We start from the raw sequence: 1,153,433 nt of genomic DNA on the forward strand, positions 1-1,153,433 counted from the left end.
GGGTGAAAACAAGAAAACCAACACTACTACACAGCACAGAGTATAGTTGCCTTTGAGTCAAGAAGAGCTCGGTATGTGGAACCAGCTGTACGAAAGATCAAGTTCAGGAAACCCAAGTTATGTAGAGCTCAGTCATAAGGCTCGATTTGAGGGTCAGCCGTCTTCAAGATACCTTGTTGCAGAACGTCTGGACTCTTTTGTCTATGACCCATCAATATCAACTGACCAAAGATCATACATTAGCAACACTATAAAACTCCTTCCATTAAAAATGCTAGCAGTGTTAAGATCTGCTGACTTTTTGTTTGAATTTTTCTGTGTTCATCCACTGCTGCAGCGAACCTGCTCCCTTTTTCTTTTTATTAACAGATTTTCTGCTTGCTTTGTAATGGTAGTTCATTCTATTGCATAAATCATAGCATCAGGGAAGCACAACAACTCAACTAATTAATATATCTAGTGGATAGCCTATCTAGGGCCTGTGTATAAACAAGAGAAAGAGAATCATCTAGTGAATGATTTGGGAAACATAACTTTGGCTCCTAGATGAAATTACTTCCTGATGGTCCTCTCTGACTTTCAGCTGTATGTGCACACTAGCTTCCAATCTCAAAGTGCTTAAAGCTAGGAGATATGAAACTCCCCCATGTTTTGAAGCACGGTGTGAAACAGAAATCTTCTGCAGTCTTAACTCTGCATTTCAATTCCAAAACTATATTTTGTGATTTTTGACTTCCTAGGTTTAAGAATGGGGTAGGGGAGTTGTTACTGGGAATTTTGTACAGCAATTGCTGTAGTATGGCCTGGTGGTTAAGTAATGCTGCTGGGCCCATTAGTAATCAAATGTTATCAATAGTATTACCTCCATGTTAAATTTTGCACAAAACCTCAGGTAGCAAACCCTACATTTCTGTTAATAATATCTAAAGAATCAATTCCGAAGCAGAACTGCACTGAACTTGTTGCTGTAAGACCTCCACTCACCCACAGACATTTAACCTATCATTACCAGAGTCACTTCTAATGCTTTAAATGCCTGATGAGCTTCAGGTCATGGCTATTTAATTACCGAAGAACTGTTTTGAGCTGTGACAGAGAAGTGCTGCCTTTTTCCTTAATGTGCTATGGTCACGCTGTGGCCTCATCTAATAAATCAGAAAGTCCACAAAAGTATTTACTTAAGCCAGGGACAATCATTACTCAGGCACAGTGCTGATCACTTTTTTTTTACACATCTTCCTTTCTTGTTGCTGTTGCTGTCATTGTTTTCTATCTACACTTTTAGCCCAATCTCCTGATTCTTCTGAATAATTGATTTTATGGTATTATATCATCCCAAGTGCATTCTTATTTCCTGCTTCTCTGTTTATATGCATTCTTATTTTTGTTGTTTTCTTTCTAAAATGCTAAAAGTCTTTTGCTTGCTTGTTTTTTCCAGCTGCGTTTAGTGCTAACCAAAGACTATCATGTGTACTGCTCAGGGATGCTGGGGATAAGAAGAAAAGGAAAAGAAAGGTGGGGAGAGATAGGAGAAAAATGCATTTTATTTTGCTGGCTCCTGTAAAGTATTGCTTCTACTGCTCACATTTACTGCTCCACAGGCAAATGTATTTTATTCCCAGAATCTCTACAAGTCTCTCCACACACACTGAAGTGTCTGTCAATCACTCCCTAGCGCATGGCCCTTCCAAACCAGTATGTAAACAACTCATTCATAAATTAAAGTCCTTCTCAGCCTAATTGCTTCTTGAACATGTTTTGCAGAGAGAAGGGAAGAAAGTGCTACTCCATCTCTGCCCACTGATTGTGGACTTTGTTTTAGATGTATTTTGATGTTACCAACAATAGGTAAAGAAAGCTAAGAATGTGCTGTGCATTTTTGGGTCAGATTAATTACTTCTACATGTAGTCTTCTCATGTGACAATCATTTTAATGTCTGAGTATGCATTAAAGTGTAATAAATGCATTAAGCAATGCAAAAAAGTCTGTCACATTTTCCCTCTCAGCTCTGAGAGTCTCTCAACTGGAATGTTGCACAATGGGGAAAGTATAGGTTTTATTTTTTGTATAGGAGGAATTGAGTTGTCGGCAAGCAATGTAGCGGCCGCGACGGTAAGTTCCATGGCTGGGCACTTGACTGAGGTGGACAGGGGGGTACCCAGAGCCAGGGGAACCCAAAGAAGCCCAGCAAGACCGGCCAGGAGCTGGCAGCTCTAGCAAGAGAGCAGGGCTGACATTGGTGTGGGCATTGCCAGTAGCAACCATGGGAGATTCAAACGGCCCTTGGGGAGCGTCGTGACCAGGGTGTGGCGTGGCGTTTTGTGCAGCAGTTCCCGCAGAAGGGCATGCAGGGAGAGCCCTGCAACCTGCCTGTATGCCACAGCCCAGGGAGTGCTCTAGGTCTCTGTTAGAATGGCGAGCACTCGCCTCTGAGCTAAAACCAGAGTTCCTCCACTGGAAGCCCCTGTGATGTCTGACACTTCCACCCAGATGGAACTGGTAAGGAAAGAGACTTCAGCACAGGCGATAGGTTGCAGTGAGTTCCCAGACCCTTCTTCTCCTGGAACAAAGGTAGTCCCTGCACAAGATGTGCGCAGGCTGAGGATCTGATACTTTGTGTGGCTGAGTTGCAGCAAACAGTTAAAAGGCTACACAGTATTTGAGGAGCTGAGATGAAGATAGATAAGTGTTTTCAGAACCATGGTTCTGTGGTGGGCACCACTGAGAATGAGGCACCTTGGATCCTGGTGACCCACAAAAGCAGGACTCTGCTCCAGCCTTCACCCTCCAGCATCACAACTGAAAACAGATATGAAGCCTTAACAACTACAGAAACCCAATGTCTGCAAGAGGAAGCTATACCAGCAGCACACAACAGTTACCGTAAAAAGAAGCGACAAGTGCTCACGGTGGGTGACTCCCTGTTAAGGGGCATTGAGTCACCCATCTGCTAACCTGACGGGGAGGCACATGAGCTATGCTGCCTTCCAGGAGCTAAGGTCCGAGATGTTACTGAGAGGGTGCCACAACTTCTAAAGAGCACTGACTACTGTCCACTGCTACTTTTTCATGTGGACATGAATGGCACCGCAAGCCACAACCTGGGCAGAATTAAGGAAAACTTCAAAGCCCTGGGGGTGAAAGCAAAAAGCATTGGTGCCCAAGTTATCTTCTTCATTTAACCAGTTGGAGGAAAGGGGGCAGCCAGAAACAGAAGCATAATGCATATCAACTCCTAGCTTTGTGGCCAATGCTATTGTGAGGGATTTGGCTTTTATGACAACTGGACATTCTTCAATGACTCTAACCTGTTAGGGAGCAACGGGATCCACCTGTATAGAAGAGGCAAGGGAACCTTTGGCAGCAGGCTGGCCAATTTGGGGTGGCAGGCTGAAGGACTCAGGGGGTGGAGTGCAAAGTCACAATGCTCAAGACATCCCATCTGGGTGGGGAGTAAATGTGGCCAATCAGAGCAGTGACAAATGTTCCTTAGCTGCATCCCAAACTGAGAACCAGAAGACCAACGACTTTAAGGGAGGGTACGGCTATGGCGGATCCTCTTGCACCCCTCCAGGGAAACCTGCATGCTTGATTACCTCTCTGAAATGCCTCTACACTAATACATGCAGCATGAGGAATAAATAGAAAGGATTAAAGATCTGTGTGCAGTCACAGGGCCATGATCTCATTACAGTTACAGAGACATGGTGGGACAGCTTGCATGATTGGAATGCTGTCATAGATGGCTACATAATTTTCAAGAAAGACAGGTCAACAAAGCGAGTTGGTGGAGTTGCTCTTGATGTAAGGGAGCAACTGGAATGTATTGAGCTCTGCCTGGGGGCAGATGAAGAACAAGTCGAGAGCTTATGGGTAAGAATTAAGGGACAGGCTCATACGGGCGACAGTGTTGTGGGTGTATACTACAGGTCACCTGATCAGGAAGAGGAAGTTGATGAGGCCTTCTACAGACAGCTGGAAGTAGTCTCACTGCCACAAGCCCTGGTTCTTCTGGAGGACTTCAACCACCCTGACATCTGTTGGGAAGACCACACAGACAGGCACACGCAGTCCAGGAGGTTCCTACGGAGCATCGATGATATCTTCCTGATGCCAGTGGTGGAGGAGCCAACGAAGAGAGGTGTGCTGTTGGACCTTGTACTAACGAGCAAAGGGTGACTAGTTTAGGATTGGAAGGCTGGGGGCAGCCTTGGCTGCAGTGACCATGAAATAGTGAACTTCAGGATCCTGCGTGGAGGAAGCAGGGCAATAAATAAATAAGTACGATCAAAACCTTGGACTTCAGGAGGACTAACTTTGGCCTCTCCAAGGACATAGTTGGGGGAATCCCATGGGTTAGGACTCTAGAAGGTAGGGGATCCCAGAGAGCTGGTCACTGTTTAGACATTACTTCCTCCATGCTCAGGAGCGGTGCATCCCCCTGAGCAAGAAATCCAGCAAAGGAGGCGGGAGACCTGCATGGATGAGCAAGAAGCTTCTAGCAGAACTCCACTGGAAGAGAAAGGTCTATGGAATGTGGAAAGAGGGACAGGCCACTTGGGAAGAGTACAGGAATGATGTCAGAGTGTGCAGGGATGCAATGAGGAAGGCTAAGGTCCACCCAGAATTGAATCTGGCAAGGGATGTCAAAAACAACAAGAAGGGCTTCTTCAAGTACATCAGCAGCAAACGGAAAACTAGGGATAATGTGGGGCTGCTGCTGAACGAGGTGGGTGCCCTGGTGACAGAGGATGCAGAGAAGGCAGAGTTACTGAATGCCTTCTTTGCTTCAGTCATTAGTGCTAAGGCTGGCCCTCAGGAATCCCAGGCCCTGGAGGTAAGAGAGAAAGCCTGGAGAAAGGAAGACCTTCCCTTGGTCGAGGAGGATTGCGTGACACATCATTTAAGTAATCTGGACACCCAAAAATCCATGGGCCTCAATGGGATGAATCCACGAGTGCTGAGGGAGATAGCAGACATCATTGCTGAGCCACTCTCCATCATATTTGAAAGGTCCTGGAGAAGAGAATTCCCTGAGGACTGGAGGAAAGCCAATGTCACTCCAATCTTCAAAAACAGCAAGAAGGAGGACCCAGGGAACTACAGGCCGTTCAGCCTCACCTCCATGCCTGGAAAGATGATGGAGCAGCTCATTCTGGATGTCACCATTAAGCAAGTGGAGGAAAAGAAGGTTATCGGCAGTAGTCAACATGATTTCACCAAGGGGAAATCATACCTGACTGTTGCAGTTTGGCTGTGCCGGGCAACAAAACAGCCACGCGGTCTCTCTATCGCCCCTCCCTCCGCTGGGGTGCGGAGGAGAATGGAATGAAAAAGGCAAAAACTTGTGGGTCAGGATAAGGGCAGTTTAACTGAACAGCAAACAAAGTGAACAGTAAAACAACAATACCGATATGGAGAATATACAAAACAAATAGTGAAATGCACAGAGCAACTCTCACCGCCCAGTGCCCCACGTGCTCCCGAGACACGACTCGCTTCCCCCCCGCCCATCTGCCCCAGCCGGAACCCAGCATGACAGCACATGGTATCAAGCACCCTGTTCTGTTTGGCCAGTTTGGGTCAGCCCGCTCAGCTGTGTCCCCTCCTGGCTTCTGGTGAAAATTAACCCTGTCCTGGCCAAACGCAGGACACTGACCAATCTGACAGCCTTCTATGATGGCATGACTGGCTGGGTACATGAGAGGAGAGCAGTGGATGTTGCCTACCTCGACTTCAGAAAGCCTTTTGACACTGTCTCCCATAACATCCTCATAGGGAAGCTCAGGAAGTGTGGGCTGTGTAAGTGGACAGTGAGGTGGATTGAGAACTGGCTGAATGGCAGAACTCAGAGGGTTGTAATCAGTGGCACAGAGTTTAGTTTGAGGCCTGTAGCTAGTGGTGTTCCCTAGAGATTAGTACTGGGCCCAGTCTTGTTTAAATTATTCATCAATGAACTGGATGAAGGGACAGAGTGTACCTTTAGCAAGTCTGCTGATGACACAAAACTGGGCTTCCCAGTTCAAGAAAGATGAGGATCTACTGGAGAGAGTCCAGTGGAAGGCTATGAAGATGATTAGGGGACTGAAGCATCTATCTTTCAGGTAAAGGCTGAGGGAGCTGGGCTTGTTTAGCCTCAAGAAGAGAAGGCTGAGAGGGGATCTTATAAATCCTTAGAAATATCTCAAGGGTGTGTGCCAAGAAGATGGGGTCAGACATTATTCAGTGGTGCCCAGCAACGGGACAAAGGGCAAAGGGCACAAGCTGAAGCATAGGAAGTTCCATCTGGACATGACGAAGAAATTCTTCACTTTGAGGGTGACAGAGCACTGGAACAGGCTGCCCAGAGGGGTGGTGGAGTCTCCTTCTCTGGAGATATTCAAGACCCGCCTGGACAAGGTCCTGTGCAGCCAGCTATAGGTGAACCTGATTCAGCAGGGGGGTTTGACTAGACGATCCACAGAGGTCCCTTCCAACCTCTACCATTCTGTGATTCTATGATTCTGTGATTTGGGTTTTTTATTTGTTTGTTTGTTTTCATTTAAAAAAAAAAAAATTGTAGGAATTAAAATTTACAATCTTTTAGCCTGACTGGATCAATCAGCCTAAATTTTGTCTTCTAAGTATTATATTTTTCCTTACAGAAGTCCATCGAGTTAGTCAAGCAAAACTGTTGGACGCATTTCTCATCTATTTTTTCTAGAAAACATCAGGCCAGGCTAAAGAGAATTTAGATATAACTTGCATATAGAATTAATTTCCAAGGAAAGCCCATTTAGAGAATATTAATACTGTATTGTCCATCTTTAAGGAAGGAAATGAGACCTTCTTGTGTCTTTTCACTGACCTGTGAAGAAATACGTTGTCACATGTGCATCTGTGTTTTGCCCACAGAAGTTCAGACCTTAGCTAATGCTGCCCTAAACCAGAAAGCTCACAGAATATGTATTGTATAACATTTACTTTTAGTATTTGTAAAGCAGGATGATATCTCCTCAGGAACATGTCATGCAGCTCAAGTGACTCTCATGTACGCATAACTAACAAAGAATTGTCCAAGTGATTAATTAGCAAACATGGCACAGGCAGATATTTGCAATTCCAGCTAGGCCCCATCTGCATATTTAGCTGCCCTCAGCTACTAAGGCATTTGAAAATGAGACTCAGATTTCTGTGTCAGTTACATGGTTTTGTGTAATTTGCCCTAAATATTTTTAAATCCTTTGCCTAGAAACAGTTGTGGAAGTGCAGAGCTGTTATAATTTTTTTTTTCACCTTCTGCCGTTACTATTTGAATATATTTATACAGGCATACTAAAAGAATACTGAATTTCTTTAAAATGTAAACAGTTTATAAGAATTATCTGTATACATTACTTTACATAGAAAGAATATGTAATTTTGTTAATAATTGCTGACGTTCTCCATAATTTACATTTGGCATTGTGTTAAAATAGTTTTTTATATCATAGAATCATAGAATGGTTTGGGTTGGAAGGGACCTTAAATATCATCTAGTTCCAACCCCCCTGCCATGAGCAGGGACACCTTCCACTATACCAGGTTGCTCAGAGCTCCATCCAACCTGCCTTTGAACACTTCCAGGGAGGGGGCATCCACAGTTTCTCTGGGCAACCTGTTCCAGTGTCTCACAACCCTCACATCATTTTTTTTTGTCATGTCTGTTAATTAGGATGAGCATGAATGCCATTTACTCATTATAGTTAAGAAAAAGTAATATAGCCATCTATTGTCCCTGACCATTACTTTAGTCTATACACTGAGATTTTAAGTACTCTCCTGAGTGAGAGTTGTAACAGTGTTACAAAGTGAACACATTTCTTTTTTTGTTCAACAAATCAGATTTTCCTGCTTTGGGAAAAGCAATGAGATACACAGTTATGACACAGGCTTTTATATTAATTGCAGGATCCCATAAGGTCATTGACAGCAACATGTAGAAAGAAATTACATTACTTCATCCAAAGCGAAAAATTGTCTCTATGAATTATCAGAAATGTTCATATGTGATACCTTAATGCTGATTTTGAAAGTGAAATATGCATATTCACCAAAAGAAAAAGACTCATTACAGTCTGTAACTAATGCATTTTTCAGTGTCTTAAAGTGGAATCATAATTTTTCATCCATGATAGAATAAAAGACTGCAATTCTTTCTCTATCCCCTTGAATTCCTTCACCTTCACAAGAAGACATTGATAGAAATCTGTTACTAATATTACACAGATCAATACTTAATTACACTCTGAAGAATTATATTTTTTTAAAGAAGGATGAAACTTAAAATGAAGGCAAGTATAAAAGAAAAAAGAACACAATCTTTCTGAGTTTTAATTTGTAAGGTAAGAAAAAATGTATTAATGTTTTTCTCATGGTAAACAATTTAGTTGAATTCAGGAACAAAACCCCACAGAACATAATTATTATATTTGTTTGAAATGCCTACTAAAATAAAGGACTTCGAGTCCACAACAGTTGAAGCTAACAGAAAGAAAAGAAACAATTTATAGTGGTGTTTGTCTGTTTGGAAATCTCAAGAATCTATATAATGCATCAAGTTTCTGAGATGTAACTGAGTTGCATGGAAAAAGTTATGACTGAATTCTGGGACACAGAAACACAGGTATTTGTAGCTATAGCTCTAGGGAGATTATTTTGAAGGTTTATACAGTGATATTGATCTTTCTGGATCTTCTTCACTGCACGATAGTATTGAAACACAAAATTTTGTATGAATTTAGAGGTAGTGTAACACCATTGAAATCTAGTTTCCCAAATCTAGTACTTTCATAGGAAGCTATATCTCTTCATAAAGAAAAGAAAGGTTCAATTTCCATATCCAGTGCTCATGACAAATTCAAACACTAAAGGATTTTAGGGTCAGGATTTTCCTTAAGCATATTTTTTCTTTGATCCTGTTTGATCTGCTCCTATTAATTTAATTAATTTACAGATGGTTATATGATGCAGATGTGCTTGTTATGTATCTCAAAATAAGAACATCATGTTTATTTCTGTCTTTGGACCTGTGCATCTAATTATGACTAAAATCAAGACAAGTTAGTTCCTTTTATCACTTCATCTTCCTACTTAGAACCAGGACTTGCAAGGCCATGAGAGTCACCCACAAGATGCATATGAATATCAACGGGAATGTCATCAGTGTCACCTCCAATATTCCTGCAAGGCAAGGACTGCACTTCTGAACAGAGGCTGTGGTCTAGCAGAAAACTAAGCCAGAAGGAAAGGTAAAATAAAATCCCACTGCCAGCCAGCACAAAATTTTGTTCATGTGCTCAGTGTGAGTCAAGCCTATTAAATGATAGCACAGTAAATGCAGAAACATTTGACTAGAACATCATTACTGTTTTAGATACGGAGTCAACTCTCTGCTGAAGTTCCTCTGTTCAAGTAAGTCTGATAAAGCTATGTCAATTGACTGAGCTTAAATTCTGAGCTGCATTGGTGTTTATCATTAGCAAACCTGCCCACTCATTTTTTCATAACCAGCCATAGTTTATGAGTTTGTATATTTTTGAATGTCCTCTGTCTAGAATTGTCATGTTAGGAGTACGAATCTGACATGTGGCTGGGGGAGGGGGGGAAGGCCCTCCCATTGAGTCAGGCCTCCTTGCTTCCTAAACTCCCTTCAGAGAGGAATCTAGGTGCAACTGGATCCAGTCTTAGTCCCAGACTTGGTCAATGGTTTATGCCTAAAGGAGCATGTGTGCAGTCACTTATCAGAGTCAACATTTGCCTGTCAGAGCCCTCTCAAGTACTTTCACTGAGACAGCTTTGGAAAGTTGAACAGATAAATAACTTACTAAGATGATATATATAACGAATTCAGAATTGCCATTGATAAATTCACTACTACATTTAGCACTATCCTAAGGTGAACCAGTAATTTTTTAAATAAGCATTGGCAACTATTCATCTGGGTATCATCCAATGTAGTTGGAGGAACAAATCTTACCAAAAAGGTGTCCCTGCTTGGGGAGGAGAGAGGCCCAGGTCCATCGACCCATCTAATTCATTGGAATTCTTGTCCTCAAAATAGAGGATTCTAAATGTCACATTTATACTCTTGGTGAGGTTGGAGTAAGTCAAATATTGTGTGCCAATTTGCGGTTAACAAGATTTGCCAATTTTGGAAGGTCTGTGGGGCTCGGCAGTTCAGTACGGGGGTGGGGAATTCAGTACAGATGTACAGGGGGTCTAAGTGGTTGTGTTAATGCAACATTAGGCTGTAGGGCCTTCACCTCACCCCAGGTGTCACTCAGTTGACTCAAGCATTACACTACAACCCGTCCTGTTGGTTTTGCAAGGTCAGTATGTTGCTCAAATTTTGCATGATGTGGCTCAAGTCTTGCGAAGATACGTATGTGGTTCAAAATGTTGCTCGGACCCAAATCCCACTGCTCCTTGATGACCCTTGGTGACTTCTTCTTTTGGCAGAAATGAGTCTGGACAAGTGCGGTGTCCCACAAGAAGTATATGTGATTTTTTGCATATATGTATGTATGTGTGTGTACATGTATATATAATATGTATATGTATGTATGTAGCAAAATAATCTGAAAAAAGACAAAGTTGTCAGTAAAAGCTTAGAAGCACAATGTAGGAAGGAATACATAGAATTATTTTTAATAATTAGAGAAAGCATGGGAGGCAAGTATTTAATTTGTTCAGAGGAGCCCTAATAAGATAAAGAATAGAATTTTTTTTTTAAGCACAGGGACATAGAAAAAGAGACAAAAAAATAAACCAGAGAAAAAGAAAGGGGAAAGAATGCAATGAGCAAGCATACTCCAGCACTTTTTAGATACTCTTAGAACCAGTGCACAAGCCTTGGAACAGATGGTGTTTAAGACAAAAGATAAACAAAAATGAAAAACATAGCCTCAAGTAGGCTATAACCCTAATTCCATTTTTGACAGAAAACCTAAGTAAGCGACCATTCCCAGATACTGTATGTTTCTTTACGTGGAAAACATCACTTTTGCAAATATCTTGGGTTGTGGGGAATGTCAAACTGGATCTTTCTCTCAGCAAAATGGGAACAGTATAGATGTTACAGTTTGGCTGAGGCCAGCAACGAAAGGGCCATGCGGCCGCTCTGCCGCCCCTCCCCCCGCTGGGGGGTGGAGAAGAATAGAAAGAAAACAGGCAAAAACTGGTGGGTTGGGATAAGGGCAGTTTAACAGAACAGCAAACAAAGGGAACAGCAACAACAATGATGCAGATAAGGAGAATACACAAAACAAAATAGCAGAACGCAGAGAGCAACTCTCACTGCCATCTGCCGCCACACGCTCCCCAAGCTGCGACTGCCTTCCCACCGCCCAGCTCCCCCAACCAGAACCCAGGATGATGGCACATGGTATGGAATACCCTGATCTGTTTGGGCAGGTTGGGTCAGCCAGCCCAGCTGTGTTCCCCCCTAGCTTCTGATGAAAAATTAACCCTGTCCTGGCCGAACACAGGACAAAAGACCGGAATGAGATTGTTGCATATTAGCACACAGAAGTGAAAATACGGTGTGAGATATTCATGTCTGATTTCTGAAAGTTCAGACAGCTAAAGAGGCTAAGGTCCATTCTGCTAGGCAACTTGGAAAAAGCACCTTACCTCCTCCTCATCCTAGTCCTTGGAGGTATTCTGGACCTTCAAAATACTAGGTGTAACCTGCATACTCCCTGGTGTTATGTTCAGAATTTTCTTACGAGCAAAAGAAACATATCTCTTACATGGTACAATGAATTTACTAGTGATACTGGTGCTATTATTATGGCTGATGTTGATATATGGCAGAAGTTATTACTATTCCAGATAAAATGATACCCACACAACACACCAGTAATCAAAATTGTTCAATCAAAATAAAAAGGGTGGGGAAATCAATCATGCAAATAAATCATTAATATTCTACCTTACAGCTGCCACTCTTCTCTAAACTTCTTTCTCACTGTTCTGATCACGCATGGTTTCCTCATGTCTGCCTGTTTCCCTCAGGCAAGCGCAGGGGAATGGTATCTGTTGTGATCTGTTAACTCAGTGGTTTTGATGGTACCTTCTTCTCAAGTCCTCTTTAAATTTTTGCAAATTTTTGTGTTTGCTTGGGGCTCTTTTTATGCGGATATTTGTCAGTATGTTTCTTTTCCTTTTTGTCTGCTATTCTACACTTTAAAAATGGTTTTCTTATCATTGTTTGCTGGACCTTTGATATAAATGATACAGGGAAGTACTATTGTATATGGTGTTGGTAAGCATTAGATCAAACAATTTGGTAAAACAAGTTTGAACAAGCACAGAGACTAATAGTAGTGAACAAGGCTTATAGTTTAGCAACAACCACCATTCGATTTTGATAGCAGACTTCAGTCACCTGACTGCTTCATAGCTAGGGCTTGTGTTCCCCTAGTAATAGTTGATATTCTGTCCTCAAAATTAAAAGCAACTGGCTGAAACTGTGTGAAGAAATCAAAATTTACTCATTATTTTTGGTGAGAATTAACACTATAAAGGTACCATTAGTGTTCTGGAAAGTTCCTGCAAATATTTCATTTGGGTGTGATGTATTGTATCCTGGTCTGAACTTTAGTAAAAATATTATCAAGTGATCAATTTTTTAAAAAGGCCACCAACAGCTGGTGATTAATATTGGTTAACAACACAGTGATATTTCTTGTCAAGTGAGCCTTTTCTAAATCAATATCACTTTAGAAGTCCCATCTACTATAAATAACAACCTTTTACTTATTCAGTGTTTTCATTCCCTGGAGTTTGTTGCAACTTTACTTACCATTTCAGCAAACCTGGTCTGACATTCCTAACATCGTAACTAGTGCATGCATAATTAACAGTAAGCAAACAGGAAAATTAATAGCGACAGGCAAAGCACTAAGACCACTTGCTCATCTCTTTTTGCACATATGAATCCAGAAATCTTCCTTACACTCTAACCTAGACATAGCATAGTATCTGAGAATCTCATATAATGAGATGTATTTCGAAGACAATATTGAAAGGACTTAATGGAAAATTTGCCCACTTCTTGGATTCTTCTATACATATTGCAGCTTTGAAATAATTTAAATTTGAACTTTCTAAATTTGTTCTCTCTTTATCTTTCTGGATCTTAGATAAAAAGCAGTAATTGTGAAGATACACATTGTTTAATTTCTTTCCAGAAAAACCAAAAATGTATGGAATTTCCACTTTTTTTTTTTTTTGTATTGAAGGCCGTATCTTTAGTTCACAAAGTAGTGAAAAACTAGATGACAAAATGAGGACAAGAAACATTCCCCAAAGATATTCAGCTGCTGCTTGACTGCTTTATGCTTTGTTGTGGGGGTTATAACCCAAACAAGCTTGGTAACAACAGTTCATGTGATAAAAATTGTCTGGATTTTTGGAAAGAGTTTTGTGAAATGCAAGATGACAAACCGCTGATAAGCCATGAAGCACCAGGCATCCAGGGCAGATCAGTTGGCAAGTACACTAAAGGCACAGAATTTGTAGAGGGATGAATAATGAAGCAGAAGTGAGAGGCCCAAAAAGGTAAAAACGCTTTTCTATTGATGAGCTACCACCTGAGCTTGGATCATTAGGGTCTAGAGAACAAGTCTTATGAGGAGTAGCTGAGGGAACTGGGATCATTTAGTCTGGAGACAAGGAGGCTCAGGGGAGACCTTATTGCTCTCTACAACTACCTGAAAGGAGGTTGTAGCAAGATGGATATCAGTCTCTTCTCCCAGTTAACAAGTGATAAAAGGAGAGGAAATGGCCTCACGTTGCACCAGCGGAGGTTTAGATTGGATATTAGGAAAAATTTCTTCATCAAAAGGGTTGTCAAGCACTGGAACAGGCTGGCTAGGGAAGTGGTGAAGTCACCATTCCTGGAGGTATTTAAAAGACATGTAGCTGTGGTGCTTAGCGACATGGTTTAATGGTGGACTTGGCAGTGTTAGGTTAACAGTTGGACTCGATGATCTTAAAGGTCTTTTCCAATGTACATGATTCTATGATCATCCTCAAGAAGCCTTTTTACCTATTTTTAAATTGAAATGAGCTGCTAAGGGAGGAATGGTGTCAGAAATGTCTGCAGTTCTACCTCTAGATTCTTGTTGCCCACAGGTTCAGGTCATACTTCAGTTAATAATATCAAAATGGGCATGGTGTCATAAGTTAGAACACTAATCTCTAGTGAATATATGTAAATCTGTGGATTTGTTTATATTTAATTATGATTACTGAGCTACAGCAAAGTATTTAGGCTAATGTATTTCACTCACCAGTGTAATCCCAGCGAAGAAGAGATGACTGGTAAATTCACAACTTTAACATTTTACAAGTATGTTGCACTGGATATAAAATTACAATGTTTGTATTCACAAGCAGTTCTCGAAAGTGAAAAGACTGGCATGCCAGTATAGCCTGTATGCATACAGGTGCATGTATTTTACATGTGGTATTTTTAGCTTTAGAGAACAGTCTGCAAATCTATTTACTATCATCAAGCGGAACAGACAGCAAAACGTTCACAAATGTGAACTCTTAAGTGAACTCCTGAGGTAAGACCTTTGATTTGAAACCTCCATCTGCTCAGGTGGTTTGTTTGTTCGGAGGCATTTTTTAGTATTCATCACTGCCACAGTGTACTTCATCTCATCACTCTTGAAAGAAGAAAAAAATTTCAGACTTGATTTGGAAAGACAAGTGAACATTTTGAGAATTTCCAGAAGATAATTCTTATTTCTATATTGCTTTGGAAACTATTACAAGCAGTGTGCACTTATTTTCTAACAACTTTTCTACATAATACATAATTTATAACATAGATAGAATATCCAAGTCATCTATAAGCCCTGTGAGGCATGCTTTACACTTCTGTCATTGATTTGACCACTTTCCAGGAAAACATCTCTGGTCAATGCAGTATATCAGCCACACGCACAGCCTCACTTGAGTCAATGACATTTTAATAAGTGGTCTTAGCATCGTACAGGAAACTTATTACATTGTCTGCATGTTGCAGAATAACTTATTCATTAGAAATTAGTACAAGTCTGTTGAGTTTAGAAAGAAAAGCAGGTTATATTATTGAACTGCAACTGAGCACAACTGCTCAGCTCCTAGGTCTGACACAGACTTCAGGTTTGACCAGATGCAAATCCTGCAGAGGTATGTCACAGTGCCCCTGTCTGGCTCCTTGGGGAGCAGATTCAGTTCACAATGTTCAATAAAAAACAAAAAATGGCAGCTTTTGCAGGTACAACTGGTCTTCCTATATAACCGTAATTACTATTTAACATTAATTTTGAGGAAATAGAGGACAGCAAACCAATCCATGGCCAGTAACTGCTGAAGCAGTAGAAGTGTCCACCAAACAGAAAGAAGTCATGTGAGGAAGGTTAAAGACTGCAAAAGGGTGGGTCACCAAAGTGCCTTCAATCTGCCTGTGGCAATCCAGGAAGAGAAGAGCGAAGACAGCTGGTAGAGCACGATGGAGGGTGAGAAGTAGGAGGGTAGGATCCCTCATCCAAGGGAGGAGAGAATTGCTTTATTTTTGCTGTGGAAATCATCAGCACCTCTTTCTTCCTACTAAAATCTTTTGAGATGTCTTCATCATTCCTGTGTAACAGAGATACTGTTGCAGCTACACGTATCTCTTCATACAGTTTTATCCTCTCAATCTCTACCCCCCAACCTCCATTTCAATGAAAGTCTCCATTGACTGTGTCTGAGGTTTAATAACTGGTCACATCACAAAAGAGGCCTTTCAATTTTATTTTTACATCTTTTTGTTTAAGTGGCTGTGGTGGAAGTGGCACAAAAGGAAATGTTCATTTGATACATTTTTCTAAAGTACCTTTTGTTCTGTTCTGATCCTGAACGGTAAATCATTGTAGCAGAAATTATTTATGTCATATTGGTAAATAGTCCTAAAGAATATTTTCAGATAATTGGGACAAAACATAATTAATGACATTTTAGAAACTGAAGTTTATCAAAATGTGGGCTTGTCAGAAGGATGAGAGTATATATCCTGTTTATGCCGATAATATGTTGATCTCTTTGTGAACTTGGATTTGGTAAAGGTTTAAAATATGTGGAGCTTCTATAAAGAAATATGCTACAGCTTTTGTTGTACTCTCTCAGGAGTTACAGGCCAATGATCCCTGGCAGGGCCACACTGAAGAAAATGTTGTCATATTGTGTATTATATTATTTCTGTCTGGGAATGCTCTTCATATTTCTCTTATGACTACACAATATACTATGTGAAAGACGAAAAAAAGTATTGAAATGGAATAAAGAGCTCTGTTGATGAAGGGCTTTGACTGACTTCTAAACTGTCTCTACAGTCTGACTCACAATTACAGTCAATATTTTCCTTTAAAAGAATTACAACTATCACAAATATTACATGTGTGCTTTACAATTACTGCTCCTTTCTGGTGAAGGTGTGTAATATGAGAAGATCAGCTTAATATATAAAGAGATTGCTGTGACTGAGTCCTGGCTGTCAAAGAGGTTCTGTAACTCAGTTATATAATTTCAGTTGAAATCACTGAGTGCGTTGCTTTGGTCTAACCAGGTGAGTGAAGATAACTCAATGGAAAAAGACATAAAATCTTATTTTAATTCTATCATCATTTAGCTAGTGTATGATTTTGTTATGTGAAAAATGTAATGTGTTCTTCCAGACATTACTCATAAACAATATGCTTTACATTACAGCTTGGGAAATCACTTGATCTTGGAATTAGCTTTAATTATTTTAGGTAATCTTAATACTGCTCTTCCATATTTTGAAAATAAGCAGATTTGCCTGAAGATGTTTTAGAAGCTTATGATAGAAGGGATCATAAGAAACACGCAACGATCACAAAGTAGCTTTAATGATATTTTCTAGTTGTTAGTAGTTTTTATTATTTCAGTTTGTATTCTTGCATACATAGTGATCTAATGCTCTAACTATTGTACTAACCCCTGTTTCTACTTAGTAATGTAGTGGATGTATGTAGATATAAGTTGTCACTTTGAGTCATTAAATAAAAGAATTAAAACCAAAGCAAGCCTTGGTCCTCAATGCAGAACTGGGGAAGCTGTAGGATAAGAGACTCTTAAATAATTCTACTCCAGACAGCTCAGCCTTGGGAGGGCAGATGCACCAGGCTACAGAGATAAAGAGGCACCAAGAGGGCAACAAGACCAGAGCAAAACAACCTGGAAGGACATGATATACATGATCTTAGAACTGAGTTTGCGCAGAAACAAAGGTCAGCCAGTGGACACTGTGATGAAGAGTATGAGCCTTCATCTGAAGACCCCTGATGACCACCCGGAGGCGCCAACAGACATGCGTGACAAACATTAACATATGCTAATTAGTTCTCAGAAAATGTCGGAGTGGGAACTCAGAACCGGTAGAAACGATACAATCCCAATGTGAGTAAGATCGTTCTACTTTATTAGTCATCAAAACAGGGTATATATAGCAAAGCAATTACGGCTTCTAATTGGTTAGTTACTCTTAACCATATATAGTCATGACTGCTGCAATTGGTGCAAACCTTCATCTCTCGATGCGGAAGCAGTGTTGTGGCAGGAAGCAACACTGTGGCAGGAAGTGGCGACGTAACAGTCCCCCTGCTCCAGTGTTCCGAGCTCGTCGCTCTACCTTCCCAACAGGGTTCGTGTTCACTGCTCTCAAGGCCCATCTCTAGTTTGAAACCTGGGTTGCTCAACGGCACCAAACTATGTCCCCTCTTGTCCAGCCAGGACTCCACAAGAAAATCCATGAATATGCTATGCATTTCTTGGAAATATAATGAATATATATATTGTGATTGTATTTAACCTGAAATGAAAGGGTGTTTGGTGCACACGTTTTGAAGAGCGATCCTCCGTGTGCCCAGCGCCATAATAAAGGATACCTGCTTAACAGTATACATTGCACTGTTAGGTTATTACCGGATCTTCGAATCACTTATGAAGAACTTCTGGGTGAAACCAGTTGACATCATTTGAGAAAAGCAGCCTGTTTTGCACCTATGAGTGTACAGAATGAAAAAAGTCTGTGATCGTAAGCCAAGAAAGTTTCAAAGTGTAAAAGAATGGGGTGAAATCCTCATCCTTATGAAAGCAACTATAGATACATTGGGAAATATCTGGAATAGTCAAGAGTGTCTCTCTCTCTATTGCCCATAACTTTGTTCAGCACTCCATAAATCTTCCTCCTGAGCTTTTTAGGAATTTGGAAGGAAATTCTTCTTAATACCATGCAGCAGTCAGTCAAATTGCTTGCTACAGAAAATTTTATAAGTAAATATTCTCCTTCCTTTCATTGAAATCATACTTTCCACCAAGTTTCTAAACAATTATTGTTGTCTCCATGATCAAGTTCATTTTCTGTTCTAGAAATTTCACTGGATTTATGTTATCCCTGCTTTAGCCCACTGAAGAAGAATTTGCATCAGTTAGGTATCGAATACTTCAACCTATCTCATAAACAACTGTTTTTAATACTAGTCTTAAATGACTCTGGAAGGATTTTTGTCATGATGTAGCCAGCTGCTGTCTGGTGACCTGCAGGTCTAGTTTCCTCATCACAAATCACTGAGGGAAAAAAAGCGCAGCAGAATCATATTCATAAAATACAGAAGCTGCTAGCTGTTGATAGAAAATAAGTAAAGGATGAGAGATATTTTTGTTATTATTTTCCACAGTGTCAAGCAAATATTCATTATGCAACAAACCCTTCAAGATCAGCCAGCCACCCAGGAGGCTGAGTGAATTAATTGTCCAGCTGTGAGGGAAATTAAACACAGCTACCTATGCCTGTTCCTCCATGATTTCCCTCTTCACTGGAGGATCTGCATTAAGGGAGGGCTAGCAGGGGTTTTGCTAGGTGTTTGCTCACCCCCTGGAGCTTTTGTTTGATATGTTTATGCGTGTTTTGCATAACATTGTGCAAAATATCATTTGCACATCATTTTGCTCCTCCTCAGCTGATGGTTAAAATAGAAATTAATAGGATTTATAGAGCACTAATATAGAGACTAGCTGTTTCAGCTGGCTTTGCTTTAATAAGAATACCACTAACCAGTAGAGACATGAAGTCACTAAATTTGAAAAGAAGAACTGCATGAGTTTTGATTTTTTCTGCCACACAAAATGAACAGCCAATTATCATCAACAGCAGCAAAAAAAAAGATACTGGTTATGAATTTCATAAAATAAAAAAGATGAGAGGATGAGTGAGATGTTACAATGATGTCAGTCACAAGCATTACTTTTGTTGCACTACAATTATGTAAATTTAAAGTTACCTAGACCCTGCTATGTAAAGTATTTCAAGATGTAAATTCAGTATATATTGGTCCTACAAGACATTAGGTTACGCATGCATTATAGGCTACTAAATATAAAATCTAAATTTCTGTAAAACATCTAAATCACTTTTTAAAAATATACTATTCTTTCACCCATACTTAACTGCACAAACACATCATTTTTGCTTCTACAAAAAATATAACCTATTAGTTTTTCAACATTAAAGGCAAAATGAGAATTCTCTGAGTACCTAAATGAAAAATTCAGTCTTCAGATAATAATCTGATTTTCAGAAGTGTGACTGTTTTCATGAAAGAGATCTGCCCCATCTAATTTGGTAATGTGTTTCTATATAGCTGCTTTTTTGTTCTTTTGGATGCAAACAGAAGTGTCAACAATACAAGGCTGGTGGGACTAGATCATTCAAAAGTTTGCCTAAGTTCAGTCAAGAAGTTCATAGTTTTATGAACTTATACTACATTCCTCATACTGAGACAGAGAATAGCCCTAGTATTTTGGATAGATTTATGACTGTAAAATGCATTTACATAGAAGTTTAATCTGATATGGGAAGGCACCCTGTAGCACCATAGGCACCTTCATGTTTTTTTAACAGCAAAGAATAGAAAGAGCTAAAGAAAACCAGTCATATACCAGGAATAAACCTGGCAATCCACAAAGACTTCAGAAATAATTCCTGATTTTATAACTCACAGAATTACAGAATCAATAATTCAAAATTCAAACATTTGAGTTACAACTTGCCAGCTAGTCTGCTAATTGCCTTGATATTATCAAGTAAACATCAGCTTTTAATGTTAATCAGTTTTTGAAGTTTAAAGAAGATTTTATAATTTATCTTGGAATCAGCCATGTTTAAGATTTTCAGTGATGATTGCCTAGGTCTAGTCTCCTATATTCAGTCTCTGAGGAAGCGTTGACTTTATGGCATTCTGAACATCCTCTCTACCTCTGTAAAAGAAGCTGATGCTGCAGATATAAACTTGTCATTTCTAGAAGTAAGGGTGGAAACTGGCTTGGAGTTCTGAAAAATACAGGGAAAAAACCCAATAGATAGCAGAATTGTCATCGAAATAACAAAAAAAGAGTGAGCAGTGCTGGAACAGAGGTCTCTCTCTTTTGATCACTTATCCTTCAAAGATGCCTTAAATTTTAATCTGTATCTTAATAAAATTAAAGAATGAATCCCAGTTCTACTAAGTCAATGGCAAAAATTCAGCTGATACCTTTTCATATTAAAATCAGGGATCATAGTCTCTTAGTGTAGTGTAAATATGTTATAAATTTATATTGCTACTTAAACATAAATATAAATGCTATAGGCCTATATACCTAGTAATTTAATTTCTGTTTTCTGCATCAAAACATGCAAACTGCAAGAAAAAATGTTTAAAAAGCAGTACTCTGCCTTTCATTGCAATGGTCTATAGCAATGAAGAGTACATCTGCAGCTGTACACTGGGGTCTGACACCATGCTCAAGATAATGGTATACAAATGGCATGACATAACACAAAATTGCACATCATAGGTTATTAGTGGCTCACTGAGTCAAAGCAAGGAAGAGAGGATGTTAATTAAAACCAGTGATGGTTTAGAGAGAGGAGAGCTGTGGGGGAGGCAGGAAGTATACAATAGATAATGCCCAGAAGAGATCTAATACTGAAATTATTCTCTTCTGCATCTAAAAAGAAAATTCAGACTGGGACAAGAACAGTCGATTAACTGATGTGACCTGATTAGGCTTATTAATGTTTCTGGCTGTATTATTAAGACAAATGAGAGGCAGAGAAGCCAGGACTGTGTAGGCAAACAGATCCCACCTGGGTGGGTACTCCAGCTTAATTCTTTCTACACTGCATGAGGAAACCAAATGTCAAAGTTCAAGAGAATCAGTCAAGCAAATGATGGGATTATAGTTCAGGATTAAAAGGTGGGGGGAGGGTGGGGAGGAATGATGAATGCTCTTTCACCAGAGGAATTACAAACAAATGTAATCTTTCTTGATAAAGTATTTAATTCTTCTCCCTGTCTCAGGTCATTTAACATGTACTTAAATGGCAAAAAGAAGAAGCATTTTTCAAAATTACAGTTTTTACCTCGTAATTTAAAGTATGTGTCAAAACAATTATTGAGTTTATTACATTTTCCCCAATACATGGAAATGAATTTTTGTTTTGAAATGAGTTACAAAAATGAGTGGAGGAAAATGTAATCTATATTTCTCCATGATGGGAAAGGAAAATAGAATCAGAACACAGAAAAATGTAATGGCTATTTTTTTTTTAATTAATGATGCCCAAACCAAAAGCAAATATTCAAAACCTAATCCAAATATTACACAAATTGTCATAACAATCAAAGGAGACTCTTTCTTTCTCCTACTTAGAGACAGAAACTTCTAAACCAGCAAAAAAAAAAAACCCACCGAGACCACTGTTGTTACTTTATTCATCAAAACTAACAGAGATCAGTCAATGTATTATTTGGTTTATGTTGCAAGGTTTTGGTAGCCAAGGGGTCTGGCGGGGTGGTGGCTTCTGTGAGAAGACACCAGGAGCTACTGCTAAGTCAGACAAAGCCAGTTCCAGCCAGCTCCAAGATTGACTCTCCTACGAGGAAAGGCTGAGGGAGCTGGGATCATTTAGCCTGAAGAAGAGAAGGCTGAGAGGGGACCTTACAAATGCTTATAAGTATCTTCAGGGAGGGTGTCAGGAGGATGGGACCAGACTCTTTTCAGTTGTGCCCAGTAACAGGACAAGGGGCAACGGGCACAAATTGAAGCAGAGGAAGTTCCAGCTGAACATGAGGAAGAACTTCTTCACTCTGAGGGTGATGGAGCCCTGGAACAGGCTGCCCAGGGAGGGTGTGGAGTCTCCTTCTCTGGAGATATTCAAGACCCACCTGGACAAGGTCCTGTGCAGCCTGCTCTAGGTGATCGTGCTTTGGCAGGGGGGTTGGACTAGATGACCCACAGAGGTCCCTTCCAACCCCTAACATTCTGTGATTCTGTGATTCTGTGACTTGCCACTGGCCCAAGCTGAGCCCATTAGCAACGGTGGGAGCGCCTCTGTGATAACATTTAAGAAAGGGTAAAAAACCACTGCACGGCAGCTGTGACAGAGACAAGTGAGAAAAACTTGAGAGAAACAACCCTGCAGACACCAAGGTTAGTGAAGAAAGATGGGGAAGAGGTGCTCCGTGTACCAGAGCAGAGATTCCCCTGAAGACCATGGAGAAGACCATGGTGAAGCAGCTTGTCCCCCTGCAGCCCATGGAGGACCCCACACTGCAGCACGCAAATGTGCCCTGCAGAAAGCTGCAGCCAGTGGAGACCCCATGCTATAGAAAGCTCCTGTCAGGAACTTCAGCCCATGGAGAGGAGCCCACACAGGAGCAGGTTTTCTGGCAGGATCTGTGACCCTGCAGGGGACTCGTGCTGGAGCAGTCTGTTCCTGAAGGGCTGTACCCCATGGAAAGGACCCATGCTGGAGCAGTTCTTGAAGAACTGCAGCCCATAGGAAACAACCACATTGAAAACTGTCTCCCATGGGTAGGACCCCATGCCGGAGTAGAGGAACCACGTAAGGAGGAAGGAGCAGCAGAGAGGAGCTGTTCTGAACTGACTGCAAACCTCATTGTTCATCCCCCTGTGCCACTCAGGGGTAGGAATGTAGGAGTGAAGTTGAGCCCAGGAAGAAGGGAGGATGGGGAGATGTTTTTAGTTTTGTTTTTGTTTCTCACTATCCCACTGTATTTTTTAATTGGCAATAAATCAAATTAATCTTCCCCAAGGTGAGTCTATTTTTCCTGTGATGGTAATTGATGAGCGATCTCCCTGCCCTTATCTTGACCCGCAAGCTTTTCCATTTTATTTTGTCTCCTTGTCTTGCCAAGGAGGGGAAGTGAGAGAGCAGCTTGGTGGGCACTCAGCAGCCAGCCAAGATCAACCCACCACCGTCAGACATAGTGGATACAGACTAAAATCTCATCCTCTGGCAGCTGGTTTACATGTATGTTTAGAGATTTCTGTCAAACATCTGCTTTTTGCAAATAGATAATCATGGACTAGGACTCATACTTAGTACAGGACCTATTTAGTGAACACTGCGTATGCTTAAATAAAGAAAAGTACAGCTGAAAAATTTGAAGGATATCTCCTGCAGAAGTCCAGGCTAGAAAGGAAATGAAAGTATGGTGGAAATGAAATGGTTAAATAAATGTTTTGGAGTTGGTGTTTTTTTGTTTGTTTGGGGTTTTTTTTGTCATTCAGCTTTTCAAACGCAGCTGCTCTTCAGGCCAGTAAATCCTTACCTCTATAGACACAGCATTGTAAGCATGTTAAAGAGAGTAATTGCCTGTGAAAACAAACCACTTGATAACTAAGTTAATTAGAAAAGAGATAAGATCTTTGACCTTTTAAAAGATCAGAGATCTTCTAAAAGATCTAAAAGTGATTGCTTTGTAGTCATATGGATGGCATGCATGAAACCAGGCATAAGGAGATAGAAATGTCTGTGACTCTGCAAAGACGTACTTTCCCTGTCCAGCTGAAGCATAGTAGATGTGTTACTCATCTAGGTCTAAGCAGACAGTTACATCTGCAGGATACAACAGTGTGTGGACGCACAAGCTTAATCAGAACTACGTTTGTGTATCACCAGGGTTGTGTCTCTCAGAAAAACTAGTTGACTGCTTCCTACCACCATTATTCTGCTTCTACTTCTAGCATAGCTTGACTGGTATTATTTTATGGGGTCTTACCACATATTTCTTGCCCTGAGCAGGTTTAAATTTGACATTTTTTAGGGAAAGCCTCTAAAAGGAACTTTATTTGGGAAGAAAAAAAACAAGAAAAGGAGCAAATATGGACAAAACAAAAAAATATGGGCAGGTATGGAGAGGCAGAAAAGGAAAAGAGAGGAGATAAATTATGAGAAAATAATGGATATCAGCAAAGTTCAAAAACTGACAGTTACAGAAAGTGCCCGTAAATATGTAATGAATCTAAACATCTGTAGCTCTTGGACCATGATGGACTGTGTCTTGCAGAACATCGCACATTGCCTTGGAGACTAAGAAGGAAGAACTGTAAACTTGGCTTACCGGTACAAGATTGCAAAGCACAGAGAAATGTGTGCAAAAGGAAGAAGTAACTGTGGCCTGAAAACGGACTGTCTGCAATGGAGAGTAACAAGAAGAAAGCTAGTAATCTAGTCCACTTAACATCCTAGACATGAGCAAACATGCACTAATGTGCGACATACTGAGAATTAAAAAAAAAAAAAAAAAGAGGATCTGTACACCTTAATACAACTATTTTTTTCAGAAATCCCAGCTGAACAGAGACAACAGAGAAAGTGGACAATGGCATGTACTAGGAATAAATTCTGAAGAATAGCATGCACTTTAGGACCCAAAATCAAAGTAACATGCGCATTCACCAGAAAATTCATTAGGAAATTCACTGACTGCTTTTATGAGAAAGGGACAAAGCTACTCCATGTATAACAGTTCTACCCATTAATTTCTATTTTGAAAACTTAATGGAGGTTACATAACATCTCAGAAAACATTACCTCTGTGCCTGGGAAGATCATGGAACAGATCCTCCTGGAAGCTGTGCTAAGGCCTGTGGAGGACAGGGAGGTGATCTGAGACAGCCAGCAGGGCTTCACCAAGGTCAAGTCCTGCCTGACCAACATAGTGGCTTTCTATGATAGTGTGACTAGATCAGTGGAAAAGAGAAGAGCTATGGATGTGATATATCTGGACTTCTGTAAAGCCATCGACATGGTCCCCCACAACGTCCTTCTCTCTAAATTGGGGAGATATGGATTTTATGAGTGGACTGTTTGGAGGATAAAGAATTGGTTGGAAGGTCACAGCCACATGGTTGTGGTCAACGGCTCAATGTCCAAATGGATGCCGGTGACAAGCGGTGTCCATCAGGGGTCCGTACTGGAACAACGCTATTTAATATTTTCATCAATGACATAGACAGTGAGATTGAGTGCACCCTTGGCAAGTTTGCAGATGACATCAAGCTGAGTGGTGGGGTTGACACATCAGACTGATGGGATGCTATTCAGAGGGACCCGGACAAGCTGGAGAAGTGGGCCTGCGTGAACCTCATGAGATTCAACAAGGCCAAGCACAAGGTCCTGCATCTGGGTTGGGGCAACCTCTGCTATCAATACAGGCTGGGGATGAAGGGCGTGAGAGCAACCCTGTCAAGAAGGACTTGGGGGTACTGGTGGATGAAAAGCTTGACATAAGCCACCAATGTGCACTTGCAGCCCAGAAGGCCAACCATATCCTGGGTTGTATCAAAAGCAGTGTGCAGGAGGTTATTCTGCCGCTCTACTCTGCTCAGGCAAGACCTCACCTGGAGTACTGCGTCCAGCTCTGGAGCCCTCAGCACAAGAAGGACGTGGACCTGTTGGAGTGGGTCCAGAGGAGGGCCACAAAAAATTATGAGAGGGATGGAGCATCTCTCCAATGAGGAAAGGCTGAGAGAGTTGGGGCTGTTCAGCCTGGAGAAGAGCAGGCTTTGGGAAGATCTTATTTTAGCCTTCCAGTATCTGAAGGGGGCCTATGGGAAAGATGGGGAAAATCTTTTTAACAAGGCCTGTTGTTACAGGACAAGGACTAATGGCTTTAATGTAAGGGAGGGTTGATTCAGACTGGATATAAGGAAGAACTTTTTACAGTGAGGGTGGTGAAACACTGGAGCAGGTTGCCCGGAGAGGTAGTGGAGGCCCCATCCCTGGAAACAATCAACGTCAGGTTGGACGGGGGTCTGAGCAACCTGGTCTAGTTGAAGATATTCCTGCACACTGCAGGGGGACTGGGCTAGATGACCTCTAAATGTCCCTTCCAACCCAAAGCATTCTGTGATTCTACGGCTCTATGATTCTACGTTTCTATGATTCTATGATAAATGTGTAAAACATATTAAAGGACTAGTATATAAACGAGAACTCTGTAATCGTACAAAGGAAAAAGAAACACTAAAACCTTTTAGAAGAGATCAGCATTAATTCTGATTGGTTTTATTATCCAGCTATTCAAGAAGCTGAGTAATTGCCAACAACGCATAGCAAAAAAAATACCCTTGTGACCCGCTAATAAACTCTAAATCCTGAAATCAATGTCAAGGCAAAGGGCTACTATCTAATCAAGCCAACTAACAGATTTTGAAGCTTTCAACTACCTTCAAAGGCACAAGAGGCCAGCAAGTGCACAGAAACACAGATTTTCAACTCTGTTGGCATAATGAGCAAAACCACTGCATCTGTCTTTAGTAAACACATTAGAGCAAAAGCAAGGAAATTAAGTATCATTTCAGCACAGAAACATGATTTAAGCAGCTGGAACCTTCCATCAGTGTTCTGTGTGTCTATCTGATATATAATCAGTTCACAGAACCAAATATAAATATAGCAGGGTAGCTACTTTTTCTCAAAATGAGCTGTGCAAATCTGTACAATTAATTATTTTATCAGCTGGATTTGATCTATTTTTACTCTTTAAGTCAGTAGATTTATGAAAGTGGCTAGGTTTTCTAGAATCTGATATATGATTTCTGTTAGGAAAACTGTCTAAGGAATCAAGCAAATTTTAAACCGCTGCAGCAGGTTAATTCATTTTTTTTTTTTTTTAAAGGGACTAGATGTGCAATTAAAGCAATTCTTTCTAATCTACTTTTGTCTTTAAACCTGTTTTATTTATAGTGGTCTTTTGAACAGAGATAGACAAAGTAGTAAAAAAAAAGAGCAAATAAATTCACACAAAACTAATTACACTCTCAAAGCACAAGTTTAAAATAAACTTGCTTTCATTCAAACAGTAGGTGTACCCTCAACATATTTCAATTTTGAGTATTAAATCGGTATGATACGTGAACACTTGAGCAGTAAAGAATTTCAGTTTTCTCAGATGGACACACATGGTTGTCCTAACGTCTTACTATTGAACACGGTTAGATATCTGTTTGCTCAGAGACTGTTCATGCGCAAAGAATGGGAAAGAACTGAGTGCAGGCACTTTCCTTAAAATGCCAAACTGATATGAACTGACTGTACAATTGTCGGTGCTTTTCAAGGAAGGTAACAGAACTACCAGTTCCAACTTGGAAAGACCATCTACAGTGTGAACAACTGCATTCCTTTGACAGTTGCAAGAACAGATGTGATTTGATGGCATTCAATAGTTCATTTTAATGAGATCCCAATTAGTCTTCATTTCTTTATCATTGACAGTAAATTAAGCATACAAGGATGAAGCAGGATAAGATCCTCCTGAATTAACATTAGAGTTAGGGGGAGGAAAAGCGTGTGTATGATATATGGATGCATCTAGATGCCACATTGCTGTATCTCTCTCAGATATAATATTTTGAAGGTGGTCTCCTCTAGGGCAGTGGGACAACCCTATGAGTGATGATTTCAGGTACAGAAAAACAGTGTACATTGTTCTTTTTATTCAGCACACCTGTATATTAAAATTGAACTGATCCTGACTGAAATCTTTACAAAACTAAGTGAACTGGTGTATTTTTTTAAATGAAAGTCAAAGAACTTACCTTGAAATCTGAATTTCATTGCTTGTGGAGCCATTTTACTATGCATCGTTGAGTCTTGACAGTGTTAACATATAAAGCTTTTTCCCTTCAGTGCAATACTTGAATTTTATTCAAAGACGATATTTTTTATTTATGAATCTTGTTCAGGGGGAAAAAATGGACTTTTAATTCAAGCTTCCAGTGTGCTGTATGACTACTTAGCTAACACAACACATGGGAATAGTAATCTCCATTAAGTGAAGCAAAAATGAATGAAACTATCTGAAAAGTGTTACAAGACAGCTTTTATGAGAGGCTTGATCACTGCAGTGTAAAATGAGAGGTAAAGGAGGCAATGTTCAAAACAAGTTAAGAATTTCTAGATACCTTTAAAAACTGTCTCTAGTTGCCTTGTTTTCTGCACAAAACTACCTGGAATTTTAAGCAATTAGATTTAAAGGCACAAAAAAAATAATTTCTTTTGCCATGTCTGAAATAAAAAGTACATTGTCTAACGGCAAACATCACTGTGAATAGTGATGCCCTGTACCAGCTTACTGAGGAAGATCATGTACTATGCACCAAATGTACATTACGTAGCATTCAGCATTTTCTCCTCTGCAGTACTGCTGGGAACTGCAGTACTGGCCAAACCTTAGGGAGCATCGTTTCAACACAGACGCACGCGTGTTTTGTGCACACAGTATAATTTAGCATGCTAAATTAAGTTTTAGAGGTTCTCCTATCTTCTTTCACACTGAGAAATCAATCACACTTCTGTTTGCGCTTCTTCAGATTCAGTTTGAAGTTTGCAGAAATAGCAAAATCCAGCAGCAGCGGAGGAATGCAAAAGATTTTTCAGCTCTGCAGTCCTGTTTGGTAGCTGGGCTTTGTTACCAAGCAGAAAACCAATTAATATATTCTCTGAGCTAGATGTATTAAATCATATCAGCTACCCTCCAGCTCTATCCAAAGCAATAAAATTACTAGGTAAATACCGGACCATCGGAGAGAGCTTAGTGTCTGACCGATAAACATGAGGTGATACTTTTACACAATACAGGTTGTAGGCGCGAACAATTTATTCAAAGCCCAGTCAAAAAGGGCAGTAACGCTCCTGTTGGCTTTTATAGAGGTTACACTGGACAAGCTAGGGCTGAGACTGGGGTGGGGTGGGCGGCACATTTTGGAAATCATGCAGGATCCAGTGTAAAAGACAAATCAGTGAAATGTAGTAAAATCATGGAAGAATCACGGCTATGTATTGAGAGGAGATTCTCGAGCAGCTGTACCGGGTGCGGGTGGCCAGGTGCCGGCGGCAGCAGCGGGGCGGGGGGTGCTGCCGGGCCGGGCCTTGCGAGGGGCGGCCGGGGCTGCCCCGAGCCGGCCCCAGCCGGTTCCCGCCGGCTCCAGCGGCCCCAGCGCAGGACCCGGCCCAGCCCCGCAGCCACGGGCGGGCGCCTCGGGGAAAGCCGGGGGGAGAAAGGGCAAAGCGCTGCCCGGCAGCCGGGGCTGAGGGAAAGCGTGTGAGGAACGGCCCTGCGAGCCCCTGGGAGGGGAGAGCGGGAGGAGGGCGGCAGGGGCTCCAGGCCCCCCGGCGGGAGAGAGAGCGATGGGACCCCGGCGGGGCTGGGGCTGGCCTGCAGCCCCTGGGCAGGGCCCGGGCGGGAGCAGGGAGAGGCGGGAGGAGGCCGGGGCGGCAGAGAGGGGCTGGGCTGGCTGCAGCCCCATTTTTATCTTTGTTTCTCACCATACTTTGTTTTTAACTGGCAATACATTAAATTAATTATCCCCGAGTTGAGTCAGTCTCGCCTGACAGAAACTGGTCAGTGATCTTGTCTTTGTCTCACCCCACATCCATCTTGTTTTCTCCCCCTGTCCTGTTGAGGAGGGGGAGTGACAGAGCAGCTGCATGGGCATCTGGCAGCCAGCCAAGGTCAGCCCACCACAGCAGCCTACCAAGAACCAAGGACAGATTCGGCAGGAAAACAAACAAATTTAAAGAAGGAACTTGGTAAGTCTGTGAAAAGGATCACATGATATGAGTTGATATAATTAGTAATTCACTCACTGATCTAACAGATCTCTTCTCTTAGAGTGTCATGGGCCCCCGGCGTGGGTGATGGCAGGGCCTGGCAGCCAGTGCCCATCCCACCCCCAGCCAGGAGCACGGCAGTCCCGGGGGGCACCTGGGGCAGCCCGTCGGGATGTGGGCCCGTAGGTGGGCCTGGCTCTGTGGGTGCCATGGCTGGGCATGGCAGGGCTGTGGGGAGCTGGAGACTGACGCTGCTGTGGCATCGCTGGGCAGGGGCTGAGCCCAGTGCCGGGTTGTCAAGTTAAATGCACAAGAACAAATTAACATAAATCATTACAGAATCACAGAATGGTTGGGGTTGGAAGGGACCTCTGTGGGTCATCTAGTCCAACCCCCCTGCCAAAGCAGGGTCACTTACAGCAAGCTGCACAGGACCTTGTCCAGGTGGGTCTTGAACGTCTCCAGAGAAGGAGACTCCACAACCTTCCTGGGCAGCCTGGGCCAGGGTTCCGTCATCCTCAAAGTGAAGAAGTTCTTCCTTATGTTCAGGTGGAACTTCCTCTGCTTCAATTTGTGCCCGTTGCCCCTTGTCCTGTTGCTGGGCACCACTGAAAAGTGTCTGGCCCCGTCCTCTTGACATCCACCAGTAAGGTATTTGTAGACATTTATAAGGTCCCATCTCAGCCTTCTCTTCTTCAGGCTAATTGTCTGTCCAAACTTGATAGCAAAAATTAATCATGAGATTTTTGAAAGCATTGGAGTCGTTAATGATTTGTTTTCCACTAATTGAAGAACATCAGTGTCCTGGGTTTGGCCAGAACAGGGTTAATTTTCACCGGACTCCAGGAAGGGGCACAGCCGGGGGGTGGGGGCTGACCCCACCTGGCCAAACAGAGCCCGGTATTCCATACCACGTGACGTCACGCTGGGTTCCGGTGGGGGGGGGGAGCGGCGCGGCGGGAACGCACTCGCGGCTTGGGCGGGCGCAGCGCCGGTCCGGTTTCGGGAGAGCGGCTGTTGTACGGTTCGTGGTTGTGTTTTCTCCTTATTTGTATCGTTGTTGTTCCTGTTTTCCCTCTGTTTGCTGTTCTGTTAAACTGCCCTTATCCCGACCCACCAGTTTCTGCCTCTTTCTTTCCATTCTCCTCCGCACGCCGGCGGGGGGAGGGGCGGCCACGTGGCGCTTTTGTTGCCGGCGGCAGCCGAAACCAAAACATTCAAATTGGCGCCCAGACGTGGGGCACGGATAACGACAGGGCTGAGCAGCGGGTGTTAAAACTGCTTTCTTACATTTTGTTAAATTTTGTTATACGCATTTTTCTGTGTTAAAATACTCGCCGGTAAAAATGTTTCTGTCTTTCATCAGATGGCTGTGGTTTTTGAATCCGTACTTGCTGTACTTGTTCCCTGTGGTGCTGTTCATCATCGCGGGGAAAAGGATCAGGATTATGATTTTGCTATACTGTATGATGTCGACTTGTGACATGATAACGTCAATGTGCATGAAATTAGGCTTGTGTCTGCATGCGGCACTGCGGTCATTTCCGTACCTCGGGTCCTATGTCTTAGATTTTGTTAGTAATCAAACCCAATCTGTGGGGAAAACCGGAGGGGATACCTTCCCCCACTCTTTCACCCCCCCTCTCTCCCTCAGGCTAGTCCTAACGGCTTTTGAGAATTTCGAGTACCCGTGGGATGCTCAGGCCAGCACTCTCCTTTTGTTCTGCCTCCTGAATGGGTTTCAGCTTTTGTTTAGGGTTAAGCAAGTCGTTAAGAACATCGTGCAGAGACCTGCCCCGGGGCCGGATAGCTGTGAGTGGCTGGGTGTGTGGGACAGCATGGGCAAGTACCTAGGGCAGTGGACACCCCCGATGTTTTTTAAACTCACCCCTGAGCAAGTACAGAATCCGGACAAACTAGTAAAATATCTGCAAAAAGTGTGCTGCCACCCGGGGAACTCCAGAGAGACACAGATCACAGCAACGTGCTGGGGTCTGGCCCACGCCTACCGAGCTGCACTGTTTAACACTGTTCAGTGCCCTAAAGGGGAAAGAGGGGTAAACGAAGCAGCAGGCACTGCGGCTGGCGCTGCCCCCCCAGCCGGCCCTGCAGCCCCTCCAGCCCAGCAGGCAGTCACAGCCCCCCCGACTGGCACCGCCGCTGCCACAGCTGCAGGGTCTGCCTCGGTTTCCCTGGCAGGCACAGCAGCTGCTCCAGCCCCAGCTCCAGCTGCAGGCAGCGTGGCTGAGCCCAGTGACCAACCTGTGCCGGTAGCAGTCGCCCCTGTAAAACTAAAGAAAGACGCAAAGAGAGCAGATCGCTCCGGGAGGGATGACGATGAGCCAGGGTCATCACGGGAGATAGAGACAGAGATCATCACCCGGTCCCTGTCCCTGGGCGAGCTGCGAGACATGCGCAAAGATTTCAGCCGCCACCCAGGCGAGCACATTGCCACCTGGCTGCTGCGGTGCTGGGATAACGGGGCCAGCAGCTTGGAATTAGAGGGCAAGGAAGCCAAGCAGCTGGGATCCCTGGCCAGGGATGGGGGCATTGACAAGGCCATTGGGAAAAAGGAACAAGTCCTCAGCCTCTGGAGGAGACTTCTGTCAGGCGTGAGGGAGAGATACCCCTTCAGTGACGATTTTGTATGCTATCCTGGCAAGTGGACCAATATGGAAAGGGGTATTCAGTACTTGAGGGAATTAGCTGTGCGGGAGCTGGTTTACTGTGACACAGACGATGAGCAGGTACCCACAGACCCAGATGAACTCCAGTGCTCACAATCCATGTGGAGGAAGTTTGTGCGGAGCGCACCCTCCTCGCATGCCAACTCACTGGCAGTTGTAAACTGGAAAGGTAAAGACGCACCAACAGTGGATGAGGTGGCTGTCAGACTCCGCCAATATGAGGAAAGTCTCTCTTCCTCCCTTGTCTCAGCCGTGGAGAAACTGGTCAAGCGACTAGACAGGAATATGTCCTACTCCCCACCTGTACGGGCCAGTGTCTCAGCTATTAGTGGCAGGCGTTTCTCTGCTCAGGAGAGGGAATACAGAGGCTATACACCCCGGGGCACCCTGTGGTTTTACCTGCGTGACCACGGAGAGGACATGAGGAAGTGGGATGGAAAACCCACCTCAAGTCTAGAGGCCCGAGTACGTGAGTTGCGAGGTAAAACAATCACAAAAGGGGACTCTGTTAGGAAAAATGCCGCTCCAGTTTCCAAAAGCCAGCTCTCCAGACCAGGTAGACAGTTTGACCTTGATTCCGATCCTCTGGAGGGGACCTCCAAGTCATTTTTACAGAAGGTGAGCAGCAATTTCTCTGACGAGGATTAGAGGGGCCCTGCCTCCAGCCAGGTGGAGGAAAGGGACAACCGTGTCTATTGGACGGTGTGGATTCGGTGGCCTGGCACGTCAGATCCACAAGAGTATAAAGCTCTAATGGACACTGGTGCACAGTGTACTTTAATGCCATCAGAGTTCAAAGGGTCAGAGCCCATTTGTATTTCGGGAGTGACAGGGGGGTCCCAAGAGCTGAGTCTACTGGAGGCTGAAGTGAGCCTCACTGGGCAGGACTGGCAGAAGCACCCCATTGTAACTGGCCCCGAGGCTCCGTGCATCCTTGGGATAGACTATCTTAGGAGAGGCTATTTCAAGGACCCAAAGGGGTATCGGTGGGCTTTTGGCATAGCTGCTGTGGAGACGGAAGAAATTAAACAGCTGTCCATTTTGCCTGGTCTCTCGGAGGATCCTTCCGTTGTGGGGTTGCTGAGGGTTGAAGAACAACAGGTACCCATCGCCACCACAACGGTGCACCGGCGACAGTATCGTACCAACCGAGACTCCCTTCTCCCCATTCATCAGCTGATCCGTCAACTGGAGAGTCAAGGAGTGATCAGCAAAACTCGCTCACCCTTTAACAGTCCCATATGGCCAGTGAGAAAATCTACTGGAGAGTGGAGACTGACAATAGACTACCGTGGCCTGAATGAAGTCACACCACCGCTGAGTGCTGCCGTGCCAGACATGCTAGAACTTCAATATCAGCTGGAGTCAAAGGCAGCCAAGTGGTATGCTACAATTGACATCGCTAATGCATTCTTCTCCATCCCTTTGGCAGCAGAGTGCAGGCCACAGTTTGCTTTCACCTGGAGGGGCATCCAGTACACCTGGAATCGACTGCCCCAGGGGTGGAAACACAGTCCCACCATTTGCCATGGACTAATCCAGACTGCACTGGAAAAGGGTGAAGCCCCAGAACATCTGCAGTACATCGATGACATCATTATATGGGGCGACACAGCGGAGGAATTTTTTGAGAAAGGGGAGAAAATAGTTCAAATCCTTCTGAAAGCCGGTTTCGCCATTAAGCGAAGTAAAGTCAAGGGACCTGCGCAAGAGATCCAGTTTTTGGGAATAAAATGGCAGGATGGGCGCCGTCAAATCCCAATGGATGTCATCAACAAAATAGCAGCTATGTCTCCACCCACCAGCAAAAAGGAAGCACAGGCCTTCCTGGGTGTTGTGGGTTTTTGGAGGATGCACATCCCAAATTACAGCCAAATTGTGAGTCCTCTGTACCACGTGACCCGGAAGAAGAATGATTTTGAATGGGGCCCTGAGCAACGACAGGCATTTGAACAGATTAAACGGGAGATAGTTCATGCCGTAGCCCTTGGTCCAGTCCGGTCAGGGCAAGATGTTAAAAACGTGCTCTACACCGCAGCCGGGGAGAATGGCCCAACCTGGAGTCTCTGGCAGAAAGCACCAGGGGAGACTCGAGGTCGACCCCTGGGGTTCTGGAGCCGGGGATACAAAGGATCCGAGGCCCGCTATACTCCCACTGAAAAAGAGATTCTGGCAGCATATGAAGGCGTTCGAGCTGCTTCAGAAGTGGTCGGCACTGAAGCACAGCTCCTCCTAGCTCCACGATTGCCGGTCCTGGGCTGGATGTTCAAAGAGAGGGTCCCCTCTACGCATCATGCCACCGATGCTACGTGGAGTAAGTGGGTCGCGCTGATCACCCAGCGCACCCGAATGGGAAACCCCAGTCGCCCAGGAATTCTGGAGGTCATTATGGACTGGCCAGAAGGCAAAGATTTTGGAGCATCGCCAGAGGAGGAGGTGACACGTGCTGAAGAGGCCCCACTGTATAACCAGCTGCCAGAAGATAAGAAACAGTATGCCCTGTTCACGGATGGGTCCTGTCGCATTGTGGGGAAGCAGCGGAGGTGGAAGGCTGCTGTATGGAGCCCTACACGACAAGTCGCGGAAACGGCCGAGGGAGAAGGTGAGTCCAGCCAGTTTGCAGAGGTGAAAGCCATCCAGCTGGCTTTAGACATTGCCAGTCGAGAGAAGTGGCCAGTGCTCTATCTTTACACTGACTCTTGGATGGTGGCCAATGCCTTGTGGGGGTGGCTGCAGCAATGGAAGAAGAACAACTGGCAGCGCAGAGGCAAACCTATCTGGGCTGCCCCATTGTGGCAAGATATTGCTGCCCGGCTAGAGCAGTTGGCTGTAAAAGTCCGTCACGTGGACGCCCACGTCCCTAAGAGTCGGGCCACTGAAGAACATCAAAACAACCACCAGGTAGATCAGGCTGCTAAGATTGAAGTGGCTCAGGTGGATCTGGACTGGCAACATAAGGGTGAACTCTTTATAGCTCGGTGGGCCCATGACACCTCGGGCCACCAAGGAAGAGACGCGACATACAGATGGGCTCGTGACCGAGGGGTGGACTTGACCATGGACACTATCGCACAGGTTATCCATGAATGTGAGACATGCGCTGCAATCAAGCAAGCCAAGCGGGTAAAGCCTCAGTGGTATGGAGGACGATGGCTAAAATATAAATATGGGGAGGCTTGGCAGATTGACTACATTACACTGCCACAAACCCGCCAAGGCAAGCGCTATGTGCTCACAATGGTGGAGGCCACCACCGGATGGCTGGAAACCTACCCTGTGCCCCATGCCACCGCCCGGAATACCATCCTGGGCCTGGAAAAACAAGTCCTGTGGCGACATGGCACTCCCGAAAGAATCGAGTCAGACAACGGGACTCACTTTCGCAACAGCCTCATAGACACCTGGGCCAAAGAACACGGCATTGAGTGGGTGTATCACATCCCCTACCATGCACCAGCCTCTGGAAAGATCGAACGTTACAATGGGCTGCTAAAAACCACTTTGAGGGCAATGGGGGGTGGGACTTTCAAAAATTGGGATACCCATTTAGCAAAGGCCACCTGGTTGGTTAACACCAGAGGGTCCACCAACTGGGCTGGTCCTGCCCAGTCAAAACCTCAGCGCCCAGTAGAAGGGGATAAAGTCCCTGTAGTGCACATGCGGAACATGTTAGGGAAGACGGTTTGGGTTAGTCCTGCCTCAGGCAAAGGCAAGCCCGTCCGCGGGATTGCCTTTGCTCAAGGACCCGGGTGTACCTGGTGGGTAATGCGGAAGGATGGGGAAGTCCGATGTGTACCTCATGGGGATTTAATTTTGGGCGAGAATAGTCCATAAATAAATTGTATAAAGTTAGTTGTTAAATAACCCTGTCACTGTCTGTTATCACTGTTATAATTGTTATATGTTGTACCAGTAGTAGCATAGTAAGAATCGTCCAGATTAAAGAAGGATGGACTTTTTCAATGAAAACCTAGCAGAGCATGGTGATGATGGAACTGGACCTGGTTTTCAACAACTGGCATCCAGCGACTTCATCAAGATCAACATCTCCTGCAGACTGTGGGCACAGGCCGCACCAGATACATCAGCCGTGAGCTCCGGATGCAGCAAGTGACCGCCCATCACCACACATCACCTCTCCTGCCATGGAAGACCATAACGACAGATGGAGCCTGAAGTCATGGATTAAATGAACTCAATGGACACTTTAGAGTGATGATCCATAGACTAAAGGAATGATATCTGGAGACAGGAGAAGTGGTGGTGATCAACTGGACAATGGGGGACCTGGGCATGACGTAGATGGTATGGAATAAGGGGTGGATAATGTCCTGGGTTTGGCCAGAACAGGGTTAATTTTCACCGGACTCCAGGAAGGGGCACAGCCGGGGGGTGGGGGCTGACCCCACCTGGCCAAACAGAGCCCGGTATTCCATACCACGTGACGTCACGCTGGGTTCCGGTGGGGGGGGAGCGGCGCGGCGGGAACGCACTCGCGGCTTGGGCGGGCGCAGCGCCGGTCCGGTTTCGGGAGAGCGGCTGTTGTACGGTTCGTGGTTGTGTTTTCTCCTTATTTGTATCGTTGTTGTTCCTGTTTTCCCTCTGTTTGCTGTTCTGTTAAACTGCCCTTATCCCGACCCACCAGTTTCTGCCTCTTTCTTTCCATTCTCCTCCGCACGCCGGCGGGGGGAGGGGCGGCCGCGTGGCGCTTTTGTTGCCGGCGGCAGCCGAAACCAAAACAATCAGAAAAACAGAGGAGTTCAGGAAATGTTTTTCTGCTCTGCATTTCCTATTTACTTGTATTTCTGCCATGCCTGAGAGTCAACTCATAGAAAATGTAATAAGTTTAAATCAAATTTACTTAAAAAAAACCCTGAATAATAAAACTAGACAGTGGAATTGCGTACAGGGAGCCTGGACTTTGTCCCCTCAGTCTTTAGGCCAACAAACAAAATCAAGTCTGCTGTTAGACAGAGGTCTAAGTGTCAGGCAACCTAGATGAATACTTTAGCTCCCAGGAGTAAAGATAAGGAAAAAGCTGCTGAAAGCAGAGCTCCTGATTCTCTTATGCCTATGTTCCTGCTGTGAAACATGACAAGAAGTTAACGGCCATGACTCTGAAGTGCTGCACTGGGTGACTCCTTTGTAGTCATCATACAAAACAACCTTTCTTATTGTTGTGTGTCTGGCAACTGTGCGAACACACTACAGTTGGATGTGTGACTTACAGCAAAAATTCATTTAGAAAGCCCTGCTGGGAAGCAGTTTCACTCCATCCAGCAATATACAACAGATAGCTCATCATGCCCAGCCACACAAAATTTAGGCTTCAGAAGCAGCAATATCCTGATGTAGGTCAGCCTGGCACTGTGTTTCTGCAGGACAGAGGAATAAAACCCATCATTATGTTTTCTAACACCACAGCTTTGATTTATAGGCAGTTACCTTCATTTTGGCCTACATGGAGTGGTTAGAATAGGAAATTTTTGAATAAAAGACATTCAAATCTTACACTTCAGTCATATTTTTCCTATACATAAGATTTCATAATGCTTTGTAATGTTCTTAGGTAATGTAAAGGCATCAGTCATGGCTAAAATACAGATCAGAACTGTGCCTGCCCCAGGCTTTTTGAAACAGAAAAATAAATGCCTCTAGCACATACCACCCACTGCCAATTCTCCTAATATGCCCCTGATATCTTGGAACGCAAAGCATTTTTCTCCCAGGAAGACTATCAGGGTAGCATCTTTGAACTGAGAGACAATCTGTGCCCATTTCAAGTGGAAGCGGAAGACCATCCCAGGACGAAGTGATCCCTTCAGTCTTTCAGTTCATGCAACAATGCTAAAAACCAGACACAGACACATTAATATAAATACATCATACAGAAATAATCTAGCTCCAGTGCCACCCCAAATGACACGAATTAATATCCAGTCAGTAAATGTAGACTCCAGAGGTCTTGTTTCATTCGCCTCAACTCAATGATTTTCCCATCTAAATGATTTCTCTGTACCCAGACTATATATCACCAAACAGAAAGCTTTTTTTTTCAGTTTGATGCAACAAAACCCCTTGGTTCTATCAAATAAATGTAATAGTAAAGATGATGTATTGAGGCCTTTCAGTACAAGGAAAAAAGCTATCTATTTTTGACACAAGTATATGGAATTTGTTGCTCTGCTGTGACTTTCTTCTCTCTTTAAAATACTGTTTCTCAGTAGTTTAGACTCTTTATTCAAACCAAGTTATTAATTTTTCCATATATTTAAAATGTTTAAAATCAAACTGCATATCAAGCGTGTGTGTGTGTTGTGAAAGTGTGGAAGGTGTGAATCTGCTTTACTGAGTAAAATTTGATCTATAAGCAGAACTTTGTAATACAAGGCTTTAATTTTTCTGATATTCCTAGAATATTCTAAATAAAACAGGCAGAGTTATTTATTTATTTATTTACATGAGCAGGATTTTCTCTTGCATTTTGTGCAGAAGCAAGTTAAATGACCATACCTAACTGGATTATATGACTGCTGTGGCCAGTATATTGGTACAAGTTCAGCATAAATAAATAAGCTGTTAACCATCGGTGGTAGCTATCACATTTGCAAATGACATTGACAGAACTAATAAAACGCTGCAAGTTAGATAGAAGCTTGTGTATCCTGATTAATTTTAAATACAAGAAACAAATGTTCCGCTTATCAAGTAACAAGGAATACATAGCTCACTGCAACACAGTCAGTCCCCCACAAAATCTTCGTGTGTTATCAATAAACTCGAAGTTAGCGTAGCATGAAATCTTCATTCTGCAAAAGGAAGATAAGAATTATAAGCTACAATGTATTTACTTTATATATATATAAAAGTATATATAGTTGCACATATGTATACATATAGAAAGACCTTCACAGAGCCATTTATAATCCAAGTCCCATACATATATATTATTTTAATCAACATGATTATACCATGTTCTGTTAAATTACATGCATTACTTTTTTTCTCAGTACGCAGCATTTGGACTTTTCTTATGAAAAGCTGCCCATTGTTACATAGGCAGTGTAAAACATTATCAGGTAATATACTTGGGCAGTTGCTTTAAAAAGTTTAGGTACTGGAAAAAAGTGGAGTAATTAGAATAAAACCACTCATTAACTTACAGGTAAGAAGCAAACATGTTTTGGTGACACACGCCTTTCCTTATGCATAATATGAATAATTTATTTGCTTATTGCGTGGGTAATGTAAAATTTATAAGTTTGTATGCTTAAAATATTAATTTCCTTTCAAATTATCACATTTGTAACAAAAGATGTGATAGTTCAATGCATTCTTCTCAATTACCATTTCTAACATTAGATGGATGTAAACAGTTGGATTTGCTTTGAATTTCTTAAATTTTAACATATATAGTTGGAATCTTCAATGCCAAAGTTTTCTTTTCACTACCCTGATACTGAATAAAGCACATAGCTGAGTTTCTTAGCAGGTATTTTGTCAGATACAATCTTCAGTGTCAGAGTTTTCTTTTCACTACCCTGATACTGAATAAAGCACATAGCTGAGTTTCTTACCAGGTATTTTGTCAGATACAATCTGAAGTATCATATGAAAGAACCCCATGAATGTCAGAGGTGATGCAATTAATAATTGAGAAATACAATGGTTCACATTTTTATTTCTCTTCAAAACTAATTCTCTGAATGTTTTATGTGGTTGCTCTGTAATCTCAGCTCTCAGTAATTTAATTAAGTAATGACTCACTTCAGAGCATTTGAATGGGATAATAGACACCAGTGGACAGTATAGGATGAGTAGAGGCCAGCAGTTCTTTGACTTCAGTTTCATAATTCATTGGATTTTAAATGGACTTGTGGGTTCATTTTCCTGAGTGGTATTATCTACAGATGAACTAAGTCAGCTGAAGAAGGTTCATGAACTACATCTGTAACTGGGAGACAGGCAAATTTGAAAGACACGGGAGGGGATGGAGGTATTACAGGGCTGGAAATTATTTGATGGTTTCTTTGCATTCCAAATCGTTAGGTATGAAAGACTGGAACCAGTTTTAACCCTATAGTAATTTGGTCACATTTTTAGTATCTTTTCCTTTTTCCAGAAGCCAGATTTTTTTTCCATAGACACTAGGCAAAATTTCTTTGGGTTGAAGCAGTTTTTAACCCCCCCCAGGAGGATGGTGCAGGCCAGCAGTGCTGATGTCTGTACCTAACAACAAATTGCAGCTGTGTGGCTTCCAAAGCCACATCTGGCATGGAAAAAAGGCTCTATCAGCTCTGTATCCGCAACATGACTTTTACCACTCAGTTATATATCATGTGAAAAAGTGTTTACTTTTGTTTACTTTAAATCTGTTAACTAAAAACTCACTTTATGGCTCCTAGTTCTTCTATTGTGAAAAAGAGTAATAGCAATTTTCTGTTAGTTTCCTACATGTCAGTTCTATTTTTATAATTTATTTTTGTAATTCATTAAATATTACTCTCATCTGTCATTTCTTTTCCATGTTCATAAGTCCTAACTTTTAAAATCTCCTGAGAAAGCTGATATTCCAAATCTTTGAAGATTGTGCTTGATTTCTGTGTGCTTTCTTTCATTTTCCTATAGGACCAGACTGTTTTACTCAGTAGCTGAAATGTGAAATCTCTCTAGGTTTTCAGAGTAGCGTAGTGACACTTTCTAGTTGGTTTTCTGTTATTGCCTAATAATTCTTAAAACCAGATGTATTTATGTTGGTTTTGATGACTGCTTAGCAGACATTTAGATAGACAATAACTCAAAATATCGTCCCTGAGTAATAGCAATTTAGTCTGGGCTCATGGTACAGGTGCATTTTGGGTTACAGAATCACAGAATCACAGAATAGTAGGGGTTGGAAGGGACCTCTGTGGGTCATCTAGTCCAACCCCCCTGCTGAAGCAGGGTCACCTACAGCAGGCTACACAGGACCTTGTCCAGGTGGGTCTTGAATATCTCCAGAGGAGGAGACTCCACAACCTCCCTGGGCAGCCTGTTCCAGTGCTCCGTCACCCTCAGAGGGAAGAAGTTCTTCCTCATGTTCAGACGGAACTTCCTGTGCCTCAGTTTGTGCCCATTGCCCCTTGTCCTGTTGCTGGGCACCACTGAAAAGAGCTTGGCCCCATCCTCCTGACACCCACCCTTCAGATATTTGTAGGCATTTATAAGGTCCCCTCGCAGCCTTCTCTTCTTCAGGCTGAACAAGCCCAGTTCCCTCAACCTCTCCTCGTAGGGGAGATGCTCCAGTCCCCTCACCATCCTTGTAGCCCTCCTCTGGACTCTCTCCAGTAGCTCTTCATCTTTCTTGAACTGGGGAGCCCAGAACTGGACAGAGTACTCCAGATGAGGCCTCACTAGGGCAGTGTAGAGGGGAAGGAGAACCTCCCTCGTCCTGCTGGCCACACTCTTCTTGATGCACCCCAGGATCCCATTGGCTTTCTTGGCAGCCAGGGCACACTGCTGGCTCATGGTTAACCTGTCGTCCACCAGGACACCCAGGTCCCTCTCCACAGAGCTGCTCTCCAGCAGGTCCACCCCAAGCCTGTACTGGTGCATGAGGTTGGGTTAGTTTTGCCTTTGTTCATTACCTTGCATTTATTTCAGTTTCTTCCACAACTTTAGTACGTGCAGTAAGTATCCATTGATTGCTTTGCAAGTCTTCGCACTTTGCTTTTCTGAATTATCTTTGACTCTATATCAAACAATTCCAGTCATAGTATAATTCCTAACAGCACTCTTTACACTGAGAAACCTTACAAAGTATTCCTGTACTTTGTTTCCTTTTCTTAAATCGGTTATTAAGATCATGTCATTCCATAATAGGTTTGATGAAGGACCTTGTCAAAGCTTATTGGAAATCCAAGTGTACCAAATCAATCAGATTATCCTTATTCAAAGGCTTGTTGACACCTCCAAGAAATTGTAAATTAGCCTTCTACATAAACTAGATTTACTTTTCACTCACATATCCTATGAATTGCGATGTCCACTTGATTTTGCTGTTTGTGACAGTTTCTAGGCACTTTTTAAGAATACTTTAAGAACAAAATGGGCAGGTTTTGAATTTTTTTACCACTTTCACCCCAGGTTCTTAAAGCAATTAAGAAAAAAGGGATTTTCAAAGCTGGACACTAAAGTGGAGCTCCTAAATCACCTAGTTTTAAGGTTTCAGATTATTAGTAGAAATCATCACCAGGAAGCTTCCGCACCTTTCATTTTATCATCTTCTTTTTAGTGTATGTTGATGTATGGAGAGAATTGATTTTAGGCAAGCATATTTGAACAGTTGGGACTAATTAGTTATACACTGGAACAAATATGAGTAGGTTACTTGCGAATTGGCATATATGAGGGTATTTGCTTAAGGAAAGTTAGGGAATCAATAGCAGAAATAGGAGAAGATTATTTGTTTATGGATGTACCAACTTTTCTTTTTCATGGAACAGAATTTCACTTTTATTATACTAAGCTCAAGGGACAACTTTTCTTCTACTATTACTTTTCTTACTGGCAAAATATTTGGCCTTGATTCTACATCATTATATATACAAAGTACTTTCTTATCACTAAGTGAACTACAGCTTCATGTCCATTATTACTGCATCCCATATGGTTATTCCTCTTTCCTGTGTGTACTGTGAAGTTATTGTTTATATGGTTTCAAGAAAACTGTATCAAAGACTTTTTCTCGCCCATAAATTTTCCATTGTCAATGTCTAGAAATTTTAAATCATCAAGAAGCATCAAGTTATTTATCCTATTTCTCTCAGAAATTAATCTTATCTTCCCCTTAGTTAGGCTGTGTCTTGGACTTCCAATTGTAAACTGTCCTCGATTATCCTTTATTTCTGTTCATATTGTTTCTGTCATCAGCTGGATGACAGCTTTTCCCAGCCTTGTGTAGATGCTAAGGTCCCTGAGGTAGCAAAGCTCTGCTGGTGTCTATTCACAGCACTAGGAATTTCAGGTCTTGATCATACAGAAATTCCTTAGGTGATATTGCAGTATAAATAAATAATTTTCTGGGAATTTCCCATTTAATAAAGCTATTCATAAAGTACATAAAGTTCTGTAAGCTGAGGGTCCAGTGGTATGATTTGTTCACAGATTTTTCTACAACAGAGGTATAATTATTCTGCATTAACAGTGGCTGTTCAGAGGCCACTAAATGGTCCTCTGCTTAATTTCTACCATTTGCTCCTTACCCCTTATATGGCTGATATGATTGTCTCCATATCTTTGTATTATTTGGCCATTTTCTTTGACTTATAACTGTGAAATATCTTGACTCAGGTTCCACTTTGGAAAAGTGATAGAAACATTGCTAAACTTTAATTGCATGATGAGAGGAGGTGAGAATTTAAGCTGTGTTTTACATAAATTAAAACAGACAAAAATAGAGTGACATTCTATACCCAGACAGAATAAGATTGCTTTGATGAGTTCTGTAGAAAGACTTATTCAGATTTTGAGAGCTGCCAAAGCATGACAGTGTCCCCCTCCAACCTGGAAACACTGTGCTGAATACAGCCACAGTGCTATTATTTGAAAATTGGATAGACCTGTTTATAGGAATACTTGTGAGATCCTTCAGGTCAAACAAGAAACTCAGAATATAATTAGGAACAGACAGGAATATGGTGAACAGACTGAGTGACTACCTCTTTGGCACTGCCACCATGCAGCTTTTCTGTGCAGACAGTGAAGTGAGATTGCAAACAAATTTCATATAAAGAAGCAGTCATTTAGTGCTAATCATGTTTGCATTTCTCATTTCCATTTCAAATATAAACTAGTGACCTTGAACTGAAATGCTCAGTAGTTCACAGTAATTTTTTTAACCAAATCAATTTACCTTCATACTTTTATTAAAAAGTCTGTCAAGAATGGGATGCTCCTTAGCAATACCAAAGGCCATACAGACTGCACCATCAACAGCAAAGAGCACAAGATGCAAAGAGACAGATTGACCATCATAACCTCTCACATTCGGGATGAATCCTTTCAAGTTTTGATAACATCTGACATAAAATATCTCACAAAGAAGGAAAGGCTTTTCACTTTCAGAGGGCAAGTTTTATTTTCCACAGGAACAAATCAGAGCAGCATCTTCTCATCTGTCAAAATTATGTAGAACTATACAAGACACCAAGTATCCTTTCCACACACATAAATTGGGATGTTTCTACCATCTGGTCCGTTTTCTCACAGGGTGTTTTTTCTTCTAAAATACAATTTTGCAAAGGGCAGCCTGAGCTCAAGTCTAAACTGTTGTCCGAAGTTATCTACTTTTCAACTGACACGCTGCATCTTTGTACATACACATTAAAACTATCATTTCATTGACATGACAGTTGAGAATCTGGAGTTGAAGTCAAAGGTCCAAGCTAGCCAAAGAGTTTGCCTCTTTTCATGTTCTTCTTGCAGGGATAAAGGTTAGATAGTAAGATGAATATAGCATAAGGTGCACAAATTGTGCATTTAAGTTTCATGTTTTGTATGATGTCTATATTCTTTAGACTTTTTTTTCACACAAGATAAACAGAGGGAAAGCAATAAAAACATAAAAAACTCAATCTGAAATTTGGTTAGATGTGAAAGAGCTGGAAAAACATCAGCAGAAATTTTGGTATGTACATCATGGCAGAATCGTCCTTCAGTGTTTTGTGAGCTCTGACAATATTTTGTGTAGATACAAATCAGGCAAAAAGCAATAGATTTCTGAATGCAGTCACATGACCATTTTCACCTGCAACCCTCTGTGTAGCTAGTGTCACTGTTCTTGCAATGTGTAATCTGTATCAGAAAAATTAAAATTCTGCTACAGAAGTGAGGAAATTGTAAAAGTTTTTCATTACAAAAGTATATTCTGAAACTTTCTGTGGAAAAAAAACTATATATTTTCAAAATCTATATGTAAAATCAGCAAGCCAAAACCCTGAGCATACCAGTGGGAATCTTCATGTACAGGACTGACCCAGCAATGTCGGGTATTCACAATATCAGCAATAGAAATTAGCATTAGCTGAACAGTGTAAAGAAATAAAGACAAATAAATAAATAAGTTTTAAATATGTTCCTTTTTCCACTGTGATTTTTTTCTGAACTTCATAGTCTATCCCCATTATATATCACATATAACTTCTGTTTTTATTACCTATGATGGGAATAGTTATAAAATATTGCAGTATTAAATCATAATACTTTACAATACTAATTGTAATACATTACTGAAAAATTTGTCCTGTGTCACTATATATTTTATTTATTCTATGACTTATTTCTGATAATTTCACCAGTAATTGTATCTGCCCTGTGATTTTGCTGTCTACCTGAGTACCATTCCATTGCTCTTCAAGCTTCCTGCAGTCCCGTTCCCTCCCATACAAGTCTTTGCTTTGTAACATTAGATCTGGGAATCTTGCCTTTTAAGCCAGAAATTCCTTTAGGCAAATAATGTAATTTTCTGTGTGACTTAGGACACAAGGGTGTTGGCCAATATAAATGTTTAATAACACCAAGACTGTTCAAGTTATCTTAGAAGGTGATTTGAATTTCATATTATTATACATGGGAAAAAGATAAGGAATTCAGCTGTGATACAGTCACATTAAAATGTATGCTCCAGAGTAAAAAATGAAGATTAATACATTTGGCATCAGATACCACTGATAACTATTTCCATATTTCAGAGAGATGAAGTTTTATTCCTAGATTCCCCTGACATTCATAAGATAAAATATCGTACTACAATACTTCAAGCATCCAGGACAAAAAGGGGCCTGGTGGGCGTAGAAAAGAAAGAAAGCAGCCTGAAACGATGAAGGGGGATGTAAAGCAAACAATACATAACTCAAGTTTTGAGGATCACTCAGCCCCACAGAGCTTGACAGAAAATCAGAATGCTCTTTTACCAAAAAATACTCATTAAGAAATCAGTAAATTCTGTTAAAATTTGTGATGTAGGATTATGATAAAGGAATAGTTGAACTGGGAGACCTCCATCTAACGTCCTGCTCTGAAGCCCACCTTCCACATCCATAATAAAATGCCTTGACCAGTCAGTTACTGACTGGGCCTTGCACGTTTTGATGAGAAGTTCTGTCTTGGACTTGGTCAAAGAAGAGTCCTTCTAGACTTTCCATTCAACAGAAGTGACTTTGTGTTCTGAGGAAATTAGAAGAAAATTTGTCAAAAACATTTTACTGAGTCTTACTGAAATGGTAAAATATTGTTGAAAATACATGTTAAAGACACATGAAACGCTTATTTGGAAAATAAGGATACAACAGGAAGTGAGTGCTAGAAGTTTTTTTGTTTTCATTTTTAAATAACACTACATAGGTTAGAATATGCTTATGAGGTGGTGGTTTCAGATCTGCTTAAAGAGCCTAAGCTGGTATTCCTTGTACAAGATTTAAGAGGTTTACTTTGCCTCTTAAAAAACAAAGGTTTTTTTACTTCATTTTTTTCTCTCTCAGAAAACTGGATGCTATATTTGCAGTTGTATAACTCAATTAGTTAACACTTAAAGCAAACTTTGGCACCCTACATCAAAAAAATTCTCTGTATAAAACTTTTTAAAAAAAATCTGTCTCGGGATAAACAAAACAGAACAGGCACCTCATTCACAGAAATGTTCCCTTTATATGTCAGGTTTGAAATATTGTAGAGACATACAAAAGGCACCACAATTTCTGATTTGTTACTTTATGATAAAAATAAGGAAGAAAGAAAAACAATATTACTCTGTTTATTATTACCAACATCACATGCAAGTGACTTGCCTTTCAGAGTTGATAATCCGATTTGTTTCATAAAGAAAGAAAGACATTTTCAATTTTAGTCTTTTTTTAATAGTTATAGAAGCTACAGATGAAAAAGATTTTAATCTCTGGATCATTCTCCTCTATGTTACCATTTCCCAGCTGAAAATTTACATAGCACAAAGCATTGAAACTAACTGGAAAATACAAGTTTGATCAAAAAGAGTAAGTTCAAAGAGGCTGCAAATAGTACAGATCCTGAGGTGTTTGTACTTCTTTTTGAGAAATCCAAATGTGGTCTTCATGACATAATCAGGAAGTGTGTATTTTCATATACTTTTAAACTTCAAACATAGTTTTAAATCAATAGACCTAAACTATCAAAAAAAATAGTTAGCTTAGTAAGAGTGAACTTTATTTTTTTACACAACCAATATTTGTCCAGCCCAATTCCTATCATGAAAATTTGTTGTTATATATGTTGTTATATGTGTTGTGCTTGAGACTTCAAAACAGGACTGAATTTTGCTTGTAGGTACTTTGTCCCCAAATCAATTCCAGAAGATACAGAAAATAATTGCTTTTAAACATGGAACATGGATATTAATTCCGTATTTAAGTAAACAATGTACAGTCTTCAGAATGAAGTCAAGAGCAACCTAATTTGTTTCAAAAGAGTTAATGTGGCAGGTAAAGGTGTGTGTTAGAACTGCAGCATGCCTCAGAATTGTGTTCACACTGTAAGCCTGGCAAATGCTTTAAGACTGATCCATTCCTATCCAGGACTCTAGCAGAAGAAGTGCCAGTTCAGCTATTTGAACAGTTCAGTTATTTACATGTACCTAGCTGCTCATGGTTTGGATGCATACACTCTTCGCTGGATTAAAAACTGGCTGGATGGCCGAGCCCAGAGACTGGCGGTGAATGGAGTTAAATCCAGCTGGCGGCTCGTCACAAGTGGTGTTCCCCAGGGCTCAGTTTTGGGGCCAGCCTTGTTTAACATCTTTATCAATGATCTGGATGAGAGGATTGAGTGCTCCCTCAGTAAGTTTGCAGATGACACCAAGTTGGGTGGGAGTGTCGATCTGCTGGAGGGTCGGAAGGATCTCCAGAGGGATCTGGACAGGCTGGATTGATGGGCCATGGCCAATTGTATGAGGTTCAACAAGGCAAAGTGCCAGGTCCTGCACTTCAGTCACAAGAACCCCATGCAATGCTACAGGCTTGGGGAAGAGTGGCTGGAAAGGTGCCCAGCGGAAAAGGACCTTGGGGTGCTGGTTGACAGCTGGCTGAACAGGAACCAGCAGCATGCCCAGGTGGCCAAGAAGGCCAATGGCATCCTGGCTTGTATCAGGAATAATGTGGCCCCCAGGAGTAGCGCAGTGATCATGTCCCTGTACTTGGCACTGTGGAGGCTACACCTTGAGTACTGTGTTCAGATTTGGGCCCCTCACTACAAGAAGGACATTGAGTTGCTGGAACATGTCCAGAGAAGGGCAATGAGGCTGGTGAGGGGTCTAGAGAATTTTTTTTTTGAAGAACAGATGAGGGAACTGGGGTTATTTAGTCTGGAGAAGAGGACGCTGATGGGGGACCTTATCAGTCTCTACAATTACCTGAAAGGAGGTTGTAGTGAGGCAGGTGTTGGTCTCCTCCCAAGTAACCAGCGATAGGATGAGAGGCAATGGCCTCAAGTTTTGTCAGGGGAGGTTTAGCTTGGGTATTAGGAAAAATTTCTTTACTGAAAGAGTGGTCAGACATTGGATCAGGCTGCCCAGGGAAGTGGTGGAGTTATCATCCCTGGATGTGTTCAAAAAACGTGTAGATATGGCACTTTGGGATATGGTTTAGCAGGCATGGTGGTGTTGATTGATGGTTGGACTTGATGATCTTAGAGATCTTTTCCAACCTTAATGATTCCATGATTCTGTGGTTCTTTATTGGGCTTTCCATTGAGCTCACCGGCTATTTGGACATTGAACATGCATGGTGACAAGGTCTACTATGAATGTCACATGGACCCTGATTTTGTTCAGGCTTGGATAGGAATCTAACCAAGCTCTGTGTGTCCTATGATCCTCTGTGAGTCCTAATCCAAATGTGCTTTTTCCATTTGAAGTTTGCTTTGCTGGATGAGGGTGTTTCTACAGGTACTGACTTCTCACCAGCTATAATACGCTGTATTGCACATACTTCCAGAACAAACCAAATTTAGAGGCAGCTAGTGTGGAAAAAGTTTGTTGGATGTTCAGGACTTTCTTAAAGGTTGAGGTGTGTTGATGGATTTGTGAGGAGTTACACAACACAAAAATGCTATACAGAATCATGAAGCCTACAGAAAAAGTCTACTAAAAGCTCACAAGCAAAGCTTTCTAGTTTTTGAAGACCTAAAGATAATATATTTGCCACATATAGAAGCAGTAGTATGGACTCCAAGCAAACTGAAATTTAATTTAACAAGAATATAAGAGGATAGTAAGCTTTGCTAAGACAAAAAAAAAAAATAGTTCAATGAATCTCAGATATGAAAGATGATCTAAAACCTTTATAAACATTCTTTAGAAAGTTTAAACACCTCGAACGAGGACCAGAACAAAAACCACAAAGCCACTGGTTCCTCCCCTGAACTTGCATTCAGATTCAGGCTGACAATATTTGTCTTTCAAATATTATTTTACCACAATGGTTTTTCTCTGGGGCTGTGCTGAGGCACAGGTGGGAATTGCCTAGTATGGTGGAACACAAACTGAATTGGCCTTTGGACAATGAAGTACAGCAAGTAGGGCACTATAACAAAATTGTATTTTCATTTCCTGTCAATCTTAGCTTTATTTTTGAATTTTTTGTCAGTCTGGGAAAGAAGGTCTTGCATACAAGTTCCTTGTGAGCCATGGTACCAATATTTTCTAAGATGTAATTTGTTGGTAACACCTGCTAATTCCTTTGAGAAAGAATGCATGATTCCTGTACACTTGCATTGCATGTGCCTGGGCTTGATCATTATGAGTATCTTTGCCTGTTTTTTGTCTTCTGTTCTGTGTCAGCTTAGGATAGAAACTCCGGCTGTTACCACCAACCTGGTTTCATACACGTGCAATTCCCTAAATCACTCATGTGGACAATGTATTCATCCTATAACACTGTATTTCAGTTTCCAGACAGCGATGGTTAGAGTGGAATAGCTGCTGCAAGTAAAAGTAATGAACCATTTAGCAGTTATACTGCAGTCTGTTGCAAAGTATCGCTTGGTGGCTCTCTCTCGCTACCCATCTGTAGCCATAATGATGTAAGACAGTCTTTGAAATAGTGACATAATTGAATGACTATACCAGGCATTAAAATCTAGTTAAAGTTACCATACCGTTTCTGACACTGACCTCAGGAATACTGCTGGATCACATCTCATTCCTAAAGACAGAGTGCCTTTAGATAGTTCTGTTTCTTCGGTGAGTATAAAATACAGGAGTGAAGAGAAAATAAGCCATTCTAGTTGTGATGAGGAATACAATAACCCATCACCGTAGCAAAGAGCATATTTTATTTGAAAAATACGAATAAAAGATTTTGTCCCTTTTTGTTTATTAAAAGAAAATGTAACAATTTCTGTCAGTAACACTTGCATAAGGAGGTATACTTTACATTACTCTTTTGTTAAAAAATATATAGATATATATATATTTGGAGACTTTGGAAAAATAAGGATGGCCCAATACTTGCAACACGCTCCTAATGTTCCTTAGAATGCATTGTGCCATTTATATGTCCTGCGAGTACAAGGTCTTAGCACTTTATAATCCACAAAATAACCCTAGGCAGCAAAACTTCATACTTTTCTCTATGTTTAGAACATTTCCTTTGTCACTCTTTGTGTGAGTCTATGGGTTTGGTTAACTCCAGACTGGTCCAATTTTCAGATTTTCTAAAGGATGATTTTACAATGTGTTAGACCATAGAAATTTTGTAATTCATTTGAAACACCAGTGAGAATATTTTCACATAGACTTTCTTGCAGTATTCACAACTTAAACAACTGCATCAATAAGAATTCAAACCCAAAAATGTTTACAACTATTTTGGTTTTCTAAGAAGAATGCAAAAATAAAGTGCATAACAGAGAGAAACTACTTTCATCTTTTACAGTCTTCTATGTGTATGTAATAATTAGCAACACTGATAAATTAATTCATTTTCTTTGTATGACTCTTAAACGAATGCCAGTTGAATTCAAGCTCTTCCTTGTCTTTAGAGTGGTTTAAATTACATTTTTGACTGGTTTTAGACTGGCAATATATTTTTACATTTTAAAATGCTTATACAAACCATTTTCTCAGATGACACGTCAAGATTACAGCATACTGAGTACCCTCACCATTACAAGAAAGAGGATTTGTTTGAACGAATGTGACTAATTGATTTGATATAAATGTACTATTAGTTGAATAGCTGTTGTAAATTGTAAATTGAAAAGCCCTTAAGCTCCACTTTGTATGTGCCATTTAACTTAACTCAGTATCTTCCAGTTTAAGTAAAACTGGCAGTTTTCAGCATTTAGTTGTTAAGTGGCAACAGGATTACTATTTGCTAATAAGAAAATATTTGAGAATATGAGTACACAAAAGATCCATGAAAGCTTTAACCAAAGTCTATACAATCAGACTTAAGCATGAACTAGGAAAGAGTTTCTCACAATACTTTCACTGAATGTATACTTCATTTAAATCACCAACGCTACAAAATGATCGTGCCTTCAATGGCATACAGTGCTAATTTTCTTCCAGTTTCATCAATGTCAACATAGAAATTCTCAAATATAGTTTAAATTTTCTTCTAGAACACAAAGGACTAAAAGAAAAGATTGTGGGATCAGGAAAGGAAATTTGTAAAACTGTTCTTTCTGCACCGTGAGGCCGTTTTCTGTGGCCCTGAAGATTTCGTATTCTGCTATTTGTCATGCAAACAACACAGCACCGTGATGTGTATTTTGAGTAAAAAACAGTAAGCATAGTAAGCATGCAGATGTATCATGACAGAAAAGCACATTTGGCGATCACTGTGGATAGGACATACCAAACAGGACACACTGCAGCATCACTGAAGCAGCGTCTCAATAACCCTGAAGAGTTTTAAAGGATTCATTTCCTGGGGCTGTGGGTACGTTGCATGTGCTATACAGCAGCAAAGAGAGCACCAGGAACAGTGAAAAGCAGACTTTTACTTCTCTGAGATATGACCTCCTTCTCTCATGAACTTAATCAAAAGATGAGCATAAGGAGTGATTATTCACGTATGTCACTGCATTTCTGTTGGCTTTAAGCTTGAATGTTCTATGATGCAAATAAAAAGAAAACAATGGTGGAAACACTGCTTAAAGCACAAAATACAGTTGATTTTCTCTGCTTTGGAGTAGTGCCAGAGGGAATACACATAACTAATACCCGGCTCTCAAAACTATAATACAACAATGAATGCAGTTTTCATGCAGATGTGGTACAAAGTATTATGGCCTGTGGTACTACTGCTGCTGAAAGATTTTCTTATTACGCACTCCACTGATACAATATAAAAATTTAGATATTGGCATAAAGCAAATGTGATGTAAATCAAAAGAAAAATCCTCCTTGTAAAATCCTGCACTACTAGTTGCTTCATTTGGGACAAAACTGAAACATATCCTAACACTAACTCCAAAGAAGACAATACATAAACCATTCTCAGTTTGAGTACAACTTTTGCTGCATTAAAGCATCTGTTTAACTTTACTGTACAATGAGAATGTCTCTATAAATGCATTTCTAGAAGATTCTGTATTTGGTAAAACTTACAAAAAAAAAAATCTGAGTACAGAATATTAAACTACCTTAAAATCATCAGCAGAACATTTTAGAGTTTGGGAGTTTTTCCTCTCTAAATTGACTTGGTGATTCAGACGTTGAAAGAGAAGCATTACGATTTTCGAGTTACAAACACAGCAATGCAGTAAAAAACAATTCTGGAACTACAGTGCAACTAATACTTTTTAGAGTTTGAAAAGTTTCTTACAAAGCTACTTGCTACTCTTTCCAGAAGACTGTCTGAAACAAAAACAGGAAACAACATTTTGGGAACGAGTTTGTTAAAAAAAAAAAAAAATCCTCAAAGTAGAACTGACCAGAAGTTTCAGTCATGTCTAGGACCTACCCAACCATACAGTAAAGAAGGGAAGGCTTAATAATCTGGTTCACCTGTGCGGCCCACTGTAGCTCAGCAATAAATACAGATCCTGCTTGGAGGAACAAAAGGTACTCCCTTCTCTACTAAGCTGAAGGTGTTACCTAAAATGCATAGGGAGGAATCTAGTGGATCTGTATCAGTCTCCACACCAGACCAGAGAGTAAAAAAACCAATACACAGCTTCTGCTCGTAACAGTTTCCCTATCAAATGCATATTGCAAGAAGCTCGCTTCCTTAAGTGGAGCTACAATTTTCTTAGATGCAGAAGACTGTAATAGATGGTGGGCCTTATAGGTCATAATCTTTCATCGGATATTATGAGCTCCTGGACCTCTCACAGTATTATGACAGGAAAGGCAAACAAAAGGTTAAAGTTTCAAACAAAACAAATGAAAATATAAGAATCTGCTGGATTAGGTGTTAAGCAGCCTGCAATGTTAAGCAGAACTCTTCAGCAGTTCTGCAACGCTAAAATGTTACTAACGTAACAAATCAATTTATTTAATCCATAGGAACCACAGTAATGGTACATTTTACTTTTTTCTTCCTCCATTGACTTAAAATGTTCCTGTTCCCATGATACTTGAAATAGGGAGAAAAAAACTTGCTCTTCTTAGATGGAAGTTACTCAAAGAGAAATTAAACATCAGTAGATTGAACTAAAAAGAAAAAAGCATAATCTTCTTATTCCCTTTGTTTCAGTTTTCTCTATTCCAATGTCTTACCAGCAGCTCTATTTTGCTTTTAGTCACACAGAGGAATAGAGACACATTATGATTAAAAACTCTGTGTTTTAAATGGACTGTTGTAGCTCCTGGACTCAGCCCAGAAAAAGACTTGAAAAGCTTCCTCTGTTCACATAAGTGAAGCACAGTGAACCAAACTGCATATTTTAATGGTGGTGCCGTTGTTGTTTTTGTTGTAAGAGCCTATGCTTCATCTGCTTCGCGCATGAAAAGTACTTTGGACACATTCCATTTAAATGAGTGGTGTTACCATGAAAAGACAAAAAGAAAAAGCACAACACTGGAAGAAACAGTTCCTCTAGAATGTAGTAACAGAGCAGGGTTATGGACTAGAGCCATGTTTGAGCTAACAGCTAATGGTGCGCTCCGTTAGCTGGTTATGGATGAAAAGATTATGAAGGACATAATGAAATGACATCATCTTAATGCAACGTGCTAATTCTGTAAGATTAAATCATCAAAGGACCATTTATTTAAGAGGACAGGTGTGGCTTATCACTTCTGTAAAGGAAACAGACTGTCAGCGTTTCTCACACTGATAGTAAACCCCATTGGCTACCTCATGTTGGTATCACAAGGCCTAAAGCACAGCCAGAAATGCAACATCACAACCACCTGCAAGAGATTTGCTCCTCCGTTAGCTATCTTCCTAAACAGGCATGACCATAAACTTACTGTAGCTGGGAGATGTTAAGCATATTGCAATAAAGAGGTCATTGCTTGGCTTCACTTTAGATATTGTTACAGATACGGTACCACGGACTTTATTGAGCAATTAAAAAATATACACAAGGGACAATAGCTTCTTTTTTCTGTATTTTTCAAAATTTGACTTTCTTCCAATTGGAGAACCCAATTTCAAATATGAAAAGGGCACTTGTTCTACAGTAACTGCATACAAATTTCTCAGTTCCAAGTAGCATATTCATTTTTCGTTACCGTTGCTGTCATTATATCTCCAGTTGTGTAGGAACTTCTCTGTTCTGGGAATTACAACTAAGTTGTTCTTTCTGGTTCTATTTCCCCATAGAGTTCAGCTAGCTTTTTGAACTCAGGTCCCCAGTCTCCAAGGTAATTATAATCCTGGTCAGAGTATGTTGTGGCTGAATCCAGAGAGCTGATAGATCCAGCTTCTGATCTATGTCCCTCATAGGCGTATGTCTGTAGGGAGTCATATGGGGGCACGCTGGGGTCCAGATCGGCCTCTGCCAGTCTTTGTTTAATGAACTCCTGAACATCTATACTGTCAAGGCTTAAGGAGGGATGATGCCTGGGCGCAGGCTTCAATTCAGGACGAACATCCCTCCGGTATTTTAGCTCCTCAGCAGCTGATGGATTCCGGAGTGCTGTGATGTCAAATGCTTCTGTGTCTTCTTCTCCACCACCCTCGTCATCATATGTCACAACATTTTCCCGGACGTCTTCTTCTGAAATGATCAAGGGCTCCTTCTTGCTACGTCTTAGCGTGATGAAAAGGACCACGATTGCTAAAGAGAAAACTGCAGATATTAGACCAGGTTTAAAGCTTACATCTGAAGAAAGCAGATATACGCTAAAGAAATAGCAGATACTAAGTCACAAATACATAGGTGTAACATTTTCAGGCTAATACTGGTATTCAGGATCATTACATCAGGCAAGTGTCTGTAACAAAGAATGATCGAACCTGCCCAATCTGGAAAAGAGCGTACTTCTATTCCTAAGTGAGCAGTGCCTTTGTTGTGTAATGTGTTACCTTAAGACGGATTACTGCGTGCCTGGAAAGCACCCACATCCGTACAGCTGTGTTTTACCATAGCAACATGCCAAAGTGCAACAGGCTGAGACCACAAAATGAAGGGCAATATTAATAATGCTGTACTGAAACTACAAACTTCCAATACACCTTGGTCTTCCAAAGAGCAGGTAAAAGGCACTCTTGTACTGTATTTTTCCTTTCTGTGGATTGCTGGGGTTTCTTGAGCCCATAACGAAATCCACTAGATTATTGGTGATCTCATAAAGGGCATAAAAGGGGATAACATTCTTTGAGTTAAATAAGAAATGAGTAACTAGGGCTGATATTTTTCAGAGGCATTGTTAAGGGCTTTCAGTGCTTCATTAAAACCAATATTTAGCATATATATTGAATTAAGATTCAAAAAGGTTTATTTTTTCTTATGAATGCCCAATCTTGTATGATGAAATATAAGTTTATAAACTAAATGTGTTACTGTACATTTTAAAACAGCTTTCTGACAAAGATGTTTTGAAGTAAGCTGTGAGAAAAGTAATCTCTAGAAAATGTAAAGCCTTTGGAAAAAGGTCCTCAAAAGCGCCTATATGGATCACAGTGCAATTTCCATTATTTCTTGCTGTCTCTGTGAGAATGCAGAAAGGTACGTGAGTAGTGCAGAGATATGTACCCAGGAAGTTGTGCCTCTGCCAGAAAAAGAGAAAAGTAACTAAAGGGTAGCATTCAAATTGGCCTCGGCACAAAGAAAAAAAAAGTCAAGCTAAAATGCACTTGCAAGGGCATTTATCTAACAGAGTCATTTTATAGTCTCATCAGTCCCTTCCCTCTGTGGATTATGTTGTGCATTGCTATCAGTTTATCCCACAAAGGTAATTAAGAAATTACTTTTGTACAGTGCTAATGGTGCTGCTTACGAGGTAATGCATTTCAAAAAGCTTTCCTCATCTCTTTTCTATCATTTTTCACACTGTTCTAGGCATGGAATGAGAGTCAGTGGCTTTTTGAAATCTTTCCAAATTACAGAAAAAAGATCTGCAGTGCTAATTACTTGATAACCTCTGAAAAATAATTTCTAGTGGATTCCAGATATTCATGTATGTACTTTAAAGACATTTTTCCCCTATTAATTTTAGCTAACCCTTTCCCCTCTAATCACAGCTAGGTTTTTCTAATTACCTCCTACTACCAGCCTCTGGTTCACAAAACGTATCATATTAAAATTTTCTGCCTTGTCACATTCAGAGAGCCACTGAATAGACAACATTAAGGATAGAATTACTTAATATTGAAAATGGCTTACCAAGAAGAATGACAACACAGAGCAGGATTGCAATTAAAGCTCCTGTGCTCAAGCCAGCCGCGGAGAGAAAAGCTTCAGCATGGCATGTTCTCACTCGTCCATCTCTCTCACATGCACAAACCCTAATTGTGAGAGTACTGCTGCTGCTGAGAGGGGGCACTCCACCATCAGAAATCAAAACTGGGAGGTAATAGATATCTTGAGTGGTTCGACTGTATCTCCTTCGTCTTGTCAGGATACTGGCTGTATTGTCTACAAAATCAAAACCAGAATATCATTTTAATGAAGCAAAAAAAGAAAAATGTTATTGCCCGGTTGTTTCCCGTCAAGTAGAAGCACAGGGAATCTTGAAACTAGACAGTCCTAATCTGTGAAAATGCAAAATCTAGAATTAAAACTTAGCAGGAAGCATTTGTGGCTGATGGAGGAGAAAGACGAGTCAGGGGAAAGTATTTAGCATTACATAAATAAGATTATTTAAGCTCAGGTACCTGTCTTAGAGCCTAAACAAACTTAGACAAACATTTGAGGCCCAGTTTGCAATTGCTTTAATCCAGTATTATGCTGTTGGTAGTATAGGGACACTTGTAAATGTGAATACCTGGAATTCTGAGAGTATCTGTTGTGGAATTCGTCCACAACATAAAATACTCTTGATTCTCAGAAGAATGTTAAAAGGTCTTTAGTAACAGTTAAAATAAGACTTTCATGTTTCACTGTTTGTGATACATTTTACAGATCAGGTGAGCTTTCAGAAAATATCTTCAAGGACAGTGGCCAAAGACTCATGCTGTGGAGAGATCAGGAGGAAGAAGGGAGGGGAAGGGATAGCAGAAGGGAAGGGAAAGGAAGGGGAAGAGAGCAGATATTACGTATTCTAAACAGGTGGAGGTTAAAGGTAGGTAGGCAAAAGGGAGACAGTTATATAAGATTTTGTTCCATTATGTTACCTACAGGTCCATCTAGCATATATTCCAGTCAATGAGAACACTAATGCTTATTATACGCACATTGCAAGAGCATTTATAGGCACTAAAAGCTGCTAAACATACCCCTTTAAGTCCAAGAAAATAAGGGGCATAAAGAGAGCACAGGGGAAGAAATCCTACAATAATATATAGTTATATCTTGTTTTCATATGTATAAAATTTAATTTAAATTTGTTGCCACCACTTTAAAAGTACTGGCCCCTGAATATGAGCCCACAGATAAATCAAACAAAACTGAAGACAGTGAGAAATCGGAGACATGAGAGAGTGGAGAGAGAGAGATCACAGAATCACAGGTAGGGGTTGGAAGGGACCTCTGTGGGTCATCTAGTCCAACCCTCCTGCCGAAGCAGGGTCACCTACAGCAGGCTGCACAGGACCTTGTCCAGGCGGGTCTTGAATATCTCCAGAAAAGGAGACTCCACAACCTCCCTGGGCAGCCTGTTCCAGTGCTCCGTCACCCTCAGAGGGAAGAAGTTCTTCCTCATGTTCAGACGGAACTTCCTGTGCCTCAGTTTCTGCCCATTGCCCCTTGTCCTGTCACTGGGCACCACTGGAAAGAGCTTGGCCCCATCCTCCTGACACCCACCCTTCAGATATTTATAAGCATTTATTAGGTCCCCTCGCAGCCTTCTCTTCTTCAGGCTGAACAAGCCCAGCTCCTTCAGCCTCTCCTCGTAGGGGAGATGTTCCAGTCCCCTCACCATCCTTGTAGCCCTCTGCTGGACTCTCTCCAGTAGCTCTTCATCTTTCTTGAACTGGAACTTGGGACTGAGAAATTGGAAGAGACTGGAAGAAAAGGAACTTTCCTCTCATACTGCTTGCCCATGATTAACAGCCACACAGTTTCCAAATTGCAGGGTTGTGGGTTTGGAGTCACAACCACAAACAACACAGGAGTGATAAGTGCAAAAATATATCTGCTAGGTTTCTCTTGCTATTACAAACAAACTAGAAAATTTATTCTTTTTCCTTACCACTGTAGCTACATCATTAAATGTGTTTATCATGATTATCATAAAATCATAGAATCATTAAGGTTGGAAAAGACCTCTAAGATCATCAAGTCCAACCATCAATCAACACCACCATGCCTGCTAAGCCATGTCCCAAAGTGCCATATCTACACGTTTTTTGAACACATCCAGGGATGATAACTCCACCACTTCCCTGGGCAGCCTGGTCCAATGTCTGACCACTCTTTCAGTAAAGAAATTTTTCCTAATATCCAATCTAAACCTCCTAGTTACCTGGGAGAAGAGAGCAACACCTACCTCACTGCAACCTCCTTTCAGGTAGTTTTAGAGAGCTTCTCATAAGACTTGATCTCTAGACCCTTCAACAGCCTCGTTGCTCTCCTCTGGACACGCTCCAGGAATTCAATGCCCTTCTTGTACTGAACACAGTACTCGAGGTGTGGCCTCACCAGTGCCAAGTACAGGGGCATGATCACTGCCCTATTCCTGCTGGCCACACTATTCCTGATACAAGCCAGGGTGCCGTTGGCTTTCTTGGCCATCTGGGCACACTGCTGGCTCATGTTCAGCCAGCTTTTGGCCAGCACCCCAAGGTCCTTTTCCTCTGGGCAGCTTTCCAGCCACTCTTCACCAAGGCGGTAGCATTGCATGGGGTTGTTATGACCTAAGTGCGGGACCTTGACCTTTTTGAACCTCAGAAAACTGACCTCGGCCCATCGATCCAGTCTGTCCAGATCCTTCTGGATATCCTTCCTACTCTCAAGCAGATCAACACAGCTGCCCAGTTTGGTGTCATTGGCAGACTTACTGAGTGAGGACTCAATCCCCTCATCCAGATCATTGATAAAGATATCAAACAAGGCTGGACCCAATACTGAGGCATGGGGAGCACCACTCATGACTGGCTGCCAGCTGGATTTAACTCTATTCACCACCACTCTCTGGGCTCTGCTATTCAGACAGTTCTTTATCCAGTGAAGAGCACACCCATCCAAACCATGGGCAGCTAGTTTCTCCAGGAGGATGCTATGGGGAACAGTGTCAAAGGCCTTACTAAAGTCCAAGTAGACAACATCCACATCCTTTCCCTCATCCACTAGGTGGGTCACCTGGTCATAGAAGGAGGTCAGGTTGGTCAGGCAGGACCCGCCTTTCATGCACCCATGCTGGCTGGGCCTGATCCCCTGGTTGTCCTTCACATACCCGGTGAGCTCACTCAAGATGAATTGCTCCATAATCTTGCCTGGCACTGAGGTCAGGCTGACAGGCCTGTAGTTCCCAGGATCCTCACCCTTTCCTCCTTATGTATGAAAAACTCCACTAACTTTCTAGTTGTTCAGAATCCAGTGCGTAGTTGCTTCCCTTTCTTGAAATGCAACTTATTATATTTTATTAGCAGAGATCATTCTAACAATTTCTCTTTTTATCTCCTGCAGTTGCAAGTTGTTAAACAAAACAAGGCTGGGGTGTATGATCCCTGGAACACTATTCACACTGCTGAATTTTAGCACTCTCTCTGGTATTTTGTTGGTCTGGGCCAATTGGGACTCTCTCACATAATACCCAACCACAGTCAGAGTCAATAACATACACCAGGAACCCTTCCCAGCAGGTGGTATGAACAAGAGTGCACCAGGTTTGTCTTCTTACGTTTCACACAGTGCTTCAACATTATTCCAACAGCCTGCAGATCCTTAAGCATCCTTAAACAGCCTCATGATACACACTGTACAGCACATAACTTCCTTTTGAGCCATGACAACACGTTTTCTTGGGCTGCAATACAACTTTCACATGATTTCATAAAATCGGAAAAGAAAAAAAACATAATAATGAAATCTGAACTCCATTGGGTGCTACACAGTGTCCAGAGGAGGTACAAGGCCAGGTGCTATGTAACGTATACAGCCTGTGTTATTAAGCTCCATTGCAAAAGAACAGTCAAAGTCCTGTTTTACTTTGCGGGTTGCTCTTTTTTCCTTCAGCACTAATACTGCCACAACAAATTAAAGTCTGAGTGGTCACCTAGAAATCTCATTGAAGTCATTAAAGAAGTGCAACACTCCCATAAGCACTTTTCAGCACAAGTACTTATGAACAGAAAGAGAAAGCAATTTCAAAGACGTGACAGTTTTAAGGAGAATAACATTTTAAGATACAACAAATGAGAAGATAACAATTACACAACAATTTTATCCAGGAATAATACCTTAAAAACCTGAGGATATGTTCAAGGACTTGACTTGAAATGTAATTCCCGGTTGGTAGTAAGTGACACCGTATCTGTGAACTAGGCAGTAATATTAACATCTGTCATGTCTCTCATCCCAAAAGAAAAAATTCTCAGATCTTAAACTGCTAAATCCAAAAGATGACAGCAAGTGTTATTAACAATAATAAGAACAGTCTTCCATTTCTGTTTAATCCTTTATTTCTGTTACAGTGTCTACAAGCCCCAAACACTTCAGTTCAGCTACCTTGTCCCATATAAGTAAGAAAATCCTGCAAAATTTTGTCCATGTGAGCCTTCCTGGGCCTATACCCAAAGAAGGCCCAGTATTCAAATCTGAGCAGGAAAGCATAACCTCCTCCTTCCATCCTTTGGTGTAAATCTACAAAAGAGTGAATGATCCAGTATCACTATATAGGTACATGAAAATGCAGGCAGAAAAGAAGAGCAGCAGACGCTGAATATAAAGAAGAGAAATGGAGGATTCCTGAGCAGGAATCTAGCAGAAACGAAAGTATTTAAGTACAGAAGACTATTGGCAAAGATATAAAGGAAAGACCATTGAGAAGTGAACATGTATGCTATATGGATGACTGTGGACAGATGAGGGCAAAATTATGAGGACAATAAAAAAAAACTGTGAGAAAAATAAGAAGAAAAGACCAAAATGACAAAATGGACTATTCAAATATTACAGTGAAAAAATCTGAAGGGACAAATTTGAAGACAAATAAAAAATATGCTCATAATCTTTTGGGCACTGGCATGGAAATCTTCTATTCCCAATATCATCACAGGTGATAATTCTTGCTATTACTCTCACTATTACAGAGTTACAGATAGCAACTCTTAGCAAATGCCTGTGTGTACATATAAATAAAATACTGGAAAGTAACTCAGCTCTCACGTACCATTCTTTTTCATTAAATCTTTTAGGATATTTTATCACTGAGATCTCTAACATTTTTACAGAGAAGGAAACTGCATCTAAGTTCTGATTTTCCAAAGGTCATTGAGAATCAAGGACAGAGGAAAATGACCAAACTTAATGACATTGGCATAATAAAGAAATCATGTCTCTCATGTTCTAGTCAGAGCTCTGTTCTTGAGGACAATCCTATGTAAAGGTATGCCAACAAAATGAGCAGGTAATAAAAGTTTAGCCAAACTGCAGGACCAGCTGCATCCCGACAACTATTCTGATATCTAAGTTTGCATGTTTAAATTATTTACATTCCATATCAAAAACTGTTGGAGGACCCATTGACAGAGGAGCTAGAAAGACAGCAACTTTTAAGAGAAGGATCATAGCGTGAAACAAAAAAATCCCACAAACTGTAAAAGCTACAGGCAGTCAACTACGAAGACAGAAACTGATGACCTAGGAAAGAGTTTTCTGAGGTGTGGGGGGGAAAGTTACATCAGCAAAGCTAGTTTGAAAGGGAGGAGGGGGGTCATGGATTGAGAAATTCCTTTGATACCTGAAAGCAGATACAGCAGATAGACAGGGAAGACAAGTCTATAGGACAGCAGCAATAGGATGATGGGAACTACAGATCTGATTCCTACAGGCCTGGAAAGAAAGGCCTTTTTATCTCAGTAGAATTAAACTGTGAACTTCACCCCTGAGAAATACGATAAGAACCAGAACTCGCTGAAGATGAAAGGGCTGACTGCTAAGGGAAATTAACAACTCCAACACAGGGAAAGAAAGTTTTATCTGATTCCTTGCGGTGCACCTTGCCCCATTTCATGATCTAAACTTTCTCATATCTCGGCTGTGCTTTGCAAACATGGCAATTGGAACTTAAGATTTATCTCAAGTGGGTTTGAGGTTACACATGGGAAATTCTGCATGGCTCTAACAGAGTAGCTCTTCACACTCTGAAGATGTGGTAGTTTATGAGGCCGGACTGCACACTGTATACAAGGCTATTAACACATTCCTCTTGTCAACATCTCTGCCTTTTTACATTGAACTTCTGAACGAAGAAAAGAAAAAAGGGCACAGGAAAGTAGAGGAAGCTGAGATACAATGATCACATCATGGAAGGTGACTACTAGAGCACTTTGGAGGATACTCATTTATTATTCACAATTTGAGAATTCCTTTAACATATTATATATTACAGGCAGACACAAGAGAAATTAAAGTAAAAAAATAGAGTAAAAGCCTGTGAATAGCTTAAGGCATGTTTTAATTTTCAGCTCTGCTTATATCAGCAGTTCAAATTCTATACATTTTCTGAGAAGTCATAACTAATTAAAACCGAAGTTGGAAGAATTTGCATTTCTTATATTTCTAAAGTTAGAGCAGATAATTTATTTTTGTGGGACTATATTGATAGGCATTTCTGTTTCATTTCTTTACTGGTAGCTCTTGTAAATATTTTTTCTTTTGTGCTGGTTTCAAAGCTATTGCCAATGGGCTTCCTTTCTAGTTCAGTGAGTAGCAAAAATGAAAAGCAACATAGCAGACTTTTTGGGCCTGAAACATAGTTATTTGCTTATGGTTTGGTTTGTGAAACATGAACAGACAGCAGCACTGAAAAGAAATGCACGAAGAATCTATGCATTAACTTACCCACCAGATCAATCTTAGATCCAAATTTTTTTTAAAACAAAAAAGAAATCAACAAAATTCACAGGTCTGAGGATGAAAAATGTCTCCCTCTGCAGTAGCTCGTCCTGGTTTTCTGTCCTTTTGTACTTGTGGTAGAATTCCTTTTATTACTTTCGTATGTTGATTCTGTGATAATGCCTGCTCAGGCATTCAATCTGTTTACAGTAATTCTCTGGACTGTACTTACAGTCACATGTATAATACTAACTTTGCACTTTCTCGGATGTCATTTTTATTGAATAAATTAGTCAAAATGTAAGAACAGTGGCTGTTTTGTGTTCTGGTATACTATTAATATATACATTTGCATACCTAACTTGCTTAGCCTTAGTGACTAACTTCTCTGAAGCCTTAGGCCACACGCAGTGAATTTGTCGCCTGGATACAGTGAACCTTTGTTGAACCCCTATTAAGCCAAGTAAGAGAAGGAGGGCCCCAAAGATGAAGTTGCAGCTAGAAGATAAGGAAGTTTTAAACTGTTGGTGGACAGCAGCAGGGCCTCTTTGAAGATAAGAGAAGAATCTTCAGCCCTCCCAGGGACAATGAAGGAGCCCAATGAGGAACAAAAAGACCCCAGAACCAACTAACACCATGGGGAGAACACATATGGAGTGGGAACTTAGATTGTAAGGGTGTCATTGCCCAGATATTACTTTGTATGGGGTCCCTTTCTGGAGGCACCCAGCTTGAGCTTTTTTACATCTCTGCACCACTCAATAAATTTGTCTGGCGTATGTTGTGTTGGAGACTGTGCTTTGGGAAACCTAGGGTTGAGCCTGAGGGATGAGGAAGTGCCCAAGAGTGAGTGTGTGTGTGTGTGGAGTCAAAAAGGGGCACCCGTCAGCTCACTGGAGGTGCCGGCTGCAAAGGAACTCCGGTCCCAGCAGTTAAAAGTTTCAGGTGGTGTGTGTGCGATTCCTTGAATGGTGTGGGAATGCTTGGGCAGCAGCTACTCCCTTAACATAATGTCTGTCAACTTACAACTTGTCTTCTTTACAGGACAATATTTCATGGAAGGGCAGTAGTAACTTGCAATACAACATAACCAGAGCGAGCATGCCTCTCTGATGTAAATGAAGGCAGGAACTACGTAGTTGTTTCCCGCTCATTTTGGGGTGCAAAGCAGGTGTCTCAACCTGACCTTTTATAATGGCACTTCAGATGCTCTAGAGCGACTAAGACATGGTCTAGTATCTGGCGTGCTTATTTGCAGTTTTAAAGTCCTGAAGTCAGTTCACTGGCCTGCTACGGACATCTTGAGCAGTACGGTTGGAGACAAGAATTTCACACATATAATGGAAGAGAGATAAACAGAAACTTCTGCAAGTGAATTCGTGCTGGGATGGCACAAATTACTCTCTGGAGGTTGCCCTCTTCCTAAATAACAGCAATGCCAAGTAAAACTGATCTTATTTGTACTCGTTTTTGATCTGTGACACAGCAAAACTGCTAATTTGCATCACAAGCATGAGTGGATGAACACACTACAAATTCCATTTTATACAGATGCCATTGAACTTGTGCTCCAGATTTTACAGAAAAGCAGGTCTCTACTTCTGTGGGTATTAAACTATCTCATGGCATCACATTAAGAAAAAGGAATCTCCAAAGGGATCTCCAAAGGGATAGTATCAGAAAAATGGCCTACCTTTGTTCCAACTCCAGAATATCCTCCATCACTGGGCAATTTTCAAAAGGACAGATCTTTGAAAAAAGTGGGCAGAGAGGAAAAATAAAACTGCAAATATTTTTGTGAAATGAAACCTCTATCCTGAAGACGTGAAAGGAGAGGAGAACAAATGCTAAGCATTCTCTAGGGAGTTATTCTTCCTCAAAAAAAAGGTAAGCTTTGCCTATTATCAAAAGTTGGCAGGCTCAATTTATTAAAGTAAGAGAATGTACAAATCTTATTGGCAGTGTTGGAAGAATGTGCACAGTCTCTGCACAAACCATTATCATCCAGGAAATTTACAATACCTGTTGGAGTAGTAGGTACACTGTACATCTTGTGAAAAAAAATACCACCAGCAAATCAGTGCTTTGCAGTGCATGAAATTCATAAATGTTCTCTTGCACCTAAGTGAACTGTTCTCTGGGAGTTCAATCTTTTGCCAGTTCCAGGAATAGTGTTGTGTAACTTCTGAAAGAAGTTTTTAATAGGTAAGAAAATAGGCAGAAAGAGGAAATACATTTTTTAAACTCCAAGAGAGACGGGCTGTGCAAATGTGTGTGTCTATATATTAATGGTTGGGGATATCATAGCGACATGCTCACATGCATTTCCCATCAAGCTACCAGATTTTGAGAAATATATAAAATGTTTGTAAACATCTGGAAAAATATTATTATTTGTTCAGGATAAAAAAAGTACAGCTTTAAAATTCAGTACTTAGAAACAGCTCTATGGTGAAGAAATTCTTTCATCTTTCCTCTGATTCCGCATTAGAAGGTGGCTTTAGTCTTATATTGTCCTGGCAATTTTTTAATGGAACATCCAAAAGCACATATTTCTGATTAGGCAAAAAAGTGTAAATTTGAGATATAACATACAAGAGAAAAAAAATATTAAAAAATTATCTATGATAACGTCCTAAAAAATAAAGTGAGAACACAGACAACAATGAACTGAGTTATGTAGCATCTGAACTGCAACATAAAAGCACCTTCAGATTAAAAAAGTATTTGGCTGCTCAGGTTTTAATAGAAACTGCAACATTTTTCTGGACAGAATAGATTGTAAACAGTCCTGTTTTCATTAAAAAGCCTTCATAAGTACAATTCCCAAACAAACAAAAGGCATCTTCCCTGGGTTTGCTCTCTAAAATTGCAGGAAAGGATTACAACTTGATGTGTTTTCTTTGTCTAGTGAAGAATTTCTATTGCAGCTCTTGTCCTGTCTTGCTTACATATATACAGATAGTGCATCATTTTGTTGGCTGTCCTCTTGTTCATACTCTCAAGCCTTTACCCTTTCTGAATAGCACTTTGTCAGTACATAAAAAAACCTCAACCAGCAGCAAAGAGTCTACTGTAGCTTGAGAATCCAGTCAGTAGGGAAAAAGGTATCATATTCTGTCTTTTCCATTTTTTTCTTTTCATGCAAATTGTAAACACCTACAGAATCCAGAAGGTGATCCAAGCAACTCTTAGGTTCTGTCGGACTGCGTATTTGGTATAGCCCTGTAGCTGTCCCCTGACCTACATTTCCCTGAAGGTTTTAAGCTCTGTGTTATGAGGGTGCATGTTCAAAGGCTGGAGCTTTAACACTGTGGATTGTTACTGAGTAAAGGCACAAGCTCAGGCCCGAGAGACAAATGCTTAACTGGTCATGTGATCTGGACTGCCACCTTAATATCTATTTCCTCTGCTGAAGCCATAGAATATTATTGACCTGAATCATACACGTGCTGAGATTGTACATTGCTGCAGTCTATACAGGTAGGTAGGGACAAACTATGAAATCTTATGCTTATGCAAGTCCTCTAAATTTCAGTCAAAGTGCATAGATACAAGTGTGAATATTTAAAGTATGAAACATTTAATTTCACTGCTGTAGGGTCTTTTGATCTTGTAGCTCTACTGATGATAATGGAGTAGGGGAACATTTACGAAATAGTGTATTTGGGCTCAAAAAGCAGAATTCTGTTGTTTTTGGGTTATGAAAACAAGGGAATAAAGTGTCTACTGAGTTTTTTGTGAAATGAAACCTTTGTCCTGAAGAAATAAAAGGAGAGGATAACTGCATCCAAAGATGACTGCAAGAGAAATATGGCTTAGCAGTGACAGATACAGTTACGACAGACTACCACTTTCAATGTGACATCAAGATTTTGGATTTGTTCGTTCTGCAATACATTACTGAAAACACTGCTAAGGCAATTGCTGTAGTTTTTTCCTTTAAAAAAACATAACAAACAAATAAACAAATAAAACCCTCCAGGAGTGCCAGCCTTTATCGACTTATTAAATCCATAGGTAAAAATAGCAGCTCTCTTGTATTAAAAGCATTCTGATTATTTTTAACCACCGATGCTCAAAACCATGAGTTTTCAAAACTGTAAAATTGTCATAGACATAAAAAAAAGCCTCTTCTGCCCACCATCTCTCAGCTATTTCCTAGAATAGAAAGCAACAGAAATTCCATTTCTGAATAGGAATAGATGATAAATATGAAAGTTGGAAATGCTAGACAACTGGATATTGTGAATACACTTTGTGTTTCATTGATATTTTACATATAGATAGTATGACAAAGAAAAAGGTCCCACTGATGGGCAGTGTTTAAACAGTACAACCAAAGGGTCATGTGTCGAGCAAAATAGTGACAATGCTTTTGGTTTTAAGATAAATTTCTTGTTATGATTTGAGTTAAACTGTCATTATGTTAATTTTATGGGCAAACTGGAAACTGCATTTCTGGAGTCTCTGTAAGTGTAGAAGTTTTATGTGAGATGATAAAGGAAGTGCAAACTTACTTTCTGTATCTCCTTAGGTGAAACAAAAACACAATATGCAATAGGCCTTTACTTTAAAGGACATTTTTTCCAGTTGCTTTCCCTACTTCTCCCTGCCAAATCCAACTTGGGGAAGCCCAAACACTGCCTTCTGCTGTTGGTGGTAATGTCACTGCTCATTGCTCTTGGGGAGGTAACAAGAAAGCAGCAAATACTTACTGCTGCATACTTATATCTGAAGCGTGACACCACTGCATTAGAGATTTATGAAAAGTTCTCACCCTCTTATAAATATGTGTAGGTAAATAACTTATGTTGATATGCAGTCCTTAAGGTATAACACAACATTTTCCATTGGTATTAAACACAAGTAAAACAATTAAAATATGTCCAAAACCATAAAATATCTACTTCACCATGAACCACAATTTTAATAGTTATTCAAAAGCATGTCTTGTTGCAAGTCTCTTGTACTGAAATGAACATGGCCATGGTCTCCCACATAAGATCACAGTCCAATACTCCATGAGTTTATTTGAATGTTAGACTCAAATACAAAAATACACAACTGTAGACTTCCTTCATTTCAGGAACAACACTCTGGCTTTTGCTAGAATGCTCTATCACTATCTGAGTGGAATTGATATACTAATCTGGGAAAGGGCTGGAGTCATCACTTAAGGTATATTTTCAATACGTGAATTAGTCCTTCAAATATTATTAGTTTTTTAATATTGACAGATATTGGATTGATCTCTTTTGGAACCAGAATGTGAGGGCCGTGAACATTCTGTGTGATTCTGTGTGTGTGAATCTAGTCCAAACAAACAGCATAACTTGATTTTTTTTTCTGCTGTAGGTATAATTAAACATTTTTTTACAGATTCTTTAGGAAGGTTATGCAGTCTCCTTCCCTGAAAAGTTTTGAAAACAGATAAAAAATATCTGTCAGGAATAGTTTAAACATCACTGTATATGCCATATGTACCAATGACGGAGTTAATGCTTCTCAGTCGTTACAGATGAGTAGTGATCTGTAAGACCTCAGAAAGTATTCCATGGCACTACTGCAAAAATATAGCTGTAAAACAAAGCCAACCCTGCCACACTTCCACACATGCATACAAACAAAACCGCACAATACACATATACACAAAAGCTCAAGAGGAAAGTTACAGACAAGTATTTAAAGTTTACTCTCATTTTCATCAGGTTGCAAAACAGAAACCATATGGCAAGACTCAACACATAGTACAGGATGATTTTGGGTTGTTTTGTGGAAAGGCTGGATGGTTCTTTGACTCAAAAAATGTTCAGAAGCACTTGGTTGGGTGACTCTGAAGGCCTTTTTCATCCTGGGCCTATCTGCTATGAATTTCTGATTATACTTTTTAGGCACACTTTCTTAGGAAGGCGTGAAGCAATAGACTATCACCCAGGAAACACTGAAGGACCTCCTCTTGGTATGATAACCATAAAAGTAAGCATGAATTCAATTTTTTATGCCCCTTAAATTCTTATTTTCGCCTTTAAGCAATTACTGGCAATAACCTTGACAGTACCCACTCAGTGCTATTCACCTAGAAATAGACCAAATTGCTAACATCTTTTTCATTAATACACTTTTTAAAAGCATTTCTGAATGTATGAAGTATAAATGCTAAAATAAAATGGAATATAAAAATAAAATGCAATATCTGATTATTCATAGTTTGCAATATGTTGTATACACCATGTCCTTGATATCAGCCAGTTCAGTGATGACAGATTACAATTTTTCTCTTCTGTCAAGATATGCATTGAAATTGTTCTATTCAATGACATCCCAAACAAAATGGAGACTGATTTGATTTCTTTGAGATTTCTGTGTTTGATTTACCTTCATTGTCCCTTAGGGTGAAGTTGGGATTCAAAGCAAGCCCTTCATCAAGGGAAAAATGGAATCTTGCCCCATTTGCAGAGTTATCTTTGTCAGTTGCAGAGATAGTTTGAATTACCTGAAAGAAAAATTAACGGTGAATGTGTTGAAATTTGAACTTGACCAAGTAGTACCTGACCTGAGCAGGATGCTCAAACTTAGCTTATTTTAATTTTCTACTTGACTGCTGCTAAATTCAACCAAGGAAATGACTGGGCCATTACCCTGATTTCTCTAGTATGAAATATTTCAGGAACCACACTTCAGAGCTAGATAAAAGCATCTAAAGCATCTATACTTTCTGGTATTCTGCTATGGTCAGGACCTGGTACAGAGATTTTCACCATCTGCATGGCATCATGGTGACTTTCAGAATTGTTTCACCTAAACATCTGTTTTTATGGAGCCAAAATTCAGGCTGAACAAGGATGGTCTATGTGGAGCATCATCTGCTTGCTACCCCAAGAATTAAATGCACTTCAGTACTGGTTAGAAAAAATAATTGTTTAACCAAAATGGCAGGTATATAATGCCAGCTCTCTGTTTAAAATTTCTATTAAGAATCAGTTTTAAATTGCTGCAGAAAAGAACAGGAAAAACAGCAGCAACTCTTGCTTTAGTTTGGTTTGCCCAAAAAGAACAGAATTAGATGTAGCAACCATGTATGGAAGAGGCATTTTTGAAAGGTAGGACCTATGCCTTCGAAAGCCCTGGTCGTTTTTAAAATTTAGTTTCAACTAAAACTGAGCTAAGCTTTCGGAATGTGTGACCAAGCAATATTTCTTCCTCTGCTTTCATTTTCATGCTGGGCCTGGAAGCTCAGCTGCTGAAGTAGAATTTAATAAAAGTTGTTCTTGTGATATAGGCAGTGAAGCCCACACAGACTGCTGCACGGAGCTGATAGATATCCTGAGGGAAGCATAAAAGGGGGAGGGAAAGTGCTCTTTTCATGAGAATTTTTCTGTCCAATGTTCAGCTGTAGTCTGCTGGGGCTGAACCTGAAGTATAAACAGTGCGGGCTCAAGTGTTTTGGTCTGTTTTAAAACTAAAAGACAGCACACAGTTCTCTACCAACATTCACATAAGAGAAGAAAACAAATGCATTTTAAAGCCAATAGAACTGAATGCTTATTTCATTTACTATATACAATACAGTACATTGTATTGACTATACACACTGGAGACAATTAACAATATGAAGATAATCACTAAGAACATTTTAAAAGTTTGTTGTGACACTTTTTTTGCTGAACTATAGCAGAATAAATTCAATCTGAAATGTCTCTAATCATGCAGTTTACCAAAGTCATGGCAATGTCGGTGAAAATATTTGGTAAAAGCTAATTGTTCTCTACTGAATTTTGCAAAGGTGGCATATCTGTTATGGAAACGACTACCATGTAAAAACAGATATATAAGATTATCTTAGGTAGATATGTTTAGTTAATAAAGTTGAAATGCAGTGAGGTAAAGCAAGACAAAAAAATGTTGATGGAAGAGTATTTGCAAGAGAATCAGTTTCTGTTATTATTCAAAGACTGAAAATACTGATAAAAACCATGCAGAGCCGTAAAAAAAACAGATAAGACTTTTAAAAAAGATGAATTTATTGAAAATTGTTTATAAATCCTCAATGCTCTTTATCATTGAAATATAAGTCGTTTTGCCATGCACTTTCACTTTTTATTTGACAGCCTAGTAGATAAACTTTTGTCCCGATGCCCTCTCTTACATAAAACATTCAGTGACATTTTACAGAATCTTGCTTGAAGAATATAACATTTTGGAACAAAAATACCTTTGATCAAGACCTCGTGCCACTAGACTGGTATAAAATTTATTTGTTTTTAAGACAAATTTTAAAACTCAAGAAAATATGCTGTCTACATTCCCTGATTTCACACATGGAAATTCAAGTAACCCCTGAGTTCACCCATGTATGTCAAAAGTATAGCAACAGATGGTATAAAAAGCAGGCTTTTACATGAGGAAAATAGACACTGAATGTGTAATACCACAGGTCAAAATATTTTTGACAGAACTGTTTTGAAACAAAAAGTTCACACTCTTTCAGAAAAGACTTCTGCTTTCTAGGGAAAAGATTACAAAAACATTCATTCAGAGGTGAGGAACAAAAGTGTGTGACATCTTGACACTCAAATGTACTATCAACCCTTTTCTAGTTAATAGGCCAACTAGCTAATGGCCTATTAGCAGACATTAACATGCACCTTAGCAAAGCTGATTAAAACAAAAATGTAGACAGAGAACCTCAGCTGCTGTTCAGCTCACTTGACAGCACTGAAGCCATGAAAATGAAGGGGTGTGGTATTTTTTTAAAGGCAAGATTTGGTGAGAAAAGAAAGGATTTCAAGAACAGAGGAGAACTAATTGAAGAGCATAGAGAGCAGGTGCTAAATTCTACTCAGATGCTTTTCAGAACTGAATCAATAAACCAGTAAATATACACAGGACAAACTTGTATATGTGGAGGCGTTCCTTGCCAGCTACCATTGATTTCATTTGGCTATTAGAAATAACAGCACCCAGGGTGAGGTGGCTCATGTTGGCAGCACAATATTTTTACGCCTTGATTCTGAAAAAGTCTGTGTGTGTGCACGTGCACATACACATACTTGTGTGTTAATTTACTGTGAGATATGGTGTCAGGGAAATGACATTTCAGTACTCTCACAGTTTTTCCTACTATTCCTCTGGAAAGCACCCAGAAAAAATGTTATCTTTGGAGAGCTATAGTAATATGACTAGCAGATCTAGTCAGATATTTTAACAGATTTGTACTCTGCCAGGACAAACACTGAACTTGGAAACATTCAGAAAACTGTCAACACTTCAATCCTTCACTTTCCAGAACAAAGCATTTAAACATTTTTTACATCACTATTTGCTCCCATTGTCTTAAAAATAATTTAAAAAATTATAAAAATAATAAAACGTTGCATTTGAAGCAACGGAAAATTGCAAAATTTCATTTTCCTACATTGGCTAAATTTCACAATTATTCACAAAATCAGTAGATTTCTTGAAGTCAGAGTTCTCCAAGTCTGGATACCATCTAAGATCAAATCACAGCTGCTTTATCTACTTTAATTAGTAGTATCTGCCAGGGATCACCAGGAATCTGTTGGACATAGTTGGTTAGTGTGCTCAACAAGGTGACTGCTAAGGCAGTAAAGCTGTCACTTCAGTGTGGAAATTATCATCCTCTCACAAGCATTTGATCTTCGAGATGCCTCAGGGGGATTCATTTAACCATTTAAGTCCTTAAGTTTTATTGCCTTTTTTTTTTTAAGTAAATAAATTAAGCTGTGGAGGGTAAAAGAAGCAGGAGACAGAGGCTGTGCAATTAAATGACACCGAGATTTCTCTTCATAGAAGCCTATTCTGAAAATAAATAAGCAAACATGAAAAGTCTTCTGATGACAAACTATTGACTAGTTTATCTTGCACAATAAATACAAAAAATAAATTAAAAATTTCTAGCAGCTAAGGTGTTTCTAGAAAGCTATGACCTGACTGCTGTTACTGACAATTGGTGGGACGAATCCTATGACTGAAGTATGCCTATGGATGGCTACAGACTGTTCAGAAGGGACAGGCGGGGAAGGAGAGGCAGAGGCATTGCCCTCAAGATCAAGAAATGGATACAGTGTGAGAGCTGCTATATTTGTTGCTAGGCAAACAAGAGGGAAATGCACAAGCAGTTGAAGCAAGGACAGGCATCCTGGGAAGAGTATAGGGGTGCTACCTTGTTGTGTAGGGAGGGTGTCAGGAGGGCCAAGGCACGGCTGGATCTGAATTTGGCAAGGAACGCAAAGAATAACAAGCAGGGCTTCTACAGGTACGTCAACCAGAAAAGGAAGGTTAAAGAAAGCGTTACCCCCCCAATGAACAAGAATGGCGACCTAGTTTCAACAGATGAGAAGAAGGCTGAGGTACTCAACAACTCTTTTGCCTCAGTCTTCCGTGGCAACCTCTCTTCACACACCTCTTGAATTGATGGACCACAAGGCGGGGACGAGGGGGGTAAAGCCATTCCCACTGTAAGGGAAGATCAGGTTCATGACCACCTGAGGGACCTGAAGGTACATATACGTCTGTGGGACCTGAAGAGATGCATCCCAGAGTCCTGAGGTAATTGGCTGATGCAGTTGCCAAGCCACTCTCCATAATATTTGAAAAGTCACGGCAGTCAGATGAAGTCCCTGGTGACTGGAGCAAGGGAAACATTGCACCCATTTTTAAAAAAAATAGAGTAGGACCTCGGCAATAACTGACCTGTCAGCCTCACCTCTGTGCCTGGGAAGATCATGGAACAGAACCTCCTAGAAGCTATGCTAAGGCCCATGGAGGACAGGGAAGTGATTCGAGACAGCCAGCATGGCTTCACCAAGGGCATGTCCTGCCTGACCAACCTAGTGGCTCTCTATGATGGAATTACTAGATCAGTGGACAAGGGAAAAGCAGCAGATGTCATCTATTTGGGCTTCTGTAAAGCCTTTGACACAGTCCCTCACAGCATCCTTCTCTCTAAATGGGGGAGATATGGATTTGGTGGGTGAACTGTTTGGTGGATAAGGAATTGCTTGGATGGTTGCAGCCACAGGGTAATGGTCAATGGCTCAATGTCCAGATGGAGATCAGTGACAAATGGTGTCCCTAAGGCATCCATATTGGGACCAGTGCTATTTAATATTTTCATCAATGAATTAGCGAGATTGAGTGCACCCTCAGCAAGTATGCAGATTACACCAAGCTGAGTGGGCTGCATGAAAACAAGCGTGGCCAGCAGGTCGAGGGAGGTGATTCTGCTTCTCTATTCCACTCTGGTGAGACCCCACCTGGAGTACTGCATCCAGCTCTGGAGTCCTCAGCACAAGAAGGATGTGGAGCTGTTGGAGCGGGTCCAGAGGAGGGTGACAAAAATGTTCAGTCTGAAGAAAAGAAGGCTGCAGGGAGACCTTTTAGCACCCTTCCAGTACCTGAAGGGGGCCTATAGGAAAGATGGGGACAATCTTTTTAGTAAAGCCTGTTGTGACAGGACAAGGAGTAATGGCTTTAACCTAAGGGAGGGTAGATTTAGACTGGATATAAGGAAGAAATTTTTTTACAATGAGGGTAAATGAGTAAAACACTGAAATGAGTGGCCCAGAGCGGTAGTTAAGGCCCTATCCCTAGAAACATTCAAGGTCATGTTGGATGGGGCTCTGAGCAACCTGTTCTAGTTGAAGATGTCCCTCCTCACTTCAGGGAGGTTGGGCTAGATGACCTCTAATGGTCCATTCCAACCCAAAGCATTCTACGATTCTAAAACAGATGTGCTGAGGAGAGAAATGTGTACTCTTACAGGGCAGTGCAGGGCTGGAGCCCAATCTGAAAGCATTAGTCAAGCAGAATTGCCTGGCAATATCTGACAGAATTTGTTTTTTAGTGGTAAATCTTATGGACAAGTAAATATTGCCTTTTCAGTGATTCAAAACCATTCAGCTGGGCATGCTTTTTAGCATATGGAATGCTTGTCTTGCTCTGTAATCCTTGTTTATTTGTCCCTCCTCAATATTTGTTGAACACTGTAATTTTCTTTCTTAAACTAGACAGTAAGATCTTCTGAGTAAGAGCCATGTACCATTGTGCTTTCGTTTTGGTTTGGCTTTTGTACATTGCAATCGTATCACAATCTTTTCTGAAACATTGTTGTGCAATGCAAATAAAAATTAGTGCATGTAATGTATGTGATGAAGTCCCGTTAGTTTAAGAACACAACAACATGCTGATCCAGTCTTTCATATTAAAGTACTGCTTCTAGAGTACTTAACGGTAGCATTAATCTTGGGTGTTAAACTGTAATGTTACAGAGATCAGGAGTCATTCACACTTGAAACAGAAAGAAACACAGCACTGACCCGAATTAGGAGCAAATGCTATTACAGTAAAACTCATTTTATCCTTTAAATGTCTCTCATAAATTTCCACTTGCAGAGCTACTACTGGAGAGTTAAAACTTTGCTAGTAAGAAACATTAGCTACTCACTGTTTTGGTTTGACCTGGATAAATGCCAGGTGCCCACCAAAACCACTCTATCACTCCGCCTCCCCAGCTGAACAGGGGAGAGGAAAAATGATGAAAGGCTCGAGAGTCGAGACAAGGACAGGGAGAGATCACTCACCAATTACTGTCATGGACAAAACAGACTGAACTTGGGGAGAAAAGGGAATTTAATTCTTCACCAATCAAATCAGAGTAGGATAGTGAGAAATAAATCCAGATCTTAAAACACCTTCCCCTCACCCCTCCCTTCCTCCCAGGCTCAACTTCACTCCCGTTTCTCTACCTCCTTCCCCCCCTGAGCGGCACAGGGGGATGGGGAATGGGGCTTGTGGTCAGTTCATCACATGTTGTCTCTGCTGCTCCTTGTCCCTCAGGGGAAGGACTCCTCACACTCTTCCCCTGCTCCAGCATGAGGTCCCTCTCACAGGAGACAGCTCTCTGCGAACTACTCCAACGTGAGTCCTTCCCACGGGCTGCAGCTCTTCACGAACTGCTCCAGCGTGGGTCCCTTCCACAGGGTGCAGTCCTTCAGGAACAGGCTGCTCCAGCGTGGATCCCCCATGGGGTCACAAGCCCTGCCAGCAAACCTGCTCCGGTGTGGGCTTCTCTCTCCACGGGTCTGCAGGTCCTGGGAAGGCTCCCTGCTCTGGCATCTTGAGCACCTCCTGCGCCCTCCTTATTCACTGACCTTGGTGTCTGCAGAGTTGTTTCTCTCACATCTTCTCACTCCTCTCTCTTCACTGCCATTTCACCACAGTTTTTTTTCCTCTTCTGCTTAAATCTGTTATTCCAGAGGCACTACCACCGTCGCTGATTGGCTTGGCCTGGGCCGGCAGCAGGTCCGTCTTAGCGCTGGCTGGCACTGATTTTATCAGACATGGGGGAAGCTGCGTGTAGCTTCTCACAGAAGCCACCCCTATAGCCCCCCCACTACCAGAATCTTGCCACGCAAACCTATAACACTCACCAGAAACAACATCCCTGGCAAACAAAGTGTTTCTGAGCTAGCTTCACTGCACTCTTTAGCTTATTATTAATTATAACTACTATTGTTAAATTATATAATTTAGAAAATATTAGAATATGTTGAAAGCAATTGCAATTAATGCTTAAGAGATTTTATCTTCTTTTAGTCTTTTACAACTTCTAATTCTTCTATATTTGGCTTTATTTGAGGTTTTCAACACATTATTTTTACTTTAATAAGCAAGTTAATAAGATATATTCAGTTGATAGACAGACCTACTTAGATTTTCAAAGAGTTTGAGTGAGGTGTCTCAACAAAAGCGCTGAAGAAAGCTGTGCAGTCATGAGATAAGAGGGAAGGTCCTTGCACAAATAATTGCTCAATAGACAGGAAAGAGGGTCTCTTCTGTAAATTCTTTTCTGTAAATTGTCTATTCTAAAAGGAAAGGAAGTCACAGAGATTTCCTGTTCGACACAGATTTATGCTGGGCCACTTGTTGGTCAGTGTAATAATGAACGTCTTATAGAGAGTATGAATGATCAGCCCACCAAATCTGCTTGAGATACTGAGTTGTTCAAGGAGGAAAAGAGGAAGGGCTGACACTAAAGACCTTCCAATAGTCAGCAGCCAGGTGATACAAAGACGGATGAAATTCATTATACGTAGACCTAAAGTCTTTACATCGGATACATGATGGTGCTCTCTGAACTGACCATTGCTTCCAATGATATAGGTGTTATGGTGGGCAGTTTTTTTTATTTAATACTTACTAGTGGTTAAAAAGCAGAGAAATTGCTAGGAAAGACAGAGAACAAAGCAGAGATCGTCGTATACCATGAAGCATAAGCTATGACTAGAATTACAAACCATTGCATACATGCGTCTTGAATCTCCATTCTCCATCTCAAGGTCAATAGAGAGGAATTGGAGAAAGTTTAGAGGAGGACAAGATGAATGATCAAAAGTCTAGAAGGGCTTTATCACAGCCTGTCCAAGTTAAGTAGGACTTTTCAGTCTGGATAAGAGACGGCTGAGGGGCAATGTGATTTATGAGATTTATGAATGGCATTCAGATAGTAAATAGGGATCAGCTGCGCTCTTTCTCTCTCTTCCAACACAAGAACTGGTAAATATGAATTGAAGACAGCATGGGAAGATTAAAAAAAAAAAAAAAAGCAGAAAAAAAGCAGGTGGTAGGTCTTCCTGAAACATGCAATTAAATGGTAAAATTCCTTGCTGCATGAGATAGCAAATATCAAGTTTATATTTTCTGTAGGAAAAGCCGGACAGATTCATATGAGTTGGTTATTAAAGGATTACTAAAAACCCAGCAACCACAGTTGGATCAGGAAATGATTCCAGGGAATTAGATGTGGTAAGTATCATACATACTTGCCGTGTTCTTATATTGGTCTTTAGGTGTCAGCTTTTGACCACTGTTAGAGCCAAGATAACTTTGGTCAGCCTATAGTCTGACATTTTTTTAACCTCAGCATTAAAAATAGAAAAATGTCACTATGCATTTATGTACATTGCTTTTAAAGACTTGATGAGAAAACTGTTATCACTAGTAGTATATTCCTCAGGAAAGATGTGAGCTCTCAGCTGTAGCTTACATACTGTGCAATAATTTAAAACCAGCATAGAGTGCTGGGTAAAAGCTCAATCTATGCAAAAAAGCAAAGGCACTTGGTAAAATTGTCAAACCATGGACTACAATGAAGTGCATCTATCACAGGAGCAGCAGCTGGAATGTGATTCTGCGATTCAGTCTCAGTTGTGACCCTCCCTATGCTCATAGTTGTGAAAAACCTGTTCAACATGTTTTGCATAATGACCCTGCACAGACAAGGTTGATTAACATGCAAAAAATGTTGATGGCAGCCATGTTAACCAGCCATTTCACTGAGCTATATTTGAAAACTCGCTACCAAGTGGCACTTGGATGAGAGACGTTAAATCTGCTTCATCCATTTTGTTCAGGATAGTGACTTAACAAATTCCATCACTTATCTGACAAGATTAAAGTTTTGTGTGTCTTTACTGAAGACAGTTTGGGTATATTTTTACAGCAACAAGAAAGATATATTGAACAAATTCCCAAGTCTTCTCCCTTCAGCCTAATACACTTAAAAATTTGAATCAAATGTGAAATACAAAAATGAAACCAGAAAGAATTATGACACATGTTCCCCGAATCAAATTTCTTGTATATGTGGCATTAACAAATGAAGTAATTCTTCTTTCTCACTGGGAAAGAGATAACCGTAAGAGTTACCTGACCAGGCTTTGCATTCTCACAGACAACTACATCATACTCTCTGGCAAGCTCAGGAGGGTTGTCATTGATGTCCAGGATTCTAACACCAACTGGAACGTGGCTCACTAGCCCAGGATTGTCTGCAAAATACACAAGGGGATATTAAGGCTTTTGAAATACTTAATATTCTGTGATATCCTCTATTTAAATATGGTTTCTTAACAGAATAACTGGATAGGAACGAGATACAGCTATAGAAATTCAGGTAGTAAGATGCTAAAAGATGTTGTTTTCCGTGCTTCATTAACTGTCTCACAAATAATTGAAAGAGTGGAAAGTATGGTATGAGTCTTATGTCACTGTTCTATCACATCCGTAAAAATGCAAGTTACTCTGGAACTAAAGTGGAAGAAAGCTGTGAGAGTTACTACGTACTGTCACACTGTGTGCTGGGAAATGATCAATTACTTTGTAATGAGTGTGAAAGTGCAATCACAGTATTGAATAAAATCTAATACAAAAAAATTTAAAACTTTTTTCTCATCCTCTTAAAGAGTTTAGGAAATAAAATACCAAAATAATAAGAAAATATTAATGTTTAGACACATATAAACTTTTCCTAAGATTGAGTTCAGCATCCTCACAAGTTATTATGCTATTACACAAAGTAGTTAATGAATCTTGCTTTAGCAGTGACATACCAGTAAGAAAAAAATGTTTATGTAGCAGTGTCTTAGGCTGTGATCTGTACTTCCGTGAGACCTCACCCTTGAAAAGAGTTCACCATCAAAAAGCACAGTAAATAATATCCTTTCAATGAGAATACACTTTCCATGATAAAATGGGAAAAAAACAAATTTTTTTTAGTCCATAATTCCCTTCTTCTTACTACTAAGTACTAAGAAAATATTGTTTTGTTGAAAGAATTATATACTAAAGCTTTTTATAAATAGCTAAAATACACCTTCTGATGTCTGTGTAAGTATCAATCAGTTAGATGACAAACTTAATTTTAGTTTCAGAAATCAAATGAAACTATCAGTAGAAGACAGCAAAGTCAATCTTTCAAATGCAAGAAGATTGAAGAATGGGGTCCTACAGATTGACATTTTAAAAGTGCATGTCCCTGTGTGTGCTCATGAGAAGAAACAAAAAGGGAAACATTAGCAGTCTAAACGTGATTCGCCTTGGTTATTTTCATCTTAATTAATCCACTTAATGTTTCTATCATTTGTAAAATGCCTTAGATTTGTCACACCTTTAATGGCCTCTGCTCAGAATTCTGAAAAAGATTGATTAGAAACATATTTGGCTTCAAAGCCACCAGTAATGTAGCCCTCCAATGAAAGAATATTTGAGAATGTTGAAGTTTCTTTTGACAAAGTGAGAGGTTTATCCTTCTCTGTTTTCATCTGGGATTCTAGCCAAGGAACCTAGGGTTTAGAATTTCTCTTCAGATTTTTCATATTCTCCTTTTAATTTATGTGTATGTTCACCTGATGGTTTTAATTTACTTTTGGATCTTAGTTAATTATCACCATAAAATGGGAATAGAAAGAAGGTCACAAAAGCCAACAGAAAAGATAGACCTTACTTTGATAACATAGGAACCTCTACTCTCAATTAACATTAGCATTAGAAGTTAGAAGAACAAACCCAGAAAACATTCATAGACTTGCAAATTCCAGTTTCTGACTGAAATTTTCTTTGAGTGTTGGTATTTTCAGTTTTGCCCCAAAACTACGAATATCTTTATAACAGGTGAACTAAAGGACTAAAGTAGGCTATGTCAATTGTATTCATGCAAGACTGAGGCTTTCCATTGCTACCTGGAAAACATTTATTGGAAAACTTTGAGGAATGTTAAAATGCTAGAAATATATGAAGTGAAGGTGAGGAAGAATGACACTTGGCTGTTCACTAAGCAGTTGGGAGAAAGGAACTATTCATCTACCTGTACTCTTATTACTGAGGGAAGCAATCTCCTCTCCAGGAGACCCTTTGCAGTAGGAGTATTAACAGAAAAAGATCTTTGATCCTTCCCTGGAGGTAGTTCATGAGATTGTGCAGAACAGCACAAGCAGTAGAGATATTGACTGTTTCTTATTGCTCACTGAAATATAGCTTACAAACATTTAGGTAACTCCCTCTGTCAATGCCATCAGACAATCCAATTACAAAAATCCTGAACTTACATAGCATGATACCTAGATGATCTAGAGATGTTCTACAACTCAGAAAAGCTTTGTTCTTGAGCCTTTGTTTGGAAGGCTCTTGCACATAGTTTGTGAGGTATATGCATTAAAAAGTGGTATAAATTAAAGGAAGGATACAAAGCAGATAAAGAGAAAGCACACAAAAGTGTAGAAAGGAGATGGAAGGCTGAGATCACAGTAAAGGGTTAAGAATGAAGAAATCCATTTGGGAGTGGATTCATGAACTGTAGTGAAGGAACTGAAGATTTCAGTACTAGAGAAATCCTGAAGAAGCCTTTGCCAGAAGGCAAAAAACTTTGTGATGATCAGATAATCATAGGATCACTGAAAAATCTTAGTGGAAAGGGGCTTCTAGAGGTCACTGGTCCAGCCTCCAGCTCACAGCAGGGCCATCTTCCAAGCTATAAGGGAGCATGATACACCTAAGACAAAGAGAGCAAAAAAGTAGGAAGAGCACAGTGCAGAGGGCTCCAGAGATAGAGAACTGTTCTGTAGGTCTGGCATGTTTGGAATAGTTACTGGGGAAGGAAAATCAAACATTTGAGTCCAATTTGTGGTTAAAAAAATGGTAAATACTTTTGTTTCAGTATAGTGTATCAGACCTCTTTGCCACTTCTTGAATGTGTCCTCTACTCACTACAAAATGCCGATAGTGAAAGCGTGAACACCACTTACCAAAACAGTCTTGAAGTTTGTGAAATTGCGTATACTACATAGGTGTGCATGCAAAACAATACCACAGTTTATAATAGGGCGAGAGAATGAGAATGATTTAAGGGGGACCTTTCAACCTTTTTTTCGCCCACATAGGTTTGGTTTTGTTATTTTATTGTAAAATAAATATAAACTCCAGTCTTTTTCAAGTGTACAGCTCACCTGCGATCTCCAAACCACCATAATAACTGGTCCTTTTAGCAGTAATTTTTTGTTTATTAGACAAATTTCTTGGAGCACTTTGGCAGATTTCCTGTTTTAAGATAATCAGTGCTGACATATATTTCAGGCCTGCATATTGGAAAATAGCCAGATCCATTCTGTGTCCCATTAGCATTACGCCTCAAGAAGAAGTCTTGAATCTTGTCTTCCATTAATTTCTGTGGGCAAACTTTAAAAATGCTATTTAAGAAAAAGCTTTTTAATGCAGCTACTGCTGCCCTAGACTTCCTTTTCATATTAACAAAATTCCCATGGGCTTTATGAAAATAAATTCTACCTGAATGACATTGAGAATAGCAGTCCTGACAGCAACAGTCTTTTGTGGTTTTGGTTTTTCATTTTGTACTTGTTTTGTGTGGGATTTTTTTTTAAGTTAGACTGGTATATTTAAAGTTATTATTATGAAAGCTAAATGAATAATTTAACCCAAAGACAGCCTGAACTATTTTAAGAGTGAAGAATTTTATGAAAAAGGGAATATTTTTACATGTTTTCATGATGTAGAACAAAAGTCTTCACCTAGTGTAAGATTAGAATAAATGTCTATGCTTTTGCATCATCAATATTATATCTTGATCTTAATCAGTACAATAACAACTTTTTTTCTTATTTTGACATATTTTCAAGACCTTATAGGCAAGCCAATAATTAGGAAGTGCAACTAACTACCTATTCCAGTACTTTTTTAAAGAAAATTAGAAAGAACTCATCACACTTCTCTAATAATAATTAGTTTTGACACCTTAGAAGACTAAACATAGATCTAGGAAGGATAAAATATAGTGCAGAAACAGAACTAAAATGATGAAAAGATGTCTAGTATGTAAGTGAGAGCAGCAATATTCGGAAAATACTGAGTTTGATTCAGGATGGTGTATATGTGATTAATTAAATTTTCTGTCAAGGAGAAAAGTAGGCAAAATCTAGTAGTAAATGTAATGTTCTATTCTGCTTTTTTAAGGTAGTGGGTGGTTTTAAATATTGTTACCTGAAGATGGCTAGAAAATGTTTTATTATTTCTTATAGCAAAGTTTGACTTTTCACTGACAAACACAAACCTCAATACACTGATCACTTCTCTTGGGTCATGCCAGTAGTGGTAGCAGTAGTAACAACAGGAGCCATAGTGGGTACAATAGCACTGCATCAGACTTAAAACATTTAGTGCTCTCAAGCTGGTAACTCGTTCTGCCTTAGTGCAAGCAAAATTCTGCAGTTCATAGACAATGCTGGTGCTCACCTCCTGAGTATATCAGGGCACAACAAAATACACTGTTTCTGCAGCCAGAAATGTCCATTTTGAGTTTCTGGTACTGATTCATAAAGCCCTGAAGACGGACATGTCACTTGATCCCAAAGACTCTTCTATGGGGACCCACCTTGGTCTCCAGGAAGAGCCACACCCTACACCATCTTCAGATGACAATGTAGGAATATCTTCATCATAGCTTTCCCCAAAGAAACAGAGGAGAATAAAATCTGTCATGCCTAGAAGCCAAAGACTAAACCAAGATAAACAGGGAAATAAGCATTGAACTTTGAATTAGAAGCATCGCTTCTTGAGCAGGATGGAAAACCAGCTGCCTTTTCACAACTAGAGTTTTTTTAATAGTTTAATGCAGGCTTTGCTTATTGCATTGAGAAGTACATTTTAAAAACCAGCAGATTCTGCTACAAATCTTATTATTGTGATTTTATTGTCCATTAGTAGGCAACTTGCCAAGGCTGAAAATAAACTGCGTATCATGTGGTCCACATTTAGGGCAATACTTTTGTGACAGATTCTGTTTCCTGGAAAAATAAATTAAATGTTATCAATGCCAAAACTCACTCTGAAACTGAGTTAGCAAGCAGAATGCAAGTGAGGTCAAAGATGAACCACGAAAGTGATTTTTTTCTTGGTGAGGGAAGGGTTTAAGGTAACACTTTTATGTCTGGTTCTCTAATGTACCTGTAGAGATAATCATAAATGTAGTAATACAATACATAAGACAAAATTTCCCTGTATAAAAAAATTGAGTGAAATTTATTATTGAAGTGTAGTCTTTATTGTTAAAAAAAATTAATTTTGAAGAAAAAATTATAGACTGAAAATCACTATGAGGAAATTTTATATTTAGTGTAAGAAAAAATTCACTTGAAGAAAAAGCTACGACACAAAGCTAGCAACAAACTCACTGGTATTAAACAATCATCCTGCTGTCCACCAGGTGCAGAAGGTTACGAGATCATAACACTGTAACAGCACTTTGTTCTGATTTACTTTCTTTTAGACCATAAAAAGGGTAACTTTTTCTAAAAATTATTTTTTTGACACAAGACATTGAAGTTATTCTTGGTTATGGGAAAAAGTTAAAAATGAGAAAATACTATGTCGCCAATTCTTGTTTTTTTTCTTAACCTTTCAATGCTGTATGCCAGAAAGATATTACTCCATAGACTTACTTCCTTCAGGGAATGCATCTGTTGTTTCCATGTATTTCAAAATAAACAGAAATGACTTGTGTATTTTTGTCTTATGATTGTGCTTATTGTAAAATAAATCAGTGTGTCTCTTAATAGCATGAACAGATTTATTCTGTTTACTTTACATCTCCACTCTATTTTCAGTTCTCATTCTCCATATGACAGTGTCAAGTAGTGTTATCAGAAGTAACATATATTATAATCTCCTACCAAAATCTTAGGAAGGTCTTTTCTGTTGCAATGTAACCATAACACATGACAAAGAACTGGCAAATTCTTCTCATAAATTGCTGTTCACTGATGGCAATATGAGGTGGCAACATCCCTGTGCACCTAAAGAAAAGGCATAACTGAACCTTGCTATAATGATATACATTATCTGTTTATTCAATGTAATTATAGGGCTTTCAATATTTATTCCAAATCTCAAGGGGGTTTATATACCACTTCTGCAAAATATTTCAGGGGAGGTTTAGATTAGATATTAGGAACAATTTCTTTACTAAAAGAGTGATCAGATATTGGAACAGGCTGCCCAGGGAAGTGGTTGAGTCACCATCCCTGGAGGTGTTCAAAAAAAGTGTAGATGTGGCACTTCAGGATATGGTTCAGTAGGCATGGTGGTGTTGGGCGGATGGTTGGACTTGATGATCTTAGAGGTCTTTTCCAACCTACGAATTTATGATTATCTCTTTCTGTGCATCCTGTTTTCATCTAAATTGTATAACTGTATCTTTCTGTTATTGTTTCTGTTTCTACCAAAACTTCCTGCCGAAGAAAGTGCTTATCTTACAGTCAGAACATGCACTTTAATGTTTTTACCCTAATACTTGAAAGCTAACTGTTCCAAACTCTTGCTGTGAGCTGTCCTGCCTTTTCATATATTTTAATTCTGAACAGTTTATTTGCCCTCTATGAAAACATCTCTGAAAGTTATTTCTTTGTGTAGTTTTTGTAATGAGTGTAATTTCCTGGGATCTTTTCAATACCACATCACAGGGTATTGCATATTTTGTCAATGAGATATTGCTCTAACTCAACACTTTTTGGAATCTTATTCCCAGAGGCTAGTGTGAGGAATGTGCATGGAGAAGCAAATATAGAAGACATATAAGCATAGATAAATAGCTTTATTTTTTTCCCCGATATCTGATTGTGTCTGATAGCCTTGGAGATTTTTGCTTTGTCTGTAAAATCATTTGCAACATGATGTGTCTTAAGTATTTTGATTTCTAATACACTGTGGTATCAAAGTTCTGTATGTGTGGCATCCTTTCGTATGGTCATTTTTTACTGTCTCTTGCTAGCATTTCTTTAAGACTGGGGAACCTGACAGAACCTGGCAGGAACTTTATTATTTCAGTTCTCCAATTCTCCACAGAATCTCCACAGCTTTACAGATTAGGAACTCCTTATGGACCCCTCAAAGTTTGTGCATTCATTGTTGGTCCTTTAGGTAAATGGTGGGAAATTATCTGCTTTTCCATTCTTAGCCATTGCAGAGCATTTTGGAGACACTCAGGAACACTGCAACTTCATCCCAAAAAGGTTGATGGTCTGGTAAACTCAGAAATCTATTTCAGATACTGGTATACTTATCAGCTGCATAAGAGAAATATGTGAAAAATTCCTAATAGAAAGTATCTTCTAAATATCTGAAACAAACTTTGGATATGTCCTGAAATATAAGCACTTATCTTGCTGTCAAAAAATCACATTTCTCATTACAACAGTCGATATTCTTATTATCCATGTAAATGTCTGGTACTTTATGGATCCCAGTGATCTTTTGATGTTAACATAATCTGAAAGCCATAGCTAGAATTTGGTTTGCTCTATGTCTATTGAGCAGATATTGAACAGAGTCAGTTCAGTTGTTAGAATTCATTTCTAAAAGGAGTTTCCTGACTCAGTCTTCCTTGCTATATTTCTAAGTAGAAATTTCTAGTGAAAATAATTCTCACTTTGATTCTCATATCAAGACATTCTCCGATTCCTTCAATCATCAATGTTTATTTCTCCCTAAAGCTTTATTCCTTCTCATTGAGCAGAAAGACTTCAAGGATAGTATTATTTGTGCTATTTGCAACACTGTTTTGAAAACTTTGAGGTACGTGTTTATTTTTCTAACTGAAATTGGCTTTGAAACTGGCAGAAGTCCATCTATTTATATTTTAGTGCCACCTTTCTCTTGCAGGGGCTGGGATTTGGGGGTTTGCTGTTATTGTTCCTTTTGCTTTTGTTATCAGCACTACTATATGCTGTAGAGAAACCTTAATTGAATCACCCACAATTATTTTTACAACCACCTATTTTCTTTGTGAATACATCATTATTTGTGAGAAAGAGTTGTCCTTTTTCTTCCCCACATTCAACATACAGTTCTCAAACCACAACATCACAGAACTGACAATTTTCAATCCACTTCACCATTCATCTATCTAGCCCATACTTCAATATGTCTTGTTCTTGCACGAGTTTCTTTCAATCTTCCTTAATCCTTAGTAGCCAGGGAGGTTATCTGGGAGTCTGAATCACTTCCTATCATTGTGTGCTATCATTACAAAGCATTCTAATTCACAGATCCTACACCAGTTCTTAAAATAGCTCAGCCGTAACTTTTTCGACTCCCAAAGAAGCAACCACTCACTATGACCATATTTCTTTCCTCTAAATCAGTCTCATCTGCTAGAAAACTTTGTGCACTTGCTCTGTACTTTCTTATTTCCATTATTCTTGTCAAAGACTTTGGCAAAAGCCTTTAATAGAACTAAGCAAATTGTATCTCCTTCCTCTTTCAAATACTCTTTTATAAACTTTTTTAAAGCATTCAAACAAGCTAATGAAATGTGAATAATTCTATGTAAAACCATATTTTAAAATCCTATTACCATCAAATTGTAGTCCTTTCCCCTTATCCAAACACATTTTTGTATATCCTTCAGTATAAAATATAGTATTATTTTATCATCCCTCGTGTTCCGTAATACCACAAGGAGTTTTCAGGAAGTACTGGTGCTGAAACAATCACAGCAACATCTTCAGTGATGTGCCCTGGACACCAAAATCCCACTCTTCCTCACTGTATGCTGCTGTTAAAGAACAGTGTATGTTAAAGAAAAAAAAGTGTTGCCCTATCTGTTCTTGCTGCAGTTAACTCTATTGTGCTCTACAAAGTATCTGTGTAAAAAAATAAAAAACCCACATTACTCCCACAGAAGACAGTGGTAGAAATTCCATTGATTTCAGAGGGCACATTTGATCAATGCAGAGTGCATATCACATACCAAGACCAAAAGTGAAAGTAAATGTCTTATGAAAACTTCAGAAACAATGAGGCTGAATCATAAGGATGTCATGCATTTGAGGGCAGAAATATGAACTTGATTCTAAATTTATTTTGCATAAAATAAACACAGCTACAGATAGTTGCCAACAGGATGATCAGTAGAAACTGAATTCCGTCAGTGAAGCGTAGCATAAAGTCAAGACTGGAAAACACTTCAAGAAACTAACCATAACCATAACGTTGCTTCAGCAGAGCACCTTTTATTGATGGAACAGTACAAACTTCCTGGACCTTGCAGATACTGCTATGTTCTTGGCTACGCAAATGGTGTCAGAAGATACAAATGCCATCTGCCATGTCAGATGAACTTGAAGACTTCTGCTTTCACTGTGAAATAATATTTTGGCCACAGCCTTCCACCTATTTTTCAGCTTTAGTCTTAGTTCTGCAATTCCTTGTGCATGAACTTGAAAGTGATTGCCGTAAAAGGCTGTAGATATGGGATAGATAGCACTTAACGTAAGAGTTTTGGCCTTGGTGCTGCATACACAACATATGCTCCTTCTCCCATTCTAGATCCAATTACTGGTTTCACAATGGATTTGGAAGAGTACAGCAGTGTTGTAATGTTCAAATTACTGTACGTAAGAAAATGGCCAAAGAAGTGGACACAAGGAAAGGCTGCTTGTCTCTTAGGCTGCCTGTCAGCCTGCCTGCCATCCGTCTCGTCCTCCCTGCTGTGTCTTCCTTTTTTCACAACCAAACTGTTTTTCAAACTGACATTATAGATTTACTTATCTTTCCAACTCCAACTTTAACAGTAAGAAAGGCAATGGAAGGGAGGAAAGAAAAAAAAAAAAAAAAAGAATCTCTGTTTTCCTGCAACCAGTTGCTCCTGGAATTGAAAATTCTAGGCAGGTTGTCTTACAAAAAGTGGCATTTCATCCTATTCTCTTTTAGTTAAAAATATAATCATTCTCCATTCTCCATACCATTCTCTCAGCATGGTATGAGTACTACCACTCATTTGACTATGTGAAATAAATAATGTGTACAAAGTGACATTGAAGTTTTATGCTATTGAGATTTATTTCTGCAAAAAATTACGTTTGGATTGCTTCCAAAAAGACTAGTGACTACTCCTTTTTTCAGTACATCCCAATGTGGCTTTTAAATCTTAATTCAAATTAACAGTTACTATGCACCTGCTTATGATTAAGCTTAAATTATATTGTATTTCATGCTGCACTGAAGTAACACATTACATATGAAGACACTGTCAAGTGCACTGGAGTGTCAGTGGTTACCTTTTTTGAAGGGCTAACCGTAAAACTCATACCACAGATACTGCTATTTACAAGTTCAGAATGTCAACTCAGTTGCAAATGCAGGTACAATAATAAGAAACAATTTGTTGTCCTTATAAAATATGTACATGCTGTTAATTCTGTAGTGTGTTCTAGTGATGCAGCGGCAGAAAAGATTCCATTTTAATTCGGAGATGAAACAGATTAAAGCAGAGGGGGCTCAATAATGTCAGTGGCACCTCTTACAGGTAAAACCTGTATTGTGGCAATGAAGGAATACACCAAAAGAAAGAAAAAAAAGAAAAAAGAAAGGAATGTACCTAAAAGTAGTTGACAGTTTTGATCAAAATCTCTGCCACTGAAAGATGATGTCATGAAGAGTACTTAGCAGGACTGGATCTATTGATCCAGGCTGGGATTTTTTTTTGTTTGGTTTCTTCAGTTTCTTAGCTTTAAAACTTTGACTGTGCCAAAACAGAGACCCTGTGATAAAAAGGTTTACTGAAATGTTCTTTAAACTGTCCTTATCTCATGTAAAAATATTCATCTGGGTCTACTCAGTCAGACATTTCTTGACTTTCACAAGGTTTGTGTGAGGCAACGGAAATTCATCAGACTTCGAGGTCTTTCAAATGTACAGGCACGTATTTATTGTACTTTTACTTGGCAGTTTGCCTGTTAAAAGGCCAGAGGTATACCCTGATAATCAGCAACTACTAAGCACCTGTCAGATATATACTAATATTAGCATATTTAACATCTAATTTGTTAAAATCGGTTAATAGCTGGTACAAGAAGGAATGATGAATTTCTCAGTACTATTTAGTGTTATCTACTAAGATATATGAAATGTGAAACACAAACAGAACAAGCTGTTGATTTTAGGATACTGAATGCTTGGAATGTTCCTAGGTAAGCTGGCAGCCTTCTATCACATGCAGAAAGACATGGTAAATTTACATAGGTGGAATCACATAGGCATGTGGGCTTTTGTTTGTTTGTTCTGCAGGATTAGGGAATTTACGCATGCAGAGAAAGTTCTCCTTTATTCAAACTGGCTAAAACCCCCATGGTGTTAAATAGAACATAACATCTCAAGATAGTGTCTCTTGAAATTGGAAAGTTATTCTTTTCCCTTCTAATATTTTCTTTTTAATATTATGTGCCAAATCTATTATTTACCGATCTCAGAAGCAGCCACTGTGATGTTGTACCAAGGTGTCTCTTCTCTGTCAAAGATCTTGGCAGTCTTAATGGTCCCAGTACTAGCATCAATGGTGAAATATTTATCTTCTTCTGTGTTATGATCTATGAAATATCTATGAAGAAATAAAACAATAAATATATAGTCATTGTAGTATGTATCATCCAAAGTATCAGAAAACCACATGAGAATATTACTTTCAAGCTTTTAAAATCATAGAAATTTTTAAAAACATCCCAAGAAAAATCCTATATTATGAAGACATCCAAAGTAACAACTTATTTCATTTTTTTTTTATAGTGTTACATGTCTTTTGATATATAACAAGGTTTCCCCTGTGAGCCACAAAGATATAAATCGTTAACAGGTGATATTTTACACAGCAGTATACAATCCTGTCAAAAGTAAGATACATAGATTTTAACTAAAAAATATAAAATGGAAAGGCAAAAAAGAAAACAGAAAGATATTAAGATATTATTCTTCTGCTTATTTGCTTGTCAGTGCAAACCAGTGTGCTCAGCCCTGGTATGTCTTTTGAAGCATGTCTCTCTGACATTAAGTTGATGACAGGATGACATAAGCCGTTTTGAACATAACCATTACAGAGACTGGTAGCAGAAACAGTGGATTCCCAGAGCTGCAACTGACACTAGCCTAGCAGCAGAACTAAGCAGTCCTGCTTAACTCCCTCAGCTTCTGGGCACTCTGCCTAGCAGAGAAAGTAAAAACCTTGAAGTGGGTAATGGACACAGAGGGAGGGAACACAAAGGAAGAGGTTGACAAGACATTTTTTCTCAAAGCTAGAACCATTTATAGCACCTTTTAACAAATGAAACAATTACAGACCCCTCTCAAGCATTCTTCACGAACTTCAGAGTTGATGAAAAAAATAAGGAAAAAGCTTCTAAGTCTTTTAAGTACCATAATTGTTTTTCCTGATAATTTGTCAGCCCTGCTTTCATTCTGTGAAGTTTTTAATATATGGAAGCTCTATATAAGTCAAAGTGATTTATTTGTCCCATCCAATTGCTCTTATTTCTACATCACCAAAAATGTAATTGCCAGCTAATAAAGAGAGTGGTGCACATGAAAGCTGCTGAGCTCAAAAAATTAAAAATAACTTCAGTTTTATTTCTCTCACAATATACTTACTTAGACCATTTGTGGAAAGGAAAAAGAAACAAGCAAACAAATATTTTATTGAATGATATATTAAAGTAAGATATGACATGTGAAAAAGCAAAGGAAATAAAGCACTAGAGGAGAAGGCAATACCTTAAGTGAGTCACCTTACCTGGTCAAAGGATAGGACACTCAGTGGGAAAGCCAGCTAGGACTTGATGACATAGGTTAGATGGTCCTTGTTGGAGAGAACCTGAACCCATCTCTCCCACCTCCAAGAAGTATTTTACATCTGCCTTAAAATATGCTCTTTGGCTTGTGGCACTCAAGATTTTCTTTTCATGTTTCCAGTATTTTCAGTAATTAAAGAACTGTAGGTCAGGCACTGGAAATCAAAGCAGCCAAAACTAGGCTAGAAAATCTTTCCTTCTTGCAGGCTCCTCCTCTTTCCTTTTGATATCATGAAGTGTGAAACAGCTCCCATATGACTGTGGAAGCTGTCAGAGACACAGCAGACCTCAGTTCTACCCAATTTATTATTCTCTGTAATAAGAATTTAACTCGTTGGGTCTCACCTGAGCTAGTCAGAACCTATGTGCGCTTCCTTAACTACCAACACCTGAGAACAGCTTCACTGACACCTATTCATATGGAATATGTACTGCAAATCCAAAGCAATTTATAATACAAGAGTCTTGTCCCTGCAAACATTTATTACTGTGGACATTGTTTACTTATTATCAACATCAGGCACAGTAACTAATCTGTGAGTCAGTATTGTGCTGACCACAGAACCATAAAAAACAGGGCTATTTAATATTTGTAGACAGTAATTTCAAAATAGACAGGATTTTAAAATGGGCTTAAAGGAGGAAAAAATACTTAAAGCAGTAAGCATACTAAGCTGCTTTTGTGTGTGTGTGACATTACAAATCATTGCCTCTCCCTCTGAGTAAAAATCCAAAACCAACAAATATCTGTCCCAAATATGAAGTTTGTGTAGCAAAAATGAAGTTTGATTCTGTTATGAACTGTAACTACCTAACACTTCAATGTCATAGACATGTAGTAAAAGATGGTCTTATTTTTTTAATTATGAACATCTTTTTCTAAATCACTTGTTTAAATGCATTCTATAGAAGCTCCAGGCTCTCAGTTTAAAGAACTCAGTATTGGATGAACAATTTTAATTGTATTTTCTATGTCATTAATAGAAATAAAGTTATCCTGAGGTAACTTATTGTACTAATAATTTTTCTTCCAGTGGTACTAGAATAATGAAAAATGTTTCTAATTTAGCCACATTAGCACTAACTTCTGCATATAGTTACAGACATATTGAAACATTCACAGCTTGACAGCATTTTTCTTGATCATTTATAAATAAAAGAGTGGCCCTTTCTTATGCATTCTCTTTATTATAATTTTCAGTTCTCCATTGCTCTAGATTCTTCCTTAAAATTGCTTTGTGTATCATATCTAAAGCAGCCATTTACACTGCTGTGGTTCCTAACCTTCACGAATGTGTCAGTAAAACAAGTTACAGAAGATATTCCCACACAGTAGAACTAGGAATGCTACTCTAAAGCAGTGCTCCCAAGCACTGTAAAAAAAGTTTGTACAAGAAAATCCGTTGGTAGAGCCAATCATTTTTTTCACACATAAAAGGACATTTAGAACAAGTTTCATTGTATTTACACAGTGCTTAACATTTTAGGCCTTTTTAAATATTAGCCATATTTGAATTTCAAAGAGTTACTTCAAAAGTGAATTTTTATCTTAATTTGACTGTTTCTTCTTACTTAAAATGCATTAATTTAAAATGATAATAAATTAAAAATATTCATTGCTCTGTGAATTAGCATACTTCTCACTACTAAATCTGCACATCTGAGTTGCATGGCACACATTAATAAAGAGACTTAATAACAAGACATGCCTAAATAAACAGCTCTCCATAAACTGTTTATGTCCAAAACAGTAACAAAGACCAATCTTAAGGAAACTACATTAAAAAGGATCATGAGTATAGAAAATCTATTAGTCACACTATCTGATGAAAATCTGAAGGAAATCAAATACCAAAACTCAATCCTGGTAGCACTGGGAAGTGTAACATGTGCCATGTCTTTATTAGGTGGAGTCACTCCAGAACATTGGGCTTTCCCAACTTCCATCCATGTCCTTATTTCTGTTTGTGACCAAAGCAAGCCCTTGGCTCCTGTGACTTCATTCCTCACTTCCTGTCTTTTAGTGAAGCAGTGGTTCAGTGGCAATAGATATTCCCACCATTTTTATTGAATACTAAAAGCTTTTGCAGGAATTAGGAAGTAAAGAGGAATATATATGCAGACGGGCCTTAGGCAGAACAGCTTTCTAGACATGTAAATCAGTTTGCAGTATTTCAATAGCCAGGCTCCAATAACACAAGGATGCTTAAAAATGGAGAAAGTTTTAAAAGGTGCTGAAGGAGTTTAGGAACATTAATGATTTCCAAACCTTTTAGGAGGGCTTCTGAAGCTAAAACCCATAAGATTCTCTCTCCCTAAATTATTCAGTCTTAAGATAGTAATAACATCAGTTTGCCACTTGACAGACAAGTGGCACAGTCTGTTACTATTCCAGTATGTCTCCCTCCAGTCATTGTGTTTTATGGAAGAGCCTTGAGTTTGAGTTCTTATGTAGTTTTGAGGTTTTTTACTTGTCTTTCTTTTTTCTTCAATCAAGTCTTCAGTTTATCCTTTCCTCATGCTATTTTTATTCATTACCCTATCTACCAGCTGCAAATGAGAACTCTGTTACAAACAAATATCCACCCTGGCTACAAACCTGCTATTCCCAATGAACTTCCAAAGGCACATTTCAGCCAGATGTGGATTCACAGTATTTCTCTGGACTTTTGTATTGAGATGTAGGTAAATAGCCAGTTCTCTAACAACAAGTGAAACTGGGCACAAAGAAGCATTTCAAAAAGATTATGGGAGAAGAGAGATCCTCTGCCAAACCGATTACTGACACCTGCTAAAGACTTATGAATTAGAAATCTAATACAATTATAAGGAAATCTGTTTAGTTAAAAATTTAAACAAGGATATTTTCTCAGAAAGAGATGCTCAGACTCAAAGTATAGAGATATGTTTTTTCTTTTAAAGAATACCTTAGAAAAAAAATGCATAAGCAACGACTGCACAGTGTGAGGGAGGGAGGTATACCAGGGCAAACAGTGAGAACTGATCAGCTGCAACTCAGTGTTTGGCCAGCTGGAGAGCAAGAAGAAATGGCCCATGGTAGGACATAACTCCAGTGCATGCCTTTCATCTCCTCTCTGTCTCCTGATAGCAGCAATCCTGGTGAGCCTGGGACCCAGCAGCATCCCCCAGAAACCAAGTGAGGCACTGGGGAGACATTCTGTTGCCATTACTGTCTTGCACTACACTGCCTCCCTTCGAGGGCCAATCTATTTCCCCATAGCAGTTCAAACAAACTTCAAGAGAGAAAAGCAATTGTGAAATGTAAGTCAGAAGTCAGCTGCCAAAACAGCAGGGAACCAGTTTTCTCCCTGCAGCATGTCTGGTAGATTAAGGAGATATTAGATGTTCCAGAGCTCCTCAGCAGAAGACTGCTACTGAGAACTACAGCCTTCAACTGTGCTTTCCAGTTGTGAAAATGAAATACATCTGAAAAGAGCTCAGAAAAGGTTTACCATTCCTTTGCTTTTTTTTTATGATGACAAGCATAGCATAATTTCGAGAAAAATACTGTTCCTCTCAGAGCACTTGCAGGAACCCACAGAGTTAGCTCTGGTGCTGGCTGCCAGCCGACATCCATCAGCTGATCAGCAGTGCCTTGTTGTCTCCCATACAGGACTCCTGGATCACCACTCATACCAAAATCTCAGCTCAGCAGAAATGGCAGCCTTCCCTCTCCCTGTCCTGGAGATGTGAGATGGCAGATCCCGGGAGGCGCGGTGGAGTTGCAAGCAGTGAACCACTGCCTCTCAGCAAAGCCTCTGAGAGGCAGCCACTGCTGGTCTGCATTTCGTGCAGAAGTTGGCTTCCTGCTCCTGTTCTCATTCCCATCCCCTATGCATTGCTAGCACACTGCTCACCTTGGACACTGGAAAACGGGAATGCTGTTCATTTGAAGGAAATGAGCCATTTCTATACACCCATCTTTTCTAGCTGACAATTTCTGTCTGCATGTGTTAACCACTGATCATCTTTTCTAGCTAATTCTGCCAGTAAATGTAGGCTAAGAACAGCCCACGCCCTTAGAGGCATAATTCAGAAGTCAAAGCAAGATAAAGATTTATCTTCGTTTCCTGACTTTATGAATCTCTTCAGAGGATTACAACTGTCCAAATGCATTTCAAGTAGATGTGTTAATGGCAGAACTGTTATATTGAAGTTGCTTTTTATTCAGAGAGATTAACATTCACATTCCAATGCTGCTAAGATATAAAGTGCAGTCAGTGTTACATGAGAATCATTTCTTGTTCCTAAAAGATTTATCTTTTTTTTTCTCCTCATATTAAACCAAATAAACCCAAGACTGATAGATTTATACCTATTTAATGGAGTTGAATGGCCCTATCAAAAGTCTACACTACAAAGACATTCAGGTATGAAGGCCAACTCCTAAAACCATAGAAGAATTTTAAATACTGGAGGCATTCTGAAGTCAGTGGAAATTTTAGAAACATGAAGATGATGTCCTGGCACGAAAAATCAGGCTCTCAGAGTCACCATATAAAGATGATCTGTCAGTTTTTTCTCTCACAGCTCTAAGTGAGGGATGGAGGTGGTTCTGGTGAGATTTTGACCACCATCCCAAGACGGATGCTTCCTAGTCAGAACAGCTATCAGAACAGCTTACCAGTTCCTCCACAGAGAGACGGACATTTTTGTTAGTAGGAGGCCTAGGACACACAGTTTGACAAGAATCAGGCCTCAGGGAGAAAATCTGCAACAGATTTCCCACCTCAATAGTATAAAGGAATATTTTAAAATGGTTCCTCCCTGTAAAGAAAGAGAATCAGAAATGAATTTGGAGAAGAATTCCCCTCTCTCTCCAGCCATTCAAAATAGGGTGTTCTTTTTCTGTTTTGATTTACTGACAATCTAGGAGAAGAATAATACTGGAGGAATCCAGAGAGCAAATGAATGAAGGAGGTGAGATGAAGGAGGAGGACACCGTTCCTCTCTGCTAACTAACTGTGAGCCATTCACATACCCTGAGAAGATATCAGTGTGCCTCCACAGGAGTTGATGACAGGGCTGTGACAGGGTCATGTTTAGAGGGTCTGAGCAGAGCAGAGGACGATGTCTGCCTTGGCCTCCGCAAGCACAGGGATGGCAGGATCTGGGGTGGATGTTCCCCCATCGGACATGTGAGGGAGGGACGGTCACTCTGCATGATGGCACTGATCTCAGAAGGCTGCCCTAAGTACAGCTAAGAAAGTGTCCTGCGCACAGGATAGCAGAAAGCAAACTGACCTTATTCCTCTTATATAACATGCAAAGAACAAGTAAGACAAACTAATACAACTAGGCAAAGAGGCTTTCATATTTTCCAGCAGGACATCAACCTTATCTCCTCTGCCTACTGACAGTAGGGGGGAGCATTGTAGAAACTCATACTGATCTTAGAGGATGGGAAGAAAAAAAAATATTTAAAAATATAGCTTTCACTTTTCACCCCTCCCCGATTCCTTCATACAGCTCTCTCCTGCACCTCCCTTTGCTTGATATGCTGACACTCTATGACCAAAATTTGAGTGACTGAGGTTGAATCAAAAGTTCATGTTTTATTCTACTTTTAGTAAATATAAACTTTACATCAGAAAAATAGTCTGTAACCAGAATCCTCTGCAACACTTTATTTCTTTAAGGTTCTCAGAAATAATAATAGGAATACACCAAACTCCATCGGTATTTTCTTTCATCGACATATGAGCATTCTTCTTAAAATACCATTTACTGAAAATTAACATGACTTTCTAAAGGCTGATGCCAGAAAGTATTGAACTTACGCCTATATTTTACTACCAATGTAGCAAAAGTTTAAATAAATTTCTCTGCCTGCTACAGCAATTGAAGAACAATTTCCTACACCACACTAATTGTTACAATCCTATATACTTGTAGTTCATAAATTTTTCAGTATTCTAACTGAATTACTGCATTTTTAGTAGTAATGTCAAAAACACATTGAATAAAGTTCATTTACTAGTGACATCAGGAAGGCACTAAGACTATTTCAGTTTCCTATAGAAAATCAATTTCAGTTTTAGAGAATAAAATTCATTATAGTGAGGTAGATTAAAGACTGGTTAGTGTCCAACGCAAATATGATTTGAATTCCAGTGTATTAATATAACAAAGCCTTGTCAACCTTCCAAGAATTCAACAAAATATGAGGTTATTTTTAACCGAGCCATGACAGACATCATTCTGAAAAGGGAAGGTGCTTATATTTCTTATTGTTTGACACTACCATCACATGCAAAGTGCTGATCAGTACCCACACCTCATTCACCAGAAATCTTCTGTTAAATAGCTGGGAAGAGACCGTTCCTGCCCAGAAATGCAAACAACCTAAGGCAAACATAAGAAGTGGGAGTAGCAACTGGCCAGAGGGGACAGAGGCCCTGTCGTTAGTGCTCAGAACAGTGGTTTGTCTCCGATACCATTGCATGACAAAGATTACACAGCAGCAGTAAAAGGAGTGAGCTGATGTTACAGTATTTCTATAATAGCATGACTTATTTCTTAAAAACTACACTTACCAGGGCACAGTGTTAATAAAGACTTTCAGTTCCTTGTAGGACAGTATCAAATAGGGATCACGTTAAGATGAGGGAACTCACCCTTACCATGCAACTATTTTCACTATTATATCAGATTTTCAGGAAGTATCATGGTCTTAAAACTATGCCTTTAATCTTTTCTGAATCACTAACTTGGAGGAGGCTTGGGGAACAACAGCAACACTATTTTTCTGAAAACCACTTAGCTGAAACCAGACCATATGCAGTCAGAAAGCTCCAAGGATCACTGGAAGTATGCATTGTGGCTCGAAGGACCCACCACCCAAGAATCACCTACAGGAAGGTGGCAGGGGTTCAACAGGCACTACCACAGCCCTGAGGCAGTACTAGCAGCCTAGGGCTACTCCCAATGCACATATACAACTTCCCAATTAAAAGCCATTTTTACCCCTAATCTCCATGGAAGTCTTCTGTGTATGGGTTCACAAAGAAAAAAGATCATTTCTAAGTAAGTATGAAGAGATTTAAAATCAATAATATACTAAAATAAAGCTCTAATTAGAGCATTTAATAGACATGTTTTCTTTCATATTGTATGGGAAACTTTCAAGACACGCTTTTGCACCAGATAAGACATGACTTAATCCTGGTCTTTTCAAGCAAAAGAAGATTTTGGTACGGAAGCAGTGCATTGAAAGGGGTTTAGTTTCTCATAAATGTTCCAACAAGGCAGTAATCCCTGTGAATGAATTACAATTCAGGATGTTTTCCTTTGATTTAGAACATCATTTTTTAAGTAAATAGCTGATTTTCAAACCACTTAAAAAAATCCTTATCTTTAAAATTAATACATGATGGAGTATTAATATCTCTCTTTTTATGTTGTCTATAATTATGTTTGATTTTCATATTTCAATAGAATAATAATCTTTATTTCAAAACATAGCATTTTTAAAAGTTTGAAAATGCATTTCTATCTATTTGAAGTTAAAAAGATAAATCATTTAAAACAGCCCACATTGCCAACCAGATAATGTCTGAATAAAAGAAACCTCTAATAGCTACGTTTGTTATTACAGAGGTTACTTTGCTTGGGTTGAAAAAGTAAAACAGTAGTACAATTACTAGCACCAAGTCAGTGTCTTCTGAAGACTGCTCAGCTCAGGAACAAGCTGAAATCACTGAGACGAAATTGCAGTGAGGAAATAAGGAGAAAAAAGCTAATCAGCCCCCTTTCTACTGATAGCAATAGAGGTTGTTATTTATTTTTTAAAGGATTTCCCTGCAGCATTGTTAATTACCATAACTACTCCTCTAACCATTATTCTGGTTGTAAGAATCACTTCTGCCACCAAAATAAAGTGTTACTTAATAGGGCAGTGAACAAATCACAGGGCTGTATCTCTCTTAGCAGCTGGACAAAAAAGAAGTGATATGGTTGTAAATGTGTGTGTCTAATGCTTTACCAGTCGCACACACAGGAATAAGTGTCCTTATAAAGTGGAAAGGATGCACAAGTGGATTAGGAAAAACTGTTAAGAAAGTCACTGCTCTGTAGCTTGTCCTACAGACTCACAGCATTTGGAGGTGTATCTGAGCCATTTGGCTGAGGAACTGTTACTCCATTACACCACTGCTCCACACAGAACAGCTGTGCAAGTCCTATCTGTAAGCTACCATCACTGGAGACTGTGTGGTCTGTGCTTTCTAAGAAAGTTACATTGAATCTTCCTGGTTTTATTTTTGTAATCACCATCTTTATTTTGAACGAACTAGGAATTGTGTGGAAACGAAGGAAAGACATGATCTCACGACCCTCAGACTGTCTTTCAGACTCATCAGGGTTTCAGACAAACAGCGGAGACCTTTCTTGCAAACCAGCACGGAAGGACATGAGTACACTGTGTGCACGCTCCTGAGAAAAACAGCCTCCTCCGAGCCGCTCCTTTGCCCGCTGCTGTTAGTGGAACATAGAGCTGGACCCTGCCTCTAGCGGAGCAACAGCTTAGCCCAGCCAGCCTGGCCCACTTGGGTCACACGCCACTTCCAACCCACGTTTTCCCAGCAACACAAAGCCCTTCTGCACCGTGTCAGTGTTTGTGTGTGAAATGAAGTGAGGGAAGGGGAGGTTATAGTTGCCCGCTCCCAGAACAGCCTTTCTCCTCCCACAGGAGGAGGCTCAAGGAGAACCTGAGGGCACACCAACTCAGCCTGGTGTCTCTTGAGAGTCCCATGCACCAATGTGTTAATCCAGGCCTTAGAAGATCAGCATCTTCTTAACAAGTCCTCACACACACAAATGATATTCATTGTCAGTTCCACAGAGATGGATAAAGCCTGGCTAGAGGGTGGATCCGGTCACAATATAATGATGTGTCAAGGATTTCTGAGCTGCTACTGCCCTTGCCAAACCCCTCTGACATAACCGAGGGCTGGCTCCTTTCAAAGCTTCATGATTTGGTACATTTTGCTAGCACTTTATTTTTTTCCCCATTGGAACAGAGAGACATAGAAGGAACAATGCAAAAATAAACATCGAAGGGGAAAAAAAAAGGATAGACAAAGATAAGGAAAATTTTTCTCCTAAATTATTTGAATAATATGCATATTTAATATTCTACCCTTAATCACTGGTTACAAATTTCTGTTTGGTAAAAAGAGACCAATACAAACATAAAAATATTTGGAAATATTTTTCCTTCCAATCCCACTATCTCCAAATTATTACCTGTTTCACCCCGAAGATATGTGGCTGGCTTTTTCAGCCTTTGTACAAACTGCTGCTGCATCCCTTTAACCATGGCTGTCTTACCCCTTTCTAGATAAAACTCCTAGGGGCCACAGACCATTGAATTATGGGGGAACTAGTCAAATCTGCACTTGCCCTTCCTACTCCCAAATTACTATGGCAACTAATCTGTCTGACTGTGTTAGCAGTTGTTTTGAAATGATAATATTATAGCTACAGGTGCTTGGCAGGTTTTTTTAGAAAATTTTCTGATTTGTGTTATGATTCAGACACAAATACCATGGGGGTAATTTTTCAAAGGCAATAACTTGCCACTAAGAAATTGTATATATTGATTGTCTGACACTAAACATTTTGAATCTTAGACTATTAGCACAAGAGAACCGTAAAAACCTGATGTTTTCATTGTTCTGCAAAAATTGTTTCATCTTACCAATACTATTACACGTACCCAGCAGATTTCAATTCAGTCAAGAGAGTAAAAATGCCCAATTAGCTTAAGAAAAACTGTTTCCCAAGTATATACTCATGTGATTTCCACGAAGTCTATACCATTATGTCATAAAGAGGAATGGCATCAAATATGTATTCATGAAGGAATTTTTTCTGAAACATTTTAAATCCACTGCCACCTTTGAGACATTCATGTGTTCTTCTACAAAATTCTCACACTATATGTCAGTATAGAAAGTATCTCATCTCACAAATGAAGCCAGTTAAAAATGCCATTGGATCCTATTAAAAATGAATACATGTAACTGAAAACTTCACTCTAAACCAGTAATGAATTAAAAACCCAGTACCAGAGCATTCAAAGTTAAATCCAAACGCTCTTAAATTTATAAGTCAAATTAATATCCATATGCATATTTTTGGCATTAGTGCTTTTTCAATCTTGCTGTGGGGGTATGTCCAGCTTGATTTCAGTTCCTTAGTTCAGACCATGACCTATTTCCAAGCCAGTTCTGTTATTATAGGATATATTCTGCCAAGAGCAGCAACACAGAAATCTTCCTTTAGTTTTGTTTTTTGTCTTTTTAATGAGAACACTTACTTTAAGAATTAATTTAATTAAGAGGATCATAGAAATATTTCCTTCCCAGTAGGTTACATATTCATTTAGTTTTCAAATTATGTATATGATGCTGCGAGTTCTTCCTTCTCAGCACTTCTCTTTGCCCTAGACCTGGCAGTTGGAGATGACATGGCATACGCCTAGCAACATCAGTGTACCTAAACCAGTTCCTGTCTTGCACAAGCACCTGGGACAAGTGCGGCAAGGGTGCAGAGGAACAGCATAATACTGGCATGAGAGGGGAAAAACAGCATTATGATCCTGAACAGATTTACAACTAGTGTCAAGATACTGACTGGCGACAGGCCAATGAAGTGCACGATTTTATATGATGTGGTAACATATACTGGCCTTGTTCCGTGTGCTGTTTGGAGAGGTGATGTTACAGGAACTAGTGCCCACAGATGTTTGATCAGACCAATGGCTGGATGGCAATTTTTGTGCAAACCAGCAAAAGGTTGAAGATTACGGTATTAAATCTAATCTGTACAGACTGATCATGACACTGTTCTGACCTGTGTTTCCTTTTATGTACTGAAATAAAAGACATAGTTTCATACATCCCAGATCTCATTAATCCTTTAGCAAGTCGAATTCAATCCAGTATAATTTGGACTTACTGTACCTTACTAAACTGTTGGCAGTGTCAGGATCTTCTGCTGTTACTGTGCCAACAGCAGTCCCAATCTTTGCATTTTCATAAACTTCCATGACATAGGAAGGCATACTGAAGAGCGGAGGTTCATCCACGTCACCAACAATGATCTTCAACATTGTTACATCTTTGAATGGTCCCAAGTGTGAAAAGCGGAAATCAAGGTGAGTATTTGCTCCTTCTATATTAAGTGTATATGATTTCTTTTTTTCATAGTTGAGGGGCTGTTGGCAAAAAAAAAAAAATTATCAATACCATTCTGCACTTCAGTTTAGCTTGCTAGCAAGCTAACTACATATTTTCCATTTAACTTAAACCACATTTCTTCATGTTACTGGAAAGGGACACCATTCTGTGGTGTTCTGGCAGCCACTGCCATACCTTGTAAGTAGAAGAATATACATGAAGCAGGATGGATTCGGGTTTTCTCTACAACAGAATTGTGGGCAAGGTACCAGTTTTGGAAAAACTCAGGGTTTAGGATGAGCATCAGATTCCTCTTCCATGGTAATGTAAATTTACTGAATTTTATTGCCTTTGGTTTGTATTGGTCAGTGCTAAATACTGAAAAGGGTAGAAACTGATGTATCCCAAATTAAATTAGTTGCATATCTTTAATTAGCACATTTAATAGACAGTGATAGTGATACTAAAATTCTTTTGGGCATCTCTTCTCTTAAATCCTCAACAGCAAAAAAGTAACTCCTTGCAGGAAAACACTGTTATCATAAAAGACAGGAACTTAAATGTGTAAGAATAGCCTAAATGTGCTTGTGTGCTTTTTTGATCAGAAAGGTTGCATCTCTATATTCTGTACCATTTTCTTTTCAATTCTTCACCAGCAACAATGAGAGAGACAACTCGTCAGCCTGTCTCATCACGTACTTCTGCGCTGCACATGGATTATTCAGTTATAAACGGGAAGAAATATTGCAGCTGGGGATATGCCTTCTACAGGGACTAATATTCCCCAGCTGTACCATCCACCAGAAGGGCCACTGTCACTTGAACATTGCCCTGTTATTTAAACCAGTAGATTCCTACTAGGGATCCTACTACTCTACTAGGAAGGAAGAAGCTAGGGATCCGATTTGTATATCACGCAGCATAAATACTTTCTCTCTTAGGACTCCCATTTCTAGCTAGCTATTTAGACATGTGAAAATTTCATCTCCCTAGTTCAGCTGGTTTTCAGATTATTGTGAACTACTTTTACTGACTTCATATATTTATTTTAACCCTACATTACCTTGCTATTACACTGTCTTATGCAAGATATAAGTTAAGCATAACACTATCAACTCTCAGCTCTTCCAGTGTAAGATAGTTATGTAGCAGAGGGGATTAAAAGGGTACTTAACTTAAAAGAACTCAAGTAATGAAGTTCCATTAGCAGATGTAGAATTAAGCAGTGTTTTTACTGCAAGCTGTGTTTACAAGACCACAACTATTTTGGGTTGGTTTCTTCAGTCTCACTAAAGTAACTGACTACTTTTCATAGACAGCCCACTGAGAATTTCATGTGAGAAGTTATTTTTTCTATATATGGTGTGCTAGTTGGCTTTAAAAAACTAAAGCCATTTGAAAATGGATTTAAAAAATGGCTTTAAAAATACCAATTCAGTTTAGATGTGTTAAACATCTTAAGAAACTGATCTCAAAACTCATAATCTATGGCAATAAGTACTATTTGCTGAGCTGCAAACCCCCTATTTATCCCAGTTTATGGTCTGAGTAACTACCTTTTTCTTGATTTTGCAGCGATAAATAAATGTATAAGTGAAAACAGTCAGTCTTTTCTGAACTCTCCTGCAATCTTGGCATGTGCCTACTTTTCAGGTAGAGTCTGAGCCAGTCCCTCAGTCCAGAATTGTGCTATACTGACTGTAGGGACTGACTGCAATGATGATGACAAAGCAAATGGGAGAAAAACCTAACACAACTACCACATAATGAGGCACTAGGACTGAAGCTGTTTAAACATAGAAGTATTGAGGAGAACCCCTGTTGTAATTTTTTTAAACTTTTATCTTTATCTGCTTGCACTCACATAAAGTTAGGCAAGTTTCTGGGAAACAAGTAAACTCAAGAGGATATAAAGCATGTGGAGTGGTCATTTATCTGTTTCATGAAAATATGCCAGACCATGCGGTCACAGAACAGATTTCAAAGTTTCAGATTGCAATTTTTGAAATGTGTTTCTATATAGAGCAAGATCAGTCTTTCTTAACAATAGACAGCTCATTATTTACTGAGTTACAAATTTCTGGCTTCAGTCAATTTATAGAGGAGAATAGGTAGATTAATATTTATTATTACACTGAGCAAAGCAGGTAGTTTGTACAGAGGTATATACTACCATTAAGTTTCCAACAGTGTCAGAACATAGGCATGACACTAAAAGAAGTTGCATGCACATGGATTTTTTTTTTTTACAATAGAAATTATTATGATATTGTGGCATGGCAGATCACTGGTCCACTATGATCAGTATTGTTCTGTGCAGACCTGACAGCCTGCCTGAGCAGAACTCAGTATAAGTATTCTAGCCTTTGATGAAGGCTAAACTGATATTTCCTATCACCCCAAAGAGTGGAATAGTACTTAAGGCAAGAAATATGAGACATTCAATGTATGATTTGTCAATGTCAGCTTGTATTTTGTAGATAAATTCTACAGTAAATTTGACTCATGATGTATAAGAAAAATAGTTGGTCAGGATTTATATACACTGCATATTCCTTTGATTTCTCCTCTGTGTATTGAAGGACAACTAATTCATTCTCTTAATTGCAATATTATGAGACTTTTTTGTCTTTTGCTTTGTCTCTCTCCTTTTGCTGGATGTATAAACAAAAATTTTAAAGGCATGGAAATTTACCATAGCCTGATAAATCCATTACTATAAAAAAAAGAGCTAAGTATACTACTCAAATGAAATCAATTCATAAAGAAATATGTTTATGAATTCTAAGTCAGATGTTCATTAATTTATGCTGTATTTCTGTTATGAGCAGGGAAATATTAAATAGTAATTTGCATTGTTCTGCAGCATATATATTCTAAAATTAAAAAACTTTGCAATACAATTGCAAATTGTAACTATGATGCCTTTTTCAAAAATTAAATGAAGTTTATACAACAATGATTGGATTAGTTTGTATAGGAAGATAAATTTCCCCTAGAAAAAAAGGAATAATACAAAGTCTAAAGTCTTGTTTTCTTTCTTTTGTGTAGTTATTCAATCTGACAATACCAACATTTCGTTTTGTCTAGAAATACAAGAATAATCCATTCAGATAACCAAAAATAGCTGACTTTTCAACCATAGTCAAAGCAGTTTTTTACTTTCATTTTCTTTCTTCTTCTTTCCATAACGTCTTTGAGTTAAAGAATCAGATACTGGGACATAAAGGAGCTTACTCTCCTGCACTGTGATTCAAAGAGGCAAAAAAAACCCTATATTTTCAACGCTGAGCTATTTTAGACAGCAAAGAGACATACTGTATCAAGGATTAAAATTACCAGAGGTCACAAAATTTTTTTTTATTTTCCTTGTTGTCCTCTGAGAAGTAAGAAAAGTAACAAGCAAAACATGCCCTGTGATACTCCACATCTTTAAAAAACTCACAAGTCTAATTGTTGCATCGTTTTTACTTTTGATAAAACAGTAAAACAATGAAATCTGGTTGTGATTTGAATCTACAGAACAGTATTTTGTTAGGCTTCTGCTTAAACTCTGTGTATGTATTAAAAGCAAATTTTATCTTACATTTGAAGACCAAATTGGGCCCCCATTTATAGCCTGTCTAATGTTGTGCTAACAAATTTGCTTATAGACTCATCCATTATTTCAAGTAGTCTGAGCTGTTTACCAGTAGGAGGTTTTTATTCCCATCATTTTTTAATATAATTTATTAATCATAACATTCAGCTTAAAATACCTAAGCTATTCTAATTCATCAAGAGTTTGGGCATAAAAATGATAATGCAAAGTAATTTATATTTACAAAGGAATTATTTCAACTATCCTATCAGATTCACAATAGGACTCATTTAACTCCAAAGAGACAAACAGAAAGACGTGGCTCTGTCCTTTCTGACCCCTTGCTACCTCCAAGAGAAGCAAGTACTCAAATGACTTGTAAAGATGTTCACTTGTAATGTGTAAAACTTAAGTTTAAATTCTCCCTCATTTAACTCACAGACAGGCCTTGAGTATCAGTCACGTATCTCAGTCGTTAGTTGTAGCTACAAGGCAAGAGAGGCAGCACTGTCCTGTCTCTCTAGAACTCTAGATGATCATTTCCAGATTTACTTAAAGTTGCCCCAATACTGAAGGTCATTGACCCTTTCCTGGAAAGAAAACAAAACTTTTACATTTTAGATGGACCAAAGCAGAATCCTTGTTCATGTTTCTTATTTTCCCAAAGTCCAGTGCTTTTCCACGGCCATTATCCATATATTTTTGCTATGTATTCATCGGTTATTCTGATTTTCATGCAAAACTGAAAATACTAAATGTAGCTCAAGTGACCAGGCACAAGGCTAACGGGAAGATACTGCTGTTCATTGTAGTGCAGTTAGTGTTTCTAATATCAGACTCTCAAAAAGAACAGCAGAATTTCACGAGAAGTAAATAGCTACTTCCTGAATATTTCCAGTCTCCTTGCACAAAATGAGACACTGGCTGTCCAGACCATTTTTTTCTGCGAAGCTTGAATAATACTTGTGAACTTGAGGTCAGGAAAGTTCTAGTATACTTCTCTGAAAGTCACAACAAGGTGGGGGAATGTGCTGACCAGCCATTCTCTGAAGGATGCAAAGAGTAAAGGCTTTCACTGTGCTATTTTTTGGTTGCCTCTCGTCTCCCACTCAAACAAGCAATTGCATGAGGCAAAGAGGAAATTCTTTATGACAGTTTGCAGTCGATCCTGTGTATCAGGACCTTTAAGACTGAAGGATGGCTCTGCAGGGCTTGTATGTAGGGGAGATGAGCAAAGTACCAAACTTTCTGGGTCAGCCCAGAATAAGACTAGAATACATTCCTTCAAACACTCACAGACTTTGCATGCCTGTTGATCAGCCTAGCATGGAGGCACTGAGAAATTTAATTTTTGGATCAGCACCTCAAACAAGTGAAGTTTCAAAAGGTTTGAGGAGGACTTCAGGTTTCAGACACAAGAATATACTTCTGGCTTTTCTGATGTGCCTACCATATATTCTTCCAGAGAAGTATTAGAAAGAGGACAAATCATTCTATTCTACTGTTACAGAAGATACTGGCATCTGATATATGAAACAAAACTGATTCTGTTCTTAGTGGAGATTATCTGTTTTGGGTATTATATTAAATTAATTCCGTTTCAAACACAATCTAAATTAGAAGTACAACACACTGCATAAAATACCTATTAAACTGCATATAAGATCAGAGTAAAAAAAAAAAATGAGATTACCTCTTTGTACTGTACAAGGGGATGTTATAACTTCACCAATTTATGTAGCTTTAAGTGCTGAATTTCTGCTCAACTGAATTATAACATTGCCTAAGCAAAATGTACCCCTTCTTGTCTTGATGGGAAAATTACCCAAATCACTGTCATGTGTATGTGTAAGAACAGGCAACATATGCTTTTGTCACATTCTAAAACATAGTGAAAATTTCTCTGAAGCTATTTTGTCTGCCAAATGCAGTAGGAAATCTGATTTTACATGTTTTATGTATGGACTCATTCATTTTTTTGAAAATTCTTCCCTTCTGCTTCATGTTCTCAATATGCATAAATGCTACGTTTAATGAGCAATAGCGAACTTCTAAACAGAGAACAATGTTCACTTTGAAGAAGAAATAACAGATTATGGCATTCGCTACAACAAGACCACCAGGAAATAAGTGGTATAATAAATAATGAAGAGTTTACTTTTATGTGGTGGAAAGAGATAGGTATTACACAACCCTTATAAGACACTGAATAAAAGCTTTTTAAGGTATTTGGAGAGACAGGAACCCTTTTTAAATCATTATGAATTACAAAAATAACATTTCCTCCAGTTACAAAATCTTTTAAAGATGTTCAATAAAAATGTACATATATGCATATCTATTCAGATACAACCTCCACCCCCCCATTCTTTATAATAGTTTTATTTATTCTCTTCTCCCACATTTTCTCTTGTCTTCATTCCTCCTACTGTTAAGAAGGCCCAGAATACATATCACTAAATATGAATAGAAATTCATTTTGATTTTTAAGGCTGTATGGATAGAATTGATGCCTACTCAATAACAACAAATCCACATGAGAATTACTGATTGATGTCTGTTAGTCCAAGTGAAAACTGAAATCAAGAAATTATTTCCGTTTGTGGGAAAGTTTTTGTTAAAAAATGTTACTTAAACATAGTAACCCATCTCTCTAGGTTATTATTAGTGTAAATTTAAATCTAGCCATAGAATATTAGTATAAGTTGGCAGACACTTCAGGAAAGTTTCACTATGAACTCAGTTCAGAGGACTTAATATGGAGATGAAATTATCTATGGAAATAGACTTGCTTATGGAAGTTAGTTAAAAATGAAATTAAATGGAAAGAACACTTTATAATTAAGAGTTTAAATAGACTGGGATAAATATAGGAAATTCATATAAATCATAACTGTGTGATGGCTTGACTAGTTACATTACGAATCTTTATAAACAAGTCGGTATTTACATTACACAGTACACAATATTTGACCCTTTAGATACCAGCTGTCAAGAAAGTCAAATAATAACAGTCCATCAAAACTGAATTACACATTCATTGCCACAGATAAACTTTCTATGTCAAAAATTTATGCAGTCTAGGGACAGCAGTACAACTTTCAGCCAAACTTTACTTCTTCCAAAGAAACTTCTTGTCCAAAACATTGTTCGGAAAAATTAATCAAAAATTCAATAAGGTATAGTTTATTATAAATATTAGATATGACCATTCAAAAAGCACAGAAGTTTTAAATAACTGTTTATTTTCTTGAATTTCTTTTCTCCCTGCCTTTCCTGCAAAGATTTAAAGAGTCTCAGGAAGCAACGTGAAGCTTACACTGTTGAGGTTCATAGTTCAATAGGTTTACACAGTAAAATATTTTCATCACAGTATCTCCTTATTCAGCATTCACTATTATATTTTAATTGCATACACAGGGACTTTCAAAGTCTATTGCTTACCTTCTTCAGGGAAAGAATTCCTTCCCTTGTTTCTTTGTCAGTAGATATGGAGAACACCCCAGAGCCATCACCATTTATAATTGTGTACTTCATGTCTGCATTTGAACCAGTGTCTGCATCGTTTGCTTTGATTTTGCCAACTGCTGATCCAACTTGAGCTGATTCAGGAACATATAGCTGATAATGTTCTGAGGGGGGAAAAAAAAATCACAATAGCTTGGACATTTTCTAGCCAAACTGAATTAGAGAACTGCTATGTGCTTGATATGCTTCTGAGTAAAGAGAAGAGTATTTCGTATGAAAACTGACAAATAAACCTATGAACTTATTTAGATTCCTGAAAGAATTCAAAAGAGAATTGTATTTTATTTATGATGCCTTCATTCCCCTTTCAAAATCCAAAGCACCTAATGCAAGTTTTTGGTTTTCACAGTTATTTTTGTCCTTAAACACATGACACAGAAATTAACTCTGAAGCTTACTTCACACCATAACCAAAATATATTAATCTTCATCAACTTACCATCAAATGAGTAGCCAAATGAGTACTTTTGAACTGGAGAATCTTTGTAAGTTATATTCATTACTTGTTTTTCTGAAATCCAATCAGTTTTGCAACATTGAATCAACATTTTGCAACTTTCAATAAACACAGATTTTTTCCTACACAAAAATGTAAAAAATCTTAATATTTTACTATTACTGTTTTGTAGTGGTTTTATTGCCAAAAGGTACAGGAAAATGAATATAACGGGTACATGAAAGTATTACACAATTGTGCCCATAAAAAAACATCCATAATAACTATGTTATTATAAGCTGTTAAGTTAATCATTAGAAAATGAAATATTTTTCTGAAAAATTATTTTCTTAATGGTCTCTGTCCTGTTAGATTAAATCTCCTAACAGGTACAAAGTGGTCTGGGGGACAGGAAGGTGCTACTAAGAGAAAAAAGTCACAAACAGACACACTGTGATTACATAAAACTCAATTTCCATCTGAAACCAGTCCAGAAAGACAGCTCAAAGAAATTTTCTTCAATAATGCTAGTGTAACACAGCAGGGAGACTGAAATCTACCATCACTGAAAAGGAGAATGAATACACATTCAAGAGAAGGTGTGCACACAACAAAAAAACCCTCAAATGACCCCCCATCCAAATCCTTCCCCAACATCTTGCACAGTTCACATGACAGGCTAACCATCAACACAGAAAAGAGAGCAAAAAGGCCACTTCTGTTATTATATATCTTCTGAAGCTCTGCAGAGTTTCTTCTACATTCCTCTTAAGAATTCTGCGATAGTGAATTCACCAGTGCAACACTGAGGATGCAGGAGAGTGGATCAGAAGACACTACATATCAAAGCTAACATGTTGTCACAGTTTGATGAGTTTAAACTAGCTAATGTAACTGCAGACCTACCGTCGGTAAGCATGTAGAAAGAGAAAAGTGAAATTTAAACCTGCATTATGGCAGCAAGTGCAATTTGTTGGATGTGCTGAAGAAATTATGAATCTACAGAAGTTGGAATTGCAGCGGGAATGGATGTTATCACTACAATAAAATGAACTAACTTTAGACACTTGTTAGAAAATAGACAATTATGTTACAAATTTGTCTAATTCCTTGCACAATGATTCCTAAAACTATTTAGTCTTGATTTTTTTTTGTAATACTAGTAAACAAACCACAGTGTAAGGATAGACAAGTGCACTAGACATTTTTAGTCCAAAAAGAAACAGACATTTCCTAGGAAAACAAAAAATAAGTTACCATGCATTAGGGAAATCCCAAGGGAAACAAGAAATGTCCAGCAGAACACGAAAAAAAGTATAATTCATCATGTAAAAACGAAAATACCGAAACTGATGTAAGAGGAAAACTGTTTAGTGTTGGATTCAATTAAAAAGCCTAGCTAATTCTTTGATATGCATATAAAAGCTAACTTCACATATTTCCAAATAAATGCTCTGCCATGCAATCTTTTGCAATGTTTCGTGCTTATGGATGATGTCAACTGACACTTTCATATTGCTGGTGGCTTTATTTCATACATAGAATTGTAGTGATGGGATAAGATTCGTTTTGGAATTCACTTATTATTAAAATAAATGTGCAATGTGGTCTTTTGACACTTTTGCTCTGACTACTGCGTTCCAAAAAGGAAGAAGTTGAGGCCATAAAGACTATGTTCTGTAGAGGCTACAAAGAATTTGTTATATAATCAAACCACTTCAGGAACTGGAAGTGTTATAGCCCGTATGATAGGGTGAACTAATTAGAGACTCCCAAGTAGTCAAGCTAGTTCAAATATATCCACATGGCACTATACTCTGCTTTATAATCACACCCCAAGTGTTTGCCATCTGCTTCAGAAAATAATTTCACTGATACCAGCTTCAAACATTCTGAAATGTTAAAACTTCAAGGAAAACAAATATTTGAAGTCACTTATTAATTATCTCTCAGTATTTGTAGAACTGAAATGTTTCCAAAAAGTGAATAGAATGAAAGGAATACTGCTAAAAAACAAAAACTCCTAGATCATAAGGTCAAAAATGTCTTCGAATGAGTATTTAACCAGTGCTTCACAGAGACAGCCTGAAGATGTCTCATACAGATATGAGCCAAATAGATAATTACAAACAATACTATCTAAAAACAACAAACACATAAGACGATAAAATTCAGCAACATGAAGGTTAGGAAAAACATATTGTAGACATTTGTTTAGACTAGCAGTGGAAATAGCAAATGTTCTTACTAAACAGTAAATCTTTGTAAACTTTATTACTGGAAAGTAGAGGAACTGACTAAACGCGCAATTGAATATTTCCTTGGGCATTGAATACATTTTGATAGGACATTAAAAATAGCGTGGGATGGGTATACTGTGAATTTATGATTCTGTGTTGTAAGCTATGTTCAAATACATACACGAGATCTTCGTCTTTCAGTAAACTATATGGCTTATCTGTCAGTATAGTTCAGAAACAATTTACTGATCTGTAGAACAATTTACTTATCATTTCAATTAGCCTACAGGCAACCTATAACGCTGTGTTTTACTCTCCAAAAAGCAATTTCTCTGTCTGAGTCCCTCAAAAAAGAAGCATGGCAGTATTTAATGCAACCCAACAAGGACCTTATTCACTTTATTTTATTCATTAATCAAATTTGTTGATAATTTTGACTTATTTTTGTAGTTTATAATGTGTAGTCAATGGCCTTACTGGACTTGTCAATGTAAGATGAAAGACATGCTTGCACTTCGGCATCAAGAACCAAAGAGTTAACAAAGGGAGCAATTAACTTGCGCTTATCTTATCAGAACAAAGTCAGGCATGATAGCCCATCACTGTAAATCAAGTGATCTGTGGGGTGCGGCAGAGGCCGAGCAGCCAGCGGTTGCTTCAGATAAAGAACAAATGACCCCCCTGAGTGCATACCAAGATGCCTGCTCCAGAGGCGTGTCAAACTGCCCAGTCCTGCTTGTGACGACGTGACATTTCATGCCAAGAGCCAATCGACATTTAATAATTGACTTGGTCCCACCTTGCCAAAAGATTTTAAGACATATAAAAATTGGCACTTGAAAACTCTCTTTTGGAGGAGGAGCCAAGCAAGAATCTTACCTGACGGACGGGTTGACAAGCCTGAACGTCTCTTAACCCCCAAAGAAGGGATGACTTTTTGTTAAGAACTTCTGTAGACGGTGCATTTATCAACGTCAATTCCGAATCTGTGACACCTCTCGCTTGAATAAAATTACCTATTGTTTCAACTTTGCGAAACTGTTTCAGTGAAAGTCCTTGGAAGGGCTCTGACAGGCAAGTTAAATCTGATAAGTGGCTACATACTTAACCCTTTAGACATAAACCGTTGATCAAGTCTGGGACTAGGAGTAGATCCAGCCACACCTAAACTCCTCTCTGAGAGAGTTTCGAATGTAAGGGGGTCTGCTCTGAACCTCGTGACTCAACGGGAGGGCTCTCCTTTTGCAGCTTATCAGACTCCCTTACCCCTTTTAATGCAACATAATGTCCTCTTGAACAGTAGGAATTACCTTACTTAACAAAGGAAGGGAGGAGAGGCGTAATACGGAATTAACAGAGAAATAAGTAAATATTTGGCCTGCTTGTTATTGTTTATACAAGGTACAGTTTTAATAACATGAGGACAAATACTGCTTGGGGACGAACCAACAGATGCATTCATTCGTACAGTACAGCTTGTCCACTAATGCCTTTGTCTATCTACTAGCAAATTAATAAACACAGCAACTATTGGCCTGAACATAAAATACCATCATATCCTAAATGTACGTCAAAGTGCTACGTGAAGAAAGTTTGCTTGACCCTAGAACTAGCTGAATACTCAGTCACGAGCAAAGTTGTTAAGATAAGGAGAACAGACAGTGAGCCATGCTCAAAGTCTGATGATTATAAGCAGAAAATTCAACTGGCAGCCAATTAACAGTAGTTGTTCAGGAATCAAAAACAGTGCTGAATACTGTTTAATGTCTTAATTAATGACCTGAATGACAGGGATGCGTGTACTCTCAGCAAGTGAGTGGACAATATCAACTTGGGAAAAAGTGGTCAGTATGCTGGAAGGCAGGACTGCCGTTCAAAGGGAAATAGACAGGTTAAAGAAATGGGCTGACAGGAACCTCACAGCATTCAGTAGCAGCACCAAGGAAGGAATAATGCCATTCACCAGTACATGATGGGGCCAAACACCAGTAAAGCAGCTTTCCAGAAAAGGACCTTTCAAAACTTGACTAGACAAGCCCTTCAGCAACTTGATCTAACTGAACCCAACTTAAGCAGGGGTTTGGTCAGATGACCTTCTGGAGGTCCCACATGAATCTATGTTCTTGGCATTCATAAACTTATGACTCACATTTCACTGCCAGCAATCTTTCATAAAACTAAAGTGCAGTTCCAACTGTGGACTGTGGTCAATCTTGTTTGGTGGCTTTATACTACAAAGTTATTCTTCATTCACAGAGCTGCTTGTTTTCCTTACATGTAATAGATTATTCTGAATTTCTCTTCTGAGACTGCAGTTTTTTAGAAGTCCATTTCTCACAGTATTTCTTGGATATTTATTACATCTTTCTTCACTATGCTTATTTTTGATATAATAAAACAAATTTTAATCCATCATCATTATGAATACAGTAACTTCTACAATTCCAGAAGATCAGTCAATTTTATGTCTACCATCTTTGATCTGAACATTCTTTTTGATCATAATATGTTTTTCATACAGCTACACTAAGGAAGAAATTTTTAAGATGTGTATTTGGCTTATTCTTCTTCCCTGTCAAAAACCCAATATTTTTGAACTTTCTAAAACTGTTTGAAGTGTAAGTGAAGTTACTTCTTATTTGCAAATATGACACTAAACCAATCTTCAAAACTCAGACATTTTTCTTGCCTTGAAATCCTGGAGAACATAACGTTCTTGGGTCAACTTACCAAAAAACATTCTTAGATGCAATAGCAGAGGTGTAAGCCATCCAGCTGGCTTTAGACATTGCCAGTCAAGAAAAGTGGCCAGTACTTTATTTCTGTACTGATTCATGGATGGTGGCAAATGCTCTGTTGGGGTGGGTACAGCAATGGAAGCAGAGCAACCGGCAGCGCAGACGCAAAATCATCTGGGCTGCCCCATTGTGGCAAGATATTGCTGCCCAACTAGACAAGCTGGTTGTAAAAGTATGTCGTGTAGAGGCCCACGTACCCAAGAGTCGGGCCACTGAGTAACATCAAAACAAGCAGAAGGTGGATCAGGCTGCTAAGATTAAAGGGGCTTGAGTGGATCTGGCAAAGTAAGGCTGAACTGTTTATAGCTCAGTGACACCTTGGGTCATCAAGGAAGAGACGCAATATATGGGCTTGTGACCAAGGGTTGGCCTTGACCATGGACACTATTGACAAGTTATCCACAAATGTGAAATGTGCTGCAATTAATCAAGCCAAGCGGGTAAAGCCTCAGTGTTATGGACTATGAGGGCTGAAATATAAATGTGGAGAGGCCTGGAAGACTGATTGTATCACACTGCCATAAACCTGCCAGGGCAAGAGCCATGTGCTCGCAAGGGTGGAGGCAACCACCAGGTGGCTGGAAACACATTCTGTGCCCCACGCTACAGCCTGGAACACCATCCAGGGCCTTGAAAAACAAGTGCTGTGGAGACATGGCACCCCAGAAAGAGCCGAGTCGGATAATGGCACTCATTTCTGTAACAACCTCACAGACACCTGGGCCAAAGGGCATGGCACTGAGTGCATGTATCACACCCTCTCTCATGCACCAGCCTCCAGATAAATTGAACACAATGGACTGCTAAAAACTACCCTGAGCGTGCTGGGTGGTGGCACCTTCAAACATTGGGATACACCTTTAGCAAAGGCCACTTAGTTAACACCAGGGGATCTATCAATCACGCTGGCCCTGCCCAATCAAAACTCTTATGTACTGTAGAAGTGGATACAGTCCCTGTAGTGCACAGGAAAAATATGTTAGGGAAGGCAGTCTGGGTTAGTCCTGCCTCTGGCAAAGACAAACCTATCCGCAGAATTGCTTTTCCGCAATGACATGGGTGCACTTGATTTTTCCTTTGCTGGAAGACAACTTGTGCATCTCCATGCCCATGCTTTTTGCATCTCAGTGCAAAGAGGGAGTTATGTTTGTGGTCAAGATTATCATCAGTGATGAGTTTAATTTATGTTCTGTGCAACTTTGCCTTTACAGACAGTAACTAAGAGTACCTGAGAACTTTCTGACTAATTCTCAGAGATCAAAATTACTTTGACTTGTAAAAAATGTGAAGTTTATGCCACTCAGAAACAGAAAGAAAACTGCATTTCCCGGATTTTAATATTCAGTACTTTCCTGTAGGTATTGAATACCCAAATACACATTTTTCTATGCAAATGCCATGGGAAAAACAACATATACACTCCATAATCATCACTAATGAGCAACTTAATGGTCGGGTGCGATCTGTCGCAGTCTCTAGAGCTGTGCTGTGTTGAGCATATTCTATGCCATTTACAGCAGGACCACGGCTGTATCAGGCAGCTTGGGTCAGCACAGAGCAATAGCAACACCTGTAAAAGGGATACGCTCCATTTGGACTGTGTTTGTTTTTGTTCTTTGTTTGTTTGCTTTTCCCTAGCTTTAGCACAGCTAAGGTTGTGCTCCCATTGGGGTTTATCTTCATAAAGGACATGAAAATGAAGGCAGTTCTGAAGAACAACCCTTAAAAAGGAGTGGTCCTGCTCCCAATTCTCCACTCAGTAAACAAAAAAACCAAACAAAAACCTCCCCTTATTCAGAAATCTTACAGAAAAAAATATTTGTTTTTATATCCAGAGTATTTAGAAATGATTTTGATATGTATGATATATGTAATTAATAATCTGCCTTGTACATAGAAATCCTCATAGACAATACCCAATTAAGTGAAATAAAAAACACTGCTGACTCCAGCCTACTGTTAGGAGTAAAGCTGATACAAATAGCTGGCATTAAACTGAGTATACAGAACACATATTTTCTTCAAATATTTAGTCAGATTTTGACATGAATACATGTTTTCCCCTCCCAGCTTCCCTTTATATGTAATTGCATAAACAATTCTGTGATCAAGTTTTATTGTCATGAATTCTTATTAAAAGAGAGTTTTTAAATCAGATACTTAAATACTCTTCAAAAGTATTATATTTACTTGCTTTATTTTTTACAATAAAATTCTGATTATGGGGATCACACTTATCCTGTTCAAGAAACAGAATATCATTAGACTTCCTATGCAATTAAATACCGTTCAAAAACTTATGTCAGATTTCAATGATAAATTAAACAATTTGGTAGCTTTATTTTCAAATATTGTGCAAATATGAGAATATCAGTCTTTTTTAAAAAAAACAGAAAAAGACAATAAACAAATCATTTTACACAATATTTACCCAGTATGTGGAAACTCGTACTCAAAGATTCATATACTTTATTTCTTATATATTAACTCTCTTAGGTACTTAATGAACATCATCATCTCTTAAGTAATGTATTCCTCATCTCACAAGTCCATGTCTTTAAGTACAGCATAGATTAATTATTGATTCTAGCATGTTAAAAAGAGACAACGTAAGAGAAATTTTAGAAAATCACTCAGATCACTGAGGCTTGTTCCTTTTAACAGTCTATTTCCTCAGGACGTTATTGATGCCTGCTGCTTTTTGAACAGCCTATTGTCCTTGTGCAGCAGCCTTGCTAGGCAGGTGATTCAAAATATTTCTTCTGGAGAATCAAAAAAAGACCATATTTCTCTTATGTTTAAGGCTAACAACTGTTGTCTCTTGGCCTGACACATTCAAGTCACACATCTTCACCAGGTAATGCAAGCATATAATAGTATTTTTTCCCCTTTACATAGGCTTCTGGCTGTCAGTCAGAAGGAAATTCATGTTCTGAAAACTGAGATAAATGGAAGCTTGCTGGTTCATATTTACCGGTCCCACATTCAGTTTCTGATGTGACACTTTAGCCATTTCTAAACAAAGAACAATTAAGGTCAGAGGGCTTGGAGATTTAGTTGTGATGATTCTCTGTAAAGGCAGAAAATCAGTATACTGAACACCAACCCTACTCACAAAGGAAATGTCAGTCACTGGTCCTTCACTTTGGAACCTGAGCACACAATTTATAAAAACAATTGCTTGAAAAAATTATCTGCCTTTAAGAATGCAAGAGAATTAAAATACTCATTAGCATCAGAATTATGCTGTGTGACTGTTATGCAAATATGTATTATAACCAAATTCAATAAGCATTTCCTTTAACAAAGAATACAGCTTCCAAAATGCATATACCCCATGAAATGTATTGCCAGATTTTTATAGCAGCCTTAAACACAGTCCTGACAACATTATTCACAAAAGAAAATCTTACTGCTTCTCTTCGCTTACACAGATATCTAACATCTGATTTATGCAGATCCCATTACAATTTTAAGTCTATACTGAAATACTATTTACACCTGATCAGCACTAAGAGTTAGGATTTCTAGGTTACAAGTAATTATTTCTATGTCTTTTTTATATCAAAGTTCCCCTGTTATTTAAGATTTCCTAATAGTAATCTAAAATGTTCATGAATAATTTTTATGTCTCAGGTTAGCAGAGATTATTATGTTGGGCAAGAATTATTTTTCAGAAAACTCTCAGTATTAAGCAGAGGTGTTTTAAGAGCGCAGCAAAAGGAAATCTCTTTGAACAGTCCTTAAATTTTCTGAGAGTACATCCTTTAAATATCATTATGTTGACTCAATTTCACAATAGTACTAAAATAAGCTACATTTAATTTTTAAGTAATACCTATTTTGGACATAAAATAAATTACTACAGGCTGCTGTATTTCCTTATCACCTAGAAATATCTAATTTCTTGGCATTTCCCCTGGCATGTGCATATATGTCACCCATTTTATCTTTTAATGAGATATTAATAATTGCCTTACAGTAGATTGATCATGCACACCAGGCTCATCGTGTCTACTGTTTACACAAAGAGCTGTTTCTGAAGCCAGTTTTGTCTAACTACTAGGAAGGAAGCATTATCCTGCGTAAATTTGTAAGATGGAAAAAATAATCAAATAATATTAATATAATCTATATTTCTTTAGACATCCTGGAACACATATATGATGAAAATTGCTGGTAATACTTAAACCATAATTGTAGCAAAGCATATCCTAAATTGTGAACCACTTGCGGAAATGAACAGTGAATATGGTAACACAAAAAACTTGTCTGTGGAACACAGGAATGAGAAAAATGAGAATAAAATAAAATTTCCAGGATGGTAACCTCACTTTTGAAGAAAGAGAATAAAGTTATATGAAGGAATAATTCTTCTGAAGAACAGAAATATTAGGGTTCTGTGCAAATCTGCCTTTAAATAAAGTTTCTACATGTCTCTCTACTGTGATTTAAGGTCTTAATAAAAGACCTCAGCATCTTCTCAGCAGTGACTGATACTTGTGACTATTTGGTTGCAATACATTTTACTTTTAGTATATTATAGCTAGTAGCTATTGGGAATAGTCACCAAGGGTGTTAGTGTTGTAAAGTGAAACAAGAAAAAATGCATTCCAGCAATTAAAATGAAAAAAAAATCTTATTAAATAAGCAAAATTTAAATGTAGAACAATTTCTGGAATGAAATGCTTCCTAATACTCCCTGGACGCTGTATCATTGCTAGACTCATCATCATCACATAGATGACACAATGAACAGGAAACTAGATTACTAGGTATGAACAAATTCTGATTTACAAGGGTAAATTACAGTTGATCAGATGTCAGCAATCCTAAGCCAAACCAGTTACCAAGTCCTTTTCTTGTTTTGTTTTAAATCTGAGTTTCCTGAGGACACAAAACTTCTATTAATTTCATTTTAATGCAATAGTCTGCAGTAACTTTTAACCCCTGTCCTATTTCAGGCAAATCTAACGAAAAGGCAGACACCTCAAAGACTTTCTGACTCCACAAGCCTTTGAACAATTACTGGTTGAATACGGGAGAAAGACCTGTTAAAGGAAATTCAGAGAATGTTCTGCTTTACTTGTCTCATTTGGCAGCAGCCAGGTGGTCAGTCAGCAGGCAGGCAGCTCTGGACTAGCTACCATGGGAGGACAGGACACGGCTACAGTCCATGGGGGTGGAGAGTGAGAGGATGCCAGTGATTACGTATGGGGATCTGGAACATGCTATAAACAAGGTGTGCTGTATGAACTGGAGATGCAGAAAGGACCATATTGGAGTAGAAATTCTGAAAGAAAATGAACAGCAGATACCTTTGCACTTAAATACCTAATGAGTTATATTAACAAGGCTGGACAGTATACACCTTACTAGCACAGAACAGAGTTAATGCCTACTTCTGAGATGTGAACTTAATTTTTCAGAGCTAACTGGAGTATCTCCATACAATATTGATATTTAAAACTGTCTTTGTACTTTTCACACGGTGACATTGTAAAAAGTGAGGGCAAACTAATGACGCATATACATAATTTGACATTATATCTATGTACTGCCACAAAACAACCAAGCCTCAACAATCAAGCTTTATAAAAACATTTTAAGCTGTGACTTGTATTTAAATTCTGCTTCACCCTAAAGAACTGAGCTAGATGTATCAAAAACCAAAATCTACAAATGGGATATCAGGGAATTAATTTCCTTGCAAAATTGGACTTTAAACACAATAACTAAAGATCTACACACTGTCCAGAGGGTAATCGTTAACACTTGATATACAAAACATGTCAGTGGAAGCATCTGCCTAGTGTGATGAACTTGATGCAATCAGAATCTATTCATCCTAAACAAAGCAAAACATGCAGAATCTATTAATCCTAAACAAGACGAGAGAGAATTAATGAAAGTGTACGGAAAATTTGGATGTAACTCAAGGCTGATAACAGTGTCATCAGTAGATGGAACATTTTCTATCAGATTACTGAAATAAATTTATGACTATGAAATTAGAACCCTCAGCCATCAACTGAGAGGATCTATCAGTGGCAAAACTAAAAAGAACTGAGAGATGCTGATTATTTAAGGGCAAAAATCTTCCCATTCCGAGCATTGTCTGTCAGCTTTCATTAAATAGATAGTTCATTTATAACTGGACTCTCAAAAGAAAGCGAATCTGTGGTAATAAAGAAAAAGAAACCAGTATTGTACAAGATGTACTGAAGTAGTTGAGGTTTCAGGTTATTCTCCTCCTGAATTCATAACCCCGTGCCTACTTCTGAGACATACTACTGTGTTTTGGAAGCAGAATTTTTCAGCTGTGTTTCCCATTCCAGAGATCACTATTACCATGTATTTCAGAACTGCAACGATCAGACTGATAAAGTTAAGCAGTAATGGTTTGTGATTTTCCTTCTAGACTTTTTGGTATTTTGGACAACTATAGCTCTAGTGTTAGCAATTTCTTTGAAAGAAAATCAGCTATGTCTAGAGTGAGTACAGAAAAAAACACACTAAATTCATTGAGGCAAGTATGTTTGCAACCTCTATTTCTAAGTTTTAAATAGATTTTTATACTGTTTCTTTAAGGGGGTCAAATCCTGAATATCTTACTCCATATGCATCTAATGAACACTGATCTACCAAAGCCAAAATAAATATGTACGGTAAAGCATATTTCTAAAGAAAACAAAAAATAAAAGCATCAATCAGTTGTGCTTTCCAGCATGTTCTCAAGTAAAGTATTCACACAGTTAGAGTCAAATTCAAAATTCAGAAGTATGGTAATGGAGAAAAGGAAACTAACCAAAAAAGAGTCTGTGGTTTAGCTGAGGCTCAGCCTGTCCCACGGGTTATACACTTGATATATGCAGTTTTGGTTAGCACTTCCCTTGAATTCAATTCTGAATGTGACAAGCCTCAGCAATTCTCATTTAGGATTCCGTCTAATGAGGAAATTGAAAAGAAACTTAACTGAAAATCATGGCATAAAAAGAAAGGAGAAGAAAAATAAACAAAGAAATTATTTCTATTCGTGCAATACTCGTGCATTATTGTAATAGTTCATGATGCTAAGATGGCCTGTTTTGGATCATCTATACTTTCACTCTGTATTATTAACATATAGCTGCTCTTCTTTTGCAAAGAGTTTAAATTATACTTGCTGGAAAGTAGTCAAAAAGCAATGATACAGTCATAACTGTAGTACAGGAATCCCATGTAAGAAAAGACAAAGTAAATGTTTGTACTCTACAAGACTTGTTCTTAAAAATGATAATGTTAAAATACATTTTTTACTTTGCTTTGTTAAATAATTAGTTTTCATCAAAAGTAAAATGATGTTTTGTAATTTTCAATGTTATTTGTTTTAAACATTAGAATCCATAAAATGTATACAATATAACCTAAACATTTTAGATTTCTTCCATTTGTGAAAAAATATTAACAGAGATAAAGAAATATATGTGCCAATGTACAGTTCTGCCTGCCAGTCAGTTTCATATCCCAAACCTTCCATTCAAAATAAAAGAGGCCAATTCTTGAAACCTGATAGGTAGGGATCCATTTGTCTCTGACTTTGCAGGAAACTTAGGACATTTTTATACTTTAACTATTTTAGATGTTATATTTTTTCAAAGACATGCCTTACCTTTTGCCTTTCCAATTGTTAGGAAGTATTAAATAGAGTGATGGATGCAATGACAATTCTGTGGAACATAAAACCAAATATACTTTATTTAAGGCTGTGTTTCAAAGGCTTTATGTTTTTTATGTGTTTGTGAGGCGCAGAAAAAATAATCAGTTCTACAACACTTGTAATGAGCCTTCTTACTGCTTGACCAGATTTTACATAATGTGCATTGCCAGGGAGCTTTATTTTTCCCCAGAGCTTTGTGATCTCTATTAATGTTTATGAATCTTCTCATTCAAAAAGCTTAATGCATTTCCCAGTGGATGTACCTATAGCTACTAGTCCATTATGTTCTAAAAGGGCTCATGCAATGTCTGAGTCGAGATTACAATATTCTTATTGGCCTTCAGCCACTCTATGAAGGAAAGCAGGCTTAGCTATGCAATTACGTTCTAGAAGACTTGTAAATAAATTGTCGACTGAATTTGGATTTCCTACAAGACTCCAGATGCTGTTCACACAATGAGTTGGATAGAAATGAACTTCCTATTAGTGGTCATATTAAGATATTCTAAGTGTATTCCAGCATATACTTTTCATATATGCATATCAGAACATTCATTTTGACATCAACATTGACAATTCATTTAACTAAGATGCAGGCAGACTCCACCGCAGCTCAGCAATGAGAAACAGCTTAGGTTTTAACCATCTGTAATGTAAAAAGTGATCTTCAAAGGGTGTAGAGAAAGAAACAGAAGAAAAAAATTGATAGATGTGTATGGAAGCAGCCAAAGTCATGCGGGATTCAGTCTTTTGATGTGTTACCTTTTGTTGTTGACTACCATGGCGAACAACATAATTCACTTGTGGGATCAAAATCACACCATTATTGAAATATACATTTAAAAACGACTGAAGAACAACCCACATATGACAACAGTATTCCTTTGTCACCCATCTCAGTCTTATTCAGTGTTTAATTGAAATAAATCTTCACCGATTTCAGTATTCTAGCTATGTCACCTCTGCTTCATCTGAAAACAATGGAAAACTGAAAAATATTGGTGAATTCAAACACTTCCCGAGCTGCCTTCTCCCCATGAATTTGAATAGTAATTGGATTTCACTAATAGCTTCTTACTTCACTGAAAATTAACACGATTTTCAAACCAATTGTATGCTGAAATTGTACATACTCTGAGGAAACCTGGGTGGATTGTCGTTGACATCAGTGAGTGTGATGTTTACAGTTGTTGACCCTGACAGCCCTCCGACCTGCCCAGCCATATCTTTGGCTTGAATGACAACGGAATAATGCTCTCTGGCTTCCCTGTCCATGTTGTGCAAGGCAGTCCTGATGACACCTATGATGGAAAGAAAACAAAGAAACAAAAGAAAGATCAGGATTAGCAAGAGGAAAGACTGGCATAACCCTTCTTTTCAGGAAAGGTGGAGCATGGCAGATTTTCTGGAAATGCAAAGGTTTTCTATAGTCAAAATAAGCTGACTTTTGCAATTTGTGCTTTTATATATATGTATATATAAATATTTATATATAAAACAATGCCAGATGCTGCTAGACAATCAACTTGCTTGAGAATATGAAAAAAATTAAAATAATATATATCAAAAGACCTATTATATTCATAAATAATTATACCAATTTATATAACAGTCCTAGCCAAAAGGTAGATTGCCAAAACTCCAGTGCTTTCTCATATAACTGTGTAAATAGCTACTTAATAGAAGTATTAATGAATGGGAACTCTTACTCCACTAAGAAGACACAAATTCCTTTTTAAGAAAAGTTATTTTCAGAATTAAAATGTGACATACCTCATAAAATCACTCAAAAGCTAAACCTTCTCATTTGACAAATCTCAAAACACTGTACTTTCTTATTTGACACCTGTCAATCATATGTATTTATGTTCATAAGTGTGACTTACCTAATACTTGTCTGTAAAGTGAAAGATATGCTCTTGCTGTTTTTACTACAGTCCAGAGAAAAATAAAATGGACCGATTTTAAAATTCATTTTTATCCATCACAATCAGAATTCTTTTTAACATTTAGTCAATTACACATGCAGAAGCAAAGATTACAACAAAGGAGGAACGGTCAACCCTGTGAACTCAGTTTCAGTTATGGGACATTTTTCACTTATCATGATGCTTGAAAATTAGCCCCTGCTATTTTCTTTAATCGCAGGCTGACAGGTACCTCATGGAGTTTAATGAAGGGAAATGTAAGGTCCTGTATGAGGGAACCAGCACATGCTGTGGACAGAGTAGCTGGGAAGCAACTTTTCAGAAAAGGATCTAGGGGTCCTCAAACTCAACATGAGCAGCAATGTGCCCTTGCAGCAAAAAATGCCAGCAGCATCCCAGGCTGCATTATGAAATGCATTGCCAGCAGGTCAAGGGAGGGCATCCTTCTCCTCTGCTCACTACTGGTTAGGCCATATCTGGAGTGATGGGTCCAGTTCTGGACTCACCAGTACATAAAAGACATTGATAGATTGGAGTGAGTTACATAGAAATAAATAAAGAAATATGGGGAATCCTGAATTTACGGACATTATATTTTCTAAAAACTGTATTTTTAGCATTACTTGATTTTGGACTCTTAAACTGAGTGGCTGTTATAACTAGTAAGAAAATACACACCCTAGAATGATCAGATGTTGCTTCTGGGTAAATTTTAAACATACAACAGCCATTAACTTAAGAAGAGCCTTGCTGTTTTAGACAACTTGCTGTACAGCATGATTCTCAAGGTTTTTGATTCCCACTGTCTCAGATGACACAAAAAGTGATTTCCGGAACACTACTTTACTTGTACTTTAAAATTAATTTCTTCTCATTTATTCAGTAAAACCATTTACCCATTATTACACAAGAAATGAAATTTTCATTATATCATTGTTTCCATTCTGTTCTGAAAACAAATCACACATAAATAAGTAGAACTAATCACGAAGAATAATATTTTAAAGTATCTATGAAGATAGATTCAGAATGATTTTAACACAGTGTTGCACTGTAAGTTCCTTTTCATCAGAAGTGTAGATTTTCATAAAGCTAGATAAAAATAGTATACCAGTCTCTTTTAGTTCATCAGTGTGTTTTTCCTTTAAATGACACTGTTAGAAACAGGTCTTTTTTCACAAATTTCCCTATGATATACTGAAATTAACCACAGTTTATACATACTATAACAGAAAGGCATGGACATATTTGGATAAAAAGAGCTGATCTAACTTAAATATGCAGTTTCATCAAAATCAACACAGTTCACAATATATGGTACTCTTGTTCTGAACTTTAATTTTGCTGAAAACCAGGAAGATATAAAAGTATTAAAATTAAAAATGTCATGCTTTGAAATTTTCCAAATAAATTGCTTTGATTTTTCACATTGCAAATTTTTCATTGCCTTTTCCAATAAGATAATATGAAATGCTCCAGCAACTCTTATGAGGAAAGGCTGAGAGAGTTGGGGTTGTTCAGCCTGGAGAAGAGAAGGCTGTGGGGAGACTTTATAGCAGCCTTCCAGCACCTGAAGGGGGCCTACAGGAAAGCTGGAGAGGGACTTTTTACCAGGGCATGTAGTGATAGGACAAGGGATAATGGCTTCTAAGCTGAAAGAGGGGAGATTTAGATTAGGTAGAAGGAAGAAATTCTTTACTATGAGGGTTGTGAGACACTGGAACAGATTGCCCAGAGAAGCTGTGGATGCCACCTCCCTGGAAATGTTCAAGGCCAGGTTGGATGGGATGTTGTGCAACCTGGCGTAGTGGAAGGTGTCCCTGCCCATGGCAGGGGGGTTGGAACTGGATGATCTGTAAGGTGCCTTCCAATCCAAACCATTCTATGATTCTATGATTCTATGATTCCTTTTAAAGTAGGAATTGTCCCTGAATATCTTCATACTTGCCAGGGCTCCTGTACATCGCAGAAGAAGACAGTAAGTTCCTATTAACAAGACATGTCCCTGTCTGAAACGGTGTGGAAAGAAACTGAAAAAGAAAATTGTCACAGGCTTTTTAAATTTAAACACAGTCTTAATTATGCTTCATATTTGTTAGGCAGCATTGTGACCCTGTTAACTGCGTACTTTTCAGCTATGTTTCCAATATTTATTCATCTTCACTAAGAAAGGAAAGCAAGAAAAAAAATGCAAGATGTAAACATCATTATGGGGACACCCCACCCTGTTTCTGGTATTAAAAGAAGAATTTTTATAGAAGTTTGACTCCTATGTCAAAAAACATGTACAATATGTGGAGGCTTAGATCTGTTGGAATGGAGTTGAGAAGAACACACAGCTCTGGACCTCTGGCCTGCTGACTTTAGTCATACTTATTTCCATCTTAAAATAATGTGAGATATGTTTTCGCACATGGAAGCCTCTCCCAGCACACACTTTTTCTTCTAACTTTTTGTCTAGATATATTCACCTCTAAATCACACAAATTTTGGGGTTATTTCTCTGACAATTTCTACAGTCTTGGTAAGCATATTTTCCAATTCGAATTTATCTTCCTTGACCATGCATGACCGGAAACCTACCTACATTCCAGATGAGATTTTATCACCACATTTTCTAATTACAACTTTGGGGTTTTTTTTTCCGATCATATCACACTGGTCATTTATTTATGATTTACTAATATACCCAGGACATTGTCCTCCAATGGCACTTCCAAGTTAATGAGACCAGGGTTAATGTAGAGTCACAGAATATCTCCAGTTGGAAGGGACCCATGAGGATTATCGAGTCCAACTCCCTGCTCCACACAGGACTAACTAAAACTAAACAAAATGACTAAGACCATTGTCAAGATAGTCTTATAATTAGTCCTGGAACATGGCCTTTACTATGCAATACTTTTAAATTTCATTTTGTTCTTCTTGATCTTGCCCTCAAAGACATAGGTTTCTTCCTCTGTACTGACAATTCCTCACAACTTTTTATCATCAGGAAATTTCTTCATGGTGGTCCTGCTTTTATCCTCAAAACATCAGACAAAATTGATCGAGAACATTGAGGTATCAAGCTCTGAAAAAAAGACTGAGATGTCCACTGCTGTAAATCCAGTGCCTCTGGATTAGAGAAAGCCCTGAAAATAAGGGTTTTTTTGGCAAGTTTTACTTCTTTCTCCACTCAGGCTCTCTGAATTAATTCCTGATACTGAACTGCAGTCAATTCCTTTTTTTTTTTTCCAAGCTTTCTTTAAGATGCTTCTGTGCTTTGCAGCTTCTGACAATGTGTTATGTTGTCTTTTTTAGCATTCTGTGAAGAGCCATTTTACTTGCAAGTAAGAAGAGTTACAACAGAAGGCTCAACTGTAAATGAAACTGCAAAAATCAAGACTTTTTAATTCAAGTGGATACAATTATTAAGAAAATGTCTGCCACAGGAAAGTGCCTAACTATGCATTTACCGAAGTACTTAACTATGTACTTACGTGACTGTCTGGTACAGTTGAAGTAGTTTATCTTATTACTTATACAAAATAAGAACTTATTTTAGATTCAGTAATGACTGCAGAATTTTAGTCAGCTTTATCTTACAGCCTGCTCCTGCATGATGTGTAAATAGAACCTTCCCAGAATAAACCATAGTTCATTTTAACATTTTAAGCTCAAAGGTTTCCTATCTAGTTGGGAAAAAAACCTCCCAAACAACTCCACTTTAATGATAAACTAGTTTGTCATGGGCAGGTTAAATTTTGTTTGGAAAATTTCCAATCTGTTGTTGGATCATAAGCCTGGACACTAGAGATTATCTGAAGGTCCAGTAGGTCATACTAGATCCCCCATATTCTAGTTTCTTATACATCTATCTTGTCATGATCAGAACCACTAAATGGTTCAAATATAATTTTATACGTCTATTTAATAACTAATTAAATGTGTGATTTTGCTAATCACTGAGGGAAGTGAACTGTTGCAGATGGTAATTTCATTAATATAATTTTACTTCGTGAATAAAAGTTCTATTTTTATCACTGCTTTCCTTTAGGATATGTAGTTAGCTTACTTTATTGTAACTTAACATTCTGCATATATTGTACATATTAAAATACATTTCAAAATCTAATATTATTCTACCTTGAAAGAATTTGACACAATCCTTTTAAAAGAAATAAATACGGTTTTTGTGGTTTTCACATATTAAGACTAATACTGAGCAAGTACAAGTCAGCAGATGCATTTCTTGTTTCTTAAGACTTCAAAATAACATTTAGAACTCTCAATGGACTTTGCCTTGGGTTTGTGATTTAGTTCAAACTATAGCTGTATACAAAATGTGCAATACAGATTTTGGTCATACTCCACATTCTGAATGATTTTATAACACAGATGTTTTTAATCTAGGCCTTTGAGTCAGATCTGTTTTATATATCTAAACTTACACATTTTGTTCCTTTACAGGGACATCACTAGCCACTTCACGGCTAAAAGTCAAAGCACTATAGAAATGAAAATTAGTGGTCAATTTTCTTCTATGGTCATGATTACGGTACTGAAAGACACTATGCCCTTTCTTAAGGGAAATTATCATTGAAATAGCTTCATTGACTGAGCGGAAAATACACCAGTTTATGTGGCACTTGCAGGGATGCCAAATGTAACCATAGCATGTTCCACAGTTTTCATAATGGAAAGCATATTCAAATTAATTAAATTAAGAATTTGCTGCCATGCTGCCTCCCAGAAAGCAGACAAGAAATTCTAATCTATCACATGCAATCGCTGAAAATCAAAACAATGTCTTTCACAGAAATACCATAGCAAGTGGCCACCCTTTTTGAGCAGGAACCTGTCATTCTTTCTGTCACCAACAGGTAAAGTATATGTATATGGGTGCCAGGTTTGCCAGCTCTGTTTCTGTTAGTAGGGTTCACAGTTTTTTAAAATATATTTCTCTCAGGCTTTTGTAGGCTGGTTTAATCAACAGGACAAAATTATCAGGGATGTTTTGCCACTGAAATGTTTTACCTGTCCCATTGTCTTCAGATTGTTGCTACTTCCAAACCACTACGCTATGGAAGAGATATTTTCTGGATTTAGTGGCAGTGGATTGTTGGTTTATTCCACTTTGATAGTCGTCATTCCTGTAAACATCAACTTTGAACTTTGGTCCAGACATCCGCATCAAACTTTTCAGAAAGTTAAGCATTTAAACAAAGCCGACATTTTTGGTGCAGATCTCATTATCTAATCACAACCCAAACTCTTTAATAAACCTATGTCCACTGTGATTCTTGATGGCTGTAGAGGTACAGGTGTCTTTTCATTTGTTCTGTTGAGCTGTATAGACATGGTCCTATTGTCTGAGGACCTCTGTGCAGGTTGGACCATAAACCGGAGTTTACGTGCACAACTCAAGTGGTATCTGGCAGGCTGTATGGCTGCAGCTTGAAGTACTGTGTACAAATACTTTTTCCTGTGTTCCGAAGTAGCAGAGAAGAGTTAATCAAGTAAAATAGTTGTTAGATTGTGATATGGGCAGGATGGAAATATATTTTAACAGAAACAGCCAGTGGAAATGGTACAGAACAAAGTGCCGCTGTCATAGTATTGATAAAGAAAAATACAGAGTCATTAGATTAAGTTGGGTCCCGTAAGACATACAGCATCCATTCTTCAAATATTTTCTAGTCAATGGAAATTATGTTACATAACCATCTACACAAAACAGGCGTGAGCTGGACTATAAGAAAACAAGTGGTCTGCAGTTTCCAAACATCTTTTCAGATTCTCTAAAAGAAGTTGGTGGAGGACAACCACCACTTAGCAACCTGACAGGTGAGCAGCAGAGTCACTGGAAGCCAAAAACCTGGCTCTTTCTTTTTCTGTTTCAAAAAGCAGTATTTTTTCCCAAATACATTAATGTCAAACACATTACATGGCTTAACACCTAGTTAGGTACAGTGTTTGTAATCATTCTAATCTTCAAAATTTAAACTTTTTTTAAGCACCAACCCTCCCCTTGGAAAGAAATCTAAGTATAGCTTAGATTTTTAGTGTAGTTTATGCAACCTGATGCATCCAAAGTCAAAATACGTTCTTTCAAAAAGAAATTCAAGCTTAACGGTGAATTCTTTATCTAACGGATTCACTATTAAAAGCCAGATTGGACCACCAGACCTCCCGTAGAACTCAGGCCATTAACTAAACTAGCACTGTACTGAACCTAGCAGTTTGATTTTAGCTAAAGCACATCCTCCTGAAAGCGTGTAATTTTGAACTGAATTGATCAAGAGGTAGAAAATATAACTTATTTCCTTGACTGAATATTCCAGTTGCTAATCGTAACGTCAAAGGTCTGCCCTTTATTTGGTAGTGTGCACTTGGAATTGCAAATCATCGACTCTTGTTACCCTCTTTCAGACTATTAGTTTCCAGCATTTCTTCTTGTAAAGATACTGATATACTCTCACGAAGCTAACCTTTCTGATAAACTAACTAGTAAATAATTTTTCCCTGTAAAGCCTTTTCTCCCACTCATAGAGTTATTTACTCTTTTCAGCTTTCCAAAATATTGTAAAAATACAGACAAATGAAATGAATATTGATATTTCAATAATGCTACTCCCTCAATAACAACCTCTGATGCAAATTTAACTTCCCTAATCTTTTTACAATATATAAAGAATCTATTTAAGGGTTGTATTGTGCTTTTCTTGGCTCATTACTACTTTGGAAAATAATTTTGAGCTGTTTTATTCTTAGTTTATGTAGTTATTATTCTCTTGGATACAGTCCCATCCTCCTCAGTTCTAATTGTATGATTCCACATTTACTGCATCGAGTGGAACAAGTTATCAAAAAATTTGGTTTATTTTGAGAGAATGTGCTGTTCTCATCTTTATGCATCATTCTGCCATTTTTATGTCATCCAAAAATTTTCTCAGCAGCACTCTTCTGTTTACTTTTAATCCACACAGAAGGAAGTGTCCTGGGTTTGGCCAGGACAGGGTTAATTTTCACTGGACTCCAGGAAGGGGCACAGCCGGGGGGTGGGGACTGACCCCACCTGGCCAAACAGAGCCCGGTATTCCATACCATGTGCCGTCACGCTGGGTTCCGGTGGGGGGGGCAGCGCGGCGGGAACATTCTCGTGGCTCGGGAGCCTGCGGCGCCGGTGCGGTCCGAGAGAGCGGGTCTGTTTTTGTCGTGTTTTCTCCTTATCTGTATCGTTGTTGTTCCTGTTCCCTCTGTTTGCTGTTCTGTTAAACTGCCCTTATCCCGACCCACCAGTTTGTGCCTGTTTTCTTTCCATTCTCCTCCGCACGCCGGCGGGGGGAGGGGCGGCCGCGTGGCGCTTTTGTTGCCGGCGGCAGCCGAAACCAGAACATTTAATTTGGCGCCCAAGCGTGGGGCAGGGATAACGGCAGGGCTGAGCAGCGGGTGTTAAAACTGCTTTCTTACATTTTGTTAAATTTTGTTATACGCATTTTTCTGTGTTAAAATAATCGCCGGTAAGAATGTTTCTGTCTTTCATCAGATGGCTGTGGTTTTTGAATCTGTACTTGCTGTACTTGTTCCCTGTGGTGCTGTTCATCATCGCGGGGAAAAGGATCAGGATTATGATTTTACTGTACTGTACGATGTCGACTTATGACATGATAGCATCACTGTGTATGAAATTAGGCTTGTATTTGCATGCGGCACTGCTATCATTTCCGTACCTGTTTTAGAATTTGTGAATAATCAAACCCAGTCTGTGGGGAAAACCGAAGGGGATACCTTCCCCCACTCTTTCACCCCCCCTCTTTCCCTCAGGCTGGTCCTAACGGCTTTTGAGAATTTCGAGTACCCGTGGGATGCTCAGGCCAGCACTCTCCTTTTGTTCTGCCTCCTGAATGGTTTTTGGGTCTTGTTTAGGGTTAAGCAAGTAGTTAAGAACATCCTGCAGAGACCTGCCCCGGGGCTGGATAGCTGTGAGTGGCTGGGTGTGTGGGACAGCATGGGCAAGTACCTAGGGCAGTGGGCACCTCCAGTGTTTTTTAAACTCACCCCTGAGGAAGTACAGGATCCGGACAAACTAGTAAAGTATCTGCACAAAGTGTGCTGCCACCCTGGGAACTCCAGAGAGACACAGATCACCACAACGTGCTGGGGTCTGGCCCACGCCTACCGAGCCCTGTTCAACACTGTTCAGTGCCTTAAAGGGGAAAGGGGGGTAAACGAAGCAGCAGGTACTGCGGCTGGTGCTGCCCCCCCAGCCGGCCCTGCAGCCCCTCCAGCCCAGCAGGCAGTCACAGCCCCCCCGACCAGCACCACGGCTGCTGCAGCCACTGGTGTGGTCCCAGCTCCCCCGGCGGGCACGGCAGCTGCTGCAGCTCCAGCCACAGGCACAGTGACTGAGCCCAATGACCAACCTGTGCCGGTTGCAGTCGCCCCCGTAAAACTAAAGAAAGACGCAAAGAGAGCAGATCGCTCCGGGAGGGATGATGATGAGCCTGGGTCATCACGGGAGATAGAGACAGAGATCATCACCCGGTCCCTGTCCCTGGGCGAGCTGCGAGACATGCGGAAAGATTTCAGCCGCCACCCAGGCGAGCACATTGCTACCTGGCTGCTGCAGTGCTGGGATAACGGGGCCAGCAGCTTGGAGTCAGAGGGCAAGGAAGCCAAGCAGCTGGGATCCCTGGCCAGGGATGGGGGCATTGACAAGGCCATTGGGAAAAAGGAACAAATCCTTAGCCTCTGGAGGAGACATCTGTCAGGTGTGAGGGAGAGGTACCCCTTCAGTGACGATTTTGTATGCTATCCTGGCAAGTGGACCAATATGGAAAGGGGTATTCAGTACTTGAGGGAATTAGCTGTGCGGGAGCTGATTTACTGTGACACAGACGATGAGCAGGTACCCACAGACCCAGATGAACTCCAATGCTCACAATCCATGTGGAGGAAGTTTGTGCGGAGCGCACCCTCCTCATATGCCAACTCACTGGCAGTTGTAAACTGGAAAGGTAAAGACGCACCAAAAGTGGATGAGGTGGCTGTCAGACTCCGGCAATATGAGGGAAGTCTCTCTTCCTCCCTTGTCTCAGCTGTAAATAAATTGTCCCAGAAGGTCCAGCGACTCGAACAGAGTATGTCCTACTCCCCACCTGTACGGGCCAGTGTCTCAGCTATTAGGGGCAAGCGTTTCTCTGCTCAGGAGAGGGAATACAGAGGCTATGCACCCCTGGGCACCCTGTGGTTTTACCTGCGTGACCACGGAGAGGACATGAGGAAGTGGGATGGAAAACCCACCTCAAGTCTAGAGGCACGAGTGCGTGAGTTGCGAGGTAAAACAATCACCAAAGGGGATTCTGTTAGGAAAAATGCCTCTCCAGTTTCCAGCAGCCAGCTCTCCAGACCAGGTAGACAGTTTGACCTTGATTCTGATCCTCTGGAGGGGACCTCCAAGTCATTTTTACAGCAGGTGAGCAGCAAATTCTCTGACAAGGATTAGAGGGGCCTTGCCTCCAGCCAGGTGGAGGAAAGGGACAACCGTGTTTATTGGACGGTGTGTATTCGGTGGCCTGGCACGTCAGATCCACAAGAGTATCAAGCTCTAGTGGACACTGGTGCACAGTGTACTTTAATGCCATCAGATTTCCAAGGGTCAGAGCCCATTTGTATTTCGGGAGTGACAGGGGGGTCCCAAGAGCTGAGTGTACAGGAGGCTGAATTGAGCCTCACTGGGCAGGAGTGGCAGAAGCACCCCGTTGTAACTGGCCCCGAGGCTCCGTGCATCCTTGGGATAGACTATCTTAGGAGAGGGTATTTCAAGGACCCAAGGGGGTATCGGTGGGCTTTTGGCATAGCTGCTGTGGAGACGGAAGAAATTAAACAGCTGTCCATCTTGCCTGGTCTCTCGGAGGATCCTTCCGTTGTGGGGTTGCTGAGGGTTGAAGAACAACAGGTACCCATCGCAACCACAACGGTGCACCGGCGACAGTATCGTACCAACCGAGACTCCCTTCTCCCCATTCATCAGCTGATCCACCAGCTGGAGAGTCAAGGAGTGATCAGCAAAACTCGCTCACCCTTTAATAGTCCCATATGGCCAGTAAGAAAATCTACTGGAGAGTGGAGACTGACAATAGACTACAGTGGCCTGAATGAAGTCACACCACCGCTGAGTGCTGCCGTGCCAGACATGCTAGAACTTCAATATCAGCTGGAGTCGAAGGCAGCCAAGTGGTATGCGACAAATGACATTGCTAATGCATTCTTCTCCATCCCTTTGGCAGCAGAGTGCAGGCCACAGTTTGCTTTCACCTGGAGGGGCATCCAGTACACCTGGAATCGACTGCCCCAGGGGTGGAAACACAGTCCCACCATTTGCCATGGACTAATCCAGACTGCACTGGAAAAGGGTGAAGCCCCAGAACATCTGCAGTACATCGATGACATCATTGTATGGGGTGACACCGCGGAGGAAGTTTTTGAGAAAGGGGAGAAAATGGTTCAGATCCTTCTGAAAGCCAGTTTCGCCATTAAGCGAAGTAAAGTCAAGGGACCTGCGCAAGAGATCCAGTTTTTGGGAATAAAATGGCAGGATGGGCACCGTCAAATCCCAATGGATGTCATCAACAAAATAGCAGCTATGTCTCCACCAACCAGCAAAAAGGAAGCACAGGCCTTTCTGGGTGTTGTGGGTTTTTGGAGGATGCACATCCCAAATTACAGCCAGATTGTGAGTCCTCTGTACCACGTGACCCAGAAGAAGAATGATTTTGAATGGGGCCCTGAGCAACGACAGGCATTTGAACAAATTAAACGGGAGATAGCTCATGCTGTAGCCCTTGGTCCAATCCGGTCAGGGCAAGATGTTAAAAACGTGCTCTACACCGCAGCCTGGGAGAATGGCCCAAGCTGGAGTCTCTGGCAGAAAGCACCAGGGGAGACTTGAGGTCGACCCCTGGGGTTCTGGAGCTGGGGATACAAAGGATCCGAGGCCTGCTATACTCCCACTGAGAAAGAGATTCTGGCAGCATATGAAGGCGTTCGAGCTGCTTCAGAAGTGGTCGGCACTGAAGCACAGCTCCTCCTAGCTCCACGATTGCCGGTCCTGGGCTGGATGTTCAAAGAGAGGGTCCCCTCTACGCATCATGCCACCGATGCTACGTGGAGTAAGTGGGTCGCGCTGATCACCCAGCGCACCCGAATGGGAAACCCCAGTCGCCCAGGAATTCTGGAGGTAATCATGGACTGGCCAGAAGGCAAAGATTTTGGAGCATCGCCAGAGGAGGAGGTGACACGTGCTGAAGAGGCCCCACTGTATAACCAGCTGCCAGAAGATAAGAAACAGTATGCCCTGTTCACGGATGGGTCCTGTCGCATTGTGGGGAAGCTGCGGAGGTGGAAGGCTGCTGTATGGAGCCCTACACGACAAGTCGCGGAAACGGCCGAGGGATAAGGTGAGTCCAGCCAGTCTGCAGAGGTGAAAGCCATCCAGCTGGCTTTAGACATTGCCAGTCGAGAGAAGTGGCCAGTGCTCTATCTTTACACTGACTCTTGGATGGTGGCCAATGCCTTGTGGGGGTGGCTGCAGCAATGGAAGAAGAACAACTGGCAGCGCAGAGGCAAACCTATCTGGGCTGCCCCATTGTGGCAAGATATTGCTGCCTGGCTAGAGCTGTTGGTTGTAAAAGTCCGTCACGTGGACGCCCATGTCTCTAAGAGTCGGGCCACTGAAGAACATCAAAACAACCACCAGGTAGATCAGGCTGCTAAGATTGAAGTGGCTCAGCTGGATCTGGACTGGCAACATAAGGGTGAACTCTTTATAGCTCGGTGGGCCCATGACACCTCGGGCCACCAAGGAAGAGACGCGACATACAGATGGGCTTGTGACGGAGGGGTGGACTTGACCATGGACACCATCGCACAGGTTATCCATGAATGTGAGACATGCGCTGCAATCAAGCAAGCCAAGCGGGTAAAGCCTCAGTGGTATGGAAGATGATGGCTAAAATATAAATATGGGGAGGCTTGGCAGATTGACTATATCACACTGCCACAAACCTGCCAAGGCAAGCGCTATGTGCTCACAATGGTGGAGGTCACCACCGGATGGCTGGAAACCTACCCTGTGCCCCATGCCACGGCCCGGAATACCATCCTGGGCCTGGAAAAACAAGTCCTGTGGTGACATGGCACTCCCGAAAGTATCGAGTCGGACAACGGGACTCACTTTCGCAACAGCCTCATAGACACCTGGGCCAAAGAACACAGTATCGAGTGGGTGTATCACATCCCCTACCATGTACCAGCCTCTGGAAAGACCGAACGTTACAATGGGCTGCTAAAAACCACTTTGAGGGCAATGGGGGGTGGGACTTTCAAAAATTGGGATACCCATTTAGCAAAGGCCACCTGGTCGGTTAACACCAGAGGGTCCACAAACCGGGCTGGTCCTGCCCAGTCAAAACCTCAGCGCCCCGTAGAAGGGGATAAAGTCCCTGTAGTGCACATGCGGAACGTGTTAGGGAAGACAGTTTGGGTTAGTCCTGCCTCGGGCAAAGGCAAGCCCGTCCGCGGGATTGCTTTTGCTCAAGGACCTGGGTGTACCTGGTGGGTAATGCCGAAGGATGGGGAAGTCCGATATGTACCTCATGGGGATTTGATTTTGGGCGAGAATAGTCCATAAATAAATTGTATAAAGTTAATTGTTAAATAACCCTGTCACTGTCTGTTATCACTGTTATAATTGTTATATGTTGTACCAGTAGTAGCATAGTAAGAATCGTCCAGATTAAAGAAGGATGGACTTTTTCGATGAAAACCTAGCAGAGCACAGCGATGATGGAACTGGACCTGGTTTTCAACAACTGGCACCCAGCAACTTCATCAAGATCAACATCTCCTGCAGACTGTGGGCACGGGCCGCACCAGATACATCAGCCGTGAGCTCCGGATGCAGCAAGCGATTGCCCATCACCACACATCACCTCTCCTGCCATGGAAGACCATTACGACAGATGGAGCATGAAGTCATGGATTAAGTGAACTCAATGGACACTTTAGAGTGATGATCCATAGACTAAAGGAATGATATCTGGAGACAGGAGAAGTGGTGGTGATCAACTGGACAATGGGGGACCTGGGCATGACGTAGATGGTATGGAATAAGGGGTGGATAATGTCCTGGGTTTGGCCAGGACAGGGTTAATTTTCACTGGACTCCAGGAAGGGGCACAGTCGGGGGGTGGGGGCTGACCCCACCTGGCCAAACAGAGCCCGGTATTCCATACCATGTGCCGTCACGCTGGGTTCCGGTGGGGGGGGCAGCGCGGCGGGAACGTTCTCGCGGCTCGGGAGTGTGCGGCGCCGGTGCGGTCCGAGAGAGTGCGTCTGTTTTTGTCGTGTTTTCTCCTTATCTGTATCGTTGTTGTTCCTGTTCCCTCTGTTTGCTGTTCTGTTAAACTGCCCTTATCCCGACCCACCAGTTTGTGCCTGTTTTCTTTCCATTCTCCTCCGCACCGCGGCGGGGGGAGGGGCGGCCGCGTGGTGCTTTTGTTGCCGGCGGCAGCCGAAACCAAAACAGGAAGCTGAACAGAGTTGGTCTTACACCCATCCCTGTAAAGCCCTCGTGGAATCTCTTCCTTTCATGATGATTCTGCCTTAATGGCAATTTTTTGCTGCCTCCCAGGTAGCCAGTTCATAGCCATTTAATATGTGCTTTTTTTGCTACCGCTTATCTATTTAACTAGAATGGTATGTGATATGGCAGTTATATTTTCCAATAAAACTTGCCATTTCATAAAGAAAAGAAATCAGGTTTCTTTATCGTGACTTTTTTTCCTGAAGAACACTTGGAGAAGTATTATTGTTATTTCTGGTTTTTTACTGGCTAAATTCTCAGGTCCTCTGTTTTTCTGTTTGTCTAAATTTGCCAGCTTATTTTTACAGGTTTCCTTTTGATTGGCCTTTCAGAAAACTTACACACATTTACATTCTGCACTGCATATTTCCTCATCTACTTCTTTATTACCCTTTCTAGTTTTGGGACTGGACAATAATCATAGCTCTACATTATTCTAATCCTGTTTCTAGAAAAGTCAACATTTTAGGGTGAAAAATAGGAAAATTCTGCCATTTTTTTGGATGTGCAGATTCTGAAAAGAGTTCATAACATGGTTAATTCCGCTCCTTTCTGAAATTGTTTATCAACATGTTATGTCCTGAAAATGTGCAAGTTGTTTCTTTTGAAGTATAAATTGCACAAAAAAAAAAAGTTCTTACGAATTTTCAGACAGCAAAACAGAGTTAAATATTCTTTCAAGCAAATTCATTGAGTTGTTTTGACCTCGTCTGAGATTGTTTCTCCATTACCGAATATTTTATTTTTTTCCATCCAAAATTGTTGGAGATGATGTATGGAGTAGTACAAGAAAGCCTTAAAGACAGACTTTGACTTGAACAAAAATATACTTGTGTCTAGTAGCAACATGCCACTATATACTAGTTGTCTGCGTAAGGGTGCATGATGAAATAATTCAATTTATAACAGAAGACACTTCAGTGGTTTTGCACTGACTCCTGTCATTTCCTTGGAAATGAATCTGAATTAGTGGCTTTTCTAGAGTTCTGAAGAAACATACGGTTAGGAATAAACAGGGCTAAATAGTCAGATTCTCCAGCTTGAACAATACAGTGGTCAAACTCTGATGTGTTCCTGTTAATGCAGTAGGTGTGTGCCTCTGGTAAAGCAGCATGAGGCAAGGCTACAGAACCATGATGCTACTGCCATGTTGAGACTTTTTTTTTCTGACTATTTAGTTAAAAAATATATATATGAAAAAGAAGAATCTGTACACTAACTAGGAGGGAGCTCAAAACTGTTAACAAGTGATTGCTGGTATAATGAAATGCTTAAAGTGTTATGTTCAAGACACCTATGAAATACACCTAGATACAGATTTACATGACTAACATATAACTTAATGCTGCTTACATATTGAAGACTTCTCCATAACATATTACTTGTCAGGTAGGCAAGCAGAGGAACCAAGCAAATGATGCAAATATGAAGATAAGGCAATGGCAAAGAATGCTGGAAGGATGGAAATTATTTAGTGTGATTTCTTCAGATATAAATTTCTTCTAGGTGTTTTTAATCCTTGGCGAGAAGAAATAACCTTATGACACGAGACAAAACAATTAAGTAAAAAGTAACCCCTGAACATAACAGATGGGAATTAAGTACAAGAATCTTCTCAAAGGAAATCCCATTTGACAAATACCCCTCTCTCTTAAAATAGAAATACTATTGACGGCCAGTATGAAACACTGCTTCTTGTAATGTCACTTACCTTCTGCCCTACATAAAAAAGTATTTAATGTATAGTTTGAATGAAGATTACAAAATAATAGACAGCTTAAAGCTGCTAATATTTCACTCATAATCCAATGCTCGTTATTATTTCTTTCATAATGGGAAAAAAAACAAAGATGGATGCACAGACTTGACTTTATTTCTCATAATATTGTGTTTTCAAAGTAGATCACCTTGATAAGATGGACAAGAATATAGACAATGACTATTGGCTTGACAAAAAAACTTTCAAATAGGGTCAAAAAGGTGCCTGGCTAATCAAAAAACTGAATGCAACATGCAATCTTGAAAATATTCAACATTTGGACAAAATTTCATGTGCTGATTTATTTAATTACAGTTGACAGACAAGGTCAAGACACAGTTCAGCTTATCTGTTAGTAAGAAAGCTCGCTTATCCGACAGAACAAGCATTTACATGGTGCTTGTGTTCTTTTCTCCCTGTGACACTTATTACATGACCATGAGCATTCCACTTTACCACAATGCTTCATTGACCCATGCATAACACATAAGGACCTTAGAGCAGTGTAGCATAATTTGTAATTGTTATAAGTCATTTAGAGCACAACCTTACTCAGCATTTAAGTATGCTTATTTGTAAAGTGCAAATGAAATACAATGAGTGTCAATATGGAAATGTGAAACACCTTCTCCAGGTGTCGTAGGTACCTGAATTGCAATGAAACCATTTCTGCTTGACGTGTTATGATAGTGGCCATGAAAGCTAATGCCTCTTCAAAACAAAATCATCAAATTCAACAAGCAGTAAAATATCATCATCAAAATTTCTTCATTTTGGAAATTGCTTTAGTACCAGATTTAGTACACCAGAGTGTAAATATTCATATGTATACATGTTACAATAACTACCTTACAAATATGATTAAATGGTTTCCTTATAGGTCTTCGAAGGAAAAATCCTAGAAACAAAATATTATTGTAATGTTTTCTGGAAAAAAACATTTTAACCAACAAAAATTTATAATCTCATTAAAACCTTACCACTTGTAAAAAAAGCCAATCTATTTGCATAATGAAAAATATTAGTCCAAACTCCACATAGAAGAAAGAAACGCTAAAAACTGCACTCCGGATAAACAGAATGCTGACTAAAGGATCATGGTAGATCACAAATAGATATTTTTGAATGCTGAAAATGTGTCTGTGGTAGCATTAAGTGTACCACAGTTTTCATAACTTTATGACACACACAAAAAAAGATGATGTTATAGAAATAAAATTTAAAGAAATCCTATAATAAAACTTCTCGTATGTGTGTTTACGAATGTTGTTTTCTTTCTTAGACTCAACACCCACAAGATCTTGGTCTATTAGGTGACATAATATGTAGCTATTGACTTCTGTTGAGATTCAGTCAGGATTTATTGACCTGAGAGCTAAATATTGATCTAGTCTGAGAAAAGATAAATCTCTGCCTAGAGGTACAATAAATCTTACAGTTGGCCAAAAACAGAAGTCTGTGTTGTTCCATTGTTACAGGTGCATTGCTATCAAGAAAATGACTACAGAATTAGCGAAGTGGTGTAGCTTGTTGAAAAGAGGCACCCTCACACTACGATAAATTAGAAAGCATCACAACAAGGTCACACAAAACATAAAATATGACCACTCCATGACAGGACACAATTTTATGAAGTTGTTTCTCTCTTTGATTTGACTGAATACATTACTCTACAAGGTGGTCAGCCTCTGCTGTATGTATGAGCGTTAAATGCCTCTTGATTTGAAACTGAAGCTTGTCTGCATTTGAAATTGTTCTGATTTTAGACAAAGCACAAAGGTGAAAATACAAGAGCTGTCTGTTAAAAGCTCTTACTAGAACAAGACTTCTTTTGTAATAACTCCACATACGTTGTCATCAGCCCTGGGAAAGCCAAGACTTTGTCACAGATCTCACCCACATTGAAGAAAGTTAAACAACTTTATGAACCAAGTACCACAATGTTATACACCATATATTACAAAATTCTATGCTGGGTTCTGTAAAAAAAGGAAAAAAACCACCAAAACATCTTTTTTTCCTTTTCCTCTTCCTACTTACCATTCTCATCTACAATAACTAAAAAATGCAAGAATAGCCTTTGTTTTGTACCTTCAGTTTTCAATTATTTCTCTGAGGAAATAAGAAAACTTATCAACTTATGACTTTGTTTCCTTCATCAATCATCTTAATAAAGCACAGTAATCTAGATGACCCTTCGGATGAACACAATATTTATATAGTTGTACAACAAATGTACAAATGTGCCTTTTCAAGCTCAGTTTAAAACACACCAATTTAATTAAAGATTAAGTGAGCTTGTGTGACTGAGATCTTTCAAGTGTGTCCAACCTTTATACACTTTGGATATGCATTGGCAACATAACATACTGTAATATTTCAAACCTGCATTGAACCTGTGTTAGCTGTTTAAATCTTCTAGAAAATTTCCACTCCAGGAATATTTTACTGACTGGAATTACATGCCAAAATATTTTAGGATACTACTGAAAGACAGCATTGAAAAAGAGCATGACCAAAGATGAAGAGCTGAAATACAGATTTTTTACAGGTATAAATATTTTCGAAACTGTAACTAATGAAATTATATGCTCTCAAAATTCCACCTACCTTTTTAAAATAAAGTTTTCTTAAACATTGTATTTTCAAGAAGTTTACTTGACTGGATAATGTGATCTACACAGGACAAGAAAACAGATCAACAGCAGTGTCAGAGAGTTTTTCCCCTTCTCTAGATTTCTTTCTAGGGCAAATTCTTGCCTCATGAGGACCTGAAATGAATTTAAAAAGTGTACTTCAACATCCTCTGTCTGTCCCTTCTAAAGGACATAAAATTTTCTAAAATTATTTCTCATACCAAAAACCCACAGTAGGATAACACAGAAGACAACAGGGCTACCTTGATTTACAATTTGGTACAAAGATTCAATGACTCTTTACCAAATGTATGTTTTAACTAATGACGTGAAGGTTCATCCAAACTTATTCAAATGAAGCTCTGAAACATTGACTAGAAAATAAACTTTCAATAAAGACAAGCAAGGCTGCCTTCCCTAACATGTTTGACCTTAAATTAGACTATTACTGTACCTTTCAAATATGAATGACAAAAAAATAAATGATTCACTCTTCTGCTAACATTTAGAAGGAGTAAGTATGCTTTTAAAAGTTCACAAGGAAGTAGGCTGTCTATTTAAAATCTGATTTTTCACTTTGTTTAAGCACCTATCCCAAGGCTAAATAATGATTCTTGACCTAGTTGTTCTTGAATACTTCTTCATGTCCTATATAAAAGTACCTATTATGACAAAATGAAACAGAGATTCAGAGTAGTATACAAGTTTTCATTCTGAATTTCTTTCACCATTTTTCTTAAACCAAATGAAACACAGAAACTTCTTTGCCCAGTGTTTTATTTGTATATGTCTGTAGAGGAAGTCTTTCTTCTAAATTTAATCTACAATAGCAAGAATTTCTCTTCATGAGTAGCTCAGTTTTCTGAATCTCCAGAATGACCTGATGTAATATGAAACAATATACCTAAAGCAATTTACATGTACCTACATATACGGTATCTGATACGTAAATAAAAAAGAGCATTTCATCTCATGTACCAGAAGGGAACCTATAAAAATCCGTGGTATCAGGAGGCGAGCTACAGGGAATCCTAATCAGAGTGGACAGGAGCTTTACTTGTGCAGAAAACCCAGCAATTATGCCTTGCCATGTTTGCAACTGTCAAGTGCTGTTCTTGTCCACACTTTTTAAGATCTTCTTGAAGAACACACATGATGAAGGTGAGCAGGACCTCACATTGTTGATCTTGATCTGGCATAAATCCACATACTTCAAATCGAGATAATGAAGCTATGCTGATTTACTTTGGTAAAGAATCTTATCTTTTATTTTTAGGCAAAAAGCTTCTTACCACCATTACGGCTAAGTTGTCAATCTGGTAATCTTATTGATGAGTTTTCACTCTGCACGTGTTAGTGGAGAGGGGAGCAGATATCAGGGGAGAGACTGTCTTACGTAAGCAAGGTTGTTATTACAGCCTCTGAGAATTTGGCCAATAATTGCATTTTGTTCATACCATAATGTTTCTAAAAACACACCTAAAGAGTAAAATATGTATTTGTGAATCTGTGCTTAAGGTCAGGAATATGAAACACAGACTGCACGTCTATTTGGGCCACTCACTTCCTCAGTTCAAATCTCTCTATCTCTACTTACAATCCTACATTTTCTTTATGTTTTAATTTTAGACTATCCAGAGTGTTTTACCATCTTGTCTTACTGGAGAAAGCCCAGCATACAAGTGAACCTCGTTACCTGCTACAGGCACAAAGTGGTGCTCCAATATACAACAACCAATAATTACAAGCAGGGTAGTTCTGATAAAGAAACTCTCACGAAGAAATCTAGAAGTGCATCTTCTGAGACAAGCTGTAAATAAATCAACAGTGGGAGTATAATTGAAAGAAAACTTTGACTCCCTAAAGCTCAGCTGTTGTAATTAACCCAACCATCGAAAATTAAATAGGTCTAAGTCAGGAAATATCTACAAAGAACAATGTGTTTCCTGGAGCTAGTATAGTTATTTCCAAAATGTAGTTGTTGTAACTCTCAGGTAAGTGAAAATTAAAATGAAGCATGTGTATTTTAAGATATTTCATATTTGAATAAATGAGATGGCTATTTTCTACCGTATTTGAGTAGCTCTGCTGGTTATGTTAGAAAACATAAATTCCAAAATATAATTGTCCAGAAAGCGGCAATGGTGCACAGTGCTTTAGCACCAGTAGAGTTGCTCATTTATGTCAACAGTATCTTAGTTTTGAATAGAACTTGTGTACACTTGTAAAACACACTTTTACTGAGGAACATTTTCCTGTACATAGGACAATTGCCAGCTTGACCTCAGAGAACACAGTATCCTGACAAATCCTTTTTAATACTTCCCAAGACTTTGTAAAAAGTTGTATTCTGATTTTTAGGAGTCTGAACAATAAACTTTAAAAACTTATTTTGACATGCATAAAACTTTTGCATGGTGATCCATTACAGTAATACAATATCACTTAGGTTTTTTATGAACTGTGTTGCAGAAGCCATTTGCAGAAAGATTGGAGAACAGAATTTTATTACCCTTTTTGGAAGACGTTATTTATCAACTGGACAATGACACTTCTATCCTCAGAATCTTAAGATGATTTAACAGTTTACACGTATATGGTTTGCAAAGGACACAGCTATATTGCTGTGCTTTGAACAAATTAATGTGATTTTTTTTTTCCAGAACAAGATCTTATAAATTTCTAAAAGCTGTCTCAAAGCATTAAATCTTCTATCTTTGGGCTCATTCAGAAAAAAAAAAGCACTTGCAAAATAGTTTTCTTTACATGATAGCAAGACAATATAGATAAAATGTGTAATTTTTAAACATAAATATCTGAAAACAGCCATTTAAAAACATAGCCTGTAATTAAGTGTGCCCACTTACCTCGGAGAAATCATACCTAACACTGGGCAATGATATTTCAAATTATTGTCTTCACCATTAGATTCTGGTATCTAAAAAAACTGTTCAGAAGAATACAAGGGACATGTTTAAAGATCCTGTTTTACACAGTAAAACAGGGGAAAGTGATTAACTTTGCTAAATCCTACAGTAGAAAATGGAAGAAACAGGGGTTCCATTATTTATCTTGTCATATTCAGGATACTGTTACATCTTATTAACTTTCTATAATCTATAACTGCATAAATAATATTGACACAAAGTTTAGAAGTACATTTAGGACCAGATTCCAAACAGTGTAGTGGTGGCATATCTTTTGGCAGTCAGTCTGTCTGCCGCATCAGTACCAGGTGAGAAGCATAAACTGGGATTCCCCTGTCCTGTCCACTGAATGGATGTCCATGACGTAGTGTAATGTAGATGTAGTGTAGACGTAGTGTTTCTCAGAGCACTAGATGAACTGACTAGTTGCTACACATACCTCTGGCCCAGAGCTCCTTCCAGTTTTCACGTGGAGCACAGTCACGACGCACAGCAGATACCTAGTGATGATTAGAAAGCAGCCCTGGCCAGCCGGCTCCAGAGCAACCCATTTGCTTTCTCCCTTTGCATTTTCAACCTCTAGAAAGGTGCTGCTTGGAGTATGACTGCTGCAGTTCAAACATAGAACACAATTACATCTTGATTTCAGGAAAAGTGCTGCACTTTAGAGTTCAGAGATACACAATGTCTTCCCTTGCAAAATCTGTTGTTGCAGCTCTGTGCATTTTACAACTTCTCCCTATTTATTTGAGCTTTACATATCTAACACAGCAGGAAGATTTTTTAAAGTTGTCCCAATTCCACATAAGTGTTCCTAGAGACATATTTAAGAGCTATTTCTAGCAAAGGACTGAAGACATGTCTGTGTATGACAGTCCTGCATAAACACTATAAATTCTCATAAATCTGTCAAAATAGAATTTTAGACTGACTTGTCAGCACCTGGGATTTATGAATTAAATCCATGTTCTATAATGGCAAAAACCATGTCTTGGTAATTAAAGATCTGTTTCCTAAGTTTACTGAGTACAATATTCAAAGTGATATACTGAGCAAACAGTAAGAAAATATATGAAGAACTTAACCTTCTCTCAAACTCCAGAAAGAGTTTAAATTTTTCTCCACCTGCATATAATATCTTAAAGGCTGAATTCCAGAGTTTTATTTTAGTCCTTCCATGAACAGTGATCCACAGACTGGAGTACTCCTTCTCCCTGTTGTACTACAGAAGACTCAAATCTGAAGTAGAACAACACTTCCTAATTACCTGTGGATGCACGGCTATCGGTTTCCAAAAAAGGCAGTTACACACACAAACTATTCTAAACATACTCATCTGTAAACACCAGCCAAAACTTCCAGTGTTGCTTTCAGAAATGTTTTAGAGCCCCAGTGAATCTTCCCATTAAGCTATTTCCAGCCTTACCTCTCCTGACAACTGTGTTCTGATTGTCTAGCTATTGCCACTGCAGAACACAATAATATGAACGTTATCTGCCTCTAAAGACTGCTCTCAATGGAAGGACCCTTGTGGTCTCTGACATTAAATAAACTCCTTATGCAAAAGCATGCCAATCTTATAATTTCTTAGCATACTTGGAGAACAAGCACAATTCCCAACAGCTGGATGTCAAAAGCAAATACCCAACATGAAATATAACAAATAATCTAGATCATGAGGATGGTAATGTAAAGACAATGTAATGCAATTTTATTTTAAAAAGTCTTCAGAACTAATTTCTTGAAATAGTTAAGAAAACATCAGTCACTGTGGTAGTCACGCTGTCTAACAAGGCTTGGTACAGAAGTGCAGGCACTCCATAGTATAAAATGCAAATATCGCACACTTGAAAACTGAAGGCAAACTGAGAACTCCTTGACAAGTCCTCCATTGTAGATACAATCTATTCCTTTGGAAAGGGCCTGCAGAAAACCTGTATCACAGAATTGTGTCAGCGACTTCTTTATTATTTGTCTTTCAGTAAATTTTTTTTTTTAAACTGCCAGCCCTGCAATTATAAATCATAATTATAATAATTATATATTTGAAAGCTATGCAACAATTTTTTGACTTGTGCCTCATTATTAAGGCTACACTTTCTCTGGAGGAATTATGGTCTATTTTTAATGGTGCAAAATGGAAAACAAAACAACACATCGTTACACTGTGCATATATTTTAATGGGCAGTACCAACCAAATGATGCTGTCTGAGGTTCTAGAAGTGCTTATGTGAATGCTTAAACATTTCCACCAACTTTCAATGTCCTTCAGCTTCACCCTTAGTGATTCTAAATAATAGAGGGTCACCTGTGAGCAGCTTATGCAGGAGCACAGCACATCTCAAGAAATCCATTGAAATATTCTGAAACAGTCTTAGTTTAGATTTTTCTTCACATAAGGACTCATATTTAGATTATTTAAACATTGCACCAGGTCAACAACTGTGAATATTTCTGCATTGTTAAAAGGACCGCATTTTCTTCTCGTTTGTTTTCTCCCACGGTTACTTAGTTTGCAGCACGGTGATGTTCCCTCTTGCTTGCTTACAGACAGTACAATGAGCTTAATACAATGAGCTTCTTTAAGCAACAGGAATACTGGATATAGCATGCAATGCAAGAGTTATCACTAACTCATCCAGAAAGAAGGACTCATCCAAAAAAAGAGAAAGGGAAAGAAAATGCGAGGATATTCCACAGTACTTTCATGCTGTGTACACACATGTGTGTGTGCCTATGTTCAATTTCTTCCTCCCTCCTTTTGAATTGTGGAAAGAAGGGTTGTGAGAGGAACACATTCATCACATGATATTCCAGCCTCTAATTTTCAAATTAAAATAAATGAGAATCTTACACTGAAAACAATGCTGCAAGACGAAACCAAAATCTTAGAAAAAAAGGAATGGATTTCTCAGCAGGGCTGCCATCTGTCCTGCTTTTCTTCCAGGTATGTTCTGCATACCTGTCTGAAATTTTATACAGACAAGTTTTAAGTATTCTGCATGTTTTCCAGATACACAGCAAATCTAACCAGCTGATGCTTCCACTGGGATGTCCCATACAACCCACTGTGGATTTACTATGAATGTACACACAGACTGTAAGTACCTACACAACCAATTTCATGCATCCAGGGAATAAAGAGACCTTCCACTGTAAATTAAGTCTTCACATGCTCCATAGTTTGGTGCATCCTCAAAGTAATGAACTTACTGACCATGCTCAGAACAGCTAGAGTTTGTATATGCAGGTGTCTGACACAGATAAATATATGATTCTGGAAATGTCAGACTGAAACATAAGACCCCTTCCTCCACTGAGTGAACTCTGTGTTTACTGTCTCCTAGTGTTTCTATGTTTTGTTCTTGACCTACTTTTCCCAGCAATCCATTTAGCCCATTCATCCAAAGGCAGTTCAGGAGGAAACATGTTCATTCCAGGCTAAACTAATCCTGCATCTCAGGAGAACACTTATTCAGTCACCTCAACAGCTCTGGGTTATTTTTTGTCTGCTATGTAACAGATTTAAAAACCAGAAAACTCAGAATTTCACATTTTTTAAAGAAACAGAATACATTTTCCAGAAAAAAAAGAATTAGTTTCACTTTTCCTATGAGCTAAGGAGTGAGTATTCCACCACGAAAATCACTGTGACAACAATGAAAAATAATATAGTCTCTATCATCCTCCCTCCAACACACTTATCAGCCTCAATTATTCTTTAATCTCTGTGTGGGTACAATTTACAAGAACATCAGTTTCAAACACGAAGTCTTACACCGTAAATGTATCTTCCCACATATAAATTAAAAGAATCACAGAGAAGCAAGTCTTCGTGTCCTAAGGAAGGATAAATAATATTTGAAATATTATTGACATGTTTGTCTAGCATGTTTTAAAGATAGCCATTAGGAAAGTTGGCATTTCTTAACCAGGCAATCTATTCTGGTCCTTTAAAAATCCCATTATGTTTTCCCCTAAAGATTAGCTTGAATCTTTCTAGCTACAGGACGAATTCATTGCTTCTTGTTCTATTTTCCTTAAAACTGAAATTTAGAGAGACACAGATGGGCCAGAATACACATCAATGATCATAAATATATTTTTTGTTTTCATTTATTTATTTATTTATTTATTTATTTATTATTTAAGCAGAGATTCAGTCAGTTCTTTTATAATAAGAGCCGAAGTTTAAGACAAATACCTTAACACGAAACTTCTGTACAAACATGTTATTGTAGGATAGTACCATCGTCTTCTTTTTTTTAATCATTTAATGAGAAGAAAGGCTAATTTGATATCTTATTTCGCAGTATGCCTGCTATACCTATATTTCACCCTTTTCACAGTGATGTTAACTAACAAGAGTTAACTATACCACACACTACGTTCTCACATACAGCTGCTGAGCAACACTGAAATCACTTTCCAGACTATTAGGTGCATTCCCCACCTAAAAGACTGAGATGTTGATAATAATTCAGAGATAATTCAAAGAAGTACATGCAGGCGCAAATCTGTCAAATGGCAAAACACTGCAGGGATAATGGATTTTCAGTTATCATTTACAATCCTTTACTTGAATGCAATGTTTGTGTTTGGTATATATTTCTCCTGTGCAGCTGGCATATTGTCCCACAATAACAGAGTATTTGCAGCGCCAAAAGAATGAAATAAAATTCTGATTAAATTAACTGATTTCAGCAAGGAATTCTGGTGAGAAACGAAGAAGGAGTTGCCACGAGTTTCAAACCTAAATGATATAGTTTCTCTGGCATAAACTATATGACTATGTTCACATGTATAAATGAAAAGGAACTCAACTAGAAATGACAATCATTTGTTTCATGCACAATTATGGCTTTGTGTGATTATCTCTATTCATCTCTGCAGTGATTCAAAACATGTAAAGGGAATACAATGTCCTGAAATGTACACTTACGAAAAAAGCAGCAGAAGAGTTCAACTTTGAGTATAATGCGAAATGATGGGTAGTAAGAAATTCCCAAAACTGTAACTCCTCTGAAGCATTATCAGAGAGAGTACCTACTCAGGTCACTAAAACTGGGGAATTACAGATTCCCCCAAATTTCTGAAGGCTTTCATAATTCATGTGCAAAACATCATAACCATTATTTTGCAACAGGTACCACAGCAAGTGAAATACTGAAAGTTATGCAGAAACCTTAGTTTGAGACTTCCAAAAGGATCCCTCCAATATGTAAATTTTAAAAAATTAAATTGTTTTGAATGACTGTAGGCATAACATCCTTGTTTGGTATTATGGTTTCCGTGGACTGGCAGAAAAGTACCTGGGGATGTTGGTCCACAGCCAGCTGAACAAGAGCTGGCAGCATGCTCAGGTGGCCAAGAAGGCCAACGGCATCCTGGCTTGTATCAGGAATAGTGTGGCCAGCAGGAGTAGGGAAATTATCATGCCCCTATACTCGACACTGGTGAGGCTGCACCTTAAATAACTGTTCAGTTTTTGGCCCTTCACTACAAAAAAGACATTAAGGTGCTGAAGCATGTCCAAAGAATATCAACGAAGCTGCTGAAGGGTCTAGAGAACAAGTCTTATGAGGAGTGCACCTGAGAGAAGTGGGGTTGTTTAGTCTGGAGAAGAAGAGGCTGAGGGGAAACCTTATCGCTCTTTACAGCTACCTGAAAGAAGGCTGCAGCAAGGTGGGTGTTGGTCTCTTTTCCCAAGTAACAAGTGATAGGATGAGAGTCAATGGCCTCAAGTTGCATCAGGGCAGATTTAGATTGGATATTTGGAAAAAAATTCTTCACAGAAAGGGTTGTCAAGCACTGGAACAGGCTGCCAAGGCAAGTGGTGGAGTCACCATCCCTGGAGATATTAAAAAGACGTGTAGATGTTGTGCTTAGAGACACGGTTTAGTGGTGGAGTTGGCAGGTTTACAGTTGGACTTGATGATCTTAAAGGTGTTTTCCAACCTATGTGATTCCATGATTCTATGTACATTTCTGTTTTATTAAACTCCATGCTATTTAGAAGAAGCACAGCTAAACAGAGCTGCAAGAGAGTGGGATGTCAGTTCAATGCTGCAGTTCCTGTTTGTCTCACACCTGTCACGTAATTTTATTATTCTTTATAAGATTCGTGTTTAAATCATACAGACAATCTTGAACCACAACAGAACCTGGTTACAGTTTCAGTGTAGATCCCCACATCCAGTAGATGAGTTCTGTCCAGCCTGCAAATATTCTATATTCTCCAAAGAAAAGATGATCTACTTATTGCAGGAAAGAAGCAAAGAAACTGCAATTTGCTTCAACATACATAACAAAATATCCCCCTTCTCCACAAAGGTTTCTGTTCTGAACCGGCAAGCAGATACTGCCCATCTTAAAAGTGAAAACACTTAATTACAATTTTACATTGATTGGGTTGAGAAAATGTAAAATACTGTACAAATCTCTGAAAACTAAAATAAGCAGTGAAGTTGCTCATTTTGATCAGGTAGATTCCTCCTACTAAGTAAGCATCTTTTAATTTGTGGCTTCGCATATCAGTTGTCAGGCATTTTATCTTTCCCAATTTCATGTATTATCTTATATTGAAGAAATGTATTCAAAATCTCTGAGTTAAGGAGGACAAAAAGTAGGAAACAAAAGTCAGGCAGATAGGGATGTTGTACACTGAATTGATACTATACAGGTCTGAGGACTTGTCTCTCCCTAAAAATTCATCTATAAAATGTTTCAAAAAATAATGGCTTATTTCTAGGTAGTATTGCAAAGATTAAAGTTAAAAAAAAAAAAAATCCTGAAATACCCATTCTTATGTTTTTTGTAGTATGTGCTGTAATAAAATTCCTGGTGATAAATTAAAGGGAAAGGACAGGCTTAACCAGTGAAGTTTTATGTTCATCTTTGATACAAATGTATATGAATTAATGTATTTACAATATGATGGGGAAACAACCCATATGATATGTGACTCTGGCATGCTAATTGGTTACTCAGCCCCCGAGGAAGGACAAAGTTCTTTACTATGCGGGTGGTGAGGCACTGGAACAGGTTGCCCAGAGAAGTTGAGGATGCCCTCTCCCTGGAAGTGTTCAAGGCCAGGCTGGATGGGGCTTTTAGCAACTTGGTCTAGTGGAAGGCGTCCCTGCCCATGGCAGGGGGATTAGAACTAGATGATCTTTAATGTCCTTCCAAATCGATCACTCTTCAGTGCAGCATAGCTCTGGATTGTACTCTTTCAAAGAGAAGCTGCTGCTTGTTTCAGATACAGTCTCCAACTTACTTTGCAATTTAACAGCTGTCCATGTGAAACCTGCTGTATCTCTCAGTAGCTTTTCATAACTATGGCTATAGCTCTCCCTTAGGAAATCAGAAATTAACTCCTGTTCCTTAAACCATAATTGCAAAATAGAAATGGAGTTATCTGCTTTTCTGCCCAATTTCATTATTTTCTGCTCAGTAGAAAAACTAAATAAAGTTTGCTTCCAGACGTGGAGGAGATTTAATCTCTCTTTCTTTTATAACCTTCAAATTTCTTCTCAACTATGGAAGTATGTTTGCATGATGTTATTAGCTAGATATGTTGAAAGTCTTGAAAACAGACATATTGCTAAAACATAGTATCATTTACAGTTCATTATTTCTTATCAGTGCTTAAGTTACTGATACTATTCTTTCATGGGCACTGCAGGGACACGGAAAACAAGTGTCTGACTAACATTCTTGCCATTATTTCTGACGTATCTCAAGTACATTTTGCAAATTTTTTTTCTTTATCTGTAGAAGTTTGAAATAGCAAAATATTTCCCCCATTCACAGTCAGGATGAACGTAAAATAACCTCAAGAATCTATATGAAAAAAGATTCTAAAAATCACGAATATTGAAGATGTTTATTTTAGTAATGCTAAATTCTTTTATGAGGAGTTGAATTCCCACTTATAATTATCAAAATAAAAACTATTTCAAAGATCTTGTTAAAAAAAATAAAACTGACTTACCTGTACGAAGTGTTTTCATTGCAATTATCCAGGTTTTTCCAATAAGACAACATTTTCTAATGGAATCATGGTCATGTGTCATGGAAAACTGTATGTATTCAAAAGCATGAGGGGGATTGTTTTCAGTCACAAAATTCTTGTTTTTATGTATTGATTACTTTGTGGGAAAAACATGCATGCATGTAACTAAAATGCTTGAGTATTGCAATTTGCTACCAGAAGTGACGGTTGGCAGCTTTACAGTAGTTTTTATAGCTCGTACAGAATACAGCATGCTGGTTCAAAAAACTGTTCAATCATCATGCCTGTCTTTCAAGCTGGCTGCCTAGAGTGTGGTAGATTAACTTGATATTGTTAAAGTTATTTTTTGTTAAAAGCCTTTGATAGCATAGCCCCTAGCTATCTGTCAGACTTCCTTCTTGACTCTTGTCCTAGAAAGTGACTATGCTTATATAAACTTGCGCTTTACAGATCACAGCTAAATCTCCTACTTTAAAACAACAGATGATTTTGTCTGTGCTGCCACCTTTGCTCAGATTTATCACTCCTATCACTTCCATTCCCACTCACCCTTCTCCATCTTACAATTATAATCATTTTCCTTACTGACTACAATATTTCTTGATAAGCCTTCTCTGACACTGAAGTGTCCTGATTGCCAGTTTTGTTTAGCTTTTAAACTCTTTGGTAAAACAGTAAAGATGAGTTGTCAGTAAAACTCATTTTTCTTACTAGAGATGAGATAAAATAGAAATTGCATTCAAACATGCAATATTGGAGAAATATTAATATATAACCAGAATTTAGTTTTGCAGCTACATCTTGTTACTGCCTCTGATAAGAAATACATTTTAAAGGTAGAGGTCCAAGACACAGTTAAAACAAAGCTTGTGCAATACCCTTCTCATTGACTCTATCAGGAATAAATTTAGTATAGGTGCACAGACTTACAGCTATACAAGTCTGGAAAGCACAAAACAAAAAAAAATTCAAGGACTGCATAAGCTTACTGCAGAACTGACCATGCAGTCCATTATAAACGCAGAATAAGACTCTTCTCCGATCAACTTAACTACAGTCTGTGGAAACTAAACCACGTACAGGTTTGTAGTTGAAGGAAACAGACTTGCAAAGCCATTTTGTCTTGATTATTCCAGTATATAATGATGCATTTCAGCAATATTTGGATTTATTTTTATTTTCCTTGCTAATATATGTGTAGTTGGTAGGAACTGTCAGGATTTTAATTCTTTTTCCTTTCAGTACTAATTGCCCCATATTACTCATTAGAATCTGGAGGAACACTAACAAGGAAGTTGATGTGTTTTTTTTCTCCCCACTTGTCTTATGAGAACTGTACCTACAGAATTTTTTTTTTTTCATTTCAATATAGGGACAGGGATGAAGGGACTATACATATTGGCTAAATGTCACAACACACAGAAAGAGAAGACATTCTTTGAAACCAGCTAGATGTCAGCCACCCTTTCTTCCCCAAGGATCAAGTCACAGCTCTGCCCTCAGTACAGTGTAGTTCAGACTGTCTGTGCATGTTTGTGAGAGAAAAGGAGAGGTAAAAAGGGGCTGATGTTGTAGTATTTATTCATCCTCTCAGCTAAACCATAATTTGCTGGAACTGAATTGCTGAGCAAGCAAAATTTGGTATGTATTTCCAGAGTAAGCACATATTGGTTCACATATGAGTTATCTTTATCATTTGTAAAATAATTAATAGACAATATCAGTTACTGGTTGATAAACAACACTTACACTAACACTGCTCAGAAAACAATCTGGTTTTCATTTCATAACACCTAAGTGCTAGTTTCTAAATCATAGAATCATAGAATGGTTTGGGTTGGAAGGGACCTTCAAAGGTCACATATTCCAACCATCCCTGCAATAAGCAGGGACATCTTCAACTAGAACAGGTTTTCAGAGCCCTGTCCAACCCGACCTTGAGTGTTTCCAGGGATGGGGCATCTACTACCTCCCTGGGCAACCTGTTCCAGTTTTCAAATAATCCTTTACACTGAAGAACATTTTTACTTACTCTTCTCTCCGTCTCTCATCTACACTCTGCTTTTCCTCCTAGGACACTAATGGACTTACTCTAAAATCCAGTAAGTTAACCAAAGGCAGACACTGACAGATACATTCATCATCCTCACTATGTATTGCATGGCATGTTTCTCCCATCAAGTGCCTCCTACGTATTTGATATAAACCTTTCAAATCAAAAAGAAGAAAAATGAAAACAATTCTTAAAGCCAAGCTGCGTGATTGAATCACTTATTCTAGTGTCACTGAACTACAAAATCAATTAATGTCTTCTATCATCTTCAGAAAATGCTATCCAACAGGCAGCCTGCAACAAATTACACCAGATATTCCAAAAAGCAATTTTTTCTTCCATTTCAGATTAGAATGTAGGTAAATTGACCCTTTCTCTACATGTTCACAGTGTAAGGGAACAGGTCACTTTTCTTCTGCAAGGCTTTCAAAAAGATTCTGAATGGTGTGCTAGGACAAATAAAGGTGTAATTGAAATTCTGGTTGAGGAATTACAAAGGAATATTTAACTGAGGTGTAATTTCTATGTAAAGTAACTTTCCCTAGATGCATTAGTGCTGCATATAATTTAAATAGTGGAATTGACCTTGCCTCTAAATGGATTTAAAGAAAAAGTCAACCCACACAGTGCCTTTTCAAGTAAACAAAGCTGCACAGCTATTTCATTACCATATTCAGTACTTCTGTTTTCTCTGTTTTGGTTTCCCAAATGTGAGTAACCATGTTAGCATCAAGTAGATGTCTGATTCCTTTTTCACAGCATTATTCCAAAATTCACCTGACAGTGTATCCAAGTTTCACAGTCTCGATCACATTGTAACAATAAACCCTTTCCCCTTTCCTCTGTCAATGTGGAAAAATAGTATTTTTCAATATGGAAGAGGATTGGCATTATGTCTGGAAAAAAACCTGCCTAAAAGTCAGGAAAGTTCTTTTCCTGCTGTGTTACTGGTCTCTCACTGTAGGCTTGTATCAGATGCTTAGACACAACTTCTTTCTGAACATGATGGTACTTTTATTTACCTTTCCATTTTGTTGGTAGGTTTTGTTTCTCACCTGCTTCTGAATGGAAATCAAGCAGTTCATTTTTAGCTGTAACTTTTCATAATGTAGATACTGACAGTCATAAAGAATACCTTGCTTTCATCCACCGTTGCCGTTAGCCAAATGATCTAAGACAGAATTCACTAACTTGAATGAACATCTGGACTTTAAAGTTGACAATTTTCAGTACAAGATCCTTGACTGAAGACTGCATGAACCAAATGCAGCTTTGTTGATGTGTATAAAATGCTGCAAAGCTGCTTTATACAAATTTTCCTTGTGTGATAACAGACATATGACACTGATTTCTTGTTTACACTGTGCAGACCAACATCACGTTGTCCAGAAGGGGAAATAAGAAATCTGAGCACTGACTTCTTGCCTTCCTTTCTTCCTAACAGGGCCGATGGTTTTGCTTCTTGCCAGAAGCGATTTTCCTGAAGTCATCTCATAACACTTCTGAGACTGTCACTGACAGGTTTCACGGCTGACATTCTTCAACCTTCACCCTATCTTCAATAAACAGAAAGAAACACCACTACTTACTTCCTTATTTTAGTAGTCAAGGCAAGGGATAGAAATAAGATGTATTTCTCCTCCGGGGCCCCCAAGTATTCCATTTAGAGCTAGCTTTAATGTATGATTCACTCATGTTTTACATGTTCAAATTCAAATCATAATTTCATTGTTGTATAAGGAAATAAACCAGTCTACCTTTGGCAGACTATTTTTAAAAGGACAGCTACCTCACCTGCATTATCTAAACTATGAACAACAAAGCTATTTCACATCTAAATATCCTGATATGACTCAAAAATACACAGCATCAAAATAGCTACAAATTTAGTAGATAGGACAACACAGAAAGGACAGTGGATTTCAGGAACCTTTGTATAATCTTCATTTGGAATCTGTCATTTGTGCATTAGGTGTAGTTTCCCCCTGTGCAGATGGTACATTACTTTCCCGGTAATGGAACATCTTCAGAGCCAAAACACAAATTAAAAATTCTGGCAATATTAGATAGTCTTAAAAAATGTCAAAGAGGGGAAAAAAAGGACTGTATCCCAAGGATGTGTAAGTGTACCATTTTTATCTCTCTTCAAAAATAAGCAATGGTTTATGGAAGTCTTTAATTCCCCATTCATTCTCCTTCCTTCTGTTCCAGAGGCCTCATATGACTGTGAGTATCCCCCTAGCTAAAAAAGCTTGGATGCAACCTCACGTGTCTGCCAGAAAAGGATGCTTCTGAACGACACACAGTATTCCCAAGCTCTGAGGGTACATTTGGTTTCTCTGCAGTACTCATTATTTACATATGGTTTTTGCTGCAGTGGAACAGGGAGGAGAGAAATACTGCTTAGACTTTTTGTTAGATTGTTATATTCTGTCAAAAAAGATATTCATTATTTGGAAAGAAGCAGTAAAATAAATAATGCATTTCAATTTATACACGAACTGTGCTCATTCACTTTAGTAGCAATCACTCTTGCATGCTAATCCTGTAATTACATTCCATTCTATTTAGAGCCACTGTATCTATTCTTTACATGTATGTATATACACAAGCCACAACATACTTTTTTTTCTTCCTTTTGATGCTTTGAAGAAGTATCCTCCATAAACCCTTACCTAAGCATAGAAGTGTGAAATGGTAGCTGTGAAAAACTATAATGGGATTAAAATTCTTAATTTTTTTGTGCTTTCTATGTGAACATCTGCAGGTATGCAAAAGAAAGGGATATGAAAAGACTATGTGATTGATTGCTTAGCTATGATGTGGATGCCGCCCACACTAACAGTTGCCAGTAACTCTATTCTTAGTACAAACAGCATGCAAGTCATATTTATGTCAGGCTGTTTCTTGGGTAGACAAGCACTGTACTGCATTGATCTTGTTTACAGAGAACTAATGCCCCTCAGGTTTTTATTTGTCTGTTTGTTTTTGTTTTCATTTTTTTCCTTTAATTTTCTAAGCTAGGATAAGATATGAACTGACACAGTGAGAATATTTATCTTAATAAAATATTCTTCCAACTCAGTTGAGGCTCAGTCTTTTTAAGAATTGACTACTTGACACATTCATAGCCAGGAATGAATTCTTTACACACAGGGATGTCCACTTGAAAAATCAGGCAATAAATTTGAATCTAAATGCTCTCCTTCTGTCTAAAAGAGCAACAACTCATATATTAAAATACCAGGTTCTTCTTTGACTTTGTATTGTTATTACTGTCAAACAGATACAACTTGGATATATAAGATAAAAAGAACAGTATGTCTTACTGGTCCTGTTCTTTTTGCTAATGAAGATTTGTTCTCTAGTAGATATTCATCAAATCAGCAATCTCATGGTGAAAGAGTACTCGATGGACCTTTCATTTTTCCACCAAGCTGTTGGAAAATTATTTTATTACAGTGAACACAAAGTACTACTGAGTAAACTGAAACAAACACAGATTTATGAACTATTTTTAAAATGCCTATTAATAGAATAAACTGATTTTTCTTAGAAGCCATCTATCCAAATATTTATGCAGACACACTTTAGAACTGAAATAAAAATGCAGTCTATAGAGACATAAATATTCTTAGCTTTCCCCTCATATCTTACCTTTACTGCTATATCAATATGGTAAGGTGTGTAACACTGTAGGCTGATGGGCTTCAGAGTCTATGGACTAACAATCCTGGGCTTTTGTGAATATTCAAAAAAACCCCACTGTACAGTGACTTTGCTCATATTGTGAACAGCTGAAACACTTATTGACAATAAATATTCCATGCATTCCTTATGACAGCTGTGATATGCCTGGAGGAGCCACGGTACACTGTGCGATATTACACATGAGTAGCCTGTTTCTTATTTCTAATTCTGCCATTTCATATATTGCTTCATTATTAAAAAAGCATATCTATCAATGAGGCTTATGCAAACTGCATACAACAAATAATGTACTTGTTCAATTAATTTATTTCACTACTGTAGTTACTATTTTGTTCTCAATTATTTCTTTTAGAATTTTAAAATGTTATCCTCTAATTTGTTCATGAACTTTGTTCTTAGCCTTGCTTTGCTATTCATGCTGCCTTTACTGTCCTATTCAGTGAAAAATTTAAACAATTTTATCCAAATATCAGTCAAAAATACTGCCATAAATAGCATGCCCCTTTCAACACAAGACATACATAAACTCTCTTAAGACTTTTCCCATTGCAGCTCTTGTATTTCTCACATTTGTACCACAGTGCCTCTTACCTACTCCTTTAGTCTCCAGGCACTGGCTGGCTTGCTCTGCAGTTCTCCCACTACCATCACTGTGAGCTTGAACTAACAGAGCAGAAGAAGCTTTGCCTTCCATGCTGGAAGAAGCCCTGCCATGGGGGGTTCAGTGTTCCCAGTTGCAGCCTCATGCTCCAGCCCTCTCCCTCTTTCTCCTCCCTCCCTCGCTCACTCCCCTTACACCACCACCACACACACCCAGGTCCCTATGTGCAAATTCAAGAACCTCACATGAAGGATTCTTACCAGATGTTATTTAACCTGATTTTAGAACCTCCAATGGTAAGAGGTTTCAAACCCTCTTGGATAACCTATTCCAGTACGTAACTGCTCAGTTGAAAGGATTTCCCCCGTGTCCCAAAAAACCTAAGGTGCTGGAGCTTTTTTGGTTTGTGTTTTTTTTGTTGTTGTTGTTGTTTATTTTAAATTTAAATAAAGGATGGCATTATATGAAATCTGGCAATCTAAATAAATTAACACTTCCATCAGCAACAAATACAGAAAACAATTCTTTTCATTACACTACCATCCTTTTTATGATATTTAATGACTCTTCTAAATTATTTTCCCAGTCATTTTCTTTCTTCTGACCAAACAAGGATAATGGTTTTTATATGACTTTTCAGAAATATTTTCCCTAAGTCCTTATCATTCATGTTAGCTTTTCTGGATCCTTCCAAACAGTCTGTATCATTTTTTTGAGTACCAAGAACTTGAAATAATACTCAAGCTGAGGATACACCAAGATCAAATAAAGTAGAAAGACTGTATCTTGTGTCTTATAGCAACTTAATGAAAGATTTTGCAAGGGGAAATGTTCATGTGTATCACTTCCAACAGTGTCCTAGCGATCCTTCAATCACCATTATTTTCTAGAGTTCTACTATATGAATGTTATTCAAACTCTGTATTATACACAGTAGTGATTATATAATTTTTTAATTTTATTTTATTAACAAAATGTAGCATCTTGGAAGACATTGAAACAGGTGTGATAAGAGGTAACTTCTATGTTCTTATTCACGTGTGTAAATCATACCATCTTCTAACCAATGAAATACCTTTCCAACCAATGAAGAGAACTACATACTTCCAGGATGCTGTAGACTTATCAATGAGATGAAAAGTGACAGAAGTACCTGTTTCCCTCAACAAACCATAAAAGGAGTCGAGACTGACTAGCACAGACACTGAAGCATCTATTTAAATAGATAAATATATACGTAACACAAGTTCAGAAGACAAAATCTTTCTAGAAGAGTAAAAAAAAAGTGATTCAGAGTAAAAAGTGTAAGCTATGCTAAAAGACTGATATTGTTAAGGATTTGGATGTTCCACTGATGCATCCACTGGGGCATAAAAGAGAACAGATTTTAGGCTTTTAAACTTATTTCCCTTGGCATTGCTAAAGAGCATTTTCTAAAGCCTGTCAAAAACTGACAGTCTCCTAAATAAAACAAGCAAATGTGGAAGAGAAAAGGAGCTCTCATAGCTAAATTATTAAATTAAATCATTTAATTTGGTAATCATCTAGGTCATGTTAAAATTTGTAAGACTGAAGAAAGTTGAGTCGTACAGTTCTAGAAAAGCCACAGAAAAAAGAAACTATGAGCTTCACTAGATAAAGCATAGTTTGTTAACAGCAGTAGGCTGGGGATCAGTGTTACTCCTTCATTCCTTGAGATGCAGTAAAAAGTAATCTATAAGGAAATAATACCTTTAACTATTTTAAAAAATAAAGCTCATTAAAGACTACTAAAGGAAAAAGTACAGGATTGTAGTCTAATGGCTATCTCCAAGATTTTCTTTATAAATTGTGTTTGAATTTCTTCAGAAAATTCTGAAGTGATGATAAACGCTATACACCTGTTATTCAAATAAAAATACACGTGCTACCCAAACAAGGCACGGACCAGCCAATGGTAATTTTCCTTTCTATACTAATTGGGCATTTGTATGCTCATCTGTTTTAATTTTAAATACCTGCAGTAACTAAGTTGAGCTGATTGTCTAGATTTTCCTTCTAACCAACTAAGAGAACTAGATACTTCTAGGGTTCTTTAGACATTCCAATGAAATACAAAGTCACAGAAATTCCCAGTTCCCTCAACAAATCATTAAAGGATTTGAGGTTAACTAGCACAGACACAGAAAGGTGTATTTGAACAGGTGAATCCCAACCTCACCAATGAGGTTAACCAGATACCAGTAATTGATGGAGCATAAAAATTAGTAACAAATGTTAGGAAATCTAAAAACATGAATGTGATGCTCTAGTCTTTAAGTTCTACTGTATTTTAACCTATGATAATTTCTCAAGCACTCTAGATCATTCTGTGTCAGGGTCCATCCTCTCCATCATTTTCCACTCAGTTTGTCAATATTAAGTGATATTCAGTAGTGGTCACGTAATTTGTTAAGTCCATTGATAAACTGTTATTAATGTACTGCAAGCAGATCACATAAAAACACACCACCACAACCATAATTATTAGGCAAGTCTTCTTTCACTATTCTATCTCCCTAGTACAGCTAAGAAAATCTGAAAGGTCAATAGCGGAGGTCTACAGCAATACTGTGGAACAATTTCTCTTCCGTAGCAGCAGTGGACAAACGTTCTTGCCACAGAGTACAGGAGTCTCAACAAGGAGGGCATCTAACTGAGAGAAGAGGATCTCACCCATTGGCTGAGACCTGTCCTGATGCTGAAATTGTTTTGCTCTCTTGCAGGACACTCCAAGAACGCTCCTGCCACAGAGACAAACTTCAAAGATGGAAAGAGACAGACAGGTGGTGGCAATGGAAAGACTTAACTATAAGACATGTAGGTAATTAAGTCTGTAACAACTGAGAGGACACAGATTAACTTGTCTGCTAGGTGTAAAATTACGTAAATCTCCTAATATGTCTAGAGAACTGTGAGGTGTAGGGGAGGACTCAGCAGGCATACTTCATGTTGCTGTCAGTGATGTAGAAAAGTGCAGGAGGAATGCTCTGGTAGTTGACTCATGCCTTCCGTGGCAGAAGACCGAACTCCAGAATCTCCATGCAAAAATTCCAGGTTCATATATAAAACCCGAGATGCAGGTAGAGATTTTCACTCTTGCTATGTGGATGAGAGTATGGTGTAAAGGGGAAGAATTTTGGCAAAGCTGGAACCAGGGAACTTCTTGAGACAAGAGAAACTGGACAGAACCGTTAGGCTACACTTTAACCATCATGGAGTCAGGCTGCTGGCACTGAAAGCTAAAAAGGTCACAGAAAAGTATTTAGACTAGGAGTAGGAAGAAAGCTGACAGATACTGAAAAGTACCTTTTTCAGTCTGATGCAAGTCACAGCAGAGAAACAGCTATCATTCATGGTGCCTCTGAAAAGGCCAAGATGGAAATAATCAGCACAATAACAGCAAACACCAGAAAGACAAGTCAAACCACCTACAACACCAACACCAGCAAGAAATTCTATAAGAAGGTCGAAAAAATGGCCAAAAAGGTGAAAGATGAGCTTTAGTGTACAGAAATGTAAAGTAATACACTAGGGAAAAATTACCTAAATCCTGTCTATGCATACTGGCAGTGACTAATAAGGAAAACAAAGATTTTAGTTATTGTCAGCAGCAGTCTGCAACTACAAAATCCAACAAAAAGTTGGGCACATTTGAAAAGGTATTAAGAACAGGACAGATGACACTATTGTGCTACTAGTCATTAAACCTTAATATGCCCACATCTAGGGTAATGAGATAAGTTCTGGCCGTAGAGTGTAAGAACACTTGTCTTAAGTTCCAAGCACAGTTAAGCAAGATACAGAAATGAACAAGAAATTGATTGCTTTGTGCAGGTGCTTTATGAGGAGGGACTAGAGAGGCTGACATTCTTTGATCTGTTGACTGAGAACTGCCGGAAGACATGCTGAAGGTTTGCAGAATCAGGAAGGTAATGGATTTTGCTGCAGAAAAAGTAGGATTGTTATATCATGCTATTTTTGTAGTTTATTTGTACTGTTATTCAGTATTTCTGTCAAAGACAAAGGACAGTTAAGTGAAATCTCAAAGTCAGTAGATGACAGTGAGTTCTGGGTAATAAAATGCAAGATAATATAAACAGAGACCTATTATTCACCAAATCCAACACCACTAGAACAGAGAACAGCTGATGAAGCTCATGAGAGAGGCTGGTTTAAAACAGACAGAAAGTACTTCTTTAAAATGCAGGTAGTGAACTTCTGCAACCTGTTACCACAGAATAGTACCAGCAGGTTCAGAAAGGATAAACTCATGGACAACAGATTCATAAATGGACAATGTAAAGACTAGGCAAGGTACCACTTGCTTACAATCCTAATGCAATCATTGTGGATCCTGGGAAAATATTCAGTTACCAGACTACAGAAAGTGCCAAGGCTAATGTGTTCTCCTTGAACAGCATCTCCCCACTGACACTGTCAGAGGCAGGATACTGGGCTAGATGGACCACTACTCGGATCCAGAAGGCTGCTATGATATCCTGATTTCTTAAGACTGCTTTGTTCAACAGTGTTTACCAGAAGTTATGTGGGTTTTCTATTTTCCATCTTCTCAGTGAAGACTGAATTATTCATGTCTTCATTCAAGTAAAATCAAATCAAATATTCCTAATAAAATACAGGCTTAGGTCTGAAGGGAAAGTTCATTTCTGAGAGAAGATGGCAACTTGTGCCGAAGGCAAGGGTTGCATCGATTTTGAATTACATTCACTCAAGAATACAAAATACTGCGATGTTTTACAGTAATGTAAATAATACTTATTAACAGGCTACGAGATTAAGGAACACACACACCCAAAAAAACACAACAGAAGTTTTATATATCACACTTGGTGAAACAAAGGACAGAATACTAAAAACAAAGGACAATCTGTAGGCCCTATTTGATCTAACCATTTCCCCTGGGCAGCTACTACTCGTGAAATGATGAGCCAGGAACACTGCTTTCTAGGAGCAGTAGCAGCCGGTGCAGAAGTAGTTGTGAATAAAAATGCAGTACAAAATTACAATAAACATAGCAGGGTTATTATATAAGACTTAAACACAGCAAACAGGTATAAATTTTGATAAATGGATTAACTCGTTTTGTTCACTTGTATTTAAGTCTTCACTGCCAATAATCAACTCAAAAGATAGCAACCAGTTTACTCAGAAATTAATATAGCTGGAGGTGAAAGTCGGATGTGAAAGGATATTAAATTGGAGAAAAATAAATAAATTTTTGTCCCTCCTTCTATCCACTTTCTTCTGTTTTCATGACTTAGTACAGTAAAATTCTATTATTAAGGACTGGATTTTCAAAATTGTGTTTTCTTAAAGTCATTTCCCTTTGATGCTAGAAACAACTAAAAGCATAACTTGAAGGAGCCCTCCATCTTTTCATGCAACAAAATCTTACAGTTCCTCTCATTCTGCAGTCCAGAAAATGGGTCAATGACAAAAGTTAAGAAATACTGCAAATTGAATACGTCAACTTATGATTGTATTATAAAGAAAAAACACGAGTTTATGATGAGTTCAAGTGTTTTAGTTCTTCATCAGGGTAAAAGACAGCAGCCTTTATTGGACTTTTAAAATACTGTCAGTACTTCTTAAGGATGCTACAAAAGGGTTGCTTTACTCCAAAACCGCAGCTCTCCTTTCTTCCTTTTACCTCACTGGTTCTCACAGGCAGCTACATCAAATTGGGAGCCAGCTGCTTATTCAGACATCCGTGTAGCTATCCTGATTCACACCAGCTGAGTATCTGGGCATTACGATTAACAAGAATTTTGTTTTCTCAGGGAAAACATCCAACATGTTCTTTCTGGATGTATTTATTGGTTTTCTCCCTTTTTTTTCCTTTCCTTTTCCCTTTTCCTTTCCCTTTCTTTCTTTTTGTAACACGAGGGTTTATGTTGCTGTGCTTTTTTTTACAGCGTGGGTTCTGTTTTTCTTCACCTTATAACACAGTCACAACGCACAATTACTGAGTATTGGTGTACCTGTAGAACTAGCCATTGTAACCACCAATAAGCCACCAAAAAAAATGACTCCATACTGGAGGTATGAAATCATTATAAATACAAAGCACTTCATTCCTTTATTAAGCTATACATTTACCTAACATGTGAGTTTAATCTTTTCACAAACTCAGAAATACTTGATTACACAAAGCTGTTAGTGAATTACTGTTGTCCTGTCCCTAGCCTTTGAGCTCTCTATTTAATTCAAATGAACAAACAAACTGCAGTTCTGCAGTGGTGTATGTCAAAAGCATTGTGAAGGTAGTGTGAAAGCAAATAACCTTGGAGTCCCCACTCTTTGGTAGTATTCATCTTCACAGTCTGTGCCCTGCTTCTTTCCCTTGACTGCCCACAGTTTACTCCTTTTCCCTCAGTCAATTTCATGCCCTCACTTCCCCAAACATCTGTTTTTGTTTTACGTGGTCTAACTGTTATAAGGATAATTTTTTCAGAAGAAATTTTTTAACAGAGGATATATTTTCAAGGTACAATACTCTGAAAAGTGGCGTTATCCATTGGAAAACAATTTCATTAAGGATACAAAGTAAATGTAGTTCCCAAATAAAGAGACAAACATCTCCAGATGGAAGGCTTTAAAAAAATAAGTAAATTTGCAGTTCTGTGTTTTAATTTCTGTTCAAAAAAAATCCAATTTGCTGTATCGTTATTGTGGTGTCAAATATATTATGAATCCCTCACCACTCATTTCAGTGTTGTTTTCAGTAATTCAAAACATTTCCATAAAACTCTTCATTTTAAATGCAAATATTATCAATTTAATTAATATTAGAAGATTGGCTACTCTTTCTGAATATAAAAAATATGGCACATACCCATTATAACAATAATAAATAGTCCCAGAATGAGGACAGGTTTCCTGCTCAACTATTCTGCTTCTCACCTTCTTTTTTTGGCATGTGACATTCCACACTGGTACAGCCTAAGATAAGGAAGGTATAAAAATATGAAAGCAAGCTCTAGATGTGGAAATATAAAAGGATCTTAAAAGAATGCTAATGATATTGGAACCTACACATTCAAAATGGCCATAGAAATTGAAAACATGATTAATATATCAAAGACAAACACAATTTCTCAGTTTCTAGAATGGAAATATACCAAATCTTTCACAATAAGTAACAGTGTTCACGAAGTGTTTGAACAAATACAGATGCCCATAATTGCCCATAAGAAATGCAGCCAAATCTGGTGCAAAGGGAAAGAACACAGTTTAGATTAAAAAAAAAAAAAAAAAGACTTATAAATGGAAAAACCTCAAAATTCCATGCTTCTTCATCTTGGTAAATAAATTTAAACCGCAAATAAACTTTAGTAAACAAACTTTTAGATAAATTCATTTCAAAGTGCAGTTTAACATTTTGTTTCTGAAGGTATCAAAATTAAATATTTTTTAATATCTAAACCAAAATATTACACTGCAGAAATTTTTCCTTTGTTTCTGGCCAAAATAGTCTTTACTGCTTCCATTCTTTTAAACAGAAAGTGCAGTTAAACAATAATAATCTAGCTAGAGCTATAGCCTTCTTCAGGTAGGAAGTCTAGGCTCAAACATCCCAACCAATTGAAAATATCAAACTCCATCTCCTACATATTTGCCTATTAGACAAAATGGATGATGAAATCAGCATTTTTCTACTGGCAGCTTTGTAAATTTAGTCTTCAATTTATCAAATTATTAATTATCAATGCGAGAAAATTAGATACTTTGTTTTCACCAGCTCTGAACAAAGGATTGAACAAAAATATTTTCTTTCTTTTTTTTTTCCTGTTTGGTCTTCACTGAAGAATTATCAACATTGAAAGGACTAATCTTTTCCAAGATCAGCTGCAATGTCTTGTGGTTTCACGGATGCCTACACTCTCAGCTGACGTAATTCTGAGGTGCTAAACAGAGACGCACAATCTATTCAAATGAATAAAGTATTTAATTCCTTCCTTTAGAATTAATTGTAAGTGACATTTTTCAAAATTAAGCAAAAATGTAGCTAACTCAAAGACAGTACTAATAATATATTTCTATTGACAAAGCAGTCAGGCCAGAAAGTATAATAGCACAAAAACATTCAGTTGGTTTCTTTTCTACATTATTTTCAGTATTATTTAATAGTTCATTTACAATAATTTTGCTTTAAATTATTCAAGATATCCACTGATTTCAATGGAGGGAGAATTTAAACAACTGTGTACTAATATGTAACTTTGTTTTCTTGATATTAATGTCATTTTCTCTACAGTGAGGCTGGGATGCAAAACTAACCTTGAGAGAATTGAAAATGCAACCATGATATGTCCAAAGGAAAGTTTAACCTCAAAAATTATTTCTTAAAATTTATATTATCTTTCCATCACAGCTTTACTCTCTCTCTCTGTATATGTAGATACTCGTATATATTTCAGAATATAAACTTTATTATCTAAGAATAAAGTAGAAACTTCATTTAGAGACACATAAGTACATTTCCCACTAATGAGGCATGACAAAAAGGCAGAAAAACCTTAGTTAAGGAAAGAATAATCTAAATCACGCATCCATCCATCCATGCATTCATCTAGTTACTGGGAAGGCAGTCGAACATGCTAACATATCTAGGAGAACCTGAACTGATATTCTGTACCACTACAACCTGCTGGCCAGATGGCATCCATAGAAATACAGAACAGTGGTTTAAAAGGAAGTAATTTTGCCTCCAAATCATTAAGCACTAACTTTTTTTCTTGTTGGGGCAGGGAGGGGGGGCGGAAGAACAAAACCAAAACTACAAGTCTCTTCCCCCCAAAAAGTAGTGACATTTTATTCTCAAATCTAATCTCCCTTCATATGGCAATTCCCAATGAAATCTTAAGTAACAAATTGTCAGCAAAATGTATGTAAGCAATATTTTAAACGTTTTATTCTTTTTCCATGTATCTCTACAGGTAGTAACTTCAGTTTTAATATACAAACACCACATTCTAAGCAAGCAAACAAAACCTTGCCTCTGAATGGTTTACTGGTTATGACCAAGAAAGGGTCATACAGGAAAGCACTTGCATTTTTCAGAAGATCTGCGGATTTGCCAAGCTGTAGTACTGCAGTAATTTCTTCTAGAAATCAAAGAGCCACAGAGGCACTGAACTTAATACATCTGCTGTACTCAGATTCGTCTATGTACACAAACATCTAAATCTGCTACACTAAAGAGGAAAAGAAAATAAAAGGGAAAAAAAAAAAGTAAGTGCTGTTCCACTCTCCAACTGCAAGAGAAAGAGCAGTTCTCTGGAAAAGACCTGTAGCCACATTTCTGTATTTGGTATCTGCACTGGATTTCAAAAATGAGGGGATTTCATGGCTCAGAGAAAAGCCTTGATTCGGCTCTGATTTTTACTGGTGCAATATTTACTATTTAACACATGAGCTAGGGTTTTGTCAGTATGATAGCCCTCTTCCCGCCCCTGCTCTGTATGCACATTCCAGAATAATGAGGTTTCTTAATCAACACGCAATGATAGCAGGCAAAATCACTAAGGACCAAAGTGCTCACCAGTAGAGGGGAAGATTTTCATCATGTTACAGGTATAAATACCAAATTTATCCTCTATTATGTAAAGATAATTTGGCAAAAGTTCAAATACAACAACATTTACATCTTCATGTTAGTGAGATAAGAACTGGCACAGTGGCAAGCTAAAGGCACATGTGTCTCCATATTAAACTACAAAAAAAACCTGAAAACCCATGTTGTTAATAGTTTTTCATTGGTCTCATCAGATATATAAGAATACCAGACATTCACCCGTCTTACTAAGAAAAAGAGTCCTCAGGTGAAATGGCCTACTATTAGCTTAAAACATGAATGATAAAGATAATAGCTGACACAAGGATTTACTGGAACATATGTACTATGAATAATAAAGAACAACTATTGTAAAATTGACTAGTCAGACTCTGCTTATGATATATTAGCATGATTCCAATGCCTTTATTAGTAACGTGGGTTTTTTTTCCTATTTGTCCATGTGAAAAGGAAACCAAGTGAACTATTTTTAGTGCAAGAATAATAAAAATATTTTGTACTTGACACAAAAATCCACAAAATTGATAGTAAGTGAGAATGATGGTAGGGAAACACATTTTCCAAGAAATCAATAATCAGCATGTGGTAAAAATGTCAGACAAAATCTCTACCTGGTGAAGGTATCGTTTACGTAATCTGTTGTATCATCCAACCATACTGAAATATTTCATGAGCTTCTGAGATGTGAAAAAGTATGTGTTTATCACCAAACATTGCAAACAAAGGAATGTCATGTCCAATTAAGATCAATTCTGGAGGTATAACATTTGCATAATTAATAACAGAAAAGGGGAGAATTGATATAACTTGCTCAATAATGTACTGGAATTGTCAACAATAATGCATGATTTAAATGTCTGCATTAAAATGATGGATGATTTCATAGGCCAGCCCATGTTACACATCCAACACTACAGTGTTCACTCACACAGTAGTAATGAAAAAGGAGTGCCTGGATTTTGGCTATGTATTAAATGTACTTCCAGTCATCAGAGAATAAGAGTATGTCAGAAAATAAGATACCAGAACATTTGCTATGACCCACAGCCCACTTCATGACTCTCAGTGAGGAAACTCCAAAACAGGGACCACAAAATTTTTGGTTCTAGTGACTTTTTTCTTTTGTACCAGATCTGTCAGGCAAGATTTTTGTAAGGGTACAGGTTTCTTCTTTTTTTTTTTTTTTTTTTTTTAAAAAAAAAAAGATAATATACATTTCAAAGAAAGGTATTACTTGTGTAAATACTGTCCTAAGGAAATGTGTCTCTAGCCTCACAGACTGACAAATTCTAGAAATTATAATGAAATTCTTCAATTCTACTTCAGCCAAGATCATTCATTATTTCATTTTGTCTTGGCTAGCCTAATGCAGTAATCTCTTTCACGGTTTCTTAAAATTCCATCTTTCTAATACAGACACCTTAAATATACATAGTTCTTACCCATCTCCAAGACAATTCTTATTCTTCTTCAACACCACATTGATAATAGTTTTTGTTCTAGCAATCCTGAAAATAACAGCTTCCTAACTGTCTCAAAAGTACATTAGTTGTTTTTTCTACCTTCTTATTTGCCCAAACCCCTTTTTGTTCTTTACTATGGTAATCCTGTTACTGGTTATATCTGATATCCCATCCTTTTGAAACAGCTTTTGCATGCTTCCATATCTCACGGCTTCTAAATTTTATAAACCCATGCATAGTGTTTCATCTCCTATTTGTAATGAAGAAGGCAGAAAATTCTAAGCCTAATGTTAAGGGAACTATTCTTCTCCTTTTCCTGGAAAGACATCAGGACTGTGTATCTGTATGAAGTGCAGGAGTTCACCTGTGTTACAGTACAGATTGAAACAGTGGAAATAATCTGATTACATTATCTTAATACATTTCAGATACATTTGGGAATTAGCCAGTGTAGGCACAGGTTAGTATTAAAACTAAGAACCCGTACAACTGTTTACAAAATCAGGGGTTTATCTTAGTGTTGCAGAAATTAATATACACTTGCAATAATAAAATCGAAAAAAATACATCTACCAGTTCAAATAGGTCTGCATTATGAAAGTCATGAACTAGGATTGTGTATTACTAATAATCAGAGCTATTGCTGAATGTATTTGTAGATTTATTCTATCATGTTGAGTATAACTGTAAACACACAATGTCATTCGAGACAGTAGCTTAAGATAAAGATTTCATAATGGACATTATAATCGCATTATAGCGTATTGCACAGAATGACTGGAGACATAAACAGGAATGTTAACTGAAACTGGGCTCCAAGATACTACAATATACCAGTAATTCAAGCATTTATTCTTCATACATAGTGTGAAATTCCTTTTTATGAACCAAAACTTTTCTTTAGAAGTTTTAAGATCCTAGTGCAAAGGATCTTAAATCTCTATATGAGATTCTCCTGTGTGCCTTGATAAGTGCAGTAATTTTTTTGATACTGGAAAAAAGAGTATATTTCACAAATGCCTAAATGCAGCTCTAATTCATATACATGTAAGTAACTGTCATTTTAATTTAACGGCAGAAGAACAAAGCTTTCTTGTACATGGTAGAAATATTTGCAAAATCAAGATATTGCAGAAAGAACAGTTTCTATTTTGGCATCAGCATCATTCGACTTGGTTGCTGGCATGCAATGACAACTGCTTCTCATCTTTCCTGGAATATGGAGACAGTGTCCTTATAATGTATGTAATGTGTGTCATGTGATGCAAAAGTTCATCATGTGCCGATGAAGAGCACATAAGACTTGTAGATCTAAGTCTATGGACTTCTAAAGTATTACATGGAAACAGCTAGTTTTTCCACAGACATCCACTTTTGATCTATCTGTTCTATTATTACAGAAGACAGTAGCAAAAGCTAGTTAAAGACTAGTTTAGATTTTGCTATTATTTAAGAAAAATAAAAAGAAACGGTCTAAAACAGTGTGCTTTCTGTATTTTTTCTCTTTGACAGTGACAGGAGAGATCCTTTGAGCATCTTAGGCTTAGAGCAAATTCACTGGGCAGAGTCTGTCAATTGCTTAGATTTATCTCCAAGATTTCCAGAGCTGACCTACTGCGGTTTCTCAATCATGTCACCCATAAAGGCCCCCAAGAATAGCCTTTTGTAGATCTGCTCAATAGTAAGGCTCTGTAGCTCAAAATCACCAAATGTCTGTAAAAAACTAAAGCTGGGAATTGCCATTTCCACCTTCCTGGTCAAATGAGTGACAACAATTACTGTACTGTTGTAACTCCCTTAAACAGCTTCAGCACAATGGCTCAACACATATTTAGCCCTGTTTAACATGACTGGAGCCCACACAGGAAGTCTAGTCACAATCTTCTTAAAAGTGCTTTTGGACATCAGCAAATGGTGGTTCTTCAGAGGCTCAAGACTCTGTCAAACCTTCATGTAATCTTACTACGAAAAAAAAAATCTGTCATTTTAGCTCCAGAAATATCTTCCTCCCAATTGCCACACTCTCACTTCAAACCAGAAATGGTTACAAAATGTGAAAAATAATAATAAAAAACCCCAATTTTCTTCACTCGTCACATTCTTACGAACTGCTTTGGCTGAACTAACATAATCACCAGACACAACAACAGTTACATAATAGATCATTTCAGCTTAAATAATAAAATCTAGCAGAGTTCATATGTCTTATAACAGAAACTGTTACTCAACCTTAACTATAGGCATTGCTCTCACCTCTGACCAGAATATATTAAAAAATCCCAAACTTCTGAAAGCTAGTATTTTCTTCCAGTTAGCAGAATTAATTGCATAATTAATTCAGAGAGTTATCAGCAGTCTAACCTACCACTTGCAAACTGCAATTTCTAACTTTTAATATACTACTTCTTATGTTCTGTTCTCAGTACTACACCCACTTTTCCAGCAAGGAGAACAGCAAAATAAGATTACATGCTACTTCATAAACAGTTACTGAATCATGGAACATAAACTAGCAATATATATGTAAATGTATTGTCTAAGTAGCAAAGCCAATGTATTCAAAACACAAAATATGCGTTTGGTTGAAAACTTTCAGTAGAAATCGTTTTTCAGAAATAAATGCAGTTTCTTCATATGCAAGTGTGTTTGTGTGTTTTTTTGTTATAGGGGGGTGAGGCAGGTGGTTGAGCAGGAAACATTCTTCCTCCTCACTTTTCCACTACACAGGAATACCTTAACTTACACTCAACTATTTAAAAAACATTTTGACTACCAATCTGAACAGCAATTCTTGCAAACAAGAGGTTTGATGTTGAATCAGAGGTGCATGATTTCATTATTTCCTAATTGAAACTTCATACCTACTAGACACATTACTGACAATTTCGTTTTGATTCAGAAAAAAATATAAAAATTTAGATTTTTTTTCTATCTGTTGGTCTATCTAAGGGGAAAAGGAAGACACCCTGAAACAAAGAAAACTAACCTGTACATAAAGACAATGAAGTACAGTTAGATCCTGTGCTGTTGTCTTAATAATTTCTGATTCAGTACTGAAAGGTTAGACTTCAGAAGTTTAATAAAAATTTCACTTACTAGTAAACAAAAATCTCTTCGAAATGAACAGATTTTAATCAGATTTACCTAAAACTGACTTGTATCTCCAAGTCACTGAAGTAGCCCATCACTGGGCAATGAAACAGTAGCAATGCCATCGTACTGTATTCTGGATTGCCCTGTGGTCTACTGTGGTTCACTAAGCCATTCTCTCAAAACAGTAGCACAATCATAAATATATTGCTGTGCTTGTAAAATTACTTGTCTATAAAACTGATTTGGAGTCAAAGATCAGAAGCGCTCCCCATGAAATCAGATGACATTACAATGTCTTACAGGCACCACGATGATTGCCACCAGACAGGAGAATCTTTTTGCCATGAATATGAGGACGGATGACCCTCAGACTTCCCTGCCACTTGATATATGTGTATTTCAGTGTTGATGTTCTAAAACACTGGCCAGCACAAGGAAATACTAACATAGAATTGTAGCATTATATCATCATTTAGACTGGAGAAGACCTCTAAGTTCATTGAACATGTCTGTTTCTTTCCACTTTGACTAGTCAAAAAGAGAAATGCCAAGAAATCCTTTTTCTGTTCTTCTGTTCACTATGTACCAGGCAGGGTCTGTGAGCCAAGCATGTCCGTAGCAGCCCACAGCCACAGGGAACACCAGTTCAAAGTCTGGCTGCTCCCTTCACAAGTCCCAGCAATGCCCGAGATGGCACAGCTGCCCTCAGTCCCTGCCTGCTCCTGAGGACAGGAACCACTTATGCGGGCAAGGGACACCAGCGGGTTAGAATATGCTGGAGTATTCTTCTGTACAAGTAAATTAAGCAAGCACTGGAGAAGACCCCAGATACAAAGAGAACTGAGCTAACTATGGCATTACAGAGGCAGGTGCTCTGAGCCAAGCATCACAAAAGCTGCAAGTACCAAAAAAACATCTGGCTGGATATTCTTCCAAGTCCTAACTATTGTAATATAAAAATATTTTCCTCTACATGTTTGCACCAATAAGTACTTCAATTCATATGTTCTACAGGGAGGATTTATCTGCGAAATTCTTAACTATAGACAAAAAAAGATAGTGATGCAGTCAACAGGTGAGGTAGATTAAAAAATCCTAGCACCTAACATGAGTTTAAAAGCACTGCTCCTTTTTTACCGATTACTTCTTATACTTTCCCCATGTGGTACAGCCCTTGAAAAAATGAAATTTTCACTAATAATTTAGGAACTTTTAAGTAAAATAGCAGACTTCAGAGAAAATATAAAGGACATTTGTTTTTAATTTGTTATTCTACTTCTGCCTGGGAGTATGTGCAAGCAGCTACATGAATCATTTCTAATTTCAAGGCCTTGAAATCCACCCTGAGGACTCGTCAGAAAGAAAGGATCTTCAGAGTCAAAAGAAGACAATATTTAAAACACAGCAACATTGTGGGCTGTCATCTGGCAACAGCTGTTAGTTTTATTATTAATTGAAAAAGAATCAAGAAGAAAAAAATCTTATTAGATTTTGGCAAGCAGCCTAATGCAGTGCTTGATGATTGCAGTAGATACCCCACAACTAATGCTTGTGGAGGTCAGAGCATTCCTAAAGTCTTGCCAGGGAGTCTTTATTCAAAGGAGGACAAAATTCCTGCAAAGTCAGATTAAATTTTTCACCTCTTGTATGGTTCACTGATCAAGACAAATACAGTCAATTCCATCTATTTTGCTGTTCATTTCAACAGAAGATAGGCAGTAATGGGTATCTGACACATAAGCCAGTGAAAAATTACTATTCCTGGAGGCCACTCCTATGAAAAATAAGAAATTAATTGCTCCTCATATCTTCAAAGAACAATACAACCTGAGAGAAGCACATGGATGGTAAATATGTATCATCCTCTCTTCAAGCCACACTACAAAGTCACAGCCTAATCATCTGTGTTTAGATTTGCATTTTTTGAATAATTCATTTTGCATGTGCTCTTTTCTGAAAAGAAACAACTCCAGAAATGGGTGTTTCAAAAGTTTTTAAAATTATCAGAAGTTTATTGTATGTGCATTTGTTTCCCGCATTTCAGCAGACCAGATTAAAAAAAAAATCCACTTGCAAGATCTTTATCATGGAAATACTCCCGGGCAAAAAGAAGGTTCTACCTGAAGATGAGTGGAAAGACAGAATTTGCAAGAATGATGAATATACAATAGTTATGTCAAGAAATAATGCTTTAAAAACAATTACACAAGCCAAATTCAGTTGTACTACTCATGTACTTCATATTACATTGCACTCACTCTTAGTTTCCTGACTTAATCTGATATCAGGAGGACAAGGAGATTGTGTCTCAAAATCAAGTAAACAAATCTACATGTTTTCTGTACTTTAATGTACAACTAGGTTAAAATTATTAACATTAGTGTAGTGTAACAATACACTACCATGTTCAGAAAACAATGTATTTTTCCAATATTTTGTTTCACCTTCTTTCATCTTGTGTGCTGGTTTACAGATGAAATTTTTACATTAGCAATGTATATAACTATAAATAATCGTCATCACAGCGACTGCATAAAATAATTGGCAGACGCATCTTACAGCATTTTGCAATGCATTGTATCATTTTTATTACCTTAGCATACCTTGCAACTGTTGTTTTATCACAGCATTGTGAAACTCTTGCAGAACATGCCACATTACACAAATTTGACATTAGAAGCAAAATTTTTGGAGTAATTTTAAAAAAAATTACATAGTACTTTATGTAATTTTTTTCAGAATCAGAAGATGCAATTGTCAACATCATTGACTATCCCTTGACCATAATATCACACCTGAACCAAATCTAATCTATTTAATAAAACAGAGGCTTATATAAAATGCCCAGAAGGGCCATTATATGGAAGTACAAAGTTCATTAAAAAACTAACAGGATAAGTTTTGCTTGCTTTTCCTAGTCTAAAGCAGGGGTTTTTTTAGTTTTCTTCCAAAGTACAAAGTAAGCTAGATATTTACCATAAAGACATTCACTTTGAAAATGGAGGCTTCCTCTTTATGGCAGAGAAGGATACTGTATTTAAGTAAATGCAAAGCATTAAATAAGTAAACATACTCATATGTTCTTTCAGTGATTCAGTTACTTTTACAGATCATTATGGCTCAGATGATTAATCCATTTCCCTATGGCATTAACATTTTATTAGAACTGATTACAAATGGATTAAAGCCAAGACGTGGGAAATACATTCAAGTGAAAGGACCTTTATTGTGTTGCTGGTCCTTGCCATTTCTTGTTGAAGACAAAAACATAGAGAAAATCTCATCATAAGAACAGATTTCTCAGGAAGAAGCAGCCTTAGCTGATAAGTCCCTCATTTTATTTTCATCTTCCATTCCAGTAAAGTGAATTCTAACTCACATGGTGGTTAGATATATAGAGAATTGTTGCATTTTCTTCCTGAACATTTTTAGATGCAATCTATTGATCTAAAATATATTTCTTGAAAGAACAGTTCGGGAGAGAGAAAACCCTCATTTAATCTACCCTCTTCCCTTAGGACTGCTCCCATGATGGTTATATCTGCTTCTGGGACTGCAAGTGCTTTACTAAATTCCAGGAAGGCTTCTACTTTCACACCTTCTCTAATGTTACAGATGGAATTGAATTTTTCCTTGCAAGCATCCTAAGAATATTTTCGAAATACGATGTAACAAAAATACTGAGAATTTTATGGACCAGCTAGGGAAAAACAAAGACGAACAGCATCTTTAGAATATTTTAATATTGTAATCATGACCACAAATATTATGAGAAATTTCATGCATTAATCCTGAAATGTATTCAGAGAGAAAAACATGACAAATCTAAGTGGAAAGAAAACAAAATACTTCCTTGGGGACCTAAATTAAAGACTGCAGACTGGGCTGTACTCCTCTGCAATGGGTAACAAATAGAGCTAAGCTTCTGCCTCTTCTAGTGTGACAATTTTCAATGTCAGGCTTTGTCTAATGTTCAAAATATTGCATAAGATATATACTGGCTGGGAATTTGAAAACTTTTTTTTGCCTGAGGGATGGGTTTTGCTCATGGTTCTAAAAATGTTAAGAAAAACATCCATCTTACAGATCTTTGTTGACAACACCAGTTGCAACAGTGTCAGGGCACCGCAGGGGCTGGCAGCTCCCTAGGGCCAGGTGCCAGGGGCTCCCTGGGTGGGTGATGGCAGGGCCTGGCAGTCTCGACCTGTCCCACCCCCAGTCAGGAGCAGGGCAGCCAGGGCACCCGGGCAGGCCCAGCCCCAGGCATTGGGCACCTCCCTGGGGACAGGGACCTCTCTCAGCAGGGTCCATGGTCAGGCAGAAAAAGGCTGTGGGGAGCTGGTGACTGGTCCTGCTGCAGCATCTCTGGGGCAGGGGCTGATGGCCCCTTTGGGCTAACATAGGGTCCTGGGCTGTGGGCGGGGGGCAGGGGTCCTGTTAGTGGACTCCAAATCCTGACAAGCAGAATGGCAAGTCTTTATGGAAATTTGGAAAGAGTGAATAAAGACAAAGCCTTTGATTTGATAACATCTCTGTCTGCTTTTGTCATGTATACATTCCAGTTCCAGATATGCTGGTGGACAAATGCTGATTAATCTGACCCTCAGAAAAAAAGATCTAATTCCTACTATCTTTTGCTAAGTCACAGAATACATGTGTAAGCAAAGGTATGTAAAAAGAAACTAGTGCTGAACGGTAAATTTGCTGGTTATTGTGTTTGATCAGAGCCTATCTGCAATCTTAAAGACCAGACAAAGCCCACTGTACTGTCTCTGCTGCTGCTCTAGGGCTTGACAAAGTTGGCAAGGGAATGAAAATGCACTCCGGGGCAAGTTCAGAAAAGATGGACATCACCTAAGGGAAACCAGGAAAACTTATTGTCAGGCTTTGCTTTCTGCATTCACACAGGCAGTGACACTGTGAGGGCTGCAAAGTCGAATATCAAAAGTAGGAGAAATGCTGACATACAGCTTGTAATGGTCAAATTTCCTGTGTAGATCACAGGTTTGGTGGTGGTTTCTGCAGGTAGTTTCTTTTTCTCTTTCTATTCAGGCAACAACTGAACTACAGAGGTTCCCCAAATGTCATCTTTGTTGTTATCCTATTTTAAAATTGGTGTAAAATTGATTCATAAATGCCTTGTTCTTGTTTGATGTTCTGTATGGTTTACTACAAGACTTTATCAGCAAGTTATTCAGATTGTAACTGAAAATGTATGCATTGTTCAAACAGATGAAGACTGGTGGGAAACCAGCTGCATGCATATTTATTGATCTAATGTAGATTATGCATTAATTCTGAGAGCAGCCACGTTTTTAAATCACAGGACCTTTGTGCATTATAAAAATCTGTGTTTATATGCAACTATTAGAAGATACAGAATCCTCAAACATTTCTATATGCCTAATTTTCTTTTCAGATGTCTACCACTACTGGTCTTTTCCCCACCTCCAGTGTGAATTAAATGTAATTTCTCAAAATATGAAAGGCAAAAATGTGAACTTTCTCCATCTTATTGTTAAAGCAATAGCATTATTAACACAATTGTAAAAACCTCATAAAATAGAGACACAAGAAGTTAAGCCATATAATAACCAGTGTGTCTCCAACCATAAGCAAGAATCTTAGCACTACCAAACTGGCAGATAACATAGCTCCTGGAATAGTACCTGAATTTTGCTCCATCTCATCTTCATTTGCACTGCAAAGTTTCATTGCCATCCTTTAACTGCATTTCTGAAACTACTACCCTCAACAACACCAATACCCACAACAGCTTGTGAAAGGGAAAATTAAATTGGAAAAAGGAATGTGGATCAAGAAGCAGAGCTATGTGTGTATTAGGGCACCTCTACAAAGTTCAACTTAATGCTTTGCTCTACATTTTCATTTCAGTCCCCCAGCCAAAAATTTAAGGGGAGAAAAAAAAAGAAGATTCGATGTCCCAGTAATTCTTTCTTGTAGAACCAGAGATGCCAGCAGTAATCTATTGTCTAGAAAAAGGACACCTGTAAGCACAATTAAAGGCAATAAAATCACTGCTTAATTCCACAACAATAAAGACTGATCTGTAAAAGTATTGCTAACTTGTGGACTGGTCCTTAGGGGCAGAGTCTTTAAAGAGCCTAGTGCATTAATCTTCTGAGTCAGTGTATTGGGTCTCATCCCAGTTGAGCTAAAAATTATAGTAATGTATTTGTGGTTTTAGGTTGAAATCTTATTCATTCCCTTTCCCTGAAGTTATATACATTTTATCAAACATGCAACTTCCACACTTTTTCTTGGATGGAACGTTAGCCTTGCTTGCTTAAAAACAAAGAACTTAGAATTAATAATTCATGTATGCCTTATGAAAAGTTCAAAGACAGAACAGACAGAAACACCTGTTCACAGAAGTAGTCCTGTTCTGGAAAATGGACAACTTGCAGACACTTGCAATGGAATGCTTTGCTCACACCGAGATCTTTAACTTTTGTAAGAGACACTGCATAGTATTTTAGACCTTCAGAAAACAGCAAGCTCTTTACTATCCTCAGTACATCTGAAAAGATGTGAATGACTAGAAGTATGGAAAACCAAGCTTAATAAGTATTAACATTAGGAACTTTTTCCAATGTCCCATATAAGGTAAAAGCAAAACCTGGCAATGGTGAGCAGATAGCAGTTTTACACCTAAGAGAAAGACTGTAAAGGATGCAACAACAGAATCCAGACTATATGATCATGTATATCTCACTGATTTCATATCAGGCCTTTAAATCTGGTAGAACAAATAAACATAGTGCTTCACCAGTGTACTGGTCTTGGCTCAGATAAAATTAATTTTCTTCATAATGGCTACTATGGTGCTGTGCTTTGGATTTGTCCTCAAAGCAGTGTTGATAATACAGGGATGTCTGAGCCTTGCTGAGCAGTGCTTACACAGCACCCAGGTCTTTTCTGCTTCTCATGCTGCCCCATCAGCAAGTAGGCTGGGGGTACACAAGAAGCTGGGATAAGACACAGCCAGGACAGCTGACCCCAGCTGACCACAGGGACATCCCACATGATACAACATCACACTCAGCAACAAAAGCTGGGGGAAGAAGGAGGAAGAGGGGGAGTTCAGAGCTACAGCACTTCTCTTCCCAAGCAGCCATTACACATGGTAGACCCCTGCTTTCCTGAGATGGCTGAACATCTGCCTGTTGATAGGAAGTGCTGAATGAATTCCTTATTTTGCTTTGCTTGAATGCACAGTCTTTGTTTTCCCTAATTAACTGTGTTTATTTCAACCCATGAGTTTTCTCACTTTTATCCTTACCATTCTCTCCTCCATCCTATTGTGGGGGGAGTGAGTGAGCAGCTGTGTGGGGCTTAGACATCTACTGGGGTTAGCCCAAAACAACAGGCATTATGTTGTAGGTGTAAAAATGTATCTTTGTATTTACAGATGAAAAGTTAAAAAAAAAAAAAAGGTGTCTACCAACAGCAGGAAAGCAGTTACCACATTGCAATAGTCCTGGTTAGGAAGCCAAGAGGATAATATGATCTGGGAACATCCCAATTGCCAATTAGAGGTTACAGAAGCATGTGCCTTTTTTTTTTTCTTTTTTTTTTTTTTTTTTTCCTGAGCATAACTTCTGACTGGACTACACAGATTGTCCAAAGTAGTTGTTCACAACACCAGATGATGAAAGAATAACAAACACAGAAACAAACAAGAGCGGAACAACCATGGAATAGTTTCTTCTCTATTTCTGAAATTGAACTCCAATATACATAGTCCATCTCATAGAAGAGGTAAAACAAGGTTAGAACATCAGGCAATATTTTTGCCCTTCTTTTCTGCCTTCTGTGCCTGTCCTTTTTAACTACATGATTGATTCTGGAAGAGACATTGGTGGTAGGGACCTGGCAAAGAAAGTGCAGCGCCAGAACACTGGTCTGGTGACTGATCCACCTTCTGCTCCTCAAAGTCCTGCTCCAGCAGGCAGATCACAAAATCTCCAGGGGATGGATGACAAAAACTGCATGAGAATATACAGGTAAGAGGATGGCCCAGCAAATATCCGTCACCATAAGAAACACTGCACTAGGTTGTAAAGAACTTTGCTCCAAAGCAGTGCTGCTGCTTTGATATTGCCCTTACTACACATCTGCAGCACGCAATTGCACTCTTCCTCTTTGTACACTTTTCATTAGCAAGGACTCTTCCGTGCAGTTTCCATGCTAGTGAAAAACAAGGCCTAAACAATAAGGTTTCAATTGTACCAATGCCCTCATAAAATCTTCAACTGTACCAAAAAAGAACCCTTAGAAAACTAAAAGAAAAAGTGGATTGTTCAGCTGCTGGTATCTCTCTGCTCATTTGTCTAATGGCGTAAGTTATCCTTTGAATAACTCTAGGGGACACTGTAACAATATATAAATATTATGAACATACAAGAAAAATGTGAGAATTGAGTCATTGTTCAGAGTTTGTCTTAAAACTGTGAGCACTCTAGGTGTGTAAAATCCAATATTTACTTGAAATTCAAAGCAAAGGACATTACAATATTTTCTCTTAGCTGAAAGCTGGCAGATGACACTCTCAAAAAAGTGTTCATGACTATTTTTAGATGGAGCACGTATTTCTGTTCCTTCAGGAATGAAGTAGTGCATTGTACAGTACCTGGTAGAATTCAAAGTACGAAGTAAGACTCTTTCAAATTTGGAGTTTGAATTCCTAGTGATTCTCTTGATAACAAACTGTAGACTTTGGCAATGATATATGCTACAAATGTAATTTCTATTTCATAATTTCAAAGTTTTCTTGACGGAAAATAAACATATGAAAATGAGAACATGGAATACACTTCTTACAACTTCAAGACAAAATTCCAGAACTCATGCACAAAAAAAATTTATTTTAATCTTACACACTGTTAGCAAGATGTATCACTAATAAAAATAACTCAGCTTTCAGACTGATTCTTACTGTGACCTCATCTTGATACTAAGTAGAAATCAATCACATATAATGCAGTTTTTAATAATAGCTATAAATAAGTGGTCTGCAACGAAAGCGCAAGTGAGATTTTGAAGGTTCAGCATAGATATTTCCTTACCTAACTCAAACAGAATAAGTCATTAGCAAAATTTTATGATTAATGCAATCGCACTGTTTTTATAAGATTTCATAATTGAGTAATAACAGTTTAAGAGGCCATGTGTAAAAACTGTGATAGAGGAGGTTGTTTGCTTTGACACCACTACAGGAACCTAGGGATCAGCTGTGGTGTCTTAGCTGTGGAGTCAGGGGGACATCATAAAGTATTCCTTTTGAGTAGAAGCATTCAATTTATGTAAGATACTTCTATAACCCCGTAAAGTCATCAAAATTATATTGGAGACTCTCAGCCTGAAGCAAAGAGACATTTAAACACAGGACTCTCCAGTTTCACTTAATGCTCTAATATGAACCAACCTGTGTATCAGCAGGGGATCATTAACCCCAGTAAGCATGCTTATTTTAAACAAATGTCACTAAGAAAGATATTTCAACGAAGAAAACTAAGAATTCTTAATGTCAAAAGTAAGGATGTTAATTCAAGTAAGCGGCAGAATCTGATTTCTGAAATTATTTCACTAACTAGTATGATTTCCTATGTATGGTAAAGACATAAGGTCATGAAATGTCTTCACATTATTCCAGTTACACAGTAGATTCTTATCTGGGATGCAACGATAAACTCTTCTACTAAAGTATGCAAAGGGTGCTCTTCCTTTTTGTACTGGAAAGTATATGCAATTCCTCTTTACGCCAATGTAAGATATTTTATCAAAAGGAAATGAGGTAGACCTTAACCCATTAAATCCATAATTGTTACCTCAATATTAAAAGAACTTCATTTCAACATATATCATTAACTAATGGAGGGGGGGGGAATTTAAGTATTCATATTTATTTAGCAGTATCATATCTGTGAAGAACTTTACTAGCAATCAATATTTTTTTCTTGTTTTCCAGAGCAATAGACAATCAACCTTAAAATTACACTGCACATATTATGACGCACAAAATCTGCCACCCTGTATGAAATACGGCCAAGAACTTCTAGAAAAGGTTAAGAATAATAGTTACAGATGAGGACAAAAGTCTTGAACTTCAGAGCTTGCTCATTTGAGATTCATGAGATGCATCTCTATATTTGGAAGCATCTGTTCAGCCATTGACTATCTTTATCACTTGTATTGTGCTCTCAGTCAGGAACCAGACTAGGTAAGTAGTGAATAAGTCACTTCTTAGAGGGATGCTTAAAGCCATTGTTCATATTATTGTGAAGACAGAAAGCAGAGGGATGTTGACACTCTTCTCACACTTCAGAATTAGTCTGTACTAATTTGCAGTGACATTCTTTCATAAATAGGCATATATATATTTTTACTATTCAATATTTTCAAGTAAAAAAGCCCAAACAAGCCGATACATGATTAAGAACTTTGTAATAGTACTGCAGTAACAGCAGATCTTTATAATACAAATAAATACAAATATCTAATCTTTTTTCAGTTATTCAATTCAATTATATCTTTCTTTCTCAGCACATTAATGTCTACATTTCAATGCAAAACTGCAATGAAATGAATCAGGCTTTTATCTCTATTTCATCACATTTACAACCCAAACTGCTGTTTTGAAAGGACAAATGCCCCACAGATTAATTCACTCTGTTCAGAAAGATTGATGCATCTGGGAAGAGCTGTGTGTAGCTAACATGCTCCAGATACGGGTTTACTATGTGGGCAGTAGAATTGGACTAAGCGTTTCACTTTCCATCCTGAAGCATGTAGCAACTGAAAGTGGGCTGCTATAGCTGTTAGAAAAAAAACACAGTCTAATTTTATATTTCTCCTGGAAAAATTGACCTTCTGGGATTGCGTTACCAGTTAAATGTTGACTGTTGCTGTTTGATGAGCCACACTTGACATGAGCAAAGAACAAGCAGGGATAGATCCTACATCAAGTCCATGGATGAAAAGACCTCATGTTTTGGGAAAGGTGGGGTATGAAGTTTGTAACTCAAAGCCCTAGGAAAAGTTTTCATGTGTTTTTGGGCATTTCAAAAGATATTCAGAGTTCTACAGGGAAGGGAGGGGGAATCATAGTAAAATATTAAGTATATTAATAAAGTATTTGTTCTATTCTTCACTGATAACTTTTTATTTTATTTTTACAGTGAGATTAATGGTACTCTAAAAGGATAAATAACTCATGTTTTCTGGGGTTCCCTGAACATTTTTATTTAAAAAATCATATAATCCTATACATATAATCGTTGAAAATGTACCTAGGATCTAGACATTGACTTATTCTCTCTTATCAGCATTAGTAACACATACTTATTTATAAAAATTCAGAAGAATATTTTACTGCAATTGGGGAAAAAAACAAACAGGAACCAACACAGATTATCATAGCTAATTGCTAATTACATACCTAATTACTATTAGATTCCATATCTAATTCTTGAAAGTAATTAATAAACACAAATAGCAAACACTTCCTAGAAAGCCACTCAAATTCAAAGGATTTTGAAAATCTCACACTTTATGTAATGCATGGGCAGTTGTTCTGACATTCACAGTCATAACAACATAGTTGCAGGAAATTTCCACACACAGACAGAGTTTACAATTCTTCATTCCCAGGGGGAAAAAAACACAAAAATGCAAAACACAGGCCCTAGAGCCAATCACCTGACAAACTAAAGACTGTTCGGAGTTGCCAAATCTGATAGCCTGATGGAGGTGAGGTTTCGGCGACTCCCTGTTTTTAATCTCTGATTTAGAAGCAGTAGCGAGGCTGAGTGTGTGTTCCCAAGAGGCAGCGGGTGACACCCTGAGAGAAACACTCAGCACTCAAACACATATGGCACCAACAGCCTCATCCTTCTCCAGCTGGTCAGGAGGAAGGACTGTTTATCTGGAAATAAACACATGTGCTCAACATGGATCCCTCCTGTAACTTGCCTTAGACACTCAGTCTATCCAGTAGCTGGCACCTTGATCCCCAGTCTCCCCACTTGCTGGCACCTGGACATACAAGTCCGAGGCCTGCAGGTCCCCTCCGGCTGCTGGTACAGATCCCCTTCTAATCTTGGATACACTCACACATCACCGCCCACCCCAGCACATTATGGATTCCTCAGTAACGGGCCTTAGACACTAAGCGTATCCAGTGACTGGCCCTGGACACTCTTGCCTCCCAGTTACCTTGCATGCCCACTGACCCTCACATCTACATTACAGGCTCTCAGTAGCTGGCTTTGACATTCAGGCTATCCAGGACCTGGCTTCTGCTTCCCTGGTCTTCCCTTACCTCATGCACAGAGACACACAGATGCAAACAGGCCTCTCGGCCAACCCACAGACCATACAGTGTCTTCCATGTTTAGTTTGGACCTCTGGGCCCCTACAACAGTTGACCGGTGAACCCTCCGGTTTCTGCAGTATTTGGCCTAGACTTATGGCCACGTGGATACCTGGCACCCACACCACTCATCCAACTCACTGGCCGCTCCAGCCTGAGACTCAGTAGTGATTCCACACTGATGTTCACACCCATGTAATACACACACTCTACTCTCCAGTTTGCTGGCTCCACAGACATATAGGACCCTCTGACCTGTGGTCCAGCGTCAGTTGCTGACACTTAAACCTCCAGACACGTGAATATAGATAGAGAGTCCCGTTACTCAGGAAAATAGTAAGAAATGGAACATAATAACATACAGGACAGACTGTGCTGATCAAGTGCAGGGTACCACCAGACAATGGTGCCAGGCAAGAGCTGGTTTACACACCACTAGACGCTTTTATCCTCTTATCCCTCTATTTTTCCTTGCTCTTTCCTCCTTCATCACTCTCAGTCCCTCCCTTTCCCTGCCTGTGGTTCTTCCTCTAAACATCCCAAAATAAATCTAGTACAATACCATAATGTTCTTCCCTGCATCCCATAATGTGTCCCATACCCCTGCAGACAGCAGCTCCCTTAGCCTGAAGCGACATCAGGGCAGCATCTCTTTTGACTCCTCATGATCGGTTTCAGCCCCGGCCCATGGGGGTGAGGGTCTCCTGGGACAGCCCTGGGAGCAGCCCAGGCTCGAGTCTCTAATTAGGGCAGGGAGGTTGCTCTCCCAGCGCTGCACCTCTGCTCTCCTTTGGGTGTGTAGAGATGAACCTTTTATGAGATAAGCTAACAAAGATGTTCTTCTGTTGAGAGCACAGCTTTCTTTTACTTCATAGTTTGTAATGTGGTGCTGGCCCTCTATAATATTATAGATGTATGAATTCTAAAATACTATTTAAACTATTCTAAACTAAGCTCTAAAAATCCATAACTTTAAAGTCTTCAGATAACAAGATGTTTAAAACCAAGTTTAGGCAGCACTAAGCTAGAAGCAGAAGACTTCTTAAGATGAGATGAACAACTTGATGTCTGCATCTGATAGCTCCAAAAACCTTTACTGATAGCCATAAAAGATTTATAGGCTTCACAAATATCACATTCAGTCATGGATGCTGGGACTTTTCTCTTTCTGTTTTTCGCTGTTTTGGCCCTTCTTTCTTGTGAAGGAAGTTTGTGCATGTCAGTGTAAATTCAGAAAACTTCCAGATAAAATATAATTAAGTTGGAATTAAACAATTCAAGCCTTAGGAAAAATAGGTCACAGAAATGCTTATAAATTCAGAAGAGTGATGTTTCTTGTAAAATGAGTGCCTTAAAATCCAGAAATTCAAAGTGAAATTTCATAGTGAAACTCTCTATTCTTCAAGACTTTCCCATCATTTCCAGTATACTACTTCTTCCCCTTATATTCTGCCAAATTAAATTAACTGCTATTCTGGAATTATAAAAAGACAACTTATAAAATCAAAAAGCTTTTTCCATTTTTTTCAATGTTTCACTGTCTACTTCTCTCACAGTTTTTTTTTTTTTTGTCATTTTAATAGCTAAGGTATCAGAATCATTTTATATTCTATACACATATTAAAGAGTTTAAGTTCATAAAGTGTTATTAAATCCCTGAGAAAGCATAAGGCCTGGGGAGTGAAAATATATTCCCATTTGCTTTTTTGATAAGATACAATCAGTGATCTAACAATACTATTTTCTTTTGTGGTACAAACCTGATACTGAGAACACCCATCATGGTTCTTTACTGACCGAATAGCAGCTCCAGACTACAAGTTCCACACCATTATAAAAACAAAAAATATAGGCCATTGCCTCAGAGTGTCAAAACAGAAGTAGAAATGTAGACCAGGGTTGTATTTCTAAGTAAAACAAGAGCAGAGAGAGCCTGAGTGCTGTACCACTGATTTTCCATATCTCTTAGTTGTTAACATGTACCCGACTGGTTTTAGCCTGTGCCAGACTGTACTCACACATGGCTCGGTAAGCGGTGTGCCAGCAGTCATTCCTGAAATATATGAACAAGTCTACATCAGGTTTTTCTCCCAGTACCTTATGTGGTCTTCCAGTATGATCCTGTCAGCCTTTGCACTCTTAGGCCTTTCTAATATGATGTCATAAATTTATAGAACAATTTAGGTTGAGAGAGACTTCTGGGGCTCATCAAGTCCAGCCTCCTACTCAAAGCAGGCCTAACCTGAAAGCTAGCTGAAACGGCACAGATATACTTCTCTTGTAACGAAGCAAGCGTATGCCTCCAAGTTCTGCAGAGATTAACATACACAAGCAAAAGTACTTACATGTAAAAACATTACAGTCAAAACTATTTACAACATTTAGTTCACTTCAGCACATTTTAAAAACCATTATTCTTCCCTACAGTTAGGATTAGGCATCGCTATATTTCATTCTTTCCCCTTGGTATTAAAGCTCTGATATAGATAGGGAAAAACAGTTACAAAATTCAGATGAAAAAGTACTTTCTTAAATTATATTTCCTCATTATCAAGGACTGTAAGTGTGTACTAAAAATACACCATCATATTAATATTTAGGATGACTCTCTTCAGAAAATCTGAAACAAGTAACAAACCCATCCCCAAAAAGATTTCTTCTCTCTTTAAAGAAACCAATTTGGATTCATTAGACATAACTTACATTTTGTGGAAAAGGGAGAGGGAAATCCATAGAGTTTAAGCATAAATATTTCAGCTCATTCTACTTCTTGAATCATAGAATACATTTTCACTGAAATGGCAATACTGCAGTTTTATAAACACAAGAATGATAATAAATTATTATGGTATACATGTTGAAGCACACATTCAATAATCCTCCCAAGCCTATCCTTTAGGCAAAACAAAGCATTTAAAATCATAATATATTAGGCACATTTGAGTCAATCCCTAAACACAGGCTTGAAAAGATGAAAAACTGCTACTCCAGTTTGGCTCAATGGTTTACATCATGGCATGATGTAGAATTAATTCTGTACACAGCAGGCTCATTTTAGTACTCAGCAAAACATAACAACTCCTACATTTCTTAGTGTTAAAGTGAGAAGTAGGATATAATAGGAACAAAAAAAAAGTAAATCCCACCCACCTGTGTTTTGTAGATTGGATTCCATCCACCAGACTTAGTTACTGCAAAATATTAGCCAAATCACACTGACAGAAACATAAATTACCTACCTGTTTTAGGGTCAACAGAGAAATATGGCTGTCCTTGAAGAATACTGTACACTACTCTGGCACTGTTTCCATATGTAGGGTCATCCGCATCTGTGGCTGTCACCTGCAGAACAGATGTACCTGTATATACAACAGGAAAACAAAAGTTAATTGATAATATATATATATATAATTTTCTGACAAATATTTTTACATGTATTTACATGTACAAAAATATTTTTACATGTATTTTTGAAACTTATACAGTCCTCACATTCTACAACTAAAAAATTAATAACATTTTCTCTATATGTTATTATAATATTTTTAAGGAAACTTGTTTCTCCTTATTTGCAAAACACCTTTTTCTCTTTCTCTCTCTCTATATATATTAATTGATTACACGTAAAGAAACGTAAATAACAACTACATAGCATGCATATTTATGCATGTTCACACACACTGACCCTAAACCTGGATATTGCTTAAACATCTGAGTGACTCATATTTATGTCATATTCATGGACTTCAGGATTATCTTCATCCACAATTAATTAATATTGAAGTACATATTTAAAATAATTTGCATAAACATCCACAAATCAATAAAGTATGCCAAGGGAATAAAAAAATCTAGCTATCTGAAGGCATCAAAGATCTGAAAATGAAATAACTACTAGAATCTTGTTGGAATTTCAGTGATGAATCCAAATTAGAAAGATAAGGAGTTTAAAAGACAAATATTTGTATGCTGTTAATTAGTGCCATCAGAAAAATAAAATCAGTTTCTAGCATGTCACTAAGTAGGATAACTTATGAGCAACATTTAGGAAATAAAATGCCTAAGTATTGCACAGATAGAATAGAGACAAGTGATCTCACATTTTATTGCATTTTTTCCAGACATTTTATGATGAATCTTTTTTGCTTTCATTGCTGCACACTTCACATAAGAAATCAGTAAATGAAAGACTGGCAAGTTAATAAAGTTTTGGTCTTCATCCCACTGGTTTATCCTTCTACAGACACTGCTTTCTACAGACTCCTTTGGTTCAGTATTAAAATAGAGGAATAACAATAACAGAACAGGCTGCTCTCATGTAATTCTGAATCTGAAAGTGGCTTCTCAGTTAAATTAACCACTGAGGCATCACCTCCACTCTGAGGTGTTCAGCTTCACATCTTAGTTCTGAGGAGAAGTATGCTTTTGAATTGAATCCCTTGATCTCCCCCACTTGTCGTACTTTGATTTGCCTCATGGAACAGTTTCAGAGCACGCTAACTAGATTCCTTTGGATGAAACCAAACTCAAAGTTGTACTTAGCAGCACATCTGATCTGTTCTGACTGCTAATGGGCATCTAGTCTCAGAGACCAGACAAGAGCTAGTCTGAAACAAGACTTCCCAAAAACATATGGTGTGGACATCAGATCCTCAGTTCCAACTGTTTAACTTCATATATCAGTTTCTGTTGCATAGGACTGTTTGTTAATGTGCACACCCTCACTCTACATTGGCAATAGAAATAGCTAAAATTACGGAGTCTCACTTCAAGTACAGCAAAGCAAGCACGCAAATCTTCGCAGATTTGGATTCTTCATTTTTGGAGAAAGCATTCATTCATTCGTGCATGCTAATACGGACATTGAAAGTAGCTTTTTGTGTCTCCACTGGAGATTTAATAAAAGGTACAGCAAACGTGTCTGCTTACTTAAATATAGTGTCGTTTGGTCTCTGAATAGTCAAAATACATACATTCTCATACATAAATATATTCACACGGCAGATATAAGGATACCTTGATGAAGTTGAATATCTTAATAAAAATTAGTTGGAGCTAATAGTCTGTTCATAGGTATTCAGGAGATAATCATAAAACTAACTAAAACACTGTATTTGATTTTACGTGGCAAAGTAAATAAATATGAGTTAAAGTCAGTGTAATTTCCTTAAAATGTTCTAGGAATCTATTCAGTCATATTTATTGGCTATCTAAACTTAGAATAAGAGTTCCTGCAAACCACATCATGTCACTTCAAAGAACAGAAAATGTGTTTTTCTTCCCTATTCTATAGCTTATCTGAATACTGTAATGATGTATTTCTGTAGCCCAGTTTGGCAACAATTTCAAACTTGAGGTAGGAAAGCTGTGACCTTTCTGTCTTCTAGTTAAGCTTTTTGTATTCAAGCGTGAAGATCTGTCCACATTAATTTGTTGTTTTCATGGCTTCATTATTTTTATGTTGGAATCTTATGGAATTATAAAAAATGAGTAAGTTACTGATATACATTGATTTTATTCTTTTTAATTGCATATTACAAAAACATATCCATCCAATAGATACAGTCAGTCACCTACCAAAGTTTGCTACCCATAGTGCTGGGCAACTGCTGTGCCTTTTTATCCTGCTTCCAGGAAAACAGTTGCCACCAGTAGGTTTTGGAATGGATGAACAGATTTTGGCTATTTCAGAAGAAGAAAATACCAGAAGTACTGAGATTTCTTGGTACTCTCATTCTTCAGAAACTTTCTTCTCTTCTGATTTTAAAAGACAGGGGATAGAATCTGAGTGCTTGCATTACTCATTGATGTGGGTCAAAGAAACAGGGCTAGTGGAAGGCAGTATCTCACACAAGCAGCTGACAGGTCATTTTAGCATAAATGGAATGCTATTATACCTTAAAATCCACCACAGTGATTTTCTAATACATCTGTATCTCTCTCCTAGGAGACACCTGATAATAGTAATTTGGTATTGAATGGTGGCAAAGTGTTCTCTTTCTATCTAAAAGAACATTTAGAATTACAAGTTTTAACTCAATTCCCCCCACCCCAACTCTCAAACCCTTATTCAATGCAATGTAGCTCATTAGATGCTTAAATTTTTCATCGTATTACACAAGCATGCTCAGCATCTTACAAGATTTACTCATACTGGCCTTTTGCCTAACTCTTGCCTTATGTGCTGAGCACAGAGGAAAGGCAGCTTGTGAAAGCTGTGGATTAGAATCCCTTGCGAGGAAAAAAGGTAAGGAGGGTACCTTTACCTTCCAATTACCTGTCTCAAAGTTAGCATCATTCAGCTCATCAACACAACAGACAAATCACGATTCCAAATATATTTGTACCTTTCAGATGCCACAGCAGTTTTTGCTGTTCAGCTACGTGTAATTAAGGATTTAGATGGAAAAGCATACAGTACGCGTGCCTCGCTATTTTTAATGTTAACAATTCTGAAGAAAATAATCTAATACAAAAAATCAGGATCTAATTTCCCTGAAGACCTCAGAATAGATATGAACGTTGGACCCAGAGGCATACCTTCCACACTTACTTCACTAACCTATTGTAAAAGTGCCTGTCAAGAAAAACTCAAAATTTTGCTGTGAAGTCATTTAGAACATTCCAGTTAGGCAATGAAAAAGATGGGGGTTTTTTTCCCCAAAGTGGAGCCTCTGCTTATTTACAGTACAACTACCATTCAACATGATTTCCTGCTACAGTTTAGAGATTACATACTGGGAATTCTGTTTTCTTAGTTAATGCTTTATACAAAGCTGTAAAAGAAGTCTGTATGCTCTGAACACCACGCTGCAAGCTTTTATTCTGTCATCAAAAATAAGGATCATTTAATTTGAGAAATCAAATTGTAGTTTTATTTCAAAATCTTTTCTTTTGTATTTCTCTTTTTTTTGAATAAGTTTACAATAAAAATTTTGTAAAGTTATATATCAAAAAAAGCTGAAGGGAAATACTTCAATCTGCCTGAAGACAAATTTTGAACGTTTAATGAGGCAGTTCCATAAAACATATCTGTTGAGAATGCAAATCTGTATGCATGACATTCTATAGTTTGCTGCACTGTTAAAATCTCAATATTGAACAAAAAGTAAAAGAAGTGAAAAAATGGTGAAGTTTAATGAACACAGTGATTTCTTGCCTAACTAAACTAATTCTTAAAATTGTCTTAAAACACGAATAAGTCAACTCAACATGTTTTAGGTTCATTCTACATTAGGAAACAGTTGTTTCACCAGGAAATCAACACTTCAACTCTAGCAATTATAGTGCTGACCCAAGTCTTCATGATAGAAAATTTCAATGTTTTTTTTGTCAGCTATCTTCATTAGAAGATAAAAATCAAACAACACAGTAAGACAAATAGACACTTCTCATACAAATCCTATTTATGAACACCACGAATATTGTCTCCCAGATGATGTGAAATTTTGACTAACTCACATTATAATACCCTGGGAAGAAGTTCAGAAAAGTCCAGTGTTTCTGTTAATTTCCTAAGCAGAATTTATTTGGAATACTCTTCTTATGCATGACCTCAACACCAGAAAATTTAATATGCAATATTTCAGTTATTTTGGAGCGCTCTGAAAATCAGTAGATATGGAAGGCTTTTACCGATTGAAAAATGTTTTTCTTTTTACATTTAGATAATGATAATTCCTTCATAAACCTTAAAACTGAGCATAGTTATAGCTCTCAATCAGACTGAGTTTGTTACACTGCAGAAGAAATCATTTCAGATATAAATCCTAGTTCTTGAGCCAACTTTTAGGAAAAAGGTTCACTGAAGGCAAGGAATATGTGCTTTCTTTCAGCTCTTTCAGCATAGTACATAAAGCATAAATAATATGTTCACTTTATGCCACAGTGAACACTGTGATCTAATATTTGGCAAATAATTTAACAAAACTTACCTGTACTTTCTTGTCAGTGACCTAAAAAAAGAAAATCCATAAAGGTCCTACAGCTTTTACAAGTAGACCAAGAAAGGTTGAAATTGTGGGAAAAATACCGGCTAACTTCTTGAGGAGACAGACAAGAACCTGCTGCTGAAACTAAACAGAATAATGGAGATCAAAAATACCACCTGCCACTCAGCATGAGGGCTGTTACAGAGAGACAGTTACACTGAAAGTTCTTTAGATGACCATGTAAAAAAGTGGAAGAAGTTTTTAAAGTAGTGAAACACCCTTAGGAATTCATAAAATAACAAGAAGTATAGTTATGTATAGACTCCACAGCTTAATGTCAAAAAATGTGCTCATTACAGCACTAATAAAAATGGCATAGGGATCTCCATTATTTGACAGAAAGACTGTATCCCGTGGAAGCAATAATAGAATTAGTCTTCCTGAGACTGAAGACAATAAAATGCTTTCAGTATGCCACAAACAAAACAAATCAATAAAGGAAAAAGAAAATACTGATAATAAATTTGCAATGAAAATATAATGGATGCCTACAGCAGATTGCCTGTATGGCAGGACATGAAAATTCAGTATTATTCACACAACAGGAAATCTTTGTGCAATATGTATTTTAATGATTTACCTCAGGTACAACCGGTAAAGTATTTAATTTACAAAACATATGCATTAAAGCTTTATTTTATCACTAAAGCTTCCTTGGTTTACCATAATCCACTCTGGTTTATAACCCAAAATACCATCCCAGTCTAACAATTCAAATTGTTCTTTGGAAAAAGATAACTTGTATAATGTAGTTGTACAGTAATACTGAGATTCAGACTACCACAGAGTTAATGAATAACATCTATGTCAGAATACTACATTTTGAGAGCATGAAAAAAAAGAGAACTTTTATAAATAGAATGAACAAATAAAAACCAATTATATTAGCGACTTTTGACTTTGAGGAGAACATTGATTTCCTTTCCACTGTCTTTCCTCCTATGCAGAAAATAAAAGGCTTCCACAGGGGAAGGAAAATAATTAATTAAAATTGTCTCCACTAAAGACAAAGGGAACCGAAGAAAGAGGAAGACAGACTTACGCAGTTTGGAGACAGTCGATAAAGTAAATGAATTTCACATCAAGACAGTCTGTGGTGTGACGAGAGACAACAGAGATAAGAGCTTAGATGTTACTAAAAAGAGCTTTAACAGTAAAGCTTTGTTCCACAGTGTATTATCAAACACAACTGAAGAGGTTTTATACAGGTCCACAAAATTACTACTGGGAGCTCTATCCCCTTACTATAGTACTTCCCACAAAGATGCCTCGCTTAAACGGTCCTGGTGTTATGACATTACTCACAGAAATACCACCCTCTGTACTTCCATAAATTTCTCGTGGGAATAATATTTGTGATAGCATGCTTAGACAGATAAAGTAGGGAATTCTACATTAAAAACATGTCCTGTTATATGCATTAGCATCACTGTGTAGATGAATGGAGACCTACACATTTATAGCTCCGACAAGTAACAGATGAGATCAATGAAGTCAGTATCTGAGAGGAAGGTATAGTTTACGAGAATAATAATTTTCAAATGATTTTAAGGAATGAAAATATATTTGGTCTATAGTCTGAAAATCTTTATTAGCTAGGTACTAACTAAATAAGAATGGCTAACAAAGATTGCTCTTCTGATAGAAATCCAGAAGAGGCTATTAGAAATAATAATGTTATTAAATAATGATAAAATGTGGGGGGTAGGAAATAGAAATTACATGCAAAGGAACAAGGGAAGTTGAAGGGTAATTTGGGAACAATGACCTATGAAAGAAGAAGAGAGAAGGAAATAGAAGGACATAAAAGAAAAATGTTTCTCCCTTCATGCATTCTTATTGCAAGAGGGACCACGGGAAAAAAAGGCTTCAAGTTCTCCACGGCTGGGAAGAGACATCTGAAATAGCTCACCATGGGAAGACTTCTAAGAGAGAAGAGGGCTGGAAAGGGAGAAAGGTACTACAAGTACCTACAAGTATTAGAACCAGACAACTATGACAGGTAGACTGTTTTTCAGAACATCACATATAGAGGACATTTTGGAAGAAAACCAAGGAACTAGTCCTGTGTGTCAGTGCAGTGGCAGCGGCAGTGAGAGAAAGAAAGAAGAGGCAGTAATAAAGTCAGGAGAAGAGAAAGAGAATTGGGGACTTTTTTTAGTATCCTTCTAAAACACGATATCTGGTAACCTTGAGAGTCCATTTAATAAAATCTAATTTTGTATGGTAGATAGGAAAGAATACTCATTCTCTACTTTATACAAGATTAACGCCACTGGTGTAAAAATCAGTGTCTGCTTCCAAACTGTCACAGCTCTGAACTCCATGGTTCAGGAATAAGATTTAATATATTTCAGTCTCTCCAGGACTGGTATGATCACTACATGTTTGGAAATATTTCATATGCTACACTTCATTTGTAGATGCAATAAAAGAATTGTAGTTGTGTTTGGAATGCACTATTTTTACTATGCATATCTGTAATGAAAGCTCTGGTTTTGGCCTCTTTCATCTCTCTGTATGAAATATTTCTTTGCATACTGTGAAACTGAATGCAGTTCAAACAGTACGTAGACTTCCATAAACAGATTAAAATTCCCTTATTACACAACCATGTATGTCTGAACTCAGTATAGTGTCAGGTGGTACCACAGAAGATGAACCAAATGCAGATTCCCAATTTAAAATGAATTTTACCTATTTATGCCAGGAAAGTTGTATAAGGCACCTTCCCATCCAAAATAATTATAATAACAAAATGTGTTATCTAATTTTCAAGTGTAGAACAAAACATTTCTGCTATTTTCTGGTCTATTCGTATGAGTTATCATGACCATTTAAAGTGATCAAATGATGACAAACCATTAAGATTCAATGACAATAGTAATTCATTCTTATATGTATGACCAATCTTGTTATGAGTTGAGCAACTACATATATTTTAATACTATTCCCTTTTAATTTTTAAAATTCTACTCTGCAGAAATTCAAGTGTCTCACCTGATTATTGGACAAACATCAAGTAGAGAAGAATAAATTATCTGCTTTTCACTTGGGAAAGTTAGATGCATCTTGGACTTGAAGGTCGTTTCTTAGATGGTATGTGTAGGGATTTGAGGGGGAAAGGGAAAAGAGTGTGCTCATGAGGCAACTATCTGTACTGTCCATTCAGGAATAAAAGACAGCAGACATATTTAGCAAAGACCAGTCATGACAGTTAAGCTTTCTTAAAAAGATATCTAGCACAAAAGTCACATTTCCATCTGTCTATCCTAGACTAATTATGTAGCTTTGATGTTGTGATATTAAAGGAAAGCTATAAACTAATTGCAACACCAGACAAGCAATAAACAAAGCAAAACTGATTGTATAATTTAACACCTCAAAGAATAAGACTATCTGAACTACATTTCTAACAGGCAAAACCAAAGATCAGTACTTTTTGAACACAGTTCAATTTACAAGAAACTTAGTAAAGGTAAATAAACATAAGAGACTATGGTCTAAAGTAACCTAGCAAACTACCATTCCTTCGTATTTGTTTAATTCTGTGAATTTCATAATTTCATAGACTGCTCATGTAGACATATGAGAATGCCTCAAAGTGTGTAGTTGAATAAGGATATATGAATACATCTTGTTTCTAGACTGTAAGGTGCCATTTGCCCAGGAGCACCTGCAAAAGCATTCAAGAATAAGAATGACTCTCGTCTATAGTCAGCATGTGTGTGTGGACTGTTTTAATATAAATGTCCCAAGTAACATGCAAGGTTGTCTTTGGTGTCTTCTTACCATCTCTTCTCAAGTGTAATACATTTTACATACAATCAATGACACAATAATGTGTCATAACTTTGTCAAACAGTACGTGGCATTTTCTTTTGTTTAAAGATTACTGAATAGAATAATTTGTTATTCTTACCCATTTCAGACATCTCTGGCACAGTAACAATGTATGGTCCGTCTGTAAATTTTGGTGCGTTGTCGTTGATATCCTGCACTTTGATAATAAATTCAGATTCAGGCTCGAGTGGCTTGTTTGTCCGTCTATCAATAGCTTGCGCATGAAGCACATAGTGTGTCTTCTGCTCTCGATCTAGGCTTTTGGTTGAATGGATGTCTCCAGTCGTGTCATCAATAATAAATATAGTCCCCGCACCTTCTCCAGTAAGAATGTATTTGACTGATCCATCACCTTTGTCGGAATTCGAGTGCAGCTGTAGAACATATACACATAAAATCATATACAATGACATATTAAATTTCATAAAAATTTATTGAACATAAGATATAAAAACTATAATATCACTATTAGCACCATTCTACTTAGTCTTTAACCTTCCCACCTCTTGGTGTAATTCGTCATGTGGTATTTCTGGCAAGTCAATCATTCTGTTCAGGGTAATTTCCACCCAGCATAGTTCATATTTCAAGCTGTGATTTATTGGGTTTTACGTCTGTTCTAGAAAACTTTCCCAACTCAAGAATATTCTAGTAACTGGGTTGTATTTTATTTTGGTTTGGTTTTAGTTCTAGTAGTTATCTTACAGCACTCATTGCTAGAAACTCTGCCTTAAGAACTAAGCCTGAGCGCATTAAGCACTAAAACTCCACACTGAGGTTTGTTTGCTTCAATGGTTGTAGTTCAGTCCCATCACCTGTGTTATCTTCTGTGGCCCCAAGGACAGCATCATTTACTGCAAAAGGAAACAGCATAGTGTGGCAGTGACAGATGTCTGTTCAAGATTACTCTATCCCTCAACAAAACACAGCCGTTTTCTCTGGGGCTTGTTTCTTTGGTTTTTTTAATTAGAAAGTCACACAATTTGCTTGTATTTAAATTATTTATAATGAAGTAATGAACTTTGGTACTTCCAGCATTTTCATTGTTCCAAACACATACTTTGTGCTATAGAATATACATTAAACATACTATACACCTCCTTGAGTAGAATAAAGCTTATATTTATTGGCAGGGGGAAAGAAAAGTCACTAAGTACCCTGGTGTATTAAGAGATAACGTGAAACAGCTACGCATCAAGTCTCAGTGCTTCTAACTTGACTTTAAAGAATTGCCTGTTCAGATTAAAAATGAACATGTGTTCTCTGAGAAGCAGGGGTGATTTTTTGACAGATTGAGAGGCTTTGTGGTTTTTTTTTCTTTAAAATAACTTTGAGAACAGAATGTATTTATTGAGGTACACATTGAGAACAAAGTGATAATGCAGAAATGAACAGCCTCGGAAATTGTGCGGTTATATTGTGATGTTAAATCAGACAGGAAACTTTTTTAGATTTAAGAACTCACTCATTCTTATTCTTATCCCACTGCCCTGACTCTCTCTCAATATCTGCAATGTGGCATTACTAAATTTCTATACAGAAACTGAACAAAGCAGACGCAGAATGCCAGATATTATTTTTAATTAATGGAATACAAGGTATCAGTTTCCAGACTCCTTTCCATTCTCAGCTCAGAAAACAGTTAGGGTTGGATAGAGAGCAAATAAGACTTCTGCAGTTACAAATAATTTTTTTGTCTGAATTGAATCATAAGATACAGAAGTGCTGCCGATTTCTCACTCTTTCCTTGTACCTTTTGCCAGATCTTTGTCTCACCTTTAAAATTATCTAGCTTGCTATTTGTCAAAGGAGTAAGCATATGCGGCTTGATGACATTTTTTATCTCATGTATTAAATCTATGAAATTATGGTGTCACACAGAATTTATGTCTTGTTCTGTAGAGAGGCGGGTTGTGTGGGCGAAGTCTAATAAAATCAAGATTGTCAGCTCATATAAACTTCAGCCTAACTTCAGTCAATGCCCCATATACTTATCTGAGCTGCAAGATCTGACTGAATAAACAAAATAAAACTGGGTCACCATCATAGCCCCCTTTTTTTTAATTTTGAAAATGGAAGAACAAAAGAAGCAGAGAAAGGGTCTGTTTGCTTGGATTTGCATTTATAGGACAGTAGGACAGTCTTACACCTTTCCTTTAGAGTAGTGATTGGCAAAATTCTGGTTACATCTCTTCCTGTCCTCAGAATAAACTACGTTCTGTTAACAAAGGAATAATTCACTCCGTGTAAAACTCCAGGGATCCAAATTTCCTCTGAAAACAAAATGTCCTCTGACGTGATTTATTCCTGACGAGAACTGTACGTATTCTGGTACTCAAACCCTGCTTTGCTGGTATTCTAGTTTTTCAGAAACAATCAGAATTATTTTTCTATTGCAGTGGGTTCCTGTTTTGATAAAATGATTCCTAAGTGTTAGTGTTTGCAAATGTTAACATTTGCCTCAGAAAGATTGTCTCTGATTTACAGGAAAAAAAAAAACAAACAAACAAGAAACCCAGCAGAAAATACGTGTGCTCAGGAAAATGACAAATTTGCAGTTTATGAAGCTATAAGGAACTCCAAGTAAAACTATCCCAAACTGAAAAAGATTAGAGGAATCTCTGTCCTCATTCTCTCGTTTTAACTCTGCATGCATCTACATAAAAGCATATTGAGGTATACCATATAGAGATCCCAGCAAAAGTCACTGTATTCATAACTGGAATTATGAACCATTTATGAAATTGGTTACATATATAGGCAAGAAATCAACAGAATAAGGAACTAATGTAGAGTTTAAGAAGTAAGCTTTCTTCAAAAAACTCAAACGTCGACATAGATATGGTGTTCTAATACCATACTGCAGACAGGCACATTCAGAAATTCACTGTGATAGCATGAAATACATGGAACATCTGGAAAAAATAATAACATTAGGTATTTTTTGGTGTGAAGGAACAAGTATTTGTACTGATGTGTCATCAGTGAAGAAAGTCCAGGTTCATTTTGAGTCAGAGGGCTTTTACATCTGACAAGTAACTAAAGTTAAGAAACACAAAACATTCTCAGCTGAGTGCACGGACAACCAATTATATGTTATTCCTGCTAGACATCATGTTACCCAACAAACTTCTGTTGAAGAATGCGGGGAGGAATGTCATTAGAAGAAAATTATCTGGGTATTAATAAATACCGAAAGCCTTCAATTAGCAGCTAAGTCTTTTACACTGCAGCTGTAAGGCAACAACTGAAAACAAGACAAAGCTAAGAGACGTTTCTGCTTCCCTACTTCCTAGTATTTCTTATAAAGCATGAAATATAACACTTTGATTTATGCCTTTTAATTTCTAATGGTGAATTTAAAATTCACATAGGAGGATTTTGCGTAGCACTTCTACTGCATCAAAAAAGGGCCTTTCCTTTGTCAATTGGTTTATATTTCAGTTCTTCTGTAAAGATTAAATAACTCTATCTTCTTTAATATTTCCTTCTCAGTACAAATTGTCCCAAATAGGAAAATATCAAGGCTTCTCTCAAACGCTTATTTGCAATATGTGTTGTGCTGAAGAGAGCCTATGGGAATCCCTGCTTAAGACAATGCCTACGAGATTAAGGAGAGAGTGATACCCCTGAGCATGGCTCACTTCTCTCTTTTCCCTGTGTAGGACGAAATCATCTTCACAACGGGTGGTTTATTCCACAAAAGCATTTCTAATTAGAATAAATGCGATTCACTGCTTAGGTCATGAATACATGGCTTGAGAGACTGTTTTTCTGCAGCTATGTCTATATCAATTTATAAAAGACAGCAAGTGAGCAAAATCTACCTGGACAATAGTGGACTCTCTGCTTGGGACTGCTGTAACTATTTCTCTTCCAGATTAATTTGACAGATAGCCGCTAAGCAATGCAGGCTCAAGCCAACCCATGTTCTGTTCAGCAGATCAGGCCTAACTTATGTGACCAGGCGAAGTTATCTCAACTCAGATCACCGGAAAGGTGTGGACATTTCATTTCAATGAGATGCCACCACCTCTGCCAATGACTACTGCAAGAACATGTATACACTAGAGGATGAGACTCTCACATGCTGTAGTAATGTGAATAAATGGCTTAGATAAACACAAAATGTTATTTTTTCCCCTGCTGTGCCAGTCAGACACAGAAAGTTGGAACGTTGTGGGAGTCTCTTAATTTAAAAAGAAATACAAACACATTGCAAACTGAAACATGATTACTCATAATGTTGAGATGAGTAACGAGCCTTGAAAAGAAATAAAAGGGAAATGTGCCAAACATTAGAATACAGCTTTCTGATTTCTCTAGCAAAGGTTTTAACTATGACTTTGAAAACATTACTGAAAATGTCTTTCAGTAAGTCTTAGTTTCTATGACAGCCCACCTCATCTGATGATTATATATTGATCTGTGATATTAACTTTTTAACTGCTGAAGAGCTTTTCTTTCCTTCTTAAATTGTTTCAACTTGATTCCCTGAGCAAACTCACTTTAGACCCCAAATCTTATTTTAAAAATTACTTTGCAGACCAATAGTTTGCCTTGTTAACCACTACAGACTAATACAGCTTGCACCCACGACTAAGCCCTCCTCAGAACCCCAGGGCTCCCCCCACCCTGCCCACAGCCCAGGGCCCCACATCAGCCCCCCAGGGCCATCAGCCCCTGCCCTAGTAATGCTCCCCACAGCCCTGCCCTGCCTGTCCATGGGTCCTGCTGAGCCAGGCCCCATCCCCAGGAAGGTGCCTGATGCCTGGGGCTGTCCCAGTGGCCTCTGGCTGTCCCGCTCCTGGCTGGCCCTGCCATGACCCACCTGGGGGAGCCCCTGATGCCCCAGCCCCAAGGATCTGTCCCAATCTGCTGCTCCCTGACAGCACTGCCTCCTAACCCCCAACTTCCAGACAGTGCAGGCTTCTCAATTCCTTGTGGAAATGTGGCTTCTAAGTGATATACTGGCATCTGAAAACACGGGCTATCACTGCTGATTTAGTCATGCTTCTAACAAGAACATATCTATTAAATATTCTGAATCTGTTCACAATCAGAAGCTTCCAGAAAGTATTTAACTATCATCCCTTGTTGGGTATTATTCCTGCCTTTATTTCTCTGAATTTTTAGGGAAAGAAGAAATTGGAAATAATAACTAAAGAACATATCTGGAATGTTACCTTTATCAACCCAGCAGGCTCCACTGCTTGACATATGTAATAACAGGTTCAATTCAGGATGATTTACTATGGTTCCTCAATCTTTAACTAGCTTATATCAGCAGTGTATGACTGATTTAACAGAATAGCAAGCCAAGTGTCCTTGTTTTGCTAAGACTTAAACATTTTTCTTCCATCAGTCCACTTTAACACTTAACTTTTCTTTAATATTCTTGCACATTCTGCAGAAGGTCTACATTTTCCAAAGGCATGATTTCAAGAGATATACCAGACTTTTCAGTTAGAGTTGTCTTTATAGTCTTATATTAATTTTGATACTATGAGTCTTGAAATACTTATAATTTGATGCACCAGCATATCAACTGTTCTAAAATGAACACACAAGTTGTAGGGTTATTGCCCAGCTAATACGGTATTGTTACTGCAAAGCTATCGGGTAGCTAAAGCCTAAGTGTAAGACAAAATGGTCAGGTGGCTACTGCTTAGCTACTGGCCTTATTGACTACCCTTCATTTTCATACGTCTTTTACTTACTTAATTGTTTTAGCTAAGACTTAGACACTTCATACATCCAAACTTTTAAGCATGCATACTTGTCAACAGTCAAGCAAATGACAACAAATAGGCAGAAACTACTGGACAGTACAGAAGTGAGGACCAATCGGAAAGAAGCACACCAATAAGTACTATAAAACCAATCAAAAAATTGAAGAGGAAGACAAAACTCTGCTCTTGCTGACAATGTGGGATGCTAACAGCTCACAGCGACCACCACACTCCCCTGCACTTGCCTAAGGAAGACAAGCTGGGACCAGGAAACCATGCATGACCAGAAGAATGAGAAAGAAGCCTGGATAAAAGGAGCAGTTGTAAAGTAGAAGAGTTGTCCATTAGTGATTTAATTGTATGAATGTTTCACCCTGGTTGGTTTAATTGAACAATTTGGATTCTTGGCATGTAGTGTGGGTGGCATTTTAAGTGGACTAGTAATGACTTTTACAATCTGTTAACTGGACTACCAATAAATACTTGGATCTGGATATAAGATATATGTTGTTCTGTTGAAAACAAAATTTTATTAAGAGATTCCCATACATGTGCTAAATTAAAATCTGAAGCTGATTTGAAAAAATCGAGAACAGTTGCACTAACCTAATAAATTTAATCAGAGTAGAATGTGCAAATAAGCACAAAATATTTTGAAATGACTGCATAGAATCAACATAAAACTTATTGTTGACAAATAATAAACAATAAAATACTATGCACAGAATTCCAAAAGCAAAATCTAAGTTCTGGTGGTGACATCCCCATTATATCTTTTGAATAAAGTTTTGTCTTCTGTTTGGGGAGCATCATGTTCTTTCAAGGAGAGCAGCAGAACCTCCCCTAATCCTGTTGTCATTGCCAATCAGTTTAACTAGACAAAAAGAGGGCCTCAGTACAACACTACCAAAGCAAAGTCTATCTATGTGTGCTCAGCCTAAAGGAATGACAAAATTATTCCTCAATAACAGGAGCTATGATCTTCAGCAAAGCATAGGAGAATATATTGCAAAAGAGTGTACGCATGTTACTTTACTTTTTACTTTTTTTTTACTTTTTTAAAAACCATCAAAATGTAGATACGTATAAAGAATTAATAGCACAATACTAAAACACTGAGTACAAAATATTTCAATCTTCTTTCTAATAAGAACTGCAAGCGTGTTAACTTTGATGTTTATGTAGACTCAACATGTAATTTAAAAAAAAATGATACAATCATTTAGTAGCAGTAAAAAATACTGCAAAATCAGAGTCTAGCTGATACTACTGAAATGTTCATTGTGCCTGTGCAGTAAAAGTATCCTCAGATTTGCAGCAGACTTGCTTCCTTTGGTCTGAGCTATAAAATATGTTTTAATGAAATATACTGCCCTGGGCAATGTCACACCTTTTGACGGACTTCTCAGAGGGAATCATTAGCCTGGGAGATAACTACATTATCCAAAGCAGTGTCCACAAATCGAGAAGCTATTCCACACCCTTGTCAAACAGTGGAAGAAAGTACAGAATTGCAATTGCCCCCATCTGCTGAATGGCTTTTCTGAGATAGAAAAAAAATAATTGGATTGCAATCATCCAGGAAAAACACAACTGAAACAGTATTAACTTCACAGTAGAAGACTACAGCATACAAACATCTGTTCTTGCAAGATGTGCTTATCTGAAGTCCACTCCTTTGCTGTTGCTTTCTTGGAGACTGGGTAATAGCAGAGGTATGCAGGTGCATAAGCAATCACATCTGAAATAAAATCAGGTGTACTAAAGCTGACACAAATCGTCAACATTGGCTTCTATTTTCTCTCTGTATGAAAAGGACTCCAGTGAATGACAAGAAAAATAGCAAATAGAATCCTAAACAGGTTTTTTTTTTATAAAACTGTTTTGTTTTCAAAGAACACTATATATTTTCAAGAAAAATAGAATCCAAAATTGTGCTTTCAGTGTACTATGTGTCTAAATCAATGTAGAAGAAAAATACTTCCACTCTGCTGAAGTTTTCATCTGAACTCTCTTCACAGCAGTAAGCTTTTATTTAAGACATCTTTTACTTGGGCAAATGCTATGACGGGCATAGAAACTATTCTCTTTTCAAGAAAGTAGAATTTACACAGCATATTTCTTTTCTGGGTTTTAAAGAGATGGACAGGCATCCTCCTGCAGAAAATGGTAACTAAAGTATTTTAAAAATACAATTATGTAAATATACTTGTTTGCAGGTCCCAGGGTTAAATGACTACAACTCATTAAACCATTACTCTGAAACAAGTCTGAAATTAAGTTGGTCTTTTTGTTTGGGTCTTATTTGAAAAAAGATTATTTTAAAACAGAAAGCAAAACAAGACTCCTTACTCCCCAGTACTCTCTATAGCCAGGAGTTGTTTCAGAGTGGAAGCACATTGCCTTTAATCCACGAAATGCTCATCTGCAGTGATACTTATGCAGAATGGCCATGAGATACTAGTGTAAGATAAGTGCTTGACTCTGTCATACTGTATTGCCTTTATTCTGACCAAGTACGTATAATCATAAAAAGTCTTAGTTACAAAGCTTCTATTTTTTTAGACCTTGCAGTGTCCTTGAAGGGCAACTATTATTATTTCTCTCCCAAAGAGTAGTAATCGGACTTTCACAGACTTGAACTACCCAATTTACCTAGAAATAAGAAAACAATTCACATTTTAAAAGCCCCAAACCAGACTCGGCTGTATCCATACGTGACATTGTTAGACAATGCTGAACTCTGCCATTCCTAGAGAAACTCTGAGAGGATGGATTCCTGAAACCATAAAAAAATTATTCCTGGAGGACTACAGAATTTCAGAACATTTAGAAATTTGTCTTTTCCATGCCACCAGAAAACCATCATCAATAGAGGGGGGGGGAAAAAAAAGGAAAACAATGTAAATTAAACTATAAGATTAAAATTAGACTTTAAACAAATGGTTCATTGTTACATTAAACTGAACAATTCTCAAGATCTAGGCCAGATTTCTGCTAGGTTTTTTTTTGTATGGTAGCCAAAAGTCTGGCTTAAATGGGTCTGAACAAGTAATTAATGCGTGGGTCACTGTTATATTACTTCATAGTATTCTGCTCTGGCAATACATGACTTCTTTTTCCTCTCTGATGTCGTATGTCACTAAGCCATACAGAAAACTATTTCACGCTCTCTAGACAAACTTCTAAAATTGAGTGGTCTTCAGTTTTCGGCATCTCCTCACAATCACGGTCACCAAACACTCACTTTACAATCCATAAATCTGTAATTGTGGTAATAACTTAGATGTCTAGATCCATGTGGAAGGATCATAAATTTGACTAAGGTTGAATCCAAATGCCTTGATGATGCACTGTTAACTAAAAGAATCCTTGGCTGCATTAGATCACTATTGGAAGAAGAATGTTTTGTTTCTGTTTGTGTTATTACTAAATTACAATAAGGAGGTGTTATGCCAGTATAAAGCACTTCTGAAAATCTTGCCTTTGCTATAAATAGGCACAAGCATACAACAGAAGCACTTCAGTTCACAGTACTACACTCTGGCACAGGCCTTGCAACTTCTGATTTACTTAGATCACTGAAGCACTGCTATGTTTGTGAATGCCTTACTGTGCAGCTACATAGTCACAGATCCATCAGCCCTCACAGATGCAAAAAAGTAGTTGTAAGTACCAATATCATAACTTGCATTATCTGGAGAAATAAGCCTGCTTTCAATGTTTGCCTAGGACATTGAAAAGGTCAAGGTCAGAAAAATGGTAAGCACATATACTCTTTGAAAACACCAAGAGATGCAAGTTTGAGGCTTGGAACTTCATTGAAGCTGTGAAAAGCTATTCTTCACTGGAAAACATCGCACATTTGTCACAATGATGGAGAAAAAACACAGTTTCTGTTTTAAGACACTGTTTCAAGACACTGTTTCTGCAGAGTTTCTACCGCTGCTCTTGACCTTCATTTCTCATGCTTGCTCAGTCAAGCTACTCTCACTCCAGCATTTTTTAAATTGTTTTTTTTAATATGCATAAAGAGAGAACAAAACTCTGCTTTTCCTTCCCATTTGCAGTACAGAGGGAAAAAAGAGAACACATCCATTGTAACAGGGTCTTCCAAAAAGAAAATACATATCAGCCCGTAGTGAACAACAATGCCAACCTAAGGATTATTTCAAATTTTTCCAAAGAAGAAAGAACTTTAGTTCTCTAAAACCCTGATCGATGAATTTCATGTTACGTGAGATCTCCAAGTACATAGCTTCTCCTTATATTAACAGGAGTGATAGAAACAGCTCACTGGAGCACAGAGCTGTAAGTGCAGTAGTACACAAACCCTTATGGAAAGTATGATTTATTTGTTTGTTTGCTTGTTTGTCTGACAGCGCTACAACAAAGACTGTTTACACTATGAAAGATCTTAAGACAGCATATTCATTTCTAAGCTCTGGAAAAACAACTCTGCAGTGTACCCATGTGATATTCTAAATGACTTCTTTCTCCTTTGCTCTTCCTAAATAATATTGTGAAGATAAAAATAAATGTGTGATTTTCTGATGTGTTTGTGAGCCATGCAAAATCATCAAGAGAAAATTTTATGTCAGGGCTCGATTACTTACTCAATTACAGAGTTTGATTAGAAAAAAAATATTATGTGGAAAAGTTCAAGGAGAGATAATTAATTTACCAGTTTCCTTTTATCTCATCCTTACAAAAAACTTTCACATATTTTTGGTTTTGATGTCTTTGAAGCTAAATTGCTGAGAAATTTATAAGATTGTGGAAAGAAAACAGGTTAGCTACTGTCCAATGGCTTCTATTTCAGGTGAAAAAGTTGTTTCATTCTGAAGAAACTGAAAAGAATGCACCACCATGCACTACAAAGAACCACAGAGATCATTGTTTCAAAAGGATTTCATCTCCATATTTCTGTGAGCTCCTTATCAATTCATGTTGATGAACTTTTTCAGGTAAAATAAATGCATGTTTTCATTACTCAGGCTTTTTTTGATAACTTTATTTATTAGAAGTTCTTTGTTATATGCTTTTTAAATATTAGAACATGGTATGAGAATATTGAATATCAGAATAGTGATTTATTGAGGTATTGATTCACTGCTTCTACACTATTTACCATTTAAAGGCATGTTTTTTATTTTGCAGCTGCAGTGCCATTTCATCTCTTTTATGTGGTCTACAGGTTGCCTTCTTGTTGGGTGAAATTTAGATTTGTAAAAAAATTCCTTCTGTATAGAGTTTCTATTACACATTTCACAAGTGACCACTCTTCATCCATATCACAGAATCACAGAATGTTCGGGGTTGGAAGGGACCTCTGTGGGTCATCTAGTCCAACCCTCCTGCCCAAGCAGGGTCACCTACAGCAGGCTGCACAGGACCTGGGCCAGGCGGATCTTGAATATCTCCAGAGAAGAAGAATCCACAACCTCCCTAGGTAGCCTGTTCCAGTGCTCCGTCACCCTCAGAGGGAAGAAGTTCTTCCTCATGTTCAGACGGAACTTCCTCTGCTTCAGTTTGTGCCCATTGCCCCTTGTCCTGTCGCTGGGCACCACTGAAAAGAGTCTGGACCCATTTTCCTGACACCCACCCTTCAGATATTTGTAAGTATATATTAGGTCCCCTCGCAGCCTTCTCGTCTTCAGGCTGAACAATCCCAGCTCCCTCAGCCTCTCCTCGTAGGGGAGATGCTCCAGTCCCCTCACCATCCTCGTAGCCCTCCGCTGGACTCTCTCCAGTAGCTCCTCATCTTTCTTGAACTGCGGAGCCCAGAACTGGGGGCAGTACTCCAGATGGGGCCTCACTAGGGCAGAGTAGAGGGGAAGGAGAACCTCCCTCGACCTGCTGGCCACACTCCTCCTAATGCACCCCAGGGTCCCGTTAGCTTTCTTGGCAGCCAGGGCACACTGCTGGCTCATGGTCAACCTGTTGTCCACCAGAACACCCAGGTCCATCTCTGCAGAGCTGCTCTGCAGCAGGTCCGCCCCAAGCCTGTACTCATGCATGGGGTTGTTCCTCCCCAGGTGCAGGTCCCTACACTTGCCCTTGTTGAACCTCATCAGGTTCCTCTCTGCCCAGCTTTCCAGCCTGTCCAGGTCATGCTGAATGGCAGCACAGCCTTCTGGTTTATCTACCACTCCTCCCAGTTTTGTGTCATCAGCAAACTTGCTGAGGGTACATTCTAACTCTTCATCCAGGTCGTTCATGAAGAAGTTGAACAAGACTGGGCCCAGTACTGACGCTTGGGGGACACCGCTAGTTACCGGCCTCCAACTAGACTCAGCGCCACTGATGACAACCCTCTGAGTTCTGCCATTCAGCCAGTTCTCAATCCACCTCACCAACCACTCATCCAGCCCGCACTTCCTGAGCTTATCTCCCTTAGAACAGAATATGATTCTTTTCCTATCACAGGCGATTTTCTTCTACCTGTAATGTAGTATTCTTGCTGTATGGTTAGAAGCAAAAATACTACATGATACAGGAAATGAGCTCTGCATCATCATGATGAAGAAATGTTTGCATGAATTTCTTTAAAAGGTCACTAGTGCCTCAAAATCCATTGATAATGGTGAACGCCAACTATGCTTCTTTCGACAGTTCTGTTGGGTTAGAAGACTCCTGTTCACAGCAGAAGCTTATCACTAGCCTCCTCGACAGATGTTACAGTGACAATTACTCTTTTACAAGTAGAAATATAGGAATGGGAACATATGAACCCCAGTCAATGGGAATGTAAACAACTGCCCTTAACTTTAGCATGCTTTTCATGAACATTACAAAAGCTTTCTGGATCTCCTTTGGATGTGAACTGGGGGATTTCAAGAATCCTTTTTTATATTTCCATATTTGACACATGGATTATCAAGAAGTAGTACAGTTTCTGAGCTCAAGGTTTTTTAATCAGGTAATTCTTACCAATGAGCACAGTCTTTTCAAAGGGGTAGTGTGCTACTCCTTCTGGTTTCTTCCTAGAGTCATCATGATCCCATCTGCCCATAAATATCTGCACCGCAAGGCTTTGATTTTAAGACAGAGTAAACCCCTCATTATTTACATTTGGTTCAGTACAACTTCTAGACAAGTAAAACAGAAGTTCTGAAAACGTTTACAAACCTGTTTTATATCACAATTTATGACTGACTAGCATTTTGAGTTAGCAGCATTCCTGTAGAGGCCTTGTGTAACGTGTAATCTTTTGCTGCTTTTTCCACCTGACAATGTAATTGCAAGTCCTGCATGGAGTCTTTTCAGCACAGTACAGAGCTTTTCTGTCCTTTCACGGACAACAACCATTCTTCATTGTGACTGAAAACACATGTTCTAATAATGAGGAAAAGAAATTATGTTCGACTTCTGAAATAGCAACCAAAAAACACCAAGCCCTCCAAATTTCTAGAAACCCACATTTAGATTCCAAATATGCTTAATTGTTCCAGTGTTGAATCCATAAAATATCTGTTTCTAAAAGCAACTGTGATGTATTATTGTATAACGGGATGTACAAGAAGAATCTTTATCCATGAATCAGGTATCTGCTGCTGAAATTGTGATATAAAATTGTCTAACATTCGGTATTCTAATATTTCTAAGCAATATTTTTTACATTAAAATTCTCCTAAATGTTAAAAAATATTGAAAGTGTGCTGAAGAATATATCTTACATAGCTTTAGATATATGGATCTTTAAAAATTAAATAAAACCTCTTCAGAGTTCTGAATTTCTCACTGAAAAAATATTTATGTTCTTTGCTGTCCATTGTAAAATCACGTGTTTGATACATGAAATTGTTTTCGTTTGTCTTCAGGATAAACAAATACTGCTCACTGAATTATCTTGAGTTTAGCATGAGAAAATCTAGTGGAGAACTACTTTCTTCCACAGTTACCCTTTGATGGTGTTTAACAAAGTATTTCAAGAAAGGAAGTCAGAGACTTATCGGTTTACTAAAACAAAGAGTAATATACTCTGCATGTTACATTTAACACAAAATTTATGTTTCTCATTAAGCACTGTCCTATATTCATTATCATCTAATTCCAATAGGGAACATTAATGTTCTCTTTCTGTACATATAAGGAATCCCAGACATGCTGTTCCATTCACTGCTATTACTTATTAAAATAAGTGATAAAAAGAAGTCTGTTAAAATTTCACCAGTATTTATTTACTCTCCAGGACCAGTATTCCAAGTACATTAAATGCCTTAAACAAACTATTCACACTTTGAGGCAATATATTTCTCTCCTCAATCTTTGTTATGTGTATGCTGACATATCAATACAGATGTCATTTATCATGAACATTTCAGTGATTTTTCTTCTCAGAAACTCTCTGACACCTTCTCCACTCCCAAAAAATGTTCAGGCAGAATAGGATTACAATCTCTAAAGCTACTGGGTGCCAAGAAACAGTTAGGCACAAATCATGCTTTAAAACAGTATGTGTAAAACGATAGGGAAATTAAGATAAAAATAGTTCACTTCAGGAAGTAATTAAAATGGCTGTTAATATATCTATTACTAGACATTCTTGCTAGCAGTACAAGGAGGTGTCAATACAGAATACCTACAGTCTGCTTTGGATGTACAGTGAATTCATTAACACATTTGCCATAACAGACTGTCTCCTTTACATTTAAGGACCCTAGGAGGAAATGCCTGTATGGCCTAGCAGAAGACCCAGTGGCCTGATTCTGATTTTCCAGTGTCTTTTTTCTAACCTAATTTCACCAATAGTAGGAAGCTCAAAAATATATATTCATTTTCAGGTAAAAAAAAAAAAATTATACATATGTAGCTCAGTACTTCAAACCCACTGAATACAAGCTCTCACTCAGTCATCTTAAAGTGAGTAAATATTACTCATATTACTAAAATTAGATTTATTACACATAAGGAATAATCTAGCATGTTACTATGTTCGCTAGTGCAATACAGCCCTAACATCAGAGTTCATGGCAACCGAGCAGACTGCTGATTAGGCAGCAGAAATACAAATTTTATTTTGATAAGAGATCAACTTTTTTTTCTTAAATGATAATTTTTAACATTATTCAATCAGCTGGAAATATGTTCCTTCTGATCCTAACAATTTTGTACCATCAGAACTAAAGAAAGCTGGGATAAATGTTGGAAATGTAGTAAATATCACATTCACTAAAGGTGCGTTCAGGAAAACTCTGGAGAAGAAAGGAAATGCCTCCTGCCTCCCACCACTTCTGTTAATATAAATAAAATCTTTGTTCAGGGACAAATCCACACCATGGACAATTTCCTGTGTGTGCATCAGGAGCAAACCTACAGAATAGGTATTCAGCATCATAATAGTTGATGATGGGAGAAGTTCAACAAGAAAGATTTTATCAAAGCTACACATCTGTAAATGCCAACAAGACACATTTTGTCTTTCATAAATTCCTAACTTTTTTGCTAAATTGTAGGCAAAAAACCCTACATTCTGAAAAAAAGGCGCTAATCATTTCTATTAGAGTTGAGTAACACTAGCACTGAACCAGTTCTATTTCAGAGTTACTTTTTATCTGGCTCACAACTACTGCTAAAAGAAGTCATATTAAAAATGTTGCAGCTATCTTATATCACTTGTCACATTTTGTGGGAAATATGCTTCAAAACTAAATTTTCTAACTTTCATTATTTGATACCTGACTTTTCCTATAGATGCATAAAATTAGAAAAAGGCAAAAATTATTTTATTTTAAATATGCTTATTTTTATTTAATCATCAAATGATTCCTTTCTTTTAAATTACGAAATGCAGAACCTGAAGGAAAACCCACTGATGCCAGCTGACGTTGGATCAGACCATTTATGCTGGTGGATAAAACTAAGGAATATAGGCATTGTTTCAATAATAAACATTAATTTTAAAGATGTTTGCTTTGATTTACAAGGTACATATGTATTTTATACATATATATAACACATGACAAGATATAAATTTTAAAATAAACCTAGGTAACATCATAAATGCACAAAGTTGTAATTTGAGACCTCAGATTTTCAGAACTGAAGACAGGGGGAAAAAATGGGGGGGAGGTGGGGAGGAATAATCTCCATTACCTGCAGTTAGATAATCTGGAAAAGAGCATTAAATTATTTCATTTTTTGATTATATTTTCAAGAATATGGTCATTTTACTGCTTCTGAGGTATTTGCCATTTCTGGGAACCCATCACACTGACACGGGTATGCAATGTTTTGTCATGTCAAAATAGCACTACTGAGATACCGTTAAAGTAATGGCAATCTATCTGGATGTAGATATCAAAAAAATAGAGTTGCTCTCTCTTCAGACCCAGGACTAAAATTCAGACTGAATGAAAAAGGACCAAAAGGAGATAATGTGTCCTGTCCTGAGGATGAAGGTCTATTGAGCTAACAAATGACGGTCCTTCAGCTGCCAGAAACATCTGCAGACATCACGTAGCTAAAATACTCCTTTGGCACTAGGCAGTACAAGTCTTCATAGTGCTGACTCACACTAGGTCATGCATGGCAGGATAAGATGGTTCTCACAACATTAGATGATTATTACCTTAACTCCTTGCTCAGGCCCAGCTGTCTGCATAAGCAAGGGCAGGGCAGGAGCCTCTCAACCAAGATGAGTTCCCAGCTGCAGAGAACTCCATGGCATGGGAGATCAAAGTGAGATGTTTTCTCAAGTGAGGAGTTCAGACACAGTTTTGAGAGTGGAATTAACTTCCCATCGCCCCCCACCCAAACTGCAGGTGGTTTGTTGTATTAAACCATTACTCCAGAAAGACAGAAGTTCCACTCCTCAGCTCAGGATATCCCACTCCCATATTATCAAACTCTCCCTTCAAGTCTTTCAGGCTATCTTATATTCCTCTATGTTTCAAAACTGCCATCATGCCTCTTCACTTTCTTTTTATTTTCCCTCTTTTACCTTGTACTCTCCTATGCATTCTAGCTCATAACACTCATCTATTTGTATGCTCCACATGCACTCCAGTTCCTAAAAGCGCACCTCCAACTGCATTCACATGGAATGCACTGACAAACTGCGATGTCAAGGACAGATGAAAATTTAAACATCAGCCTCTGGCATTTAAAATTTTTACTGAATGAGATGGAGAATGTGGGGAGGATAACTGGGTGCAAAACTGTGCAGTGAATAGAGGATTATAAAAAAAATATATGGCAAAAAACTGTGTACATTTGCAGCAATATATAGATAAATATTCATTAATAATTATAACAATTTATGCACTTATTACTCCTGTGTGATTAAACAAGAAATTTTCTAATATAAAAAACCAAATCCAAAACTGTTTGCTTTTAGAATTAAGGGAGCCAATGTAGAATTTTCATTAAAGTAGATAATTCAAAGTTCAGGAGCTCTCTGTCTCTGGCCCATCCGTGTTGCAGCCTTTCCTAAACATATCTATAGGTTCCATGCATAAGCAACAATAGCACTTTCAGTTTAAAAACATGCCCTGCCCCTCCTCACCAAAACATCCATATTTAACTCTGTGAAGGGAGATGCACACCTCTTTACGTATACAGCACACCTGCAATCTTGATCAAGTTGAGAAAGACAGCTTAGAAATACAAATATTTTAGAATACTGAACTCCCATTTTGTCTTTTCTTTTGAACAGAGAATTCAGGTAATTTTCACAATTCTACGTGTATTTCTAATATAAAGAAGGCTCTCAGCAGTCAGCTTAATGCACATGATATGGCTGTGATAACAGTTTTTCAGAAAGACACCAAGGACACAGACATTCAGTAAAACATGAGTTTGCATGCTATTTATTTCCTCCCTGGAAGTGGTGCTTTCAGTATCATGCTGTTATTCAGAAAATTAGCATTTGAAGGGAATATTTGCTTGTGAAATTCTCAAAACGCTCAAGGACAAGTGAGGCCTTGTGAAAGCAGAATACATTTTATGATAAATATACAGAAAATAGTTTCATAGCCCGCAGTACATTGGGATTAGCACACCTAGTTACACATTAATTCCATTTCTGTCTTACAGTAGTAATGTTGTAGCTTTACCTCTGTCTGTGTTATTTTACTTCATGCATTACACAGACACCTCATGCTATGTTTTGTGAGTACTGTGAATTTTTTCTCCTCTTTTAAAACAGTTATTTTTAAAGTTTCACTTGGTCTTAAAAATGTGCTTGGGAAAAATGAAAGCCTGTGAAATAGAAACAAAATACTACCTGACAATAAACCAGCAAATTTTCTAATGAATATGGATTTTTCATATCTACCCCTGACCAGCAGTAAGCATGGCTTACTATATATGTATACATCCAACAAAAGACTTCAGCTAGCTTTCAATTTCAGTTTCAGTATATATTCAATAACCAATGGAGAATTTTTTCCAAGCTAGTCTGTTCACAAAAAATATTCTTCTCACTCCTATTCCGGACAATCCTCTCCGATAATAATAACAATGACATTAACAGTTTTGTTAACATTATCTAACTGAAAACAGCAGGGATTGGAAAATCTTTTCCGATCCACTGTTAAAGAAGCTTGTTAAAAATCAACTTGTTATTGCAATAGTTTGTAAAGGTACTTTATATAACACTTTCATCCTCCCCTCCCTGAAGTGCTTTCTTTAGTTGTTCATTTCTTTAGACAATAAAAACCTTATTTTTCATGGTAGACGAACAAATTATTTTTCAAGGCTGTGCTCCCCTGCCTTGTGCGAATGGAGAGAGGTGATATTTCAAAACCTTAGCTGGTGAAGTAACTGGACTTGTTTATCAGAAATACTCCTTACTAACCCAAGATTCAAAATACTATTTTTCCAATAGTCTATACATGTATTCTCCAAAGAGCTTCTGCATGGAAGATGTACTGCTCTCTGCAGAAGCTGCATTGGCTCAGGGGCTCCAGAACACAATTAACTGGGCCCTGGAATGTCTAGCATGGACCATAACACACAGGGAACTCTTGGGACATGTTCTGATGTCTTCTTTTTAGTTTGTTATGATCATAGCTATTTCCCTCCAACTTGTCCAACTTGTGCATGTAGTTTCAGTAGTTAATATGCAAGTAACTGTGACATATGGACAACCAGCTTAGACCAAAAAAACAGGAAAAAAGTGAGAGTGGGAGAGAAAATGAAAGGAAGGAGGGGGCAAAGGGGGGAAAGGGGGAAAAGCGGGGAAAGTGATGCAAAATAGTACTGATTAAATGAGACGGAGTAGACAAAATCTGTTAGGAAAGGTTTAGTCATAGCTGGTCCGACAGTGTGCTATGGTTAGGGAATGCATGATCTCTGGAGGTTTTTTCCTGACCTACAATTCTGTGGCCTTTAAAAAGCACTTTAGCTATTTCACGTATAAATCTCTTCCTTCTAATTTGTGATCTTGCATTGATTAAGGATAGGTAAACTAGTTTAATTCCCTGAAGAAATCAGACTCTGACATTCAATGTTAGCATTCATAAAAGGTTGAAAAAGGGTCTCATTTTTTCACAGAATCATTATTTCATTGTACATCAGCAACAATTAATTTATCTTACAGGCAGGAGTGCTGAAATACTAAAACAACACATTTTTCTTGAGTCAAATAAAATCTGAAAAAAAGCAAGCATCTTCTAAGAGAGGTTGTTGTAGTTCAAATTTCTTAAGAGGCGTAAGGTTTGACAAATAACAGATTTATTTATTTTATTATGTTTCTTAAAACAGCTATTTATATCTATGATTAGCCCCCATAAGAATATTCTTACATACAAAAATAATGTGTGATTATATCACTAATGATACTATTTAGAGCATTTATCACATGTTAATTACTCTTCTTTATTATATATACACACATATGTAACAGGGCAATATTCTGCTGTATTATGCACCCACACTTTATGCATAACACAAGCTCATAAAAAGAACTTCATCACTTTTGAAAACAACAGAAGTTTTACTGAGGTGGGGCTGAATTATGGAGGAACATTAAAGAAAAGAACATATTTTTAACTCATTTGTTATATGTGTCCTTTTATCCTTTGCCCACCATTCCAAAAGAGTGGTGAGACCTCCTCACACACTTGAGGATCCTCCCATTTAGAGGCTTTCCATCTTTTCTCATTTTTAAACCAAGCATCACAAAAGCTTCTTTCTGTTTTGCAGCTATCAGGCAGGACAGAAAGGAACAATGCCAATGCTCTTAGGCATCTGTACGGTGATGTATACCCTAGAAAGAGTTTTGAGTTTTTTTATTGCTATATTTAAAATGGCAGCGTTAACATTGTGAAAGATAATGTAACATAATGACTCAACTCACAGATACTACCGAAAATGTAATGTTACTCTTACTTAAGTAATTCTCCTTTCCACTGTTCTGGCAATTTGAAGATCTCAGAGAGGTTACAGTGTAAATTAAGATCATTCATTCTGGTTAATAATTGCAGCTGCTAATTTAATGGCAAATGAATGTTGAAACCAAGACTGATTTGAAGCTTTAGCCTCATTTCGCAGTCCTCATGCTTCCAGCTCTGCCTGTCAATCCCATCTCAAGTTCTCTTGTGCATTCTTGTGCCTCATCCTTTCTCCCTGTTTTGGCTAATGACTCACCACTGCTCTATGGGTGGTCCTGCTTGCTGTCCAGAGCTAGGAAAGAATGCACCACTTGCACTGCTCCTCACAGGAGACTGAGACCAAACAGTATCCTGGAGCAGGCAAAAAAAAAATCACTGTTGTCAGTGAAGAGAGCATATTTCAGCAGTGCTCTCTGCTGTTCCACCTCCTGACTCTTGTCTCCTCTCACCGTCACCTGCCCTCAGAACACTATGCTGTTCCTGAAGATGGAGAACCCCCCTTCCTGCTTTTCAGGAAAAAAAATTAATAGCCATTTTAACCTATTTTAATATAATAAGCATTTGCAAAAGCAGAACAGAAAAATGAAAATTAGTAAGCAGCCTCAATTTAAACACATGAACACACAGATAAAGGTAGATCCAAATAAGACAATATTCAGATCCATTGCAAAAAAATATCATGTGAGAATCTGACCTGTAAGAAATACTTCTGATATATTTGACAAAACAGGAAATAAAAAGGAACAGAGAAATATATGCAAAATTAAACACTGGTCGTCTTGTTGCACATTTCTAATTAGTTTAAACAGGAAAACAAAACTCTTCTCCTATTATGCACAATTTATTTTGCAGCCATGTAGTTCAATTTTGAGATGAACTGGGAATCATTTCTTCTCCCTCTGGAGAACCTCTGGAAGTTCATACATATGTACAAACAAATGTCTTTGGTGCTTAATTTCCCTCTCTGTCAGGAAACTAAATTCACTATCAAAGGTCATAAATCAAGACACTTGCAACTCACCCAATCAACAAACATGATGATTAATTAATAATCAATTAATTAATCAAGTTGTGTTTGTTGTACATCTCACACGCATGATTAATCCAGCCACATAGCTTCTCACTGTGTCCTCTCATAGGCATCCCAGCTCTGAACAATGGTTGAGAATTGTCCTTCGCATTCTTTGAAACTTCCAGTGAGCAAATAACACAGATTGTTTTACCCATTACCTCACCCAGGTCCTGCTGCATCCACATAACAAAAACCCGATCAAACAGAAGTAAATTCCTAATTTAGCTTCTGCTTCTCAGCTGAATGTTAATAAAAAGCATAAAACATTGCTGCAATGCTCAGGAACCTTTCTGAGGTCAGTCAGGGTTCTGCAAAATTCCCAGAAAGTAGAAATACTAATTATGATGAAGACCAAAGCTTCTGTAATTTATTTTTCAGAACTACAACTAACATTTCAGATCTGCAGATGTATTGTTTTAACTTGAAAGACAACAAGAAAAAAAAAGGTAGGCAAATCTTGGTGATTTGCAGATATAGGAACTTGACAGGAATTTCAAAAAAGTGTTCTGCATAGCCACCAAAGACAAGTCATCCATTTTATTCTCATAGGTGAAAATTTTAATTTGCTTCAAAATTCAGACATATCTCATAATGTAAAAGCCTAAAAATATCTATATTCTTGCAAGAGAGATAGAACTGAAAAAGCTGACCCAAATTAGAAGGCTTTCAAAAAGTGATGAAATATCTTTAAGGGTGACCAAACAAGTTCACTGTAGTTTTATGTCTGAACTCTGGTTGATTTGAGATTAATCTGTACAGACACTGCATAGTGGTAAGTTCTTTCAACACTTGTACTTTCTCCTGCTACTATAACCTGTGTTCTGTATTTGCCGCATACTTTTGCTCCACAAATGATATTTTTCCAATGACTAACAGAAGTGAAAACAAGTTTTTCACATGTCATCTTATAACCACACGTGCTGCACAAAACATCTTAGTCTATGAAGCTGATTCATGATCTCCCCTCTGGGAGAGCTTCACAGACTAAACCTGTAACTAGTTTCTGTCAGAAACTCTTCAGAGGGTGCATGAGTAAATAGCAAGTAGGACACAGACCTCAACATACAATTCTGCTGTATACAATTCTCCTTGATTCTCTACAGATGTGAAAAGATCTTCAAATACAATTTCGAGAACAAATCCAATGATTTGCCATTTACATCAGCTGAGAAGCCAGTCTGTGAGATTCAGACTATTGTCACATTAGCATGGTTTGCTAGAGTTGTTCAGAAACTCAGTATAACAACATAAAACTCTCAAATATGTTAATACGATATTAGATGTTATAAATTACCATATGAGATGCTACATCTACTGTCTAGTAGGCTGCAGATCTCTGACACTTTAGTGCTTATGTTCTGTTAAATCAAGACAGTAGAGATACAAATTTATCTCTGCGCTATATCTGCACATAGAAGCAGAAAAATAGGGAATGGTAGGTGCACAGTCTTTTACACTGCATGACTACCTGTTAGTTATAGGCTTCAGCAGAGAGATGAACATTTCAGAGTACAACACTGCTTGTTAATTCTCTTATTTTGTGTTCTTGGATCATACCTTCATATATGAGCAGATACTGGTGACAGGTCTCTGTCTCACTCAAAAAGCATTTGCGTGTTGTGGTGCCAGTAGCCTGGAAAACTGACTGCCATTCCATGTATACTGAGTGGCTATATACTAGAACAAGAGATCTGGAAAGTTGCAACTCAACTGAATCAAAATTGAGAAATAAATTTTGAAATTAATTACTTGTTCATTTTTTTTTTTTTTTCTTTTAAATAAATGCTGGCATGGGAAGAACAGGCTTCTTCTTATGTGAGCTTTGGGAACTCAGTTTACTTCCCAATGCCTCAGTTGAACTCTTCATAAAACTAAGTTTCAGAAGCATGCTGTGAAGGTGCATTAACTAATATCTCTCACAAATCTTGAGACCCTAGACTGTAGCCAATAAGAATCAAAATAATTCGCATTTTTTCTATCTTGCTTCCTGTTAGCAGTTCATGTAGCTGTAATACATTAATGCAATATGTCGTCTTGAAACATACAGGATCTTCTTATATAGCATGTTTCAGAATGAGAAAGGTTTGAAGAAAAATACATTGAACAGCTTCTAGTGCCCACATACATAAACTATTCCGTTCACACACTAGTATGATCTTCCACCAGCTGCCACATGGAGCTGAGGCAACAAGAAGGTTGAATCACCTTTTAGCCTCCAAAGGATCCACATGCAGTCAGAGCAAGGTGATCTTTCAGAGTCACAGGTACAAGAACATAAAGATTAGAAGTAGCAAATACAATCATGAATTGCTGGAAACCAGGAACCACAGTCCTAGAAATGTCAACAAGTGAAGGGAATCCAGCTGAATAATGAAGAGTGAGGAGAAAGCATTTCTGCAGAATCTCAACAGATTTTAAAAAGTTTTTCTCCTTTGTCTTAATAGCATCATGGATGAGGGAGGGATGCAGGTGTTAGAAAACACAGTAACTATTGACTGGAAACAGCAGACCAGAATACCATGAGAAATGAGGAGCATTTCAAATGAAGATAAAAACAGAAGGGCTGATGAACTGGAGCACTCTTCCTCTCCTGTCTCTGACACACTGAGAAGTTTCTTTTCTGCGCTTATTTGGTATTCAATAGACTCAAACATTGCAGAAAATTTCTCTTGGAGGAAGAGTATTCGTCATTTCGATATTTCCAGTTTAACAAACCAATACTGAACCTAGAGATGTACTTAGGGGGTTACACTGGTGAAGACAGTGACAGAATAATATTAAGTTTTAAATTCTCAGTTGTTTTAGGGGGAAAGTATTGGTTTTAGAGATCATAAATAGTCCTAGCAATTTTTAAGAAACCTTAAGTTACGTAAGTAACTTACTGCTCAGTAACTACTGACACAGAACGGAAACTTGTACATTCTCCCTAGTGTAGCTGTGTGGTGTGACACTTGTATCACATTTCCACCTAGGGATTTTTTTCATTGTGGTTCGCTACAAAAGGCTGTCAGAGAAAAAAATTGTTCTCCCATAGAAAATAAAATCAACACAAATAAATGCTAATATTCTATAGGTTAGAACAATTCTGAGGCACGGAGCAGAATATCTGTTTACTGCATGAGTAGTCAGTACAAGCCTTGTGAACTACTTAGTTCTTATGAAATATCAGCTTCAGAGATAAGAATTTCTTATATTACTGTAGGACCTCATGGGTCCCATTTTCTCAGATAATGTATACAATACATAGTACGATTATGTCTCTTCTCCAAAAGCTACATCTAAGTAGATCAAAAGAAAAAGTAGCCATAGTAAGGTTACTGTGTATTAATACTGGCATTGTGTATTCCTACTTAACAATACAACTCTTTTGTGAAAGAACCGGGAACATTACCCTAACTTTTTCATTTCTAGTCAAGTATATTTGTATATGCTGCCTAATCAGGTGATATGGATTCCCTCTGCTACTATTAACCACTGTAATAACTATCAACATCCATACAGAAGTCAGAGAAGTCATTATTTTTGAGGGACACAGAAGTGCCTCTAACAAAAAACTATTGCTTTCTGCAGTGGATCAAACAAGCGCAAAATTGTACATAATAGATGAAAGACAGTATAGTTCAAGGTAAAGGTTAATAGCTATATTAATAAGAAAGTGGCTACAACTAAGAACAATTACAGAATTTTCATGTCTGGCAACACTTCTTTTAAACAAAGACATGGGAGGAAGAGAACTATGAGTATTGCTGATGTGGGGTTCCTACACTGAGGCTTCTCAGTGGGATCTGATTTCCCAGAAGTACCAAATGAATCAAACGAGCAAACAACATGATTCAATTACTCAACAGTGTACTAAACCAGAGTCACTAATGATCACTACTGACTTGTAAGACAGAAGGATTTTTTTTGTTTGGGTTGGGGTTTTTTTCCCCACAAACTGTAGTATATATTATAAGCAATAGTACTATGCATATATTTCAGCTTTTACCTGGCATCTACATCTGATTTCACATGATCATTATGATTAATGATTTAAATAAAAACAAATCTTGAATGAGTCACTGTAAATCGCCAGTTTACTTAAGTATGAAAACCATCTATAATGAATGTATTTCTTGTGCTCTGAAAGAAACATCACAATGATTTCATACAATATAGAGTAAAAGAGCAGAAACTACTTTCACCAAATAAAATGTAAAACCAGATTTGCTCTTGCTACTATGGACAAGTAAAGGAAAAGTTATCTAAGAACGGAGGACGGACTGGAAATGCTGAGTTCATCAGTAATAGCCTCTGACTTAATAAAATTTGAAATAATATTTAATATGACAAAAAAATCATTGTGATATAGGTGTGTGACAGGCAAAATTATTTTTGTTAACTTTCATTTGAGCTGAAGCTCAGCTATCTGTATTTATGGACATGCAGCTCTGACTTCTTGAATGTACAGATTTGCTGTCAAACTGTGGCTTGCTCTTAATCTCAATGTGCCATGGTTTCTACCTGCTGAATTACCTCAATTCATTATTGAAAGACTAATTAGAATCATAGAATGATAGAATCATAAAGGTTGGAAAAGACCTCTAAGATCATCAAGTCCAACCATCCACCCAACACCACCATGCCTGCCAAACCATGTCGCGAAGTGCCATATCTACACATTTCTTGAACACCTCCAGGGATGGTGGCTCCATCACTTCCCTGGGCAGCCTATTCCAATGCTTCACAACTCTTTCAGTAATGAAATTTTTCCTAATATCCAACTTAAATCTCCACTGATGCAACTTGAGGCCATTGCCTTTCATCCTATCGCTAGTTAGTTGGCAGAAGAGACCAACACCCTCCTTGCTACAACATCCTTTCAGGTAGTTGCAGAGAGTAATAATGTCTCCCCTCAGCCTCAGCTCCGGTTCCCTCAGCCACTCCTCATAAGACTTGTTCACTAGGCCCTTCACCAGCCTCGTTGCCCTTCTCTGGACATGCTGCAGCACCTCAGTGTCTTGTAGTGAGGGGCCCAAAACTGAACACAGTACTCCCAGTGCGGCCTCACTAGTACAGGGGTACGATCCCCTCCCTATTCCTGCTGGCCAGATTATTCCTGACACAAGCCAGCATGCCATTGGCTTTCTTGGCCACCTGGGCACACTGCTGACTCATGTTCAGCCAGCTGGCAAGCAACACCCAAGGTCCTTTTCCTCTGGGCAGCTTTCCAGCCACTCCTCCTCAAGCCTGTAGTATTGCGTGGGGATGTTGTGACCAAAGTGCAGGACCCAACATTTAGCCTTTTGTTGAAACCTCATACAATTGGCCTCAGCCTGTTGATCCAACCTGTCCAGATCCCTCTGCAGAGCCTTCCTACCCTTGACCAGATCGACACTCCCGCCCAACTTGGTGTCGTCTGAAAACTTAATGAGGAAGCACTCAATCACCTCATTCAGATCATTGATAAAGATATTAAACAGAACTGGCCCCAGTACTGAGCCCTGGGAACACCACTTGCGACTGGCTGCCAGCTGGATTTAACTCCATTCACCACCACTCTCTGGGCTTGGCTATCCAGACAGTTTTTTGCCCAGTGAAGAATACACCAAATCAAACCCTGTGCAGCTAGTTTCTCTAGGAAGACGCTGTGGGGAACAGCATCAAAGGCCTTACTGAAGTCCAGGTAGATAACATCACAGAGTCACAGAATCACAGAATGGTAGGGGTTGGAAGGGACCTCTGTGGGTCATCTAGTCCAACCCCCCTGCCAAAGCAGGGTCACCTACAGTAGGCTGTACAGGACCTCGTCCAGGCGGGTCTTGAATATCTCCAGAGAAGGAGACTCCACCACCTCCCTGGGCAGCCTGTTCCAGTGTTCCGTCACCCTCAGAGGGAAGAAATTCTTCCTCATGTTCAGACGGAACTTCCTCTGCTTCAGTTTGTGCCCATTGCCCCTTGTCCTGTCGCTGGGCACTACTGAAAAGAGCTTGGCCCCATCCTCCTGACACCCACCCTTCACAGCCTTTCCCTCGTCCACTAGGTAGGTCATTTGGTTATAGAAGGAGATCAGGTTGGTCAAGCAGAGGAAACATCAAAGCATCCTATACTAAGCAGTTTTACCAATTTCATCTGTGAAGAAATGCACCATTTTCTTTCTTTCTAGTCTGTTGTGCTATTTTTTTTTTTTTTTTTTATATTCTTACTGCTTGTAGGAAGGAAGGAAAGGAGAGTGAAAAATCATTCCTGATTCACATTTCTCGGACTACTTGTGACTGTCTAGGCCACTGTCCAACCAGCTTCACTTCATCTCTTTTCAATCAGAAGAGCCCTCTGCTATTCAGGTGTTCTGACATTACTTCCTAGAAAGTAAAGCAACCCCTTCCCATAAAAATATCCTGTACTCAGAGAGTCAACAGCTGTAGGTAACGTAGTTCCAGAATTGAAATTGTTAATTAAAAATGCAGAGTTTCTGAAATAAAAGTGACTCTCTGACAGTCTAATTAGTCACTCATACAGAATTTGTTCTATACTTTTGATCAGCTTTGCAGCTCTTCTCAGAAATATTTCTTCTGCAAGACAGGGGAAAAGGATAAGAAAATGAGAAGTATGCTTTGCGTTTGAGACACAGATGCGCTGTGGATTTACACAGTAAGATATTTGGTGGTGTTATGTTTTCCCCTGTTAAAAATTTTGAATATTCAATTTGCTCATTGAATTTTTTCTAAGCACTTAGCCAATGCAGGTTTTTCTTAGAGCCCATATAACCTTACAGTCTTGCTACTGAGTGGTAACTGTCAACTCAGTTAAAACTGTTGAACTCAGATGTTAAAATTTTAGCTTTTCTGCAACAGCCTTGTTTTGCTCTCTTTACACCTTTTATACCCTGTCTTTTAGCACAACAGCCTTTGGTAGCCTTCCTTATCCTAACATCTCTAAAGAAGAATTTTAATTTTTTATTGCAAGTTTTTTTGTCCAACTTTCTTTGATGACTTCCTGTGCTTTACAATTAACATGGAAGATTTCTCAGTCGTTTCTATTTCTCTCATTTAGAAATAATCACACTTTTTGGAAGATCTTGCCTTTATTTACCCTCCCTGCAGTGCCATTTTGGCATTCCAAATTTCTTTAGCCCTTCACATCTTCCTGACAGGTGCTTTGCAATTGCTTTAAGCATTACTTCAGACCAAGTCTACCTTTGGTTCTTATTTTGGAGATTTCAGGACTAGATAATTTATGAAGTAACCATTTGTTATGGCTAAAGCCTTTTGATACTAGGGTTCAACCTCAATGTAAAATTTATACTGCCTTCCAGGGAATAAGTGAAGTCATGCATTACTGATGCATTACTGCTGCATTTTTCCTGCTGTTAAAAGCTATCTGAACACCCTCAACGCATCATCAGCAACTTTGTTATTCCAGTCATCAAGGTAATGACAATATTCTTGCAGTTTTAATATTACATCTAAAATGTCCATACAGATGCTCTTTTATTTGTTGAAATGGTTAGGTCGTCATGAATTGATTCAAGGCTTTCAGATAGCAAGTATTCATACATTAAGGGTGTGTGAACATTGCTTCTGTAATATTTTATGAGATCCAAAATCATACATCTTTAGGACACTATTGAATTTTGTTATTAAAATTTGTAATTAATGTTAAAAAGTAAAATAAAAATAGCAATACAAACATACTTTAAAACTTACCAAAAATAAAAAATGGACCATACATTTCAAAATATACTACATTTGCACTGATTATAAGAATTTATATTTGTTTTGCAAACACATGCAGAAACCTCTTCTTAAATAGGCTTTCCTAATTTAAATGAACAGTTCTGTTTGTGGATAACACCTCTTCTGCTGAGCTTATTCCCCAAGTCCTTTAAGAACATCTTTCTCTCGAGAGACATCTTTGCAACTGTTCTATCTTGAACAGCTCCATACAAGCAAGCTGACTTTTAGAAAACTTCATCTAAGTTCTGGAGAGAACAGACTCTTTAGCAAAGGAACCCAAGATTATAGGAATACAAAAATGCTTTAAAGGTATTCTCTTCTAGCCTCAGACATGCTGACATACAACCTCTGCTCTGGTTTCTGCCTCTAAGTAGTTAAGCATAATCTGAATGCAGATATCACTGCTGCACTTTCTTTCCAAACAATGGCATTTGTATTCTTTTCGTTGTTATTTAAAATATGTTGTTTAAATCACACCTGATAATGGCTGATACACAGTAAACAGGATTATTTAATCTAGAGTTTCAATCCTTCAACAGAAGCATTCCTGCCACTGTATAAACAACATAAGTAAAACTCCAGCCGGCATTTCCTTTTATAAACATATCCCGAATGAGTTGATAAAATATACTGAATAGCCAAATTATGCAGCAGCATCATTAAAAAGAAATCAAAGCATGTGGGCATGGAAAGCTACACAGGCAACAAAACATGAGTGACCACCTCTTTTTAAGGTTGAGAAGGTACTTGAGAATTAATTGACATGCTAACTCATGCTTGAGTTTGTCAGCCTATCTTCAGTTTTATCACCTGTTGATGTAAGATTAGCTCGTAAATAACCTTAAAAATTAATTTATGTAGTTCCAGATGAATAGAAAAGGATGCAGAATTATCTTTACTTCCTAGTTGCCACATTTGATGGATATAATTGACACACCACTTCTTTTGTGTCTCTGTTTAATGCAGAAACTATTTTTGGCATTTTACATAATTTGGATAACAATGATTGACAGAAGCTACACACATAAAGTATGGTAGAAGTTGAAAATGCAGTTCCAGGGAAGGCAAGTGGTACCACACCAGCTTTGTGGTGGGTTGACCTTGGCTGGCTGCCAGACACCTACCCAGCCACTCTCTCACTCCCCCTGCTCAACAGGACAGAGGAGGAAGAGAAGAGGAAAAAAAGTTCCTGGGTGGAAATAAAGACAGGGAGATCACTTACCAGTTACTGTCATGGGCAAAACAGACTAGACTCGCAGAAAAGTAATTTAATTTATTGCCAGCTGAAATAGATTTGGATGCTGAGAAACAATGACAAAAGCTAAAACAACTTCCCCTGTCATACTCCCTTCTTCCCAGGCTCACCTTCACTCCTTCATCCCTGACTCCTCTTCCTCCTCCCCTCTAAGGGGATGAGGAATGGGGGGCTGCGGCCAGCCCAGCCCAGCCCCTCTTTGCCGACCCGGCCTCCTCCCGCCTCTCCCTGCTCCCGCCCGGGCCCTGCCCAGGGGCTGCAGGGCAGCCCCAGCCCCGCCGGGGTCCCATCTCTCTCTCCCGCCGGGGGGCCTGGGGGCCTGGAGCCCCTCCCGCCCTCCTCCCGCTCTCCCCGCCCAGGGGCTCGCAGGGCCGTTCCTCACACGCTTTCCCTCAGCCCCGGCTGCCGGGCAGCGCTTTGCCCTTTCTCCCCTCGCCTTTCCCCGAGGCGCCCGCCCGTGGCTGCGGGGCTGGGCCGGGCCCTGCGCTGGGGCCGCTGGAGCCGGCGGGAACCGGCTGGGGCCGGCTCGGGGCAGCCCCGGCCGCCCCTGCAGACACCCCCACCAACACCTGGGCACTTGCACCCTGATGTGATCATCTTTCTGCCATACACAGTGTTATAGATTAGGACATATTAAAATAAGTCAAATTCCATTTAAGACAATACAGAGAGTAAGTCCTTGGTCACTTATTTTCCATGAAGTGTAAGAAGCCCCTCAAAAAGAGACACTGCCCTCACTTCAGAGTAGCTCCATGAAAGGTCCACAACACGGTATGTTTTATAACGGTTACTATGACACCCAGTAAAAGTAGTAATAAACCGATAAAATGTCTGTCTTCCAAAAATCTCATGGCAGCCACACAACTGGGGGATCAATAGATTCATTCTGTTTGACACGAAACTATATTTCTCCAAGGAAAAATGAACTGTATTAGAAGCAATGTCTATGCAATCAAACCTACACACACATGTCTGGGCACACATCCCCGTGCTGGTGCCCCTGAGGCCAGTGGCTTTTGGAGCCTTGGATGATACCAGCCAAATCTCACAGAAGCCTGGAGGTCACAGGGGATCATCAATACCTATAAGCAGTGTGGAAAAAAAAAAAAAGGCTAGATGAAGGAATGAAATCCATTATAATCTAACCTCATGGTAAGTGTTCTGACTGAAGGAAACAGCATATTACTAAACACCAGAAAATTTGCAAGGGAAACAAAACAACAGTAGTGAAAGCCTTCTCTGAAGTTCACCAGTGACCATGCTACATATGTCGGTGGTTTGGAGTAAACATGGTACTTCCTGCTTCCTTAGATTTCTCATTTATTCTTTAATACAAACAAGTACTAGATACTTTACATAGTGCATACTGCAAATTAATCTAAACATTGTACAGAAGCACAATTTAAAATATCTATATAGTATTCACTAACACAAACTCAATTATTTTATTTTCTAACCCAAAGGAACCCATCTTCCTTTGACTGCATGTAACACTTATCTCATTTTAAAAGCAAAAGGAGCCTGTCAAAAATGTCTAGGACACACTGCAGCTGTATATGGATTAAATTATTCATAAAATGAATTTGAACTCATACTCTCCCACATCTGTATCCCTCTATGATTTTTGATATGCACGTGTGTGCCACAATATTAAGACTGTCCATACTGCAGGTGTTTCCTAATTTTTGACATTTCAAAAACATAATGTGAAGAAAGCAGTCGGCAAACTGTATAAATTCTTGAAATGTTACAGAATGTCAATACAATAATTAACGTCACTGAGGATCTGTATCAAGAACCAGTATTATTAAAGATAGGCATAGTCATTTTACATACACATGAAAAATCAATAAGATTCTTTCAGTCCTCTTTTTGAACCTTTCCAGTCATTTCATTACAGAAAAGTATAGACATTTAAAATAGAAGCATCATATGCCTCTATTCCTCCATCACCACTAAGCTAGTATTGTCTTCACTGACTTTCTAGTCAAAAAAATCCTGTTTGTTAGGCAAAAGTGTAGTTTGCAATTGGTCAACAACAAAAAAACTACTAACATATGAAGAAATGCCCACCCTAAAAACAACAGACAAGTTCAGCACGTCCAGCTTCTGCTCTAGTTTTTAAAGGCAACATCACTTAATAAATGTAAAATTCAAACAGCTTAGGCAGGAACAAAGCTGGCTTTCCCCATAAAAAATACTGCTGAAATGTTTAGGTGAGAAATGACAGTTCCACCTAAAAGATATTGGTTTCATAAAAATACTGATTCAGTGTCAAGAACATGTAAAAGCCACAGAACTTCAGGTGCTGGTGTGTCAAAATCATGAAAGGGTAAGAGGTAAAGAATTTAAAAATGGTCAAGTTTTATACAGACTTCTTCAGTCCATAAGAAACTCAGGGAAGATTAGACCACCTTGACAAACTTATTTTGAACCATTAATTGAAATAACAGTCTCCAAACAACAAACTGATGTTTTGTAATACAGAACTGACAGACTGTATAAAGCTTCCTCACAAAAAACAGTTATTACTTTGACATATTAGATTCAGTGTTGCTGTTTTGACATAAAAGACCAAGTTTCTTCCTGCTGCAATTCCACATTGACTTAAATGAAGTTAAACCAGGTAAACACTTTATCCCATGTCTTTGGACTAGGACTGAACTTCAGCATGTTCACGCTTTTCTGTTTGGTTGGTTGGTCTGTCAAGTCAAAATGTCCTTGTCAGTCTGTATAAGCCATTTTCTGTCAAAAGGCTGCAACACAAGTGCTATGCTTCAGGAAGCCTCGGATATGGCTGAACATGCTGGAAGAAAGTCAAACTGATCAGGCTGATGAAAGTACTCTCTTCCCTTGAGTTTGATTTTCCCCCAGATAAGCTTTCATTGTTTAAAGATTCTGCTTTAAAAATAATAAATAAAGGTCCACAGCATTCTATGACTTGTGACTTGTAGAATCTGGGTAATGTGACCTCAACCTCTTGAAAAGAAACCAAATAACAGTTGTTGAATAAAGGTAGGGTTACTATCAGCATGGTGGCGGCAAAGGAGGCTGGCTGTGCCACCAGAACGCAAAAAAAAGCAAGCACACGTGCACAATTTTATGGCAACAGTCTTGAATTTTTGTAAAAATAAAGTAGAAAATTAGATGCCTAACTTGATATAGGACCATATAATGTTGCACAATACTGACCTCAGATTTGCTGATTGCAATTAAGATGGACAGGGTACATTTCCTTGGTTTCCTGGTAAGGCTGCTCCTCGAGCAACAGTGGGAGACAGACAGGAGAATAAAGAAATAGGCACTGTCCTGTATGATCAATGTCTGCTTTCTATCAGCTTCAATAGCACTGAATCAAAATGTTATTTAGCAACAGTAAGAGTAACAAGAATCAGGACATGAGTATTCAGAGAGCAGAAAAGCACAAATATCAAAACAGATAAAAAGTATTGTAAAATCTGAGGTTAGTGACCTAATGCATTGAAAATGCTGTAACAGGGAAGAAGATTATTTTGAGTAATCGGAGATCAGTTGACCATATAGACCGAAGGAAATAGAAAGTACTATAAAATCTAAGGTTAGTGACCTATGGAGAAACCTTAACAGGGAAGATTTATTTTAATTAAAAGGAATCCATTAAAAATACAAACCTCTACATTCTAGTGCAAATATCTACAAACTCCATCTTTCACGAATTTACTGATAGGTCATTTGAAAGAAGCTGGAGACATCTCGGTATTAAATTGAATTAAAAATTGTGAAGCTAAAATCTTTGCTAAAGTATTCAATGTATTCCTTCAATGCTGGTCTTCCCCCTTTCTAAGAGCCCTGGAAGAATTAAATAGTTAATCTTTTTCACACTGGACACATAAAATATATGATTATAAACCTTGCTGAGCCAAAATCCCTCTCCTTTTCTACTTACTGTATTTTCTACTTAGGTCTATTTCAGTATAAAATTATAAAGAAGGAACCAAAGTCCATAAAAGAACAGAAAAATATGTGCTTCCATGTTTTTGCTAGTTATAGAAGAATATTATTTTATCTAAATATAGTATTTGTGAAACTAACAACCTAAAAGGTAGCAAAGCAGATCCATGTTATTCTAGATGCTGATTATGCTACTCGCACGTCTTTTTACTAAGGCATGAAAACAGCTAACAAAACACGTGCAAAATCTTTAGACTACAACATCTAAAATTTCCTTTTCATTTTCTCTGTCATAAAAGAGAAACAGTTTTTTATCACAATAAATTTTGGAACTGTTTGCTTATGTTTAAAATGCTGAAACACCTGATATACTTTATGTAAACCTCTAACACTCAAGAGAAGTATTCTTAACACTCAATAGAAGAATTCTAATTGTAAAATTTCACTTCTGTTTACTCCTTAGCACTTATTCTAGCGTATACATATTTTCTCTTTACTGTCATTAAATCTGAGATGTGAAATTGTTCTGATATGATCAGGGAAGTTTAGATTCACTCTCCTGTATTAGAACTAATTTATTGCAATGACATGTCACCTTACAATCTTGAAAAAGAATTTTGAATGACAAGTCTGTTATACTGTATCTGTTTTCAGGAGTAAAATAACAACTTAATAGAATTACTACCTTGAAAACACAATATAACCCCTACGATTTCATCCTTAATCTAACATTCAGTACAATAATTTCAAGACATTTAAAAAGTTGTTACTTTCATCTCCCATTTCCTGTATTCACACTCATTTCCAACTGTTACTTACATCCCCCATCAACACAAATCTGAAAGTATTTTTGAATTACAAGTAAAAACTATAAGAACTAAGTGTCACTCCCCTTGCCCCTTAAATTTGGGAAGAAAAATGCAGTTGAAAAACAACACAGAGTTGAATACCTGTAAAGTCATTTCTATTTACCCTCCAGAGTACATCTGAAGTGGATTAAGAGGTATATGTTTGGTATTTCACAGATCCAAAGGGTCCAGAGAGAAATCAAGTGTCAGTCCTGTTCATTATATTCCTCTGCTATTCCCTCTAATAACATGCCTCCCTCAGCCTCAAAACAACACTGATCTTCCCTTTGTCACTGCACATTTACTTCTCTCTCTGAAGTAAAAAGTACAGTCAATGTGTAGTTTTGACCTGCTTCCAAAGCAATTCACTTTTAAGAAATATCAGAAGGAGCAGACCTTCTGGAGACAAAGACCTTCTGCAAGGTTTCAAAATGAAGAACGCTATGAACTACATACTCTGTTTCTCTTCTTTCCTAAATTTCTTTATTTGTTATTTGTTTTCCACACCCTGACATGTGAATTATCTAACCTGGAAGCACGCAAAAAATGCGAGAGAAACTCAACCTGTGTCAGCCATGGTAACTGAAGAATGTTAAAGCTTGATGTCCTACAGCACAGGTTTTTCTAGGTTTCTTCAGGAGAATTTTCATATCTCTGAGCTGGTGCCGTCAGTACCTGAGTCCTCACTAGGCTAGCCCTGCCCCTTTCAGCGCACACAGCTATGCTTTCCTTAGATTAGTTCTCATCAGAGACATGCAAAAGACAAGAAGTCTCACGTAGCTGCCAGTTCAGTTCTGTGGATTCAAGCTGCTTATCTGAGATAAAGATATTTGTTCCTGCTTAATCCAGTTTCCACAGCTTCTCCATTGCACATGCACACACACGTACATACTTGCACACACAGATGAGCAGTCTGTCAGAACTAACATTGTTAGATATTATTGATCCTCCAATACTTCATCGTTTCAGAAAAAGAAGTCATTGTGGGTTCAAATTCTTTAAAGATACTTTTTTAATATACTAAACTACATTTGGAGTTGTTTATTCGGGAAAACATACCCTGAAACATTGAATACTTACTTCAAGAGCAACAGCAGGGAACAAGTGCAATAATCCCAGAACCACAGAAAACACTTAACATCTACAAAAGGATCCATTCTCATTTCTACCACAATCTCATTTTTCCAGGACCTGTGTTTTGCCACGTTCCTATAAACTCCTTCTGAGTATGGCTAATAGGGATTAATTTTATACAGATTTCCAGCCTCCAAATGATTTTCTTGTTTTATAAAGAAAGCAAATAATGACTGAGGAATTGGGATACGCTTCATATTAAAATCTAATGATGACTTGTTGTCCTAACACTTGCTGTATAGCAGATAATGCCAGTAAAGTGATCCATCCTCTTGACAGTCATTTCACTATAAGAATGAGAAACCTTACCTGCTTCATTGCAGGCCTACCCTATTCTTGTCCTCAGTGTGCATTTCCATGACAATGACTGTAATCACTAGAACAGCATTATACATAATGACTGTGCTTTCTGTGATGGTGCTCCCCAATTGGGTGTAAAAAATGTGAAAGGACAGATATCAAATGGCAAAACTCTCACCAGCGAAGCAGAGCAGTCTACAGAATTAGTAATTGACAGAATTGATAGTGTGCTGCCATGGAACAGAAGCCTGGAATTAAAGGGCACAGCTCACATAGCCTTCCTTCATAAAATAGGGGCTTCGCATGAAAATCTCTTGTCACATTAAAGGCACATAGAATGAGACCTTGATGAAGGGTGTATAATTAAACGCAACATCAGTAAAACACCTATTTTTCAAAATGGAAAGGAACTCTTGCACAATGACTACTACTGAAATTTTGCAAATTACTAATATTATGTCAGCCTCAGAAAAGCTCTCCTTTTTCTAAATTAAAAATACGTGTCTGAGCTAATATGATTGATCTTTGCAGTAAATCAGGTCATCGGAATCATCACAACAAATGGAAAATAGAGTACAGATGCTTCTAAGTCCCAGAAAACTTCTGCAGAGATGAGCTTACTAGTGTGAAGTACTCAAGAGTAGAAAAGGACGAACACCACAGGCAATACTTTGAGGAAAAGGGGAGAAAAAATAGGTAAAGTACAGAGGAAGAAATGTCCTCAAACAAGGCATGTAGCCACATTCTGACCACGAAGGATTAAAAGAAATCCTATTCATTGATCTCCATAAATGTAGCATTAATGGAGTGGTCAGAGGATGAAAGAAAATACATAACGCTATCATAGGAACATAAAATTGAAAGGGATCATCCTTTAGTTCACTGAATCCAGGCATCTGCTCTTGCATACAATCATGTCTATAAATGCTTTCATAAAGACAAGTACGCTTTACTTTGAAACCCCTTCAGATTTTTCTTTCCACTCTTCTATTAGTAGACTCTTTCAGAATCTCTCCTATTTTCTTATTTCAATTCTAAACAAACTCATGGCCAGCAAAACCTCATTTTTTCAAGTAAAAGCTGAACAAACTAAACTAGCTCTTCTCTTTCCCTTGTGGTTTCTTCTGAGTTGTATTTATAGAGTAATACGTACTCTCCGTTATTATTTGTGGGAGTAATTAAGCAAACATATTTTATTCTCCACCACCACCCCAACCACAGTATTCAATTTTCTCTGTATAGCTTCATATATAAGTTTATTTTTCTTGGCCAAATGTAATCAGAACAGTAAACAGGTTAACATTATTTTTCATAATGGCTTCAATACCTCTTTATCGCTGTTCTGATTATCTCAGCTTTTTTAGCTTAGTATCATATTCATCTTCTTTAAGGTATGACAGTAGAGGCATTAATTGATCTGCTGACCAGATCTTTCTCTTCCTCTGTCACTTACACCTGACAAACCAGTAGTATGTAAACAGAAATGCATTATATTGTTCTGTAAGAGTCTTATCACACTGTGGTCCTGAGGTTAACTCTGTATCTCCACATCCAAATCTTATTCATGCTATCTAGCTCTTTCCAGATAATGTGTTGATTCTCCTGCACAGCTTTGCATCAGAAACACGTTTGTAAAATGTTCTTGTATTCCAGAATCATTCATGAAAATGTTAATTAGTCTAAGAAGCATATCTCCTCATCTCCTTATCCATTTTAAAATCTTTTTCAATGTAACCCACTACCTCCATTTAGAAAGGTCCTTCATCAGTTTACAATTCCTTCACAAATCTCAACAATTTTCAGTATGCTGAAATACTTAGTATTTTAAGGTTGGCATAACTAATTTTTTTTTTTTGTGTTTGTGTCAACAGTATCTTAAATAGAGATGCTCTACTTTTTTAGTGTTATTTTTAGTTCAGATTATACTGTTCAAATTTGAAAGCACTTGCTACCAGACATCTGTGATTTCAGAATCTACTGGTTTCCTTGGATATTTTTGATACTCTAAGATATAATTTTCAGGATTCCCAACTTGAAGGCAAATTAAAATGAAATAATTCCTTTTCCATGCCTTCATCTCCATCATCCATCCTTCTTCATCCCTCGTATTCAATGCGTTTCTCCATTTTCACTAAGGAAATTAAGATACATGTAGATTACATAATAAAAAATTCTATCATAATGCTGAAAGACAGTATTCAGGGGGAGAAAAGCTCCATCTGTCATATATCTTGAAATAAAGCTATATATACAGTTCTGTGTTATGTTAATGCAAATTTAAAACCCCATCTATACAGACAACATTACACATGATAACCAGACTTCAGTTGGCCAGGCTACAACTTCATCAGCATGAACTTTCTGCCTGAAGCTCACTATATCTGTCAAAACATAAACGCAGGGCTTGTGGTTGTCACAGGCTTCTGAGGAACTGTAACAGCTGATACACCTCCTGCCTCTTTTTGTGAAGAAAGTCATGGAGGTTTTCCCATTGCAGGAGACCTTTCCCACTCTAGCCTCAGAATGGAGTGAATACCCTATGAAGCCTAGACCATATTTATAATACTCCCTGAAGCAGAGCTCAATCTTATTCTGAAATATTCTGGAAAAGTCTTTAGCAGTGACACATTCAAGCCCCATGAATTTTGAGTTCTGCAGAATCTGATGCAAGAGGATCAGCTGCACTCACCCCGTGTTTAGCTGAGCTTAGAAGAAATGCTATTTGATCATATTTTAATATTGTCTTTGTATTTACTTTTATTTATCGTTTTTCTTTATAATAAACACAGAAAATATACATAGACAACTGGCAAGTTCACTGTGCATGTATGTAACAGCCCAGGAGGTGTTCTCCTTTAAAAAAGGAGGTGTCATCTAAGGAGATACCTGGTTTCCTTTATCAATGCAATATTTCAGGAGACGGGAAAACTAAAACCAAAACCAAAAAGAAGACAATGACCTTACCTTTCCTACATACTGAGGGTCTGGTCCCATGTGTTCTTCTAAAACAAAGAACTGATTCCACACCCATCCACGCTTGGGACGATGATGCACTTCTGTTTCGCCTTCTATGTGTTTGGTTTGGTTTCTAGTCACCTTGATGGAGCCATGGTGAGCAGCTCCGTAACACCTCTGCACAAAACAGAGACAAACTAGGACAGGGCAGATACAAGATGTACTTGTAATTCTCATTGTAGGATAAGCTTCCTGTTCAAGGTTTTCTTTCTCTTGTCTTTTTCAGCTGTAATCCTTTAATAAGTTCCCAAGACAGAAGGTGTAGGCTGGTTCAGAAATACAGTCCAAAATGGGTTTTTCTTCTTGTTCATGGTTTAGCTGCCCATTTGGGAAAGCTCAAAGTATATTTACATTATGAAAAGCTGACTGGAAAAATTGATATTTCTTCTGAGGTCTTCACAATAGAGTTCCACAGCCGACCATTTTCTGTCTAATAGGGAAAGAAAAGAAAGCCACTTACTTATCACTAAAACCAGTAATTTTCAGGTTTCTGACCTTAGATTACACTCACAGCTATACTAACCAGTCTCTCAAAGACTCTCATTGTCACAAAAATTTCTCTTCATTCCTTCCTGTAAAGGTGTTTTCAGATTGTTTTTGTTAAAATACTTTAAGAATCAGCATGGCTTTTCCAAGCTATGAAAACAATATTAAAAACTGGATGGTTTAGATCAGCTCCTTTGGCCTCTACATGTAAACAACTGACCTGGTCTGGCAGTAAAATAAAGTCACCATGACACTGTAATTAGGTACTTAGTGATTGGTAAATCATTTCACATGAGTTCTTGGTCTTCCATACACCACACAGAGAAAAATACCAAAGCTTTGATGGGTTTCAGAAGAAAGCTTCCAAAATGGGCGTGAGTATTAGAGCATATGGACAGGAACTTTCAGTCAAAATGTGCACTTTTGCCCCTGGGCTTTACACAAATTGCAACCAATATCATACTGGAACCTTATAAAATTATTTCATACTGACAGAAAGTACAGGCACTGTTGTTTAGATGATCAATATTATTTTTACAACAGCATATAAGTTCCCAGTGACAATATTTTCTCAGCTTCAAAAAGGAAAATGTAAACTTTTATACTACAATAATAAAATGTTAACTTGTGCATGGGAGTTGATGTAGCGCTTAAAGCGCTTGAAAGAAATAAAATAACTCTTCAACCTCAGAGAAATAGTTACCCTAGGGTAACCATTTGTTCAGTTATCTGAAGATATCAAAGATCAGTCAATCAGGAGACTCAGAATATGCAACTAAATCTACAAAAATTAGAACTGTCTTCCAATATTGGCTTTGAGTATCCTACAGCCATTACAAGTTATGTAAACAGAAGCACAATAAAACTAATTATATTTCTAAGTTTCATGGGAACCCAACAGAACAAATTCAATATCTCTAAAGAGGAACCACACAAGAAATTAGAGATCAGATGGAAAAATACTGCAGTGGGAGGAAGCTCCTCAGCTGTCTTATGGTTGCAGATTTTTTTCCTTTATGGTGCTTACAAATCCATAATAATAGTGGAAGCCCAACCGTACTTTCTTCTGTATTCATCTAAGTAGAGTTTCTCATCGGAATAATGGAAAAACACCTTAAGGCTATTGTACATTAGAAATACTCAGAAAGGACGTATTTTCCATTGCTATTACTCAGTTCAGTACAGTAGGTTATGCTGAATAAAGGAAGAACTCCAGTCTCTTGCGGCTGGGGACAAGTTCAAAAAGAAACTCTGTACGGTACTTTCCACTGAGGAAATAAATTTTTAGACATTTAGTATTACTCAGCTTCTTATTTCCCTGCCAACGTAATCTCCACTCAATCCCTACAAAGACTAAGCCACTGGTCTCTTAAAAGCCTCATATCCCATTGCAGAACAGATTCATACAACATGATGTATTAGTACCTTATTTAACTGCAAATGTGATTTAATAGGAATTTTTCACAGCTAAATGTTGTATGAAGTCTAAATTATACCAGGGACAGAATCCAGACATCCTGAGTCTCACATTTGTTTTTACCTATATACTCTTCTTCCTCAGCTTCCTTGCCTTTCTGCATTCTTTCCTGATTCTTGCTAGAAATCAGATTTTTCCTTGCAGCATGCAATTTCCTTCTAAAGGTTTCTATATTTACAGATGAGCTATTTAAATAGATTCGTCATTGTTATACTTCAGATGTATGTTAGAATTAAGCAGTACCTCAGAAAATGATAAGGCTGCTGTTTTATCCATTCAAGTATTATTTTTCTTCCCTATGTTTCCATCTTGGGAAATGCCTGGGAGCAGTTCATAAGACTATAAGCAGTGCATAATAAGTTAAAAATGATATATAAAGTGCATTGAGATTTCTCAGAATGGCACAGTTAAAATGTATTTGAAATCATTACTACTGAACTTTTCTTTATAAAATCTGTGGGGAGGGTTGTGGTGGACAATTCTCGCATTATAAAAGAGTAAACATGAATGAGTGCACAAGATACTAACAAATCAATATTTACTATACAAAACTTTGTTTCTCCCCCGTCTCAGAAGTCATCCATATTTAAAAAAAAAACTAAGCAAACAATAAAAAATCCCCAAAATGGAGCCTGTAAACTGTGTTATTTTACAGTCTGGCTCATATGTCACAGAATCATAGAATCACAGAATCACAGAATGGTAGGATTTGAAGGGGACCTCTGGGGATCATCCAGTCCAACCCCCGTACCAAAGCATGGTCACCAACAGCAGGCTGCACAGGACCTCATTCAGGCGGGTCTTGAATATCTCCAGAGAAGGAGAATCCACAACCTCCCTGGGCAGCCTGTTCCAGTGCTCCGTCACCCTCAGAGGGAAGAAGTTCTTCCTCATGTTCAGACGGAACTTCCTATGCTTCAGTTTGTGCCCGTTGCCCCTTGTCCTGTCACTGGGCACCACTGAAAAGAGTCTGGCCCCATCCTCTTGATACCCACCCTGAAGATATTTTTAGGCATTTATAAGGTCCTCTCGCAGCCTTCTCTTCTTCAGGCTAAACAAGCCCAACTCCCTCAGCCTTTCCTCATAGGAGAGATGCTCCAGTCCCCTCACCATCCTCGTAGCCCTCCGCTGGACTCTCTCCAGTAGCTCCTCATCTTTCTCGAACTGGGGAGCCCAGAACTGGGGGCAGTACTCCAGGTTGGGCCTCACTAGGGCAGAGTAGAGGGGGAGAAGAACCTCCCTCGACCTGCTGGCCACGCTCTTCTTGATGCACCCCAGGATACCATTGGCCTTCATGGCAACAAGGGCACACTGCTGGCTCATGGTTAACCTGTCGTCCACCAGCACACCCAGGTCCCCCTCCGCAGAGCTGCTCTCCAGCAAGTCTGCCCCAAGCCTGTATTGATGCATGAGGTTGTTCCTCCCCAGGTGCGGGACCCTGCATTTGCCTTTGTTGAACCTCATCAGGTTCCTCTCTGCCCAACTTTCCAGCCTGTCCAGGTCACACTGAATGGCAGCACAGCCTTCCGGTGTACCCACCACTCCTCCCAGTTTTGTGTCTTCAGAAAACTTGCTGAGGGTACACTCTGTCCCATCATCCAGGTTATTGATGAATAAGTTGAATAAGACTGGGCCAAGAACTGACTTAGAACATATGAGGGGAAAAAAAAAGGCAAACTATGAAGGGCTTTTTTATCGCAAAAATATCTGTTATTAACACTAACATTAACTAGGAGGCATTAAGTTTACATTTTGCCAAAACCACTATGTCATTTAACTGAATTCAGAGACTAACTGTTAAACACCTGCTCTCCAAATTAAAGTTTTAAGATTCTTTATTCTGTACAATTATTTTCTGAAATAATAATAACAATAAAAAGAAAGATTACAGCAGCATCTACTTCTTGTTATAATCAGGGTTAAAAGTTCAGGCTTCAACTGTTCCTGACTTTTGTGTGAAGCCTTGTGAATCATTCCCACGATGACAAACTCAACAATTGAAAGAGGAGGGGTTTTTAGTGAAGATTGTTTGAAGTGTCTTTTCTCTGGTAAGCATCTTTTAAAACCAAAGCCTAAATAATGCTCAGTACAAAGGTCCTTATTCTCACTAACTCAGCACGCTCCTACCCTGTCTAGCATAACCATTCATTAAAAACCTGCCTCATCCCCGAAAAAGATACCTCAGCTGCGACAAAGACAGCAAAATTTTTCAACAGGGGGAAGTACAGATCGAAAGACCTTGAATGGCTAACACAGAAGAGATGGTAAAGAAAAGACTAGATGAACTTGAACTGTGACTAAAAAAAAGGACTGAACTTTGTGAAATCCTTTAAATTTTTGCCTTAAGCTAACATACTGAGATGCTGACTGCTCAATGCTTTTGTCTGCAGCTTCAGATTAAGTGTCCTGCTTTACGGCTTTTGTTATAATGATGGATGCAACTGCAGAGTAGACTTGTGCTATTGCGGTCTCCTGGGAGCCCTCATAAAAATGACTTGTGTATCTCAAGAGACTGTCAGAGTGAGTTAAAATTAAAATAAATAATGAAATATGATGAGGTGGGAAAGTTCCACCAGCTTTGCTGCAAATCATTACAGCAGAGTAGTTACTGCTTAGCATGGCAGCAAGTCACTGTAATGAATTCCCTAGAAACCAGTATGAGCACAGTGATGAAAACTGTGTATGCTTCACCATCAAGAGAAGATGCATCCTTAGGAGTGGAGAGTTGTCCTGTATCTCAGTGTCTCACATCTTCCATAATCAAATTGACCACATATTTGAATTCATCTGAATGATTCCGTTTTGCAGAAGCGCGTTCAGCACAGCTCTACGCATCTTTCATCCTGTCCCTCGGGGACCCTTTTCAGTCCCACGGAGATGGACTGACAAATAGTTATGGAACCTGTAATAAACTGCATTTCTCATATACTTTCTGACTTCTCCCTCTGCACTCTGCCCTCTAGACTTCATCCCTGTCAGAACAAATTCTTCCATTATGAAAATCTGACCAGCTTCAAATCAACATCATTATTTAGATATAAATAATCAGGCAGGAAACTGTTTCTTTCTTCCTGTGTCACATGTGCTTTGTCTATTGCCAATGTTATATCTTTCAGCACTGCAGAAATGATGGTGTATTGACCTGGAGACCAAACACAGAATAGTGAGCTAGTATCAGAAAGAAAAGTTCGATGTTATTCTTTGTTTTATCTTTCTGAAGAAGAGGTTGATAGGTTGCCAAGTGAATATAGTGTACTCCTGTGGACCTCTGGTAATTGGCAGAAAAAAGTGAAATTTCTAGGTAGATGAAGGGAAATGGTTCATCTATCGTTGATGTCTATTTTTTGTCCCAAGGCTGGTAGAGCTGAGTTATGAGACTTTACATAAAAAAATGAGGCACCCATTTTTTTCTCAGCCTATGCGATACAGGCATAACATATAAACATCAGTGCTTTCTAACAGTGCCTTCTGCACATGCTTGTCAATCTGACAGAAGTAGTGTTAAAACTGTTTTGGAAAGCATTTGAAAATTGCATTACATGTTGTCATCTTGCCCCTTTGTTGTAGTTATGTTGTAGCTACGTGTAAGAGACTAAGAAATAGGAGAAAAGTAATTAAATAAAATGTTCTTAAAATAGTTTAGTAGTAACTTCAATAACCACAAATGTTTCGACACAATAGTTCTATACTGACAGATCTTCGAGAAATGGGAAACTGGACTACATTTTACTTCAATAGCACAAGGAAATTTTCTTTATTTTGTAAGATAACTGCATGAGATACTGAACTCCCAAATTATGGCTAAATTTATGTGTAAGTGTATTGCTATTCGGAAAGCTGATCTTTATTATCCTGGAAGTCAGTCAGTTTCCTAAAGAAACAGAGAGAAAACAGAAGTCGACACCTCCCTCCTTACCTCTCTGATGGATGTACATTGTCAAGGGATGTTATTCCTTGTACCTCGCTTTCACACTTACACACAGTCTTTTGGTAAAGACCACTTGTCATCACCAAAATCCAAAAACTCTCTATGCTAATCTAGAACTGACTGTTGTTTCACCCAGTAAATTATTTTACATAGATTCCCTTTTACAAAATCAAAAGAAATAACCATAAAAGAAAGCCTCTGTGAAAAATAAAGATTGTTCTTTCATATAAGGCAACAGAAATTTTATTGTGAGAAGAAAATTGTGGGGGGAAAAAGTGAGAAAATAAAGAGGGATCCAAAACCAACAAGCAATCAGAAACTATAAAAAGATATATAACAGAACACAATTTAGAATAAGATACTACAAAGACACTGACAAGTCATTGAAAAAAAATCAAGATAAAGAAGCAAATCAGAAAGTTCAAGTGGAAAGAGATGAAATTGTGAAAAATAACATGTGAAGCTATCAGGGATAATTTTTCTCTGACCTGCAAGAATGTGAAAGTAAAAAAAGCAGCAGTACAATTTCTGTGAAAGGTAAGAAATCCAGCTGATACAGTTCAAGAGGAAGACAGTTAACATAAAACACTAACTAAAAACAAAAATCATGAAACAAAATTCCACACAGAATATATCTATCTGTGAATTAGTATGCTGAAATTACCAAGGGAAGTGCCTATTATTTATTACGCTATGCTTTTTACCTTCCATACGCAAAAAGCTCTTCTTCTAACTTCCACATTCTCACATATAACTGACAGATTGTCAAGTAATGACACGTTTGATTCAGAAAAGAAAAAACATACACAATATAAAGTAATATAACAGTAGAAGGACAACTTCATAGGCTTTATGATTACATGTTTTTATGCAGTATGTGTGATAAACTGTGATATTCTTAGAATCAATTTACAACCAGAGAAATATATTACGTAAAATTAATGACTTAGATGAATACACTGATCTTGCTGACATTGTGTCCTGGTTTTGGCTGGGATAGAGTTAATTTTTTTCCCAGTAGCTGCTGTGTTTTGGATTTAGTATGAGAAGAATGTTAATAACTCTGACGTTTTTGGTTGTTGCTATGATATCAAGGACTTTTTCCAGTTTCTCATATTCAGCTGATGAGCAGGTGTGCAGGAGCTGGGAGGGAGCACAGCCAGGCAGCTAGCCCAAGCTGGCTAATGGAAATATTCCATACCATAGACATCATGCTCAGTTTATGAATGGGGGTTGGTTGGGGGGGCAGGAAGCTATCGGCTTTTTTTCCAGGAGTTCTAATCTCCTCTTGTCCAGGAGTTCAAACTTTTCCAGGAGCTTGGTCTTTTTTGAGAATTTTGTGAAATTTGTGAAAATACAGGTGGTCCATGATCTCTGCTCAGGGACAGGCTGCAAATTGGTCATCGGATGGTGAGAAAATTGTGTTCTGTATAGTTTGTTTTGCATATTCATTATTGTTATTATCATTATCGTTAGTAGTAGTAGTAGCATTTACTTTGTTGTCGTGTTAAACTGTCCTATCTCGATCCACAGGTTTTCCATTTTGTCCATTTCTCCTCCCCATACTGTTGGGCAGGGAGGGGAGGAGTGAGTGAGCAGCTGGGGGGTCCTAGTTGCCAGCTGCCAGGTGAATTTGCGACACTGCCCAAATGAGATTAAAGAAAAGGAAAAGAAATGCCCTTCTCTTTTTTTGTTTCTTCTCCCCTTTCACCTCCTACCCCTCACAGAAAGGAGCAGTCGTACCAAAAGCCCAAGAAGAAACCAAAGCCAGCAGCTGTATCCTGAGATATTATTAAGGAAAGGAAAATCACATGTTTAGGGGCATTCTAAAACAGCAAAATCGAAACTCCAGACACAAATCCTTCATTTGGGAAAGCAAGCTGATCCTCTGGAAACTAACTTATACTACATAACAGAAAGACAATTTGACAGCACGGATATGAGTTTTACATGTCCTAATGTTCTAATTAGATACCCAAACACAATCATTACATTTCAGGTGGTACTGCGTGATGAATTTTTCAATAGTATTCGTACTGACAGACATATGTCAAACAATCCCTACTTATAAGGTTCCATTATAGCCAGCTCCTACTGGCTTGGATCTCCACAGACACAATGTCAGAAGTCTCAGTTAGTAGTTTGTATCACTTAAGATTTCTTCCTATGTGCTCATAATCCAGGCTACTTGTTTAAATCTAAAAACGTCTCTTTTTCTCTCTCCAATTCTTCCTCCATTTAAGGCAGATATTATTTCCGAATAGTCCTTTTGCCCTCGGTGTTACACTTCATGAGGTTTATTGCTAGATTTTTATTAATTAACATTTCTTGTTTTACTGACTTGTCTGTAAAATTTCAGTAGCTTCTAAGTCATAGAATCCAATGTACTGTTATTGTTTTGTGAAGATTGCAAAAAATACATCTTAGCCATCCCTTTGGGTTAACAACTGCTGAATATGTTCTTAATTTTAAACAAATTTGGATTTCAGAGGCTTAAACGAAACTGTGGTTTTGTTCTTATTTGCCTTATAGGTTTCATTTTAGACAGTTTGCACCTAAAACTTCAACAGACCACAAGTATGGACTTTTCTTTATTTCTAGAACAACAGATTAGTCTGATCTTTTCCTCTGTAAACATATTATGTTATGGTATGTTAATAATATCTTGAGACTGAAAAAGGAAAGAAGGCCAGAGATGACTTTTCATCCAGCATTAATACACTGACATTTCTAGGGTTTTTTTTTAGTTCTATTTTGTTAAGATGGAATAAAAAATTTCAAAGCTTTCCTTTGAAATCCTGGCTGCAGCCCTCACAATTAGCCAGCATTGGTTTGATTCAAGTTCTAGATAAAAGTTGGTTTTCATCTTTTCTTGACTTTTATCTCCAGTATTAAAGCAGTTCAGAATCCAGACTCCCCATTACCTTAATAGGCCATAAAAAGTTACCTCACTGGCTAGAAGCAGTTGCATCATTTAAAATAGCTTGGGTCATAAAACAGAATAGACATGGTATAAATGAAAGCTGTTGAGTTTATTCATAGATTAAGCCCCACATTCCTTATAGAAAGAGGTATGTGAACCAGAATTCAGATTTTGCTATGAAGAAAGTTGGAAGGAAAGCCTAGCAGCACCTGCCATTAAAAGAGAGCAGAAACACTGAGCTAGTGCAAGCAGCCCTGGGCAGAACTACTTCCTGCTAACACCTAGGTTAAAGTAGATTAGTCATATGTTACATCTAGACCGGCTTCTCCAGAGGACAAAACCCCACTGGAACCCTGCCTCACAGCACCACGAGGATGAACGGAGAGTGTGAAAAGCTGAAACAGCCTTAGGAGATAAATAGTCACAAGAACCATTCAAAGGGTTTTACTGTTGCTTGTGGCAAAAGAAACTCTTGAATAGTTATTGGGCTGACACCTGCTTTGTCATTCCTGGTTTTTGAATAAACAAGACTGTCAAGACTGTCTTGTACCAAGGTCTTAAAATAGTAGCTTTAATAGGAGTTCAAGGAATTTATAAACAGCAATATGGACTAGTGACCAAGGTACTCTGTTCTGGTCCTATGTGCAGCTAATCACTAAACACAAGCTTTAATGGATTTCTTAATGGATAGCGTCAACTAAGACACCACTCACAAAGAGTAAAAATTAGTCTCATTATGGCTAGGTAACTAATACAGCACATTATATGGCAAAGGCATTTGATATCACATGGCCCAAATAAAAGATTCTAGGCACACTGACACACAACATGATACAAAAAAAAAAGATAACCTCTTTAACTATTTTTAAAAAAGTATTTTCAAAGAGGGATGGTTTGGTTTTTAACAACAACAACAACATTTTTTAAAAAATGGGGAGTGGCCAGTCCTTTATATACAAAAACATCAATTTTTACATACAAACCACCCATGCCCCATAACAAAACCCTATCAGCCCTTGAAATTCCCATCAGAAAAGAGATTTTCATAACTAAAATACAAACAGGCAGGTGAGATAAGATCCTCACTTGCACTGTTATGCTGTCAATACACCAGAACCACCATGGAGTTCAAGTCTTATTGTCATAACAGGATTTTCAAAAGCGTACCTAATTGATGCTTTGGTTAGATGATGTGCAATATAACCTGTGATCTGCTGTACTGCCTTTAACAATAAATGTCTCTAGTGAGCAGTTAACCATAGAGATGATTTAAAAGGCTCACTGATATTAGAAAATACATGCAAGAGGGTTATTAGAAGGCATTCTTACATTCATGAATTAGTACAGGAAACTGTCAAACACTACAAACCAACAAATTTGTTACCCTGTTGAACAAATACATTTTATGAGAGAGTGCAAATGAGTAAAGAAATGTGATCTTCCTTGAACAAAGGGAGATCTGGAAAATTTACAAACAAAACAGAAAAAGTACTTAATTTGCAAACAGCACTGCATGTAGGCAGGCATTTGACTACAACAAACAGTTCGTAAAAATATGACATTAAAACAAGATTAAGGGATTCAACATCTGTCCTCATATGGCATAGAAAATTATTTTGCATATGATAAGCAGGCACATAGCAACTTCAGGATAAGAGAATTCCTCAATCAGTGACTGAAGAAACATTTTTTGCAACTATACATATATGGTTTGCACAAAGAGTGACTGTCAGCCATGACACAGTAACAACACAATTAGTCAGATAAATCCAGCCACCATCGCTGGAACTATAATTGCACTCACAGTCACGCTAGCCACTACCTGCTGTGAAAGGAACAACTGTGACATATAGAGAGATGACTCATGGATCTGACTCACATCTTTCTTTTTTCCTCAACCGGAGACCAATTCATCTGCCCTTATTTCTGGAGTCCATGTAGCTAGTCAAGGATAATACAGATATGCAAGACGGCGCAAAGGTCTTTTAACATCCCTAAAGAAGCAAAGGCTTGTCTTCTGTGCTGTTTCGTTTCCCAAGGAACTTGCTAGCTGAATAAAGATTTCAATGATTTCTTGAGTCATTCCTCCCATTTATAAAGGTCACGTTACCCAATCAGGGAACAAAGCAAATACATGAGACTCTGATGAGCAATCACCCAGTTTAAAATAGAAGAACTAGCAACTTTCCACTTGTGTATAATCCACAGGTACTGTTTGTCCTAACAAATTGCTTCTCAAAAATGAATAGCAAGAGCTGCTCTGCGCGCTATGGTAACATCCTAAATGACTGGTAAAAAAATAAAGAAAGGAAAGGGAGGTCCAATGTAGATATTAGATGCTTAAGAAAAAGTTAAAGATATTTACCTCCCATAGTTTGCTACCAGTTCAACACTATGTACTTGGAACTCTTTAAAACAATGTAGATTATTCATTATATTCTTGTTATATAAATTTTGGCAATACCTGATATATATTATCTATATGTTATTTAGATTATAAGGGTGATCAATACTTTACTGTTTACACAAACTTCAATCTCAATGTTTTAGAGAAAATTATTAAATGACCAAAACTTCTAAACAAATCTTACTGTGTATGCTTGAATGTGAAAACATTCTTCTTCCAGTATGTCAACAGTAGTAAGAAAGTGTGCCTAAAATATGATATATTTCACTACAGAAGTAGATAAAATACATTTTTATTTGCCAATTTTTCATTTCCTTTTGAATTAAACCATAAATTGTCCTTATTGTCTCAGAGATAATCTACTTTTTTACACACTTCACAAGACAGTAGGAAAAACAGATCTTTTTTTATATTTTTAAGGTAGCAACATTACTGAAATAATGAAGGAAAATACAACTGAGAAGGTAAATAAGCCACTTTTATTTAATAAAAACAAAAAATGTTGTTTAAATAGAGTGTTTTAATGGTTAAAACCAGCTAGGTTTCAAAGCAAAGATCATTTTAATTTTAAAACATTTAAACAGCCTAAGTAAATAACTTTGAGCCATTTTTCCCATTGAAAGAACCCTTCTGTGAGGTTTTGCTTTTCACAAATTGAAACACTGCAGTTAAATAGCTTCCTGACTGAAAATTCACAATAAGCTCTTCATTTAATGCATGCAACTTACAGACATTTTCCTAAAAGAGCAGCTGTGTTGAACTTTTATTTATCACTATCCATCACAATTATGACTGACAGCCCACTTTCTGCATGTTGTATTCAAATGATTAAACTCCAGTTCCCACTAGGTAAATTGCAAAAGTCCAAGTTCAGCAAAGAAAAGCTTCTACTTTCAATTCAATGGCACTCATCATCAACTGCTTTCTTCAAAAAGAGAGAATCTTGTGTATCTTTTAATTTTTTAAGTTATATTAATATTTTTTGAGTTATAAATATTCTAGGAGCAAAAATCCACAATAGAAATATGAATAAATCCCTAACTACAGCAATATACAAAAAGGAGAATTTATGAAAAAATATTTCACTGTTCAGAATGCTTTTTATGGACTTCATTTTTGGAGAAACCATCATTGAGGTCAAATAGTCAACATCAAAACATTTTATGGGTAAGATCATCTCTTTGAGTCAGTTATTAGCAAAATAGTAAAAATGTGAAGTACTTTTCTCTTGTTCTTTGCAAAGAAGAAACAGTAACCTGAATTCTATTTCAAGTTTGAGTTTGTTTTGAGCACTACGTGAAACCAAATTGCTTCTGGCTTCAGCAAAATTGGCATGAAGACTTTATCTGCCTACATCCTGGCACTGCGTGTGTAACATCACACAGTCCTATAAAACAGGTTGGGAAGGACATTTGGTCTTCACTAGTTCCACCCCCTGCTTAAAGCAGGGTCAGCTTCTAGGCTGGACGTATATCTGCCTTCAATGGAGGAAGAATTGGAAGAGAACTGGAGAGAGAAAAAGAGACATACTTAGATTTTAAAAAATTTACATTTTACCCAGATGCCTGGTCATGTTGTGCAGCCCTAAAACTTCTAAATTTGAAGTCTGTATTTAAAAACATGCCTTTTCACATCACACTTTAACTGTGATATCCCTAAGTCTTTCATTTCTCCTGTGACATTACTTCTGCCAAATATACTGTAGTCACTGCCAACCACTCAGCATTGCTGCTAGTGTGTTGTTTTCTTACCATTTCTCTAAAAATGTTTTTCTTCTACACAGTACCAACTAGATTTGTCTTTGGCTGCACTCGTCCTTTCATTGTTCAGCTTTCTCTGCACTCTTGAAATGTACATACTGAGCATAACTCTTTTTGGGTTTTTTTATATCTTATCTTCCTGTCTTTTTTTCTCACTCTTCCAGCTCAGCCAGTATTAAATCATCAGGCTTCTCCATTTATCTCTTCATCAATAAATGTATTTGGTTCCATTTTAGACTGAGTTATTCATAATTCTTCAAATGGAATGTCACAGCTTCCTCATAGATATCTATAGTAAAATATGTTGTCTGCTAAATGCAAACAATATAACTTGGCGACTCATTTTGCAAAGTATTCATGAGTCAGAATCGATACACAAAACAGTCACATAACTTGCAAAAGCAGCTTTACCCAGTTCGATGAATGAAGAGGATACAGATAAATGTGCCTGTGTTTTGGGGTATGTAAACAGCAAGCGTCTGCCTATAAGTAACAAACAGAAAAGAAAATTAGTGTAATTTAGTGTTGGAATTTTCTATGGATAATTACTGGTTTAGATACAGAAATACCTGAGACACCTATAATTGTTATCTGGGCAAGAAAGAAATCTCTAATAATTAGAAAATACCAAATGTCTTACAGAGGGCTGTCTGAATAGACTAAGTAAATGCAGTTCTGCATGTTGGATTTTAAATGTTCTTTCACTTTGAAAGAAATCACAGCTTTGTTTGTAGCAATAAGTATTTTTATTGCCACTTTGTAGTAGAAATGAACACAAGCATCAAGCATTTGCTCGTACTTTTCATCCCAGGGGCAAGCTCGACTAGCAGAATGGATTTTTTCTGAATATCTTATTTTTGAAGATATTTTTTATGTTGAAGGATTCCCCTAATCCAGATAACTAGGTTTTCTATCATAGGGCATCAACATTAAGATGCAATTGTTTGTACTATATAAGAAACGGCTTCTGTATCTTCCATCAGTGCAGTCACAGAGATACTGAAAATTTCCAAAATGTCCCAAGAAAATATTTTGTAAGTTTTTAGCTTGCTATATTGCAAATTCAGAAAGGAATGATATATTAAAATCAGGTGAAACCCAAACAGAAGTGTTAAATGAAAAAGACCTCAAAGTGAGTTTTGAAAAGACTAAAATATTTTACATGAGTTCTTAGGAGAGTGTGTTTAAATGGTTATGCATGGCTACATTAGAAAAGCATTGCAGTCCTCCAATTAATATGTATTTTCAGAATTATCCTTTCTGCTATTTTAATATCGAAACATCTTTAACATCTGCTTAGATACTTTGAAGTACTCCTGCTTGTGATCACTCCTTTATTCATTTAGTAAATCCATCCTACATTTTTCAGAAATTTACACCCAAGCATAATCCAGGACAAAATAATCCATAGGTAAAAAATTCTACGAATCCAGTGAAATCAACAGGAGAACAGTGACTTTAAAGAAAAGGCCACTAATTTACTTCTTTGTCCTGTTTCTGTAGTTCTAAAATTCATTTTTTCTAATTAAACTCTAGAGGCTACAGCTACAAGATCAAATAAATATTTTATTCCATTTAAAAATACTCTGATTTTTGAAGGTTGTGTAAACACACACGCACACACTCTCCACATAGATGTATATGTACATGTCTACCTACATGAACAAAATCTCTACGAGCTCCCATTTCTGAGTAGTGCACTGGTCTGTTACAGTTTCTAACTAAAGGTTCACTGATAAATTAATTTTTACTCACTTTCCCATTTCCACTGCTCTACGCTATGAAAAAACCCCAACAAATCATTAAAACCTCTTTACAGGTACAATTAATAGCTTTCATTTCAACAACTGAACTCATTATAAGTGAGAGCTTCTTTAATATTTCATTTTTTCTAACAGAAAGTAAAAATAGTCTTAAATGCATGTTTATTTTCATTGTATATGTATATACAATTTTTTCCTTTTCTTTCTTTAGGGGACAGGAATGGGTACAAAGAATGAGTGGAATGTTTTTCTGCTGTGAGAAAATTTGTTACATAGCATGGTATTTGAAAAAAAGATAAAAATATATAAAAATAACTGTGTACTTTGGTAAATAACTATGTCCAACTACCAGTGGACATCAATACTGACGTGAAGAAGATAGCAATATGTTCTTTTGTTGTTGTGACTATCTGATACCTTGCTTTTTCCAACAACTACACATATTATCACCACTTTCTTTCTCAGAAATGCAAAACAGTAGTTTGTCACAAAGGGACACCAAAACAAAAGAAAACATCCAACTCTTTCAATCCCATTGCACGCATTGGAATCTTTGAACACGTAGTATTTTGTTAAATTCATTCACGAATGTGAGCATGTAAAAGTAATTTTTTAAAAATTATTTGTGTGCTAATACTAAAACACACAGAGTGCTCTTTATTCTCATTCACCTTTTCAGAACAGGAAGACACACTTCCACGCTTTTATTTCAGATTGTTCTTTATTGTTCTAACCAAGCTTCTTTTCTGAGGAAGAGATCCTGTACTTCCTTTAAACCAAGCCAGTCTTTTGCAACTTTTATGTTGTTCCTAGATATAAATCACTTCAATGTCCTTCCTAAAGTTCTCCATTTATCTAGAAATGTGAATGTATATGATTTTAAATTAGTACTGAAGTTAAATACATCATGAAAACCTTTCTAGTGGTCTTAAGATAAATTCAATTTTTATACAGCTAATAATCTTAATGCACTAGTTTGTATTAAGGATTAAATAGCAAAATATGTTAAATACACTAATCCCACTGAATTGTCATTGACTTTGTATATGCAACTTTGTTGAATTCTTGTGAAAATTTTAGCTTCCATTCTTCTCCAAGCAACTTGCCAGGAACACATGAGCAGGTAGATAAATTGAGATTTAGTGTTCAAGCCATAGCACCAGCAACTCCTCAGAAACAGAAGGGGAAGGAGAATCAAGGTTAATCAGTAGGATCACGTCTTAGGTTCTGATTGTACAAACAAAAAAAATATCTCATTCATATTAACAGAGTTGTCTGCTTAAAATTAAACTTAAAACTGAACTTTTTAAAGATCGGGTCATTGGTGTTTTAATGGAGGAACTGAAAGAATAGCTTCTGTAGACTTATAACATCATACACTTAAAAGCACCATGAAAATTTAAGAATGCAGCATTCAGTTTCAAAATGTGTTTGGCTTCCATTAACACATTAATAATAGTCTAATGGCAAGTGAAACAATGTAAGGCCATTTGCACATTGTTCATAAATAAGAGGCATGGTATGTGATATTAGGCTGTCTACTGTGGGTTGAAGGTCTTCAAGAAATCATTCACAGGTTACGTAATAAAAAAAAACAGCCTGGGTTTTTGCACCCAGAGGGTGACTCAGATTGTAATTTAAACTTTTTCTGGAGCTTAGCTTTGTTTCTATAAGTGAGCAGGATGAGGGTTTTGCATTTATCCAGCATTATTAAAAGAGCACCACAGTCAGGACTGAACTGCCAGAAAAATTACACTTTCACTTAAAGAGGGAAAGCATTTTCCAAGAAAGATCAGTTTCTGAGCAAAAATTCATATCTCAATCTCAATTTGAGCCTTATTTGACAATGCTTACAACTACACTGTTCCAAGATTACACTCTCCAATCAAGTCGTGAAAAGTGGTAGACTGAGGTCCCTAAATGAGACTTGTAAAATATCGGTGAACAAGATGTAATAAGTTATATCCTATTTCTGAAAGCAGTCATTCAATGGAGTTGACCATAATTTAATGACTAATAGAACAATGAAAAAGAAGTCTATATGTGTAATAGCTTCCAGATTTATTTTTTCTTATGAGGCTTGGAATATCTGCTATGAAAACAATCAAGAGCAATACTAACTCAAAGTTGTGTACCTATAATTTAATCTCTAACCAACAAATTAAAGTGAGGTTTAAGCTTTTCACTGATAGTTGTTCTCTGGCATTTCAGGGTTTCGTGTTTCTTCACTGGCTATGTTATTTTTGATGAAAGTAAATTGGTATTGCATTGATAAATTCCCACATACTGTGGCATAAATCTACCATTACTAGAAAAGCATTGGGCTGTTGATAAGGCTACTAGCAAACTGTCATCACTCTTTGAGAATTACAAGATGTACGCAGTTATCAAAACAAACTGCCACAAGCTTCACAACACAACAGCAGGATCAAGAAAATAAATTACCCACAGTGGTTAGAAAAGCTTAAAAAGCTAACAAAAGTTCATGATCCTGATCTGATGCAGATACAATAGCATTAAGGAAGCTTCCTGTCTATTCCTTCTTGATAAAGAAATTGTTTCCACAGGAGGCTAAAGCAATTTAGCAAACAGGAGACTAAGGGGCTACCCTGGCAGGGCTGTCACGAGCATCTTTAATCCCCAAGTAATGGCTGATGGAATAAGAGCTAGTACAGCAACGATGCTCCACCCCAAACCCCACCCTAGAATGAAGAAACCGCAGTGAAATGATTTGTTTGTTGGTTTGTTTATTTGTTTGTTTTCTGAGAGGACCTCTCTGTTAAAGGAGCAGAGCAAAGCTGGGTTTTTTTCTCATGATTATGAAGTCACCTCCTACACATCATCATGCAGCTTGCTGTAATTTTAAAACTTGAATACTAGCCTTCCTTCTAAAACTGAATTGTGAGGTGCTGACACTGCTGGAATTATACGTGTCTGGAGACTGAATGGAGTCTGTAAGAGACACTTCTGTCAGATTTAAGCAATGCTGACTGGTGTTTAGTGCTTGTGCATTTCCCTTGCCTGAAGATGAAGGGCTTTTATGTGCTTATTGTAATAACACAGATTTCTTATGCATGAAAAGGTAGACAGACACATAAAAAGATACATATACACACACAGATGTAAGTATCGAGTAAAGAATGTCCCATTCAGTGCCAAATCCAAAGATAATGAAAATAAAGAAGATTCTTGTAGAATTAACACAGTTCTGAATCAACACTGATGATTTAATAGAGCAATAATATTTTACACTATTTTCCCTAAATAATGGAGAAAAAAAATTATACTAATCTGTTCTACTTTTCCAAAAAGTTAAATACTCTTTTTTTCCCCTCTAGGGAGCTTTCTAATATAAGACAAGAAGTTTAGAAAATAATAAGTTCTAAGTTTTATAACATTACACTATCTTTTTGTAACAATTTACCTAACATTTTCGACATTTTATGAAAACATATATTCTTCACCTCAATTAAATCAATAGAAAGGAAATAATAAAAAGGAATTCAATATTAGATTACACTATAAACGTTACTCTTGGAAAACACTGGGGAAAAGATTTAAAGGACAATTATTCATTGAACTGCAGTGTTACTTTCTACAAGTGTTTTCATAATTAATTTTGTTGGTCAGTTGGGAATCCAAGCATTAAACTAATAAAAAGTGTGTCACTTGATAATTTTTTAAATCTTATCTTTCAGAACCTCAATTCATATTTACTTTAAAAACATACAAGAAATGGATGAATTGAGTAAAGTATACATAATAAAAGAGAAAAAAGAAAAAAAGAGAAAAAATGTAAACAGGAACCAAAAATGCTTCTAACATAGCTTCTTCCTTGATGCTTATATTTCCAGTTCATCTGGCTGTAAATGAAGAATACATATCAGAGTTATTCTGGTTTTGTAAACAATAGCTCTCCAGCTCTGACAGCAAAGGACTCAGCTTGGGCTGCACAACATGACCAGGCATCTGGGTAAAAATGTAAATGGCTGCCTACACTGTGCTCAGACACTGATACTTGTGTAAGTTGAATTTCTTAGAACTCATTTACGTGTATCTATAGTATACCAGAGACACTGTCAATCAGTGACATCTACCTCTGTAAAAAAGGGCAAGAACAGGCACTATTAAGTGACTGAGTTCAACCCTATTTATTTCAGCATGTATTTCAGCAAATGTCTGAAAAATCTGTCCTGTTATGACGACATAAGAGTTTTAATGCACAAACAAGGGCATTTTCTATGTAAATTTCCTATTTAAAAATTGATTATTAAAGGATAAATGTATAGTATATATACATTATAAGATAAACTAAAGATACCTTGGATAGTAAATCATTCAAATATGCAATCTGCATATCCTACCAAAAGCAGAAATTTACTTTAGCTAATAAATAAAAACAGATGCAAAACACTGATCCATCTCAACAATATTAAGTCCATAACAGTCTAGCTATACTTTCTTCTAGTATACATCCTATTAATTTTTGCCATGCCCTTTAGGTCTCTTGCCTTAGACACATGAGAGAAAACCAATCCACTTCTGCCAATAAGTGAATTTCGCAAAAAACAATTATACAGCTAAACAGAAAAATCTTCAGGGTTTTTTTTTTCCCCTTTCATCCTTTACCCTTCACTATTTTATTATGTGGACTGTAGCTAATCGAAATCATATCATTTTAATATGATTAAGTTATATACATACACTGTCTTATTCTAAACACAAGCATTCTAAATCTCTCTATTTCTGCATTCTGCAGATTTCTAAAATCTGCTCTCTACTGGATATCTATCTTCAGTTGAGAGCAAAGATAAAAATCACTTCTTCATAACCAAGATCAGATCCAATAATTTAGAATAAGGAAGTCACAAACAGATGGAGCTCCATCTCATCTACTACAGCTACCTTAGTAACAGTGCTATGAAAGTAACACACCAGAGACCATACTTCTTTTTTTTTTTTTTTTCATTTTTTACTGCACTTTCACAAGGGAGTGAGGAAATGGGACTCCAGGGGAGATGACTACACACACTAGTAGTAAGGCACAGCCCACAAGGCATCAATCCTTTGATACGTACTAAAATAAATGACTGAAAGCAAACAATTTATGAGACAGTGGTACTTCTCTCTATTTCGACACTCAACCATAAAATCCAATGCATCAAATATGTACATGCCAGAATAAGATCAACACACAATAACAACACCTCATCTTCATTTATCAGTATTTCTTAAATAAACACAGTGACAGTTATGTACTAGTGGTGACAATATACTCCCACTCTGCACAATTACAGACTGTCAGAACAAGTGTTCATCCCTGATTTAACACTCTCAAAACCCATGAACCTTCTCGTATACATAGAGAAAAATGCATAAGGCCCTGGATAGCTAATGTCAAAGTAATCTTTCTTTATCCCTGACACAAGTTCACTCAAACATCTTGTGGTTCTGTCCTGAAAAAGAGTTTTTCTGGAAACACAGGAGAAAACATCCTACAGACTCACAACACAGATAATTCCTCCTATCTCTCCCATTAAAATCTTTAACAAGAGAATAATTCATGCCAACTGTGTAGAAGAATCATTAGGTAGCAACTCTTCAGATCCTGCTGGACTAGGCAGGATTTGTCTCAGTAACTTAAGATCGGAATATCTATTTCTGACAATCAGGTTAACAGCTATCTTACTGCCCCCAAAATTCAGGCAAAGTGTTTAGAAGTCTTATCATCTTCATTATTCTTTCCAATATTTTGCTGGAATCTTTAATTTTTACTTCTGTCATTCTTACGATTCAGTGACTTCTGTGTACCACACAGCCCTGGCATTGATTTCTAACACAGTAATTCAACTATATCCCCATGGCAACTTGTTTTCAGAGAACTTCTCAAGTCATATATCTACCAGCCACAGGAGATGGCCTACATTATTGCAGTCATTCCTAAAATGTGTAGTATCTATTAAAAAAAAAAAATCCTAATCTTCCATTATCAGCCTACAACCCCTATGGTTTCTGTAATTTATCAATGCATTCACTTTCTTAGTTCCTTCCTTGCTTTCTAGCAAACCAGTATTCATTATTCAGCAGTTGAAGTTAGCTTCCACCCAAAGCCCACCGTGATGGCAGGAGGAGGTGTGCAGTCCCTCAGAGACGGAGGTATTGAATCCAAACTGCATAGATGGAGGAAGGTAGTGGCTAGGCAAGACAGATGACTTCCTCCAACACTCCACAGCTATCAAAATATACAGTCCACTTCCATTGGTTTTCTTCTCATTCTGTACCATCTCACTTCGATCTAGCCCACTTAATGGACAGAAAACCCTCCGGCTTTTTGACTGAGTCAGTCTTTCTCGGGTTATTGTGCTGAACTGGTTTCCCAAGAGAATAAATGAGCATCAGACATAGTACCACAAAGGAAAGAGCAACACAGCTGGGAGCCGTGCATCTGGTAGCAATGAGCAAGCAGATTGGTTTGACCGGGTCCAAGCTGTGTTCCGGTTACATCGGCACAAAAAAATACTCCATGCTTCTTCCAGCTAGTCATACTCCACTAAAAGATGACACTGCTCCTTTGCTTCTCAGGACTGCTGTTTGTTGCCCTAAAGAGATCAAGATTCTGTGTATTCTGTATTCGGTGTATTCAAAAAGCTGCAGACAGCAGCTTGTCCCAGAGTCAGGGAGATCTTATGGCATTCTCCTTCCCTGAGCTTGTGTATAAACAAAAGACCCTATAATATAATTAAGCAATGTTCGTAATTCCTAAGCTAATAAAACTACAACCTAGTAATATGAGCTTCTGCCTCAGCTGCTTTCATAGTTTCAATTGTAAGAAAAAGAAAAATTTCATTTTTAAACTAATTTGCTGACTTAGTGAAGGTTTTAAAGATATCGTATATTAGGTGCAGAGTTTAAATATTTTTCTTGAGTAACTGTCCTCAAACAACAGCTTAAGCACTTAATACACTTGCAAATATGTCTCAACATTTCTAAGTCTGAGCTTCATACACTAGTGTTCCAGTTCAGATTCTCACACCCAAATCTATCCTGTAAGACTCCTTATTGCATACTGCTTTCTGCTGCAGAGGTATTTTCTCCTGGGAAGAAACTGAAATCAGTGAACACCTGTATTTTGAAAAAGAGATTTTAATCTGACATGATTCATGAAAAGCATTTGAATTAACAGACAAGCATGCTGCAAATAAAGCTGACAGTCATTTGCAGTGTAAAACAGAGCGGTATTTTTAGTACCATGCAAATACAGCTGACAGGCATGTCTTTATTCAATTAGTTCCTAGTTTCCAAGGGGAGAGTTGTACGCACATATCCAAACTGTGCCCTCTAATTTTAGAGACTTTATATATTCAATATTTAAAACTACTTAGTATCCAAAGCAATGTAACAGAATGTTACATAAAGTACTTCTCAGTTTCTGCTTTCAATAATTTATGTACCTCAACACTGCTCATGACCTGATCCATGATTACATCTAAGCAGACCTCTTAGCCTTTTTTTTAAAGTATTTCAGTTTCAGAACAGTAGATTTCCTTGTCTGTACCTTTTTATATGCTTCTTAGTATTATAAAAGTTTCATACCAGTCCATCTCTGCATATCCTACTTACTGCTGCAGCTATAATAGCAGGTAAAACAGGCACTTACTGTTCAGCGGTTACAGGGCAATTCTCCACTACTCCTTTTCCAAACGACTTGCCAAATCAAACCTACTGCCTCTTTAGCTGCTGGGAAACAAAAACAAAAAAACCCCACACAAGTCAGAATTCAAGAAACTGAGGGAGAGGCTATTTTACCAAAAAAAATCTTTCAGCAGAAGTAAAAAGTAATGTCACAGTGGTATCAACACTTAAACTTTTTCTCATAACAGCTCATAAGTATCTCTGAACATGAAATCCCTTCACTAGAATTAGAATTAGAATACTGTGGTGGAGCACACAGTTAACACCTCTAGGCAGCAAGAGAGGCAAAAAACACCAGAAACAATAATATTAAAAATAAATAAATAAATATTAAAAAAGCAAATCCATCGTCCTCGCATTAGCTCAATTTTCTATCTTTTTACCACACTGTGAACCATGAATATTCAACAGTGAATTAATTTTTTCTAATACCTTCTCGTTTGGTCTACTGTATTAAAGGATTGGCCAGGGTTTGTGCCTGTCACCATATTAGTATCATATACAGAATTAAGATTCTTTGAAGAAGTGTTTTTCTTTTTTTTTTAATGCAGAAGCTGCACATTTCCATTGGAGAAAATGCAATTGAAAAAAAGGCATCTGTAAGAAATGTATTTTCTGAAGTACATGATAGCTGCTGATTACTTCACATTCCCCAAAGGTATCAGTATCAGACAGCAACGCGATGTTAACACTGGGCATTCAACAGAGTTACTAATAGCTGCAATTCTAGCACAAATTAAATGTGTTGGAATTATTCCTATAAAACTAGCGTCATGAAGCATCTCTGATTTACAGTAAACCTCATTTACAAGACAACAGATAGCATCTTAGAAAATTAAAATTTAAACAGTCATTTCAGATGAAATGTATGTTAGAGATGTCACCACGTTAAACAGTTCTGTTTCACAAAGTACTTAAACCTATCACGACTAAAACATGAAATAAGAACAGTTTGCTCTATAAAAGGAAAGTCAGTGGCTTTCTCACACCTCTTGTCAACACCAGAGACAGCTTTTAAATGACCACTGCCAGTTACAAAATTTCTATCTGTTCATAGCAGTGGGTGGTGATGCTGAGAGACCACGTGAAGAGCCCTGTTGCACTATGTGCGCCCACTCCTTAGACACTGCTAGGAGACAGTCCCTGAACTGCATAGGGGAAAATGCACCAAAAGATGTATTTTTGAAGAGGCATTCTCTGAAAGAAAACAGCCATTATCTGCATCTTGCAAACAGAAAAATGAGGTATGCCAAAAGTCATGGAGTAAAACCTACTTGCAAGCACCGCTTGGATAAAATGAGGTCTAAACAATATCTGCCCGGTCTACTAGTGTAGGTTCGTGCAGGAGAGAAGCACAGATGATCTGCTACCAACTTCGCATCCTTGCAAGACCTTCAGGGCAGGAGACTAGAAGGCAGTAGCAAGCTGGCTAACAACTGCTCATTTACTTTAGATAAGGAGAAAGTCAAAGAGACTGGCTGGGGGTGAGGGGATCAGTGAGGCCCCTGCTACGCACGCAGGTGTAAAGCCACGAACAAGAGGGCAGTAGCCCCTCAGCAGGAGGACCCTGGGCCTGAGGAACTGCCACTGCCAGCACTGCACAGCCTCTCCCCGGGGCTTTCGGTGCTGACCACCACCATTAGCCGGGGCATCACGGCTTCGGCGGCTCTGACCGCCAAAAATGCAAGGGTATCACACCCCCCCAGGACACTCTGCCCCAGCTGTCCTCTTTTTTCAAATTTGTATTATTATTATCTATATTCTTGCTCTGCAGGAAACCTCCAGTTAGAGACAGACGATCTTGTATCAAGAAACAATGTTTCTTTTCTGAAGACAGAGTACTGTATCAAATGCTTAATAAATCTCCCTTCCTCACCTATTTCAAATTAAATCTTCCTCATCTCCAGAAAGACACCTGCCAGTGAAGTTGCTCTGCTAGGCTGTGTGCTCAAGTCCTGAAGAATGAAAGTGTAGTACGAGTCAGGAGACAATGGGAGGGGAGCACAAACCAGGACACCACCGTGGTACTTCCACTGCTCTGGTTCCCAAGGCTAATCCACAAAAAAAAAAAATATTACCACTACAAACTTTACAGAATAGACGACGGAAGAAAGGTCAAGGAATAGAAAGGGCCAAACACTTTTCTATCCTTTTTTACAACTCGTGTAGAGATAAAGGGGAAGGAGATTGCAAACCACCAACAGAAAAGCAGAAGAGACAGAGCAAGGCCATGGGGCTACCAGCTGGTTTTGCCATTAGATCACAGGGGACGGCACAAGTAAAAGCTGTTATGAGACTCCTTTTTTCCACAGAAACATCAAGCAGTACCTGCCTGAACGGCTGCCTGTCTCAAATTCTTCCCTTTCTGATTTTCCCTTGCTGGTACAATCCAGATGATTTCATGTCAACTCTTAAACACAGGTTCTATTTAAATTTTTTGTTTGAAGAGTACAGTATGAAAATATGCAAGGTGAGGCAAAAGGCTGCAGTGAGTTAATGTTGTATATTAAGCACTATGCATTGAAAAATATTTTTAAATTATGTTAATAATGCCTTTTAAAGAATATTTGAATGATTACATATGAAGCTAGAGACAATACTCAGAACTGATTACTCTGCAAAACAGGATAATAAAGAAAAAAAATCTCAGCAATAAAATTCGAAACTTATAATTTGAAGTACCATGCTGTTAGCATCCTGAGCCATATTGTCCAGGGCTTTTTCAGTATTCCAGCTGATAAGTTCAGTGACTAGAAAAGAGAAAGTCCAATGCCCTTTTCTAGACAGAAAGAATGTCAAAACTCTGTATTTTATTTACTAGACAATTCAGAGCTAACAGGTTTTTACTTTCTATATATAAAAACGTAAATTTCTCCTCCAGCTTTTATTTTCCCCTATCCTTTTGTGAAGGATTGCAATGGAATATCTTTTGGAGAGGAAAAAGTTGTTGCTTCTTATTTAGTTTTCCTTTGCATCCCACAAAAAAAATTCAGCTAGTGAATTTTCATCTAAAGATGAACAGGAAAGAGAAAGAAGTACATTTGGCAATAATAAAATTTTTATATAACTCTTAATAAATAAGAAATTTTTGTTCTCCTTTCTGGATTACAATATACTCACCAGACGAAAACCATAGACCTATATAGAAACCAGAAACTGTTTTCAAAACATTTAAAAACAGTTTATTAACACTGTTCTTGTTTTCAGTCCTGTGGTTTCCCTTTGAAATTGTAGGTGTGACTGATATTATACAGACCTATTTTCTTAGTGTTACCCCAATAAGATTCTAGAGGGACTAGAACACAACTGATGTATTGCTATGCAAATTTTGTAGTCAAGGCTTCTAAAACTCCAAAAACTAATAGGTTGAAGCAATACTATTACAGCAACTAACACAGTGAACTTGCTCATACTTACATATTTAACAAACTGAATTAGAACTGAATTGAATAAAAATCTGTCCACAGAAAAATGATGGGCTGCAAGAAGTGGTGACTGTTCAGTGTGGCAACTGTGGGAACAACTGCTTAGCCTAAGGAAACGGTTAGCTAAGGAACTGGTCAGGAAATTAAAAAAACGAGTTATCAAGGAGATCAGTAGCACCTGGAACAGTAAGATATTAGGTCAGCTCAATGGATTTAGGTGCCCAAGACGAATTGTCTGAATACTAAACTGTAGAAGGACAATCTGAAAAGGCTCCCTTCAGCATTTTGGCATATTCTTCTTGATTTTTGTCACTGAATGATGAAAACAGAGTGGAATAAACAATCTACCCCATAGTACCAGGCTCTTAATACTCAATAGGTAATGGCTGGACCTCAGCCATCTATGTGAGTGCTACCTTTTATATTCCAAATAGTGTTGTGTATCTTTTGCATCCAAACAGCCTGAATGAATATTTTTAAACACTTTTTAAACCACGTAATCCGCTCTTCCTTCAGCAGTTCAGTGCAACATACTATAAGGTGTATTTGGAAATGCATTTTTTAAAAACTGATCTAGAATTGGGGGGGGGGGGAAATAGAAAGAATGCATTTACGTTCTTGAGCTCTAACAAAATAAAGCACAACAAATTCCACCAGAGTTACTGCAACTACACCCATTTAAATCAAATTCGGGAACATTCAACCACTCACAGTGACAGAAAGAGATGCAAGTTCATAACTCTGATCATAAACATTAAGGTAATTCCTGCAGTTATTTTGGGTTGACGTCTGGGATCTATCCTTCCTAAGATGAAAATATGCTCCACCATTTCTAGCAAACACAGTTTTAACACCAAAAGTACTGTGTCTATTTGTCATACCAACCCATTAACTTTGCTTATTCCTGTCAGTTCTCAAGCTTGCCTTCTTCATCCTACATCCTTTCTTTGTTGTGTAAGAGTTTTATTGATATTATTATAATCAAGACTAGAAATTTAAACTCCAGAAATGGCTTAGCTTTGACAGTGTCAATTTTATTCTCAGGCGGAATAAAAAGCCCGTTAAGTGATTTCAGACACCAATTACTTTATTTCAAACTATCCATGTACAGTGTCTCTTAGAAGATGCTGAATGCTCTGGATTCCTAGGAATGTCTTGCATAATGTTACAGTTTGGATAGTTCTTAATGAAGAATATAGTTAGTATGAACTAACCATCTGCTTTGTATTATTATTAATATTTTCCCAATTGTTGTGTAGAAAATTACAGTGTAGCACCACAAATCCAATTACAATACACATAAGGATAATCTCTGCTAACAGAATGACCCTAGATGATCCTCTGGAAATCTAAAGTATTTATAAAATGTGAGCACAGTCAAAAGGAATACATTTCAATTAACATATTTTCTGCATTTGCTAAGGAGAGGCTACTTATATACTCGTCAGTCCTGACAGTGACTGACAGAGGAAACCTTTAGGAAACAACTTCTGAGAATTAAAAGAAAGTGCTGAAATGCTGGTTCTGAACTGATTATCTAAATTACTTCTGAAGTCACCTCTGCCACTGTACAGTAGTTAGTATTATCAGGGAGGCACAAACACTGTATGTGGTTATTCCTTTCACTTGTGATTACAGAAAAAAAGAGGAAAAAAAAGTGTCCTAAACAATTTAGTACATCTTTTGACCAAGCATTAGACAAAACAGAGAGTGTGGAATCAAAGCCTTTACTTGAACTTGTGTGAGGCTTCATCCCTTGTGTGGCTCCAGTAATTGCAGTGTGCTTACAGCAGAAACAGGCTAAAGCTCACTGTACAGAGCAGCACACATAGTGCTATGTTTCATAGACTGCTACGCATTTCTAGCAAGCAGTTACGTTTTAACTCATATTCCAACTGTGCCAACAGAAAAGCTCCTGGCAGATTAAGAAAATAAGCAAAGTTCAGCATTGTCTTCTATGTCTTCAAGCAAATACAAGATACAGAAAGAAATTTAAAAGCATAGGACAGATATTATCAATAAAGTTTGGAGTGAGCAAGGATGGTTTTTTGCTTTTCTCTAATTCTTGCCTGAGATGCAGAGGAGTAAGATCACTAAGATCATTCACCATCAGCAAAGCTTAAGGTTGGAAGCTTTCAGGTCTCTGTTAGGTGCATGAATTCCCCAATGTGCTGTTCTTGTTTCTATACTTAGCTGGAATCCCACTGAGCAAATTGATTGTATTCGCAAGAGCCGAAAGAAATCAGGCTTTTATCACGACAACTTTTCTCCCTACGCTGGCTGGGGAGAAAGGACAAACAAAAAAGTATAAAAGAGAGTATAAAAGAATAAATATAAATCGTTTCAGGGAATCTATTTACTAAGCAAATGTGTAACAGTTTTTTAGAAAACCATAACTGAAGTTTACATGTAACCAACATTAACTAAATATTTATAATTGGTAAAGTTCAAAAAGCAGGGAAAATAAATAAGCTGAGAAGCCACTTAACTCTGTTTTCAGCAGTGTTTAGTCACCATGAAAACAGAGCAAACAAAGTTAGCTCAATAATGTGAACTAGCTCCCACCTGACATCAGTATTTCTAAACTCTCAGGTCCAGGAAAAAAACAATGGATCCAGAGAAAGTGCCCCATAACCTCCAGGCGGTGTTTGCATTCCACATATGGAAGCCAAGGAATCCTGAAACTCAGTGGTACTTTGGTGCCTCCTGCTACGACACTGAAGCACCAACACCTGGTCTAGGCAGACTTATAAGTCCATGGATATAAAGTCCACAGCGTCTGGAAAAACTCAGACCTACAACACCCTAACAGGTCCAGGCTGACCTGCTGGAGAGCAGCTCTGTGGAGAGGGACCTGAGTGTCCTGGTGGATGACAGGTTGACCATGAGCCAGAAGTGTGCCGTGGTTGCCAAGAAGGCCAATGGGATCCTGGGGTGCATTAAGAATGTGGCCAGCAGGTTGAGGGACGTTCTCATCCCCCTCTATTCTGCCCTAGTGAGGCCACATCTGGAGTACTGCATCCACTTCTGGGCTCCCCAGTTCAAGAAAGATGAGGAACTACCGGAGAGTGTCCAGTGGAGGACTTACGAGGATGATGAGAGGACTGAGGCATCTCTTTTATGAGGAAAGGTTGAGGGGGCTGGGCTTGTTTAGCCTGGAGAAGGCTGAAAGGGGATGTTACAAATGCTTAGAAATATCTGAAGGGCAGCCATCAAGAGGATGGGGCCAGACTCTTTTCTGTGGTGCCCAGCAACAGGACAAGGGGCAATGGGCGCAAGCTGAAGAATAAGAAGTTCCGTCTGAACATGACGAAGAACTTCTTCCCTTTGAGAGTGACAGAACACTGGAACAGGCTGCCCAGAAGGATTGTGGAGTCTCCTTCTCTGGAGATATTCAAAACCTGCCTGGACAAGCTCCTGTGTAACCTGCTCTACGTGAACCTGCTTTGACAGGGGGGGATTGGACAAGATGATCCCGAAAGGTCCCTTCCAACCCCTACCATTCTGTGATTCTGTGTGATTGTGTGAATTCAGGCAAAAGTCTATAAAAGCTGTCTACCAAGTCAATCAAATCAAATATGTTTCTAATGAAGTGTTTTGACTTGAGGTACTCAATGCCTTCTTCAATTCAGTCTTTATTGGAAAGACTGGCCTTCTGAAGTCACATGTCCTTTAGGCCAGTGACAAAATCTGGAGTAAGGAAGACACCCTTGCTGGAGGAGAATCAGGTTAGAGAACTTTTAAAAGAACTGGACATACCTAAGACAATGAAGCCTGACAGGAAGCACCCACAAGTACTGAGGCCACGCGAAGACTAGAAGAAAACATATGTCACTCCTATCCAGGAAACTACAGGCTGGTCAATCTCACCTCAATCACTGGGATGCTGATAGAGCATCTAATCCTGGAAAGTATTTCCAGGGACTTGAAGGCCAAGAAAATGATCAGGAGTAGTCAGCATGGATTTATGAAGGGGAAATCCTGGTTAACCAACCCGATTGCCTTCAGTAATGAGGTGACTAGCTTGGTGGATGAGGGGGAAAGCAGTGGATGTCGTTTATCTCAGCTTTAAGGAGGCTTTTGACACTGTCTCTTGTAACACCCTCATAGACATGCTGATAAAGTATAGGTTAGGTAAGTGCAGTGAAGTGGATGGAAAACTAGCTGAACAATCAGGCAGATGGCGTTATGATAAGCAGTACAAAGTCCAGCTGGAGGTCAGTGTTGTACCCCAGGCATTGATACAGGGGCCAGTACTATCTGCATCTTTGTTAATGACCTGGCAAATGGGACAGAGTGCACTCTGAGGAAGCTTGCAGATGATATAAAGCTGGGGGGTGAGGGGAGTGACTGATGCACCAGGTGGGTGTGCTGCCACTCTGGGGGACCTCAACAGGGTGGAGAAATGGGCAGAGAGGAATCTCAGAAAGTTCAACAAGAAGAAACACCAAGCCCTGCATCTGAGGAGGAATATGTCCATGCCAATGACAGATTGATCACAGAAATAAATATATAGGGCCTAATGCACTGAGACAGGTGCAGAGAAGTATGCTTTGCAACTAACTCTGCTATCCGGTCCCTTGTATAGTCAACTGCTATCTTGCTTGAATTCAAAGACAGGCAGAACAATCTTGGTTCCTGCTGTTCTTTGGGTTTCTGTCACATATTGAAAGTTTTGAAGTGACTAGAACCCCCTGGTAACAAATGTTAATGTGTACAATGACTCGTGTAACCCCGTCACTTAGATTTACCTTTCAAGAGCCAGCGCTGCTCAATTTTCGGACTAAGTGTTTGTGCTCTTTTGATATAGAAATTGTAAACTAAATCTGCAGCTTACTTCCACAGGGAAAATCTTCTCTACAGCTCTGATGATGCAGACCCTTAACGAAAAACAGACTATATGGCTGAACTGAATGATTTCCCCATATTACAGTTGTTAGAGCTTCAAGAAAATCTTGCATGAGCAAAGGGATAGGTGAACAGATCTGACACTTAATAGTACAGTTAGACAGTAATCCAACCAAAATGTTTCAATCTGTCTGTGTAAATTCTTCAGAGTTAGACATCCTAACACTGTTCAGGCAGAAATTCCTCAGCAGGAATGTCAATAAATATACACAAACTGGTACTTGCTTTATGAACTTTTTTACAAATTTTCATATATCATGAACATGTGCTGCTGTTTCCTGTGTTCCTGTTAGTGTACTTTCACGTTATGTCTAGGGAGGTGAAAAAAATTACAAATGGGTGATCCCAGCATGCTATAGAACTGGTCTCAGTGAAACGTTCAAACATATCATTCAGTTATTCTACAGAGATCTTTGTCTCACATACCATTTTGAAGTACACGTTGCTATAGAATGTTAACATTTAATGAAAGACCTTACACAATGAAAGGTAAGAGACCACCGAGAATACTTCGTAAGTTATCTTACAAAAGCTTCTGAACAAGTGTAGATTGAGGTTTTAGGCAAGCAGAAACTGTACCAGCCTGACTGCCATCTTGACAGCATGGACATAAAGTCAACTCCATGAGGGAGGAACAGATAATATTACACAAGTTTTTTGCAACAAGATTAACTGCAATGTCTTTCACTGGATCTATTTAGCCTAAAAATACTTTAAACTGTGTAGTCTATTTTGAATGCTATAGACAAATGCTAGTACTTGAATTTTATCTTAACTTTGCTTTAGTTGAGTTTGATTAGCGACAACTGGATAACAAAGTATTCCTTACCTAAGTGTGTCTAAAGTCTATAAACTGGATCCTGCAACAGCCTAAGAAGAACCCCAGATGCAAATCTCCTCCAGCCGCTCTGGGACTGCAGTGGAGAACAGACATGGAAAGTTGATACTACAGGGCCAATGGAAGCAGGACCATCTCCTGGTGGCTGTTGGTGACATTGAGGGATCTCTGGGACGCAGAAAGATTTTCTGGTACGCATTTAAACTGCTAGCTTTATAGAAGTATAACCATGACAGGTTTTGCATCAAGGTTTGACATTTGGATGTCTTATAGCATAAAATAGAAAGAAACTATACAACTTCATGGTGATTGGACCAAGCACTACTATTTCTTGGGATTTCTACTGTTGTGTGATTCAAGGATGTTTGCTTGTTCCTTTCAGGTTGTAAATATTTTTTCAAACCTCTAACATGCTTCTCTAGGAGTCACTCGTCGTGTGGTTTCACAGCAAGAGTTGCTGTCTTTGGATTCACACACTAAACACAAAAAAAACTTAGAATCTTTATAGATTTTTGAATTTTTTTTTCCCATACATACAAATACTTTGGTTCTGAACACATCTAAATTGAAAACTCAAAGTGAAAACATAGATCTTCACTTGAAATGGAATACCTTAACTTCAATGTTGTGCAAAGATGGCTGAACAAGTTTATTTCCTGAAACAATTCCAACAGGTAAGTTTATGACTAACGAACCTGCCCTGCTTTTGCAAGGGGTGAAAGCACCCATAGCATTAAAACTTTAAAAGTATACATATTTTCATGCAATATGGATGCCTGTAATAGAATAATGTAAGGACTTGGCAAATACATATTGTTAACAATGTCGATTTTTTTCTAATGATTTTTGTTTTGCCTATAAGTGTCTTTAAGGAACATGATTTACAGCAACAGTAAGAACTCCTTTAGAAAATCCAAATTTAAGTACCTTTGCTAATCATCTATTTGCATAGCAAAAGGATTTTTCTGATGCTGATTCCCCCCCAATTCTTTCCAAACAAATCCAATTTATTCCTGTATATGATTTGTGGCAAAAGCTAATGCGGCAGATTATTAAGTGTATCAAAACATTTTCCCTTTTATATTCTTCAGAAAGCATCTTTCATTAATAATCTTAAATCCTAGAAGCAAAAGAGAATCATCATCTTAGCAAGACTTCTTCATATATATTCTAAAAAGGTTTGCTGCCAACAAGGTTTAGGGATATATTGTGCCTTCAGTCACAGTTCTGACAAGGAATGTCTCCTCTTAGAAGTGTCACAGAGACATGCTAGCTCAAAACAACCATCTAAAACCTATTTCCCTCTTTTTCCCGGGTCACCGTGTATACGCGGAAAGTACAGCTAAATCCTTTCCATTCTTCTCCTCCACTCAGCTTCCTGGGTGTACATAAAGTCTGAATAAGCCCAAAGTATGACACCAGTGGGACAGATCTAGAAACAAAGTGACAGCCAGCAATCATGTAAGGTTATGAGGGACTCGCATATATATGTAACCTGGAAGCCACTGTAGTTCTGACCAGAGCTTTAATAAAACAGCCAGAAATGAGGGGTAATCAACATCAGGAAAAGGAGAAAGCTATGTTTTGTAATGTAAACTTGAAAACTAATATTCCTCTCTGTAAAAATTACTGAAGATTTTACGAAAACAGTTGAAGCAGTTTTGACAGAAGTGTTTATTTGTTCCCTTCTACTTTTTGCTTTTATATTGACAATGATGTGCTAACTAACGTGCTGTTAGATAATAACTTTCAAGAATATTTTTGTGTTCACAAATACACCTGAGGTGCCAAATGCTACCTTTCCAAACATAATCTTTGCAAAAGTGCAACTGTCTACTGTAGACAAAATTGTCAGGGAATAGAGTTAAGCATAATGGTTTTAAATTGTTTTCTTATTTTTAAATCAATTTATTCACTTTACGGGGATATTTGCTGAGGGACGAAAGACACTTTTCTTTTAATGGAACATTCAACACAACCTGGCAGTTTGGACTTTCCAATTCCTCTGAAAAAAATGAAATTTTCCTGCACACGAAGAAACATCCAACAATTCTAAAATTCTTCCAATCTCAAATGCACAATCGTTCTGTTGCGAGAAGTGTTTTGTACAAAATTGTTGATCTGGTACCTGAAAATGAAATATGATCACTTTCATCTATATAGTAGGAAAAAAAATCTTTTTAAAAAGGTTCATCTTAATGAAGTTTTCAAAGAACTGCTGTGTGTAAATCCACAAATTGTTACCTAAAAATCTCAAAAGTCTTACATTCAAATTCCACATACAAAGATTTCAAAGCAGAAAGAAAGGCTTGAAAAACTAGGGGACAAGCTCCGAAATAATTTGAAGATATGTTAATAAATATTATTTAGTTAATCACTGATTAACACCTCATAAATTACAGCTAAAAAACTGATTGTATGTTTACTAGAAAAGAGCATCTGCAAAGATAGTTAACTGGTAAGTGTAATTAACTGGGATAGTTAACTAAACCCAATTAGTCATTAAAGAGGTTAAGTTCTCTGTGTGTTGCTTTCATTTTTTTCTTGATATTTTATACTGTTGTCCAGTTTTCCATTAAACTGTAATTTCCATTTATTGTTCGGTGTTTTCCACGTGGTCTTTAAATCACAGGAAAAATAAGGATCAGCACAGTAAGATGGTTCAGTGGCTTGACATAGCATTCTTCAACGACTGCTAACATTATAAACCTGTTGATGTGAAAATGTAGAAGCCCTCATTTTAGAGTCAGAGAACTACTATTTCAAAGAACAAAGAGAGTCCTCATATATTCACTGTATGGCTTCTCTTTTCTTTGTGATGGGCATGACACATCCTGTTCCTATTTAAACGGTGTACAAGTCAGGAGGATGCACCATGACAACGTGTTTTCTTTTTAGCTGAACATACAGTTGCAATTGGGATGCAAATGAGGTTTCACTTTGAATCTGCACACTTGGACGTCAACGTAACCTACTCCCCAATATGTGTTCTAATGCAGTAACAGTCTTCCAAAGGAGCACTTGTTCTGCTGAAGACGTTTCTTGAATAATGGTCTTATTCAAGACCAAAAGAAAAAGAAAAGAAAGTGAAAACAAAAGTGAAAGAGAAAAAAAAAAAAAGAAAGAGAGGAAAAAAAAGAAAGAGGAAAAGAGAGGGAAAGAGAGGGAAAGAGAGGGAAAGAGAGGGAAAGAGAGGGAAAGAGAGGGAAAGAGACAAAGAGACAAAGAGGCAAAGGAAAAGAAAAGAAAAATTTAAAGAAAAAGAAAAAGCAAGTGATAATGTAAAATCTACCCTGCAAAATGTACTCATTATCTAATCCCTTACTTTATGCAGCAATGCACAATTGGTTTGTTGATTTGTAAGTTACAGGCAGGAACTGTTATTCCTCTTCTGGGTCTTTAAACTCTACCAACAATTTACGCCCAAGCCTGAACAAAATGAAACACATAAAGCTTGATCCAGCTTCTCTTGCAGTCTGCGTGAGTCTTTCCGTAAAATTCAATGAAAATCATCATATGCCAAGTCTCAGGGTTTAGCCTTATAGCTCAACGGAATAAACAAACTTTAATCTAAATTTCCCACACAGGAGAGATTCTAAAGGCATTCTCCATTCACACCAGAAATGTAATTCCCTCTGTTCCCAAAAAACATTCCTTTCCCCCAGATTATATCCATGTCAGAGCTGGACGTACCCATCTTTCACTATATCTCAAAGATAATTGCCCTGGATTCATACAGCTGGATTTTCACATCTGTGAAATTACTCATCAAAAGAATTTCCCATTCTCCTTTCAAAAGCTGGAGAGGCTACCGTCTCATGCAGGATGTAACCAACCTCCTACAGTAAGAAAATCACCTGCCAAGCTCAAAATCCTCCCAACAATCAGCTAGCTCCCACCCATCCCCAATGATTACTGCAAAGTAGTTGAGTCAATCAATCAAGTTTAGTATATGTGAAATAACCACTTTAGGGGAAGTAATTAGAGGATTCTCAGGTACACCACACCTGGACTGTCACATTTGAAAGTCATTCGCTTGCAAATGCTTTAAGTAAAATACTGCAAACTGAATATTGCAGAATATAGAAGAATAAAAGTGTAAAAAATAATTATCACATATTAGACTAGCCCTTTAATATCTATAATTACAAGACCACTTCTTGTTTCTTCTATGTTTAAATTGTATTCATCCCACAGAGCGTATGTTCTAAGAAAAACTCCATTCACTCATAGAACTAACTAAGTTTCATGGGCCTCAAAGTATTTATTTCTACTCCACCATGTCATTACTTTCATGTAACTGTCAACTGAATATGCTGAAATATGTAATTTTAGGCCCTTTTATAGAGAAATCTGTGAATAGGACATCTTCCCAACAGATTTCCAACTGACAGCTAATGGGAAGAAAAATTATAGCTACAGTCTGATCCTCTGTCCTGCAGCAAAGTTTTACAATAAATCCCACAGAAAGGTCACCTCCTTCAGTCCATCTCTAGGTAGCAAACAACAACAACACAGCTATCAGCATGTCCCTGGCTATAATTCTGACAATTTTGACAGTCAGGCCTTGTAAGGTTTATCAGGATGTTGTTGATGTTGCAGTTAACAACATATAAAAATTTATGTCTCCGCTATTTTAGTATCAGGAATTATCAATAAATTTCTGTAAATACTTCTTTCCGTTAGTTGGCATAAATAATGTTTATACTCCTTTACTGACACGATGTAAGTATGTATCACTGCTCATGTACTTCAGGCACATTTAAAGCAAATAAGTTTAATCTGCATAACCACAAAGGGCTGGAGACTAAGTATAGTGCAATCACAACAATTAAACAGAGATGTTCACAAAACTTGCAGTAAGCATTTTGCTCTTCACAGTGATGTAAACCTCTGGTTTGTATTTATGTATTTCCTTAGAGAGCAGAGTTCTTGGCAAATTAACAGAATTGGAATATTTTGTCTAGATGAAAGCACATTTCTCTGTTCAATGGATTAAAAAAAAAACAAACCCATCAACCAAAAATCCCAACCTCTCCTTTAAAATCCAAGTCAGCCTTAATTACCAGAGGGAGTTTATTTATTTATACCCTCAGATATTCAGATATTTCTACTAGGAGCAGTACTACTGCTTCTACTGCTAGAAATATTAACAACTAAGAATGCTTACTGGAGGTTCACTTTCAGGTGAACTTTCAGGTTCACCAGGGATGTTTTTGTGGTGTTTTTTCTTTCTGTATAGATAGTGCAGTGAAATGACAAAGTGATATTAAGTGATATTAAGGTCCTGGCTCTACTTCCAATAAAGGCATGAATTATTTTAATAAAAATGTAGAAAATGGTTGCCACTGAACAATGTTCTTATGTTACAAAAATATTTGTCATACGAAAAGCTTTACTAATCTTTTAGCAACCGTGTGAAGAACCAAAACCACTCACAAATCCTGCACTGTGTGACTGGTCTTGCTTCCATTCATTTGTGGACTTGTCATAAATAATGAACAAATCTTGGTATTTTTGACAGTAGAGTTCAATTCAGATAAAGTCAGAAGCATCTGCAATGCTTATCCATGACACTTTTGAATACAGCCCTTTTCTGGAAGTCAGAAGGGAAAACTCGGGAGCTCCTAACAAGAGCTTTCCCATATGCCTTTTGTCATTTCTGCCAGAAAGAAACTGGCAATGCCACGTTTCAGACTTTCTATCTAGTTGCTCAGAAATACAACGAAGCTATGCATTTAAGAAGTAAAAAAAAAAAAAAAAGATTAAAAGTTCTCTAAATATTTATTTTATACTCATGTCACTTTTTTTTTTTAATCATCTGACTTATTTTAAGCAGTGATTATCAAACAGTAGAAATACCTAGGCAGTATGTGACCTCTGCTCAAAGCAGGGACAGTGAGATAAGGTTATTCAGAGACTTGTCCAGTCAAGTTTATCGTATCTTCAAGGTGTAGATTCCACACTAGGAAACCTGTTCCAGTATTCGATTGCTTTCATTTTATTTGTTTTCTTCTGACAAAAATTTCTCATGCGTCAGCTTGTGCCCATTTTTTCTTTACTGTCATACACCACTAAGAATCCATCTCCTTCTTCTCTGTACTCTCTCATTAAGCAGCTGAAGACAGCAGTAAGACCTTCCTGTAGCTTTATCTTCTTAGGGCTAAACAAGCCCAGCTCTCTCAACCTCTCCTTATACACCATGCACTCCAGTTCCCTGACCATCTCCGCAGCTCCTCCTTGAGTTCGCACCAGTACATCAATGTCTTTTCTGTCATGAGGTGCGCAAAATGGACACAATGCTCCGTATCAAGTGTCAGAAGTGCTTAACAGAGGGGAAAAATTACTTCCCTCAACCTGCTGGCTGCTTTCCTGCTACTACACACTGCAGAATGCAGTTGGCTCTCTTTGAATGGCTTTCTTTACCAGGACCCATCCATGACCTTTTCTGCAAAAATGCTTTCTGTCCTGGTTGTATCAAGCCTGTACTGCTGCATGGTACATTATTCCCAACCAGATGCAAGACTTAACAGTTGCCTTTATTTAATTTCATGAATTTTCTGTCAGTGCATTTGTCCTATGTGTAAATGTTCCTCTGCCATCTTCCTGAGAGGGCAGTCCACTCTATTTTCCAGGTCATTAATACAGACACGAAAACAGTGCTTCCTCTAGCTGCAGTCCTTGAGGGACATCACTAGCACTGGCCCCCATCTGAATTCTGAACCACTGATCACAATCCTCTGATCTTGGTGGTACAGCAAATTTTCACCTTACAGTCAACATTTGCAGTCGGCGTCTCAACAAACTGGCTATAGGAATAATACGGGAGACAGCATCGAAAATGATGCTGAAATCAAAGTAAAGAGCATGTATTCCCATTGACTTCAGAGCCAGCCATCATAGATGATAGGTAAGTTGGTCAGCCATGGTTTATCTTTGGTAAATCTATGCTGATTGCTCCCAAATACTTTCTTGTCCTTCATGTGTTTACACATGGCTTCTACACTCCATAAGTTTCCCAAGAACTAAGGTTAGACTGACCTATTCAATGTTACCTGGACCCTTCTTGAAGGTGGGTGTGTGCCTTTCTCCAGTCATCAGGAATTTTCCCTGATCACTAGGAGCTTTCAAATATATGACAGAGCAGCCCTTTGCAATGCTAGTCAACTCCCTCAGAACCCTTGGTAAGATAGAGCCTACACGGTCCCGTGGACTTATATCTAATCTAAATCTAACCTCTTCTAGTTTAAAGCCATTACCCCTTGTTCTATCACTACACACCTTTGTAAAAAGTCCCTGTTCAGCTTTCTTGTAGGCCCCCTTCAGGTACTGGAAGGCTGTTAGCAGGTCTTCTGGGAGCATTCTTTTCTCCAGGCTGACCAACTGCAACTCTTTCCTCACAGGAGAGGTGTTCCATCCCTCTGATCATTTTTGTGGTCCTCCTCTGGACCTGCTCAAACAGCTAGATGTCTTTCCTGTGCTGAGGGCCCCAGGGCTGGACGCAGGACTCCAGGTGAGGTCTCACCAGAGCAAAGTAGAGGGGCAGAATCACCTCCCTTGGTCTGCTGGCTATGCTTCTTTTAATGCAAAACAGGATACAGTTGGCCTTCTGGGCTGCGAGTGCACATTGCTGGGCCATGTTGAGCTTCTCATCAACCAGCACACCCAAATCCTTCTCCTCAGGGTTGCTCTCAATTCATCCTCTGCCCAGCCTGTATTTGTTCTTGGGATTGCCCCGACCCAGGTGCAGGACCTTGCACTTGGCCTTGTTGAACTTCATGAATTTCGCACAGGTCCACCTCTCAAGCCTGCCAAGATCCCTCTGGAGGTCATCCCTTCCCTCCAGCGTATCGACCGCACCACACAGCTTGGTGTCATTGGCAGTCTTGCTGAGGCTGAGGTTCACTCAATCCCACTGCCCATGTCACCAACAAAGAAGTTAAACAGAGCTGGTTCCAATACCAACCCTTGAGGAAAGCCACTTCTCACTGGTCTACACTTGGACTTTGAGCTGTTGACCACAACCCTTTGAGTGAGACCATCCAGAATTTCCTTATCCACCAAGTGGTCCATCCATAAAACCCACATCTCTCCAATTTAGAGACAAGGGTGTCGTATGGAACAGTGTCAAATACTTTGCACCAGTCCAGGTAGATGACATCAGTTGCTCTTTCCTTATCCACCAACGCAACAATTTTGTCGCAGAAGGCCACCAAATCTGTCAGGCGTGATTTGCCCTTAGTGAAGCCATGCTGACTGTCACCAGTCACCTCCCTATTTTCTATGTACTTTAGTGTAGTTTCGAGGAGGATCTGCTCCATGATCTTGCAAGGCACAGACGTGAGACTGACTGGCCTGTAGTTCCCCGGGTCTTCCTTTTTTCGCTTTTTAATAATGGGGGTTATGTTTCCCCTTTTCCAGTCAGTGGGAACTTCACCAGACTTAGGTTTGTTTGCACTCTGCCATGTTATGTTGCCCTTCCAGTAGATACTAAGGTTGTTAAAATCTTCCATGATTTTACCAGTCATGAGACTTGCTTAAGCTAGTCAGAGACTTCATCTACTTCCTCCTTCTTGTCATGCAGTTTGTAATAGATGTCTACCACTATGTCACTCAGGTTGGTGTGTCCCATGACCATTACCCACAGCTCTTTACTGGTTTGTCATCTGCACCAAGGCAAAGCTCTGTGCATTCAAGCCACTCCTTTGCCCAGACTGTTGCAGTCACTTTTATATGTGACTGCTAACATAAAACGGTACAGTGATCATTCTTTATGGCTAGAACTATTTCTGCACTAATTAATTTGTCTGCACCTCAAAGACTGTTCTAACTTCCTATGCATTTTTGCAATTCAAGTGATTGGTTTTAATCCTACAACCCTATGGGAACAATAACCTCAGGGTTTGTCTTCCCCAGTACTTTGAGATCCACAGAATAAATACACCATGTATTCACATGTTCTTAATGTCTTTTCTCTTTCAGCGGACCAAACCCCCCCATTTAAAGCATATTCCACATATAATGGGATAGCTAACATTTTATTCACAGATGTAATAAAGAGTTGCATACAAGTGACACGTTTATATCTGCTTCTATGTAAAACTAAAAGATCTGTGTTTTGAAGAATCATTCATTTCAACTGAACTAGTTTACTAAATCCTACCAGGTACATCACTCATCTGAATGAACTGGCTTTTTAAATTTCTTATGCTGCTTTATTTTCATTTATTCACTCATTCCCTTTGAGTGGCATGTAGATGGTCTGTTATCGAAATGGAAAAGACCAGGTGTTTTTTGTTGTGCTTTCATTTTTTTTTAAGAAAGTATTTTTAAATTTATATTTAATTAGGACACTAGCTTTGGATTGTTATAAAGCAAAGAAAGAAATAAAGGAGAATCGGATCAGTAATAAATAAATGCACCACTGTATCTTCACACTGTCTTATATGCTTCGTGTGTACAGATTCTCCTGTGAGAAGTGTATACAGATACACATCTTTCAAACTTCTCTTTCATTTTGCACATTAACTAAAAAATACTTATGTTTTTCATCACAGAAATATGTCTTATCAAGACAGTAACTTTTGTTCTGGTGCCTCAGATTTTGGTAATTCTTACAGAAGCTTAATATTGATAAACTTAAGCAGTAAATTACCGGAAGTCAGTTTTGGGATAAAAAAAAAAAAAAAAAAAAAAAGAACATAATGAATTTTGACTTCTTTTCATTTGCTTTCTGAGCCTGCAGGGTACAGGGAGATAATGTTTTAAATTTTTCTTACGTGCCAAAGGAAGCAGAATCCTGCTGATCTTCTTTTTATATTAAAGCTGGAATTCTAAAATAAACCGCTTGGTTCCAGAAACTGCAGCTTAAGAATGCACATATAAAAGGAGAAAAAGGCATTGATGGAATACTGTTCTCTCACACACTTTCAGGCAGAGCTGGCTAGCCTACAGGCCAAATGATTCTTCCAGAAAAGGTCTTTTAAAATAATAGCAAGAGGAACTCAGTAACAGTAGGGAAAAAGGCTGTCAAAAAGAAAAAAAGAAAGCTTGTATGAAGTCTATAAACACATCAGTTCCTCTTTCTTCTCGGAGTTGCCCCAATCTTAAGTTGCTGTTCATTCATCTGTGCAGGCTGGAACACAAAACATACAGTCTCTGTCTTTTCTATTTGTCTGTATTCTGCCTTGGACAACCAAGTTCCCCTGTGTATGGATCTGCAACTTACTGCCACAAAAAATGCTGATCTGTGGACTGGGCTTTACAACTAGAGTGAAGACAGTGAGTGTGGCCACAGTTTTACCTGCACTCAAACTACATTTTTAGAGCAGACAACTCTACTCTGAATTCTGAATACATATCAGGTGAACTGTGTAGAGATCCTTTCTGGGAATCTCCAACACCTCCAGGGGCATTGTTGGTGGATGAGCAGGGCAAAGATCATAGCTGAGGAAGCTGGATTGTTGCAGTTGAAAGTGTGAACTAGGGAGAGAAGGGTCATGACAAGTTAACTCAAATAAAGCTGGCACTGTATCCAAGAATAACAGAATAGTTATTCTGGATGTTCATCAGTGCCCTTTTTTACTGTATTTGCTAAAGACAAAGACATAAGCAAAAATACTTCAGTCACTTTGTTAAGACTCCACAGATCATTCTGTCCCTTTATAATGCACGTGACTTGTAAGACTTACATATGCAGCAGAAAGCAGTGTGCAATACTAAACTCACAGCAGGATATAAAATTATCTCACATATACATTCCTTGGTGAAATATATTTATTTCTCAAATAATAAGGAAGCCCCCCAAGAGTGAGATGTAAAGTCTAACAACTATGCAAAGAGGTCAAATTATGAAGGCTTAAACCTCTGCTTCTTTGTTAATTTGGATTCACACTCAATTACAGCAATAAAAATGAATATTTTATTGTACCTATATAAGAATACAAGTTCTCATTCACTAAGCTAGTACGCACTTCTTTGTGGTTTACTTTAAGAGGTTTAACAAATATTAATGAAAGCATCAAAAGAAAATGTAAAAATACTTATTTTATTTTTAGGTCTCTTACATACTGAAAAACTCAGCAGTAAATAAAGAGGAGCAATGCTAATCATGTTTTCCCTAGTTAGATAAGCTCCACAGTGGAAAGACCTGGGCATGATCACAGCTGCATCAGTAAAGAAAATTTTCTCTTGATCTTGGGGCTCACAACTAAAGAGAAGTTTAGGAACAACAGTGTTCAAGACTTCTTTAAGGACAACTAAATCTTACTATCTGCTGCTGTCATAATTGCACAAATAAGGTATGTGTCTGTAAAATAAGAAAATTATTTCAAGTGGTAAATAATCCCATTTCTTGCTCTAACTTTCTTTTCTTCCCCAGACTTTCCCCTGTACCAGAAATGAATAATTATTTTGTCATCAAGATATCTCTTTAACCTCTAAGTCTACACAATGGCAAAGCAAATAATCATGCTCCAAGACAACATCCTAGAATACAACAGCACAAAAGATTTCTGTTAATCTAAATCTAGCTCACAAAACTGAATTTAAGAAAAAAATACCCAACATCAGATGTCCCACCCCCTCTCTACAGCTCTTCTTACATGCACCCAGCCTGTATGCCTTTAATTTGTTTGACAGCTGCTGTGAAATAAGGTTACTACAGAAATATCTTCAGAAGTGATCCTACTGATGGAAGAGAGTGGGGTTTTGGCTCATTTGGACAAAGCAAGGTGTCTTGTGTATGTAATAATATTTCACCGAAGTTGCAACACATGAACAACTGTATTTGTTTGACTAAATGTCTGTTACTAGAACGGGCTGAAAAAGTCCTGCAGATTTGGCTGTATAGAACAGAGAACACTAGGTCAAACTAAAATTGGAATCTCTCTACAAACAACAGCACCTTTCTCCGTTTTGTATAAATACAGAATTGTAGAAGAGATGGAACAGGGAAAAGGTCACAAGAGAAGGAAAAAGCATATTTTTTTAATAAGTCACTTTTTTATATCTAAATATGCATGAGAGTCTATCTATCTATACGTATACATGACATTCTACATCAATTTTAATCAAGTTTTGGTTTCAGACTGTATTTATATTTCTGTACATACCATGTTTTTCTATGCCATAGAATATTTCCTCAGAGGTTCTCACCTACTTCTTCGGTTCAGATAGACCAGACCATGCCAGAGCATTCTGAGTCCGGGTTGGATGGCTCACTTACTGGAGAAGAAACCCAGCTACAATTCATAACAAAATGAAACTACATTATGAAATACCCTTTTTCCAGTTAATTCTGATAAATCCTAAAGTGGTTCAGTTGGGACTGCAGCAGTGTATTTGATCTGCAGTGAATGACATTTGGCTCAGTTTTCACATCAGAAGATTCAGGACAGAGAAAGTTCCTCCTCCTTCTTGCAGGGGTCGGGTCTTAAAATCAGGATCCTGGATCAGAAGTGGTTCTTTCCGCTGCAATCCACCTTATGCCATTAAAAACCTGCCCTTCATTACTCACTTCAGGAAGCTGGATGAGCAACACAAAGCCTTAACCAGCTTCAGCACTGACCCTTCCTACCAGGGCGTACGAGTCGTGAATACAAAGGCAGCACGGTGCGACACAGCCTGAGGTGCAGCAAGCACAGTTCATACTCACTGCAGAGAAGTCTTTTCCTATGTTCCTTGCTTCCTCCCCATTAACACAAAACAATTCCAGCTGTTTTCACATCGGTTTGAAAATGTAAAGGCTTATTACTATAAGTTCTCCTCTTATTGTTTTGTTTTCTTCATGACTGAATATTTTAAAGGGAATTAAAACCTTAGGCTCCTTTTATACAAGTATAACTCAAAGTCCAGTGGAAAAGATCTTCCTTCTTCTCAGGCCATTCAAACAAACTCTTCATGTGTGAAATGTAAATGAAGTAAACAAAATCAAGCATAGGATCAGCCAGTATCTGACACAGTCCTTACTACAAAAGGATCAGTAATAACCACATCTCATAAAAACATCTCTGATGACTTTCTCTGCTTAAGGCGTTGTTTTGCTTGCTTCTTTAAATACCTGATCTAAAATAAAATACAACAATCACACAGGAAGCTGATTCTTTTAACTAATCCTTTGGCTTTCACTGCATTCAAATACACATGGTAGAGTTTGTCTACAGTCATGTAAATAGTAGCATAGAAAGAAGGCAAAAAATGGTAACAAATAAGCGTCTGTGAGACTCGGGCTCCTACACAACATCAATAACCCTCTTCATGTCTCAATACCACCATCATTTCCACAGTGTCTTGGATGCAAGTGTGGAACCACAAACTCTGGACCATCAATTAAGTCAAAACAGGGTAGATATAATTCCTGTAATGGACCTGTCAAAAAAGACAAGCATCTTTTTACTGAAGGGGAAGAGCAGTCACAGAGACAGGGAGGTAACAGCTGGAGTTTTGATGGCTGTAATACATGGGAAAAAGAGCCCTTTTGGGACAATTAGTTTAAAGGGTATGTGTATGCTTAAGCGTTACTATTGCTAAGATTTGGGAAGCATCTTCTGTCATCTTTTTCTACACACCCTGAGAGTTCCAAGCCACTCAACATGTTTCTGTAAATATTATGACAAACAAGAACAAGAGAAAAAAAATAATTCATTTGAATTTTGCAAGTTGGTGGAGAAAAGCAGGGGTAAATGCTTGCCACATAGCAATCTGTTTGTGTGATTGACTTCAATAACATTAGGTCTATGTCCCTGATTCCTGCAAGGTTTGTTGGATTTTTTCCCCCTCAAACAAGTTCTGAAGAAATAGCTCACAGCTTTTTAATAAATGGAGCAGAAAATACACATCAGAACGAAATACATGACTTAGTTCATAAACTCTTTAATTCATCAGAGAAAAAAGGGCATGCAGTTAAGGAGGATTGCCAGCCTAATGTCAGTGCACTGTCAAAAAAAATTTTCCTGTGCAACTCAGAAAATATACTACAACTGCAGATAGCTATTGAAGTCCTACAAATGTATTGATTATAATGGCGACAATTTTTGAGCTTTGACACAGACAAGATCCCTACCTTCAGCCACGCTTCCAGCCCCAAGGGAACTGAGAAGGATGTAGGGATGGGGGGGAAAACAAGGGTAAAACTCCTTATCTACAAACATTTTCATATATAGTCCCTTGAGGTTCTAGGTTAAAGGTAGCTGTGCCTTTAATGTCAGGAATCGTGGCTTACTGCCCAGTGGTCCCAGCAAATTTGGAAATTACTTTTGGTGGACAGACAAAAGGGAGCCATTCTACAAGTAAAACTCAAAAATCACTGTAACCAAATGTTCTCCGCCTACTAAGACGACCTCCTGCCTATATGTTGCTCTTCTAAAATAGGTTCTGCAACTGCTTTATCAGACTATGTTTGATTTTAAAAAAGAAAAAATGTTCAGTGAAGCTAACTGTAACGAGCTCAGAGCACTTGTGTGAAACTGAACTGAGCAGACGCAATTTCAGTTGTTGGCTAAAGACAACACTTGAAGTCAATTGTCCTGTGATCTGTAAATGTTAGTCCATAATAGTCACTCTTTCCATCCCCTGAATTGCAAAGAATGTAACTTAAAACATATCTCTACAGTACACATACAATTTTTGCATACACGCACACAAACATGTTCTATAACAATAACTTCATGTATTTTTTTACTGTATCTTCTTTTTCACTCTTATATGCCTTGCAATGTTTCTAATTCAATGTTAATTATAAGGTCATACAAAAAAAAAAAGAAGCCTAAAGTGCTACTATATTTCAGCTATGAAACAGAGAACATGCATTTGTAATCGATGGCCTTGCTGGACTTGTCAATGCAAGACAAAAGACATTCTCGGACTGAGGCGCCAAGAGCCGAAGAGTTAATAAAGGGAAAAATTGACTTGTGCTTATCTTATCAGACAGAATTACAGGGGGGATAGCCCAGCACTGTAAACCAAGTGATCTGTGGGGCGCAGCAGAGACTGCACAGCCAGAGATTGCTTTGGGTAAAGAACAGATGGCCTCCTTGAGCGCATACCAAGATGCCCGCTCCGAAGTCGTGTCAAACTGTTGAGTCCCGCTTCTGACGACACGACATTCCATGCCAAGAGCCAATCGATACACAATAATTGACTTAGTCCCACCTCGCCAAAAGGTTTTCAAACATGTAAAAATTGGCACTTGAAAACTCTCTTTGGGAGGAGAAGCCAAGCGAGAACTTTACCTGACGGACGGGTCGACGGGCCTGAACCTCTCTTCCCCCACCAAGAAGGGATGCCTTTTTGGTAAGAGTTGCACCTCTGACTTTGTCAGACGTATCCCCGGGAACACATTGTTAACTAAAGTGCTAAACCGTTACCTTGAGCTCAACTCTTGTAGACAGTGCATTTATCAATGGCAATCCCGATCTGTGATACCTGTTGCTTGAATAAATTACCTATGGTTTCAACGTTGTGAAACTCTTTCAGTGAAAGTCCCTGGGAGGGCTCTGACAGGCAAGTTGAATCTGAGAAGTGGCTACATACTTTGCCCTTTAGACATAAACTGTTGACCAAATCTGGGACTAGGAGTAGATCCAGCCGCATCTAGACTCTTCTCTGAGAGAGAGTTTAGAACGCAAGGGGGTCTGCTCTGAACCTCATGACCCCCTTTTAATGTGACAATGTACCTTACAAGACAAAAAACTTTTCCAATTTTCATAACCATCCCTTCAGCTGTCTCACTCCTCACTTGTACGTTAAGACTATTCTGAAATTAAAGACTACGGTTTCTTAGAAGGAAAGAGAAAAAAGATGGTTAGGAATGCACAGGCTTGTATCATTGGCTTGAATCTGTGTTATCCAGTATGTTGGTGCTTACAAGATTCTCTAACAATCAAAAAAAAGATTTTAGCATTGAGTCCTTACATAGGCAGAGTTTAAGACAATTTGGCTTCCACAGCTGTGAAGCTCTGTATAATTAAGAGATTTTAGTTTCCTCTTAATTTGGCCTGGATTTTGAATTTTGTCAGCTTATTATTGTTTTTTGTTATGATTAAGCATTCACATGGAATACTACCAGCCTGAAAAGTTTTTTATTTAAATAAGCTAGTAATTTTTAAGGTTGTTACACTAATCATGAAAGAAGCTCTGTCCCATTCTATAATTCAGGATGTTGAGGGTAATTAGCTCAAACAACCATGAAGAGTCATTGCCAACGAGTAAATTCATGTGCAGGACCCTGTGCATTTTGCCAAGGATAAGAGTAACTCCCACTGTCTCCAAAAGAAAATTACTCCAGAGAACTGATCCCAGGTCACAAAACTCTTTGTTTTCTGAGCCATTAGCATAAACACATATATTGCTACAGCCAAATCATGTTAGAATATTTTTGTTGTAGAATGCTCTAAATTTTACAGAAAATTGCTGTTAACACCATATACATCAGAAAAAATGTTATCTTATTATTTTAAAATTATTTTTTCAAAACGATTGAAAATCATCATTCATATTCTAAAAAAACCCAATGATTTAGTGACTTCAGTGATTTAAAACTACATTTTCCAGAATTTTTCATCTATTCCTAGAACAATCTTTTCCCAAGCTTTACCATCAGAAGTTAGAAAAAAGAAAAAAATATAAAAGCTTTAGTATCACACTTGAAAATGCGGAGTACAGCATTGACAAAATGTAATAAAAAGAAGAAATTAGCAATATTAAATAACAGCAAACAAATATCTAAAAGTCTGTAAGGTTCAAACCTGTTCTGCTAGGAAACCTTTTCCTCATTGGAGTCTTATAATACCTAGTAGCACTTCTGTCATGGACTAGCATTAAGATTGTATTTATTTATTCAGTAATGCATGACAAAGTGCATTATTTTTCAAAATAAATAGTGGCATTCTGTTAGACCACTGAAAGTCAGAGAAGTGAACAAAGGCAATATAATAATACAAGGTGGGAAACATTTCATTGTAGAAAAAGTTGTTGTGGCAAAGTAAAGATCTCCTTATTAAGAGACAAAGTATTAAAGGAAAACAAAAGACAGTTTACCTATTTAGACGTTTGCATGAGGCAAACATTATACTGACATATAAACTTAGAGAAAGAAATCAAGTTCAGATATTTTTTCCTATCAAAACTGATATGTAACATTGTAAGCAGGTTACTAATCATATTACTGTTCTGCTAAGAGATAAAATTGGCTGCAAATATTTGATGTATCTGTACTTTTCAGGCAGGTAATAACAAAACACCTGCTTTTTCTATGCGCGAATCCGGCATTGATGTTAAGCACCTCTGTTATAGCTTGGGATGCTGATATTAATCAGAGCACCCCGCCAGAACCCACACTGCTCAGTACTCCAAAATGAATGACTGAGCTGGATAAATGCCAGGAGCTTAAGATATCCGTTTTCTATCTTCATAATTAGTTACAAGGCATGAAGCGAATACCTAAAGGAGTGAAAATGTTCTTAGACTGATTCTTAGTATGCAGAAATCATCCTCCTAAATTATCTTCTTGGCTGGCATTGCGAAATGTGTGATCTGGCACAAGGTATAGCTCCAGCTCTGCCTAAACGAATGCATTAACTCCCACAATGTTACAGGAATGGAATTACAATATTCTGTGATGGATCTAAAGATAAAGCATGTCAGTGTCATGGTGAATTATTTTATGTATAGGATGCAGAGAAGAGCAAACCATTTGTTCAAAGTACTCAGTTAATTGCAGAAAAAAACAGTCCTCAACATAGAACAGATTCTTTAGTGCTTTCATTGAGGAGGCAGATTAATTTTACTACTGTGATATATTTCACGTCTTCTAAAATAATAATTATATATGGCATTATGCCTCTTTTCCACTCACCCATTCTAATTTGAAAGGAAACATGTTCATAAAAAAGCTTGCACTTCCTATGATATACTAAAAGTCACAGGAAATAACCAAATCAGCTATGGACAAAAATGTGTTACAGTATGAAGAGTTCACTTACGGTACTAAATGGGTACCCCAAACTGTAACTTTGAAGAGATGCAAAGCTAGATGCTATCATAACTCTTCCCCAAAAATATATGAACAAAAAAGATAAACAGCAAACCTTTGGGAATTTGGGAGGACATGAACTGTTGGGTATTTGCTGGAGACTGTGTATGAGCAGTCCTGATAACAACAGGAGAGAATGTGATAAAGGTGGTGACTAAAAGCTATTCCTTCACATTTATGAGAAGATTTGACATATAATATTAAAAAAATCTACACATAAAAAAAAATCACCTTTCCAACATCTATTCTTCACTTAAAAGTTTCCACTGTCACTACATGATCCCTGGAAGTGTTGAAGGCCAGGTTGGATGGAGCTCTGAGCAACCTGATCTAGTGGAAGATGTCCCTGCTCATGGCAGAGGGGTTGGAACGAGATGATCTTTAAGGTCCCTTCCAACCCAAACCGTTCTATGATTCTATGATATGTCCTGCAGATTCCATTTTTGCCAAAGTGTTAACTTGGCTACTCTGTCTTGCAGTAGAATATCAGTAAATTGAAAACAAGAGCTTTTCAAAACTTGGTAGAAGTGTTACATACTCAGGTGGAGTAGCTGATGATCTTAAAAATGTAGCTAAAACACTCCTTGTACTTCGTTCTCTTTGTTCTGTAATGTTTGGCACCATGTTTTATGTATCCAGTGCCAATACCATAAACTCTCACTTGAATCTTCTTTTTTCCCACCTTCAGAATCAAGCACAATAACTCCTCTTACAAGTGGGAATAATTTTCTCTTTCTACAATGTTAATAGCACTGCAAGAACTATTATGGAAATTAACCAAATATATTATGGAACACAAATATAATATTTGGCATATTTTTATATTTTTGCATTGTATAGGTAAAGGTGTTCATAATTAGTATTTAGAATACGAGGGTTTCTCTCTTTCTCTTTCTAAATGGAAAGTATTGAATTTGACCTTTCTTTCAAATTAAACCGCATGAGTTGCAATTGCCTATCTCAAAGATGACACACTGTAGTCAAATATTTGGTTGTATTGGTTGCTATGGAAATGAAGTAGAAGGTTCATTCCACAGTCCTTTCTGTTTGTTCTCTTTTTGCTACTGCTTTATAAGAAAATTGGTTATCACAATCATTCTGCAAGCCATTTTTCTTTCAGATGGTTACATCAAGTGACTGGCAGAGCTTTCCTATTTCCTTGTTTCAGTATATCTCATCTACTCATCTCAGACAATATGTGGCATACCTAGGACTACTCTTAAACCTATTTCTCAGAATACTAATTGTTCTCATGTCCCAGATACAAACATCAAGCCAGTCTAATACTCACACGCATCCTCGGATCATCTTCACTTGCTAAATCAGAAGTTTTTGATTACCCTCTCTTTCTCACCTATTGAAACTTCAAAGTAGTTCTTACCAATCTGACTTTAACATCGTGTGCAAATACAAATCCAACCTCCATTTCTTACTTCCTGTAAAGGAATCAACAGCTACTAATCAGTCTGGTCAAGTATATCTATGGATTCTTTAATAATGGTGAAGATAAAATACGGAGAGCTTTATAATGTTTTCAAATAATGGAGAGAAAAAAACATCACAAGAATTGCATAATTGACTTTGTTTTCTGAAGAACAAGGAATAGTCTCATAAGAGCTATAACGGCTACAGACCCATAAATGACTTCTCGAGCAAGGGAAGAACTTGCTTAAAACTCCTTTCCAGTAACACCTTGCAGTCCATTGTAAACGTGCAGAGTACACAAGACAGTAGTTTAAATATCAGGAGGTAAAACCTTGTGAGGCATTAAGTTCAACACTGTAAGCTCAATAAAGTATTTCACAAGTAGATTCAAATGAAAAAAATATTCTGATTAATGAGAGTTATATATCACTGTGATATATTGGGAAATCACACAAACTCACACAAATCCCGAACAGGCTATAGGGCTCTTTTTGTTATACATATAGAGAAAGAGAGAGATACGAAAAGCACAATCGTCAAAACTTTTTTTTCAAGGACCTTAACAAAGAAAACCTAAAATGGGATTTACATCAACCCATGTTCTTTCCTGAGTCAGAGTATACGAAGATATAAAGCACGACAAGTATATTACACCTAAATAATTTTCAAACACCTTAAATGCATATCTTAAACACGGTAGCCGAGTGATAATATAACATTCATGATCACGTTTCAGCCTTGGGCAAAATTCTAGCCCAGTGAAAATGCAATCTCTCTTCTTGTGGAGAAATCTGAGGAAACCTGAACTACAGAGGTACAGCATAAGTCTTCAGTTGTGCTTCAAGCTGAGATTTGGACTAACTTTCTGTGGTGAAGTGGGGACCATCCCTACTGAGGACAACTCTGGTGAGTCCATCCCTTGTCCCTGCAGTGTTGCTGCTCTAGCGGCAGAAACGTAAGACAAGAATGAATGATTTGGCTACTGAGTTCAAACCCCTTCCATTGCAGAATAAATTTTGTCTTCTTTATTTTGTGGTCTCCAACTTCACAGCCCCGGAGTATATTTTAGATCAGGGAACTGAATATGAAATTCATAGGGCCTTGAATTATTAGAGCATCATTCTCCTCATCAAGGAGGCTAAGAAGAATATGGAGTGAAAAACCGCATGGTTTCTTCTCTGCTCAGTATATCAGCAGGTAACTGTACAGAGAATAGCAGAGAAAATAAGCTGAATTATTATCTGATCTGGAATAAATTACTTGCTCCATATAGCAAAAGAAAGGCAGGTGCTCTTTTTAGAGCAGAGGAGTGTGCTTTGGTGCGAGCTCAATAAGTCAATTGGACCCTACTGAGACAGACTGAAGATTTCAGTTGTAATGTGCCTACTGCCAAGAATTCTGTTTATCTTATATTCTCCAAATACTTGTATCATGTTTGTCAAGGCTATTTAATTTAAATCAACTCTTCAGGAGCCAGAACCACAACCAGCAAAAATCTATAACTATATGGGCAGCAACAGAGTTACACAGCCACCTGCTCAGTATTTGTACATCAAAGTCATAATAAAAGGCTTAAATATGGATTTGAACATACTGCTGTTGCTCCTTCTTTAGCAAAAAGAGTAATATGGAGCAATACAGAAATTTGCTGAACAAATAAACCCGTGGAAAACCAAGTTACTAAGGTAAGCCTGATAGAAAATGAATATATTCTGCCCAATGCTTTCTACATAAAACTCATTGTTCCTTCTATAGCAGATGATGCCAGCTGCAGAGCCTATTCCATCTTGTACAGCACAGTAAACTCTTCATGCATAATGAGTAGCATTAGCAATAGGTGAAAGTTATGAACTACAGTGTCTTTATGCAACCATTTATCTCACAGTAAAAGCTAAAAAATTTCTCTGTTTATACTCTAAAAAAATGGTCTGCTTGCACAATGTTTGTGTGAGGGATGTGGGGGTTTCGGCTGATGGTAGGATCAATATGAGTCAACAATGTGCACTGGTGGCCAAAAAGGCCAACCTTATCCTGGGGTGCACTAAGCACAGTAGAGCTAACCAGCTGACAGAAGTGATTGTCCCACTATGCCCAGCACTGGTGTGGCCTCACCTTGAGTAGTGTGTGCAGTTTAGGGCTTTACAATAGAAAAAAGATATAAAAATATGAGAACTTGTCCAAACAAGGGCAACAAAGATGATAAAAGGCCTAGAGGAGAAGCTGAGGATACCAAGTTTGTTCAGCTTACAGAAGAGGACACTGAGGGGTGCCCTCATTGCTGTCTACAACTTCCTCAGGAGGGGAAACAGAGAGGGGGGTGCTGACTTCTTCAATCTGGTGTCTGGTGACATGATGCGAGGGAACGGCTTAAAGCTGCATGAGGGGGAGTTAACATTGGATATTAGGAAAAAGTTCTTCACTGAGATGCTGACTGAGCACTGGAACAAGCTCCCCAGGGAAGCGGTCATGGCCCCAGGCCTGTTAGTGCTTAACGAGCATTTAGACAAAACTCTTAGATATATGGTTAAACTTTTAGGTTGCCCTGTGAGGAGTCAGGAGTTGAACCCAATGATCCTCTTTGTTACCTTCCAGTTCAGGATATTCTATGATTCTGTGAAGTATAATGGCTTCAAAAACTCATACTTCCTTTTCTAAAATGTGTTACATGTTTGATAAAAAACACATGTTCTCAAGACCTTAGGTTGTTTCTTTTCCAGATACATTGTTACTAAATTCTTTTGAAAAGGGTATTGTTTCACATGAGTAGGAAGCAAGATATTTTCATGTGGCAATAACCTTCCATTACAAACAAATGCAAAACTACTTTAATATTTCATAAATAGAAGATTTTTCATACCAAATAGTAGGTGTGCAAAGAAGGTTAAAAAGGTTATTAAAAAATACATACCCTTTAAGTGATGGCAAATAGCATATCCAAAATCCAGGCTGAAAAATGACGTCTTTAGCTTTTAATATGCTTGAAGCCCATGCTAAAATCCAGGGCTGAAAATAAAAGTTTGGCATTTTTATTTTGTTTAGGCACTCAGGCAGTATATGGAACAGTACAAGTAAAATGAAATCTCAAGAAGCATATTACTTTTTATCTGCATGTGTTCAAATTGCATCCGTCTATTTATAAAGTAGTAGCTTTGTTATCAGAAGTCTGGCAAAACAAAATATTTCGGTGTTAAGATGTGTAATTCATTGTCATTTTGGGTATTAAGAAACATCTCAATACTGAAATACATACAAGAAATGCGTTTAGCAGGGTGCCTGCAAAGAAGTTCATTGGTTTATATGAATTGCATTCTGCATGGAATGAAGAAAAATCAGTTCGTCTGCTATGCAAGGCATTGAAATCAATGCTATCACAGTGGCTCCTTGATAAATACACAGTTCATTATTGCTTTATTCTTTTTCTAGTTTACATTGGTGATAAGAATGCAGCTGATCAGTCAAAGGCATCTCTTACGCAGTTGGCTGCAGAAAAAAAAAATCTCATTTTTTATGTAAACCTCCTGAATAACCAAGGTTTATATGTTTAGAATGGATCATCCAACAATAGCTGTTGAAGCAATATTCTCAGATGCTAAAATGTTTTACCAGATGATTTACAGGGTTTAAATTGTTTATTTACCACTTCACGGTTAGAAAAGAAAGCAGACAACTGTTCCATTTACATTAAGACTGAAGTGATATCATTTTGCAGAGGTCTATTTGGAGATACTCTATTAACATTCTAATGAAAAACAACTCCTAAAACTTAGAAGTAAAATATACGCTCATAAGGACATTTTATATTCAAGGTTTCTGTTCCCTTCAAAACACAGACCACTTATGACCAAACAAAGAAGTAATTATTGTCAAGTACAGTGAAATCCAAAATGGAAGAGTTTTCAGGCTCTTACATACATAACAAGCATCATGCTCACCTTCTGGCTTACAGCAAGTGCTAGCTTATTGAGAGTAGTTACAGCAGAATCATCACCAATCAGCCTTTCACTGAAGAGCTTAAATTTTCACCATAGAAAGTTTCCTGGTTATATAAGTACAGAATTCATAAATAAACATGAAACTTTACATCAAACAGGAAACTTTCGAACTCCTCCAGTAGTGAAGAAGACAAAGAAAAAAGTCAGTTTGTGAACCGCAGTTCCGTAGTGTGCGCAGTTGTTCACCTTCTTCTCAGACACCATCTATCACTCCGGTGGTGAAAAAAACTATTTAAACTACACTGCCTTTAAGTTTTGGGTGACACACATTTGACCTTTAGTAAGTGACTATCAGACAAAATCTTTCATTAGCACGTTTTGGTGCTAGCACCATGTTATGCATGCTATCAAGACCTTGTTAAGTAACTCTTGTCTATATAAAGACAGCATATTTGTAGTTCACCATACTGAACAATTGCAGAAGCATCACCTTTTGTTTGTGTCTAAGCAAAAAGCACACAATAAATTTAAGTAGTACCTCCAATAAGAATATATTGTAAATACATACTTGACAGTAAACTGGTGTTCCACATGATGAAAATGCTCTCCTAACATTATTTTCCATAAGCTTCTAAAATTCTTATTTTAACAGTACATAGATTATAATCTTTTTGACAGCTTTTTCCCCTATACCCACATTTCTGAATGTCACTCCCTTCACCTTATAATCAAAGATCAAACAACTCTACTCTTGCTCAATTTTCAGATTATTTTCTGCAGGTAAAGCATATGTTCTTACTATGTTCTCATATTGGAAGTTTCTAAATACTTGAGATATCTAGAACTATTTTTCAATTCTCAGCATTTCATTCAGGATAGGATTTTACTTAGTCTTCTTGATGATATTTTCTAATTCTGCTTTGCAAATCACATTTTTAAAAGTTACTACATAGCAGTTTCAGCTATTTCTTATATATAGGCATACTGTAAGAGAACAAACAAATAATCATAATAATCCCCCAGAAGTTTCAGTAAAGTCTGATAAAGCAAATAACAAAATCTCCTTTCAGATGTGCTGCCATAATTCAGGAATAGCTTCACCATTTTGGTGAGGCACTCTGGTATAACACGAAGAGCATACAGTCCAGGAATGAATCAGAAAAAAATTTCCTTGCACAATTTTTCACCAGTATATTAAAGTTTGCAAAAAAGGAATTATTAACTAATATACAAGATTTTTATCCAATCATGTATTTACAACAGAAATGTCAGAAAATGCATCAATTGAAGTCCTTTTAATTGCAAACAATTTTAACTTTGAAGACTGTCCCTTTGTGATACAATTAGCTCCTCCTTTCACAGCAGCCCGAGAAAGAAACACACTTCGTAACACTACAATCTCACAAATACATAACTATATCATAAAAACAAAATCAAAATAACTCAAGTGCTTTCCTGATTGTGGGATATTTAGTAGAAGGTGTTATCACACAGCAGTCTTTACCCCTGGAAACAGTACTTATTTTTGTAAAATTTATAGGAAACTTCACATCTTTGAGACTTCTAACCATCTGTGGAATTTGGCAAGAACTGGCCAATGGTTTAGAAAGTTTTTAGCAGTGGAGGAGGGCAGGATAACAGATACACACACATGCACAGACAGTATGTATTATTAGATTGAGTTCCTTTTCCTTTACATGCTGCAGCAGTCTACTGATGTAAAATATATTTAAATATACATCTCAGATGGTCATTACTCTGTCCAAAATTTAAGATTTAGCTAATTGGGATGGAATTCAGAATATGGCATACATGACATATGAATGTTTAATACATAACTTCAGAATATTAAATCTAAAACATGAGAAAAGTGTTCTCCTGGTTACAACCTGTAAAGGAAGCATCTACATATGAAACGACTTTCTATTTTGGAACTTACCCAAAGAAAATCTATGCAATTCCTTAACTATTCAACCACAAAATTACAAATTCAGATTTCTGAAGAAGTATTATCAAGTCAGCCCATACTCAGAATTTCTACCCTGTTATGTCAAGAATTTTTTATGTGTTAATTCTAAATGATGATGTGTCCAAATTCAACCTGAAAATGCATCAGGTCTTGCTAAAAAGAGACTAGAAACATATACACAATGACACCAGGAAGATGCAAGAGATGCAATCTGTGTTTTAGTTAAAATTACTTTTTATTGGCATATGGAGATAATTCTTAACAGGTATGCAAATGTTTCAAGCAATAAAACCACTGCTAACATACATGGGTCTAATTCAGGTGTGTTGTCCCCTCTTTAAGGAAGAAGCTCAAAATAAAGACCCCAAAAGGAATCTAACTGTATTCATTTATCTCATCTCAGGTATCAACCAAACATCGATACAAGATTTTTACAGAAGAAATTACTGCAAATGAGACGTCCATAATCACACTGGCTGAATCTGAATAAAGATCGGGTCTTTTGGATTCGTTCCCTTTACTGATAAAACACCCTCTCGTGTACTACTAAACACTATCCGATCACTGTATGTGCAGAATGAACAGAGTATCACTAAACGCAGCAATACTCAGTGAGGACCAAGGTTGACTAGTACCTAAAACAGCAGGTTACCTATCAAGTGAAAGACCTGATCTTGATCTTCATTATGCACGTGCTGCTTCCGATAAGCAACATTTGGAACTGGGATATCTAGGAAATACATATTCAAGTCCTTGCAAAGAAACAGGATCCACTGGTAGAAGAAACACTATCTAAAATTGTATTCCAGTATTGCAAAATAGTTGAACAACTGATATTATTTTCTGCTTTGCTTTGTTTATTAGCCAGTACAGACCCTATAAATTTTATACAGCTATGTGAGCAAACAGTACATGCCATTTCAAGTTATAATTATCCACTAGATCTTAGAAGTTTTTCCGTTCCAGGCAATTGAATTGGTTGAATAATGTTGTCTCCTTTCATAGTGAGAACTCACGAAAAATTCATCATAATACACCTAGACAAACTGTAGTGCTCTCTAATTTCCAGGACAAATGCAAGATCATAGCATAAAGAGATTACCACTGTCCTGTTTCTTGGGAGTAACATACAGAAACACATTGTAAGTACCTGGCACCGCATTACAACAGCACCTTTTTATACTGAGAGCAAATATAATAATATAAAAGGAATAATTTAAAAGTTATGAAGGAACACAGGATCTTAAGTGTGTAAGATGCTCCTCGTAATTCAAATGTACATAAAGATGTACAACTGTGTGACTTGGTATGCCTAACATAAATTAGCATTCAGACAGTAAGAAAAAGAGGAAGAAGAACAACCCACACTATATGGTTCATCAGTCATAGTCCAACAGGTCAGGTGCATAACAACCTTTTCACAAAATACTTTAGTCTAATAACAAAAGAAAGTGGTGTATTTAAAATGTGTATATAAAATAAAATTATTTTAAAAGGTGTCAGGATACACCTAGCCTTTAAAATTTCTCAACATAAAGATATACTGGATCTTCAGATTCAGTAGGAGTCTAGGTAGCACCATTTGTTAGGAATACCCATTTTAATTAGTATTCAGAAAGGACACCAAACCTTTCTCTTTCAAATGCCATTTCAACCATATTTTCTGTCTCCTCTCCGTGACACAATGTTCTTTGGAATAAACTGTGCAAGGTCATATCTAAAAAGCTTGCACAAATAGCAACTACTGCAGAATTTGCTTAATAAACAGGATACTCCTCACACTGTAAATGATTTCAAGTTTACTCTTTCATCTTCCACCTCTGAAAACTGACATCATTCGCAAACCTCATCCGCCAGAGAGCCTGTCTACATCTCTTTTCATACAACAGTGTTTGCCACGATCACAAGTTTTCAGCCGACAAAACCCCCCTCCAGACTGTGTGACAAACTACAGGATATTTCATGTGAAAAGTCTTTTGCAAATGACTTCCTTCCTAGATCTGATGACTCACAGGACACAACACAAAACCCTTTTCCCAAGCGTAATGGACAGAGCAAATGTAGAAAAGCAACTTTGAAAAGGTGTAAATTAAGTCTTCTCGTTCAGATATACTCTGCTATCTGCTCCTCAGTAGCAGTGTAGTACTAGACAGTAGCATAGCCTCCACAGATCACCCAATACAAACTCAGTATCTTTTCATAACTCACCAATCTCTTCTCCCAAGTAACAGGCAATAGGACAAGGGGAAATGGCCTCAAGTTGCACCAGGCCTGGATATTAGGAAACATTTCTTCACTGAAAGGGTTATCAAGCACTGGAACAGGCTGCCCAGGGAAGTGGTGGAGTCACCACCCCTGGAGGTATTTAAAAGACCTGTAGTTGTGGCACTTAGGGGCATGGTTTAACGGTGGACTTGGCAGTGTTAGGTTCACGCGTTGGACTTGATGATCTTAAAGGTCTTTTCCAACCTAAATGATTCTATGACCTTTCAAGTCTGTCCCTCAAATGTTATACATTTACCATCCCTAACAAGATGGAACAAAATGAGGAAACATCTTCTATTAACTAAAAATAAAAATACAAATAACTTTGCACCATCACCTCAGCTAATTCTCCCTTCCAAGTATTGCAAAGATCCGTAAGATCTGTCTGAAGCTGTCATCCCTTTCAGAGGACACTTCTCTCACACTCCCAGCCTTGCCAGATTAGAGAAAGGTAGACTCTTCCTTTCTTTTCACTTAAAATTTCCCTCCCCACTACTCCTTCTCTTCCATTGAGTGGCACTATATTCAACTTCCATCTTAGTACCTGTCTAGGTCTGACATCCATTGTCCAATTGCTGAATTTCCAAAGAAGTCTCTGTGAACATTCTCTCATGTCATATTTCACTCACAATTTCTCCATAAACATTACTTCATTCTCCAGTTTAAATCTCTCTTTTACTGCCATGCTAAAAATGGAGCCCTTGAGCATCACGCTGACAAACTTATTTTAATTTCTGTTACTGCTGAGTCCATCAGCAATCATTTGCTGTCCACACCAGCTTTGCTGGTGATCTGGCCTCACACATAAGTTTTCTTTCAAACCCCAAAGTATTAGAATTTTGATTCTTTTGACCTGTGTGCCGGAATTATGACAATAATATCAAAACCAAATGAAAGCATCCACAAGAGAAAACCAATTAAATTTTAAGTTTTAGGTTGAATTTTTATTTTCATTGAAAAGAAAAGCTAACAAATGATACAATGTGGCACACAGAAATTAAAGTATCAAGAAGCCACTACATGGCTTTCCATAAGTCGTTTTTCAGACGATATGTTGCAAGTTTACAGAGATCTTATTAGCAGTAATGTGGCTGTATATGAATAGTGACACCATAAGCCATTCATTAGTTTCAATACCAAGAGGGTGTGAGATCAAATTAGCTATAAACTACTCAGACTGCCAAATCTGCTAGCAATTTTGTATGAATTCACTCTAAGTGGTGTCTTTCACAGCTTTATAAAAGAAATTATCTTCTTTCTTAGGTCCATTAAAGCATATTTACTGAGTGATGGACTCCACGGCATGAAAAAGTAACCGATAGAGTGAATTAAAATTCCTAAATATTGATTTCTCTTGACTTTGAAAACATGGTGACATCTGCGTGCAGATATTTCCAGCTTTGTAATATTTAAAGTAGCCCTACTGAAAAAGGGAAGATAAAACCTTGTAATGTCACATCCCTGTCACTGCTATGTCACTGTGTTGCCAGCAATATTGAGGGAGGTGATCCTTCCTCTCTGCTCAGTACTGATGAGGCAACATCTGGAGTGCTGGGTCCAGTTCTGGGGTCCCCAGTACAAGAGAGGCATAGACATACTGGGGAGAGTCCAACAGAGGGCCAGGAAGATGATTAACAGACTTGAGCATCTCTCCTATGAAGAAAGGCTGAGACAGCTGAAACAGTTCATCCTGGAGAAAAGAAGGCTCAGAGGAGATCTTACCAATGTGTATAAATACCTGAAGGGAGGGAATGAATAAGAGGGAACCAGACTCTTCTCAGTGGTTCCCAGTGACAGGACAAGAGACAACAGGCACAAACTGAAACACAAGAAATTCCAAATGAACACAAGAAAACAGATCTTTACTGTGGGTAGTCAGGTTTCGCACTGAGGTTGTAAAGTCTTGGTCTGTAGAAATACTCAACAGCCAAATGGACATTGTCCTGGGCCACCTGCTGTAGCTTGAGCAGGGGGTCAGACTAGATGATCTCAAGAGGTCCTTTCCAATTCACATGATTCTGTGACTCTACAGTTTTAAAAAAATTCTTCTACAAAATATACATTAAGGTATTTCTAGGCAGCCACACACACACCACCACACAAGTAATCATATTTAAATAGCAAATGCTGTAACATTAGACTATGAAGACCCATGAGACACAGTAATTCCAACGAAGATTTTTTTATTTTTAATTCTATCAGTGCAATACCCAGCTCCACGCATGATCCTAACAAAAGCCTGTAGGTGGTATCATAATGTAAATAATATATGAAAATTAATGGTAATAAAGCAAAAGATTAAAAAAAATGTTATTTTTTTGGTCAGTTTACCATCTGCCTGTGAGAGTATGGATGCAAGACTGTATGAATGCAAGTTTTTACACTGTATCTGAGAGATCTTCTTTCTGTACCACACTTCTACAGGGCTCTAAGCAATAATGATCCAATGTTAGGAATATGCAGTACAGTAAAAGAGAAAAAATCTCAACATTTCTTCAGTGTTACCAAAACCCAGGTGAGATTTCTCTGAGCTTTGCTGACATATCAGAAGCCATTCAAGCGTCACAGATAAGGTTTTAGAAGTGCACTTCTGCACAGTACTTCACTATACCACAGACAAAGAAAACATGAACAACAGCTCCTCACAGTGAGCTCTAGGTAATTAATTTGCTGGTGTCTTTTGTATAATTAGCCTGTTAAGACATTATGGAGCAGTTGCATTGAGACTGATGAATACTATTCCAGCCTAACAGGAAAAGAATAATCATTCTGGTCAGCCTTACTCTTCAGAGGAAAGACTTTCCCGAAGAAAACTAAAGCCTACGGCCTCAAGGAAGCTGTACATTTGAGAGTTTGACTCACAAATTCTCCCTGTATATTATCCCAGCTCCTAGACTTCAGGCTCAGACTTGCAGCTCTTCTTTTACGTCTCTAGAGGAAGACCTACATTGTGTTTTTATCAGGTGAATATAAAGTCTGATTTATAGTTTGGGCAGTAAGGGTAAGTGATACGACGAAAGAAGACAATACATCAAATAAAGTGCGTGAGCAGTAAAGGTGGTGAGAATTGTGGCTGGATATGTCTGAGATTTTTTATGACTAAATAAACATTCTTTTTAGCAGAAATTTATGTCTGTAAATCAACATTTTCATACATGAAAATTCATGTAGTTGTTGACTTAATCTGACACTCACTGTCACTACTGTACCAGGCAAACCAGACAAGTAGTTCAGAAGTTGATTCAAGATTCTATACACATTTTATACTGCTGAACTGGATAAATCCATGTCCCAAACATTTCTAATCGTGAACGTACTCATTTTCAATTACAGTTTTACTAGACAGGAGGGCAAGAAAATTCCCCACCTTTGCCATGACTAATGTTTTTAAACATGTGAATTTCTAATAAAAGCTTTATGTTGTTGCAGTTTTATTATAAAGCCCCTTTAAATCTGACCAGTTTTTCCTCTTTGGGGGAAAAAAAATTAATCAAGTAAAACAGACAACTTGCTTAAGTTACCCCTTATAGGTATACTTGCACAAATTGACACTTGCTGTATTATCGGAGTAGTGCAAGTTATGTGCTTATTTTCTGTCCTTCTATGTGTACAGAAACACTGTATATCAGACATTCTTTTGTGGTAAAAACAGATAAAGGATGACACAGAATGTCAACACCTTTCCATATGGTATTTGCTAAAAAAAGATATGCTTTATATATACGGAAATTACATCACGTATACACAGACTAGATTGTTCTTCATCACCAGCAATCAATGGGGCTGAGAAAATCTATGCCCTTCACAGGTCTGCTATCCTAATCAGTAAAAGATCTTGCTGACAACATGTAAGAATTTGTCAATGAGGAGAATACAAACAGTATTAAAAAGAGAAAAGATTTAAGGCATACTAAAACGAGCTTCAGAAGTTAAAACATATAAACAAATGTATAGTGGTTAACAGAGATGACTCGGAATGTTGGATACATGACTGCATCATTTTGCACACATTGACCTCAAAGCACAAAATTCAAATCTTAGTTTGTCCATTAAAATATACTTTTTTTACTGCGAGATGCACTAAAAATCTAAAAACATCTAGCAGTTCAAGTACACAGGATATCTAAAACCAGAACCACCTTATTTGCAACTTTTAAAAAGCACAGGTTTTAGATATATGAACACGTCACTGTACCTTTGAGAAGACTTAGTCAACTGTGGATCTGGTATGTGTTTTATAGGTTAGATAACAATGTACTAGCAAACCACAGAAGTGGTTAAAAGTCAATAAAACGAATTTAGGTAGACATCCTTTCCAAACGTCACCTAGTAAATCATCTCATCATATAAAATGCTTCTCGTGCTCCAAAAATGAGGGCAAGGTGCCATTTGAAATGTCTTTCGTTGGCTGTACAATATGTAATCTGAAAGGACCGTATTTATGACTTACATTCAAGCAGAGACGTAGGAAACATCATAAACCATGGCAATTCACAGTAGTATGTATCAAATATCTAAATAACTTCACTACATAAATGTTGACTGCTTTTCTTTTCATATTCTGTTCATTGAAATGATGAAGTAAATCCATACAATGAACAAATACTGCATAAGATTACAGAAGTGTTGACATATGCTACTGAATTGCATCACAGCAGCATGACACCAACAGCTAAGAGTGCAGAGCTGGGTGCCTGCTGTCACTCAGGCTCATCTGAAATACAGTCATAGGTGAAATTCTTTCTTAAGAAATATCTAACAAATTTAGAATTAAAATGACCCTTTTATTTACTATCTTAATGAGAAATTTTGTAAATCTTAAAACCAGTGGTGGGTGCTAATTACTTCAAAATATAATTTGAAGACCTTTGGGGAAAAAAAAAAAAAAAAAATCACACAGCTGGGCGAGATCTCCTAGTTCTATATTCTCTCTGCAATATTTGTAACTGTGCATTGGTCTGACCAACCAGCACAATAAAGGAGATTTGTAATTGAAGAATTATTCTTGTAATAATTAAATATGTAATAAGATAATTTCTTATTCATATAAAATATTAATTCACTTATTTAAAAAAAATCAAGAGGTGATTTTGAGTTTGGGGTGTTTTTTAAACTTTTAAAATTTTTTTTAAAACACAGCTAGTGTTTCATAGAGTCATCAGGAAGTAAGTTGTACATTGGTCTTCCCCTGCAAGAGCTTTGCATAGCAGGTCCTTAGGCCTACTCTAAAATACTAACTAAAATACTACGATGTCATGCCAAAAGTTTATTCCCTATGACACAGGTTATTTTTGCAATTATGATTAAAATAAAATTGAAAAATAGATATGTACTGAAGCCAAATTCTAAGATAATTACTGAGTTTAAAGTGTTACCAAAAGAATTCTTCCACGTATTAAATTACCATTTTGCAGTGGTGAGAGTATACACTGAGGTTCATTTCCCTCATTTTCTTATTTTTACTACTTAGTTTCTGTTACTGATACAGTGTAATATTTATTAGATTAATGACCTAAAGAGTAAATATTTTCTAGGTTATGAGTTACTTTCAGATTGAGACATACTTCTTTTTTTTTGCTCCTTTCACATTATCAGATTTCAGAAATCTGGAGAGTTTGAGTTTCCTTCAATGCTAACCTTAAAAAAGGCATTTGGTTTTCTTCAAAATATCCCACTTTCCAGGAATACCAAAATGCACCCAGCACAACCTAAGTCCCAGCATAATGAGTTACATTCCTCCTTCTCTCCCACTTTACCAAAAAACGATTGAGGAATTTGATGTTTGTTTAAGCATTCAAAGCTTCTACAGAAACGTAAACAACTCTTTCTAAGTCCCAAGTACTCCTGCATGTTGTTGAGTGTTTTCCACATATGTAAGCATCCTCTTAATGTTCACCAGATGGCTTTTTTCCTCTCTGCTAATGTTTTTATATAAGGTCTGAAACCAGTCTATGTGAAGTCTTTTGCCTTTGAAAACTCCAGAGAGCGTGCTAGAAATCCCTGCTGGTTGTAACCTGCAATGCCAAGCCAGGGCAACATACTCAGCAAATCCAGTTTTCTTTTTTGGTTTTGCTTGTATAAATCAAAAAAAAAAAAAAAAAAATGAAACCCACAAAACCCCAGTAACATTAAAAGTAATTACAAACAATGCACTTGTAAAAGAAAAAATGCTTAACCTGTTTATGACCAGGCTAAATCTGAACTACAGCCAGCTGACTTGCTTTAGGCTCTTGTTGCACCATTGGTTGCAATTCTCTGACAAAACCCTGTTATTGTGGAGTGCTGTTAGTTTTCACAGCCAAACTGTATTTTGCAGTTAGGCCCAACAGACCCAATTCCTTTCCCTTTCACTTATGCACTATCGAAAATAACTTTTAACCTATCCAGAAGATATTTTTCACATCTTGGCATTTTTCATTCTTTGGCATTACTTTAAGCATTGTTTCACCTCTTCAGCTGTCATTCTGTCAGGCAAGGTTAGCGTACAATAGTAATCAGCCACTTCAGGATCTCTGATAATAGAGAAGAAAAAAATCTTCTAAAGACATATAGCAACAAAAAGGTCTCCCTGGGGAAAAAATCCAATATTTTCACAAAAATATTTTTCGAAGAGTTTTAGTTGCTAAACCACCTCCAGCTCAAGAAGCATCCATCTGAGAAGAAAATATGACCTTCTGCTCCGTGTACCTTTTATCTTGGTCATGCTTTGTGGATACTTTTATAGATCTAACAATTGAACCTTCCCATATCATGTCAAATACTTTACATATATTGTAAGGAAAGCAGCTACACCATGGAGTTTTAGATGCTCTCTCAGCCTTTGTCACTTACTCGCTAACAGGTTACCCAGTTCCTGTTCTCTGCAGCTTTATCTGGATGTCCAGCATTACAGAGCAAGTTGTCCCACCACTGGAACAGGATTAGTCAAAGTTAAGAATCTGTGGAAGTAGAGATCAATGCCTAGATCTTCCTCCCTCTACAATTTTCAATAAGGCTGTAGCACTAGACCAGCACCATCAGTAACCACTTTGAGATTTCCTTTATAAATGTTCTCTGTGAGGAAACTTAACTTGACCTGTGTATTACACTTTCTGTGGTTACAGCGATGACTGCAAAATATATGTGTTCTGAAGAACTGTATCTAAGAGAAAAAGTAAGTGGTGCTGTAGCTAACTAAGGAACAAAACTGATCTGGTACAGGAAAGAAATCTCCTATCATTCTATGAGCTCCAACCAGTTACCAGTATCTACTGATAAAATAAATGACAGTGGAACAGTCTCTCAAAAGTGCACTATGTAGGCCATAACCTTAATAACTAGATTAGTACATCTAGCTACAAAACCACCTGTATTTAATCGTTTAATAAGTCAACTCCAGGCCCATTAGAATGTGGGGACTACGAATACGAACTTTGTGCTTCTCTACAGATCTACAGAAAAATCACTAAATTATTAATGTAATTAAAAAGGGCTTTAATCATTATTAAAAAAATAATAATATGGTGAGATATAGACAGTGTAGCACCTGTGTCTTTCCATGCGCATATTTTTTGTGGTGTTTACGAGAAAAGAAACCATCATATAAGCACAAAGAACCACACAGACATGTACAAACATACATTCATTTAGATTCATGTTCTTTTTTATCTTCCTGAGTCAGTCTGCATTTCTGAGAGGTGTGCCAAAGAACATTTAACAATATTGCCTCTACGACAGTGTTGGAAATAACCATGATCAAATCCTCAAAAATTCCAGGGTAATATTTGGCTAGAAGTTTTTTGAAGAGAGAAAAAATAACTCATTAGACTCGATGGACATCTACTGCACTACCTGCAGGCCCAGTCATGACTTTTGACAGCAACGATGCAGACCTTCAGGTACTAGGAAATACTTGAAAGAATTAAAAAAACTGTCAGAGAAAGATTCCTGCACATGATCACAAGCTATTTCTGAGTTACACTCTATGCAATATTTTTGACTCCACTAATGCTGCATCAGGCATTTATCAGCAAAATTTCTGGCTCATTATCTCTGGAGCTAATTTTACCAAGTCCTGTTCATTAAGCAGGGTTCATTCCCCAATTCTCGAAGTTGAAATTGAGCATTTAAAATAAAAACTAATCTCATACTGAGGCATTACTGCCCACTTCCTCGCGGGATAAAAATATAGTGTTATGAGGAGGAAAACTTGCATTTGGGGCCAATCCCAGCAAGACAAGAAGCAAAAAAGGAAGTCTAGAAAAAATTATTTTTATAAGCGAATCTATGACATATTTTGCTAGTTTTCCACCCATCTTTTCACACCTCTAAAACTACACAGTTGTTACTCAATATCTTTTTGGCTGACAGCAATTCAAGTGAAAAAGTTACCTTCCACAACCTGCCCCAGTCTCTCGTTAACAACTTTCTTCTCTGTGTGTTGCTGTCTCCTCAGATCTGCTAGCCTAACTGCATGCATAGCCAGTCCTGGTGCCAGGCAAAATATTTAATATCAGATTAAACTTTGGTTTTAAATGCAGGTTATTTGACAGAGACAAGTTAAGGAGAGGCTACAGATGCAATTCTACTCGCAGACAGGAGGATATAATAACTTCTGGCAGGATGTGGTGAAGAGCAGCTGAGGTAGGCTCAGAGCTTTAATCTTTCCATCAATCTCACCGGCAACCAAGACAGCATTTCAGACCACAGCCTTAACGTTTTGGAGGACAGATGAGAAGAAGAAGAGGCAGAATACAACAGACACAACAGTAAATGCTATTAGAAGTTGGCTATGGCTTTAACAAAATACTCTGTCTTATGGAACTAAAGAAAAAGAGAACAAAACTTCTCAGTATTCTATGCTATCTTACTTTTACAGAATAACCCAAAACAATAAAAATATGAAACCAGGAGGATTCTCACAGGGCAGGTGGTAGCATTTGAAAAGTCTATACCCCTACACGATAAGACTTATTCCAGGACTGGTCACATTCACACAAGAAGTATCTTATGTGCAGCGCTTACTGAACCCAGCAGCATTTAAAATTTACCGTTGAAACAAGAGAAGGTGTTGTGAGTAGGGTCTTCTAAGTAGACAGTCCAGATACTTTTACCTTGGGGCTTCCTGATTCTTCCCTTCCTTGGTCATTTTATGGCCAAATCAGCCAGCTCCAGAGCTTGTGAGTTGGGTATATGTAAAGCCTGTCTTTAAGGGCCCATTTGTTGCCACATCCCACAGATCCAGTGGTAAAAATCAGGCAGTGGTTCAGCTCGTTTGGATGTGTATCTAACCAAGACCAATCATAAATGCAACGAAATGTTTCCTGCTACACAAGTGAAAAATTGCTCTGTTGCAAGGAGTAAGGAAACGGCGATTTCACCTTCTTCTTGGGCTCCAGACCAGTGCTCTAGCCAGAAGGCTGTGCTGCTTCTCTCTGCTCACTTCAGATAAAATTCATTCTCTGCTCATTTCGCAACACGTAGAAATGAAAAAGATCTTAGCGAGACAGCATGGAAAATAGTGCCTATTCAGTAATTGGATGGGGAGGTGTTTGTAGGTGAGGTTCTGTACAGGAGATCAAAAATTTCGAAAGGGAATGTAAAAGACAGTTGCAAAGCAATGTTACTGCAATGCTAACTCTGCATCTTCAATCCTTCAAATTATAAAAAAGACAGGTAGTCACTAATAAACAGCAGAGATATGCCATGTTTTCTTTCTCTCAGGTCAGCAATCTGTAATAAATTCAAGCAGATGACACACCGCTTCCACAGAGAAGAAACAAAAGGTAAGAGTGAAGTAGCTACTTTCGTAATTTCTGCCTACATAGAACACACTCTAATTTGATTTCTATGCTGGGAAGAAAAAAAAAAATTATCTAAATTACCCTTTCTCATTCAAAAAACTAGAAAAAAAATAGGGGTTTCTAGGACACACTGCAACAGCAAAAATGATACAGTATTCTTGCTGCTTGTAAGAAATAGCAACATTTGATTATTTTGAAGTAACGGCCAGAGCTGGCAGTTGAACTCAATTACAATTCCATCAGGTGCCAGCTGATACATTCAATAGTGTTTGAGAGAAGATGAAATACAGCAGTCCATGCAAATCAGAACACAAAGTAATCTCACTAAGCCGATACTGAGCCATTCCTTGCCTAAGAATAGGTTTCACATTCCAGATGAAGAAAATTTTAGACATTAAAACTAAAGAATTAAATCAAGTTAGCAAAATAATTTAAAAATACTTTTGTTTTAAAAAGACACTCCCGCGGAATTTAAGGCAGACAAACTTATAATATAGTATTATTCTTCTTGAAGATCACAAACAATGAAAAAAAAAGTTATCTAGGTTAATGCCATGTCCACATTGCTTTCTGTGTCCATCTGCAAGACCTAATTTCTCCACACTATTTAGCATATGCTGGGGAGAGATAATTATAAGGCTGTGTGAGATGTCTCCAAAGGTTGCACAAAGCACTACATACGTAGCATTTACTTAGGATTATCAAACGCAGCTGCATCGGAAATTGGGAAAATATTAGACATACACGGAAGTGAAGCAGTAGACTTGGTCCTTCAGGGCGGTTGGTGCTTGCTTTTGCTTAATGCCAGCTAGGCCCCAGCGCACTGAGAAAAGCACTACAGATTAGTATTTGCTGCCAGGCTACAGTGTAAATTAACATTTTTAACTTTTGTGGCATGCTGCTTGAGAGGAAAAAAAGTAATTCTAAACTCAGAAATCAGAAGGACTTTAAATTGTGCCCTAATAAATAAGAGGTTTATCTTAGAAATGAAAGTGATATTTCAACCACAGAGAGAAGCTTTTTCTCATAATTATTTCCTAGAACACTCTGTTGTCCAGCTGTGTCATTTTGCTTCATGTGGCTTCAGCTTCTTTCCTTCAGACACTACTCCAGTGCCAAACAAATCTTTGGTCCTCCTGGTAATTAGACTCTATTTTCTGTATCTTAACCCAAGACGTCACAAACACTTGGTTTCACCTTTACAAGTTCATCTTCTTTGGCGTTAAAGACTTCGAACTCAAGAAGTCAATTCTGCTCTTGCCATTATGACAAGCAAGCCCTATTTATCCTTCTTGTGAGTCCAAGTCTTGAATTTTTCTGTTCACCAATGCTCTTACCCCTCCACAAATAGTCTTAACTCTCTACAAAAATATATATTTCTGGAAGAAGGGGACCTGGTTTCGTAATCAGTGCGAGTAAAAAAGTATCCTCCAGAAGTGAGTCTATCGAATTCTCTAATCTGGTTTCTCCAGTTACTGAACTTTGGAGTGGAACTCACATCCAAGGTGACTAGAAATGAGTGCTTAATACACATAATACATTTTCCACATCAAGACTATTAAAGAAGTATGTTGCTAAAGACTTATAATCACTTTTGATCCCTGTGAAATCGCCATATAACTCCACAGATCTCAGCACATTGTTATTTTTTTTAAAAAAGCAAATGATAAAATAAACACTTACTGCAAATAGGACTGCAGACTGGACAATAAAAAGATAAATGTATGTTGAAAGGAACTTTGGTGATCATCTAGTCCAGACTCCTCCTCAAGACAGGAATGACTTCCAAGTTAGGTTGGGTTGCTTTAGGGCCTTGTCTAGACAAGTTTTAAAAACCTTCAGGGATGGAGGTCCCTCTGTTATCAACCTGTCCTATCAACCAGCTCCCTGTGAAAAGCTGCCTCCGTACATCCAATGCGATTTTCCTTCGTTGCCACTTGTGGGTACTGTCCCCTGCCCTGTTGCTGTGCACCTCCCAGTACAGCCTGGCTCTGGGTCCTCTACCACTCCTGCAACCAGCTCACCTTCTCTCTTGTCTCCTGGCAAAACAGATCCTCCATCACCTCAGTGGCCTCCCACTCAACATTTTGCTTTTTCTTCACCTCCTTCTTGTTTTGGAGCACCGCAAAATGGACACAGATGTCCCAATACAATGGAGGAGGAGAACCCCCTGCCCTAACCCACCAGCTGTGCCCAATCATTGTGAAGCCTTCCTTGCTGCAAGGGCACACAGCTGCCTCACCCATAATTCCCCTGAACCCCACGTCCTTTTCTATGGACCGTTGACAACTGAGCTGTAGCGTTGCACTGGTAATGGCAAACCAGGTGCAGGACTTCTGCTGAGCTGTCTGTGTGAACAGTATTTATACAGAGTTCTAAGACAGATAATCCTGTCCTAAGAAACTTCAGCAAAAACTAGGTGAGACAAGTAAATGAGACAGGATGAAAAATAACTGTTCAAGAAAGGCAAGCCATTAAAAAAGAGGCCAGTTAAAAGTTCTGAGCAGGAATCAGAGGGAGCATAAAGACAAATGCAAATTCAGAGGCTTCTGTTCAAGGTGTGGGAGACAGATAATTGAGAGACTCAAATCAAGGAATGGGTGATAGGAATAAATAAAGCAATAGTATTAGAGAGTTACCTGGCCGTAAGGTTTAAGAGTAGAAGAACGACTGAAAGCGAAATAAGATTATGTACAACCTTAGGCACGCAGCTTGCCGCTTCATTTGGTTATTTATTTTTTCACTTCTGAGATTCCAATTAGGCAACATCAAAGATACGACAAGCCATTTTAGGTACAAAAAGGTCTTCAAAAGTAAAAGTAGTACTGCAGTCTGTTGGAGCTACCTGACAGAGTTTAATAATCCTCTTCTGCACTTGAGCAATGAGGAGTGAGAAGTATGACCTTAAAATATAAGTAATGGAAAGAAGTAGGTATGTGCCTGAAAGGAAGTATCAAATTCATCATGCTAAGCTTTCAAAGACTAACTTTAAACAAAATGGAGGTAGCTGAAAATACCTATTCATTTTGCTTGTGAGAAAAACGAATCTCTCCTGCCTTTAGGCAGTAGAGAATTATGTGGTCTTTCGAACTGAAAAAGTGCAAACTGTAGAGGATCAGACTGAATAAATGTTGAAATGCTAGTCTCACAGGTCCTTTGGGAATCTACTCAATAACAATATTTTTAAGATGTCTCACACAGGAATGGTGTATTTGCTATAGTTATTTACACCTTGCAGAGTAAGCTAATAAAAATGAAAGGATGTGTGTATGCATTAAGGAACAGAGACAAAGGAAATATCTGCATGAGATCATGTAACAGGGATAAACAGACCAGTCATTTTAAGGTAAGCTGAAAAGAAAAAGAATAATAATAATAAAAAAAACACCACCAAAATTAAATAACTGGTAACTTTCAAAGGGACCATGCTAGGAAAAAAATATTTTCCACTCAGCATCTTTCAAGTGTTGAAAAATTAGTCTGGTTAGTAGGGCTCTCTCACTCAATTTATGCAAAGACTTGAAACGCAGAGTTCATTTAGTCCTCATAGCAAGAAGAAACCTCCTTATCACAAAAAAGGCAGAGGCAAGCAATTGGATGGAAGAACAATTTCCTCAATCCATAAAGATGATTCCAGCACTACTGTTACAGCTGTTGCAGACAGGACAAGGGTGGTATCCAACATCCACAAATGAGATGCATACATCTGAAGAAGGTTTCTTGAGTCAGTCCTGGTGTCAAACCTGCTGCAAAGATGTGCTTCCTGAACACAAGTGTTCTGTGCATTTTATTCAGGCTACAATACTGATGGTAGCTTTGGGGAAGCCACTTGGTTGGTACTACAGGAAGGTTAGCACCAACAGAAGCCATCCCCACTGCAAAAGATCTTTCTGCGCTGTAGATCAGGAGTGCCAATAAAAAGTTGAGGCCCTTGGCTGAGGATCTCAACACATCTCAAGGCTGGGATCCAACTCAGTATGCAAATATATTTTTCCCTGGTGAGTCAAAACTAAGCAGAAGATAGGTATAATTGTCAAAATCTAGTATATTGCTCATAACATCCTAAAAATAATTTATAAACATTTATTATTCGGTCTCGGCCAGTAATCCTCATTAGGAGTAAGATAGTTACTGCATAAATAACTACTTGAGAAAACAAAAAAAATTCGACTTCATTATGTGGCAGCCTGTAAAACTAACTACATATTCTTGCGGAAAGAAGAAGATAAGGAGGCATAAAGGAACTGACTTTAATTGACACTTTTACTGCAATAATCTGGAACAATACTTCAAGAGGAGCAAAAAACAGTTTTAGTCATGCCCTTCTTTTCTTGTATCATATCCAAAAAGGTTTTCAATCTCTTTCTTAAATGACATACTTCTACTTCTTTACTGAATTCTTTATTTCATCTCTTTTATGCTTTCTGCTTTTTTTAATCAATTGCTAAAATTACTGAGCAGAATTGCACATCAGGTATACACCGTTTCCTTTCATTGGCATGAGATATATGGGAGACAGGAGCTTAAAAGGCCAGTCATTATGTGCAGCCCATAAGCTAACATTTCCTGCAGAAAAATATGCTCACAGTTATAGCAGGGATGGGGCCAAATTGGATTTAAACTATCCATTTAAAATCCTTTGTTTCTGCAACTAATAGTCCATCTTTGTTTCAAATATACTGTTCTCTAATGCCAGGTATATTGAGGTCTCCAACAACATGGAGTGAAGAACTTGGACCCCTAATGTAGCTACAGCTAAAATAAGGACTGAAGTGAAAATATAGTGTGGGTAGTAATGAAAAAGTCATGAAAAAGTATAAAGACATGAGGAAAAAAAAGTGGGGAGTTGGAAAGACAAAAACTCAGCAAGAACAACAATTTCCCTGTCCTTGGCAGCACTGGAGGTTCACACTTCCCCCCAAGTGGTAACTGTCCGGTGCGCAGGGATCCCAGCAGCAACCCACACCCGAGTTAGTAGGCATTATAACGTTCTGCCTAGAAGCAGGTTAGTCTTACCCGTCTCCTGTTTGTATCACTCAATAAATAATTGCTGTGTACTCATACATTCAGTAAATTCCTGCTTGCAAGTCTCTGTGGATGGTAAAAGATGTTCAAATAAAAGAGGCACAGCAGAGGAAGGGTACAAAAAATAGAAGTACGATTTGATTAAAAAGCTATCTATCAGTTTGAATTTACTAATACTGCAGTTTTTAAAATAAGAAAGTGCAGGTGGCCTTCAGGTTTCATAAAGAATAAACAACTTTGCCGCCTCAGAAAACCAGTTCATATTTTAAAGCCTGAACGTTGATAGAACAGTATTTTTCAAACAGTCTGCCTCGTTTTGAAGTCATTTGTGTGGCAGTATCAGGAGGTGACAGAGAACAGCAAAGTGTTTCCCTTCAGGGTTAACAGTATATGTGGGCATTACAGGAATGTCATTATCAAAAGCTCTGGTGTCACAGCAGGCTCATCAGCAATCTGCAAAGACTGACTAGACAGACTGACAGGCTTAAGACCTTGTCTACAAATCAATTTGTATGTCATTCTGTTTCTAGTTCTCCTTTTCCTGAACACAGTGATGCCAGAATGTTAACGATCCTCAGAAGACAAAAGCCATTTCTATTTTAAAGTTCCTCTTTTTAGTTTACAGGTGCCATAAACTTACTTTAATGTTTATTAACATTTTTCAGAAAACATAAACCTGAATCTGAAAACTGTAGATTGGGGAGGGGGTGGGGTGTCACATACCAAATTACATCAATTCACAAGCTTTCATTTTAATGAATGCGTAGAAGTACTGAACAAAATATTTACAAGCTGTCCTTTAATACAAGAGTCTTTTAATAAAACCACTCATCTTTCAGCTGGTATGAAATCTGAATGCTAAGTATAGAAGCATCCACCTTTTTGGATTTCTGCAAAGTTAAGAAAAGTAATGCCCTGTTTTCAAAAGCAAAATTACAGCTATATGTTGCAAATAAGTATGCATACACGAGTCCCAAAACATGAAACACATCCATTTAAATGAGCCACATGCACAGGGACATTCTTGAGCAGGGGAGACACAACACTCATTACAATATAATAAGCTCCACAATGAACAGAGCAAGTGCTCATTATAATGTAATGAGCAATAATTATCACACAATGGTCGTGTGGAGTAAACACATTGCATTCCAAGAATGCTACACCTTTTTTTCTTAAAAAGAAAAACTATAAATGGGAGCTTCGCCCTACTCTGTTCAGAACTACGAAACATACAGGCATGCTGACATCACATCGTGTATTTGACCAAACACACTACCATAATGTAACCACACAAGCCAAATTGACTTTGGTAGCACAGTGGGCATTAATAGCTTTAGGAAACCAGTCCTCACCTGACCCTCTACGGTCTGAAATGGCTCAAGTTCATTAGCGTTCAAGTCACAACACAAGCCTATATAGTCAACAAAGCTCTTCCTGCTGGCTTTGCCTGAGAGGTATTTACAAACTTTCTGAACAGGTTTCAGTCTAGGAGGCTGCTTTTCAAAGGCGTGTACAAAGGAACATCCCTCTGGTTATCTTTTCCATCCATCTGCCTCATGGCTAAAGAAAGATTGTTGAAATAAAGGTGCCCTGTTCTTCTTTCCACACATCCAGCCTGTTGGTCCCGCCATTTTCAATGCATTAGACCTGGAACTTGCCAAACCTTCATATAAAATGACATAGCTCTCTAATCCAGGAGAAAATTAACCCAAGAAAAAAGACAAAAAACACAAGCCCTACAAAAAAAGCAGCAACTTGTTGGCTGAGTCATCTTGTAGAAATTCTCCATAAGCTCCTCTGTGCTCTCAGGGCTCCAGTAACACACATCCCTCTAGTGACTTGTCCTTAAGAGGTCAAGAGGTCTCTGACAAAGTTTTTCACTTACAGTATAAAATAGGCTTTCTATTAGCATGATGCAGTTGTTCGAACTGGAGCTGAGAAAGAGAGAGGCCTCCTACAGGACAATATTCATGCAACAGAATCAGTCCCTCCAAACGCAGCAGAGCCAATTTATAGCACGTGAGCCACACGCACAGCCAGACCAACGTGTTTATATCCCAGCAGCAAGCCGGGGACTGATCCACAGTACTCTGCCGGCACTGGGGACCCGCTCCGCATCTATAAGCCACACACAGCCTGCATGCCCATAAAATGCCTGGCAAACACCTGGGAAGAGGTTGCTGCTGCCTGAAGGCACTTCTGGCAGCAGGTCACATCATCTGCTCCAGGAACAGTAGTCACCTTCCCATCATGCTGCTCCCTGGGGCAACTCTGCGGTACCCATGGTGTTAATGCACTGTGAACCTTACGCCCAGGATAGCTGCCCCATGAATATACAGAATAACAAGTAAACCAAATTTATTTAGGAAACACTAGACCTTGTATGAATCAATTGTACCCTGAATACTTTACAGTCTTTAACTGACACTGAAAGAAGCTCAACCAGCTAGAAATGTTGAGCACCACTTGAAAACATATGTTTGCCTGCAGATTGTCTTACCGCTTCCCAAAACCACTTAGAAGGGTTTCTAATACAAAGCTGTGTTGGATTTCAAAGTGTTAGCTGTGCATTCTTTGAAAATGAATGAGAACAAACATTACATTTCTTCAGCAGTTTTCTAAAAGAAGTCTTAGATGGTTCAAAACTTAAAACAGAAAAAAACCCCAACTTAACATACAATGCTAAGTGAACCAATTATTTTACACCTTCTGCCACACAAATACAAAAATATTTAAGATCTCTCTAGGCTGAATAGGCAAGATAATAACTCTGAGCTCAGATTCCCTAATGTGAATGCAAGAATTCATGCTTTAATGAAAGGCAAACATACAACAAATTTTCTTCATCAGCAAAGTGTGTGGAAATTGCATGTAATAAATGATGTGTGGCTTTTATTTAATGACTCCAGTAAGAATGCTTATTATTTATTAGAAAGAACAAAATGTAAAACGTAAAAGAAATAGTAATTGAGGACTGTAATCCAGACATAAATTAGTTTCCTTTTTATTTTTAATTATTGGCAGTTCCCACGGGCAGTTAATGGCTGCCATGCTACAGTGCTGCTCATATGCCCTAGTTTTATTTCACCTCTCCTGAAAGCCAAGATTTTACACTTAGAAGAGTCAGCAGTTCCCAGGTGCTAATACAATATATCAGTGTTAAAAATACCTTCTTACAGTCAAATGAAATCTTTCTCACTATTGAACAAACTGAAGGAGCTACCTCCTTTTTAGCCACTACTTTTTCCTTCAAATACGCACGAACACATGCATATGCAGTCCAACACCCTCAAAATTAATAGCAACACTTTTTCTGTCCTGTCACCATTGTTAAACTACTACATTTTTTACTGAGAATAGGAAGGAGCTGAAGCTCCTGAAGAAGCACTTGCACTTTACAAATAATAGAGGACTCATTGGGACAGGGTCTCAAATCTGGTTCTGAATATGTCAAATGCTTGCTCCACTACTACAGAGATGGTCTCATATTGTTAATTTTTTTTTTTATTTATTTATTCTGTCAATTTGAGTACCATCAACAGCAGAACATGACAGAAAGTTTAACTGAATCCTAGCCAGAAATTCAAGCACGAGAAATTTTCTTTTTAGTAGAGACAGCAGTGACAGGATGAGGGGTAATGGTTTTAAACTAAAACAGGGTAGGTTTAGGCTGGATATAAGGAAGAAATTCTTTACAATGAGGGTTGTGAAACACTGGAACGGGTTGCCCAGAGAGGTAGTGGAGGCCCCATCCCTGGAAACATTCAAGACCAGGTTGGACAGGGCTCTGAGCAACCTGATCTAGTTAGCGGTGTCCCTGCTCGCTGCGGGGGGGTTGGACTAGATGACCTCTAGGGGTCGTTTCCGACCCAAAACTTTCTGTGATTCTATGATCCTATGAAACATGCTCTTTGCCCCAATTCCAAGTTTCAGCCTACACCTCATTCTAATAACCGCTCCATACGGAAATGTTGTTTACAAGGAAAACACAGAACAAAAATATTTCCTCAGGGCAAGGCATAATTATTGACAATGAAAGGCACTTCATAGTCTCTCAGACCAAAAGATTTTCATTCACAGTTCTCCCACCATCCAGTAAGGATAAGATGTGAATTAGACAGAATTCAAATCCTAATGTATAACTTTGGTATAACAATGTATTACTTCTTCAGTTAAGTAGTCTAATCATTGAATATTTTAAAAAATAAATAGTTTAATATAATTACGGAATTGCAATTTCCCATATGTGAAAATAATCAGACTTGGGTCAAGGAATAACTCCCTGTAGTGCCACCCAATGCAATCAGTAACATTTACACACTTCTAAGAGTACCAAGCATCATTCTTTTTTTAAAAAACTGATTTCCATTTCTTTGTACCTTCCCAAAGAATACATGTGTGTATGTATAGCCATATGCGCATCCATAACTGCCTATAAGGACTTAATGGCAATTAATTATGAAACAATACAGTGCATGATGGAGACACTGGAACAGGCTGCCCAGAGGAGCTGTGAATGCCCCACCTTTGGAAGTGTTCAAGGTCAGACTGGATGGAGCTTTGAGCAACCTGATCTGGTAAAACATGTCCCCCCACCATGGCAGGGGAACTGGATTAGATGATCTTTAAAGGTCCCTTCCAACCCAAACCATTCTGTGATTCTGTGATATGCCTGAAAATACCAGAACAGGGAGTCAACAAAACACAGAATTGGTTGTTTTGAACAGAAATACTGCACAGTGAGAAGACATGATGGGCAGTATTTAGACCACATACATTTAGGTGTGTACTTCAGTTCAAGCTACCTATGCCACCAGCAGGGACAGGCAGGTTTATCCACAGAACAGTTCACAATAGTTCAAGTGCAAGACTCCACCACAGCGCATGAAAAACCTGAAGCTGGCAGATTTGCAATGCCTAGTCCACCGCCCCCAGCTGACCACGGAACTGGACGAGGACACGGCAGTCCCCAGTTCCACCTCCAGCAGACTGTCCTAAGGAAAATCATGCCCGTCCTACTGCTTCACTCCTCCCACTTGCTAAGTCAAGACAATGTGACTAATCCCTCTTGTAAAGCACTTTCAGGGTTCAGTGTTGCAGACTGTGTAGTACTACACAGACTAAAAAATTCTCACAGGTCGCTGCAGTCTGACCGTGGCAGAAATGCAGCCAGTACCTGAGCTAGCTTGGGTAATTTTATACGACTCTTCAAAATTTGTCCATGTAAGCACTGGATAAATTGTGTTGAAACTAAGATAAGGTGGAGTGAGGATGGAAAAATATGTTTGCGACCTGAATATATTCTTCCTTCCAAGAGTATTTGCTTGAAAGAAGCAAGCAGTTTCATAAAGGGTGGGGAGCTGAGTTTCTAATTGCAAAATAATGCTCTGCTTTTTGTATGATAACAAACCCAGCCTTAACTCTGCTCAAATTTGAAGTAATTCCACAAAAATATAAATGGCAATTGCCATCACGCAAAATGACGATTCTTACAGGCCTCTGACATCTGTTCAATGTGTTTTCAGTTTACAAGAACTGCAGATGTGCAAATGCCATGAAGTTTCTTATCAGTTACTTATAGAGCTACATGACTATGTTGTTCTGGTCGTGCTCAATGCACAAAGATACTATTTAAAAAAAGACAAACCCAAACCAACCACTCCCTGCCCGCCAAAAAAACAGCTCCCTAGCAGGAGATTAGGCTTATGAATGAGACTTTGGGGATTTGAAGGGAGCGTAGTAACTGTAGCAAGTGTACCATCACCACACTCCCTTCAAATCCCCAACTGGTTTCATTCAAATTCCTGTTGATTCTCCATCTGCATGTTAAGACCAGACCGAAAAGTAAAGGTACGTTATTTAAAGCATCTTAGTATCAGTAATTTGTCTGATAAAGCCTGGTTTTGGACTGAAAAAAAACTTAATTCTGCCAGTCTTCCTTCTCCCTTGTGGTAGACATGAATTTATTTGAGCTTCTTAAAAATTCTACTTCAGTTCTTGGACCGAATTTTCAAATTCCATGTAGCTTTGTTTGCTGGAAATGGAGACCAAAATTGTGTTTATAATCAAAGCCAATTTACAAAGTAATGGAGACACTCACACTTCAGTATCAGGCTCTGCAATATTTTTTAAAATAATTCTGTACAACATTTGTTCTGTAATTATCGTGCAATGTACTTGCCATACATGAAGTTAGAGTGCTTCAGGGACTTGTTTAAGATTACCCATCAAGTGGTGAATATAAAGCATTTCACCCTGATTTATCACTGCACTATACACTCTTTAAGCTAGAACACTGTCGAACAAGAAAAATAAGTTTTCTACTATAACTGATGCTAGTGAGATTTATGTGCTTGATTAGATAAACCTTTGAAGGCAATTTATGGATTTTCATATTATTTACACTTATGACCCTCATATATGCATCTCCTTCCTCTAGGAGAAGATAAATAGAATCTCTTCTATGAATAGAATCACTTTATATTGATTTTTTTTCTATGTATTTCCTCCACTTCCTGTCATGTCACTTGCCACCTATATTTTGCATTGCCTACAAGCAAACTGTGCCCCAGTTGTGGCATGATGGCTGATTTAGCTTAGGCCACTTTGCAGGATAGGTCTGCCAGCACTAACTAGCTGTTAACTGCCCGAGCAGGAGCTTACGCTCATCTGCATAGAACAGATGACTCACTGATATTTAGCTGGACTAATTCAGTCTGATAACACTGACAATTTGCTAGTGCTACTTGTGTTAACTGAAATGTAATCCTTAACCAGAGCAGGAGTTTCCAGATATGGAACAGGATTTTTCACACTCTTCAGATTTCATTTATCAGCCCGAGATGTAGGTTGAAGACTTCCATGCAACCACGTTGAAAAGTAATGATTCAATTACTCTCATTTTAAATGCATTTATTGCTATTTGTTTGTAAATACCCAGTCCTTATTAAAACCAGTGGTTAAAGTTAAACTACATTCAGTGACAAAATAATTTAAAAAAAATATTTTATAATCACTTTTAAATACAGATTGTTCCCCGAAGGGTATTACATAAATGTTATGCACCACAGGAATGCCAGCACTGGTACAGCAACAACTGTACCTCTCTGGCATGGACACATGCACTCGCACACATTTATTGCCAGTTGTTTTATAGCATTGTATATGTTCACCAGAACTATTACCATGAGCTAGCAAAGCACACACCAACAAAGTGGCTGAGTTAGAGTCTCTGCGTTGCAGGACAAAAACACTAGGAAAAAAGATAATATAGGTAATAGAGAATGCTGCTCTCAAATTAAACTGCATGGGGAACTAAACAGTCCAAAGCATAAAAGCTTAAACTGTCATTTTGTCCTGATAGCAGGATCAGCAATCCTGTCCTGGTGAAGCCTTATAGAATCCTCAGCACCTAAAAGTGCAAGGAATTTAGTTTTGAATCTCACCTGTCCATGGTTCAGTCAGCAACACAGCGCCCCCTAAGGCACTGGACCTGCTCCTACTTGAAGGAAAGTGCTGTCTGACAAATTGTTTCTCCTGTGATATTTTAGAGGAAGCAGGCAACAACGAATGGGTTGGTTTGTTGGGGTTTTTTTCTGTCTGCTTGTCTGTTTTTCTAAGTAGAAAGGAAACAAAGTTATCTATTGAAGTCCTTACATAGAATGATTAGTGATTTTAACTACCTGCAAAAGAAACTATTACATTGTTTCCATAGGTCCCTATTAAAAAAAAAAGAGAGCCACACCTTAACTTGCATTAAGTAACTACAGTGTACCATGTCATCTTCAGAAAAGTCTGAAATGAAATATTCTGTGAAAGGCAGTGGAGTGGGTTAGGGAAGCCTTTGGGTTATTTCTCTAAATCAGTCTTCTTATCTTTACAGTCAGGCAAAATGCCAAATATATGCCAAATTTTTAAACGAATTTAATGTTTCTCCTGAAGACAAACATTTACTGTCATCCAGGAGAAGGACAATTGTTGCAGAAGAAAGGCTTCAGTGTTTTCACACAACTGTATACGATTGACTGCAGCACAGAAGTAAAGCTTTGGAAGTATAGGAGCTATGCTTAGTGTCTTGGAATGAAAGATAAAATCTGTACCTTGAATAAAGGCAGTGATTTTATCACCTGGGCTAACTGAAGTCATAATTTCACTTGTGTTTTCCATTATATTTCATTTGATCAAGAAAAACTAATGAGGCATTGATGCTCATGAAATTGGGTTTATCCCAAACCCTAATCTGAATGATGAACTACACAGAAATCTAAGAAACGTTCATATTGCTTTACAGAGACCCACTCAGAGAAATACATGCAGGGGTGCATTTGCCACATTTCATTGGCTTCCATGCCCTGTCCTCCTCGCGTCTCAGCACGCTTGTACACAGACCAGACTCTGTCTTTCACAGGCACACACAGACATACACACACAGAGACAGGTTCAGGACTATCTTGTTTTCAAAGATACACATTAGTGAAGTCATCCCAAGGAACTCCTCGCTTGCAAAAACACACAGTTCCAGACCACAGGCAGGGCAATGGGTGAAAATGTGGTGTGAGCTAAAGGCACACAGTAGTATTGGTTCATTAAGAAGGATACCATCGGGATGGGCTAGGAGGGAATGAAGAGAGGATTCGTTTCTGGCTGGGCATTATTTACAGTGCCCTTTACGCAAAGTAAAGTTGGGTCAGTGCTTAAGCTTTAAAGAGCAGCTAAAGGTAAACCTGCAAGAAGTCTTTTTTTGCTGTAATTTCAATCCTCAGCTACCACATAATATTACAAACATTTGGGGGGGGGGGGGAACTGCGATTTGTATTCAAATATCAAGCTTAATATTCTTCACATACAGCTTCGCATGGGGTGCTTTTTCTACAGAAAGGCTCATACACGTGAGCTGAGCTAAAGAATCCGCCTGCCATCACCGCTAAAACGCTTCCGCAGGTTATTGCTGTAAGTTAAGCAGCAGAACTGTGAGCATTACGACCGCGGTCACGCGCAGACAGACAGACAGAGCGCCGCTGCCTCTCTGCGCCCGCATGCTGCGGGTCCTACAGCCCCCCGCGGGCGAGCCCGCCCTGCCGGCCGCAACTCGCAGGCGGCCAGATCGCCGGCTGAGGACCCGCCGCGACAGAGCTACCGCACCAAAGGTTCGGCGCTGCTCGGAAGGCTGCGTTAGCAGCACAGCTGCCCAGAAACATCCACGCTGCCGCGTACCAAAGTCTCGTTTTATTCAAGCCTTACCTTGGCTGACTTGCCCTAACTGGTGACAAGGCGCTTTAATTTACAAGGCGCAAACGGGCGCTGCTCGCCGTCCTCCGAGAGGCCCCGGCCGCGGCTCCGCGTCCCTCCGAGCCCCCGGCCACGCTCCCGCAGCGCCGGCAGCCCGCCCTATTGGCTGTGCCGCCCGCCCCCGCCCCGCGCCCCGCTCCCCGCCCCGCCTCGGCTTCCCCCTCGCCAGCACTTCGGGGCTGCCTCCTGCGCGCCATGGCACACCCCGGCCAGCCCCGGTGCTCGGGAGGAAGCTCCATCCATCCCTCCATCCCTCCCTCCATCCCTCTCTCCCTCCCTCCACACATACCGATACAGCCGGCGCGTAGGGGCGCAGGCACAGCTCTGTCCGGCAGCTGCGCGGCTGGGAGAGCACCCCGCTTCCCCCCCCGCCTCTCCCCCCCCCGCCCCTTTCGTGCGAGAGGACGGCTCCGGCTCGGCGGCAGCGAGCCCCCCAGTTCGGTGCCGGGAAGGGGGGCCGGGGACGGGAGGGCTGGGCTGCCGGGCACAGGTGTGCCAAGCCAGCGGCGAATTTTCCTCTTTCTGCGCAAAGTGGTCACAGGCTGCGAAACGCGAAGCTGGCGGCTCGTTCGGCAGCCGTCCGCTCGGCCCGACGGTGGCTGCAAGGTTCGGAGTGAACGGTGCCCTTTAACGGCTGCTTCTCATCTTGCTGGGGCACTGGAGATTTCATACTGGCCGCCCGTCCCCTTCCAGATCAGCTCCGCTCCTGTAAGGACTGCCTGCCCTTTAACACCCCTAGATTCATGTTGCTACACTATAAACTGTAAGTTGGTGGATAATTTACGTTCTTCCAGGATTGTCTGGATCAAGGCAGGCTGACTGATGCACAAGTCATCCCAAAATCCGGACCTCGTGTAACATCATTACTCCAAATACCCCTTCTTTGGAATTGAGATTAATGGCATTCTCCCGATTCAGGATTTCAGTAATGGAGGAAACGTGTGTCCGACTCTGCTTGTCCAGCCTGCTAAGGCAGTGTATTAAAAAGGTAATTAACATACAAGTGGAAGCCCTGGCACATACCCTACTGGCACAGAGGAACCTTGCTTCTAGCCAGCGATACGCGTGCCCTGGAGAGAGCCACGAAATCAGAGCATGCTCGAGTCCCAGAGCCCCGGCAGGAGATGGCGCGATGGGAGAAAGCTACTGGTTACCGTTATTATGGGTCAGAAGCAGCAAAGCATAACAGATAGGCACCCCATGTATAAATGATCTAGACTGGAAAAGGAGAGCTGAAAAGAGTAATTCTACAATTTAACATGACCGGAAGGGAAGCTGTTACACCAGATTATGTGGAAAGAACAACACTACTCGCTGCGATCACTTAAATCAAAGTTGAGACAAAACCCAGTGCTGGGTATTGAGAACTTTTCAAACAAAATCTCTCTGAGCTGCTCAGTGATATACATTAAAAATGATTTTGCAAGCAGAGTAGGGAACTGAAGGCAAGCGGCAGCTAAGCGTTTGAATTTGGGAGATGTAAGTTCTTGGAGGGAATGAAATAGAAGCTGTTTCCATTTGCTATTTATATGTCCTCTGGCTTGCAACTGCAGCACATATGAATCAATGCTTTAATACACAGTCTTCAGAATGTTCTCCCTCATGCAACTTCTGTTTGGTTTTGCACAGCTCCAGATTCAGATCTCGTGATCTGGGGGATGGGCTGCTTCTATCCAGATGATTTCACTGTTCTACTGCACTATGGTATAAACAACTTCCAAATCTCCTTGTCAGGGAGGTGGTTTCATTAGTAACATGGAGGGAAAAAAAGGAGGAAAAAAAGGAATGAACAGACACCCCTTCCTGTTCATTCTCTGAAGGACGACACAATTTCACATCAAAAAGACTTCACGCCAAGCCACTCTCCAAAGATGACCTCCTCACTCTTTAAACAGGCAAAAGGTAAGGTTACCTTTCAGCCTATCGACCATCTGATGAAAACAAAACATTTTTTAAAGGTCTTTTTCCAGCAATTTTTAGTGAATAAGGCAGAATTATGAATATTCACCAGATATTCAGAGCATAAGTCATCAACTCATTTGTTTCTGCAATAAGAAGTATGACAAGCAGAAGGAAGTCTTGATGCTCCAGAAAAGCATATTAAAAGGTGAAAATTACTGACTCCTTTCTTCTTTTATATATATATATAATAAATACATGCATACACGTTCATATCTACATGTTTCAGAGACTTCTCTCAGGCAGGAGCAAAAAGTATCAGTGCAAAGAGATTATAACCAGTCTTGCAGGCTAATTTGGTATAAAATGGTCAAAGATTTTCTTAACAATTGAAAATTATGCCACTTCAAGGGCGAAGCTGACAGTTTGAACGAATTAGCCTCAATGAACTCTGACATTTCTTTTAAGCCTACATTTTAAGACTAAATACTGAGGTTTGGTGTTATTGATGTTAGGCCGATCCTTTCATCAGTCTGAATGTTAAAAGAATCTGCATTTGTCATGGGGAAAAAAAAGCCTCGTGAAAAGAAACTCAAAATGAAACTATTGTCTGGGACTGCAGCAATATAGCCAAAAGAATTCCAGGGAAATTTGGGTATAACTGTGAAGTCATTGTGTGCATAGGGTTTACCTCGGGAGTCCAGCAACCTTACACAATTTTAGCAGTATATCAAAACATAGAACTTTGCTGATTGCCTTCAGAAAGTTCCCTCCTTAGACTTGAGAGCTTGTGAAAATGATTACAGGGGGCGAAAAAAAAGGTGTTTCTTTTTTTTTACCTTCTAACTTGTGGATTTGTTAGATACTTAAGAGCAATACTGAAAAGAAGGTGGACTAGTTATGAAGGAGCTTATACAGCTATACCAAAAAGTAATGAAATTTCTGCAGATTTTTTTTAGTTATTCTTTTGATGCTGTTTAAATTCTCTTTGTTAGATAATAGCTCCAGTTAATCATTTATAGGATATGCCCGCAAAACCAGTTTCTCTTTGTTGGCGTTTAATATGCTAAACATGTATTGATCATCTTGCAGGTAACTGCTAGAGAACTGATCATTCACCTAACATTCAGTCAGTTATAACAAGACTAAGTGGTTCATTAATACATAAAGTAATGAAAAATCCAGGGCATTTATAGACTACAAATTTCTTGTACCTTAGCTACATAAGGAATGGTGAAGATCGTATTGGCGTAAAGATGCTGCCAAGTTCGGTCCAACTCTTCCTTGCTCCTAGGCACGTGTGCTCTAATGGCTGCAGTCAAAGAAAATGAGCACAGTTGCTGCCAAGAACCTCTGCTCACACACTGAGAACAATTGTACTCGGATTTTTCATGTTCTTGTTCAAAAGCACCAGGGAATATCCCAGTTACCCCCACCCCCATCAGCACCTTTCCAGTCTTATAAACATATTAGGTACAAAAAACTACTCTACCACTGCGTGCCACCAATTTCACAATGTGTGAAGAATAACACCAACTCTGAAAACAAATAGCAGTTAACACTGACTGTGTAACCACTTGTGTTTTATTTCTTTTTTTTTTAACTAGATGAAATCATTATTTTTCCTCTCAGCTGCAGTGCATAAGAACCAGTTCCAGCAATGTGTCTGAGAACAATGACGCTCCCTCCAACTATTTCTCTTATTTGATCAACATTTTTTATTCACAGTTATTAAATGTGCTTACAACTATTAATATATGCAGAAATGAATTTTCCTGAAAGTTTGTATGTGATCGACTAATGATAGTTCTTTAAAAACTGTAATCTAAAGATATTTCAGGAAGTGCAATTAACAATTGGTCCTAGAGAGTTTAAAAGAAAAATATGTCAAGTAGGATATAAAAATAATGTATATTGTCTGATGATGCATCAAAATTGGACATAATTGACCCACCATATCACTGTTATTGCTATGTAGAAGAGGACGTAGAAGTAAAAAAACATAAAAACATAAACCCAACATTTTCTGATACAAAATGGTGGGACAGAAATTTATAGCTCTGTCTAGTGGATGAACACACAACTGAGCCATCTTCATGCTCCTGATGACTCTCTGGAGGGTTCTCAGATCATGCCTACTGTGTACTGTATTTTTTTTTTTTTTTAATTTGCTAATGTGCACAAATATTCAGAAGGAATAGGATTAAGACAATTCAATTTCCTTACGGTCTCTCTGAATATTCTTTAAGCCATGTATTTCCTCTAAAAATTTAACTAGTCGATTAGAAAAAATAAATTTTTAATACAGGTTAGCAAATTCTATACAATGCTAATCGCTGAGGGAATGGCAATGCTGCTGATACTGCCTTGGCTTCTTTTGCACTAAGCATCACTGGAGTATTTTCTAATAAAACAACAACAGCTGTTCCTAAATATATGATGCCAATAACAGTTGCCAGTCACAGAAAACCTGTGATAATATAGTAATTCGCCTTTAGTATTGCATGAAATGACAGGTAAAACATACTGACAGGACTTGGAGAAAACAACATAATACCTGGCATTTTGCTACCTGTTATCATAAAAGTCTGAGCTGATCAGTCCCTCTCCAATGCAGGAAAGTACAGAAAATACGTAAAGGGCAACAAAAGAATAGCACAGTGTTACAATCTCTCAGTCTCTGTATCACAACACCAAGGGAAAGACACGAAAGAAGACTCAGCTAAAGCCAATGAAGTGATTGACTCAGACGTGAGTAGATCTTTCTGCCCATCCTGTGGAATTTCACACTAGCATATATAATAGACACCATTCAATCAAGACACTTGCTTAATTGGGATGTTTCCTAGGAAACCAATATAACCCTGTAACTGTATATAATGCAGTGACCACTCTAAAATGGGATGCTTCCTGGTAACTATATAAGGTTTACATGCAATAGGCAGCATTTCCGTAAGTTTAAACCTGGTAAGTAAATGATCTTGATGTTTTTTAAATTATTGTAGTCAAAAATATTATTTTTTTCATTCACAGGCTGATATTAAATCCTCACAGGCCAAGGTACTCTCTGGATTGTTGGAAATAGTTGTTTAGATACTCTACATAATACATCAGCTGATTATAAAGATGTCTGATATCAAATTATGAACATTATATTTGATGGAATTTGATGGGTCTTACAGCTAGTAATGAGATACAGCCTTCTTCCCCACTGTAACAGAAGCTTTAAGAAATTATTGCTTAGAGGTGGGTACATACTAGCAGGCAAAAGCTCCTGGGACATTCTAAAGACAGATTTTTGTAATATCATCCTAAAGGACAGTATTTCTGGGGCACATTATGTGCTTTTTATCTTTACTGAGATAAAGAAATTGCTTCTCTTAGACTCAGCATTCAGTAAGCTAACAGCAGATTAAAAAAACCCCTCTAAAACGTTACAAGATGATGATGAGATTTCTATTGAAGTGAGAATATCCTTTCCATTGAAACCATAATGCTGAAGCTATGTTAAGGAATAACTGGGTAATTTTTGATATAGAATCTTCACTGGAAATTAGGAGTCCTCTGTGCGTCCCCTGTACTACATCTGCATGTTGTATTAGCAATTATTTTTTAACACTTCTTTTGAATATGAGGATGTGCCCAGATGTTGTTTTGCTTCTTGCAAAAATGTAGAGGATCAACAACATGTTTAAATACAACAATATGTGCTCATTGCTTCATGCTCTGTCGGTGACTACTGAGAAGAGTCTGCCTTCCTCTTCTTCATCCCCATCCCTTCATTAGGTGTTTATAGCTATTGGTAAGACCTCCCCAGAGCCTTGTCTTCTCCAGGCCAAACAGTGCCAGCTCTCTCCTTTGCCTGACATGATGGATGTTCCGATCCACTAATGATCTACATGGCCCTTCGCTGGACTTGCTCCAGTAAATGCATGTGTCTTGTGCTGGGCAGCCGAGAACAGGACTCAGCTCTCCAGAAGAGTCTCCCCAGGGCAGAGGCAATGGATGACCTCCCTTGACCTGCTGGTGACACTCTTCATAATGTAGCCCAGAATGCTGTTGGCCACCTTTGCCACAAGGCGACAAACTTGCAGTGTATGTGTAGGAGTTATATTTTATAATTTTACAGAGCACTAACATAGGGCCAAATTTGACCTTTGAAAATTACTGAACTATTTAGCAGAGCTCTTAGCTGCTGAATCACCTACAGCTTGTGGGACAATTGTATCTAGTACAGAGTGGTAGAGTCAATTAATGTCTAATCCCAGTGCTTCTATTAACTGGATTAACCTAGTTTCCGATTAGAGCAGGGAAAAGGATAAATTTGAGTAGATATGTCAAAGAGGAAGAAATTGAGGGGAAGTGAAATGAAGGATAAACTTCTTGGTCACTTCCAAATTCTGAAAGCTTAGATTGATGGCATTTTCATGTAGAAGCGTCACATGAGAGAGCAAGGGTAAAGAACATACAGCATAGTCCACAGGGGCAGCCTTAATGCACTGTAGCTGATGTGGATCCTCCCCCACTAAGGGCTACTGTGTAGGCACAGGGTCCTTCCTATTCTGCAGTGCCAGGCCCAGTGCTACTATGTCCCCCTTCAGTGTTCTCAGCACAACTGGGAAATTGTAAGATTTTACTCAAGGTTTCAAAATTCCAGTGCAGCTAAATCTCTGATACCACCAAGGGAAAAGCCCCACCACTGACCCTTCTCTCCTTCCTACTCTTCTAGCCAGGCAATGAGACAACTGAAGAAATGGAAACAACAGTCAAATTGGTTCTTAGTCTCCTTGTTTTCACTTGAAGAAACACTGCAGTTCCACCAGCCAACTACATGCTCCCATTTAGGAAATGTCATGACTTCTATTTTTTTAGATTCTTTTAAGAACAACACCTGCAGGAATGCTTCTCAGGATGTGCTGTTCTTCTACAATTTACTTATTACTGCTCACTAGAATTATTTAGAATTAATAAAATGAAGAATGTTATTTGTTCCATAGGCCAAATAAGCAACAGGAAATAACCTCATGCTAGACAATGACAAACAATGAAGCAGAGACATATGTTTGTTCTGTTCCCCAAGCATAAACAGAACACAGAGTTTCCCTGACTCATAAATTTACTTAGATTGTAATTAAAACAGAACATTTAGTTACATTTCCTCTGTTCTGTCAAAGAATTAAATAGATAAATGGCTAGCAGGGGAAAAAATGACAACATTTTCTTTAGTGCCCAAATTGTACACATAATCGGTTACTACCCATCTGTTCGCTAAAGGTGTAGGAAAGACACATCATATAAAGCCTTATTCCCATAAAAAGGCTTGCTAAAGTACTTCACTTTTGATCCTATATCTACCAAAATGAAAGAAGTTTTTCACAAAGTAGAATCTGTCAGTTCTCTTTCGATAAACTATTGTTATTATTTTACTCTTCTGATTCTTTCTACCTTTAAATCAAAACTACTGAAGAGTGGCTCCCTCTGAGGAAATTATCACTCTGGCAACTCCATAGATTCTAACCAAGAAAGAACAATGAAATAACAGTCATGTGCAAGACAAGACAAAAGACTCCACTCACTTTCTCCAGCAGTAAGCCTAACTGCAGAGGTTTGATGCATATGGTCCAGGAAGGTAGTAGTTATTGCTTTAAGGAATTCAATAAATGGATAATCAGCCACTTTCCCAGGCAGTTTATTCCCAAAGTTAATGGCTCCTGTATTTGGTAATCTTAATTTACTGTCTTACAGTAGTTTTTAAGAAAATCTCTTCAATCTACTGATAAAATGTCCCGTCCTTCCCATGTCTCATTCTTTCAAACTTACTAGAGATACACAGGTAAACTGAAGAAATACAAAATGAGACAGGATGCATCGAGCAGTGGAGTGGAGTGCCTACTATCACCAGGGAAATATTCCCTGCTGTGTATGAAAGAAGCAGAGGATTTCCCCAGCAACTGAAAAATGACAATCCATGTCCATCTTCCAAAAAAAATGTAAGAAGGAAGATTTACAGAACTACAAGGCTGGTCAGCCTTGTAATTGAGCCTTACCTCAATCCCTACCAAATTTATAGAGCAAATCCTCCTAGAAAAGACTTACAGGCTCATGGACAGCAATTAGCTGGCTTGGAATAGCAAGTATGGATTCACCAAGAGCAAATCCTGCCTGACCAACTGGTTTTCTGTGATGAAATGATCAGATGTAGACAAACAAAGCAGTGCTGATATCTTTCCTTGACTTTAGCAAGGTTTTTGACACAGTCTTCCACATTATCCTCACAGCCTAACTAATGACTTATGGGTTGGATGGACCACAGGTTACTGGAAGTCCGGCTGGACTATAAGACTCCAGGAATCACATTTCTACAGAGTCAGTATTGGTCCAGATACTATTTAGGGTCTTCATCAACAACAAGAACAGTAGGACAGTATGCAGGTTGACAGATGATACCACATGGGACGGAGTGATTAATGCACTGTAGGGATGGAATGACATTCAGAGGAACTCCAACAAGCTGGGGCATGGCCACTGAGGTGGTTTGGGTGCTGCAAGATCTGATATACATGGAGAAGCTGCATTGGCTGTGTCTGTTTTGCCTGCAGAAGAGAGAGAAGACTCAGCAGGGATCTCATCGCAGTCTGCCAGCACCAGAAAAGGAGCAGCAAAAGAGGTAGAGCCATGCTCTCCAGTGAGGTGAACAGCAACAGGTCAGGACAGGGGTCACAACTGACAATAAAGGAAACTCTCATTAGACATAAGGAGGGAGCTTTTTACAGGGAGCCACTTTTTCTAACAGCACTGGGACAGGTTGCTCAAAGACACAGTAAAGGATGAGTTTCAAAAGATTTGAAGATATTCAAAAGTCAATTGGCCAAGGTCCTAAGGAATCCAATTTAATTTTGAAGTAAGACATGCCTTGAGGGGGACTTTCAATCTAAATTTTTCTTTGAATCTGCAAAACTAAGCTAGATATCTTAAGGACAGACCAGTCCTTTCTTTTTCCTTCCCTATGTAGAAAATAATAAAAATATTCTCCAAGTTCGGCACCTTCAACACCTCTGCATTCAAGAGAGTGACACAAGGAACCAGTCAGTCTCTTATTTCTCATGTGGTAAGAAATTCTGTTCTCATTTCGTTGTACTGAAGACAATCAAGTCAAATCCTTGTCTCCATAGGATCAGCGATAAGAAAAGGAAAAAAAAATAGCAGAAACTTGCATTTGTTACTAAAAGGGCCAGACATAGCTATATGCATGCAGAGAACAGATCCACTCAATAAGAAAAACACTGTTTTTACAATGTTCATTTTTGGAGTAGCAGAAAAAAGTGATCTAAACCCATAACAATATTTAAAATTATGATTGATAAGGAAGAATTATGATTGATAAGTGCGATGGTGCAGCCACCTGGGCCACACTGACACATCAGGATAAGCCCCATTCCGTTGGTATCTTGGATACAAGTACAGTGATTTGGGCATCAGGCACTCTCTGGCCACACCCTGGCCATCTGCTGCCTGAATGACACACCAGGGTAAGCTGTGCCTGCTTTGGGAAAAACTCCCATTGTGCTCTTATCTTGGTTGCAAGTGCAGTAGGCCTGGAGCTGGGGTGGCCAGGCACCCCCTGGCCGCACTTGGGCTGCCTGCGGCCTGAACTGTCTGTCAGAATGACCCAGCACAAATTGTGACCAGAATGGACTGTATTGACCAAAGCCAATCATCTCAAGATCCTATAAACAGCGATCCAAAGGTGAGACCCTCTGAGCTCTCCGGAACCCGCAGCTGGCTGTGAGACCCAGTATCTCCCCCTGAGCTGGGGCAGATTTCACAAGGGTTGAAAGATTGTCCATTGATGATTTCGCGAGGACTCAAAGACCTGATTTTGCAAGGTTCACCAACTGTCTGTTGATGAATGCCAGCACATAAAAGTGAGTAATCCATGAAACTCACAAAAAGGGAAAATTTAATCATAGGTTAACCTGTGCGTGTGTGTGTGAACGTGCATGCAGTTTGGTTCAGAACAATTTGCATGTCTGTGTGCAGTTTGATTCAGAATTATTTGTCTGCTCGTACATGTGATTTGATTTAACCTTCGTCTGTCTGTGCAACCCTGCTTAACTTTTGGGTGACCCTTGCCTATCTGGAATCTTACCTAAGTAACTAATTTGATAGTAATAAATTCCATTGAATCACTCCATTACATTGCCTGATGATTAAGTGCTGTTTAATAATTATACAACCTATTCATAACAATAAGGAAGAATTATGATTGGTAAGGTAGGATTAACCAGTTGATCTTTAAAGAGTTTTTAAAACAGAAATATTTAACAGCAAGTTCTTCAGAACTAAAAGTTTATTTAATATTTCCTTCCAGTGCTTTATAACACAGGGCTATAGATTACTGATCCTTTCTCACTCTTCTAAATGCTTCAATAAAAGTGGAAATTCATTGCTGTAAGTGAAAACTCAGTGTATAGCATGCATATATTTAAGCCTCTTACATTTGGCTGCTTGTGTTTTAAAACTTGTAGTATATGGACTGTTTCATGTTCAGATGATTCAACTTAATACCAGTGAATATTAATTTCCTCTAATATTCATTTGATTTTGACCGTACTTGCATGCTGCTTTGTACCACATCTAAAATTACTTTATCAGTGGCATTTAATGGAATCAGTACATCACCATAATCTAAATGAATAGGCAAAAAATTATCTCCAGCATTGTCCTGTTCTGTCCCAATGCAATATCAGTATTAATAAACAGACATTATTAAATTCCAGCACAGACATTATTAAATTTCGGGTTTTATTTGCATGACCAAGACCTAAGTCCTTTAATATGCCTTTTAATTAATAATGTATTTTCTAATTTCGTTGCTTGTACCATAGTGCATGTTTTTTAACCCTATCCATTTTAAAAGGTTCATAAGTATCACCACTGCTGGAAGATAAACCACTCTTCAGCTAATGTTACAGTTATTAAGGTGCTTCTGTCACTTTTATGGAAACAGCAGTCCAAAGAGGCTGTACAGAATATACATTTTCAAAAATAGTTAGGGAACAAGTCAGACCTTTCTGCCTGGTAACAGCAGAAATATTTCTCTAAAATCCTTATACTGCTAAGGAGAAAGAAGAAGGATCCAGAAGCAGAAACACTGCTTGAGAGCAGTTGCCTTCCAAGGCTGTCCGAACCCTTTCCCCAGCCTAGAGGGGAAGCCGGAGGACGTGCTGGGTGCGGCACCCAGCTTCACTGGGGTGACCCCGAGGGGCAGCACGAGCTCGAGGGCAGCGGGCTGCCCTGGAATCAGGCAAACGGCTAGCACTGCTTGCATCGCACCAGCTACCACTGACTAACTGCCATGAGCAAAGGAAGCTTGAAGATTTATAACCCATGGCAGGGGCTTATACTTGCAACACAAGCATCTGACACACAGAACTTCTCTCCCTCTCTTTTTGTCTCTGGTCACACCTCTGCCTCCTGTGGGTAGGTTTGCTCCAAGATTCCTTTGTTACCATGGGCAAAAACTCTTGAAGAAATCCTTGCTGGGTTAGATTTACTCAGTGAGCCTAGCAGCACAACCGGACAGGGAAACACACAGCACTTGACATCTCTGAAGGGTGAGCAGGCATTTATTTATGCATAATACGCCAAAATCTGGGACTATTCAACTGATAACTCATGTCAGTCTACTGAGATTAGAAGTTGTTGACTGACTTGTAAAATGGACAATATTTCATAATGCCAGGGCAATATCAATAAACAAGCAGCAGTTGTGACTGATTATTTTTAGACATTGATATCTCATTAATGCCTCAGAGATACCATTATTTTTTGTTCACAGTGAAGTGACATCCCATGTGGCTCTTAGGTAAACCAAAAACATTTCTTGAACAAAATTTCTGGCTTACCTTAAAATAGAGAATATACCTTTATAAGGTGCTGCAGGTTTCAATACAATTTCAGCACTAGTCTGTGTTTTCAGCTAGCACATTTTCTGTGAAGACTAACATGTTGAACTAACGTTTTGAGTGAGAGGCTCTAGAGACAGAACAATCAAAATGCTCTTAATTGACAATGTTTAAAAGAACAAAAACGTACTGGAACGATTACAGAAATTACACTCCTGCCTTGCCTGATAAGTTGGATATAACTGCCAATATAGAAGTTGAAAAATAAAATAGTTCAGTCAGTGTCAAAGACATCATCCTCAAAATTTAAGACATGCTCCCCCATGTTTCATAGCTGCCAGCTGAAAGATGTACAAACACCAAACTATGTATTTTTGCTCTTTCTCCAAAATCCGTTTATTTCTTTCCTCTAAGGAAGAAGGCAAAATACACTGTAAAAACTCCAGTTACATAATTCTTATTTCTGTAGTATCTTTAGCTTCATTATTACCCTTTACTTCTTTCCCTCTTCCACCATTGGTGGAATCCTTTGGTTTCTCACGGTATGAGTATCTTTGGTATCTCCTGTATTTCATTGTTTAGTAGAAAATGTGAGCTTCAGCATCAAATTGTTTAATGGAGCACATGGTCATGATTTTTATCACTTATTAGAGTTTTATTTTGTTTTGGCAGTAGAACAAAATTACTTACATTCCACTGATTTCAATGCCGTCATGCACCAAAAATGACACGTACTTTTATAAGACTGATGCTTTATGCAGGTTTAGTTTTTGTGATCATAATATTAGTCCCTGGATTCTGCGAAGATTCATAAGTATGGCCTGATTCATCTACAGTGAGCAGCTTCCGGAATTACAGTGGGAAGAATAGGGTCTTGTGCTTGAGGGATCCTTAAAATGTTTCTGCTAATCTGCTTGCAAGAGTACACTTTTAAGACATTAATATAGGTTAGATTTTACAAATGTTATCACATACTTTAACTTTCAGAAACATACCAGTTTTTCTTCATTAATTAAAATACGCTTTTGATATTTAGTAGAAATTACTTGTGACAAAAATAAAAGTTTTTGTTGGAATATGTGTATTTCCTGCAATACTAAGAGAATAATAAATATGTTCTCCAGCAGCAATCTGGACATCATTTAGCAGTGAACACTAGGATATACTGAAATAATTTCTGTTAAATGTTTTACAAACTCAAAATCAAGTCCTGTAAGGTATTGCACTGAGGAGCCCCATAGCACATTCAATTCTCCATTAACTTCACTGAAGCTACAGTAAGCACGAGTTCACCAACTCTTTACTTCACAACCACGATTTAAGTCATCTGCTTTGAACTGTATCAACATGATTAATTACATAAAGAACTCATTAGTGGGACCTTTTAAAAATACCAAGATAAATGGAATGAGAATTGGGAATTAAATTCTGCTACTGTTAACACATTTCACTACTGTTTCCACATACCATTTACAAATTTATATTACAGTCGATGGCCATCTAGCAGTTGAATCACTACAGAAAGATGGCAATTTGCTAGCACATTAAAGGTAGACAAAAAAACATGTCTTTAGCATACAATTTGGATGCAAAATACTCCTAATCTGGAGATTTATTTCCTGTGTGAAAAGTATTCCAATGTTCTGCATGTTCTAGGCGTAAACAACCATCAGTCAACGTAGCTCTGCAAGGATATATATGTATATATCTGACTGCTGAATCAAGTAAAAGACACCTGGGGACCACACCATGCTAAAAAGAAAATATTTTGATACACTCACACAAGCGATTCACTGAAAAAATTTAAGGTAACTTCTCTGTATCTCTGTCAAAGGATCTTATGCATTATAAAATATTTTGGTTTTTTCCATCCTAAAATTTAAGGACAGACTATTAATTTGTGCTACTTAATACCTTATCTGGTTTTCTTTCATACAACCAGGAAAAATATTTTTAGAATTCTTCCTCCACAATTTCTCTGTTTTTCAAGTCCCTCATACTGTAAGGTTGTCCATAATATACAAAAAAGTGCCTGTTGGGGAAGCCACAGAAGTAGACCTCTCCATCTCTCAGAATTTGCTATTTTTTTTAATTCCTGTCTGGTTTCTAGGGTTGAAACAGAGATCCTGTGACATATTTGTATTTTATTCCCTTGAAAAATTTTCTTATTCAATTCCCTAGCCTTTCTTATAATAGCTTCTTTTTGACAGAAAAAGTAAAATCTTATTTTTAAGCCTTTTTGTCTGTCACTAGCTCCTGCAGAATAGTAGTGTACTCCACATGCACTTACCATTAGAATTTCATTTGTATCTTTCAGCTTTGATGCTTTTACTAAGCATTAAATAAAGTCAGGTTCAGAATTTTCAGGTATTATTTTCATTCATACTATACCCTCTTTACTATTTTCAGTGTCACTTTGAAATGATTTGATTTTTTTCTTTCTTTTTATTTTTCATTCTTTTATGTTTGCATTTTTTTCCATTTTTTCTCATTATGAGAAATGCAAATTTCAAAATATTTACTGGGTTTGGCTGTGGCCATTTCTTCTGTTTGTTCTCACATTTTTAAATTCACATAATTTCTTACAACACTTTTACATTGCGGATACACTTTTTACACAGCATTTTACTGCCTGAGTAAGACTGCTACAATGTCTTGGAATAAAATTCATATTTTGAGCTTCTTACATACGCTCTTCCTTTTCAAAGGAATGGGTAGATTAAAAAGTTGAAAGAAAAAGGCTCTGTCCCTTTTCCTTCTTTATAATTTTGGCTTCAAACAATTATTGCTGAATACCAAGATTCTTTAAAGTTGTCTATACCGAAGAGGGGAAGAATGTGATTGACAACTTTATTCCTCAAACACAATGGCCCTTTCTAGTGCTGCAGTAGAGCAGATTCTCTGTGGTCTGTGTAGAGCTTTCTTGACAATTGATGGGGACCATAAATGAACTACTACTTCCATTACATTGCACTTCAAATGCAAGATATATTTCTTCAGCTGCATCTTCTCTAATATAAACCTAAACCTAAATTTACTTCTGCATTTCTACGCAAAGTAGTACATCACACACGACCTTGCAAGATAACGAGTGACAAAACAGCAAGACAGACCGCTCTTTTTGACATAAGTGCAGGCTAATACAAACATAAATGCTTGTGAAATTGGTTTAGGGTTGCTGGTCTTTGGAAAATGTTCTGACCTATTCCTTATCAGAAAGGCACAGAAAAATTTCCATGATTTCAAACAAGATCAAATAAAATTTTTAAAGGAAAAAAATTGACTGATGAGGCAAGGATGGTATGTATTTGTTTTACAGGAAGGGAAGAAAAAATTTTTTAGGATGATCTAAGGAGATAGAAACAGATTAAGTCACCCCATAAGAAATATTTTCTAAAAAAACCCAGAAAAACAAAGATCTCAGCCCACTCAAACATTGTTGTATTGTCTCCATTGCAACCAAGCCTGACTGACCACTCAGGCTTGAATATCTGTTGCCTACTTTACACAGATAAAAGAAAAAAGGATAAAAGTTTACAATAAAACAAACCATTCCCATTTAAATCGAGTAACTGAGGAGTGTGACCTTTGATACTGTGGTTTGCCCCGTTCTTCAGACGAAAGCATGCAAATCAGATGGTTTGGGGTACCTATGACCTCTTATCAATGTATATAAATACCTGAAGGGCAGGTGCAAAGAGGACAAAGCCAGACTCTTCTCAGTGGTGCCTAGTGACAGGACCAGAGGCAATGGGCACAAAATGAAAGATAGGAGGTTCCCTCTGAACATCAGGTAACGCTTTATTAACTGTGAGGTTGACAAAGCACTGGCACAGGTTGCCCAGAAAGGTGGTTGAGTCTCTGTCCTTGAAGGTATTCAAAGCCATCTGGACAAGGTCTTGGGGAACTGGCTCTAGGTGGCCCTGCTCGAGCAGTAGGGATGGACCAGATGTCCTCCAGACATCCCTGCCAACCTCAACCTGTCTGTGATTCTGAGATTCTGTTCCTGTGATGTACAATACATTATTCCCATTTGTCACAAAAATGATCCACTCGAGTCAGTCTTAATGTGGTCGGTGAAGTGGATAGAGAACTGGCTGAATGGCAGAACTCAGAGGGTTGTCATCAGCGGCGCTGAGTCTAGTTGGAGGCTGGTGACAAGTGGTGTCCCTCAGGGGTCAGTACTGGGCCCAGTCTTGTTTAACTTCTTCATCAACGACCTGGATGAAGAGTTAGAATGTACCCTCAGCAAGTTTGCTGATGACACCAAACTGGGAGGTGTGGTAGATACACCAGAAGGCTGTGCTGCCATTCAGCGTGACCTGGATAGGCTGGAGAGCTGGGCAGAGAGGAACCTGATGAGGTTCAACAAGGGCAAGTGCAGGGTCCTGCAGCTGGGGAGGAACAACCTCATGCACCAGTACAGGCTTGGGGTGGACCTGCTGGAGAGCAGCTCTGCGGAGAGGGACCTGGGTGTCCTGGTGGACGACAGGTTAACTATGAGCCAGCAGTGTGCCCTGGCTGCCAAGAAGGCCAATGGGATCCTGGGGTGCATCAAGAAGAGTGTGGCCAGCAGGACAAGGGAGGTTCTCCTTCCCCTCTACACTGCCCTAGTGAGGCCTCATCTGGAGTACTGTGTCCAGTTCTGGGCTCCCCAGTTCAAGAAGGATGAAGAGCTACTGGAGAGAGTCCAGAGGAGGGCTACAAGGATGGTGAGGGGACTGGAGCATCTCCACTACGAGGAGAGGTTGAGGGAACTGGGCTTGTTCAGCCTGAAGAAGAGAAGGCTGCGAGGGGACCTTATAAATGCCTACAAATATCAGAAGGGTGGGTGTCAGGAGGATGGGGCCAAGCTCTTTTCAGTGGTGCCCAGTGACAGGACAAGGGGCAATGGGCACAAACTGAGGCACAGGAAGTTCCGTCTGAACATGAGGAGGAACTTCTTCTCTCTGAGGGTGACGGAGCACTGGAACAGGCTGCCCAGGGAGGTTGTGGAGTCTCCTTCTCTGGAGATATTCAAGACCCGCCTGGACAAGGTCCTGTGCAGCCTGCTGTAGGTGACCCTGCTTCGGCGGGGGGGTTGGACTAGATGACCCACAGAGGTCCCTTCCAACCCCTACTATTCTGTGATTCTGTGATTCTGTAATGTTTTATTTAATGACTTTCAGTCTTCAGCACATTAAAGACTATCCTCTTCTGGGACAGTCCCAGCAGCTGTGGTGTGGTCTATGTCTGTTTTCCCACCTTGCTCTGATACTGTCTTCCCTCTTTCCCAAATATGTAAGGCAAAAACTTCAGTAAGTATTCCACCAGGTGCTGGTAACCACTACCACATCCTGACACTCCTCAGCTCTTGTTTTTTTCACCGCATTTGTACATCACTGCTCCTATCCAGTCTTCTAAAAATTCTCTTCTTGCTTCCTCCATTTTCAGCTGTGCTTACCCATCAGTTTCCCTGTAAAATGCCATTCCCTTCTCTCTTTCTTCTGAAGTCACTTGCACATAATAGGAAAACCTGAAATTTAAAAAAATTAAGTGTACCAGTTCCCATACTGTAGGTGAAATGCCAATAGAGAAGATATTTTACAGTGGGTATCTGTCAACTCTTCATGCGTGCACTATTAAGTAATACACTATTTACTGCACTGGGGCAAGGAGGGTACAGACAAAAAAGGCACCTTCTTAAAGCCTGGGTAAGTGAATCACAGAATTTTCGGGGTTGGAAGTGACCTCTGTGGGTCATCTAGTCCAACCCCCGCTGCTGAAGCAGGGTCATCTAGAGCAGGCAAGTGAAGCATAAGCTTGAACCTGAGCTTTGGAAGAGAAACCCTGCTTGCGAACTTATTCTCCATATTCTCCCCTCTGCCCCACTGACCTCATATTAAGGAACTCCAGCAAAGGTTCTAAGACAGACATACGCTCTCAAGTCTTGGTTTTGTTTCAAGATGCAGATGTTTCCTAGTCTCTCTTCTCAGGACAGCTACTGACTCCCTTGTAACTAACTGCCATTGAAGTTCTTCATTACCTTTTAATCTTTAAATACAATTCACCATCTTTTTCTTACTTTCTGTATCCAATTTTGTTAGTTCTATGTATTTTAAATGCTGTTCTATGGCTCCTACACTGTGACAGAACAAGGACAGTATACAAACAAAGAACTTAAAAAAGCCATAGGATGGAAGGTTAAAAACAGATTGCTTATTCACAGAATCTCCAGTTGCAAACATTCCCGCTCTTCTAGTTCTTGAACAATACAGAGGGTGAATGTCACATGATCTGAAAGGAAACCTGAAATATAGCACTGGTTCTTCAGCAAAGCTAGCCTGTCTTTTAACAGATGGTAAAAATATGTCAACAAGCAAAAAACCCCGGCAGAGAAAGTGCAGAAAAGGAAAAAGAACACAGAGGTTTTGGTCACTAGAGATGTCAAGCATATTCCATATTTTTGTGATGCTGCTGTAATGACTATAAGTGGAAAAGCTGAAACCCACAGGCTAAAGCTACTAAACAGAAGCACAACAGGAAAAGAAACAAACTATGCTTAGTACAAACAGGCAATGAAACACACATCAAATCACATACTCTGACCGTGCTATAGCTGTTTTTTAGATCTGTATTGTCACAATCCAATAAGAGCCATCAGATCTCCTAATCTGACCCGCCATATACTGCAGGCCAGCGAGTGTAGGATTAAGCCCATGACACTGAATTCCTGTAAAAGAGCAGAAAAGGGGAGAGCTCTAGGCTCTACCAGGAACTTCAGAAGTTCATGGCAGAGACAATTGATTCAATATGCTTGGGCAACCCACAGGGGCAATTCGCATCCTGGGATGAAGAACACAACTGTTTATCACTCCCTCAAGGCTCCTTACACATTTACGGGTATCAAGGTGAAATAAAATTATCTTCACTTTCTAGCTGTAAATCTGCTTTTTAGCATGTTCCTGGCTGTGTAAGAAAGATGCATTAGTCAGATACATAAACAGAGGATTTTCCATGTCACTTCAGCGTACTGGACCAACCCTATTCCATGTCCCGTATCCAGTCCAAGACAAACCAGAGAAAGTCTTGGGGAAACAGTGCATCCATGCTCAGAAAAAATGTCTTTCATTGCTTGTGCTTCGGAAACTAATCCTCCCTGAGCCCAGCAAATAACTGGCTAAAGCCCTGGAGCCTTGACATGTGATTATGGTGTTCTTATTAGATATCTAATGAGAGCAGGAAGTTTTTTGAAGAGCATGTGATGATCCAGAATGGAGTGATCCTGTTTTCACCTGGGCTTATGAAGAATGATTTGGGTAACTTAAATATTGAGAAGTTCTAAGGCTAGAAGGATAAAAATTACGACTCAACCCAACCATCTGCACCATTCAATAAGCCTTTTCTGAAAAAAAGAAAAAAACCCAGACCCCCCCCCAAACTCTAACAAAATCCCCCAAACCAACAAAACTGAAAAAACCTGAATTAAAACTTCTCTTTTTGAAACATACTTCATTTTTAAGGTAGTAATAAGCTTTCTATTTTTCCTGCCTTTATTAATTGATATTTATTAATTGTCCTGACAGCTAGAATGCATATGTTAATAAAATGGTAATTCTTGACAACTTTCAGTCAAACATGTTGTTACACTTTTGTCACCAAGGCTGAAAACAGCCATAATTATCAGCTACCTTGTCTATCAATATCGTACATATATCTAAAGATCATCCTGGAATAAATAGAACTCTTCAACTCTCCTTTTAGAAGACTTACTTTGCTCATCTTTTGCCTTCTGTTTAGAAGTACTGCATAGCTCTCTTTACATCTTTTTGGCAATAAAACCATATGAGCCATACACAGTATTTTAATAGTGGGCTTTCTACGCGTGCACAGACATAAGATCACTTTCTCTTTTCTTTTATTTGGTCCTAGTCCTACATATTCAAGGGCCAATTCAGTCTTTTTTGCCATAGTAGGGTACTGAAAATTCTTTTTGAGGCAATTTTCTGTGATGATTCGTTAGCAGTTTCCTGAGAGAGTATTTTCAGAAAAAGGTCTGCCATCATAAGGGAAAACTGGATTGTAAAAGAACTTCATTTCACAGTGTTAAATTTCCTTCTGCTGAATTGCTCTCCTTTCATTAGAAGACATTAGAGGATCACTCTAAAAGCTGTGTCTTGCCTTCCTCATAATTTACTGTATAATCAACATATCTTTCACCTGCATACTGTCCCAGAATTTGTCTGATCTGTGAACTACCAATACAAGATTATGGACAAACCTTAATTTAGACTTCTAAGAAAAGTTGTAAAGTTACCTTCATTCTTAGGTAGCTTTTTTCTTTCCCCTCAGGTAGTCCTGAAGTCACCCCTTTAATGAAAAGCTTTTACTGTTTCAGTTTTGAATCTACCTAATATGAGACAATAACTCAATATAAAACAAGGTTGCTTGAACCACAATATTGGTGATAAAGAAAAAAAAATTAGATTATTTGAGTATGCTGTATCAACTCTCACACATTCATTAATCAGGTGTTTGACACGGTTAGCAGAAAGTCTTGTTTATGAAGACTTAATTCAATAAAATTATGGTGGATTCATACCCATTACATGCAGCATTTTCTAAACTGTAGTATGACACAGAAATGATTTCCTGGGATTTGCATCAGACTAACCAGTCTATACAGATCCTAAATCTTTACCTCTTTCTATACTCTCTCATCTTTTACTTTTAAGCATTCAGCTTTGTTCAAAAAATTAATGCTAGAAGTTCAAAAACATTCAAAACACTCGTGAAAGTCATGTCATCTCAAATTTCTCATAGGCTCCTGTTCTGAATATCTTTAATTTTAGCTACTGTTACTTCATGTCCTCCTTCTTTACAGATGAAACTTTTCAGTCACATGAGAAAGAGGAGACCTGTGCTTCTTTTCACATACGTTTCTGCCTAGAAGAATGAGCAAGGGGAACAGTCTACATCTGACTACTCAGACTACATAACGATTACTGAATCAGAGCAGACTCTGGGTTTTACTTGGTTCGTCCAGTGTCAGTATAGTAAGGCAAAATTTAATCTTGGCCTTAAGGTAGGGAACAAGACCATCTGTCAGTAAAGAGATGAAATAAGCATTTCTAAGTTGGAGCCAGTTCCTCTTCTCTTGTTTGAAGAAGACTGCTATAAAGATATCCTAGTCCAATATATTTCTGTTCCAGGAATACATGGCAAAATTAAAAGAGCCATCATATGAAACTAAGAACATAGTTTTATACAAATTTAAGTAGGCAAACAAAAAATTCAATTACGATATACAGGTAGGATAAATTTTATGAATGGCACATCTGTTTTCAGAATGTGTTGACACTTTGAATGTAGTAATCACAAAATTGAAATCTCCATATGTATAAAAGCTACATTTAGGTAAAACATATTTTGATCCAGAATTCACTTTTTAGAGTCTTTCTTCTATAGGCTCCTGAAGTTTATGCAAAAGGTGAAAGAAGAGATGTAAGAAGCTGAAATGGAATTTACTGAAGTCAAAGGACTGTCCCTCGTGCTAGTAACAAAAAGAAAAATATTCTTAATATGAAGAGTTCTGTCATTTTTTGCAGTAGAATTCAATTCAGTCTTCAGTCAATTAAAATATGTTTAAAGGTAGGATATGCAGTAATTACAAAAGTGTGATTAAGTTCCACATAGCAATGATTGTATGTACAAATTTTGAAAGAAATGAAGCACGAAAATATACATATAGCTACAAAAACGCTAGAAAAAGGGGATGTATCTGACTGAACTATCAGAGCTTCTCTTCTCCCTGTTGAACTCCTATAGGCCATTGTCTACCTGCAAAATATAAAACAGCCAAATCCAAATGGTGATACATGGCAGACACCTCACGAGTGCTGGCTTACATATTCCTAAGTACAGGCTCAATTGTTAGAGAAAAACTTTTAAAACGAGTGTGCACGTATTTGAATTTTAACCACTGTTCTATTTTATTCCAGAATGTCTTAAGACACATTAGTCCCTTCCTGTAATTTATTTTCTTGATGCTTTCTCACATTTTGGCTTCAGATTTCTTAACTTCTTGATTTTCTGTGTCTTGCAGAAATAAATAATTTTGGGCCCATTTGCTTGTATTTGGTTTATTCCATATGCTGAGGTTTACACCATCAGTTGGGAGAGTAGAGTGTGGGTTTCTAATACTAACTGTTCAGTGGCTTGTGAGATTTCTTTCGGCAAACCCAACTTCGATTTTTATGATATGAAATGTCTTTACTTTCTGCATAAGCTTGGTGGGTTTTTTTTTAAGAATAAAAAACACAGCTACAGCAGATGACTTTTTAGGGCCCTTTCAACCCTGTACTTTTCATTGTACAAATCTAGTGGTTGAACATTTATTATTATTATTAATGTGAAAAGCAATAGAGGGCAAGTTAATTACCTCTCAGCACAAGTAAGGGTGGTTGTTATATATTGCTAAGTACCAGATGGTAGCTGGCTTTTATGTTTGTAGACAAGTGAGAAATTATTAGCAGCCTCAGTTCCCTAGACAGTACTGCAGTGTCTAGCTTCATACAAGAAAAGACACTGGGATTCAAACTTTTGCATCTAGGTAGAAAAGAGAAAAGACACGCTGAAATCTTCATAAGGCCCGCAGAGTGCTTTGACTAAACTGTTCTGACCCGAGCAGAAAGGGACATCTTGCTGGACAGGGACTTCATGATTAAGAAAAAAAGAAAAAAAAGGAAAACCAAAAAGATTAAGTTCTTACCAAAGTAACATGGTCTTTGCAATGCTGTACTTCCCCATTTAAAAAATATGGCTGCTACTACTTTCTCATTTTTCTGAAATGTACCAAAGAGAAATAAATTGTAAAACAATGAGGGTCCAAATATCGTAATATTGCATGCATTGCAGACGTGTTATAAAACCAATGGGCCTCCATCACATCTCAGATATGATTTGTACCCTACAGCACCAGTTTGCTTGCTAACATTCCTAAAGTAAGTTTATTCCTTCTCTTACTCTCCCATATTCCTGTACACTTGCCCTTCTGCTACCTTTGAAATGTAGGAAGTGGTGAGGAAAAAGTATACCTCATCTCAAAGTAAGAAATGCTGTTAATATAAGAGCAGTAAAACCATGGCAGTTTGGAAAAAGACTTGAGTATGCTGGTTTTAATTGTAATACTCTGGATTGATTTGGATTGTGTTCTATGTCAAAAAACTGGTAAACAACGGAGCACAGAATATTTGGTTTGATCAGTTAGTTATGGACATGACAAAGGAAGGGATTTGTTTGAAAAGGATTTCGATAGCACATTACAATTGCTGTTCCCACTTCCCTCTTATGATGCAAGATCTTTCTAATTTCTAATTGCTCAGCAGATACTCCCTTGGACACAATCAAAAGCAAAGCGCAGCCAAAGTAAATATGGTTTTAGACATCAATCCAAACAGAATAATGACCATCTTTTATGCCTTCATTTCGTCAAAACTCAATGCATTATCTAATGCTCGTATTAATAGGCACAGAAAATGTAAAATCTGCCTAAATTGTGGCTAAATATTGTACTAGTGGAGCCATCAAAAAATAAAAACAAAAGACCAAAGACTATCAAAGCGCTGAAGCTCAGCTAGACAGCACAAGTTCAAAATTAAAGAAAACAATACAACATATAACCCCAATTATCCAGAGGTCTAGAGGGATACAAGAAAGCTTCAGATAATTGGAGAAGCCAGCTGGCAGGCCTTTTAAGTCCCCTGATCCCAAGCACAGAGTTCACACTTGCTAACAGCCTCTCCTTCTGCTAGGCTGCCAAGGCTCAGTGAAAGGAGTTGCATTTGGCTCCAGAGTACATGCCTTGAAAGGAGCATCAAATTGACTTGAGCACACAAACTCCTTTACGCTCCTGCATGGCTAGTCCAGCCTCATGTTTTGGAGTAAGCCATGAAGAACAGATTTGCTTCCTACAGCTTCTTAGCATCCCGAAGATTAAAAATTTGAAGAGGTCAGCAAATGAGAGAGTTTAGGCAAGTGAGAGGATGCCAAGGAATTACAGCCAAAATTATAGTGTTACTTAAGTCAATGTTATTTCTGACACAAACTCTAGTGAAACTGAGATTCCAGTCCTGGCTATCATGGCCAAAACTGATTAACTACAATTAGATATTTACACAAATACCTCAGTTTGCAGAGGTGCCAAATACCCACTGACACTGAACACATCTGAATACATTTGAACATTGGAAACATTGAATATATTTCAACAGTGCCAGGCTCCTGCTAAAGAACAGAATTCCACAGGCAGATGTTTTTTCACTCCTGGAAGAAAGCTGGGGCTTTAGTGTTCCTCGGGTACTATCTGGAATCAATTTAACCTTAAGCTTCTCTTTCTCTCTCTGGCTGATAACTTTTGATTTTTAGGTGAGTAAAAAATCCCCAAACAGGCATCAAACAAAACATGATTGATAGCCATGCAGGTTATTTCATGTCACTAAATTAGGAAGTGGCTTTTAATCCTTATGAATTTATTGTATAAAAGTACAAGGATGCCTTTGTAAGTTGCTATATCCATATTCAGTAAATTAAATGGCAATGCATGCTGATCTGTGCGACTCAGTGATGTAAAGTACTGAGCAAAAAATTCACCACTTCACATGACAAAGGTACAACCCCTCTGCTTTGATACAGTTATGGTGCAGCTAGGGAGACAGGCTGCATATGACAGCTCAGACTGAGGATTTAGAGAAGGCTGCTGAACTGTGTTGGGAGAAAATGGGCTGCTAACGTTCAGCTCAGAAGTAGAAGCTGGAGACTAAAACCCCTATAGTTCTTTCCTAAATTATCTTGTCCAGTAAATGTTCATCTGCATACAAAAACTCAAACATGAGAAAATGAAGAATAAAGTTATATCATATCACCCAGGTTAGCTCCCAAACACTCCTGAGATCAACACCAGACAACTGTCACGTTTTTTCCCAAGAGGGTAGCAGACTTCAGAAAATCTGTCACGTAAAATTTAAATCTACTTCCCTTCCCGCAATTTTTTTCTCATTGCTACTGAAAAACAAATATTACGCCTAAATAGTGTGGTTTTGAAAAGAGTTCAAAGAAACAAATAGAATTTTCTAAGAATTTGAGTCTGAAAAATTACACTAATATCCTGCCATCCTCTTGCTCTTTTCTTGTGATTTTTCTATTCCTGAAGTTGTTAGGAATGTCCCATTTGGTGTACTAATTGTGAGGCTCATACCCAGTACACTTAGGCACAACTAATACTCAGCAGTACCACTGCCAGAAGATAAGTATCAGACCATAAAAAAACAGCATGTGGAAGCTGTGATGCCTCTGCCTGCACAGAAACCTCTTCACTGGACTGAGCCTGTTTCTGCTGTCTTTGGGGAGAGCTGAAACTTGCCCTGTGCCAAATAGTGGAGAAGAGTATTTTAGTTTTTGTAAGGTGAACGTCAAATACATTTGAAGATACACACTGTCTGAATCAGACTAGAAGCAACAATCTTTTGTCTTCCTGCATGACCAGGTCACTGCCAGTGTTAAGTGATTTAAATGCATAATTTATGAAGTGGTGTCTCTGAGCACTGCAATCTGTCAGAATTTAAACAGGTTCAGTCTGCCATCATAATTTTGGAAGGAGATTACAAAGGTTAATTTTAATTATTTTCTTCCTCTTTCTGTTCAAAATTGTCCACAGGATCATTTTTACAGCCATTGTTCAGCTGCTCTTTTATAAGGGAAACTGAAATGTGGTTTATTCCCAGGATGCAAAATCCAGGTTTTGCGAGTCCTATCTCAGAAGTGCTCAAGGAAAGTGTTCCCAAAACACTTTGTGGGCACCATGTATTGATTGACTCATTGATAAGTGGCTACATGTTGAAGACTGAGGTTCAGAATTTATCCAAAATTCTTGCTTTATCTGATTTTCAAAAGCAAATGATAGTCCTTACTCTGACAAGTCAAGGAAGGTAACTTCAATGGAACAACTCCTGCAAGCACCAGGTTTCACACTAAGCCATACTGACACTGACCGCAGTTCAAATAAACGTTACTTTCAAAGAAATGTAAAGACAATACAATGCACTTAGTCACAAAATATTTTGATGTAAACATCTCTTAAAGGAGAAAAATACAGCTCTCGCTCTTGGCAAGAAAATTAAGACAAATGTTTATTAATGGTTTTAACTTCTCTGAGATTACTTTGGTCTTGCTGTCATGTAGGTAAACCCTTGCTGATGCTTGCCCTTGTGAAAGAATCTGCTTTCCCAGAGAGGACTTCCCGCAGAGCTGGCATTCCAGGGTCAGCAGCTGGCAAGAGGGAAAGAAAGAAAGGAAACACACCAATTCAACACATGCCCTGGTCTCCCTTTGGAGGGCATACAGGAGGGCTGACATTGCCTTCCCTTGCTGAAATCCCAGTCTTCCTGCTGTTGGCCTTTTGCAATCTTAGGTGTTAGAGAGCAAAACGCTGAGCTCAGATCACTGATCTGTTTTCTAATGTCTCAAAGAACCCAACAGATTTTTGATGTTTATTATAGATGGTAAACACAGGCACCTGGTTAGAACTTAACTCCTGTGTTTCTCAGTGCAAGCTCTAGCTTTAAAGGCTATGCACACATCCATACACCATTCTTTTTCAAGAATAAGAGAATCCCATTCACATTTCAAGATAAAACTATTCTATATAAGAAATACGTGAAGAGGAAACTCAAATGCAAGCTTAATACTGTGTGTAAAACTGACTGATTACAGAGCTCAGTTTTCCTCAGCACTTTTTAAAGAAAAGGACTTGAGGGTTTAAAGAAACCCAGACAGAGGAAGGAGGATCAAGGGCGGAGTAAGTTGCTTTCAGGTACAGTTTCTTTCTTTGTTTGGGCTTATATATGGCCTTCTTCCATCGCCTGGCACCACTCCTCACTATGCATATTAATGGGACAGTCAGTCCTGCAGACTCAGTCAAAAACTGTTTGGAAAGTACTGCTGCTTACAACATCTGCACACTCCTCTGAAGCTCTATAAATCCCTCTTAGGCAAACCCTCCCAGCTTCCCAGATGAAGAAGTCCATCTTGAGTGTGAGTGGTGCTTATGACTGAGGACACGTTAATTTGCTTTTCTGTTTAAAGGAACCACATCTTCTTCCCCCCTTACAAAAAGCCTACCGTTAATGTTGTGTCCTTACTAAAATGACGAGAACAAAATTTGAAATTTCGTACCACATTGTTATCATATTAAAAAAAATCTACAGGAATTAATGATCAGGAGGAGGTGAAAGCTCAAGGGCAGCCTTGGCTGCAGTGACCATGAAATGATGGAGTTCAAGATGCTTAGGGAAGCGAGAAGGGCACACAGCAAGCTCACTGTCCTGGACTTCAGGAGAGCAGACTTTGCCCTCTTCAGGGACCTACTTGGTAGAGTAACCATGGGATAAAGCTCTGGAGGGAAGAGGGGCCCAAGAAAGCTGGTTAATATTCAAGGATCACCCCCTCCAAGCTCAAGAGCAATGTATCCCAACTAAAAGGAAGGAATGCATCCCAACTAAACCAGCAGGAGGCCAGCATGGATGAACAAGGAGCTCCTGGCCAAACTCAAGCACAAAAAGGAAGCCTACAGAGGGTGGAAGCAAGGAAAGGTAGCCTGGGAAGAATACAGAGAAATTGTCCAAACCACCAGAGATCAGGTTAGGAAAGCCAAAAAGCCCTGACAGAATTAAATCTGGCCAGTGATGTCACGGGCAACAAGGAAAGCTTCTACAGGTACATCGGCGGTAAAAGGGAGGCTAGACAAAATGTGGGGTCTCCCTGGAAGGAAACAGGAGATATGGAGATATGAAGAAGACTGAGGTACTCAACGACTTTTTTGTCTCAGTCTTCACCGGCAAGTGCTCAAGCCACACTGCCCAAGTCTCAGAAGGCAAAGGCAGGGACTAGGAACAAGAAGAACCGCCCACTGTAGGTGAAGATAAGGTTTGAGAGCATCTAAGCAACCTGAAGTCCATGGGACCTGATGAGATGCATCTGTGGGTCCTGAGGGAACTGGCAGATGAAGCTGCTAACCCACTATCCGTTATATATGAGAAGTTGTGGCAGTCCGGTGAAGTTCCCACAGAGCGGAAAAGGGGAAACATAGCCCCTCCATTTGAAAAAAAAAAGGAAAAAAAGAAAACCTGGGGAACTGCAGGCCACTCAGTCTTAACTCTGTGCCTGGCAAGATCGTGAATCAGATCTTCCTGGAAACTATGCACATGGAAAATAAGGAGGTGATTGGTGACAGCCAACATGGCTTCACTAAGGGCAAATCACGCCTGACAAATCTGGTGGCCTTCTACAACGGGGTTACAGCATTGGTGGATGAGGAAAGAGCAACTGATGTCATCTACCCAGACTTGAACAAAGCATTTGACACTGTCCTGCACAACATCCTTGTCTCTAAATTGGAGAGATATGGGTTTGAAGGACGGACCACTTGGTAGATAAGGAATTAGCTGGATGGTTGTGCTCAGAGTTGCGGTTGTTGGCTCAGTGTCCAAATGGAGATCAGTGCTGACTGGTGTCCCTCAGGGGTCCAGAGACATGGACAGTGGGATTGAATGCAGCCTCAGTAAGTTTGCCTATGACACCGAGCTGTGCGGTGCGGTCAACACGCTGGAGGGAAGGGATGCCATTCAGACGGACCTTGACGGTCTTGAGAGGTGGGCCTGTGCGAACTTCAGGAAGTTCAACAAGGCCTAGTGCAAGGTCCTGCACCTGGGTCAGGGCAATCTCAAGCACAAATAGAGGCTGGGCAGAGAATGGATTGAGATCAGTCCTGAGAAGGTGGCCTTGTGGGTGCTGGTTGACAAGAAGCTCAACGTGACCCAGCAACGTGTGCTCGCAGCCCTGGCAGACAACTGTATCCTGGTTTGCATTAAAAGAAGCATGGCCAGCAGATCAAGGGAGGTGATTCTGCCACTCCACTCTGCTCTGGTGAGACCTCACCTGGAGTCCAGCATTCAGTCACAGAGCATTGGGTCCAGCCCTGCAGACTGCAGCAGAGAAAAAACATGGAGCTGTTGGAGCAGGTCCAGAGGAGGGCCACAGAAATGATCAGAGGGAGGGAACACCTCTCCTATGAGGAAAGGCTGAGAGAGCTGGGGCTGTTCAGCCTGGAGAAAAGAAGGCTCCGGGGACGCCTTATTGCAGCCTTTCTGTACTTAAAGGAGGCCTATAAAAAAGCTGGAGAGGGACTTTTTACAAGGGCATGTAGGAATAGGACAAGGGATAATGGCTTTAAACTAAAAGCGAGTAGATTTAGATTAGGTATTAGGAAGAAACTCTTTACTCTGAGGATGGTGAAACACTGGAACAGGTTGCCCAGAGAAGTTGTGGATGCCCCCTCCCTGGAAGTGTTCAAGGCCAGGCTGAATGGGGCTTTGAGCAACCTGGTCTAGTGGAAGATGTTCCTGCCCATGGCAGAGGGGTTGGAATTGGATGATCTATAAGGTCCCTTCCAATCCAAAGCATTCTATGATTCTATGCAGAGGAGGTGAAAGAATTGTGGGGTTATTTTTTTCCAAAAAGATGCAAAGACACTGAAATTTAAACTGGATTTGACAGTGTATTTTAAGGTCCAAAAGAATAACTAGACATTTGCATTTACTTATTGACTGCCTAAGGCAACATTAAAAATGTGCCAGTCAAGCAGAATAATGACAATGTTCTTATTATGTCCCAAAAGAGACAAAACTAACTTCTGTAACCACAATACAACTCTCTTCTCCTCCACCCCTATCGCCTTATAAACACCAAGACACAATTTGGTATTTTGCTGGGAGGGAGATTTTCTTATGAGGGTGGCAGGAAAACAGGGCTGTGGGATTTCTCTCTGTTGTTAAAAAGGGAAACATACAAGACTTTAAAAGGTCATTTAGAAAAAAAACAACAACCTTCATATCTGAGGAGGAAAGCTTCTTAGTCTTATCACAGCATGTCAAGTATACAGAAAGAACAAAAACATCATCAGATTATACTCAGTTGGCTAACAAGTAATCAAATATTTGTGTGTGTGTGCATATGTGTGTGTCTTTAAGTATGTCAAATAAAAAAATATTGTTAAGGAGTGATCTTTCATGTCCGCAAATTATAACTGTTTAACTCCTACTTAAATCTTCTAAAGAGGACATCATATCCTCTGTCTCTTCTAGATATAATTCAAGCAATTTTTTTATGGCTGGAATAAATAACACTTGACCAACAAAGTACATGTATTAACTTCCACCTATAAATGATGTGAAATCAAATGTCTTCTCTTTCTCCTACAAAATGTAACACGTTATACAGAGCCAAATCTAATCTCAACAAGAGCCAAAGAGATGCTCCCTTATTTTTTTTCCTTTTTACTGATAAACAGTTTTATGTTGTTGGGCATACAATCCTTTACCACTGTTTTCACATTTATGCTCTAGACTTAAGCAAATGGTTTTACAGTGTTTAACTAGAACTGCAGTTGTAAAGGGGGGGAGTATAAAAAAGTATTATTACTTCTAGAGCTGAGGGTTACTAAACTGCACAAAATTTGCATCCAGACAAGCTTCAGATTAACCTTACTTTGTATTTCTTTGTTAGAAACTGACTACAGCAGGAATCGCGTCTTTGCATCTCTCTTCTGCTCATTCATGCTGTTCCACTATTTCTTTCTTCTACCTCCTCCACCTCTGTAAGTGGAGCCTAGGTTTCTAAAACATTAAGCCTATCACAGTGTTTTTCAAATAAGTTTAACAATCTTTTGACACTTGTGGAACTGTGGTATTCTTCTGATACAGCTATTATGAAAATTGAGATGGTATTATTACTACTAAGAGCTTCTTCCTGAAATCGAGTAATTTTACAGGTATTTTCCAGTTTGAAAAAGCAATGCTGATTCACAAAAAGCTTTAGAAGTTAGCAGTCTACTTCCAAGATGAATGAGAATATTAAATTGAAAATGAACGCTGTCTACCAGTTTAATTAAGCAAATCATGCCTGCTGACTTTGCTATCCACTCCAGAACAGACCACAGTTGTTCTGCTTAATTTCACTACCAGCAGCTATCCTTACATATCCTGAATAATACTGCTTCAGTAAGATTGTCCTCAGCCCAACGCACCATGCTCTGATATTAGCTCCATCAAATAACTTGATAAAGTACAAAATAACTCAACTACATTTACTGATTCTTTGGTAATTCCAGGTGTGGGTGTATGGACACTATCAGTCCATCTATTACCACATTGGTCACGTGCCTGCCCTCTCCACTTTAGGTACAAAGCCCTGCATCATCCATTATAAAAGCCAAACTCTAATGATGCTTCCAATCGCTTGTGTTAAGTCTCAGATCTAGTGCAGTGCTGCCGAAACTACTGAGAAAAGGAAATAACACTACAGTTGCCTTTGATTACAACCTTTTGGATTTTTAAATATTTTGAGCCATTTCTTAATAGAAAGATATTGTTATGGCTAAATTCCTGCCCATCCACAGGATTCCTTTTACTCTCCACCTACTTACCATTGCTGTGGTAACTATAATTCTTCACCTGAAAAAGCTATCTTTGTATAGTTTCTCTTAGTGCAAATAAACAGTTGGAAACCAGAAACCACCCCCCTGAAGCCCTATGCAACTTGTGTTTATCAGTGGCCAAGACATGAGTTTGAGGAAATGCCAGAAAACAGATCTTTGTTTTGCCAGAAGGAACATTCTTGTATGTATGACAATCAACTAACAATGCTCCTCCCTGTAAAGACCATCTGATTCTACCTATTATCTTACAGTTTATTCGTAATATTGGCTAACAATTGTGGATATTTTCTCCATCAAAGACACTAATTAAGAACATGGGGGATGGATCAAACAGCATATGCTCATGGCTCAGAAGATATTGACAGAAGGCAGCAAAACTGTGGTTGCATGCAGCAACCATTACTCTGAAAGTTTTGAGAATTTAACAGAGCCCTGTATCAATCACAGCTGTTAAAAAAATGGTCTGCCAGTATAATTTCCCAGGTATCATCTTACAACTCATGTTGCTATTACATTGCAAAACTGTGCATCATCAAAAATGTTCATATAGACAACAAAATTTAGTATTAATCACGGAAGACATTTATAGAAAATCAAATTTGAAATCTTAAGATGTATCCTTAGCAATCTGTCCAAGAAGCCCTCCAGACAAGGGACAGTAATTTACCACAAAACTTGTATGATGGATAAAAAAATAATTAACCAGCTCAATTGTCAAATAGCAGAAACTGCAACAAATAAGCCGCCAGCAATTGGAAGTGATGGAATTATTGACAAAAACAATTAATGTAGTCACCCACAAATGATCCTCTAAACATCATTTGACATTACCATTAGATGTACACTGACAACCTGAAAAATCATATCAAATAAACACAAGGAATTTGGCGTATTAAATGCTAAAATTACCAAGCAATGGAATCACCATTCAATGGACCACTTTAGCCAGTTTAATCCCATTTAAATAAACTCATGCAAAATTGACTATCAGTCACCGCTACATTAAAAGAGTCATGAAAAATTACAAGAAACACCAAAATTCAGACAATTATATATGTCAAAATCACAGTATATTTTGCAAAATATCTATTTTTAGACTGTAGAGCAGTATTTTCTATGTAATATGATTTCAATAGTGGTTTATGAAGATATCACACAATTCATTTTCCTTTACATCATAGAATCACAGAATCATAGAATGGTTTCAGCTTGAAGGAACCTTTAAAGGTCATCTAGTCCAGCCCCTGTGCAGTAAGCAGGGATACCTTCACCTAGATCAGGCTGCTCAGAGCCCCATCCAACCTGACCCTGAAGGTTTCCAGGGATGGGGCATCCACAACCTCTCTGAGCAACCAGTTCCAGTGTTTCACCACCCTCATTGTAAAAAATTTCCTCCTTATATCTAGTCTAAATCTATGCTTTCCTAGTTCAAAACCATTCCCCCTTGTCCTATCATAACATGTTCTGCTAAAACGCCTGTCCTCATCTATCTTATAAGCCCCCTTTCAGTACCAAAAGGCTGCAATAAGGTCTTCGTGCAGCCTTCTCTTCTCCAGACTGAGTAACCCAAACTCTCTCAGCTTTTCCTCATAGGAGAGGTGATCCAGCCTTGGATCATTTTTGTGGCTAGCTTCTGGAACATCTGTCTTTCCTGTGCTGAGGGCTCCAGAGCTGGATTCAGGACTCCAGGTTAGGTCTCAACAGAGCGGAGTACAGGGGCAGAATCATCTCCCTTGACCTGATGGCCACGCTGCTTTTGATGCAACCCAGGATATGGTTGGCCTTCTGTGCTGAGAGTGCAAGTTGCTCGCTCATGTCCAGCTTTTGGAGTACTATGTCCAGTTCTGGGCTCTTCAGTTCAAGAAAAATGAGGAACTACTGGAGAGAGTCCAGAGGAGGGCTATGAAGGTGGAGCACCTGTCCTATAAGGAAAGGCTGATGGAGCTGGGCTTGTTTAGCCTGAAGAAGAGAAGGCTGAGAGGGGATGTCGTAAATGCCTATAAATATCTCTAGGGTGGGTGTCAAGAGGATGGGGTCAAACTCTTCTCAGTGGTGCCCAGCGACAGGACAAGGGGCAACAGGCATGAACTGAAGCATAGGAAGTTCCATCTGAACATGAAGAAGAGCTTCTTACTTTGAGGGTGACAGAACACTGCAACAGGCTCCCCAGAGGAGCTGTGAAGTCTCCGTCTCTCTTCTCTGGAGATATTCAAAACCCGCCTGGACGAGCAGCCTGCTCTAGGTGAACCTGCTTTAGCAGGTTGGACTAGATGATCCCTAGAGGTCCCTTCCAACCCCTGCCATCCTGTGATTCTGTGTAATTTTCATGCACCAATAACCCTAAGTCGTCCTCTGCAGGGCTGCTCCCAGTCCCTTCATCCCTCAGCCTGTGTTAATACCAGATGTTGCCCTGATCCATGTACTCGACCTGGCACCTGGCCTTGTTGAACCTCATGAGGTTCACATAGACCCACTTCTTGAGCTTGTCCAAGTCCCTCTGGATGGCATCCTGTCCCTCAGGCATGCCGATTGCACCACTCAGCTTGGTGTCATCCACAAACTTGCTGAGGGTGCAACTCGATCCCGCTATGTCATTGATGAAGATATTAAATAGTGCTGGTCCCAATATGGACACCTGAGGGACACCACTTGTCACCAGTTGCCATCTGGACATGAAGCCATTGACCACTATTCACTGGATGCAACTATCCAACTAATTCATCCTTACGTTTACCTCCCTAGTGTTTATTTAACCAAATAAAAACATTTTTTATGTTTAAAAACTGAATATTTTAAAAAAAAAATCAGTGTGTACCCTTTGAGATACTGCAATAGTTTCCTATATCAAGTAAAGCAATAACACAAGCATTAATTTTAATCGACATTGATTCAATAAACAGCAGCATTCTCAATTCTGCATGCAGTGTCATAACTGCAAAATTAAGGACTAGATGTGAAATATGGTTTTAAATTTCCACATATTAAACCTATGGAATGCTCTTCAGAGATACCAGAATGGTGAAGCTGTTCCTAGTGAAATTTGAACTTCAAAAAAGAGTTGAGCCATTTCAATTGCTTAGAGCTCTAAGGCAGCCCCACAGTCTCTTCATTTTCAGTTCAGAAAACAAAATGCCTGCCCTAATGTAAGATAATACGGAAATAAAATACAAAACAGGAACTTTGCAATTGAGATTAAACATACTGATTATCATTCTAAGCTGTCATTTGACATCTTAATATAGAGGCTCAAGATTTAGAAACGTCCTTTCCTGGGAGTCCACAATCACATACGGGATGTTTCTGGTTAAGGAAACTCTTCTCTTTGGACTGCTTGTACTGCTGCTGGGCAGCTCCTGCTATCCAGTTCTTTCTCTATTCTTGCATAACACTCAACAGACACTATCTGAACCATGGTGACCTAGTTTGCAGAAATAATCCAGGGGAAATAAAAATTGGGGTTGATATGGTTTAATTTCTTTTCAGTTCAGCTTTTTAAACAATTCCAGCATGGTACCAGAGGAATCAAAATGTCAGCAACAAGGAAAGCAATGCAAGAATGAGTATGAGGGAAGAAGAACAGTAAACCACTCTTTTTCAGCAGCAGCCCACGCTTTACTCTCAGTTGTACTGTAGAAGTACACCAGAGAACGGTCAAGTACCAAGAAATACATAAAGAGCAAGTGTTAAGAAGAACTTTCTCATGTTAATTCCCATGCTTTCACTACTTCGTTTTGCCACATTTTACTATATATTTCTTTCATTTTTCATCACCAGGCTACCGTATCTTTGTATTAGCAATCTAAGTTTTACAAATTATCACAGTATTAAGTACATAACATTATCTATATTACTGTTTAGTTACTTACGGCTAAGTAAATTTTAAACGCTCTGAGTATTGAGGCATAACTGGCTTGAAAAAGGTCTTATGCTAAGATGTTTTCTATAAAGCTAGACATGTTAACACTTCATTTTCCCTATGAATTGATTGGTATGACATACAAAGAAGAAAAAATTCATAGTAAGTGAGATGAAACAACTGCCTTGTGAGAACAAACTGGCTGAGACTCTTCAGCTTGCAGGTACTTGAGGGGGGCACAACCACAGTTTACCAACTCATGAATACAGTGGGTAAGTTGAACGCACAACAGTTACTCATCCCATCCCGACAAATCAAAAGTAGTTGGTGCCTGACAAATCGGTTGGACATAGCTTCGAACAAAGGGAAGAATGTACCACTCTACCCAGTAGACACAGAATGACTGAAATTTGAAGCCATAGGAGGCCCTGGCAGCAAGTCGTATCGGCAAGCTCAAAAGAGATTCTGTCCAGCAGAACTGGCAGGTCAAGCCAACAAGTATTAATGCTAGGAGAGGACTAGGCCACATGAAGTGGCCATGTTCACCTGCCTTCCCCTTTTGCCTACCAAACACCTTCTCTTACCGTTATTAAGAGAATAGTGGTGCAGAAGAGCTCTACTGCACTGCTGGCTGGTCACGGGCCCATCCTCAGGAGGCAAAGCACTGGGGACAAGGGAGCACTTGTCTGACACAGCACAGCACATGCCTCTTTCCCATCCTGTGCTGCAGTGCTTGCCACAGCACTGAATTACTCTTTATTTGTTAATTTTGCCATAATGTTTGAATGTTTTGAGATGTGATGAAAAAGAGAAAAAAGAAAGATAGCTATGTTTATTTTTAAGTCAAAAATGAAATTAAAACTTTTTATTGCAAAGTTGAGAGTCCAGCATAAATGCATAATGTGCTCCTATCTGCATTTGTTTAAATAAATTCCTACATTCATTCATCAATAAGACAATGCCAGACTGATAAATTATCGGCTGTATAACCTCATGTTTTAGACAGCAATGCCATGCCCAGAAATGGTTATTCCCTTCTACTGCTGTAAGATATGACACTACCTTCTAAAACACAAATCTAGAATATCATTACTGTTTTCAGACATATAGAATTTACTCCTCTTACAAAGTTAATATACATTCTTATATAGTAGTATATATTATATAAGTGTTTTCTATTAGACCATGATATGCTGGAGTATATTTATAGGTTTACAAAACCTATCTATTTGTGAGGCTTTTTTAATGGAAAATGGTTTGCATTTGTTTTCTGGAACAGCATATACTGTTATATTCCAGAGGGGTGTAGTTTTAAATGACAGATACCTATCCACTATTAAATCGAAACTGCCTTTGAAGCAACTCATTTGGTAAAACTTCCATCTGAATCACTAGGTAATCCTAGTTGAAGAAAATAATGAATTTTCTACTTCTAAATTCTGTCCTAAGAGCAATTATGCTCAATTTCACCTCCTGATCCAAACACATTCTTCCAATTCCTTCCATCTACAAACACAGGGGATGTCAAGCCTTCTTCACAGGGGATGCTTTTCTCAGTCTTATGGAAATATTCAGAAATGTTGACTGTTTTTCTAAGGCACTTATATTATTTTTCTCAGTTAGAATGAATGACTTTTTGTTTTTTTAAGGCCAGTTGTTTACTGAAGGTAAACAGAATATGAAAAGATTAAGCATTACAAAAAAGGCCTGTGAAATCTACTTAGGACTCTAACACACTTTTTTCTGTTTGTCTACAGAATTCTCAACAACAACTACAGGACCTGAACATAGCAAATGAAACAGGGGCCTGCACTGCAGAAGCCACAGCAATAAATGACATTCTATTCTGACAAAAAAAGACAAGGAAAGATGAAAGAGTTATTATACATTTGATTAATCATGTTTTTCTTATAAACCCTAATGCCTAAAACACCTGGCAGAAGAAAAAAGATTTAAATTTTTGTTTATCAAAAAGGAGTATTGCACATTAATTGTCTGTATGGTTTTCAGTTTACAACATATTACATAAGTAAAAATCCTGAAACATTATTTTTATTCAGTAGAACTGTAGAATACTAAGTTATGTTTTCTTGCCATAATTGACTCCTTTGACAATAATGAAATCTTTAATGAAATTTCATAACTATTAGGAGCACTTAGCTCAGCAATATGAATTTAGCTCAGACTGAATAACTTCTAGAAGAGCAGGAACTCTGAGAACACAGTTTCTACGTTTTCTGAAGTATCTATTGAACACACCCACTGAAAGACGGATTTTCCCCATTCCTTCTTCCCCAGTGATATTTGTAGTGACTATCTATCTCCAAATCTGTACGCCTCAAGGACTCTGCCATAGGTTAAGAATTATTTCTGCAGGTAAACCTTGGCACTGTCTTCTAGAGTACGCTTCTATGAAACCATAGAAAATATGACAATTAAATTATATCATAAATAGTACATGAGATGGAAGCCACCACCATAAATAATAGTTTAACAGCTGAACCTTCTTTCTGTATATATTATCTTCTCCACTGTCACTATGCTGTAGTGAATTGTGGTGCTCCAGAAAATATGCTGGGAAGCCATGAAGCCCAAAGATAAAGCCTAGAAGATATAACTGAAACAGGCCATATTCTTCTACATAAGGTTAACCCATATAGAAAAATATGTCTCCATTGCTGTATGTCCCCAGACCACAGCAACATCAATAACTGCATAGTAGGAATGGGGGCATTCATACTTTTCTTGCGATTCCATTAGTCTGCAGAGGCGAATATAAGGAAAGAGCAATAAAAAAAAATTTACTAGCACATTCAGCAACATGACTGCCTATACAACAGATGTGCTGATTCAACTGCACTGTTTTTCAACAAAATAAAAAAAAATACCAAAACTTACTAAATTATAATCCCACACGTTCAAAGAAATTCAGAAACCAGAAGTTCATTTTCACCACTCTCACTATGTTTAATAATTATGCTCAAGGATGTCCAAAAAGATTAAAGTTCAAGCATGGAAATAAAGAAGAGCTTTTATTAACAATTTACCCACAAAATTGCCTCAAACCACTTCGGACTTCTGGTTCCTTCTAAATAATTAAAAAAATGCATGTTAGTGATCTGACACAGTTAGTTCACATAAAAATAAACATTTTCAAAAGTTTTATAACATTTTGCTGAATAATTCAATAAAAACAAGAGTGCTGTCTTCTGACAGACCAGCCAAAGTCTGTTCTTGCTGAGCTCTAAAGGCAAGCTATTCAACTGCTATCAATGTAGTGATTCTGACTATCAAAGAAATTTATACCAATCTAATGGAGATCAGAAAAACTTTTGTCAATGGCAATTCTTTAAACTTATATTGAAGTAAGAGGACTAGAATGTGATCCTAGGGGACGTGATCACCCCAGCCATCTTCGGCAAAAAAAAATCCTATACAGCGTAATAAGCGTGAACCCAATACCATCTGAGAGGACTGAAGTGTATTTTATTGTCCATTTTCTTCCACCTCTCCTGTCCAAATCACAAATCTGATTTTTAAAAGATGCTTGCTGAAATGGGATCTCCTGCAATGATAACCTTTCTTCCATGAAATTCTATGAATAATGTCAGAAAGCAGCATCCTGCATGCTTGAACATAAAACAGTCTGATGCCAGTGGTAACCTGTGCCTTCACTGCTTTCTTGTGATCCGCAAAGCTGTATTGGTTCACAACCTGTGATTAAATTACACCTGTAAATCTACAGCTGAATATGCCAACCTTATCTGTATGATTAGTTTACATTTCCCAATCAGCCAATTGCCACGGGGATCTCAGTGAAACTGCAATCTCCATCAGAGGATGGAAGCTTTGCATTGCAGTCGGGGCAGACACCTATTGTCAGAGACCTGCAGGCACTAACAGGCCTTAATTGCTCCAACCAGCATCACCATCGACCCCCACCCACGCACCCATGCATGTGGGTCTGGGGGCACCCAGATCTTGCCTGAGCTATGTTGGAGTTACATCTGTTCCCAGTCCTGCTCCTGGCTGTCCCTGCACTGTCACTGGGATTTCCCACTCTAACCTCAGACCTGACTTGTTACCTCACCTTTTGCTGGATCGCTGACTGCTTGACTGTCAGTGGGACCTGTCACCAACCTGCTCTGCTCAGCCAGCTCAGGGGCTGTGGGATCGTGCCCCACTGGTGATGGTCCTGCCTGGTGTGAGTAGAGGTCACTCCCAGGTTCCCCACCTTCATGGACCAGCCCCAAAGCCCATGTTGGAGAAACATGGAGCTAGCTAGCCTTTTAAGTATAGATAATCTGTTTGGCACTGCCTTACAAGGTATTTTACCGTTGCTAATAGAACTCATATTACGCATCAGAGTATCAATGTGACTTTTCTTTATTTTGATCACCTTGTTTACCTTTTTGTGTAAAAAAAGTCCGTTCAGAAAAAGAAAGGAAGCTGTACAATATTTTTGAAGTCTTGAGTAGTTAAAATGTGCTTTTCATCCTCACTTTACACAAAATATTGATGAACTACATGACAGAAAAATATCATATTTAAGCCCTTTGAAATTGCAAAAGAGATTTTCAGTTATTGTGATATAAATCTAATACTAAAAGATCTTGTAAGTTACTAGCGACCTTGTGCAAACGTGCATTAAAAGGTTTTCATGCAAACTGCATAGAAGTTACAAAGAATTATATCATCACTTAGAATTTTTTAATGTCTATGTTAATAGATAGTTTAAAAACATCTATATTCTAGCAGCTAGAATACTTTTATGATGACTGGCTGGGTAGACAAAGGGAGAGCCGTGGATGTTGTCTACCTTGACTTCAGCAAGGCTTTCGACACAGTCTCCCATGATATCCTCCTAGGGAAGCTGAGGAAGTGTGGGCTGGATGAGTGGTCGGTGAAGTGGATAGAGAACTGGCTGAATGGCAGAACTCAGAGGGTTGTCATCAGCGGCGCTGAGTCTAGTTGGAGGCTGGTGACAAGTGGTGTCCCCCAGGGGTCAGTACTGGGCCCAGTCTTGTTTAACTTCTTCATCAACGACCTGGATGAAGAGTTAGAATGTACCCTCAGCAAGTTTGCTGATGACACCAAACTGGGAGGTGTGGTAGATACACCAGAAGGCTGTGCTGCCATTCAGTGTGACCTGGATAGGCTGGAAAGCTGGGCAGAGAGGAACCTGATGAGGTTCAACAAGGGCAAGTGCAGGGTCCTGCAGCTGGGGAGGAACAACCTCATGCACCAGTACAGGCTTGGGGTGGACCTGCTGGAGAGCAACTCTGCGGAGAGGGACCTGGGTGTCCTGGTGGACGACAGGTTAACCATGAGCCAGCAGTGTGCCCTGGCTGCCAAGAAAGCCAATGGGATCCTGGGGTGCATCAAGAAGAGTGTGGCTAGCAGGACGAGGGAGGTTCTCCTTCCCCTCTACACTGCCCTAGTGAGGCCTCATCTGGAGTACTGTGTCCAGTTCTGGGCTCCCCAGTTCAAGAAAGATGAAGAGCTACTGGAAAGAGTCCAGCGGAGGGCTAGGAGGATGGTGAGGGGACTGGAGCATCTCCACTACGAGGAGAGGTTGAGGGAACTGGGCTTGTTCAGCCTGAAGAAGAGAAGGCTGAGAGGAGACCTTATAAATGCCTACAAATATCTGAAGGGTGGGTGTCAGGAGGATGGGGCCAAGCTCTTTTCAGTGGTGCCCAGTGACAGGACAAGGGGCAATGGGCACAAACTGAGGCACAGGAAGTTCCGTCTGAACATGAGGAGGAACTTCTTCCCTCTGAGGGTGACGGAGCACTGGAACAGGCTGCCCAGGGAGGTTGTGGAGTCTCCTTCTCTGGAGATATTCAAGACCCGCCTGGACGGGGTCCTGTGCGGCCTGCTGTAGGTGACCCTGCTTCGGCAGGGGGGTTGGACTAGATGATCCACAGAGGTCCCTTCCAACCCCTACTATTCTATGATTCTATTCTATGAACAGAATTTTAGTGAAAGAAAGGGAATGCTATTAAAATTTTTCAAACTTGAAAACTCTTCATGTCCTACTTTCACATATTACAAGTATTCAGTAACCTTACAGCCAAGGTTAATAAAGACAACACAGACCACGTAAAAATATTTCTTACAGAATGAAAATAGTTTAACTCTTAACAAAATTCCCTAATTTCATACAATTTACCAGAAATTGAAGGAGAAGGGAAAACATGGACACAGGAGTCAAGTTTGATGTCACTGTAATCTGCACAAATACTCCCAACAGTCCTGTGTGGTTTTCTGGCGACTTTTGTGGAAGGGAAATGCCTGGAATGAATATTTTGAATACACCATCTCCAACTTCTCAAGAAAATTTCTCAGTGTGATCAGAACCCAAGTGAAGAACCTACAGCGGTGACTATGGACAGAGAGACAATATCTCATAACAAAAGTAAAACTTTCATATCTGCAGGTAAACAGCATGGGCTAAGCAGGCAAAAAATACATCATACAAGAGATGTATGCACTGCGATACTTACATTACTGAGGAGAACAGAAGTGAAACACCTTCCCCATCTCTACCCACTAATGAAGGAAAACATGTAAGACTCTAGAAAATGATGATGTTTTATGATCTACTTATGTTTTCACAGATGTTCTAAACACCATAGGGCTTTCTTCGTAAACAGACATGCCTAGCATGCCAGGGATTGTAAAATTTCAGTAAGATTTAACGTGCACTTAAAAACTTCCTAGTCAGTCATTTGAGTCATATTTTGTGGTAATGGTAAGGGACACCTGTGAATGCACAAACAACAAGTAGATACCTAGTTTCTATTTATTGCCTTTGTAGATATAAAGACTGTTCTAGAGGACTGGAGAAAGAACATCAGCCTGCTAGGCTGCAAAACTCCAATTAAGTAATATCCATGACCATCCTGTCAAACTCTGGTAGCTCTATCCATCTTAAATCATAATTTCAGCAATAACTCTCTTGGAATTGCAATCAAAAGTGAGAGAAATAGAGATGGTCAAAAGTGCCTCAATAAAGAGAATATCCTTATTCAGGTCATGCAATAGTTGCATGTTTGTTACTTCAAACCCATGATTCTTCATGAAGCTATCACAGGGAACTGAATCCTGTAGCTCTGAAATAGCAGGAGTGGTTGGAATCCTGCAGTGATGGACAGAAACTTCAGTCCCTTCTACTCTTCTCTTTTACTTCTGTATTGGCAGAATTCAGTTGGAAAAAATAAGTTAAGGAAGTGCAAGCACTGTCAGTATGATTGGAAGGAAGCAAAAAAAAGTGGAAAAAAAAGTCCTTTTTGTCACCCTTTCCTTCAACCTTCAAGCTTTTCTTCCTATAAATCCGTTCTTTCTCTTCGTCTTTAGAATTGTTGAGGAATTTCTCCAAGATCTTTCCCATAGCACCTCAAGAAAAATTGACAAGCAAAGTATGCTTTGTTCTGCAAAGTTGTCCTCAATTCAATACGAAATTAACTTAGTCATAGCACAATAAGGTCTAGGAGATTGCTTTAATTTATAGTCTCCATAGCTTTAACCATAACAAAATGACACCATACCACAGCAGTGATCTGTGAGAGTACCAGATCTTCCAAAGTCAAGCTGGCCACTAACTGTCAGGAAACATCTTGTCATTTATTGCCCTAAATAGTATCCTCAACAACCCATTAATGAAAAAATTACAGATAAATCAGTTTCACACTTCTATCAATCTGGAAAGCACGACAGGATTTTCATATAATCGCTCAAAGGAGAAAAGAATAAAACGGTGCAGGCTGGAAGGGACCTCATCAAGTCCAACTCCCCAACTCAAAGCAACATAAAATGATCACGACTAGTACTAGAAATGGAGAAAATACAGCATTTAGTCTTGCATTTTGAAAATGTTCTATTCCAAAAAAGTAAAATAATAATACGAATGTAAAATTCATCCTCCTAATTGAATCAGGAAATAAAACTCCTGTCTTTATCTCATTAACTGGCTAACCCTGAGTGTAAAAGCAGAGAGTTCACTGCACTGTGCATCTTTGGCAGAATTGAACATGGAGAGTGGATCTGACTCTTCCTTGGTGTACCAGAGCCAGCTAAATAAAGACAGATAATCGCACTGGAAACGAGGTTCTTGTTGTCCTGTTGGTATTTATGCAGGATTGCCATCTCAGACTGCTTCTGATTTGTGATATAGTACCAGAAAATGACAACATTGTAATGATTAATGGATAGTTTATTTTTAAAAATAAAAGCATAAATTCCTCACTAATAGAAAATGTTATGTTGCTATGCGACTACCAGCACTTAAAACACAATCCAGTCTTAAGTATATGTTTTGAGGCAGCTAATAATTCAGTTTCTTCATTATGATTCTATTCATTTGAGTTCTGAAATATGGCAAGTGCTAATAGAATGACTATACTGCTGGTATCCTCCCAAGCTTTTTTTGTTTATTGAAGAATTGCCTTCTGTTACTTGAAAATGCACTTTAAAGCAAGATCAAAAGTAAATGTGAATTTGATTTTTATATGTAAACTCTTGAACAAGTTCAGGAAAAAAAGTGTTTTAGGAAAAAAGTGTAAGATTACAAACATTTATGAAGTACTATTTGCTTTCCTTAGAATAATAATACTGTGAACAGAAAAACATTTCAGAGATTTGTTCTTTAAAATATGTCCAATCCCAACTGGATACAACTTCACAGCAAAAGTAGTATGTTTATATTACAGTGACCATTCTACTCCTAATGTCCACAACAGTTATTGAAAAACCAAAAGGTGAAAATGCCAAAACATCCAAATAAGAAAAAAAACACCCAAAAAACCTTTGAAATATTCATTGTGTGGTAGTGAAGCAGAAATTAAAAATAAATTAAAAGATTATTCTCTAGCAAATGAATTATTATCCCTTACAGTATAAACGTACTAGTTTTAAAATTATACCAAAATTATGCTTTGAAGTCAGTAAAATACAAACAATATTTACAAATAAAATAAAATGAACAAAAATTGTAATCTTTTTATTCAAAAGTAGGATCTAAACAATGTGTCTACATAGAAAAGGTTGAAGATTTGTTTATCACTTTATTTAATGTGGAAGACTAACCGGAGCTATTTCTTGCTGTTCTTGGTAAAAACCTTCATGAAATGATAACATCAAAGAGGGTCACTTCTACTGTAGCACAACCATATGAATCTCTAGTTGAGGATTTCAACTGCTTTTATTATCAAGCAGAAGACTCAAAAGAAAATTCATCACTGCAAAGAGGTCAACATGAAGAGGAACACAAGCCTTTTAGATATACATATGAAACAGATAAATATGTAACCAAAATCCAGAAAAACATGGTTCCCTAGCATTTTATTACAATGCACTTGCAGAATGTCCCCCATCATCACATATATGGTCAAGGTCTACAAAATGTAGTTACCACAAGTGGTCCTTTTGCCAAACCCAGTCACAGGCCTGTTGGTCGAAGTACAATGTCTTTCCATACTCAAACTCCTATATCTGGGAAACAGGAATAAAACTATCTCAAATTAGACATACATTGTGATTATGAAGCACTTAGAGATCTGTACGTCAGAACCTTTTTCTACAGCAATTTAGCAATAGCATGATTACGGCAGGGAAAAAGTGTGATGTTTGGGCCAATGAAAATTCACAAACATCACGAAGGGAAAAAAATTTTCAATGGTTATGCAAATTCATTCACAGACTGCAGGCTAGATTCTTAGTTAAGTTCTAAGCCCTCCTGCTTAGAGGGTAGACAGCAATAGCTACAGATACTGGCTACATTAGAAAGTGGAATAGAAGCAGATCACTGAGTGAAGCTACAAGCACTATGCTCCCTATAACCACAATATACACATTTTATTGGATCTACCTCTAATCTGGTCCTGTGAACGAAGCACCCCCGTGGAAAACACGGGGACGTGTGCTTCCAGAGCACAACTTCCAGTTTATTCTTCTCTAAGAAATAAGGTTGAAATTGCTCATTGATTTAAGACAAAAAGTGACAGTCGTTAAAGACAGACCTGCTTCAAACACAATCCCACCAATATTTTGCAAATGACTAACAGGTGAAATTTCACAGTGAACATGTTTAAACCTTGAAAATTTCAGAGTGAACACATTTAAGCCGTAAAAATGTGAAGCAGGTAAGAATGGTGCCTTCATTGACTGACTTCTGTATGTCTTAAAATGGAGCTCAAATCTGTGAAAAGTAAGCTGACATGTACCTTGACAAAATTTATCTAAAATTAGAGACTGAATTCTGACATTTTCTTAAGAGCAAAAAATTTCATCCTTAAGCTAGAAGTTAACAGATACTATTACAATAAACAAGAAATGGAACTGCAAGACTTCTTTTTCTGTGGTCCTTCCTCTGAATATGCTTTCTTATACTTTCTTATATATGGTTTTAAACTTCGGAAATTTAAAATGAGGATGCAAGAGTTAATCACACCTTCCTACATCAAAATAACTAAGGAAGTTTATCATTTGAAAGAGCAGACTGAGGACTACCAAATTATAAGTAAATACGTACTTAAATTTTGACATCTGAAACTTAAAATGCTGAAATGTTACGGCAATGAATGCATCTAAGCTGGTTGATGGCTTGCAGATTTTCTATTCAGCCCCTGAGAAGAATAATGCAATACATAGACACTCTGAATTTGCTTAACAAATCCTGGTGAAATATTAAGAAATATTTAAAATTATCTTCCTATATCATAGTTTAGCAAATTAATAGATATAGCTGGGTTTTCACAAGTGCTGAACATCTGAATATTTCCTAAGGTCAGAAATGTCTGTAGTAGAAAAAAATCTTTGAAAATATTCTGTAAACTTTCTGTAATGAAATTTTTTTCAATGACAAGTTAAAATCTACATTAGAGTTTAACATCTAATTAAAAAATGAAGTCTACACTACAGGAAATCCCCATGCACTTCAGCACATAGCTTTTACTCTTAATAAGCTAACCTTAAAAGTGAAGTATAGAAACCTCAACGGTATGCTTATTATGCATGTCGGAGGAGCTTTGAGAAGATTCAGTGAAAAACTAACATCTGAAAGCCAAATTCCAGATTCTCGATAATTCTTAGAAGCAGACGATTAAGTTGCACATAATTTTAGCTCAGATGTACTTTCCAGTTCCAAATCCCTTCAATTTTGTCGACATTAACACTGGTGGCATTTTGACTTGCCTTGGTTGTGTGGTCTTCCATCTATATAGTTATGCTTTGGTTTGTCTATAATACATAAAACTATTCAACCATACAAAAAACTTATATTTAATTTTACAAAAATATAAAACCTTCTGCACTCTCCAATCACATTTTTCACAGTTATCTGTGAAAAAGAGACATTTTCACAAGTGAAACAGTGCCATCTTGTGTATTATGGACTTTCTATCGTGCCAAAGTAGGACTGCTCTTCCCTGGTTCCCTGGGGGTGTTCAGAGGTGGTTTTATTCCCACCACTGAGAATGATAAGAAGTGTCATGGATGACGTTTGCAAATTACTGATAAAAATAGTTGTTCAAGTCGTTCACAAAGCCATATTAAAATAACTTAATATCTTCCATTGAAGCAAGGAAAATGAAAGCCAGTTTTCAAAAGAAACACCACAGGTAATTTAGATTCAGTTCTCCACTAATACACTTCACTCATGTAGTACCTTAGACTGCAGCCTCTCTGTATAGTGGTTTAGATTCAGTTTTAATTAACAGCTTTAAAATTTAATTTATAGAGGCTGAATCTCCATCTGTTTAATGTCCCTGAGTACCTATGTAAGTCTTCATCATACTGTTTTAAAAGTATTATGGCCATCATCAAAATGAACAACATAGCTTAACAAATTTTATTTTCAGTTTATAGATACTGCTCTAAACTATTATTGTTTTAGACAACTGGGAATAATTAATTAGTAATATAGCATTCTAATATCATATAAGAATGAGCAAGTAACAATTTTAATTAACAGTTCATAATTTCATTCATCTGAATGCTAAAAAAAGCCCACCAAGGAAACTCTGTTTAACAAACACTAGTATGGATGCAGAGTAATTAATAACTCTAGAGTAGCTCTTGATGCATGCTATCATAGTTTTAAAATTATGTGGTGACATGTACTGCCTATAATTTGGGTAGGCACATGCACAAAACACAGTTGTTTCATCAGATGGTAATTCAATGATTTTTGCATCCATAAAGTTATTCTTTCCTGCTGATTATCTCTAACTTTGCTCAGAAAAGCAGGGTGAAGGACATAGCTGCTTATAGTACAAGAAACTCAGCGGCTGTGATCAAACAAAAATTCCTGGTCCATTTTTTTAAGTAATGTAATCTATTTCTATAATTTAAAAAATTTCAGTATGTCCTAGCCTTTTTGTAAGTTGGCACACATATTACAAAGCTTTTAAAACATAGACAATTTTTTAAATCAGAGATAATCACACTGAATTATGCAGCCCCATACTTCAAAAATAATCCTCTCGGCTGAGAAGAAGATTTCTGGGGAATAAAACTCTAGACAAAGAGCAAGATTGAATGTCAAGAGTTGGTATGTGCCAGAAAGGTAATTATGAACTGAATGATGTTTACATTAGGAAATAAAAACTCTATCTACCACAGGCACAATCTCAGGAGTACACCATGTCACTATTTTAACTTGCTGTGCTGAAACTGACAGCAACAGAACTGTAAGATTATAACCCTATTACAACCCTCAACGTTTTTAGAGAATAAGTCTATTTTCTCACTAAGAAAATTAAGATCTCAAAAGGTTCAAATTCGTATGTATAAACTTCAAAATATTAAATATGTCACTCGGCTGCTAGAAGCACTCCTGGTGGTGGGAGTCCCAAGCCCCAGAACAGCAGAAAAGCCTCAACACTGAAACGGAATTTCAAGTATTACACCAATCCAATTCATCTTCTCTGGGCATAGGCTGGCACCAGGGCAAAATGATACTGAAGCACAGTAACGCTGAAATTAATAGCAGTTGCAATTGATAGGGGTAGGGAATTTGTTCAAAGTAAATAAAATTGCTTTGTATGGAGAATATGATGGACTTGGGGAGAATGAAAGCAAATGTCTCTAGGCAAGGACTTGAGACTGGAACTTAGCTCGCAGTTTTGCTAAATTTTTATCATTACATTTGACTTACCCACTATATATTTTTTCATATGCGTATACATGCACCTGCATACATACGCACACGCATACATATACCTCTGTCTTAGTGTATATTTACAACATGTATGCATAGTAATTCACGACAAAAAAAATTACGACTTAGACACACTGTTTACAAGCAGAGACCATTCACATGCAGAACACTACTGATCTTGGGGTCCAAAGTGGCTTGGACAACTTGTCTGGATTTTACCACACCCCTGTCCTACCTGTGCCTCTTTTTTGCAAATGCAGACAGGGCTTAATAGGATTCCTTCCTCCAGCTCTTATATGTGAGGCTTAGTTATGTATTCATGTGTGTGTGTGACTCCAACACACAGTAATCATATACAAGTTTGATGATAAAAATGAACTACAATCATAGTGAAATGGCAAACAAGTCCACGTAAAGTTTATTCTTTAAAAAGGGATGAAAAAATTTTAAAAAGTTGTCTCGCAAATCACCAGACAAAATAAAAAAATGGTCACTAAAGAACTTCTCCATTGAAAGAAAGCAAACAGCACACCTACAGAAATTTGATTTTATTTTTAAATCACATTCCAACAACTTCCACAGAGGTCATACAATTGTTAGGATACCAAAATTAATTATTGAGGACTAAAAGCCAAGTAGGTGAACAATGCAGATCGTTCTTGCTGCACTGCATGTAGTACAGTCCACTCTATGCTAATCTACTCAAGCTCGTTTACATAAAATAAGAAAAAAAGTTTCTAATTTTCTTACAGTCTCGCAATACTACCAACTGCTCTGCTTATGCAAATAAATTCCATATTAAATTGCATTTTAAAGACTTCATTACAATATGCTTACTTAGTTTGCATGCTAGTGTTTGGAAGTCACAGAAATTAGAGTAATTCAATTGTCTGATGATCTGCGATGACTAATTTGACAAATATCAGGCACACAGTAGAAAGAAAATAGGTGCTACTCTGCAAGCATGTAGAGACTGTATTCAGATTTCAGTTAAGCTAACACAAAAGTGAGAGCTCCATGTTATGATTATAACACACAATGTTATCTGCATCAGCTGCAAAATAAGACCCTCATCACAATAATAAGCAGAAGACAATATTTTAAGCACAAAGAAGCGTGTACATGCAATTCAGTTCTCAAAACATAACATGTAAATATTTGTACAGCTCATATTCAACCTAGTGGTCCTGTATCTGCGATGTTTGTTACTTAAATTGTTACATATATATTACTTGAAACAGTATCATCCAACCTCTTGAAATACGTAAAAATATTAAAATAGGTGTACAAGGCTCACTAGGAAGCTCAAGAACTGGTCGTATCTTTATAACAGATACTTCTGACAGTAAAACTTTATTTTACTGTAACAGGAATTTGTATATACTTACGTTACCAAAGATCATTTATTAGTAATTCCTAGGTAAATCATTCATGTATCAGACTAATATTCACAAAAAAACAATTTTCTCCAGGATGTCAAAGTTGATTTAAAAATAATTCTTAAAACTTTGTTTATTATTTCTTAAATTTGTTTCACATCATCCAAAACATGACGAAGAACATCCATTCTGAAAATTCGGGCCACTTGGAAATAACTTGTATCATACCAAGGTAAGGTAAGGAAAACTGTACCTATTTAAAAATAAGGGTGTGCCATCTGACTCCTCTGTATCTTAGCTACTATAGCTCTTCATGCCATCTCCTACACATTACCTGAAGAGTTGACAGAAGCTGAAAGGGTATGATAGCAGAGAAGTAAATGAGGCTATATCATCTGACAGAATACATGCCTTGTCTTCATTTGCGTGGCAGATTATTGGTAGAATGACTTTTCAATACAACTTAAGTATCTGAATGATCAAGAGATATTCTTTACCACTAACTAATTTACTACCTACACACATCCACCGCCCTCATTGCTAAGGCAGACAGTTACTCTTTCACACATTTTCTAGGTCTAACCTGCAGTAAAAACAAATTTTTAAAAAGAGGGTTTGGGGCAGGAGGTTAGTAGGAGGGAATGGTAAAACATTTTTTCCATGTAATGGAAATGTAATCTTCTTTCAGCCACAGCATGTAAGAGCTGGGTTAACAAAACAGTACTGCAGATATTGTGAAAGCAGATTTCAGCACAGACTGTCAAGAAGCCACACGTTTCAGATGAAAATCTATAGTAACATTGAATTCTATTAGATTTGAAGGACAAAAAATATTGCCTGTAACCCCATCTGACAACAGAATGACAACTGGGTCGTATCCTAGGATTACTGATTAATAAGATTCATTTTTAACTTTTAGGTTTGGTTAATTACTCACTAACAATATTACTAATTATGATATTTACAGTATTATTTATAAATTAAATCCTAAAATTCTTTTGAAACCTGTGAAATGTAAAGATACAAAACAAACAGGACAACTCACATAAATTTAATAATGCCTAAGGAATTTGCTGATAAATTGCTGCAATATTTTGTCAGATCCAATACCCATTGAGAAGACTCCTAATATTACATATATTTTATTCATATATGATTCTTCAATATTTACTTTTTTTTCCTCTTACTGTTCATAAAGCATCAGGAAAAAAAGAAAATCTGGTATGAAATCGTTATATGAACTAATACAGTTGACTCGGTAAGGATTCTGTCACAACAGATTGTATCAATTGGCTCCATTTCATTACCCATCCTTAAAATGTACCACCATCTTAGATGTTACACAAAATCAGCACATAACTCCTTTAAATTTAGCTCATTCATCCAGACTGGAGTGTTTTTCAAATCAGGTAGTTCTGTCCTCAGCAACGGTTCCCAATATTCATTGCTATAACAGCAGTAGATCTGGAATTGTGTGGGACATGGGAAAAGTACAGACAGTAACAATTCACCTGTAGAGTTACTTAAGAAAACCAAACCAAAACAAAAAGAAAACCCCAAGAAACTCATTGTCAATAGATACAGCCTACTTTGAATGGAAGTTCTGCACCGAGATTTACTGCTCTCTCATTTAATATTTTCCTGCAAGAAAAATGATCAAGTCACTGCCTTAACCCCAGTATAATATTTTTAATCAAAATTAAAATATATAATAAACTGTATGTCTTTACTATATCACTTATCAATGAAGATGAAGTGTGTAAAAGCCCAGTGAACATCACAAATGACCACTGGGAAGACTCACTTCAAGAGTTCTCAGTCATTGTGTCTAGTAGAGCGTGAGAGGGAAAAGGCTGGTAGCAGTCACACCGCTTTGCTTGTGCAGGAACTTAACCTGATTTTCTCAGCCTTCCTAAAGAAAGTTCACCTCAATTAGTCCGCTGCGTATTGGTGAAGACCATAATACTGAGTTTATGATAAATGGCAAAGTCCTCTCAATTCTATTAGATTCTTTTCCACATAAAGATCCTTCAAAATGATGAAGAATCTGTATATGAACCTAATTTTCTCTTTTTATCTGTGTTTTTGCTAACACAATTATCGGCCAATGTTATGGCACATTTGAACTGGCATTTTAAGGAGATTTTCATGAGATGCAATAGAGCTTATACACTGCAGACTGTAAACAACTGAGCCAGTGTTACCAGTCTCCTCCTCTATCATTCACTACGTATCATGGAATGCAAATACGGCACAGTATTACACACGTAAGTGCAATACTTTAGACCAAATTAGTTCTTAGAACAAACACACATACAATTAGAACAAATATGCTGATTATTTGAAGAGCATCTGGAAAAAAACCTCATTAAATAAAACCTTAGGTAATTATGCATTTCAAACATTTCTGGCAGAGGAAATTGAAAACATAAACACAGTAAGCCTGAGATGAGTACTGTTGTTGACCTGAAATAATTATCTTGTGCCTCATCCCAGGCTGATGGGTTATATTCCTGAAGAATATATTACACTAAGTTTATCTTTTCTAAGGAGATTACTGTTTAGACATTATAATGAAGATAACAACCTACTTATTTTAGATGCAGGATGAAGAAGCAAGAGTCACAAAATTTCTAAATTCACTTGTAAACACAAAACCTTTTTTGTCTTGAATAAATATATTTGAACTAAAACCAAGGAATTTTTAAAACTGACTTTGACAACTGCTATCAAAGTACATAGCTTCTGGGGTGCTTAGCACAAAGAAAAAGTCATCCTTCTGATATTTCAAATTGTGCTCCTTATTTTTAAACATAGGTCTGAACCTCAGACGAGTTTTAATATAATACTGATACACCGTAAAGATTTTTTGTGGAGGGATTAATTCATTCAAGCATTTTAAAGATTTTGTAGTGTTATTTCTTGGACTCAAAGACTGACCTTTATCTTCTGCAGCTACGAAGCTGGCCAAACTTCTATTATCTTATTGCATTTCCACAAATGGAAAATCCAGATTTAATTCTAGCCTCACCATACATCACAGCATGTCTTCTGAAGAAAGAGGCTAGAAGAGCATCTTCCAAAAAAGTTTTATTTAACAGAAGGACAGAAAGATGAATCTCAAAAACTTAAGTGAGATGTTAGGGGGGAAAAAAAAGTTTTTTTAAAAAAAACGTACATTGATTCAACTGGAATAAAAAGGCCTAGCAGCTCCAAAATTGACTGCAGCTGGAAAGAATACGTGAAGGAAACTGAAATAAAGAATACGTGAAGGAAACCGAAATGGGATGAGATGTAAAGAGCTAGATATTCTTCGCACTGATGTATTACTCTTCCATTATACAATTTTATTCATTAAAGAAAAGCAAGTTGGTGCTGTAGCTGATGTTCAAGCGCATCTCCTAAATGGCATACATGAAATATTATCTTTCATATTGTAAATGTTCCAAATATGTCTTGCTCCTAAAAGAACGCTTCTGCCACTTTATCATCTTCACATGGAATTTTTTTTGTGTATTTTAGTGGATAATGTTAATAAAGTATGCTTCTAATAAATAATAAAATTCAAATTCTGAAAACAGACTTTAAGAGCTTCAAAAGTACCATAAAACAGACTGTCTGTTCACTTGTTCTACTTCCCAAGTAGAAGGGCTTCAACTATTTCCCTTAAACATACTATAACAGCCCTTGTTTTGGGGAAGTATGTCTTGATATTCATCTTTGTATGTCCTGTTTCCGCAGTGTGCCTCATTTCATTGACAATCTGTTGACTGCATAAATTCACCCTCATTTATGTCATTCCCGCTTAAGGCAAGAGACTTCTGGCACTGGAAACATGCAGTAGGTACAGCTCTAGTGAGATATGGTACAACAGGTCCATCCATTCATTAGCATCACTGAAAGCCAATTTCAAAATTCCCTGAGGTCTACCAGTATGTGACAGAATATAAAATTCACCGCACATGATCAACGTGGCTCCTGCTGAAGATTAAAAATAAACTTATCAGATATGTTCTGACATACAGCAGTGGTAAAAATACCTCACGCTTCATTATATATGGTTAGGTGTAGCAATTAGAGGATAAGCACACTCTGACCAATTCTATGCACTCTGTTTCTGAATATTTCATTAAATCTTTTGTACCAGTACTTCAAGATCAATTAAATTTCCAAAGTACAGACATTATTGCCATTTGAGCTATCCAGTATGTCCTAGGACTGCTACTCCAACAGGGACACAGTCACACACGGACCCTTTGCTGTTTTGGTCCTTCCCTCGTCTGTGTGGAGGTGGACAACTGTGAGTGCCCTGAACGACACCCATCGATAGCTGAATGGAGTCTCAAGTGATCAATGCATCTAAATATCTGGTGAGGAAGGCAATAAAGAAGTTAGAGCCTGGCTTTTCTTCGTGGTGCCCTGTGACAGGCCAACAGGCAACGGGAACAAATTGAAATACACGAAATTACATTTAAACCTAAGGGGGAAAAAAAAAAATGTTTCACTGTAGGGGTGATTGAACACCATCACAGGTTGCAGAAATATCGATATCCTTGAAGGTATTCAGAACCTGAGTAGACACAGCTGCGGGCAACCTGCCCTAGTTGACCCTGCTCTACATTTTCTACTACACTTTCTCTCCTCCTTATCCTCTGCATATTTTATTGCATGTAGTAAGGAGATTTGGGCACTAGAAGATGTGAAAAAAAAAATAGGAAGGGAATTCCTTGCATAGTGAGAACTCCTGAAGCAGCGTGTGAACAGTAGCCAGCTTAATGACATTACTAGAGAAGCTGATTCAACCAGTGAAACAATGCTTTATCACTTCTTCAGTACGAATTTCCCTAGCACCGCTACCACATAATATTATTCAGAGAGAAGAGCTGTAAATTAGGCCTTGATGACATAATTCTTTGAAAAATATGACAAGAGCTTGTCAGTTAATATTTGCCTTTAATCTTTCTTATCTCCTTAACACAAAAAACAGAATGTTGTTTTGAACCTGAGGTAATAGTTTTTGGTAGATTATTAACAAGGCTACTGCACAAAGAGAGGCAGAATTTTTATTTTCTTTCAGCGAATACCTTTTTATTCTTATTTTTTTTTAAGATTCAATAACTTGTCCCTTAGAAGGCGGTTTTCCACCTCTGCTCACTACTGCTTTGAAAACTGGCTAGTATTTAAAACATGGAACAGTGAAAAACAGCAATGTATCATGTCAAAAGGAGGTGTCTGGTGAATGCTGCTGGGATGAGTGCTAGGTCATATTTTAATTAAATTCCTCATTACTGATCTGAAAAAGAGTATAAAGATCATGCTAATGAGTTTCACTTATCTAAATCGGAAGGTGCCTTACAGTCCAAACAACACAGAAAACTTTGGAACTTGGGGGAGGAAAATCTCCTGTCCTCGACTTAGAAAATTTTTAGAAAATATGGCAGCTTTTTTAAAAAAGTCAAGTGAAGAAATGAAATATGAACTCAGCTGGGTTTTTTTTTGTTTTTTTTTTTGTTTTTATGAGAAATGGAAGGCAGTTCTAGTGAAGGATATCTTGGAGACAGTAGTGGTGAACAGAAAGTTAGACAAGATTTCTTCAGTGCCGTTACATTCAGACGTGGACATGGCCCAGACCACAGCAGAGGGAGTAGGGAATGCTCCACCGCTGTTCAGGTGCTCTAGCACATTAGAATTGAGACTGTGCACAACCTAAGAGAGTGCTACTGTGCAGAGATCAAGCTCCACAGAATCACAGAACCATTTAGACTGGAAGCCACCACCAGATGCCTACCTAGTCCAACCTCCATTGCCCTCTTCCCTCTTCCTCCCCCACCCCCAAGCCCAAAATACGCATCACAGTAGCCAAAGGGCAAAAAGCACCTATGCATAGGCATACGGGCGCAGACGCGGTGTTGCAAACAGGTTATGTAAGACAATTCAGCAGAACTCTAAGTGTACACCTATTAGCACACCAGGTATTTGACAACAATTTTGTATTAAAGAAAAACATATAAACTGAACTAATGTAAAAAAAACCAAGAAAAATGGTTAACCGAAGGGTTAGCATAACTGAGATGTAAGAACAGCATTAAAAAGTGCCCTGGATTTAAACTGACATCATTGAACAGAGTAAGTTTATAGCAGTTCAGGTGGAATCCTATCACTGACTTTCAACATCCTTTTTTATCTTACAGGAGAAGCATCAGATATTTTTAGGAATTAATTGTTTAAAATATGAACATTTTTAATTTTAAAAGAGTAAACAGAGACTCTACATTCCTTATCATCAGATCATCATACTATCCACGTATTACTAAAATTGATGGTGAGCTTCTAGCTCCTCTGAAGTCACAGTTAAAGCTTGCTGGCCCTTTGCTTTTGATAACTCCCTGAAAGTGATAGTTTAGATGAAATACCAATTTGGGCAGTAGAAACAACAGAAGGCTACATGTTTTCTCCAGAGATACTAAGCAAATGTCTTTCAATTCAGTTTGCTTTAAGAATTTTCATTTAAAAAATAACATTTGAAATAGCTTTAAGTCCATGACAGTTTCATCAGTATTTGCAATAATATTAACCGTTATGCCTAATACAACCAAAAAAATACTTTGCAAAAGGCATGAAATCTGTATGAATTTTATCAACTATCTTGCTTTAATAAACTTATGTTCGCTTTTGGTGTGCACAGATGTTGAAAATTAATTTTGAAATTTCGTGCCAGTTACAGTTTAAGCAATCTCCTTCATGTTACAGGAATGTTCTTTGTGCTTAATTTACCTTAAGCAGGAGTTAAACTTCTATAACCTTTGCAGTTCTGTTAATGCTTTTTCCTAATCAGGAATCTTAATGAATTTCTCTTTCTACCACTAAATTACATGTATCTGCATTTAATTATGAAAGCACTTACTAAATGAAATAGAGTGTAAATGAACTCCCATTTAACCTTAACACCGCTTGAAAACCATAGATGTCAAGGATGAATAATAAATGTTCAAAGCTTCAACCTTCCTCCTCTAGAACTGTCAAAGTAATTCTATTAAGAAGAAACATAGTGAAACAGTGTTAGGATTTGGAAGACTATGCAACTGTGACCAAATTATTACTTGTTCTTCTGTGAGAGGTAGATCACGGACCATGTAACCTATCAAAATTTAAAATATGTAGGCAATTAAAAAGTATCATGTTGCAGAATTTTCAGATCAATTGAGGAAGACCTTGTTGAAGGATAATGTTGCCTTGTTCCAAAATATACCATGAAAATGGAAGCCTGGATGTTATTTGTTAATCAGAAAACTCTTCAATAAAAGAGTAATACAGAATTTTTAAGAAGTTCTTTCACTAAGTTGATCTAACTTTCAGAGCTTTTCCTTTCATAGAGATAGAATGAAACAGTGCTGCTGAGTGCAGGGTCTTCAAATCATTTGACTTGTTTTATGCTCTGTAAGGTAATTATTTAACTCTGTATAACATTCTCATTGTAATTTAAAAATAAAAAAAGATGAGAACAGACACTTTTGATATTTCACACAAAGAAAAAGCCAATTCTAGTTGAACGGAACATCATAATTACTGTCAAATTCCAAAATCAATGACCTTATAAAGAAAAAAAATCCTGAAATACTTAAATACTAACAAAAAGTTTTCAGTACAACAAACCTGTTGTTTTTCTCAACTAGAAGTTATCTACATAAATAACATGCCATAAACAACTAGTTTAATATAAACGAACGCATCGCAACATGTTTCCTTCAAACTCTGTTCCCTTCTAAACCAAGTACTGTTCTGCAGTTTGCAAAGTGGGGAGACTGGGGACCAGGAAGGACTTTGCATTGCGCCTGCAATACTAACATACTGCAAGTGCAAGGAAAAAGCAACAAAAAACAAAAAAAAAACCTGGGGATGTAAACTACCACCATTTCTCAACCACCACTTGCTCGCAAGAACCTTGGCTATAATATATAGTCACTATAGTCAACAAAATATCTAGTCACTTTAAAAATGTTGTTTGAATGTCACTTGGAAATAGTAATATATAAGTTAAGGAAATATTTCTGAAATGCATGGAATTTTTTTTTTCCTTCCCATGCTTCAGCTGAAATGTTCACTCAGCTGTCAATTATCAACTGTCAATTATTATTAAAAACGTAAGCTAGCTTGGTTACAGAAGCAGCATAGGTATGTTTCTACAGCAACATTATACATATATAAAGCCTTGAGTGGGTGCTCTCTTGGGGCTATTTACATTCTACCCTCATCTGCATCACTGACCTTCTGTTTCTCAATTAAATCCTGTATGTCTATGCTTAAAGCCTTTAGTAATGTGGTGTTATTATTCGTGCTTCTTTCTTTATAAACCTACTCCCTTATTACCTTTGAAAATTAAGACTAGTTAGTCTCCCCAAAAATTTGGTCACTCAATCTTTCCCCCAAAACAGTCACAATTGTAAGATGATGTATAAATCAACTTGAACTATGTATAAAACACTTGTGCTTTACCCATTGGTAAGTTATATTAATTTTATGTTTTAATTTACTCTAAACATCCACGGTAAAAACAATTTTCCATCCATTTAGGAAAGATCCCAAGAATGATTATTTATTGTGAAATTTAGCAATTCAGATTTACGCTACAGGATCATATCAACTGACAATGATCAGCATAAATCTTTTTAATAGGGATTACACATGTTTATCGATGTCGGAACAGAATATTAAGCACTTTATACATAATGCATTTTTTTTTCAAATTTGGATGATGTATGAGCCTGCTTTTGAAAACAGTTACTTTTGTGTATCTACTCGCTCCTTCTGAAACATGAGGTCCTGTTGAATTCAGTGGCACTAAGAAGAAGGGCAACAATTTATGCAAGTGTCAAGAACTGTTTCACTGGTGCCACACAGAACATTGTAGGGCTGAACACAGAGTCTCCCAATTCAGGCTCCCCAAAGAATTATAGAAACTAAAACATGAAGAACTAAAATTCCCTACATACTCTGAAAAAGTCTGACATGAATGAAAATAAGAAGCTCCTCAATGCAACTATGTACAAAAAATGTAAACCAAACTGTTCATGAATAGATCACTGGTTTCATTCAGCAAAAAAAGAGGTATTAAAATATTCAGTTAATATTCTGTCATACACTTTTTTCAACTTGAAGATCTTCTTTGCAGTAAGAAAAGATGAATTAAGATATAGGTAGTACAGGACCTTAATGGAAGAACAGCCTGTGGGATCATATGATTACTTCAGAATCTACCCTTACATGAAAAAAAGAAGAAAAATCAGTATGAAGAAGTAGTCCCAACCATTGCAAAGTGTGCTGTCAGTCAAAGTGAGTCCAGAAAATCTAAGAGCTGCTGTTCGGGACTTGCACATTGGAGACCTGCACTGATATTGGCCAAAGTCAACAACAAGGACACAGCGAAGAAATATTATAGAAGTAAGTGAGGGTGGGGTCTCAGAAAGAGACCTCACAGAGGGGGAAGGAAGAAGAGCTGGTGAGAAGCCTGGAGTTCAGGAAGGGGATAGTGAAGATGCCTTTAAAAATATGTTGGGAACTACTGCCATAGAACATGGTTAAAAAAGTGACAAGCATATACAGACAAAGCAATCCCTTCATGAGTCTGCAGAAAACTTGAAAGTAACAGACTGCCTGATTTATTTCTGAAATACTGGTATGAGGTCTTCTGAATAAAAAATGTTCGTAACAGAAGAGTAAAACCTTACCTGAGCAGGCCAGCCGATATTTACTTGCCAAAGATCAATAATTTCTTCATTAGCCCACACGTGTGCTTGGAGAGTGAAGGAAGGTGTGAAGGGAGAGTGAGACATGTCCCCATCCACAAGTTTTTAAACATTTGAGAAAAATATCAGGAAGTTTTTGGGTTTTTTGGGGGGTAAAGTGATCCTGTATACTCCTGAAAGCCACAGGAACTGAACTAATGGTGACACCTACCTAGTTCTTCTTGTGAAGATGAAATAGTAGTCAAACTCTCCACAGACAACGTAAAACAGAAATGTCCAAATATTTATATTCATCTCATTAGACTGTATGAAGTTTGAAGCTTACCTCTGTTTTATCCATTCAAACCACTGTATGACAGCATCTGTTTTCTCACTCACAACTCACTATCTGCTCACAGTTTTAACTCTGGAAGCAAATAAGATAAAACCTCTGGCTAATGACCAATAAGATGATCTGTCAAGGGTTGTTAGTGTCCACTTTTTTTTTTTTTTTTTTTTTTTATAATACCAACAATTTCTATGAAAATATATTGCTCAGAAACACATGTAATTTTAGAAGACACTATTTTGTGAAGCATAGGTATTTTATTTAAATCCATTTCTGCTTTATCTCCATCTACTTGAGGAAAACTATAATATTTGATACATTCCGATTTGCTACTGAGCCACTGGCTAACACACAATTCAGTCTTATTTTACAGGTGAGCATGAAAGGAGAGACTTAAGAAAAAAAATATTATGATGACTCCAGACTTAACAACCAAATGGACGCAGTCACTTGTCTTAAATCTCTGAGATATGCTTTGTATCTAAATTCTGCTTCTTCCCCTGTCAGATCAGGTGCCAGTAAGCCATTCATTTTGCTCATTACAGCTTCTGCATCACTTTGGATTAGAGCTTGTAGACTTGGATTAAGCCTATTCTTACTGCTTCTAAACCAAACTTGTGTATTTGATTTTCATTTTGTCAGGAGCAGTCCTGTAGCAGGATTTCGTAGATATCCCTACTATTTCCTACAACAAACCTGACACTAAGACCTCTCAACAGATATATATTGAAAATTAACACAGCTCTTAAAACAAAATGCCAGTGTGTTTCATGAAGCTCAGAAATTGCAAATGGCAAACAGATGAATGAGATGAAAGCCTGTGTGAAACAGCATAAAATTGTTATTTCCACCACCTTTCCTAATTTATTTGGAAGTGTATATGCAATAGTCAACTGTTACTTGCTGTGGATTTATGTATGAGGATTCTCTCCACCTGTAGTAAAGCACATCAGAAAGATGACAAACCTTTTACCTGTAGCACACATGAACTAAGTTCCAACTCACAACTGTAATAGAAATCTCTGAGGCTCAACTCTTGCATCAGTGCCATCCAACATAAAACTTAATAAATTTCTTTTCTTCTGTTCTCATACCCAGGCGTTTATTGTGTGGCTGCAGCCTGCTCCTACAATCAGATGTGAGTTTAACATCCACGTCTGACCTAGTTCCTCAGAGTCCTTTTTTAAGTGAAGATCATCTTATATGAGTCAGCAGTCTCTCTCAGCACAAACATATCTCAAAATGCAAGATGAGAAAAATATACTTCTTCAGTTTTTCATTCTTTTAACAACAAAAATCTTAAAATTTCTAAAGTCATATTTTTAAGTATTCCGTCTTATAAATTAAAGTCAGTGTTGGGCAAATAGTATCTCCAAAAAGCAAAACAAAGTCTGAAAAAGGGGATAGGCTCCCTGACAACAAAATAATAAAAAGTACTAATGATGGCATCAAGCTCTTTCAGCTGCACCATACAGTAACTCCATTGCAATGCATTTTATAAAGATGAGTTAAACATTACTGCTGGGTTGTACAGTTTTACAAAGAAACAACATTGTATGTTCAGTCTGAAATGAGACAGCTACTTTTGAGCTGTATCCTTCACTGCATTTATGGACTTTCTATGTACAGAAATACGTATAAGGCACCCTTGTCATTTTTTATTTCCATCTGATAATCTCTCTTTGAATAACATGGTCTCTTGGCACTCACTGCTCTCCTCTCATGCCAAGATCTCTATGCATTTGTCCATGTATTATAATAGTTGTCTTATTTCTTCATCCCAAAGGTTTTTGCCAGTATTTTGTCTTATTTTTTCTGGCTAAGGATTTGAAATGCACCATCATTTCACTCATGATTGTTCCTGTCCCAGCCTTGTCCTGTCATTGTTTCTTTAAATGAAACTCCTTCACGCACACAGGCTCCAAGCGTACCCGTGCTCTTTCCACATGCTCCCTGTGCTCTTCCTTCCTGTTAGTCTCCATTTCATTGTTATATCGGTAAACAATTCAGACAGTGCCAAGTCGATGACTGGTTTAATTAGTAATTTCACTCTATCCAGGAAGTAGAATTTTCTATGTGGCTACATCTTAATCCCTATTAGGGAATGAAGGAGACGGTGATGTCAGCCAAGCAGCTAAGTGCTGATATCAATCAGTCCTGTGACCTAATTACAGACCCATTAAAATTGACACAGAATACAGAACATAGAGAAAAGCTCTGTGTATTGCACATATGTCCTTCCTGGTTTTCCCCTTTTCCCCTCAAGTTAATTGTGTGCTATATATAGATGGCTGGAATGTTAGCTCAAGAGCAGGGACCGATCAGTTTCAGCATTCAAAAATTGATCCATTAAAAATAAGAAGGAAAAAATTCCACGGAGTGTGGGTCAGATCTGGAAATGGTAATTTCAGAGTATTTGGAAGAAATAAAGCCAGTCCACATTCCTGTTCAGGTAACCTTACAGGTCAATTTAAGCACTATTTTGCTTTAACTTCACTGTCTTTTAAAACTAAACTCATTTCACTGTAAGAAACAGAAATACCAATTAGTCTTTTCTGCTGAAGAGATGTTCTTTCTTAATCCGTATTTTGAAACAGCTGTACTGCACTGTTTAGCTTTTTCATAAAGATTTCATAAAGATTCTTTGTAAAAAAAACATAACCGGAAGAAGCAGGAATCAAAAATCACAAGAATAATCAAATATTTGACAGAAAAATAATTCATATTGCTAGCAAACCCACAGAACTAACAGAACATAGAAATACTAAAATTTTGAGTTAAAACTGACACTTGAGCATTTGTAAGTCCTAGCTTTCAAGCGCTGTTAGTGAAATGTGTTAAGCTGTGCTCCCATATGTTCTGAAAGAAAAAAAAACATTACATACATGTACTTTTGTTCACATCTTGAAATTCCACTGAAGAGGGCAAAAACAACAACCATTTTGAATTCTGTAGATCCAGGGACAACTGGCAACAGAAGTCTGAATTTGAGTGTCTTTTTGGATTTGAGAGATTTTAAAGAAATTCTTATAAACAACATCCAACACTGCCCAAATACAAATAGCAGGTTAGCAGACGCCAGAACTAGCCAATTGCAATCAAACTCCTGTACGTGAAATGACCGGCTGTCTTCCGACTAGATGACACCTAATGCATGCTTTGCAACTAGGAAACCAACCCCACCTCACACTCTGAAGCTGCTCCAAAGGGGATGGCTTCTGCAGCAGAGCCCACAAGGCAGCCAGTGCACCATCACCAACTGCCAGGGCCCTGGTTCACCTCACCCTGCCCTTGGGAGTTACCTCGGCCCTGGTGCGGTCAGACTGTGCCCACCTGCCCTGGCCTGCAGGTACCTGGTGCCCCACCGCCCTGGCAAGCAGCTACATTTTCCCTGCACAGGCAGGGTGTCAGCTTGGCCATTTCGATCAGGAACCTTAAGTCACTTCCTTCAACCGAAGTGATAAATACAATTAATTCTTCCCCTTCTTCCTGATTCCTTATGCTGTTACATTTCACGCGCAGTCCTCTGCTGTAGTTCCACTGCTTTAGTCCTAGAGTAGAAAGTACGTGCCACTGAATTCACGTAGGAAAGCAATCTGATCAGTGTCCAACAGTTTTATTTATGACTGCAAAATGGAGCACACAGGCTACATCAAGCTGAGATTGATTTAGCAAAAGACATATAAAATACCGAGATATTATACTTTTAAACAAGAATGGCTGCACAGAAGAAAACTACAGACAGGTTTCAACTAAACCAACTCCTAGTCCAGACTGATCATAATAATGACTGACTTTTTACTCTCAAGTTATGATCTCTTGTTTAGAAATTTACCTTGAAATCCTACTAACATATTTAGATTAGATGAATGGATAACTACTGTTTTCATTACTTCCAAGAACTGTTGTGTATTGTGGTTGTTATGCAATCAAACTAATTAAAATGTCTGACCAGCATAATCAATCTGAAATGGTCCCAAATAATTTTTCTTTTTTGAAGACACACAGGGTGACAAATGTCTCATCAACTGCTTCTGCCTTTTACATCAGTAGCTCAAATGTAATCAAGTCCTCCTAAAGTTGAGCAAAATGTTTATCTGTTTATACCGATTCTGAAGCCAGAAATGTGAATTTGTGAAATATTTTTTCAATGTTATTATAATTTTTAAAATGACTTTCAGAGTACAAAACCTTGAAAAGCTCAGAATATTTAATTTTCATATATTCAAAATTTAAGTTGGCTTTTTTTGAAAACTTCAATCAGTTTCCTCTTTTGAAAACATTTTTCGACTTAATTTGACAAAACACTCAAAATTTTCTGCGTTGTTTCTGAATTATCAGGGAAGTAAAATGCCAATTACTCTTATGGTACTAAGAGAGGGTAAAATCCAGTGTTGATTATAAGTCCATGTCTTTAGGCAATTCATTTCTCAGTTTGTATCTTGGAAAGTGAGGCCAGCATCCCGCAACATTGAATCTCAGTTCTGCATTTCAACCTTGCAAAAAGGGTGGGAGTTTCTTTAGCCCCATCATAAATATGTATCTGTGATAATGCTCTGAACCTTCCATTTGCATTTGTCAAGTTAGGTTTTCACACAGGCATAAAAAAGGCTATTAAAGCTGGGGGTGTTCCACGTATAAACTATTTTCATATATCAGTTTTTATAAGGTAGATACACCAAAGGAATGTACTATGCATTCACCACTGTAGCAAAACTGTACACATGCTTTATGAGGGTACAAACATATATAAAGACGCATAATGCACAGGACCACTGGGAGGATTAGGTAACTTCATTCTTAATCAAAGAAGCAAAATTAAATCGCTGAGTTTGCTATTTTTTCCGTTCTCTGCAAGTTCTGCTCTAACAGTTGTCAGGAGATCAAAAATCGTCACACAAAGGGGAGTCTGTGGGTTAGGAGAGTCTCTGAGCTTTGTGTTTCAGAGAACACCTTATGTTCTCTGAGCACCTGGAACAGACAAATGTAAGTTGGAGTATTATGTGTGGAGTAAGCTAACAGAGGTACATAAGCTACATCAAAAGTTTCCCTCAGTATCTGGTACAGAGCCTCTGTAAGCCAACAGTAACATATACTTCAGGTTAATTAGGAAAAAGAGTGGTTTAAATGCATTTGCAAGTTTTGATTTATTTATTTCATTAAGGTTTATTAAATCAGTAAGGCAGACTATTCCAGAAGCTTCAACATGAACTTTTTTAGTAGTTTCTTGCTCTGATTGCTAAAGAAGGCCTATATTACCAAGAGGAGATATTAAAATACAGCTTCAGATAACCATAAAATCATTTTTTAAAGTCTAATGTGAAGACTCTGAGAAGGAGATATATATATACAGATACAAGAAGAACAATTCTTGGCTACAAAAATTCTCTCTCCCTTACTTAGATTGTTACACAACATAAAGGCTCTCATATGGGAAAATCAGAGTCCTCTCTGCCACCCAGAACTATGTTTACTATGACAACTACCATTACCATCAATATGAACTCACTTGGGTAACCTGACCATAACACCGTTCTGTAAAGTGTCAGAAATGTTGAACTGCAGATTAAATAATCCACTCAAAATCCATGTGAAATCACATGGTAACCTGGCTATCATATAACTCCGCGAAATGACAGAAATACTAAACTTAAAAAGATAAAATAATCTGGCAGATTGAATGAGAAAGGGCAGACACATTTTGATTGTTTTGGTTTTGACCATAACATACTACATTTTGCCTAGTGCTTTACAAATATGTCTGCACAAGTAAAAGAGGATTTTATAAAGACTTAAAAAAATACGTAATAACAAAAACTGCAGGGGAATGTTGACGGATCAGGCTAGGCAAAAATATAACAACTTCACAAATACCTACAAATCTTAATCATACTGATTAAATATTATTTTACTTGGTGTCTTGCTTCAGCAGACCCAGTATGATGAGATCCTTTTTTCTTTAAACACTTTTTATAACAGCTGAATGTAAAAACACTGCCTTACCGTGCTTCTGAAAACTACATGTATTTAACACTGATACTATGAGCTTCTATCCTCAGACTACAAATCAGATACAATCTGAGAGACAAATCGTGCCCTGAAGAGCAAGTATGTATCTCAGGGGGAGTCGTGAAAAGGCAATGGAGACTCTTCATTTATCAAAAAACATTGTTGTCACATGTCACTGGCCAATAAGCAGAGCCTCATCAAAAGTTCAACAACAGTTTTAAATTCATTTTTTGCAATATAAAATTCAAGTATGCTGTCAGATAAGAGAATAATAGGTTAAAAGTGAAAATATATTTTCTGAATTCTCTCTTCTCATTTATTACTGTATTTCAATAACTGCTTCTCCAGGGAAACAAGATTGACATTAAAAGTGAGGTATCTGTGGTTACAAATGCTAGGAGGCAAAAAAGGCACTTTGAACATATTCATTTTGAATAATCTTATATAAAGCTAGTTTACAGAACTCAACTTCTCAATCCCAAAGGCTGCAAACCTGTTATTAAACATCTAAAGCAAAGGAAAAGGAAAGAATCCTGGAGGTCAATGGTCTTGGGTAGGTAGGTAGTTTTTAAAGAAACTTGAAATAAATATAGCCTTTCAGGTAGGAGGACAGCTATCATTTTTTTTTTCAAAGCAGAAAATATATTTTTAGACAAAATGTATGTATCACAGTATAAGCTTGCATTACTTAACAAGCCATGAGATGTCTATGTCACTAGCCAAAACTTTTGCATGGTCTTTCTATCAAGTTAAACCTGAAAATAATTGCATAGATCTGACAGGAATGTAGAAAAGACAACAGCCTATGCTGATGAGATACACCTCCGTCAAAAAGAAGGGATCTTCAGGTGGGGATTGAAGTATCCAAAGATAGCTGAATTTGAGTATTGCTTTGGTGAGCAAATGCCTCCTCTAATAGAAAAAAAACTTATTCTTTGAAAATAAATACGTTGAAAGAAAGAGAAAACTAGGATTGGAAGGATTTCAAGAAAAGTTAACTTCAGCACAAATATTCCCCAAATATAATAGAAACAATGCCTTCTGGGCCCCAGCATTTTTGACTGTGTGAAGACCATAAATAACTCTTATAAAGCTCCTGAACATGCTAAGTTATAACTAGATCTAAAATAAAAAACAACTGCATTTACATAGTACACCACAAGATTTGTTGGTATGTTTACTAAAGTGGAATACAATTTACTGAATTCAAGCAATTTTTGAAACTGAAAAACTGTGTTAAACAGACTATTTTTAAACCTGTGGAAAGGCAGTGATGAATCTCCTGACTGTATCCTCCGTTACTCAGTCTACCTACTGATGACTTTCTGTTGTCTCCCCTCCTGAGTTATTTTGTAATTTATTTTTATATCATGCTGTTCTTTACATCTAGCTGATAGAAATGTTTCTTGTACCTATTTAAAACAATGATCTATATTGCACACAAAATGGAAAGTGTTTACAGCTTTTCCCAGAACATTCTTAGTTGGAAATTTTTTACCGTAACTATGTCGCGTGAAGAAAGGTGCAACTGTGAAGTCTAAAAAAAACACAGAACCTCTAGGTTTTCTCAACTTTGCATCTGGCTATATCTAATTTTCTAGACAGAAAGATGGAGCCAGATAAAAAAAAAAAAAAAACCAAGCAGATTTATAACTAATCCTCCCTGCTTATTAAAAAAAAAAAAAATAAAAAAAGTATATTTTGGAGTTTCCTTTCAAATTGAGCTACTTCTAAAGACGAGAAAAAGTCACTAATATTCAAAAGCACTCACCATTACTCTTATACATGGCAGCAAGATTAATAAATAATTAACAGCATTTCCGAAACAAACATACCTCAAAGACACTGGTGTCTTAATTCTTCTGAAGAATTACTACCTCAGCTGCCTTTTTGTCTTCTGGACTTGAATTTATTGTGTAGCCTAGGAAAAATAAATCTCAGCTTACTTTCAAACTGAAAGCATAAGGCTACACCCACGGGAAAAAAAAAACCAAAAAAAAACCCCAACAACTTAATAGCATTGCAGTTAATTCCTCTGTAATCCTACCTCATTATCTTAAGCAAATAAATCTCTGAAAAGGATTGCCTTATTAAAAGCGAATTAGAAAACTGAATGTCATCTGTGCAGGGAGACATTCTCTCAAAATGCAATCAGAAAGGAAGCCCATAAATAGGGCACTGTATAAAAATGTTCCTATCAGGCAATCCTTAGCAGATTTTCAACAGATGTGTATGTAACTACAATTTCACAAATTCCTAAAATAAAATGTGTTGACGTCATTTGCCACGAACTTTCAAGACTCTAAAAAACTGTATTTATTTACATTCTACAGAAAGAACGATATCATGAAGACATTTAGAATCCAGCAAGAGTGGCTATGGAATTGTCATACCTCCTACTATTACATGTCATCATAATGTTTGATTTACCGAGAAGAACTTGAAAAAAAAGAAAAAAAAATGGTTATTGTGGTTTGATTTAGTTTCTATAACCATGTAAAATTCAGGAGGCATAGCCCCTAGGTGCATGTTCACACTCATTACATGTTTTTAGAAGTGCACGTGGGGTGTATTGGCAGTGAATAAGTAGTAAAAGCTATAAAGAGAAATCAGAGACACACTACTGCAGTCGCTATCATTGTTAGAACGTTAGAAGTTTTCCCAGAAAATGTTTACCAACTGTAAGCATTTTTGGATATATTAGAAACAGAAGACATAATCTTGGAAAAAAATTAAAAATCAACACTACATGTGTTTTTGTATTTTTTATTTTTTATGATTTTTATTAAGAAGTCACAATTTCACTATTAACTTAAAAGAAAACAACAGATATCTGCAGAAATAAACTGCCCTTTACATTTTTAGCTTCATTGGTATTGAACTTCTCCGCTTCACTTCAAAATACTCATCTTAAACAGCCTGTGAGTTATTCCTTGCTTCAAATCACTTTGTATGTCAGTACCAACACAGCCAAATTATTTTAGAAGAAAACAACACAGAACACAGCTTGCTCGAAGTGTATTCAAGGTTAACAAAACTAAGTGAACCCAGCTTTGGAAGATGATTGTGTCATATGAAACCCTAATACAATGTGGAAAAAACTAATGAACACAGTATTTGAATGAAAGTAATGAAAGGCAGACAAAGCCAAAACAGAAATAAAAAATAACTGAAAAGGGTTAATCGGAAATTCATTCAAACCCACTAACCAGCCGTATAGCACGTCGGAAAGAAGATGGGAAACTAATTTCTGACAATAGCTGGTTCTAACTCCTTTACTTCAGTATTTTTCAAAAGAAAGTATATAATCACACACACGCGAGACTGAACACGTGAAACCCAATGCATGCTACAGAAACTAAAACAAGGTATCCAGCATTCACAACAGGATGCAAGAAGTGGTATCTACTACATTATCATGCAAGATTATGTAAGAGCTAGGAGACTGTGTATTTCAGGTTCACAGAATTTAAATAATGACACCATTACCATTAAGGCCAAATCTTGATTTATAAAGTTTTATATGTCAAGGTGGCCTTGACTTGAGAGTTTTGTATTACTTTTTCAAAAGGTAATATAATGGAGTCTCCTACAATTTTTCACATTGCTCCTTTTGATAACAATTTTTGAGACTTGCAAGGTTCAAGCCGAACAGATGTCTCTTCATCCAAGGGCTATTTTCCTCTGAGGGCTATAACTTTTTTCTGGTCCACTGAAAATGAGATAATGGAGTGACAGCAGCAAAAATAACTCTTGTTTGAATGACGTATCTTTTAATCAATGCTTAGGTGAAAAGTGGCAGCTAAAGAGATCCTTTCTTTCATACTGACATCTTTCTTTTTCTTATTTAGATACATTAAGCAAGTAGAAGTCTTCAAATGTGTTGTTTCACGGAGCAAGAGCACACATTTAAAAGTTGTGTGTAGTCTCTCACACAAACCATTACACATTTGTATTGCCAGATTAAGTGGAGTTTTTAATCAGATTTATTGATTTTATGGTGTTTGCTGAGACTCGAGAAAATGCCCAGTTCTTTCAGTGTGCTAATTTTTTTTTTCTGTTTCTTTTTCTCCTGACAAGGAGTTTGGTTGGTTGTGTGAGTAGTTGAGGTTTGCTGTTTGTTCGTTTTGGTATTTTAAAGGCTTCCACTGAGGTGGCATCTTTGTTATTCATGTATTTGTTCATAACTCTGAAATCCTATGTTTTCTTCTCTATTGTGCTTTAAGATCCACACTTTCAGTACTATATGTATCTGTATTTTTCAACCATTGTAAGAAATATACGAAGTATTTATCGTTATTTGAATCTGACTGCAAGAACCCCATAGGTTGTCTGGTCCCTCTAGATATTTGAAGGTCGATATTTACTATCAGAAAGACTTTGCTATTGCAAACTGACAATCTTAGGTTTGCTTTCTCCAATTGTTTTATTCCTACAGTGCACAACTGTGTACAGGGTTGTAAAGAATCACAGATCAATGTGTACACTAATATTTAGGGAACTTGAGTTTCAGTGGTATCTAGAGCCCTAGTTTCTTTAAGGTAAATCCCTGTCACAAAACCTGTACTAAGATAAATGATTAAAAAAAAAAATCCACCAAAACCAAAAACAAACCAGTTTATCCATGAAACACAGAACTGGATCAGTTATGTTGTGTTATGAAGTATGGACACATATAAGTTCAACTCCTTTCATTGTGGTAGTGACTGTATTCTTGGAAACCGTCATTCGCAGGTTTCAGGAAAAACAGTACAAAAAACCCCACCTTTCCTTACAGATTTTCCACTGTCTTGTGTCATGTGAAATGTCAAGTTACGACTCCTAAGTTAGAAATACTACTATGAATAAAGAAAGGCTGGTTAAATTCAAAATAAATGTATTAATCTCTACAAAATGAAAAAAAAAAAACCAAACCAAACAGAAGATAATAAAGTTACTAACACTATGGAAGAACAATTAACTACTTTTTTTTTATTTCATGAGGACTGACTTGTGTCATTAGTTACTACCATCATCCGCTATTTCATTAAAGCTGTTTGTTTAAAATAGGATGAATTTGGACTATTAGCTGTTATTTGCTGTTTGCGTCATGGTACCCAGATGAAAAGGATTTGCCCAAGATAATAACAGCAAGAAAAGAGAAGATGGCTTTAAAACCCAGATTTTCTCTTGGTTTTCCCAAAGAGATCAATATTAATTTGTTTACCTCATAAACATCTTGGCATATCTTTATCTACAGAAAAAAGAACCTTGAGATAACAGTGATAATGACTAAAGTCCTCATATTACAGATGAAGTCTTCAGCTGTGGCCTACATATAATCTAAAATCAATTAATTGGTCTCAAACAATTCAAGCTACAATTGAAAATAATTTGTTTTCTGGACACAAGGAACTAAAAAATTTTGTTCCTAAATACTTGATTTGCAACCACCTAATAAAGGAAAGAGAAAAAGAGCTTAAGCATTACAAGTTACTTTTCGTTAAATGCAGAGCTGAACTAGACATAAAGGAGTATGATGCCACTTAAAATCCTTCCATTTCTAGCATTCAGGGATGCTGCAGTTGACTTCTGCTTTTCTGCTTCTACGTAGAACAATGACTATCTTGATGTTGTTCATAGAACAACTTGGATTTTTTAGAAGAACTCAAAGGTTATTTCAGTTTGCACTCTAGACATATGTTTTCAACAAACGTAATGAATACTTTCTTACACCCAAATGCACAGTGAGGCACTGGGCACCTGAGACCCCAAACAGTAAAGTTTTTAACACTTAGCTTTGCTTGTTACTTTTCAGCTGATACTTTCAATTAAATTCCCATTATAATGAGACTGATTGTAGAATAAATTTAAAACATTTCTAGAGTAAAACTGCCAGATTTTAAATTAGACTTTACTTGACTAATTTACTTGAAAATAACAAAATTAATGAACATAGCTAAACCTAGAACACATTTACAACTATTTCTTACAGTTCTAGTTCCACAGATCATAAATAACTACGAAATGTAGCCTTACTTGATACCCATCTTTCTTGAGAAAAAGGTCTGCAAGTTAAATAACCTGTGATGCATATTTTTTTTCTTTTTTTCCCCCTCTTATTTTAGGTTGTATATTTAAGGACATTCACTATATAGGGAAAATCCCACTTGGCTATCATTAGTTCTTTATAAGGTATTAACATTTGTATGAGCATGGAAGTCTCTAAGATGGAGAACTGCCATTACTCCTATTTCCTGACTGAAAATGCATGCATCTTTCAGGATTTTTACCTGTACCTCTTAATGAATCCTTAAACATTTAGTAGAATTTCTCTTCGCATTGAAGAGCAAATCAAGGAAAGAAGTACTGCTGTTTCACCAAATCAAGTATTCCTACTCACTTCTGAACAGGCATTCTTAAAAGTTTATTCTCACATACCTGCTTCTGTATAAATCCATAGAAATACTCAGAAAATATGAAAATTAATTATAGCACTACAGCAATTAAGCTTTAAGTATATGATGTCAGGGACAACATATTGGTGAATATAAATGCTACCATAACACTGAAGCGTATACATATACTCAAAGCAGTACAAAAGGTTCTTGAAAACCATGCACAGAGCAGTTGAAGAGAAAAGCAATCTGGAAATCCAGTGGACCAATGGGATAAATATAATTTTCAGTAAAAATCCAAACTGTGAAAGTATTAAAAAGTCATTTGTACTCTACAGCCTCATATTCTTAAGACATCACTCTTGTTTCACAGATATTAGTTAGGGAAATATTACACTTTTTACAGATTTTTTTTTTTTACCTGAATTAGTTCTGTTATAATCCAGTTCTTTTGTTGCCAAATTTATAGCCTTGTTTTCTTCCAATTTCTCATATACTTTTTTTTCCTTATACTGGATTAAAATAAGATCTGAATTATGAGGGGCCAGTGTATCACCAGGTAATCTTCCCTGAGTAAAGAGCAATGCAGTTATTCACTGACAGAGTAACAAAACCCAGCCAGAATTCCACCTCAGATTTAGACCACCACTCTGTCTCTGCTACCACTGCTGTTCGTGGAGAGGGAAGTTGTATTGATTTTTCTGTTTTGTTCCCAAACACAGGCTCAAATTTATATTCAGAGGTATGCAACGGAGAAAGGAATTGGAGGGTTAAGGAAGGAAATGCAAATAAATCCGTAATAAAATAGCAGTAAACATGATTGTTACAGTCTTTTTCTTCTCAGCAAAAGGCAAAACTTGACAGAAGTCTTAGAAAGTTACACTTCTAAGAGTTTAATAGTATTTTACTGTTTACAGATGAATTCTAAACACTGAATTAAAAACGTTATCTCTAGTTGTACAGGCATCTATATTTTTTCATTATTTCAATTTTTTATGATTTCAAGACCAGAATGAAGTATGCTAAATCCCATTCTCACTTGAACACTTTGCTTAAAAGAAATTCCACAACCATTTAAGTCTATACCATCAAAACAATTCTTAATGGTCTATTCAAACATCTCCTGGGAATGAAAAACAGGAAGCATAATGTGGGCATAGACAACAGTGTTCAGGTATCTGTAATGACGACACAATTAATTAGAACAGTCCTAAGGTCATTTGCACTAGTACGTACTGATGCACGTACATTAGCAAACAACATTTAGAGATCACACCAGAATTCCATTGGAAAAAGTGACCCTTCTCTTACTAAAGCATTACATCTAATATACACAGAAGCCATAATAAATTAGTCAGCTAAATCTCGGGCTGAAATAGATCATAGCTGTGTCTTACCAATTAACCTTTCAATGCATAAAACTCCAAATGGTTTCTAGTGATTTTGTTTCCAAATCATTGTAAATGGAAAGTGTTCCCATTCATGCAGTACAACTCAACCGCTGATTTCAATTCATTAAAAAAAAGTTCTTCATAAAAAGAGATGGAAAGGAGAAAAATTAAAATATATTTTAATATTTCAAATATAATTTAATTTCTATTATTTACTCTTATCTAATTAACTAAAGTAGGAGTTCCCAGTAAAAAGTACTGTTGGTGGGAGGGGATTATAACACTACTAGCAATATGAACTTCTGAATAAATGGGAAGCTTATTGGAATGCTTCATTTCAATTTACATCTTGTGTATACTATAGATACAAGCACACATACGTATAGATAACTACTATATATTCCTACATACCTTATGTGTTTAATAACAAAGTCAGAAAAAAGTAAGAACATTCAATACTACTACTATCAGAATGTCACCCATCTACCCAGAATAAAATTTGATCCAATTCAGTGTAGCTTGCGTTAGCAAAGTTGCATTTTCTAACACAAATGTACTCTGTTGTTAAAATTCCTGACGAGTGTAACTGTGACTTACTCTCAAATCAGACAACAGTCTCAGACTTCTGGCTGCAGTGACATTTTAATTTGTGTTACCAAAATGACAAAACTAAATGTCTAGCATCAAGAGAAAACCAGACTTAGTAAAAAACAAATATGCAAGAAAGAGGAATACATTTGTATTAAGCAGAAACAGGATAAAACAGAAAGCAGAGGAACAGCTTTAGATTCACCATAGCAGTATCATAAATTTTCTTCAGAGAATGATAACGAAAAGAAAAACTGGTATGAGCTTATTTTCCTGTCAAACAATCAAGAGTGACAGCAGATAGCTCCCTTTGGGTGTGCAGAAGTAAAGGCTCTGCTTTCCTTCACACTGCTTGAAGTCTGATGATGTTCTTCACATGAAAAGCGACACCCCAAGGTAAAGGTAGCAAACAATATTTTTAAGCCACCACTTAGAAGATCATTTCTGAGCTCACAGAAGGTCCCACAGCATATATTAAACTGCACACTGGCATACAATCTTTTCTTCATAAAGTATAATCGCGTCTCAGTCTGTTCAGTGAAGTTACAAAAACAATTTTCTATTGCCCACAAATTGACTCTGTGTTGAAAACAATCGGTGACTTGAGGGAGAGGAAAGGACTTCAAATGACTGAAGGCTTTATTGAGTGTACAGTGCTGACGGCAGCTGCCTCTGTATCAGAAGAGCAGAGCAGCCAGCTGGTCTGGCTTAGGAGCAAAAAGGAAGAGATAGGGATACAACAGTGCTTGCAGCAGGAGAACATCAAGAAATGCTTTGCTTTCCTTAGCCGAGTTTGAGCTGTAACTACCATGTTCTTTAAATCTCAAAAATTCAGTACGTAAAAATATAAAGAAGAAATCAAAAGACTTCTCTCAACTGGAACACAACTTTGAGGTGAGAGAACTCACCGATGAATAGTCTGATAAATCACTTATTGCTGTATGATCATGAGCAGTTTAGGCAGATTTTGCTTCAGTTTTCTAACCTATCAACTGTGAATAGTATCATTTTTTTTTTCCTTGTCTTTTATTCGCTTTCTTTGGTTCATGAGTGGGTCAGAGAATTGCCAGGGTCTGTGTAGGTTGATACTAAAGAATTACTCTTGGAGCTTCAGCGTATCACAATCAGAAATACATTACGAACGAAGGATGACTATTTCTATTGAAGGCTTAAATGTTTATTAAGCCAAATATGAATGTTTAATAAAATTCATTAAAAATAAAGTTCTCCTTTAATCCGATATATTCAAACACTTTTTTTTTTTTTTTTGTAAGATAAAAGCTCAAACAGAGAAAAGATTTGTGACTAGAAAACAACACAGTACTGCTGTCAGCTGCTTCTCATTCAAGAAACTGCAAGTCTGAAGTGGTACTGTGTTACATTAGGGACATCACATAGTGCCTTAAAAATGGGAGAAAGCAAATCAGAACTAGTGAGATTTTCGTGTTATATAGTGAGCATGGCATCGTGCATGTATTGGGAAGTGCTCTTGTCTTCTTTGGAAGAAACTGAGGTGAAAGACAGACAAAATTGTTCTAAGAAAGCACAAATTAACTTACTTATTTTGTTTAGAATTTTCTTTCTCTTCTTTATAGCAAAGCAGTTGCACACTATTCAGAAGATCTAAAAGACCACTGCTCTACCCTCATCTACTAAGACAGTCATTTCCTCATAAAACGTTATCAATTTGGTCAAACATGACTTCCCATCAGGGCCCACGGACTTATGTACGGCCAGTTTTCTTAAGTACTCCTTGACGTGATGCTTTTCCAGCATGGGTACACCTTCCTTGCTTCAGCTGTTCCCCTGTCTTTGGGACCTGAGATTCCTGAAGGCTGGTCTTGCCGGTAAAGACTAAGAAGATGGAATTTAGTTTCTTAGTCTTTTCCATGTCCCATGTCACCAGGTCCCCTGCCTCATTCAGCAGCAGGCATGCATTTTCCCTAGTCTTCCTTTTGTCAGCTATGTACAGCTAGAAGTCCTTCTTGTTGTCTTTTAACACCCCTGGCCAGATTCAATTCCATTTGGACTTTGTCCCTCCTAACAGCATCTCTGTAGACTCAAACGGTGCTTCTATATTCCTCCCAGATCACCTGTACCTGCTTCCAGCTTCTGTATGCTTCCTTTTTGTTTCTGAGTTTGCCCAGGAGGCCGTTGCTCATCCATGCAGTGCTCCTGGTATTTTTGCTTGTAGGGATGGATCGACAACAGCAAAACATAAACCTGTTTATTTTATTTAATCTGTTTAATTTATTTAAGTATTTATCAAATGGTTTTCTCCACAGTGTAACCCATAGGAGACAAATTCATGAACCTGTGCATACAAAGAGTGCATTTAATGATATTTAAATAAAACTTGTAGGAAATCAACATCGGCAGAAGGTAGACTCTACACTGATAGTACTGATATTGTTTTATTCTAAAGTCACTGCCAGAGAAAAACCAACATAGCTGCTAAACAGATTAGAAAAATATAATGAATCTGTGAAATGGTGTCAAAGCGTTGCCTCTTCCATTTTCCAAAAGCCTTTACTATGGTATTTCTGTGAGTCACTTCCGAGAATTGTTGAAACAGGTCTCTCAAAGGACAGGTGAGCTTCAACATGTTAATCTTCAACAACTGCTGTACCATCCTTCTACTCAAACAGCTAAGAGGTTTCAGAGAGTGCATACAGGATAAAACTTTTGCTTTTTATTAGCAATTCACCTTTGCTCAACTGCCCAACTTACTGCTTTTCAGACTGCAGGTAGTTAGTTCAATTCCCAATAAAGTAAGGCTTTATGTACATTCCAGTAGTACTTAAACTAAAGCAACTGATTTAATGCTGCTGTCTGGATCATTAGTGTGCTAGCAGGCGACTCCCAAATCACTAGTTTAAGAACTGCTACTCAGTTGTTAAGGAATTTTTCAAAGTGCTGCACCAGCACTCAGCGAACTTCAAAACATAAAGAACTTATTCTGTACCCAGCTAGTTACTGACACTTCTCAAGTACTGTGTCGTTTTACAGGCATTTCGCAAAAGTGCAAGAACTGCACAGTGTGAGGAAGAAGTAAAACATCAAACCTTCAGTACTCGTTAAGCACAGTAATCGCAATGATTGCGGTTACCTGGATTGTTCTGTTGTGAGTCAATTATGCGACCGCTCCTTGGGAATAGGCAATATAACAGTAATGAATTAGCACCTCAGCCAGACTGCAAAGTCCATTTTGTGAAGACAAAATACACATACAAGAGGGGCACAGAATACAGCCAGTGACTGTCTTGTCGCAGAGAGCATTTTATTCCATTTTAAATTTCCTTTCTTGGCACCAGTGTGAGATCACATGACAAATATCAACAAACTGTTCTCTTTGTGAACACATCCACACAAGCTTTGTACCATGCACTCCCACACTTCACAGACAGCATCTTGATAATTTTGAACGAAACTGTTGTGCTCTTATCGTAAGAATAGAACTTAGTTTACTCATTTAGGTAGGTAATATGGGTTTAGCAGCCAATTTTACTAAAAATCTTAAATAAACTAAAAAGTATAAAAACTTGGGAAAAGCATGGCAAAAAGAGTCACCATCACCCCGTGTTGCACTGGACAGACTCTCTCCCCCATTTTAAAAAGTGATGGCTTGAAGCAGGTATCTAAATTAGTGTTTCGGTTAGTTAAATAATGCACACATTCTCTTGCTAGTTCCAGATTTATCTGCCATTGCTGACATCCAAAATTCCACTTTTGCATAGCCTCCGCAAAATCTTTGTGCACCCTGGAAGTTGGTTCTGTCTTCTCTGAAACAAGAGCACACAACTTGCACTCATAATAATTCCAAACAATTCTGCAGGGATTATGACTGTAGAGAGAGAACATATTTGGTTTTCCCTTTCAATTAGCAGGTCTGAGTTGTCATAAGAGACTTCTGCTTAGGATAGCTCCTGTCTTTCTCCTCCTGTGCCCCTGGCATATCACTATCTGATAGGAGCAGAAATTAGGTTAGGTATTAAGTACAGATTTCTTGTTGAAGTACTTCTTCATTTTCCATGGAAGAATATAGAAATTATAGGCTGAGAGGCTGCTACTGTTTTACTCTTTCATTTTTCAGTTACTGTTTTACTCTTGCATTTTTCATAATGGAGTAAGAAATTATTGGGGAAGAACACAGCAATACGGTGTAGTTTTCAACCGTAGGGGAAAGGGTACGCTTTTCATCTTAAGGACTGAAAAAGTAGAAAACAACATACGAAAAACAATAAAAAATTAGAAATTCCCCTCTCCCTCCAAGAATCTGAAAGGCAACAAAAGGTAAAATTGCAAGTATGTAGAAAATGTAAACAACATGTATGAAATCTCAGTAAAATACTGTGCATGTGTTAAAAAAGTAAGATAACACTCTAGATTCATTCTGCTTTCACTAAGGATGTAGATCTCCCTTGTTACACTACATTACCTCCTGTTTGTGTGTTAACTCTGCCCTTCACATACTCAGCTTCATAAAGACTTATTACAGTCAGTGGCAGGTGAGTTGTTTCAAAGTTCTCATCGGTACTGAAGGGATAGAAATGTTCTGTACAAATCTTAATTAAAAATAATTTAGCATTGATCTATCAGGTTCTTTTAATAAATCATTTCCTTGTCATTGCAGCTCCTGCATTTTGTAGTGAATTTATCTTATTAAGGCACTTTTTTTTTATATAAACATATTAAGCATCTGAATTTACTCATAACATTATTAGCATTAGCACATTCAAAGGGTTTTGAAAATAGAACCTGATAAGGGTTATGTTTGCACACACACTTTCAGTCTCCATGAAGTTATTTAAACAGATTGCGGGTGGATTGATCTGCCATAATTTAGACCCTTAAAATGTCTTCATCAGCTAGTCATTTAGACTGTCTTTAAGGGTCGGTGGAGGGAAACAGACATTTGTGCAATTCATCCCGATCTGGACATCTGTAACAGGTCAGACAAGTTGCTTATTTTTTTCCATCAAATAAAAAGCTATGACCAGCCTCACCAGTAAAAATGATTTTTAGGTAAATATTGTGGTCCTCATGCTAGACTTTGGAGACCTTTTTAGCATGTGAAGCTTAAGTTCCAGCTCTGCCTCCCAGGAACTTCAGAGCAATGTTTCACGTACAGTTCTGGCCCTCTGTATTGCCTCACAACAGCTTAAGGTTACAGAACTGAATGTCTGAGACATATTCTCTCACATGTGCTTTACTGCAGCTGAAGTCAGTCTTGGAAAGTAAACCACATGTGAACAAATTAGTACACCAATATCATCTACCTTGTCCTGCCTCTGAATGACACAAATTCCTAAAGGTTTTCAAACGTGCTGATCTACCCCTCTAACCCATCTCTCTCTAGCTTTATGTTCCATTATCTACTTTTTTGTGCTCTTCGAAGTACATTTTAAACAATGTTAAACATATCTCATTCTAAAAATCTTGCATGCATCCTAGAAAGCCTTTCAGGAGAAAAAGTAGGCCATCAGTCTGTTATTTTTAGATGGGCGTACAAATCTGCTAAGACAAACCAATTCCACAGGCCTGTTTTCTTCAAAAATTACTTGGCGTGCCTAACAAAAGCACAGTAGGGTTTTTGATACCTGTATATTACCAGTTATCACTAAAAGCACAGTATGAGCAAGTTGTTCCAGCAAGTTCTTCCACAAACAGAGAAAAATATCTAAATTATTCTTCCTACAGATTTGTGTTTGTTCCTATTTTTATGAGAATGACATCAGCTCCCCAACATCCCTATCACACCTCTACTACACAAAAGACTGCACATGCTGTGCTACAGCTATTTGCGCACTGAAATGATAGAACAAATATGATGACTGGCTGATTAGTTGCTACAAACAGCATGTGTGATGCTCAAGTCCTGTCCTGCCTGTCCTCCCCTCAAGGGAACACTAATGCTGCTCTCCCATTCAACTCATTAACCAGTTCTGACATAAATAATGTACAAACATAATGACCTTTGAGTCTTCTTCCTTACTTTCGCATTCAATAGAAACTGGTAAACCAATTCAGAAGTCAGGAAGGAGGGACTGGCAGATAGAAGCAGGCAGCCTCATTAAATCACGTTTAAAAAGGAGAACAGGCCAAGAGCAACCTAAACATGTGATGAACATAGAGATGAAGAATTTATTTTATGTAGAAGTAGTGAAAACGTAATCATAAAATCAACCGTAGGACAATACGCACTGATGGACTATAACAGCTATGCAGATCCTATGCTGCAGCCCTGCCAAGGCAGTGTTGATTGACTGGGCTCAGTACAGCACTGTGCATGAGAGCTAGGTACAAAATTGTTCATCGCACTACGCTTGCCATATGTGTAGACATTTTGCTTAAATAAGCTATAGGAGGTGTCAGCACAATTTTAGCACACTTGAAAACAGAATGTAAACTCGAAGCCTGTGATTGCACCCATATGACCATATGGTCATAACTGTGGAACATATCAGGAGTAAATGTAATAGGTAGTCCAAAATTTTCCAGAACTCTAGGATTAGCTTGAAAAATAAACTAAATCATCTATCACTTGAATTTTAATCAGTTCACATTATTTTTATGAAATACCACAGGCATAATACAATAAACCAATTCAATGTCCTAAGTAACAGAACAAAATCTAGGGAACAAGTACAGCTCTGAGTGTCTCTGAAAGAAAATACAGTAAACCTCAAAGCTTTAAAAAAAAAAAAAATCTACTTTTCTGATTTGGAACTCATTGCAATTATTCCTGTTGTTTCTTAAGTCATCCGTTTAAAATTTATTTTTCCCCATCACTATCTGTAGCAGAATTTTATGCCTTCATAAGGAAATTAGTTATTTCAAATAATGGAATATTAATGTTGTGGAATGGCATTGTAATATTATACTTTAAAATACAAAGTGAGAAATATATATTCATTAGAAACTGAAAAGGAAAGAAAGAATGGTTCTTTCACTTGAATATTTTCCAAACGATTGTCTTTATTTAACCAATATCAAGTGCACAGTCTTAAGAGACTGTAGCTTTGCCTGGTCTGTATTCTTCAAGAATAAATATATCACTTTTTAACTGATTTTCTTCTCTAGCAGTGTGGAGCAAGATGGACGAAATAAGAAAATAGAGCTGGAAAGATACATTATTCATTAAAAATTATCAAAGAATAAAAATATGTTAATATTATGCAATAGTATGGTAATTTGTCTGGGAGAAGTTCATTATCTTCACAACCTAACTTAGAACAATGAAAGTGAAACTAAAGGGCTGACTGAGCTGAAGTTTTGACTGAATTAAAATACAAATCTAGCAGGAAAAACCTTCATTAATGAGAAGCACGTGGGAATGGAACATGTATAAATGCAAAAATGATTCTTCAATACATATTAGAAAACTAAAAAAAATAACCCCAACACCTTTTCCTTCTCTTTTTAAATAAAAATATTACTTTTAAGATCAACATAAATATTTTAGTTTACAGTAGTGAAATAAATGCTACTTTATTCTCATCTTCATTTGTGGACTGTCTACAAAGAACATCCCAGTCAATTGTTTAAAAAATTGCACACAATTATCAAGTCTACTTTGTTAAGAGTTTATCTTATTAAAAACAGATAATGAAAACCACTTTTCATAACCACTGAATAAACACCTTATTTCGGAAACCACTAAGACCTATTAGAATTCATTTCTATGTGATGACAGCACTCCTACCCTGGAAAAATCAGGCAGCTCTGCATTTTCCCATTCCTGCTCACTTCTTGTAAAAACAAATTTGCTCTCTAAACCCTTTCCAACTTCTTCTCATTAGACCGAAGATGAAACACTGGCTTATATTCTTCTTCCAGTTCACAGCTCTTCCAAAAGACCCTCAGAGCTTTTTCCCTCCCTTGACTGATTAGTAATTTAACTGAAAACAAAGAAAACATCCTAGGTAGTATTCTGATGCCATCATAAATAATTACAGTTTGCCAAACAATCTTGATTTGCTTGACTTTATCAGTCAAGCGAATTTTCTCTTCCGGTTCCAAACACACCAATACCAACTTGTGAAGTGTCAATATTGCAGCATTCCTCACCCTACAACTATCTTAAGCTGCTTCTCAGTCAGTCAAGGTTAATAATTGTCTTTTCTGTTGAAAGGAGTATTTCCTATGTCATTATCTCACAAGCTTAAAATAAGTAAACATATAACTCATAAAAAATAGTATTCATTGACATTTGGGCCTGATATTAGATTCTTCAGGTAGCTATACTCAAACAAATGCACAACAGAGAGAAGTTAGATGGAAAGTAGATGCTTTTGGCAGTAGTCTTAACTCAAGAAGTACCCAGCAAGCAATCTTATTTTTATGCACCACCATTAAGAATGGAGAGGCAAACTTAGTAGTGTTGCAAAAAAAAAAAAAAAAAAATTCCAACTATTACGAATGACTGAAGTTTAAAAAAAACCAAAAACTACACAAAACCAAACCAAACAAATCACCAAACGCAAGTCCCCAAAAAAACACCTACACTTGTATCTTGAAACCAATCCAGAAAATTTAGAGTAGCTTTTTCCTATGAGACAAACTATGATAAGGATAATGAATGCAATTAAACCATCTTATTATCCGCCCAAGTACTCCATTTTCTGAGATATGATGCACAGTTGTGCATATTCAAGGATAGTCTGAACTTCATATCTGTGGCTCAGTAACAGCGCACAAGGTGTGAAAAGTATATCCTTAATTACACCACAAATGATACACAGCTGGGACAAAATTATCAACAGCTGCAACTAAACTGGTATAGAACATGATTTTACTTTATCTTCCAGATGAATCATGCTTACAATCTAACCAGCTGCAACTGTTAGACTCTTTATTTCGTACTAAACACAACTGAAATCTGAGTTTCTAAAGTTTTTAGCAAAGAGTGTGTGTTCCTATATGCTTGGCTGACATTTACGGGCATAAAATATATATAATAATTAACTACGTGAATGAAGCTAGGGTATTAACCCCAATAGCTTGTGTTCTACATTCTGAAGTCCCATGAAGGAAAAATTAATGCCTGCAATTTTGGAAGGACTGGAACTCAAGTAACACCATGGCCTTTGAAAAAGAAACCCAATACATTCTCAGTAATAGCTCTGATTCATCTGATTATGTGTAAGGCTGAGTCAGAGCAGAACTGATGGATTACTTTCCCTGGATCATTACTTAGTAGAAAAGTAGTCTGCTGGGCAAGATTTTTTCTTAGAAATATTCTTCACTAGAAAACATCATTTAAAAGAACCCAGCAAACTTGTAAAAATATTTTAATGAACTGTCGTTACTTTTTCTGTGCAGCAGCAAACTCCTCCTTTCTCCCCAACAGCGCTAATCTGGAATATTATTCAGATAACAACAAAAATTGCCACGCATTTGTTGCTGCTGCTTTGAATAGTTCCGATCACTTAAATTTTGTGACCTCTCACTGAAGAACATTTGTTGAAAATCAGTAATTAACACTTATTTTAACATTTTATTACAAATTTTGAGACAAAGGGAAAGAAACATAAAGCCAAGTTTTGATAAGTATGTCTATTCTCAATTTCCAGTTGACAGGTTTTATTGGCAGTTCTCAGCTCTTCAACTGCTTAACTACAGACAGAATTAGTTTCTATACACAGCTGAGCATTATTACTCCAAAGCCCCTTAGACACAAGATTCAGATATGTAAAAGTTCTTCATACAGCTTTGTGTGAAAAATACTGGCTATTGAACAATTAAATTAATTGCTATTTTTAGCTTTGATAAACTTCTTTATCCTTTTAGGAAAAAAAACACTAACATGTAGCATACTAAAAAATAAAGGATCACATGCAGCATACTGAAATTCTTAATACCTAAGATGGATTTATTCTTTAAAATGTAACCTCAAAACCAATATTTGGAACTAGTAATTCCATTTTTTAACAGCTATTGCAATTCTCTATTTGAAGCTTTCTTTCATATGTCCTCTACTTACCTAAGAGGATGCTTACCCTTCCAGCCAAAATCTCAAGGTTTGAAGAAAGAACATGTGCTTGACACTACTACGTGGTCCCAATTTTATCAAGTGTTGTGCAGCACAGGCTTCTAGAGTAACTAGTGTTCCTCCACTTACATTTTCATCTGCCTAATTACAAAAAGCAACCAAGTATTAACAAAGAAGAGATGCCAATTTTTAATGTTCCTGACTGTGTTCATAGAACAGAGTGACATGGATTTATAAAGTTCCTGATTTATTTTCGCAAAGGAAATGCCACTACTGACAGAGAAGGAAAGGTCCTTATTTTATTCAAAGAATCCCCAACTACGAAACTGAAACAAAAGATACCTAACACAGACGGGACCAAGGCTTCGAATAAGGTTACCATGCAGTCATGTAAAAAACAAAAAATATTGTTTTGCATGACTCTCCTTAACCAAATATACTGTTTTACAGTTCACATACAGTCAACTCAAATGGTCTGGGAATTCCTGAGAAAAGAGCAGAACTAATGAAAATAGAACTTAAAGCTTTCCACTTTCTCCTACATGCAGCCAACAAGAGTTTCAGAAGTAATTATTCAGACACTACTGAATACTTAAGTGTGTGTATAAAGCAGCTAAGTGCTCTGACTGTGGAAAGTAAAGAATACATTTTGTTGAAATGATTTATCTTATCTCAAGCCAGCATATATTATTTTGATACACTACAAAATGTCTCTTGAGATCTACAAACAATCTTCTGAGATCCACTTATGCAAAGATGTTGGCTTTGATGGCATCACACCATTATATATGAACAGAGAATTAATTTAGTAATTACTTTACTTGTTCTGATATATAATCTGAAATTCTGCAGAAATTAGATGGGTACACAAAAGCAGAGAGATCAACTCAGACCACCAAGCAGAAATTCAGCTACACCAATGAAGGTCATTAATCACTTTCTTCTTCTGATATGAATTGGCCAAAAAAATAGTGAGTATCTAGAGGTGTTTTAAGCTGCATTTTAGTAATGACTTGGAACAGAAATATAAATGTGCCATCTGTACTGTGTACAAAGTCTTGGGTGTGTCCTTAGAGTACTCGAAATGGTCTTCCATTTGCAATTTCCTTCCACTGTGCTCACTGTCAGTTTTTATTTTATCCACAGTTTTTATTAGAGATTTTACCTTAAAGAAAGGAGCTATCCTAGCAAAGAAAGAAAAAAGAATCATTATCTTCACACAAAAAAATAGTGATCTTTCACCAGTTTTTTCTAGAATAATTTGTACAGTGTTGGTCAACTTGCTCAATAAAGATGCATTTGAAGTAAAGTAGGAGCCCAGAAAAGCTATTAATATATTAATGGAATTGCAGGGACATTTCATGCAAGAAAATTGAAGGAGCTTAACAAAATCAAGGCCAAGAGGAAAACAATTGCTCTCTAGAAATTCATCAAGTGCTACAGATTTGGGACAGAAGAAAATTATTTGAAGTAAAAGACAATAAAGATCATTAAAGGTAGTTTTAAAAATAGATTAGAAAACTCCCTATCTCTCACAAACAGAATCTCCTTGAGTTACGCATGGACAGTTTCTGGCCAGAAGCCTCAGTCCTCAAACAATGCCAGGCATCTTACCATAGCAGAAAACTTCAAGCAATGCACTGGCTAGAGAAACTGGTTGAAACCTACAAACAACATGTTAGTGTTCTTGACTGAACGGAGATGTTCTTAGATGTACCCAAAGCCACATCTAATTCAGACATGAACACTGACTTCACACAGATTTGGCCAAGTGTTTAACTGAGCCTGTTCCCAACTGCTGCCCTGCCCCGCAGGACCCGAAGCGCCCTGGGGCAACCATGACAGCTGGAGTCTGCCCAGTGTGCTTCGGGCAAGGGCGCTGGCCCTGGGGCTGACTACAAAAGCCAGGGACATGGATCCACAGAAAGGATGAGAGAAAGGCATGCGTCACAACCAGCTTCCAAAAGGGCCGAAAGAACAGTCCATGAAATCTACGGGCTGATGAACCCCACTTTGGTCCCTGGGAAAAAAAACAAAGCAAGTCCTGTTGGTCTGCATCCTGTCTTCAGCCCTCCACACCGAGGCTTGGGAGTCCAAATGGCAAGGGAAGGATGTGGAGAACATCAGAAAAAGGGGTAGATCCTTGGAAATTTTATATTTATCTCATTTTAACTGAATATACTGAACTGAACTACAAATGTTAGCATATTGTAGCTGGATTAATAATAATTTGCTTATTAGACTAAAAATCAGACTGTGGCTCAACAAGATTTTGTCTCTCACAAATTGACGGGAATTCAAGCAAGCTAATCTGTAACTGATGCAACAAATTAGAAAAAAAATTATACATATCATTTTCACTTCGCACTCCACTGTCTTCTTTCAGAGATAAAAAAATAATTAAAGTAAGCAATAACATGACAACCCTGAAATGCTTTATCTATATCTGATAAGTCCTCCTTTTGTCTTATGTTGCTTTCCTAAATCAATGCTATTCTAATGAAGACCCTTTCCTTCTGATAAGCTAAGGATGTTTGATTTGTGATAGCTTTAAATAAGCAAATTAATTTAAATACTTTAAAAACATTGATCATTAATAACTGTCTGATCATACAGTCACTCCTACACATTTGTTCCAAAGCTGCTCCAGCTGCTTAGGGAACAAAAATACGCTTACATGGGGATTTGGGGAAAGCTGGGATTTTGTTTCAAAACTGGCAGGAACTCTTGACTTGACCACGGGAAGGATATTGCTTATAAGCTGAATGGTCAATCTTTGAAAACTGGGTAAGGGCATCCAAACACTGCGGAGTTCAGAAATCATCAGGATGTGTGCAGCCAATACCCGCTGCCTGACAAAAGCAAGAAATTCTGAGTGAGATGACTGAGGCACTCTTGAGGACAGCTGCGGTCGGCTGGAGAAGCTGCCTTTCCCAAGGGTCAGGCCACCTTCGGAAAGATTTTGGTTCTAGAGTTGCCCTCCCTGTCAATCATTACCAAATACTACAGCTCACATGCTTTGAACACGACTGCTCTTCAGCATTTACAGGAACTTTGTGGAAGTAACACTTCTTGTTGATTATTAGAATGTTATTTTCCTTGTGGAAATTAATCTAAAGGCAGATAGAATTTCAGTCATATTTAAAATTGAAAGGATGATGCGGCCACAGCTCAAATACTGTAAGTATGCACACATATACACCACATACACAGTCAAGTGTCATTTCATCCATTGTTCTTATATACTATAAAGACTAACACCACTGTTCACTGAGGTCAAACTTTTTATCTGGCATCTAGTACATCTTGCTTAGTTTAGCTCACACTTCCACATCAGTACAAAATCTCTTCTGCTTTCAGAAACATTCAGACCACTAGAAAAAAGATAATTCATCTCAGTAAATGCCAGCATTTTTCACTGGGGAACATTCCGATATCTTCACTCTAATTAAAAATAAAAACAAAACAAAAAACAAAACCAAGTCGGTGACGTCTAAAGCAAAAACACTAAATGCACTGCACAAATGAAATTATGAAAATGCTCATGAATATTCCAGACAAATTTCAGTGTCCAGGGAAAAAAGTTCATAAAACTTCACAGCCTGAAGACGTGATTCACTTTTAAAAATAGTTCCTCTTTACTAAAACACAAGTGACTCATTCAATGCTGTAAGGTGAAGAGTATCAATGTGAGAACTGGCCTGTTCAAATTACAGGACGGTACCCCTTTGAGATCTCCGACAAAAGTGGTTGAAGCCAAAGGATGTGTCATGTCACTAGTTAATCCTTCATTAACAGCAATTATTGCCTTAAGGCCTTGCTGGGGATACAGGTTATCCAGTCTCACTCCCCATCTCTGGAGAGAGAAGCCCGGATTTTAAGCAGGTGTTTATCTACGTTCCTCTAAAAATGCATTTAGAGTTAAACAGGGAAATATTTAAGCAACGGAAAATCCTCATGCCAAGCCAACACTGTCCTTTGAGATTGCAAGCCAGCATTACAAGTTATCTTCTTCAAATAGAATTTGGAATGGTCGTGCACCATAGAAACAGGGGTGTAATGAAGCGCCTGCAACCTGTTCTTTGTGATAGACCAACACTGCAATCCCTTGAAACCATAACATGTTAAGGGATATTCTTTGCATGTCTTTAACTCAGAAAATCAGAGTTTTTCATTGCAGAATGAAAATTGCTGGTTTCCTATGATGGATTAAAAAAAAGAAAAAAGGAATGTGAAAACCATCTAACATTCTACTTGTACAGTCTACTGAATGAGACTCCAAACACCTTCAAAACTGGTGCCTCATAATCTGCATATTTATTTTTTCCTTTGAGATTGGCCTTTCATTAGACACTTCAATAAATTTGCAATTAAAGGAGTGTACCTGTGCCCCTGCGAAACTGTGACTCTTTCACATCTGTTGAACTGGACAGGTTTTTTTAATTATATGCACGTGTTAGCAGGATATTTGAAAGCAGTTTTGGGCTGCAGTTTTGATTTTTTTTCTACCTGCCCAAATAGAAATATATTTCTCCTTTTAAATGGCATATGATTTCTTTCCTTTATGGAGATACTTCTTTCCTTCCTGAGTTATTCCTTTAATGGCTTTAAATACTTGGGTTCTAAAGTTTTAATTTTTCCTCTGCCTTTTTTAGTTTGTGATTGCTACGGACAAAGCTAAAGTAAGCATGCTCAAATCCACACAAATTGTCTTTTGTTTCTACATTTGAAGCATATATTACAGAAAGGGTGTTTGTATTATTGGCTGGATCAGAAGGCATTTTATCTTGCCTATTCAATGCGTAAATATTTTTATTACAATTATAATTGAAGACATTCTCAATAATTCTTGCAACAATCTGGTTCAGACACAGAAATTCACAATGGAAAACAACGATAAATTTATTAATAAAAATATGATGTTGTAAGGTTTGCACTGAATTATCCACAGATACATTTAAAATAAGTACTTTACTACCTCTATGTTTGCATTCCATTTTGGTACAAAACAGTTAGTTCTACAATTAAATGCAGCTTTTAGAAAATAAAGCGCATACTTTATTTATTTAGAGATGTTATTTTCAGTATAATTCATGAAAACTTTTGCAATAGTTGTTAACTTTAGCATGCTGTAACAATTTTAGTTTTAACTCCTTGCTCGGAAATTTCAGGAAAATGTCTGAATGTATTAATGGAGGAGTTAGAAAGGAAAGCTTGCAGTTTTGCGAGTTCCTCTTTAAAATATCCTATCCTGCCTGAAATGTCATCAGTAATAGGACACTTCTACGACTAACAGTATTCTCATTATTCTTCATTTACAGTTCCATTGAAATAGTCATCTTCATTTTTTCCTGTAATGGAAACAATAGTGCTTATCACATTTTCTCTGCTCCAGTGAATAGCCCTTCTCTGATATGAGTCAGTTCAGAAGAAAGTTCTTTTCTTTCATGGCTTGACTTTAGGATAATTTAGTATTAGGATTATTATTTTTATGGAAGAATGTTCAATCAACAACCTCTTTTCACACTGATATATAACTGCAGGAGATAAAAAGTAAAAGAAAGGAAGAAAAATCAAACATAATTGATGAAAATAGCATCCATAGAATTGGTGTTCCAGCCATTCAAAGGCACATGTATGATGTTTCAATAAAACAGAAGGTGAAAGACAGCTCATTTGTGCTGCATTATTTGGAAGAAGCTCCTTTTTCCTACATGCTGACTTATGTTCAACAAGAATTCCAATCCAGTATGTACAACCAGTACATATTACATGAAATCAGAACTCCTATTTACATTTCACTGATCTTAAACTTTCTTTTGAACCTGCACCAAGATGGTTTCCATCCTAAATTGAAAGGAAGCCAAAGAACTTGAAGAGAGGTGGACAAAATATTTTGATTTTGCTATTTATCAACCATTATTCTATGACTGCAATTATCTGCTGTATTTGATGGAATCTTTCAAATACATTTTGAAAGTTATTTGAAATTGAATATTAATTTAAAAAGATCTTGTCTTGACTGGGAAAACCCTGAAAACATACTGTGGTAAAATCATTCCTCTATCTTTATTTGAACCACTTACTCATCTAAGTGGCTTTCCATTTGAAAATACAATAATCTGTCCTCAAAGCAATAAAATCAGGAATTATTGCAATACCTTTCTGGTTTTGTCGCAATCTTTAACTAGAATCACAATCTAACTAGAATAAAAATTATGAAGATACATTCCAGGAACACAAAACCTGGCCTTGATCTGTGAAATACTCAGAGAGGAGTGGATTAATTCAGGCATGAGCCAGAGGTCCTAAACATTCTTTTGATAAATTACTCCCTTTACTGACTAGAGAAATTTTATGCTTTCTTTGTCTGTGTCTAGACAATTTACAAGAAGATCTCAAAACTCTTTTTTATTAATCTATTATGGTTTATTGTTAAAGAAAGCTGTTTGGGAGAAACTCCACAAATTATAACAGAAAGGCTGGGTACTAAAGCTGATATAATTTTATACACTTTGCTTGAAATTCACAGGAGGATATTGTTACACACACACACTCTGATCTTTTATGAAAACATTCTTTGTGCCAAGCCCAGATACCACACCGGACAGGCTGAACTGCACTTCTGCTGGTAACACTGATAGCAGACTTTTCAAGAATTCAGGTGAGTACCCTACTACCAGTGAAACTCCCTATGAAACAAAGCTAACCACATCATCAGCAGAGCGAATTTAACCTAAAATGCCTGTGCCAGACCCTTAGGAATGTGTCCACATATACTGGATTTATTTACTCCCTGCAATAGCAAGTATACAGCATAAAAGAGGAAAACAACTATTCATAGCTGAGGCAATGCAACTGTACAAGTTCACAGCTACGAGATAATGAAAAAAACCCTTTTGTTTTTTCTCTTCAAAGTAAAAACATGTACGAAAGAAAACAGATGGGTTCACTTTATCTGGATTACTTGCTTCACTCTTTGCCAAAGCTAATCTTGAGATGCAAGACCTCCTTTCTAGCAGATTTATTTTCATTCAGCAACACCTTTCCAAGACATGTTGTAGGAGATGGGAGTTCTGCAAAGCTCTACAGATCTTCCTCCCTTGTTTTATACTTATGAAATATTAATTCCTTAGAAATGTTTATCTAAAAGTATATATAAACTTTGTAAGGTACTCATACAACACGTATTTATGTCAAGAACTACAAATTGCATTTTATGAGAATCTGAGGTCCGAACTACTATGCTTGTTATAAAGCTATCCCCTTACCTTTTTAAAGATTTTTCAACTTCAGAACATTATTTATTTATGCCTCTATTTTATTAAGTATTAGATTATCCTAAATAATTGTGCTGTTGTAACACATATGCTAAAGCACATATATCAAACCCTGGAATTTATAAAATGGATTTGACCATCTCACAAGAAGAGATCAGATTGGGTTTATCCTAGTTTTATGAAGCAGCAACTGAAATCACTGAAACAATGAAGTTACTTCAGCAGACACAGATTAAATTTGAGATTGCTAATAAGTTTCATTGCCACAACATGATTTGGAGACCAAAAAGTACAAATGGGTGCAAATTCATGAGGGCAACATTGTCAGTGACTGCTATGTGACAGACATTTTTCATAGAAATCCAACAATGAATAAAGTACAGAAATTGTGACAATGTCTGAGGAAGATCCCTTTGTCCATGCTCTTTTTTTACTTTCTTCCATAATCCTTAGCTACTTGTCACTGCTGGAGATAAAGCAGTTGCCTATACATAACACAAGTTTGACAGTGGCTGGCAGGTCTTCTGTTGTAAACCTTCTTCTGTGGTCATGCCATGTGCTTTCTTACAGATGTTATTCAGCAAAATCTTTGGTCTGTTCATACTGAAAAAACCTGCCACTGCAGGAATACATTTTAATTTGAGTTTCAAAGGGTATTTCGATGCCAAAGGAAGAGAGACAGCCCAGCGCCATTTTAACCCAACAAACAGGAGTCCAGCAGAGGGACACTTACATGTATGTAAACCAGCTTAGGTCTTCCCCAGGTTGCATGCTTCTACTGCTACAGAGATCTCTGAGGAAAACACATTACACGAGACAGACATACCAAAAGTATATTTCAACTTTAAACAAACCTAAGAGACATAGGAATTACTCTTAGATAGGTCTATATGTAACTAAATAATAAAGTGTTTTTAAAGGAAAAAAATATAGCTTTTGATTGTTTAATTAAAAAATGCTGTTTTCATCAGTGCAAAGTTAAAATCCATCACAAACAATTGTTTTATCTAAGAATAAACAAATATATATTAGCTAAGAATATAGTCATTGATTTTCAATTTGCAATGTTTACATTGGTTTCAGGGTCTAACTTCTCTGTCCCATCCCCTTCCCCTTTTCTGGAGCAGAAAGAGGAGAGGTCATACACTGACAAATATAAGGAGAAAAAAAAAAAAATCACAACTTTAGTTGGACAAAAATAATCCTACATTTTTCAAACGAAAAGCTGTGCTTTCTTAAAAAAATCCTTAGCTCTTATGAGAAAACAGTTACTTTCAACTTGTTTCAGCAGAACTACCCCCTTCAGACACCTAGAGCCCTATGACCTAACCACTGACACTGTAATTATGTATTACCACCCTCTGTGACAGAATAAACAAGTTTAATAACCTAAGTAATTGATTATTCAGATAAAATTTAAATTCATTCTCTCAGTTAATTCCATTTTACTGCTTCAGTGTTGCAGCAGTTAAACACAGGTAATGGCTCAACTGGAATTTTTACACTGGAAAATGAATAGAAAATAAATTCACCCATTAAGCTGACCTTCCTTATGAGAGGTTTCCCCTCTCAGTTGTGACGACTATAGGTATGTTTGTACTTTTTTAACTTCTGAAGTATGGACAACATGATCTGAAGACCTTTTCCTCCTGTACATTTTTATCATTAAGCAAGAATTAACCATGCTTAACCAAGGAAATCAAGTAGCATATGGAGCCACTTGCACTTCTGTACAGATCATTCACACCACAGGAGCTTTAAGGGGGAGAGAAGTTTTCCTCCAAGCTGCCAAGGTCTCATCCTACAGCAAAGAAGGAAGTCAGCTCCATCTAGCACAGCAGAGATGTTGCAGAGAGGGACATGTTCACAAGGAATTGGGCTATGATTCAGTCAAGGGATATTTTTTTATTCTGAAAAATACTTTTCAATGCTTTTCAAGAATGTTAAAAAGTTAGTCATAATGTATGCATAGCTCTGTAAAAACAGAATTACCAGTCCATAAAAATTGTCAGCCTCAGATGCTCTGTGATTGGTAAGTGTCCTCATTATTAAAGTAGCCGATGTTTCCAGAAGAAATCCACAAACGTTGCAAGCAACACAGAACAGTTAATCTCATTACTGAAAAACTCAACCTATATACTTTACAAGAGACATTCAGTGACGCTTCTAAAATGTCCCATCACAGACAGAAAGTATCAATGTTATTTGCAGTTGCCAGACTATATCGTCAGAGCTGTCAACAGTTAAAATCAAATTAGATTTGACAATCAGGATTTCAGCTGCAAACTGATCTTGGTAGCTAATGTAATTAACAGTCTGAAACACAGAGAACAAAGTATTAGCACCATGAACATATTGTTTGCTCAGATGAATCATTTTCACACTGCTGTTTAATTGATGTGACTTTTGTTTCTGATACACTACAAATACCATGTCATGTTACTGATAGAGTAAACGCAGGGAAAAAATGGCTAAATTACTGTCATCTTTTTTTAAGGACAAAAGTTTAATTAACAACTAAAAAAACCTCCCTGCTCAATAATATGAAAACCAATACACCAGTGCTGAGCATCTAGATCTAAAAGTATAGAACCACATAATCACAGAATCATTAAGGTTGGAAACTTGTCACACTGCTGGCTCATGTTCAGCCATCTATCGACCAACACTCCAAGGTCCTTTTCCTCTGGGCAGCTTTCCAGCCACTCCTCCCCAAGCCTGTAGCATTACATGGGGTTGTTGTGACCCAAGTGCAGAACCCGGTATTTGGCCTTTTGTTGAACCTCATACGATTAACCTCAGCCCATCGACCCAGTCTGTCCAGATCCCTCTGCAGAGCCTTCCTACTCTTGAGAAGATCAACACTCCCGCCCAACTTGGTGTCATCTGCAAACTTACTGATGGAGCACTCAATCCCCTCATCCAGATCATCGATACAGATATTAAACAAGACTGGCCCCAAAACTGAGCCCTGGGGAGCACCACTTGCCAACTGGATTTAACTCCGCTCACCACAACTATCTGGGCTCAGCCATCCAGCCAGTTTTTTACCCAGCGAAAGGTAGACCCATCCAAACCCTGAGCAGCTAGTTTCTCCAGGAGGATGCTGTGGGAGACAGCGTCAAAGGCCTTACTAAAGATCAGGTAGACAACAAGAAATCCAGGTAGACAACATCCACAAGTCTCTAATTTCAACATGGAAATACTGAAGTTTGATTACTGCTACCAAAGAACATGCAACAGATATAGAATATTGTCACCAACCTACTCGTAGAGCGTAAAACCTCACAGAACTGGCAAGGCTAACCAACCTGTTGGAGAAAGAATATTTTCTAACAGGAAAGTTATTTCAACTGCACTTATGACTCAGGAAAACAGAAGCAGAAATCTATTTTACTTGTATAAACTGGATTACAAGGGAAGACTAAAAGTTGTTGCTGTCACCAACTCCCTAGCAGTAGTGTGCTAACTTACAAATGTAATGGAATATCTATAAAATATTTCCCTATCACCACAACACATTCTTCTTGTTTCCTCAAGAAAGGAACAACATGAAATGTTGCCTAAATCATATGAAGAACGTAACTAAGATTCATCTCCACAAGGGTCTTCAGCATGTGACTTTCCAAATACTGTGCCTGTGATCACAGAAACACGTACTCCATAAATCATCCCAGGGAATAAGTCAGTCACTGACACAAAGTGCTAAACCTCTGCGGTTCAAACTGAAGGAGGTATCTCTGGACACTGGGATTTTATCACCAGAGAGGGCCAGGAAACAACATGATCAACCTGGAGAAGAGAAGGCTGCAGGGAGATCTGATTGCAGCCTTTCAGTACTTAAAGGGAGCCTATAGGAAAGATGGGGACAATCTTTTTAGTAGAGACAGCAGTGACAGGACGAGGGGTAATGGTTTTAAACTAAAACAGGGTAGGTTTAGGCTGGATAGAAGGAAGAAATTCTTTACAATGAGGGTTGTGAAACACTGGAACGGGTTGCCCAGAGAGGTAGTGGAGACCCCATCCCTGGAAACATTCAAGACCAGGTTGGACAGGGCTCTGAGCAACGTGATCTAGTTAGCGGTGTCCCTGCTCGCTGTGAGGGGGTTGGACTAGATGACCTCTAGGGGTCTCTTCCGACCCAAAGCTTTCTGTGATTCTATGATTCTATGAAATGCAGTTAATTAGTACTGACTAAGAGCTTTTTGCTAGGCAAAGGTCATGCACAAAAGTTGGCAGTCTGTCAGGAATTCAGACTCCATCAAAGTCCCATTTTATTATAAGCCCATTGACACTTTCACACTTGTAGTCCCTATCAACTCTAACAATACGTATCTCTGACCTGTAGACCCAGCCCAGAAGTTGTGCTTAGAGTGCTGTGATAACTATCAAGGTTAGGGCTTCAAATAAGTGACTGGGGTAAGGGGAGGAGGAAGACAGAACAAAACAAAACCAAAAATGAAAAATAAACCTCCTCTTCTGTCCCTTATATTTTACTTGTCAAAAAAAGGAAAATTGCAAAACAGAAAGGAACGTTTTTCTCCTGAAAGAAGGGTCTCCAGTGTTGCTGTTTCATTGTTTCCCGAAAAGCATAAATCCTTTTACAAAGCATGGATAAAAAGCAACCTTTATGTCAAAAAAGTTGCCTTTTATTCCTCCCCTCTCCTTTTCTTTAATTATTATAACTGACGTACAAAACACATAAGATGTTACCAAAAAGCCAGCAAATCAAATCAATTAAATAAATATCTTTCTTGGTCAGCAACTATGAACACTCTAGGGATTTTTCATGAACCTTTAGAGAATACACAACTTTTTATTCCAAATCCAAATGCACTATGGAAAGTAAGGGTATCTTCAATCTGAAGTACACATGCATTTTTCTAGAAATTCAGGGATTTGTATTGTTTTGGAAGTGACTTATGTGAACTAGAGAGTCTAAATAGGTACAGAACTGTGTCAACACTGACCTAAGAGAATGCTGACATTTTAAAATAGGATAGTATTAATTTCATGGAGCTCTGAATTCCACAATACTTCCCTTTCTAGACATAATCCTGCATACTACTACCGCAAACTATTGCTTTGCGTGGTCATTCTAGATAACTTTCATTGCCTTCAAATTCTATTGCTATGAACAGGAAACTGAAATTAGTTACACCAGCAGCCACCTTCTCACAGCTCTACATTTTTAGAATCATAGAATAGAATGTTGTTGGGCAATGTTATCCCTACAGCCATCCCTGATGCTCCTCACAGAAACTGATCACTCGGTCCCCAGCATCATATCCAATTTGTCCTCATTTCATGTAGCAGGAGCCCACATTTTGCTGGAGGCTGCACTGGAGCAACTTACAGATGAATCTTCATTCCCTTGCAACAGCCATTCCTTTTCACAGCCCTCCATGGTGCTAACCCGTACCGCTCCATGCGGACACCCCTCTGTGTGCCCTGCTAGTTCCATGTATTGCCGACGATGAGTTTAATGGGCCAAGGATCCCTCCCGAGTCTCTGCTCGGACGGTAAATTTTGTTTACAGATGAAAGATATTGCTGGTCAGAGCGAACAGGTAAGAAGAGAGCACTTTAAAGCTACTTTGAATTACATGAATTAAAAAAGCAAGGAACAGCTCAGGTAAGGCAGAATAGCAAGACAGCGATGGCAAAATGGTTGACTAGCTGGGAGACAATTAGTTTTAGTAACTCGAGTCTGATCATACATTTCAGAAAGCAAAAATTAAAATATAAAACTTGTATTCAACAGCAACAACCAAACTATTTTGAATTTTCCAGAAAGACTGGGGTTTTGCAGCAGCAGCAAGATGAAATACCCTATAGAAACTGGAGAACTGAAATACTAAATTGGCTTTCCTCAATGTTGTCAGAAGCTGATTTTTATCTCTTCATTTTGCTGATAAAGAAAGGTTAGAAATGCCTATTGTTTTCCAGCCACAGCTTGGAAAACAAGCCAATTTGAGACTCTGAACTCAGTGATTTTTCTTCCTATCACAAATGATCTATAAGTTTCATTACTCTATGATCTTTGATTCCTCAGGCAGAAGTTCTGTTATATAAAATAAGCCTCCTAGAAACTGAAACAAAACCAGACATGCACAGAATTCCAAGCAAACAAAACCATCTCAACACAAAGCCTTATTTCAGTTTATCTACTTAACCGCGCTCTGCCTGTAGAGCTACTACCCATTGTCGACTTGCCAGCAGCTGCTATATTCATTCAATTGGTTCATTCTTAAAAGTAAGTACATTTCTTCAAAAGAGCCAAGCAAAAACCCCCAAACTCCTCACAGTGAAGAACCAAGCAGTCCAAACACCTGCCTGTGGCAGCGTAAGCCATTTTCTTTTCACTGGCTGCCATACTGAAAGCTGGTTTTCATGCTTGTCATATGTTTGTTTTCTTGCTGCTCTGGAGGGCAGGCACAATGACATAACTTACCAAAGACGGAGGTAAAAAGAACTTAAATATTTTTCCAAAAAGTAAAGCTGTAGAATAAGGCTTTTGGAGAGCTTATGAAGAACAGATCCCATTGCCCTTTTTAACAGCTTAGTACCACTGTAAAGTGTACGCCGTCCTCATTATTGATCTGTCATCACGAAAAATATTGGAAATGTTTAACAACTCAAGATGTGCCCTTTATTACCAGTGACTTCTAATTCGCTGTGGCCCCATTCACAAGTTACTGTCATGAATAGTAAAGTAGCTAATTTGATATTCTTTTCAGCTGTTACTACCCGGGGATAAATAAAAGAATTCAGTAGTTACAGATGTGTGGATGGTTAAGTATACCAGACCGTCTAATGAACAGCAGCAGCACAGGTAAGCACTGATTGCTCCTAAACTGGTTTTGATTTCATAGTCTTTGTCAGGTACACTGACTGAGTCAGAGAAGCATCACTATCAAAGATAAGTATGAGAAGGTAAAAGTACTGAGGAGGAAGGCTTCCTAGTTCTTAAAATAATAATTTTAGACATATTTCCATTACAAAACCTAAAAACTTCTATGTAGAAACCGCAGTTGTACTAGAACAGGGAGACAACTTGAAGTAGACACAGTATAGGTTTTCTTTCGTTTTGTTTAAAGTACAGTATGTTGCAACACAAAGCAGTTCATGGCTACAGGAAACAACTAGTACATCTTAGGACTAAGAAGAAACTCATTGGCCAGCTCCAGAAGTGGCTCCAAAATCCAAGATTTTTGTTTTAAAAGGGAGAAGAATACATAAAACAAGAAAAAAAAAATTGAGATTCTGAACTTTGTAATGAGCAGAAAAAAGAAACGACTCTAGAAACTAACAGGGCTTGAGACAGTAAATTGTCCTGCAAGAGCCTGTGATTTCAACCAGCTGTCTGCCTCTTTCGGTCTGCCAATGTGAATGGGCATTTCCCTACCTACGGGAATTTCATCAGTGGAACATTAAGTTCCTTCTTTTTCCTCATTCTTGCTTAGTATAATTATTATAAATGCTATAAAAATGAAAAAGCCAGAAGGAAGAAGAGTTTGATGGAAAGGACACACAATATGAGAATAAGAATATGACAAATGAAATTGATGAAATGCTGAAAAAAACAGGTTTGAATGCTCATTCTGACTCTGAGGAGAAAACTTGAAACTCTGCCTTCCAGATTCCTGCCCTGATTACTGACTGTTTTAGTGAAGGCAGACTTTACTTCTACCACCTAAAAAGATCTTTCCAACAAACCCAAATTTTGTCTCTCTCCTTTTTCATACTTCTAAATACCTTTTTCCCTCTATTTATTTTATCTGCCTTTTTCCTCCCAATTTGCCCACTGAGTACAGGGGAAAAAGGAGGACAAAGGAAAAAAAAAGGTATAACTTCAAACAACAAAGGTTTCTGGATTTTTTTTAAAGACAAAATTTAAACAAGACTTCTTGTATTAAACACTTACATACAAGTGTTAATTCCATATATTCAAGTGTCCATCTGAAAAACAAAAAACTCCAAACCAACCATGTTTCCAGTTACTGACTTTAACGTTGCACTGAATTGGAACAGCAATATCTGAATTGCAGAAAGACTAATTTAGAAAGTAATGTTACAGCTATTACTCTCATAAAATGCCATTTTTAAATGTTAGTGACCATGGGAAAATATCTGACTGAATTTGAGACTACATATTTCCCATTACAAAAGATGACAGAAATATTTTATGAAAAATAACACATGAAACAGTATATGCAATATGAAACCTTAATTAAGCTGTTCTGTTTCTTCAGCTGTTTGCCATTAAATGATTGAGTGGACCTATGTTGTTCCCAGTATTTTTTCATGACATAAAAGTACTTAATGCACCTTTATAAAACTACTCTGCTTCGCCTCACATGGAATAATGGAGCTGGCAGAGAAATTCAGGCTCAGTACCATGGCCCCAAGGGCATCTTCAGCCCTGACTGTCCCTGCCTGTTTCCCCGAGCCGCCCCTCACCCTGCCCACAGCCCAGGACCCCATTTTAGCCCCTGGGCTGTCAGTCCTTCCTCCAGTGACGCTGCAGGAGTGCCTCGTCTTGGTCGTCTCTCCTGCAGTTCTAGCTCACAAACTGGATTTCCTGTAAAGACCCTGGACTTCCACCGAGGACAGCTTTGTCTGCAGCCCTGACTCTGGCCTTGCCTCCTGCTGTTCCTGACCGGGTCCTGGCTGTGGCTCATCACATTGCTTGCCTGGCACTATCGACAGTCCTGTCACTATCTCCAGTCCAGCCCTGCTTGGGTGCTATAGGACTGCTCCCTTTCCGTGAAGGTCCCACCAGTGCTTGTGGGCGCCCTTGCTGCCCAGCTCATCCTCCCTTGTCAAGCACCCCTGCTCTTGCTACTCCCATTCTCCTTAAGAATATATTATTATCTATTTAATTAAACCTGACATGAACAATGGACCAAAAAATAAAACTTCTTGGTCATTAAAAGCTGTTGATGTACTTAATACTGGTTTCTGTTAGCTCTCTCGATATAGTAAGCATTTAGGAACAATAGGATAAAGATGACTATATTACATTTCCTTTCAATTGACATATAGGAAAGAACAGGAACCTGCACACAAATAAAGTAAATTACAATTCTGTCCCTGAATTCATTCTGATCATGAATTTATCACAGGACTTTATATCAAGCCTAGAGTCAGCTCCCAATTTTAGCTGAAATCAACTGAATTTATGTTTCAGTACTTCTTATTTGAAGGTGGTATTCCCCTAGTCCTCCTCTCAATCACTTGAGAAGTTTTCCTTTTAAACCTATTATTATTATATTTTCAGGAGGCAGTAAAAATGTTAATAATCAGTCAGAACAATATACAATTATGACACCAATTCCAACCCTCTAATTAAAAAAAGAAATTGATTTTGCTGTCTATCAAAAGCTTCACGATCACTTTATCCAGGCTTGACATGTTCACTGTGAATATACTGCTCTCTTTATTTCTATACAATAAGAATGGCCAGCAAAATCTTTTCATAATTGTATTTAAATACTAACATCACACAATAGTCTTAAAGGCTTGCTTCCATGTTTTAAATTATAATTATTTGAGGCTCTGAATAAAATCCTTTCAAGTCTAATGAAATAAACTCTGCTGGTGTTACTTTTATTGAACAAAAGCATAGATGAATAGATATTTCACTTTTTATGTTATATTTAATAAAATGCATTTATGCAAAGAAGATGCTGGAATAATATTGCATTTCTATATTGTGAAGCGCATGCATTATTCAACTTACATTTGGAAAATTAATTCAGAATATAGGACACTTCCAGAGATATATGATAAAATAGTAAAGGTAACATTTCCAATGGACAGCCTCTAATGTTGCATGGGCATTTTTGTCACCAAAGTCAGTTACATACTCACGCAAATGCAATCCTTCTTGCGGAGAATTAAAAAAAACGCCACTTCAAAATTTTACTGGAAGAAATGCACAAATGCTACACCTTTTCTTTCAAGCTGCCAAGTGGAGGCTAAGTGGATTTCCTGAATGCAAACAAATAGGACTCTTAAAGAATGAGCCAGCCCCTTATGCAACAGAAATGCAGGTACAGCTAGAAGCAAGAGTGCCCCAGTTTACTTAACCGCCAATCACATGTATGAACCCTTCTCCATGGGCAAATGGCATGCACGCATGCCTGGTGCAAGCAGTTCATGGTCCACAGAGACAAAGTAATCTTTCGTAAAGTGAGAGCAGCTGACTGAGGAAGTAAGCAAATCCATGTCCAACTGCAGACAGCTGGGCAGGGCAATGCCAGTGAAGGAAAGAAAGAGCAAATGGACAAGTTCATCACGAGGCACTATAAGGCCAGCATATCTAGTGCTTCAGATAAGAACACAAATCCCACAGCAGTAGAAACTGAGCTGTTGATAGAGCTGCTGCACTGGAAGACAGTCAGGTACATGCTGAACATCAAAGATAAACCCCCAGAGGTTGCCTTTCTTCACTGTTTTGAACGTAAGTTCTTGTGTGTCTACCACTGTATTACTTAGTGAAAGAGAAGGGCAAAAGACAAAAAGCTGAAGGTATACACAAAGTGATGTCAAACAGAGTGGTAAAACTGAAAAAAAATTACGTTCTTCACAGTGTTTCAACTTAAATATTAATAGGTATTGAAACTGACCACATTTTAATTCCTAAACTCTTAGTAATTAGCATTATTTGAGAATTTCGTTTCCTGCTCTACAGGGAATTGCAATCAAGCCTACTGTACTCATTTCTACGAGATCGTCTCTACACTTTCTATACTTGCACTGCTGCACCCTCCTGTCGCATGACCCAACATGTTGGACGGTGCTGACTGAACCGACTGCAGCCTGTGAACCCTCTGGGCCGGGGCAAGGCGCAGGCAGGTGACCCCAGTGCTGCGCTGCAGCTGCCAGCAAGTCGACGAGGCGAGCCATGGACTGAAAGTAGTCCCGTAAAAGGAGTTTTTCTCAACAGTACAACTGAGCTCTGGCTTCTTACATGTCTCAAGTGGTCATGCAAATGCAACATATGAACGCACAGTGATCCACAGCTCTTGCTGCCCTGTGGGTCAGGTGGTCATCTGTCACGTGGCCATTAAAGAAGAAGGTGCACAGTCTGCATTTATTGAATGTGTTACGGTTTGGTTTTTTCAAAGCACTTAAACCTCAAACTCATTTCTGGTCACCTGGCCGCAGACAAAGAGGGGTGCCTCAAAAGTTGGAGAGCGTAAAATGCCATCTATTGCACTATTTATGTTGATCAGATGCCCTTTGTATCTCTTAAGGTTGATAAATTAATGATGGGCATAGAGCAAATATTTCCAAAACTAATTAATTACAGAGACATACTTGGTAAATTTATCTGTTGGGGTTTTTAATCAAGTGTAAATGTCAAAATCACTAAATTTCAATTTGGTTTTCACAAAGTCATTCATTTTGGTAATTTACAACCTTATGGCACAATGTAAATGCTGGATCTTTTTGAATTTAGTTATCTGACAAACTACAAAACAAGACTGATACTATGATGTGGTATTTTTAAAATATGAAATATATCTTCCAATCTTTGTCCTATGATTTTCTGTCTTTAAACATGTTGCATTGAAATCTCATTCCTAGGTTTTCCATTGTGACCATCAAATCATCAGTTGCAGAGCAAAACCCAGTTAATTCTCTTAAAACTATCTAGAACATTTCCATCTCTGTAAGACTATAGTGAGGAATATCTACCATCAGATGTGCAGGGTCTGTTTTAGTGGGCATTTATTATTCGGTTTATAGGAACTTCAATCTATTAATAAACCAACAGAGCAACAACCCTTTTCCTGTAAGATACTACATAGTTCACTCGGTAGTAACACCAATTCTAACACTTATTTCCATAATTTCCATAAAAACTGGGATGTGAGACATGTCATGTAGGAAAGATCAATAATACATATAGTACTGTGAAAATGAATAATGCAGGATGGTTTCAGAAGGTAATGGTTGGGAGGAGCCCATATTGCATCCAACAGCCACAGATAGTTCTACAACTGAAATCTCTTCCAAACGCCAGTGATGCATGAATTTATTACTTTCTACACAAAGACTGGCAGAGCTTTATTGTTTTAACTCATGTGCATGTTCCCATATAAATAACTCATCTACTTAGGAATTTACTAGACGTTATTACCTGTGACGGTGACTCCCACAGGCTATTTTACATGCTGCCTAAAGAAATATTTTCGTTCACTTGAAATGGGATATATTTTTTGGAAAGTATCCTATCTGAAAAGTGTAAACAGGAGGGTTGTTTTGTGGGTTTTTTTGGTAATACATTATCTTTTGAAACATGGCTACCAACTATACTGAAACTCACAGTATTTAACTTTTCAGTAATAATTAAAATGGGAAAAATTTTCCTAATTTTAAAAGTCAGGATATAAAAATCGAGAAAACGATTACTCCACTGACAAAACAGTCTCTGGGCAAGTACCTTTTAGTGAACAAATACAGTTTCTAATATGTGGAATTTAAGATCCTTTCAACTGCAAAGTATAATCATCTTTCAGGGGCATGCCTCATTATTTCCTGACATTTAATGCTGACAAAATGAAATATCTTCTGCAGTGCTGAAGCTGTTTTGGCAGGTGGGGAAAAATGATTGAAAACTTTCGTTACACAACCTTCAAGATCAAATGATGAGTTATCTCTATTGTACTACAGAAATTGAGCAATTAACTGTAAGCAAATATTCATTATAATTCTCCAGTAATTTAGCTACAGAACAATTTATCACAAAGTCAAACACCTGAATTTGATACTTTGATTGTAAATCTTTTTTGTATTTTCAAATATTCTCCGTGTTTTCACTTGTCTTGAATTTTTTCAGCTATATTCCAACACAAAAATTCTCTAATATTTTCATACTTTCGTTTGAAGCATCAGTGATGCGAAAGAAAAGTACACTTTTTCAGCTAAATCTATCGTAATATTTGTAACTAAGAGAAGCTAACTTGCTGTTGTTAATACATGAAGCAGTTCCTCCCATATCCACCACCACCAGAAGATATTTTTTTCATGACATGTCAGAAAACAAAAATAGTTGTTTTACCACCATAATCAAACATTCTGTTGCAGTGACCGTGGATCATACTATCATATGATTTTACTGTGTTTGCAGAAGATATCTTACTTTCTGTATTTTCACATTTCTTAAGAACAATTACAGCTTTCACCATTTTGCACCTTAAAAGATACACAAGAATTGTTATTACCTGAGTCCACAACACAGACTTCTTCAAGGCAAAGCACAGAAAAAGCCTGAGAGAAGCTATTGTTTTCTTCACTGATCCACACCAAGTCTTTTTTCAACTAATTAAAAAAAAAAAACAAACCAAAACAAAAAACTAAAAAAGCAAAGTTTTCTATTGTTACGTTTCAGAGTATAAAAGTAGAGGGAAGCCAGATGGAAAGGAAGATGTGGAAGGAATGGTTCACCTGGAAACGCAACTTAACCAACTGAAATTGAGTAAGCTTTCGATTCAACTTTAGTTTAGAATCACAGTGCTGAACATCTTTTATATGGTAGGATAATATAAAGCATATTGTGTGTCTGTATTGCATCACATGAATACTTAGCTGTGCAAAACAAGTACTGTAAAATAACAAGCCTGATTATAAAGGCAATCCTAATCACTGCTGTTCTAGATGGAATAAATACAGTGGAAAATACACTTCACATGAATTTTTCACTTCATTTAAGGGTTGAAAATATTTCTCCTTGAAGTTTCTGATGACACAAAGGAATCTTTGGTTTTACAGATACTTTGTACGGAGTATTTGAGGTCTAGGACACAACGTGATCTAAACATCAGCAAGTTATTCTTGGGAAACAGCAAAGTAGCTCAGATTCATTTATTCAAGAGTCCTTCAGAACAGGTAAAAACTTACAGTACCCACCTCCATTGTTCCTAATTCTTTGCATCATCAGTTAGCTTTTTCAGTTTACAAGCAATGTGCCCAGTGTAGGATATGCATCAATCTCCATCAATTCTGGAGAGAGTCCTTCACCTCACTCTGATGCTTTCACCAAGTCCCTATCTCAAGCTGAAATGAAGGTCACTTATTTTCTCAATTCTACTGCATGGCTTTAAGTCTCTCCTACATTCTCCTTGGTAACTGGAAAACATTAAGATAGACAAATAGTGATACAACGTAGCATCCTTCTTCACTGATATGCTGCTGAGCTTGATAGAAAATTTGCAAAGAACTCTGCTAAGACCTTCAACTAGAAACTTCTAGGGTCTGGTAGGAAGAGCTGACTTGCTACCCACTTTTGAAATTCCTCTCACACACACACTACTCACTGAGCTCAGTGTCCTCACTCAGGAAAGTATCTGTTGATTACATACTTATTAATCTTTTAGCAGTTGTTTTCCTGGCATGCTATGTCCTTCCAAGGTAAAAAGCACAAAAAGAGGCACTCAGAGGAAAAAATGCATTTTAGGAGACAAAGACTAAAGCATGAAACCACTGCCACAACTTTATATCAGATGTTAATATTGTTTGCTTTTAGAAATGCTAAATGCAAAAATTCTCTTTTTTTTCTTTGTATTTTATAAATTGCATGTTTTCATAAAAATAAGTTACTTTAGATGTAATTATATGCAGAAAACCTGTCTCAATCAACAATTACAGTGTTCGCTGTCACTCTTCAAAGATTTGATTAATCAATAAAACTTTCCCTTATTTGTGTAATGGATCAATTAAATAAAGATAAAATAAAAATAAAATAAAAGACACTTAAAAGAATTGAAGGGTTTAACAAACACCACAGGTACTACAGAGAAAAGCATTTTTTTTGCAGCAGATCTTAGAGGTGGGATGAAAGGAAAATGTCAGAATGTATTCCTCAATTCACCAATAGAAAAAAACAAAAAAATCACCAAGCACTTCAATCTTTCCACCTTTTCATATCTAAAGTCTTAGAGTAATGTAGTTATAAAAAAAACCCTAGTTAACCAGTTCCTACTTTTCCTTCTTCCCACCTTGCCCATCATATTGATGGTATTTAAAGAGTTCTATATGGTTTCCCAGGTATACCTGATACTCACTACAACTCCTTTTCTGCTGTCAGTCTTGTCTAATACAAATGATTTCTTCCTTTCCAAAGGTCAGCAGATCAGATATTCTTACCTCACCATGACCTGTCTCATTTATGTCCAGATTTTCTTGCTATTGATTTTGTATTCTTCTGTGTGAGCTGGGACTGTAACACTTTCTTTCAGAATATCCTTTCTCCCCAACAAGAACTGACAGCTAAATGAAACGTAACTCTTGTAGAGCTGAAACTATGGAAAGAGATTATTTTTTGCTGCTTGCTACAAACCGAAGAAATATGAATAAAAAAGGAAAAAGGTGCTCCTATTTTACAGTGTTTACGTTCATTACGAGTTGAAAAACGGTTCTAAGACAGCTTTATTACATGAATCATACTGATACATTAGCACATAGTGTATGTACAGGGCAGGTCTCTAACAGGACCTTCTTTGCAAAGTGACTTCAAATACAGTAAAATATAACATTTGTCACATTAAGAAAACTTATGTTCTGTAACAGACTATTAGGTAATGAGACCTGATTACTGCTAACAGTAAATATCCTTATACTATTCACATTAACATTTAAAGCAACGGAAATTAAAGAAAAAAAAAGAATTTTCATGTTAAGATATTCATTAAATATCATTTAAAGTAATGGTAGATTATGATACATCTCTTTGTGGACATCTTGTTCACAAACTTCCTTCAGCCTTTGACGAAAGTCTTTTTAACAAACAGGAACAAACTGACAAAGCAAGTTATTATTATTATTCTACAAGTTATTATTTTTACTATATTCCTTCTGCCTACTTAGAGAATAGTATTTCTGTTCTCATTTCTCAACGGTAATAAACTCATCACCTTCAGGACTACCTTCTGTCCTCTGTGAAAGTTAATTTGAATTAATTTCTACTCAAGAAGTATTAGTGTATCCATATTTCAGGTCCTATTTTCCCTGTTGTTGCTTCTCATTGAATGGTACTTTGTTACGTATAAAAGCTATTTCTAACAGTAGATGCCCTTGTACTTTCTTTTTCAAGTGAAAGGCAGCATAGCTCATTCAGATAAACTAGGAAAGCCTGCAGAGGCCACAAAGTGGCAGCTGTCCGTAGGATGAACACTGCTTCACTCAGCAGACTTTCCAGTGGCTCTAAACGGGTTATTCACTGTACCGCCTTCAGAAAATGCATCTCCTGACTTCACATACTACTCCCACACTGCTGCACTGTAAAAGACTAGGAGAGTTCATCTACTCTGTCATCATTAGTACTGGTAAGGATTTAAGTGGTTGAGCTTTCAGTGAAAAAGGTAAGAGTGGGAAGAAAATAATTGTCCTTCCTTTACACATTTAATAAACAAAGCAAACCAGACTCTGACTTCGATGTTCATTAAAGATATCACAACGGCTAACATCTTTGTTTCTCCTGAATACTTGGATTTATGCAATACATATTACTCACCTAAACTATATTTCAAAGTATTGCCACAGCTGGAAAATTCAATCAGATATTTTTTCTATCTTGATGACCCATGATGGATTGACCTTGGCTGGCTGCAAGATGCTCACCCAGCCACTCTCTGAATCCCCCTTCTCAATAGGACAGGGGACGAAAATGAGAGGAAAAAATGTCCGTGGATCGAGACAGGGAGATCACTTACCAGTTACTGTCATGGGCAAAACAGACTAGACTCGCAGAAAAGTCATTTATTGCCAATTAAAATAGACCAGGATGGTGAGAAACAGAGACAAAAAACAAATACACCTTCCAACCCTCCCCTTTTTTTCCTCAGGCCCAAATTCACCTCTGACTCCCCAAGTGGCACAGGGGGCCAGGGACCGGGGGGGGCTGCGGCCGGCCCAGCCCAGCCCCTCTCTGCTGCCCCGGCCTCCTCCCGCCTCTCCCTGCTCCCGCCCGGGCACTGCCCAGGGGCTGCAGGGCAGCCCCAGCCCCGTCGGGGTCCCATCGCTCTCTCCCGGCAGGGGGCCTGGAGCCCCTCCCGCCCTCCTCCCGCTCTCCCCTCCCCGGGGCTCGCAGGGCCGTTCCTCACATGCTTTCCCTCAGCCCGGGCTGCCGGGCAGCGCTTTGCCCTTTCTCCCCCCGGCTTTCCCCGAGGCGCCCGCCCGTGGCTGCGGGGCTGGGCCGGACACTGCGCTGGGGCCGCTGGAGCCGGCGGGAACCGGCTGGGGCCAGCCCGGGGCAGCCACGGCCGCCCCTTGCAGGGTCCGGCCCTGCAGCCACCCGTGGCCGGCACCTCGTCACGTGAAACCCATACAGGACCAAAATGACAAGCAGAATGAAGCAGCATAATTCCCTCTAAATAACAATCTATTATTAGCATTTGAATTAGGTAAACGAAAAATATAAGTTCCAGTAACAGAACAAAGCTATAATTGCCACTGAGCTGAAAACGTCAGGAAATGAACATAAGCTCTTTACGTCCCTGGGTTATTTATCAGTGGGCAATAGCCACACTAAATAAGAATCAAAGAACTATTTAGTAACGTAAAGGTCTTGTTATAACAATAAACACTAAACTTTTCCTATGATGCAAGCTAACCAGTTGATACAGTCGACCAAAAAAACCCCAACATAAACAAGCTCCAAAACACCCAAAGAACCCTTGAATTACACAAATACGATCCGTGCTTTGGTGTAATGGTGACTTCCTTCATGCACATCAAGCTTGAAACCAAATTGTATGGACATCTCTGAAAAAGCTTCAGGTTTATTAAGGGGAGATCTTTTAAAGTCAAAGGAATTTCATTTCATGATTGGGTTTTTTTTGGTGGTTAAGTATATCCTGATGTAAGAAATTGCATTAAGATGCAAATTACTTCATTTGAGAAGCAAAGTTAAATAGTTCTGCGTTTCATAATAACGGTTCCGATTTTGAATGCGGGGTCCGACACAGTTTCTTCCTGTTGCCAGAGAAAGCCACAGGACATCACCAGTCAGCAGGACACTCTCACAATCTCCAAACCCCCCAAGGGCTCTCAGGTTAGTGACCTAAAACACAGCACTCCTGCTTCCAGCAGCATCTTCCTCTTCTTCAACTACTTCTTATCGATACTTTCCTTTCAACAAGCCTTCCATCTTCTCTTGTTATCAATGACATTTACTGCCAAAGTTTTCAAAGTATTTTTTAATACTAAAGGAAATCAAGTTCAACGTCTATTTGCCTTCCTAGCTACATATAGTTTTCTTATTCCTGTGCGTCAAGACCTTATTTTTCAGCGTGTCTACGTGCCTTAAAGAGAATATAAGAACGAAATGTGTTTTCAGAAGAACAGTTCGTGTGATGAACTCAAACGAGACACAAAAGTTAGCAGGATTGGCTGGAGAATTTCTGGTGTCAGTCCATTTATTTAGATACCTTTGGAAAAAGGCAGCCCTCAGAGGTACCACCTGAAAACCAATCTCTACCCACCTCTGTAATACTCAGATTACAAAGTGGTCACAGAGTCACAGAAAATCTTCTAAGCTTTTGGAGTTCTTTGGTTTCGATTATTTCTATACATGCACCAGTACTCATAAATCTATATACAAGTCATACATACTGTTTCTATGGATTTGGATGTTAAATCCCCTGTTCATAGTACACCCAATGGTAGATCTATGCCACTGGAAATTGCACATATGTGCCTCGTAAAGAGATTTAGAGTAGACAAAGTCTTTAAATTTGAGCCAGTATAATGATATTCTGCATCCATGATGACAGCTAGAAATTCTTCAAGTCTATAATAATAGATGTCCATTTCTACCACAGTAAAACTTAACTGAGAGATTATATTCCTAAATATACTGGAAGAAGTGCGTTAATAAATTTAAATACTGAATGCATGAATAGAATAAGATAAACCCCAAATTACACTGATTAATTAAGCTAGAGGTCACAAAGAGCAGGATTTACTTAGCAGCATGACAGGAAAAGGAATCTCTCTGGTCATGAAGCCTAGTCTTTTCTATTGATTATAAAAGCACGTTTTCAAACTACTTAAGCTCTTTTCCTTTATTTCTCCTATTAAAACTGCTTTAGGACCTTAGTCTGAATCTTAAACTTAAGGTTATTCTTGCCCAATTCAGGTTTTTCTTACTGTATTTCTTCTCTTATGCTTCATATATGAAACCAGAACAATTATTTTGCCCCTTTGCCATGATTTTTCTAGGCTGGGTGATTAAAGTCTCAGCTGGAAAGGAAGACTTTCTATTCATCTGATTATCATCTTTACAACTTCAGCTCTCCTGAATATGGGAGCAATAACACATTACTTGGACAGGCAGGTAAGTATTGTCATTCTCTACTTTTATCTGCTGATAGTATTTCCTTTTTAAAAAATGTTGTTTCTAATTTCAAAAAGCAGGACTTGTGTATTTTTTTCCTGTTTCTTTACACTTCTATTGTTTAAAGCCTCAGGGTCATCACTGTTCACATGATATCTCAAGACACATTTCTAGACAAAATGTCTCAAAACTTTGTGTCAGCATTTGCTCACACTATTTTTTTGGAGACAGAGTCATTAAAGAAAGTATTAATGAAGTCTTAAATAAGGAACAATGCTATTAAGTTCTCCCCAGACAAGTATTTCTTCTTTAAGCATAACATATTGCCTCATGTTTAGCCACTTCTATCAGTTTTATAACATTACGCCATTATGCATTTTTTTTTCACTAATTGTTTCCTGTGATGCATCGTCTCAAGTGCATTGCTGAAAGAGAGACATGGATCTCCAAAATTTCCTTTTAGTTATCACAAAAAAAGTCACACTTGTGTAAATCCTTACTACATTTAACCTGAAACAGGGGTTATGCCAAGCTGCCCACCAAGACTTCCTTTTATTGTTCCAGTTATATATGTTTTGTTTATGTTAATGGATTTTTTAAAAAATTTTAAACACATGAAACAGGTATTTCTAAATATTTTGCAACTGAGATTTTGTTCCCATAGCCTTTAAAATTTTGTCACAGAAAGACATGAAGCACTACTATATATAAATGATTTTTTTTCATATTTAATATCCTCTATTTGCAATAAGAAATTTCTAGAAGAGAGCTATAATTACTTTCAGTTCTTTCACAGTTGGATACAAACATCTTACAAGGCCTTAAACTTTTCTCCCCATGAATGTGTTTTTTTCTGTAAATTAAACAATCAAATTCAAGTCCAACTTAAAGGTAAAAGGCATAATAGCATATATTTATTTCAATGTGTAAGTTAACTTTATAAATGTGACATAAAAGCATATTTGGGTTTGACTAGGGACCCGGCAAGTGATTATTAGATAGTAATCGAGTACTGCATTAAAGCTTGGCATGGCCACAAGGGACGCAGAAAGACTAAAACTTCTGCACAGATAATAGGTAATTTGTAGGAATATGTATCCATTTAGATTCCCTTAGAAGTTTCCCAGCTGACGGTCAAACTACTGAGTTCAAAAACAAGGCACTTAAATTGGAAGATGAAAGTAAACAAATATAAGCTGACAGATCAAAGTAAAGCGTTGTCTTCAGTCAGTTTTGCTTTTCATCCTTGTTATACTCTACAGATCTTGCTGAACAGCAAAAAGTTTTCTCATTTTTCGTAAAAGACAGCATTAAAATACCTATCACTAAAATTAGAGCTAAATAAATCTTTTCAAACAAAGCAAAACAAGATAAACTAACCTGCGTCCAAAAGTAATTACATTCTAAAATATGCATGAATTTTGCTGATTTTTCTCAACTCTGGGCAAAGGCTTGAGTAAGCTTTGGCATAATACTGAGTCAAGAGAAATTAAGTTATGCTGTAGTTAAAAAAAAATAAGAACAAGCAAAAAGTATGTTAATAATACTTGTTTAACACTGATCACACCTTTGCCAGAGAAGCCCACAAAATAATGGTAGCTCCTTAAATCAGGAAAAAAAGGAAAACAAAATTTCACTGCATTGCAGAAGAGTGGCTTATCTGCTGATTTTTTATTTTAAACATTTCAGCTTAACAATCAAAATATCTATACCCAATTTCAAAGTGGCCTAGAAAAATGTCCAGAGCACAAAGCAATAAAACAATCAACTTAGCAAAAGACAACTCATAAACCACTTAAAGCAGCAATTCCAGTTTTGTAATTGCTATATTTAGCAATGTATACTGAAAGTAACACAATGGGTTTAGATGGTGAGACATTTTTGCTTGTTTTCATCCTGCAGTCTCACAAGTACTTGGAAGTCAAGAAGTGAAGAAATCATTGGAGAACACCAGGGCCAGCAGACATGCAGAATTGCCACTCAGAGAAAGTAGCATTGACAGGACTGGTAGAGGAGATCCCAGAAGAGCATTATAAATATTTCAATACGAAAACAGACTCACAATTAAAACAAACAAAAACCCCCTAATGAATAACCACCTAGAAAAACAGGCACTGAATCTGCACCTGGCAGTTTGGAGAGATGTTTAAAATAAGCCCAAGATCTAATTTACCCTCCATTCTGCCAAAACAAAATCCAAACGACTAAGATTTGGAAAAATTGAAATGACTTTCGTCAATAATAGAGAAGTATAGCTAACGTCTGTCTGCCAGTGAAAAGCCAAACTGTAAAATGATGTCAAGGCTAGAACAAAATAAATTCCACGTCTATAATTCAAGTGCAAATGTTATTACTACTTGGAGTCACAAATCATTGTAAAATAACACAAAAGGCATGAATTTTGAATAAGTGAAAGCAAATAAATACTTGACTTGAATAAAATGAAATATAATATTCGCACCGAGTGCATGCAGCTTGAAAGTATGTAATTATTTCTTTATAATAATAAATTACTTTTCTAGTAGATAATTGTGAGCTTGTTCATGCACATGAAATAGTGAACAAAAAAAACCCAAAAAGCTGTAATGCACAGAAACTGCATAAGCTGAAGCAATGGAGACTACAATAATACAACAAAGTTCATCTGTCTTGACTATCTATGCTATCTGCAAAATATCATCTCCATGACAGCGAGATTTAACTACAGAGGAGTCTCTAAAGACACTTTTTTTCTGTCATGGAGTTTAGTACATCAAGAAAATATTTGGATCTCAGGCAGCTTCCCAGAAATCAAGCACATCATCGGCCTCAACCTTAAAAGGGAACTGTCTATCACCAAATAGTTGCCTGGAATTGTGAACACTGCAGTGATTGAAGAGGGTCTTGTTATTTCAAATATTTATTTCATGTAGTCAAGAAAATCTTCCTCAGTACTCCCAATGTTCATTTAACAAACAAGTGGTTCCAATCACTTTCTCCTGCTACTGCTTCTGTATAATCAAAGCTTTTCTAAGCTGCTTGAAAAAAGTGTGAAATTGGGCCTGTATTGGATTTTGAGACTCAGGCCTAAAATCATTTGTATGGTAATCAACCCATTGCAGCCAACTCTCCTCTGTACATTGCAATCTCACATTGAAATGAAAAGTTGTGTGGAGATGACAGTCTCCAGTGGCATTGCCTTTGATTCACTGTGCGAACAGCATCATTTTCAGTTGTTTCCTTATGATTACATACCAACCTTAATACTCACAAAAGGTCAATTGATATGGATGGGCCTATGTCTACTGATGAAATAAGATTATCGTTAGTCTTTAAAATAAAGACAAAGTAGGATTTTTTATTTGTAATACACCTGCAGCCTCTACATATTCAGTACTAATGAATGCACATATACAAATTCAGACCATATTGAACACTTAGCTTTTTTTTTAAATAGGCCTGACATTTCTGAATCATATTGAAAGATACACACCTGCCATAAATAACGGGCATAATTCAGATCTAGAAGTGGACTAAAAGCAGAAATCACAGAAGAATACATAACTAAAAGATAAAGGAGGAAAAAATCCCTGAAAGCAGAGATGTACCAAAAGCACACTTTATTTTTATTTTCTTCATTTTTCTCAGTACAATTCTGGAATATGCACCCATTCATATTTTACCTAGATTTAATAGATTTGGATTTTTCCACTCCATTCACCTGATTTTCATCTACCTCCTCTCCACACCACATCGGTATTGTTGGCTAATAGCACACAACAAATAAACAGAATTATGACTAAACCCTTCTTCACTTATAGAAATAGAGGAATATTTAAAATACCATTATCATTGGGGGGGGGCTATGTTTTATGGATTTTGCTTTGTTTTTAACAACGTGCATATTTTGTGGACCAGATACATTGTTAATATGTGGCAGAGGTCAATCAATGCCTTATTTCTGACTGGCATCTTAAAGGATTTCTGAAGAAACAATCTCACCGTAATTTATTCAGGAAAAAGCATAAAATTAATACATAGTTTTAACGTGCTTTCATTTTATATATATATATTCATATGCATGTATTTCTCATTTTCTACCCAATCATTTTTCGATTAAACTTGGTGCTCCTAGTTGTAGAAACAGATCCTTAGCATTTATCACAGTTGGACCCTAAGTGCTAGGGATGATCAGCTTTTACTTTGGATACAATCTGCCCCCACCCACATCACATAAGATCTTTGGCTATTTCAGAAATACACATAGAAGATTTCATGGTATTAAAGAAACTTGGTTGCACCACAGCATTTCTCAAGAGGTGTCACTATCAGGAATAACATTAATATTTATGAAGGGAAGCAAATGGTTAGATAAATAATTAAAAGAGGGACCTTTTAAGGAACAAAAGTGAAGTATTTTTTCATACTACACAACAGTGTTCCCTGTCCTAGAAAACAATCTTGATAAAAAAGCAAACAATGTGACATGAATTCTGACATTTCTGTGGAATCTTTTTGAAAAAGTAACATGATCAAGAATAAAAAGCTACTTTGTGGATACTGATGAAAGCTCCTGATGCAGCCTTTACGTAAGTGTGTCTGTCACTGTAGCTACAAAGAAAATCTTTTGACTTTTTCTAAAAGAACGAGTGACAACTTTCAGTTCACAAATTTATTCTTACATGCTTTAATTATTCATAACCATCATATACAGCAAGAATGGAAGCAACTCATAAACTGGATTTCACTGGTACACAAGTAATATGTGTTAAAAGAAGACACTGACGTATTTTTTACAGTTTATTTCACCATCGTTTTTTCACACAGTTCAACCATCCCATTCTAATTATGGTAAGCATATTTCTCTGTAATCTGTCTGCCTGGTAACTGCACAAACCTTTCTGATGGTATGAATCAGTTTGATGAGTCACTAAGCATACAAAAAAGAAACACTTTAAGGTATCAGAATAACTTATTTCTGTCCATGTGACTGCTAGAACTGTAATTTTATTGTGTCATTGAGTGAGACCTAGTGGATGTTATTAGTAATTTTTTTATGTACCTTTCAGGCCAATAGAAATTAAACAAACAACATCTACATTAAATAAAGTTCTACTGAGTTTTGTCAGCAGAAAATAAAATCTCTGGCAGATACAGAAATGGTGAAAACTTACTAAGAAGCTAACAAAATTTCTAGGAAGACATATTAGCGGGCAGAATGAAGTTGAAAATAGTACATGTATAATTATCAGTTTCTCACACGGCTCTGCAGTTTGTCACCTGACAGGTGCTAAATTACGTGATGAATTACATAGTCATGTAATAAACTGCACAGATGCTTTGAAAAGCTTAAACACCAACAGAAAACCATTGAACAAATTGCCAGCTTTAGAAGCAAACTGAGGGACATTTGTATACTCTGAATTAATGAACTATTTAAATCAGGGTGACTTAATTTGTGACTTAGAATCAACATTACAGACAGGACAAAAAAGAGGAAGCAACTTTTCCTGCCCTTTTTCTCAACTAAGTAGAGTTCAGCTTGGAACACTGGGCTGCTTTGAAAAGCATATGTCTAAAGGCAGTATTGCCTGTGGGTTTAGCTTGCCTGTTTATAAGACAAGTGTATAAGATATGGACAGAATCTGTTTTTTGAAGTTTTACAGATCTGCAAAAGACAAGCAAGGTAACTGTACAACATATGAGACTGACACCAGAATTCTATCATCAAATAATATGAAGAAGAAATTAAAAAAAAATGATTGGTTACCTAAATGCAAATCTGATTTGAAAAGTTTTACATTTCTATGCCTATGAGACAAACACAGCGTCTATAAAAGTAACATCTTGAGTGGAAAAAAAACAATCTAATATTTAAAATGCTATTCGAGAAGAAAATGCCCATATAACCGTAACACCACTTGTAATCGATTATAAAATTCAGTGAAACAGAGAGCAAGGATATGCATTCATTAAATCTAAAAAATATAAGACTGGAAGTGAATTTAAGAAGTCAACAAGTGAGCTTATTTGCTAGACTTCGATCTCCAGCAAAGAGGATTCCAGGCAGCTTTAGATAAAGTGAATGAATGTTCATTATTATCACACTTAGAAAGTTTTCCTTAATGTCACATTTAATTTTTTCCCTTGAACTTTGAGTTCATTGTTTCTTGTACTGTTACCAGGGGATATGGAGAACAACTGATCATTATTTCTTATACGCCAGCAGTTCACAGTGGGTTACTATACACCATCACGCTGTGACTACAGCACATGTACAGGCAGCCAGTTGCATCAACAGCGGAAATATTAATTCCATACCTACATTTAAAAACATCCTTATGATGTCTAACTTTCAGGTTTTTTTTTGCTTCAGACTGAAAAAATACAGTTCCTCCCGCATTTTCTTAACAGAGGATGGTTTGTAAACATGATTCTTACTGTGTTGATCTGCATGCTTTTCAATTATTTTCAAATGTTTGAAATATAATGCTCTGTTTCATATAAATTTTATAGCCTAAGTTGTCTGCACTCTCCACCAATTTGTTGCACTCCAACTTTTGCAGTTTATGTAGGCCAAAAAAATCCCCTCTCTGTGCAAGGCAAGAAATTTGGGTTGTTCAGCCTGGAGAAGAGAAGGTTCCATGGAGACCTTATTGCAGCCTCTCAGCAATCAAAGGGGGCTTATAAGAAAGATGAGGACAGGCTTTGCAGCAGGGCTTGTTGTGATAGGACAAGGAGTAATGATTTTAAACTAGTAGAGGGTAGATTCAGACTGTGTGTAAAGAAGAAATTTTTTACAATGGGGGTTGAAACACTGGAACAGGTTGCCTGGAGAGGTGGTAGATGCCCCATCCCTGGAAACATTCCAGGTCAGGTTGGACAGGGCTCTGAGCAACCTGATCTAGTGGAAGATGTACCTGCACATTGCCGGACTGGTTGGACTAGATGAACTTTAAATGTCGCTTTCAACACAAACCATTCTATGATTCTGGGAATGTAATAGTAGATGAACTGAAATCTTAACAGTCTGATCATCTAACTACTACTAGACCAGATTTAGTTACTCTTATGAAGAAAAGACTTCTGTTACATTAAAAAACCCCTAAATAATAACACAATTAATACACAGACACTTCCTTGTATTCTATCCCTTAGTCTCTCATATGAAGCTTGTCCTTCCTCTAACCCTCTTTGGATTATGTAAATGGATGAATGGCTTCTCCCTCCTCTTTCTAGGACCCTCTTGGGATTACCTTTGTATGACTTCTAACATGCTATACACTTTGATCTCTTCACAGATCCACATTTCTGCATTACATACAAATGTACACTATAAAGCATGTTTTAGATACACTCATTACTTGTTCTGTGTTCCCTCTCTAATTGCCAAAACTGGTTTTGGCAAGGCTGCATTCCATCAATGAGTAGCTATGGCACGCTGGTGAGCTCTTCACAGCCCTGGGAAGTCTGGTATCACCCTGTGCCTTTACCCAAGGGCTCCTGCTATCATCTTATGTTTGTACTCCTTTATCCTGCACTTTTATTTGCAGGTCATAGAAAGGACATTCTGCATGGAACAGCAATTTGTTATTATTGCTTAATAACTGCAGAAACATCACTAAATCATTAGCAGTAGGTGTTGCATTACACGATTATATAATGCTAAAGTAAATTTGAACAGATTAGGTGACAGTTATCTGGTTGTTAGACAATTGCTAACATAGTTAAACCAATTCTCAGGGAAGCCTAAAACAAGTCTAGGCACAACAAACCTGTAAGTCCTAGTCTGGAGGCCTTGCAGACTTAACAAAAAAAGCCTGTGATCTGCTATTGGCACCTGTAATCTTTACTGTCTACATAATACTCCAACTGAAATATTACTAGAAATAAGAAGAGTCAAATAATCCTCTCTCAGCTATATTGTATATCATGTCTGTCTTACTATGTTCAAGAATACAATCACATATTACTTATACTCAATGTCTGTCATATCTAAAAATACAATTTGCCACTGATAAAAAACAAATAAAGCCCACATATTCTTGGTCTATAACCAGTTTGTATTCTGTAACAGCTCCAAAAGTGTTTTAACCAGCAATGATGTAAATCATTTACTCCAAAGTATACAACTTGTAAGTCTCTAGAAAGGAATGACATTAAATTTAAGCAATATCTATGCTAGGAAAAATTACATCACACTGTGACTCCAATGATGCTCTCATGCAAAAAGATGCAATGAGATTCTGGCACAGATTTCAATACAGCCAGAATTTCATGTCAAGTACTTTCACAATTGTCGTGAAAAGCCCCTTGAAGCAGGGATTCTTACCATCACAGTAAAAAAACTCCAAAATTTCCCCACCCCATGCGAAAATAAAAAAACCCAACCTGAGACCTGTTTTCACACTCATCGGCAGATATGCTCCTGTATGCCTAAATACACGCAGGTGTGAGTTTCAGTTTATCTTGTATCTGATAATTAGAGTGAAAACAAAAAGATAAGCACTATATAATTTCTTCAAAGATGCTCATTATATAACTGCATTAATTGAGGTCCAAATTGTACTATCTACTTAGCAAAAACTGAAGGGGTAAATGCTCTGCTATGTTATTCAGTTGCTGAATTCAATGCTGAACACAATGTCCTGTAGCTGTATTAAGCAGGATGTGTGGCTTCCATTGTTGGTTGTTGGTTTTGTTTGTTTATTTGTTTTCTAATCTGGAACGAATTTTATTCTCTATTGAGTCAATCTAGCTCCTCGAGGTACTTCTAACAAAAAAACAAACAGTGTTCAGTTGCCGCATTTCTTTCCTCCTGAAGTTAAAGTAAACATCATATCTGACAACTGGAGACGAGAAATGAATTTCTCGTTCAGATGCAGTTCATAGAGATGTGAGAATGACTTTTACCTTCCTTTATATTTTACAAATCTTCCAGCAGTGCAGGATCTTAGTGCATCACGTACATTCATGAAGTCTTCAGCGCTTGCTACTTCTTTTCCATAGCACATAATACCCATGACTTTTGCTCTCTTACTACAGGTCTGAAGTTTGTTAAAGATATTCCATAGTAATATCATCGGAGAGTATTCGATGCTCTCTGATGGTGTGCAAGTGACCTAGCAACTTTATAAATTAAACCTTTAGTATGTGTTTTCTGAGGATTGCACCGAAGCCCATTCTGTTACCAACATTTCATTATTATTTACAGCTACTTTGGGCCGTTTTTTTTATTTAGTCCATGCCATTTTTTTTTCCACCATGTTGGCCAGCATCCTTAAGATGACTTAGACACCACTTCAAGTCCACGTGCGTTACAACATTAGTACAAGTGGGCTTCATGTAAACATTCATTTGTGTTTATTTAAATGCTATCTTTATATAAAGAAATAAACTCAACAACTGAACAGATAACACACATATAAATTAAATATAAGCCATCTACAATCTGAAAATAAAATGTAAGACTTTTAAGTTCCTTGAAAGTATTAATAAAAATTACTGCAGAACAACTGAAAGGGGAGTTACTAATATCTATGTCTGTTTATGCTACTAAAGCTCATCTTGCTTTAGACAAGCTAGGCAATGCTGTGCAACATCCAGACTCAAACCAAAGTGCACCACTGAGTGAGAGCAACCAAAAGAAAAAGTAAATTTAGCCAGTGTGGCAAATAAACAAAAAGAACCTGTAACCATTTCCATTACTGAAAAGAGCTTGCTAGCTTTAAGTATAAGGAGAAAAGCTAAAAGTCTACCAAGGCTTTTCTTGTGGGCCAACATAGGTTTCACCCCATAGTGCCAAATTATGATTAACCAGTACAGACTAACAAGTTATTACATGGATAAGCTGCATTCCGAGACACAGACTAGCTTCTATTATATACACAGTGGCAATTTTTAAACAATCAGGTGTTTTTTTTTTCTTTAATATTTTCCAAGACCTGCTATGCCCTCATCTTTTTGACAGGATTTCTAGGTAATTGCATATGCTTAAGATTGTATTGCTTTATGTTGAGTACATTTTAATTATGTTATTCTTAAGTAAATACATTTATTATTTGTAATTGCTTTTCAAACAATGGGGCAGTATGGGTCAAATCTTCATAGACTGTATGGAAATACTAGATTCTTTACTATTCTAACACAGGAGGTCTAGCTATGGACTATAGTACGCTGAAATATAAGTTGAAGTTAAACAAACTAATATTGTTTTGGTACTCCTCTTTGAAAGACTTAGGCATAAAGGGACTAACTAATGCAGTAGGGCTACTGTCTACAGAAATAGTGTTTGAATTCAAAAGCAGCTTTAGAAGAAAATATGAAAATGATTCACAGACAGGGAAAGCTGTAAAGTGTAAAGTACTATTCTTATCCAAATAAACCCGAAAACAAACACTGTGAAGAAAAATGTATTTCAGGAATAATAACAAACTAATTTCCACAGGGAAAAAAAAAGAACAGTCTATTGACTAATTGCTAAAAGGAAGGTGGGTCATCCTTCCCCAAGCAATGGAGGCTTTGTGGAGCAACACGCAGTCCAGGGTATGATGCAAATGCCAAGAGATACATGCCTTTGATATTTAACATGTGCTGTTAGTCAAGCAGGTCCAGAAACAATGGGGTGAAGTACTTTTGGAAAGCAGGATCAGAACTACAGCTCAGAAGGGATGGTGCTACGTGTGACTGTCGATCATATGATACCAGCAAACTTGTTTCAAACTCATGAAGTTGAAATCACACTGTGTGTAACAAAATTTTTCCCATGATCTGTAGATGTTGGAAAACAGCACATATATCAATGGCAAAAATACTTAGCATTTATATATCCTTTAATTAAAAGTAAACTGTTAAATAAAATTCTGCCAGATAATAGCATTTTCTTACCATCTTTATAGTCCCCTCACAATTCTTGACTATTTGCCAAGAACTTTTGTAAGAGAAATAAAAGTTCTAAAGCAGTCCACAGTCATCATCTAAAAGGGAAGCCATAAGCACAATGTGTAAACTAATACTAATATGATCTATGCTTCTGTGTCATATGTGTGACCTTGTAAATGAATAAAAACAAATTTATTTAAAGAAAGCACATTACACTTCCAATGAACACTTTCAGCTATACAGGAAATATTTTATTGCAATAGATCTATGTTTTTTTCTTTATTTTTGTACTACAATATTTGACTCATATTTTGCGTGTTAACTGACTACCTCTAAATGGCACTTTTTGTCCTCTGTATTAATTTTGCTAATTTTCAATGAATTACAAAACATATTAATTAAAATGGTCTAATGTTACTGAGTAGACAACATAACCTGTTTCCCTTGTCCTGAGAAAATTAACTGAATTGCAGCATCTGTTTCAATGAAAATAATTACTGTTTTCAACAGGGACAAAACATTCAGGAAATACAAAATGATGAATGTAGCATATTTGTGATACAAAAGTGCAATTACTTTACTTAGCAAAACATTAAAAGAAGAAGATTTACTTTTTTGTCCTGATTAAAATGTCTAAATGAAGTTGTATTTTACTCTAAGCTCTTCATTAATTTTGGTAATTATTTCCTTTATTGAATTCCTTCAATATTCTTATTTGATTCTGAATATTCTGTAGTGCTTGCTACTTAAACATCACAGTAGTAATAAATCTTACAGGCCAGCTATGAACTAGAAACAATTAAGACTCTTGAGTACATTATGCTTCTCATAGACCATGGAGCTCGACATTTTGTTAGTTATGCTCAGCTAAACATACCCACGTTCTGACGGTGTTACTCTGACACCTCCTAACCACAAGCCTAGTCCAGATAATTTTAGAAGTACCACAATAAATGAAAAGACCTTCATCACAGCTAGCACAGTGGACTCTCATAGATCAAATCTGTCTCCTCTCTCAAATAATATTAATGATGCAGTAAGGAGAAAGGCATATAAAAACTGATTGGAATTCTACATTTATTAGAGTAGGTGGAGAAGAAAAAAGGATAGGGAAGGATACTTCTTTATTTATATCTGAGATTATGCTCAACAACGCACTTTTTGATATGGAGAGGTCCACAAGTTCCACAGCATTACCAGAAATCAAGAACGATCAATACCGTGCAAAATGTAGCAAATAAGAAGTTTTACTTTGAGTAGATGACTTGAAGAAGACTATAAGACTCTGGATTACCTATATATAATTTTTCAAATTGGCTTTCGTGTTTCTCCTATGAATTTAACGTTACTGTTTCTAAATGTCACTGCTAGAAGCCAAAAAATTATGAACATCCACAAATTATTCTTATATGTAACCATAAATATACATTATTAAACCATGAATTATTAATAATATCATTTAACCATAAATATTTATTGTTTGTGTAGAATTAACTATGAAAAAACTTCTGTATCAACCTACCCACCTTGATCATTCTAATATTGCAATATGCTGAAAAAGTACTGACAGTCTAGTAGAGGTTTTAGCAGTAAAGTACTCAGTATTTCAGACTTGGGAGATACTTCCCATTCCAGGAAAGGGATTCATCTCTCATTTTTTGAGTTTAAAGAGACGATGGATTGTACCTTCCTCCTCCTGTTCTCTTCTCATCACGTTTTCCCTCATCTACAGAAAGTAAAAGACATGTTCATCTTTCTTTCAGGTAGGAAAATGGACAAAACCCCACAAACCTATATTAAGCAAGAAAAATAAAAAACAAAAAAACAACCAAAACTAGAACAATTTGACCTATCGCACAAAGCCATTTTCTAGATTCGTTAATTATCTTAATCTTCTGCTCCTGTACCTCAGGGTTAGCTTAGGTCTCTGTTTCCTGTTGTGGTGGGTTAACCTTGAGTAAGGGCCAAACTTCCAACCAGTCATTCACGCACTCCTTACCCTCAGTATAGATCAGGGTGAGAAAACAGGATCAGAAAGCTCATGGGTAAAGATAGGAGGATCTGTTTACACACTTACCTATCTTCTCCTATATGCTAAAATACACATAGATGTGAGTTTCAGCTTATGCCCCCTCCCTGGGAGTGTTGAAGGCCACATTGGATGAGGCTTTGAGCAACCTGGTCTAGTGGAAGGTGTCCCTGCCCATGGCAAGGGGGTTGAAATTAGATGATGTATAAGGTCCCTTCCAACCCAAACCATTCTATGATCATTAGAGATCAGAACCAATTAAGCTCATGGGCAAAAAGGCTTGACTTGGGGAAAATTAATTTAATTTACTGTCAATTAAAATAGATGTGAATGGTGAGAAGCAAAAATCAAACATTAAAACAACACCTTTCCTCTCCCCTCTCCCAAAAAAACTTCACTCCTTCACTCCTGAATCCTCCACCCCATCGTAGCGGCGCAGGGGAAAGTGTGGTGGAGTATATGGTCGGTACACAGTGGTGTCTCTGCTGCTCTTGCCCTCTCTCATTTCCCTCCTGCTCCATCATGTGCTCTGTTCAAACATTTTAGTGTTCTAACTCTGCCACTTGATTCTTCAGATGCAGACCAGAACTGCACACCACAGTTATGATGTCAAACTACCATGATGTCAAAACTACCATGATGTCAAAATCTGAAATGGATACAAAGTAAAGTTGTTTTGCTACCAAGCATGCACCTTCCTCTCCTGTACACTTCCTTGATGATGTCCCACATTTTGTTTCCTTCATTCCTCTTCTATGTTAGTCTTTTGGATATATTATCTTTTTGAAGTACTTCAAATTGTTCAGAAAATGCAGTATGAAGCAGTTCTGGCCAAAATCTGTTATGTTCTACATGACAACAGAACTGATAAATCATTTAAGTAAAAGAGCATCTTGCATACTACCCCTACACATATTTTATCTTTATTTTTGTGGTGTTAGCCTACAGCATTTGAAACTCTGAAAATATGCTTTCCTTTACTTGCTACAAATTTAAACAAAAGATCTTCAATAAATTTTTCATGTAGCTACTGGGATGAAGGTAAATAATCATCTGCTTTTTCCCACAAGGAGAAAAAAGGGTGACTTTAATCATTCATAGGAGGTGAGAGGCCAGTGATTTCTTCCTTCCTGCCCTGAGAAAAAAAGGAATTAAGACTTTAATTTCACCATAAATGAATATATTTCTTCACCACAATATGCTGCAGTAATGTAGATGTTACCAATACCAGTAGCTTTAAATGTGTTTTATTTTTAAAAGCACATTTTTGAAGCTAAAGTCAGTCTTCTCTGAATTGTTTTTCCATATGGTCAACCCTGTAACATGCAAAATCAAATTATTCTTCCTCAAATCGAGTCTGTTTTGCTTGTGATGGTAATTCATCGTGATCTCCCTGTTTTTATCTTAACACAAACTTTTCCATCATCTTTTTTCATCTCATCCTGTTGAGGAAGGGGACTGAGAGCGCAGCAGGGTGGGCATCTGACAGCCAGCCAAGGTCAGCCTATCACATTGGTAAACAATTGTAATTAGCAAACAGTGGTGACTGATGACAGTAACAGGATATCCTAATCTACCTGGCCTGTGGGACACAAGCATACGGTTCAGATCTCAGTACACAAAGGTGAGAAGTTATATCATGAAAAACATGCAGAAGACTGGGACACAACTCTGAAAAGCATTCCCTTTGAAAATAGCTCCAGGCTGGTATGAAGCACTATCCAGAAGGTACAGTGTGATTGCGACGCATCTGTGGAGAAGAGAGTTTTTGTAGGAATGATTGTTCTACCACCGTAATTGGTGCTGCTGTGACTGCTATGATAACAAAATCTAGTAGATAAATGTTAATGTAAATGTTAATAAATTAATCAGGACTCAGGAGACAAAATTATTAAAGGGCTGGAAGGTATACCTCAAAGAGTCAGAGACAGGAAATTCAATCAGGGTCTTTGTAGCACTGTTTAGTGGCCATTTCTGATGGAAGTATAAAGTGGGAAAAAGTCACATCTGAGTAAGCACAGATCCTGTTCAATGTAGAATGATTTTTATCTGCACTTCAAACAAGATTTATAAAATGACAAGTTGATATTCCAAAGTTGATTAAAAATTGAAGATTTAAACCTATTCAGAAATTATATTAATAACATTTTAATTATTAAATTAAGTAATTTACAAAATATATGCATATTTGTTCTCTTCATACTTTAGAGTTTTGGAAAGCTTCTTAATCTGATAAATGCCTTAGTCTTAAATGAACAGAAGAAGCCCAAGTGAACCATATAAATGGAGTAGAACATCTCTAGCTGAGTTGAAAAGACCAGTGTCTGTTAGTAACAGAACTTTTTAAATATGACCGTGGCCTTCCAGACAAAAGTGAAAGAGCAGCAACTTTTCATCTCTCTGCCCTCCACCTTTTCCGTTGAGGGACAGAGGTGCACAGATTTTGGAAAGTAAACGCTTTCTGTTCAACACAGTGAAATTTGTGGGCATATTCAGTATTACAGCAGCACCAAGTTCTTCACAACTCTATCTCCTCCCTGATTCACATAGACAAGGTTGAAGCCAAGTTTAAAAACAAAAAAAAAAGAAGCAAACAAAACAACCCCCGCCTGCAGTTACTGAAGCATTAGCTGTGCTGCACAGAGAGATACTTCTCCTTATCACCAGAAATCTGTTCTTCGTTTAAAGCTTTCACTGTGCGTATATTATTATTCAGCTATATTTTAAAATACATTTTAGGAAATGGAAGCAGAGCCTCAACAACCAGTTATCTTGTTCTGCTGATGATCTAGAATGGTGTCACCAGTGGTCTGTCCCTAATATTTGCTTTATATTAAGTTACTGAAGTTATTGAATATATTAATTGGTTGTGATCTGAGCATAAATAAACCCATTTGCCACTTTCTTTAAAACAACATTTTTTTCAAGACTTCACTGGATAGTCAGACGCTACATCTGCCAGACATTCATTTTGCCTTACTTTGCAGCTCCTACAAACCAGTTGCAAATTGTCAATGCAAAACTCAACTGCACAATAAAAACTGTGAAGGGTTAAACTAAAAAGAACTAAACATTAAAATAAAAATTCTTTTTAGTAGAATAGTCTTGCAGTATTTCTTTTAGCAAATAAATAATGCCTAATTCTTAATAAGTCATAGAAACTGCTACTTTTTGTTTTGTAAGACAATTTACACACACCTAGTTCTGAAGGTGATTCAAATCAGCATTAACATCACACCTTCAATGTACATTATTATACTATGCAAGGCATTAAAATATTATGGCAGAGCAAAAAACAACAAACTTGAAGTGAAAATTAATACATTATTTCCCTCTGCCCTCTTTACACCCTGCTCTTTTTATACTAGAATCATGAAAACAGTAATGAAATAACAGCCATTTTGTTTTCAAAATCATCCATTTTACAGTAGAAGATTCCCAAGATATTTAAATGAAGAAAGGTGTTTTATATAGGTATGTAGCTCTGTATCGTACTACCAGCAGTATGAACTGATCAGGAATCAGTAATGAAACCACCTTTGTTAATAGCATAGCACTAATGTGACTTTTTCTACCCATCAAATTCAGAAATTCCTTCAATAAATTATCATTAATGAGCACACAAATAGTCAGCACATTGCTGTATAGTCCTTCCAGATCCTTGACCACATTTATGGCGCCTGACCCCAGTTGGTCACACTGCCAGAATTGTACCTGGCATGCGAGTTACTAAAGAGGAGAAAGCAGCACTCAGTAGCTGCTGACTGTCTCTTGCTTAAAATCCCGTATCACTGCCCTGTCTCTGTCATGAACCTTCAAATGAGGGTGTGCTTCATGTCATTGTGCTAGGTAGGTGGGGACAATTGAGTGAGGAGAGGACATACACTTCAACATCGTGTATGAGCTCACAGCCACACACTTCACAAGCCTACCCTGTCATCTGCTTTCACAATGGATCAGTGTCTCCCTGTGGATTAATAGTGCAAAATTCTGGGTTGTTTCCATTTGCAGTTTTTGCTTTTTAAGGCCCTAAATTTTGCCTGTTTACAACATGTAAGTGAGGTGAAGATAGCACTCATTTTGTCCTTTTCTCATAATATGATTTTTTAATTATACTAAGGATATGAAGAAACTCACAGCAGCAAATAAAGAAGCTTATGAGGTTAAACAGTATTATTTCAGTGTAGAAAGAGGGCAGAATTAGTCACTGGTGGCTCCCTGGAAACAAAAGAAATTATACCTGGATTGACTACACACTTCATACTTCATCTCTGTTTTCACATCTTCATTTAATTGAATTTGTTATAGAGTTTTCTTTAATATTTTCAGTATAATGTTTAAAAGCAGACCTCAGAACACTATTAGAATCTTTACGCAAAATCCTCTCACCTCCAAAGACTCAAGGCAAAAGATACTATGCAGATCCTTATTCACAACTAACTGTTTTACTCCATGCAACATAAAATGGCATAATTCTTTCAACCCAACAGTCGTTGTACTGGAAATTAATTTAAACCAAGGAAATGGATTGACCAAAAGAAGAGTTTTATTAATATAATGTGGACAATAATGAGGATCATAACAGCACTTATGATAATCTATGATCTGACTGGAATCACTACTTGGAAGAAAAAGGTCAAACAAATGTTTCTTAAAAAAATAAATTAAAAAGCATAAAATGAATTTTTGTTCTTTAACAATCTATTTGCAGCTACAAAAATAGTATTACAATGGAGTGGTGGTTCTGTGTTAAGTAAGGCAGTTACAACATAAAAGACAATAACTGACTCAGAAAAGATGTCATTGATTTTCTTTTGCAGGTGACCCCGTAGGGCTCTGGGTATTCACAAAGGCACAAGCAAAAAAAGGCCCACTAAACAGTCTAATCAATTCTAAGAACTAAAAAGAATGCATCAAAGCATAGTATTGTTCATGAAGCCAAACATATCACAATCCTGCAGTAATTAATCTTGTAAATCCAAGATGCTTGGAGAAAACTAGGTATAAAAAAGTAAATAAAATAGGAAAATACATACTCATCTATAGGAGTTTATGAGATACGGAGGTGATATAAATACTGCCAGAAAAAGAAATTTAGCTTGCCCTTTGTTATTAATACTTGTGACTTGTCAAGTTAAAGATATGTCAGAATAAAGAACAACAACAACAAGAATCCTAATTCAAAACAAAACAATCGCTTACATCCAGGTGCCTGACACAAGGCATATTAATGTGATAAATGCTTTGCATTACTTCAGTGACTGGTTTGCAGTCGGACTGCTCACGAAAGTATTGCTAAAATACTGCGGCAATGATAGCAAATAAATTTGGAAACAGATTTGACTGTGATTGTGAAAGTAATTAGTTCCATTCACATGCTAAAAAACAAAAAAAGATTGAATTTATATTTTGTGAAAACCAAAGCTAAATAACCTAGATGTTGTCTCTGTTATTAGGCAAAGAAATGATGAATTTAACACAGTCTCATTGAAAGCTACATTCGCTATTAACAGACCAAGGTTGGAATTCAATGGTAGTTCACTGCAATATTTATCTTCCTCAGGCACTCCAACAACCGTGTGTCATTCAACTAGGTATATGGACATTATGTATATAAAAAAGTTGCACAAGAAGGATTTTACATACAGTATAATTCACTTCATATAAATCATGACTTTTGCTCATATATTCTTAGCAGCATATGTTACTACGCATAAATACTGATTAAAAACTATCTAAGTAGTTGCATGGTAATCTATTGTGTAAAATTAATTTCAGAAGCCCCTACTGACGTTTATAAACAATCTTCATTTGTAAATGTCCTTATAGGAAAAGTATGAAATATCTAATGGTCTTTACTTTTAGAAGAAGAGAAGGTATTTTTGCTTCTTAGATTTTTTGACATCTGATTGCCATAATTTAATTTTGCTTTCCACATCAGTCCATGTAATTATCACCATTCTGGAACTTGCTCAGAATACAGCCTGGGAAAGCCCCTTCCACTTTAATGCTCTACATGGTAATGCTGGAACTGCAGAATCTTCTTTTTATTCACAACTCTTACAGTGTTCTTCAAAACAGGCTTCTTACTTCCTGAATCCCTGCTTCCAGAATTTCACAGTAGCTATTAGGACCACAGTATTTTATAGTTCTTACAAAAAAGAAAAATTATCGTTTCTTCTTTCTTTAGTGATTTTCACTCTTTATCAAGTGAATCAAAAGAGCTCTGAAGAAAAGCAATGTGAAAAATTATTTCCAGTTAATGTGCTTACTCAGTAACTCAAAATAACTAGTACTTTGTGTCTTTAATAATTTACTTTGATTCTTCTAATTTGTGGCCTACACCCATTCTTTCAAGTTGGTTGTTCAGCTGTGTGCTGCCCAAACTGTAGTAAGTTTCCTGACTTCATCATTGGATTGTATTAATTACAATTAGATACAATAGTTGCCAAGCCACTTTCCATAATGTTTGAAAGGTCATGGCAGACAGGTGAAGTCCCCGGTAACTGGAAGAAGGGAAACATTATGCGCATTTTTAAAAAGGGGAGAAAGGAAGAACCTAGGAACTACTGACCTGTCAGCCTCACCTCTGTGCCTGGGAAGATCATGGAATAGATCCTCCTGTAAGTTACACTAAGGCCCATGGAGCACAAGTAGGTGATTTACTGCAGGGGAGTTGGGCTAGATGACCTCTAAAGATCCCTTCCAACCCAAAGCTTTCTATGGATCTGTGAAATAGAAGATAACATTTTGAAATACAAACTATAATCACAAATCATCCCAGTTTTATCCATAAACATGTGTGTGTGTATGTGTATGATAACAAAGTATATAACAGCAATAAAAACCTGATACAGGGGGAGTAAAAAAGATGAAAGAAGACTCTTCGCAGTGGTGCCCACCGACAGGCCAAGAGACAATGAGCACCACCTGAAACACAAGAGATATTCAAAACCTGATGTGACACAGTCCTGATCAACCTGCTGTAGCTGAATCTACTTTAAGGGAGGAAGATGCACTAGACGATTGCCAGACGTCCCTTCCAACCTCAACAATTCTGTGATTGTATTCAACTTACGGTAGTTAGCTGAAACAAGTTATAATTTGTTTACTGGCAGTGGCAGCAGCTTGATGACTCCTTAGGCACTGAAGACAAATACATTAAAAAGCATATAAAGACAAATACTAAAAATCATAAGAAAAGCTCATGAAGGGTCAAAAGACAAACAGAAGAAAAGAATGTGGAATGCTCTGCAGTTGCCTTAAGGATATGCCGATACCAGGGAAATCAATAACAGGTGTTTATGATGATGGTATTTTAAATAAAAATAATAATGATTAAAAAAAAAGAAGGAAACTTCCTGGACAGGAGAAAAAAAAATGAAGTATGTATTTGTTTGCAATGGAAATAAAAAAATCGTGTATTTGTCAAAACTATTATTATCATTTTCATGAAATGCCCAAAACATCGATACAACTTATTAACATATGCAACATAAAATTTTGAGTAATCTATTTAGAGTATACCTGAATTTGTATGTGTGACAAATTATTACAGTTTGGGGGATCTGAATCTAAGTAGCCATGACTAAAGCACGTACATAATTCTTGAACCAATAGGTGAGTTGATTATATTGCTGTATTAATATTCTTCATGAAAATGCTTCTGAAATCAGACTCTGATTCATAGTTAAGGTCATTAAACTGGCAGCAGTAAAACCTGGGGTTTATTGCAATGTTATGTGCTAATATTTCCTTCAACACAAAAGAAAACTGGAATGCTTGCTGAAGACTGGTGGTTCCCGACTGCCAATATAATGAATACCACAGGGACGTGAATGCAGAGTTTCACAATCAGTCTTTTATTTTTCAGAGAAACAGAAGAATAGGAAGTTCTGCCTGATTAGGAATAGCACAAAAATGTAACTCTGTCCTGCTCATGTCAAAGAGCAGTTCCTCACCAGGACTGCTGCCCTCTTCATCAAGAAAACTTCATGAAGTTTTTTTTTAAAACTGCCAGTTGGGTGGGAAACTCTTAGAGGGAATCTGGCTACTTCCCTTTATCTACTGGTCTAGCGAATTCTCTGCTTTTTTAGTTCTTAAATGTCCCAAATGCAGAGGACAATGTGCCAACAGAAAAAAACAAAACCTTCTGAACAACAAAAATGTATGAAAGTTTACTTCTGATAAACAGCAACAATGAAAACATACTTGAAAGGATTTGGGTTATCATAGAATCACAGAAAGCTTTGGGTAGGAAGGGACCCCTAGAGTTCATCTAGTCCTACCCCTCCACAGCGAGCAGGGACACCGCTAACTAGATCACGTTGCTCAGAGCCCTGTCCAACCTGGTCTTGAATGTTTCCAGGGATGGGGCCTCCACTACCTCTCTGGGCAACCCGTTCCAGTGTTTCACCACCCTCATTGTAAAGAATTTCTTCCTTTTATCCAGCCTAAACCTACCCTGTTTTAGTTTAAAACCATTACCCCTCGTCCTGTCACTGCTGTCTCTACTAAAAAGATTGTCCCCATCTTTCCTATAGGCTCCCTTTAAGTACTGAAATGCTGCAATCAGGTCTCCCCGCAGCCTTCTCTTCTCCAGGCTAAACAAGCCCAACTCTCTCAGCCTGTCCTCATAGGAGAGGTGCTCCAGCCCTCGGATCATTTTTGTAGCCCTCCTTTGGACCCGCTCCAACAGTTCCGTGTCCTTCTTGTGCTGAGGGCTCCAGAGCTGAACGCAATACTCCAGGTGAGGTCTCACCAGAGAAGAGCAGAGGGGCAGAATCACCTCCCTCGACCTGCTGGCCACGCTTCTCTTGATGCAGCCCAGGACACGGTTGGCCTTCTGGGCTGCCAGCGCACATTGCTGGCTCATGTCCAGCCTTTCGTCTATAAGTACCCCCAAGTCCCTCTCAGCAGGGCTGCTCTCGATCCTTTCATCCCCCAGCCTGTATTGATAGCGGGGATTACCCCGACCCAGGTGTAGGACCTTGCACTTGGCCTTGTTGAACCTCATGAGGTTCACACAGGCCCACCTCTCCAGTTTGACCAGGTCCCTCTGGATGGCATCCCGTCCTTCTGGTGTATCATCTTATGCTACTGCATCGTGAAAATCTATCTGCTAAGGAAGACCAGCACGCAACAGCATTATGAAGAACGCAAGCACACAGTCTCTCCACCATACGTATTTCTTTTCACATATTAGATATAGAGGAGTTAATCATGCACTTGGCAATTTTGTCTCAGAAATCTCAAGAAGAAAACTAATTACAGCAGGTTCAGACAGAAGAGCCCACAGACATCTGTAACAAGAATTTGGGCACTTACAGTCACCTGGCTATTCACACGGTGATGTTTTAGGAAACCACAGCTCCTGGGAACAGCACAACCACTCTGAGCTAAGTTAAGTGCAGAATGCTGTTGAGTTAGTCTCCTCTCCACCTCCCTTCCCAACCACTGCCAAATTAAAAGATCAGCTTTCAGGAAAGACAGGTCCCTCACTCCGCTGTACAGTGGCAGGTGAGGAAGGAGGCAGAAGAACAGCTGAGAGCAGGAAACATCCCCTTTCAGCAGCAGCCTGTATTTATCTTGGCTTAAAGTGAAACTACACTTAGAAACTAAGTGAAGATCATTTATTTGTACGCAGGTAAAAGGTATTCAAAATTCTGTTTCATCTAGGGTGTCATTACTAATTGATCATTGCTATTATTTTACACTTCTCTGGGAAATAACAACATTGGAAGCCTTAAGTGTTGTACAGAAATTTGTCAAAGAGAGATTAGGGAACCAAATTAAAGAAAATTTTAGACTGACACTGTTCATTGATCCTGATTGATTAATGAGAAACATGCATTTCAAAAGGATTCAAAGTGAGTGTAGAAGTTACCTTTGCAGAACATAGAATCATTATAGAATGTTTTGAGTTGGAAGAGACCTTTAGAGGTCATCTAGCCCAACCTCCCTGCAATGAACAGGGACATCTTCAACTAGACCATGTTGCTCAGAGTCCCATCCAGCCTGGTCTGTAATGTTTCTAGGGATGGGGCCTCCACTACCCTCTAAGGGCAATTTGTTCCAGTGTTTCACCACCCTCATGGTAAAAAATTTCTTCCTTATATCTAGTCTAAATCTACCCTCTCTTAGTTTAAAGCCGTTATTCCTTGTCCCATTGCAACAGGCCCTGCTGAAAATATTTTTCCCATCTTTCCTATAGGCCCCCTTCAGGTACTGAAAGGCTGCAATAAGGTCTCCCCGCAGCCTTCTCTTCTCCAGGCTGAAGAGCCCCAACTCTCTCAGCCTTTCATACATGAAATACATGATTCATTGGCAGTTACATACAATACATGTTACAAACAATACATGATTCATTTGCATTTCCTCAGCAGTTACCTTGATTTTGTGAAACTCATGATTTTATTAAAAAAAATAAATCATATTTCTTGCCTGTTACTATTGTTTGTTATTGTTTAATTTCAGTCATAATTCACTTCAGCTATCAATACTAGGAACTGCAAACATTTAGAAATTATAGGACAAATCACAAGCTTTAAATTAAAATATGATATTTTAAACAGAGGTGCCTTCTTTCTCTTGAATAATGTTTATTTTTTTTCTTTCTATTAGTTCATACTTTCAGGCACTTAGAAACTCAGAGCTTTTATTTTAAATACAAGCGAAATGAGCCTAGGATCTAAAATTTGGAAAGTGTCATGTTGAGTGACTTACGGCTACATCTTGAAAGTTGACAGAAATGTCAGAACTGCAGTACTAAGATGTGTATTTACTTTGCAATAAACAGCAGAAATAATACCCAAATGATTTCACAAGCAAAAACTGGCTTGCAGTTTTACGTAACACATTGACATGTTAAAAAGCAATATAAACATACATGTAGCTCTGAAGAATCAAAGCAAATGCTTTAAAATTAAATGTATAAGAACACAAGAATCTATATAGCAATTATTACAAAGTTCACTGACACTCTGCAGATGGCACAGAATAAGGTCAAAAATTATTTCCCTTCCTCTGGAAACCAAGAACCAGTAAAATTTATCCACCATTCCATATTAACTGTATATTCGTGAGACAACCACAAAATCCTACACCAATTACATGGCTAACAATCATATTTCCAAATAATAAATATTAACGTATGATTAATGTATCATTCAATTTTAAAAGCAGCAAAGGAAATTTCATGAAGCTGTATATTTGTATGCTTGTAAAACATCAAATATTTTCCCCTAAAACTGGCACACTGTCATAAGATTTTTAAATTTTTTTCCAGTGCAATTGTTACACCTGGAATGTGAAGGAAAAAATGCCGATTGAAGACAAATGATGTAGCAGAGAAATGGTATCACGTATTATAAAATTAGTGATTGACAGCAGAAATGTAATTACATGTTGCATGGTACATAACCAGAATCACAAAACACAGTATGTTTAACCAGTCTTCCATGGTTGGAACAAGGAACAGCCACTTGCGATAACAAAAGTAATTTTTTCATCTTCTTAACTTTTTTACATCTGTGCACAACAACATATTTTAACTGTTTGACACTATAGTGTTTAAATTCATGCTAGTATAGATCTGTCAAATAAAGAAAAATATGAAAAAAAGTGGTTTTTTTCATTGTGGAACGACTTACTTTTCTTCACTCATGTTTCGGCATATGTTATTGGCAGTAATTTTCTATCATTTTAGTACTGAATTTGGGAATACAAGGTCTGTTCAGGATTTATTTTATCTTAAAAAGAGCACTTAGCATTTGTTGTTTAGTAAAGCTGTTTCAGGAAATGTTTCCAAAATGGATCATTCTATGATATGGAAAATATAAAAGATATCACAAAATTCCATAAATTAAGAAACACACCAGAAAAGAAAATGCACATCAAAGTGAGAAAGTCTGCTGACAACACAATGTTAGCTGCCCAGGGTAATTAGGACAAGCATTGAATGCAGACATGCAGAAAGACTGTACAAAACCCCGTGACTAGCAGCAAGACATCACGTGAAGCTGAACACAGACAAATATAAAATGTAAGTAAAAGAAATTAATCCCAGCTTCACAAATAAACTAGTAGATTCTGAGTTACCCATTAACAATATAAGGCTAAGTTCTTAAGTTGTTCATAGAATTTTTTTTTAACACTTTTTTTTTTAACAATAATCCAAAAAGCTAATCAAATATTAAGAAATACTATAATGATTTAGAGGGGGGGAAAAAAAAATATATATATATATATATGTATCCTTGGGTCATGGGAATTCCGTATTTTGTAAAACTATGATATTCAGTTCTAGTCCCCTATCTTAAAAAGAAAGTAGTAGAAGAGCACAGAAAAATGGCAAATTATATCAAAGTCTTATAAAAGTTTACACAGAAAGAACGATCGCACTGAGAAAAGTCAATTGAGTAAAGGCAAATACAACATATTATCTAATTCATGCATGGAACGTAGAGGATGGACAAGGAGTGACTACTCACTGCCTTCCAAGAATGAAGGATTATGAAATAAGGCTTGTAGGGAGCAGGCTCCAAATAAATAAAAGTAAATGCTACATGTAGTTTGCCTTAAAAATAAATAACTAAATAAATGCTGTTGATACATAAAATTTACATGGAATCAACAGGGAAAATGGACAAGGCCATGGACAAGAGATCCACTGATGCTTACAGAGTACATAGATATTACGTCTGATATCTGAACACTGCTAAAGGCTGAGAAAATACTACAAACAATTGGATACTGAGCTGCCCTGTTTATATATTTTTGCCCTAAACATTTGCTTATGGCCAATTCTGGACACAGGATATTAAGCACTTCGAACCTTATGGTGTTTATATATGTAAAATCACAAGAAAACATCATTTTTCAGGCTAAGCTAACCGCATCTTGTGAACTGTAAACATACTTACAATTATCATCATATTTGGGTATATGCCAAAGGTCAGGCTTTGGAAAAAAGAAATTCTACTTTAAGTCCATTTAGTTCAGAAATTATACTACAAAGCTGATAAACCCTGCTCCGTTTCACTCTGTTCTCTTTATTAATTGCTAGTATCTTCCTTAAGGTTTTTGTGTAGAAAATACCATATACAAAAAATACTAGATACAAATGACAAGTTTCAAGAAAAAGTGTGTCTTCTGCAAAACATGAACTTAATTTGATCTTAAATTATACTATTTCAAAACACTTTCACTCATTATCTTTGCAAACAGCTCAGGCAGTGAGGAGCACGATGCCTGCAAATCCTCTTAACTCACTGCATGTGAGAAATGATTGATTTTTCAGCCTACTTTTAATTTTATTTACATTATTAAGTAGAGTACCTGCATTTTCTGGTCTTAAGCTAATATCCTGTAGAAATACATTGATGGAATCAATATATTTCCACAGAACACTTTAGATTGATAGAATCAGCTATTCATCATTGTGAATAGCTAGAAATATTCTACATGGCCTTTTTCAAGTTATTACCCAGTATGCTTTGATAAATATTTTTGCAGTACATAATTAAATTACTGAAAGAGAATACAGACTAACATGATCAATTGGAAGTCAAGTAAATACTGAAAATAAATATTTGTGCAGTCTCGCTTCCTTCTCACCTTTTTGTACAGCCTATTGATCAGCCTATGGAAAGACTTTATGCTATTAAAAACAGGCACACAGATACATACTTCAAGTTAGTTCATCTTTGCTAAGTAAGATCAGAGTTCTTGTGGTTATCTACTGAAGAAAGTGGTTCCAGGCCTTTTGTGTCAAAGCACAGACTTCCATCATTTACACCTGGATCTACTTACTTTGGAAAAAAAAGAACTTCATATCTTTAAGTAACATAATAATAATAATAAATATAAAGTAACAAAAAAACCCCAGTAAAATTATATAGTTTCTCAACAGCTTCTAGAAGAAAGCAGATTAGATGAAAAGTTGATTTCCAGCCGGAATCATGTATCTTTTAAGAGATGGCACCTAGACTAGAAGTTCAGCTCCCACTTTCATAGTTGTGCCATACTTTCATTACAAAAATTATTTCAAAGGTAAATCATTTTTAACCTTCACAATGTCACATAGTTTAATTTTGTTTGGATTTGGAAGTTGTTTTCTTCTTGCAGTAGTAACAAGTGAGAACATGAACGCTGAAGCAAAGGTTCTGGTTTTGGGACTTTCCACTGACACATAAAATGAGGTCATGGAGGAGGTGGTCACAATACAATAAATGTGTAGGCACTATGAAAAGGTGGGGGAAAAGTCAAATACTTCATAATCACAATTTTAAATACAAGGTGCTAGTCTGTGTTCTTTCTATACAATACTTATATATTACATATATGGTGTAATATACAGTTTTAACATGGAAGCAATTTGACTTGTCAAAGGAACAATTACTGAAGAAAAAACATTTGAGGAAAAGTTAATATCAAGTACGTAGTACTATCCACTTTTTAAAAATTTCAACAAATTGCATTCTAACACTTCTAGTGACTCTACACACACCACAATGGCCTTGAAATGATATAGTTTCCTTTACTGGAAAAATTACAAAGGCTATCAAGGATAATGGTAACATAATGTTTAAAAGTCCAATGGGCCTGATACAAAACATACTAGACTTTTTTGGTTTTATTTCGTGTTTAAAAAAACACAGAATAAACAAACACACTTCCCTTTACATCCATGGTAATTTTAAATGTGTCTATATCAACAAAGGAGTTTTACATTTAATTAATAATTTCAATTATTCGTTAGAATCTACCCAATGACATACAAGCATACACCTCCATGAGCTATTTTATCATGTTTTTCTTCTATCAGCTACGAACTGTCCCCCCACGACTTTTCCCAAACAAAATGGGTGCCCATGCACCCCACGACTGAAAACCAAACAGGAATAAGTCTATTCACACAGTCACGTCGGGATGGCTGATGAGGTATGGTTAGGAAACTGCAGGTAAACCTCCTTCACTTCTGACTTGACCTCTTGTATGCAACATGTTACACGAGGGAAACCAATTGACTTGACTCTAATTCCATGGAACTGAAATTTTAAGTACTTAAAATGAAAGGCATTGTAGCCTGAGATTAGAAGTTCTATCATATGGATAGAAGAAGTGTTACGGTACAAAGTGAGGCTCTGATCTATGCATAGCACACTATAAAAGCAGAGATAAATATATTCATTCATGTTTCTATACATATTTTTGTGTTTTTATTTTACATTTTCCTCTGTTTTCTCTTACTTGCACCGTAAATGACAGAATTGTACTCATATTCTGAAAACAAAGTGTGTAACAACTGGTAAAAGTATTAGTTTTCTTATTCTAAAACTATTACATGAAATTAGAATCTTGCATTTGAATTTTTATTTTGCTGCTTACATGGAAGGTTGTGTGTGTTTGAAATATGTAAGAAGTAATTTATTTTGGCACACATGCATCAATGCAATGACTAAAATTTCAGTAAAGAGGATATAAGGAAAAGACTACACGTGCTCTATTCAATTCATTATGGTTGTATGTAGAAAGTCTCATTTACTCACATACATTAGCACTCACTTTCGTATACACATAATTTATTGTTAATATATGACATTTCTAATATACACTGGACTCATGTCTCTAATTTGTTCTATTGGAAATACAGCAACACAGCAAATACATCTATGCCTTTTAGTATTCATCCAAGGTTTAAAATCATGTCAGATGAAGGGATGTGTATTTTCTGGTGTTTCACATCTGGTAACTATTATACAAATGGATGTCAGCAAATTTCTTTTTCACCCTCCTTCCTGCAGAAAAACAAATTCCTTACCATCCGCTGTGCCTACATGAATATATATATACACACTGTAATTTAATCTGTTTAATCTAATGACAGACTTCAATCAATCTGATATAATCATAGACATGGGCACAACTGTCATTTCCCAGACTAATAATATGAAACTTGTCTGTGGTATTATTATGAGTTCTTTCATTAAAGTATGAGAACAACATCAAAGTCAATTGTAAACTGGAAGTGAACTACACAATCCTGTATGGAAAAAAGACTGTAGCTGGCAACCTGTTTGTTTCCATCCCGTTTCAGACTGAAACAAGTTGCTAAGGTGTTTAAACTATACCACACAGAGCTCAACAATATCCCACTGACATATTATTACAGGGTCTGGACAGTAAGAAAGAGCAACTAACTGGAAGAGGAAGTAAAGAGAAGTCATAACCAGGTGCCGTCACTGATCAAAGACAGTGGAAGGGAACACTGCAACACTGGGACGTACCTGTGATAGCGAAACACCAGCCCCATTCGTACAGCGCGACGCCTCGTGCATCCTGGCACCCAGAGCATCCTGGCTGCATAGTGTTGCACCTCCACCCCGAGCAGTTCCAATGCAAGAACTGGTTCCTATGTTGTCCTATTTACATGTCCTATTTAAAATTCTGGTTTAGGGCAGAACAGAAGTATGCTAAAGATGACTATCAAACATATCAATAATAGACTATTAATAACAATATTAATATGTGATTAGAACACTGAATTAATACCTGTGTTACTGAGGCACAAGCACTGATATAATGATTGATATTATTCCACTGTGTGTGATCAGGGAAAATTATTTTCTTCATAGTTGTCTGCAAATCATATGCACTTTCTCTTCACCTGCACAGACTTACAGAAGTTGTTCCCCAGGAAGAGTCACATTTTCAAGATAATTGTGCCTGTCTCGCTCCGTGACTCCCACTAAGACATATGCATATGGTGCAATTGATGCATCTCCACTAACCATTCCTATCTGGCAGGCGAAGGATACAGTATTAAGATGTGACCAAGATGGCTGTACTTGGCAGAATCCCTTCCCCTTCTTCTGGAATACATGTACACACACATACCCTCCTCCACCCGCCCCAGCACAGCTAGAAGAGAGGTTCTAGGAGCATGTAATGCCAGTTCCTTGCTAACACATTACTTGCTCTTCACATCTTTTATCCCATGAGCCAAAGCATGGTAAGTTTTCCCTGGGAGATGGAAATTGGAGGTCAGAATCACACAGCTCAGGAACATTAAGATACAACTTTCTAAAACTCCTTATTCATCCCTATTTTTCAGTATGTCAGGGCATTATATAATGAGCCATTTTTTGGTGGCTATCAGCACAAAAATTTTCTATTCAGGTTTTCATTAGCAGATGATGATGACTGAACAGTATTGGTCTGGCTCTACTTCTGTCTCAGTGGATACGTTAAGAAATTTTAATTGAAGATTTTCATTACACCTTTTTCCAAATAAACCATTTTCTAAAATATACTCCTTAAAATCTTTTTCGTAAAGAAGACTCATATAATACTTTATATTTTTTTATAACCTAGATGTAAAAGTTGAAGAGTTCATAAAATATAATGTGTTCCTTTCATGCAAACTGGAATGCAACATGCCAATTTGATGAAATAAAGTGAATCTATAAATTAGAAATATTTTTGAATTCTTAATATTTAAAATAACTCTTCCATGCACAGTAGTAATCTTTCCTTCTAATTTGCTAATATTGCATTGAATGAGATGAAAGCATTTTATTGCTCTTCCTCCCTTTTTTCTTACACGTTTACTTCTGTGAAACACTAAAACATAGCAATGGGTAGTCGCACAGAGTTTTTAAATTTTAGTAAATGACAAGTCAGAGAAAGTTATGAGAGATATTAGTACATATATTTCTGTAAAACAACACCGATTGTCATAGTTGCATTGTGGAGACAAGTATAAATTTTAATTTGAAATCAACATCCATTTACATACAGAAACTTTATTTGCCACAGAGAAACATTTTTATAGTTTTCATAGGCAAATGTATTTTTGCTAGATAAATCTATATTTTATCTAGATAATACGTTTCAAGACTGAATATATTTAAGTCTGGAAATATAATAAGTCAGTATATTGAAATATATTAAGTCTTGAATATATCAAGTCTTGAAAGTTGAATAGAATACAATGTTATGGATGAACATGAGCCAGCAGTGTACCCAGGTGGCCAAGAAGGCCAATGGCATCCTGGCTTGTATCAGGAATAGCGTGGCCAGCAGGAGTAGGGAGGTGATCGTGCCCCTGTAGTCGGCACTGCTGAGGCTGCACCTCGAGTACTGTGTTGTATTTTGGGCCGTTCACTACAAGAAGGACATTGAGGTGCTGGAGCATCTCAGAGAAGAGGAACGAGGCTGCTGAGGGCTCTAGAGAACAAGTCTCATGAGAAGAGGCTGAGGGAGCTGGGGCGGTTTAGTCTGGAGAAGAGGAGGCTGGGGGGGGACCTTATTGCTCTCTACAACTACCTGAAAGGAGGCTGCAGTGAGGCAAGTGCTGGTCTCTTCTCCCAAGTAACTAGTGACAGGAAAAGAGGCAATGGCCTCAAGTTGCATCAGGATAGGTTTAGATTAGATATTAGGAAAAATTTCTTTACTGAAAGACTGGTCAGGCATGGGAATAGGCTGCCCAGGGAAGTGGTGGAGTCCCTGTCCCTGGAGGTATTAAAAAAAGAGTGTAGATGTGGCACTTTGGAACATGTTTTAGCAAGCATGGTGGTATTGGATTGAAGGTTGGACTTGGTGATCTTAGAGGTCTTTTCAAACCTTAATGATTCGATGATGATTCTATGAAATCCAAGCCTTTTTACTGTAAATTATTTATGAAATTTAATTACTTTTAAATACAGAAAAATGTGCATCCTTGGCAGATACAGTTCACGCAAGAGGGACAGACAAAACTAACCTAATTTTTTAACCTACTCAAACCTCATCTACAATGCATAGCTTTTGCTCCTTGTAAGACATCTCACACTTTATAACCATTTCAAATGAATTTAGACACCTAAAGTTTTAATTAATGCTGAATGTTATACTACAAATGACTTCAGAAGAAAACAGAGGTGATTTTATGAGTTAATACAGCTTAATTTTTCTACACGTTTGTGTTCCGTATCTCACCATCCTCTCCCCTTCCCAGGTCTCCTCCTGCATCCCCTACACCTGGTCCCCTGGCTCCCTGCAGACTCCTCTTTCTCCACCAACCCTGGCTCCCCTGAGAAGGCAAGCAGTGCTAGTGCTGCTAGGGTGAGGCAGCAGCTCTGCGCTGCCTGTCTATCTATCAACTGCATGATTACACATGTGACAAACCCGTCCAACATCAGAAATGATAACAGTCACGTTCATGCTGCATACCCTCGCTCATCTGGTCTCATGACACGGTTGCCACAAAACGTTTATGAACATATGAATTCCCCAACTGCACACGCCTAATAAGGCCAATGTTCTTCCCAGTATTTGTGGGGTTTGTTTGTCATATTAGCGTTTTTGGTTTCTTGCTGAAAGGTATAAAAGTGGGGAGAACAGTCTAATAATCAGTATCTTTGTAACCACACAAGTATTTTTAGAAAGTTTAGGTAAAATGAGACTCAACTATAGAGTTCAGAAAGAAAACAAAAGAAAAAAACTTACAAAATTATGCCTAAGAAATAAGAATGGTAAATTTTTTATGAGCAATTTTTGCTAAGTTTATGAATCATCACATACATGAAAAAAACCCATTTCTTGGGAAGTAAATGTGGGTAGCCATTTGAAATACTCAGATATTATTTTTAATGTCTGATGTACATGAAATCTGTATCACTGGAACAGGCTGCCCAGGGAGGTTGTGGAGTCTCCTTCTCTGGAGATATTCAAGACCTGCCTGGACAAGGTCCTGTGCAGCCTGCTGTAGGTGACCCTGCTTCGGCAGGGGGGTTGGACTAGATGACCCACAGAGGTCCCTTCCAACCCGGACCGTTCTGTGATTCTGTGATAAGTTAAGATTATAAAGAAACACTAAAAACCTGAACACGCTTAGTTAAATCACACAGTAATTTATGTGGGTTTGAAGAGTAAATGAGTGAATTTCAAGTAACAGGACTCATTCATGTTAATGGACACTAAATCAGATGCCAGTTATGATACTTCAAATGTCAACATCATTCACCTTGTTAATTCTTTCACTGTCAAAAAAAGGGTAAAAGAAAGTATGTGTCATTAAAAAGAATCACACAAGCTACTCTTGCAGACTGCTCGTTAAGGACAGGTTTTATAGTAGATGGTGAGGCTGAAGAAGCAAGGACATCATTTTAATCACCTTAATGCTTAATTTTCAAACAGTTATAAAATATTACTACTGCATTTAAAGTTAAAATAAATTTGAGTCCAGAACTCTCTCGTATCTAATTAGAAATCTTATCAATTAATCTGTCCATTAAAGGGGAAGTGAAGAAAAAAAAAAGAATGAACAGTTTAAGAAGAGACAAAGACAAGCAGACTTACTCAAGAAAAATTCTGTTTGTCCCAAATAAAAGTTCAAGTTTTCTCCTTGAGTAAATAACCTCTGTACTTTAATCAACACCATCTGACTATACACATCCATATCCACATCCACAGTCTTCTCAGTAGTGCCCAGTGACAGGACAAGAGGCAGTGGGCACAAATGGAAACACAGGGAATTCCATCTAAACACCAGAAAACACTTTTTTGCAGTCAGGGGAGGTCAAACACTAGAACAGTTTCCTCAGAGTCTGTGGCGTCTGCATCCTTGGAGATATGCAGACCTCAGCTGGTAGTGATCCTGAGCAACCTGTTCTACCCAACCCTGTCTAAGCAGGGGGGGTTGCCTAAGGCAATCTCCTGAGGTCCCCTCCAAGCCCAGTCATTCTGTGTTGCTATGAAAGCAGGCAAAGAGCACATCACCCCTTAACCGAATGAAATGAGCTTCGTAGCTGATGAAATGAGAATAAAGAAAGATCATTCTGTCTATAGAAAATTCAGAAACAGTAACTATGGGTTTCTTGCAGCCAAATAAGTTGCCATACTGAATGTAAGATAGTGAAAGAGATAAAAAAGGACAATTTCAGTATAAACGACAAATGGAGTTATGTTAAATTTTATTTTAAATTATAATATTTCTAGAAACCTATATTTTATATCAAAGTATCCAGACCACTATTGTACCTTATCCTATCACTAAATGAGGAGTCAGTATAAAAGATATCTACTTATGCTAGCAGTAATATGCTAATACTGAATTTGTCTTGAATCAAAAAGACAAATTGCAACAAAGTCAACAGTATTTTTTTTAAAAAAGGGGAAGGAAGTTTTGAACTGGATATCAAAATTATTGGGAGAAGGCTAGACCTGTTTGAAAGCACAGCTGCAAAGATTAATCCTCTGCAACCCAAGTCGAGACAACAGAGCTGCGTGTGCCCTTGAATCTAGAACAGTGGGGCTAGGTAAGACATGATGGTGACATAGTAGAAACAGAAAAGGCTTAAAAGACTACAAAAGACAGAATGAAAGGATCCCTAGCCTCCCTACAGGTGGTACAGACATGGAACAGAGAGGGCCCCAACCAATCTCAAATTTCAGGTCTGAAACCCCCGAATCCCAGATAAAGCCCTTCTCTGGACGGCTGTCTTGGAGAAGCACGTGATGCTCTGGGTTATCAGCAGAGATCAGCCAGCAGACTTAATGTTGCAATGCTAGCCTCAACAAAGTACTCAACAAATTTCCAAGACACTGGCTGTTTACGTACTGTTGGAGTTACAAATAACAGTTCTTTTCAAGTTTTTGAATGTAACAGGGCCTGGCACTCATCACTGGGTTTCCCAATAGGAAGAAAATAAATTATAGATCACATTACTAACCTCTGAAGATGCTGAAATCCACTACTGTTAAACATAGGTTTAAAAACAAACAAAAAGACCTCACATCACCCAGGCAACCATAAATAATCCCTCACAGCAAACCTTTTTTCATTTATTCAGAGATATGGGATTAATCTTGATGTCAGATTAATTATAGTCAGAGCTATAGGTGTAAAAGTTATTAGGAGTACTGCAAAAATAAACTAATGAAAAAATATATGTTTATGCATGACTGCATGCTGCTTGATTCTGTGTCACAGTGCAGAACTTTTCCTCCATGAGCAGTCTTTAGTCCCAAGGAGAATCAATGATTTAGTCTGTCTATGTCAGAGGAAAAAATATTTCAGATATGAATACTAGAATTACTAGCTAGAAATATCACATCTAAGGAAAGTCATGATATGTAAATTTCATATTCTGAGCAGATTCAGAAAATATTTAGTAGTCTCCCTAAATCACAATTAACTCACTTTCCAGATAAAACAAAGAAAAAAACACAACAGTGTATAGGTCAGATTAAAATTCTATCAATTTCAAAAGAAACAAGCATAGTGAGTGGACTGTAGTTAGTATATAGATCAGTAAAATAAACAGAATTACAGAAAGACAATCTTACCAGATTCCTCAAAGCCTTAGAGGGAAAGCTACATGTACTTATATGCTAGGTTATCTTTGAGGAAAATACATACAAACTTGCACAGAACATGTATTTGAGAGTTTGCTATTTATAATACTCACTTCTGTACATAAATCTACACTTCATAGCCTCTCCAACTATAATAAATCAAACCTGAATGCACAGAAAAAGAAGAGAAAACATCTATTCATTCATCATCACCTGTGTGTCAGGTTGGAGAATCTGAATATCAAGCTGATATCACATCAAGGGGGAAAGGATTTGGATTCACCACCTTACAAACAATCTTTATCTGCAGTATTGACACTTCTTAAACTAATGGTTCATCACACTAAGAATCCTGCCTTCTGCCTCATCCAGTGACAATAACCAGTAGGAGTCTTTCAAAACTATAGTTAGCGCTCCACACACTGTTCATTAAAAAGGTGTAATAATTAAAGCTTTTATTTCTCATTACTATTGGGGTGTAATTCAGTCTTATTTTTCCCTGCATGTTACTTCCACATTTCTTAAAACAATCTTGGATAATTACAAAGTGCATAATTAGTCATGAGTTTTTTAATGAAAACATTTTAAAAAACACAAATCTTTAACTGTACTTCTGAAATTTTTATCTAGAAAAATCATTGTTCTCAGCTGAAACTCAATGTGCATCATACTCAAGATGGATGATCCAAAGAGCTTACAAATGAAGCACTCCTTCCAACAAAACTTTTAAGGAAATGTGGCCTTATTTTGAATGAATACAGAGTAATTCATCTTGGAAATCGAAACATTTAAATTAAACAAAGCCTTTGTTTAGCATTCTTTGACTTAATCAAGTACTACTTGTTTTCTGTCAGAGAGAAACAGCGCAGCTATCAAGAAAATCAAAACGGAGAGAATCAGTTGAAGAAAGAGTGAAAAGATCTTAACATTATTTTCCATTTACAGTAAGAACTTCTGAGAATAATATAATTCCAATGCAATAATCTGTTCTACTTAAAGAAAAAAATCCTCCACCTACATCTTAGGTTTTTAGACTGTTCCCATCACTGAAACACGGAATCACTAGAACTTGACTATATGAACACAGAAACTTAAATATGTGAGTATCAATTGCATGCAAGTAGACAAAGGTTAGTAGAAATCCATGCTGTGCATCTTGGAGAATGATACACCTCACTGAAATCTTACAGATTTTGAAACAGCCATGCCAAATAGGCTTCCTCATAGAGGAAAAAAAATTTAAAAAAAAGAAAAAAAAAAAAAGAAAAGACACATAAAATAAATGTCAGGTAGATGATCCTTTCATGAACTTACTTACCAGACATTTTCAAAAGAATTAGCTGACATAAATTTAGTAAAATTAATTCCATACTAAACATTTTATTTTACTTATTGTGTACACCAGATTTAACTGACAGATGTTGAATTTTATTTACTTCCTTCTCAACACATATATGAGCATTAGATTGTAATAGCATTTAATCAAAACCCATTAAAATTAAGAAATGAAGTACAGCTTTGTACAACTAGAATAACTGAAACAAAAAAAACTGAAATGTGATCCAAAGTTACTGCCTTCAGTGAGCTTGACAGTAGCTACTTTATGTCTTGTTAGTTTTGCAACCAATATGCGTACAAAATGGAAATAAAAATAAAAAAAAGTGATGTGCCCTTACCAAAAAGTAAAATGCTCATTTGAAGAGACATTGAAAAAAATTATTTTTTTCCCTTTGGAAAGAGATGAATAAAAATAAGAGTGACAGTTTGATACCGTAAGTTGGTAAAACAAAGGTGCTCTCAAACTCTTTTGGGAATTTTAGAAAGCAAGCATTCTTTATTACAGAGCTGGATGCATGAGGGATAGGTCCTCCTAGCATGCATACCACATATGGAAGCAGGCATTCTTTTATTTAATTTCTTATCAAGAAGTTCCAGGCCATGGGGCAAGCCCATGTTGAATATTGGTTACACCATGTACATAACACTTGGTCAGCATTTTCACACTTTACATGTTCAGTGAGGAAGGGTCTCGGTGTCTTTCTCCCAGAGGGTGTGATTTTTAGTATGATAATGTATCATAATGAAGGATAAGTTACATTCAGATACTACTTTTCTTTCAGAATCAGCCAAAACTAGCTAAACGCTAACAAGTAGTCTTCTCAGGGTGTTCATATCTCTTCAAGGACAGATTCCTTGATTTAAAGGTAACACTAACTCTTCTTCTAAGTAAAAACAACAAACTCCTACTATTCTAATTACACAAGAGCCTTTATGCAGAACACTAGCTCTTTCAATTATGCTAGGGCCTTTTGATAAAAAGTTAGATAAAGTAGTGAATGGTATATAAAAAATAGATAAAGTTCCGTTCTCAATTGTACCCAAATCAAGGAAGAATAGACATTTGGTTCCAACTCATAAAAAATATACTTGTTGGATGGTTTTGTTTTTTACTTTTGCATATATATGCACATATTTGCTTTGCCCTAATTACTATGACACAAAAGTGTTCACACACAAAAGTATTCTACATTTTTATATCCTAAGAAGATAAACACAGTACTGCCAGCTTTAGTTCAGATTCTGTGCTGTAATTGTCAAATATGTACTACTGAAACTTTCCAGAAAGTCTCAGTAAAGTCTCTAATTAAAAAAAAAAAAAAAAAATTTAGCTGCATTTTTCTGTTACATCACTGAAATTCCAAATATGCTTTATTTAAAGTTGTGACTGACTTCAAATGCTGAGTAATTCACTCAGATAAACTATTAATATGTAATACCTGTTCCAACTTACAGATTTTACTTAACTGGATGAACCACTTAACTGTGATTACAAATCAACAGAAAGCTAATTCTTTGAATTCTTCACTATTTACAATATACTTTGTTAGATCTTACTGGATCATTCTGTATGCAGATGTCATACAGCTAGAATGTCCGGTGCCACCAAAATTAGCTAAGATTAAAAGAAAAAAGTACTCATTTTGGAATAAGAGCACTAAGCATAGAGTTAATCATACTTAATCAGCAAAACTCTATATGTAATCAAGCCCTTAAAATTTGATTATCTGGTCTACTGGAATTTATTTGATCACAGTCTAATGCTGGTACTAATTATGCAATTCCTATTTGATTTACATTGTTTCTTGTAGGTTTGATACTGTATGGTCTTAATTTTATCTTTGCTTACTGAACTGGTGTATACTAGGTTTTATTCCAGCATTCAGACCTATCTTCAAAATTTTCAGGTCGTTAAATTGCTTTCTCTTGCTTATATCAACACCCACTTATGAAAGCTACTAACTTTTGCTACTCATTATAAAAATAAGAAAATTAGGAAACCATCAAAATAATGAAAACATGGAAACAATTCATGTACAATATAATGCCAACACACCTAAGAAAAAAACTTGGAAGAATCTTAATGGTAAACAATAAAGTCAGATAAATACAAGTGACAGAAAAAAAGTGTAGTAACAAAATAGGTAAAAGAAGGCAAAACAGTCAAGTGAGCTAGCAGAAGAAAACAGTGGAAAGAGACTCCAGTAAGATGTTGCAATTTTCCGAAACCAAATTTTTAGAAAACTAAATTCCCCTTAATCTGATCCTTGCCTTAGATAGATACTCAGTCTTTGGCTGCTGGACCAAAATGCCAGTATCTGTTCTATGCAACCACTCAATCTTCTGCCTTTGTCAAATCAACAGCTTCGTGGTCATAGCTGTTGCATGTCATGACTGTAAGTGGTCCAAATTAATGGATACATATCCTAATATTCAGCTTTGCTAATGGTGTGATTTCTTCTGCCTCCAAGTAAGTTTAATTCTAGTGGTACATTCTTACTGCAGTTGATTGGCCATTTGAAACTCCACCAGGGCAGGTAGCACTAGGTGCTACTGCTAGTCACCCACAGCAGAACCTATAGCCTTATGTAGGTTAAGTGCCTCATTTGTTATAGTATAGTTAAATACAAAACTGGCTGTGAAATAATGATTTGTAGTACGCATTACAACAATTCACTGTCGAGCCTTTCAACTTAAGTATTATTTGACCTTCCAGCTCTTATTAGCACCATGTTCAAAATTCAAGAATTTTTTTCAATGAAAAGGAGAACGGCATGAGTCTAAGCCCTCACAGTACTTCTGCTGGACCTTGTTACTTCAGATACGGTATCAGTTCTCAGTGTCCCTGGCACAGTGGTAAGACAACACATGTTCCTGCAGTGCCTTTCACGCCTCCACAGATGAGGGCTTATTTTGATGCTGCGGCACCTATCTGGAACCACCCACATATTGCTAACCAATTTACACAGATACATGCTTATTTCTATATGTTTCCTCTGTTATGACTGACTGGAAGCCAAACTATGTCCAAATTATCCTGATGCTGGGTACGATGCATAGAGAAACTGAGGTAAGTCAAAGCATAAAAATGAAAGTTTCTTCAGTTTCTTGTAACCCAAACTGCCTGCTATGTATGGGGATACGTTGTTACTGGTATCCTGCCACACCCTCATAACCAGGAGCTACAGTCCCATTCACATCTTCGAGGCACTGTGCCTGTGCCAATAACAGTGACTACAAATCCCCCTAGTAAAACCCAGCCGGCATTACAGCTTAAGAGTGGGAGAGTTACTAAAAACCAGGCTGCTGAAGATATATGGTTTGCAAACAAGCAGGCTGCTGGAAAAGGACAGTCTCAACTAAGAAGTCTGTTTACTATTTAGAATGAAGAAAATAAGACATTATATGGTAAAAAATTCTCTGAGAAAAGATTTTGCTGTTAGAGAATTCAGACTCTGCCATGATACACACTGTGTTGCTTCTACTAATATCTAGCCAAATACCCATTGCTAATATAGCTTAGTTACAGAAAGATCTTGATAGTGAAAGACAGTTCTACTAGGGACTTAAAAACTGAACCAGGAAATTTCTTGCGTAGAGATGACTACAACATAAATATTTTGCACCAAGAAATCAAAGTAATCCAAATGTTAAAAACAATTCCCTCTTTTATGCAGTTCCAATATCGCAAAATCACAGAATGGTTGAGGTTGGAAGGAACCTCTGGAAGTGATCTGGTTCAACTCCCTGTTCAAGCTGGCTTACGTGGGGGAGGTTGCTCAGAACTACGTCCACTCAGCTTTTGAATATCTTCAAAGACGGAAAGTCTACAACCTCTCTGGGCAACCTGTGCCAGTGCTTGGTCACCCTCACAGTAAGGAAGTTTTTCCTTATTCTCAGACAGAACCCCCAGTGAATAGAAAACTAATGAAATGATAATATATTTGCTTAGATTTACTTGAATTGCTTGCTAAAAATAATAAAAAGACATTGGAAGTTAAATTAATTTACAAATTACCAAGCATTAGGGAATTTTCCCCAGGAGATCCAAGCATGATGGCCAGAGCAGATAATAATCTACGCTTATAGTATTCACAAATGCTTCCTTGTCTGTGTTCTACAATCACAAAATCTAATTAACTGCACACAATCCAAAGTTTATTTAACATTTAAATTAAATAGAATTAATCTTTCCTTCAGTAAGATTTCTTTCTGGTAAAATGCCCAAACCAAGCTCACATCCTCACATTAAATTGCAGGAGTCCACAAGTAAAATAGCTTGTAAGGGCTCATCTAGCAGGTGAGCAGCTGAAGACTGATCATGGACAACAGCACTAAGTGAAATTCAGAAGCACAAGGATTGTTTTAGCAGACATCAGGCTTTTTTTTTGTGATTAATAGAACCATGCAGAACGTAGCACACACTGTTCCAGGATAAATCTTCCCTTCACTTTTTTATTTGTTATACAGTCATGGTTACTATTTAAGTTTCATGTTTGCTTAAATTGAATGCTAAAAAAATTGCATGCTTATTAAACATACCTCTTCCAATGCCTTAGCCCCACACAGGCAACAAAACAATATATCATTTCTGATCATAAACAGTAAAAGTAACTTCTTTCTTCTAGTTCTTGAAGTGAGGTGTAACTGAGAAGAAAAGTTATCTTCACTATTTTACATTTAAAAAAAGTAGATATATAGATGAAGGTTCTTGGAATGTTATCTAAGCTTATCACTCCCATTTAAAAAGAAAAAAAATACACTAGTCTGCTACTGTAGTGTTACGGTCATGGCGTATTTCCTTGACACAAAACAAAGCAGTGTAAAAGAAAATGAAACGTAGTTCAAGTATGATTGGCAAAGCTGTAGGATGGAGAGTAGGAAAGGTAAGATAAAACGTAGTTACCTCATGAACAGTGATGGCTGGCAGTTTTGCAGACTGAAATATTTATTCCACTGGTAGCAGTGAGAGCTTTTCCATTGACTGCACCCAAGAAGGCTTCACTAACACTAGTAATGTGAATAAAAACTTTGAAATTTCTGTGACTTGCTAAAGAGTCAATATGTCTCCAAAAGAAATACTATCCACTAAAATATTCACAGTGGTAAGACATCAGCCTGCGCTTAATATCTGTATGCCTGTATTTCACAGGATAATTTACATATTTCAAGGACACCCGTTCCATATCCAATAATCCTGATTAGGAGAACTAAAGTTATTTGAAACTGTGGTAGAAAAGAAATCCCAACCTATTAATTACATCAAAAATGACCTTGGCATTACAGATATATTCACTATCCTCTGTGACATTCAGATAAAGTTGACTGCACTGTATATCAAGCACTGTGATACTCTGAAGCGCAGAGTCATAAATCTGTACCTGTTTATGTATTTACTGACTCATATGCTACACAAACCCAAGTGCTTATTAGTTCCAATACCGCTATGCATAAACACACTCTGATGAGAATGCATTCACGGTGGACTGCACCTAGTCACTGAGAGGTCCCAAAGGAGAAATAAAAGATTGCCAGAAATCATCCTGACTGCTACACAGGACCCAAAGGTCATTTTCTTGTGGACAACACTTAACAGCATCTTATGCAGACAATTTATTCACCTGTAAATTCTTTCCCCAAGAAAAGGTCGTATTTTATATGCAAGATTTGAAAGCCATTTTACAGAAAAAAAAAACCCAGGCAAAATTATGTTCCAACAATATAATTGTAAAGGTTGGTTTTAAATCTGTATTAAAAGGTTATCAGTCTCCATTTACTTCTTCAAAAACAGAGGCAAAAACAACTCAGGAAAAGACAGACAAGAACAAGGCATACCACTGGTAGACAGTTACGACAACAGAAAATGTAAAAGACAACTATAACCTTATCCAGACAGTATGAAGGGGACCAATAGGCAAAATAAAAATCTAAATATTCCACAAGTCTCAAAAATCTGTCTTTGCTGGTATACTTTGTTATTGACTATCAGTGTATATTATTGTGCTTCCTTTCTGATTTTCTTTAGCACGTAAAAAAAGGGAAATCTTTCAGTAAAACTTTCTAGCTGAAGACCTAAAAATTGTTGGGAAATGTCAGGTTGGGAAATGTCACCACCTACAATATATGGACCAAGTATATAAGGGCTTTATTTGAGTTTTACTGAAATTAATGGAGACACCTTCTGGCATCACAGAGATCCATCAAGCATACAGCTATTGCACAGTTGTTGACATTAGACTTATTATTCATTCAAGTAATTGTCTAGTTGCATAAGATTCACTATCAGGCCTATGTTATAAATCTGAGAGTGATTAACTCACAGGAGTTTCACATGTGTATATCCTGAGGGGTATTTGTTTACATTCGTAAACAAAAGAGTAAAAATATCCTTCCTGCATATCTGCCAGTTTAAAGTTGGGAAGGAGGCTGTGGGAACCGTCCTACAGTGGAACTGAAGAAACATCTAAGATTGGAAAGAGCTCTTTGGTCTTACAGACTGCACCTTTACTTGTTTTAGGATTATACCACATAGTCTTTTTGAAAAATTGATTAAACTTCACCTTAAACTACAGAGGTTTTGCTTCCCTCATTATTACAAAAACATAATCAAAGTAAGAACACAGCAGAGAGAAGCAAATGAATGAAATACAATCATGGCGAATAAAAAAATGTGTACAATTAAAAAATAATCAATATATATTTTTAAAGTGAACATTTGTAGCAGATTTGGACCCATAGCCTACTCTCCATACGCACGCATATGTGTGTATATAGGTGCATATATATACACACACAGACACCGTATATACGTATACTAGTAATGTGGAACCATCCTCTTTTACTATTTGAAACAACCTGAATGCAGAAAGCAACCTGGTTTGCATCACATATCCTGCTTCTCAAATGTAACCCATTTGCCTGTTTCTGGCTATGGTCTGCTACTAGTCATCTTAAGAAAAAAGCTTCAGTTACATAACTTCGTACTTTTCCTCATTTAGGTGTGAATATTTTATCCCACGTTGTACTTCTTTCATTTGCCTGAAGTCACCTTTCTGTTGCTATGTGCTATAGGTTGCTCTGTTTTTCACTTTCTCTTACGGTTGTGATCATTCTTTTGTTTATTCTTTTCCCCTCAAGTTCTTCTCTTCCACATAGGTTCTTTGGCAACGTTAAGAAATAACACAATTTTTGCAGGCATTTATATTTAGTTTTTCATTGTTTCCAATCAATAACTACTAATATATTTTTCTACTCTCTATCTTTAAAACCAGTAAGAGGTCTCCCTCTTTTGCTTCCTCTTGCTTTCCCTCTTTTAAAGGCTCAAATGCAAAGTCATCTCCTTTTCTCTTTGGATTTACCAGCTGTTACTGTTTGACTTTTTAAGGCTTTTGACTAGGTCAGGTCTGGCACTTCTAACTGACAGTAGAAAACAAAATCAGCAAATATTTCTCAGTAGTGCTTCTGCTTATTTGTATGACAGAAACCCCGTAATACAGCGTCTAAATTTTAAGCTACAACCAAACTGATCACGAACAAAGTCACTTCTGGAAAGAGAGGACTTGCTGCTACTTCCTCAAGAACAAAGCCCTGACACCTGCAGTTCAGAAATTACCAGGCTAGTTAATCAAGACTGGCTGCATAAACATGGCCACCAATGTTTCGACAGTAAGAATATGTAAAAATTATAACAATAAAAAGCAAAAACACCCAGGAAACTGTTACAGCACTGCATGCTAGGTGGTGAGCCATCAGGCAGCCACGCAGGAGGCAGAGGTAACTCATCTCCTAGTTTGGATAAGGATTTTTTTAATGACCACCCTTGTTCTCTAGGTGTATGCTAAATAGAAACTCAAGCCTGACCTCTCAAAGCAGGGAAGTCCAAAGCTTAACTTAATATCAGAGTTCTACAGATTTTATTAAGCTCTGGTACAAGATTATTTATAATTGTAGCCATCTATTAGAATCACAGAATAAATTAGGTTGGAAAAGGCCCTTGAGATCATTGAGTCAAACAGTTAACCTAGCACTACCAATCTCTTCTTACAGCTTACTTTCTTATGCATTATACACAAATTATACAAACATAAAAACAATCAAGCCATGTTTTTCTCTTCTTGCTGTACTTGTAAGCTATGAGCCTGGCAACTGTTGGGCAATTTTGTCCCTTCCCTTGCAGTAAATTATAGCCTCCTCTTGCTGCTGAGTTTCCTGGTCCCTGCAGTGTGGAGGATGATTCTGTTTGCTATTGTAATGCACAACGTAGGGACATGCTGACAGAAATCTCAGGAAATGCAATTTCTTCTTCAACAAAGTTTATGGTATTTGTTAGTGAGGCTGAAAAGAGACAGAAATGGGGTTTTTGCCAGTGTTAAAAAGACTGATGTAGGAAATCTCAAAGATGCCAACAATAACAAAAATTCCAATTTACAGCAAACACATGGGAGGAGATAGGCTGGCATTTCGGGCCACTTAAAAAAATAGAATTACTATATGCTATTGGAAGAATATTTCATTCACTGGCCAGTAACTTAACTCTTTCTTTACAACAGCCACAAGTCAGTGTCACATACATGTTCACACACACAACCCTACAAAGATACTACAGCAGCAAGATCAGGTTTTTTCCCATGACATCCTCATTAGTCAGCAGAAGAGACGTGAAATCTTTAGCATTGAGTGAAATCTTTAGCATTGAGGAACATGGACTTTTCCCAAAACATGAATAACAGCTTTCCTACGTAAGCGTTGTAGCCTACTAGTTCTGAACTTAGTAAAAAATACATACATTATCTAAACGCACATTTTTGAAAATAAAGCCAATGTGACACAAAGGATATGATGGTTTTAAAGTATCTCTGAAAGGAATGTCAGGGAGAATTTCTGTTGGCATGCTCTTGTAAATACTGGTAGATTAATTACTATGCTAAAATTCGCATGTGCACCTAGAACAATTCACATAATTGAGGTTAAGTTTACTTCAAATACATTGAAGTATTTAGAAGATAATTGTTCTGGAAGATTTTCCTATCTTTATTACCCCAAAATAGCCCTGGTGTAAATTTTATGAGTCAAAACAGTAGCTAGAATACACAACGTGCTGATATATTTATTTTCTCAGTGTGACACATCACAGCAGCTGAAATGGTGGATTAAATAAAGGTGAACTTCTAAGCTACACCAGGATTAAAGTGAAGTGGTTAAAGAAGTTGATAGAGCATCAGAGATTATTATCATCACAGAACAGAATCATAGTACAGTTTGTGTTGAAAGGGACCTTTAGAAGTCATCTAGCCCACTCCCCCTGCAATGAGCAGGGACCTCTACCACTAGATCAGGTTGCTCAGAGCCCCATCCAACCTGACCTTCAATGTTTCCAGGGATGGGGCATCTACGACCTCTCTGGGAAACCCGTTCCAGTGTTTCAGCACACTTACAGTAAAAAATTTCTTCTTTATACATGGTCTAAATCTACCCTCCCTTAGTTTAAAGCCATTACTCTCCTTGTCCTGTCACAACAAGCCTTCCTAAAAAGTCTGTCCTCATCTTTCTCGTAAGCCCCTCCCTGCAGCCTTCTCTTCTCCAGGCTGAACAGCCCCAACTCTCTCAGCCTTTCTCCGTAGGAGAGGTGCTTCATTCCTCTGGTCATTTTTGTCACCCTCCTTTTGACCCGCTCCAACAGGTCCATGTCCTTCTTGTGCTGAGGGCTCCAGAGCTGGACATAGTACTCCAGGTGGGGTCTCACCAGAGCAGAGGGGCAGAATCGCCTCCATCGACTTGCTGGCCACGCTTCTTTCGATGCCACCCAGGATACAATTGGCTTTCTGGGGTGCAAGCACACATTGTTGGCTCATGTCCAGCTTTTCATCCATCAGTACCCCCAAGTACTTCTCAGCAGAGCTGCTCTCAATGCCTTCATCCCCTAGACTGTATTGATACTAGATGTTGCCCCTGACGCAGGTGCAGGACCTTGCATGTGACCTTGTTGAACCTCCTGAGGTTCACACAGGCCCATTTCTTGCACTTGTCCAGGTCCCTCTGGATGACATCCCCTCCCTCAGGCGTGTCAACTGCACCACTCAGCTTGGTGTCACTCAGTTTTGTTTTCTTCAGGCAAATAAACGTGATAGCCATAGTTTATCACTGTATAAGGCATACAAATATCATCATTTTCACACAAATTGTATACTTTTTACTAACCTTTTATCAAATCATGGTCTAGGTTGAGTTTAAGTGTGCCATTTTTGTAGACGTTCTAGGATTCTGCCTGGTTTGAATTCCTCTCTCCCCCAGTTTATAATTGCTTTTTTTTCCCCTCCTCCTTTGTTGGCTATTTTCTTTTGAAAATGGCAGATGACCTAATTTGCATCTTCTCCCCACTAATTATTTTATTATAATCCTTTCCAATCACAGCAGAAGTCAAAGAAAGGAACCTGAAAAATGAGTAGATTGAAACTGCAATCCCTTGAAGTAAACTCTCAACATCTTCAATGGAAAGAAGAATTACTCTGTCATTTCTACACCTGCTTTCATCTGCTCTCTGGGGTTCATCCTGCTGTGAACACCCTAAAGGCTATTTCTCCTCTAAGTACATAGATCTCATTTTAAGCTGCCATCTTAAACACTTAACATTCTGTGCACTTGAGTGCACTTATCATTTGCTCTATGCTGCCTCTATAAATAACATTAAGAAAATGTCAGTGTCTAGATGCCTTATCCACACATATGCAATGGGATCAGCAGGTTCTACAAAACATTTATCAACATAACATTTGGAGTTTTCAGTTTGCTTTTCTTTGGAAAAACAAGTGTTGTTACAAATGATTTTCTCTAGAAAAAGTGGTATTCAATTATTCAAATTACTTTAGGCTATATGAGTTGTATTAATGCCTAATTTTATTTAATTTTATTAAATTTAAGCTTGTTTTGTTCAAATAATGTTGAATGCTATTAACATCTTAAATAGAGATATTTTAATTCACTGATTAGACAAAGATTTGTAAGTAAATATTACAAAGTAAACAAGCAGATACGGCTAATCTATTAAAGCCAAGCAAAAATACACATAGCTTGCTAAACTGATAAAGTTTTACCTGAAGCTAAATAATTCTGCTTTAGTGCAGACTACACATTGTACAATGTAATCAGATGTTAACAATTAACACATTAAAAAAAAACACACACAAAAAAGACAAGCTTTTATATTTTTTCTGTTAGTTTCAAAACCATAAAATGTAAAAATGCAGAACATGTTGCTTTGTATGGAGGGACTGAACACTGAATCATTTGCAGGACCCTTTCAGAACAAGCATTTTCTGTAAGGAAGGACAGAATCAGTTTGCAATGTATATATGCTGCAAGTAGGAGAAGGAAAGAAATTTCAAAATGAAGTCAGAAATCTTTGGTTCTATATCCTGCCTAAAATGGAATTGCTGTGTACCTGAAATCAGATCCCTCCTATCTGTCGAGACACCATATCCTATTCCGCAAAATTCAAATGATAAGCATGTTTTTCAATACTGAAGTTCAAATAAGACTATTGAAAGCCCTGTCTTAAAGCAAATAACGCATTCCCTAAGTTACTCTAACTTGTTTTGGTACAAGATTTTACCATCTTTACTCAGACGGTAGTACTTTATGTCTAGGGATGTGCCTTCTGAAGTGAATTAATCTTTGCTGAGTTTCTGTAGCAGACTCCAAAAACATAGCAGTTTCAATCAAATGTTCTGTCCAGTGGAATATTTGCAGATGTTTCTGTAATCTAGAGTAAAACCAAGACTGTGGTTTGAATGGAGTTTTCAAAAAATGCCTCCCACTGATTACTTTTGTTTACACAGTAATATCCCTCCTGGCAGAAACCAAGACTTTTTAGAGTCTCAGTGCTGCTAATTGACTGTTTTGTAAAGAATACAAGACTTGAAGAAGCAGCGAGACTTCTGTTCTCAGGGGATGACATTCTCACCAGCATAAAGAAAACTGAAGATCTGTAATACTGATTATATAAGAAAATACCTGACACTGCCTTCTTTCCCAAAAAGAATAAATTAGCATATTTTCATTTTTTTCTCCAGATTTCAATCAAACAGTTGTTTACAGCCTCCAATATCTAATAACTTGGATAACAACATGTTTAAATATACATTCAAAAATTACAACAGCCCAAGTTGAAAAAGTTCTAAAGTACAGAATTGCTGAATAGCAAAAATCATGTTATAAAGCATTATTTCTTTCTACTACACTAATGTTAATAACAAAGGTCTTTTAATAATTATTACAATAATGCTGTTCTTCAAATAGAATAGTTTTCACATCAGTAGTAATCCAATAATAAATTTCAGTTAGTTATCCTAGCTGTACTTTCCATGTCATTTAAAGTATAGAGGTACTAGTTCTATTCATATTTTAAAAAATTATAATATTCTGTATTAATTCAAACACTGTAGTCAGTTTCCATCCTTTTTTTTTTTTACTTCAGGTGTTTAAGACCACCTATTGATTATTTCACTTGAACGGGATTGCTAAGTAGATTTAATATCTGTATTAATTTCCAATTATATATTCAGGTGTACCTGATAAGAAAAATATGATTCAAGATTGAGTATCTAGAACAGATTACCCTGGAATTGTTTGCCAATTTTATCAACAGACATAACAGTATTGCGAAATAAATGAGAACGATAAAAGTCTCTCCCATAAGAAGCAACAGAGGAACAGACTCTCATGAAGCAAACCAATGGTGACATTCTGCAAATGTATCTGCATTCCTCTACAGTAATCTCACAATACAAATAAGCATTTTAGGAGCTGATTATAAAGCACCCTATCAATGGAAAAAAGAAATATCTGGGGAACCAATGAATCTCACTTTCATTTATTAACTCCATGACAATTTAGGCACAAGCAGATATGTTAATTTTACGCAATAATTCAGCTTCAGTTAGACGACAATACATTTACTCTTTTTGGTCTTCTTTAAAATTCCCACATAAGAATTTTAAAAAGAAATTTTAAAAAATCCTTGTTAATCCCATATGCAACGAACCCAAAAAAGCTTGGTTTATCTTCATCGAAGATTTTTTATGCAGATACGAAAAAATATTATTATTTCTCAAAGTTAGGTTTCCTTAGAGGATGACTAAGGGTAGCATATTCTCTCCATCATTGGCACAAAAGTTGCAGATTCATGAAATTTTAGCCTGGGAAGTCTGCCCTCAGTAAACACATTTAATGCATGGGCATGGTCTTCTGTATGCTTACACTCATAGCCATCTGCTATGTGGTCACTGTTCCCATTCACAAGTTGACTGGAAATTTTCCTCAGATTATTCAAAGAAAGCAACGGGAACTGTAAACTAAGGCTTGCTCCTGCTACCAGAATGCCTTTATTTTTGCTGTTTATGAACCACTGATACAAATACTTCAGTTCACACACTGGGAAAGTATGTTCAGGAATGCAATACCTGAAAAGTAGAAAAACACGTAATGAGAAATAAGAGTCCTGCTCCCAGTAAGTTTTGATGTAGTGAGTACTGTAGGGAATTGTAGGGAATAACATTAACCGCTTTTGGTGTGAAGAGACATAAATAACAAAGTATCAAGACGATAAGGTGCACTCTGCAAGTGAAATCCTATGGTAAAAATTAGCATTAGAAAATAAACTTTATTCTAGAGACAAGGGAGATTCTCCAGGAACAACATACGTGTATCAGTGTTTCCATAAATGAATTTCCTGTTCTGAATTCCTTCAGATCTGTGTAATCAAGCTGAGATTAGCAAACAGATTCCCAAACATTTTAGAAAAGCACGGTCTCAAAATAAACTGTGTAAATTAAAACTGAGGAAACCAAAATAAGCAGGAATCTGCTTATGGACTTTTTGGTTACAATATCCACCAACTAATAGGTTTGAATTCACCACTGAAGTTACATGGAGGGAAGTTATTGTTTCAGTGAGTATACAGTAAAAAATAAAGTTTGTGGGGTAATACACCTTTCTTCCTTCTATATAAAATTTCTATTTGCATCACTGTAGATCATTTGCTTCTGTAAGAGTATGATGTTGGCGACAGTCCTGAACTATTTCCAGTGCTTCTGTCTTGATGTCTTGCAAACAAAATCAGGCAATGAACTGAAATCGTATAGCTGTGATTAATTTTTTTCTTTTTTTTTTTTTTTGGGGGGGAGGGGAGGAACAGGAACCCGAGACTTCACTTTTTGGAAAGAACAGAAAGATAGGTTAAACTACCACTTGGTAATGAATACATACATAACTGTGGGAAAATTTAAATTATAAAGGCATAATGCTGGCTAGGAAAAAACATTAATAAACCCACTAAAGTGGTTTAGGGGAATCTGCTCTCCAACCAATATCTGCTGACCCATCATTTTCATTACCTAAAATTTCATACTACTGTTCAGTAGAATTCCTACTTTGTTGTATTTTATATTCGAAAGCCAAGCAACTTGATTCTCAGAGAACTGAGGAAGAAAGTATTACTAATGTTAATACTGTGACAGCTTATATAAATGACACTACACCACACGGCACTCTATGAAGTGAACTACATCCATACAAATGGAAAACAAAAGGCTATCATTCTCAATTAGTACAGCTTTACTCTGATTTGCTTTGGACTAAATGTCTACACAACAGTAACGTAGTACAGATCACAGTCTTTAAAATTCATATTTGCATTTTGGCTAGCAGCAAAAATCTTATCATGTGGAAGCATTTCATACAGAGCAAAGAGATGCAAGAAGGGCAGGCTGCTTGCCTTACACGGCTTACAAAGGAAAATGAAAAGGATCCCTGAGTTTACATGCTAGTCTTTTTCAAACAATACACGATAAGTAATGTCAAAGAGCCATGTACTCACATTTGTGACTATCTCAAGCCCTACTGCTCACTGTCAACATATTACTATAGAGTATCTCTTAAACCATTCTAAGAATTGGGTAAAAAAACAATTCTAACATCCATTGGGAGAAACTAAGTACAGAAGGCTACTGAAAATATACTATGTTGGTAATTAGGTCACAGTCTTAAAGCTGTATGTTGCTTTCAAAAGGCAATCTCTGCAGAGAAAGAGAGTCTTGACTCTTAAGAAAAGCAGATACCCAATGAGTTGTCCAAGATGACTCTGGTTAGGAAATCACAGAATGGTAGGGGTTGGAAGGGACCTCTGTGGGTCATCTAGTCCAACCCCCCTGCCGAAGCAGGGTCACCTACAGCAGGTTACACAGGACCGCATCCAGGTGGGTCTTAAATATCTCCAGAGAAGGAGACTCCACAACCTCCCTGGACAGCCTGTTCCAGTGCTCCGTCACCCTCAGAGGGAAGAAGTTCTTCCTCATGTTCAGACGGAACTTCCTGTGCCTCAGTTTGTGCCCATTGCCCCTCGTCCTGTCGCTGGGCACCACTGAAAAGAGTTTGGCCCCATCCTCCTGACACCCACCCTCCAGATATTTGTAAGCACATATTAGGTCCCCTCGCAGGGGGAACAAGCCCAGCTCCCTCAGCCTCTCCTCGTAGGGGAGATGTTCCAGTCCCCTCATCATCCCCATAGCCCTCCACTGGACTCTCTCCAGTAGCTCCTCGTCTTTCTTGAACTGGGGAGCTCAGAACTAGACAGAGTACTCAAGATGGGGCCTCACTAGGGCAGTGTAGAGGGGAAGGAGATACTTAATTATTTTTAAATCTTCATATACAAGGGCTGGTACATGCAACCTGGATTGAGTGTCTTAGTAAATCTGACCCTATTTTAAAATATTTTGCATGAGGTATACATCTGTAACTAAAAAGCGTATCAACAGAATTAAATAGTCCTGGTTCTTCTGTCCATCCATTCTCTGTTCCATAACTTAAACTTCACTTTGTGAATCAGAGCTCTTTGTGTTCAAGATGAGAAAAGTAAGTACACTAGATATATGTTCGAATTTCCACAGAGCAAAGGCAGATTATTTCTTCAAATCTGCAGCCAGTATTTAAACATTTGATGATGCTAATTTACTTCATGAAAGTACAACACCTGTAATATGTACATGTATATTGACTAAACATTATTTTCTTTTCGCAACATTTGGAAGAGGTTAAGCACTTATCGCAGTAAATGTTCCAAAACAATATCTCAAAAATATTTTCAGCTATTGTCATAACTGGGTATATTTCAGGACTCCCTCAAGGGATACTTATTTATTTTTAAATAATGAGTCAATCATAAAGTGTGCATATAATAATGAACAAAATCTACAAGCAGTCAGCTATCTCCCACTAGCCTGCACTGTGAACCTCATCGTTATCATCTGGTTATGCAAAAATGGCATGAGAAGCCTTAGAAAGTTACAAAATATTACAGTGGTTCCTTGTGCTATATACTCCTTCAGAAACAATAAACATTGCAAAAAAACCCAGAAAAGTCTCACACTTTCACTTTCTGCTCAACTCTGACAAAAAAGTAGGAAAATGTTAAAATAACTTCAAAGCACAGTTTAATCTAGTAACTAAACATGTCCACCAGGCCAAGTTGCACAGAAAAAAGTAGAAGCTATCCTTTATATTTTTAAGATATGATGGTCGTAACAGGATACTCCCTATTCAATAACAGGTCAATGATTTGAGCGGTCAGTTAAAATAAGAGGAACCTGGCTCAGCCCCATTCTTCTCTTCTGACTCTTCCTGGTGGTCCAACAGACCCAGCCCTGGATCCGCAGTTGCACCTTGTGCTGCGAGGGGAAATCACAGCCCCCGTCTGCCTGAAATTCTGCTAAACTCTGCACGGAACACAAAGACTCACAGGCCCAGAGAGAGCATGAAAGAGCAAGGCCATCATGTACACTGACTTATATACTGCTTATACTCTCAGATAATAAATTGAATTTCATCTCTCTGAATTTTTCAAAAAACTTGTTTCCCAGGTTGTTATGGGAAAGTGGAAACAAAAGGGACAGACATTCCTTAGGAACTTAAAAAAACCTACAGTAACAGATTTTGTACATTATTCACCTACTTTGCTGCTCTATTTTTCTAACTGTTGTAATTTCGCGGATTGTTGAAATTTGCACAGTCCTTATGTGGACTTCTGGGGTACACAAAAAGGACAGACTTATTTAAAACAGATTTTAAATACACTTACTTGAGATTTGTACCCACATGAAGAAAAAAAAAAACCAAAACAGAGCACAACATACCACACAAAGTTCAGGAAAAAAACTCATATTCCTGTTTTCTTGAATATGCGTTTTATCAGGAGCATTCTATTTTTAATCTCAAAGAAAAAACCCTAGAAATCTGCCTGCTGCCCTCTTAGTGAAAAGATACTGTGGCTATCACCTTTAATAAGCACACAGATTCCTGCTAATCCATTTCTAACAATTATTTAAAAATATAGAGGATTCTTCACAGTCCTGTAAGAATACACAGTTCGAGACAGATTTTTTTTTTTTGTCAGTAAAAACAGAAGGAATATTTTAAATAATCAAAGGCAAACTACGTCTGAAATGCATCATTCTCCCACTCCCAAGACACATTACAAATCAATATTCATTCTGTGTGTTTTTCCCAGCACATCCTCTGCACAGCGTTCAAACACCTTTTAATGAACCCTGCACTCTATATTTATTTACTATGGCTCTCTCTTTATTTCCAGAAAGGGCCACAAGACAGAAAATTACAGCACACAAAAATATAAGGTGTGTTAGGATGAGATAAGTTACTTGCAGAAAAGTAATTTCAATTATTATTAACAGTCTGTGCCAATGTTACTCTGTAGGCTTCAAAGAATACTTGTATGAGCAAAGACAACTTTTTTCCCACTGTCAGCAACTGCAGTTATGCGGGCATTAGCTGATATGAAGCACCATGGAGATGAAAATAGCATTTATACTGGGAGTGTAAAAGAAAATGAGCTGCTCTGTTACCTAAATTAGTTGAATTAAAATTTCATCAGCCTCGCTGAATATTAATCACCCATAGAGTTTGTCTTCATATTGCAACCAAAATCTTCTCCATTTCTCATAGCATCTCTACCGTGAATTTCTTTCATTTTACATTTATTTAGAACTACATAACCTTGTCATGGTTTAACCTGGCAGCCGACAACTAAACACAAGACAGCCACTCGCTCACCCCTTCCCTTCCGCCCCCCAGCAGGATGGGGAAGAAAAACAGACAAAAGGGGAAATTTGTGGGTTGCGATAAAGAGAGTTCAATAAGGCAACAAAGGAAATCCTGAGACTACTAATAGCAATGATAATAACAATGATAAAAATGAATATGCAAAATAAACTTTACACAATACAATTTTCTCACCACCCAATGACCGATTCGCAGCCAGTCCCCAAGCAGCAGTCACAGAACCCAGAACTCACAGATTTTTGAGAACGTTGCAAAACTCAAAAAAAAAACCAAACCCAACTCCCTGAAAAGTTCAAACTTCCTGACAGGAAAGGAATTGAACTCACAGAAACAATAAAAGATGATAGCTTCCTCCCCCCCGGCCAACCCCCATTCATAAGCTGAGCACGATGTCTACGGTATGGGATATTTCCACTGGCCAGCCTGGGCTAGCTGCCTGGCTGTGCCCCCTCCCAGCTCCTGCACACCTGCTCAGCAGCTGAATATGGGAGACTGGAAGAAGCCCTCGATTTCATAGCAACAACCAAAACGTCAGTGTTATCAACATTCTTCTCATACTAAATCCAAAACACAGCAGCTACTGAGAGGAAAATTAAATCTATTCTAGTTGAAACCAGGACAAACCTGAATCAAGACGTTTAAGTCTAAACACACAAGTCAATCTAAAGGAAAAATGAATGGTATGCCAACAGTTAGAGTATACTGTAGTATATATCATTGTAATTTACCATTCAAACACTTCTTTCATGTTAGATTTCTACAGGAAATGTTAAACTCCAAGCATGAAAGTGTCTTCCTAAATACAGAGCTTTAATATTTTCTGGTTAATTTAAAAGCAAACACTAAACAAACAAGCCAACCCTTAATCTAAACAGCTTGTCCTTAGTAGTCAAATCTAAAGTTTGCAATACTTGAGTAGTGCACCTCACAACTGGGAAATTCAATGACACTTAATTTTTTTTTTTTTTATTTACAGATAGTGAAACAAAATTTCATTCTGTGGCTTTTTATTATCTATACGTTTTTCAATAACAGAAATTAGCATCTTTTTCAGTCCTTTTATAAATGGTTATGGGACAAAATCAAAAATTATATTTAATTATTTCTCAGTATGATTCTTAAGAAAGTGGTTAAACTTAAGAGACTGCAAGCATAAGAGATGTTATCTACCACTTCTATGAACAAGTTGATATCCAAAAAGCAGAGATCTGGGTCCAGGTGCTGATCAGAAACTATGTTCTGTGAAGTGAAGACTACTTATTTTTTACCAGACTGAAAAAGAGGTTAGCTGGGTGCATTTCTTCAAAGTAGAAACACGTTTCTACTAGCTATATTTAATTCATAAGCTCATTTACTGAATAGATTTTGCAAAATCAACTGATCAGGTTTGAACTGTGTCTGGATTTGTCAGTGTATTATCAGAAAGAAACAAAACTGAAAATCTCCTCTGCCTGCATCACTTTAAAGCTAACTGGTTTTCCAGTCTGGGTAGGAATTAATCGTCTTCTATCACTCTTACATGTGTACTTATGCTTTTGTAACCTTTAATCAAATATCTGTCAGTTAAGTCTTAGCACATTATGTTTCTGTGAAGCTCCTACATTCTTAAAGATACATATTAATTTCTAGACATATGTCTCCTCACCTCACTTGTTTTCATATACAACAAGGTGCCAGTTCCTGATCTAGTGCTGCTGTGACAGATTGAAAACCCACGATACAAATGCTTCCACCTTTTCATAATTTACCCATGCATTTCTTAAATGCTTCTTGCATTTTAGAGTGTTTACATTTCTTCAGGATGCAGCAGGGCAGCTGGGCTACACCCTGCTTCATGTCAATACATCTCAGAGGTTCTTAAACTGTCCTGAATCAAAAGATGATCTTTCCCCCCCACAGGGAAGTCTTCCTATACCATAAAGGCAATATAACTGTGCGCAGACCAACTCATCCTTCCTGGTCAGTGGAGGTCCTTCAAACAAAGATGATGTAAGATTTCTTACAACTGTAAGAACTTTTCTGATGTTATTAGAAACCAACACCATAGAAATATATCTTCATTTCTTCCATGGTCCAGTTTGCCTTCAAACTAAAATGGCTGAATGCTGGCCAAAAGCTACTTTTCTTTTAAGCTAGGAGCATCGAGTGTTGCTGTAGATGATGTGTTCTCTCATATTTTAGTACAATATGTTACTTTTTGCCAGTGTAATCTTTTACTTATATGCAAGAGTGCTTTTACTAGAACAGCAAATATCTGCAAGAGATGGATTTTTTTTTTCTTTCCTAAAAGCACATGACAGGTATTTACTGAGTTAGTAGTTAGTCTCAGTTCACTGGACAGTAGCAGGTCCATAGAATCCAGTCTAAAACTAATAAGGTCTATAGAAATTTTAATACCAGCTCAGATGGAAGTGGTTTTGTTCTCTTCGTAACTAGTAATCCAAGGTCCGAAACCCAAATTTTCTTTTCTTCTAAGTAAAAAAAATGAAATATGAACCAAGGATAAAATCGTAGTATCAATGAGATACTGAAAAGCCATTGTTGAGTGTTCAGGGAATGATATTACGTAACATTCTAAAGAAAAATGAAACTACTAAGACAATATGAAAAATTAAGCTCATTACTTATCATTTGCTTCATTACTTAATGAATCTACTACTTAAACATACTTTCAGAATGCATAGCGTGCCATAATAAAAGTGATCAATGTCTGATTTGCTCAGTAACAAAGTATGTGAAAAAAAGTCAGCTAAATCTTATCACAGCAAAGCATGTCTCCTGCTGACATAAAAGGGAGCTGCACAGCTAAAGCTCTTCAAAGGCTTTGAAAAAGTACACCACTAACAGTCCTCAAAAAGATCATGAATTTGTGAGTGTGTCATCTGGTGAGTCCTTTATAAATGATTGCCTTTATTCCACCTCTCTGTGTTACACTTTCACCTACTCAATGATACCATGCACAGTGTCACACCACTCAAACAGCAACGTCTTTAGCTGTGGCTTACTGACATCAATCACTCTTGCTTTTTTAGGACACCAGAGAAAAACCTGGCTTTGTTCCCTAGGAGAGCTTTTTCACTCTTATGTTGATATGATGAAAGAAAATACAGAAGCAAACCAAAATTATTCAACAATTAAGTGTTGAATAAAAATCGTGACATTCAATGACATTGAAAAAAAAACCCTGTATCATTCCCATGCTTAAAATATCCTTCTGCTCTAACTCTGCAATGCATACCTGATACAATGCATACTGCAGTTACTTAGATGTATTACTAACAAAAAAACACTCCTATGATTTATGTTAACTTTCTCAGGCTATGAGCAGGTGTGTGACTGAATACGTTGCCTTTTTGTGTATGTTTGAAGACAGGGCATGTGCAATCATTGCACCTTACCTTTTGAAGGACATCGATGTGCACTCTCATGCAGTAATTTCTGCACTTGAAAATTTCACTGACTTGTTACAAAACCAGAAAGAATATTTTAACTTACACGTATATATACATTCAGACTGAATTTAAAGGCTTAGAGGGATACAAAATGCCAAACATGTCAAATTAGCAAATCTTAACAGCTGCTCTCACCCTCAGTTAGACAACTCATCTGATAAAAATTTATTTTTCTTTCATTGATTTCTAATACTTGATTCCTGTTTTATTTTTTAACTGAGTTTAAGCCCAAGTTTACATTCCAAATTCAGCTTAGATATTGGCTTCTTCTATGAGAGGTCACTGAATTAAACGTTTTAACTTCACTATCCTTCCTACTAATTCAATCAGTTCATTCAAGACCTATTTGTGTTAGGTTTAAATTAATAAAACAGCATTAAAAATGAGAACATAACTCTCACTCTTAGTTCATAAGTTAAACCGTAATGAATGACATGACCAAGATGAGCTAAGAAATCATAAAATAAATAATCTTGGCACTTGTTCCCTACAAAGAAATATATATTTATTTATAAATTTTTAATTTCTTTAAAAAATATAAAATTTATATTTAATCCAAGTGGTGAATTTAGAGTATATTATTGGACTGAGTCAGTAGAAAAGTTTCCACCACTAAAAACATGATTTTTATTTCATCATATAACAAATGAATAAATAAACGCTGTTAGTTTTCAGAGACTGTGATTAAGAACACAACAATATTTTGTAAACAGATCCAAACAGATATTTTTGAGACCAGTTCAAATATTGCAGGTCAGACTGAGGTAACTGTCAAATAATCAGGTTTTATTATTTTTTTACTGAAAAATATAAAATTTATATATACTGGGGGAAAAAAATAATCACTATGTTTGATGAGACATGACTTCAATCTTGCATGAATTCTCTAATCTCCACCAGCATCATTTTTATAAAGGTTAAGTCTGTTTTCTGAGCCAAATCTCTAAGTACCATTATAATGTTACAGCTAGCTTCCCTTCACTTTGCAGTTCTGCAGGGTTTTTTTTTTCCTATAATTTTCCTACTTCAAATTTTAAACTTCTTGCTTTCTCATCAGCCCAGTTTTCTTCTTCAGATTTAGACATCAAGCAAAAGAATAAGAATGAAAAAAATTCTTATGCCAGACAACAGGTATAACAAGACCACAAAAGCATCTGCTTTAAATGAGTAGCTTACAATTTTCCTAAAGGAAATAAAAAAACCTAAAGAAGAATAAAGCAAATAGTAAGAAAAATGAGATAATTTGAAATTCAAACAGGTGAATAATATAACCTAGCTGTTCAGGTACGTTTTAACTTGATTTACAAACTCTAGCAATTGATTATCAAATACCACTCTTGACCACCTCTGTCAGGCTAATGGAGTAATGTATTTGTTACAGACCACCTAAGGCTTTTTGCTAAGCTCTGACTTATATGTGTAGTAGTCTTTAAAGGAGCACCAGACATTAAAGAAAAAGTTTTTACAGAAAAGGCAAAAAACAGTGAAGTAATTTTAAAAATTATTATTTACGTAAGACAACCTAAACATTTCATTGGAGATAAATGAGAACAATGAAAATATGAGAAGTTACTTACTAGTTGGTGACTAACCAAGAGCTTAGAAATATGTTTTCTGTCAGTCTTGCAAGTTTCCACTGAAGATATCAGAAGCCTGGCAATTCAGGAGCTTTCACTGAAATAAAACAAAAAACTTTTGAGTATGTTCAAATAATGTTTTTCTTTGCATGATACTTAAGTAAATAGACAACAGTATAGTCATTAGACTGTCCCTTGCAACAGGATATGAAGACATTGACATGTTTATCCCGGCAAATCTATAAAGTCAGTACTACTATAATGTATGAATTTTTATTTTTAACCAGCTTTTAAAAATTTGAACTAATTGGAATAATTAAATGTACAGCAATGGTATTTTCAAGGCTTATAACTAGCTTTGGCATAATTTGTGATTTTGTATCTTATTCTAAATTTAGGTAAATGAGCTAGTTTGAAAACCTTTTGATTTCAGAACAATAATGAATTACTGCCATAGAGAAATAAGCAAGCATTGGTTCTGAAAAACTGTTGAGAATTCATCAAAAATACTCAAACAAAAATAATCTAGTCCTGATCTTGCACAAATTTGGAAATAAATCTGTTTTAAAGAATACTTCATTTATATACATTAATTACCATCCATTCTCAAACATACAATACATCGACACAATCTCAGGAAGTGTTTTGACTTTTCATAGCTATCGCCACCTAACGAATCTCACAGTTAACGATCCTAATAAGCATGAATAGGTCAACCTACAAAAAGTTCAGTAAAGATATATTAGACCCCTAATATCTTTTGCATTATTCCTGTGAGCACCCTATCAGAAAATCCAGTGACACAAATGCAGTTTCCTAATTAATGTGAAATCATAAATAGAATTTAAGTATACCATGTGAAAACTGCAAAACACCTTACCTATTTGATATTATCTTTTTATTTGCTCAGCTTTAATATCAACAGATCCACGACACTGAAAAAGCATGCCATATATGGAAGACTTAACAAGTTAAAAAATAATAAAAAACAGGTGAGAAAGAGCATCACTTAGTGTACTGTAAATTCTACCAGTAAAATATAGTTGTATGTGAACTTCATGTACAAAGAAGCTTTGTTAGCTTTCTTAAATGCACTGATCATTTTAAACTACTCATGAATCATTCATGATAAGAAACATGAAAACCACAAGCAAGCCTACACCGCTGTTCAACACTCAGGTCTTTTCTTTTTCCCTACAAGATGTCATATCCCAAGTCAAGAGGCCTTGCTTTTACAGAGAAGTCGTCAAATATACCTCAAAGTCCCTGAGCAAGTGTTTGGCTGAAGGCATTAGCAGGAGTTACAGAAACGTCTCCACAATTATATCATTTTTACTGCTCCCTACTTGCCTCCTTGTATTTTAACTGTTAAGTATTGGAGAACTCTAGTCATCCCAGAGGAATTACAAACAGTAACAGATTTTACTGAAAACAGTAAGAAAGAAATCGGCACTACAGATGTTGCACAGTGTAAGCCAATTACAGATAAAGTGTCAACTGCCCTAGAACCAGGCTGCTGATTCCTGGTTACCATCTGGGACGTGTCATCAACGACCTGACTTTTTGCACATCAGCCTGTAACACCCTTCCACACAACAGAAATACTTTTGTTGAATTTACCTTTTAAAAATACTATAAGATTCATATAAGTCCTGTCTGTTCTGTTCTTCTTTCATGTGTTCTTCTTCAGAATCAGAAAATTTCTTCATTGCTAAATTATCTGGTTTTGACTTTGCTAATTTTTTCTGACTCACTTCCACTGATCTCTCCCTTAAACAATTCTCCCGCAGCCACAGAGCAAGAAAATAGATATGCTTCCAATATCCCACTGGGATAATTGGTCTTTGGCTAGTCTTAGAGAAACTGACATTGATAGCTTTATGAATTATATTTCCAGTAGGAATGACAGGAGTGTCCTGGGTTTGGCCAGGACAGGGTTAATTTTCACTGGACTCCATGAAAGGGGCACAGCCGGTCCTGTCCCGGAGAGACGGTCTGTTGTGCGAGTTTGTGTCGTATTTTCTCCTTCTCTGTATCATCGTTGTTACTGTTCCCTCTGTTTGCTGCTCTGTTAAACTGCCCTTATCCCGACCCACCAGTTTCTGCCTCTTTCTTTCCATTTCTCCTCTGCACTGCAGCGTGGGGAGGGGCGGCTGCGTGGCGCTTTTGTTGCCGGCAGCAGCCGAAACCAGAACATTAAATTGGCGCCCAACGTGGGGCGGGGATAACGGCAGGGCTGAACAGCGTGTGTTAAAACTGCTTTCTTAGATTTTGTTATATGCATTTTTCTGTGTTAATTAAATAGTGGCCAGTAAAAATTTTTCCAGCTTTGTTCAGATGGCTCTGGTATGTCAGTCCTTACTTGCAGCATGTATTCACTGCTGTGCTGTTTGTTACCTCAGGGAAAAGGATCAGGATGATGATTTTACTGTACTGTACGATATTGACTTATGATATGATAACATCACTGAAATTAGGCTTGTATTTGCATGCGGCACTGCGGTCATTTCCATACCTCGGATCCTACGTCTTAGAATTTGTTAATAATCAAACCCAGCCTGTGGGGAAAACCGAAGGGGATACCTTCCCCCACTATTTTGCCCCCCCTCTCTCCCTCAGGCTGGTCCTAACGGCTTTTGAGAATTTCGAGTACCCGTGGGATGCTTAGGGCAGCACTCCTTTTGTTATGCCTCCTGAATGGGTTTTGGGTCTTGTTTAGCGCTAAACAAGTAGTTAAGAAAATCGTGCAGAGACCTGCCCCAGGGCCGGATAGCTGTGAGTGGCTGGGTGTGTGGGACAGCATGGGCAAGTACCTAGGGCAGTGGGCACCACCGGTGTTTTTGAAACTCACCCCTGAACAAACACAGAATCCGGACAATCTGGTAAAATATCTGCACAAAGTGTGCTGCCACCCTGGGAACTCCAGAGAGACACAGATCACTGCAATGTGCTGGGGTCTGGCCCACGCCTACCGAGCCATGTTCAACACTGTTCAGTGCCTTAAAGGGGAAAGAGGGGGAAGTGAAGCGGCAGGCATTGCGACTGGCGCTGCCCCCCCAGCCGGCCCTGCAGCCCCTCCAGCCCAGCAGGCAGTCACAGCCCCCCCCGACCGGCACCACCGCTGCCGCTGCCACAGCTGCAGGGTCTGCCTCGGTTTCCCTGGCAGGCATAGCAGCTGCTCCAGCCCCAGTTCCAGCTGCAGGCATTGCAGCTGAGCCCAATGACCAACCTGTGCCAGTAGCAGTTGCCCCTGTAAAACTAAAGAAAGACGCAAAGAGAGCAGATCACTCCGGGAGGGATGACGATGAGCTAGGGTCATCACGGGAGACAGAGATAATCACCCGGTCCCTGTCCCTGGGCGAGCTGCGAGACATGCGGAAAGATTTCAGCCGCCCCCCGGGCGAGCAGATTGTCACCTGGCTGCTGCGGTGCTGCGATAACGGGGCCAGCAGCTTGGAGTTAGAGGGCAAGGAAGCCAAGCAGCTGGGATCCCTGGCTAGGGATGGGGGCATTGACAAGGCCATTAGGAAGAAGGAACAAGTCCTCAGCCTCTGGAGGAGACTTCTGTCAGGTGTGAGGGAGAGGTACCCCTTCAGTGACGATTTTGTATGTTATCCTGGCAAGTGGACCAATATGGAAAAGGGTATTCAGTACCTGAGGGAATTAGCTGTGCGGGAGCTGGTTTATAATGAACCAGATGATGACCAGCTACCCACAGACCCAGATGAAGTCAAGTGCACAGCATCTATGTGGAAGAAGTTTGTGCAGAGCGCACCCTCCTCATATGCCAACTCACTGGCAGTAGTAAACTGGAAAGGTAAGGAGGCACCAAGAGTAGATGAGGTGGCTTTCAGACTCCGGCAATATGAGGAAAGTCTCTCTTCCTCCCTTGTCTCAGCTGTGGAGAAACTGGCCCAGGAGGTGCAGCAAATCAAAGAGAACATGTCCTACTCCCCACCTGTACGGGCCAGTGTCTCAGCTATTAGGGGCAAGCATTTCTCTGCTCAGGAGAGGGAATACAGAGGCTGTACACCCCGGGGCACCCTGTGGTTTTACCTGCGTGACCACGGAGAGGACATGAGGAAGTGGGATGGAAAACCCACCTCAAGTCTAGAGGCACGAGTGCGTGAGTTGCAAGGTAAAACAATCACCAAAGGGGATTCTGTTAGGAAAAATGCCTCTCCAGTTTCCAGAAGCCAGCTCTCCAGACCAGGCAGACAGTTTGATTTTGATTCTAATCCTCTGGAGGGGACCTCCAAGTCATTTTTACAGCAGGTGAGCAGCAAATTCTCTGACGAGGATTAGAGGGGCCCTGCCTCCAGCCAGGTGGAGGAAAGGGACAACCGTGTTTATTGGACGGTGTGGATTCGGTGGCCTGGCACGTCAGATCCACAAGAGTATAAAGCTCTAGTAGACACTGGTGCACAGTGTACTTTAATGCCATCAGATTTCCAAGGGTCAGAGTCCATTTGCATTTCGGGAGTGACAGGGGGGTCCCAAGAGCTGAGTGTACTGGAGGCAGAAGTGAGCCTTACTGGGCAGGCGTGGCAGAAGCACCTCACTGTAACTGGCCCCGAGGCTCCGTGCATCCTTGGGATAGACTATCTTAGGAGAGGCTATTTCAAGGACCCAAGGGGGTATTGGTGGGCTTTTGTTATAGCTGCTGTGGAGACGGAAGAAATTAAACAGCTGTCCATTTGCCTGGTCTCTCGGAGGATCCTTCCGTTGTGGGGTTGCTGAGGGTTGAAGAACAACAGGTACCCATCGCAACCACAACGGTGCACCGGCGACAGTATCATACCAACCAAGACTCCCTTCTCCCCATTCATCAGCTGATCCACCAGCTGGAGAGTCAAGGAGTGATCAGCAAAACTCACTCACCCTTTAATAGTCCCATATGGCCAGTAAGAAAATCTACTGGAGAGTGGAGACTGACAATAGACTACCGTGGCCTGAATGAAGTCACACCACCGCTGAGTGCTGCCGTGCCAGACATGCTAGAACTTCAGTATCAGCTGGAGTCAAAGGCAGCCAAGTGGTATGCGACAAATGACATTGCTAATGCATTCTTCTCCATCCCTTTGGCAGCAGAGTGCAGGCCACAGTTTGCTTTCACCTGGAGGGGCATCCAGTACACCTGGAATCGACTGCCCCAGGGGTGGAAACACAGTCCCACCATTTGCCATGGACTAATCCAGACTGCACTGGAAAAGGGTGAAGCTCCAGAACATGTGCAGTACATCAATGACATCATTGTATGGGGTGACACAGCGGAGGAAGTTTTTGAGAAAAGGGAGAAAATAGTTCAGATCCTTCTGAAAGCCGGTTTCTCCATTAAGCGAAGTAAAGTCAAGGGACCTGCGCAAGAGATCCAGTTTTTGGGAATAAAATGGCAGGATGGGCACCGTCAAATCCCAATGGATGTCATCAACAAAATAGCAGCTATGTGTCCACCAACCAGCAAAAACGAAGCACAGGCCTTCCTGGGTGTTGTGGGTTTTTGGAGGATGGACATCCCAAATTACAACCAGAATGTAAGTCCTCTGTACCACGCGACCCAGAAGAAGAATGATTTTGAACGGGGCCCTGAGCAACAACAGGCATTTGAACAAATTAAAAGGGAGATAGTTCATGCCGTAGCCCTTAGTCCAGTCTGGTCAGGGCAAGATGTTAAAAATGTGCTCTACACCGCAGCCGGGGAGAATGGCCCAACCTGGAGTCTCTGGCAGAAAGCACCAGGGGAGACTCGAGGTTGACCCCTGGGGTTCTGGAGCTGGGGATACAAAGGATCCGAGGCCCCCTATACTCCCACTGAGAAAGAGATTCTGGCAGCATATGAAGGCGTTCGAGCTGCTTCAGAAGTGGTCGGCACTGAAGCACAGCTCCTCCTAGCACCACGATTGCCCGTCCTGGGCTGGATGTTCAAAGAGAGGGTCCCCTCTATGCATCATGCCACTGATGCTACGTGGAATAAGTGGGTTGCGCTGATCACCCAGCGTGCCCAAATGGGAAACCCCAGTCGCCCAGGAATTCTGGAGGTAATCATGGACTGGCCAGAAGGCAAAGATTTTGGAGCATCGCCAGAGGAGGAGGTGACACATGCTGAAGAGGCCCCACTGTATAACCAACTGCCAGAAGATAAGAAACAGTATGCCCTGTTCACGGATGGGTCCTGTCGCATTGTGGGGAAGCAGCGGAGGTGGAAGGCTGCTGTATGGAGCCCTACACGACAAGTCGCGGAAACTGCTGAGGGAGAAGGTGAGTCAAGCCAGTTTGCAGAGGTGAAAGCCATCCAGCTGGCTTTAGACATTGCCAGTCGAGAGAAGTGGCCAGTGCTCTGTCTTTACACCAACTCTTGGATGGTGGCCAATGCCTTGTGGGGGTGGCTGCAGCAATGGAAGAAGAACAACTGGCAGCGCAGAGGCAAACCTATCTGGGTTGCCCCATTGTGGCAAGATATTGCTGCTCGGCTAGAGCAGTTGGTTGTAAAAGTCCGTCACGTGGACGCCCACGTCCCTAAGAGTCGGGCCACTGAAGAACATCAAAACAACCACCAGATAGATCAGACTGCTAAGATTGAAGTGGCTCAGCTGGATCTGGACTGGCAACATAAGGGTGAACTGTTTATAGCTCGGTGGGCCCATGACACCTCGGGCCACCAAGGAAGAGACGCGACATACAGACGGGCTTGTGACGGAGGGGTGGACTTAACCATGGATACCATTGCACAGGTTATCTATGAATGTGAGACATGCGCTGCAATCAAGAAAGCCAAGCGGGTAAAGGCTCAGTGGTATGGAGGACCATGGCTAAAATATAAATGTGGGGAGGCTTGGCAGATTGACTACACCACACTGCCACAAACCCGCCAAGGTAAGAGCCATGTACTCACAATGGTGGAGGCCACCACCGGATGGCTGGAAACCTACCCTGTGCCCCATGCCACCGCCCGAAATACCATCCTGGGCCTGGAAAAACAAGTCCTGTGGCGACATGGCACTCCCGAAAGAATCGAGTCGGACAACGGGACTCACTTTCGCAACAGCCTCATAGACACCTGGGCCAAAGAACACGGTATTCAGTGGGTGTATTACATCCCCTACCATGCACCAGCCTCTGGAAAGACCGAACATTACAATGGGCTGCTAAAAACCACTTTGAGGGCAATGGGGGGTGGGACTTTCAAAAATTGGGATATCCATTTAGCAAAGGCCACCTGGTTGCTTAACACCAGAGGGTCCACCAACCGGGCTGGTCCTGCCCAGTCAAAACATCAGCGCCCCATAGAAGGGGATAAAGTCCCTGTAGTGCACATGCGGAATATGTTAGGGAAGACAGTTTGGGTTAGTCCTGCCTCGGGCAAAGGCAAGCCCGTCCGCGGGATTGCTTTTGCTCAAGGACCTGGGTGTACCTGGTGGGTAATGCCGAAGGATGGGGAAGTCCGATATGTACCTCATGGGGATTTGATTTTGGGCGAGAATAGTCCATAAATAAATTGTATAAAGTTAATTGTTAAATAACCCTGTCACTGTCTGTTATCACTGTTATAATTGTTATATTTTGTACCAGTAGTAGCATATTAAGAATCGTCCAGATTAAAGAAGGATGGACTTTTTTGATGAAAACCTAGCAGAGCACAGCGATGATGGGACTGGACCTGTTTTTTCAACAACTGGCATCCAGCAACTTCATCAAGATCAACATCTCCTGCAGACTGTGGGCACGGGCCGCACCAGATACATCAGCCGTGAGCTCCGGATGCAGCAAGTGATTGCCCATCACCCCACCTCACCTTTTCTGCCACGGAAGACCATTACAACAGATGGAGCCCGAAGTCATGGATTAAATGAATTCAACGGACACTTTAGACTGAAGATCCATAGACTAAGGGAATGATATCTGGAGACAGGAGAAGTGGTGGTGATCAACTGGACAATGGGGGACCTGGGCATGGTATGGAATAAGGGGTGGATAATATCCTGGGTTTGGCCAGGACAGGGTTAATTTTCACCAGACTCCAGGAAGGGGCACAGCCGGGGGGTGGGGGCTGACCCCACCTGGCCAAACATAGCCCAGTATTCCATATGCTGGGTTCCGGGGGGGTGGGGGTGGGGGGGAGCAGCACAGGGAGGGGGAACTCACTCGCAGCTGGGGAGCACGCAGCGCCGGTCCTGTCCGGGAGAGAGGGTCTGTTGTGCGAGTTTGTGTCGTATTTTCTCCTTCTCTATCGTTGTTGTTACTGTTCCCTCTGTTTGCTGCTCTGTTAAACTGCCCTTATCCCAGACCCAACAGTTTCTGCCTCTTTCCATTTCTCTTCCGCACCGTGGCAGGGGGAGGGGCGGCTACATGGCGCTTTTGTTGCCAGCAGCAGCCAAAAACAAGAACAAGGAGTGTTGTTCTTTGTATGCGTGATCTTGATGTGTTTCTCCCAGTAGTAAGGTTCTGGTTATCCACTGAAATATGCAGAAGTCTTCGTTATTATTATTGCCACAGTAATCCTCAATTGCCGTTATCATTGTTAATTCATCTTGTCACATTTTCTGCTTCTGGTTTAAGACCTTGTTTCCTGTAAGCTACAGGTCTCACATTCAGTGGAACACAAAACAATACATTAAGCCATTGTATTTTTTTCATTATTTCTGCTGGTGTATTTTCTTAAGATCCCAGATTTTCCGAGGGTTTTTTCTTATTCCTATACACTATTTCTTGGAAATCCAAGAACCAACATTTCTTCTCAATGTAATGTGTAATTGATTACATGATATTAGACTGGTTGTGACCTGTAGGAGTCCAAATTTTTCTGGGCTTGCAAGTGTTCAGCTCAATGGCATAAAAAATAAGCCCAACAGGGATAATAAATTCTGACAAGTATCATAATAGAGAAAAGCTGTCAGTACATGAGAAATTACAGAGTTTGGGCTGAAAGTGAAAATGGACATTAGCAGTCAGCCACCATTTTCTTTTAGACAGATATTCAGAGTCAGGAAATGTTGTCGGTGAGATTGGCTAAATATAGCTACCAAATGACATCCATATAGGACAGTCAGATATAAAAGTGGATTCTACAGTAGATCTTCTGAAGCAATCTTCTGGCCATAGGTAAATATCGCAGGACATCTAACATGACATTAAAGCTGCTGAACCCCACTCAACTATGCTGTGACGTTTCCAAACTAGATTTGTGTACAGGCAGCTAAAGCATGAAAACCTTTCATTAGCATGACTCAGTTACAAGCAGTCCTGAGTATGCCAAGAATAGTGAAATTAAATCACTAGAAGAGAATCTGTCCTCTTCAGGGGATGGCTGTAGAAGGTGGGATATTACCAGACTGCCTAGAGGGGATTCAGAAACAGCAGTGAAAGCCTTGAACAGAAGAACTTCTGGAAAAAAAAAAACACAAAACAAAACAAAACAGCACACACCGTGAGGGATATCAGCACAGCAAGCTTACTTTACCAGACTTGTCTCCCCTTGATCATTCAACTAAATAACATGCTCAGTCCTACAGCCAGCTCTGCACTCTGCCTGTTCAGCCTCCTACTCTCATGAAGAATGCAGATCTCCAACTTCAGGGCAAGCTGCACTTGCTCTTTAGAGTGTATTGCACACAACAAGCTTATCTTAGTTATATCAGAGTTTGACAAAATACACAAAACAACTGATGGCCTGAGAGGATGTACGCAATCAGATTTTGTAACTACTTCATCTTCATTTGCTTTGAAATAGTACATATTTGAAGATATTTTTGCTCCTAGAGTTCTTAAAGATAGTACCTAACTGAAGAAGACAGCTTAATTACAGAGAACTTGCATTAAAAGATTGTTTAACATTATTCACAAAGTAACTGAGATTAATAGTACAGGACATACAATAGGTTTTTGTTCTGTAAAATGTCTACCAGACTTTCAAAGAAAAATACTCTCGCAAGAAAAGAAACTCTTATGATCTTGCAAACTTACTCATCAAGTAATGCAACGTGTTGTATTCCAAAATTACTAGTAAAGCAAGGTCTGAAGCAAATGATACTATTTGTGGTAGCAAGTTCCAATTACACATTTGTGCCTGTATACTTTATTTACCTGTAGTGAGTTTCAACTCTAAAAATGTGGCCCTGTAATGCAGTTGCTGCCATTGCTGTTAACTGGCCGTAACCTCTCCATAGAGGCAGTGAGGCTCGATCCCTAAAAGCTTTCAAGACTAGCCCTCAGCCATCTGCTGTCAACCAAGTGCTTTAAGAAACAGTTTGGTCTACACAACCTCCAAATTCCATTGGTATTAATACAAATAAAATGTACACATAAGTCAGATCACATATTGTCTCTGTCTTTCTTTATTAGAAATAATAAAACCATAAACATATTCTTTTCTCTTGTTTTGTGAAACATTATGGCTGAATTCTTGATTCCATGAAACTGGATGGGAAAACTCCCATTGACTTCCATGGGGAGAGTTTTTATCCTGTATGTATTGTACTAAGACTACTGCTACCAAGCAGAAGTGGAAGTCAGGACTCTTGAGATTTGATCAAATGTGTTCATGTGACTTCTGCTGTGATTTTGAGTAAATGCTTCCATATGAAGTGTGTAAGCACATGCCCTCAGGGACAAGGGAGCACAAGAGAGCTGACAGATCTTTAAGGACACTTTCCACAGAGTTCTAGAGCTGTCAGTCCCCAGGTGTAAGAAATCACAAAACTAAGGCAAGAGACAGGCATGGCTGAGTCAAGACCTGCTGGTCAAACTTAAAGGGCAAGAGGGAACTGCACAGGCATTGGAAACAGGGACAGGTATCCTGGGAAGACTATAGGGATGTCGTCCACTTGTGTAGGGATGGCATCAGGAAGGCCAAGGTGTGACTGGAGCTGAACTTAGCAAGGGATGTAAACAAGAACAGACATGGACCTGTTGGAGCGGTTCCAGAGGAGGGCCACAAAAATGATAAGAGGGCTGGAGCACCTCTCCTATGAGGAAAGAGTGGGAGACTTAGGGTTGTTCAGCCTGGAGAAAAAAAGAAAGCTGTGGGGAGACCCTATCGCGGTCTTTCAACACTTAAGAGGACTGTGGGAAAGATGGGGACAGACTTTTTAGCAAGACCTGTTGCGATAGGACAAGGGTTGATGGTTTTAAAAAGAAAGAGGTTAGATTCAGACTGGGTATGAGGAAGACATTTTTTTACAATGAGGGTGGTGAAACACTGGAACAGGTTGCCTAGAGAGGTGGTAGATGCCGCATCCCTGGAAACATTGAAGGTCAAGTTGAACAGGGCTCTGAGCAACCTGATCTATAGGTAGAGGTCCTGCTTATTGCAGGGCAGGTGGGCTAGATAATCCTTAAAGGTGCCTTTCAACTTGAAGTCTGCTATGATTTATGCCTACACTGAAGCTTGTGAGTGCTTAACGTAGGAGGGACTGCTAGCATGCTCAGCTTTAGCTATGGGGTGAAATTAGTCTCAGCAGCAGATGATTCAGAAGTTTAATATTTAAATATAAGCTAATATTAGGACATTTGATAAGAAATCGGAGGTGTTACCTTGTGAGTAATATCACAAAATATCTCAGATGCTTCTGGTCTCAATTCTGTATCACATCTGAAACTGTGAAAAAGTCAGCAAGAACAAAAAATATGTTATTGACAGCTACATCTGCTAATGCTTTACTAGGGTTTTTGTTTCTACCATCTCAAAAGTGAGTCATCTATTAAATCAACATCAGAACTCAAATCTCATTTAGAGGTCTTTCTTTCACAGCTGAGAACTGAACAGGCCAGAATACAAGCTGTTCTACCTGCGAGGCCCGTGAAGGAATTCTCAGTACCTTTCTACCATTAACACATTGCACAAAGCACCTACTGCCACCTTTCAAACCTTCAGTATCAAAGGTTTACTAAAGCAAAATCTCTTTGTAATGGATTTCTATGTTCATTATCTTTTAACTCTCCTTCAAGATAATTCTTTTATATGGGCAACATTGTCTGTTTGACATCTTAAATACTGCACAAATGGTGTGGCAGAGAGTGTTAAACTGCTCAACAATCAGAACAGGACAAAGCAGGAGTGCTCAGGAAGCTTGCTGGAATATCTGGACTGATTTTTTTTTTGTTTTTAAAAGACTTAGAAGAACAGAGCAAAATTACTAAAGGAGAGAAAAAGTGGCCTTAAAAATGAAGAAAATGGAAAAAGTTGGAGCAGAAACTGCCTACATCTCCAGTATACACATTCTTCTTCAGCGAATACCAAATGAATATTTAGGAATGGAACTGAACCTGATTGAGCCTATGTACCAGAAATGCTTACATCAGTCTTATTGTGAGAGTATTTCAGATGGGGACCTTAGAACTGAGAAGTGAGGAAAGAACTGTCCAAAAAAGGTGTGAAAAAGAATCCAACATAGGACAAGGATGATATCCCCAAAATTGTAAAAGAATAGACCATATCCTCATTTACACACACTCAGAAGGGAGTTGTCTTCAGACTCACAGCAGCTCCAGAAAAAGCAAGTCCTGTTTAAAAAGTGGCAATGGGACAATCTACACAGTAAATCCAGACAGCAGAAGAACATGTGCTCTAGTAGTAATGTGTTGAAATAATAGTAATAATAAAAAAAGTCTACAACTCCTAAATATTCTAAGTGTATTAAGCAGAAAAAAAAAAAATCATAAAAGTGTCCCTTAAACCGGAATATAAGCATTGTAAAATGGTACAACCAAAAATGATGTATATCAATATTTTGTAACATTGTGATAGCATAATGACAAAACGTACAAGTATTTTGCCTATATGACTAACGTGATGACTAACGTGACCAACCAAGGGAAATCAGAGATAAGCATGTGGCCAGCCAAGTGGCAGAATTTGCAAGATAAAGAACTAAGAAGCAGCTAAGCACAAAAGTGCAGACAGGCAAGACACCCTGCCAAACACTTATGAGGACCAACTGGCAAAACCAAAAACAAGACAAGCAGCACAAGTAGCAGCTGAGATCTCCTTTGGAGGGAGGACAGAAGAAGTAGCTTAAAAACATCAGGTGTAAAGGGGAAAGAAGGAGAAGACAGATAAGAAGCTGCCTTGAGTTGGGACTTCTCAAAAACCTCTGAGGCCTGCTATCCTCCACTAATATCATTAACTACTGTAGCCATTAGCTCGGTGTTGTTCTATACTCACAGATGATTTATGTCATGACTCCTAAAGATTATTTTGTGCGTGTAGTATTAATGATTAATAATACATAAGAATTAACCATTGGCACAAAGAGTGTCATCACGGAATAAATTTGGTAATGTTTTGTTTTAAAAATTTTAAACCGACTGGGTTCTAAACACTCTTAGCACAGCAATCTTAGTTTATCTAAATGATATATATACACACACATACACGTATGTACATATATTCAGCTGAAGAAAATGATACAATCTGTTCCAAGTCAGAACAAAACGGATTCTTAAAGGAGCAGAGAAAAGTCCCCCACTTTTCCTAGCAAAACACAGAAATCTCTGATGAATAAAATTACCTAAAGCAGCAGATAAAATAAAAGCTGAACTTTGGTGGAATTCTAGTACTTGCTAGAAAAATGAGGCACACAATACAATAAACAAAGAAGTGAAATATCATCTAGGGAAGAACACCTAAAATTTTTCAACTAACAGAAAACAATCACCAGAAGACAACTTTTGCAGACATAGATTCCACCAGAGACTGAGATAGATATGAGTAGTAAGAACATTAAATCAACAAATAAGGATAAAAATTTTGCGAGAGTCTAAAATGATCTGAATATCTAGTTTTCATCACTAGAAAAAAAGGGAGTTTAACATGCTTAATGGGAAAAGTAATGGATCTAGAACTGGATTAATTGCCAGCACTGAGGAAGAAAGTACGAATACTGAAAGGAGGATTTAGGCCACTGCTACACTTAGGCAAAGTGTTCAAGTGAATCCCTAAGAAAAAAAGACGTTGTTAAGAGAAATAACTAAAGAGTTGTTTATACCAGCAGCTGAGATAACATCATGCCAGGCTTCAAATACTACTAGAGGACACACAGAAGGGGGGGGGGGAGGAATAAAGCAACCATAGCAATAAAAAACATGGTGAAATGGTAATGTTACTACAGCATAGTTATTGAATGACAAATACCTTAAGGAAAGGAATAACAAAGGTAAATAATGCGTATATAAATAGGAACAGATCATATAAATATATGTATTATAAAAATAAGAACAGGTCATATGGGCAGAAGAGTTCATGTGAGTCAGAACAATTTATGAAAAAAAAAAACAAGGAGGGGGGGAGCAGGGAACAGGCAGGGAAGGACATTTTAATGGCAGCAGAATTGTTGACACCCTGCCTGGCAAACTTTTGCACAGGCTCAAAAAGTACTCTTCCCACGCCTCCCTCGTGCACAGCACAGGAGGTAGCCTAGCCCCACGCAGCCACAGCCACCTGTTCTGGGGGCTGGGAGAGCTCCTGAACGCGATCCTGCCAAAGTAAGTAGCACCTGAGCACCAGGCCCAGCACTAATTATCTCACTAGGAGAGCTTTAGAATCAACTGTAGGCTTTCATGGTTACACTGAAAATCAACAGGTGTATTTCAAATGGTTCTAGTAAGTGAATATTAACCTTTCCCAGGAAATCTTGTTTCCTGAAGTACATCACTGCACAAATAGCAACAACTATGAAGAAGTCCCCTTTGTCTCCAAAAATGTTGGCTAACATTTTATTTACCCAGAAGTCACTGAATAGGTGTTATTTCATAAATGGTTTTGATGAGGACACTAAAGAAGATCCAATTATGGAAAACAATTCCACAGCTGTCTTGAGATGAAGGGCCTGCCAGTTACTGCCAGTAACAAAGACCCCATCTCTGTCAACATCCTTATATCTCAGGCAACGGCTATGTAAACTAAATGAATTAAAACCTAACCACATAATTAATCTGATGAAATGCATTTCCGGCATCAGAAACCATAGGTTTAACATAAGCATTATCAAAACCAGAGATAAATTTCTCAAGTAAAATAAAAACAAATCTTCTTCATCCACAAAGAATCAGAGAAAAATCTTGAGGCTTATCAATAATGACAGCAGAGTAGAAATTAAAAGCCATCTATGTGTTTCCCAAAACTGGATTGCACCTTGTCTGTCTGAATGCAGTTAATGAAGCTGACAACTGGGCAACATGGAGTAACAGGAATTAGCAGGAACCACCATTTTCAAGGACAAAATACTGAAATTAAAGCTCTCATATTTTCCTTCCAGAATTTTCAGAAATCTGAAATAAATAGTATACTAATACATCAGAAGTAGATTATTTTACTTTATCTGATAGCTTTCTTTGATAAGGCAATTGATTTTTTAAGTAGAAAAAACAGTTGGTCTCACCTATCTAGATTTTGATGATTCACATAATACAATGCGGCATGAGAAGTTGTTACTTAAATGGGAAAATGTGTGATTTAGTGCAAGAATTTTCAAATCATAGAATCATAGAATCATTAAGGTTGGAAAAGACCTCTAGGATCAAGTCCAAATGTCAACCCAATACCACCATGCCTGCTAAACCTTGTCCTGAAGTGCTAGTCGTAAATATAAAGGTTAGAGAAAAATTCCTACTAGAGCACCCCAAATCTATTGGGATTTGTATTTTTCATTAACCTTGCCTCAAAATGCAGGACTGTTTTAATGAAAAGTGTGAATTACTTATTGAGGAGTTACTGTCAGAGGGCTGGAATATCAGACCTGGAGAACTATGCAACCTTGAAAAGATATTAAACTGCTATCTACTACAGACATTCTAGTTACTTTCATTTTTTTTTATCTTCAGCTTGACATTCTTGCATTAGTACAAACAAAATACCCAACAGCTGGCTTGTATCCCCTCTACAAATCCTATCTCCGTTTTTGCCACGTATCTCCAAGAGTTTACTCATACTTCATGATATCTGTATACCAGAACCCACGCTGTTCTTCATCCAGCAATGAAATGTCTCTTACTAAAGATACTTAATCCACAATGCTGCACAGGCTATACAGGTACCTAGATAAGTAACATTGCATTACTCAGGGTGAGAAAATTAGATGAAGGTAACACAGGAATGACAAGAATGAGCTAATGTTATCAAAGATGACCAGGGGATGGGGGAGAAGGAGAGAAGGTTGCCCGAAGGTAACATAAGGCTAATTAGCATGGTAAAAATCACACCCCCAGGAGGAGACCTTACATGCTGATGTAGGACCACCTTGCTATAATGAACTAATCACTGACCAGAACATGCACAGGAGTACACAGGTTATGTAACTAAAAGTTGACTAACGAGCAAATATTGTGCAACTTTTTCTTTGTTGTAACCTGTATAAAAGCCTACAGCCTCTCCAGAGAGGTGTGCTAATGTTTGCACATTCTTGCCTAGCACCCCTTTCTGTACAGACCTGCGTTGCAGGTTACAAAGTGGATCTCGGCTCTGTGTGCCCGTTGAATCCAGTGCACCAGGCATGAACCTATTCCTGGATTAAGGGACAGCAACACGACAGGTAGTTTTTCTTGGAGAGTTCTGTTAGCAGCATTTTTCACTTCATTTTGCATGCCCTTACAACACAAAATGAACTTGAAAAAAAACTTCAAAAGGGATGCTATACAAGCATGGCCTCACTGTTTTATTAAATATCTTTTGTTGTTGGAGGACTTATGGGTAACAGTAAAGCAAGTTCATGATTAATTTTCATTACCAGATTATTTAGCTCCATGCTGCAGAATATTGTACTTAATTTTATATGTAAAATTAATCTTTGTCTCAAGTAAAAAGGAACAGCCACAAACACCTGCAGCCCATGCTCAAGGACAAATAAGGCAAATGTTGAATGAAATTATTATTTGTCTGTCATCCTTATTTCTTTTAAAATGTTTCAGATTCATGCGTATCAGAAAGAAGTATCAGTACATCTTGCTAGCAAAGACATCCCCTGAGCAAGTAAAGAAGTGTCTTCTTGAAAATATAACATCATATGTTTTGTTTACAGTTCTCAGTCGTAGTCACTAAAACTGTAATACAAAGACTTTCACTAGCCAGCACATATACATGATGTAAGTTACAAAATACAGTCTACTTATTTTACATTGTCTGAATCTACCTATTTCTACATGCAAACACACTCACAAATCTTTCAGTTTTCAGAAGTTACCAAGAAGAATTATATCCTAAAGATCTGGCCTCCCTACTAAAAACACCCTACAGTTTCTGAACAATTCAGTAATTTTGTTTCTTTTACCTTTTAACACGAATCCTGGAGATTTTTCTTACGAAAAACCACAGAATCACAGAATAGTAGGGGTTGGAAGGGACCTCTGTGGGTCATCTAGTCCAACCCTCCTGCCGAAGCAGGGTCACCTACAGCAAGCTGCACAGGACCTTGTCCAGGCGGGGCTGGAATATCTCCAGAGAAGGAGACTCCACAACCTCCCTGGGCAGCCTGTTCCAGGGCTCCATCACCCTCAGAGAGAAGTTCTTCCTCATGTTCAGACAGAACTTCCTGTGCCTCAGTTTGTGCCCATTGCCCCTTGTTCTGTCACTGGGCACCACTGAAAAGAGCTTGTCCCCATCCTCCTGACACCCACCCTTCAGATATTTGTAGGCATTTATTAGGGCCCATTGCAGCCTTCTCTTCTTCAGGCTGAACAAGCCCAGTTCCCTCAGCCTCTCCTCGTAGGGGAGATGCTCCAGTCCCCTCACCATCCTCGTAGCCCTCCGCTGGACTCTCTCCAGTAGCTCTTCATCTTTCTTGAACTGGGGAGCCCAGAACTGGACAGAGTACTCCAGATGAGGCCTCACTAGGGCAGTGTAGAGGGGAAGGAGAACCTCCCTCGTCCTGCTGGCCACACTCTTCTTGATGCACCCCAGGATCCCATTGGCCTTCTTGGCAGCCAGGGCACACTGCTGGCTCATGGTCAACCTGTCATCCACCAGGACGCCCAAGTCCCTCTCTGAGGAGCTGCTCTCCAGCAGGTCCACCCCAAGCCTGTACTGGTGCATGAGGTTGTTCCTCCCCAGGTGCAGGACCCTGCATTTGCCTTTGTTGAACGTCATCAGGTTCCTCTCTGCACAGCTTTCCAGCCTATCCAGGTCACCCTGAATGGCAGCACAGCCTTCTGGTGTATCTACCACACCTCCCAGTTTGTTGTCATCAGCAAACTTGCTGAGGGTACATTCTAAAAATGCCACCCTTGGTGGCAAAAGAAAGGAATCTCAGCAATCTGAGTTTAAACAGAAGGGGAAGAAGAGCTGAAAACTTCTTGACTGTCAGTATTATCCAAAATCAAAATAACTATTGTCCAATAATATTTTTCATTGTATAGCTAAACTAATGTTTGATAGACTGACTAAATAGCACTCCTCCTGTTGTTAGTTTATAGAGACAGAAATTAATGTTGATTCCTAGATGTGATACCATATTATTACAGAAGAGAGTCAGGAAATTGGTTTTCTCTTTCTGTTTCTCCTCTCTCTCTCTCATGGAAACTGTCATAGTTTAATCTGGCAGCTGGCAACTAAGCCCTGGACAGCCGCTTGCTCACCCCTCCCCTTCCCCCCTAGTGGAATGGGGAGGAGAATGGACAAAAGGTAAAACTCAGGGGTTGAGATAAAGATGATTCAGTAAGATAACAAAGGAAATACTACTACTAATACTACTCCTACTGCTAATGATAATAATAATTATGCAAAACAAACTATACACAATACAATTTTTCTCACCTCCCAATGACTGATTCGCAGCCAGTCCCCAAGCAGCAATCACGGAACCCTGAACTCAGATTTTTGAGAAATTCGCAAGACTCCTGAAAAAAACCCCAAAGTCCCAGAAAAGTTTGAATTTCTGGACAATAGAAGTTTTAAACTTACTGAAACGAGAAACAAAGTATCCCTGCTCACCGGCCAACCCCCATTCATAAGCTGAGCATGACATCCATAGTATGGAATATTTCCATTGCCCAGCTTGGGCTAGGTGCTTGGCTGTGCCCCTTCCCAGTTCCTGCACACCTGCTCTTTAGCTAAATATGAGAAACTGGAAAAAGTCCTTGATTTCTTAGCAACACCTGAAAACATCAGTGCTATCAACACTCTTCTCGCACTAAATCCAAAACACAGCAGCTACTGGGAGAAAATTAAATGTGTCCCAGCCAAAACCAGGACAGAACACTATATATTTCTATGCAAAAAAATGAAAATTGAGTTGATCTAGTTATCATAAAATTCTCCTTTTGAAATGTACGGTCTGTTTATGTTTGTACCAACTAAACAGGACCAGTGCATAGGCCTGCACAATGCTACACAACAGCACCCTCCTCAGCATATTTTTAATTCATGACCTCTAGGATGCTTCTTGACCCTGACTGTGCACAGTTTGCTTGAGAGTGCTCAGCAGCAGTTGTTTACAATAAGCAGGTGGATAAACCACCACCCTGTCCTCGGAGGGGAAAGACTACCCTTGTACAGACACAAGCTGTGCCATTCTGCTTGCTCACAGCACGAGGAAAATGAACCTTGACGTTTTCCTCCCCTAATGAAGTGCCACCTTCTCAGGAAGCTTATGGCTGAGTCTAGCCCTGCCCTAACTTAATCCAGCACAGCCAAGGAAGCTGATCGGAGAATCCAAATGGAGCTGCAACCCCCGACCAAGAGACCAGACTTTTACAATCAATAAAATCAGGTTCAAGCAGTTCTTTCCTAGTACAATTAAAAACCAAACAAAAAAACTTAGTTTATTTCCATACGACTGCAGGCTGTTTTCCTTAACAGCTGATGTAAGGACAATAGCAGCACATTGTTAGCAAAATACTGCCATAGATTTTGAGGTGCATTGAGGCTTTATCTTAACACACAAAATGAGCAGAGGCCCATGAAACAACCTTGTTCATATACATAAGGCTGAACTTCCCCCTCTCCCACAAAGTTCGAGGGACTTTGTTCAGACTGGAAGCTGGGAATGGTTTCTGGCCCATATTATCCCTTGGCCATTTCCAGGCACTCTCTTGACGCAACGATGTCAGAAGTATGCTGATTATTAAAACACTACAAAAACTGTATGCCACTGATAAAGCCCAGTCCCTACTTTGGTAAATAGTATAGACATACTCAGAGGTATAAAACCTGCCTGTTTTCTGACATTGTTTCAATTAATTCTCCGATTTTGCTGCCTGCCATCTTTATCCTTCAAAAATAATTTCCAGCTGGGAAGAGTGGGAAAAAAAGTCTGTTTATTATATATAGCTTGCTTATTATTTGTGAAGCTCAGTGATCATAGTAAACTTTCTTGTAGCATCCACAGACTGCTTTCTTCCACGAGAATATAATCACAAAAATAGACTAACTCAGGTTGGAAGACACTTAGGGTGGAATTTACTAAAAATAACACATTTCATTTCACTGGAAACAAGCAAGTAACAGTCACTGAAATGGACACCTGAAAGAAAGAGCAACTATCACTTCACTGTGGCTAAAATACACAGGCATCCACAAAAGGTACTCATGAATTCAAAGACTGTATTTTCCAGGCATGTCATAGTCCACCAAGTTTCCACAAGTTCTTCCCAATGCAGAGAAACAACACGCTGCACTCCTGTTGCAAGGAGGATGCTGAAGTAATGAGAGCCTGACTAAACACCCCTTGCTCACATAATGCTCACATTAACACTAATGCCAACAGGCTACAAGAAATTATGTGGCTAATCTAAGTAGGCAAGTGGTTCGAGTCTTTCATGAATACCTTTCTTATGTAATTCACCCATCCAGGTTACAAACTAAAGTAACCTAAATTGCTACAGACTCTTACAGCTTAGAGTTCTTCCTACTGGAAAAGATAAGAAATTTCCTTTAATTTACCATGTAAGGAAAATAGCTTTGTGCTTGTGATTTGAAAGACCAGCAACTGATTGCACTCCACATTTCAACATACAGTACAGTATTTGCTGACTGAGCAATTACTGGTTGTTCAAAAAATAAAGACATTTTAAATAAATTTACCAATATATATCTGTGCTCACTGTTAAGAAAAACAGATTTATTTTCAAGAAAATTTGAAGTTTGTTCTACGTCATAAAAATATGCCTTCATTTTCGATTCCCTACAACATTAATCGCAGTCATTTACTTTAAACTTTATAGTTGCTTATAAGTTCTTTCTAGCGCCAAAGACAATCGTCATTAATTCATCAAAACATTGGATAAAGCAAGTAATTAAAATGGCATATGGAAAAGAAAAACAAACATGAATAAGTGCTAATATAGTGTATAGGGTCAGATGAAAAAATGGAAAAGCTTTGTTTTGGCATTATGGGTTGAAAAATGAGTTCCTCGGTATGGTCTGCTTTCTTTCAGTTCAATGAGATTCTTCACACTGATTTCAGTGCTATGATCATGCCAAATAAGAATGCTGTAGCTGCAGAGACCCCATTTTATGGTACGCAATATATTTTTCTGTACCACAAAAAACAAACCAAACAACTCCCCAAAACACTCCACAGAGAACCCCAATACTTTTCTACACTGTTACTATTATATTATTAAATACGTTCAATGAGAAAGTATATTAACCTTTTACTAAGATTCCATAAAATATTAATAACTGAAAAAAAGTCCTGTAACCTTAGGTAATCTAGCCCTCTAAACAAAACAATATATGCAGTACTATTTTTGGCAGTGAATGTAGCTGAAAGTACAGTCCTGTTGTCTGCACTATATAAACACACCTATATGCAATCCTCAAAGAAGGAAATGGGGAAGTGCTCTTTCTTTAAATGCCAATCCATATATTATTCAAGTTACAATATGCAAACATGATTAAGTAAATCAAAAGTAGTATTGATTAGATGTCAAGACTCAGTAAACTAAAATGATATTTTAAATATTATTGATTAGCAACTTGTCATGCAGAAAGCAGCCTGAGTGATTCTACACTGAAGTTACACAAGATGTAAAGAGAAGAGACCTCACTATCATTTTCCAACTAACCTCCTCCCTGCCGTCCAGGAGAGGGATCTGGTTACCTCAGCTTACCAGCAACCTGACAGCTGTTAACTGGTGCTGATGGGGGAAAGGAAAGCAGCTCATGGCCAGAGTCTCCTTCTGCTTTGACATCTCAGATTTGAAAGCAGACAAAAGCAACCACTTTTGTTACCAGTGCTATCTTGATAAAAGTGTATGATAAAACAGTGTATGCTTTCAAAATAGAAATCTTTTAGGTAAAGTCACAAATGTACAGCTAAGTATATTTTACCAAATGATCATTTAATAATACAGGATTGCATTTAAACTGCACCTAGAGTAATTTGAGAGCTTGCTTTTCCTCATTCCTTACCATCCTGGCTATGACAATTATTTTCAGGAGTTTCACGTCAAGTATATTTCTAACTGAATTTTTAAAATTTTATTTTAATCTGCAACCTCCCTTGTAATTTCTAAATTTCTTTCTCTAATTGGTAAGATTTCAACAACTGGTTTGCACTTACTTTTCAAATGAACAATTGGCTGCTCCTTACATAGAAAACAGTCCCTTTGTGTAGCAAGCAGAAAAGTCCATCAGCAATGAGAGTATTATAAGCAAAAGAATTGAAATGTAGATATCAAAATTATTAGAAAATGAGACAAGAAGGTTCTTCCACAGTACTGATACTGTCCTGATGTCAGTAACTCAAGTTGACTTCAGGAGGGACTGCCATCATTCAGCTTGACTTAAAACTAGGCAAAATAAATTTTAATATGGCATCAGTTTTAATACAGTTTATTCTACAATACTTCAGAAAGCACGTTACACCTTCACAGAGAAAAATGCTAATGCATCCTCCTTAACAACTAAAGAGCCATCTGGAAGATCATACTCGCACTGTAAGTACACACATCTAGTGGCTGTTTTTTCTTTATATAGATCTGCAGCTGCTTCACCACTGCTGAGGCAGCAGCCTCATCAGCACACAAGAGGTCCCCAGAGGTCTTCACCTGGTCTAATCTTTGTGGCAGGTTTTAAAGCCTAGGGAGAGTGCTGGCTAGAACCAAAAACTGTGTCACCACACAGTGGTCCTTTCAGACTGTCTTGGCTCCTGCTTTCCATTATGGCCCTCAGGATGGAAAGCCTCGCTGGCCTTCCCAGTGTGAAGCAATAGAGAAGCCTATTGATTGCTGGTGCTGCAAGCTGATGATCAAGAAGGCTTGTGACCTGCTAACAGTCCCCCTGAAAGTGTGCTGTTTATTCTCCTCTCTGCATCAGCACAAACTCTAAACTATGGAGTATCTCAAATGCCTGTGCCTCAATAACAACTTTATACAACATATTAAGTAGGTGTCCCTAGTTCCAAAACGAAAAAAAATAAAACTGAAGTAACTTATTGACCTATGTACATGTAGGGGATAGGTTTTAACATACACGCTGGCTTCATTTCCTACTTATTATATCACAACAGCAAACACATCTGTGTCTTCAGTTTATTCCCTGCGCAGTGCTTATTTACTTGAAGAGACCATCTTTCACATGTGGCACTCCCTGCAACCGCTGCTAGTGGGAGGTTCAGGTCTGAGACAGAAAGCCAAGTGAACTGAAGACACATCAGAAAACTTCCCAGATGCCAGGATGCTCACAAGTAAGCCATCGCTTCCCAGTGTTAACAATTTCACTTTCACAGAGTTAAACCAACTTTATGGACACTTGTGAAATACGTATTAGTTTTCTTTTCCTTAAATGAATATAAAGAAGTCATTTAAAAAATATTTCTCAGTCTTTAAGGAAATACTGCAACAGAAAGTCCATGTTTTTATAATAACTGATTTCTTTCCAATATGAGAAACACTCATCCATCATTCAACACCCTTTCAACTTCTCTTCCTCCTTGAAACCACCTTTGTCATTCTTTCTTGCCTGGGATTCTTCATACAGCTGAGCTGACAATAAATATTGAGCTTTTATAAAACAGCACTGAGAAGAACCTCTGTATTTACTGGCTGTGGTCTCTTCAGCTGTCATTCTAAAGTGACATCAAACAAAGTCTAAGTTTAGATGAAGTGCCTGTTTCTAAACTGGATAGTAAGAGGTGTATGTCCAAAATGTGCAATTTCTTATTATGTAGGGGCTATGAAGGCACTGCCTGCTCTACATTTCTCTTTCTAGTAGCCATCATTTCACCTTACAGTAAGCTACTGAATTCCAGTATTAGTGCTTGGGTTAAAATCTCTTTGGAACAAAGAGATTAAACTTTTAATTAGACATGAAAATACTAATCAGCTCCTGAAGTATTGTCTATTATGATATATTACTAATTGCTTTAACAAAGTACATCATTATACTTCTCTCTACTGCATTTTATTACACAGGGTAGACAAAGTAACACCTTTACGTGACAGTTTTGGGATCCTTTGATATGAAAGGTAGTATCTAAAGACCTGTAATATCCTGAAATAAACTTGCAATCTATTTCAAGCATCTGACAAGTTTAAACTGATGTTAACCAGAATAGCTGCCCTTCCTTCTCTTGTCTCAATTGGAACTTTATAGTGGTCCATTATAGTGCTCCCTCATTTAGGCTGATACGAGTATGTGCAATACACATGAGAAACCACACTGGGCAGGTCTGGGGCAAAATTTGGTCTAAAATTGATATTACAACCTTTTTTCTAATCTCCTTATCAACTGGGGGAGGGGGAAAAAATATAGGTTTTTCTTAACTGCCATCAGTTAATCCCAATTTAGGTCATTGGGCAGTCACATGAATGCATAGGTTGGCTCATGAGACCGAGAAAAATGGAAGAAACCAGCAGAAGAGGTTAGAGAACAGGAGTGTCCCATGGCATCAACACTGGATTAAAGGGAGAGTAGAATAATGGTATCAGAACAGCAGCTTAGTCTCTAAAACAAAACTGAAAATTTCAAAGGTTCATAATGAGCAAGATTATCCCAATTTTCCCCTGAAAATGCATACAACGGAAGATGAATTGAATTGTCAGATCAATTTCATAATTTAATAGTATAAAACCTGACTTGACTTTAAAAAAGAAATATCTTTAAAACTTTTAAAACTTAGGTGAAATATTAGTACAGAGGGGAGAAGAGTAATCCCTGGTCACAGATAAAAAAAGACAGTTAGTGGTCATAAAAACTAATGGTAAATACAATTTTAGTTATTATCTAAATATGTATAGAGAAAAACATAAAGAATATTCCATTAAGTTAGTGAAATAAAACCCCAAAAATCTAGAGTAAAAAGAACTGTGCATGTCTGTAGATGACAATTTGAAAAGAAGCATATCGGATATTGCATTACATTGATACTAAATTACCATAAAATAGTTTTAAAACTCGAAACATGAGCACTGAAGTAATAATTATTGTAAAAGCTTCCTAAATAACATTTAAGATTGATAAGATACTAATACCCACATGGTTTTGAGGAACATCAACCAACAACATCAAGTAAAGCGTTTCAAGCACTGATTACATACCTTTCCATTTTTGCCAACACCACAAATTTCTGACCTGACAGACTGTTGATGAGTGATTAGTTTAATAAAAAAAAAAAAAGACAAAACAAAAAAAACCCACCCCTTGAAATGAAACGAAACCAAACAAAAAAAAACCTCAACACACAAATGTCGGGAAAGAACACAGCACAACTTGCCAAATGAAATAAATCTATTTTCCTATTAAACCCAGTGTTTATACAAGATTAACTCTTGTGTAAATATGACTTCATAAAAAAGGCAAAAAAGAAACATGCACAATCCATTCATTTTTCAAACAAATATTCTCCTCTTCATTTGTTTTTCTTTAGAGTTAGAACTGATATAACTAAGCTAAAATTGTGGGAGGGGGCCGTGTTAGTAACCTTTTAACCTTTATTTTCTTGTTTTCAAAAAAGACTTCTCCCCCTCATCCTCTGCCCCCGAAAATGTAAGCAGCAGCCAAGTATGGGTAAATACATTAAACAGTTAGGAAATCCAGAAATTTACCTATTAGTGGGATATATCCATATCCCACAGCTTTCCATATTACTCTGTCTGTTAGACTATACAGTGTACAGTTAATGCCATGGTACTGAAGACTAGACTAAAACTTAAATGACGCACCCAAAACAAATACAAAAAATTTTAAAAACTTGCAAATCAGAGGAAAAATAAAATTCATGTCATCTTGCTGAACACTGCACCTTTCCTACCTCCATGCTTGTATATTTTTACTTGAGAGCTCCAAGAAAAGTGTAGTTATATTAGAAAAAGCCGAAGCTTGTTCTTTGTTTCACACAGACAGCCCAGCTAATTTTGGATTATCTTACACAATAAGGAGACGTCTTCAGTATGCAGAAACAAAGAGAACTGAAAATAATCTCGCAATTACAGGTGATGTGGCAGGCAGATCTCTGAAAAGAGTCTACATTTCACAGTGATCCCCTAGTGCTCCCAAATCTGAATATACTCCCCATCAACAAAACCTGAGCCCACAGGATATCAGCAATTCATCTTGGTAGTCTGTGACTTTGTCAGCTGCAACTGACCTTGAATGAAATTCACAATGAAGATAATAAGAAACTATTTCTGGAGCAAACTGGAAGAATATCTGGTGGACAGCTATTCACTTATAACTACACCGAATGCAATAAATCTCAGAGACATACTCAAGACTCCATTCACTGAGTTTGCAAAGCCAAAAGGCAATTCTGTCAGTTACAATTCTTTACTGCTGCACTGAAAACCAGCAGCTCTCCTGCATCCAGCCTCCTCATTAGACCTATATACTACCAGAAGTGTGCTGCTAGACGAGTAAGGATGACGAAAGAGAGTGGAAAAGAAGAGACAGTCTATAAAAGCTTTGAAGGACTGAAATACATAAAGCAATAAAACTATTGGGAGGATAAATTAGCTTAGAGACAATTCTTCCTTGCTGTAAGGCATTTACAAGACAGTTAAAACCAGACAAGGAGAAGTAAAAGGCAGAAGATCAATTTTATTTCACTTCCAGAAAGTGAAGCAACATTTCAAATTGCCATAAAACACTTGTTGTTAATTACCATTATTAATCACTTCAGTTGTGTGGTTGTGTTCCAGATCTCCTCTGTTACTCAGCTGCAGTGTAAAATGAGACATGCTTTGATTCACATGTTCAATTGAATTCGAATCCCAAATTTTCCCCATCCATGTACTGTGCCTACCCCACAGTTCAGGTCTTCTTAGCCTAGCTATTTTGCTTCTCTTCACCCAATTGAAAAAATGTTGCTATGTCTGTCTAGAATACCCTGCCAGTGAAAATAAAAGGAACATATTCTGTTCTCCCTTTCTCTGGGACACTCTGAAGCACCCTGAAGATTGATGCCTGCAGCAAACAATCTGACAAGTCAGTAATGACTTTCTTTTAAGAATGGTATTTTTCTTGGAAAACTGCTTTGAATGTTTTAAATGATTTCACTTATTACTAAACAGTGACTGAACTGGAAGACTAACTCATTTTTTCTACTTGATTTCTAGAAACAAAATAGACTCGGAGATGTCAGAAGTACAGCATACTCAGGGACTTTCTGAATATGTTAACACACAACTGAGGCTGAGCCTGAGTTTCAAGATCTTTAAGATATCATTCTGACAAACAAGAAATTACTGAATTGAAATTAGATATGTATCCAAAGCCAAAAGGATATACAGCAAAGCAAACTGAACTTATAGGATTCTCACAATTGAAGTAAAATTCACACCAGGTGTGTTACCATTATACAGAACAGGTTTGTGCAAACAGAGGACATTGCAGAGTCATGAAGTCAGTTAAATACATGCTGAGCTACTTGGACAGAAATCCATTCTTGAACTGCAGACAAAAAACAGAGCAAAACCTATAAAAAGGAGCACTGAGACATGAATAAAGGAACGGTGCCTCAGCGAGATGCTTGTCCAACAGGTAGCTTGCCATAGTTACAGAGAAAATGCACAACATTTAGATCCAATACTGGAAAATAAGACAGTGCCACTTGAGCTAGTACTCAAGACTGGAAACACTGATTTTTTTTTTTTTTTTGCTTTTTTCCAATACAAGAAGTTAAAAATAAGTGCAATTTTGGATAAGACTGAAAATACAAAAGAAATGGGGGGGGGGGGGGAAGTATTTTTATAGGTCTTATAAAAAACACTCAGGATTAGGATGCACTCCAATTTTAGTATTCCAGAATATTTTAGGAGCAAAATACAAATACTGATCCAACTATTGGTTATGGAACTAGCCATCCTTAACAGTGAAAAATTTGTCTTTACTTTTCAAATATTTGAGTAAAAATTGTCCCATATTTCTCTAAAGTACAAAAATACATGCACTTGTCATAAATTTAAGTGCATAGACACTAACCTTCATTAGTTCAGAGTGGGCTGACCTCAGGGCAAAGTCAGGTAAGTTTTGGTATATCTTTCTAAACTAACTAAAAACAGTATGATCCCTAGCAACGTCTTCTCTCTTAAAATTTCTCACAAACTGAGCGCTGGTATTGGCATGTCACACGGCTGTTGCACACTTTAACCTATCTCCATTAGGAGGTGAAGAAAGATGCCAGATCAGCACTGAGGTGCTGGGGTACAAGCATAGCTTCTACTTTGTGGCTTTACTGGGTGGAAGGCAGCTCACCAAGCTGAGGCAGGGATAAATTTAAAACAGATATTTCATACTAAAATCACCGAAGTTGCTTTTGCAATGATTATCTGTATGTACCTAAAAGCCAAATGTCTCTTCTCCAGCTTAATCTGAAACATACCAGGACTGCAGAATTTCAGCTTGTGGTTCCAGAAGTAACAAGAAAAGCTTACAATGCAACACTCTGGGAAAAGCGGGAATCAAAGCTTGAAATCTGACACAACAATGTGCCATCTCTTCAGTAAAATGAGGATTTCACACAGAGGACTTCATCAGGACTAGATTAATCCATTCTTTCTTAAATTAGCATACTGTCATGTATGGACATGACAGCATGCTAACCCTAAGCAAACTGTTTCATAAAGGTTATTTGACTTCTCCAGTTTTAACTCGATATAAAAAAACTAAAAATTGAGTATGGGCTTTAAATTTTAAATGTGAATGAATAAAGGTTGCATAGAAAAAAGTGAACCCCAATTTAAATAACTCAAGTCATACAATCAAGAATTTCTTTTTCATTTTCACGCCTTTATAGCATGTGTAGGTGTTCAGGTCTTCTTCATCAGGAATCAGAACATGCAGATGTTCTGATTTATTCATCATTCAGTTTAAATCATCACCAATCAAATTAGAGTAGGATAGTGAGAAATAAATCCAGATCTTAAAATACCTTCTTCAACCATGGTCCTTGTACAGATTCAGTACCTCAATGCTTATTTAGTAACTTCACCCCAGGCTAGCCTTTCTTCTTCTGCTCTCACGGTGCCACATAGAAAGCAGTATATGGAGCGCGTAGATACATAGCAAATCCAGCATCATTAAACCAGGACAGTATCTTAATTTGGAAACACACTCCATAGACTGAATGACTGCAAGTGTCCCATCAAAGTCTTAACTTTTTGTTGTTGTCTAATGCACAATCAAATTAAATTTGTCAGCATAAGAATAAAATGCCATCGCCACACTTGCTTTTCCAGATTAAAGGGAAACATTGCCTTACTAACATTATAACTGAGTAGACATGTTTATATCAAATAGCTGCAGAGAAAAGAAAACTCATTGTGACATAACTATGAGGAGACCATTTAAATGCAAGGGAAAAAACAGTTTAGAATCTAGTCAGAGCCAAAAAGACTTTTAAATTTAGTCATCTAAATCCAGTGTTCCTGTAGTGTGTGGATATATAATAAATATGTTTTACTAGTAGGAGTAAATTTCAAAGCTTTTGTTTCAAGATGGGGGAGTGTTTATGTACATCAAAAAAGCTATTTCTCCCATTTTAAGTGGAAAATTAATTTTCAGTCATGCTTTATCAATAAGAATTTAAAAAAATATTTTAATAGGGACATGTCAATTATGAGACACAAAGCTGTAATCCACGTACTAAACTGTTCTCCAGCTCTTCAAAAGAATGAGCAATATAAAATTTTCCCTAGTTTCCTGCTGTACTGCAAGTTCTCTTAAGAGCTGTTCCATAACATGGAAGAACAAGGTTAAATTTCTCATTAAACCTTAATTCAGGATTTAGCTCCTGAATAAAATAATTCTTGATTCTTTAGCAAATTTGTACTGTGTCCCTGAGGTACCACAGCAGATTTAAAGTAAAACTAGCTTCACATGCATATCTACATATCGATATTAATACATTTAGGTCAAATCACAATATATCAAGTGTTGTTAGTAATTAACTGTGGTCCTGATCCAGCTCCTACTGAAGTAAAAGCAGGCTTTTGCTGATTTAACCAGGAAGAAGAGTGAAGTAGTAAGTTTAAGATAGATGTGTTCCAAAGATGCAAAATAAATTTTATTGCGATTGAAAATCTCTCCCTGTATACATTGACTGTAGTCACTGACTTTGCAGATACTATATCAGGTTCTTTTTTTCTAAAATGTCTTATTCAAATACAGAAGACTATTTCTTATTTTCAGATTAAGAGCCAGAACTATAAAACCAGAAATATCAAACATATTATGATTATAACCCCTGATTTAATTTATACCTGTTTACTTGTCTTAGCTGTAGCTGCACAACATGACATAAAGCCACTCTTCAATATATCCTTATTTTACCCCCCCCCCTTCTATGGGGATTGTAGACTGTCTGAATTATGTGATCCATAATGGTGCATTACAAAGCTTCAGCATTCACACTGACTTTAAGAGATAAAGATGGGAACGGAGAGAAGTGGAAGCATAATGTATGCATGCACGTGTTTCCTGTCTAGAGACAGAACTCGTGAAATTTATGTGTATTTCTTTCAATCAGGGTGACTAAGTGTTCTGAAGTTGAGGTTTTTCACCCATATGATCCTAAAGGAAACAAACATCAGTCTCATTTTATAAATACCCACAAGAATGTGCATACTACACACACACTCCACTAAGTGTGGATAAGGACAAAGCATTGTTAATGACAGGCTGAAGAAAATAAAGGCCATTATTGAAAAGGCACAGAAAACACCTGTTTCCCATGCGTATAAAAATAAACTACAATGAATGTGCACATGAAGAAAAGTTGTGGCCCATCTATCCAGATATCTGGCTTTCCCTTTTATCCTTCTAATACTGTAAAACAGATACACAGCGTCTAAGAAAGGAGGGAAAGAGAAAGATGCATTGTAATTCTTATAAGACAGCGTAAGGCCTTATTGTTTAACATACATAATTTCAAGACAATGATTTCTTGCCTCTTACTGCTTAAACAGGTGATAGGCAATCCCATCAATACCTTTGCAGAAGTACCAACCACTGCCTTTCCAGCAGTCATGCTTTCTAACATCTAGCAATCTGTCTCCTGTGGAGTACAATATACTCAGGCCAAGCCTGTGGATGTACTACATGCAGTAGGTGTGCTGTAAGTGTACTAATCAGTGTCACTAAATCACAAACAATAGCAGACAAGTGTGAATGAAGTCTGTCAGCAGCTCTGTCACTGTATCAGATATCAGCAATTCCTACCTTTCTTTTGATGGTGAAGATGATAGTAAGTCAAAACAAGGCCAGAAACCAACATCCAGGAACTTTGTAAAATGAGTGTTGTGGTCCACTCAGACACCTTCTTGCACAATTACGCTTACTAAGCGTTCTCTTTTACATCTCTGGGAACACAACACCATTGCAGCACACAAAGAGGGGGATTGTGTCAGGCAGCTTCAAAGACACACCAGAAAAAATATTAGCACACTTTTTCTGCTTTTCCAAGTTCAAAATCAACGCAGTCTCAAGTCTTCAACGACTTGGAGTGAATTTGACCTCAGTAAGAATTATAAGACTGTGCACTGCATTAACTACACTAATCAACTGCATATTTCCAATATCTACACATTTCTAGAACTGCAAAGATTCTGGTTCTTAATATCAGAAGCTTTCAAATGCAATTACTAATTTTAATGGTTTTAAGACAAACACAGTTTATGTTGAGGTTGTTCTGAAAGGTAGGATGAAGATGGAGACAAAAATCAACTTTCTAGCCCTAAAGCCTTTTTCAGCAGACCTTAATGTTTGGGGGTTTTTTGCCCTTTTTTTGTGATGCCAGCAGATTTAAAAGGGGAAAAAAAAAGAAAAAAACAAAGCTGATACAAGATACCAGTTCTAACAGTACCATCACTGTCCATTTGCCAAAGTTACAGAACCACAGAATGGTAGGAGTTGGAAGGGACCTCTGTGGGTCATCTAGTCCAACCCTCCTGCCAAAGCAGGGTCACCTACAGCAGGCTGCACAGGACTGCGTCCAGGCTAAATATATGCAGATAAGGAGATTCCACAACCTCCATGGGCAACCTCTTCCAGGACTCGGTCATCCTCAGAGGGAAGTAGTTCTTCCTCATGTTCAGATGGAACTTCCTATGCTGAAGTTTGTGCCAGTTGTCCCTTGTCCTGTCTCTGGGCACCACTGAAAAGAGTCTGGCCCCCGTCCTCTTGACACCCACCCTGAAGATATTTATAGGCATTTATAAGGTCCCCGTCAGCCTTTTCTTCAGGCTGAACAAGCCCAGCTCCCTCAGCCTTTCCTCCTAGAAGCAGAGATGCTCCAATCCCCTCATCATACTCGTAGCCCTGCGCTGGACTCTCTCCAGTAGCTCCTCATCTTGCTTGTACTGGAGAGCCCAGGACTGGACAGAGTACTCCGGATGAGGCCTCAGTAGGGCAGAGAAGAGAGGGAGGAGAACCTCCCTCAACCTGCTGGCCACACTCTTCCTAATGCACTCCAAGACACCATTGGCCTTCTTGGCAACCAAGGCACACTGCTGGCTCATGGTTAACCTGTTGTCCACCAGAACACCCAGGTCCCTCTGCACAGAGCTGCTCTCCAGTAGGTCAGCCCTGAGCCTGTACCAGTGCATTGGGTTGTTCCTCCCCAGGTTCAAGACCCCGCACTTGCCCTTGTTGAACTTCATCAGGCTCCTCACTGCCCAAATCTCCAGTTGTTCACTACTAAAAAAGTTGTTCTTCATTACCAACAAATAAATCAGATAAATTCAATTCCCCTCAAGGAGATGAAGTCTACATCTCAGACTATCATGTTCTAGTTCACTCCAAGTAATTTTAGTGTCATCAGATTAACAGATTTCATATGGAATCTATTCCTGCTTTGCATTACATCTATATATACCATAATGAAGGAGTGTAGATGTATTTTTGTGTGTGCAGATACAACCATAAATACGCGCTACAAGAAATACCCTATCATTTTGTATTTCAGAATGTGCACTATCCCACATATACAGAGAGTGATGGCTGAATGGCAGATTAAGTATGGACCAGTGGCGGTGAGGTGCAGATCTGATTCCAATCCCTTCTCTTAGTCCTAAAGGACCACGACAGTGAGAACAACCAGTTACCGCATCTAAACTGGGAGGAGGTGTGGGTGTATGAATTAAAGTCCATCAAGGAGAAAGAATAAATTAGTTTTCCAGAGGTTACTGAGATTTTACATGCTAAAATGAAATAAAAAGTGAGAACAAAATATCTTCCTTCCCAGTTTCACAACTAATGTACAAACATAACTCTTCATTCCGTTTTCATTCAATAAAAGTCCTAAATTGGAAATGGAAAAAATTAGTTCAGCTTGCTTTACTTTCAGTTCAGTGAATGTTACAAACAAGAAGAGTAATTGGCTTGCACTGAGTTGAAACTCATTTGGTTCTTGAAATAGGCCTAGTTATTATTTCTATTGAGTAAAGAAGTGTAGTTAAGTTCATGTTAATACAGGAGGCTGAAAATTATTTCATTTCATCTTATGGAATAAATCTTTCTTTTTATCTGCTAACAAATTGGCTACAGACATAATTATTGTTAGTGTCTTCTCTCTGCAAGTAACTCATACTAAAACTCATTTTTGAACACCAACTTTCTAATTCAAAGGGTTTTTGTCAGGGTAGAAGTCCACATGGGAAGTCTGTTCTCTGAATGAACGACAACTCTGAGAATCACAATCCTGGTATGACTACTTCAATTTTAAAAATGCGAAATTAATTTGTGTAATTTGTGAGAAATATGAATCATTTCTTCTGTATTCATTCTGTGTAAAAGAAAAATAAAAACCACACCAAAACTCCAAAAACCAAAATAAGATAATGTGCATGGCATGTAACTCAGGTCAAGGAAAGGTTATTCAATATAATCATTTGAAGTAAAGGAGTGACAAGAGTCTTAGGTATTATTTTTCATACAGTACCTTGAAAACCTCTATTAGTTTCTTCCCCACAACCAGAAGCTTTAATTTAGAAAATTAAAATGTGATTTTATTATTTTAAAACATATCCGTGGAATACATACTGTTTCTTTCTGTTTTTCCTGGTGTCTACAGGTTCAGAATACCTTGGGAACACATTTCACAGAATCACAGAATAGTAGGGGTTGGAAGGGACCTCTGTGGGTCATCTAGTCCAACCCCCCTGCCGAAGCAGGGTCACCTACAGCAGGCTGCACAGGACCTTGTCCAGGCAGGTCTTGAATATCTCCAGAGAAGGAGAGTCCACAACCTCCCTGGGCAGCCTGTTCCAGTGCTCCGTCACCCTCAGAGGGAAGAAGTTCCTCCTCATGTTCAGACGGAACTTCCTGTGCCTCAGTTTGTGCCCATTGCCCCTTGTCCTGTCACTGGGCACCACTGAAAAGAGCTTGGCCCCATCCTCCTGACACCCACCCTTGAGATATTTATAAGCATTTATTAGGTCCCCTCGCAGCCTTCTCTTCTTCAGGCTGAACAAGCCCAGTTCCCTCAACCTCTCCTCGTAGGGGAGATGCTCCAGTCCCCTCACCATCCTCGTAGCCCTCCGCTGGACTCTCTCCAGTAGCTCTTCATCTTTCTTGAACTGGGGAGCCCAGAACTGGACACAGTACTCCAGATGAGGCCTCACTAGGGCAGTGTAGAGGGGAAGGAGAACCTCCCTCGACCTGCTGCCCACACTCTTCTTGATACACCCCAGGATCCCATTGGCTTTCTTGGCAGCCAGGGCACACTGCTGGCTCATGGTTAACCTGTCGTCCACCAGGACACCCAGGTCCCTCTCCGCAGAGCTGCTCTCCAGCAGGTCCACCCCAAGCCTGTACTGGTGCATGGGGTTGTTCCTCCCCAGCTGCAGGACCCTGCACTTGCCCTTGTTGAACCTCATCAGGTTCCTCTCTGCCCAACTTTCCAGCCTATCCAGGTCACGCTGAATGGCAGTTGGATACAGTCAAGAATTTATTAAGCTACCTCAGCACTGCATTGTCAATGCTTCAAATCCAAAGCAATGTGGTTTGTTTTCTTTTTTTTTAAAAAGGATGAGAAGGATTAATATAAATATTAAACACTTGCTGAAAAATTTGCAATCAAAAACCAACTTTTTCTGCTCATCAACTGTCTGCAGTTGTTTTATGATATATTGTTCATCCCTAGACTGTATGTTGCTCTCAAAATGCAGTTGCAGTTCACACTGAACTTTCTGATCACCCACATCTATATACTTCACTAAAACTACAGTTGAATTGATACTACAAAACATGCATTGCTAATAAACAGTTACCATATTGAGCTAAAAAACCTAACAAAGCAAAAGCATGTAAATATTGGTGGACAGGAACAATGAAATATAAAAGAATAAATGCAGTTTAAATTAATTTTCAAAGACCAAATAGTTCAAAAACATTCCCATATAACATATATAGGGAAGCTATACTTAAGAGACAATTTATATTAGATCCACTATTTTTTCCCTTAGTTCTTCATTGAATTAAAAGATTGCACAGATTTTCTTACACGGGGCAAGTACTGACTCTGCTCAGCTGCGCTGCTTACCATCGTTGCCTCCTGTAAAATAGATATTCTACCTCAGGACGTTGGTAACAAAAAATTAAAAGCATTGGCCTGGGGTAATACCAGCTAAACTTTTCTTTAGAATTTCAGTTAAAATTGGCTTATGCTGTACAACATACTGCAGCAGAACGTTCTACTAACAAATGAGATCATATACTCACAGTGATGAAAAAAAAATCTTATGCTCAATTTGTGAGAGAACATATGTAAACAAATTGAAGACATTTCCATAGGATTTTTTTCTTACATTTGTTTGCATACTAAATACACGAAGATCTTTATACCGTTAAAGGTAAGACATAGGCATCTCCTGGAAGCAATTAATACAGGTAGGGTTATATTACTGTAATGAATATAGGATAAGTAAAGTTTCAAATTAAACATCTCATAAATGACTACAGCAGTGATGGTGATCCCTCCACAGTAGTACCAGCTATGGCAGTGACATAGATTTCGGCTGGCACAAACAGCAATAAATCAGTGTTCCTTAAGTAATTTTGGCACCAGTCGCCAAAAGGATTAGCCACTGCTGGCCTTAGGATAGAGGAGATGTATACAGGCCTATCTGTTTTGATACTGCACAGGTCTGTTTCCTCTGAAGTAAAATGATATTTCTAGGCATTTTGTAGCATGCAAAGCAGCTACAGTCATTGAATCTAGTAACACCATTCCTGTAGAAGACGGTTCTTTGTGAAAATGTGGTGTTGTCTTAAAGATGGTGGTGTGGGTTTTTTTGGGTTTTGTTTGTTTGTGTTTTTTTTCTGTAAAGGTGTTTATTCCTGTATTTCAGAACAAAGTGATCTGGGAATGTTTAAAACATTTAAATCAGATCTTACTCTGAAAGCAATTTTGCTTTGTTGAGACTTTTCCATCAGACCATGTCATCAATATCGAACCAGTAATGACCAGTAACTTCTCTCTGCTAAGCTACCGGATGATGATACCATGATATCTGACACCAGGGTAAGATGTACTTGTACTAAAACTGGAGATCTATTGTACATATAATCTTACACATATTAATAGAGAAGAGAGAACATATTGGATAACATGTCAATTATACGAAGACTTGGAAACATCTTACCGTTATCAGTGTTTCAGGGGAAGCCATCAGGGACGTACTTCTAAGGAACAGAACACAAAAGGAAATTTTACTCTGCACCTCTTACTGCACCTTACACTACACTTAACTGAATTTGTATGTATTGCTTTATTAATCACGATAATCACAGTCACAGTGTAGCGTAAGAAGTAAGCGTAATGATTATAGAGCTAATGAAGTGCCAGTGATTACGTGAATTGATAATACTGTAAAATGAACTTTGCTAAAGATGGGCAGAGTGGTGATGCCAAAAGGCCTCATTGGTGTGCATTCCTATGAATGGGTTCCTGCATATTTGGGTGGAAAAGCATTCCTAGGAAAAATACATTCTGAGAAATTAGTGTGTAAAAGTTTTGCAAGGACAGAAATTCTGCAGGATAACAGACCAGTTGATTCTGCACAAACCAATAATAGGAGATCACCGAGAATCCTGCTGAAACCTTAGAGAGGGCCACAGCACATCCAGTACCAACAACAGGTTCTGTACTCAGACCACATTCAAGATGGTGGTGGCTTCTATATGCATATAAAGACTACAGGATTATATTATACATTTGTTGAAATAAATAACTAGCTACAGGACTTTATGAACACCCACCCCCAGAAGCCACTGGTGGCTTCTAGGTCCAAACTAGCCTACCCGAGTCCAACCCTTCGCTTCAGAGCGTGCAGCTGGGGCTCATCTCCCAACTGCTGACCCAGGAGTTAATGCGGGAGCAAACATTTTAAGTGACTGCAGTGTGACTAGCTATGTTATTAAAGACAGTTTGACTCTACTGATAACAGCAGCTGTGTAAATAAAAGGTGTTCACAGAATTACAGTTGTAATTTGCCCTCCCCAATTCCTACTCCCTACTCCTATTAAGGAAAATAAAATGTAGAAACTGGGAAAAATACATGTATTTTATACATATGTATTTATATTCCTCACTATCTGTTCTGTAATGAACTACATATGCATGCCCGATCTCACAGCTGATTTCAACCACGCTGTGCACGTGCACGCAGTTCAGAGCACACACCACTTCTGCTATCAATGCTCAGGTTTGGAACAGTGTTGCTCCCAATGGCTGTTGATAGCATAGTTCAGTGGTTTTACAGAACAGGAGATATGTTTAACTCCACGCTGGGACTGAACTATCCGCCACAAGAATTACAACAAATACCTATTTGAGCAGGAATTATTCATTGACTATGGCTTGGGGAACAGAATCTAGATTAATCTCTGGAACAAAGTTAATAATCTCATTATTTTTACTCATGGCTTCGGGTGCTATCCCTTTCTTCACATTTCTGATACATTTGAGTTGCCTTTTTATTTAATAGTAACCTGACACATTGAGTTTCACATACGAACTACAACTGGACTGCTTCAAACTATTTTATCATGCAAATATGTAAAGACAAAATTTATCTCATTCAGACCATCTTAAAACATGAGAAGGCAGCAGTATCACTGATGGGAGGGAGTGAGGGGTGGGGGGCAGGAAGAAAGGGCAGTGGGGAGAAGACAAAATTAGTGGCTTTGCTGCATTTTCCAGCCACAGCCACAGGCTAAGCAAAATGCATAGGAGCAGTATGTTCCACAAAATAAGCTGAAGGAATATACTCCTCACTTATATTAAGGGATAAACTAGAGACTGATTGGGATCAAATCTGTTTGTTATCTAGTTTATTTCTGCCCTTTAATCACATGATCTGGTCTTATGTAGTTTAGCCATTTACATGACCTCTTCTGCTTCATGATTTGAGCATCTCATAGTAACAATTAAATCCCTGCAAAAGTGATTTAAATTTTAATAACTGTTTTTTACAGTGTGGAAATGTGGTTTATATGATTTCCTATAAACTGCATGGAGGCAGAACGCAGAACTGACATTCAAAGGCTGGATAACAGGCTAATCAGTACGTCATCCTTTCTCTGTATATTGTTAAATAGATGCATCTCTAGATTGATACAGACTAGCCTAAAGTATCAGTGAACTATAGCCACTACTAATCTGATTTCAGTCTTCACACCAACCTGAAAAGGCCTTAACTTAGTCACAGCCCCCTGAGAAAACCAAAATCTTCATTCCCTTTATTCCAGGTGGCACACAGGTTAGACACCTAAATACACTTTTACCTAGCGTGCACAGTGTGATCCTTCAAGCATGGAACAATGGCATGTATATTTTACCTACTACCAATTTAATCATATTACCTGCATTTAAACATCTGTTTCTCCTCTGATTAGAAGCAAAGGAAATTACATCAAGAATGAAAATATTCACAACATCTGATTAGATCTGAAAGGGTTGCTAACCTCCATCAAGCATGTGAGACACACTTTTCTTTTATCTTTTATGCAGAATGACTTGTAGGTAATTGCACTCTCTTCAGCTAATATAAAAGTATTTTCACTAGAAATACTCATTGTGCCAAAGGTGTCACTCCGACAAATTACATTTGACAGCAATTCAACATCACTCAGAAACAAAATTTAAAATAATCCAGAGGTACTTGTAGAAAGGCATAGTTAGATACACCTAGTATGCAGCAGCCTAGCCTTCAACTATGAAGCATATGCTCAGGAGAGCTAAGCATGAAACAAATATAAATTTATTGTTCAAAGCTACTGACAATTTCTTATTGACTTCAATGAAAGAAAAGCCAGACTGATACCAAGCATCCTTCAGTAGCAATTTATTTGTATTCTGCAAGAAGCAGTCCCACAAAATCAGAGACTGTTACAGAATCAAAAGGAAAGCAACATCTCAAGCACTGTTGAGAAAGAGAAGGTACAGTGTTCTGCTCATGAGCTGATGGATTCTAGTACCCAAACTCACTCTACTTGAAGGTGCTTCCAGTAGGACCCCTGATGCAAGAGATTGCTTCAGATGACAATCAGTGATTACTAAGAGACCAGAGCCATTGTAAAAAAATTTCTGCACTGACTGCTCTCTAGTGCAATGTTTTAGCAGTGCATTATAACGGTATACACTTCTCAGATGCTCATGTTAAGCCAACCTGAAGTGTACTACCCCAATGTCACAGCTGAACCCCAGCCAGCAACTGAGCACCACACAGCCACTCGCTCCCTTCCCTCCCTCCGCTGGCGAGATGGGGGGAGACAATTGGAAGAGTAAAAGTGAGGAAACTCGTGGGTTGAGATAAGAACGGTTTAATGATTGCAACAAAATATAATAATAATAAATTGTCATGAAAAGGAAAACTACAAAAAAAAAGAGAGATAAACAAACCCAAGAAAGTCAAGAAATGCAAAAGAAAAACAATTGCTCACTACCAGCTGACCAATGCCAAGCCAGTCCCTGAGCAGCAGCCTGCCCCCAGCCAGCTTTCCCCCTAGTTTATATGCTGAGCATGACATCAAATGGTGTGGAGTACCCCTTTGGCCAGTTTGGGTCAGGTGTCCTGGCCGTGCCCCCTCCTAGCTTCTTGCACACCCCCAGCCTCCTCGCTGGCTGGGCACTGTGAGAAGCTGATACCTCCATGACTTAGTGTAAACACTGCTCAGCAACAACTAAAACAGCAGTGTGTTATCAACATTACTCTTGTTCTATATCCAAAACACGGAACTAGACCAGCTACTAGGAAGAAAATTAACTGTATGCTAGACAAAACCAGGACACTCAGGTTTATACTATCTACAGGTATTGTAATATTTTATAATATTTGGGGTTTGATTTTTTTTAAAAAAAATTTCATCACCTCCTCAGGAATAGGTAAATATTTAGTCTCAGCTTTGTTTTTCAGAAGGTAGATAAGAAGACGTATCATGTATCAGCAAAATTTCAGAACAGGACAAATATATTTAACAAATATTTAACAAATTCATCCTGTGATATCTAAGGTCAATGAAGCAACATTTAGTCTGAAATCCACTTCAGGTAATGGCAAAGAGTGAAAAAGCTGGGGAGGTAACTTCCACACACCTGTTCAGGTTTTTTACCCCTGTATTTTACTGCAGTTTCACAATTTAATAACTCACACTCTCAAGATATTTTGCCCCCATCTTCTGAGTAGAGATTCTCAATTTTATAACCTACCCTCTCAACTTCACACTAGAGCATGACAATGATGCAATTTTTTCCTGTACTCCTGAGAAGGAGCTGCCTCGCATACTGAGCACAAAGGAAAATGGATTTGCGTAGACTGGGAGAGACAGAATTGGCCAACACTCCTTGTTCTTTAAAAATAAGATCAGTGCTGTTTTTACACACAAGCTAAATTACAGGTTTTATTAGAAGTTTCACAAACAGTTAGGTCAAGATTACTCTTGCAAGCAAGCTAAATTCTAAAGTATTTGTTAGCTCAATTAAGTTACAGTGAAAGTCAGCTAAGGTCAATAGAATTACTGATTTTAGTGGCCTTTGGGTCAGATCCACAGCAGTTTTCTCCTTACTGCACTATATACCATTTCTTGGTATAAAAAATATAAACAAAAAACCCACAAAAAAAAATTTAGCGGAAAGTGGCATTTTTTTCCTCTTTTAAGCAAAGTGTTTTTTTTGGGTTTTGGTGTCACTGTTTGTGTATAAAATGCCCGATCCCCATAAAAGCAATCAATATTCTCACTAACAGCTTAGAAGCATCATCTAAGTACAACTACTTACTATATAATTGAGTGGTTACAGACCAATGATTCATTTACTTAAACACACTGTAAAGCAAATTCACCTGTGAAGCAAAATAAACTATTATGTACTGAAAAAATATTTTTTCTATTCAGCTATGAAGACTTAGCCACCAAATGCCTTTAAAACTGTTTGCCTGGTTCACCTAACGGCTCCCCCAGAGGTTTTAAATCAGGATATTTTGACATTCTGTATGACCAACAACCTCACTGAAGTGGAAGTAACACTGGTTGTTTTACTCTGCCCAGCTGCTCCCTCAGCAGACTTCTGTTCCACTTATTTTAACTCTAACAGTGACTTTTAACATGCAAGCTTCAAAACAGAATTTTCTGTTTTTTTCTTAGAATTGTAAAGATTGTCTAGGTGTACTTCCAGATAAACATCTTTGAGATTTTAAAAAAAGCCGTTTCCTGTGCTGTCTACTCTCCTCTATAAAATTATGTCTCAGCTTCTTGTTACCTGCTTAGGCAGATTTTTAACACCGCAAATGTTAATAGTTCCTTGAAATACATGATACTAAGCTCAATTCCTTAACCTTTAAGATTTCTGTAATTCTTATTAAACTAGATTTAAATGTAGCAGATGAGACTTTTCTTCTTTAAATTACATTCCCATGAAACAGTAACCTGACGTTGTTTCCCAGCTGCTTAACCCCTCCACTCATCCTCAGTATGTAAACAACTATATGACCAGCATGCTGGAAAAAACATTCACAGAATCTATGAAAGAACTGCTGCATATATTACCTACCTAACAAAACAGTAACATTTTTTTCCTGTTCTTCACCACTGTGAGTGGCAGCCTATCAACCTTCTGACTACCCTTCAGTTCCCCAGTCCCCAGGGAACTACACCGAAACCACTTACAAATCCCATTTTTCTATCAGATGCCTATGAACATTTCCAGATACAGCTCCTGTTACAAAAGAGGAAAGAAGGATTCCTTAAGATCCTGAAACCCACTAAAACTTAGGTGATAGTGGTCTGCTTTAAAGATACCCGGTACCTAAAATTAAAATTGTTTTATGGATGTTCCCTGAAGTTCAGAATTCCTTGATCCTTATTCCCATTAATTCCTTGGCTTTGCACTACGAAAGTAAACACAAGTTGTAGATTAGTTTTAACCATGAAAATATTACAGCTCCTCGAGGATAAACTGTAAGAAATTGATTCAACATCCTCACTGAAAGACAAATAGGATATGGTTTAGAAGAATAGAGATCAGCCAATTTTCAGGAGTGCACACAGGTATATAGACAGACTGAGGTTTTTCAGGTTGAGATCGTTATTTCCGCTGAAATAAAAAAGAGGGTAAAGACTGTTTGGGGCATGAGAGCACTATAAGTCAGGAAGCTGCTGAAACCCTGAGGTGGACGCTACTTTCTGCATTAGACCGAGGTGGCTGGTGATACTCAAGCTGATGCGGAACCCCATGGATGCAACTATTCAGTTATCTTGTCATGTGCGACTGTTTTACCTCTGATCGGATTAGATAGGTTTGTGGGAATATTTTTTTTTTTTGCAATACTTTGTTGACCCTAGTATGTGGCAAGGCAACTACAATTCCACAGTTCTTAAAATACTGCAATAATCTTACTTTAAAAAAAATACAATAATCACCTTTCTACAGATTTCTAAGATGTATAGTATTAGATAGACTTGCAAGCCTGTCCCTCGGGTGCTTCTGTAATTTACGAGAGTGAAAAGAAGCAATATTTTGTTAGCATATTCTTGCAGATTGGAAAAGATGACAGAAGTGGACACTTATCTAAGCATTTAGGAGCTCTCCTAGACAAATGTGACCTTTCATTCTTGTTGCATGCTGCTCTAAGTAGCAAGCATGGATCCCAGACTGTCAGCTGGGAACTCTTTAGCAATATTGTTTCTTCAGTACTATTATATCTTTATGATACAGAGTATCACCTGTCTCTCTATTCCACCCTGTCATTAATAATTTTTTCTTGCACTTTATCTATCCTTAAAGTATCTGATGTCTTTCAGTGCAAAGAAGTGAAGGTATTAACAAAGACCACAGGAAGAATTAACTACGTTTCAGTATGCCTTTGTTTTATATTGCAAATTGCTGCATTTGTACGGCTCCCATAGCCTATTTTCTGTGCATCCTCTTTATTCTCACCTGCTATGCAACTAAATCTGTTGAGATGCACACCTGCAGTGTCTGTGAGTTTAGACAACTGCTTTGCAGACTTTGCTACCAGCTATCACAGCAAGTGCCCACACAATCAAAGGAAAAGGGAAGGGTGAGGGGGGAAGAAGAAAAGAGGGAATGAGAATGGACAGAGGGTAACAAGTCTGCACTTGAATTACTCATACTGTACCTAGTACTTCATGCGTTTGCCATTCAGCCAACAAGCTGAAAAAGTGAGCTCTGAACAGATTGTTTCTTTTCAACTGTTTCTTCCAGAAAGTGAGTTTTTGCATGTACACAGATAAGTGCTTCTTTGCTCTAGTTTGCATTCCAGATCCTGCAGAATATTATGACTTTTGATTTGTAAAATACAAAAATCAAAACTAAATTAAATTAGCCTGCAACAGGCAAATTTGCTCAATTTCTCCTTAAAAAAACAAACAAACCCATTATTACAACTTCCAGATTTTTTGGAAGTCCATCATCCCACAGCCAGCAACAACCAGCACAGCATGCCTTCTAACCTCAGCACGGGGAAGTAAGACTATGACTGCATAGCCCTAACCAAGCACACTACACCCTTTTGTGAATGGAGGTCTTACATATATCTCCAAATATTCTTCCATTTTTCAACAACTCTTCAAATCGTAGGAGAGCACAGAATGTATTTAAAGTTACAGCTTTATACCTTTTCCTTGTACGCATGCCTTTCCAAACAAGAATATACTTAATTCCCCACAAATTCCCAGAACAGTATTAACAATGAGTATAACAATTGACAAAAAAACTATGAAATTTACTTTTGGAGTTCATGACTATGGCCACAATTTATCTTCAACATGAAATGCAACATTAACTTTTTCACAGTAAAATGAAACCAGCTAAAAAAAGGCAGAGGGGAAAGAGAATTCTCCCTGCAGGCAGTTCAGAGTAGAACCATCTACCAGTCTGTTATTACAGCAGAATAAAAACAATTCCCTTTTCAGACCCTGCTTGGATTTTATGTCAAGTATTAAAGTCACAGCTGATACGCACTTGAATAGAAGGGGACAAGAATAACAATGGTTTGTCTTTGGTTTTAAAATTTTGTTTCCCCTCCTGTCCATAAAATACGACCAGTTAAAAATACTGTGACATTACCTGAGGCAGAATATGCTAACATAAATTGCCAAGGGGAAATCATCTTTCTTTCTACTCAAAATCTCAAGTGTTCCTAGACTTTAGTTTGTAAATGTGCTGTCAGACTGGACGTTGGCTGAATGCCTATCCCTTGCATTCTGCTCCACTGCATAGTAATGATATCAAGCTTGTATTTGTTACAATCCACCAGCACTGGATCTTAAAGATTTCTTCCCTAAGAGCGGTTCTTTACTGTTACCGTGAAAATTTTTTAAAGACTTCACATGTTCGAGCTAAAAAATTAATCTAGGTTCATTGTACGTGTGTTTTGCTGTATGATTCTGGATGCATCATAGAGAGATGTGCTGCTTTTTTGTAATTTCCAGGCTTCTGACTAAAGAAACCTTAAGACTTATTTGCTAACTGTAAGCATCAATAATGCTTAAAAAAACACATGCTAAAAATGGACTATATTGCAGCGTTTTGGATAATATCATAACATGCAGTCTGTTGTTCCTAAATATATGAAAAGTCCAAACACTTCTGAAAATATAAGGTCCATTATTACGGACTTATCTTTTGCAGACGTAATTTTAGTGATAAGAGTCGGGCTTTGACCTAGACAGTGGTATCACTGATTTTAAACTCTGGTTTGGGGAAAAAAAACCAAAAGAATTCTAATCTATTTTCATTATCTTCACTTCCAACAAGTGAAACTCTAAAAAGCAAAAACAGACATAAGAAAAAACCCCCTACTCTTCAAAAAGAAGTGTTTAATTTTATAATTAATACTTTGCTTATGATGATTGCATCTCAGCCTGAACATTTCATTCACGTATGCTGAATAACCCTAAAGCTTTGCATAAGAACATTACACAAGTTGACTTCTTCCTCCATCCAAAAAACTTGGAACTTTGAAGAATGGCCTTTAGGGGTTGCTCATAAGTTAGGGTTGCTTTTAAGGTAGCTAATATCAACACAATTAAAGATTAATATTGATATCATATTGAATTAATATGTTTGTGTTAAGCTTCTGGAACTGAGTTAGCAGAAGTTTGTTAACTGTAATAGTTAACAAGCTGTAACCCTCCAGCTCACAGCATAGACCGTAGCTGGGTCTCCAGAGAAGCTGAGCAATAAGGAAAAAAAAAAGCAGATGACTATCAGACTGACCTCATTTTACTGAGAACTGTGCTGGTTCAGAAATTATCATTTAGCTCTATAGAACTGTTGTGGTTTTGCCTCAAATTGCAACAAAAGAACCACGCAGTTACTCTCTCTCACTCCTTCCCCCTCCCCGGTGGGATAGGAAGGAGAAGCAGAAGGAAAAAGGCAAAACTCGTGGGTTGTGATGAGAACAGTTTAACAGAATGGCAAAGAAAGAAGAAAACAACAATCAACAATACTGATAAAAAGCATATACAACTTGCAGTGTTCTCACCTCCCAATGCTCAGCTTGCTGTTCCTTCAAAAAAACCCCCTCCTTCAGCCAGCTCCCCACTTAAATACTGAGCCTGGCATCACATGGTATAGAACATCCCATGTGACTGACTCTTTGGGTCAGCCCAAACAGCTTGTTGTGAAAATTATCTCTATCCCAGGTAAACCCAGGACAAGCACCAACCATATGGCAACAATTAATTATAAGCACTAATACTTCTATCTATCAACAAGCACAAGTATCTTTTGACACTTTAATATGACATCAGCAACCGCTATCTCAAGTCTAGTTCATCACCAACTTAGAATCCCGTTCTTTTTCTTAAAAAGTAACTAAAAAAGAAAATTTAGCACAACATTGAAGGCAGCACCATCATTTGCTCTTATTGCAAGAGTATTTTATAATTAATCTGCTTTAATTATCTTTATTTAATCAGGCTGGTGGAGGAGTATTTCAATTTTGTTATTTACTACATTAATTGTGCCTTCATGATCTCCCAGGACAAGGGTTTCTAGGTTAGCGGAAGAACCACGGTCACCCGAGCACCTTTCTTTTTAACCAGCACAGTGACCCGGGCCAGAAGACCATTGCACACTAAGGAGCTGGTGATCCATGTAACACTTCACTTGAGCCAGCCAGGTCTCATGCTGTGCTACACGCACAGCCGAGTACTGAGGCCGATGCTGTACATATTCCATGGACATAGTTGGCCTGTCATTCCTAAAGAGTGTGTAGCCATCACCGACAGGAGGTAAGAGAAGAAGCCTACAAAGAGGACGACTTTCCCTTGGTCGAGGAGGACTGTGTGAGGGATCGCTTAAGTGATCTGGATGTCCACAAATCCATGGGCCCCGATGGAATGCACCCACGAGTGCTGAGGGAGCTGGCGGATGTCATTGCTGAGCCACTCTCCATCATCTTTGAGAGGTCCTGGAGGACAGGAGAGGTGCCCGAGGACTGGAGAAAGGCCAGTGTCACTCCAATCTTCAAAAAGGGCAAGAAGGAGGACCCAGGGAACTACAGGCCGGTCAGCCTCACCTCCATCCCGGGTAAGGTGATGGAGCAGCTTATCCTGGAGGCCATCATGAAGCAAGTGGAAGAAAAGAAGGTTATCGGGAGTAGTCAGCATGGATTCACCAAGGGGAAATCATGCCTGACCAATCTGATAGCTTTCTACGATGACATGACTGGCTGGGTAGATGAAGGGAGAGCCGTGGATGTTGTCTACCTTGACTTCAGCAAGGCTTTCGGCACAGTCTCCCATGATATCCTCCTAGGGAAGCTGAGGAAGTGTGGGCTGGATGAGTGGTCGGTGAAGTGGATAGAGAACTGGCTGAATGGCAGAACTCAGAGGGTTGTCATCAGCGGCGCTGAGTCTAGTTGGAGGCTGGTGACAAGTGGTGTCCCTCAGGGGTCAGTACTGGGCCCAGTCTTGTTTAACTTCTTCATCAACGACCTGGATGAAGAGTTAGCATGTACCCTCAGCAAGTTTGCTGACGACACCAAACTGGGAGGTGTGGTAGATACACCAGAAGGCTGTGCTGCCATTCAGTGTGACCTGGATAGGCTGGAAAGCTGGGCAGAGAGGAACCTGATGAGGTTCAACAAGGGCAAGTGCGGGGTCCTGCAGCTGGGGAGGAACAACCCCATGCACCAGTACAGGCTTGGGGTGGACCTGCTGGAGAGCAGCTCCGCAGAGAGGGACCTGGGCGTCCTGGTGGACAACAGGTTAACCATGAGCCAGCAGTGTGCCCTGGCTGCCAAGAAAGCCAATGGGATCCTGGGGTGCATCAAGAAGAGTGTGGCCAGCAGGACGAGGGAGGTTCTCCTTCCCCTCTACACTGCCCTAGTGAGGGCTCTTCTGGAGTACTGTGTCCAGTTCTGGGCTCCCCAGTTCAAGAAAGATGAAGAGCTACTGGAGAGAGTCCAGCGGAGGTCTACAAGGATGGTGAGGGGACTGGAGCATCTCCCCTATGAGGAGAGGTTGAGGGAACTGGGCTTGTTCAGCCTGAAGAAGAGAAGGCTGCGAGGGGACCTAATAAATGCTTATAAATATCTCAAGGGTGGGTGTCAGGAGGATGGGGCCAAGCTCTTTTCAGTGGTGCCCAGTGACAGGACAAGGGGCAATGGGCACAAACTGAGGCACAGGAAGTTCCGTCTGAACATGAGGAAGAACTTCTTCCCTCTGAGGGTGACGGAGCCCTGGAACAGGCTGCCCAGGGAGGTTGTGGAGTCTCCTTCTCTGGAGATATTCAAGACCCGCCTGGACAAGGTCCTGTGCAGCCTACTGTAGGTGACCCTGCTTCGGCAGGGGGGTTGGACTAGATGACCCACAGAGGTCCCTTCCAACCCCTACTATTCTGTGATTCTGTGATTCTGTGATTCTGTGACAGCATTCCAGTCACGCGAGCTGTCCCACTGTATCTCTGTAACTGCAATGAGATCACAGCCCTGCAACCGCACACAGATCTCTAGTTCTTCCTGCTTATTGTCCACGCTGCTTGCATTGGTGTACAGACATTTCAGAGAGCAACTCAAGCATACAAGTTTCCCTTGAGGGATACAAGAGGATCTGCCGTGTCCATGCCCACCCTTAAAGTTGTTGGTTTTTTGCTTCTCAGCTTAGGACGCAGCTGAGGAACATTTGTCACTGCTCTGATCGGCCACTCTTATTCCCCACCCAGATGGGATGGCTTCAGCATCGAGACTTTGCACCCCACCCCCTGAGTCCTTCAGTTTAAAGCCTTTCACACCAGGTAGGCCAGCCTGCTGCCAAAGATCCCCTTGCCTTTTCTACACAGGTGGGTCCCATCCCTCCCTAACAGGTTATAATCATTGAAGAAAGCCCCATTGTTACAAAAGCCAAAACCCTCACAGTGGCACCAGCCACAAAGCCAGGAGCTGGTACCCATAATGTGTCTGTTTCTAGCTGATCCCCTTCCTCCAGCTGGTAAAATGGAGGAAAAGATAACCTGGGCACCAATGCTTTTTTACCTGCACCCCCAGGGTTTCGAAGTCTTCCTTAATTCTGCCAGGTTGTGGCTTGTGGTGTCATTTGTGTATACATGCAAGACTAACAGCAGATAGTAGTCTGTGCTCTTTACAAGTTGTGGCACCCTCTCAGCCACATCTTGGACCTTAGCTCCCAGAAGGCCGCACACCTTGTGTGCCTCCCTGTCAGGGAGGCAGATGGGTGCCTTGGTGCCGCTTAACAGGGAGTCACCCACCACGAGTACCCATTGTTTGTTTTTATGGTACCTGCCGTGTGCTGCTGGTGTAGTTTCCTCTTGCAGACCTTGCTCCTGGGTGTCTATCGTTGTTGAAGCTTCATATTTGTTTTTGGTAGTTATGCTGGAGGGTGGAGCGGAGTCCTGCTTTTGCTGGTCACCGGGGTCCAAGATGCCTCATCTCACCGGTGGTCTCCAAAGGAGCAGGGTTCTGCAACCATGTACCTATCTCCAACTGAGCTCCTTTTATACTGCGTAGCCTGTTAACTGTTTCTTGAACTGCTTCTTGAACTGTTAATGCAGCAGCCCCTCCCTGTGCAAAACAGCCAGGTACCATATTTATTCGCAAAGGCAGTAACAGCCAAAGTGCGTAGGCAGCACCAGCAGGATAGAGAGAGATCTGCATAAACAGCAGGTTTGTTTAATTGTGGCATCATATGATTGTGTGCAAATGATATCAGATGGTGGTATGAAGGAGGGAAAAGAAAGGCAAACAGTCCTTTTTATTCCTTCCCATCCATTTTGTACAAGAAAACTCTACGTATAATGGTTTCATACATGGGCCAGTTTTGGTTTGTTTTTTTTTTTTTTTATTTTTGAAGGCATCTGCAGCAAACTGGCACACAAGAAAAGTAGGTAATTTTCAAGTCTGACACATAAAACATCTACTAATACCAACAGTATAAAATGGCATAAAAACAAAAGGAAGAAGTCAGGTGTTACCATCAAATTATTGATTAGTCAGAATGGGACTGTGAAGCTAAATGTGATGGCAGTTTTAGCCTCTTTAATGACAGCAGCAACAGAAAAAAAAGAAACAGAACTTTGAAATCTAAGATCAATCTTGTCAGCAAAATTCCCATTATTGTTTATATCACAAACTCCCTTTCCCCCCTAGGAACATGATATCCAATTTCCTTTCATCTAACTCTTCTCATCACCATTTCTCAAGCGGAAAGCTCAATCTAAGTGCTTTTCCCAGGGATGAGGACCAGCACTGCTCCTTTCTCAGCAATGTGGCGTGACATCAGGTTGCTGCAGTCAGCCCCTGGGAGTGGACCTCATTGCCCCCAGGCTTTCACTGTGTAAACCTAGCTGTTCAGTATTGATTTTTAGTGACTAACACCAATGAGCTCTGATGCACGTTATTCGTAAATATCAAATACTACAGTTCATATATTGAATGTGAAGTTAGGATTAAAATACAAAACAAAACCAAAAACTAAACATGAACTTCTGCTAAGCAAATGGTATCAACAAGCCTCCAACGTGTATTGTCAACATTAGCGTTCCCAGGAATTTACTAGCTATTCTACTGCCTGGTAAAGCTACACATACTTGCAGAGAAACTTCTAAAGGGATTTCCTTGCCAAGGACCTGCAGAGCATTAAGTCTAGGCCTAAAAGACAGAACAAAAGCGACTACACATGTAAAACTGATTAAAAAGCTTATTAAGAATCATCATATGTTGATGTTCAGAATTTGCCTTTATCTAAAAATAATAAAAGTATTCATGGTTTATGTTTAGAAATACAACACATTCTAAGTTATGAAAGTCTTTTCTCTGGCATTTAGTAAGGCTGACAAAATTTTATCATCAGTTTTGTTCAACTGCATACATACCTTTTTTCTTCTACAAAACCCAGAAAACATTTGGAAATAAGGTATTTGTAAGTAGAAAATCCTCAAGGAAATTATTATTTGTATTCAAAAATATAAATACCTGAATAAAAATTAATTCTTCCAAAGATGTTTAAATGCAAGATGAGGGTGAATACTTGTACCAAATCCTATTTAACAGGACACACACTTTCGCTTCACAAGCGCAGTGATATTCCTGGATCCTTTGAATATTAGCACAAGCTAAGTTCATCAAATTTCCCTGCTTGGATCCTACTTGCCTTACCCAGTCACCAGCTCAGGTCTTGGGTCTATGAAGCTGCCGCCCTTCCCTCCTCGTATTCGCCAGCTAGCCTGGCTTGAAATTTGCTAGAAAGTCCCATCTCTGCCAGACACAGAACAAGGTCACACCGAAAATAGGTAGGAATGACTTAGCAGAAGGCAGGACAGACCACAGTAACCAGGCACAGAGCTGGTCCCCACAAGCATTCTGAGAAGCTGCTTACATGCAGCTGGCATTTTTTATCTCATCTCCTCTCTGTTGTCCCATGCTTGCTCCTCTGCGATCCACCTCAGTCCCTACCTTTCCCTGCCTTTGGACCTTGTCCTAAATGTCCCATAATAAATTCTACATATTCACAAAATCCCCTCAGAAGATCCTTTGAAGTTTCATACAATCCCACAAGCACTCTCAAAAATCCCATAAAAATTTGCTCTTTCCCATGAGGCCCAATAATAATCTTGTTTCCCCTTCTTCTGAAATGTGAAGTTCTGTTTGGACTTCTTTGAGGATCTAAGCGGTTCCTTCAGTGGTCCACTGATCAGTGACCAGACAGTCATGATATTCATGATTTTCTCTGTTATCTCCTCTTCCTTAGGGTTTACATATCCAGGCACATAATTTATTACTTATCCTGTCTTGTCTTTGCCTCTTATGCTGATAAACCATCAACTACATATTCTGATAAACCCCATACCCTTGCATTAGTTTTAACAGACTGTTAGTCAGCTTCAGGGAGTCAGACATGCACTATAAATAGCGCTAAAAGATTAAAGGTATACTACTACGTTTCTCTAACAAAAAAAAAAAAAAATGTGATACCTGCATCAGGAAAGTGCAAATCTGTAAGAATCATTCTACAGTTACGTGAGTATAACATAGTGCTTTTGCTTCACATGCAAGCATGCAAATGAAAGCTGCAGTCTATTGCTGAACCAAACTTCCCTGACATGACAAATTATTATCAGTGCCAGAACAGGTGTAGTTACAGAAGAAAAATATAGATCTGATTTTAATTCTTGTACACAGTGGTGTAAGGTAGCAGAGAGTTCTCTTGCTCTTAGCCTAGATTCTCAAGTAAATGAAATACGCAGGATTGTGTTATCAGTGTTAAGTTACTCAATAATTTTTGATCCTTCACGTGATTTTCAATCAACTTTAAGGTTGGACAGATAATTTAAATCGCACAATTTGTTTGAAAAAAAACCCCTAATAGCCACATGTTGAAGAGATACACAAATCAGTGTCCTTACTGAGGAAAGGTAGGAAAAACACAACAGTTTCATGCTCTTAGTAATATCTGGCTAATGAGTTAGGCTACCGCTAGCAGTCAGCCTGTCATAAAGTACATGCTTAGCTCCAAAAAGTCTCAGTGTTGTGTCTTATCCCCTGTGAGAACACCACAAGGCACATGGGTGAATTTGGAGTTGCTGCAGCACAGCATAGAGGTGAAGAGAAACCAAACTGTACCAAAAGAAGTTCTATTAGTTTTGCAGATTACCAGATTCATCTTCACAACTAACAGCTACACTGAGATAAAACCGAAGCTACTACTGGGGGCAGGAGGGATAAAACAAAGTACATTTTGTCATTAACAAATTTATATGGAGGGTTTGTTTGAGTAAGTTTGGGGGGAGTGGTGGTGTTTGTAAACAGTTAAATCACTGCAGTATAAGTTATAGAAAGGCATACCAAGCACAAAATAATAAAACACAATGTAAGCCAAATTTCTATCCATTTCATTATCACTCAGCCTCCAGCGTCATGATACACAAAAACCACATAACCCATCTGTGTGCATCTACACAGGCATTTTTTCTCTGGTAGCATCACTGCCTCTTTACCTTACATTAAAGAAAGTGTAAAGGATAATAAAATAACCATGACTTCTCACCATGCAGTTATTTCTCCCCTATATTTGTACTGAGATATGGAACAGGTGACACAAAAATTCACTTACTATGTAGCTGGCACAATAAAGAATGCATTGTCTGGAATCTCTAAACACTAAAGGAATCAAACTTTAATTTTCCTTTTATCACCTGGAAAAAGAAAAAAGGGCCTGCTGTCATAAGGTATAAAATTCATTGTCAGATATGATCTTGGATTTAAAAAAAAACCAACAACATATTTCACAGCTACAGCTCTTGATTTATTCAGGAAAATCAGGATTAGAATATGTAATATATTTTTAAGTGCATGCCCTGTCTCTTTTGCTTACAATGATGAAATGAGATCTAGATCTCTTCAGCAAATTTCCTGTTCCTGTTTAAACTGCCAGTCTATAATGAAATGTAGAGGGCTTGAGCATAAAGCGTAAAGTAAGGAATGTCTGTTGCAAAGAAACAAAGCGGTATAATTTCTGTAAGTGTACCCAGTGGAAACACTCAAGGGTGGAATCTGACCACACACTGAAGTTGTCAATAGAACAAGGACATTTGAGATAACACAATTTATTACATTTCTGCAATCACATGTCCTGTAGCTGTAGAAGACTAAGATGTGTTTTCAAAAAGTATTGGCTTAAGCAGCATTTGAGGGCATACCAACAAAATCATATTTTCCAAGAGTTTGAGGTACCTGATAATGCATCTTCTTCTAGCTAATAAGAATTCTTTGGTAATGCTCCTGTAACTTTGGGAACAGGACTTCAAAACATTTGGTTTTATTGTATCAAGTATACACACACTCAAATTTAATTCAGTACAGAAATAAAAATAAATTGCTAGTTTTTCAGCATGTGTTTACTAGGTGATTGATATTAAGTGATTGCAGCTGCTCTTGCAGAGAACCCAACAGGCCTAAATGAACTCCAGATCACCTCAGGAGTTCTCTTCCTCTGTACTGATTTATAGCATACCATTAACACAACTCGATTTGTGGTTTTGTGGCATTTCTCTCACCATGCTTATCTGGCTCTCAAGAGGGCAGAGACATCATCCACACTAAGTCCTACATGTAAGATTTCCCTAGCTGGCCTTTTCTAGCGAAGCTCTTTATAATAACCATGCCTGCCCACCTTAATGAGTGTTTTCAACAGGACATATCATCACAAAAGCAAGAAAGACAATCCCTGTAATTCTGATCCTCATGCTCTAGCATGGCACTAGCTCCTCCACCTCACATTTCTGACCAGATCAATGGAGCCATTTTTGCATATTCCCTCTCAAATTTCTGCACAAACCTTACTGATTAGCCTCATTTGGCTCTCCACTTGCACATTCCTTCCGGGTAAAACCAGCAATTTCCACTACAAAACGAAAGGAAAAATGTGGGGTTTATATCTCCAGATAAGCTTCTACTTTCATAATCTTGAAAAAAATACTAGAATACTTGTAAATCATGCATTTCTTTCCTAGTGGCAATTATTGATATTTCAACTTCTGGCTGTATTTCTCCATAATGTAACTGTAGAAGCTGCATTTTGTGAGCTATCCTTTTGCCCTGGTTTTGGTTAAAAAAGAACTGATACCCTTTTAGTGAATCTTCCTGACAGCTAAGTTCTTCTAAGTAACTGCATACTTCTGAAGCTGGACGCATATTTACAGACAGTGTCTGCTCCAAAGCTGATAACACCTGATGTTTACAGTTTTACTGAGCTAACAGTGGGAATGGAATGCAGAAAAAGGCCCCTGTTTAATACTTATCACTATAGCAGCCAAGGTCACCGATAGATCTCTAAGGTCCCCCAAGTGAGGAGTCAGAAGGTGTTGCCCTTGCGGGGAGGGGCGGACAGGACAGGTGACCCAATACAGACCAACGAGGTATTCCCTGCCATGCACGTCACACTCAGTTTAAAGCTGGGGGATCAGGAGGGTCTCGCCCTCTTTGTCCACGGCTGTCTGCTGAAGAGGACCCTGCTTGTTGTTCTACCTGCGATTCTGACCCCGATTCCGATCCGTGCATCCCTGAGTCCAGTTCCTGCCTACTGCCAAGGCCAGTCTGGGACTGCCTGGTGCTGCCTGGCAGCTGCTGGCGGGACACCAGCGCCCGGCACCCAACTCTGGTAAACTCAGAATAGGGGGTTGGACTAGATGACCCACAGAGGTCCCTTCCAACCCCGAACATTCTGTGATTCTGTGGTTTTCTGTATTTTGCCTTATTTCTCTTATTATTCATATTATTACTACTGTCAGTGTTATTAGTAAAATTGTTATATTCAATTTGTAAGTCCCTCTCCCTTTTCCTCCTTTTCCCTTCCTCTGGTGGAAGGGTGGGGGTTAACAGAGACCATCTGTCACTCAGTTTATTGATGCCCTGCTTTAAACCGTGACACCTTTGTAGAACTACATTTGATAAAAACAAGACCACGGAAAAATCTTTTTCATGTACTGTTGTTCTTTCCTTTGCAGAGTAAGTCAGTCAGCAATTACATAATTTTGAACACAGCTACTGAGTCAGAAATGTTTTGGTTTTGGTTTGTTGGGGTTTGTTCCCCTAAGTGATTTCCTATTTTTTAACAGTTTCATAACACAAAGCAACATGGTATTATTCTTTTTTACATATTGTGTATCGCCAGAGAGGGATCTTGTTCAGAAAGCTGGGATCAGATTGTTTCCAGATACATGTATGTTTTGAAACTAAGATTTTTTTTACTATTTAATAAAAGCAGTAAATACCTAACTTCAAAGGATCAAATTACTGTTATAGATTGTGTTAATCTGTGGTTCCTTGTAGAGCGTTATTACCACGAAGATAATGTTTGACAGCTTTTGTACATTCTAGGCCAACAATCTTCAACCTGTGGTTCAGGAGCTACTACAGACTGGTGAAAGATCAGCCCTGCAAAATATTTCACACCTGGGAGGTGGGATATTATGCACACAGACAGGAGGGCAACCACAAATGATAAAACACTACCACTATAAATAAATACTGAAGCTTATTTGCTTTAATAACTGATTGCAAATTAAAAATATGCTTTCATGAATCAAGCAAGAGTTCATTATGAAATTCTGGCAGTATATAACAAATAATTTTAATTCATTGCCAAGTGAAACATGGCAATATAGACTTCACATAATATGTGGGCTTTCTCAACAAGGTTTAGAATACCTTTACACACAACAAGTTGAGAAATACTGTTGCATCCTGGTGTGAAATAATCTTCCTAGACTCCACTCATTGCTCCTCCACTATTCCTTGAAGCAAGAGCACAAGCTGCATCCTTTCCATTATCACCTCGATGCCAAAAGCCCACAGACGCCACACTGCTCACCAAAAGCATGGCCTTATGCTACCACAAGCCTGTGGCTGACGTCCGTTTTCTTGACACAAGCTTAACCATGTCATGCTCTTCTGGAATTCATCAGAGGTGCTGTCTGTGCAGGAAGTTGAAACAGAAGTGCACAACAGAAGAAAAATAACTTTGCTTAACAATTCACAGCATTAAAAATGAAAACTAACCAGGTAGTATAGAAAAGTTGTGGTGAAAGCCTCACATTATGGTAAGGCTCAGAATAGAAGGCACAAATCGTCCTCACACAGCCAGCATTTTTAAGTTATACCTTTCATCCTACCAAATGAACAGCTTCTGAAAATATTAATGTATAACCAGTGAAACACAAAGTAACAGAAATGGTAAAATGTGTCCTAAACCTGGCACATTTATATGTTGGGGGAATTCCCACTTGGTCTTGCATGTCAGCCTTCTTTATTTACCTTCAATTTTGTAGGAGTTCCACTTGTACTTTGCCTTTTCGTACAGACCTCAGTCCCTCGGCGGAGTTTCTTAGTAATTCAAAATTCTTTCAAGAACATGCAACAAAAATTGGGACCTGTTGCCACCAGAACAATTCATGTGGCAGTGCAGGAAGTTAGTTCTGATCTTCCATCCTTCCAAGGGGTCTCTCTCAGGATAAACAAATGGAAAGTGCCTGCAATTTTACTTTTTTATATACGTATACCTATATATGGAGACTGACAGCAACAAGGAAACACAGAGGCCCAGTGTGCTGCCACCACAAAGCTATTCCTCTTTCTCACTTTTTATTTCCTACATTTTTCCTAAGAGAAATGGACTGACCATGCCAGTTACCTGCATGCAGCCTTGGGACTTCTTGTTGTGCTGTAGCAGAGAGAGACAACTAAACAACTACGAGGCAGTAACAAAGAAATCCAAGCAACATGGTTCACAGACAGAGGCGGAAGTGCCATAACTGATGTTAAAATTATAAAGTAAGTGCAAGCCTGAACAAAATGCCCTGGACACACCACTGTTGGAGCAGACTGAGTAAGCTGCCTCCTTAAAAGCACAGCACTTTTGCAGAGACGTACTGGAAAGCGGTTCCTGTAACAGCAGCAGCAGCAGATGAACAGTTCAGGCACAGCAGTACGTAGGTGCTGCGGGCAGCAGGGAAGGGATATCTCTACGTGAGGAAAAAGAGAATTGCTGAACAGCAACCTGCAACAGAGCATTTTGGCAAATGTCAAGGTGCAGTTTCAGCGAGGTAGCGCACGACTGGGCACAGCAAACAAGGAAAGATGTGTGGCACACGGAAGAGCACAAACCGGGCACCCTGACAAGTGGCAGCATGCTATGCTCGAATGAGTACAGTAAGCAGCAGACCAGGGTCTGCGACAAAGGCTCAGTTCTGGTGTCCCTACAGTATTTGTTATAGAACCTTGCTTAATTTGCAAACAAAGCACAGCCTGCTGTTTCACACACTTTGATGAGAAGCACAGAAATGGCATACCCCACACAGGATAAATCCGGGAAGCAGGGAGGGAGGAAATTTTTCTAATTCTCTCTCTCTCTCTCTCTCTCTCTCCAGACCCCTACCACGACTAAGAAAGTTACTTTCTTCTGTCTACATATTTCTTACACGACTGATGAAAAATAATGAGATTAATCAAATGTGCAGCTAGAAATGTTCCAGCTGATCAGTCTGAACCATAAGAATGTTGTAGGGAGACCTAAGCTGGTTTGGAATAAATCCTAAATATTTATGACATAAAAAAAACCTTAATTAAAATTCTCTTGCTATTAAGAGCCTAGTGTATCTAAAGCATCCTACTAAACTCCCAGTGCCCATATCTTCATACAGTTTTCTGTACTTTCTGGACCTCCTCGTCATTAACTGGGATTACAGAAAATAAATTACATACTCTATATTATATTTTGCTCTGTTTGACAGTCATCTTCTGCAAATCTTAGTGGTTTTGAAATTCTTTTGCATAATATGTACTATAATTCATATCCAAAATACTTAAAATTTACAAATACAGCCATCTGCAGTCTATATTTTTCAAAGCACTGCAAATATTTTTAAATATACGTGCCAGCAGGTCTTTATTTATAAAACACACACATACATTACAGTCAAAATAAAATTAAAAAGAAATCAAAACCAAAAAGAGCCTCACACACCTGTTTTCTGGTCATATAAAATATCCACAGGATGTAATTTAGTAATTTCTGCTTTTATTTCCTCTTTATACTAGCAATTAAATAAAAGTTAAAAAGTTATTTATCTGTCAATAAATCAAATCACAGAATCACAGAACGGTTGTGGTTGGAAGGGACCTCTGGGGATCATCTAGTCCAACCCCCCTGACAAAGAAGGGTCACCTACAGCAGGCTGCACAGGGCCACGTTCAGGAGGATCTTGAATATCTCCAGAGAAGGAGACTCCACAACCTCCCTGGGCAGCCTGTTCCAGGGCTCCATCACCCTCAGAGGGAAGAAGTTCTTCCTCCTGTTCAGACGGAACTTCCTGTGCTTCAGTTTGTGCCCATTGCCCCTTGTCCTGTTGCTGGGCACCACTAAAAAGAGTCTGGCCCCATCCTCTTGGCACTCAGCCTTCAGATATTTACAAAAATTTATAAGGTCCCCTCTCAGCCTTCTGTTTTTCAACCTAGACAAGCCCAGCTCCCTCAGCCTTTACTCGTAGGACAGATGCTCCAGTCCCTTCATCATCCTTGTAGCCCTCCGCTGGACTCTTTCCAGTAGCTTCTCGTCTTTCTTGAACTGGGGAGCCCAACACCAGATGCAGTACTCCAGATGGGGCCTCACTAGGGCAGAACAGAGCAGGAGGAGAACCTCCCTCAACCTGCTGGCCACACTCTTCCCAATGCACCCCAGAAAAAATACAGATGTACATTTATAAATGTATACTCGTTAATATATAGTAAATGCATTATATATTTAAAAGCACACATATTCTTATTTAAACTGCATCTAAACATGTATGTAATAAAAATAAAGTGATTTTGTAGCTCCTAAAAATATTAAAAAGCTGCAGAAAGCTGGCAGAACCCCTGAAATTTGCCTCACTGTACAACTGTTGAATAAGCAAGAAATTAGTCAATCAAATGAACTCTCCCTATACAGACACAAAATTCTTTGAGGAGCATGCATGACCTCTAGCGTATCCTAGAGCTAACACTGTATGGTTACATTTCTTTTTTAAAATCAGAAAAGTCTATCTACTTGATGGCAAACTCAATTTTTTTTAAGCTGTCACAAATAATGTTTGAGGATATTCCATAATGTTTTGTGCAACAATTAGGGTGTAAAATTTGCTTGAGATTAAAAAAAAAAAACAGACACCAAACAAACACCACTAAAAGTACTCCCAAAATCAAAAAGCTTAAATATCAGTGATTATCATTTAATCAAAATTGAATAAACAATGCTTTGTATAAAAGTATTTATTTCAAGACCAGTAAAATTCAGCCAGCAACTCTGTCTCAAGTGTGGGCACATTTCTGGCCATGCAGAGATTATTATGTTGAAGACAGAGCAAAGGTCCATCCACTATAATCACTTCAGTCCCCCACAGTAGTGTGATTTTGCAAGGGTATGACATCATACTGCATGGACTGAACGCCAAGAGTGAGGCTTGATGCTCTAGATACCACCAGTACAGAACCAGATATGGATTAGAATAACAGAGTAAAGTCTTGTGGTATTTGGTGCCAAACTCATTTTTTAAAAGCAGTGTAAATCATTTTGTTGGGGACCATCAAAGCTTACCAGATACCACATGTGGCTCTGGCACTGAATAAAAAAAAATAAGTCAATCTAAAAATGTTAGAATTACTGCCGTACGTGCTAGTGATTAGGTAGGAGCAATACATCCATTTTAAATTTCTAGTGTTTCCTAATCAAGTTAATCGTCTACATATTCTAGGACCACTGAAACAGCAGTGACAGATGTGTTACAAACATCCCTAGAAGTAACAACAGTTCTGAGCAGCATGTGCTATGTATTGCCCTACTACTCATACGCCTTACCAGAAGTGGTATGAGCACTTAAAGTGCGTGATACACTTGTACTGTGCTCAGTACACTGAAATATGTTCTTTACAATAACCTGCAAGAGGTAAACCCCACAGTTTTAAAATTACACCGTCAAACTTCATTTCGGGTGAAATTCCTTCTCGGGTGAAACCCGTATAAACAACTTCAGTAGATTTTTAAACTGCTTCTCAACCCTTGTTAAAGATATGGTAACAAAAGCATTATCAAAAGGTCAGGGATGGATATTTTGGATATTTCATATTGTCATTTAGTAATATGATACGTGATAAGTTGGGAAATGAATGTATTAGTTTGGGAGAATCAGGAGTAATATTTCAAGCAGTCTATGTTTATGAATATGATTTTTGGTTGGGAGAGGTAGAATGAAATGTTAGGAACAAATTATTTCAGTTAAAACTACTCTAAAGTCAGTAGCAAACGTAAGAATGAGATGTTCAAATGATAACCCTGACAAAGATTTAAAGACTTCCAGTGGTGAGCTGAGGTTGTCCCAGAACTAAACACTGTGACAGTGTGTATCCTCTGAAGTTTAAAGATGTATCAACTTTGAAATACAACAAGACAAAATAAGGCTAAAACCTAACAGCCTGGAATTCTTTACCAGTTAGATAGTGTTTGAGGAGAGAAAAGTGCTCCATTTTGCAAGGCAGGATTTTCCTTTACTATTACTGACATGTGAGAGCTACTCATGCTGATAAACACTCTAGGAAAGATGAGTCCTCCAGAAACAATTGCTAATTTTTAGAAGAGTTGTCCTACTGTCAAGTCTACGTACTTATTAGAACATAAAATATTATGAAATGCTTTTTTTTTTTTCCTGTTTCGCAGTCATTTTAAACAGCATTCATTAAAAACTGGAGAAGACAGAAGTGGGGTGGAGAGGCACATAATCAAACAGATTAGTGAAATGAAGTCTTTTTAGTCTTTGCATTGCCTTTAAGACAGCATACTGAATAACCCCCACCTAGTCCAAAATACTACTTCAGCGGCTCCACCTGAGAGGATGCATTGCTCCGTCAGAACTAGAGGCTTTCACCAGTCACTCCTGAGAGACACCCAGCAAGTGCTGAGGTGTTCACAGAAGGCTAAATCACTTTCAAAGAATTTAATTATAGCCAAACCAATCTTTTTTGAAACCTCTTATTTTAAAGAAGTTCAACTTTTCTGTCTGCTTTGAGACCTACATCAAGTGAGAGGGCTTAAAGAAATCACACTGTATACTGAATTAAAAATTAAATGATATTTGTAAAGGCAAATGTTTCTGTTTCTGAAATCAATAAAAGGAAGAATCTCAAAAGCACAACTCAGTATACTCTTTGTTGACTTTGCAGTACACTATTTAAACACTTGGAACATAGTTGGAATAATGATCCATGGGTTTCAATCCTAAAGTAAACAATTGGTTTGATACAAATAATTTATTACTATTTATCCCAGATGAAAAAAAAAAAAATATGTGACAAAGCAACATTGTATTCTGACTTTTCTTTTTATTAAACATGCACATCCTGATTCCATACTGGATAGTTCCTCTCAAGTCATATCTTACCAGCTGAGCAAACAGCACAATAGGCTGTGTAATCAAAGGCATTTTCAAAACCTACAGATATCCAAATGTACAGAGAAAAAATAAGTAGACAGAATAGGAACATGTTTTAAGACTGAGTAGTTTTTCAGCATATTTTTAAATTGAAGAGCAAAGAATCTTAAGAAATCTATGCAGTCATTACAAAGTAAAGAGCTGATCTGCCTAACAAAAACCTAGGATAATGAATGGCTCAACGTGAAGATAGTCCTACCAGATAAAACACAGTGTCAGGAAGAATGAAGAACACTTTCTGAAGAAAAGTGGCAAAGCCAGTCTCAGCATAAAAGTTAAAGTTAGTTTTCTTTCACTATTCCAACACATGATTTCTTCTGTCTTTAGGAAACATTTATCTTGGAAAAGGTGAAGAAAATTAAGATAATCCTTGAAGAAAGATCATTCTTGGCCATGTAGCCTATAGGTATTGTTGATTATGGACATCTGCTGCAAGTACATCCTTCCTTGGAGATCTATTCGTGCTTAATTTTGGATAATATATATAGTTGCATTCATACGGTAATAATTGAATAGATCAATATTATGGGATGCTACAGGATATATGTTCTAGAATAATTTATGGCAAAATAGGCAGAATTTAAAAACAAATATAGATGATGGTTTTATTTCATTTCCTTAGGTGCCTTAACTTCTTCAAAAGATGTGCAAGTTGATTCACCTTTCAATTCAGAGGATAAGAACTTACAACTTTCCTTGATACAACAAGAGTACACTAGTAATTTTAATATGTATAATTTACAGCCTCACTGACTTTTGTAGCTCAAATGTCCAGACAGTCAACATTCATACCCCATTAAAATTACATTTCTGTACTGATATATAAGTCACTGTCCATATAGTAGATCTTAAAGCTGTTTTCAGCTTCAAGATAGTCACCTTTGTTTTGAAAAGCTGTATCATTTCTGTTGTTCTCTCTTGACTGAAACACATTCTTCAGCGAAGATTTGTAATTTTCTTCAGGTCCAAAGGCTACATCTGTTCAAATACTTGGCACTGGGCTGAACTGGAAATAAAAGACACTAACATGCTAAGAAAAATCCAGTGTATGTACTATTACAGTTTTTTGAACTTGAAAGAGTCAACACAATCCTATTCATGTTCTTCTCACCTGTTGTTATCCTGTTAAGTTTTGCTGTACATTTATGCATCATCATTCCTTGGAAATAATTTCAGTCAACTAAGCCTAGAATGGTTCACAACATGATTTCAGCCAAACTAACAGCCAAACTAGTTTTAGTCAAAACTGCAAGAGCTCCTACTTCCCGTCATTCCCTCTCTTGTTTGCAGATTGGTATGAAACATAAACATGACCATTTCCTAAAAAAGTTCACTTCCATTTATTGAGCCTTCACATTATCTTTTCTTTAATACTGGTGACAACTTGTATGAAGCACAATATAGCAGAGAAGACATCACATAAACCAGCTACCTTATAATTAGATGTCCTTGAGAATATACATGTCCTGAAGACTCTATAATGAGCCATTATCTTCCATGATGTCCCTTCAGTTTTCATGTTCAGAATTTTTCCATAGAAAGGTGGTGAGGAACAGAGGCAGGAGGCGACTGCTTGCTGGCCCTTAACCCAACATGCTAGGACAAAATCAAACTCAACAACTGGAGACTCCTCCTCAAACTTGGAGTTTAAATGTAGTCACACAATCTGGGAATACAGCACTTAAAGTTGCTGATGGTTTCTAGAAAACCGTCACATGGCTGCCTTCTCCAAACTTCTCTGAAGCTTAAGTGTCATTTTCTATCTAGCAACTGTAAGATTAGTGAGCCGTTCGCTAGTTAAAGGAAGGAAGTGTAACCACTTAACAGCATATGTAAACCCATCAGGACATTTTGTTATTGTTATTTTGAAGAGAATTTAGTAAGTGTTTAGGTGAAGAAATTACATTCCTAATAATTTTACTGAGGTCTCCAAATGGTATAAACATCATCTATATTCTCAGAATCCTTTGTCTAAGTAATTATCTGTGAGGCAGTATCAGACAACGGGCCAAGGGGGAATGCACATAGACAGTGCCTAAGTCCACCTGTCTATTGTGCTTGCAAGCAGTATAATCGTCTTTCATTTATAGGAAACATGGCTACTCTTGCCCAACCACATAGCATGCATTTGTTTTGTATACTTCACTGTATTACAGCTGAGCGACTAAACATCAACAGCCATGGTTTATTTGTTTTCAATTCCATGCTGCAGAATTTATGTTTTGTTGGTGGTCTGAAATTTCTTCACTTTCTCAAAGTTCTTCCAATACAGTCTTTTCGAAGGATGAGCCACAGACATTCAAAACAGCAGCCGTGGTATTTAGCTGCACTTGGTTTACTAAGTCACATAGCACCAGTTCCCTTTCCTAGTACATCACGTCACTTAAGTGACAGGACCTGCTTAAAGTAGACAAGTTGTTAATTGCTAAATATCCAGATATCCATGTAATATAATGTACTTCAGTGTACATTTTAAATGCATATTATGTGAACATGAATAAAAGGAAGATCCCAAAAATGTGGCCCTGGTGCTAAAGGACAGTAGTGACATGGAAAAGGCTGAGGTACTCACTGCCTTCTTTGCCTCAGTTTTCAGTGCTGATGTGTTTGTCAGTTCCCCTGGGTTTCCACATCAGGAGGCAGAGCTCCTGGGGTAGAAGTACTTTGGTAATATGAGAAAAATAATTTAGGAACCAACATATACAAGTCGATGAGACCAGATGGGATGCATGCACAGGTGCTGAGGGAGCCAGTCAGACAATGTGAGGTCACTCCCCATCAGCTTCAAAGGGTGATCAGGGTGATTGACCATCTCTGGGAAGAAAAAAAAAGAAAAAAAAAATAGGGGAGGGGAATCCAGGGGACTACAGGCTAGTCAGGCTCATGTCATTCCCTGTGAAGGTTATGGAGCAAGGCCATTTATGGGAAGTCATTTTTAGGCACTTGAACAAGAAGGTCGCTGGGAACAGCCACACAAATTTACCAAGGCAAATTACTCTTGACTAGCTCGACTGCTTTCATTTTTTAAACAAAATCTGTGGGCAAGGTGAGAGCACTGGATGTTGTGTAGCTTAAGTCTAGGAAAGACTTTGACACCATCTCTTATAGTAACTTAATATTCAATCTGGAGAGAAATGGACTATATGGAAGGTTGGGTGGAAAACCAGCTAGATCACTGAGCTTGAAAGATAATGATCAGTGGCTGGAAGTTCAACTGGCAGTTAATTACTAGTGGCATTCCTCAGAGGCTCATACTAAAGCCAAAATTCTGTAACTTCTTTATTAAAGTCTGGATAAGGGGACAGAATGCACTCTTCACAAGCCTGCTACTGACACCAAATGTGGGGAAGTAGTCTGTGTTGCAGAGTAGGGCTCAGAGTGACCTCAACAAGCAGAAGTAAGGGGTAGACAAAAGCCTTTTGCCATATAAAAAAAGAAAAAAGGTAAGTTCCATATATAGAACAGAACCAAACAAAAACAAGAAAGCAGACAAACAAAACATGCGACAATATAGGCAGCAGGATAAATAGTAACCGTGTAGAAAATAATTCAGAGCTCCAGTGGACCATGAATTCAACATGGGTAACCAGCATAAGCTTGCAGCAAAGATGACTACCCACTTGCTGGACTGCATTACCGAAAGCACAGTCAGTGGTCAAGGACAGTGATTCTTCTTCTCTACCTGAAACACATGAAGCTACATGTGGAATATTACGTACATTATCTCCAGTTTGGTCCTCTGGTGCAAGGGAGAGATAAAAAAATTGGAGAGAATCAAATGGAGGGCTACTAAGATGGTAAGAGAGCTAGAGCACATGAAATAAAAGGAGATGCTGAGGAAGCTCTGTTCTGTCTCAAGAAAAGAAGGCTATCTAGGGATCTAACTGCACTCTTCTGCTACCTAAAGGTAGGCTATAAACAAGTGTGGGTTGTTTGTTTGTTTGTTTATTTTTTTTCTTTGAGTAGGCACTGAAACAGCTTGCCCAGGAAGACTGTGTAGTTTCTGTCATTGGTGACATTGAAAGCCCTGACCAACAAAAATTTGAAGTGGGCCCTGCAGTGAGAAGGCTAGCAGACCTTCTGATGTCCCTTCCTACTTCGACTATTCTGTGAGTTGAAAATTCTGTCATTATAATCCAGAGGCTTCTAAAGGTTATACCCAAATTGTGAAACTAAATCCACAACAAAGATGGTAACTGCATGCAACTTTTTCATTTTAAATGGTCATAGTGTAAGATGCTGCAGTATTTATTATGAATTAGGAGAGTATCTAAGTGAAAGAGTTCAGCTTTCATTAATGTTGGTCTGACATTTGCAAAATTGATTTGCTTTGACATTCAGAGCACTTCTGTTGTAGTGTGGACTCATGTCTGACATTAAGCAAACTAAATTACAGTGGTTTTGCTTAAAAGTTTCCCATAGAACACTGTTATTTTACAACGCAGACGACAACTGTTCTAGTAGAAACAGGCATTTTTTAAAAAACAGAGGAGTTATACTGACTTATCTGGAAAAAAAATCCTAAATGAAGGATATCTAAACCATTAAATGTTGGTCACTGAAAATAAATGAATGTTCACACAACTTGAAAGCTTAGTCATAAAACTTGGGATCGAATTAAAAATTAAAGGTAATGCATCAAGAACCTTATCCACACTTTTATCTTAAGAGAAAAAAAAAAGGCTTTTATCTTAAAAAGAAACAGGAGTAACCTAAGAGTGCAAGAGAGATTAGCTGAAACATCCAAATTCTTATTTTAGCAGTACTACACGTCTTTTACTCATATTGGTTTCCATTTGAAATACATTAATTGATCACATGGGCAAAACAGATTAAGTTAAAAAGAGATGTCTAATTTACCTCTGAGTGACTCTTCTATCTGAATGTTCATCTAATATTAAATTCCATAGTTTTCTTCTGAAGCAATCTAGTGATTCAAATGTTGTTTTGGATTCCAGTTTTTATTACTTAATCACAATGTATAACAAATTACAGGGTTCTTCTGGGGTTTATACTTGTAAGGTACACCACACTGGGTCTAAGACTGTAATCCACATTATTATATTCCATTTCTTACAGATTAAAACTCCAAGAACTAAGTTCAAGTAAGCTTTACAATTAATCATACATGCACTGAATATCTCAACAAAGAAGAACTATTCCAGCATGCCTTCCTTTTTCCCCGTTTTTGTCCTCTCATTGTAAAGGTGGATGATGCATAAAAGCACCACTGCATCCGATAGGAACCACTTCGGGAATTCCTGCACTTGGTGGGCTCCCCAGTGAACCATGGCAGGTTTCTGTTCACTGGGTACCTCTGCAGGCCCCATCCTCTATCTTACATATTAAGGATTGTACTCCCTCCTTTTCTGCCAGCTTAGCAGTGACAGAAGAGCCAGATGGAGCCTTTCATCCCCTTCACTTTCTGTATTCTCTTCCATATTATGATACCTTGGCTTGTTTTCCAGTTTTCTGCGTTTTCCAGATGGTCTTCCACAACTCTGCTAGACAGATCCAAAACTGCTTAATTTCCAAGATTGGTTGAAATCAAACCAATGTCATCAATGTGTACAGTACACATGCAGATCTTAAATGTCTTCACATAGTCCTTTCCTAAACTTTCATCTCAACAGTGTTAATACCACAGAACTCCATGAGGAATTATACAACGCTGGAAATGCATTTTGCTCTACTTCTTTCTTTCCGAAGATAAACAGAGCAAGTGAGTGTGTGTGTGCGCATGGTATTCTTTCAGGTAGTGATCTTTTTCCATATCTTATAACTTACCTTTGTTAAATGGTGCACTCATAGCTCAAAATGTGTTTTCTCATAAACATCGTATTCAAGATGAAGTCCTGTCATCAGTTCTGACATTTATTTTCACAGCTGCTTTCCATACTATTTTGTCTCCACCCTAATTCTTGTCTGCTTCTTCACTAAACTGTCCACTTTGACATACAGATCTTTTGCATAATGACTACAACTAAATTTAACTTACAACTTGGAAATATACACAATTAACTGAAATAATTTCTTCTGAAGCAAACTGCACTCCACTTGTCATCCTTCTAGACAACCACCACCCTGTTCTCTTTCCTGGATCATCCTTCTAGTTTTTTCCAGAGTTAATCAAATGAACGATTTTGCAAGAGCTATGACTTATTTCTTCTTAGGATGTTCTTTTCTTGTTTGCTATCATAAATGAACATGTAACATCAAGCTTGTGAGAACTCAAATATGATATATTTCATTCTGAGGGACAGCTCTGGAACCCACATTGTCTAAAATCTTTCAGCTTTACTTCTTTTATGAAGTGCAAAAGAAACATCTTAACACTATCTCCTCCTCTAGCAGACTCGCTTTTTTATGTCAGTTCATTTGAAGAAACGAGTATATATTTTAAAGGTGTAAATAAAAAAAAGGAAAATAAAAGACCTATCCTACAAAAAATGAATTTAAACCCACAATTAAATTGTATTCTTTCCATTAACTTTACATAGGTCCTGCATTAAAGAAACTATGCTTTAAGTACTGTCAATTTGAAAATAAAACAAGCTTAACCCGATTATGCTTAGATAACTGAGTATTGGTTTTAATACTTTGTAGAGTTTTGGGTTTTTTTTTTCTTAAGAGATGAAATGAAACAGCTCAAGGGCCAAAATACACAAATTTGCATTTTAATACATTTTTGCAGATTGATATGTCAAGCCAAGGAAACCATAATAAGTTTACTCAGGCAGAGTGAAACAACATTTATTTATGAAATTTCAGTTTAAGAGGGAAAGGACTTCCATCAAAGCTATTTTATATACTTCTCATAGTTGATATTTTTCACTACCAGTGTCACAATTTTAACGGAAGTTCAGGGACAGTTAAAACCTTAAAGCAACATTATTAAATATCAGCAGATAACTCTATTAAGGTGATAATTAACTGTGCCAAGAGGAGATTAATAAAAAATCCTGGGTTTTTAACTTGCTGTTTTCATTGCTCGGTAATGAAGATCAGTAAGAAATCAGTAGTCTGAGCATCACTTCCAACGGTGTTAAATCATTGTGCTTGGAAAGGCAATTATTATAGTATTTAATATGTGCCTCTATTGATCTGAAGGAGCAGTACCCCTTATATTTTCTAATCATACTAAGAAATCCATAAAGATTAAAAATGTTCCAAATTATGCACTACTGGTTTCCTTGTCGTTTTCATTTCCAGTGACTAATGAACATCAAAAGCTAGGGAATAATTTAAAAGTCCACAGGTAATTACTGGAAAGTAAACTGGATTATTAGTCTATGACTTTTATACTGAGTAAACTGTTCAGTACATGATTGCCATTGTTATTCAACACTTGTAGTTACTTTATCACAGAATCAATTATAATTTGCAGTCTATCAAGACTGGCAAATTTGGGTACTCTGATATCATATAAAATGTGTATTTGTAATGTTGCAATTATGTATAATACTGTCTTTAGTGAAGTAGCACTTTTACACACTGTTTAATAAATGGATAATATCTTCAGGTTAATTAAACTAGCACACTGGATTGTAGTGCTTGATTTCTGTGTCTATTGGTAGCAGAGGCATTTGCACTTTGTTCTTAAAATTTATGTTAAAAATGAAATGCTAATACTTCTAGATCTTAAAACAACTTTTGTTGTTGTTTTTGAAGTCTTTGCCACTCCCTAAACTCAAATTCTTTTAGGAAGTGTCTCAAATCCAAACAATGATGCAAATACATCTGAAGTGAGCTTCACATTTACAGACTTGATAGCAAACAGCTTACCGTAAATGCACATCTGCAGTGCTTGCAGGAAATAAATAAAGCCATGGTCAGCCTTTGCTTATATTTGTCATCATACAGATGCTGTTTCACAAAGCAATTCTCAACAACCCAAAAGCTTGAAATACTTCTGTTTCCAGTGTACATGCACACTTCCTACATCAAAAAACCAGTGGTTTAGGCTCGTGCATTTTCTCCATAAGGAATGTGTCAGAATGAGATACAAGAATTATGGTGTATACCAACCTCTCCAGATCAAAGTCGCAAACAACTGCATGTTTTGAGGTTTGACATGGTTATTGCATTAATTGCAGCAGGCTTTGTCAGGTTGCTTGATTAAAGGCTAATCTCCATAAGCACAAAGGAGCTCAGAGGAATCGCAACAGATTGAAGAATCCCAGTAACCCAGTCAAAGCAACCAGAAGCCCTGACCTGGCTCCTTCCAAGGCTGTCAGAGAAGGATCAATCAGCCTATTGTCCTGGAGCAACACCTCTCACAACGGAAGAGGCTCCTGGATCACCTCACAGACCAAGTGGGGTTCCTGCCTACCACTTTTCAAATAGAAAACAGCTTTGCTAGAATCTTTCTCTTATTTTTTCAGATTTTAAAGTTGTCAGTACTGCATACTTGAAACAGTGTTTCTGTCAAAAAGTAGAAGTTTGGCAAAAGAAATTTACCAGACCCAGAATTTGGGGAAATTTCAATTAGTTTTGATGCAAAGAAAAGTCTGTCATTATTCCACGTCATGCAATTATTCGATAAACATAATAAACGGTTATTTCCCTATTTTCCCATACACTTTTACCAAAAGGTATACTTGGCTGTAATGCAATAACTTCCAAACTTTGAGAGCTGCTAAGTTTTCTGCTGAACAAGCTCTGTAACCAATTGCCATAAGAAATCCTGCCTTCAATGGATTACTGCAAGTAATCTCTGCTCAGAAGAATGCATACAGCAGAGACACACATGTATGCACACTCTGTTTAAATTTCTGAACTTCCTTTCAATTTATCTAGAAAAGGGAAGGTGCTTTGAATTATCTCCAATGAAGAATCTTATAAGCAAACAATCCCCCAAATCACTAACAATGTTACTAGTCACAATGTTGTCTCTGGAAAATATTAATAGGCCTCTGAGGTTTCCACATCCACTGGTAGGATTCATAATAATTACAGTTTATCAAAACATTTGGCTATTCGTAAAATGCCAAAGTGATAGCAGAACTGAGTATCATACAGAAGATCCAAATTTTTATTATATAAATGACTCCACACGCACAGTAATAAAGTAAGAAAAAAAGACAAGTGTCACATTCTCACCATATGAGCAGATCATCCAATAAATGAACATTTAGATAAAGCAAGAGTTTTCACTGCTGTAGAAGCTGAATGAAATGCTGACAGAATTCAGAAAGAGAAGCTCAAGCTCTCTCTTGAGTTTCAAAAATGTCAGTTATTCGTAATGCTTCTTCTGAATGCATAAGCAGTAACCTCTTAAGTACCATGGGAATGCTTAACTACAAAAAAGTAGTAGGATAAGAGAAGGCATAATGGATCAGCAACCTGCTGTACTTTATGATGACCTTGCTCTGTAGCAGAAAACCCAGAGTCAGGGACACTGAACATTCCAATAAAAAGAAGAAAAATCCTAATCGAAAAACACTCCTTTAACAAAACCAAATGGTATTCCATTGTGATTATTTCTCACTAGAAACAAAGGCAATATATTCTACTTATAGCAAAAGCCGGAATAAAACCATAAGCCTTAATTCTCATGTACTTTCCTGTGACAGCCATGTGAACTACCAACACCATCATTTAAAAACTAACAAGAAAAACTGTCAGTTCTGATTACTATGCTTTATAAAAGATCTACACACATATAAATGAAGTTGTATGGCATAAGAAAGTAGACAGGAGAGTCTCCTGGGTTGTCCAAATTAAAAGCAGAGGCAGCAGCTGTTTCTGAAAGGACAACCAGTACAAAATATAGCAAGTCCTTCAATAAAAGGAAGGGTGAAGCTGTGATCTTCCGACATCCTTCTGACAGTTAAAGGGTTTGAGCTCATCGTTGACTTTGCAGGATGTGCAGTCCTAACACAATGCAGGTGTGGCTCCTCACAACCAGCAACTTCTGTTCTTCTTGCTGATGGACTGCAAGGGCTTAAAACACCCCACAAAAAAAACCCACCACCCTCCAGGATAACAATCCTTGAATATTGTACTACTATTACAGTTCTAGGAACAAGCCAAAATGATTCTTTCGCATTTTGACACCATCAGATCATTTCTACTTTCTCTTTGTGACAGATTTACTGACAAGTTATTTTCATAATAACTGAGAATGACACAAGGATGGCAGTCAAACCCAAATAATCCTACCAACTCCATACAACCAAAGTTCTCCTACTCCAATGCTGAACATCAGTGTCAGCAAAACCAAGACAACAAAGTTCAGTCCCCACGTCTATTTCATGCTTGTTTTCTTTCCTGAAAATGCCTGCTAGGATGCCAGCTGATGAGAATCTCATACTGATTTTTATCATAAAGACACCTTTGCTCTAGAGGGTGTCTTAAAATAACATACAGGCTAATTTTTACTTGATGAATCCATACTGAAGCTACGTAGAGAGGAAAATAAATTCTTTTTTTAAGAGAAAGAGATCAGACGAAAACAATATCATGAAAGGTAATACTATTATAATGAATTATAAAATTTGAATACTTTGTTGTTTCAGCATCAGAACTGCCAGTGAAATGCTTTACTGAAAAGGAGAATATAGTGACATGTACATAATGTATTGGGGGAGAATCTTCACCTAGATTTACAATCTGCATGTCCAGTTTGTAGGAATTCGGAAAACTAGGTAAAGCAGAAGGTTTTCACATTACCACGTACATGCAGAATCAAGGCATTTGAAGTAAAGAGATCTGGTTTAAACCTATGGATTTTTTTCTTCCTGAACTCAAACAATTCAAACAAATGCATTTAATTTAATACATGATATACAAAGATCGATAAAAATACCAGCTACTTGAGTAGAAAAAATTTGACCAAAACATGTAACCAAGCAGATAATTCCAATGGGTTAATATGCATTGACATTGAAATCAAATGAAAGAGAGAAGGAGGAAAACATAATACATGAACAGAGCTGTTATGGGAGGTGAAGGACAGGTTCAAAGCACAGGGAAACAGAGATATTACTACTATGGGAATTCTTCTTAGTCTCATAAGAAATCCACTCTAAGTGCGATTTTTTTTTTCTAGTACATTTCCTGAATAAATCAACCTTCCGAAAATCAGCTTTGGCCTACTGCCACCCACTTACTTCATGTGCTGACTTTCCATACTCAGCATTTCACCACTCTCTAATGCCTGTTTACATGACCAGAATTTCAAAGGATGAACAGCTATTAATGAAGTCACTCAAGAATACACTCTAGTCCTTAATGAAAAGATTACTCTAGAGTTAGTGTAAAATGACTGACACTAGGGGCCGGATTCAAAGCCCACTGACTCCAAAGCAAAGGTCAGTCTTTTTCATGTCTTGCTTTTATGTCTTTAAACCTCAAAATACAGATGTTTCATGTTATCAGACTCTATGCTTATGATTACAATCCACTGTCCTGGTTTTGGTTAAGAGAACAAATTCTCTTTTAGTGACTCTTCCTTACAGCTGAGTTCTGAGTAACCACATTTTTCTGAAGCTGGCTGCATATTTTACAGACAGTGTCTGCCCCAAAGCTGGTAAGACCTAATGTTTATAGTTACACTGAGCTAATGGTAGGAAAGGAATACAGAAAAAGGCCCCTGTTTGTAATTATCACTATAGCAGCCAAGGTCACCGACAGATCTCTTGGGTCCTCAAGTGAGGAGTCGGAAGGGGTTGTACTTGCAGGGAGGGGCGGACAGGACAGGTGACCCAATCTTGACCAATGCGGTATTCCACATCATACTCAATTTAAAGCTGGGGGATCACGAGAGTCTCACCCTCTTTGTCCATGGCCACCTTCTCAAAAGGACCCTGTTTGTTGTTCTGCCTGCGATCCTGATCCAGATTCCGATCTGTGCATCCCTGAGTCCAGTTCCTGCCTGCTGCCGAGGCCAGTCTGGGACTGCCTGGTGCTGCCTGGCAGCTGCTGGCGGGACGCCTGGCACCCAACTCTGGGAAACTCAGTATCGGTTTCATATATGTTCATATATGATGCCTTATTTCTCTTATTATTACTATTATTAGTGTTATTAGTAAAACTTCTTTTATTCAATTTGTAAGTCTCTCTCCCTTTTCCTCCTTTTCCCATCCTCTGGTGGGAGGGTGGGAGTTAACAGAGAGCATCTGTCACTCAGTTTATTGATGCCCTGCTTTAAACCGTGACATCCACTTAGCAAAATTAAAGAAATATTATAATGAAGCTAAGAACAGCAAAAAATCACCTTGTTAATTTTTTTTAATGTATGTAGTTTTAAAAATATCTACATTAACAGCTGAAGAATGGAATTTTAGAGACAGAGGAATGGCATGAATTACCAAAATAGGCTCCAGACTTGTCCCGTTGTAGCAAGTGAAAGTTTTGAGTGACCACTGAATAAGACAACCACCAAGAAAAGGCCCTGCATCCAGCAACCCTTTCAGACCCTCCAGGGAGGGCTACAGAGCTGTCTTCTCAGACACTTTCAGGAAGATTTGGTTTTTTTTTTGCTTTGCTCACATTCCAAGCTAGCAGGAAGGACACCAGCCAGTCCCTCTAAAAAACATGTACACAAATCTACTGTGACATCATGGCACAGAAAACACAGTTGGTATTTTAAGCTCAGTGGCATAGTTCCAGTAATCTTCCAGATCGGATAAACTGAAGTAAACACGATAGTTTCTTCCATTAAGCCAATGGGCACAAATTCCAAGTACACATGAACAAAGATTTTGATGTAGCTGATATCTTATTATGGAACCTTTTCCTAAACCAATATATCTTAATTTAGAACTTCACATTGCTAAGTATATGACAGACTGAGATTTGGAAAATTCAGGTGATTATGAAGTAAAAATTCTTCATCACAGAAGGCAAGGATGCTCTACACAAAAGGAACCTCCACGCTGTGCTAATAATCAAACACAAACATGACAAACTTTTGATCATGTAAGGAAGTCTTACATTGTTTCTGAAGCTCATTAGATTGAAACTCCTACAGAGGAAAAGTTCTGGGTGTGTTGGCTTAACTACAAAGATTTTAACTCTGGTTCTTCCTAAAGAGTCCATAATATACTTATGAAATGCTCTTATTTCTTCCAAGAAACCAAAACCAGTGACAACAAAAAAAACAACACCAAATAAGCAAACAAATAATAATAACAAAAAACCAGCCACTGCAGCCACCGCAGAAGAGATTTCTTTGCTTTCCCTGTATGCATCATGCATCCTCACAGAGTAACGGATGCACCCGGAGGTGCTGGTGTCAAGACACATTATTAACCATTGCCAATTATCTCCATTTCCAATAGAGAGAATCGGAGTTGAAAGCAGATGGCACTGCAAAAGACTGGAACTTTAAATTAGGGATAAATTGCAGTGCAGTAGACAAAAATTGCTGTCCTAACAGTCTTAATAAAAACTGGCATGTATTGAAGTGCCTGCTACCCACTGCCTTCCACAATGCAAACAGCCCGGCACTCCCCGGTTGCCACGGAAACCACAGGATCACTCCCATCACACCGTGCTCCCATTTTACATTCTGCTGCAGCACTGAAGCAGCATTTCCACTGCACAAAGGCGCATGTTCATTACTAAAAAATTCCACTACTACATCGTCACATCACAAGGTCACGAAAACAAGGAAATTTACAACACAAAAAAATTGTGTGCAATTTTCAAGTGTCTGCTGTACAGATATCAACATTAGAAAGAGTCCTATGAATAAAAAAGCGTCACCAGCGCTCTAGGTGAAAAAAAATACATATCTCTACTTTTCTGTGGGGAAAAAAAAAGCTGTTCTCAGTTGTTTAATACATCAGATTTTATGAACTTCAATGTTATAGACTGCCTGTACGTTGTCATTCTTGCACACTTGGAAAAAAAATGGCTACTGCATGGAATACATTGTTTTAAAAGTTATTAAAACTTTTATTACACAAGAAGAATATACGTTTGCTATGTGACACCTATAAAGCCTAGATTTTGACAGTATATCCAGCTTCTCACATATTCTGTGTTCATGAACTGCTGTGCTTGTGGCTGCTCTAACAGAGCACAGCAGCTGAAAGGTTGAGTAGCAATCATAATATAACCTTAGCACGGTAAAAAAGAGAGCTACTGTCAACGTACACCTTCTTGCTATACATTTATCAGCCATCTCAGAAAGCACATGATTTGTTACGGAAAGTTCAGGTGACTTCTAATTGCAGTAATGAATGAAGTAAACATGCCCTTCTCTAGAAGCCTTTCTAATGTGTCATCCATTGCTATTTGTATTGTTGTACAACTATAAAAACACACTTCCACTGTTAGGGGTTAAAACCTCCCTTGGTCTTTTACAGAAAAATATATGTATGTGTGAAGAAGTGACTATAACTCTTACAGGGCTTTAATTACTTGAATGTGTAAACTACAGTAAGTAGCATGAATACAAGCTTGGATAACAAAACCACTACAGCTATTCTTCACCCTCCTCAACATCTTTTTTCAACACTGTAACAGATATATCATTTCAACAAACATTAGACTAGCATAATGCTTATTTACTAACTATTCCCCACTCTATCCCTCCACTCCTCAGGAAATTTAATCCCCCAAAACAAGGGAACAGAGCTCAGAACTTCACACATTACCAATTTTTACGTAACTGATGTGTTCTACAATCCCTGTATCTTCTGGAATACCTTAGATGTTTGCTTCTTCTCTTGAGTTCCTGTGATGTCCCATGTTAGAAGTCACTATACATTGTAACTGTTTTATGAGGTACCTCAGACCTTAGGATAAAATCCCCAGACACTGTCTACTTAAACCATCTCAACAGAAAATCCAACAGTCTGATATTTTATACTGATGATACAGCATGGTAAAAAAAAAAAAAAAAAAAAGGCTAATTTTGATGTCCTTCTTGGTGCATGAAGAGATCTAAAATTCTCCGAATGGCAGTCCAAAAAAAAAAAAAAAAAAACATAAACGGGGATGCTACCTTCAGATTTCTAATGAAGCATAAAACAAACAGGTGTGAGTCCTAAAATAGTCCAATCTCCAGAATTTTGTTGCCTCCTAATAGTCTTTAATCCACCCTTTCGAAAAATTTTCCTTTTTTAAAAAGATGTTATAAAATTTAGTCAGAAGCTGTTATACAGAGATCCATACGCTTACTCATTTGTTAAAGATTCTGGATTCAAATCCATCCTTTAAACAGATGTTATCCAGGTACATATGCTCCCTCACATCTAAAGGAAGAGCTTTAACTTGTATGTAACATTTCTTATGGCGAGGAATCCTTTCTGCTGCTTATGTTGTCACACTGCTGTAGTTTTTATTTGTTGATTATGGGTGTTTTTTTCCTATCTTACTTCTCCCCTTCCCCTGTGTGCACATCACTAGAATAACAGGTTTATGTGTCTCTTCCTGACTCACCTACTGCCTGATGGCGATTATATTCAGCTGGGAGACAGGAAGTGAGAGACGGAAAGTAAACTGGTTGAGTGTAGAATATTAATTCAACCAATACCCCCAACTTCCTGGCCGCGTATCCTAACAAACAGGTCATTACAAAAATATAAAGGTACTTCCCCCACTCCATCCTCATCTTTGCATCACAACAAAAGTAGTCTGCATTTTCCTTACATTCCTAAGGGAATTTCTTACAGGGTAAATTGTGGATCCCTCTCTATATAGGCAAGGCTTAGAGGCTAACATGCTCAGACAAGGCGGTACTTACAGAAAGAAAATTTCCAGTACTTGGAAAATACTGAAGTAAAATAATGAGACAGCTATAGCAGTACTGAGCATGTGGCTGAGGAGGATTCAATTACAGTTCTTCCAATGTGGAGTTTTGCATCAACCTAAATCAGAAATTGAAAATTCTTGCCCAAAACCTTTACTGATCATTTTAGTAAACTGCCTAAAATGAAGTCGTCTTATAGTACAAGGTCTGCAGTACAGCTAGGAAGCCTTACCAGCACTGAATCAGTTGAGTGCTCCTTGTCTACATTTTCTACTTCCATCCTGTAGCTCCAGAGATGGCAGAAATGGGCTAGGCTCTATGCAGATCTCCCAATACAGTTTCCCATCCATCCTCACATTTCCCCATAAAATACTTTCTTCATAAATGTTGAGTCAATGGCTCTAACATGAGAGAAAGAGAACTTTGAGCAGTATTCAATGAACAGAAGCCTTTGCATTCCTGGTATTGCTACTGTTCTTTTGCACAGTATTAGCTGAAAATTATGACCTAACCCTAAGACAACCATCTTTAAACCATCAATAATTCAAAGCAAACTATAAAAGAGGTTTGATCATTCCTATCCCACTTCTAAAAATGTGTAAATGCACAAGTGAAAAAAATTTCTCCCATCCTCTGCCTGGGGAGCTGGCCGATATGACACAGCACTCCTTCACAAAACCAAATATTGGATTTGCTGCTAATCCCTGCAATCTACAAGGACTGCTTCAGCTCAATCAAATGCAATTTGAAATGTCATTGAAACTGTATGTACCCCTCAGAGAATGGCTCAACAGATGCCAAGGCTCTGAAAACTTATCTGCAATCAGCAAAAGATTAAGTACAAAGATCCTCCTGTTATACATAGCAAGGGGGACAGAAAGGTCTCCCATGCTAACCACTCCAGTCCTCCTCACTATCATCTTCCCAATACACTCCTGCACGCCGAAGAACTCTGGCCTTTCGTCAGGTAAGAGTCAAGAAAAAGATGGTTTTCAGGGTAGAAAAGCCTCACTTCCTTCTCCAATGTAGAAGACTGAAAAATATGTTGAAAAATAATCCATTCTTATCACTGTGAGATGGAATACTGAATACACAAAAAATAAGGATAATTTCTATAAGAAGTAATTCAAATAAATATTGAACAGGGATTAGCCTTCTAATGCTCTCCAGCATCCCTTTTTTGATTAATTATAATATCCGTAGTCTACTACATCACTGTTTCACATTAACAAATGTCCTGGAACCTGAAATTTTGTCCCAGTAATAGTTGTGTTCTCATACCAAAGAAAAAGTATTTTCCCATTCACATTAAAGAGCAAAACAAGTAACAGTGATTCCATTGTCCCAGCTCATGAGATGATTTCTATTAAAGATATGCTAAAATATTATATTCTTCTGTGATTCTGAATGTATTTGGTTGAGTATGCTCTAATTATTGCAGTAATTAAACCCATTACATAAAAAACACTGCACAGGAATGTGATATTGATAGCCTTAAATGCGGGAAAAAACCCAAAACTTATTATGAGACAGATGCATTCAGTGATGGTTGTTTACTAAAACAAGCAGCTGTCCATGCTTATCTCAAGCTTCATGAGTCAAAACTTCCTGAATGCTCTTTAATAAGTTTTGTAAAACAGTCACTGGCACAAAACTGACATCAGAATTTATGGCTCAATTGATCATTATTTTTATTATGAGATTTTAAGTGTAAATAATCCACTTCAAGGCAAACTTCAGGTTGCCTTTTTCTACGTGTTTTTATCTATAAGAAGAAAATAAAAACAAGTTTAAATCAGAGCACATTTCTGAATTGCTGCTTATCTTGGCCTTTACCTTTAAGGATCAAAGAGTAACGCAAAAGACAAAAAGTAACATCTATATGCTAGTGAAAAAGTCCCACCAAACTACTCTTACAATTTATGTATGGTTCCAAGATTTAGAAACCAGTCATTTAATTAAGTAGCAAGGCAGCAGTTTATTTTAAGGTGCCTTAATTTAAAGGTGCTCTTTGGCAGCCTCTTAAACTTACATACCTTCAAGAACTTCCACATGTAAAGCACATCACACTTGCAGAGGCTCTGAAAGTAACTGCCTGCTAATAGGATATCAATAAGAACCATTCTGAACATGTTTCAGAGTACTTCAGAAACAGCACATTGATTTCAAAAGTTGAGGAATGTCAGAATATATATGTACTCTTTTTACCTGAGACAATAGGTATCATAAAGGATTTGTCAGCTTTTTTCCTTTCTTTCCAAAATCCTCATCCTAATCCTCATAGCAGGGTTTCTAAAGTACCATCATCATCACATAATAGAGAATAAGTAGCTTCTGCTCCCTTAAATCATTCCTCCTTACACTCTTCTGTAAGACAGAGTGAAGGAAGCAGGCAAACTGCAGTTGTTCAATTTACCCTCGGCTTCTCTTTCGAAGGAAGAGCGTGTTTCTGTAAGGGGGCTAGGTGCACAGCACAAGTGTTGCACAGCAACAATCCTGCTATGAACATGGGTCACTGTGGAAGCCGTCAAGCAGAACAGACTAAAGAGTGCTTTTTACTTACACTGACTGCCATCCCTCCGAGCTGCAACACAACCTGCCAGGTCTGTTCACAGACAGAAGGTTAAGCTGAAGTAAACTTTAAGACCCTACCTATATCTCAGATTCTCAATTTAAACTCATCTGGCCTTTCAGTAAAACCCTGCATGAGCCATCAAAATCCAGGGCATAAAGTCGGCCCTTGGCTGGTCAGCCTCACCAGATCCCTTCTGCCTCTGGAACCTGTGCACACTCTCCAGCTCCCTGTAAAACTGATTAGCTATAACTCCCTGGTACTATTTTGCTTTCCTCATCTACACTGTCTCTACTGTCCAGAAAAAAGTCTCCGAACCACTTCATAGCAGGCCTTCAACTCCCAGAAGAAACAAAAAAAACCTGAAATCTAGACATGAGCTATAAACTGTGATGACACTGACAGCAAAGAGTTAAGTCTCATTATGCAGAATCCTGCACAGAACTGACCAGCCTCTATAGATCAACTATTACCACTTCATAGGAACACTACACAAATTTCCCTCAAGCTTTCCTCTCTGAAAGAAAGAGGCAATCAATTAGTATCTTCTGTTTCCTGGACAAAAGATTTCTTCCCTCAACAGGGTAGATCTCCTTAAAGCTGGAAACACATGCCATATAGTACCACAAGGTCTCAACAGCAGAAAGTCACCTCAGACCTCAAGAGCTAGACTAATTTTTTTTCTACTGGATAAAGTAATCTAATTTCTAATTTTTCAAATTGTGGCTAGCACTAATTTGTATGTCACTCAAGCATAAGTTAAATAAAAAATACATCCCTTTACTCTCTCCCTTCTAAAAGGGTAATTAACTATAATAGAATTTATACATTTACAAAAATGTATACATTTATACATTTACAAAAATTTGCACTTCACTGCTCTGCATTCTTTTTTAAAAATCCCTGTAAAGTAAAACACCATTTGAAAGACCTGTGCATTATAACACTTCAGCACCTGTTTCCCAAATATCAACAATGTTGATACACTAAGTAACAAAAAACACAGGTGGGCACCAAAACACATGTCCTGGTCTAGCTAGTCCACAGTAATTTTCATATAGCCACCTCAGATATTTGAACAAAATTTCATGTTTTCCATAAATACCGAGACTTCTATACCTTAAAATAAAAGATTTTAGATTCTCGTACTGTCATGTACTTGTTGTCAGTTAGAGCAAGAAAGATTCCTCTGTGGTCCATCTTTTGCCTTTTTACCTAAATAATGTCTAAGTGCGTAAGCATAATTATGGTGCATTTGTGTGTGATGAATCAATCTCTGTTTAATGACACAAGTTGCAAGATAATCTATATTTACTAGAAGTATTTCAGTTGAATGATTCTGTTCAAAGTTTTTGGTTTTGGGTCTTTTTTGGGTTGTTATTTTTTGTGTGAGGGTTTTTTTTTTACCCTCATGGAAAAAAATAGTAAGCCTTATTAAAAACTTTAAGCTTTAAAGTAAATCAGAAAATTGCAGGTATTCAATTACGTACAGAGAAACTTATTTAGCAGGTTGCAATTGTACAGATTGGTCTACTAAGAACACTGATTACTTAGTTCTCATATCAATATTTGCAGACAGATATGCTTAAATACATAAAAATATATTTTGCCAAATCTGAATGCATGAGGTTTTATTTTATTTCTGAAAGATTACTGTTCTTCAGATATTCAGGTACTTTCAGTATCACAGGTCTGCTTTGGTGGTTTGCTGATTTCCTTCCTAGGCTTGTTCTATGTATTAAAGCTTCTGTAAAGAAGAGCAAGACATTAGGTGGACAGAAGTATGCACAAGCAGAACTAGTGAATAAACTTAATCTACACTTGGTGATTGCTTGTAGTTATCCTTCACAGGATCAGAGTTAATAATTACTGCATGCTAGGAATAACGTTTTTGTTACACATGACTTTAAATTTGGTGGTTGGGATTCGGTTTACTGTAAAACTGTGAGTACACCAAAGGCATGTCAAAACATAGGTTCTTAACTGCACTTCCTAACTTCAGAAGATTTTAGATGTAGCTGTTACTTTAAAAGAATGTAACCAAGAGACTATATTTCACTCATTTTCCAAATGACCTCAATGAATCTTGATGCTGGATGACATAGGAGGTCGAGTTCATTGGTGGGCTCTGTCAGCAAAACCCTGACATTTTCAGAGTTCCCGTTCGGGGTTTTCTCTTTGATCAGGGCCAGGATAACTCACAGCCCAGCTCCATAAAACCTGGGCCAGTAGGGGATGGCCAAGACCCACACACGAGTTCCTCTCACTTCATACAAGGGCAAGACTTCTCATGGAAGACCACTCATTGCTTTTAAGGAACCTCCACCCACGCAGTGGTAGCTTCTGCCCCATGAAGTACAATTTACAAGAAACTCATAATTAGATGAAGGCAAAACTAGTCCATTTCCTCCTTTTAAATGTTACTTACAGCATCGCTGCAAGAGTTGGATGAGTCATGACTCCCTGTGAGTAAACATTTATAAATTATTTCTCCTGAACATTTATGTCACTTCAAGAGTGACAAAAATGAAAGAGGCATCTCTGCAAGAAAGCATACATTGTAGGTTTTTCTTGAATACGAAACAGCAGCTGTTCAAGAAGGGTGAATTACTTCTAGTTTTAAAGACACAGTTTGTCCAAAATGTTATGTGTACAAAAACAGTGGTGTAAAATCCTCTGTCAGTGTATTGTTGTTTAAATAAATAAATAAACCTTAAGTTTACCAAAATGCCTGACATTCTATATTAAAAAAACACAAACAAGAAAAAAACTAGACACACTTCGTAGCTAAGAAACTAGCATCAGAATCTAGTTGTTCTGCGAAAATATTCCAGAATTCTGATGTACTTAATTTTTTATAAGGTGGCAAGAAACATACTTCTGTTCCTGTTATGATTTACTCTCCCCTCCTCCTGATGCTGTCTGCTCTTATATATTTCTTTCCCAGCTTCTTTCAAACTGTTCCTCCTTTTTTTTTCCCCTGCTTATTTCCAGCTACTAGAGTGTCCTACTCATCTTGTATCACTACCGACAGTTCTCCTTGTACAGTCTTCAATTATTACACTATAAAAAAGTTCTCTGAAATAGCTTAACAAGAAAATAGATCATCTTGTTTTAATTATTTAGCTGTGATAAATGCCAAAATACTACAAGACAACATTTCAATCACACAAAAAGCTTCCTGCCTACGGACCACATTCCTTATTTGGAGTTTATCTTAAAGCACACCTCTACTCAAGCCGTCCTTTTTACTTCCACCTATCGTTACTTAAAAGTCATTAGAGATATGACTTCTAAAAACAGCAGTGAATGAACTATTGATGAACACAGCCGGCACAGATGGAAGCCCAAAACTGGAAAGCCATTCTCGTCTAGCCCAGGGACAACTAGAATCATTACTTTGTTTCAGTCAGCAGTAAAAGCCATCAACATGCTGGAATGTGAACATGGCTACTAAAGGGATTTTAGTACTACAACATCAGATTTCAGTCTTACTGAAAATAGACTTATTATTTTAGGCAAATCTAGAGATGCTATTTAAAAAAAAAAAAAAAAAGCATTTCATAAAACAAGCAAGGAAAAAAAAATAATCTTAAATTAATCCAAAAAAAGCAAGTTTAGGAAAAAGTCTTGACCTGATCAAGTGTCTCATTATCTAGTGAAGCTCCCAGCTGATCTCAGTGAAACATTTATCCTGAGTTTGCTCATCAGTCCCTAACCTTGATTCAGTGCTATTAAACTACACATCTTTCTATTTAGAATGATGTCCTAAACATGGTTTTTGCAAGACTTTTCAAGCATAATCCAGTGAGTCAGAAAGTGAGTTGTTATAAAGCCTTAAATATGAAATAAATCTCCTAAAGCTAATTAAGTAAAAGTTACATGAACTTGTATTCCTGGGTAAAATGATGAACCAGCATTACTATTTTCTGCACGATGTACTAGGAACAGAAATGCAAAAAATGTCTTTCAAGTTCTCTGCTTGGTACAACTGAATGCCCTTTGAACTGCAAAAATCAATTTGTAGTTTCTGGTTTAATTGCCTGTTTTCCCTTCTTAAACTACATCCTTGCCTCTTGACTTATTATACTGTGTTCTACTTTTGTTCCTCTCCCAGTGTTTCTCAAGTAAAATGATGAAACTGGAAGCAGAACAACCTAACCCACTAAAGGCAGAGAATGACATGAAAACCATTCCCACACATCATCCAGGACTGCTGATGTAGTCTGAGGTACTTCTGCAGGATTAAGCAGTCATCTTGGCCAGGCTGGATGTGGCTTTGAGCAACCTGGTCTAGTGGAAGGTGTTCCTGCCCATGTCAGAGGGGTTGGAACTGGATGATCTATAAGGTCCGTCCCAACCCAGACCATTCTACGATTCTATGATCTCCTGCTCACCATACTGAGAATATTGCTCCTTTTGCATAGTCTGCTGACAGGGCTGCTTTACCCTGAAAGTCATGTACAAAATTTAACACATACAAAATTTGAGACTAGGAAATGTAAATCTATTTAATCTGATAAACTATGACCCTATACTTTTGTAGTTAAGCCTTTTTGTACATTTGTAGCCCTACACAAAAATAGACTTTTTGTTGATTCTTTTTACTAACCCTATTGAAGCTTCGACTACTTTTTTTTTTTAAACAAAAGGTACTAGTTTGTTTGACTTGGCAACCTCTTGTAAGAGACAACAACATAACGAAACAATGCATCATCCATTATTATAACATGGGGAAAAGTATATTATCCTTTTGGGAACCATTCACAATACTAGAATACAAAAAAGGACAGGCTTATTTCAATAAAACAATGGAGTGTATCATAAAGTAGTTCATCTTTTATCTTAATAAAGATGTTTCTGAATTATTTTGGGCTGCAAAAATATCCACATGTTCAAGACCAAACATCTCTGGATATACGTGAAACACAGTAAGTGACAGCCATACATCATCTTCCATCTGAGGCTCTCATGAGTAATGCCCATCTGAGGCAGATAATTTTATTATTCCCATCTAATTACTTGATATGTACAAAATCCAAGATCACACAGCAGCTGACTGATGGGAGAGAACTCAGAAGTTCTGACCATCAGTTCTGGGAGCTTATCAAAAGCCATTCTTCCCTCAAAGACAATTTGACTTCAGGTATCATCCCACGTTTATAATATATCATTCAAGGAACATTTCTTTTCTTAAACATTTCATTTCTTAAACAAAAAAATATAGAAAAAATAAAGAAAACAGAAGTGGAAGAGAACTTTTTTGTTTCTGTTTTCAAACTCATAAATTCAAATTTATGTGTTCAAGTGATTCTGCCACTCTGCTCTGGTGAGGCCCCACCTCGAGTCCTGTGTCCAGCTCTGAAGCCCTCAGCACAAGAAGGACATGGACCTGTTGGAGCGGGTCCAGAGGAGGGCCACAGAAATGATCAGAGGGCTGGGATGCCTCTTCTATGAGGAGAGGCTGGGAGAGTTGGGGTTGTTCAGCCTGGAAAAGAGAAGGCTGTGGGGAAGACGTTATAGTGCTCTGCCAGTACCTGAAAGCAGCCTACAAGAAAGCTGGAGAGGGACTTTTCACAAGGACATGTAGTGATAGGACAAGGGGGAATGGCTTCTAAGCTGAAAGAGGGAAGATTTAGATTAGATAGAAGGAAGAAATTCTTTACTACAATGGTTGTGAGACACTGGAACAGGTTGCTTAGAGAAGCTGTAGATGCCCCCTCCCTGGAAATGTTCAAGGCCAGGTTGGATGGAGCTCTGAGCAACCTGGTGTAGTGGAAGGTGTCTGTGCCCATGGCAGGGGGTTTGGAATTAGATGATCTATAAGGTCCCTTCCAACCCAAATCATTCTATGATTCTGTGATTATAAGCTTCATCTTTCCAAACTTATTTTTACAAAATAAAACTAGTTCACATTTAATTATACCTCAGCTATTCAAAAAAACAAACAAAAAAAAAACCCACAAACACAATGACATATATTTTATTGTTGTTTAAAAAAAAACCCAAACAAACATCAAGACACAAAAACTTGTTAAATTACTCAATGTACTGACTGGCTTAATGTCACACTGCAGTGACAGAAGACCAGGAGTCTAATACATCTTCAGCATCGCTCATTTCAAATAGCTAAGATGATTTCTTATCATTCTCTTGAAATATTTAGTCTTATCTGTGAAATCCTGTTCAGAGACAATATAAGGGAAAGGAAGGAGAAAAGGCTGCTTCCAACTTAAGACTACCAAGCATAACACATAAGGTTAATTAGAACACAGGTTTCTCTCCTTCAGGGTTCTGAAGTTCCAAAATGTCCTTTTTTTTTCAAAAAAAAAAAAAAAAAAGGCAACTCAAAATCATATTTATAGAAAGTGTGGAGACATTTTTTTTCTAAATCGTAACTGCAACAGTGTAATAGAATTACTGAAGAACAAAATAACATAGCATATTTAAGAACTGTCTTACAAATTGTCATTCACAAAAACCACTGCAGTTATCAAATCGCTACTGAGGGCATTAACACGTCAAAATGTGCAGCTTCCTGAAAACAATGTGCGTGTGTCTTTGGTGGTGACTGGTTTCACAGTCCAGCGTATTCTCTCTCAACTTAATGTAGAACACACTGAAGCAAAATATACATCATCCACAAATATAGAGAATTACCCAACTACAGTATCTCTTAAGCAAGTCAGATAAAATCACTTTATCTTCTGCTGAAAAAGTGATTTTGTCAACTGGAAAACTACTGAATTTTAAGATAACTCCTATTTCTCCTTTATTTCAGGATTTCAATCTGTTAGACAGGCCTTTTAGAAATCTAAAGTTTTAACCGGAGTGACTTTTACCTGCAACACATCTTAAAGGGGTCTTATTGTTACAACTTTCTGACTGTCATTTGTATTTAGAAAAATTAAGATTGTTTATTTTAGAGATAACAGATTTATGGTAACAAGTGTGCTTTAGTGCACAAGTTTCACAGTTGCATGCCATTATTCCATAAAAGTCTGATTTATTAAATAACACTTCTGCCTAAATACTACCAGCTTTTTACAGTCTGTACTGAGGAAAAGATTCTTCCCTTGGACTCTGGACTACATTATTTGCCATTAAAACGTCACTTTTAAAAGCAATCAGTGGTTATCAACACAGTTACGCACGTAAATATTCAATTATGCCTCTTCAGTGCATACAAGTAAAAGCAAATCCTTTATAGACCTCTTGCCCTTCAGCTAAATCTCCCAGCTTTAGCATAGATTTATATAATCAATTTGTTTCTAGGTAGACAGTCTTTTTACGTGAAAATATACAGAAAAAAAAACCCAGACAACGATGACTTGGTACATCTAAACCTTTTACTCTTATCCAGAGAGCCCACACTTGACAGCATCAGCAAAACCTTTCAGCAAAAACTAACCCTCATTTCTGTACTGAATCAGTGGCTGTTACTGGCTTCCAAACCCATCAGAGAACATTATGGTGTTTTAAGGCTGCAGGGGCTAAAGGAAGTCTTCCCTGAATTTATTTCACTGTATAATGTTGCACTTGACCTTTTGTGTCCTATCATATAAAATTTTTATTTTTATTCTATCAAATTTTACAGAGAATGCCTTCTCTTGTTTGCACTATTAGAACTATGTACTTTTAAAATCCTTTTATAGTGAAGTCAGGCTTTTATCCTTCATGCTCATTAAAAATATAGACACTCTCAATGCACACATCTACATATGCAGTGAATCATACTTCTCCCTTTTATTATAGTGCCTTAGGAAGTACCTCCAAGAAGTGGAGAAAATATTTTTATTATGCAGAAATTCACAGTGGACATTAAATTGTATAATATGGTCATTTTTTTTCATTTGGCATTTCACTATTGAATCTTCACTTTTAAAGATCTTCAGAACACATGCAAGGTTATCAGTGTTGGAGTACTCCATCTATTCATAAAACAGGGAAGGTCAGAAAAAACAGGCATTCAAAGTCTATTCAAACTGGAAGACGCAGTTTTTGTACAATACTCTCACAGTCCTGACAGATCGTGATGTACAGGTTACTGTCGTATACAGTAGGAGTAACTAGCAACAGATTATATAGTAGTTGGATCTATGTAGCAGATACCTATCGTACCTTGTCTGCATCACTGAGCCATCACAACTGTGGACAGTATCAAACAACTAAAAAAAATTCACCTTCTACCATTTGCATAACTGATATTTTCATGATTTGAAATACTCAAATCTAAAGACTTTTTGTAATATATTTTGCTATGAAAATGTAAGAATCTTCTGAAAGAGGTGTTCAAGAAGGAAAAGAGCAACTACTGAACTATATATCTTACATGACAGAAAAGCTTGTGCAAGTCAAACATTTTTGAACTTTATTTCAAGCTCTGATATGGAGAGCATTTGAGTATGACAAGAACAAAAGGTTCTGAATAATATTTAAAAGAAACAGACTTCCACCACGCATACTGCTTCATGTATCTGTATATATGTTCTTTACTCCTTTATCTTCCTATATATCCCTACATATATAATTGTGACTTGACTGACTTGGCAAGGCATTGAAACAGTAGTTTTCTTTACTATAAGACAGTTTGAGTTAAAGAATGAGTTCTAAGACGCCTTAAGACTAACGTCACTTTAGCCATTATACTACAGGCTGACTAATTAACAGATTTTCCACCTTCTTACCGAGAGATTATACCCCTTTTCCTGAAACCATACAGGAATTCTTTTCTTTCCCAATATGAAATTTATTAAATTCATATTACAACATCATTTTCCACCCTCACACTTCAACTTTTGGCTACGCAATTAGATAGACTGCCTGTCTCTCCGAATAGACAACTGGGTTCAACTAACTGCATGTGCTGCTGAGGAAGAAAGGGTACAAGCAGTGACCTAGGACCTGTGCTACAGTCAGATCAGATGGATTTATGTCAAGCTATGATTCTGGGTTTGATGTCAGACAGCTGTTCCCTATGCTGCACTCTACAAAAAATACATTTGGTACCAAAATGGAATGGGATTTACCGTTCTGGAAATATATAAAATAGACTAACGTTGAAGTACAACATCATCCCTTGAAAGAATCTTTAGCCTACTTCACCTTTCCATCAAATCACAGATGACGGGCGATATAGACATTGCTACCAATTTTCGTAACAAGCAGGATACTTCTTTTAGTCTTCTGTCAGTTGTTTCTTGTTCTCATAAATAAATCTACTGTGATTCAGAAAAAAAAAGATTTAACTATTTATTTAATTAGGTAAAGACAAGAAGAGGTGCCTTGAAACCCAAAGTACACCAAAATATTTGAAAGACACCAAGTACTAAAAATTAAGCAATACTGGATCAGTTTAACCCATGCACATCAAGAACAATCCTTTTGCAATCCAAATTTCCCTCTCTAGTTACCATAGTTGTTGAATAAATTGATAAAACTATGTTTACTAACTCATTCGGCATCAGCCTAATGGGAAATTTACAGGGTTAATGGTCAGCTTTCCCCTCAGCTCATCATATTTGAAAGAAAACTTATCTAAACATATTTTCCAATTCTGACAGATTAATTGGATCAGATGGATAGCTGACGGCTTGGAGCTCAAGCTACTGCTAAAAGAGTAGCAGTTTCCATTTGACTGGGGAGAGGGATGGGGCATAATTCCAGTTGAGGCACTTTGTAAAAGCTTTCACAGCAGTCAAAAGAAAACCAAACCCACAAACAACCCCAAACAACCAGAAAGAGCATACTGCACTATACTGCCAGTATTGTCAGTGTTGAACACCATTATCTTGAAATGAATGTGAATTTGTTTTCATTAAGTTCCCATGATTTTATATGGTGTAGTCAAACTACATATGAAAAAACCTTTACAGAATACTTTTGATAATCTCAAGAATAAATAAAGCAAATATTACACTATCTAGATACCACAACAAACATCAAATACAAGTAGGTTAGATTCAGTATTTCTTTAAATTGGTGAGATATCTTAATGAGATGTACACAGACTATTTACTGGGGAGTAATTAAACGCAACACATAAAGAAATGTTCTTTTTCACTAGCAAGAAATTGTTAGGGCTTAAAAAAAAAAAAATACCAGAATAGAATTTAATCCATAGAGAATAAAAAAAATATTATGCCAGGTCTTCAGTTTTCCTGTCCACGGAAAGACAAGGTAGTGACCAATGGGGAAAAAGGGTTGCGAGAAGGCAAGTCCCTGAGAGGAACAGCTACAAACCAAGGATGAAGTTCATGTTTGTTTCCTACCCCTCATTAAATCAACATTTCTTTAAAGACTTTTTCTTACAAAAACAAAGCCTTCAGAAAAGGGACATCAATTTTGTGCTGAGCTATTCCTACCAGCTTGCGGTCTCATTGCCAGCCAAAATAAAACCAAGATCTAAATCTCAATAATGGCATCTTACTCTTGGGGCTGTGCCAAGGTCATACTGTTAACTAATTGCTCAGTTTGTAACTATACAAGGCAGGTTCTTGGATTTCAAAGGATTCACACTCTTGGAAAATAATCTGGGAAAATCACTCAGACTTATTTCAAATTATCAAAAACTGACAGAGAGAAATATCGTTTTGTTGCTTTTCTTCCTACGTACAAGAACAAAAAATAATGGACTCTTAAAGCATGAAATGGACTATATTTCTCTCTTTATCTATTAATACTTGCTGCAGTCTATAGTGAAAACAACTGCAATGATATACTGCCTGGAAACTGAATGATGCACAGACAATTGCAATCAGTTTTTTACAAGTCAAGTTTTTACAGCTGTCCTTTGCCCAAGTTAATACTATCGTTACTCTTAGTACAGCAAAGTGAACACAGACAAATGGAAGAAAATCGTGCAGGAGAGTAAAATGAACATGATGAATTAATGGAAGAAATTAGGTATTCATAACTCACAAGGACATGCTTTGCCTTGGAAGAATGCTAGGTTACTATCAATATTGCTTTCATATTATTTGGAAATGCTTCACAATCATTTTGAAAACAACCAGCCAACTGCATAAAAAATGTTATACCTTCTGCTGCTCTATAAGGAGAAAAAGGTGGTCCATCTGACTGCAGTATGACTGCTAATAGTAAAGGCAAAGATAGAATTTGTAAGCAGAACAATTGTGCATGAGATTATTTTTCTGTTTTAGTACATGCATTAACACCACTCTTAAAAAATACAATGAGGAAACAAAAAAATGGATTAAATTAATACAAAAATACATTCTGCAAGACAGCATTGGCCAGCTAAGTCACAGAAAACCTCTCACAGATCCATTAGAAATCAAAGACAGTCTCACAGTTAAGCCTTAAATTTGCTGGTGTTGTATGAGACTAGAGAAAATATTGGGATATACTTGAATACTGTCATATCATCCTTGAGATATCAGCTGACACATTTTGTTAGGAAAAGAAAACACAGTCTCCTTGATTATGCTAAAAATGCTAACTATATCTGTATACTGCCTGCCTCCAACTGGATTAACAATAGCACCTACGATTTATCGATATGGGAGTAAACTCAGCCCAAGGATTGAAATTTTTTTTTGTTGTGGTTTTGAAGTGTTTTGGGTTGGAGGCAGGGTGAGGGGCAGGGGGGTATGGGAGCATTGGTGATCAAACTTTATTGCCAGCACAACAGATTTTTAGTCTTTACAAATATATTTAAAGCCATATGCGTATTTAATGACCCATAATTTTTCCCTCCAATTTACAGAAAATTGTTTCTTCTAGAAGTTCTGCTTTTCACTGATATAAGTCCCACATGGCAAAATAATTCTTTGATCAAAGTCTGATTCAATTATATTAAAACAAAATATAAAAATTCAGTCTTTCTAAATGAATGAATAATAAGCAGAATGGTTACTGTCATCTAGTAAAAAGTATAAAATTCTATTATACCTTAAAATTCACACATTATAGACAAAGAATTCTTTATGCAATTTAATAATTTACAGCATAATAATGATTTGTAAAACTGAATTATTGATGAAAGAATGCTATTCTTTAAAGGAATAATAAATGAGAACATTCACTCTTGCATGCAGCAGTTTCACCTTATTTACAGAATTCATATTGTAACTGAAGCCTCCTCCTTAGGATAGTAATTACCCCAGGAGAAATCTTTTCTCAGTGAATAAGGGGCTACTGTCTGCAAATAATGTGTACTTACACAAAAAAAATACATAATGCACTACCCATGTTTTCTTTATGAAACAGTATTTCTCCCACTCCTCACTATTCACATCCTTGTATTTTTACCACTGATGTTTCTTTTTCACATTTGCTCTCTGTACTTCACTCCATGCATTAAGACAGTTCCTACTGAAAGTATAATTTACCTTGCTTTAGAAAAAAGAGGTTTTCTCATGGATTAGTTCAGTAACTCAGTTCACAAGACCACGTGCATCAGAAGCAGCAGAATGCAGAAACATGCTTCTACGGGCAGGGCCAGTTAGAACGCACACGCTGGCATAACTTGGTCATGACACCACAGACTTGGATGGCTTCCAACACCCACTGCCCAGTCCCCAACAGTTAAGTGTCACGGTCATGATGGGAAAATGAAATCCCTGATGGAGTAATGAAAATCCTTCCACACAAGATCCACCACTGGACAGGAAAACCTTTAGACCTTGAGGGCCAGGCAAATGAGGATGTGGGTGAAGGTCTTTCCAGAGGGTTGCCTAAGATGAGTCAGTCAGCCCCACGCATGATGACTGTCTCTCTTAAGAAAAAAAGGAGGGTAATTGTTGTATGTGATTCCCTTCTGAGGGGAACAGAGGGCCCGATATGCCAACCAGACCCATTCCACAGGGAAGTCTGCTGCCTCCCCAGGGCCCAGGTTAGAGATGTTGCCAAGAAGCTCTCTGGTCTCGTGCAGCTCTCTGATTATTACCCGCTGTTAGTTATGAAGGTTGATAGTGATGAGGTTGTGGAGAGAAGTCCAAAAGTGATCAAAAAATACTTCAGGGCACTGGGGAAATTGGTTGAAGGATCAGAGGACAGGTGGTTTTTTCCTCAATCCTGTCAGTGGCAGGGAAGAATACCAAAAGGGACAGGAAAACTCACCTGATGAACAGGTGGCTCAGAGACTGGTGCTATCGGTGGAATTTTGGGTTCTTTGATCATGGGGAGGTTTACATTGCACCTAGCCTGCTGGCGACAGATGGAGTCCAGCTGTCTCAAAGGGAAAAAAGGGTTCTTGCCCATGAGTTGGTGGGGCTCACTGAGAGGGCTTTAAACTAGGTTTGAAGAGGGAAGGGGATATAACCAAGCTCACTAGAGATGAGCCCAGGCGTGGCATGTTGCGGTTGGGGGCGAGATCGACAGCCCAGCTTTAGTGCATCTGCACCAACGCGTGTAGCATGGGCAATAAACAGGAGGAGCTGGAAGCCATTGTACAGCGGGACAGCTATGACTTGGTCGCCATCACAGAAACATGGTGGGATGACCCTCATGACTGGAGTGCTGCGGTGGATACTTAGAAGCTCTTCAGAAGGGATAGGCGAGGAAAGAGAGGCAGTGGGGTGGCTATGTACTTTAGAGACTGCTTCGATTGTATAGAGCTCAAAGACTGTGATGACAAGGTCGAATGCTTATGGGTAAAGATGAGGGGGAAAGCCAACAAGGCAGACATCCTGCTGGGGGTCTGTTATAGACCACCCAACCAGGATGAAGATGAAGTTTTCTACAAGAGGCTTGCAGAAGCTTCACAATGGCTAGCCCTTGCTCTTGTTGGGGACTTTAAATTATCGGACATCTGCTGGAAATAAAACACAGCACAGAGGAAACAGTCTGGGAGGCTCCTGGAGCGTGTGGAAGATAACTACCTGATGCAGCTGGTAAGGGAGCCTACCGTGGGAGGTGGCTCACTATATCTGCTGTTTACTAACAGAGAAGGACTGGTGGGAGATGTGGTGGTCGGAGGCTGTCTTGGGCTTAGTGACCATGAACTGAGAGTGTTCTCAGTTCTTGGTAAAGTAAGGAGGGGGTCAGCCAAACCACAACCACGGACGTCCAGAGTGTAGACTTTGGCCTGTTCAGGACACTGGTTGACAGAGTCCCCTGGGAGAAAGTCCTGAAGGGCAAAGGGGTCCAGGAAGGCTGGACATTCTTCAAGAAGAAAGTGTGAAAGGCACAGGAGCAGGCTGTCCCCATGTGCCACAAGACAAACTGGTGGGGAAGATGACCAGCGTGGCTGAACAGCAAGTTCTTGTTGGGACTCTGGAAAAAAAGGAGGGTCTACCACCTGTGGAAGAAAGGGCAGGTGACTCAGGAGGAGTACAGGGGTCTCGTTAGGTCATGAAGAGAGAAAATTAGAAAGGCAAAAGCCCAGCTAGAACTCAGGCTGGCCACTGTTGTAAGAGATAACAAAAAATGTTTTTACATCAACAAGAAGAAGAGGGCCAAGGAGAATGTCCATGCCTTATTGGATACGAGGCGGGGGGGTAAACTGCCACCAAGGATGAGGAAAAGGCTGAGGTACTTAATGCCTGCTTTGCCTCAGTCTTTAATAGTCAGACTGGCTATCCCCAGGATATTCAGCCTCCAGTGCTGGAAGACAGGGATGGAGATCAGAATAAACCTCCCATAATCCAGGAGGAAGCAGTTAATGACCTGCTATGCCACCTGGACACTTACAAGTCTGTGGGGCCAGATGTGATCCACCCAAATAGTGCTGAGGGAAGTGGCGGAGAAGCTGGCCAAGCCACTCTTCCATCATCTATCAGCAGTCCTGGCTAACAGGGGAGATCCCAGATGACTGGAGGATCGCCACTGTAACACCCATCTACAGGAAGAGCCAGAAAGAAGATTTCAGGAACTACAGGCCTGTCAGCCTGACCTCGGTGCCAGGCAAGATTATGGAGCGGTTCATCTTGAGTGAGCTCACCGGGTATCTGAAGTACAACCGGGGGATCAGGCCCAGCCAGCATGGGTTCATGAAAGGCAGGTCCTGCCTGACCAACCTGATCTCCTTCTATGACCAGGTGACCCACCTAGTGGATGAGGTAAAGGCTGTGGATGTTGTCTACCTGGACTTTAGTAATGCCTTGGACACTGTTCCCCACAGCATTCTCCTGGAGAAGCTGTCAGCTTATGGCTTAGATAGGTGTACTCTTCACTGGTTAAAAAACTGTCTGGATGGCTGAGCCCAGAGAGTTGTGGTGAGCGGAGTTAAATCCAGTTGGCAGCCGGTCACAAGTGGTGTTCCCCAGAGCTCAGTTTTGGGGCCAGTCTTGTTTAGTAACTTTATCAATGGTCTGCATGAGGGGAATGAGTCCTCCCTCAGTAAGTCTGCAGATGACACCAAGTTGGGTGGGAGTGTCAATCTGTTTGAGGGTAGGAAGGCTCTGCAGAGGGATCTAGACAGGCTGGATCAATGGGCTGAGGTCAATCGTATGAGGTTCAAGTAGGCCAAATGCCGGGTCCTGCACTTGGGTCCCAATAACCCCATGCAATGCTACAAGCTTGTGGAAGAGTGGCTGGAAAGCTGCCCAGCAGCAAAGGACCTGGGGTTGTTGGTCGACAGACGGCTGAATATGAGTCAGCAGTGTGCCCAGGTGGCCAAGCAGGCCAAAGGCATCCTGACTCATATCAGGAACAGTGTGTCCAGCAGGAGTAGGGAGTTGATTGTGCCCCTGTACTCGACACTGGTGAGGCCGCACATCAAGTACTCTGTTCAGTTTTGAGCCCCTCAGTACAAGAAGGACGTTGAGTTGCAGAATTCATTAAGTGACGTCTTTGACTTAGTCCAAGATGTCACTTAATGAGTTCTGCAGCTCTAGCTCTACACTGACTGTCATTCAGAGTGTAAGCTACCTGTCCTCTCTCTAGTCTCAAAGCAATATCAAAGTCCTGATCTTAATAATAACCTCCTTGATACAAGGGTTTATTTACTTGGCATGCTGCCTTCTCAATGCCGGCACTAGATTTTTGCTATTTTAGTAACCGTATCACCATCTTCCCCAGTATATCTAAGTTTCTGTCATGCCCAGAAGCAGAAACAGTCAGAAAATATGCCAAAAAGCAATGTAAACTCATAGACACTAGATTTTGCAGGGTATAAATACTACAGTTACTACTAAAAATAGCAAGAAATGGAGAATTCAAGCACACCTAGGAGAAGACAATACACTAGAAACCTGTCTGTTTTCTCAGAGTAGGGTGTCTCAAACCACTTTAATGCCTTCTCCCATCAGTCTTAAGAACAATATGACACTGGCCAAGTCTCTGGTAAGGCAGCCTTAGCTTTAGTACAGAGTCATTTTATCTGGATATCAACAATCCACGAAAGGCAGCATTAGCAAGCAAGTTAACTATACTTTGCTCATTTCAAAATCTCTTACTCTGTTTTGAGCAAACAAATGAATGTAAAAGAGTTTGAACATATGCCAGAACTTTGAGCCCTTGTTAAATACGACATCAAATTTCAAGGACTAAAAAGCTATCTTGAGGTTTTGTTGCAACCACAAAATTCTTCTTCCTATGCTTTTTGAGCTTTATATTTGACATTATTATGTGAAGATATAATCCCAGCTGTGAACTTCACACCAAAAACTTGCAAAGCTTTGATCACTTAAGAGCTGGAAGTAAATAAGACCATGAATTTCATATAAGAATTGCTTTTACATATGCTTGAAGTGATGTTTCAAAGGAAGGTAAATCTGTATATCAAAAATAAGAAATTGCCACAGTCATTGCAGTAATATAAAAACATATATTATTTGCAAAGTATTAGTAATAGTTCAGTTTAAGTTTTCATTAAAAGATTATCAACATAAATGTGAAATTTTCCTTATAAACAATCATAATTATAAATACTCCATGCTAAGTCAACAGTATTTATTACTCAGAGAGTAATAAAAAACTGTAACTTAAAGGTTTTTTTTTCTCACAAATAAAACTTTTAATTTATAACACATACTTCACAGTCATATAAAGTAACTTCAGATGTCCATTATACCACAATGGATTTTTTTAATCTAAATATTTTAATTCCCTCCCAAATTGCTGAGTAGTCTAGAAAAATGAAAGGTCTGGATTTAATGAATTCTGTTATAAGGTTTATCTTAAGGAATTTGGTCCACAGAAAAACAGATATTAATTGCTTCTAGAGGTAAACATGCATACCAAAGTCACAGTACTTTATTCCCCTTTTAAATTCTCTGGTCTTCAAACACTGTAGTCTAAAAATCATACGGTGTTAATGGGAATGTCACCGATGTCCTTAAGTATATTGTTAAAATGACATCTACCACTGAAATAACTACCTCCGTGTTGGAAAACTAGCCGAGGGGACATGGAAATCAAGTCTGTAGAACTGTGATGAATTAACAATAGTGCCTGGTTCTCTCAGTTATCAGTGGCCTAATCCTCAAAATTCTCAGTTATTCTAACATTTTACACACTGAACATTCTTCCAGCACATGTTTAATAGATCTAGTGGACCTAGTCCTAAAACACAGAGGATTACCTGAATGCCACAAAAACTTATGCAATTTTATACCTGAATACCACACAAAACATACACACAAGCAGGCTAACTTCTTTGACTCTAAGAAGCCCTAGAGAGAGCTGAAACTTGGGGTGTTTTTTTTTGTTGTTTTTTTTTTTTTTTTTTCCTGAGGCTCCATAATACACCCAACACCTGGGTGAGGTGATATTCACTGAGACAGTACAGGCACATCCCTTCCTCTAATAGAAAGTGTGTAGGGGCAGAACAGCTCATGAACTTGCCTTGTCCAGGAGCTGGCAGTAAGTTTACAGTCTAGGGAGAGAAGACATGATAAAACCCAAGAAGCAGCACTACTTTCTACCAATTAAATTTGTCAGTTTTACATCCTCCATTCAAACTCAAGTTCACTTGTCTCCAAGACACTGAATATATATTTATGTTTTTCTTAGTTCTTCCCTCTAGTATCTTCTTTTGACTAACAGAGCACAAGACTTCTTTAGAAATTTTTATTATTTAAAATTTCACATCTGTTAGAAACCTAAATGTATTCTATTGCAGACTTCTTTCACCATGTGGGTGCTGTTACCAGTCACCTTTAATCTGCTTTCTACTATGACTCAAGCAAACGAATTAAATGAGACTAAGCGTATGAATTAAACAGGGTTTTGTTTCATGTCCTAGCCCTTCTTGCAAACTGGTGCACTATGGAGAGCTTGCTTTGAGCAAATGAAAAAGCTTAAAAGGAGCTAGGATGCAACAGTACCAATAAGTAGCACACCTGCACTTATTAACTGCTATAATTATTCACGGCTTCAACACCTTAAATGAAACTATTAAGGTGATAAAAATGTAAACCAAATACTTCCAAAATACCATCATTTTACAGTACAGAACACTTATCCTCAAAGGTTTATCACCCAGAATTTTATGGCTTTTTGCAAATAAGATATTATGTTGAAGAAATAGCAGGTCTTTTCAAGAGCAGAATTCAATAAAATGCAATACAATGCCGAAGAAAATCACACAAACCCAAGTTTACTTTTATCACAGAAAAAGTGCCGCGGATCAACACCTACTAGTCTTGAAGAGTTTAGTCTGTTGTTCTGTAGTTGCAAAAGAGGAAAACCAGATGTGAAGGGAGAATTTTTAATCAAGACAAGATTTTGCCAGCCAAAATCAGCCCATGAAAACAACAAGTTAACAAACAAAAAAAATCCCCAAAACACTCAACCAAAGAAACAAACCACAGCCACACACAATATAGTTTTCTTCTCATTCTGATACCAGTTTTTAAATATAAGTTAATGTTTCTTGTAGAAGAAGCTTGGCAAAACAATTTACATAATAACCAACTGTGTTCTGAAGGTTAACTAATTAAGAACTTCAAAAAAGTAAGTGAGGAACATCAGAATTCTTAATTACTCATGCAGTTATTGATGTATACTTCATTATTATTGTATTAGGTTTTTTTAATTTTTCATGAAGAAAACTTTGTGAGGAAAAGATTCAGCAACAAAACACAGGTAACATTAGCAGCAAAAAGACCACGTATGTGCCAGATCATTTTAGTCAAATAGAATGAAAATGCCTTGTTAATTCATTCTGAAATATAATGTCTACAATACCAGAAGAGACAGGAGAGGATCTCTAGTTGAGTAGTTTAGAGCTTTGTTACAATAGTATCCTTTTTCATTACTCTTGGGGAGAAGGGAAGAAACTTTTTAAGATACATCAATGTTGTAATAGTGACTTTTCTTAAAAATAATTCTAAAAGTAGCTAAAATAGACAAAACCCAGTGATATGCTAATATAAGGTAATATAAGGTAATACTCTACAGTCTTCACTATGCTGTGACAGCATCCCAGTGAGGAATTTTTGTTTACTGATGAGAATTAAGGTTCTTTGCTTAGTGTTACATTTAAACGATCATGGACCTATTCAGGGAGTGATGTAACCCTGAGAACAGAAGGGACTCTACTACAGAGTTAGCTGGGTCTGGTTGCATGCCATGGGCACATAAGTTGCATGCAGTGCCAGACTGGAGGACCTAAACAGTCAGCAAGACCAGGAGCCAGAAACCCCAAGACATTTTGTGTTGTAACACTTGTGTTCATTACATGTAAGTCTGTAAACCAAGTCTCTTGCACCTAGAACATCTACAAAATGAAACCTTTCTCATTTGCCACTAGCACAGGAGACACTTCAAAAACATTCTTTCCAAACAGTTGTAAATATGTTTTAGGAATATTCTCCCCTCAACAGTAATAAACTGTTTACTAACAAGCATTCTAAGTGTAAGCATTATGTTTTCCATTAGTTCTAGACTACGTGCCATGTAGAAAAAGAGATTACAAGACTAAAAGCAGCCTCCCCCACCCTCTACCTTATTTTTATCGTGACACAAACTTATGAGTTATACTATGTGATTATGTGATTAAATGCCTTTCTTGCAACAATGCTTAGGTTTGGAATTGCCCCCCACCCCCACCCCCTAATGCTCACATGAAAAGTTATATTAAAGAACAACTGAAATTACAAATTCTTTTAACAATAAATTACTTAAGACTTTCAAGATTTTAAGAACAGAAAACTGAAGAATGAAGCCTTCCCAGTTCAGCTTGTTCACCTTCTCACCAATTTTGGCATCATCTTTGCACCTGGACTCTCACAGCAGAGAGCAACTCTCCCGCTCTCCTACAGGTAGGTGTAAAGAGTTACATAATAAAATACAAGGATGTAAAGGATGTTTCTTGGTTTACTGGGGTTTTTAATATCCTAAGAATCAGTGTCATCTATCATGAGAGAAAACAAGCCCCTCTCTCTCCTTTCACCTCACTTTTGTTTCTGCTGGAAGAGGCAAGGATGCCAGTAGTGTCCCTCAGTTCCCTACATCGGTCCCTTGATGTAGGCCGTAATAGCTGACTGATAAGTCAAGCTCTGCCCCTTCCTGTCACAGCCAGGCTTTCCCTCACATCATACTATCAGAATCTGAAAACCAGCAGAATCCTGAGATGAAATCTTACTAAAACATTTCTTAGTAATTCATAGTAGATCAATAGTTCTTTCATGCTCCCTACAAGTTCTAACACACTGCTTTGATGACACTGAACACAAAATGCTTGAAGGTATTTCTTCACTGGGATAATTACAAATACACCACTGTCCAAACAAAACCAAAATTTTAGATTCAAAAACAAGACTCCAAAGATAACACTTAAGCTCAAATTTCTGGTACTTGTGCTTTGATCTTAAACTGCATTCCAGTTTCTGGATTAAAACGAGTCAACAAAGACAAAAATTCTCCAACTTCAGTGTCCATCCTCCATTTTTACACACCGTAATCCTTTTCCACACAGCAAGCCTATATCATCACTATTCTTCTTTTGTAAACTATACAAAGAGGATTTATTTTCTACCCCAAAACAGTAATGAATAAATATAAAACAAGCACTGTAAAACAGGTATCAAGCTTTTACGGAGCGCTCTCAAGTACACTGTTTTTTAAGAAATTACAACCAAACTCTGCAAAAGCACAGGCAGGAATTTTATAGATCTCTGGTTCAGGGAGTGCTTTAATGTCTGGATCACAGGATGACAATACAAACCGTCCCTAACTTAACCTGATCTGGCTCACCCTTGAGTTGGACTAGTTACTTAGAACCAGGTCAACTGTTTATCTTTAATAAATAGACAAAAAGGAGAAAACGTGTTGTTAATTGCCCATTCGGTGTGAAAAAGCCAACTTGCAATTTAAGCTCACTAGTTTTCTCTCAGCTCAGATATCTGCATCCTCCTAATTCTGATTTCTGGACTTTCAAGGTGAAAAATAAAAATAAACTTAATATTCAGCCTGATTTTATTAGATATGCTTTGAGAGGACATATGGGCTGTTCCCAGCCTTTCCATTCTTATTATTCTATCTACCAAGTCTGTAAGACGAGTGAAAAAGAAACACGGATTTACTGCATAATCACCCACTAGACCCACAGAAATCCAGTAAGTATCAGCTCGAAACATATATAGGCTGTATATACTGCTATAGTTGAAAGTTAAATTCTCTTCTTCTGGTAATTACAGACAGCTTTAAATGTGATACATATTTTATACTTCTTTGAATTAATTTACCTCACTACTTATTTTAGAGAGGTAATCTAAATATAGCAGCCCCCTACCCCTGTACTTTCTGTAACCATTATCATGTGACAATAGAATAAAATTGTGTTGTCTGTTTTGGATAAAAGATAAATACTTTTACTTGCATTTTAATTCAATATGTCTTAAGCAAGAACAAACAGCCATTCCTCATTCAATAGAGTGACAAGATTTGTAAGGTGTAGTAAGGCACTTTAAAAGGCGACCTAACTCCTTACCACTCATTCCGAAGAGTAACATTTGTTCTGGCCTGACCGCGTTAGTCACAAAAAAAAAAAAAAAAGAAGAAAAAAAGAAAACAAAGAAGCAGTGTAGGAACCTATAATAAATGAGCACACAGGCTTTCTCATATGTAGGAACACAGCGGTGCACACATTTGAATCCCCCTGAGCCACACAGAGCACGTCACACCGAAGCTTTATCTACAGTGCATGCTGTGGGCCAGATTCTCACTTATTCACGTAAACCTAAAATTTAACTAAACATATGTCATTTGAATACCTATTTATATGTAAATAGGCAAATTTCTAATTAGTTCCCTTCATAAGGAATGACATATCTCTTTTTTTTTTTTGGCCTGGTCGAATTGCTTGTGTTTAATATTTGGTTGAGGTATTGTTCGGAAAGGCAGCAGGATGAAGAAATATTCCAGGGTTTCCTCCCCACCTCTGTCCCAGAAACTTCTTTCTTTCATTCCTTCTGTAGGCCTTTTCTATTGATGCATGCTACTTAGAGATTGTTAGCATATGCTAAACTTTAAAACTAACCACTAAAGTCATGGATTATCTTCTGTGCTATTTCCTTGGGGTTTATTCCAGTATAATTAAATTTTGTAACAGTTAATACAGCAATGCAGAACTGGCTCTACATTCCAGAGAGAGGAGTTCTCTTACCCCAGATACAAGATCGCGAAACCAGGGCATCAAGAACAAGAACAAGTTCCTGCAGCACCTAAGATAACCCACTGGTGTAGCAAACTCTCAATTCTTACCAGGTATGCATTTATATGGATAAGGAAATGGTAATGCAATCAGAATCAGTTGATACAACCCCCCATATCTGAGGAATGGAAGGACTCAAACAAGCAACAAAATCTTTCAGAATAGGATCTCTGTGTGTTTCATCCAGTCTGTCCATTCTGCTTGATTTTTGTTTGTTTGTTTGCTTAAGGGAAGCTTAGAAAGGGAAACTTAAAGGCAGTGTTCACAGATTTCCCAACGCTAGTAAGTCATAAAAGAATAAATACGTGATGTACCCATGATGACGCATCTAACTGACTATGCAAGTTTATTTGATCCAAACAGGCTGAGCTCAGAACATACTTGCGGAATGATATTTTGCCTGAAAGCATCTATGTCCTAACAAAAGGGGGGATGAGTTAGTGTGGAAGAATGTAGTTAAATATGACACATAACAAAGGTAAAACTACACTTTGAACTATGAAGAGTGCAGCTTCAAAAGGTTGTTACAGAAAAGCAGCCTGAAGCCAGGGATGTGCTAATTAGGGCATTTAGTTAAATACTATTATATAGGTAGATGGAAACAAGCAAAGGAAATTTATTCCCTTCCCCACATAAGATTATATGGTGCCTGATCATAGAAATGAAAAGTAAACCCGACTGCTGAATTCTCTTTTATGACAGCACAAGGTAGTTTAATTTTACCCTGTCTCATCTTTCTTATTAAGCAAAGCTGATTCGTCTAAAGAAAAGAGATGAAAAATTATGCTCCTGTAACCAAGAGTTATATTTATAGTTAGGTGCAACAGTAGTACTGGAGTGTTTTGTATAACTCCTCCATTGCTCCTTTTAAACAAATGCATTAATTTTATCTTGAATACGTGTTAGAGATGGATTATAGAGAAGATTGATTATGACTACAGAATAGAATAAAGTCATAGAACCAGAACATAAATTTAATTGTGTGAATACAGGTGTGTTAAGAAACCATGCAATCTGTATGCTGCTCTCTATTGTGGCCTGTATAGGCCTTATCATAGTTGGGTTGAAAACCAACAGACCTAGCATAAGATAAGAAGGTGTAGCAAGATTAATGTCATAGGTCAATAGGTTAAATTTTAAAAATAACAGTAAGTTTAATAGAACATCTTGAAGTCTCTCAAAGTCTTTCTCAGGATTGTACCAAACAGAATTCACAGAAAAAGATGAAGGACAGCCAACGACCCCAAGATGACCCTGAAACCAAGCAGGACCTGAAGCCAGAGAGGAGAATTCTACTAAGACAGAAGAATAGAGAAAACTTAATAAATGAGGTACTTAAAGAAATGGAATGGTTGCTTAGAAACTTATGAAGATTCTAGACTTGATGTAATTGGTTTAATAAATGTATATAAACTGGTCTAGAGAGTTGAGCTTGGCCACTCACTGAGGTGATGGCCCAACTCTGATTTGTGAATAAAGCAGTACCTAGTGTAACCCACTCATGCGACAGTAAAATCTTTAACAATATGGCTGGATGAAGATGCTAACTCCAAATGATTCCTAAATCTTTTTTTTTTTTTTTTCTCTCCTAAGGTGTGAAAATCCGTAGCAGTTGGGCTAGTGGGACATAAGTTACTTCTCAGCTCCGCAGTAAATTATTTCAGAGTATCCAGAGAAAACATAGCATAGCTCAGTAAAAGTTGAATTGCTTTGAAAACCAACATCAAGCAGGCCCTAAAAGGAAGAAGAGTCTTTCAGGAAGCTATCATTTGGGGTCACTTGTCTTTCACCCTTCCTGTCACCCAGCTCCTACCTGGGATTGAAGAACTGAGTCAGAATTTAGACTTGAAAGAATAGCAGAGATAGTCTTTATATTCAGCATAAACTTAATCCCAAAGTATAGGTGTTAAAATAGATCTCCCCAAAATTGTCCTTTCAAATCCTTTTTTTTTTTGGCTAAATATTTCCCACAAAAGATTCTTCACTGAATCAATCAGGTACAGCCACCTCTATGTAGGGTGAGGTTATATCTTTCCTTTTGCTTTTACAACTGATTTTGCCCCGAAGCATGCGTCCCTGAGTGCACCAAGCCCAAGGAAACAGCCCCACACAACAGTCTATCGTATCATACAAACAGAAGGAAGCTAAGGATTAAACAGCATGCCCCCTAACAATGCTAATACATGAAAGAGTAGCACAAACATAGTATTTTCTCTGCCTGAATGATTTATAATTGGAAGCAAAAGAAACCTCATTTAGTAATCATTATTTGGTAGTTTACAGAAATGTTGCATTACACTGGCAAACCTAATCTGCACTTGCCTTTGAAAAGATGGCTTTCCTAGTGGTTCTGAGCAAGGCAATCATACACAGTTTAATGAGGAACAACTGATCACCTGTAGTTCTGCAGGGGTAAACACTCTTCTTCCGCTTCCTGAATCAGTTGTTACCATTCAAAGAACATTCAAACCAAAAAGGTATCAGTATCTTTTTAGCTCCTGGTTTCACCTTGGAGTTGGAGGTTATACTGGAAGCTACTGCTGAATATTAAAACATCGGCCTGTTATGTAGTTTAAAAAAAAGTAATCCATATGAGAACGTAAGTTGTAAGCAAAATCTCTCAAAGCTACCACACAAATTCAAATCCTGCCCAGATAAACAGTAAAATGAACTAATCTATCTAGAATGCATTTACAGTTTTCCATTGGTTTTAGATAGAAAATGTTGTCACACAAAAGGCATAGGCACAGCTAACACCTCTGATGGCACAGTCTGCTATAACAAATTTACTCAGTATATCATTTAGCAACTAAACATCTACATATAGAATTTGAGTGTCGTGTTCTCAGGTAAGAAAATGGAAACATAATTTGCACCAAAAACTGTTTAATAAAGCACTTAGTTTATAATTCGGACATTTTATAAACTATTTTAAAAACTTGCTGTTAAAATTAACACATCAAAATCTGCTGAGGCTGACCAACCAGCAAATAGATAAGGAATATAAACATTACAAATTTTGAGAACTGAATCTTACAGCCATATATTCCAACTATTCTGTCAATTCATCTGCAAACAGGCTTTTTTTTAAGCAACTTTAAATGCTGACTATACACAATAGTGTCTATAATTTTCTTGCTGTAATTTCTGACATACAGATGAAGACATACATGCACATACGTTTCCAAATGCTTGGTAATGTGGGGTGCCTATTTTTTTTTTTTTTAAATCTAAATTGAAGAATGCTTAGACATCTTATCTCTTGAACATGATATTTTAAATTTATGAACATTTCAAAAAAATGATTTCTCAATACAGACATTTTTATCCCCTGTTACAGTCCGTGTATTCTAAAAGACATAATAATTACTTAAGCCCTATTTACTTTTTCAGTGGTTTAGGTAGGAGCTCTGGCTGATTGTAATAACAGAACTAAAGACTAAATAAACAATTTCATCTTTGTGGTTAAGTTTCTTCCCACTTATTTCACCTTGCTAATAAAATAATTTTGCAGGCTCTAATAAAGTACTTTTAGTCACATTTGTTCAATTTCTTCCAGTCAGGTTGATTACAAAATATACTGCCTTCTTTCTCTTTTTCATCAGTCAGATATAATGGCTTAACATTCTACAGAGTATGGTAGATGTTATGATCATGTGTTTTCCCCTATATAGAGAAGAAAAAAGTCTTTACTCATTATTAATTCCACCAAGTGTTCCACATAGCTAGGTAGTATTTCGACAAAACAGAGGCCAGGAGATTGTTCTGAACTAAGGCATTCACAGGATAGAAAGAACATGTTCTTCCCCTGATGGGCAAGCTGCCAACAGATTTAAAGGATTATTAAGCAGTTTTAAAACCTTTGGAAAGTAAACATAACAGCTGATGGTTCATTCAGGGACAGGGAATCCCCTGGATGCTGCATTTCATGTCAAAATGAAGACCCAGTGGAATGAAACAGAAGTACAATTATCCCAACCTGAAACACAACTGAACCAAAACGATCTCAGAGAAAAAAATGACAAAACGAGAAGAAAACAGTTATGTATTCTTAATGGGATTGAGTATTAGGATCTTAGGTCCTTCTGGATGGAGAAGTCAAAATCCATCTTCAATGTTTCCATTGCCTGAATTCTCTGCAAATTCAATGAAGTAGCCCACATTTACCTGCTGCTTCCTCATTTAATAGTACCTAAAGTTTCAATTTAAGTAATAGGCTACGTAGACAAATACTGAAAACTGTAGAACAAAGATCTGTTTGGAAACGGCCTGCAGGATAAAGCCCTGGAGGGAAGAGGGGCCAAAGATAGCTGGTTAATTTTCAAGGATCACCTCGAAGCTACAAAGCAATCTATCCTAATGAGCAGAAAGACAGGCAAAAATGCCAGGAGGCCTGTGTGGATGAACAAGAAGCTCCTGGCCATGCTCAAGCACAAAAAGAACCATACGAAGAGTGGAACCAAGGATAGGTAAGTTGGGAGGAATGCAGAGATGTTGTCTGAGCATACAGACATGCCATTAGGATAACCAAAGCCCAAATGGAATTGAATCAGGCTAGGGATGTTAAAAACAACAACAAGGGCTTCTTGTGCATAGGTTAAAAAAGGAAGACAAGAGAAAATGTGAGTCCATTGCTGAACAGAGCAGAAGACTTGGTGGCACAGGACCTGGAAAAGGCTGAGGCACTGAATGTCTTCTCCTCAGCCTTTAGCATCAAGACCAGCCCTCAAGAATCTCAGGCCTTAAAGATCAGGAAGCAAAACTGAGGCAAGGAAGATGTACCCTTGGCAGAAGACAATTAAGTCAGGGAACATTTAGGTAAATTGTACACACATAAGACCATGAGCCCTGATGGGACACACCCACGAGTGCCGAAGGACCTGGCTGATGTCATTACAAGACTGCTGTGAATCATCTTTGATCAGTCATGGGGATTGGGAGAAGTACCCAAAGACTGGAAGAAAGAAAATGTCACGCACATCTTCAAAAAGGGGAGAGAGGACGACCCAGGCAACTAGAGGCTGGTTAGCCTCATCTCAATCCCTCGGAAGCTGATGAAGCAACAAATCCCCTAAACCATTTCCAGACACAGAAAGAATAGGAAAATCATGAGGAGCAATCAGCATGGCTGCACCAAAAGAAAGTCATACTTGATCAACTTGGTAAACATCTATGATGAAACAATTACTCTGGTAGATGAGGGGAAAGCAGTGAATATTGTCTACCTGGACTTTACTAAGGCTTCGGACACCATCTCCTGTAGGATCCTCATAAAGAAGCATGATGAAATATGGGCTGGGTGAGCAAACTGAGGTGGACTGAAAACTGGCTGAACAGCTAGGCCTAGAGGGTGGTGATCGGTGGCGCAAAGGCTAGTTGGAGACCAGTAACTAGTGGTGTACCCTATGGGTTAATATTGGGTTTAATCCTTTTCAACCTCTTCATTAATGATCGGGATAATAGGGCAGAGCATACCCTCAGCAAGTTTGCTAACGACATCAATCTGGGAGGAGTGGCTGACATGCCAGATCATCATGCTGTCATCCAGCAGAACCTGAACAGGCTGGAGAAATGGACTGAAAGAAGCCCTCTTGAAGTTCAGCAAAGGGAAGTGCAAAGACCTGCACCTGGAGAGAAATAACCCCATACACCAGTATATTCCTTCATGAACTTCTCCAGTGTAAGTCTTTTTCATGGGCTGCAGCTCTTCATGAACTGCTTCGTCATGGGTCCTTTCCACAGGCTGCAGTCCTTCAGGAACAGACTGCTCTAGCGTGGGTCCCCCGCGGGGTCACAAGCCCTGCCAGTATACCTGCTCCAGTGTGAGCTTCTCTCTTCACAGGTTCACAGGTCCTGCCAGGAACCTGCTCCAGCACAATCTCCCCATGGAGTCACAGCATCCTTTGGGCATCCACCTGCTCCAGCGTGGGGTCCTCCACACGCTGCAGGTGGATATCTACTCCACCGTGGAAGTCCATGGGCTGCAGAGGGACAGCCTGTCTCATGATGGTCTGCTCCATAGGATGCAGGGGAATCTCTGCTCCAGTGCCAGGACTACCTCCTCCCCCTCCTTACTCACTGACCTTGGTGTCTGCAGAGTGGTTTCTCTCACATAGTCTCAGTTCTCTCTGCCAGCTACAATTCTGCCACAGGTGGTTTTATTTTCCCACTTCTGAAAAGTGTTATCACAGAGGCACTACCACCACTACTGATCGGCTCAGACTTTGCCAGCAGCTTTATCGGACATAGGGGAAGCTTCTGGCATCTTCTCACAGAAGCTACCCCTGTATCCCCAAAGTACCAAAACCTTGCCATGCATAACCAATACAAGGAGTTTTACCAGAAGATTGAGGGAGGTGATCCTTCCCCTCTACTCAGCACAGGTGAGGCTGCACCTAGAGAGCTGTGCCCACTTCAGGGCTCCCCAGTATGCGAAAGACATGGACATACTGGAGAGACTCCAGAGAAGGGCCCCAAAGATGACAAAGAGACTAGAGCACCTCTCCTATGAGGAAGCGCTGAGAGAGCAGAGACTGTTCGGCCTGGAGAAGAGAAGGCTTAGGAGGGATCTCATCAATGGGTATAAATACCTGAAGGGAGGGTGCAAAGAAGGCAGAGCCAGGCTCTTTTTAGTTGTGGTCAATGACAGGACTGGAGACAACAGGCACACTCTAAACCAAAAGAGGTTCCATCTGAACATCAGGAAACGCTTTTTCACTGTGAAGGTGACCAAGCACTGACACAGGTTTCCCAGGGAGGTTGTGGAGTCTCCATCCTTGGACATATACAAAAGCCATTTTGACCTGATCCTGGGCAACTAGCTGTAGGTGGCTTTGGGTGGGGGTGGGACCAGATGATCTCCAGAGGTCCCTTCCAACCTCAACCCTTCTGTGATATGGTAAGAAGCTACTCAAGCAGCCTGGAAATACACATCTATTCATTTACTCTCCCTTATGCAGTAGTAGCAGGCTCAAAAGCACTGGCAGGTCTATTAGTAAAGCATGAGGGCAAGTACCTTTCTTTTCATTGCAGAACAGAAAAAAATTGGGGGAAAAAAAAGAACTAAAGTAAATCTACAACAGTTAATAATCACAACTCAGCTATCAAAATAAGCTAAGATAAATTGTACATAAAATACAATCTATATTGATGGAAAAACATTTTAGTTAATATCAAATAACCCAAAATAACACAGAATACTAGTATTACTATACATAATCCAGTGTGCAATGTTACAGTTTGCACTTGTTGTTTCCATCAAGGTTGCTCAGACAGTAGACTGAGATAATTTCACAAGGTTTCAATTATAACTTTAAGTGCACCACCTTTCCAGAGACTCAGGAAATTTAAAGGGCATTTCCTTCAATTTCTCAACTTTTTTTCTAGATTATTCAATTGGACAACACAGAAGAAATTCATGGCACTTTTGCTTACACTGCAAAGGAAAAACAAAATCTAAACAAATATATATATATATACATAAAAATATAAAAATGTCAAAATTCATACATTAATAGGTACTGAAAGTAAGCAACCAAGATGTTCTACAGGACTTTCAAACATTGAGAACCACTGTCATGTAAGAGGCCAAGGACATGTGTCCTGAGATGCCAAGACTACAGTTCACCAGGGACATCAAAACTGTCAAACACATCCCAGAGATTTTTATTTAACCACCCTGTCTTTCACTGACCAGGCAACCTTCTACCCAGTTTCTATGTGTTAGCCTCCTCACTCAATAGCAATGTGAGCTGGGTTGTTGCTCTTTCATTAGTTATGGACTCTTATACCTCCTCTTCAATGATTTGGAAGGGGATTTGAATAGCATAATGTGATCATGCCAACAGCTTAAATCTAAATTTGCAGACCTGTAGACTACTGAAAATTGTAATACTAAATATTTTATTATTTGGAAGTACAATAAATATTAACTATACCATAAAAATATTTAACAGATGTTCATGCAAATGCAAACATATAAATCTAGATAGTGCACTCAAAACTTGTATTAAATATCAGATAACTATAAATGTAGTATGAACTGCCTTAAAATGGAAAGAAACAGTGGTATTCATCTTACTGGTCTTATTTCTAACTACAAGCGTCTTGCTATTCTGCTCAAAATAGCTTGGCTTGCTCAAAAACATGCTAGGTATCCAGATGTAGACAGAAAGAATGAGTTGACACATTTTGAGGATACATTCTGATTATGGTCATTAACTTTGAGAAAAGATGCTGTCATTTTGTAATGATGAGAAGCCAAGAGCTTCCTCCCCTGTAGTAGACAAAAGGCTCTCCTAGTGCTTCATAAAGCATCCTCCAAATTTATGGCTTTCACATTTCATCCTTTTCCTTTAAGATTTGAATCAGGAAAAACAATTTAGCATAGTATGTGACTTACATAATTTACTTGACATGTTTGTAATACATACTATCATATTCCTGCAGTTACCTTGTTTAAACAAAGTCACAGAGCCTCCCTACACAGGCCTCCTTTCCCAAACAGACTCCTTCACAATGCAGGACATATTTAGCTAAATTCTACTCTGTCTAAATATCACAAATTTCAATAGTCCAAAGCTGCCACGCAAATCAGAATGTATAAGCACTCTTTGCTTATTTCTCCCCTCGTGGGGCAACCAAATAATGATGACATTCACTGTGTAGTAGGATAACAGAAACTACATACCGTGCAAAGAAAACGCATCAAAAAACACCAGTGTGCTATTTCCTCTAGCTCTTTCATCATTTTGATAGACTTCAGAATTAGAAAATAAGTGGCTGGAAAAAGTCATTACTAACTCCAAACCCATTTAACTATCTTCATTAGTCAAATAATGATTGTTTAATGAAATACATTAGAAACATTAACAGCAACAAACAAGAAAGAAAAATTCTAACAAACAGTACTATAAAAACTTGGAAAAACAAAAGCAAATTCATTTTTGCTTGCTTGTTCATTTTGGTTGTGTTTTTTCTTTGTCTGGTCAGGTTATTTGTTCGTTTTAGTTCAGATTATGTTTTAATACCTTTAACCTCTAAGAGTATTTCAATTCATTTTTTTCAACTCGTGTTCAATTTAATGAATAAAACATGTTGCCACACAGGAAGAAACAAGATTTAACACTACACTAAGACAGTAATTCTTCAGACTCTTTTTTCATATAGACTTCTTACATTGTTCTTCTTTACAAGTTTTCCTTTATCTACTTCAAAAGGAAAGCCAAACAAAACAAAACAAGATCATGTACCTTCTTCTCTTCAAAGCCAATATCGCAAGAATTCTACTCTGCACATACGCTATCCTAAAACATGTCAGGTCCCAATATATTAGGAATTTGTAATTAAATCAGTCCAAACCTTTCTTTAGTCTATTTGTCTCTATACTTTGAGGCATCAAATTATTTTATCAGAGAAATATACACACAAAATAAAATATCAAAAAGATCTTAGTGGAAATAAATGCCTCAAATGCAGAAATATGCACAGCTGCAATTTTTGAAAAAAAAATTACTTATGTCTAGGGATGCTTACAGTCATCATCTTTATGCAATTCACTAAAGTATTTTATCAAAAACTATTTTGCTATTGCCTCTACCTTCCTGAGTGACTTCTGAGTTTTCTTTCTCAGCTTCTCACTTATGGTTGAGCTCAGAGAAACAGGCTGCACTTCATGGTCTAAATGCAGTCCAAACATTTAAAAAAAGCACATAGTCTTGTGAAAAGTAGTAATTTCTACACCATAATATTTTTTGTATTTTCTAAATAGATTATTATTTATTTCTGGGAGATAATGTATATCAGTTACAGCAGCTGTATTTCAGCTGCTAGGGAAGAATATACCTGTTTTGATATTTCCCATATTTGAATTAGTACTTCCAGAATTCAAACTGTTTATTCAAGTGTCACTTGAGCCTGTGCATTGAAGTGCCGCACCTTTCATTTAATAGATCACCACAGTGTTCGGACATCATGTGGAACTTATATGTGGTGTTTGGAGTCAAAATCTGAACAGATTGGAGGAGGGTAACCAAGACAAGATGCCAAGGCAATCAAGCACAAGCAGTAACCTACTGAAGTAAGCAAGGAGGGAAAGCAGCAGCAGGAGCTAGTGCTCAATGAGAGTCAGTTTATAAAGAAGTTGCTCTACTGAATCAAGCCAAACTACCATCAACAGCATCCTGGTTATAGCAGCAAGCTGGACAACTCCATCCATCCCTGAAAACACCTCTGTGTCTCACAAAGCTTAATTTGAAGGAATACAATTTCACAGAGCAATCTTTTGTTTCCTCAGCAAGCATAATTCTGAACAGAAGCTGTTTCTCAAAACAAACCCATTAGGTTTCTTTAAACACAAAATAAAATATATTGAGCCAGAAAGCAAAAGTTCAACTGGAACAATTACTCCTGCCATATCAGAGGCCATGACTCGGAGATCCAGAAGGAGGGTTCAGTGGGTTCAGGTCCTCAGTTCTCAGGCAGGAAGGAATTCCTGGGACCCCACACTGAGGCTAGAGCAGAAGGAAGTGATATCCTTTCTTACAGGAGGTATGTGCTGGTTGAGGAACTGTGGGATGAAGTCATGGATTTGTAGGAGGCAAAACTGACTGTGTAATATCAGAGAAAATGAAGACACTTCTCCAAGACCTCGTAGACACAAGAGTCTGAACCACCAAATGTGCAGAAGGAAGGAGGAGCAAGATCCTGTGCTTTCTGCAATGGCAAACAGAGATTCCCAAAATGTGGAAGACTGGAAGAATGTAACTTCTGGCAAGAAGATACTCTTTCTCCATCCAAAAATCAGCAACTGCAGAACAAGTTCAGTGCCTGGTACCAGAGTGCAGAGATAGGAGGGTAGAATATAATTCTACATCCAAAGCAGATGAGCCTGAATAATGCAGCAGCACCAAGCAGAAGTGACAGGTGCTTGCTGCATGATACTCCCTTCCTGTGGGTGATAGCAGACCTACTGACCTACTGTAGAGGGAAGTCTAGGATTCAAGATGCTGCAGAGAGACTGATAAGACTTGTCCTCAGACTATTAACCCTTGTGACTCATCCATATAAGCATCAACAAAACCTCCAGGGGATACATTAGGCATGTGACTACATGGCTCCAGGGGTGAGGATCAAGGGCCTAGGGTGGTGTCTTGATCCTGTGGATCCATACAACTGGTGGTGACAAATGAGATTTGGTTTTTGCAATGAATGGACTCTCCTTCAAGACTGAGGCTACTAGGCAAAAATGGGAACCACCTCATAAAATCGGGCAATAGCATCTCTAACAACAGTCTGACAGATCTGGCAAGAAGAATGAGAGCTCTAGACTAGGAGTGATAAAGGAGGAAAGTTACAAGCCAAAGTCAAGTGAGAAAGTGATGGACTGTGTTGGAAAGTAAAGAGTGCAGGGTGATAGGTGTGAGAGACTTTGAAAAAAGTAAAACAGGGTAGAAGGCTATCCAGCTCATGGGCCTATACATAAGTGCATACAGCCTGGAAAATAAGTAGGAGGAGCTGGAGCTTGGAATGTAGTCAGAGAAATGTAACGTTGGAATAACTGAGTTATGGTCGGCATGACTGGAGTACTGTGGTAGACACATATAAGCTTTTCAGGAAAGACAGGAAGGAGAAAGGAAGAGAGAGTTTACCATTCGCAGAAAGAGGCAGATCAAATTTACAAGGTTCTCTAAGGGACAGATGGAGACACTGGCTGAGAGCTTGCAGGTTAGGATCTAGGGAGTGGCCAGGGAGGGCGACAGTGTGGTGGAAATGTGTTGCATTCACCCAGTCAGGGTGAGAAAGTCAGAAGAGCCTTTAAACAACTGCAGAAAGTGTGAGATCACAGACCTTAGTTTGTATGGGGAACTTCAAACTCCCTAACATCTGGCTAGCAGGGCAGTGTGGCAGGATGCAAGTAGTCAAGGAGGTTTCTGGGTTATGCCAGAAATAACTCCTTGATGTAGGTACTGGATGAGCCAATCAGGGGTGTTGTACAAATGGATCTGCTGCTCTCTGCAAACAGCTTGTTGGGGATGCAGTAATCAGCACAAGTCTTGGCTGCAGTAACCATGAATTGGGGTTCAAGATCCTAAACGGAGTGAGGAAGGTGAGCAACCGAGTACAGGCTCTAGAATTCAGGAAAGCAGTCTTTGGCTTCTTCTGAAAACTTTTACATGGAATACCATGGGAGGCAGCAATAAAGAGTAAAAGAGCCGAGGGACTGGTGAGTCTTTAAGCAAACCATCTCCCAGATGCAAATACAGTCCCCATGTAATAATCAGGATGAAAAGCAGATGCCTGAGGAGACTGGCTTGGCTGTCAAGTTCAACGGAAACAGTGCAGCATACAGGAGGTATGGGCAGGGACAAAGGAGAAGTTCAGAAATGTTGCCCAGATATATAGGGATGGTATTAGGAAAGCCATAACTGAACTGGAGTTGACAATTTCAAGGGTCACATAGGTAGCAAGAAGAGCTTATACTGATGAACTACTAGTAAAAGGCTGAACAATGAAAACACGGGCCTGCAGCTGAATGTTGCAGGTGAGTTACAGACAGTGGACACAGATAAGGCTGACATACCTATGTAATCTCTTACACAGTCTTCACCAACAAGGCCTCTGTGTTTAGTGAAAGGGTTCAAGGAGGAGAGAAAACATAAGCAGAGTTGAAGATCAAGTCAAGGATTATGTACCACACACGTCTGTGGCATCCGATGTGCTGCATCCAAAGTTGCTGGGAAAACTGCCTCATGTATTGCAAGATTGGTAAAGGTCAGCAAGGATTTAGCAGTGGTGAATCATGGCTGACCGTCACAATTGCTTTCCATGATCAAGTGATCAGATTTGTGGATGAGAGGAGGGCTGTGGAAGTCATTCACCTCATACAAAGTATTTCATCACTGTCATTCACAGTATTCCTATATGCAAGTTAGGACGTTGCACTTCAGGCAAACAGAAGCTGAACATGCACCAGCAGTGTGTCCTAACCACAAAGTAGCAGCACAGCCAGGAGATGAAGGCAAGGTATAACCCCTCTCTACTCACAAGCGTACATCTTGAATACAAGTCCCAGTTTTGCATGGAAAGAAATACATCAACAAGGTAGAGCGAGTTTAGCAGACAGCCACCAATACAGTCAGTGATTGAAGCACTGCAGCTGTGAAGAAAGGCTGAGGGAAAGGAGCTTTTTTCAGCCTGGAGAAATGACAGCTTCAGGGGGGATCAAACAGCAGTCTGACACTATCTATGAGGAGTTCATCAAGACCACAGACAACTGGATCTTCATGGTGACACACTTCAAAAAGACAAGAGGTAGCAGTGCTAAGCTGAAATAAAAGAGGCAGAGACCGGACAGAAGAAAAAAAAAAAATTTCTACGTGAGTACAGTCAAGCAGTGGACCAAGTTTTCCAGACAGGCTGTGCAGTCTCCATTCTTCAACACCCAAACTGGATAAAACCCTTGATAAGTTCACCTGATCTCACAGTTGACCTTGCTATGAGCAGGAGGCTGTACTAGGGACCTCCTGAGATACCCTCTAACCAGCATCAGTCTATGATCTGATATAAATCACAAGAGCTAAAAATCAGTCTCAAACTTTTTTTTCTTAAGTTATTTTCTTTTAAGGCTTTCCAACTATCTAAAGTCTATGTATCATTTGTTACTCTTCTTTTTACCATCCTGACATGCTGAATGTCTACGTGCATGAAAAAACCTACAGATTGCACAAAGTTTACCCATCATTTGAATCTCATATAATACAGTATTTTGTGGGCTTAAGTCTTCAACAACGCAGAAATGCCAAGCTAACTTTTGACAGAAATATTAATTTCACTGTGTTAATGAAGATGTTACTTAAAGAACATTAAAGAACCTGATGACTTACTTCAACACAGACGCAGTTGTTATATTTTACAGTCAATGTACATATATGATACACACAAACATGCACATAACTAATAGATATCTAGCTTTATATGCTTGTACACACACAACAGGTATAATACAATCCATTCTATGTGTTTTTTATACTGTACATGGATGTGCATGCATTTAACATCTGCCTAAACAGAAAATGGACCAGGCAGGTTGCCCCTCAAGTAGTTTAACTAAATATTTGACATGTCTTCAATTCATAGTCGTTCACCTATCAGGCCAATATAGTATAATAATTGTGCTTTGTGGGGAATCTCTCAATGACAAAGGACAACGAATGTACACAAGACAATTCTAAGTCTTAAGCAGAAGACTTACTAAGAGTATGTGGTTTCTGTTGTTTGCTTCACTTACTGGCAAACTTGCATTTAAGTTACACTGATTTTTGGCAGTTAAAGGACTCAGGGAGATTGATAAAAGTAAATTCTAAAACGGCAGATCACCTGGAGATGAAATTTCTAAATGCAAAAGGGAATCTGTCAAAAGGAATAAGTTTAAATGATAATTTAAAATTCAGGACAGTACTGAATACATTAAGAACAAACATGAACAGAGTATATATAATTTTTGCTATGTCTATATTATGGTATGTTGGAACTGTTTGACAAAAATAACAATAGACGAACGTGAAGCTTTCCCCCTCACTAAAACCATATTTAAAAGCCTCAGGCACATTCCTTCATATCTATGACATAATTTGCAAATCACAACCCTTCAATCAGCCAGAGATTAAAATACTTATTTGTACAAAAGGAATTGCTGAATGGAAGATTTTAATACAATAAAGTTATTTAGATGTATTAATAAAGAGATTAGAATTCACCCTCTTTTTCACTTGCCCCTAACAAAAGTTTTTTACTTATTCTAGACACTGCCAACAGTTTTAGATCTAAGAATTGCTAGAATTATGAGGCCAAAGAACAGTCAAAAAAGTCATCTTTTACATAAATACTTTGAATAGCCAAAGGTCAATACAGTAACACTGAAAATAAATCACCTTAACAAATCACTTCAGGGGATTTTTTCTTGGGTTTTTTTGAGACTGAAAAGTGGGGGAAAGATTATAGGTCTTCTTGGTACATGGAAAACACTAAATGATACATGAAAAGTATCACGGTTAAGACGACTTATTAAATCAGAAATCTACTTAAGAAACTATCTTAAAAACACTGCTCAATATGAGTTCACCATTCTACTCCTATTGACTAAATCAACTGATTTTCACCAACAGTTTAGACTTTTTGACTTTTCCACTTCTGTCTCACAGTAGGTTTGAGAAATCCCTGAAATAATTACCTACATATAACCTTAGTTGGTGTGAAATTTTCTTCTGATTACAGAGCATTTTATTTCCTATACTGTATGTCACCCCACAACTACATGTTCAAGTACAAAATACCATCTCCTGTGGTTCCTGATTTGCTTTCCAAATACAGTTATGAAGGTGTAAACTGGCATTCTTGGGTTCAGTGTTTGTCTTCTGAGTGATAGGAAAACCTGCAGCCATGAACGTCTATTGCCTTATGTCAGGAATAAGGGTGACCTGAGTTTAGGTATTTTTTCACTAAGAAAATTTGGTGTGGGATAAAGCGGAAACCAGACTTATACAATGAAATTCTAAAGTGTGAACATTGAATTGCATAACAGTCTGTAGGGATAAACTAGTATTCCATGATATTCTTTTTTGTGACTCCTTTAGAAAGATCTCTAGTAATGTAATCAAGCTGAACTTCAGTTTAGTTTTGATATCAGCTCCCACAACATTTGTCACCAGATTTAGTACTTTTTGATATTCAGGGGTTGCAAAAACAAAAGAAAAGATGGTTGTTTTTCCCTGAAGGCCTTTTTTCTTCCCTAAATACTTTTATTCAATGACTTGTAATGGTGGGAAGCAGAGGGAAAATCACTTCTTATTAAACCAGTTAAAACAGAATGCTTCAGAACTTACAGAAGTTACAGAGTTTGTACACTGAACTGCATTACTGTAACAAAGCCTAGATTAGGCATTTTGTGGCATCATAACTCTGAGTATGTGTCACATTTATTTAATATTATTATAGTTTAATAACAACATCATATAAAATGCGTTCTTTTCAGTTAATTACATGTCTTGTACTCTCCATCATAGAAATGACAGGATTGGGCTTAAGACTCCCCAGACACAGAAAGAAGAGCTAGCTGAATGAGTGGGGGAGATGGGGAAACAAAAGAAGAAAAGGATGAGGAAAGGGAAGAAAAAAAAAAGGGGGGGGGGGGATGAAGAAATAATGTATGTTTATTTGTGATGTTCATTCTTATACTTTACCTTGTAGGCTTTTAGTTATTACAATTTATTAAAAAAAAAAGTAGGTTGGATGTATTTTTTTCCTGCATCACATGTTCAATAATTCAGTGTGAACCTCAGGGTTTTCTTTTTTTCCTTCCTTATTTTTTTTTTATTTTTTTGGCCCAACATGCTGGTTTCAGTGAAATTTTCACTATACCTAACTTCATTCCAAGAGAAGCAAAGCAGGAGAAGTACTTCAGCAAACAGCCACTCAGCAGGGATCCTGGATATTCACACTGCTGACAGATCTGGTGTTTTATGTTTCTAGTTAACATTAGAACAGGAAAGATTCTGGTGCCAACGAATAATTTCAAGCTAAAAAAGTCTCAGTAATCCCACACTTTACCTTTTCTCCCTGAAGAACATGAACCGTTGAATCATTCAAATAGTTTGCAAAATATCAGGAAATTCACAAAAGTTCCGTAAAATGGAAGAAACAGTTTCCCTCTTGAGACATTTCTATTCACCAAGACCACCTCAATCGAGTGTGACTAAAAGGCACAACCTAATTCAGAAAGAAAAGCCATAGATTTATCACAAATTCTCTTTGCTGTCATGTCCACAGATATTCACTACATCTTTTCTTGGGAACAATTTACCAAGCACAACCAAATTCAAAACAACTGTAAACCAGATGCCTTCACTGACAGCCATTGACTTTCAACAGTCTGAGGGCTTTGAGTGGTGTAAATGATAGTGTCACTGAAATCGAGAGTAAAACTTCTTACTGCCAACATAGCACTAAAAAGCAGGCATTCTTTATTACAGCGCTGGATGCACAGGGGATCGCTCCTCCTAATGCGCATTTCTTTATCATAGCTATAATAAAGATATTTTTTCTACTCACAGGGAGATATCAGGGATCCAGGACGTTAGCCATGACCATCCCAAAGTGAGATGTGCATTTTCTGTCCATGGATCTCCCCGATTTCTTCATCAGTTTACAAAGGATTAGGATAACGTACCACCACATCTGAATGTGCTAACAATTACTTCTCCTTAGTTTTATTCATAGACATCCCAAAGGTTCTGAGCTGCAAGGACCCTTTCTAGACAAATCAGATATAACTTTAAAACCATCTTCCCTTTTACATGTGTCTCCCCTGGAATCAGTGGTGCTGCATACGGTTTTCCATATACTCCTAGACCTTGGTTGTATTCTGATTTTCAAAAGAGCTAATGGAAGGGCCTGTGACCACTTCAAAGAGGTTTCTTGACATATTTTACTAATTTGTCTTTCCAGGGCTTGATTAATTTTCTGTACTTTTCCACTCAGTTGAGGCCTCCATGGGGTATGTAAATCCCACTCGATACCCAGGATTTTACTTAACTGTTGGACCACATCTGCCACAAAATGCAGGCCTCGATCAGAGGATATTCCTGTCGGTACCCGAAACCTTGGTATTATTTCTTTGAGTAACAGCTTAGTTACTTCCCTAGATTTGTTGGTGCAACAGCGGAAAGCCTCCAACCAACCTGAGAAGGTATAAACTAATATAAGAAGTTATTTGTAACCGTTTTGTTTTTGTAATTTGGAGAAATCAATTTTCCAATAATCTCCAGGGGAATTTCCTTGCCTAGTGGTCCCTGGGGGCGGCCTTTTCCTATTTATGGGATTTTTTTTTTTTTTTAAACAAATACGGCGTTTTGCTATTACAGACTTTACTATCCAAGTCATCCTTACACATATAACAGTGTAACAGTGATTTGTTTTGTGTGGGTTATTAACCAACCCTCATCATTTGTGGCTGCTTTTAACAATGATGCCAACTGTTGACCTGTCTCCCTATAATTAGACTTCAGAACTGGGAGCTTCACCTGTTTCACTGATGCCAATACAAGGATACTTTGTTCAGCCACTGCTTTAGCAGTTTTATTGGCCAACAGGTTACCTACATTTACTGCAGTTTGTCCAAATTGATGTGTTTTGCAGTGCATTAGAATTTCTTCCTTGCATTTGACAGGTGACCCTTGAGTTAACAACAGGTGTCTTTCTTTCCAGATAGTCCATATATTTACCTTTTCCCTTTCAGCTAGCTTCAAGGCTTGTCTCAATGCCACCAGTTCCACCTTCTGGGCCAATATGTTAATTGGTAGGGCCCCAGACTCTATTACCTGTGTAGTTATAGCCACTGCATATCCAGACATCCTTTTTCCATCTTGTATAAAGCTGCTACCATATTGTCAAATTGTTTTGAGAAATACCCCATAGCTCTTCTCCGGGTTCCCAGTATTTGAGTCAGCACGCCCAGGGCAAGATGTTGTAATTCATGTCAGTCTCAATGCGGGTGTTGACATCACAGCCTTTTTTTAAGTTCTTAAAGGCTACTTGGCATTCAGGAGTCCATAGTAGGTGGTTCTCTTTTGACCCCTTCAAAATTTCACAAAAGGGGTTTTACCAATAGTCCATAGTTGAGAATCCACAGTCGGCACCATGCAACCATACCCGAAAAAAACCTTTGGTCTCGTACAGTTCTTGGTTCTGGAGTTTGGCAGATCCCTTCTTTTCTGTCAGTTCCTAGTCTCCGCTGTCCTTGTGAGATCTCAAAACCCAAATAAATCACAGTCTTCTTCCCCACCTGGGCTTTGCTCTTTGATACTTGGTATCCTCCTTGTCCTACAAAATTCAACAGGCTTACAGTCATCTGTAGACACTCTCCCTGAGTCCCTGCAGCCAACAAAATATATTGCAATATTGTTCCCTCAGGGTTTCCCATTTTCCATAATTCTAGCTCCTTTGCCAACTGCTAAATGGTGTAGGGATATTTCTGAATCCTTGGGGTAACACCATCCAGGTCTTGCACCTGGTAGTGGGGCTTTCCCATTCAAAGGCAAATATCACCTGACTGTCTTTGTCTAGAAGTATCCAGAAGAAAGCATCCTTGAGATCAAGTACCGTGAACCATTTATGTTTTTCCTTCAGGGATGTCAGCAAGGTATATGGGTTAGCTACTACTGGGTAAACTAACCTACATTCCATGCCATCTTGTTTTTTCACTGACAATATCAGGGTGTTATATTCTGATTCACATTCTATCAACAATACTTTAAAAAATTTTACTATTAATTCCTCCAACCCCTTTCTAGCTTCCCACTTAACAGCATACTGGTTTTGTCTTACCAGTCTGTTTCCAGACTTTACGACAGCTTCTAGCGGTGTCGTTCATTTAGACCTGGGACTACACTAGCCTATACCAAGGTTGTTACTGCATCCTCTACTTCTGCCAGAATTTCTTCCTCAGGTCTTTGTGTGTTCTGCAACATAAAAATTCTTGCTTCTACAGCCTTTGATTCAGGTATTAGTAGTCACACCTCTCCATCTTTAAACGTTATTTGAGTATCCGATTTGCTCAATAAATCCCTTCCCATCAGGGGCACTGGGCAATCAGATATATATAAGAATTGATGAGTCACCCATTGCTTTCCTAACTTAAATTTTAAGGGAAAAAGGGCTGATTTTCTTGTTTCCCTGTAGCACCAACAACAATTACAGTCTCATGGCTAAAATCTCCTTAGCAGGTGCTAAGTACAGAATAAGTGGTTCCTGTATGAACTGAAAATTCCACCTCTTTGTTCCCCAGCTTAATTGGAAAAACAGGATCTGCTGGGGATACCTTTAAAATCACCCCTGGCCGCCTTCAATCTGCCTCACATGCAGATCAGCTTCAGGAACTGTACCCCCCCACACACCCTTTTGTGATTTGTCTGGCTAATTGGGGCACTCTGTGTTCCAGTGCCCTTCTTTTCCCTGTCTACCCCCTCCTTTCATTCCATCTTTCCGTCTCTTGACTTTTCAAAGTGCTCCTCTGCCTTTTCCATTCAAAGCAGCAGACAGCAAAGCAGCCTGTAACCTAATACCTTTCTGTCCTGGTCACTTGACACAACCGTACGCAAACTCCACAGGGATATTCCTCTGGTTCCTGTTATACTTTATACAATTTAGACACATTCTCATTTCTATTTGCACCAGCAATACAACCTTAATTACAATATTATACTTTAAACTTCCATTCTTTGGCCATTTCTCTTGATCTTCCAAAATAAACATTGACCACCAATGATTACAATATTGAATTAACTGCTTCCTTGTGAGGGGATCACCTCCCATCCCTTTCCAATGCTTCAGTAAACACCCCAAGGGTGACGTCTTTAAAATTCCTCCCTCCGAAGCTTGTCCAGAGCCCATGTTACAATAAAATAACCTCTCTACTTCTCAAACAATCGGTTAACACAACACACACACACATACACACATCCTAGAGGGGATCTTCTTAAAATCTCTCTGCCTGCGACCTGTGTATCACTTAAGTACAACAATATACATACATACAGTGTACAGCCAAACTACCTCAATCAATATGTTTATACGTATATATACACAGAGCTCATTCAAGATGATATATACAGTATATATAATACACAACTCAAAACCAGAGTCCCAAAATGATCCATCAGTGCCAGATAACCAGAGATCTTGTAACCCCACAATAAATACTAACTTGGAAGCATCCCAAAGCCAATTCCCAAATTCCCAATTCAATTTCCAATTCAGTTTCCAAATCGTACCAATTCCCTTTAAACAAACCAAATCCCGTACATTATTAAGCTGTTTCTGAGTGAGGGCATCTGCCCCTATTTTTCCCCAGTGTTTCAAGATACATCTCAGGGGAGACTTTTCAGAATCCCCCCTTCCACAGAGGGTTCATTACCCATGATAAAATACAACATCACAAAAGGCAAAACTGTATCTGAACACACAACAAATCCATCGTTCCGGTATCCAGACCAAAATTCAGAGAACAAACAAGACCATTAACTAAGTTGGGGACTCTTAGTAACCCGTTTTACTTAAGTGGGACTTGAACCCAGAACCTTATAAGGGACTCCAACACCTCTGGGGAATCAACCCCCAACCCTTTACCTCCACAGGCTTTTGCCTAGCAGAGATTGGCTTCCTTATCTTAGGTACCTTTTACAGCCCAACCCTGTGTAGCTTTCGCTGTGCCTTATGGGCAGGCAACCAACCCTTCTTACCAGTATACCCAGAAAGAATGTCTTATTTCCTTAATCTAGGGGATTTTGCTCAGAATTCTTTGATCCAGGGATCGGAGGTTCTCCCTGAGAATCCCTCGGTGCCGGCTGGAGGTCCTGTGATCCCACAGATCCATTGAAATTCAAAAGCAGGGTCCCATCTGGGTCACCAAAACTGTCACCGAAATCGGGAGTAAACCTTCTTAACGCCAATGTAGCATTAAAAAGCAGGCATTCTATATTACAGGGCCGGATGCACGGGGGATCCCTCCTCCTAACTGTATGTCGTCTCACCCCAAGCTTATATAACTCTGTTACATACATGTGCATTAAGTTTCCCAGAATGTTCATACATATTCATTCTATTTCCTAGAACTAATTATCATATTTGCATAGTCATTACGCATGCAGCTTGGGTCTCTGTGAGGCTTCCATGGGGTCCTCAACGGTGCCTGGTGGCTGTAGAAGTGGTACTTCTTAGTGTCCTTTCCATAAATTCTGAGTCATTCCTCCCATATATAGTCATGAGTTGACTCACTGAGCACTTCGAGGATTTCTCAGGATCTTGGTGTCTGCTGGTGTATCTGCACTTCTTTAGGATGTGCTTGTTACACGTCCTTTTGTTCATTCTTGCCTGAGGCCTCTGATAGTCAGTCCTTTGTTTTCTGCTTAATCTTTGTGAAATTCTGTGTCATTCTTATACATCACATACCCCCCCCTGTACATCACATCAGGCACCCTATTTTACAACAGTAGCAGCACTTCACTTCATTTAACAGAGTAACAGCAGATTGAAAGTACTGTAATGTAAACCTGGAAAATTCTATACTATCAAATTTTTCTTTCTTATGAAATGCTTTATCTTCCCTGTCATGCTTAATATGGGAGGTGTTGCCAGTATGAAACCTTTCCCAATCAGCACTGGAAATCCTGGCTCTTTTGCTTATCTGGTCATAAATAACAAGCCAGTTTGCATGATTAATACAGGAAGAAGACTTTGTACAAGCTGCATAGTTTAATTGAAGCATAAATCATGCAGCTGGTTATAACCTAGAACTATTATAATAATAAATGATTATATTTTCTTTACTTGCCTTGCATGCTTAATATAAAACTAAATTAATGCTCATCTGGTAGCTGCTACGTGCTGGTGGTTGTAATCTGTTGCCAAGAAACTATTAAACTAGCTCCAAGGTGGTTCAAAATGTTGAAGTACCTGTGCTTTATAGAAATAATTATTAGTGAAAATCCACAAAGAATCTCCTGTTCAGTGAATAATTTAAAGTCTGTGGTTAATTCTAAACATAAAGACAGTCCTATCATTTCAGCAAAGGGCCTGGGTACAAAATTCACCTCTTCCCTCCATATGCTTAGAATTGTTATTTAATGATTTGGCAACAAAATCACTTGGTTCTGATACTCAATTTTTGGAATCAGCTATATTCGATTCCAATTTGTCTTCCTGATCCAGCAACTACTACAAGGAGAGTATATTTCAAAATAGACCACACTTCCTAACACAGGTTTATGGTTTTTTTTTTGTAACAATTCAGAAAAAAAACATACCTAGTTGTACATTCTGGGAACTGTTAAAGGAGGACGGTTCCTGAAGTTTACTGACAATTTGAAGCTCCTCCTCAGTGCCCAGTCACTTTAGAACTTTTCTTCTAAATGCAGACATGACATACAGAGGAGACATTTCTACATTTACTGAATGACAACAGTTTCCTTTCTGCCACACACAAGCGAATCCATTTAAAAAAAAAATTAAAAAATCAGGATTTTTGATAGCCGTGTTCTGCACTTTCTAATAGCAACTATATACTGTGAGATACTTTACTGGTCTGTGTAAGAGTCGTGGCAGCAGATGTCTCAAACATCTAGTGCAAAAGAATACAGCTGTTACCACATCAATGCAGTTGTTAACTGCATTGTTTTGCCCCCTGGAGGAGGGGGCTCTGCTAAGGTGGGGCAGCGCTCCTTTGGCAGCAACTTCCTTATCTATGCAGCCTGGAGATCGGACCACAGACACAGGATGAGACTGAACAGTTGAGCCAGTTAAGCAAGAAGTCGACCTGTTTCTGGAAGACTCCAGAAGCCCAAATTGCACAGGTCATCTCATTCACATTGAAAGCGGACAAGCGAGCCTAGGGGTTATTGGAAACCGAGGGTTTAAAAGAAGGACCACCCGACTGGTCAGAAGGCACCCCCTGGGACCTGGACCCCTCTCTGCTGGCCAGATCAACGCTGAACCCAGGAGTGGTGAGATCTTTTATTTCTCTCGCTTCCTCTTTTCCTCTCTAGCTTTTCTTTTCCATCTCCCATATGCCCTTTTCATTGTCCTTTGAAAATATAAAAGCAAGGTTTGTCATAATCGTAGCACTACAGTTTGCTTATCATAATTGTGCCACCATAGTTCCCTTATCATAATCATGCCTCAGTAGTTTGCTTGGCATAATCGTACCACAAGAAGTTTATTTGTCATAATCGTGAGTAAACATTGCAAAGTGATACAGGATCTCTGGTGTCATTTCACCTTAATCTAGTTGAGGGGATTAGCAAATCTGAGTCACTCGTTAATGGAGTGGGACATTTAATCACTGTCTTTATTGGGGTGTGACAGTGTGTGAGGTGTTCTAGTACTACTATAAACCGTGGATGAAATTTAAGCTTAAAGTCAACCAGGGTACTTAGTATCTATTGTAATTCAAAACTAGCCCCAGATCTCAATGGGTTGTTTCTCTGATCATTTTTAGCAAAGCCTGCCCTAGCACCAAGAACCTCAGCAACTTCCACCAAAATGAACATTGAAATCTTGGGTCATCAGCTGTAAAAGTGAAGTTCAAACAAACTATAGACTTTTTCAGAGCAGGCCGGTATGCAGCTATTGAACAAAGGGATATTTGTCACCTGTGCTGACAGAGAGAATTCGGACAGATTTTTTTTTCCCTAACTACCAAATAAATACATAGAATCATCGAATGCTTTGGGTTGGAAGGGACCTTTAGAGGTCATCTAGCCCAACCCCCCTGCAGTGAGCAGGGGCATCTTCAACTAGATTAGGCTGCTCAGAGCCCCATCAAACCTGGTCTTGAATGTTTCCAGGGATGGGGCCTCCACTACCTCTCTGGGCAATCTGTTTTAGTGTTTCACCACCCTTATCGTAAAAAATTTCTTCCTTATATCTAGTCTAAATCTACCCTTCCTTTGTTTAAAGCCATTATTCCTTGTCCTATTGCAACAGGCCCTGCTGAAAATATTTTCCCCATCTTTCCTATAGACCCCCTTCAGGTACTGGAAGGCTGCTATAAGGTCTCCCCACAGCCTTCTCTTCTCCAGGCTGAACAGCCCCAACTCTCTCAGCCTGTCCTCATAGGAGAGGTGCTCTAGCTCTCTGATCATCTTTGTGGCCCTCCTCTGGACCCACTCCAACAGGTCCATGTCCTTCTTGTGCTGAGGGCTCCAGAGCTGGTCATAGTACTCCAGGTAGGGTCTCACCAGAGCAGAGTAGAGGGGCAGAATCACCTCCCTCAACCTACTGGCCACGCATCTCTTGATGCAGCCCAGGATATGGTTGGCCTTCTGGGCTGCGAGTGCACATTGGTGGCTCATGTCAAGCTTTTCATCCACCAGTACCCCCAAGTCCTTCTCAGCAGGACTGCTCTCAATTCCCTCATCCACCAGCCTGTATTGATAGAGGGGGTTGCCCTGACCCAGATGCATGACCTTGCCCTTGGCCTTGGTGAACCTCATGAGGTTCACACAGGCCCATTTCTTGAGTTTTTCCAGGTCCCTCTGAATGGTATCCTGTCCTTCTGGCATGCCAGCTGCACCACTCAGTTTGGTGTCGTCTGAAAACTTGCTGAGAGTGCACTTGATATCGCTAAGTCATTGATGAAAACATCAAATAGCACTGGTCCCAGTACGGACCCCTGAGGGACACCACTTGTCACTGGTGTCCACTTGGTCATTGAACCGCTGACCACTACCCTGTGGATGTGACCATCCAACCAATTCCTTAGCCACCAAACAGTCCACTCATCAAATCCATCTAAACTCTCCAATTTAGAGAGAAGGATGTTGTTAGGGACTGTGTCAAAAACTTTACAAAAGTACAGATAGATCACATCCACAGCTCTTCCTTTGACCACTGATCTAGTCACTCCACCATAGAAAGCCACTAGGCTGGTCAGACAGGACTTGCCCTTGGTGAAGCCATGCTGACTGTCTTAAATCACCCTCCTGTCCTCCATAGGTCCTACCATAGCTGCTCGGAGAATTTGCTTCATGATCTTCCCAGGCACAGAAGTGAGGCTGAGAGTTCGGTAGTTCCCAGGGTCCTCCTTCCTACCCTTTTCAAAAATGGGCACGTTTCCTTTCTTCCAGTCACCAGGGACTTTGCCTGACTGCCATGACCTTTCAAATATCACCGAGAGTGGCTTGGCAATAACATCAGCTGATTCCATCAGGACTCTGGGATGCATCTCGTCAGGTCCCATAGACTTATGCATGTTCAGATTCATCAGGTAGTCCTGAACCTGGTCTTCCATTACAGTGGGAAGACCTTTGCCCCTCTGGACCCCATCTTGCAGTCCATCAACTGGAGAGGGGCGAGGAGAGATGTTGCCAGTGAATACTGAGGCAAAAGGATTGTTGAGTACCTCAGCCTTCTCCTCATCTGTTGATACGAGGTTGCCATTCTTGCTCATCAGGGGGCGTACGCTTTCTTTAACCTTCCTTTTCTGGCTGACATACCTGTAGAAGCCCTTCTTGTTATTCTTTACATTCCTTGCCAAGTTCAGCTCCAGCCGCGCCTTGGCCCTCCTGACCTCTTCCCTACGCAACCAGGCAGCGTCCCTATAGTCTTTCCATGTTATCTGTCCCTGCTTCCACTGCATGTGCAGTTTCCTCTTGCCCTTTTTCCAATTTATCCACACACAGTTGTAAACAGTGCATTAAAAAGGACATTCTCATATTCAAAAAATTTCATTTATTGTGCTATGGATAAAAATTGCTGAACTCGCAAGTGCACATTGCATATGTAAAATTTCATACCAGATTTTGTGCATGTGAACTTTTCAATTTATTCTTACACACAATTCATCCTTCTTCATCAGTATCATTCACAAGGAGCCTGCCAACATTTCAATAGCCTAGTGTCTGTTATTTGAACAACTTGCATATACACTACAGACAGTAAGCCTTCTCCAAATTAACTATTGACCAAGCTTAACAACTGTGATTTATCACAGTATCCCCTTGGTAAAATCAAGTTAAATTATTTTCTATTTCCAGGGTCATAGCATTTACAGTAAGTTGTCCCAATCTTCATTAACTCAGCATGCAGTGCTCCTGGAGTTCATCTGAACTATATTATGACCTACCAGTATATTAAACAGTGCCAAGTAGAGTTCAGCACAGTCTATACCATATTCTCACCCTTACAGCAATGTGAAATACAGATTAATTATTGCACATAGGAAGTTGTATTGATTGTCTAATCACTCAGCGCTGTAAAACTGTGTCAAATTTATGTTAACAAATTATTATTAAAAAGGTCAATGTTATATAGCAAATTAGATGATTTTCCCCGTAAGTGGCGCTACTTAACCAAATTTACTTGGATGGATATACATTTATAGGCTCCTGTATTAGGAAACTAAGTGATCTAATTTTTATTGAGAGTCTCCTGGAAGAAGATGAGTTCTGAAATCAGACTGCTTCTTCTAGCAATTAAACTTGAGCCTGAATGCTAACTTTTGGAACGTCACTTTGAAACACCCTGGTTCACATGCGACAGTTTGTTGGGCTCACTTATATCAACAGCTCATCAGGTAGGAAGCAGAAAAGGAATTTTAGAAACAGACTTTACACATTTAAAATTTACCAGTACTACTGGATCTTTTTCTCACAAAACCAGCATTAGCAACGAGCTCTTTTTCTTCAAGTGTAAGAAATGGATAACAAATCTTGAACAGTTTTCTATCATGTAGAATGCTGCAAAGAATGAATGGTGTTCCTAACTGCCAAGCAGAAGTAAGGGGAACCAAAAGTGGTCAGAGCATATTTGGGAAATTTAGTGAGACATGGTAGAATTCACTAACAATGGATAACTAGGGAGGGGGCTGGGTAAGGACACAGAAAAAAGGTTTTCTGTTATATTACAGAGAAAAAAGAATCAATAACATCACACAAAAAGGTTTCACTTTCTTATTAAAAATTTAGTTCAGTTCCTCGGGAGTGTCTTACATACAATGTTACTGACAAAAGCTATGAAGCTCTAATGACAGGTCATTTTTCAATAATATATTTCTACCACAGGATTAAAACTGGATTCACTGTTGTAATATTCTTTATAAAGCATCTGAGTGTATTAAAAACATTTGGAATTTTCATAATAATTCTACAGGTGGATGATACAATTCTCTCAATTGTTCAAATATTTAAAAAATTGATCAATATTATATGAAGACTAACATAATTTCAAAAGCATTGCCATCTTCAATTTAAGAGAGATGGCTATACCAAAAAAAAAACCACACCCAAACCCCATCATCTTTTGACAAATCCCAGCTACATCATGTTGAAAATAAGGAGAGTTCACTGCATACCAGAAGAGTTTGATAACTTGAATAACAACAGCTCAAGAAACCATCTTCTTGCTGTGCATTTAGAGAACATTCAGAGACCAACATTTACTTTTCCAGTTGAGTCTGCTTCACTGTAAACCCAAAATTTTGTGGAGCAGTAGTTCGAATAGACAATTCCTCTGTTATGAAACTGTAGCTTTTTATTTCCCCAAATTTAACTATGGATCTAAATAGTTACTATCTTCAGAGTTAAAAATTCTCTTCATTTTTTAATAAAAGCCCCAGAAAAAAAAAAGCTCTGATAAAATAATGTGATAATTGTAATAACTTTACAAAGAAGGGCAAGAACATATTTCCCTCACATTTTAACTGTGATAGTAAATCAAATTGGCATACGAAATGTGTTTTGGAAAACAAACAAGCAAACAAAAAAAAAAGGAAAATCAAGTGCAGAACAACTTTATACCAAAGTAACCAAGTTATTTGGTTGCTGGCTGGAAAACTTTTCCTATGAAGAAAGGCTGAGACAGCCAGGACTTATCAGCCTAGAGAAGAGACGTCCCCGAGGAGAACTTACTGTGACCTTTCAATATATGTGGGGCATGTAAGACAGACAGACCGACCTTTTATCAAGGCCTGTGTTAATAGAACAAAAGGCATCCGTTTTAAACTGAGAGAGGGTAGGTTTAGACTGGACACGAGGAAGAAATTTTTTACTCTGAGGGTGGTAAGACCCTGGAGCAGGTTGCCCAGAGATGTTGTGAATGCTTCATCATTGGAAGCGTTCAAGGTCAGGATGGATGAGTCTTTGAGCAACCTGATTGAGTAAAAGATGTTCCTGCTCATGGAAGGGCATTTGAACTAGATGATCTTCAAAGATCCCTTCCAACCCAAACCATTCTGATTTCTTGTACTGCAGATGTGACTTCTTTGATTTTCATAACAGCTACCAAAAAATATGAAAAATGAGCTTTCTTAAAAAAAATAACTTTTACTAGAAGAATCTACTTATGAGATCCTTATAAAGGGAGCACCACGTAAATTTGTAATATATATGGGACTATGCCCAAGACTTCACAACTTATAAGATTTGTCTTCTTTAGCCCTAAAACTTGATTAATATATATAAAAATCATTATTATTCTCTAGATAGATTCTGTGGCAATTGGTGTGTGAACCCCTGTTCTCTGCTTTTCCTGTTAATATACACCCTAATTGATTTTCTAAAATTAGCAATGTAGTAAGTTTCAGTCAAGCAAAAAGCTTTTATTTCTATTCATGCTTGTGGTGGGTTGACTTTGGCAGTTAGCCAGACCCCCACCTAGCCACTATCTCATTTCCTCACTTCAAAAGGAGAGAGAAAGAAAACAAGTCTGAAAAGCTCATCATTCACAATAAAGACATGGAGATCACTTACTAATTACCATCATGGCCAAAAAAAACTCAGCTTGGAGAAAACTAATTTACTCCCAAATAACTATAGAGCAGGGTCATGAGAAACAAAAAGAAAAATTAAAACATCTTTCACCACCAACACCCCATTTTTCCAAGGTTAAACTTCATCCCATCATGTCCAACTCCTCTACCTCCTTCCCGCCAAAGGTGACAAGAGGATTGGGAAATCCCTGAATGGCTGAGGTTGGAAGGGACCTCTGGAAGTCATCTGGTCCAACCCATTGTGCTCAACAGTGCCACTTAGAGCTGGTTGCTCAGGACCACCTCCAGACATCTTTTGAGTATCTTCAAGGAGGCAGACTCCACAACCTCCCTGGGAAACCTGTGCCAGTTCTTGGTCACCTTCACAGTGAAAAAGCGTTTCCCAATGTTCAGAGGGAACCTCCAATGTTTCAGTTTGTGCCTGTTGCCTCTAGTCCCGCCCCTGAACACCAATGACAAGACCCTTGCTCTGCCTTCTTTGCACCCTCCCTTCAGGTATTTATACACATTGATGAGATCCTACCAAGCCTTCTCTTCTCCAGGCCAAAGAGTCCCAACACTCTCAGACCTTTCTCATAGGAGAGATGTTCCAGTACCTTCCTCATCTTTGTGGCCCTTCTCTGGAGTCTCTTTAGTATGTCTATGTCTCTTCTGTACTTGGGAGCCCTGAAGTGGACACGGCATTCCAGGCGCAGCCTCACCAGTCTTGAATAGCGGGGAACAATCACCTTTCTCAATCAGCTGGCAACACTCTGCCTAAAACACCCCACAATGCCATTAGCCTTCTTTGCCACAAGGACATATGACAGGTTCAACTTATTCTTGGTGTCCACCAGGACTCCCAGGTCCTTCTCTCTGCCAAGCTGCTTTCCAGCTGCATGTCCCCCAGCATAAACTGGTGTGTGAGATTTCTCCTCACCAGGTGTGGGACTCTGAGCTTCCTATGCTGAACCTCAGCACCTGGGCACCCCACACAATGTCATATGACATCAGCATTTTATTTTACTTATTTTTGGAAATTTAATTATTTAACAAGAGTGAGTAGGAGTGTGACTACAGCATACCAGGTTGTAATTTTAGGTTTTGACTAAGTATACAAGATGTATACTTCTGTGTAGACAAATATCTAGATTTTGAAATAAGTGTTCATTTATCCAATGGAAGCTGTTCTTCGATATTTTGCTTCATTCACAACATTTTGTTTAAACATAAATGGAAATAACTGTTAAACATTTTCCTTCATCCACAATTCACCAAAACACACATTAAGTCCCTTAATTTGTGTGTCACTGAATTTCAACTATTCTGTAACAGGAATTCTACCCACATCGAACATGTTAAGATGCTCATTGAAATGGTCACAAATTTGACATAGTATGTAGCTTATGAGGAAATGGCAGAAAGAATGTAAACTGATGATTTTGTAATCCTTCCTCTGCTACATACTCTGCCTAATCTCCTCCACTATTAAAAAGGAAAAAAAAAATGAGACAGAAGTCTTGAGAGCATGCCATCTTTCCCCTCCTATTGTAAGGTAACTAACCAGTTAACTAAGTCACCCTAGTTAGAACAAATGATTAATTCACTTGCCTCCCTTTGCCGTCCTCCCCAGTTAATAGATAATTAATGGTAATTTACATATTGCATATAGGCTCATAATAGAAATACTACAGTGGTGCAATCCCTTGCATTTGACAGTAACATGTAAGCAAGCTTTTAACTGAGTTGGCCACCTTAATTATTTGGGTTACAGTGGGGCCTTTATCAGCTTTTTCCTTGCAGGGTAATAGGAAAAATATCAATCACGTCAGCAACATCCATTTAATAATACAGTACCAAGGACATACTATGCATTTGATGGAACGTACAGTAAATATATAATTTACCTAGTGTTTGGAATTAGAAGCTATTATATTTTTGGTACAAAAATAAGGTGTTCTTCACTACTTATTCAAGACTGCTGTGAAAAGTCTTCATACTTCATAAAAAATACCAATATTTAGCATTAAGAGCTCACAGTTTTCAACTGGTCGTATAAAACTCATTTACAGAATTTCTTTACACAATTGATGCTAAACCAAGGCTACATTAAAATTACTTTGAAGTGAGAAGAAAGCACCTCCAAAAGTAGTCTAAAGCATTTAATTGCACAGTTATTTCTTTTTTACTATCACTTTATTCCTCCTTTTATATGGAATTAATATTTTTAAATGAAGCTAATGCAGCTCTTACACATTAGCATCTTGGGTAATTCAACAGAATATATCACAAGTTACGTATTCAGCATTAAAAGTGCATTAGTGAGTAACACAAAGCTAAAAGTTAACCTTAAGGCTTTTATCAAGCCGTATGGATGAAGGGATATGTGCTTAATGCAGCATCTTATCTAGAATAATGACAGAAGAATCACTGGGGCATGAAGCCACAACCTGCAGGGAGTTAATCACAATCATTAATCACTACACCACATTCTTTTTTTGTTTTGCTCTTTCCAAGATGGAAGTGCTGACAAGAATAGACTTCATTTTTAGTTTACTGTATAAATTAAGTTCAAAACACTATCACACCTTGTTGGTGAGCTGGAAAGAAAAGTTAAGTAGTTGACTTTGTTTAAAGACTGAATGTCTCATGAAACTCGATGTTTCACAAGATAAAAGAGCTTCTCTATTCAAGGTTGTTGGTTTGCAGCCAGATTAGACCAGCTAGCACCCAAATTTATCATTATTCATTACTTCTAAAGTAAGACTAGTGATGAATATCCAGGTCATAACAAAAAGCTGTTCTAGTCGACAGACAGATTCTTCAACTTCCTAGGTATTCTTGCAATAAGCAGCAGCGGAAGCAGAGAAGGAAGAACGAAAATGGAAGACACCTCATTCTTCTTGACAGGGTTGAGCTATCTGTACAGAGACACTAAACTGTCATCACTCTTGCTATCCTTTTTAGTGAATGCAAAAGGAATAAGCTTCATGTTATCGTCTCATGGAAAAACAAACTTGCAATTTCTCATCCCTGTTAATCACCTTCATTCCTACAACTTAAAGCCAAAGATGCAAATTAATGTAAAAGAAATATATGTCATTCTGAATATTAAGAGTTGTCTCTGTATTAGTAAAAAAAAAAAAAAATTAGGTAACTTAATGTAGCAATATTGACGAAAATTTAAAAAGGAATTTTCTTTAACCTTTAAAGGATTTTATTTCATGCAATATGCAGTAGAACGTACAAAAGAGGAGGGAGGAAGTTGTTTGGGTTTTTTTTAAGTGCATGAAGATGACTATTAACTACATTGAATCAATGGTGACAATCACAAGCTTCAGATGTGCTGTGAATACCTTTGATACAGGGGGGTTACTGTGTGCGTTTGGTTTTGTTTGAGTTTTGGGTTTGGGTTTGTGGTTTTTTCCAACCAATGCACAGGGCTTAACAATCAAACCACCAGCCAGATACATTTCATAAGATAGGAAAATACTTTTGAATAATGTGTTTTCCTAGAAACATGTCTTCACTCCACCAACGTGCCTGTCTTCCAGACAAACTGATGATCTTCACGTCAGGCCTAGGAATCAGTAACACTGTTTCTAAGTGAAAAACAAGCTGTTGAAATCCCAGTTCATCCACTTTTCTTCCTCTCAAAAGATAACAAGCATTTAACTCTCCAAAACTTTCAGTGCTCCAGTTTAGTACTGTTTTAGTAGTGGGGGGTGGAGCAAAGGAAATTTCATAATGAGGGAAGGAAAAACAAACAAAAAATTCAGAATTCCCATTAATGAAATATTTGTCTAAATACTGTATAAAACATATACAGAAAAAAAAAAGACATAAAGCAAAAAAATAAAGGCTGATTTAAAGGCAGCAGTTCGAGGTGCCAATGATATCTGTTTCCAGTGATTCCACAGAATTTTCACAGAAAGTTTGATAGTACAAAGAATATACATTTAAGTTTATGCCAAGTGAACAGTTCCACTGAGCAACAGGCAAGTATGAGCTTAACAGAAATCTTCACAGTTAATTTTTGTCACAGTTTAAAAAAAAAGAAAGCAAACCTACAACAAAACTTATCTCTGACACCAAAACATCACACAGACTGCACGAAAAAGAAATCTGCAATGAGTTTCTCACAACTTTTCAGTAACTGCATGTCACAAAACATAGACATTCCAGACAATATAAGTTCATGTTTGCAAGACAAGGCTCAAATAACAGATGTCAAAATATCTTGATTATCCAGCATGTTCTTTCCCAAAGGATTTGAAATGGAACTTGCTCACTGTTTCCTTGAAATCAACATAATAAATGTGGCATTTACTAGAAACTTGCAAAGGTGGGGCAGAGACATAGGTTTCCTGTCATATAATCCATTATTGATTAGAGCTCTAAGTGCTCTCCCCCCTAGCCCTCCTTTTCCCAACACTTTCAAGATCACAATAGCTAGAGAGCAGATGAGGACAATGTAAGACCATGCTGCTACAACAGAAAAAAATCAACAGCTGCCTAAATTTATACACAAACTTTAGATAAGTTGATACATGTTTATGATTATACTTGTCACCAGATTCATCATTAGGAAGTAATATTCTCCCCAAATCTGATGGACAGTATGTTTTCAACATTTTTAATTTTCATCTGTACCACAAGGTTCCTGTGACCATCTGTCTAAGGCAGGGACACGTTATCTTTGAGCTCTGCTACAAAGTACTAGCGCTGTCCTTCACAGTATCTTTATTTTCCTTATTGCTTTGCTGCAGAGTATTCAGAAGTACTCGGTGGTCATTCCTTAACCCTGCTAGGCTGAGCATTGTTGCTTGTATTACCACAGGACTGGATGAGACGACCAGGTCCATATGACAGCAAAGATGTGATCACAAGTTCCAGAGGGCTGGTTCATAAGAATTCAATACATCAGAGGATCTCTGATGTATTCTATTCTCTGCATCCTCTTCTGTCAGACGTTCTTTAAGCTCTAAGTGATATACTGTCAGAGGGATACTGAAACAGTATATTGAAATTGATCATGTTTACACATAGTTAAGGCAGAAGTGTAAACAGGTAAGAAATTACAACAGAGCTCCCTGTCACTAGAGCACTATTAGTTTAAGACTGTCTAATAATCTTCAGATTTGCAATAGCCACTTTAAACTCTCCAATCACTACCCACCAGTTTCACAGTGGCTCATTGCAAAAAATACCATCCGACCACCTCAATACTGATTTTACAACAAAGGAATTACGGTGAGCACAATTACTAGTAAAGCACAAGTAGGAAATTTTTTTCAATTGTAGGAAGTCACATTTTTGGTTTTAGTGGCCACCTGTTTTCCTTAAGATGTAGAAGTATCCGCACAGGGTCTGTAAGTGAAGGCTGAAAAAGAAGGTTACAAGATAAAGGTCTACAGCACTTCTCACACCCTCTTCCTTTCATTCTCATCTCCTAGCCAAGTTAACATCTTTCCACACTACTGCCCTGACATCACAAGAGTCATCTTTTCCTAACACGTGCATGAAGCATTTATCAAGCTCTTATTAGATAAAAAATCCCATCTTTAACAAGAAAAGCTAAGATTCACAAAACGTATGAGGGTGGAGAAACAACTACTGCTGCTAGTCCTCTGTAGCAATAGGACTCTTTTTGTGTTTCAGCTCTTTAATCTTCAATCTCCCTTTGCCACAATGGGCCAACTCCCCTTTAATAATTTTCTATTTCCAAAATTTCAGTACCTCAAGATTTGTCCCTGTGAAAAACAAACTGTTTTGACCATATCTCACCCCAGACTTGCAAAACCTGGAATTACTCCCTTACATTGCAGATACCATTTGTTATAAAAAAGTAGTAAAATGTGTTTGAAATGGAAGAAAATAAACAAAACCCATGGAACCAGTCAAGGGATCATAAACGCAGGGCCTGCTTCACTCATCCACTGTTTGCGAGTCACTTTCTTGAGAACTGACAGCATAACCAGAAAAGTAATCTTTTCCCTTGTAACAGTTGCTGCAACATACTTGCTGCATTCCCAAGATACACAAACGCCCAGCTATATAGTTACAATCGTTGCGGTACAAGGCTCCACAGTTACTGTTATTTTTAAGCTTTTGTTTCCTTGTGCACAGTTCTTTTTGCTTGTTCTTAACTACCCCCATGGTTCACGTGTCCACAACACAACAAAACATTAAGCATCAAACACACAACACCAAATTTATGAACAGGCTGCTGCATCTGCATGCATTTTACAAGTGCTACTGCCATGAGTTGTCTTTTCGGGTAGTATAACATTTGGTGCCACAAACTCCAGCTAACATTCACACCTAGCCTAATAGAAAAACCCGTAATTTTCTTATTGAAATCCCATATAAAACAGCAAGTTCAATCACCTGTGCATTACAAGCACAAAAATAATAATTTTACGGTGTAATCTCAGAGCTTGTTTAGCTTTGAAGAACTCCTGATTTGAGAGAAATCAGATCAAAATACATTTTTTCCCTAGTAAACACATAATGGCTGCTAATGCTAAATTGCACAGAAGTAGTTTTAAAAATTACAATGTTCACAAAAAGTCTTTCAACAACCAAAAGATAACATTTCTTAAATATTCTCGTTGTTTAGGGGAAAAACTGAATAAAAATTTTGCAGACCATAGCAAATATTTCTTTTAAGGCATAAACAAGTAAAAGAGTACTTTCAGAAATGCACACAGTAGCTTTGTGTACATCTTTAATTGCCCACCACCTTCAAGAAAGACGGTATGAGACAATAACATTGCAAGCACATTACATTGACTACTTTCTATGAAAACATAGCTCACAGGGACCTGAGCAGTAACAGTCGTGCTCTTCATGGTCTAGACACATATGCAAGGGCTTGTACATCCTAGAAAAGTGTTTTAGGGCTTTAGTAAGCTTAAGAGCTAGAGCACTGATCTTCATGTCCTTCTCCCCAAAAAATTTTGGGGTGTTCAGTGCACAGTGTAAACATGTTTATTCTCTTCACCCAGGAAAACAGACATAATAAAAAAAAGCATCGACATCTGACAAATACCCATAGCTACTTATCAATCTAGAAAACCCTCCTAAGCTTCCTAATTTTGGAAGGTGTAACTCATTTGTTGATAATGTATCTTCTTCCCTTCTTCAGGCAGAAAAGCATCAAGACAAACAGTAGAACACTATTAAAACAGCTGTGAAACTTTTTATCTGCTCCAGTGATTCTGTAAAAAAATCCTGAACAACATGGGGCTAAGGCAAAAACATTATGATGTAAGAAAGATTAAAAAAAAAAAAATAAAGGATCTGATCTATAAAGACAGGTGAGTAACTATTGTTTCCTTGAAAAATTACTAAGTTAAGAGGACGATGGAGGACATAATTATGATTACCTGGACTGATTTTCTTGCATAACAAAAACCCCCAAACAAACAAAAATTTAAAAAAGCAGAGGACTTAATCAACTGTTGAAAAAACATGAAAAAAAAACCCCACATTATTTACTTAAACCGTACTATGAACCTTTGAAGCTATTAAGTATTTATGTAAAATTGTCACATGATGAATAATCCATCCTCCCTTAGGAAGTAGCTTAATGATAATTAATAGTAATTAGTGTTGTAATTTCAGTATCAATACATACTTATATTCCACACACATCTCGGACAAGATTTGTGCCTAAGGAGTAACATGGCTGCACATGTCACTAATGCTAGTACTTGTGACATAGCAGTGCAATTTTGCCTAAGAATCAATGATAATTTGTCAAATTTTGCAATGTAAACTGGCAATTGTTCAATGATTACCGTACCAATTTCAACTAAAAATCAGCAGCTGCTCAAATTCCCCTAATCCATGCAGTATAGTTCATGGATTATGTCATAATCTGATACAGATTGCAATTTAAATACCTGGTCTGCACCAACTTTGAGGTTATACTGTATCAGATTAACTCCATCAGCTGTAGGAAACAGTAGGCTATTATCTCATGGATTTGCAATAGAATATTCCACAAACAGAGCAACAAAATTTTCTTTTAAGAGCACATAAAACCCAAAGAACCAGATTTGTTGAAGGAATTTTTCTAGATAATGACTGTTCGTCTTTATACCTGTTCATCTTTCCTCCTGATTTGCAAAGAAAGCCTTTGTTCATCTTCCCCAAAGATTTTTCCTATGAATGTAATTCAGGAGTCTCTCTTGTTAACTGCCACATGTATCCCTGACAGGATAAAAGCACCTGGGGTGCAGTGTTATCAAAACACACCAAAACTTAGGCAGAAAAGGAAAGAAAGTATTGTATTACAACTCAAAAATATGGGCAATACTTCAGACCAGAAGAAAATTAAAACATCAGGCAGCTTTACAATATACAAAGTAGTATGGATAAGTAACAGCTCCTACACTGACCATGCCCTACCGATAATTTTGAAAGAACAGATGGCACAGAGCTTCAGGTATTTCAACAGTATTTGGTAATAATTTACATTGTAATTTTGAAGATTATAATTTGAGTGCTTGCCTACTGTATTGAAATCCAACAGGGAATGGAAATGTTCTTAAGAATAAGATCCTTTATCAGTTGGCTCCCAGAAATCTCCTAGACTATGCACAATCTGAATTTAGCAAATGGGTGTATACAATAGCACCTGTTTGTGAAAAAAAATGCCAGACACATGGATATTTCAGCAACCTTCAAAGGATACCACAATGTAGTCAAATCCCTGTTCTTGCTTGTCAGATAAATACCTAACAGTCACAATTTATATTATGTTGTGGACCCTTTGCTACAAGAAGCTGAACTGAGGAGGAGTCTTCAGACAGCAGGATCTTCATTTGACCCAAGTTAAGAGATGACAAAAGTTCTGAAATTTCAAATTTTTTTGTCCTTAGAACAACGCAAGGAATTTATTTCCTTTGGTTTTATCTAAATCACACTCCATTCTACTAATTCTGAGTCCATCTGAAAGAACAGTCCTAGAAAATTATCCATCTTAATGTGTGCTTTAAGGAAAAAATCTCTCATAAACCTACAAACCGTACTCCTCAACAGCAGCAGAGTGAAGAGATTGTTTTTATTATCAGCAAGGTCCCAAGAAATATATTGTTTCTTTTTCGTCTTCCAGTCTCCAGAGTAGTTTCAAAATTCACCAAAAGACCTCCAGAAATCACCTGCCTCTTCTCTTACAGAACCATCAAAAAAACCCAGATAGATTCATTTTTCACGGAAGATCACTTTCTAAGGCCTGTTTAAAATTCATAGAGAACTTCAGTGACTCAGAAGAAAAATTTTAGAGGCTAACTGTTTCTAAGTCTTGCACGCATTTCTGAGTGACTCATTCAGGACAGGGAGCATGGAGAAAAGTAAAGCATTTTGGGTATGCTTGAAGTGACATGTTCAGCAGTCCATAAATCTTCAGGTAGAAGAAAACTGCTCTTTTACAAGACAGCAAAATTTTATTTTCCAACTTAAATATTCATTCAATCCTAAATTCCACTGAGAGCCATCCCCAGCTATGTTTGGTTTGTTTTTTTTTCAAATACCTCCTCACCCAGTTTAGTATTTTATAAAGAAAAAGACAGAATTTGGTACTATGAGTGAAAGTTTAGGTCTAACATTGGCTTCTTTTTTACAATTATTACATATGCAAAAGTGCTATAATTAAACCAATGCCACTCTGTAATATTAAGCAAAAGTATTTTAATAAACTCTTGAATTTAAGTAATCAACTAAATCTGAGACTTAGGCACTACACCCAGGGGACAGAAAAAAGGCTGGTTTCACTCCTATGATACAGTTTCGCAGACAGTATTTTCACAACAACAGTCCCAATGGGACCAGTTATAAATCCATTAATTCAGAAGTATCCTTCCCAGTGAACTTGGGAATTGCAGAAAACACCTATCTCCAACTCAGGTATAACCTATTTTGAGATCAGTATGCCAAATTGTGCTTGAGAGATGAAGCAAAATTAATCTTTGAAAGGGAACCTATGCCATGGAATCACTGTCATTTCATGAACTGCCCACTGATTTTTTTACTTTTTTGCAACAGACCAACAGCTTCAATAAAGAAACAATTTTCAAAAACCAAAGACTTCTGCAACAAGGAGGCCACGGATAGCTAAGGGAGTGCCATGGGAATCGCCTGCAACAGGTCTGGCAGCAACAAGTAAAGACAGCTTGTTCAAGGGCTACTCTGGCCACTGTCAACGTGACGGCAAAATTAAGCAAGGCAAAGGCCAGAGACTCCCTCCATCTGCCAGCAGTGTAGCAGAATTAATTCCCAACACATGAGTCCCTGAATTATGCATCAGCTGCACATCTCTCTGAGGCTCTCCTGATGTTGTTCAAGTTCAATTCACACATCGTATGGAGGTAAAGCATCCTAAGTTTGAAACACCCTCACACTTGCTCCAGTTAGGCTGGTTTACCAGCAGTGCAGGAGATTCAAAAAGATCTAAGATTAGGGTAAAAAGAGGAAAGTGAAACTAAGCACAATCCTAGTCTCCAGAGCTGAACATTTTTTTGCTTCCTCATCTTACCTCCACCCAGGGTTGGCCACAACGTCATGCAGCCCCAGAGCTAAGCATCAACAACGCTGCCCTGTTTTGCAAGCCGCGCTGTCAGTTATGACTCCTACACTGAAAGTCTGGTCCTCCAGCACCTCAGCACCCACCCTGCCTTCCCCCGCCGCCGGGGGCTGGGGCTGTGCCCGCCTGCCCTGACTGCCCTCCTTTCTCCCACACGGCTTCTCGCCCAACAGACACCTCGCCTTCGCAACCCGCATCTCACCTACCACCGCCACCCTCCAGCAAGGTTCTGGCTGCAGCGTCCCAGGAGAGTTTCCCTGCAGATTTAGCACCCGGGGTGGGCAAAGGCCTCGCCTTCGGCCCCCTCACCTGTTGCAGCCCGGACCGCCAAGGCCCCTCCCCCCCCGCAGCACCACACCACGCTCTCCCCCGCTCCCGGGGCAAACCACACGAACAGACAGACCGCGGCACCCCGAAAAAAGGCCCCCCCCCCCGGGCCCACGAATTCAAGCAGGCAAAGAAGCGAGCGCAGGAAGCAAAGCCAACGGTCCCCCAGGAAAACCAGCGGACCCCCCGCACTCACGCCCCTCAGCGCCGCTTCCCGCTGCTTCGTTCCCTCCCTGGCCGGCTCTGCCGAGCGCCACGAGACCGCCCACCAACGCCCCGCCCCCGTGCAGGTGTTGGCTCCGCCCCCCCCCCGCTCCAGAAGATTCTGCCCGGCGTGCGGCCGGGTGTTGCCCCTCCCGCAGAGGGAGCGATGCCGGTGGCCTGCGTGGCACCAGCCGTTACCGGTAACCTTGGCTACCACGTTACCGGCCGTCACCGGTCGCCCTTGCTACTGCGCTCCCAGGGAGGCCGGCCCTTGGCACGCCTGCAAGGTACGTCCCGCCGCGCTCGGCGGAGCCGTGCGAAGCAGCGCGGTGCGCTTTGCTGAGCCGGGGCGGCGGTGATCGGTTTGCGCGTCGCCTTCGCCGCATTGGCGGGAAGTTGTCGCTTTCCTCGGCGTGAGGTCACCTTGAAATCGGCTTCAGTCATCGTTAAACCAGTCATGTTCTCGGTGAATGTAACTATCGGAGTCACGCGGGTTAAAAACAGATACTTGTTGTTACATTGAGTTCAGGCGCAGGGTGTCGGTGTTGAACGCGCCCTCTCACTTCTCTGTCAGGAGCAAAAGTTGGTTAGAGCGGCTGGTAGATTTTCTGCTTGTTCAGCGAATATTTATCAACAGTGGAACAGATTTCCTCAGCTAGAGGTAAACAGTAAAGTCTAGTTCATCCCGCAGCCTGCCCAGAAGGTTGTTCGTTATAAATTGCTTTATTGACCCGTGGCTCTGCTCAGCGTCCTGGGCTCCAGCGAAGCGAGCAATCAACACATGCTAAATGCAGATAAGGGGACCCTTCACGGCAGAATATCACTGCTGAACAAGCACACTGCTTCATCGTGATCCATTCGTTTCCATTTCAGTTTCGCTGGTGGATGTATTTTATTTTTGAAAGTCCTGTGCCATGGAGACTTGTCAGTTTTCCAACAGAGGTTTCTGTATTGTGGTTACGTGAGCAGGGGTTGTATAGTTGTAGGTATCTACCTGTACTTGTTTGTGTGTGTTTACACATAAACAAACTGTAGTTGTAATTCCCATGGAGGTTACATCCTGGCATGTCAAATACAATTCTAAGTCTAGAAAATACGTAAGAAAATGATTTGTTCACCTACTTATGACTGAATAGGGATTGTCCGGTATAATTCATTACTGGTCACTGAGCCCACATGCAGTTCAGTGAAGCAAACTATGGTACAGGAGTTTTGTGCTGTAGAGGCAAAAGTCACATTAAAAATATTTGTGTTATCTTTGCAACATCTGAAGAGTAGAAATAAATTTGCTTTTTGTCTCGAATGCTTTTAGTGCAGAGTTTAAATTAAGGCATCTAGAAAAATAAGTTGAATCCTTGTTTTGGTTTTTGGCTTTTTATTTTTGTTTTTGTTTGTTTTTTTCCTCACAGTACATTAAGGGGAATATTTTCTAAGTAACTCTGGTATTATCCTTGAATCGTTCATTCCAGAATTGGCAAAATCACCAATATTCAATGGAAATTAAAAGCAAGGAGAGGAGTCTTTTGGTTTTACTCTGAGTAATTTTTAATATAAGTTGCTAACTTGAGAAGCAAGTACTGCATGATGAAAGAGGAGCGTATCTATCCCTATATTGTTCCAATGTATCATATTGAGATTTTGAGTGTTTAGTCGGTTGGTTTAATCCACACTTGTAAGAAATAAATCTGGCATCGTTGATAACATATATACATTGAAGATTGTTTCTCATCTCAAAAATTTTAAACTGTTGTAGAATATTTTCAATAGTGTTCCTGTACTTTCAGAATTTTATGAGTTGTGTCTACAAGAATCAGGTTTACAGTTATTCCCCAAAAGCATAGTACCTCTAGGGCTATGTGTCTGATTCAGATGAAGGAATTGTAGGATCAAACAGCAATAAGAATCAGGGCCTTTGTTACATGTTGCTTTCTGTTTCCTAAACAAGGAATTCATTCTCACTTTATTTGGAGATTTTGTTGTTGTTAAAAAAATTGTTCAAAATCTCTAAGAATATGTTTTTCTCATATTTAATATTGTGAACAACAGTGCACAGTGATAGGCACAAGGAACAACACCGGTGTTCATTACAAAAAAAGGCACTGAAGATACCTCAGCGTGGTACAAAATCACATACTTAAATTACTGTTGGCTTCACTACTTTAAAATATGATGGAATAAGTATAAATAAAAGTCACGGAGATTATGACAACATATCATGTGATGTATGGTACATCAGCCAAAATTTATATGCTGCTTTATGCTGGAACAGTTTTGCTGGCTCAGAGGAAACAACCATCCTCGTTCTTAGAACAATGGAGGCAAATGATGTTTAGGGTCTGATTTCAAAAGAAGTAGGCTGTGTGTTAGAGTCAGTGACTTAAGTCATTTAATCAGGGACTTCGAGTATTCACAATATTTTGGGGATAAAAATGAAATTTCCAGCATATACTACGTGTTATCCGAAATAAAACTGACAGTGGGGGGTCCAATGTTTTTTGGCTGATTGAGATCTTGAAAGAAAATTCACTAGTAGACTCAGCTATGCGTACATATGCATCTATAATGGAACAGACAGTTAAAATGATGTCATATAAAACAACAGCTGTGTAGCTTGCTTACGATAGAGGTAATACTGAGAAAACAAGCTTGTTTGTTAAACATGTTCTTGTTTTGCACACTTTTGTTCTCTTAAACCTCCATAACATGGCATGACTACATGTCAGTATAAAGATAAGATGATAACAAAAGATTTAATCGAATTTTTTAAAGTAGTGGTGGGGATTCGCTGCACTATCCCCAAGAAAAGAGCTAAGTTAAAGTCCTGCTAGACTCCTACATCTCATTTACATTGGTACACTGAGAAATACCACGAGTTACTTACTGAGAGAAATATATAAATAAGGTAATTTAAACTTTAATTTTGAGGTAGAACATTGTAAAGTATCCCAGTTCAGCTATTAGCTGTAGTTTTGAACATAGCTTTTTTTTATTTCCTGTAAGGATTCTGCTTCGAAGTCCATAAGACTTCACATACTGTATTTCCAGGTACATATTATCATTACTAAGAGTAGGGCATCTGATGTTAGTGTTAATTTTTTCTAGCTGATGCATATTGAGGAAAGCACAGAACTGCAGCTAAATCCAGAATGGTTAAAGCGTCATCTACAATAACAGCATGTGATAGGGTGACCTAATTACATTTAATTTAGCATCCAAGTTCAAGATTTATGGAAGGGTGCTGAAATTGAACAAATTTATAACTAAAGTAAGCTCTCTTACGAAAAGCAGAAGAATCGGGAAGAGAAAAAGATCACAGCATTTTCTGCCCACGTGAGATATTTATCTAATTCATGTAATAGAGTACCTAGTACTTTAGTGGCTAGAGGTTCATCTTCAGGATAAACCCAAACAAACAAAAACCCCACAAAAACCCCACAAGAACCCCAAAACAAAATCAACCCAAACCTTCAACAATTCTTATCCCTAAACTCAAGAAATTCTGTATTGCTACAGGCTGGAGTGGCTGACCTTATGTTCTTCTTTTCTTAATAAAGCATAATATTTCTTTTCTGCTCTGCCCATTCTGCTGCTCCCCGCACCCCACAAAAAAAAAGAAAAGGAAAATGAGGAAGAGAGAAATCCCTCTCGAACAAAAAGAGAACCTGAGAAAAGTGATGATACAGACTTTGAGAAACTAAATTTAGAAAAAAAAAACCCTCTAAAGTTACATCAAGGCACTAGCAGCTTTCTGGTCCTGGGTACAGGTGACTTGTAAAGAAATTTTTATTTTAAAATACGTATCTTCAGCAGAGAACCTTCAGGCTGATTTTTCAGTATGCCATCCAAGAAAAGGCCAGTTGCGTGTCAGCAAAGTTCTAGTCTTGCAATATAGTGTAAGATCAAGGACTGGTTTCTTGACATGGAAGTGCAACCACCCCATGCAGTAGAAACGAATTATCATTGACCCATCAGAGCTCTAAACACCATTCAGACTGAATGAATTTTGGGCACAAACTGAGGCACAGGAAGTTCCGTCTGAACATGAGGAGGAACTTCTTCCCTCTGAGGGTGACGGAGCACTGGAACAGGCTGCCCAGGGAGGTTGTGGATTCTCCTTCTCTGGAGATATTCAAGACCCGCCTGGACAAGATCCTGTGCAGCCTACTGTAGGTGACCCTGCTTCAGCAGGGGGGTTGGACTAGATGACTCACAGAGGTCCCTTCCAACCCCTACTATTCTGTGATTCTGTGATTCTGTGATTCTGTGAAATGACTGATGTTGTCTGTGTCAGATAATTCATGACAAACTCATTTTTACTTCAGTATGATTTTTGCTCTTCATTTCTCCTTTCAGATAAATGGATAGTTGTTACTTGTAATACTTTCACATGTTATATAGCATTTCTCTCTGAGTTTTAGTGTAGATCTAAAACTTCAAATATCTTATGAAAGTATAGATGATAAATAGAGAAGTAGGAAACACTGTAGCAAGATTCCTTGTATTTGCAGAACTGGTAAGATTAGAATTACTGTATGAAAATGTTCATGGCTGAAGCATTCAGCGATTTCTTTTGGGAATGTTAAACCATAACAGAGTCAAAGAAAACATGAAGGTAAAACAGAATGGAGAATTACGGTATGTCATTTATTTCTTGGTAACTGTCTATACGCATACTCTTATGCCAAGGTTTATATGAAGCAATGAAAGATATTTCTCCTCAGTGAAAGGAGTTTAAACTGTTTTGCATGATAAAAGCTTCTGGGTGAGTTAATCCTGACATCCTGTAATTCCTGACATTCACTCCTCGAATATACCAGTGTGGATCAACCACACAAACTGACAGCAGTTCTTGCAGTGGGGCTTCTCCAAAGTTGTGGCGGGAAGACTTAGTTGTGAAAACAGGTGAGGATTATGGATTTCATATATATATATATACACACATACATATATATATATATTTAGGAACAAAATAAATGACTAGAAATTTAAAGGCCTAAGAGAATTATATAGCTGTCAGACTAAGGATTTAGTATCAGGGTTTTTTCTGTAGTTATGTTTTAGATTAACTATATGATATGGTTAGATAGGATTTGTACATACTGTTTTCTCTCTGCCTAGTACAATTTGATCTAATTCTTTAAGTTATTGAGAAGTTTGATATGTCCTAGGCATGTTGCATTTGCTGCACTTGGGTGAGACATGGAAAAGATGAGCTAGAGCGGGGAAGAGGTTGCACCTTGTGTTGGAGACAGCGGGGGGGGGGAAGAGTAATTATCTAGTTGCTCCACAGAAAAGTGATGTCAGTTTACTGTGCTATGTTAGAATGAGGTGCAGCTTTTGTTTGAACAATTTTCTTTAACAGTACGAAAATAACTTGTGACAAGATCTACTACTTCTATCCTTGCATCACTTCACTGACGCTGCCTTCCTGGTCTCATGTATCTGGAAGTTAGTCAGGTCGGATAACTGGTAAACAGTTGTCCAAGGTCTCAGCGGTGTTGTGACAGTCAAGAAATGCATGGATGCGCAATGCGAAAAGAACACGACTGTCCCGAGAGTGTTCTCTCTGACTTTCAAAGTAAAGTCTGCATGACACATCTTCTTGGAGAGGCTTCCAGCCGTGCAGTCCAGGAACGATTTTCCTTTTTTTAATGGAGAATGTAGATCTTTCACGCTTTGCTCCAGATTTGCTAGTGATCAGCAGCTTCATAACAACTATAATTCTGGCCACTGGTACTTGTTTTATTGGTATAAGATAATAAAGAGTGCATACTGATCACGTTGTTGCAGTTTTGCTAGTTAAATTTTATACTCCAATGCAAGATGCTGTTTGAAAATCATCAAGGAAGTGCTTGTGCATTGTTCAAGTGCCTTGAACATCATCCAAGCTTACCTGAAGCTGCTTCAAATTTTCTGTATCTCATATTAAGGCAAGGATCTTGAAAGTAGGTTTCCCTGTAAAATGTTTACTTGTGATTTCGTTTAAGAAGATAATTTCAAGTGCTGGTTTCCATACAGTATCGAGAAGGTATAGTCTGTTGTAAGTTAAATAACAAAAATATGAAAGATACATTTATATTATTTAGTCTAACTCTAGAAAATGTACCAGATGCAGGAATTGTCAAATGATGTGTAAAAAACCAGAACAAAACAAACCCACCAAAAAACCCCCCAAAAAACACACCACAAAAAACAAAATAGTAATGTCCATTCACTTTCACATAAGTCTTATGCTTTCCTGTGCTTGTATACAAGCCGAAGAGTTTTTTCTTATTCCAAAACATTGATTTCAGAATTGTCCCTGCATACGTATCAGTACAGCTGTGTTGCATAGAACTAAGAACTATTGAGCGAGGAAGCAAGGAAGAGCCAAAGCACTGCAATGAATTTTCAGTAGTTTTCAAAACTCACTGAAGTATATGTACCACTATGAAAAACAGATTTATAGAACAATTACAAGTAAGATAATGTATTGCTTTATTTCTTTCTGGCATACATAATTTCCATAGGGAGAAAAATATTCATACTGTCATTGTTAAATGCTCTGGGCCACAAAGAGCTGCTATTACTGATTATTGCACGGTATGAAGAACAAACTTCTTGTTTCTCTATGTTCAAGGAAAAATTCTATTAGAATAGTTTTTGACAGTTAGTTGTGTTCACCTTTGATATCTTGTCCAAAGTTGAATTTGTGAGGGTTTTGGTGTGGGTGTTCTTTTGCTGTTTAACATCCGATAACTTGAGGAAAGAAAAAAAACCTTCAGAGTCTGATCTCCTAAATCAGTTACTTAGAGTTCTAGGGGAAAAAAGAGGAAGATGCATGAAAAATTAAGATGTTATCATAGCTTTGTTACTGCTGTAAGTATGTTAATTCTCGGTGTTATGACTCTGCCAGAGAAGCACAGTTCTCACTATCACCTGCTTTGAAGGACTTGGTTCACTTAGTTTATACTCCATGGAACAGTGGTGACAATGGCTGTTCAGAGAAAGATTTGTCCATGCCTCGTTCCAGAGCCAAACATAATCAGTGTTTTGCAAAACAACAGCACTTTTGGTTCAGTTCTAAATATTCTGAAGTTCAAGTAAACATAAAGATCTTGAGACCTTTTCTCCAAACTGTATTTTGTGCTTCAATGGTGTTTTGTTACATGCTGCACAGCAAAGCCTGTTTGCAATCTCACCGCATTAAAGCAGATGACGTTATCAATATTGGGGAAAATAGTATTTTGTTGTTATGATCCTGGCATCTGCTGATCTTCTGACCTGCCTTTCTTGGTGGCATCTTTCTCGTAATTTGTACTCTGAAGTGGCTTCAGATCACAAGTGATAAACCCTTTGCTTCTATGGAACACAGAGAACACAGTTGGGTTCTACATGGCTGTAATGCTAAAAATTGCAAATTTACTACAACGGGTGTGTATATATCTGTGTAGAACACAGGCAGTAGAGGATAAGCTTAAATATAGGTAGATGTAGAGATATATGAACAAATATGTATGTATATATTTAGTTTTAACCCAGGGATTGCATGCCAATATGAGGAAGCTGCAGGCAGTTCTTTCAATTCAAGTTACATGGCTAGACCCAAAATAAACAGGAATTGGGAAAAATCTTCATTTGCTAAGTTATGCTAATTTTTTTCCAGTAAAGCAATTAAGAGCAAGAGCTCTTGCTTTTTGTTACATTATGATGTGCATGTTATTCTGTGCTGTTGCTATTTGTCTTTAAAATATTTTGACAATACATGCATAAATTGCTTTCCTAATCTTCTTGATTTCAAACATCTAAACATACGAATGATTCCCTGCATATATTACAGAAAAGCATGGAACAGGAAAAAAAAATCTTACATATTTCTTATTTGAGTACATGGCTGAAGTATTGTTTTTTACCAGTCTTTAAATGTTCATCAGAGACAAATGATTTATTAATGTTTAATAGACCATCCCAGACTCTTGCAGGTCTCATTCACTGAAATTTGAGTGACTTGTGTTTGCCATAATAATACTTTACATTTATACAACAGTTGTCATTCAAAAGTATTTCAAAGTGCTTTGCATAGTGTGTGTATAAAAGGGATAAATTAATAAAACAGTAAACTAGAGCTACCACTGGAGTGAGGCTTTACAGAAACTTTGTGGCAATAATCTTATATGAGTTGATTTTTTTTACATCAAATTTCATTGATTTCAAGGAAGCAGAGCATACAATTGAATTAAACTGTGTTTTATAGAGGAGAAGAGAGTCTTGCAACTAGTGCACTTGACTCCAACAAAGAAGTGGTCTCTGTTGCTTGCTTCTGCTGCAGATGTCCTGTCATCTTCAGGCAATTTGCTTAGTCTGATTTGGGTCTTAATAAAGTCAGGATAACTAATAATTATACCAGCTCAGCTTTGGTGACTGTTCATGTACACAGTTAATTACTTGAAATGCAAGCAGATTACAGCTAACTTTAGCCGCCTTTTAGCAATGAAAAGCCTTCTTCCACTGATTGTAAGCTAATTTGTATGATGCTAGATTTGCTATGTGCTAATAATGTAGTTACTGAAGATCATCTGCCATGAGTCTGAATCATTAGTTGTGTGTCTCAGAAATAACATTTGCTTTATTTCAGGTTTTGACAATTTTGATTATATTGCACAAACCTCAGACTAATGATGTTTCCCTGCCTATGCAGCAGTAAACACAATGTCTTCAGATCCTCGTTGAAATTTCTAAGTGCTGTTTAACAGAACAAAGCTCTTCCTTGCATGTCGTAAGATACTTGCTATAAGTGTGTGCGTAAATTTAGAAACTACTCAGAACTCTAAAACCAGGAAAGGACCTAAATTTTAGTTTTTTAAAAAAACCCAACAAAACCCAAAAAACTCCCACTTGGCTGTATTATTCTGTGTCATGAATGTAGAGCACCACAAGGGGTGTCAGTCCTTTTTTAATTTTCTTTTTGTCTTGAATGGAGACGGTAGTATTGGATTTTTTCCAAGCTAAGCAGTGTAAAGTAGCAAGTTAGTCAGTGTGGGTAAAGTCACCCACCAACATGGGATTCTTTTCTTCCAAGGTTGGCAGGAGTTAAGAAAATTTCTCAAAACTAGAACAGGTGGACAACAATTTTATGTATCTTTTGACACTCATGTTTCTCCTGGCCTCACCTTAGCATGCTGCTGCAGTGCTTACAACCACCTTGCTGTTCTTTACAATGAATCTGTTACTTTTTCTTGATCTGCATTTGGCTATTGGGTAGTTATTTCTAATTCCCACAGGAGATAGTATAAACTTCACAACTAATTGCAGGTGCCATGATGCAATGAATTTACAGGAACTACTAAGGTGTAATAGGCAGAACAAAGTATGTTAGCATTTGGTACACAGTAACTTCAGCGCAGGTACTCACATGAGTAAATGTTTGCAGAATTGAAACTTAACTTCTGTCTCACTTTGTGCAATGAACAGTTATCCAAGAATCCTGGTGACATGCTCTGCCCTTCATAAAGCAAGCTGTGCGAAAGAAGAGTAAGTCTGTCCAATATAGTTAAGGTTCCTATCAGTACAATATAACAGTACTCAACAGCCACAGTTACCGGAAAAAATAAACTTAAGCTTTTTGAACATCAGTGGCGCTTCGTACTCAGTCTGATCAGACCTTTAGCTTGATTTTGTAAGCCTCGAGATTACTTCAAATTACTGTGTTCTTGCTGAACATTGTTCCCTGCCTCTCCTCTACAAGGCACAAGATAACTTCAAAACATAACCATCTAACTGGTAGTGGAAGAACTACGCTCCTTTAATTATCTTCATTAAAAAACCCCACGCACACCAGAAAAACCCAACCAATAAAGATTTGTAGTTGTTCTGTATTAATAAAATAGACTACACCCAGAATAAATTCATTCAAGCCGGACGTTTTTTGGTAATGAGATTAGTAACCAGCTATATCTATTTAGTGGAGCTTGCTGTGTGATATCATAGGAGGAAAGAGCCCCCTAATGGCTTCAAGTTATCTAGGAAAATAAAAATAAGTTTCACTTTCTGTGAAATTTATAAATTTATGTATTTCGCTTTTCAAGCTGGAAAGCAATGCAAAATTAAATTAAAAAATGCCAGATTAGTCTGCTTGAGAAAAAGGTGGTACAACTGAATCAAAGTGTTGCAAAAAGTCCAGATTAACAGCATTATACACCCGAAAGAAAATGCACAATTTATAATATATAACCTCTTAAAATCTTTTGTATTTGAGTTTTTTGAGCAATTTTTCCTGAATCTGGCAAATGAATATGCTTACACTGTAAGTCTTTAATGCAGAAATGAATAACATATTTCATGAGCATAACTAATTGTTTGGGCTTATGGTGGTCTTTTGTGTTTTTTAAACAATAATGTTCAAATTAAATATTCCCTTTGCAAAAATAAATACTTTTTAGCATTATTTGGAGTTTCATTGTTACGATGTAACCTGACTGCTAACAGATACTAATACGGAGGGAATCATATTGCTGTCTTTGAAATCACAGAATTAGCATGATTTTATTTCCAATCACAAAATTATAAAGTACATTTCAAGTGCACAGGTAAACAAGGCTTTTAAGAGAGAAAAGAGAGAGATTAATAAGCTGTAAGAAAACTTCTGAGCATAGGTAAAGGATTATATTTGCAAGTCAAAATGCACATGAAATATTTTGAGACAGGCCTTAAGTTTTGTAAGGAGGCAAAGTGAATTAGATATCCAATTATCTTAGCTCCTTATAAAATTCTGTCCACATTTTGTAAATCTAACTCTCAATACCCGGGTCTTTGTCCTACTGTTAAATTTTTCAGTCAGTTAATTAAAATGTAAAAGATTTCTCTTCATGTTTTATAGTCAGATTCTGACACTGGCTCCATAGTCAATGTATGCGGTCCTCACCTCTGGTAGTATTTCATGGAGTAAAACCATAAACCAGTAAAACTTTACCATTCAATGAAAGCTAAGGTGGCAAAATATGCCCCCAAGTGATTTTCTTGCTACCTGGAAAGAATTTCAGAAGGAAGCATTGAAATTGCTGACATTGATCAACTGTGTATATAAAAAACAGCATAGACATTATTCACAGAGAAAAGATAAATAAATAAAATGGCACAGATGCTATAGTTGAAGTAAGCCTCTGGTTTTGGCTCATCAGTATACTTCTTGCTTTGCCAGTGCTTATTCATATAATACGTTAGAGAAAACAAAGCTGTCTATTAAACCTTGCACATTTTGTTCATGTGGTCACTTAGGCACCCCTTCAAATTACTGTTAGTTTTTAAAAAAATCTATATATGCCTAAAATCCCCAACATTTATAATGTCTTTTACAAATAGTAAATAATCATTTTGGTAACTGTTGGAATTTCACTTCACATTTGGGATTTTGAGATGTCGTTAAGTATTTTGAACATGGTACTCTATAGAAATTTATAAAAAATATCTGGGTAGAGAAGGAGAAGAAAGTATTTTTCTGTATTTGTGATGTTTTTGTCATTGAATAAAATGGATTACTGTTACATGCGTAGTTCAGCACCAACAGCCTGCTATAGGCAGTTTCTTAACTGGACAAAACATTGAAAAGTTGTACTTGTCTGAGTGCAAATCTGCTTAAAGGCTTGGTTTAATAGACTGATGCCTTTTCTTCACTCGGAGGGAGTAATCACAATAGCTCATATATGAAAAAATCCTTTCAGTTTGGAACAAGGAGTAGAGAGCACAAACTGATGAGGAAGGTGGTGCAGATTACCATAGTTGGAAGGAATGTTTTACTAATGAAATGACAGCGCTATCTGCTTAGCGTTATGCTTCCATGGCCTGTAAACCCCAAGTCAATCAACTTCCTGACTTGCTACGTAACCAAAAGCTGAGTTGTTTCTGTTTTAGCCTATCACCTTTAAAATCATAGCAACCTATCACAAACTATCACCTATTATTGCAAAATCATTTCCAACACAGCCTAAGGAAATACATAGCAAGGTTATGTAGAGCTAGGCGGTTAGGAGACAGTGGTGTCAATGTCATACCAAAACAAGCAGTCCATGGGAAGGCTGCTTCAGACATGCAGCACAGCATAACAGAATATCTTAGGTTTCCTATTTCAGGGCATAAGCCTTGATCTTTGCTTTGCAGGCAGAATGTTAGCAATAACTACTGTATCTATAAAAAGATGGCAGTCTAATGCCATATTATTTAAGGCAGATCATGTTTGCGCAGCAGAGGTAAGCTTGCAGTAAAAAGATGTATATTGTTTGAAACTACTGACAAGCACTGAGAAATCCTCCAGGTAAATGTTCTCTCTACCTGGCTTCACAACATGGTCAATAAGAAATTAATAATATGAACGAGGTTGTGTGCTGTTATTAGTCCAGACTGCTTAGCATGTGTGGGACAAGTCACATTAAAACATCACACAAGTAGTTAGAAATCATCTTTTCTGGTTACTTCATTCCCATTTACTTGAAGGGTTAAGCACAATAAATAAAATGCACAAACCACATCCTGTTCTGAATTGCCTTCAGGTGCACATAATATTTGATATATATCATCTGTGAGTGAGAGAAATTTAAGTACAATAAATGCATTCTGTAAACAGATGCTGAAGCTTGTATTTAATATGCAAGATACAAAAAGAATACATCCTTTTTTAGCTGCTCAGAAAAGCAAAGGATAATTTCCTTACCTGGGAGATCAAACTCTGTATATCATCAGTACTATGTGAGCTAAGGGGACAGGATGATTTTTTGTCTTCCGTAATGATCCTTTCTTCAGAGATGCAGAAGAGGAGTAATTATAAGTAAAAAGAACTGTTCCAATGTCCAGTCTGTTATCAGTTGCGCTGGCTTAGAGCTGGCATCCTCTCGCAAACCAAAAAAGGTAGCTCAGCAAGTTGTCTGCTGAAGGAGCTCGGTATCAGTGTTATCAGGCACCAGCAGTCACATACTGATGCTATAGTGGGTACAGTCTTCCTCTATTGCGCGCTTTCTCTCGTTTGCTCTCCCTCTCTCTCACCCTGACGTTCACTCAGCTCCGAGTCTGAGCTCCTTCTGCTGCTGTATAATCAATCCAGCCTGTCTGAATCTAATAGGCCTCTATTTAACCAGCCAATCAATAGCACAGATTCCGCTGCTGCTCCCCAGGGTCTTTTCCAAGACTGGTACAAATAATAAGAGTTTGGCCAGCAGTTTAGCCAAGTATTTTCATTATTTTATCTCCCTTAAAGAAAAATTGTTTAGGAGAACCCAGGCTCAAAGCTATCTTTCTCTCTGTGCACTAGCATTCTAAATACTTTTAAATTTTTACGTATTCTGTGTGTTTCAGAATACATATTAAAAAGAAAACATTAAAATGAAAGAGAAGAAAGTACACACACATGATCCTCCCACCCCCAAGTCTGGAAATAAACCTGCATGGCAAGCCTCAACATTTGTGTTCTGAAAAATCCAGTGACAAGTTTTGTAACTTAAAGCTGTTTATGGCAAATGTGGAAATGAGGCATAAACCAAGAGGGAGGAGAACTGTGCTTCACAGACTGTGCTTCTAACCCCTGTCATCTTGAGCTACCTTCTTTCCTACACTGTTTATGTTTCAGCTTGTGTGATTTTCAATTCCTCCTGTATCAGAATCTGTATTGTCTCTATATAGACAAATTCTTAAAAAAAAAAAAAAAACAATATCTTTTCAACAATAGGTTCACAAGGGACAGCTTTTTCTGCTAGAACACTTATCAGAACTGAAACATGGAGTTAGCAACAAATAGCTATTGTACTTTAAAAGCATACCACATCTCATACTGCACTGTGTTCCCCACATATGCAAGCAATAGACTGTCCTTTATTAGCTAAAAAAAAAAAATTCAGGATTGATATTGTGCAAAGTGAGTATTTTTATCGCAACAGACTGACATTCTTTTTCCATTTTCTTTGTTTTTGTTTTTGATTGGTTGTTTTTTTGTTGTTTGCTTTTTATTTAGGGGCACTAGGTTGTAAGAAAGTTGATTTGTTCAGGTGGAAACCTGGTAATTCTGGTCGCGGTTTAAAATTATGAATGAACTTCCATGCTGAAGCAAACTGTGGGAAAGTACCTACCGTACTCCTGAGTCCAGAGGGCAGGTTTCATTGTGTCACAGGTGCTTCCACATCACAGCATGTTGATGCTATTATATTGCTGTTCTATCATTTGAAACAGCAAATGTAACTAAAGAACACTGTGAGTACAATGTATTCGGTGGTTTTCTAGAGAACACACTGTCCCATTTTTGGTGGTGCTCTCATCTATGACTCTTACAGAAATGTGTCTAATTGCTGCCAAAGAATCAGAAAGAAAATGAAAGCTTCGATTTTCTGCCTTTTCAGTGTTTGGACTGTCCATCAGTCTAAGGACCTCTCAACACATTCATTCCATTAAGACATTTTGCCAGGAATCCTGTCCTGAGAACCGGAACTTACAGTCCATCTGTTTATTCTGTGGTTAAAATTGCATCATTAGCATGGCAGAATAGGTCAAAAATCTTACTGAAGTGAGAGAACTGTAATCTAATGTCAGAATCTGACATAAGCATGTAAGCAAGTAGATGTATTGATAATTAAACTAAAGTTTCTTGTGACAACCTGGCTAACAGGGGTTTCTACTTGAATCACAGGATTTATTGTGCAAGCTCTTAGGAGTGATTAAAAAGGGTTGTTCCATCCCAGTCCCTTTATCACAAAATCCCCCAATAAACATGTTTACAGAGTCCTGTCAGATGGTTTATGATCTGCGTAACCTACCCAGCAATCCAGACTTCTTGGATAAACACAGGCTAGTGCTACCAAGTCATCAATTTTATATTATTAGTCTCCTGAAAATTCTAGTCAAAGACTTAAAGAGAAAGTCAGCATGTAGAAAAAGACCCACTATTAAACTGCAACTTACAACACAAAAAAGAAATATAATCATAGAATCATAGGTTGGAAAAGACCTCTAAGATCATCAAGTCCAACCATCCGCCCAACACCACCATGCCTACTGAACCATACCCCGAAGTGCCACATCTACAAGTTTCTTAAACATCTCCAGGGATGGTGTCTCAACCACCTCCCTGGGCAGTCTATTCCAATATCTGACCACTCTTTCAGTGAAAAATTGTTTCTTAATATCTAATCTAAACCTCCCCTGAGGCAGCTTGAGTTCATTGCCTCTCGTCCTATCGCTAGTTACCTGGGAGAAGAGACCATCACCCTCCTTGCTACAACCTCCTTTCAGGTAGTTGTAGAGCGCAATAAGGTCTTTCCTCAGCCTCCTCTTCTCCAGACTAAACAGCCCCAGTTCCCTCAGCTGCTCCTCATCAGACTTGTTCTCTAGACCCCTGACCAGCCTCGTCGCCCTTCTCTGGACATGCTCCAGCAACTCAATGTCTTTCTTGGCCACCTGGGCACACTGCTGGCTTGTATTCAGCCCGCTGCCAACCAACACCAACATTGCATGCAACGCTACAAGCTTGGGGAGGAGTGGCTGGAAAGCTGCCCAGAGGAAAAGAACTGTGGGGTGCTGGTCGACAGCCAGTTGAAGATGAGCCAGCAGTGTGCCCAGGTGGCCAAGAAGGCCAACGGCATCCTGGCTTGTATCAGGAATAGTGTGGTCAGCAGGAGTAGGGAGGTGATTGTGCCCCTGTACTCGGCACTGGTGAGGCTGCACCTCGAGTACTGTGTTCAGTTTTGGGCCCCTCACTACAAGAAAGACATTGAGTCTAAGGTCATATGGTGTTCATAAACAATAAGGGATACCTCTAAGCCTATTCAGAGATACAAGGTTAGCAGGAAAACATTTCTGTCTAGTCTGAGTTTTTACACAAGAGTATGTGTATGGTCGTATAATGGCAGAAAACAACAACATGTTTATGCATTTGAATCTCTTTCAATGCACATACAAAAAAATTGTAGGAAACAACCAATGAAGTCGCAGTATCCACAGCAAGTTCATCTCATCCATTCTTAATGTGAAATATCACAGTATCAGCTAAGAATCTCTGATTTCTCGTTTGCATATGGAATACCTCATTAATTGCAGCCTACAAAGTGCATGTAATAGATGTCTCAAGTACTTTGACCGGTCTGTATCAACCGAGTGATGTTCATGGATAGACAAATTAAAATGCGTAAATAAAAATGAACATGGTTATAATTATGGTGGTACAATTGTATGAGGGAAGATTTGGTGGTGAGAGTGTGTAAAGCCTGAACAGTCCTATATGTTGGAAGAAAGGGCTGGGATGTTATTTCTGTCATAACCACCCACCAGCACAGCACAAGTTGGTACGGGGCCCAATACGGCAGACATGGCTTCTCCGGGATCACTAACAATGTTCAATACAGTGTCTTCCAGAAGGCCCCCAGTACAGACGGGAGCAACATGGTTGCAGAATTCAGAGTGGAAGGAGCTCACTTTCCAAATGCGCTTCTGAAATTTTAATGCCCGACAAAGTCTCAGTTTATTTCTGCGTCTAATCTAATCTAGCCCATGCAAACCAAACAGTAGTTATATGTGAGGTACTATTACAAAATTATACATTGCACAGTTTGGTGTTTTGGTACTTTTTTTTTACTTTTCAGCTGAAGACAGAACTATTACGGTGGTGTTTTTAAAAAGAGGATGACTATGTAAATCTCTCAAACTGGCCTTTTATGCAAATATTGAATTAATGATTGAAAAAAATATTTACAGAAATTCTGACTCTACTTTAGAAACACAAATGTTGACATGCAGTTGTCTACAGGGTAGCTTTAGGTTCTACATATGCTGTATGGAACTTCTGTGTATTGGAACATGTTCATACTGAATATATGTGAAAACATCTCTTTGGCCTTCATGTCTGCAGTGGAGTATGATTAACTGTCTTAAGAATGTATAGATACAACATGTCACAGCATGATGATAGTAACCGTAAATGGTTACTATCTAGACAAGCAGATGTTTAATATCAAGACTAGTGTTTAAGCTTGAAACATTGAAAAGTTGAGCTAAACAATGTTAAAGTAGATTAGAACAAAAGGCATGCTGTATATACTCTGCTAAGAAGGCCTGGACATCCACCTACTTTTCATTTTATTTTGCTTAATTTGGGGAAAATATTATTATATAGTATTAAGTGCAATTCTCTATAAGAAATTGCTTTTTATTATTTCAGATTCAATTAACAAAGAGGATATATATGTGCTTCCTACCTCATGATTCCAACAATAACCAAGCTAGTTCTTCTGTAACTGAGTAATCAAAGGAAAACCAGAACATGCAGCTCTGTAAGACTACATCTCGTGAACATGTAGTGATGGAATAGCGAATGTTGCCTGTTCATAGAGGTGCCTTTGATAGATTCCCTCATGACTAAAATAAAAATAGAAGTTAAGGTTGTACATTGTACACCTTTCCCTGGGAAGAATGAATTAATTTGGCTTTCTACTTTGAACCTAAATACTGGTTCTATTAATTGTGAAATCTCTGAATGATATTTTACTGATACAGGTATCATTCAGGTTTGAAGTACCGCCAAATCTTAACAGATTCTTAAAATGCTCAGGATATTCACACACTTAAATCTGAGTACTACATACTCAGGTATGCAATATAGAAACTTAAAGCGTTATTTTTAGTTTTACTGACACTTAGTAAAGGTCTTTTTCCAGAGATGGGGTACAAAGCTGTCTTTAAAATTTGTTTTAAATGATTGAATGTAAATACAAGGGTACTGAAGGTAGATTTTGTCAATTTTATTTCATTTTTTTCCTTAGAAAGATTCCCTTTCAGATTCTGAAGGGCATGCTTATGAAAGAAGCCAAGATACAGGGTGTGAGAGACAAAGAATATAACAATACATAGTTTCTTCTGTTCTATATAGTATTTCTCATTATTTCTCAGAGAGTAGGTAAATATGTTACAATTTTGCTTGAAAACTTACGATTTCTATAGCTTGAAATAAAAAGAATTTATGTTTTGTAGATTCTCTATTCAGTTTCTGTAAACATGTCGGAGAATAACAGAAGGTAAATCTCCATTTGTTAAAGACTTTGACTTAAGCCATGCAAGTTATGTATACGAACATGACACAACGGAATACATGTCCATAAAACAGGATATACCTTATTTTCTATCTGAATGCTTTAGTGAGCTTCAGGACAAACTTTGCTATAAAAAGGTAAACTAATAGAATTGAAATTGTTTAAAATCATCAAAGTTCATAGTTATTGTATGATGATGCTTTTAGGTAAGACAAATAATTCTCTAGAAAAGGCAGGGATACTCTGTTGGTGAGGGGAAACACTGATGTTTACAAAGAAAATTTTAATGTGTAGCATTTCTAAGGCTGTATTTATCTTCTTCTCCATGCAAAGATTAGGATCATCTATTCCAAATTTAGAAATGTTTCTTTTGGAATTCACCAGATCTACTTTAAATTCATATCTGTTTGATATATTTAACACAATAGGAATTGGTCTTTTTCACAGACTTCAGAACCTTCAAAGGGCCACACAGATGTTAGTGAATGAAATGGGCTGTACTAGCCTGAAGGCCAGCTGAAATGGAAAAGCTCACATCCACACAACTAAATGGTTTTCTTTCCCAAAACATCATGGCCACATCCAAGCTACCTCTTGGAAATGTTTATGACAATTTCTGAATTTTGCATAAGTCTTGTTTGGAAGAGTTAGCCTAGGTCAAAACATTTTTTTAGGCATTTAAAAATACAGGCAACTACAGAATTCATATATGCAAATTTCCTGAGTCCCAGTGTGGTACAATTAAGCTTCTCGGAGTTTTTTCAGTAAAACACAGAATGAGTAATGACTGTATTTAAAAAGAATGGGATCTTCATGAAAATTCACATTTGCTATAGGGCCTCTAGCTTCACAAGTTAAATATTTGCATGGAGACCCATTTCTCATTGCAAGTAGTCACTGTTCCCTGAAACACTGACAGTAGTGACATCTGAAAGTGACTTCAGTAACATGTGTACATCACTAAGATACATTTACCTTAGTGGTATGACCGTTAGCCACTGACTGCAGATCCCAGCATGCCAACAGGTTTTTGTTTATTTATTTGTTGGTAGGGTTTTTTGTTTGTTTATTTTTAAGTTCAAAATGCTAAAAAGGAAACACTCTCTCCATATGCCAGTCTTTGCCCCATCTTTTGTTATCCCGTGACTGTACTTTACAGCCTCCTACATCTCCACTTCTCAAGGGCTCTGCTATCGTACCAGGCGATCTTACATCATTATGGTGTGGTCAATACCTAATTCTAAACAGAATAACTATCTTTTTGCTACTACACTTATAAAACTAAGGTTGCAATATACAAAGATCAACAAAGTAATTAGCAATAGCCACCTGGTAAAAAAAAAAAAAGCTGCTATACTTAAACAAGCTAAAAAAAAGCGGAAGCTCAGACAGAGCAAGGCCTACAAACCACCGTTCTGTGGATCAGCAAATTTGAAACAGTCAGACACCTATCACTAATAATGACAATGCTGTATTATGGGGTGCAGGTTATATAAATTTTCTCACAGCCTGTACTACCACAGTTCCATTGTTCTTGATACTGAAGTCTTGAAAAATACAGGTAAATTAGTTGTGCTATCATTGTCTTCATCTCCCAAGTGCCAGAGACACATAGTGAAAGATCTTTTTCTAAGACAAACTGTAGTGCAGCTGCCTCAGAAAACTATATACTTCTGATGAGGACAGAAGTCTGTTTTCATTAAGGATGGCAGAGTTACACTACTGTTGAAAAAAGGGCTTAAAATGAGAGCGTCACCTTTATAGTGAAGCAAAAGATAACTTGCACTGTGGCCCAATGTATTTCGTACTTCAGGAGATTGTGTGCTATGGAGCAGAGAAAGCTGTAGCCAAATGACACAGGAGAAAACTGACAGCCATCCTTCTTTGCAAGTATTCACAGACTTCATTTCTTGGCCTCATTTTCAGTATCTTTCTGATCTCAGCTACTTTGTTGAAGTTTTCATTGGAATTTTAATTACAAAGAAAAGGTAACAAATTAGTCTTGGTTTAAATAGAACTACTTGTCAAATGAAGCAGAATTTACCTACCAAGTGGGTGAGGTGATAATATATTTCAATATAGCAGTAGATACTTAAGATGTATGTAAAGCTGAGAAACTTACTAATATAATGTTGCAAGTATTTCTGAACCAGATCTAGTTACTTCTGTCATTGAACCTGAAATACAATTAATAGTAGCGTAAATAAGATTCATAGGATTTTGGTTAATAGACTACATATGAGTTTTAATTAATCATCATGTATGTTTATTGTCAAAAAGACCTATTTCTGTGTAATCAGGAATAGGTAGCAGAAGATTAATGCTTGCCCATCAATAAAAATGATGGAAAATCAGTAGAGTTTCTAAACTGCATAGAAGTCTCTCTGGGGTCTAAACCCTAATCAGTTACAATGGATTTAAATTTTGATGTAATCAGAAGCAGAAATGTTTCCTCTGATGCAGTGGAAGGCAGAAGAGTAATGACTAAGCCAGAAGAGTAATAGGGATAAGACAAAAAGTAAGAGTAATGCTTAATATGCGAGACTTTTTGTTTCTTCCTGGGAGATAAAGAAAACAACTGAACTTACTTTTGTTTGATGCCTTTGTGATTTAGAGATTGTCCCATTAAATGCTGTCCAGCTGGCTGCATCTTTGCCTTCAGCAGGTTATGATATGTTTCCTAGGAGAGTTCTTTCCTTCTCTGAAGAAGGATTTCTCTTAATGGGAATTCTTACACTATATGTTAGGACCTGGAGTGCACGTCCCTCCTGCTAGGGGATTAGCTGGCTTCTTCTGAGGCCAGTTTGCTGAATGGGAAGAGCTGTGGTGAAGAGCTTGAAGAAGCCTCAGTAGATGCCCCCTTCCACCACCTTTGCTTGGGACCTGCCTTGCTCTTTGACAAGTGGTTCAGCTGGGAGCCAGAAACATAAGCCTCAACTTAAAAGCAGCTCCTAAGCAAAAGAGAGGGGAGCCCCCACTGAGGTTTCTTCTGGACCTTCACAACGGCCTTTACTGGTAAGCAAGGTGATGTTGTGGAAGGGGAAAGTGTACTTCTGTCCCTGACAGTATGTGTCACATCAGCATTTCATCTGAGGAGATGATGGAGACAATAGCAAATAAATGTTTTGTTTACCAAGATTTTTTTTGTTATCTTACAATTTCAAAAGCCATGTCTTTTGAAGTTAATTTTTAATTTATTTTTCCTTACTGTGATTAGTGAAAAGGTTTCTTCTGTTTGCCCAGTTACGGTCACGTTGAAGGTGGTTGTTTTCTTTCTTTCTTTTTCTTTTTCTTTTTCTTTTTCTTTTTTTTATCAAACAAGGGAAAAAGAAAAACAAGGAAGAAAATCACTGCAACAGCCATATCAGCTCCTTATTTCCTCTTCTTTTTCTCCCCACCTCCCCCCAGGGCTTTTCTTCTCCAGGCTGAACAGTCTCATCTCTTTCAGCCTCTCATATGACAGATGCTGCAGTACCTTAATCTTTTTTATGGTCCTTTGCTGGATACACTCCAGTATGTGGGTTGTATTTTTTTGGAGGGGGGGGTTGTTTTTTTTTTTTATACTGGGAAGTGCAGAAGTGGACCCAGCACTCTAGGTGTGATCTCACCAGTGCTGAGTAGAGGGGAAGGGTCACCTCCCTTGACCTGCTGGCAACAGTCCTCCTAATGAAGCCCAGGATGCTGTTAGTCTTCTCGCTGCTAGGACATACTACTGGATCGTATTCAGTTTTTTGTCTTCCACGACCCTGACATCCTTTTCTTCAAGGCTGTGTTCCAGACTGTTGCCCCCCAGCATGTACTGGTGACAGGGGTTATTCTGACTGGTCCCTCTGAATGGCAGCACAATCATCTGGTGTATCAACATCTCCACTCAGATTTGTATCATCCACAATCTTGATCATCATCCAGGTCATGACTGAAGATGTTAAACTGTATTGTCCCCTATATCAGCCCCTGAGGTATGCTGGCTTTCCTAACCTTATCGCTGCAAGCTTTGTCAGTGTCTTTATATTTATCTCTCAAATCACACACCCCTGCTTCAACCTCTTGTGTGTTGTATTTTTATGGTTGAGTTTTGTCAAGAGCTTCTTATTTATCTGTGTAGGTATCCTACTGCTTTGTTGATTTCCTGCTCATTGGCATGGATCAATTCTTGAGCTTGGAGGAGGTCTTTGAAAATCAACCAGCTCCTCTGGAATCGTCTTCTCTCCAGGGCTGTATCCCATGGGATTCTTCCAAGCAGAGGTGTAAACAAGTCAAAGTCTGCTCTCCTGGAGTCTAGGATTGTTGTCATTATTTCTTTATATGCAAAAGGTATTACTGCTGGTAAAATTGCAAATATCACACAGAAAAACAGTATCAATAATAAATAATAATAAAATAAACAATAGCTTGAAGACACTCTAGTTCAGTGTAGGGGAGTCTGGAATCCCAGGTACAATTCATTAATGCTTGTAGTCTATTATTAAGAATTCTTAACCACTCTTAGCTTCAATGGTCTTGTTGCACTCAAAGTCCAAGATTCCTCACTGGGAGCAGCCTTCACTCAAGTATAACGGATCCAGGAGTTGATTCCTTTCACTTTTGCTGCAGTATGCAAGGTCAACAGGACTAGATCTGGTCCTTTCCACCTTTCCTTTAGTGGTTTATCTTTATAGGTCTGAATGTAGACCAGGTCTCCAGGCTCAAAGCTGTGTACCAGGGAATCCAGAGGAAGTGGAGCTTGTTGGTTAAGGTACCTGTGTAAAGTAAGACAACACCTGAGAAAGAGACAGTAAATAATCCTCTAATATTCTCTTCCCCTTTATATATATGTCTGGTCACTTTGATTCCCTGCATCATTAACTGGGTATGGTTTCCCATGCAATACTTTAAAAGGGCTCCACTCCTTACCTTGCTTCAGGAGTAATTCTGACCCTCATTAAGGCAATTGGCAAAACATCTATCCACGTAAGTTGGGTTTCCTGACACAACTTTTACATTTGTCTATTAAGGGTTTGGTTCATCCTTTCTGCATTTCCATTAGACTGTGGCCTCCAAAGGGTATGTAGATCCCATCTGAACTGAAGGAATTTTGCCACTCCCTGAACTACTTTTGAAAGAAAATGAGGTCCCTTGTCAGAGGATAAACCTTCAGGGATTCCAAACCTCTGCATTATTTCTTTTAATAAAATTTTAACAACTTCCCTAGCCTGATTGTTGTGACAAGGGAAAGCTTCAGGCCACCCAGAAAATGTATCTACTAGAACTGGTAGGTATTTATATTGTCTGCCTTTTGGTAACTCAGAGAAATCTGTTTCCCCCGTAGTCCCCAGGGGCTTTTCACCTTTTTACTTCAGCCACTAGTGGCTTTCTTGGGATCTTGTGGTTATTTGCATGGCAGATCTGGTATTTCTTTACTATTGCGCCTGCACTTGATTGCATTTTCGGCCCTGTGGCGTATCTCCTTGTGCTGCTTATCATAGCATCAGTTCCCATGTGTGTTTCTTCACGTAACGTCTTGAGGAGAAGTTCTATCATTTTGGTTGTAGTGAGAACTTGCTGGCTCAATGTTATCCACCATCCTTCAGTATTATTTGAGTACTTTTTCTTTCAATTGACTCTCCTTCACTGAATATCAAGGTGGTTTCATGTCAATTTTTCCACCAGGTATCAGGCCTCTGATTGTCCTTTTGACACCTCAAAGACCAGATATCGAACTTCTTTTTTGCCACCTGGGCCTTTTTCTGGGACACTCTGTATCCTGCTAACCCCAGAGAGTTGGGCAGACTAATTGTTGCTTTCAGAGAGCTTTCTTCAGTATCAATCCATGTCGGTATGTCATCTGCTTATTGTAACAGAGTCACACTGTTACTGTTACCTTGCCATTGTTCAAAATCTTTTGCTGGTACATTATGAAACAAAGGAGGGTTATTTTTGAATCCTTGGGGGAGCACGTTCCAATACAGCTGCACCTTTCTTCCTGTCATGGGGTTCTCCTATTTGATGGCAAAGATTATTTGGCTTTGTTCGTCCACTGGGATACAAAAGAAAGCATATTTGAAGTCCAAAACAGTAAATAAGCATTTGTTTCACGTACCAAAGCTAACAGGGTGTAAGGGTTTGGTACAGGGGAGGTGTATGTTCATGGTTATTCAATTTATCGTTCTGAAATCCTATACCAGTCCACATTTTTCAGAGCAAGGCTTCTTTACTGGTAAAATCAGAATACTATGTTTAGATTGGCATTCTCTAAACAGTCCATATTGCATAAGGGTATTTGTCAAAAGCTCCAGTCCTTTAACGTGCCTTCAATCTAGTAGGATATTGATTTACCCTTACCGATCTTGCTCCCAGTTTCAGCTCTGTTTTAATTGGGATTATATTTTTTGTTTTACCTGGTTTCTTTGAAGCCCATACCAGAGGAAGTACCACATCCAATACTATGTTTGGGATGTTTTCTTCAGACTCCTCTGAGATTTTATCTGTCAGCAAGTAACTTTGTGCTTTCCAGGCAGTTTTGGGTGGGATGTGAAGCTGCACAGAGTTCTCAAAAAAGGTTACTTGTGCGTTTAGTTTACACAACAAATGTCATAGTAAAAGAAGCAGACGTTCTGGTGTATATAGAAACTCGTGAGGTAATTCAGTTTTTCCAGTCATACATTCCATAGGTTGTAGAAACAGCTATAAAGTTCTCTTTCCTGTTGCTCCAAAAACTAGTATAGTGATTTTAATGAGAGGCCCTTTGCAACTAGTTATAACTGAGCAATTGCCTCCACTATCTATCAAGAAATCTATTGTTTCATTCTCCAGCTTTACTGGAACAAGCTGGGGACGTTTTGATGCTCTGCTTCAGTTCTCTTACTCCACCTTTTTTATCTGCAATTGCTGCAGCCAAAAGAGAAGCCTGCAATTTCATCCTCCTACTCATTCCATGCACAACATAGATACTTACCAAATTTGTCCAGGAGATGCTTATGGACACAAACTGCACACATTTCCTACCAAAGGTCTAAACCAAAAGAAAGCTCTACTTCAAAGCTTTGTTACCCTTCCAATCCTCCAAATTTTGTACACAAAGTACTAACACCACAGGCTACCAATTCTCTCCTTCCCCTCACAAAAAGCAGCAAAAGAACAAAACTGAAGTTTACTCTTAGGAGAAAATGAAAAGCACAGGGCTGGTTCAAATTCCTTGGACCAGACCATAAAAGTAAAGACAGATTAATTGTCAAATTGCTGTGGCAGTGATGAACAGTAACTTTCCCAATATAGTCTTATCATGCTTTACCTTCCCTGGCTTAACGAAATCAAGGCAGCTGAAGAGGCAGAATTAAAGCAATCTTAGAAGCAGGCTGCCACTGCTAACACACGTCTTTGCATATCCCTTCAATACATGGCATCAACATATCTCCTTCTAATCTATGCTTTTTCTGAATACTTGGATTTCTATACAAAGTCACAAAAGCATCAACATTTTTCAATACAAAACAACACCAACTGCAGTATAGTATTAAACTGCAATGACCCACTTTCCAGACACCGTACCCCATCATCCAATTTGTAATTTGGCCTCTGTTGCACGCAGTATCTTTTCATTTTATACTTAGTCATCAGATTCCCCCTCTGGAACCGGTTCAATTCTTTAAAATACAACCAAAGGGCTACAGGGAGGAATTGTGGATTGGTCTGATCCCACTTCGGCTGAATACCTAAATAATTACCTATTTGCCGGCTCTGAACCCCCTGGTTGGTCATTCCTTTCTGTGCACTGGTCTCAGACCCCACTGGTCAGTTTAAGGCACCCCTTGCCAAGAATCTACTTGAGACTTCCCTATGCACAATTGGCTCTGACCCCACTGGTCAATTTAAGACACTGCTTGGAAAGCATAATTAAATTTTAATTAAATTTTACACTTACCAATCCAGGAGTTCACCCCCCTTTCTCCATGTCGCAAATACCTCTGTTCAGGTGTTGCACCTCAGAGTTGCTTACTGCTCTGACACCGGAGAAAATTCAGAGGAGTCCCCGATCAAGAGGTTGGTGTGTGCTGCAGCTCGGTCTGGTCTGGTCTGCTGTCAGGCAAGGCAAGACGATCCGGGCAAGGCCTTATGGCTGTCTCATCTGGGTTGCCAAAATGTTGTCCCAAAAATCAGGGTTCTTTTACTGCATGCGCAAAAAACCCATCAACACACAGACCTGAGATATCAGTTTATTTCTTGTCTGCACAGAGGTGGGTGCTAGGTGGTAACTCCACAAAGCTAGCACCCTTTGACTAACACAGGATAAATATTTGTACATTTTGAGCAACTGTTGTCAGTACTTTTACAGTTATGCTTAATCACTCTCTTTCCCATTGATCCTTACACGTCTCATCTCCACTTAAAGTCACGGTACCCTTCCTTTTTGCTGTGCATGTTGGATGAGGAAGGGGCGTTTTTGGTAGGAGGCTTTTGCTACTCAAGGACTGGTTTTTTACCATGCTAATTAAGATAGTTCACTTGTAATTCAAGTAGCCTTATTATCTGCAGTTTTGTTTTGTACTTATCTAGGTACCTTGTTTTAATTACAACTGTGGCTTTTCAAGGCTGCTATGCTAGTCCATATCAGTTCCTTGTGTTCTTTTCCTGTCATCCTCTTAGTTGTTTGACATCACCCTCACCTTCTACCCTCTATCTCAGCTGCAGCAGTGGTGGGCAGCTGCACAACTTCCCCCCAGGGGTTAAATCCTTTCCCTCTGACTTTCAGGGATCCTTTGAGGCCTCCTTGCTCTGGTATTAGGGGTTCTGCTTTTTGCTTTGCTCCCTTTGTGTCTGCCTGTAGAAGTGTAGCTGCCTCTATCCAACTGGATGTTCTCCAGAGTGTTGCCACAGCCAGAACAGCAGCCATCTCAGATGTTGTGGAGAAAATTCTGCAACCCTCTGAGGGAGAGAGGTCTGTGATTTACTCTTCATTGCATATATTCTCCGAGATGAAGGTCAAGCCCACATTCAAAGTGTCACCAGTGGGACTGGTATCAAAGCTCTAGCTAGCTATATAAAGGGGAAGGGGAAGAGAGCACGAAAGATTCAAGGAAGGAAACAAAATGTGCAAGTCCTCTCCATTGCCACATGGCAATATGGGAGTAAGTGATGTGAATTAAGATTCAACATCATGAAATTTCCTTTATACAAAAATAATAATTGATTTATAATTACATACGAATAAAATGTTATCTTCTATTTGTAGAATCACTGTGCTGTTCACTGCTTTTTGTATGTTATGATTCAGGTATGTAGTATGTTAAACGAGTAATTGAGAATCGTCTGCTGGGATTTTTGAACTGTGATACCTGATGACAAATCATTCACAAATTATCTTGGATCTGAATCTCTAGTCCTGTTTGGGTAGTACTTCCACTGAAACCAATGAAAGTTTTGCCAGGGTAGCTAACAGCATTACGCATATAATGTGTACTGCATTTCTAATTTGTCTCATTCCCTGAGAAGATTTTGTTTGCACCATGGACAGTGTATGGACAAAAACCATCTCCCTGTAGCAGAGCAAAATATGTAGTTAAAGTAGAGGAAGAAAGTTCACATATCCATGAGTCTCCATCATTTCCCAGGAGTCACAATACACTGAATATTATAGAGTCTACTGAGAGAACTCGGGGCAAGTTTTTTTTTACTTTTTTTTTCCTTTAAGATAATTCAGAGAACAAAATTTGTTGGAAGTCTTCCCTAGCAACTACCTGACAAAAAGGTTCATTCACTTTTTGTCTTCCACGGGTATGTTTGTAGTTATCTTTGAGCTGTCGCTTCCTTGCACAGTAATTGTGGAGGCATGCATTGGGTTTGCATGGCAAGGTTTTGGTAGCAGGGGAGCTACAGGGGTGGCTCCTGTGAGAAGTTGCCAGAAGATTCCCCCATGGCTGACAGAGCCAGTGCCAGCTGATGTCAAGATGGACCCACCACTGACCAAGGCTGAGCCAATCAGTGACGGTGGTAGCACCTCTGTGATAATATATTTGAGAAGGGGAAAAAACTACTGTGCCTTAGCAGCCATAAGAGAGGAGTGAGAATATGTGAGAGAAACAACTCTGCAGACAGTGTTGAAGCAGGCTCCTGGCAGGACCTGTGGCTCTGTGGGTGACCCAAGCTTCAGCAGTCTGTTCCTGAAGGACTGCACCCCATGGAAAGGACCCATGCTGGAGCAGTTCATGGAGGACTGTAGCCCGTGGGAAGGACCCATATTACAGAAGTTCATGAAGGACTATCTCCTGGGAGGGGGACCCCATACTGCAGTAGAGGAAGAGTGTGAGGACTCCTCCTCCTGAGGAGGAAGGAGCGGCAGGGATAAGGTGTGATGAACAGACTGCAGCCCCTGTTCCCCGTCCTCCTGCACCACAGTGGGGGACGAGGTAGAGAAAATCAGGAGTGAAGTTAAGCCTGGGAAGAAGGAAGGGGTGGAGGGAAAGATCTTTTAAGATTTGGTTTTATTTCTTGTTATCCTACTCTGATTTGATTGGCAATAAATTAAATTAATTTCCCCAAGTCAAGTCTGTTTTGCCCGTGATGGTAACTGGTGAGTGATCTCTCCCTATGCTTATATGAACCCACGAGCCTTTCATTAGGTTTTCTCTCCTCTGTCCAGCTGAGGAGGGGGAGTGATAGAGCGGCTTGGTGGGCACCTGGCATCCAGCCAGGATCAACCCACCACAAACAAAACAATTCAACAGACAGTTCTAGCTGAAATCAAACCTTGAGATGGCAGAACGACAGAAATAAATATGCAATAGATGAGGGAGCAGTGAATGCAGCCAGTGTAAGAGTAAAGATAAATTGACATTTATCAGTGTATATTTTAATTAAAGCAGAAGCTGTACAGCCCACCTACTCCATAATTATCTCTGTCTTTCAAGGTTGTATGAGATGTTTTGGTGTACTAACAGTAGTTCCAGCTAAAGCCAGTTTTTGTGAGTGTGGGCCAGCTCTAAAATCGATGGGGGTCAGTTGATTGTTTTTTCATGTCTTAGGTAATTTTTTCCTAGGTGACTTTCAGTCACAATACAAGAAGCCTTCCCAAGCAGGCATTGGAAGCTAGTTGTGAGTGAGAAATAGGAATGATGCTCTTTTTCCTGATTTGGAATATCTTGTGTTGTAACATAGCTATGCAAAAGTAACGGATGGTCAAAAATAATTTTGTTTTCTTGCAAAGGGGCTTTAGATACCAGAATAAAAATATTGCCAGGCTAAAATATACTTTACTTCAATCTTGCACAGGTAAAATATTGCCCTGCCAATTGTGTCTTGTGTTTACTCTCCCTGTCTCTTCTGATGGAGATCGTACTGCTTAGAAAGGGCTATTTAACAGTGCTGAAATGCAGTTTATCTTAGGGTGAGGCAATTGATGCCTGTGTAAGAGACAGTATGGTCCTTTCGAATTCATTGAACAGGATATGGTGAAAAACCTGAATTTACTGTTTTGCCTGGAGGTTGGAGATAAAAAGCCAGTTAGTGTCTCAACACTAAAAAGGGCTTAGCAATCTTCAGGGAAAAAAAAATAGTGCTTGGAATTCTATTGCAAGAGCATCTGCTTCTGCTAAATTCTGTGTTTGCAGGACCCTGTAAAAAGGGCTGTTAAGCCCCTCTGACTGATATCCTGGTCCATTGGGGGGGGGAAAGCCCTGTCATTTTGTCTGGTGTATGCTCAGGCTCACAGAATAGTCTCTTTTCTTTATTGCCAATGGTTACTTAAAGATTCCCCTTTTTCTTCTCTCACTGTAAAAAACAAGCAACAAATTTCTTGCCCTTCTCCCAGCCCTCTACTTAGATTTCAAGGTGATATGCAAAAGCAGGGTTAAATGTCTCCTGTGTGACCTTCATGACAACACATTTTTGTTTCAAAAGAGACATCTTTCTTTACAGTCCTACAAGAAAGTAAGACACTGTACAAATAATCTGGTTTTGATTTTAGCTAAAATAGTGGTAATTTGCAGTGGCTAGTCCAGCTTTAATGAAGATATGGTTATGAAGTGCAATAATTGGAGGTTCATCTGCACTGTGAAAGAATTCTTACCTACACGGCACCTGATTGCTACACTGTACACGTGCTACCAGTCTCCATGGTACAGAAACCAGTTCCTTCAGACATGAAGTTTGGGTGTAGTTCTAGGGAGGATTCCCTCCTGAACTGCTCTGGATACACTAGCTTGGCTCCTCATGCACTATATACTTCTTTAACTCTGTCCTGGAGTTCCTTAGAGTATTGCTCTCAAACATCCCCCTATGTTATATCAGGTCATATAATGCAGAACCTCAGTTTCTTGCTATGAAAAATACTAGCCTGATGGGCTGCAGTGGAGCCTTCCCTTACTTTTGGCAGTTTGGACTAGGGGGATAAACAGGTTAATGATGACGACATCTCACAGACAGTGATCTTAATGTCATGCTGTGGACGTGCAGCCAGTGTGCTATAGAAGAAGCTAGCCGTAAGCCATGTGGAAACAAGCCGTTTTGTACCAGTTGGCCAGGAGTACCTATTCCATTAGGGGAAGTACTTCAGGAAACTTCTGTATATTCTTTCCTATAATGACATGAGAATGCACTTCTTATGTGCAATGTCTAGAGCAACATCAGAATGTTTTTACAGAAACTTGCAGTTCTGAAAATTTTGTAGGAGGAATGAAGAAATACAGTGAAGTCGTATGAATAACTAAGCGTTTAACCTGAATTAATAAAGCCACTTGGCTTTATTGCTCTTCTGTGTCCAGGGGCTGTCTTCTTCAATACCTTCAGGTATTGTAAAGGGGAAATGAAATTCTGACATTCATCGGGCTCTATTGAGCAGTTGTCAGTTTGAGTGCAGGTAAGAAGCAAGATGGAGTGGATTAGAGTCAACCATGGAGGGTTGACAGTTGTTTTACTCGTTTATCTTTGATAACTTTTATCACAGATTCTCAGAATGTTTAAGGTTGAAAGGGGTCTCTGGAGGTCATCTGTTCCAACCCCTTGTGCTCAAGCAGAGACACCTAGACCTGGTTGCCCAGGATCATATCCAGATGGCTTTTGAATACCCCCAAGGAGGGAGACCCTACTACCTCTCTGGGCAACCTGTGCCAGTGCTTGGTCACCCTCGCAGGACAGAAGTGTTTGCTGGTGTTCAGAGGGAACCGTCTGTGTTTCAGTTTGTGCTCAGTGCTTCTGGTCCTGCTACTGGGTACCATTGAAAAGAGCCTGGCTCTGTCCTCATGGCACCCTCCCTTCAGGTACTTCTATGCAGTGAGAAGACCCATCCTGAACTTTCCCTTCTCCAGGCTGAACAGTCCCAGCTGTCTCAGCCTCTCCTCATAGGAGAGATGCTTCAGTCCGTTCATCATCATAGTGGCCCTGCATTGCACTTTCTCCAATATGTCCATGTCTCTTCTGTACTAGGAAGCCCAGAACTAGGGACAGAACTCTAGGTGTGGCTTCACCAGTGTTGAGCAGAGGAGAAGGATCACCTCTCTCGACCTGCTGGTGATACTTTGTCTAATGCAAATACTTTGCCTGGTAATACTTTGCCTAATGCAGCCCAGGATACCATTAAGCCTCTTTGTGGCAAGGAAACATTGCTGGCTGTCGTGATTTAACCCAGCAGCCAGCAACTAAGCACTAGGTAGCTGCTTGCCTACCCCTCCACTTCCCCTAGCAGGATGGGGAGGAGAAATGGACAAAAGATAAACTTGTGGGTTGAGATAAAGACAGTTTAATAAGACAACAAAAGAAAAATACTAATATTAATAATACTGCTAATAATAATGATATTAATAATGATGATTAATATGTAAAACAAACTATATATAATACCATTTTCTTACCACCCAATGACAGATTCACAATCAGTCCCCAAGCAGTGATCACAGAACGCCAGACATGAAGTTTTTGAATTTCTCAAAACTCCAGAAGCAAAAGACCAAACACAGCATCAAGGCTGTCTCTCCAATGTTCCACCCCTCACCAGCAGGCTGGGAGTGGGCAAGATCTTGGGAGGGGACACTGGCAGCACAGCTGACCCAAACTGACCAAAGGGATATTCCGTACCATAAAATATCTGCTCAGCAATAAAAGCTAAGAGGAAGGGGGGTGGGGGATGGGAGGTGTGTGCATTCACTGTTACGACGAGCAACCACCATGTGTACTGAAGCCCTACTGCCCGGGAGGTGGCTGGACATCGCCTGCTGATCGGGAGTAAAGAATAAATGTTTTGTTTTTTTTTTCCCCTGCTTCCATGTGCAGCCTTTGCTTTTGCTGTATTAATCTGCCTTTAGCTGGACCCATGATTTTTTTTCCATCTTATTTTCTCCCCTACTGTCCTGCTGAGGAGGGGAGTGGTAGAGTGACTTGGTGGGCACCTGGCATGCAGGCAAGGTCAACCCATCATACATTCAGACCCTGTTCAGGGTTGAATACTTCTAATAAGATACCGTATCATACATACCATCATTTCATTTGGGTATCTGTCTTGAAGGAGAACTGCATCTTTCAAGGTAATTTCTTAAAGTATTTCCACTGTTTAAACTTATTGAAGAATGCTCGGCAGAGAAAGGACTCTGTTGCTGTTTACCATGAGTGCAGAGGTAGAGGAAACTTTTGTTGTACTAATCACAATTCATGGTATTATCTCTTTATAGATTTGGACAAAAATAGCAGCTCCATACCATTGAAAATCTTGTACTAGCTTTCACGCTCCAGTGTTCACACAATAGTTTTTATGCTGATGTCATTAGATCAGCTTTTTCTCAGCTCATTTTAGGTTAGTCAAACTTTTGTTACCTGTTGTCCTTTACTGCAAGAATTATTTTGCCCTTCAGGTCATTTACTTTAAACACATGTCATATTGCTAAAGACATAAAACACTTACATGACAACATTTGAAGTTTTGGGTATTTTTTTAGATTAAGTCCTCTAACGGTCCCCTACCCTACCATCATGTTATAATTGCTATAAAGTATCTTGTACGAAATAAGCAGGAGACTTTTTCCCAGTTTCTCTCCATGCATTGCCACTGCAGTGTGAATTTTACAAACATCTTAAACACTAAAATAGTCTAGTGTGTCCCAGCAAAATATTCAGTTTACTTTTTAAGATTAAATAGTCTGTGCTTTGCTACTTTTGAAGTAGTAGTTTAGAGGTCTCCTGGTCCCCATCTTTCCAGTGTCTTGTTCCAAGCTCTCTATTGCCTATATTTTTTTATGGCTCTACCCTAATAATACACTGGTGAGAAGAATTTACATTTCTACTATAGGGACTTTTTTGTTTACTTGTCATAATCTTGTAGAAAAAGTAAAATATTTGTACAAGAATTTTATTCTGGGAGTTAAGTATTTGAAATAGGCATATTCTAAAATAAGATTTTGAATGTAAAATTGCATCTTTTATTAGTGCTACTTTATCTGGATAAATTAATGGCTCCTTAAAAGAATGTTTTAGAGGCACAAAATTTTTATTCAAATCAGCAGATCGTGAAAAAATCTTCATATGAAAGAACTGATGTTCTCCACTCTACAGTTTAAAAAAATCCTATTTCTGAAGTCGAAGGAAGCGATGGAAGTATTAAATGTCTAAACATACTAGCAGAGTATTTTGTCATCTCTTACAAAAAGCAGAAGACTTTCTCTTCTGAACTCTGTCTAACAAGGGTTACTGAAAATATTAAAACATATTAGGAATAAAGAGTAGAAAAATTATGTTCTTCCTTGACATAACCTGCAGACATCAGGAAGACACCAGTTCTTTACTAGGGAAAGAGACTGAGTGAGAAAGAGGGAGAGAGACCAGTTAATTCCCGAATAATGAAAGAACTGTCTACCTGCAATTTTTACAATGAAGGTGAAAAATTAATCAGAAAGAAAGTGCATATTTGTGCTATTGAGATGATTAAAATTGTGTATACTATTACAATAACGGCATTTTACAATCATTTGATTATGGTTAGACAGATACTGGTTCAAATGTGATATAAAAGAACCATGTGGTGTTCAGATTGGGAAACACAGGAACAATAACATACAAGAATATAGGAACTATTTCTGTGGTCGTGTATCTCAGAAATTATTTACTCAGTATCTCCTACACTCTCAGGAGAAAATTTCTGGCTGTAGAGAGTTCATCTTAAAATTGGATCAGAATAGCAGCCTTAGAATTGAGCCCTGTTAAATGTTTGCCCAGTGCTTTACACATAAGGCAATGACATTATGCTAGTTTTTCAGAGAAGAAAACTGAACCAGGGATGAGGCAGTAACAATGCACAAACCACACTGCAGCATTTTATTCTTACAGGAGAAAAGTGAATGCATTTTAATGTGTTTCAGTGGCAAATGTCCCAAAGTATCGAGAAGGATCCATGAGAGGAAAAAAAAGGATCTTTATTTTCTGAAAAATATGTGGTATGTATGTAGTAACACTGACAATATTGACAAGAACTTTTTGACAAAATATGTGTCTGTGTGACTGATATGAGGAAAGCAGGAAAGGTGAAAAAGTACAGCAGAGGAAGATACTCTGAAAATTAAGAATAATTTTGCAAACCAATCCATTCTACACTTTGAAAGGTGTGGTTAGGATAGTAAGACGTACTATGTTTTTTAAAGTTCCTTGAAAGAGGAGTCATTGAATGAGCATTGTTTACATATTTTTGTCAGGTACTTTTTACACTACTTACTACAGGCAGGCGGTATAGCAGAGAATCTGTAATAAAAAGACTTTGAGGGTATAAATGATTCTTTCTTAATACAACAGACAGAGAAGGTAGAGTGCTGCTGGCATTGCTTGCTGGACTTAAATTGTTAAAGGACCAGGCACTGCAGAACTTGTACATATCCTTAAAAGTAACAATAGCTTCAGGATCCAGAAGAGTATTAGATATGTTTTTTAACAGAAAGAACATGGGTTTTTTGTTGTTATTTAAGAAAAAAAATGAGCACGTGGAGGTTTTCCTAAGGGCTTCTCTGAGAGAATGAAGAACACCAAAGCCATGCTGGGGTACTCCAGCCTGAAAAGGAAGAGGTACTTGATCTTTGAAAAGAGCCTTCTCCTATATCAAGGAGAATGAAGAAATTCCCCTTCACTCTTCCAAGACAAAAAAAAAAAAAAAAGAGAGAGAGAAAACCAGTACAGATTCTCAGAAAAAAAGTTAGTGTTTATAACGACTGACTGTATAAAAATCTTTAAGACTTTACTGTTATACACTCATTCTGTACTTCTGGTGATTCTGGACTAAATTCAGCTTCTCCCTCAGGAACCTATAAAGAATCATTAATCATAGCTCCCTGAAAATTATGAGATATGCAAGTCCAGAATGCCAAGTAGGCTAATAGGGGGGGTTTTAAATTTATCTTTTCTGGAATATTTTCTGGGCTACTATACCTTCATTTCCTGGACTATCATATCCTCATTCAAATGAGGTTTCCTTGTCCAGATTTTCTTGGTCACCACGTTAAATATTAACTGTTAGAAACAACACCGTTATACTTTCGTGTCCCACCTCCTAGGCACCCTTTCTCTCTCATACATAGGACCTCTTCAGCTCACTGGATTGTGGAAATCATGGACTCCACAGTTCCATCACCCATTACTTCAAGGTACACAAGAACACAATGATCTTGACAAAGCACACACACTCATTTCCCAAAACACCATTTACTTACCAAAAGTACAGTCAGTTTCTCCATTCTGAAAGTGATTTTGGTTAAATCTGCTGAGCTTTGTCTGTCCACAGCCATATTTATTTTTCCTTCATTGTTAATTCCCCATACGAAAAAAAAAAAGGACTCTTGTACCACAGAGTGTCATTTTCTTTTCCTTTCTCCTGATAAAGTTGTCATTATCATTGTGATTGTTGAATATTTAAGGGTTTGTACTTATATGAGTTCTGAACTTTTTAATTTGCTTCTGGTTCTTTAATCTATGGCAAAGAAATTGGGAAGCCCATCTTAGGAAGAGGAATCTATCTTATTCCTCTGTTCTTATTAGGTAAAATCTGTTTGCTGTTCATAGTTTTTTACGATGGATATATATAAGGATGGAGGTGCTACCTTCAGTCTCAGTAATCTCCACTCAGGAATGCAATGAGAAAGAAAGGAAAAAACTCTTAGATGTACAGATGGAAACAGAACATAATAGCAAACAGAAACTTGAGAGTAACACGTACATTTGCTCACTTGCCATATATTGAACATTTCATTTGATACTGTAAACTTTCATTGTGTACTTTTTAGTAAGCAAAAAATTGCTCAGGTATAGAAATGGATTTGGTACAGGGCATGCAGCAAAGCCCATTCAGTAAAAATCTGACTTACGTATTTGATTAACTCAGTGCAACATGTTCTGGGAATAATATTAAATGTAGACTTGTGTGAAATATTCAGAATAAATTGCTTTAATGTGTCAGTGAAACTTATCCTCTCTCTCTGAATTGAAGTAAAAGTTGAATATTCTTACTTTTGATTTCATTTTTTGTGACTGTGCACACAGGAAACATCCTTCACTTAATACTCTCCCACAGAACTTGCTACTTCAGGATCTTAGCAAAATAGAGGAATGTTCAAAGCAAACTGTCAACGGTTGTGGTTCTTTGAAAACATCCTTTTAGTCATGCATATGTATGGCTCATTTTCAGTATAATAGAGGGATTTTTCAAAGCCTTTTGAATATATTATGTAGTTTCTAGATATAATGTATCCTTTTCTCAGTTCTCTTAACTTGGATGAGACTTCTCATGGTACATCTGTTCTTTGGTGGGACAGTACTGGCACCAGAATTGATTGATATATATGTTGATGTTGACTGATAGAACAATGAAGCTGAAGAGAGCAGCAGTAATGTATTTTCCCAAACAGATACTGAAATAGTTTCTCACGTTCTTTTGTCAAGTGTTTCAGAAAAGGAATATGAAATAGAAACTGGAGGCAAGACAATTTTTAAGCATTCATAATACAGTTGTCCTCAGAAAGAAGGCAGGCAAAGGTTTGGCAGTATAAAGCTGGCTGAACCCCAGGGTACAGCCACTGCACTGCAGACACAGAGAGGCATGGAGTGCAGCAGTAGCAGAGCCTGAAAAAATAGATGCATGAAAAGTCTAAACTGCTGAGTGCTCCAGAGATGACAGCACGTTTGATATGGCAGATATAACCTTAGCCTTGGAGCTGTTCAAAAGAGGTATGTTTAGCAACATCATATGCCTTTGCAACCTGTTTAGAAGACAGGAGTTGGAAGTGCAAGTAGCTGTTTAGCTAAATTCTCACCTAACTCCAATGGATGGCAGTAAAATGCATAATTAGTGTATCTTGCTGAGACAAAATGTGATCAGAAGCCATTCAGAGGGCTAAAAACTATATTTGCTCAAAACAAAAACATTGACTTTGATGATAAGTGTTGTTTTCATATTTGTGAACTAAGACATTAGCACTATATGGTATTTTTCTTATTTGCTTTTGTCTGGACTCCCAAGCACTGGAATGAATGAATGGCTGTGGAATCATTATGTCCTGACAAAACCATTGAGTGGTTGTGTGTACCCTCTTGATCTGTTATGCGATACAAATTTCTGACAGAACAGTGGACAGCCAAGATGATTCAATCTATGCTTTAAAGAAGATGTCATTTTAAAAGTCACACTTGTTTTGCTTTTTTTTTTTTTTTGGCTCAAATTATTATTAATTCCTTCTTTGTATTACCCCATGGTATTCATGCAGATTTAGTTTGTCACTTATCAGGTTGTTCTAGAAGACCAGAATATGGAAGCAGAGAATATATTTATGTATCAGTAGTACTTGACTATTTTATTTATTCCTTTAATTAAAATTGTGTCAATCTAATTTATAAAGTTGATCATTTTCTAGATGTTTGGATTTCAAATTGGTACACCACACAAATCAGACCAATGTATTAAATATAGGAAGAATAAAAAACACAGCAGTATATACTTTAAATCAGCCAGCAGTCATTTCAAGCCAGCAGTCATTTTATACATCAATATACATTCTAGAAAGACTAATATACACATACTAACATATTTTTAAGTTGTTTTTTTAGCTATGAAACATTTTAAAAATTAAGCATAATTCTTCATTTAAATCAGAACATCTTGCAGATGTTTGACATCTATATAGCATGAGCATAATCTTTCAGATAATTTATTCATAGAAGTCTTCAGGAATAAGTACAAACGCATTAGCTGCATGCATAGAAATCCTGAATATTCTTTCCATGTTCTTGAAGAACAGAGCTCAAATATTGCTGATAATCTACTCGTCAAATATGATAAAACTGCAAAAGAATGTCTTTGAGAGGAAAAAGCGGAGAAAAAAGTTGTCAGTTATGTTTATTGTGAAGAACTGATGAAGGGTTTCTTACAAAATATAGATCAAAACAGAAGCATGTCAAATTCAAATAATTCTTTTAGCATGTGATGGAAAAAAATAAAACTTGACACTGCCCAGTCTGTTTAGATGTGGGAGTAGGCCAAAGCTATCAAGGATCTAGGTTTGGGCTCAGTACTTGTATCAGAATGATTTTCTTGAAAAATCTGAGTTTTATGGTTTTTGTAGTGATGCAAATCTAAGCAGGTTATTTACCTTTCTTAGATTTCAAGCCCAGAGCCGAATCTTTCACTACTCTTCAGATCATGTGCAAAATGAACTTTTTCTGCTCAACACTGAACATATGTTTGAATGATAAAGTAAATTTAATCTAATTTTCTATCTCCATTTCTAGTGATTGATTAAACACTTTGTGAATTCTAATGAACATTAGAATATCAATGCAATGGCCAGAGTGATTAATAAAAATAAATTTTTAGTAAGTTTTCAAGAACTCACTGAGCTTAAGTGTACCTTCAACTTTGTGACTATAAAATATGGCAGATCTATCTGTGTTGGGGTTGATGTAGCTCAAGAGTTAGCACGACTAGGCTGCTTAAGCAACTGAACAGGCCGCTGGAAAAGACAGGTAAGAATAGCCGTTGAGAAAGTTCTGATAGTGCACATGGTGTGGGTTAGCAAAAACAAGATGTGTTCAAGGACGTGGAGGCTGTCTGTTGCTATTGGCGATAGTGCATAGTTACCAATCATAAGGGAATGTGGGGTGTGTGAACAGTGCATGATTTATTTTTGTAGCCTATCCGAATAAGCATAATCGCATGTACAGATATGTAAAATGTATATAACCGCACAAGCGGAATAATAAAGGAATCCGACTGTGCATCATGTCAATGTGTGTGAGAGTCATTCCTGTCCTTGCACGGATGCTGAAACTCGGCATATCTGGAAAAAAATACTATAGTATATGATACTTTATTTACTTGCTCTTTATCAGACTGGATGAGCATCATAGGATTGGAAATGAGTCACTTTTTCATCCACTGAGAGCGAAAAATACAAATCATCAACTGTTTTTCTGTAACAGTCTGAGATTCCATATTAATTTTGTAAACGGAGGAAGGCACCCTAAAAATAAGTTAAAAATATACTTTCAGGTTTTGGGATTATTTTAAATCGTAGGCAGTGTATATTTGGTCAATAGACTGTTCTAGAAAAATTACAATTATTGTCATAGATTTTTTTTTAACTCAGTGGCAGAAAGTCTCGTGTTTTCAGGATAATTTCCTTTTTTAATTTAAGATCAGAGAGAAATGGAGAAGGCTAACATTTGTCGACAGTGTTTCTAAGACATCATTTTTGTGACTATGGATTAAAATTCTGTTCATCTAGTACCCCTGCTTTGGGTCCAACCTCAAAGAGTTATTTCATTGTAGATTAATTAGAATTTTTTTTAATTGTTTGTTATCATACATCATTGTGAAGAAAAAGTCTTGAAAACATAACCATGATAAAACCCAAGCTGTGAGCTTACAGATAAGCTAAGAATCTTTGTCCTCATGGCAAAGGCAGTCAGCAGCATCCTGGGCTGCATGTAAAAAACTGTTGCCATCAGGTCAAGGGAAGTGACCTTCCCCTCTACTCAACACTTGTGAGACACAACTCTCACTGGGTGCAGTTCTGGTCTCCCCAGCACAAGAAAGATGTGGACATATTGGAGCAAGTCCAGAAAAGGGACATAAAAATGATTACGGGACAGCAGCATCTGTCAAACTAGCAGAGGCTGAGAGAGCTGGAACTGTTCAGTCTCGAGAAAAGGAGGCTCTGGAAAGGGTGGGATGTCAGTATGTGTAAATACAAGGTGGGAAGTAAGGAACAGGGAGCCAAACTCTTCTTAGTGGTGTCCCATTGATGCTTGAGCACACCATGATAGGGCAAGAGGCAATGGGTACAAATTAAAATACAAGAAATGTTACTTAAATATGACAAAAAACGTTTTTATTGTGAGGAAGATACAGCAGTGGAATGGGTTGCCCAGAGGTTGTGGAGTTCTTGGAGATACTCAGAAATCAAATGGGCATGGCCCTGAGCAACTTCCTGTGGTTGACCCTGCTTTGAGCTCGGGAGCTGGACTAGACGGTTTCCAGAGGTCTCTTTCGACCTCAATGACCGTGATTCAGGGCTATCAACAATTTAAGATTTAGTCTGAAGACCTGAACAGGCTGATAGTAGGAGGTTCTCTCTCCAACTTGGCCAGTTATGTGATGTGGCTGTTGACATAACTATCTACCCCACTTTCCCTGCCATGTTTTACTTCTCCCATGAAAGAGTTTTTGCTGCCATGCCTGGACAGAGCAAGGCCTCCTTCGTGCTGGGAAGGTGTGGGGCTACTTTCAGGCCTAAATTCCTTTTCATCAATCAAAAAAATGAAACTGAAGGAAAAAAATTTCCTTTAATTTCTTTTCATCGCTGTTCTGAAAAATCATTTTTTCTGTTTAGATGAATCATGATTTAGTAGTTAAAATACTTCTTAAATGCATTTCTTGTTGTTATGTTTGTGTTTAGTTACCAGTATGATTATCTTGTCCAGATTTTTGGTAGAATCTGGAAATCATCCAAGAGTCCTCAATTACTTTGTTCTTTTTCATCTAGCATTCAGTTAACACATCTTCCTGATCTAATTTTGATTTACATCATTCTGGGCTACACCTATGGACTACTAATGGTTTGTTTGTGGCAGCTTCTAAAAGTTTACTCCTCTCCTGTCCTTGGCCTTCCACATTTAACAGTTACACTCAAAAGTGAGTCATATTTCCATTCATAATTTCCTTGCACTTCGGTATAAGAAGTCGGTGTTTAACCACTGAAGTTATTTTCTTTCTAACTAAACTCCAAAGCCTTAGAATTTCCAGTCAGGGTTACCTTTCTTGTAATGTGAAGATGACTTTTCCTTTTTAGTTTCTGTACCTCTTGCACTGCAGTAAGTCTTCTCTTAACATAGCAGGGTACTGAATAACTCATACTTACAAGTTCTGTGAAACAAAGACTACTGTTTCTCACAGTTTCTTTTGGAGGAGAAGTATGTCCAAGTGTCCCTTTTTCAGCTCCTTTATGCTTTTCTTTTTATGCTGGCTATTTTAGAGGCATGTTTCTATTCATGACCCAATACAATTTATTTAGTTTCACACCTCATTAAATTTATTTCCTTCTTCTCTCCACAGATCTATTTCTGTCTACCTGCTACTCAGTTTCTCATGGGTGAAAGCCAATTACCTTACATTAAATATTGGCAAGATAAGAATTGTTTCCCTACCTTCTGATTTTATGTCTATTCTAGCGATGTTTGAGTTCAAGAATACTCAGTCTTTTCTGATGTTTTAGGAGCATCAACAGAAATTGTAACTCCATTAAAACCTATGGCAGATCTCTCTGCGACATGAAACATGGTGGGATTTCACTGATATGCTGTGAAGTATATGCCTTGTGAAATGCCACTGTGTTGTCTTTCACTAATGTCATGAGCATTACTCATGGCTGCATCTGTTCTCAAATAGTACTGCAATGTCTTCAATTCTATTCCCAGGTAGGATTGCTTCAGTAAAAATTCAGGTGTGTTAGAGTTGTTCTTGGGTCACTAAAGGGAGGGGGAGGAGGTCTCAAAACTCTACAAAAGTTCCAATGTCTTTCTTTACAAGGAAGCATTATGTTTATACAGAAAATTTTTAATAAGTTAAAAAACCCAAAAGAAATGGATTCTGTGATTACTCTTGGGTACACACAGGTGACTGCAGTCTGATAAAGTACACATTAAATGTCAGCTATGAAAATCAAAGGCTGTGTGGCTTTTGTTTGGTGCATTGCCTAAATAAATAAATGAAAGTTTTACATTCAGCTGTGCTTTCTAGGGCAACTGTTTTACATTCTGTGGTTACATGTGTTGGAACATCATGAATGCAGAAAACATAATTAGACACTACAGTTGTAAGTTTAAAAGCTGAAAAAACACTGAGATAAATTTAAAATAAAAGGCAAATGCATTATAAATAATGTCAAGTGATACTAATTATCTCACAGGTATGTACAGCACAAGTTGGACTGGTCCTAAGTTCTTTTTTGACTTGCTCTCCTAGTGGGGTCTAGAGCAAAGGACACAAAGGACACTGAGAGCAGTTGACATCAGTTTCCTGCTCTGTAGCTTTTGACATTTAAGCAGCTTCATATTTGTACTCTCATTCACATTCTTCCCTGGCTGCAAATACATATTTTCTGTTAAAAAGAAGGGGAGATACACATATGCATCAAAGAGAGAGTATGTCTCACAAGCCATACTTGAAATAGGACTATCTGGAAGGCATATTTGCTAGATTTAGTTCCCCTCATGCATTATTCTTGCAGGTGACACTATGACTACAGATTTTCTACCGGATAGGAAATCATTTACAGCTCATTTTCTAATTCTTTTCCTGATCTAGATAATTTCTTTCATTTTCATCCACTTCCTGCTTATCTCCTTTGTACTCAGAATGCTAATTTTCCTTTCAAATCAAGTTCTGCTGAAGTCAGCACAGGTCTAAACAAATGGAATTCCGTTAAACAATGTGTTCCCTGTGGAATCAAATCTGATTTTCCTGAAATGTCAAGACAGTTAATTTCTTTATCTATGTGTATTCTAACGCATTTTTCATCTAAGACTTTTGCTTCAGTTTATTGGCAGTATGCTAAGGTCATTGCTAGCCACAAACGACAGAAATTTTTTATCTGTAACTACGGACACATATTTCCCCTTTTAGATTTTCAAAGTTGCGCAAGAGAATCTAAAGTAGTATGATTTTTTTCAATTTGGATTTCTGTTCTTTGTAAGAGGCTTGCTAATGTAACACTCACTTCTTTCTACTAAACCAGAAGTCATCAGTCAAATTCACTTTGCAATGAAGAGAGGAAACATACCTGCATGCATTTTTTATCAATTTAGCAGACATTTTTTTCATTAAATTGCTAAATTTTGTTCTTAGCCTGATGTTAAAAACCCAAATGCTGGTGACCATGTCTTTCTTAAAGGTGCTGGTGAGCAAAGATGCTATTTATGGCAAACCTGGATTGTGATATGCTAGGTAGTGGATGATTCTGTTTGCAGGCTTGATTTTGATTTTTTTTTTCCCCTCATTAATAATGACATCTCAAACTTTATTCATCCAAGGTTTAATTTCAGCCATATCTGGCTGTTCTTTCCTATTCGCTTTTTGGTGTTTTTTTTAAAATGCCCAGCACATTGCAGACGAGCTGCAAAAGGTGTTCCTCAAAGCTTTATGTTTTATTTTGAAGAAAAATGAATCTGCAGGTTTTTTTCCAGTATGCCACTGATAGCTTTATTGAAGGAAAACTGTCCAAAAAGACTGTTTAATATAAATCCTTAAAGATCCACAGAGTTGGAGTGCCATATACTATAGTTTTACTCCCTTAAATTAAATGGTCTGCAATTGGCAAATTCAGGTCTCCGCTTTGTCATTTTTGGCATACTGACATCTAACATGACCTTCCAAAATAAGGTTTGCATATATGTAAATTTTTTCTGTATTTGTCTTCAGCTGCCGGTAGCTATTGCTCCTCATATATATTCTCTCATCATTTTTGACATACTGCTCATTTTGTAGTCTCTAAGGTGCTTGTTGTTTTATGTTACCTGAGGAAGTATTTTCAGTGTCTGTAAGTAACTGTGCATACCTCAAGATGGTTTTCATTTGCCAGATGTTTAAGTTTCTATTAATGATATAAGAACGCTCTCATATTGTGTTCTAATTTGAATAAACAGGTGTCATTTCCAAAACTTCTCAGTACTACTTCACTCACAGTCTTTGTTTCTTTGTTTTCACATTGTGGCTTTTTTCTGAAGTGTATTGCAACATTTCACAGGGCAAATATATGCTTACTGGCATAGCTGAAAGCTATATGGATGTGTAGAGTATTCTTGTTTTTCCTGATAAAAATGTAGTTCTTGTTTTCAGAAATTAGGTATTCTTTGGGTTTTTTTTGTTTCTCTGTAGTAAGGCAATGTATTCCTGATTCCCTGGAGTCCTCATGTCCTCCCCCTCAGTCTGCTTATGATAAAAGTAAGCACTCATCGTATTTTTAAAGACTCTAATATATATTTAGAATGGATGTAGCTTGTGCTAAATTAATAGAAAGAAATATATATTATACCTTTTTCACATTTCCAAAATGTATTTCAACATTAGCATGAGGACTTTTATCTACCTTCAAACCATCCCCATAAGTTTTCTTGACGCAATCAATTTTTTTTTTTTTTTTGTTAACATGGATGTTCAATAAATCTGAATCAAATTGTGCATTCTTGAGAAAACGTTGCAATAAGAGCTATGGGTGAAAATTCACTTTGGGATTTTATTCATGTTCAAAGAAAAAGGAAAACAAAAAAAATAGACACAGCAGCAAAGCTGGTAGAAAGGGTATACATAGATGATTGCTCTTCATATTTGATATTAGACATAGGCCTGAGCTGCACTGGTCAGATCCAGATTGAAATTTCATCGAAGTTGAAGTTGATTTTCCTATGGCTTATTGCAGATACAGGGAATAATGCTGAATGCTGGCTCTGTGCTCGTACATACACTTCTGGTTTTATCTTGCATTTTGCTTAGAGACATTATCTTGTGTTTTTTAGCATTCAAATTATTTGAACAAGAAAAAGAGGTGGTACACCCTTCTACAGAGACTTCTCTTTAAGGCCTACTTTTACATTCCAGTTAATAAGTGTGCTTTCTCTAGCTTTGTAAAGTAAGTTTTAAAATGTTTTTGAAAGGCAGCTGCTTACAAGATGCTTAAGTCCACTTCCTCTGCTTGAATTTTTTAGAAAAAAAATAGCATGACACATAATTCAGCTTTGCTCAATCACTGCATATAGTGCCTAACACCAAAGATATTTAGAAAAGGAAGACAGTTTCAGGCTTTACTCCTGAATCCATGGAATTGTCAAAACCAATCATTTACGTAATAGGATTGTACTACAGTATTTCAAGGCACTGCTATTTTTTCCTTGTAACCTGGCATTGATTTTAAAGACATAGGCTATTATTTTATTACTTAAAGCAGTGACAGTAATGGGCTAGCAACCAAGGCATCACCAATTTAAGCACAGAAGTTACTTGACCATGATTCATCAATGAGGTTGTACCAGTCTCTTATTTGTTTAGGTATTTGTATTGCTCCATTTCGTTCCACTTCAATATTTTTGAAGCAGTCATGAAATAATCCTGACAATATCCACAATGTCAGGAAATAATTACAGTGTTATGCAGCAAAAAAGAACCTGAGATGCAAAAGAATTAAGGCTTCCAAAAGTCTTTCAGATCCAAGGCAACAGCTGAATCTGTACTGTTTTATTCTCTCTTTTTTTTTTTTTCCCCAAAGCATCTAAGTTGTCTCGGATCCTAAAATGTCCTTCAGATCTGATTAGCACCTTAATGTCTTCCACAAGAGAACTAACAGTACTGACTTGAATGCTCACTGCAAGCTCACAGTGTGTATTTGCTTTGTATTCATCAGCCTGGTGGTGGAGTCTTTAAAAATGAGATTAATCGCTCCCAGAGGGCTCCAGAGGGAAGTCTGCTAAGAAGGAGAGGAGTGCTTTTTCATAACCTGGCTGAGAAATAAATGAAAAGGGACTGGCAAATAGGCCTTAAACATGTTCAGCTTGCACTGAATATTTGTGGTTATGTATCACAAATTTCTGTTTAAAAAGTAGGTCCGCCATAAAGTACAGAAAAAAACCTGGCTGAGACAATACGCAAAAGTCTGGGAAAATAACTATGCCTAATCACACTTGAGGTGAAAGGCATCCAAATCTTAGGCATCAGTATCAAAAAGGAGGCTAGAGCCAGAGACCGTGAGAGAAGAGGTGAGTAATTTAAAAAAAAAACCCCAAACATAACAGGGAACTATGTTTTTTATGCTGCTTACTGTTGCTAAAAAGCGAAAATCACCAATAGGAGCAGCTAGTGATTAGGCAGAGCAGCTAGCGGAGCAGGAGCAGCAGTTCTTGCTGCAGCATAGCAAAGTTTTGGGGCTGGGCTGGATCCAGGACAGAGCACAGCAGCTATCACAGAGTGAAGTGCCATTACAGGAGTTAGAATGCAGCAAGCTGCCGTGACAGGTACCTGAAAGAGAATACTGAGTACTGAAATATTTTTTTTTAATAAGCTTTAAATAAATTTTGCTGCTGTACATTGGACAATGAGTAATTATACATTGGTCTGTTCATCTCCTTTGTTATCTTTTCGTTCTGGTTTCAGCTGGGATAGACTTAATTTTCCTTCCAGTAGCTGTGTTTTGGATTTAGTAGGAGAAGAATGTTGATAATACACTGATGTTTATAGTTTTTGCTAAGAAATTAAAGACTTTTTCCAGTTTCCCATGTTCAGCTAAAGAGCAGGTGTGCAGGAGCTGGGAGGGAGCACAGCCAGGCAGCTAGCCCAAGCTGGGCAAAGGAAACGTTCCATACCATAGACGTCACGCTCGGTTTATGAATGAGGGTTGGCCAGCAGGCAGAAACATTTCCTTAAGTTCTGTGAGTTCTGCGAAATCCATGAGATGGGCAGTCACTGCTTGGGGGCAGGCTGCACAATTGGTTGTCGGGTGGTGTGAAAAATTATATTGTGTATCGCTTGTTTTGCATATTCTATTATTATTATTATTTCCTTTGTTTTCTTATTAAACTGTCTTTATCTCAACTAATGAGTTTTCCTTTTTGTCCATTCTGCTCCCCATCCCACCAGGGGAGTGGGGGAGAAGGGGTGAGCGAGCGGTTGTCTGGTACTTACTTGCCGGCTGCCAGGTTAAACGTGGACACTCTTTCTTTTCTTCAGGAGAGTTCTGTTTTGTTGAATTGTTTGATTCAGTATATGTGAGATAGGAGTATACAGTTTTGTTAAATTTTCCAGGTTGGTGGACGAGAGCTTCAGCTAGTAATTATTACTGACCAGTAAAATCTGAAGCTGCCAACTGCTGCTGATTTAGTCTTTACAAAATGGTTACAAACCTGTGTATTTTTCATGTAGCCACTTTGTGAGGATTCTTTTTTAAAGTTATTGCATAGCTGAAATTGTCACGCTTCAGCTTCCTAAAATGATCGGTTAATGGCAGCATCCACTGGAGCATCACAGAAGCATGTGGATGATGTTTTTCTTGCAGTGTGAAGATGTGGTAAATGTGTTTTCCCCATGCTTTGTTCAGAAGAAGCTAGGTGTACCAGATCTGCCCTCTGTGATTGTCATGGATGTGGGGGACTGACAGAATATATTCCAAAAATCAGCTTAATGGTGTCAATAAATAGAACAGTTGCATTGAATGGAGATCTTGTATTGCAAACACTTGGCAGACACAACTTATTCACAGGTTCAGGATGTCAGCTGGGAGCTAGTACTACACGGTGTGTAGCTAGATCTAAGCTGAGAGTGATGACTCCGTAATAATCCCTCCCTCACCATACCCTGCTTGTTGCACCAAATAAGGTGTCATGGGGATACACCAAATGACTCCACGCAGGCAATAAACTCAAACTTTAATGTACAACCAAAATTAAACAAAAGGTTTGGTATACCAGTTGGACATGCTATCACTGCACAACAACAAGCAAGAATGTTGGTCCAAGGTGTCCACACATTCACACACAGTGGGAAAACTCTCCCTCAAGGGCACCCAAGAGACAGGATCGCTCACCCAAGGGGGACGAGGGCTCGCTCAAGGATACCCAGAAGAAATAATCGCTCACTGAAAGGGGGCGAGGGCCCTCAATCTCGGGAATCTTCCTTCCATGGGAGATGTCTCAACCCATAGGGACAGTCTCTGACCACAGGCCCACTGCTCTGTGGAGAACCAGCTCTCTCTCAGGGGGTGTCTGGCGGGGCCCCTTTTATAGCCTGGTCAGATCAGAACCGTGGTCATTTCTGGTCAGCGGTCCAGAAGTTTCCCTCCGCCGAGGCGCGTTTTTGGCTGGGACCCTGCTGCCGACGGTGGGGTCCCACCTTGCTCTTTCCCGCCAGAGGGGGCAGCACGTGAGTGGGGTCACGGCGCCGGAGCAGGGGTGTGCACGTGACTGCTGCCGCGGCAGGGCGGGACAGAGCCGCCGGCGGCCATCTTGGGAAGCCCTGGGCCTTGTCAGGGTGGGTGCGCCTGCCACAGTGACAAAGACTCAGCATTGCTATCAAAAGATAGTCCAGTGCCAAAATGAGATAATTTTTCCTGGCTCTGCTGCAAATATCCCATGCCTGCAAAGATCAGGCAACTGTCTGTCTGATTTATGAGTTGAATTAGTAACCTTTTAAGTGGTATTACTGTGTGCAAACACATATTGTCTAGTTTCTGAGATGAGTATGCTACACCTTATTTGTTAGACAGCTATGGACAACCCCTGGCCAGCGCCGCTTCCTAGAACATATAACCTGTACACAACTCAAACATCTTAAGGTTGGTAAGGGACCTCTCTGAAATTTGCCTGTAGTCATGGACTTCTCATAGCAAGTGGCCAACACTTATTATTTCTCTGCCACTTTTGATTTGGCCTAGGCGCAGAGGAAGAATGAATGTACAGCAATTTTAAGTGTTTTTGTAACTAGATTTTCTCCGCTAGTTTGTAACCCATGGAGAAGCAAGTTCTTTCAAATAACCATCTTGCATGTCAGTAGCTAGAAAAGGAGAAAGTTGCTGCACATGTGCAACAAATCATTACAGTTTCAATTAGCTTTGATCAAAAGCTCTGAGACATACTCTTCTGAGATGGCAAGTATAAAGTTTCCATCTGCTAAATAACAATTCAGTATAAATGGCAGACATGGAAGCAGAAGCCAGTATCTCCTAAGTTTGTCATCATCATCCCAGTTATTCAATGTACAATAGATTCCTTTTTTATTCTACCAAAGTTGCAATCAGCATTTATTTGTATTCAGTGTTAGAGAAATCTGTGCCTGAATGAAGAGACAGTTGTAAGTTAAAGAAGGGTTTCCAAGAGAATAATTCTTTGGCTTCATCGTGTTTTCCTATAACAGTCTGCCAACAAATGTTACATCAGATTTGTTATTTCCTTATGGCCAAGTCCAATCTAAGCTGACATCTGAAGACTGTGGGGGGGTTGTTTCGATTTGTTGGTTTATTGATTTCCAATTACCTTTAATTTCATAGAATGGAATTTCTACGGAATTGCAGTATTATATATAAGGGTAGAAACTTGAAACTGAGGCAGCAGTGGCATTGCTAGAGAAGTACAATACAACTGCAGTATGTTCAATAAATCCTCTCCAAAGACTATTCAAATCAACCTTGTTTACTGCATCATATTATTTATTGTATTGTATATTCACCGATATTGTCACAAATATTTCTTCTCCTTAGTGAGAAGTTTTTTAAATTTATAAAAATAGAAGAGACTTAGAAATTCAGGATATACACCTCTCCAGTATTAGCAAGTCTTTTCCTCCAAATCTTCTGTATCTGATTAGTTAATTAAACAACTTATGCTTCTAAGATGAACAGCACCGATACCTCACCTGGAATGGCATGGTAGATCAATGAAGAATAACTAGAAGATAGAATCAAGCAATTCAGAATACAGTTTAGTCACTAAGTGCTATCTCTTTCTGTGATCAGAATATGGCTGCCAACATATTATTATTTTCTTGAATTCGCTTTTCAAAAACACTTACCAGATGTTTTGTATGAATAATTATTTGACAGGAGCTTTTTAATGAGCAGCTTGTTTTGACTACTTAATATATGAAATTCAGTCTGTTGTGACTGAACACTGGAAAACTGAATTTGAAAGACACCTGTATTTAAAAAGGGTGCTTAGTCTTAGTTATATACTTAAATTCTAGTTAAGAAAAAAGAGAATTATGTATGCATGATTAACAGAGTGGTGGTTTGTCACTGGACAGCTAGGAATACTTGCATGCAATTTCTTCTTTTAAAAAAGTACTTCAACTGATAATATTTCTCATAAAGCAGTGTTATGTAGCACTTCCTAGGGATTTTGCCATGTGAGACATAAGTTGTTCTCAATAAATTTGCTGAACTATGGGGACAAAAAGTATCATAATAACCACTAACTTTCCAAACAGTGACCTTTATAGGCAATGAGTTGTCAGAGACAAGACAGTATATCTCAAGTATATCTCCTCACAAGCTGGCAACTTGAAAACAGATTATCGTATAATTTTCCTAACAAATCAAAAAATACAATATAGGATTCCCAATGACCTGACAGAGACAAATAGCTGTGCAGACATCCTTTGTATTTTTGCTTTAGGTTGTTAAATCTTGCGGTTATGTTTGAGGATGATTGACGTAACAACTAATGCACAATGAGGTATATATAGTATTTTACTTGACAGCTATTCCAGATGTGAGCTCTGAGGTGTACAGTTAAGCATTTCCAGTTCAAACACTGCATTTATCTATTGGTCTTCATGGATTTATATGTTATAGGTCTGCACAAAACAAAATCTGTTATTATGTTAAAAGAGAAATATTAATAGAATGATACAGATAATCATTCAAGTGGCTTAAACTTATGTGTTACTGTTAACTGTAGTAGTAATTTACCAGCATGCACCATTTGAAGATCCAGCTTATATAACGATGAAAAATCAATGTCGGTGGATTTTTTTTATTATTTTGATTTAGGTAGGAAATAGAAGAAAACACATTTGAAAAAAAACACTTTTGAAAAAAACACGCCACACATAGGCAGAGGAAAGTAGCAAAAAGATAGCTATCAGGAACAAGCACTGTATCAACGTTTATCTATGAGATCTAAGCTGGAGGCTTATTTTTTGAACTTGTTATATAAAGAATCACTTTCTCGAAAATGGTTGCTTACACGGCCTAAATCTTATTACAATACCATGCCACATCTTGTCAGTAGTGTAACAGCTGTATCCACAGAATCATGCAAAACCTTCTCAATTCACAACCTTCTGCCATGCAGCACATCTCAGATATCACAGGTGAAAGGTACGAGGGGAATAGTTTATTCAGGCTGGCAAGCACATTCCCCAGCCAAAAAAGAGTTCAAGTACTAGCTTTCAGAATCTTTCCAAGGGCCTTATCTGTATTATCCACAACATAAATCCACCAAAACCAAGCAACCTCTATAGAGTGCTACTATTTTAGTAAATAAATAAGAGAAGGCAGATTTCGTTCTAGATTGCCTTAACCATGCTCCGGATAATCATGTCATTATCTTGAGTGTATTAACTACTTAGGGACTGCCGTGCCTTTACCTCGTCAATGTGTTAGCTGTGCCATGCTGTCCTCTGTCTTGCTCTAAGACCCTCTTTTGTGTTTTAGATTAGCAGAACACTTTGATAATCAACATTAGTAAGCTATTAAATACAATATGTTGTTTTGGTTTGGTCTGGATAAATGCCAGGTGCCCACCAAAACAACTCTATCACTCCCCCTCCTCAGCTGAACAGGGGAGAGGAAAAATGATGAAAGGCTCGAGGGTCGAGACAGGGACAGGGAGAGATCACTCACCAATTACTGTCATGGACAAAACAGACTGAACTTGGGGAGAAAAGGGAGTTTAATTCATCACCAGTCAAATCAGAGTAGGATAGTGAGAAATAAATCCAGATCTTAAAAGACCTTTCCCCCCCCACCCCTCCCTGAGCGGCACAGGGGGATGGGGAATGGGGGTTGTAGTCAGTTCATCACACGTTGTCTCTGACACCCCATCCTCCTCCGGGGGAGGACTCCTCACACTCTTCCCCTGCTCCAGCATGAGGTCCCTCTCACAGGACATGGTTCTCCACAAACTTCTCCAACATGAGTCCTTCCCACAGGCCCCAGCTCTTCATGAACTGCCCCAGCATGGCTCCCTCCCATGGGGTGCACTCCTTCAAGAACAGGCTGCTCCAGCGTGGGTCCCCCACAGGGTCACAAGCCCTGCCAGCAAACCTGCTCTGATGTGGGCTCCACTCTCCACCGGTCCGCAGGTCCTGGCAGGAGCCTGCTCCAGCGTGGGCTCCCCATGGGGTCACAGCCTCCTTCAGGCATCCACCTGCTCCAGTGTGGGGTCTCTTCCACGGGCTGCGGGTGGATATCTTCTCCACCATGGAATGCCATGGGCTGCAGGGGGCACACCCTGGCTCACCATGGTCTTCATCACAAGCTGCAAGGGAAGGCTCCCTGCTCTGGCATCTTGAGCACCCCCTCCTCCTCCTTCTTCACTGACCTTGGTGTCTGTAAAGTTGTTTCTTTCACATCATCTCACTCCTGTCTCTCAATAGTCGTCTCACTGCAGGTTTTTTTCTTCCCCTTCTTTAATATGTTATCCCAGAGGCGCTACCACCGTCGCTGACTGGTTTGGCCTTGGCCAGTGGTGTATCCGTCTTGAAGCCGGCTGGCATTGGCTCTGTCAGACATGGGGGAAGCTTCTCGCAGCTTCTCACAGAAGCTACCCCTACAGCTCCCCTGCTACGAAAACCTTGCCACACAAACCCATAACACATGTCTTTTTCCTATTTATATCTAATTTTTAAACAAGAAGAAAGGCAGAAGTTTCAAAAACTCTTTTTCTAGTGTTCAGAAAGCTTAGCTGGTGACAAACTTAAAACCAGAATGTGATCATATCAAAAAAATTAAAACGTCAAGCAGTAAGTGTTCAGGAATTGCATATGCGATTGGAAAATGTTTGCTGAATAATTACCTTGTCTAATAGCTTTAAGAAAGCAATTAAATATTAAAAATCTGCTTTAGGTAATCCATAAACATGAACCAGTCAGACTGGCACTGCCTTTACATGTGGTAATCTGCATCTAAGAACTAGCTGGGAAGTACCATACAGGTACCACATTCACGGGCAAATTCTTCGCTGACTTCAAAATGTTTAATTGGAGGTCTTAGATACAGGGGTTAGAAGTATACTCACGAAGTCCAACACTGAGAGGCTGGCTGGATCTTTGGATTGCCACAGCATTATGTGTTAAACCAATATTCATTTTTCATTAGGCAGCTCATCCTGTGGTGGTAGTTTTCCTTAACAAGAAAGTTCTTACAGAATCGATTTTCAAGATAGTATGTAGCCTTGCAGTCATTTGGGTTTTCATTAACTTTAGTAATAGTCACACTTCTAAAACTATTTGCCTACAGCTAATGTGCTTAAAGTGTTCTTAAAGAATGCAATAGATCCCTGTGTACATTTCATTTAAATTTTAACATGGGAGTGTTGTAACATAAGGGTGCATCATGTGGCAGATAAGTACTGAAAAACTGCTTTGTTGCAATTTTATGTGTAAAATAATTTTATATATGGTTAATTTTACTGAATGGCAGTGATTCATTTAGAGAAATTGCCATAAAAAATTCTGAATATCCTGAGTAAAGGCAATTTAATGAACAAATTACTGAATTCAGAGTTGGGATTTGATGTTCTCTTCCAAGATCTACTACAGACATAATCTTATGGGAGGCAGTTTTAATCTGGTATTTTATAAACTTGAAATATTCCGGTTTAAAGAGCACTTTAATTGTTCTTAGAAATGTACCTTGGGAGTATAAGTCAATTGTGAGGCAAAAAGAAATAGAAAATCATGTTCCATGATCAACATGTACAAAATAATGAAACGGGAAGATGAAAAACAACTATTTTATGGCCTAATTTTGGTATGAAGGTGAGGGTTCACCTATGGCTAAAGCTACTATGGTGTACTTCAGCCAAAAAGAACACTTATCCCGCTGAAGTCAGCAGGAAGTTTTCAAGATTACTCCTGTAACAAAAGTTATAAAATGTGAAATTGGGTTGAAAATTATGAAGTAAAGTTTAGGGCATTATTTAACTGTTTCAAAATGCTATATACCCTACTTTAATGTTCAAATTATGTCTAGGTCTTACGTTTGTAAGAAAATCCGTCTGGTCATCTTGATCTTACAGAAGAATTCTAATCTTTGCTGGTTGTGCACTGGTCTCTGATGAAGCAGTATTTGAAGTGATGTTATGGAACATGTGGTACCATTTTGGCTTCTGCTGTTCTGCACAAACACGTTCAGAAAAATACGTCCTCTTGCAATTTTTTTTATTTTTTTTCTTTGAAGCTGAACAACTTTGTGTTACCACCGTCATGGCCATAAACATCAGACCAACAGGAATCCTTGTTACTTTTTATTTCCAGCCTGTAGTGTGTGGAATTCCTCTTTATGGTTTACTGGGACTTGACATACCACTTGAGCAGTTGCAGGAAAATCTTTATTCTCAGAGCAATGTGCCACCACTGAAGTGATTTTAGAGCAGGGACAGAAGAATAATAGGTCTTCAGACTTTAAAATACATGCAGACACTGTAGCTGTAGATTTAAAGAAAAGCAATTCTGAATTTTGACTAAACAAAAAGTTTTCTGGAAATGTTCTTACACAGCTGATCTTTTAAAGGGCTTGAGCAAAAATGCCAATGATATTTAAAGAGGCATTGTACTGAGGTAAGCTCTTCAATATGCTGCTCAGCTTCATGGAGCTGTGGGACTGAAAGAATCCAACAGAACTAAAAAATCAACTATAGAAGTAAAAGTGCAGAGATTCTGCCTGGATAGTGTATAAAAGCCTATTTTTAGCTATAATAAGAGTTAGGTGGAGCCTCTGAGAGGGAGGGTATGTAGGTCAAACTCTCTGGGCTGTACACAATAGGTCTACACAGTATTTTTCAGACAGACAAGCTCATGAGAATGCTGTGGACACAGCACAACATGATACAGCGGAGTGAGGTAGCAAAGCTGTCACCCTAGCTGTAAGCACATCTTCAGTGTGACATGTTGAGGGACTAAAGACACCCTTAAGGATTAGTCTGATATCTACATTGTTACATGCTTTAAATGTTAACTTCAAACTGTGTATTCAGGTGTATATGGAAGTGGAGGCAGGATTAGTGATATTATGTCTTCTATTTTGTTGATAGTCTTCTGATCTTACTAAATTTCCTATCCAGAGCTGGAGAAGCAGTCTTCAAGAGAAGATTTTAGCAAGGATCCTATTCAGTGAATCAAAAGTTTGGGAGCCACTAGTCAGTGGAATTATTCAGAGCTTCATTGAAGCATCTCTTACACTTACCTCTTTAAGGCATTCTTAGGATCATTAGAGCCAAATGGCTATATTAGATTTTTTTCTTGTTATTAAGCAAAATTTGAGAACAATGGCCATTCAGAAAAAAAGTTTCTTGAGATCTAATTCCATTTTTTCCCCTTTAACACATTCTTTGCAAATACCATACAAGTGTCATCGGTACTCTCACACTGTCACTAACTCTCATTCCAGGTGCCAGTATTTTCTTCCTGTCTTTCCTGATGAGAGCAAGATTATTTGGGTTTTTTTTTCTTTAAAAGGATATTGTGCTATAAGACTATATACACTAGTGCTGTTATAAATGAATATGTTTGAGTAAAATGCAATACTGTGTATATTTGAGAAACCGACAATTTTAGCGGATTTTGATAAGGATGCTGCAATTCTAGTGTAGCAAACCAAGAAAGTTTAAGGGCATGCATCTTCTCGTTTTGTCAGCAGGTCTTTGAAAACCCATTAAAAAAATTGTTTTGTCAATGTGTACTACTTTTGCTGATTAAAAAAAAAATGTACAGGAAATAATGTAGTTTACTCATAATAGTGATGTACTAAACTATTATGTAATAAGCTCCAAACTTCTGCAAAATTTTCAGTCTGCGTTGTTGGCCAAAAATGCATTGCTGACACCTCTGTCTGCTTCTCTGGGTTTTACACAGGTAAGTGGTACCTTGTTCCACAAAGACAAATGCACTTGAAATCAATCTGAATTCATACCTGTAGGCATGATTTTATATTGCAAACATGATTTAATAAATACTTAATATTATGATCCTGGTACTGCAAAGTGCCTGCAGTTGCTGAGTGAGTGCAATCTCAGTGAAAGCGTGATACTCCAGTCAAATGTGTGGTGTGTGCTCTGCAGGCTATCAGTAGAGAAGCACCCTGTGAGTATTGTCCTGTGAGCATTAATATAGGGAAGATGTGTTGAGACGGGTAGAAGTAGGTTAACATGACACTGCAGAAATACAGAGCTAAGCCATTCCTTCTCTTCAGCAGAGATTCAGATCTTCCCTTGCATTGTCCTCAGAATAATCTTCAAAAAGGCCATTGCTGAGTCAATATTCTAGAATGTACATTTTCTTCATTGTGAATGGCCCAGATCTCTTCCAAGAATAGTAAAACTCTTGCTGCCTCTGCCAGTCCAGTTACTCTGTTACAGTGCAGAATTTTCATGTCTTGTTTTAGTAAAAAGCTTTAAGGTAAAAAAAAAAAAAAAAAGGAAAAATAATTCTGATATATTATGCTGGTACCTAAGGTAGACTTCAGGATAAATGTCTGGTTGCTTATGGCATAATCCATTGTCAAAATTGTCAAATCTGCCAAATATGAAATTCCAACATTGTTCCTTCTTTACTTGTTTTCTCCATTCTGATGTGTTCCTGTTTTGAGACTACATGATTAAAAATAGCAATCTCTGCTTCAGTTTAAAGCTCATTTCCAAAACAAAAACTAGAAAGAGTGATGACAAAAAGATGAGGACAGTCAAGTGCACAAGTAAAGTATGATTTCCGTGTGATCCATCTCAAGGATCTGTAGGTTTGTAACTCAGCCATCAGAAAAATGAGATTCAGTTTTCACATCTGCCAAAAGATTTTTTTTTTCAACCCTGAACATCTTAATTTCTCGCTGTTGCCTTTTCCCATATGCTACCACAGGGACAACGATACTGATTCCTTCACAACCATTGCCATGTGTATTTCCACAGTTACTCTTTTACACCTAAACTTTTGCAGATGATTAATACCTTCCTAAAAGGATACTAATTTCTTGTATATTTCTGTTGTATAGTTGCTTATTCAAGTAATTGCCTTTGATATGGAAATTTTAAACATGTAAGTAACCTCCTCAAACTTCTGGTTGAGATAAGTGAAAGTGCTGATGAGATCCAAAATTCAGTTCTTTGTTATTTAGTATAAGTACTTCCTTATGTCAGTTTTAATTGAGTTAGCTGTGTTGGACGTCATTTACTCTATCACTATTTTATCTTTGTCATGCACCTTTTTACTTATACAATTTATTTAGCCACACAATCTTAGTATTTTTCCAACTCTTCTCATGGTAATGCTTTTCTGACTTCCAATGGACTATTGTGGGTTCTCCTTCTCTGGAGATATTCAAGACCCACCTGGACAAGGTCCTGTGCAGCCTGCTGTAGGTGACCATGCTTTGGCAGGGGGGTTGGACTAGATGACCCACAGAGGTCCCTTCCAACCCCTACTGTTTTGTGATTCTATGATCTGGTTCTTTATTGTTCTGCCCTAGTTCTTCAAAACTTTAGAGGTACAATATTCGTGTCAGGGCATAAGGTGAGAGTTGCATAACATTCCATTTTGTTTTCCACTATTTTTATAACTTCTGTTGTTGCAGATATCTTCATTGTGCTTGTTCATGTTTAAATGGATATTTTTGAGCTATACACACTGACATTTTTTTTCTATTACACTAGGAAAAACAGAAACTGACAAATGTGTAAGCCTTTCTGATGTATGAGTAGTTGGCATTATTTATTCTATTGTACTTTACAATTCAATATTAAAAAATAAGAAGTAGACATTTGTTTTTATCCATCACTAGTATTCAGAAATTGCCCTGGTTTCGTTTTGTTCTTCAACTTGTCGAACGTAATTTTTTTCTCATTTTCACAATTTGCCACATTATTCTTTTAGCATATTCTTCTAGTATATTCTTGCAGCATGTCTGGCCATGATAGAAATGGATCCAAAGAGGCCGTCCTGAATCCCTGAACCACTGTTCTGCTCAGTTGTTATAATACAGCCGAGCATGGTTTTATGTCACTAGATACTGCATGTGTATGCCCAGCAATGGGCATCTTTCTTGTTTGTTCTTCAGTTTTGTTCTGGTTCTTCCACACCACTCTCCTACCCGTTTTACATCCTTCATCCTTATCTTGCAAGTTTTAGTTTGCACTGTTTTCCTGTACCCTGTTTGGGCAACTATGCCTTAAGTCTTAGCTTGCTTTACCATGGTTACCTATTATTCTTAGCAGTGTTACAAAACACTTCTTGCTGGTTATGTGTTAGCAGTGTTACAGTGTTATAACACTGTCAGTGATTATGCTATTTTAGTGTGTTTTTGTCTGGGTCTAAGGCAAGCCAATAGTAATTATAATATGCTTAGTCGGTTTCTACTTTATGGGTCAACAGATCTATCCTTTGGCTACAATTTACATATATTGTCTATCTTCTCTGTTCCCAATATGCTATATTTTCCAGAAATTCTGATAAGTACACATTTCTCTGGAATGCTTCCCTTAAATGACTTTTCCAATGATTCTAGTAGACTAGAAAAGCATGATTTTCCTCTTAAAAATCCAGTTTTTTGTCTGTGTAATATGATTTTATGCTGTAACTTTGGTTACTTTTAAAAGTATCAGTGACTCCAGTGCTCAGTATTATGATTTTACTAAGGTTCTTACGACTAATTACAAATTATTGAAATATTTTAAACAATTAACAGTCTTCAAAATTATTCAATGCAATTCAGTAGACAGTTATTTGAAGTGTCATAAATTTATATGTAATAACTTAAGATCTCATCTTACAGTTCTCAGAATCCAAAGAATTTAGAGTAACCCCTAGTTTGCACACAGTAAGTTAGACCACCGGTGTCTTCACGGAACTTGATTTCCCAATATAAACAGACCTGACAGACTCACAGACCCAGAACTCATAGTGCTACAGTCCCCTGGTTCTGTTCTGTAGCATTTTTCCAGACCTGTTAATACAGGTTTTTAAACCAGTGATAATGCTAGTTACAGTTTGATGGATTAGGCTTTGAGGCTACATTCATTAAATTACTGCTAAGTACTAATTAAAGTCTAACTAACTAACTTTCTTTCCCACATCACTAAGGCTTTGTTGATGTTTTTTCACCTGTCTCTCATATCTAAATAATTTTTAGAGCAAATACTACCACTGGTGTTTGAAGAGTGCCTTACTGAATGCTAATTGCTAATTCTGGTGCATAACTAAAATATCTCTTAAAAGCTTCATCAGCAAAGAAGATCTCTGAACTTCTGGCTTCCTCTCAACTGGCAAATAATTTACTATACCACTAAGACCCAGAGCTTCCCTGGAAGAAACTGTACTAGAAATCAAATAGCTTTTGAAATGCTGGGTATTTCAAAGACATTTGTAAAAAATTGTTTCCAGAAAGAATATTTGCTGTAACTAGCTTAACTGAAAATTACTGATGTTCAATTCTGCCTTTTCTGCATCTATATAAATTAAAATGTCAGTCAGGGAGGAAAAATTACATTTCATTAGTTTCTCCTAGTTTTACTTTTTATGTATTTTTTGATACAAATTTAGTAATAGAAGGAGCATAATGAAAAAAATAGTTTAAAGGACAAAAAAGTAATTTCAAATTGCCTCCCTTTGTAACTTACCCAAGTATAAGCAGAGAAATAAATTTTAGTTATTATTCATAGTGGCACCGAAATATCCAAAATGAAGTTAGATTCCCTCTGTAACAGAAGTATACAATCAGAACAAAAGAAAGTCATTACCCAGAAACAGATTTTCAGTTAAAATAGATAGAAGAGAGATTTTTGTAGTGCTTAGAATGAGGAAATGCACCCTATTCAGACAAATGACACGTATGTCTGTGTACATTTCTAACCCTCTATGGAGGCATACCGCAGGCAACAGTTTCAGTTGAACATACCAGGTCGGGAGTATTTCACTATCTTGGAACTGCTAAGGACATAGCTCAAATGATTTGTTTAAATTTACACAGTACCAAAATACTGAATGAGCCCAGATCTCCTGAACACCTCTTCCTCATTTTAACAATTTTTCTCCAAATATATAAATTTTGCTTAACTGTATATTTTAGATGTAAATTCCTAAGGCAAATTCCTTTCAGTGTAGATCAAGGAGAAACTGTTGTTTTCTTTTCATGCATCTTAGAAACATGTGCAATGCCTTGGACAGTGTCCATGCAAAAATGAAGGCCTCATTCTCTTACAGAAAATTTTCATGAAGATGAAATATAAAAATTTTAAGAAGCATGTTTTACATGCAATATTTTACATCTAAGTTCTTTGGAATTGATCCCTTGTGCAGTACAGGAAGATGTTCTCTGTCTCTGAGTATGATACTTACCTATAATGACTCCTCACTGCCAGTAATTTTCTTGCTGGATTATGGGGAAGTTTAGTGATTTAATGTAGAGTTCTCTGTAGGATGATTCTTTGCTTCCAGGTTTTTTCTTCAGTCAGCTCAATGGCTTCCTAAATTGCAGCAGACACTGTAGAGCCTTCTCTGGTGCCTAAGAGTAATGTCAGCCAAGTCTGGCCATCTGCTGCCTGAAGACAACTGTGCTGGAGTGGTAGCTCTCATCTTCTGCAACTTTCTTCTTTTACCAGCAATCTGGCCAAGTGTCTTTGTCAGAACTTCAGACATCTGACTCCCTCCTTTTAACTGCCAGACCCTGGGACCCCTAGAAATTTTTGTGCTTTGAACAGATAAATTTGGCAGTAGGGGAAGATGTATTTTCCTCTCCTTTCAGGGATACAATATGACCCAGTGCCTCCTTAAAAGGAATGAACATTTATGTCATACACAGTTGAGGAAAAATACCTAAACAGGTTTCACCCATTAAGTGGATGATTTCTTATATATAATTGAAAGAACTGAATTCATTTGTCTTCCAAAAGACAATACATAAGGTATTTATGCACAGTACAGGAGGTGGCAGATGATGAAGCAACAATATATGTGCTTCTTTTGGCTGCAGATAGGAAATCCATTTTTTATTTAAAAGTTTCAACGAATTACATGGAAGGATTAGTATGGACACCATCTACTTCATGTTTGTTCCCTTTCGAATTTTTGGGGCAGATATGTATAGTATCTCTAGGAAAAGTTATTGTTTGAACCAAAATGCTTTTTTTTGTTGGTGGTGATTTTTTTGTGGTTGCTCCTGTGTGTATGATTGTGAGGAAGATGTTCCAGTGTTCTGTGGCATCTCACAGTAACACAGCTCTTGAGGGAGCCAGACTGCTTGTGTAACAGGAAACAGTGAATGGGCCCTTGGACTTCTCCAGAATGATTCTGACCAGTATGGATTTCCAAAGGACTCTGCAGATCTTAGGATAAGTCCAGTTTGCAGAGGTCAAACCTCTACCTGTTTCCTGTGGGATTTCTGTGGAAAAAATAATGTATGGATTGTACAGTTTAGACAGAGACTTCAAGAATCTCTGACTAGTACCATGTAAGACATGCAGTCTACTTCTGGATAAACTAACTCAGGTGTAAGAAGCAGTACAGCTGAAGTGGTTGCTAAATTTAATTAGTTCTTTCAAGAAACAAAAAGCCAGGTAGGAGAGCAGAAGGTTGCGTGTCTCTGCGGCCATTACCTCATATGAGGCAAGACTTTGTGTGACCATACTACATTAATCCCTTAAACACAGGTTTTGTTTCTGATCTTTTCCTAGTACATTTATGCAATCTGATTTTGAGGTTGTGAGGAATAGAGTTAAATGTGGACCTTGTCACTAGAATTTGTTTCCCTCGTCTTTTGGGGAGAGTTTGTCTTAGTGCTGGTAAGCCTTTGGGTTTCATCCCTCAGTTTCACAGTCTTCCATTTATTGTAAAAATAATAAAACCACCTTGCATATAAGTCATTTTCAGCTAATGGTAATTTTAGTTTACTCCAGATCAGCTCCATTCACTCAAGCCTATTGCTTTCTGTGACCTTCCTTGTCTTAAACTTCCACGGTTTATCAAAATAAACTAAAATAGCATCAAATTGTTGTTGTCATTAATTGTCTGGTAAAGAAATCTTGGCAATTGTCTAATATTGAGCCATATTATTATTCAAAGAATTTCTTCTCGTATTTTCATCTGTGAATATAAAGATCTAAAAAATTATGCAATTCTCAGTCTTATTGATGGGCAACACATGCAATGTGTTGTAGCTGCCTTTTAAACTAATCACGGGCCAATTCTGTCTTAAAAACATTGCCATTGTTCTTTTTTTCCTTCTGAAAATGAATATAGTATGCCATAATTGTCTTTCAGTTATAATTTTATGATATGATCTGATGACTGATTTATGATTTATTACATGATGATACCTTGCAGCAGTAGTTGTGTCTGGTTTATTACCCAGGATCTTGGTCTTAACATTTACAAATTTCATTTACCTTTTTCTAATCACTGCATCCTATTTCCCAGCTGGTTTGGAAGAACATTTTATTACCGATGATATCACCTAGCTCACTACTACAGACACTGAACGGACACATTTGTTCATCTTTATTACCTTTGCAGTACATTTTTAGAGAACTATTGGGCTCAATGTGGATTTAGTCCCTGCTATGACTATCTTCTGCAGTTTTTCATTTTTACCCTTTATCCCTTCAATTGGGAATCTGACAGTGAATTTTGTTCTAGCATGCAGAAATCTTTGTGGTTTTTTTTCCATTCTTGTGCTTTTTCTTCTATTTTCACTTTCTACTGTACATCTCGGATTTCATACCATCACCTGCCGTATCTCTGTATACCTAGGTGTCCTCTGTTGTGAGACAATTCTCAAAGAGTTCAAAATGACTCACATTTGAACCCTGACATCTACCTTAGCTTACTCATTCCTGCATTTCTTAACTTATAGATAGTGCTGTCTTCGTGACTGAAAGAAATGGATATCCTCCTGCTGTCCAAAATGTTTCATAAAATCTTCTCTTGAAGTTCCCAGTTTTGCAGCCTTTATCTATCTGGAGAATTACATGTTCAAAGAAATAGGCTTGCTCACCTGTATTTGAAGTGCTTAGAGAAATATATTGGTATGCACAAGTATTACTCAGTTTGTCTCTATATGAATGCCACTGTAGCTTCTGTAACAACTGGAGGTAAATATTAATGGCACTGATAATAACAAAGGTTCCATACTTTGCCAAATTATTTTATTACAACCTTGAAAATTAATGCAGCGTTATTGTGGTCTAAAAGAAAAAGACAGTAACCCCAGACGACAATACAGCTGCTAGCAAATTTTAAGGAACTTTTGAAATACAGAGATCTTTGATATTCCTGGTAGCTTTTCAAAATGCAGCAGGCTTGGGCAGTCATATAGTTTTTGCAAATACAGTGTCTAGTAACACTGATATTTTAGGTGGAATTTGGCTGCAGGCTTGATAGCAAAGGCATTCTGACCAGAATACAAATTAATTTTTCCCTGAAGACATACTAATATAAGTAATGTAATTGCTTTTCAACACTTTGCACTGCTCCTTTTTTTTGTTTTGTTTTGGTCTGATTTGGTTTTTGTAGAATGAGTTCAATTACAGCTACAACTATTAAAAGCTATTAACCAGATTCCTACTCTAGCAAACATACTTCTGTAATCCTGTTGTTAACTGATGTTTATTTCATTTAGGGCTGCATAAAATTTTTATCACTTTGCATTCCTTCTAGAATGTTTGGTATTTATCTCATTGTCAAAACTAATACATAGCTTTATAGACCCACAATTCAGTCCTAATTCTTTGGTGGGCCTGAGAACAGTGTATACTGTGAATTTCAGTAAGAAAAAGTAAAGTTATTTAGATTAAGACATGATGTCCAATTATCCTGCACAGATTATGATAATTTCTCTTATAACACTCTAATTGCGTTACTTTGCTTTTAAATTTCTGCTAATGAAGAGGTTTTCATCTGCAGCTTCCCAAATTCTTGAAACTTAGGTGCTTAATTTAGGTAAGATTTCTAGTCTAATAAGTACATTTCCTATTATTTTTTCTCTGAAAGAATCATTATTCGACATCTTTTCCATAGCATTTTTTTTTTTAATTTTTGTTCTTTAGCTCTATAATCATCATGTATGTAAGTTTCCTAAATAGCACTGCAGTACAAGAAATTGCCTTGTCATATGTTCTGCAATGTTCTTTGTTTTCTTTGCTTATTTACTGTATTGTGCCATTTAGCTGCAAAGTTGTTTTTTTTTTAATTTGTTGTCATGAAAACCTGGTCTATTTCTGCTGGGTATCTTGAATTCACATTAATTCCCTTCTAATACATAGAGTCAATAGTATTCAGTCAAGACTAAGCACAGTGTCTTTTACGCAGTCCAGTTTTGTTGACATAGAAGCTATGACATAGCTGAAGAAATGCCTTAATAATCAGAAAAAAGTACCAAAATATCATTCTTCCCAAATTGTGCAAATATATTCCAGTTCCTTTCTTCCACTGTAGCAAAACACTAGAATTTTCTTTGGGATATCCTGAAGTTTTGCTTCTGTTGACAACAATTATTTTCTTCTAATTTCAATTTGAACTAAATATTTAAATTCAGTTTTACAGCTTTAGATATAATTTGTAAACAACAAGTCAATATGAAGTTGACATCCTAATAGCAAGTTGATGTTGATATATTTAATACCATCATTTTTGTTCACAAAAGTGTAAACCTGCTTTTACCCCCTGAAACCCAAAGGAAGAGTTGCCCCTATATTTTCCCACATTGCCTTTTACTGCAGTAAGAGGAATGAGAGCTCTGCAGGGAAGGGGTTAAGGACTCGTTAACCTACACAGGGGAAAAGCTCCTTAATAGTATACAACTTTCTAAACCTTGGGCTTAGACTTCAACTCTGTTGTCTATGAAGCTGGAGAGCTAAACCGACTACAGTGACAAAAAATAGGCAGGGATGATGCAATATGAAACCTGATCAAAGTGAATACTGTTTGGTATCACTATAAACAGAAAAAAATCTTTTGTAGGTGCTTATGTCTTCCAGTGTCTAGAGACCACAGAACATTCATAAGTCAAAGCAGCAGCCCACTGCTCTTCAAAGCACCTTACATGGAGAACAGTTTTTATCTGCACTTGAAAGAGAAACTTCAGACGACTGGCAGGAGTAGCATTTCCACAGAGAGTAGGTGTCACCATTTTGAGCAGGGTGTCAATAAACTGAGTGACAGACTCTCTCTATTAACCCCCACCCTCCCACCAGAGGAAGGGAAAAGGAGGAAAAGGGAGAGAGACTTACAAATTGAAGTTTTACTAATAACACTAAGAATACTACTAATAATAAGAGAAGTGAAACAAAATATACAAAACCAATACTGAGAGTCCTGGAGCTGGGTGCTGGGGCGATGGCCTCCCGCCAGCAGCTGCCAGGCAGCACCAGGCAGTCCCGGACTGGACTCGGCAGCAGACAGGAACTGGACGCAAGAATGCACGGATGGGAATTGGGATCAGGATTGCAGGCAGGACAGCCATCAGGGTCCTCTTAAGCAGCCAGACATGGACAAAGAGAGCGAGACCCTCATGATCCCCCAGCTTTAAACTGAGTGTGACGTGCATGGCAGGGAATACCTCATTGGTCAATACCGGGTCACCTGTCCTGTCCGCCCCTCCCCGCAAGTGCAACCTTTTCCTACTCCTCACTTGCAGGACCTAGGAGGTCTATCAGTGACCTTGGCTGCTATAGTGATAATTATAAGCGGGGGCCTTTTTCTGCATTCCTTTCCTACCGTTAGCTCAATGTAACTATAAATATTAGGTGTTATCAGCTTTGGAGTGGACACTGTCTGTAAAATACACAGCCAGCTTCAGAAGTATGCAGTTATTTAGAAGAATTGTAAGGAAGATTCACTAAAAAAGAACTGGTTCTCTTTTAACCAAAATGAGGACAACACGTCAACTATAAAATGCACCACTGGTTTAATAGGAAAGACTATATTGCTCTGTATCAATAAATTGATGTGTGTGTCAGGGACTCTATTTGTCACAGATATGGTAAAAATGATACAGTGTATCTCAAACTGCTGTAACTCAGGGCTAGAACAAAAGCAAACAGAAATGGTAATGGCAGAAGAGGTGTAAAAAATAGAAAACTCAGAAAAGAAGCATTAAAATGACTCAGAGGAAAAAGAACAGAAAATTTAGAAAGGAAGCATTAAAATCACACAAAGGATAGAAAAAAAACACGAAGACTGATGGAAATTAAAAAGGAAAGTTAATATATACTGATTAATGATTAAAGCATGTGCAATCAGAACAGTGTAAGAAAACAATAGGAGTAATTCCTCTGACCACTGAGAACACTGCTTGGTTTTGGTAATAGCATGTAGGAGAAAATATATGAAGTGTGGAGAGGATGGAGTCAAAGCAACCTGGGGAAGAAGATACTGTATTCCTGTCTTTAAAATATTGACCAAATTCATTAGTGCAACTGCTTTACACTCACTGTACATCTGTTGGTTTTCATAAGTTTTAAGGAAGCTTTCCTTAATTTTGACAGATAAAATAATATATAGCTATAGAGACAAAAGTAAATACATAATTAAGATTTAGCTAAAGAGAAAAGTATAAGTTAACGAAAAATTGTAATAAAATACAGCAGAACTGAACTTTTTACCAAACAGGGATGTGTTTTGATAGAGAAATACCTCTCTTCTGTATGGAAAGGAAGGAAAGACAAAGACCATAAAATATTGAGTAATGTAGTACTTAGAACACATACTAAGGATTCAAAATATCCAGGTTTGATCAAGAAACTTGAAACAAGAAACAGGAGTGTCCTGCACGCATACAAGTTAATGTGAAGGAAAAAAGATCTCATTTATCCTGTCAGAGGAAAACAACTTGCAAGGCTCCAATGGAAATGAAATGGAACTTATTCTTAAAACTTTACTTAAATTAAAAGGGAGTAATGGGCTGATACACACCAGATACTGAAGAATGAAAAGCTGTATTTCACATTGATAGAGCTTTATATTTTTTATAAAAACAGCAAGTGAGAGAGCATTATGTTCATGCTGAGTAGGAGGGGACAGGGAAAACAGCAGTATGTTCTGGTAACAGAAATGAGATGCTGCACTTCAAAGTTATTTATTCATACGCACGCACAGAGACACACATTGGATTTTCTTTCCTTTCCTATGTTGTTTTGCTAAGTCTCTTAAATTCATCCTGGTATCACTTCCAGAAGTAATAAAACATTCTGTCATGAGTTCTCTATGTATTATTCAGGGAAAATGAAAAACTAAAAGTTGTAAGCAATTTGTTCATGCCTTTGGGGAAATAAAAGAAATTAATGTAAATAGGTATTTTAAATGAGTTTTTGTCCTACATGACCTTTGCAAAAGAATCTTGCTTAATAATACCAACACAGCTGAGTATCAAATTAATTAGATTTGTCCAAATACAGTTGCACAGTTTTCAGTTCCATGTAATTATGAATATAAGATTCATTGTTGGTAGTGACTCGTAGTAGTAATATTTAGTCTAAATCAAATCCTCTGTCTTGGGCAAATGTGCACCTTATCAAGAGAGTATTCTAGCCTTGAACTGTGTACAGTTTAAGACCTACATCCCGGGAACACTTATATGGGAGATTAACTTCAAGCTTCTGAGTAGTTCCATTGTTCATCTGATTTTGTGTTTAGTAATAAAATGCATTTACACTTACAAGGCAGGAGTCCACACAGACAAGACAGATAAAGAGCAAGGGGAAAAGAGGTATTTTTCTCCTCATACAAAGAGGGACCTGAGAAACTATGCAAGGCATTAGGCTAAAGTTTTGAGGAAATCATATTTCCAGTTGTGGGAAATCAGATTTGGAATCCAAATGAAATTAGCACGAGTAATGATCTGCATTTGGTTTATGTACTCAGGTTTCCTTTTCAAGCACGAGGCAGAAACAATGCTCTCCTCTGGCTCTGATACAGAGCTGGGACACCATATGACCAGGGACCTGGAATCCAACAGACTCGGAAAACTTCTGCTTGTGGCAATGCAAGTATATCCTCAGGTAGCTAGGGAAAGAAATGGTGTCACAGTCTCACCAAAATGCCTCTCTTTCCTTTGTGTTCCGATGTTTAAACCCTGAAAATTCAGAGGATGATTTTAACTGTGGAATTGTACAGGCAGTACAATACACACAACAAAATAATTCTTGTCTGTGGGGTTTTTTTGTAAAAATCTTTACAAATTTTCAAATGTTACACAAACAAGTACCCACTTTGTAATGGTAAACACTAGAGTTGAGAGGAATGTGGAGCTTCCAGTTCAGCCAGTGGAAATCAAATGCTGAAATCTTTAGAAAATAATTGAATTTGTACCTAGTCATACTTTTTTGCCACACAAGATTAAATATATTTTCCATCCTATCATGGACAAGGCAAAATAACAGGAAAACAAACAAAACAAAAATTTCTTAATGTCTGTTTTAATTGTCTCTAGTGAAGGTAGAAGGAAGACTGTTGCACACTGGGGGGAGTTTGACCTTGCAAAAAATCTCTTCTGGAAGCATACTTTAGAGTAAGAACTGTGCTTCTGGTGGGTTCAGATTTCTTGGAATTACTTAATAAGAACGGTGAGTGCAATGATGTTAAAGTTAACACAGCTCTGGATGGAATCAAGTAGCAATCAAATCTCTAAGCAGAAATGCACTGAGGTCTAGATTCCACCCCAGCTGCAGTGCTCTACTATTGACTTGCTTCAGACTTTTAGAAGCACTAAGCCGGTAGAAGACTGCTGGCAAAAGCCCTAGGTGGAAATCAGGCTGTCTGAGTCTGCACCACAGACTCCAGATGACTGCATCACAGCTGGTGATTAACTCACTGTCAAAACCCAGTGGCAAACAGACAAAAAGCAGAAGCTTCCTGCCAAAGGGGAAAGAGAATGGAAAGACTACTGAAGAAGAAATATTTTCTTGCATAATGAGCGTGTAAGGAATATCACTCGCTGGAGGAGACATCAGTGGGGATATTATTTGGGGGCATTACATCCTTGAGGAGGTTTGTTTACTTTTCCATCATGGCAGATAATGTCATATCTGGCCCTTCTGTCTCCATCACATCAAGTACATACTCAACGATATGGTAGAAGAAAAAAAGAGAAATATTTTTGCCTTGTTTCCTGTATGTTTGATATTTCTGTGGTGCAGACATTGTGAGATCTGAGGAACTCTGGTGAAACAAATTGTGACACGTTTAATACTAAAGATTAAAATAAGCACTTGTGACTTGTTCAGATGATACGGGACCAAATCTGAACATTGTGTTTACCATTTTAAATTTTTTTCCTTTTCTAGTGTTGTTCTTCATTCTTTGAAAGAATGTCAATGACTTTTGAAATATCCTAAAAAAGACTTGAGATCATAGATCATAGAATGAAAGGGATTGGAAGAAACTTCTAGAAGTCATCTGATCCAACTCTTGTGTTCAAAGCTGGGCCAATGTAGAGAGGTTTTCTCAGAGCCAGCTAAGATTTTTTTACTGATTTTTTTTTTTTTTCAAAATACTACTACATGTATTTCCTTCTGACTGAGAGTTTATGTTCTCAGTATATCAGGAGAAATGCTAACAGGATATTATTATTAGGACAAAGCAACAGAATGGTTCACCCTAAACGGGATACAAAACTGTGCATCATCAGTGTACAAAGGATTATTATGATTCTTGTCAGTGTTTCTGAGGCTTGAACAGAATCTCTGTCCTTTCTGAGATGAAATGTGGGCAGGCAAGAATAGAATATAATACAGTTTAAATGAACAGTAATGGACCTGTTGGATTAACCCACTGATTTTCTTGTCATTGCAGGATTATTCATTGTTCTTCCTATTTTTGTGCTTTAAATTTAAGAAATTGAAACTTCATTCATTTCTTTGGAAGCTATGACATAGCGGAAATCAATTCCCTCTTGGAATATCTTTTCCCTTTCTTAATTTCATATTATCTTAAATTCATCTTTATCTTCATACTCCTCTTTCTTCCTGTGTGTCTCAGATGGAGTCAATAGTCCAAGCAAAGGATCATGCATCATACAGTAATATCAGGAAATTATTCGTAATGTACTAGAGAAAGAGGTGGGGGAAGCAATTTTGTTTCACTCTTAGTCACGCCACTGACTCATATCTTCTTTATTAATCTTTTGCTTTGTGTGGAATATTCAAATCAGATGCCTGCTTCTTCAGATTGATTGAAACCTTCAACATGATGAAATTCTGTGTTTGAATGTAGCACTGCCACGACTTTTACTGACTGCCTGGTATTTACGCATGTGGCAAAAGAACTCTTTCAATGGTAAAATATTTGCAGAGAAAATGTGCATTTTGAATGAAAGGTAGCAAGACGTCACTGCTGAAATACTGTACGTTGCTGTGTTGTTACCCACATATCTCAGTTCCAGCACGAAGGAGGATGTAACAAGAAAAGCTATCCTTCTTTGGTGTGGAGGAGTAGTATGTGACATGATATGAGTGTTAGGGAGGAGATGGACAAATAAGCTTTATAGACTGCATCCACAGGGCTGATCCCTTACATGTATATTAGGGCAAATGTCAGGAGGTTCCTGTGATCCCAGTGAGCCTTCATAGTAGCTGAGAGATAGCAAGACACTGTGCAGGTTTTATGTCCCCTACTTCTCACAGTACAATAAGTAGTATTTCCTAATCCCCCATAGTCCATGGGCAACCATACTGGAAAGGTGTCATACTGCATGCAATACAGTATTTTAGTCCCCTCATTGGCTTTGGTTTTCTTCTTGTTACTCTTCTTCAACTCTCGAGAGTAGCTTGTTACTGACAGTGTTTGAGACGGAGATCACGTTTGTCTGGAAGTTTCTGTTGTCTGCTGTTTCCCTGTTGCTGCTAGATTTGTTGCGCTTGGTGTCTGTGGTCAGCTATGTCTGCTCGAGGGCTACCATGCAGTAATGGTGCAGTGCTAAATTGCAGCTTACAGCGAAATAACAATGACAAATAATGCCAGATAATAAGCTGTCTCTAAATTCTAAAAGAATAATCAGTGGAAAGTTAAATATATCTGACAAAAAATTAAGGTTTGTTCTCGGCTTCCATACACATTTGTCCTCGTTCCCACAGTAATGTTGCCTCTTTGCACTTCTTTCTGAAAGAAACAAAGGACAAACATACTGGTGATTTATCAGTACGTTGGCAGATTCCCTATTTGTAAACTGTAGGACGCATAGAAATGGGCCATTACACAAATATTTAGCAGTATTTTATGTATACTTTTTACAGAACACCTTGAATGGTTGCATATTACCCTGTAGAGCTAAATCACTCCTGTATTTATTTTAAAAGCCATTTCAGATGGAGAAACAACATTAACTGTTCACCAACCTACAATAATAATTTAGATCTCTCACATATGACAAATTGTTATGGGATCTGACTATCCTACCATTACCCTACAGAAATATTCTAATGAGTGTGGTGGGTTGACCCTGGCTGGACGCCAGGTGCACACAAAGGTGCTCTATCACTCTCCCTCCTCAGCTGGACAAGGGAGAGAAAATATAACGAAAGGCTGAAAGGCTCGTGGGTTCAGATAAGGACATGGGGAGATCAGTCATCAATTACTGTCACAGGCAAAAAAGACTTGACTTTGGGAAATTAGTTTAATTTATTACCAATCAAATCAGAGTAAGATAATGAGAAATAAAAACAAATCTTAAAACATATTTTCTCTCACCCTTCCCTTCTTCCTGGGCTCATCTTCACTCCCAATTTTTACTACCGCCTTCCCCACAGAAGCACAGGGGGATGGGGAAGAGGGGCTGCGATCAGTTCATCACACTTTTTCTCTGCCGCTCCTTCCTCCTCAGGAGGAGGACTCCTCACACTCTCCTCTGTTCCAGCATGGGGTCCCACCCTCAGGAGACAGTCCTCCATGAACTGCTCCATCATGGGTCCTTCCCACGGGGTGCAGTCCTTCAGGAACAGACTGCTCCACTGTGGACCTCTGTGGGCTGCAGAGGGATGGCCTGCCCCACCATGGTCTTCTCCATGTGCTGCAGGGGAATGTCTGCTCCGGCATATGAAGCACCTCCTCCCCCTCCTTCTTCAGTGACCTTGGTGTCTGCAGAGTTGTTTCTCTCACGTATTCTCACTCCTCTCTCACAGCTGCTGTGATGCAGCACTTTTTCCCCCTTTTTAAATATGTTATCCAGAGGCACTACCACCATTTGACCTTTTAACTGTCTTAATTGTTCAAGTGACACATGACATAGAATCATAGAATCATGGAATGGTAAGGGTTGGAAGGGACCCTAAAGATCATCTAGTTCCACGACCCCTGTCATGAGCAGGGACATCTTCCACTAGACCAGGTTGCTCAGATCTCCATCCAGCCTGGCCTTGCACACTTCCAGAGAGGGGGCAGCCACAGCTTCTCTGGGCAACCTGTTCCAGTGTTTCACCACCCTCATGGTAAAGAATTTCTTCCTAATACCTAATCTAAATCTGCCCTCTTTTAGTTTACAGCCATTCCCCCTTCCTCTGTCACTGCACACCCTTGTGAAAAGTCCCTCTCCATCCTTTCTGTGGGCCCCCTTCAGTTACTGAAAGGCTGCTATAAGGTCACCCTGGAGCCTTCTCTTCTCCAGGCTGAACAGCCCCAACCCTTTCAGCCTGTCCTCATAGGAGAGGTACTCCAGCCCTCTGATCATCATTGTGGCCCTCCTCTGGACCCGCTCCAACACATCCATGTCCTTCTTGTGCTGGGGACTCCAGAGCTGGATGCAGTAGTCCAGGTGGGATCTCACAAGAGTGGATTAAAGGGGCAGAATCACCTCCCTCAACCTGCTGGCCACGCTTCTCTGGATGCAGCCCATGATACGGTTGGCTTTCCTGGCTGCAAGCGCACATTGCCAGCTTATGTTGAGCTTCTCATCCACCAGTACCCCCAAGTCCTTCTCCTCAGGGCTGCTCTCAAGCCGCTCTCCGCCCAGCCTGTACTTGTGTTTGAGATTGGCCGACCGAAGTGCAGTACCTTGCACTTGGCCTTGTTGAATTTCATGCGGTTCACGCAGGCCCACCTCTCCAGCCTGTCAAGGTCCCTCTGAATGGCATCCTTTCCCTCCTGCGTGTCAACCACACCACACAGCTTGGTGTCATCGGCGAACTTGCTGAGGGTGCCCTCAGTCCCAATATCCGTGTTGCCGACAAAGATATTAAACAACACCGGCCCCAGTATTGACCCCTGAGGCACACCATTTGTCACTGGTCTCCACCTGGACATCGAGCCATTGACTGCAACTCTTTGAGTGTGTCCATCGAGCCAGTTCCTTATCCAACAAGTGGTCCATCCGTGAAATTCATGTCCTTCCAATTTAGAGACAAAGACATCATGCAGGACAGCGTCGAATGCCTTGCACAAGTCCAGCTAGATTATGTCAGTTGCCTGCCCTTTGTCCACCAACGCTGTAACCCATCATAGAAGGATACCATGTTGGTCAGGCACGATTTGCCCTTGGTGAAGCCGTGTTGGCTGTCCCAAATCATCTCCTTGTTATCCATGTGCCTTAGCATGGTTTCGAGGAGGATCTGCTCCGTGATCTTGCCTGGCACAGAGCTGAGACTGCCTGGCCTGTATTTCCCTGGGTCTTCCTTTTTTCCCTTTGTAAAAATGGGAGTGATGTTGCCCCTACTCCAGTCAAAGCCAAAGAGCATGGCATTGAGAGCATGTATCACATCCCCGATCATGTACCCACCTCCGGGAAAATTGAATGATACAACAGACTGTTAAAAACTACCTTCAGAGCGCTGGGTGGTGGAACCTTCCAACATTGGGACACACATTTAGCAAAGGCCACCCAGTTAGTTAACATCAGAGGATCTACTAATTGAGCTGGCCCTGCCCAGTCAAAACTGTTACGTGCTGTAGAGGGGCATAAAGTCCCTGTAGTGTACATGACAAGTACAGTAGGGAAGACAGTATGGGTTAGTCCTGCCTCGGGCAAAGGCAAACCCATCCATGTGATCGCTTTTACTCAAGGACCTGGGTGCATTTAGTGGGTGATGCAGCAGGATGGGGTAGTCCAATGTGTACCTCATGGGGATTTAATACTGAGTGAGAATAGCTGGTAATTTAAACTGTATGATGTTAATTGCTGTATAATATTGTAAGTCATCATTTCTACTAGTTACTGTATGTCATATCAAAGATATTACAGCAAGAAGCATCCAGATTAATGAAGAATGAACTTTTATGGAATCAAGCAAAGTGCAGCAGTGATAGAATGAGAACCTACTTCAGCAGCTGACGCCCAGCAACTTTCACAGGAGTGACATTTTAAACCCACAGACAGTGGACATTGGCCACACCAGACACACCAGCTGCAAGCTCCAGATGCAGTATGTGATACACCATCCTCCTGCTGTGCCCAATGTCACCTGCCTTACACACCACACCAAAGCCTGGTCCTGCTCTCCTGACTAAGTGGACTTCACACCATCTCTCTTACCCTGAAAGACTGTTATGACAGATGGAAACCGAAGTCATGAACTAAATGAACTCAACAGACATTTTGGAGGGATGAACCACAGACTAAGGGAATGACAAGTGTCTGTATATATCAAAAGACAGGAAAAGTGGTGGTAATTTATTGAAAGTGTGGGACCTGAGGATGATGCATATGGCATAGAAGAAGATGTGGGTAATGTCCTGGTTTCGGCTGGGATGGAGCTGGTTTTCCTCCCAGTAGCTGCTGTGCTTTGATCTAGTATGAAAAGGATGTTGATAATACACTGATGTTTTTAGTTGTTGCTAAGAAATACAAGGACTTTTTTCAATTTCCAGTGTTCAACTAATGAGCAGGTGGGCAATGGAAATATTCCATACCATATATATCATGCTCAGTTTATAAATAGGGGTTGGTCAGGGGTCAGGAATCCTCTTTTTCTGGGAGTTCAAACTTTTCCAGGAGTTGGGTCTTTTCCAGGAGTTTGTTGAGTTCTGCAAAATTTGTGAGTTCAGCAAGACCTGTGAAATTCTTGAGCTCCAGGAAACCTGCGGGTTCTGTGATTGCTGCTCGGGGACTGGCTACACAGTTGGTCATTAGGCAGTGAGAAAAATTGTATTGTGTATAGCTTGTTTTGCATATTCAGTAGTAGTAGTATTTCCTTTGTTGTCTTATTAAACTATCTTTATCTCAACCCCCGAGTTTTACCTTTTGTCCATTCTCCTCCCCATCCCACTGGAGGGGAAGGGGAGGGGTGGGCAAGTGACTGTCCAGTGCTTAGTTGCTGGCTGCCAGATTAAGGACACGTTGCATCACTTTTTCTTTTAGTGTGGATTTATCAGTCTGCCTCCTGCTCACTTGGGAATTATTACCAGCAAACCGGTAGTTGCGTCAGAAGAATAAGCACTCTACTAATGAGTAGTTGTACTGTAAACGAATGTAGTGACTTCCTGATTTTTCTTTGTTAAATACAAATATCAAGCCTATTTGGAACTTTGAATCTTTTTTATTTTCTTGATAGGTCATTGCTTTTTACTAATAGTACTCCAATAGTGAGTGTGATTGTCCTATGATTAAACAGCAGATGTTTGTCGTAGGCAGTGTTTCATCCTGAGGAAAGATCTCTATCTGAAATTATTTTGAATTGTGGGCACAGCAGAACTCTGCAGAACTTGTCAATACAGTAGAACAGCAGATGTTATTGCAAGACATGTTTCAAATTTTATTTAATTACTTACATTTGCTACAAAGTGGATCAAGATAGGTTTCTGTCACTGGAAAGTCCTTCCCTTTGATATTTTTCAATTAATAGTGAGTGAACTAATTAAATTTTTGGACATTCTATGCTTACTACAAATATACACTGATTTAGTACCACTGACATGAAAGTTAATTTTCAAATTCAAATCACAGAGAAAGAGTTATGTTTGCAACACATTTAATGGGGAAACAGTGGCAGTACACTTCATCACAGCAGTATTACAGATTTTGTTCCCCTTTGGGTCTGACAGAATGTTGTTGTTAAGCATGGCCTTATCAAAGTCAATACGGAAGCATTTCTCATATATTTCAACAAAACTCTATTTGGGCTCTTTTTCTGTCCTTCCTGTGCAACTGTATGTAGGAGAGATTTCGTCCCAGTTATATTGACAGTAAGAATTTTTTGGCTATCTTGAAGGGCTGAAAAGGTGAAGTTTACAGTCAATACATTCTATGATATCACATTTTGACACCATTTTAGAATCCTTTTCCAATATAAATTAGTTTAATTCAAGGCACTTTATTTTAACTGTTTGTGGAGAGGGTTTCAGAATTTCTCTTTACCAGTCTTTGATGTGGCATGCCAAACATTTTAGGTTTTGTTTTTTTTATTCTCTGTTGTTTATGTAACTGTAACATGCACCGAAAAGTATTCCTGTGCAAGTCAAGACACTTTTCACGCTCTTCCAGTGAGAAAATGTTCATCATTTCATTCTAATATGAGGTATTTTCACTTGCAGTATGAATACTTTGACTAAATTCTGTTACTATGTGTTTTTTAACTCGTCTTATAGTTTGCTGAAGTAGCTGAATGAGTCTCGTGGCATGAATTTTCCATGCCATCTGTACGTCATGGATACAGATCTGTGTATGTATGCTGCATCTTTTGTTTTCTCGATACAACTGTATGACCAGTTCTGAGCCTGGAAACACAACAGAGACATTTCAACACAACAAAGTAGAGAAAATAGCAAAATAGTACAGTATTTACTATCAGCCAGAACCATAGCTGTAATAAATTTGGATAACACCATTTGTATAGGTGAAGACCAGTAGGATGTGTGACCTACGAAAATTTATATTGGTGCTTGATAAAACTTGTTCACAAACCTGCATGTCAGTGCAGAACTGGGGACAAAACTGCAGGGAGGCGTTTGAAAGAAAAAATATGTGTTACCCAGCTTTCATTTTCTGCTGTAATATGTACAAAACAATCAGTGACCAATCTTCCAAAATGCCTATTAACTAAGGGACCAACACACATCACTAAAAAGAAAAAAAAATTCTCCTTTTCCATCCATGTAAGAAGGAGCTCAATAAACCCACAATATCTATCAGAAGAAGAATTACATTTCAGTCAGAATAATGTCCAAGGCATCTTCTTTGGAATGTGGGTGCTATCTAACTGCTGCATACCATGACTACTATTTCTGGCTCTTCTGCCAGTACTCCTCACCAGTATGTTTCCCTGAACCTATTGAGATTCTGCTAGAATCTCACTGGATAGCACAGCAGTTATTTCAAAACCTGGCAACAATGATTCGGCTTTCACTCCCTGTTTACTGCTGGGTTACTCCTCTATTCTACTGTCCTTAGTCTGTGTCAAACACAGATGTATTTAAATAGTAGCTTATGGATATTTTAATAGTTTTTATTTCAAAGCTTTTGTCCTTAGCTTCTTTTACCTTTTTCCATCATTACACAAACAGGAGATGTCTGTATGCAAAGTAGGTTTGGAATCTGTAGAAATATTGTATTGGTATTCACCTCTGAATATGTGTTACATTTGTAATCATTGCAAGTCCTCTGTTTGCATTCAATACTTTGTACTGAAGCTATATTCAATACAACAGAGAGTATTTATATTCCTAATACATATCAGGCTTATGAATTTATGCCATGGAATGGAGGAGTGGCAATTTGGAATTTTTCTCTGAATGGCCAAAGTGCTGTTTAGGAGTTTTTGTGAACGGGAATAAGAAGTTTTAAGGAAATGGTCAAGGAGTGATGAGGAAAAAACAAAACAAAAGCCCCACCACACACTTGCATAGTATAGGATTTTTCCTTCTCTTCTGCAGTACCCATTTATCCAAAAAAAACACAGGAACTATGCTGAAAACCACAGTAACTCTTTCTTGTTGAAGTATAGCAATATTAAATCTAAATATTTTTTTAACATTATCATCACTCCAATGATGCTCTGTATTTTTTTTGAAGGTCTGTCTTTTGGACTCTTTTAAGTACATGTATTAGCCTTTGTAGAAGAAAAATGCAATTTTTAAAATCTTTTTACTAGCAGAAAGAGGCATGACATAAAGCCTTTGACTCAAAGGAAACCTTGTGTTCCAAAATTTCTCTAATAGAGAAAGTTTCTACTAAAAGAAGAAACGATCAGACAGAAAATCTTCATGATAATAAGTAAGTTTGAATTAATGGGTGTTTAAAAGACTATGGATCAAATCTTCATCCAGAGGTGAAACGTGGTTCCTCATCGTGAAGAGCAACAAGCAGGATTAATACTTTCATTTATCAAAGTATTTCTGACAGCAGAAGCCATGTTTCTGCGGTACCCAGGCACCCAACTAAAATCTCATATTCTTTCCTGAGGATACTCACTGGGTTAGTATGGAGTAAGGATAATTAACTTGGTTTGTTGGATGCACTTTTATTAGTCAGACAGAAGGTGAATGGAACTGAACACTGGAGTCTGAAGAACGTTATATTTATTCAGGTAACAAATGCATCCAAGTAATGAGAGTACTATGTAGAGAGTCTTCTGAAACATACGTTAGTCCATCTCTGCTCATCTGTAGAGACTTATTTAATTAGCTGGTGGATTTAGCTTCCTTTTGATGTGTTTACCGACAGCTTGTGAATCCTCTCCTTCTTTTGAGATCAGTAGGTTATTGCTTCTCATTTAACAAACAGCCTTTTGTGAATCCTAAGAAAAATCCAAAGGGTTATCATATAGCATGAATAAATAATAAACTACAAAGCTGTTCTTCAAACAAGTTGCGTATTAAGAAAACCATGACACTTCTCAGTACAAAGCTCAGAACTAAAGTAATCATACAAAAAATCCAGCAGTTCTTTATAATGACTTCACTCCAGCTTTAGTATGCTTTTGTACATGCAATAGAAGTTGTTTTCCTACAATAATCCATGAAGACATCATGTATTTTAACATGATCCCCCTTTTACTACTTATTGGTAATTTCTGTTAGACACACAGGCATCTTTAAATTTGGCCAACCATTCTCCCTGCATTCCTTTTCCTGGATAATACACCACTGTCATTTTACTGTAAGAAGGTTGCTACCACTTCCTAATAAAGTAATTGTCCTGGCCATCCTAAAAGCAGTATCTGATATTTTTATCAGAAAGTAATAGCAAACATTGAAGAATAACACCTGCTTAGTTGCTGAAGAATAAAGCATAGGGCAGGCAGGAGCGAAGCGTAGGGGGCAGCAAGCGGTGTGTGCCTGTATGGAGTGCGAGTTCATCTCCATCATCTAATTTGCTAGTCCACAGATAGTAAAATAAGGAGAGACATGAAAGAAAGAGACACATGACAAAGTACTGTTCCACATCATCACTTTGAGAAATAATAGATGCATGAAACTTGGCACATGCCCTTGTAGAGCAAGCCATAATTATTTTACCGGTTCCCAGGCTACCTTATATTTTAGCAATGTGATTTATCTGGGTATATTTTGGTTAATACCACAACTTCTAATACTAAACCACCGAAGAAATGTAAAGTTTGGCTGGTGCTGATAATTGCCTGGTGAGGCCACAGAGAGGTGTTTTTGTCAGAGCTGATACCCCTGGTAACCATATTGTAGAATTTAGGTGTTGTATTAAAAATGTTCATATTCATGTAAAAGCTTCCATTAGGGAAACCTAGAGAATTTCCATGAAATAAACTGGTCTTTTGAAATAGCAGAATTTTTTATCAATATTGCTACCTTAACGTTGGATCAAACGTATACATACGAAAATGGTAAACTACATTCCAGGGATCATTTTGCTGTACGAAGAGGTTTGGTACCTTTCAGTTAAGAATCTTTGAGAGAAGTTATATAGTATGTGCTTTTATTACCAGGTGATACTAGATCTAGAAATACAATCACATTCTGTGATCTGCACCTCTGCGCTGAAATTACCTTCTGGCTAGTGTGAAACCCAAGAGTATCAAAATTTGAAGGTAACTCCACTGTGATAAAACACTTAGATATCAGTATGTTCCTCAGTGGCTATAGGCATTTTACAGCGAATTGTAGGCGCAACAGAGGAAACTTCAAGGGTAGGTTAGAGGCAGTAGCTGTTTAAAACCAAAAAACAGGGTTCGTCACATGTTTTTAGTAACACAATGTCTTGTTGCTGTTGAAGCTGGTAATGCATTTGAGGTCTGTCTGTGCTCATATGAAAAATGATTGTGTTTGCATATGCATTTAATTCAGTATGGCATAGTCTAGTAACTACATATCATTTAGACAGGAGAAAACAAAAACCCAAACCAAGCTCACTTTTACCAGTAGGCAGAATATTAGGAGAAGAAGTTTTTCCTTGCTTGCTTTTTTAACCTGTGATTCTCCATTTTCATAGGATCTTAATTTTCTTCTGTTTCTGGATTTTGTGTTTTATGAGATTTTTTTTTTGTTCTTTTTTTATTATTTGTTCTTCATCAGATTACAAGGTCAAAAGGAAAAAATAATAATTGTGGGTTGGGGAGACATTTAGGTGCCATGGTGAAAATTGGGCAAAAGGCAATGTTTTCTATCTTAATAATTTCTTTTTTAATGTTTGCTTACATTTATTTTATTTTTCTGAAAAACTGAAGGAAAGGAAGTAAATTCTTCTAAAAAAAAAAAGTCAGACAAACCCAAATCATAGATGCATTTCACGAAGCTGGCGGAGGATAATAAACATTTTCCTCCAGAGGACTTAGTAGAGTATGTCTCTGCAAGTGCTCTACTCAGTTCTTGTCAGGCTATGTGCGAGTACTGTGTCCACTTCTGGTCTCACAATGCAAAAAGACACAAACAGATTGAAGAGAGTCCAAAGGAGGGCCATAAAGAACTGGAGAGCCTGTCCTGTGATGAAAGACTGAAGGAGGTAGATCTTTTCTCACTGAAGAAGGTTCAGTGAGAGTACCTCAGTGAGAGTACCTTGAAGGTTCAAGGAGTACGTCATCACAGTATTCCAGTACTTAAAGAGTGGCTACAAAGAGGACAGAGGCTCTCTCCTCACATGGAGCGATGTGAACAGTACAAGGGGCAATGGCTGCAAGTTTCACAAGGAGATATGTCATCTTGACAGAAGAAAAAATTTTTTTGTGGTGAGAATGGTCATTCACTGGAACAAGCTCCCCAGCAATATGGTGGAGTCCCCATTACTGGAAGTTTTCAAGATGTGACTGGACAGTATGCTGTATAATCTCAAGTAGGCTTCCTTTCCCATGCAAGGTTGGACCGGATGATCTTTCAAGGTCCCTTCAAGCCTGGGCTGTTCTATGAGCAGGCTTAGAACACCTGGTCAGGAAGGAAGTTAAGAAAAAACCCTGGAAGGAGAGAACAGTGTTTTGGAAGGATTACAGGAAGAATTGGTGTAACCTCACCTTGAGTACTGTGTGCAGTTCCCAAAATTTAAGAAAGATTAAATTTTCTTAAATTAAGAAAAGGACCTTTCTGGTCCTTGAAAGTGTCCAGAGGAGAGCAACAAAGCTGGTGAAAGGACTCGAAGGCATGTCTTATGAGGAACAGCTAAGGACTTTGGGTTTTTGGAGAAAAGGAGGCTGAGGAGCAACCTCATTGCTCTCTACAGCTTCCTGAGGAGGGCAAGTGGAGAAAGAGGTACTGATCTCTTATTCCTGGAATCCAGTGACAGGACGTATGGGAACAGTTCAAAGATGTGTCATGGGAGGTTCAGACTTGACAGCAGGAAGCATTTCTTTACCAAGAGGGTGGTCAAACACCAGAGCAGGCTTCCTAGAGAGGTGGTCGATGCTCCAGGTGTTTTAGTGTTTTAGAGACATTTAGACAATGCGCTTCATAACATGCTTTAACTTTTGGTCAGCTCTGCATTGCTTGGGCAGTTGGACTAGATGGTCACTGTAGGTCCCTTCCAACTGAAATAGTCTCCTCTCCTCTCCTCTCCTCTCCTCTCCTCTCCTCTCCTCTCCTCTCCTCTCCTCTCCTCTCCTCTCCTCTCCTCTCCTCTCCTCTCCTCTCCTCTCCTCTCCTCTCCTCTCCTCTCCTCTCCTCTCCTCTCCTCTCCGTACTGTCCTGAAAAGTTTATGGGAAAAAAAAATTTTACAACTTCAGCCATAAATATGCAGATTAACTTTTCACCTTACTACAGTTTTCTGCAGTAGTGTAACTTGTTAAAAAAGTATGAACATGAAGAGTGTTCTAGAAGGCAACATTAAAAGCTTTCTCGGAGTGGAACTGGAGGGACCTTGTACTAGATGGTGGCCAGGGGAAAAACTGGTGTAGCTAAGAGCAAAAACAGAGTGACCTCAAAACCAAACATCCAGAGAACGGTCAGCTCTGAGAATAAAATCCTTTCAAAGAAAGACACTGCATTTGAAATGAAGATGGTTCTGTAAAGCAATGTACAAATTGTTAAAATACACAGAATATTAATTTTCTTTCCTCATAGAAGAAGAGAACTGTTGACTCAATAAGTCATAAAATGGCACAGGAATCTATTTTACTGGTCTCTTAAACCATTTATAGCTGAATCACTACTTCATTTCCATGGGTATGAACCAAAAAGTTGCGCAGTAGATAAACTGCATCACTGTACAAGATAGCTCCTGTGGAGTCACAGTAGCTTCTCCTGATTTTTCAAACAAGATAGGGGCGTATATTTTCAGTTCCTACTTTGTTCCAGACATTGTCCCATTTTCATAGCTATGACCTTTCAGTGGATTTAAGGAGAGTATTAAATGGAAAGACTTCACATTTCCCACATATGTTTTGATCTCTCATTATTTCCCCTTGTTTGTTTGTTTCATATGCTCCACTGATATTAAGTGAAGGTAACCTTCGCAAGCTTTTCAGCATTCTGTTTGCCAAGACTCTGCAGAAATATAGCAATTTCATAATAGTATTTTGAATAAGAATCTGATTTCCTTTCTATCTGTCTAAAAGAAATAATTTCAGATAAATGACTTTATCTTAATACTATTGTGTAACAGCCATTGGAAGATGGGACACTAAAAAATTTTGGTTATTTTTTGCTACACATTACATCTTCACAAAGAGTCCTTATGTTCAGTTTTCTTACAGAAGCATATAGTTTTTGAGCACTGAAGAGTAATCATAAATTAACATTAGAATGAGGCAAAATAGCTTTCTGAAGATATTGTTGAAAACAGTAGTCTCAATAAACTATTAAAACAAACCCCATGGAATTAGCTAAATCTGAGAAATCTGGCATCATGACAAGTGAATTTACAAACATCCAAAACAGTCAGGGGTCTTTATACTTTGTAGTCCTCCACACTTTCATCGCATATGTTGTCTTAACATTAAGATGTAATGTGCAAGTGTTTGAAAATACAAGAATCAAACTATTTTCCTTAGAGATTAGAAGATGTTATAATACTTGTGATGAAAGATGGAATGAAGATGATCAGTACAGTGTTACAGTCTAAAAATCTAATCTGCGGGGAGAAAGACTACAGCAGCTTTCAAGGTTTAGCTATCACATGCATTGTGGAGTAGCCTATCACATTTATTTTTAGAAATTAATGTAATATTTCCTGATAACAGTAAACATTTAATTTTAATACAGTGTTCTAATATAGTGTAAGAGGACTTTAGAGTTTTATATGCAGTCTATTAAGAACATTGCTTTGGTGGTTTGAGCTGTGGTTAGGTATGATAAATGAAACACAATTCTATTGTTGTAACGTTTCCACATTTTGCCCCTTGGAGAAGCATAATAGTACAAGCTGAGGTTTTTTTTTTTTTTAATTTTGCAAGTGTGAATTTATTTTCTGCTGACTGACAAAGCAATTCAAATGTCAAGCAAATGGAACTGCATTTCAGAAGTACAAATACAGATAGATGTGCTAGCAGCTTAAATGAAACTATTCATGACATTTTGCAGCCCAGTAAGCTTAATAACAGCCATTAAAGATCCTTAAGATTTTTTTCTAAGGTAGTAAGTTAGCATTTACACAACAGGATTACTTTCAAGACAGTTGTGACTAATGCTTATGCAGCTAACAACTCCATTAGTAAGACATCAGTAATTCTTAACACCTTAACATGAAACAAGGGGGTGCTTAAAATGAAAAGGCTTGATCTTTTTCCTTTGTAACTCAAAAATTACATGGATTCGGGAAAGTTAATTTCTTTTCTGTTAGAAGGATGTTTTCTAATTGGAATTTTCTTGTAAAAAATAAAATGTCAAGTATGTTTTACCAAATATTTTATCACTGCTGTAGTATATATAGACATTTCTTCTATAGATCTAGGAAACTTTCACATAATTTCAGTGTGAGAATCAGAAAGATGGCCTCCTTTTACATAATCTAAAATCATTGAGATTTTACAGATTTGACACACCAACAAACAGTAAAAGACAGGAGATCTAAGCAGCAAAACCTAAGTGTTAATGAAAGGAAAAGTGAAAGAATTTTCACTCGAAGTAAATATCTAACAGAAGTTGTAGGAATAGAAAGTGAGAAATGAGAAGAGTTTTGTTATTTTTATTGCTCACAATTTTTTTTTCTCATTACATACGATCTCTTTTCTTTAAGAATAATATCCTGAAAGTCACTTTTTGAGGTGCCTTTCACATTCATAGCCTTTGTGAGTCAATAAAGCTTTGTAAAGGTTCTTCTCTATTTCTTTATGTGAAGAAGCATGTGAATTAAAACATTCTTTGAGGATGAAGGTGGAAGAAAAGAGGAAACATAGGATGAATTCGGAGTCCTTCATTCAGTTTAATTTGTTACAGACTTTTTAGCTGGTGCTAAACACCTTAATATTGACAGGTGAATTCAACAATCTGTCTGTAAAGGGCCCCTTTTAAGTCTCCTTTCTTAGCCATGTGAAATATATTTCCTTTTACATGGCTAGTCATACAGTAGCTAGGAGCTTATTAACATCTGCAGCATTTCAGAGAAAATAGTTTAACTGGAAGAGTGAATCATAAGTGACAGATTCCTGAAAATCACCTGTGACTTCTTCCTTAAATTATTCACAGATATATTTAGCAGGCAAGTAACTTTTTTTTTTCCCTTGTTTTTAATACACATATCATAATATTTCAGCTGGGAATCCCTTGACTTTCATTTCACTCATTCCTATTCCATTAATTTCATTCATTAATTTTGTTTCATTTCCTTCCTGGTATCTTATCTGCTAGGTTGTTTTTTTTCCGAGTGTGGTTGGCAACCACCTTTGAGATTTTCCTCCACCTTCTCAGAAATGAGAAGTGTGATCACTTGATTATCTTGTATTTCTCACTTCTCTGTGCAAATCTGTACAGAGCCACGTAACGATCCTCTGCTTAAATCACCGTTAGACTGAAAATACAGGAGCACAGTAGTTAGCTCAGCAGGAGTTATTGAAATCAGATGCGTAGGCTGAATCAAGATTGTAGGCTTTGTGTAGAGGCTAATAGTGGAAATACAGCTGCTGAATATACTCAAGCCTATCACCTGACTATGCTTCCATATTCTTTAAGGTGTTATTTGGTTTCTTCAGAAATAATTTTGGATGAAGAAAGTGCAATCAGTGGAATGATTAGTATAAATTTCTTAACAGAAAAATCTAGGACAGATACACAGGTTCTGCCAAGACAGGTGCTTGAACCCTCATTTTGATTTTTTTTCCCTTTCTTTCCCTCTCATGTCCGTTTCCCAGATGTCTGGTGGCAGGAGCTGCTTTCAGCATGAGAATCAGGCTGCTACCAATGTCTTGTAGAAAGACCAAAAGTGGAGTCATGGATCCACATACTAGAATCTGGGCCAAAACTTCCTACACAAGAGGAGCAAGACCCTGAGGAGTGGAGCAAGTGCTCCTGCTGTGCTTCCCAGGTTGACCTGGTTCTCTGTCCTGCTTCAGTTCTGTGAGTGTGCAATAACCCTTTCCTGTTAAATGGAAACAATCATCTCCTCAGCCCATGTGCTCGGAGAGGTTCAGTTATTACATACACTGATGTGATGTGTAGATGGCTGAAATATGAGAAGGACACAGAAATTTGCAGAAATATTCAATATAACACAGCAGCAGGAACAGATATTAAGAGGGGGAGATTTCTATAACAATTAGAGCAATTCTAATGATATATTTGTATATATCTCTTCATAAAACATAGATATATTCTTTATACTGCTTTCAGTAATATTAATTTAATTTTAAAACAAAGGAAAAAAAATCATCCTAAAAACAAGTAAATGACTACACATCAGTCTGCAATCCTGTGGTTGGCAAAGAGAGGAGGATCACTAACTAGCCTAGCCTTGGCCATTAAGAATGAGCTGGATAAGACTCCTTCTCCAACATGATCATTTTTGGGGATGGATAAATTTTAGGGAAGGTCTTTTCTGGTGTCTGTTCTAGAAATGAACAATGTTGTCACTAAATAAAAAGTTTATTGGTCAGGCAGGTGCTGGCTGAGAACATACACTACCGTTAGCCGGCTCTGAATGCCTCACACCAGGTCTGTATGAAGTCACTGCCTCCATCCTGCATGCCTAGTAGGCTATCATCTCTCTGAAGCATCTTGTGAAATTGCCGTTCCCCTTCAAGGCCAATGTTTGTCTCTAGGCCAGTGCTTCTGAATGTTTAAGGCATTACTTTGATCTTTTTTGAAGCATCCCATTGATCAACAGTACACCAATAACTGTGAGAATCAGACTGCACAGTCTAGGGTGCTCTTTATACTACGTTGAGTTATTGTCAGAGCTCGGAGAAATCATTAGATCATTAACCTGTTTTCACAGTGTATCACAAGCATTATATTTCACTCAGTTATCCCCCTAATAGATTTCTGAGATTAAACATTGCTAAAAGGCAATGATTCTTTTCAAGGAAGCCCCACTGTTCGAACTGTAAAGATCTTTTTAATAGAGATAGCCTCTGCATGGTCCTATTCAGCTGTTCAGTTAGGAAGAAACTTTTCACACCATGGATCAGAAGTTCTAGTTCACACAGAGGATGCAGCCATAGATGCTAACTGAAACCTGAAAGGATGTTAATAAGCTCACATATTTTTAAACTGTCATTGGTTTTCCTGCAAAGAATATATTCTAACTCAATTAGAAGTTACAAAAATTATTACTATTGAGTATTTTCTCTGTTATGTGGAATATCCTGTTCAATTGTCATAGTAGTTTCTTTGGCTGCTAAAGTATAAGCAGCTGAAACTTCTGTTATTGTTACTAAGAGAAACTGAGACATAGCTTCTTTTCATTCTCTGTTGCAACAACTTAAATATAGGCTAAATAAGCTGTAATCATTTTTATCTCGAGCCGCTCTGGTAGCAACCAGGTGATGTTAAACCATATGTTCACAGTTAGGACGTTCAGGAAGGGAGCTGCCTCTATCAGCAGTTTGTACTTTAGCTACACTTTTGCTGTATTTTGTCACCTTGCTGGGTGAATGGAATGAATGTAAAGAAGCGTCATCTGCAGACAGTGAACAGCTGACTAAGCGTTAAGTTTAATGAGAGCATTGAGAGCTACCAGGAGCTGTTGGAAGGGGAAAATAGCACAGATGAACCCAGCCACTTACCTCAAAGCTAACTATGACAGTAGATTGGAAACAAAGTTAGGAAACAGCTAGGCTGTATACCTTTAAAAAGAAGCAAAAAAGGAAAAGACTGAGTGATTTAGTCTAAGGACCTGACAGACAAGATGAATGGCTTTTCTTTCTGTATGGCTTTCACAGAGGAGAAAATCATGACATGGGTGAAGATGAATTCTGTATTTGTGGTTATAAATATAGCTTTCTCTTAAAAAGTACTCAGCTAAGGCTAGAATCCTAATTCTGTCATTTTTATTGCAGTCATTAAAAAAGAGGTGGTTTCCAGTTTGCTCCTCCTCTCGATGTCCTTCCCTCTGTCTTCTCTGAAAACTCTGTCATGTGGAACGCTACTGCTGAGCCATGGGAGTAACTGTGCAGACTACTGCCATTTGTGTTAATGAAGTTACAGAGGTTTTTGAGATAATTAATTTGGGGTTATCTTACTTCAAGTATGAGAAAGAGTAGGTGTGCTGATGAATGTAAGCTTCCTCCTATATTACCTTGGTGTGCTCTTTCCAAATGGTTTCTATCCTGTCTGTTTTCATCCTTAGTTCTTATCCCAGGATCCTTCTCTTTGTCTGTGTAATCACCAGGCTTTGGGTATCTCATTTCACCTCCTATAACTTCTTGTCCATTTTTTCTTTACCCACATAGGCTAGTTTGAACATTTGCATATTTGACACATTTCCCTTGTCCCTCATTCCAGACAAGCTTTCCCTAAAATTTCTCATGCAATTGTTCACTGATAGTCCTTGCTCATTACTTCTGTGCTCCTTATTCTGGTCTCATTAAACAAACATTTCCTTTGCTTCCCTGCAGGATTTAATACCTAGGTCTTTGCACAGCCAGTCCAGTCCAGCTCTCAGCACTGTCTTTTTTTTTCCCACTGATGGCTTCTGTTGTAGTCTAAGATGTTTTCATCAGTTTACCCTTGTCCTCTTTGCAGTTATTAATCCAGACACCTTTTCTGGCATGTTCCTTAGGCCTGAAAGAAGAAAGTGCCTTTATACTTTGTTAAGGTATTTAGACTATTCAGAAAATGTGGCATTCTGGTGCTGCAAGGGAGATTCTAATTGGTTCTGTCCTTGAGCATGTATTGCCTGTAATGTGTGTAGGGGGATAGTGTGAAATATGGATAAATGCTAGATAAATTTATCAAACCAGCAGTCTTCTGCTTTTTCATTCTTCTCCATGCAGTCTGATACTAGCTCTGACAATGGGAAGTGGGGAGGAAATGTTAAGTTCTTGTCTGTAATCAAAGTGAGGCAGAATAGATATATTGTAGTTTCTGTGTAGAACGTTTCATTTCAGTGGTATAATCTGGAAGGAAGAATTAAAATTCTGTTTCAAAGTTATTTATAATAATGACATTATTTCATGGTAAAAAAGTTGTTTGATAGTGACTATGTTCAATAGATTTTTCTGAGTTTCCAGTTCCTTGGGTTTGTGTTTTCCTTTCTGTTTCCTGTTAATCTTAGTATTGCGATCTGTAAATTTATAATACCCAGAACACTTGATTTTTTTTTTTTTTTAGTAGTATCGTACTGGTGCCAACTTGTAAGCAAGAAGTGTTAAGGCAAATTCTCACTATGTTATTTTCAGCGAAGTGTATAGCATACATTGTAACATAATTCTTACATGTTCTTTTTAATGTTTAGTTCATGAAAGGAATGGAAAGGTCTTTCTCATGGATTAGAAATGAAGAACAATATAAATGATTACCAAGACTGGCTACCTTAGAAGAGGTTGATGGAAGTCAGAGGGCAAAGTAACAAAAGGCACAAATAACTCGTAGAGACAAGAAGTTTTCCCTCTTTTCCAGGGATCATCTTTCTTCATATGATGAATCCACTCCAGGTTTACTCTTCTGCTAATGTAGTTTTGAGAGCACAACATAGATTAGGGTAAAAATGCAGATTTTTTTGGGGGGAAATACATTATGAGAAAGAGTTTCTATATTTTTTATAGAAAGAGGACCTTTGAGACAGACTGGAACAACATTTTAAATAAAACAAATAGAATTATTCTATTAATTTCCAATCAAGTGTTTCTGCAAGATAAATTGTTAACAAACAGTATTTATTGTTCCTTGATACCACTCCTTAAAATTTTACTATTGTTTGTTTTTCTTATTTCAATTTTCACAAATCAAATTTAACTGGAATCATAGAATCACTAAGGTTGGAAAAGACCTGTAAGGTCATCAGTTCCAACTGTCAGCCAGACACCACCATGCCTACTAAACCATATCCCGAAGTGCCACATCTACATATTTTTTTAACACCTCCAGGGAAGGTGGCTCAACCACCTCCCTGGGCAGCCTATTCCAATGTCTGACCACTCTTTCAGTAAAGAAATTTTTCCTAATATCTAATCTAAACCTCTCCTGATGCAACTTGAGGCCATTGCCTCTCATCCTATCGCTAGTTAGTTGGGAGAAGAGACCAACACCCTCCTCGCTAAGACCTCCTTTCAGGTAGTTGTACAGAGCAATTAGGTCATTTCTCAGCCTCCTCTTCTCCAAACTAAACAACCCCAGTTCCCTCAGCTGCTCCTCTTAAGACTTGCTCTCTAGACCCCTCATCATCTTCTTTGGGCATGCTCCAGCACCTCAATGTCCTTCTTGTACTGAGGGGCCCAAAACTGAACACAGTACTCGAGGTGCGGCCTCACCAGTGCCGAGCACAGGGGCACGATCAACTCCCTACTCCTGCTAGCCACACTATTCCTGATACAAGCCAGGATGCCGTTGGCCTTCTTGGGCACCTGGACACACTGCTGGCTCATCTTCAACTGGCTGTTGACCAACACCCCCACGTCCTTTTCCTCTGGGCAGCTTTCCAGCCACTCCTCCTCAAGCCTGTAGCATTGCATGGGGTTGTTGTGACACAAGTGCAGGACACAGCACTTAGCCTTTTGCTGAAACCTCATATGACTGACCTCAGCCCATTGATTCAGCCTGTCCAGCTCCCTCTGCAGAGCCTTCCTACCCTTGAGCAGGTCGACACTTCCACCTAATTTGATGTCATCTGCAAATTTACTGAGGGAGCACTCAATCCCCTCATCCAGATCATTGATAAAGATGTTAAACAAGACCAGTCCCAAAACTGAGCACCACTCGCCACATCTCTCTGCATTTGGCCATCCAGCCGTTTTTTTTACCCAGTGAGGAGCACACCTGTCTAAGCAATGAGCTGCCAGCTTCTCTAGGAGAATGTTGTGGGAAACAGTGTCAAAGGCCTTACTAAAGTCCAGGTAGATAACATCCACAGCCTTTCCCTCATCCACTAAGCAGGTCATCTGCTTATAGGAGATCAGGCTGGTCAAGCAGGACCTGCCTTTCGTGAGCCTATGCTGGCTGGGGCTGATCCCCTTGTTGTCCTGCACATTAACTAATTTAATTTCAAATTGTTCTGAAGAACTTGGTTTTCATGGAATAATATACAAATGCTTTTCTTTTTGCACCCACTGACAATGGTAGCTCAGTTCAACCACACTAAAGTCAAGAGAAGGTTTTCTATAATATGCGAGGATTGTTTTTCATCGGATACTGTTTTGTGGGGCTGTTCAATGACTTGCTGCTGCTCTAATGCAGAAAGACATCCTTGAAGCTGAAGGCAAATAGTTAATGCATCTTTAAGTTACCTTTTAGATCCAGGGCTACTCTGCTGCCTGTGACATAACAGAAAATCTTGGGAACTCATTCTGTAATGCATGCCTTACACACCAACATGCTGTGCAAAAGCACTGGAGTCCCGCAGTACCTTTTTCACCCCCAGCCATGTTAGTGTCTCACCAGCTCTGCCTCTAGCCAGATTTTCAGATGCTTATTAGTGGGTTGCCTTGTGGCTGTTTTCCTCAGTCCCTGAACCAAGGGAATCCTCCCACAGCTAGAAATAAGACTTTGATAGCTACTCTGCCTCGTGGGTCTTTGGTAAAATGCTTAGGATAAGTTCAGCTCCTGAAGCAGAATTCAATAAATCTAGCTATTTTTCAAAAAATGACATTTTTTTGTGAGAGGTTATAAAGCTCTTGCAGTTCAGTTAGTGTTCACCTGTCACAAATATATATCAATGTCAAGTAATCTAGTGGATATAGCCTCCATATTATGAATTACTGATAATTGAGGTCTGTGCAGAAGTCATGATTCTTTTTCAGAGGAGAAACAGCAAAGGCTTTAATGAATAGGGGCACAAAGTCTCAGTTCCGAATTACTTCAGGCTTTGCATGCAATATATCTTGGTGCAGCCAAGTCTTCATGATTATTATAGCTGAAAAATGATCCTGAGGTTGATGTGGATATGCAACTCATAGCACCTCAGCCAGGATACACGACCAAATCTATTGATTCAGTGTAGATATAGCCCTTGGTATGAAATGTGTGCTGTCTTCAAGGTGTTGTGTAGAAAGAAAAAATTGTCTTCTTTGATACTTTAAATGAGGATAAAACTGGCATGAAACCACTTGGTTTTAAGAAATCAGTTAATTTACAGAGACCTGGTCAATCTACATAGAATCATAGAATCATTCAGGTTGGAAAAGACATTTAAGATTATCAAGTCCTACCATGAACCTAATACGGCCAAGTCCACCACTGAACCATATCCTGAAATGCCACATCTACAAGTCTTTAAATAACTCCAGGGGCAGTGACTCAACCACTTCCCTGGGCAGCCTATTCCAATGTCTGACCACTCCTTCAATAAGAAATTTTTCCTGACATCCAGTCTAAACCTCCCCTGATGCAACATGAGGCCATTGCCTCTCATCCTATAACTTGTTACTTTGGATAAGAGACCAACACTCACCTCGTTAAAACCTCCTTTCAGGTAGCTGTAGAGAGCAATAAGGTCACCCCTCAACCTCCTCTTCTCCAGACTAAACCACCTTGGATCCCTCAGCCGCTCCTCATAAGAGTTGCTCTCTACACCCTGCACCAGCTTCATTGATCTTTTTTGGACACTCTGCAGCACCTCAATGTCTTTCTTGTAGTGGGGGGCCCAAAACTGAACACAGTTATTTGAGGTGAGGCCTCACCAGTGCCGTGTACAAAGGGACAATCACCTCCCTAGTTCTGCTGGCCACACTACTCCTGATAAAAGTCAGGATGCTATTGGCCTGCTTGACCACCTGGACATGCTATAGGCTCATAGTCAGTCAGCTGTTGACCAATACCTCCAGGTCCTTTTCCTCCAGGCAGCTTTCCAGCCATTCTTCCCCAAGCCTGTAGCGTTGCATGGGGTTGTTGTGACCCAAGTGCAGGACCCGACACCCAGCCTTGTCGAAACTTGGGCTTCAGCCCATCAGCCCAGCCTGTCCAGATCCCCTCTCTAGAGCCTTTCTACCCTCAAGTAGATGAACGCTTCCACCCAACTTGGTGTCGTCTGCAAACTTACTGAGGGAGCACTGTATCCCCTGAACTAGATCATTGATAAAAATGCTAAACAGAACTGGCCCCAATACTGAGCCCTGGAAAACACCATTTGTGACCAGCTGCCAACTGGATTTAACTATATTCACTACCACTCTTTGGGAGCAGCCATCCAGTCAGTTTTCTACCCAGAGAAGTGTACACCCATCAAGCCATGACCAGCCAGTTTCTCTGGGAGTATTCTGTGGGAAATGGTGTCAAAGGCTTTACCATAGTCCAGATAAACAACACCCACAGCCTTTCTCTCATCTATTAAGCAGGTATCCTAGTTTTGGCTGGGATAGAGTTAATTCTCTACAAGAAGCTGGGAGGGGACACTGCCAGAACAGCTGCCCCAAACCAACCAAAGGGATATTTGACACCTTATAACATCATGCTCAGTATGTAAACTGGGAGAGTTTGCTGAGTGCAGGGATCACTGCTCTGGAACAGGCTGGACAAAGGGTTTTGGGTGGTGAACGATTGCACTGTGCATCACTCATTTTGTATTTGCTTTTATTAGTATTACTGTTTTTATTTTTCTCTTCTTTTATTGTCCTGTTAAAGGGCCTTTACCCCAACCCACTAGTTTTACCTTTTTTCTTCCGAGTGTCCTTCGGATCCCACCAGGGGCTGGAGGAGGAGTGAGCGAGTGGCTGAGTGGTACTTAGTTGCCAGCTGGGGCTAAACCATGACAGCGGGTGAATTTGTGATAGAATTTCAGGTTAGACAAGTAGGACCTGCCTTTCATAAATCCATACTGACTGGGCATGATCACCTGGTTGTCCTGTACTTGCTGTCTGATGGCACTAAAGATGATCTGCTCCATAACCTTCCCCGGCACCAAGGTCAGACTGACAGGTCTGTAGTTTCCCGGATCCTCCTTCCAGCTCTTCTTGTAGATGGGCATCACAGCTGCTAGCCTCCAGTCAACTGGGACCTCCTCAGGTAGCCAGGACTGATGATAAGTGATTGACAGTGGCTTGGTGAGCACTTCTACCAGCTCCCTCAGTACCCCTGCCTGGAATCCATCTTTCCCCATAGACTTGTGTGTCTAAGTGGTGTAGCAGGTCACTAACCATTTCCCCTCAGAAATGGTTCATTCTGCTTCATTCTGCTCCCTATCCCTGCCTTCCTGTTCAGGGAGCTGGGTGCCCGGAGAACAGCTGGTCTTACTATTAAAGACTGAAGTAAAGAAGGCATTAAGCACCTCAACCTTTTCCTTATCCTTTGTCACTACCCTTCTCCCTGCATCCAATAAAGGATGGAGATTCTCCTTAGCCCTCCTTTTGTTGTTAATGTACTTATAGAAACATTTTTTATTGTCTTTTGCAGCAGTAGGCAGACAAAGCTCTTCTAATTTTCTCCCTTTGCAACCTCACAACGTCCTTGTAGTCCTCATGGGTTGCCTGCTCCTTCTTCCAAAGATCATAAGTTCTCTTTTTTTTCCTGAGTTCCAACCAAAGCTTTCTGTTCAGCCAGGTCAATCTTCTTCCCCACTGGCTCGTCTTTTGGCACATAGAGACAGTCTGCTCCTTTGTCTTCAGGATTTCCTTCCTGAAAAATGTCCAGCCTTCCTGGACTTCCTTTCCCTTCAGGATTGCCTCTCAAGGGACTTTGCCAACCAGTTTCCTAAACAAGCAGAAGTCTGCCCTCCGTGAGTCCAAAGTAGCAGTTCTACTAACCAACATCTAACTTCTAACTGAACATGTTTTTACATCGTTTTTCATTTTTTTCTATCGTGTTCCATTAATCTATAGAATTACTTATTTGTAGAAATAAAATGTTTTTCAACAATTATTCTTAAATAGGATATCTATATCCTTCATATATACATATAAAACTTCTGTGAGAGAGACATATATAGAAATATGTAAAATTTCCTGACACGAACGTGTATTTTCATTGGCTATGCTATATACATCAAAGGAGAGAGTAGCTACTTATTGGCCATAGCTTTTTTTTTATTTACTTCAGTCATTGTTTAGTGATGGTTGACTATCAGTCCTACTTACTACTTGCTACTATTACTGCATAATTATTGTAACTATTAAATCTAATTTTAAGAAAATGTTTCTTATTATAAATAAGCTGTGAAGTGAATTCCTTAGCTCGAGCAAGTTGTGATACTTCATTGATTTCACTTGAGTGGAAGTGACTTTTGCAACTGAAAACCAAGCCTGTTCAGTTTCAATAAAACATGCCTTAAAAGAAAGAACATGCATGCTTAGACTGCCTAACACTTTGAGACACTATTGCTCCATGCATTTCTTTCAAGAGAATACTGAATAATATAAGCTAATATCAAAAATTACTTATTTGCAGAAAAAACTGTAAAGACAATTATATTAACTATGGACTTACTTTTATTTCATATTATAAGTAACTTCAAATTATGAAGTTATTTTTATCTAAAAAAACACAACCCAAATGTATCCTTTAATCTGTTGCTAAAAAAAAAAAAAAGAGCAGAAAAATAATTTCTCCCTGTTTTCCTTCTGCATAATGCTATAGTCTGCTACACATGGCCTAGTAATTAAGTTTTGCTTGCAGGTGTCAAGAAGGAAGGCTCTAATATTGGGTGAGTTCATGAGGACAGGCTGCTTTAACTGTCTATGTGCTATGTGCAGAGCAGGCTGGCAGATCTGATCAGAAGCCCACAATATTAACTAGTTGAGGGGAAGAGATTGCTCTAAAGAGCAGGGTCTTGGCATAGTCAGGCTATAGAAAGAACGGAGAGTCTTCTAGAAATCCAGTGGTCTGTGGGGATAAAAGACAGGATGTAGTATATGAGGATTACAGAAGGGTGATTTTCAATTCCATTTCTTTTTTCTGTAGCATAAGACTGGAGATGTATGTTTTTAAAAAGGTTGTTCTTCCAATTTTTTGCAAGACCTCAGTCTACTTCCATGTGCTTTCTCATGATTTTGTGGTGTGTTGGCTCTGAGGATAAGATCCAGAGAGATCAATTACAAAGCTCCACCTCCTATTTCTGTCCCAGGAGTTTATTCTTAAACCTAACTTTCTGTAGGTTCTTCATGTTTGTCTTTAGTCTCTTGTCTTATATTGCTTGATCTGTAACATGACATTGTATTCTCTGTTGTTATTCCTCTCTTGTGAACTGGAAATTTATTCTCTGGAGTGAAACAACAGGTATGGTTTTTCAAGATGAGTTTGACTTGTAGCTGCTAACAGAACATTTACCTCTTCCTCCGCTCCCTTTTAAAAAGAAACAAAAAAGTTTGGTTAAAAAGAGCTGTGAACTTGAAAGGTTTGTCATCTATAAATAAAAAGGGACTGACAATACCTTTTGTATTTACTAACAGTAGTGGTGCAATTTCTCAACCTTGTGTGGCTGTGCTTTTGTTCCCTATGACAACGACAGAAGACTTGAACTCTGCATGGATTGCAGGGCTGAGCCTCATCTATTTCAGTGGGACCGTGTGCAGTATTAGGGATCTGTCTTCATAAAAATGTGTTACAGAACTGAAATCATAAACTGAGTATAAATCCGGTTGAAAGATCCAAGCAGAGGCTTCATTCAGCACCCTTTGTAATGATACTGTTACTGCTATTAGCTGCTTTCCTGCCCTCTTAGGTAAGTATTCAATATTCTCTCACTAATTATAGCGACAGCCCTCCACTTCAAATGGCTGATGTTTGAATAATTCTGCTGCATGCAGCTCTGCCACCCCCCTGCACAGGCAGGCTCTGGCCCTATGCTTCCTCAAGCCCTGCTCACAGAGAAGTCTGCAAAGGATGGCCATGAGGAGTTCAGCATCTCTCTCACCTGTGAAACCACATCTAGGGTCGTGTGTTTAGCTTTGGACTGTCCAGTACAAGAAAAGACAGTAATGTTCTGGAGTGTGTCAAGCAGAGGGCCACCAAGATGGTTAAGGGGGCTGGAGCACAGGACATGAAAGTAGACACTGAGATAAATGGGCTTGCTCAGTTTCAAAGACAGAAGGTGGAGAGGGGATTTTAAGTCTGACTACAACCACCTCTTGGGACCACATGTTGAAGATGGGGTCAGACTTTTTGTGGGGTGCACAGTAGAAGGATGAGAAGCCACAAACACAGGTTGCAACGTGGGAAATGCCTGCTTGATGTAAGGAAAAAATTTTTTGCCATGAGGATGTTCAAACACTGGAACAGGTGCCTCAGGGGATTGTGGGATCTTCAGAACCCAATTGAGCGTGACCCTGAGCCACCTGCTGTAACTACACTTGCTTTTAGCAGAGGTTTGGGCAACATGATGTCTGGAGGTCCCTTCCAACCTTTGGGACTCTGATTCCATTCCCTTTCTTGGAAAAATATGACACCCCAGAGATTCTCTCTCAGTGGAACCAAATTACAAATAGCATTATTCTTGAAAGGAAGAACTCTGAAGAGCTAAAATTAGAAAAGGATTCTGACTTATTTAATAAATTGTGGATTTTGTGAAGGTTTTTTAGCCTCAATAGTTTGCTTGGACAAAAGGGACACAATTTTAAAAGTGAATGTTTGTCAATTCCAAACGCATTGAATATTTACTATTTTTAAAACTCCTGCAATTTTTACTAACAGTAACATGTAATAAAAGCAAACTGCAATCTGTAAACTTCCTACAGGGTGAAAATATTGTGGTTTTCTTCAAGAAGCAGCTTTTGTATCAGTCTCCACAAGCTCCTTATATTTTTATATCAACTGAATTTATTTTTCAGTTCTTTACTTACTATGCATAAACTTTAGTTTTGCAAGGGATGAGTTTACATTTATGTAGGGAAAATCGTGTGAATGGATAGATTTTTTCATAGCTTATACTCCAAGAATGATGATGAAAGGAAAGAACTTAACATCAATTACGTGGATAGAGAGAAATAGCCACTAGCAGTCTCTCATATAAAGGAAACCATTTGCTACAAATATAAATATACTTCTGAAAACATAATGTAATCCATTGCGGATCTGCATTGTATGGAACACAGCTTTCAGGAAATATTTTTTTTTATTATTGGAAGTGTTTATGAGTACTACAGTAAGTAATGCAGAAATATTACATTTCAGTGAACAAACTCATAAATGAGAGATCTTCAGAATTTTGTCTCGCGGTACTTCACAACATTCTCATTAACAATACTAGGAAATCAAGGAACAGTCACTTTCTTGGGACGGGGACCGTAGACTATAGAAAACATTAAAAAAATAACAGCTTTTGCACAATTATCCGGGCTGCAATGTTTTGAATGTCTCATGTCAAGTGCAATGATTTACTGAACAAATATTTACACTTTATTTAGGGCTACAAGGATGGTGAGGGGACTGGAACATTTCTCCTGCGAGGAGAGGCTGAGGGAGCTGGACTTGTTCAGCCTGAAGAAGAGAAGGCTGCGAGGGGATCTAATATATACTTACAAATATCTGAAGGGTGGGTGTCAGGAGGATGGGGCCAAGCTCTTTTCAGTAGTGCCCAGCGACAGGACAAGGGGCAATGGGCACAAACAGAAGCACAGAAAGTTCTGTCTGAACATGAGGAAGAATTTCTTCCCTCTGAGGTTGACGGAGCACTGGAACAGGCTGCCCAGGGAGGCTGTGGAGTCTCCTTCTCTGGAGATATTCAAGACCCGCCTGGACATGGTCCTGTGCAGCCTGCTGTAGGTGACCCTGCTTCGGCAGGGGGGTTGGACTAGATGACCCACAGAGGTCCCTTCCAACCCCTACTATTCTGTGATTCTGTGATTCTGTGATTACACTGTCTTTTTCTATCTCTTTTCTAATGACAACATATTAAGTTTTGATTAACTGTTCTTTATCGTAGCAGCTGAGATATGTTCTGCTTGTACTTTTTTCATGTCTGAATGTAAAAGAATCAGACCCTGTAAGTAAAAAAAAAAAAAAAGAGGAATGCCTAATTTATGAATCAGTATTTATTCCAGAAGGAATTCTTCAGACACCTTATGCAGAGTTTTTGTAATTTTTAGTTTTGAAAGCTGCAAAAGAACAAACTGTTCAGGTAGATGATCAAAGCAGAGTTGTCAATACAACTGATATTTATAGAATTATATTTCATTTGGAATCATGACTACTTTACTTAAGGTTTCCAGTGCCTTACCTAAGAACCTTACCTACCAAAACTGTGAGGTACGAAAGAGCTGAAATTTTGATACTTTTCAGTTAGTGGATGCCATCACAGACAGGAAGAGTCTTAGAATATCTCATTTCCACCTTCAGTCTAACTCTGAAGGCCCTGTCTCCAATGTTATTCTGGAGAATAGATGTGGTCAAGTGTTGTCATGTTTTCATCCAGATATTTAGCCACCTCCTTCTGGTATTTTCTCTCAGATGCAACTATTGTATGTACCAAAGAAGAAAAATTCCTCATGCAGTAAAATGTGACTGAAATGGGAACAATATTCAGTTCAAATTAAACTGCTTTGGAAGTCTACCAGTAGAGATCTACTCTACTATAAGCAATGTAGCTACATGTTATACAGTCTCAGATGCCATACATTTCACAGAATCACAGAATAGTAGGGGTTGGAAGGGACCTCTGTGGGTCATCTAGTCCAACCGCCTTACCTAAGCATGGTCACCTACAGCAGGTTGCACAGGACCTTGTCCAGGCGGGTCTTGAATATCTCCAGAGAAGGAGACTGCACAACCTCTCTGGGCAGCCTGTTCCAGTGCTCCGTCACCCTCAGAGGGAAGAAGTTCTTCCTCATGTTCAGACAGAACTTTCTGTGCTTCTGTTTGTGCCCGTTGCCCCTTGTCCTGTCGCTGGGCACCACTGAAAAGAGTCTGGCCCCATCCTCTTGACACTCATCCTTAAGATATTTGTAAGCATTTATAAGGTCCCATAATAGTAATAATAATAATAATCAAGTGGTGGTTAGATAATTACTGAAAGAGCTAGAAAAGCTAACACATAGCTCCAGACAGGCCAAGATGAGTCCAGGCAAGGCCAGACACCACTCAAGGCCCATGAGCCTAACACAAGGCCTGTGGCCTGTTACTAGCAGTGGTAATGCCATCCTTTGTGGGCTACAGGCCTACACAACATCTCTCATTCTTCAACCCTCTCACATCTATTTGTTTCACTATAGTCTACGTCTTTTCTGTCAACCAAATAAAACATAGAGTAAATTGCTGAAAGAAAAGCTGTGTTTTGGGACTGTGAAGAGAGTGGTTATCTTTCCTTTCTGCAAGACTAGAGTCAAAATGCATTCTGACTTTTAGCGATATGAATCCCCTATTAGAAAAAAAAACAGGGAAGAGCTACACTGTTATGTCTATCCTTAATGACTAGGCAGACTTCTATTTGGTTTGGCCTTATATGCTTGATTTTCAGACCCTGTAGGGCTCATTTCATATACTTGCCTATTTTCTGAGCTACTTTGGTTATTTTTCCCTGAAGCCGATATAATTCTTTTTATCATTTTTCACAGTATCAGTATTGTTGATGAGAGATCTTTTCTCTACAGCTTCTGCTGTATTCTGTCATATCCTTTCCTTTTTTTTAAGGATTAATTCTAAAAGTCAGAAATCCATGGAAATACATCTGTTGAGTTCAGGGGACTGATTCTCTTAATTCTGATATGCAATGTGTCATTTTCCTCAGGAGGGCTGTCAAAATAACAATAATTGGAAAGGAAAGCTACTTAACTTTGGCATCTTAATTCTGTAATTTTTTACAAGTGTTTTAAGATCTTGCAGAAGACAAACTGATGTCCTGACCTACTGAAATTTTAGGTAGGTGAGCAAGCATCCTAGCAGCTGCACAGCTAAATAAATTTGCAAATGCTGGATACTACAGGAAGACTTTTTCAACATGACGGATACGTGATTCAGATGGGCTACACCATTCAGTCGGCTAGCCACTTTCATTATTTAGGACTGTTCTGCGCAGTTCTGTTGTAACCTGATGTAAAAATCATTTTGAACAACGGTTTGTCAATTGCTAGAAGTATTTTGGTAAAAAGAAGGTATTGCATACCAGTACGTGCAGGTCTGTATCACCTATCTTAGTGCACTCAGTATCTGTTTTCTCCCTTTCCTCTCTTCAGCTGCCTTTCACATGATGATTGAATATTATCATCATGTGACTGTTGCATGTCCAACGATGTCTTCACTGAGAAAGCGTACTACATTCAGTCTTTTCTTTAGCTGCAGTTCTAGGAAACGTAATTCTATTGATGCTTTTCAAATAGGTTTATCTTACTCAAAGTTCTGCGTTCAGAACTATTCACAGTATTATACCTGAGGATTTCATGAGATACAGTCCTGTTTATTTTCCCAGTGTAGCATCTGTCTTGGTTAGAACTCTATAGCAATGTTAACTTCAATTGATCTCGCTACCATTCACAGCTTTTATTTTTTCCTGAACAGCTGCAGCCTAGGATATTGTTCCTCATCCTATAATTATGCAGCTGATGATTTCTGCTTCAATGTAGTGTTTTATAGTTGGTCCTGATGGATTCTATAAGGTTTCTTTTTCTGCTCAGAAATCTGAAAAGATTATTAAAGGCTTACTTTTGTGGTCATATATAGGGAACTGGATCAAGGATTTTTGTAATGCACTGTGGGCCCAGTTTGACATGTCTTAATTTTCAAGACTACTGAGTACATTGTAGTAAATCGTGTTCGCTTGTAAATGCCTATTCATATCACAGCTTGATAAGCTCTTCACGAGGTTATCTGCTTTATATTTCTAAAGAACATGTGCACCTGATATCTTAATGGTGCCTTACATCCCCTTTTGACTTGGCTGCAAAATCTATGAGATTTTATATGCTTTATGCACGCTCAGTTCCATGGGAGTAAAACAGAGGACAAGACTGCAGTCAGTTCAAAGGAGCTGCTCGTTTTCTTTGTTTTCAGTTTGAGATTAGAAACTACAAATGTTACATGAAAGTTACTTTTGCCGTTATTCTGTAAATACAACTTCTCAGTCTTACTGGGATCCTGTTGTTTTTCTCATTCTAGGCTTTTAGGAAGACATAAAGAAAAACACTTTCAGCTTATTCGCAGTACCAGGCTCCAAATGTTTAATGAGTTACTTTTTCCCTTGTCCCAGTGAAGTAATTGTAATAAAGTTCCCACATGAATGAGATGCTTTCTGGCTGTATACCTGCTAAATTGTACTTCCCAACCAAGTTTTGCTCTATGAAAAAATTTTGATTGTCTGGTTGTACCGTGATCTCTTCCACAGTTATCCAGAGTAAATACTTAACAAAGCATATTGCTTTTTGTTTTATGGCTTAACTTAATTTATGTTCAGTAACTTCTATAGATAGCCAGAGGCCTTGACACTTCATTAAAAAAGATTTCCTATTATACTACCTACTAAAATAACTTGTTTTGGTTTTATTATTACATATTATTCAGTATCTTTCCCAAACCTAATTCTGCTTTTTGAGCAGAGCTTTAGAAAAATTGCACACACAAACTTAGACTGCTCTAATAAACATCCGTTAATTATGATACCAGTTGTAATTATATGCTTAAAAGCAAATAATTTCAGTAAGGCTTGAGATATTCAAAACACAACATTAGCACCCAAGCAAAGTCAAGTGTACCTACAAATCTACTCTATATCTGCTACATTTTCTTTGCAGTTATGGTTACTGTACAGTTCTTTCAAAACTGTTCATTTGATGTTTCCTCTCTTCCTGCGGTGAACTATTTTTTTCCTAAAAATATCAACAACTATCTTGCTATATACCTGGTACTAGTGTCAGTTTAACTGAGCCTATTGCTTGATTTATTGCTCAGTTTTATTCATATAAGATTTTGTCAAGTCACTTAATCTTAGAAATGACCAACTATATTTCACAGAGAATATTGAGCTGTGTTTATTTCAGGCCTGGTTAGCTGTAATTTTTCAGGAAAGTTGCACAGTGTTTTTTCTAATCCTTGACTGGAGTTTCACCATTCATAACATTCAGCAGACTTGAGAGCATCTGGCCTCCAAACCTCGGGAGAAGGTATAAAGTGAACCAAACTGGGAATTTTATGTACGTGAAAAGTTTTTCCTTTCTGAGCCAAACAATGGTATGTAATGTGTCACTTTTGGTGGAAGCAAAGGAATGCCTCTAAGAGGAATGCAAATGTAAAAGCTATACCTTTCTACCCCTGTATCCATACGTCATCTCCTTTATTTCAAAGTCAATAGCAGGTTGCAATAGCTCCTTCAACCAGCCACAAGAGGGAGGTGTAATTGCATGCACTGGATCAAAGTACTTGGAGTAGGAACATGGGTTTTACTCTTACTTTTTGTGCTTGGCTGCTCTGCCTGGTTTTGAGGTGAGCACTTGGTCTTGGCACAAGCTGTGGGATGCACAGCTTTTTTTAACCAGACGGATGTGAAAACCTTGGGAAGTAACATCAGGAACTTGGTTATTCTCCCGTGTCAGTTGATATCCAATCCCATGCTTGGTTTATGGAAAGACAGGAGCCTGAGGCCTCAACTGAACTAAGCAAACTTCTGGATTTAATAGCTTATGGAAAGGTAATTCAGTAATACATTCCTGAAGACAGTCAGGCTAAATATTGCCTTCAGAAAACCCCAATGTCCTTCACACAGCCTTCAATGAGTGCTTTGTGTTTAGCAGAACGAAGTACTTCAGCTTTTCTCAAAGGCAGACTTGTGTCTTCATAATTTAAGTATTTCCTTTTGCTATGTGACTATAGCTACTGCTTTTAGTGGAAGACAGAGGGGTCCCCCCAGGTGTGAAGAAATGGCTGTAGAGATGTTCTACTCACTAGGTAGCCATATAAAAAATCCTAGGTAATCTGGTTAGATTACTGGTTTGGGTTTTTTTCTAAGGCTCGGTGTGTCATTGTACTGTTTTCTCAGCAGGAAGCACTTGACTGGCTCTGGCTTTCACAAGCCAGCCAGATACTGCATGTGTTTTTTGTGTCTAGAAATCATGGTGAAGTACTGGAAGTACTTTTGAGAAAGAAGGAGAGTAACAGGAAATTAAGGATCTCTTATGGGAACAGAGATGATATTGTTTTAATCAGCCCTGGAGGGACCCATGCAAAATTCCTTCCCTATCAGGACTGGAATTGGATGCAACCTTTGCATAGTCCTGCTAGATTTTTAATGCTCCCAGAGTAAGGAGAAGCTACAATTAAGCCCAGTTATTTTCGAGGAATGGAAAATTTGCAGTGAATTTATTCATTGTATTGTTAAAGTGCATGTACATGTTGCAGTGAAATTTAGAAAATGTTAAGAGAGTACTTCTCTATCTGTTTGATGTGAGAATTACTTGGTTTGGGTACAAGAGTAGCAGTAATAGCCGTTACTGGAATTTGAGCAAATGACAGAAAGATTGCTTAGGGCTACATTGTGGCAGAGTCACAGGAAATGGAGCCATGTGTCATAACAAGCCTGGATGAACTGAAATAAAGAGGAAAATTCTACTGCCTTTGGATACCTACATACTGTAACAGTTGGTCCAATTATGACAATGTCTGAGCATCTCAGTCTTTAATGTGTGTATCTTCAAAATTTCTATACAACTAAAATTGTGTTTAAAGATCAAAATCAACTTAAAAAACACTCAGAATGTAGGAGCCTATTCCTAAGAAGAGCTTGCCTACACAAGGGAGCAGGGAGTTGTACTCTGTGATCCTTATGGGTCCCTTCCAACTCGAAGTGTTCTATGATGTCGTGATTCTGTGATATCTGAGCAGTGCCTTGAAAATTAAGATGTCAGAATCTTATCCACTTGCTTGATATGCATATGGTATGTAATGGAATGAGATTTAGGTGTTACTTCAGCTGTCTTCTCCCCTTAAGATGCGTTTTGGGTTCTGGGGAAACTAATTCATTATGTTCTTCCCATCTCCACCTCCAAGGTGTGTAATCTTCTTGTCTCACCTCCTCCTGTGTGATATTCTTCTCCCTGGCAACTTCTTACACTTCAGCATGCATATTCCATAGAAGCTCCTTTGGTTTGAAGCAAGCTGGAAGACGTTGTGGCAGTGTTCCCCCTGAGCACTACTGTGGGTTGCTGTTGTCCTGGTTGCAGCTGGGATGGAGTTAATTTTCCTCCCAGTAGCTGCTGTTTTGGATTTAGTACAAGAACAATATTGACAATACTGAAGTTTTTAGTTGTTGCTAACAAATCAAGGCCTTTTTAGCAGTTTCTCATATTCAACTAATGAGCAGGTGTGCAGGAGCTGGGAGGGAGCATAACCAGACAGACAGAGAGAGAAAGTAGCATGGCAAAGCAGTGCCAGCAACAAACTACGTTGTTCCTTACTTTCTCATGCATAACAGGCTGCAGGACTTTGGCACCGTTTAACCCAAATACAGTATTTTATTTATGTTCCATCTCAGATTTGAGTTGTTTCAAAACTCTTACCTTGGATGTCAATGGCTTCGTTTGCTATTGAAGTTTCACAAGCAAGCAAATGCTTGTTTAATTCCTGAAGGAAAGAAAAACATTTTTAAAACCCCCAATCCTGCACCTGTATTAAGTCTGTAGAATTGTCAGAAGATACCATACAAGGGTCATTTGAGCAATCTGAACTCTGTCTCTCTTGGCATGTATGCAAATTAGTACATATCTGATGTAAATTAATACATATATAAGCATAGGTTTAAATACATTATTTCTCCTACTATATAAAAACCTTGATTTTGAAAGGGGCAGTAAAGGTTGCATGGAGTTGCATGTAAAATTTACAGAGTAAGAATTTGCTGGTTTTCTAAATGAAGTGTTCAAACAGTTTTTGTGGACTCAATTTGAGAAATAGTAGTTCATCAACTTTTCACAGACAAAGTTTAACAAAGCAGATTAATAAATTAAATGCTTCCAGTGTTTTTATGAGAGTACACAGCCATGATCATGACAGTTGAATGCTCTTTTTACTTCCTAGCAATGCTGCTGTTTGGGAGAAGGAGGAATGGGGATGAAAACTATGTAGGGCAGGTTTGCAGAGAAAACTTAAAAACATATATTGTAATAAAAAAAAAAAAGACCCATGTAAGAAAATTCAGTTCACTTATGGTGTTCGCAAATGTTGTAATGATTAAGCTTAAAGTATATGTAAGACAGTGAAAAGTAGGTAAATACAGTGTGTATCTGAAGAGTCAGTTAATCAGAATGAAGATTTTGAAGCTTAGAGGAGAAGATACACAATATTTTAATAGAAAACCAGAATTTGAGAAAAGCTGAAAAAATTGATTTATACAACATGAACAAAAGTATGAATTGAAGCTATTCTGTATTTTTATACATATAAACAGTTATCTCATTCCATACTGTGAAATACTTCGGGCTCACTCCATTCAGATGCTCTTTTAACACATATTTTTGTTGTCACTTTTCCTAAAGGACTGAGGTTAAAGCAACTGTAACAGTATTCTTAGATGTATCACCTTTGGGAACTTCAGAATCTACAATTTTGCTAATGTTAAGTACATTGCATAAACTATCCTTCTGGGTATTCCTCTGGGGTTTTTTTAAGGACGTATATGAGCTCATCAAACTTTATTGTATTTCTTATTTGCTACTTATGCAATGTAGCAGGGATCATCTTATCCCAATTTCATTAAGCGTACAAACACAGATACCTGTGTTTTCACCTGCAAAAGGAATTTATCCAAGTCAGGCAAGTGAATTAAAAAATTTCAGTAAACCTGTAACAGCTGTGTTTCTCTTTGGTCTTTAAGGGTTAAATATCAGTATCTTTAATGAGTAAAATAGTGAGCAAGGTATATCCAGTATTAAGCAGATCTATATGAGATAGAGAAATTGTAAATAGCATTATATAAATCAGCTTCTATTTAACTTTTTTTGCTATTTTACACAAAAAGAAAAGTTCTGTAAATAATGCAAGACTAGTGTTGTGTATTATACTTCAGCTTAGAAAAAAAAGGCATGACTGCAGGGAGTTTTAAGGGAACACTTTCTTTCACTGCCAAGGATAGGAATTCATGCTATACAGTAGCAAATGACTATATGACAGCAATACAATATCAATAGCCAGCACTTTCAACTAGAAGATATTTATTGAAAGCTCTTAGGATCCACCTTTGAGTCAATCATTAAAGTCTAGTGGGATAGATTAACCTGCCATTTAGATCTTGAGAATTAAAAGTAACATTCTTGATTTAGAGCAGATTTCTCTTGCTTGCTCTGGCAGAGGAAATGCACTAGGGATCTTACTGTTGGAAATATGTAAACATTTTCCTGTGCTGCAAAGGAAGTGTTAGTAAATTTATTTACCTTTTTAACAGGAACTTTCTGTGTTTTGGGACTTGGAGAGAATTTGTCTAGTAGCTGAAAGTCTGACACAAGCAAATGGTAAATGTTTCAACATGACTTAAAATGGGAAATCTATCATTTAAAAAAACCCCACTTTGCAGTACTTATTTTTTTAAAGTAAGAAACTCAATCTTTTAAAAAGAATGCAAAGCAAGATAGGAAAGTGATAGGCAAATTACTGACAGTGGGTGTGATACAAGAAATCCTTTAGTGAATGCAGAAAATATTTCAATTTTAGGAACATTGGATCAGGCTTTACTACTTTTTCCTATACAATAGTAAATATATGTGTATGCATGCAGATTCAGGCACTCTGTAAGGGTGATCATAAACTACTCCTTTATGAAGGAAACATACTACTGGCATGATTGTACAAACTCATGGATTGTTATTTCACAGTTGCAAGTAGTGAGATGATTAGAAGTTCAGTTGTGATGAAGACACCACATTGACTACCCATGCAAATCTTTTGCTATACCTCATTAAATAGTCTACACCAGGTCTTATTAATTTGATGTTGTAAAGATTGGATTATTATAAGCATATTACCTGTAGATAAGGAAGTCTTTAAATCCTATTCTTCCAGTGCCAGCAGCCACCTTTCAGTCCAGAGGTGGACCTGACACCTTTGAAGGTATCAACTAGAATAAGTTCTCAAAGAAATAGAGTTACTGGCATTTCTATCTATCTTCTCTCTCATCTGGAACTCCTAGCTGAAGAAGACAGGAGCACTAGGTTATCAAGTTCTTGTTATAGAAGAGATAAGTCACAGGGACAGCCTCCTTTTGATCTCTAGGAAGTTAGAAAATAGGTGGTGCCATCTCGCTGGTGCTTCTGTAATGATTCTGTTAGTGCTGACTCTCTGACGAGGGATCAATGAGATGTTTCTGGTTTTGCTTTACCCAGCTGCATCATCTTGTTCCTGACTGTTTTGCAAAGATTGAGGTCAGATGATTTCCATGCATTGTCACTGATGGTCCTGTTAACAGACACATTATTCTGCATCCTCCATTTGTTGCTCAGTGAATTGAGGTTACTAGGTGTCTGTCTGTACTCTGAAACTTAGATGTCTTCATCATGCTGTCTTTTTTTTTTTATTAGATCTGTGCTTTTGTGTGATTTACATGTAAAATGTGTGATGTTTTTGCACTTCAGCAGTCATAATCCAATGACACAATAATAAAAAAAAAATCTACTTGCTGAATGCTGATTTTATCATGCTTTAAAAACTTTCATAAACCATTGGCATGCTGATTTGGTGTATCAGGTTGCTGACATATTCAAAGCACACAGAAGAGGAAGTGAAGGTGAGGGGAAGAAAGCATTTTGTCTTGTAACCCAGCAAGACAGACATAAATTGTCTGTTACTCTTTAAATGAGCTGCTGACATTGTTGGTCACTGAAAACTTTGAGCTTGAATCCAAATAATAAAGGCATTGACTTTGAAAAGACCTAAGCATGCAAATAAATTTCGTCGCATGAAAACTCCTATTGATTTTCATGAGACTGTAGAAGTTCGTAAAGTCCCGTGGGTGCATAAGCTTTAGGATCCAAGCCTGAGGCCAGAGGTGATCTCATTATTTTAGTGTTTGAGATTCTGTAAGACAACAAAAAACATACCTCACAATTCAGTTAACATTTAGTGAAGGTATTTTCTTTTTATTACCTTTTCTTTCCAGGTCTACAATTTCAGTTTTAGCACAGATAGGCTGCAAACAGGCACAGGTCAGATTTTTGTCTTTGGCAGAGAAGATGTCATATTTTTATGTCATAAAGAAAATTGAAACAGCTCTTAGCCACATCAATGTAAATATGCAATTAATGAATGTGTCAGAAATTATTAGTTATGCAGTACGTAAAGAATTGATAATAGCATTAGTAATACTATGATCACCTCTTGTGGAAGAAAAGATGTGAGAGTCTTTTGAAGTAGTAGGCATTTCTGAAGTTGAATGAAGCTGTCTTAAGCTATATCCTAATAATTTAAGTATCTGTGAGGCAATTACTCCAAAATCTAGGTGAGTTAGACCACTTTTTGACCCTGCTAATTCATGATCTGTAACATATCAATTTATTGTGTTACTCAGTAATAGCCGTCAAGAGGGTCTTATCTTGTTCTTGAAGCATAAAATGTAAATGAGAGGTGGATGGCACAGAACTCCTTGACCTTTGTCAGCGTTAGTGAGAAATCAAGGGAGCGTGTGTGTATAACAGCCATGTGTCGCAGTCTCAAAGTCAGACTTAATGGCTGGTAGATCATATTTATTTATGATACCTAAAAATACTGTAGTAGATCAAAATAGGTACATTACCAAAGCATACTTCAAATTATGGTTCCTGTGACTGAGTTTTATTTCTTATTTTTGTCTTTGCTGCATCAATATTGTAGTAGTCTGTACATTTAGACTGTCTAAAATACAGAAAGGGAAAAAAGGCTCTTCTTACACATTTCATATGCCTTCCTCTGATGCTTCATTCTGTTTCAGTGTAAAATCAGGTAACATTGAATCTGATGTGTATTTGGAGAACACAGCTGGGCAAGAATGCCAGCTAACTGCAAACGTCAGCATGAATTTAAACTGGCCCTGGCAATGTCTGGGTGAAGGTAATGGCGTTTGTTTCTACTCCATAAAGCTAAGAGATACTTCAGTTGCCTGCTACAAAAATGTCTCACATCCAATAGCATGCTATCATTGATGGCAATCAGAAGAGATTCTTTAGTCTGACCTCAGCTAAAAGAAAGGTCCTTTCCGATGAGCCACTCAAATTCCTGACTTGCTTGCCTTTTTCACCAAATTAACCTGATTCTGTTATCTAAAAGCTCTTTTTGTGAGTTTATTTGGGTTTTTTTCCTTATGAACAGCATTTCAGTAAGAAGGGAGTGCTGTAAATGTTGATGAAATTATGTAATTAAAGGGCAAGATTTTTATTTTCTAAAAATTCTGTTGTTTTCTTTAACTGTCCATTAGATAAAAATAGACCTTTTGCATTCTTCACAGCCATTATTTACAAGTTAGAACAGAAATTCCTTCTGTTTCTTTTATAATATGAATTCAAAATATTGAAGAAGTAGTTACCAAACTCATATACTTGCTCCTCTTATACTGAAACCTTGAATTACATGGTATCCTTGTTTTTCTTCGTTTCAGTGGCTATGAGAGTTTTCAAGTAGCATGGTGGAAACCTTTGAATGAACTGGTTTACCTCCTCTTTTTCTACATTGCTTCTAGTTTTGAAAACACTATTACCATTTCATTTAGTAAGAATTTCTGTTTGACCTTGAATAAAATCCATAAACACATTTCAAACTGGTGGCTGAAAATCTGTGCCTTAATCCCATAATTGAGAAGTAAATTAAAATGGTACAACAAAGTTGAAGGAATATTGCATGTTTGAATTTAAATACTTCTTTTTTTGGCACCTAGGATCAGGAATTTGGGCTTAGAGGTTTTTTCTGTTTGCTTTCAAGAGCTTTGTGCAGGTTTTTATAAAACTAGAAGCTGATTTCAAATTTGATGGGTAAAATTATAGCCACACTTTTTATTACCACAAAATCTAACTGTGTATTTCAGTGGAGACCATACCCTTCTGCCATATGTTCTTTTGCTGCTATTTTGGTTCAAATATGTTACTTGCAGATTGAATTTGAGTCCTTGCAACCACTAGGAGTTTAGTAAGGATAAATTTTGCTGGTGAAGATATGCAGGACTCCTGAGAAAATATCTTGTCCATGTCATAGGTCTCAAGAACTGAGTACTGCACTCCTTCATTTTGATGTCTCAGGAACTCAGAAGTGCCAGAAGAGTCCATGTCAAATACGTGTTAGATACAGGAGCTAGGAAAGAAATAAAAAGCAAATGGAAGGAGAAATAACTTTTTTCATAGTAACAAAATAATAAAAAAAAAACCCTCAAATTTGAAAAAACAAAGATAAAAAACTTTTGTTACTGAATATATCAGTGGTTTGATGGAGGCACTGTAAATCCTGAAAAGGAATCACTAAACCAATTTTTGTGCAAGGCAATTTCAAAAGGAAAGCTATTGGCAGGCACAGACAGTAGACACAGACATGTGCATCTGCATTAATTGACCACCTCTTTCTGCCGAAGTAATACCAGGCAATTAGAAGATTAATTACAACAGAGAGGGGTAATGTATTCAACTGTCCTATAATAAGAGCTCCACACTGATGCTGAGTTATTTGGATGCAAATTGTTATGCAGCACAAAGGAATAGTTACAATAAGTAGAAGGCAGGCTGCTCACCTTGTTGAAGATTAAAAATACATAAAGTTTGACAATGTCCTTATTATAATGTAAAAAAGAGTGCACATGAATTAGTTTGACTTCATACTAATTTTCAGAGTATTTCAGTGTGTCCTCTTCACCCAGCGTACCCCTTCTTAATGTGGACTTATGAACCATACTTTTTATTACCTCTCATTTTGTACTTCAGATAAATGTACCTTATTAAGAAATATTCAGCACCTGGGGAACATCACGAGTTTGTCAGTGTGGTTAGATGTTCAGTTCACATTGGAACCGGCCATCTTTTATATAACGTGCTTTCTCTTCTGCATTGTTTTTAATTATTTTTGAAATACATCCTTTTCTTTTCTTCATAATATTCATGTTCAGCATTTCTTAACAGCTTTTTTTGCTATCAGCACAACATAGCTGGGAAAAACTTCTAAAAATTATATACTGATTAATTGATTTTAGAACTATACATAAGCTAAATAGTTTTTAATATTCCTAGGCTCACCTTTCACCTCAGGACCTTTAAAATGACTTATAGCAGATCTGCTATTACATTTTTATAAAATTAGTTAAATTTGAATCTCTGGATGTGAATTAAACTCCATTTGTAATGAAGTTTTGTACTGGTTTTGGCTGGAATAGGAGTTAATTTTCTTCATAGCATCTCATATGGTGCTGTGTTTCGGATTTGTGACCTAAACAGTATTGCTAACACGGGGATGTTTTAGCCATTGCTGAACAGTGCTTACACAGAGTCAAGACCTTTTCTGCCTCTCACCCCACCCCACCAGCAAGTAGACTGGGGGTGCACAAGAAGCTGGGAGGGGACAGAGCCAGGACAGCTGACCCCAGATGACCAAAGGGATGCTCCATACCCTATGATGTCATGCTCAGCGTATAAAGCTGGAGGAAGAAGAAGGAAGGGGGGGATGTTCAGAGTCATGCCGTTTGTCTTCCCAAATAACTGTTTCAGATGATGGACCCCTGCTTTCCTGGGGATGGCTGAACATCTGCCTGCCAATGGAAAGCGGCAAGTGGATTCCTCATTTTGCTCTGCTTGCACACACAGCTTTCCCTATTTAACTGTCTTTATCTGAACCCACAAGTTTTCTCACTGTCACTCTTCCCATTTTGTCACCCATCATACCAGGGGAGAGTGAATGAGTGGTTGACTGGGGCTCAGCTGCCAGCCAAGGTTAAGCCAAGTCAAGTTCTAACTGCCGGTTGAACGTTTCAGACTTTGACTTTAGTCAGAAAGGAAGTGGATAAGGTTAAGAACAAATTCTATGTTCAGTTTTCTATTGTTTCTAATTTTTGATAATATGAATAATTAATAAAACAAGTTGGATAAAACAGCTTACCATTGTCTCTATTGTATCTGTTGATACTATACATTTATATGAATTCACAGAATTTCATTTTAAAAAAATTAGCAAATATCTTTTGAATAAATTCATTATTTTATAAAAGGTTGCTTTTCTTTTTCTTACAAATATGCATTATATGATATAGGAACTACTTTAATGTTTTCATATCACTACTAATCTTGGCTGAGGAGCTTTAGGTTGAATCCTGTTTCTACAACTTTATTTACAGTAGTTATCAAATGAAGGCATACAGATCTCCTCTCTTTAACTGTCAGTGGAAGTCAGTTAGTTCACAGACCATACCTAAATGTCCTCTGAGCTATTTAGTAAATAAATTTCACTGGATTGTGGAGGTTTCTTGGCTTCATAGCACATCGGCAAATGGTTGGTTGTAGCTGTGGAACAGCTACACCAAATATTAATAGCTTTGCGTACTTCTTTTTTTATCCTGGCTTTTACATAACTGCGTTACTTGTAGTTTTCTTTTAAGATGCCAGAAGATAAACACTTTCATCTCAGATCATGGTAGATTTCTAATTACCTGAAACATTAAGATAGGGACCTGCACTTCATTTAAATTTTGCATTATTGTTTTTCAAAACAAGCAGAGTAAGCCTGACGAAAATTAAAGCTTAACCAATATTCCCTTAGATTCAGTCCTTCCATTGTGTCCATAACCTACACATTAAGCACATCTTTATATCAACTTGCAGGTGCATTGAAAAGTAAGAGTTAAGATTACAATTATCTTCAGTCCTGTTTAACTACGTGTTCCAACCACAAGGAAATTAATTCAATTGAAAATCATCAACAAGAAATCTAGCTTATTAGCAAATAATATCTAGATTAATATTGCCAACTGCATAAAGTAAGTACGTGGTATCAAGTAAAACTCCTTCCCTTCAGTGTGCTAGTCAGCGTTGCCACTACCCTCTGCTGATTATTGGTGAGGAAAAGAACACCAGGTAATATTTAGCTACTGATAACAGCTGTGCAGGAATGCTGCACAACTGCACAGAAGACTAAGCTTGTCTTCTGTATACAAATGACCGCTGCTTCTTTTGGCTGTGATGACATGAGCTCCTGTCAAGTCACTGCATTGCTGGGAGCAACATCTTCTGTCTCCAGGAAGAGGTAGTCGGTGAGCTTATACTTCTGGGCTTTATTTCTTTCAAGTGTTTTCTAACTAGACAGCCTTAGCTGTTACTACTTCTCTTCTGCCTCTTCCAGCAAAAACCTGAAATGCAGTATTTCTTTTTATTTCTTCATTAGCTTTTATTTAATATGAATGTTCTTTTTGTTAATGCTTTTTTTTTGTCCTACATTCCAAACCCTCAATCTGAATAAATGGCAAGAGACCTCAAGGGCCAAAACCTGTTTTGACTAGATTCTCAAGATTTCATATTTGTAGTTAGCAGTTCATAACCAAAAAATATTTCTGACAGATGAAAAATAAAAATCCAAAATTATTAATTATTTTTAAATACAAAGTAGGGGAAAAAATCTCTACTCAGTTTCTTATTGGCATATTCAATACAGAAAGTGAAACAGATATTGAAAGCTGTACCTCTGAAATTCTGAAATCATATGTCAAAATCTGATAAATTTAATTGCCAAGTTTTTCAGTATCCGTGTGCTTTCACAGGGAGAACAGAAAAGACGCTTCAGAATTTGTGAAAAAAGACAAATGGAGAAATATGTCTACAGCTTACAGTGCATATTACTGCTGACAAAATATTTTGCCTAGATACAGCAGTTTGATATCAATCTTTATTTAAAGTTCTTTAGAATCTGGAATATAGACTCACAGGTCCTTTAAATGGAAAACATTTCCTTTTTTTTCTGCAATTAGAACTTTCTGTATCCGTTCAGGCTTGCATCCAGCTTGGTTATACTGCAGTCAAGACTTTCTTTGGCACTAAGTCCTGGAATTCTGTACAGCACAGTAATAAAAATTATGACTCATTATGAATGTAAATTCCCTATGGTGGCACACTGTGTTGCAGCATACTGCTTTATTCCATTTTGTTCTGTATCTTTGCATCAGCAGTCACAGATGCAAGTAAGAGATGGAGTCCAAACCCTCACCCAAAAAGCCTTTCCACGTCCCATCTAATATGCTAGAATGTAACAACTGTGACATCTGGAAACCTGTTAATGACTTATATACCACATGCATTCCTGAAAAACAACACGATACTCTGTTTTTTGTTATACAAAGAAAGTGATTGTGTTTTTTTATCTTTTATGTTTAAAGGAAAATCTGATAATTCTTCATATGCTACAGTTAAAATTACTGCTTGCTACAGGCTGTCTGTATGATTAGTCAGTTTAACAAAACACCTTACTAGCTGATACATCTGATTCAAGCCTGACTGGGAAACAATTAGCTTAGTGTGGATTTTGTTTAATCTCACCAGGTAACCTGGTTAGATGACATACTCAAAGCATTGAAGCGTTTCTCAGCAGAAGCAGAACAGCCACTCAGAAAAGCTTTGGAGGAATCAGGGAAACCAGAGATTCAGTTCTCTGCTCTTTTACTCTCTCTCTGTTTTGGGAACTGTGGGTGCAATTCATCTTTCAGGAGGGTGAATGATGTCTTCATACTTGGCATGAAGTAATAATTTCCAGTCTTCAAAATAAAATATTCAGGGTGTTCTCAAACTAATTTATCTTCTTCTGAGCCTAACTAAAATGCTGAAATAACTGTAGGTAAAATGGCTTTTCCCAAACTAGCTTGTTTTGCTGAAAAGTCAGACAGAAGGTGAAAACTCAAATATGGTTAGGTTGATAAAGAAACTGCATGAAAATAGACTACTGCTTTATTTCTTTAGCTTTAAGTTCCTCATATAGTAAAGCATAATAACAAGAAGTTCCAGCCTTACTCAAAATCATGCATTATCTAAAATAAACTGAAATGGTTACCAGAAATAATTTACTTTCAAAGATTAAGTATGAGAAGTCTGCGGATTTCATTCCCTGCTGGTCTGTGTGACAGCTATAACACAAGAAACATTTTAGTGCAATGATAAAAGGAGCTTGACATAACCTTGCATTTGCCAGTCAAGACTCCTAGATGGCCAAAATAGATACTTACGTAGATCTAAGTAATTATGAAAATTTGTATAACTTAAGAAATAGTAATTAAATCAAGAAGTTAACATGTCTCTAGATTCTTGAAGTACCATCACTTTTTTTTTTTCTGCCCATATTGATACTTGAAATTTAAAGGTAATACTTCTTATGGTATATCAATTTCAGTAATTATAGTTAAAGGTTTCTCTATTTCAAAGATCCACTAAAAAAGTTTTTCCTTATGATGGAAGAGAAAAGATGGTGCAGAAACAGCATTCTTAAAACTTTAAGAACTATGAGTTTCAAAATTATATGTGATTTGTCTGTAAGAGTTTACACAAACAGCAGTACACTTCATTTTGCGCAATATTGCTTCTTCTTGAAGTCAGTCTTCTCCCCCCCTATTGTGTCTGATTTACAGGAAGCTATTGTGAGATGTGGTCAGAGAATGCAACTTTCTATGCTTTCTGTATAGATGGCATCCCTGTATGTCCCTTAGATCAAGTATAGGTGTATCTTCTCCCAGTTTTCCCAAAGTCACATTAGAACCTGCAGCTTCATTGAAACTGAATGGAGGGGAGGGTGTAGGTCGTGGTATGTGAGAGGAAGAAGCAATGGGACACAAGATCCCTACATCAAAACCCTTCTGTTCCTAAACGGCAGTTACGTGCTGCTAGTCTGGATTGCACAGAGCACAGTGGGTTTTAGATATCTGTTCTTATCAAGAGTACAAAGTATGTGTGGTTTATGGCAAATTGTCAGAGGTCAGCTGTGCTTGTGTGGATGTTTGGTTGGTTTGGTGGCTGAAATAAAAAATTGAACTTTTTTTTTGCAAGTCACACAAAATATCTCATTTGACCCAAATGAAATGTGTAAAATGGCAGGTATTTTCTACCTGTATTTCTTCTGTGAGGAAATCACTTTATTCAGAAACAGTTCAGATGACTTCCATTGCCACTTTGGGCAAAGAAATTATTCATGTGAAAATTTTCTCCCAATTCTGATTAGCACTGCACAATATTAGACTCCTGAAGTCCAAATATACTAAGCCTGATTGCTTTGGTTCATACCTTTTGAATGACATACATTCCCCGGAAAACTGCTGGGTACAAAGCACAGCAGCCTCAGTGTTTAGCAAGTCAGGTAGCTGAATACATGGTTGAAGTCCTTTGTACTCTGCTTTGATTTCCCATAGTGACCCTGGTGAGGATTGGGACTGTAATATTCAAAGCCCTTTACAGGACTAGATCATCCAGTTTCAGACACCTGGATAACGTTTTCTGTTCCTCAGGTTAACCCTGATTATCAGTGCAGTCTGATGATAGAAGGGTAGAAAACTGCAGGAATACCATAATGTCAGTTTTGGTCTTGCTTCTCTACTGTAATATCCTGTCTGTTTTGTTAAGCAGGGCTTGTGAAGGTTGAACTGTTTTCTGTGGTTGTAAAGAATAAATTCACGTTTGATTTTTTTTATGATACCCAGGTACTGTTCACAGCATCCCTGACAAGTATCAGATTTTGACAAAAATTTGTAGCAAAACAGTGGGGGGCAAAATGTGTTCTTAATTTGACTGCTTAGATATCCTGGTATGTTGTCTGGAAATCCAGGCAAGTATTCAGCAATTTTGTCTTTCATTGGGATATCAAATCTATCCAAAAACTGTAGGAGTCCGCTGCATTCCCTGAGGCTTCTCACACATCAGATTGCACTCTCAGTAACCTTTCAAAATCACTCACAAAAGGTCTTATTCTAGATCGTACTGGCATCTGACCTTTGTATACTTGGACACTGGAGAGAATTAAAAGAGCAAACTGTAAAAAGAGATACAACCTTCCATTTCATAATGTTCGCATTTCTGAAAGCAGCAACGATTTTACGACAAATTGTGCTAGCTTACTTTTCCCTTCACTTTTCTTATCTTTTAACCTTGGTAATTGCTTATGCTTGTCCATATCAGCTGTTAATTAAGCACACTGTAAATATTTTTATAGATGCAGAATAAATGCTTTTATGGCAACTTGAGAGGTTATGCCTTTATGGACAGAGAATCCCACAATATTAGTTAGGGATATGAAGTCCTGGGTGCTGGGTCATCTTATGAGATGCTGCAGAAAAGAGTGTTTCTGTTGAAATATGCTGAACTACTCTAACTTACTGCAGTGGGCTGAGTGGCCCCTTACATTCAGAGTTTGTGTAACTTGGATCTGGTAGATCTGGTCACAGTATCAGATCTCAGTCTCTGTTCTTCTTCAAAACACTGGCTTCCTTAAGCAAAGGGACATAATAATGTGTCATATTTAGCAGATGACCAAAAAGAGAAAAATTGAGTAAACCTTTGGTGTATTCTTGGAGTTTTTTCAATAAAATGGAACCATAGAATCATAGAATCATGGAATGGTAAGGGTTGGAAGGGACCCTAAAGATCATCTAGTTCCAACCCCCCTGCCCTGAGCAGGGACATCTTCCACTAGACCAGGTTGCTCGGAGCTCCATCCAACCTGACCTTGAACACTTCCAGAGAGGGGGCAGCCACAGCTTCTCTGGGCAACCTCTTCCAGTGTTTCACCTCCCTCATGGTGAAGAATTTCTTCTTAATACGTAATCTAAATCTGCCCTCTTTCATCTTAGAAGACATTCCCCCTTGTCCTATCTCTGCACACCCTTGTGAAAAGTCCCTCTCCATCCTTCCTGTAGGCCTCCTTCAGGTACTGAAAGGCTGCTATAAGGTCACCCTGGAGCCTTCTCTTCTCCAGGCTGAACAGCCCCAACCCTTTCAGCCTGTCCTCATAGGAGAGGTACTCCAGCCCTCTGATCATCATTGTGGCCCTCCTCTGGACCCGCTCCAACACATCCATGTCCTTCTTGTGCTGGGGACTCCAGAGCTGGATGCAGTAGTCCAGGTGGGATCTCACAAGAGTGGATTAAAGGGGCAGAATCACCTCCCTCAACCTGCTGGCCACGCTTCTGTGTATGCAGCCAGGATACGGTTGGCTTTCTGCGCTGCAAGCTCACATTGCCGGCTCATTTTGAGCTTTTCATCCACCAGTACCCCCAAGTCCTTCTCCTCAGGGCTGCTCTCGAGCCACTCTCCACCGAGCCTGTACTTGTGTTTGGGATTACCTGACCCACATGCAGGACCTTACACTTGGCCTTGTTGATCTTGCTATGTTTCTCCCCCTAAATTTGCCAAAGTCTTCAAATCCATTCCAAACCTCTGATTTCTTCATAGCTGATAGTGAGGGATAATTCAAATTCACAAGGATATCACAAAATTTCAGCCTGTGCAGTCTTGCCCTCCCTTTCCTCCTCATATAGTTTGTCTATGATGTCTTTCTACCTTGCTCTGGGGCTTTGTGGTGCTCAAAAAAATAAATATTGAGAAGTAACAGCACCACTATTAGAAAAATCATATTACCTTACTAGCACACCTCATATATTCGTAGTCTCCATGGCACACATTGCCAAATGCCTTTCAAAAGGGAGAATACTAGTATCTCTTCAAGGTGAATGCATGTAAGTATCATATTCATAAACCAGAGGGGACCAGTGTGAGTTTTGATTCTCAACTTATGCATGATGCAGGCCAATGTATCTTGTGAGAATTCTAACAGATACATATTTTGAAACATTTTCTGGATGGGTATGTAGGAAAAAGAAGAAGGAAGAATCTGTGTTAGAACCAGAAGGTAAAAAATTATTTTACTCACTCTGTTTCCTATACTGTTTCCCTAAAAATTTGTTTTTACTGCAGTTCTCGTCTTGACAGATCTTTGTCTTGATGCAGTACAGAAAGCCTTGAATAAAGAAACTGATCTTAAGTATACACATTTTGGATGATGGAAAATACATCGTGGGTGTTTATCAATGGCACCAGCAGGCAATAAATAGTAGGCAATAAGAGACACAATGTTCTGGTGCCTTAAAAGGTTGCTTTTAGTGTTTCCTGGAGTTCCTTCACTTTCTCGTGCTGCAATATTTATGCAGGAGTAACAGCTACTCTAAGCACACTGTATGCATTTTCTGTGATAGAAATTTTGCCTGAAGTCCCTGGAAAGAGATCCCAAGAAAGGGTGAACAGTATTTAAACCCTGCTCTGCAGTGTAAAAGAGAAGGAGAACAAAGGCTAGACTCGAATTGTTACTGCACTACTCCCCTCGTAATTTGTGTGGGCTAAAGAAACACACACAATATGCAGTGCTTGTGTTTTGCTTGCGTGCACAGCTTTTGCTTTCCCTGTTAAGATGTCTTTATCTGAACCGAGGAGTTTCCTCACTTTTACCCTTCCCATTTTCTCCCCAGTCCCGCTGGGAGGGAGGGAGCGAGCAGCTGGGTGGGGCTGAGCTGCCTGCTGGGGTTAACCCCCAGCATTTGGACAGTAGTCAGCCACACAAGCCAGAGCTGCAGCCAGAACTACCAAAAGAATAGCACGACCACAACATTATCTAGGTATTAAAAGAAACTCAAAAAACAAAACCACCAAAAACCTGCTATGTCTGAAGTGCTAATATAAATGACAGTGTGCCCTGCTTGCCAAGAAGGCCAATGGGATCCTGGGGTGCATCAGGAGGAGTGCGGCCAGCAGGTCGAGGGAGGTTCTTCTCCCCCTCTACTCAGCCCTGGTGAGGCCCCATCTGGAGTATTGTGTCCAGTTCTGGGCTTCCCAGATCAAGAAAAATGAGGAGCTACTGGAGAGAGTCCAGCGGAGGGCTACGAGGATGATGAGGGGACTGGAACATCTGTCCTATGAGGAAAGGCTGCGGGAGCTGGGCTTGTTTAGCCTGAAGAAGAGAAGGCTGAGAGGGGACCTTATAAATGCCTACAAATATCTGCAGGGTGGGTGTCAGGAGGATGGGGCCAAGCTCTTTTCAGTGGTGCCCAGCGACAGGACAAGGGGCAATGGGCACAAACTGAAGCATAGGAAGTTCCATCTGAACATGAGGAAGAACTTCTTCCCTCTGAGGGTGACGGAGTACTGGAACAGGCTGCCCAGGGAGGCTGTGAGGTCTCCCTCTCTGGAGATCTTCAGGACCCCCCGACATGGTCGTGTGCAGCCTCCTCTAGGAGACCCTGCTTCAGCAGGGGGGTTGGACTAGATGACCTGGTGCCCGAACAGGGACCCTTGTGTGCCCCGAAGACTTCAGGCAGAGTTTCTTCACTTGCCTTTTCAGCTAATTCCGCTTCACGCATCTCTGCTACCATTGTCTCTCTGACTGCCCATAAAGGTGGCATCCGTATGCGATTCTCAAACAAATTCGGCACGTTGTTTGAAAGCAGCATAGCATTTTCCGACGCTGATGGCGTAGCAGGGGTCAGTGCAGTGAAAGTGGAAGCGGCGACGGTTCTTTCGCTTTTCATTTCTTGCAAAGTCTCTCTCACTAACCGCCAGAGAGTAGAGAAACGACCCACGGTCTTATTCCCGCTACTGATCTCCTCCCATAGGCTTTGTCCTATGGCTTCCCAGATGGGCAGCTCAAATGCGGCTCCGACCCCAGGGATCAAGTTAAGCTCTCGTACCCACATCAGTAACTTTTTCAGTACTTTTGCATCGTAGGAGACCCCTCTCTTAGAGAGGATATGTTGGAGGATCTTTACCACTGCACTTTCTTCCTTTGTCAGTGCAGACCCCATCTCCTCCCCAACCGCTCACCTGTTCCTGGTGAGATCCTGACAGGGATAGCCGTCCCGTCTCGCTCCGTCCGTCTCGTTGTGGGGCACGTCCTGACGGGGATAGCCGTCCCGTCTCAATCGGCGTGCGCATCTTCTTCCCGGTCCGGTGGGCACTGCTTTATGAATCTCTGAGTTGTGAAGTCTGATTCCACACATCAGCACTTTGGACCTAAGCCGCCGGGGCAGCGGCTTCTTTTGGTTGGCTACTCCGCCTTTGGTTGCCTTCTTCTACCTCCAGACGGATCCCATCGCCTGAAGTCTTCGGGGCCCACAAGTGTCCCTGTTCGTGCGCCAGATGTCGCGGAGGATGAACCGGACTCGACATGACGATCAATGTGATCAGGTACAAGCCGTTTATTAGCCCCAGATAGCTCACATTTATATTCCCCATTACATACGCGGCGATCTCCCATTGGCAATAATCAAATTAAATCACATAGCAACCCGATTATGATTAGTGTACATTACTTGTTCACGCGCTGTGCTCGTGGCCTTCTTGCAGGTGGCAAGTTTCGCTTCAGTATCCTGGACTGATTTTCTTCGCATTCGTTTCCTTGTTTATACCACCGTTTGTCCTCTAGATGCCCTTGCGGCCTTATGCTAAGGCTCTGCGGCCTTATGCTAAGGCTTCATGGCCTCATAGAGAAAAAGCTGGATTGCTCACACGTCCCCAGTCCTTTAATGCTTCATCCTCCACAATGACCCACAGCGGTCCCTTCCAACCCCTAACATTCTGTGATTCTGTGATTCTGTATCTCCAAGACAAATATGCACAGGGGTCTGGTAAAAGAAAATATCCCCTCAGAATTCAGTAGAATTGTAAATTTTCCTGATATCAAAAGATATCTCTCCTGATATAAAAAAAAATCACTTCTGTTTAATATTTTGCTTGGAAAACAAGCGAGTAACACAGGACAGATGGACAAAACTGCCTTTTCCTTCTGACTTCATGTTTCCACTTGGAGCAGCTTCATCATCTCTCTGCCTGGTGTCATGGTCAGCACAACTAGCAAGTGAGCAGGTGAAAACAGCTCCCATCAGACTGAGATTAATGCCCTGGTGAGACACTTTATAAACTTCACAGATTCTTGTTGCAGTGTGGTACCTGTCTTTAAAGGTCTCTCTGTTGCCTTTCAGCCATACTGCTGTTACCTTCTATTTCATAAAAGTAAAAAATGGGGGAAGAAAATGACTGAGCAGGTAGCCAATGTTTTGAATGAAGTGATGCCCTTATTGCAGTGTTCATACCAAACAGAGGAAGCTTGCCCTTTATTTCCTCTTTTATATTTCTTTTTTTTTTTTTTTTAACAGTGTTCAAATGTTGTTTTAATCCAATTCCTGTTGTGAATTCATGAATCAGAGTTTGTCCATACGAGGGACAAAGATCTACCATGTAGCCATCTTTTCTCTTGGAATGTTTTCTTTCTCCTTTCTGTGGGATTTCAGTACTTTTCATTCCAAAGTTTTATCCCTAAAGGGAGGTTTTTTATGGATCACAATGAGAGGTAGAAAGAACTTGTGAAAGGTAGTCTTATACATGCATCATACATCCCTTGCTACTATGAAATTTTAACTTTAGAATTCATTCACAGTATCTTCTGTGATTCCTATAGTAGTACATGATATATATAATGAAATATTTTTGTTGACTGGTTGTACCAAGAATTCAGAGAATAATGTTATAGTCACTGCTGAGGCTTATTTATCTTATTTGCCATAATACTTGATATTAAGACAAGCTGTCAAAGTTTACTTGGATCAAAAAAGTTAGAGAATGAGGGCAAGGGATTTTTAAGGCAAATAGACTATTCTAAGGAAAAGCAAAATAAAAGAAAGCAGTATTGCCACTGAATAAAGCAATTGTTAGACCTTGTCTCGTAAGTAGGTCACCTTTTCTGAGGAAGGATGAGATTGCCCTGGAGATGGAGCAATGTAAGGTTAATACAATGATTCAGGTGTTAAAAATACTTATTAGAAATAAAGTTTGCACCTATTATGAGAAGTATAGGTGAAGTTCTGTAGTATTAATTAGTTACAGTTATGATTACAAAACAAATAGAGAATTCAAACAGATGAAGAGCTTAATGTTTATTTTCTATATATAAATCATTGGGTTTTGTGATTTACCTTTCTGTTTCTGTTGGATTAGATCCTTAAAACTTTTTCATTTGAAGTCCAGAGGGCTGTAGACTCAAAGAAGCCTACTGATGATAGATGCTTTTCTTCATCAGCTTCTGTAAAGCACTAGTACTTAAAGACTTTATCAACAGTAGGTTTAAAATAATTCTTTTAAGGTGGTGTCTCTTACTGTTTTAAATGATAACTTAAGAATGGCAAAGTATTTTCTGTTGAAGGTGAGTGAACACACATGCATGCATGCATAAATACTGACATCTGCATTCAGATGTGATACAATCCTCTGCTCAATTGATCTATTCAGGTCTGCTTTCGTCTTCACAGCTGTTGTGACTCCTGTTTAGTGTTACTGCTGTTGAGGTGTTTTACTTACTGGTCTTGTGTTCTCTGTTGTTGGTATTTTGACCTCCGTACTTGAAACTGTCAGCACAGAGAGCTAACAGGTTTTTGCAGAACCAAAGTCAAAGACTCCTTTCTCTGCTTCCTCACTATAATTATTCCTTCTTGACCTGTCTAAACCAAAGATTAGAAAAAGAGGAGAAACAAAGTGTGTATCGATGCAATACATAACTTATGGTGCAGCCGCGATTTTGTTGTCACCATTCTGCAGAGGCAGAAGCTTTGTTTCATAGGGGAGAATACTGCTGCATTTAATACAGGAGTGGAAGCACTGACACTGCATTATTTCTTCCTCCGCTATAGACTCTCAGTAAAACTTGAGTCACTTCATTGTTGTGTCTCTAAAACAGTCGACATATCTTACCATGTTTTAATGACACTTGGAATACTTTCTATGCAAAATGTCTACCTTTTTCTTTGAGTTCATGACTGATGTTTTTATATGGAAAAGATCTAATTACAAGAAAGCAAAAACTGCAAAATGGAGGAATGTGGGGCTGTTTCCGCTTTTCTTCAGAAAGGTCTTTTATTGCGTTAGACTTTCTGCAAAATGTACTTTTCCCATCCCATATATTTTCTGGAATCTCAGGGGATACCCTAAAATCCACCATGGAAGACATGGTAGATTATGCAGAAGAGAGATTCCTTTTTTTTATTTTTTTTTTCACTTTTCACAAGAAAGTGAAAAAATGTGTAGACTCACACACCTAATAGTTCTTAACCAGAATAGTCGGAACTGTCAAAAAAAAATGCTGTATGAATTCTTAGCTGATGGATGGACTTCTCTCTTTTACACAGAAGAACAAAGGAAAAAGTTGTGAACACAGAGTAAGTGCTTACCTTTTCAGGTAACCAAGCCATAACACGCAAATTTTTGCCATTTTTACTTTGATGAAGACATAGTTACTTAGTATCTGAAAAGAAAGTATAAAGAAAACAAATTATAGTTTCATTCTTCTTCTTGTTCCATAGTTCCCCCTCTTTTCTTTTTTATTTTTCTCCTCTTTTCATTTTAAAGCGTGTTTTTTCTGTCCTTCACTTAGTAATAGCTGATGCTGTACTTCGATAAACTTTGTCTCATTAAGTGTTAGTGTCTGGTACAGCCCCAGTAGCCCTCAACAAGGATCATTGGAGGCACAGAGCAGATCGAAAAGCAATTAGCATTCTGGCTTGTGATAATTACCCACAGTATGGGAGGCTTATCCAAGATGTAGTTTCCACTGTGACTAATAATAGGATTCTTTAAACACTGATATATTTTCATGGACACAGCAGTGCTCTCATTTCAATTCTGTCACTTATCTCAGATAGGAGAAATAAACATCCCTCACACCTATTTTTTCCTTCATAAGGTAAAGTACACTGCTGTTCTGACAACTTGTAGTGTCACCTAAAAGTCACCTTGAATCATGTTTTAATCAGCTGGAACAAGGCAACATCTCATTTATTTCTGCAGTTTCCTTGCTCTGCAATGCACTGATTGCCGAGACATAGAAATCCAAATTGAGCTCTGATTAAAATGGAATGAGGATGCAGATGCTGCTGTTGGTTCAGAGGGGCAACTCTGGTCTGTGCTAGGAAAGGTCAAGGTGATTCAAGTTCCAATTAAAACAGAAAGATTTGCTATAATTCCGCTATATGTTGCATTATAACAAGTTTATGCTGTGAGAGGTTGAATAATTTCTGAATCATTTGTCTTTGATTTATTGGTTTTTATTAGGACAAGAGTTTGCTTAAAAACAAAGTCAGTATTTTCCACATACTGAGGAAAGACACAATTCTGTTCCCATAAAAGTGTTTTTTTCAGAAGCTTGGAAATCATGCCTCACCTCCCAAATGTGGACAGTATTGTAAAGAGATTTGAGGTTGACATGAATTTTTATTTACTGTTAATTTTTAACATCTGGAGAAGTAAATTATTAGTTCAAACATGCTTTTGTTTTGAACTAATAAAGACACTGTATAAATCAATGACTGGTAGTCTAGATGTACTAGAGATGCGACACCTATGGTGTCTTTAACTCTTTGCTAAATATAGCTAAAGAAAAAATGATTACAATAATAACCCACACCACACAGAGATTTTAAAAATAGACACTAATGATCGAGTTGCAATACACAGAAATCATACCTCATTTATACACTTCAGGCTATGTTGGTTACAAGACAATACATTTATTGGTAACATTTTACAATGGATGAAATTGCCTATTAATTCAAGTGCACTCCTGTTAAACAACCCTGTGGCCACTAATCTGAAAGAAGCAACACATCATTATTCTTAGCTGCAGAAATCATGCTTTGAGTTCTGGGAAAGCAGTTATGTCATATTATTGAGGCAGAAAGTGTAATAATACCAGGTGATTTTAAAATTTACTATCTGGAACATTCCAGAAAATACTAACAGAAAAAGACTGAGGAGTGGGATGAAATACACACTGATTCTACTTGGAGCCTAAAAATATATAATGTGAACACACTGGAAGAACATGGTAGTTATTTCTATTTTATAATTTTTTATTTTTGCTGAGAGTATTGACAATACTGACAATATAGTGATGGGACGTTTTTCTGAACTGGTACTGCACAGCCTCCTTATGTTTTCAACTGCTCTGAAATCCAGTGCAGTCTCAGTGCAGTGCCTCACCCCTACAGTGGAGGAGACAATAAGAAAGGGAAGAAAAATGTGCTTGAAACTGCTTCAAAAACTGCTCAAGAGATTCAGAGTGTGATGACTTATTAACGGGTAAAGTGTGAGAAGAGCTCTCCATTTGCAGATCGAAACTATGCGAAAATGCCAAGCAGGAAATTGTTAGGAGCAAAGAAAAGGCCTTGTTGAACATACCCATGGGAATGGATTTCTGAAAGTTATTCCTTACTGACAGTGCAACAGTGCTCTGGTTGCAGCCAGTGACTTCTGAAGGAAGAGGAGTCTGCATGCGGGGCCACAGAGAGCCCTAGCACGTTCCCACAGGTTCTTTGCTTGGGGCAGTGGGGCAGTCACAGCTTTGTGGCAGCCTGGCAGTGTACCCCTGAGTAGTTGTGTGCGCTCCGGTCCTTGAGAGGTGCAGGAAGACCGCTTCGGGGAAGAGCAAATGGAGAGCCATGCTAACTTTACTTACTGTAAGGATACATCACAAAGATTTCCCCCACATACTCTTTAAGCTCCTTTGCTGTTTTCTTTCTGAGAAGCTGGTAGTTCAAAGATTCAGCCTTTCTGTATGACTTTGCTTGGCTGAATATCTCAGCTTTTATAGCCTACGTGTGGTGAGACTGCCGACTTAGGCTCGCCTGTATTTTCTGTCCTTGACAGAGACCATAATTCAGAGAAACCAGTACTTATGCCGTAGTAGAGAATTAAACCGATCTATCAAACATTTGTTGAATCATCTGTCATTGACACAAACTGCAGAACCCAAATAACAAAAATGGGCTCTGATCTGGGTAAGCTTGGGAAAACAAGTTAGTAGTGAATGCTGGAGGTATGCAGGGGGTAGTTAGTCATCTAACGCCCCTTGTGCCTCTGAAAATCTTTCCCTTATAATATAACTCTGTCTGACATTATAACCCATCTACAATGTCCTGTTTAAATATTTCAGGATGCTGAATCATATCTTGTTTTTCTAGATGCTCACGTATGTAACAATAGATTGCTTGAATCCACAGATGTTAGCAAAGGAAAAGTCTATTCATTTTTTAAATGGATGTTTTCCTATGCTTTACTAAAAATTCTAGTTTTTCTCAGCCCTATTTTCCAATGTCACTGGAAAATATTTACCACACAGACATTAGTTTTAAGAATGTCTGTCCATATTTGAAAATCACTAGTGATAAATCATATGTGTTGAATATTAATGAATGACCAAATGCTATAATCCAAAATTTGACAAGCATAATACCTGATATCTTAAGAGTATTTAGGGGCTTTAATTCTAAGGTGGACTTCATACTTTTTTTGACTCAATGCTTCTAGTTGTTCAGTCAGCCTTTTCAGTCATTTTCCACCTTACTGAGGCTACAATCCTGTTAGTAAATGAAGTTGGCTAGAACTCATTTTCTGGCTCTGACTGTAAGTGGCAGGCTACCATTTTTGTGTGTACCCTCTCCACACTGCATTCCCTGGGGTTCACACGTGCACCCTCGTGTCTTGCTGCATACCAAAGACCTTCCCATGTCAGCAGCAGTCACTGTGGTAGCTCTGAGCTACTAAAATATTCCAGACTCTTGGTTAGTAGACTCAGCATGCCTTTCAGGAAGAAGTGTGTTGGTGTTAACCAGGCATCTGAAATCACACTTGGACTAAGTTACCTCAAAATATTCCTGATAGAAAGACTGGTTGCCAGTATATAAAACCAAACAGGAGGCACAAATGTCTGTTACAGACATAGAAAAAGAAAGAAGAAACTATGCTTCATCTACTTACACTAAGAAAGGTTTCTCTCCTCCTTGTTCAGCTCAGTTCCTATTTCCCTGTCTTAACTGAGACTGTCCTTGATGCCCGCGAGCCACTGCAAGTAGCAGTGGATTTGAGGAGTCTGATCCCAAACAACATGTTTTTCAGGGAAATTGTAATACTGTCCTCACAGTTTGACTCATTTGCCTTAAAAACCACGTAATCTCCTACAGAAAGGCTGCTGACAGCAGTCCCTGGCCCATGCAGTCCCCAGCCTGTGTATAGGTGTTGTCTGGGAAGGTGCTAATTTGGTGTGCACCCATGCCAAAGAGCAGGCCAGCAGTTAGACGATATGGACGATCATATGCCAGCGCTTAAGGCTAGGACCTAGCCACGTATACTTTACTAGAATAAGCAAAGCCTGAGAGTACAAAAATTTCGTTATCATTTTTTCTCACCCTGGAAAAATAATAGGGTTAGACTTGAAAACTCAAAAATGGTGGTTGTTTTTATTTTTTTTCTTCTTAAACGCATTTAAAATTTCTATTAAAAGGATTAATCATATTCTGCCTTTGATTACCCACAGCCTGAAACAAAATCTGTTGCCTTTCAAATCCTGTCATGATCATTGGCTATAATCAGGGAAGGATTATATGGACCAATGACACACTGTATTTCTTTGAGATAATTGTGACCAATTGTTTTTTAAAAAAGAATGGTTTGTTCCCTATTAAATAACCTGTGCTTTATTAGGTGGTGGGGTGTGTGAGAAGGCTGTCTTCAATTTTACTTGTATTTATTATGATTTGTAAGTCTGGATAATCAACTTTAATGTTTGTTGTACTAGCAATTAGTGTCAAGCTCGTACACAGATGGTGCATTATTCCTCTGCCACAGAAAGGACCTATCTCTGAAGAATTAGCAGCAACACTGACTGCTTGTATGCTGAATATTCAAAATTCCAATTGCTTAAGAAAGCTAATAATAAACCAATTTTATGTCAAAAATTGCCCTCATCTACCACTCTTGCTGCTGCTATTTTACTTACAAAAGCTGAACTGCAGCTTATAAATTAAGATGCATAATCAGTTATTTTTAAGCTGTTGCTTGAAATGTGTGTGTTGAAACTGAATACTGGGATAGGAAAAATTTGCTAGAGTTTCAGAACCAGGGTCTAAATCTCACTGTACTTGTACATTGTTGAAGCAGATGAACATCTGTCTCTTTATTTCATACATTAAGACCTGTCTTATTTGAAGGGAAAAACTGTCCTTTTGTGAAAATTTATGCCATGTAAATACCGTAATTATTTTCTTTCTATAGAAATGAAAATTGTGTCATACTATGTTGGATCCTATGAGCTGATAATATAATAAATATGATAGCTGCTATCATTTTTTTTTCTCCTCTGGCACTACTCTAAAGTAAAGAAAGGGCTATATGCCTGGTTCTTTTATACTTATATCTCTTTTGGGCTGTCTGGTGCTTTCAGATAGAGCTTCAGTAATTTAGAAAGGTCAGATAGATATAAAGTAAATCTTAACATAGGTTGCTTCATTCTTGCACACTTCCCATAATAACTGCGTATTTCCATCTTCCCTTTGAATTGTGGGTAAAGCACAGAGGATATAGCACAAATTCCTACTTACGAAGATGCTTGTAGACTAATTTAGTGTGTAAACGATATGATGGTTGGAATATTTCAGAGGGATGTTTTGGAACAACTGAAAAAACTGCTGGAAATCATCTCAGACTTTGGAGATGTGCTCTTGTAAGACTCAAAATTTTACTTTATTCTTATAAAAATTCAGAAGGAAGGAAGAAGTGCTATTGATATGAGTAAAAATTAAAAAGAAGGCCCTAGATCACCAGCTGATGTAAAGTAATACAGAACTTTTTACCTTGAGACTGTAGAATGCATTTAACCTCAGTTGAAACTCGAAGCCATGTAAGTTTTTCTGCTTTCCACTATTATAAGGTATGACCTTGCCTAAATTTGTCCTCATGAACCTTCCTGGATTCAATGAAAAAGAAATCTATTATACGTGGAATAGGCTAAGAGCTGAATGTGTAGAATGTACTTCTTTACAGAAAATCTATGCCTCTCTAATAGTCTCCAGCACCTCAAAAAGACTGTTGCTTGCATTTAAGCCTTTTTTTTTTTTTTTTTAAGGAGCACTCAGTTATGGAATAACCTTACTCCTATGGCCAATAGCCTGAGTGGGAACAGAATTAGATTACTGTTAAATGCTTTGGAAAATTTGTGTGTTATCTAGTTATGCTTTTATTGTTACAAAATCTTTTCTAAAATTCTTAAATTTTCAATAGCGCTTTTAACGTATAGACTTCTTGCCTGGGGTTATATCTGCATTTCTAGTACTTCTGCAGAGAAGACAGAATTATCTAGGGTCAGAAGGCAGACTGGGAGTTCTAAAGTTTCCTTATTCCCACTCTAATGTTTTGGCAATTATTTTAATGATTTTACTGGTGTAGACTGTTTTAGAAAATCAACATAAAAACCTCTGCTATCTGCATAGTCAGTGAAGACTATAAGGGAATGATCATCTTGGAAGCATGATTCAGAGGCACATCTTTCTTCATAGTAGGTTCAAGAGCTCTTGATTTCTAATAGATTAGATACCTAAAGCAAATAGTATGATAGACACATAGCTTTTAATACTGGTATGATGAAGAATTGTAGAATGCGGAGAATTATGTACAAGTAGTCATAGTAGATGTCTGTATAAGAAGTGCCTTAACCTGCTCTTTTTAGGAACTGTGGCTGACATCATGTTATTACTTAAGTGGAAGAGATGTTTATAGACACGCTGTCTCTATTTTTAAAATTTTATTGTATTATTAAAACATTAAGATGAATGTAGAAACAGAAATATAGATTCTGTAGTGGCAGATAAACCTTCAGCTGGGTCAGTATAAAGCCAATGTACCTTTACAGCAGTGTTCTAAACTTTTCAGAGATTCATAGAATCATAGAATCATAGAATGGTAAGAGCTGGAAGGGACCTTAAAGATCATCTGGTTCCGACCCTGACATGAGCAGGGACATCTTCCACTAGAGTTTTGAATGTGTAGGTAGTTTTAAAGTAAAAAAAAAAAGACAAAAGAGTAATGGTGAATAATTCAATTAAAATGTGCCATGTACAATATTTGTGAAAATTTTAGATGCTTTAATACATTTAGAAAGCAACACATACATAAGTATAACTACTTTGTGTAATCCTCCAGAAGACACTTAATTGTTCAGTAATGTAGCTAATTAGTCCTTGACTTTGAAGAAGGATCAGTTTGAAAATGTGACATGGTTTCAAGCACAGAAATGGAAGTAAATTTGTATCTAAAGTTAGATAAAATTTAGGGTCAATCAATAGTATAAAAATAAAAAATCAAGAAGAACTGACTTAGATGTGTGGGATTTCTAGGTTTATAGCAACTGGTATTGGTACATTCTTTGTGTTCTGATGTAGCATAAAAGGTCAAAGGATTTTTAAGAAAATGGACTATAATTTGGGAGGAGGGGAGAGAAAGAAATTTACCTCCTGTAGTATATAAATGAGCCTATGAATGACTAACTCATTCTTCAAGTTATCATTGAGTCCAGTAGGATGGACAGACTTGAAGGATGTCTAACAGCACAGTGGTGCAAATTAAAGGCTAATGAAAGTTTATGTTTCATGTCACAAGATGATCACTTTACAGGGCAAGGAAATTTTTTCATTTGTGCAGCCTTGTACACAGTGGTTAACTGGAGTACTGGGAGGAGTTTAATTGCCAATCATAGTTCCAGTAGAAAAATATGAACTTTCTCCTCATAATGCTCTTCAAAAAGACTGAAAACCCTAAATTGTTTAACAGCTCAACAATATGAACTATGCATTATCTTCATGGGTCTAAGAAAGCAAGGACATGCATGGGGAATATACTCTGTAGCTCTACCTACAGACTAAAAACAGCTTTCTCAACAGAGCTTCTGAGTCTCATGGGACAGCTCAATTTGTTCTTTTTGTTTTGCAATGGAAGGATCCTGGCTCTGAGATGTGTTACTTCTCTATGACACTCAGGAGTCCTTGTGTACATTCCTATAAATATGTATTTTTTCTTCTAGTCTTCTTTGTGACCAAGACAGAGACAGATTGATATGTCATATTAGTAGATGTTTGTGAACTTCTAAATCTTCATAATAACTGACCAATGCCAAATGTACTAACTAGTACAGCAGTCCACTTGTAATAGTATCTTTCTCTGAGTGACCAAAACCAACACACAACATATGACCTCATTAGAAATTTAGTAACTTAAACTTTTTGAAAAATGTGAATACTGTAGGAGATATTCTGTGCCTCCATGTAAAAATATAAAATATAATTTTGCGTTCAGTGCTACAAATTAGTACAAAATAATTTTCTGAGTTACTACTGAAACATTAACTTATGAATGCAACATAATTCTTTTGCATTTATTTAACCATATAATTCCATTAGTCAAGTGTATCTTTTTTTCTGTCCAGTAAAATTAACAGTTCGCAAAAATTCCCGTTCCCCAATTGGGTGTAGTATGGGAATTTCATATGTTCCTTAACAATTTTTTTTTTTTTTTTTTTTTTGGAGGTAAAGATTATTTGAACCTCTTCAGTTTTGACATTTTGGAAGGGAGCATTATTCTATTAATGTGATTTTTTTTATAGCTATACCAGATGGCTAATTTCTTTGCTTGTTTGTAAATCATTAATTTTTGCTGAGAAATAAAATAAAGACCATAAAATGCAATAATGAATTAATCCACAAAAAGTTCTGTCAAATTAGCATTTTTTTCAAATGCAAAGACACACCCTCCCCCTATTTCTAAGAACAGTCTTGATCTATTCATCCCAAAGAAAGCCCTCTGATGTCTCTGTGTTTCAGAGATTCACGTAACACCTGGCAAGATTAACTCCACTACAGAGCAGGTACAATTGATAGCAGATTACTTTAGAATACCAGTGCTGAAAGCTAAAATGAAAAACTTCATCAGAAATCTTCTTTTTTGCTAAGACTGAATCCTTATGACAATGCAGTATTTTCTTATAGGTTGATTTAAAACAATTATATTTTCTTTGAAAACTAGATTGATAGCCATTTAAAATGTAAAGAAATGTAGAAGTTATCCAGTGACAGGTCTATCATCTGTACAACCCTGGGAACAAAGGTTTTACAAAATGAGTATCTTTTCTTTCAAGTAACATCCAAAGTAGCAGTGCTTTTCTCTTCAAAGCTATTTCCACAACTTCTAATTGCACAGTTTTTCTCTTCATGTATTTTAAGTCATTCATAAACATAACCTGACTGAAGAGATTTGCAGCCATGAATAGATTCTTCTTAATAGCAGGCTTCACACAAAATGTGATCTCACATTTGTGATGCAACACTACTTATTAAAACAATGCCTTAGCTCAAATATGGGTTAGGTTTTTTTCTTGTTTTGGGTTTTAACCATGATATGGACAAATAACTCTGTCTCAGTGTCTCTTGTTTATGAATGGCAGGCATCAAGCTCCATTTTTGGCTATATTGCCCCTTTAGTTTCTGGTAACATGGAAATGTATTTCAAAATATCTTCAAGCAGTGACACAGGAATTCAGAGTTACACGTCAAAAATAACCTTTATGAGAAGAAAATAGGTTTTGAAATGAAAGCATTGCATAGAAGTCATTCTGGTCTCCAAACCATTCGATAAATTATTGGTGCGTATTTGGTGAGTTAGTCAATAAGTATCAATGGATTGTTGAGAACAACTGTATTTTCTATGTCCTGTCACTTTGCAGCTTATTTTTTTGTTTGATGCCTTTGCCTCTTGAAGCTCATTTTATGCATCTGAAAAAAGATTCATCCAGTTATCAGCTGGAAACTGGGGAACTACCGTATATATTTTCACAGCCCTTGCTATAGGCAGATTAAACTCCCAGTAGAAACACTTCTATCTGTTTCTTCATATGTGTGAAAACTAGAAAAAACACAGCATAAAAAGTCAGTGTTAGTTTTCATGTTCCTGCTATGTGTTCATCTGGGAGGTGTTTATGTATGTGTATGTACAGATATACATATATGTAAACGCGTGTTCCTGTGTTTGTTTTTTTTTCCTTAAGAGAAATTTCTTTCCAAAGCACTTGGTGTATCTGGTTTGTTTTCCTCAACAATTTACAGCATTGACTCATGCCACCTTTAGACACACAGACTACTATTTCTTTCTATTTATAAAATCTTAATTAATGAGAGAATGAAAGGTATTTTTATCTGCCGATACAAATCATTACATTTTTTGAGATCTTATCATATGCATATTTCATGTTAATATACACCTATATTAAGGTATATTAATCTAAGCAGTTAGTTAATCTGACTCACTCACATGGTATTGCTTTACATCCAAGCCGTATCACTGAAAACACCTTTGTGATTTACAGATGCTAAAAGAAAGCCATGTGAAACACTGGAGCAAAAGTATCCCTTTTCTGAGTAGTGGTGGCATATTCAAATAACGTTCTTTTAAGTTTAATTTGAAAATTCATTTTTTTCTGCAGTGTCAGCATTTGCAATGCTGAAATACAAATTTAGTACATACAAGAACAAGACAGTCCAATGCTCATTAAATTGAATGGATATATTCTCACGGAACTTAGTAGAGAACACTGAGCCGAACACTGATAGAAAAGTCAGTTTACAGGAGCAAAAGTATAAGAACCCTGGTTTCTTGGGATGTGAGCTAGTGATCAGTGCTAAGAGAGTGGAAAATTTATCTCACTTTAGCTTCCCTTAGTATCACCAATACAACAATACATGAGTAAGAGAAAGACATTTAAGAAGAACACTCCAACACCAACTAGCCTTTAAATTCTGAACCATTTCTCTGACAATTGCCTAGTCACAACACACACTTTTTTGACAAGGCAGGCTACAAATTTTTGTATTTGTTCCTATTAGCCATCTCTGCGTAGGTTTTTCTGTGTGAGCTGCAGGTGAAAGGATTTTCCTGGTTCCAACTGGGAAAGAGACTTTGTAAAAGGGCAACTGATGTAAAGAGCCGCTGATTACTGAGGCTATTTGTCTTCTAGGCTGAATGCAACTGAGACCAGAAATCAATAGAGACAACAAAGCCATGTGAAAAGACTTTAGTGAAGTCCATATAGTTCCAGTGGGAGCTTCTGATCCTTCCCTCGGTGATACATTAAGACTCTTGATGTAAATAGTTGTAAAGAAGCATTTGTAAATGCTTCCCCTGGCAAAGAGAAATGGAAGATTTAAATGCCAGTATACTTAGTTTGTCCTTTCCTGGAGACATCCTTCTGGTTATTGTTTTTTGTCTGTTCCTTTATGAGGGTCATGACTAGCCAAAACAGCAGATAGTTGGGGTCAGTGGCAGAAGCTGAGCAGTGAACGGGGATCACTTGGAATAGTATTTCTTAAATGGAAGAGAAAAATACAAAATTCTGCAAAGAATGAAGATTGTTGCCTTTTTTCTCAGTAAGATAGGATTGCAGAGAGTGTAAAACTGCATTGGGATAAATAGGAAAAGAAAGGACCCAACCAAGCTCTGAAACATAAATGTTGCTGTCACGGAGGAGATGAACGTTATGTATATGATGTAATAATTATTCTCTACTTTCTCAAACGTTTCTTCTTAAGTGAATTCAATCAGGGTCTTGATGCTTATATGTGAAAGCAAATGGAAGTTCTGCTTTTGGCTTTGATGCCACTTCCAGATGTTCACAAGATGTTTTCAATTTTTCCTGTACTGAACTTCAAACGCAACAGCTCAGTTTTTGGCTACAGAGTAAAGCAGTATTAAAAATGGCTCTTGTGTTAATATGTATGTGTACCAGCACGTTTCTTTTCCCTATGCAGACTGTTTTTACTGATACTTTCAGCTTGGCTGAATGGAAGGAAAATATTTGGGTATAAACAGATGGTGTTAGCTGAGTGAGAACTATTTTCAGAGACAGTGTAATGTTAACAAACAGAATGTTTTAGTACATTTACATTATAAGATGTAAACTGGATTAAAATTTTGAAAAAGAACTTTTTAGGGTTGTGTAATACTTCATATTGAAGTGGCTGAAGTCTGTGGCCATCCCATTCATGCCAATGAAGTACTGATTCTTTGTATCTGTAGGTGCACATGCATAATTACTGAAATTAAGGCAGTGACCAGAAGTCTTAACTAAAGATGAAAATGCTGTTTTGTTTTTGTCTAATCGTACTTGGAGACATCCCCTGCCCTGGGAGTTTGTAGCTTTAAAGAGACTGAGAGTCTCCCAGAATACAGACGAAGCAAGAGGTAAAAAGGAGTGTGTTTTAAGATAATTACGAGTGCGGTTATTGCACAAACTGGATTTATGTTTCCATTGTGAATGGCACATAAGCTTCATGCATTCCAGTGGTGTCTATGGTTCCTTCTGGAAGCTTTCATAAAGTCCTTCCAGACAAAAATGGATTAGGATTCCTGTGGGTCTGCCTTAGTGGACCTTTGCTACAGACTATTAGATTTGGATGAACAATTAGAAAGGTCAGAGCTCAACTGAGACCTTAAACAGTGTTCTATACCCTGTCACTACAGGACAGAAGACATTCCTGTGAATGCAGAACGTCTACCTGGAGAAAGCAGGTCAAAAAGTAAACAGTTACCCAAAAATGCTTGAATTCAGAAAACTCAGTTGGATTGTAACTCACTCCAAGTATGGAGTGAATGAAAGCCTGGCAGTTGTTTTTGAAAGGGTGGATCTGTTCCCGTACAGTACTTGAAGGGTTAAACTCAGAAAGGGAGGGAAGATCGTTTTGAAGGCTGAATTTTTGTTTTCAAACAATAGCATGGGTAAGTGCATCACCCCACCCTGTACATGGAAAAGGGTGCTGGTAGCTGTACTCACCCAGCACCTGACAACGTTGGCAAGTTTCCTGATAGCACGCATAAGAAAAAAAATTACTTTTCTCTGTGCTGTTCTGGCAACGATGAAGGGCTACATGGCTCTAGAGACTTTGCTGACATAGGTGACCAGGAAACTGCTATCAAGACACCAAGCAGATTCTGTTGCAATACGTACTGACTTAGTAACTGTGGCAGCAAGACTGTACCACCAGCCGCAGACCTTACTAGCAAACAAAGGTAACAATATCACATTAACTAATGGCACCTCTCTGTATTTCTGTGTTTTCCAGTGTCTGACGAAATCATAATCTCTATATTGAATTTATCATTTTGCTTGATACTAACCTTATAACCTACTCTGGTCAAATCTCTGAAAACTCACCTGGATAAATGAAATTCCAGCCCACAGTGACCACCAGTCCCACTCCAAAAGTAAAAGGAGGGAAGAAAGCCATTGTGGGACTTCTGAGCATTTAGATGTATGTATACAAATGTGGTTTACAACAAACATTGTTTTTAAGCTCTCTGGAAATCAGCACAGGTTCACCTATAAAATACAAGAAAAAACCCATAAATTTTAGATTTTGTATCGTAATACTTAAGCTTAAAAAACAAATGACACCAATAGCAAAATGGAAATTAAAATATTATTTAAAATGAAATTGAGTGTCTGCATCAAAGGAAACATTTTCATATTTTACATAATCTCTCTGTAAATGTCAAAAGAACTGCAGAATATTTGGGTTGCCTTAATTTTTTTTCTATGGCCTCCAGATGAGGGTCCAACTTGAGGAAAGCGAAACGGAAGACAAAAATTCATCAAATATTTTGCTTACTGTAATTACTGATTTTTTTCCCAGCTGTAGCTCAGATAGACGATTCAAATTACATTACAATTAGCTTTTCAATTATGCAGAGTTGTCTTAATATTATAGACAACTGTAAAATGGTACAATTTTTCAGAAACTCTGTGATTGGTAATTACTCTGCAATGCTGTCTAGACAGAAAGCAGTATTTCATTACAAATTATTTCAATGTGAGAGACAGTTTGTCTTGGATATTTTTATCCCGGAGGAAACTGAAAGAGTACATATGTGTTTACAGGCTACTACAAACTTTGATCTGAATATACCTCATGGTAATTTGCAGCAAGAGTTTTCAACTTTGAATAATTAATATTGCTTATACTGAAAATATAAAACTAAAATCAGTGAAGGTTCAAGTATGAATATAAGAAATGGACTACTCTTTAATCTGCTCTGTGAAAAAAATGTGGAACATAATCACAGCTTGTTCATGGTGGGGCTTTAAATATTGGGATTTCTGCCTTTCATATTTAAAATCTGTTTGAAGAAGTGTGTCATGGTTTAACCCCAGACGGCAAATAAACACCACACACAGCAGCTTGCTCATTCTCTCCTGGTGGGACAGGGGAGAGAAGGGGACAAGTGACAGTGAGAAAACTCATGGGATGAGACAAAGACAGTGTAATATGGAAAGCAAAATCTGTGCACGCAAGCACAGCAAAACAAGGAATTCATTCATCACTTCCCCTCGCCAGGCAGATGCTCAACCACCTCCAGGAAAGCAGGGCTCCATCACGCCGAACGTTACTTGGGAAGACAAACACCATGACTCTGAACACCCCCCCCGCCCTTCTTCTCCCCCCAGCTTTATACGCTGAGCATGACATCTTAGGGTGTGGGATGTCCCTGGGTCAGCTCTACCGGCTCTGTCCCCTCCCAACTTCTTGCGCACCCCCAGCATACTCGCTGGGGGGTGGGCTGAGGAGCAGAAAAGGCCCTGACTCTGTGTCAGCACCACTCAGCAATGGCTAAAACATCCCCATGTTAGCAACACTGTTTCTGGCACAAATCCAAAACACAGCACCATAGGAGCTGCTATGAAGAAAATTATCCCAGCCAAAACCAGCACAAAGAGTTCGTAACAATGTTGTTTCAAGTCAACTTTAGGAAAAGGACAGAGAAAAAATGAAAAATTAGTGGTATTAAGTAATTATCAACCCACACGCTCAGAAAATGTCACTAATTTCTACCACATCTTATCAGCATAGAAACCATTAAAATTAGAAGAAAAACACCAGGCTATGTGTTCAGTGAAAGACAAACACAGCCTAAATTAAATGATGTCTAGAAGTACTTTAACCCAACCAGACCTGTGCTATTATTACCTGATGAAGCTACACTAACCGGTGTCATTAAATTAGCACCAAATAGCCATGCGACTGTGGTGAACATGAAGCAATAACTTACTTACACTGGAATGTTCTGGTGACTGTCTCAGAAATTATGGACCTGAGACAAAGCTGAGCTTTGATCATGTGGTACTTTTCTGGTGTTTTTTTTTTTGTCTTTTAAAAATTTTATTTTATTTTTCAGTACCTTTTTATTCCTCACCACCTGCTAGCACTTGTTTTTAGGTTGGGCGGTTAGTCAGGTAATTTATTTGTTGGGTCTGGCTTTGGTTTTTGAATAAGGTGCTTTCAGGTCCTTCTGATACCGTCCAGGAACTTCTGCAGGGCACTGCCTATGTTAGCTCTTTCCTGATTGGAGGGTCCTTGATTTGTTAGCTGCTGTCTGATTGGTGGGTTGCTGTGTCAGGGGGGCCTGTAGTGGGGGGGAGTGGTGGGTGTCTGGAGCATCTTGGCCTGGGTGAGGTGGCGGCTGATGCCCAGAGACTTCAGCAGGCACCAGTGCCTGAAGGCTGCTCTAGGCTACGTGGGAGCGCCCCACAGGGCTGGGTTCCCTGGCCAGGGACAATACCTGGGCATGTCAGAGGCTGTGACCCAGAAGGTCCTGAGGAGGTGGCTGTTCTTTGGATCTGGAGCAGCTGGGACTGCCTGGTGGAGGCAGTACTGGTCTCACTTGTTGGAACTGAATAGTGGTGAAAGCCCTAAGCTGTGGGGTGGAAATTTGTCCTGCATGGGTCATGACAACCCCATGCAATGCTACAGGCTTGGGGAAGAGTGACTAGAAAGCTGCATGGGGGACAAGGACCTGTGGGGTGTTGGTCAACAGCTGGCAGAACACGAGCCAGCAGTGTGCCTAGGTGACCAAGAAGGCCAACAGCATCCTGGCTTGTATCAGGAATAGTGTGGCCAGCAGGTGTAGGGAGGTGATCGTGCCCCTGGACTCGGCACTGGTGAGGCTGCACTTCGAGTACTGTGTTGAGTTTTGAGTCCTGCACTACAAGAAGGGCACTGAGGTCCTAGAGTATACCCAAAGAGGAGCAATGAGGCATATCACTATAAATGCTAATGATGTAGTGACATCTGCTGTAGTTATTTTTGAGAAATGACAAAGCAACTCAGAGTTTGTATTTGTAGTAGTTCAATTTTCTTTTTAAATAAGGCATAGCAGAACACCCTATTTTTAAAACTAGTTGGTTGCATTTTTTATCTTTGAGGGACCTGTGTGCTGGTCCCATATAACAGTCAGTATTTCCAGTTGCCCAGGCTGCATTGATCAATGCTGGGATAACTTGGGCTTGTTACCTGAGGAATTGAATATGGCATAAAGCTTTCTGAACTGATGTCCAGTGTGTTAGTACATTCACATAGTTCAGAGCAACAAAGTGGATGTTAGACTAAATTCCAGAAACAGTACAAACATACCAGCATGGCTAAGGATCCCTGCTCACCAGTCTGGACTTCCTTCTAGTGCTGTCCTGAAGTAGCTGCATTGCTTTCAGTTCTAAAGTGAGTATGGTAATTTAATTGCTATTGCGTTGACACAATCAGTTTTCCATCATACAGATGTGATGAGCTAAGCTGAACAAAGTAAAGCTGCTAATTACGTAGAGTTCTACAGTGATGTGACCTACATCAGAACACTGTAAAAATCTGTTTGCACATCTGAGTTGGCTTTCAATCATATTAGTACTTGTCAAAATAACTCTGTATAATTATCTTTGCAGAAAAGAAACTTTCTGCACAATTAAAAATATAAGTTAATGGCTATTATGGGGGATTTAAAAAATTGCTTTGCATGAAACGAAGTGAATTTCACATTACATTTTTAATGTCACTGTTTACACAAATACTTTCATAACTAAAACACTTGCAAAAATGTCAATTGAAAGTTAACACTCTGTGAACCAAGGAGTAAAATACATGCAATTATTGCTAATAAACTGTTCCATCTACACTTCCAGTCTGGCACAAGGCTGTTCCAGTTGTAGGGTGAGACTTACCCTGTTTTTCCTGAGCGCTTATCTGAAGTTTGTATTTCTGCAGTTCTTGAGAATCAGTCCCTGAACAGGATAGACTGCTGTGCTGTAAACTGCAGTGATTAAGGACCTGCAACAAATTTGTTGCCTGATTATACATACCTAGCGTCATATGAGGTGCCAAGGGTACCCATGCAGGCTTCCAGAGGCTGTTCAAGAAGAGCCTAGGTCTGCTGCATGTCCTGTAAAATACCAGGCAGCCTGTGGCAATATAACTTCATTAGATGCTGTGCTGGTTTTGGCTGGGATAAGAGTTAATTTTCTTCATAGCAACTTGTATGGTGTTATGTTTTGCATTTGTGATGAAAACTGTGTTGATAACACAGGAATGTTCTAGCTATTGCTAAATACTGCTTTTCTGTTTCTCATGCTGCCAGCAGGTAGAGTGGGGATGCACAAGAAGATGGGAGAGGACTCAGCCGGGACATCTGACCCTAGCTGACCAAAGGAATATTCCATACCATACAATGTGCTCAATAACAAAAACCAGGGGAGATGTCTGCAGTTATTCCCAAGTAACTGTTACGCGTGATGGAGCCCTGCTTTCCTGGGAGTGGCTGAACACCTGCCTCCTGATGGGAAGTGGTGAATGAATGCCTCATTTTGCTTTGCTTGTGAGCGCAGCTTTGCTTTCCCTATTAAACTGTCTTTATCTCAACCCACGAGTTTTTTCACTGTTACTCTTCCCCCTCTCTCCCATTCCACTGTGAGGGGAGTGAGGGAGCATCTGTGTGGGGCTGAGCTGCATGCTGGGCTTAATCCACTAAAAATTATTATGGTTTGACACCCAGATTAAGCATGCATGCCCATGCATTTTGAAGCAGGTGGATGGGGGAGGTGATCTGACACACAATCCCAAGAAAAAGTTTCTTATCTCTGTGAAGACCCTGGAGAATATTCAAAGATCACAGGCCTGGTTATATCCTCCTTGATGGATGGTTATTAAAATTCACAAGAGTACAAATTTAAAATCCAAAACACTTACCTTTAATTACAGATATGAGGCATCTAATCAAATTCAATAAATAAGTATTAATTTTCCTTGCAGACTGCATACAAATTGTAAATTATAAGGAATAATTTGTATCAGTTTATTAGGATTGATTTGCTCCATTCTGCTATACTTCAGATGAGTTCCAGTTCATTTGAGAATTTTGAGGATTGCTTACATGTACAAAAACTTCATGTGTATAGGAATAGGCCTGTTATGAACATCAGTACAATTTAAGGAAATAAAAATATGTGGTTCAAGTACTCTCCTTCTGAAAACAACTCTTTTGTACTTCCTTCTTTCGTACTTCTCCAATCCCAGAATATTAACAGAATTATTTCTTCCTATTGTATGGTGAGTTTTGAGTGGAGGAGACAATAGTTAATTTCAAAAGTCTTTATACGCAAATGTATAAAAACAAATTCATTAGTGCCATGGGTTGTAAACAAAAGAATGGACTGGAAAAAAAAAAATCCCTGTACTTTAGGAAAGATGTATTAGAGGCCAGTAAATCTGCACAAGCCAGAAGGGTAACAGTGTAAGGTACCTCCCACTGTGCTGATGGTCCAAAGAGAGACTGGGCCACACCGAGGAATGTCAACAGGAGCGAAAGCTAGCTAGCAGCCGGGACAAAGGACTAAGAAGAAACACTCTCCATGAATGTCACACTCTTCCTGTGAAGGGCTCAGGATGCCAATAGTTTGCTGTAACTCCTCCTGGTTACCCTCCCCACATGTGTGCCTGCACACACGCAGCTCCTCTGGATGAAGGATCCCTGGAAGGTTGGGCATAACCCAAAGTCAAGGGATAGAGACTAGGAGGAGGTGGGCGAGTGGGAGGGGATAGGATGGATTTGATTCCTTTATTGAACTGTGTGGTTAGTGAGGCTTCTCTGTGTACTTTTACTGTCCTAGCAGTATCTTGTGTTGTTTTTTGGTCTTGTTTTGGTTTTGGGGTTTTTTTTTGTGATTTATTGAAAACCTGAGCAAAGGCAAGAGAGAGCTTTTACTTTGGTTTTGCTGTCAGAATGCAAGTCCAACTGGGCAAACTTTGGTATGGAGAGGAGGCAGCAGAGGTACTGACAGTTTTACACCAAAACCTGAGGGAGAGAGAAAAGGCACAACCCCTGAAGCAGTCTGAGAAGACTCAGGGCTGTTGAGAAGTGGTTTCAGTCTCTGGTCGCAGTCTGAGGAGGTCAGAGGTCTTTGTTCTCTGTTCCTTTTTTGTGACCTGGTTGAGGCGAGGTGTTTCGTCTTTTTGGCAGGTTTTTCTGTGAACTGATGGAAAGGACAGAAGGCCAGGCACATCTGTAGGGGAGACAAGAAAGAGAAGAGCAAATTCCCCCACTCTCCTGACCACATCCTAGATGCCCACTCTGCTGCTAACTGAGCTCCCAGGGCCGAGCTGAGTAAAGGGCTTGTACACTGGGAACCAATGCCCTGGGGCTGGGCTTCTGGCACAGGAGTTCCTGCAGTGTAACTGTCCAGAGCTTCCTCGGGGGAAAATAAAGATATTGAAAGCGAGAGAGGAGTGTGGCACTGTAACAAGGCTACCTTGTTACCAGGAAGGGAGGGGGGGAAAAAAGTTTGAAACAGGATCACTGAGTGCTCTGGATATGCAAGCATTGCTGGTTGCAGTGGTACAGAGTTAATTATGCAAGTGAGAAGATAGGACAAATCATTGATTAGTGATATTTTGCTGTATTAAAGACTGTGGCGTATTAGGTTGTGAATGCATCAGTCACAGTAGCAGTAGATTCATAGTGCCAGAGGTGCGGTGGGTTGCCCTTTGCCTATACCAGGAATTCGTACTTTTGGAAGTTAAGGCAGAATAAAGGATAACTTTACCAGTCTATTCAGCCCAGGCAGCCATAATTTCAGTCTGTTGTAGTTCCTGTTGTAGTTCCTTACCAGCAACACAGACAAACTTTGCTGTTGGTGCCCTGTTCTTACCAAGCAACCTTACTTCAAATCTTAAATTTTCTTGTGGACGTAAGGTTTACTAGAGGGTTAGTCTTGCCGCATTTCCCTGCCAGGTAAGTTTTATGAACTTTAGTTAGGTGTAACATAGACTTTCACATCTGAAGTGTCTGGACTCAGTTTATAGGATCTGCATATACAAACAATTGTAGAGCTATTAATCTTTGGGGGAGGTGGGGTGCGGGCTTTTTCTTGGTTATGTGACTTGTTCACTGAACATACTCATTTCTCTCCATTGCCCGTGAAATAGTCTGGGCAGCTGTCTGCAGTGTAGACATTGGCACCAGAATATCAACCCCAGTTCCGCTGCCCTTGGATTTTATCTGGGGTTGTTAGTGTGTCAGACTGGGACATGATCTCTTGGGCTGTGTGATCCTTTAGGACTGCATTTTTTTGCAGTATTGGAAGTCTGAACTTCATATACTTAAAACTTGAAGGAAAAAAAACCCAACATTCTGCTGGAAAGCATTACAGCCTTTCCCTATGAATTTTTAAGCGCCTGACATCAAGTACCCAAGACTTTTTGCCTTCTCTGTTATTGCTAGGTCATAAATTCCCTTGTATATAATTTACTGTGCAGCCTGCTGTAGGTGACCCTGCTTTGGCAGGAGGGTTGGAGTAGATGACCCACAGACGTCCCTTCCAACCCCCACCATTCTGTGATTCTGTGATTCTGTGATTCTGTGATTCTGTGATTGCGTAAATTGCAGCAACTCAGTTTAAATCAGATACCTATCCCTGTTCTAACTGACACGTCATCATTTATTTAAAAAAAAAAATTATGGATGAAAATGGTATGGTTGTTCTATAAGGGCACTTCTAGAAAAAGATATGATTGAAAATTTTGCAGCCATACCTGATCAGTCTTTGAACTTAACAAGCTTCTTAAGGTTTATTTGCCACCTGAAAAAAATAGTAAAGATCAGCTTGTGCAGAAGTCCCAATCTAAGTCTAGAACTGTAACCTCATTTGATAATGCGCAAGTTCTTGCAATGACAGTGATTGAAATGTCATATGAATTTCTAGGTTTGCTTCAGTCCAAATTTGCTCAGAGTGAGAGAAAGATCTCATTTTCCTGGTGGAGCCCAGTATGAAGTTCTTAGCTTTGCATGCCACTGAAAATAGAAAATTGAATGTGTCTGAAAGGGAAGACTGAAGCAGCTTGTGGGTGAAGAGCTGTGTGATAAAGGTATAAGTTGTCAAACCATGACTATATCAGATTCAATGGGGCAGGATGAAAAAAGGCTGCCTGTTGGATAGTTTGTACACATAGTTCTGGCATAGTAGTTTTAAATGTATATTAGAATTTCCAGACACCTAATACAGTCATTCATTAAAGAAATTATTATTACCCCATATTAATTAGATATTGCCAGGTATCAATTTTAACTTCTAATAATGAAAAATTATCTTTAATATTGATTCCTATATACATGTGTGCAAGATGGTGGAAGTTTAAGTGAAATTTTAATACTTAACCTCCATACAGGTGAATTTTCAACACTGAAGTCCGAATCTACGATTTTCAGAAGGTACAATTTTTGTTCTTGCTGAATACAGTTTTGAAACATGAGAAATCAGATTATAAAACTTAAGTACCTTTTATCACCATAATTCAGTTAATCTCTTTATAATTCATTTGTAAAGATAGTACATGCACCATAGTCAGAAATGTTACTAAGTGTGTGCAAACACATGACAAACTCTAATGAAAAACAAATTTCGAACATAACTTTTATAGATTAAGAGTAATGTTAAGTGTTAACAGGGTTTTTTAACTTATTACAGTTAGTTTTAATACAGTTTCTAGTTGTAACTGCATTTTACTTTTTATTAATTATTTAGTTTTCATTTTTTTTCTGTATGAAGTTTAAGCGTTAAGCTGTAATGTTTGGATTTTGCTTATAGAAAATGTTATAGTAGATCTCCTTGAGTCCTTACCACCATTAGCTTTCACGGAAGTTAGTGAAATCTTACTAAGAACCAAATTTGTCTCATGAATTAGCAACTCGTAGCAAGTAGTTTGATGTGAAAAATGTGCGAGTGAGAAGTGTTATTTCTTACAACAGTTTCAGTAGATCTTGGATCTGCCTAGGCTACCCTATTTCATTGCTACATGTACGGATGATGATTATATTTACAAAAGGTGAAGTCAGAATCTCAAGCTTTAAGAACCTGAGAAAATGAGTTTAACTTCTCAGTTTGCTGTGACTTTACACAGTGATTGTAATTGCTCACAGCTTTGCTGCAGATAGAAAGATACAATTAATACCATAGGAGCTCATCTTTAACTGTATTACTTGATTTGCTTCAGTAGCTGTAGGTGGATGTAACCACCCAGTGCACCCTCCAGTAATACAGCACAAGTGATTGCAAGCGCGGTGTCCAGTTACTGAGCGCAGCAGGATCTGTGCAGCAGCTTGGCCCTTGGCTCTGCTTCGGGACGAATGCCAGATGTGCATTTCCTCAGCTGTTTCCTGTACTCTCCCTGTATATGGCTCAGTTAGCAAACTTTTTGCACATCAAGTGAATTTCCTTTACCTGTTAAACCGCTACCCTCAGAAGGTGTTTTTATATCAAATTACACATAGTTTAAATCCATGATTAGGTACAAAAACAGTCATTGCATGTATAAAATCTCATCGTCTTTAACTGAAGCTACCATTTACTAATCTGCATTATATGGTGTACTTCAACTGTGTTTTGAGTAGCTTCAAATGTTCAGAGCCTCTTCTCCTTACCTCCAGCTCCTTTTCCTGCTCCAGCATTACTTTTCCGACACTATATAATTGACTGCATTTGCTTCTGAGGAACTGACAATCTTCTTGCTACAGCTCTTTTTGACAGGATTTTTGTTTATGTAGGACTTGCCTGTTTTCCAGGCTTATATAAGCTATAGCAACTCATTATTTCTGGGTCTGGGATAGCCAGAAGATCTAGAGAAAACATGGAACAGAAAGTCTGTCAGAGTAGATCTCATGGTACATGAGGGTCTAAATCCATTTTGTCAGTGTGTAACAAGGTCTGCCAAAATTAGCAGAGTTTTTCCAGAGTGAAATCTGATCTCTGAGCTAGTATTTGTAGGCTTGCTTAGAGATTAACACCTCTCCTGTCTAAAACCTACCCTAGCTAAATTACAGGACTCATTTCGGAGTCTAATACATTAAAAATCTTCTTTTCTGTTATTATTATTACAGTAGGAGTTCTGTCCCCTCATACACAACAGAGTCCAGCTGAGATTCATAAGAGGCTTCAACGATAGCAAATTTCTCACACATTTACTGAAATTATCTCCTTGCATCCGGAATCAGAAGAGTAGATTTTCCCACTGAACATCTGCTCCACACTTGGAGACAATGTGTCTCCATGTGTATACCCTGTTAAAAACAAAATCAGTACCATTGTCTCTTTGAATATGAGAATTAGGGAACATGAGTGAAATCAGGAGAAACATACATACCAAACAAAAACAAATGTTTCTTTACCATATACTTAATGAAACTGTGCAGCTCCTTGCTGCAGAATATTCTGGTCTACTAAAAGTGAGGTCAGAAAACTGGCCAAAATCATGGAAGCAAAAAGCATCTAAAGCTGTTGAATGTGGAAGTTTTCTGCATCTGACTTATTTCAAAGTTCTTTATGCAGTGAGTCAGTATAATGAACCCTGTTTCCCAAGATACTCTGAATCATGAAGAGATGAGGTAACCTGCTGATATCCATGAGCACTTCGTGCTGAGAAGCGAATCTAACCCCAGTGGTCTTGTCCAATGAATCACTGTGTCATCTAACATATTTCATGCCATCTAAACCATGCATCACCTAAGATGCATTGTCATTCAAGTCATCTACTTATATATACGTTGTTCATATGGCAGCTCAGAATTATTCCCTTTCCCAATAACACAACTCTTACGAGTACTGGTTTCAACATGTAGTTAAACTACCCACTCCTTATGCGTTCAACTCTTAAGCAAATGCTCAGTTTATAGTTTAGGAATTTCAAGGCATATACAATAAAGGGAGTTTGGCCTGGCAACACTCAGTCTTACCACAATTGAATTTCAGGACCCTGGCTCTCTGTGCGGAATCCAGATTCCTCGGTCAGATGACTGTGGTTAAGTCTGAAAGATGGGGGCAGTCAGATGTGGGCTTCTGTGTTCAAGTCCTAAAATGACTGGAAGCTGATTTATGATGTTAACTTGGGTCCATCTCCTTGCTAATACCTTCTGTCTTGTCACCATGTCTCTTAGTAATGAGACATCAAACTCGCTTCCTGAAGCGCTGAGGCTCCCATCTGATGAACCACAACTTTTGTGGTGCACTTGTAAACCATAGCACTAAAAATGTCACATGAAGTCCTCAGCTAATGAAGGATGGTATATCTTCTTTAATTCAACAGTGCAATGCATAATAAAAGATTCTGTCCTTTGGTATATTCATTGAGACATACATCAGACACAGGAAGGTGAAATTTAAATGGGCAGTCTTATGAAGTTAAATGAAACCAGCAAGATTTCTTGATTTAAACTTCTGTCTTGCTTAGGGAAGAAACTCAGCTCTCTACAGCTCCACTGCATAAGCATATTGACAGTCAAAAGACAGTCTTTCAGTTCTATTGCCCTAACAAGTCAAAGATGAAATTTTAAACTGCCAAATATTATCGTTAGGTAATAATTTAAATAATTCATCCCAATCTCCCAGTTAGAGAAAAAATCTAACAAGAACGGTATCAAGCCGTATCCTCACGTAGCCTAGTATCCTCTTAACAGTGGCCTTGAGCAGCTGCCCATAGAAGAGGAAAAGAGTATAACGATTATTCTTAACCTCTCTTGAATCTGGGAATTAAAAGCATGGTAGTCTTTACCGTAGTGAAGACAGTAATATTTGGAGTTAGTCATTAATTCCCAGATTTATCAGCCAGGGAGAAGAGGCTAAAACGATAAAGGTTTAAAATTTGCATTTACCTACTGAAAGTGAGATTTTGAAAGTGCTCCCAAAAAATGAATTGAGAAATAAGAATGTTGAGTTACTCTGAAAACTTTAAGCTTTCAAGTACGGTTTTCCTATTTTCATGATTTTTCTTTTGTAGTTTAGATGATCAGTTTTTTTTCAGGTGGGGAACTGCTTGTGTGAGTAGCTATTAATAGTGTATAAAAACCTGATGCTCTTGCTTGTATTACATTTGTGCTTAAAGGAACCAGCTGAGAATCTGTTTGCACTGCTCTCTGATGTCAGCAAAGATGGCTCAATATATAGATGACTATATTTACTAGTCCAACTAGAATTGACAGAAACTGATGTTAAAATGAAAACATAGTGTGTGTACTATGAAGCTTGAAATGCTAGAAATAATATGATGCGAAATGTGCCAGCATCTCAGCCTTCAGGTAACTCTTACAGTGTTTGTTAAGTGGATTGGTTAATTTATGTTTGAAGGAAGATTTTTGTTTTATGTGATACTCAGACCACTCTTTTAGTGAGCAGCTCAGTAGGTTTTGACTTTTCCAAAATCAGTTGTGAACTGACTTCTTAGAAGGCTTCATAAAACTGTTGAATTGAATATATCAGATAGAACAGTTCACTGCCCCTCCGTCCTGCCACTTGCCGTGGTAACACCTGTGGCAAGCCTGAGTATGGCAGAATTTTAACGTGAGTTCCTCTCACAGTCACATTCCACTGTTACTCTGACTCATGTAAATTGATACATCAGCCTGGGATTACTGCCACACTTTCACATCTGCTATTTGTTCTTCTTATCGGTAGCGTGCTGCTAATCTTTGACTCTCCACTTAACTGTAGCAGATACCTGATTTTAACTTCTTTATGGAATGCAATTTCGTGTTGGCTATGATACTGTGAAAATTAGAAATATGTCATTGCTTTTATTGACCTAGATCCTTAAAAGAGCCAAGGTTAGTCTGTGTGCATACCTTAAACCTTAGTTCGTGTTTGTTGCAGGCAGTCTGCTTGGGAGCCTCTGTCAGGTGTTTTGCCCAAAAGACTGTTTCTACCAGATACCCTTAGTAACAACCCTTGCAACTTGCCTTGCCTGATTTCTAGAATTGGCTCAGATTACTGCTGTTTAGTGAAACTTGGTAGTTCACATTACCAGTCTCCTTATGAAGTCTTTCAGAAGTTCAAGAGAACATTTCCTTCTGAAGCTTAATCTTTTCTGTCCTACTGTAAAAGACCGCCTGGTTATTCTTAAATTGTTTCGCCTAAGTATGCAGATGCATCTTTGTTAAAGAAGGAGCCAGCTGCGCAATTTACTTCACGAACAGTGAGCTTCTGTCCTGAAAAGCCTTTCTTCTTTCCCGTTGGGGCATTATTCCTCAGTGGGAATTGTGTCTTAAACTTGCACGAGGCCTTTCATTCTGTATCAGTCTGTTAAGTTTACTTAGTTTATAAATGGGATAAATATGTGTACCTACCACTAGCTCTTGACAGAACACAGACATGGTTATAATTAATCACTCTGGGGTAGCAGTGGATTAAGGAATTTTGATCACTAATGTTCTTCTTAGAAGGATGTTATACATGCATGGCATTGCCTCGTTGTCTCTAAGTTTTATAATTAAAGGATTATAAAATAAGATTACACTTACAGTTAATAAGGAAAAATTTGAGTGACAATTGATTCATGTCTTAAGGAATAACACAGAATCCTTGTTGCTTCAGACATCTGAAAATAGACAGGGCAGATGACCTTTTCCATCTCTGACTCCTGTATTTCATCTTTGATTTTAAACAGCCACATCTAACACTTGTCTTTGATATTTTTATTATGAGCAATGAATTTTTGATCTTCAGTAGAACTTACTTGGCAAAGCATAGACAAAGAAAAATTTTTAGGTTTAGCAATCTAAATTTAATTATAATCTCTTTTGGTTGAAGGCATAATACTTTTAATGCTTGAATCCTGATTCAGGAGAGGCAGTTAATTGAAAAGAAGTATAACTTTATTTAACATATAAAAAGAGTCTCTGTATATTATGTTAATATTACATTTTTAATACTGCACTATTTTTATTTGTAGTACCTTTAAAACCCCAGTTTCTGATAGGAAGTAGCTGTATAGTGTTTAATTGCTTCCAGCTGCAAGCTTTCTTGTGGAAGAAATAACACATTGGGAAAGTGCAAGGCATGAAATATATGTTCGAGAATGGATTCTAAAAAAGATATGCTTCTGAGAAATTTTTTTCACCGAGTATGTTTTTCTTTCTAATTCAGCTGGGTTCAAGTAGAGAAGGAGGGCTATTAAGATTCACACATTTACTACTTTGTGGAATACTGTCTTACGGATATCATTCTTTTGCAAGCTGTTAGTAGTGGTTCAAGAAGGATACTTCTGAGTACATTAGTAACAGAGGAAAATGTAATTGTGTAGAAGGTAAGAATTTCTGTAAAATACAGTGAATGACACTATATTTTTGGAACTGTAGAAACAATTTTAGAAAACACATAGTAAAGGAGATTCTTTGGTATTTGTATGAAGAAGAGTAAAGAACAGAACTATCACCAGTAAATAAATACCCAGTTTTGCAATTGTAATCCCTCCTGTCACCTCTGCTGGAGAAGATCCACTCAATTAACTGCATGTTTCAATAAAAAGCATAACACGAAGGATGTAAAAAGCCTCAAAGTTCGTATTAAAGAGGTGTGCAGATTCAGAGGGCTCATGAACTTCTTCAGCAAGGAAGAGTGGCTGTCAACAGAAACTGCGGAGAATCAAGTATGAATAGCTGAACAGAGAAACATCTTAAGCCAATGACAAGTTGGATTGATGACTGTGTAGTGTAAGGACAGATTGTTTAGGGAACATTTCTTCCATGAATAGATTAATCGAAAAGCAGCAGTATTCCAGCTTGCCAAGTGCAGTCAAACTGTGCATTTGGTTGTAGCCACAAACTCTGCAATACTTTAGAATAAAATGCTGGAAAGTATTGTAATCTCTTTTGTGAAATAGAAGATCCTTAGACTGATTGTGCAGCTCTAAGGCTCCAGATACATAAAATGTGAGTAATATGGCCCATCTGTTCAGCTGGAACCAGCTGTGTCTGGCACAGGGCAGCCCCGGCCTCTCCTCACAGGGGCCGCCCCAGCAGCCCCCCTGCTGCCAGCACCTTGCCATATAAACTCAGTGCAGAAGACCATTTAAGTCTGCTAAGGCTCGAATGCTTTGGAGCGTGGGCTGTGTCTTCACTGGTTACACAAAGGCAACCGCATCAATATTCCAATTCTGCTATTTCAAGATGGAAAGCCCAGCTGTCTCTTTCTTGCGGTTCTTGTCACTCATTTCTGAGCAGAGTCTACCTATGAGAAACTCTTTATTAAGGCAGTCATCTTCCAGGCCTAAAGGTAGAAGAGCTCAGGATCTGGCAACTCTTGAAGCTATTGGAGGAAAAGTGTACTGCCGTGTGCTCTTGAATGCATCAAAAAGCGGGGCTAGGGTGGACTATTATCCTCTTATGGGAGCTACAACTATGGACAGGAACGGAGAACAGAAATTGGAACCTTTGAACATCCTGACTAGAAGACTGCAGGCTAACATAAGCTTGCACAGAGGCAAAGAGTCCGGTAGCAAGGGAGGGATAGATCTACTTGGAAGAAAGATGTTGAGAGAAAATCAATTGTAATGTGCTGAGAACAGGAAATGTAATTGATCCATGCCCAGGGCTGTAGTCCTCACAAGAAGCAAAGCTGAGAAGTGTGACACTTGGTGTACATTTGGGGTGCCTCTGTCACTTACTGAGTTCCTCTGCGTTGTCCGTATGTGTCAGAAGTGATAGGTAAAGCAAATGACAACCACTCGAGGGTTGGAGAACACACAGTAAATTATGAGATTATTAAAAGACTGAGAGACCAGAGGCTTCAAAAATAATTGAGCTTCTGTTTCAAGAGAGAGTGTGGTAAGCGTGAAGCAAATAAACCACGTACGGGAACTGGTGGTTTTTTTCTTTTTCTTTCTTTTTTTTTTTTTCTTTTGTTTGATGGGGGGATATTTTGGCTTGTCATACGTGTTTTTTTACTGTTGGGAACATGAGCAGTGAAGCTGCATTTACCTTGTATACAAATGGAGAGGCAATGTGCCCCAATTATATGATTGGGAGAATGTGTATGGGAGGAACTGGTAAAAATGATTTTTTTCATACCTATTTGTAAGTTTCCAGCCTCAGTAGAAGACACTGGACTTGGTTTTACGGTTATGATTATGTCTGTTCACAACTATTATTATATTTTAAAATGTTGCACATCAACTCTGACTCATTTCTTCTTTTAAACCATTGCAACTGAAATTTCTTCTTACTGTTCTGCTGAATTTGGTGGAATAGTTGCCAAGGCTGGGAGATGGGACCTGTGAGGTGCGGTTAGAATTCTGTTATGTCTAAGCAAGCAGCCTGCGAAGTATCTTTATTGCATTGTATTTTCTTCTTAACTATTTTTTATTTAAAAAGGAAAGTCTGATTTACAGTAATGCTTTCCATGCAGGTTAAGTATTAATTTGTTATACACCCTGTATGCAACAAAAACGGTCTGACTTTATTTCTTATGTAAATCTTAAAGAGAAGTCAAAGTGAATTGACATTAGCGACTGCCAAATAGACAGATGAATTTATCCTGCTGTAATGGGACTGAAGCCAGCAGAATCACAGAAGAGATTAACTTCACCCACAATGTTGCTAGTTTTTTTCTATTGCATGCTGTGGTTTGCCGTGCAGCTAAACATATGTCTTTCAATCTCAGTGTTTTGATATTCTCATACCTTCTTTCTGGGTCGAAGTGCAGCCTTCCCATTTACTCTTGTGGCTTTGCTACTCAATCTGTACACTGCCTTATTCCCTTAAACAGACAAAATAACTTGTCTTAACTTATGAAAGAACTTTCATTCCCTCCAAGGGCATCAGCCATACTCAGTTATGCTTTTTTGAGTTAAAATAAAAATCTCTTCAACTACAAAAAAGCCTATGGGAGTTAGCTTGAACTGGGAGGGACGGGAGGGAAGAGAAAAAGAATGTCCATGATTTCCTATTTCTGATGAGACATGGAAATAAACAAAAAATAAACTTTTAAGTGCAGCATCCCTGGTGGAACTAGGGGTGGGGGGGAAGCCCAGCGAGCACCACTGTTCCACAGGAGCTATAAAATCCTGAGTGCCATTATGGATTTGCTCCTCAAAAGAAGTGTGTCCCTGTGGCAGTTCTGAAGCTTGACAAGCTTTCTTCTCAGCTGGAGTGACAGACTTGGCTTTATTATAGATGTTCAAACGCTTCTTTGCAGCTCAAGAAAATGATTCTTTAAGAAGGCTCATGAGGATTTTCTCCTTCTGAGAGCTGGATCAAAAATGGCAGCCACAAGCAAGTCTTCTGTCAAGTTTCTATTGTCATTTAAAATTTTAGCATTGTATCATTAAACTCTATATAGAAAACCCCAGAGAAATAATATATTTTGTCTTAAGTGTGTCACAGATTAAGGAAGATGCACATACTTCCCAGGATGGAAGATGAGTTATCCAAACTCTTTTGAGTTCTCTTACCACAGCATTTGCATTGCATGTGTTTTATTTGGGTCAATGTCATGAACTAGTGGATGCTATATTGTGAAAATGTAAATGAGTCCTGTGTCCTTGTAATTGTGGTTGAAAATGTTGAGATGCAATTGCCAAATTTCAGGCAGGTGCAAGTTGCAGTATTCTTTTTTCGCGGAATAGCTGGATACAGAAGAAAACAATGATAATAGCTTTTACTATTCCTTTACAGTAAAACAATGACTTCCTTTCTTGATCTCTCACTGTGATACATATTTATAAAGCCCCTAAAACTCATGCAGTGTAAATAAACACCTGGACAACAGGAGAGGCACAAGACAACAAAGAACTTGGGAGAATAGTCTGCATGCCTGGGTCTACTGGAAAGCTCAAGAGATTGCTCCCAGCTCTCGGTGTTTAAAGCAATGAGTCCTTGTGTTTCCTTACTCTTTTGTAGATACACACTCGGAAAGTGCAAACAGTTACTGCGATAAAGGATACTGATCCTTACACTAGTTGAAAGTTTAAACTTGATATTCTAACAGTACTGTGTGTTTTAGTTTGTTTAATTTTAGTTAACTGTTTAGTTTTAGTCAACTGTTTTGGTTAACTGTTTTAGTTAGAGCTGTCTGAATATATACCCGTTAATATATTTTAAGGTAATAATGCTTATTAGGCTTTGAAATTTATTTTATGATGTCTGTGCCTTGAGCAATGGCTTGAGTGGGGAGAATGCATTTTTAAGAGATCTGACCATTATTATACCCCATTTTAGGGGAAAAAAATCAAGGAATAATTTCAAATAGCATTCTTAATTGTTGTGTGTTCTGTTCTGTAATTCAGCTTGTATGTGCCCTTATGTATACATGCAGATTATACTGTCATTCAACTTAAGATAATTATGATGAAATTTACTTATATGTAAGAAAAAACAGTCTAACTAGTTCAGTTGTGACCAAAGTCTGGGGTTATTTTCAGCTGTTTCAAGAGGTAAATATCAACATGATTATTTTGAAACAGGGTAACTATAAGAGGTTGTATCATTTTAGCTGTTCGTAGGAGTAGAATAAAATAAGTATTCTGTATTTCCCTTTCAGATTTTAAATATTGTCAAGTTATTATGCCAAATTGCCTAAGAAACTATTGTTAGTGCTTACTATTTTTAAAGCCTTGTTAATATTTTTAAATTTAGACCATGATTAGTTGCTTTTGAATCCATTGAACTTAAACATTATAAATCCCTCTCCAGATACTGAGTGCTTCTTTTGATCCAGCTGAAACTGATTCCTAATTGATGTAAGGTAAACCAAAACAAAGCTGGCTTGCTTAGGAATAAGTGTTTGTTGAGCCTCTGTGATCATAAAATCATTCAGGTTGGAAAAGACATTTAAGGTCATCAGGTCCAACCATAAACCTAACCCTGCCAAGTCCCTCCCTAAATCAGGTCCCTAAGTGCCACATCTACACATCTTTCAAATACCTCCAGGGATGTTCCCTGGGGAGCCTGTTGCAATGCTTGATAACCTTTTCAGTGGAGAAATTTTTCCTAGTATTCAATCTAAACCTCCCCCGACCCAACTTAAGGCCATTTCCTCTCATCCTATCACTTGGCACTTGGGAGACACACATGAACCTTGCTACAACCTCCTTTCAGGTAGTTGTAGAGACTCATAAGGTCTCTGCTGAGCCTGCTTTTCTCCAGACTAAACAATCCCAGTTTCCTTAGCCACTCCTCATAAGACTTGCTCTTTACACCCTTCACCAGCTTCGTAACTCTTTTTTAGACACCCTCCAGCACCTGAATGTCTTTCTTGTAGTGAGAGGCCCAAAACTGAACACAGTTATTTGAGGTGAGACCTCACCAGTGCCGAATACAAAGGGACAATCACCTTCCTACTCCTGCTGGACACAGTATTCCTGAAAAAAGTCAGGATGCCTTTGGACTTCTTGGCCACCTGGGCATGCTATAGGCTTATGTTTCTCTGGCTGTTGACCAATACCTCCAGGTCCTTTTCCTCCAGGCAGCTTTCCAGCCACTCTTCCCCAAGCCTGTAGTGTTCATGGGGTTGTGACCAAAGTGCAGGACCTGGCACTCAGCCTTGTTGAATCTTATACAGTTGGCATCAGCCCCTTGATCCAGGCTGTCCAGATCCCTCTCTAGAGCCTTTCTACCCTCAAGTAGATGAACGCTTCCACCCAACTTGGTGTCATCTGCAAACTGACTGAGGGAGCACTCAATCACCTCAACCAGATCATTGATAAAGATACTGAATAGAACTGGCCCAACACTGAGCCCTGGGAAACCAGCTGCCAACTGGATTTATCTCCATTTACCTCCACCCTTTGGGCCCGGCCATCCAGTCATTTTTTTATCCAGCGAAGTGTACACCATCAAGCCATGAGCAGCCAGTTTCTCCATTAGAATTCTGTGGGAATGCAGTGTTGTAGTTTCACTAAATGGATTTTAAACAACATTTTCAGTGTAACAACAACAACAAAAATTCTTCAGACTTCACAAGACTGACCATCATAGGAAAAAGCAACATAATGCTGGCACATTTATACCTTACTTCTCTACAGAAGGAAATGTAGAAAAGTTTATACCTTACTTCTCTACAGAAGGAAAAGCTCAACAGAAGTATACTTTTAACATATAGATTGATGTTAGTCAGGCCTCTGCAGCATCTCAATTTTCTAAAACAAGGAATAGTTCTTCCTTTCTTCATTTGAATGCTGTAGAGGATCTGAATTCTGCTAGATGTCATTCAACTTCAGTATCTCTGCAGCTATAGCACTCTTCATTAATATTGCACTAGAATGAAGCAGAATTGGTGCTGCAATATGCATAAATGAGCAGCAATGGATATTGGACAACGTATGTTATCTCAGCATAGCTTGGTGCACCTTTCGCTTAAGTCAAGACACGTAAATAGAGGTTCTTCAAACCACATTTGAAGGAACAAAAAGGAAAGAAATTTCAGAGGCTTATCTTCAATTGGAAAGAACTAAAGCAGACCTATTCTAAAAGGTTTCTAACTTTTCTAAGCTAGTACTTTAAAAATTAATGTTATTGCTCCAAATATTTTGCTGCATGTAGATAGTTTGAAGCAGGAGTGGACATATCCTTTCAACACTTCCATGTCTCCTTGTTTGAAAAACGAGGCATCAAACATGAAATTCCGTCTGAACATGAGGAAGAATTTCTTCCCTCTGAGGGTGACGGAGCACTGGAACAGGCTGCCCAGGGAGGTTGTGGAGTCTCCTTCTCCGGAGATATTCAAGACATGCCTGGACAAGGTCCTCTACAGCCTACTGCAGGTGACCCTGCTTTGGCAGGGGGGTTGGACTAGATGACCCACAGAGGGCCCTTCCAACCCCTACCATTCTGTGATTCTGTGATTCTGTGATTCTGTAATTTGTTCAGTCTTAGAGTATTCAAGTACATGCTAAGTTACCAGAGCTTGCAGAATTAGAAAGTACTAGCTGAGACCCCACCCGGAGTACTGCATCCAGCTCTGGACCTCTCAGCACAAGAAAGACCTGTTGGACTGGGTCGAGAGGAGGGCCACAAAAATGATCAGAGGGATGGAACAACTCTCCTGTGAAGAAAGGCTGAGAAAGCTGGGGTTGTTCAGCCTGGAGAAGAGGAGGCTCCATGGAGACCTTATTGCAACCTTTCAATACTTAGTGGGGGCTTATAAGAAAGTTGCGGACAAACATATTAGGAGGTCCTGTTACGACAGGACAAGGAGTCAAAAAGTGATGGTTTTATACTAAGAGAGTGTAGATTTAGACTAGATATAAGGAAGAACGTTTTTTATAATGACGGTGGTGAAACACAGGAATAGGTTGCCCAGAGAGGTTATAGATGCCCCATCCCCGGAAACACTGAAGGCCAGGTTGGAAGGGGCTCTGAGGAACCTGATCTAGTGGAAGACGCCCCTGCTCACTGCAGGGAGAGTGGGCTAGATGACCTTTAAAGGTCCCTTCCATCAGAAACTATTCTATGATTCTGGGATTCTGTGATTTTTTATTTTGTGATCCATGGTAACTAATATTTTAGATGAATTAATTTCTCTGACTTGAGCCTGTTTTGTCCTTACCTCAACCCCCGAGCCTTTTGTTGTATTTTCTCTCCCCTTTCTGGTTGAGGAGGCGGAGTGATAGAGCGGCTTGGTGGGCACACATTTTCCAGCCAAGGTTAACCCACCACACATACCCTGCATCTTCAGTGGAAAATATCCTGTCTCACTCTCATGGGAAACAAAACTGGGAAACTGAAGCCCGGGCTGAGTTCACAGGTTTGAACACAGGACCGTCTGTCTTCTTTTATAGATATAGTTATCCATTCTGATGCTATTTTCTACATTAAAAAACTTTAAAAATATTGTGCCAAGTGCACCCTTGAAGAAGGTTTCAGTTCAGCGTTTTGGGTAGATGGAGGAGAACTGAAGGGGCTCTGAGTGTACCCCTACAGTTTCCTCTCTCCAAAAAAAAGTGACTTATGTTTATAGAGACTGAAGGTAGCAAGCATCTCAAATGAAAAGTGGGTCATAATTGCACTAAGATGTTATGAGGAATACAGCATTAAGGTATCTCTTTCTTACTCATCTTTCTTACTGCAAAAATAGGGAACTGGGGTAATACATGGCTGAGATGAACACAACAGAGGAGTGTGGCAGGACAATTCTCCTCAACAAGCTGTACAATAGCCAGTGATATGGGCTTTGCTACTTCTTCAAGACTGAAATGAAAGAGAACTTTTTTTTTTTTAACATTTTTTGTTTGCTTCAGCTCTTCTTTGCTCGCTCCTTGCATTTGGAAGGACCCAGCAAAATAGCACTAAATTCGGAAAACTCCTTGATCTTTTTTGCTTAAAGTAATTTTACTATAGGTTTTTCCTCTCTGGTGAAGACAAAAGCATAATTTGTTTTTAAATACTCTGAAAAACAGGATGGGAAGTGCTCATATTAGTTAAATATTTTTCTGCTTTCCTGTAGTGTTTTATTTATTTTGCAAAAACTTATGGCCCTACCAAAGAAGAATTTGAATTACTACAAGGAAAATAGTTGCAACCTTTGGAGCTAAAAATAATTTTTAATTTGGATAAAGGTTAGTTTTTGCTTTCGTACAGAAGGCAAGTTTAGTGGGAGAGATTGAACTTCACCTAGGCCCATCTGTCCGCACTTATCCTTTCAGTGTCTCTGTCTCTTTGCTGTTCATTGATAGAGATACAGTGGGGAAAAATCTGATGACTAATGGCAATAGAACCAGCTTTTCAAATGAGCACCAAAATTCATAGTCTATTTTCAGAAAAAATCCACTCTGTAATCCAGGTTGGATGGGAGGAGATGATGTCATCTGGCCCTGTTAAAACTGAAAAGAGGAGAACATGATCACTGTCAACAAAAAATAACAAACAAAACTCCTGATGTAATTTTTCATTAAGAGGATGGCAAGACAGGATAGAAGAGAAAAATTCTGACAGGGCAGCCTTGTAACAGTTTAAAGTTACGCATAATGGAAAGGATGGAAGGACATTTTTTAAAAAATACCGTTTTAGTTTTGGTGTTTTCTTTGAAAGGAACAGTCAGTCAAAGATTGTATCCAGATAACTTGCCTTACTTTTTTCTAGTGTGGATAGAAGGAGCAAGTTAGGGGAAAAAGAAAGTGATCCCTTGAGAGACAAAAGGTCTTACAGAAGAAAATATTTTTTTTTCTTTAATAGATGTAGTATTTTCTTATGTAGGATTTTATAAATTCTTGTCTATCAATTAATATGGAAACTAAGATAAAGCCTTAGAAGGAAAATACAGCAGAAAAGGTAGCTTCTTCATCTCATGTTTCAGGAAAAAGAAGTGAAGAGGAAATTATCAAAGGAGAAGAGTGAAAACTAAAAAACTTGAAGGGTACCTTGACAGTTTTGTTCCTGAACAAGTGGAGGGTTATAACATCAGTCTTTTACTCTTTTCTTGCCCCTATCCAAACAAGCACTTTGAAGGAAACCTCTTTTCTGTCAAGATTTGTATTTCACGTGCTCATGGTTGCCATCATGACAACACCACATAGAGCTTTCTTCTAACGCTTCGCAACACTTGAAAGCTCTTTTGGAGTTTTCTTGGAAAGTGGTAGCAGGATCATTCCGTATATTGATTAAGAAAATCCAACCATTGTCTTAGGGTAGGACTAAAGGGGGAAGAAGGGGGAGTATTTGCCTGATTTGTTTTGGTGGGTTTGGGGTTTTTATTCAGATGACTTAACATGAGGTATGTCATATTTTGTTATGAGTCAGAGATTTATTTAATTCTGAAGATTCCTCAGAATATTCATTTCTATTGATAATTACCTATCAGCATCTCTTGAAAAGTGATAAGAACTTGGAGTTAATGTTTAAATTGTATACTAAATTAAAAGTACAGTAGTGGTCATATAATAATCATAAGTCTTCTAGAACTATTGTTTTCCATCACAAATACGAAAAGGTATTTGTGCATTCAGTACAGAGCCAGGCTGAGGCCCTTCACTCATTTTGAGACAGCTATAGTTCTGTTGCCCTGTATGCCTCTCTTCAACTTTACTGTACCATTATTTCTGGTTTCTGTTCAACCACTTTGATTTTAAACTTCCACTGCTGTGTTCTGCCTAACTCCCTTCACAAATTCATGACAAGGGAGTAGTCAGCAAAAATGGGTCTTTCAAATGCTCAGTAGATTTGCTCTGCTATAGCTCCAATACAGCTAGCCAGACTTGTTCAATGACATTGCTGTATAGAAAGAAGTTTGAACCTACCTACTGTCAGGAACCATGAACAATGTACCATCTCTTGGAATGTCCACAGTCCCACCTGAAGCAATAGCAAAACATAAAAGCTCATAATAATGCTGTTATGCGCAGGCACAACAGGAAGAGGTTTCGCTGTTAAGGCAGTACAACTGAAAAGCCTTTTTCTATTTCATCTGAGAAATACATGGCAAAATACTTTCAATTCATGGTCTGCTCATTGGACCTCACCAAGTTCCCATATATTAAATCAGTTCCGGTGTATTTTCTGGCTTTAGATCGGTACTTTAATTTGAAATTTAAATTTTGTCTTCTTGTGTAGATTTACTAAAAATAATAGTATAATCGAGTAGATTTTAATATGAAATATACATGAGATATTTTACTGTGCAGTGGTGTTGGAGGTACTTGTAATTATCCCATTGACTTTTGCTATAACAATGCTTTTTTTCAGATGACAGATAGTTGAGCTCTGCAAAGAAAAGTGTCGACAGTTCTTGCATTTCCAAATCTGCAATGTAATTAGGGATACTGAAATAACTCTGCAGTTCCCTGATTTTGGATATTGTCTTGCAAATCTTTTTCATAGTCTGCTTGTCAAAATCAGCAAAGCAGGAAAGCTAGCTTTAAATAGTGTTCTGTGGTGCAGAAAGAGATGTTGTTTTACCCGCTAGAGATATTATAAAGGCTTGCAGTGTAGGGCTGTTTGTGCAGTAGTTTTGAAGCCACTGAAATTATTTCTGAAATAGGATGGTAGTTGTCACCAGTAGCTAGAAAAATGGAATGTTGACTTGTCATTGATATTTATTCTTTGTTGTAAACATTCTTATTCAGTGAAAGATGCTTTGTTTGATATTTCACTTCAGGAACAATGCATAATAACAGTAAGTTGAATGCAAAAATATCAATTAATGGGTTATGCTATAAACTTTTTGTCTATTGAAACTGAAATAAGTGAAGGCTTTGGGCCTTATGAGGAACTTCTGACACAGGTGATCAAGGAGCTGATGGGGAAGATGCTCTGCTGTACCTGATACATACAGATAAGGAAGAACTGGTCAGGGATGTGAAGGACAGGGATATCCTTGGCTGCCTGCAGTGAACACGAGATGGTGGAGCTCAGGATCCTGAGAGAAAGAAACACGACAAATAGCAGGATCACAACCCTGAAATTCAGGACGGCAGATTTAGACCTGTTCAGGAATTTGCTTAGAAGAATGGATGCAGATGGAATACAGTGCTGGAGAGAAAAGGGATCTAAGAGAGCTAGCTAATTTTCAACATTCATAACATTCATCTACTCCAAGCCTGAGCATATTCCATTTCTATCTGTGGGAATTAAATCAAAGGGAGCAGGAAGTTTGCATAGATAAATAAGAGGGTCCTGAGAAAACTCAGTTGTAAAAAGGTGGAAACAGGATCAGGTGATCCAGGAGAAATACAGAGACACTCCATTAGGAAGAGTGTTGCCACCAGGTCAAGGGAGGTGATTCCTCATCTCTACTCAGCCCTGGTTGAGGCCACATGTGGAATGCTGTGTCCGCTTCTGGGCTCTCCAGTACAACAGAGAGATGGAGTCAGTGGAGAGAGTAAAGAGCCACTAAACTGATTAAGGGACTGGAGTATCTCTTCCGTGAGGAAGAGCTGACAGAGCTGGGACTGTTCAGAGTTTATGACCACACAATAAAAATATTCCAATGCTCAAGGTCCAGCATTAAAATTGCCCTGCGCTGAGACTACCTGAAATTGTTGGCAGGGACAGTTGTGATGCAAAAGAAGAGATTATTTTATCCTGTTGAGTATACTTGTATGATCTGCCAATCATGTATCTCATCCAGGAATCTGCAAATGAATTCAAAGTTCAAAGCCTGGTCATATGGTTGATCAATGGTCATTAGTGTTAGATGAAGAAAATATTTTGCAACTGTATCCAGAAGAGTATATTCTATACTGAAAAATGTTCTGTAGGCTAGAAGTTACATATGCTAAAAAAACAATCACTCAGAAGTAGGCAAACAGTATTGATAGTTTTATTTCTGTTTAGTTCACATGTACATATTTTAATCTTAAGACACACTTTTCTCACAGGTTCATGGTCTGTTTCAGTTCACAAATTGGTATCTGAAAAGGAAAGTGCATGGGTTGCCGAGATAATTGTAAATTTTGCATTTTCTAACACTGAAATGTTTACATGCTTAACTTTAGATATTTACTACTTGAACTAAACCCCTTTAAACATTAGCTAGCAAAATACAAAACTCATAGGGAGAATTGATGGGTGTCATATTTGGGTGCAAAACTCATATCTGTGTAAAACATAGCACAAGTGGGCTTTTCTGCAGAAAACAGACTGAGTAGGAATATGGCTTTGAGCTCTTTTCTTGGATCTTTTATATCCAGGCTGAATTAGCTTAATAAAAGGAACAGGATGAATTCGAGGTAGTTGCCTGTGTTTCTTTAGTGGAGGCTGAGTACGTTTAAGTGATCATAAGTTATTGCTTGTTCTGTGTTTCCTCAAAATATTTTGTGCATATATTCTGAAAATGTCCCAGTTTGTAGCTGGCAGTTACATGATTTAAGTAGATAACAAAAGCAGCAGCAACCATGACATCCTACACCAGTTTATACCTTAAATCAGTTCTCCTGCTTTTGAGTTTCTCTGGAGAGAGAGACAGTACTTCTTGTATTCACAAATTCTGAGTCGGGAGAGATGTCAGCTATGTTCTTTGTTAGTGCACTGGAACTAGATACAGATGAAAGATATATTTTGGGGAGAAGTCCAACACTTTGAGACTTTTGCACTTATGCTTTCTCAGAAGTTCTGCACTGATCTGAAACTTCAATATGTATAGGGTTTTTCTTCCTTTTTTTTATTCTTTCCTGGAAACAGCATGTTTTCCATGGTGCATGGACTCTGTGGCCAAAAATTCCTTGTCTATAAATTATTTCAAACTTTGCTAGCACTGTGTATAATGTATGAGGTTTCAGGAGTTAAAATGTTATCCTTCAGACTACTCATATAGTTCTTCTGGACATCTGGAAAAGTTGGGGTTTGAGGCCTACAAAATAGCAACTGAGGAGTGTTCTTAGTTGGCAGAGAAGACTGCACTTCAGGTGGGACACTGCAATCTGCTACAGGCTTGCAAGATTCTCGTAACCTAGAAACCAGAGTGTTTAGAGGAGGAAAGATTTGAAAAGTCATTGGACTTAAGTGACAGTACTGAATAGGCTGTTCATCACAGAAAATCAGTGCACCAAACTGACTTTCAAGTGTCCTGAATGAAAAGCATTACATCTTTTACTTCCAAAAGAAGGGCTATTGTTAAGACTTTACAGATTTTACAGACTCTTTTTTTCAAGTTTGGTTCTTTCAGGAAAGGTACATAAAGACTGGTGTGGGGGAGTGAGGAGACTCTGACTTTTAGTGTTGTTGCTGTTCTTACTGTGACAACCTCTTAGGAGTCTCTGAATAGTCAGTGAACCCCATCTTCTAGTTATCAGCTCCATAAGAGACCTGCTGCAGGGCTTTCAAGTTGATCTGAATTGCTGTGTTGAGAAGGAGGCTGGGGATGGGTTTAATCATCAGTGCTTCATGTAGGTAGCAACAAATTGGGTCTTTCGATGTTATATGGCGGTAATCATGAAGATTCAAAATGAAAGTGGTTTTCACTGACCTGGAAGTTACAGGAGATAATAAAATGTAAAGGAAACTGTCTATGAAAGACAGGGAAGTAAATCATGTCTGAGTGTTTTGATGAAAATTCACCTGAAATGCAAAACAAATCTTCTGGTCACTTGGGGTACACTAGTTTGATTTGGCACATACAGCACCACACCGCTTCATTACATGCTTTGTTCAAAAAACCAGACACAAACATAGGTTGCAGAGCACAGAATTTATGGTTCTGCACATGTTGGTAAAACCCCTGAACATTTATCCAGTGGTTTGTATCGTTGACGTGCCAATCTACTAGTTCAAAGGAGTTCTTCTGGGAAAAGAGATGAGAGAAGATCTGTCAGAGAAGGAAACTCTGTCAAAAGAATTATATCATGGGGTTCTCTTGTAATAAGGGCTTTGTCTGCGTTTCAAAGCAGGTGCCCTCTGTGATATGCCCTGCATTTCTGATTGCCTGATTATCCAAATGGGGGTTCTCTGTCATGCATAAAAGTTCCCTCTCTGCCCCAGTCCTGTGCAAGTAGGAGGTGGGAATTTAGGCTACAAGATACTCTTTTGCATTTTCTTGATTCACTGATTATTTACACCTGCTGTCATTACATTTCCAAGCCTTAAACTATACTTTTTGTGAACATGTTTAACTGGTTTTTTAAAGTATTGGTCCACATATCAGTCAAGGCTCATTGCAGCTCTCTTTTGTCCATACCAACATTATAATATGACAAGCATTTTTTTCTTTAACAAAAGTAAATATTTATTGTCAAGCTCCCTGAAAGTATCATAGCAGTACCCTCTTCAGCCTGCAAAATGGCTACTTTCAAGTGCCTAAAAAGTACTTTCTCACCTTGTTCTTGTTTTGCTCTTTTGGTGTATTTTCCTTCTCGATTTGGATCACTCTTTATTTTAGTGCCCATACTGTGTGAATGCTCCATTACTCCTGGAATTCTTTCTGCAGTCTAGCAGCAAGGTTTCCCCCCAGACAAAAAGTAAGGTGATTCAGTTGGTCTAGGAGCTACTTTAAAGGGCAGTACTATACCAGGTCTCGTTCCTCCTGACTACTGCAGTCCTCCTACACAAATCGACAGGCAGCTGCCCTTTCAGCATCATGCTATAAAAACACGTGTGCCAAGTACCTAGGTAGTCTAACCATTTCAGTGTGCTATAAAAGGTTTTGTAAGATGCATTTTTTAAATGTATCAGGCCCTTGAAGGGTTGACATGAGGCTCAGAAGAGTTGTGGCTCTTGCTGCAGTCTACCTCCAGCTATCCTGGATCACAGAGAAGGATTTCTGCCTTCACAAATCTGCCTTCTTTGTAAGCAAAATGCCATGCAGAGAGTTGGAGTGGAGTTCTGAGCAGTCTAAGTTGAAAATAAAAAGAGTTGCTAAAAATAGCACACGTTAATGACTATTGTATGGTGGTGTGGTCATGTGGAAATACAAGGAAAGGAGATGTGTTCCATAGGATGTGACTGATAGATCAAAGAAATTTTTGAGTGTGTACTGAATTTGTAGTATGTCTTTCTATATCTGACAATATTAATGTAGGAAAGGAAGGTTGTGAGATAAAAGAAAAGAATTAATTAATCCTTTTGCTTTCTCACGTGTCTTTCCCATGTAAACTGAATTAATTTTGCCTTAAACTCTTTGATATCATGAGACCACTTATATGCCGGGGACAAGAGAGTGTGCAAGTTAATTAGAGATGGAAGAATGGGAGTTCAAATGGAACTTCAAATAGAGGAGTTCTAAGACTAGCTGAATACAGGGAATAAGTATTTTCCTGGTGGAAACAGGGAAGACAAAGGTTGAATAAGAAATCAAATATAATATTAGTGATTTTTTTATAGTGTTGGAATAGAAGCAAGAGATCAGAGGATTCAAAAAATAAATTGAATACATAACCAAAGCAAAGTGAATCGAGGTGTGTAGGTAAGGTCAAAGAGTTGAGTAAAGTCAAGATGTGCAATATAAAAACTAAATTATGCTAAATTATTCTTTTAAAAGGTTAAGTACCAGTGAAATATCTTCTCAGTAATAGTTTGTTTGGTATTAGCTATCTCAGGTTTCAAAAGAAAGGAAGATGAATCACTGTCTTAATGTCCTACTGCTAGAATTCAGTCACTTTCCTGGATAATATCTTGTTGATTTGTTTTCTTGTTAAAAAGTGTTTTGAAAAGGAGAACTTTGAGTTTTTGATAGACTACCTGTGAAAAGCAGCTGACATTTTTTCCCTGTTGCATATAATAAGATATGCCAAGAAGACTGATCACAAATCTTTGAATTTCTTTTCTGTAGTTACCCCATTTTTGGTATAGCCTTGAAATCACAAGAAGTTTAAAGATTGTTTAGAACAGAAGCGGGATCAGGTGAATAGGAATGAGGTTTTCTTCTTAAGTTTTTGTATTTATTTATTCATTCTATTAAAATGACACCTCACAGGATATTCATGTTCTGTGTGAGTGTGTTTTGTTATACTTCAAAGACCTAACTTGATAGTAACAATGAGACATGACTAACGCTATTGATTCCTGTTACCATGAGAACCAGACCGCTCCAGATGAGAAAGCTGTGCTTTGTCTAAACAGTCTGGGAATAGTTTCAGTTTATATTACCTTCTTCGCTGCTTCTGGCAAATAGCAGCTTTCAGGTATTAATATTTGTAAATGAATGCAAAACAAAAATAATTGTTTAAATGTAATATGAGTCATGAAGTTGCAGCATTAAAATTTGCAGGTAAGAACACTTAAAAATTAGATGCTCACTGCAAGTGTTTCTGAGGCAAATAGATTTGGATGAAACATGGGCTTCATTATGCAATTTACCTATATAGCCATATGGGCTGTATCTACCTTCACATATATATATAAATATATATGTACTACAGCAGATGTTTAAGCAACAAAGGGTAGGAAAAACTGTGTACTTCAAATGAAATAACAGTTTTACATACTCCCTGTTTTTGTAGTTACCAGGTGAGACTGTAACAGTGTTTTACTGAAGATGATAACAGTGATCTTGTTTTTAAAAAATAACAATTTGTCTGTGTCTGGTAATGCTGTCTGGTAGTTGAAATTTAGCTAATCTGAAACTTAACTGAATTTCTGAATGTACTGTTGTCATATAGCCAAGTTTACTTTGCCGCCTAATCTGTGATGACTGTGTACTTGCTCATATTATAAATATATTATAAATAAAAATATTTACAGAACATTATTCATCGATAGGCAAAAAAGTGTTGACTTAGTGACCATTGTAAAATGACTTTTTCAGCTATTGGAAAGCAGACTTCATTCAGCAACACTAAAATCTTATGTATTTCTTGGGTATAATTTGGCGTGATTAAAAATTACAAGGAAATAAAAAAAAAAGATCAAGGTCTACAAAAAATCTTCAGATTTCAGATTTCATATGCTTCTGTACACTTGTTCAAGTGATTTTGATTGAAACTCTTTTATTGATAAGTAAGGTGAGTATTTTCATTTGTAGTGAGTGCAATTTTCTCATCAGCATCTAAAAAGAAGTCAACTTTACTTAATAAAATACTCTGGGTTTGAACAGTGTTAAAGGGGCAAATAGCTCCTCGTAATCTCTTCCAGCTTTTATTTCTATGCCCATATATTCTCTCAAAATATCCTCGTTCAGATTTTTTTTTTCCCCTAGACCTCTGGGAATTCTGGAGAAGAATGCATCTTCACATTACAATGCACTCTTCATCTCTTGGGCAATCTACAGACTGAACCATGTACGAAAAAGTGAGTATCTAGAGGTCTTACTTTCTGCATTGTTTTCATTTATAGAATGTCACATACGTTGTGACACATAGCTAAATTCAGTAATCTCAGCAGTGATGAATGACTTCCTCAGTGTTATAAGATATGTGGAAAATGCTGAAAAAACATTTTCTCCTTCTTTGTCATTTGAGTGGTTTTATGACAAAACAGCTCTCTGTTAGAATAAGAGAACATTTTCTGCAACTGTGCAATGAAACAAAGCTGTAGGAAAAATTTTCATCTCTTTTAACACCCCACTGTGACTAAATTATAGTCTATTACCTTAGTTATTGGAAGATGGGGTAGGGGAGAAAGCAAATCCATTGAATGGAGTGCAATATCGCTCCTGTGGAGGTACCCAACCTAAATAAATGTGATATAGGCTTTGTTACAGTTTTCTGTATGAGACTGATGGAATCCCAAGCTAACTCAAGACCCTTTCTGAAAAATTTGAAGTAGTTTGGTGTTTATAATGTGTAGACCCTTTTAGTTTTGGATGTAGTCTAGCAATATCCAACAGAAAATGAATACTATAATTACAGTCACATTTCTGTGATTCAAAAGTAGCAATTTAGAAACTCAAGAACATTTCATTTCTGACGATTAGCAATTGACATTATAATAATTTTTTCTTCTATTGAACATGTTAAAACTTGACTTCCTCCTAACACAAAAGGAAGCTATATCAATGTAGTTTTGTTTGAATTTTTAAAACGTGTGAGATCCACCTCACCGACCACTCATCCAGCCCACACTTCCTGAACTTCCCTGGGAGGATGTTATGGGAGACAGTGTCGAAAGCTTTGCTGAAGTCGAGGTAGACAACATCCACTGCTCTCCCCTCATCTACCCAGTCAGTCACACCATTGTAGAAAGCTATCAGATTGGTCAAGGATGATTTCCCCTTGGTGAATCCATGCTGACTACTCCTGATAACCTTCTCCTCCACTTGCCTGATGATGACCTCTAGAATGAGCTGCTCCATCATCTTTCCCATGACAGAGATGAGGCTGACCGACCTGTAGTTTCCTGGGTGCTCCTTCTTGCCCTTTTTGAAGCACAGCTTTCTGGTTTGTCTCTTGCCATTTTGTACCTTTAGCTATCAAAGACTTCACAGTCACAAATAAAGTTCTATCTTTCACAATGTTGCTGAGTGAAACAAATGACAGTTTCAAAGAGAATTCTCTACCTGTGTTCTGCGCTAGCCTTGCCTTGTGACAAGACTGATACCACCACACCTAATCTGAGTAAAGGCAAATGAAAGAGTGTTTTACAGTTTTTCTCAAAAGCTGCTTGTAACAGGTGCAAATAATAAGAATGGTCCTAACAGTGCTCTGGAAATACCAAATGTGTTCATTTTGGGGAAAATTATAGGTGGATTATTTTAGTTTTGTGAAACTCCTCATCCACAGTATGCTCATCCTAAAAAACAGACAGGCTAGAACAACAATGTCAAAGTGGTATTTGAAATCTTGAGAACACTAAGTACTTGAAATGTATACGTCCTGGGTTCGGCCAGGACGGGGTTAATTCTCACCAGGAGCCAGGAGGGAACACAGCTGGGCGGGCTGACCCAACCTGCCCAAACAGAGCAGGGTATTCCATACCATGTGCTGTCATGCTGGGGTCTGGTTGGGGGGAGCTGGGCGGCGGGAAGTCTTGGGGCTCGGGAGCACACGGTGGCGGCGGGTGGTGAGAGTTGCTCTCTGCGTTCTGCTGTTTTGTTTTGTGTATTCTCCTCATCTGTATCGTTGTTGTTGTTCCTGTTCCCTTCGTTTGCTGTTCTGTTAAACTACCCTTATCATGACCCACCAGTTTCTGCCTGTTTCTTTCCATTCTCCTCCGCACTCCAGTGGGGGGAGGGGCGGCCGCGTGGCTCTTTTGTTGCCAGCCGCAGCCAAACTATAACATTATTTTTGTCAGATCTATAGAATACAAGTCCATGAGGAAATAAGAAAAAAATAATTCACTAGTATTTATAGGCAGTGGAGTGGGATGGGAGAATTATCAACGTAAACAGTGTGAGCTAATAGGTAAAAAATACAGGAAATTGGTGACCCAGAGTGTCTTCAACCATTCAAGCTATGATGGTACTATGCAGCAGGTGAAAGCAGATTCATGATTTGTGAAGCTGGAAGAAGTCTGTGTTCCCATTGTTAATAGGTTTGAAGACTACATTTGTGGCATGAGCGACCAGCCTTTTGCTTTTTATTTGGGGGTAGGGGAAGAAGGCAAGAGGTGAAAAAGGGAGAAGTATAATTCTCCGAGCTTCTGAGTGCCTGAAGCTAACAATGGATTAAAAAACTTGTGTAAACAGTTACGATACCAATAAATACATTTTGCTTGCTTATAGTCCTGGGCAGAAATCATATTTTCTCTAACTTTTGTTGAAATCATTTCAGAGTTTAGATTTTCTTCTGGCTCTGAAATTGTGGGATATATTCAGCAAAGATCAGGGACTGAGCTATGCTGTGTTTCTAGTATCCCTTATCACTATACTTTGAATGGAATTGCAAAAAAATGAAAACGGTGAAGGAAATAACCCATATTGTTAGTTACGAGGGAAGGTTGTCAACAGTAATATAGTCAAAGCTTAACAAGAATCTAATAGATGCTTTGAAATTAGTATTTTAAAAGAAATTGCCTATAATAAACCCTCTTACAGGCAGTGTTAATGGATTGCATTTACACAGAAGGGCTATTCAGAGCAATTTGTATATGGTAATACTTGCACTTCTGTAATTCGATACAGAATACAAAATGAGTCCTAGCCAAGCTGCATTCCAATAATACACTATTTAATGGCTCTGTTCATTATTCTGCTTTAATGTCTTCTGTGATGCACTGCATACCTGAATCGTAGGTATTTCATCATCGAGCTTGCAGTCTTTAGGGAGGAGTCAAGGATCTTAAAATGTATACAGTAACTTATAGCAAAAGATTTACAACTTTCTGCTTCAGTAGTAGCCATCCAACAACAGAACTCTTTATCTGGCTGGAGATGAGTGCTCATGCCACTAACAAATGCTAATGCAGAAGTCAAGCTAACTTTAATAGGTGAAAATGTTTGCTTTTTTATTGTTTACAAAATTGTTCAAAGCAAAAATCCTCAGCATCCTTGTACTAGTGGATTCTGTGCTTTACAGAGCTAACGCCATAGAGCATGAATGCTAGGAAAATTTATTGAAGACTACATTTGTGCCAGGTATAGGGACTGACTCTGGACGGAATTCAGAGGCTTGGTATTTTGAGCAACTAACACTATGAGGCTCCTTTTTCTGGTCGTATAACTGCACTATGGCTGCACAGATCCCTCTGCTAACTTCATAAAGCCCAAAGGAAATATGTGTATATATTTTCACTCTTTCCTTGAAAGATACCCTACATCAGTGCTGACATTTGTATCAGTAATGCCATTAGCCCACGAAAGTAAAATTCATGTTGTTATATCTGTTGGGAAGTAATTTTTTCTCACCTATTTTATGACCTTCAAAATTATACAAGTAGCAGGATGCATCCAAGAAGGTTTTGGAAGCTATACAGACCATCATTAGCATCAATACGCTCCCAGCCTCATAACGTTCGTGTAGTTTGTTTTGGCATCAGTGCAGTCACTTATTTTCATAAATTCTGTGTAGTAACATAACAACCTAATTCTTTTTCTAGCTTGAATGATAGCAGTGTTTTGTTTCATTTCTATGTCAATCTATATAATCTGACTGGCACTACTAGCCTTTTTTGATCATGTATTTTTATGGTTCCATTATGAATCTACATCACAGCCTAAATGCATTTAAATCTTAAAGACAGTGCTTAGAACTGCCTATCATAAGCATGAGCTTTTTATAATTATGGCTATTCTAAAGCCATCATAAAACAAAATAATATTTTAAAAATGTCAGTGATTCAGAAACAATGGGTCGGGCCATCCACTGGGCAGAAGATAAAATTCTGGCATCATTCATGTTCTTAAGCAAGACTTCAAGCAACTGTGACAATAATGTGAATTTCATGTCATGTCACTGTTAAGCATACTATAATTCTAAAACGTCAGCTGTCAGTGTTTTATGTAGAGATTTATAATAGAAGTTTTAGGTTGATGTAGATAGAGAAAGAAGGGGAAGGTCTGATTGTGAGATCACCAGACAGCAAAAGTCTAGAAATATCTGGATTTTAATAACACCTAGATTAACAGGACTGGATAGCTCTTGTCCTTTGTTATTACTGTTGTAGTTAATCCTGACTAGATCACTGGATATATGTCTTGGTGCCTCAGTACTGGCCAGACCACTTGGGTGAATGCATCTTGCAGCCAAACTGCCGGCCAGACTACTTGGGCTGATCAATTTTGGTGGCTCCTGGTATGTAGGAGAGTACGAGTGGATAAAACTGGGTTTGTTTTAAAATAAACTCACCTTCCCCTCCTGTAAGATTTTACATTGAGCCTTGCTACATCTTTGCTAGCATTATTATAATTCTATGTATATAAAATGGCCAATGGCTTTTAGACTTTGTGCATTTAGCTTTCTTTTTAAATGAGATCTCCATATCTGCAAAAGGCTCTTAAATATTACTGGATAGTTGTGTGAATGTGTTAAATTGCCCTCTTCCCTGGGGGAATGATAAATAACTGTAGTCTTAAATTATTTCAAACATCAAGGATTAAGCTAAGTTAGATCTGTAATAAAGCTAAATATGTCGACGCTCTAGTTTATCACAAGTCTGCATTTGATACACTTGGATACAAACTCCACATGTGATACTTCAACTTCATGTGGGCACTGGGTTTTTGGCATGTCTTTGTACACATCCATCTGCCAGACTGTCTGTTTGCTTGTTCACCAGGTGGCAGCTAAAGAAGTTGAAGTGTTATCATGTGTTCATGAGGATCGCCTTGGTGTCAAGCAGTCCTAAATGAGGAACACATTTGTGACTAATGAAGGCATTCTGCTGCCAAATGCTTGTTGTCCACCCCAGGTCATGCTCTCTCACTGATGTATCGTTCCTGAGAAGGAAGGCTACAAAGGATAAATATGCTGTAAATAGCCTGTTTGGGAGAACCTTAAGATTTCTAAACTATGTTTTGAGGCTTTGCATTTTGAATTTCAAATCAAATTTTCTTATATCTCTTTCATAAATCTCTGTTTTCTTCTTGCTTTTTCCCTGAATCTACAGCTTTCCTAGCAGAATTTTAAGGTACAGCTCAGCTTAAATCACTGGGTCTTGTCACATTGATCTGATTTATAGTTTTAAATATACATTTCTGTTAACTGTGTATTTATGTTGATAAGGTAATGTGCAGGTGGAGAGTTGAGAGTGTATGTTATTAGATGTGGAGGAAAACGGATTTTTTCATAGTTTGGATGAAGCTTGTGCTACTAACAGTCAGGGAGGAGTGAATTATTATACAATCTGTTTTCATGAAACAAATGTCAGCTTCCTAAGGAAGATAATACAGCTCCACTAAAAGCAGCAGAAATGGGCACATTTACCTGAATGTTAGTATTAGAAATAATTGTTTCTGGCTGAGCTGTAGCTGACTCATACAATGATACATCATTAATGACTAAATAATGCAATTTTTTAATTTAGTTTATTTGTCCTTTCCTCTTCCTTTCTGTTTTGGTAAGGATGCCATGTGGCAATTCTTGAGCTCTAATATCAGAGGGGGCTGCATTTTTGTGACATTTGACTGAAAAAAACCCCGCTTATTCATTTAATTTAATGAGTCAAGGTATTCTTGGAACAATGTGACTCAAGGTTGAGAATCAGTGTTAAATAACAAGAGAAAGGCTACTAGTTGGTCACAGAACTCTGGTGGTGGGCTGAGTATGTCAATGTGCTGCTTAATTCTCCCTTTCTTGAATACGTGAAAGGCTGGGTCAGTTCAGTGATCTTGGAAGTAATGCAACACCGATGGAAAGTGATTAAATTAAAATAATTAAATTAACCAGTCTCTGCCTCATTCTTTAGGTCCCATGTTTATCAATGTCCCCTAATAATGGGACCTAATAATAAATCACAGTCACATAAGTCAAGTAAATACCACTTGTAGATTTTTTAAAAATGTTAATTTTTAAAACTCTGGCAAATTATTTATTTAATACAAAAGGATGCCCATGATTATTCCTGGGGAAAAAAAAATAAACAAACAAACACCAACCACTTTTCCTTTTATAACAGCTTTATAGACTGCAAAGTCCCAAGTGGTCCAAAATTGGTAAGATGGATGCATTTAAAAGCAAAAAGAAAAAGCTAAGAGCACACAAATGCAGTCTGAGTGATTGCTGCATAATTTGAATAAATTTTTGGCTAATTCTTTGGTGAGTTTAACAAAATTAACTAAAAAAGAAACTGTAATCATCTGATGAAACAGGATATTCCTAGCAGAGAAAAAATTGTTCAAGTTGTAGAGACAAATGAAGTGGGATTATAAATGCTCAACTGGATAATGGCATAAATTAATGGCATTATTTTCTATTTGTTGGCTGAGAACTTCAGTGGCAGCGAATGTTTTAGAAGATGGTACAAAAATAGCTATGTGGAAAAGACTGGTGAATGAGGTCAAGAGAAACTCAAGTACTTGAATGTACACTTTTCAAATTTCTTTTTATATTTTTATTTTCAAAATTTGGCTCTGTGTTCTGAGATTTACTATGTTTAAGCTTTTCCTTAATGCAAATCTAAAACTTAACTAAACCCGGAATGATAGAACATTTAGACTACAATGCCAAGAAAGATACAGAAACTTGAAAAAGTCTCTTAGTTAAGTATCAGGACCCTGACTGCGCTGTGAGACCTTAACTGTTGTGAGTAGCCTCCCCTGGGCCCACCCTTCACCCTCTGCCTGTGGGTCCAGGACCCCATTTCAGGTCAGGTCAGGCCAGTCCTCCCCTGCTTGTTACAGCCATGCTGGGGTTGTGCCTCTCTCAAATTTTGTCTCTGGCCCCAGCTCCTGGATGAACATTGGACCTATGTTGTAGTCTTGTTTCCAGTCATGCTTCTGGCCCTATCTCCTGCTTGGACTCACTGGATGGACTCTGGACCCAGTACATTACTTTGATTCGCGTGGGACTGTCAGTGCAGCCTGTTACCCACACCTTCCTTTGCCCATGTTCAGATATTGTGCTATTGTGTCCTGGCTGGTGAGGGCACTGTCTGAGCTGGGATCACCCATGGCTTCCACCTCATCCTCCCACATGGAGAAGTGCCTCTCCCTGATGTTTAAGTTCTAATGAGTATGTTATCATTTTTAGCTTTAATACATGTGTAACATTTTGAGTATATAGGTTTACTACGGAAGATTTTAATGTAATGTACCATTCAGCAAATTTGGTTTTAAAAAGTATCTATAGCCTACTGGAAGTTCTGTTTTGGAAAAAAAAGTGATAAAAAGCAAGATGTTTTTATTTTTAATTGTGGGCTGAGAACTTCAATATCAGAGAAGGCTTATAATCCAGAGTGATACAAAGACCAGTGGTTTGAAAAAGAATTGGGAATGAGATAGTTGTCAACAAGGGTTGACAAACAACAGGTCTTGTCAAAATGTCTGATGAGGGCTTTTGAAAGGTTTTCAAAAAGACATCTCAGGGAGGGAGAAGATTGTAGTCTATAATTTATTAAAGACTTATTAAAGTGTCATTTAGCCTGATTGAAAATGTCAAAAATATGAGAATTTTGAGATAGACTCTTTCGTTAGAGGCTGACCAGAAGAAAGAATCTAGACTACCATAATTAGTCATATCTGTTCTGAAAAGCTGAGCATGAGCAGTAGTTTTACTAAACACCTTTGTTCAAATAATGTTTTTTTTTAACCTGGTACAAGCAGTCATATATGCTTACAGATAGCATTTTAAAAAACTGAACACACTACAGACTACCTTATATCGAAGTTCTGTAAAGGACCAAGTATAAAAAGAAACAGCTCAAAAATATTAAGCCATTCATGTTGGCAGCATCCAAGAACAAGTGAAAAGGGTAGAATGAAAATAAGTAAAAAGACTTTCTGGGAAATTACATTCATATTGTACATAATATGTGTTATGAAGATCGTAGTTTGTGTCAAGTGCAGGAAGTACAGCTAAAGAAATTGCATTGAACTTTAGTCAGCTACAGTCTCTAAGATTGTTATTTATGGATTCTGTTACTCAGCTAAGTGTATGGCCTGTGGGATGATAGGCAGAAGAAGTGAAAGAAGTGTGGATTCAGAGAAGCTAGAAATACAGTAATTTAATTTGGAGGAAAAAACAAAAAAGACATTTCTGTAAGTAGCATTAAGTGCCTGTACATTGACAGGTCTCTAAAATTATACTTAACAAATTCTTTAGTTTGTGCTGAGCCTTGAGGCTGGTAGACTAAAAGCTACCTCATGCTTTAACCAGATTGCAAAGGAGAATCAGTCAAGGCCAGAAGGTGACTGTAGACTGTCTTGTCTGCGTTCTGTTTACAGGGGGGCATTAAGAAGCATGTGGCCAGCAGGTTGAGGGAGGTTTCCCTCCCCCTCTACTCTGCCCTAGTGAGACCCCATCTGGAGTACTGCATCTGGTGCTGGGCTCCCCAGTTCAAGAAAGATGAGGAGCTACTGGAGAGAGTCCAGCGGAGGACTACAAGGATGATGAGGGGACTGGAGCATCTCTCCTATGAGGAAAGGTTGAGGGAGCTGGACTTGTTCAGCCTGAAGAAGAGAAGGCTGCGAGGGGACCTAATATATGCTTATAAATATCTGAAGGGTGGGTGTCAGGAGGATGGGGCCAGACTCTTTTCAGTGGTGCCCAGCGACAGGACAAGGGGCAACAGGCACAAACTGAAGCACAGGAAGTTCCGTCTGAACATGAGGAAGAACTTCCCTCTGAGGGTGACGGAGCACTGGAACAGGCTGCCCAGGGAGGCTGTGGAGTCTCCTTCTCTGGAGATATTCAAGAGCCGCCTGGACAAGGTCCTGTGCAGCCTGCTGTAGGTGACCCTGCTTTGGCAGGAGGCTTGGACTAGATGACCCACAGAGGTCCCTTCCAATCCCTACTATTCTGTGATTCTGTAATTCTGTGATTCTGTGATACAAGGCTAATAGTTTTTATGGAAATATAAAGATGCAGGTGCTGTGGGTTTTTTCCAGAGAAAACTGTTGAAATACCTTGCTGATTTCTTACTAAGTAAGAGGGAGAGCTTACTGAAATTAAGTTTCTTTCTATTTGGATTTTTCTGTCTGCCTGTGTCTCAAACACACCCACGTAGAACTTCATCATTTCTGTTGCATTATTTTGTGATTGTAGATTTGCTCTTGAAGGAAAGAGTGAACTCTCACTCTAAGAATCAACAAGTGTTTTCACCAAGTGGAGTGAAGAAGTTTACAACTTGACAAAAATAGCACTGAGAATTATTTAATGGTTGTATATGTGTTTTATCTTCTTTGTTGATGGAGTAAGCTACAATGTAATACAAAAAAGTTTAATTTCGGAATATTCAATATGTCTTCTCTGCAAACTGAAGGAAAAGTAAGAAATCGTATACATTTTATTGGCATATATTACTACTGACAATAGTGATAGCAGAGGAAAGAAATTGAACTGTGTTATTTGCAGAAATTAATTCAGTCAGTGAAGTGACTTACTTTGATGCTTCTTTTGGTCAATTACACAACATTAAGAAGATGTTAAAATGGAGAGGGCAGCAAAGGGTAACCAAATTCATAAAACGGACTATTTTAAAAGGATGAATCAACTAATATGGATTTTTTTTTTTATTGGAAGGGGAAAAGATTAATGCTCTAAGGTGTTTTTTAATCCAGTGTTATAAGTAAGATCAAGGATGCATTCACATTGAAGTAGGACAGGGCATTAATGGGGTTTATACCACATTTCTTTACTGTTTTTACTGGATCTTGTTGGATTAGGTTGAACATATAAATTCAACCTCAGACCTTAAAGGCTTTGAAAGTAAATGGAACAGATCGAATACTTCAAAGACTTCAGGTCAGATTGTCCTCTTCTACTGTTTCTTCTGATTTGACCAAGCTACATTTAGCAAATTCAATAAAAATGTCAAATGGGAAGGGATGGATTAAACCAAGAATTAACATGTACTTAATTCCTGTTCGAGTCTCAGTTTGATGAACTGGCTATATGAGACAACAAAGTGTTGTGTCTAAAAGGAAATTAATGAGGAAGGTTCCTAACAGATATCTTTAAAAAACTTACTCTTTGGGAAATGTATTTTCAGTTTAAAATCTTCACAGAAGGAGAAGTGGAAAAGGGCTAAAGAAACCTGCAGACACAAAGGTGAGAAGCTTTAGCAAAGCAGGGAGATAACATCAGCTAAGAACTAAATAGCCTGAAGAATTATGGTACTACAAGTGGCGTAACATTGAGCAGTATTGCATTTACAGAGGAATTACAGGAGTATTGACTGCAGACTAGGACCTTGAGGTATTTAATAAGCAGGAAAAAAAAGTTCTTGTGTACCGCGTTATAGATTTAGGTCAACAATGTGATGCTGCCGTAGAAAGAGTAGGAATGCAGTCTTTGTGTAAAACATTGACATGAATACAGGAAAGTACACCTCTGAGCAACCTGTCTAGTTGAAGATATCCCCGCTCACTGCAGGGAGGCTGGACTAGATGACCTCTAAAGATCCCTTCCAACCCAAAACATTCTATGATTCTATGATTCTAAGTATGAATACATTGAAGAAGACACTAGAAAATCTTGATGTGGAAGGAATATCATGAATGATTTTTGTGACGTAAACTCTTAATCGAAGAAGTTCATAGGCCATAAATGTGCGCATATAAAGCTAGTGATTGTGTTGCCCCATGTTTGGTTTCTGTCAGCAGAATGAGATTAAAACTGCATGTTTAGTTAATGTATCAGACCATGACATGTCATACGAATAATATACCAGACTGTGAGGAAATTTCTATCATTAAATCAGTGGTGAAAGGTAAGGTAGTGGAATGTCAATGAGAAAAATCGCTTAACTAAAGGAAAAGAGTGGCATGAAAGTAAGCAGGACTGACCATCGACATTCTAGAGAAATTTAGAAGGTATTTGATTAACTGTACGCTATGTTTCTGGTGGAATTTTCTGCTAGGAACTTGGAGGGAAATACCCTGGCACACAAAGAGTATGTATAAGAGGAAATATGCAACAAATGCCTTTGATAGAGGTAGATGGAGTTGATTCAGAGGGCTTTCTTCTGCCATGGTACTAATACATGTATGCATGTATCTAGGGAAGAGTAGACAGGATTTAGATGGAGTCTTGGATTTAAAAAGTTTAGCTTACACAGCCATCTAGTCTGCCTCTAGAAAGAATGCAGAAGCAGGGTCCTTGTGTCTGAACAAATTAAAATAGGACACTGTAAAAGAAAAAACAAGAACAACCGCTCAGAGAAAGATTGTCTGTGATGGAATAAGAATGTTTTGAGAAGAATAGGAGTACACTTGATATGCAGGTGAGGAAAAGAGGATATATGCAAGAATATATTGTGATAGAAAAGGGAATTGGACCATATAAACAGTAGCTGTTCTGTTCATTTCTATGTGAACAAGATAGATTTCATCCACTATAGTATCAACTGTGCTTTGTATGTTAAACAGTGGCTTTATTTAGCACATGAATCTCACTTCTAGAGTCTACAGACAAGTACATTTCAGGTGATATAAGAACTTACAAAATCAGAGTCCTGGATTCAAAGAATTGTGACTGTTAACATTCATTTTCAGCAGCTGAAAATTAATTATGTTAATTTATTAGTTTTGCTGAAGTGAAAATTTTAAACTGTCAGAGTTGAGTTACCACCATAAAATGATCTATGCAATTTAGAAATCAAGAGAGTACTGAGGCCTACACAACCTTCTGCTGGCATCCCAGAGCCAGCCCTGTGCAGGACTTGACTTTCTGATATATCAACACAGGGAACTTCAAAGCCATATGTACGATACTCCGGGTCACTGTAAAACAAACAAAAAACCAAAACTCCATTGGTTTTCTCTTCTTCAGCAATCGCTTTTCAGTTTACGTGAGATATGGGAGAAGATCAGACAAATAAGTGTAGGTCTCCAATATGACTTACTGCTGTTGGAAGGAAAACAAAAGAGCAGAGTGACTTCTACAAGGCCTAAGGGAGTTAAGGGGAAGGTCTTTTTTGAGGTGATCAGGAGAAATATAGTAAGATAAAGTGGCCTGATTGAGAAGTGGGGATTTAAGCTAATGATAATTGAAAAAAAACAAAACAAAACACTGAGTTCAGTTAACTATCTTTAATAAGAAAAAAAAGATGACTAGATAATTAGAAAGTCATAAAATTTTCTAAAATAGCTATGAACAGGCAGTTAGATTATGGAATACTGGAAGATGTTGAGAATAAAAAAAGTTAACTTATTTTCAATGGTGTAGAACTTGGAACATTCAGAGAAATAAAAAAATGCTCAAGTAGATTTCATTTGATGTTAAGGGTTGACCTCTAATTTTAATGACAGAATGATTTGAACAAGCTAAGCTCTGGAAAATTAAATTCAGGATCTTGCAAGAACAAAAGAAATCTAGCAAAACTGAGGAAATACAGAAGTCTTTATGAAGATGGAAAAATTTACTTAGTGTAAACCCTAATAAGCTGAAGTAAAGAAAATGAGGAAAGAATCGAAGTATTTAGGGTAGAGGTGCATACATAGAACTATTGTAACCAGTGAAGTAAATCCAGTTGCTTAATAATTACTTCCCTGTTCTCAATGTCATATCTCTTGCAATAATCTAAATCATACAAGTGGACAGTGAAAATAGACCTATAATTGATATAGAATAAATTTATTATTCAGCTTCTGCAATCATTATTTCATAAAATGTATAATAAATACATTTGATTTCAATTATAAGAGTATTTTTTCAGGACAATATATTCTTTACAGATACTAGGAATATAAAATATTTCCCACAACCACTGTTTTTGACAGATTATTGGTGATATCTTCAGCTGGAGACCATAAAAATATTTCTATCAAAATATTTCCTTTAATATTTTGGTGATTCAGGAGCAAGAGTAAACATGTTAATGAAATTCAGAGAAGATACTAAAATTATGATGTTGAAATAGCAGTGATAACAAAAATTTGCTTTTGGTTTTAAAGACGTGACAGGAAAATAGAATAGGACTGTATTAGAAAAACAATCTAATAAATCTTTTAAGAAAATTTGAAATAAGATCTTCTGTAGAAAAAAATGAACATAAACTGTAGTTTTAAAAGGCTATGGTAATGTGGACAATAGATTGATCATAAGCATATAATGAAAAAAGGCCAACACAATGGCCAGTATCATTTACTCAGCTTTACTGGATAACTACTCAGCTATAATGATATGTATGGTTTCATCTAGTGTAGGAATTGGAGTATGCTATTTAATGGGCAGTCCATTACATACTATAGTATAATAATATAGCTGTACTAAGCTCTTTGCTGTGATAAGTTGTTGAAATTGTTAATGTACACTATGTAGAAAATGCAGAATTAGTATCTACTCCTAATTTCTTGCAAATTAAGCTAGTCCTTTCATATTTGTTATGTGTTGCGATTGCTTGAATTATAATCAGAACCCTCATGAGAAAGATTAGATTAGAATTCTCAAGGAATGTAGTGTTTGTAATACCCCCGTGGTTAAACATGGGAATATTTTCAGGAAGAACTTGAGTTGCAAGGCTTAAAATAAGTTGTAGCATTGTCATTTAATAAAATGTTTCCGTCTCATCTGTGGAAACATCCAAAGTGACGTTGTTCTGGAAATATTGCTGATTCTTTTTTTTCGAGGTTTCTGTTTCTGATATCAACACTGTTACCTTTTTAATGAGTTTCTAGGGGTTTAAAAGTCTATTTAGAAGAGAGAAAACATCATGCATAAGCCATAGAACAGAGTTAGGATAAATGACATATTAGCTTGCAAAAATCATACTTCCAGTAGAAATCATATTGCTGGTACAATGCATTAGATGGTTACTTTTTCTAGCAGAAGGACCTTTTATAGATAAATCCAATGACTTCCTTTATGCAGAACTTTTAATAAATAAATAAACATAGCCTTTCTTCTAGTTTAAGGAAGACCAAAAATGTGCTTGTGTGTTGAGAATTTGGATGAGGACGTATAGTCTAGGATACCTGTTCATGCTACGTAAGATTCAGAATATTTAAGAGCTCCTACTTAGACACTGAGATCCTGAAGCTAAGAAAAGGCATGGAATCCAGGAAAAAACTCACTTCTGAGCTCTTTTATAGGTTCTCCAGATAGCTTCACTTCCATATTGTAAAAAACTTCTTCAGGAAATTTTCTCCTGTTTTTAGAATTGTTCTGTTTGCACGCCAAGAAGAGGTCAGCTGTGTTTGGGTGGGAGGGTGTCTTTTTGTCACTTTACTAGTAAAATCAGTGTGTAGTTAGTTACTCAAGATTAGTATTGCAGTGCTAAATTTAGGATCTCTTATGGTCTTCCATCAGTATGTACATGTTTCTAAGTTTAAAATGAATCTGTTCATGATGATTAACTAAAGGTGTTGGAGGCCAGAGTAGTTTCGCAGATATTACGTCATCTGACATTATGTTTCCCAGAGCACAATACAAATAAATGTTATTAACTTCTTGTATTATTAGTGTCATGTAATAGTTAACTTTGCAAACCAGTATTGATTTTTCGCTCAATTTTTCATAAACATGGTTACTGTAATTTTTTTTTTTTAATGAAAGGACATTTCCATGTTTAGGAAATAGTAATTATACAAATATTTTTGCATTACTTTTAATGTTAAAATTTTAAACATCTCATTTTAAATCATTTGGCTTAGGAATTATCTGAAAATTATATGCCAAATCGAATTGTCTTATATTATAGAGCAAATTGTTTTGATTGAAACTTTCCATTCCTGAGATAATGTTCTCATACAGCTACTCATGGTGGTTATTTCTGACAATATTTTGAAGTGCAAAATACTTATGTACTTCATCTCTATTGGCTCCTAAAGGGCTATTATTTATATTATTTTGTGATTTTCTGGATTTTGTATTAATGTAACTGTAGTTATTATAGGTATAATACAGGTAAACCACAGCCATTTTGATATCAAACCCAAAGGAATAATTAATAACTAAAGCTCCCTCACCTTGATGACATAAATATACAACTAATTTAAGCTCCTCTGTCGAGAGACAACTTTTTTTTTTTTTTTATTCTTTATCCTGGCTAGATTGTTACCGCATTACTGTTGGAGCTCTGAGTCCTAGTACTGTATTCTTTTTTACCAGGTCTCATAACTTGGAAGGAAAGGTTTGGTCTAACCCAGTTACTGTATATTTGTCTTTTATAAGCTTTTTATATGTAATCGGCTGTATTGGAACTTTCTTATCTCAGAAAATCTAAATTTCTTCTCAGTAATTTACCATGAGTCAGGCAACACTAAAATTCACACATGTACAAAGTAGTCATTTCACCTGCAAAACAGCTTGAGTTTCTTAAGTGAACTTCTGTCATCCTCTGCTTTGCTGCTCAGCAGATGATCACATGCCATTTTTCTAGAAGCAAGGAATTGAACTATATAGTTTCCAGCAGTCCCTTCCAACTTAAATTCTTTTATAATTCCATTCAATATTAAGAGAAATTGCTTAAAGCAAGATTTGAAAGAGGGACATGATATTTACTACCCTTGTTTCAGACTCACTTCTGCATCACTCAAGCAGATTTTTTCTCTGATTTCAACAGAATATAATGAAAACCTTTCTTGACTGAAAATACCTGAAGCAGTCACAGCTTCCACTGAGAATGAGAGCTGTGAATGACCAATAATTCTGGAAAAAGTCTATATTTTTGAATTTCAAATTCAGTACCTATGGCATTCAAATAGCATATTTTCAAAGAAGTGCACAAGAATCCCATCTGAGAAGTGGGAACAATAATCCCTTCTTGCTTAATGTGTGTGTTGTGAATATTAAACTCCTTAAATGATTATTTAAATACAACAATAAGCAGTACTACAGAAAAGCCCAACAGGAAATTATTAATTCTGTTCTTGATCCTGTGTTAGTATGGGAAATAATAAGGTCTGGTAGTATATAATGAATGATGCAAATACAAAATCAAATTGAAGACCTGCCTCATTCACTAAGCAGTTTTTAGCCTATAGCTGATATCAAGTAGAAGAGATGAGAAAATATTACTTGAAATACTGTATAACTTGCCTACTAAATATGCCACTTTCTAAATCTGAATTCTTCACTAGGTGCTTTTAATCATAATGTGAGCATCAAAATTTTCCAGTGTAACAAGTATTTCTGGAAAGTCAAAGTAAGATGCTATTAGTAATAGCATGCATGGGTAGTTTAAGATTTAAAAAGCCCCTTAATGTTATGCACACTGCAAAACAAAGTAATACGAACTCAATAAATTAACAGATAAGTTTTAAAAGGAATCAGATTAAGAAACATAATGCTTGGCACAGGCAGCTATCCAGCCTCCATTCTCTCTTGTGATGAGATTGTCAAATTGAGGAATGTTAGACTGTCAAATTGAGGAATGTTGGTGCTTTTAACCTCAGTTTGAATTAATTTGAATTTACAGGTATAATCAAACACCTTTTGGGGACCAACACTGAAGCAAAATTAAGGTTGTATGGTTATTTTCACCAAATACTCTTTTTCTGGAAATCTGTTTCGTTAGTATAGACTATGCTGCCCTTAGAATCCTCGGATAAGCCTCCATTAACTTTCAGTGACTGAACGGTGCAAAGACTGACAGAAGTAATATAACTACATCTACTAAGGAACACCATTGATGTTTCTGGGACCTCAGGCCAAGGAAGACAGAATACCCCAGAGCTGCATGAATTGTGCTACTGACATCCAGAACAGAGAGGCTGCATGGAAATTGTCTCTTGGCCGTATATCCTGCAGCAGACTCACTCTTAAGCTGCACCCAGGAGCTGTTTTGGAGAATACTGGTTGGCATGGGGCCAAAATCATACCAGGGAGTGCTCTAATCATCCACTGGTATAGACAATTACATTTCTATTTAGTTTTCCTCTTAAGGTCATAAAGTAACTGTCCAAAAGGTCAGGACTTTACCTGGTGTAAACATCCATAGATTTCATTCAGCAATTAAAAGAAAGGTTATGGCTATGTTGGACAATACAGAGCTGTAGAAAAATTACATTGCTTAGAGCCTGATTCTGGGTTCTCATGGTAGAAGCAGTTTAAGTCTTTTATAGTGTGGTATTTAAGTCTGGTGGAAGGCTTCTGTTTTTTAAAGGGCTAAACGGTCTAGACAAAGCTCTATATTGTTTCCATTGCCTGATCTATCTTGAGTATTTTTGTTCAGCCCTGCATCATGCTCTGAGATGAACTGAGTCGTTACTTCTTGCAGTGCTCAACAGACACAGTGTAAGTGTAGAAGGAGGGAGATTACTGCAAATGTGGAATAGGTGTGTTTTCTTTGGACTGGCCAGTTTGGGATTGCCATGAATTTGTATAAAGAGAGGATGAAACATTCATTTTACATGCTTTTCCAGACATTTAAAGACTATATTGGATTAGAAGAAATTAAAGAGAATAGAATGGAATGAAATGAAATGGAGGTTCCAGGAAGCAGAGAACCATTCTTGTTTTAACCAAATTCATGGGTAGTGTAGGCAGTTGTAGGCACAAGTATAGTCACTATGATCTGCATTGCCTTTAAATCTGCTACTGAGAACAAAGGTGCTGGCATGCAAAGAAAATCTTCAGAAATGGAAACACAAACCAGAAGAATGCTTTTACAGCTTTTCAGGAAAATTTATTTTCCTAATAACAGGTATTCGAACAAGTAATGCCCAGAACTGATTTATGGATGGTCGTGTGGGTATATGCCACAATACATCTTTAACTTACAGCTGTGTGAGTGGGCAAATCATTTTACACCTCTCTCTGTTCTCCCTACTCTATTTTTACTTGCTTTTTTACGTAACAAAGTCTTTAGGGTAAGGACTTTTTCTCTTAGTGTATGCAATACCCAGTATAAATATTAAAGCCTTTGGGGACTACTATTCTACAGGCTAAAAAATAAATAATGATGAGGCTTACATGGTACTTATAGTAACAGTGGCCTCAATTTTTCACAAGAACAACACGTCCTATGTTTACATATGATACAAATATTCTACATACACTCATATATATTTTCACAATATATTCACATATATTGCACTCTGAAGAAGAAAGTATGTTCCTAAAATTTTATTTTGGAGAAAAAGGAAAAATGAAAGCTTGTATAAAATAACATGACCATTGAGATGATGCATTCTTTGTTATTTACAAGTAGACTTCTTTGTGTATCTCAATCTTAGAATATTTATATCTCATTGTCTTATCCTTGTTAATTTAGATTTGCACTTCAACGTTTAATGAATTCCTCTATTCCTCCCTCCATGTAAATGTTGAAACTAGTTTTCATCAATTAGGCTAATTTGTTTTGGAAACTTGCTGTGAATAAAACCACTGAAAATTCCATAATCTTTGTTGCAGTTTCAAGGTGTATATATTTATATTTTCATGTACAGGTACAAATATTAAGAATGCACATTGATATTAATGGTTTATTTTGCAAAAGGCAATCCCTAAAACACCTACCAGTTCAGTTGTAACATTACCTAATGGTGAAGTGTTTGGATTTTTTTAATAGAGTACACAGAGTAATGTAACAGCTCTTTGTAGCAGTTTTAGTTTGGTTTATATTTTTGTTTTATGTTTGCATGTAAATTTTTGACACAAGAGATAAATACTTTTTTAAGATTTGAAAATCAAATTGAAAGTTCTGTGTTTCTTGTAATCAACAGTTAGCTGAATCTTCAGTTCTCAATCTTCTTTCTGCCCTTTGCATGTTCTTATCTAATATTGCATGAATTGATTCAAAATAATTTGAACTTTACAAGAAATATTCTACATAGCTTGATATATGTAGATTTGTTTTAAATGTTAATATGACCATTCAGAAGGTCAAAACTGTGTATTCCTATCTGCAAAGTTACTAGTGCAATTAAACAAATCCGCTTGACATTTTTAAATGTTAACCAGTGTACATTATCGTCCAATATAATGAATTAACTTGCCAAGAAATATAAGTAGATTTTATTTTGGTTTATTTAAGTGTGAATAGGACTGTATGAATGATAACAGTTTACTGAAGTTTACAATGTTGAAGACTATTAAGTGAAAAGGTTGCCTAATATTAAAACATACAAACAGGAAAGACATAGACAGCATGAAAGATCTAAGCAAGAACAACTGGTCGCATTAAAGGGAAAAGATACGTATTTTCTTGCCTTCTAATGCAACATATAATTTTCTGTTATGTAAGTAAGAAATGGTGGAGTGTAGCTCCAGCTGCCTTTTGGAGTTTCTTGAGGTTTTTAGGAATTTTGTTCATAGTCTGGTTTTGAATCACAAATTACATAGACTTTTTAGTGCCTGGCTCTTTTGCTGGTGTTATTCTTACCCCACCAGTATTTCTATGGTTCTAAGGTCAAGAGCTTCAAGTCTTCTTTAGGGAGTGGGATTCTTGTTAATTTCTTCATAGCACCATGTTATTTCCTAATTTGCTATCTATGGATACATTGGAGAGTTTTTCTTTGTTATCTGTAAAACCAGTTTTACCCAGCTTCCATTGCTAATTGTTAGTAACTGACCACCTGTAATCAGTGTGTAAAGTCCCAGAGTGTCTGGTGTCATTTTCTGCTTGTCCTTTTGAGGGGTCCTGTCAAAACTCTCAGTTCTGGATCTTTCAAGCTTAGTCTCCTGACAGCTGAACTAACTGTAATAGCCAAATCTATTTGCACATAGAACCTTATTCTAAGGTCATTATTATTTCAATATAAATATTGACTAGTTATGACAATATCACTTGTACGTTCTCAAAATTTATACACTTTAAGCAAGTGTATGAGGATGTACCTTTCTACCATGTAAAAATGCAGCTGCTATGTACAGCAGCTCCAGTTGGGTTCATCTGAGGGAGGATATGTTGTGTATTATTAAAACATAAAGGTCTTAGTACATCACATTGCATAGATATGGGAAGTACCCTGAACAAAGAATTTTCATAAAACCAGAAATGATATAGACATGATAATTGCACTCTTTTGTTAACATACAGGTAGCTAAAAAACACAGTTAAGGGTAAAAATCCAGTTCTACCCCTCACTACCTTTTTCTAAAGAGGAGTTATGAATTAGTGTGCTGTATAAACTCATATCTGATGCATAACTTTATTGCTACGATACAAGTCAATAGACTACTGCTAGACTACCTAGACTACTTTGACGAATCTTAGTAGGCAGTTCAAAAAATCTGGGTTTGGTTCTATTTTACTGAGCATTTCAAAGCAAAAAATATGTATTTTTTAATAATGTCATGTACTTTGAATGACAGTTCCCTAGATCACACATAACCCTATGGAATTAGGTAGCAAAGACTTACAAGATCACTAAAATGTACAACTAATTGGTTGCATTTCACCTATCTGACATGAGTAGTATTTCTTTCCTAAGGACGAATGTTATTATTAAATAATTATTGTTCATTAGTAGAAGTCACATTGCACAAAACAGCTTTTAAGTAGGGCAATAGTTTCCTGCAAACAGATTTTGCAAGAGATTCAAATGTTTTATTGAGTTAACATGAATGTTAACATTCATGAAGTAAATTGTACATAAAACCTTAAAAATTGTTAATCTTATTACATTGTGTTACATTTTATCTTCTGTATAAACTGGAAGAAAATTACCTGAAAAATTTCATGTACGACCAAAACTGCAATCACTGCCACTAAAATTATGAGGTTTTTTTTATAAAATCCATTTATCCATTTCTATCACAACAGAATGCATAGACTACTTCCTTTTTGTTCAGTCAGCAGTTCTTAGTGTGGAAGAATTTAGAGCTTCATTTATTTTTGAGTGTTGGTGAGAAATAGAAGAGTTGACCAAATGTCAGAAATAGTTTGTGTCTATTTTATATTTTAGGAGTATTTTTTTCAGCAGTTTTTAATTGCCCCTTATCTGGCTTCACCATTCAGCCACAGTAGATGAGTCTGATTGCTTCCATTTTCTTACAGTGCTGAATTATACACCTAAATTAAGGTGGAACTCAGTGTCTGGGAAGACTGAAACAGCCCAAGTCTGGGAATTAACACCAGTGTATACAATTTAAGTTCTCTAGATAGAAGATTATTCATGGCTTTTCCAGTGTTGTTCCCAGAATCTTTCCACTGAGCATAAATTATACTTTGATATTCCTTCACCAGATTGAAGAACTAGCTGTACGCATTCTTCTCTCTGAGACAAATTTCAGTATTTGCCCGACTTACACGTTACCATCCATTCTTCTCTTTTTTAGTTTTATAAAGAATGTTATTGGAATCAATTTTGTAATGTCTTGGCAAGTTAGTTTTCTGCTGAAGAAGCTGCTTTCAAAACCTGCGTCCACTGACTCTCCATTATGCCTGTATTTTCTTCTGTTTCCTCAGCAATCTTTCTTTCTTAAACAGATGAGAATGTATCTTTTTTTTTATTTTTTATTAATTTTCCCAGTGTTTTCTTTTTTACTCTCCTCTTTAATTTGTTACAAATTCCTCCAGTATCATTTCTTCCTGTATACTCTCTCTTTTTTACCTAAGAGAACTGATGTCTGCCTATTTTCGTTATTCTTTCACTATTCTTTCATATCTGACCTTGTGCGTTATGCATTCCAGTTGAATTCAGTACCTTCACTACTAGCTAGTGTAAGTAGGCGTGACAGAAAGTTTTAAGATACTTATAATTGCTGATCCCAGAGGAGGCCACCCACATGAGGGCTATAGCTACAGACTTGTAAAATCCCTTTTAAAAATAATATTTGTTTTTTAGTAGGAACATGATAACTTCCTGGGAGAAATCATACTAAGTCTAGGGGCTGATAATGGTTTTCAGAAAAGCTACATGAGTTGCCTGCTCCTGTTTTGGTTTTTTTTTTGAGGGTGTTTTTTGTCTTTTTTTAATGCAGATTGATTTTTATCAAGTTTTTGAAAGAAATGGGTCATCAGTATAGTATACATAGTGTTTTCATTCACAGATACAATTGCTTTAGTAATGATGTCGTGAATTGAAGTAAACCTTTCAGTCAATGAAACACATTTTATTATAATTCCTGTGTAAGTCCTTTACTATAATTATATATTTATGTGTTTTTTCCTGATTATGATGTAAGGCACCATCTTACAATGGAGGCTTTTTTACATGTGGACAATGTATCTGGTCCTGCAAATCAGTTTCTCTTTTGAAAGGCGTGAACATAATACACTTTCGCTAGCATTTCAGATGACTAAAGCTCCAGTTATTCTTAAAATGCAAAGATTCATAAACTTTGGTTTATTACACAACAATGTCCCTGTATGTCCCTACTATTAAATCCAAGAAAGGCTGAATTCTTTGTTTTGCATACAGTCCTGGACAGTGAAGACAATAAATTATGTTCCATCTCTTCGCATTTCCACATCTCATATTTGCTCCTGACTCTCAAGCTAAATGAAATTTCCTATGATAAATGTTTTATCTTCTTTCTTTATAAGTCAGTCCCAGATCTCTGACCAGTTTCCTTACTGAGCCTTGGAGACTTATGACAATTATTGCTATTATATTTTTTTCCTGTCAGTTTGATCTGTCCAGTTTTGGGCAGAGTCTGCCTTTCTGGTCATTTTGTACAACAGTTATTTCTTAATCGAGGAGCTATGTTAGATATTATGTCTTTCTGTCTCTTGTTCCTTTCATCCAGACTGTGCATTGGGATAAAACTGTATTATTTACAAACAGCTTGCTGTCAAGAGCAGCTTTTAGAAACATCTCATCTCACAGAGGCACCATGCCTGTTGGAGTTCACACACAGATTACCCACTGCAACTTATTGAGAACGGGATGAAAGTCATACAAGGTCAGAACAGAAAATCAGTTTCCCAAGAATTTTCTCTCTACCAGTGGCCAAGCCCACCCAGTCCCAATTGCTGTAAGGGTAGGGAACATAAAAAGAAGGAGCTGCTTCTGCGAACTTTCCTCCAAGGTGATTACTGTCACTGACCATCATCATGCTCTCATCATCTTAGGACAGCCAAAGCCCAACAGTTCAGTCTGGTGAGGGACAAGGAAAGCAACATGGAGGGCTTCTGCAAGTACATCAACAGCAAAAGGAAAATCAGGGAAGATTGCTGCTCTGTGGGGCAGGAGCCAGCATGCCAAAAGACATGGGAAAGGCTGAAGTTTGTAATACTGTCTTTACGTCAGTCTGGAGCAAAAAATACAGCCTTGGTGGAAGATGATCCATTTAGGGAACATTTCAGCAATTTGGACATGCAGAAGTTCATGGTGTGTGACAGGAACTGCCCACAGTGCTAAGGGAGCTGGCTGATGTGATTTCAAGGCCACTCTCAATTACCTCTGAAAGATCATGGCAATCATGAAAGGTTCCTTAGGACTGGAAGAGCACAAAATTCACTGCTATTTTCAAGAAGAGTAAGAACGAGAATCTGTGAAGCTACAGGCGAGTCAGGCTCACCTCAATCTGTAGAAGGGTGGGCAAAAAGGTGATTGAGAGAAAGGAGAAATCATGCTTAACCAACCTGATAACATTCTCCAATTATTATTTTAAAATAGTTTAATAAAAATAATTGGAACGACCACATCTGGCATATCAAAATAAAACAACTAGTGGCCACACATTGTTAGCTTTGCCACATCAGCAGCGTCAGTTCCTGCTCCCTATTCCCTTCCCCCGGGGGGAGAGAACCAGCCAATATCATCACTGATGCTGAATGTCACTGTGTTGTCACCATTGTCACTATCACCCTTACTTCCAAGGTCATTCTTTCTACCTTTTCTGTCATCTCGAACTCGGCATTATAGCTCATACCTCTTTACTATATCGACTTTATACGTTAACAATGTCTATGTCTCCCACTATATCCCCTCTCAGGGACCCTTCCCTGGCTTTGACTAAATTTCAGTTCTTGCTGAAGCTGTCATGGATAAGCCAATAAAAAAGACTGTGAAAAGCCCTTTGTGTGTTGTAGGCCAACAAATAAAATATTATCATTACTAGTAACAGGTCATAGGTATTGCATTGACTTCACAAGGCCTCAAGTCTGAGGCTTGCCAGGGTTGCTTGATCTGAACTCATCACGGCCTACCCAGAGCTTTGTTTGAGCTTGCTGAGCTGTAACAGTAGTTTTAGGTTATGCCTAAATTGTTTTACTTTTGCTTAGCTTTGCATGGTACAGCCCCAGGTTTTATATAGAGAGTAGTAAAGAGTAGTTCTCTGTAAAAGTAAATATTTACAACATAGTGATGTAGAGTAATACATGCTTGATATGATAGCAGAGATCTAAAAACTGGGGGGATAGTGTAGAAATGTACAGATGATAAGAAAAGGGACCCATGCGTACGCTGGAGAGCCTAGAGCTGTAAAATATTTCATAAAGATCAATCAAAAAACCAGTTAGAGGGGTAGCAATGAAGAACAAGTATTTAACATACAGAAATGTTGCACAAATAGGACATTTCAATGCAACATGGACTTGCAGACAGGGGAAAAAACAAGGTGTAGAATGCATTAGCAAACATATAAAAATGACCATAAGAAGATCCCAGAGTGAGGAGGAGGAAACCATTAGCACAATAAAAAAACATTAAACTCCCAGCAGAGGACTAAGGACAAAAAGGTATGTTGGCTTTACCCCCTCACACCCAGTCCAGACTGAAGACAGCCACCTTAGGGCCTGGCAGGAGAGCAGAAGAGTGACTATAATGTTGGAAAAAGGGGTAGCTAATGGAAAATGTGTGTAGTTTAAACTATATTATTATTATTATTATTATTATTATTATTATTATTATTATTATTATTGAGACTTTTTAATTGAATAGTATTCTTTTATTTTAATTTAATTTTCTATTGTTAGATTTGGACTATTAGCAATTCATTGATCAGACTCTTAGGATTTCAGTCATACAAACTAAATCTTTGCTTTACATAAAAGATGTGTTTCTTTTTTGCCCATAGGAGTGTTTTGAGTATAACTCTTCACATTAACTACATCCTTTTATTAAAGAACCATTTCAGATCTAAGCAACCTGAAAAGTGTACTGAAAAATTCAGTTTCACGATAGTAACTTTGCAGGGATAATCCCCTTGTCCCAGAAAAAAAAAGACTGGTTCCCATTTCTCAAACTGAAGCTTATTTCCAGATCTCTACCAGATCTTTGTACTGTAAGTGCCTTAGAGTCACAGTAGGCCAGGATCATTAGCCATTCATGCTTCTGGCCTTTGATCTTCACATGGCATTGAATGGATTTAATGAGTAGGTCTTTACTGACATTCCTGCTTCCAGTGGCAACATGCTCTAACCTTCAACCTGTCACTTCAGACCTCGTCTGGTGCAGCACAACGGTGTGGTCTTGACTCAATTTTCTTATGAAGACTGTTGCTAAGGTATGAGATGGGCTGTGGGCTAAAGCCATGTACAACAATAAAGGAAGAACACAGGCAGGGCTGAAATTGTTGAGATAGTGACAGTTAGCAGGTCAAGTATTCAACAGAAAAACTAAGAATGTGTGAGACACCAAGGAAAAAGCAGGGAGCCCAAAGATAGCAATTTGACGAGAATGAGGATCAGCCCATTCTGAGAAGCAGTGGAGGCCACCTTTCTCTAGTTGTGTGAGACTGGCTGCCTGCCAGGGACACTGCATATGTCCTGATAGCAGAGTTCTGCTGCATGAGGTGGCTTTCTACTGCAAGGTTACAGAACAGGATTCTGTTTCTTCATTGAAAGTGGGATTTTTAAGTCTAACTAGGGTTCACTCTTACTTTGGGACCCTATTCTTTTGCAGCACTTGGAAATGCTTACTGGGCAGCATAGTCTTGGCATTTATGGCTTCTTCTTTGCTGCCATACTTTTCTCTGAATGCAGCATTCCTATATTTATTACTTCTGCAAGACATCTTTTATAAGATTTATACTTACTGTTGATTAGCTTCAAAAAGTTGTGTGTAACATCATTTTCTGATTTCTGTCAGATCAGGAAATTGAATTTTCTCCTTCCCTGCCCCCTAAATCTCAGTCTACTTCTTTAAAGTCATCCTGTTACATATTAGATGCTTGCTATTTACTATATAACTGTATGATACATTAAAAACTAATTATTAGAAAGGGTTTTGCAATTTAATTCCAAATACTCAATTTTATTTCAGAGCCTTTATGGGAAAATAACTAAACGGAAAACATGAAAACTTCAGTTAGATCGTGAAGCCTTTTGAACATTCGCAGTGAAATATTTCATAGTCTTAATTTGAAATTCATGTTGATCATCTGTCTTTGCCATTTTTTAGAAATGGTAAATACTTAGAAACTATGGAAAGACATTGTATTTTCAGATATTTGGTTGTTGGTTAGCCTGTTAGGATAAATTAAGCAATTGTCATCAAAGTTGTGTTTGTTATTGTCAATGATGTATCCTGGAAAAGCCAAGTTTAGAACCTCTTCCACATCATTACTGAAACCTTTGTGTGTATACTTGTTACAGCTTAAGTCCTCAGTGGAATAGAAGTCCAATAAGATTTTACATTTGAATTAATAGAGAAAAGTTGACACTTGTCATCTCAGTTTTGTATAGTCATTGTGATAGTCATATGTTCAAAAATGTGTTACAGGGCCCCTCATTCATATTTTTATTTATTCATGTTTGTCAGTGCTGGGGATAAAGCAGTTTGCAAAGGAAAGCTTGATTTTAAAAAGATTATTTTTAAGTTGTGAAAATATAAATTCAGCTGGAACCTACATGGTTTTTGTCGTAGAACCATAGAATCATAGAGTCATTAAGGTTGGAACATTAGATCATACAATCATTAAGGTCAGGCTCTGGCATGGCTTCGTTGAAATGGTGGGTACACTGGGTTTTAAACTGCCACTGTCACTCTTGTCCCCCCACCCACGCTGAGTCAGAACTGCTGTTCTTCAGGAGCTGGCTCTTTCCTGCTCTGAGGGCATGGGATGGGGTAACCTCTCCCTGCTGTTTTGCCACCATGATTTTGCCGCAATTTGGCCACTTCAGGAAGGGTCCCTGTCACACCCCAATAATGACAGTGATTAAACGCCCCACTCCATTAACAAGAGTGAGTCCGATTCACCAGTCCCCTCAGTTGGATTAAGGTGAAACGACGCCAGAGGTCCTGTATCACTTTACAATGTTTATTCATGATTAAGGTAAATCAATGATTATGACAGACAAACTACTGAGGCACGATTATGCAAACTGGTGATAAGCAAACTACTGAGGCACGATTACGATAAGCAAACTATGGTGGTACAATTATGACAGACAAGCTACTGAGGCACAATTGTGGTCATGCTTATGGTGAGCAAACTTCGGTGGTACAATTATGACAAGCAAACTACGGTGGTACAGCTACAGCAAGCAAACTATGGTAGTACAATTGTGATAGACAAGCTATGGTGGTATGATTATGATAAGCCTTGCTTTTATAGCTTCAAAGGTGCAGGAAAAGAGCATAAGAAAAACATGAGGAAAAGAAGAAGAAATAGAAAGATATCACCAGTCCTGGGTCCAGCATTGATCTGGCCAATGGAGAGGGGTTCCAGATCCTGGGGAGCTCTGCCTTTGCAGTGATTTTCTCAGTTTTTATAGGTAGCTAACCCCCTCCCCTTAGTTGAGTTTCTCGCTTCTCATGCTGATTAATTAGTTGGTGATAACCACTCTTTCTGTTACAGGCTGTTAGCCTCGCTTCCCATGTAAATTAGCATGCATGCTCCTTATGGGTGTGGGGGGCAAGTCTTTGCAGTCTTGAATTGAGTCGGTGCGTGCGGTCTTCCCCTATCACAGTTACCTCTGTTTGACCTCGTCCCAGTGCAGGACTATTGGCTTATTCGCTGTAAAAAGGGAGTTACGTACGAAGGCAATTAAAAGTGGTCTGCTGAGCTTTAGCAGAGCAGCATCGGGCTGTGAGGGTCTCTCCCTCGGTCCAGATGTCACTTGGTCGATTTAGCATCAGACCACCAGGCGCCAGAATGAGCAGGCCCTTTGTTCAGGCCCAGTGCTTATTGGCACAAGAGAAGTACAACGCCCCTGTATCCAACACTCACAGGCTTTGTCCTTCACATCAGCACCTTGGACGAGTGTTTGAGACATTTAAGCTCGTATTGTTCGGACCGTTACAGGCCCCCAGCATGATCCTCCACTCTGGAGGCCTTTGCATCGGTGGCTTTGCTGAAATGGTGAAGTGATAAGTAATAATTATTTAACAATAAGATGAAAGAAAAGGCAGCTAGAAAAACAGTTCACAAATGTATCTTGAGTTTAATCTTGATGTTTAATCTTGATGGTTTTTTGGCTTCAAATATTTTGCATTAATAAATCTTGTTAACCTTAATAATAAGTTATAAAAAACACAGTTATCAGTCTATAAGGTTTAATATATATTACTGGCACAAAGATTTGTATATGTCATCACATTTGCTCTATATACTTTTTTTTCTTCCTCACTTTTAAGTATCCATTTCTTGATATTTGTTTGGGGAAAGCTTAGTACCCAATGTTGCCCTTAGAAGAAGCATAGCAAAAGTCAGCAAGAGTTGAAAGGGAAGATGAAGACTGTAGACATGAACTTACCCCTTAAAAGAGAAATTCTTTAAAAAATCCCCAAGCAACAAACGAAACCAAGCTTTGTCTGTATTTCCTTCTCAGGTCTGCCTTGTGCTGATATGCTGGGGTGGCGAACAGCCCAGGCACCTCTACCTGGGTGCAGCCAGCCAGAGAAAATGGTGTCCTCCGAGCTCCCCAGCTTTGGGGAGCTTTTGCTACAGGCTTTTTCTCTGGGTCTCTGATGGCAGTGTAGCGATTTACAGGTAGTCTGAGGCAAGCCAGTGCTGCACTACTCTGTGTTTGATACCTAGCCAGAGTTATTGCTATTTCAAAGCACAATTTTGCTTTGAATTTTAAGCAATTTCTGGGCACCTGATTTATCTTAGTCTTTTAGAAAACTACGTTTTGCAAAGTATTAAAAGCATAGAGCTTACACTTTAACAGAAAAAGAAGATGCTTAAAACAGAAAGTGCACTTCAGTAAATTCCACCGTGAATTCAGTGCACAATAGGGAATATCCTCTAAGTGAACCTGGGTGCTTTCTTCCTGCACTGGACCATGGGGACGGCAAAGATTGCTGTCTTGTCTGTACAGGAAGGCTCAGCAGAAGCTATCAGTATAAGGAGCTGTGAGTTAGCAGAAATTTCTCAATGTACTTTATAAGAGATGCTCTAGATGCTCTGGCCTCATGATCATCTGTCTTATGTGTATTCTGAGGACAAAGCCGTTCATTCTGTTTTGAATTTCATTTGTGGAAAAGCTCTTGATTAAGCTAATGTTTTTCAAGCTTGTTTGGCATGGTTTTACAGACTGAATATGTGTTTCTGAAAATGATCCTTTCTAAATTAGATTCCTAGGCTTGCCATTCATTCTTTCTCCCTCTGTCCTCCATCCAGTATTGCTTTGTTTTGTAAATGAGTGCTTGTTTCTGTTAGCTGTGCAGAGTTAGATTCCAGACCTTCAAGACGTTTTCCCTCAAGCCCCTACAGCTTTACCCACAGCAGTGACAAGAAGCCTGATTGTAAGGTTGGGGTGTGAGGTGGAAATACAAGAAGACTGAATGTGTTATGTGCTCTGACATAGGTATTTTGTGGAATTTTCAGCAAAATGCTGTCCTCCCTTGTTTCTTACTTCCTTATCTTTAAAATAGGGAGGTAGACTTGGAGATATTTTGAAGATTAGCATAGCTTATACACAACAGTTTGAATGTGGTAATCTCTCCCATAGAGCTCAATCTGTCTCCGACTTGGTAGCGACGTACAGAAACATTGTGAGTTAGAAATCCTCACTCAGGTGCAGAGATCTGAACGCATTCATAGAAGCTGAGCTGTTGAGTGGCTAGTCAGTACATGCTACTTTAATCACTGAAGCCTAAAACTAGTAAGAGTAATCTAGAGTTCCATAATGTCTCCTGAAGAAAATTACTTTGGGAGCTGGAAGGCACTGCAGAAAAATATGAACACTGCAAAATTTTTAACAAAGAGATTTCAGAAGAAACTTCATCACTAATCTAGACATGTATTAGATTTCTCTGTTATTCCACTAACATTTAAAAGATAGAAGAACATTATATGCAACTAAAAATACATCAATTGAGCTTATGTAATACAGTATTAGGATGTTACATTTTTTGTGCTATTTAATGAACAAAGCTAAGTTTCATTCAAAGTATGACCCACCCTAAAATATATTTACGCATGTAAACTGTGAAGTTTACCACTAATACTAAGCAAGGGTCTACAGGGTTTTAAAAAAATAAAATTTTGTATTTAATGTGGAGAGGGGTGATTGCTGAGCAGAACAAAGAACTTCCTGCTGAAGTTTGAATCAGATTTGGATTTCTAATCTGCTAGAAAGGCGTAAAGAACAAAATAAAAATATTTAGCGTACTCTTATCATAAGAACAACTCAGTCTCCAAAAGAGGTATACGCCTTGTGGTGGTTCATATTCCTGTAATCTTTTCTTTGCATAAAGATCACCAGCTTTATAATAACTTGTAATAATTATTTACAAATATTTCTATTCATAAACTTTAATTATTATTATGGTGCGTTTTTTTAAGTAAATCCAAGTAGCTGTGCAGGTAAACCATAATTTCTCTGAGATTTAGCTGTTTTACAATATTTTCTTTAGCTGGTCTTTCAATTTATAAAGACAGTGCTGAAGAGAAAATTTTCAGGGGATCTAGGGGAGTGTGGAAAAAACCCTCAACCCTGGCATGCGAGGCTGATGATATACCAACCTATTTGTTATAGTTGCTTTTTGTAGACATATTCCAGATAGTTCTTGTGAAATCCATTCTGAATACAATTTAAAAAATACAATACTCTCAGCGATGGGTGAAAAAGTTCCCACGCTGCCTTCAGCAACAGAAATGCTTAATGTGGAATCTGTTTTTTACGTCATAAGATGTGTCTGATTGATCACAATGTCACAAGACAGATGTGATTAAGAAATGTCATCAAAGCTTATGCAGACTTTATTTTTATTTGTAAGTCTTAAGACTGAAGTTCTGCAAGGGCCTATATAATTACGAGTAGATAATCACTGACTGATGTTAATAACATATATCTTCTGGGCTGTTTTAGTTATGAACAACGTAGTCAGCAGCATTAGTTTTAAATTATTTATGACAAGTAGGCTGTGCATTACTGACTTTTGTAGGTGCATATGGATTGGTAAAGAAAGAAGACAAACTGTTTCAGCTGTGAAATGCTGACTATGTAACAGCATGGACGCTGAGGACAGGAAAGAACAGGGAGAGATTTTTGCTTACTTGTATTTCTTTCTTCAAATGTGATGTTGTCCTAGCATGTGACAATGTATATAGGTAAAGATGGGCAATAATGGGTTCTTTTCATTCAAAGACTGAATTAGGATATAACTGAAGAGAAAGAAATATTGGGTTTGCTTGACGAGAAATGAAAGTTTTTCATGATGCATGAACATATCTGGGCGGAAAAAGAATTAATTTTTGATTTGAAATAAAATATTGAACTTGTGTTAAATTTGTATTTTATTTGTCACCCTTAAAAACTTATGTGATGATTCACTAAAACAATTTCAGGTTTGAATTTGAAAATTTTGAAAAAATGTATTTGCAAAATATCACAACAAAAATATGTTTAGTTTTTCGTTTAAATAGAATTCACCAAAAATTATTTAGTTAAATTTTCATGTAGGTATGAATCTGCATGTTTAACTGATAATACATAAATACACTAAATAATATATAATGAATAAATATTATACTAAATACTGGCAATATACTAAGTAATAGATGCTAAATAATGTGGTTGCTCGACCTCCCAAGGGTGCTGCAACTCAAGAAAAATTCATGGTAGGAGGTTAGATGGATATTCAGGCTATCTGTACTAAGCATGCTTCTGGGAATGGTCGCACCAAAACTTATTTGCAGCTGGCTATTGACAAACCAATACGTTATGAGGCAAGCCCGGAAGATTCAAAATGAGTGTTCTGATTGAGAGGGCTGGTGGTGATAGCCAGCCTTTTCACATTGGGGAGTATGTGATTTGAACACATAATATGAGAAATGCTGGATTTTTCTTCTCTGTTGTGGCACTGCATTAAAGTGAGAGAGAGCTAGTTTCTGTTTGTGCTCTTGTGACTGATTGCACTATCATCTGTAATTCTACCATGTCTAGAGTCCATCAGTGAAATTCTTTTAATCTTGTCTTTTAATCTTTTACATCTTCTGTATTTTTTTTTCAGAATGGTATATAACACAGTTCATCTAAAGGTTAGAAACATACCAAGTCCCGGTTCTAATACTACAGCAAATATTTTTTTTATTTTCCCGTATCACTGCAGATATGATAAATAATCTCTGCTGTACTGTGTAGGTTTAATGTGAAATTGCAAGTGTGCCAGAATTACATGCTTTGCCATAACTTGAAATTACATGCAGAGGTGCTACAGTAGCTACATATTACTACCTACTTTGTAGCAGCTAAAACTGATCATGATTTATTATTAATATAACAAAATGGAACATGTACTTACCAGCTGTATGTGTGGGATTTTTAACAAACGAATACTACAGTATGTAAAATAATTCCAAAAGGTCTGCTTTACTAGTCTTGGGTGTTGTACTTCCCTAAAAGACTTAGGTGAAAGCCTTGGAGATACTTTATTACAAAAGTTTTTATCAGAAAAGAAGACAGATAACCTGTCAAATTCAGCTGTGTTTAAAATATAGGGAAATGCTAAAACAGATGGACAACATCAAACTGACAAGTAAAAATCAAGAGGGATTTTCAAAATGTACTATGTAAAAATACGCAGCAAATAGGTTTCAGTAAAGCATTCTGTTGCATTATACTTTGCAAAATCCTTGAAAATCTAATAATTTACTCTGTTTCGTAATGTTTATTTACATTATTAAATGTGGCTGTAGCTGGTAGAATTTTACTGAAGTGACTAGAAGAAATGATATCTCATTAGAATAGACTGTAGTGTTCTGAAATACTAACATATATTCTTGAATCAGCAAATTATGAAACTGAATTTTGAATTCTGTACAGAATTAACTTCCTCCTATTAGTCCACTGGTACTGAGATTGCTGGGAGTCTTTCTGTAGTAGAAGATTGCTGCAATTACATTGAAAGTTTTATCAATATCATTATTTATCAGCAATAAGATAATAATATCATAGATAAATCTGAAGACAGTCTTGCCATAAGAAGTTATAATCAAGTCAAACCAGATGAGAACTATGGATTATAGTAATAAGCAAACAAAATAGTGTGATTGAATCATTGAATCATAGAATGGATTGGGTTGAAAGGGACCTTAAAGATCATCTGGTTCCAATCCCCCTGCCATGGGCAGGGACACCTTCTGTTGAGATGCATGGTATTAGTATAACATCTCATATATTGAACATTTTGATAGAGGCTGCTTTTTCTAATTACTGTCTTGAAATTTTATCTCAACTTTAAGGAAAGACTCAAATTATACCTTTTTTTTTATAGAAAGCAATAGAGATAGGAGGGACTTGAATGAGAAACTGGAAACAGTAGATATCATTGTGAGAGGATCTACAAACACAGAAAAGTACAGGCAATTCAAATAATTAAAGCAAGGAAGAAAAAGACACATTAGAAGCAGGTGTGGGAACACTTACATAAATTGTCAGGTAAGTTTCTTTATTTTGCATTCTCTTTTCTCCTTTCGGTCATTCATTAAGAGAGCAGGCTTAATCAATTACAATGAATTATGCTTTATTATGGTCAAATACTTTGGTCTCTGTGCAGACCCCTGTGGTATTTCGCTTGTTACAAGCCTCCAGATAGAGTAAAACTCATTAACCGTGATCCTCGGAGTCCAATCATCCACCCTTTTTTTTGTCCAATTCAGCCATCCAGACCTCAGTGTGGGAAAAAGTGTTGAAAGCTTTGTTACAATCAAGACACTTGGCATCCACAGCTTTCCCCTTGTCTACAATCTAGTCATTTTATTATAGAAGTATAATATGGGTCTTTAGGAAGGGATTTGAAGACCAGAACACCTATAGTAGTATTTTCTTAAATTCTCATAGTACTCTGTGCTATTTTGGAAACTGGCTGAAAGGCAGATTTTTAGTGCCTGGTTGTCGAAAGCGTGGTAAGCAGGAATTCAGATTCTTCAGAGATGGGGGATGCCTCTGTAACAAAGACAGCCTACGTAGAAAAGGTGAACTCAGTTTGAATAAAGCACTAGCACTTTTAAAACTGAAAACTGACTAGCTCAAATATAAATTTAAGAGCATGGTAAAGTCAGCAACAGTGAAAGAGAGCATTTGTCAGTGTAGAGTATCTGTTGTTGCAGAAATCACAGAAATTCTATATCCTTGAGCAAAGATGAAACAGGACTGAAATCTTCAGTTATAGGGCCTCTCTATAACAATAAGCATGATGAGTTGATGTTCAATATCCCTGCAGAATGAATCAAAAATCACTGTGTCTCTGATCAGTTTCAAAAAGGGAAACTGCATGAAAACATGATGAACAAAAGAATCCCTACAATGATAGTAAATAGCTATTCCAGTTTACCACGACAATCCCAAGTACAAATACAGCGACTCATTATCTCACTAGTCACCTAATATGCAATTTATTATCAACAGCTACAGCATATGTTAAGTATGTTAAAATAACACTATGGTTAGCTGAGATCTGATCCAATCTTATGTACCACTTAGGGGACTGAAAATTATGTTGTTCCTTGACTACTGGAGGCTATTCCTGGATGCAAATTGATCAAGACCTTTCATGACTCTCTCCACTTTGTTCACCCCATCAAGGATTCTTATAAGCTACTGGTTGCTTTAGAAACTACATGGGTCTGGCTGCCTGGGATGTTTACAACACTAAAGAACAGTGTGAATAACTTTGCATCCCGTTGATTATGTAAAGTGAATTGCAACTTGAGGTGTGTTGCAGCACACTATTGTGAATCTGTCTAAAATGAACCTTGGGTATGAGACAAGCTGTGATGAATTGAATTTGAGGTCATCATCAAGCAAGTGGAGGAAAAGAACGTTATGAGGAGTAGTCAGCAAGGATTTACCAAGGGGAAATCATGCTTTACCAATCTGATAGCTTTCTACGATGGCATGACTGACTGGGTAGATGAGGGAAGAGCAGTGGATGCTGTCTACCTCAACTTCAGCAAGGCTTTTGACACAGTCTCCCATAACATCCTCCTAGGGAAGCTCAGGAAGTATGGGCTGGATGAGTGGTCAGTGAGGTGGATAGAGAACTGGCTGAATGGCAGAACTCAGAGGGCTGTCATCAGCGGCGCTGAGTCTAGTTGGAGGCCTGTTACTAGTGGTGTCCCCCAGGGGTCAGTACTGCGCCCAGTCTTATTCAATTTCTTCATCAATAACCTGGATGAAGGGACAGATCGTACCCTCAGCAAGTTTGCTGATGACACCAAACTGGGAGATGAAGTCGATACCCCTGAAGGCTGTGCTGCCATTCAGCGTGACCTGGACAGGCTGGCAAGTTGGGCAGAGAGGAACCTGATGAAGTTCAGCAAGGGCAAGTGCAGTGTCCTGCTCCTGGGGAGGAACAACCCCATGCATCAGTACAGGCTTGGGGCAGACCTGCTGGAGAGCAGCTCTGTGGAGAGGAACCTGGGTGTTCTGGTGGATGACAGGTTAACCATGAGCCAGCAGTGTGCCCTGGCTGCCAAGAAGGTCAATGGTATCCTGGGGTGCATCAAGAAGATTGTGGCCAGCAGGTCGAGGGAGGTTCTCCTTCCCCTCTAGACTGCCCTAGTGAGGCCCCATCTGGAGTACTGCCCCCAGTTCTGGGCTCCCCAATTCAAGAAAGATGAGGAGCTACTGGAGAGTCCAGCGGAGAGCTACGAGGATGATGAAGGTACTGGAGCATCTCTCCTATGAGGAAAGGCTGAGGGAGCTGGGCTTGTTTAGCCTGAAGAAGAGAAGGCTGAGAGGGGACCTCATAAATGCCGACAAATATCTTAAGGGTGGGTATCAAGAGGAAGAGGCCAGACTATTTTCAGTGGTGCCCAGCAACAGGACAAGTGGCAACGGGCACAAACTGCAGCATAGGAAGTTCCTTCTGAACATGCGGAAGAACTCTGGTTGCCCAGGGAGGTTGTGGAGTCTCCTTCTCTGGAGATATTCAAGACCCACCTGGAAAAGGTCCTGTGCAGCCTGCTGTAGGTGACCCTGCTTCAGAAGGGTGGTTGGACTAGACAATCCACAGAGGTCCCTTCCAACCCCTAACATTCTGTGATTCTGATAAGGAAGGACAGTAGTGGTGATGAAGGATATGGAAAAAATTTCCACCTGAGAAATAAGTAGTTTAGGACTCTTCAGTCTTTGAAAGAGATAACTCAGAAAGGATATGAGCTAAAGGTTTATTGAAGTTTCATATGGGTTACATAGGAAGAGAAGAAAAGAATGGTTATAACCTCTCTCTACTGATATAAGAACCTGGGCTATCCTTTTACAGTAATAGTAGGCACATTAACAATACACAAAAGAAAGCAGCTCTTCATGTATTGGTTATTCTATCAATAGAACTGGAAGCCACAGCTCATCATGGCTCATAAAAATATACGAAGACTTGAGACAAGACCAAAGCAATTACAAAATATTTTCTAATGGGTTTTTTGATTTCTGGCATTCAAATTATATGGAATGATTTTAAAACAAGCTAAGCATTTCTAACTCACTGACTATTCAGACTGATTTGAGAACTGAGCTCTGATTTGAAATGTATAGTTGATTTTCTAAAAAGGACTTGAAGTGGGCGTTGAGAACAAACCTTTGCAAATTGTTTGCTTTTGCAAATTTCTTATTACAGACTTTTGCAAATTAATAGAACATTCTCAGGTAATCAAACAAAACCCAACTTCATATGTTTCTTTCTGCAAGCTTTACCTTCACAGAACACACAGAGAAAAGCCTATGCAGTTCTCTGACTGTATTTTCTGTCTTTTAACAGTTCTAGTAATCTAAATTTAATCATAGTGCAAAACCCATTGGTATTACCTACTTCAGTTACCTAAGAAATGTGATGACATATTTCAGTTTGGGATTCTCTTGAAAAATAAACATGCTCTGAGGTCTGAATTTTCTATTTTATGTGTGTTAAGGTCTTTCTTGATAATCCTTCTCAAACACAAAAAAGATTTCCAAAAATCTGAGTGAAAAGAAACTCTGATGATAAGTGAAGTAAATAAACTTTGCTTGCAAAGGTTGAAGTTTAGCATATACAAGGGGTGAAAAATACAGCCAAAATGTTCTAAAGAAAAGAAATGGAGAAGGAAACATGGATTTGGCAGGGAGAGAAGTTTTGCTAGTTTGCTAGTTCTTTTAATCCAAATGCTTCTTTTCCTCCGTTAATTTTAAAATGCAGCTGTTACTACCTTTGATGTGCAAAAATGTGGTTGTTAATTAACATGTGATGTAAGCCATAACAGCACTTCTTAATTAAAAAAAAAAGACTCTTCTAAATTACACAATGGGTTATAAAGTCATTATGAAGCACTGGTGATTCAGAACAGTGTTTCTACGTGTAGCAATATTAATAATTTTGTAGATTTAAATAAAATTATTCCTTCAAACATAGTGTTTTGTTTAGCAAACTCTGCTGATACTGGTCTACAAAGGTATTTTTTGCTTTCCCCTTCATTAGTGCTCCTCTATTTTATACTCTGAGTTCAGTATTGATTTCATCTGGTCAAAAAATCCTTAAAAAATCATATATGAGATAATATAAAATCTTGAGTTTCAAGACTGTAAGTTATTACTTGATTGTGTGACAGAAGTAGCCATGGCTGCTCTGACTGATGAGCCGTGCTTTCTGATGTAAATTCATGCATATGATTTAAATTCGCCACAAATTATTAAAGCCATATTCTGAGTTGTATGTACCTATAATAACATCTTGTTCAGTCAAGGGTCTTTTTATACTTTTGTAATTAATAATGTCAGAACCAAAGACTGATTTGTAACTTAGTAATAATTTATTTTTTCTGGAATTAAAAATTCAAGGACTTTTTGTTCCATAAAGATTTACATGCACTTACTTTTCTTTCCTGGTATTAGCAAGCTATCCTGGAATATGTAAATCAAAAAAATATTACAAACTGTTGGGGTTTTCATGATTTGCTTTTTTTTTTTTTTTTTGCAGAGCTCCACATTGGAGCAGTTCATGGAGAACTGTCTCCAGTGGGAGGGACCCCACACTGGAGCAGGGGAGGAATGTGAGGAGTCCTCCTCCTGAGGAGGAAGGAGCAGCAGAGACAACGTGTGATGAACTGACTGTAACCCCCATTCCCTGTCCCCCTGTGCTGCTCAGGGTGAGGAGGTAGAGAAAGGGGAGTGAAGTTGAGCCTAGGAAGAAGGGAGGAGTGGGTGGGAGGTGTTTTTAAGATTTCGTTTTGTTTCTCGTTATTCTACTCTGATTTGATTTGTGATAGATAGAACTAATTTCCCTGACTCAAGTCTGTTTTGCCTGTAAAGGTAATTGGTGAGTAATCTCTCTCTGTGCTTTTCTCCACCCCTGAGCCTTTTGTCATATTTTTTCTCCTCGGTCCAGCTGAGGGGGGAGTGACAGACTGGATTTGGTGGGCACCTGGTGTCCAGCCAGGTTAAATCACGACAGTTATTCAGTGCAGTTAAGAGTATATTGCAATAATAAGCCATATAAACATTTACTAAAAGCTAAAAAAGGAACACAAGGATTTAGACAGTATTTTCTGACTTGTTATGTTCTCACCTACTTTGAGATAGCTCAGTCTGCATTTGGTCTGACTTAATTTTGCATGTTTGATTGTGCTGAGTTAGTCTGTTTCTGTGCTGATATTGCGGTGGGGTTCTCTAGAATTTTTATTGTTTTTTTTTATTTGTTCTTGCCAGCAACTTCTACACTGACATTTCAGGTGCCAGTGTGGCCTACTGAGCATGAAGAGGTTTTGTTATTTGCTCTGCTAGTCAGGAGTTCTGCTGCTGCTACTGTTGGGCCTCGGAAACTATATTGCCAGTGTGAGTGGATACGCGAGAGCGGATTGTGCTTTCATTTTGATTTAGTTCTTGGTTCTGTCATTCTTTGAAGTGGAAAGCATGTTTGATGCCTGGTTGAGGTGGCTTGTGAAGCTGAATGTTCCTTTTTCTCAGCTGTTGAATGTTGGGAATTGGTCTGGTACTAGCCTGTAACAGTTGTTGCTTGAGTTCTTAGGCATATGAAGCATTTCTCCTGGAACTGCAAATTTAGGATTTATCTGAGGGATTTATTGTAGTTATATTAACCAGTTATTAAAACTAGATCTTAGGTTTCACTCTGTGGTGGGTTCACCTTGGCTGGATGCGGACCAAGCCGCTCTATCACTCCCCCTCCTCAGCTGAACAGGGGAGAAAAATATGATAAAGGGCTCAGGAGTTGAGGTAAAGACAGGGAGAGATCACTCATCAGTTACCATCACGGGCAAAACAGACTCATCTTAGGGAAATTAGTTTAACTTATCTCCAGTTAAATCAGAGTAGGATAATAAGAAATAGAAACATATCTTAAAATACCTTCTCCCCACCCCTCCCTTCTTCTCAGGCTCAACTTACTCCTGATTTTATTCACCTCCTCCCCCACAGCAGTGCAGGGGGATGGGGAATGGGGCTTGCAGTCAGTTGATCACACGTTTCTGCCGCTCCTTCCTCCTCTCTCTCTTAGAATCATAGAATCATAGAAAGTGTTGGGTCGGAAGGGACCCCTAGAGGTCATCTAGTCCAACTGCCCCGCAGCGAGCAGGGACACCGCTAACTAGATCAGGTTGCTCAGAGCCCTGTCCAACCTGGTCTTGAATGTTTCCAGGGATGGGGCCTCAACTACCTCTCTGGGCAACCCGTTCCAGTGTTTCACCACCCTCATTGTGAAGAATTTCTTCATTTCCTCTTCCCCCAGTCCAGCATGGGGTTCCTACTGCAGGAGACAGTCCTCCATGAACGGTTACAACATGGATCCTTCCCACGGGCTGCGGTTCTTCACAAGCTGCTCCAGCATGGGTCCTTTTCATGAGGTGCAGTCCTTCAGGAACAGACTGCACGAGCGTGGATTCCTCATGGGGTCACAAGTCCTGCCAGCAAACCTGCTCCAGCATGGGCTCCTCTCTCCACGGGGCCACAGGTCCTGCCAGGACCCTGCTCCAGCGTGGGGTCTCCACGAGGTCACAGCATCCTTCAGGCATCCACCTGCTCTGGCATAGGGTCCTCCATTGGCTGCAGGTGGATATCTGCTCTACCTTGGACCGCCACGGGCTGCAGAGGGACAGCCTGCCTCACCATAGTCTTCTCCATGGGCTGCAGGGGAATCTCTGCTCCAGTGCCTGGAGTACCTCCTCCCCCTGCTTCTTTACTGACCTTGGTGTCTGCAGAGTTGTTTCTCTCACCCGTATTCTGACCCCTCTCTTCCTCTCCTGTTCCGCTGCAGGTTTTTTTGTTTTCTGCTTACCTATGTATCCCAGAGGCACTACCACTGTGGCTGATGGCCTTGGCCTTGCCTAGTGACAGGTCCATCTTGGAGCCGGCTGGCATTGGCTCTGTGGGGTACAGGGGAAGCTTCTGGCATCTTCTCACAAAAGCCACCCCTGTAGCCCACTGGGTACCAAAACCTTGCCAAGGAAACCCAAGACACACCCACTGCACATGCTTGTTCTTGCTTATTGGGACATATTTGGTGGCTTTTTGAAGAAAAGGGTGGCGGTGGGTGAAGCAAAATCAATGAGGACACCACCCTTTTGTGTCTTCTGGGGGTTTTGCTTGGTGTTCTGTTTTCCTAGGACTTAACAGAAAGCTTGTGTAGTATTTCAATGATGACACGTATTTTCCCATCAGTGTCACTTTTTAGCACTCTGAGGTAGTCTTGGATAAATCAGTATTGAATGAAGAGGCTTTTTTTGATCTCTGAGGCCTGGGAGATATTTTTGTGTTTCTTTTTTGCTTGTTTGTTAGTTAAGTGTTTGTGCAGCAAGGACATGTGGGATCTGATGTGCTATTCTGTCACTCTTATGTTTTTTGTTCGTTTCAAGCATACAACAAATAGTTGAAAACCTTACTGCTAAAGCAGATATATCTGATGATGCATATTTTTGCATGCAGTATTTTTTTAAGCATTTCTCATATTTTATATCGAGATAGTGTCCAGATTTAAAAACAAATATTACATAACTTTCGAGGAGTAATGTGATGAGATATTTTGGCATCCTATTTGATATACCCTTGGGGTTGCATGAACTCCCATATTAGATTTTTGAAGGTTTTTCTTCACCTCTTGCATAATTATCAATTTGTCATGGGTGTTTTGGTAGGTTTTAATAACTCTGTTCAAACTTGGTTGATTGTATGATAGGATTGTTCTTTGGAATCCAGTGCATAGGGTTAGGCAATGCTGTGCTCCCACCTTACTCTCATTGGAAGCTGGACTGGTTTATACTTGTTGATTTAGAAGTACAGGAAAAGGACACAGACAATTTAGTAGGACCCAAAAGACTTCAATTTCAGACCTATGTGTTGAAGCATCAGGCATGGATTTTAACCACTGAGTGGTGAAGAACTTTTTTTTGACTCCCAGAAAATTCCCTAGTCAAACTGAGGATTTTATGGGGATGGAGGAGGAACTGTGATCAGTGTGAGCAGGAAGCATCTGTCCTGTCCCTCTGCTGGGCACTGAGACTGGTTAATCTGACAAGGTTTTCAGCGAAGGCTCAGCCCCTGTTGTTGTTCGTAAATGAGCTCCCTGTTGTCTTATTCCCATCTCTTACCACTGAAGTAAGTCCGGAATGCTACCTACTGGGACTGAGGTACCCAGTGTATCTGAGGTGTGACAGTTTTATGACGTTAGCCCTCAGGTTATCTGACTCTGTTCCGTGGAGGCTATGGAGTAGCCTGTCTGTCATATGTGAGGGAGTCCTTTCTTGGTCATGGCTAATTCACATGATCACAGCAAGTGTTCAGGCCTCTGCAACTGAATTCCCAGCAGATGTGTAAAAGGGCAGCTCCTTTCTCATCTTGATGCAAGTGAAAAATAGCAGTCTCAGGAGCATCTGTCTCATAACATCTGTAGCTGCCTCATTTGTCCAAGCAGTACCACACCAGCTTCCCCTGAGCTGGAAGCAGCAATAGTGACTTGGTGACGATCACCACTGCTCTCTCTCCCTATGACTTTAATAACTTTAAAATTTATTCTTCCAGCTTATGGTTGAAGGAAATCACAGCTATCAAATATTTCATTTGTATTCAACTATTTTTATTAATTACTGCGAATTATTGTCTGTAGAACGTAGATTGGTAGTTATACAGTGAAGTGCTAAAACCACACACCCTTCTATATAAAATATCTCCCTGGTTTGCAAATTTCTCAGTATTTTTAGCACATAAAAACCTTTATGTAACACTTTTTGGTTTAGAATGCCTATCATTTTTGGTCTTTTGAATTGTGAGTGATTGCTTTGTAGTTCACTGACTATTCTATGCAAGTCTGTTTCATTTAGTGTGCTAAACGATGATCGCTACAGTCCAAAGAAAATGTAACTGGATTAGGTTCTAGGTCTTCTGGATCTGACAGATCAGACAATCTTATAAGTTGCTTCTGAACTTACACCTAATGTAGCTCTGTTAAAATCATTGCAAACCAGAGTGGAGTAGTGTGTCTCTCACTGTCTCCTTTCCCATCAGTGCAGTGTACAGTGCTGCACAAACCAGCCTGATGCAGCAGCAGTTGCATGTCACGTCCGCTTGCAGTCCTGTTTGCTTCCCCTGTTCAGCCTGGATTGTGTCCTTTCTTAGGTTTCACTGCTTGAACATGTTCATTTAGAAGCTTTATTAGATTTAACAGGTTATTTTTGTAGCGTTTCTTTTTTTGCTGTTATTGAGGGTGACCAGTACAAGAACAGTAAAAGGCAAATAATTTATGTATTCTGATGAACAAGTTCCTTGAGGGTTAAAAGAAACCTCAGCCTTTTCACTGTAGTGCTGTGACAGCGAGTCATTAGCGATGCCCAGTGTGCCAAAGTCCCAGGTGTGCAGCTTTCAAAACCAACAAACAACAGGTACAAAACCAGCAGTATTTTTTTCTCATTCATCAAATTTGTGAAGCCAAATTGGCTTTCTGGAATTCCCACAGCAATTTGCAAATGATATATGAAATCAAATATTCCTACCTGCACAGTGCACAGGGAAAAGTGAAAAAAAAAAAAAGCTTTCATAACAGTGCTCTGACATGCTGTTTCAGTGATACCTGATATAAAGTCAGATGCTACCAGAAATAAGATACTAGTTCCAGACACTGAGAAAAATACCATTTACAAAAATCTTCTGCACATTTTTCTCCTTCATGTTTCCTGTTTGTTTTTTCAGCACCGTTAACCTTGATAGTTTTGTCTTTTGGAGAATATATTTGTTCATGCAAGTCCATCTCAATAGTTTTCAGAAATGTTGGAGTGATTTTTCTCTTCTTTTTCTAATGGATTCTGGCTTGGGGAATCATATGAACTGGATGACCTCTCAAGGTCCATTGCTTTCTCCTGTGATTCATTAAGATTACCCATGCGTATTTTTTCTCCACTGTTTTGCTTATACCATATTTAATTCCCTAGGTATTTGCCAGCTGTGTCTGTAGGCAAAGTAAAAACTTTTTTCAGTGTTAGTTTGTCTTGTTTGCTATTGTTCTTGTAATTTTAATAATAAAATTCTATTTTTTCCATTTGAAATGGAATATTCACTATACATAGGTATGTATTGGTATACTATCTTAGATTATGTAAAATTCTGCATATTATTGATCTCTTTTTACTTAGAAAAAATATTTTCTGTTTTGATCACCCACATCAAAGGTGACACTGTAGACTCAAGTAGCTAATAGATTACTTAACATACATAAGATAGATCTCCAGAATTTCCTATCAATACAGATGCTGTTAAAAAAGACTGTTGATTTTGTGTTCAGATATGAAAAACAAAAAGAATATAACTGGACAAGAAAATTGTAAATGCTGTGTCATTAGACCAAAAGCTTAGAATAACAAACTTACAAAGCCTGTCTTTTTACACTACCTAGTCAGGACAGGTGTGATAGAACTTAGATATGACTGGTTCAAAATTGATAAATGGAAAAAACCTTTCCCATGGAATATATATAATATTTGATACTGCTTGTCAAAGATAACTGAAGGGTAAGACTTTAGCCTGAAGAGAAGATAAGTGTATGTAGACATACATAGGTGACAGGTGACTATGGTTAGAATGACTTTTGGAAGGGCTGTAAACTCTTACACTGTCAAGTGAAAACACATTTTTCCATTTGAGGTTGGAAAATAATCTTTTATAACACTCTTTTATCTTTAGGTTTTTGTGCACCCATTTCCCAAGAACTCTGAAAGCCTTTGGAGAGAAGTGCCAATGTAATGCATTAATGAAATTAGGCAATTCCTACATCTCATGAATTTGCAAAGACACTGGGCATCAGTGGATATCTCCTCTCTTTCCAAAAAGTTGGGAAGTAATGTCTAGTGGTTAGAGGGGTCAGAGAACCACTAAAGCGAATATTCCTTACAGGTATTCATAATGTTCAACTGCAGCCATGAATTGTATAGATCTGTGCTGCTGAGAAACATGGTTAATTATTCTGTGCAAATCTTCGCACAAGCATAGTTATATTACTTTTGATACCTCAAAAAGGTTGTTTCAACTTTTTTCAGGTAATTTTTCGTGGCATTACATCATGCAGTGTAGCAGAAAAAAAGGGATTGTGATGATTTTCTTCTTGGAAAGTCCCTGTCGACCTTGCAGAATCTTTCTCTCTTACTTTTGTATCAGCATTGAGGGAGATGAAACATTTTCAGGTAGGAAAGACTTTATTTTTGTCTTTCTTTTTCTTCAAGGTTAAAGATATTTACACACACACCCTAAGATTTTAATAACAGAACTGTGTGCTGTCAGGATGTTATGATTTTATAGCAAGACCCTCAAAACCTGAAAATGGATGAACAACATCTATAAGTAAGAAAATGTCATTAGTGGTGGGACTTATTTGGCCCATTATCCTTTAGAAATACAGTATTATTAGATCTCCTAATGTCTGATAAGGTGTAGTGCTGTATTAAACAAGTTTTTTGGCAATTCTGTTCTTCCTGATACTTGATGTCTGAAGGAAAACTGTCGTGTGAACTCAGCCATCTTCTGGGCATAAGCAGCAATACAGCCTCTCTTCTCTGCCAGGCTGCTTGTTTTCATGTAGCTACTGGGAATCTAATGCATTTGAGATCTCTGTGCTTTTGGAAAATAGTGTATGTTTTCCACGGAAAAACAAGCTAAAAACTTTTGCAGGTCAAACTTTGATTATAAACTATTTAAAAATGTCTCATCACAGATACCTGTGCCCTATTTTCCCAAACTTCTTTTTTTTTCTGTTGATACTCTGATTATCTATACCCATGCAAAAGTAGGTATCCTTATAACCTGAATCCCTTAAATGGATCTTCAATTTGAACTCAGTCAACCATGATTAGAGCAATTTAGTTCTTCTTCTTGCTACTAAACTTACCCTTCCACTGTGTATATTAGTAATGGACTTTGTTTAAGGTGAGATTTCATATGCCTGACAGATCAATAACTCAGATCGCATTAACCATGTACCTTGAAATTTGATTTCCAAGAACTAGAGTATCTTTCTTTACCAATGTCACAAACACTACTCTGAAACATTGCGTGTAGTGTATCTGTCTCGCTTATAGCTCATTCATGCCAAGCCCACAATGCCTGTTTGAGCACTCTCTGCACTAAGAAAACTGCAAACAAAACTGTACAAACAATGTACATATAGTGTCTGAGTTGATTGTTTTCACATCACCTGTTATATTTGGGTGGAAAAAGTCCTGACTCTTTCCACATCATCAAACTCTTCTCTCCATCATTTTTGAGACAGATAGGGAAAAACCTGCTGAGAATTAATCCATTAAAATTCAGTTATTACTTTATGGGGTATGTGTAGCCCACATAAGAAAAAATGGTAGTTCAGGTTTTGATTGTCTTCAGTATGGTTCAAGTGGGTTCAAGAAACATACTGTTATAGTGAGGAAATTTATTTGCCACAGATATTGAAGTGAGTTCCTGCTGTGATCTTAATGGAGGAGTAACCTTAACAGACTATAAATAGATGCATTTATATATAGATGCCCCGTAGATGAACCTCATGGACCTCTTGGGGAGAAGAAAGAAAAAAAAGGTTGCTTTTTATGATATAGTGACTTGAATTAGCTCCCACATGATAGCAGTTTCTCCTTCTTCCAAAACAAAGCAAAGTCCTTATTGTAACCATAAATCTGTTGTTCACAAGAGGTTAGTTCTGGATACAGGTACTCTTTGTCTAACAATTGTATATAGAACTAGATTCAGCTTGGTTTTGTCATCTGCTTTGTTATCCACCAGATCCTGTGTTACCTACCTGCTTTCTATCTCTCTGCAAATAGAGAATTCCTTTTTACACATGCCCACACCTGCTGTATTACTTCTTTTAGCTGCCAAACTCTTTCAGAGTAGGTACTATCCTTTAGTGTGTATATGCACGTTATATAGTACAATGGGATTCCATTGTCTTTGCATAAAAAAAATTAAAGGTTAAAAAAGTATATTAAGGCAATGTTACACTTATTAGAAAGCATATCTGGTCAAACAGTAATTTCTGAGCTGTGGGCATGTGGGGATATCTTGTTTCGTTTCATTAATGCAGTGGGACAGAGGGGAAATTTTCACATGGCACACATGAACTTTGAATAGTCAATGTTGATTTTGCTCAACTAAAATTTAAGAGCACAAAGGTGATACATTAGCTGATGTTCAGAAAATGGCATTAATATAAGAGAAAAAAAGGTTTTTCTGGGTCAGACCAAAGATTCCTCTAGCTTACAAACCCATTCCCATCAGAGCTTTTAGAGCAAATGTCTAATAATAAGGACAGGTCATATAATGATTTTCATGTGAACTATTCTCAATTTTGAACTGGTTTAGGCTCACAAGAATTTTTTATCCCAGTGTGGTTTCAATGTGTTTTACTTACATGTGATTTTACAGTTTACCCTGGAATATCTGTAAACTTTTAGCATTTGTAACATCTTGTGGCACTCTTGCATTGTATAAGAAACTGCCAGCTTTGTTATGAATCTGACTTTTACTCGTTTCATATCATGGCCTCTGTTCTTATACGGGAAGTGATAGCATGCAATTTCTCCATATCTGCTGTCTGTGTGTCGGTTTGATTTTATAGCCGTCTGTTATCTATTCCGTTTTCAAGAGACGAGAGTCTTTTGAAGATACCAAACAAGTCTGTTGTTTTCCATATGGGAAGAGTCCAATGCCACTGAGTATTCCCAGCAATGTGCTCTGGACCTTTTCCTGTTTTAATAGTTCTTACTTTGGATGACTTAAATAGCAGCATAACGATACTCTCGTTTAATTCTTTATGCCTTTCCTAATTGCTAATATTTCACTTGGGTTTTTGACTGCCAGTGAGTACTGAGCTGCTGGCTTTACAGAGCTATCAGAATGCCACAGTCCCCACCTACTCAGCTCAGGGCCTGTCATTTCACTGGTACATCACTGACATATGCATATTTCCCTTGCACTTTGTTTAATGTCTACCTGTGCATATGCATTTCCGCTGCTGTTCTCTCTGTTCCAGATCAATAAGACCTGTTTACTTGTCATAGATAGATAAGAGCAGAGAAACCACAAACCTGGATAGCTTGCTTATTTTTTTCCCCTCCTGACAGGCAGTTAGCTTCCCTAGGATATGAAAATGCCGAGTTGTCTGCTAGGAAGCCAGTATACAGACAACAAACAAGTTTGTATAAGGAACTGATGCTGAAACTTGAGGTTTATTAGTTCCAAAAACACAAGCTTCAGACACCTGGCCTAATGTTTCTTCCATCAATCCTTTCCTGCCCTTGGCAAATCCACAAAGCAGTATCATCTCCTATAGAAAGCTACTACCCGGCTCTTGCTGTCATAAATGCTCCAGATAAGCAGTATACACTTGGCTTAGTACTGCACCTGATTAATTGTCTTGTAATTACAGATTTTTTCCATATTACTATGGTGTTTATGTTTATGTGTAGTATTAATGTCCTCAGCAAGATTTAATCAATTTCCTTCATGACACAGTATTTTACTCATTCCCTCTGTTCTCCCATTTTCTCTTGGATTAGTTTACCACTAATACTGTCCAAGGAATTCTGACCAACTTCACCGAGAATTTTATCACTGTCATTCTAGAAAATGTTTAATAAATTAGTCTTTAGAGTAGATATCATAGATACTTTCCTAATAGCTCACCATTGGTGCCATTTGAACTGATATTTACAGCTTTCCCTGAAGGCACAGAAAGGTCTTAGTGGTGTTTACCCTACCATTAAATTTCTCAGCTGTCACAATAGTATGTGCATTGTACAATGTCTCCAGGGAGGGGGAAAGAATGATTTATCAAGGTCAGGTCTTATAGTTTTTGATTGATTTTTGGTTTGGGCATTATAAAAGTTGCATCTGTCTGAGGAAGAAGCCGCACAGATGTCTGATTCAAAAGCCTCTGATTCAAAAACACATCTATTATGGCAAGTGGGCTCATCTCATATTAAATGTTCACAAGCTATTTATTATATCTGTTGAACTTTGAAAAATGCATACCACAACTCTAAATATTATATGCAATTATGAATTTGTTTTCTTCCATTGTACTTTGGAAATTACTTTTAAAGGTATTTCTTTAGAGCTCTGAATCTTCAGATTTCATTTCTTCGCACAGCTGTGAAGGTTATCAGAACCCCCTTTCATCCAGTAATGCACACACAAACTGTTTCCAAATAAGGAAAATAATTTTATTTGCACACATTATTTCTGTTATATTGTAAAGTCTTCATCAAACATACTTCTTCCTGGTTTCCTTGTACAAATTTATAGCATTACAGAATAGTTAAGACTGAAAAGGACCTCGGGAGGTCTTCTAGTCCAACCTCCCATGCAAAGTAGAGTCAGCTACAAGGTCAGACCAGATTGCTCAGGGCTTCATCCAGCTGAGTCTTAAAAATCTCCAAGGATGGACTACACAACATCTCTGTGAAGCCTGCTCCACTGCTGGAGTGTCCTCAGGTGAATTTTTTCTTTTATGTCCACACCTTACCAGCCATGATTCTTGTCCTTCTGCCAGGCACTGCTGTGAAGACCCCACCTCCAACTTCTCAGTAACCACCATGCAGGTATGGGCAGGTTACTATTAGGCCACCCTGAAGCCACCTCTTCTCCAGGCTGAACAAGCCCCACTCCCTCAGTCTCTCTTCACAGGAGAAAAGCTCCAGCTTTTGATCACTCTAGGGGTTCTCTGCTGAACTCTCTTCAGTGAATTGATATCCTTTCTCCTCTGGAGGCTCTAAAACTGAAAGCAGTTAATAGATGTGCTCTCATGAGTGCTAAGGGGGAGAATCTGTCCCTTCAACATCCTGGATATGCTGCTGTGAACACCACTCAGGGCACACTGCTGGCTCATACTAAGCATTTACCTTTTTTCAGTCACTGCTAACTTCCCCGGATATTAACTACTTTTCCAAGATGATAATGGCCTCTCTATGAAATTGTTCAGCTATCTCAGTACCCTTGGATGCAGTCTGTCAGGTCACAAGGACTCTGTAGGTTGAGTTCTCACATGTGGTCCTTATCTGCTGTTGGTAGTTCCTCTTTTCCTTGAACACTTTAACTGCGCACAGAAGCCTGGGAGACCTTGTTGGTGAAGACACAAAAAAGACATCAGGTAGTTCAGCCTTATTTATGCCTGCTGTTGCCCCAGCCAACTGCCCCCATAGAATGATACAACCATGATTTTGGGGAGGAACTATTCTTGAGCTAAGAGATTGCTCTTAAAGACCTGCCAGCTTTTACAAGCTCCTTTGCCCTTCACAGCTGCCTCTTACCTCTTACCAGGTCACTCCTACCAGTTTCTTGAATAAGCTAAATTCTGCCCTCAGATCCCAGGGTCTGTAATTTGCTAATTGCCCTCTTCCCTCCCTGATGGATCTTGAACTCTTCTGTTTCATGGTCACTACAGCCAAAGCTGGTATTCATTATCAACTCCTCAGACAGTTCCTCCTCGTCAGTGAATAGTAGATCCACCTGTTCATCTCCTGCAATTGCCTCATCTGTCACTTATATCAAGGATTTATCCCTGATACCTCCCAAAAAAATCTGCTCAGTTACTTGGCTGTAGCTGTGTTGCTATTCCAGTAGATTGCAGGAAGATAAAAATCCCTCCTAAGAGTGTGTGTATGGGGTCTATGATACAGAGACCTTCATAAGTTGTTTAAAGAAGATTTTTTATGCTTCCTTATCCTAATAGGTGATCTGTAACAACCTCCTACCACAATAGCACCCTTACTGGTATGTCCTTTAATGCTGAACTAATCCGTCTTTGAGACTGATCCTTATGGGAAAGTTGGGGAGAGCCTTCAGAAAAACTGCTTATCAGCAGATTGAATAACAGTCATTTGTGTAATTTGAGAATCAATCTCTGAAGACTAACCATATACATTAACAGTTCGTAAATGTTGTGAATACTTTACAATATATGTTACTAGTAATCCAAAAAACCTTTAATAGCATTCTTGTTTCTGTTTACTAAGTAAAAATCTGATATCCATATAGTCTGTGCCTAACTTAGTTTTGAGGGAAACTCTGGAAAATCTTGTCTAAACATCTGCCTAAAATTGCATGCAAGTACTTTATTTAGTGGAGGCTTTCTTGCCCCTCTGTCATGTAGCCCTTCCCTTTTCAACAGCCCTCCTCTTTGCGTTTCTCTTCTTTGATTCCACTTAAAAATCTATAGAAAGAGACAGAGAGCAGTGTTTGGAAAGATTACTGCAGTAAGTAATAGGACATCTTCCATGTCCTTCTCCTATGTCAATTTTAAAAGATGTTAAGGAACTATTGGTTTTACTGGTCAAGTAACACAGTGACTCATGAACACATAGTAGCATGACTGAATTTGTATAATTAATAACACTAAAATGTTGTTGATAGTCTGAAGCAGCACTGAGTAAAATGTATTCACTTTGCTACTTATGCAAGATTTTGCTCATTTTGGTTCTCAACATTGTCAAATCATCTAATTCACATAACACAGCACTCATCATGCCTTGCCATTTCTATGTGAATCATCAGCACTTTGTTATACTCTACATTTTTGTTCGTCTTTCCTTGGTGATCTTTCCAAAATTCAAGAGGTCACTTACTTACAGAGCGAATTTTCACACGGCATCTTGGTCTTGTCTTCCATACGTGGAGTGAGAGCAGAAGTAACAGTAGTGGTAGCCTTCCTTATAGAACAGAAAAAGAGTTCTTAGGTTTGTTTATAGCAGTGAATTAACATTTTCTTCCATGCAGTGCAATTTAAATTCACTTTTCTGTAATTCTCCTTTTCATAGTTGCAAATAATTGCTACATGAAAAATGAAAAATAGTAGAAAATTGCTAATGACCAGTCTCATTTTAAAGAAATTTATTGTATTAGCTACCATTTATTTGAGAGGACTATACAGTGTTAGGATGTATACCCTGGGGTACTAGAAATCCATTGGCACAGAGCTTTTGTGCAACCTATTTATTTTGTGTCATCATGCATTTTCACAGATCCTAATGTTTCAGATTTATGTAAGCTTCCTATTTTACGGGAAGAACTTGATTGCCCAATTGCCTTGTGATTTAGTCATTCTGCAGCTGCAGAGATGAGCGATGGTAACATTATTCTTGAAACAAACGGCCTAAAACTGTAAGTTTCAAGAATAACAGGAAATAGAAGTCTGAGATTGAGCTTTTCTTAACAGTCTTAACAGAAATGTAACACCAACAAATACATGGATGGATGTGATTAACTATTTCCCTGTTGTTTATTTCAGCAAAGTTTTAGTCTCGAAATACATTGTGTGAACTTGAGTTGCATGGTTGTGTGTGGCATTCATCAAGAGGATTTCATGAGAAAAGATGGGTCTATATGAAAATTTTCTTCTTACACCTTTGAGGCAAGAGGAATAGATAGTCAAGTGAGATTACACTTCACCACCAAAGTTGTTTTTTATGTCTGACAGCCTTTTAACTTCTTTCTTCAGCTTCACTGGTAGAGAGTTATACTGTCAGTTTTGTGTGCTGCTCCCCTCGCTGGTGCTTTCCCAGTCCTTTCAGGGTCTTGACGAACAGCCTTGCAGGTGCCTTCTCCTACTGGAGTATCTGAGCCTGAGGGACCGATTTCAAACATTTTTCCCTGCACACACACAGATATACCACAAGCTGCAGTTTTGTCAGTGTTGCCATCTCGATAGCATTATTTATGCTCCTACAGATAAGCTTATCTTGAGATAGATATTAAAATGGATTAAATTCACAAATTGAGCTTAAATGAGGAAAAGGATTGTTCCTATCTAAACATGACCTAATATGTGGAAGAGCAGTAATGGTCAGGTCAGGCAGCGTAGCTTGGCTTTGTGTACCAGTCCAACAACAACAAAGCGAAACTTGGCCAAGTTGAGACAAGAGGTTTGCAGTGGTAACGTTATGTTGGGTATTGATGAATTCTACTGGAAGAGAAGGCAATGCATTTGTAAAGAAAAACCGGTAACTATTATCATGTTTCATTTTGATTTACAGACATTATTAAGGAACCTTAACTCAATGATACCGCAGTTTAATATCTCCCTGAGATATTAAGCCTGTGTTTTTTTCTCTGCTGAGTCTTCTGCTGGTCCTTTTAAAGTTCATATTTTTTTGTCAAGAAAAAGGGAAATGTTTTTTTTTTCATGAGCCTACAAGGTCATATTACTGCTAAGTTCCTTTCCATAAGAAAAACTTCTTTTCCTTGTATATTTATTTCTTCTTTGAAAGCCTAGCTGTGGCTTCACATTTGTGACTGCTTTGAAAGTCAGCCATACTAATAAAGTGATAACATCGTTAACAAATAGAAAATTTAAAATTAAAAAAGTACTGCTGAATATGTGTAATAAGCAGAACTAAAACTGTTCCAGCTTCTTGCTAATATCCTGTGGTAAATTTTACATTTGCTTTACCAAAGAAGGATTGGGCTCAAAAGAATTGTCTCTATTTCTGTTCATTTTGCTTTAACTAATGCCCACGTAGGAACTAAACAGAAGCCTACACGATGTGAATCATATCTTCATTTTAGAAAAAAAGCTTGTGGGTTTTTTTTTGTTTTTGTTTTAATACAAAAGTAGATTCTCTTTGGACAGTAGCTATTTTTCAGGTACGTGTTTGTTTCGGAGCATTTGAGAGAATGTTTTACAGTCATCGGTAGTATTATGTTCAAACACTGTGGTGGTCGATTGTTAATTAGAATTGCCTGGTACTTTCTAGGTCTGTTACACCATATTAGGCACTAAAGAACCAATCTGTCCTTGACCCTTAGCATGTGCACATGTGTGGTCACTCTGTCTCACATCCCTATCTAGATGATGGAAAGGAGGAATTTCACCTGTGGGCCTCAAGGAAAAAAAAAAAAAAAAAAAGTCTTCAGTTTGTGGGTTGCTTTTTTCAAGGTTTTTCCATTGCTTTCTTCCTGCTACTACAGAATGAGGAGTATCTCTAAGTTTTGATACTCTAGGTACAGTTTCTGAATATGTTATTTCTGGAGTGGAAGAGGGTCAGAAAAACACTTCAGGTTAGAAAAGTTTACCAAGATACTGAATGTTTTTAGCTTTGCATCTTGGAAAGGTAAGTGCAATAAAAGCTAGAAGAATGTAGGTTTGTTTATTTCAGAGAAGGATTTCCTGTGGCTTTTGTGTATTTTCTGCTTCTGTTTTTCAGATATGGTGTTGGAAAAAACCACCTATTTGAAAATGACCTACAGATTGGTTGTTAATTCTTGGCTGTATTTGAGCAGCTCTAGAGTTAACTTCTTTTCCCCAGAGTAATAATATCCTCTTTTGTTCCTCTTTCCTTCAGTAAATGCTCTTAGGCTACCTATGATCTACTGAAAGAACCTCAGGCCAGCTATTTCTTCATTCTGAATACTAGCTTAATCAGTTCAGTCGTTCTTTTTACTTATGATATTCTGTTTTATAATGTATTTAGTAAACCAGGAGGTATCAAGAGGAAATTGAATTGAAGCACATAATTCTGTAGTGTTTTTTCTCTCAGTGAATGAGAATGACACAGTCTTTCAGAACTTGGTTTTTAATTTAAATTCTTCCATTCATTTGAAACTACTGGTAATACCCTATGCTTTTTCAGTGTTTTATTTATTGATATATGCTTGGTACATATTAGCTTTTCATATACAGTATTGTAATTTCTTCAACGTAGCACAGGAGTTAGAGGCAATTTTAGAAGCTAATTGAAAAGTTTGATCTCTTTGCATAAGATATTGTTCTTTGAAGTTACTGCTCTTCAAGTTTTTGTGTTTGTTTTTTTGGTTTTGGCTTGGTTTGGGTGTTTGAGGTGGTTTTTTTCATTTTCCTACAGCTTTTTTCTAGAGTGGATCTTAGTGGATATCTTTATTTTGCTAGAGAAATAATTTTCAAATCCTCCCCCCCTTTCATTTTGCTTCTATGTGGAAATTAGAAGCATACCATTGCCACAGATGTATTCAGTCAGGCTCATAACCCATTATAACTGTCTTGAATGTGATCATAAAAGCATAAAATGATGCATTCTATTTTCTTATGTGTTTGCTCTTGCTATGTGAAGAGCAGATACTTCTCATTGTTGAAATAGCACTTAAATGAGTTTTACCCTCCCTGGAGAGTGGGGATATCCCATTTATCTTTGGCATTTTGTCAAAGCATATGTTAACTAGAGACACAATCTAAGTTGTGAACATGCTGAAGTACATGTTTCTGTATATAGACATATACAGAAAGAATATGTTAAAATACACTTTAAAAGTGTAAAAAATATTTGCTTAAACTTAGGAATATTCTGTTTCTTCTATGTTTGCAGTTAATTTGTTTTAATAGATTACAATAAATAGTGTCTTATTGTTTGTTTAGTGTTTTTCACATATCTACATATTGTCTGCAGGCTTAAGATACTCATTTCAGGAAGAAGGAAGTATAGAAAAGTAAAAGCAAGTTAGAAAAATATGTAAGATTTGGAAAAATGCTTGCTTTTTTCAGTGAGAATTGAAGGAGTTTGAGCTATGCCCCCCAGTGACTTCAGAAGCTTGATTACGGAGTTTTCACAAATTTCTGTAAACCAAGAACTAAGGAGATACTGGAACATTTCTGTAACATGGATATAGAAGTCATACATGGGGTAAAAGGAACACGAGGCAAGTGATGTCTCTGGCAGCAAGTTAGTAATTGCTTAAAGAATGTTGAAACATGGACTTGCACCACATTGCATTAGGATCTGGTAAAGGATCTTGAATACTGAAGAGCCACATAGTAAACCTGTACAAATAGCACAGCAGATCTGGATGGCAATCCTGGTTCATGTTCTATCCTTTTATGCTGCTGACTGTACGCTGCTCCGCTTCCTGAAGCCTGCAGCAAGTTAGACACATTTACTTACTGCTACTGATGTAGTTCACTTTTGGATTTTCAAAATCAGGTTATGGGGATCATAACCTCCTCTTCTGGATTGCAGATATTTTACTGTATTAATTAATACAAATTTTCAAAGTCAGATTGACTACAGAAAGTGATTTTATTTTTTTGTGGAAGAGGATTTTAATGTTCTCACGAGATTTTTTGCTGCTGATAAATTTCACGACACGGGGGAAGGAGGTGAATAGGCATATTGCTGCCAAATTGAAAATGTTATATATTCTGTGATGGAGTCGTCAAACCGGAATATGTAACCTTTCTACTTACTAAGCTTTCGATGATAATTATCTGACATACAGGTGAATCATACTGTCTTAAAATAGAATTAATGAGCGTTTCCATTGAGAGTGCAATCTACTAGATTATTAAAGAGCATCTGTGTTCTTTCAATTATGGTAATTTCACTGTTTTAAATAATGTTTTACATTTCCTGATGAGAAAGTAACTATACTCAGCGTATGCTTATTAAGCCACTTAGCAAACATAGTTGTATTAATAAAATCCAAAGTGTGTCACTTCACTGCGTGGAACAGAGTCTCGGATACAATGCAGCCTACTCAAGACAAGTCATGTCTGAGTACTGGGAAGTCTAGCTGAGTGGTTTTCATGCTGTATTTCACAGCGTATTCCCAAGGGATTCACAAACAGCAGCCAAGGAGCACTACTGTAGAGTGTATATATAGACTTGCCTGTGAAAGTGGAAATTCCAAAGGAATCTGTTCATTAAAAATTGTTAGAAAATATGTCTTTTTGGTTGCAGTTGTATTTATTAGAAGTGAACAATAGTTACACTAGTGTTGTACATTTTGAGGGGCAAGTGGTAATGGTTTCCCTTGATTTAGAAGAATTTAGAAGATCCTCCATACCTTGAAAGGCAGTAGAGTTTAAGAAAAAAGTTAAGAGATCTGTCCCAGGCGGCCTGGGACTACGAACAAGTCTCTTTTGCAGTGGTGGCCATAGGACAGAAACCTGTCTGTGCCTGATAAATGCCGCATGGAGCTCAACAGTGTTGGAGGCTGAAAAGGAGGATGTAGTCTCTGGAGTAAAGGAAATAACCCAGCTTTTTATATGGCACTTAAAGGCCATAAGAGCTGCTTAGTGAAAAATGAAAATGAAGCAAGGTCTTTGGGTGTCCACAAGTGAGAGGCTAAGGGGAAGAAGACAGGTAATACAGGAAAACCTGGGAACTTTAGTATCTAAAAGGTAGAAGAACTATATAATGTTTGGGGATCTACTCAGGGTTTCTGTTTGCCTGCACTTCTGAGAGAAGGACCTGAATCATATCAAAACATATAATCAATACAGTGGGCTGATGAGCTAATGCAAGAGAGTATAGAAGATTTTTTTTTTAATGTCATCTTTGTTTACAGTAAAATTATTATTAGCAAGTTAGGTCTCTTCCATGGGAAGCATCTTGCTCCTTAGAGGCGCACCTGTGAGCAGAAGTCCAGCCATAACTGATCTGCAGAGCCAGGACTGTGATATGGTCCAGCAGGGAACTACATGTCCTGAAGATCAGTGGACGTAAAGATGAAGTGTTTATTTTATAATTTACTTGGTATTTAGAAATGTTTCAAATAACTCTAGATATGGCTGCTTTCTGACTTCCTTTATGTGAAGTCATTTTGCTAGTGCCTGGTGACAGTTAACTGGATCCTGACAGCTTATTATAGAAGAATATTATCATCACTGGTATCTGGGATGGAAAGACATAAAGGCATAGCAAACTAGATAATTTTTTAAAGGTATACATACCTGAATTGACAACTTTGTTTTGAAATACCCCAGAGCAGTTTTTTTTTAAGGTAAGTTTTTGTTGTTTTGTTTTTTAAGGTATACATACCTGAATTGTTTAACTTTGTTTTCAAATACCCTGTAGTAGTGTTCATTAAAAAAAAGTTTATGAGATTCTAGGGAGGTGGGTTCGATATGGAGTCACAGCAGAATGTGAAAATCTAAGCTATTATTCCTTATCTCCTCGTAGAAGTTATTGCTTTATACATGTCTACCACAAATAATTTGGCTTCTCAATTTTAACGAAGAATAAACACAGATACTATTTGTCAGATATCTTACCGGATAATTTGAACTGTCTTAGCAAGGCTTTACGTAGCCTGGACACCTTGATATTCTACTTGAAGGAGCAGTGTTTATTTCTTAGGTAAATAGTGCAATTGAAAGATCATGCAGAACTCAATCACAGAATGGTAGGGGTCGGAAAGGACCTCTGTGGGTCCTCTAGTCCAACCCTCCTGCCGAAGCAGAGTTACCTACAGTAGACTGCACAGGACCTTGTCCAGGCGGGTCTTGAATATCTCCAGAGAAGAAGAATCCACAACCTCCCTGGGCAGCCTGTTCCACGGCTCCGTCACCCTCAGAGGGAAGAAGTTCTTCCTCATGTTCAGACAGAACTTCCTGTGCTTCAGTTTGTGCCCGTTGCCCCTTGTCCTGTCACTGGGCACCACTGAAAAGAGCTTGGCCCCATCCTCCTGACACCCACCCTTCAGATATTTGTAAGTATATATTAGGTCCCCTCGCAGCCTTCTCTTCTTCAAGCTGAACAAGCCCAGCTCCCTCAGCCTCTCCTCGTAGCAGAGATGTTCCAGTCCCCTCACCAATGCTTGTAGCCCTCCGCTGGACTCTCTCCAGTAGCTCCTCATCTTTCTTGAACTGGGGAGCCCAGAACTGGACAGAGTACTCCAGATGAGGCCTCACTAGGGCAGTCTAGAGGGCAAGGAGAACCTCCCTTGACCTGCTGGCCACACTCCTCCTAATGCACCCCAGGATGCCATTAGCTTTCTTGGCAGCCAGGGCACACTGTTGGCTCATGGTTAACCTGTCATCCACCAGGACACCCAGGTCCCTCTCCACAGAGCTGCTCTCCAGCAGGTCCGCCCCAAACCTGTACTGATGCATGGGGTTGTTCCTCCCCAGGAGCAAGACACTGCACTTGCCTTTGTTGAACCTCATCAGGTTCCTCTCTGCCCAACTCTCCAGCCTATCCAGGTCACGCTGAATGGCAGCACAGCCTTCTGGTGTATCTACCACACCTCCCAGTTTGGTGTCATCAGCAAACTTGCTGAGGGTACGATCTGTCCCTTCATCCAGGTTATTGATGAAGAAATTGAATAAGACTGGGCGCAGTACTGACCCCTGAGGGACACCACTAGTTACCAGACTCCAACTAGACTCAGTGCCGCTTGTGACAGCCCTCTGAGTTCTGCCATTCAGCCAATTCTCAATCCACCTCATCGACCACTCATCCAGCCCATACTTCCTGAGCTTCCTTAGGAGGATATTATGGGAGACTGTATCGAAAGACTTGCTGAAGTCTAGGTAGACAACATCCACGGCTCTCCCTTCGTCTACTCAGCCAGTCATGTCATCATAGAAAGCTATCAGATTGTTCACGCATGATTTCTCCTTGGTGAATCCATGTTGACTACTCCTGATAACCTTCTTTTCCTCCACTGAACCCAAAATATCCTATTAAATAAAGTTCTTATTTCAAGAACATTCAAAAATTTCATTTTGTTTGTCATGTCTACAGAGATACAAACTGTTTTTTTACTAGATATGCACAGTTCTGTCTTAAATTCTACAGGAATTAATGTGATTAACTTGTACAGATAAACAATTCACTTCAGATTGATGGATATGACAAGCAATGTTAAAGTGGCTGAAAAAGCCAAATGTAAGCGAAGGGTTCTCTTTCATAAAGAGCCACATGTAATTATATTATGAGACAGTCTGTCTTATGAAAGATGTTAGTACATCCCCTCTGTTCTTTAGTGAACTTGAAAAATTAATTTCACTTTCAAGAATATACTCAATTTTGGCCATTTTCTCCTGAGCTTCATAATACTTAATGTAACTTCATAATGAATGGCAAAAGATTTTCAACTTTTTGTTAAATTAACTTATTCAAAATCTAAGCAGATTTTAGATTCTATTGATACAGTAGTCAGAGCATATGACAGCTGTTATTATAATGTAAAAAGATTTTGTCACATTCACAAAATTGCAGGAGAGGTACACATGGGTATAAATCTCACACTAGATATTTTATATAAAATTTCTTTTGGCCATTACAAAAAGGATTCTGGAGATAATGTGTCAGTTCTTGCTCTTTTCCTTTGATGTAAATCCAAGGAAATAATTTGGAGTGCTTGTGTGTGATACAAACCAAACTTTACCGTTCCTCACTCATTCTTGAGTCACACCAGTAAGTTCAGCACAGAGCATCAAGAAGTTTTGCTAGCTTGCTATATGGAGTATAGTTCCCTGTACAGCAGTCTTGGCACCCTGCTATAGCAGTCCCACTCAAAGAGTGAAGGAAAAATACTTCCTACAGGCCATTTTGTATTATGCTTATTGCTAAAGCATTAGTTTGACTGCCATATTAGATGGGACTATCTGTTTAAAGAAATGTTATTATACTCTGGGGCAGCTATAACTCAGAAGATTTATGTATGTGTTTTAAGGCTACATTTTATAGACAAGAATATCAGTTTAGGTCACTTGCACAGGTATTTAAGATAAGACCATTGAATAAAAAATATTTCTATCTCTGTGGTTTCATCATCAAATAATCACAAGTGATGTATGATTCTAATCAAACATTAGTTTGAATAATGAACTGAGAGTGTTAGCTATATCATGGTCTTTGAGTTAATCAACCAGGTTTCTGTAGCGATTGAGAGCAAATTATTATTATTCAAGTTAAAATGGTAAACGTAAGATTCTTTAAAAAAAAAAAAACAGGACCTAAAACTCTACAGTTGTTGATGTGGATTGTTTTTTTTGGTAGCTTTAAATATTTACACGATACAGGTATATACCATGAAGTAAGGATATAAGCCATATTTTTTTTCTGAGGTAATTAAGTCAAAACCGTCTTGACACACCCGAGTCACCTGAACACAAAAACAAGTGCAGACCCTGTCATGTGATACATTTGAAATGTCTTGGTAATCTTCTGTTGGATATTTTTGTTATTGTTCACAGTTCATTATGAACAAGGTTATTAAACAGTTTTAAAGTGCATAATGGACTCTATGCACGTGGGTAAAATACATTTATTAGAGATAATTTTTGACTTGTATAGTGCAGATAAACTGTTTCTGTAAATAAAAAAGTAGGAACAAACTGCTTATGCCATTTAATTTGGAATTATTTCCTACACTGTTATTAAATATTTATTTTAGGTAGTGTCTGATGCAGTACTGTGAGTGCATGATGCAGTAGACTTTGGATGAAAATTCTTAAATGGCCTAGCAGTGCAGGGATGGTTTTCAATATGCATTGTCATTTCTGTGGATAAAAGCCTCACTTACTGTATTTACATGCACTGGAGAAGGACTTAACCTTTTCAGCCTCATCTAATACATATTCAAACTGACAGCAAAACTTAAGTGCACATTGGATTTTTCCTTCAAAGGAAAAGAAATACCTGCTAATTATTTTAAGTTAAACTTATAAAAAATATTTATCCATAGGTAAGAAGATAGACCAGCTGAGGTAGTTCAGCAATGGTTCACTGTAACTCATCTTGCTATAAACATACTCCTTGCAATATCCTAGTATCCCCTTAATAAAATCATTCTCTCTCTTGCCTGCTTGCATTGTTCTGTCCTCAAAATGGTGGTTCTGTGTCTGTTGTTTGGTTTTGTTTTCCTCTACATTTTGACATTTGATATCTAGATATGCAGTTAATCTTTTTTAGATTTAGACTTAATTGGGGTAGCTGAACAAATGCGTTATTGAAGAGATTGTCAGCAAGTAAGGAATTATTTTACTGCTTTTGGAGAATCACTGTAGCCTACAAAACCATGGAATATGGCTTAATTCTGTTCATTTCTCTTTTGTGGTGCTACTGCCAAAAAAGCACTTAAACGTGTAATAACTTGGGAGCATAACTTCAAAAGTAACTGAAGCGGCTGCGGTGATCCAGACTTTTCCAAGTGTTTCCTCCAACTTATTTCTATTGTTATTATTTTTTTTTTTTGAGTTGATTAGCCCAGGGATTATCCTGCACTTAAAAGCCCCTTGGAATTCACAAAAGGTGTCTTTTTCTGCTGATATGCTAAAATGCATGCTCTGAATATTGCTTAATATATGTTGGCAGAAGAATTCCTTTACAACTTCAAACTGTGATGGTTTTCCCACAACGCTGAGCAAGAGATATATCATTTCTCCTTCCTCTTTATACAGTTTCAATAGCATGAGAGAACTCGGAGGGTGAAGAATACCTCTTCCATAATGTAATTCAAATCCCAGTCTTCATGTCCCGGGAGCAAGTCCCTCACCTATCTATTCCATTGTGCAAAATCAAGTCAAGATTAACAGAAAAGGGTGAGTGAGCATAGGTATAAAGTCTAAGACCTAAGAGAGGAAGAAACTTGGTTTATCTTTAGAGATTTTTCTCTGTGTGGTCTTTCTTATTTACACTTTGTTTGGGTTTAATGATTATTTAATGTCTGTGTTATGGAAAGACAATTAAGACTGTTACCCTAGGTATGGGAGGAGGTTTTATGAATCAGTGGGTCAAATTTGTAGGTTAGAAAAAGTACAGTGGAAGGTCTTATAGGGAAAAACTGGCAGGGTGAAAAAATGCCTAGAATGTAATGGATAGGAGAGATCCAGCACCAGGTGAGCAAAGTACTGTAACTGAACTTGGAATAGGAATATAGATGCTATCTCAAAACAAGAAGAGAGGAAAAATAAAGATCAATCTAAAGTGGATGATGCTGTTGAAATATGACTTATACATCTCTGAACATCAACCACTTAAAAGTAACATGGAATTTTACGTATTTTTACTAATGCTTGATAGTTTGCCTAGTCTTCATTTCTCTAGTAAAAATGTTCTCGTTATCTGATCCTTTGTATTTGTTATTTGTAGCTATAAGCAACAGTATTAGCAAGGTAGACAATTTAGTAAATACTCACTAGTGACTACTGTGGGACTGATGGCAAAGCAGTCGTAAGAAAAGTCTGTTAATATCAATGGGGTTTCCATGTTAGATGTTCATTGGTTTGCAAGCATTAAAACTTCCAACATTTCTTATCTTTCTATCAGGTAATTGTTCCTGGAACACTGGAAAAATTAGTATGGAAGCAGAGTAAAGCAGTATGGTGTCTCTAACTAGCAATGTAACAGTCCTGATGAAACTACACAAATCTTTAGGTCCAGAATATCTTTTGATTCAGAATAAAGAAGAGAAAATTGCTTAACATTCAAGTTGCTTTTGCAGTAATTATAGCTGCTTAATTTATATACAGTTATAACTAGGTTTTTGCACAGTAAAGCAAACAATCTTCTTCTCCTGGTTTAATGCTTAGCAATACATGAGCTATATAGTTAATAAAAAGCAAGAACAAAATACACTGTTTAGATTTTTCATGGGCCACTGGACATACACAATCTCTGAACCTGCAAGATAGCACAATTTAGTATATCCATTTTGCAGCTGGTTGAATTAAAACATTGGGAAGCGACATTAGGGTTCTTTCACTAGCTGCTTCATCCACATAGTACTGGAAGCAATGAATCACTTTTATTAGTGATAAAATGCTGAAGTTTATTATAACCACAAAAGCAGTTTTGTACAAGGACAATTTATCATTACAAATATTTTCTTGCTATATGGCAATATAAAACAAGTTATGATAATTAGAGAGGGCTGTTTAGAATGTTGAGGAATTAAAAAAATGTTTGGTTGTTTGGTTGATCTTCCATTCAATGTGACGTAGTGAATATAAGCTCGTTGTGAGCAGGTCCATGGGGCTAAAAGAACCCTGCGTTGGAACAACTGAAAAGGTGAAACAAAGTTCCTCAATATTTGTGGAGCCAGTAAGTTTGAATTTGGCTTAACGTGATTTATCAATGAGCTTTTTTTTCTGTTGTTACAGAGCTCATTTGTGGAACTAATAATCTAATATTGTAGTTTTATCTTAATACTTTCTAAGTATAAAAGAATCTTTATAATTTTAATCTTATTTTTGCAAGTGATGTTATCTTATTTTAGCTTAGTGACATTAACAAAGTAAAGTTCCTTTAAGAAGAGCAAATACAATATCTAAAATCAGATTTTCAAATAGGAAATGGTCTTTTTGAAATTTTTCTTCATGTGTTTTGGTAGTACTATGATGTTCTGAGGTATGAATGATTTTGTACCTTGCTTTACCATCAGAAAAAAAAAAAAAGCTTTTTAATATCAGGAAGATATGCTTTTTGTGTGCAATATTTGTTTTTTATAAACTGCAGCAATGTCATATTGTGTGTGTCTAGAAACTCATGCATGCCATCTGGTATGTACTGCATATTGAAAACTGTACTTCATTGTTTTGGAGGCAAATAGTGTAAGAGAATTTATTTCATAGCATTCGTATTAGGAAGATAAAGTAGCTCAGTAAACAGAGAGAGTCAGCATGGTAAGGAAACAGGACAGGAAATTTCCATGACTAAACAAGGAAGTAAGAAATGAAGAAGGTGAACAACTTTACTGTAAAATAACTACATACTGGAGAACTGAAAAATAAGGGCATGGTATGCATCTAGCTGCTTTTTATATGAAAAACAGCTAACACTGCGCTTCAGTACTATTAAGGCTTTTTTGGATTGTTGTAAGGATTGTTTCCACTAAATCTAGGTATGTTTGACAAATGGATCTTGCTAGGTCTCTACAGCAAAGTAAATTGTTCCATGCTCTCCGACATCAATTTGTATCTCCAATCCAATGTTAGTTTTCCTGTTCTTGTTGGATCAAAGTAGTTGATTTCTGCAGCATTTTTTGTTCATGTAAACTAAATCTTTTGAAGTCTATGTTACAAATTGACTGTGATGTTTATTACATCCAGTCACCTTTGGAAAGGATAGAATCTCTAAATGTTACGTTGTGTCTGAATGTTAAGTGTCACCTTACATGTTCCTATAAAGAAACATGGCTTAGTACACTGTTTTGAAATTTGTCCTTTCAATGCAACATTATGTTTGCTCATCTGATAAACTACACTACAATGTTTTAATTTTCAGTGGTTCAGTGCATAGTGAAAGTACCAACGAAAGTATGTACACTGAAAACTTTGGCTACTAACCCCTTATTTTTCAGCTTTTGGTAGATATTAATATACATTTCTTCTCATTAATCAGACATTTAAAATACTGGAGATGCTTTTATTTTCAAATTTACTTGCAAGTAAGAAGCAATAAAATAACAGCATCCCCAAAATTGACAGAAAAAATTAAGTACAAATAGATACACTGGCAACATTTAGCTTGAGTTCTTCCATGTATTACAAGAGTTGTGAAATTTTGCTTGGAAGTTGCTGGTAATGTCTGGACTCTTATGACAGATACAGTTCCACAAAGTCCCATAGAGACTTCCTCTCTGTGCATGAAGTTCAGTTTTGCATGGTATCTATTAAATCATTTTCCAGTGATGGTGGAGTTGACAAGTTCCACGAAAAGAATCTATTGAAAGAGTTAAAATTAGAAGTGATAGCCATGAAAGTTTTCTGAAGTGTGGGACTGACTGAAATCAACTTGTTGATTCATCTTTTCATTCTACTAACCGCCAATTTTGTAAAGCAAATCTGTACTGGGAGTGGAAGGGTAAACTAAGGATACTGTGGAGGCCACACTACACCTTAGCTTCTTCTGTGATCATATCCACCAAAACAGCATGTTCTCTGTGGAGTGCATGTTACATAATATGTGATAATTTTTACCCTTGTGCAGAAATATAGCTGTGGGTTTTTTCTCCACAGAGCTGCTATTGGCCTATAAGACCATGCCATACAGAAAAGATTAAAGATACTTGGTATCATGATGAAGGAGGGGTGTTTCCTTTCTAGGACAAATGGATAATGTTGGTTTTAGTTCAAAAGCATGTAATATTTCTGTTCATTTGTATAAAGTATGACTCAAAATTGAAACTAAAGCCTTAGAAGTCTGGGGAAGTGAACAGTTGCAGGAATATGTTGTCTATTCTTCTGTCTAAACGTCTAAATTTCTGTGAAATAAATACCTACCAGCAACATGGATCCCAAAACTTTAGTTTAAAATCTTTGTCTCCTTGTGGACTTTGAGCTTCAGCATTTATTTTGTCTGTTTTTCTCTTTCAGATGTAGGCTGAACAAGTGAAAAATAGTGGGGTCTATTTTAAACTAAGATGGGAAGAAAGAAACTCAGTGGAATATTATTTTAATATTTTAATTGTGTCAGTAGTTATATGACTAGATTGTAGTTCATGTCAATGAAAGCTCTTCATCCTGGGAACTTTGTGTTAGCTGTTTGATAAATTATTGCTCAAACTGGACTATCAGCTTGTAAAATAGAACAAACCTCCCATTATTTTTTGCCTCACCAGGAAACTCGGTAGTCTATAATCCAGTGACAAACTAGAACATTTATTGCATAGATTTTATAGTCACTGTAAAGCAGTAGTTTCTTGGAAGAGCAAGATTTGATTTAAGGCAACAGACTGACAAGAGGAATATAACAATTAGTAGATATTTTATGCTGCACTGATTTTCCTGTCTTGTAACAGAGGTCATTACGTTGCAAACTTCTTCAAAAGAACAAATCGATGCTTTATCCCTTGCTCCTGGGGAGAGAAATTGTTCTTTGATGCTGTTATCAAATACAGAAATATTCCTATTTTAAAATGTAGATTATTCTCCTTTTCATCTCTGTACTGTTACAGACTTTGCATGTTGTAAATTAACTTTGAATATGATTCATTAAATTCAAAAATAGAGGGGAAAAACATAATGGAAGAAGAGAGAAAACTCTGGAAGGCTTTCAAGTCAATTACTTCTTTATTTAGACTGACATGAAATTAATTGATTAAGATCCAGCTCCTATCACACCCTAGTCTCATGTGATGTTTGTCAAAGAACATAGTGCTTATACTATTCCCTAACATCACCTGCAAATACATTAAAAACTAAGACACTAAGAAACATAATGCTTACAGAAGCCTTTAAGTGGCTGTTGTATTCCCTTATTTCATTGGGAAATGTCATTCCCCCACACACCAATCCAACTAATTTGTTGTTGCATAGGCGATACCTTCTATAAACTCCAGTGAAATAGTCTATATTGCTTCTTAACTAAGCTTTTTTTCCTTTCAAACCTCTTGAAGTTTTCATTTTGAATTCATATTCAAGAGACAACTAGATGATGTCTATGAATGTGCATCCATTTTAGTTTATCTAGAAGGACATTTCGAGCTTTGGCAGATTCCATGCTAAGGTCTGGGAATGCAGAATCACAGAATCACAGAATGGTAGGGATTGGAAGGGACCTCTGTGCATCATCTAGTCCAACCCTCCTGCCGAAGAAGGGTCACCTACAGTAGGCTGCACAGGACCTTGTCCAGGCGGGTCTTAAATATCTCCAGAGAAGAAGAATCCACAACCTCCCTGGGCAGCCTGTTCCAGTGCTCCGTCACCCTCAGAGGGAAGAAGTTCTTCCTGATGTTCAGACAGAACTTCCTGTGCTTCAGTTTGTGCCCATTGCCCCTTGTCCTGTCACTGGGCACCACTGAAAAGAGCTTGGCCCCATCCTCCTGACATCCACCCTTCAGATATTTGTAAGTATGTATTAGGTCCCCTCGCAGCCTTCTCTTCTTCAAGCTGAACAAGCCCAGCTCCCTCAGCCTCTCCTCGTAGCAGAGATGTTCCAGTCCCCTCACCAATGCTTGTAGCCCTCCGCTGGACTCTCTCCAGTAGCTCCTCATCTTTCTTGAACTGGGGAGCCCAGAACTGGACACAGTACTCTAGATGAGGCCTCACTAGGGCAGTCTAGAGGAGAAGGAGAACCTCCCTTGACCTGCTGGCCACACTCCTCCTAATGCACCCCAGAATGCCATTGGCCTTCTTGGCAGCCAGGGCACACTGTTGGCTCATGGTTAACCTGTCATCCACCAGGACACCCAGGTCCCTCTCTGCGGAGCTGCTCTCCAGCAGGTCCGCCCCAAACCTGTACTGATGCATGGGGTTGTTCCTCCCCAGGTGCAGGACCCTGCACTTGCCCTTGTTGAACCTCATCAGGTTCCTCTCTGCCCAACTCTCCAGCCTGTCCAGGTCACGCTGAATGGCAGCACAGCCTTCCGGTGTATCTACCACTCCTCCCAGTTTGGTGTCATCAGCAAACTTGCTGAGGGTATATTGTAGCTCTTCATCCAGGTCGTTGATGAAGAAGTTAAACAAGACTGGGCCCAGTACTGACCCCTGGGGGACACCACTATTTACCAGCCTCCAACTAGACTCAGCGCTGCTGATGACAACCCTCTGAGTTCTGTCATTCAGCCAGTTCTCCATCCACCTCACCGACCACTCATCTAGCCCATACTTCCTGAGCTTCCCTAGGAGGATGTTATAGGAGACTGTGTCGAAAGCCTTGCTTAAGTTGAGGTAAACAACATCCACTGCTCTCCCCTCATCTACCCAGTCAGTCATGCCATCATAGAAAGCTATCAGGTTGGTAAAGCATGTTTTCCCCTTGGTGATTCCATGATGACTACTCCTGATAACCTTCTTTTCCTCCACTTGCTTGATGACGGCCTCCAGGATAAGCTGCTCCATCACCTTTCCCGGGACGGAGGTGAGGCTGAGCGGCCTGTAGTTCCCTGGGTCCTCCTTCTTGCCCTTTTTGAAGATTGGAGTGACATTGGCCTTTTTCCAGTCCTTGGGCACCTTTCCTGTCCTCCAGGACCTTTCAAAGATGATGGAGCCCACATGGTTGTAGATTAGAGTAAGGACTAGATATGGATCTGGATTTTGGTAATCTCTCTAAAATCTTACTTTTTTTTACATGCAGGTAAGTGTTTGTGCATGAACCTGATCAGTGACTACTTATCTCTTCTCCCTGGTATCCTGTGACAGGACATTTGGAAATGGTTCAAGGCTGCATCAGAGGAGATTCAGACTTGACATGAGGAAATGTTTCTCTATCAAGAGTGTGGTCAAACACTGGAATAGGCTTGCCAGAGATCTGGTTAATACCCCAAGCCTGTCAGTGTTGAATAGGCATTTGGACAATGCCCTTAATAACATGCCTTAACTTTTGGTCAGCCCTGAAGTGGTTAGTCAGGTGGACTAGATGATGATTGTAGGTCCCTTCCCACTGAAATATTCTATGTTATTCTACTGCCAAACAAAGTTGTTCTCATATGGGCAGAGTCAGCCCTCGCGCAAAGCTTTATCTTCTCACTGTTTCTTGTGACAGAGTCGGGGTGGGAAGCACCTTTTGTGTAGAAGCGTACCAGCTGAAAACTGCTGAGCTTTTACTAAGCTGCAAAACCACTGCAGTTAAATACAAAGCACACTCTAAAGGCCTCTTTCCTTTTCCTCTCTGCCGCCTTCTGGGGTAGCATCCATGTTTTGCAGATGTATCACTGAATGTTGTTTGAATGCTTTGGGCTTGTATGTTTCCGTGAAGTTTCAGCATGGATGGAGTTGTTGACTGTGTCACTGCACAAATGATTTTTTCTTTTTCTTTTCCTATTGCTCTTTTTGCTTTCTTTTGACAGAAGACTGTGCTTTCAAGATATCTGACTTCTTCTTTGGTTGTAGGTGGTTATGTTTAACAACATGTCTTTCATAGACACAGCCCACTACAGCCTTTGGGGACAGGTGCTGAAATACTAGTGGAAAAAACAGATTAGCAATACAATATGCAAGTTATTCGTAACAATATAATATGCAAGTTCATGAATTAAGAGAATTAGTATCTATAACCTTTCTAGTTTCCTATAAACAACAAGAATAGAGCTGAATTTTCACACATCCATAGGGTGAATGTGTCTTTAAGTACTGGTGGGACTCATGAACTATTTAATCTCCCAGCTGCTAATGAGAAGTATTATTATGCTCTGTCCCATGTAGGTGAATGAAGGAGGTAGCTAGGCTTCCTGTGCTGTCAGTGGAGAGGGAGGCAGGTTTCTGCCTTCAAGGTTGAATTGTCCTGCAGAGGATCCGACCTTGCTTCGATATAAAGGGACTCCAGCTTTCCAACTTGGATGCTTGGGATGTCCTGGAGCAGTTGGTGGCATCCTGTGAATGATTTTGTCTCGCTGTTTTGAGCAATAAAAAACCAAAATGTGTGGCTGTTAAACGATCCAGTTACCCCTTCTCAGTGTGGGCTTAATGCTTGAAAACCATGTAAACAGTACAGTTTATAGGGATGTTATTGTCCAAGAGTAGCTTGATCTAGGTCTAACAGGTTTATGTGCGCTGACTGAGGTCTTTGTGGACAGATGTTTGATGTAAAACAGGATTGGGATGTTTAGGCTGTTTTCTAAATGTTGACAATCCGTAGAGAGTGTTCCTTTGAAGCAGGACCTGAAGTTTAGTAGTCAAAAAAACTGAGTATTTAATAACATGATTCCAACAGTGGTATGTAAGATGCAGTCTTTGGGTTATGTCTATGTGAAATTACCATGAACTGTCAAACAGCAGAACCAAAAAAACACAGGTCTCTGAAGAAAAAACACTGAAAGAAAGACAGGGTGCCCAAAGCTTTTAGCTCTATTGGAGAGACCTGAGTGGCAAGTGTAGTGTTATGCAGTTTACCATGCAGCAAATGCCTGTATCTACTTTACCTCAATTATGAAATATTGAAACAGGTAGTGTCTTACTGGATTAGTCTCTTAACACTGTGATCTAGAAATGTAAGTAAAAATACTCTTATTGCTATTAAAGATGATTCTTCAGTTATCACTGGAATTAACCCATCATTTCTGTCCTTTTATTCAGATATTAGAAGGATGTAAAGCATGAATGGTAAAGAGATGTAGTTATTTGCATTTTAATGAGTAATTGTTTTTCTGGTATTTCTTACTGTAAAATTAGTCTAATGATAATTGCCTATTTTTTACATGTATTTTATACGAACCAAGGATACATGTTAAAAAGTAAACCTGAATATTTATGGAATGCTGTTTGTCTGTAAATACATAAATCTAGTCATTATCACTAAATACATTTATTAAAACTCAGAGGTGGATAAATATTTTCTAAATAAAACTTTCATATTTCTTTCTTTTTTGGTTAACTCTGCTGAGGACCTGACCCTGTTTGGTGCCAGTCATGTACCTACTGTCTCTGAAAAAAAAAAGAAAGAGTGGAGGGAAGCAGTTGTAAAACGGTTGTTATGGATTAATTATCCACATAAAACTTTACTATTCTTTCATAAAGGAGTTGTGTATTGTGGACATAAAATACCTGCCATCTGGTTATGGTAGGTCACTTGTGGTCTAGCTGAAGAGTCAGCCAGGGCAGTTCCTGACTTTTCTCACCTGGAGTTTGTGCCTTTGTGGTGAGTGTGCTCCAGAGACCACTTTCTTTATAGGCAATTCAAGCACAGACCGAGTCCCACTCATTTAGCCTTACAGCAAACCTCAAAAAGGTTACCCCTTGTAAGATCTTGCACCATCCTCTTTGTCTCCTGTGATGTACAGGTGGTACAAACAGGTAGGTTGGTTAGGTGGCTGTTCTGGACCAAGCACAGAATGTCAAGTTGTCCATGTGCAGGGTATACATCCATAGGGATTATGCTCAAGTTTGTGCTCCACAATAACTGTATTCAATTCAGATCTGTCTTTCCTCATGGCCAGGCGTGAAGGTACTCCAGAGGGAGCTGATGTGAATGGATGATAAGTTTGGCCTCCATCCCAGACCAGAAGCTATTCCTTCCAAGTAGTGCAAATGAATCCGCTAAACCTTTCTTAATATATCCTAATTTTTTTGTTTGGGATTTTTTTTCTTACTTTAGTACTGTTAAATACTATAAATTACTTTGCTGAATTCCATTTCGTGGGAAAGAATGTGTTTAGTAGTCAGTATTAAGACTCAGGACTAATTCTGCATAGCATGCAGCTTACAGAAAAACTTGAATTTCAGAGATGAGGCTGGAGTTTATACGAGAAACAAGAAAATTCCCACTAATTTTCTTTTTGCTTGACTCTTTTGTATAGTATTGGTGATCTCAATTAATTTTGAGTTCTAAGTCCTGGAAAGGTCCACCCATCTGATTTATTTTTAACATTGTCTTCAAGACCCATTGCATGACTTCATTTTTTTGGTATTTGTGAAAATGCTAGAGTATTTACAGTAGAGTGATATCTGAAGTAGAGGCAGAATTGTCACTTCTGTCAGTATAACAAAGACTTTATGAACTAGGTTTTAGTTTAAAAGTTTTAGGTGGTCTGAATCTAACAGTTCACAGTGCTTTTTAGTGTGGTCATGTAACTTATTTTTCATCTGAGAAGTCTTTTTATTTCTACCAAAACTGTCAGTCATAACAACCTGAGAAATTTTGACGCTAATAACAATTCATTACTGATTAATAGAGGCCTCAGTGCTTGCTGAGGTAAAAATGAAATCCGAGTAGTTTTCTGTATATACCTTAGTCTGTGCAATGACAGAAGTATATCGTAGTTTTTGACAGAAATCGGGAATAAACTGTGTGTTGTCTGTTGTTGTACTTTTTGTTTGTTTGTTTGGGGAGTGGGGAGTAGCCTCAGAGAAGGTGTTTACATCCTTTTTGCTTACATGACTAACAAGATTTTTGAGAGTTTGTTCATTGTTACTTCAGGAAAAGAAGAAATAAGGATAAAGAATTTCCCTTCTCCCTCGTTTACCTGGTTGTGTTTCTTGCAAGAAAAGGGAGATAAGTTTTTTTGCAGTCTTGTGTATAGTAGAAATTATATAGCAGGAGACAAAAACATTACCTGTATTTGCAAAATGGCTCCAGCATTTCATCCACTTTTTTTTTTTCTCCTCTAGCTAGTATAAGAGGCTCTCAGGGAAGCACTCGCCTCATTTTCATAAGTAGCATTGTTCTCTTAATTATGTGTGTGCGTGTGCCCACATGCACACACCAGGGACACTCCAGTTAGCCCTCTGACCTTGCCTTCTGGTAATTCCCCGACAAAGCTTTTGGATTGCATGGCCTAAACTTGCCTACAGCCTTGTGCTGCGAAGGTGTGTGTATTTTTTTTTTCTTTTCTTTCCTTTTTTTGTTGCTCTCATTAAGTAAAGGTTCTGTTAATTGTTTATTGGCAGGTCTCCAGTTAAGCAGCTTTCCAGCTCAGGAGCTTTAGCAAAACTGTGTGATTTGTTAACTTTTTGTACTGTCCTGCTGAAACTTATGGGCCAAAAATAATAGGTGTCCAGTAGTCACCCAAACTCATGTAATAGTGCCTCCTTCTCATGTAGTGACCCATCTCAGCTGGAGAAGATCCAAAGATGGCCAAATATTTTGTCATTGACACTTGCAATTCATGTGAAGTGTGGTGAAACTGCTTGGTTAAACACATGAAATGTCATTACTACCTAAATAATTGCTTTCTGGCTCCTTTACTGTGATTTGAGCAGACTTTTCTTCAGGTGTACTCATCGAGAGAAAGAGTTGATCCTGTAATCTGTTCTGTCTTAGATTCTTGATTAATTTAGTGGAACTTGATCACTCGGTATTAGGCCTTTCTTATCCTACCTTAAATAATTAAGCAATGCAGGCTTCTGTCATCAAGATTCGTGCTTCTGTGACTGATGCAGGCATGAGATGCATCTGTAATTCTGTTGAAAAGTTTTCTGCAACTTAAAGTGTATTCTGCTCTTGGAGAGTGAACTTCAGTCTTGGTTTCATTTTTTTGTCCCCATTATGAGAGACCCAGACTATCAGGTATTAAAAAAAAATGCCAAACTATCCTCTTCCTGCAAAACAATTATAGGTGACATATTTTTATTCAGGTTATCAAGTTAAGATCTAGCAAATCAGAATGTTCTCCTTCATCAGCTGGGTGGGATAATCTTGCTGCTAGTCTTTAGATGCCTTTTTGTGGGCCTCAAGTACAGTTCTGTGCCAATGTGTAATGGTGAAGCATGGCTATCTGCTATCCTGAAAGAGAGCAACAAGCAGCAGCAGTGTTTTCAGCAATAATGCACTAAATTTGACTACTATGTCCTTGCACAGGCTAAATGTCAATATGCAATATCCTACATTTCTTCTTTTCCTAGCACTGTATCTGATGTAGATATATCTGTTTTAGAGACAACTTAGCAGATGAATTGAACTTCACCCTTGTATTCTGACATCGTTAATGCATCTTGTCTCAGGAGGGATAAGCCATTCCTTTTCTATTTTGATCTTTGTTCCCAAGGGTCAAATCCCATGCCATTCCCATTTAGAATAGCTTGGTGTGGAATAGTCTTTTGAGGCTTTTCGTTGGTTTTCACCAGGAAAAGTAAAAGTTTTTTTCTCTCCCATCCTGAAACACTCAAGGTTAATGTCTTATATTCCTGTTACATCTTGGTAGTACACCAAGCATTTTGTATTAGGTATCTACTTTTCAAAGTAAAAAATAATAGAAAATGTATTTAAATTTTTAGTGGCTGCAGCAGAACATACACAACTAAAACTTAGAAATGCTGTAACATCACGCACCATATGGTTAAGGTATGTACAAAGCACTACTTATAAAGGTCTGGTGATCTAGGAAACAGAAATGCGTAATTTCAGCTTCACTCATATGCATTTAGTTATTACTAAAGTTTGTACTGTATGATAACTTGCTGCAGTTTATTATAAAAAAAAGACCAAAACACTTTCCCCTCCCGGACAAAAAAAAATGCAGTAGTAAAGCACAACTCTTTGAAAAACTTCCTAATTTTTAAATATTTGCGTAGTCTGAATCTTAGTATATACCAAAGCCCTAGACAAGCCACATTATCATTTTTCTACCATATCTCAAATTGTGCTTCTGATACAACTCATAGCAAGCATATGCTATCTATAATTTCTGAGCCAGATGCCTGACACTTTAGGCATGTTTATAAACAACTTCTAATGCATTCAAATGAGACTGTTTAAAATGGGTTCCTCTCTGTCTCATGTTTTGGTTCTTTTGAGCTGAACTAGCTAATGTTAAGGTGAGAAAAGATTACGAGCCCAGTCTTGTGGGGCACTAGGAATACTTAATTTGCACTGACTACAGGCCATACTGCCAGAAAAAAAGCCGAAGAAGCAAAATCTAATGAGATCTGAATACACTAATTAAGCTTCCCAAGCCAAAGGGCTGATATTTATAAACAGCTGTTGTGTTTGACACTCTATTTTATTATTGTTTTTCTGAGTATTTCTTCACATCCCTGTGTGGCTTTCAAGTCTACTTTTCTTCAGTGCTGTCAATAATGTTTTTTGAGGAGAAAATATTTAGGGTGCTTCTGCCATTTTTTGTGGGTAATGAAACAACCTGTGCTGCAACAACCTTCAAACTTTTTAAGACTGATTTTTCTTATCAGGTCTAGTAATTCACTTCTATGGAACCTTGATCTATGTGCTTGATATTTTCAATAAAATGGCAAGTCCATGTGGAAACAGATTCAGTGAAGCATCCAGTCATGAATTTGACCTTTTTTTTTATTCTTCTGGTTTGATAACATTTTTACAACGTGAGACCATTTTTAACTTAGCTAAAGTGACATTTTTACTTTTTCCATGTACAAACAAAAGTAGAAATGTAATTTCATTGTGCTTTACTTTTCCCATTGAACTGGCTAGACCTTTCCAAATACTTTTTTGAATTATCAAAAGAATGTAAACTCACTGTTTTCTTCATTGTAATACAGTATTTCTGTATTTTTAGATAGACATTGGTGAATGTATAATTTAAAAAATCACACCAAAAAGTGACTATAACCAGCCAGCTCTTTCTCCTAACTATGTTGTGATAATAAACACAGTAATAACATATTCTACTATGAAATATTTATTAAGGATACTTGGGACTGTGCTCACCATATTTGTGACTGAAGAATATAGACAGGAAAGAAGTTATACGAGACTTCTGCAACTAAATTTATTTAGTTTGCATTTCATTTATAAGTTGCTACTTTGGAAGCATCTTCAAATACTCTTTGCCCAGTCAAAAGATAACTGAGGTTGGCAGGGATGTCTGGAGATTGCCTTGTCTAATCGCTGCCACTGTTTCTAACCAGGGTCAGCTAGAGCTGGTTGTCCAGAACTGTGTCTATTTGGGTTTTGAATAACTCTAAGGATGGTGTTTCCACAACTTCTCTGGGCAACCCGTTCCAGCGTTTGATCACTGTCACAGCAAAAGGTGTGGAGTGTTTATTTTGTTTCATTTTTGTTTTTTAAAATGTTTAGTTGCGGTTCTCCATTATTTCAGTTTGTGCTTGTTACCTCTTGTCTTTTCACTAGGTAGCAATAAGAACAGACTTCCCAGGGAGGCTGTGGAGTCTCCTTCTCTGGAAATATTCAAGACCTGCCTGGACAAGGTCCTGTGCAGCCTGCTGTAGGTGACCCTGCTTCGGTAGGGGGTTTGGACTAGATGACCCACAGAGGTCCCTTCCAACCCCTACCATTCTGTGATTCTGTGAAGGAGAGTCAGTCTCTTCTATCTCTTCTCAAGTATTTCAATACATTGACATCCCCCTTGAACATATTCTTTCTGATGCTAAGCATTCCCAGATCTCTCAGCCTCTCCCTGCGCGGCAGATGCTCTAAGCTCTGAATCACCTTAATGGCCTCAGTCATGCCATGGAAAAGAAAGCTGTTTCTGTGGCACAGATGCAAAAATACAAGCTTCCTAAAGGACACTATATCTTACATATCTATTTTTTAATTTTATGATTGCGCAGTATCTACAGAATTCTGTTATGTTTGCTGTTTAAAGCAAGAAAAAAAACGAAAGTTCAGAAAGCATCGCCTGGCCTACCTCCTGCTTTCATGACATCTTCCGTTAAAACAAATGCACAATCCACATACAGATGACTGTTGATAACAGTGTTCTTAAACAGGAGCTGACATTCGAGTTCCCATCAAGTGATGAAGAGATTTTGCATTGCCTTGGCACACAGGAAAGGGGTGAGGACAAAGACATGGGTGAAAAGCTTTCACCAAAAGGAGAGGCATTCCAAACTGACTTTATAATAACCAGATAAGGTGATGCAGGAAGGTAGGAATTTGATGCAGCATGCAGCTGGGAAGGCAGACTTCCACTTGATGTCAATGAGCCATCCTGTCTGTGCCCCTGAGGTGTGCCCAAATGAGCAAGGCAATGCACGGGCTTTTTTATATCTATCCAAATAAATATCCATTTAAGTCTATCTTTTTGGATCCTGGCAAGGAGTGTTATTCTGCTAGTGCAGGGCTCTTCTTGCCTGAAAAGAGAGAGTAGTTGAGCAACTGTTATCCTCCTTTGGATCCCTGCAAGTCTAGTGCTGTGGAAGGGGAGTAGCCAGAAGATTCATAGCTCTTCCTCACAGCAGGTTCTGCTGCTGTGCCCGAGGAGGACCAGAGGATAGTGTTTGCACACGTTCAGGTCACACTTCAAGCTTATTTTAGTCTCAAAACAAGGGGAAGGTATTGCTGCTGCTGCTTCTTCGTCTCTTCCCTTGCTTTTCTTTAACTCACATAGCCAGGAGTTGTGTGTCAGTATAGAATCCATTAAATACATACCATATCTTTAGCTTCTGTAAATGTAAGTGTGGGGAATAGGAAGTAAGAATTCATCTGCAGAGATATGAATTTGGGAAAGAGTTAGATAAAATGCCAAATTTGAAACACTAGATTGAGATGCATGTTACTGTTAAGGTTTATTACTAAGCAATAAACTAATTAGCAATGATTGAACTTGTGGTTCTTACTGTCTAATTAAGTTATTTCTTAAGGAGAACAAATTAAAACGTGGCAGTGTAAGTGAATGGAGTTAATCCTACAAGATGTATTCCATTAATTTCTAGATTGATTGCCTCTTATTGATAGCCTTGTCTGGGCAATTAAAAATACCATCTACTTTAAACGAACTAGGAAATCTAACATCCCTTCTTAATGACAGTTCTCCTCTTAAGCAACAGCTATGATGTTATTCCCTTTCTTACAGAATTTAGCTTTCTTTCTCTCAATGTAACTGTCATTTTAAAGAATCCAGGAAATTCCAGTCTGGGAAAAGAACCTGGATCTGCAATCCCTATACAGCACACCTGAGAAAGTGTTGTAGATGCAGTCCTTAGTGCACATAAATAAACATAATCCATGGTGTGAGTAATTCCTGTCGTGTGTGAAGAAGAGTTAAAGCATTATGCCCAAAGTGCTATCCTTGTTCCCTTTGTGCTTAGGGGATGCATCTGCATCAGCAAACAGGAAAACCTGGTGAGTCAGCAAAATTCGGTTCTAATTGCTTTAATCGGCAAGGTTAAAAGACAGCCAAATTGTCAGTAATATTCACAGCTCCACAGTCTAGAAGCTTTTGCAGTGAATATAAAGTATTGATGTGGGGTCTGTGATGACTCACTTTTGTAACAAAGTCTTGTCAGTACTTATAAGGGTAATCGCCAATGCAGTAATACATTTGAAGAGCACACAACTAATATTCTTTCAGAAACTTTTAGCAGTTTTATCATTCATTACTGTTGCTGCATTATGTATGTATGGTCTTACTGTCCAGGGACTATAATCACATGTTGCAAACTACCACTGCCTCCAAACAGAAACAAAACTAGGGCCCTGATTCTGTAAAAATGTTGCAGCATTTTACATAGGAAATGTCTAGTCCGCATGCTTAAACATTAGACATGCATTCAGTAGCACGTTGAATTAGTGCTCGTGTTAAACTCAGAAAGCCTATATATCAAGGGCAATTTGTATTTCCTGGAAAGAAACACAGAAAGAGTGGAATCATCATCCAGAATTGCAGAATCTCTTTAATGAGCCAGTATTAACTTTTAATATTTATCGAGTCAAGAGTTAAATGTCAACTGGTGATAAAATTAGATCATTTTCTTCCTCGAAGAATGATGAATCTTGGTTTTTCTATTTCTGAAACCAGAATTAAGAAGAAGGAAATCAATGCATTTTTTGGTACATAAGCTCACTACAGTAGTCATTCAAATAAGTGAGGCAATTTTCCTTTTAAGTGCAAAAAAGCAGCTACTAAGGGTTTTCTTCTTAAAACAGAACTAGTAAGTGAAGGAAACTGGAAATTCATAAAATATTTCCTTTTTGCACTGACAAAAAAATGGAACAAATAGGCATATTACACTGCATATGATTATTTTACCCTGAACCTATTTTAGGTTAGCTATAAAATTATTGTTTCTTATGTTAATACTTAATGATCTTAAAAGGAATAGCCAAGAGAAATTTTACCATCAGAATCCTACCATTTCTCCTAAAATTAATCAAAGGATGCAAAAAGAAATAGAAATATTAACATTAACAGTTTACATCTCATAGAACTGTATTTAAGATGATAACAATTGGCAAGTAAATTTTATCCATGCTGTTTAGAGTTTGTACATTCTTGAGATGAATAAATTCAGAAGTGTACTTCTTATATGAACTTGGTTGTAACATGAGAACTGGCTTCATTATTGTCCATGCTTACCTGCTAGTATTTGTCAGATATGTTCTATTTTTTTTAACCGGTATTTTACTAACAATCTGTAAAATCTATATTTCATTTCAGCTGCACTAGTGTTAACTCCCCAGTAATAAGACAGTAAATTGTAGTGAGACACAGTTATGGCAAATCCTCAAGTCTTTTGGAAGCACGTCTGAATTTGTGTGAATGTGTGTTAAGTAGCAAAGTGCAGATTAGGTTTAGGCTTGGCTTCCACCTAATGTAAATGAGAGACAGACACCTAATCTCTTAATATAGTAAAATGACATTAAACACTTCAGATAATATTTTGTTTTAGATAAGAACCATGTTTGCATTTATATTTTTAAAACACTTTGAGAATTGCAGGCAGGTCTAGATGCAGGAGTGGCAAAGCTAATAATTGTGGTAGGTTTTTTGTCAAGAGGAGTGTGCAAGGTCACAGCGGGGATTTGTGGCAGTGATAGTGTGTCGGCGTTCTGCCCTGTAAGGGACGCTCTATTAACAAAGAGGAAAAACTTCTTTGCTCATGGGGGCTCTCTGGGTGAACTAAAGGAAACTGTAAAATGTCAGGCACTAATAACGAGAGATGGTGTTGTTCTGTCCTGTGTGCCACATGGATCAGCTGAGCAAGTTGGAAAGGGAGCTTTAGCAGACACAATTCTTTCTGTTCCATTTCTCCCTTGTCCCTGCGGGGCTCTGAAACACGCTGTGAGGGATCCCTGAGATCTAGCATGGAGAGGAACAGACTCTGTTGTGCTAAAAGTAAAGGACAAGTGGACTCCACAGAAAGAAATCCAGGGAGTACAAGGCAGGACAGAATAAAGACTAGGGCTGTATAGCTAAGGTGAGAATTTAAAACTACGTTCACCTGTTGTGAATGGGAAAGTCCAATGAGGATAGGAAAAGGAAAAATCGGTACTTAAAAGAATTGGCTGGGAATTTAGTGTCTGTATCAAAATATGTGTATATCTTCAAAACTTATTCTGCATATTAGTGGAAGCATTTATTTTTACAAGTTGTTTCTGACCACCTTCCTTTTTTTTTTTTATTATCTCTAACAAGAGTTGGCAGTTAAAATTCTTTAATTGTTCCATTGCCAGGTGTTTGGGGCTGGATGTCGTATTTTGTTAGGCAGTTCTACTGCAGGGGGCACATGCTTTTCAGTTTTAATTGTTGAGCAACTCTGATAGATTGATATAAGTGAATGTCATGTCTTTTTGATCTGCTGGGGTGCTTTGTTTTATCTCTTACTGCTCTCTATAAGGATGACTTGAAGACACTTGTAGATTTTTTTTTTAATGCTTACTGGACATATTTCAGGTTATATTTGACATAAATCATAATGATTTGTTGAATATACCTGCTCAATGAGCACGCTGTCAAGTTAGAACATACTTGCAAATTGAATTCTAGCTCCTTAACTCCACTGGCTGATGCATACAGATTTCAGCTATTATAAGTTTCCAAGTAATTGCATATCTGTTACAGTAGTGCTTAAATTTGGAGTTGTGCATACAAACTGAACCTAGGTTTCTGAAAGTTACTCACACCTGCTGTGAATAAGACAATATTTTTCTACAACATGCTTGAAAGCCTTAGTAGTCTTGCCCTGCACAGTTTTGGTATGCCAGTCAAAGCCGTTCTCTTTAATTTCCTGTAGAAGAGACAGTGACAGTTTAGTGTGGTGAAAATGCTAGTCCCTGAATGCAGGTAACCTGGAAGCAGATTTGATATATATATAGGAAGAACAGAAGCTCAGCTAGAGGTTCATTATGTCATTACTAGTGTTCAGCTAAGTTTATGCTTAAACTGTGACACTTTTCTGATTTCAAGAGGCATTTAACCAACTTACGGGCTTCCTTTTAGTCACATCCACTAATCTAATTATCATGTAAATGCATGACTGCAGTGTTTATTTTCCTACAGCCACTGCATTCCTGTACTGGAAATGTTATTTTACCCTATGTTCTTATGAAGGCCTGCCAAGAACTCTGTAGTTAATGTTGCAAAGGAGATGTTCACTGCGAGAACATTTTTGCCTCTTTTTGTAAGTTTTACAAGTAACAAATGAAGAATTTTTTGTTGCTTGGCTCTTGGTGTGGTGTTCTTTGTTTTCTTTTTCCCAAACTCGCCTTTGTGGAAGGGACTTGAGATGGACAGGAAAAGGTGTTTGTGAACTGTGGACTCTAAAAGAGAGATTTTCTGCCTTTTCAAGAACATACTGAACTCCAGAAGATACCCACTTTGCTTCTGAAACTATCTTCATATAACTTGGTCCTTAGGTGTGTTAGCTTAGAAACTTGTTATGGTATCTGGGAAAATCTGAGGTGTATACTATACACTGAGCTGTGTTGTGTAGATAATTAAGTAGTGGTTAAGAAAGATTTTTTGTATTTGGGATTAAAAAAACCTTAGACTTGTATTTTATTTCTGTGAAGAACCCTAGCTTATTGAAATCTGTTGCGGCTGATGAGTATTTTCATGTCTGAGATGTCTGCAGAAACTGCATGTTGGTTTATAGCAAAAAAACACATAAGCCAAGAACAGAGTAAAATCTATAAATGTGAGATGTGTGCTGTAATTTGTTTTACTTGGTTTTTTATTATTTTTTTGCTCTTTACATTTAACCCTTGCTTTTTAAGTAGTTCACAGCTGCTTTCCAGCTTAACCTCATTCTTTTTTTTTTTCCTTTTTTTTTTTTTTGTTTAAACTGCAATGTGTGTGTTAATTCCAGTGAAAAAGGCACTTAGTTTTATTTAGTCCAGTAAATGAGTGATATATCTGGCTGCAGCTCTCTGGAGCTGCTTCTATTAATTTCTTAAAAATTATCATCTCCCATAGCTTCTAACAGACTTATGCCTGCTTAATTAGGTGTTAGACGGTTACAGATGCCACTCACAGCTCTTCATGTTTCTGGGAGAGAGAACACTGAATTAAGCTGTGAACTAATTAGATTTACCTTATTGGGAGTAGCTTTTTGCACTCTACCCTAAGGTAGGGAAAATGAATTTGTTTGTAGCTTTTACAAAAAGGCAGATTAATGGTAACAAGGCTTGGGACAAAAGCTTAAATTTAGGCCTACTAGGCTCTTTTTGGAGTTCTTTCATTTCATACGATACAGGTTACTGGGTGAGCATTTGAAAGCATGTATAACAAGTTTATATTTTATTTTTTTTCCTTTTCCTGTTCACTTCTATTGGCAGCATATCTTAGAAACCCTAATGGCTGATTACAACGAGCAGTTTTCCTTGAAATTTCTAGATAAAACATTGATAAAAGAGTCAGTCAAGGGTTAGCATGTCTTTTTTTACAGATCTGTACAGTTTTCTTTCCTTCATGTTTCTCTGTATGTAAGCTGTTGCACACCCACTATCTGCTAAACTAATTAAGAGATGGTCTTTTATCCTTTTTCATGTGATTAAACCCTTCTGTGTCGCTGATGATCTTACTACCTCTTCCAAGACTGTTTTCCAGTCTGAGTCCTTTGTTCATGTGTAGTGCATTACCAGAATTGTGCATCATGTTCCAAGACCTACAATTTTTGCATTCCGATAGTAGTTTTCTGGCCTAGTGCTTCCTGCTCTCTGCTTAAATACCCTGGGTACCTATAATATTTCAAGGTTATTTTACAGGAGGTGTATGGGTTTATCCTGCCAGAACAGTATATTTAGTCATGATCTGTATTACATAAGCTCTCAAAGTGATACAGCTCTTCTGTGATAGTCTGGCCCTTTGAGTACTGCTGGGACCTCTAATTTCATTTGCATGTATTTATTTTTCTACACTGTAATTGAATACAGGGTCTTTAACTCATCTTCCAGAAAATTTATTAAGTTTGTATTTCCACTCAAATGCTTTTCTTTTGTACAAAGCACATTGTCATCTTCCGTTTTGCAAGTTCACCATGGATGTTAAGTCTGTTACTTCTGATGTCAAGGGAAAGTTAGATCTGCTACCTCTGTTGCTTTAATGAATGATGCAGTGGCCCATAGCACCCCAAAAGTATTACAAAGCTAATGCCATGTTATAAACAGTGCAAAGCAATAATTCCTCAAATATTGCAGTTTGCCCGTTTCCAAGGCTGCTAACTTGATAGAGAAGTTGGGTAATTTTTAACTTGCATGTTGCTGATGACTTGATTGACATTCCTGCTTGTAAACACAATATCGAATTGATTTGCAGTCGTCGTGTTTTCTTGTGGACTGTTTGATTAAATTAAAAATTGACTTTCTCATCACTGCTTATTCATACATAGTGGCTGGGAGATGAGTGGTTTACGCTCATTAGTGAAGACCTTCAGGCAGGACTGTGAACAGGGCAGTGCTTCAAAGTCCAAATTAAGGACCAATATGTTGGGAGGCTGTGTGTCCTCTCCTTCCAGGAATTTAAACAGTTTCTGTAGCAATACTCCTTTGTATGGTACGAATGGGCAAACAGGTTTGAGGACCCATTCTAGAGAAATGTTTTATAATATGGAATTGTAAGGTAAATGATTCAATGAGCTAATTTAATCATATTTTGTTCCAGCTGCAGTAGGGAGTATGACTATTTGAGGGGAGGTTTTTAGGGTTTTTTAAAAGACCATGCTGCTAAGGGTTGTAGTTCTACACAATACAGCCATAGGAAATATGGGTGACATGGGAAAAGAATATCAAACATCATTAAGTGCCTTTTGGAAAGGCACTAGAAAAAATTGTTTGCAAGAAAATATATCCTGCTCTGGGAATTCTGTCTGCCACGAGAATAACCCCATGTCTCTAGTCTGAAAAGAGTGTGTATGTAGATGCAAAAAAAGTTTTTCCTCTTCTGTGACAGAGCAACGAAAAGAATATGTGGTGATTGTTTTTAAAGACATCATGATTTCCAAAACATAGACAAAAATAATTGGATTAGTGAAACTAGATCTGTTTCTCTCAAAAATCCCATGGAGTTATTGAACTTCAGAGTAAAACCCTGAATTTAGTAAAAACAAAACCCTCTAAGGCCTGCAATTTGAATTTAATTTAGAATATTTAGCAGCAAAGTATGCAAGTCCTTAAATAAATGAGCTAATTTCAGAGAATTTAATACTTCATTTTATTAATGTTTCCAATTTTGAGTGGTCTAAAAAACTTTGACATGACAGTACTAGAATTTAGCTGCTTTGAATAACTTTACTTCTTTGGTGGGGGAAGGAGTGAGAGATATGTATGATAAATGGTAATAAACTTTTTTAATTCTTCCAGATAGGGGGGAGAAAAACTTCAACTTTCTAAAAGCATTTTGAAGACCAGTGTCTTAATTAAATCACCTTTGAAACTGCCTCTTAAAGAGAAAAAAAAACCCAAACTTGCTTTCTGATACAGATACTGGTCAAAAAAAATTCCACACTTTCATTGTCATGCTTGGAAAGAAAGGCTAATTTTAAATGGAAATACTACCTACTAAGATTGGGACTTCAAAGTTAATACTGTATTTTAAAAAGAAATACACATAAGATTCAGCAAACACCTAGATGTGTTTAGGAACAGTATGGTCCTATGCCAATTATTGGAGATAAAAAGCTCTATGAAAATCGCAAATAAACACATCCTCAAAAAATTGCTTGTCCAGTTCAAATGACTTAGTTCTTAAGTTTTTCAGAGAAACAGACTGAGTAGTCTGCTAAATGGTAGAGCAGAGGGGAGTCTATTGGTTGCCCGGTCTATGACAACATGAAGGTAGAGCATGTGTTCTGAATGATATTCTGTCTTTGCAGTGTCAGAGAATCCACAAAAGTTAAGGTAAATAGCTCCAATGATTAACCGCAACCTGTAGAGATAAATAGAAAAGGTTCTGTAATGGCCTGCCCCCAGCTTTCTACTGCTATGTCTTCATCGGCAACATTATGTGGTCCCCTATTAAGTCATCTGGTACAAATTTGGACTAAGACGAAGCCTTCACTAAAGTAAATATTTTTATTTTGTTGTTTTATCAAAGGTTAGCTATTTCAAATCATTGATAATTCTCACAGCTCGTTTCTGAAACCAGTCCATTTTTCAAGCATCTTCTAAACACAGATACCAGAAACTAAGTGTGTAGTGACTGATAGAGCTGGACATCAACTTTTACTTGAGCTTCGTGACTTTATAGATGCAAGTGTTACACTTTGTATTTAACCTTTATGTCCTATTGAAAGCTAATATTGAGTGAGTTATTCCTCAGCACCTGTGAGGTAACTCTGAATTAATCCCTAAAATAGGTGGAGGTGGAACCACCAGATCACTGGTGAGACATTCGAGTTTTATGTGATCACTGAGCTGTATACCAGTACTGTTTCTATTTAAATTTTTTTTAAGTCTGCAGTTTGAATTGAATGGTGTTGATTAAAGTAACCTTATTAGAAATTACTAATAAACACTAATCTAAAGCTTGGTAAACACTGTTGTGATTGTTTTCAACATGTATGCTTCCCGCATAAGGATTTTGCAGGTAAATTCCAAAACATAATTGTTAGTAGATTGTTTACCCAAAAAAACAAAGCAAAAAATCTTGGAGATGTAACTCCTATGCAGAAATTCATGATCCTAGTAATCAAGGAACTCATTCTCTTAAAAGTGTAGTATCCTTGCATCTATTATAATGGGAGGTCATTCTTGTGACAGCGCCCCAAATCAGATAGTCTGTCAAGTGGTTGCAAGCAAGACGTTGTAGCTCCAGAAGTTACTAATCAGTGGAACTGTGTAACTAATCATGTGAGTGCTCCTAAACTGTCCACTTCAAGGCTGTAGTTCATACCTCTGCTTTCTGCTAATGACTTCTTATTTACAGAGGAATCAGTGATTTTTGTTTCGTGTAGAAAATAACTATGCTGTGGTAACTTGATCACTTACAGTTGGATTCTGAAAGTAGTCTCTCAAAAAGTGAGAGCAGAAAATTGTTTTAAAAAGTACTGAAGTCCCATCTCTGTGGGTTTGTTTGTTTACTTTCACTTAAATAAAAAAGTCTCCAGAAACAAATTTTAGAGTTGGATACTTGTCATCTTAAGGTACTTTTCGTCTGACTTCTTTTATGGGATTGTGTATCTTCCCTCTCTGCTCTTGCAACAGTCAGAAAACCATAAAGCTATTGACTAGAAAGCAAACTGAAAACTAATGGAAAAATTATTCTTTTTCAGCAGGTAGTTCCCTCACTCGTGCCAGCTATTTATCCTGCTATCACAGCTGCAGAAATATAAAACTTAATTTTCATTCAGCTGACCAGATAGTTTTGAAATGCCCCCAAGAATAACTGTGTTCCTGTAGAGTGATAAATTCAAAATATTGATTGGTGTGCTCTAATGGGAAAATGGCAAGACTCTGCCCAGTATGATTCTCAGAATTGTCTGTAGCGAAGTGAAATGGACAGTGACTTCTCTGAAATAAGAATACAAAGAGGGGAAAAAGTCATTCTCTTCTGTAATAGTTGCTTGCAGCAGGGATGTAGCTCTGATGGTTCACTCAATTCGTGCTACTGCTGTGTGACTTCAGGACGGAGCCAGAGTGGTAAAGATTTGAAATGCATGGTAGGGCCACAGTAATTTTACTTGCAAAAAACCCACCTTAAAAACCACACCCCCCAAAACCCTGAATCCTCCATATCAATTAGGTGTTTTGGAGCAAAGCCAACTCCAGTAAGATCTACAAATCACGGAGTACAGTTGGATATGAACCTGCTAAGCTGATTTTATTTCAGTGGTGCTGTTCTGGATAACGAAAAGGATAAACTTTTTCCTGATTTCCAGCTCCATTTTTCTTTGGATAGATTGGATTAGGGTGAGACTGGGAATAACTTTTGGGGGATATCCTGGCTACAACTTGTGGTATAAAGGGCTGCATCTTGGCATTACACAATAACACAGTACAAAGGAGAGGGTTAAGAACAGCCAAAATGCCTATTGGTGATATACTAAATCCAGAAACTATTCTTCAACTGCTTTGCTGTTCTTAAACTTTGTTTTATTAGCTTGTATAAGTTATGACTAGATGAGACCCAAAAAGGCTTATGGTGGATTTGTCAAATGCTTTAAGCTTTACAGCTGTATGTGAGCAAGTGTGTTAATCCATGTCTCATAAATTTTTCCCTCCTTTGGACTGCCTAACACTGACCTTTGTCTGTGACACTGGGGACCATACCAATTCCTTAATTTGACCCACTGATCAGTGACTGAAGTTATGTTTTGTAGGAGAAACCTAGCAAGATGAGGGAGGGCAGGAGAATAAGGGACCTCGCTTCTGAGGCAAATGACAGGGTCAAAAGAATACATGGCCAGGCAGAATTTGGCTTCTGAGATATAATTTTAAAAAAATAAAAGAAAAAAAAGTCTGAAGATGCTGTGATGAGCAGTTTTAAGAAAGAAAGGTGGAAATTCAATTAGAGAATTTTCATAATGAATTTAGAGTAGATATAGAAGACAAGATTACTGACTTGAAAACAAGAAAAAGAAAAAATAAAGTAGAAGTTGGAGTAAGTCAAGTCCAAAAGGCTATATTTTTACTGTGTTTTTATACTTTTTACTATTTATTTTTCTAAATGAAATTGCTACTGCTGTTTTTTGAAAATATAATCACAAATGTGGAAATAAGTGCAAATAAACAAGAAGCCCATTTAAGGACTTCTGTATGTTTTGCCTGTCTATTAAAGTACTGTGTCAATACTTGAAGAATGCACTGAGGATGTTTCTATAAATATCTCACATTGCTGTATTAATATATTAGATTCCTTTCATAAATATTAAACTCTGCAGGAATCAGATCTTCTGCTGTGGGGGCAATTCTGTTAGTTCAGTCTTTTCATACCACTGTCTTTCATATTTCCTTACAAAAATGTCATTTTAAATATTTGGCGTATAACAACAGTGATTGTCTTGTATGTGTTGTATTAAAATGTGGTGACTAGGTCTATTTAAAACTAAGTTCAGGTGCTCTTTGTGAAAGAGACTTTATTAAAAGACTTGTCTCATACCAAAAAAATTCAAAGATAAAAATGGGGTCAGATAGAATAATCTGCAATAAAGAAAGAATAATCAACTAGTTTTTAAACATATTCTTACAGACATATGGAACTAAAAGTTGAGAGGGAGTTTGAATGTAGCTGTCAACATAAAAATACTGATACTTCTGGGATCTGAGCTTTAGAGATGCTGACAGCACTTCTGTCCTATGTGCTCATTCAAAGCTCTTCCTGAAAATACTGGCAGTTTATATCCATGTGAGAGGAGGAGAAGGAACTGTGAAGGAGTCTGGGAAATCCAAGAAATCAGCTCTCATGAGACTTAAGGCTTTGGTCAAGCAATTCAAGACAAGAAACTTTTTTTTTTTTCCTCCACAACTCTTGTTCACTATGTCTGTAGTAGGATGGGAGCTGCCAGGTTTTGGACAAAAATCATAGTTTAAATAAGCTTACAGACCTTAGTGTCAATGTATATGAGTTTTCTCTGGTGGCATGTCTACTTTGACTTCTGTCTGTTTAATTAGTAATCCTTGGCACAGGCCATAGGGTTCAAGAAATCCACTTTTCCCTTTTCAGTTAATAATGGCCTGGTTCTAAGTCTTTCAGGCTGAAATGTTATCTGTTTAGCTCCAGACTGCTCGTTTCAGTAAATTAAGCCAACTGCAGTTGCTTTCATAGTGTTATCTTTGTTAGGAAATCTTAACAAGTACATGTGAAGCTATTTACTTGGATGCTGATGCTTGGTTGAATGGCCCTGGGGGAACAGGGCTGTCTCCTACTCGTCCTTTTTGCAAGAATTGCTAGCTAATGAGTACATTGCTTTAAGATAGTGAGTATTTGCAAAGCACAAGAGAAAAGTGCTAGCCCCTTGTTGCCTCTCAGATCCAGACTAGGTTACAATGCAATGGTCAACCCTAAAGGTATAATTCCCAATCCATGCAATTCTTTTAACTAAGGTTTACTGGTTAATCCCCATGTGGCCAGTTCAAATATGCATATGTATATACATAAATTACAACTACATGTTTATGCTCAGTCCTGTGCCTTTTCCTAAAGGCTATCATTGCTTTTCCTGCTTTGGGTAAGCTGTTGTGTGGATACACATAGCAGTAGCTCAGCAGGGATGAGCAGCAACCCCTCTCCAGCAGTGGGTGCCTGTGCTTCCTGGCGGCTGTGAGGGGGAGGCCCTCAGTTACCGCACAGATCTCAGCTGCTTTCCCTCTCGGGTCAGGTAACGAGTCCCCTTTTCATTTGAGCTGATTCAGTTCCCGTTTCCAGTCATTCTGAATGAAGAAATACTGATTTTTTTCTCCCTCGGTTGTCACTTTGTTCCTTTTTTACACCCAAAACGAGCTCCAGCTCTCATGGATGCATTCCTTTAATCACTGGTAATTAGTCATCAGTGGATTGTTTACAGCCCTGGTTCTCTGTGCCTGTACTTTCAAAGCCCCTGCTGTCTTCCCTTCCTTTATGCTGCATTTTTATTTCTCAGGTCATAGATAGTTCATTCTGCACAGAACTTATCACTGTTGGTCACAATACACATTACATGCGTTTCACCTTGGAAACAAATTGCTGCCTCCCAACTATATTGCATCAAACATAAGAAAATAATGGCTATATTTCTCTGAATGAAATAATCCTAGTAGTGTGCTCTTGTTCTCTTTAGTGTGTAGTTAGAATTTTCTTATTTTTTTTGTGTTTGAGTGGCAAAAGTGTTGTGCAAAGAAAGAATGAGCTAAAAGTTGCCAGACAGGACAACAGGTGAAAACAATCCCTTTCTGTATTTCTTTCCTCTTCTGCACGCTGCATCTGTAGCCACTGAGAAGGGAACTGTTAACAGTATCTGTTTGTCTTTATAAGTCTAACAAAGCGTTCCCCCCTGCTCCTATTTCAGTCATATTACCATGGTCAGCAGGGAATTAAGAGACAAATAGTTGGGTGCAGCCAGGGAGACAGCAGTGCAGCTTTGTGGAGATTTGAGCTGAGGGACTGAGCTGAGCTGATCTGCCTTTGATCTCTATCCCTGAGCTGACCAAAGGCAACCCCGTAGCGGAAAGACTGGAACAGCCTGATGGTGCCTTGAAGTATGCTGGTTGCTAATGGCTACAGTGAAAGCAAATTGAATTGCTAATCAGTTAAAGTGCCAGGATCTATCACTTTACCTTTCCGATGGTTCCTCTGTCAATACTGGGAGGTTTATTAACTACTCTGAAACTACTTTGGTGGGAATTTTAAAATTCTCTGCAACAAGAAGGTTGCTTGTGCAGGCCTTGGCCAGGGTAGAGTTAATTTTCTTCATAGCAGGTGCAAGGGTGCCATGTTTTGGATATGTGACTGAAACACTGTTGTTAACAAAGGGATGTAAACACCATGAATAGTGTTCACACGTCATCAGGGCCTTTTCTGTTGGTACTCTACCAGTGAGTAGGCTGGGGGTGCACAAGAAGCTGTGAAGGGACACAGCCAGGACAGCTGACCCCAGCTGACCAAGGATATCCCACACCGTGTGACCTCATTCTCAGCAATAAAAGCTGGCTGAAAGGAGGAGGGTGATACGTTCAGAGTTATGGCATTTGTCTTCCCAAGTGATAATTACTGCTTTCCTGACAGTGGCTGAACAGCTGCCTGTCAATAGGAATTAGTGAATGAATTCCTTATTTTGCTTTGCTTGTGTTTGCAGCTTGTTCTTTCATTGTAAAACTGCCTTTATCTCAACCCAGGAGTTTTCACGCTGTTACCCTTCCCATTCTCTCCTCGACCCCACTGAGGGAGACTGAGCAAGCAGCTGGGTTGGGCTGGGCTGCCTGCTGGTGTTAACCCACAAGAGTGCTACAGCATATAGAGGAATAAAGAACAAATATCTCTGTATATCTACACATTAGACTGAAGTTGCCTTTTGCAGTGTTCATAAGAAACAGGGTTGATTTCTTTCTCATCAGGATTAACGTCACAGCAGAGTGTAAAGTGCTTAGATTTTCCACTCAGTAATTAGTAAAAAATTGGTACTTCCTCCTCCTTTTTAAACCACATTTAAGTTTTTTATTTGTTTGTTTTAAGTGTGGAAAATATATCCCACAATTTGCTCCTTCCTGCAAAGTAGTCAGGAGTTTACTTTCGGGTAAAGGCTTGCAGATTAATTTTTTAAACTATTGTCATTCAGTTTCCGTTAGATTTGAGTGTGAGACAGGACACTTTGAAAGCTTCAGCTGTGAGATTTGTCCACTACCGATGAAACTAAACAACTTGTTAAAAAAATATTCGCAGAAAAAAAATCAGACTGTGCCTTAGTAAAATATCCATGTTTCTCTGTATTTTTAAATTTCTAGTTGAGACCTTGTTCTTCAAGTATAACTGTCTGGGGGGACCAAAGCAAAATCTACAAACACAGGAAAGCAAAACAAAGTGGATGTGATGCTAAAATGCACTTTTCTTGTTGAAATGTACTTGAGATAAACTCTAAGACTATTTTTCTGAATATGCCTTTAGTGATACTGTTCTACAGTTTTCAATTCTCTTATTGTCCCCTCTGCTGTGTTAGTATTACTTTATGCAAAAGTCTGGGTACAAAGGTTAATAGAATTGCTCGGTTGGTGATAACACTCAAATCTGCAAGTGTCTCTGGATTCCGAAGAGTGCTAAAATTAAACTATTAACATCAGTTTTAATGCTTACCCCAACAGTGGTCACGTTTTTTTCCCTTAGAGAAATAATCATCAGAAGGACAAAATGGAGATGTGTTTGCAGATTTAAAATGCTTACCCCTGGCAAATCTCATAGCTAGCTGAACTGAGGTCAGGTGGAAGAAACCGTGTTGCCCTCTGAGAAGCATCAGGCAAGATTTCTTATTCCAGGTCTAAAATTTCTAAATTCCCTTTTGTATTGGTGAGTTCCTTCCCAGGAATCCAGTCCTGCTTTACAGACGAGTGAAAAATAAGTCAGGTTCCTTGGGTACTGCCACCTTAGGGGTAGCTGTATATTCCTTTTGCATTTATTTGTACAAGCCCTAACAATGCCTGTCCTTTGATAAACAGAGCAGTTAACACTGTCTCTGTACTTTCTCTCTTCTGTTCTTTGAACTCTTTTCCTGAAAAAGCATACAGGAGTTCTGCAGTAAATCAGGCTGCTCAGCATGCTTGTTTTCCATGCCTCACTTGCACATCTTGCTGAGCGCATTTCCCAGCTGGGTGCACATAGTGATGGTTGAAGGAAGGGAAAAATTAGCGATGTAAAAATGAGTGTGGTGTGGGTTTTTTTTCCTTCCATCGGGAATTATCAGATCATGTTTAAAAAAAAAGAAATCCCTGAACCCCTAAAATATTTAGGAGAAAATGCTTTAGCAGTCATTGTAAATTTGAAATTTGAAGAACGGCTTCACTGATGCTCTTATATCGAGTATGTAACAAGGGTATTAATTGTAACCACTGTGCTTGGAGTAACACCTCTTATTTTTCTCTTTAATTCTGACAGTGAAACCCTGGTCCAGTTGAGTACAGTGATAAAACTTCCATCAACTTCACTAATGCAGAACCTTGGCTAAGGAGTTTCTGTTACCATTAGTAATAGTGGTAGTAGCCTCTGTGTTACAGGTTTGCGTGGCAAGGTTTGGGTTGCGGGGGGGGGGGGGGAGGGCGGGGCTATGGGGGTGGCTTCTGTGAGAAGCTGCGAGAAGCTTCCCCCATGTCTGATAAAGCCAGTGCCAGCCGGCTCTAAGACGGACCCGCCACTGGCCAAGGCCAAGCCACTCAGCAATGGTGGTAGTGCCTCTGTGATAACGTATTTAAGAAGGGGAAGAAAAAACTGCAGTGAGACAGCTGTTGAGAGACAGGAGTGAGATGATGTGAAAGGAATAGCTCTGCAGACACCAAGGTCAGTGAAGAAGGAAGGGGAGGAGGTGCTCGAGATGCCAGAGCAGGGAGCCTTCCCTTGCAGCTTGTGATGAAGACCATGGTGAGGCAGGTTGTTCCCCTGCAGCCCATGGCGGTCTATGGTGGAGCAGATATCCACCTGCAACCCATGGGAGGGACCCCACACTGGAGCAGGTGGATACCTGAAGGAGGCTGTGACCCCATGGGGAGTCTGCTCTGGAGCAGGCTCCTGCCAGGACCCATGGAGAGAGGAGTCCACACCAGAGCAGGTTTGCTGGCAGGGCTTGTGACCCTGTGGGGGACCCATGCTGGAGCAGCCTGTTCCTGAAGGACTGCACCCCATGGGAAGGAGCCACGCTGGGGCAGTTCATGAAGAGCTGGGGCCTGTGGGAAGGACTCACATTGGAGAAGTTTGTGGAGAGCTGTCTCCTGTGAGAGGGACCTCATGCTGGAGCAGGGGAAGAGTGTGAGGAGTCCTCCCCCTGAGGGACAAGGAGCAGCAGAGACAACGTGTGGTGAACTGACCACAATCCCCATTCCCCATCCCCCTGTGCTACTCAGGGGGAGGAGGTAGAGAAACAGGATTGAAGTTGAGTCTGGGAGGAAGGGAGGGATGAGGGGAAGGTGTTTTAAGATCTGGATTTATTTCTCACTATCCTACTCTGATTTGATTGGTGATGTATTAAATTCCCTTTTCTCCCCAAGTTCAGTCTGTTTTGTCCATGACAGTAATTGGTGAGTGATCTCTCCCTGTCCTTGTCTCGACCCTCGAGCCTTTCATCATATTTCCTCTCCCCTGTCCAGCTGAGGAGGGGGAGTGGTTAGAGTGGGGACCTGGCATTTACCCAGGCCAAACCAAAACACTCTGTTGATTTGGTCAAGGTCTGTCAAGCTCAGGTTCTGTCATGTGCCCAACTAATAAAATTCAGGACGCAGAGGGAATTAACATGATCTTTAAAACAGTGCAATGTGCTAAGAAGGCTTCTATACCATTCACATTTCCATTAAACTAGATCAATAGTAAGTTTGTTCACTATAGTGGTCCCATTCTTCGGTGGCAACATGCCCTGTCTTTCAGTGGGCTCAGAATGACTGTGTACTCTTTTCAAAGGTTCAGTATTCTGGTGTGAAACCATGGCAGTGCCTTTCCTGTGTTTGGGATGTGTTCTCGTTCCTAACTAGTTTAACTGTGTTCATCAAATAGCAATCTGTTTCTGCACCTGGGTACTATGGAAGTAAAATCTGTCCTTCAAAATGGAAAATCAGTCTCTTTCTCTATTAGCTACTGGAGTGCTTCTAATAACTCTTAAAATGACTCACCCATGACGGTATGCACTAATTGGTGGCAATACGATTCTAGATGAGTGAGACTTGTGAGACTAATTTTAAAGCAGGTGTTCCTGTGTTTGAAATAAACAACTGGTTTGTTGTTTTTTTCCTTCGTATTGGTGCTATAATAGGAGGTGCAGAATGTACTTAAAGATACACTAATTAGCCTGAAGTAGTGAATTATCACAGAAGGAATCTAAGCCCAGATCTGTGTTTTGGATTAACATCTTTATGGTTGCTCTGTTTAAATATCTACCACTTTCATTGAAGTATATTTTCTCATCACAGCATAGTACATTAAGGCATAAGTTTTTCCAGATTTTTGTAGATGTCTACGTAGACTGCATGAAACGTATCTCCAGTCAAAAACCCTTAAGATGACTTTTATAAAGTATGAACTATTTTAGCAGACTGTAACCTTTGGATGTTGATACGTGTGTGAGGAATAAAGGTCTTTCAGTTTTGGTCAGAATGATGTCTCCGTCTGACTATGTTACTTTGATATTATCCTGTAATATTACTCTTGCTTTTGGATGGAACTGTGAATATAATAAATAGAGCATATATTTAAATTGTAAGGGTATTACTATGTAGACCTGAATGTGTGCAAAACCAAAGTATTTCTTGTTTGATATGTCTTTCACTTCATGGGTAACTTATTTCTCTTTGATAAAATGATAGATCTGTAGTGGCGATGGGTGATTGGAAATGTGGGCCTTCTACTCAACCTAATAATGCATCCAAATAACTTCATTGAACGGTCCCCGTTAGATTAGTGAGACAACTAAAGTCAGCAAGACTTGTCTTGGAGCAGCTGGTTGGTTGCCTACATAATCTGAAGATCACATCTCTAACAATTTTGAGTTTCTCGACACCTTCATAGTGATTCAATTTAATTTCTGTGAGAATAATGCCATCTACTGAGTTATCCTGCAGAACTGTTTTGGCATTGACCAAGTAATCTCCTTTATGTGCTGTTGTAGTTGAGTGCTAATTTATGACATCTAAATAGGCAAATCTAAACAGGCTTTTCAGGTTGCTGCGGAGTCTTATCTGCAATTTTGTCGGCTTTCTTGTAACACCCTCACTGGGTAAGCCAACAATTTATTGACTGACAGGACATTGTTCAATTGCTGTGAGTTTGTCACATTCTAAGTAAAAACCTTAGTGTATAAGACAAATGTAAAGAAATTCCAAATTTCTGACGGAAGTCCCAGTAACCCTATGGCTTTTTTTTGTTTTTTGTACTCTCTAGACAATTGTAACTGGGATGAAACTGCTTACACATTAGATAGTTATGCTTGCTATCACAAGTAAAACTTTCACTAATGAGTTATTATGCTTTTCTCAGTTTCTCATAGAGATGGTATGTGGCGTGGAGAATAATTGTCATCAAGAGTTCAACGGCAGATGTTCATGTGAGTACCATCGCTTAAAATTACTATATGGTTTGCCAAAGGATGCCAATCGGAAGAGAATTCATGTTACTTTATATATATGCATTTTAGTAGTTAAACTGTTACATGAAATTCCGTATTCCAGAATGGAAAAAAGAAAATAGAAAGTAAACAATGAAACAGTACTAATTTGAAGAAATTCGTAGCAAACAAATGAGAGGAATTAAGGCAAATACTTTCAAGCAGAATATGTTTTATCTTCTTTAGCAAGATTGAATCACAATCTTCTATTCCTACCTTTTCGAAATAAAATTCTCTGTTATGTGACTTTATTGAAGTTTTAGTATAAAAATAGGGAGATACTGCACAGAACTGTTAGACTGAAGTATTGAATCAGACTCATCTAAGGAAACAGTGAAGAAAAATCCAGTAGTAAGGAAAAAAGAAACATGAGACTGAGGAGTCTTGGAGTGGTGACGTGAGGTTCGTAGAAATGGAGCTTCAGAAAAGAAGCTGATTCTGTAGTTGCAAAGCATACTGGCATAGTACCTCTAAAGCTGCAAAGTCAGCAGGACATTACATGGTAGATGAGTAAGCAAGCAGAAAATAAATAGCACTGAAAACTGAATATGACACGTTGGAATAATTTTTTTTGACAAGGGACCTACAAGTGAGATGTGCGTGGAAAGCACAGCATCATGCTAGTGTTTGAAATGAAAGGCATAGAATTGCATCCTTTTAACAACACGAGAAATTCTAAGATAAGGTAAAGCTACGTACAAGCTAACAACAAAATAATTGGTGTCAGATGGTACCAGATTTTTGTTTCTATAAGGGAAACTATATATGCCTGGCCGGCATAAGCAAGTTCATTTTCCACAACAACTGCTTTTCTGTAGAGTGAAACTTAGTGGAGACCTTGTTTGTTTAGTACACCTGAGCCTTATGGATGAAGGGTCCAAGCCTTGTGACTGAATGCATTTCTTGTTGAGCAGACAGCCTGTACAGGTTTCGGCCTGTAGAGAAATGAGACGATGAAAGGAGATTGCGCTTGCAGCTGACTGCCGTATGGGTTTGACACAATGTTGTGTAGGTAAATGCCAGGAGTCAAACCTCTCAAGTCGATGTGATGAATGGAGAGCAAAACTATGGAGGAAAGTAGGATGCCTCTCAAAGTATAGCAGCGTCTATAATATCTCCCATGGACTGTACTACTAAGCCAGTTTCCTTTTTCACTTTTTTTCAGAAGGGAAGAGACACACTCTGATAAAAGACTGAATTGGTAACTTCAGTGCTTTTGTCGTGCACTTTAAATAATCTAACACGGTTCAAAGAAGAGCAAGAGGGTTTCAAACCTAAAACGTTACATAGGTAACAGACTTTATCTAGTAGCAGCTTCACTAGAATATTCTTGTCATATTTTGGGACAGAAAAGTAATTTTTATGTGCTGCCTATGTTGGCCATTCCAGTGCACAAGGCGGATGCTTCCTGGCCCCTCTGTTCTTTGTAGTGAATTTTCATCTTCCTTTGCTCATGTATTCTGTCCTTCTTGGTAGGCAGAGGTGAAAAGCTAATATTTTTATCATTATTTTTTCCACTCAAACTCTGTTCTCTAATGCAAGTCCATTCATATATTTATGTTCCGTAATGTTTTATTCTCAGCGGTCAGAATTAATTTTGTAACCATTAGCCATCCAATACCCATTAGTCCTAGAGAGCAAATATAAAAAGTGCGTGGGAAGTCATTGATGTTGTGAGCATCTGTATGGGGAATATCACTGTTGCAGAGTCATCTCAGCTAATTAGCACTGAGATCAGAGTGTTCCAGCCAGCCTAACCTTAGTATAAGCATTCCTACAGCAAGGCCTGCTGTCTGTTGCTCTTCCCGAACAAATGTAGGTGTGTGCCTGGTGGAGCAAAGCCCTGCTGCATTGTGCTGTGGTGCTCTGGGATTAGTTCCTATGCGGCTGAGTCAGCTGTGAGAAAACGTCTTGCTTTTGGAAACGGTTGTTAGGACAGTGCTAGGGCATTGACCACATCTGTTTTGTATCTGAAGACAGGTTCTGGTCTAAACTGAAGGACAGAATAGACTTTAGTTCATATATGTGGATGAAAGACAGTCTGGCTGGGGTCAAATAAGCATATAGTGAAGTTGTTAATAGGTAATAATAAGGACTGGATGAAAAACACTTGTAAAATTAAAACCTAAGTCTGTAGTGGATAAATGTCCTGGCTTACCTATTTTACAGCTTGATTCTGTTCAAAACTATTAAAAGATCAAATGCAACAGCAGAAATATGACCAAATGAAGATGCCTCTGTGTAGTTTAACTGTCCACCTTTACACTAAAGAAACCCAAGTAAATACATAGTTAATAACCTGATTTATTGCCATGTGCAACTGAAAGTTATGGAGAGCCTAATGACTGATGTTGTTACTATTTATATTTTTTACATTTATAATAGTGGGGAAAGTTCAGGGCAGTACCTAGTGAACTCTGGTAGCTATTTGGAGCAGGAACAAATGTAATAATGCTGATAGGCTAGTTTATTGACAGACGAGGCTGTTTAGTAAGCTGATAGTTTTGCATCACTTGCAATTAAGTGCACATAGTACTAAATCCTCTTGGAGTAACTTTATTTGCCCTCAAAGACTAGACAGAAGAATTCATTGTTCTCATACCTCCAAATGAAATTGCAGAATCACAGAATGGTTGACGTTGGATGGGGATGCTGGAGGTCATCCAACTCCTTCCCGCTCAAGCAGGGCCATATAGACCTGGTTGCCCAGGATCATGTCCAGAAGTCTTTTGAAGGACAGTCCAGACAGTCTCCGAGAAAGGAGACTCCACAACCTCCCTGGGCAACCTGTGCTAGTGCTCAGTCACCTTCACAGTAACAAAGTGTCTCCTAATGCTCAGAAGGAACCTTCTGTGTTTCAGTTTATGCATGGTGCCTTTGAGCCTATCACTGGGCTCCACTGACAAGAGCTTGGCTCTGTTCGCTTTGCACCCTCCTTTCAGCTGTCTACATACATTAGTAAGATATCCTCAGAGCCTTCTCTTCTCCTGGTTGAACAGTCCCAGCTCTCTCAGCCTTTCTGCATAGGAGAGATGCTCTGGTCCATCATCTTCACGGCCCTTTGATCGACTCTCTCCAGCATGTTCATGTCCTTCCTGTACTGAAGAGCCCAGAACTGGACACAGTACTTCAGTTGTGGCCTCACCAGTGCTGAGTAGAAGGGAAGGATCACCTCCCTCCACCTCCTGGCACTACTTTGCCTAATGCAGCCCAGGATACCTTCAGTCCTCTTTGTGGCAAGGGCTCATTGCTGGCTCATGTTCAACTTGGGTGTCCACCAAGACCCCTGTCCTTTTCTGCAAAGCTGCTTTCCAGCTGGGCTTCCCTTAGCATATACTGGTGCCTGGGTTTGTTCCTCTCCAGCTGCAGGACTCCACACTTCCCTTTGTTGAACTTTGGGAGGTTCCTGTAATCCCATTTTTCCAGCCTGTCCAGGTCCCTCTGGATGGCAGCATGACCTGCTGGCGTGTCAGCCACTCCCCTCAATTTTATGTCATCAGCACAAATACAGTTAATGAAACCATAGAATGGTTTGGGTAGGAAGGGACCTTAAAGATCATCTATTTCTAACCCCTCTGCCAAGGGCATGGAGATGATACATGTTAACTGAAGAGAATTATGTACATCTTAGCTAGTGTATCCCTAATGACTTTCTGAGAAGAGTAAGGTGTAAGGTGTATGACCTCTCCTCATAATGATGAATGAGGTCAGTAATCATACAATTAAATATTTTCACTTACAGTAGAATAGGTTATTATAGCTAACAGAAAAATTCCTGTTTTACTGGAGCCTATATCAAGCATAACTTTTTTCAGAATCAGGAGTTGTTTGAAGAAATGTGAGCAGATATGAAAGAAGAAATAATTGATGTGTAATGGAAAAATTACATTCTTAAAAGTTGCCTGAAAGGCCTCCTGAATCAAGAGAAAATGAGATTTACCATCGTGAAAGGAAATACCAGATTGGAGCTGATAGTTATTATCCTGTAAGAAAACACCATTGAAACTTAGCGCTGGTGAGATGGTGGAAACATTGGCAGAACCGTTCAGCTTTTAATGCTGAAGGCAAGAAGTTTTATTCCTAACTGCTTACCATGTAAAAAATAAATCCTAAGGCAAAGTAAACTGCCATGCTCCTATAGATTCCTTGCAGGGTGCTGCTTAATACAATAAAGGTAACTTTTGCAATTGACCATGTAGGTATTAAACATTCTCAGAAATCTGCAGATGACTTATGATCCAGTTTGAAATTGGCATGTTTGGTAGCGGAAAGATTGTTCAGAGGCTTCTGTGCCTGAAACAGGAGCCTACTCCTGACATGGATGTCAGTGGCTCTAGCCACAGGCTCGTGTTCCCAAGCCCCCGTTTGTTTGGGCAGACAGGCTCTCAGTGTGGGTTTGACTCTCTTTTCTTTAAAAAGCAATGATGTTCAGCTACAAGACTTAATTATAAGAGTTATGTCTTTGGATTTTGTAAATTAGTTTAAAACGGGAAAGTTTCTCATAATATTACTACCAAATGTCCAGCTAGTTTAGGACTCGACATTAGAAGGCAATAAAATTAAAGTCTAAAACAGATTTGAAATGTTTTGCCAACTCTTGACTTATATCAGTATTTAAAATTAAGTTTCACTCGTGGGCGTGCAGTTAGGTACAGTATAAACAAGAACTGAAGTTAAGTTTATATATTTACGAATTTCATTTACTTATGGATTTATACAGTAACCAAAATTTATGACAGCTTGAAGTGACTTATAGAAATTATTTTTGTCTAACTAAAATTGCATTTAAGAAAAATACAGTTTAAGGCAGGGTACTCCAAACGTGTCTCTTCCGAGATTTATATAAATCGTGAATTTCTTTGGAGTCAATAACAGATCTGTAAAGTTTCACATTCTTGATATTTGGACCAAAGCAAGGCTGGTAAAAAGTCCATGTATTCACATATTTTCTGGGATTAAGAAAAAAAGAAAATAATGGGTCTTGCCATTTGTCCCAATCACTCTGGGAACTTGACATCCTTAGACTGAGATGAGTGAAAAAGGGAAAAATAGTGGAAAGTAGGGGAAAAGCAAATGTTGCCTAGAAAGAAAAGAGTGCATGTTGATCACTAATCCTAAATTTCACCTTAGTCTGCAAAATTCATAATGTAATAAATGTTATATTACACATTGCATGTAGCTTACATATACATTGTGCACATTATTACATATAACATCATAATGTAATATTTATTATATAAAAATATTGAAAATAAAAGTTCTATTTACTGAGGTGAAAAGATTAGATTTATGATATGTTTTAAAGCTATAAAATAAACCCACTAAACCTGTTTATTCAAATGCAAATGCGCTGTATTTCTGAAGTGATTGTTTGTATCCCATAACAGTTTATGGATTTTTCTTTACATATGAAACCTTGTTTTTTCTCCATGAACTGTTTTTATTCATCCTGATCCTTGAAATTGAGCAAAGTTGCAGCCTGTAACATTTCTATCCCACAACAATAGTGGGTGAATGTGTTTCAAGACAGTAAGTGTGTACTTGTTTTTAACCTCAGCATTGCTGAGTTCAAGAGTCCACATTTTGCGTGGAAGTGATTGACAGTGGGGAAAGGTGATAAAGGTTTACAGAGAGAGAAGGGTGTTCATATAAATGGTCTCTAAATAGACCCATATTTTAAGATATTAATATGAAAACCTGCAGTCTTTAAGAGTCTTGGGAACCTTTTGAGGTTTCACATATTATTATGGATGATCTTCTTTGCTTAAGTAGAAGACAGCATTTTTACTTCTGTAACCTGCTTCTGACTTCTAGGTAACATAGTGCAATGAAAGGGTCAAAAAGAAATATTTCGAAGAATAAAATCTAGAGTGATGTCAACATGCCCATCTCAGGACCTAACAGATAAATGCTTTCAGTGGCTCATTTTTATAAAATCTGTACAGTGGAACCCTAGTCAGTATTTATTCATAAATCTCTTGATGAGATTTCTCTGCATGAATCTTGGGTATATGTTTACATGTAATTAATTTAATGTTGAAAAGGCAAAAACAGGCTTTTTGTTTTCTTTGGGTTTTTTTAATTGCTTCTGCTGATGGTTCACTATTAATTCAGCAAGCCACAAAGCCTTACAGAAAGAGAACAAAGGTACCCAGGGCTTGCAGCAATTGTGTTTCATATTGCTGAATACTGCAGTGGTTTCCAAATGAGTAAAAATCTCTGTCTTCAGATAAAGGTAGTCTGAAAGTCAGACGATTTCATTGTGGGTTTTATAGCTATTAAATAGCCGATAGAGAGTACTGTTATGTAATCCTTTAAACCACCATTTGTGGCTAGCTGGCTTTCCCTAGGGGGGGCATAGATCAATAGGTTTCTGTACTGCTCTCTTGTAGGAAAGACTTATAATTGCCAGATATAAAGCCAGGAAAACTCCTTTTTATCAGTAGAGAGAGAATGGCTGGGAATACTTCACAAGTCTGACGGTACAGTTGCTCTGCAGAAACCCCAGATATGTCCATCAACACTAAATAACCAGTCTGGATACAATAGTCTTCTATAAAGTACATGTTTTGAAAATTGTCTCAGCCTACTAATGAACCCAATACTGTGCCAGCTGGCATTCATGATGCCCATTAATTTCACTAGGACAAAATTTCAGCTACTTGTTAAGCATTTTTTTAAAAACAGTAAGCTATGAGCAGTATTTTCATGAAGAGATGTTGGATATCATTCTATATCCAGCTCAAAACTCTTCTGTAAAGGAAGAAAACACCTTTCTGGTCCATCATGTCTGTCTGGGCATTAAGAGCACAAATCCTGTGCCCTACTTCAGCCTTTTACGCTTCAGCAGACCTGGAAGTAGCTGACAAGATTTGGTCATGTAACATAAGGCGTGCAAACTGGAACTTTCACAGGGTGCCTTGCTGTCATTTCCAAGTAGAAATATTTTTTGATTTCATACAAGAAAATGGTAGGATTGTGAATTCTGGGAAAATGATTTACTGATACCTTTTACACAAGTTATTTTGGGGAAAGAATATTCAAATAAACGATGAATAAACAGATACTTTTGATCAAATTGTAAAACTCTAATTTGGCAAGGAGTGAGATAAAGAAACATGCTAACTAATGTCCAGGTGAATTTGCCTTCTGCTGGTCTTCTTTTTTTAAATAAGCTTCCCTAGATTAGACTTGTAGCATTCCAAAGTATAAGAATGACAGCTTTTCTGCAGCTATTCCTTGCTGATGTTACTTAACACTGCCAATCCAGACTATAGTGGCAGAGGGGAAAAAAAGATATTCTTGCCATCAGTACAGCTGGATTGTCAGACTGTGTGTGTGTGAAAGTCCAGTGGATAAATGTACATTCATATTACAGTAATATATATCTCTTGATCTTTCAGTTGTTTTTTTTAATGTCTATCTCTTTATGGCTCCTGTTGGTTTTATTCATACTTGGTTTCTCCTCCCTAAGTATCAATTTCCCCCTTTCATTAATATATCACAGTTGTCTCATTTTTATTGTGTTCTTCCTTTTCAATTTCAAAGGAGAAAATGATTCTGAGGGATAATCAACTCTCTGGTTTTGCTAGTGGAGAGCATGATAGAGCAGAAATGGGATAAATATTTTTCTCCTTTGGTACAAACTAGAGACTACCCTCAAGCTGAACAGAGCTCATCCTTGAAACCACACAGAAAAATATTGTATTTTTGATGTTAGAAACCCAGGGGAAATATAGGTTCGTGCTGTGCCATATCCGTCTTCCAGAAAATGCACTTTTAAAATGAATTTCTGTCTGGTTTAGAAATAGCAGAAAATTGACGTTTACCTGTATATTTACACTAATGAGCTTAACTCCTTAGTGCTGCACATGAAAAATTATGTTTCTAAGGCCATAAAGAACATAAATTAATGTTACTGTTTGTCATGTTGGCGTGGGGGGAGGTAGCACTTTCTGATCTTTATTCCACATCTATACTGTGAATATACTTGTTTCCTTACTTCCTTACTTGGTAAATAATTAGGCTTATTCCTCCTACACTAAGGATTCTTGTTTCAAAAGTAATATAATTTGGCTGTTTGGAATACAAGTAGGTATTAAATGATGTGTGAAACACGTAACAACAACCAAGATTTTATTTTATCTCGCAATGCTACTACTAGTGTGCTTATTAAGATGAGTATATAAAATTCTAACAGCCAAAAGTCCAAAATAGTCTTTCAGATCAAATTTCCACCTTACTTTCTCAGAAAGGGTTTTTGAGTGGAAGTAATTGTAAATAATTATGGGTCCAATGTGTCAGTCTCCTCTAGGTTCCACACCTGCCCCAAACAGAGAGACTGAGTGTGTAAAACCTGCTGAACAATAGTGTAAAGCTGTGTAGGTGTAGTAGGAACTGAATCTTCGTGGTATTCTGCTGGTGGCTGGGTCTCTCCATTAGACTATGCTCTATACCTCACCTACCTTTTGTCTTGGAGGAAAAGTGAGGTCCCTTGGACAGAACCTGAGAGTAAACTAACATGCATGCAAGATGTTTAGTAATGGAACTGAGAGTGGGGACAGAACAGAAATAAAAAGCTATTTTGATAGTGTACATGTAAACAGAACATAGCTTTCAGCTGTATAAAAATTTGTTCTCTATATTTACCTGTTTTTTAAGCAACCTTTTTTAAGGGGAAGAAGACAGAAGCCAGCGGTTTAAAATCCAAGAAGAATTATTAGAGCTGGATGTAGCTCTGCTCCACATAGTTGAAGATTTTGTGCCTCTCAAGTACTCAAACAGGGACTCTGGCAGATGATATTAGATCAAAAAATAAATTACTGTAGAGTGACACTTTGGACACATCATGAAGTTGTGCTCACAAATTTTAGTCTTGTGAGAAGTCATTAACTTAAATTTATTCCACCACTCCCTCATCCGGAGGGTCTTAAAATCTTTTCAGCAAACTTGTCTGTTTTTTTTTTTTTTTGTTTTTAGTTTTTGGTTTTTTTTTTCTCAGCAACTAGTCAGATGGTTAAATATTTCCCATTGAAAAATTAAGGTCTCTTATTTTATTCCTGCTTTTAGTGACATAGTAAGTAGGCGATGCCTTTGAAAAATGACTAAAAGTAGAATTCTATATAGCCAGTATATTTATGGTGGAATTTACTTTTGACATATTTTGTCCTTTAATACATGGCTATATGTGAAAATTTCATCCCAGTTACTGACTTAAATGATCTCCAAAGCATATCTAAGTGTTGGTTCATCTTTTACTTAAAAAGTAATCTTCCTGTCATAAACTGAAGCAGGGAAAAACTCCTACTAAATCTAGAAACTGCCTTTTTCAAAGCCCTGTGCTAAAGTTTCAGGGTTGATTGTTTTCATTTTCACTCATAAGAATTCAATTTCAGAGGACTGAAGCTCTCCTTGGAGCTATTTAAAAGATTATCAGAAGGCTTTTGTGTTTCTAGTAAACCTGTGGCTTATTTTTCAGTTATATGATTGTTTTGCTTTCCAGATTTCTTTTTTTTTTTTTCTTAGGTCCATATTGTAAATCAACTTAGTCCAAGGGGAGCTGTCATGATTTGTGGATGGAATATTGTACTTCAGACAACTGCTTTGCTCCCTGTTGATTATTCTATTATTGGGGTTTCAGGGTTTCTTTTTTTTTAATAATAAGTAAGTAATGTTTAGGTCTCATCTGTTCATCCTTTCATCTGTTATTCCCCCATATCAACTTCTGCCTTTCTGAAGACCTGAGACCTACTCTCTTAATCCGTCGTAACTCTCAGCATGTCTACTTCAATGAAGTACTTCTGTTTTCAGTTTTGTAAACTGTTCTTTCTCATAGTGATGAATTTCTCTTAAATGCTTTACACATATTAGGTATTTATCAAGATTAATTAACTCTTCTACCTTGAGCCTTGTAATGCTTCAGAGCCTGCTAGAACAATTTTTTGGGGGTTGTGGACTGCACAGCAGCAGTACAGCTTTCTCTTCCTTGGTGACGTTTTGTTTAGTCACACACATTTTCCCACAAGTGTTGTTGCTTCCATTGCAGGCAAAAGGACAATGTCAGCAATGGAGAATTCTCCCAGTGAAGTCCCAGGGATGTCAGTAGGAGTTGAATAGTGAAATTGCTGCAGAAAAGGTTGAAAATTTAGAAGCAAATGGTTAATTTACATGCTTATAATGATTTTCTGAAACAAGCTGTGTGAGAATTTTGAAATCGATGTTAATCCTCCTGCTTCTACCAACTGCAGGGACTAAATCTGTTGCAAAATTAACAACAGACATTCTGTGACTGAACTACGTTATCTGAAGGTGAGTGGATATAATTACTATATTTCCCTATAAAGTGTTACTGTGAAGAAACACTGTGGCATATAGCATCATATACAGGAAGAAGGGGAAAGCAAACTGCCTAAATTCAGTGACCCAAATTAAATGTTAATTATGAAGGAATTAAATTTATCCTTCTTAACAAGGACATTTCTAGGAGTAGGTGATAAGTTCTTCCATGGGCTATTCTGATTAGATGCAATGTTATCAGAGAAGTGTAAGGAAAAAAATGTTTTCATTTACTCTGTTTAATGTTTTTATTTAAATAGTCTAGGAAGTAGTGAAAGACATTATAAAGGGAGACTGTATTTATATGTAAGTATAAACTTGCACTCGTGTGGATCAATTAGCTATGTTTCTCTGGTATTCCATGAAGGACTTTGGAGCTCAGGTGTACTCTCTTGATTTGTAAGTGTCCTTGCATCCATTCTATTGATCAGCATTGCTAACTGAAAGCAAACCAGCAATGAATGTTGAAGAATTTTTATTTTAGCAAGAAGTTTTGTTATGTCGCTTTCTCATACTGCATAGTACACTGGTAGGATCTAGCCTTCGTTTAACTTAACTTGCTGCATATTGCTTTACCTCTCTCTGTCCATAATTCCAGTTGTCACAGGTTAAAGCAGGGTGTCAATAAACTGAGTGACAGACACTCTCTATTAACCCACACCCTCCCACCAGAGGAAGGGGAAAGGAGGAAAAGGGACAGAGTCTTACAAAATTAATATTATAACAGCTTTGCTAATAATAAGAGAAATATGGTAAAATATACAAAACTGACACTGAGTTTCCCAGAGTTGGGTGCCGGGCGCTGGCGTCCCATCAGCAGCTTCCAGGCAGCACCAGGCAGTCCCAGACTGGCCTCGGCAGCAGGCAGGAACTGGACTCAGGGATGCACGGATCGGAATCTGGATCAGGATCGCAGGTAGACCAACGAGCAGGGTCCTCTTCAGCAGCCAGACATGGACGAAGAGAGCGAGACCCTCGTGATCCCCCAGCTTTAAACTGAGTGTGACGTGCATGGCAGGGAATACCTCGCTGGTCAGTATCTGGTCACCTGTCCTGTCCACCCCTCCCCGCAACTGCGACCCCTCCCGACTCCTCACTTGTGGGACCTAAGAGATCTGTCGGTGACCTTGGCTGCTATAGTGATAATTATAAACAGGGGCCTTTTTCTGCGTTCCTTTCCTACCGTTAGCTCAGTAAGACTATGAACATTAGGTGTTATCAGCTTTGGAGCAGACACTGTTTGTAAAATGTGTAGCCAGCTTCAGAAAAATGCAGTTACTTAGGACAACTTAGCTGTCAGGAAGATTCACTAAAAGGGAATCAGTTCTCGGGAATCAGTTCTCTTTTAACCAAAACCAGGACACCAGTACAGGGCAAGGTGCCTGGCTGTGGCTGCGGGGATGGGCCGTGCACTGCGGTGGGGCCATTGGAGCCGGTGGGAACCGGCCTAGCAGCTCCAGCTGCTGCAGGCACGTTGCCAGGTAAACCCAGTACAAATGAATAATTTTACTTAAAAATCTGAGTACTAAGTTAACCTTCTGTGAGACAGAGAAAAGAGTAGCAGCACTTTCCACCTGGCAGTCACTCAAAGCTGTTGCCAGAGGAGTCAGGGCATCGCTCCTTTGCGTTCGTGTTGCCGAAGGAAAGTCCTCACCAGAGGGAGGGCGGTAAGATGGCGGATCCCTGCACGCTGGGGGCAGGAGGGCGGTGTTTGGAGTGAGTGGAAGTGTGGTCATGCCAGCAAGGCTTTTGCTGTATCCACCTGTTGCGGTAAAATGTTCACTTTGAGCCACATGATTTGGATGCTTTTGTGATGCTAAGCTTGCATTACAGTATCCATCAGTGAAGCTAGTAATTCCAGGCATTCATTAGTCATGGAAAGGGTATTGCATCTCAAAAGTAATTAATTCAGTATGAGGAACTAATACTTCTCCCAACACTGGAGGACACTTTTGAGTAGGAGGTGAGTATTCTTTTTGGCAGCTGCCCTTTAGCTGCATCCAGCTCCAAGAATTTGGTTTCTGAGCTGCAACAAGATGGGGTTATATGTGCTGGTTTATGCACAAGTGTGAAAGGGACTAATATTATATTTTACACAAACATATGTAGTTATGCATATATATTCATATGTACGTATCTACATATTAACTTTTCAGTTTTACTTAGTGGCTCGTTTTTCTAATCCCTGCAATTTTTTTTTTTTTTAACTGCACTAAGTTTTATACTGTTGTAGAGTATAAGGATTCCAGTTATTTTTACTTTTCCATGGAAGTAACCTTCCTGGCATGAGTAGCTGTCCTTTAATTGTTGTGTTGTTTGTATAGCGCTATGTAACCTGTTGTTAACCAAATGCGTTATGATGCATAATAGTGATGCTGTTCTCAAATGTGTAGCAAGATGGTTCTCCATGAAATATGATTCTACTATGACATATAAAGCTAGAGAACAGTATAGTTATAGATCAAGCAACAGATGAACATATAGCTTGGTCTGCTCGTTTTGTGTTTGAGGATTTGTCAGAGAGAAACCACAAAAGTCTAATTGTTACTGAAAATTATCTGCTGATCTTCTGTGTGAGTAATATCGTTAGCTGATATTCAAGTAGCCCTGATCCTCTTCAATATCAAAATATCTGCTTTGCATATTTGGTTAAATGGACTTGTCTAGCTTCACTTTTCAGCTGTTGGGTCTTAATATAACTCTTTCGTAACAACTCTCTGCTATCAAGCTTCTGGTCCCTTGGAGGTATTTTCCACTTGTAAACAAATTGTCTTTTTAATCTTTCTGACATGTTAAATAGGTTGAGCTCCTGAAAGACTATAAAACGCTGTTCTTCAGGCTTTCAGTTATGCTTTTTATTATGATCTTGCTCTAGCTTATCAACAAACTTTTTGCAAAAAGTATCCACTGTCATACTCCAAGATTCCTTTGTAATAACTTCTTGTTTCAGTTTGATACTTCCTAATATTTAAGCTAAGAACAGATAGTCCGACTGAGATACTTTATAAAACAAACTTTTTTTTTTTATAAGCAATATTACATAGTTGTGTCCTAAATAACCACCTTTAATATAGTTTGGTTGGTTGGGTTTTTTGATCTGCTGCTGTGAAATCATGCAGGAGGTGTTTAAAAGAAAAAAAGAAAAAAAACAAACAAACAAACAAAAAAAACACCACACCAAAAAACTCCAAGCCACCACATAAAACACTCAAAAAGAAAAATCACCAAACCCCACCAAAAAGTCCTCCATGTTGACAGACTGGCCTGCCAGCATCACCTGTTATGAAACCAGACAAAAATCCCTTGGCCTTGAGTATCTCCTCAGCTCTCAAGTGCATCTTGAATAGCCTAAAGACTTAATAGGTTTCAGTCTGTATTGTTGATGTGTTCCCTCACACTGTGAAAATAATGAGGTTGCTTCTGAAGTATGAGACGCTCATGTATAAGAGGGAAGCTGAGGTGTTGCAAAGTCACTGTCTGGGCAACAGTTGATACCAACTTAGTCGGCAACTTGCTGAGCTGAAGGGAATCTGTATCTTCTCCAGGTTCAAAGTACCTATTTGTAGACTGAGAAAATACAGGCAATGTAAGGTCATATACAGAATATGTTACAAACTATTGTGCCAGAGGGGTTAGCAGACATAATTATCTTTTTAAATAAAAGCTTACATTCAGCAAGCATTGGCAAGGTCACAAAGGAGGTACTGAAACTGCATAACACAAAGTTTTGATTTGATCTGATTCCTACCTTCACAATATTCTTCAGCTGCAAAGTTCTTGTAGACTGGAGAGCAACTAATTTGATAAAGACACTTTACAAACTCCTAAGCTGCTGTCTTGCATCTTCGTTAAAACTAAAATATTGAGTAAATGATGAATGGAGAAGTGTGTTTACTGGTTTTATGATAAATATTTTCTTTTATTACCCACCTGTGCCTTAAACTGGATCCTCTGTCTGTTTATTGCTGAAAGGAGAGAACATATTAGGGAAAATAACATTGTTTCAAACAGTGATAAAATCAGTGTGCTGGACAAAAAATGCTTGCATGTGCAGAGCCCTGTGTTTGTGCTGTATTAATGGCTGCCAAATTTTTGTGGACATTTCTGGATTCTGATGTCCACAGTGGAAGCACATACAATTTCTAGATCTGCACTTTATCTCAAAGAGTCAGGGTGACCTGGATGATGCTGTCAATATATTTTTACAGTTCTCTCTATACTGCTGAAGCTGAGCAAAAGGCATTATGTACAAAGCAATTCTTGCAAATCATGATCACTTTTTAAGAAGAAATGTCCTTTTCATAAATGAAAAAATGACATAAAGAAAAACAGGCAGAGAAAAGGGTAGTCTTTTCAAAGATTTTTAAACAAATCATGCTGAGCTTCACTTAGGTGGCAGTAAGCCGTTAAGAAAAGCATTAGAGCTTTATTTGATGTCCTTTCATCCATTGATTTCCAGTGCATAAAATAAATTGCAAATATTTATATGTGAATAAATTGGGTAAGACCCTAGAGTTTTAATAAGTTTTTCTGTTTGTTTATTTTTTGGGTTTGGGTGTCGGATTTTTGTTTGTACTTGTGAGGGTGATTTATTTTCAGAGTCTGGGGGAAGGGGTTGAGAAATCAGACTGAATGATAGCAGCCTCTCACTCTTCTATGACATTGGATACTGGTTAGGAGGTCTTTCAGCGGTCAGGAAGCTCTGCACAGAAGAGTATCACTGTACAAATGTCTCTTTTTCAAATGTGTGTTTTGTCTTTGGTGACACACTTCTACAGTAATGATGCCCGTTTGTTGGGTTAACATATATAGGAAAAAAAGAATAGAGAAGAATTGCAGAGTGCAGTGTGAGGCACTGATGAAATGACTGTAGCAAGTCCGTTTTGTAACAAGTCACATTGCACTGAACCTTCTTTTCTTCTTTTTACAGTGCAGACTTCTTCCTTTTGTAGAATAGGGAGCTTTAAATCTCTGGGGTTCACTGGAGAGAAGGAGATATCACAGAAGAACAAATGAACTTGCTGTCCAAAACATGCACACACATGACAAACACACAAGATACAGGATAGGAAAGATTCGGGCATTGAGCAATGTCAGTATGAATACTGTTAAACTGAAGTATCGCAAGTAGATGTCTGCTATATAACTTCACGACTTGGTAGGTTAAATCTTAAAATCCCTGAAAATGCAAATTCTTGTTGTGGAAAGGAAAACAAAAATTATTAAGGGTGAGGTTTCTACAGATATTAGAGCCTGTGATGATTTAACTAAATACTTATTTTTTTTTTGAAAATACCTCAGAGCTTGGCATTTACTGAAGTCAGTTGCAATGTGAACTTGAGGCTTTTCTCAAAATCTTACTAAAAGACTGTTGCATCATTAAGTGCTTAAATGCTTTTAAAACCTGACCCTATGCTGTTTTTCCTTTTTAGTTTATATAGTAAAGTTACTAGTAAATATAGCATGTACTGCTATAATGAAAATTCATAACAGCAATACTTTGCCACAGAAACATAAATAAAATCTCTTTCTGTGAAACTTTCGGTTACTTAATAATGAACAAATCAGAAAAATCTCAGATTGGAAAAATGAGTGGCAATTGTGTTTTACCCAGACAAATCCCTTCTGGTGTTTGGGTTTTCTTATTGATTACTTAAAGCTAAAACTTCTCTAAAAATGGAGATAGCAAAATTACATGAAATGTGGTAGTTACACTTACTTCAGGGAATAACGTTCTGAACTGTTTTGGAGATTCCTCCCCCTATGTACAATTTAGAGATGCTTGATATACAGTTGTTCACTGAACGCATTACTATAGGCCTTATCCTATAATATTTTCAAATTTATTGGGTTACTTTCACAAGCAAGAGTTTGGAGGATTGGACATCCAGTTGTGTGCAACCCATTTTGAATTTGGTGTGATCTATATTCTGCTTACTGTAAGCAGAACTATAGGAGGCTTCTCTTCTGTATGCAGTAATAAAGGAAAGCAAATATATCCCTGGCAGAAGAGTACTGCCTGAGATAAAATCTTCCTGTCCCTCCCCCAAACAAACCAAGAAGGTAAATCATTCAACCCTGTTGTAACCCAAAAGCAATGATGTAGTCAGAGACCGTTTTATGAACTGTTTAAGTTGGGGAATACCTTCTCTGAAATGTTTTGGCAATGTGTGGGTCACATCTGAGTTACTATTTCTTTCTGTTTAAAAAAATGTCAAGATAATTCCTATATTTTTAGAGGCTTTATGTAAGCTTAATAGTGTTAATGCAATTGTCTGTGTATCCCAGGCCAGCAAAATGCTTAAGCATGTTCTAAGTATTCAGCAAGTCGATAATTTTAAAGAAGTCTCACTACTATTTATGCCATACAATCTGTTATGCGGTGTCAGTTTTTGATGATGAACGCAGTCGTCCTTTGTCTTGGTAGGAAGATGGATACTGCAGGCATGGATGTGAATATGGGGACTTAGGGCTTTTAAATTTTTAGAATTTAAACAGTGTTATTGAATTTAAATGACTTGCTGATGAGCATTGCAGTAACAACACTTCTGTATGTAGGTTTCTTAAAATATTTTTACAACCAAGTTCTGCTTTAATGCTTGCCAAGCATCCCTGAAAATGCTAATAATTTTTTAGGGCTTTAAAAAAGCATGTCCTCACTTCTCTTAACATGCATATCTCTGGTATGAATCACACAATCGGAACTTTCTTAGAAGATGCTGGAAACATGCAGATGCATACCTATTCCTAAATACTTCACTGAAGTTTTGAAATAATTTGAAACTGCAGAAATATTTTGTGACTCAAAAGTCAGTTGTTTGCATGCATACTTGAATATGGAACTATGCTGAAAGTCTGTAGGTGCATAACCTGTTCTTTTTGAAATACAATATCAGCCAAGCTGTTCTGAAGGCTTGTACATTTTTTTCATTAATTTTAAAACTCCATTTTCTTTATCATTGTAGTAGAACAGTAAATCTGATCTGTATTAAAACATTGAAAGTCTGGACTTAAATTCTGTAGAAATCTTTTCCAGAAAGACAGAATTTCTTACTCCTTCCTTCAGTGAGGAGAAGATGATTGTGTGAGTGCATTTCATAGAAAGCAATTAAAAAAAATTATTAGAAAAAATACAAACCATCAGGTCTTTCCTCCAAAATTCTAAAGCATATTTTGAAGGATGGACAATTCATAAGCTAAGAAAAAACTCAAACATGTTTGTCCAACGATATAGATGGAAACTGGACAGTTCTTTCTGTGACCAAAGAAAATAGATGAAATAAAGTATATGTGGGGCTTGTAAAATAGAATCACATTGAAATTAGCACATACTTAATCTGTTTTCTTTCTAGATGAGCTAGGGAATAGCAAAATTAGTGGAACTGATTTCCTCTCTGAAGGAGTGCATTTGGATATTTACGGGGGAGTACAGACCGGAGTTGTATAAGTTTTTTTCTTCATAATTGCTGCAAAAAATGAAGTCCTGCTGAGTCACTTCATTAGAATAGTAGAAATGGACATTTGAATTTCCTCTTTAGCCAAATGAGGGTGGATCCTGCTGCCATTACTTAAAAGATAGACACTTTGCCCTGCCAGCGTTCCATGGAAAACAATGGAAAGAAGCGTAAAGCAACCTTAAAGCAATGTCAAGTACTACTTCAGATGCTAGGAATCAGTTAATTTCTCTAACAGGAACTGCAATGAGTTATTTACTTTTACTAGAATAACTAAGAACAAAACCTGTTTCTTGTGAGTTAAGATTAAAAGGGGGACAAAAAATCCAAAGACTGATTCCTGTAGTTTCTATTGCTGCTGATTTCTTATTCATTTTGGTGCTTCGTTATACACATGCCACTTGGTTTTTCTATTTTTTTTCACGCTAAACATGATATTTTGATACTTAGTATTCAAACCTTAGTGACATTAGCAATCTGTAATTCATAGCCAAAATGTTTACTTCTTTTGGTAATACACCAAATGATTCCCCCTCACACACACACTTGCATTTTATGTATTGTAACAATGTAGTAAAAAATGAATTCTTAGTGATTACTTCATAGAACTTCATATTTGAACTTTTGGCTGCTGCATTCCATGCTGGAAAGGAAATACTTCTTGCCATTTCCTAACGCTACCCAGCATATGCTTTCCCATATACTTTTTCTACACACATACACAAATTACATTGACTTCTACTAAATCTCTTTCTAAATTGATTGTTGAATTGGTACAACTCTGCTTCTAGTGAATTAGAGTGCCTTAATTTAGCTTGTTAGAGAATTAAGCTAAATCAATATAATTCACTTATACTGATTTAAGAGAGTTAAATTGATGCAATTCCCCGATGTGTATTTTTTCAACTATTGAGAAGAAATGTAGGGGAGTTCATGTCATTTTTATGCATTCCAGCCTCAGAATAATTTCTTTCATAGTTTTTGCTGGAAGCAAACCAGCTGAAGTGGAGAGTTGCCTTAGAATATATAAAGAAAAAAAAGACAATATTAATTATATTCATGTTTAAGTATGTGAAACTCAAACCACTTTCCTAGGACTGGGGTTCAGTATTAACCCGGGTCAATCATGACTTGCATAGAATTTCGAGGACAAGCTGCCCCCCACCTCTCAAAAGAACATAGTAACCCACAGAATGTCAGAAATCTTAATCTATGTCCATCTTAGAAATTAATACAGTTCTAGTTTGCTGATGTTAAACTTCAATGTGGATTACAGATAGTAGAGAAATTTATTGGAATTATCTAGTAGTTTGGCATGAGATAAAATCATATGACGGCATTCCATTCTTCATAACTGGATAATGGTTTTAGATGGTGTATGAAAATTTAAACTTAATAAACTTAGCTGTTTAAATAAAACATAAATATTGATCATCCTAATTTCTTCACTAGCTTTGTCATAGTTCTATTAAGGACTTGAAACACTGTCTATATATAGGTTCTTGATCTCAAATTGCCTTGCAGGATGCCAGAATTGTAATCAGAAAGATAAATAACCTTTAAATTTCTTTAAAATCATGACAATTTTCTTATTTTTGCAGTTTTGATTAGAAAAAGTATTCTTGACCAGGAAAAATGCAAGATTTAAAACAGCCTATGTGGCATCAGTTTTACCATGGGATTTTGTCAATCAAAATTTGTTCGGAGTACCTGCACAGAACACAGGTCCAAAACCTGTGTTTCAAATGTAGGATGACTGTTTTCATAGCTGGGTGCTACGTGTATATGTTTTTCTACAAAATTCATTTTAAGAAGGTTTAGATAAAAAGATTTTTATTAATTTAACTGAAAATTTAAGTGAACACAAATATTTGGTCTCCATCTTAAATTTAAGAAAAAGAGGAAACTTGCATGGGTTAGGACATGATAGTTTCTGCTTATCTGTTTTCGATTTCTTTGTTGTATTTTTAATGGTTGACTTTGCAATATTATTTGCTTTTACCTCCAGCTTCAGCAAACTATTGCAGAATGAATTTGCAGGGGAAAAAGTTAGATATTCATCTCTTGCATCTGAATGTCTGTAATTTATAGTATTTTTAAAAGAAGACACATATCCTGTTTTGTCCATATTGATGCCTAGCTATAAAGTAAATGAAGCAAATTAAATTTTTAAGCTAATGAGCTAGCAGGGAACTCATTTCTAGTGCTAAATAAATATCAGTTCAGAGCTCTAGGATGGCTGTGTGGAAATAGCATACTGTTAGTAATGCATGTCAAGATCTATGTGTCACTTAAGGGACAACAGGGCAATGAGGCAATCATCTGGTTGATCTCAACAATTTAAAAGAAATGCTTCATATTCGTAATTAATTATTATTATAGATATACAACATTAGATATGATTGCATGCTATATATTATGTAATACAATAAAATATTTATTATATATTAGTATACATTATATGATATTCTAACTCACAGAACTTCCCTGTTGTTAATTTCTAAATATGTTTTATTTCTGATACCAAACTTAGTTATATTGTGCATATTTCTACTACTTCCAGAAAGAATTGAGTTCAAGAATCTGCTTGATATCTTCATTCTTATTGATGGATATTAGGGTTTAAAATGAGGTAAAATCATCTTACCAGAACTATGCAGTGTTGGTAATACATGGTGACATACATCACTTACAGATCCTCACAAAGAGGAAAGACAGTCAGCATTCAGGACTTACTGTGCAAATTTGTTGTTTGGCAGCAGCAAGTACATCTTCTCTTAAGAAATAAAACAAAAAAACCCAGAACAAGCAAGGGAACCTTGCAGAGCAAATAATACTCCATTTCATTACAGAACACTGCTGCTTTCTGTTTGGCTGAACCTATCCCCTCTTCGTATTCTTTTCTAAATGTTGCAGGTATAGACGTGACTGTTCCAGGCACAGTACAAGAACATTCCTGGAGTTTCTTTGCTCTACAGTGACGTTTAGATCATTAAAGCTTCTTTGATGGATGCTTCCCTGTGGGCAAACCTGTTGAACATGAAAACTGTGATAGTAGTGGTTCTATAGTATGATCCTATATTATTATCCTTTGTCATATTTAGATACTGTAGTGGAGCATGAATATATTCACTCTTGATTTAAGTGACAGGCTCCCTTTAAGTAATCCCCCCACCCGAGAGAAAATACTTCCAGCTTATAAATAGAAAATAATGTTCTTCCTCACTGACTAGAGGGAAGAGGGGCACCCAAACTTCATTTTGTGACATCAGTCTGAAAAAATACATTCTGAAATCAAGGAAGAGGCATAGGACTCACTCTTGAATATCTGGAAAGGTTCTTTAGAAGCTTAAATCCACTTAACTGAGATTTAGTTTTAGTAGGCTGATCTTCTGTGTAAGTGCCATGAATTGTGCAACCAAGGTGAAATGACTCTCTGGTTAATTACGTGCAGTTTCCCGAAGAAAAAGCATTTATTTTCTTTCAGGTTGAGCACAGGATGTTTTGCCAAGGCTAGTATATCTTGGTACATACTTGGCCTATTCTGAAAGTTCCGAATTTCTGATTTGTGTTTGCTGATTGAACATTAAGCAATCTTGGCTGCAAGCCCTCCATATTGAAGTGATTGTGAGCTCCTTTCCCATCCCTAAAAATTACCTAGTCTTTATTATAGCTAAGTAAGTTGTTTTGTTTGACCACAGCCTTTAAGCTCTCCCTACAGTCTAAAGGACCGCTTAGGTTGCAATGTTGCATTGCTATTTCATGTATTTATGCAGTACCTCAGAGCTGATGAATCCTGTAGTACACTCCATGTTGCAGAGGACCGTTCTTCCCCTCCAACCCAAGGATATATAAGATAGGCATTCACTGGCTTTTGCTAACATGATTCACAAGAAATAAATTGAGATATTCTGTGACTTCATGATGCCAGATAGAAAGCTGAACAAGTCTTGATTCCAATGCTAGGGGCAACAATTAACACCCTAACCTCTCAAGGTTGGTAGAACCATATCAGTTGAGGAAGGTAGATTTAAAAGAAAAGGAAGCAATGCATCCTCCACCCCTCCAAAAAACACAGTGATTTCTGTCACGCTTAGTAAGTTGAAAATAATACTGCTTCAGCTGCGAAAAGACTGAACTGATACCTTTATCAGACATTATGTGGGATAATGCCACATGCAAGAAGGATGATGCTTATCAGATAGGCACCCGTGATGCCTGTTTTGCGAGTCCACTATACTGTTTTTAATTCTGTCTGTCAAAATCTAATTGTAGAAAGCAGTATTAAAGGAGCCTGAGGAATGGAAGGGTGATGGGGAATAATCCATTTTGGTACCAGTACACACAGATGATAGAGAATAAGACAGGCAGAAATAAGTCTTGAAAACCTCAGGCTTTTTTCATTCTCTGCCAGCAGACACTTGGAACACGACAAGCTTATGTGCTGTTACTGTTGTCTCAATGAGTAGAATTTGTGACTATGGTTTGGTGACAGCCTTCATCTGCAAATTGCAGTAAAATGAGCCCTTTTGGAGACAAAATGAAGATATGTGCAGAGTTATCTGGTTCAACTCATGTTTATTGTTCACAATCTAGAATTGTGATACACTTTAAGACTCAGATTAGGATCTAGGCATTCTGTTATCCTGTCTGAAACTCTAAAAGTCTGGTGACTGTTCCATCCTGTTAGCCTGGACCTAGTGGGGCTTGAGTCTTTTCTTTGCCCACTCTGTCTCTCAGAATGAGCCTGGAGGCCCTGTGGTCACCTAAGGTCTGGTTGGCAGTTTCATCACCCACTAATACCAATGGGCAACTCCTCTGATCAGAGCGTAGCTTTAGGGATACTTGCTCAGAAGAGGTGTCACTTTTAATAGTGGATAGATTTTTCTTTACTAATCTGTGTTTCCTTTCTGTTTAGGAGGAGTAAGTTAGAGGCCTTGGAAGGGGAAAATGACACCTAGGTTTGAATCGCTTATATTAGGCATCAATACAGCAAATTAATAGGATCTTCACTGCTAGCTGAGGATGACTTCTGGATACTCTTTTACAGCTGTTAAGAGAATAACCCTTGAATGCAGGTTAACATCTCATTTTGGCAGCATGTTCCTGCAATGTAATACTTGCAGTACTACTCCCAGTGTTCGCAAATCTACCTGAAGCATCGTATTTCCATAAAAAAAAAATCTATGAACATTCCCCCAAGAAGCAACATAAAATAATTCATGAATGTAATTGAATCACAGTGGTGTTTTTTTAAGTCTGTAAATCAATATTTGAAAATCATTTTCCTTATCAATACATTGGGTGCATGGTTCACCATACGTCCAAATAGTGTCATGTATTCTCCTAGAATACCTTCCTGTTTTCCATTGGCTTCTTGGAATCACATGGTAGCTCACGTAATTATTACCATGAAATAAAGAATATTAGTGGCATTAACATGATAAATAGAAGTATGAATAGTCTGTCATAGCTGACTATAGAGCTCTGTAAAGAAAGAACTGTACTGAAACATTGAATTTGCCATTATATATTTATGATTATAAAGCAAAAATTGGCAAAGAAATTTCAATTTCTCTGTAGAATAAGACTGAAGCACATCAGGGCCCCAAGGGCTTAATTTTGAAAAAAAAAAAAAAAAAAAAAAAAGTGAAAAGGACTGGTTTTACAGCAACTATGGTCCATCCACAAAACTTGCTTCACCCTCCACACTGAATGAAGCAGCGAATCTTGGGCAGGGAGTGGAATGAAGAATAATTAAACTATGTCTTTGTTATGTCTTAGTGCATGTACACATAGGGCTGAATTACATTGGTGTGTTCTTGCTTCTTAGTCACCACAGAGTAGTAATTCAAAAGAAAAAAAAACGCAAACATACCATTGTCTTGTATCTGTACTGAGTTCAGAGTATGGTTGCAAGCAGTTGTTGGGAAATAACTGGTGTTCTAGGTTAATATAGCGTCTACAGCTATTTCTGTGACCATATTATTAGTTTAGTTAGAGATGCTTGCCTGAAGCCAGTTGTACTTTGGGACAGTTAAATAAGGTGCTGGATAAATAGAACTCGGGTGGGCTTTCAATGTTTTACCATCTAATTCCCAAAGAACCTCACTAAGTTGATTCACACCTCAGCAAATCTCTAGCTAACCTATAGCAAGTCCATCTGCTGTACTGCTGAGTTCTCCCGAGCTCCTGACAAGGCATTTCTTTTCTGAAGGGGTGATGATTTTAAGCAGACTGGGTTGCTTAAGTGATGGGGTGATTGATGCAGACTGTGGTGGCTCCAGGCAGGAAAGTCCATTTCCTTTTGTGAAATGAGAACTTATGCTGGTCATTATGCAAATAAAGCCATAAAAGCTTAAGCTCCCTGCAGCTCTCAGTTCACAGAAGAAATATATTAGTGAGTACGTCTGTCTGGCTTCCTTCATCTCCCACAAAGAACTACCAAGGTGTCTTCTGCTGGGTTTATGTTCACACTCTTTGGGAACACAGTTGCCTGCTGACATTTGCTGTTGCTAGAGCAGCAGGGGTTTATGAGACAGGATTTTGACAATCCTAATTGCTAGAAGAGTTGGGGCTGCCTGCTGCCTAATATGGTCACAATATCCCTAGGTTTTTTCTTTTGCTTTTCTTTTTTTTTCCTCCCTCTTTAAAGGAAGAGCCTCCCTCTTCTAAAAAACTAACTGGAACTGTAATTTACAGTTCAATGGTTCATATATCAGTATACTTACAATATAACTTTTAAATAAAATTACCTAAAAGCTTTAATGGAAAATTTGCTATTTAGAGTCCAAAAACCTTTAGGCCAGGTCCCCGACATCCTTGCTTGTAACTGCTAAGATTAGTAGAGCAGGCACTGCTTATAGGAAAGGGAGAGATGCTGACTCTTTTTATCTTTCATCATGCCATCTGCAGACAGCAATATGCAAGAAAAATGCCTTGTCAGATAAGCCTAAAACTTATTTAACAGATTAGAATCTTTTCCAAAATAGCATATGTTAAATGCCAATCGTGTCTGAATGATTATGAGCAAAAAGTAATACCAGGCTCATGTGATAAGATAAAATAAACAGAACAATTTTTCAAGTTGTTCTTAGAAGAAATACAGACTAAAACACTGCAAGTAGGTAGTTCAGTCTATTACTTTCTGTTTGGGGTTTGCAATATCAATGAAAAATTACGTTTTCTCTTTCTGTTGGTCTCCTGAGTTAAAATCTGATTTATCGTAATACGTAGACCACGTGAGATAGGCCAGCGAGAGCAACAGCTACAGGATGGAAGGAGAATGCATAGACAATTCTTCCTGAGGCACCAGGGCGATGGTCTTTTATTCAGTAAATAATCGCATAAGGTAAATCCACACAGCTGAAATAGCTGCAATAGGGAAGAACACCTTGGTCTCTTCTGGGCGCTTTCCCTGCCAGAGGCTCCGAAGGGGGAGCCGGTGGATGCTGTTCTTTATTAAGATTGTTGGTGCTCTTTGGAAGTTTGTCTTGAACAACAAGGCTGTGCTGCTGGATTCCCTGCAGCTTCCTGGTAGTTTTCTTGATGGTGCAAACAGTCTGGAGCATCACTCTGCAGGGCAAATAACAGGAGATTTAATTGAGTGGAATGGGAACCTGTGCAGTGCCAAGCCAATGAGAGGCTGTTGTAACACTAGATCTCAAAAATTTCTTTATGATGGTGGTGGAAGCGAAAGTGGAATGGTTAGTGGAAGACATGCATAGTCATTTTTTTGTTGGATTTGATCTTCTTTTTCCTTTGCTTCCCAAGCCAGCTCTATAGTACAGTACTCAGGAATATACAATAAAGATTCAGTCACTGACCAGATGTTCGGGTTAACACCAGCAGGCAGCTAAACACCACATAGCCACTTGCTCACTCTCCCCTGCAATGGGAGGGGGGAGAGAATCAGAAGGGTAAAGTGCGTTGAGAAAGACACCTTAATAGGGAAAGCGAAAGCTGTGGGCACAAGCAGACAAAACAAGGAATTCATCCACTACTTCCCATCAGCAGGCAGATGTTTTCGCCACTTCCAGGAAAGCAAGGCTTCACCCTATGCAACAGTTACTTGGGAAGACAAGCACCCTAACTGCAAACATCCCTCTCTTCTTCTTTCTTTCCCCAGCTTTTGCTGCTGAGCACAATGTCCATATGGTATCTGATATCCCTCTGGTTAATGAGATCAGCTGTCCCAGCTGAGTCCCCTCTCAACTTCTTGTGCACCCGCAGCCTACTCACTGGTGGAGAAGCAGAAAAGCCCTTGACATTCTGTAAGCACTGCTCAGCAACGGCTAAAACATCCCTGTGTTATCATCACTATTTTGGTCACAAATCCAAAGCGTAGCACCAACGCAGGTGCAGTAAGAAAAATTGGCTCTATCCCAGCCAAAAGCAGTACACCAGACAAGAAAACAGCTGGACAATCTCAGAGAAAGATTTAATCCATCCTGTATGACCACGAAACAAGATGGGCCTGACTTCTCAAATGCACAAGCACATTGCATAGGGAGCTACTTCCTGTAACTCAATGGATGACTGGGCTTGTCAGCACCAGTTGGCCCGTGTCCCACGGTGCCTATTGAGAACCTGTTTCAGACCCTCGCACCGTCAGTGACTGGGAGTTTTCTTCTAGTCACCAGCTTGATTTACTCAGAGCTTGATCTTCTGCCAGCCTTTGTTTAGCTGAATTATCTCTTTCTCCCCAGTATTTGCATCCTGATTTATTTGCAGGGAATGGTTCTCGTCCCTCTTGGCCTTTGGTGTGGTTAATCAAGCCAAGTTTCTTTAATTCATCTATGTCAATATAAATTCGAGAAAGATTAGTATGTGTGACAGAATTACACTCAGCATTCTAAATAGGATTTTCCATCTAGCCGTATGGTCCTGGCAGATGTAGGTCTGCTAGAAAAGCTTTGCTAGATAAATCCAAAGATTTTTTTGCCTTTTGCATAATGGTATCACAGTTTCCAGGAGTGACATAAGCAAAGTTGGTAATGGCCTTGGGCACCAGATTGCTGGGGCAATTAAATAGGCATGGCATTCTGTTAATTTTCCCCTTTTTATGCCTACATTGTGAAGAAACCTTGAGCTGAATGACTTTGTGATCAAATGACATACACAGAACTTTTTCTTTTTTTAAGCAGCTTGGATAGCAAAATTTTTGTTAGCTCCTAAGGATGTTATTAAATTCTGGCTGATATCTGTTCTTCCAGGGCACAAAATTGATACTTTGGTCTTTTATATTAAGGTGCCTCTCAAGCTTGGAGCAGAAGTGAATGCTTTTTTGCCTTTCTGGTGTGACAGTCATTTCAGGTAGCATGACCTTCTGTAGTCATCCACATAAACAGATACATTGCATGAGATACTTGAATCTGGACCAAACCCTCTGTGTTTGAGTGTCTTGCAACAAATCTAGGAGGAAAAAGTCAGATGTCTTTTCCTCATGTTTTCCAATTTTTGCTGCTTCGCTCATTTCCTTAAGCTATGAATAGCAATAATTCTTTTAGTGTACTATGAAATTTATTAATTTTATCATTGTATAAGAAAAGGTTTTTTCTTTGTATTAGGTCGTTGGTGTAAAATAACACCACATTTAATTTAAGTCATAATGTGAAATGCACTTATGTGTTAGTGACTGACTGTTGCAACTTAATAATATGACAGAGAAGGGGAGGAATGTTAATAGAAATGTAACTTTTGTAGAAAGGTCACTTTCACGGTATACCAAAAGAGAAGAGGTTGGAGATCAGTCACAAAAACCATTTTCAAAATGGTAATTACTGTAGTATCTGGTCTTAATCATTAGGGAACTACACAAAATTATCTAATTTAGGTGTTTGACTCGTGCATATTTTTAATATAGAGATTGACACAGGATGTAAATAGCAGTGAGAAATGCATTCTGCAGTGAAGGATGCCAAGCAGCCTTGAAATGTAAATCAAACTGCTAACACATTTTTATTAAATGGAAACAAGAAAACTCAAACAGGGTAAGTAAACAGAGTACTGGTACTTTATTCTTAGAGTATAACTATACTAATAATATTTTACTGTATGTTCTTCAGAGGAAGCAACTGCTAAGTCACCTAGTTGCTTTTGCTCTCCTGTAATAATTGGCATTCACTGTTCAATGTTTTTGAAGCTCTGATGGGGGGTAAGGCTGTGTTTAAGCTGAGCTGGTGTACTGATCTCACTTGGTTCTGATTTTGCTGCTTCTCATGCATCCAGCCCCACTCCTTGCTGTTCTGTGCTACTCATTGCTCTGCTTCTCATCCCTTTACCATACTTCACCTACTTCCTCCTACCACCTCTGCCTCATATCTCTTCTCTTGCTAGCTGTGCTTCAAAGTGTTTTTCTCCCTATTCTCTCAGCGCTCTTTCTTCACTGTGCTAGCCATTCTAACCAACTTCAACAGCTTTGCTGGTGTGGAGGGTTGACCCCAGCCAGCAGCTAAGCACCCACCAGCCACTTGGTCACTCACCTGCTGCAGGATGAGGGAGAGAAGTGGAAGAGTGACAAGAAAAACTTGTGAGTCAAGATAAAGACAGTTTAATAACTGAAGAGAGAGAAGGGATGTGCCAAAAAAAAAAAGAGGGAGACCCCTCCCCCGAAAAAGACAAACCAAGAAAAAAAAAAACCCCACACCCAAGTGATGCAAAACTAATCACTTGTCATCAGCACACGGAAGCCCAGCTAGTTTCCAAGCAACGGCTGCTTTGGAAAAACTCCCTCCCAGTTACTGCTGAGCGTGATGTTACATGGCGTGAAGCACATCTCTTTGGTCAATTCAGTCAGTTGTCACAGCTATGTCCCCTCCCAGCCTCTTGCCCAGCCTCTGCATATTTGGTGGAGGGAAGGCACAGTGAGAAACAGAAGTCCTAGATGTTTTGCAAGCACTTTTTGGTAATAGCTAAAACATTGGTGTGTCATCAACGATGTTCTGGTCGCAAGTCTAAAGCACAGCACTGTATCGGCTACTACTACGTCTTCTACTTCACAGGGAATTCTAATGTTAAAGCCAGAGCTTTTCTTTTTCCAAGAAGTCTTGTTCTTCTTTCTCTAGCCTTTGTATTGCAACACTGGAAACTATTAACAAAGATTGCTGTTACCTTTTATCCCAGATATATTTAGACAGGCATTAGAACTGTACATTAGTGTAAAAACAAAACTTTCCCACTCCTAATAGAAATGCCTCTCAAACATTACGCAACACATGCATAGCAGTTGTGCTTTAGGGTTGTTTATTGAGCGTTTCCATTTGCCTTCCCTTTGTTTGCCTATCTGTCATAAGTAGGCCCCTTTGCTTCTCAGCACCCTCTGCTCCAGGCTTCTTTGAGGGGAGGGGAGGGGAGGTGTGCTGGAATTTTCTTGCACTTCAGTCCTCAGCCACCAGCCTTTCCTATGGAAGGGAAGCAGTCTTTGTTTTAACTAAAGGATTGACCAGGCTTTCCTTGAATAAGCATGAGGCTGAAAAAAACTTTGGAATGAAAGATGAAGTCTGCAAGGAACATCTCAAAGGGAATATTTTCCGTGAGAACTTTCTTCATCACGAGGCGGTTGGATGAGAGGAGTATTACTGGAGGTGTCTTCTAACAGGAGTTCTCCGGTAGACGATTTTTGCTGTGGGTGAGATTTCTGGCAGGCTTTGCAGCAGGTACAGTCAACACAAAGCTTGAAATGTTTTACTGCTTTTTCAGAAGAAAGGAGAAGAAACAGGGGAAGACAGTAAGGTAGCTGAATGAGGAACAGAAAGGGCTTTTTGGGGTAACTCTGGTGTAAGTAGTTTAGGTATAGTTCTACTTTCATTTATTCACCTGTATCCTTTATAAACATTTGTAACATTTATTTGATGTGGATTTTATAGATAAATACTTGTTGCATTTTCTATTAGCCATTTTCAAGTTACCAAGGATTTAAGTAACCGGGTAAAAGCAAGGTATTCTCATAAATCGACTGACTATTAGGTTCTTATGCTAATGACTGCTACAGATTTTTGGCTTGCTGATAATATTACTTTATTATTTAAAAAGGAAAAGATCTGCTTTTTTTCCTCCCCCAGATGACATACTGTGCAGGTTATATAAATGAAGGGCTAAATTTAGAACTTTGAATTGGGATCACCTGTGTGTGTATTATGAGCAAAATGTATTATCTGAATAAAAGATAATGAAGCCACCGAGGGCGAAGGGCTCTGGAGCTGAGGCTTACACCGAGGGACCCTTCCTGAAGCAGGAAAACAGCGACAGCAAGACAGAAAAAGCGCCAGGAGAGAGAGGAGACCCCAGCCCCTCCCCTGCCCCTGCCAAGAGGGAAAGAGTGAGCTGCTACCAAGCGGCAGCTCTAACTCAACATGGCGGAGACGAGTGTGACAGCGGCCAAACCCCCTCACATATAAGAGCAGCCCCTGGGAAACGCGGGCCAATAGGGCCGGGAAACAGGGTGCAGCACGACAGTTGGCACAGGCAGGGCGTGTGGGGAAGGCTAACGGGCAGGGCGCAGTCCCCCTCCTGGCAACTCGACTAGTGGACATGGCCCTCCCAGGAGACATTCCAGCCACAGTTTCCACTCAGGCGAAAGCCGTCGCCAGAAGAAGCGTGGGGACCCAGACGGAGGTCCCACACAAACACACAGCTGTCCAAGTCTCACCGGACGTGTGAAGGACAGCCAGGGGATCAGGCCCAGCCAGCATGGGCTCATGAAAGGCAGGTCCTGCCTGACCAACCTGATCTCTTTCTGTGACAAGGTGACCCATCTAGTGGATGAAGGAAAGGCTGTGGGTATTGTCTACATGGACTTTAATAAGGTCTTGGACACCATTTCCCACAGCATCATCCTGGAGAAACTAGCTGCCTGTGGTTTGGATGGGTGTACTCTCTGCTGCATAAAAAACTAGCTAAATGGCCGAGTCCAGAGAGTGGTCATGAATGGAGTTGAATCCAGCTGGCGGCCAGTCACAAGTGGTGTTCCCCGGGGATCAGTTTTGGGTCCGGTCTTTTTAACATCTTTATCAATGATCTGGATGAGGGGATTGAGTGCTCCCTCAGTAAGTCTGCAGATGACACCAAGCTGAGTGGGAGTGTTGATCTGCTCGAGGGTAGAAAGGCTCTGCAGAGGGATCTGAACAGACTGAATCGATGGGCCGAGGCCAGTCCTTTGAGGTTCAACAAGGCCAAATGCTGGGTCCTGCACTTCAGTCACAAAAACCCCATGCAATGCTACAGTCTTGAGGAGGAGTGGCTGGAAAGCTGCCCAGAGGAAAAGGACCTTGGGGTGTTGATTGACAGCCAGCTGAACATGAGCCAGCAGTGTGCCCAGGTGGCCAAGAAGGCCAATGGCATCCTGGCTTACATCAGGAATAGTGTGGCCAGCAGGAGTAGGGAGGTGATTGTGCCCCTGTGCTCGGCACTGGTGAGGCTGCACCTCGAGTACTATGTTCAGTTCTGGGCCCCTCCCTACAAGAAAGACATTGAGGTGCTGGAGCGTGTCCAGAGAAGAACAATGAGGCTGATGAGGGGTCTAGAGAACAAGTCTTATGAGGAGCAGATGAGGGAACTGGTATTGTTTAGTCTGGAGAAGAGGAGGCTGAGGGAAGACCTTAATGCTCTCTACAACTACCTGAAAAGAGGTTGTAGTGAGGCAGGTGTTGGTCTCTTCTCCCAAGTAATTAGTGACAGGACGAGAGGCAATGGTCTCAAGTTGCATCAGGAGAGGTTTAGATTAGATATTAGGAAAAATTTCTTTACTGAAAGAGTGGTCAGACATTGGAATAGGCTGCCCAGGGAGGTGGTTGAGTCCCCATCCCTGGAGGTGTTTAAGAAACTTGTAGATGTGGCACTTTGGGATATGGTTTAGTAGGCATGGTGTTGTTGGGTGAATGGCTGGACTTGATAATCTTGGAAGTCTTTTCCAACCTATGATTCTATATTTAAATAAAACCCCAAACCACCATTTATGAAAGATCTTGGAGAAGTAGTGGTTAGAGTCTAGATAATGAATGCAAAATTTTGGGGATGAGAATCTTTGATCCTTTGCAGAAAGTCAGTCAGGATTAATCTCAAAGTCCTTTTTGGTGTTAGGGGCTATAATTTGTGTGGCTAATAGGACATGCCTACATTTTCTGGACTTTGAAAGTTGTCCATTATATGTTAATCAAATTGCCCCGTTTTATGCACATCTGCCATTTGTTTATTTTTATAATTACAAACAAAAGAACATTCTGAACTTTCATTCCAAAAATATTCTTTATGCTATTTAATATAACTATTTGAAATAATATAGTGTCTAAACTATTTTCTTTAATTATTCATAAACATTCTACCACATCCCATCCCCCAACTAGTTTTGGGCTTTTACAGCTCAGAGGTCTGTATTACCTGTATAAAATTTCTACTGTGTAATTAAGAATATGTAACATGCTAAAAATATACTGAAAGCATATTCACTTGTAAGAAGTTGTTATACGTCTTAATATTCTTCTCTTCAACTATAGAGTTCTTGGCGTAATGTTCCACCTACATGTGGTGCTAATAAATATATATTCAGAGCGAGGAACAAATGCACTGTGATTTATGAGTCATTGGTAAGAGATAATTCCAACTGTTTTACAATAATGTACATCTTGTCTAGCTTAGTTGGAAATAGATTGTTTACATTATAATTATTTTCATTTTTAAAATGAAAAAAGCACCTTTTTCTGTATGTTGAGATATAACACACATACCTTAGAATACATCAATAAACCATTTCCACAAAGATCTAATCCAGCCGGTGACTAGGGAATACTTACTCTAATTCTCTAGTACTTGCTCTAATTCATCTAACTCTGCAGGGCAATCAAGTGCAACTGCAGTTGTCCCGTGGCCTGATTTATCAACCTGTTCATGCTCCGTCCAGTGAATTGGCAAGTACGTTTCAGAAGCCCTGGTGTGACCGGGTTTCTTTCATTCTAGCAAGGGATGGGGACAAGTCCATACTCAGAGAAATCCACCTGGAAATCACTGATTTCTGGTGTTTGAACAAGATATGTAAACTCTATTCAAACTCAGTGGAAAATAAAATGTTTTAAAGTGCAAAGGTTTAGAAGTTTTCATATTTTGATGGATATTTGTATGTATAAGCCTTTGTAAACGTAGAGCATTGTAATTTAAGAGGCTACATACACAGCTGGCTTGCCTGAGGTCCGGATTTTGTGTATTATGTATTCTGGGAATCTAGGAAAAATCAAGGTCCATTAGTACCATAAATATTTATTATCTTTGTTGAAAAGGTATCCCATCGTTTGAGATGAAAACTGATAAACTTTACTGTAATCTTTTTTGTTACTTTAAATCAACCAGCTGTACTACTTCCACTGTGACTGAACAGGAATGAACTTGTAGCCAAGTACTTTTGCCATGTACCAGAAAAAACATGTGTATGTTGCTTTTTTTCTTTCTTGATTAGTGTGTTACATGCGCTGCTTGCAACAGCCTTTCTCTTTTTGCTGTATCACCGGTGCCCACAGTTGGATTCAGAACCATATCTTAGCACCTGAGGTCCACAGCACTCTCCTCTTTGCCAGGCTTCTGAACTTTCTGTGCCCCTGAAAGCACCACGGTGGGAATGGCCCCTTGCTGACGATATGTAACCAATGTCAGGGTTAGAAATTGAGATAGCTGAGAGACAAGACTGATCAACCTGGGTGCATTCTCTTTACAGCGGTGTATGATATCAGCTGGATACTTCAGCTTAATGTGCTGTGCAGTGCAGTGAGGTTGTCCTTGGCTGTTGTCACTTGAGAGAGGCTTATCCTTGCCACAGTCAGTCAACAGGTTCACTGTGATCCTCAAAAAAACCTGCATTTGTGTGAATTGAGCTCTTCATTTTCCATCTGGTAATATATAATACAGAACTTAACATTTAGCCTTGAAATTAAAATATACTGGGGGGGGGGGGAGGCTGAAGCAATATAAAGTAAGTGAGGGACAGCTGACAATGAAAGCAAGCACATTTCAGTGAGCTTGAAGAAATGTGTGAAGTTCTAAAAGATATCTGAAATTGTGCTTTACCATACCTAAAGAAAAGTTGTAGAAAACCTTTGACCACACTGATGTCTCTAATACTAACAGTCCTGCTAAACAGTTTTTCAGGTGGTTATTCTATAAGTATTCTCCACAGGCTTTTTGGGTGGCAAGTGAAAGCATTATTATGTTAGAAAGAACATATATTGAGCCATTTGGTTTCAGCCTTGCTTGAGAAAGTTGGAGTGGTCTGCTGCTTCTCCCAGTTTGCCACTTCTCGCCTGGGGCTGTTGCCATCTTCCTTGCCTCACTGGCCAGAAAGAAAGAAAAAGAAAGGGGGGGGGGAAGAAAAGATAACTACCTCTGCTGCTGGCTTTTGCAGCCCTCTTTTTCCATCTGATGCCTCCTCTACAAGTGCATCACATTGCAGCATATTCTGCAGGAATATGCTCTCAATATCTGCTTTAGGTATGGCTATGTGTATTTCACTTGAATTCTGCTCCACACCCATGTGCAAAGTGTTTGTCTCTTACATTGATTGGTAACTTGCAAAAATGAGCATAAATTTTGAATGACAAGGAACAGAAATGCCTTTTGTACTATTTAGAGAAAGTGGGCGCTAACCTGAAAGTCATTCAGTTATTTCCCCTCCTCTTTCGGACTCAGTCTGTAAGGGAAGTAGAAATGCAATCCGTGACAACAAACCTGAATTTGCGTGCATTTCTGTCTTGCTCTTCCAGGACTATTCCAACGACTCTTCTACTAGGCCACGTTCTCATTGTGAGCAGCCTTGGTAGTTATTTTGTAATCATGTATCATAGTAAACCAGACAGAGCTCCAACAGTTTACAGTAGCCAAAAACCAAGAGATTTCCAAGATGAAGAAATTTCCAAGGCCTTTACCCACTTACAGTAGATGCTCACTCAAATCCTGACTCCCTTTATCCTTTTGTGACCCATGATTTTTGAGTAACATTTGCTTCACTGAGGCAGGCTAGAGAAGTAAAGCTGGTATCTCCTGTTTCTTCTGAAGAGTGAAGGAGGCACAACAATTATTCTTGTTCAGAATATCCCCTTTTAATGATCATACTGGATGGCTGCTTTAATTTTTCCTCCTCAGACTTGAAACACAAAAAACTCTGTACAGTCCAGGTGAAAGTTCTTCCAGTCCTGTATCTTTTGCCAGAAGGCTGGCTCAAGTCAGATGCCTGGGGCAAATCGTAAGCATAAGGCAAGCATGGAAGAATATTTCTACTGAAAATGAAGTCAGCAAAAAGCAAGCTATGTGGTATAGGCACTGTTTCAGGAGGTGTTTTTTGAATGAAGGAAGCATCTCTGTAATTTTATGTGATAAACATGAAGCTGTTTGCTCCTTTTGGGAAGAGTAAATTTAGGATAATAGCTATGGGAAAAAAATAAGCCTTCTAAATACAGCATCTTGTAGCAGGAGAAGAGGCATTGGAAATTCTGAGTGCTTTAATTGCTTTTAATTTTTGTCTGAATTTTTCAGACGGTCTTACTTTTGCTGTTGCTCTGACTGTGTTTGTTTCTTCAGAGTAGATCTTTTGTCCTTTGTGCAGCTCCCTTTTGAAATAGTGTTCTCTGAGAGTCCATTTGTTACCAGTCCACTTGTTTCTGCTTAGTTACATTCATGATGTTCCCCTCCCATGCCACCTCTGATGTCTTAGCTTTACTCATTCTGTGCAGTGAAATACATCAATAGGTTTTTTCCCTAAAGTATGCAGTTTGTATTAAACTTCTTTTCTAAATCCCTTTTTTTTGTCTATTTTATGCATATTCTAACTCATCTTTGCCTAATTTGGATTTTGAAATCTTCCAAGAAACAACTTTGTCCTTTTACAGTCTCCTCCAAGGATCATGCAAAGTTAATGGGTTGTATGAATGTTTAATAATAATAATATTCATGGAGGTGTATTTGTTAATAATAATGAAAGTTCTGCAGCTGCGTGAATATTCTGTGATATTGCTGCTTTAAATGTTGACATTCGGGATCACACTTTCTGAAATAATAGACTTTTTTCTCCCACTTTTCTGTATGACCAGTATTGTGTCTAAATACATGTTTGGCATTGATTATACTGCGCAACGTGTGCAGACAGAATTCTAAATCTGTGTGGTTGCTGCCTACATAAATCTTGCTGAAACTCCTGTAGACAGCAGGACTTGCATGTGCATTGCAGGAGCCTGCAAATCAGGCACATAAATACCTGTCTACCCAGGAGTTTCCTTGCAAAATTATAGATACAGAAGTGGAGGTTTCGATTAATCTGGCATGCTGCAATAGAGCTGTAAACAAGGAAGTCCTATGGCTGCTTTCTGAAGTAGGCACGATTTTTACTTCTATCAGACTGCATGTTTTGTACGAGCAATGTCAGACTAACCAGATTTACTGACAAGTTTAATCCGTTAAACAACATTTATTGGAAAGTTTAATATGACTCAACTGCCAAAGAATTTTTCAGCCCATTAACTAGCTAGTTTGAGAAATTTGGGAAGCATCACCTGTCCCTTCATCTTGCCTTCAGTCAGGCATCCAGGACACAAGAACTTCCAGCTCCCCACTGTCCTTTCAGTCCAGGTAACAAGGCTGAGGTGACCCTGCTTCGGCAGGGGGGTTGGACTAGATGACCCACAGAGGTCCCTTCCAACCCCTACTATTCTGTGATTCTGTGAGGGAGCTAAACCGTAACTGACTCCTTGCTTTAAAAGCTTTGATGTTGGTATCTCCAAAATGGCCAGCTGTGCCAAATCTCTGATTCTGGGATCATTGGCTTCCAACCAGCTTATGGGGTAGATGGGTTTGTTACCAAATGAGCAAGCTGAAAAAAATAACTTTCTGTTTAGATTTGTTGTAGAATTCATAGGATTTTTCTACATCTGCTTTCATGATAAGTCAGATTTAGGTAGATGAAAGCACATACAGGAAACACTAACAGAAAGTTAGGATGCAGCAAAGACTATAAACTGAGGAGGACATGCTGTGCAGACTTGTAAAGTTTATTTAAGGAAGTCATTTTAGCAGTCTCTGAGAAAGTCATACTTTACACTTGCAGGTGTACTGACAGTGAGATTTTACGTTGATGGTCTGCTGCAAGCAGCACTGTCATTACCTGTAGCTCACTGCTTCTAGTATATAGCTCAGCCTCTTCAGTTCCATCAGTGATTTTGAACTGCGTTTAGTAATAGTGCATGTAACACCTTTTGGCTTCTGTGGTCTATCAACAATCTGTTGGCACTGTCTTTAGTGCTTGGTGGAGGGGAGAGATGGGTGTCTGTGTTATCACTTAAATGTACTTCACTTTACACAGACATCGCTAATTATCTTTTGAGATCTACCTAGCAGATGGCTCTTTATCTGTGTCTATTTCTGTTGCACAGCCCCTTCCATGTTAAGTAGCCCAATAACAGCCTTACACCTCTTTTGACAAGTTTCTAGAATGTTTTCCTTTATACCTATTTTAAATGTATATTTTGGAGGTGTTTAAACAATAAGTTATAGAAATAACATAAGTGGTATGTGTTTTATAAACATGCAAGACTACAGCATTTACAGTAAAGAAACTGAGGTTCAGTGTTACGCTTCAACACTGATAACGTACCTTCTGTATTTGCTTCCTTTTGCTGCCTTAACCCTTTAAGATAGAATTTTGATTACATGTCTAAAATCATAAGCACTAGCCTCCTTCTTTTTCACAATTGTTCATGTTAGCCACTATTGTTTGTTATTTAGATTTCTCTCTTAATCCTGAGTACTCTCTTCATACCTCTTCTTCATTTTCCACTCCTCCTAGCATTGCCTGTGTAAATCACAGTGCCATTACATTCTATTGTTCGCTGTCCAAGAATGAAATCCTGACCCCAGGGAAATCATTGACAAAGTATATCAACTTCCCTAAGCACACAATTTCTTCCTACCAGTTCTGTATCCTTGTGTACCTTGATTTGACACACCATGTCCTTATGTCAGAAATTTAGAGTGGAACATTTATTGCTTGCTCTTTGCTATCTGATTTTATAAAAACTACTGAAGTCAAGACAAATTACAGTCCTTTCCAGAAAGAGAAGCCGCCACAGATGACTCATTGTTATGTTAACCAAGGCTTGAATGACACTGGGCACATAACACAAATGCCTGCAGAGCCCAGCTAGCAAAGTTCACTTGCTAATTGTTTTTGTCATGCTATGAAAGTTCACTCGCTAATTGTTTTTGTCTTGCTATGGTGTCAAGACTTAATTGTAAGTATAGATCTTTTCCATTCTTCTGCTTGGTATTTTAAACAGCCACTGAGAAAGATAAAGCTAGTATATGAACATAGCTTCAAAAAAAACATTATCACTGTTTACCAATAAGAAGCATTGCTGACTTATTTTGTGTCCTTTGCAAGCTCCTGAGAGATGTACCATATTGTTAAGTGGTCTTGGAGAAGCAGAGTTTCTTTTTTTTATGGACAGAGGTTTTTGAGTAGTTATTTTCATAGTCAGATGAAAATAGGACATTGAGCTTCTTTAGAAAAGGATCAAGATATTCTTGATTACTAATTGGCATCCTTAGTTTGACTTCTTTTTTTTGTAGAGAAGCTACTTCTTTCAATGAGACTTCATTTATGGAATGAAATCCTACTCAGCATAAGCAAGAATGCAGACAAGAATGTCAGAGTCTGGCCCATAATTACTGTTTAAAATGAGGGAAAACAGGTCTTTCATTTGCAGTTTTGAAAAAAAGTACAATTTTTCAATATCCTGTCATATTTTGTTGTAATATTTCCTGATATATGTTGTGATGTATCACTTTGGAGATATGTTTCCCTAAGTTTCTCATATGATTTTGGTTAAGTATTTTTTTTAATATTGCTTTCTTCTAACTTCCTCCTGCACTATAAAAATGTAAACATAAAGTTTTTTGCTATCAGCCCTTCTATGCATCATAATAACACCAGAACTTTAGTGCTTCTTTATGATTGCTATCAATCACCTACTATTCCTTCTCTTTGCATTGAAAACTGTAAGTTATATCAATGGACTTAACTAGATGCTCTTTGCAGTGATAGAATGATTGAAGCTATAAGAAGGTATAAAAAGAAGGCAGAAAGAAAGTATACTTTCATGAATGGTATCTAGTAGTTCTGAGAGTTATTCTATATGTAGGTGGATTTCTCATTCCTCATGTTCTCAACCTGAAGAGAGAGAAAATATATATATTTCTTGCAAGTGTAAGTGTGTGTGCTATATGTCTGTAGATGCCGATCTGTTGATCTGGCTGCTTTGTTTGCATTCTGCTTTCCGAAGCCAGGACACCTGCAGTAACCACCTGCACTTTGCAGGTATCTAATAACTTATAATGATACTCTGTTGAAGACTTAATTACCTGTATGTAGTTACTGTTTCTCAATTGTTTCAGGCTGTAATTACCTGAAACTTAAATCACATTGCAGTGTTTGCATGTGTGTGTGTGTGTGCTGGGGGGGGGGGGAGTGTGACATAGACTGACATCATGATTAGCAACAAGGTATAAACTTCATATACCTCAGCAGCTGTTCAAAATATCTATAGCAGAAGTGTGAAACGAATTATAATTTACTCTCTTGGCTGCTAACATCTTCTTTGTATAGAATCATCTGTTATTCAGCTGCATCATAAAAACGTTGATTTTCTTAAATTTTCTCTACCAAATTGATAAATTTTTCCACAGAAAATGGTACTGATAGAATTCCTGAAAAATAGATATTCAAATATTCAAAATATTCTAATATCTTATTTATGACAAAATGCAAATATTGAGTCAGATTCGTGCCACTTTTGGGTGGAAAAAAAAAAGAATTGAGCATCTGTTGGCTTGCAGTAAGACAGTTGTCTCTGTTTATGAAATGGCAAGATGAATTCCATCAAGCAGTCACTGAGATTGGCAGGAACATGTAGAGATTATCTAGTTACTACAGTTACTTAAGACTGTTTCACATCAGGTTTTGAATATCTTAAAAGGAAAAAGACTGCATATCTGCCTTCACAGAATCACAGAATGGTAGGGGTTGGAAGGGACCTCTGTGGGTCATCTAGTCCAACCCTCCTGTTGAAGCAGGGTCACCTACAGTAGGCTGCACAGGACCTTGTCCAGGCGGGTCTTGAATATCTCCAGAGAAGGAGACTCCACAACCTCCCTGGGCAGCCTGTTCCAGTGCTCCGTCACCCTCAGAGGGAAGAAGTTCTTCCTCATGTTCAGACAGAACTTCCTGTGCTTCAGTTTGTGCCCATTGCCCCTTGTCCTGTCACTGGGCACCACTGAAAAGAGCTTGGCCTCATCCTCCTGACACCCACCCTTCAGATATTTATAAGCATTTATTAGGTCCCCTCACAGCCTTCTCTTCTTCAGGCTGAACAAGCCCAGCTCCCTCAGCCTCTCCTCGTAGGAGAGATGTTCCAGTCCCCTCACCAATGCTTGGAGCCCTCCACTGGACTCTCTCCAGTAGCTCTTCATCTGTCTTGTACTGGGGAGCCCAGTTCAAGAGCCTTCTTGTACTTGACCACCTCACAGTTAAAAAAAATAAAGTTGTTGAGTTTTTTTTGTTTTGGTACTTTTAACTGGAATTTCTTGTATTTCAATCTGTACACATTGCTGCTTCTTCTGCTAGGCACCACTGAGAACAGTCTGTTATCTCTATTCGTGCCATCTTGTATTTGTACACATTGATGAGATTACCTTGAGGCTTTACTTCTCCAGGCTGTTTCCTCATGAAATATGTACGAGTGCCTTAATCCTGTGTTGGCCCTTTCCTGCACTTACTCCAGAAAGTCCATGTCTCTTTTGTGCTGGGGACCCCAGACCAGGATGCAGCACTTAAGATGTGAACCCAGACCAGGACGCAGCACTTAAGATGTGTCTCCCAAAGGCTAAGCAGAGAGGAAGGATTACCTCCCTCAACCTACAGGCAATACTTCTGCTAATGCAGCAGATGATGGATGCTGTTGACAGTCTTTGTTGCAAGGGCATATTGCTGGCTTGTGTTCATTTCAGTGTCCACCAGGGCCCCCAGGTCCTTTTCTATAAGGTTGCTTGCCAGCCAGTCAGCCCCAGCCTGTAGGAATGTATGAAGTTTTTCCTCCTCAGGTGCTGCTTATTCCCTCTCCAGGACTTCGCACTTCTCTTTGTTGAACTATGTCAGGTTCCTGTCAGCCCATTTCTCTAAACTGTGGAGGTTGTTCTGAATAGCAGCACACACATCTGGTGTATCAACTACTCTCCCCAGTTTTCCACCATCTGCAAACTTGCTGGGGATGCCCTCTACCCAATCACCTAGGTTATTATAAAGAGGTCAAACAGTAGTGAATGCCATATTGATGCCTAATGTACAACACCAGTGGCTGGCTTCCAGCTGAACCATATGCCGTTGGTCACAACCCTTTGAGCCCAACAGTTCAGCCAGCTTTCAAGCCTCCTCACTCTACTGCCCATTTATCTGGTTTGTACTTTATAAGTTTGTCTGTGAGGATGTTGGGGGAGATTGTTCTGAAAGTTTAGCTAAAATCAAGATAAACAATATCTACTGCTCTCCCCTATTCCACTGATCTAGTTCTGTCATCAAAGAAGGCTGTCAGGTTGGTGAAGCGTGATTTCCCCTTTGTAAATCCATGCTGACTACTCACAATCACTTTCCTGTACTTAATACTGGAAGCTGTTTCCAGATATGCTACTTGCTCCATCACCTTTATGGGGATGGAGGTGAGGCAGTGACCGGCTGGTGGTTCCCTGGATTCTGGTTTTGCCCTTCTTGGAGACAGCAGTGACATTTGCTTTCTCTCAGTCCTCAGCTATCTCCCCCAGTTGTCATGACCTTTACAACATAACTGAGAGTGGTCTCACAATGACATCAGGCAACTCCCTCAGCTCTAGTGGGTGCATCCTACCAGGTCCCACAGCCGTATCTATGTCCAGTTTGTTTAACTGTACCCTAGCCAGATACCATTTCCCTGAGGGTAAATCTTCCTTGCTCCAGACTTTCCCACAGGTCCCTGGGGCGTGGGATTCCTGAAGGTCAATCTTGCTGGTACAGGCTGAGGTGAAGAAGGCAATGAGTACCTCAGCCTTTTCCATGTTCTTTCTCACCAGGTGCCCTGCTTAATTCAGCAGTGAGACTGTTTTATCTGATGATGTATCCATAGATGCCGTTCTTATTGCCCTTCATGTCTTTAGTCCGATTCACCTCCACGTGGGGTTTGGCTTTCCTAACACCACCCATGCCTGCTCAGACAGTATCTGTATTTCTTCTGGGTTACCCTGCCCTGCTGCCATCTCTTGTACACTTCCTTGCAGTGCTTGATCTTGGATAGGCATTCCTTATTCATCCTGTATTTAACTGAGAAATAAATATCTGCAGATAAATATTTTCAACTCCTCCTTTTCTTGTTTTTTATCAGTTGTGTGGAGCTCGCTGCCTGTATCTACTCTGATTATACAGTCTACTGTAATGCTCTCTGACTAAAACAGAGCTGCACTTCTCTTATCTACGCACACTACTCTCATCAGGAATACCTGTGGCAGCCTAGAAGGTTATCCATGCTTTATCATTCAGGACCCTTGGGCAGACTGTTATCACTCCTACAGTGTTAATCTGGAAAGAAAGGAGTTCAAAGGTTTGTTTTTAAGAACTTACTAGATATTTAGTTGTTCATGATATTATAACGCATAGCATAATTGATTGAGTTGCCAGTCTATGAAATAAATTTGGGGGGTTTGTTACATTTTACCTAATTTCTTAACTTGTGCCCGTCTTCTGGACTTTACAGAGCAGATCAGGATCACTGTCCTTCCACTACATGGAGAATTTCATGGTGCGCCAAAGGGGTGTGTGTGGGTGTATGTGTGTAGATAAGTTAGTATTGTAATCATAACCAGTATACTGGTTTGATTGAAGCACAGACTAGATCCAGTTAATCAGTCCATAAGTGGTTTATAGAAAGAGCAAATACAAGACCCAGCTGTGATAGTTACTTGCTTAGTAGCTGTTTGATACAAAGACATCACTAGGATTTTATAAAATAGTTCAGAATATGCCATCATGTAAGTTGAGCTGCTGGAAGTGTTGCTGTGGCCTGACTTCCATGAAAGTGAGATGGTTTCAGACCATTCCTGGATGGAAGATTTCCCTGGATAGTAGGTAATATAAAATTTCCCCATTTCTTGATGGTGTTAATTGAGTATAACTATGAAAATATGTCCCTTAAACCATGTACAGATTGATAATGTTGATTACAACATTTCTTTCTAATTGGAAACATGGCTAACCCCCAAAAGGAGAATTTGGCAATACTAAATAAGTGATGTAATGTTGCATATCCCATTTCTTTATGGGCAGCTTTACCTGATGCTTGCTTACATCTAAGCTGAAATGAAAATCCATTTTTGCAAATGTTTTAGTATATCCATCTATTACACTTTGGTAAAACAAATTTATTGTCATGGAAACAAGATTCATTTTTTAATAAGCCACAGCACAGGGCTAATTTAAAGTAATCTGATAAAAATAATTAAGGAAGAGGAGACTTTAGGTAATCTACTCAGCAGGAATACCTGTGGGCTTCTTAGTAGTTTGCAGACCCCTCAGCATAAAGGTGGCTAACCTGATAGTCCAAATGTTGTAAATTGTGTTTGTCATGCTGTGCATCTTCAGGAACTGAACCGTTCACCTGTGTCACTGAAGCAACAGAGATGGATTTTTCTCATTAACTGAATCCCAATAAGGTAATCATTGTAGACTTTTGAAATGGATCTCTATATTTGATGTGTATTATTCATTCCACCTAAGAAAAGCCTTTAGCTAATCATGTTTTAATGACCTGGGAGACTTCAAAGCAACTATAACTAATATTCAGAAGTAGTCTATATTTTCTTTTTCAGTGTGCAGTTTAATTAAAGGGAACAGACTGAAAAATAAAACACTAAATTTCGTTAAACATAAAAAAAAGGTTTTTTTTAATTGAAATCTCATAGTGGAGCAAGTTATTTCAATAAAAAGGAAGTATTTGTTTCTAAAAATTGAAAGAAGGCCTAGACACTAAAACATTTAACTTCTGAAAATCATTTTGGTTTTTACATGTTTTTTCCTCTGTTCCAACATGTTTAATTTAAAGGATTAGAAAATGTCATATTATTTTTCATTCAGTTTGTAAGGAAATGATTTATGATAACTTGGATTTTAATAGAGAATTCATTTTCTTAGTTTTCATATATAGTATATACTCTAAATGTATATTTACAGAGAAGTTGCTTCTTGCATCTTGTATTACTGCGGGTTTCTACTACTGTGTTGGAGTACATCTGCACTTTGCCATACAATGCAATAGAAAGAACCAACGGAAAGGCCCAATTTGTGGTCTCTTGACATAACCTGTATCTGTAATTAGAAGTTAACAGCAGCATTATGCTGTGCCTTAGTTAATTAACCATGAGCACCAGGTATAACTAGCCCAAGACTGGTGCCATGCCAATGGGGTTATGATACTATAGCAATCAGAGGTAGTATTTTCCCAGTTCACTATACCGTGTAGACTTCACCAGCTTGAATTGGTCTTAGTATAGGGTTTAATCTGTGTTCCACTGTGCAATGCAAAAATCACCAAGAGAGTAGTTCAATGTTGAATATACTGAATACTCAACTCAGTTGAGTTAAAACGGTGGTCTGACTTTAGAATCATGGAATCGGTAAGTTTGGAAAAGACCCTAAGATCATCAAGTCCAACTGTCAGCCCAGCACCACCACGCCTGCTAAACTGTGGCCTGTATATACAGCTGACGTACATCTGATGCAAGACAACTTTTAGCTACCTGATACACACTTCTGTAATTTTAAATTTGTCAGGGTATAGAAGTGCTCGGAAAAGTTCTACTCAATATCTGGTCTCATTTCTGACCCTGAAATTCTTTTCATTTAAGGTTGAAATATCAGGAGCAAATGTATTTTAGTGAATCGTGGACTACCGAGGTCTCTGATTTTAGCAGTCCTTACCCAAAAGCAAGCAACATTCTCTGAGGAACAAGCTTCATTAAGAGACTATGGACACTTTAAAAAAAAAAAAGTGGGTGGTTTTGTTTAGGTTTTTTAATAGCACAAGGTACCGCATGGCTCAGAGTTCGTCATGGAGAATTCAGCCATGGAAGCATGATTTCCAGTTAAACTGTCTGAGAGTTACCTTTAGAGTAATTAGGGTGATTTTTCTTTCTCCTAGAAAAACCTGTGTAGAAAGCTTATTTAAAAGACTGCTGATAGATATGCTCAGGTGGAGGTGTAAATATGGGTTATACAGAAATGCATGTTTTGTAGAAAAACCTATTTTGTGTATGAAAAAATAAACTCCTCTTGTGTCTTTTTAAAAGAAGATGCAAAGCTATAGATGAGGTGGATTATATGTGAAGAGTACTGTGCAACAATTCAGAAATACGTGTAGAACTGTTTAACTTGCATCATGCTTTTTTTAATACTAATGGGAAAGAGATAAAGTGATTTTTTTTATGTGGTTTATATCAGTTTGTGTTGCAGTAACAAATACCCGTGTTTGCCTTTTTTCTTTGGTTTATAATCTGAATAGGCTTGTTTTCATATTACTTTCCTTTCCCTGTTTGACAAATCCTAACTTTTAGCTGTTATTAGCTTTTGATTGAAGGTAACCCCTTTCATAATGTATCAGGTATTTTCTGGTTTTACCTGCCTAGTAACTTACCAAGTAAACAGAACAAGAAAAATGCCCTGACTTTTAATTCCTCATCAGAAGCAAAAAAAATTGTATTTCAAGATATGTTATTCAAAAGATTCAATGCAGTTTTTCTTGAGAATTTTGCTTTAACCCATACACTTCCCTGTTGTCACCTTCAGGAGGGTTCGAATGGGTGATTTTTTGAGTGATGTGAAAGACTTAAAAACCTGATTAGACAAAGCATGTATGAAACAAAATAAAATATGTTTCTTGAGCATTACTTCAGATACTAGAAGAACTTTCATGCATTTGTATTGGTTAGAGATGCTTAAGACAATACTTCTGTCTTGCAAGCATCCCTGTCAACTCTTCCTTACTTCTAAACATGTATGTACTCAAATGATTTTATTATTTTTTGTAACTTTCCTTGCATTCTTTCCACAGAATTTTCAATGTGCATAGATAACTTAGCAGAAATTATAAAATAGATGGGTATTTTTGTGGTGAGACAAGCTTTGCACTCTATCCCAAATCCTTTTTAACTTCCTTCTAGATGAAGAGAGGAGGAAAGGTGGAGCAAAACAGAGAAAGGAGGATTAAACTTCAGTCCCCCGAGGTCATTGCTTAGATTGGATGTGTGTGTGTGTGTGTGTAGTTCTTGATGCCTCACTTCAGAGACAATGTAAAATCTAAGAGCCTAAAGTCTTCTCAGAGCAAATAAATTCTTTTCATACATTTTCAGGCAATAACTTCAGGATGTTTTGAAATAAGAAATTGACCAGTCCCAATCACACAGATCACACAGAATGCTTGGGGTTGGAAGGGACCTTTGTGGGTCATCTAGTCCAACCCTCCTGCCGAGCAGCGTCACCTACAGCAGGCTGCACAGGACCTTGTCCAGGCGGGACAAGATACAACTCCAGGTGTTGTCCCTCTTTCAGATTTACAAAGAAATTTTATCACTGCTAAAATCATCTTTTCTGTCTTCTTTGATGTTATTCAAAATCTGGAAGTGAGAAAAATTTTGCTTTCAACTATGCCACAAGGTAATTAAACTATTATTAGATGTATTTAATGGCTTCCATGTTCCAGTATGGTTGAAATATTTTATTAACTTTGTTATCTTACTAGTTTATATATTCCCAAAATTACTCTTGGATATTACCTATTTGAGCACGCAGTTTCTCCTTCAGATTAGGTAAATGCAGAACGTAGGTTTCTCCACTTCCTTATCTTTCACTTTATTTTGTGCTGACTATAGCATTATATGTGGCAGGAGTGTTATTACAGCTACACATTCTGTGGATTTCATTTCTTGAGAAAATATAATAGTGTCTTCATCAACCTTTCATGCTTTTCAAATGAGCTGCAGTAACTTCAACTAGCTTTCAGTGTAGCACACTCTAGCTCAAGTAAATATTGCAAATGATCCAGAATAGGTTTAGAATGTTGTTTAGTTTACAGCCAGTTATCGGTGGCCGGTTAGTCCTCTGCGGAACTTACAGAGAACATAGGGAGTTGTGTTACTGAATACTGTGGGAACCATATCTAGGCAACTGCACACATAACGAAGGTACCTGTCTTGAATTATCCCTTTTTTTGAGTGTGTGTTGTTTTCTTACAACTGCCCTGGTGTCAAACCATTTTTCGGCAAGAAATATGGTACTGGATTTTCTTATTTAAAAAAAAAAATTGTTTCAATAGTGGGTTTTTTTATATGATTTTTTGGAATTACATGCATTGTCTTAATTACTGGAAGTCATGTTCATATATGACATAGAGGACTCAGGATTTTGATGATGACATGAATAATCTTAGAATTCGTTACACTGTTGTACCTGTTCCTTCCTTTTACATCTAAAGCCATTCTTTTAGATTCTTTCTATTTGCTTTTCACACACAGTAAGAATCAGATTATGCCATCCGAATGCCACTAGAAAATGTCACAATTAGAGTAAGCATGCTACGATGTATTTTAAATTATTCATCTGTGCTCCTTTGACATACTTTACAAATAATAATAAAAAATCATGTGCATATGTGTTTTGTTAGAGTAGATGAAAAAATATAACAGAAATTATTTTCAGATTTTCAGGCTTGCTACTGAAAACCCCAAAATATTTCAAAGTAATCATTTAATTTTAGGATTTATTTTACATATGTGTTATTTTACAGTATTTCAAGGTGCATAGTGTCAGTATAATAATATGCTGACATATTATGTTTTTTAAAAATGCTGAAGTATATACCCTGAAGTGAGAAGTCCACTTTCCTGCCAACTTCACAGACTTGCTCAGAAATAACTTTATTTCTTTCCCTTTCATTCTATGGGGCATTTAGACTGTGAACGATTTTTGTACTGTTTTGTTCCTGATTATTATTTCTGTCTAAACATTTGATCTCATTTTCCAACATTGTGATTTGTGAACTGAGATAAAAAGTGTGAATAGATTTGATTCCCAAGATTGTGCAAGTCCACTGCCTTTAAAATATAATCTTTGTCTTGCAGGTGTCTTTGACTGTGTGCATAAGCCCCTTGATGAAAATAAAAATTATTCCTCTCACAAGTTATTTAAAAGCAACTTAATAATCATCATTTGTACTCCCGTTTGATGAGGTGAAGGAAACCTGGAGATGCATGATTTGTGGAAAATGGCATATATGCAAGCCGTATAATTTAAAACACACCAAAACCCCCCAAAAATCCAACACTTCAAAAATCCTTCTCATCTGTCATATCTGGCAGGGTACAAATGAAGATTGGAACAATGTTTATTCATTTGCTTTCCCCTGATGACAAATTTACCCCTGAGGGGGGAGATCTGTGAAACAGTATGCTGAAGGCTCACTAGTGTTTTTGTGGATGCAGAGAGTCAAATGGGTTATAAACATTTGAGCAGCCTTTCCTTCCATTTATGGCTTTACTCTGATCACTGATCTGGAGATTTGCCTGAATATAGTAATGGTCTATTACACCTTCACATGCTACATTAAGGCTTATGCTTTGAGGATGCTGCGCTGAACCAACAAACAGGGTAATATTTGAGACAGCACCTCTCTAGTATGTAATGCTATGGGAGGCTGGCCTCTGCAGTTAGATGGAGAATCTGACCTTGTGGAGGAGAGCATCTTTGTACTCCTGTGTACTGAAAAGCAACAGAAGGGAATAGATTTCAGGATTCAGTGCTCTTGCCTAGTGAAAGACAGCCCTAACTGCTGCTGTCACGTAACGAGGCACAAGGCTATTTTTTTTCCAGAAAGATAGACAGTTAGCTATAGCAAGGCACATACTGCTGTTTTATTGCCACAATACCAGGGAAACTTCACTTCAGAATATTTTTTCCTGTTTACCTAGTAGACAAATTAAATACTTGATTCTTAAGGCACAAATTCAGAAGAGGTGAAGATAAAAATAGAATTACCTGGGGAAGGCAGAAAAAACCAAAACAGCAAACCCAAAAAGACACATTAAATGTGTAATGGGGTGTAGAAAAGTGGGAGTTTGTAGTTTCTTTACCAAAATGGTTAGAAGATAACTACAGGAGTTTTAAGGAATTGATACGTAAGAGTAACATTGTTCAAAATTAACAAAAAATAAACAGTTATGAACATTTTTAGATCTGTATGTTGGTAACCTATTAAACCACAAAGATACATTGTTTCTTTAATTTCTGAGCTAACCTCACAAAATACTGCAAAAACGATGTTCGGTCCTTGCAGAATCAAGAGTTAAAGAATGGGTTTGTGAATCCCCATAAGCTCATAAGTATCTAATAAATTAGTGAGCACCTAAGTAAATAGCCAGAATTCTATAAATGTTGAGGAATCAAGAGCTAACATTGCCTTTTGACATCTTTTTTTTTTTTTAAGGCATGTAATTAAGACTTCTCCAAAATACCAGTGGCTGCATATTCAACATCATACTTAGGTAAGAAAAAAAGGCAGATAAACTGGCAATCTGATTCCAGTCACAATGACTTTTAAATTACTTGGGACAGTTAAGTTGGAACACAGACGTTACTTACTTGAAATAATAGTACTTTGTGAAACTTATTTTTTTCTAGTGGTAGTTGAGAACATAAATCTTAAATCATCAGTTTAAATTGTGCAATCTGCTTGATATTTATTGACATCATGTATTCTCTTGTCTATCTTTAGAATAATGTAAGACACTACTGACCTGGTAAATTTTCAGTCATTTTGTTGGCAAACATTAACCAGAGCATTTTCTTTTTTTCATAATGTGAATTAAGTCATGAATTAAAAAATCACAAAGAGAAGGGGGAAGGGAAAATAAGAGGCTACAAGTTCCTTCTGAGCTTTTCTCCATTCCACAGTACTCGGATGGGAATTAAATATAATATTCCATGAAGATCCCAGAGGAGGAAAATGACACCTGCACTTTGACCCAACTCTGATTTTTAAAGGGTTGGAGAAGAAAGTGTGGTGTTACAAAAGTCCACTCAAAAAGAAAGTTTTCTAGGCAGAGAAGCAGGAAGAATTCATGTAGTCCAGATTGCCTTCACTGAGCTGCACATTTTTGCTCTTTGAGATGCCACTTAGAGTTATCCTCCTTAAAAGAAACAGTCTACCAGACACAGTAATGGCTTTCATGATCTTTCCCTCCCCACGACTTTTTTTTTTTCCTCAAATGGGTAGCTCATCGTGCAGACTGTGGTCTATGCCTGACAGTAACAGAGATGATCGACAGGGAATCCTGGTAATACCAGTAGAAAGGTATCACGGAGATGTGATGGGATGGCTTTCATGACTGGGGTGTTGCAGTGGAGGGACACAGAATCTTTAGGAAGGACAGGAAGAGAAGATGAGCAGAGAGAGTTGCTTTTATGTGGCAAAACATCTGGAGTGCATTGAGCTTCACCTGAGAGTGGATGAGGAGCCAAATAAGAGCTTATGTGTTAGGATTAGAGAGAGGACTGGCAAAAGTGACATTATATTGGGTGTCTGCTACAGGCTACCTTACCAGGAAGAACAGTTGGATGAGGCCTCTGCAGACAGATAGCAGCAGCCTCACATTTGAAGGTCTTGGTCCTCATGGGGGGACTTTAAGCATCCTGATGTCTCCTGGAGGGGCAACACAGCAGGATGTAAGGAATCTAGTAGGTTGCTGGAGCACATTGACGACAATTTCCTGTTCCAGGTTGTAGAGGGAACCAATGAAAAGACATGTTCTGCTAGACCTCCTAATCACCAAAAAGGGAGGACTCATTGGGATTGTGAAGGTTAAATACAGCCTTGGCTGCAGTGACCAGGAGATGGTGGTGTTTGGGTTCCTGAGGAGAGGAAGCAGGGTGAAAAGCAAGCTTACAACCCTGGACTTCAGGAAAGCAGTCTTTGGCTTCTTCAAAGATCAGTTTGGAGAGACCTGTGGGATAAAGCCCTAGAGGGAAGAGGGGCCTGAGAAAGCTGATTAATATTCAAGGATCACCTCCATGCTCAAGAAAAGTCCATTCCAACGAACAGAAAGCCAGGTAAAAATGCCAGGAAGCCTGTGCAGGTGAATGAGGAGAGGATGGGATGCACCCACAACTGCTGAAGGTTCTGGCAGATGTCATTGTGAGTCCACTGTCAATCATCTTTGATTGATCATGGTGACTGGGAGAAATACATGAAGACTGGAGGAAAGAAAATGTCACCCCCATCTTCAAGAAGCCCAAGAAGCAGGACTGAGGGAACTACAGGCCAATCAGCCTCAGCTTCCTGAGGGAAGGTGATGAAGTAGCTAGTCCTAGTACATGAATGACTAGAAAATCATCAGGAATAGTCAGCATGGCTTCACCAAGGGGAACTCATGCTTGACCAGCTTGATAAACTTCGGCGGTTAAGTGACTGGCCTGGTAGACAAGGCAAGAGCAGTGGATATTGTCTACCCGGACTTCAGTAAGGCCTTTGACACTGTCTTGCATAACATCCTCATAGACAAGCTGTTGAAGGATGAGCTGGATGATCAGACAGTGAAGTGCATTGAAAACTAGCTGAACAGCCAGGCCCAGAGGCTGGTGATCAGTGGCACAAAGTCAAGCTGGAGGCCAGTAACTAGTCACAGTACTGGGTCCAGTCCAGTTTAGCATCTTCATTAATGATCTGGATGATGGAGAAGAGTGTAGCCTCAGCCATTTTGCAGATGGCACAAAACTTGGAGAAGCGGCTGACACACCAGAGAGTAGTGCTGCCATCCAGAGGGACCTGGACAGGCTGGAAAAATGTGATTACAGGATTCTGTAATCCTGCTTCTTTTGCTGAAGTTCAACAAAGGAAAGTTCGACAAGTCCTTCACCTGTGGAGGAAAAAACCCAGGCACCAGTATATGCTAAGGGAAGCCCATGTAGAAAGCATTTTGCAAAGAACCTGGGGGTCCTGGTGGACACCCAAGTTGAACATGAGCCAGCAATGTGCCCTTGCCACAAAGAGGACTGAAGGTATCCTGGGCTGCATTAGGCAAAGTAGTGCCAGTAGGGGGAGGGAGGTGATCCTTCCCCTCTACTCAGCACTGGTGAGGCCACAGCTGAAGTACTGTGTCCAGTTCTGGGCTCTTCAGTACAGGAAGGACAAGAACATGCTGGAGATAGTACAGCAAAGGGCCATGAAGATGATGGACTGAAGCATCTCTCCTGTGCGGAAAGGCTGAGCAAGCTGGGACTGTTCAACCAGGACAAGAGAAGGCTCTGAAGGGATCTTATTCATATGTGTAAATACTACGTAAGTGTAAAGACTACACTTTTCCCCTATAAAGACCTTTACTTGGATTGCCATTCAGTATTGACTGTAGGTGAACAGCCAGGGCAGAATTAAGGTTAACTGTGTGTTTCATTGCTATTTTTAAACTCACCAGAAAAATAATGTTTCTCTCTTTTTTCACTTTCTTTTTGTCAACCTGAATGATTGGGTGAGTGTTTTTGGAACCGTGTTAAGGATAAATGGTATGGCCTTTTATTATTTTGTCATCTTTTTTCATCTTGTTATCTAGACCAGGTTAATATATTTTGTATGCTTGTACTGTTGGTGGCAAGCTGAGCAGCCAGCACAAGTGATAACTCATAGATGCGCAGAGCCACAATTAACATAACGAAGTTTTATCCATCACATAGACATATTTTCTTCATGACAATTACCTCATGACTCCAGAGCCTGGGTTTCTAAGAAAACCATGAAGAGTCATCCTAAAATTATGAAATTGACAGTGTTGTGTTAGTGTGAATCAGATTCTGAACCTTGTAGTGACAGTAAGCGAAGAATTCAGAATTTTCTTCCTCTTTCTTTGTACTGACATTAAGTGTATTATATATAGAACAGCTCATTCTGGATGTCATCTCTAAGCAAGTGGAGGAAAAGAAGATTATCAGGAATAGTCAACACGGATTTGCCAAGGGGAAATCATGCTTGACCCATCTGATAGCCTTCTATGATGGCATTACTGGCTGGGTAGATGAGGGGAAAGAAGTGGATGTTGTCTACCTCGACTTCAGCAAGGCTTTCGACACTGTTTCCCATAACATCCTCCTAGGGAAGCTCAGGAAGTATGGGCTAGATGAGTGGACATTGAGGTGGATTGAGAACTGGCTGAATGGCAGAGCTCAGAGGGTTGTCATCAGCGACACTGAGTCTACTTGGAGGCCTGTAGCTAGTGGTGTCCCTCCGGGGTTAGTACTGGGCCCAGTCTTGTTCAGATTATTCATCAGTGATCTGGATGAAGATACAGAGTGTACCCTCAGCAAGTTTGCTGATGACACAAAACTGGGAGGAGTGACTGATACATCGGAAGGCTGTGCTGCCCTTCAGCAACACCTGGATAGGCTGGAAAGTTGGGCAGAGAGGAACCTGATGAGGTTCAACAAGTGCAAGTGCAGGGTCCTTCACTGGGGGGGGAACAACCCCACGCACCAGTACAGGCTCAGGGCTGATGTGCAGGGCAAAGCAGCTCTGTGGAGAGAGACCTGGGTGTCCTGGTGGACAAGTTGACCATGAGCCAGCAGTGTACCCTTGTTGCCAAGAAGGCCAATGGGATCCTGGGGTGCATCAGGAGGAGTGTGGCCAGCAGGATGAGGGAGGTTCTCATCCCCCTCTACTCTGCCCTAATGAGGCCCCATCTGGAGTGCTGCATCTGGTGCTGGGCTCCCCAGTTCAAGAAAGATGAAGAGCTACTGGAGAGTCCAGCGGAGGGCTACGAGGATGATGAGGGGACTGGAGCATCTGTCCTATGAGGAAAGGCTGCGGGAGCTTTGCTTGTTTAGTCTGAAGACAAGAAGGCTGAGACGGGACGTTGTAAATGCCTATAAATATCTTCAGGGTGGGTGTCAAGAGGATGGGGCCAGACTCTTTTCAGTGGTGCCCAGCAACAGAACAAGGGGCAACGGATACAAACTGAAGTATAGGAAGTTCTGTCTGAACATGAGGAAGAATTTTTTTACTTTGAGGGTGATGGAGCATTAGAACAGGCTGCCCAGAGGGGTTTGGAGTCTCCTTCTCTGGAGACATACAAAGCCCACCTGGTAGCGGTCCTGTGCAGCTTGCTTTAGGTGACCCTTCTTCGGCAGGGAGGTTGGACTAGATGATCCCCAGAGGTCCCTTTCAACACCTAACATTCTGTGATTCTGTGACATATAGAAGTTTATTTTACGTAAGTGATAGAAGGAAATTCATGAGAGAGGAAATATTGATGGTATTGATAAATAGGGATTGCATTTTATTAGCTGCTTTTTACGCATAATCTTTTTGGGAAGTATGAGTCAGTTGTCCTGAGTTTGATTCAGATTTTCTGCCTTGTACCAGATGATTGATACCGTTGCATTCATACAGGATTTACAAATTTCCTCCATGTCTTCCAGACATGCATACATCATTAGTTCTGCTGGGACATATTTCTTTCCTGTGTGTACCTAGGCAGCTGTATAAAGACACAGACCCCTCCTTCTACTCTATGAACCATTCAGACATGGATCAGCTCTCATGAAAGCTGAACAGCCTCATACATGTGTACTTTTCTTCCCACCTTGCAATGCTGATGCTGATCTGAAAGGGGAAGTAAGGGCTTGGGATCCTTCCCAACCTTTATCTCTGCATATCTTCTCCTTGTCTATTCATTGGTTTGTCACTGGAAGAATTCCTCAGTAGTACTCTGTGACGACAGAAGGTTAGAGCCTACTAAATACAAAACCATAATGCACAGCAATCCACTGCCAGACTCTGAAATATGTCAACAACTAATTTTTTCAAAATTTTACCCCAGAAGATTGATTATTTAGCCTCATATTCTCGCTTACTCTCCCTTTACTGTTCATGAACTTGAAAAATTCACTTTGAAAATGCTTTGCCTCTGAGTTGATGAGCTTTTCAAGAACTTTCAACCTCTGATGGTCAGAAAACTGCTAATACCCCATGTAAGCACACTAACCATAGTATGCTCCATTATCACCCAAGAACATTCTCAGTACAACTCATTGAACCGTAGAATAATTACAGTTATAGTGAGCAGAGGAAGCTGGCTCTTACTGAATACAGTAAAGCTTAATATTCCTAGATGCCCTGGTTTTAGTTAAAACATAACTGATTCCCTTTTAGTAAATTTTTCCTTACAGCTAAGTTGTTCTAAGTAATTGCATTTTTCTGAAGCTGGCTACACATTTTTCAAACAGTGTCCGCTCCAAAGCTGATAACACCCAATGTTTATAGTTTTACGGTAACGGTAACGGTGAGCTAACGGTAGGAAAGGAATGCAGAAAAAGGCCCCTGTTTATAATTATCACTATAGCAGCCAAGGTCACTGACAGATCTCTTAGGTCCCACAAGTGAGGAGTCGGAAAGGGTCGCACTTGCAGGGAGGGGCAGACAGGACAGGTGACCCAATACTGACCAGCGAGGTATTCCCTGCCACGCACGTCACACTCAGTTTAAAGCTGGGGGATCATGAGGGTCTCGCTCTCTTCGTCCCTGCTCTTTCTCCTGCCTGCAATCCTGACCCATATTCCCGTCCATGCATCCCTGAGTCCAGTTCCTGTCTGCTGCCGAGGCCAGTCTGGGACTGCCTGGTGCTGCCTGGCAGCTGCTGGTGGGATGACAGTGCCCCGGCACCCAACTCTGGGAAACTCAGTGTCAGTTTTGTACATTTTGCCATATTTCTCTTATTATTGGTATTATTAGTAAAGCTGTTTTAATATTCATTTTGTAAGACTCTCTCCCTTTTCTTCCTTTTCCCTTCCCCTGGAGGGAAGGGTGGGTGGTTAATAGAGAGCAGCTGCCACTTTTTTTATTAGCACCCTGCTCTAAACGCTGACACTACATAACATGAATTGATCTCATATCCTGATCAGTAACTATGCATTATTTCAGCATTTGTTTTACTAGCATGAAAAAGCTATTTTTTTTTAGTGTCATGTTTTTCCTGTAATAAGCCTAGAAGCTTTTCTCCACACCAACCTGGTTTAGATAAATCTTTTATTTTTAAATGTGTATCAGACATCTATAAATAATTACCCACAAGGCATTTTCAGTGCTTTGTAGATACGTACAGGTAGTTCCATGTCTCTGAAGACTTATCAGTTCTTGTGTGTTAGAAACTCTTTTTTTTTTTTTCAGTCCAGTCATAATGACCACCTGCAATAGCAGGATCAACCAATGTAGCCTCTCTCATCTTAGGACAAACATTCTTTTTGTTATTCTCTAAGTGCATGCAATTACAGCTTGCACATTTGCATTTCATATCTTTTTTTTTGTTTGGTTTTTTTTTTTTAAATATACAAAGTCATCTAATTACTCCTGAAGGACAGTAATGCGCTCTTCAGTAGCGGTACTGCCTCTGAAATTTGCCTTTGCAAAAATTCCTTGTGCTAAAGTCATCAGTGAAAATAACAAATGGGGTCAGTCTCAAGATCAGTTGTTAAAGAACATCTTTGGTATAGTAATTATTTTTTTGGTTGATTGTTGGGGGTTTGATTTTGTTGTTGTTGTTTTTTCTCTGTTTGTGTGGGGTTTTTTGCTGTTAGTAATTTTTTTTATTAATTTTAAAACCCATGTCTAAAACCTGATCTTTTCTGCATTTAATAATAATTTTCCATGAGGTGTTTATATCACAAGTTCTGCTTAAATTTAGATAAATTAGCATGGATGCGTTGTCTGAGAAGTGTGATAAGACAACAAAGGCACATTCTTGTATTTGAGGAAACCTGTTGATTGTACTTCACTTCCCTCTAGGTAAAATTACCTCTCCTCTGTCATTTCATTTCTGAATTGTTTCTGAACAGCAGTCAAACTAATGGGCTTGTATTAGCTGAGGTATTTCACTTTCCTTTTTTTTCTCTGTACACACTTTTGACAGGAAGAATAGTAGTAGGCTTTCTATTCATTAATCTCTACATTCGATGATTAATTGAAAATTTGCTACCAGAATTCTATGAATATCCTGTTTGTGGATTTTCTTGCCCTTCAATTTTATCAAAGTAAACTTGCTTCTACATTTGATGCGGTCATTTCCATTATCCTATTTTTAGATAACCAATTTTCTTCTATTTTAAATTCCTTAGAAAAGTGCAGCTTAAATATGCTTCCTGACATTTGTATTTCTGACTTACATAACTCATTGATTCTTTATCCATATCTTTATAGATATTTTCACTTACTCTTAAAATTCTGTCTTTTCTACTTATTTATCCAAACAGACTGTCAGCCTGCTGATTTTCTCTTTTTTTTGATGAGAACTCCAGACATTGCACGTTTACTTAAACTCAGTGCCTCCATGTTCACAGTCAAATTGTTGGATTCTTCTGTCAACGTTATTAACCATTTTCCTAAATTTTTTGTCTGCCATACTGACACCCAGTTCCTTAGGTTTTGATCTGTTTCTGTCTTGGGTGCCAATTAGAAACAAAATGAATCATCTCAGGATTTGTCAACACATATTTTATGTTTTTTTCACAGCATCTTCAGTGTTTAGCAGAACTGCACAAGTGACTAATTGGTTTAGGAATTTTCTATATATTCATATCCAAGCATGCCTGAGACTTTACCATTTTATATTGATGTGGATAGGAAGACAAATGCTAAGTAGTCAGTGGGAATTATAAATATAACTCTATATATTTCACATAAACTTACAAAAAGTATTAACTACTCTCCAGCCCTGATGCAGGAGAAGTATTAACATATCCCCAGGAAGCACTTTTTTACTTATGAGGAATGATTCCTTTATTTAATCAGTCATTTTGATGAGTATGCAGTATGGTACCACCATCGTTATTTTTAATTCCTTCCTTTCTAAACAGCAAATTCGTTCAGTGAGCTGTATCCCAGTTACAAATGGTCTTGTTTTGCGTTTGTATTATTCCTATAATGAATGGTTTCATATCTTTCACAACAATTTCTGAAAGCAGTTGTTTGCCACATGCCTGACGCATAGTATTAGCAAACAGTCATTGGAGTTGTTTCACTCTGGCCTCATCTTTGCTTTCAGCTGGAGGTACAAATAATTTACTGGCTGAAATTTCTTAGAGAGTTATGCTCATAAAAACAGGAGGTCTGGGCTTTCTCTTAGTGTTGCTTTCTCCATTCCCACATTCTTTTCAAGGGATTTCTCTTCTGCTGTGCAGCTTTGAAATTTTAGTAGTCTTTCCAAATCTTTACCTCCCCAGGCTGTGACCCCCCCAAAGCTCTGGCTTCTTTTGAATTCATTTGACACTCTGACTGCATTTGGCATCTCCCAGTCCATTCCCAAAATTTCACCTGAGAAACAGAGTAGTCTTCAGCTGCAACTTCAGTTCTTCAGTGATATCCTTTGCGAAGTTTATCAAGTAGTAGTTCCTACAGCTTATACTATCCACTTCAAGTTCAGGTATTTATAATTTTATGATCTCTGATGATGATCTTCTTTCTTTTTACTGTTGCCACAGTGTTCCTTTCCCGTATCAAGCTATGAGATTCAAAAGAAGAGGGGAAAAGAAAAAAAAAGAGCCCAAACAATCACACATTTTCCTGTAAATATGTCTTCCTTGGAAATACAAAAATACTTGTGTAAATATGAACTATGAGAAAAGCTTCAGGATTTAGATTTTTGTTTATAATTCTTCTGTTTCAGCTGAACATTGCCTTACCAGTTAGAAGTCTTTCTGATTAAGTTATCATTGCTGAAGTTTTCTCTGAAGATATAAATGTACCAAGCCCAAGAGTTTCACAAAACAGTATACGTATTTGTAACAAACATTTTTTCTTCAAAGCAGGTTGTTGTTAGTATAAATGTCTGCGATGGTACTTTCTTGAGTTTTTTACTTGACTTCAGAATAACTTCTTTTTTAAGATGAGAAAATCTGTTAAAATAAATAGTAAATACCATTTTCCTACAGTTATCAGAATTCCACTACCTTATTAGATACGCACTACTAACACATCCCAGTATAGCAGACAATGTTATTGTTACTACAGTGATTTATTAGTTATAATTTCTAAGGTATGTGAATAGTTGCCAATACTTTTTACACCTGCAGTGAGAATAACAGATTTCTTCAAGATGCTTTTAGCACAATTGTAAAAAACCTGTAACAAGAAATTGATTTTTGAATGAGTTGCTGTAGATGTAGCTTTATCATTGCGTCAGTAAGTACAGTGCAAAATCCATCCTTACAGTGTGCAACTAATTTACCCACTCTCTGCATTGTGTCTTTTCACAGAGAGCTGTATAGAAAGGATTTTTCTACTAGAAAGGAAAAACTGCAACCCTAAGTAAAGCAGCCTTGACCTCCGACCTCTCAATTTGAATCAATACAGCTGGTATTAACCTCTTTGTAATACAAGAACTTGACCTTCCTAGGTACTTGTGATGCAAAATCACATGAATTGCCTCTCTGTGGAAATCTCTGCATGTACAAAAAAACCCCAGCAGAATTTGCTTTGTGCAGTACTTTGCTTATTTTGCACAACCGGCATTTCTGTAAGACCAAAATGCTATCTGTCATTTAGCTTGAAATTTTAACTGTCATCGTTTTGCAGTTTCAAGTGAGTTTTCTGGTTGCGCTGTTTCACTTGGTTTTCACATAGTCTTCTGTACCAGTAGAATGTGAGTTGGTGAGAAGTTTTCTATATTGGCCTTCAATAGCATAAATCAATATAATGACACTAGAAAAGCAGATTTGATCTTAATCCTCTTATCCAAAGGACAGCAGTTAATTTGTCTGCACTGTGAAATTGATCCTTACTGTGAGCATTTCCTAAATCAAGGGGAAATTTCCAAAGGATCTGTGTGATCTGATTTAGTGTTTCAGATTCATGAGCTTAAGCAGCACTTCCTTTACTTACTTTAAAGCAAATATCAAAGAAACGAGTGTCAACTTAGTATATTTTGGAATATAAATCACGGAAGTATTAAGGATTGTATAGCTTTTATTGTTATCTTTTGTCTCTAATATACTGGGTAATTATAAAAGGACAATTGTGTGTCTCAAAGAAATGGTATCAAGACACAAAATCTTTATAATGTATTGCACTATTAATGGTTTTGTGTGTGCAGACCAAATACAGTTATATCCTCCTCTAGTCTCTGTCATTTAGCCACTAATTTTTCTATATAGACTGAAGATTTCCTCATATCTGTATTTTATTTGATCATGCTGTATTACACAAACGTTATTGGAACTGTACTGAAAGTATCATTACTCAGGTTTACTATGTAGCAAGAGAATTATTATCTTTTTAAGCAAGCTGTTCACTCTGTTCTTATTCCAAGATTTTCATTAGACAATAGGCAGTAAAATATTTGCACAGTCTACTCTGCAACCTGTACCAAAGTCTCTACACTGGCCTCTCTGTGAATTGACATTAAGCAATCATGGCCTGCCTGCCTGCCACAGAAGCCTAGCCAAACCTGTAAAGTTATCAAGTTTTAAATAAAGTTTAGCTCTCATATAAAATTAAGTTAGTGATTAAGACCCTGTTCCTTCACACACGAAGTGTATCTGGAGACTTCTGTGTGCATGAAGAGTCAAGTGTACTCTGAAGTCAGACTATTTGAATATATGCATTTTAATACATGCTCAATCTTTGCTAGGATCTGAGTGCAATGGACCGCAGATTCTGAAGTAAAAAATTCTGTGTTGTGCTTCAACTCTCTCAATTGCTACCACTTTCAATGCCAACAGACAGTCATCATTGTTACATTGAACGGTCTCCTAGAAGATTGCAAGGAAAAAGTCTATAACCCTTGGGTTTAAATTCGAGCAAGATTCATCAGCTCAGTTGTTGTCCTGTGAAATTGCTGCAGGAAGCCCACTGGGGTCATAGTACCAGGCTCTGCCACTGTAATTCCTCCATCCAGTAAGACTGGGAAGCTTGATCTTGTGCTTTGAGGTAGCATGCAGTTCAAATTGTTCTGGAAATCTCCACTTGTGCGTAAGTGTACGGTGAAGGATTGAACATACTGTGCTGTTGTAGGATACTGTGTCTTTGAGAAGATGATACAATAAACAGAAATGACCTACTGTGCAGTGAAGAACAGGCTATGTCCAAGTAATTGTTGAAATTAAACATTAATGACCCTATATTAGCTAAGGAGCAAGTTTCAAAACTGATTTCTCTACTTTGAAAGATATTTTTAATAAACCCTGACACTTGACTCAATCTAAGAAGTAATTCTGTGTTTACTAAAGTTTGATCTAAATTCACATTCTAATGAGAACTCAGTATCTGCCATTTTACTTGGTGTTTAAGGAAATGTTAACTTCTACTTTTCCCTACTTTATTAAAAACCAACTAATTTGGAGACATTAAGTTCCACTGCAAAATTACCACGTTTCCTCATGTCATTGCAGGTCAAAGCATCTCAAGTAGCAAAGGCATGTTAAGAATTGGACTGCTTACCAAATTTAGCAAATTACAAGCTGTTCATTCAAATATTCATGACAGTTCACTGGTTTAGATAAAAAGCTTCCTAAAATGAATAAAGGAAGTCCTACCCAAGATACTCAGTCACCTGCTGTGTTTTGGTTCTGCTGGCTCATTTATCACTACCAGCAGAACCTTTTATTTTAACGAGAACATTTTTATTCAGGCCTCCCTGTCTCAGGTTACCCTGTTGCACAACATTAAAGTCTCAAATGCTGTGTTTCAAAAGCAAGCACATTTTTCTTCCATGCATCCTGGCTTTATAAAATCTGTCTAGAATGTAGCTCAAAGGTAACAGAAAAGAGAAAAATCTGTGTTGAGCATGACTTTCCTGACCGCTTACTTTTAGACACATGGGTGTAGGGAGACAGAGCAGTGAACATCAGCACAGTCTTTGGGGAAGATATTATAATTTATGCAGAAATGAAATGACATTGGGTGGAAGTCAAATTATGCTGCAGAGTAATAATGCCTCCAGCAGGTATCTGAGACAAGTTATCATCTTCCAACTCCTATGCAAGGAGTACAGCCTTGTGTTCAGGCTACCCTGAGCTTAGACTAGTGTGTAGAATAAAGTTATTTTAACGATGTTTTGCAGAGTGGATCGTGTTTACTGCAAGCTGCATGCTGAGTGAAGAGAGACAGGTTTCTGTAAACATTTGTGTCTAAAGATCTAGGTAAATTACTTAACTCATAAATAAAAATAATTATTCCAAATGGAAATTTTATTTTGAAATAGGATTTATGTTTATTTCTCTAAAATGAATCAATCTCCTGCTTTGAACTGGAGATACAGATTATTGATGGTCTTGTCTGAAATTCAGTAAAATAAAATAATCTGTGATTCAAAGCAAGTATTTCAGATAAGTGATTTTAGAATAGCTCCCTTCTTTTCTGGTTGTGGCAGTCTGTCTGGCTAAAATCAGGGATGCCAAAGGGTTGTGCCACTAAACAATTATGAAAACTACATGTGTGTCTGATATGATGAAGCATCCCTTTTGCCCAGAAAAGACTGAGTTTACACTGCACTTCTCTGTTACTTTCTTGAATCAATGAATGCGATAGCTTTCATAGTGTTTTCTCACAGTCCCTACTTGAGAGTTAGGTATGTTTACATCAATTATTTGCTCTTCATGAAGAAAAATTTAGACTCAGGAAAATGCTTTGAATTCTTTTGCTATGTAGTTATGTTGTCTTACAGGAGACTTGCAGGAGTCCAAAAACTCCATTTTGGTTTTATTTTCTTTCATATCTAGTGTGGTGTACCCTCACTGAGCTATTAAGCATTGACTTTTATAAGCTTCGGAGGAAGTGATTTTTGACCTCCTGGGTCCAAGGCTATCTAGTTCTCAGAAGTTTCCTTTTGCTCTACTAGACTGAGTTGCTCTAAAGATTCTGGCAATTTCACTGTTCAGTTATCTGATGTGATTTTATCTTGTGTATCCTTTCATTAAATTTATGATGTCCTTGTATCCAATACCAAGACAAAAATAACTGAGACTGGGAGACAAAATTGCCATAGATAATATGTGGGTTCTGCCAAGAAGAATGTTAAATAAAGACTATGAGACCTTGGAAAGGAATACTGTATTTAGGATTCCAAGAAGTGGATTTTAACTTCAGTTCTTTTTGAGCTGAAGTAAGCCCATAACTAGCAATATAAGAGACAACAAAGGAGAAACCAGGGGTAAAGGAGGCTTGACTTTGCTTCCTCCTTCACCCTGTCACCTCTGCATGCCAGGACAGTCGTAGTGCTTATACATGAAGTATCACTTACTGCTCCTTCACTTGTGGTGCCATGGGACATACTTCATAAAGTGGCAGGGAAAATGCACGACCAAAATAGCTCCATCGTTATTTTACACCAATACATGAAAGAAACCAGAGCACTACAAAAGTTGTTCCCCATTCACAGTAAGTCATAATCCACAGCATGTGGTCCTGCTTAGTGTGAACAGAAATGAAAAGAGATATTTCTAGTGAAACGAGGAACAATTGTTTCTCAGTATCCTATTAAGAGACTGGATCTTTTCCAGATCAAAACTACAGATCTGACAATCTGTCTTTGAAAGAGTATGTACTCACAGTCACAGGTTTGGTGTTTTTTTCGTCTACCACAGTTTTGAATCAGACAACAAACTGCTGAATTGTTTGCTTTTAATTTCCATTCACACTAAGCAAGAGCTTGTGCTATGGACAATCATGCCTTATGGCATGTAGTTTGTTTGCAATGCAGAGGTAACTTGCCTCTCTGCTTTCTCAGTTTCTCTTTCCTTCTTATCAACAATTGCTAAAACAGAAGTGCATTGTCAGTGGCACGAAAGGTGTCAAGATGGGGTCCTGAGGTGGCACAGACTAAATGAAGAAAAATAATAAAATATGAACATAGGATTATGAATGTGATTAATCTTGTTATTTTTAACAAGTAACTCTATGCCTAGGTGTTTGTTTTGTATTTTCTTAACCAATACATTACATTAATAAACCAGTACACTGAATTTTCGCAGGTGCTACTGCATCTCTATGGCGATGAAAAAGTGTTTCCAGAAAGCTCGTTTTGCATTGTTCTTTCTTATGGGAACCTTAAAATAGTTATCTCCAAAATGCTTCCGCTATTAGTATTGGATAGGAAAAATGATCAACCTAAGGAGTGGAAGAATATTTTTTTCACCCAGAGTAGACCATATGAATTTCTTGGAAAATAAGCATGAAGTTGTTCATCCTGAGGACTTATTTATCCATCTAATTTCTGATGCTAGGTCTAAGTTCCAATAAATATAAAACTGTCCACATGAAGCAACAATATCTAAAAACAGAGACTAAAAAAATATATCTGCTGCAAATGCACCCTGACCACTTTCCCAGTTAACTGTATCACCAGAATGAAAGAAGAGAAGCAGCAAGTTGGCTTTAAGACATAATCATTAGCTTACTCTTTTGTTGAACAGACGTATCATTTAAAAATCCAAACTCCTCTTGAGTGTTCTGGGAAGTTCTCAACCAGAAGTACATTTTGAATGATACTTTTTATCTCTATTCCCTCCTAAATTTGTTCTTTAACTGCTTCAGCAGCATAAAAGATCTCCTAACTGCCACTGTGAATGAAAAATAGGGCTAATTATATTTTGAGTCCCAGCCAGACAAATTAGAAATGAAGACAGGATAAACTCCTTTTGGATTATGAGAATTTTTTTGAGTGAGGATGTGAGCTTTGAGTGGAATAGTTTGTACCTTGCTGCAACCTGAAGCGTGCAGGGACATGCTAGAGTGAGCACTGGAGCTGTCACTTGCACGACACACTCCTACCCAGCACATGGACCTGCACAGCTCCGCTGCCATGGAACCTCTAAACATATCACTAAAGTAGAAACATCTCTTAATTTCTTTTGCACAACTCCACTGAGAATCAGGGCTTTGGAATTTAAGAAGTGATAGAGAAGGTAGATCTGTAATTACACGCATCAGACATGCTGTGCTTTCAATGTCTGCCATACAACACAGGCAAATAGAGGACTGCAATAGTCTACAAGGAACTCTTGCTCAAGCGAGGAGCATAGTAAAAGTCTTTCGTGATCTGTTACTGAAGCTTAGAACATTTTCTAACTTTTGTTTACTTGGCTACCTTTTAAAGTTGACACTTGTCTTGGAAGGATTTAGCTCCTAAGCAGAGTAAAGACATAGAAATAATCCATCATCTATTCTTATAAATTTCTCAGTATTGCTTAGAGCCTGAGCTGAAAGAATGAGTCCCACTCATCTGTGCCTAAGCGTAAACATGAAACTTCTTCTTATATTTACAGTTCAATAGTACAAACATACAGAAGCAAATTCTAGAGCAGTGGGAAGTTTTAGGAAAAAGAGGAAATTCCATGACAAATAGTCTACCTCCCCAAATCACTGAAAAAACCCACTGGTTTAGCCCAGATTGGAGTAGGTATGGGGATCAGAATACATCACAGTCATGGCTGCTTGGTCAGATTAAGCAGCTGGTTCCCACAGAGAAGTGAGACCAGCTGAGGCCCAAGATTAAGTCTTCTGTTTAAAAATACTCTGATGACTGCAAACAGATTACTTGAAGAGATTTCTGTAAAATGGGCAATTAGCCAAACTTCAAGGTAACTATCTTGCTCTGAAATGGTTAGAGTTACCATACGTAACCAGTCTTTCCTTTTCTGCATACACTTATTGATTCTATTTTCAGACCTGCAGGTGCAGGGGACAAACGTTGCTCACTTTACTTTAGAGTAGTCTTAGTAAATCTGTATTCTTAGCATCACTGGTGCTATACTCAATTTGGTCTGTTGGGATTGGCAAATTCCTCTGGGAATGGTAATTATTTGGCAAAGAATGTGTGCACAGCAATTGCAGGGGCATCATGCTGTGTAGCACTGGAAAAAGGAAGGAAAGAATGAGTGTGTGTATAATATGAGGATCTATTGCGAGAGGGGAAAAAAAGAATGGAGAAGAGCTGTTACCAGAAGAGGAAAAAACTGCAAATAAGAGATAAAGAACCAGAAACAGAGAGTTTCTGGAAGATATGGAAAGAAAAATTAGCCTTATGTAAGGAAAAAAAAAAAAGAAAGTAAAGATGTCGTCTTAAGGACAGTTAGATCTTTAAATACTTTTTTTTAAAAAAAAAACCCACTCATAAATTGAAGAAAGGAATGAAAAGGGAGTGAGAAGATATTGAAAAAGGAAAGAAAACAGATATAAGCTGGAAGAATCCAGGCAGCCTTCACTAAGCTCTATGGGAGACCAAACTAAGGGTAGAAGCTGTTGTCTTGCTGATTTCAGTCAAACCAAGATTTCCAGAGCGTATATGGGTCATCCAAAGACCAAATTCAGCCAGACCTGCTCAGTTTCTTGCTTATGAGCAGTCCCACTGATTTCAGTACAAGTACATGTGGAGTAAGATATTACGTATTTATGACAAATCATCCTAAGATACTAAAAAGTACATTTTCAAAGTAATAATGCCTGCAAAAGATTTTTGTGGAAAATACTGTGTCTGGAGTAAATGTTAAGTGTATTAGATGAACTTCAATTTTATTCTTGTACAAGCACATATACTTCAAAGGCTGTACAGTAACAATAAGCAGAGGAATAGACATGATTATTGAAGGGACTGATCACTACCCTGAAAATAAATATATTAATCTACATACTCAGTTTATTAGTCCACTAGTCCCTGAAACAGAGCATTGCTAATGCAGTACTCTCAACTTTCTGGAGTCAGGTAGATTTTCATGTGTTTTAAAATTGTTTTTTTAAATTTTTTATTCCAAACTTGGAACACCTGGCTAGATGACTTTAGTCAAGAATTTAGCAAAAGGAGATCAACATTTTCATTGCCTGGTTTAAATACCTGGGCATGGACCATGTGTGATAGGCTTGGGTGTAGGCTTCTTTCTACTGCCAGCCTGTATTCAGTATGATACACATAAGCCTCTTTCTGGTGTAATAATTAATAGGATGTGTATTGTCACTAATTTGTTTTTATTTTGTTTTGCTTGTCTTTTGGAGAGTAATATGAGACATAAAATTTACAGTGCAAGTGTTAATTTTCTCTATCCGGTGCCTTTGAAATCGGTTATTGCTCTTAGTTCAGCTCCTAGCAGACTCAGCTGTCCATCATTCCAATGATCAGTCACTGTTATCCATTATTAAATCTCTGTATGGACAACATGGATTGAACAGTAAAAGGTAGGATTACTTTTATTCCTAAAAGAATCTCCCCTGCCTCAGTACTGAGGAGCTGTGGTGCAACAGAACTAAATAAAATGGTTTGACCTATTTCCAAGCCTGATGTTTGCAGGATAAATAAAACTGCTACAGCTAGAACCTGAACTTTTATGTTACTTATGTCTTTGAGCCACAGGTCAGATTCATTCAGCAGTCTTGATGAAAAACCTGGAAATTTTAACTTTAAAACCTGACAATCTGTATCCTCACATCTATCACCCAGGAGGAATTTTCTGTCTATCCAGTAAGAATAATCCACACTTAAAAGAGTGCTGCATGAAAACCTCATTGTATATGAGTATTCTTCATTTCACATACTGTTCCTTATTAACTGCAAAAACTTTTTGAGGGACAGAATTATCCCAAGTTACTGGAGTGGACTCTGTCCTAAAGGAATGTTTTGTGAAGGGGAAGCTGGGGGTCAAGATTAGGCAGGTGAAGTGAAGCATCTGCTTCTGCTTGAATTCGCAGAAACTGAAATAAAACAAACCCAGGTCTAATCTCTGTGCAAACATGGGTGACGGGGAAGCCAGTAAATGCCTGTGCTTGTGCAGATTATAAAAGATGGGTTCTATTTACTTAGGAACTTCAAAAACTAAAAGCCTGCTGGTAGAAAGAGTTAACCTAGTAGGAAGAGGTGTTTTACAACTCTTCCAGCGAACTGCCTAGATTTAAAATCCCAGAGAAGGCAGATACCCACATTTATTGAAAGAATCATTTAGGTCAGTGAATACAAATAAAGAACTGGTCGTTTAGCCATCTGCAAGCAAATTCCTCACTGCTAGGGAAAAAGAAGGAATATGACAGTGAGTTGAGATACATGCACGCGGTGGGCCTGCTGTCTTAGATTTTGAGTTCTGCATGCGGCTCTTGTATATCATGTAATTTATGCTTAAGGTAATACAAAGTGCAAGGAGTTAAGGTGAAATATAACAACTAGGGTTCAAAATTTTCTAAAGGTAGCTGACTCATATCACTCTGCTACTGATCTTGCACATTTTAGTATCCGCATAAATTGTCAGTATCTTTGACTATTTAGAACAGCTGAGTGACTGAATTATTGATGAGTTCATGCAGCTTACTTGTTAAGATACTGTTTGCCTACTATGCCAACTAAGAGGCTTTTAAAATATATTTCATTTCAGAACAGTGGAGTGTAGCCTAGAAGGGCTTGCTTATTTCTGCTGACTTTATTTTTGTTCTCTGAAAAAGTGGGGTGGATGGGTCATAGTTCAGCCTATTTTGCTCTGCAGTGGTGCAACAGAATGGTGTTATAGGAAATTATGTTAGGTACAACTTGAGAGGGATTCTCATGATCCCTAATATTCCTCTCTAATGTTAAGATGTCTTTGAAGACTTTTTTTCTCTATTTTTGAGCATGGGGGAATTTGGAGTTTGTGTAAGCAAGGAATTCCTCCCCTCTTACTCCACGGCTTTGACAGCATCCTTGACTGAAGAGCTCAGGTTTGAGAAGCTCTGAGTGCAAACTGGCAGAATTAAGGTAAGAGCCTTCTCAAGAGATGATTTCAGAGAAAAAACATACATTTTTTTCCTGTTTTCCCTGAATTTCTCTATCATAAAAATCAAAGTCTTTTATCCTACTAACTATTTAAAAAAAAAAAGGGGATGAACCAGCGTGCATAATGCAATGATGCAGAGACATATATGGCATGGGGTACCTTCATGAGTCCCTCTCCACATTTTTTTATTATTGCCGTGCAGGTTTGCACACCTGTTGCACGGTACGGATTGTCAAAATGAATGGCAGGAACTTTCCGTAAAAACTGTATTTCCATGACTGATTATTCATTCATCCCTTTATAAATGACTGATCCTGTTCCCACAAGAACATACCCACATTAACAGCTCTTCTGCCTAGAAATGAGAAAGAGGTATTAGGTCTAACCCATGTCAGGATCTACCAAATTTCTGTTGTTTGTGCCTATAGAAGTAGAAAAGATAATTTGACCTTATTAAATCTTCTGTTAGAATGTGACATTTCTTGATCACAGAATCATAGAATGCTTTGAGTTGGAAGGGACCTTTAGAGGTCATCTAGCCCAACCCCCCTGCAATGAGCAGGAGTTTCTTCAACTAGACCAGGTTGCTCAGACCCTGTCCAACCTGACCTTGAATGTTTCCAGGGATGGGGCCTCCACTACTTCTCTGGGCAATCAGTTTCAGTGTTACACCACCCTTATCATAAAAAAATTTTTCCTTATATCTGGTCTAAATCTACCCTCCCTTAGTTTAAAGCCATTGCTCCCTGTCCTGTCACAACAGGCCTTGTTAAAAAGATCTTCCTCTTCTTTCCTATAGGCCCCCTTCAAGTGCTGAATGGCTGCAGTAAGGTCTGTCTGGAGCCTTCTCTTCTCCAGACTGAACACCCCAACTCTCTCAGCCTTTCCTCATAGGAGAGGTGCTCCACCCCTCTGATCATCTTTGTGGCCCTGCTCTGGACCAGCTCCAACAGGTCCATGTCCTTCTTGTGCTGGGGGCTCCAGAGCCGGATGCAGGATTCCAGGTGAAGTCTCACCAGAGCGAAGCAGAGGGGCAGAATCACCTCCCTCGACCTGCTGCCTATGCTTCTCTTGATGCAGCCCAGGATACGGTTGGCCTTCTGCGCTGCGAGTGCACATTGTTGGCTCATGTCAAGCCTTTCCTCCACCAGTACCCCCAAGTCCTTCTCGGCAGGGCTGCTCTCAATGCCTTCATCCCCGAGCCAGTATTGATGATGGGGTTTGCCCCAACCCAGATGCAAGACCTTGCACTTTTTTGACTTCTTAGATTTCACTGTTTCTGGAGGATCAAATGAGAAAAAGCGTGTTCGATTTTTAAATTTAGTAATTCATCAGGCAAGATAAGGAGTTGCACATTGCAAGGCAATATTTCAAGGCAGTAGCATTTCACTGTTAGATACCAGAGTTCGAACTGGCAATACAGCAGAAGAGAGTAAGGGCAGAGGTCTCAGACCAGTTCCTCGTAGACAGAAAGTAATCTAACCAAAAGACAAACCCTAGCCTTTCCTGCTCTGTAGCTTATCACGTCTCAGGTGAGAACCAGAATTCAAAATCTGTTATGTTCAAATGAGTTAAAACATGCAGAAACATTGCAATTACTTCACATTTTGTAATCTTTTCTGAGAGCCTTACTTCTAAAGAAGTTACTATTACTTTACTTTTTTTAAGAACACTGGATTTTTTTTTGTTTTTAAAATATTCTGGATTAAAGGGTATACAGAGAGTTGGGAGCCTGTTTGACTTATCTGAAGTTTTTCAACTGACTTCAGTAGGAGCAGTATCAGACCTTTCATATCACAAAATGTTGGTGGCTGGAAAAGCTCAGAGAAATATTGTTCTTAGGATGAAAGGACCAGGGACAGTCTGTGATATTTTGTGCTGGAATTTCTATTACACAAGAATGTCAGAGGGCATGAAATATTTGAAGGAGGAAAGGGAAAAAAATATAATATCAGGTAATACTAGATCTAAAAAGCCAAATACAAAGCCAAACAGAAAGTATGCATGATATAAGGGCACATATAAATCCTAAATTATTCTAGAGTTTTAATGAATAGTCCTGTTAACATTCTTTATAAGCTAAGTAAATCTTCTTAGAATTCTTCACAAACCTCAGCTACTTTTAAAAAATTACTTTCTTTTGACAGCTATATTAACATATGTCTCTGCATAAAGGAATCATGTTGAATACATGCAATGTAATGTTGAGACAGACGTTTTAAAAAAGAGATGAGAGGATCCAGAAATATAATCTCCTTGTAATCCTGTATTAATCCATTCTGTACTGCTAAGGTTTTTATTTGAGTGTAGAGCTCACAAAGATTCTGGCAGAAGCAAAAAAAAAGAATGAAAATGAAAAGCCTTCTGTATATAAATCCCCAGAGCTACACCTATAAAGAACTTTTGCAATCTGCAAAGAAAAGAACAGCCCTAGGAACTAATCTCTTATTGCATGGATTTCTCTCGTTTTGTCCTGACCTTGGCTCTGCCGCAGCCCCAGTAAGCGTGTCTGTGCCTCGTGAGGAGCTCACTGCTGCTCCTCATCCTACTGTGCTCTCAGGGCATGCCTTTTCAACAGCAACTTGCTGTTCAACTAATCCCACACTGAGATCACTCCAACACTGAGAGCGGATTTAGTTTCACTATCAGCTAGACCTGCAGAGACGACAAATCAATTGATTTTCTGGCATGTAATGAAAATGCTAATGTTTAATTATCAATGCTGTTAGTCAGCTTCAGAGTAGGGTCTGATCTAAGCAGAGACCGCATTACATAGCATTTGCTTGGAGCTGCAGCTCACCTTAAAAACTACAAATGCCAAGAATATGTTTGCCTCCAGGCATTTCTACAAAAAATTGCTTAAAGAAGTTTATCAAGGGAGAGTAATCTGTTTTTTCTTCTGAAGTTTGAACCAACAACAGTTTTAATATTAGAAATGGACCAAGATTAAATCTCATAATGTGGAAAGTCTAAGAAGCTATTCCTAAGGGTAGGTGATATTCTAATTTTCGCAGTCTGTCTCACCGTTATGGACTGTAATGCTAAATACTGCAAGTCATATTATTTCTACTAGTTTTAAAAATAAAACATACATTTATTTGACCAGATAATGCAAAACACATCTAGAAACTGAAACATGAGCGGACAGCTTTGGTAAAAGCTGTCATTACAGCAGTCCTAAATTTGGAGTACTGAGCATTTTTTTGCGTGTCTCGCATTGCTCATTCACATTTCTGATTATGAGCAATTTTAGAATTCCTTAAAGTTATTTCTTTAATTATTTTGTTCTCTCACACAAGGAAATAGTTCTTTCTTCTGTGGGGGAAATAGGCCTACTGCATTTTTTGGGACATTTCTCCATCTTGTCAGGGCAGCCTGCCCTCTTGAATTTCACAAAGAAGCTGTGTTCACAAACCCCACATTTTGTGTGTGCCTCTGTTAACAGCTGCTCTCGGTTCCTTCTTCTATTGCTGCTGTATACTCCTTCAAGGGACAGAAGACTGCAGAGAGATTCCGCTTGTACCAGGCAGTATCCTGTTGTATTTCTGCCTTCACAAGGGACTTTTCTTCCAATCTACTAAGTAATTTTGATCCTCTCAGAAACTGTCTTCATTTTGCAATATCGTGATCCCCTGGTGGCGTTTGCCACAGTACCACACCGTAAATGCCATCAAGTGCTATCAAAACCATCCATTAAAAAGGAAATCTTTCATTCAAAACACTTATTAAACGTACAGATTTGTGTTACCTTTTTGTGCCTTTCTTTGCTGTTGCTGGCAAGATTTTATTGAAATGTTCTCTGTGTTTGTTGATAATATTCTCTTATTAACACACTGTGCCCCTCCTAATCTCATGTTAGCATCTGGTTTTGATGTTCACTCAAGAGCACTGATTCGCGTCGTCCTCCAGGCTTCACAGGTGAAGACTGTGGATGATTTCTCAGTTAATACTTTTCTCCTACAACCCTGTTGTTCAGTTTGCTGAGAGTGGGCATTATTCGTTCAGGGTTTTGATATTTTTAGAGTAATTTTTCCTGCCATACATTTTTAGAGTTTGGCAAACAATGCTTTGTTTCTGAAATTATCCTTATGCTGCTTACTGCTCATGAACTAATCTTTTTGTTAGCTTTCTGAGTACCGTTCTGTGTTTGATATTTGCACTTTATTCTCCTTTCTTTGGACAGTTTGTATTCTACAGTTTTCTTGGTTACTAGGATTTAGCTGACCCTATAAATTTAGAACTCTGATGAATAATTTAATCCTACTGTGAGCTTCATATATATTAATAAGAGGAAGTACGCACATTATTTTCCAGAAATGAGTCGTTGCTAGCGCATAGAACAGAGGTGGGATGCATAGCCTGAATCACAAAACTCCTTCTAATCCTTGCTGTACCTTATTTGTGTAGGCCCCACTGTATTCTTCTTTGCTTGTTGACTTGAAGATCCTGAATAAGAAGACAAAGTTTGGTCCTGCAGCAGCGGCATGTTATATGATCGTGAACATTGGGAGCATTTTCTCATTTATCTAATTTTAGGAGGTCAGAAATTTCCATCTGTATTGATGCAGCATGTATTATTCTTAGTTCAGTAATGTTACCTCATTTTGATAACTGTTTTTACAACTGTATTTTTTCTGAGATTACAGGAAATACATTAATTGGAGTAGAAATCAACAACAACGAAAATATAAATAAATCCATTAATATATTTCCCTATCCAACCTGTTGCTAAAGATTACTAGCTTATATATCTCATTTGTACACAGCTCGTTATGGTTTTAAAATAAATATTCTTTATATAAATTAGCAGAAAAATGCAGTATCATGAAGAAAAAAGTAATATGTATTTATAAAAGCTTGTTTTCTTTCAGTTTCTGTTCATCTTCATCCCAGCAATGACTTTATAAAAACAGTGACTTCTCATAAAGGAGGAGAGAAAAAAGGCGGTTGAACAAATGGGCTTAATACAGATTCTGCAATATATCTGCCACAAATGTTTGAGCACCAATACTGAAGCAGGCCGAAGATATGACTAAGAATAAAGAAATTCCAAATGGTTTGTGCTTTCAGTGAAGAAGTTTTAGATTAAAAGACAAAAGTTGTGATGTAAACGTACATAGATCAAAGAGGACACATAATGGAACCTTGCTCTACAAAAGGAAAAAATCCACTTTCTTCCAGAGTAATAAAATTGCAGTATGCTGCAGTGGAAGAACAGCAAATCCTGTGTATTTTATTTTTTAACTTAATGCCACTCCTAGATTAGATATGGTTTCATCTTTTGTCTCAGAATATTTTAAAAACCCAAATGATTTACGGTGTCAGCAGAAATAATAATAGAATCATAGAGCTTTAAATTTTCATAGGTATCCCTCTTATGAATCTTTGTGCAAGGTGGGAAGAAGTTGCTCTTATCATTCATTCTTGGCTATAGACTATTTTCTTCCCAATAGTGAATGGAAAAACTGAAAGAAGTTTTTATAGCACCATGTTTTGAAGGACAAGTCACTTCAAATATGTAGTTACTGAATAAAAAATGTTACAATGAATACAATATATATTTTTCATATTACATCTACTTGCTGATAGAATTAAGTCTAAACTGTCCTGTTGCCTAAAACCTAGTGAAAGATGAAATTCAGCTCATCTGCATATTTAAATTCTGGGCATGTTCCTGATGCTTCCTGTATTTCCATGGTCAAAGAATTAGACTAGAAACGTCGTGTACTTTTGGTCTCTGTATTTTGAGAAATAGTTCTTCACTGCCAAGGAGAACTGCAAAATATCACTTCAGTGCATCCCCTGACTTTGTTTTTGTTCCAGGTAAAATTACGTAGGGTTATAGCCTTCCTTGTGTTCAATTTTGAGATTTATCTTGAAGTGTTGTCTTCAGCAAACACCAATTCCTTTTATTTGCAAAATTTCCATAATGTCATGTCTCCTTGAAAACTTGTAATAAGGCTTTATATAGAGAAATAGGTTGTTAGTGAAATTCTGAATATTTTGGCCATAAATAGTTTTGGGCCAGATCTTGCTTTTAGGTATTCCAGTGCTTTTGTTTACAAGCCACCTATTTAAGTATCTGATTTGAAAATTCTAACCATGTTTTTAAATGCATTCATTATGAGACCTGTTATGTCCTCAAGTACAGTTTTTTATTTAAATATAAACTTTATACCTTACAGTGATATGATAAGTAACTGCCTAGTCTCAGTTACCAAGATTAGTTTATTTTGAGGAGAAATTTTATTGATGTACTGTCACTGTTCATTTTGTATATGCATGAATTTAAATTTAGCAGCTATACAGCAACAGACAAATGATGATGCTTTATTCAAAACAGATAATGTGGAGACACTCTTCTAGTGCTTTTATGTTTTTAAGTGGAGTGAATTGCACAAAAATTGTTGATGGCTACACCATGTGTAGAGAAGTCTGTTTGGTCTTTATGTTTTATTTAAGGTACTTGCTGCCTACGAAACCTGAAAGAAAACTGGGAATGAGTATTCTTGCTCTTTCTAAAAGAAGACCTGAACAGAAAAAGTCTCACGACCTTGTATTTCGTGCAGTTCTGAGAATCTTGAAGTGCATCTCAGAAGTATGTTCCCCTTCTTCCTTGTACGAGTTTAGCTGGTTTTTGGAGGCCATCTGACTTGAGAAGGGCTGTTGTGAAGGAGAAGCTGGAAGAAGCCCCAGTAGCATCTCCCCCCACCTTTGCTTGGGGCAGTGACTAAGATCTAAGGCTCCTCATGATGTTCAACACGGCCAAGTGCAAGGTCCTACACCTGGGTCGGGTTAATCCCCGCTATCAATACAGGCTGGGGGATGAAAGGATCGAGAGCAGCTCTCCTGAGAGGGACTTGGGGGTACTGATAGACAAAAGGCTGGACATGAGCTGGCAATGTGCGCTGGCAGCCCAGAGGACCAACCGTGTCCTGGGCTGCATCAGGAGAAGCGTGGACAGCAGGTCAAGAGAGGTGATTCTGCCCCTCTACTCTGCTCTGGTGAGACCTCACCTGGAGTACTGTGTTCAGCTCTGGAGCCCTCAGCACAAGAAGGATGTGGAACTGTTGGAGTGGGTCCAAAGGAGGGCCACAATGATGATCCGAGGGCTGGAGCACCTCTCCTATGAGGACAGGCTGAGAGAGTTGGGCTTGTTCAGCCTGGAGAAGAGAAGGCTGCGGGGAGACCTGATTGCAGCCTTTCAGTAGTTAAAGGGAGCCTATAGGAAAGATGGGGACAATCTTTTTAGTAGAGACAGCAGTGACAGTATGAGGGGTAATGGTTTTAAACTAAAACAGGGTAGGTTTAGGCTGGATATAAGGAAGAAATTCTTTACAATGAGGGTGGTGAAACACTGGAACGGGTTGCCCAGAGAGGTAGTGGAGGCCCCATCCCTGGAAACATCCAAGACCAGGTTGGACAGGGCTCTGAGCAACGTGATCTAGTTAGTGGTGTCCCTGCTCGCTGCAGGGGGGTTGGACTAGATGACCTCTAGGGGTCCCTTCCAACCCAAAACTTTCTATGATTTTATGATTCTATGATTCTCTTCTTGGCCCCACCTAAGCTATGCTGTGGCCAGGGTGATGCTGCATCTGTTCCCTATCTTGTAGCTTACCAGTCCTGATCTGCAACCCAAACTGCTGCCTTGGCTTGCTGGCTTGACCTTGGGACTACCTCATGACTAGGGACTTGCTGGGTGAATGCTAGGATCTTGGCTGATCCTGGTTACCATCACTGGTCCTGGTCCTGACCCTGACTCTGACTTACTGACTTGGTTTTCTGGCCCCTTGTCAGGGAGGCTGCTGCCCCTGCCTGCCTTGTGACGCTCAGCTCCCAGCTCGCCTTCCCTTATTACAGGGCAGCCTGCCCTTGCTGTATCCTGACAGTGCTAAAGGAAAAGAACCATAGTACTCTCTAAACGTGCTTACTTAAATTATTTTGGCTAAGTGTCTACTTATTTGTTACTGTCACCCGACTACTGAATCTGTCCACTTGTAGTGACTTTGAAGCTGCATAAGCGAATACTTATGGGTACTTATGTTCTCACAATTCCTTTCTTCCCACGTTTAAATCACTGCATCCATCATGAAAATGCCTCTTACTTCACACTAATGGTTATTTGATTAGCAGCAAATTGAAATTATCTGGATGAATTGTCAGTGGCAATGACAGCTATAGATCAATGTTAACACCAGGGTGAAACATAAGGGGGATGGAGCGTAGGGGCTGCAGAGTTAGCCCTTGAAGAACCATGAGAAGAAAAGGTATGATAGCTATTCTCAACTTCCCAGTATCTTTATCAGAATGAGGCAAAGATACAGCTTAACTGGTCTAAAGACTGCCACCATTTTGGGATGCTGAATGCTTAATTTGAAAATGGTCATTAAGAATTAAACAGCTAGGTCTGTTGTCATGATTTTCCTTTGGAGTCTTTATTACCTGAATTACTGTGCAAGAGAATGTGCAGTTAAAAATACAAATGTTCTTATGCTTTTGACTCATTTGAGTATTCCTGAGTGAAGATACAATATTGCTTTTAATGAAGTCAACAAGAAAAGAGAAAACAGATTTAGAAATAAAACTTAGAGGAAGAGTCAGCTTCATTCTTTCCAAGCACAAATAGTCTATTTCATCAAACATTTGAAATAAATATCTTTGCGACAGGAGATGTTTTAAGAAAAAGATGCAAGTCTCTATTCTCATGACATAAGATTTTAAATATTTTTTCTTGGCCACTAATATCTATGTATTATGACTTAATAAAAGCTGTTTAAAACATGTATTGAATTGAAGGACAGGGAAATAATTTGTATTCCATCTACAAACTAGAGGGACTATATGTATTTATTTGCATAATACAGAAGCATAAAAAGCAAAGCCCATATTCTGTTATAAACAAAATAAGATTGTATAGCTATTAGTAACAGATGAATACAGGACCAAAGTACATAGAGGCACTTTATGGAGGAGGGATTATCATATGCTTGAGTGTAGCTGAATGGAATAATAAAAAGGAGTTCCTGCTAGAATTGTACCTACAATTGGTTCTTTTTAGCTGTCAGCTTATACTTACAGAAAAAAAGAAATAAAAAATAATCCAAAGAGGTACAACCAGTGCGGTATAATGCACAGTCAGGTAGGGGTCAGGCTTGCTAGTCCTGAGCAGTAGCAGACTGGGGCATAACCAGTGTGCCGTTGAAACCCTGCGTGATTGTTTTGAAGACTACACACAAGTATACCCAAGTCCTACCAGCCCTTCTTGCCAAAGAGCATAGAACAGGGCACCAAAGAACACTGAAGAAAATTTTAGGAGGGAAGCAGAGGCCTTGTCATGGGTCAGCAGAGAGGAGAGGCTTTGAAAATGTTATATTGCACACAGCAAAGAATGACCTATCATTTGCTTTTTTCACTTACACTTGGGGTTGTCTGATAATCCAGCATTTTAAGAATGAATTGCAGCTAAATTACAAAGAATCCCTGGTTTTGCCAGTAGTGCAGAACACAATGGTAACATCATGCATGCAGAAAGATAACAGTACTGAAACCAAGATGGAAAGATTAATGTGTTAGTTAAAATTTCAAGTTACCACAGGATGAAGTGTTAATGTCATTAAAAGATAAATGAAATTTACTTGAATAAGAGTGATGAGCAACAGACTGAAAGTGTCTATTTAAACCTAGGAGAAAGCAAGTAAAAAGTGAATACAGCATCAAGACCTGTACTAACCCAGCTCTGAATTTGCCTGGGAACACACAGAAATGTGAAGCAGGCTCCATCTCACTCTTTGTGGTAAATGCACCCTGTCTGTTCAAACACCGGCTCTGATTAACTCTGCTGCAAGCTTCATGTTCCATGACAAGTACAAGTGAAGCGAGCTAAGTAATTCACACAATGTGCTTAACAAAATCTCCCATTCGAAAGGTTGAGTGGAACACGTTTCTATGTTTTAAGGGTAGCATAGAAAAAATCCTAGTGTGTATTGTTTTGGAATCTAAAGACTGGTTAATACAGCCTAAAGACAGGTCTTAACATGTCAATATGTTAACTGGAATCAAAAAAGTCAAAGAAAGGTTCTGAAATTCAGACAAGTTGTTGAAACTGAAAAAAATGTCTGAAGGAATTTACCGTCTTTTCCACTTTCTTCTTACATGTTTGACTTTACAGGACTAGGGACAAAGCACAAATTTGTGTTCATTTTCCAAGATGTTGTATTTGTTGATTGCCTTAAAGTGAACTAAGTAGCATTAAGCTGGTGAAGTATCTGTTGATCCCAACCTAAATAACTATACTGCATTGTGTAAAAGGAGAGAACATAATTAAGTGTAAAGCAACTAACTAGACATTTATTATGTACTGATTGCTTTAGTGTTTAATGACTACACCAGATTGTGAAGCTCATTAGGTTTTGAGAAAAGTGAAGATAGAAGTTGGGGAAATGGTTGTATAAATAAGTGTTATATTAAATAAGAAAAGAAAAATTCTTTTCATGCAAAAAATGCTTTGATTGCACCTACAAATCTTCAGACAAAACTTGTGTTTTTCAGGCAATGGGCAGGTGACCTCAAGCACTAAACACTGCTCTTCTCTGTTTTATTCCTCAGATCTGTGATCAGTTGTTGTTTGTACATGACTGTTGATGGAAAGAAGAAAGCTACATACAAATAAGCATACACATGCAGGGGTTATTTTTTGATGAAAAAGATACTGGTAATTGCTTTTGCTAACCCTGGTTTTACACTGAGATCTGTACAAACTATCATCTTGTGAAAGCAAAGAAACTGAGGAGGAAGTCTGACTTCTAAAGCTGGAGTGAGAAGTCATTTGCCTTAGAAGATTACTTAAACCATGAAGTTTAGGTGCCAGTTATGGAGAAAGTGACATCATTACGAAAGACAGGGCAAACAGAATTCTTATTTGTATAAATGTCACTGAGATTTGTTGCGGTGAGTGTTTGTTATGGAACATCACATGATTTTTATATATGTGTGAACTCTTTTAAAGATATTACATCTGAAGAACTCACGTCACTTATACAAGGACAGAAACAACAGCTTAGCTAAAGGCAAAGTCATTAGTTTTTTATCAGAAACTCAGTAACATCCCTTTCCATACTTAAATCTTCTGTGGGGAAACATGGGGTCTTTCTTGGACATAGCGAAAGTACTTTTTCTGATTTCAGCTTCTGACATTGGTCTAGACCAAGTGGTCAAAAGGGTAGCTGCATTTTCATGACACCTGGGGAGTATACATAGACACTGTATGATCAAGATATCCAAGAATAGTTGTTCTAAGTTAATTACTTCCGGTACTTGGAAGAAGGTTTTTGTACAGTTTTTTTATGAGATTGCCATGCTTTAATAAGCACAAATTTTGAAGATTACCTTAAATAGGACAGAGATGCTAGCAGGTTTTTTGCATCACTAGCAACATTAGAAGTTTTTGTCGGTGTAAAGCAGTCCTCGGATTGCCTTGTTCATCCAGTAGTTAAGTAGCTATAATAACTCTAATTTACCATGCATTTATTGTTGTATTTACTCAATAATGGCTGAATTTTTATATGAAATGTGCTTCAGTACACATATTGGGTTTCAAAATTACTGCTCACCAAAATCACTGTTAGAACTCAGGACAGCACTTTCAAATATGTCAGTGTGAGATAAGCCTCTAAAGATCAGAGAGGGAGGCAGGCTGATTAAATGTAGACTTTAATAAGAGATAAATAGTTAATTCTTAAGTTACATTTTCAGTATCCAATTTCTTTAGTAAAATGACTTGTGTGTAGGGGACAGGGTATGACAATACACATGGATTTAAAACAGAGTTAATATAGATTTAATTTTTTGAGCGTGTTTTTGGCTGTTTAGGAAATCTGAACATAAGCTATAGTTAAGAAGATGATTTTAGTTCCTTGCTGAAGGACATGGAGTTTCCATTGTTGCTTAGTCCAACTTCCTCTGACATTGCTGCTGAAGAATTTGGGTAACAGTGAGATGATAGCGAGAGGATTGTAGAGATACAGAAGAAGTTTTAGTATCCTCATCTGGGTTGATTCCCCCCATGTTGTGGCAGTGTCAAATGACTGTACTATCAAATGGAGTATTTCTGCATTTAAGAATTATTTCTCTCAATTGAAAAAATTCATTATTGCTCTGTACCTAAATTTCTGAACCCAGCTAGAATTTTTAGGGTGATCACTCCGACACAAGGAAAGTAAATAGATAAATAAAACATTCTTCCTTTGCTTATCCTTAAGAATACTTGCCAGGAAATCGCAAGAGGATTTTTTCACCATTACAAATTGTATCTGCAGCAAATACTAACAACGTTGTCTAGTAATATCCCAACAACAACAGAGTTCATTTTAGTTTTCTTTTCAATTCTGCTCACTTTCTACATTACAATGAGGTACTCGGACTTCTGACTTTCTGATTAACAGGTGAGATAGCTACTTTGTTCTCATTGATTTTTTTCAATGGTGTTGTGGTTTGATTGACAGTCTTACCTATTAGATCCTTTTGTTTTGAGACCTTGAAGTCAAAATGTGTTAATTTACACAGGATATTAGGCCTCAATGTATGTGGTTAAATCAAAGTCTGGTCTTGATATGAAGCATAGTGTATACATTTATGTAGCAAATTGTAGCTAGATTTGCTCTTTGTTCATGTTGGCAGAGTAAAATGTATTTCACTATGAAATAAATTCATTGTTGTATTATATACATTACCTTTAAACTTGCAAAAATATTGATTTATTCCTAGAAAGAATAAATTATACGTCTCTTAATTTGCTTTAGTTTTGTAATTAAATAAGGTATGAGAAACATAATTTTACTGATAAAATAAAATTTTGAGCACTTGGCTGTGCAACGATAAAGACTAAGATAAATATGTTAAAAATTTATGTTTTGCTAGCCATAATTAGGCACCTCTCTCTTTAAGTAGTTAACGTTACAGATGTTTATACAGTCCTCTGAAGAAGTTTAGTTTCTGTCAGGTATAAAGATACCTGAACTAAAGTAATCATGGTCATTAGTAGCTTGACATTGATTTTGTTGTTGCTAACCTTGCTGTGTGAGGAGATAAGCATACTGTATGAGGGCATATGGGCATGCCTGTGTGTATTCAAACACCAAGTCTCTTCCTCTTCCAGCAGTCTGTAGTAGTGGGGACTATCTATATTTAAGAGTGTGTGTGTGTGTATATGTGTATGTAAAAGCAAATTTGCATGGACCAAAAATTTAAATTCTAACTTCATATTAAGAAATACTCCTGCTGTTTCTTAAGTATCCTCGACCTCAGAAAGACTTCAGAATGGTTCTCTAATGCTAAATACTCTGTTGACATAAGATTAAAAAAACAAAAAATTCTGCCAGAACACCCTAGCTCTGTGTATTTTCCAGCAGATTTTCCTTGATATATCACACTACACAACCCAAAGGAAAGAGAAAACCTGGTGACTGCAACAGGAACACAGAAAAATAAAATACAGGGTAAACTGATAGTTGCGGGAGGGGAGGTGGAAAATCAGTCACCAAAAAAACAACTGCTGGAATCAGAAAATTGTGGGAAAAGAGCTGAAGGAAGAATGAGGGAAAGAATAGACACTGTGGCTAATTTAATTTAAAAGAAAAATAATCTAGTTCGCAAGCATATAAATGCTTACTTAGTGATAATTCCATAAACTGCAAGTATGTTTGTGGGAAAGGAGTTAGTTTGTAAACTTTGGACTTAGGTGAGGTATCCAGGAGATCAGGGGGACTGGCCATGCGGAAAATGTCTTGCATCATTTGGGATACTCATACCCTGTGCCTCCCTGAGGTGGCTAGTGTCCCTACAAGTGGTGAGGAGAGAAGCTTCTTCCAGAGAGTGATACAGAATAAGGATTTCCCTCTGGCAGCGCTCACCTCTTGACCAGAAATTGTCACTCATCTTTCATATGTAGGGTGTCTAAAGGCTAATGATGTGAGTAACTCCAAGGTGTATCACACTGAAGGTGCTTCAGATCCATTACCGTCTAGTGGATTTGGACTATTACGTTCTATCTTTGTCGCAAGGGTTTCTTAATAACTGAATCAATTTGGAGAATTTATATACCTTTTAGGCATCTCAACTATATTTTTATGGCTTTTTTGTCACTGGTGATCAATAATTACCTTCCAAGTTGTCATTTCAAGTGGCTTAGAACCACAGTAGCTCAGCCATGTACCCTTTTTTACAAGTGTTCTGTGGAGATTTGAGCAATGATAAACTAATGGGCATCTACTATGTATGTACATGTTCAAGATCTCAGGCTGTGCTTGATCATGGCAAACTAGGGTACTGTGCTAAGTGTTCCCGTTGGAGACAGGTAAGCAGTAGGGCCCTGCAAGGTGAGGGCTGTAGGATATGTGACTGCAAGGCTGGCCGTGTGGGCAGGGTGAGAGAAGGTTGTGAGAAAAATGGGTCGTAGTGGTTTGGGGTGCGCCTCCCTTGGCTGGGAAGGTCCATGCCTGGGAGGACAGCAAAAGAGGACTGGGACTAAAAACCATGCAGGATATAACAAGTGTAGTTCCCTGATGTACTTAATCTTTCCTAGCCCTTTGCTGAATTACTGGATGATGAAGTTTGGTTACTCTTTGGGACTACGGGAAGAACGGTACGGGGAAAGTAGGGGCCAGCCTATATGTGAGTTCCAAGGCAATGTACCTGGCTTCATCTCGTCAGGAAGAGCCCAACCAATATAAAGCGACAACCAAAAAAAAAGTGGGTTTGTTAATAACAGTTATATATTAATCTTACTTGCTTTTAGAAGCTAGGTTACACCAATAAGTGCAAATTAAGCCTTGTTCTGTGGTATGACGACATGGATTATGCATATATATGTTCAAAAGCTACTTTAAAAGTACAGATAATGGTTATGTGTCTAAGACTGCTACATATTTATTCAAGCTTGCAAGATGAGATCAGTGTTATATTGATAAATCAGTGTGAAACTCTGTTTACCTTGCCATCTCCCACTGCCCTGTAACAATATGGACAACCCACACTTCCCTGTAGTGGAAAAATTAGTCTTTTGGATTTTTAACCTCATACACCCCACATTACTGTAATACAGGATCTTCCTGTATTTACCCGTGGAATATTGTTCTGATTTATACACTGGACTTTGTGTTTAAAATTTTAAATTAATTACTCCTTGCGGCTTACTGAGAGATCTTAATTTCATTGCTCCGGCTTCTTGAACTATGTTTGTTCCCGTGTCGTAGCCAGAGATCAACACAGTGTAAAGTCAGGGCTTTGGAGATGCTTCTGGTAATTTTGTCCCTGTGAATGGACTCACCTCTTATTTCTACTACTAGGAATTTCTCCTATTTGCAGTATTGATGTACACATTGTCCCAGAGCTACAGTCTTCAGCATTGTCTACTATTTACCCTTTTTCCCAATACAATGGCAAACAACAGCCATTTTGAGAATTTTAAATCTGTAGAAGAGATGGTCATTTGAACATTAAAACTTCAAAGTTGTAAGAAAGGTTTAACAACTTCCCTCTTCATTTTTCCTTTCCCTGGTAGCAGTTTTTGTAGGGAAAATATTCTCAGTGTCTTTTAGTTAGTATTAAGCTTTACAGTTTCCTTTTGTGGCAGAGAAGATGGTGAAGTGCATTTGTGATGGTGTGTCTGATGTTGTATCCTGAGAGGGGACAACAGCAGACATGCACTACAGCTTCCCTTTCTGTTAGTGAACCTTTGCCTGTAGCTAGAAAAAGGATTGTGTGTTGTGTTTGCAGTACATCAGACATTTGGAAATCTAAGAAACTAGTATCAATGAGTTGTTTAAAGCATCACTTTGGCTGCCTTGTGAGCTCAGGCAAATGGTTTTGTTTGGGTCTTATCTGGTTAAGGCAGGCTATCAGTGAACAAAAGGAAAGAGCTGGAGGGATTCTGAATGGAAGATAGCAGAAATCGAGGATAAAAGCTAACTCTTCCTATACACGTGCAAATTAAATTAAGGACTCTAGAAATGAATGATGGACAGAACAAAGAATCTTCTCTTAACTCTATTCACCAAATTTCTCTTGCACTGAATTTTCTTTCTCAGTTTCAAACTGCATCCCTGTATTGTTAACCATTATCTCCAACAAACCCTATTATGGCATTGCTTCATCTTTTTGTTTGATTTCATTTAGTGTCTCTAACTTTTGATATAATTTGTATAACAGCTGGTGATGGTTTCTTCTCACAATAAAGTTTTAAGCCTCTGCAAGGGTCTTAGATTTTCTAATGACTTTTCTGTATGAGTTCTGTGTTTTTATATGCTATTCCCTATGCTCATCACAATTTGTTTTATCACACCTAAAAATCCACTAATCTTCACAAAGTGCTTCCGATCCCTTGTACTGTAGCCTATTTTGTGAGGTGCTCAAGGTCTGAGCTGAATGCTGCAACATTTCTCTGCATGTAAGCAGAGGCTTCTGTGCCCTCCAGGAACGAAGGACAACTCACTTCTGAACCTGACTGATAAGGTCATATCAATTAGTTGACTTATTTATACCTGTTTCTAGTTAGATAAGGAAATCTGAGCTGAGGTGATGAAAGCTCTTGAATTCTCCATGTGAAGTAATTGATTGCCTTGCCTTCTATAAAGTTCACCTCTTGGGTAGGGAACTAACCTTTTTCAGTAGCTCAGGCTGAATCTGATGGAGGCTTCATAATCCAATCTGAGGGAACACAGCTGGTTTCTTCGTCTTCTTTTTCCCTCTTTAACTAAGGTAGAGTTCCAAATTAAAATCACTAGCCAGCAGCTAAATGTGGCTCTCAGAATCAATTACCTTGTAGAGATAGCAGAGCTCTCCTCCCCAGAGTACCTTTTTAGTTCAGAAAATATATTACATGGAAATACAAAGAACCAGATCCAGAATTGATGTAATCTTGCTTTGATCTAATGAAACGGGAAAGCAGATACTCGAAGGTAAAGTAATGTTATTGTTGATGAGTTTAGTTGGGATTTTCCAGTTGATAGCCTCTATAGAAAGCATTAATGTACATTTTGGACTAGATTTTAATGCGAAGAATCAGGATGTTTCTGTCATCATAGATGCCCATCTAAGGCTACAGCTACGTTAGCATTTTAAGTGGCTTATGAAAGTTGTCTAGAGAAGACAAGTTTAAAATTTGTTGCTCTAAAGATTTTCCATATGCCCTGAAAGGGTATATATGTATTTTCATCTTGACAATATGATTTTTAGTGAGAGGATAAAAATGCAACACTTTAATGAAGAGTTTCTTCTTCAGTGGCCTATTTCAGAACTAAGCTGAGCAACAGCTTTCTTCAAAAGAATATTGATTTACTAAAACTTAAAATGTAGTTAGGTGTTTATTACTACTTATAGCTCACAAGCAGTCTCCATCCTTAGTTCAAAGTTCGTATGTATTGTACTGACTAGCTTACCAGCAATTTTTTTAAGATGAGTGAAGATGTGTTCCTTTATTAATACAAATATCTGAAGAAAAACCTGAAGAAACAGTATCTCTGAAGTTTCTAAATTAACAAACCATGCACTTTCAACGGCCTTCCTTATATGAGGGCAAGTGGCAAAAGTAATTTCTAAAATTTTGGTGAGATTTGTCGATTTCTACTCCTGTCAGTTCTACGTTTAGAGTTGCAGACTCCTGGAGAAGCTTAGTTTGGAAGAACACTCCAGAGGCCACCTACTCCAGTGCCCTGCACAATGCAGAGCGATCCTCCAAGTCGGAGTGGCCAGTGTAGGCAGGACCTTGCCCAGTCGCCCTTGGAAGACTCCAGGAGTGAGGCTCCAGGGCCTGTCCCTATGCCCTGCTCCATGCAAGGAGACAGTGCTGACTCCTCTGCAGAGGTATTTGAAAGAAAACTTTTCTTTTTAAAAGTAAATCTGAAGAAATATTACTGCAGTTGTTTGAAATGTGTATATTTTATTAAGCATGCTTATACCAGTCCTTTGAGTTAACAAGACGCCAAAAAACCCACACCGTTTTTTTATAAAAATATTAGTACTGATGTTTATCACCAGCAAGCACTGACGGAAATAGGTACAGCATGTAATATTTTGAGACTGATTTATTACTACCATTACCCAAGGACTTACTTTGCAGAACTTTGTAAGATAAATATTTAAGAACTAGCTCTGCTGCTACATGCACATTACCATCATTCACCTAGGATTTGTTGGCTGTAGTTTTAAGCTTGTTTAAACTCTGATGTATAATGCAGATTCTTAAACAAATTTACTCCCACACAAGAAGTGTTTTTCAAGTTCTGTGTGATAACTGTGTATGTTGTGAAAGAAATTTAGTAAATAAAATTCTCTACCAGACACAATTTTTAATTAATTTTTTTCAGGTATGTCTTATGTGGTATTTTACTTCTATTTGTCCACTCAGTATTTTCCTAAGAAATACCTGGATGTGTTGTCCTTTATTATAAACTGTTAGGGTGGGAAAGAAAAAAATTGTCTTGATGACGGGCTTTGGTGAAATGTCTTTTGGTGCAAACACAGAAAAAAGGTTTCAATGTTTCTAAATATATGAGGTAACAGAAGGAAACAAGGATCGTGCTGGTTTGTTTACTAAAAGTTTTGTATTAAAAAATAAATGTATTTTTTAATGAAGAATTTTTTTGTTTGTGTTCTGTTTAAATAAAAAAACTAGCCTTTTTTAAATTATATGGTGTGATTTATAAGTGCAAGACGAGAAGTAAAAACAGACTGGAAGAGAGCTCAGGAAGTAATTCACTTTGCAAAGGTGTTTGTTTACCATATTAGCTAATACCTTCCCTTGTTTTAAGGCCTTGCTCTATTCAGTTGATAAACTACAAAGCAAAAGAAATACATAGCATGTTTTTAGTCATCCAAAGTTGCCGCTGGCTAGTAATCAAAATATAGCAGGTATTTCTGAAGAGTCAATGTCCATGAATTGGGCCTTTCTCTGTCTTCCACTTTGAACATTTCTGGACAGAAGGATTGATTAAGGAGCCAGGATGTGGTGTTTAGTCTGCAAACCCAGCCTCCAATTTGTGTCTATAAAAGGTGTACAACACTTCATTTCATTGATATGTCTTGCTTGTTTTTACTTCAAACTCTTGAAGGCAGAAATTAATAAGGTAACGACCTACTCTTCTATTTGACCTTTTTTTAAGACATCTCTGAATTTCAGTATTTTAATAATTGAGAATACTAATGTTACACTCTACAGTGTCTACAAGAACTTGGCAGTATAAAAGTGGAAATTTCCTTTTTTCAAAGATCAAGATATCTGCTTCACAAGTTCATGAAAGTGAACACCTTTGACAAAGTTTTCAAGGAAAACAAAAATATGTCTAAAATCATAGCCAAAAATCATCTCTTCACAGCAAAACTAAAAGTGATGTAATTTGAAGTAGAGCCAAGCGAGTCAGCTGGGTGAGTTTCAGAAAAGGTTTCATCTTGTTAATATCAGAAGCAATGTTTACACGTCTCATTTTAGAGAGAACAGAACAACTTCTGCTTCATTGTCCTGCCCTCCTGAATGGTAGTAGGGACAGAATATGTATCTTTTGTGGAAAACTATTTCCATTTACCTTGAAGAAATGTGTCCAGCAGACAGAAACTCTCAATACATAACGACACGCAAAAGATCCCAGTTTCAGTTTTGTTATTTAATTATTTTTCAATACATTTTTCAAACAGAAACAATAATGGATTTTATATTTATTGATCTCTTCTTGCTGAAAAATAAACACAAAATCCTAGTTATTATAAGATTAAATGAGTTTTGGAGACTGAAGAAAAGTTTTCCTAAGATGTATACTTCTGAATCTAAACAGAGTTATTTTACTTGCAAAATTACTAAACTTTCTGCACCTCCCAGAAAATTAAGTAAATAAAAACACCAGAGAGAATTCAATGCTCATGAGAATCCAACATTCTTCTTATTTTTTTCTTTTTTTTCAGATCTGAATGTAGATTTAGGAAGTCTTACATAAAAAAAAACCCTATAGCTTTACAGGAAAACTATGTATATGACGGAGGTCTATTTTAACATTAGTTACAATAGAAAAGCAGTGAAAGAAGACTCTGATCTCAGTCTCAGACTGACATCCACATTCAACCTTCTTCTACCCATTTGTTGTTTTCACAAAGAACAATGTTAAAAGATAATTGGCATGAAGAGGGAGGGAAACGTATGTCCCGGTATAAGTAAGCAGTTCTCACTGAAATTGTACAGAATTTGGTTGCACAAATTAAGGTTGACTTGATGTGACAAATGCTTTCACTGACAACAAGCCAAATTGACAATGACCTTGATATTTTCATAAGATAACATCTAATAGAAGAATACAATGTTGTTAAAGGTGATAGGCATAGTAGCGCAAATAGGATTTTGTCAATGTTAATTTTTCATGATTTTTCAATAGTTCTTTTTAAGCACTTCAAAAAATCTCTGTCCATCTATATTTGATCTCCAAGTTCACCAGCTGTTAATGCGAATTTGCAGAGCAGTGCAACAGTTACTTGTTTATAGAAGATTTGGAGAGTACTTGTTATGTTTTTTAGTCGTTTGCGCACAGATATAGGTTGCCCATAGAAAAAAAAATCACATGTAGGCCTTGGATAAGAGTTTTAAGAATAGGTTATAGCAATTCTTTAATAGTAAAGAGGGAAGAACATACACATCAGTTACTCTGAGCACCTAATTTTAGTCCTGTGACTTTGGGGATTGATTCTCACTTGAGTTCCTGTGGAGTCAATGAGAACAGATAAATTTTTCTAGAAAGGAAATACAGATCCTCTAAGTTAGGTTCCACACTCCCTGTCATCTTCTAGAGGAGCTTGCTCTTCTGTTAGGTCACTATCTAGGAATGATACTTAATTTCTGTTTACAGAAGAAAACTGCTTGAGTGTAGGTGCGGTGTATCATTCTGAAGTTTGATGTGGCCATTATCAGCTTAGTAAAAAATTGCTGTATATATTTGATTACAAATAAGAATTTGACTCCAAAATAGAGTTCTAATGATCAAAAGTAAGAATCCTTTTGCATAAAGGTATATTTTGATTTCATACAAAAGTACAGTTTTGGAGTTTTCAGAGCTAAATCACTTTTGCATCTACTTTTTTAACTTTGAAGCATCTTTACTCACATGGAGTGCATAGCTTTCATTGCTATTAAAATGGCTTTCGTGCTACAGCTAGCTTAGTCATGCATTTCTATGGTGAAAAACTGTCTGTACAGACTATGCAGACAAACCCACAAATGCAAATATATTTACTGGAGGGAATAAACAATCCAGGAGGAGCTGGAAAATAACAAAACCAGACCATTACAGTGAAAGTCTGTATAGTCTAAGGTTTCTGGAGAAATGGAAAAGAAAGAACATTGTATAAAGCAGAGAAGAAACTGCAAAATTTGAATGAGCTATTTTCCATGGATTATTTAAATAATCATTGTACCGGATAAAGGTAATTATAACTTAACATATAGAAAACTTTTCTGACAGAGAGGAGGCTTAGTTAAGACCCATGAAAAAAAGTTAATTTATCTTGAGTTTTCTTGTCTCAGTGTGTCTAAACAACGATTTTGAAGAGTCATTCTCTCTAGCTTGCAGAATATTTAAGTAGTCTGTCTATTATGAAGAAACCACAAGAGAAAACTAAACCCAAGGATTTAATATGCAATAGCATGATGCTGACTTATTCATATGGTGTATGAAAATCTGATTTCATATGGAGATACAAATTCATCGCTGAAAACACTTCCTTCATTTCTCCTGCTAGTTTAGCTGTCTTTGCATTTACTTGGTGAAAATTCCTCTTTTTAAAGACCTTTCTTTGTGGTATGATATCCTAATGTATTCTACAGAGTTACCAACATTTTCTTATAGGAAACAGGAAAATATTTTTGTAGTTTTCACTTATTTTGTTGTATTATACGTGCTACATCGTAAAATGTGTCAGAACAGGTAAAAGTGACATTTCAGAAGTATTTTATCATTGTAATTGTACTGAAATTGCTTGGTCAGCTTTGACACAAACTTGCAAGTACTTTTCAGTGACCTTTAAATTCAGGCCCATGAACTGCTTTCTGCATCTCTCAGTCAAGAATACCACTTGACAATTGGAGTTAACCTTGGAAACAAAATACTCAGCCCAGAAAATGGTTTACACCTGCTTGAGGCTGCTCCTGTTGCTTCCCCTGCTGCATCTCCATCTCTGCTTCTTGAGTTAAGCTCCAATAAACTGTGGCTGTGGCCCACAGTGGTAGCAGGTGAGGCTTATTTGAGCCCTTGGCCCTACAGTCTTAATGCTGCTGAGGATCCTCCTTCTGGCAAGTGGGTGGTGTTCAGCATTACATTGGGTAGGACTGCACCTTCCAGAGAGTCACTGGAAGGGAAAAGTTGTCTGAATTCAGATCCAGAGTTTCTTGGAGCCTCAAGATGGGAGGAGAGAGGATGGCTTGCTCTGCTCTATTTAATACCAGGAGTTCAGTGCATGGGAGAAGGTTTACCTGGGATCCAACCCTACAGGTATGACTCATAGTTTTTAACAGTAAGGACAGTCTGGCTGCCAGACAGTATTTCCATCAAACAGCATGCATGCATGTAATCATTTGACAGAATTTAGGCGTAAAAAGCCTTGGATGCGGGAAAACAAAATTGTTGGTCTGCTAGTGAATACACAAATGGATTAAATAGCTCAGCTGCAGTAAAAAAGAGTTCACCTTTGCAAATGTATCTGAATAGGCAGAGATTTGAAGCTTCAGAAAGACACAATTATCAACCCTATGGGGACACAGTGTATTGTATAGTTACTGTTACTCAGCAGAGGGGAATGTGTGGTTTCTAAACAGGTTATCAGAAGATTTAGGCATTTGCTGACCAACTAGTTTGATTCCTCTCTGTGTTCATCATTTACAGTCAGAAGTGCATGGTATGGGCCCTGTATTATCCAGTATTACCAGTGTTATTAGTGAGACCTCATATTAACAAGAAAAATTAAGATACCACAGAGTAAATATTTATAGCTGTAAAAATACATGTTCTTCAAGAAGAACTAATGTTTGTTGGTTTGTTTTAAAGTACAGGGTTTATTGTTGATACTAAAGCTGATTTCCTTACCTCCACTGATAAGTGTCATTGATTATAACAAGTTACCACCTTCTTTCTTCAGCCATCAACATTAAACCATTTATTAGAATAAATAAACCAGTATTAGAATAAATATTATGTCAGAAGTATTGCACAGAGAACACATAACTTCATGGCTATCAGCTTACTAATGGCAGAGAGGAAGTGCTGCTCTACTTTAGTAATATTGCCACAAAGTAGTAGGCTTGCATGTGATACAGTAGAGCAGTATCCATCCTTCTGCCTTTCCATCTTTGTAATACTTCTGAGCTTTATCATGCTGACTTCATTAAGAAATGTAACAGAAGGGTCCTAAAGAAAAAAATCTCATTCTCTACATTTCCTTCAGTTGTTCCCAGGCCACTTTCCCTCCTGTTCCATCTTGAAGTAGAGATTCTGTGATAAAATATTATGTGGTTGTCCCAACTGAATCATTAAGAGAAGTCATAGTTGTGGGGTCAACTAAAAGGCTTTTATTAATGATTAAACTATGATCAAACAATGATCAAATGGTAATTAGTCAATGACTGAATGAAAAGCAAATGGCAATTAAATGGTGATTAAGCAATAATTGAATGTTAGTTAAACAGTGATTTAACAATGATCTGACAAGGATTTACATGATGACTTAAATGATAATTTAGACTGTGATTAGATGATGATTTAGTCAATGATTTAGACAGTGGTCAAATGTTCTACTACTTAATACAATTCTAATAGTTAAAATATAACTGGATATATATATAAACGTCACTAGCATAAAATTTGCTTTTAGGCCTGCTGTAAAATGCCACTTACCTCACTATAAATATCAGATGGCAGGTAAGGGGTGTCTTAACCTTGATAAGTAACCTTCAGAGGCATCCCTATCCCTGCACAAGGGAGAGATCACTGCTGTGCAGCCTGCTGCCATACTGAAGAGCTCAATGGGCTTGGAGGGGTTAAAAGTTTTATAGCGTAAAGCAATTATCTCATAGTCAAACTGTCCTCTTTGGTGTATATGTGCTGGTGTGCAGCTGTAGCAGTTTTAGTTTTGTCTAGTCCCAGCTTGGGCTGGTAGTGTTAGTTCCTGATAAGACACAGCCTAAACTTCTTAGTTCTTGAGAAGAGGCAGCCTAGCATAGTTCTCATGGTTTGCAAGCAGGGCTGAATTCATTCAGGCCTACTTGTTGGTGATGCCTGAACCGAAGTACTGTTCACTCGCTCAGAGTGGGTGCATCTGTCACTGTGGTCACATAATTAGAGACCCCATAAAAGGGCTGAATCAAGGTTGCAGAGAAAACCTCATTTGTGGAATTTCCTAGCTCTTAACTATGTAGCCGTAGGGTTACTTTTTTATGCAACTTATAAACCAAGCAACAAGAGTAGTCTGTACTTCTGAAATAACTCATTTTGTTTATTACCTTTGGTCAAATGATATGCAAGCACTTTTGGTGCATCATAACAATGACAGCACGGGATTTAGTTTATAGTTCATTTTAGCTGTGGTAAAAAAAACAGGGATGAATTTGGCCTCAATGCATGTGAACATGACATTATTGACATGTGTCAAGCTGCACTATTGACTTGGATAAAGCTGCGCTGTCTTACTAGCACCTTGGACTGTTGCTATACTTGTAGTATATGTATGAGCTAACTGTTGTATTAGTGTCATTTCATTTAGAAATTTAATATTCCACTCATCTCCCCCTTTAAAGTGATCGCCACGGAATATTTCTCCAATTAAAAATTGCTTTAGACAATGATGTGCTTTACTGTGCTAGTAATAAAGTGTAGAGGTTAATTATTTAATGATTTAAAAGCTGAGCTTCTTCATATTCAAGTTTCTTTATCTTTATAAAACACAAGAAAAAATAAGCAGAACATGACAAATGTTAATCCGGTATTCAGGAACTTTCTAGATTGGCATTAGTATTAGAATTTTAGTAATGGAGCTAATGTGTAACAGCTGTAGTTTAACCCGGCAGCTGGCAACTAAGCGCTAGAGAGCCGCTCAGTCACTGCTCCTCTTCCCCTGCAGTGGGATGGAGAGGAGAAATGGACAAAAGGGGAAACTCACGGGTTGACATAAAGACAGTTTAGTAAAGCAACAAAGGAAATACTAATAATGATAGTAATAATAATAATAATGACTATGCAAAACATTCTATATACAATACTGTTTTTGTCACCACCCAATGACTGATTCACCATCGGTCCCTGAACAGTGACAGCGAAACGAAGAATTCACAAATTTCATTAAATTCCTGAAAAAGTGCAAACTCCCAGACAAGAGAGGATTTGAACTCACCGAAACAAGAAGAGCAGGTAGCTTACTGCCCCTTGGCCAAATCCTGTTTGTAAACTGAGCATAGCATCTACAGTATGGAATATTTTCATTGGCCAGCTTGGGCTAGCTGTGTGGCTGTGCTTTCTCCCAGCTCCTGTACATCTGCTCATTAGCTGAGCATGGGAAACTGGAAGAAGTCCTTGATTTCCTAGCAACAACTGAAAACATCAGTGTTCTCAACATTCTCCTCGTACTAAATACGAGGTGCAGCAGCTACTGGGAGGAATATTAACTCTATTCCGGCTGTAACCAGGACACATATATAACTTGTAGAATGTGTGTGATACATAACGTGCACCCCTATTAGAGGGGCATATTCCTATCTTTTGAACAAATACTGTGCAAATGTTTGATGTAGTGAAAAATCAGTTTGGTTATTTTGAAAAACTTCTTCATAAGTTACTAATTACACACATTCCCTGAGATACCCCTATTAAAGAAGTTGTTTTTATAAGACCTTAAAATATCTTGCTTACAAACAGTACAAACTTTGTTGTGAAGCTCTTAAAGTTCTCTTCTTCAAGGCTAGCAGAGTCAAACCTCTCTTAATTCAAATTTTATTGCTTATATTCACCTGGTCCTTTTTTAATGAAAAAGACAGGATATTTTTATTTCCTTGGGGAAAAAAAAATTGCTGTCAAATAACATTACATGGAACAGCTCATCCATAGTTTTTGTAGTTTCTGGTGGGGTTTATTGTCTTTTCCTTTGTGCACTGACCTCAAACTAAATAGTCTGTGAGCTCTGTTTGTTTGTTTACAGCTAGTTTTCACTTGAAAATCAGGAGGTGCAAAGTTCTGGTCAGAAATTGGAATTATATATACTTTTGGACTTTGCTTGTTACTGGAGCAGTATTATTACATGAACAAACCGATAAAAAAGGTGGTCAAATATGGTCTAATGAAGGTTTGTTTTAGAGGTGTCTCTTAGCAAGAGAAAATAGGCTAAAATTAAATTGTACAGTTCAATGTGTGTAGGCTTTCTTCCTAGCAATTTCTTCACTGTAGGCAATAATAAAGGCAAGAACAAAGGAGTAACATGACTTTTTAAACAGGAAATGCACAACAAATTGTTACCCTTCGGCTTTTTATTTTGTTACATTTGTCTTCTGTATATATATTTTTAAAACAAATAACAAACAAACAACATTCCTGTAATCATAACCCCAGGAAGGTCTAAAGCAGCAATACAGCAAATATTCTTTTGTATGATTGTTTCTATGCTAAGAAAAAATATTTCCTCAAATGGATCACTAAATGGTTTTCCATGGATGGAAAATTATATTTAGAAGCGTACTAAAGTCAAAAGCTGTCTAGAAAATATGGGAAGACTGAAAGAAAGTTATTCAGTTGTCTCCTTTATGATACTTAAGGTGGTAATTATTTTTTAGGCATTGTCTTATTTGTGAAATAATCCAGCCTGTTTTCTGGTTTAGCCAATAATGTTCTGTTTAGCAGTATACATGAAGATTTGCTGAAGACCAGAAAAACAGATGCATAGTTTTATTCTTGCCTACAAAATCTATTATCATATCAAAATGAAATAATGCAAAGACATCAAATTGTTTGGGCATATTCTGTCTTTAGTAAAATCTTTTTGAGTTTATTTATCCCTAATCTGATCCATATACTTAGTTATTCTTCAAGTTTTTAGATGAAATCTAGGATATTTTTAGGATTTTAGTTGCAGAGATTTCCTTTTCTCTTTTGCTGCTCTGATTTTTCTGTATTCTTTACTACAATGTCATTCCCAAGTCGAGAGATTTGCTTAAAATATTTGCTGGAGGATTTGTCATTCCATGTGCCAGTTTTCCCAGGGCTTTTGATGGAGATTGTCTTTTCCTAGACAATCCTAGATTTTCTTTATCTTCCCTTTATTTTCCCAGGCTAAACACGTCAAGTTTTGATTCCAATTTATGTATGAAAACTTACATGCCCAGGTTTCTGTTAGTTATTTTGCCTTTGCTCTAGTGTTTAATACTGTCATTCTGAGACCAACTGTTGATTCTGAGGCCATATGTAGAGATCTCTCGCCTCAACTGCATCAGTCTCAGAAAACAATTTAACTCTAGGTCTTATATTTCTTTATATAGTTAAAGGGCTTTGTGAAAAAGAAAAAGAAAAAAACTTATTCTGAGGAGTTCAACCTTGATTTTGACAGATGCAACTCTCATTCTAATCCAATGTTTATTAATTTATAAAATGTAACTTTCTTCATTTTCTATAAGCTCTCTGTTTATTCTGAGGTTGTGATTCATACATCCTAGGTGTTCTTCAAATATTTCTTTCCTCTTTTCCTTGTTACATGAATTTTAGTTAGATTTCCTGATTTTAACTTAAAGGAGTTAGATATCCATGTACTTAGTATAATAACAGGTGTGGACCATTCTGGATGCAGTCCTGTGCAGTCTGCTCTAGGTGACCCTGCTTTGGCAGGGGGGTTGGACCATATGATCCCCAGAGGTCCCTTCCAACCCTCACCATTCTGTGATTCTTCCCGTCCCAGTTAGCACTGCAGATGCCATCATTCCAGATCAATTGATTACAATGTGCATTGGGTGGTACGCAACAGAAGGATTCATATAGACATTTGACTTTATATTCATTAAAAAAACAGTATGAAATACTGAAATGTCCTCTGCCTAGTATAGCAGCTTCTGTTACTGAGTAGGCAGGCTGTGCTTCTGAACTAAGCAAGGTTTTATTATGGTTGATGTCTTCATTCCTATGTAAGTTTAATGGTGGTAATCAACACAAAGAACATGAATGTAGAGAAGATCATTCTGACTAATATTTACTCTAGGAAGGAGTTCATCTGCTGTATTACTGCTTCTAGAAAAGTTGCCTGGGAAATACAAATACAAACACAAACTTTTTCCTGAGGTAAGAGTTTAGGTCTGCAGAAATGCTGTGGCTAAATGCTGAAGTGAATTTAGGTGTCATGAACCTACATCTATTAGGTTAAAACTCCCTTATGCAGTCTAGCGGTAAAATGAAGTGGATAATAAATGAAAGTAAAACAGAGATTGGTCTGAACTGGGGTATCCACTCTGAATCCTGAAGGTCCAACCCAATAAAAAGCTACAAACGAAATGTTAAAGTATTGGCTAAAAAGGTCCACGTTATTGTTGTTTCTCCACTGCCTTGGCATTACAACACTCTTTTAAGTGCTTGTGCGGGTTTCAATTGTCATTTGATTCATACGAGGTTCCTCTCTTTCAGTGTGGCTTCAGGCCGTTATTTCTAGCTCTTCCCTTGTAATGGCATCTACACCCAACTTTGAACAGGCATGGGCTTGGTTTCTGCTTTCCTGAATTCCCTTCCACTCACACATACAGTTCTACCAGTTCTTTCAACATCCTTCTCCTCTGTGGACAGGCTCTGATTTGTGCACTTTTGTCTCCTCCTCTTCCTCCAAGCCCTGCTGTAACACAGCCAGTACTTTGTGATATGTGAGACATGAGACAACAGGCCCTATCACTGAGCTGTCACACCAGTATGCCTTGAAAGCTCCATCACCAACCACTTAGGCTACTAACCTCCAAGCAGGTTCTCAGGGAACCCTGATGCTCATTCAGAGAGAGATTTAAGGAAAAAAAAAAAAATTGATTACATGAACATTGTGCTTGTGTTTTTGAAGTGTGCATCAGTAAGCTACTTTTTCAAACACTGGATATAACAGAGAAAAAAAGGTGGTTCATAAAACCAGATTTGAAAATGAATTGGAAAGGACTACCATTTTTTTAAACAACCTACAATTTAAACATTTTTCAGGAGAAAAAGAAAAAAACTCTGCTGAACAGTGCACTGTGTGGGAGGACTGCATAACACCCACTTAAGTAAATTGGACATTAGATGCCTTATTCTTTCTGACATTCAGACCCAGTGACTTAGTGGAGCATGGTAGTTTTATGAGGGAATATGTATGTCTTTAGGTATAGCAGCATAACTGATTTAATTACAAGTCATACTACACTGTAATCTCTTTTTGGTGATACGGGTGTGTCTAATGCACTATAGGAGTTAATGGAACACAGCTCATAATAAAATGAAAAGCTAATGCAGGCAGAAGGGTGGAATTCCTAATCTCTAACTTCAGGTTTCCAGTAATTATCTAAAAATAATTTTAAGTCACTGCAGGAAAAAAAAAAAAAAAACAAAACATTTTAGTGCCGGATTCATCTGACCTATTTTATCTATCTACTTTATTATGAAATGAATCATGCCCAAAGAGTTGTGGGTTGGTGGCTTTTTTTCAGTGTCTTAGTGGAGAACCTCAGCAGACATCTCAGATGTGTGCATGTATGTTTTATCAGATCAGATCATAATGAGAAGGGACAGACAAACCCGAGTTGGTTGAGTTTGTGTTGAAGGCATTCTCACTCGTGGAAGAATACTAGACGGAAGAGGGGGAGGTGGTGAACATCAGTGACACAGCGCTTAAGTGGAATTTTAGTGTTGCAGAAGAAGATTTCACAAAAATAGCCCTCACAAGTCAGCATGACAAGAAAATCTGGCAACCTTCTGAAACCAGCATTCAGCAGACACTGAGTGAACCTGCAAAGGCACGGACTGTAGATGTCCTGAGTGACACCGGGTGGGTCGTGGTTTGGCCCTGGCCAGCAGCAAAGGACCACATGGCCGCTTTGTCACCCCTCCTCCCACTGGGGTGGGGAGGAGAATGGGAAGAAAAAGGCAAAACCTGTGAGCTGGGACACAGACAGTTCACCAGAACATCAAAGGAAGCAAACAGTAACAACAATAATACTGATAAGAACAAGGGAATAAATGGAGCAACTCTCGCCACCGGTTGCCCAGTGCCCTCCCAAGCCATGATTCACCTCCCCCTGTCCAGCTCCCCAACTCTGCACCTAGCATGACATCACATTGTATCAAACACCCTGTTGGTTTGGAGTGTTTGGGTCAGCTGTTCTAGCCATGTTCCCTCCTGGGTTCTAATGCAAATTAATCCTATCCCAGCCAGACCCAGGACAAGGGGTCTGTTCTGAAATGAAGCAGGCTTAGTGGTAGGTTACATAAAGAAGGAGATGTGTATCAAAGTCTTAAAGGGGAATAAAGGCATCGTCTTCTGTAGTGAAAGTTAATGGTCTACTCAATTAGAGCTGCTAAGCAGGATCCACATATCTTTATCTATTACTTGGAGGAGTAGATATTATTTAATCTGTCTGACTAGCGAGAGGGCGAACTCTTACTTTGCCTTGCTGGGAGGCAATGGTAGGTGCTGTACCCTGGGAGGAATCTTAGGTAACTGGGTTTACTTAGCCTTTGGAGAACTGCCTTCTGCTGCTTTCCTGCACTGTAGCCGCTTGCCAAATCTTTCACTGAACCTATTTCTTCACTTTGTTAACATGAGCTGTGCTGCTAAGGTCAGGTAGGTTTCTGGAGAACATGGCTGGCCAAGGAAAAATTTAAAATGCGAAGATGGTGTTAATGCCAGTGCAGCTTAATTTGTTGACTTTTTCCATTTTTTCCTGCTGCTATTTCCCACTTATGCATGTGAGGAAACATTGGCAGTCTCTGGTAGTGGTTATGCAAATAACTCTCATTGGTGATTCACAGAGGTAGGCAGGAAATATTTAAAGCAAAGAGAAAAACAGTCAAATGTCTACATCTGCAAGACTGAGAATTGCACTCTGTCCCATTGGCGCTGTGGTAACAAGCATTGGCAGAGGACGAAGAGTCTGTTTCAAAACAGATTTCAAAATTTCACTTAGTTCAAGACGAGAGTGAAAATAGAATGTTTTAAGTTAATCACAATAGAATATTCTCCTTTTAAAAATGTTCTCTGTGCTTTCAACATTAGAGTTCATTTCTTTATGATTGCGTTGTAACACAATGTAAAGTTAAAAATTAAATCATCCAAAGACAGAAAATATTAACTTCCATATGCCAAAATTGAACTGTGGATCCAAAGAGGAACTTTCTGTCCATTGATTTAAAATGACATTTTGGAATAAAATGATGCAGCACCAGACAGCTGGTTTATTTTTAACTCGGCAATCTATACTGACAGAACAGTGTCATAGGTAGTGTGACTTTTCTATGCTCCAGAGCTTTATTAAGGAGGGTTAGAAACTATGTCAGCCAAGAAGAGAGACAAGTGGACTGTGTCTTTACTTTTCTAGTTGAAATGGGAAGCTCCTCCTAAATCTTGTTTGTCATTCCTACTTTCCTCAAAGATGTGTAGAATTGAACAAATCTGGCAAGAGCTGGCATACTCTTTAGTATTACTTACTGTCATTATCTCACTCTCTGTAAAATGACAGGGTATAATTTTACCTGAAGACCAGTTTGTTGGTTTGGCTAGTTATAGTGATTTACAGGAATTCAGTACTCAGTCCTTTTATGTACTGGCAGGGCTCAGTTGCCAGATCAGATTCCTTAGCAGAAATTTTCTGATAGATTTGCTGCGTGTATGGTGCTACTTCTTATTAGTCAAGAGAATAAAGGATCTTTTAATTTAAGATAGCTATTTTTATTCTGCTCCTTACACATTAAGACAACTACAATGCCATTTTTTAACCATAGTTCCTTAAACCTATTCATTGATTGACTGACACGAGAGAACTTCAGTAGCTTTTCCTCTGTTTCTTTGACCACAGAAATCTCAGTAATGGCCGAGTCCCAGGGATCGACAATTTTTAGTCAACTTCAACATATTGTATAGGCTAGGTGGAATCTATCTCTGCTTTATTAAGTGCTAAAGCTTTCATTCTTTCATAGAAAAGAGAGGATATTTTAATGGCTAACATCAATAAAAACTGACTTTTAACTCTTCTCACTGGGGACAGAGATTGTCAGAAGAACTGCATTACATATCTCTGGTATCCACGCACTGTTTCATTACCTTTTATTTTATGCAATGAATACTTAAAGTGTCCATTCAAATGACAGTGTAATACATTTTAATGAATGTCAAATGCACCTTTTTCCTATCTAGTTCATATTTTGGTCAGTAGCGCTGGAGTACTGCAGTCCATTTAAAAGTGATTTTATTCAAGATGAAGTTGAGAAATTTACATTTAAATGCACTGTAACAGAAAAACTTACCAGTTTGGTTTAGCATTCAGTTGCATGGATGTGAAATCTTGCTGGAACTTCAGTGAACTTATGCAAATCTGTCAGTAGGAATACCAGTGCCGATCAGACTTGAATGTTCAGACTTCTCTTTAATTACAGTTTTTGGAGCAGAAATCATGTAATTAAGCAAAGATTTTCTGGTGACTATAGATTCAAAAATATGATGTCAGCTGAAATCTCTGGCTAATATTTTGCACTCTTTTTATGTTTAGAGTGTTTACATTCTAAAGACATGTTGTTGCCAACCACTTCATAAGCTTTTTACCAAACTTCAACATTTTCAAAATGTCAGAAGCGCTTTTTATTAGCACTAACAAAGCTTCAAAAGAAGTGATTGTCAGAGATGCAATCAGCTGTTTTCTGAATCATTGCTAATTGAAAGGATTTTCCTCTGGCTTATGTCAGAGATATTGTTACTGTAAGATCTGTTAAAAAGAGTATTCAGAAATCATTCAAACAATTCCCAACTTTTCCCTTTTTTTATATCTTTAAAAGTGTTAATCATCAAACTAAACTTTGAAAAGAGAATAGATTTAATTCTACTGTTAAGTCCAGGAGAAATGAAGTCTGAAATCAATATTTAAAGAACTATCATGGGTTTCACTCAACAGAGCAAAAAACATAATTGTAGTTCAGTGGATAATGTCAAGCGAACTTTAGTCTTTGAAGAAGAGTTTTTTGCCTACATCAGGTAGAAAGCAGAACACAGATAAACCAAATGGCATATGCACCCTGCTGCTTTATATTTATACTTGAAGAAATACTGCTATTTCTTTATTCCTTCTTCATTATAACTCTGAAAAACTGTATAACGAGTTTAAGAAAAATATATTAGAGGATTGCACAGGATTTCTTTCTGCCTCAAGAGCTGTTGTTCAGCAAATATTAATATGCTCAATAAAAAACTTGAGCATGGTCAGGAATGCCCATAGGAGCATATAAAACTTTGTTTGAACATATATTTTTAAAACATCTTTGTGCAAACAGTTTCCTTTGCCTTTACAGTTTCCACAGGTGTAGGTACTTAGTAATTTGGGGAAGCAAAAAAAAAAAAGTGAGCTAATTAACTTTAAATGTCTTCAGTCTAAAAAAATTCAGCAAGAAAATCCATAAAATATCTGGTATAGATAACCTGACTTCATAGGAGCTTCCTTACTAATTAAATGACACATTTGGTGCATGTTTCTGAAACAGAACAGACTCTTTGAAGGTTAAAATTAACTTGTAGTTTTGAATATTTTATGTAGGGATGGCAAAACTGACTTTTGGACTTGGTTTTCTTAAGTAAACTAGAGTAAGGTCAAGTGTAGAAGAGGCTCGTGTTTAACAAGCCTTCCTCCATATGGGAATTAATGTCTAATATTTATATTCCTTTTAAATGCTATACACTAATTATAGTGTCCATTAGACCTGGGTTTAACTTTGGCTTCCAAAAGGAATTTTTTTTTGTTTTGGTATCTAAAATAAAATTTAGGAGCTATGACTACATGCACTTTCTACACTCAGAATATTTTTAACTATCTTGGTGAATAGAAACCTGAGAGCTTTTCTTTTGACTCTGTAATATGCAGCATTATAAACTATCCGCAGTTAGGTTCATTTCACAGTGTTTATTAGAGGGTTGGTTTTGCTTGTGAGCGAACGCAGTGTCACAGAGCAAGTAGATACCTATTTCTCAACCTCTGTGTTTGTACTGGTAGAAAAGAATGTTTCACTATGCTCTTCTCTGTGGCAGCCTCTCTCTGTTATCAGGTCTTATACGGAGAATGGGGTGGTCAGGATTAGTGAATTAATTATATTAAGTAGTGAAAATAAATTGAGAAAAGATGATCTTATGAATGAATTAACATCATCAAAAAGCAGGAAGGAGTTGCATTTTTCAAAATACAAGTAAATTGAAGCTCTAAAAATTGATTTAAAGCATAGTGAAATCTAAACATTTTCTCATCTCTATACCCATTTTGGAGGTTGGTATCTTGTTTCATCATAGTTATCCTCTCTCTTCATTACCAGAGTACTGCTGCTCAACACTTTATCAAATTACATCTTGCCGACTTTTTTTTTTTTTTTCAGATATTTTGATGTATTGCATCACCCATCCACTTTTTCTTTTTCTTCCTCTTTCTTCTGTATAATTGCTTCTCTCTTAGTAACATTTCAATTAGGAGTCTCTTCCATCAAGTCTATACACATAATTCAAAACGTAAATTCTTTTTTGAGCCTCAGTCATAAACCAAAAAACATACATGTAGACAATTATGCTTCCAGGGAGCTCTGTGAACTTCTGCTTATGCAGTTTCAGTGATTACAAGAGCCAGGTTTTTTCCTGCTTCCTACATTGGGATGATGTAGAGTTACTTCTGTAGGATTTTCACAAGACTTTGTAACACAGAAGAGCTTCACAGAAGAGAAAAGGAGTAATACTAAGAAGAACCAGGGGTTGGTAATTAGTGAAAGAATAGCTGTAGTTTGGAGAATTTGTAGGAAAGATGTTCATGCATATAGAGTCTACAAAATAACTGCTATTTCATTTGACTATGTAGATGTATTGTTTATTAGACTGTGACTTTACACTGCACACTGTAACTTCACTGTCTGCGAATGAAACTGTGAATAAGTCTCTGGATATTCAAAGATTAATGTTGTGAATCTGAAAGAGGCTTCACTTTCCAATTATGCTACCTTTCTAATTGACTTTTTATATTTCTTACAGCTCATTTCTAAAAAAAAAAAAACCCACAAAAATAGGGAAAGAAATTACTGAAAAAAATGCTGTCTGTTTTTCCAGTATAAATCACAATAATTTATACTTCATGTTTTCTTCTGGATAAAGCCATATCTTCTCAAATTAAATCTAATATGTATCCTAATGAATAGCAGTAATAATAACAGTCATTATTTTTGTTACTGGTACCATGCAGTTCTACCAGAAAGCTGTTCTATCTATTCCCTCTGCTTTCTGTTTTCTCAGTCTCTTTATCAGGGATTTAAAATTGATTATATTGCTAGTATGACCCTGGAATAAAGGAGGTAATTGGACTGTATTTGTAATTACAAAATTGCATATATGATTAAGATCGCAGTAAATAACAGCTCTAGCACTTTGGCAATAATTTGATAGATTACTACTGACTCAATTTTGTAAAGGAGAAAGATGTTTTTGTTCTGCTGGAAATGTAGAAAGTCACCATTACTGCCCACCTTTCTCAACTTTATGATATTATATTAGATTTTCTAAACATGAAGTCTCATTTGATATAAATTTTTAATAGAAAAAAAACACATGCCTGTTACTGAATCTTGTTTCTGCAGCCCATTTTGCCTTGTAAATAGTTTACTATGTCATAGTTTCCTCTTCAAAGGATGCTGAATTTATAGAAATTAGAGATGTTCTGTATCTCAACGTGTAAAGGATGTGCATGACGTTCAAACACAAAGCTGTCAAAATGTGAGTGTTTCTAATGGTAGCTACACTGTAACATCCTTCTGAAGTTCACTAAAAGGAACTGCATTTTCTCTAGTCTCCTTGCTGTAGTTTTTATTCAGTCTTTACTTGTACAAAACTCCCATTGTTATCTATAATGAACATTTTAACTAATGTAGGTGCTACAATATCATTACTCCTTTATTAGCCATAAATATTCATCAATGCCTCTTCAGTACTTACACCTTAAAATGTTACTCGCAGCATGTTTTTGCTGCTTTTAGTGCTGAACCACCTAAAAAACATTTACCTTATTCCTGGTGTTCAAAGTAAAGCTGAAAGAATAAGTTTTCTTTCAATTTGGTAGGCGAATTGCAAAAATAGAAAGAACTTAGTTCAAATGAAACCAAATTATTTCTAGTATTATTTTTGACAAAATGGAAAAATATGACAATGCTTTTTTCAGTCAACTTCAATTTTTTATTCAAGTTGCCGTATTAAGTATGCAAAACCCATTAGCAAAAAAATAAAATTTAATTGGCAAAAATAGAGCTTTGAAATGAAATGTTGAAAAGTTTGTTTTAAATAGTTTTGATGTTTCCAAATGAATATTTGTTCTCTTCTAAAACTTCTTTTAAAGGTTTTTTGTTTTCCTTCTGCCTAACACTACTCGAAAAATCATCTGTAATAGTTAATATCTTCTCAAATCTCCACTGTTTGGGAGAAAAAAGAAAGCTTGCCTACTGCTAGCAAAACTTTGAAAGGATTATGTGATATGAATGGCTTCTAATCCTGTGGAAGTTTGAGCTTTCTACACACTGAATAGGAGTTTATGTTCGATTTCCATGTTCATCTTGTATGCCTGAAAAATTTTTTAAGGATAATTTGTTTCATGAGGTTTAATATACACTAACTCTCTAGGTTTTCATTTGATGAAAGATAATAGAGAAAAATACTGAGAAATTGAGTTAACTACAACCTATGCACAGAATTCTAGAAAAACCTATAAAATAATGAAAGAATTCATGAAAAATTATGTAGGAATTATCAGCATTAGACGGGTTGATAGCAATTTTCTGCTAGGGCTCTGAACAACCATACTGTAATAATTTACCTTAGGATTTAAACTAAATTGCATACATTCCACAAAAATTTCCCATTTCCACAAAAATTTTCACTGAGTGTAACCTTCGGTTCCTCTTCAGTGCTGACAAATGCAAAGTTCTCCGTTTTTATGGCGATAGAAGTGGAGTGCACTGGACAGACAAGGATATGCTACACTGGGAGAGGCTGGTCCCACAGGCTGATATTATTTTGGAATAAGTGACCATTGGGTCACTTAAAAAGAACTGTGGTTTTGAACAGGAAGTATAAGAGATTTTTTCTTTCTGTGTGAAACCATTCACCACTAATCCCAAAGGCTATGAATTACTCAGTATTACTTAGCACAATAAGTAGATCAGTATTTGTAATAACTCTGTACACTCAAAAACTTTCCATAAATATATGAATTTTGCTGATTCAGTTTCTGATTTGACTTCTTAAATGCAAAGTTCTTGAAGTTTTCTCTTAACTTTTCAAACCTGCTTTTTTCCCTTCTCTGTGTGTGTGGATGCAAATGTGTTTTTGTATGTATGTATGCATGCAGATATCAACATGCTTAAACCAAGATGTCTTCTGCTTGTGAGGAAATCTAGATCTCTGCAGTAGGAAGTCCATTGAGTGATTTGACTCGTCATGCCACAGAGCTCCCTGTAACCTTCCTCAAAGCTTAGATGTCACGCAGACTCTGCCGTGATTTCCTGATTTTTGCCTTTTCACTCATATGCTGTCTTATTTCATTAACAGTCTTAACTGAAGTGGTTTGTTTTTTTTCCAGGGACCAGATTCTAGCCTATTACAAATTCTGGTCTGTGTAAATCCCATGCAAGTTTTGGGTACTAGTTACTTTTTGTTTATGCCTCTGTTGATGCCAGATAATCTAATCCAGTTTGATACAACATTTTGAGTGATTACTTTGTGTCACATAATTTAAAATCCACCTGGAACTGCAAAGATTCTGAGTAGCTGTTTGTTACTGCTTAACCCCTAGTACATCCTGCTTGGTTCATTTTTAGACATATTAGAGTTGGTAATGACAAAAAAAGAAACATCCTACAGATCCCAAACAATATTTTCTTTATGTCTAGGAATCAAAAGACCGATTACTGAACAGACATCCTGGGTTTATCAAATTGTTGTCCTGCCAACGCAGACAACCACATGGTATAAATCAAAGAGAAGCAATGCATAGATACATCCAGTTTCTTTGATGCACAGTTGCTCTGATTCAGGCGAAAGCAAAGTAATAAAGTGTGGTACTGCATTGATCACCAGACTTGTAGAGAAAGGGTGAATAGCAAGCACTTTCACCCCTTCCTCTGCTTTAGGTTTAGAAATCTGGTTTTCTTTTGTTATTTCATATGCCTGGAATTTTGGTGCTCTGTGGTTGTTTTGTGGTTCTTATTGGGCAGAAAATAATCATTCAGCGTGGATCAAATCCACAGAGAGTTTTAGAAATCCTCAAAGTGCTATTCTGGTAAGAGATTATTCAATCATTCTCCCACTTCTTGGGTCTTCCAGTTTCAATGGTGTTTTGCACTGGGACGTGCTGATTTATGGTGCTCCCAGGAAGATAGGCACTCAGACTCTGTAAGGTATCATTCACAATGTTGTTATTTAGAGCTGCCACTATAAGAGGAGAATAGCATAGGTAATCTTACATTGCTTTAGATGCTGGAAGCCCTGAGCAGTGTAGCGTTGAATAGGACTCTGATCCACATGCAGCACACTATGCAGGCCCTGTCCACAGCAGAGATTCTCCTGTTTCAGTCATTCAAGCGATTATGGCATTTTCTTACAAGGAAACAGCTCTACAGTTTCTGCAGTCATGCTCTCAGGAGAACATCTTGATGCACAGTTAGGTAAAGGCAAGGCCAGGCAGGTGGTATCTTTGCTGGTACCAAGTGGAAGCGCACTGCAGGCTCCTCTGTTACAACGAGCTGGCTGAGTTTGTTCTGCAGACAAGGGACTGTGCAGCACAGCCTGGCACAGGCCTGGGCATGCTCAGGTTAACTGTTGGCAGGGATCACTAGCTCATCCACGTCCAGTGGTCCAGTCAGGATGACTACAAATGGTCAGGCAGCCCAGCCTTACCACTCAACTCAGTTTGTTGACGGGACATCATGTTTACACGTTGTGGGCGCTGCTGCCCGTTGCCGTACAGGAACCTTGACTTGGGACACTGGTAATTATCTATGATATTTAGCTGCAGATGAGCTCTTTGCCATTTTCATGGTGCTGCTCTCCTTTTCTGTGTGCCATTGGCTGGGGACTGAGTGACACAAGTGTATCTGAAGTGACATGAGAACAGACATTAATTAATTATCTCTCTCCAGGACATACAGAAAAGAAAATTCATCATATTCATTGCTTGACAGTGGCAATGCAGTACCAAACCACTTAATCTTTTTCCTACCCTGTACTGCTTTTTGCAATGACCACATTTTCCTAGTATAAGTCTTTACGTTCATGAATTTTCTTCATCTTATGAAATAATGAATTATTTACTTTGAATAATGTGGGGAGACTATGTCACCGCTGAGAGCAACGTGTAGATTCTGCTGTGATATGATTAAGGAACCAATACTAATACATATGCTTATAACACTTTTTCTCTTACATTTTGAAAGTTAAAGTGCCTTTTCTGGAACACTAGTGGCAAAAGAACGAAAGAAAAGCAAACATAACCAAACTGTAAAATAGTTTTAAAGCTTACCAAAATATTTGCAGAAAGTTGTTTTCAGCAGTCATTTAGCTTGGAGCATTAGTCATGTCAATAATGTCAGTCAACGAAGAATGTTTTTCAGTAGTGTACTAGGAACTTGGAGAAGGACCCCTTACTTCTATCGCTTCCATTGAAAAATGAGGCTGGAGTTTCCTTAAAACTTTTTTTTTCCTTGCCTGACTCACTTTTTGGACTTTACTCTAGGCTTTGATCATTTATGTATATTAATTTTCTAATGATTGACAGGCCCCAGGATCTCTTCACATAGTTCTTTTCTACTTCTACTGTAAAACATCCTGAGGTGCTGGATATTTTTTCTTGTTGGCTAAAGACTAAAGGTTTGTTTTATCTTTATATGTACTTTTAATCAGCTTGCTCAAACCAGGTATAGCGAACAGTTTGTTCATCTTTCCACTATTTTTTACAGTTATTAAATGAATCTATACCCATCATCTGAGAGCCACAGCTGATAAAATGGTCTGTCCATACACTCTCAGGAAAAGTAGATAAATCTAAACTAAATGAAATCTCTTGAATTCCAGTGCAGTGAAGGTGGTTTAGTTCTGATCCTAGCTGGAATGATTTAATCTAGTGATCCTTCCAACACTCTGTATTTGGTCTTTTTTTCCTGCGCTATACAGATTGCTAAAACAATAATGTTGTAAAATGTATCTTTTAACAGTGCAAATCTCTCATAAGGACTATACGCTTACATATAGTATGTTCTAATAATCGGATCCTTTGTATTAAAGCGTTTCATGGATCATTGCAAACAAGGTAAGAAAACTGCTGTCTTTTCGTAGTATGAATTCACAGCTGCAGACAGTAAACCCAAGTCATCCCCTGACATGAACTTTCACTAAGAATGAGCTGAAGTACAAGGCACACCGCATAAGGAAAAAGTTCTTGCACTGAAAAACCTGCACAAAAAAACTAAAAAAAAATAACACACAGTTAAATCTCTTCCACTTCTTGTTTCCAAAGTCAAGATATACTCAGTTTTCACGGGAAACAACACACGTGCATGTACAAACACAACCTGTCTAGACAGTGAAGCTCATTTTGGGGGAAATAGATTTTTAAGCGTGTACCTGTCAATGTAATGCTGTAAGATAAAACCTTGGGGATCCCTGGAGGCTTCTCTTGTGGATGCTTCACTGTTCCAATGAAAGTATTTTGTTTACTTCTTCTCAAACCCATCTCTACCTTTTGAAGATTACCAAGCTGACAATATGACATGCTGCATTAATTTAAACTTCTGTTTACTGAAGAAACTAGCACTGCACATGCTTATAATGGTAAAAAAGGGGAAGAAGACAGCATTTCTGGAGATCTATCCCCAGCAAATGTGATTCTTTCTGCACTAAGCTTAACATTACCATTACTTTTTAAAATATGATCCTAAAATAGCGATACATTCTAATGAAGCAATTTATTACTGGGGTATAAAGCATCTGATAAAGTCAGTTGTTAAGTAAATCATACCATATTCATTTCAACAGGAGTACAATAACCAGCAGTTTTGTAATCGCCTTCTGCGGTTGCTGTTAAGATTAGCAAAATATTTTTTTAGATTTTTGTCAGACTTCTGTGCTTCCTGGCATCACTGCAGATTGGAACAGAAAGTGTTCTCACATTATTTAAATTTCAGCCTCTAGAGAAGAGGGGAATAAATATGCATGATTGTGACACAAGATTGCATTAAACTTCAGCTCATTTTTTCTTAAAACTGTGCATTGTGAAGGTTCAACTAAGGCATTTTAGTAAGACACTGTTAGAAAAAAATCAATTAAATAATTAAGACAGTTTGTAAGAATAAAAGTTGTAACATCATTAATTATTCATGACTGATGGAAGATATACTTGCAAAATAATTGTTCAGTGAGTAATACAGTGCATAGCATAATCGACAGGAAAGAACATCAGTGCAGGAAAGCGAAAAAAAGTAATCAAAGGCAAGTACTTTCAAATATTTACACTTGCTGTTCTGATGTGCTTAATTGACTGTCTTTCAGTGTTTCCAGTGCCAGACAGAGGCAGAAATAACAGGAGAAAATGTTGATTTCTTAACCACTTGTGACACTTCAGGAGGGAAATAGATGTTCTCACACTTGGTGTAATACATTGTCAGAACAAGATGTATTTGAAAAGAGGGAAATGAATGAAGCACTCTGAATTCCCACAACTTCATTCAGAGTAGCTGTTATGTTGTTACTTTGAAAACCTAGGGGAGGCCATCAATGTCATACTATAGACATTGGGATAACCGGGGATGTGGCGCCTCAAGCTGCATTGTAACAAAGATGTGAAAACTTGTGGGGACATGTTTTCCTCCTCTTTCCTGTGTTTTAATAGGTAGCAGCTTGCATGTTAAAGCTAGGTTATTTACTTTTGCATGTAAGTAAATTATTTATTAAGATTTTGCATCTCCTCCAAAAAAAGATTTCTTTAAAAAGGTCAAGTAACAGTAGGATATCTAGTAAGATTCAGATTTCAACAGCAACTGATTGGTGATGAAGGCACATTGGTGTCTTGTAACTTAAAGGGGCAGTGTTTCTGTGCAAGGACCTGGGACTTGAAATGGCAGTCTCTCAAACGCACTTAAGCAAGAATAAACAATTGAAACAACTTGTGGTGGTTTTGGCTGGGATAGATTTAATTTTCTTCACAAGAGCTACTATGGGGCTACATTTTGGATTTATGCTGAAAACAGTGTTGATAATACACCTGTGACATGACTGCGATATTTTTCCATCGATGTTATGAGAGAAAATAAGTAGAAAGCCTGATTTTGCATTTACTCTCAGTAACAATAAATGCTAACTCCTTTTTGGCAGCATTACCATAGCTACATGGAGTCCAGTACCTGTACATGAGAAGTGAAACGAACGCTAGGTTAGACTATATTTTGAGTGGCATGTGTTCTGGTGGGACAAGACACTTTGAGGGCAAAAATTCTTGTAGCTTACCCAGATTTTCTGTTTTAGTAGGAACATGATATAATAAGTAGTTGTTTCTCAATAAAATTTGAAAGGAAAACAAAGACTTTACACATACATGACTATCTTTTCTCCTTTATATATCAGTGTCCCAAACATTTAATTGAAGTACCAGGAATTAGCAGATAATGTGACTACTTCTGAATATAAAAGCCTTGCAGTGGGCCCGTTGTTACTGAAATCAGATATTTCAGAGGCTATTCATTGTGGTGGTTGATTTTTAAAATTTGTCAGTCTGGGATCATTTGCTGGCTTTGTTTGGTAGATATACGGATTGTGAAGAACAACAGTGTTGTGGTAGATGTGCTGTTGGCCTCTATGTACCTGAGGTGGGGTGCTTTTAGTTGTCAGCTTCACCCCATGCTTCCTGTGTGACTTAATCTCCCTTTACTTTTGTCCTACACTTGTAAAGAGGAATAATAGCCTATTTTTTTCCTGGTTTTACTCCTACAAGCACAGATAATTAGAGTCGTCATTGCGTATTTTTGCAGAGTGTGAGTGTAGGAGGTCGAAAGTTGTTGGCTTACAGACCTCTGAAACATTTGTGAGAAAACTGTGAAAGTATTGTCCATAAACTCTGAAATCTGTCCAAATGTTCTTGGATATTTGTTGTTATGGAGCTCTAAAAAGTTCACTTGTCCTCTCTGGATGGAACATCATCATCAGTTTCTGTACAGCCTTCCTGTATGCTTCTCTAAACACACAAGTCAATTCATATTTCCACCCTCATCATCTTGCCGTGCTTAATTAGTAAATATATTTGCTAGTGGGTCATTATTTTATGTCTTGCATTTGTGCATATCAGGAGAAGTTCCTGGTATGGAATACAGTCTAATATGGTGCATTAAAACCAGCATAATAAAATCAGATTCTCATTTTTTATCTGATGTCATTCACTTTTTCTGTCTTACCTTTTCTTCCTTATTGTGCTGTGTTATGAAGATGAAAGCTTTGTAATATTTTGTTTTCTACTCTTTTGTTATTAGCTGGTTCTTCTTTCCTTCTCCCATCTGTTCCCTTTCTCAAGCCTTGCTTCAATAAATTCAGTCTCCTTTTTTGCTATCTTGTTTAGATATCTAAGTCTCAAAATAAATCTGAGATAATCACTTAATCTTCTCTCTACTGATACTTTTCAGCTGTAGCTCTTTCACCCACAGCCTGAAATTGCTAATCATTAGAAACATCCTGCTTGTTTAAACTTCCCACTCGCTAGCTTTTACGTAGAACAAAAAGTAGATACAAGAGTTTCTAAGCTAGATAATGCAATAGACAGCAAGAAAAAAGCCCACCCACTTATATTATGCAATGAACACATTTCAAGCAATGGTTCACAATACATTCTGAACTGAAAATAATGAAATACTTTTTCCATACCTCTTACTGTGAAAAAGAAGATGTTTTGAAGAGCATGGTTATTTGCCTTCTGTGAAGTCAAAAGTTAGACTGATCCTACCAGGATTAGAACTGTTTTTTGTAAGTAAGCTACCAAATTAATGGGATTATTTGAAATCACAATAATAAATTTGTATTGTTATTTAAATACTGGGAATTTCACATGATAATAGCTCAGCACTGGTAAGGAGAAAAAATGTTATAAATACTATTAATTAAGAGAGAACCTAAAACAAGCTGTTTTGGTTTCCTTGATCATAATTCTGACCAAGGAAGAAATAACTGGCAAAGCAGAATCTGATTGCTGATCCTGTTCATAATGAGACATACTTCCTTAAGGCCAGATTTTAGCTTCTGATTTTCAGCTTACTACAGTGCAGAAAGATCAAAGTAGGATTTTTAGAACACCAGTGTTAGATAGCAGGCATTAGAAAACAGAAAAAAATAATCATCAGAACAGAAAATTCATCCCCTGATATCAAAAAAAGGTTATGATGTGGTGAAAAACAATGTTTTTGAAAAATTGATATAATGTCAAACAGGAAGTCTTATATGAACTTTTTCACTCATACCATGAAATACAATTACAAATTGTGACAGAATGGAGCTCACATGTGAGTGCTGTTGATTTTTGATTTGTTTTCAAAGTGCTGTTGGTCAAGAAGTTAAAGGAAAGGCACCGAGTGAATTTTATTTACATAGGAGAACTTTTCTAGTCAGACTAATAAAATATTGTTTGGTTACTTTTACTGAAAATGTGACCTTATATAATGTTTGCTTAAACTGCATCCTATCTGAAGTAAACCAAGGTGAAAAGAATTATTGCTCATATCAGTAAAGCATTTTATGCAAGTTAATGTATATCACCTAAATCTTGAGGACAGTCCAAATGCTTACCCACTGGGAAACAGAACTATCTAAGGCAATATTCCATTGTCAGTTTTAGTCATATGAACAATTTTGCATTTGCCATGCAGGGAGAAGGTGCACAGTCAATCACAGTCGTGCCCAGTGACGTCTATGGTGACTTGTTACTCTGTGATACATTTCTTCATGGCTCTACTTAGTTCTAGCATAATTGAACAGATTAGGTCAGAACTTGGTATTTACATTAACTTAAGATTTTTACAGGTAGAAAACTTTTGTATGTAGTCAGAGCCTGGAGGATTTTCTCCCAGTAGATGAGTCTCTTGTAGGGCTGTTCAGAACACCTGAAGAAATCTCAAACTCAATAAAAATGTTCTCCATAAGTGCTCTTTCTGTGTGAGTAATCAGGAAAGTTGAATTATGAGGCTAGAAATGTGATGGTTTTGTTTCCTCTAATCCTTTACAATTTCTCTCCATGTAAATATAGGGGCTGGAGGGTAAGAGAAAGATCTTTCTATTGTCCTTCACTGCTGTTCCCTCGAACAATTTCAGAAAAAAGAAGGATGGTTGCTGAGGGCCATGATATTGTATATAGGATCAAATAATGATCACCAAAATCAGGTACCCTTGGAGACAGAGATGGGAACTGCCCCTACCAGCACGTATGCATCCTGGTCAAGGACAATAGTATATTTGTAGGCCTGTCAAGTGTATATCGTATATAGTGATGTATCTCTTGTTGTGTAAGCCTAGACTGGACCCTAACCAAAATTTGTGTCCTGAATTTATCTTAAAATGATTTTAACATCATAAAATACATCCCTTTATGAATAATAAGTATGCTAATGAAAAGAACCTCCCCAAATGGTTAAAATATGAGCATAGGTAGTCATAGGTGGTGGAAAGTATGAGTAACCAATCAGTTATCTTATTATGATTTATTTCTTGTTACTGTTTTCTATAAAAGACCCTTTCCATTTCTGAGAGGTGTGCTGGCTGTTGTTAAATGCCTGGCACCCTACTCTGCACAGACTATCAACAAATACAAATAGCTTGACTCAGTGTGTTCATTGGCGTCTAGCACAGTGGGTAAAAGAACCTCTGTTTTGGGACAATGAGAGTCCAGATGTAATTTGTAATGACAGCTAATGGGATGTAACAATGTGCATAGCTGTGATAGTGTACACTGCCCAAAAAACTTACGTTGTATGTGAATCTACTATGTGGAGGAACATTGACATGTTCATGAGCAGTTTCTGCTGCAGTGTCATTTCAAATAGCATATTCAAATCCACAAAAAAACCGTAACCCTTTAAGATTTAGATTATTTTTTTGCTTAGGATATCAGGGTTTTTTTCTTTCAAAGTGGACTTTCCCTATTGAGCAAAATTGGAGATAGTTTATTATTGGATTCGTCTGGAAAACAATAACAAATCTGTGTGTACTCAGGAGTCCTTCAAATATGTTCATTTAAGAGAAGCCAGTCCTAAACGTATATAGGTACCCTCAACTTTGTGACAGGGAGTATTTTATGTCGTAAGAATTGTATGCAAAAAATACAGAAATGTAGGTAGAAAACAATTCTCCAAAACCAGCAAAAACTTTACGCTGCACTTGGCTTCTCCTCATACAAAGAATCAAACCCAGTCATTTAAGCAAATTTACAAGAAAATTAAGGCCAGCCCATATTTTGACACGTGCTGTGAAACCACCCACTGCTCTCATTGTATCACATGTCCTTGCTGCACTGAATCAGCAGCTTCTCTTGTCACTCACTTCAAAAAAGCTTTGCTGCTGCAGATATTTTTCAGCAGAGCAGGGTATGAGTAAGGAACAATGGGAGGGAGGCCTTTCAAAAGTTAGAAAAAGAAAGAGAAAACAAAAGGCAGAGCAATGAAAAAAGCAAGCAGAGAATACAAAAGAGAAGGCATGGGGTGGGCTGGTGGGATATAAAGAAAACCCCACATGGGTGGGAAATGATAAATTTTCTGACAGTTTATAAAAATAGGTAGTGAATCTGGCAAGGAGTCATAGCTGAACCAGCATAGGAAAACTCGTGTAGCTGTATGTGTGTATTTTGTCAAGGAACATAAAGAGAAAGGACTTCACATCTGATACGAAGGCTGCCTAACCCTGGGCTAGCCCCTCCATCTGTGTGTAGCACCTCTGTGCAAAATACTGAAAAAGGCAAATGAGTCCAGAAGCATTTACTCTCTGTCACTCTCCTATTTTGCTCTGAAGTGTTATATTCTTAGGAACAGTAACATAAATGTATAGTCAGTAAAATATTTCTATAATTCTGTCTTTAAGGATAAGAACTTGTTAGTTTTTTATTCTTAATAAGAGCTCAGAAGCAACTCACCTGAATGTTTGCAACTGAATCAGAGAATTCCTTATGTTAATTTATACAATTCATCTTCTTGAGTTTCTTAAGTTTTCCTTAAATAAAAAAAAAAACTTAATCTTTAAACATCATTGTCCTTTTGTTCTTCAATGTTTCTGTTATGTTTGATTTACATTCGTTTAAATTTGTCCCATGTTTAGTCCTCCCTCAGGAGTTGAATGAGAACCCCCCAGAAATGTTATCTAGTCTCAGGAATATCAGAAGCATAGCTGGACAAGGGATTACAGGAGAATGGAGACAGTAGGGTTACAGAGGAATCAACTGAGCCATCATGTCCAGGATTGAGTACTACCTTGGATATAACACTGCAGCATCACATCAGGTCAACTTGTGTTATGGGGACCTCACTTGCAAAGTATGACAGAAGATAGATACACTTCTCTCAGCCAGCTAGGAACACACTGGTCTTCTCTACATGTCCTTTTTCCTCTTGCAACCCAGAACTAATTTCATGACAGCGTTGAAAACATATCAGACCTTTATGTTATGCCAGGAGAACAGAGCACATCCAGGAGCAAGTGCTGAAGTCTGTTACACAGAGGTCTAAATTAGGGTCTACATCCCTAAATTATATCGTAGCAGGGATTGACCTTCATGGTTAAGACATAAAAATGGTTTTAATTTTAGTAGAGTGTGTTTCAAGACATCTTGGGAACCTGCTCTCAGAGAATGCTTCACACAGAGTATCTTTGATAGTTTGTCTCCTTTTTCTGTTTTTCTTTCATCTTTCTCTAGCTTTTATTATCACTTATTTTACTTAATGTATATGAAAGGACAATGATGCCTTCTGAAAAAGAAAATCTTGCAATACTTTCAATTAACTATGGCACATGATCCACAGGTTGCTGTCAGTTTTTCTCTATTGTGCATTTTTCGTTATACCTGTTACATTGTTTTTTACCATTGATTCTAGCTCAGGCAAGAGTTTAAATGACTGCTAATATAAGAATGTGATGAGTCGCATTTATGGTAGAATAATAAATATTTGCTTGAAACTAAATATCTGCTAAATGCTGTTGTGAAGCTGTGTTTGAGACTGATCACTTTGCCAGGTTTCTTTCAAATATTACTTAGGATTTCAAAAACATAGTTCGTTTCATACAGCAATTTGAGAAACTAAACTCTAATAATCCCAGAATGAGCCAGTATTCCTGAATAACATGTATACTTCAAAAAATAGGGACTATTGGAAGCTATTCAGTATCTTTAAATCTTGTTTTGATTAGTGTTTCTGTTAGGACAAGTTTAAATAAAATTACTTATATTGTGGAACTCCTAGCATTACGGGGTCAAAAGCATCTATGTTTTACATGTATTAGTTGAAAGGAATAAAAGCTGAGAACCATTTATTTCTGAAACTAAAAAAAAACCCTATGAAATTCTGTCTTGTATGAAAATAGGAGAATTTAAATTTGATGCATATGTCCTGTAAAACACACCATCATGTTTGTATGTAACAAGAGGAATAGGATAGCAGAACTTTGCTAGTATCATTTTGATACTCCCTAAAATATGGGATGCAAATAACATTATTCCCTTCTTGTCTTTGGCTTTAAGTGGCTCATTCAGGCTTTTATAATGTATTCATTAATTTCTCTGTAAATGAAATCATTCACTTTTGTGACCCCACTACTCCTTTTATTCATGCTGTGAACTTCCATTTGTCTGTTAGAGAATAAGCAATGAATCAGAAGTCATTTCGCCCTTTGACAAATGAGGCCTGTTTATTGAGTTCAGCTATGACATGTCAGATTTTGAGCAAATTTTAAAGACGACAGACAATTAGTGTCCTGGCAGCAAGAAGTAATTTGAACAGGAGTTATTTCCAGTCAGCTGCGTATCTGAGAAATGCTTCATTAGTTCACGGCTGCACAAAATGATTGTAGTATATTATACTACAAAGGTGTTAGAAAACTGCTATTTTTCTATTGTTATTATTTATTACTATGTTAGAGAAATGTTGATTTAGTGATAGTAAATGTAAGCAAGTGCATAAATATTTTTGAAAGGGTAGGTTCTTACTACAGCATCTCAGAAACTGTACCTATCTTTATAGAACTTCCTCATATAGTACAGGTTATACTCATCAATCCGCTCTGAGATGTCGATAAAATCTCTTACCCTCTTGCTGTCCCTCACACAGCTGGAAAGGAGATTCTTTCATTTGTAACTATACAGAATAAGATTTTCATCTTTTGAGGCAGGTGCTGTCTCTTATTGCATAGAGCGACTGGAACTACCTAACCTGATTACTGTCTGTGAGAGATACCGTGGTACAAATAACTTAATAATAAAAATATGTTTTTAAATAAAGCAACTTTGTCATACTTATTTGTATGTATTCCACGTCATATATATTGTGGACTTGAACTGTTGCAAAGTGAGGTGATGTGAATCTAAGCATCTGCTAGCATAAACATTTTTCTTAGAATATTGAAACTTAATTGCACAGACTGAGTTCTTTATGCAAAACATTTCAAGCCACATTGGTTGTTCTCACACTGACAAAGAATAGGTGATGAGAACAGGCAACAAAAGATGGAAAGATATCTAACAAGGGCAAGAAAAGAGTGGGAAACAGCTAGGAATTCAATTTGTGAAGGAAAAATGCAATGAAAGAGTGTAAATATAAAAGTGTAATCAAGAAAACTAGAAATACTGTCATAATTAATATGACAGCATGTGTGTATTTTTTGTATAATATTTTAAAATTTAATGTCAAATCCTTATAACCACTTTTGAAGGAATTCTTCATTACAGTTCCACTTTGAATGTACTTACCAACATCCATGAACAGCAACCGAAGTTCATTTCATTGGAGCACATGCTGCTTACATTGAAGAATCTTGTGTTCAGGAAGTCAATTATTCTCACAGACAAAGCTCAGCAAAAAAAAAACTTTTTCTGGTTCAGCAGGCTACTTATATTTGTTACCAATATGTGTTGATAGTCCATAAATCAGAGGCCATCAATACATGCATTTTGAGCTGTATGCAGATCACACAGTGGACACTTATCACGAGATGGGCAAGAGGGCACAAGAAAAGAACAAAAACTGCCGGATTGCCCTGGGTTCGGAAGCACATCTGATGCAGTTTGGCCATGGCTGGCAACAAAAGGGCCACACGGTCATTCTGTCGCTGGTCCCCTCACAGGGGTGGGGAGGAGAATGGAAAGAAAAAGGCAAAAAACCCGTGGGTCGGGATAAGGGCAGTGTAACAGAACAGCAAAAAAAAGCAAACAGTAACAACAACAATACTGATAAGGAGAATATACAAAACAAACTGCGAAATGCAGAGAGCAACTCTCACTGCCCGGTGCCCCGTGTGCTCCTGAGCCGCGACTCGCTTCCCCCCGGCCACTGGAACCCAGCATGGAGGCACATGATATCAAACACCCTGTTGCTTGGCCAGCTTGGGTCAGCCCGCCCGGCTGTGTCGCCTCCTGGCTTCTGGTGAAAATTAACTCTGTCCTGGATGAACCCAGGACAACATCTATCTCAGCCTCATCTTCCAGTGCGACGTACAAATCTATACCTTTTAACACCTCTGCAGCTCCCTCACATAATCTTGGAAGCGCTGGCTTCTGCCTTCTCTCCTGCCCCGTTTGCTGAAGTATGCTACACATATCCTGTGATTCAGGCATATGGAAGTTGGGACCAGTTAGGGAAAGCAGAGATTATTTTGTGACCATCTTGCTACTTGATAATTTCCTTATTCTGAGGACGTTACGAGATGATGCTGTGTTTAGAGCAAGGTGGGCCTATGGCAACAAAAAGGGTGGTCTGTGTGAAGGTTATTGGCTATATAAAAGCCACCTTACCTTGTTATCTTAATGGGGAAGCAGCAGCGTGAGGGTGTGTGGAAGGGACAAGTGTTCATAAGAGCATTATTCTTTAAAGTAAACTGCAGACAAGTTGGGATAAGAATGAGGAGGGCAGCCAGAGTTTTTAGGCCATTATTAATGAGAAAGATGACCTATAGTGTCAGTTAACCTGTATATTGCTATCTTTAGAAGCCTTGGAGGAAAGATCTGGGGAAGACAGAAAAGGGGCTTGAGCATCCTTCTTTCATAGAGCTAAGCAGTGATGACACTATTCATTCTGCCAGCTGCCAGTTATTGATAGGGGACAGGGGTTTTTAACAGACACTTACTCCTACAGCAGCCACGAAGAGGCTCTCTGTGGAACGTATTGGAACCAGGAGAGCATTGTTGGTTGGGGAAATCTGTTGTAAAGGAAAATGAAGAGATGGGGATAGACCAGAACCTGAGAATCATGATGGATACTGGAGAGAAAACTCTCACACTAAGATTTTCTCTCATTTGAAAACTGACAGATGGGTGAATGAGGGGGGAAAAATACCTTCTATGCATTCAGAATCGGGCACGATTTTAGCTCAAGACTCCCATTGGGCAGAGCATCTCTACAAGATAACATCTAAAGACATGCTTAAAGTACACACTCTGAATACAAACAGACTTAAACATATGTTTTATGTTTTTTTTCTGAATAACATTCTAATTCAATAAGTATTTATCTGAAAGGCAAATGCTGGTGTTTCTGTTGTTGCTTAGTTCCAAATAGGCATGCCTTATAGTATAATGGAGGTTTGACTCTAAAATGGGAAATGATGGACATCTGCTGTGGAGGTCCCACTGGGGTTTTTTCATATGAAAACACAGATTTCTGGCTCCTGCATCTTTCTGAGTTCATATTATAGTAGGAATGAGAAGACCCTGTCTATCACAGACCTGCCACCCTTTCTCTTTTAGAGGCAGCTGCTTTGGCTAGGAAATATTATAGACTTGAACAGGACAAAACAAATTGATGTCTGGCCTTGGAAGCCACAATGGCTTGTAGCTGGGATTGTAAATCCCGCTCTCTCCTCTGCTTTCTGGTGCCTCTTTCTCTTCCTTCTGTTTAACACAGAATAGCTTTCTGAAGGAAAACACTGTGTTTCTTGGCAGAAATACCACAATTAGAGTGTAAGTACTGAATGAAAGACATATTTTCTGATAAACAGTCTAAGAAGGCTCTCGTGTAAACAGTGAAATCCCTCATATTTCATCCAGTTTAGAAGGATTCAAGTGAAAGGAAATAACTCTTCTTCAGTCCTCTCAGCGGGCATTTTTCACTGAAAGGTCAAATGACAAGTAGGTTTCACTGCTCTTTTGTGTTCTTGCAGAGGTGAGGATGTGGAATATTGTAAAGAGTATCTTGCATACAGATTTTCTCACGCTACTTTTACAGTATGCTTATACTACTGTATGTAGTATACAATAGTGCGTAGTATTGTACTCTGTATAACTTTCTTTTCCTACATCAGAATAAATGAAATATATATTTCAACCTTGGAAAAACATTGCAAAAATTTCTATACCTACATTTGTTTTTCTTTTAATTTAAAACCACAGCCTATTTTAAAAATGTAGCTCATGCAATCGTATGTACATCTCATTAAGCTATAGTAGATACCATCTAGAAAAGGTTTTTACTTTCACAGCCAGTGGTTTTTATTGAGAGTACAGATGGTAGTTTAAGATTTCAGTTTCAGGAGTATTTGGTTTCATTTTTACAGCCATAATTACTTTTGTAAGTTACAGATAAGATACCGGAAATTTCAAATTGCTGTTGTAGTCTTTACCTCTTTTGTCTTTTTAAAGGAATACTATGCAAAGTTCATTGCTGCAAGTAAACTGAAAGATACCCTGGTACCTTTTCATAACCATATACTAAAAGCAGCACTTACATACATCTAAACAAATTCTGTCACAACTAATATTTGTTATGATAGTGGCAGTGAACTGCAAGCTGTGTGCTGTTGGGGAAAAAGATAGCAGGTGTAAAGGAAACGAGCTCTGCAAGACAAAGACTGCAGGACGAATTCACTATGCAATGCTCTGTTTCTTGTCAAATGTGTTACTGAATAAGGGTTATAGCAGAAAAGCAGCACTATTTGGTTATATGCTTTTAGATGGAATTTTCCTAAGAAATGAAGAACAGAACTAAATTCATGGAGGCTGTGATGAGACTGTGGCAAGTGTATTACACAGCATAGTCCATTGTCCTGTTCCCCCGATCACCTCTAGCAAGAAAGTGACTATGCAAAGGCACTGCAGCCAGCTTGCCTGCCTTTCTCCTAATGGAAATCTGACTGGGAGGTGAGGTATGTGGTAGTGCATGCATGCCATTTTTTAATAACAACTAAGAAAGCACCAAAAAGGAAATAACAGTAATATCCCTTCCTTTCCTCCCATCTCCAGACTAATTGCCACAGAGAACAGTCCAGCAGGATGCTGGTAGGCTGGACTATACCAGGCAACGGTGAGTGGTGCAGAACATTATTTCAGACTATGCTGTAATTGCTTTGGTCCTCTTAACATAAAATTCCTTTCAATGTGTAATAGACGTATTTATTTGACCACCTTGAATGACAGTTTATCATTTATGTGTTCCAAAACACTGTGAAAATTTGACTCATCAGAGCACCAGTTTGATTTTAGAGTGTTGCAAAAGTTAATGCCCCATTACACAATAAACTGTAATACCATTATGTTGTTAGTATTTGCAATAAATGACATTTCATTACCCTGTTATGAACCATCTGGTCTGAAGTCAAGAACTTTGTCATAGTGCAAATATAAGGACTTTTAGAGTTATGTCATACACTGACATACCAAATGTATTCTTTTTTCATGGTCTTACAGTGAAGTATTAATGATGTGGGTGTCAGAGATCCATGGGCAAAATAAAAATTTGCTCAAATACTTGAGCCGTAGTCTTGCCATAAACTGCATAGGACAGATAGAATGAGCTCTGAGGGACGTGACTAATTAACTGTTGCTTGTCATCTAAGGCTAGAAGACTAAAAGAAGAATGGTTGGTGTTAGTAAAGGCCAGGAAAAACTCAGCCAGTGCTGGCTTCTCTAGAAAATTTTGGGCTTGCTTAGGAAAGGAGCTAAACAGAACTGCATTCCAAAACAGGAGTTGTTAGGGTGAGCCAACAGACTTTAAGTAGGAAGAGCTGAAAGCAAGGTTAAAACCTTTCTTGTTTGCTTGGATATGGATAAACAAAAGTTGTAAGATTTTATGTCTAGTTTGACTATAACTTTTTGTTGGTTTATCACAAAAATAAGAATAATGTGCATGAGATGAAGTAATTTGCATAGGGTTGAACAGAAGCCTGTCATGCAAAGACAGGGCAAGAAACAGATAGATTTAGATACCAGCTATTTGTAGGGAGCAGTAAGGCAAATTCAGAATTGAGGAGAATGACTGTAAATCAAAGACTGCTGCCGTGCATTTTTCTCCAGTACTGGAGTGGTCCTGGAGTGCTTGTGTAAACTAAAGCTGCAGATATTACACTGTCTGATGGTAATCAGCATGATGACAAATGAGCTGATTTAATTTTGATGTTTATGAAAATTTCTTTTGTTAGTTCGTGAAAATGGCCCGCTGGATGTGTAAGAAATTGGGTAACAGAATCTGGACAATCTTCATATCTTATGCCAGAATGGCCATTTAATTTAAACTTAATATATGATTTGGATCTGGGAAGTAATTTTTATTGTGTTCAACAAGGGATTTCTTTCTGTGTCACTGGAAAGAATAGTGCATGACTTATTTTATGTGTTTATTTTTAGACTTACCAAAAAAATGCCAGTTGTTAAAATACATGTTTGGGACAATAACAGATATCAAGAAGAAAAGTTAAACTCTGTGGTGCTCTTCCATTTATTTAATTACTGTCTAACTCCAAAGGTGTTGTGTACATTATGCTGTTAATGGGCTACAGTCTTTTATAGTTCTAACAGATAGACTGATTCTAGATAGCATCAGATTGATCTTATGGCCTAGTGGTTGCCTTAGTAAGAGTAATTAATAAGCAACAATTTATGTCCTTTGTTTCCTGGTCAGGAAACTGTGCAGTTCACATGAAGGGTAATTATCAGCTGTTACTATCAGATTCTGTCAGCAGGTCCATAGAATGAATGTACTAGTTCGGTCATGCTCATGAATGGTCTGAGTGTTTAGATGATGCCTATGAGTGAAAAAAGAATTATGTTTTTACTATAATAACTTAAGAACTTGTACAAGGATATGGAAAAAACCTTCTGTGTAGTATTATTTACAAATAAAAAACAGTAGAGTTAACTACCAAAAAATTAGGAAATGCCATCATTCAGGGTTCTCTTGATACAGCCTCTTGATAGAGCTAAATGCCTTATCTTAGAACACAAATCTTTAAGTGTTTATCATTGCATTCTCAGTTTAGATTGACTAACACATGATTTTTCCTTCCTATCTTAAACAATTTGTGTTAAGGCAAGTAGCCAAATATTTGCCAGTGAAGTTTCCTTTCTTGCTACCTTCAGTTAAGTTTTTGCTGTTGATTTAATTCTGAACATCTTTACTTTTAGTTGACTCCATTCAAACAAAAAATGCACTAGAGATGTGAGAAGCACAATTTTTCTAAATTCCAATAGCTGTGCATTCAAAAAAAAATTTATAAAGGCTTATTAAATGGGTTGTCCTCCATCACAGGCATTTAAAATGAGAAAAAAAATTACTGCCCAAGTCAGTCTTCCCAAAAATGCATGAATGCTTTTTTTCATTATGCAATACTGAAAAAATTAATTTATAAGCTATATTCCTGCCCATAACAAATACATTCCTTTAACATTCCAATTTTCTTCTTGACAAGATTTCTGCAGTAATACTCTGCATTTTCTGCATCATACGTCAGAAAACTTTGTAACTAATAAAGCTCTTTCCTCATATACATTATTTTGTTTGTAGCTTTATTCCTTTTAATATTTTAAAGAGCTCTTTGCTTAATAGTGGAATACACATAACAATATTACTTAATTCACTTTATTGTAAATGCTTCTAAAAATCTGTATCTGCATAGTTTAGTAATCTTATCAAATATGTTATAGATTGCCTCAATGCTAAGTACTATCTGCGTGTCTGAGTGTACACTATGAATCATCTTTGCTTTTCAAAGTTCCAATTCAGAAACCAGAAAAAGACTGTCTTCTGATCAACTGTATGGAATGGTGGTTTCTTCCAGTATTACGTCTCCTGCCTTTCAATTCTCCTGGAAGCAATTTGTCTACGTAAATAAAAACGATCTAATTGGGATGCCATCTGTTAGGATAGCTAGTAATATAGGCTCCGACAATGCATTTATTTATGTTTAGTATATCCCAGATCTTGTGAATATCTGTGGTGTAGCAGATATTTCAAGGAACCTGAACAAGGTCAGACTGCAATGAATGCTTCTGTTATCAGTGAACAGCTGCCATAGCTTTGCAGACCAATGTGATTTTTGAGAATTCACTGAAATAATGGCCTGAACGGAGGGGAAATTTATGACAATATCCAAGTTCCCCTTCAAATTTTATTATTGTACTAATACAACAGGCTCTAAGCATAGCCATAGGCAAAATAGGTTACCTAGGGTAGTAGACGGTAGTCTAGTTGGCAGCCGAATATTCCTCTTAGCTAATTGTGCTAGTATTAGCTGCTTGTCTTTGCTCTGACCCACTTTCATCTTGGGTACCAACTTCTTTGGTGCTGGAGCAAGAGATAGGACTGCAGCAATTTGCTGTCACCATGTTGATCCAGATCATTCCTAATTTTTCCCCTTTCTGCATAACTAAATAGCCAGAGACACATCAAGGAGGTAATAGTTTGTGAAATTCTTGGCTTATTGGGTGAGTCCACGATCTTTCGGTGATGAACTGAAGTCTGCTGACTTCTTACACCTAGCTGTTTGGCTGTCTCATGTGGCCACTCCAGCACATGCATGACCTATTGCTTTGGATTATCTTAAAAAATGTGCAAAATATCTGCTATCATAAGTACGTACAAAACACTGACTTATGCGAACATTTCTGCATTTGCAGGACCAGTTTTAACTGACTATTGAAGGTGTCCTGTCTATGTACAGTGTGGTCTGTTTTGGAGCAGCAACCACCTGGGGAGTCTTTGGGATAGCCAGATTCTCCATGTAGGATGTTAACTAATAATTGAAGCCTACAGATAATGCTTTCCAATTTGTCTAGGCACAGCAGGAGCTACCTGAGAGAATCTCCAAGCTTGTAAGAATTAGTCAAATGTTTTCATGTGAGGGTGGTGAGGAATTCAGTTAATCCTGTCTCTCAAGTCAGTGCGTTTGTTCATCTGTGCAGAAAGTAGCTGAGGTGTTCCTGGATGGCTCAGGGAACTCAGGACTACATGCACTGTGTGCACACAGGCACAGCCCAGACACCCAATCACACCAAGTTATAACTATAGGACAATTGAATTCTTCTGTCGCAGTTACAACAAGAAATTTATAGTTTTTACCACATGGAATTGAGTACCATAAAGGATGCTAAAGTCACATCCCTCCCCAGGAAGTAATTTTGTCCTCATTCCTCATGTGAAAGAATTCAGTTTTTTCTGCACCCTGGAAAAGTCTGGAGGTGACCGTGAATGTAGCTTTGAGGAGTCACTGGGCCTCCTGGGAGTATTCATCAGCTTGTTTATCATATATTTTTGTGCTATTTTGAAGAGCTACTTTACATTTTGCACGTATTATAATTTTGTTTTAAATCCTGAACTCTAAATTACCTGCAGTGCTGGGGCATGGCACAGTGAAGAAAAAAAAAAAAAAAATAGAGTTGCCTATGTACAGAGCTACTATAAGAAATACTCCCCCCAGCAAAAGGAAATATAGTCTGTCATCATTAATTTAAACTGGCTGTGAGTTTCTAATTTGACACAAGGGGAAAAAGTTGCTCACCTGGAGTATAATTTAGTACTGGAGTGTGTTGCCCAGAGAGACTGTGAAATCTCTGTCCTTGAAGGTTTTTACAGCCCAACTGGACCAAGTCCTGGGCAACATGCTCTGATTCAGTGTTGTCTCTAGGTAAAAGACTGGATGTGAGGATCTCTTGAAGTCCATTTCAACCTGATTCATTTTGTGATTCTGAGATTCTATGGGAATTGGAGAAAACAAGCAACTGGAGCAAGGAGATAGCCATCTGAAAGTCTGGAAGAAAGGGGTTTTTTTAAATAGGATAAAGCTAATTCATTTTTTCCGTGTATTTTTTATTATAAAATGGGAGAACACATCTCTGTGGATATTCTGCTACAGTCAAAATTTAATATTACCTAGAATATTGTATACAAGACTTCTTTTCTGTCACCAGAGTGGGAGAATTGGTTTAGTCCTTTCTAAAGTAGATGTCCACACAGTACACAATGTCATTTGCTCAAGATGAAAAATAAAATTAAGAACATCCATCAAAAAGGGAGGAAAAACTTCATAGAAAGTGGCAATAATGCTGTGAAAAGGTTTGACCTTTGTGTACTTCACCTACTTCACTACAGCAGCTTTTTCACAAGCAATTTACATGTAATGGAGTTACTTCTGCAGAAAATTGGGATAACATTATGGTGAATCTAGTGCAAAGAGGACTTTTTTATCTTGTTTATAGGGCAGGATCAGGTCCATAAATCATAGCAACTCTGGTCTGAAGGGAAAGAGATTTTCCAGTGTCAGACACATTCCTAACAGAATGAATTGCCTAAGGAAGGTATTTATGAAAGCAGTAACCAAAAGTGTAAGCCAGGAGAAATCTTCTGGTGAAATTGGGGTAGTACATCAAAGTGACAGAAGTAAGACAGCAGGGTTTCTTTTAATCAGTGAGTTCTGTGTAATTAAATGTGGTGTAACCAAACAAGACTTTTACTGCAGAGAAATGAAAATATAGATGTGTTTACATCTTTAGTATACATCTTTGGTATGAGCGAGAAACAAAATAAGAAGGGAAGGGAAAGTATGTTTGTTTACTTCATGGGTAAAGCAGAAATCCACAGCTTTATGCAGTGCATGTTGTTACAACCAGTCAACGCTCTTTAAATTAGGGGTTCTCTGGTTACAAAGCAAAACAAGGTAGAGAGGCATCACATCATTTAACTTACTATGTCATGTAAGTCATAAACAGAGCCAGGAATAGTTGAGAATATTCCCAAATATTTGCTAATTATGTTGCTATTCACACATAATATTCAGTGTGAAGTAAACAAGATTTGTGGAATACTTCACAGCTACTTTTGAAACTCAGCAATATATATGAAGAAAAAGTGATTTGCTTCGAAGCGTTAAAAAAGCCATGCTTCCAATCATTACCATTAAAAAATGAATAGTTCAATTGTGAGACTAAAAGACTGTAAGGTAGGAAGGCAAGCACTGCAGCAAATGGGTAAAATAGGTGTCTGGGGTATTTTATAGCATGCTGTCTTGAAGCAAGCTGTTTTTAAGGATGTTTCAAATATAGCTTCTTGAATTGATTATATGCAGTGTAAAAAGTTGATTTATGTCACGAGTTAGCATGTGACATTCAAGTGTTTACATTACTGCTAAAACAAACAAAAAACAGCAAAAACTTTTCCATATTCAATACAAAGTCAACTTTCATGAGGTGCTAAGGTTATAAACCAGCTTGACATATGCCTGGCCCTGAAATGCCATCTGATCTCCATGGACTTCTGAATATATTTCACTTCACATTCTGCTGTTCTTTCAAGGACGATCTTTCAACCCTCTTTAAAATAATTTTTGGTCAAAATTCAAAGCTCCTTATTCAGGTTAAATCCCCAGGTCAATAAGAGCTTAGTCTGAAGCCTGACATCAAGATTTAACTCCTTCTATTTTAGCTTGCTTACATCAAAGACAATTAGCTTTCTGCAATGCTGCTAAGTAACCATCTTCTTTCCTAAGTATTTCCCTTTTCAGCTATCTCTCTAGCTCAATTTCCATTGGCTTGATTTATAGTGACAAAAGGAAAGCGAGATATGCAACATTTTCATAGATTTCATAGATAGGAAAGCAAATGTTCTAGTGCTGTCTCCCACAGGTTGAAGTCTTTCACCTTTACTTATCTCTTAGGTCTGTTTGCAGAGTGAGATATCACCTAGGGGAAAATAATGATGAGAGTGTGAGATAATACAGATATATAAGCTAGAATTAGTCTGGGAAACTGGAGACAACATCCCCTATTCTGACAGCTGTTACAGAATACTGTTGTTTCAGAAAGTCAGCAGTGATGGATGCCTCTGCTTAACATCTAGCCCGGTGCTTTCTGAGTATATTTATAAAGCTAACTGTAGACTCGAACTTAGGACATTAACAGACTTTGGTTACCTTAAAGCAACCTATGTAGTCCCTGACAAAGGATCATCAAGTTCACATCTCACTGAATTAAAAATGTCTTTGGAAATGCTCAAGAATTTAAAGCTGGTGTGTCTCCTACTGCGTGTTCCTTGAAGGCTTCTTTATAGCTGAACAAATCCACGAGCTGGTGTGCATAATGCACAGATATGGTGCCCACTCTCTTTGGATTACTATTTGCCAGGATTTTTCATGGACTGCAGTTTTAGGAGACTCTTTTTTAAAAAAATAACCTACTTCTTGGAAAAAAAACTTACGGTTTTCCAAGTATGAGCAGCAATATCTGCTTTCACAAACACGGACATCTGAAGTAACTTCGTTAACTCTCTACACCCCCTCTGGGTGTATTTGATGAATACTGAAAGAAAAATTTTACAGCTTTTATTTAAGAGAATTCTGCCCCACCAGCAAATTCTGTAAGCAGGTTTGTTGCCCTTTACCTTGGCACATATTGAGGGGAAAAAAGTGAAACCTTGGGCCTTGATTTGAAGACAGCATGGTCAAGTCTATCAAAAGCCCTAGGAAAGTCGAGTTTCCAGTTGTATATGAAGATTAGTGGGAGCTGAAGATTTTAAAAAATGTATTTTGTGCCACAGAAATGACTACAGGTTTTATATTGTGTTTTGAGTCACCACTGTGAATTGCTGTAGCTTTTTGTTTTCACCTGTGCACTTCCCACAGCAAGTTAATTATAGCACACAATGCTTGCATTTAGGTTGCTGTGTGGCAGCTTTGTTTGTACTCTGATTTTTTAGTAATGTTAATGAGCGGGCAACTTTTTAGAATTTGATCCAAAATTTCCATCCTGAGTGGAACTGTCCTGGACAAAAGGACTTAAGATGAACTTAATTACAGTCAGGATGTAATAGCTTATGAAAATCTTCCCTGTTATCTTCAGGCTAAAATGCTAATGTAATGTTTATGGGTCATAAACCACTTGTGCATGAATGGGCACAAAAACTGCCTCATCAGAAATTACAGTTTTTTAGTATGATTTGAGACCACAAGGGAAGCAGGAATGTCTCTCTTTTCTGGCTGTTTATATTGGAATCACCTTCTTTGCAAACACAGACCCAACAAAAAGCCACACAATATCACATCACCACCTGAAGAATCAAATCCACCATCTGCTTAGAGAAGCCTACTAACAGTCTCAAGGGAATTGACTACCAAACCTTGTAGAGACTAGCAAAAATCCAAAGCCCTGTACAATGTGATCTGTGTTTAGCTTCTAGTGGCGGGAGCAGGAGTGATGCTAGAAACAGGGAAGCGCTAATGAAATAGTAAGAGAAAAGTCAGCATGATGATTCATGGGCTTGATGTGTCAGCTGATCTAAACCCATAGACTTCCTTGAATTATTCTGGTAATAACATTCACAGTATATTTTTGGTGTCTCAATTTTCACCTCTTCAATCTCTGCTTTAAATCTGCAGGGTTTTTTTCTTAAAAGAACTTTCTGTTTTGTCTTAGTACAACTACTAGTGAGAAGTTTCTGCTCAGTTGATTTAAATAATGTCATATCCATTTTCATAATTGTCCTTTGCTTTTAACATCTAATTGACAGGAAAATTAATGACTCCAGGATACATTTTAGTAGTGTACCTGCAGGCTACAGTAATGCTTTTAAAACTTAAATGTGAATAGAAGCATTTTAAAGCTATCAAATATACCCAATGTCTTCAGAGTTGTCTGTTACTTCTCCTGGTAGTAATAGTATGTTAACACATTATCAAGCATAAATAAGGAGTTAGATTTGGTTAAATAATAAAAAAAAAAATAATTTTCACTAGTCAACTATACTTCACCTTAAATTTCATTTTTAAAAGAAATGTTATTTTACCCTCTGACTTTCACAAAGAAACATAGCACAATGTAGGAAAGTCTTTAAAATCATGTTTTCATCAGCTGTCATATTCATCAGAAAAGAAAGTGTTTACTGAATAAATTTCCATCATAAATTATGCAAGAGCCTTGTTGGGTGTTTAAGAAAGGCTAAGTCTTGTTTACTCACTTAAGAAAGCTTACACACATCTTCAAACACAGACCACAAAAAACATAGACAAGGAAGAAAGAAACTTCCTTGTTTGGCACTGCATAGTAATTACTTGTTTAGGTAAGTGTCTGTGGTTCCTTAACATATAAGCATGAAGTTATTTTTTTCCTACGTTGCTACGTGGAGTAAAACAGAGAAGAAGCAAAATTATCAGTGGAGATACAAACTATTTTAAGAAAAAAAGTTTGCATATCACAGTTCAGAGCTTTGATAAAGTGTTCAGAAGAAGATGTTGAGATGAAATCCCTGTGACGTCTCTTGCTCCCGTGTGCACCCTGATACGGTTTAACATCACCACACAGTCTTTTTGTACGAGTGTGGTGACTCATGACACAAAGTTGTGGAGATCAGACTTTAGAAGGCTCTTGATGATAATACAGTTAGGACTACCCCATCAGGGACTGAAACTAGAACTCAACAACAAAATAAAGGGGGAGAGGGAGGATAGTCAATGTTCTGACAATTCTCTCCTTTCCTACCTCCCTCCCAGAATTGAATCTGGGATTTTTCTCAAATTTTTTTTTATCAGTTCCAAAATTAACTTCTAAAAAATTTTTTTCAATCAACATTTCATTGTAAATATTTTGACCGGTCCTGTTCGCAGCATATTGACCTCCTCTGTGTCTTGACGTGACTGTAACTTTTTTCTGCCTGACATTGTCCGGATAGAAATTTTAGGATGCAGCTCACTGTTTACAATTACTTGTCAGTTTTTGTATATCAGAACTATCCTGGTTTATTCTCCACCTGAGCGACTTCTGGTACAGCTCTCTGTATTGGTAAAGCCTAGTACAGGTAAGTAAACCTGGGCGAGCTGGTTCATGTACTTCAATGTGGTGACTATAGAGTAATCTTTCACAGAACTGCTGACCTTTTTCTTCCAGCAACCATGCCTCTGCCATGACTAGTTCAGAATCCTTTTTTTCCATGGTTTTCACATCAGCAACTATTCTCTAGTTGGCTCTTCAATACAATCCCTTTCTAGTCTGCCATTTGTCACCACAAATTCAGGAAGAGAGTAGATTAATTGCAGTGCTCTCTCTTGACTTCTGGCTTATCCAGTTCATTGCACAGGTAAGTAATTCACACTGAGTATTCCCAGGGTAAAGCTACATATCTTATAAGCCCCTTTTTTGCGATTCCTTTAATAACTCCTTTTATTAGATTGCTTGCTTATGCTATTTTTGTCAAAGACAACAGCAAAGTCTACATGCTCTATTGTATTCAGGCATAAAAAAATTCCCAAAGTACAATCTAAGCATAGAAACACGGCCCATGCAGATTTTCACATTTCCCAATGCTTTACATTCTATTAATATATATAATACACGTCTTCTGTGAACATTACATAAGATTCATTTTAAATATAAGGCAATATAAGAAAGGCACCTGCTTAGGTTTTTTGTTTTATTTTGTATTATAGCAGTTTATCATGAATCTTGTTGAAAGTTTTGCTCTCATATAACCTTTCTTACTCCCCTTTTCCTATGGTAAGATAACGCATAATAATTTCCCTTCTGTTATTGCCCTCTCTGATCTGACCTTCAAATGTCAGACCTGCTGCTTTTTGATCATGCATATAATATGCACCTTGACTCACTTATGTGAAGCTATACTAAAGGTCCTTTCATGATTCAAACTTTGAGTGAAGTAATCGTATTTTATCCATCATTTACACTGAAAGAGCAGATATTTTAGCCAAACTTATCACCTTTCCTACTGATGTAAAATAAAAGTGACAGAAACACAAAAATTTCATCCTAAAGCACAAAACAAAATGTAATACATTCTCCTTTTCAGACACTACTGGTTGAGCAAAATCATATTGGATTGTTTAGAAGCTAATGTAATTGTCTTCTGAGCATACTTCAGTCTTCAGGCTATATTGTATTTCATGCTACAAGTGTTTTCAAAACCGGTTCAATGACTAATATACTTAGTACCATTAGTCTCTCCAATTATTGCATGTCAGCATAAAAACCCAAACATTTTCTTACTTACGTAATTATTTAGCATAAATTTCTCCAAATTATTAAGCATCAGCTATCTTTAATTTACTTCATTATTAGTTGCATTTCTCTTTACCAATAGAAAGTTTTATATAATGCAGTAGGAAATGATCTTTTGTTCCGAGGGTAGGTCAGCGTAATGTTATTTCATGTATTGAAAACTGGAAGTCATTAAAGATAGATGGCTAACAAAGGAAGCTTTTGCATAAAATCCATTTTTATGAGGAACTGAATATTTTCAGAGCCAATGAAGTCTGTATAGAGCTCTCTAAATCAGAAAAAAAAATGAGGGAGAGCTTAGAAGGCCTCATTTTCTTCTCCCATTTAGCTGTCTAGATCAGAAATTGCATGCTTTACTGAAGTCAAATGAGATACATATATGCCATAGGGATGTGAATAAAACTCAGGTCTTGGAAAGATTTAAATTTGTTGGAATTTGAATTATTACTATTATTTACCCTAAAATTTCTTGACAAGTGAAATCTGTTCCATGAAAGATTCGAAGATATATTTTCTTTCATCAGGATGGAGCATCAAACTCGAGAGCTTTCACAAGCAAGTATTCCCAAGGGAACAAAACAATGTGTGAAGGTACATGATCAGTGTTGCACTTTCTCCTTATCATCAGAAAAGGAAAGAAACAAAAGTTTTCCAGCTCCAGCTGCTAGGAAGATTGACCATTTATTTTCTTGATAGAGTAATTGTACTTACTTTATTCTCTACTTTTTTACACAAATTTTCTATGGAAAATTTCTATCAAATAAAAATTATTCAGCATTACCAAGTTTTACACACTGTAAATACACAACAAAATATACTGCTAACTAAACAGGAGATTTTTTTTTTTTAATTGAAATAGTTTAAGGATATATTGAGAGTTGGAGTGCCCTGGGATGAGGCTACGTGATGGCGTAGAAATACCAGTCCCTCAGTGATTCCAGGTCATTTCCATGTGGGAAGGAATCTGGGCTGTTCACCACTAAACAAAATTATCATCTTGCTTTTCCAATGAAACAAAGACATCCAGGCTGTTGCAATGTGCTGCAAGGAATGTCCTACTAAGGATGCCTGGAAGCTGAAGACCGAGATGAGCATCACACGATGCCCATTCACTACTCAAGAGTCTCTGGTTTTAACGTAGGTAAGTAGTGCAGAACAGGATTTCACATGAATCTCTCATCAGTATAGCCAGCTGATGTAATATAAATGTCCGCTGAGAAACAATGCTCTTCTCCAACCTGTTTTCTCCAGTATTTGTTGTTGTTGTTGTTGCTCTTTTTACACGGAACTCCTTTATAAGCAGGAATTGATATTATGGTTGGTTCTTGCTATTTCTCCCCCTTTTAAATATGAATTTCTTAAAAAAGAAGAGAAAAAGCCAAATATTTGTTAAGAAGACAGATTTTTTTGAAAGTGTTGGGTATAATTTTTCACTGTTACAATATTTATTCTTCATATTGTTAAATGTTTTTCATTTACATCACTTCAACTAATTATATGCTTAGATTAATGGTTTTTGTTAAGAATTGCTGTTAATGTTTTGTAAATGATGATTGATTCCTTTTTCTCTCAGGAAGGTAACTGATTCATTTTATCCAAATTTTTACAGTCTCTTTTCAAACACATGTGGGTGCCTGTATCATAATGTTGTCCCAAAAGTGAGATCATTTACCCGGTGTGCAGTACGCCAATATACACACAGAGCGGAGGTATTGTCTTTATTGCATATTTGTGCAGATATGGGTGTTAGGTGATAATTCCACAAAGCTAGCACACCGCTTAGCAGAATCACAACTATATACTCTTACAAAAACAAAGAAATTACTTGTTACATTCTGATTGGTTCATTGCATTTCAAGTTCTCTTACAAGGTATACTCCTTCCTCACTTTACGCATGCTCGAAAGCTGGGGGGGTGCAGTCTTTCTGGTTCTGAATTGAGTCAGTGGTCGCGATCTCCCCCTGCTGCCTTTACCTCTTTCCTAACTACCCTTTACCTTCGTTATTTTCATGCTTCTTTGGCAGTCATCCAGCTTTCGATGCCTTCTGGGCTGGATGTTCCCCTTTTATCAGTCTGTTAGCTCCTCTTCAAGGGCATGATTGTTAGTAAGGCATGCATCCTTTCTACAAAGTAGTCAGGCCTAAATTAAACAATGTCACTACGACCTAAGCATTTCTGCCCTATATCATTACAACCTAAGCATCGCTATGCTCTGAATGTTTCTGTCCATATCTATAATAGACATGCCATTAGTCAGTTTGTGTCATATTTATGCTTGGGGAGGACTGCGATACCCCAGTGGTTTAAGATTTCCCAGAACCAATAAACTTCTAGGCAAGAAAGGATCTCTAATTAGTGTTTTTGTCAGAAAGCTTTCTAAAGGAAGCATAACCTTAAGGTAAATGTAGGACAAAGAGTCCAAAGGAATGTCCATGAACTACCACGAAAAACTAGGCTGTTTTAAAGGTTTTGTCTTTTCAAGGTATCATAGCCAGGGCAATTATTTCACCCTAAACTGAAAAAAGTCATCTTTAAGCAGCCTGAAGAAGTCTCCAGATGACAGACCCCTGTTCTTATGGGAGACTTCCTGACACATCCTGGGAGGGCAAAACAGTTGGACCCCGGTAATCCAGGTTTCTAGAGGGTGTTGGGAGCAACTTCTTAACACAAGTGCTAGATGGGCCAAACAGGAGTGAAACTTTCCTGTGCCCACTACTCACTAACAAGGATGAGAGAAACAGAGATAACTGTGGCTAAAAGCAGTCATGAAGTAAGGAAGTACAAGATGTTAAGGGGAGTGAGGAAAGCAAGTGGCAGAGTACAGACCTTAGGATTCTGGAGAGCAAATTTCAGCTCTTCAGGGAACTAGAAGGTGGGACCTGATGGGAGCAATGTTGCTTAGGACAGATGACTCGTCTTTAAAGACAATATCATTCTATATCTCATCCTTCTATGATGGTATGACCAGCTGGGTAGATGAGGGGAGAGCAGTGGATGTTGTCTACCTCTACTTCAGCAAGGCTTTTGACACTGTCTCCCATAACATCCTCAAAGGGAAGCTCAGGAAATGTGGAAATGTGGACGAGATGAGTGGTCAGTGTGCTGGATTGAGAACAAGCTGAACAGCAGAACTCAGAGGGTTGTCATCAGCAGCACAGAGTCTAGTTGGAGGCCTGTAGCTAGTGGGGTTCCTCAGGGGTCAGTACCAGATCCAGTCCTGTTCAAGGTATTCATCAATGACCTGGATGAAGGGACAGGGTGTACCCTCAGCAAGTTTGCTGATGACACCAAACTGGGAGGTGTGGTAGATACACCAGAAGGCTGTGCTGCCATTCAGTGAGACCTGGATAGGCTGGAGAGTTGGGCAGAGGGGAACCTGATGAGGTTCAACAAAGGCAAATGCAGGGTCCTGCACCTGGGGAGGAACAACCCCATGCATCACTACAGGCTTCGGGTGGACCTGCTGGAGAGCAGCTCTGTGGAGAGGGACCTGGGTGTCCTGGTGGACGACAGGTTAACCATGAGCCAGCAGTGTGCCCTGGCTGCCAAGAAAGCCAATGGGATCCTGGGGTGCATCAAGAAGAGTGTGACCAGTAGGTCGAGGGAGGTTCTTCTCCCCCTCTACTCTGCCCTAGTGAGGCCCCATCTGGAGTACTGCCCCCAGTTCTGGGTTCCCCAGTTCAAGAAAGATGAGGAGCTACTGGAGAGAGTCCAGCGGAGGGCTACGAGGATGATGAGGGGGCTGGAGCATCTCTCCTAGGAGGAAAGGCTGAGGGAGCTGGGCTGGTTTAGCCTGGAGAAGGCTGAGAGGGGATAATAATAATAAATGCCTACAAATATCTTCAGGATGGGTGTCTAGAGGATGGGGCCAGACTCTTTTCAGTGGTGCCCAGCAACAGGACAAGGGGAAATGGGCACAAACTGAAGCACAGGAAGTTCCATCTGAACATGAGGAAGAACTTCTTCCCTCTGAGGGTGACAGAGCCCTGGAACAGGCTGCCCAGAGGGCTGGTGGAGTCTGCTCTGGTGATGTTCGAAACCAGCCTGGACAAGGTCCTGTGTGGCCTGCTTTAGGTGACCCTGCTTTGGCAGGGGGATTGGACTAGATGACCCACAGAGGTCCCTTCCAATCCCTAACATTCTGTGATTCTGTGATGCTGCGATTCTGTGATCAATCTAGTGCAAGAATCCATTCCAATACTCAGGAAAATGAGTAGACTTACAAACCTTGGCTAAACAGGGAGCTCATGACTGAGCTGTAATGCAAAAAGGCTGTATGCAGGAGGTGGAAGTGAGGACAGGCTCTGAGTAGCACTGTAGCAACATACTGCCTGGGCATGCAGGACTGGTGTTAGGAAAGCCAAGCTCAGCTGGAGAGAATACTTGCAAGGGATTGAACATGAAGAGCTTCTGCTGCTACATTAGTAGTAAGAGAATAAAAAAGGGAAAATGTAGGCCTACTACTGACTGTTGTGAGTGATTTAGTGACAGCAGGTGAAGATAAGTTTGAGGTAGTCAGTACCTTCTTTGCCTCATCCTTCACCTACAAGATCTCCCAGGCCCTCTGTACATATAGAGAGGGCTCAGGAAAAAGCAGTGTTGACAATGGAAGAGTACTGACTCAGAAAGCTCTTGAGAAATCTCTATCTACACGAGACCTGATAAGAGGCATCACAGAGTCCCTAAAGAGCTTTATTTTTCTTTCTTTTGGCTATTCAAACTTGTAAATTCTTGTTCCTTCCTTTGATCTGTTCCACAACGAAATCTAAAGAAAATTTTGCCTGCAGCAGCATAGGAAATTAAGGGGCTGACTTCAATACATCATCTACTGCACTTAGAGAGGATAGACTAACACTACTAAAAACAAACATACTAGAATTCTTGGCATAATTCTAGTAGAATTCTTGTTTATTCATATAAATATGTGGGCTTTTATTGGAAGTAGGGCACCGAGATGAAAGAGTTAATATCATAAACCATTTTTTCTTTATTTAAAGCACATCAGCATGCTCTAGGTATTTTTTACTTCCCATGCCAAATATTTTTGTAGAACATTAAGACAAACATTGGACAGTTAAGTCATTCCTGTCTTACATAACACTATTGTGAATGAGAAAATGTTCACTTTCTTAATCCCTGAATTTTCTATTTCCTTCTTAAATAAAGCAGACCTTCAGCTTTAGTAATGCAACCAATATTTATGGCATTTTATGACAGGGGATTTTGTTTAAATTTTGACTGACATTTAAGGTTCCTAACATGTGCCTGGACCTCAAATTAAATAAGATTATCTAGTATTAACTAGAAATCCTATCACATATTGACCTCCTAGTCCTAAGCACTGAACAAATTAAAACAAAAATTTTAGTCCTGCTCTAAAAAGCTAGTAGGAGAGGTAGATGCCACAGGTATAAATACACCTTGAAAAGTGAAAGAAAAAATTTCTATAACGAAATAATACCTTGAAAGTTTTATGTAAATTACTGAATTACATTCAGCATCTGTCCGTTTTAAACACATTGCAGCCATTTGGAAGGCTGTGTTCTTCTAACGACTCAAGTGCATGTCTCGTCCGTGTCCCTCCCACTACAACATTGTTTCTGCTTTTCAGACAGAGTGCTTTAAGCAACTAAACTGTCATGGTCTTTCAAAAATGCTATAATACTCTCTATTTAACCATATTTTTGTTTAGTTTGGTCTCTTGGGAGGAGAAAAGAGATGTTAATTTTGAATAATCTGAGAATCACAGGATTACAGTAGTTATCTGACAATATTTTGCAGGTTTTGATTTGAAGCCTAAACAACAAATAGAATTAATTTTACCATGTATGAAACATCTTGTTTTATTACAAAACCATAGAATGTTTCCCATCTTGACATTCTCTTGAAATATATACACTTTCTATGAACAGCTGACAGCAATCTGCTGTTTAAAATTACATTTAGATTATTTATTAATCTTCTGTAATTTCAGGAAAACACAAATTATGCTGTAAATCTATATGTATATTTGGACATAAAAAATGACATCCTAGGAAATTTTTTAATTTAAGAGGATGTCAGTTTTAATCAAACCATTCAGTCCTTTTAAAAATTAAATTTATAAATTAGATCCTTGCAGGCATATGGCAGCATGGGAACTGGGCTGTAGTAGAAGGGGCAGCAACTGAACATTATGAAAACGTTAGAAATGCCAGCTGAGTCAGAGCAGTGGTGTCTACTGCAGTGCTTGATCTCCAGCAGCAACAGTGGGAAATATTGTCTCGGTAACTGCATGAGCCTGGCCACCTGCCATTGCCAGTGGCTTCATACTTCCCAGTGCCCTCATCAGGTATTATCACGCCCGCTGGACAACTCATTCTTCTGAATATGTGACTGGTGCTGAGCTTTGGGAATCAGCTCTTGAGCTATTCCAAATACGATGCCCTGGTATTAAGGCGAATCATATTTGGCTTGTATTAGTATATAATTTCAGCTGTGTTAATTTAGCTGAAAACTGGTGGTTCAGGGACAAATTAACAATCAGTTCAGATATTTCTACCTCGAGGATAGTACTATCAGTTAGGACGTTTGTTTGATGATAGGAAATAATATTGATAATATACATTAATATTTCTTATGGATTTGGGATAAACTATTTCAAGAATATGTACAATTGTGAATGTATTAGTATTTATTTCTCATAACCTTCATACTGGTTTGTTTAATCTGCTGGGCAGGGTAAACCATTTTTCAGTCAGGATTAATGAGAAAATGACATAGCTGACATAATAGTCCCTCAGAGGATTGCTTTTGGTATTACAGATGATAAAATAGTCTAAAAAAGATATAGCAAATAGTTCTATGACTATATTGGTATATGAGTACAACACTACTTAGTGAAATATTTAAATTGAAGGAAGTACAGAAAATTTTTCAAAAGCACCTTTCAAATGTGTTCTCACATGTCAATAATTCTTTGTGGTCAAATGTTAAATTCTTTCCTGAAACAGAGCTTGCCTGAAGGTTACTTTGAAATCTGTTTTTTTACATCATAGTAATGTGTATTTTATTGAGAGCTTTCTTTTGAAGATGAATATTTATTTCACAGTTTCATTTTTGATATTTTTTGAAAAAAAAATCATTTTCTGATGGCTGATGTGCTTTGAATCAATGAACAGATTAAAACAAAATTTTAATTGTCAAAATCTTGTGATTTCAAGATGTCAGACAACTTTTAAACAAAAAACAGAAACAAAGTAAACTACTTAGCTGGCAGAGAATACCTTACAAAACTATTCCAGAATTACTGCTTTTAAAAAGCTGATTAGAAAATAAGATTTTTCAGCACATAATCTAACAAACACAGATGTTTCCAAGTCCACTGCCTCCCTCTGTGAAAGGTTTCCATTTGCTCTATGAATAACCAAATGACACAGGTTAATTTACAAGCATAACTACACAACATCAACTAAGGATGAAAAATGCTTTCTTTAACATAATGATGAAGATAAAGTTAAAGAGAGATTTAATGTTATGTTATGATTCTGTATCAGGTTATACTGAGGTGGCTAGGGTGAATTTCAGTACGGAAACTCAACCGTTATGTTGATAGAAGCACTATAATTGTCATCTAGAAAACAAAGCCCTAGTCACTTCGGTTTTAATCTGACTTTTTGAAGTGAATATGTGTTCAGCTATCTTCTATTTTTTCTGTTTTCTGAATTTTTGTTTAGTGCTTATTTGTGATATTAGCTCTGTGAGAGTTCCCCTTCCCTGTCTCCCCTCTTCTCTTTCATTAGGTGCCCCAGAATAGGTAAATGATTTGCTGTCATTTTCTACAGTAAGCCTGCCACCTGATATGGGGATGATTGTTTCTCAGGATGATGCTGTGCGCGTTTCTTAATATCCTGTGGGAAAGTACATGTCTAGGCTTTGTGAAATAAAGCAGTAGTTAATGACTTTTTTTTTTTTATTCTAGCCTGTTTTCTAGTTGCATTAGCTCAGCTGCAAATCTTCAAATGCATTGATTTGTTTTGCGAGCAGTGTTGTAATTTCAGTGGTGTCCAATTCCCCTGAGATTGTATTTTGTAGCTGACGGCTTTTTAAAGTTTTGATGATCAAGCATTTGTTGGTTACAGTCACAAGCTTCCATTTAATAGAGTGCATTTTAACTTCTTATTTGTATGCAGTGGAGATCATACAGGTGGGCATTAGCATTTTGCAGCTTTGTTCTTCTCTTAAAGGAAATATCTGTTAGCTCACATATTAAAAGGCATTTTATTTCTTCATATGTGCATGAATGGGTTTAAAATTCCAATTTTGAGGTTGACCTTTTCTGCTTCACTGTTTCTTTTATAATCCATCACAATCATATGCTATTTTGTCTAATATCACTTTTTCTGTTGTTCAAAGCTTCGTGTTGTAATTGGCCCTTGCTTTCCCCAATAATTTATTTGCCTCAGTGACTTTGCCTTTCCATATTGATTATGCATCACAGGGACGGTAAACTGCTATGCAACGCACAGTGGAAGATTTGGATGTACAGAAAAAAAATTCATATATGCTGAACATAGACTGGGATTTTGTGGATGGGAAAAAATGTTAGCAGCAACTGACCTCATCTTAATCTCTGGAGGATTCCTTTACAACTGATGAAGGAAAGAGATACAGACACACACACTCCGACACTCCCAAACCCATGGGCTCCCTCTCTCCATTCCCATTCCTTCTCTCATTTCCTGGAAAACACCTAAATTAGTTTCCTGCTCTGAGCTGCATTTAAAGCCACCTCACTGACCCTTCAGAGGGCTAGAGAGCCTCTTCGCACTGAGGGAGACCTTTGCCCTCCCTTCCTCCCTCCCTGCCTCTTCCCTTTGCTCTCCAGAGAGGAGCAACAGCTGTTTTCATGGAGGCAATATGCTTGGACCACTCCACTTAGGGCTTAAAAGCTAAACTCATTTTTTTTATTTTTCTTTTTTTTAAATCAATATTTTCTATACCTGCATGCGGTTTCTCCCCATCTTCTTTTCTGTTTCCCCCTGTACTTAGCACTGGTGAGGTCACACCTCAAGTACTGTGTTCAGTTTTGGACTCCTCACTACAAGAAGGATATTGAGGTGCTGGAGCGTGTCCACAGAGGGGCAATGAAGCTGGTGAAGGGTCTAGTGCACAAATCTTCTTAGGAGCGGCTGAGGGAACAGGGTTTGTTTAGTCTGGAGAAGAGGAGGCTCAGTAGAGACATTATTGCTCTCTACAACTACCTGAAAGGAGGTTGTAGTGAGGTGGGTGTTGGTCTCTTCTCCTAGGTAACTAGCAATAGGATGAGAGGCAATGGTCTCAAGTTGCATCAGGGGAGGTTTAGATTCAATATTAGGCTGGAAGAGTGGTTAGGCACTGGAATAGGCTGCCCAGGGAAGTGGTTGAGTCCCCATCCCTGGAGATGTTCAAGGAACGTGCAGAAGAGGCACTTCAGGACATGGTTTAGCAGGCATGGTGGTGTTGGGTGGATGGTTGGACTTGATGATCTTAGAGGTCTTTTCCAACCTTCACGATTCTATGATTCTATGATCCTTTCTTTCATGTCTGAAGGAATTAAAAACCACTTGTTAAACCTATTTTTATTTACTTGGGAGAAACACTGTTTCTACTGTGAAGACGCCATGAAGTATCCATTTCCCTAATGATGCAGGCTTACATTTCTGGCTGCTTTCCTGAAACTCATAGGAGTTGTTTTGACACTCGTCTGTGTTTGATCTTCTAACCTCAGCACTTGCTATGGGGTACTTCTGCCAGCAGCACCTTTTATTTAGATCTGCTTTGCCAATATTTTCTCTTCTTACACTCAAACTCTTGTAGTGGCTCAAAGGGAACACACCACATATATGGGGCTAGGAATGTGTTGATTATTTTAAAGTAATAATTTTCTAATTAGATACTAAAAATTTATTATAGTTTACATTACAGCCCTGTCACTAAAATTATCTTAAGGGATGAAAATTTGGGGATTTTTTTCTGAGATTTAATGTCCAAGTATTATGAAAACTTCTCTGTGGCCACATGGGGCTGCAAGTACCTGGATTCAGCAGCTAAGCTGTCATTAGCCTGCCTAGAACTTGGACCAAAGACTACCAAAGAAATCCATACAATGTTATTACCAGTGATAAGAAAGGCTTCAACCACAGAGGCCTTTGCAAATATGAGCCCACAGAAACCATTTTAGAGGAAATATTTCATTTAAATGGCTGGCTGGCTTGTCCAGATGAAAATGAAAAATAAAAAATTACCAGTATCATAAGTTTGTGGATCATGAGGACGGACTCAGTTAAACATGTGGTTGGTTTGGGAGGCATGGTATTTTCTTAAAAACATCAGTAAATACTGAGCTTTTTAACTTGTCCCATGGGTTTTAAATACTTTGTGCTTACTTTTGATTGAACTGGGTATTTCTCCTTAACATTATGACTCTGGAGCTGGGACTTACAAGATAAACCAGACAAAATATGTCTTAGAAGATTTGAGACAATTCTCATGCTGATTGTGAAGGGGAATGAGCTAGCCTTCCAGATCCAGTTAGCAGTACCAGGAGTTGTTCATGCACCTACAGCTGAAGAAAACCATTAGGCTCAGCTCGACAGGTATATTTTTGTTCTCATCTAGCCAACTGTTCTAAAAACAACTGCAAAAATACCCAATGATTCCCTTCTCCTCCATTTTCAGAAGTACAATTGAAGATATAGACTGGAATTGAAATTATGGGGAGGTCTTACCTCTGTGCAACTTCACTCAGAGCCCCATAAAAATAAACTTTAGTAAAAGCAGTACAGCTATATATCTGCTTAGGTTTCTCTGACATGAAGTTCAAGCCCAACAAATACAGACTACTAAAAAAAACCCACAGAAGCTCTAGTCTATGTGCATATTTTTTGATGTATCCTCTCTGAGACATTGAAAAACACATACTATAATAGTAAACACTTTATTGTAACAATTGTAAAAAAAATGGAGGTCCCAAATGGTGCTGCAGTTTTTTATGCTCTCTGTGATGGCCAACCTGCAGCTAAATATTGGACTGAGCAAAGCAACACTCTTTTAGTTATGTCACCAGTGATGTTAACCTTATGTTTGAATAATTGTCACTGGAATGTGTTTCAATTTTTTTGTCCTCGTGTTTCTTGGGGTTTTGTTCTGATAGAACAGCAAGCAAAAGTGATAGGGTTAACATTTATTCCCTACTTATTTTAAATCACAATGAGAATAGGACACAACAGGTCAACAACTGCTAAAAATACTAATGGTAAACTGTTACCACCAGCCTGGTCTAAATGTGGGTAAATAAGAAGAGTTGTTACCAGTTCAACATTTCTCATCTGTCTTTGTAAAGAGGTGTGCTGTGATGGTAGAATATGATTACTTCCATCTAGTGTTGAACTAGCTGATAAGAGGGTCCTGGTGAAAACTGGAGTGAAATGGGAGTGGAGCTGGGCCCGGGTAGTGCATGAGGTACCTGACAACCTGTTGACTTCTTAAGGACGTGAGCAGCCTCTGTGATGCCATAAAAGGGTGGTGTAGTTTGCAGTCACTAGGGTGCCTGGTTATTTGTCTGGAGTCAGAGGAGACAGATGTTGCAGACAATGACATACTATAAGAAGTCATGTACTAGTAGAAGCTCAGCCAGCCTGGAAGCGTGGGCAAGCGAAAAACAGGTCTCCACGGAGGCATCCTTCAGTGAAAGACCCGAGGGGATGGCTCTGAAATTCTGGATTTGCAGTCTGGAGGCAGGGGTTGATTTCCTTTCTTTTTTCTCCAAGCTCCCAGGAAAAACGCGTTGTTTCTTGGGGCTGGTTCTTCACCAAGCAGAAGGAGAGAAATGTACTTGCAAGGAGGTTAGTGCTGCTTTGTGGGCTGAAGGAACTGGCTTCTGCATCTGTGTTTCACATCTATGGTTGTAATCAACGTTTAAGCACTGGTATGTAATTATCCACATTGCTTAATTTGTAGCATGTTAATGCACATGATTTTGGTCCAGTTAGCACCCTTGTGAACTATGTCTGAGCACAGTTTTGTGGATAACATTAGCCTAGGGTAGTTCTTAGGAAGCAGTATGAACAGGACCACTTTGAGGAGTGGAGAGTTTAATCATGTTTATACAGGCTTGCCTGCTGCTTGCATTTGGGTTCAGAGAACAGGCCTGTGCTTTTTTATTTACCTGTACAGGTGTAGATCCTGGGCTTGATTTGCAGGTCTGTATAGGGACCTAGAGGCTCAGTCTCAGACACATAGATGAAAAAAGAAGTCAATTAAAGCCCTCCAAACATTTCTGTAGCATTAACAGCTTCAGAATTTGATCAGGGAATCAGTATCAACTCACACATAGTGATGTTTTCCAGTAATTAATATATTTCCAAGCCTGATCATTTGCCTGGAGTTGAAAGTAGAGCCTGGATTACTTGAGAACCACACAAAAATGAAAAATGTTCAGCTTCTGTGAGCTGCGTGATCAATGGAAATTCTGAGCTCTGAAATGTAAAAAAAATTGACCACACTACTGGATCAGCATGTCCCTGACATACCATTCAATGTTTATGTTAATGAAAATTGACAGGTTGCTTTAACCCAAGGATGTGTTTACTTTTAGGTAACATGCAAATCATGCACTCACATTTTAGGAGTGCTATGGAGAAAAAGAAGTCTATTTTTGGATCTCTACTACTTTGAGCAGTTCTGCCAAAGCCAACTGTGGTTTGTGCACCAGGATTTTAAAACTCTACTGTGCTGATAGGGACAGCTTTCTTCTCTGTTGGCCCTCTGTCACAGGTGCAGGAACCAGAACACATTATTAATTCTATAGATTAAAACTTCAGCTGGGTTGACATACTGCTCTGCTTGGGCCCATGTCTCTGAACGAACTGTATCCAGTTGAGCCAGCATTTTGTTTTTTGTTTTTTTTTGGTGCCATTCAGAAAGTTTGTGGATCTTAGTAGTGTCTCTGTAAAAGAGAAGAGAAGATGTTCGATTAGGTTCTCATTGATTTATGAAGCAGCAGCATTTGCAGGAAGAAGTCTTCAACAGCTTGTTTGTTCAGCTCAGCAGCAGGGACAGCCTGCAGATGATTAGTTCTGCTCGTGCCCATATGTGTCATGACAGTAAATACTGATTATTACAGAAGGTTTTGTGGGAGATGAGGCTAATTGAGCAGAAGTTAAAAACAAATGTATACTGATTGTTTTAAAGTGTGTAAATAACAAGGGGTCTGGTTCATGTTTGCAATATTGCCTTCAAAAGGACCAAAGTTATGCAAATGCACGCAAAAGTCTCTCTGGAGTGTTATTGCTTGTCATGTGTCACAGCTTTCCATTGTAATGAGCTGTCTCTTTAAGACAAGACTCAAGGACCAGATTTCCAAAAGCATGAGATACTAGAGTGACCTTGAGAATGTGACAGATTCATTTCATGGTACTTTGAGGTTTTCAGCTGTGGATTTATTCCATAAAGGGACTAAAATCAAATGTGTTCCAATGCTTTTATTATCATGGATGGCTGGGAAGAATGGCTTTGTCACTCCTGTACAGATCCAGTCCCATCTTCCACTTCAGACTGTTGTTCTCTGTTGTTCCAGAACATCCTGAGTAAAACCACATAGGATTTCTTAGAGAAAAGCTTCTTTTCATGATTGCTGTGGCATAGTAAGCGAACAACTGCGTTTTAAGATGCCATTTCAGTTATCAAACAAACACTGCAAACTTAGGTATGTATGTAATTTCTAAGACTGTTTACAATGCACAGGCAATACCTGATTTTAATCTTTTGATCAGGGTCTCATAATGCAGAGTGAAAGGCATAAACTGTGGAACTTTCAATTTAAAATCTTAATGGTTTAATTAAGTATAACTAATACTCCACTGTTGTTAACAAATAATCTTTATTAAGGGCTTAAATACTTGGTGGAAAGTGATACTAACATGTGCCTTCCCTTCGTAATTCTCTACAGTCGCCACTGTCTTTTTGTTAATATGAGGATATTGCCTCACCACATACTTTGGGAGGACGTGTGCAGTGCAAACAGGTGGGAATTGTAATGTGTTTCCTCTGAAAATGTCTTCTGTGCACAAATTATCTTGGATACTATTTTTGGAAATAGTTTAAAACCTGTTTGTTACAGAGGAACTTTGGAGATCTGAGTTTTTATGTTCTCCTGCACCTTTCTTAAGCAACAAAGTTGGCTTTTGTTACTCTGCTTCAGAATTTAGAGGAAAGCATAAAGGTAATGTCTGCTTGAGTTTGTGGATAGATGCATCAAGTTGTTCAGAGATGTATTGCTCCTCTTTCTCCATGAACCTAGATGGAGAATTTAAAGATCAATAATAATACTGGTAAAAGTCAGGATTAATTATTTCATTGTATCTCACTGTCATTGCTGACCTGGCTATATGATGGGTTGCAAAAAATCTGATAACTTTTTAATAAAGCTATGAAATGTTAACAAATGGATTAAGGGTCTGTGATTTTAGTGGCTATAATGCAGTAGCTAGTGTGTAATGGCTTGAATATGTATTAGCTCTACAAAAGATTATCACAGCTCTTCGTTTAAAAATAATATAATGAAGTGTCCCCTGTAACTCTGTTTAATCATGTTCAGGAAAAAAAAAAAATCACACTGTAATTGAGTACAAAGAAATGTTATTAGGGTGAGCAGATAAACGGAGTGTTTATTTTATAAGAGAAAACTGGAGACATTTGCCTTGTTCAGTACAGAAAGAAAAATGAAGGGGGGGGGGGGTAAAAGTCTGTTATCTGAAAGTGCAGAAAGTTGAAGAATGGGCCAGATACCCAGAAGAAAAATTAGCTGTTTATTCCAAAATACTACTCCTGGTGGAGAGAAAAGGGTTATCTAGGATATTTCTTAATACTGTGTTGGACTGTTTTGTTTGTTTCTAATGGAAGAATCTAATGTTTCATTTTTTGGGAGAGATTTTAACAGTGTGGGAAAAGTTTTCTAGAAGCTTTTTGGCACATTCGAAAATTCTATAAAAAAACTGCAAGTAGTTCAACAAACACCTTTTTTCTGAGCCTTACCAGAAACATGTTTCAGAAATGAGAGCTGAGTTTTTAATTCCCAGAAGGCTTTCCTCCCAAATTCCCCATGATTCACTTCTTCAGCTGTGTTCAATGTTTGTCCAAGAGACATCCAGCAAAACTTTTTCTGTTTGAGGAGACAAGATGACTACAGAGGGAGACAGGACTTTTTGGTGAAGGAGTGTTTGGCTGTGGGATTCTCTTGTGTGAGAGATCAGATGAATATTTGTCTTTTATCACCTAAAAAACATGAGATAAAACTGTTTGCATTCCTCTTTCCCTCTGCTTAGTATGTGATTGAGTGGTAGGGAAAGTCCACAACTGTATAGCAAACCACAAGGGTGAAGCAGAAAAAATTTTGTGCTCTGCTAAAGACTAACGTTTCTAACTATGCTCCAAGATGTGATGTTGATGCAGTTATATATCACCTTTTTATGACTGAGATTTCTTTTACCATAAAATGAGTGAACTGATTCCTGTATATTAAAAAGGACTTAATTATCAACAATACTGTTCCTCGATATCAGAGCATCAAACTTAGTGTCCCATCCCTTTTTGGTGTTTTAAGGTGGAACGTCTTAAAATTTTTGCTTACTATAATCTAATTAATTAATCAATCTGTTTGCTTGTCTGCTGGTGGCTATTCAGGTCATTTCCTTTTTTTGATGTGTCTAGATAGTCATAGAATTATGACATGTCTCAAGTTGGAAGGGACCCATAAAGATCATTGACTCCACCTTCCAGTTCCTTGCAGGACTACCTAAAACTAAATCATATGTCTAAAAGAGTCTTACAGACATGCCGTGAACTCTGACAGACTTGGTGTCAATAAGAATTACATCCCTTTATATTTGTCCATATTGACTTGCATAAGCAAATTATCGGCTTTATACCATGTCTGTACTCAGGCTGACACTTATTTCCCTTCTTTCTTGCACTGCCTACTCCCTATTTTTGAACACTTTAGAAATGCCACTGTTCTATCTATCCTTTCGACAGTGTATGGAGTTCAACAGCGAGTAAGCCAAGTTACACAAAGCTGTCAGTAGGACATGTGGCACTCTGGTCTGTGTCTCAGTAAAAAACGTGAGTACTAAGCAGGCTGCTTGCTGAATATCCTTGGTGTCTCAGACATAGTTGGGTTGTTTCAGGGTTGTGGTACATCAGCAAAACAGCTTAGAAAATGCTTTGATGCCTGTTGTTGTTCCACAGAAAAAGAGTTCAATCGGCTGTCATTGGTCACTCAGTATTGACATTTTAATGAAATTAAACTTCTTTTAAGGCAAAAACTTCTGTTGTTTATGTTTTGGTTGAAGGTTCTTTCTTTCTCTTACCTAATGTAACAACTTTGGGGGAAAAAAGCTATACACCTCAATTGTTAGAAAAACTCCGCAATATTTGGGGGGACTGGGAGAGGGGAGAGAACCAGAAAAGTTGAATTTCACATGCATAGCTTTTATTTTATTCCTCTATCTCAGGAATAAAGGAATTCCAAAAGGTATGACATCACAATTTTTTCACAAAGGCAGAAGGTGAAGCACAATGAACTCTTCTTTCAAACTTTGTGCTCTGTCAACCTTGCCGATAACATGTATGTAATAATTTATCTCATGTATGAAGCCCATAGGATCATAGAAGCATAGAATGGTAAGGGTTGGAAGGGACCTTAAAGATCATCTAGTTCCAACCCCCCTGCCATGAGCAGGAACATCTTCCACTAGACCAGGTTGCTCGGAGCTCCATCTAAACTGGCCTTGAAGACTTCCAGGGAGGGGGCAGCCACAGATTCTCTGGGAAACCTGTTCCAGTGTTTCACCACCCTCATGGTAAAGAATTTCTTGCTAATATCTAATCTAAATCTGACGTCTTTTAGTTTACAGCCATTCTTCCTTGTCCTGTCACTACACACCCTTGTGAAAAGTCCCTCTCCATCCTTACTGTGGGCCCCCTTCAGGTACTGGCAGGCTGCTATAAGGTCACCATGAAGCCTTCTCTTCTCCAGGCTGAACAGCCCCAACTCTCTCAGGCCTTCCTCATAGGAGAGGTACTCCAGCCCTCTGATCATCTTTGTGGCCCTCCTGTGGACTCGCTCCAACACATCCATATCCTTCTTGTGCTGGGGGCTCCAGAGCTGGACGCAGTAGTCCAGGTGGGATCTCACAAGAGTGGAGTAAAGGGGCAGAATCACCTCCCTCGACCTGCTGGCCATGATTCTCTGGATGCAGCCCAGGATACGGTTGGCTTTCTGGGCTGCAAGTGCACATTGCCGGCTCATGTTGAGCTTCTCATCCACCAGCACCCCCAAGTCCTTCTCCTCAGGGCTGCTCTCGAGCCACTCTCCACCCAGCCTGTACTTGTGTTTGGGATTGCCCTGACCCATGTGCAGGACCTTGCACTTGGCCTTGTTGAACTTCATGCGGTCCATGCAGGCCCACCTCTCCAGCCTGTCAAGGTCCCTCTGAATGGCATCCCTTCCCTGCAGCGTATTGATCGCACCGCTCAGCTTAGTGTCATAGGAAAACTTGCTCAGGGTGCACTCAGTCCCACTGTCCATGTCACCAACAAAGATATTAAAAAGCACCAGCCCCGGTACTGACCCCTGAGGCACACACCTCGTCACTGGTCTCCACCTGGACATCGAGCCATTGACTGCAACTCTTTGAGTGTGTCCATCGAGTCAGTTCCTTATCCAACAAGTGGTCCATCTATCAAATCCATGTCCTTCCAATTTAGAGAAAAGGACATCATGCGGGACAGTGTTGAATGCCTTGCACAAGCCCAGCTAGATGATGTCAGTTGTCCGCCCTTTGTTCATCAACACTGTAACCCCATCATAGAAGGATACCATGTTGGTCAGGCACAATTTGACATTGGTGAAGCCATGTTGGCTGTCCACTATCACCTCCTTTTTATCCATGCGCCTTCGCATGGTATCCAGGAGGATCTGCTCCACCATCTTGCCAGGCACAAAGGTGAGACTGACTGGCCTGTAGTTCCCCGGGTCTTCATTTTTTCCCTTTTTAAAAATGGGGGTGATGTTACCCCTTCTCCAATCAGTGGGGACCTCCCCAGGCCACTGTGACCTCTCAAATATGATGGAGAGTGGTTTGGCAACTTCATCCGCCAGTTCCCTCGGGACCCATGGATGCATCTCACCAGGCCTCACGGACTTGTGCAACTTCATGTTCCTTAGGCAGTCTTGAAAGTGGTCTTCTCCTACAGTGGGCGGTTCTTCGTTCTCCCAGTCCTCACCTTTGCCTTCTGCAACTTGGGGGGTGTGGCTAGAGCACTTGCTCTTTAAGACTGAGGCAAAAAAGTCATTAAGCACCTAGCTTATTATCAAGCGAGGAAAGAGCTTATTCCAGCCTCTGAATACGTAGTGTAAAACTGTAAAGCTGCTGTCAGCCCTCAGCCAAACACGGGTACACTGCCATGTCCTCTTCATCTCTGCTGTAGTCTTCATGCAGACTTTCAGCTTATTTTATCACTGGAACTATTTTTCTGTTATCTGTTAATTCTTAATGTCTAGACTCCTGTGTGCCCAGAATATTACTGTTCATTTTCCTGCAAATTCAAGTTCGCTTATAGTGTAAACGTAGGATCCTGATGAATGTAATTGTCTAGAAAGTTCTTAGAATATCACTCCTAAAATAAATTAGGATAAGTTTAATAAATGGAACCCTCGGGTGCTACCAAGAAAATATTTAGTGTTTATAAAGTGCCTAATAGGTGATTAACTGCTAATGTTTCTACTCACAGCTCTAGAGGTAGTATAGTTACAATAAATAAACAAGAATAGTTGTCTATTCCCACCATCACTGGTTTTTATCTTTTTTTTATTTTTTAACTGAGGATAAGTGTGTACCTTCTATGCTTCAAGTGCTGTTCTTCAGATTGGTCAGTTATTGCAACTGTTGGAGAAGCAACAAAGACTCAGATCTCATGGGTTTTTGAAGTACTAAAACTTATATTATTCCTTACTGCAAAGGTTATATGAATCATTGAAAGCACTGTGAACTTTCCTTTATGCAACAGCCTCGGTGATTTCACATCATTGCTTGAATTTTATCTGAAAATACATCTTTTGTCTTCCTTCCATTCTTGTTCTTCTTGATCTTAATTATCTTTAAGCTCTTTAATCTTGCTTTAACTTGTAATGATATAGTATCCAAGACATAATTCCAAACTATAAAAAAAAAAAAATAATTGTCCTGTGTCATTTTTTACAAGATTAATTGCATTTGAGAGAAAAATTGAACATGTGTCTACAGTATACTTCCAAATTTCAGTAACAGATAAAGACATGGTTACTGAAGCTGATTACTTCCAGAGAAATACTTCGAGGTTATATTGTCATATGCTTTATAATAAGTGTGAGGAGGAAATGCAAGAGGGAAGTAGTCATATTCACCACACTGTAAAAATAATTAATTCAACTGAACATCATTATCACTGAATAGTCCCCACTGCCTTCAAATGATATGTCACAGTGCAGCATCTCTTTATACTTTTCAGCCTTTGTTCAATCTGAGTGGTTAACTTTCCACTACTACTACTATGCTTATGAACTGAATAATCAATCTGAGAGTTGAAACATTACATAATATCTAAGCATCTCATCCAACAACAGGATATCTGTGCTCAGTGATTTCTGGTGGGATCCAAAGTCTGGATCAATTAAATGGTTTGCAACTAAATTCTGCCTTCTCTGAGTTGTTATCTTCAGTGGCGAGATTTATGAGCTTGTTTAGGTTTTTTTTTCCCCGAGTTGTAAGAAAATGATGGACTGAGAGGTTATCAAGTGATGAATTTCCAAGGTTTATTAGCATACTTGCACTGCTTGACTACTCTTAGCTAACAGCTTCTGTGGTAGATATTAAAGTAGTCACACCTATTCCTGAGTTCTATCAAGACTGGGGTTTTTTGCTGCAAATTACACACAGCTCAGTATTTGCAATATGTTGTACAGAGGCCATCTGTGTGCTTGATCTACTGTATTGGCTACAAGATCAAACGAACTGAACCTATAAAATAAATTATATATGTTCAGCTCCAACCGTAGAAATCAACTGTGTCACGTATGCAGCTTTTCAGCCCAAGCGAAATATCTGTCTGTGTCCAGGATGGAGTTTTAACTTTAATACAATGCTAGGAGACCAACCTGCTATCACTCTTAATAATAGAAGCCATCATATTTTATTGTGGGAAATAGCTCAACCCAAACAGCTCCTGCAAAACAATCTGAAAGAGTATAGGCTATTTATATGTGCAAGCACAATAAAATATAAGGGTCAGCTGGTTTGAGAATGAGCTCTCATCTATTTTTTGCACTACCCTTGTAGGATAAAGAACCTTTTCATTCAATGTGAGGAGTAGCTCTGGAAATGTAAAATGTTCTAAAAAACTTTAGCTGGTTTCTGTGTTGATTCATCAGTACCTGAGGCAACTGTTTTGCATAATATCCATCCTTCACTAAAGATAGTTTCCAACCCAGAAATATACTAGTAAGTATTGGTGTCTAATCATGAGTAAACTGCTAGTTCTGAATAATGCAGTCAGTACTCGCTTGAGTAGGAGCCGTGTAGGGTTCTTCAATTCCACTGAAAACAGAAGTAATATCTGCATATCAACACTTTCCACAATGAATGTAGTAAGCCTTTTGGAGAGAGCCAAATAGTTTTCTAGTCATCTTTCAAAGTCTATTCTAGGCTAATTTTATTTCATAGATATAGAAAGTTATTGTGAATCCAAGAGTTAGTGTCAAAACGATCTATGCATCAGTCCAGGTTTTCCTGCAGAAACAAGAAGATGCATTACATATGGTTTTTTGTAGGCATGGAGAAGTAACTGCCTGGGGACAAGTTCACCTCCTCCTTCATTCCATTTTAAAACATATTTCTGTCTTTGTTTCTTTTTTGTCCTGTCTAGAGTTCCCTGCCTCCTGCCCTTACTCTTCTAGCCTCTAGTTAGTCTACAAACCCTCTGGTTCGGTCCACTTATCCTTTGTGCTATTTACCAATCTGTGCTGTCTTTTTTCCTGACAGACGTTTGGCTGAGAGAGCATGACATGATGACTATAGTAGAGAGCAGCAATGGGAAGAGGTGGGAAGAGCCAGAGCACAGAGGCCGGTGGAGTCTTGTGCCATGGCAGTGAGGTGAGTGTCGACCAAAGGGCACCGTGGTGGTATGCATGCACCAGGCACGTAGAAACATTGTCATGCAGGAAGTTGTCAGGGACATTGGATAGGGTGGGCTGCTAGAGGTAAAGGAGCATGACTTCTGTTAATGTGGGTTAACATATGTCAGCCAAAGGTACTAGAAAGCAATGATAGTTTCCTATTAGAAAAAAGAAAAATCCCCCTTGGTCAAATGGAGCAGGTGGAGAGGTTATGACTGCACAATACTACTGTATAATAGTATTTTTTTTATTTTATAGAACACTTTATTAACATTCATTATTAGGTCAATATTATGCCAAAGGGAAAAAGTGCACTCCTGGTAATTACTGTCCTATAAACCTAAATGCTAGACATAATGGGGAAGAGTTTAACAAGAAGTCAGTAAGAGTCTTAGACAATTTAAATTACTTTTTCTTAAGTAAATGAATACTGGAAACTCAGAATGTCAAAATCCACTGAATTTGCACACTGCAGGTGAATTATTTGTCCCTTTACAGAAAGGGACAGGAGTCAGTTTGATTTTGGACAAATACATTTAAAAATAACAACTAACGGATAGATCTCAAATCACATTCAATTCATAGTCCTTTGTATAATCCATTGCTTCTTATGAGTGATCATTCATTAATAATCAACAAGAAAAATAAATTAATCCTTATATCCAAGTAATTACATAAAAGAGGGTATGCATATGTTGTTTTGATTTACACAAGATTAATGCATTTTTTGAGATATTTTAACAAGAAGAAATATTATCTTTAAGGGATTATCTAATTAAACTACTTCATCAGTACATTATGAACATCATTATGTTTTGTTTCAGAATAATATTTCTTTTCAATAAGCAAATTCTGCATGCTATTCAAAATTAAAACACTCAGAGTGTTACATCTGTATGTTAAATACTCTCAGTGTAGAATGTAACAATTACACTAGAAAGCTTAGTCTCCACGATGTCACGTCTTATTCCTGTATTGCATTTCACATCGTTTAATAACGGATTCACAGTCTGGTTTTCAACTGAAATTTTATATTCCTTTTTACACAGACTTTGTTGATCCATTGGGTGTAGATGTAATCCATCTAAGGGCAATTCTCTGTTTAATTTTTAGAAAAGCTATACTGGAGGAAGATGGTTTACAATTAAACTGCAACACCTTTGAAAATATGTTGCAAGCAAACTTTTACACTTTACATTTCTCGTTTAATTGAATTGATTTTTGAGAGAATCGGCTCAAATCACGTGTTGTAGCTGATCGTAGGTAACATCCTGTGTCAGAGTTCATTTGGATCTCCCAAATTTACAGGACAACATACTCTGTAAATTAAATTTTATTTTGTGAGTTCATTAGGAAAGTAAACAAATGTAGCATCCAAGGCCTCAATTCCTATTGTACTGAGTAGTCTAATATGTCACTAATGCATCACTTAATTCTTGAAGGTTCTAACAAACAAGTTCTCTAACCTGCAATTGCAACTCGTGCACCTATGAGCAAAATAGTTACCTAGGTGATTGTGAGAGTGGTTATCCCTCCTCCGTCATGGTGTGGACGTCCTCTGTATCACACTGAGAAGGACAAAAGCCTTGGCATTCCAGTTGCTGTTGGATCTGCTCCTAAAACTTTTCAGGTACTTGTCCTGGGTTGGGCCAGGATAGGGTTAATTTTCACAAGAAGCCAGGAGAAGACACAGCCAGGCCTGCTGGTCCAAACTGGCCAGACAAATGGGGTATTTGATACTATGTGGCATCATGCTTGGTTCTGAGTAGGGGAGCTGGCCAGGGGGAGGTGAATCTCTTTGGGAGTGCGCTGGGCATCAGGCAGTGAGAGAGAGTTGCTCTGCAGATTCCCTTGGTTGGGGTTTTTTTCTGTATATTCTTCTTTATCAGTATTGTTGTTACTGTTCCCTTTGTTTGCTGTTCTGTTAAACTGCCCTTATTCCAACCCACAACTTTTGCCTTTTTCTTCCTATTGCTCTCCCCACCCAGTGGGGTGAGGGGCAATAGAGTGGCCATGTGGTCCTTTGCTGCCGGCCAGGGCTAAACCATGATAGTAAGCTGATGTATTTATAGCTTCCAGCTTAGAAGTTTGTTCTATACCTTTTCCAGTAGTTAGTGGATTCTGAAGAAACTGCCAGAAAATGAATATTCAAGAGTTATGGCTGCAGGGGACAGCAAGCGGCAGGAGATATTGGCTGCGTCATGACCTTTAGCCCTTTCTGGCCACTGTGTCCTGCCTACGTGTTGCCTTTGCTTTGACCTTTTGACCTGCACGTCTGCTCAGATTGCTTTTTTAATCTGATAAAAAAATCGGATATTTTAAATAAATGTATTCATTTTTTTAGAATCTGGATTGTTAGAGTATTTTGTAGTATTTGGATTCATGGAATTACTTTGTTATAAAACTCCAGATTATAAAATCTGCTCATGAACACAAAAGTCAGAGAACTTCAAAGGCTTCTAGGTAGTCTTCTGTCTCAATTTTAAAGAAGTCCCATACTACCATCAGCAAATTTAAAATCATTGGTCATAATTACGAAAAGTGTAAGCAGTCATAAGGTAAAATACTTCTAGGCATTAATTAAGACAGATAATGTCATTCCCTTTGTAGGCCACATAGGAAAGTAATGGGAGCTTCTGCTCTCTTTCAAGTTGTACTCGGCCTAAATTTTACTTTGGGGAGCCAAGACGATATCAGCTTTTCCTTCAGTTGAATGAGCAAATAATAATTAATCTGAAGCCAGGGATCCAATTTCCTTCCTCACTATCACCTTTATTGCAGATGCCAAGCAATCCGTTATCCCACATGTTCTATGTCAGATCAATGCACAGTTTTGCCGAAGTGCCACAAACAATCGAGGCACAAGCAACATGCAGAGGTAATCCCAGAGAAGACATCAGATTTGATCTTTAATTATGAAATATGTGGGTTGGTTTTGGTGATGTGTTTATTTTTTTTATTTTTTTTGTAAAGTCATTCTCTCCTTGATGCAAAGCCATACAGACCGAAGTATTTGAATAAGATGGCTACGGAAGCAGGAGCTAGAGGTACAGTATTGCACATCCAGCAGGAAGGTTGAATATTTCTGTAATGTAAATACACAGTTCATACTACAGTGGAACTGAAACTCATTTTGGTGCTATACCTGCATTACCACCCTGAAGAAGGAAACATGGTGGCAAAGACATATAGATATACTGAATTGGCCAATATTTACACATTACATTTGTGCTAGAGAAAGGATTTGACCACAGGTTTCCTTGAATATCAGATATTCCTCTAGCCTTGATAAATCTTTCCTCCAGACTTCAGTTTCCTCTGTCTTTTTACAATAAAAAGTAGGATGACTTAGTTATGTTTTCCTAAATATTGGTACGAAATTTGAAGATGAACAATGCAGATTAAAATTGTTCATGCTGAAGAGGTAACTGAGCAGGTTTTGCACCAATAACGAGGGCATGAGGGACAAAAAAACCTTCCAGAGTACTCTTGAATGTGTGTTGCTTTGATGTTTTATTACTTTAATGTTAATACATAAATGTTAATCTTATGGGATTACTCAGTGATATCTAATAAGGGAATTCCACTCCAAGTAATTTAATTCAAACTACTTCATTTCATTTTCAAAACTTTAGAATGTAAGCTTTCATTTGTAGCATTTCACGGATTTCTATGCTTTCTTAGTAAATTTAAAGATAACCACAGTATTTCTGAATAGTTTCAACTGCTGCCAGATTTTCTTCTCACTTTATAGTCAATATTAGTAGTAGATCTAAATTTCATTTTCTACTAGTATTGTACACCCGTCTTCCTTGTGCATGATCTTGTATTCATTTGGAAGAGAGTGTCCTTCAAAAAGCAGCTTCAAAGTCTACAAAATGCCACTGGCATGGGGACAAGATTTAACAAACTGTATCTTTGAGTGTGGAATTCAAATGGACTGAAAATTACACATTTTTGAATGCATAAAGAGAAAATGCAAGGGAAAACCAGCTATACACCTTACAAAATATTACCATTCATTTCATCAAAATGTCTGTGTTGCCTTCTGTAAATTAAGAAAGCAAATAAAGACATATTTTTTATAAAAAATATTCTTTGGGACTTTTTTAATTTTAAAAGTAAAATAGTTCTATATGTACAGTATGTACCACCCACAGAAAACTGCAATAAAACAGAAGTATTAAAATTACTATTTCAGGCACTCAGAAGAGCTAATGAAATTTGCTAAGGAAATTCACGTGTGGCAAAAGTTGTTGTGTGATGCTTCAAATACAGATTGTGGTATAAAAAGTATAAGCAGCATAAAACTGAATTAAGTTTCCTTGGGCAAGCGTAAGTGTATCCTAAGCTTGGACTATTTGATTTCTCTGTCTCTGTATTCATCCACTTACTGATGTATATACTTTGCAAGGGTATATTGCCTTTCTATGCCACTAGCTATAATATATCCTCTTGCTTAAGCCTCTACACCTGTTACATAGATTTCTGCTAATGTTGTGTACTACTAAAGAAACGAAGGAGGTTGTCTTCCCATGGATGGGGTCTAGCTGGAACAGGGTACATACTAAGAATAATATGTAGATATATATATAATTATGTATCTAATTTTTTGGTCAAAATGTAAGCTTTAAGACTCATGTCAGCTTGCATTTGGCCTACTGTCCCAGGACTGGGTCTTGGTTGTCCTAATCATGATGATGTTTAAAACTTGCTGTCCCCTTGATAGCAACCATTTTATCACTGAAGGTAATCCGGTGATCAGCTCTTTACTCAGTCACTCTTTCGTTCTTGAATTGTTACAGGTTGCTTTTGTTGGGAATTCTCTCTTTTTTTTCTACTTTTCATTCCACCCTTCCCAATTTACCTTTGGAAAGCAACTAGCTCTCAGTCATGGTAGCACTTATCAGTCATTTGAATAGTTATTGAAGGGACTCTCAAGTACCAAAAAAACAGAGTCTGTAGAGTTTTAGATCCAGTAGGCAAAAATCAAAAGAAGGGACCTACCTGTTGTCTGTGCTGGCACACAGCTCTTGCTCTGCAACACTATACTGAAGGCATTTGTCAGGTATTAATTAGCAATATATGCAATTAATTTGTTTTACAGATGGATTTTAAACGTTGATTTCTGTAAATGAAATATAATATCTGTAACTCTGGAGTCAATTTTTTGTCATTCATTGTAGTGGGTCAGAGACAATATCTGAGCAGGATCACAGAACAAGTGATAACATACTTCTTCAACAGATTTCACAGATATTTAATGACTGCAGAAGTATGATAAAGTTTCATGTGCTTAGTTTCTGGACTCATCCTCTGGATGAGCGTATGTTCTATTGTGGACAAACCTTCTGCTCATTAGCCTTTGACATCTTGTCTCTCCAGTGCTCATTTGTTCCTCATTCCTGGCTCCTTTCTTGCATATAGGAGTTCTCAGTCTCTGTTACTTTTTCATGTTTCTCTTTAGCAGTCTTGATCTTAACTAGGCTGCGTATCTCAGTTCTTGGTTATGGGCTTGGAATGAAAGCACTTGGAATAGCCTTTCCAAGTAAATTCTGCCTGGAATTTCAAATCTGTCATGTAGTGCTGGAGAAAGAATGCTCATTTTAATCTTTAGGGATGCTCCCACTTTCCCCAAACAAAAGTCTGACTTAGCCAGCTAGCCACTGTGGACAATTGCAGTAAAAATGGCTACAATGGCCAGGTTGTTAACAAGGAATACAACATTAACATAAAATGGAAAGTGTTCGGATATTTTTGTACCACTTGTAAGAGCTATACAAGAGAGGAATATTAAGATACTATGGATCAATAATATCCTAAAACTATTCTATTTTGTGAAAAAATGAAGCTAATTATGTCAGAAAAATATTTTCTTGTCTTTTTGATTTTTTGTGGTCATCTTTAATGTCATCATATTCACTGCAAATTTCTTGTTACCTTCCCTTTCTTTTCTGAAATGAGGAATTCAAATAAATTGTCCGAGCAGCTAGGGAAAGTTAGGAAAAGTTAGGAAAGCTAAAGCTCTGATAGAATTAAATCTCATCAGGGATATCAAGAGCAACAAGAAAAGCTTCTGTAGGTACATTGGTGATAAAAGGGAGGCTACGGAAAATGTGGGCGCTCTCTGGAAGGGATTGGGAGACCCGGTTACTTGAAATATGGAGAAGGCTGAGGTACTCCATGAATTTTTTTGCCTTGGTCTTCACTGGCAAGTGTTCCAGCCACACTGCCATAGTCTCAGAAGGCAAAGGCAGGGACTGGGAGAAGGAAGAACGACCAGCTGTAGGAGAAGATCAGGTTTGAGACCATTTAAGGAACCTGAAAGTGCACACGTCCATGGGACCTGATGAGATGCATCTGCAGGTCCTGAGAGAACTGGTGGAAGAAATTGCTAAGCCACTGTCCATCATATTTGAAAAGTTGTGGCAGTCTGGTGAAGTCCCCACTGACTGGAAAAGGGGAAATGTAACCCCCCCATTTTTTAAGACAGGGAAAAAAGGAGAACCTGCGGAACTACAGGTCAGTCAGTCTGACCTCTGTGCCTGGCAAGATCATGGGGCAGGTCCTCCTGGAAACTATGCTAAGGCACATAGATAATCAGGAGGTGATTGATGATAGCCAACATGACTTCACTAAGGGCAAATCACGCCTGACAAATTTGGTGGCTTTCTACGACAGGGCTACAACATTACTGGATAAGTGAAGAACAACTGACATCATCTACCTGGACATGTGCAACACATTTAATACTGTTCAACCTGAAATCATCATCTCTAAAATGAAGAGACATAGTGGGTGGACCTTTGGTGGAATTGGCAGGATGGTTGCACACAAGGACTTGGGGTCAATGACTCGATGTCTGGATGAAGGCTGGTGACGAGTGGTGTCCCTCAGGGGTTGGTATTGGGACTGTCACTGTTTATCTTTGTCAGTGACATGGACAGTAGGATTGAGTGCACCCTCAGCAAGTCTGCTGATGACACCACAAGCTGTGTGATGTGGCTGACACGCTGGAGGAAAGGGATGCCATCCAGAGAGATCTTGACAGGCTTGAGAGATGGGTCCGTGCGTACCTTATGAGGTTCATCAAGGCCAAGTGCAAGGTCCTGCACACAGATTGGAGCACGCCCAAGCACAAATACAGACTGGGTGGAGAGTGGATTGAGAGCAGCCCTAAAGAGAAGGACCTGGGGGTGCTGGTTGATGAGAAGCTCAACATGACCTGGCAATGTGTGCTAATAGGCCAGAAAGCCAACTGTATTATAGGCCACATCAAAAGAGTTGTAGCCAGCAGGTTGGGGGAGGTGATTCTGCCCCTCTACTCTGCTCTGGTGAGACCCCACCTGGCGTTCAGGTCTGGGGCCTCCAGCATAAGAAAAACATGGACCTGTTGAAACGAGTCCAGAGGAGGGCCACGAAGATGATCAGGGGGCTGAAGCATCTCTTCTGTGAAGGCAGGCTGAGAGAGCTGGGGTTGTTCAGCCTGGAAAAGAGAAGGCTGAAGTACCTGAAGGAGGCCTACAAGAAAGCTGGAGAGGGAGGACATGTAGTGATAAGACAAAGGGTAGTGGCTTTAGACAGAAAGAGTGCAGATTTATGTTAGATATAAGGACAAAAATCTTTGTTATGAGGGTGGTGAGGCACTGAAACAGGTTGCCCAGAGAAGTTGTGGATCCCTTCTCCCTGGAAGTGTTCAAGGCCAGGTTGGATAGGGCTTTGAGCAACCTGGTGTAGTGGAAGGTATCCCCACCCATGGCTGTGGGGATTGTAATTAGATGATCTGTAAGGTCCCTTCCAACCCAAACCGTTCTATGGTTCTAAGATAAATGTAAAGCTAGTCTGTTCTTTGCTTCTTGCCTCCTTTCTCTTACAGTTAAAAGATCAAATGCACTATGCTCATGGTACTTAGGTTTTATTTTTAGAGGAGTAAATGTTGTCAGTTTTTCCAGCAGTATCATAGAAGGCTGATGAATACAAAAATAAATTTGGTTGTTTTCCCTTACACTTTTTGCACTGTTACTCTTCCTGTTTCAAGGGGAATCAAACTACAGCTGTCTGACAAGTTTTGTTAAAGAGATCATGCATGAGATATGGGCAGCCAGTACCATAATATCCAGGCAGTTGCTTAAGCAGAGGCTAATCCATTCACAGGGGACTGGAATTACCTTCTTTTAGCATCTTTAATGGTGCAGCTTGGATAAATCTAAAGTTATGAATTTGTGCTTTGTTATTAGAAACTCTGTGGCAGAGCCAGGTATAAACATTGCCTTTAATTATCAAGTTTCTGATTTATTGAGAGTGTTTTTAAGTTTATTACATACTTGGAAAAACATTAGCTGCAGCAACAAAATCCAAGCATTAGCAAAAATTCATTTTATAATTCAATATTTACTCACATTGTAATTTTCAAAAGCAAGACTGCTGCACTACAGAGATGTTGCAGTTTCATCCATTTAATTCTGTAAGCCATTTTAATAGAAAATATTCAGTAATATCAGTAATAACAAAGTTTAGGAATACAGCTGTTGCTGTCCTGGTAGTTTTTGGTTTCTGTCATGCTGCAAAATCATTTGAGAGATCAAAGTAACTGGTTGAAACAGCAGGAATAATTAAGAAGACCGTTAATTTGCAGTGTAAGGTGTGGGGAGGACAATATTAGCAGTATTAAATGAGTGGATATTTGTTCTTTCTGCTATCTGAGACTACCATTCTGGAAATGCAGATACAGGGCCTTTTCACTGTTCAAAATTAATCATCAGCATATGTGAATGTCGTCCTTCAATAGCAAGAATAATTACATTTAGAGTGAGGAGCCAATAAGATTTTTGAACTGATTCTCATTTTCAGCTGCTTCTAAACATTTTGCATTTCCCACTGAGTAAAGACTGTGCTTTGTGATTCTTCATTTTGTTTCATGAGGTTCAATCCTCTCTGAAAGCGGTGTCATACAGACCAAAGATAGCAGAATAAGAATACAGAGAAGACTATTGTATATAGTAGGGTTCTGTGAGTCTGTCTGTGTACTTCCCTCCTCATAAACTACTGTGAAGAAAAGACCAAAGGGTAAGATATCAGATTCATATCCACTGTCAGGCTATGGAAAAATGTTCTACTGTCAGGCAGTTTATGTGTCTCTCACTCCTGAGCTGCCTTAAGAACTGCAAGAAGGCAGACTGGAATCTGAACCCTGTGTGAGTTGATTCTATTTTGATATTGACACGCTTTTGGCAGATTTTTCCCACGACCTCTGTATCAGTTACAGAAGTATTAAACTGATGTTTCATATTCTGAAGTAAATATTGAGCAACAGGTATCTATACTTTTCAGACAGAACTTGGAATTTGAATTTTTAGAATGACAGGAGATAACCTTGGATGTTAAAATACTGACTTAATTTTGATATCTGTAACACCGGAATTTACATTTGCACACAACTGACGCATGCTCTTTAACATCTAAACCATCTCTCAAATACTAGAATTCTCCATTGCAGAGTTTTCTGCACACCTGAATTTTGTTCGTATAGCTTAAAGTCTTAAAGTGCGAATTTAAACCAGTTATTTTCAGTGGCTGTAAATGCTTAAAAGCATCCTTAATTCGGGTTTAAAAACTACTATTTCTGGTCATTATAAACTAATTTTGATCCATATACATAAAAATTCCTTAAAATCTGGCCTTTCACTAAGTTTTGTCAACAGCACTAAGAAATCATATATGATGACACTGTTTTAGTGCAAAGATTTGCTTAAGCTGCTAAACTAGAGACTCTTAGGAAAGCTGTCAGGGTATTTTTTCATGTTTCTGGTCCTAGAGAAGACAATTTGAACTGGAATATGTTATGTAGTAAAACAAATGTAACAGATGTTTAAAACTACTTAAACTAAATTGGTATGTCATTTCCAAGTGGATTAGACCCAATTACTAATGTAAAAAGAATGTATTTTGAAGTACCCTTATTATATAGGCGCAGTGTACTTAATAACAACAAATTTGTTTTGGTTTGTAGATGGAAGAATTAATTATTAGGAGATCTACAGATGGCAGGAATCTATATATTCTCCATAGAAGACAGGGTATTCGGATTTGACACCTGCTTCATTTGGGGAAATTTGGTAACTCTGGCAATACAGCTTAATCCATAGCAAATCTTGGACGTGACCAGACAGAGTATTCAAACCAGGACGGTTTTCATCCCATTTTCTTTCTTTCTCTCTGTAGTCTTGAAAGTAATTAAAGAGTTGTGCCTTCTTGTGAGTTTTATTTACTTACTCGTTTGACTGTTTAAGAAACAACAACACACCACACCCTTTAATCTCTACATCACTTTGAAAGGTATTTCGTAGGATCCTGTAGTGCTTTGTTTCATGGAGTTTAACAACTCCTAAAAACTCAAGAGTGGAAATTCAACAGTACATCAGCTGCTGAGTTAGTGCAGCTCTGTACATTTTGCGTTATACTATGATTTCAGTTAACGTGACACAACATTTTTGTTTACGTATTTCTGTATTGAAGTGCACTGGAAAAGCATGGACAAAAGGAAGAACTAGAGAAGTTCTTTCAAAGAGACAATAAGATGAACTCTGTGTAAATCTAAATAAGCATTCAGCTATATTCTGTTTCAATACAGACAAAAGACTGACTCAATGTATAAATAAATCCTATCAAGTCCTGGAAAAATTAGAGCACTGTAAGAAATGATAGGCTCAAATTTCATGCCTGCCAGCAGAAGAACAAGGAGGAGGAACCAGGAGAGCAGTAGACTTTGAATTTCATATTTAGTTGACATCCCCGAAAGTGGAGTGTGTACATGTAAATGGTGATATTATTACTCCAAGAAGAACTGATTTTAGTCTGTGCATTTACAAAATATGGGCAGGACTAAATTAAATTCTACTCTGCATGTGTGTCTTGCCTAAACTAGGAAGGTCTGACTCCACCCAGATGGGCATTTCTAAGATTTAGAAAATGATTGATTAAGAGCAAAATATAAGGTGGTGGAATTAAATTCTCTGTTGCCTCCAACATCCACTACATAGTAAGCGTAAATGAAGGATACTGTTTATATTGTCTGGCTTATAAGGCAACTTCTGTTCATGTACAGAGTCTTCTTCAAATGGGTGTGGGAGCAAATGTATTGCTTGTACTCTATGCGAGGGATTCTGCTGTGTTCGATAACCAAATGATGATGGTATGTTTAGAAAACACTCATGCTGGATAGGGTCCCACTCTTCAAAATCAATGATAATTTTTTTTTTGTCTCTTAATCTGTGGTTTTGTTTGTTAGTACCTTGGGAAAAGTTTCAAGATCAGAGATCAGATTCTTCCTCCCCTAGACACCCAGAGATGGTGGCAAAGTGGTTGTAATACTTCCATCCTGCATTTCATGCTGACACAGATAAGCAATAACTGTTCCGAAGGAAACGTGGAGTAAAGTCAGTTTTTTGTGAATGTTATAGAGAACTAGGGGTTGTGCCATAGCTGAAAGAGGGGATGAAAGAAGGGAAACAATCTTCAGCCATCAGTGAAGGTAAAGGTATTAAAATAAGTAAGTCTCCAGAATAAAAGATTTTTTTGAAATCTACGAGGTGGAGAACATTAGGAGAACAGCTTAGTGGTATATAAGTTTAAAAATCCTGAAGCTAAGTAAATTCTAAATTCAAAAAGGAGATATCAGTAGGATTTTTCTGAGCTTCAGTGTTGTACTATTTTTAGAAGAAAATAGATAAAACGTGGTTATGTTGGCATATGATATGTTATCCCTTTGGGAAGAAGGGACCTGAATTAATTGCTTATTCCCTTCCCTTCTCCCTTTCTATGCACAGTTGGATTGCAGAGAGAATTGATCTTAAGACCTGTGTAAAACACGAACACACAGTGTAAGTACACTGTAGTTTCTGTAGCTAGCTGTCATATATAAGAGTTTTAAGTCTTAAACATGCTAAAATCATGCAAGGTTAGAATAAGAGCTGTGAAAATTATGGAAGTTCTAATTCTCAAGTAGCTTTCTAAAAAAAAAATCTCAAAGCACACAAAACTTGAATATTTTTAAATGGTAAAATGGAAACCTAGCAAAATAATTCTTGGAGTTGACTGAATATTTTGGGGTTTTTTTTAATATGTTGTTCCATTGGACACAGCTGGGAAGATGTTGTTCCTTGGGTTTTTTTTTGCTCGTTTCTTGTCAAATAATTGTTGCATCTTGTGGGAAGAGGCTTTTAGAGGGGGAAAAGTAGATTCTGAGCAAACTGTTAAATCCTTTACTCTTTATTCTAGTTACTCTACAAAACTAGTTAAAGGATCAAGAGGAAAATCCCAGATTTGCATAGGTTTCATTAGAGTCTTTCATTTTTTAACTAGCCTTAACTTTGGGGCCTAATGGAATGGTTTGCTTTCTAAAGTGGTGTCTGTTGGTTTGAAGACATCACCAGATAGAAACAATAGTTATAAAAGTAAATGTCAACTGGTGTCTGTCTCTTTAAAGAATTTAAACTAGAATATATTTCATACTTCAGTCTTTTTCTGTAATGCTACACATGGAAACCTTCAAATTCGAGGTGAGGTTTTGGTATGTCCTTCCATGCAGCTGGAGGATGTTTTGCCCCTCTTTATTCTCGAAGGTTACCTGGCAGAACTTCTCTGTGTTGCTGAGTGTACTGCTTACCATGTGGACCCGGCTGTTCGCTGCTTCTGCAGTCTGCTATAGTCTAATCATCTCTTTGAGAAGTGTTTGCTATCTTTGCTGTTTACAGATATAAAAATGAGGAGCCAGGAGTTCATAAAGTTGTTTAACTTCAGTGTATTTCGAACAACTGTGCCAATGCTGGCAGAAAAGGGAGATCATATGTCCAGGAAATTAACATTACTAGTGGCAGGCTTATGCAGTGTAAAGTCAGTGTAGTAACAAGCTCCTAACAAAAAATGTGTGCAGGTGTTTACCATGTTTTTATACAAGAAACAGAGTAAATACTGATTACATAGCTTGAAAACTCCTCTTGTATTTGCAAATCATCAATCAATGTACTTGGCAACCTTCAATCAATATACTTCTAAAAATCCTTGAACTGACTTGAGTAGTTATCCTATAACTGTAATGTTCTACAAAGGTCCACCATGGAAAAATTCCAAATAAAAACTTCATTTCCCCTTTTTCTGCAGCCCATTATGAGGAAATGGACCTCCAAAGCATGGCATCTTGGAGCACTGTTCTGCATATGAAATGCCTATTTCATTCTGTGAATCTCCACAGTAGTTACTAAGATGTCACCTGGGTCAGCTGTAAATAATGTTATAGTAGGGCTTCACTCAAAATTCAATGCATGTTAAAACATATTCTTATTTCAGTTTATTTTCTTGAGGACCATTTTGTGCATGACATGCAGTAAGCAAAATACCAGATTCTACTATTTTTCATGAACAAGCCATAATACTCTGCATGACCCAGGAGACATCATGACTTCTCAAAACATTTGTGAAATGGACTCAAATTTTTCTGTTTCTGTCTTGATGTCTTTATATAGGCTCATAATCATTTAATACTCTTGCTGAAACCACTTCTAAGCGATTTGAACATTATGCCCTTTATTTGTACACAGAGCCAGTTAGGTATCACTTTAATACCTGATCTGCAAATCTGTGTTCTGCGAAGTTGTCTGCTGATTTCCTGCCTGTATTGACATTTCCCGGCTTGCTAGGAACTGTCTCTGCTAAATTTCAGTCTGAACACCTCTACTCTTGGGTAGAAGTAGAATTCAGCTTTTGAGAGCCTTGGTTATAAAGGTTTGGACCTGCGCAATGGGTGTCTTCGTCTCCTCCCCTAAAGCTGTAAGTTCTCAGCATTGGCTTTGCTTTTGTTAGAAATGCTGGGGCTTTTTTTTCTCTTTTCAGATTTCTACCTTCGGCACCTGAAAACCTACTCTGCACAGAACTTGCAAAACTGCTCTGCTTTCCAGGGATATTGCGATGCGCAACATGCCAGTTCTCATTGATGGCTCAGTTTGTGTGAGCAGGCAGCAGCGGTGGCGCTTTCATAAACATTTGACACAAATTTGGAAATCCCAGGCATAAGTACCACCTGGCTGTGCAATATAAGCTGGGCAGTGCTTAAGTAGCTCAGTCATGGTGGATACGTGCAAAAACATCTATGCTTTAGAAAGCACTGGGGTTGTTGAAGAAGATATAAAAAGCTTACGTCCAAGACAGTCTTTTGTGATACTAACTTAAGTATGTGTTTAATTTTAAAGATGAGTGCTTTAGTTATCTTTTATATGATGCATTAATACTTTGCTAAAGTAGGAAAAATACAAGAAAAGTTTAGCCTGAATGTAGTTCTGTGCTGAAAAGTCCTTGTCAGAAAAGGTAATTTGTATTCATTCAGTACATTAACTCATAGATGTTCATCATCATCATAATAATAATAGGCTTGAAAAGACATCCAGTGGCCAGCCTGAAGTTTCTTCTGCTTTTGACATCATCATAGTGCACGACAGGGGAGTAGCAGATGCTATGCTATGCTTACCATGCTCCGTCTGCTGTTTAAATACATTTATCAATAACTCACTGCAAGGGGAAATGAAATATTTCTAGCGTAGATCGGTTGATAGATGTTCTCATTAACAAAATCTGAAGGCCATTCATTCTTATCATCTCCTTCTTTCCAGCATTACGTTACATTACATTTTCACTTTGAGGGTGACGGAGCACTGGAACAAGCTGCCTAGGGAGGCTGTGGAGTCTCCTTCTCTGGAGATATTCAAGACCTGCCTGGACAAAGTCCTCTGCAGCCTGCTGTAGGTGACCCTGCTTCGGCAGGAGGGTTGGACTAGATGATCCACAGAGGTCCCTTCCACCCCCTACCATTCTGTGTAGCTTTGCTATGCATACGTATATGTTTGGGGGAGAGGAGGGTTCTGCTCAGCAATTCCTTTTATCAGTTTATGTTCCTGATGATTTGCCCCTCCTTTCTTTTCCTTTTCCTCTTTTAGACTGTGATAGTGCAGCAGAATTCTAATTAAACTACATTTAGGACAGTAGATCTATACTGAGATTAATAGAGAACTGTGTTAGAAGATGGTGCCCTTGAATACAATGATGATAGATTTACTTTGTCTCCTGGTGTTATTCAAATTGGAATACAAAGCTATAAGGATAAATCGGGTTTCTTAAAGATGCTGCAGATAGTTACCTGAATGCTGATGTAAAAATTCTTCTTGTTTGTCCAAATTTCCAACAGCTGGTTTTGTTGCTGTGGGGTTTTTCTGGCTTTGGGTGTGTTTTTTTTTTAAATACAGACTTTTGCTTTGCTTACCCTGTGTATCTGCTGTTTATGAACATTTCTAAGAATGGTTGCACTTCTTAAGAATGCATATACTCCTATGCATGCAAATGAGGTTCAATATTTATTGCTGACTATTCTTCTAAATAACATTTAAGTCAATCAAGGCAGAAAACAAACCCATATCATTTTGCCCTTAATAGATCACCAGTAATGAATACTGTGTACTCTTAACATGTTAAGACCTACTTACCCATATATTGTTCTACGATCAATACAGGCAGAATAATTCTGTCTTGAGCACAGAGAAAGCCTGCAGAGAAATGTATTTGAAATGACCAGATGGCAAGGAATTCATAAGCTCAAAGTTGTTGACCGGATTACTTCATGGACATGTTTTTGTAGCTCAATAGAACAATAGCTAGAGGTATTCCACATCTCCGTATTAAAGCGGTATGGCCACTTGACATTTTGGCAGAGAGGCAGTTTGGCAGAATCAGAAGTCGGCAAACAAATGAGGAGGAAAGAGTGGAACAACACCTTCTGGAATACTCTTTTAAAATCTACCAAGATTGGTAAGGACTTGATTCATTCAGAGGATTTGAACAACCTGGCTTCCTGTTAAATTCAATTTCCTTTCTTAAAGAATATCAGACTTTAATTGCTTCTTTGATTTGAAGGTAAGTTCATATAAAACATAAGGGATTTTAGATATTTTTTCCTTTTTCTGGGTACATCTTCGAAACACCAAACCTGTTGGAGTTTGTCAGATAATTTTTACGTTTGTAAGCTCATCAGTAGTAACGAATTGTACTCCAAACTGATGAATTCCTTATAGATTAATATAAGGTAGTTGAAAATATTTATTTGAAACTTGCTAACCAAAAGGAAATGAGTACAAAATTTTCTTAAACCAACGTCCTTTTTAGAAAATTTAAATCCATAATCATAAATCCAAATACTTCTGCTAGCTCTTGCTTCTCTAGCTTTTCTTTGATTCTTGTCAAGTTTTATCAAACCGTCTCAGTTACTCAATCAAAGTTTTATACCTAAGCTTAGTGGTAATACCTGATTCTGTGTTTTGGCAAAGTTCCAGATTCATATTCTTGAGGTGAAAAAGCACCGCTTATCCTAAGTTTCTGAGGCACAGATTTATATTGGTCTGTCTTCAACAGGTCAATATTCATTACACATTTAATTTTCTCTCAAGTAGCAGAATAAAAATGGTCGCAAAAACTAATTTATTTATTTTTAAATACAAAAATTAATTTCAGGGGGGAAAAAAACCCAGGATTGGCATCTCTTGTTAGAGATTAAGTCAAGGTTCCTAAACCAGTAAATTCAGACTTTCTTTTCCTTAATGATATGATATATGTGAAGATATGATATATGTGAAATAACTCAAAACTGTATATTGAAAGCAATAACATTGAGTTCACCTTTTATTACTTTGTTGTACTTCTTGCTGTGAGATACACCTATCAGCCTGTAGAAAGCACTGGTAACTCTGATAAATATCTTCTGGTGAAATCACTTTGCTACTGCTTACAATTTCAGAATTGCCAGTAATGCTAAAGCAGAAAGAGAACAAGCTATGGATAAATGGGCAGAATTTTTTCTACAGAAGTTTTGTTTAAGTTTGCATTTAAAACCTCAGCTCTGGGAATCATGTGAATCTCTGCACATATTCAAAAACAGAAAGGTGACTTCAGATGACTTGTGGGAAAAAAATGAAACTATTGACATTTCAAACTAAAATACCAAAAAAACCCACCCTTATTTCCTTATATTACTTGAAAATAAAATATTTTAAATAATTTCATAAATTTTTAATCCAATGCAGTGCAATAATGTTTCTAGCCCTGTAGAACCAGCATTAACCTGCCTTGCAGGAGGCACTGTGGAATGACTACAAATATAGAACTTGTAAAGAAGGACTGGCAGAAAGCACTACTCTGGAAAGAACACAAGATAACTTGTTTTCAAAGTATTTTTTCAGTTTTTCCCACTCTACAGTGATGCATTTTATCCGGAAAGCTGTAGTATATGTGACTTCAGTGTTCTAATAAAACATAGATTTAAAATACTTGCTATCTTTTGAAATACTGTAAAGAAGAGGGAGCACAGCTGATCCTCATGAGCTATCTGGAACCTAATCGCCAGTTTTGTAGTCATATTCTGTGAAATTTTTTTAAGCTTATCGACTACACAAGCAATTAAAAATCTGTCTTGCAATTTGTGATCAGATCATAAATGTAACAGCATGAAGCTGCATTTTTATGCATGAAGCATACAGATGAAATCTTCTGAGTTTCCTGATCAATGAAGATTAAAATCCTAGAAAACCAACCTCCTGTGTATTCCCCATAATGTTTTGCTGATACAGGCCGTTGCCTGCAAAAGGCAAAGAACTCCCCAAAACTTTTGCATGTGTTTCTGCTCAGCAATAACTATATCCTGCTTATGTTAAAGAAAATTGCAATAATACAACAACATTTGCATTTTTACAGTACAAATTTGTAACCCAGGTATGCCATCATTTTATGAATGTAACTTTCAGCTTAAACATCTCAGATTCTGGAAGCAGTGCACAGGAAAAGAAGGAAGTGTAATGAGTGAAGCCAGCCCCATATTTTGCAATTTACAGATTAGAGCTCTCTATCTCAGTAAGGCTGAGAATCACTGATTCAGATCACTGACAACAATTTGGACAAATGAGATGGTGTCAAAACTGGTCACCATTCTGTTCAAATCACTGCAAAGCTGGAGACTTGAATGCATGAAAACTTCTCAGATTTTGGATATGACAGATCTCTGAGATAAACATGAAAGTAATTGTGTGGTATCTTGGGACAGAGTAAATTTGTTCCTCTGATGGTTTACTGAAGTTCTTTACTATTTGCCTTTTTTTTTTTTTTTTTTTCTTTTAAGTAATCATACAGGAAAGGGCTCCTGGAGGCTAGATTTTAAAAATGCAAGGAACAGCGTATGACCCAGATCTGATTTGCTCTCTCACAACACCAACTACTTGGGGATAAATTCACAAAAGAAGTTGAGCATTACAAACAATTGCAAGAACTTCTAAGTTGTAGAATACTTTTACCACAGTCATGAGTGAGGTATTGCATGTCCTGTGTAACATTTTGTAGCAGAGTAGGATGTATGAGTGGTCTGACTGGGGAACCTAGACAAGGCCAAATCTTGTGGAAATAAATGTCTTTTACATTCTATTCCTTTCTGACAGGTAGTGCTCTTTCCTAGTCTTAAGGGACTGCTACTGCCATCTTGGAGATCAGAGCCTACATCTTGTCCTGGAACTAACACTTGAAGTTTGCTTCTCTTGTTTTCTAAGGGAAGTATGTATTCACTTGTAATGCTGCATTTGGACTGTTTTTATTAAATAGTTTGAGTGTCTGGGCATTTGATTATGATGAATGTGTAACTACTTATCGTCTGCTGTGTTAACATGGAATAAATCCATATCACTGTTATTACTACAGATCATTTAACCTCAAAGAATAGATGAGAACACTCGCCCTTCTTTCTGTTGAAATCACCTTCTGGCCCAGAGAGATTTTCCTAGATCTAGTAAAGCAGTCAGGCTTGGCACACCCTTTCTCGCATCAGGTTTTTCTTTCAGTCTTCATGTAAAGCTCCCCAGAAGTTAAACATGACAAAACTTGAAAGAAGTTTGTAAATAAATATTTCTCATGACATACAATTTGCAAAGTTTTGTACTGCTGTGTTTTATGTGGCCTGTATGTGAAGGAAAAAGGCCTCAGGACAGTTGTGAGGATGAGTCTAATTGAGATACAAAATTAAATGTTTATTAAGACTTCTTGAGGAGTGGAAAATATGAAAAAGGAAATAACAGAATCCTCTACACTGTCACGTGCTGCTTCAATGCCCAATAACAGCACTGCTTTTCCCCATCTCTTGTGAAGTGTAAATGAGTTAGGGTATGTCGATTCTTCTTGGGATGGAGCAGGAGCATATCACACAGGGTGGCTCTATGAGCTAGTCTTCTCTCACTATGAGAGCAGGAAATGTTTAGAACTATTCAGGACATTCCAGCTCGGCATGACTTCTAGAGCTAGTAATACAGCCTCACAAACATGTAGAGATGCTAGATTAGGAAACTGAAAGGCTTTGCTTGACTGACTACATAGTATATTATCAAAGGGCTGTTTAATGTATAATAACTGAAAACTTATTGGAGCAAAGAGTGCAGCTCAGCTCCCTGGTGAATGTCCTATCACAAGGCTAGATCGCCAAGATCACCTATGTCTCTCTGACCCTCTCAGTCCATCAAATCATTAAAGTCAAGTAGCTTGAAGTCTCCTCCTCCCATCACAGCATATGGTCTGAAGACAGCTTTTGTCATAATGCATCTTGAATTCCTTTTTGCCATACCACATATCTATTGTGTGAAGAGTTATTAACCCATGCCAGCCTAAATGCTGGAGTCTAGCATACTTCACAGGAAATTTGGAGCTGATGTTGGGGTGGTGGGGTTGACTTCTTGGACCTGAAGTGTGAATTAAGGTCAACATTTAAGTTCACACAGACTGTGGGTGTCCCCAGATTTAGAGTAGTGGAGCTGTAGATGTGAATATGAAAAGGTGTGCTCCTGAATACCTGGTGCTAGAGTAAAGGATACTAGTGTGGGCTTCAAGACTGAAGATTTTTTTTAATGGTCTCTTTTCTTGATCCTCAAAACAGAAACACCCCTTTTCCTACCATGAGAATGTGTAAAATTTGCTGCTAACATTGGTGGCAGCTGGTTTGGCTCCCATATTAATCCTGTTGAAAGCAATAACAAAATTTCACTGAGTTACATCACATAGGGGGATACAAAGGGAGCGCATCCTTGCAGACACACTACGTAATTCATCTGTACTGGTGTTCAGCATTGCCCCATGACTGGTGTATATCCCACTAAGGGGTCATTACTAGCTTATCAAGGTGCCAGTTAAAGCTACCTAATGTTAACCTTTTCATGCTTATTCTTGTTACCATTATTATTAATATTTCATATCAGCTCTTAATACTAATTCAAGAAATGCCTGGCATAATCCAGAAAGAAAATAATAGTATTTGACCTGTATAAGGGCCTGGGTTTCATGGATTAGGTCAAGACTGAATGATAAAAAAATGAATTTTTATGCATGGTTAGCTTCTACCTGCACTGAGGGAAAGCTCTTTTCTTTTGACAGCTGGTGTCAGTGTTAGTTTGCAGAAAGCATTTTGGCGTCTGGCAGCCAAAATCTTTTTTTCCTTTTGTGCCAGACCCCCGTGATTGCAACAGTGTGCAACTGTCACTGTGAGAAGCAGAGAGAACAGAGAGCAGAGGGAGCCACACTTGCCTTCTGAGTGCCAAGTTGGCAACTAACTTTGTCTGGCTCGTGAGCCTGTTGCTGACAGCATGAGAGCCAGCTCAGAGCTGAGATGGCACCTGCAGTGTGCAGAGAGCCAACTGCTATTAAGAAATGAACAAAGGTATACTCTACAATTTTAAATTTAGTTTGGATGGTTGGAGTTTTTTTTTCTCCGTTAAACCACGACAGAAAAGATGCCTACTTTAATATGTGGCATGAGTCATAAGGGGTTAAAAAGGTGTTTGCTTAACTTGGCCTTGGTGATCCCAGCAAATCAAACAGTTTATGATACATATGAAAAAGAAAAAAGAAACAGGAAACTGAGAGGATTAGGTTACCTAAATTTGGAGTTATTGTGGGAAAAGACTCAGGCTAATAGATAGTTCTACCAGGCAGCTCAAAGAATTTTCTTTGCTTTCTACTACACTCAGTTTTCCCAGGAATTTCACTTTTTTAAAGCAATTTTAAAGCAATTGTGATATGTGCCTTATTCTCTTGTAATGATGGCACACTATAAACACAAATATTTCACAAATTGCAAAGTTGCCAGTTCCCTTTGTAACTAGGTTTACTTAAAGGCAGAAAATAAATAGGAAGTAATAATTGTTTGGGTGAAATAATACCTAATCTTTCATAATAACTATCCAATATCCTTCTTCTAGTTACAAAGCAACTTTCTGTAAGTAACTTCTTGGACTCTCTCTGAATAAAAGTCTTTTGTCCATATGCCCTTGGTTTCTGAAGCCCAGGTCTGGGTCCAGGCTGATTACAAACTTGGGCTCCTGTCCCATGGAGCACTTAATTGCCTGCTTAACTTTGAGACATGAATAATCTCATCTGAGAGGTATACAAAATCAGGAATCACAGCAAGATGAAACAAAGTAATTTCATGCCATATACAGACACATCTAAATCCAGGCTAAAGCCATGAAGAATTGTCCACCTCTAAATCTTTATAACATAAATAGGCGTTTGTCACCTGCACTCCTAAATTCAAGTTACTGAAAGAAAGGGGCAAGCAATGGCAAACACGCATACAGTTTTCTGGCATAGGTGCTAAAAACTAATAGCATTCCAACTCAGATTTTGAGCTTTTAAGCAATGATGGTGTTTTAACTTGTCTCACCACTGAGAGAAGTCACTGAAATACCCTGGCCTTATTTGTCTTTTACCACTCTTGTGACTGCAGGATCACAGGACATACCTCAAAACACTCTGTGACTGACCTTATTACCATGTAGTTTATTCCTTCTCTCATCTTCTCAAAGAAAGAATTTTGAATAAAGGCAGTCTTACCCATTGGTGGATTTTGGATAATCTGCTTCTATTCTTTGGGTTAAAACAGAATCACAGAATCACAGAATCACAGAATCACAGAATAGTAGGGGTTGGAAGGGACCTCTGGGGATCATCTGGTCCAACCCCCCTGCCAAAGCAGGGTCACCTACAGTAGGCTGCACAGGACCTTGTCCAGGTGGGCTTTGAATATCTCCAGAGAACAAGACTCCACACCCCTCTGGGCAGCCTGTTCCAGTGCTCCGTCACCCTCAGAGTGAAGAAGTTCTTCCTCATGTTCAGCTGTTACTTCCTGTGCTTCAGTTTATGCCCATTGCCCCTTGTCCTGTCCCTGGGCACCACTGAAAAGAGTCTGGCCCCATCCTCTTGACACCCACCCTTAAGTTATTTATAGGCATTTGTAACATCCCCTCTCAACCTTCTCATCTTCAGGCTGAACAAGCCCAGCTCCCTCAGCCTTTCCTCGTAGGAGAGATGCTCCAGTCCCCTCATCATCTTCGTAGCCCTCTGCAGGACTCTCGCCAGTAACATGTTTCTCTAGTTTGAAGAAGGCAGGTGAAATTGGCTTGGAATGCAAGAGAGATTTGTAGTGATAACTAGAACTTTGTGGCTGTTCATAGTACCTGAGGGCAGATTAATTTAACAGTTTTGGATAGTCTCCCTGTGAGCCTTACTCTGATGATAGAAATCTCCATTGCATTACGTCATGGCAGCACTGAGGCTTCAGTCCCAGAGCTCTTAGATATTCTTAGATATTGTTAGGTAAAAAAATCTTCTTTACGGGCAAGGTTACAGCACTCCTACACAGAAAGTTATAAATGACAGTAATAATACAATTAAAACAGTAGCACACAAAACTTTCTTAGTTTCTATCCCCTTTCTTGGGGTTATACTCACCCTCCCATTCTTTCTCTGAGAATGCACAGTTGGAGAGGTTAACAACATAAGTCATAGGCATCTGGAGTCCTTTATTGGGAGGAATATGATATTGATGCTGCTGGTATCTTCTTCTACATCTGTGATCCACTTGAGATCGTTTTTACATTTGCTAACATGCTTTTACACCTTTCTTTTTCTTCGTTACTATGCAGCTCCGTGTTACATCCAGATTTACTATATGTGATCTATGGCTTTTATGCCTGTCAGATTCTACGCCTTTGTTCTTTTTCATACCTGTGCAAATGATTTTGCCTAGCTCCAGCTCTGCATTTCTTCAGCTGATCACTGACAAATTGTTTACAGCCAAGGAGTCTCCACTGCCAAGCCTATGCCTCATCTCTTCTCATCCCATACCCGTACTCCTCTGTGCCACATCCTGCATCTCCACTTCTCAGTGGAGAGCTACTATTGTACCAGACTTGTATTTCCCTACTGTATATCATTATGTTAGTTGCAAGTATCTCCTTTTACATAGAACAACTATGTGTTCCTGCTATCTCTATAAAAATGTGGTCATATCACACAAAAATTAACAAAACTAATTATCTATAGATACCTGGTCAATTAAAGGAATTGCTGTCACAGCTAAACCAAGTAAAATCAAATTGCGGGCAGGTCAAGAAAAGTTCAGGCAGAACAAATCTGACAAACCTCGGTCCTGAGGCCTTACAAATTTAGTGCAAATCTTGTAGCCTGTTACTGTCAATGGCAGGATTGCATTATAAGGCTACAAGTTTACAAGCTTCACTCCGTTATTACATAATACAGCCATGAAAAAAAAAATAGCTGGAACCCATACCATAGCACTTCATCAGTCTCAGTCAAAAGTCACTGTGACTCTACATTTCAGTGAAGTATATGCAATTTGTGCCAAGTTTGCTGGTAACAGAAAATACATTTTTAAAGCAAAAGTTTGTAAAGATTTGTGTGACAGATAATAATCCATCCAGAGTAATATATTTTAAAGGAATATTTAATCAGTGTATGTTTCGAATATGCAACTACACCTACAGAACATGTACAAAGAGTGTCTGTCACTTTACTTCAGAAAATATGTGATCTTCCAGTTTATCATCTATTATTTATTTAGTGAATTAAGAGCAGTATTTGTGTGTTTCCACAACAAAGGAAATGAATTTGCTGTCCTCTGATAGTTTTTGACATTACAATTTTTTTTTTTCCAAATCATATTTAGATAGAAACAAAATTTAAATGCATGTTCAAATTCCAAAAGATGTAAGATATTTTTGGGGATAATAAGTTGTTTACCTTTGATCATAGAATCATAGGATGGTTTGTGTTTAAAGGGACCTTAAAGACCATCTGGTTCCACCCCCCACTGCCATGGGCAAGGATACTTTCCACTAGATCAGGTTGCTCAAAGCCCTGTCCAACCTGGCCTTGAACACTTCCAGTAAGGGGGCATCCACAACTCACAAGTTCTCTGGCCAGCCTGTTCCAGTGTGTCACCTCCCTCACAGTAAAATATTTCTTACTTACATCTAACTTAAATCTAAATTTCAGTTTAAAACTCTTACCCCTTGTCCTGTCATTGCTACTTATCCTAGGTGCAGGATCTTGTACTTGGCTGTGTTGAATGTAGGAGGTTCACATGGGCGCACCTCTCAAGCCTGTCAAAGTCCCTCTGGATGGCATCGCTTCTCTCTAGAGTAGAAACCACACCACTCATCTCGGTGTCATCCACAAACTTGCTGAGGGTGCACTCAATCCCACTGTCCATGTCACTGACAAAGATGTTAAATAATACTCTTCCCAGTATGGACCCCTGAGAGCACTATTCGTCACTGGTCTCCATCCAGACATTGAGCCATTGACCACAACTCTTTGAGTGTAACCATCCAGCCAATTCCTTATGCACTGAGTGGTCCATCCATCATATCCATGTCTCCCCATTTTAGAGGCAAGGATGCTGTGTGGGATGGTACCAAATGCTCTGCACATGTCCAGGCAGATGATGTCACTTGCTCTTCCCTTATCCACCAATGCTGTAACCCCGTTGTAGAAGACCACCAAATTTTTCAGGCATGATTTTGCCTTAGTGAAGCCATGTTGGCTGTCACAAATCACCTCCTTATTATCCATGTGCCTCAGCACAGTTTTCAGGAGGATCTGCTCCATGATCTTGGCAGGCACAGAGGTGAGACTGACTGGACTGAAAATTTACAAATACTTGATCTCATTTTACTTCCTAAGATTTTTTTTTTATCTGGTTTTAGTTTTAAATTCAAGATTAATTTGACTTGAATTGAATGTCAAAATTTTGTAAGTGGATTTTTCCAAACTTAATTAAGAGAAAGATGTTCTGAAGTAAGGAGGTAAGTCAAAACCAACAAGATTTTACAGACTGTTGCTTTTAATGATTCAAAGAGTTTCTGATAAGGTTAGTTTACTTTCAGACACTTGATACTAAACAGTGTTCATAATCAGAATGTCTGCTTAGCTTTTAAGTCTTTGAAAATTATCTGTTCTGCTATAGATGTAAACCAGAAGCTCACTGACAGGAATTAGCAGTAGTAGGTGTTCATTCAAGAGAGATACTACCTGACCCAGTTTCAGTCCCTTTTACAAATAGTACCCTACTAAGGTAAAATAAACAGAAAGGGCAAGTTACAGTCAACTGTAGGTATAGTATTCTGCACCATGTAATGTTTAAGTCACTGCTGAGATGACTAGGGTAGTAGAATTGATTTCATTGGAGATACTCAAGCATAGAAGTTGAGAGATGCAAGAGCCAAATGTTTTTAGTTGAAGAAGATTGAGATTTAGTTGAAGAATTTCTTCTATATCTGAAGTCCTCAGAAAATAGGTGTCTAAACCTTCATCAGGTGTAAGCCATTGCAGTTCAGTGGATATTAATGATTGTCTTCCCATTTTACACTAGCTTAGGACAATCGATTGGACAAAAGGTAAAAGAAATTACCAAGTCTTGTCTTAAGAAGGACAAAGTGATAAAATAAAACGGCAGCTAGGATGAAAGGCGACATAAAAAGATAACCATTCTTAGTTAGACTTCTAATGTTAGCTCTTAAAGCTTTTTAATTCTTTGGATGAAATTTCAAAGAAAATCTCTAACTGCTTCATTTAAACCAAATTCTGACTAATGCATTATACAGTGCAAAACTTCAAGAACAACCATTTTGATAACATGCAAAGTAGTTGAAGCTTTCATTAATTTTTATTGTTTGACACTACTATTTCATGCAAAAGAGCCATTTACTAAATAGTACTCTCTAAGAAATCTCCACAAACTCTTAAGCTCTGATTTTAAATGACAATATATTTCTTTTCACATATGTTGTTATAAAATATAACAAAAAAGGTTTCAAATATATCACTTTGTTAATTGGTTACACTTACTGGATTTCATATCCTCAGTGAAATGTTAATATTTTCATCAACTAGAACTATTGGAGTTTTACATGTGAATCAACTTTGCTATTAAGACAAGTCATTAGAAATACAAAGGGAAATTGCTCCTCTTGAGTAAGTGTACAGCAGGAGGATTTTATAAAGGATGATTATAGGGAGAATGTAAAAAGAGTTAAGTTATTAAGAGCTCAAAGCAAGTGATCCTGATTAAAATTTCTGTTCTATAGTGGAGGATTTAGTTATTAAGATTACATCCATATTTTCACCCAGAACGAGAAGTAGGATGTATCATTTAGATATTGCCCATTTAGATTTTTTTTTTTTAAATAGTTTTACCTTCTTTGTCTCTTACATTGAGTACTCTTTTTTTGCTCTCTGGAAAGTCATGTGCAACAGTCATTATGCCAAAGATTTGGGTAGTTTCCCCTTTTTTTCACAGCACATAATGAACCGTACTCTCAGAGAGCATAAATCAGTTTTGAGCTGTAGTCTCAATACATTCTGGCTAGTGTGGACAGAGATTAACAGTCCCAGTTCATGAGAAAACCTATATACATGCCAAAATTCATGCATATTCCTAAGCTGATGATTCATTGCGGCCAGGACTGTTCTACCACACAGTCACATACTTCTTTAAAGACCTAGAAGAGATATCACATATTTCTGGTGGATAAAAGGGATTAATAGAAGAAACAGCAGAAAGAAAGCCATCTCCCAGAACACCATCAATTCTACATTTGGTTCTAAGAGTTGACATTGTGGTGACAGAGCCTTTGGGAAGCACCTTTTCACCTTAAGAGTCTAGAATTGGGGGAATGCAAGTCAATTTTATATAACTATATATACATGTGCCCTGGTATCTGCTAAATGCTGACTGAGAAAACTTGAGATTAGGCCTGGTGTTAATCCTAGAGTTGAGATATCTGAATGTACTGAGAGGATTGTTTATCTTCATTATTTTTTAGTCTATATTTATATTTCCTGCAGTTTGTTCTTAATGTTACAGTGGATTTTCATTGTTGCTTCCTTTCTAGGAAGTTTGTCTTTTTATCACTTGATGGTACCCAGACCCGGTGGCTGCTCATTTTATTTTCTGTCTGTTCTGTGGCTCTTTATCTCTACATTTTGAGAAAGCAAAAAAGACCCAAAATCCTGAGCCAAGGAACAGATTGACAGGCACTGCTGTTGTCAGCCATTTTCAAACAGCACGGCAGGACAGCATTATTAAACTCAGGTCGACTGAAGTGATTGTGCCTTACCATCAGTCATTTCTCGACCTCTCCATTTTTTCTTGTCTCTGCTTTTATCAAAGGCTTGTGGATGATTGCAGCTCTACGATCTTCTCTCACTATGTTCTTGCAAAATAGCTTGACATGTGTTCACTCTTCTGTTACTTCTTTCTCCCTTTGTTATGTAGTTTGCAGGTTTTTGTCTTGTCTTTTTTCCTTTTCCTGCTTTTTGGGTTCTAATCTTATGTAATTTTTTTCTTTCTCCATTTCCTTTCTATAGCAAATGTGAGAAGCAGGTGGCCCTTGTCAGCACAAGAGGACATAAGCCCTCTAGATACAGCTTAATAAAAAAAGCAGAAGTGAGGGGGTAAAAAACCCCAAATAATCCACATGCATTTCCTCCCAAACAACCCTCCCCTACACCCCTCCGTCCCAAAGACTCACCTTGCATACCTTACATATTGTATGCTTATGTAGAAGAAAGCCTGAAAAATGAAAATGAGGGCCCGTTGCTGAGTGTTGTGGGTGACTTGGTGACAGCAGACAAAGGTAAGACTGAGATACCAGGTGTCATTGCATTTTCACCACCATGGTCTCTCAAACCTCTGTTCTTAAGAGGCTGGGTTCAGGGAAGAGAACTACTAGTAGTGGGTTGAAGATCGAGTCAGAGATTAACTGCCAGGATTTGACCCCCACAAGTCCTTGGGACCCAACAGCATTCATCCAAGGTGCTGAGAGAGATGGACAACATCCTTCTAAAGCTGTTTTCTGTCATCTTTGAAAGGTTGTGGAGACTGGAGGAGGCCACTGACAACTGGAGAAAGGTAAACATCACACCCATCTTCAAAAATGGCAAAACAATCAACCCATGGAACTACAGGTTGGTTGTCTGACTTCAATGTCTCGGGCAAGTCCTCGTGGAGCCCATTTCTGGGCACAGGCAGGAGAAGACGACTGGAAACAGATACCATGGATTTACTGAAGGGCAAATCATGCGTGACCAACTTGATTGCATTCTGCGATCAAATGATGAAATATGTGGGTAAAAGGAAATTGCTGTCTTTTATTTGGACTTTAGCAAGGCATTTTGACATTCTGTCGCAATATTCTTGTATCTGAATTAGGATACCATGGATTTATCCCTTCTGAAGAGCATCCCTTTAGAAAGCAGATAACACCACAACTGTATACCGGCTTCAGCTGGTAAAGGAGAAATGAAAGATGTTTGGGTGTGGAGCATCTGCATCCAGCTGCTAAAACACTGTGGGGTTATTTCGATTGTTTACAAGATAGTCCTGAGGTAGTGGGTTTCTTCTGGAACTGGAAAAATTAGAGATCTTTTGGACTTTATGGCACACACCCTACCCAGTGCCTAGTAGCAGATACTCCTTTTTTGCGAGCGACGGAGGAAAACAGGCAGACGACTCAATATGAGTGATAAGGCACTGAATCCGTTTATTGTCCAGATAGCTCTCCTTTTATCCTGTTAGTTTTAATTATGTCTACTAGTCAAGCAGTAATTTGCCATAGCTCTAAAGGTTACATTCACATAGTCCTCCTACTTGCGGTTATTTTGCGGTTACAGCTGCAGCTGGCTTTCTCTTCTGAAATCCTGTTTACGCGCTGCTGGGGATCTCCAGACCCGTCAAGGACACAGTGTCCTTGACGGGCGCCTGCGGCCTAGTCATGCTAAGCTCTCTAGGCTCTGCTCGTACAACTGTTCCATGGAGTCGTGGCCTCTCTCCTTTAGCCAATTCCCAACAATTCCCCCTTCTTGTTTTTGTACGAGCATAGCCTGTTGAGCTGCTTGCATAACAGTTTCTTAATACACGAAAATATACATGAAAGATATAGCAACACTACCATTACTATTATTAGTAACATAATTAAGCTTTGTAATAGGCTGCCAATCCACCCCCCAAGGTTAAGCATATTTGTTAGACCTTCCAAACCAAACAGTCCAGTATCCTGTTTTATCTTCTTTGAGTGGTCCATTAATTGCTGGATTTGACTGTGAATGGCACTAGAGTTATCCTGTAGGTCCATACAGCACATACCCTCAAAATCTTCACACCCATGCCCATGTGCTGAAAGCAAAAATTAATAGCCATGCGGTTCTGCAATATAGCATGTTGAGCATTAAATAATGAGTCAGCTAACTCCCCCAGAATCAAGCTGGTTTGATTGGCCTCTTTCTCAGCCCAGCATGCAGGTTTATTAATCTTGGTGTTAGCTTTTGCCGCAGCTGCTCCTGGGGCAAATATAGAAGCAAAGATTATTTCCCACCTATTCCATAAATTAACATCACCACATCTATTCCCTGCTGCATCAAATGCTTCCGAAGTCTTGATAAATCAGAGTCCAAACACAACAGTCCAAAGTCAAAAACCAGAAATAGTCAATACCTGCAGAACGTACCAAATCAGAGACACAAAACAGTTACTTAGTCCAGACAAATCCGTTAGATTACAGAAACCAAATAAATCCATCAGATCACAGAAATACAAGCACTGCAACATAAAATCACACATTCATGGTCGCAACCACACACACACACACAGGCACACCAAGTTTTCAGCATAAATCCAAATATTGCAAAGACAGGACTTACAATAATATTCAACATTTACCAGACAAATTCCCAAGCTTCAGTTTCAGGAATAGTACTCTCTTTTCAATTTTGGATCAGAAAGGACGCTTTCCTTTCTCGTCAGGAATATAGCTCAATGCTGTGAAGCTTTTACTATGACTAACAAATAGGCAACAAGAAACAATATTGGAAGAATGCCTTTGCCTTATTAATGATTCATGCTCAGAACTTTTTGGTCCAGTGATCAGAGGTTCTCCCCGAGAATCCCTCGGTGCTGGCTGGAGGTCCTGCAATCTCTCGGACCATTGAAGTTCAAGAGCAACGTCCTACCTGGGTACTCAAAATCTATTACTAGAAAGCAGCAAAATAATTAACTTCCTAAAACTTAATGTTGGAGTTCTAGAAAGCAGGCATTCTTTACTGCAGTACTGAACGCACAGGGAATAGTTCTACTCAAATGTGTGTACCGAAAAGACACTCTTACTAGATATTTATGCCATGTTAACATACATAATCATTACATTTCTGCAAAGTACTTATCATTCTCCATTTCTCCCCCCCCCCCTTTTTTTTTTTTATATATATATTAATGTCTTTTGTATATGCATATTGGCACCTCTAGGCAGTTGTCAGGAGCCCTCAGGTGAAGGTTTATACTTTTCCTCACGGTGTCTGCTAGTTGACCTTTGCTCTTGTGCAGACGCAGTTCTAAAATCGCGTATACCGTGTCCTCCAAGATTGCTTCATTATACAAAAGCTGTTGCGGGAGATAATTGCCAAATATGCAAGGAATGTATTAATTGGTGTGGGTGGTGCACCCACTGCAGTCATCAGAGTACTTGCGTTTGCTGCAATTTTTTCAGTGTTCCCTGTGTAATAGGATCATCCAGAGTGGATCTCTTCTGCTTCCATGTCAGAGGTTGCTCCCTGAGAGTGAGCGTGGTCACCTCTGGCATCGGATTCTGCGTTACGTTCTTTCAGCTCATGATATAGCTCCACATATTTTGCCGGTAACCATCGAGGGCCTGTTGAAAGAAGAACACATGCATACCCTCTTCCCCACATTATTAGTTCTATAGGACTTGTCCATTGTGATTCCCCAAATTTTTTATACCATACCTTTGGTCGAGCCACAAATGGAGGGACCATCCCGAATTGACGGTCAGCTGCTGTTGTAAATAACTGATCATCAGAACGATTTAAAAAATTAAGTACATTAACTGTTCCTGTGGGGTAACACTGCCCATAGTATTCCCCCTTTTTTGTTTATTTAGCATAGCTTTGAGGGTCCCATGGACACTTTCGACAATGGCTTGTGCAGTAGAAGAATGTTGTATACCTGTAACATGTTGTATACTCCAGTCCTGTAGGAAAACAGAAATTGTCCATGAAACGTTCCTTTTCTCCCGTATGTGCCGTGGCTACCAGAAATCCTGAGAAAGTATCCACATTAACATGTACACAATGCAGTTGACCAAATGTTGATATATGTGTAACATCACTTTGCCACAACTCATCAGCTCGTAAACCGCGAGGGTTCACTCTTGCACACGATGGTACGGGTGTAATACATTGACAGTCAGGGCATGCATGAACATTTTTTGTGGCTTGCCCCTGGGACAAAGCAAATTGTTTATGCAAGGAAGAGGCATTTTGATGAAAGAAGTCATGAGATAATCGGGCTTGCTTGAAACTGCGTGGCAGTACTGCTGCCATTGTCAATTTATCTGCTACAACTTTTTCTTCAGTTATTGGTTTTAGTAGAGTAGTATGTAACTATATATGCATTATAAAATATACACATACACGATTTTCTAATTTTAATAGCAAGGAAACAAAAATTGTTTGTTATTGACTTCTCTTATCATTGCATCTGCAATGCGTTGAACAATATTCACAACATATGCAGAATCTGTGACAACATTGAGTGGTTCAGTCGAAAACAATTCAAAGACGTGCAAGGCCGCTGATAGCTTAAAAATTTGTGTGGGTCCTTCAACGACTAAAATAGATGATTGCTAATCTGATGAATTTGTTTGTTTCCGAAACACTGTTCGTGCTCCTTTAATAGGAACAGAAACACATCGTTTTTTTGGCTGCAATGAAATTGAGAGAGGGAACGTAACAGCTTATGTTGTGGAAGGGTATAACGTATGTTATTTAAATAATCAGCTAGAGCAGCTTGCAGTGATAAGGATTCACTGTTTAATGCCACAAAGTCATCTTTAGCCAGCAGCAGGCAAATAGTATCAACTTGCTGACAGTGATTCCAACCTTGTGCTATTAAGGACACTATGATGTGTACCTTTGAAGTCAATGTTTTCATGGGCGTATGAGACAAAAAGATTCATTCCAGAGTCTTTAACTTCTGCGTGTTAACACACCACTGATCGAAAAGAGGGTAAGGCTGTAAAACAAAACCTTCATAAATGATATACAAATTTGTTAGCAATTCGACATTAATTCTGAAGGTAAAGGCAATTGCAATTCTATCTGAAATCTTTTGTAAAACAGTTTTTGCTTTTGGCATTGATCTTCGGGAAAATAATAAATCTGAGTCCTTTTTGACAAAGTAAATAGAGGGGACAACTCTTCAGTCATAATGTCAATATTTTCACCTTTCAACAGAGTGAATAACATCATCTAGATAGACCATCTGAACCTTGGAAAGATAATAAAGTCCAGCTGTTTATTCACAAGGAATTCTACTGCAGTAATTGAATGTATACATTTTTTTGTAACCAAGTCCTTGAATGTCAGAAAGATGGTTCTCACCGCGCCGCTTCTGGGCTGGCCGGAATGGGCTGGCGTGCTGGGATCGAGGGAAGGGGAGGGGGGGGAGAAAGGGGGGGGGGGGGGGGGGGAACCATGCCGCCGGTTGCCCGGGGGGAGCCATGTGCCCCACCAGGTGTAAGGTTTGCTGACCCATTTGATGCGGTGACTGCTGGCGCGGCGGCTGTACAGCGTCTGAGGGACTGTGCAGTTTTATGTTGGAATTCACCTCGTTTTGATCTCAGGTCGGGTACGCCAATTGCTGTCGAGAGACCCTGTTGTGCACTTTCGGGATGCCGGATTTTTACACCCCACTTCCCATTTCTCTGGATTCAAAGGATCGTCAGGTTTTGGCAGATTTACTTCCCGCACTTCTCATGTTCGGTAGGAATTTTGTCGTATGTAGGGTTACATTTCAACAGACTGCTGCTCTGTCCTTGCTTTTGAGATAACAGTGGAGGAGTAGCAGCTGCTTGTAAGATAGTCTCTGTAAGTTTTAGAGCATTTAAAGCTGTATGCACTGATTTCCAAGTAATGGTTTTCTCAGGGATTTTAAACTGCAAGACTTTGTTCTTTCAAACTTCACTGTAAAAATATTTTGATGGAGCTTTCGCTCCTTTCTAGGTGACTATCCCATCCTCCAGCGAGCCGGGGGGGGGAACAGACCCAGCCCCTGCTCACGGCTTTCTTCAGGTGGTACATTTGCAACAAAAGGACTTTTCTGAATGACTCTGGCCACACTTTTTTTTTTTTTTTTTTTTTTTTGGAGGAAGTGGGGGATACCGCGGTACAGGATTTGGGGACATGGGACGATCGGAAGGGGCAGCGGCGGCGCCCGGCCGACCTGCGGGCAGTGGCGCCTCAGCGAATCCCTCTCCGCGGCACAGTGGCGGTGGTGGTCACTCTGGCGGTGGGGGTGGAAACCCCTGTGCCAGTGGGTCTCGCCGCGTGTACTGCTTTTCCTGGACCGCAGGTTTCCCTGCCTCCACGTTCAAATTTAGCTACGCCAGGCAGCCCCAGTGTGGCTCGAAAATTCCTGGGAGTCGGCCGTCCGTGTCTGCCCTGCGCGTTCGCACCCAGGCACCACCCTCCCAGCCGTTGTTCCCACGCCCCCCTGTCTAGCTGCTCACCGCAGACTGAGGGACTCCTGCAGGGAAACCATCCATACTCTGCTACCAAATCCCATAACTTAACTCCAAACTTTCTCCATTCTTCCAAAGTAAATAGCGAGTCTGGTTCCTTAAAAAATCCCTGCACTCTCCCGAACGTCACTAACCCACTTAATTGTTTGATACAATCTACATTCCGCTTTTCTAAAAAGCGCTGCAATAATTGTAGGGCTACCTCGATTTCCATTTTGAATTTGTCCTTACTTAAGCTGGGATCCCCGAGGCTTGCAGCGTTTCCAGTAGCCCTACGGACGGCGAACCCCTTTTGGACGGTCCAGGCACTCCTCTAAGTGATCACGGCGATAGTCCGGCTACGTCTTTGCGACCTCGGCCCCCCGACTAATCGGTGCTAATCAGTGCTTCTCCGCATCTGTCGCTCCTTTTCAAGGCTCCATTTCAGGTCCCTTCGCCATTTCGGGTCCCTGTTCGGGCGCCACTTGCGAGCGACGGAGGAAAACAGGCAGACGACTCAATATGAGTGATAAGGCACTGAATCCGTTTATTGTCCAGATAGCTCTCCTTTTATCCTGTTAGTTTTAATTATGCCTACTAGTCAAGCAGTAATTGGCCATAGCTCTAAAGGTTACATTCACATAGTCCTCCTACTTGCGGTTATTTTGCGGTTACAGCTGCAGCTGGCTTTCTCTTCTGAAATCCTGTTTACACGCTGCTGGGGATCTCCAGATCCGTCAAGGACACAATGTCCTTGACGGGCGCCTGCGGCCTAGTCATGCTAAGCTCTCTAGGCTCTGCTCGTACAACTGTTCCATGGAGTCGTGGCCTCTCTCCTTTAGCCAATTCCCAACACTTTTTACCTTTCTTGCCATCTTCCTTTGCTACTGATGGACATATTGTGCCAGACTTGGCTGCAAAAGTGAAAAAAGTAATTTCTGAGACTATACCTGCAACGTTGGTGAGCATGAACTGGTATAAACTGATTTTGGTGGAGCTGTGCTATTTTTATATTCAAGAGTTTGCCCTACATGCTTCTCAAAGACATTAGAGTAAAAGCTGTATCTGGTTACATGTACCATCTTTTACATGGTTAGTCAATAGTGCTTGACAGTTTAGTATGTACAGAGGAATGGGTCATAATTCTTCTTATCTATGGGCATCCGTTTTGTAAAGAAAATTTCTATATGTCTTCTACCATAGTCTGAAATTATTAAGAGATTAATTATGCAAAATTTTTTTATGTTTAAAATAAAAATAAATTGTTTATTATTATATTATATTATTATTTTTAATAAGTCCTCTATAATTTTTTTGTACCCCAGAGAGCTTCTTATTCTTAGAAGCATATTCAAAGCTTGGCCATAAACAAGAATGTAAACTACATATTTTATCTTTGCAGAGTACTATTTAGGCAGTAGAATCCCTTAAGCCCTTCTCATGGCACCATCAGAACTTAGAAAAATGCAGCCTACAAAATAGGTAGCTGTTTACCCTCTTTTCAGTTCTTCTTGCAATGTAAATTTTCTGATGCCTCACAAAGGCTTCTTTTGTAGCTAAACACATCATTTCTTATTGAAAACACTGTTGCTGTCCTTAAAGCCGTTCATAGACTTGCTGCATTGTTTGAAAGTCCCATTTCAACCATTGGAAAAGGACGCCCAGGGAAGTGGTTGAGCCATCATCCCTGGAGGTACTCAAAGGATGTATAGACACAGCGCTTAGGAACATGGTTTAGTGGTGGGCGTGGTAGTGTTAGGATAACAGTTGGATTCAATGATCTTAAGGGTCTTTTCCAACCGGAATGATTCCATGATTAAACAATTCTGTGATTCATCTGGGTTGTATTTCAACAGACTTTGAGTTAAACATGCCAATATGATTCTAATCTCCTAGGATTATTACATGGACTTATTGAAGAAACTTTGCTCTTATGCATGATATATAGGCACAGTCTTCCATTAACAAGCAGAGGTTCCTGATACAATTCACTGGAGCCATAAAAAAATGTAATTTAAATGTTGCTGTAACATTCAGAAATTCTTCTTGTTGCTCCTGCTGTCCTGCATGATAACTGCTCTTATGTAATACTTGGTTACAGCTTAACGAAGAATGGTTGGAAAGGGAGCAGAGAAGAATCTGCAAGACATGCTGAAGAGGCCTCCATTGTTTTGAGCAACTACTAGGGACATAAAATTCAGAGAGTGGCAAAGAAAATATCAGTATTACCTTTATTCAGAGTTAGAGGCCTGTGCTGTTTCCTTCACTTGGTGATCCAGTCAGACCCTGCTACAGTGCTTTGAAACCACGAGCAAAATAGCATATACCCTGGAGGGCAGTGAGTGAGGATGATTGATGACTTCATGGTACTCACACATTTACAGCTGTGGATTGTGGTTCCACAGTCAGTGAACTAGATCCACAGTTCCCAAATCTGCCATCCCTTCTTGATCAGTGAGCAGGTTTTTTTAGATAAAAGCTAGCGAGGCTAAAAGAACTGAACAGAACTGATCCTAACGCTGAACTGTGCTTTCAATATTGACAACAAGAAGACAGAGGGAGTTTCTAGTGTTGTGACAGCTGCTTGCTTAGAAGACCGAAAGTGAGCAAGCGGGGTTAATCACATAGCTATAGTAACCAAACTGGTTAATGAAGATTTTCTCCTGCTTAAATCAGAATTAATTGGGGTAAATATAATGGTCATATATCACACTGCCATCTGGTGTCAAAAGACTAAGAAACAGGAAAATTAAAGCTTGTTTTCCAAAGATGCTTCTCCACGTGAAACAGCATCACATTTACAGATAGAATGAACATTTCTGACTATGTAAGAGTTGATGGGACCCATGAATATATCCAAATTTGGACATGCTTTTTACCTGTACCGTAGTTACAGATGCTTCACTGGTCTTCTAAAAATTTTGGATTTCAGGATACTGTATAACTCAGAAATTATTAGAATTCCTACCTTCATATAATGTGGCACAACAGTCCCTGGAACATTAGAGGCTAATAACCATAAATTATTGCAAATTGTGCAATAAAGAATACATTTGACATTTCTAAATCTTCTTCTGAAAGCAATTTTTTTTTCTTCTGTAGTGATGCGCACTACCATAGCAACAAAAAGAACAAGACTTCAAAGTTAGTTTTCTTTTTAAGATGGCTTTTTCTTTCATCATATTGAAGTCCTAATTTGTTATTAATTTAGATTAATGAATCACTCCTGTGACACTACCTGAAAATGCATACCTTGAAGGTAAAATAGTGCTGTGTCTGACAATATAATGACTCATCTGTCTCCCTCCCACCTTGACTTCGCTATGGGTACATTACTGGACATACAACTGTATTGTATACTAGGTGTAAGCAGAACCTATCTAAAAGTCTGTGTTTGTGCATAGACTACCTAGGAGTATGCGTAAGGTTCTTTGTATTATATGACCTTGTGCATGCCTGGCTATTTGCATTAAAATAGCATCGTGTGGCCCCAGGGAAGACTGAGGTTTATTCCACTGACTGCAGCTTATAAAGTGCAGATACTGCCCCCAAACCTCTTTATATATCTTTAGGCACAGGTGCAGATGGTCATGCACGCAGCAATTTTGTTCCTGCTCTGAGACACACTGGTGCAAGCTGGTTGTCACCTGAAGCTGTGCAATAAGGGCGATGTGCTGTGCTGAGTCAGAGCCCCAGATCACGAGCCATAGCAGTATGCTTGAACAGCTTCCAGCCACCTCTGAGCACAAGCAAAGTAGATGCACAGATGTTTGCAGCTGTGCACCTAGACATGGCTTCAAAGATGAGTTCTTCTGTATCATTTTGTAGCTGTAGTATTGTAGGCTGACATTCTCAAATAATTAGTGATTGTAGCAGCTTATTTTACACTTGAAACCTGCCAAGACCAACTTGGATTGCTGTTCTTTTATAAACTAGTAATTGAGGATTCTCTCTCTTTTAAATGTTCACAGTAGTAATAGCTGTGTAGCATACAATATTACGGAAGCTTATAATGGCTTTATGCTTAGGCTAGAGGAAAGGAGATGAAGGGCTGGACCAAGTAAGAGCTCTCAACAACAAAAAGCTACTGAAAAAGGAAGGGAATAAACTGTTCTTCACATCCCCTGGGAAAGGTCGTGATGGGCTTAAGCTGCAACAAAAGAGATTCAGACCTGACATTAATAATAGATTTTTAATGGTAAGGATAGACAAGCCCTGTATCAGAGTGGCTAGGGGGCTGGAGATCTCTTTCTTTAGGGGTTATTATAGAGATGTTAGATAAATATCTCACAAGCTCTTTTGAGATACAGTTGATTCTGCATTGGAGCAGAAGGAATGTACTGACTTGCTGAGCTAACTTCTTTCGTCTCAAATCTTCTAGGCTTTTGTGACTCACAGATCTAAAGGAAGGCAAATAGAATAGTCACTGATAAAGATTTACAGCCTGCGTCAATCTTACCTTATGAATCATACTTTTCTAGAAGAGATCCAAAGATCCATTTGTGATTGTAGAGTTACTGTCAATGAACTGAGATGCTTAATCTGTTTTGTATAGATTCTTATGATCCCGATCACCATCTGTACACCTTCAAAAAGCCTGAAACGTGTGCACTAGCATTGCCAGTCTTACTCAGCTTATTTTTACCTTCCTGCTGCTGCCAAAGGTGAAAAGAGAGAAAAACAAAAGGATTGTGTAAAACTGAGTACTATGTTCTATCAGAGGCAGAATTTATTTTATTGTATTTATGTGCTGTATTTGCTATAATTTTGAAATTAATTTAAACACTGTTAAATAAAAATGCTCGGGGTTTGAGAAGATAGACCTTGTTGGGAAATTTGTGGTAAAGCAAGATTTCAGCAAAAAATGCTTCATGGACAGTACTGAAATCTTTCACAGAATCAGATAATTTTTAGCCTCCATGACTGTTTTCTGACTGCTTTCCCACTATAAATTAGGTCAGAAACTTCAATTTTCTAATGTTGTGTGTTGACAAACCCATTAGTGAATATTCCCCTGAAATAAGGTTACCAATGCTTCAGGCTTAGCACTGTTATTGTAAGGAACCCTGACATATGAATAACCTAAAATTCAGTGCTTTCTGGCTCCTTTTTGTGGACTCAGCAGATGATTTGGGAATAAAGTATGTGTTTGAACAGACTTCAAAGTGAATTACAACTATGGTGTTAGAAATGCAAATGCCTAGTGGCTTTCTGAGCATACAGGACCAGACAGACATCAGAAGAGTCAGGGTTTGAGGCTTCTCCACTGTAGCTCACAGGAAAGGAGCTCTACTTCTGTTGCTGTTCTTTACATCTAAATTATTACCAAAGCAGGGAAGAAAATCTTAAATATTTGTGCTTAGTGATTATGTTTACTCTAATATGCACAGAACTTTTCACAGATTTCCTTGCCTATTGAACAACCCCCTTTGAGCATTCTTTCTTTCCCAGGTTTCATACTTTTGCTTTACCATGGATTGACACCTAAAGAGATTTCTTCAACATCGTGTGCATGAATTACAGATGTGAGACCCACAAAGGGCTATTAATATATAAGACACCTCATCAAGGTCACACCGAAAGTCAACCAGAGAGCAAGGAATTCAGATTGCATCATCATCAACCTGATTCACTCCCATACACACAGAACTACCTTTCTGCTCTGTAGCTATGTAGTGATTTTCAGGTTGTGCCAGAAGGCAGAAACACCTTGAATGACTTGCTCTCCTTCTTAGCTTCACTTATACCTCCAGGCACTATAGGTAAACAACTTCTTAGCTTCTAGAGCAGTATCTTTAATCCTTCTCTGTGTTTTTATGCCATCTGCAGGTCTCTTCAAACTGCTGAATTCTTTAAATGTTTTTTTATATCAGACTTGATGACAGAAAGCTTTATTTTCAAATCTGTTTTCATTATTTTGTAAATTTATACCCCACTCAAATAAACTTGTTTACTGTAAATTGCTTATTGTTTGTAAAATCCAGATGAGAGAGATTGGTTAAAATGTCATGAAAGCTTCAAAACCCCTGGCATTTTAAATATTACTTTTGCATCAATTTTTCAGTGAAAAATAATTTTGTGATGTTTTATAATATAAAAGACTTTGTCTTAAATATTTATATCAACAATTGCATTAAAACAGTATTTTCTCTAGGAAAAGCTAATTGTGAAACCTAAGGTCATGAAAGCTTCAAAACCCCTGGCATTTTAAATATTACTTTTGCATCAATTTTTCAGTGAAAAATAATTTTGTGATGTTTTATAATATAAAAGACTTTGTCTTAAATCTTTATATCAACAATTGCATTAAAACAGTATTTTCTCTAGGAAAAGCTAATTGTGAAACCTAAGGTTTCAGGACAGATGACTTTTAAAATGTAGCCCAATAAATACTATAAACATATCTATAATTTGAACCTAATAAATGGTATTTTTGTTTAAGAATTAATAGACTAATCTGAATAGACTACTTTTGCAAACAAAAATTTGATCAATGAGAATAATTTCACATTTAAAAGGATGCAATAAATGAGTTTCCTTTCCTTACAAAAATACCTCACAGTCCAGTTCAATACATGATCAGACAGGTTCTGGTGACAAAACACAAAGTGGAAATAAAGTATAAGGAAGGACAGACAATTGTGACAACAGAATTATATGCATTTCTTGAAAATCATATGCCCTTTCCATCATTTTTGTGCCTTGTACAGTTAAAGAATCTGCTGGTGCCTTTAGCTGATGCGAATTCTACTTGTGCTGTCAAGGACAAAACTTGTCTTAACTCTAAAAACCTCTTCAACAAGGTTCATTGTGCTCTGTATAGATAAGGCAAACCACTTAATACCGAGAAAAAATGTCACAATGTACTTCCAGACATTAGTAAAAATAAATGAATGCATCAAAATAAAAATACAAGAGAAATGTAAGAGTAAGTACAAGTAGCTGGAGAGTAACCTTCTCTTAGATGGAGGTTAATCTATGTCATAAATACTCAAGTAAGGCCTATTAGGATATAAAATACAGTTGAAAAGCATTTTTACTGAGAGTTGCTCTTTCCAACAAGCCAGACATAATCTGTCATTTTTTTTGCTTGTGTTCCTCTACATGCAGGAAATTTTGGTCATGGAAATTTGTCCGTGAATACGTCACTTGTGCTTTAGCTAGAGGTACAGTGGCAAAAGCCTTTTTACACGCACAGATGATTTGCATTGAATGTGATGCCTAGAATCCCAGCCACGGATTATAAGGTATATTTCCACTAAAGAAAAACTATGATGCACAATATATTCCTATTGTAGACAGAATCAATGGTTTTCTCTAAGCATTCAAAACACTTCTTTAAGTCTCTTCTACCAAGAAAAAAAGAAGTAACCTTCAATGTACTGTTGAATATTTCATTTTTTTTATGCCATTGCTATCTGATATCTGAGGGAGAAGTGTTGAAGTGACCTTGTTTCCCAGTAGACTTATGATAAATTTTCCATCCAAGAGAAATGGGAGTTCAAAACTACAACTTCAGTTATGCAAACTGTGACTAATCTGTTGCATAGATTGAATGAAATGATAGGTGAATGACTGACCATTTCCTTGGAGTATTTTAGCTTTGAAAATAGGCCAGCATGGTGCACGTTTACAGGATTACCAAGGGAAAAAGCAAAAGCAGGTAGATTAATTGATTTGCCCAGGCAGCAGTATGGTCTAATGTATTAAGTTTGGACCTGGGCCTCAGAAGACATGGAGCTGAAACCTAGCTCACCTTCTGTCTCACAAGGATTTTTTTGTGAGACTTAATTAGAACTTGCAATTTGCTTTGAAAACAGTTTTCAGATATGCAGTCCAACTTTGGCTGTAAATATATAACTATAGCTGAAAGACAAGGGGAAGAAACTTAGGAAATGGAGTTCATTAGTTTAACATAATATAATCGTTTTTCCCAATTGCTTAATTCTGAATTGACTTATTAGTTATAAGGGTCAATTAGATATCAGGGTCAATGCACCAGTACAGGCTTCGGGTGGACCTGCTGGAGAGCAGCTCTGCGGAGAGGGACCTGGGTGTCCTGGTGGACGACAAGTTAACCATGAGCCAGCAGTGTGCCCTGGCTGCCAAGAAGGCCAATGGGATCCTGGGATGCATTAAGAAGAATGTGGCCAGCAGGTCGTGGGAGGTTCTCCTTCCCCTCTACTCTGCCCTAGTGAGGCCCCATCTGGAGTACTGCCCCCAGTTCTGGGCTCCCCAGTTCAAGAAAGATGAGGAGCTACTGGAGAGAATCCTGCAGAGGGCTACAAAGATTATTAGGGGACTGTAGCATCTCTCCTATAAGGAAAGGCTGAGGGAGCTGGGCTTGTCTAGGCTGAAGAAGGGAAGGCTGAGAGGTGATCTTATAAATGCTTATAAATATCTGAAGGGTGGGTGTCAGGAGGATGGGGCCAGACTCTTTTCAGTGGTGCCCAGCAAGAGGACAAGGGGCAGTGGGCACAAACTGAAGCACAGGAAGTTCCATCTGAACACAAGGAAGACTTTCTTCCCTCTGAGGGTGACGGAGCACTGGAACAGACTGCCCAGGGAGGCTGTGGAGTCTCCTTCTCTGGAGATACTCAAAACCTGCCTGGACGAGGTCCTCTACAGTCTACTGTAGGTGACCCTGCTTCGGCAGGAGGGTTGGACTAGATGACCCACAGAGGTCCCTTCCAACCCCTGCGATTCTGTGGCTCTGTGACTGTCTTACAATCTGTATCCTCATCTTTAGTACATACATTTTTATCCATTAAAAAAGAAATCCTGGACTTCTTGCAATTTCAGCGATATAAGGACTACATTTTACCATTTAAAACATCATAATGCTCGTAGAGGTGAGAAGTATTCCCCAAAATAAACAGAAAGTATAGAAAGAAAATACTACAAACTTAAGAATATCTTTAAAGGAGCTATTTTTCATGTATTGCTGCCAGTCCAAAGCTTTACCAGTTGAATATTATTCATCAATAGCAATCTTCTGCATTTTACTAGTGAAAAAGGACCTCAGAAAAAGGGAAGTGTGACTTGATGATCACTATTCTACTGCATTTTCAGATTTGTAAGCAAAAGACAGGTGAGAGGAAGGGAGCCATAAGCAGACAGTCTCCATTTGCTGCCCTAGTTTAAATTAACTGCCCTAAGTTTAAATTACCCCATCAGTTTAATAGTCTCTGGATCACCAAAATAATATGCAACCATATGCAAAATAACAGCCTAGGCAATAGAAGCAAGTGTTTGTTGTCTCATTGAACACTTTTTGACAGAATTATTAAGCTGCTTATGCAGCCTACTGCATACAAAGGAACCAAATTGCTGCATTATCTTTACACTGGTTTTTCGTTTTCTAGAAAACTTTGTGAACAGTTTGGTACTCTGTACGTCCTTTCATCCTGGCTGAATTTAGTGTCTTTTGTTACGACAGTCTGGTGAAGCCAAGATGAAAAACTTCTGTATCCACTGATAGAAATGCTGGATATTAAGGGTATAGGAAGCGAGCGCTGGATTATGGGGAAGTTCAATGATGCAGTTGTACTAATCTGACTAATCTAACAGTGGACCAGAAGTTGAACGTACACAGAAATCTACTTCAGTTGAATCAAGTATTGCTACCACCTGCAACTTTTCTGGTAATTTCTAGCTATTTTTTCTAACACCTGTGTGCATATTGTCTTCGTGAAATTAAAGACTTGTAACACTTGGGTTCCTTTTGCCTAAAAGGAAATTTGACTTTTGGAACTCAAGTTGTTGAAACTCGAAAAAGCATATGTAATTTTATGAATCTAAGTAACACCATAGACTATCATTGAAGCATCTTATGCTTGTAGGAACATTCTGTTGTATGTGATGTGTATCTTTGAAGGGGAGAATGCTATTAGCATAATCCTGCAAGAAGAAGTATTTCTGTGTGTTGTCTGAACATCTGTTTAGCTAACATAGGATAGGAACAAAAAGGTATTAGTAAGAAAAACCTCCTCTGATTTGGGAATCTGAATTAAAAAAATAATAGAAATAAAGGACTGTCATCTTCCTGTGCAGAGCAGGATAATTTGTTATTTTCCACTTTTAAGGTTGACTAGTTGTGACCTGTTATTCAATTAGCTGTAGTGAAATGGTACATGGGAATCACACTGAATCATATCTGTAGCCCACTGAGTATAATCTGAAACTCTATATAAGAGGAAGGTTTTCCAGCATGCTCCAGGCAGCTAAAACAAGATACAGAAAAAACAGTTATCACACTCACATGTACACACTTCATGACTGCAATCAGAGCCTTCACCAATAGACACACTACTCTGCTTAATTAATATCAGTTACAGTACAACATAGTGACAGACTTTAATAATTCACTTGGAAGCCACAGCGTGGATTAAAAAAAAAAAAAAGAGAAATCTGTAATCATACTGAAATAATGTAATCAATAGAAGAGCAAATATAACTTGTGTGGAGTCTTTTTTTTGTGTGTTTGTAAACAGGATTCACTAGCACAAATTTATTGAAAAGACTGCAGTCTTGCTCAGAGTATTTAATAACAAATTCTTGCTAAAAGCTTGTAGGGTCTATGCACCCATGTGAGGCTGGATGTAAAACACAATCTTCCTATGGTATGCAGCTTTTCCCCACGGTGGTTAAATATCACCTAAAAATATAACCTTATTTATAAGTGTTTTACATTGCTTATGAGTTTTAATTAACATTTCTGTGAACCAAGTTATGTGTGTTGGGTTTGTATTACAGAAAGAAAACTTTTTTCTATACCATGTATTTTTGATATGTGGTTAGGAATATTGGAAGCTAACTCTGCAATTATTTTTGTAAATGTAATAATTTACAAAAAGGAAAAAAATACCTTTGCTAATTTTTCAGATAATTGGAAATTTAACAGTGTGTCATCCCCAGAGTTACTGCTATCCTCTAGTATCTTTCCTTGGCATTTTGTTGTTTTACTGAATAGTAATACACATGCCTGACTAATAATGCCATGTGCTATATTTATTCAAGGTAGTATAACTGCCAAGATGATTGAAATGCTGTCTCCAATTGTCCTTGACACCTCATATATCCGCATCATGATTTGCATTTATTCCCATGAGATTTAGTCATTGTCTATAACTGTATGCCCTTTGAGACTAATGCACTTTAGATCTCTAAGTAGAAGAAATCTGTGTGGGTGATGAACCATTTTATTCATAGCCCGGTGGGAATCCATGAACATAATTTGTCCTCTGCTGTCAGTTCATTGGCTCCTAAGTGCAACTTTCTATGGCTTCCTTCCAGGTCACAATGTATTTTGTGAGAAAATTAAAAAGTAAAAAGCAATGAAATTTGAAATATCAGTTTAAAAATCACATTCTGAATCAAGGTTTTAAATAATGTTCTGAAGTTCTCCATACCATGGGTGTGCTGAAGAGAAGGAAGACTTTAACCTTCTATTCTGCTGCAGCAGCCATCTGGAAATGTTGGAAGTGTTTGATGAGGCAGTAAATTCAGGGTCACATGAAATCAGTAGCTTTCTATTTTAGATTTAGAATTAATTTCTGACTTACTCTGTTTTCACCAATTAATACACAATTCTGGTTTCTGTTCCTCATGTTTGATTAAAGTAATTTTATCAGTGAATGTCCTGTGGTGGTGAAGATTTGTCAATACCTCCAGAAGAAAGTGTTTGCTTTATATATACAGAAGTATATATCTATGTATGTGTGTGTATATATATACTTTTATTTTTTTGATACATCACGTTACCACCTATTTCTCTGTTACACTGAACACCTCATGAAACAAACGGAACTAAAGTGCAGGTTGAACCATAGTATTACTCAAGACTATCAGAATTGTTTCCACTGGACGCTATTGGAAAGTGTGGGATATTGCTAAGGGTGCTCTCCATCAAATTTCAGATCAAGTTGTGTTACTATAATTGATTTGTTATCTATTCTTAGGCAAAGACCAAGCTTCTATATTATCAACTTTTGGTTGCTTTTGATAAATTTTATAGCTAGAGTTTTGTTACAGATCTAGCATTCCTAGTGATTTTCACGTTACTATGAAGTCAGTATGAATTATGTTTAGTAATATATATCTCCCTTTAGACATACAGAAATTTCAGGGTTTTTTTTCAATATGAGACTATTAGGCAAATTAGATGACTAAGCACAGTCCGCCCAGAAATACTGGTGTGTCTTTCATCTTGGAAAGATGCCCTAGTATCTATTAATTCATAAAATCCCTCACGTATAGGTTTCTTAAATATGTCTTTTGATTTTTTTAAAAAATGGCTATAGTGTAACTTGTTCTTACAAGACCTAAATCTCACAAAAATTGTTCTAAATTGGGATAAAAATTATTGCATAAAATAATAGTCTAACAAAATCAGACTTTGTGAATTATTCTTACAAGATGCTTCTGTTTCTGTAAAAATGCAGATGTCTCTGTTAGAAAGCTGGAAGCCATATGGATCCCAATAATGCGTAACACTTGCTGAAATATGCATTTACACATGGGGACTTTGCTTAGAAGGTAGATTTTGTTATTATCTAGCACAGCAAAATTTAACTGACTTTGGTACTTTTCTCTACCTGCATAGATTTGTACTGACTTCAGTATGCTTGAGCTGTGTCCTCCAGATCTGTACACTCAGTATCAAGATCTGTCTTATGAATTTGGGAGAAAAACATATTCTGTTTTTGGAGAAAAAAACCCTCAGCTTTAGCTGTTATAAGAAGGGACATATCCTTGTATCTACTGAGATGATGTTCGTGCTACTGGTCTTGCACCTGTTCCTTTCAAAAACTTGAAAAATTTTCCATGGTGTCAGACAAAATTATTCTACAGATGATATTTTTCCCTCTGTTGCACCACATACTTGGGCCTGATTTGCCAGTAATACCAGTGGATGCAAAATTATTCATCCAAAGGAGTCATATGGAGGCTTGTTGTTGTTTTGGGGTTTTTTTCCTGAAAAAGTAAAGGCGGCCTACGGTCTTTAGAAAAAGCGTTTCAAGGTTTTCACTTCCATAGGAAAATATTAATTCTGTTTCACTCGCAAGAAGAAAAAAATGAACAATTTAGGGTATAATCAAGCATGTTTTTTTTCTTTTTGTCCACATTTCATCACTGTTAGGGAGAAAAAAGTCTTGTTGCAATGAAATTAATCTTTATTATTCTACCACTATTAATCTGGACTGATTGTGATCAAACATGGTCCAAAACTGGTAAAGGTTGATTTTATGAGCTTTTGTTTCTATTTCCCAACTGCAGGTTATATTAGGACTTGTATACTTTTGGCATTAAACTGCCTGCCATGCAAGACTGCGAGAAATAAGAAAGCTTGAGGCTACACAAAATAATTCAAATAGATTTTTTTTTAATTCATCCTTCAAAATCTGTGTTCAGGAATGACTTCTGTTAACAGTGCCTTTTAGGGTCAATTGCTTTAGTCTTTTCTTTGGTGCAGACTGTGTTTTAACATAATAAATTTGGGAAGCAGGATCTTCCTGTAAGAAGAATGTGGAGCAGTGCATAAAAATTCCAGCTTGACTCGTGCTTCATAGCAAGGATATCAGTCAAAGTATGATTGGCTCACTGTTAATCAGAAATAAATGTCTGTGAAAACTTCATATTGAAATGGATTTTGCAACCTATACATTAGCTTTTATTGGATAAATCTATCTTTAATTTTGTTAGAAAGATAAATACTACTGAAAATTACATGTGATACTGACTTTCTAGGCAACACTTCGAGAGCAAATGGTATTAATAACTTTGGATCAGTCTGGATTAAGTTGATTTCAGTTTAAATTTAATTAAATGGATGTACTAACAAAAGTAAGTCTAACCACTGCACTGAATTTCAAAAGATAAAGAACGATGAACTAGGGGACGTAGATAGGGGAATGCATCAAGCTGCTCAAAAATGTGAATGTGGTAGCGGTCTTTATGTCTATAGAACAAGGCCTATTGAAATTGATACCCTAAGAAACAGGTTTTGTGCAGAAATTTGTAGAAAGAGCCTGAATATCAGGGGATTCTTGTGCATTAAATAGGAGTTCTATTTAAAATACTATGATCTCATTCCAGCAATTGGATTTACATAGGCAGATATGCTGATACTGAACTATCTTCACTGACTGGGTAAATATAGTATTATGTGGGGCTAAAGAGATTTGCCACCCTGATTTTGTTGCAGGTTTGAGTTCAAAAAGGGGCATTCACCTGTCTTCTGAGCCCTTAATTCACATTGCATACCTAAGATGTAGGTTTGTGGGGAAGGATTTTTTTCTAGACAGTGAAAAGTAGAAGGAAAGGCATCTTTGTAAAATATTCTCTGACTCAACCTATCAATATTTTTTTGTAATTATGTGTATTGCCTCCTCCACAAAACAAGTTCTGTAGGCATTATTCTGTGCAGCTTCTAAACTCATCAATATATTATGGATTTTCATTTTTAAGTAATTCTGCAGCTAAGACTACAAGGAGGGTTAGGGGAGGAATCAATTTCTATCTGTAGCAATGAGGTAACTCTAAAATATACCCAGGGGAATAACTTGAGGAACTCCATAGTCAAATTATATTTTCAAAATATTTTGTGCTCTGACTCAGTTTCACAATATTTCGGAAGTGCCTATCCAATATGTTTTTTTATTGGCTTTCAGTCTTGCCTCTTTCTTTACTTTTGGGGTCTTTTTTTCTTTTTTTATAAAGGCAAAGTACCAAGAAATAATACTTACCTTCATGTTTTGTATGCATAGCTCTATTTTCTGTGTAGTGATACTTGGTATTTTAATTCAAAGCAGGAGTACCCCTCAGTCTCTTTTGTCTGTCACGGTGTTTAGCTAAAGCCAGTGTTGATCCTTTCCTTGGAGCCTTCTGCTGGAGTTCTCTGCACTTATGAATGCAGGCATGATTGCTCCCAGAGGGCTCCTTCGTGCACTGGATGATACTGTGCTTTGAGAGGGGTGACTCTTATATGCATTGTACTTTCTTTCTGTTTAAATTAACTTCCCCTTTAAGTAAACACCTCATACAGTGTGACACCTTTTCTTCTGTTGTCTCTGACATTGTATTTAAAGCTCCTTTTACTTCCTGACTCTTAAACAGTTACTGTGGTTATATACATGATTTTCCCTCAGGCTGTTCCATAAGCTTCTTGCATCCCCTGTAAGTATCTGTTCCTCTGTAGTAAAAAGTAATATGAAGATTTTATGTAGGAATTAGTTTTACTGAGGGACAATTTGGAAGCCTAAGTTTTTCATCAAAATACGTATTACTCACCCTGTGGTGGATTGATCCTAGCCAAGAGCTAAGTATTCACCTAGTTGCCCGCTCACTCCCCCCACAGCAGAACAGGGGAGAGAATCAGAAAAGCAAAAGCTGAAAACTCATGGGTTAAGATAAAGAGAATTCAATAGGTGAAGGAAAGCTGTGTAGGTAAACAAAGCAAAATAAGTAATTAATTCACAGCTTCCCATCAGCAGGCAGATGTCCAAACACTCCCTGGGAAGCAGGGCCTCAACATGTGTAGCAGTTGCTTGGGAAGACAAATACCATAACCATGAATGTGTTCCTCTTCATTTACTTGAAACTTTATAGCTGATCATGACGTCATATGATATGGAATATCCTTTTGGTACATTGGAGTCAGCTGTCCTGACTGTGTCCTTTCCTGAACTCTTGCCTAGCCCCCAGCCTACTCACAAAGTCAGAGACTTTGAGAAATCACCTTGTCTCTGCTTCTGACAGTGCGATCAAAGTTACTGATGTTATTCCCAAGAAATGCTTACCTAAGTGTTTCTCTAAGGTGACCCACCCATGATGGAAATTACTTTATTTCTCAGAAAGCAAACTATTCCAGCCCATTTTGAAGTAGAAATAATTGAAAAGAAAGTTTCAAACTTTTGATTCTCATAATTCAACATTTTACAAATGTTTGGTGGGTTTATATTTATTTTTAATTAAAATTCTCAAAACCAATTTTTTTTAACAGAAGATTTTTATCTTAAAACCCCATTGTCCTTTTTAAGTAATTTCAGCTGCGGTAAAAATTGTCAGCAATATCAGAAGATACCTGGATGAACCAGTTGTGGTAAAAGAGAGAGTGAAAAACTAAATCCATGCTAAGAATATGATGTATTGCATGGTAGATGATGCATTGGGTTAAACGTTTCTTAACTGTCCCTTCTTGAGGCAAATAGGATTTATCCGGCAGTGAAGAAGGCAGTAAGAATGTAGAGGATGATCAAAATATCATGAATGGCTTTTTCAATAGAAGTGCATAAAAAAAGGGGACTACTGAAAAATTGAGATCAGTAAGAGATTTTGTTCTTAGTATGGTCTTGAAGGTCTTATTCACTTCGTTGTATATGATACGAAATTCGCTAATAGACTCAGTTAGTCTTGTTTTATGGCTTTCAAAATGAAGTCAAGGTCAGGGGTATTACAGTGTTATTACAAAAATGATTGTAATATCCCTTACCACAGAAACCTAATTGCTGTATTAATGAACCAGAATTTATTAATGGAACTGATTGTTACCCTATTTTTTTGGTGTTAAAATTTAGAATTGCAAAAAAATTTAGTGTTTTACATGATTTAAAAGGTGTCTTTTTTTTCAGAAAAGCTCAGACAACTTCCTCAATAACATAAACTTCTTTTATTTTCCCAACAGGTAGTATTGCTCATGGTACTAGAAAAATACCCGCAAACACAAGCCTAACTTGAGAGAGTAACCCAGCAGTGCTTCAGTATGTAAAGATGCACCTACGTTAGCATTTTAAATCTTACTGTAAGTGTGATTTGGAAGCAAAACTCTTGATTGTCCCTATTAGCTGTGCTTTGGCTCACATCATGGAGAAGCTCCAGAGCAGTTGAACTGATTTCCTTTCAGATGAAGCTGAAGTAGAAGACATACCCAAGAAACACAAGTCTTGCACCCAGCTGCTAACAAACACTGGAACTGCAGGACTTAACTGCGTCTTGAGAGCAAAACTGCCTGCAATACAAGTGGTGCAAACATTGTGGCCTCAGCACCAGCTGCCTAGATTTACAGCTCTGCTCTTGCTGTTCCGCACTACTTGCTAATGTCAGCATAAGATACAATTACTGAAATGCAAGAAAACATTATCTACTACACAATGTAATGTTAAAATTACCTAAGCTAGCATAGAAAACCAGGTGCACTTTCCCAGAATAATGCAAACAGGCATACCAAATTGTATCTGGGAAAATGAATAGTTGCCTCAACGGAATGCTGCATCCTAGCTAAATGGTACCACTTCTCTGTGCCACACAGATGCAGCTTCAAACTGCCTCAGACTCGAGAACTATTTTGGTCTCAGCTAAAGCATGAGGATGGTGCTGCACTGTGCCATAATAAAGAACTTCTGTGTTTGCAAATAATGTTGATGAAAAGACAAAAGAGAACGTCTGTTCTGTTCTCTGGCTATACAGAACTTCAGTAGGAACACTGGCTTTCCAAAGAAATAACAATAGCCATAGCTTTTTTTTTTTTTTTTATATATGACTGCTGGTGTTTCTTATCAGCTATTACCAGAACTCTGCCATGTAATCCTTCCACGAAGTCTGGATGGGCAGTAACAAGAGCTGAAATTAAAGTCAAGTAAGTTGCTATTAAGGCATCAGCTCAGAACATTTGCTAAGCTAGGAAAATTAACCCAAGCTCTCTGGGGCTTAATAAACTAGTTTTTCCCTGTTCATAAATGTGGATTTTATGACTTAAACTATTTTTGTTTAGGAGAAAAAATGTAAGAAGACAAAGAAACAGAGAAACAATAACTGATTGCGGAAATGTAGCACTGTGTTCTTTCTGGGCTTTTTTTGTTTGGTGAGGTAACCTCTAGGCCAGCTAGGTTTATTTTTCCTGCAGTTCCACAGTAAATTTAATTAACAGTTTAATATTGTAAATAGTGATGTCCTTAGTGTATCAGTAGGTCTGGTTTAAGCTGCACTCAGATTGGTGTGACCTGGTTCTGTCAGGTGCTTCCTGTTCTCCTACAATCCTCCCATCCTCCCTTGTCAAACTTAAAGTAGCCTTTCCCTCTCACCAGCTGTACTGCAAAATACCTTTTACAGCCTCTTCCTACACTAGCTGCTTCCATTAGCTTTGAATTGCCCCACTACCTGCGCTTTGCCACTCCTTGCTGCCATCTCCAGTAGTTTTGCTAGCATTTTTTTATCTTCCAGCAGTTGGACAACTGCATGTGGTACTGAGAACAAAACATTACCTTTATAAAACACAGGAGGTCCTTCAACAGCACCCCTTGCTCTCCCTTTATGTGATGAGAGATCTATTGTTGATGGTTTGTTTTACTCCAGTCTAAATTAAACTCTGTCACTCCAGAGCTGGAAAACATTGCTTTAACTCAGCATGACATCTCTCTCTAGGCATATTCAGATGTTGGCTTACACTTCTGTGCACTATTACAAACGCACAGTTTTCTCCATTTGTAATTGAAATCTCACTCAAACACAATGAAACAGCATGCGCAAGCAAAAACAAGTTCCAGACTAACAATTGGTCTTTTTCATTTATCTCCTATTTTCACCCTCAGGTACCATCCAACCACACCTGGTTTTAGGCTCCTATCACCTCTGGAGTTATTGGAGGACAGGTTGTTTTCTTGCTGTAACTTAGACATGTGCTTAGCATGTGTTTACGGCCTAAGACTAGATTATCTGTTTTTCCATTAGTGAGATTCAGATGCTCAAATTCCAAATGTAAATTTTGGGTTTTTTTCCCCTGCAGCTAAATTTGCCAAACCCTACCACTATTATTAAGTATGCAGTTTCATTTTCTGGGGGAAATACGATGAGAAGGGTGTAGTGGTGTAAAGGCAAGGACATCCTTCTTCAACTCCTGCATATCACAGAAACAATCTCCTTGAGAATAATGAAAACATGATTAAGCTCTAAGGTCAACAGAATGAAACATTTAATTCTAGATGAGACAAAGGGATCCAGCAAATACAACACCTACATTTCTTGTTTCTTCTCCACAGTAAAACTTTATAAAGACACGAATAAACTGATGTGAAATACAGCACTTGAAATAGTACTGTTGGAAAAAAAGGATGCTAGAGCTGAAGCTGAGGAGGCAGTGTGTGAGCTGCACTTCATGGTAGTTAACTAAGAAACAGAAACTAAGGAGGAAAAACAAAGCTGCAAGAATTTAATCAGTTAGATAGTACTTCCACTGTTCATCACAAATTCAGTCAAATTATGACCATAGACTTACCAGTGCCCTGATGAAGTACCCATTAAAAAAGTGTATTCTTGAAGTTATTTGTAAAGTCTTGCATGACTTTGAGACTTGCTATGGTCTCAGTACAGCTGAATTTAAGGAAGTCTGAATGCTCTGTTGGATTCCTTTATCGAAGTGAACATAATTAAGAGAATAAAAAAACCTTTCTTGGTTTGGATAAAATGTGCAAGCGTTTTTATCTTAACATCTTCCATCCATGTTGTGTCTTTTAGGATTTATTTAAACTGTAATATGCCTTCACTAATATCCCACAGAGAGTAATTTTAAAAATAAGTGATAGAATGACACCACCATCCACTTTCATCTCATACACTTAAATCAAATCTATTCTTCAAAAATGCTTAGAAAATATGTGTAGGTTGGTTTGAATCTGCCAAAGTTACTTGGTTTTGCAGTCATCATGACCTGGGAGAAGCAAGTATTGGGGCAAGAAGTGAAGCATATCCTGCTGGAGTTGAATGTGGAGCAGGACAGTAGTTTTCCCTGTAAGAGATGACTCAGAAAATGTGGATTTTGAAATGTTCCTACCTTTACTCTTGAGCTGACATTTGCCAAAATTGCATTAGAAGAATTTTCTTACCGTATGCAATTTTTATAATGTGCCTCAATTTTCAAACATCTCAGCTAATTTACATCCATTTTGATTAAACATTTGTGCTCATGGCAGCAAAGGACAATTGGAATTGCCATCACAGGTCAAACCACTGATCTGCTAATCCAATGTACTATTTCTGTCAGCAGTCAATACCAGCTGCTTCAGGGAAAGAAAACACATAATAAACACATAATGGAATAACCTGCCCAGAGACAACTCATCTTCTTAATCTTATCTACCTCTGTGTGTGTATCATTAATTGTGAAGCTTAAAATGTAGAGAAACTTCGACAGATAGCTGGAGGAGCAGTGAATTGCTAGGGATAATTCATTTTATGTCAATAAGGGATCAGTAAAATTGAAGTCTTTAACATACATTATAGTAGCATTTTATAACAGTTTTCATATTATTAATTGTAAACGAAATATTTACCTGGTCTTACCTTCCCAATATCTGCCTGCATCTAAAGGATGCTCACTAAAATCACAAGAAAGGTTGTATTTCCTGCTTTTATTATCTTTGGGTGTAGGATGTTCTAGCTCTCAAGGTCAGAATTTTTCGAGGAGGGGGGGGAAGGGTCTTTCCTGCCCACAAGCGGAGAGTGGGATGGTATAACAAAACCTAATGTTTCAATTCATCTCATGTACACTTGGCTTGAATGAGAATAAGCACTCCAGACTAAATTTTGGGATTGGGTTTTGGAAAAAAGAATTTTCCCTGACTCCACTCATGTTGAATAAATATACAGAACAAGATTATGCCTATATATGAATGAGTAAAGAATATCACTTAACAAAATATTCATGGAAGTATGTTTTGCTCTGCACTAGCATTCTGCAGAGTTTTGTTTAAATCCATTTTCTTTCAGTATTCTGTACTAAATGGGCTAGAGAGAGGGAGATCTGGAGCAAAAGAAGCTACTATATAAAAGTGATTTCAGCTTGAATAACCCCAATGAATGTAATGGTCTCTGGATAGAGATCATCTGAATTTAATGAAACTTCATTTTTAAGAAACCAATGCAAAGTCTAAACTTTTCTTTCTGTAATATAACACAACAGAAACCAAGATGCCTGATGAATTTTAGGATGTCCTACAGAGACAAAATGTGGCTCATACCTGCAAGTGCCTTTGTGCATTGACAGCTCTTTGTTTTTGTTGCTAAGATGTGAGTTTCAAAGCTGCCTAGTGGATATAATTTTAATAGGAACTAGGCATCCAAACCTCTCAGGTGGCTTTGGAAAAAAAAAACAGCCAAAAAAATTTTCTTCCTGATGGCTGAATATGCCTTGTAAATAGATGCCAAAGCCTTTTCACCTTGCCCAAGTGAGGAAAGTCCTTCAAAGGCAAACAGACCTTGGCAACAAGTAAGCAGATCTTTTCCCAGTTGTGTAACTGATGCAGCACAGCTAAATGTCACCACAGGACTCACTTTGTATCAGACCTGGTTGACAAAGAAAAATTTATTACTAACAGAAAAAAACACTTAGTGGGTGACTATCACTCTTAATTTTCATTCTGTTACATTCGTTTTGTGTCACACTGGAAAAATACTATCTTTTGATTAATTACAAAACATAGAGAAAAAATGGTGAAAAAGAGATCACGAGCACTTCATGATTTTTGATTCTGTGTTGAACTTTCTCTGAAACTTTATAGAGCATGATATATGCATGATATATACAAAGAATGAATGTCTGAGAATGATGTTGTGCATTACAACAAGCAAATTCCACTCAGGGTCAGTTTCTGTTTTCATGTTTTTTTTCAAAGTTTTTTCAGTTTGTAGAACCTTAAATGTTCATATTATAGTGATTTTCTGTTGCCATGGACTGCTGTATAATATTTGTGAATTTCTTTTTGGAGCAACCAGCTGGAGACTCTTTAGCTTTTTTTTTTTTTTTTTTTTTTTTTTTTTTTTTTTTTTTTTTTTTTGGCAAAACCCTCCTTGTTGTGTTGTTTAGAGTTGCTTTTTATCAACTTCAACTTATGGTCATTTTAGCAACTTTCAGTATTGTTGCCTCAGGTGCTTTGAATACATTTTCAAGTATTTCAGAGAATGGGGTATATAGACCAAAAGCTGAAAAGATTTCCAGGTTGTCTGATGCATGGAAACTTCATAAATCAACCTTAATAAATTTGTCTTGGATCTTCAGCGTGAAGGAGAACATCATTCTCTCTCTTGCATTCATGGGTTTTAAGTTAGTGGGTCACTGAACACTGCATTATAGCATTAGTTGTCTGCCAGTCATTACAAAAGGGAATGATACGTTGTGGACTTATCTAACTTGGGGAAGCCTCAAAGAGCACATATTTTTAAAGGAACAGCTGGCCACAGCACCAAGCAGCTGATCACCTTTAGGGGAATCAGAGGTACAGCCAAAGCAGTAGATGAGATGAGAAGGAGTGCTTTGATTTGTTTGGGATGTGAAGAAGCTGTGAAAAGGCTGTAAGCAGATAAGAGAATAGAGCTAAAAAGTATCAGCAGAGTTTGTATGCCTTCCAATCCTGCCTCTGGAAATTCAGAGATTTAATTGAAAAGAATGACCTATGAATGAAACATTGTTCTTAGCCAATTTTAATTTACTTTCCATGTCTTTGAGAAAAATATTTTAATGATTGTAGTTACCTTCCAAACTGTGTAGTATGAGAAACCTTCCTCTTTTATTAGTGGGATGTAATTAGTGTACTGATGCATCTTGTAATTAAAATTTCGAAGAGACTTCCTGGTCATTGAGGCCATCCTCAGCACAAACCTAGTTTCCCCTGTGTGTTCAGACAGTTGCTGCAATTAAGCCCTTAGTACACAATAAAGTTTTATCCGCGGCTATCATTCTCATTAGCAACAATCCACTTCTCATATTCTGTCTACATTCTGCTATCTTAATTTAGCCCACTTTTCCTGCCTGTCTTAGCTGATAAGCCATAAATACTTCTCCTGTCACTAAGCATTAATTTCATAGCAGTCATGCCATGAATGTAATACTATAGATCTATAAACATAGGAAGGGATATTTTCTGTTACAAAGAATTCATTGTAAAGAAAGCACCATTATAAGCACAGTTCAGGATCACAGAAGCATGAAGTACTTTGCCTAAATAAGACAGGAAATTGGTAAGAGCACTTAGAAATAAAACACGGTCTTCTGAATGCCATCCCATTGTTTGTAACTGGTTTTGTCTGCTCCCTTATTCTTCTGTTAGCTAAGAAACATATAGTTGGCAGAGTAACAACAGGTGTAGCAGGGCTTCACAGAAATTGCTGGCACTATACTGGTGTTGAATGTATTTCAGATTAGGCTCATTGCTTAAAGCATTCATTCTTTCTGTATAATTCAGTAATTTGAGCTGCCTGAAATCTGTTGTTTACTTTTGAACTTACAAAATGTCTGTGTCATTATGATAGTCTGATGCTTGTAATACAATAAAATATCTCCAGTGCAGTAAGAAGAGCCATATAGGAACAATATCTCTGAGCTTAGTGATAGATTGTCTTTGTGTTCAGTATTCACACTTTTATGGGACTATTTTTACTGCCACATCATATTCAAACAAATGTATAATTTAATATTCATTACCAACTCTTCCTCCATCTGCCTTTTATTTTCTATAAATTTAGAAAATGGATTAACAAGAATGGTGTTTTAGGCAGGGATAAGTAGATACAGTTTGCACTGTCCAAATTAGAAATGTAAACTTCTTACCCCATCTTATCCTTTGCTAAACTCCGTTTTCAAAAAAGTACTGGTGTCTATTTCCGTAAGCGTATTTGATTGCATTATGTTTCTCAAAAAATATTTCTCAAAAAATATTTCTCAAAAAATATTTGATTCCCCTGCTCCAAGCTGAATATAATTTTGCCTTTTCTACTGTCTTTGAATTCCATAGAATTACTGCTTTGTTCCAGGTGTTTTCTGAAGTTCTTCTGTCTAGTGGGTGTTATTTTGAAATATTTAATGAAATGTTTTGTTAAAGTCTAAATCATTGCCATTTCCATTTTCCTCTAGGGGGCTGATTCCCCATTTTCAGAATCTAATCTTATCTAAGCCTCTTCATTGTCCCATCCACCTCATTTTAACAGTAGCAGTTTTTCCCGTATAGAGGGAGGGCAGTATCAAGGCTCAACAGACAGTTTGCAGAGAAGAATTATGTTCCAAATGAGCAACTGGCACTAGAAAGGTCCAGTTTTGAGGATATACTCCTCACCTGTGTAAGCACTCAGAATATCTTTTTGTGGGCTGAAGTATGAAGGGTGTGTACTTGATCTGACAGCAAGAGTCCTGATAATGAATGGCAGTCTCTCATCTGGATATCAATAGATGAGATTTCAGAAAATCTTAATGAATATATGCATAAGAGGTCAGATCAGTGCAAAAATGGTGAATGGTGAATACAGTTACCTGCCACACTAGTGATCACTACACCTTTTCCCAGCTAAAGAAGTGGTGGATAACCCTTATGAACCAATGTCTGATGATTTCTGATAAAGGCAACAGCATTTTCATTGTCATAAAGTATAGCTGGGTTTAAAAATCAAATCCACACCTGAAGGAAAGATGCTTCAAAATTAGAAATATGTTGAAAAAATTTGACATGTAAGTAATTCAACATCAGAAAACTCAGAGAGAGGAAAGCATCTCAACTTCTGTGCAAGTTTTAAACATAAAAGATCTGCTAACAACAGAAACAATGAGACAAGTTCCATGTCTTGGGTAATGTGTTGGATCTGAAATTGTAATACTTTTTCATTTGTGTCTCTGAGTGCAGTCTACTGCCATGAGCACACAAAAAATAAAACATTAAAACTCATTAATTTCTTGGATAAATATTCATTTTTTCTGGAGGAGAAGGGGTATAATGTCAGACTTCATATAATTCACTATACACTACCAGTAACTACATTGTATTTGGATATTTCAGTTTGAAATTGTGTCATTTCTTTGATTTTTCTTATCTAAAGAAAACAGGAACAGATATGGTTATTAGTGTTGAAAGGCCTTAAATGCCTGTAAATACGTATTTGAAGTTGAAGTTATTCAGGGCAGCAGCAGAACCAAAGTCAATGAAGTTAAACATTAGAGAAAATATCTCTATCTGGAGCAATTTTTAGTACAAACTTAAACTGGAATTTTCTAGAGACATACAAAGGTATTTAAAAAGGTATAAATTAGAATTCCGGATCACTAGAGAAAGAGGAAAAGCAGGTAAACTTAGATCAAGTTAAATGAATTGTTTCTTCAGAGCGTGTGTACTCAGTCTTCAGAAGTTATTGTCAGAGAATGTTGTAAACTTGAATGCAGAAGAGTGGATGAATTTATAAAAGTAATAAATAAGTTTATGCTCTATAGTAACATTGAATTTTGTGCATGTAAGCAAGTGGTAATAAAATTTCATAGTTGAAAATTTAAGCTGGTCACCCCATCTGTCAGGTTGGACTCTGTCCTAGGTCCTCCTCCTCTTCCTCCCTACCCCATGTTTTGAAGCATCAGGTTATGCAGTACTTTCCAATGTATACTGTACTTGATGGACCAGCAATTTTTTCAATGATGGCAAATTCTGTGCTTTCCTGTAAGCAACATCTATCAAGGTTCTCAGAACTGGTCCCAATAGCATCAGTAAAAAGGGGAAATTTGTAGCAAAAGAGGCGTACTGTAGTGGAAAGGATAATGAAAATCTGAAAATTGTGATAAGAAGTTTAACTGGATAGACTACAAACTAGATTTGTTTAGTGACCAGACTGGGAAATTGTGAAAAAATAGTAAGGGTGTTGTTCAGCTGCATAATGATCTCTTTTACAGAATCGCAGATATCTGGAGACAGGAAGACTAGTTAAGTGTTATTTTAGTTTGTTGCTTTGTCAGTTCATGACTGTTTGCTTTGACACTAACGTATTTTCTAGCAGTTTTTCCAGTATCAATTTTGAATGGATTTCTGTCACTTTCAAACACAGACTATTCCAAAGGTCTTTGGTGTTCTTGTCATGACAGATTTCCTGACATTTAGCCTATATTTTTCTTTATATCATACCACTATATTTTTTCTTAATATAATAATGCAAAAAATAAAAACATGTATCTCAAGAAATCATACAAAAATTACCTCTAAATCAAAGTAGTCAAATGGAATTTGGACATAGTGCAACACTAGAAGATAATGCTACCATTCTTTTTCTCATTTTACTCATATGAAAAAAGCGGTTCTGACATATACAAATTCATTTTATGCTGTGGGACACACCTATTTATAATCATTACAGTTGAGGGATGAGGAAAACTGCATATTTTTATGTAAGAAATTCAGATGTAGAGAAAATTGTTTTAAATGTTTTATGAATTAAAGTTTGGAAAATTGTTATTGATTGCACCATTTTGAAACTGATTGTTTGGCTAATTCTTGAATGGATTTCTATATAATCCATAAGGAGACTGAGTTCTTAAACTATAAGCATACTTAGCTTATTTTGAACATATTACCAATGCTTGTTGAAAACAATAGTTGTCAAGGAATGTTTTCACCCATACTTAGTGATATGGAGCTGCTATTTAAGTATCTTAGTTCTTCTTCTAACTGTTGGAACAGTTTTACACTTATTTCAATGCAGTAAAATGTGGTAGCATCTATTGACTTGCACAGGTCATAAATCAACAAAAAGTGTGGCCGTATGTCACCTAATAGTTTGATTTAAATTAAAGCATCAAAAATATTGGGGTTTCTTTCTGAAAAAAAAGGAAAGTATTTGAATATGGTATTTTAATATTTAATGTTAGTAATAACTAAATAGCATATAAATTAAATATTTGCTATCAAAGTACTGTATTAAATGTATTTAGGTGAAATTCTGAATTTACAGCTCATTGGGATAACCAAATTTCAGTTGTAGCCATATGAGCAAGAAATCTAGTAAAAGTAGCAAAAAAACTTGTTTCCAAAACAGATATCAATAAAAAAGCAAAAGACTCCAGCTACCAGGCATTTTAAGCTTGAGGCTGGACAGTCAAGATATAATTGGCCATAAAGGGAATGTGGTGATCTCTAGCGCACTTTCCCTGGAGGTGGGCATTACTCTTTGCAGCACAAAGCTTCTTACTATGTTTGAATAATGAGAACAGTAATTTCTAATATGTTTCTTAGAACTAAAAGCTCATTTGTCAGTATAAACACCGGTAAGAGCATCAGTACCAAAGACATCTCGTTTTGGGGAAATTAGTTTTCATCCAGTGAATTGAACGATAGTAGTTACCAGTCATCAATAAAATTGAATTTCACCAGACACTACAATGAAAATGCAGTTTAGTTCAAACTTAAGCATTAGACTGCTTACTTAGTGAGTTACCTCCCTCCCTTTCTCAAGCAGATTTTGTTTACAGATTAACAACTGGTGCTAAAGTGAATACCTATTTTAGTTTACATGGGAAAACTTACCTCTAGATGTTAAAAAAAAAACACAGAATAAAGGATTATGCTGTATCCTACACTTTGAGTATATTGTAACGCTTGCCAGGAGCTCAGTTCAGAAGATTCCTAATCACAACATTGTCAACAGAAGTAGGAAGTAGTGTCGCACAAACATTAATCAACTGTTTCTGTCATAGGTCAGTCAAATGCAGAAAGGTGACTATAGTCCTGTTGTATGTAGTCTTTCACTGCAATACGTTTTATGGCCCTTTGTCCTTCAAGGCGGTTAACCCAAAAGACAGCAAAGTTAAGCTGTTGTTACGATGGATTTGTACCTTCCTAGCAACATACATGTATTCAAACCATGTATTTCATGGAATCACAGAATCACAGAAAAATAGGGGCTGGAAAGGACCTCTGGGGATCATCTGGTCCAACCCTCCCTGCTGAAGCAGGGGGTACCTAGAGCAGGTTGCATAGGACGTCGTCCAGGCAGGTTTTGAATACCTCCAGAGAAGGAGACTCCACAACCTCCCTGGGCAACCTGTTCCAGCGCTCAGTTACCCTCAAAGTAAAGAAGTTTTTCCTCATGTTCAGATGGAACTTTCTATGCTTCGGTTTGTGCCTGTTGCCCCTTGTCCTGTCGCTGGGCACCACTGAAAAGAGTCTGGACCCATTCTCTTGACACCCACCCTTAAGATATTTGTAGTCATTTCTAAGGTCCCCTCTCAGCCTTCTCTTCTTCAGCCTAGACAAGCCCAGCTCCCTCAACCTTTCCTCACAGGAGAGATGCTCCAGTCCCCTAATCTCCAGAACCTACCTCAAGATGCTGGCCACACTCTTCTTAATGGACCCCAGGATACCATTGGCCTCCTTGGCAACCAGGGCACAGTGCTGGCTCATTGTTAATTTGTCATCCACCAGGACTCCCAGGTCCCCCTCCACAGAGCTGCTTCCCAGCAGGTCAATCCCTAGCTTGTACTGGTGCATGAGGTTGTTCCTCCCCAGGTGCAGGACACTACACTTGCCCTTCATGAACTTCATCAGGTTCCTTTGAGCCCAACTCTGCAGCCAGTCCAAGTCTTGATGAATGGCAGCACAGCTTTCCGGTCTATCAGCCACTCCTCCCAGTTCTGGGTTCTCATCAAACTTGCTGATGGTACACTCTATAACTTCATCCAAGTCATTGATGAATAATCTGAACAAGACTGGGCTGAGTATTGACCCCTGGGGGACACCACTAGCTACAGGCCTCCAAGTAGACTCAGTGCTGCTGCTGACAGTCCTCTGAGCTCTGCCATTCAGTCAGTTCTCAATCCACCTCACTGACCACTCATCCAGCCCACACTTCCTGAGCTTGCCTATGAGGTCAAAAGCCTTGCTGAAGTCGAAGTAGACAACTTCACTGCTCTCCCCTCATCTACCCAGCCAGTTATGCCATCATGGAAGGCTGTCAGATTGGTTAAGGATGTTTTCCCCTTGGTGATTCCATGCTGACTACTCCTGATAAACTTCTTTTCTTCCACTTGCTTAAAGATGCCCTCTAGAATATGCTGCTCCATCATCTTTCCAGGGATGGAGGTGAGGCTGACCGGCCTGTAGTTCCCTGGGTCCTCCTTCTTGCCCTTTTTGAAGATTGGAGTGACATTGGCTTTTCTCCAGTCCTCGGGTATCTCTCCTGTCCTCCAGGACCTCTCAAAGATGATGGATAGTGGCTCAGCAATGACAACTGCCAGCTCCCTCAGCACTCGTGGGTGCATTCCATCGGGGCCCATGAATTTGTGGAGGTCCAGATCACCTAAGCGATCCCTCACACAATCCTCCTTAACCAAGGGAAGGTCAGCCTTTCTACAGGCTTCCTCTCTTACTCCCAGGGCCTGGGATTCCTGAGGGCCGGCCTTAGCACTGAAGACTGAAGCAAAGAAGGCATTCAGTAACACTGCCTTCTCTGTATCCTCCATCACCAGGGGACCCACCTCATTCAGCAGCAGCCTCACATTTTCCCTAGTCTTCTGTTTGCTGCTGATGTACTTGAAGAAGTCCTTCTTGTTGTCTTTAACATTCCTTGCCAGGTTTAATTCCAGGTGGACCTTAGCCTTCCTCATTGTATCCCTGCATGCTTTGACAACATTCCTGTACTCGTCCTAAGTGGCCTGCCCCTCTTTCCACGTTCCATAGACCTTTCTCTTCCAGTGGAGTTCTGCTAGAAGCTCCTTGCTCATCCATGCGAGTCTCCTGCCTTCTTTGCTAGATTTCTTGCTCAGGGGGATGCACCAATCCTGAACATGGAGGAAATGATGCTTAAACAGTGACCAGCTCTCTTGGACCCCCTATGTTCTAGAGCCCTGAACCACAGGATTTCTCCAAGTAGGTCCTTGAAGAGGCCAAAGTTAGTCCTCCTGAAGCCCAAGGTTTTGATCCTACTTATTGCCCTGTTTCCTCCACGCAGGATTCTGAAGTGGAGGAAACCTTTTCATGGTCACTGCAGCCGAGGCTGCCTCCAGCCTTCACATGCTAAACTAGTCCCTTTTGGTTTGTCAATACAAGGTCCAGCAGCATGCCTCTCCTCGTTGGCTCCTTCACCACTTGCATCAGGAAGATACCATCGATGCTCTGCAGGAACCTCCTGGACTGCATGTGCCTGGCTGTGTGGTCTTCCTAGCAGATGTCAGGGTGGTTGAAGTCCCCCATGACAACCAGGGCCTGTGACTGTGAGGCTACTTTCAGCTGTCTGTGGCAGGCCTCATCAACTTCTTCATCCTGGTCAGATGGCCTGTAGTACACACCCACAACAATGTCACCCATATAAGGCTGTCCCTTAATTCTAACCCATAAGCTCTCAACTCCTTCTTCATCTGCCCCCAGGCAGAGCTCAACACATTCCAGGTGCTCCATCATATACAGAGCAATTCCACCACCCAGCCTTGTTGGCCTGTCTTTCCTAAAGAGTGTGTAGCCATCCCTGACAGCATTACAGTCATGCGAGCTGTCCCACAATGTCTCTGTAATTGCAATGAGATCATTGATATTAGGATTTAATTTTGTCTTTTAGTTTGCTCAATACCACTTCCATTGGCAGAATTTCACAATATTTTTACTGTGAAGATGATCTGTATAGTTCAGATCTAAATCTGAGATGCAGATTCTATTTCAAAAGTCAATTCGCCTTCGGGATAGCGTAGTTTCTTCAGTGTCAGCTCAGTGTTCCCTTCAGGCACGTGCAAACTCAAGTGCAACTCCTGGTTAAAGGCGTTGTCCTGAACAGAGTATGAAAAACTTTTTCTTCAGCACTTCAGAGCTGTTACTCAAACAGATACACCACAGACTCCACACACATTCTTGCACATCCCACTTAACCTCCCAACAAAGGACCAAGTCCTAGTTTTACCCTGATTCATATTACATAGCCAGCCAGGCCAACTGGTGAGGAAGAACTACGGCATAGACCAGACAAAAATTTGACCTACTGCAGGGCTTTTTTAACTGCTCAGCCCCTCTGAACAGCATGTCTTCCATCAACTGCATCTGACACCTGTAGTACCAGAATATGCAATATGCTGCCAGCATGCAGCCTTTTGAGGGAAAATGAAGTGAAGGACATGACTGACTGCGAATCAGAGTGGAAGACTTGGTACATCTCTGGAATATGGCAGGTCTCTGAGGTATTTGTGGGCATAAATGCGATTCATTCACAATGAGCATGCAGACACCCTTTGGGGGATTTGATACTTCAACCCTTCTTTTTCAAAATTCATTATCAAAACCAAAAAGTAGCTGAATTTTTTGTCTTTAATAATAGACTTAGTTTTGAGAACTAAGTATGATGAGCTGTCAAAAGATAATGTATTCTGTTCTAGCTAAGCTCCTTCTGTTCTCGGCAGTTTCCTGTGCTGATGGTAGGTCAAGATTCCTGACAGCTCTATTCTGTCTGATTCAACCAGTGAGTTCATATTCACTCTCAGTATCATTAGGCAAAGCAAGTGAAGCATGAATCAAAGACAGTGCATATGTCAGTCGTTGGGAATTCCACAGTCCAGCTCACAGAAGGGAACAGTGATAGTCAGTGCATCTGCAGTGAACCCAGAACATGTCCGTCTTTTACCTGCCTGCTGGACAGGAATGAATGAGGCAGAGATTCAAACTCTTTATTCAGATTCTTCTCCCAGAGGAGTGACTATAAATATTTTTTTAGGATATTCAACTGGGGCTGGCCTAATCTTTTTCAGCCAGCAATGTTATGAAATTCTGTACACCTTAATGGTGAGATCCAAATAAAAGAAAGTATTTGGTATTATTCATGGCCACCCTGAATGTATTGCAGCTATCCTATGAGTTCTCCTTTCATTCCTTGGAAGAGAAACAAGTTCTTTAAACTGTTAGGTTATTAGATTAAACTGGTGATGAGTTGTCTTTGTAATGTAGAGTTTTTTAAGGCTAGGAATAGGAAATTGAAGTGTCTGTCAGACACAAAATGAGGTGAAGCAGGGAAAGAAGTATTTGCATAGAAAAATATGCTGGACAAAAGCAAAGCAGGCTTCAAAAAAAGGAATTATTTTAATCTATGTTGTACAGTGTAATCTTTCTTTCTCTGTAATTGATTTTCATAGGATATTCACTACGACCAATGTGTTCACACTGGAGAAGTGAAGATCTAGTTCAGCCTTGAAACATGAACGAAGTTATGTTTTCAGCTCAGAAATATTTCACTTCTTCTGATTCATCTGTGTTGAGGTCTGGCTTTTTTTTAATTAGGTCTGTCGCAGAATGTGTAATTCCTCAGTTTGCACTGCATTCTCAGTAGTCAGGATTTGTAGGGGAGAAGTGGCAGTTCTGATTTCCTTAAAACACGTTGTAGATCATGCTTTTGCTGATACTGAGACAAACAGTTTGCTAGAGTATTTTTGATGGTTGTAACACATTATAATCTAACAAGAGGTGCACACATCTCAGTGTGATAATGCACGGCAAATTACTGTCTTGCTGCAGCTGGGTTGTGATTTGTCAAGCTACGGTGCAATGGACAGTAACTGTGACCTGTACATGATGTTTCTCAGCTACTCTGCAGCAAGGTCAGCAAAAAACATGCAGGTAATGCTTGGAGATAACCAGTGTAGCCTTGCTGTCCACAGGTCTGACAAGAACTACATGCACATCTGAAATCACATAATTTATTTTACTCATATTTGTGGAATGAAGTAGGAGCCCAAGGCTGGTTCTCTGGGAGTATCATAAGTCAAATATTATTTGTAATGTTCTTTGCCTGTGTGGAGCTCCCTCAGATGAACATGTTGTACAGAAAATAACCATTTGAAAAGATTGTTGTGCTGTACACTAGGTGATTAAGAATAGTCCGTAGTACCCATAAATGAATAACTGAGAAAGAAACTTATTAAATGAATATGTTTAAGGCCTTAAAGAGGAAAAACAATAGAATATTGACCTGATAAATGAATATACTCTCCCTGTATTGCATAAGAATATATTTCATAAAAACACTATGGCCCTCAAGTATTGAAGAATTTAAAGTACCTGTTCAAAGAGCAGATCTGTTAAAAAGAAACACATTTCACTGCTACATAAGTATTAGCCTGACAGTTTTTTATATTTTATTTAAAAGTTAGAAACCTTATTGTAAATGAAGCTAATACTGACTTAGGGCAGAATTGAACGGAAATCTGGGAGTCTTTGAGGGAAAAAATAGACAAATCTGCAGAAGAGCCTAAGTGCTTATTAATTCCATCATATTTATCCAAGTATGCTTGATTGGCACATCTGAAAACAAAGCCCAGTGACTTCAATTTTGCGTTAAGTTGCACAATAATAATTTTGGGATATAGAGTGTCTACATGGTGCTTCTATTATTTTACTAATTTACCTACACAGAGATCCACCTTAATCTCAGAGCCCCCTTAGGCAACAAATGGATAAATAAACCATGTTGTGAAACACTTCTTGCCCCGAAAGTTTGCAGTTCAAGTAGAATAGGCAGGAAAACATATGCTGTGAGTTGAGGTTCATGAGTCTGCACAGAACAGCAGAGGTTTCTGGTCTCCTAAGTTGCAGTCCGGTAGCCTATGTATTGGTGTATGTGGTGCTTTCAAAAGCAGTCAAAGTTTGCTACTTGCACAGTGTGGAACACCAGTCAAGAAAAACATTTAGATCTAAGCTTAGAAGTAAGCAGCTGAATAAGCCAATTTAACTATCCACGTGTTTAAACATGTGGACACATGTATGTGAACAGCTTATCTGGATCAGGACCAAAAGGCTTTGCACTTGCCACAATATCAAGCAATGAAATACCGCAGACTGCGTCCCATGGAGCAGCCTCTGAATTCTGATCTACTTCTCTTCTTCTCAGTTAGATATTTCTCTCTGACTAGAGAACATTTGTTTCTAATGTTTCTATTCTTTTCTTAATTAAGATAATGTTCTTTTAAAGTGTTTTTTAATATTGATGTTCTCTGCTGCCTATTCTTTTTTTTCCTTCAAATGATACTTTCATGGTAGAGGCAGAGTGAAAACAATCAGCGTTCTTTCTGAATAAGTGTAAACAACTCCTACACTACCCTGCTAATATTAATTTCATTGTTGTGTTGACCAAAGACACACGTAACTGACTCATAAAACCAATGCTGCCAGAAAAACTTACTAGCTGTCTCTTGCAAAAAAACTTTGGTGATTTTCCTACATGGCTCATCTATTTTTCTCTCCCTAGACTGTTCTTTTTGAAAACAAATCTAAAACTAATAACTTTCCCTTATTCCTTGCTTCTCATCTTTCTAGCTTTTATTCATCACAGTCCATAGAGCTGATCTTGTCAATCTCCACTAAGTTATTAGCATACTTGCCACTAAAGCCTATTCTCAATTATTCAGTTTATCTGGTAAACGTAAACATTTTCTTATTCCTGGACTGTGAAGAAAGAAGAACCAAGCAGTGAATGGCAAAACTCCCACTGGAGGATATAAGGTTGTTACATGTGTGATGTTCAAAAGCATACTGAATTTTTGCTTACTTGTTTCAGAATTAGTTGGGACTATTTCATATAAAAATGTTATTTACTATGCATAGGGCCCATATAGTCAGAAGATCCAACAACTGTCACTTCTGATCCTGTAAGGAAGAAGGCGAAAATGATCTATGGAGATGAAAAATGATGGATTTTTTTCTTCTTTATGCCATATCCTAAGTCTTCCACATTTGGAAGAGATTTGCATTTTCATGTCTAAGTGTTGCAAGTATTCTTACCACATAAAAAGCATACAAAAAGTGTATGATATCTGATATGCAGAACACTGATCAAAGAAAAGCTAAAACATAGGCACAGAAATACAGCAATTGAAATCACTGTGCATCTTCTGGTTTAAATTGTTACTGTTTAAGTGATGAGCTTCAGTAGCAACATCTGCTCATAGTGAAGAGTGCAAATGGCCTAGAAAATCCTACCTGAAAATTCCTGGAAGGACATAACTTTTAAAGAGAAACAGCTGTTGGTACAAAGAGGAAAAGCAAACAAACAAAAAAACGGGGCCTGAATTTTAGAAGTACTTAATAAGAAACAGCAAAGTTTTGAGTTTAAGGGTAATAAACCCTTGTAAATATGAAGAGAGGAGACTTTCCCAAGTGCACTCTCCATAAAAGGTCACCTTGTCTACTGTGACAAGCTGGCATGGTTTGATAGTAAAGTTAAGGGAAATGAGAAGGGTGTTCATTCAGTGGAAACACATCCAAAGATTTAATGCAGTGCCGAGTCATCTTTGTGTGAATCTGCAGAGATCAGTGACCTAGTGAGAGAAGCAGAACAAGGGCTGTGGTGTGGCTGCAACTTTATGAGCCATTGTCATGTGTAGATGGTAGAAGCCCCGCAGTACACAGCACTTCGCTGCAAGGCTGGCAACAAAATTCTTTGTATTTTGGACTGTGCCAGCCCTGGAAACCAAATGGGCACCAAAGCAAGAGAGCTCATTCTGAAGTGTTTTGACTGCTTAACCACTGTCAGCACTGATAGGAAAACTGAGAAAAGGCAAAGACACCTTTGACATCTGTCTGTCAAACATCAGTAAATACATCTTCCAGTTAACTCTCCTCATTTTCAATTCCTTGATACCTGGGTTGTGCAAATGGGGAAACATGTCCTGTCAAAGGAAACTGGGAAACATACTTTGCTTTTCTTGGGTTTCTTGTAGGATCTTCAGCACATCTGTACAAGTATAACAGAATTGTATCTATTGTTGACCCCATAAGATCCCTCCTTGAATTCATCTCTATTGCCACCACTTTAGTTGCAGAAGTAGGAGGTACCAATTTGTGAGCCATAGGATTTCCATATATGAAAGCAAAAACAGTCACAAACTTTTGTATTGGACTTTTTGGATTGAGCTGTTTCTGTCTCTGCAGACTGTTCCCAAGGTTATTTTCATCACCATGATTTAAGATCTCATAATCTTTATATATCTCTTTTCAGAGACTCACGGTATGTGTCTACAGTTTCTACTATTCCTGGTACACCTCCTGATTTTTCTACACTAGAAGTAGACTCCTGGCATCAGGTAGATAGCTAAGAAGTTTGCTTCTTACCTTTTTGATGGTGTTATAGTTGTAGAAAGTAACAAGCGTATTCCTGTTTTTGTAAAACCGATTTTGGAATCAGAAGATGCAAAGGAAGGATAGTTGTTTTTTCTGATGGCGCTATCCATTTCTTTTCTAATTTCACAATTTTCAAGTCATGCTTGTTTGTATGTGCTTCATACAAGACGAATAACAACCTGAAGACCTGTGTCATAGCAGACTACAGGCACAACAGAAAGACAATACCTTTGCATCAGCTGTAGAGCACACATCAGATTTTTATTGCAAGTTCTTGTTTTTTCCCATTATGTTTTTATTTTCTGACAGGATTCAGTACTGATATTACACCCTTATTTTGTTTTTCCCAGAGATATTTATATATAGTTGAAATTGTAGGTAGCTCCGAATCTTTTTTTAATTGCCATGTTGTTTGAACAGGTTAGTTTTTCTCTGTGCTTGTCATGGTATAATTTGATATCAGAAGAAACACTGTTAGTTCCTTCGGTATGAAGTTTTGACATCTAACCTTGAAAGCTCATGAAATGTGAGAGACATTTGTACAATAAAGGTCACATATAAAGGCAGAGAAGTAAAAGTTTTCCACTTAGAATGTTCATTTCTTCGACTTGTAATACTGACCTAAGTGAAGGCTCTGTGGGGGCATCATTTAATCCACACAATTTAAATCAGTCTGTTGTGGAAGATGGGCTGCGTGTTCCAGTGATGGGGAGAGCCGCCTTTGACAAACAAAAACTCTAACTAAAGTGAAAGGGTAGCTAGTAAAGACCTGTGCCAGTCTGCCTGGAGTGTGGGTGTCCTTCTAGAGCATTTTTGGTGCCACCTTGGGCAAATAAAACTTCAAGTTCTTCCACTGCACATATCCACAAGTGAAGAAAAATGCTTTATAACCTCAAATACTTTTGATTAAGACATTGTCTCTTGAGTTTAAAATAGCTCAAACCTTTCAAACAACTTAATTACACAAACAATCATGACTGAAGCACAGACAATTTCCTGGGAACTAATAACCAGTGAGAGAAGCTGAAGGTGTGAACTGCAGTCAAGGGCCATTAAATACAGCCAGTCATTAAACTCCTGGAAATACCTTATGCTTCGGTCAGTATTTGAGAAAAAGAAGAAAACCAGGTTCTGCCTTATTTTAGCATTAATTTTAGATCATTCTATTGACTTCGAATATACTTTGATTTATCAGACAGTAGAAATCAACTTTTTTCATTATGAGATTCAGCTACTTAATTCATCATGCCATTTGTCATAGCATGCAATGTACAATACTGATACAGAAGCAGGTCATTGAGGTCTATTGTTACTTAGATTATTGGAGGAAATAATTTGAAATAAAATCATACTTACAATTACCCACGTAAAATACTAACACTTTAAAGTGTTTTCTGTCTTTGAAAAAGATTTCTTCCATTTTTCCTGGGAAGGGATTGTAAGATAAACAACAACTAGTTACTGCTTGATCAAAGAAAGTCATTGAACCATATGGAAAATGCGTAACAAAATTTAAATTTTATGTGCAATTAGTTTTTAATTAAATGGCTTTTATGTGTGATCAGTCACCTGTAGTTTTGTTGTTTAATGTACTGTTGTCAGCTCTAAACATCTGTTTTCAGTTAAGATGCGGCCTTTCATCCAGTAGTGTGCTTTGTTATTTCATTGTCACAGTAGGCCTGAAACTGCTGCCTGTCAAAGCAAGAATGACAAATCCAACTGAAGATCTGGCTGTTGTTTCAGAAATGGGTTTAAATACCAGTAGACTAGAAAAGTAGTCTATAACTATGAATACCACACATTCCTACTCTTTCCCTCTTCTCCCACCCACATTCTGTATAAAGGATGACTTGATAGAGCTGAGAAAAATATTGCCTTAGATTTAGTTAAGATTTAAGTGAAGTGATTTACAACAGTGTAACACAGCAGAAATGGGCTTCATGGCTTTTTAATTCACAAATATGCTGCTCGGTGTTTAGGTGACAAGGCAAATGCTGTATCTTGAGAAGGTATCCAAAAGTGTATCATTCCTGCATTATATGCTAACACAGAGAAAAATGGGAAAGTGGTGAGCCACTTCAATAATTTTGCAACAAGATTTGAGGAAGGTAAAAATAGCCAAGCCAGAAAATGCAGAAAATTTGGTACTCTGGGAAACAGAGAGAGAATAATATGACCATTGTGATAATAAGCTAACTGAAAGGATTGAGGGGAACAGGAATGGATTTTCTACATGCAATGAGCAAAAAAAGGGAAAGGGAAGGAAGGAGACACTTCAAGTTAAGGAGAGTTTCATTAGTTAAGTTCAGACACTGAATAGAAACAGCTAACAGCTTTTTAAAATTTAGTCATAAACAAAATTGACAGAAAATACAAGCAATTAAATGCAATGATGGACTTGTAATTACAGATATTGAGTAGCAGAATTAAAAAAGAAGAGAAATTGAAAAAATAAGAAAATACACATCAATAAATAAATGCAGCAGCTAGAACAGCCACGGCTTAGACTGTTAAAATGTAACTGCTTTGTAGCTAGAAAAGTGGATCTGGGTTTTTTTTTAAAACACTTTATGGGAGATCATATGTAATGATTGTATAGTAATTAATTCAATTCACATCTGCAAAAATAAATATATTTTAGCACTGTAAATAGTTTTATAAATATATTTTAGCACTGTAAATAGTTTTGAGTTCACACGAATATCAGCAGATCATGCTGAATTCAGTTCTCGTTCATTTATCATCAACAATCAATAAAAGGTCTAATGCCAAAATATTTGCACTGATGAATAGCTATAGCAGCAAAAAAACAGGGATAAATTCATAAAGATTATCAGGAGTACTATATAGAAACAATAAAGTGCCTTTCCTTTGAGGAAAACAAAGGTTCAACAAAGGTTCAACAAAGGCAAATGCAGGGTCCTGCACCTGGGGAGGAACAACCTCATGCACCAGTACAGGCTTGGGAAGGACCTGCTGGAGTGCAGCTCTGCGGAGAGGGACCTGGGTGTCCTGGTGGACGACAGGTTAACCATGAGCCAGCACTGTGCCCTGGCTACCAAGAAAGCCAATGGAATCCTGGGGTGCATCAAGAAGAGTGTGGCCAGCAGGACGAGGGAGGATCTGCTTCCCCTCTACACTGCCCTGGTGAGGCCCCATCTGGAGTACTGCCCCCAGTTCTGGGCTCCCCAGTTCAAGAAAGATGAAGAGCTACTGGAGAGAGTCCAGCGGAGGGCTACAAGGATGATGAGGGGACTGGAACATCTCTCCTACGAGGAGAGGCTGAGGGAGCTGGGCTTGTTCAGCCTGAAGAAGAGAAGGCTGAGAGGGGACCTAATAAATGCTTACAAATATCTTAAGGGTGGGTGTCAGGAGGATGGGGCCAAGCTCTTTTCAGTGGTGCCCAGTGACAGGACAAGCGGCAATGGGCACAAACTGAGGCACAGGAAGTTCCGTCTGAACATGAGGAAGAACTTCTTCTCTCTGAGGGTGACGGAGCACTGGAACAGGCTGCCCAGGGAGGTTGTGGAGTCTCCTCTAGAGATATTCAAGATCCACCTGGACAAGGTCCTGTGCAGCCTGCTGTAGGTGAACCTACTTCAGCAGGAGGGTTGGACTAGATGACCCACAGAGGTCCCTTCCAACCCCTACTATTCTGTGATTCTGTGATTCCTTTTTCCCCAAAATAACTGTGATAAAAATACATGACTTTTTCTCATTATTAAATTTTAAATGCCAACAACTGGAGCAAGAAAAAGAATAAAAGGTTTAGAAGTGAGGGACAGTTTGAAACACAGGTATGAACACACAATTCTTGTCCGCAAGTCCGCTGGACCTCCAGCCTCATCTCATGTGAGGGATTTATCCGAACCGCTTTTCAGTGTTGCAGACTTTATGATGTTGCCCTGACCTGCCACTGTGCCCCTTAGTTTTAACAGGAAAATCAAATGTGCTAATGCCTCAGCTCATACAGCAGTAAAACAGCAGAAACTGCTGAGGAAGAAGTTTTAAGGCTCATACGTGCTTGTACTGCAACTTCTGCTATAGTTCACTGTGCACAGAGCTAGCTAAAACTGTCAAAGAGCATGGCTCAAACGAATGTATTGACTGCAAGCTGCGGCAGCTGAAGAGCCAGCATGATTTGACTCCACTAACACTGCTGTGGTAAATTTCCGATGGAAAGAGAGGGCAGACACCAAGGGTGGCAGCGTCATAAAACAACGAAGCTATGAGTGCCAGAGTTTGTGGGTAGTTATAGGCAACTGTCATAGGTACTTGTTCATTTTGGTGGCAGCTCTACTTTAGTAGGAAGGAGATTTGATTAGCCAACACGTTACTTTGCTAAATACCTTGCTCAGACTTATCCTCTCAATGACCTTTATTAATGTGATTACTACGCATTCTCCTTGCTTTATTTTTGGGAACAAGTTCTGCCTCTCAAAGCATGCAATGCATTCATAGCAGAAGATCAACAGTGGTACTTCCCAACAGCTAGCAAGACAAGTTCATAATACCTTTTCTGTTACTCTGTCACATTTTCCTCTTCAAGAGAACAATGTTTTATAAACATAATATTTCCATGATATTTAAATTTAATTACCTTTGTGGTTTGTCCTGGGTTTGGCCAGAACAGGGTTAATTTTCACCGGAATCCAGGAAGGGGCACAGCCGGGGGGTGGGGGCTGACCCCACCTGGCCAAACAGAGCCGGGTATTCCATACCATGTGACGTCACGCTGGGTTCCGGTGGGGGGGCGGCACGGCGGGGAGGGCACTCGCGGCTTGGCGGGGCGCAGCGCCGGTCCTGTTTCGGGAGAGCGGTTGTCTGAGTTGTGCGGTTCGTTGTTTTGTTTTCTCCTTATTTGTGTCGTTGTTGTTCCTGTTTTCCCTCTGTTTGCTGTTCTGTTAAACTGCCCTTATCCCGACCCACCAGTTTCTGCCTCTTTCTTTCCATTCTCCTCCGCACGCCGGCGGGGGGAGGGGCGGCCGCATGGCGCTTTTGTTGCCGGCGGCAGCCGAAACCAAAACAGGTTGTAGCTGAGAAGACTATAGTAGAAAGAATCACATTTACAGCTGGGTTTTTCACAAGCTTTCAGAATAAGTTATCATTTTATAGAGATCACATTCTCCAAAATATTACTGATCTAAAATTTATCTGGTTTTAATGTGCTCTTTTCCTACCTAAACTAAGTACAAGCTTCGGAGAGAAGTCAATGCTATTAACAAAAAGTAATTATCAGCATTTTAACAGAAGCTCCTATTAGCCTTTCTATTCATTGGTCACAAAGCCACACAGCAGAGAAAGTATTTAAGCTTTATCGTGAATTCTTTGCTCAAGTTTACAAAATGGTAAATATTAAGCAGAATGTCATAGGTTAAGCTGATATTGGCAGCATTCTATTGAGGTAATATAAAGACCAGCATCAGATACAGAAAATATCCTGCCTGTCCTTAAATAGCTCAGTTTTTCATCTTATCTTGTTGGCATTTCGTGCCTTTGCAATACTACCTGGAATCAAATGTGAAAGTTTCCTCTGGTGGACAGTAAAAAGCTTCCTTTAAGTCTTGTGATACCCATTTCAGAATTAAAGTAGCAATATTAAGCTACTGGAAAAACAATACCAATAAAAATAAAAACAGCTGCAGAATACAAAACAGAGGAAATAATACCAGTTGATACTCCCAGAGACCAGTTCAGAATTGGTCACCATATAGCCTGCACTGTTAAATGTCTGCTCTGGGGGACCAATAGTTCAGAGAGAGAAATTATGTCTGTAGGAGCTGTGTTTGCATATGGCAGGAGAATGATAAATTTTGTTCATAAGGATGGACTTCTCTAAATGATACCAGGTACACTGAACAAAGCACATTTGTCACATGTCTGTTTTCTTGATTTAGCAAGTAGAAAACACTGAATGCTGTCTGGATCCTGACCCAGATACTGCGCTTATGGGTATACAGAGACCTGCTTAGCATCATCTAAAGCACATGACACCCACCATTATTTCATTTTTTCTGACCTATTTCAATTGAGATATCCCTTTGGTCTCCAAAATTTGGAAGGTCATGATTTTTTGTTGGATACAATGTGACATGAAGGGTATTTGTGCCATCCACTAGGAAAGTAGCCAAATGAGCTGTTTCTAGTCATTTCTGTCCTGTGTGCCATTTCTCAGTATAGTAAGAAAGATAATATTTTGCCCATCATTGTCTCACCTATAGCAACAGGAAAGGGCTGATGGGATTAACACAGATAGTAGCAAGAGCTCAGGAAAAGATAGGTAGATGCCGTGGTTTAGCCCTGGCCAGCAACAAAGGACCAGGTGGTCGCTCTGTCACTCCTCCCCCTGGTAGGGATGAAGAGAATCGGAAGAAAAAATTCAGAACTCTTGGGCAGGGATAAGGACAGCTTAATAGAACTGCAAAGGAAGTGAACAGTAACAAAGTTAATACTAATAAGAACAGGGGAATACACAGAGCAACTCTCTCACCGCCCCATGCCCAGCACTCTTCCAAGCCGCGATTAACCTCCCCCCCTCTCCCCCAGCCAGCTCCCCCACTCAGCATGGAGCATAACATCATGTGGTATCGAATACCCCACTTGTGTGGCCACTTTGGGTGAGCCAGCCTGGCTGCATCACCTCCTGTCTTCTTGTAAAAATTAACCCTATCCCAGCTGAATCTAGGACTGTAGAATACAAGAATTACGGTTGAAGAAAGAAACAAAGATGGACACCCCAACAGATGACAGCAAGAGGTTTTGGATAAAAAGCAAGACAGTGAGAAATCATATGTTGGGGAGAAAAAATTGTTAACAATTTACGACAGTTTTTCCTTCCCCAGTGTTGTTTCAGTTGGCTCCAGGTACCTTTTTGCCTAGCAGCCAGGCTCCTTGTAGACTCCTTGGTTTATACCCCACCAGATTTCCACAAGTCCCATTTTTAGGGCTGCAGAGTATGTGGCCTGTCCACCCTGCAGTTATTCTCACTGTCTGGAACCTGTCACTAACTTTTCTTTTCGTTTCATATTCAGTGAATACTTATCCAAATCATGAACACATCTCCAAACACAGGATAATTATGAATTCTGGCTTTACCTTTCATAAACCAGTAAAACTAGCCTATTGTCACAGGGTGCTTCTGGGAGTTCAGCATTTTTCTATAATAGCAAATTATTAACACGGCCGTGGTGGTGCAGCCACCCCTCCCCAACTGGCAATCTCAGAACCAGCCAACTTCATATTCTTGCTTATACTGCAAGAGCAATCAGCTGGTATGACTAGCAATTAGCGGATATAATTCACCATTTTTCTTCTCATTGAATGAGAGCAGTAAGTTGGGATGATCAGACACTTCCTGACTGAGCCTGGAACCTCTGCTGTCTGTTTGGTAAAGGTCAGAACTGCATGACCTGAGGAACATCAAAATTGCCCTGTGATTGGCAAGAATTTCTTCCCATGGCCAGAATGGAAACTTCTTCATGAAAATCAAAGTTACTGACCAAAGACAGTCATCTTGAGCCCCTATAAACAGCAGTACCAGGAAAGACCCTTTGAGCTCTTCTGGACTGCAGCAGGCTGCACCCAGTGTCTCCATATGAGTGGGATGCCTTTCAGAGCATTTCAAACTCTGAGGTTTGAGGTTACCTGGGCTGAACTACAGGGATCTCTCACTCATTAAGGCTTGGCTTTTGCCCATTGATGAAAATAATTTGAAGGGAGTATTTTACTGAACTTGAGGGGAATTTTTAACAGGTACCTTTATCTATGCACATTGTGTGTGGGCATGTGCGTGTGTGAATTTATTCTAGTCATAATATCCTACTATTGTGATTGTAGCTAATTATTTTTAACCACTTTGTAAATGTTAACTTAACCAAAGATGAATTACTGCTAAATTCTTATGATTTTCTCTCTCTCTCTCTTTAACTGTGAACTAGCCTTACATTGCTGCTGGACATGTCCTTTAGACATAAACCATTGTGATCTGAGGCTGGTTCTGGATCCAGCCGCACCTAGGCTGCCCTCTGAGAAGGAGTTTAGAAAGTAAGGCGGTCCATTCTGAAACTTGTGACTCAATGGGAGGGTCTCCCTTACTGCTTATATCTTTTCTTTTGAAATAATTTTGTCTTAATCCTACCTCAATTTTGTATTCCATTCATGTAATAATAATAGAGTGAGTCTTGCCAACGTACACTGTTAAATCACATTTTATAAATTCACAGTAAAATAATTTCTTGCAAATTATTTGACGGTGATTCTTTAAGCTACTGAACCACTCATTTACGACAAAGGCCTTGGCAAGTCTGGGAGAGTGATAAATGGCATGATCTATAACCATCCCAGAAAGCATGCTAACAATAAAATAGTGCTGCAGTTGCAGACAGCTCATAGGCCCTCTTGAGCTTTCTGGTACAGCCTTAATGTGTGCTTCTTGCTATATTGTGCTTGTCTTGTGTGGAGTGCTTTCCTGGCTATTAGAGCTCACCAGAAGAGTCTTCTTCATACTGGAATGACGTTGTGGGGAACTGGACACTTCCAGAGCATCTTTGAATCTATTTTTATGAATTGCAACTTCCACCTGCTCACTCCAATAATTACAGGTCACTGTTCACCAAATTAGAAATACGTGGCATGGTTTTGTAGAGATAGAAAACTCTACAGAAGATTAAAAAGGACAAAAACGATAAGAATTAAAAAGAAATGAATTGTGTTTATCAGTGTTTCAGTTAGCTGCAAAAGTTTATTTTGGCATATCAGAGTTGACTATAAAATTAATAGGTGTTTGACAGTCTTCCTAATAAAAGACTTCTTCCCCTGCAGACATTAGGCATCAGATTTTATCCACAAAACTGAGTCTAGACTTAGGGGGCATCTCATTCTGTGTTATACTTCATAATCCTCTTAAGGTTGAGGCAATAGCTGGAAAGAAGTGAAGAACATTTTTCAGACTCCACATACTTTCTCTTTCTCTACATCTCTCCTTCCATCGGAAACTGTTTAGACTGCATTCCAAAAAAAAACACTCTTTACATGGATATGTATATTAATATGTATATTAATATATAAGGGTATAATATGACAACCTTTCTTTATAAAGAGTACACCTTATTACTGATTTTTTGAATGAGACTACAAGGAAATAAAGAGTCATGCTGGGGTAATGATGTGCTTGAGGTGTACCGGAGGAATACCCTTTAATATATTTACTTCACTTTATTAAATACCTGAACGTGCTTCAACAAAAACCTCACAGGAGGCATCGGGGAGGGGGAGGACACCACACAGGACGGGGGGATGGGATAGCAGGAGGAGAGATGGAGGCAAGAACCTCAGTATTTTGGATTTTTTGCCCATCTTTCTTTTTCTCTGCAGTGACCTCCTACTCTTTAACAGACTTGTCACTGCTTTATTTAACTGTAGAAACTCTTTTCAGTGTCTTTTTCTCAGTAAAAGGGGAAAGTTGTTTGTGTTAAAGTGGCCATTTAACATCTGGCTCTGTGAAAAGTACTTCCCCTCTGCTGGATAAGTATTTTATTTCCATTCAAATTTTCACTGATGTGGCACTCTCATAAATACCTGAGGAAACTGAAAGCCCACACTTGACTTAAAACTCTGACTGCCCTTAAGTGATTTGACTCTAGAAGCCATTTTTAAAAATACTCCTTCCAGACAGATGTGAAGTATCTTTTTCTTCTGGAATTTAAAAGTGTAGATAGACGCTTTAAAGATGACAGGTCACTTTTGTATCACATATTTAGTGGATGATGTATTAAATGGGCTAATATGTTATTAGAGGAACAACCCTGTAATTCTGAAAGAAATTCAGCTTCCTGTGTTTCCTTTATATGGTGAGAGCTCTTAAAAATCCAGAGTTTTGATAGCATGGTGCAAATGTCACCCCACCTGTGGTTGTGAGCTTCCTCCTTTCAGCACTAACTTTGTGCTGACTGGTGTTATCTTCTCTATTTAATACAATCAGAATTTCTTAGTTTCACATAAAAGTGAAGTTCTGTTTTCTCTTAACAAGAAATACATAGTAACATAAAATGAACCTAATGAGTCAAAACACTGATTTGATTTTTTTAAGAAGTGTTAGGGTACTTGTGTCCTCAAGGAATGCATTAAACTGCTCTATTTTGTACATTCAAGTAATAAGAATTCACTACTTTAATACAGTGAGCAAAGCAAATACTACCTCCCTTCCTCCTTTCTTCTTATGACAGGAGACTGTGCATATTAACTGTGACCTTAGTTTAAGTGCTATGCTACCATCTGAAAGAGGTAATCCTGGAATAATACAGTGATCTTACTTGAAACTTTCACCTTTCTACCAAAAAGTCTCACAGGACTACTTTTTCATGACAGGCAAGCAGAGATTTCAAATCAGTTTATGCTGAGAGCTTCAAAGTCTTCTAATATGCACAGTTCAGGGTAGCAGAGTTTCTTTCCTGTGGTTTCTCAGGTGGCTTTGCATTTTTATATTTCAGAATGTCACTGCAACTCAGCTATGCTCACACTGCATGTTCCAGCTGTGAAACTAATGTCAGGTCCTAAATGTGAGATTTTTCAGTTGATCCCATGTGACAGGATTTTCAAACCAGAACAGAGGTAACAGGGTACTGAAGTTCAGCAAGTCATTTGCTGATGGTCAGAAAAAAGCAACACAAATTACCATTGTTGGAAGGTAATCTAAATATAAAGTCTCTTTCTGTCATCAACCATTCACTCTGTGTGTCATGTACTCCAGAGCATAGCACTTTATTCAAAAAATTCAAAGAATGCTATTTGCATAATTTATTCTGTTTTGCGCAGCTTCTTGTGTGATTTATGCTCATATTTTAGAAAAAAACATTTCTTGTATATATATGAAAATATTACAGTGCTGAAGCAGTTTAGAATCATTTTACTAATGTATTAGTAAATACTTCCTTTAACAATCTAATACAGTTGCATCTATAGACAAATATAAGTGTTTCTGCGTTACATGTTCAGAAGAAGAATGCAGAAGATGCCCAGGCTTTGTACCATAGTTCAGCATACCAATATGAGCAGGATAAGCCTCTTCATAAAATAATACATATCTTAAGTGAACTGAAATCAGCCTTTGGAGGTGCCTGCATCTCTTTTCTGACTTAAAGACAGTGTTTTAGACATCTCTGTGAAATGCTTAAAACAAAGTGTGATGAATCTGTGACTGTACCATGGGCATTGCAGTCGTGATTTTACTGATGGAAATGAGAGAGGTTGATGAATAATGTGTGTCACTTTCCCTAGCAGCCACCCAGACCTGTGGGTCCTTCTTTGTTATGTGGCCTGGTGTGTCTCTCCTCCTGGAAGTGCACCTACTCAGGAGGGCTCTTCCTGAAAACAGGCAAGTGAACTGGGTGCTGTACATTGACAGCCTCCTAAACTGTCTCAGAAAGGTGTGGAATATCAGCCCGATGTAGTTCAGGCAAAAAAAACTACTGCTTGGAAATGTGCACTCATGTGAATCAGAGTTTTAGTTACTCATGAACCAATAGCGTTGCTTTAAGCTTTTATTCGCAGCTCTCACAGCAGAGTACAGAGAAGGCTGCTGTCATTCTAATTCTACAAAGCCAGAGGTGCAGACAGCAGCGAGCTCCTCTAATGACCTGGCCAGATGCACAAAACTAGCAGCACCAGGAGGACTCTGACCAGGTCACTCTTGCATGTTATGTTTGGGATGTTCCTTCCTCAGCCACGGTGTCTCTGCACAGAAAAGGAGGATTATGCACTAGGATAACTGTGATCACCTATGCCAAAGACAGTTGCATAACCTGTCCTGCAGATCTGCTGACCTGCTATATCTGTCTCTCTGCATACTATCAGCACAAATACGGACAACAACAACTGAAATGATGCAAGAATCTGTTGAGTATTTGGATTAACAGTCCAAAACTACATTTGTTTCTAATATACATTTTTAAAGGTCTAAAATGTTGAAAAGCTACGAAATACCATATTTTCAATGCAGACAAGCTTTAGTGACAATATATCCTGTGAAATACCAAGCAAAGAGTAAAGGATTTTTTTTGTTTGACCAGAAAAATAGTTACCCCTGGAGTCATGACACCCCCAACAATTTTAGGACTGAGGAATTTTTTTGTCTTGCTGTGTTATCTTACTTATTTGCCTGGATTTTGCCTGTCAGATTATAATGTTAGGAACTATGAACTACTTGACAACTCCAGATGATGAACTTAAAAGTTCACTACAGGGCTATTCAGTTCTTTCTTCCATACTTGTGAATACAAGGCAGGACTGCAGGGGAAAGGACCAGTGTCCTTTGAAGTCTCTTGGCAGCAGGAGGCTGATACCAGTGACAGCTTCAAAAGCCTCCTACTAATAACCTCAAGACCCTAACTGCCACTCAGCAATATCTTGTGGCCTTTGGCCCTCCACATTCAGTTCATCTTTATTTTTATAATAAAGAAAGAATGTCCTTCAATCTACTAGCTACATCTCAGAGGGCAGCCAGGCTTATAAACTGATGGATATGAAATAAATATTCAGACCACAACCCCAAACTTCAATCTTTAAACCTTAAATTTTTTTAAGATGGGAAGTTATATTATTTTTCAATAAAATACATATGCATTCAAAATCTACTTGATGCATTACAATATTTCCCTAATAAACAATATATTCTAAAATATTTTAGTCTTTATTTTTTTTCTTTAAAGTGTTGAAAGAGCCTCTACGTACTTGTGCTTACCGATATGTAGATAGTGACGTCCTGTATATGTAACAGGAGATTCTACCCCTACAGAATTGTGCCAAATGGTTATCCTACTCCTTAATGTGCAAAGGGCAGACACTGAGAGAGCGAAAGCAATAAAATGACTACAGAGAAATGATGGAAAAATATTGTACAGCTGGCAAAAATATTTCATTTAATGGGAAATTCATACATTTTATGCTCTCATAACAGTCATCTGTGTCAAGAGCTGAACCAGAAACATACAGAGTACAAAATTAAAAAATAGCAACCCAAACCAAAAAAGCAAAGCTAGAAAGAAAGTAGCACAAACAAACCAACAAGCTTTTTCGAGCTTGATATGAAGGGCTAAATACAAATAAGTTGGAATTACCAAAGACAGCCTTAGTGGAGATGTTATGTACTAAACAAACTTTTAGATACACTTTGATATTAGCATCTGAGTCGTAACTGCTATGGCTTGCTAAACCATTCTAAAGGTTTCTGTGAAGGTCAAAACTCTCTGGGAATGGTTTTCAGATTCTGTAGCATTTCTTTGCAACAGATGAACATTTTTTGTACCAAAACTAGTGGATTTTTTTAAAAGTAATCTATATTTCAGAATGAACAGTTGTAGTGGTACAGCTCCCTCCCACCCTGGACTGCTTTACAAATTCAGGAATTCCTGTCAAGTCTTAGACATTGTGCAATGATTTTGGCAGTTAAGCATCCCCTGACCATACCAGGAACTCTTTCATGCCTAAGGCAGGGAACAGCGCTGACTGTACCAGGAGCTCCAGTTGCCTGGTCGAGGTGGGGAAGGTGGGGACCAAAGACAGTCATCTTGAGACCCTACAAGCAGCAGTACCAAGAAGGACCCTTTGAGCTCTTCTGGACTGCAGCAGGCTGCACCCAGTGTCTCCATATGAGTGGGATGCCTTTCAGAGCATTTCAAACTCTGAGGTTTGAGGTTACCTGGGCTGAACTACAGGAATCTCTCACTTATTAAGGCTTGGCTTTTGCCCACTGAGGAAAAGAAGAGAGTATTTTACTGAACTTGAGGGGAATTTTTAACAGGTACCTTTATCTATGCACATTGTGGGCACGGGCATGTGTGAATTTATTCTAGTCATAATATCCTACTATTGTTATTGTAGTTAATTCTTTTTAACCACTTAGTAAATATTAAATTAACCAAAGATGAATTACTGCTAAATTCTTATGATTTTCTCTCTCTCTCTCTTTAACTGTGAACTAGCCTTACATTGCTGCTGGACATGTCCTTTAGACATAAACCATTGTGATCTGAGGCTGGTTCTGGATCCAGCCGCACCTAGGCTGCCCTCTGAGAAGGAGATTAGAAAGCAAGGTGGTCCATTCTGAACTTTGTGATTCAACGTGGGGGTCTCCCTTATCCCTTCTATCTTTTTTTATCTCTGTATGAATCATTTTATCTTAATCCTACTAATATATATTCCATTCATTTGAGAAGTAATAGAGTGAACTTTGCCAACAAACTTTGTTAAATCACATTTTATAAGTTTTATATAAAATAATTTCTTACAAATACCTTTGATGGTGATTCTTTGAGTCACCAAAACACTCATTCGCAACAATAGTTGCTATGTAAATTACTAACTTTGTAGTGAAATGAAATATTGCTTTAGTATCAGTTTTCTCAAGACTCAGGAAAATTGTATAGATATGGATTTATACTTTGCACTTCTGATTTTTGCATTTTTTTTCATCACCCATTCATATAAGAAGAAGTTTTTTGGCATTTTGTTTGTTTGTTTGTTTTGTTTTTTTTCTCTTTCTGTCTCTTTCTTTGAAAGCTTGGATTCTCATGTAATGCTACTTCTGGAAAATGATGGATTTGAAGTAGGTTTTTTGCTCATACATGTAGTTAAAGAGTACCTCATTTTTCTTTACTTATGATTAGGGAAATATAAACTGATGGAAAAATTATGTTTTTCCCGTTGTTTACTCATTGTTCTTTGCCAGCCATAATGTCCATGTTGCCTTAGCAGAACAACAGTAATATTTGTTACAAGCATTCAAACCAAAATAACCACTGTCTTTGTAACAAAGGATTCCTTAACCTATTGCTTGTGGGAGGTGTAAGTCTGGCATGTCTTCTCACACAGTATTGCTTCTGGTGACAGCTGGCTGGGCCACTATCCTTTGTTTCCGTCCTTTGTGTGGAAGTCAGACACGTAAACTAATTTGATCACAAAATAAAATTAGTCTCAGTTCTGATGCTTGTCCATTATGGTCCATACAGCACCATGCCCTAATTTTGCTTGTGACAACTGGTGAAGAAGATAACTTCTAAAATATGTGTTAGCTGTAAAGGCAGATTTTATTAGACATGTTAAGATACCTGTAATATGAGTCACATCTTACCTCCTATTATTAATCAGATTTTTTCAGCCTGCATTCTGTTCTCAGCCCTGGTCAGTTATCTTCATGGCCTTTCATGGAACAGAGCTAAAAAATGGTAGTTTGAAAGGAAAAATGTACATTTGTACAGTCTTTTTCTCCTGCGTTTCTTTGAATTGTTCCATTTCAATGCCAAGGTAATACAGATTGTAATTAAATGATTTGTTCTCAGTCACTGGTGGTGGATATTAACTTTGCAAAGCAAAAAATTTTTGCATTTGTGTTCTGATCTTTATCCAGTATTCCTGATAGCAAACAAGAGTAAGGCACATAGTAGGATAACTGTTAAACAGACAAAGAGCACAGTTTGTGTCCTACGGTGGTCATGATTTAGATTATGGGAAGACATAATAATTATCTGTGAAAAATTATTGTTATTATTAAAGGTGAAAAATTCGAGATCTGTCCTGCAAGGCCCATAGTACTTGTAAAGTTAATACAGCTTTGCACAGGGAAAGGAGATCCAATCCATGGGTTAATGGCTTGACTATAGCTTGGTCAGGGCAAATGATAAGGACAACTTTTAAAACAGTGTTTTCAGAATTCATTTGTGGAAGCTTCTCACTCATGAGGAGAGGCAAGACGCAATGGAAATATGAGAAGTTTGAGACATGAGTGATGCTGCCATCCCCCTCTGCCTCTTCCAACACAGGAGGAAGAATGTAGCACCAAGATCTGGCTCTTAAGAAAGTCTTAAGGTGCAGCAATCCCAGTGCAATAAAAATGTTTCAAGGCAAAGAAATGGGAAAGAGGAAACTAGTAATTTTATCTGCATTTTAAAATATTTGGAGTCTAAAAAGACAGCAAGCTATAAGGAGGATTACAAGTATAGCACCTGTCAAAACTGTGTATTAGACAGAAATAGGGTCCCAAGATGTAATGAGAATGAAAAGGCTGAAGTCTTGAAAATGCTGCATTGCTTATTTTCAGGGTCAGGCCTAAGGTAAGTATCTGGCAGTACTAAAGAAGGTATATATATAGCAGCTGTTCCGGGAGGAAGCTGGCCTCTGGATTAGGTTACAGAAAGTGTCACATAGCATCAAGCTGTGCATGGTGAAGCTGGTTCTTGTTGATATAGTGCCAGACTGTCCTGTCCTTATTTGCATGACAGCTAGAAATGGAATACAGTTATACTGCACAAATCAGCAGAATTATATTACTGAGGCTAAGCAATGGTACAAAAACTTGTTCAAAAACTTCTTTTGAAATCTCCTTCCAGTGGCTATTTTAAGTATATTTTCTATTAACAAGTGTCAACATGCTCTAACAGAACAATTATACTTTACAAAGACAGATTAGTGATGAAAATTATTAATTTGCCTTTAATGACTATTTCAGACAAGAACTGGTTTTGCTGTAGATGTACTCCAATTTCTAGCTTATTTTAAAATTTATCTTGCTATGGTTTTGATGAAGATTAAGCAGCACTTGTTCTTTTATTTTTTAAATAATAGGTGACTGCCTATCTTCAGTGTTCTCTTTTCATGTTCTTTTCAAGTTCATGTGATTTCACACAATAGGGAGTTCTTTTTAACATTAGAAATTACATTCTAATTTTAAATACTGTATTTAGTCATTGTTTTCTGTATTAGCAGATGTAATTTCTAGAGCAGAAAAACAAATACTTGTATATATTAGTTTTGATAAATGTCTCATTTGCAACACATTCTGATGTCCTTCACAAAATTTTTGAAAAAACGAAAGAAGCACAATCTGTAAAATCATATTATTGCTGTTTTTTCTTTTTCAGCCTCTCTACAAAATATACACAATAAAATGGAAATTTTTTGTGCTGATTCTTAGCTGTCATTTATTTTGTCTAAGTCAGTCAGTGGTTGCATGGTTGAGAGCAAAGCCAGCATGTTCTGCGTCCTCAGAACTGCGGGGCTGTCGGGAGGCCAGAAGCAGCCCGGTGCAAACAGGTGTGTCCACTCTGACCTGCGCCATGCCAATACCGTGTTTCACAGTCTTCTGAATCAGGGTTATCAAATCCTCTTTTGTTCATAATCTGTTGTGAAAGTATGATCCTTTACACCAATGTAAGAAAGAGGCAAGAAACAGTCTAAAATCTAGTACAGAAATGCCAGTTAACCAAGTGGTATTATTGCTGAAAAGGAAAATTACTTCTTATTCAGTGCGAATATTCCCTGAGCCTTTATTCAGAACTGTTTACTGAAGTGTGAAAGGTTTCCTCTTTACCTCTGTCTGCCGTGACAGAATCACAGAATCACAGAATCACAGAATCAGAGAATGGTAGGGGTTAGAAGGGACCTCTGTGGGTCATCTAGTCCAACCCCCTGCCGAAGCAGGGTCACCTACAGCAGGCTGCACAGGACCTTGTCCAGGCAGGTCTTGAATATCTCCAGAGAAGGAGACTCCACAACCTCTCTGGGCAGCCTGTTCCAGTGCTCCATCACCCTCAGAGAGAAGAAATTCTTCCTCATATTCGGACGGAACTTCCTGTGCTTCAGTTTGTGCCCATTGCCCCTTGTCCTGTCACTGGACACCACTGAAAAGAGCTTGGCCCCATCCTCTTGACACCCACCCTTCAGGTATTTGTAAGCATTTATAAGGTCTCCTCTCAGCCTTCTCTTCTTCAGGCTGAACAAGCCCAGCTCCCTCAGCCTCTCCTCGTAGCAGAAATGTTCCAGTCCCCTCATCATCCTCGTAGCCCTCCGCTGGACTCCCTCCAGTAGTTCTTCATCTTTCTTGAATTGGGGAACCCAGAACTGGACAGAGTACTCCAGATGAGGCCTCACCAGGGCAGTGTAGAGGGGAGGAAGAACCTCCCTCGACCTGCTGGCTACACTCCTCTTGATGCATCCCAGAATGCCATTGGCCTTCTTGGCAGTCAGGGCACACTGCTGGCTCATGGTTAACCTGTCGTCCACCAGGACACCCAGGTCCCTCTCCGCAGAGCTGCTCTCCAGCAGGTCCGCCCCAAGCCTGTACTGATGCATGAGGTTGTTCCTCCCCAGGTGCAGGACCCTGCATTTGCCTTTGTTGAACCTCATCAGGTTCCTCTCTGCCCAACTTGCCAGCCTATCCAGGTCACGCTGAATGGCAGCACAGCCTGCTGGTGTATCCACAACAACTCCCAGTTTGGTGTCATCGGCAAACTTGCTGAGGGTACATTCTGTATCTTCATCCAGGTCATTGATGAAGAAGTTGAACAAGGCTGGGCACAGTACTGACCCCTGGGGGACATCACTAGTTACTGGCCTCCAACTAGACTCAGCGCCGCTGATGACAACCCTCTGAGTTCTGCCATTCAGCCAGTTCTTAATACACCCCATCGACCACTCATCCAGCCCACACTTCCTGAGCTTCCCTAGGAGGATATCGTGGGAGACTGTGTCGAAAGCCTTGCTGATGGCCCTGAATCCTGTGCAGAGGAGGCTTCTGCTCCCCGAAGCGCCCACCCGTGGCTGCGGGGCTGGGCCGTGCCCTGCGCTGGGGCCGCTGGAGCCGGCGGGAACCGGCTGGGGCCGGCCTGGGGCAGCCCCGGCCACCCCTCGCAGGGCCTGGCCCGGCAGCACCCCTGTGCTGCCAGCACCTTGACAGGTAAACCCAGTAAAGAGGCGTGAGATGAGTCCTTCATTGTGGCCTCTGATTCCAGTACTGGCAAAGTCCTCCCAGGTCCTCCCAGTCCCACCACCTCCAGGCAGGTAAATCTCAAATGATTTATTAGGTATGCTTACAGGCGCACATGGTTCCTCTGAATTCTCCACAGTAACATCTTCTGTTTAGTGTTTAGTATTCATCTTGTACACCTACTACTTTTCACAGCTATTTCACTGGAACATCGTGTGAGTCTCCATCTTTGAAGTTGGCTGGAGAGATAACTGAAATCCAAGTATTTTAACTCATTCATCCACATAGATTTTTTTTTTTAGCTTTTCTTTGAGAATGTCTGCTAATGAGCATGTTCTTCCTGTCAGGGTTGACCTTCCTTACTGGCACCTTCCCGTTAGTACTTCGTGCTTTCTTCCCAGGAGTCACCAGCTCTTTCTCATTTTCTTCCTGGAGAGAATCAAAATGGCTTTTAATCATCTCTGAAACAGTTTGCAAAGCCAACTCTCTCCGTGGACCTGCAAGGAAGGACATCAGGTGAAGCTGTCATGTCCCTAGATTTTCTTCTCCTGGAAATGTTCATTAAGCGCAGTAGCATAGGGAAAACCTGACACTGTCATTATTTTTCTCTATTTTATCATGGACAAACAAGATTACCAAATAATGCAAACATAATGCAAAACAAATGAAAACTGAATGACAGAATAGTTGTCTCTTTCAAACTTGCACTGCAGTGTTACAAACCAGGGCACCAGCACACTCTGTAACACGGAAACGTCGCTGCTCCCAACCATATTCCCAAACCTGCAAAGTTCCCAAAGTGCAGGAAATCAGTCCTGCAGAAGTCAGAAACCGGGCAACTGGAAATGATGATTCTTTAGGTGTTTTCATTTCTTTAACCTAATTTTTGAAGACCATGTCAATGTGTCATTACATTTAATCAAAACTCTAGTTCTGTCTGACTCTGGCTAACACTAAAGCACATGCCTAAAAGGTATTCTGAAATCAAGACAGTCTGGAGACATTGGACAATGTAAAACTGATGAAAGCAAAAGCAGTTCTTATTGAATTTCTCAGGAATAAATGAATGCCTGACGTAAGCGGCACTAAAGCTGACTTGTGGAGTCTAAGAAGGTCTAAAATGTAAACCAGATTAATTTTCACTACTCAGAAGATATGCAAAACAAATACATTGTATTGGCTTGATGTTTACAGTCATACCTCAGAAACAAACCTCTTTTTCCTCATTGTGCTGTGATAATGTATATTATAGAAGGCTAATCATAAGTCATTAACTAACTATAGTTCTAACCCAAATGGATGAAAATCCATTATCATTTCTTTTTCAATATGTACTTCTGAAATTTTGAAGGCAAAAAAACCCCTCAGTGAAAGTCAGTACCTAAGCACATTCAGTGTAAGTGCTAAAGTAGCTTTTAAAAACAGTAGCCTCTGCTCCATACGCAAAGAGAATATTTTCTTGATTTCAATTTATTCAGTTAATTAAAATAGGTTACTAGGTCATTCACAGTTGAAAATAAATAAGAAAGCCTTTTTTTTTTTTCTTCTTATTTTCAATGTCCATGTAGAAGTGAGGTAAAAATCTGCCAGTTTGAAAAGCTTCTAGGTATTTCTGACTGGGAATAATCACTTTGATCCACTCACTAAAAGACTTTTCTTAGTGTCAGTTTAAATTAAATTTGAAATATTTTATGACAAATACAAGTTTGCTATTTACTGGGGACATTTGAGGTCTTTTTTTTTTGTGTGTTCAAATATGATAAAATTGTCAATGAGCCCTTAGACTATTGGACAGAGTAGAAGTTAAGTTGCTGCCTGATAATTCGTATTTTATAATCCTTTTCAACTGTGTTTCCTATGGTATCATCTGCAAATTAAAACGATTTCAGTCCATACTTTCACTGCCCTCCTCTGCGGTTCTTGCTGCTTCTTTCCACTTCTGTGCTACATAGGACTTTGTGCTGTCTGGGCAACAAACAAAGCTGTGGGATGATTTGAATTAAAATAGACTTATAAATATGCGTACATTTATAAATCTACACACACACAAAGTGGTTATACATATATATGTATATATTTCTGCCTTTATCTAGATCAACATAAATTCACTGGTTGATCATAGAACTATACATAAAGACTCCAGATATATGGCTGAAACTATGTGAAGGTGGGAGGGAGACTGGATTACTTCTTTTTGTGCCAGCACTGTTCTTCCTGACATAAAAAGTGTGTTTAATTGTAACCTTAAGCTGTCTCTTCACTGCAAAAAGATGTGTGCTGTTGTATCAAGGTAAAAAATAGAAATTAGACATCACAAATCTACTATCTAGAAAGGTACAGCTAGGTTTTGCTTCTGTATAACTCGTCAATGTGAATAAGATGCACTTGGATTTGGAGCTTACCTAAAGTTGCTAATATGAGCAGAAACTAGTGCCTCCTTTCCACTAAAATGCTTACTTAGAAGAACATACACTCAATAATTGATTGATTTTAATGAGATAATTCAGCTGATTTTACTTAAGGTAGAAGTATCCGGGGTTTTTTCTGTTGGTTCCTGAGGGTGTAGAAAGCTGACCTAGAATTTTCTAGCTTTAGGGTTTTTTTTTAAAAAAAAAGGAAAAAAAATTGCACTTCGCTGTTTTCTAGACCACATTACAAAAATGTCAAAGTATCCTTTTTCTGTTCAAATAACCTTCTTAGATTTAGATGTTAAGCTTAATGTCGGGGATGGAGGGGAGAGGAAGAGAGAAAACCTGAGCTAGAAGTGCAATATGGGAACACTGAGCTCAGCGCATTATGGGAAGTAGGACAGTTTTTAGTTGACTAAAATTTGGAAGTTATTACTTATTGTTATTAAATGGAATATCTTTGAATAGTTCACATTCTCATAGTATGGGAAGAATCCATTTATGATTCTTTGCATATTTATGAGAAAGAATGTACATGTGCATCGTATTGCTGAAGCAAGATTTATCAGACACTCAGCTGAAATATTTAGGTATTGTCCCTTTTACAGGTGGTTTGAAAGCAGAATATTTGACTTGGATTGCCTCCACAGAAAACAGAATTAGCAATAATGTTTTGTGCTGCATATTTCAAAGCAATGAATATCTATGAGGTGGATAATGAAATGTGTCCCCTTGTTTCACATACTAATGAATATGTAAACAGGGAGCTCAGCTGCCTGTGGCATTTTTTAAAGCACAGTTCCGCAAGTTTCTTTTTTAGCAGCAACTCAGAGTTGTGTAGTTACCACCTACTCTGCTTGTTGCCATATCCACTACTACATGGCTTTTCCAGAGCAGACATCACCGTGACATTTTCTTTTCAGTGAACTGTGAACTGAATTTAAAAGAACACTCCAGCAACCTCACAAATTATTCCAATATATGCTTTCTAATTTCACTAAATCTTTTCTTAAGTTCCTTTAGCATTTTAAAAATACAGTTGGAAAACAAAATCCTATATGTACGCAGATACACTGACCTCCACCTTTCTTAACAGATTCTTATCGAGTTGAGTCCTGAACTGCTCAAAGTGATTCAGAAAAGATGCTTCAAGGGTCTATCAAGTGCTTGTCCAGCTCTAAGAGTATAATTGCTGGTAATTGTGTGTTACACAGTTACATCACTATGGTTATATGCACCTGCACCATCTCTGATCTCTTTGGCTGCAGCTGTCAGTTTGATGGTCACTTCACAGTCCAGGTTCACTGTTTCTGTGGGTATGGGACTGTGGCCATTTGTGATTTGTTTTATTCACTGTGGTAAAGCTAAAAAAAGGTTGCCTTGAAGTGTTACAAAATTATTATGTTGCTCTTCCAGCATTTATAAATAAGGGATTTAATATTTCAGACAGCTGTAACCTTTATGATCACTATATTTGAAAATAACAAGTAAGATTAGGTTGTGGAGATCAAGCAGCAATATTTCATGCAGGGAAATTCATCACAGGCAGTAGCTGAGCAGTTAAAACTTCTGTACAATACACGTTACACAGACAGTTTAAAGCACTTAGACTAATTTCTTCTTATATTGAATTTCAGTTCTAAATGGTATGTTAGAATTTTTTTAGAAAGCTTTTAAAAAATCACTGGGTTTCCACACCTCCAAATTTATGGATGTAGAATTACTGAAGGTATTCATTAAAAATCATACTAAAGAAAAAAAGAGTTTCTCATGAGCTCTGATTCCTCAAAGCACTGAGGTATGCAGTTAACTTCAACTGAAATGGAAGGGAATTTAATACTTATGTAAGAACTGAAGACACATACATGAATACAGAATGCCAGTGTAGATGCTGACACACTGCTGATGGAAGAAGTCCAAAGGCTTTGCTCAGCTAGCGTCTTATGAGGAGGGCAGAATGATTAATTCTATACCTATATCAGCGTTTTCAAAGTTAGGGACCTTAGACAGGAATTTTATTTTGCAGAAATTGTTTCACTGGAAAAGAAACAACCTTCCCCACCTCAGAATAAAAGAATTTTCTTCTTCTCACCCATTTGTTTTACTAGATCTTACTATGGGGTCTATGTGAGACACAGAGCAAGTATATATGGAAACGGATAGGATTTGATAGGGCACGTACCATTCCTGTTTGCACTGTTGTATGAGAAATCTGCAGAGAAAGTAATGTGGACTGAGTTGGTATGAACGATTCTCATTTCCATGATGCTTTCCATTTTCATTCTTTTCCCATCTTGCCATAATTGGAAGTTATAAACAAATCAGGACATTCAGCCCTCAAAGAACATTTTCATTAAATTATTTGAGGACACTTTTATAGTTTATTTTCATTCTTCTCTCCCCCCTTCCATCCCGCTTCCCCCTCCGTATTTACTTTGGAGGGACGGAGAAAAAGAATATCACAGTCTTTGCTCCATATGCTGCAAGAAACACATAGCTACTTGGATCATTTAAGTATTGTTTTTGATACTGCTACAAGCAGCAAAGACAGAAGAACTGATTGCAATAATAATTTTGGAGATGTGCCTGTAGAGTTAGTGATGTCCTCTGTCACTTTTTTTCTCAACCATGTAACAACCACTAGTGTTAAGTGTCAATGCAGGCTTTTTAGAACATCCTTGTAGTATTTTTTTTTCTAGATAACAGTGAGTTGGAATATTATAGGTTAGTTGTTGTTGTACTTATCCCTAACCGCACACAATAGAAAATATAGCCTGCTAATTGTGCTCTGAAAGTGTTGGATGGGAAATTTTCAGACAACTTTCTTCCTCTTCAGTGGTGCTGGTTCACTGATACTAATTATTAGTATGAATGGTTAAGTTTTGACAAATCTGTCAAAATTTGTTTTGACAATTTTTTCACAAAAGGCTTGAAATTTTTCATTATTAAATTAAGTTTTTTAATGGAAAAAAATCCATTCTTTCAATCTGAAACTCTTAGGCTTAGGTGATTGAGCCTATTGTGGTAAAGAATAGTCATATCAAACATATGAAGTAACTGTAGTCAAGAATAACAAATTCTGTCTTTTCAAGAGACAGGGAGTATATGCAACAAAACTGTTTTTAAGATGTTGCATTTTATTTTCACCCTGTAAAAGAATTACTTTTAAATATCATATTTTCGGTGTGTGTGTAACCTCTTGGCCAAATAATTTTGCCCTTACTGTTCCTTGCCATCTATTAATTAGGTCTTTTCCCCATATCAGTGCATGAAGAAGGCAGTTCAATACCCTGTCTGTGGTATAGGTCTAACAGTCAGATGCAGCACTGATTTTCCATCATAAACTTCTGTGTCTACCCATATTCCAAGTGTCAGTGCCCCTAATGCACATGTACAGAAAGAATAAACCCCATCGAATTGTCCATGTTGAATGTGACATATTTTGAGATGCTCTTATTGTCATAATGCAGGAACAGCTAATGATATTTTGTGGGTTGTTAATCTTTGATATACAAGCAGCAAAAACTTTTCATCTATCCATTATATATTAACTTGCAAAAAAGGGATAGGAAATTAAAGTTCAAGTGTCTAGCTAGACAGAAACATATAATTTCTGCATGAGTTTTTTTACATTTGTAGTGATGTATACCACTACATTAATTTTCTGCTGGATTTTGATTTAAGTGGCAGCTTTGAAATTGAGTTGTGCTTTATTGTGATATATGTAAGTGTGCAGATCAAAGATTAATTTAAAATTATAAGTTGAACACTGAATTAGTAGTTGAGGAGAAAACTAAGATCTAACAAACGGACCTTGAATAAGCTAGTGTCAGCGCTGTGGAAAAAAAAAAAAAAGTGATTTTTATATTTGTTCCCCTTGCTCTAGGGAAGAACACAACAATGACATAGGTGACCACTCAGAAAACACAGAATCACAGAATCATAGAAAAGTTTGGGTTGAAAGGCACCTTTAAATGTCATCTAGTCAAATGCCCCTGCAATGAGCAGGGTCATCTTCAACTAGATCAGCAGGCTCAGAGCCCCATCCAACCTGACCTTGAATGTTTCCAGGGATGGGACATCTACCACCTCTCTTGGCAACCTATTCCAGTGTCTCATCACCCTCATTTTAAAAAAATTCTCCCTTATATTCAGTCTAAATCTACCCTCTTTTGGATTAAAACCATTACCCCTTGTCCTATCACAACAGGCCCCACTAAAAAGCCTGTCCCCACCTTTCCCACAGGCCCCCTTTAAGTACTGAGAGGCTGCAATAAGGTCTCCCAGCAGCCTTCTCTTCTCTAGGTTGAACAATCCCAACTCTCAGCCATTCCTCATAGGAGAGGTGTTCCAGCCTTTGGATCATTTTTGTGGCCCTCCTCTGGACCTGCTCCAACAGCTCCATGTCTTTTCCTTGCTGCAGGCTTCAGAGCTGGATGCAGTACTCCAGGCAGAATCTCACCAGAGTGGAGTAGAGTGGTAGAATCACCTCCCTTGACCTGCTGGCCATGCTTCTTTTGATGCAGCCCAGGATACATTTGGCCTTCTGGACAGAGAGCACACTTTGTTGGCTCATGCCCAGCTTTTCATCCACTAGTACCTCCAAGTCCCTCTTGACAGGGCTTCTCTCAGTCCCCTCATCCCCCAGCCTGTATTGATGCAGGGTGTTGCCCTGACCCAGGTGCAGGACCTTGCCCTTGGCCTTGTTGAACCTCATGAGGTTCACATGGGCCCAGTTCTCGAGCTTGTCTAGGTCACTCTGGATGACATCCTGTCCCTTGGGTGTGTTAACTGCACCACTCATCTTGGTGTCCTCTGCAAATTTGCTGAGGGTGCACTGAATACCACTGTCTAAAACATGATGAAGACAGTAAACAGTACAGACCCTTGAAGGAAACCACTTGTCACCAGTCTCCATCTGGACATCAAGCCATTTATCATGACCCTTTGGATGTGGCCATGTCATGGTTTATCCCCAGCCGACAGCAAAGAACTAAGCGGCAGGTCTATTCCCCCTCCCCTCATTGGGTGGGGAGGACAATGGGAAGCAAAAGGCAAAACTCGTGGACTGGGATAAGGACAGTTTAACAGAACAGCAAACTAAGCGAACGGTAAGAACTATAATACTGGTAAGAAGAACATACAAAACAAGCAAATACACAGAACAACTCTCTCTCACCGCCCTGTGCCCAGCATGCTCCTGAGCAATGATTAACCTCCTCCCAGCCAGCTCCCCCACTCAAAACACAGCATGACATCACATGGAATCATGGGCAGACAAGACTTGCCCTTGGGGAAGCCATGCTAGCTGTCTCAAATCAGCTCCATGTCCTCCATGTGCCCTGGTGTAGCTTCAAGGAGGATGTGTTCCATGATCTTCTCAGGCACAGAGGTGAGGCTGACAGGTTGGTAGTTCCCAGAATCCTCCTTTCTACCCTTTCTAAAAATTAGTGTGATGTTTCCCTTTTTCCAGTCACCAGGGACTTCACCTGACTGCCGTAACTTTTCAAATATCGTGGAGAGTGGCTTGGCAACTACATCAGTCAATTCCCTCAGTACTCTGGGATGCTTCTCATCAAGTCCATAGACTTCTGTATATCTGGATTCCTCAGGTGGTCACAATCCTGATCTTGTCTTACAGTGGGATGGACTTTGCTCCCCCAGTCCCTGTCTTGTGGTCCATCCATTCAAGAGGTGCG

The 1,153,433-nt window shown here is 38.3% G+C and overlaps 1 protein-coding gene across 8 annotated transcripts; it reads right to left on the reverse strand.

The window, feature by feature from the left end:
• Positions 1-52,833: 52,833 nt before the first annotated feature.
• CDH18 (cadherin 18) lies at positions 52,834-649,657 on the reverse strand. 8 transcript variants are annotated; one of them, XM_009938547.2, is made up of 14 exons: positions 649,363-649,657; positions 493,058-493,154; positions 261,620-261,699; positions 239,168-239,648; positions 199,958-200,252; positions 191,284-191,403; positions 125,349-125,516; positions 110,959-111,146; positions 103,719-103,972; positions 91,354-91,490; positions 79,976-80,097; positions 70,622-70,739; positions 57,470-57,721; positions 52,834-55,921 (listed from the first exon to the last, which is right to left on the reverse strand). In XM_009938547.2, the coding sequence occupies exons 4-14, from the start codon at positions 239,393-239,395 to the stop codon at positions 55,431-55,433; spliced, it is 2,373 nt and encodes a 790-aa protein (XP_009936849.2). In that variant the 5' UTR covers positions 239,396-239,648; positions 261,620-261,699; positions 493,058-493,154; positions 649,363-649,657; the 3' UTR covers positions 52,834-55,430. The 8 variants fall into 8 exon arrangements, with proteins under 8 accessions (XP_009936849.2, XP_075273241.1, XP_075273246.1 ...); XM_075417126.1 differs by having other exon boundaries at positions 52,834-55,933; XM_075417131.1 differs by lacking the exon at positions 261,620-261,699 and having other exon boundaries at positions 52,834-55,933.
• Positions 649,658-1,153,433: the final 503,776 nt, after the last annotated feature.

Source organism: Opisthocomus hoazin, chromosome 3 (assembly GCF_030867145.1).
Source record: "Opisthocomus hoazin isolate bOpiHoa1 chromosome 3, bOpiHoa1.hap1, whole genome shotgun sequence".
Taxonomy (NCBI): Eukaryota; Metazoa; Chordata; class Aves; order Opisthocomiformes; family Opisthocomidae; genus Opisthocomus; species Opisthocomus hoazin.

What these genes read in the sequence shown, in the direction of transcription:
- CDH18 (XM_075417131.1), bottom strand. Translation starts at nt 239,395, where the DNA reads ATGAGAATTACAAGTACATCTTGTATCTGCCCTGTCCTAGTTTGTCTC. An exon ending in ACTGCCAACAGTTTAGTAAG is followed by an intron (nt 91,491 to 103,718) that starts GTACAGTAAGTC and finishes ATTTCTTCATAG; the next exon opens with ATATTTCATAGATCATAACA. An exon ending in CTGTGTTGTCATTCTTCTTG is followed by an intron (nt 55,934 to 57,469) that starts GTAAGCCATTTT and finishes TAATATCTGCAG; the next exon opens with TTTTCTCTTTAGCAATCGTG.